This window comes from Mus musculus, chromosome 9 (genome assembly GCF_000001635.26).
Source record: "Mus musculus strain C57BL/6J chromosome 9, GRCm38.p6 C57BL/6J".
Taxonomy (NCBI): Eukaryota; Metazoa; Chordata; class Mammalia; order Rodentia; family Muridae; genus Mus; species Mus musculus.
The window spans coordinates 15,647,348-16,786,385 of record NC_000075.6 but is presented as its reverse complement, the minus strand read 5'-3'; the positions used below and the strand labels follow the sequence as shown (position 1 = coordinate 16,786,385).

Genomic DNA, 1,139,038 nt, shown 5'->3' with positions numbered 1-1,139,038 from the left:
CAGGAAATAATTGTGAGCTAAGTTTGCTACTATATTATCTTTTAAGGATTGGTTGACTATTATATTGTCAGCTAGGACAGGGGACTGCAACATGTTCAACAACTCTATAGAAGGCCCAGCTCTCTAAGGGCAGTGCCACATATGAGGTGGACGAGAAAGTGGTATGCAGAAGTATCTAGATATTTTAGATAAGAATTGGACATGTACTTCTGAACTTCGTCTATTTGTCTGATAAAATCAAGCTGATCTTAGTATTTAGATTTTGATCTTATAATTAGATTAGTGGGGGAGATATAGAAGCCATTCAAAAGTCTGGATTATTCTTGCATTTTTGCAAGAAAATAAGAAAGACATACATTTTAGCTCTACAATGCCTGTTTTTGTGACTTGATTTAGTAATATTGGACATGAAACTCAGGTCTTCATACCCTTAGTAGAGTATACCTTTACTACTGAGGTATATTCTTGCATAGTAATTATTTCACTTTATTTTCTATTTATATAACTGAATATTATATAACCTTGATGATTATTAATATTAGCATGATACATGTTTACAGATATACAAACTGAACAGTAGTAGAATCTATGTCACAGTTTTGCAAGAAATTAATATCTTGATACCCATAAAGAGTGAAGCACAGTACCCAATGTGTAGCCAGAACTAAATATTAGGTATTATGGATAGTATGATGAACATCTAAAGAGTGTATTGCTAGAAAGAATGTATTGCTAGATATAGTGGTATACACATCACAACATTTTACTATATGCTGTCAAGTGTTCTCTTAGCTTTCCCGATAAATGCTGTACTAACTTGAATCAATAAGTAAATGCTCCTCCCGTGCAGGTGCCAATACCAAGTGATAGCTTTTTAAAGTTATTGTAAATTTAAGGTTTGTTCTAGTTTCTTGCTTTTGCTGTATTAAACACCATGACCAAAAGCAACTTGGGAGTGGATCAGTTTTATTTCATCTGATACTTCCAGGTCACAATCTATCACTAAAGGAAATCAAAGTAGATATCATGGACTGACACTGACACTGACAACTGCTCCCTCACTTGCTCTTGTTCACCTAGCTTTGTTATACAGCCCAGGACCCCTGCCTAGGGATGGTGCTGCCCACACTAGGCTGGGCCTCTCACATCACTTACACAACAATACAAACTCTTAGAAACATGACCACAAACATTTCAGAAGTTTCTAGAATATTGTCCAAAAGTTCCAAAATTATCCAAAATTCCAAAATTAAGACAAGTTCCAAACAGTGAACCTTTACATAATTATTAAACAATTCTAATCTGCAATGGCATAGAATAAAGAACATTTCTATTGCAAATGAAGGGATGGGGCTGGGGCAAAGCAAAGGAAGTCTAAGAAAATATAGCAGGACAAATAACAGACAGTGCTACATATCTAACACCATGATAGGCATGTTGGCACCACTTTTGTTCCTTGAGTTTTGAGTATCCTCACCTTTCAACTTCTGCCATTTGGAATATAGATTCTGACTTGGGCCAGCTCCACTCCATGTATGAAGGAGCTTTTGTAGGTCAGTATATCATGGTACTGGCATCTCCGACATCTCAGAGTCTCCATTGAATCTTAGGTTTCTTCTTCCATTTTCATATAAGATCTCTCCAATCTCTTCTCTCTTCTCTCTTTTCTCTTCTCTCTTCTCTCTTTTCTCTTCTCTCTTCTCTCTTCTCCTCTCTTCTCTCCCCTCTCTCCTCTCCCTCTTCCTCCTCCCCTCTCCCCTCTCCTCCCCTCTCCTTCCCTCTCCCCTTTCCCCTCTCCTCCCCTCTCCCCTTTCCCCTCTCCTCCCCTCTCCTCTGTCCTCCTCTCTCCTCCCCTCTCCCCTCTCCTCCCCTCTTCCCTCTCCCCTCTCCTCCCCTCTCTCCTCTCCTCCCCTCTCCCCTCTCCCCTCTCCCCTCTCCCCTCTCTCTTTCCCTCCTCTTCTCCCCTCTCTCTTTGCCTCTCATATTAGAGATGGAATCCAGGACCTCCTGCATAGTATACTAGTGCTTTCTCACTTAATGATAACCTAAGGCATTCATTGTTTTTAAAGCTGCCTTTTTATTCTATTCAATTATTTAAGGATATTTCTACACTGATAAATAGTTTTTGGACTATATTTAATAATCATAAATGGTGATGTTCTTATGTTAAGTTCTTGTATTCACAAATGACAGGACAAAGAGAGTACACATTTTAAAATGTTCTGTGCATGCCATGAAGCTTTTCTTCAGAAGATGATAACAACTTAATGCCTTTGCAAAGATGTCCTTGGACACTGGCTTCCTGTCCTGCACAGCACAGCTAGACATCTGTTTATTTGTTATTCTGCTTGTTTTAGTCCTTACTGATTTGTCAGACACTTAAATATTATCTTTTTATTTAGCTTACGTTTCTTTTATAACCTGTATTAAGCTTTTCACATGAATCCTGGTACTTTGGAAGTCAGATGCATTTCACTCTTGACAAGCAAGTCCACAGATAGTAATATGAGTAATTTATGATAAAATCCTAAAGGATTATGAATATCTCCTCCTCCACAATTGCAGAAGCTTAAAATTATTTTTCAGATTTTCTATCAGTTGGTCTTTGCACTCCATTAAATGTTGCCTCAGCTTTTGCATCCTCCTATGGTTCTTACATGTCACCACCACCTTTATTGCTCTTACCTTCTTTGTGTCTTATTCATATTCTTCTATTGTCTGAAACAAGAAATTAAAAATCATTAACCAATAAGAAGTTAATCAACCTGGCTAGAGCTTTACAAACAAAACAAAACAAAACAAAACAAACAAAAAACCCCCCAAAAAACCAAAGCGAACTCATGCCACCTGACTGGCCTCTCACCAAGCATTTTTGTCTTGCTCAGTGTGTAGACTGTGTGATGATACTCATTATTCTGTGGCAAGTTCATCTGAAGGACTATGAAACATTTATGTAAACATTTGTTTTTTTTTTTTTTTTTTTCATTTTGGAGTCATCTGCGCTTTGAAGAGCTACAAAACTCCCAGAAGCTGTGTGCCTCAATTGCTGGGAAACAGCTGCTCTTAGACCAAGAAATCCTGGGAATTGTTCTGGCAGTGTGTCCTGGATAGCCATCTGGACCAGCAGAGAAAATCAGTAGTTTTTCCTTATTCATCACAGATATAGACTAACAATGAGGGGAAAACATTCAGGGATGTACCAGTAAATTCAGCCACTGGCTTTCAGAGCCCATTACCACGAAAATAGATGAGACATAAATTCAGGGAGTTTTGAGGGGAAAAAAAGAGTAAGTCCGAGTTTGAAAAGAAGCCAGAATAATTAATAGACACTCTTTCATTGCTGTCTTGTGTTTTCTCTAATTAATATTTATGTGCACACATTCCAGAGACATTGCTATTTTCTTAAGAATACACTGTTACAAATATTGTTAGCTACAGCTAGCTCTGCAAACAATTCACTGAGCAGCCTAAAATTGACAGATTAATACTCAGGCAACAGAGTTTCCTCTTCTCCTAAAACTGGAGACAAAACAGAGTACACTTACTGATGGAGAACACTTATAGGCTTAAAGTACAAAGAGAAATTTGGGGTATCAATTTTTACATTATTTTTTTATTATTATTATTACTTTTTCAATATCAGTTTACATTAAGTTATCATCAGACTGTGTTCTGGAAACAAGAGATCATAGAAAGCAGTGAGGACAGGTGATGTTAAAAAGTCAAAGTCTTTTGAAGGAGGTAACACTGATGTTGGTAGTGAGTGCTGGATGTCATGGATCCGGCACTATTAGGACAGTTGTACAACAGTAAACTACAGCCAGGACAAGTAAATCAGCCGGATTCTCCTATATCAGTGTTTCATGTTACAATCCAGTTTCAATGAAGTGAAATAGCAAAGAATCCCTAAGAGGTCAGAACTGGCTGATAGACATTTATGCCCTTAATTACTGCAACCCACCCTGTATTTTAGTACCATGCACCACCCCATCCACACCAGCAGGAAACCCATTATTAGTTTGTTAGTAAGGGTCCCAACACCATTTTGATCCTCCAATCAAGGAATTTCCCATATTTCTACAAACCAGCTTATTTGGCAGCAATACTAAACAAAAGTCCAGCCCTTTTGTTATTTGGCATTAATATAAAGCTCGCTAACTTCCAAGTGCTTTGCAATCATTGACTAGTTATTAGCCATTTGGTGATAGATGAGAATGTACTCTAGTTCTTAACCTATACTCTGCACATCGGCACTAAATGACACAGACACACACACACACACACACACACACACACACACACACACACAGTATATATATTCTGTTCCCAGTCCTTCTCTTCCTCTCTCTGTATTCCCTATCCATACCATGGCTGGATACACCTAATCATTGTCTGGACTCTCAGCTATGGAATAAGGTTCTCCATATTTGTAAAGTTGAATTTCACAGACTCCTCAGCCACCTCCATTCATAGAACCACCTCCTTTCTCTGACTCCCTAATGCTTCCTAGCCCTCCCCTCTCCTTTTTATCAGCTCTACCATTCACACAAAATTAGTAAATCCTTTCTCTTGTTGAATGTTTCAGCTTGGACTCCTTGTGTCTCTCAGACTCTCATTGTTGAGAGCAAATACTTCTTTTACTTCTTGTTTATTAATAGACATTTACCTTCCCCAAGGCAAGAAATAAGCAATTGGAAGTGACATTGCTGTTGTGTTCAACGTTGTTTTTCAGAGCCAGTAAGAAATACCTGTATTTATTCCTGTTTGGGGAAGCCTGAATTTATACCTCTGTTTTTTGTTAAAGGCATATATCTTTCCCTTGTATTATGCTTGCCTTTTTTAGCAGCCCCTGTTGATTTGTAAAATATCTCTAAGTACCTGTTACTGGAGAGAACTGGGTATTTTAAAATCCTTCCAAAGACATTGTGCAATCATTTACTCTCCATTCAAATGAGGTCTTTTATTAAGTTGCCAGATCTTCATCAAGGATTTGTTTTGCTGTGCATCTTGAATAATCCCAATCTATTTTCACACTTTGACTGAATATTGGTTTAGGACCAATTACAGATGTTTACAACTGTATCAAGGGAGATTCTTGGCTCAAAATCCAAGGTCTAATGTCAGAAATCAGATCCGTTTTAACAACCCAGTTTGTCTTTGTCCAATCACCTCCAACTTTCCTCCTATATCCCAAGTAAGCGAAACCAATGGGGAGCACAACTATTCTCTGCCACGTTGTCAGGAATTAATTTTTCTTTTGCTAGCTAGCATCAAGAATTTAATTCACAGGAGCATTCCTACAGTATTCCCACAGACAGCAATTAATTTCTATCCATAAGGGTCTTGGTTTCTAGCATTCTTAGTAATTACTTAAACCTTGAGCCAGATTGGAAAAACAAGTAACACATAAGGAAATTTTCATCAGTGTTCTCCATTTGAATTCTTTAACGTACTTGAAATTTCTCAGAAGAATCCAAGACCAAGGGACTTTCCACAATAAGCATGCTTTACTGGCACTGTTATCTAATTAACACTGATATACTACAATAGCACATTCTCCTGCTTCAAATGCACACCGAATGTGCATCTCTGCCCCTCTGAGCAAATTAACCTTTATCTCCCAAATTAAGAAACTAGAATGATGTTACAAACAATTGCTCTCAAATCAATCACAATTAGTCTATCTATGTGCAGTGGAATAGTTTCACATTCCAGGATTTTAGATATTTAAATCTGCTCAAAGGATTGTTACATATTTTAAAAATGTCATGAAGAAAAAGTCCTAAATTTGTCAAAAACAACTCCAAGGCCCACCCAACAATTTCAGCCTTATCATATAACAACTAAGACCTACAAGTGTTCATCAATATGCATTGCACTCATGACACAGGGCCTTTATAATTCTGGTTGTTAACAGCCTTGATATATACACAATACCATTGATTCTGTCTAGAAACACAGGGCTGTGAGAATCTAAAATCTTCCCTGTCTTACTCAGTCCTCTATTTCTCTGAAAAGACACCATGACCACAGCCACTTTTATAAGAGAAAGTATTTGATGAGGCTTCCATAGTTTCAGTGTTTAGTCCATTGTAATCATGGCAGGGATCTACATGGTGGTGGAGAAATAATAAAGAAGTCTACATCCAGGTCCTCAGGCAGAAGAAAGAAAGCCACAAAACCTAGATTGGGCTTCTGAAAACCTCAAAATCTACTCCCATTGATACACTTCCTCCAACAAAGCCATTTCCCATAATCCTTTCAAATAGTGCAACTCCCTAGTAACCAAGACTTTGACTCCATGTGCCTATGGGAACTATTGTAATTCAACCACCACACTCTCTAGCCATGGTGAGAAAGACAATAAGATTCAGATGAGGTCAGATAAACACCTTGCTGTTCAGAAGTCAGAAAAGACAATAAACCAGTAAATCAGGGCCTCAAGAAGCTATACAAAAGTAAGGAAGGCAGTTATCCTATGGAAAAGCTGTACAAAAGTTCTTTAGTTTTGCCTTATCAGAACCCAGATTTGGTTTCTGACCTACAAGACTGTATCATAACACATTTTCTCTCTTTAAGTTATGACTTATTAATTTACTATGACAGCAGTAGGTCTTAATTCTAGAGTTTATATAAACTCAAAATATAACCATTCCATTAATTAACTATGTAATCAGAGCATGGCACTTAATATTTCTAGTGTGTCAGAAATAATATCTATTTAATAGCCTCATGAACTGCTCAGTGAAAGGAATATAAGATGGACCAAGTGATAGGTGATAGTGCCAGCCACAGATGATCAGTATATTGAGTCACTGATGAGAACATCACTGTTGTGAAACCTTAACCATCATCTCTACCATATTATCAAAATTTTCATATAAGACCCTTCCCTTACACCAAAGGAGACTGCACAGATGGGGAATAATGTAGCGATGAGAGAAAATCTGTCCACAAAACCATGAGAGACTGCACTAAAATCTGTGGTGCACTTCTCTTTTGTAGATGGTCCTAAGTGGTCTGGCTGCTTGTCATAGAAGTAGTGCTTATCTTAGGTCCTGTGAAGGATCTATGCCCCAGTATAGGGGAATGCCAGGACCAGGAATGGGAGTGGGAGGGTTGGGGAGCAGGGGGAGGGGATAGGGGTATTTTGGAAGGGAAACAAGAAAGGGGATAACATTTGAAATGTAAATAAAGAAAATATTTAAGGACAAAAAAGAAAAAAAAAAGAAGTAGTGCTTATTATTTGAAATTCTCATTTAGCTGTGTTCCAAAGACTGCCCACATCTCAATTGACTATATGTACACTGTGTTTCCAGTTTCTCTGTCTTCACATTAATTATGACCAACAAGGTAATTACAACTGAGGTAGCAGCACAAAGAATCCTTCTGCCAAGTGCAGCCTCTGCATCTCCCAACCATTTCTACGATCTCCCATCACCAGTTGTTCTCATGTAGTAAGAGCAGAGGCTTCATACCCTCAGTTCCCCTACTGTACAGCTTCTATGTTTCTAAAGATAGGCCACAGGACTCAACTTCCCATAGATAAAAGTGAGGATTATAATGACACAACTGACAAGATTCTTGATTTGAAGATATCTCAGACAACTTGGAATATTAAATATTAATATGACCCTGTAGCATAAATTCCACTCCTAGAGAAGAGCCAATATACCTCCAATTAATGTGGTGTGATGCCCTCTTCAGAATCAATGTGGAAATTCAGGGGTATTTGATGTCTTGTCTTTGTTTGATATGGAATCCTGGGAGTAAAAATGAAGCTAATTTCTTGCTACTTTGGTGCATTCAGGATTCTGAACAAATGTTTGTTTCAAGCTCCACTGGAAAGAGGAAAATAATCAATAGTAATCAAACACAGCAGTACATACTTGCTGAAGAAATATTACAAAGGCTGGAAAACCAACAGATCAAGGAAAAGCAGATATATTTTCTTTGTGAACTGGCACTAATTATGCAGCTAAAATAGTTCAAGTGTGTACCGGGCTTTTCTATCAAATACTTTACAAACTTTCTTCTATTACTTTCTCCAAGAAGTTTTTCTTGAATCTTCACTCCTGACAAGCTCTATGCTAATATCACAGAAATAAAAGCGTTGGCATTTGAGTCTGTCATCCTTTCTTTTCACTTCAAATGTATGTATCCAAGAAGGCCACAGTATGGAATGCTATTTCGGTTTCATAGTGATTAGGTAATAGAGAACATTACAGCCTTGTTTAAAATGTCTTATCAACCCTGTCTCGAAAAACCAAAAAAAAAAAAAAAAAAAATTACTATTAAGATTATCTATAGCTGAACCAACTGAACCAAGTTCTTAACTCTACCTGTAGGTGTTAAAGCAGCCTAGGCCTAGAATACTCAGCTCCTTGCTCCTGATAATTAGGCTTTGAATATAACCACCAATTTGTCTGGGCAAAACCACAAACAATTTCTACCAGGTCCATTTCTTTCCTGTTATAGCTCTTGCTACCATAAAAACTGAGTCCCCATTGGCTTGACAGAAACAGTCATCCCTGTTGGTACCCATAGCTGCATAACTAATTTTTGTCTCTCACAAAATTAGAAAATAATATATAAGACACTCATGTTACACACACACAAACACGTGTGTGTGTGTGTGTGTGTGTGTAACATGAGTGATATATATTCTTCATACCTTCAATTGTTGGGAGACATCTGTTCTTATCTATAATGAGAGTTGTTATAGTGCTGCCCAAAATATCCATTTATAGGTATCACCATGGTGTCTTGGATTCTTTGTACAACTACCCAACAATGATATTGCTGAACTATATCTTAATTCCACTTTTAGTTTTCCAAGGAACCCTTGTGGAAGTTACCACAGTGTTTTTTTCTGAATAGCTTTATGTCTATGTTACCCAAGCTAAAATCATCTGAGAGGAGGGAACCTCAGTTAAGAAAATGCTGCCATTTGATCAGTCTGTAGGCAAGCCTATAGGTCATTTTATTAATTAGTGATTAGTAGAAGAGGACCAAGCCACTGTGTGTGGTCCCATATCTGGGATGCAAGCCCTACATTCCATAAGACAGGAGGCTAAGCAAACATCTAAGAAGCAGCCCTCCCACAAGGCCTCTGCATCAGCCCCGGCCTCTAGCTTCCTGCCCTGTTTGGGTTTCTGTCCTGCCTTCTTCATTGATATGATGTGGTGTGGAAGTAAAAGCTAAATAAATCCTCTCCTCCCAACTTGCTTTTAGTCATGTTGTGTCACTGCAGAAATGGTAACCTTAACTATGTGGCTGCTCTAGTCTGCGTTCCCAACAGCTGTATGCAAGCACGTCTTTCCTTTCACCTCAGTAGCATTCACTGTTGAATTCTTTGCATTATTCATTCATATTGATGTGACATAGACAAACAATTTAATTTAGGGTTTTTTTAATTTTCCTGATAATGAAATATCTAAAGTTTCCCTTATATACTTAATGACTCTTTTTAGTTTATCTTTTGGGACCTACTGCTTTATTCATTTGCCCATTTATTGATCCTACTCATTCGTTTGATTAGTTGATTTTTAGATGATTTAGTTATTAATCTCATGTCAGGTGTATAACTAGCAAAGATTTTCTATCATTCTGTAGTCTACCTAATCACTCTGGTTATCTCCATTGCTGTATAGAAGGTTTTCAATTTTAGACAGTAATTTAAGGGATTTTTTTTTTCATGTGCAATTAGAGCTTAAAGGAACTCCCTCCCTCTATCTATATCTTGACTTTCTTTTTTTTTTTTTTAAATCTTTCCTCTAGTAATTTCCAACTTCTGGGTTTTAGTATAAAGTCTTTGATTCATGTTGGGTTGATTTATATACAGAGTAAAATTAGGTATCTAATTCCATTCTTCTACCTGTAGATACCCAGTTTTCACAAGATCATTTTTTAAGATACTGTCTTTCATCCCGTGTGTGTTTTTCTCATATGCATAAACATCAAATGGTTCTGTCAGTTTGTATTCGATTTCACTTGTCTAGGGACTCAGAAACTGGATTATTAGAGCAATGCAGCTATCTATAATACAAGATAAATGCTTCAGGTCAAATGACTGAATAAGCAGACATCTAAAAACTCATCACTATTTTAAAGTTTATCAACATGTTTAAAACAGATTTGTAAAAACAAAAAAAATTGATTAAAATCTACACACAAATATTTTTACATAAACTATCTCATTTCATCATGAAAATTGGCCTGAAAGGAAGGTGATGTTATTCTCATTGAATGAACTGAGAAAATAAGTTGTAATATTATGTCTGGCAAATAGAAAAAATGGAATTTTTATTTAGTCCTCTCTTACTATAGGGTCTGCATAGTGAATTTATGAAACACATATAAGGAACTTGATAAAGAGTGAACTTTAAATGATGTCTACCATAGATGGTAACTTATTTAAGCTTCTGAAAGCCACACCTATTTTTGCTAAGACAATTTTTTACTAGGTTTTAATGCATAATTTGTGGCTCTGATGACTTGGTTAATGGCACCAGGCTCAGCTGCTGTGTGGTAAGAGGAATGGTGTGGCAAATACCTTTCCCAAGAGAAGATTCTTTCTTTGAAAAATGAAACATTTACAGTTGTTTAATAAACAAACTTTCATGAAAACAGAACCCTTTACCTTCAAGTTTTATGAGGGCAATGTGACCCAAATCTGTGAAAATTTTACAAATGTCTCACATTTACATAAGAAATTCTTCTTTATTTCATGAATTCTATGAGGTCCTTGAGAGCAAAACATATTTATATTCATTATTATTTGAATTCTACAAGTGGGTAATCTGTGCTTTTAGAGATTACATGATTTATAAGCAATGAAGCCATAGTAGTGAAATCCCCACATCTTATAGAACCAGAAATTCTAGGGCATATTTATAGCTTAGCAAGGACACAGAAATTTGAGGTGTAAATGTGTCTCTGAGAAACAACTTACTAAGGACACTAATAGTCAATACTTGAACACTAAGTCAGTGCACCATGAATTGGAATCCCCAGGTCATTTCAAGATAGGAAGGTGTCTTGACTTTGTCACTGATAGATTTAGGGTATGTATACTCTAGAACCGTCAGGTAAACAGAAGTCTGGGTACTATGCCTCTAAAACAGAAGTCAATCAACTATATTAAAAATTAGAAGCTACCAGTCTATGATGTAATAATTTCAAAACTGTAACTTATGATTTCTTTCAAATTACACTACTTTTGTTCAACTATGCAAACTATTATAACTCAAGAATAACATCTAAGTTAAAAGCAGCAAAATCATGAAAATGGTTGCAGCACTGATAGATCAACAGGACAACAGCAAACAGGAGTATCATGTAATCAAAAGGACTTTGATTTAGTGTTCCATAAGAAACCATCATTTCTTGCTTTTCAGAAATTATACTTCTAATTCTAACCAGCTTCAATAATAACCTCTTAATAACTTACCAAGGGGAAGAATGATTTACAACTACCTCAGAAACTGATTTAAGAGGATTAAAAAAACACTGTTGTGTCCTTGAGAATAGAGTATATAAGGAAAAGATAAATGGAACAAACTCTGTTCCGGTGAGAATTATTTATTTAAAAATAAAAATGATGATGGAAGCAGAAATAAGCTATAGTTAATATATCAATTACTTTTTTTCATTTCTTTCTTCTCCTAACCATATATTTCCTGATAAATAGTAATATCTACTGACCATTTAGCATCTTAATTCTGTGCATGTGGCAGTCTTCTCTAACTGAAAATGGTTTTGTGATGTATCAGTATGATAAAGTTCCTGAACTGAAAAAAACTCAAATCAACTATGAAAGAAATGAAGTCACGTATTCACAAATACTTTTAAGCATTAACTCTCTTATAGACATGACACTGGGTTCCTCACTGACATGACATAGAACATAACAGTATATAAAACAGATGTCGAATGTATACTATCACTAATGACAATGGACCCTCACTTTCTGTAATAACTGATTAACTGGTACTCATTTCACATTAAGCAAACAAATACATAAATTGCATGAACTTTTTGCCTTCATAGAAAAATTGATGGACAAAGAATGTAAGATACAAAGGCTTATCTCATGATCCCAGAACTTGGCTGACTTTGGTAGAGCCTTCAATTCATAGCAGAGAGAAACGAAATCCATGGCAGCCTATTGGTTCCATAACATTAAGACAACAGCAATGTAAAAGAACCACTGAAGGGCTGGAGTTACAAAAAGACATAATCAGAGAGTAGGACACTGTACGGTCAAAAACAGAGAATACCTTGGGGAATAAGGCAGGCAGTTCTGCAGATTGCTAGATACAGCAAGGCTGTGCAGATACAAGCCACACTCTACACTGTTTCAGAGGGTGACTGTTTCAGAATGTGAATAATAGTCTCATGAAGGTATTTCAGGAAAATAAAATCTGGGTCCATACATAGTAAAAGGATGGTGTTAAAATCTGAGACTGTGACCAAAATATTTGAATGTCTACGCCAGGATTAAAGATCATTTCTTTTTTTTTTAATTTATTTTTTATTACGTATTTTCCTCATTTACATTTCCAATGCTACCCCAAAAGTCCCCCATACCCTCCCCCCCACTTCCCTACCCACCCATTCCCATTTTTTTGGCCCTGGCGTTCCCCTGTACTGGGGCATATAAAGTTTGCGTGTCCAATGGGCCTCTCTTTCCAGTGATGGCTGACTAGGCCATCTTTTGATACATATGCAGCTAGAGTCAAGAGCTCCAGGGTACTGGTTAGTTCAGAATGTTGTTCCACCTATAGGGTTGCAGATCCCTTTAGCTCCTTGGGTACTTTCTCTAGCTCCTCCATTGGGAGCCCTGTGATCCATCCACTAGCTGACTGTGAGGTTAAATTGATCTCAATGTTTTCTCAGTAAACACTACATATGCCTAAATAGGATGAGGGAGACGTTCTTGTGGGTAATGGCTTCTAGAACAAAAGCTAGCGATCATTGAAAGAAAAAAAAATATGGAGAGAGGTATCCAAATTCTGTAGCATGAGGTATCCACAGTATTCAACACAGTTATTTTTATATATGCATATAGAAACAGAAAAATATTGTGATAAGGAAAAGTTGTCAAATGGTTTTCCTAATTAGGACCTTTACTGCTGTGATAAAACACTGTGACCAAAAGCAACATACTAGAAAAGGGCTTACTTCATCTTACAGCTTTCAGTCAATCATGAAGGGAAGTCAGTACAAGAATTCAAGCAAGAACATAGAGGCAGGAACTGAAACAAAACAATAGATAAAAGCAGCTTTCTGAGTTGATCCTTGTGGTGTACAAAGCCTTCTTTCTTATGCAACTCAAGACTAAATTGCCAGGGGTAGCTCCTCCCACAGTGGGACAGTTCCTACCACATCAATAATAAACAAGAAAATGCCTTACAAGCATGCCTATAGGGAATCTGATAGAGGCATTTTCTCAACTTAATTTCTTCTTTCAATGTAGCTGTAGCTTGTGTCAAGCTGACAAAAAACAATGAGGATACATGGCATGTACTCACATATATAAGAAAAAATAAAAAATAATAAGAAAAAACATAAAAATAATGAAGAGGAGCTAAAAAGACAACTGTGAGTACATATTGATCTTCCATAAGACTTGAATTTGGTTCTAGTACTCACATCCAGCAGGTCATAGTAGCTTATAACTGCAGGCTCAGGGAATCTGTCATCTACAGACATTTCGGATGTATGCCATACACTCCCACAGAAAAATAGATAACACATAGATAAACATTTTATGTAAAAGTAATTTTTAAACTACTGACAGTAAAGATAACTTGAAGTGCTAAATCTAGTAGAATTAGCAGATAATTAAATAGTCATTATATGGGTTTGATGGTTTGATATAAATACATTTTTTTTTAAGTTCCAAAGGTAATTTTAATAGAGAAATTCACAACACCAGCATCCAGGTTCTTTTTTTTTTTTTAACGTTTTGACATTTTTTAAAAATTTTTTATTAGGTATTTTCCTCATTTACATTTCCAATGCTATCCCAAAAGTTCCCCATACCCACCTCCCCACTCCCCTACCCATCCACTCCCTTTTTGGCCCTGGCGTTCCCCTGTACTGGGGCATATAAAGTTTGCAAGTCCAATGGACCTCTCTTTCCAGTGATGGCCGACTAGGTCATCTTTTGATACATATGCAGCTAGAGACAAGAGCTCCAGGGTACTGGTTAGTTCATATTGTTGTTTCACCTATAGGGTTGCAGTTCCCTTTACCTCCTTGGGTACTTTCTCTAGCTCCTCCATTGGGGGCCCTGTAATCCATCCAATAGCTGACTGTGAGCATCCACTTCTGTGTTTGCTAGGCCCCGGCATAGTCTCACAAGAGACAGCTATATCTGGGTCCTTTCAGCAAAATCTTGCTAGTGTATGCAATGGTGTCAGCATTTGGAAGCTGATTATGGGATGGATCCCTGAATATGGCAATCACTATATGGTCCATCCTTTCGTCACAGCTCCAAATTTTGTCTCTGTAACTTCTTCCATGGGTGTTTTGTTCCCAATTCTAAGAAGGGGCAAAGTGTCCACACTTTGGTCCTCGTTCTTCTTGAGTTTCATGCTTTTAGCAAATTGTATCTTATATCTTGGGTATCCTAAGTTTCTGGGCTAATATCCACTTATCAGTGAGTACATATTTTGTGAGTTCCTTTGTGATTAAGATAGGCTTTTAGCCATTAAAAACTGGTTAAGACATTACAGTACTCACACAATAATGGCTTTCATTAATGACTTAAGGGGAATCTTCCATTTCCAATTTTGATTTTCCTTTTCCTTTGCTTTAGTTTGTCTTTAAATTCTTCTAATAGATGTTATGAACCAAATGTACCTAACAGATATATACCGAACATTTCACCCAAACAGAAAATAATATATCTTCTTCCCAGGATCTGCTAGAACTTTCTCCAAAATGGACTACTCACTTAGTCAAAAAACAAATCTCAAAAGATACAAGAAAATTGAAAAAGCCTCCTGTATCCTATCATACCACTATGGATAACAAGAATAGAAACCAAAAAAAGCCTACAAACTCATGGAACAAACTCTCTACTGAATTTATACTGGTTTAAGACAAACATAAAGAAAGGATTTAAAGACTGTCTAGAATTCAATGAAAATGAATGCACAGTACAACCAAATTTATGAGACAAAGTGAAAGAAGTGTTAAGAAAAGAGTTCATACAGTAAAGTGCCTATGTTTCAAAAGAAATGGAGAATAATAGCAGCTAAATAGAACGACTGGGATATCTAGGACAAAATGAACAAGCACACACAAGAGGAATAGACAGCAGGAGATAATCAAATCAAGAGCATAAATTAATAAAATAGCGTCAAAGACCAAAATAAAAGGAATAAATGGAAACAATAGTTGGTTCTTTGAAAAAGTAAACAAGTTAGACAAACCTTTATCCAAACTAACCAAAAAATTGAGAGAGGACATTCAAATTAACAAAACTGATAGCTGTATAAACTATATTCCACAAAACTGGAAATCTGAAAGAAATGTATAATTTTCTTGATAAATACCCGTTACCAAAATTAAATCAAGGTCAGATAACCAACTTAAATAAACCTATAGACCCTAAGGAAATAAAAGCAATCACTAAAAGTCTCACAGCCCAGGTTAGTTGACTGTGTAGGTCTCTTGTGGTGTCCTTGATCCTTCTAGCTCACACAATTCTATCCCCCAGTCTCAAGACTCAAGACTCTCCAAGCACTGAATGATGTTTGGCAGTTGGTCTCGGCATAAGGTGTTGGATGAATGCTCCCTGGAGACAGGTCTGCATGCACAGGAGAGTATCAGAGATTGGCTATCTTACATGGGATATGTTTCAAGTTGACCCAGTGATTGGTTGGCCATTCCATGAATCTCTGTTCCCTCTTTACCCTGCACATCTTGTAGGCAAGACAGAATGTGGGTTGAATGTGGGTGGGTTGATGTCCTCCTCACTCAACTGGAAGTCTCACGTGACTACAGGAGATGGCTTCTTCAGTCTCCATGTCCCCTTCTTGTAGGAGTTTCAGTTAGTGTCCCCCCCCCCAATAGACTCTCCGGAACCTCCCCTGATTCTGGTCTCCACCTACTCCCAGAGATGTACCCCATCAATTACTTTCCTCACTCCCATCACTCTCCTGCAACCCCTTTCCCCACATCTGATCCATAGGGACCAACCAAACTGCATATAGAGGCCCTTATACATTTGTAGCATATGTGCAGCTTGGTCTTCATGTGGGTTCCCTAACAAGTGGAATGGAGGTTGTTTCTGACACATTTACCTGTCATTTGATCCCTTTCCCCTAAATGGGTTATTGGATCATAATGGGAAGGATGCATTTAGTCCTGCTGCAAATTGACTGCCCAGGGTAGGTTGGTACCCACGTGGGGGAAGGTGTTTCACTTTTCTGAGGAAAAGGTAAGAAATAATAAGGGGAGGGAGAGATTTCTAAGAGCAGGACTGGGAGGAAAGGAGGAATGGGGTGCCGAAATCTGGATGTTATGTGTGTGTGTGTGTGTGTGTGTGTGTGTGTGTGTGTGTGTCAAATGGGTCCTTTCACTGTCTCTCTGATTTCTGAGGAAGTCAAAGTGAAGTGTAAGGGTTCAAGAATCACTGAAGTGAATACCAAAGACTCAAATAGTATACAAAAGCAAAGAATTTTTTTTCTTTTTTTAATTAGATATTTTCTTCATTTACATTTCAAATGCTATCCTCAAAGACCCCTATGGGTCCCCTGGCCCTGCTTCCCAACCCACCCACTCCTACTTCCTGTACTGGCCCTGGCATTCCCCTGTACTGGGGTGTGGGAACTAAAAAGGGGCCTAGGGAAAGGAAGGGGATGTTCCACCTATGCTCTGCACAGTTGGACATAGGAGGGCTGTCAGACACTTTCCACTCAGCTCCAGGTGGCCATCCAAGCCTCTGACTCACTCGACCGGGGTGGGGGGTAGACAAAGGGCAGCCCCCAAAACCAAAAGGGGCCCCAGGGTACACCATGTAGCCTGGGGTTATGGGAGAGAGGGCTGAGGGAAGGAGGTTCCCACAGAGGTGAAGGTGAGCACAGCCTTGATGAGCAGAGACTGTCAATGGTTTTAGAGCTTTATTATAGAAAGGCAGGGGGAAAGAGAGAAGATTAAAGACAGAGAGAGGAAAGGCTAGAGATAAGGAGAGAGTAAGAGGACGAAAGGAGAGGAGAGGAGAGGAGAAGAGAGGAGAGGAGAGGAGAGGAGAGGAGAGGAGAGGAGAGGAGAGGAGAGGAGAGGAGAGGAGAGGAGAGTAAGAGCAAGAGAACAAAGGAGTGAGAGGAGTGACAGAGCAAGGAGGGACCAAACAGCCCTTTTTAAAGTGAGCTGCTATCTTTTCTGTTGCTAGGTAACTGGGAAGGAGTTTAGCCTGAAGGTCAGAAGCTTGGGACATTGCCTACATGACTACTAGCCATGGTTCTCTTGTGGGGGCTGGGGAGGTGGGGCAGTAACTTAGACAGGAGCCAGGGTTCCAGGAGACATGAGAGGACTCCTTCTGTCCCATGTAGATAAATTATGACCACCAGGCCCCAGGGTTCAGCATCTCAGCTGGACTGGAGACCAGCAGACCAGCAGACCAGCATAGCCCAATGTCCCACAGTGAGGCATATGACCTTCACAAGACCTCCCATTGATGGCCATCATCTGCTACATATGCAACTAGAGACACAACTGGGGTGGGTGCTGGTAAGTTCATATTGTTGTTCCTCCTATAGGGTTGCAGACCCCTTTAGCTCCTTGGGTACTTTCTCTAGCTTAGGGGCCCTGTGATCCATCCAACAGATGACTGTGAGCATCACTTCTGTATTTGCAAGGCACTGGCATATACTCACAAGGGAGAGCTATATCAGGGTCCTGTCAGCAAAATCTTTCTGGCATATGCAATAGTGTCTGGGTTTGGTGGTTGTATATGGGATGGATCCCTGGGTGGGGCAGTCTCTGGGAGCTCCTTCCTTCTGTCTCAGCTCCAAATTTTGTCTGTACAACTCCTTTCCTTGGATATTTTGTTCCCCATTCTAAGACGGAACAAAGTATCCACATTTTGGTCTTCCTTCTTCTTGAGTTTATTCTGCAGAAATACAGAATGTAAGGGTCTACCATACATCAGGATGAGGAGATGTGAATTCCAAGGAGGAGTAAGTGACCCTTGACCTGATTGGTTGGCTCTATTTTCAGGAGTATGCATATCTCTGGAATTGTCTAGGGCTCAAGTGGCTTTCTAGGAGGAGCCTAGAAACTGTTGCTGATTCATTGTGGCTGTTTTTGCCTCAGGCAGATGATCAGGGCAGCTTCTTATTGGCTATCTGCAGGGGTTTTTCCACTATTGACTTGCTCAGACTTCTTAAGTTCTGGGAAAGAGAAACTTAGACCTTTGCAGACTGACATGGAGTCAGTCATGCTTGGCCATCTCAAATGTATCGTTATTTGCAGATGCTATGATAGTATACATAAGTGAGACCAAAATTTTGCAAGGGAACTTTTACACCTAATAAACACCTTCAGCAATGTAACTGAATACAGAAGGAACACAAAAAAAAATCAGTAGCCTTTCTATATATAAATGACAAATGGACTGAGAAAGAAATCAGGGAAATAACACCCTTCACAATAGCCAAAAACACTTTAAAATATATTCTGCCTATTACAAATAAGGTTGTTATGAACATAGTGGACCATGTGCCACTGTGATATGGTGGAGCATGTTTTAGGTATATGCTCAGGAGTGGTATAGCTGAGTCTTCAGGTAGAACTATTTCTACTGAACTATTGTTTTCTTAGGAATTGCCAGATTGATTTTCAGAGTCGTTGTACTAGTTTTCAATCCCACCAGCAATGGAGGAGTGTTCCTCTTTCTCCACATCTTGGCCAGCCTGTGCTATCACTTGAGTTTTTAATCTTAGCCATTCTGACTGATGTGAGGTGGAATCTCAAGGTTGTTTCAATTTCATTTCTCTGATGTCTAAGGACTTGAACAGTTCTTTAAGTGCTTTCCGCCATTTGAGATTCCTCAGTTGAGAATTTTCTGTTTACCTCTATACCCCTTTTTTTAAAAATTGGGTTATTTGTTTTTCTGGAGTCAAACTTCTTGAGTCCTTTCTATTTTGTGGATAGTAGTCCTGTATCAGATACAGGGTGAGTGAACATCTTTTCCCAATCTATAAGTTGCCGTCATGTCTTATTGATGATGTGTTTGCCTTACAACAGCTTTTCAGGTTCAGGAGTTTCCATTTGTCAATTGTTGATCCTCGAGCCTGATCAATTGGAGATCTGTTCAGGAAATTTTCCCCTGTGACAATATGTTCCAGGATATTTCCCACTTTCTCTTCCATTGGATTCTGTTTATCTGGTTTTATGTAGAAGTCATTTTGATCCAACTGGACTTGAGCTTTGGACAAGGTGATAAATATGGATCAATTCCTATTCTTCTACATGGAGACTGCCCATTAGCCCAGCATCATTTGTTGCAGGTGCTTTTTTTTTTTAATTCACTGTATTGTTTTGGCTTCTATCCCAAAGATCAAGTGTCCATAGGTTCATGGATTTATTTCTGGGACTTCAATTCTATTTCATTGATTGACCTGTCTGTTTCTGAACTAATACCAAGCAGTTTTTATCACTATTGCTCTGTAGTATAGGTTAAGGTCAGGGATAGTGACCCCACCAGAAGTTCTTTTATTGCTGAAAATTGTTTTGGCTATCTGGGTTTTCTGTTACTCCGGATGAAGTTCAGCATTGGTCTTACCACGTCGGTGAAGAATTGAGTTGGAATTTTGATGGGAATTGCATTAAATCTGTAGATTGCTTTTGGTAAAATGGCCGTTTTCACTATGTCAATCCAATCCTGCCTGTCCATGAGCATGGGATATCTTTTAATTTTCTGAAATATTCTTCTATTTCTTTCTTCATGGACTTGAAATTCTTATCATACAGATCTTTAATTTTCTAGGTTTGAGTTACACCAATATATTTTATACTATTTGTGACTATGATAAAGGGTGTTTTTTTTTCCCCTAATTTCTTTCTCAGTCCATTTATCCTTTGTATAAAGGAAGGCTACTGAATTGCTTGAGTTAATTTTATGTCCAGCCATTTTACTGAAGTTAGTTATCAGTTGTAGTAGTACTCTGGTAGAATTTTGTAGGTCACTGATGTATACTAGGAAATCATTTGTGAATAGAATTTATTGTCTAATTGCTCTAAGAATTTCTATTACTATATTGAATAAGTAGGGAGAGACTGGACAAACTTGTCTTGTTCTTGATTTTAGTAGGATTGCTTAAAGATTCTCTCCATTTAATTGAATGTTGGCTATTGCTTTGCTATATATTGCTTTTATTATTATTAGGTATATTCATTGACTGTCCAATCTACCTAAGATTTTAACATGAAGATGTACTGGATTTTGTCAAAGGTTTTTTTTCAGCATCTAATTAGATGATCATGTTTCTTATTATTTTTTTTTAGTTTGCTTATGTAGTGGATTACATTGATGGATATCTGTGTATTGAACCATATCTATATCCCTGGAATGAAGCCAACTTGGTAATGGTGAATGATCATTTTGGTTGTTCTTGGGTTCTATTTGTGAGAATTTTATTGAATATTTTGCATTGATATTCATAAGCAAAATTGGTAGGAAGTTCTTTTTCTTTGAATGGGTCTTTGTGCGGTTTACTTATCCAAGAAACTGTGGCTTCCTAGAACAAATTAGGTAGTGTTCCTTCTGTTTTATTTTGTAGAATAGTTTGTGGAATATTGGTATTAGCTCTTATTTGAACTTTGAAAGTCTGGTAGAATTCTGCACTAAAACCTTCTGGCCCTGGCTTTTTTGGCATGGGAGACTTAATGACTGCTTCTATTTCCTTACGAGTTATGGCAGTGTTTCAATAGATTTTCTGATCTTGATTTAAATTTGGTATGTGGTATCTCTCTAGAAAAATCATCAATTTCATCTAGATTTTGCAGTTTTGTTGAGTATGTGCCTTTGTTTTAAGATCTATAGTTTCTTTTAATTTTCTTAGTTTCTCCTAATATGTCTCCATTTTCAGTTCTGATTTTGTTAATTTGGATATTATCTCTGTGTCCTTTAGTTCATTTGGCTAAGGGTTTATCTATCTTGTTGATTTTTCTCAAAGAATCAGCTATAGGTTTTGTTGATTCTTTGTATCATTCTCTTTGTTTCTAATTATTTGATTTCAGCCTTGAGTTTGATTATTTCCTCCTCTTAGCTGTATTTGCTTCTTTTTGTTCTAGAGCTTTCAGGTGTGTTGTTAAGTTGCTAGTGTAAGATCTCTTCAATTTCTTTATAAAGGTACTTAGCGCTATGACTTTTCCTCTTAGCACTGCTTTGTGTCCCATAAGTTTGGGTATGCTATGACTTTATTTTCATTAAATTCTTGAAAGCCTTTAGTATCTTTCTTTATGTCATCCCTGGCCAAGTTATCACTGAATAGAGAGTTGTTCAGTTACCATTAGTATGTTGGCTTTCTGGGTTTTGTTGTTGTTGTTGTTGTTGACCAGCCTTATACCATGGAAGTCTGATAGAATGTATGGGATTATTCCAATATTCTTGTATCTGTTGAATCTTCATATGTGTGCAATTATATGGTCAGTTTTGGAGAAGGTACCATGAGATTCGAAAGGACCCAGATGTAGCTGTCTCTTGTGAGACTATGCCGGGGCCTAGCAAACACAGAAGTGGATGCTCACAGTCAGCTAATGGATGGATCACAGGGCTCCCAATGGAGGAGCTAGAGAAAGTAGCCAAGGAGCTAAAGGGATCTGCAACCCTATAGGTGGAACAACATTATGAACTAACCAGTACCCCGGAGCTCTTGACTCTAGCTGCATATGTATCAAAAGTTGGCCTAGTCGGACATCACTGGAAAGAGAGGCCCATTGGACACGCAAACTTTATATGCCCCAGTACAGGGGAACGCCAGGGCCAAAAAGGGGGAGTGGGCGGGTAGGGGAGTGGGGATGGGTGGGTATGGGGGACTTTTGATATAGCATTGGAAATGTAAATGAGCTAAATACCTAATAAAAAATGGAAAAAAAATAAAATGGGAGTCTTTAGACTTTTCTATTCCTATTATATTTAGGTTTAGTCTTTTCATCATGTCCTGAATTTCTTGGATGATTTGGCCAAGGAGATTTTTGCACTTTGTATTTTATTTGACCTTTGTGTTAACGTCTTCTATGGTATCTTCTACACTTGAGATCCTCTCTTCTCTCACTTGTATTCTGTCAGTTATGTGTGCATTTATAGTTCCTGAACTCATTCCTAGGTTTTCTATCTTCATGGGTTCCATTCATTTGTGATTCCTTTATTGTTTCTATTTCCATTTTTAGGTCTTGGACTGTTTTGTTCAATTCATTTACCTGTTGGATTGTGCTTTCCTGTATTTCTTTAAGAGATGTATTTGTTTCCTCTGTAAGGGCTTCTACCTGTTTTCCTGTTTTGTTCCTGTATTTTTTCAAAGGAATTATTTATATCCTCCTTGAAGACAGCTATCATCTTCTTGAGATGGGATTTTAGGTCAGAATCTGGATTTTCAGGTGTCTTAGTGTATCCAGGGTTGTTGTGCTGGGAGAAATGGGTTCTGATGGTGCCAAGTTACATTGCCTTCTGTTGCATATGTTCTTTGATTGCCTCTCATTATCTGGCGATCTCTCATGTTAACTGGCTTTGGTGTCTCTGACTAGTACCTCCTTGGAGGCAGGTAGAGATCTCACACCTGGGTTAGAGCAGGCTGCCTGGGAGGCAGACTGTGCTGTCTCTTGGGAGATGGGTCCTGTGTTCCTGGTTAGAGCAGGCCTCCTATTTCCCTGGTTTTGGCAGACCTTCAGGGAAGGCTTTGGAGACGAAGGGGAGAGCAAGACAGGAGCACCTGTTCTGCCCAGGGCAGAGTTGCAAACCAGAAGCTGGGGTTCTGAGAGAGCAGATAAGACCTATGTATACTGGAATCCACTGGGGTCCCAGATGGGGCAGGTATTGGGGCAGGGGTCTCACCTGTGTCCCTGGTTATAGCAGATCTCCTGGAAGACAGGCAGGCTGTGGGATATGGGGGCAAGGTGGATACCTTAGTATTGATAAATAAGCCAGAAATAGACGCGAAACTGCAAATTTCCCATAAAATAGAGGACACTATCAATGGACAATACAGGACCCTACAAAATGGGAAAGATTTTTCACCATCACCAAATCTGATAGATGCCTAATATCCAAAATGTGTAAAGAACTAAAGAAACTAACTAGACATCAAAAAACCAAATACTCCAATTAAAAACTGGGATTCAGACCTAAAGAGAGAATTCTCTAAGAGAAAGCTGAAGTGGCTGAGAAACACTTTAAGAAATGTTTGAAGTCTTTAGCCATCAGAGAAATGAAAACATTTTTCATTGAGATTCCACTTTATACTTTTAGAATGACTAAGATCAACAACACAAATGACATCTCATGGTGATGAGAGTGTGGAACAATGGAAACATGCCTTTATTGCTGATGGTTCTGCAAACTTGTACATCCACTTTGGAAATCAATATGGCTATTTCTCAGAAAAATGGAAATCTTTCTACCTACTACTATATACTAAAGCTATACTACTTTTGGGCATAAACCCAAAAATTGCTCTTTCCTACCACAATGGCACTTGATTATCTAGGTTTATAGCAGTTTTATTTACAATAACCAGCAACTGGAAACAACTTAGATATTCTACCATCAAAGAATGGATAAAGAAGATGTGGTACATTTACACAATGACATATTACTCAGTTGTTAGAAAAAATGGCATCATGAAATTTATTGGCAAATACATGTATTTCTAGTAATGCAAGATATAAAGCCTGAACGAGGTATCCTCTGCAACCAGAATAAATTCTCAGTGTTGGGACTGGCACGTCAACCCAAAAACAAAATCTATGACCCACAAATTGTGCTGCCTGCAAGATGTGTTCCAGCCATGGTTGCTCAGGGCTTGTGGGAGTGGCAAATGAATGACTAGTCTAACTTGAGGCCAAAGACACAAGAGGGAGTCCATGCCCAACACTGCCTAGATTGCCAGGATTTAGAAATTGGATGGCTCAGAGACCTAGGGTAGACTTTTTTAAGTCAATAAAATGATTCCTAATGATATTCTGTTATACTCATAGGATAGAGTCTTGCCCAATCATCATCAAAGAAGCTTCCTCTAGCAGCTGATGGGAGCAGGACTCACAGCCAAACATTTAGTGGAAATACTCAAGAGAAAGTCGGAGGAAGAATTGTAGGAGCCTGAGAGGTCAACTATACTGCAAGAACATGGCCCAAAGAATCAACTAAACAGGGCACATAATGGCTCTCCAAGGCTGAAGAGGCAACCACAGAGACTGCATGGGTATGCATCAGACCCTGTGCATATATGATGTGGTTTCTTAGCTTGGGGTGTTTATTGAACTCCTAACAATGGGAGTGCAGTGACTGACTTTCACCTGTAACCTCCACCTTCTGAGTTGCCTTATTTATGTCTAATCTTACTGCATCTTACTATGCTTATTTGATTGCTATACATGAGAAGTCTGCTCTTTTTTCAAGGGAAACTGAAAAGTGGATCTTGGGATGGTGGGAGTGGGGTTACTGGGATGAGGAAAGAGAGAGAGGGCAGGATGTAATTGAAATGCATTGTATCAGAGAAGAAAGAATAAATAAAATATTAACTACTATCCTTGAATATTACTACTATTGTCTTAATGTTAATGTCTTCCCTTAATCACTGTTATTCAGTTTCAGATGGAAGGCCGAAGAAGCTGTCATATGCTGTAGATAGTGAATGGCATCCGTGAAGAAAGATACATCCACTCAAGAAGTGACATGTCTTTTTCTTCTAGTCCCTTTCTATCTGAGCCACTCTTAGATCCTGCAGACAGATACTTCTCCCTAGGGTATATACTTTAGAACACACATTTAGAGGTACATCATGTATGGAGTTCTAAATTCTCTCAAGTTGACAACCAAGACCAACTACACAAGAATCTTTATAAAGAATTCCCCATCAATCCTAAAATTAAATGGGAAATGTTGAAAGTTTTAGCAAAAATGCAATGACCAACCATGTTTTTCTTATTCCTTCTTTTTAAAATAAGATTAAGATGGGTTCATTATAATTCCAAAGGAATCAGGAGCTAGCTAACAATACCATGGTGAGTTGTCTGGCCCAGCTGGAGTGAGGGAATGCTCTCTGTGTCCACTGGTGTGGATACCCTCAGAACCCAGAATGTAGATTCTGCTTTCTTTCTCTACAATCCTGTCAGGCTCTGCTCTGTATTGGAGTGCATCTGATACTTGAGAGTTAGATTTGAGCTGAGTAACTTTTCACACAGAACTGAAAGCTAACAATGAATAATGAGAAAACGTCATTCTAAAACACTTGTATGCATAGACAGATAAAATTTACTTTTCCTAATGAATTCCTTGTAAGATGATAAAATTGTTGCCATACAATCATGACTTGTTGCTTTAAATATGTTTGCATAAAGAACTACACATATTTCACAAATTTTGTGACAGATATTTAAGCTTGTAATATAACACAAATTTAAGTTTCCATTCTTCTTTCTTAATATGCAAATTCAGTCTAAGGAGTACATTTAAGTTGGAAAGATGGTTCAGCTGCTAAGAGCACTTAAGGCTATTCTAGAGGACTAGTGTTGGATTCCAAACACCCACACTAGGCAGCGAAAAACCCGACATTCCAACTCTGTTGAATAAGATGATTTTTGGTGGCCATAAGACACCTGAACACAAGGGCACATGCATAAATATATATTTAATAATTTAAATATTTTAAAATATATATCATCTTATCATCATGGTATGTGTTCCAAAACTATTCCAGTATCTAGAAAATAGGGTTGATTCTAGAAAAACTACACATAGAGGTTTTTAGTATCAGACATTTCTGCATTCAATTTAGTCTTCCTATCTATCTTTATTGCTCAATGACTGTAACTTTGTAAAAATTGTGGAAGGAAAAAAGTAGATTGTTCATTAGATATGGGAAAGTCTAATTTATGGATATTCCATTCAGCTTTAAGGAGAAAGTAATGAAAGATATTAATGAGTCTGGAATTCAGGACCATATTGCAAATTAGAAGACAGCTGTGGAACTATATAAAATTAAAGCAAGTTCAACTTCTAAATGTTGTAAATGTGTGAATAATCAGGGACCATCATCTTCCAAGAAGTTCTTCAGTTTCCAGTGTTCTCTCAGGGAAAGCAGCAGGAACTGAGACTTGATTTGCATGCAGACTGCCTCAGACTTTGCTGCAAAAAATCACTGGTATCTTGCAAGGTTTTCCCATGTCATCTATACAACACAGAGAATATGCAAATACAGACATGTTATAAGAGACTTTTATGCAAAATTTTAATTTTCAAATGTATATATTTAATTAAGTAAAAATATACTAATTACTGACTCTAATTACTACTCTTCCCAAAAATTTTAAGATAAATTGAAAACTGACTTAATGCTTGAAGAAGCACTGAAAAACTCTGACAATTTTCAGGGCAGCAAAGGAGGACACAGGACCACCAAACAGAAAACATACACCAGCTGATATAAGGCCCCCAACACACATACAGTAGAGGACTTACAGGTCTGTGTTCATTCAGAGATGATGCACCTAATCCTCAAGAGACTGGAGACCCCAGGGAGTTTAGAGGTCTGGTGGGGTGGGGGTTGGGGCATGCACATGGAGACTGGGGGTGGGATGTAAAGCAGTCGGAGGGTCGATTGGGAATGGGGAATGGAATATAAAATGGGGAATGGAGTGTAAAAAATAAATTAATTTCTTTTTTTTTTAAAGGAGAATTATAGAAACTCAAGAATGGAACAGTTGCCCCTTTCCTTTCCGTCGGAGTGTTTTCTGAGTTCTACACTTTATTTATTTATTTATTTATTTACTCACTTTTTAGTTTTTAATTAATTATTTTATTTATTTACAACTCAAATATTACCTCACCCTCTTGGTCCACCCTCCCAGAGTTCCTCACCACATTCCAACTCCCCTTTGCCTCTAACAGGGTGCTCTCTCCCAATCCTGGTGTCCCCCTTCCCTGGGACATCAAGTCTGTACAGGATTAGGTTCATCTTCTCCCACTAAGGCCAGTCAAGGCAGTCTTCTGCTACATATGTGCTCGGGCTGCTGACCAGTGTGTGTATGCTCTTTGGTTGGTGGCTTTGTCTTTGGGAGCTCCCAGAGGTCTGGGTTAGATGACACTGTTGATCTTCTATGGGATTGCCATCCTCTTCTGTTCCTTAAGTTCTTCCCTTAACTCTTTCATAGGGGTCCCCAGCTTCAGTCCAATAATTGGCTATAAATATCTGCATCTACATCAGTCAGCTGCTGGTAGAGCATCTCAGAGGACAGCAATGATAGGTTTCTGTGTGTAAGTTCAACATAACATCAGTAATAATGCCATGGTTTGGTCCTTGCCCATGGGATGGATCCCAAGTTTGTCCCCTAACTATACAGACTTTCCTTCAGTCTCTGCCCCATTTTTGTCCCTGCAGAACAATTCTTGGTCAAAAAATTTGAAGGGGGGTTGGAGTCCCCATCCCTCCACTAGGGGCTCTGTCTATATACTGGAGGCAGTCTCTTCCTGTTCCCACTGCTCACAGTTGGGCATTTCAGCTAAGGCAAGGGCCCATAGAGTCCTGGAAACATCACACACCCCAGATCTCTGGGACTTTCTAGAGGTTCCCCACTCCCAACCCATGGCAGCTGCATATTTCCATTCATTCTCCTGGCTCTCTGTGTTTTTCTCCTGACCCACCTCCACCCCAAATACTAGATCCTGCTCTGATTTTGCCATAGCCCTGACTCCCACTCATATCCCTTCCTACCACTGTCTTCTGTTATTATTTTGTTCACTCTTCAAAGTGAGATTGAAGCATTCTCACTTTGACCTTCCTTCTTGTTAAACTTCTTATAGTCTGTGGGTTGAATCATGGGTATTCTGTACATCTTGGCTAATTTCCACTTACCTGTGAGAGCAAACCATACTTGCCATTTTTGAGTCTGGCTTACCTCACTCTTGGTATGATATTTTCTAGTTCCATCCATTTGCCTGCCTAAAATTCATGATATCCTTGTTTTTAATACCTGAATAGTATTCCATTGTGTAAATAAAACACATTTTCTGTATTCATTCTTCAGTTGATGAACATCTGGATTGTTTATGTTTCTGGCTGTTGAAAATAAGGCTGCTGTGAACATAGAGGAGCTTGTGTCCTGGTGGTATGGTGGAGAATCTTCTGGGTATATATATTCAGGAGATGTGTAGCTGGAGCTTCGGGTAAAGCTAGTTCTGATTTTCTGAGGAACTGCAACCTTGTTTTCCAGAGTGGTTGTACCAGTTTGCAATCCTACCAGCAGTGGAGGAGTGTTTCTCTTTCTCCACATCATCCCCACCATGTGCTGTCACTTGAGCTTTTGATCTTAGCCATTCTGATTGGTGAAAGGTGGAATATGGATCAGTAGATCCTGTCAGGAAACTTGATAAAGTTGAGTGCGTTGGAAGCCCCAGAACCTCTGAAGAGGACTCTCTGAAGAGGATGGTAGGAGATTTACCTGCTTCTGTCCAGGCCCCTGTCATGTAACCATAGCATCCCTTAGAGAGGATTGTGACCATTAGTCACATAGGTGCAGCACTGGAAGCCCCTCCATATGCAGATGAGGCATCCCTAACATCTCAGAACAAGCCAATAGGAAGCATCTGCTGTAATACCAACCCACCCCAAAATGTATATAAGATCCTATCTAGAAGGAATAAAGGTGTGAAAACTACTGAGAGCTTCTGTCATAAAAGATCTGTAACATTCTCTGTGAAAGAGAGCGCTCTCCCAAAGTTTTTGCATCTGGGAGCTACCAGGGCCCACCAGTGTCAATCTCTTCATGACTGTTGTCCCTGACCTCAGTTCCTGGCTGCTGCACCTCTCCTGCTAGTTGAGCCCCTTCTGGCTTAGCACAGCACAGCATCTCCCTGTTGAGGCTTATTTTCTGTCCAATTATATTGTCAATTTTTTAAAAGTTTCCAGGAGGTGCTGAAAAGAAGGTATAGTCTTTGTGCTTTGGGATGAATTGTTCTGGAACTATCTGTTAAATGCATGTTTCATAATTTATTTTAAGTTTTATTGTGTCTCTGGTTTTTGCTTCAATGACCTGTTGATTTGTGAGAGTGGGATGTTGAAGTCTCCTACCATTATTTTGTTTGGTAAAATGTCTGTTTTGAGATTTAGTAAAGTTTCTTGTATGAATGTGGGTGTCCTTGAATTTGGGGCATAGATGTTCAGAATTGAGGCTAAATGTTGATGAAATTTTTTCTTTGATGAATTTGAAGTGTCCTTCCTCATCTCTTTTGATTATTTTTCATTGAAAATCTGTTTAAACAGATATTATTAAGACTACTCCAGTTTGTTTCTTGGGATTTTTTACTTGGAAAACTTTTTTTCTAGACCTTTACTCTGAGGTAGTGTCTGTCTTTGTCACTGAGGTCTGTTTCTTGTATGCAGCAAAATGATGGGCCCTTTTTACACATCCATTCTGTTAGCGTGTGTCTTTTTCTTGGGTAATTGAGTTCATTCATATTGAAAGATATTAAAGATATTAAAGACCAATGCATGTTACTTCCTGTTATTTTTGTTGTAGGAATTGGTAGTGTCATTTAATATCTTGTTTTCTCCATATATGGTAAGAATGTTTTGTTGGGTATAGTAGCTTGGGCTGGCATCTTCACTTTCTTAGGGTCTGCATAACATCTGTCTAAGATCTTCTGGTTTTGAAGGTCTCTGTGGAGAAATCTGGTATATTTCTAATAGGTCTGCCTTTATATGATGCTTGGACATTTCCCCTTTCAGCTTTTAATATTCTTTCTTTGTTCTGTACATTTAGTCCTATATTATGTACCAGGAAGATTTTTTTCTCTGGTCCAATCTATTTTGAGATCTACAGGCTTCTTGTACATGTACAGCCAATTCTTTCTTTAGATTAGGGAGGTTTTCTTCTATGATTTTGTTGAAGATGTTTTCTGGACCTGTGAACTGGGACTCTTTACCCTCTTCTATTTCTATTATTCTCTTGGTTTGGTCTTTTCATTGTGTCTCAAATTTCCTGGATGTTTGGGGTTAAGAACTTTTTAAACGACTAACATTTTTTGAATAATGTGTCAATATCTTCTGTGGTGTATTATACACCTGAGATTCTCCCTTCCATCTCTTGTATTCTGTCAGTGTTACTTCCTGTTGTCTTTCCTATGTTTTCTATCTTCAGGGTTGCCTCCATTTGTGATTTCTTTATTTATTTATATTTCCATTTTAGGTCATGGGCCATTTTTTTTCAATTCCTTGATCTGTTTGTATTTTTCTGTATTTCTTTAAAGGAGTTATTTATATCCTCCTTAAATACCTCTATCATCTTCTTGAGATGGGATTTTTAGGTCAGAATTTTGCTCTTCAAGTGTATTAGGGTGTCCAGTCATTGCTGTGACAGGAGAGCTTGGTTCTGATGGTGCCAAATGACCTTGGTTTCTGTTGTGTGTGTCCTTCTGTTTGACTTTTTCACTGTGTGCTTATCTCTGGTGTTAACTGGCCTGGGTGTCTTGGATTGGAGTTGGCCTCCTTGGATACAGGTAGAGCTCTTTGACCTGGGTTAGAGCAGGCCTCCTAGGAAACAGGCTGAAGTAGGATGTGGGGTACAAGGGGGATAGGCATGCCAATCTTCCACAGGTTCAGGTAGAGGTACAAACAGGAAGGACCCTATTTAAACTTTTTAAGCCCTCTTAATATTTTTAAAGAATAAATGCCATGATTTTAGTGACAAGTTAAAAGTGAATTTTATCCACAGGGAAAAATAAGGAATATTGTTCACTATACACCCACCCCCCCCACACACACACACACTTTCCCATGAAGCTGACTTAAACTTGGTGACACATCTGCCATTTTTTTTTTGACATTTTCCATCACTCCTAGAGACTTCAGTCTGGGAGGAGGCCACTTTCTACCATAATACATCAGCACAAAACTGTGTTTAAACTATGTTCTCTAGATCACTCCAGGTGATATGCTCAGCATGCCATTGATTTAAGGTGCATTCTGAGTTCAAAAAGCTCACATGTGCTAATGTCTTCACAGTTAATGTCAGCTCCTATTCTGAGCATAGGATTGATTCACTTTGCCCAGGCTCCCCTTGAGGTCAGTAGGTGATGTTCAAAGAGTTCTTGTAACCTGCCAAGATCATATGGCAAGTGATTGATGGAACCAAAAGGACGGAATTCTTTCTAATCTCTAAGTATAGGACAAAAATTCTGTTGTACGTTTTCCACATCTGCCTTCTACACAAGTCTGGACTCACAGATCTAGAGAAAACTTGTTACAAGGTCACTGGAAGTTTCAATATTTCAAGATCTATCCAAGATGTATATATGTTAAGTACATATTTTTCCCCACATCTCAAGCAATGTCTTTTCTTATGGTTTTATAAATTTTATACAAAAAGCTCTCCTTTATCAATACTGTAGTAATACTCATGCACTGTTATGCACTATCCTTTAAGACTACCACTGAAGTTAACCTTAAAGGTGTTAGCTAGCTATTAAGCATAGTATTATTGCATAGATACACAATTAAATTAATTATTAGAAAAATAGACCATTGTTCTCTCATTGTATATGAAAAAGTAGAAACTCTGAAAGAATAAATAACTTTTATAAATAATTTTTGTCAAAGCAAACAAACACTAGCAATATCCACTAATCAGCACCCCAATTTAATGTTAATTTGTCCTCTTTCTTCCACAGTAGAAGAAATAAGTTTTACCTTTTTCTGTATTCATTCACCATGAGGCCAAATGCACCTTTGTTTATGAAAGAAAAAGTAATAGCAGGGATGAATAATGAGCTGAGTTTTGAAATGCAATATAGGTGTGCCATCAAACAGAGTAGGGCAGGAAAACACTATAACAAGGATTCCCCAGCACTCAAAGTTCTAAGGTTCTATAATTTTTAACTATCTAAAATTGTTTATATTCATTGAATTTCCTTTAATAAATAGGAATTTGTGGAAGGACTCAGAGCACAATTGGACATGATGTTTTGCCCTTATATAACCACTTTTATTATAAATGCACTCTTAGATTCTGTACCTGGCCTTTTCAGAGTTCAAAATGAAATACATACAAAAGTGTGAGCTAGAGAAATGTTTACTATAAATGATTTATTTGTGAAAAGTCCATGTATGTTAAGATGTTTTGCCCTTATATAACCACTTTTATTATAAATACACTCTTAGATTCTGTACCCGGCCTTTTCAGAGTTCAAAATGAAATACATACAAAAGTGTGAGCTAGAGAAATGTTTACTATAAATGATTCATTTGTGAAAAGTCCATGTACGTTAAGATGTAACTGATAAATAAATCGTTCAATGTCTTTACTGAAATTGGAATTTGGCATCTCAGCTTCTCGGGATTAAACATGAATTCCTTCAGACTGATGGTGGCACTCAGACAAATATTTCCAGAGTCATCTATTTATCTCACCAAATCCACAAACTTTTCAGTTCACTTTTCTTACCAGGTGACATTGCAATATGTGCACAGTGCCAGTGGGCTCCTGTTGAATCTTCTACTTCAACTGATCTTTCCTACCTAAGAAGAAGTTATTTCTTCACATTTAACCAGTAGGGAGTAAAACCACTCTTCTCCCAGAAGATGGATCAGATTCTCTTGCTTTTACTATTTTTAGATTATCAGCTTCTCCTTTTCCCACTACATGATGTATATGACTGTGGAATAAGATGTTACAGAAATAAAATTCTGTCTCCCACCAAGTGAGCAACTGTTCTTTTCATCATCAGAGAAAATTGCACTTGAGGTAGGCAGCATAAATTAGGGAAAAGGGGAAATTCTAGTCTATGAATAATAGATTTTCTTACAGTCACTAGATTTGTATCTCAAATAATGTGGTACCCCAGCCAAAAATAGTTTAAGTTTATTTTGCTTGCCTATTATAAATCCAAATCTAATTTATCACATCCACTAGCAAGACCCCAAGGTCTTTTCTACCATCAGAGCTTTCCAGGTTTCTCTAATCCATTTAACATCTGAGTTTCACATTATTTGGTCCTGAATGAATTCAATTGCTTTTGCCAAGATTGAGTCTCATCTGTTCTTGCTCCTGAGGCTGACCTTGCTGGTTCCTTCACACATCTTTTCCAAAGGGAACCTTTGCTACACTCAAGCTCAAGACCCCTGTCCTTCAGCTATGATATAGTGTATCCATGAACAGAATGGTCCCATGATGTTCAGTATAGTAGTAACCCAGACTCTGTTCACAGGCAGGTCTCCGGGCAAAAATCATACATACAGAAATCTACCCCAGATCATTTTCTTCTAAAGGTCTGTATGGACACACAATTATGAATGAATTATCTGACAAACTACAAAAATTATGGGAAATTGACTTGTTTTGTTACAGCCATCAACCTTGCAGGCACATTAAACTAATAAAATCAATTTTTGTTAATCTGAGTTCTTATCAAATATTCTCTGAGACTTAAAATTCTAATCCTGCATACAAGCAGGCAGTGATTTAACTATTTCCTTCCAACCACAGCCACATATTAAAAATATAGCCTGCATTTAAGCTGAACATAGAGTATAAACAGAGAAAGCTGATCTTACAGATCAAGTGATCTGACGGCCACTCTGAAAATGCTTTGAGCATAGAGATTGATGCGCAGCCTTCTAGTTACAAAAACATAAAAATTACCATTTCCTAGTTATCAGATGTGTAGATGGGTAGAAAAAAATTACTAACAAAAGAAAGAAAAAAAAAGGTTGTGTTTCTGGAGGTTAGAATGTAGTCCCAGTCCAATGGGGAATCTGCTGCCCCACTAGGCAAATTAATATTTCTATGGGTTACATTTATACCAGTAATGATGTGTGTAAGATACATGTACAGCAGTAATGATTTAATGGGGCCACATAGAAGCTAATAGGCGGCACTCAACAGTTTATTTTAAATTCATTGAGTTCAATAGTAACTAAGAACTACTACATAATACATTTTTCTTATATACAAAGACAAACATAGATGACTGAAAATATGAGTTTTTATTATCTTTTTCACTATTAACATTTTTAATCAATGTATAAGAAGAAAAATACAATTAATCTTTTAATCAAGATGCATGACTTATAGGGATGTGAAACTTGATTTTCAAATGTTTGCATTAATGAAATTTCTTGCCTAAAACTGTTACTTGCCATTAGTTATAGGAAACATTTCATAATAAGTTATTGCATTGTGCTCTTTATTTCAATTAATGACAGCAAAACTCCTGTTGTTATGTCACCTATGTATTGAATACAATGAGATCAATTAATCCATAAAAGTTGTATTATATATTCTATATCTCTGACATTCTTTACCAACATGATAATCCATCATGTTTCTAACTGAGCCATTGGGTGGTTCATTAACATAACACTAAAATAGGGGAAATATGTTTAGCAGAGGCAAGCAAAAATATTTAACAGTAGTTCTCAGCCTTGGTCGCATATTCAATTACCAGGGAAGAGTCCAAAAAATTCTTACTCCTTTATCTCCAAACAAGAGACATTCTTGATCAACTTGAGGTGACCTAAGAATTGGGGTATTTTTTTTAAAACCTCTCCTAAAGTATGGCTAATCTTAATTGCTAACATGAGCGGGCATTTACAAGAGTAACATCACTATCCTATAACACAATAATTCTCAAGCCAAACAGAAAACACTGTTATTTCACTCATGGATACATTGAAATACAAACCATTTTTCCAAGGATATTTTGGCTGCCAACAGGTATTTGAACTTGGGTCTCTAACTTTGAAGACTATGCTAGTGGCAGCTACCTAATAGTATGGGAAGCAAAGGGTCAGAGAAGCAGTCTTGGACTAAGACACATGAAGAGATATTCAGTGAAACAGAAAGGGCCCTAGAAATCTTTGTTCAATATGATGCCTACTGCCATGCCTACTGTCATCCTACTTTAACCTTAAATGAAGATATGTAAACAGAAGTGAAGACCCAAGGCCACTGAAGACATGAATGTTGGAAAAGTGATCATCTATATGACCAAAAGAGACACAAATAGACACAAGTAACTTCTGAGTCTACAGAATAGTTTCAGACTGATCCCTTTTCCAACCAAATCTACCATGCTAATGAATCGATCAATGGAATATTACTACTTATCATCACTCAAGGTCACTCCAAGTGTGGTAAAAACAGAGAAAGTTCAAGGAGGAACTGGTGCAGTGATTGAACAACAGACAGAATCATTGTAACAGAGACAACGAAGAATTGATTTTGCTCAATGCTAGAGAGAATCAGAAGTAAGAAAATGAGCCATTGGCAGCCATTGCTCCCACTATTGTCTTAAGAATCTGAGGCCCTCATTGAATTTATTCACTAGCACTGAATACAATCAGAAAAAAACTTTAGGAACTCGGTTACATTGAGAAAAACAAATTCTCTCAGAAGATTTGCTTCAGATTTCTAACTTGCCTTTTGACCCCATTATACTGTTAAATTTAAAACTTGCTAAGAGACTAAGAAAGACTCCACTCTAACCATCAGAGTGATTCAGATGGAGATTAATGCTTCAGGTGCCCATGATTCTCATTAACCTTTGTATACATCAGCAAAAATGAAGGAGAAGTCTGACCCGTGAGAGTCCCAGATCCATCCAAAGAATGAAACCTTTAAATAAATTTCATTGGTGAAGTCAGCATGCGAGAATGAAATAAGGTTATTCCTCAACACCTCTGCCCTCTCTCTCTTACTCTGTCTCTTAGATTTTTTTTAAAATCCAGCATGCAAAGAAACAGGTTTGATTATGGCATTTTCATGCACTGTTTTGGTTGGGCCACCTTCCTGACCTCTCCTTCCACTTTTCTCCTTACACCCTCTGCAAGATTCCTTTCTTCTTTCATGTCACATGCATTCCATTAATGTCTACCTCAATTTTTTGACATCTTTCCTGCTCTTTCATATGGCTCTTTATCATTTTATGCTCTATACTTTCATACGCATGAATATATGGTATACACATATGAAAGAAACCATAATCATTGTCTTTATGCATCCAAGTTAGTTTGGTTAACATACTACACTCAGCTCCATCCACTTCCTTGAACGTGTTATAATTCTAATTTCCTAGCTATTGAGAAGAGTGCAACTATTAAACAGAGTTTGGAGTACTGTGTGGGGTAAGTTAACTTAGAGCCCTTTGGATATATGAGAATCAGTTCCAAGAGTGGTGCAGCTGGGATAATTGATACTTCTATTTTTGGTTCTGAGAAACCTCCATTCTGATTTTGTAATTTTCTTACTACAGGGAATTACTCATTCATTAGCCTGGCCATCAATCCTTGGAATGGAGCACTGTCCAGGAGTGACCTGCATAGAGCTTCCCTTACCTGTCTGCTATTTTCTCTCACCTCCTGGGCCTGATTCCACTATCGTCAGTGGCTTCTTCTGAGTAGGGAGAAGCATGTACATCTAACAATTCCTCATAAAGACTTTGAAAGAGATAATGGACCAATCAATTTCCCTATATTTTCCTTCATGAAGAGAGGCTCCAGTACCAGTCTATGTTTATAAAGTTTATGGGGTGAATCCTACTGCTTCCCACCCACTGGTGTCACAGTTCTCAGCCCTGAACTCTAACTTCTCTCTGTTCTGTGGATCATTTACCATTCTTATAATGATGGATTTCCCCACGAAGAAGCTCCTTGTGTCTTTTTTGTTTTGTTCCTGTTCACTTTCAATGAGCATAGAAAGCCATTGAAACATTTTTATTCCATCATTTTGAAATCACTTATCTTCTGAAATGTGCCAGGGTGTTGATTGTTGCTGTTGTTTCAAATCATTTTTTATTTTCTTTAATTTTGACTGCCCTTTAATTTACTTGGCCTTGCAGGTTTTTCAGTGACCAGTATGTGTCCAGCAGTAGTCAAGCAAATAATAAGGTAACACTCAAAGGCCAGTTAGATGTGGCTTTTGTATATATAATGAAGAGACGCATCTCATTAGCAAAACACATGAATATGATTCTGAAAGAAAAGGTTCAGCATTCTGTAAAAAGTCACTAAAAACCAATGTCAGATAAATGAAAATGATGGCTCCGTTGGCTCAAGAAGTCAGAATAAAGCTTTGGAAACTTAGAATGTGGTATGAAGATGACAAACAGGCCATGCAGACAGAAAGTGAATTCCATTGGCAGGACACAGAAAGCACATTCAAGGAACCTGAGGGAAGGGAAGGGAAGGGAAGGGAAGGGAAGGGAAGGGAAGGGAAGGGAAGGGAAGGGAAGGGAAGGGAAGGGAAGGGAAGGGAAGGGAAGGGAAGGGAAGGGAAGGGAAGGGAAGGGAAGGGAAGGGAAGGGAAGGGAAGGGAAGGGAAGGGAAGGGAAGGGAAGGGAAAGACGATGAAGGGGGTATGATTGAAGAGAGATAGGTAGAGAAAGAATCAAACTGTACTTAAGGTCTGAGGCTGTGACACACAAGAAAAGAGAAGTCATTGCTTCAACCAAAGATAATATATATTATCTGTGGATTTTAATTTAATATTTCAAGTTAAAAACCACTTGAATTGTACTTTGGTATAGGTTTATACTTAAAAGAAATATGCTCATTTTTGTTTCTCATGTAACAAATATTTCCAACACAGTGTGATACATATCCTATTCTTTACTGTCAACTATTATACATGTTAGTTTCTTCTAGTTCTTTTGATTAGTTGATCTACCGAATTATTCACTTACTTTTTTCTTTTTTGAAACAAGGTTTCATTGTATCCAATAATGACTTAAACCTCACTATAGCACTGCTTTCTTCCTCTGATATTCATCTCCCAAATGCTGAGATCACAGGCATGTACCATAATACCTGATGTTTTCCTTCCTCCTTTTTCTCTTCCTCCACATATGTATAAGTGTATCATTTTCATGTATGTTTGTGTGCTATTTATATGCCTGGTACTTGAAGAAGCTAGCAGAGGACATCAGTTCCCCTGAAATTTCAGTTAAGGATAGCTGCAAGCATCCGTGTAGGTGTGTAGGTGCTTGGAATAGAGCCTAGGTATTCTGTGCAACAGGCGCTCTTAATTGCCATCTCTCCAGCCCATACTCAGTTGTTATGGAATCAATACTACTATGCTTAAATAACCTTTAATATGGCTTTATATTGGCAGAACAAGCTCCCTCTGTCTCCCATTCCGTTTTGAACTGAATTAAAAATTTTTTGATTTGACAATAAGTTCAACTGTATGTAGTATGTATGTATGTATGTATGTATGTATGCATACATGCATACAGGCATGCATGCAATGTATGATTTTTTTTCTCTCACTAAACTCCCTTTATGTCTGTAATAACATAAAATCCCAGTCTATTCCATCATATAACATGTATAGGCCATTATGATTAAAGACTCATCAACAACAATAGGAAGCACCCACTTGTCACCACTATACCAAGCTCTTTACATATATCACCTAACACAACTTGTCTTCCTGTCTATCCATATCTTCCTGTGGTACCTGTCAACTTTACCCACAGAAATAATGACTTCAATCCTTCTCATGTTACAGAAGTAGAGCATGCTCAGAGAGATTCTCTTATTTCTTAGGATTACCTGGCCAAAAAAAGAGGACAATCACAAGAATTTTCTTTTCTATATTTCTGTGATATCAAGCAGTGATTAATTATTCTCACTCTGTATTGTTAGAAAATTCTGTGCTATGTCCTTCTACTATGTTTATAATCTGGCTTGAAATCATACTTTTTTCAAAAAAAAGATTCTTTATCAATATCTAGTGCCCTACATGGCTTGACCCTCCTAGAAAGATGAGCCAATTATCTTCACTAAGACATGAAGGTTATATTCATTTCAATGTCTTTTTAAAGAAAATTGCCGTGGCATAGCTCTCTCTTCAACTCACTCCTTAGGGACACCACTCTTTTGTACACAATTTCCCCTTCAATGTCTTAGGAAATTTCAATCAGCTCAACAAATATTTGAGAGGGAACAAATTGAAAACTACTCTTTGTTTCTAAGAACATTTTTCTATTCTATTTAGCTCAGACCAAAAAAAGTCAAGTAAAAATAAATTTTTTGGAAAAATTAGAATTTTCAATCACTATTGTTCCAAATAAATGGTTTCATTTATTTCTACTGACCCACCATGCACTTGACCTATTTCCACTTATGGTCTGGATTCTTAGTAAATAAGAGAGTGTACTGCCATGCTCATGCAATTTATGGGGAGTTTGATAGCACAGAATTGTAAGGAATTACAATGAGCTTCAGAGAGAAGAACTGGGTTCAGAGAAAAAATAAAAAATAAAGTACAAGGTCCCCAATGAAGGGGCCAGAGAAAATACCCAGGAGCTAAAGGGGTCTGAAGCTCCATAAGATGAACATCAATATGAACTATCCAGTACCCCCAGAGCTCCTTGGAACTATACCACCAATCAAAGAAAATGCATGGTGGAAATTGTGGCTCTAGTTATATGTGTAGCAGAGCATGATCTAGTCTGTCATTAATGGGTAGAGAGGACCTTGGTCCTGTGAAGGCTCTATGCCCCAGTATAACAGAATGCCAGGACCAGGAATAGGAGTGGATGTGTTGGGGAGCAGAAGGAGGGTGGAGGGGGTAGGGTGTTTTCAGAGGGGAGATTAGGAATGGGGATAACATTTGAAATGTAAATAAATAAAATATCAAAAGAAAAAGAAAAGAAAAAATTGATAAAGCTGAAAAGGGTGGGGGACAACACCAGAGAATGGGGAAATATCTGTCCAATAGACCCAAGGCTTTTTTTTCTTTTCTCTTTGAGATTCAGTTTTTTTAATTAGATGTTTTCTTCATTTACATTTCAAATGCTATACCAAAAGTCCCCTGTTACCTCCCCCCACCCTGCTCCCCAACCCACCCACTCCCACTTAATGGCCCTGGCATTCCCCTGTACTGGGGCATAGAATCTTCACAAGACCAAGGGCCTCTCCTCCCAATGATGGCCAACTAGGCCACATTCTTCTACATATGCAGCTAGAGACAGGAGCTCTGGGGGTATTGGTTAGTTCATATTGTTGTTCCTCCTATAGGGTTGCAGACCCCTTCAGCTCCTTGGGTACTTTCTCTAGTTTCTCTATTGGGGGCCCTGTGTTGCATCCAATGGAAGATTGGGAACATCCACTTCTGTATTTTTCAGGCACTGGCATAGCCTCACAAGAGGCAGCTATATCAGGGTCCTGTCAGCAAAATCTTTCTGGCATATGCAATAGTGTATGGGTTTGTTGGCTGATGATGGGATGGATCCCCATGTGGGGCAGTCTCTGAATGGTCGTTCATTCTATCGCATCTCTGAACTTTGTCTCTGTAACTCCTTCCATGGGTATTTTGTTCCCCATTATTTTTTTTCAATTTTTTTATTAGGTATTTTCTTCATTTACATTTCAAATGCTATCCCAAAAGTCCCCTATTACATCCCCTACCCTGCTCCCCCACCCACCCACTTCCACTTCTTGGCCATGGCATTCCCCTGTTCTGGGGAATATAAAGTTTGCAAGACCAAGGAGTCTTTCTTCCCAGTGATGGCCAACTAGACCATATTCTACATATGCAGGTAGAGACATGAGCTCTGGGGTACTGATTAGTTCATATTGTTGTTCCACCTATAGGGTTGCAGACCCCATCAGGTCCTTGGGTACTTTTGCTAGCTCCTCCATTGGGGGCCCTGTGTTCCATCCAATAGATGACTATTTACATCCACTTCTGTATTTGCCTGGCACTGGCATAGCCTCACCAGAGAGAGTTATATCAGGGTCCTTTCAACAAAATCTTGCTGGCATATGCAATAGTGTCTGTGTTTGGTGGCTGATTATGATATAGATCCCCAGATGGAGCAGTCTCTAGATAATACATCCTTTCAACTCAGCTACAAACTTTGTCTTTGTAACTCATTCCATGGGTATTTTTTTCCATATTCTAAAGAGGAATGAAGTATCCATGCTTTGGTCTTCGTTCTTCTTGATTTTATTGTGTTTTACACATTGAATCATGGATATTCAAAGTTTCTGGGCTAATACCCACTAATCAGTGACTGCATATCATGTGAGTTATTTTGTTATTGGGTTACCTCACTCAGGATAAAATCCTCCAGAACCATCCATGTGTCTAAGAATTTCATAAAATCGTTGTTTGTAAAAGCTGAGTAGTACTCCATTGTGTAAATTACCACATTTTCTGTATCCATTCCTCTGTTGAGGGACATCTGGGTTCTTTCTAGCTTCTGGCTATTATAAATAAGGCTGCTATAAATGTAGTGGAGCATGTGTCCTTATTACTAGTTGGAACATCTTCTAGATATATGCCCAGGAGAGGTATTGCTAGATCCTCCGGTAGTACTATGTCCAAATTTCTAAGGAACCACCAGACTGATTTCCAGAGTGGTTGTACCAGCTTGCAATCCCACTAGCAAACGGAGAAGTGTTCTTTCACCACATTTTTGTCAGCATCTGCTGTGACCTGAATTTTTGATCTTAGCCATTCTGACTGCTGTGAGGTGGAATCTCAGGGTTGTTTTGATTTGCATTTCCCTGATGATTAAGGATGTTGAACATTCTATCAGGTGCTTCTTAGCCCTTCAGTACTCCTCAGTTGAGAATTCTTTGTTTAGCTCTGTACCCATTTTTAATGGGTTTATTTGATTTTCTGGAGTCCAGCTTCTTGAGTTCTTTGTATATATTGGATATTACTTCCCTATCATATTTAGGATTGGTAAAGATACTTTCCCAATAAGTTGGTGGCCTTTTTGTCTTATTGACAGTGTCTTTTGCCTTACAGAAGATTTGCAACTTTGTAAGGTCCCATTTGTCGATTCTTGATCTTACAGCACAAGACATTGCTGTTCTGTTCAGGAAATTTTCCCCTGTGCCCATATCTTCGAGGTGAAAGAAAGATGAAATTTCAAGACCTGTAAGTCATATAAAGTACTCAGAAATTGCTGGTTGTTTGTGAGCCTAGAGGCTGCCTGAGGCTGAGAAAAGAAAAAAACAAACATGGGTATGCCTCGTAGTTAAAACATTCTTGGGAACATCTTGATCATAAGATAAAGGGGTCTGTGAAGACATAGCAGGACTATTTGAACTGAGTCAACAACTCACAGAACTCTGACACCCTGCACGTACATGTAATTTTTCTGTTAATGTTTGAATAAGCCAATAGTGTGTTGCTATGCTGAATTCCACACCCCTAAGCCCCTTACCACAGAAAACCCCCTAACTTTCGAGCCTCATGGTCAGCATCCTTTATCTCCTGTGTGGGATACATGTCGGTCCGGATCTCCTTAATTAAACATGTAATTACAGCAAGATGTGTCCTCGTGTTTCTTTGGGTGCTCTCACACTCCTGAGACTAGAGTGGGGGTCCCCGAAAGGGGGTCTTACAGAGGCTTTGACCCAATTCTCCTCTATAACTTTTAGTGTTTCTGGTTTTATGTGGGGCACCTTGATTAACTTAGACGTGAGCTTTGTACAAGGAGAAAAGAATAGATCAATTTGCATTCTTCTACATGATAACCGCCAGTTGAGCCAACAAGTTTTGTTGAAAATGCTGTCTTTTTTCCACTGAATGGTTTTAGCTCCTTTGTCAAAGATCAAGTGACCATAAGTGTGTGGGTTCATTTCTGGGTCTTCAATTCTATTCCATTGATCTATCTGTCTGTCACTGTACTAGTACCATGCAGTTTTTATCAAGGTTGCTCTGTAGTACAAGCTGAGGTCAATCATGGTGATTCCCCCAGAGGTTCTCTTATTGTGGAGTATAGTTTTTGATATCCTAGGGTTTTTTTTTTGTTATTCCAGATGAACGTGCAGATTGCCCTTTCTTTTTTTTTTAGTTAGGTATTTATTTCATTTACATTTCCAATGCTATCCCAAAAGTCCCCCACCCTTCCCCACCTACTCCCCCACCCACCCATTCCCACTTCTTGGCTCTGGCTTTTCCCTGTACTGAGGCATATAAAGTTTGCACAACCAATGGGCCTCTCTTTCCACTGATGCCAACTAGGCCAACTTCTGATACATATGCAGCTAGAGATATGAGCTCCAGGGGATATTGGATAGTTCATAGTGTTGTTCCACCTATAGGGTTGCAGATCCCCCAAGCTCCTTGGGTACTTTCTCTAGCACCTCCATTGGGGGCCCTGTGATCCATTCAATAGCTGACTATGAGCATCCACTTGTTTTTGCCAGGCCCCCGCATAGACTCACAAGAGAGAGCTAAATCAGGGTCCTTTGAGGAAAATCTTGCTAGTGTATGCAATGGTATCGCTTTTGGAGGCTGATTATGGGATGGATCCCCAGGTATGGCAGTCTCTAGATGGTCCATCCTTGTGGTTTGTTCCCTATAATAGGAAGGGTCAAAGTATCCACAATTTGGTCTTTGATCTTCCTGAGTCTCATGTGTTTCACAAATTGTATCTTATATCTTGGGCATTCTAAGTTTCTGGGTTAATATCCACGTAACAGTGAGTACATATCATTTGAGTTCTTTTGTGATTGGGTTACCTCACTAAGGATGATGCCCCCCAAGTCCATCCATTTGCCTAGGAATTTCATAAATTCATTCTTTTTAATAGCTGAGTAGTACTCCATTGTGTAAATTTACCACATTTTTTGTATCCATTCCTCTGTTGAGGGGCATCTGGGTTCTTTCCAGCCTCTGGCTATTATAAATAAGGCTGCTATGAACATAGAGGAGAATGTGTCCTTCTTATCGGTTGGAACATCTTCTGGATATATGCCCAGGAGAGGTATTGCGGGATCCTCCTATAGTACTATGTCCAATTTTCTGAGGAACCACCAGACTGATTTTCAGAATGGTTGTACAAGCTTGCAATCCCACCAACAATGGAGGAGTGTTCCTCTTTCTCCACATCCTCGCCAGCATCTGCTGTCACCTGAATTTTTGATCTTAGCCATTCTTACTGGTGTGAGGTGGAATTTCAGGGTTGTTTTGATTTGCATTTCCCTGATGATTAAGGATGTTGAACATTTTTTCAGGTGCTTCTCAGCCATTCCATATTCCTCAGGTGAGAACTCTTTGTTTAGCTCTGAGCCCCATTTTTAGTGGGGTTACTTGATTTTCTGGAGTCTACCATCTTGAGTTCTTTATATATATTGGATATTAGTCCCCTATCTGATTTAGGATAGGTAAAGATCCTTGCCCAATCTGTTGGTGGCCTTTTTGTCTTATTGATGGTGTCTTTTGCCTTACAGAAACTTTACAATTTTATGAGGTCCCATTTGTCGATTCTCGATCTTAGAGAACAAGCCATTGTTGTTCTATTCAGGAATTTTCCCCTGTGCTCATATCTGCGAGGCTTTTCCCCTCTTTCTCCTCTATAAGTTTCAGGGTTTCTGGTTTTATGTGGAGTTCTTAATCCACTTAGATTTGACCTTAGTACAAAGAGATAGGAATGGATCAATTCGCATTCTACTACATGATAACCTCCAGTTGTGCCAGCACCATTTGTTGAAAATGCTGTCTTTTTTCCACTGGATGGTTTTAGCTCCCTTGTCAAAGATCAAGTGATCATAGGTGTGTGGGTTCATTTCTGGGTCTGCAGTTCTATTCCATTGGTCAACTTGTCTGTCACTATACCAGTACCATGCAGTTTTTATCACAATTGCTCCTTAGTAAAGCTTTAGGTCAGGCATGGTGATTCCACCAGAGGTTTTTTTATCCTTGAGAATAGTGTTTGCTATCCTAGGTTTTTTGTTATTCCAGATGAATTTGCAGATTACCCTTTCTAATTCGTTGAAGAATTGAGCTGGAATTTTGATGGGGATTGCATTGAATCTGTAGATTGCTTTAGGCAAGATAGCCATTTTCACTATATTAATCCTGCCAATGCATGTGCATGGGAGATCTTTACAACTTCTGAGATCTTCTTTAGTTTCTTTCTTCAGAAACTTGAAGATCTTATCATACAGATCTTTCACTTCATTAGAGTCATGCCAAGGTATTTTATATTATTAATGACTATTGAGCAGGGTTTTGTTTCCTTAATTTCTTTCTCAGCCTGTTAATCCTTTGTGTAGAGAAAGGCCATTGACTTGATTGAGTTAATTTTATATCAAGCTACTTCAATGAGGCTGTTTATCAGGTTTAAGAGTTCTCTGGTGTAATTTTTAGGGTCACTTATATATACTATCATATCATCTGCAAAAAGTGATATTTTGATTTCTTCCTTTCCAATTTGTATCCCCTTGATCTCCTTTTGTTGTCGAATTGTTCTGGCTAGGACTTCAAGTACAATGTTGAATAGGTAAGGAGAAAGTGGAGAGCTTTGTCTAGTCCTTGATTTTAGTGGGATTGCTTACAGCTTCTCACCATTTACTTAGATGTTGGCTACTGGTTTGCTGTAGATTGCTTTTATCATGTTTATGTATGGGCCTTGAATTCCTGATCTTTCCAACACTTTTATCATGAATGGGTGTTGGATTTTGTCAAATGTTTTCTCCACATCTAACAAGATGATCATGTGGTTTTTGTCTTTGAGTTTGTTTATATAGTGGATTATGGTGATAGATTTCCATATATTAAACCATCCCTGCATCACTGGAATGAAACCTACTTGGTCAGGATGGATGATTGTTTTGATGTGTTCTTGGATTCAGTTAGCGAGAATTTTATTGAGTATTTTTGCATTGATATCCATAAGGGAAATTGGTCTGAAGTTCTCAATCTTTGTTGGGTCTTAATGTGGGTTAAGTATCAGAGTAAATGTGACTTCATATAATGAGTTGGGTAGACTACCTTCTGCTTTTATTTTGTGGAATAGTTTGTGAAGAACTGGAATTAGATCTTCTTTGAAGCTCTGATAGAACTCTGCAATAAACCCATCTGGTCCTGGACTGTTTTTAGTTGGGAGACTATTAATGACTGCTTCTATTTCTTTAGGGGATATAGGATTGTTTAGATCATTAACCTGATCCTGATTTAACTTTGGTACCTGGTATCTCTCTAGAAATGTGTCCATTTCATCCAGGTTCTCCAGTTTTGTTGAGTATAGCCTTTTGTAGAAGGATCTGATGGTCCTTAGGATTTCTTCAGGATCTGTTGTTATGTCTCCTTTTTCATTTCTGATTTTGTTAATTAGGATGCTGTCCCTGTGCCCTCTAGTGAGTCTGGCTAAGGGTTTATCTATCTTGTTGATTTTCTCAAAGAACCTGCTCCTCGTTTTGGTTGATTCTTTGTTCTTCTTGTTTCCACCTGGCTGATTTCACCCCTGAATTTGATTATTTCCTGCTATCTACTCCTCTAGGGTGGATTTGCTTCCTTTTGTTCTAGAGCTTTTAGTTGTGTTGTCAAGCTGCTAGTGTGTGCTCTCTCTAGTTTCTTTTTGAAGGCACTCAGAGCTATGAGTTTTCCTCTTAGAAATGCTTTCCTTGTATCTCATAAGTTTGGGTATGTTGTGGCTTCATTTTCATTAATCTCTAAAAAATCTTTAATTTCTTTCTTTATTCCTTCCTTGACCAAGGTATCATTGAGTAGAGTTCTGTTCAGTTTCCACGTGAATGTTAGCTTTCTATTATTTATGTTGTTATTGAAGATCAGCCTTAGTACATGGTGACCTGATAGGATGCATGGGACAGTTTCAATAATTTTTTTATATATTGAGGCCTGTTTTGTGTCCAATTTTATGGTCAATTTTGGAGAAGGTACCATGAGGTGCTGAGAAGAAGGTATATCCTTTTGTTTTATGATAAAATGTTTTGTAGATATCTGTTAGATCCATTTGTTTCATAACTTCTGTTAGTTTTACTGTGTCCCTGTTTAATTTCTGTTTCCATGATCTGTCCATTGATGAAAGTGGTATGTTGAAGTCTCCCAATATTATTCTGTGAGGTGCAATGTGTGCTTTGAGCCTTACTAAAGTTTCTTTAATGAATGTGGCTGCTCTTGCATTTGGAGCATAGATATTCAGAATTGAGATTTCCTCTTGGAAGACTTTACCTTGATGAGTATGAAGTGCCCCTACTTGCCTTTTATGACTTTGAGTTGGAAGTCGATTTTATTAGATATTAGAATGGCTACTCCAGCTTCTTTCTTCAGACCATTTCCTTGAAAAATTGTTTTCCAGCCTTTCATTCTGAGGTACTGTCTGTCTTTTTCCCTGAGATGGGTTTCCTGTAAGCAGCAACATGTTGGGTCCTGTTTGTGTAGCCAGTCAGTTAGTCTATGTGTTTTTATTGGGGAATTGAGTCCATTGATATTAAGAGATATTAAGGAAAGGTAATTGTTGCTTCCTGTTATTTTTGTTGTTAAAGTTGGCATTCTGTTCTTGTGGCTGTCTTCTTTTAGGTTTGTTGAGGGATTATCTTCTTGTTTTTTCTAGGGCGTGGTTCCCGTCCTTGTATTGCTTCTTTTCTGTTATTATCCTTTGAAGGGCTGGATTCGTGGAAAGATATTGTGTGAATTTGGTTTTGTCGTGGAATACTTTGGTTTCTCCATCTATGGTAATTGAAAGTTTGGCTGGGTATAGAAGCCTGGGCTGGCATTTGTGTTCTTTTAGTGTCTGTATAACATCTATCCAGGATCTACTGGCTTTCATAGTCTCTGGTGAAAAATCTGGTGTAATTCTGATAGGCCTGGCTTTATATGTCATTTGACCTTTTTCCCTTACTGCTTTTAATATTCTATATTTAGTGCATTTGTTGTTCTGATTATTATGTGTCCAGAGTAATTTCTCTTCTGGTCCAGCCTATTTGGAGTTCTGTAGGCTTCTTGCATGTTCATGGGCATCTCTTTCTTTAGGTTTGGGTAGTTTTCTTCTATAGTTTTGTTTAAGATATTTACTGGCCCTTTAAGTTGAAAATCTTCATTCTCATCTACTCCTATTATCTGTAGGTTTGGTCTTCTCATTGTGTTCTGGATTTCCTGGATGTTTTGAGTTAGGATATTTTTGCATTTTGCATTTTCTTTGACTGTTGTGCTGATGTTCTCTATGGAATCTTCTGCACCTGATATTCTCTCTTCCTTCTCTTGTATTCTGTTGCTGATGCTTGCATGTATGGTTCCAGATTTCTTTCCTAGGGTTTCTATCTCCAGTGTTGCCTCACTGTGGGTTTTCTTTATTGTGTCTACTTCCCTTTTTAGGTCTAGTATGGTTTTGTTCATTTCCATCACCTATTTGGATGTGTTTTCCTGTTTTTCTTTAAGGACTTCTACCTGTTTGGTTGGTTTTCCTGTTTTTCTTTAAGGATTTGCAACTCTTTAGCAAGAGTTCTTTTGTATTTCTTTAAGTGAGTTGTTATAGTCCTTCCTGATGTCCTCTACCATCATCATGAGATATGCCTTTAAATCCAGGTCTAGCTTTTCAGGTGTGTTGGGGTGCCCAGACTGACTGAGGTGGGAGTGCTGGGTTCTGATGATGGTGAGTGGTCTTGGTTTCTGTTAGTAAGATTCTTATGTCTGCCTTTCGCCATCTGGTAATCTCTGGAGTCAGTTGTTATAGTTTTCTCTGGTTAGAGCTTGTTCCTCTCGTGGTACTGTTAGCCTCTACCAGCAGACCTGGGATCCTAGCTCTCTCCTGAGTTTCAGTGGTTAGAGCACTCTCTGCAGGCAAGCTCTCCTCTTGCAGCGAATGTACACAGATACCTGGTGCTCGGACCTGCCTCCTGGCAGAAGATGGAAGCTCAAAACAGGGCCTGTCCCAGAAGCTATTAGCTTCTGTAGTCCACACTCTTACCTGTCCAGACTAGTCTCGGCTGGATCCAGGAACCATTATGGCTCCCTCAGGTGCTCCAGCAAAGCCCTCCCGGGCATGGTGGACACCTCTCCTTTGTCAGGGAAGGTGTCCAGATATCTGGAGCCGTAAACAGGGTTTACCTCAGAACCTCTGTGGCTCCTGCCTGTCCCAGAAGCTGTTAGATTCTGTAGTCCACACTCTCACCTGTGCAGACTAGTCTAGGCGGGATCCGGGAATCTGCAAATTGCCCTTTCTAACTTTGTGAATAATTGAGTTGAAATTTTGATGGGGATTGCATTGAATCTGTAGACAGCTTTCCTAAAGATAGCAATTTTTACTATATTATTCTGGCCAATCCATGAGCATGAGAGATCTTTCCATCTTCTGAGATCTTCTTAGATTTCTTTCTTCAGAGACTTGAAGTTCTTATCATACAGATCTTTCACTTCCTTAGTTGAGCCAAGACTAGGTATTTTATAATATTTGTGACTATTGTGAAGGGTGTTGTTTCCCTATTTTTTTTCATCCTGTTTATCCTTTATGTAGAGAAAGACCATTGACTTGTTTGAGTTAATTTTATATCCAGCTACATCACTGAAGCTGTTTATCAGGTTTAGGAGTTCTCTGGTGGAATTTTTATCATCACTTATATATACTATCATATCATCTGCATTAGTGATAATTTGACTGCTTCCTTTCCACTTTGAATCCCCTTGATCTCCTTTTGTTGTGTAATTTTTCTGGCTAGGACTTTGAGTACTATATTGAATAGGTAGGTTGAAAGTGAGCAGCCTTTTCAAGTCCCTGATTTTAGTGGGATTGCTTCTAGTTTTTTTTTTTTCCATTTAGCTGATTTTGGCTACTGGTTTGCTCTATATTGCTTTTATTATGTTTAGTTATAGGCTTTGAGTTCCTGATCTTACCAAGTCTTTTATTATGAATGGATTTTGGATTTTTTCAAAAGCTTTCTCAGCATCTAGCAAGATGTTCATGTGTTTTTTGTCTTTGGGTTTGTTTATATAGAGGGTTATGTTGATGGATTTCTCTATATTAAACCATCCCTGTATCTCTGGGATGGAGCAGACTTAATCATGTTAGATGATCATTTTGAGGTGTTCTTGGATTCAGTTTTCGAGAATTTTATTGAGTATTTTTTGCATTGATATTCAGAATGGAAATTGGTCTGAACTTCTCTATCTTTGTTGGGTTTTTATGTGGTTTAGGTATCAGAGTAATTTTCGGTTGATAGAATGAATTGGATAGAGTACCTTCTGTGTCTACTTTGTGGAATAATTTGAGGAGACCTGGAATTAGGTCTTCTTTGAAGTTCTGAGAGAACTCTGCAATAAACCCATCTGGTCCTTGGCTTTCTTTGGTTGGGAGACTATTAATAAAAACTTCTATTTCTTTGGGGAATATAGGACTGTTTAGATCATTAACCTGATCTTGATTTAACTTTGGTATCTGGTATCTGTCTAGAAATTTGTCCATTTCATCCATGTTTTCCAGTTTGGTTGAGTATACCCTTTAGTAGTAAGATCTGATGATGTTTTGGATTTCTTCAGGATCTGTTGTTTTGTCTCCCTTTTCATTTCTGATTTTGTTAATTAGGATGCTGTCCCTGTGCCCTCTAGTGAGTCTGGCTAAGGGTTTATCTATCTTGTTGATTTTCTCAAAGAACCAGGTTCTTGTTTGGTTGATTCTTTGAATAGTTCTTCTTGTTTCCACTTGGTTGATTTCACCCCGGAGTTTGATTATTTCCTGCTGTCTACTCCTCTTGGGTGAATTTGCTTCCTTTTGTTCTAGAACGTTTAGGTGTGTTGTCAAGCTCCTAGTGTGTGCTCTCTCTAGTTTCTTTTTGGCTGTACTCAGAGCTATGAGTTTTCCTCTTAGGACTGCTTTCATTGTGTCCCATAAGTTTGAGTATGTTGTGGCTTCATTTTCATTAAACTCTAAAAAGTCTTTAATTTCTTTCTTTATTTCTTCCTTGACTAAGGTACATTGAGTAGAGCATTGTTCAGCTTCCACTTGAATGTTAGCTTTCTATTATTTATGTTGTTATTGAAGATCAGCCTTAGCCCATGGTTATCTGATTGGATGAATGGAATAATTTCAATAGTTTTGTATCTGTTGAGGCCTTTTTTGGGTACCAATTATATGGTCGAATTTGGAGAAAATAACATGAGGTGCTGAGAGGAAGGTATATTCTTTTGTTTTAGGATAAAATTTTCTGTAGAAATCCATATGTTTCATAACTTCTGTTAGTTCCAATGTGTCTCTGTTTAGTTTCTGTTTCCAGGATCTGTCCATTGATGAGAGCACTGTGTAGAATTCTCCCACTATTATTGTGTGAGGTGCAATATGTGCTTTGAACTTTACTAGAATTTCCTTAATGAATGTGGCTGCCCTTGCATTTGGAGTATAGATATTCAGAATTGAGAGTTCATCTTGGAAGATTTTACCTTGATGAGTATGAAATGCCCCTCGATTTTTGTTTGTTTGTTTTTTGATAACTTTGACTTGTAGGTCAATTTTAGTCTATATTAGAATGGCTACTCCTACTTCTTTCTTCTGATCATTTGCTTGGAAAATTGTTTTCCAGCCTTTTACTCTGAAGTAGTGTGTCTTTTTCCCTGAGGTGGGTTTCCTGTAAACAGGAAATGTTGGGTCCTGTTTATGTAGCCAGCCTGTTAGTCTATGTCTACTTATTGGGGAATTGAGTCCATTGATATTAAGAGATAGTAAGAAAAGTAATTTTTGCTTATTTTTGTGGTTAGTGTTGAGATTCCCTTTTGCGGCTGTCTTTAGGTTTGTTGAAGGATTACTTTCTTGCTATTTCTGGGGTATAATTTTCCTCCTTGCATTGGAGTTTTCCCTTTATTATCCTTTGAAGGGCTGTATTTGTAGGAGGATATTGTGTGAATTTTGTTTTGTCATGGAATACTTTGGTTTCTCCACCTGTGGTAATTAAGAGCTTTGCTGTTTATAGTAGCCTGGGCTGGCATTTGTCTTCTCTTAGGTTATGTATAACATCTGTCCTGGAACTTCTGGCTTTCACAGTCTCTGGTGTGAACTCTGGTATACTTCTGATATACTTCTGGTATACTTCTTATATACTTCTGGTATACTTCTGCCTTTATATGTTACTTGACATTTTTTCCCTTACTGCTTTTAATATTCTATGTTTTGTTTTTGTTTTTTTAGTGTACTTGTTGTTCTGATTAGTATGTGTCTTAGGGTTTTACTGCTGTGAACAGACACCATGACCAAGGCAAGTCTTATAAAAAAACAACATTTAATTGGGGCTGGCTTACAGGTTCTGATGTTCAGTCCATTATAATCAAGGTGGGATTCTTTCCTAGGGTTTCTTTCCTAGGGTTTCTATATCCAGAGTTGTCTCCCTTTGGCTTTTCTTTATAGTTTCTACTTCCATTTTTAGATCTTGGATTGTTTTGCTTAGTTCCATCACTAGTTTGGTTGTGTTTTCCTGTAATTCTTTAAGGAATTTTTTATTTTCCCTTTTTATGGACTTCTACCTATTCAGCAGTGTTTTCCTGTAATTCTTTGAGGCATTTTTGTGTTTCCTCTTTAAGGTCTTCTACCTGTTTAGCAGTATTCTGCTGTATTTCTTTAAGCGAATTATTAATGCCCTTCTTAAAATCCTCTACCAGCATCATGAGATATGACTTTAAATCTGAATCTTGCTTTTCAGGTGTGTTGGGGTATCCAGGACTCCCTGTGGTGGGTGTACTGGGTTCTGATGATGCTGAGTGGTCTTGGTTTCTGTTAGTAAGGTTCTTATGTTTCCCTTTCACCATCTATTAATCTTTGGTGTTAGATGTTTTAGTTGTCTCTGGCTGGAGCTTGTTCCTCCTGTGATTCTGTTAGCCTATGTCAGCACTCCTATGAGTTCAACTCTCTCCTGAGTCCCAGTGGTCAGAGCACTCTCTGCAGGCAAGCTCTCCCCTTGCAGGGAAGGAGCCCAGAAGTCTGGAGCTCAGATCTGCCTCCTGTCTGAAGATGAAGGCCAGAAGAGACCCTGACCAAGAAGCACTGTTGCTTCTGAGGCCCTCGAAGTCTCCTGTGCAGAGCAGTCTCTGAGAGACCCAGGGTACAAGATGGTGCTCTCACCTGAGTCGCAGGTCAGAGCCCTCCCTGGAGGCCAACTCTCCTCTGTGATCCTAAGATCCTGGGTGTACTAGGGTGCCTGCATTGTAGAAAGTCCTCTGGGGACTGTGGGACCATCAGCCAAGTTCATACCCAAGATGGCCCAGGGCTGACGCTGACCAAAGAGAACCCCAGCCACTGGTCAGGCGGATTTCCTGTGTCCCTGTTCCTGCTCACACAGGCTACTACTGGTTGTTTTGGAACAGATGTTTCCTTCCACTCACTAGTGATCCCAAGATCCTGGGTGTGTGAGGGCACCTGCGGAGTGGAGAATCCTCCAGGGCCTGTCCACTGAGGAAATTCAGTTTTAATGGTGACATTTTTTTTTCATTAGATATTTTCTTCATTTACATTTCAAATGCTATCCAGAAAGTCCCCTATACCCTCCCCCCCTGCTCCCCTACCCACCCACTCCCACTCTTGGCCCTGGTATTCCCCTGTATTGGGGCATATAAGGTTGGCAATATTAAGGGGACTCTCTTCCAAATGATCTGAGCAGGAATTCTGTACCACATACTGCTTTTGTACACCATCTTGTTCAACACTTAAAGGAATACTTAAAAATGTCTATATCTATTTAATAATTACAGTACATACTCTATGCTGATTATTGGGAACCTTTATAATCTGATCCTCACACATGTAGAATAAAAATGTAGAGAAGCTAAAGACGTAGGATTTAAGCACAAATTGTGTGTCCTTTGATGGCAGTATCTTGTAGAGAAGTGCTCCAGAACTGTGGTGTCTTACAGCATCAGAGTCATAGCCACAGCTGCTCTTGGACATCTAGCTCAAGCCAGTGATAACTGGAATGTCTTAGCACTGGTTTTATGTATATAGTAAGTAAAGGGTACAGCAAAGTTTAAAGAACTCATATTCAGTTATTACTCATTTAATACTCTTTTGTGAAGCATGTTCATAAGAAAATGATTACTTGAAAAGTTGAAGTTGCACATGTATCTTACAATGGAGTTGTTAGACTACTCTAAGTATGACAGTGGCGGATACAGCAGTATCCCCAGGATATGGGCATTGTTGTCCCAGTGCCATCCCAGACAGTGTGTGACCATTGCCCAAAGGGGACACAGTGACCCTGGTTGTTAAGAGTTCTCAGGAGAATGAAATTTCTTCTGACTGAATAATTAGACATCTGTGCTGCCTCCACTGAAGTGAACAGACTCAGAATTCCAAAGCTGATTAGCTTCTCTGATGCTTCTGTAATGTGAGAGTATGTATAATATGAGGTTCAAATGATAGCCCTTAATTAGGGCATTCAGTGGATCAGTGGAAACCGACAAAGACAGATAATCTAATTGATTTTAAAAAATCAGACACCCCAGAATACAGTTTACTAAGAACTGTAACAAAAAGCAGTTAACTGTAACAAAAAGTGACAGTTTCCTAGCCCTAACATACACTGAGGCTTAAGTGTTTGCTTGTAGTAACAGTTAGCTCCACAGTCCCATTTTTTTTTTTTCACTCAAATATTATTGAAGAAAGTAGGAAAAGAGGTCATCAACAGACACACACCTGGGTATGGAAGGACAAGGGGTATTCTGGAGCTATATGAAGGATGGATGACAGAGCTGACCACATCCAGGAAGCCCCACTGAAACTCTTCTGGGTTTTGTTACTAATAAGTGCAAAGAATCCCAACCTACTTTATGAACCAGTAGGGCACTCTGAAAAATAAACAAAGTTGTCAGCAATTTGAATCTCTCTTGATGTTACCCAGTTCCAATTTTATGTTTTCCATATTCTCTAGAATGTTATAGACTACTTAGTCTTGGAGAACTCCATGAGTCACATGTGTTTCAATGGAAGAGTCCAAATTCTCCTAAGAATTCTCTCCCATGGGAATCCTGTGAAGGGTGGTTATGAAAACTGAATCCTCCTTCCTGCATTCTGAAGATCAGGATTTTGGCCTTTGTGCTGCAGTTGCCTGGAGAATGCTCAGAACTCATGGTTCCTAAGCTAAGAGTTTAAAATGCAATTATGATTCTCAGTTCACAGAAAGCAGAACACACTGGGATGTCAACATTTTGGAAAACAGACCCTGCCTCTAAGTGAATTCTTCTCTCTTTTTAATACCCAGAAGTCCAGACAAAAATACAAACCAAGGGACTGGAAATGAGCACATTCCTCTTGCTGTGCACATTACTGTGACCCTGACTCTGGAACTGGGTACTAATTCTCTATCAAGTGCTTGCTCTGGCATTAATTAGGCTGTTCATGAGTAATAATTTTAAATTACCCATTTTAATTTCATGGTTTGGGTTTTTAAAGAACATGGGGGAAGAGATACTGTTTCTTTCCATGGACACAGGTTTGATGAAGGTAATTCAGATCCTCAGACCTGGATATAGACAACTTTACTCATTCAACTACATCCCTGCCTCTCTCCTCTGTTTTCATTGTAACAGGGAAGAAACTGAGAGACAGAGAGAATAGAAACCAAATTATAGGTTGGCAGATATGATAAAATTACAACGGTGGAAGTATCTGAATATAATGGAGCAAGAATACACAGGAAGGCTTAGGAGAGAGTGTTTTGTGGTCCTAAACTACTCAGTGGTATACTGTCTTCCACATAGTATATCACTAATGTTCAGAAGCATCCTTAACACCACTAAAGAGTGTTTCAGCCAACCAGACAGGCTGTATTGGCTGACCATGCCTTTTCTTCTCTTAAATAGGTTAAAATAACCTATTCTACCAACATATCTTTCCATTTGAGCATCAAGTATAGTTCTCTGATCAAGTCACATGTTTTATATCATTTAATATTTTCTCACCTCAGTCTACAGAATACTTTAAATGGGTTAGAAATCTGAAAGATCTTAAAGATCCTCAAGGATCCCATCTCTAAATGTGGATAATAACATAAGCTACACGTCACTGATTGGGGGTTAGGGAAAGAGACAGCAGATCCAAAACAGTATTTATTGACAGCATTTCTGTCAATATGCCTTTGTATTGAAGCTGAATATAAGTGGTCTTGTTTTATTTTATTTTATTTCTCTTAAACCAAAATGGAGGAATAAGGCAAACAGGACATTTCATTGTCATTGCTTCATTACCCACAAATTTAAAACATGCTTCTTTTAATTAATTCACCATGTATCCACAGTGACCAGAGAGCAGAAAATGATGATCACAAGCATCATCCAAAGTCTGCTGCTTGGAGCAAGGTTCCTGGGAAAAATGAATGATCAGCTCTGGGGAAATTTCATACCAATCCCAGAGGTATCATTTTTCTGGACAGTTCCAATCTGGGAGTAAGGTCAGAGCGTAAGACAAAGCCTTCATGGTTAAATATAGAACCAGGTGTTAAAAACCACAATAAGTCATACATAAACAACAGCTGCTAGGAGAAACACAAAGACGACATCATTTGGCACCTGTTCCTGCCCTCTTTGGAGATGGTGGGAGAAGGTAAATGGTGTGTAGCCAGGCCTTCATGGTGTGTGGCCGGGCCTCAATGTCTGTGCTCATCAATGAAAGCATATAGAAAGACCCAGGTAGTGCTTCTGGAATAGGGAGTGGGGACAAAATCTTTCAAGATTCTCTTCTGCAGTTCTGGTCTTCAAATCATTGGCTGGACCAGTGATGATGTGGAGACTTTTTACTGGCATAGCTTAGATTTTTGTTCTTAAAACTTTGTCTCTTAGTAGCAGACATGTGTAGAAATTGGGAAATCAACGCTAGTAAGTGGTCTGTCCATGTGATAGTTGTTTAGATCCTATTATGTCATTCTATTCTCAAAAGAATCGCATCATAATTCTCAATTTACATGAGAAAATGAGGCTCAGATTTAAATTTGTGTTAGGCTACTTCTATATGGTCAAACTAAGATTCAAATTCAGATCTCAAAGTTTTGTTCTTCTACTTTATTTATAATGATACAAACTTTTCCCAGTAGTAGCAATTACTAATGGAGCTTTCTTGGTTCCCATTTGTCATTGATATTAGAACTCTCACAGACACTTCATCTGCAACCTCTTATGCTATGTTCTCTGGCCCTCAAAATGTTTTTGCTAGTACTGCTCGAGTCTCCAATGACATGTCATCCAGTTTTTCACCATGCATACAAGATAGGTGAACTGAAGAAACTGAAAGGAGTTGTTCAGTTATTGTCACTGAGTCTTCAGCCTGGATCACTTGGCCCAGTGGCTTCTGTGCCTACGGCAAATATATACACCATACAACATACATGAACCATGCTAATGGAAATAACTTGACTACATCCATCATGATTCATACTTCTGATGATCTACTTCCTACAACTAGGCCTTGACTCCTAAAGTTTCCAGCAATACTCAGCCTTTCAAAAGCTAGGTAATAAGACCTAAACATGGAGCTCTTTAGAACAATTTAAGGTCCAAACTGTAGAACTTTGCTTCATTTAAGTATACCAAAATAGGACTTTATGTGGACTTTGTATAAAGACATAGACAGACATAACTGCTGGATAGGTTGGTAGGCAGTAATGATCAACATCCCTAATTTCACTGATCAGGTACCTGAGACTCCAAAGAATTAAGAATATTCACTTAAAATCAGTACATAAGAGCCAGAACCCAAGCTCTTCTGGGGAACTTTCATGACTATGGTCCTCATGGGCAGAATAGTAGGCAATTTACTATCTGCGAACTATGGGATATCATTCATACATGGTGATAGAGACATATTATTTACAACTGAGATGAACTTTTGAATCTAGTGCTGAGTACATTCTTACCTCCTGTATGTTAACCAAAGAACTGGTGTGAAGGTAATCTGCAAGTTCCATCTCCTACTAGGATTCAAATATAAATACATGAATAACAGGGGAAGAAAGTAGACCTTGTTCTTCTACAATGAAGCAAGTCGCTGTGGTCTAATATGGTACCATATGTCTAATGGTTGAGGCCCGTGCTCTTTCTCTGACCCAATTGTACCCTTGTCTTCAAATCCTAGGGTATAGATTCTGATCCTTTTCTAGACTGAATCACTGCCCTTGCCTGATTGACAAACAATTTGCATTGAGACCAAAATATAAATGTACTTATGAACAGAAAGGCTGATATGTGCTTCTCAACTTCAATGTTGAGAAAGTCTCCGAAAAAACTTGCTATTCTGCCAGGTCTTCTCCCAAGTCCTGGAATGAAGCCCAAGTATCTTCATTTAAAACAGGTCCCTGTTGATGTGCATATTGACATGGATCCAAGACAATACTTGTAGCAAGGATATAAAACACATACACACACAAAAGGTCTTCAAGATGCTTTTTAGACAAATAGCAATTACACACTAGATTATTAAAAAGTGAAGTTAGGCTTTATGTGGTATAAGTCTCATTTACAAAGGGTGCTGCAGATAAGAGCCCAGTATTCCACCAAGGATCCAGCAGCTGTTTGCAGAGACCACATGGGACTTGACCTCCTAGAAACCCCTCCTGGAAGACCTTCTGAATGTGTAGGATGGAAAGAGTGAGCTCTCTATCTGCAGAATTACTTTCTTCACAGCCAGGAACACACACTTTCCCTGGAGTGAAATTTCCCTTTACGTGTTCCTTTGCCAAGTCTCAAAAATCTCGCACTGAATGGGGGTGAAAACTGAGCAGTCAGCTTCCTTGAAAAATTGGAAGCACACTCCAGATATCTTTATCCAAAACTAAATAGTTATTGTTTGGCGAGTGTCGGGAACAGTGGTTGGAGCAAGACATAAATTCTGCTATTTTTATTCCCACCTACAACTGTCAGAATGCTTTGTCTTGCAGGTGCTGTTGTTTTGTTCTTGCTTGGTTGATTGTGTGCTTCTATTTTAATTTAGCTTCATATTTCAGTTGTCCCCTAAACTTACATTTTAAGCAATGCATCCACTCACTAAATGTATCACAGTTTCTATAAAACATAGGACTCCACATTCAGAAAGAAGCCTTTAAGATTAGCTGAACATTTCTATGTTGATAGCCAGCTAGGAGATCAACTATCTTCTGCTTCCACACTTTCAGTGCTGCTCAACTGACTTACCACCACCCAGAGTCTCTGAATATCTTTAAACATTGGTGTTAGAAAATTCAGAGTGAAGCTAGTTGAGCCTGACTTCATATCTTTCACTTACTAGTTTTACTCTACAGGAGAAAAGAAAAGTATAAATTCCTCATTAGAGTAATGGTTACTGGCATAACTCCAGTGTGGTCTTTCAACACCTATATTCTCCATGTCAAAAATTCCTACTCCCTTTTGAATGAAGAAGGAAAGGAAGGAAGGAAGGAAGGAAGGAAGGAAGGAAGGAAGGAAGAGGAAAGGAGAGGAAAGGAAAGGAAAGGGAAGGGAAGGAAAGGAAAGGAAAGGAAAGGAAAGGAAAGGAAAGGAAAGGAAAGGAAAGCAGAGGAGAGCAAAGCAGAGGAAAGCAAAGGAAAAAGGAAAGCAAAGCAAAGCAAAGCTGCTGGATATGGTGGAGAAGGTTTATTGTAGCTAAAATAGGAAAGATACCCAGAGGTAGATACATCTGGAACAGTCCAGAGTGGTCATGACCCTGAGGCATTTTAGTGGTGGTGGGGTTGGGGGTGCTTAGAAGGGAACAAGTTGCAACAGGCAGGAAGCCAAAAGTACAATGAGGGCAGGTAACTAAAATGTCTGGATTGAATAGGGAAGAGTATCATGGGAAAGGGCATCCCAGTCCCTGGTTGAACAGTGCTAACCATGTCTTGCAAAAGGTAGGAACTGAGGGATACTGGGAGAACCTAGTAGCCAGTTCTACTTCGTGTTAGATGGTTCATACATTAAATGTTCATCTCAGCAACTCCAAACCCCCAACTCCCATTTGAAACCTAATACCTATGACACATAGATGCTCACAGTCAGCTATTGGATGGATCACAGGGCCCCCAATGGAGGAGCTAGAGAATGTACCCAAGGAGCTAAAGGGATCTGCAACCCTATAAGTGGAACAACAACATGAACTAACCAGTACCCCGGACCTCTTGACTCTAGCTGCATATGTATCAAAAGATGGCCTAAACGGCCATCACTGGAAAGAGAGGTCCATTGGACACACAAACTTTATATGCTTCAGTACAGGGAAACGCCAGAGCCAAGAAGTGGGAGTGGGTGGGTAGGGGAGTGGGGGGCGGGGTATGGGGGACTTTTGGGATAACACTGGAAATGTAAATGAAGAAAATATCTAATAAAAATATTTTTATAGTTTAAAAAATAATTTCAATGTTCACCCCATCCCTTGTGCCTTGGGTGTGCTGGAATGTGGGTTCTTAAACTCTAGTTCTCAGTCAACTGTAAAACTCCAAGAGGGACTGAATAGCTTGCTACTTTCACATCTCTTTCATTATCTGTTTGTACACTGTATGCATTCTGGGCTTCCATCACAATCAGAAAAAGAAGGAAGTAGATCTAGAAAGAGGGTCTGTCAGAGTTGAGTACCCTGTTTCCTAGCACTTATGGCTCCATGGGCAAGTTAACCTCTCTACGCAGAAATTTTTACACAACAAAATAAATTTAAAATTATTCTGTATGGTGGCTACATGTTGCTTGATTTAACTACTTATAAATAAAACATTTAAAAGTCTGTGTGGTCAAAACCAAACATCTTCTGAAAGGAGAAGTAAGTTGATATGGAGTTGTTGAAGATTATTTTTAAAATATAATCAAGTTTATAGTATTACTTGATTCCTCTCTACACAGCTGAATAAACAGAAAAGACTAAAACATACATGCATTCCAAAGAATTTTATGATATCACATTATATAATGTAAAGTTCATTACGTTTCTTAAAGTTGAGCTGTTGTCTTTCATGATTAAATAATGAACCTATAATTAATAATCCTGAGATTTCTCATTAAAGTGCCACATTGCAGTCATCATTGAAGAATGTTTTGACTTCTGGTCCACTCCAGCACCAGGGTGCCTGGCCCGCAGAGTCTCCGGACACCCTCAAGGACCCACACAGGACCCTCCACGGGATCCTAAGACCTCTGGTGAGTGGAATACAACTTCTGCCCGGAGGCAGGTTCGAACACCAGATATCTGGGCACCTTCCCTGCAAGAAAAGAGCTTGCCTGCTGAGAATACTCTGACCACTGAAACTAAGGAGAGAGCTAGTCTCCCTGGTCTGCTGATAGAGGGTAACAGAGTCACTTGAGGAACAAGCTCTAACCAGAGACAACTATAACAACTAGCTTCAGGGATTACCAGATGGCGAAAGGCAAACGTAAGAATTCTACTAACAGAAATCAAGACCACTCACCATCATCAGAACGCAACACTACCACCCCACCTAGTCCTGGGCACCCCAACACACCCGAAAAACAAGACACGGATTTAAAAGCATATCGCATAATGATTGTAGAGGACATCAAGAAGAACTTTAATAACTCACTTAAAGAAATACAGGAGAACACAGCTAAACATGTAGAAGACCTTAAAGAGGAAAAACAAAAATTCCTTAAAGAACTGCAGGAAAACACGACCAAACAGGTGATGGAATTGAATAAAACCATCCAAGACATAAAAAGGGAAGTAGACCCAATAAAGAAAACCCAAAGTGAGGCAACGTTGGAGATAGAAACCCTAAGAAAGAAATCTGGAACCATATATGCGAGCATCAGCAACAGAATACAAGAGATGGAAGAGAGAATCTCAGGTGCAGAAGATTCCATCGGCAAAACAATCAAAGAAAATACATAACACAAAAAGATCCTAACTCAAAACATCCAGGAAATCCAGGACACAATGAGAAGACCAAACCTACGGATGATAGGAGTTGATGAGAATGAAGATTTTCAACTTAAAGGGCCAGCAAATATCTTCAACAAAATTATAGAAGAAAACTTCCCAAACCTCAAGAATGACATGCCCATGAACATACAAGAAGCCTACAGAACTCCAAATAGACTGGACCAGAATAGAAATTCCTCCAGACACATAATAATCAGAACAACAAATGCACTAAATAAAGAGAGAATATTAAAAGCAGTAAGGGAGAAAGGTCAAGTAACATATAAAGGCAGGCCTATCAGAATTACACCAGAATTTTCACCAGAGACTATGAAAGCCAGAAGAGCCTGGACAGATGTTATACAGACACTAAGAGAACACAAATGCCAGCCCAGGCTACTATACCTGGACAAACTCTCAATTGCCATAGATGGAGAAACCAAAGTATTCCATGACAAAACCAAATTCACACCTTATCTTTCCACGAATCCAGCCTTTCAAAGGATAATAACAGAAAAAAACCAATACAAAGACGGAAATCACACCCTAGAAAACGCAAGAAAGTAATCCCTCAACAAACCAAAAGGAAGACAGCCAAAAGAACAGAATGCCAACTCTAACAACAAAAATAAAAGATAGCAACAATTACTTTTCCTTAATATCTCTTAATATCAATGGACACAATTCCCTAATAAAAAGACATAGACTAACAGACTGGTACACAAACAGGACCCAACACTCTGCTGCTTACAGGAAACCCATCTCAGGGAAAAAGACAAATACTACCTCAGAGAGAAAGGCTGGAAACCAATTTTCCAAGCAAATGGTCTGAAGAAAGAAGCTGGAGTTGCCATTCTAATATCTAATAAAATCGACTTCCAACCCAAAGACAAGGAGGGCCACTTCATACTCATCAAAGGTAAAAACCTCCAAGATGAACTATCGATTCTGAATATCTATGCTCCAAACACAAGGGCAGCCACATTCATTAAAGAAACTTTAGTAAAGCTCAAAGCACACATTGCACTTCACACAATAATAGTGGGAGACTTCAACATACCACTTTCACCAATGAACAGATCATGGAAACAGAAACTAAACAGGGACACAGTGAAACTAACAGAAGTTATGAAACAAATGGACTTAACAGATATCTACAGAACATTTTATCCTAAAACAAAAGGATATACCTTCTTCTCAGCACCTCACGGGACCTTCTCCAAAACTGACCATATAATTGGTCACAAAACAGGCCTCAACAGATACAAAAATATTGAAAATTTCCCATGCATCCTATCAGACCACCTTGGACTAAGGCTGATTTTCAATAACAACATAAATAATGGAAAGCCAACATTAACATGGAAACTAAACAACACCCTTCTCAATGATACCTTGGTCAAGGACGGAATGAAGAAAGAAATTAAGGACTTTTTGGAGTTTAATGAAAATGAAGCCACAACATACCCAAACCTATGGGACACAATGAAAGCATTTCTAAGAGGGAAACTCATATCTTTGACTGCCTCCAAAAAGAAACTAGAGACAGCACACACTAGCAGCTTGACAATACATCTAAATTCTCTAGAAAAGAGAAAGGAAGAAAATTCACCCAAGAGGAGTAGATGGCAGGAAATAATCAAACTCAGGGGCAAAATTAACCAAGTAGAAACAAGAAGCACTATTCAAAGAATTAACCAAAAGAGGAGTGGATCTTTGAGAAAATCAACAAGATAGACAAACCCTTAGCTAGACTCACTAGAGGGCACAGGGACAGCATCCTAATTAACAAAATCAGAAATGAAAAGGGAGACATAACAACAGATCCTGAAGAAATCCTAAGCACCATCAGATCCTTCTACAAAAGGCTATACTCAACAAAACTAGAAAACCTGGACGAAATGGACAAATTTCTAGACAGATACCATGTACCAAAGTTTAATCAGGATCAAGTTAATGGTCTAAACAGTCCCATATCACCTAAAGAAATAGAAGCAGTCATTAATAGTCTCCCAGCCAAAAAAAGCCCAGGACCAGATGGGTTTAGTGCAGAGTTCTACCAGACCTTCAAAAAAGATCTAATTCCAGTTCTTCACAAACTATTCCACAAAATAGAAGTAGAAGGTACACTACCGAACTCATTCTATGAAGCCACAATTACTCTGATACCTAAACCACAAAAAAACCCAACAAAGATAGAGAACTTCAGACCAATTTCCCTCGTGAATATCGATGCAAAAATACTCAATAAAATTCTCGCTAACCGAATCTAAGAACACATTAAAGCAATCATCCATCCTGACCAAGTAGGTTTTATTCCAGGGATGCAGGAATGGTTTAATATACGGAAATCCATCAACGTAATCCATTATATAAACAAACTCAAAGACAAAAACCACATGATCATCTTGTTAGATGCGGAGAAAGCATTTGACAAAATCCAACACCCATTCATGATAAAAGTGTTGGAAAGATCAGGAATTCAAGGCCCATACCTAAACATGATAAAAGCAATCTACAGCAAACCAGTAGCCAACATCAAAGTAAATGGTGAAAAGTTGGAAGTAATCCCACTAAAATCAGGGACTAGAGAATGCTGCCCACTTTCTCCCTACCTCTTAAACATAGTACTTAAAGTTCTAGCCACAGCAATTCGACAACAAAAGGAGATCAAGGGGATACAAATTGGAAAAGATTAAGTCAAAATATCACTTTCTGCAGATGATATGATAGTATATAAATGACCTTAAAAATTCCACCAGAGAACTCCTAAACCTGATAAACATCTTCAGTGAAGTAGCTGGATATAAAATTAACTCAAACAAGTCAATGGCAGTTCTCTACACAAAGAATTAACAGGCTGAGAAAGAAATTAGGGAAACAACACCCTTCTCAATAGTCACAAATAATATAAAATATCTTGGCGTGACTCTAACTAAGGAAGTGAAAGATCTGTATGATAAGAACTTCAAGTCTCTGAAGAGAGAAATTAAAGAAGATCTCAGAAGATGGAAAGGTCTCCCATGCTCATGGATTGGCAGGATCAACATTGTGAAAATGGCTATCTTGCCAAAAGCAATCTACAGATTCAATGCAATCCCCATCAAAGTTCCAACTCAATTCTTCAACGAATTAGAAAGAGCAATCTGCAAATTCATGTGGAATAACAAAAAACCTAGGATAGCAAAAACTCTTCTCAAGGATAAAAGAACCTTTGGTGGAATCACCATGCCTGACCTAAAGCTTTACTAAGGAGCAATTGTGATAAAAACTGCATGGTATAGGAACAGACAAGTAGACCAATGGAATAGAATTGAAGACCCAGAAATGAACCCACACACCTATGGTCACTTGATCTTTAACAAGGGAGCTAAAACCATCCAGTTGAAGAAAGATAGCATTTTCAACAAATGGTGCTGACACAACTGGTGGTTATCATATAGAACAATTCGAATTGATCCATTCCTATCTCCTTGTACTAAGGTCAAATCTAAGTGAATCAAGGAACTCCACATAAAACCAGAGACACTGAAACTTATAGAGGAGAAAGTGGGGAAAAGCCTCAAAGATATGGGCACAGGGGAAAAATTCCTGAATAGAACAGCAATGGCTTGTGCTGTAACATCAAGAATTGACAAATGGGACCTGATGAAACTTCAAAGCTTCTGCAAGGCAAAAGACACCTTCAGAAAGACAAAAAAGGCCACTAACAGATTGGGAAAGGAACCTTTCCTATCCTAAATCAGATAGGGACTAATATTCAATATATATAAAGAACTCAAGAAGGTGGACTCCAGAAAATCAAATATCCTCATTAAAAAATGGGGCTCAGAGCTAAACAAAGAGTTCTTACCTGAGGTATACCGAATGGCTGAGAAGCAACTGAAAAAATGCACAGCATCCTTAATCATCAGAGAAATGCAAATCAAAACAACCCTGAGATTCCACCTCACACCAGTCAGAATGGCTGAGATCAAAAATTCAGGTGACAGCAGATGCTGGCGAGGATGTGGAGAAAGAGGAACACTCCTTCATTGTTGGTGGGATTACAAGCTTGTACAACCACTCTGGAAACCAGTCTGGCTGTTCCTCAGAAAAATTGACATAGTACTACTGGAGGATCCCGCAATACCTCTCCTGGGCATATATCCAGAAGATGTCCCAACAGTAAGAAGGACACATGCCTCACTATGTTCATAGCAGCCTTATTTATAATATCCAGAAGCTGGAAAGAACCCAGATGTCCCTCAACAGAGGAATGGATACAGAAAATGTGGTACATTTACACAATGGAGTACTACTCAGCTATTAAAAAGAGTGAATTTATGAAATTCCTAGGCAAATGGTTGGACCTGGAGGGCATCATACTGAGTGAGGTAACACAATCACAAAGGAACTCAAATGATATGTACTCACTGATAAGTGGATATTAGCCCAAAACCTAGGATACCCAAGATATAAGATATAATTTGCTAAACCCATGAAACTCAAGAAGAATGAAGACCACAGTGTGGACACTTTGCCCCTTCTTAGAATTGGGAACAAAACACACATGGAAGGAATTACAGAGACAAAGTTTGGAGCTGAGTCAAAAGGATGGACCATCTAGAGACTGCCATATCCAGGGATCCATCCCATAATTAGCCTCCAAATGATGACACCATTGCATACACTAGCAAGCTTTTGCTGAAAGGACCCTGATATAGCTGTCTCTTGTGACACTAGGCTGGGGCCTAGCAAACATATAAGTGGATGCTCACAGTCAGCTAATGGAGGGATCACAGGGCTCCAATGGAGGAGCTAGAGAAAGTAGCCAAGGAGCTAAAGAGATCTATAAACCCTGTAGGTGCAACAACATTATGAACTAACCAGTACCCCGGAGCTCTTGACTCTAGCTGCATATGTATCAAAAGATGGCCTAGCCAGCCATCACTGGAAAGAGAGGCCCATTGGACTTGCAAACTTTATATGCCCCGTACAGGGGAACACCAGGGCCAAAAAGTGGGAATGGGTGGGTAGGGGAGTGGGGGGGGAGGGTATGGGAACTTTTGGGATAGCATTGGAAATGTAATTGAGGAAAATACGTAATAAAAAATATAAGAAAAAAAAAGAGAATGTTTTACAAACTTTTCAGACAGCATATTGGAAACAATGTATTTTTACTTGCATTCTAAAAAGAATGAAATTTTTGCTGTTAATGCCATATTCATTTATTGAAAACACTCATTTACCTTTTAGAATTTCCTACAAAACCATTTTGAACTACACAATTTAACAAAATACTTTAGTCATAAAAATAAATTAAATTAGTGATGGGCATGAGATTTGCTGATAAACAGAAAAAGAATTTTACCAATATCTCAGACAAAATGCACATTTACTTTCATAATTATTACAAACATTCTGTTCTATTCAATTATTTTTATCAATTAACATGTTATAATCATGAAAATCATTAGTCTTCTTATGTATCACAGTTTCCTATCATGGTGCTCTCATCAGGAAACCAGTAACATAAACTCATATTTCTTCATATATCTTTGTTTATTTTGAATGTTAACCTATAGTCATTTCAGGGTCATTTGAATATGAATAAAAATCTGAAACTCAATATTCAAAACACTCTTCTTATTGTTCAGATAAAATTCCAGTGAATATACTATTCTTTAAGCCATAATATAGAAAAAAGAAGAAAATAATACATAATAATACATGCATATATATACACACACACCCTAAATACACATATAGAAGGGAAAGCCAATTGTGTCCCAAAATATTGTTATCCTGATTAGAATCAGCCTTGTACATCTAGGATGCAAAGAGAATCTCTTATAAACATCACCTCTCAATAAAAATGCTGATGGCCAATGTGCTGAGGCAGGAAATAGAAGATGGGACATCAGTAGAAAGACAGAGGAGTCTGAGAAATATTAAAGATAAAGGAAAGTCATGAAGAGAGCTGCAAGAGATAAGAAGGGAGATGGCCTAAGGAGAAGGACTGAGAAGACAGACTGAGGAGACAGATGTAAACAAGAAGGTAGATGAACTCAGGGAGACACTGAGAGGTCGGTGCAGAAGAGACATGAAAGAAGTGGGTTGGGATGAAAGAAGAGGTAACTAACCACATAGTAGGCATAGAATAGTTTAAATGGGTTAAATAAGTTACAGGTTGGCCAGGGAATGAGCCAAATTTTATGACTAAAGCATTTAAAAATAAGTAATTAGTCTCAGAATCATCTTCCTGGGATCTGGGACTAAGAAGGAAAGACTAATATTTATTTACTGATGGTCCCACACATTGCATGACTCCTATGAAATGGAATTTTCTGGTTTAGTTGTGTTATGTGATGTTTTTCTGAAAACTGTCTTATGAGAAGATATTTGACTGAAGCAGACATGGAAAAGGATGCTTTTCTGTGAACACACATGTGTTTTTCTGAAAGCTGCCAGGTGAAAAGTCATGTGATGTGTTGCTCGGGCAGATGATTGAGAAAACACATGATGTTTGGAAGGAATATAAGTATAATGCAACAGATAGTGGACAGATGACCTTCTTGCATTGGCTCACCTTGCAAATCTTTGATGATCTTCACTGGGCGTTACTGACACTGGCCTTCGCTGATGACACTCTTGCATTGGTTTGCCTTGCTTTTGTTGCTGATCTTTGCTTGTTGTGACTTTGTAGAAAAATAAAATACACTCCAAAGAACGTCTGGTGGTATGCCACTTCTGTAGATTTGTGCTAACTGGAAGAAGCTGCCACTGCTGATTCCTGTTTGGTATTTCAGATTGGACTGCTGATACCCTGACAACAGAGATTGTAATTGTACCAAAGAACTACTTCTAAACAGGTCCACTTCCCCCAATTCCTATTAACCTTTCTTTTCCCCTATGACTGCTAGGTGGGCTAAAAAGGGAGGTTGAAGCATTAAAGAACTACACTTAAAGTAGGTTTTGAAAAATTCAAGCCTTCACTAGCCCTTGAACCATTGTGAACTTTTTTTAAACAAGTGTTAGTGGGTATAAAATGTGTCCTTTATATGCATATTTTGCATAAATAGACATTTCTCTCTGTCTCTGTCTCTCTGTCTCTTTCTGAGTGTGTGTGTTTGTGTGTCTGTGTATATGTATGTGTGTGTGTGTGTGTGTGTGTGTGTGTGTGTACTCACCTCCATAAACCTGTGTGCATACTGTAAGTGGAAGCACAAGGTGATATGCAGAATAATCCTCTATCATTCTCCACCTTATTATGACATGATCTCTCAATCAAATGCAGAGCTTGCTGATATGGCTAGTCATGCTAATCAGTTTGCTCTGAAGATTTCCTGGCTCTGATTTTAGAGGACAGAATTACAAGTCAGTTGCCATGCCCATGCAACATGTATGAGTTTCTAAGAATCTGAACCCTGGTACTCATGCTTGCACAGCAAGCTCTTTCACCCTTGGGCCATCTTCCCAACCAAGTTACTTTACTTATACTAAATCATCCTGGTATGTTCTACCTAATCACAAAGATGACTCTGACATCATGTTGAAATCTAATCATGATGGCATACACCCATCGTCCAAAAGAACAGAATGCCAGCATGCATGGTTTAATCCTGGTAAACCACTGAGATCCAGATATCATGATTGTTTCCTCTCTAAGTTTTTTCAGAAGGTTTTCTTAACAACCCTTTGTCTTGTCAAAGGTACCCAGTAGAAAGTTGTGCTGTCACTTATGTAAAATGAAAAAAAAACTAATTTATGTTTCCTTTTTACAGAATTTCTCATTAAACTAGGATAGAATTTGTCAAACACCCATTAGAGGAAAAACTTTTGTAGGATCATGTCCTTTTAAAAGAGAATTGATGATTTATAAATACATATTGGAGTAACTGAAAATGTGAGAAACTCCTAGAGATTCTAAATTAATAAAACTTACTAAATAATCTACAAAATACTATAAAAATAAGGTTGTTTGGTTTGAAGAGATGTTTCAGCAGTTAAAAGCACATGTTGCTCTTGTAGAGGACCATAGTTCACTTTCCAATGCCCACACTGAGTGGCTCACAACTACTTGTAACTTCAGCTCCAGGAAAACTTCTGGCCTCTCTTGAAACCTGTACTCAAGTGCACCCCCCACCCCCCACCCCCCACCCCCCCAAACACGCTAGAAGTTTTAATACATTTGTTAACATTAATCATTCTCTATAGCAGGTGTGATAAATTTCACAAGTTCAACACCTAGAAGAAGGAAATCAATAACTATTAAAAGAGGAAGAAACAGTCTTCCCCAGGGAGTCCCAAACAGTCAGCTCTAATCTCCTGAACACTGGAGAAACATTAGTGGACGTAGGAAACAATATATAAAACAATAATAATTACAGAAGAGGTCATGAATTTCGAGAATGTGGGATGGAGGAAGGGGAGAGGGAGGGATAAACTAACTGATCAAAACACAGTAGGCATGTAGAAAATCCTTAGGGAAATGAAAATTCAAATTACTTTAGATTTTATCTTATCCCAGTCAGAATGCTGTGATCAAGAAAACAAATGACAGGAAAATTTAAATTTAAAAAAGATATCTATATAGTGCAAATACAATACGATACACTAAAATAGGCATATGGAGAAAAGAGAAATATATTTTACACTTTTGATGTTCTTTGTCACATGGTGTAACCTTAGCTATGGATCTATAAATAAATTCCAGGTAAACAAATGATAAAATAACAGCAAGAAAGCAAAATAGCTTGATTCTCAATTAGGCCAATATTTTACAAAATAAAACATAAGTACACATGATCACAAACTTTCTAATGAGTATGATGGTAGCTCAAGAAAAACAATTAATTTAACTGAGGCTTATAACAGAGCTTTGAATATGTGAAAATTATGAGACCTGAAAGCTAAAAAACTTAGTCAACCTTGTGTGTGGGCCCTGATAAGTTTAAACAAGAGATAAAATCATGTTATAAGTCCCATAATTGATGAGTATTGGGTGCCATAAGTAGTCAGTGATCTTACATAGGAACCCAGGGAAGAAGGCACAGGATCTATCTGCTTTCTGCTGCTTTGTATGCTTGCCTACAGGTTGTTTCCATCTGGTATTGTTTTCCTTCTGTCTGTAGAACTTCCTTTAACATTTTTTTTTTATATATTCAAGCCTGCCAGCCATAGATTCTGTCAGATTCTGTTGTCCAACAAACGTCTTTATTTTGGTTTCATTTCTGAAATACAGTTTTGATGAAGATAGTTTTCAGTGTTGAAATTGTTTTTTAATCACTTTTAAAGTATCTTTCTATTGTTTCCTGGAATTCTTTGCTTTATATAGATATCATAAATATATCCTTACTATTTTTTCCTTGCTATGGAACTTTTCTTTGCATAGAAAATTATTTTAAATGGTCAATTCTAAAGTTTACTATTTTCAAGTCACTTTGTTGTTGCTTTAATGTTTTTGTTGTTTGTTTTGTTTCGTTTTGTTTTTAATACATAGGGTCTCCCTGTGTAAGCCAGGTTAGCCAGAAATTCCAGTAATCCTTATGCCCAACCTCCTGAGAACAGGAATTATAGGGATAAAACACCACATTTGACTTGGAACTCTATGGTTTCTGGGTATCTTAGTCAGGGTTTCTATTCCTGCACAAACATCATGACCAAGAAGCAAGTTGGGAAGGAAAGGATTTATTTGGCTTACTTTTTCCACATTGCTGTTAATCACCAAAGGATGTCAGGACTGGATCTCAAGCAGGTCAGGAAGCAGGAGCTGATGCAGAGGCCATGAAGGGATGTTCCTTACTGGCTTGCTTAGCCTGCTCTGTTTTAGAACTAAGACTACCAGCCCAGAGATGGTCCCACCCACAGGGGGGCTTTCCCCCTTGATCACTAACTGAGAAAATGCCTTACAGTTGGATCTCATGGAGGCACTTCCTCAACTGAAGCTCCTTTTTCTGTGATAATTCCAGCTGTGTCAAGTTGCCCAAAAACTAGTCAGTACACTGAGTATATACTTTCTTTCTTGCTTTTGTTTATTATGTTTTTTCTGATAGTGCTTTGGGGTTTAAATTCACGTCTGTAAAGTTAGAATCTCCATTGTCCATCATGTTGAGGTGTTCTCATCTCACTTATGCATCCTGTCTTGGGATACCTCTGTTGCTATGACACCTACTTCATCACTTTAGTAAAGTCTTATTATCTAGTGTTTACACATAAAATTGCATCACAACCAACACATGTGCCTCACTGGGATGGCTCATGAGTTACAGGGCATATCTCAAGTGTTCCTCTTCTATCAGGTAATTCAGATGTGGACAGCCTTTTTCTCATAAAAGTGTATTTTCTTTAATGTTATAGAGATTCATCATGCAAGGATAAATTCTGTTTTATGGGCAGACACAGAAATCATATGCTAAATAATTTGGGTAGATATGTAGCTATATGTATACATATTTTGGGTTTTAGTATTTGAAACATTGGTTTAATTTCTAATAATTCATTGAGAAAATGAAAATTAATTCATAGGAATTTTTAAAATGGGCACTTTCCAACTAGAATTGGTGCTTAATAACTTGCAGACAAATGGTGCAGATCCATTTGATGAAGGAAAACTTCAAATGAGCAAGGATATGTTAAATAGAGTTAATCTAGTAACACAAAGAGAAAATTCACCATGTGTTTAATAACAGAAATATAAGAACCATTTAACATTATAGAAAAGTTAGAACTAGAAAAAAAGATCTGTGTCTTTCTTTTCAAACATCCCATTTTACAGATGAAAAGGAATGGTACATTCAGAGGACATTTGCACATTTCTATGGGTGACATATTTTGTTCTCATGGGTGCTTCTGTTATCCAGTCCCCTGACCCAAATATCACTTTTTCCTCTTCCTGTAGAATTGAGTGTGCTGAAATATATAGTGTGCAAAAATATTTAGTCAATATAAACAATGTATAATCTTTCTAAAATGTATAATTACTTCTCAATTTTCTAAGCATGCATTATATAAATTGTTAATTAAGAGAACTCTAGAATAAGTCATATTTTATGCTTTGTGGCTAAACTTTCTGCTAGGAGTCACAAATAGGACAAGTGAGCTGCAGAAGTGGGAAGGAGGAGGTGAATTGGTTTGAAGCCTTCATCTCACCTGTGCACTCTCAGTTCAATACAGTGTTCTACTGAGCTTGAGGCTCAGAAAACAGTTACTATTTGATCTCATAGAGATATTGCAAAAGAATTACATTCTGCATCAAGGATCTCAAATCATTGTAAAGTATCTGATCCCCTCAAGAAGTCCCTCAAGGTTTCATTTTTACAGTCTCACCAACCATTCAGGCAAAGAAGCAAATAATTCACTGAGTTGTCTGCTGCATGAGTTGAATTTTCAATGAGATGGTGTTAGACAAATTCAATAATGTTCTAAATGATGTTCTAAGTTTCAAAATTAGGAAACATAAACGAAGTACATAGTTCCCTTCCCATCTAACTACTGCTTTGTTATATCTACTTAACAAAAGATGATTGAGTTCACAGGAGACATCACAGGAAATGTACAAAAAAAGAGTATTCAGAGCTTCTGAGCTCCAAATAGCCTCCTCATTCCAACGTTCCATTTCACTGTGTCTTTCTGATCCAGCAATAACCAAATTGCATATTTTTTTTACAGATATCAAAATGTAATTGTGAATGCCTAGCATGGTAGCTTGGAAGTCACTAGCCACCCCCCCAAACACACACAGAGACATGATAAAAAGCCAATATTATTTTATAATTAATACATGCTTATAAGTAATAGTTCAAAGCACATTGAGTCCAGAGGAAATGGACATTCAGATATGTGCTTTCATGATTTGTTAGCAGATCATTTATTACTGAGATCCTACTAGGAGATAAATAAAGAATAAGTCATGTCAAGCATAAGTCCCAACCATGTATATACTTTGTTATTGCCTGGTTTCTGTATTCGTCATTATAATTTCCATCTGAGGATAAAACTCTTTCAGAATATTGTTTGTTCATATTATGCCCTTACTTGACAGAGTGGTTCTTGGCATCATAGGCTCTCAATAAAAGTTTTCTGGCTCTTTAGGTAAATTAATGAACAAATGAATAGATGGATGGATGGATGGATGGATGAATGGATGGATGGATGGATGTTACTAACTTTGCAGTTATTAACATAAGTTTTCACGATGAAGAGTTGAACAGAGGAAGGAGTGTGTTGAAGCTTCCTCAATCTTTATACTAGTCCATCCATATTATGTTTGGATTATGCCAGTGTTATTTCTATTATATTTATTTACCTGCATCCATTTATGTCACCCTTTCACAACAATAAATTTGGCAAACCAGATAATAGAATCACAAAATGAAACAACTAGGGAAGAAGAAACTGGTAACACCTGGTTGAGGCCAGACCATGTGAATTTTCTATGATTACCTTAAGGTCTACTTGAGTTTGGAATCACCAGTATGTTTCTTGTTAAGGAAATTATAAAATTCAAAGCAACTATCAAAGATATAGAATCTCTTATTTAGATGACAATCAAAACAGAATTAATTTCCCAAGATGGCCAATGACCTCACATTATCCACCTCCTTTCCTTCCCCTATTTACCCTGCAGAATGTAGGCAGTCCATTACCACTCACCTACAATGTGACCAAATCAAATCAAACAAATCATAACAAATGCCACACAGTGTTGGGATATATTGTGTGAAGGTGTGTCTCTATATGTGGTTAATTCTGTACTGGCAGAGAGCTAAATACTGGCAGGATTTTGGTATGGTCATTTCCATGACCCCATATCACTGCTCCCATATTTTGTAAATTTTCCTTCTTCTTCACCTGCCTAAAGCAATCTAGAATTGTACCTGATTGTCTGTAATAAAGATAGGGAGATCAACAGCTAGACAGGAAGTTAAAAGTGTATCTTCTGGGCAGAGGGGGTGGGGTGTACACTGAGAGAAGAGTCAGAGGCAGGAGAATCAGCCAGCAGATATGGAGGTAAGTGGATGGATAAAAACAGAGCAGAGAGGTAGAGTGGCCACAGAGTGGTAACATAGTGCCAGAATTAGTTGAGTTAAGTTTAGAGTAGCTGGGAGACTGCCTAAGTTAAAGGCAAAGACTTTAAAATATTAAAAAGCTTCTGTGTCCCATGTCATTATTTATATTGCTGACAGGTCCAGCATAGTCATGCTATAACACAGAAGCCTCTGCCTGAACACACAGGGGACATACTAATCAGCCAGCTATATGTGGCAGCTTGGTTCTGTATAACCACCTTAATTCATCTTAGTATAAACAAGTTTGCAAATAACAAAGATTAACATCTTTTACAAATTATTATTCATGTATTACATGTTTTATTAATCCTTTGGGAATTTCATGAATTATATTTCTGTATCCATTTTCCATTATAGCTAAGTAGCATTTTTTAAAACAATAAAAAATTTCTCCAAAATGGTACAGTTAATAAAGATCAGTAGTAAGTCCCCACTCATTGGCATACTTCCAAGTCTAGTGCTGTTAACTAAGATGTGCCTCCTGTAAGCAGTGTAATTTATTCATCATTTGCCTATAGCAGGCACTGCACCAAGTGACCTACAAATGTCCTTCCTCATTGTGACCCGACTAGATATGTGTTAACTCACATTCTAGAAATGAGAATCTGAAACTCATCAAAGACCAGTTGACCATAGTCATACAGCAAGCAGCATAACACCATCTCAGCTGGATCCATCTGGCATTTTATATTGATCTCCACCATCTTATTGTGAAAGTTTGGTCATTATGATACTCAGCCTATGACTTCACATCAATTTGATGAGTCTCTACTTAGACATCTTCTTTATAGATGATTTTCTATTTTCTGTCAAAAAAAAAATGTCAGCAGTGTGTTGTTCACTACTGCTTGATCTTACCCATTCACATCCTGGATAATCTAGTAGTAAGAAATGTATTTGTTTTAAGTCAGAGGTGGTTCTTCTTTAATGAGAACCATTGTTCTTTCCTAAGTGGCTGTAGACAGTTTTCATTAGTTCTGTTCTGTAGTACAGCTTTTCATATGTCCGATTCATTCTTTGTTCTTCAGAATCTATTTGATATATACAGAATTACATCTACTACAGATACGATTATAAGAATACAGGCTCCCTGAATTCTGGCTTACTGTTGAGACAAACACTAATAAAATAACAATAAAATTGATATATAATAACAAAATGTAATAACCAGCATAATAATGAAGGAAATATAAGACTATCAAAGTATATTACAAGTAAATTAGGTGACACAGGCTATAATCTAAGATAAGGATTTATATGGATGAAATAAGAGTATCATTTTAAGTTCAAAGTCAGCTAGGGCAACTTAATAAGACTTGTTACCAAAATAAAGGGTAGAAGGAAGGTTAAGGGTGAATCTTTAGGATGGAGAGTTTGAAAAACATACACAGGGCTCTGGATTCAACCTTTTGTACCAGGCAAAGTTAGTTAAACAGCAGAAGTAGATGCAATAAAGCCTCATAAAGATGGAAGATCATGCGAGTCTTCCAATCTGGGAAACATAAGACATCCTAGCAGCAAAGGAGGCATGAAGGCTGGAGACCCAGGGCCTCTGACAAACAATGGTATGAAGTTTGAATGGAAAAGGACAATTATATTACAGTAGATATATTGTTTACTAATTGTCACAAATGTAATTCATTAATGCAAGATACTAATAAGGGAGATTTGACATATTATCATGTCCAATTGTTCTGAAATTTTTTTTAAAAAACAGTAATTTAAAGCAATTTTTCCTGTCTGAGTGTAGGTTAAGAGGATTTCTAACAGATTGCCATGTTTCATGCCCAACCTTGATTCTTCATCTATTAACGATCTTCTAGAGCCATGCTAACCTCACCCTTCACAAACTAGCTCCACAGATAACAGCCCTTATTCTTCTTCACAGTAGCATCCCTTACATGGCTCTTTCTCACAGAGAATTCCTGCTGTTAACTTGTGCATTATGTCTGATGTCTCCAATCTCTGGAGCCATCCAACTTTTGTCACACTGGAAAACATATTATTCCCAGTGTCCTTGTCATCCCATCCTATCAACTTAGCTTATGCCTCTCCAGAAGTCATCTGGACTCCACGATCCTCTTTTTCAACATAGATTCTCATTTGCTACTAACATTCAGCAAGCAGTCTCCTTTCTGGTCCTCTGCATGCTGGTCTTACAATATGACTTCCAGAAAGCTCAGGAATGCTTCCATAAACTTAATTTTTCATTAGATTAGCTCAACAATTTTACCTCTTCCCTAGTTCTAATATTTTCTTTCTCTTTTTAGTGCCCTTGGACCAACAAGTCTTCATTGACCTCTGTTTTCCTTGACCCCCCCCCTTAGTCTTACCCCTTTCTTGTCATCTTATATTTTATATTAATCTCCATCTAGGGCTCTAAGCTTAAATTTCTTCTCCCTGCCAGGGATATATTCTCAACTCCCATGACCCATCTCCTCATCTTCATGCTGATGATATTCCTCTTCCTGGCTGTGTTCTCATCTTCCAAGGTTAACATGTCCATAGCACTTTCTTATACAGCTCCACCATCTCTCACCACCTGATTTCCTGTAGCAGCTTATCTCCTTAATTATCCCTCATCTTGATTACTCACTCATAACTAACACTCTCCTCCATGATCACTTCTCTGTCTCCTTAGAACATTTTGCCATCGTAAAATAAGGATTTCTTGAATGTATTTTCAGTTGTCAAAGAATACTGGTGCATTCATTAAAGACTTGTAGATGACTTTTTCTATGAGATAATGTAAAATTATGTCTCCAACCAGAAAAGATAACACTACTCAAAAACATAGGCATCACTAACCTGGGACCATCCATGGTGGAGTGCATGTTTTATGGTTCTTCAATGATTCCAGTTTATTCATTTTTTTTTCTGTTGATAGAGCATTAACATGGGGACACTGTTACCCAGATGACATTAGCCTTTTTTCTATTGAGTTAGGTTGTAGACTTGCCAAAGATTCATGTTGGTTTCTATAATTCATAAATAATAAGGGTTAAGTAGGATGTGTTGTGCTGACTTTGTCATAGGCTACTAACATTGACTTTTAAAAATTATTTTAATAGTCTACCTCTAAAATGATTTGAGACTGCTATTTTTCTTTTTTTGGACTACAGAGAGCATAAGAATGAGTGGTAGAGACCAAGGACCCTGACAATATGTAAGACCACCCTTGCAATTTGTTTAATATAGATCTGCCTGCAGCCAAGCTGAGTCCTTGAGAACAGGATCTCATTTTGATGTGTATTTTGTGCACTGACTGCATCAATGGGAGCTCAGGGTTAATAAATTGAGGGTGAAAGCAATGGAATAAATGAATACACAGAGGAATGGCATGCCTATCATCCAGTTTTAGCTGTAGAATTACACAGTATTTGGCCTTAAACATGAGACAATGAAAGTTAAATTCTTCAGTTTCAAAAGCAGAAACAATAACGGCACACTTAGCTGGTTTCAAAGACCTTTGCTTAGGGTAGTAACCACGAAAGAACAAAGTGTTGCTTTTTATTGAGCAGAACAAATCAATAGCCTACATTTCAGAGCCTTCCCTACCAATAGGACAAAGTACATTGCAACCAGTCTCCAACAAGCATTCCTTCTAAACACTTGGTATTTCTCTTTAATTAAAGATGCTGGGCTTGCATAGTTGCTTAATTAATTTGAGAGAACATCAGTCTCAATGCCTTTAGGAAAGTGATTGCAATTGTAGTGCCAAGCTGTCAGTAAAAGTAAAAGGACCAAAACATTTTAATAGCGAAGTTATAAGAACAAAGACTGAATATACTAAGTAGAATCCATAACTAATAATTAGTCTTGCTATTAGCTGAGCTTTACAAAAATTGTTCCAAGACTTTGAATAAATAAAAAACATATAAAATTAAATTCTAAAAAGAATCAGACTTTTCAGACTTTTAAGTGAAAGATATGCTATCCCTAAAAATTTCAAGAAATTCTTGCATTCTACATGACATCCTTCATGTTTGAAGAAACAAAAACAAGAGGTGTGTGTATGTGTGCGTGCATGTGCATATGAAGCCCTGATAAAAGCCAGAAGTCACTGAATTCCTGAAGACCTAGAGGTTTAGGTAGTTGCCAGGCATGGTGCTGTGACTTGAACTTATGTCCTCTGAAAGAACAGCAATCACTTTTAATCATTGTGTCATCTCTCCAACTTTCTTTATTCTTTATCTTGCAGGATATATCCTAACAAACTGTCCGCTACTTTGTTTATTACTAGACTTTTGAGGTTCTCTCTGTAGTTGCTTTCTCTAGAAATTCTCGTTTAACTCAGTATTATCATTCTGGTGCTCAAGGAGGTTTCTGAGGAGATGAGAAAAAATAAATATGAAACAATTAATGAGTTTCTGATATATTTACCAACTGCATGGTAGCAAAGCCCATATAAGACTTTAGATGAAGGTAAGAGCATTGTAAGCCAGGTAACCATAACTCAACTCAGAATCATACATTTGCTCAAATACACATTAGTGTGTTCATTAAACACATATTGCAGAGCCAAAAGAGTTTCCAAATTGTCTCTCATTATATAGCCATTCAGGATCCAGACACAGAGATGAGTTGATATCCTTAAAGCATGTTTTGCTAGGTCACCCTGGACTTTGATAAAACATTAGTAAAAATTAAAGTCTTATTTGTGTCCATATTATCTCCTTAGCCTATTAACTGAAACTGAGACAGAGAGACATTCTAGTCGTAAGACTGACCAACAACTGGAAAGACCCAGCTAAAAACACAAGTTATCAAAGAACAGGAGAAATTGGGTCATAAACTTCTTCATCTTTTCCTTCCTTGGATGCCATCTTTTCAGAGAGATATTGGCTAACAGTGTAGAAAATAACAGACTCCATTAAGGAAGGATAACATAAAGCTCTTAGTACTTAGTAATTTTTTAAGCTCATCTCTACATCCTGCCCAAAAGCAAATATTGAGTTGCGAAGACATGTATGGCTACTCCTATCTCTCAAGGTTCCTTATCCTTTGAACAGCAGATTTCATTCTTGCTAGTGGATCTTATTGAACTCCTGACACTCTGTGTTCAGCTAGACTATAGGCAGATGAGGCAACAGAAAGTAAGAATTCCTCACATTAAATGTTGCTCATTACCAGTTGGGGCATCTTCTGGATATATGCCCAGGAGAGGTATTGCTGGATCCTCCGGTAGTACTATGTCCAATTTTCTGAGGAACCGCCAGACTGATTTCCAGAGTGGTTGTACAAGCCTGCACTCCCACCAACAATGGAGGAGTGTTCCTCTTTCTCCACATCCACGCCAGCATCTGCTGTCACCTGAATTTTTTATCTTAGCCATTCTGACTGGTGTGAGGTGGAATCTCAGGGTTGTTTTGATTTGCATTTCCCTGATGATTAAGGATGTTGAACATTTTTTCAGGTGCTTCTCTGCCATTCGGTATTCCTCAGGTGAGAATTCTTTGTTCAGTTCTGAGCCCCATTTTTAATGGGGTTATTTGATTTTCTGAAGTCCACCTTCTTGAGTTCTTTATATATGTTGGATATTAGTCCCCTATCTGATTTAGGATAGGTAAAGATCCTTTCCCAACCTGTTGGTGGTCTTTTTGTCTTATTGATGGTGTCTTTTGCCTTGCAGAAACTTTGGAGTTTCATTAGGTCCCATTTGTCAATTCTCGATCTTACAGCACATGCTCCACTATGTTCATAGCAGCCTTATTTATAATAGCCAGAAGCTGGAAAGAACCCAGATGCCCCTCAACAGAGGAATGGATACAGAAAATGTGGTACATCTACACAATGGAGTACTACTCAGCTATTAAAAAGAATGAATTTATGAAATTCCTAGCCAAATGGATGGACCTGGAGGGCATCATTCTGAGTGAGGTAACACATTCATAAAGGAACTCACACAATATGTACTCACTGATAAGTGGATATTAGCCCAAAACCTAGGATACCCAAGATATAAGATACAATTTCCTAAACACATGAAACTCAAGAAAAATGAAGACTGAAGTGTGGACACTATGCCCCTCCTTAGAAGTGGGAACAAAACACCCTTGGAAGGAGTTACAGAGACAAAGTTTGGAGCTGAGATGAAAGGATGGACCATGTAGAGACTGCCATATCCAGGGATCCACCCCATAATCAGCATCCAAACGCTGACACCATTGCATACACTAGAAAGATTTTATCGAAAGGACCCAGATGTAGCTGTCTCTTGTGAGACTATGCCAGGGCCTAGCAAACACAGAAGTGGATGCTCACAGTCAGCTAATGGATGGATCACAGGGCTCCCAATGGAGGAGCTAGAGAAAGTAGCCAAGGAGCTAAAGGGATCTGCAACCCTATAGGTGGAACAACATTATGAACTAACCAGTACCCCGGAGCTCTTGACTCTAGCTGCATATATATCAAAAGATGGCCTAGTCGGCCATCACTGGAAAGAGAGGCCCATTGGACACGCAAACTTTATATGCCCCAGTACAGGGGAATGCCAGGGCCAAAAAGGGGGAGTGGGTGGGTAGGGGAGTGGGGGTGGGTGGGTATGGGAGACTTTTGGTATAGCATTGGAAATGTAAATGAGCTAAATACCTAATAAAAAATGGAAAATAATTGTTGCTCATTGAGCCTATTATCCAGACAGACTTCTCACACAAAACACAAGACTGAAAATAAAATTAAGAAATTTTAGGCTAATGACTGAAATTCAGAATCCTTTACACATGGTGCCTAGTGAGATCACACAAGCTCTAGTCTCAAACTGTAGCCTTGTGTGGCTATATGTGGAGATATGGAAAAATTTGTCTTCCTGAAAGCATAGCTTTCTCAAAGAATTAGTGTTTGGGAAAGAGAACCTGAATACACATAGCTTGACTGTTGTGTTTTATGTTCTATTTATAATATAGTCATCAACTGCCAATCACCCAGTATCAGACCTTTCATGAATTTGCTCTCATATCAATGACCATGGAAGATATATTGTTATTATCTGTAACTAAATAACATGTGAAAAGGAAAGAATAAATGGAAAGTTAAGTCTACAGATGTTAAGTGATATTACAGGATGAAAATCCCATGCAACTACATGAATATCTATTTTACTCCAAAACTTTTTATCCTATAGATGTGAATGCTACACATAGATTCTTAGTAAGCAGTTAAAATCATTATTTGAATATATTTTCACTACTTAAAGTGCACTCACTACTGGTCAAGGCAAGCTAATAAACCTTAGAGTTGGAAAGAATTCTTGTCTAATCAAACATAACTCCAGATATAAAACATGACTCCACTATGTGAGAATACTAAGTGGATATCCACCCCTGGCTTTACCATTCCAAGTGGGGGAGCTACATCTGTTTCCAGGCAGACATTCCATTTGCAAATAGTACTCAACAAAAAAAAATGAAACAAGCCAAGTGTTGTAAAATATTAGAGTGTTCGTTTTCATGCCATAAAATAGTATTCCAAATAAAATTTGGCTAAGGAAATATCATTTCTTAGAAAAAACTATCTAGCCAATAAAAGTGTATGGAAGACATGGGAAATAATTTTCTTTCATCTATTATTACTAATGTGTAATTCAATAATTTCCTATGGAAAAAGAAATCCTGGCTTTCAGACAGCTGAGGATAGGTACACAATCCTTCAGATTGAAGACCCTGGTCTGGTGGGTCTCACATTTTGATGGGTAAGTGAGAGCGATATTGGCTACAATAGAAAAATATTAGAAGGAACAATAGAAAAAGTCATAGTGTACTATCTTAATATCAAGTGTGCTTAAGTCTCAGTTCCAGAAGTGTGCTCATGTTGCTTGTGTAATGTTAAAGAAGTTTAGGGTTTGAGTCCTCATTTCTTCATTTGGAAAGGAAGAAAAATAACAGCTGCCTCACAGGTGTGTTAAAAGAACCACATGTAATCAGATGAGCTGGTACGTCTAAATGTTGTCTATAAATAGCAAGCTGTTAAACAAGTAGAGGTGTCATTAGGAAGCTGAAGGCCTACTAAAAGCATAGAGAGCAAGGACAATAATGAAGGACAACATGAATGAGTGGGAGAATGAACTCGAGGGAGGAGTGATATGCTTTATACCAGCCTATTGAGAATTTTTTAATCTGGTGTTATGCTGAATGACAGGAAAAAAAAAACAGCAAAAAATGTGACTCTGACCACAACAAATGTGTACCAATGCCTTCCATCAGGATGTGGAAGCCACATCACTTCCTGACATACCATCCACTAGACAGTTTTCGTGATCTTGATTAGTGAGATAACACTTCTAAGCCACTTATGTCTCTTGTATGTCAGCAATAATAATTTCTTTCTTCCTAGATTGTTGATGACTATGAGGAAGATATCTGTGAAAACACATTTTGAGTCTGTGAACTACTCGTACTTCTCTGTTGATAAGCACAGACATCTGGGGGAAACATCAGGAAAACAGAATCAGTGGCTTACAACTCTGTGTGGGTCTCAAATGGTATTTGAAGCAGAAACTGGAGAGCAGCAGGCTAAAAATCAGCATCAAGAATATTTGGGAAACTACATTTATTTTTTTATAAGTTTTAGCTCAAGGAGACATGGTTGGTTGGAGGAGGTGAAGAGGTAGAGAGGGGCACTGGTAGTGGAGGGAGTGAGATGTATAAGACACAGAGAGAGAGAAAAACAGAGAGAGAGAGAGAGACAGAGAGAGAGACAGAGACAGAGACAGAGACAGAGAGACAGAGATTTATGCTCTCACACGGGGTTCCAGATTCTAAATATACACTTAGAAGACAATAACATCTGAGCTTGACAAATAGAGAAATCAACCTACAATAGGTCAGTCAAGCATAACAAGAGACTATTTTTGAAGACTGTAGTGTGGCACAGTTGTTAAAAGCATTCGCTGCTCTCAGCAGAGGTTCTGGTTTCTGTTCCCAACATCAAAGTGGTAGCTCAGTACATTGTGTGACTACAGTTTCAGGTAATCCAGTGTCCTCTTGTGGCCTCTCCAGGCAATACACCCACAATTAAATGCATACATACATTCTCATACACATATTAAGAGTGCATGCTGGTATCTCCTTCCATGGGTATTTTCATCCTCCTTCTAAGAAGGACCGAAGTACCCACACTGTGGACTTCCTTCTTCTTGACCTTTATGTGGTCTGTGGATTGTAGTTTGCATATTCTGAACTTCTGGGTTAATATTCACTTATCATTTAGTGCAAACCATGTGTGTTCTTCTGTGATTGGGTTACCTCATTCAGGATGATATTTTCTAGTTCTATCCATTTGCCTAAGAATTTCATGAATTCATCGTTTTTCATAGCTGAATAGCATTCAACTGTGTAAATATACCACAATTTCTGTATCCTCTGTTGAAGGACATCTGAATTCTTTCCGGCTTCTAGCTATTATAAATAAGGCTGCTATAAACATAGTGAAGCATGTGTCCTTACTACATGTTGGAGCATCTTCTGGGTATATGCACAGGAGTGGTATAGCTGGGTTCTCAGTAGTAGTATGTCCAATTTTCTGAGGGACTGCCAAACTTGTTTTCAGAGTGGTTGTACCAGCTTGCAATCCCACCAGCAATGGAGGAGTGTTCCTCTTTCTCCACAAACATGCCAGCATCTACTGTCACCTGAGTTTTGATCTTAGCCATTCTGACTGGTGTGAGGTAGAATCTCAGGGTTGTTCTGATTTGCATTTCCCAGATGACTAATGATGTTGAACATTTTTTTGGTGCTTCTCAGCCATTCAGTATTCCTCAGTTGAGAATTCTTTGTTTAGCTCTGTACCCCATTTTTAATAGGGTTATTTGGTTCTCTGAAGTCTAACTTCTTGAGTTCTTTGGTTAGTCCTCTATCAGATGTAGGGTTGGTAAAGATCTTTTCCCAATCTGTTGGTTGCCATTTTGTCCTATTGGCAGTGTTCTTTGCCTTACAGAAGCTTTGCAATTTTATGAAGTCCCATTTGTCAATTCTTGATCTTAGAGCATAAGCTAAGTTCTGTTCAGAAATTTTTCCCTGTGCCCATGTGCTCGAGGCTCTTCCCCATTTTCCTTTTTATTAGTTTCAGTGTATCTGGTTTTATAAAGAGGTCCTTTATCAACCTGGACCTGAGCTTTGTACAAGGAGATAAGAATGGACCAATTTGCATTCTTCTACATATTAGCCACCAGATGAGCCAGCACCATTTGCTGAAAATGCTGTCTTTTTATAACTGGATAGTTTTAGGTCCTTTGTCAAAGATCAAGTGACAGCCACAAATAACCCAATTCAAAATGGGATATAAAACAAACAACATTCTCAAAAGCAAAAACCCAAATGGATGAGAAATACTTTAATATTCAGTACCTTATCCACCTATGATATACAAATCAAAATTACTTTGACATTTCATTTTATACCAGTCATAATGGCTAAAGTCAACAAAGTAAGACATCTAATGCTGACAAAGTTGTGGAGCAAAGGGAACACTCATCCATTGCTAGTCGGAGTGCAAACTTGTACAACCACCATGGAAGTGTGGTAGATCCTCAGAAAGATGGTAATTGATCTTTGTCATGATCCAGTCTATAACATTCTTGGGCACACACACAACATACACTTCATCCTGCCACAAAGACACTTGCTCAACCATGTTCTCTACTGTTCTAGTCATTAATAGCCAGAAATTAGAAACTATCCAGATGTCCACCAACAGAAGAATGGATAAAGACAACGTGGTACATTTACACAATGGAGTATTACTAGGCCATTAAAAATGTAATCATGAAATTTTCAGGTAAATGGATGGAATTAGAGCAAATCATTCTGAGCCAAGCAATGCAAACACAGGGTCTTAATCGGGGTTTGTATTGCTGCACAAAACATCATAACCAAGAAACAAGTTGGGGAGGAAAGGGTTTATTCAGCTTACACTTCTACATTGTTGTTCATCACCAAAGGAAGTCGGGACAGGAACTCACACAAGGTAGGAACTTGGAGGCAAGAACTGATGCAGAGGCCATGGAGGAGTGCTGCTTACTGGATTGCTTCCCATGGCTTTCTCAACTTGCTTTTTTATAGAACCCAGAACTATCAGCCCAGCGATGGCACCACCCACAATGGGCCCTAGGTCACTTAATCACTAACAGAAAATGCCTTTCAGCTGGATCTCATGGAGGCATTTTCTCAAGTGAGGCACAATTCTCTGTGATAAACCCAGCTTGTGTAAAGTTACAGAACCAGCCAGTACACCCAGTAAGACAAATATGCTTTGCATTCACTTATATGTGATATTACATTTTAAGCCAACGATAACAAAGCTATAATCCATGGAAGCAAAAAGATTAGATATAGAGTAGGGAACTAGGGGAGGATAAATAGGTTTTCCTAGGAAAGAGGAATGGATTAAATAGTTTTGGATGGAAGGGCAGAGACTGGAATAGGATTATCAAGTGGAAAGAGAAGAGTGAGGAAGGGAATATTGGAAGGATAGCTAAAATTAAGGGCCATCGGGAGTTGTATAGAAACATAATACAGTACAAGATTACTAAAATATATACATGTATCAAGATGATCTAAGTGCAACTTCCCAGTAATGGAAAGATAGAGCACCAACTGGCAATCTTTTGCTACCAAAAGAAGCTTGCAGTATCTGATTGAGTCACTGGCCAAAACAAACCTCATGCAATCCAGGCTGTTGTAAAGGCTAGAAATTGCTTTATACAAACTGATAGAAAGGCCACATTGCTGAAGACAGCATCTACACAACTCACTGATCATGGAAAAGTTGAGTTGGTACCTACATAAACCTTTGATCTACAATGATTTACAATGGCACTGCAAGATAGGTTAGTGTAGTTAATGATGTCATGAAACCTTTGGGAGTTACCAACCAATTCTTGATTTGACATAAGGCCCATTCCATTAGATAAAACTCATATCTGGCACTGCTTAGGTGACCAAGAACCTTAGACTAGATAGCTAAGGGACCTAGGGTAAAACCAACTACTACAGTCTAAAAAATAAACAAAATATAAAATAACAATACAATGACCCCTAATGACATATACCAGTGCTCTTAGTTATCATCAGAGAAGCTTCCTCCTGTAGCAGAAGGAAATGAATACAAAGACCTACAGCCAAATATTATACAGAGAGTAAGAAACCTTGAAACATTCAGCCCTAAACAGGATGCCTCTAACAAATACCTCACCTCAGGGCTCAGGAAACCTTGAATAAAATGAGGCAGAAATAATCTAAAAGCCAGAAAGGATGGTAAAAACCAAGGTCCTCTATATACACATGATAACTACACAGTGACTGGGACAGCATGCAGAGGCTGCATGGGTCTGTACTAGTTGGGGTCATAGTACTGAAAAAAGGAGACACATATCCCCAAAAGCCCCAAAAGCAATCTCCAATTAATAACCACTTGCAAATGAAAATTTAATTTTCTCCAAGACTGTCTCATTGGTGAAACAAACTATTCTTAAGGGCAGGCTGTATGACCAGCAGTACATAGCCAACAGAAATGAACTCAATGGCCTCTGTGGGAGTTCCTTGACTCATAATTTCATGTTAGGGCTCTTCATTCTTTTTATTTTATCTTATTACTTTTCTATATTCGTATTTTATTCTCATTCTCTCTTTTTGCCATACTTTGCATACATATTATGGCTTCCATTACTTTTTTTAATGAAATTCTTGAGTATATAAAAGAAGAGATCTCTGGATTTTTTTTTGTGTGTGGTGTTTTGGTTTTTTTTTTTGTTTGTGTGTGTTTGCCTTCTTTTGGGCACTTTTCCTCTGTTGGTTCATTTTGTCCAACTCTGTTATGTTAGGTTTTGTTTTATCTTATTGTGTTTTATTTTATTATATAAAGAATAAACAATATTTTTGTGTTTAGATTCAGTAGCCTTTAACTGGGTTCATGGAGCTTAACAAAGAAATAAAATTCAGTTGGAGGAAGCAGGACCTCAGCCTCATCTGGTTGTTGTTTAATTTCCTCTTGAATCTAATCCATCTGCATATCTAGGTGAATTGGTACCAGGTAAACATTTCAAGGTCATATGCATGCTTTTTCTTGAACATTTGCTTGTTTCCTTTCTCTGGGAAGAACAGTTCATCTTTTATCTTTTTAGAACTAGAGGTGGACAAAGGGCAGCCCCCATACCTGGGGCCCCAGTGCGACACCCACAGCCCCAGGGTTATGGGAGAAAGGACAGAAGGAGAGAGGTCCCCATGCAGGTGAGAGTCCTTAGTCCAGTCCTTGACTGGAATACAGGAAGATTCTTCCAACTGAAGATTAGAAATGGCTCATTAGAGGAAAGCCTATCCCATTGTCCAAGCACAGCAGGCCTTGATGAACAGAGAAAATCTATTGTTTTAGAGGTTTATTGTTGAAAGGCAGGGGGAAAGAGAGAAGGTAAAAGAGAGAGAGAGACCAGCATGGCCAAGAAGAGAAAGGGAGATAAGGAAATCGAGAGAAGAAAGGCTAGAGTAAGAGGTTAGAGAGAGAGAGAGCAAGAGGAGGGAATGAGGAAAGCATGAGGAGAGAGTGAGAAGAGAGGAGAGAGGAGAGAAGGAGGAGAGAGCAAGGTGGGGCCAAGCAGTCCCTCTTATGGTGGGCTGTTATCTTACTATTGCTAGGTAACTGGGAGGAATCTAGCCTGAATGTCAGAAGCTTGGGACATTGTCTACGTGACTACTAGCCACATGTTTCTCTTGTGGGGGCTGAAGGGTCGCTAACTTCAACAGGAGCCTTGAATCCAGGAGACATGAGAGAACACCTACCGTCCATGTAGGTGAATTATCACCATTGGGTTTCACCAGGGTTCACACCTCAGCTGGACTGGAGACCAGAATGTCTGTGCATAGTCCAATGCCCCACAAATAGATATTTGATCTAACTCCTCAAGCAAAATCACGGAAGATAGCCCACTCATAACAACAAGTAATAATTTTCTTTTTGGAGCTAAGACTGCTGCCACCCCCATTATTGGAACCCAATGATGTAGTGCTACTCCAACTTTGTAGACCTTAGAAAATGTTGCTCATTCAACTCTAAACTCCTGAAAACAAGAAAGCCTTTCTCAGCTGTGCCATCAACAGGAGAAAGTCTCTAAATGATATAGCAGAGCTGTTCTTTGGCCTCACTGGGAAAGCAACTCAGTCTGTGGGCATTTAAACCTGCACAGGTAAAAAATGTTGGTAGTGTCTAACTTCTAATTTGGATATTTTGATTTTGTTCTGAAATCTGCATTGTTCCATGTACTAGTTACTTTTCAATTGCAGTGATAAAATGCCATGATCAACAGCAACATACAGAAAACCCATTTATTTTAATTTATTGTTCTAGAGACAGTCTAAAATGTTGGAAGAGGCAGGTTAGCAATTGGCCAGCATAGGAAGCTGATAGAACACATCTTCACAAAACAACAAACAAATAAATATAAAATAATAAAGAAAAAGGAAAGAAGCAAAATGAATAAACTAAGCCCTCAAAGCATTCCCTCAGGGACATACTTCTCCCTTCAAACTTCAAGTCTCCAACCTCCTAAATGTTTCTTCAGAAAGCTCCACCAGCTGAGGGTCATAACACATGAACCTATGAAGGAATGTTTCTTATTCAAACTACCTCAATGAAACTCACCAAAGTAATAAAAGTAATAGCATTAATTTACCTTAAAAGAAAATTCATCCTGAGTGAGGTAACACATTCACAAAGGAACTCACACAATATGTACTCACTGATAAGTGGATATTAGCCCAAAACCTAGGATACCCAAGATATAAGATACAATTTCCTAAACACATGAAACTCAAGAAAAATGAAGACTGAAGTGTGGACACTATGCCCCTCCTTAGAAGTGGGAACAAAACACCCTTGGAAGGAGTTACAGAGACAAAGTTTGGAGCTGAGATGAAAGGATGGACCATGTAGAGACTGCCTTATCCAGGGATCCACCCCATAATCAGCATCCAAACACTGACACCATTGCATACACTAGCAAGATTTTATCGAAAGGACCCAGATGTAGCTGTCTCTTGTGAGACTATGCCGGGGCCTAGCAAACACAGAAGTGGATGCCCACAGTCAGCTAATGGATGGATCACAGGGCTCCCAATGGAGGAGCTAGAGAAAGTACCCAAGGAGCTAAAGGGATCTGCAACCCTATAGGTGGATCAACATTATGAACTAACCAGTACCCCGGAGCTCTTGACTCTAGCTGCATATGTATCAAAAGATGGCCTAGTCGGCCATCACTGGAAAGAGAGGCCCATTGGACACACAAACTTTATATGCCCCAGAACAGGGGAACGCCAGGGCCAAAAAGGGGGAGTGGGCGGGTAGGGGAGTGGGGGTGGGTGGGTATGGGGGACTTTTGGTATAGCATTGGAAATGTAAATGAGCTAAATACCTAATAAAAAATGGAAAGAAAAAAAAAGAAATAAGTTTTGAAAAAAAAAAAAAAAGAAAATTCATTAGACTGGCTTTGTGATATGGTCAGAATATTACAACAATGGCGGTCTCTCCAGAGAGGCTGACAAATGGGTTAGTTGCTTAGTCCAAGAGGCGGGATACTTCAGCAGTCCCAATGTAGGCACAATGGCCTGGAGTATTCCTGGAGAACTGATGGTCCTCAGGTCACACAGGCAGCCCAAAACAGCAGCACCTAATATCAGTAAATATCAGTCACCTGTTGCAGCAACAAGGAATATGACCTTGCCAACAAGAGGAAAGCTCAAGTGAGCAAAACAATAAAGTACTCTTTCTTTCATGTCCTTTTATTGAGGCTGCTACCAGAAGGTACTCCCACATTTAAAAATGTGTCTTCCTGATGGTTGGCTGTGAGCCTCCATATCTGTATTGGTCAGGATCTGGTAGAGCCTCTCAGGAGACAGCTGTATCAGGCTCCTGTCAGCAAGCACTTTTGACATCCACAATAGTGTCTGGGTTTGGTGTGAGCCCAATGGAGGAGTTAGGGGAAGGACTGAAGGAACTGAAGGGGCCTTATCAGCATCAATGGGAATGGAGGCCCTTGGTCCTGTGAAGGCTTGATGCCCCAGTGTAGAGGAATGTTATGGTGGTAAAATGGAGAGGGTAGGTGCAAGAGGGCACCATCACAGAAGCAGGGTAAGAAGGGAAGTCAGGAAAGGTGATAACATTTTAAAATGTAAATAAATAAATAAATAAATAAATAAATAAATAAATATAAAATAAAGACCACACACACAAATGTGTCAATTAAGGCAACCAAGACAGTCCCACTGGTCAAAGTGATATAAACAATCCAACATTTGAGCTCTCATCATAGGTGATTCTATGATAATTAATACTCACTATCAGAATATCTAGGAGATCATATGATCATTTAATATCATAAGGTTCAGGAATGGGTTGTCTTAGGATTTCTACTACTATGAAGATATAGTTTAGTCAATTTTCATCATGGGAAAAAGAGTAACAGGATGCAGGCAGGCCTGGTTCTAGAGAGTAGTTGAGAGTTCTACAACAAGAGCAGCAGGGAACAGGAAAAGAGAGTGAGACACTAGGCCTGGCATGAGCTTCTGAAAATTCAAATCCCACAACCCTAAAACACACTTTCTCAAAAAAAAAAAAAAAAAAAAAAAAAAGCCACACCTACTCCAAAAGGGCCATACCTACTAGTAGTACCACTCCCTATGGGAATTCTCAGGGGTCATTTTTATTCAAACCAACAGGAATCGGGAAGGGGGTATACATTCAGGTCTTGAATTTAGTCTTTAGTCCAGTTTTCTTAGTTGGTTTCTGTATATGCTGTGCGTCAAAATGAGAAATTTAAGATCAAATAGAAGCATAGTGATTAGAGTTAAGAATACTTCACTATACCCTCAAAAGTTCCTGAGTAATCCCTACAATCTAGTGATCCTTAACATTTTCATAACACCCCAAAGTCGAGACTTTACGTTAACTAGATTGATGTGTATTACAAAGAACTTACATTCCAAGCTTTGTGTGATGTACAATAAACATGCAATATTATTTGACAAAACAAATATTGGATCTCTCAATGCAGAAGAAAATAGTTTAAGCATTGTAATTATCAAGCCCAAAGTAGTAGGTTATTGGGTAGGAAGGAATGCTTACCATTAAAATAATGCTTCTGACATGTGTAAAATAAAAGAGGGCTGAAAAGGTGTGGCTTGGAGAGCTTCCACTTTCTTTATGCGGACCCACTCAATCTTCCCAGCACTCCAATTCCCACCTCACCCATACCTTTATGATCCTGCTGTCTTCAGTGTGCGGTTAATACCCCAGTGTGTATGTACTGGGGAAGACTTGGCCTTCATGCCATAAACACATAATTTCATTATCAGTGTCTTAAAATAAGCTACTGGTATCTGATGAAAACATCACTCCATCTGCATTTACAGGACAAACTGAGACCCAAAACCTTCCCAATTCAATTAATCTTTAACTCATTTGTCCACTGATTTTGGTTTTTCATGAATACCAGACATCATGCTGAGATATGGAAACATAGCTATTACCAATGCCACAAAGAGCTCACTATTCAATTAAGAATGCAAAGATTACACAGGTGAGACTCATTAAAAATTCAAAGAACAGATTTCTGCCTGTACTCAAAGCACTGAAAAAAGCTAAGGCACGAGGATCACTTGAGCCCATTAGTGACCATCCTGGAAAAATATTAAGACCACCTATAAAGCAAATAAATCATAAACGGAATAAAGAAAGACAGGGAGAGGGAGAGGCAGAGAGGGATAGGGAGGAAGGTAGACAATTTGGTATATAGAAACAAGAAAGTACTTCACCAGGAATCCTAATATGATTCTCCCCATGTGGTCAATTTGCATTCTTCTTCTATCATTTGTAATATGTATTGAGGGAGGTGGAAAATGGTTTAGTTGGTAAAAATTCCTGGTGCACAGAAATGAGAACAAGAGTTAGAATCCCAAACATCCATGTTCAAGCAGAATACGGCAGTGTGCATCTGTCCAGGGGACAGAGCTGGCCGATCTATGAAGCCCATTATCCATTCAGTTTATTAAAATCAATTAGCTTCAGGATCATTGAGAGAAATAGCCTCAAAAAATAAGGTAAAGAGAAAGAGAGCAAGATACCCATCATTGAATTCCCCCCCCCAACACACACACAAAACACACAGAGAAAGAGAGAGAGAGAGAGAGGAGGAGGAAGGAGAGGGGGCGGGAGAGGGAGAGGGAATCTGGGGGACGGTATTTAGAATTTTATCAGATAAAAGATAGCTTGCACCGATAACAGACATGGAAACTCTGCACAATGCCATGGTAGTATGATGCCACACTGCCTCGAGGGGGACAATGACTTATAGTGCCTCATTTCACTATGTTCTCATCAAATAGTACTTCCATTAATAAAACTGCAATCTCTACAGTGTTGAGGTTCTGCACTAATGACAACCTGGGTCACAGGTATTCTATTAATACAGGCTACCAAGTTGCTGGCTTCTCACAGCTCTACTGTTCTCACCATATCTTTATAGTATCTAAGCTAAGGGCTCAGACTTCAAAGATGGAATGACTTTGATTTTTTTTAAGATTTATTTATTTTATTTTATTATATGTGAGTACACTGTAGCTGTCTTCGGATACTCCAGAAGAGGGCATCAGATCTTGTTACGGATGGTTGTGAGCCACCATGTGGTTGCTGGGATTTGAACTCAGGACCTTTGGAAGAGCAGTTGGTGCTCTTAACTATTGAGCCATCTCACCAGCCCGACTTTGATTTTTAAAACCAATATTGGTTTACAATTTCGTGTGTGTGTGTGTGTGTGTGTGTGTGTGTGTGTGTGTGTGTGTGTGTGTGTAAAGATGTGTATTTGGAGGGTGGCATTGTGTTTTGCTTGATTTTTCACTGTGGCTACTAATAGTTTTCAAAAGCCTCACTTGTCTAACTACAGGTGGTGACGTTAAGCCATACCCACACATAGTCCTGTAGGTAACTCTCAAAAGGTTCAACAGAGTAAAACTGAGCCCATGACTCATTTTTATCAAAATGAGCCATACTTAATTCCAACAACTGCCTGTAACTGCTACACTAGGAAAAGGTTAGAATCTTGATGAAAAACTTCCAGAGACAATGGAATGGATATCTAAAGTGGATCAGCAGGACAAAAGCACGCCCATTCCTCATGTTTTCTGACAGGAACAAACACTTTAGTAGCACAATAGTGTGTATTCACTACATGTCAGACCACTGAAAGCTTTCTGTAGACTTTCTGAAACGTCTTTCTAATGAGAAATTAAATCTAAAAGAATGATGGTATCAGAGAGCATTCTCTCTGCTTTCTTTAAATTTGAAACAAAATCCCTGAATAGACTTTTGTGGTTCTTCTTAATGACCATTTCTGGGGGCTTGGGGAAATTCTTTATGTGGTCATTGAGAAGATTCAATTCAGGTGGGAAATGTTGATGGCTGTCAGCTAATCCATCCTTCCTCCAGACCATGCAAACAAGAACAGACTGAGCACCCAGCAGCAGCTCCTCAGACGTGCCATTCACCTGAGCTAGGAGGCTGATTTCTTTTTTTTTTTTTTTTTTTTTTTTTTTTGAGTTCAAATCATTTTATTTTTTTTTTATTTTTTTTTCCATTTTTTATTAGGTATTTCGCTCATTTACATTTGCAATGCTATACCAAAAGTCCCCCATAGCCACCCACCCCCTCTCCCCTACCCACCCACTCCCCTTTTATGGCCCTGGCGTTCCCCTGTACTGGGGCATATAAAGTTTGCGTATCCAATGGGCCTCTCTTTCCAGTGATGGCCGACTAGGCCATCTTTTGATGCATATGCAGCTAGAGTCAAGAGCTCCGGGGTACTGGTTAGTTCATAATGTTGTTCCACCTATAGGGTTGCAGATCCCTTTAGCTTCTTTGGTACTTTCTCTAGCTCCTTCATTGGGGGCCATGTGATCCATCCAATAGCTGACTGTGAGCATCCACTTCTATGTTTGCTAGGCCCAGGCATACTCTGACAAGAGACAGCTATATCAGGGTCCTTTCAGCATAATCTTGCTAGTGTATGCAATGGTGTCAGCATTTGGAAGCTGATTATGGGATGGATCCCCGGATATGCTAGTGTCTACATGGTCCATCCTTTTATCTCAGCTCCAAACTTTGTCTCTGTAACTCCTTCCAAGGGTGTTTTGTTCCCACTTCTAAGGAGGGGCATAGTGTTCACACTTCAGTCTTCATTTTTCTTGAGTTTCATGTGTTTAGGAAATTGTATCTTATATCTTGGGTATCTTAGGTTTTAGGCTAATATCCACTTATCAGTGAGTACATATTGTGTGAGTTCCTTTGTGAATGTGTTACCTCACTCAGGATGATGCCCTCCAGGTCCATCCATTTGGCTAGGAATTTCATAAATTCATTCTTTTTAATAGCTGAGTAGTACTCCATTGTGTAGATGTACCACATTTTCTGTATCCATTCCTCTGTTGAGGGGCATCTGGGTTCCTTCCAGCTTCTGGCTATTATAAATAAGGCTGCTATGAACATAGTGGAGCATGTGTCCTTTTTACCAGTTGGGGCATCTTCTGGATATATGCCCAGGAGAGGTATTGCTGGATCCTCCGGTAGAACTATATCCAGTTTTCTGAGGAACCGCCAGACTGATTTCCATAGTGGTTGTACAAGCCTGCAATCCCACCAACAATGGAGGAGTGTTCCTCTTTCTCCACATCCACGCCAGCATCTGCTGTCACCTGAATTTTTGATCTTAGCCATTCTGACTGGTGTGAGGTGGAATCTCAGGGTTGTTTTGATTTGCATTTCCCTGATGATTAAGGATGTTGAGCATTTTTTCAGGTGCTTCTCTGCCATTCGGTATTCCTCAGGTGAGAATTCTTTGTTCAGTTCTGAGCCCCATTTTTTAATGGGGTTATTTGATTTTCTGAAGTCCACCTTCTTGAGTTCTTTATATATGTTGGATATTAGTCCCCTATCTGATTTAGGATAGGTAAAGATCCTTTCCCAATCTGTTGGTGGTCTTTTTGTCTTATTGACGGTGTCTTTTGCCTTGTAGAAACTTTGGAGTTTCATTAGGTCCCATTTGTCAATTCTCGATCTTACAGAGCAAGCCATTGCTGTTCTGTTCAGGAATTTTTCCCCTGTACCCATATCTTCAAGGCTTTTCCCCACTTTCTCCTCTATAAGTTTCAGTGTCTCTGGTTTTATGTGAAGTTCCTTGATCCACTTAGATTTGACCCTAGTACAAGGAGATAAGTATGGATCGATTCGCATTCTTCTACACGATAACAACCAGTTGTGCCAGCACCAATTGTTGAAAATGCTGTCTTTCTTCCACTGGATGGTTTTAGCTCCCTTGTCGAAGATCAAGTAACCATAGGTGTGTGGGTTCATTTCTGGGTCTTCAATTCTATTCCATTGGTCTACTTGTCTGTCTCTATACCAGTACCATGCAGTTTTTATCACAATTGCCCTGTAGTAAAGCTTTAGGTCAGGCATGGTGATTCCACCAGAGGTTCTTTTATCCTTGAGAAGAGTTTTTGCTATCCTAGGTTTTTTGTTATTCCAGATGAATTTGCAAATTGCTCCTTCTAATTCATTGAAGAATTGAGTTGGAATTTTGATGGGGATTGCATTGAATCTGTAGATTGCTTTTGGCAAGATAGCCATTTTTACAATGTTGATCCTGCCAATCCATGAGCATGGGAGATCTTTCCATCTTCTGAGATCTTCTTTAATTTCTTTCTTCAGAGACTTGAAGTTTTTATCATACAGATCTTTTACTTCCTTAGTTAGAGTCACTCCAAGATATTTTATATTATTTGTGACTATTGAGAAGGGTGTTGTTTCCCTAATTTCTTTCTCAGCCTGTTAATTCTTTGTGTAGAGAACTGCCATTGACTTGTTTGAGTTAATTTTATATCCAGCTACTTCATTGAAGCTGTTTATCAGGTTTAGGAGTTCTCTGGTGGAATTTTTAAGGTCATTTATATACTATCATATCATCTGCAGAAAGTGATATTTTGACTTAATCTTTTCCAATTTGTATCCCCTTGATCTCCTTTTGTTGTCGAATTGCTCTGGCTAATACTTCAAGTACTATGTTGAAAAGGTAGGGAGAAAGTGGGCAACCTTGTCTAGTCCCTGATTTTAGTGGGATTGCTTCCAGCTTCTCTCCATTTACTTTGATGTTGGCTACTGGTTTGCTGTAGATTGCTTTTATTATGTTTAGGTATGGGCCTTGAATTCCTGATCTTTCCAAAACTTTTATCATGAATGGGTGTTGGATCTTGTCAAATGCTTTTTCTGCATCTAACGAGATGATCATGTGGTTTTTGTCTTTGAGTTTGTTTATATAATGGATTACATTGATGGATTTTCGTATATTAAACCATCCCTGCATCCCTGGAATAAAACCTACTTGGTCAGGATGGATGATTTCTTTAATGTGTTCTTGGATTCGGTTAGTGAGAATTTTATTAAGGATTTTTGCATCGATATTCATAAGAGAAATTGGTCTGAAGTTCTCTATCTTTGTTGGATCTTTCTGTGGTTTAGGTATCAGAGTAATAGTGGCTTCATAAAATGAGTTGGGTAGAGTACCTTCTACTTCTATCTTGTGAAATAGTTTGTGCAGAACTGGAATTAGATCTTCTTTGAAGGTCTGATAGAACTCTGCACTAAACCCATCTGGTCCTGGGCTTTTTTTGGCTGGGAGACTATTAATAACTGCTTCTATTTCTTTAGGGGATATGGGACTGTTTAGAAGGTCAACTTGATCCTGATTCAACTTTGGTACCTGGTATCTGTCCAGAAATTTGTCCATTTCGTCCAGGTTTTCCAGTTTTGTTGAGTATAAGCTTTTGTAGAAGGATCTGATGGTGTTTTGGATTTCTTCAGGATCTGTTGTTATGTCTCCCTTTTCATTTCTGATTTTGTTGATTAGGATTTTGTCCCTTTGCCCTCTAGTGAGTCTAGCTAAGGGCTTATCTATCTTGTTGATTTTCTCAAAGAACCAACTCCTCGTTTGGTTAATTCTTTGAATAGTTCTTCTTGTTTCCACTTGGTTAATTTCACCCCTGAGTTTGATTATTTCCTGCCGTCTACTCCTCTTGGGTGAATTTGCTTTCTTTTTTTCTAGAGCTTTTAGATGTGTTGTCAAGCTGCTAGTATGTGCTCTCTCCCGTTTCTTCTTGGAGGTACTCAGAGCTATGAGTTTCCCTCTTAGAAATGCTTTCATTGTGTCCCAAAGGTTTGGGTACGTTGTGGCTTCATTTTCATTAAACTCTAAAAAGTCTTTAATTTCTTTCTTTATTCCTTCCTTGACCAAGGTATCATTGAGAAGAGTGTTGTTCAGTTTCCACGTGAATGTTGGCTTTCCATTCTTAATATTGTTATTGAAGATCAGTCTTAGGCCATGGTGGTCTGATAGGATACATGGGACAATTTCAATATTTTTGTATCTGTTGAGGCCTATTTTGTGACCAATTATATGGTCAATTTTGGAAAAGGTCCCGTGAGGTGCTGAGAAGAAGGTATATCCTTTTGCTTTAGGATTAAATATTCTGTAGATATCTGTCAGGTCCATTTGTTTCATAACTTCTGTTAGTTTCACTGTGTCCCTGTTTAGTTTCTGTTTCCACGATCTGTCCATTGATGAAAGTGGTGTGTTGAGGTCTCCCACTATTATTGTGTGAGGTGCAATGTGTGCTTTGAGCTTTACTAAAGTGTCTTTAATGAATGTGGCTGCCCTTGCATTTGGAGCGTAGATATTCAGAATTGAGAGTTCCTCTTGGAGGATTTTACCTTTGATGAGTATGAAGTGTCCCTCCTTGTCTTTTTTGATAACTTTGGGTTGGAAGTCGATTTTATCCGATATTAGAATGGCTACTCCAGCCTGTTTCTTCAGACCATTTGCTTGGAAAATTGTTTTCCAGCCTTTCACTCTGAGGTAGTGTCTGTCTTTTTCCCTGAGATGGGTTTCCTGTAAGCAGCAGAATGTTGGGTCCTGTTTGTGTAGCCAGTCTGTTAGTCTATGTCTTTTTATTGGGGAATTGAGTCCATTGATATTAAGAGATATTAAGGAAAGGTAATTGTTGCTTCCTGTTATTTTTGTTGTTAAAGTTGGCATTCTGTTCTTGTGGCTGTCTTCTTTTAGGTTTGTTGAGGGATTATCTTCTTGTTTTTTCTAGGGCGTGGTTCCCGTCCTTGTATTGGTTTTTTTCTGTTATTATCCTTTGAAGGGCTGGATTCGTGGAGAGATAATGGGTGAATTTAGTTTTGTCGTGGAATACTTTGGTTTCTCCATCTATGGTAATTGAGAGTTTGGCTGGGTATAGTAGCCTGGGCTGGCATTTGTGTTCTCTTAGTGTCTGTATAACATCTGTCCAGGCTCTTCTGGCTTTCATAGTCTCTGCTGAAAAATCTGCTGTAATTCTGATAGGCTTGCCTTTATATGTTACTTGACCTTTTTCCCTTACTGCTTTTAGTATTCTATCTTTATTTAGTGCATTTGGTGTTCTGATTATTATGTGTCGGGAGGAATTTCTTTTCTGGTCCAGTCTATTTGGAGTTCTGTAGGCTTCTTGTATGTTCATGGGCATCTCTTTCTTTAGATTTGGGAAGTTTTCTTCAATAATTTTGTTGAAGATGTTTGCTGGTCCTTTGAGTTGAAAATCTTCATTCTCATCCACTCCTATTATCCGTAGGTTTGGTCTTCTCATTGTGTCCTGGATTTCCTGGATGTTTTGAGTTAGGATCTTTTTGCATTTTCCATTTTCTTTGATTGTTGTGCCGATGTTCTCTATGGAGTCTTCTGCACCTGAGATTCTCTCTTCCATCTCTTGTATTCTGTTGCTGATGCTGGCATCTATGGTTCCAGATTTCTTTCCTAGGGTTTCTATCTCCAGCGTTGCCTCACTTTGGGTTTTCTTTATTGTGTCTACTTCCCTTTTTAGGTCTAGTATGGTTTTGTTCATTTCCATCACCTGTTTGGATGTGTTTTCCTGTTTTTCTATAAGGACTTCTACCTGTTTGGTTGTGTTTTCCTGTTTTTCTTTAAGGACTTGTAACTCTTTAGCAGTGTTTTCCTGTTTTTCTTTAAGGACTTGTAACTCTTTAGCAGTGTTCTCCTGTATTTCTTTAAGTGAGTTATTGAATTCCTTCTTTATGTCCTCTACCATCATCATGAGATATGCTTTTAAATCCAGGTCTACCTTTTCAGGTGTGTTAGGGTGTCCTGGATTGGGCGAAGTGGGCGTTCTGGATTCTGATGATGGTGAGTGGTCCTGGCTTCTGTTAGTAGGATTCTTACGTTTACCTTTCGCCATCTGGCAATCTCTGGAGTTAGTTGTTATAGTTGTCTTTTTTAAGAGATTGTTCCTCTGTTGATTTTGTTACCCTCTATCAGCAGGCGTGGGAGACAAGCTCTCTTCTCTGAGTTTCAGTGGTCAGAGCAGTCTCTGTAGGCAAGCTCTCCTCTTTCAGGGAAGGTGTACAGTTATCTGGTGTTTGGACCTCCTCCTGGCTGAAGGTGAAGGCCCAAAACAGGATCTTTCCCAGAAGCTGTGTTGCTTTGGCCAGGAAGGTGGCCAGTTGTCTGGAGTCGAAGATGTCGCCGCCTGAGAAGCTCTGTGGCTCTTGTCCGGAAGGAGGCCGGCCGTCTGGAGCTGAGGATGGCGCTGCCTCAGAAGCTCTGTGGCTCTTGTCGGGAAGGTGGCTGGTTGTCTGGAGCTGAAGATGGCGCCGGGAGGCTGATTTCTTTGGACAATATCCTATTTTAGTTTACTGAGCAATTGTAGTACAGCAGACAACTGATCAAGAAATGATCCAACTGTGATCACAGCTTGTACATCATAGGAAAAGACTGGAAAGTAAAAGCAGAGAAAGATGAGAACAAAGGAACTGGGTCTAGTCCTAGAAAGCTTGAAACTACTGGCTTTCTGAGGAAGCATATTACATCAGTGGCCACCGTGGAAGTGCAACAAGGTGAAACTGAACCTTTGTCTTGCTTGCAGGTAGCTAAGCAGACAATTGAACTGCTGTCTGGCTTGAGAAAACGGGACATTAAATCTCAAATTCAAGTGTGCAGTCCTCATGCATTTAAGATTCTAAGGATTCCTCTCATTGAATCAGGGGTATGACCCAGTGTCTGGGCCTCACTTTGTAACCAGCAAAGAACTCAACTGCCTCATCCATCATCTTGTCCCCAAGCTTGGCACCATGCCCAAAACACACTCACTAAGTAAGTGATAGATGGAGAAAGACAGAAATGCAATAGAATAAACCGGAAGTTATTGCGCACCTGTAAAGTGTGCCACCTGTTTCGATTTGTTTATCAATTTAGCTGTTTCTCTTGATTTTCATGTGAGATTTTATATAATTGGATAGGCTGAAATCAGAAACTAAACAAAGAGTATTTGCTTTAATTTTTTTTGTTTGTTTGTTTTTTGGGTTTTTTTTTTTTTTTTGGAACTTCACATAAAACCAGAGACACTGTTTTGGTTTTTCGAGACAGGGTTTCTCTGTGTAGCCCTGGCTCTCCTGGAACTCACTTTGTAGACAAGGCTGGTCTCGAACTCAGAAATCTGCCCGCCTCTGCCTCCCAAGTGCTGGGATTAAAGGTGTGCACCACCACGCCCAGCTTGCTTTAATTTTTGTCTGTGCTAAAGCCTGAGACCACACATCACAAATGTGAAGTTGATGTCCTTCCTGTTGTTTGTATCCAATAGGATATAGGACTTTTCTCTAATCTGTTACAATGTTGCCCTTTGCCTCTCTGATGAACTATATATGCCTGCCTCTAAAAGAAAGAAGCTCACATAGGACCACAATAGTAAGTCTCCCATGAGCCATACCAACAGCAAAGTCCAAGGGCACACTATTTGTGTTTCCTCTGTTCTGTGCTGGGAACTCCTGTTCTCAGCATGTTTGAGAAATGAACAAATATCCAGATGCCATTTCTTCTTTCTCAATCCTTCTCATCACACCACTTTCCAGACTGTCTTTACTTTCTTCTCTTTCTTTTCAAAGCAGTGTGTCTCTTTTCCTGTAACCAGACTCTCCTCCCCTGCAAGAAAGATGGACAATACAACCTATCCATCTCATTTTCAGGTTTTCTGTTATTGCAATTATGAGATGTTAAGAACATTAAGATTTGAGGATGGATTGATTAGCTGCTATTTTGGGGACATAAATTAAATTCTCTTATACTTCTCTTTCACTTACGTCCCTATGGTGACCCCAGTCAGTCTGACAGTATGCTGTCCACTTAAATGACAGCTATGGCATGCCACAGAGCCAGAAATTGGTACCATCAGCATGAATGGTCCATTTGGTCTGTGATGGAGGAGTGGATAAATGATTTGTTGATTCAAGTCAGTAACTGTGGAGTAAAGACTAGTATGGTCTAGAGTCTCGGTACCAGTTCTTTTGTTAATTGATTCTAACATCCTAAGTAAATTGTATCTCTTATTTATTTTCTACTGAACACTGTGTGTATGTGTGTGTGTGTGTGTGTGTGTGTGTGTGTTTGATGTTGCTAATAAATCCATAGTCTCACTCATGCTGCACAACTGAAGTATATCACAAACCTTCTTTACGTTTTAATTTTGAGACACAGTCTTGCTAAGTTGCACAGGGTTGTTATGAATTTACTCTGTTGTTTTATCTGGCCTTGGACTTGCAATCCTCCTGCCTCGGCATCTTGAGAAGCTGAGATCACAACCTTGCACCATTGTACATTGATACTAGGTTGTGGTTATCTAATGATGATAGATACACGATAATGGTGATGGTGAGGATGATGGTGATAGTAGTAGTGATGGTAATTGTTATAAATAGAATATAAATAGATGATAGGAAGATAGTTGGTAAAGATGATCAGGTAGATGATGGGTAAATGGATGGATGGATACATGATCAATAGATTATAGATCAAAAAAGATAGATAGATAGATAGATAGATAGATAGATAGATAGAGATAGAGAAAAATGATACATGCATATATATATATATATTTATATATATTTATATATATATATATATATATATATATATATATATATATATATATATATATATATCCCAAAGTTATCTATCTTGCCTAGGATGTTCAAGTAAAAATGCTGCTTACTTGGTTAGCACAAAATGCTTTCAGGAGAGCAGCATCAAAGAAGGAATTTCAGAGACTGACAAAGTAATAAAAAATCAACTAAGTCATGATTTTGTCAAAGCCAAGTTCACTTTACATGCTCTAATGCCACGCCCTTCTTTGATATTTGAGAGACCACAACCTTATTGTCAATCATAGCTTTAATATTAGACTATAAAGTTGCTCCTAATTTTCATAGCATTCAATATAAAGCAGATTCTTTCCTGCATAGACTTTGTCAAACATCTCTTAATTAAATCCTATATTTTTCTAGCATGCTGTTTATTGAAACACACCATAGTTCCCAGTGATTATGATCTTCCTCCCAGCAAACAATTGTTACCTCAACTTTATCAACTTCTGATATTTTTCTTGTTTTTACCCCAAAAGGATAGATGATAAATAAGAGATAGATGATTGATGGATTTGTAGATGATACATGATAGAGATAGATAGATAGATAGATAGATAGATAGATAGATAGATAGATAGATAAGCAGTTGGCTGATACGTAGGGTATAATATACACAAAGACATATTCAACAGTGCCTATCACATGCTTAAGTATTTGAAGAATTTTTCTTTTTTTTTTAACTGTATATTTTATTTTTTACATTTCATATGTTATTCCCTTTTCCAGTTTCCCCTCTACAAACTCCCTATCCCATGACCCCTTACCATATTTCTATGAGGGTGCTCCCCCACCCACCTACCCAGTCCTGTTTCACAGCCCTAGCATTCCTCTACACTGGGGCATCAAGCCTTCATAAGAGTCTCCCTCCCATTGGTGCCAGAGAAGTCCCCTTTAGCCCCCCCCCATAACTGTTTCATTGGGGTCCCTGTGCTCAGACTGATGGTTGGCTGTAAGCATCTGCATCTATATTGGTTAGCATCTGGCAGAGCCTCTCAGGAGACAGCTATGTCAGAATCCTATCAGCAAGCACTTCTTGGTGTACACAATAATGTCTAGGTTTGGACTGCATGTGTGATGGATCCCCAGGTAGAAAGTCTCTGGGTGCCCTTTTCTTAGTCCCTATTCCACTCTTTACTCCTGTATTTCCTTAGACAAGAGCAACTCTGGGTCAAAATCTTGAAGATGGGTGGATGGCACCATCCTCAAATGGGAGGGCATGCCTAGCCTCTGGATATGGTCTCCCCAGATTCCAAAACTCTGGATATGGTCTCCACAGGTTCTAGCTCCCATTTGTGGGGTATTTCAGCTAATGCCATCCTCATGGGGTCCAGGGAGGCTCTTGCTTTGTTCACATCTGTGAATTTCCAGTTGCTACCACTTCTGTTCAATTTCCTGACACGGTACATCTCCTCCATCTCCTCCCAAATCTGATTTTTCCCCTCTTTTCCTTCTCCCCCTCCTCTTGTCCTCCCAAGTCCCCTCTACCCTAAACTTCCCTTGATTATATTGTTCCCTCTTCTAAGTAGGACTGAAGCATCCACTTCAGTATTCCTTTCTCTTGAGCTTCATGTAGTGCTTGAATTGTATTGTGAGTATTCAACGTTCTTTGCCTAAAATCCACTTATCAGTGAGTACATACCATGTGTGGTCCTTTGTGACTGAGCTACCTCACTCAGGATGATATTTTCTAGATCCATTCATTTGCCTGAAAATTTCATGAAGTCATTGTTTTAAGAGCTGAGTAGTACTACATTGTGTAATGCACCACATTTTCTGTATCTATTCCTCTATTGAGGAACATCTGGGTTGTTTCTAGTTTCTGGCTATTATAAATGTGACTGCTATGAACTTAGTGGAGCATGTGTCCTTATTACGTGTTGAACCATCTTCTCGATATAGCTGGGTCCTCAGGTAGTACTATGTCCAATTTTCTGAGGAACCACCAGAATGATTTCCACAGTGGTTGTACTAGCTTGCAATCCTACCAGGAATGAAGGAGTGTTCCTCTTTCACCACATCTTGGCCAGCATGTGCTGTAACCTGAGTTTTTGATCTTAACCATTCTGACTGGTATGAGCTGGAATCTCAGCGTCGTTTTGATTTGTACTTCCCTGATGACTAAGGATGTTGAACATTTCTTTAGGTGCTTCTCAGCCATTCAAGTTTGCTCAGTTGAGAAGTCTCCATTTAGCTCTGTTTTCCATTTTTTAATGGGGTCATTTGATTTTCTGGAATCTTCTTGAGTTCTTTGTGCATATTGGATATCAGCCCTCTATGGGATTGGTAGATATTATTGGTAGATAATTATTGATAGTATTGGCAGATGTCTTTTCTTAATGTGTTGTTTGCGATTTTGTCCAATTGACAGTGTTCTTTGCCTTACAGAAGCTTTCCAATTTTATGAGGTCCCATTTGTTGATTCTTGATCTTAGAGCATAAGCCATTCTTGTTCTGTTCAGGAAATTTGCCCCTATGCCAATGTGTTCAAGGCTTTCCCCACTTCCTCTTCTTTTAGATTCAGTATATCTGCTTTGATGTTGAGGTCCTCCATCCACCTGGAAATGAGCTTTGTACAGGAAGATAAGAATGGATCAATTTTCATTCCTGGTGACCTGCTGACCTGCATCCTGCTGACTGACAGTTGAATCTGCACCAATTTTTGAAAATGCTGTCTTTTTTCCACTGGATGGTTTTAGCTCCTTTTTCAAAGATCAAGTGGCCAGTGGTATGTGCGTTCATTTCTGGGTCTTCAACTCTATTCCATTGATCTACCTCTGTTACTCTACCAATAACATGCAGTTTTTATAATTATTGTTCTGTACTACACCTTGAGGTCAGGGATGGTGATCCCCTGAGATGTTCTTCTATTGTTGAAAATAGTTTTTGCTATTCTGGTTCATTTGTAATTCCAAATGAATTTGATAATTGCTCTTTCTAACTCTATGAAAACTTGAGTTGGAATTTTGATGTAGATTGCATTGAATCTGTAGATTGCTTTTAACAAGATGGCCATTTTCACTATATTAATCCTGCCAATCCATGAGCATTGGAGATATTTACATCTTCTGAGGTTTTCTTCAAATTTTTTCTTCAGAGACTTGAATTCTTGTCATAAAGATTGTTCACTTGTTTATTTAGCGTCACACCAAGATATTTTATATTATTTGTGACTATTGTGAAGGGTGCTGTTTCGTTAATTTCTTGCTCAGCCCTTTTATCCTTTGAGTAGAGGAAAGCTAATTATTTGTAAGAAGTAATTTTATATCCAGCCACTTTGCTGAATTTGTTTATCAGGTTTAGGGGTTCTCTGGAGGAATTTTTGGGCCACTTAAGTATATGATCATATCATTTGCAAATAGTGATACTTTGTCTTCTTCCTTTACAATTTGTATTGCTTTGACCTACTTTTGTTGTCTAAATGCTCTATCTAGAACTTCAAACACTATCTTGAATCGATAGGGAGAGAGTGGGCAGCCTTTGTCTAGTCCCTCGTTTTAGTGAGATTACTTCAAGTCTTTCTCTGTTTAGTTTGAGGTTGGCTACTGGTTTGCTGTATATTGCTTTTATTATGTTTAGGTATGGACCTTGAATTCTTAATCTTTCCAAGACTTTGAACATAAAGAGATGTTGAATTTTGTCAAATTCATTTCAACATCTAATAAAGTGATCGTGTGTTTTTTTTTCCTTTGAGTTTGTATATATGGTGGATTTCATTCATAGATTTCCATATACTGAACCATCCCTGCATCCCTAGGATGAAGCCTAATTAAGCATGATGGATTATTGTTTTGATGTGTTCTTGGATTTGGTTTTCAAAAATTCTATTGAGCATTTTTGTATCGATATTCATAAGGGATATTGCTCTGAAGTTCTCTTTCTTTGTTGTGTCTTGTGTGATTTTGGTACCAGCATAACTGTGGCTTTGTAGAACAAATTGGATACTGTTCCTTCTGTTTCTATTTTGTGGAATAATTTGAAGAGTATTGGTATTAGGTCCCCTTTGAAAGAAAGAGAATTCTGCACTAAACCCATCTGGTCCTGGGCTCTTTTTGGTTGGGAGAATTTTAATGACTGCTTCCATTACTTTGGGGGTCATGGGTCTGTTTAGATGGTTTATTTGATCCTGCTTTAACTTTTGTGTTTGTTACCTGTCTAGATAATTGTCCATTTCATCCAGATTCTCCAAGTTTTGTTGAGTATAGGTTTTTGTAGTAAAATTTGATGATATTTTGAATTTCCTCAGTTTCTGTTGTTATGTCTCCCTTTTCATTTCTGATTTTGTCAATTTGAATACTCCATCTGTGCTGGCAGGTTATTCTGGCTAAGGGTTTACTTATCTTTTTATTTTCTCAAAGAACCAGCTCCTGGTTTTGTGATTCTGTGTATAGTTCTTTTTGCTTCTACTTGGTTGATTTCAGCACTGCTTTTGATTAATCCCTGACTTCTACTCCTCTGGATGTATTTTCTTCATATGTTCTAGAGCTTTCATATGTGCTATCAAGCTGCTACTGTATACTCTCTCCATGTTCTTTTTGAAGACACCCAGAGCTATGAGTTTTCCTCTTAGGACTATTTTCATTGTGTCCCCTAAGTTTGGACATGCTGTTCCTTCATTTTCATTGAATTCTAAAAAGTCATTAATTTTTTTATTTCTTCCTTGATCAAGTTATCATGGAGTAGAGTGTTGTTCAGCTTCCATATGTATGTGAGCTTTCTGTTGTTTTTGTTGTTGTTAAAGACCACCCTTAGTCCATGGTGATCTCATAGGAAACTTGGGATTATTTCAGTCTACTTCTATCTATTGAAGCCTGTTTGTGTACAGTTTTTGAGACGGTACCATGAGGTGCTGAGAAGAAGGTATATTCTTTCATTTTAGCATGAAATGTTCTATAGATATCTCTTAAATCCATTTGGTTTGTAACTTCTGTTAATCTGCAATAACAAAAAACCTAGGATACCAAAAACTCTTCTCGATGATAAAAGAACCTCTGGTGGAATCACCATGCCTGATCTAAAGCTGTACTGCAGAGCAATTGTGAGAAAAGCTGCATGGTACTGGTATAGCAGCAGACAAGTAGACCAATGGAATAGAATTGAAGACCCAGAAATGAGCCCACACACCTATAGTTACTTGATCTTTGACAAGGAAGCTAAAATGATCCAGTGGAAAAAACACAGCATTTTCAACAAATGGTGCTGGCATAACTGGCAGTTATCTTGAAGAAGAATGCAAATTGATGCATTCCTATCTCCTTGTACTAAGGTCAAATCTAAGTAGATGAAGGAACTCCACATAAAACCAGAGACAGTGAAACTTATAGAGGAAAAAGTGGGGAAAAGCCTCAAAGATAAGGGCACAGGGGAAAATTCCTGAATAGAACACCAATGGCTTGTGCTGTAAGAATGGAAAAATGGGACCTCATAAATAGCAAAGCTTCTATAAGGCAAAAGACATCATCAATAAGACAAAAAGACCACCAACAGATTGGGAAAGGATCTTTACCTATCCTAAGTCAGATAGGGGACTAATATCCAATATATATATATATATATATATATATATATATATATATATATATATATATATCTCAAGAAGGTAGACTCCAGAAAATCAAATAACCCCATTAAAAATGGGGCTCAGAGCTGAACAAAGAATTCTCACCTGAGAAATACCAAATGGCAGAGAAGCACCTGAAAAAAATATTCAACATCCTTAATCATTAGGGAAATGCAAATCAAAACAACCCTGAGATTCCACCTCACACCAGTCAGAATGGCTAAGATGAAAAATTTAGGTGACAGCAGATGCTGGCAAGGATGTATAGAAAGAGGAACACTCCTCCATTGTTGGTGGGATTGCAAGCTTATACAACCACTCTGGAAATCAGTCTGGCAGTTTCTCAGAAAATTGGACATAGTACTACCAGAGGATCCTGCAATACCTCTCCTGGGCATATATCCAGAAGATGTCCCAACTGGTAAGAAGGACACATGCTCCACTATGTTCATAGCAGCCTTATTTATAATAGCCAGAAGCTGGAAAGAACCCAGATGCCCCTCAACAGAGGAATGGATACAGAAAATGTGGTAAATTTACACAATGGAGTACTACTCAGCTATTAAAAAGAATGAATTTATGAAATTCCTAGGCAAATGGATGGACCTGGAGGGCATCATCCTGAGTGAGGTAACCCAATCACAAAGGAACTCACACAATATGTACTCACTGATAAGTGGATGTTAGCCCAGAAACCTAGGGTACCCAAGATATAAGATACAATTTGCTAAACACATGAAACTCAAGAAGAACGAAGACCAAAGTGTGGACACTTTGCCCCTTCTTAGAATTGGGAACAAAACACCCATGGAAGAAGTTACAGAGACAAAGTTTGGAGCTGAGATGAAAGGATGGACCATCTAGAGACCGCCATATCTGGGTATCCATCCCATAATCAGCTTCCAAATGCTGACACCATTGCATACACTAGCAAATTGCCCTTTCTAATTCGCTGAAGAATTGAGTTGGAATTTTGGTGGGGATTGCATTGAATCTGTAGATTGCTTTTGGCAAGATAGCCATTTTTACGATAATGATCCTGCCAATGCATGAGCATGGGAGATCTTTCCATCTTCTGAGATCTTCTTTAATTCCTTTCTTCAGAGACTTGAAGTTCTTGTCATACAGATCTTTCACTTCCTTAGTTAAGGTCAAGCCAAGGTATTTTATATTATTTATGACTATTGTGAAGGGTGTTGTTTCGCTAATTTCTTTCTCACCCTGATTATCCTTTGTGTAGAGAAAGGCCATTGATTTATTTGAGTTAATTTTTATATCCAGCTGCTTCCCTGAAGCTGTTTATCAGGTTTAGGAGTTCTCTGGTGGAATTTTTAGGATCACTTATATATACTATCATATCATCTGCAAAAAGTGATATTTTGACTTCTTCCTTGCTAATTTGTATCCCCTTGATCTCCTTTTGTTGTCGAATTGCTTTGGCTAGGACTTCAAGAACTATGTTGAATAGGTAGGGAGAAGGTGGGCAGCCTTTTCTAGTCCCTGATTTTATTGGGATTGCTTCCAGCTTCTCACCATTTTCCTTAATGTTGGCTACTGGTTTGCTGTAGATTGCTTTTATCATGTTTAGGTATGGGCCTTGAATTCCTGATCTTTCCAAGACTTTTATCCTGAATGGGTGTTGGATTTTGTCAAATGCTTTCTCAGCATCTAACTAGATGATCATGTGGTTTTTGTCTTTGAGTTTGTTTATATAGTGGAAAGATAATGTGTGAATTTGGTTTTATTGTGGAATACTTTGGTTTATCCATCTATGGTAATTGAAAGTTTGGCTGGGTATAGTAGCCTGGGCTGGCATTTGTGTTCTCTTAGTGTCTATATAACATCTGTCCAGAATCTTCTGGCTCTCATAGTCTCTAATGACAAGTCTGGTATAATTCTGATAGGCCTGCCTTTATATGTTACTTGACCTTTTTCCATTACTGCTTTTAATATTCTATCTTTATTTAGTGCATTTGTTGTTCTGATTATTATGTGTCGGGAGGCATTTCTTTTCTGGTCCAGTCTATTTGGAGTTCTGTAGGCTTCTTGTATGTTCATACGCATCTCTTTCTTTAGGTTTGGGAAGTTTTCTTCTATAATTTTGTTGAAGATATTTCCTGGTCCTTTAAGTTGAAGATCTTCATTCTCATCTACTCCTATTATCCGTAGGTTTGGTCTTCTCATTGTGTCCTGGATTTCCTGGATGTTTTGAGTTAGGATATTTTTGCATTTAGTATTTTCTTTGATTGTTGTGCCCATGTTCTCTATGTAATCTTCTGAACCTGAGATTCTCTCTTCCTTCTCTTGTATTCTGTTGCTGATGCTTGCATGTATGGTTCCAGATTTCTTTCCTTGAGTTCCTATCTCCAGCATTGCCTCACTTTGGGTTTTCTTTATTGTGTCTACTTACCTTTCTATGTCTAGTATGGTTTTATTCAATTCCATCACCTGTTTGGTTGTGTTTTCCTGTTTTTCTTTAAGGACTTCTACCTGTTTGGTTGTGTTTTCGTGTTTTTCTTTAAGACCTTGTAACTCTTTAGCAGTGTTCTCCTGTATTTCTTTAAGTAAGTTATTAAAGTCCTTCTTGATGTCCTCTAGCATCATCATGAGATATGCTTTTAAATCCAGGTCTAGCTTTTCAGGTGTGTTGGGGTGCCCGGGACTGGCTGAAGTGGAAGTGCTGGGTTCTGATGATGGTGAGTGGTCTTGGTTTCTGTTAGTAAGATCTTACATTTGCCGTTCGCCGTCTGGCAATCTCTGGAGTTAGTTGTTATAGTTGTCTCTGGTTAGAACTTGTTCCTCTCGTGATTCTGTTAGCCTCTATCAGCAGACCTGGGAGACTATATCTCTCCTGAGTTTCACTGGTCAGAGCACTCTCTGCAGGCAAACTCTCCTCTTTCAGGGAAGGTGTACAGATATCTGGTGTTCGGACCTGCTTCCTGGCAGAAGATGAAGGCCTGAAACAGGGTCTGTCCCAGAAGCTGTGCTGCTTAGGCCTGTCCCAGAAACTGTTAACTTCTGTAGTCCAAACTCTCATCTGTGCAGACTAGTCTCAGAGTGATCTGGGAACCAAGATGGCTCCCCCAGGTGCTCTGGCAAAGCCTTCCTGTGTGGAGCGGATACCTCTCCTCTGGCAGGGAAGGTGCCCGGATGTCTGCAGCTGGAAACAGGGTCTGCCTCTGAAACAGTGTAGCTTCTGCCTGTCTCAGAAGCTGTTAGCTTCTGTAGTCCACACTCTCACCTGCGCAGACTAGTCTCAGAGGAGAGCATCTCTTTCTTTAGGTTAGAAAGCTTTCTGCTATAATTTTGTTGAAGATATTTACTGGCCGTTTAATTTAGTCTTCTTTGCTCTCTTCTATACCTATTATCCTTATGTTTGGTCTTCTCATTGTGTCCTGGATTTCCTGGATGTTTTGTGTTAGGAGCTCTTTGAATTTTGCATTTTGCGTTTTCTTTGACTGTTGTGTCAATGTTTTCTATGGTGTCTTCTGCACCTGAGAGTCTCTCTTCTATCTCTCCTATTCTGCTGGTAATGCTTACATCTATGACTCCTGATCTCTTTCCTTAGTTTTCTATCTCCAGGACTGTCTCCCTTTGTGATTTCTTTATTGTTTCTATTTCTATTTTTAGATGCTGGATGCTTTTGTTCTATTCCTTCACCTATTTGGTTGTGTTTTCTTATAATTCTTTAAGGGATTTTGTGTTTCCTCTTTAATTGCTTCTACCTAAAGATTTATTTATGTCCTTCTTAAAGTCCAGTATCATCACCATGAGATGTGATTTTTAAATCAGCTTCTTGCTTTTTTGTTGTTTTGGGTTATCCAGGGCTTGCTGCCTTAGGAGGACTCAGTTTTGATGATGCTAAGTAGTCTTGGTTTCTGTTGCTTATGTTCTTGCACTTGCCTCTTGCCATCTGGTTATCTCTGGTGTTAGCTAGTCTTGTTGTCTCTGTGGCTTGTCCCTCCTGTATGCCTTGTGTCAGCACTCCTGGGATCCTAGTTCTCTCTGGGAGTAATTTGTATATAAAGAGTTGTGGCACAAGTTCAGCTCCCAGGCTCCGATGGAAACTGGAAGAATCGTATCCCCAGATCTTCCTTGATTCTTATGTCCAGATGTCTCTGAGAGGGTCCCTTTTGGACCAGAAGAAGTTATTGTCTCAACCTGTGCTCTCAGGTATGTCAGCACTCTTGGGAAACCAGCTTTCTCCTGGAAGGTTTTGGATATGAAGACCAGTGTCACAGGGTTAGCTCCAGGCACAGATGGAAACGAAAAAGATCCTCTCCCAGGCTGCTCATAGGTTCCTCTGTCCTGAGAGCTTTGGGAAGGTTCGTCAGAGCAGAAATGATGGTCTTACCTGTGCTCTCAGGGGTATCAGCACTCCTGGGAAATGATTGCTCCCCTGGCAGGATTTGGGTATGGTGAGCTTGGCAGAGGGTAAGCTTCAGGGTGCAAATGGAAACTGAAAGCTGAAGAATTTTCTTAATTTTAGTACATACAGCTTGAGAATATCAAGTACATGTGAAATCTAATAACCACAAAAATTTTGATGTTCAGGCTTATTAATCAAATAATAAATGTTTCAACAACAGGAAGTTCCTAAACAAGAATACAGCACACTAGTTGTCTGGGGTTTTCTGAGGCCTGAGGTTGAAAAACATGAAGACATGATAAAGAGCAATGCAAAAACCTGATGCATAGACACATGTAGATTTAGGAAGCAGTATATTATACATTGGAAGCATGCACACTATGCTGAGCCAAAAAATACACACCAAAATTTAACCACATTTTATCATCTGATTAGACTCTCAAGAAGCACTTGGGATTGAAATGAAGTTTTCTCTGTTTACTCTCTGTGTCTTGGGAAGCAGAAGCACACTTCACGCATCTTAGAGTAGCATATGACAAACTACCAGGAGGCTCTGCTTTTAGGGAGTGCCTGGTATTCTTATCTGTAGCTGGAAATCTCAAATACATTTCTGCACAGCAATCATCACACAGTCATTTGGCATTCTGCTGTATGGCCCATGACAGTCATTTGCAGTGTAAATTCAAGTCACATCCCAGTGATTTTTTGCTCACTCTTACTGTAAAGTCACCTTGCAGGCTCCTCTACCAATCTGAGATGATTTTTCAACTTTATTGCTAAGCTGATTTGTTTCCCATTTGCTTACTGATGAATTTTGCTGTTAACCAGAAGTATTTGTTCAGTGGCTAGTAATAAGTTCAGGGAACCCTTCCAGCACAAGTCTTATGAGCCAGCGGGAATAGCAGGTGAGACTAATGGGACTCTGACTCTCATTGCTCATTCGACAGCCTCTGTTCCAGCACTTATCAATTTATTCCACAGATAAGAGAAGCAGGCGCACAACAAAGTCATGGAGAAGTAAAAACAATATGTCTGTGTCCATTACTTATTCATGCCTGAGTCATACAAATGAAAAATGCAGACCGTTAACAGCATAACAGCAATCATTTATGATAACTGTGTCATTGAATTCTTTACTGTTCACCCCATAGTGGGCTACCTGCAGGAAACAAATGGTAGTTGGGTAATTGGGTGTTAGTGACTCCTCCCCCACAACAGGGCTATGAGGCCAGGGCACATAAATAGTTTCTGAAGTCTAGCATCCATATATTGAACAAAAATTCACACAACAAATCTCAAACAAAACCAGCCAGCATATGGATGATAGCCATACTTGGTTGTCAAGTTGACAACATCTGGAATTAACTAAACCTCAAATGGCTGGGTATACCTGTAAGGGATTTGTTCATAATTAAAGCCTTTGAAGTGGGAACACTGAGTTTTACTCTGGATCTTTTGAGGCTGGAAGATTCACCTGTAATCTAGGATATACCTTCTGCTGGCAGACTGTATAAAAATCATGGAAGAAAACTTGCTCCCTTTACCTGCTTGCTCAAACACTTCCTGGAAAGTTCATTCATTCGCTGGCATTAGAGTTTACTAATTCATAATTCTGGCATATAATGAATACCAATGGGCATTCAGTCTTTTGTACTGAACAACTAGAGGATTCTTGTACTTTTCATTGGTAGATGGTCATTGTGGGCTATGTATACATACATAAACATACATGTATATATGTACATGTATTTGTATGTATATATAATGTATACATATATTTTATTTATATGATTTAATATGTATATTCATTATGTATATAATTTTATATAGAGAAAAATATAGAATATAATTATTATATTATTTCTCTTGTAGAACCTGACTAGTACAGTATTAATGTGTTGCATATATAAGTGATCATGGTTATGCTATTATGACTTTGATCTAATTTTCTTAACTTCACTAATCATTTTGAGGTAATGCTCTCATATTCAGTGAATATTAAAAATAATAAATATACTGAGAACCTATTATTTCATACCCCCAAAACTGCTGTTATTGCTAGTACTTGAGCCATTTTTTAAAAATTTCTAAGTTTGTATGTAGATATATATATGTACAAAGCATGTACAGTTATTGACACAAGTGTGCATATGTATATACTCTATACATATGACTTAAAGACATATGCAAAGTCTCTCGCAGCATGTATCATTGAATCCTCCTTGTAGATCAGACATATTTTTCAAGTGTTCACTAGAAACCATTATTCCACCCCAAGTATTTTTTTTTAATTTTTATTTCCCTGGGTAAACTTATTTTTTTTATTATATAAGCAATTCAAAAGTCTTAAGTGCAGCCGGGCATGGTGGTGCACACCTTTAATCCCAGCACTTAGGAGGCAGAGGCAGACAGATTTCTGAGTTCGAGGCTAGCCTGGTCTACAGAGTGAGTTCCAGGACAGCCAGGGCTACACAGAACAACCCTGTCTCAGAAAACCAAAAGTCTTAAGTGCAAGGCACTGAGATGGGGCAAAAAAGGGAGTGGAAGAAAACCCTCATCCTGCCAGAGTTCTGGTGCTCTGGGCAGGCAGATGCGGAAGACTGCTACATGCTTTCCATGCGGTTCCAGGGTGGGTGTCTGGCTGTGGGAAGCTACAGACAAGGGGCAGTCTTAGGTCTCTGGGTCTCATAGAGGACAGAAATAACAGGTTCTCAGTCTTGGGCATCCCAGACACCGCTGGACACCACTGAAGAACTGAGAAAAAATGGGGGCTCTGGGGACGATTGAGTCAGCTCCGGGGCCAAAGGGAAAAGAGGGCAGGGAGAGAGGGGGCTCTGGGTGGTTCCCATGTGGGTGAGAGTACTTGGTCCAGTCTGTGGCTACAACACAGGAAGGCCTTCTGGTGGGAAGTTAGACACGGCTCTTTAGGGGAAAGCCTATTCCCATTATTCAAGTATGGTGGGCCTTTATGAGCAGAGACAGTCTATGGTTTTAGAGCTTTATTGTAGAAAGGCAGAGAGAAAAAGAGAAGGTAGAAAGAGGAAGAGAAGCCGGCCACGGAGAGAGGGGGGAAGAGAGAGAGAAGGAGGGCTAAAGATGAGAATAAGAAAGGTGAGAGCTTAAAGAGAGAGAGGAGGGGGCCAAGCAGCCCTTTTTATAGTGGGCTGGGCTATCTTGCTATTGCCAGGTAACTGTGTGGGTGGAGACTAGCCAGAATGCCAGGAGCTTGAGAAATTGTCTGCGTGACTACTTATAGTCACAGAATTATGGAGTTGGGGGCTCTGTGGTGTCAGGCACCTGTCTCTGGGAACGTGACTCACTGTTCTGTCCCTTGTAGAGTCTCCTACTGGGTCTCTACTGGGTCACTGGAGGAAGCCTCATTCAACAGAAACAAGCTGCCTTTCATAGACCCACATATCTTTAATATATTATTTTTGAGACTAGGACATTGAAATATATATGCATATATGCATATATGTATATATATGTATGTATGTGTGTGTGTGTGTGTGTGTGTGTGTGAGAGAGAGAGAGAGAGAGAGAGAGAGAGAGAGAGAGAGAATAAAGACTATAAATTGATATTGGGTATGGGATGTGGATGATCACCTTATATTTTTAGACATGCTTTCCCTCTGAACCTAGAGCTAACTGATATGGGTGTGCAGTGCCACAGACTGGGCCTAATCAGCCCCCCTCAATCCATGGGAATCAGGGGTTCCAGCAGATGGGCATAGAGTCGGCAGGAATTGGGGTGACAAACAGACTCGACACAAGGGAGTGTGGATCTGAGTGTAATTTGTCAACTCGAGCATCAAACTTTTTATACAGAAGAAAATAGGGAAGTTAGGTGACACACCGGCAAGGTACAATGAGGTTACTGGATTCTTACACCAAACAGAGGAATGCAAACAAGGAAGGACTGGCAGGAACCAACTGGTATAAAATTCAATGTTAACTACTGGGATCAAAAACAGCTCCACCGAAGGTCCACTGTGGGGGGGGGGGGGGGGGAGGGTATGGGGGACTTTTGGGATAGCATTGGAAATGTAATTGAGGAAAATATGTAATAAAAAATATTTAAAAAAAAAAGAAGCCAGGGGCAAGGACTTCGTGCCCTAGCCATAGTTCCTACTCTAGTCTATTGAATAGTCCACCTTCCCCCAGGCCATTGCAAATTCTTGTGTATGGGTGTAACTCAGCTATCTATGGTTCTAAGTATCTTGCTTAGATACTTAGATATGGTTTCTGCTTATCACAAACTTCCTTCTTCCTAGATAATGGTAAAAATCCTGTGTAGGGCAGTGACTTAGCTATCCCTGCCCAGGATCGGCTCAAGAGCTGACTAGGATTGGTGAAGAAACTAACTTAGCTATATGTCAAATAGAGGCACGTATAATAAAGCAATATTAAGGGAAAGCGCACAGATCCATTTACCAACTAATGCAAGGACATTGGAACATTCTTTATACAGGATGCCACAATTCCAGGAGACTAAGTTTCCGCGAACTTTTTGCCTTGGGACAGTGCCCAGGTTTTCGGGGCCTGTCGCACTTGTCACTACTGGAGTGTATGTAGCAGTGCTGGAGAGGTGGCTCAGCAGTTAAGAACAGAGTTTGCTGTTCTGGAGAATCTGGATTCAATTGCCAGCACTGACATGATAGTTCAAACTGTCTATAATATCAGTTCCAGGGGATACAATCTTGTCTTCTACCTTCTAATGCACTATGCACGCATGTAGTACACAGAAATATATGCAGGGAAATTACTCATATTCAGAAAACAAAGCAAGTTTTTAAAATGTATGTGGGGTGGGGTGTATATGTATGACACTGTGTAGTATATGCATTTGTAGGTGTATTCATATATGCATCTGGTGTGCCTGGAAGAGAATGTGTGTTTCTGTGAGTGTGTGTGTGTGTGTGTGTGTGTGTGTGTGTGTTTGTGTGTAAGAGAGAGAGAGAGAGAGAGAGAGAGAAAGAGAGAGAGAGAGAAAGAGAGAGAGAGAGAAAGAGAGAGAGAGAGAGAGAATAAAGACTATAAATTGATGTTGGGTATGGGATGTGGATGATCTCCTTATATTTTTAGACATGCTTTCCCCTGAACCTAGAGCTAACTCATTCAGTTAGGCAGACCGGCCAGTCAGCTCTTGAGTCTACCTGCCCATTGTCTTCCCAGCACTGTTATTATAGATTTGTTGCTAACCCTGGTTTTGTGTTACATGGCTGCTGAGATTACAAACTCAAGTCTTCATGTTTGCACAACAAACACCTTACCTACTGAAGCATCTCTCCAAGCCACAAGCAATTGGATTCATCTTTATGTTAGTTGCACATTACAAAGCTTATTTCTCAGACATTTTTTAAAATTTTTTATTACATATTTTCCTCAATTACATTTCCAATGCTATCCCAAAAGCCTCCCACAACCCCCCCACTCCCCTACCCACCCATTCCCATTTTTTGGCCCTGGCGTTCCCCTGTACTGGGGCATATAAAGTTTGCCTGTCCAGTGGGCCTCTCTTTCCAGTGATGGCCGACTAGGCCATCTTTTGATACTTATGCAGCTAGAGTCAAGAGCTCTGGGGTACTGGTTAGTTCATAATGTTGCACCTACAGGGTTGCAGATCTCTTTAGCTCCTTGGGTACTTTTTAACAGTATTAGAGGTAACACATTAATGTAGGGTGACCATTTTGATTTTGAACTCCTCTCCTCCTACTTAGGCACTGAATGTGTCTAAATAGAAACCCTTTCTAGTTCTATGGAGCTACTGAGAGGGATACTGAGAGCATCATTCCTATGAATAAGATACAGATTGCTGAGGGAGACAATGGACCAAGAACAGAGAAAGCAATGTAGCAAGACAGAACTGAAGAATAATAGTTCCAGAGAGAAATCCACTAGCCCAGCTCCTTGCACACATTGCAATGGCTAGGACAGAGTTTGAAGATTTTGTATAATGAAGGGGCAATTAGAATGAGTGTAAAGCTGCCTTGTTAGTTATGACTGAGCAAGGTCAACGTGATTAAGTCTCTTCCATTATTTATAAGTTTGCATGTAATTACTATAAATTCTAGGTGTTCCATATGTTATATTAGAATTCAAGGTAATGTTATTTTGATTCTATGTGATGCGTGCATCTGTTTTGCCTCCAAATTTTCAGTCATTAAACCAAAAATACACACAGTGTACTTTGACATTAATCAAGAGAAAGAGCAAAATAATTTTGGCATCCTGAATTTTTCTTTTAAGGAACATAGGCTAACAAAACCATGGCCACTCATTCTCTGCCCTTTACTTCTTAAAATGTGTGTCAGCCTTCAGAATGTTTTACAAAGTATCCATTTTGATAGCCACTTATAACTAAACACACAATTCCTATGATTCATGTCAATGTTTGTTTTAAAATGAGTTAATTGGAGCACCAGCTATCTCCCTGAATCATAAGAATGAACTATGAAAGAGCACTCTTTTCTGAATTTGCATGACTAATATTTCCATGTTGGTGGGGGAGTCAGCATATAGCATCTGTTTCAGACACATAAAAAATCCAATTAAACTATCAGCTCTCAAGATCACAGTGAAGCAAATATCAACACAGGAAACCATGACCTAATTATATTATATTATAAAGTTTAAACTAGAGGTAAAAATTATGTTCCAGGTCACTCACACTGACTGACTCATACCCCTAAAAGCTAAAATTTATTTCTAAATTAATGCATTCTTCGGAAAGGTATGAGATTCTTCTTTAGAAACAATTTTTGTCAGATCTTTATGAGACACAATTTAATAATATCTCTTAATGTAAATTCTAATAATTCAAGATCAAAACTGGAATAGAAACAGGAGATTAAATTGCTCAGCTCAAAAATGATTTTCATTTATTATTATTATTACTATTTCACACAAGCCAGTAAGAATTCATAAGCTATATAACTACAAAGAACATAGATGTGCTGTTAGAGAGTGACAGGCCCCGGTTAGAGATGCAGTCATCCTGCCAGGAATGAACCTAACCTGGCTGAAGGACTGACATATTAGAGAGAGATCATGAATTAAATATTTATCCTTTAGGATTGATTAACCCTCATGGTATCCAAATGCCACCATTCAACAATCTTTTTTAAGTCATAAATTGTGGGAACTAAAAAAGGGGGCCCGGGGAAGTGGAAAGACTCATGTCCCGCCAGAGTTTTCCATATTCTCTGGTCTGTCAAGTGTGGGAGAGCTGCCATACACTTTCCACTCATCCCTGGGTGGGCATTCAAGCCTCTGACCCACTCTTCAGGGAGTGACCAAGGGGCAGCCTTACCTAGGGAGCCCTGGAGCTACTTTGCTAAAGCCACCATGGTTATAGGAGAGAGGGATGAGGGAAGAGGTTCCCAACACCTGCAAGAGTGAGTGCAGCGGATGTTGACTGGAGCACAGGAAGGCCTCCTAATGGGAGATTAGAAATGGCTCATTAGGAGAAATCCTGTCCCATCCTCTAAGCGCAGTGGGCCTTGATGAGCAGACATTCTATGGTTTTAGAGCTTTATTATAGAAATGCAGGAAGAAAGAGAGAAGGTAGAAAGAGCGAGAGGCTAGAAAAAGAGTAAGAGAGAGGAGAGAGGAAGACAAAGAGAAAGGAAAGAGGAGAGAGGAGTGAGTGAAGTGAGAGGTAAGAGAACAAAGGAGTGAGAGCTAAGAGTGAGGTGGGGCTGAACAACTTTTTATGGTCTTTACTGTTGCTAGGTAACTGGGGAGGAGTTTAGCCTGAAGGTTAGAAGCTTGGGCCATTGCCTACGTAACTACTGACCATGCTTCCCTTGTTGGGGCTGTGGGGGGTGGTAACTTAGGCAGGAGACAGAGTTCCAGGAGCATAAGGGAATGCCTACCCTGTCATGTAGGTGAATTATTACTTCAGGGTTCAGACCTCAGCTCAATGAAGACCAGCCTACAATTCTCCACAATAAATGTAGGCATGTTTACAGAGTATACAGTCATGTCGCAAAAAGGATACAAATGCTAGCATCCTCTATGGTCCTTGAAGAACATGCCCTGAACAGTTTTGTATCTCAATCCCAGGATATAGTATGCTCTCATCTGACTGACAGATGGCAATGTGAGAAGTCTCCTTCAGCAACTGGTGCTCAAAATTGGTTGATGTAGTGTTAAGGAAATGACTAATAGTTATTGATGTAGTTATTTAATTTTTTAACTAATAATAAACTGAAAGATGAAATTTTGTGGGATGAGAAATGACCAGCAGGCCCCAGGATTGATTTTCCCTCTTAGTCTCTTTCTTCTGTTTTCACTGGCTTGATGAGTTTACCTTCCCTTAGAAATTTAAGCATTCCTTGTCCAAGAGTCTCCAAGACGTGCTCACTTTGAACTTCACTTTCTCCAGTGCAAAGGAATCAATCCCCCATCCACTCAACATCTCCATCAGAAGACTGTAAGATCTTGAGCTTCCATGTCTGTAGCTGAAAGTCTCATCTCCTCCCAAAATTTGCTTTATCTTTGATCGTCCCTCTCATTCTTGTTAGTAATATAAGAGAATCCATGTGCTGAGGATGAAACTTATCAGAAATTCTTGACTAGTTTATCTTTATGCCTTATCCACTTTTGTCAGTCATTTTGGACTCTACCTTCAAAATATTAATTCAGGCAACTAACTATTCCAGAAACATCTATGGAAAGACAGTATACAACTTTATTATATTTCTTTTCTCCCTCTCTCTTTTAAATTATCTTTAATCACTTTTTACAATCCAGACATTATCCCCTTCCTGGTCCACCCTCCAACAGTTCCTCATCCCTTCTCCAAGAGGATGTCCCACGACACCCCACGATGCCACTCCAATCTCTGGCCTCAAGTCTATTGAGGGTTAGGTGCTTCTTCTCTCACTGAGGCCAGACCAGGCAATCCTCTGCTATATATTTGTTGGGGACCTCAGACCAGCTAATGTATGCTGCCTGGTTGGTGGCTCAGTGTCTGAGCGATCTCAGGCTCCAGGTTCATTGAGACTGCTCATCTTCCTATGGGCTTGCCCTCCTCCACAACTTTTTCCAACCTCTCTCTAATTCAACCCCGGGGATCCCCAGCTTCTGTCCATTGGTTGGGTGTAAGTATCTGCTTCTGTCTCAGCTACTTGTTGAGCCCCGCCTCTCAGAGGGCAGCAATGCTAGGTTCCTGTCTGTAAGTGCACCATACCATCGGTAATAGTATCAGGCCTCCCCTTGAGATGGATACCAATTTGGGCTGGTCCATGGACTTTCTTTCCTCAGTCTCTTCTCCTGTTTGTCCCTGCAGTTCTGTTAGATAAGAACAATCTGGGTCAGAGTTTGACTGCAGGGTACCAATCCCACCCCTCCACTTGATACCCTGTCTTTGTACTGGAGGTGGACTCTACAAGTTCCCTCTTCCCATTGTTGGGCATTTCATCTAAGGTCCATCCCTTTGAGTCCTGAGCTTCTTTCACCAACCAGGTCTATGGTATATTCTAGAGGGTCCCTCCTCCTTCTACTTCTCAAGGTTGCCTGTTTCCATTCATTCTTCTGGCCCTCAGGACTTCACTCCTGTTTCCATCTCCTCACCCCCACCCCCAATAACTGATCATGTCCCTCCTTTCCCTCCCTGTCCTCCCTCCCACCCATATCCCTCCCTCCCTCTGCACCCTCATCATGATTGCTTTGTTCTTTCTCCCAAGTAGATTGAGACATCCTCAATTGGGCCCTTCAGTTTGTTAACATTCTTGAGTTTTGTGTATTGTATCCTGGGTATTCTGTAATTTTTGGCTAATATCCACTTATTAGTGAGTACATACCATGCATGTCCTTTATGGTCTGAGTTACCTCACTCAGAAGGATATTTTCTAGATTCATCCAGTTGCAAGCAGAACTCATGATGACCTCATTCTTATTAGCTGAATAGTATTCCATTGTGTAAATGAACCACATTTTCTCTATCCATTCTTCCATTGTGGGTCATCTGAGTTATTTTAGTTTCTGACTATCACAAATAAGGCAGCTATGACTCTAGTGAAATGTGTGTCCCTGTGGCATGGTCCAAAATATATAAAGAACTCAAGAAGCTTACCACCAAGAAACTATACAACCCATTCAAAAAATGTGGTATTGAACTAAACTGAGAATTCACAGAATTCACAACAGAGGAATCTTGAATGGTCAAGAAGCAGTTAAAGCAATGTTCAACATCCTTCATCATTAGGGAAATGCAGATCAAAACGACCCTGAGATTCTACCTTACACCAATCAGAATGGCTAAGATCAAACCTCAGGTGACAGCACATGTTGATGAGGAGGTGGAGAAAGAGGAACATTCCTCCATTGCTGATGATATTGCAAACTAGTACAACCATTCTGGAGATCAATCTGGAGGTTCCTCAGAAAATTGGAAATAGATATACATGATAATTCTTAAGTATTCTTTCACATCATCCCTCTATTAAATTATATTTTTTGGATTTTTTTGTTTACATTTCAAATGTTTTCCCTTTTATAGGTCTCCCCTTCTGAAAGCCCCTATCCCATACCCCTCCTCCTGCCTCTATGAGTGTGCTCCCCAAACCCACCCACTCCTGTCTTCCCACCCTGGCATTCCCCTACCCTGGAGTATTGAACACCCTCAGGCCCAAAAGCGTCTCCTCCCACTGATGTGCAACAAGTCCATCCTCTGCCACATATGCCACCAGAGCCATGGGTCCCTCCATATGTACTTTTTGGTTGATGGTTCAGTCCCCAGGAGCTCCAGGGAGTCTGACTAGTTGACACAGTTGCTCCCTCCATGGGGCTGCAAAAACCCTCAGCTCCTTCAGTGTCTTTTTAACTCCTTTATGGGGACTCCTGTGCTCAGTTCAATGGTTGGCTGGTGAGCATCTGCCTTTGTATTTGTCAGGCTCTGGCAGAGCCTCTCAAGAGAAGGCCAAGTCAGGGTCCTGTCAGCAAGCACTTCCTAGCATCCACAATAGATTCTGGGTTTGGTGACTGTATATGGGATGGATCCTCAGGTGGGGCAATCTCTAGATGGCCTGTCCTTCTGTCTCTGTTCCACACTTTGTCTCCAAATTTCCTCCTGTGAGTATTTTTCCCTCTTCTAAGAAGCACAAACATCCGCACTTTGGTCTTCCTTCCTCTTGGGCTTCATATGGTCTGGGAATTGAATCTTGGGTAATTGAACTTTTGGGCTAATATCCACTTATCATTGAGTGCATATCATGTGTGTTCTTTTGGGGTGAAACTGTAAAGCATTCCACATGAGCCATCAGAAGCAATTGCCTTCTTCTTTCTCTGACTACATTCAACAAAAGAAAAATTAAGTGTTTGCTGAATGTCTGCCTTATTGTTTTGTAAACATCTTTCTCCACAGAAACCATTTTCTTCTGTTTATTATTAGCAAGTGAATGTTCTTTCCCTTGCTCCTTTAATGTTTTAGATAGCCTGTTAATGTAATTTATTCCATTTGTGAGGATAATCAAGGATATCTCATTTTTAGCTTATTAAGCCTGCATGACAGGCAGCAAGAAAAAAAATCATTCATTTGTCACTATCTCTCTCTATTCAGCTATCTCTCCTTTCTTTGGATGATAAAATATATATTTATACCCTAAAATGAACATATTATCCAATATTCTCTAAAGCTATAAAACATTTTATATGAAAGGTGGTACAAAATTGCAAACTGTACATAGTAAGATATTTACATTCATGTCACTGAGAAAAAGTATGAAAAAACCCAACAGTATGCTTTGAATGTGGCACTTACTGATCCTGCTTACATTATTGTATATTTATTCAATGTGTCTGGCACACTGCTGAAGAATGCTGACTCAACAGTACTTTACAGCAAATGCGGTTTCAGTCCCTCAGTCGGACTTGTAATTCTGATTCTTAACAAAGAAATATACTACAGCATTAACCTTTTGAGATGGAGGAAGACAAAAGCACCAAAGTGGGACACTGGGGACAGCAGGAAAGGCCTCTTGGAGAAAACCACTTGTAAAGTGCAATCTGAAGCATGAGCCAGGTTGTCACAGAAAAGCAGAAGAAAAGTCCTTTGCAAAAAAGCAGAATCAGGAATAATAAACACATTAGAGAAATCTCCTAGGATACAGAAGTGTTCTAAGGTAAAGGTAATGAAAGTCCTGAAACCAAAAAAGCAAGACAGAGCCAGACCTAAACGACAGCAAGATCTAAGTCACAAGAGCAGGTTTTGCAGGAAGACTGCATTCATTTGTGAGCCATCAAACACGGGCTTCAGAATTCTCTAACTGTGCTGTCAGCAAGACACAAAGTAGCAAGATCCAAACCCAAACCTGGGTCTTAAAATAGTTGACATAATCTTGGAGAGGCACTATGACATTCTGATCTAAAGGAAGGAACTAGGCAGAAAGAGCGGAAAGAATTGTACAAGTCTGGATCCTAGCCAGAAAGAACCCCAGCAGCACATTAGGATTCAAATTCCAAACACATATCTTCTCAACAGAACTGTTGGGCATCTGCTATCAAAGTATGCAAAACATCATCTGCACACTAGCTCACGAAGAAGTTAATTAAATTAATTAAGGTCATACAGTTAATTACTGGCATGTCAGCATCTAAAATAGGTCTTCCAACCCAATAACTACAGCTCATTCCGTTATGACTATGAATGTACCAGTTATCTTAATGAAGTAAATGCATGAATGTTCATCTAAACTGCACTCACTAAAGGAAGGCTATGCAGTATCATGGGGAAAGCGGGCTCCATCCTGATCTTTAAGACTCATATTACACAAATGTTAGTTAGTTGGTTGTGTATCCCTTAACTAACAATCTAGGCTGCATAGACTTATTCTATACATTAAGCTGCACTTTTTCACTGAGAAAATCCCCCTTACTATCTGTCAGAGGTTGTCCTTGACATGCCAGTCAACTGTCCACAGCATTAGCAAACATACCTATCTTATTCATTAACATGCAACCATGAGTGGAAGGTTACTGAAATAATGACAAGGAATATAAAAATCATGAATAAAATATGAGAATCAGTGTTGAAACTTGCAGCCTAAATGTGTACTCAAAGGTGGCATCTCGCCTTGGGTAAATCCAAAGGATGATGACTCTTATTGATGAAAAGGAGCTCAGAGATGATCAGCACCTTGGCTTGGGTTCTGTCAGCCGTATTATCAGATGGATTCAAATAAAATGTGTTAATTTTTTTTCTCAGAGTTCAGCTGTGAAAATGGAGATGTCTTATGTAGCAAAAGTAAGAAAAGAAGTGGAGATAAAATAGATGTTTGCTAAAGATAAAAAGGTTGGTACATGAAGGAGAATGTTTGTATTATAATATTTTTTTCTTAGAACCAATACATATTTTTAGCTTGCTTAGAAAGAGTGAGGTATAGAAAATACCAGGTTATTTGTTGAAGTCATCTGTGGTAAATCTGCAAAAGTGGATTATTACAATATAAAAAGAGTAGAGGTGGGCAGATGAGATAGAGCTTAGCATACAGAAAATATGTTGAGAGTCCTGGATTGAATTATCTAGGTATGCCTTGATGAAGCCATAAATATCTTTGAGCCATTCTGCTGAGTCTCCACAAATTCACTCATAATTTAAAGACTGCAGACAGACTAGCAATTTGAAAGGGAACCAAGCCCTGCTGAAAAGGATCAGCGTAAGCAGAAGCTTAACTGACCATTTCCCCTGCCCTGATGCTTCGCCTACGTCCCATGTTGGGATCTACTTTAAGTTGACATGATCGTGGGAGCACTTAAGAATCTAGAGTGCTGTACCTAAAAGTAAGTCACTCTTTAAATTTAGACTTTTACTTAATTTAAATGTGTGATTATTCATATTTGAACCTCCATTAGGTATGTTTGTATGACATATATAGAATGATCATATGCATAAGGTGAAGGTGGTAGCTGGGAGTCATTTTGTTTTCTCTTTCAGGCACTGGCATGGCAATTAAAAGGCTCCAGTTGTAATGATGCCAGAGAGGGTGTGGTCTCCCACAAAGGAATGCTTAGTAAACTTGTTTAACATTTCATCTTTACAGCAGCCCTAACTGTAGATTTGGTCAAATACCTTTGCATCAACACACCAGAGCGCTTGGTTTGACATTTACTCGTACAGTAGGTGTTTATTCAGTGTTGCACAGTGAGCACTGGATAACCCTCAGGTTTTGGCCTGGCTAGCTTTGGCAGTTTTAGTCAGATGAGCTATTGAAGGACCTCCAGAGCTCTCCCAATTCAGCAAATTTCCTCACTCTGAAACTCAGTTTATGAGTCTATAAATCCACCTCCTAACCTTCAGCCCCCTGCCTGCTAAGATAAGGTATGTGCAAGACACTGAGGTTGACCTGTAGCCATATTCTATGTGGCTTTTCCTTTTCTGTGGCCAAGGAGAAGCCTGTAGTCAGAGATTAGCATCTCTTTTCTTGTCACTGATCTAGTGTGTAGAGTCACTTGGTTGAATTTAACAACCATTGTGTCTGTTTTGACCTTATCTTCTACTTCTAGTTTATGTGTAAGCAGAACATGCAGGGTTATTTCACACTTGTCTGTCTGCTCCTTTCTGTTACTGTCTTTCTTCACATCAATACCACCATACAGTTCTCCTGGGTGCCATGGCCGTGGGTGAAGAAACAGGTACGCAAGCCAGCTCAGCTCTGTGATGCCACCTCTCCAAATGTTTCTAATACTAGTTCACCTACCTGGTTAACTTTTTTTCAATTGCTGCTCTCAAAAGTCAGTAGCTTCTAGTCCAGACCAGGGAAACTATGTAATGCCAATTTCTCTGAGTATAAAAACTGGTTGTAATTATTTTATGATGCTCCTTTCTTGATTTGATATCACATTTTAAAAAACAGTCTGAGAAGCACTAGTAGGTGCAAGTTCGAAGCTAAAAAGTATTTTTTATAAGAGTGTAGTGTTGTACATGTTGAATTCTAGCACTTGGGAGACAGAGACAATCAGATCATTATGGGTGGGAGACCAGCCTGACATACATAATAAGTTCCAGGTTGGTATAGCTACATAAAAAATCCATGTCTAAAACCGAAACCCAACACAAATATTTTTATTCTATTATTGACATAATCATAATATTTTGTTACAATAATAGTAATATTTATATGTGGATGTTTGGTGCTTATACATGTATAAGACTATAGTATACAGACTATTCAAATGTGTAGACATGCATTTGCATACAAAAGGAATGACTTCTATTGTCAATCTGGCATCTCTAAACATGAAAAACGTCCTTGACCTTATGCTTGTCAGTGGTGGTGCACATCTTGGGAGGCAGAGGCAAGTGGGTCTCTGAGTTTTAGGCTAGCCTGGTCTTAACAGTGAGTTCCAGGAAAGCCAGGCCTATGCAAAGAAATCCTCTCTCCAAAAAGAAAAAAGAAAAGACAGACAGACGGAAAGAAAGAAAGAAAGAAAGAAAGAAAGAAAGAAAGAAAGAAAGAAAGAAAGAAAGAAAGGAAGGAAGGAAGGAAGGAAGGAAGGAAGGAAGGAAGGAAGGAAGGAAGGAAGGAAGGAAGGAAGGAAGGAAGAAAGAAAGAAAGAAAGAAAGAAAGAAAGAAAGAAAGAAAGAAAGAAAGAAAGAAAGAAGGAAAGAAAGAAAGAAAGGAAGAAAGAGAGGACAGGAAGATAAGAAAGAGAAACAGAAGCAAAAAACCTCAATCTATTTAAAAATCAACTTCCTTCTCAATGTTTTATTCTGGGCTATCTAAACCTAACACCCAATACAAAGGTCAGGATGGAAAAGGGCAACTTTTTGGCTTAGCTTTAATCAAACTTAAATGAGTGAACTAGTCTTCCAATCAATAAAATCACAGTCCCTTGCATTGACACCTTCCTGTATGGGGCTATGCTCAGGGACTTCATAGCAAGGTGGCACAACCGAACAAAAGTCCAATTCCTGTGTCTGTCCTGAGGCTACAACTTGGCACACTTTGTGTTTGCACAACAGAATACTCAAGAATGGATGGTGGGCAGTGAGTGAGAAAATATAGTTGGCTTTGGGATCTGTTTGTCTGAGGACTGGAAGGTCAGTGAGCTTGGTCCCAGCTTTGGGTAAGGTGTTTCATTGTTGTGTGACAGAGGTGGAAAAGGCAAGAGAGCAGAAGCAAGAAAAAGCCAACTCACAGCCTTCTCTCTTTCTCTAGGGAGAACATTTGTCTTTAGAGTACACCTCCTTGTACTGTTGTACTGGAAATTAAGTTCCCAAAACTTGGATCCTGGAACACATGATCAAACCCCTGTAGACACAATTGTACTCCAGTGATTTCTCTTTAGTAATCAATTCTTTTTTCCCATTTAAATTTTTTTATTATGAGAGGTGGGACCTCAGAGGTTGAAATCTCTGTGTATTTTATGATATTAGTGACTATTTTACTTGTAGAAAAGTGTTGCATAAAATTGATTGGAAATGCCCCTCTTTGTCAAATTAATTATAACTTATAAGACTACATTGAGGAAATCTTTTGTCTGCATGATTTTCTGTCATTGGAAATAAGGACATTGTGTTTTAAAATACAGATAGCCATACTTTTTCCAAACTTGCAAGGCTATTTCCTGTGTCAGTTAGCCTCAGACCTACTCGCTGGCCTTGCTTTGTGCACTGCAGATCATAGAGTGAGTCTGTTACCCGGTGCTTCATTCAGCCACATTAAATCATCACCAAGAAGCTCACAAGACTCTTTGACCCATTTTCACTTCAATCTTGATTGTTTTTCAAATCTTTAATATATAAAGAAGGAAGCAAAAGTTTATTTATTGGCACTCAGAATTTACTAAAAAGAAAAATGTTGTGTTTGAATAAGGGGTTTTCCTATAAGGATTTAAGGTGGTTGAACGAAGCATGAAGAAATACCCTATTAGACCCGCAGTACACAAAACGATGCTAGCATGTCAGTTAAAATTACCTTTTCATTACAGACAGTCTGCTGACACAAACCATGCTCTGACTGTGTCAAACTTGATTTTATAATCGGGTACTATCCTTATGGGGTTTCTCAGCAAACTACAAGATTTCATAGTTTGACTTTTAGTTGTATAATCAAATGGGCATAACCTGAGACAATAAAGAGGACTTTAAAATATTTTTAGATTTGCTTATTTTATCTTGTATTTATTTATCATGCATTTTGCCTGCCTATTTATAGGCACGTGTACAGTGCCTGCAGAGGCCGGAAGAGTGTATCGGATACTCCAGATCTGGAGGCAGAGATGGTTATGAGTTACTATGTAGGTGATAGCAACCAAACCTGGTCTGCTGAGCAAAAATGTCCTCATAGCCACGGAGCCATCTCTCCAAGTCAAGAGGTTTTAAAAAGGCATTCTTGCTTTAAAATCTTCCTAGATTATTAGCTTAGAAGAAAACTCCAGAAATGAAATGAAATCTGGAGCTCTCTGCTAATGTAATGATGTAAAGTTCAAATGTCATTGTGAAGATGAATCCATACTGCTGCTTGGAGTGGCATACAACTCAAGTGGTCCTTGATCAATGTGTCTTTAATTATGATAAGCAAGTATTATATATCTGGCACACTATTGATTCAGCACCAACAACACTGTGGCAAGCAAGCACCAAGTTATATTCAAGACAAAAGATAATAAATTATCCATTTCATCAGTTCTCAGAAATTACATCTACAGAACAGAGCAGGTCTATACACTCTAAGATGGGGATAATACCTTCTCTGTATGTGTGAGGCTTTAGCACATTCTAGACCCCATTCAAGAGAATGTTTAAACCATAAGTCTCATACTTGCACAAAGAGATATGATGAGCTGAGCAACTGCTTGAGGTGCAGAGAACTGATATTTATCAAATGCTTAGAACTTTACATGTATGATCTCTTTTAAGCCCTCCATGTGCCTCAGAGGTAACACTGCCACATCCTCTGTTGGGGAAGGAACTGAAGTGGTGTGGTTATGAATCAACCCTCATCACTTGCTATTATAGATAGCCTAAAATTAATACATGAGTTTAGATCTAGACCTGGCTCCTTTTATGCCTTCTCAAGACTTCCACAGGGTATAGATATCAGGACATCTTACCATCATGCAGATATCTCCAATATTGTCTCTGACTCTACTCTCCAATGCTAAACATGACAAGTAATTAAGTTGAATGCAAAGGAAATACAACTAAATAATTGTACTGGCTGGTTTTGGGTGTCAACTTGACATAGGCTGGAGTTATGACAAAGGATCTTCAGTTGGGGAGATGCCTCCACAAGATCCAGCTGTAAGGCATTTTCTCAATTAGTGATCAAGGGGGAAAGGTCCCTTGTGAGTGGGACCATCTCTGGGCTGGTAGTCTTGGTTTCTATAAGAGAGCAGGTTGAGCAAGCTATCCCTCCATGGCCTCTACATCAGCTCCTGCTTCCTGACCTGTTTGAGTTCCAGTCCTGACTTCCTTTGGTGATGAACAGCAATGTGGAAGAGTAAGCTGAATAAACCCTTTCCTCCCTCAAGTGCTTCTTGGTCATGATGTTTGTGCAGGAATAGAAACCCTGACCAAGACAAATTGGTACCAGGAGTGGGGTATTGCTGTGATAGGCCTGACCGTGTTTTTATTTGAAAGAATGTGGATTTTGGGACTTTGAATTTGGAAAGCAGTGGAATGCTTTAAATGGGGCTTAATGGGTCATCCTAGTAGGAATATGGAAGACTTAGTTGCTGGGAGTAATTTGAACTGTGTTGACCTGGCCCAAGAGATTTCAAAGGAGAATTTCAGAATGTGGCATAAAGACTGTTTTTGTGGTATTTTGGTGAAGAATGTGGCTACTTTTTGCCCTTGTCCAAAAAGTCTGCCTGAGGCTAAAGTGAAGAGACTCAGATTAATTGTATTGACAAAGGAAGTTTCAAAAAAGCCCAGCAGAGACTTTGTTCTCTGGTTAAGTCTCACGAAGAGAAGTTTTAACAAGCATAGCAAGCTTAGAAAGGAAAAATTAAAAATATATAGTTCAAGTATTAAAGGGAAGTGAAAAGGAGCAAAATCTTGTGTTCTAGGAGATAACAGATTAATGGAGTGGGACCTTGGGGCAAGATCCTACCCAGCTATATTTAGATCCAGGCATGGTGGTACACACCTTTAATCTCAGGAGACAGGCATGCTGATATCTATGTTCAAGGGTTCAAGGTCAATCTACAGAGCAAGATCCAGAACAGCCAATCTTAAGTGGTGAAGGAGTTGGAGAACAGAAAGCTGGTGATAATGTAATAGAACAAGGGAGCCATATTCCAGCTCCTGCAAGCAGCAGAACTCTGCAGTTTCAGCCATGTGGCTCTCACTTTAGAGTGAACAATAGAAGGGACTGCTTGGACAATTGATGCTGGCTAACTGGAGCTAAGAAACTAGCAGTGATTAAGAAGAGACCAGCGAGAGCACGAGGGTCTGCCCGGCCTGAGAGGTTTGTGTCACAGGCGCCGGCGGGAGCCTTCTTGGCTCCGGGACTCCGCGAAGGGCAGGCTGCACGGGAGACCGTGTGGAATACAGAGGCCAGCCGTTTCTGGTACGGGACCAGAGTCACAGAGCTTCTGGGGCGGCGCCATCTTCGGCTCAGGACGGCCAGCCACCTTCCTGGCGAGAGCCACAGAGCTTCTGAGGCGGCGACATCTTCGACTCCAGACAACCGGCCACCTTCCTGGCCAAAGCAACACAGCTTCTGGGAAAGATCCTGTTTTGGGCCTTCACCTTCAGCCAGGAGGAGGTCCAAACACCAGATAACTGTACACCTTCCCCGAAAGAGGAAAGCTTGCCTGCAGAGACTGCTCTGACCACTGAAACTCAGAGGAGAGAGCTTGTCTCCCACGCCTGCTGATTGAGGGTAACAAAATCAACAGAGGAACAATCTCTTAACAAAGACAACTATAACAACTAACTCCAGAGATTGCCAGATGGCGACAGGTAAACGTAAGAATCCTACTAACAAAAACCAGGACCACTCACCATCATCAGAACCCAGAACGCCCACTTTGCCTAGTCCAGGACACCCTAACACACCTGAATAGGTAGACCTGGATTTAAAAGCATATCTCATGATGATGGTAGAGGACATAAAGAAGGAATTCAATAACTCACTTAAAGAGATACAGGAGAACACTGCTAAAGAGTTACAAGTCCTTAAAGAAAAACAGGAAAACACTGCTAAAGAGTTACAAGTCCTTAAAGAAAAACAGGAAAAACACAACCAAACAGGTAGAAGTCCTTATAGAAAAACAGGAAAACACATCCAAACAGGTGATGGAAATGAACAAAACCATACTAGACCTAAAAAGGGAAGTAGACACAATAAAGAAAACCCAAAGTGAGGCAACGCTGGAGATAGAAACCCTAGGAAAGTAATCTGGAACCATATATGCCAGCATCAGCAACAGAATACAAGAGATGCAAGAGAGAATCTCAGGTGCAGAAGACTCCATAGAGAACATCGGCACAACAATCAAAGAAAATGGAAAATGCAAAAAGATCCTAACTCAAAACATCCAGGAAATCCAGGACACAATGAGAAGACCAAACCTACGGATAATAGGAGTGGATGAGAATGAAGATTTTCAAATCAAAGGACCAGCAAACATCTTCAACAAAATTATTGAAGAAAACTTCCCAAATCTAAAGAAAGAGATGCACATGAACATACAAGAAGCCTACAGAACTCCAAAAGACTGGACCAGAAAAGAAATTCCTCCCGACACATAATAATCAGAACATCAAATGCACTAAATAAAGATAGAATACTAAAAGCAGTAAGGGAAAAAGGTCAAGTAACATATAAAGGCAAGCCTATCAGAATTACAGCAGATTTTTCAGCAGAGACTATGAAAGCCAGAAGAGCCTGGACAGATGTTATACAGACACTAAGAGAACACAAATGCCAGCCCAGGCTACTATACCCAGCCAAACTCTCAATTACCATAGATGGAGAAACCAAAGTATTCCACGACAAAACTAAATTCACCCATTATCTCTCCACGAATCCAGCCCTTCAAAGGATAATAACAGAAAAAAACCAATACAAGGACGGGAACCACGCCCTAGAAAAAACAAGAAGATAATCCCTCAACAAACCTAAAAGAAGACAGCCACAAGAACAGAATGCCAACTTTAACAACAAAAATAACAGGAAGCAACAATTACCTTTCCTTAATATCTCTTAATATCAATGGACTCAATTCCCCCAATAAAAAGACATAGACTAACAGACTAGCTACACAAACAGGACCCAACATTCTGCTGCTTACAAGAAACCCACCTCAGGGAAAAAGACAGACACTACCTCAGAATGAAAGGCTGGAAAACAATTTTCCAAGCAAATGGTCTGAAGAAACAGGCTGGAGTAGCCATTCTAATATCGGATAAAATCAACTTCCAACCCAAAGTTATCAAAAAAGACAAGGAGGGACACTTCATACTCATCAAAGGTAAAATCCTCCAAGAGGAACTCTCAATTCTGAATATCTACGCTCCAAATGCAAGGGCAGCCACATTCATTAAAGACACTTTAGTAAAGCTCAAAGCACACATTGCACCTCACACAATAATAGTGGGAGACATCAACACACCACTTTTATCAATGGACAGATCGTGGAAACAGAAACTAAACAGGGACACAGTGAAACTAACAGAAGTTATGAAACAAATGGACCTGACAGATATCTACAGAATATTTTATCCTAAAACAAAAGGATATACCTTCTTCTCAGCACCTCACGGGACCTTCTCCAAAATTGACCATATAATTGGTCACAAAATAGGCCTCAACAGATACAAAAATATTGAAATTGTCCCATGTATCCTATCAGACCACCATGGCCTAAGACTGATCTTCAATAACAACATAAATAATGGAAAACCAACACTCACGTGGAAACTGAACAACACTCTTCTCAATGATACCTTGGTCAAGGAAGGAATAAAGAAAGAAATTAAAGACTTTTTAGAGTTTAATGAAAATGAAGCCACAACGTACCCAAACCTTTGGGACACAATGAAAGCATTTCTAAGAGGGAAACTCATAGCTCTGAGTACCTCCAAAAAGAAACGGGAGAGAGCACATACTAGCAGCTTGACAACACATCTAAAAGCTCTAGAAAAAAAGGAAGCAAATTCACCCAAGAGGAGTAGACGGCAGGAAATAATCAAACTCAGGGGTGAAATCAACCAAGTGGAAGCAAGAAGAACTATTCAAAGAATTAACCAAACGAGGAGTTGGTTCTTTGAGAAAATCAACAAGATAGATAAACCCTTAGCTAGACTCACTAAAGGGCAAAGGAACAAAATCCTAATCAACAAAATCAGAAATGAAAAGGGAGACATAACAACAGATCCTGAAGAAATCCAAAACACCATCAGATCCTTCTACAAAAGGCTATTCTCAACAAAACTGGAAAACCTGGACGAAATGGACAAATTTCTGGAAAGATACCAGGTACCAAAGTTGAATCAGGATCAAGTTGACCTTCTAAACAGTCCCATATCCCCTAAAGAAATAGAAGCAGTTATTAATAGTATCCCAGGGAAAAAAAGCCCAGGACCAGACGGGTTTACTGCAGAGTTCTATCAGACCTTCAAAGAAGATCTTATTCCAGTTCTGCACAAACTATTTCACAAGAAAGAAGTAGAAGGTACTCTACCCAACTCATTTTATGAAGTCACTATTACTCTGATACCTAAACCACAGAAAAATCCAACAAAGATAGAGAAATTCAGACCAATTTCTCTTATGAATATCGATGCAAAAATCCTTAATAAAATTCTCGCTAACCGAATCAAAGAACACATTAAAGCAATCATCCATCCTGACCAAGTAGGTTTTATTCCAGGGATGCAGGGATGGTTTAATATACGAAAATCCATCAATGTAATCCATTATATAAAACAAGTCAAAGGCAAAAACCACATGATCATCTCGTTAGGTGCAGAAAAAGCATTTGACAAGATCCAACACCCATTCATGATAAAAGTTTTGGAAAGATCAGGAATTCAAGGCCCATACCTAAACATAATAAATGCAATCTACAGCAAACCAGAAGCCAACATCAAAGTAAATGGAGAGAAGCTGGAAGCAATCCCACTAAAATCAGGGACTAGACAAGGCTGCCCACTTTCTCCCTACCTTTTCAACATAGTACTTGAAGTATTAGCCAGAGCAATTCGACAACAAAAGGAGATCAAGGGGATACAAATTGGAAAAGAGGAACTCAAAATATCACTTTTTGCAGATGATATGATAGTATATATAAGTGACCCTAAAAATTCCACCAGAGAACTCCTAAACCTGATAAACAGCTTCAGTGAAGTAGCTGGATATAAAATTAACTCAAACAAGTCAATGGCCTTTCTCTACACAAAGAATAAACAGGCTGAGAAAGAAATTAGGGAAACAACACCCTTTTCAATAGTCACAAATAATATAAAATATCTCGGCGTGACTCTAACTAAGGAAGTGAAAGATCTGTATGATAAAACTTCAAGTCTCTGAAGAAAGAAATTAAAGAAGATCTCAGAAGATGGAAAGATCTCCCATGCTCATGGATTGGCAGGATCAACATTGTAAAAATGGCTATCTTGCCAAAAGCAATCTACAGATTCAATGCAATCCCCATCAAAATTCCAACACAATTCTTCAACGAATTAGAAGGAGCAATTTGCAAATTCATCTGGAATAACAAAAAACCTAGGATAGCAAAAACTCTTCTCAAGGATAAAAGAACCTCTGGTGGAAACAAACACATTCTTTGTTTGGAAGCAAACATAGAAGTGGATGCTCACAGTCGGCTATTGGATGGATCACATGGCCCCCGATGAAGGAGCTAGAGAAAGTACCCAAGAAGCTAAAGGGATCTGCAACCCTATAGGTGGAACAACATTATGAACTAACCAGTACCCCGGAGCTCTTGACTCTAGCTGCATATGTATCAAAAGATGGCCTAGGCGGCCATCACTGGAAAGAGAGGCCCATTGGACACGCAAACTTTATATGCCCCAGTACAGGGGAACGCCAGGGCCAAAAAAGGGGAGTGGGTGGGTAGGGGAGTGGGGGTGGGTGGCTATGGGGGACTTTTGGTATAGCATTGGAAATGTAAATGAGCTAAATACCTAATAAAAAATGGAAAAAAAAAAAAAAGAAGAGACCAGCATCACTGAGGTGAAATCTTCTGGAAAGTGATTTCTGAAAGCACAAAAAGGCTGTGTTCCAGAGTTAGCCAAGGTTGTACTCCTGATGCAGCAGGACTTGGTAATGTGTAAGAGTCACCCAGGTGGTACTGGTTTTGAAGGCATGAAGGGGTCACGCAGAGCAACTGAGGCTCGGCACTGTGAGAGGCCATGGAAGGCCATTGGTGAAGGTACAGCCTCAGTTGAAGTTGATGGCTCAGGACTGAAGGGATCATGCAAAGGATTTGAAGCTTGGCATTATGAAGAGAGCCTATGAGAGGCTATTGGTGAAGCCTAGTTGGAGTGGAACACCCAAGTGTAATAGAGATGTCAGATCCCACCATTGGATGATCACCAAGAACAGAAGCCATGGTGGAGTGGATCAACGTGAGCTTAGAGTGCTACAGAGGGCAGAGCTGGAGAAGTAATGCCAGCCCTTAGGAGGAGTCCAAAAGATCAAGTGGAATCTCAGACACTGAAATAAGAAGCTGTAGCATTGAAATTACCTTGGAGACACAAAGATGTTAAAGATGCCAGTGCCATGGGGTACATGCTGAGGAAAGCTGCCAAGAAAGAGTGGAACCAGCACAGGAGAAAGCAGTTTGTTGCATTCAACAAAGATGAAAAAGGAGTGAAGATCTGAAGACCACATTGACATCAGCCATGGAGATGCAGAGTTTGGAATTTGCCCAGCTGGTTTCCTGTCTTTCTTTGAGGATTACAGTTAAGTGATTGGATGGATCTCAGAAGAGACCTTGAACTTTGGACTTTTAACATTGTTGAGACTGCTATAGACTATGAGTACTTTGAAAGTTGGACTAAATGCATTCTGCATTATGCTATGTTTAAGTATGGCCCCACATAGACTCATGTGTTTGAACAAGTATATGGGGGCCAGGGAGTGGAATGTGATGGTTTGTATATTCTTGGACCAGCGAGTAGCACCATTTGGAGGTGTGGCCTTGTCGGAATAGGTGTGACCTGGTTGGAGTAGGTGTTTCACTGTGGGTGTGGGCTTAATACTCTCACCCTAGGTGCCTGGAAGTCAGTCTTCCACTAGCAGCCTTTGAATGAAGACGTAGAACTCTCAGCTCCTCCTGCACCATACCTGCCTGGATGCTGCCATGCTCTCACCTTGATGGTAATGGACTGAACCTTTGAATCTGTAAGCCAGCCCCAATTAAATGTTGTTCTTTTTATAAGACTTGCCTTGGTCATGGTGTCTGTTCACATCAGTAAAACCCTAAGACAGTAGTCTCTGTACTTTAAAAGCTATACAAGATTCATTTGGAACGCTTCTTAGCAGGATAGCGTTGTGCTCCTGAACTCCCAGATGCTGTCATTACCCAAGTGAGATCTTCACAAGACTGGGCTCATTAAGGATCTTCCAGAGCAGGGCCAGGCTCATGAAAGCCTGCCTTTCTCTGAGGATATACAAGAAGTTATCAGTAGTTGAGAGAGACATTTTTTCAAAAGTATAATTGCTTGTCAGTCACCCACTACCTTATAAGTGGCTTTTTACCCATGATCATACATGTAGAAGGATTGAGTAGAATAATTCATTTGATCTGCCACCAGTGCCTTGTTTAGGGTGAATAGATTTTTGTCCATCTCTTCAAGAAAAGTTCATACAACAGGTACCTTGTCAGTGGTTGGTATATGAAAGGTGCTATAGCAGGAGTTTATTGGCTTCTTTGTCATGTTGCCTTGTGGCACGTTGGAGTAACACTTGTCAAATAACAAGAGCTCCACATCACAATATCTATGCCACTTCCTGAATGGTAAAACAGTGTCTCAGGCAGTACCACTGTATATAATAAGCACAGACTGTGTTAGAGTCACTGTCAGCTGGTCACCTATTTGATGGGGTTCTTGTTGATGTTGCTGCTGCTGCTGCTGCATTGCTGTTGCTGTTGTTGTTGTTGTTGTTGTTGTTGTTGTTATTGTTGTTGTTGTTTTGAGGCAGGATTTTAGCACCCCAGACTGACCTAGAACTGACAATCCTCTGGTTTCTGTCTCTTACTTTGTAGAATTAATGACAGGTATACAATAACACACCCAGGTTCCTAGCAATATTTTGCCACAATAGATTCTCAATACTTGTTAATGGAATCGATGAATCAGTAAGTGAAATATGGCATTGTGCAAAGCCATTTGCCTCAATGTAATCAATAAGCCATTTCTCTAGCTGATTGTCTGAAGACAGATTTTGAGATGTTGGTGCCAAAGGGAGATCTGGACTTTGATGCAGAGTCCGTTGTTCACCTCCATGAGGACATTACTGTCATTGGATATCTTGGAATATTTTCTCAGGAATAAACTGCAACATCTGTTCAAAGAGGGAACCTTGATGTATGCTGTAGAGTGCTAAGCAGTATTGTTTGGAAACTCATCTGTTTTATTACAAAGAGGAAGAGATTGGGTTGTACCTGTATCTGATCTAAAGATCGTGTAAATAAAGAAATGATACAGTGCAGGAGCAATGATTCAAAAACCCCATCAGCTTCTACTCTCTCTGCAGTGTGTCAATTCATGAAAATCAATCTACATGACACAGAAAAGATGAAGTATCAAAGACCTCCTGAGGCTGGAGAGATGGCTCAGCAGTTAAGAGCACTAACTGCTCTTCCAGCGGTCCTGAGTTCAATTCCCAGCCACCACATTGTAGCTCACCACCATCTATAATGGGATCTAATGCCCTCTTCTGGTGTGTCTGAAGATAGCTACAGTGTACTCATATATACATAAAATAAATAAGTAAAAAAAAAAAAAAGACCTTCTTGGTGCTTCACACACACACACACACACACACACACAGAGAGAGAGAGAGAGAGAGAGAGAGAGAGAGAGAGAGAGAGAGATGGAAGTAACAGAGATATGGCAAGCAATGCCTTGCTTATGACCAAGGATGTATGCATGCTTTGGCAGGTTATTTTTTTTACCTCCAATGTCATGTGAGAGGAGAGAGAATATATTTGGATGACCAGCACATGGTTTCAGATTTTTACCTCCAACCATTGCTTTTGTCTTTGAATAAGCTGGCACACTTTTATGGGCTTTAGTGAACTCATTCGTGAAACAGATATAATTCCAAATACCTCAGTGGATGTGCCAGTCTGCTCGCTGTGGCTATGACAAACCAATCAATTTGGAAAGAGAAAATATTTAACTTTGTCCCTAATTTCAGAGGTTTTAATCAATGCTTATTTAGTTCTTACCTCTCCTTTTCTGTTGCTAGTCCTGATCTTCATAACATTGACAATTTCCTATCACCGAACTGACAAAACAGCAAAAAGTGAGAGTTCCATAGAGAGAAGAGAGAAAGCCTTTGCAACAAGGCTCTTTCATAGAAACCTATAATCTATGCATCTGCAAATGGACCATCATTCATTACTTCACAGTATTTCAGTCCTAGAGTCTCAGAGACCTGATGATCTAAATACCTGTGCATCAAAGGACTGATGCACTCCTCAGGTTAAGTTCTTATGGTCCAGTTACCACCTCCATCAATGAACAAATTCATTCACAGAGTCAGAGAGCCTTCATGATCCATTACCTCTTACATGGATGGATTAAGAAACATTTTCTGCCTCATACACTATCTTAAAATTTTGTTAAAGTACACCAGGGAGTCATTTTTGAGATATAGGTTGGCCTGGAGCTCATGGTATAAGCAAGGATGACTTTGAACACTTGATCCTTTTGCTTCCATCTCCCCAGTGCTGGGATTGCAGGCATGGCCCACAGACACACTTGTGTTGGCTCTTTGCCAGCAGTTATCTGTGAGGAGAGAAGCCTGGACCCACCAGGTCTTACCAGGGCTGAGCAGAATGGTGAGTGTTGGCGACCTGAGAAGAACCACAAGGGCCCAACACACTCAGGTAATTTTGTAAAGACTGATAGATAAGAGTGCTCTTGCAGCAAAGAAATGGAACCAGGAACTGAGAGAGGAAGTTCAAATAGCAGTTACTCTACTTAGCTGCCTAAATATCAAGCCACTGCAATGTAGTTAGGCAAGTTGTTGACTTAAGTGGGACATGACTCTGACTTTGAATGCAGGTTATACTTTAGTGGGATCCTGGGTTGCCTAGACTGGAACTGCTACCTGTTTCTTTGTCTTACTTGTCACAAAGATGCACCTCTGTGAAAGAAAGTTATCAGTCAACTGCTCCCTCCTCCACTGCACAAGCACATTTCCCAGCAGCAATTACATCTCCACAGTATCTCCTCCCAACTTCCCTTTTTGCTTTCTCTGATGTGGCATCTTCAATGGTCTTATCACAAGATGGATTTTCTTAGATAAGAAGACTCTAACCCCTCAGGATGGTGACAAGATTTAAGGGACATAAACATTGAAATATCAAATACAATTTACATTCTAAATCTAAGCACAAATTTGGATTACATTGATCCCTGAGAGGGGAATATCATAAGGTAACAACGAACATAGTATATAACTTCAACTTAAATTAAAGACGTTAGAAATAAGCCAGATTTTAAAACATAAATATCATGTTATCTCTTATACGAGAAATCTGGATTTAAATGTCTGTTCAAGTATATGTTGGTGGTTCATAAAAGTAGAAGGAATGCATGAAAAGAGAATAGAGGAAAGGGCCTTGGGGGAAGAAATTTGAGGACTAAGAAACATATGTGAGATAAAAGCTGAAGGATGGACTATTCTGGAACAGAAAGTGACAGGGTAAGGGGAGTTGGGAAGTAGGAAGAATTGAGGTAGGGAGAATAAACAAAAACAAAGAGCAGGGGTATCCATGTATGAAGATGTCACAGTGAAATCCACTACTTTGTATGTAAGCTAAAAAAAAAAAAAATGCTGAAGACATAATTAATCCTGATCAGCGGTGTTTAGTACCTGCTGCTACATCACAGTTTGCCAGAAGCTGTGAAAAGGCCTTTGCTGGGGCTTATTTAATCCCTAAAGCATCCCAATGACCCAGTACTCGGAATTAACTTCATTTTACATGAGTGAAAACTGAGACCTAGAGAGTCCAAACTATCCCAAAGGAGTGCCTGAGATCCCAGCTTCTAAGAAGGATGAGGCAGTGGAATCCTCTGAAAGCACATATGTTAAACCAGCCTGAGCCATCAGCAAGACCCCATGCCAAAATAATGACAAAAGAGAAGAGTGATGATACTTGTTTGCAACCCCTGCTATTGGGAGAGGAAGACAGGAGAATCAGGGGTTCAAGGCCAGCCTCAGCTACAGAGAAATTTTGAGCCAAATCTGGGTTACATGAAATCTATTTCAAAAAACCAACCCAAACAAAACAAAAATAATAATAACAATGTGTGTACATATAAAGTTTGGTGGCTTACAAAGATATTTCAAAGATCAGTCAGGGATAAGTTACTAGGCAAATATTTGAACTTTCTTCTATAATACTCTAAAGATGAAGGTGTGGAGCTAAGCTGTTTTGTAGTCTTTCATATTTTTCTCATTTCTATTAATTATTTGAGAATTGCATACAATGTATTTTGATCAAATTCAGGTCCTCCCCAACTCCTTCTGGATCCATCCTCTCCTCCCAACCCATCAAACTTTATGTCTTATTTTTTAACCCATCAAGTCCAGTTTCTGCTGCCCATACATTTTTGGATGTGTGTCCTAATAGTGGAGTATGGTCAACTTACCAGGAACTACATTGTTAAAGAAAACTGACTCTCCCTCTCCTAATAGCAATCAAGTGCCAACAATCTTCACTTAGGAGTGAGACTCTATGCCACCTCCATTCACTGTGCTAGGAATTTGTCTGGCTTGAGCTCGCACAAGTCTTGTGCATAGTGTCTCACCTGCTGTGGGTTGCCTTGAAGTGCTGTGGAGGTACTGTTCCCTTGCCATCATCCACTGCCTCTGGGTTGTAAAATCTTTCTGCTCTTTTCCCTGAGCTTTAGGATGGGGTTTGATAAATATATGTTTTTATCATTGCAAAGACTGTGGATATTATATTATGCAGCTTTGTGTTTAATAAATGTTTTCTAAAATTGTTGAATTAACACAGAAAATAAACCTTCAACCCAACATTTTGAGTCACAGTACTAAGTGATTTCCAACTATCATTTTAGTTTCAAAGCAACCTTAAAAGATAAGTAATTGTACAAATGTCTATATATTACAGATAATGAAGAAGCTCTGAAAGGCTAAACAATTAGCAAGGTCACCGAGCTCAGAAGTGCCTCCTTGTAAATGCAAGAATGTGTGACTGAAGGGCAACCCATGTTCTTAGGTAATGAGATACAGTGAATAGCAAACTGAGAACACTGAGAAGTTCTGCTGTCTAAAAGTTTCAGAGTCAATGTGATTTGTCTACAAGTGGTATGCCTCCACTTTCACCTGCTATTTCCAAGGAACTCGAGTTTCAGCAAAGGCTCAGGAGCTCTGCAAGATCCTGGTTGAAGTTACAAACAGCTCTGATGGCAAAGGAGTGCACAATAAATTGATTACACCCACCATTCCAAACAAGAACCCCCACACGGCTCTCCCAGGAGATTTTGTAGGACCAAGGCTTCAGATGGGAGTCCACTGGACACCAGGAAGAGAACAGATAAAGAATCCCTCCAGGTTCAATACTTGGTGGCATCGGGTGATCAGCAGGCCTGCAGCTTTCCTATAGACTCCTTGTGGTAGCACTTCTTTCCATCTGTAGAGATGGCCTTCTGGACATTCTCTTTAGGAACTTAACGGGCAAAACAAAAACAAAATTTTACGCATTCTTCTTTGTGTCGTTTGGAAGTCCCAAATCTATGTAATAAGAAAAGCTCCTAAAGTGACATAGACGTGATTCATTCCTCATGCTGACACCTCATGTGCTGAGCACGTCACTCCAGAACACTAACTCTGGTGTGTGTGAGCCACAGCAAACCTCCTTACCCACTATATGGTCTTTAGTGATTTACTGTGAAGCCCCACAAAGCTCTTTGGGTTCTTTGCTGATAACACATACCACATATTCTGGGCCTGTTTGTGACATCTGGACTGCCTTACAGACTTTTCTGTCAAATCAGAAGATGCCCTTGTTTGTCCAAAAGATCACAAGACCTGCCTCATAGAAATGAGCTACAGAGATGTCTCAATGAGCTGTAGAGTCCTATGGCAAGAAACATGCTTGTAGTTTTCATAAAGGCCTACATGGGAGTCCATTGTCCACTTTGATGGTGCTAGAACCTAAAAGATGAGATTTTTGTAGGACCCAGGCTTCAGATGGTAGAAGTAGAAGGTAAGATCCCTTCAGCTGAGTTTACTTACACAGAGATCACACTCACATGTCAGACATTAAGTGATCCAAAATAAGATTTACAGATGTTCACATCTGGAAGATCAATCTCAAATGTCAGTAGATGGAGCTGAATTGGTTTTACTGATGGCAGATTATCTCCTCACATATGGCATAATTCCCTGGGAAGACAGAGCCAGCCATGTCTGGTCACCATCAGGCTAATCCTCTTTCCAGGCACATATAAGAATCTTATTCTGGCTATGGAGGAAACTTTGTCCATCATTGAAAGGAAATCTATAACCTTTAGTATTTCCAATTACTTACAATGCATGGAATTCATTCTTACAAGGTGATGGAGTAGCTAGAATTCTGGATCCAGGCCTTCAGTTTACTTTGGTAGACTCAGAATCATCTGATGAGGATTTTAAAAAAATCACTACCTCTTTATCACCTCTGCTAAGAGATTTTTCTGCCAATAACAATGGAATTGCAGTGCTAGTATCTGTGTTTAATTACAGGAAGAATACAGCTCAAGCAACACAGATCAGCAAGACTAGTAAAAGCCCTTGCAACAACACAGTTCAGCATTCCTCCCAAGCTTCTCCCCTCTCATAAACTATTTTTTGAATTGTAAAATTATTTTAGTAGACACAGAGCATGATGCATTAATAAATGATCAACCAGTGTGTGTGTTTTTAAATGTCCGATTTGGTCTCCATAAAGAAACTGGCAAATATTCCATTAACTACAAGCCATGTAGTCATTATTTAAACTTGAAACATATTTTTTCCATCTCCTGCTGGAGGGGCTCATGGAGGCTTCTTAGTCTGTGCACTTGAAAACTGACTTTTAAACAAAAAGACCGAGCTGGATTATTTATGAACGTGTGTAAATTATGTAATGATTTCATTGAAATCTCAGGGACTTCTAAGAAGCAGAAAGTCCCCTGCAGTGTACACATCTCATTTAATACCCCTGTTTCATCTTTTCCTCCACTTCAGAGATTTCAACGTTTCCAGATTCATTTTGAAACAATAGCTCATTTTGAAATGTAATTTAGAAATATATTTATTATGTGTTCTGGTGTAGAATAAAGTATTGCTTTGTTGGGGAAAAAAAAAAGGAAAGAAAGAAACTCAAGCATTACATACAATCTCAGAGAAAATTGTTCCTGAGAGCCATCATTCATTCATGATAACAGGGGCAGGTGGTGGACTTACAACACCAAACAAAATCACGCTGAAGAAGGACAAGTAGGAAAGTCATAAAATAATCGTTGATGTGAGAAACAGCATGTGCTTAGTAGACAAGTGCCCTCACCTGACTTTACCAAGAAAAGTGGAGCCAAGAATTGCTTTTACCATAGTTGTATCACACAGGGCACTCTAGAAACATAAGAGGAGAAATAGCTCTGGCTACAGACAGCTGCAAGAGAAACAAACATGTGTGAGGAAGGAAAGATGACTTGAGAGTGAGGAGAAAGAGAAATTGTGAAATAAAGAGTTGGTGATGCAAAGTCCTGGAGGGGTTTTATGCACCGTTTTGTATTGTTTTGTCAGAGTAAAGGAAGGACACATGTTAAAGAAAAAGGGCAAAGGAACAAGAGACAAATGAGGTCCCTGGAGAAAACATAGCACCTTTGTGTGTTCTCTTTATGGCCTCTCCCTATCCAACCTAAATGGAGATTTTGGCAAAACAAGCAGGTAATGTTCTTCCTGTTGTAAATATTTAATGTCTTAAGATGACACATGGACTCTGATGTGTGCTTTGACGAGTGGGTATAAAGACTACTTTTAAAATACAAAGAGATCTTATGTGAAAATACTTCAAAGTCTATAACATGTTAGCTAAAATTATTTATCCACCACAGAATATTATTCTAATTGTTAATGATGTAAGGAAAGAATCAAGAAGTCATTAAATCAATTCTTCCATGAACCTTGCTGATCCTAAAATTATGGATGCTTTCTGAGGCCAAAACAATAATTAAAAATATAAATATGTATTTCTATGGCAAGTCAAACAATTGGAAAATGAGAACTCATTAAGAATACTTTAATCATCTCATTATTTCTGCAGCAAGGTTGTATATAAATTAGTTTAATTGTTCTCAGGCTGAATCTAAGCAAAACATTTGAAACAACAAGTTTGTTTTTGTTTATTTCCCTAGGTAAAAGCTGAGCTTGACAGAAACTGATGGTCTTCCACTGGGATAAATTCTCCAGTGACAAAATAAGGTACAGAAAGGCATATGGGTGTAGTGACATTTTGGTTTAATTATCTATCCCACTGTACAAACACACATTGATAATAACACAACAAGGCTAATTCCAAGTTGCTGTAAACAGAAATGAAAACTATCCAGGAAAGACATTTCCACCATAGAATTCTCAAAATGGCCTTTTCAGATTTTATGATTCAGCTGGTTAATAGAGATTCACTTATAGCTACTCTCTTGCTAATACACAGCCCAGCACACCAGTGATGTGTGTGTGTGTGCATGCATTTATTGTCTACACTGCCTCAGCCATAGAAGGATTTAATGGAGTCCCCTCTATTGCTCCCTTCTCTCCACCTCTTGTACTTCTTTTTATATGTACTACACAATGAATTAGACTTTCGTAGCCTCCTCCAGAACAAAAGCAAGTTCCTCTCAAAATAATACATAAATATGCTTAGTATGCTGAGATTTTTGCTTCACAGGGTGTCTGGCTCCTCTTCCAGGAATCTATGGATGAATATGTCTTTGGTCAGTGGCAACAGAAACTGGTTTAGCAAAGCTTGACTTGTGTTCATTAGACTTTCATTCTCAGTGAGTCCAGAGATGTCACTGCCCCAAATCACAACAAAGTCCAGCCATTGTGTGACTGACTTTTCTTTGGAAATTCAGCACACATTTGTACACACACACACACACACACACACACGCACACACACACACACACTGCTTACCCCAATACAGACTAAAGTATGAATACCACCAAAGTCCAACTTGGTGAACCAATGAATTTTATTAGGGTTGCTTATGGAAATACATGTGAAAGGATACATACAGGAACAAAATGACTTAAAAATAGTTGCATTACCAAAACCTACTCCCAGGATGAGTGAAAGCTCACAGAAGGTGGGAACCTGAAGCACACTGTACAGTCTGACTTAATGAGTTTCCCTGCAGGATGAAATATTTTGATCTCAGAGGAAACTGCCACATGGCACATTCTCTACAGACCACATCATTTACTTGCTCTATTGCTATAATCAAATGCCAGGCAAGGTTTCGTTCTGGCTCACAGTTCAAGGCACTGTCCATCTTAGCAGGAAAAGCATGGTGGCAGGAGGGCAAAACAGCTGGTCACACTGTTTCTGTGTTTAGAAAGCAGGGAGAAATTCATGTTGGTGCTCAGATTGCTTTCTCAGGTATACTCACCGCAAACCTCTGAGATGTGTTGCTCATCTTCAGGTTCTTCCTACTTAGTTAAATGTCCCTGGAGCTAACCCTCAGGAATACTCCAAAAAGTTTGCCACACTAAGGGCTGAAGCACATATTAATCCAATCAAATTAACTATCAGGATTACTACCTCATAGAATAAGGCACTACTTACATGATTGTCAGTTATATTAATATCTCACTATGCACAGACCCAGATAAGGGCTGTCAGATTTTATCAAAAGAATAACAAACCCTGCCAATTCTTTTGGTCCAAGAACTGCTTGACAAATGTACATATTTTGAATTTGATTTTTAAAACTATAAGAATAAATTCTGCCTTTTAATGAAAATTTTCCACATCCATTTGTCCTCCAATTTCATTTCTCATCTCTGTTACTAATAAACAACAAAAAATTTACAAAAGTGAACCAACTCACTGGCCAGCCAAGAAAAGATTCCCTTGAATAGAAAAGAATATACTTAAGGTACTAAAGACCTGTGTCTGTAGGACAAAAAACTAAAAGGTGAAGAAGAAAGGTTTTTAACATTGATAAGAAGAAAGATCAGTGCATCATATAGGGGAATTGAAGAATGATATTTACTCCACAGATGATGTAATCAAAGTATCTCACTATAAATGGGAAGGCTCTGTTTTTTATTATTATTATTAGATATTTTCTTTATTTACATTTCAAAAGATATCCTCTTTCCTGGTTTCCCCTCCGAAAACCTTCTATCCCCTTTCTCCTTCCCCTGCTCTCCAACCCACCCATCCTGCTTCCTGACCCTGGCATTCCCCTATATTGGGACATAGAACCTTCAAAGGACCAAGGGCCTCCCCTCCCATTGATGACCGACTAGGCAATTCCCTGCTACATATGCAGCTGGAGCCAGGAGTCCCACCATGTGTACTCTTTGGTTGGTGGTTTAGTCCTTGGGAGCTCTGGGGACTTCTGACTCAGAATGAGAATGAACCTCACTGTGCTCCTTCTTCCTGTTCACTCTCACTTCTGAGTAAGAGGAAATTTCTAGAACCCTTCCAGGGCTGCATCCACCGCTGCCACTGCAATGGGTTTCAAACCACCAAAAAAAAGAAAAAAGAAAAAAAGCTAGAGGAAGCCAGTGAGTGAGGCAGAGTTATTTTCCTTAGTCTGACCAATAACTTATCAGCCTCAAAAGTTTTGCACTCTGCTGAGAAATATAAAATCTGATGCAGAGAAAATACAGGAAACTGCCACTTGATATGCTTAAGGCTTAAAGGAATCAACAGCCCCTGGTAGTGTTACAGGTTAGTAGATTCAACCGTGCTATGGTTCAATAAGTTATAGGCTTATGTGTTCAAACACTTTGTCTCCAGCCAGAGAGAGGTTGTGGGTTCGTAAGGTTGCATTGTTTTTCAGAATAAATTATATTGCTGGGGTTCCCCGTCAATGTTATATCAGCCTGTAATTATAGCTCTAGCTCTCTGTTTCCTGGTTCTCCAAGATGTGAGAGTCCTCTGCCAAACACTTTTGTTGCTACAGACAGATATGTTCCTATTGTCAATGCAAAAATCAGGAGCCAAAATAAATCTTAATTCCTGCTCCTTCATGTGGGCTTTGTATGGTCCCTGCTCACAGTGATAAGTCACTAGCAAAGGCAGATCCTAATCTAAAAACACAGCTCATGAGCATTTCGTACTCAAGGATGTGAGCTATGCTTGATCCAGGATGGAATAGAACAGGAATATCCTTAACTAACTTAAAACTTAAACTTGAAATGTGGTCTCAACAATGCATATGAAGAGATGTAGTGTGTGTGTTCACAAAAGGGGACAAAACACTGTGAAGCTCAGAGATGTTAGCAAGTATAGAATCATCAAAATAAGACTCAGTAGCCACAGACCAGACAGATAAGAAACCAAAGAAGACAGGATATGCTCTGTGATATTTAAGATGAGCAAATACTGAATCAGTAAGTATTCAAATGAGGGATGGAGGGACAGGTGTCTAGTCACAGAGTCACCAATTATTGCCCAGTCCCCTGTATTAGCACAAAGTTATTCAATAGAACTCCACATGCTTGCTTCTTTTGACTTCCCCTGGTTTGTCTTTTTAAAATCAAGTGAGAAGGAAGCTGAAAAGTGAAAGAAGAAAAAAAAAGACAGGCATATATTTCCAATTCATCTAGAGTCAAATTTATTCTTAAGTGAATGGCCACCATTTGCAAGGAGGTGCAGACACAGAGCCAGTTGTTGGCCTGTCCCTCACATAGTGGGGTTTTATAAAGTTCCAGCATGGAAACATCTAAACTCCAATCTTCCATGGAACCATTTAAGCAAATTTAAGCTTCCACATTGATTTTCCCTTTGCTGTTTAATGCAGTAATTGGTTTTTACAAAAAAGAAACATGCTTTGGGTTTAGTGCAGAGTTCTATCAGACCTTCAAAGAAGATCTAATTCCAGTTCTTCACAAACGATTCCACTAAATAGAAGCAGAAGTTACTCTACCCAATTCATTCTATGAAGCCACAATTACTCTGATACCTAAACCACATAAAGACCCAACAAAGATGGAGTACTTCAGACCAATTTCCCTTATGAATATCGATGCAAAAATAATAAAATTCTCGCTAGATAAATCCAAGAACACATCAAAACAATCATCCATCCTGACCAAGTAGGTTTCATTCCAGGGATTCAGGGATGGTTTAATATATAGAAATCCATCAGTGTAATCCACTATATAAACAAACTCAAAGACAAAAACCACATGATCATCTCGTTAGATGTGGAGAAATCATTTGACAAAATCCAACACCCATTCATGATAAAAGTCTTGGTAAGATCAGGAATTCAAGGCCCATACCTAAACATGATAAAAGCAATCTACAGCAAACCAGTAGCCAACATCAGAGTAAATGGTGAGAAGCTGGAAGCAATCCCACTAAAATCAGGGACTAGACAAGGCTGCCCACTTTCTCCCTACCTATTCAACATTGTACTTGATATCCTAGCCAGAGCAATTAGACAACAAAAGGAGATCAAGGGGATACAAATTAGCAAGGAAGAAGTCAAAATATCACTTTTTGCAGATGATATGATAGTATATATGAGTGACCCTAAAAAATCCACGAGAGAACTCCTAAACCTGATAAACAGCTTCAGTGAAGTAGCTGGATATAAAATTAACTCAAACAAGTCAATGGCCTTTCTCTACACAAAGGATAAACAGGCTGAGAAAGGAATTAGGGAAACAACACCCTTCTCAATAGTCACAAATAATATGAAATACCTTGGTGTGACTCTAACTAAGGAAGTGAAAGATCTGTATGATAAGAATTTCAAGTCTCTGAAGAAAGAAATTAAAGGAGATCTCAGAAGATGGAAAGATCTCCCATGCTCATGGATTGGCAGGATCAATATAGTAAAAATGGCTATCTTGCCAAAGGCAATCTACAGACTCAATGCAATCCGCATCAAAATTCCAACTCAATTCTTTAACGAATTAGAAAGGGCAATCTGCAAATTCATCTGGAATAACAAAAAAAAAAAAAACCTAGGATAGCAAAAACTCTTCTCAAGGATAAAAGAACCTCTGGTGGAATCACCATGCCTGACTTAAAGCTGTACTGTAGAGCAATTGTGATAAAAACTGCATGGTACTGGTATAGCGACAGAGAAGTAGACCAATGCAATAGAATTGAAGACCCAGAAATGAACCCACACACCTACGGTCACTTGATCTTTGACAAGGGAGCTAAAATGATCCAGTGCAAAAAAGACAGCATTTTCAACAAATGGTGCTGGCACAACTGGCAGTGATCATGTAGAAGAATGTGAATTGATCCATTCCTATCTCCTTGTACTAAGGTCAGATCTAAGTGGATCAAGGAACTCCACATAAAACCAGTGACAGTGAAACTTATAGAGGAGAAAGTGGGGAAAAGCCTGGAATATAAGGTCACAGGGGAAAAAAATTCCTGAATAGCACAGCAATGGCTTGTGCTGTAAGATCGAGAATTGACAAATGGGACCTCATAAAATTGCAAAGCTCCTGTAAGGCAAAAGACACTGTCAAAAGACAAAAAGGCCACCAACCGATTGGGAACGGATCTTTACCCATCCTAAATCAGATAGGGGACTAATATCCAATATACATAAAGAACTCAGGAAGGTGGACCCCAGAAAATCAAATAACCCCATTAAAAAATGGGGCTCAGAGCTATCAAATAATTCTCACCTGAGGAATACAGAATGGGTGAGAAGCACCTGAAAAAAAAAATGTTCAGCATCGTTAATCATCAGGGAAATGCAAATCAAAACAACCCTGAGATTCCACCTCACACCAGTCAGAATGGCTAAGACCAAAAATTCAGGTGACAGCAGATGCTGGTGAGGATGTGGAGAAAGAGGAACACTCCCCCATTGTTGGTGGGATTGCAAGCTTGTACAACCACTCTGGACATCAATCTGGCGGTTCCTCAGATAAGTGGACATAGTACTACTGGAGGTTCCTGCAATACCTCTCCTGGGCATATATCCAGAAGATGTCCCAACTGGTAAGAAGGACACATGCTCCACTATGTTCATAGCAGCCTTATTTATAATAGCCAGAAGCTGGAAAGAACCCAGATGCCCCTCAACAGAGGAACGGATACAGAAAATGTGGTACATTTACACAATGGAGTATTACTCAGCTATTAAAAAGAATGAATTTGTGAAATCCCTAGGCAAATGGATGGACCTGAAGGGCATTATCCTGAGTGAGGTATCCCAATCACAAAAGAACTCACATGATATGTACTCACTGATAAGTGGTTATTAGCCCAGAAACTTAGGATACCCAAGATATAAGATACAACTTGCGAAACACATGAAACTCAAGAAGAAGAAAGACCAAAGTGTGGACACTTTGCCCCTTCTTAGAATTGGGAACAAAACACCCATGGAAGGAGTTACAGAGAAGAGTTTGGATCTGTGACGAAAGGATGGACCATCTAGAGACTGCCATATCTGGGGATCCATCCCATAATCTGCTTCCAAATGCTGACACCATTGCATACACTAGCAAGATTTTGCTGAAAGGACCCTGATATAGCTGTCTCTTTTGAGACTATGCCGAGGCCTAGCAAACACAGAAGTGGATGCTCACAGTCAGCCATTGGATGGATCACAGGGCCCCCAATGGAGGAGCTAGAGAAAGTACCCAAGGAGCTAAAGGCATCTGTAACCCTATAGGTGGAACAACAATATGAACTAATCAGTACCCCAGAGCTTGTGTCTCTAGCTGCATATGTATCAGAAGATGGCCTAGTCGGCCATCATTGGTAAGAGAGGCCCATTGGTCGTGCAAACTTCATAAGCCTCAGTACAGGGGAACACCAGGGCCAAGAAGTGGGAGTGGGTGGGTAGGGGATTTGGGGGGAGGAGGGTATGGGGGACTTTTGGGATAGCATTGGAAATGTAAATGAAAAAATACCTAATTAAAAAAAAAAAGAAACATGCTTTCCTTAGGGCAACTCAAATTCAAGTAAAGAGTACATATAAGATGCAGAATGATGTGGCCATTGCAAAGCAAGCATCTTCTACACATAGCCACACTTCAGACTTCAGAGAGGTAGAATTTTGCTGTTTTGTCTATCTCTGATTCTTTTGCCTGCTTCTGGGACACTATCCTCTCCTACCTTGTCCAGCCTTAACATGGTGGGAAGTACCTAGTCTTATTGCAAATTAAAAAGCCATGATTAGTTGATATTTTTGGGAGGTCATACCATGAGAAAAACAATATTAACCTGTATTGGAAATTGTCACGTCCGCTCTCGACCAGCAAGAACGACACGACCACCAGTCCTTCTAACAGCAGTTTATTCAGTCCTGATTCTTCTTGTTTATATCTCCCCGGAACCCTGGGCCTCTCACTCCTTTTATACTCTCATCCACGCACAGCAGGCCACGCCGCCTCACCAGGCACGCAGCTTCAGCTAATCAGGGTAGCAGGGGCATATCTCCATCAAACTGGATTCACCGGTATCCTGGTGCACCTGCACAGCTCTCAAGATGTTTGTGGCTTATATGAGGAAGTCAGGTGCAAGTCATACGACTTAGCTACAGTCCCTGGCGCCTTTGGGACTGCCGCCACACCCGCTCCTAACAGGAAATAGTTTATCTCTCCACTGTTCTGAGGAATATAGCATCTTTTTCTGGTACTTTTCTGTTTTGTTCTTGTTTTTCCAGTCATATAGTCAGGTGGCTAGTCTGAACCAGGACAGATGCTTTGGAGGAAACCTTCAAACAAGTATGTATGGGTCTATAAGAGATATACCCAATCCCAACTCCAGAGCTGAGCTCTTTTACTAGCATAAAACAGCATAACAATTTTTAATGTTTTAATTAATTTATTTTTTACACTCCATATTCCGTTCTCTAGCACCCCCTGGTCCACTCTCCAATTGCTCCACATCCAACACCTTCTCCACACCCAACCCCATCTCCACGTGGATGCCCCCACCCCCTACTCCACCTGACCTCTAAACTCTCTGGGGCCTCCAGTCTCTTGAAGGTTAGGTGCATCATCTCTGAATGAACACAGACCCTGAAGTCCTCTATTGTATGTGTGTTAGGGGCCTCATATCAGCTGGTGTATGCTGTTTGGTGGTTCAGTGTTTGAGAGGTCCAGATTAATTGAGACTGCTAATCCTCCTACAGCCCTTCTCCTCTGCTTCTTTCAGCCTTCCCTAATTCAACAACAGTGCTCAGCTGATTCTTTCCATTGGTTGGGTGCAAATATCTGCATCTGACTCAGCTGCTTGTTTGGTCTTTTTGAGGGCAGTCATGCTAGGTCTGTTTTTGTGAGTGCAACATAGCCTCAGTAATAGTGTCAGGCCTTGGGACCTCCCCTTGAGCTGGATCCCACTTTGGGCCTGTCGCTGGACCTTCTTTTCCTCATGCTCCTCTCAATTTCCATCCCTGTAATTCTTTCAGACAGGAACAGTTATGGGTCAGAGATGTGACTGTGAGATGGCAACCCCATCCCTCACTTGATGCCTTGTCTTCCTGCTAGAGGTAGGCTCTATACATTCCCTCTCCCTAATGTCAGTTGTTTCATCTAAAGTCCTTCCCTTTATTTCCTGAGAGTCTCTTACCTCCCTGGTCTCTGGTGCATTCTGGAGAGTCCCCCCAACCTCCTATTTCCTGACGTTGCCTGTTTCCATTCTTTCCGCTGGCCCTCAGAGCTTCAGTCCTTTTCCCTCACCCAATACCAGATCAGGTTCCCCTCTCTCCCCACCCCCTGAGGCCCCCAGCCATGTTCCCTCTCAGATCCCTCCCCCCTCCCTACTTCTGATTGCTTTCTTCTCTCTCCCAAGTGGGACTGAGGCATCTTCACTTGGGCACTTCAGCTTGTTGACCTTTTTGAGTTCTGTGGACTTTATCTTAGATATTCTGTACTTTTATTATTTTTTGCTAATATCCACTTATTAGTGAGTACATACCATGCATGTCCTTTTGGGTCTGAGTTACCTCACTCAGGATGATATTTTCTAGTTCCATCCATTTGCCTGCAAAACTCAGGATGTCCTCGTTCATTTTTCTTTTTTCTCTCTTTTTTAAAATCTAATTTTATTTGTAATTCATTTTTTGCATTCCATATTCCATTCCCTGACACTCCCCATCTACCCTCCAACTGCTCCACATCCCACATGTACTCCCCACCCCACCTCATCCTCACATGGATGCCCCCAACCCCCACCCCACCTGACCTCTAAGCTCCCTGGGGCCTCCAGTCTCTTGAGGGTTAGGTGCTTCATCTCTGAATGAACACAGACCTGGAAGTCTTCTACTGTATGTGTATTAGGGGCCTCATATCAGCTGGTATATGCTGCCTGTTTTGTGGTCCAGTGTTTGAAAGATCTTGGGGGTCCAGATTAACTAAAACTGCTGGTTCTCCTACAGGATCACCCTTTTCCTCAGCTTCTTTCAGCCTTCCCCAACTCAACAACAGGGTAAGTTGCTTCTGTCCATTGGTTGGGTGCAACTTTCAGCGCTTGTTGGGTTCCTTGGAAGGCAGTCATGATAGATCCAATTTTGTGAGCATTTCATAGCCTCTGTAATAGTGTCAGTCCCTGGGACTTCCCCTTGAGCTGGATCCTACTTTGGGCTTGTCGCTGGACCTTCTTCTCCCCACGCTCCTCTCCATTTCTATCTGTGTAATTATTTCAGAGAAAAACAATTATGGTTCAGAGGTGTGAGTGTGGGATGGCAACCCCACAAATGTCCTGTCTTCCCACTGGAAGTGGGCTCCACAAGTTCCCTCTCCCCACTGTGGGCACCTACGTCCTTTGCCTTACAGAAGCTTTCCAGTTCCATGAGGTCCCATTTATCAATTCTTCATCTTAGAGCATGAGCCATTGGAGTTCTGTTTAGGAAATTTCCCCCTGTGCGAGTGAGTTCAAGGATCTTTCTCACTTTCTCTTCTATTAGATTTAGTGTATCTGGTTTTACTTTGAGGTCCTTGAACTACTTAGACTTGAGCTTTGCACAAGGTGACAAATATGAGTCTATTTTCTTTCTTCTACATACAGACAGCCAGTTAAACTGGCACCATATATTGAAGATGCTTTCTTTTTTCCATTGTATATTTTTGGTGTCTTTGTCAAAGATCAAGTGACTGTAAGTATGTGGTTTTATTTTTGGGTCTTCAGTTCTATGCCACTGATCAATGTGTCTGTGTCTGTACCAATACCATGCAGTTTTTATCACTATTGCTCTGTAGTAAAGCTTGAGGTCAGGATGGTGACTCCCCCAGCTGTCCTTTTATTGTTAAATATTGTTTTCACTATTCTGGGTTTTTTGCCTTTCCAGATGAATTTGAGAATTGCTCTTTCCATGTCTTTTAAGAAATGTGTTGGGATTTTGGTGGGGATTGCATTGAATCTGTATATTGCCCTTGGTAGGATGGCCATTTTTCCTATGTTAATTCTGCCAATGAGCATGGGAGATCTGTCCATTTTCAGAGACATTCTTCAATTTCTTTCTTGAGAGACTTGATATTATTGTCATACATGTGTTTCACTTGTTTCGGTTGAGTTACCTCAAGATATTTTATAGTATTTGTGGCTATTGTGATGGAAGTTGTTTTCCTAATTTCTTTCCCAGCATGTTTATCCTTTGTATAAAGGAAGGCTACTGATTTGAGTTAATTTTATATGTGGCCACTTTGCTGAAGTTGTTTATCAGCTGGAGAAGTTCTCGTAGAATTTTTGGAGTCACTTATGCATATTATCATATCATCTGCAAATAGTGATACGTTTATTTTTTTCTTTACCAATTTGTATCCCCTTGCTCTCTTTCTGTTGTCTTATTGTTCTAACACTCCCAGTACTATATTGAATATATATGGGGAGAGTGAGCATCCTTGTCTTGTCCCCAATTTCAGTGAGATTGCTTTCAGTATGTCTGCATTTAATTTGATATCGGCTGTTGTTTTGCAGTAAATCGCTTTTATTATGTTTAGGTATGGGCCTTTATTTCCTGATCTCCCCAATACTTTTATCATAAAAGGGAGTTGTATTTTGTCAAATGCTTTTTCTACATCTAAGGAGATAATCATGTGATTTTTTTTCTTTATAGTGGATTACATTAATGAATTTTCATATATTAAACCAATCTTGCATCCCTGGGATGAAGCCTACTAGATCATGGTGAATGATGGTTTTAATGTGTTCTTGGATTGGGTTTGCAAGAATTTTATTGAGTATTTTTGCAATGATATTCATAAGTGAGATTGGTCTGAAATTCTCTTATTTGGTTGGGTCCTTGTGTGGTTTAGGTATCAAAGTAAATGTGACATCATAGAACGAGTTTGGTAGTATTCCTTCTGTTTCTATTTTATGGGATAGTTTAAGAAAAATTGGTATCAGGTCTTCTTTGAAGGTATGGTAGAGTTTTGCACTAAATCCATCTGGCCCTGGGCTGCTTCTTCTTTTTTTTTTTTTTTTTTTTTTTTTTTTTGATGGGAGGTTTTTTAATGATTTCTTCTATTTCCTGTGTGATATGGGTCTGTTTAGATAGTTTATCTGCTCTTAATTTAACTTTGGTATGTAGCATCTTCTAGAAAACCATCCACGTCATCTAGATTTTCCTGTTTTGTTGAGTATAGATTTTAATAGTAGGATGTGATGATTTTTTTAAATTTCCTCTGTTTCTCTTATGCCTCCCTGTTCATTTCTGATTTTATTAATTTGGATACTTCCTCTTGGCCCTTTGGTTAGTTTGGCTAAGGGTTTATTTATCTTGTTGATCCTCTCAAAGAACCAGCTTTTGGTTTTGCTGATTTTTGTATTGTTTTCTTTGTTTCTATTTTGTTGGTTTCAGCCTGAGTTTGACGATTTCCTGCCTTTTACTCCACTTGGGTGAGTTTGCTTCTTTTTGTTTTAGCGCTCTCAGGTGTGCTGTTGTGTTGATAATCTAAATTCTCTCTAGTTTCTTTACCAGGGCACTTAGTGCTATGAACTTGCATTGCTTTCATTGTATCCCATATATTTGGGTATTGTACTGGCTAGTTTTGTGTCAACTTGACACAAGCTGGAGTTATCACAGAGAAAGGAGCTTCAGTTGGGGAAATGCCTCCACAAGATCCAACTGTAAGGCCATTTTCTCAATTAATGATCAAGGTGGGTGGTGCCATCTCTGGGCTGGTAGTCTTGGTCCTATAAGAGAGCAGGTTGAGAAACCCAGGGGAAGCAAGCCAGTAAAGAACATCCCTCCATGGCTCCTGCATCAGCTCCTGCTTTCTGACCTGCTTGAGTTCCAGTCCTGACTTCCTTTGGTGATAAACAGCAATGTGGAAGTGTAAGCTGAATAAACCCTTTCCTCCCCAACTGCTTCTTGGTCGTGATGTTTGTGCAGGAATAGAAACCCTGACTAAGACAGGTATGATGTGTCAATATTTTCATTAAATTCCAGGAAGTCTTTCATTTCTTTCTTTATTTCTCACCTGACCAAGTTGTCATTAAGTAGAGAATTTTTCAGTTTCCATGTGCATACGGGCTTTCTCTAGTTTTTGCTGTTATTGAAGACCAGCCTTAGGCCATGATGATCTGAGAGGATGAATGGTATTATTTCAATCTTCTTGTATCTGTTGAGGGTTGTTTTGTGACCCATTATATGGTTGATTTTGGCGTAGGTACCATGAGCTGCTGAGAAGAAGTTGTATTCTTTTGTTTTAGGGTAAAATGTTCTGTAGATATCTGTTAAGTCCATTTGGTTCACAACCTCTTTTAGTTCCCCTGTGTCTGTTTAGTTTCTGTTTCAATCACCTGTCTGTGAGGAGCGGGTGCTGCTTCAGCCTCAAGATGGCGCCCAGGACAGCTGTCAGGTCTTATGACCTGCTCCTGACTTCCTCATTACCTCAGACCTAGCCACATCCCAGCCACCTGCACTGTGCAGATGCCATGCCTCATCAGCTCGCCTGAGGTGTCGTCACTTGCTGTGAACCAATGGACTGCTGTTACGTGACTGGGGTGATTGGGAGGAGTCAGTAGGGTATTTAAGGTGCGCCCTGGGGTTGTTCGGTGGATTCCAGTTCCTGCATTGCAATGTGAAGTGTTCCTAAATAAACCTGCTTGAAGAAGGACAACGTGGTGTTTCGTCTTTCCTGTTGGTCGGGGTGGATGCGACACCTGTCTGTTGGGAGCCGCGCCCACATTCGCCGTTACAAGATGGCGCTGACAGCTGTGTTCTAAGTGGTAAACAAATAATCTGCGCATGTGCCAAGGGTATCTTATGACTACTTGTGCTCTGCCTTCCCCGTGACGTCAACTCGGCCGATGGGCTGCAGCCAATCAGGGAGTGACACGTCCGAGGCGAAGGAGAATGCTCCTTAAGAGGGACGGGGTTTCGTTTTCTCTCTCTCTTGCTTCTTGCTCTTTTGCTTCTTGCTCTCTTGCTTCCTGCACCCTGGCTCCTGAAGATGTAAGCAATAAAGCTTTGCCGCAGAAGATTCTGGTCTGTGGTGTTCTTCCTGGCCGGTCGTGAGAACGCGTCTAATAACAATTACAGGCCTCAGCTAATGTCAAGATACAGAGAGGTCTCATGCTGGTTAATCAACTCATAGATCTTGTCCAGATACAACTAAATGTATTATGACAAATAACTCAGCAGGGATGTAAACAAAAGTTTCCGGGATTGTGTGTTATTTCCATTCAGTATGTTAAATTTACTAGGGCAGCTAATTTGTCAAAAAGTCTTTTTCAGTATATGTTACAGAATTGGATGGCTGAATTTGAACAGATCCTTCGGGAATTGAGACTTCAGGTCAACTCCACGCGCTTGGACCTGTCCCTGACCAAAGGATTACCCAATTGGATCTCCTCAGCATTTTCCTTCTTTAAAAAATGGGTGGGATTAATATTATTTGGAGATACACTTTGCTGTGGATTAGTGTTGCTTCTTTGATTGGTCTGTAAGCTTAAGGCCCAAACTAGGAGAGACAAGGTGGTTATTGCCCAGGCGCTTGCAGGACTAGAACATGGAGCTTCCCCTGATATATCTATGCTTAGGCAATAGGTCGCTGGCCACTCAGCTCTTACATCTCACGAGGCTAGACTCATTGCACGGGATAGAGTGAGTGTGCTTCAGCAGCCCGAGAGAGTTGCAAGGCTAAGCACTGCAATGGAAAGGCTCTGCGGCATATATGAGCCTATTCTAGGGAGACATGTCATCTTTCATGAAGGTTCAGTGTCCTAGTTCCCTTCCCCCAGGCAAAACGACACGGGAGCAGGTCAGGGTTGCTCTGGGTAAAAGCCTGTAAGCCTAAGAGCTAATCCTGTACATGGCTCCTTTACCTACACACTGGGGATTTGACCTCTATCTCCACTCTCATTAATATGGGTGGCCTATTTGCTCTTATTAAAAGGATAGGGGGAGATGTTGGGAGCCGCGCCCACATTCGCCGTTACAAGATGGCGCTGACAGCTGTGTTCTAAGTGGTAAACAAATAATCTGCGCATGTGCCAAGGGTATCTTATGACTACTTGTGCTCTGCCTTCCCCGTGACGTCAACTCGGCCGATGGGCTGCAGCCAATCAGGGAGTGACACGTCCGAGGCGAAGGAGAATGCTCCTTAAGAGGGACGGGGTTTCGTTTTCTCTCTCTCTTGCTTCTTGCTCTCTTGCTTCTTGCTCTCTTGCTTCCTGCACCCTGGCTCCTGAAGATGTAAGCAATAAAGCTTTGCCGCAGAAGATTCTGGTCTGTGGTGTTCTTCCTGGCCGGTCGTGAGAACGCGTCTAATAACACCTGTCCATTGGTGAAAGTGGGGTGTTGAAATCTCCCACCTTTACTGTGTGGGGCTAATGTGTGTTTTGAGTTTTAGTAAAGTTTCTTTTATGAATTTGGGTGCTCTTGTATTTGGGCATAGATGTTCAGAATTGAGAATTTCTCTTGGTGGATTTTCCCCTTGATGAATATGAAGTGTCCTTCTTCATTACTCTTGATAGCTTTCGGTTGAAATCCTATTTTATTGGATATTAGGATGACAAATCCTGCTTGTTTCCTGGGACCATTTGCTTGGAAGACTTTTTTTCATCCTTTTACTCTGAGGCAGTGTCTGCCTTTGTTACTGACGTGTGTTTCTTATATGCAGCAAAATGCTGGGTCTTGTTTGCGTATTCAGTCTGTTAACTTATGTCATTTTATAGGTGATCTGAGTCTATTAATATTGAGAGATATTAAAGAGAGATGACTGTTGGTTCCTGATATGTTTGTTTTTGTGGTACCTTTATGTGCTTGTGGCTCTCTGCTTTTGACTTTGTTGTGAGATGCTTAATATCTTGTCCTTTCTTTGTTGTAGGTATCTTCCTTGTGTTGGAGTTTTCCTTCCAGGATCCTCTGTAGGGCTGGGTTGGTAGATAGATACTGTTTAAATTTGGATTTGTTCTGGAATATTTTACTTTCACCACCTATGTTGATTGAGAGTTCTGCTTAGTATAGTAGCCTAAGTTGGCATTTGTGTTCTCTTAGAGTCTATATGACCTCTGACCAGGCATTTCTGGCTTTCATAGTCCCTGTTGAGAAGTCTGTTGTAATTCTTATAGGACTACTTTTGTATGTTACTTGGCCTTTTTCCCTTGAAGCTTTTAACATTCTTTCTTTGCTCTGTGCATTTAGTGTTTTGATAATTATGTGATGAGAATATTTTTTTCTGATCCCATTTATTTGGTGTTCTATAGGCGTCTTGTACCTTTATGGCCATCTCTTTCTTTAGGTTGGGGATGTTTTCTTCTATGATTTTGTTGAAGACATTTTCAGGTCCTTTGAGCTATAAGTCTTCATTCTCCTCTATTCTGATTATGCTTATATTTGGTCTTTTCATTGTGTCCTGAATTTCCTGGATGCTTTGGGTTAGGAGATTTTTATGTTTTGAATTTTCTTTGACAGTTGTGTCAATCTCTTCTACTGTATCTTCTACACATGAGATGCTCTCTTTTATCTCTTGTATTCTGTTGGAAATACTTATATCCGTAATTCCTGACCTCACTCCTAGGTTTGCCATCTCAAGGTTTGCCTCCATTTGTGTTTTCTTTATTGTTTCTACTTACACTTATAGGTCTTGGATCACATTATTCATTTCCTTCAGCTGTTTACATATGTTTCCTTGTATTCTTTCAGTGAGTTATTGATATCCTCCTTAGAGAGCTTATTATCTTTATGAGATAGGATTTTAGGACATATTCTTGATTTTCAGGTGTGTTGCTGTATTCAGGGCTTGCTGTGGTGGGAGAACTGGGTTCTGATGATGCCCACATACTTTGGCTTCTGTTGCTTATGGTCTTGTACTTGCCTTTCATCATCTGGATATCCCTGGTTTTTGTTGGTCTGGATAACTGTCTTGAGTCTGCCTCTTTTGTCTCTAAGTTGCTTCAGGTCTCCCAGTAGGCCTGTGGCCCTGGTTGTACCCTACTACCTGTGGGGCCTTCCAAATGGGTGCTCTTCACAGGGGCAGAGAAGCTGCTTATCTGTTGCACTGACTGCAGTAGATCTCCTGGGAGACCTTCAGACAACTGCTTTGACTGCAACGGATCCTCCAGTATGGATCAGAATATGGAGTCTTCACAGAAGTAGACCAACTATAGGTCTGTACCAGCAGCAAGGACTGGGCAGAAGGGCAACTATTTTTTAATGTTACTTATATTCAAAAGATATGTTCATCTCTGAATGACTGAATCCAGTAATCAGAGGGAGGGACAAAAGCAGAGAATAAGGAATTCCTGAGAATGGATAATGGAGAAAGCTTAGAGTTAAAGGGCTTGGGATCATTTGATCACATGGTTGCAGAACTTATGACAATATGTATGGATTTGGAAGTTTAATGTGTCAGTTTTGGACCACTGATACTGATTTTCATAGTAGAAAACAAGAAGCCAGGGATTAATGGCATCATGGACTTCAAGAGAGGAAAGAGACTTGAGACAGGCAAGAGAAGTGGCAATGTCTGACTTAGATAGGAAAAACCCTATGGTCAGTGAAAAGGAGTCTTGAGGATGAAGTTGCAGAAAAGGAATCCCAGTATTAGGGCTGAGAGTACATAAGAAACAGGGAAATTTCTTCTTTCTTAGTTCAGTCACTAGACGCTGTAACAAGGAGATTGACTAGAAGGAGAAAAACCAATGATGTATATAATCACCAATGTATATAATCACCAGAAGATAGGGATTACAGATAATGTGGATGAAAAAGGATAGAACAGTGAGACACAGTGACGGCAGGAGGCTGAGTTCAATAAGACAGAAACTGGATCAAGGGGGCATTCACAAGTGGATTATGGTTCCTCAGAATAATGCCCTAATCACAAGATATGAGCATTTTCAACCAGATGATGGTACACAGTAGGGTATAGCCTAGCAGAGCGTATAACTTTATAAAACAGTAGAATGTAGGTGGGCAGCCCTGTAGGGCACTTATTCAAATAGGTGAGGAGAGATGAGTGAGTGGTGGAAGTGGAAGTAAGCTAAAGAGACTCTAAAATTTGAAGTCAAATATAACAGGGGCAGAGGCAAATGATTTTTACCTAGAGAGGATAAATTTTGGCGATTTATTGTTGTTTTTTATTGTTTCATTCTGCTTTATTTTTCTTTTGGTTTAGTTAAAGAGGGATAGGATACCCAAAATAAGACAGAGGAATCCTCTGGATTTTAGCCACAAACATTAGCAGGCATATCCTGAAACCACTGAACACAGCCATTCTACAAGAATAGAGAGAACAGTTTGAATAAAAGAAAACTGACCTGCTGCCTTGAACAGTAGAGAACAGAAGCCAGCTGTAAAAGCTTATTGGGTTATGGAGAGGTATATGAGGAAGGGAGGCAGCTCAGATGGAAGAGATATCTTCCTCCGTGGTGTCCAGAAGCATTCAGATGTTGATATCTGCAGTCAGGAGCAATCAGATAGCCATTAAGGGTTTCTGAGAAAAGCTTTTTTTTTAAGTTACATTATTTTTATTTAAGTTTATTTGGTAATGTGTAGCTCACCAAATAGCATCTAAGTTTTATGATTGGGGGTCTTCTCCATGACATTGCATCTTTTTTTTTTAATAATTTTTATTAGGTATTTTCCTCATTTACATTTCCAATGCTATCCCAAAAGTCCCCCATACCCTCCCACCCACTCTCCTACCCACTCACTCCCACAATTTGGCCCTGGTGTTCCCCTGTACTGGGGCATATAAAGTTTGCAAGTCCAATGGGCCTCTCTTTCCAGTGATGGCTGACAAGGCCATCTTTTGATACATATGCAGCTACAGTCAACAGTTCCAGGGTACTGGTTAGTTCATTATGTTATTCTACCTATAGGGTTGAAGATCCCTTTAGCTCCTTGGGTATTTTCTCTAGCTCCTTCATTGGGGGCCCTGTGATCCATCCAATAGCTGTCTGTGAGCATCCACTTATGTGTTTGCTAGGCTCCAGCCTAGTCTCACAAGAGACAGCTATATTTGGGTCCTTTTCAGCAAAATCTTGCTAGTATATACAACGGTGTCAGTGTTTGGAAGCTGATTATGGGATGGAATCCTGGATATGGCAGTCTCTAGATGGTCCATCCTTTCGTCACAGATCCAAACTCTATCTCTGTAACTCCTTCCATGGGTGTTTTGTTCCCAATTCTAAGAAGGGGCAAAGTGTCCAAGCTTTGGTCTTATTTCTTCTTGAGTTTCATGTGTTTCACAAGTTGTATCTTATATCTTGGGTATCCTAAGTTTCTGGGCTAATATCCACTTATCAGTGAGTACATATTGTGTGAGTTCCTTTGTGATTGGGTTACCTCATTCAGGATGATACATTCCAGGTCCATCCATTTGCCTAAAATTTCATAAATTCATTCTTTTTAATAGCTGAGTAGTACTCCATTGTGTAAATGTACCACATTTTCTGTATCCATTCCTCTGTTGAGGGGCATCTGGGTTCTTTCCAGCTTCTGGCTATTATAAATGAGGCTGCTATGAACATACTGGAGCATGTGTCCATCTTACCGGTTGGAACATCTTCTGGATATATGCCCAGGAGAGGTATTGCAGAATCCTCCGGTAGTACTATATCCAGTTTTCTGAGGAACCACCAGACTGCTTTCCAGAGTGGTTGTACAAGCTTGAATCCCACCAACAATGGAGGAGTGTTCCTCTTTCTCCACATCCTCGCCAGCATCTGCTGTTACTTGAGATTTTGGTCTTAGCCATTCTAACTGCTGTGAGGTAGAATCTCAGGGTTCTTTTGATTTGCATTGCTCTGATGATTAAGGATGCTGAACATTTTTTCAGGTGCTTCTCAGCCATTCTGTATTCCTTAGGTGAGAATTCTTTGTTTAGCTCTGAGCCCCATTTTTTAATGGGGTTATTTGATTTTCTGGTGTCCACCTTCTTGAGTCCTTTATATATATTGGATATTAGTCCCCTATCTGATTTAGGATGGGTAAAGATCCGTTCCCAATCTGTTGGTGGTCTTTTTGTCTTATTGACAGTGTCTTTTGCTTTGCAGAAGCTTTGCAGTTTCATGAGGTCCCATTTGTCAATTCTCGATCTTACAGCACAAACCATTGCTGTGCTATTCAGGAATTTTTCCCCTGTGCCCATATCTTTTTGGTTTTTTCCTACTTTCTCCTCTATAAGTTTCAGTGTCTCTGGTTTTATGTGGAGTTCCTTAATCCACTTAGATTTGACCTTAGTACAAGGAGATAGGAATGGATCAATTTATTTCTTCTACATGATAACCACCAGTTGTGCCAGCAGCATTTGTTGAAAATGCTGTCTTTTTTGCACTGGATGGTTTTAGCTCCCTTGTCAAAGATCAAGTGACCATAAGTGTGGGGGTTCATTTCTGGGTCTTCAATTCTATTCCATTGGTCTACTTGTCTGTTGCTATACCAGTACCATGCAGTTTTTATCACAATTGCTCTGTAGTACAGCTTTAGGTCAGGCGTGGTGATTCCACCAGAGGTTCTTTTATCCTTGAGAAGAGTTTTTACTATACTAGTTTTTTGTTACTCCAGATGAATTTGCCGATTGCCCTTTCTAATTCGTTGAAGAATTGAATTGGAATTTTGATGGGGATTGCATTGAATCTGTAGATTGCTTTTGGCATGATAGCCATTTTTACTATATTGATCCTGCCAATCCATGAGCATGAGAGATCTTTCCATCTTCTGAGATCTTCTTTAATTTCTTTCTTCAGAGACTTGAAATTCTTATCATACAGATCTTTCACTTCCTTCGTTAGAGTCATGCCAAGGTATTTCATATTATTTGTGACTATTGAGAAGGGTGTTGTTCCCTTAATTCCTTTCTCAGCCTGTTTATCCTTTGTGTAGAGAAAGGCCATTGACTTGTTTGAGTTAACTTTATATCCAGCTACTTCACAGAAGCTGTTTATCAGGTTTAGGAGTTCTCTCGTGGATTTTTTATGGTCACTCATATATACTATCATATCATCTGCAAAAAGTGATATTTTGACTTCATCTTTTCCAATTTGTATCTCCTTGATCTCCTTTTGTTGTCGAATTGCTCTGGCTAGGACTTCAAGTACTATGTTGAATAGGTAGGTAGAATGTGGGCAGCCTTGCCTAGTCCCTGATTTTAGTGGGATTGCTTCCAGCTTCTCACCATTTACTTTGATGTTGGCTACTGTTTTTCTGTAGATTGCTTTTATCATGTTTAGGTATGGGCCTTGAATTCCTGATCTTACCAAGACTTTTATCATGAATGGGTCTTGGATTTTGTCAAATGCTTTTTCTGCATCTAACGAGATGATCATGTGGTTTTTGTCTTTGAGTTTGTTTATATACTGGATTACTTTGATGGATTTCTGTATATTGAATCATCCTTGCATCCCTGGGATGAAACCTACTTGGTCAGGATGGATGATTGTTTTGATGTGTTGTAGGATTCGGTTAGTGAGGACTTTATTGAGGATTTTTGCATCGATATTCATAAGGGAAATTGGTCTGAAGTTCTCTATCTTTGTTGGGTCTTTGTGTGGTTTAGGTATCAGAGTAATTGTGGCTTCATAAAATGAGTTGGGTAGAGTTCCATCTACTTCTATTTTGTGGAATAGTTTGTGAAGAACTGGGATTAGATCTTTTTCGAAGATCTGATAGAACTCTGCACTAAACCCATCTGGTCCTGGGCTTTTTTTGGTTGGGAGCCTATTAATGACTGCTTCTATTTCTTTAGGGTATATAGGACTATTTAGATCGTTAACCTGATCTTGAGTTAACTTTGGTACCTGGTATCTGTCTAGAAACTTGTCCATTTCATCCAGGTTCTCCAGTTTTGTTGAGTATAGCCTTTTGTAGAAGAATTTGATGGTGTTTTGGATTTCTTCAGGATCTGTTGTTATGTCTCCCTTTTCATTTCTGATTTTGTTAATTAGGATGCTCAGAATGAAAGGCTGGAAAACAAATTTCCAAGCAAATGGTCTGAAGAAACAAGCTGGAGTCCCTGTGCCCTCTAGTGAGTCTGGCTAAGGGTTTATCTATTGTGTTGATTTTTCTGAAAGAACCAGCTCCTCATTTGGTTGATTCTTTGAATAGTTCTTCCTGTTTCCACTTGGTTGATTTCGCCCCTGAGTTTGATTATTTCCTGCCGTCTACTCCTCTTGGGTGAATTTGCTTCCTTTTGTTCTAGAGCTTTTAGGTGTGTTGTCAAGCTGCTAATGTGTGCTCTCTCTAGTTTCTTTTTGGAGGCACTCAGAGCTGTGAGTTTTCCTTTTAGAAATGCTTTCATTGTGTCCCATAAGTTTGGGTATGTTGTGACTTCATTTTCATTAAACTCCAAAAAGTCCTTAATTTCTTTCTTTATTCCTTCCTTGACCAAGGTATCATTGAGGAGAGTGTTGTTCAGTTTCCACATGAATGTTGGCTTTCTATTATTTATTTTGTTATTGAAGATCAGCTTTAGTCCATGGTGATCTGATAGGATCCATGGGACAATTTCAATGTTTTTGTATCTGTTGAGGCCTGTTTTGTGTTCAATTATGTGGTCAATTTTGGAGAAGGTACCAAGAGGTGCTGAGAAGAAGGTATATCCTTTTGTTTTAGGATAAAATGTTCTGTAGATATCTGTTAGATCCATTTGTTTCATAACTTCTGTTAGTTTCACTGTGTCCCTGTTTAGTTTCTGTTTCCATGATCTGTCCATTGGTGAAAGTGGTGTGTTGAAGTTCCCCACTATTATTGTGTGAGGTGCAATGTGTGCTTTAAGGTTTACTAAAGTTTCTTTAATGAATGTGGCTGCCCTTGTATTTGGGGAATAGATATTCAGAATTGAGAGTTCCTCTTGGAAGATTTTACCTTTGATGAGTATGAAGTGCCCTTCCTTGTCTTTTTTGATGACCTTGGGTTGGAAGTCGATTTTATTAGATATTAGAGTGGCTACTCCAGCTTGTTTCTTCAGACCATTTGCTTGGAAATTTGTTTTCCAGCCTTTCATTCTGAGGTAGTGTCTATCTTTTTCCCTGAGATGGGTTTCCTGTAAGCGGCAAAATGTTGGGTCCTGTTTGTGTAGCCAGTCTATTAGTCTATGTCTTTTTATTGGGGAGTTGAGTCCATTGATATTAAGAGATATTAAGGAAAAGTAATTGTTGCTTCCTAATATTTTTGTTGTTAAAGTTGGCATTCTGTTCTTGTGGCTGTCTTCTTTTAGGTTTGTTGAGGGATTACCTTCTTGCTTTTTCTAGGACGTTGTTTCCATCCTTGTATTGGTTTTTTTCTGTTATTATCCTTTGAAGGGCTGGATTTGTGGAAAGATAATTTGTGAATTTGGTTCTGTCATGGAATACTTTGGTTTCTCCATCTAAGGTTATTGAAAGTTTGACTGGGTATAGTATCCTGGGTTGGCATTTGTGTTCTCTTAGTGTCTGTATAACGTCTGTCCAAGCTCTTCTTGCTTTTATAGTCTCGGTGAAAAGTCTGGTGTAATTCTGATAGGCTTGCCTTTATATGTTACTTGACCCTTTTCCCTTAATGCTTTTAATATTCTATCTTTATTTAGTGCATTTGTTGTTCTGATTATTATGTGTCGGGAGGAATTTCTTTTCTGGTCCAGTCTATTTGGGGTTCTGTAGGCTTCTTGTATGTTCATGGGCATCTCTTTCTTTAGGTTTGGGAAGTTTTCTTCTATTATTTTGTTGAAGATATTTGCCAGTCCTTTGAGTTGAAAATTGTCATTCTCATCTACTCCTATTATCCGTAGGTTTGGTCTTCTCATTGTGTCCTGGATTTCCTGGATGTTTTGAGTTAGGATCTTTTTGCGTTTTGTATTTTCTTTGATTGTTGTGACGATGTTCTCTATGTAATCTTCTGCACCTGAGATTCTCTTTTCCATCTCTTGTATTCTGTTGCTGATGCTTGAATCTATGGTTCCAGATTTCTTTCCTAGGGTTTCTATCTCAAGCATTGCCTCACTTTGGGTTTTCTTTATTGTGTCTACTTCCCTTTTTAGGTCTTAGATGGTTTTATTCAATTCCATCACCTGTTTGGTCGTGTTTTCCTGTAATTCTTTAAGGGATTTTTGTGCTTCCTCTTTAAGATCTTCTACCTGTTTAGCAGTGTTCTCCTGTATTTCTTTGAGTGAGTTATTAAGCTTCTTCTTGATGTCCTCTACCATCATCATGAGACATGCTTTTAGATCCAGGTCTAGCTTTTCGGGTGTGTTGGGGTGCCCTGGACTGGGCGAGGTGGGAGTGCTGGGTCCTGGTAATGGTGAGTGGTCTTGGTTTCTGTTAGTAAGATTCTTTCGTTTACCTTTCACCATCTGATAATCTCTGGAGTTAGTTGATTTAGTTGCCTCTGGTTAGAGCTTGTTCCTCAGGTGATTCTGTTAGCCTCTATCAGCAGACCTGGAAGACTCAATCTCTCCTCTGAGTTTCAGTGGTTAGAGCACTCTCTGCAGGCAAGCTCTCCTCTTACAGGGGAGGTGCACAAATATCTGGTGTTAGGGCCTCCCTCCTGGCCAAAGACGAAGGCCCAAAACAGGACCTGTCCCATGGCTGAGTTGCTTAGGCCTGTCCCAGAAGCTGTTAGCTTCTGTATTCTACACTCTCACCTGTGCAGAATACTCTCTGCGGGGTCCAGGAACCAAGATGTCTGCTGCTGATGCTCATGCAATGTGCTCCTGGGCCAGGCGGACCCCTATCCTCTGGCCGGGAAAGTGGCCGGATGTCTGGGGCCCGAAAAGGGGGCTGCCTTAGAAGCTCTGTGGCTCCCACCTGTCCCAGAAACTATTAGCTTCTGTATTCCGCACACTCACCTGGCAGAATACTCTCGGCGGGGTCCCAGAACCAAGATGTCTGCTGCCGATGCTCAGGCAATGTGCTCCCGGGCCAGGCAGACCCCTATCCTCTGGCCGGGAAAGTGGCCGGATCAAGCTTTTGGTTTTTGTTTCCTAGCAAAACCAAGCTTAGGTGAGGATCAATCAAGTCACTGTCATCAGCACTGCCACTTTGGGGACTGACACTTTTTGAGACCTAACATTCAAGACCAGGGAGGAGATATTCAATATAAATATTGATATGTAATAGTACATATATATTAATTAAACTCACATTTACCTGGCACTTTGTAAAGTTTTTCTACATTAAGACTATTATTAAATGATTGCAATAGTCCTACAGGATGCTGCATTAATTACTTTTCTGTTATGATAAAATACCATGACCACAAGCAATTTAAGGAAGAAAGAGTTTATATTTGCTTTCAATTTCAGGAGGATAAGAGTTTATCATGGCAGTGAAGGCATAGTTTGATTATAAGAGCAGAAAGTTGACTAATGACATATTCATCCACACACAGAAAGTAAAGAAAACCAGCAAGAATTGATACAAGGTGTTAAACATTTAAAACCTACCTTCAGGGATGTTCTTCCTCCAGTAAACCTCTTAAAGGTTCCATATCTCCCCAAAGAGTGTCTACAATTGGAGTTCAAGTGTTCAAATAAATAAGTCTATCTATGTATGTATGTATGTATGTATGTATGTATGTATGTATGTATTTATAGATAAATAAATAAACAGTTTTCTTTCAGACTACAAAAGACAGTAATTATTATTCCCACTTTTATAGAAGGAAGAATGATACCTTCCTGGACCCATGTTCTCTTAAATCCTTGATTCTCTGACTAAAGTCAGATTTTCCCCCAGGAGAATACTTGACAATGAAACATTCTGATTGTTACACTTGAGACATGACATCTGTCCATTAGGTATAAACCATGGCTGTAACACATCCCAACAAGCATGGAATAGCCATAGGTAAGAAAATCTATCAATACAATGCTAAGGGTGAGTAAAATGACAAAGAGAATAAAGAAGTTACAGCTACACTTGACTTCACCTTGAGAAATAAACATTTTCACCTCTTCCAAAACATACACTAGTGTCCATGGACAAAGAATGAAATGGTGATCACAGGTCAAATATATTCCCTCCAAGAATGGATATAGGGCAGGACCAAAGTATATCCTCAGTTAGATGATAGTATTAATGCATTGAAATTAAGTAATTATGTTGTGGTAAAGGAAGTCAATGGCATCCTAGTGGAGGAAGAATACAGGAAATACTATCAAGTTAGTGTTAAACAAAAGCCTGCCAGGCTGTGGTGGTGCACGCCTTTGATCCCAGCACTTGGGAGGCAGAGGCAGGTGAATTTCTGAGTTCGAAGCCAGCCTGGTCTACAGAATGAGTTCCAGGACAGCCAAGGCTATACAGGCAAACCCTGTCTCAAAAAAGAAAAAAGAAAAAGAAAAAGAAAAAAAAAGCCCAGGGAATGTTGGTAAAATTCAAAGCAACAGAGAAATGGGATGATGAGAAACAACTGTACAAACCTGATCTTCAAAATGTGCTCTATTTTTAAAATCCAGCTGTAGAGACAACACAGTATCTATCACAGAATAAAGCTGTCTATCAACACTGGATATTAAAAGTATTATTGGGGTCTAGCAAGATGTTGCTGCAGGTAAATACCCAGCAACTGAGCTTAAACCTGAGTTTGATCTCCAGAACTCATGGAAGGAGAGATCCTACAAATTGACCTCTGATTCTCACATTTGTGCTGTAACATGTGCATACATACACACACACACACACACAAATAAATAAAAAGATAAATAGATAATACATAGTATTAAAGTAGTGTGTTACTATCTTCCCATTTCCCTAGGAATAACTTGTTATTCTCATATATATCTTTTATTTTGATGGACTCAATATTTTCAGATGCTACACATAAGCCGCTGTGTCTTATAGGGTCTAATGGAATGCCTTTCAGGTTCATAGGTGTTCCCAAAACTATTAGATTTTCCTTACCTTTATGGGTGACTACAAGTTTCTCATAATTTAGCATATGGTCTTTAGCCAATTACCAGTTAATGGGCATCTTAGTTGCTTCTACATCTTTGGTTTTGTGAATAGTATTTATGACTGCAGATATCATACTATATACTTAAATACAGACAATTCTATATGTACTTATACTTCAATAAAGATAAGCGTTATAGCTTGCATAGAATGGTGCAATCACTTTAGAAAATAATTTTAGAAAGTCTTCGTATATTAAATACATAGGCACATGAGCCAGTAATTCTAATCCTACATTTATATGTGTGTATCCAAATAATCTTAAAACATTTATATATAATAACTTTAATCCATGAATTTAAACCATATGTGTATATAAAACTTGCATTCTAAGACTCCCAAATTGGGATCCAGATGAGTGACACAGCTCTTTTTTTTTTCTTTCCATTTTTTATTAGGTATTTAGCTCATTTACATTTCCAATGCTATACCAAAAGTCCCCCATACCCACCCACCCCCACTCCCCTACCCGCCCACTCCCCCTTTTTGGCCCTGGCGTTCCCCTGTTCTGGGGCATATAAAGTTTGTGTGTCCAATGGGCCTCTCTTTCCAGTGATGGCCGACTATGCCATCTTTTGATACATATGCAGCTAGAGTCAAGAGCTCCGGGGTACTGGTTTCATAATGTTGATCCACCTATAGGGTTGCAGATCGATTTAGCTCCTTGGCTACTTTCTCTAGCTCCTCCATTGGGAGCCTTGTGATCCATCCATTAGCAGACTGTGGGCATCCACTTCTGTGTTTGCTAGGCCCTGGCATAATCTCACAAGAGACAGCTACATCTGGGTCCTTTCAATAAAATCTTTCTAGTGTATGCAATGGTGTCAGCGTTTGGATGCTGATTATGGGGTGGATCCCTGGATAAGGCAGTCTCTACATGGTCCATCCTTTCATCTCAGCTCCAAACTTTGTCTCTGTAACTCCTTCCAAGGGTGTTTTGTTCCCATTTCTAAGGAGGGGCATAGTGTCCACACTTCAGTCTTCATTTTTCTTGAGTTTCATGTGTTTAGGAAATTGTATCTTATATCTTGGGTATCCTAGGTTTTGGGCTAATATCCACTTATCAGTGAGTACATATTGTGTGAGTTCCTTTGTGAATGTGTTACCTCACTCAGGATGATGCCCTCCAGGTCCATCCATTTGGCTAGGAATTTCATAAATTCATTCTTTTTAATAGCTGAGTAGTACTCCATTGTGTAGATGTACCACATTTTCTGTATCCATTCCTCTGTTGAGGGGCATCTGGGTTCTTTCCAGCTTCTGGCTATTATAAATAAGGCTGCTATGAACATAGTGGAGCATGTGTCCTTCTTACCAGTTGGGGCATCTTCTGGATATATGCCCAGGAGAGGTATTGCTGGATCCTCCGGTAGTACTATGTCCAATTTTCTGAGGAACCGCCAGACGGATTTCCAGAGTGGTTGTACAAGCCTGCAATCCCACCAACAATGGAGGAGTGTTCCTCTTTCTCCACATCCTCGCCAGCATCTGCTGTCACCTGAATTTTTGATCTTAGCCATTCTGACTGGTGTGAGGTGGAATCTCAGGGTTGTTTTGATTTGCATTTCCCTGATGATTAAGGGTGTTGAACATTTTTTCAGGTGCTTCTCTGCCATTCGGTATTCCTCAGGTGAGAATTCTTTGTTCAGTTCTGAGCCCCATTTTTTAATGGGGTTATTTGATTTTCTGAAGTCCACGGTCTTGAGTTCTTTATATATGTTGGATATTAGTCCCCTATCTGATTTAGGATAGGTAAAGATCCTTTCCCAATCTGTTGGTGGTCTCTTTGTCTTATTGACGGTGTCTTTTGCCTTGCAGAAACTTTGGAGTTTCATTAGGTCCCATTTGTCAATTCTCGATCTTACAGCACAAGCCATTGCTGTTCTGTTCAGGAATTTTTCCCCTGTGCCCATATCTTCAAGGCTTTTCCCCACTTTCTCCTCTATAAGTTTCAGTGTCTCTGGTTTTATGTGAAGTTCCTTGATCCACTTAGATTTGACCTTAGTACAAGGAGATAAGTATGGATCGATTCGCATTCTTCTACATGATAACAACCAGTTGTGCCAGCACCCATTGTTGAAAATGCTGTCTTTCTTCCACTGGATGGTTTTAGCTCCCTTGTCGAAGATCAAGTGACCATAGGTGTGTGGGTTCATTTCTGGGTCTTCAATTCTATTCCATTGGTCTACTTGTCTGTCTCTATACCAGTACCATGCAGTTTTTACCACAATTGCTCTGTAGTAAAGCTTTAGGTCAGGCATGGTGATACCACCAGAGGTTCTTTTATCCTTGAGAAGAGTTTTTGCTATCCTAGGTTTTTTGTTATTCCAGATGAATTTGCAAATTGCTCCTTCTAATTCGTTGAAGAATTGAGTTGGAATTTTGATGGGGATTGCATTGAATCTGTAGATTGCTTTTGGCAAGATAGCCATTTTTACAATGTTGATCCTGCCAATCCATGAGCATGGGAGATCTTTCCATCTTCTGAGATCTTCTTTAATTTCTTTCTTCAGAGACTTGAAGTTTTTATCATATAAATCTTTCACTTCCTTAGTTAGAGTCACTCCGAGATATTTTATATTATTTGTGACTATTGAGAAGGGTGTTGTTTCCCTAATTTCTTTCTCAGCCTGTTTATTCTTTGTGTAGAGAAAGGCCATTGACTTGTTTGAGTTAATTTTATATCCAGCTACTTCACCGAAGCTGTTTATCAGGTTTAGGAGTTCTCTGGTGGAATTTTTAGGGTCACTTATATATACTATCATATCATCTGCAAAAAGTGATATTTTGACTTCCTCCTTTCCAATTTGTATCCCCTTGATCTCCTTTTGTTGTCGAATAGCTCTGGCTAATACTTCAAGTACTATGTTGAAAAGGTAGGGAGAAAGTGGGCAGCCTTGTCTAGTCCCTGATTTTAGTGGGATTGCTTCCAGCTTCTCTCCATTTACTTTGATGTTGGCTCCTGGTTTGCTGTAGATTGCTTTTATCATGTTTAGGTATGGGCCTTGAATTCCTGATCTTTCCAGAACTTTTATCATGAATGGGTGTTGGATCTTGTCAAATGCTTTTTCTGCATCTAATGAGATGATCATGTGGTTTTTGTCTTTGAGTTTGTTTTTAGAGTGGATTACATTGATGGATTTTCGTATATTAAACCATCCCTGCATCCCTGGAATGAAACATACTTGGTCAGGATGGATGATTGCTTTAATGTGTTCTTGGATTCGGTTAGCGAGAATTTTATTGAGGATTTTTGCATCGATATTCATAAGAGAAATTGGTCTGAAGTTCTCTATCTTTGTTGGATCTTTCTGTGGTTTAGGTATCAGAGTAATAGTGGCTTCATAAAATGAGTTGGTTAGAGTACTTTCTACTTCTATCTTGTGAAAAAGTTTGTGCAGAACTGGAATTAGATCTTCTTTGAAGGTCTGATAGAACTCTGCACTAAACCCGTCTGGTCCTGGGCTTTTTTTGGCTGGGAGACTATTTATAACTGCTTCTATTTCTTTAGGGGATATGGGACTGTTTAGAAGGTCAACTTGATCCTGATTCAACTTTGGTACCTGGTATCTGTCCAGAAATTTGTCCATTTCGTCTGGGTTTTCCAGTTTTGTTGAGTATAGCCTTTTGTAGAAGGATCTCATGGTGTTTTGGATTTCTTCAGGATCTGTTGTTATGTCTCCCTTTTCAGTTCTGATTTTGTTCATTAGGATTTTGTCTCTGTGCCCTCTAGTGAGTCTAGCTAAGGGTTTATCTATCTTGTTGATTTTCTCAAAGAACCAACTCCTCGTTTGGTTAATTCTTTGAATAGTTCTTCTTGTTTCCACTTGGTTGATTTCACCCCTGAGTTTGATTATTTCCTGCCGTCTACTCCTCTTGGGTGAATTTGCTTCCTTTTTTTCTAGAGCTTTTAGATGTGTTCTCAAGCTGCTAGTATGTGCTCTCTCCCGTTTCTTCATGGAGGCACTCAGAGCTATGAGTTTCCCTCTAAGAAATGCTTTCATTGTGTCCCAAAGGTTTGGGTACGTTGTGGCTTCATTTTCATTAAACTCTAAAAAGTCTTTAATTTCTTTCTTTATTCCTTCCTTGACCAAGGTATCATTGAGAAGAGTGTTGTTCAGTTTCCACGTGAGTGTTGGCTTTCTTTTATTTTTTTTGTTATTGAAGATCAGCCTTAGTGCATGGTGATCTGATAGGATACATGGGACAATTTCAATATTTTTGAATCTGTTGAGGCCTGTTTTGTGACCTATTATGTGGTCAATTTTGGAGAAGGTACCATGAGGTGCTGAGAAGAAGGTATATCCTTTTGTTTTAGGATAAAATGTTCTGTAGATATCTGTCAGATCCATTTGTTTCATCACTTCTGTTAGTTTCAGTGTGTCCCTGTTTAGTTTCTGTTTCCATGATCTGCCCATTGGTGAAAGTGGTGTGTTGAAGTCTCCCACTATTATTGTGTGAGGTGCAACGTGTGCTTTGAGCTTTACTAAAGTTTCTTTAATGAATGTGGCTGCCCTTGTATTTGGAGCATAGATATTCAGAATTGAGAGTTCCTCTTGGAGGATTTTACCTTTGATGAGAACGAAGTGCCCTCCTTGTTTTTTTTGATGACTTTGGGTTGAAAGTCAATCTTATCAGATATTAGGATGGCTACTCCAGCTTGTTTCTTCATACCATTTGCTTGGAAAATTGTTTTCCAGCCTTTTATTCTGAGGTAGTGTCTATCTTTTTCTCTGAGATGTGTCTCCTGTAAACAGCAAAATGTTGGGTCTTGTTTGTGTAGCCAGTTTGTTAGTCTATGTCTTTTTATTGGGGAGTTGAGACCATTGATGTTAAGAGATATTAGGGAAAAGTAATTGTTGCTTCCTGTTATTTTTGTTGTTAAAGTTGGCATTCTGTTCTTGTGGCTGTCTTCTTTTAGGTTTGTTGAGGGATTACCTTCTTGTTTTTTCTAGGGCATTGTTCCCATTCTTGTATTGGTTTTTTTTCTGTTATTAACCTTTGAAGGGCTGGATTCGTGGAGAGATAATGTGTGAATTTGGTTTTGTCGTGGAATACTTTGGTTTCTCCATCTATGGTAATTGAGAGTTTGGCTGGGTATAGTAGCCTGGGCTGGAATTTGTGTTCTCTTAGTGTCTGTATAACATCTGTCCAGGCTCTTCTGGCTTTCATAGTCTCTGGTGAAAAATCTGGTGTAATTCTGATAGGCTTGCCTTTGTATGTTACTTGACCTTTTTCCCTTACTGCTTTTAGTATTCTATCTTTATTTAGTGCATTTGTTGTTCTGATTATTATGTGTCGGGAGGAATTTCTTTTCTGGTCCAGTCTATTTGGAGTTCTGTAGGCTTCTTGTATGTTCATAGGTATCTCTTTCTTTATATTTGCGAAGTTTTCTTCAATAATTTTGTTGAAGATGTTTGCTGGTCCTTTGAGTTGAAAATCTTCATTCTCATCCACTCCTATTATCCGTAGGTTTGGTCTTCTCATTGTGTCCTGGATTTCCTGGATATTTTGAGTTAGGATCTTTTTGCATTTTCCATTTTCTTTGATTGTTGTGCCGATGTTCTCTATGGAATCTTCTGCACCTGAGATTCTCTCTTCCATCGCTTGTATTCTGTTGCTGATGCTCAAATCTATGGTTCCAGATTTCTTTCCTAGGGTTTCTATCTCCAGTGTTGCCTCACTTTGAGTTTTCTTTATTGTGTCTACTTCCCTTTTTAGGTCTAGTATGGTTTTGTTCATTTCTATCACCTGTTTGTATGTTTTTTCCTCTTTTTCTGTAAGGACTTCTACCTGTTTGATTGTGTTTTCCTGTTTTTCTTTAAGGACTTGTAACTCTTTAGCAGTGTTCTCCTGTATTTCTTTAAGTGATTTATTAAAGTCCTTCTTGATGTCCTCTACCATCATTATGAGATATGCTTTTAAATCTAGGTCTAGGTTTTCGGGTGTGTTGGGGTACCCTGGACTGGGCGAAGTGGGAGTGCTGGGTTCTGATGATGGTGAGTGGTCTTGGTTCCTGTTAGTAGGATTCCTACGTTTACCTTTCGCCATCTGGTAATCTCTGGAGTTAGTAGTTATAGTTGACTCTGTTTAGAGATTGTTCTTCTGGTGATTCTGTTACCGTCTCTCAGCAGACCTGGGAGACAGATTCTCTCCTCTGAGTTTCAGTGCTCAGAGCACTCTCTGCTGGCAAGCTCTCTTACAGGGAAGGTGCGCAGATATCTTGTTTTTGGACCTCCTCCTGGTCGAAGAAGAAGGCCCAAAACAGGGCCTCTCTCAGAAGCTGTGTTGCTTTGGCAGTTCCCAGAAGCTGTCAGCTTCTGTGGTACAGACTCTCACCTGTGCAGACTAAATTCCTAAGTTCCAGGGAGTCCTGGAACCAAGATGGCGACTGCTGCTCCTGAGGCTGAGGCCGCCTCCCGAGCCAGGCGGACACCTGTCCTCTGGTCCGGATGGTGGCCGGCTGTCTGCGGCCCGCCAAGGGTGCTGCCTTAGCGGCTCTGTGCTTCTGCCTGTCCCAGAAGCTGTCCGGTTCTCTGGCACACCCTCTAACCTGTTCAGACTAATTTCCTAAGTTCTGCTGAGTCCCGGAACCAAGATGGCGACCGCTGCTGCTGAGGCTGAGGCTGCCTCCCAAGCCAGGCGGACACCTGTCCTCTGGTCCGGATGGTGGCCGGTTGTCTGCGGCCCGCCCAGGCTGCTGCCTCAGCGGCTCTGTGCTTCTGCCCGTCCCAGAAGCTGTCCGGTTCTCTGGCACACCCTCTAACCTGTTCAGACTAATTTCCTAAGTTCTGCTGAGTCCCGGAACCAAGATGGCGACCACTGCTGCTGAGGCTGAGGCCGTCTCCCAAGCCAGGCGGACACCTGTCCTCTGGTCCGGATGGTGGCCGGTTGTCTGCGGCCCGCCAAGGGTGCTGCCTCAGCAGCTCTGTGCTTCCGCCCGTCCCAGAAGCTGTCCGGTTCTCTGGCGCACCCTCTAACCTGTTCAGACTAATTTCCTAGGTCCCGTGGAGTCCCGGAACCCAGTTGGCGACCGCTGCTGCTGAGTCTGAGGCCGCCTCCCAAGCCAGGCGGACACCTGTCCTCTGGTCCGGATGGTGGCCGGCTGTCTGCGGCCCGCCAAGGGTGCTGCCTCAGCGTCTCTGTGCTTCTGCCCGTCCCAGAAGCTGTCCGGTTCTCTGGTGCACCCTCTAACCTGTTCCGACACAGCTCTTATCTAGCCTACATGAGGCCCTCAGTTTCACCCAAGCACCGCAGAAAACAGTTAAATTGAAAAAAAAAACAACATTAATTTAGAAATGATGAATGAGAAAAAAGGCATATTCATAGGCTACAATATGGATAAATATTGAAAACACTATATTGAATGAAAAACAATGTACAAAAGTCAGATATTGTTTGATTCTGTTTAATATTACCACAATGGTAAATTCTAAAATCAAATAATTATGCTTGCAATTTCATAGGCATAAGAGAAAAAGGGAAGAAGCAATGACTGGTAGCTAGCATGACTTTCTTTCTTTCTCTTTCTTTTCTCTCTTTCTTCTTAAGATTTACTTATTTATTTTATGTATGTGAATACACTATGACTGACTTTAGACACACCAGAAGAGGGCATTAGATCCCATTACAGTTGGTTGTGAGCCACCATGTGGTTGCTGGGAATTGAACACTACCTCTAGATCAGTCAGTGCATTTAACCACCGAGCCATCTCTCCAGCACTAGTATGTGTTTCTAGAGAGATCAATGAGAATGTTCTAAAATTTAAATAGTAGGTTCAGTTGTACAAGTTTATAAATACACTAGAAAGTAGTTCCTTGAAAACATTCAAAGGAAGAATTTCACAGTATGTAAATTGCATTCCAGTAAAAGTGCTTTAAAGTATTTATTTCAGTGATAGTATACAATAACTTTACATTTATATTACCCTGTATAATATGTTTAGCAAGTATTAAGCTTTGTCTTAGAATAGGAAGTTGAGAGATTCCGAATTCACTGAGATATGTCATGAACAAGACTTACAGATGATATCCGAAGGTAGCTTTGCTCAGGATCACTTTCCACAGCCAATATAGGACCATATCTCCATCTTAATCATCAAGGATCAAGGTGCAGCTAGATTTGCCATATGACTCTGCAACACACTCTTGAGTATATATGCAAATGAGTCTAGAGAACCACCCAATAGAAACACTTTGATAAGAATGCTTACCCTAGCACTGTTTACCAGCATCAAGGTCAAGAATCACCTAAATGACTATCAGCACATAGTCATATATGGAAAATGTGCTATGTGCACACAATGTAGATGTAGTCATGCACAAAGTGAGACAAAATTAGGCCATTTACAGAAACAACAGACGGGGAAGAGGAAAGAGGGCCAAAGGTACAGGGAGGACACAGGGAGCATAATTACAGTGGATACAATCTAGCAGCATGTATGAAAATGTTATGATGAAATCTATTATCTTACATAAGCAATGAAATATCATTTTTAAAACTCTTACTGTTTTCCATTTAATTTTTAGACCTTTTCCTTAAAGAGAGAGCACCTGTTATATTTTCTTGTATTACCAGTTCCCAAGTCCGGAGTTATCAGGAAACTTTTGTTTTGAAACATTCATCCGCTGTCAGTTTTGAACTATGTCTATAATTATTCAGTATTTCCATCTCCATATTTATTCACTATATGAGCATAAATAATTTTAAAGACTAAATGCTAAGGGACAATCACATCTTTCCAAACTTTGTTCTTTTACACAAACCATGGTCACTGACTGTTCAACCCATACCCTTATTGGCCAAGTCTGCCTTGTGGGAAAGAAAGCAGATATGGACCATGTATTCTTTCCAAAGAAGAGCCCAGAATGTTGGGTGATTTTAGCCACTTATCAGGAAGGTAAAGATTACAAAAGCAAATAAGTCAGTTCAAAGATTCTGTCAAACTCTATAGCAAATATATTGAGTGTGAATGAGCATCTTAGGCAGTTACACTGTCTTTCAGGTGCTCTAGAGTTCTTTCTGTACCAATGGGCCAATAGACCACTGGAAGCATAGAAGCTCAACTTTTCTTGAAATACAGAATTTTTTTTTACATGACTCAAATTTTATTTAATTTTTAAAGCTTATTATTTTTAAACAATTTTTTTAAAGATTTTATTTATTATATATAAGTACACTGTAGCTGTCTTCAGACACTCCAGAAGAGGGCGTCAGATCTTGTTACAGATGGCTGTGAGCCACCATGTGGTTGCTGGGATTTGAACTCTGGACCTTCGGAAGAGCAGTCGGGTGCTCTTACCCACTGAGCCATCTCACCAGCCCCATTTTTTAAACAATTTTTATTAGATATTTTCCTCATTTACATTTCAAATGTTAGCCAGAAAGTCCCCTATACCCTCCCACTGCTCTGCTCACCAACCCATCCACTCCTGCTTCCTGGCCCTGGCATTCCCAAGTACGGAGGCATAGAATCTTTGCAAGACCAAGGGCCTCTCCTCCCAATGATGGCCGCCTAGACCATCTTCTACTACATATGCAGCTAGAGACATGAGCTCAGGAGGTACTGGTTAGTTCATATTGTTGTTCCTCCTATTGGGGTGCAGACCCCTTCAGCTCCTTGGGTACTTTATCTAGCTCCTTCATTGGGGGCCCTGTGTTCCATCCAATAGATGACTGTAAGCATCCACTTCTGTATTTGCCAGGCATTGGCATAGCCTCACAAGAGACAGCTATATCAGGGTCCTGTCAGCAAAATCATGCTGCCATATGCAATAGTGTCTGTATTTGGTGGCTGATTATGGATGGATCCCTGGGTGGGGCAGTCTCTCGATGGTCCTTCCTTCCGTCTCAGCTCCAAACTTTGTCTCTGTAACTCCTTTCATGGGTATTTTGTTCCCGATTCTAAGGAGGGATGAAATATCCACACTTTGGTCTTCCTTCTTCTTGAGTTCCAACTGGTAATAAGAACACATGCTCCACTAGGTTCATAGCAACCTTATTTATTTTGTTTGTTTTGTTTGTTTGTTTGTTTGTTTGTTTGGTTTGGTTTTCTGAGACAGGGTTTCTCTGTATAGCCCTGGCTGTCCTGGAACTCACTTTGTAGACCAGGCTGGCCTTGGATTCAGAAATCTGCCTGTCTCTGCCTCCCAAGTGCTGGTATTAAAGGCATGCGCCACCACTGCCCGGCAGCAGCCTTATTTATAATAACCAGAAACTGGAAAGAACCCAGATGTCCATCAACAGAGGAATGGATACAGAAAATGTGGTACAGTTATACAATGGAATACTATTCAGCTATTAAAAACAATGAATTTATGAAATCCTTAGGCAAATGGATGGATCTGGAGGATGTCCTCCTGAGTGAGGTAAACCAATCACAAAAAAAACTCACATAATGATATGCACTCACTGATAAATGGATATTAGCCCAGAAACTTAGAATATCCAAGATACAATTTGCAAAACACATGAAATACAGAATCTTACAGCCTAGAGAAACCTTGTTTTAAGTATCTCCTTCCCAATAAATGGCCTAGACCTCACTAGCATTCCACCAACACCAATGGGATAGTCAGTGTGTATGGAAAAAAAAAAGAACTTCAAGTCTTATTTGATGAATCAAAAGATAGAATACAATTGTTTTAATTTTGAAGTTAAATGTAGTTCACCAATGTTACCTTTCTCATTTTCTACTCTGAGGTTCAGGTTTCCATCTTGCTCTAAACCAAATGACATAGAGCAGAACATATAGCAACTCCTAGTGAGACTCTCCCACTTTTCAGTCCTAAATGGGTACCCAGCAGACAGAGGAGAGTTCATCTGAGGCAATGATTGTTAATCTGCTTATTAAATACAATTCCAAAGTCAAAAGAGTGATGCAAAGAGAGTCAATGCATTTTCCTCAAAAATGAGTCAAGACACAAAGGTCAGTGGAGGAGACACCACACTTTGGCAAACAAACATGTCTTGTGTGGAGATTTAAACTCAGTGTTTAAAGTAGATTGTGAAATATTTTAAATACAAAATAAAACCTTTAAACTTCTCAGGTGAAACTAAAAATCTTCCAAGTTGTATTGATAGGTGTTTTAGTTAGTAAGATTAAAATTAAGGGTTAAAAGGTAGGAGGGTTTGGTAAAGAATAAAACAGAGCAAATAAATAAAACTTCAGTTTGATTGTGATTTTACTTCATCCACATTATTTCACATACTATTTTCTAGGTGATCAAAGATTTGTATACAGGCACTGCTGAAACTGAGATAATAACAACCTGCTTAACATGTGTGATACTATTTCTTTTGAACTAGCTCCATTACAGGGAAGGTCTGGATGTCTATTAGGCATTTGAGAAAAACCTATGAAGCAATTTTGTTAAATAATCTTAATGCTGAGACCTAGATTCACCACCATCTACTCATCAAGTATTTCCTTATCTTTGCAGATTAAAATGTCAATCTTATACATAATAAGATTTTTATAAGTTTATATTTTATTAAGTACAGCTTTGTATTTTTCTGTATTTAAGTTCTATGGAGCACATCTCTTTTTTTTTTTTTTTGCAAGTATGTCTTGATCTAGGTTTACAGTATGAAACTAGAAGACGAATCCCACTAAATCTTGTATAATTCAACATCTAGTACAGCATTTACCACAGAAGAAAGACTCTGAAAACACTGGATAGATAGATAGATGGGTGGATAAGTGGATGGATAAATGTATGTATGTATGTATGTATGTATGTATGTATGTATGTATGCATGCATGGATGGTGGATCCATAAATGAATAATATCTAAGCTTTTTTTTTCTCAATTTCAGCCCAAGTAAAGTTAAAAGAATTTTCATGAAACAGCCAAGGCATGTAATTGACTTCGGTTTCAATCAGATAATTCCTTCCACTTCTATTTCTGATGGGAATCTTTACTCTAAGTTAATTTAATCATTGCATTCACATTCTCTTTAGAGGAGCCTAAGGCACTAAGGTTGTAGGTTCTGTTAATTAAATTATATCAAATAATAATGATTTTTAATTTCCTAAGATCAGGATCCCTGAGCATATAGGAGGTATTATTTAAAGAAATTTTGTATCATTCCTTTTCTATAACAACAAAAGCATGGATATACTCAGTGTCCATATTAAGAAGAGATTCACAGGACAAAAAAAGCCTTGAGTCTTTGCTTTAAAATAACTCCCCTGTCCACCTGCTCTGCTCTAAACATCCGCCATCAATATTTTATTCCTTTAGGTCAATAAAGAACCGCTTTCAAAAAGTCATATAACCCATACCAGAAAAAGCAAATTACTGTCTGATTCATCAAATACTTCTTTTATGTTTTCTGTACAAGGAAGGGGAAGTGGTACAGTTCAAAAATGTTATCTACTTCATACTCAAATGCCATCAGCATGGAAGTTAAAGTCAAGGGAGGCAGCAGGGCTGGGAAGCTATGTTCAGCTTTTCTGGCTTTGTAGCTCCTAGACTTCATTGAGCAACTTTATGTCTGTTGAGGAAGAGGATCCCAGAGAGGTACAAAGCTTAGGAATGTAGGAATGACTGGGTAAAATTACATCAGCAACAAGGAGAGACTCTGAACTTCTGGCAGTCTATCAAGTCCTGCTAGTCTTCCAAAAAAGGCAGTTATGATATCTTCTGGCCATAGAGAACTCGAGGCTCAGTAACTAATTATGGATGATAGTTGGACAAAATTTTGTTTTGTTTTGTTTTCTTTTCTTTTTTGCTAGTAAATAGAATTCCTTACACAGACAACAGCCATAATTAAACAAAATGCACACAGTGAGGTATTCTTTTCTTTTTATTGTTTTCAAAACATATATAGAGAGTTTCCAAACACTGACTAGAAGGAATATTTTCAGAGAAAGACTTGAGAGATTTGTAGTAGTTTGTGAAGGGAGAATTGGGGACTGCCCAGCAGTGTCAAAGCCTCTGGGTCCTTTTAATCTGACTCAGAACCATAGGGCTCTGAGCCCAAGTGAGACTGACTCATGTGACCCATCCACCTGGTCGTCCATGTTTACTAAGGCATTGGGCTGGGTGTTATGGAGTGACAATGGAGATGAATCTGATTTATGACATTTAGTCTTCCAAGTCAAAGGTACCCTGAGCAAGCCTGCATTAGACACTCAGGGTGACACAGCTACCTATTAAACCTCACTGCCTTTACATAAATAAGTTAAAATCAAGTCTACATGTCTGCAAATTGCAGGTTCTTAGCAGATTTTCACCTTTAATTTCATTAAAAGTCTTTATGGAAAAAAAAACTGCAACTTTTTATTTTCTAGCATGAATTAATTCTTTGCTCTTAACCTTTATGCTCCCTGGGATTGTAAGGCTGGCATTGAAAGGGTCTCAAGAAGCTTGTAAAATCAGGTAGTAAAAGGCTAAACTAGAAAAACAATGTGCAGCAGCCATAGCAGTCCTGGGTGTCTATTCAAAGGACTCCACAGCTTTCAGCAGAGATACTTGAACAATCCCTGTTTATTGCTGGTCTATTCATGATCAAAAGAGAATGGAACTGACCTAAATGTCCATTAACTGATAAACAGATAATGAAAATGTGGTACATATTCATAATGGAATTTTATTCATCCATAAAAAAGGAAATCATGAAATTTGCAGGAAGACTGGTAGATCTGGGAAGCATCGCATCGATTCTACCCAACCTTAGAACAATGAAAGCAGCATGCTCTCGCTCTCTGGGCCTGTAATATATGCATATATATTCCAAAATGGCTGTAATTGTGGGTAAAACCTAAAAGTCTAGGGAGGGCACCAATCTTGTGTAAAGAAGATGGTAATGAAGTGGGAGGTGCAGAAAGATTCATTTGACATGGAAGTGGAAAGGAGACTGGAGGACCAGGATGTGAAGTTTGGGGGGGGGGGGGTCTGATACACTTGATTTGCAAATACCATTATGATAATAATACCTCATATACTAATTTTATTCATTTAAAAAAAGGTTTGTCTTTATCTTTGATTTCTATTTTTAAATGCCAGCTGCACCTGCACAAATATTAGCTGTGGCTGCTGTAATGCACATTGATGAACAATGAAAACTTTATTTAAAAAAAAAAAGTCAGCAGAGACATACAGATCATAAATCAGAATAGAAAGACCTCACCCACAAAAAGAAAGGGAAGTCTTTGAGGGAACAGCCCCAGTGATGCAAATAGACTCTTCCAGCCACACTGTCTCCTGGTGGAGGCTGGACAATAGGCTTGTTCCTTAAATGGCTGGAGAGAAGCTCTCATCCTTATCTGTATTCACTTTACCTTCTATTTTATTCCTGGGAAAAAGAAATGGCAGAGGAGACGCTCAAACAGATTAGCCTGTGACTACTGGATGCAGGATATTACATCATAACTGTCTCTGAGCACTCTCCCACAACTGACCTGTTTATATTACCAGGCAGGGTCAATTTCCATTCTGGGGACTCTTTTGATGTTGCTGAATAGTAATGCTTCCCCAGAATGCTGGCTTTAGAATTACAGCAATTGAGCCATTCAGCTTCTATGATGCAATCTTTCTGCAACTAGATAGGATTCTATGCATGGATTCCATTGAGCCACACAGCTTGGCCTGATCAAAGGCTTTGCTAGAGCCATCAGAAAATGATGCTTTAAATAATAGAGTCATGGTAAAACCATTTTCATTCCAGTTTGTAAGGCTGCATGTGAGCCTGTATGTACATGTAGGCACACACTCACAAAGCCACAACATTGATTTTGTTGAAACTCGGAGTGATTAGGCATCAAAATGTTGCAATAGGGCCATTTTCATGACAATTGCCCAAAAACAAAGAGAGAGCTCTAGAGCTTCATAAAATACCATAGGAATTGCTGTGGCTTTGGTGTGAGCCACACAGTAGCTACATTCCAATTTCAGCATCAGTGGTGCCTGCAGAAGTGTTTTTAATCTAATCCTCTAATGCCTTACTTCTTTATTTTAACTGACAGGTGAAAAGACTCCAAAAATTTCATGTAATTTGGGAATGCCATATTTTGTAAAATTGAAATGACCATTAACTTTACAAATGTTTTACAACAGAATAAATTCATATACAACAATAACAATGAAAATTGATGATCACAGTGTTTTACAGTAAATGTGTGTTTTCTCAGGCAAATCTTCACAGCATCATCATGAAGTAAATAAACTATACAGTTCTGGCTCTGTGTAGAAAGAGTCTGAAATAGACAAAATGTGTGGAGAAGAGAAAGTTGTCAGTCATTCACCCGAGCAAATTCCCTTTAAGATAAAACAAATGAACAGGTCAGAGTTTTCTGCCGAGGCCATACCTTGAGAAAGTAAGTTTGTTTTGGGTTGTTTTAACATTCATTTATTTATGAGTATGGATTTATGTTTCACATGTGGTGGTCAATGAACAACCTCCATCATTGGCCCTCAGTGACTACCTATGATTTCTACATGGGATCTGGTGAACTGGACTCAGGTCAGCAGATGTGTGTGTCAAGCATTTTTATATGCTGAGCCAGGCACCCAGCCTTGGTGTGTATTTTTAAAGGAGAGGTAGTTAATCTCCCCAATATTTGGTAGTGGTTAATAAATTTACAGGATATAGACTCACCTAGGAGACAAGCATTTAGATATGTTTGTGGACTTTGTAGACCAGGTTGTTAAAAGGTAATTAATGCCTACTGTAAATTTGATTAACACTAGTCCAGGAGCTGGGATCTTAAATGAAAAAATAAAGGGGAAAATCCGGGTGAATTGCAGCATGAGCAATGTACCAATACAATGACCATTGAATCTGTCAACCTCAGAAATGGAAGACTCCTCTCGTGCTGACCAGTCAAGTTTCCAACTCCTAGATCAGGAATTTAGAAGCCAGTATCCGTAGCCACCATTGACACCACCATCTATGGTACCAAAAGTAGGCAAGTCACACATCAGCCTGATCTAGGCTTAGAGAGTAACACAGTACTTCTTCAGAAGATTTTATTCCATACCAGGAATCATAAAATTATTTTCATTGCTACAACATAACTGTAATTTTTCTATTGTAACTCCCACACACACCAAAGGACCCATGGTGTCGAGAACCATTGCTTTAGACCTAAAGGCACTCTTAAACTATTCAAAGAGTAGTATTCATGTTTTCCCTAGCCTCCATCAGGTTGAGCTTCCTTCATTCCTCAGTGGTCTATCTCATTAGTGTGTTATCCCAATTGTGGTTTTCTAGTGCCTACTCTCCATTCCCCCAACACATACAGACACACACACAGACACACAGACACACACACAGACACCTATATACATAGATACACACAGACATACACACACAAACACACACACACAGACACATACATACACACACACACACACACACACACACACACACACACACACACACACACACACACACACACGCTAACCAAGGCTAGCTTCACTGTGGATGTACATTGGGTCCCCACTTTGATTTCTCATCAGTGTATAAGAGCAGTCTGGAGATTTATGAAGAAGAGGCATGGCGTCAGCTCTCCTTGACTGTGATTATCTACCTGGGACCCAGGTGTCAGGCAGCTTCTCTTCACCCCTCCATCTTCCACTGAAGGCTTCATGGCTACTTCCTCTGTTTCTACCAGAAAGGTCTTTGACATTCAGATGGAGACAAGTCATGAATTATTTAAATTTTATTTAAATGCCTTTCTGGAGTTTAATCTTCTCTAGCCAGCTGGGCACCAAATGTTTGATAGCTTAAGTTTTATACTGGCAGGTGAACCAGACAGAGTCTTTCAAAGGAAATACTGACTCAAAAAGCTTAATCACTGAAATTATAATTTGTTCCCTCTAGGGCAAGAAGGCACTGAATTAAAGACATTTTCTTCCCAGAAAAGTAAGGGATTCTTTATATATAGCAGTGGTCCTAGGGTTCAAATTGGTTAGATTTTTTTAATGTTTGATTCCATTTTTAAGCAGTAGTAAAATGTACTGATATTACTATCTGCTCATCTTGCCTATGGCACCTCTGTGTGTCAAAATTTTCTGTATAAAATGGGTATAATATTGATGTAGCCAGGTATGCTCTGACAATTCTAATATTCATGACAAAACATAAACATGTCAGTACCATTATCATAGGAAATCCATTCATCTTTTTTTTTACTTGCTTTATTAAATTTATTTTTTCTTTTTAGCTTTTCTTTTTTTTCTCTTTTTTTTATTAGGTATTTTCCTCATTTATATTTCCAATGCTATACCAAAAGTCCCCCATACCTACCCACCCCCACTCCCCTACCCACCCACTCCCCCTTTTTGGCCCTGGCGTTCCCCTGTACTAGGGCATATAAAGTTTGCGTGTCCAAAGGGCCTCTCTTTCCAGTGATGGCTGACTAGGCCATCTTTTGATACATATGCAGCTAGAGTCAAGAGCTCCGGGGTACTGGTTAGTTCATAGTGTTTTTCCACCTATAGGGTTGCAGTTCCCTTTAGCTCCTTGGGTACTTTCTCTAGCTCCTCCATTCTTGTCCACAGCAAGGCATACATGAAGGCCGGCAACAAAGGCCTGGACCTTCTACAATATCAGGTCTGTCTTTAGAAAATAAATAAATAAAAGTACATGGAAACAGAAATGATGTCTACTGGAGGTGAGGAAGATGGCCAACAGGACTCGAGTAGAAGGGACAGAGGTTGGCAGCAGAGAAGAGAGGTAAATAGAAATAATGATGATGATGCGTGTGTATATAAAGATGCCATAATGGAATTCTGTGCTTTGTATGTTAGCTTTAATAACTATAATCATTATCATCTTCACCACCATCATCATCATCAAGAGTGGATTGTGAAGTTTTCAGAATTCTTCAGAAAAACTGAAGCAAAACAGTGTGTGGATATATTAAGCTGGCTCACATAATCCCACAGGCCCAGATATTGAATGGTACCTTGCAAGGCAACAGCAAAACTCAGTTCAAAAGCCAGAGACTCTAATGATAATTCCTCCAGTGGAAACAGCCAAAAGACAAACAACCCAGTAAAAAGGACACAGAGAAAAGCTCCTTTTTCTGCTCTTTCATTTCCTCAGTCAAGACTCCACTGAGCCCTTTAGTAGCTCTTTAGTACTGCCCTTCCAAAAACAGTGCCATGCTTCTGATATGTTACTCAAGGACACTCTGAGGAGATGGTTCCATCCTCTAGGCATCCCACAATTTAGTCAAAATCAAAACTCATACAAGTGGATTTTCAAGAATCACAGTAATAATGAATTTAAAGAAAGAGACTACACACAGGATGCAAATATCATGGAGCATACTTTACTGTTTTGAATAGGTTATGTTAGAAATTACAATAAAACTCAGATGTGGAAAGAAAGCAAATAAGCACTGGAGCTAAAAAAATTTTTTTTGATTTACTTGGAGAAGGAAGTTATAATTTTATTTAAGATCATATCCTAGGCATCAACTGACCAAGAGGAAGCGATGAATTCTGAGTATCTATAAGGAATGGGTTTCTGAATTGTTTAATAATAATCTAACCACCTGAAAACTGAGCTATCTGACTGATACAGTCTAGGGTCCTGAAATAACATTGTCTAGGGGTCTTTAGGGATTCATTTTCTCTGCCAGTCACAGGAAACATCTGAAAAGCAACATGTAGGATCAGAGAAATCTCAACCACCACACACACACAGAACCATCAACTGAAGCTATTTATTGGGGTGAGGGAACAAATGCATGCAGCAGACATACAGAGAAGAAGACTCTTTTCAAAGCAGAAGGGGGCCTTGGAAAACTGAAAACCTAGTAGTCTCTTCTGGAGGGTTGGTGGCTTTAAGCCTCTGAAGAGTTTCTGTCATCCTACTTTATGGTTGGTCAGTTTGAAGGAGGTTAGAATCCAAACGCTGACACCATTGCATACACTAGCAAGATTTTATCGAAAGGACCCAGATGTAGCTGTCTCTTGTGAGACTATGCCGGGGCCTAGCAAACACAGAAGTGGATGCTCACAGTCAGCTAATGGATGGATCACAGGGCTCCCAATGGAGGAGCTAGAGAAAGTACCCAAGGAGCTAAAGGGATCTGCAACCCTATAGGTGGAACAACATTATGAACTAACCAGTACCCCGGAGCTCTTGACTCTAGCTGCATATGTATCAAAAATCACTGGAAAGAGAGGCCCATTGGACACGCAAACTTTATATGCCCCAGTACAGGGGAACGCCAGGGCCAAAAAGGGGGAGTGGGTGGGTAGGGGAGTGGGGGTGGGTGGGTATGGGGGACTTTTGGTATAGCATTGGAAATGTAAATGAGCTAAATACCTAATAAAAAATTTAAAAAAAAAAAAAGAATAGTAGAATAGTAGATTGACCCAGAAGTGTTCTATGACACATCCGGAGCAGACTTGACTTTGTTGAGCAGCCGAGGTCTTCTGATGGGAGACAAAAGCCTACAAAGCTGTCATTTTAAGCTGCCAGGCATTTTTCAAGTCAGGAGGGTGAGGAAGAAGCTGGCCACCTTGGAAATTTGCCACCTTTATTACATGGCCATGGCTCCCTCCTCCCTGTCTGATTGACATTTCTTGTCCAGAACTGTGCAGACCAGTGTTTCACTCCACAACTGCTATTCTTTCCTCTCCCTGAGGACTGTAGATCTTGATGCTTGGAGCAGAGTGTAGAGCTGAGCTCTCAACCAGCACAGCCTTTTATTCTGAACTCTACTTTATGCCACTGGTTGAGACAACCTAGTGGGACATTGTATTGTTGGAAACTATTCCAAGCCAGGCTAAGGGCTGTCAAAGGAGATTATTGCCAGCATTATGTGTGACCTCTGTATGTGTGTGTGTGTGTGTTCACATTTGTGTGCACAAATGTGTGTGTGTGTGAGAGAAAGAGAGAGAGAGATTTCACTGAACACAAACCAGAAGGACCTTTATTTTTTTACCTTTACCTCTTCTTAGTCTGATATCAGGATTATCTGTGGCTGTTCCAACATCACCAACAAGAGAAAAAAAATGGAGGGAGATGACAGGATAGAAAGAAACATGGCTTGCAAATTTTAGCTTATATATCTTACTCTGTGTGTGTGTGTGTGTGTGTGTGTGTGTGTGTGTGTGTGCCTTACGTGTGCTTGTGTATATGTATGTGTGTCTGTGTATGTATATACATATATGTATGTATATGTGGGTGTGCATGTATGTGAAAATAGGCTATCACATCTGACAGATTATTGAAGTATTTTACAAGTGAATTGCTCTGAGGCTTAAAGTTCAGCCATTTTATGGCTGATGTTCTTCTTCCTGGTACAGGAATATTTTGGTTTTCTCCAAAGAGAAGAACAGCTTTTTAGCAAATACAGGCCATCTCTGTGTCCCTGCTATCAAACTCATTGGTTTCCAGGTCTTTCTACCATCTAGTCCTTCCTCCCAGCATGGCTCTATCCAGTCCTCCCTCCTGCGCAGCAATGCTTTGTGCTTAGGAAATCACAGATTTGGGTAACTTTCTTGTGTTTCTTATAAGTATATCAGTATTGGAAAAGAATAGACACTTAAGATTTCATTAGAAATCTTATTATGAATTATAAAGGACATTTTTATACACTTATAAGTCATCTTCGAAATAGAATCATTAATTAACAAATTGAGGAGACTATGGAGATGATGCTATTGAATAAGTGTCTCTTGTTCAAGTATAAGGACTAAATTCAACCCACAGCACACAAGAGCTGGTTGCCATAATCCCAGCCTTAGAGAAATTAAGACAGGTAAATTCCTGTGGTTTACACAGCAGCCAGACTATCCATGCTCACTGGGAAATCCTGTCTCAAATTTAAGCTGGAGATCAAGGAAGATACCCAATATCGATCCCTGGCCTTCATACACACCTATACATATATGCACACATACCCAATATTAGCATTATGCATACCAATGAACAGTTAGAAGTGACTTCACAGCAATCAGGCATCTGAACAGCCAGATCCCAGACCCAGCAAGAAACACATTATCTCTAGGTGACAGCATTACTCCTGCTTCCATCCTTTACCACATGCACCATGGACCCCACCACCCACCCTTTCTTTTCTCCTCCCACCCTCTCCTAGAGGGTGCCTCTGACCCCTCCCAATAAATCTCTCACGTGAGACCTGCTACATGGTATGATTTGTTCTGGACCATGTGACTTATTTCTAACATTGGTGACACCAGACTTGATGCTCTCAGTCCGGGCACTACAGGTCCAGACAGGTTCATGGTTCCACCAACACCACATGGGGCCCAGAACCTGCTGCCACTTGAAGTGCCATGTGGGTTATATCCACAACTTTAATTTCATCCCAACAAGTCCACATGTTACACAGGCTCATTTTCTGGTTATCAGATCACTTCCCTCCATCCCAACACAGGCTATTTGGTAATTTTCCCAGACTAGTCAGTGTACAAGTTCCCCAGTACCTGGCCACCCGCTACAGGCTCCAGAGACAGAGTAATCCACGGTCTTTATGACTGGCCTCCTCACTGACTCCTCATTTTAGGATACTTTCCCTTAAGTGACATTTTTCTTTCTCCTCTGAGTTGGTTCCTTTTCTCACTGATTTGAAATCCTAGGCCTGTGTGAAACATTCTTCTCTTCTTAGCTCAGGTGCTAGCCTAAGTTCAGCCCCCAAGTTCACCTCATAACAACCTGGTAATCTGGCCTGCCTACATGTAGATCTGGCAACTATATTTGTCCTTGGGACACCAGAATGAGCAAGTGTCTATCTTCTACTCACCCAATAGGTACCTTGTCTTCAACCATGTCTCCAGGCTCTCCAGTGGAATGTCTCCTGGAGAACCTCAAGTCCCTGAAACTAGTGCCTGACTTAGAGGCCTCCAAACTTATCCACTTTTGCAATCAAGTCTGATTGTTGGATGATGATTCCAAGTGGCTGCCTGTCTTAGTCAGGGTTTCTATTCCTGCACAAACATCATGACCAAGAAGCAAGTTGGGGAGGAAAGGGTTTATTCAGCTTACACTTCCATACTGCTGTTTATCACCAAGGAAGTCAGGACTGTGACTCAAGCAGGTCAGGAAGCAGGAACTGATGCAGAGGCCATGGAGGAATGTTCTTTACTGGCTTGTTTTCCACTGGCTTGCTCAGCCTGCTCTCTTATAAAACCCAAGACTACCAGACCAGAGATGGTCCCACCCACAAAGGGCCTTTCCCCCTTGATCAGTAATTGAGAAAATGCCTTACAGTTGGATCTCATGGAAGCATTTCCTCAACTGAAGCTCCTTTCTCTGTGATAACTCCAGCTGTGTCAAGTTGACACAAAACTAGCCAGTACACTGCCTAAACGATCCTATCATTTTAAAGAATTTTTGTACTTAATGCCATCTGAAAAATGGAAGAAGGTTCTCTGTTTCTAGAACTTTTCTCTTCTCCACTCCAAACCTTCTCTTTTCTCTCTTCCTATTCCCCAACTAAACTCTTATTAGTTATGAAATCTCAACCAGAAGAAACTGCTACTATTTTAGATCTAGCTAAGGAATCTCCCTGTCATAGTACCCAACCTGCCTCTACAATCTCTCCTACTTTCCCAGTCTCCTCAGCTTCCTCTTCTCATCAGACCTCTCTAGATTATCCTTGATCAGCATCTCCAGACTCTTCCCCTCCTGTGACAACTATTGGCTGCTCTATCCATCCTACACTGGCACCTAATTTCAGCCCTCCAACCACTCTCTCTCAATCTACAGCCAACTCTTCCCCCTCCCCCCGCCCCCTTCATTCCTCTTCTACCCAACCTAACCTAGCTTTGGTCCTGTCTTTAATGGAAGTCACTGGGGTAGATGGTCTGATTAGGGTACAAATCCCCTTTTTGTTAAATGAGTTTTCTCACATAGTAAAAACACTGGGGTCTTATACCTCTAACTCCTTTGCTTTTATTAAAGAATTTCAGTATATCACTCAATCTTATAGTTTGACTTTCCCTGATGTCTGTATGATTCTCAGTAATAATTTACTCCATGCGGAGTACAGGTGAGTTTGAGAACAGGCTAGAATACAGGCAGACAAAGTGCAGCAAATCAGCTCACCATACATGATCAGGTCTAAGGCGGTACCTCAATGGAATTATAATACCCCAGGTGGTATTTTAGTTACAGACTGTTTCATAACCTCCCTTTCTGTAAGTAGTCTCTGTAAGGCTACCCTGAAACCCATAAATTTTGAAAAACTCCAAGAGGTCATCCAGGATAAACAAGAAATTCTGTCTCAATTTATAGAGCACCTTACAAAGACCCTATTACAATATATTAACTTAACCCCAGAGGACCAACAAGGTAAGCAACTTCTGATGACCTACGTCTTTTCCCAAAGCTACCCCAATATTAAGGGCTAACTTAGATGCTTGGAGAGTGGATGCCTAACTCCACAGGCAGAAGTCTTGGTGTTGGCCTTTAAAGTGTACCATGGGAGAGATGGAAAGGCCTGCAGTCAAAAATAGCATGTGCTGGCATTTCCTGGCTTTTTAAAACTCAGGAGCCACCAGGCCACTGTTTCAAATGTAGTCAAGAGAGTCACTGGGCGAGGGCGTGCCCTAACCCCTACAAGCCACCAAAGCCACACCTAAAGTATCTTCAGGAGGGACACTGGGCTGCCAATTGCCCTCATAGCACTCAGTACAGAGGTCTATCACCCCCAGATCTCCCTCCAGCTGATTTCCTAGCTTGGCCCTGGAAAACTGAAGGGTCTTGAGCTCCCTTGACCTAACTACTTCCATTGCCACCAGGGAGCCCAGGGTGGTCATTATGGTATCTAGGCAGCCCATCTCCTTCCTCTTGCACATCAGAGCTACTGACTCAGTCTTAATAGAGTTTGGTGGCCCACCTCTCCTTCTCATTTCCGTATTGTCAGGGTAGGGAACACCCTTATAAACCTCACCAGACCCCACCACTTTGTTGCATTTAAGGGGTGTTCTTCTCACCCATTCCTTTTTGGTAATGCCAGTGTGTCATGTACCTTATTGGCAAGGGATCTTCTAGCTAAAGTGGGAGTCTTTATTTTTTTTTTTTTGCTCCCCCATTTGCCTAAACCCAAACTCACCAGCAGTCCCTCTCTTCCTCATCCTAGCCACACAATCTACTAACTCTAACATGTCATTTTCTTTGTCAGCCTCTTATGTAGACCCCAAAGTCTGGGATGTCCAGAAACCCTGTTGCTAAACACCATTATCCTGTTGACTTCCAACTACGAGATCCTACCAAGTACAGCACCCAAGCTCCCTGTTTCTCTCCAGAACCTCATGAGACTTAAGCCTATCATCTCTGACCTCCTAAAGAAAGGCCCCTCTGTCCTTCCTCTTCTCCTTTTAACATCCTTATACTAACAGTTAAGAAATCTAATGGCACCTATCACCTGGTTCAAGACCTCAGGCTCATGAGTTCTGAAGTGGATCCTCTTCTTCTTGTTGTGGCTCACCCTTACACACTTCTTTCCACTATTCCTTTGGGAATTTTTCATTTCTCCGTCCTAAATCTCAAAGATGTATCCTTCTCTATCCCTCTAGACGCCCACTTACAAGAACATCTGTGCATTTACTTGGACTGATCCTGATACCCAATTTCTACCCATTTCCCCCCGGACTGTTCTACACCAAGGATTGGGGCCCACACCTATTTTGCCAGGCCCTGGCTTCCAAATTATACTTTATTTCTCTCCCTAAATCTAAGATTGTCCATTATGTAGATGATATTCTTCTCGGCAGTCCCTCTATAGAAATTAGCCAAGCTGACACTTCTGCTCTCATAAACTTCCTGTCCAGTCGAGGCTACAGAGTCTCAGTTTCTAAAGTCCAACTGTCTACTCCTCAGATCACTTATTTGGGACTAACAAATATTCCAGCTCACAAGGCCAATATCTTAGATTTAAAGAATCTGATCCAGTCTCGAACAGTTCCTTCTACAAAGGAAGAAATTTTATCATTCCTAGGAATGGCTAGTTTTTTACATTTCTGGGTTCCTTCCTTCCTACCCACTTTCCTGCCCCTTATATGAAGCAGCATTAGGGTCCACCCATGAAGCACTTCTCAAACCTGTTACCAAGCCTCTTCAAGGGCTCCAACAGGCTCTCCTCAGCATTACACCTCCCTAACCTGACCCATCCCTTCTCCTTTTGTGTAGCTGACTAAACCAGAATTGCCCTTGGAGTCCTAGTCCACAAACTGGGACCTCTTTTGTACCCATAGCATACGTCTAAAAATAACTAGACCTAAGCATCCAGGGTTGGACAACTTGTATATGTACTTTAGCAGCCAATGAACTCCTCATTCAAGAGTCGAAAAAAAACTAACCTTTGTGTTGCCTATCACCATCTTCTCTTCTCATAACCTATCATGACTCAGTTTCCTTTTTCTGTCAGCAGACATGTTTTTCTCATGACTACCTGACAATATCCTCATAAAAATTGATGTAAATTTTCTGTAGAAGTAAAGTTGTTGGTGCTAGAGAGGTAGCTCAGAAGTTAAGAGTAGTGGCTGCTTTTGCAGAGGGCCAGGGTTCAATTTCCAGCAACCACATGGCTCACACTCATCTGTAACTACAGTTCCAGAAGATATAATGCCCTCTTCTAGCCTCCTTGGGCACCAGGCATGTACATGGTACTCATATACATGCATGCAAAAAATGTACATATAGCAAAAATATAATTCAACACTTAGTTCTAAAATCTGTTGTATAATTACTTTTTTGTTGCTATAAGAAAACACCATGGCTAAGGCAATTATGGAGGAAAATTCGTAGTTCTGGAGAGATAACAACCGAGGATGTTGGAGCAGAAGCAGCAACAACAGGATGCTAAGAGCAGACACTCAATGTTCACATCTCAAACCACAGGCCCAGCACAGAACCAAGAAAACTAACTAAAAATGGCTCAAGCATTTAAACTTTCAAAGCCTGTCTACTGTGACAAATGTCTTTTAAAAGGCCACATTTCCTGAAATTCCCAAACATATTGAAGCAAAAGCATGGAGAACACAAACTTTCCTGAACATTATCTAATTCAACATTATAACTTAAAAATCCTTTGGGAGTTAGCATTACAACCGTCACAGTGCAGGCACTGACCACTTACTAATGTAAGGTCCTGAGAGCTTTATACAGTGTTCTCTCTTTGAAGCATGAAAGGGTGAATTAGTGTTCCCAGCCTGTGAAAGGAAGATAATGCTGAGCCTATCCAAACATCCATCACTTTGACCACTAGGCTACATGGTGCACTCAGCAAACACGGAGATTCTTACATAGTTCTGTGCATTTCTGTGTAGCCATCCATGACAAATGCAAAGGACTGGATAACTAGTAGGAGATAAATAAAGGCAAAAGGGAAGAAAGGGGAGGAGATTCTTCATATAAAAAAAAATCAACAGCCTGTAAAACAAAATAGTATGTTATATGGTTGTGACAGTGGATGGAGTATCGTCACCAGGAAACAGTCAAAGAGACCAGTGTGTGTGCAAATATTTAGAGTTCTGATTTATATCTAAGAGGTTAGGCTGTGTACACAGCTGTACTCATTCCTGGGTCTTTCTGCACCCTATAAATAGCACCAGCAAGATATAGTGATGATATAGGCAAAGCACTCTTAGGGCTCTGAGTTCCAAGCACCCAGATTTTGGGGGTCAGGTCTACACCACAGAGAAAGGCTCTAACTGATCTTGGCTGGAGTCAGGAACACCTTGAAATGACAAAAGAGTTGAAAAGTCATAATCATCAGCACTTGGTTGTCATTAAATCACAAGTCTGTTTACTCCAGAGAGTCAAATTTTATGTTTTTTTTTTAAGAATCACTGTGATTGAGTTTTTAAGCCAGCCGCAAAATCTCTCAGAACATGGCAGAACCTTGCCTAACACGCAATCTTTTTCTTCCATCATGAACCATAAAAGGCTACCCTGGGCTAGAGTGATATCTCTGAGGTTAAGGGAGTTTGATTTGCTCTTCCAGAGGACCAGAGTTCTGTTCTACCATCCAAATAGGGTAGCACACAACTGTGTATAACATCAACCCCAAGATATATGGTGACTTGTTCCCCAAGACTCTGCTACTCTCACGTGTGTGTGATATATGTGTGTGTGTGCACATACATGCACACACATACACACACACACATACACACAACACTCACTTTAGTCATATATTTAAGGTGATTCTAGTGTGCATCCCATGCTCTGAATATACATACTGTTGGGGAAGACTCTGAGGTTTTGGGTTTGTTTTATTTTGTTTTGTTTCTTAATTTCTTCTGCCTCAGTTGAGGGTTTGAGAGAGATGTAAAGTGACAATTTGGAGCTCTCCATTAGTGAATGATGACCTTGATGCTGTTTTTAAATCTTAACCCTCATGGCACCAAAGCTAGACCACAGAGAGTATATTTTTAGAAAATATGGCCTTAGAGTCTTGATGACTTTTTTAAAATTTATTTTCTAAGCATTGAAGGTACTGGCTTTCACTGAGGCATTTTCATGTGTCATTTTTTTTAATTAGCTATCTTCTTCATTTACATTTCAAATGCTATCCCCAAAGCTCCCTATACCCCCCCACCACCACCACCTGCTTCCCAACCCACCCACTCCCATTCCTGGTCCTGGCATTCCCCTGTACTGGGGCATATGATCTTCGCAAGACCAAGGGCCTCTCCTCCCATTGATGGCCAACTAGGCCATCTTCTGCTACATCTGCAGCTAGAGACACAGCTCTGGGGTTACTGGTTAGTTCATATTGTTGTTCCTCTTATAGGGTTGCAGACCCCTTCAGCTCCTCGGGTACTTTCTCTAGCTCCTTCATTAAGGGTCATGTGTTCCATCCAATAGATGACTGTGAGCATCTACTTCTGTATTTGCCACGCACTGGCATAGCCTCACAAGAGAGAGCTATATCAGGGTCCTTAGTCTATTCTTATTTGTCTTCTTATTCTTTCTTTGGCTTGTCCTAACATGACTCCTTTTCCTCTCTCAGGAGTCCCCTTCTCTTCAAATAGTTCTTTGGTTTGCATGGATGTGAGGAAAGAGGAAGCTTTCAACACTGCCTGTAAGAACTGAACTGGCATATTCAGTTTGAATGTTCCTCAAAAACTACGGACAGAGCCACCACGTGGGAGCTACACCACTCAGGGAATATAGCAGAAGTTTTCTAAAACAGCATGCAAAACAGATGCCTGCACAGCCATGTTTTCTGCTCCACTCTTCACAGTAGCTGCCAAATTGAGCCAGGTTAGGTGTTCATCAACAGATGAACGGAGAAATCTTTTTTATCCTCTTTTTGTGTGTTCCTCCATCTGCAGTTCACTCTCTGTTCTCCACTATTTGCTGATCCTCTCCCTAAGGCCAGGAGGTCTTATAAGATGCCTATCTTATAAAAGTTGTGTTTTTCACAATAGCATTGTCTAAGTGTGCATGTCTACTTAAATTTCAACAGGGTAACATTAGAGTAAAGTAAATTTAAAATTCAACACTCCAGTCACACTAACCATATTTCAAGTGCCTCAGAATCCCATGACATCTCTGACTTTGTACTGTCTTAACTTTGACAAGTTTATCTTTGCAAAGTTCTCTTGGACAGTGCCTCTTAAGCAATCCCCTTCAGCCTGAGCTCTTGATGTAGCAACTTCACTGAATCTGACCCCAGCTCCCCTCAGCCTACATCTGTGCACAATCATGGTTGCTACAATTGTTCAGAATCATTTGGCAGCAAGCTCAGAGCTGGTATGAAATGCCTAGGGGCTATCAGTGAGGAAGCTGGCTGATAGGACTCTCTGGGATATATGTTCCATATGTGAATTGGTTCTCACAAACCTGTATTATCTGAATAATTACAATTCTAGGGTTAGATTATTTGCATTCTTATGGGGTGGCGAGGTCACAGGGCAAAGAACTGCATGCAGCTTCATTCTCCTAGGATGTGGGTGCCTGAGCCTGCATCATTTATAAGTTCCCCATAAATATTCATGATAGATAATATATATGTATAGATGTGTGTGTATTTACTCCACATGCACGATTAAAATTCATTCACATTAGATTTGAAAGACTTAATGTTTACCATGCCGGAACAACTGTTGTGTGAAAAGATATGACTTTGACGAAAAGAGAATAGGGAGGGGACCTTTCTGAGTGAGAGACCTAGGAGAAACATGAGGACATGAATTTCTGCAGTCCTCCTTTTTAATCTCACAATTGCTGGTATATAAAGAAACCAATTTATGATACTGTGGTCCTGGATGCCTGCTCTCTCTAGAGTCTGTTGTATGACTTTTACAGGAAGATAAATGCAAATCTCTTCTGCTGAGAGAGTGTATCCAAAATAGGCCACAGAAACAATTCTGCCTGTCTACTTCAATGTACTAGTGGGCTATTGAAGTTATGACAGTGTTTTGCTGGAGGGATGACTTACCTCAAGCCAGCTCCATCATCACAAATCTCACTCCAGCTTTGGGTATGACTCAGAAGGTGGCACCCAGAGCTCTCTGCACCTTGTATAGGCAGCACCCAAGAAGACCAGAGAGTTTATCCAGAAATTGTTTCGACTTGTACAGCTTTGATGAGGGCCCGTGGATCTTTCCCAAGAGAACCTGAGATGTGGAATGTTTCTTTCCTTGCTGAGTTGCTTCCTTTCTCCCAGCGGGAGCTCTTCAATGGAAAGGGATTTATATAACATCTCTGTAAGAAAGCTGCCACTCCCATCATCCCCATTATCAGAATAAACTATATTTATCACACACTTAAATACCAGGCCATTCTTGGTCCTGTGAAGGTTCTATCCCCAGTATAAGGGGTTTCCAGGACCAGGAATGGGAGTGGGTGGGTTGGGGAGTGGGAGGGGATTTTCAGCGGGAAAACTAAGAAAGGGGATAACATTTGAAATGTAAATAAAGAAAGTATCTAATAAAAAATTGTAAAGTAAAAAAATATAATAAATAAATAAATACCAGGCCATGAATAAGAGTGTGCAAATATACATATAAATATAGTTGCTGTTAGGGGCTGGTTTTATCCTTCTCAAACAGAAACCTTGCTTTAATTTATAGGAAACTGTATGTGGCCTGTATGTATATTAAGCTTCATGTGGCATTCAGATTAATTACTGAAATGAGAACCCATATAGGCAGTAAATGCTTACCTACCCGTTTTAGGGATAAGCATATAGAGGCTACATTTGGCATTGTCTCCAAGGTCGCAGATAAAAGTACTGTCATAGCTCTGATTCAACATGAAGTACTTCATTTCAAAGGAAGGAGCTGAAAGAGGATGTGTGTTGACGTGTAGGGACGGGAATCTGGCGTTGTATATCTTGATGATTTATGTAAGCAACAGCTGCCATTGTCCAGGGAGACTTGCCTAATGTGCAAAGGCCATCCATGCCCTAAACTTGACAGTCCCTACATACTCTGTGTTCCTGCTGTTATTTCCCAATGGATATGTTCATCTTCTACCCCCATCTTCCTTCCAGCTCTGCAACTGAAGCTGTGCCCAGTAGCAGAGCCACGCACAGAATTTTTAGATTAGAGAATTCCCTGTGTACTTCCCTTAATTTCCTCAGCTTTCATTTTCTCAGCTCTAAAATGAGGCACTGACAGTTACCCGGGCAAGAAACCAAGCCCAGGACCAGCCCTGCCTTCAGATAAGATTATTCACAAAGACAAAAGCCTGGATCATTTAACAAATTCAAGTACAAGAAGGCAGCCCAGCCAGGCCGGGCCAGGGAAAATAGATTGTAGTGTCAACTTAATCAATGGCTCATCACTGCGCTTTTTCAGTACTTGAACCTTATTAGGATTGAGGCTGCACTGCCTGGATGAAAATCAATCTGGAATTTTTCAAACAGCTCCAAACTGTAGAAATACAATTGCAAATAATGTGTTGAGTTTCCTGAGCAAAGTGAGGCTGGTACACAGGTATGCATCTGATTTGAGTACAGAAACATAAAAATGTGAAAGAAAGAAGTGGAAGCTAAGGTTCCAAATCCAGGGCATTTTGATCAAACTCCATGTCTGTGCCCCATGGTGAAGATACAGAGACCAGATAGGGCAAGATGAATGCTAGGCTCCCTTAACACAGACTGATTATAACTAAGACTGGAATTACAGATCCTACAGAAAGCCACTGAGTTTATCTCTGGCATCTAGAAATTGTTCCAAGGATGGCATGGATTATCAGGACAAAAAAAAAAGAGAGAGAGAGAGAGAAACAAAATGATACTGCCAGATGGCATAATGCATAAAGGGGCTGAGGGTATCAGATCATAGGGAGCCTCACAGTACCTATGTGTAGATTCTGCAGATGCAACTGTATGACAATAGAAACCCCACAATGCTGGTACTGGAATAAGAGATACTCAAGTTAAAAGACATAGAGAACAGGAAAAATTACTTACAGGACCATGGGGGAGAGAGAGAGAGAACATAATTTTAAGAACATGACCTCTAAAAATCAATGGATATCTGGGTTAAATTCTGGCTCCACCATTTACTATAAGGCTGGGTATGAGGCATTTAACCTCCCTGAGACCCAATTTCACAGCCATTGACAATTACAATCCTTCCCACTCCTGGGGCTTGTTGAAAAGATAAACTGAAACAATTAAATGCTAAGCAGCATGTTTGGTACATAATATGCAGTCACAATTGGTAATAGATGATAGTATCATGGCAAGTGGGAGGGAAAAATTGCATTTTAGTGAATGTTGTTGTTATGTTAGATTATACATCACTCAAAATATGTGTTGAGGTCCTAACAGGTAACATTTGCTGATGTGGAACTATCTACAAATAAGTTAGTGTGAGGTGATTAGGGTAGGCTTCATCTAGCCCAACCATTTTCTCAAAAGTGGAAAAGAAATGGAAAGAGCTGTGCAAAGAAATGCAGCTACAGAGGTGGTGAGAGTTAGAGACTAGAGCTTGAGATAGACTGAAGATGTACGACTCCAAACTAGGGAGCAATTTGAGGCATCAAGGCTTTGAGGTCATGTGTTGACTTCAGACTTCCAACCTCCAGAAATTAGAACAGATACATTTTATTGACCATATGAAGATAAAATTCCCATAATTCTTACCCAAGAAAAGTGTGTTCAATCAGCCAGACTTTTTATTAACTGGTAGACAAGGCAAGTAGTGGGGAGGGCTTCATTTAGAAAAACATTAAAACTTGAAGACAGACTGCACAGCTTTGGATGCTGTAAGTTTGTGGAAGACATTGGTATTCATAATAGTTATAATGATATATTATACTCTAATTTATTAATTAGCTCTGCCTATTGTATCAAATCACTACTGACTGGGTAACTTAAAGAACAGAAGTTTCTCTTTCAGTGGTTCAAGGATCTAAACATTGGATATCTGGTAAGGCAATTTCTCCTGGGTTGCAGACAGCTTCCAGTTTGTTGTGTTGCCTCTCTTCAGACTGTGAGCATAGGCGAGAAAGTAAAGAAGATTCTTAGGTTTCAGGTCAAAGCACTAATCCTACAGCATTATCATGACATTAACTAACCTCAGTCACCTCCCATAACCTTTCCAAAAAGCTTCCTTCTTGTGTCAGGGTTTCAACGAGCTCATGGTGTGGGGAGGAGAACACATTCCGTTTCTAATATAAGTGCCAAGCTATCAAGCAAGCTATACTTTTCTCACAAATAGATCTTGAGATACAGTTGACACAAAATTAAATTTTTGAAAGAAGAGCCAGAGTGTGCCAAAGGATGACAAAGATATTGATGTGGCCCTCAACGTCTTAAAGATTATAAGTGTTAGAATGGCAAGGGGGCATCATAAAATAATGTGTTGGACCAGTACCTGAGATAGTTCTGAGGGCAAGAGAGTTTTGGGGATCTCTCTGCAAGAGGGGTTCGTGCTACTGTTAGAAGCTGAGCCTCTTCTTAATCCCTGGCCAAGTGAAATGGACTGCCACCCAGATAGCTGGTGTTTGATAAATACTTCTGGTAATGGAAGAAGGAATAAAGAACCATAGCGGTATTAAACAGGACACACAACACCTCACTGTGGTCAAGGCTTCTCTGTGTTGTTACATTCATAGATGAAGTTGATATATTGAGAACAGTACCAAAAGAAACACATTGAACTGAAATATTAAGGGTAATCTCAGTATTTCCTTTGGTACGAATCATTTAGATAAGTCAATCTTGGCAGTAATGTGGGTATCTCCCAGCTATTGGCTCTAGAAATGAGACTCTGGTGTCTGGTTATTGCATGCTGCCTTCAGAGAACTCCTGGTCTGACCTGGATGCTGGGAAGATTTCATCCCTTTGTTTAAGATAGAAATCCCTTCAAAAAAAATCTAATAATTCAAATAGCAGACAGAGAATGAATACTTGCTGAGTTGAAAATCTGCATTACTATAGATTCTCCAGTGAGTTTCATTTATTTATTCAAAAATATGATTCAGGCCAGGACACAAGTACTGGTATATTCAGATATCAATGTCTAGATCTAAAGAAATATATGTGCATAAACTTTTTAAATACCAAAATCTATTTCTCCTGAGAACTTTCTTAAAACCTCTTGAAACTTCTGAACCTGAGTGTTTTGTGGCCACAATGTCAAGTGACAAAGCTCTGTGGGACAGAGTTCCGCCCAAAGCTTTTAGTGCTTGGCTCGCTCTTCTGTACTGCATGGTTATTGGAGCTGACAAACCCCAAAATAGCTTTATAACATGCAGCCTTTCTATTCCCCTTAGATTTTAGAAAGTGTTAAAGTTTGTGCTTCATTTCCATTGTGGGAGGAAGTGAGTGCATTGGTAACCCTCTCTAAATTGAACCCATCCCTGTTTCCAGGCCAGGTTCAAAAAGGTTCCACCTTTTCTAAAGAGACACGGAAGCTTAAGTGTATGAAGAGACTGTTGATCCAAGCCTCACCTCTGTTCTGCCTTAGGCTGTTTCCAAAAAATTACAGAATGTGAGAGTGGACATAGAATCAGCTTAACACAACCTCTTCACTTTGCAGATTGGAAAACTCGGGCCTGGAGGGGTAACAGCCACTATCATGTACCTAAAAGCTAGTGGGGTTGACAATGGTCTCCTTCCTTAAGATTATAACCCAGTGCCTAATTTTCCAGCCCAACCCTTCTCACACATTTGTCCATAGATGTGGGTACTCTGGTCTCTCTTCAATGAATAATGCTGACTCTTCTCTGTCTAGGTGAGAGACAAGAAAATTTGTTCTACACTGGGCCAGATAGTCAGCACTTCAAATTCTGAGGTCTACATGCACATAGAGCAGCTGGTCAGTCCTGCTGCCAAAGCACCTATAGACTAGATGCAAGCAAATTCTTCCTATAAAGCTTAGGGAAGGAGATTGAGAGCCACAGCTAGGCATGGGATCAATTCCTGCTTGCCTTGGTCTAGCTTTGTCTTTGCTCGTCCTGACCTAGAAGTCCATTCCCTATAATGCTCAGCATTGTAGGTGTATTCTCTTTCTATCCTTTATGTACAAACAATATACTTTATATACATCCATTTAACTGAAAACTACTGAACTTCCAGTTTGTGGAAGAGCAAGGCAGTAAAAGAAGCTGTAGCAATTACAATATCTGCCAAGTACTTCCCTGTCCAAGGCACTAGTTACTGCACTGTATGAAATACCTTCACTAACCTGTGAAAAACCCCGTTACTGCAAATGAACAACTGGTAACTCTAGAAAGGCTTGGAGCTGGGATTGAGTGGTCCAGGGATCCTCTCTGTTTAACACACCTTTACTTTCTTGATTCATAGTGGGTCATGTCCACCTAGATAGCTGTGAATGAGATCCTGGATCAAAGAAACAGCATCAAATTAAGATGATGGACCAATCAATATATCTACAAAGTGTTTAAAGTCAATGTGTGTGTGTGTGTGTGTCTGTGTGTGTGTGTGTGTGTGTGTGTGTGTGTTTGTGTATGTGTGTGTGTGTGTGTCTGTCTGTCTGTCTGTGCTGTTTGTGTGTGTGTTCCTATCTGTGTTGGTTTTTTGTGTGAGCCCATTTGGGTTGTACATATTAATATATCTGTGTTGCATCTATGTGGCACGTGTCTATGTTCTGCCCGTGAGTATGTGTTTTCTCTGTGTGTACAAGTCTACATTGTGTCTATGTGTCTGCTTGCTTCAATGTGTCTTTTTTGTGTGTGATTATTAAACTCCCTCCATTTGCAAAATTTGATCATATAATAACAAGCAAGGTACTAAGAACCACAGTTCATAAAAACAAGATGTTAGAACCCTGAGTCAGAAGAATAACTCTCCTGGAAAAAACTGGTCTTTCACTTCACAGATTAGTATTTCTGTGTGTTCCGCTAATAAAATGAAAGCATTCTGTTAACCTATTGCAAAGAATCTCTCATCTAGACAGCCCAATTAATGACTCTATAAGGAAAATGAGAAGTCACATCATAGCTCTCTTGGGGTTAGAAGGCTTTTGGAAGAACTATCCCCATGGGGCTGGGTAAACGACTCCATGATTAAGAGCACACACTGTACGTTTAGAGAACCCAAGATCTGTTTTCAGTACCTAGGTGTCTCAACCCCATGTAACTCCACCTCTTTGGAATCCAATGCCTTTTTCAGGCCTCAATGGGAACCTGCACAAATACACACATATCCCCACACAGACACAAACACATTCATAATTTTTAAAACTAAATTTATAAAAACAACTGTTCTACTTCATAGATGAAGGGAAATTCAAGAGAACAACATTTAGCAAAGAGCACCTGAGCTCAATACAGGTATGGACTGCAAGCATGAGTGTGCTTAAGTTGTCCTGTGATACAATGACTCAGGACGATTGAGTCAGTCAGGGATGTATGATGAACCAGGAATCACAGAGGAGAGGAATGAAGGCACTTACTGGCTTTTCTAGATCATTCCTCTTAATCACTCATCACATAGTAGGGAGTCAGGATATTCAAGGAAGATCGTCCTCCAAGAAACACATGGCCAGTGTCTGTTTACCCTAGATAGGGCACACCAAGGACAGAATAAGAAATTAGTCCATGTCAATATATTCATTGCAGTTATTTACAGAAATAAGTCTGACTCCTCAGTAGCTGCTCCAATAAAAAGGCCATCCTACAGTGAGTGACACTTACAGTGTCACATTTTTGGAGTTTCTTGACAAAGTCTAAGTCAACTCCATCAATGAGTCTCTGTTTCTTCAACAATTGTTTCTATAACCTTGAGGGGATTTGTGACCCTTGTACAGTGAGAGCTCCTCCAGAGTCTTGATGAGTTGTATTGCTTGCTGAGTCACTTGGACCTCCCTTCAGGAGGCAACGTTTAAATCCAGATGAAATACCAAATCCCTAGGTCAGTATGAATCTAGTCATGTTGCCTGTGAAGATGAACTATCACAAGCCAACTTAGAAAAATGGGAGAATTTAAAGGAAACTATGCAGTTAGCACACGTGGAAGCTTACAACATGATACAAGACACCACTTGTAGAAATATGACCAGAATAAGACTCATGTGGACTCTGAGAACTTTCCATTTTAAACAGACTCAAGTGCAGGAAAGCTGTCAAATCAGGGGTTCAAGTGTAGGTAGTTGTATCACTGTGATTTGAAGTGGAGCACCGAGTCAGAGCAGAACAAATGTCTAATGGAAGGTGGAAGCCTTCAAAAACCTGAATTTGTTGTCAGGCCTGAGGAGTTTTTCAGGCAGTTCTCCATAAGTCATCCTACAACTAAACCAGAATTATGGGTAGACAAGCAAAGAAATACAACTAGAGGTGAGAGTGGGGGAGTTTCAAGGTGAGAAAAGAATTTTCATTATCACATTATGCTACATCATTCATTTCTCTGTCATTTAAGAATTCTCTTGTTATCTGAAGGACCATGCTTTAAAAAAGAACTAATGGATAATAGCTTTAGAATGTGCTGGGTAAGGGTTCCTAAAAGTTTATGGAGGTGGATTATTCAGGAAGCATCCTCCTCAGGAAATAGAATTTGGTGATGTGGGTGAGGCAGAAGGAAGAGGAGCAAAATGGTCTCAGGTGGAAACGATCTGTCCTGATGCCACAGGAAAGCTTAGAGGACAGATTGGAACACTGACTTCATGCCACTTTGGGACAGATGACCCACCTTTTAAATGTCTACTCAATGTCTTTACTTAAGATTGTCTCAAAGGAGAAAAAAGGGAAAGATGGATGTGTGTGTGTGTGTGTGTGTGTGTGTGAGAGAGAGAGAGAGAGAGAGAGAGAGAGAGAGAGAGAGACCCAATCAGCATCCCTAGTAGGTGAGTTATGAATACATCAGCTGGTTTAAAGTCCTAGGTGAAGCAGTAGCAACAGCATCTACTCCAGACTCTCACTCCATACTATTTATAGATTTTTGTGTCTAACTTTAAGTTTTCTCCATCTTGATTGATTCCAGTATTTTAAATAACTTATTATGTGTTCACAATTGGAATTAGCTATTGCCTCTGCTACACTACTGAGGATTTGATGACAATTCATATATACTACCCTCCCTATCCAAGTTACTTACCTAAATGTTACCTTAATTTCTATTCCAGGGCATGTGAACCCCTAATTATATGTATTTCATTTGGTCCATAATTATTCTACTTGCCAATTTGTAGTTACTAAGGTACTCAAGTGCTAAATATAGTCCTTGGTTGTGCTACATAGGACAACTTCTAACACCTCATGATACCCAGGGTTGACTGTCAGTGCTATTACTGAAACTCTTTCCTTTTGCTGATGATTTGTGGATTTGATGGTGGACAGAGAGGACAAGGGCAGGTATAACTGTATCCCCTGGTGTAAGCATCCTCCTTTCAACCCTAAGACTTCTCATCTCAGAGATTAATCAATGTTCAGAAGTAGAAAGCATCAATTCTGTAAATGTTAATACTAGGAGTGAAGCAAGTGATTTTCCCATCACCCACAAATCACACAATAATTAATCATTTAAGATGATATATCCTTGCCTTTCATAGTGGCTTCTCAAAGCTGGTGCTTTAGCTGTGGCAAGAGTTTTCTGCACTTAACAGCAAGTTTGTAGTCACTGAGATATTATGACAGAATAAAGGACCAGTGGATGCTGAATGATGGATGGATGTGTAGTAATATCATCTTTTATGCAGAGTAGACAGTGTTTTGGGGAATCCCAAGGATCAGCTATCCTGTGAGATATTAGTCAATGGGGTTGACTGGGAAACTATAGATAGGCAAAGGTGACCGGCTAGACTATTGTCAATGCCACCCAGAATGAATTTCTATCAAGATCAAATGTCTAATTAATGGATTTTCCATGTGTTATTCTTTTTTTTTTAATGGTAATGCTTAGTTAGATAACCAATGCTCATAGCCTATTCATGTAAGCTTAGTAAGAGCAAGATTTTCACACATTTTGGCACTGCTGCTAAGGCTCAGAGATCCTCATCAAGGATGGCTCTTTTCATCAGCTCATAGATAGCCTTCAAGTCTGAGAAGTTTCTCGATTGTGAAAGCTGGTAGGAGATACAATTTTCATTAGGTCACCTAACTCTGTCTTTTCCCCTTATCTGAGTTATTGTAGTTGTTAAAATATATAGAGATACAGACACCAATATGCACTAAAGTTGTTAGTTGAGCCTTATTGCCACCAAGAACACCCTGTTGCATGAGGTATCTTCACACCTTATGATGATGCCCACTTTCAGCTTTTGCAACCCTGTTCCACAACAGGGATCATATTTTCCTGATTCTGACTAAGTGTCATCACAGTTCTTGATTGAACACTATGATCACTGTTATTGCTGCTATACAAAGTCCAGTTCTGTATCTAGATCTCCTTCAAACCACCAAGATATCATCAGTGATGCTAGTGACTTCCTCACTAACACATCATTTACCATGTTGTAAATAGTGTCCTGTAGGCATTCCTGGGTAATATGCCCAGATTCTTGACTTTTTTACTCTGTAGTGTTTTTCCTCTCTCTACAGTTTGCTGCAACAATTCTCATACATTGATTTGATTTTATCTAATATGATCTATTGCTTATTTCCAAACTCTGAAAGCTTGCCCAGTGTGCAGGGTCATTTCCAAGGTACTAAATCTTGTGTCACAGAAGTGTATCATCCAATTAGATAAGCTCGCTTACCCAGCTCCTTGTTCTTCCTCAACATACCATCACTAGGGGCCAGTCAGAGAACTCTCCAGTTCCAGCCAGAACATATCAATGCAATCCTCAAATATGTTAGAAGATCTGGGTCATACTGTATTTTGATCTTAATTATCTATTCTGGGTCCAAAGGATCTGTTGTCATTTGTAGGGTATCATGAAAGGTACCTGCCTCACCTGAAGTGCCTCATAGGCTTCAAGCAATGGTCCTCTAACACAAACACAGTGTAGAGGAAGTTAACTCTACAGGATTTCAGGGGGCAGAGGACAATTTAGATTCAATGCTCTGGAGGACATTCCCAGCTTCATCTCACATGTAATTTCCACTCCTCCTCTACAGTGACTGTGGCTTAGGCATAGAGGCTTTACTTAGATATAGAGGCTTTACTTAGGCATCAAAGTTTAACTTGGGCTGCAATTTTAAGTTTATGGAAGGTCAATTGCCCTCTAAGTCCTGCTCCTGACTCTCGTATGTGTTTTTCTATCTTCAAAAGACAGAATATTCATTTAAAAAGGAAATCATCTCCAGATACCTAATTCTGTAAGTCCTTACAGCATCTGTTTCCTTGTACATGTTAACCCTAAAAGAGGTCGCAGCCAAAGCATCCTTTCCCATGTGTGCTAATCCAGCTCACATATCTTTGCAACTATACTATTAGAACATGCCAAAGACTATCAAGATGTGACTCACCATAGACTTAAGGGGTTGCTAGCTCCATTTAGGCAATGAAGGATCTGACTTCAGAACCTCATCCCAAGAATATCGGTGGTACCAAATCAAATGCCTTGGATGTAGAAGCAAAGCCTGAAAGATAAGTGGGAGTGCTTTCAGGAAGAACACAACTGCAGTCATTTCTCGGTCAGGGTATAAGTGAAAATAAACATTGCACCAAATACAGACACTTTTTATTGATCATGTGGAACACATGCTTTACTTGGGTTAGTCACACTTTGAGAAAAGTGGGTAGTCCAGAGTCGTTGAAAGTCTATAGTGGTGTTGAGTTGGAGGTAGGATGCAAACCAACAGAAGTTCTCAACTAATAGTTCTCTACTATCAGAGTATCTGTGAATTGCTCTCACTCAGCCCTCTCAATGGGGAGTCAATGGGTAGCAAATACAAAAGTAATGCAAAGGTAATCTGGGCTGGACCTCGGATCCATCCACTAAACAGGATAGCAGTATCTGCTCAGCAAAATTTAAATTTGTCTAATTGAAGTAAAAATAAATAGTAATTTTTTATTAAAATTAAATGAACATTTACCAATATGAAACAAGTTCTTTATCATTCATAAAATGCAGCCAGCGATTAGTGATTAAAAGGGCCTGGTGTTCATTCAGAAAACTCAAATTTGCTTCCCCGAGCCTATAAAAGCCACTTCACCACCTCCCGTAACTCCAGTTCCAGGGGAAATCATATATCTCTGGGCTCAGTGGGCACCTCTACTCCAATGCACAAACCCACTGAGAAGTACAATCAATGTATTTTTTCACAAAAGACATTGCTAATGATAAGGAGATAGCTCAACAGATAAGAATGCTTTCTGTGAGTATGGTGTGAGAATGATATACATACACACGCATCAGTACAGATTGTTCTCTTGCATCTGGCCTGGTGAAGATTCAGATGGGATTTTTGGTCTTTCCATGTCAGTGGGAAAAAATGAAATGAGGAAAGAAAGAGATATAAGAATGCAAAGAAGACATTAAAGTCTTGGAGACAAAGGCTTCCATTGTTGCTGTGGACAAGTTGGGAATAGTTATGAGTTTCTAAAATTTCATGTTATACTGAATAAGAGTGAGCATTTTGTAGAACACTTAAATTTTATTCATATCCTCAAAGCAGCTGTGCTGCAAATAGAGATGAAGGGCACGGAGAGGGTGTGGGTTCCTTCTTACAGATATGGGGACTCTTCACTGAGACTCCCCTCTTGCCATCAAGTAGCCAGGCTCTGCATTTGATTAAACATTGTGAATGTGAATTAAACGTCTATAAAGGTAATATGAAATAAAGTCCCCAGGAAGTACTCTTTTCCTGAAGATACACTATATAACCTTAAAATGTTATTCTGAAATTCTGTTGGGTCGATGTTTTAATGAAGATAAAGACCTAAGAATCATAAAGAGGTTTCACTTATACTAAACTTGAAAGGAGACCTTGCAAGGTGACACTCCACCCTCTGCCTCTGCAATACCCACTCCTTGCAACATATATTTTGACTTTGCCTACATTGAAAGAAAGCTCAACTTTGATAAGAAAATTACAGGTAAAATGAGAAACAACGCAGAAAACAGAAAACCCCTACAGTAAAGACAATGCTTGTCCCTGGAAGTCATGAAACTTAGCTCTGTTTCAGGAGCTCAGAGTCCAGGAAGAGGTTCATGGTTATTGCTGCCCAGGGTCCTACTGCAGAACCCAGGCAGCTATCAGTCTGAATAGTATGGGATTCTCATGTAAGCATTTCATTCCGTGGATGGCTTACACTTATGGAAAGGATTTTATAGTTTATCTAAATGATTTCCTTGTCATGACAATGACTAAGTTGAGACTTACCTGCAGAGAAGTGTCAGAGTTAAATATAGAGGGGCTAAATCTAGACCTAGGTGATATCAAACATAAATATGGACACAGTTTTGCAGCTAGGTTATCAGAGGCCAAATTCTGATAGCTACTATTCTTTGTATAAACAGGAGGCTTAGGAACTTGAGTCAACTAACATGGGAACTTGGAATAATTTTGTTGCACATACAAGCTCCTATTGGGATTGCTCAGGTATCACAGTGCTGGTGCACAGTGAGAACCTAGCAGTTCCCACAGCTCTGCTGCTAATGTTGAAAGAAAAGTCACCTGACTCAAGAGTCAGTATTTTGTTCTATGGTGAACTCTAGGCTCAAATTTGGGACCTTTCACTTACTAAACTGGTTAGTTTGGAATGTATGGCACTCTCTCAATGGGCTTATTTTTCTTATCTGGAAGGTGGAAATGAAAGTCCCTGCATTTCAGACCTGAACAGTCAATGCAAAGTAGATAATATACTACTGAGTGTTTCACGTTTGAGAAACAGAAAATCCTGCCTGACTCCCTGGGCATGGACGTTCCTCTAAAGGTCATTGATTTAGAATGTCACTTTTTAATAGAAGTAAGCGGAAAACTACTTATAGAAAGTAAACAGCTGTATTTTTTAATGTTTTATTAGATGTTTTCTTCATTTACATTTCAAATGCTATCCCCTTTCCTAGTCTTCTCCGAAAATCCCCTATACCTTCCCCCTCCTCCTGCTCCCCAACACAACCACTCCCACTTCTACCCTGGCATTCCCCTATACTGGGGCATAGAATCTTTGTAAGACCAAGGGCCTCTCCTCCCAGTGATGGCCGACTAGGCCATCCTCTGCTACATATGCAGCTAAAAACACGAGCTCTGGGGGTACTGGTTAGTTCATATTGTTGTTCTTCCTATAGGGCTGCAGACCCCTTCAGCTCCTTGGGTACTTTCTCTAGCTCCTTCATTGTTTTTATTCAGTGTGTCCATTTCCACCTTTCTCTTAATTTTCCTTAATTTCAGACTGCATATTTCCTTAGTGCAGCTCTACAGATGAGCAGAGGATAATCCAAGAATTACAGGGAGTTTCTCATACCAAATGTTTGTCTGTACAGAAGTCAGGAATCTAATGATGGTGCACATATAGGTAGTTCTTGTCATGGTCCTCTTTGCTCCTGAAATGTAGGGGAAGAAACAACACACTCTAAGCCTCTCCCACACAGATCAGTCTGTCTCTCTGATACAACCTGAAAGGGTTGAGGAAGTATGATTTTGAGGATAGCAGTATACCCCAGTTCTCCATCAATGATTACCAGTGCTCCCACACACAAGCTGCTGCAACATCCCCCATGAACCTGCTCACAAAATCCAAGAAGAATGCAATATCTAACCTTCATTTTTCACTTCAGTTTGTTTGTATTGTTTCCAATTCTGAGAGAAGCTGGTAATGGGTCCCTAGATCTGTCCACACAGTTATTTGTTCAACACAATTCTTCAAGCACCTCTGTATAGTGAAGTACATTGAGGAAAGAACAGCCAAAGTCATCTACCCCTGCAGAGTCCACGTGGGGCGTTGTCTGTGGAAATGGTAAGACGTCTTCCATGGATTTAGGATTACTTGTAAGCCTGAAAAGAACTGCGTCTGGAAATCATTGACCACTGGTTGAGAAGTCACCAGCCATAGAGCATCAGCCCTGATAGAGACATGAGTATTGACACTGGAGTTGCAACTCAGCTGTAGGGTTGTTGAGCAATTTCTTATGATAGTGCAGCTGAAATGTCTAGGTAGTTATCATTCTAGTGAGCCATTTTATATCTACATCTACATGTTCTCAGCACAGGGCCTGAAGAATTTTTTAAAAAGTTACGCCCCACCCCAATATTATATCTGATTTTGGCTTGGGCTATATCACCCACAGACTGACTTACATCTGTGTTAGTAGTAATCAATGCCTCCTTGTTGCTGTATCAATAAAACACATTTGTTTTAATAATTCTGGGAGCTGAGATTGGATTATTTTCCCTAGTTACAGAGAGTAAATATGTGAAGAAATGTAATGATTTGTCTACGATGGCACAGCTAGAACTCTGGTTGTAATTGAGATAGTACTGAGAATACCTTCAGAAGAGAGAAGAAGACAGAATTATGCTAAAGTGAGTCAAAACCTAGCACCCTATAGAAGAGTCCTGCACTTTGAGAATACTGAGATTCTAAACCATGACATTGCTTATGGGGAAAAATAGAATACAAATAACAATGCTGTGAAAACTGTACTAGATTCAACTTTGTATGGTATCTCAGTGGGGTAAACTGTGGATTGTGTGCAAACAGCGATACACACACATCCAATTAATTGGTCTTACGCCTTAGTTATCTTGAAATGAGAAAGTGTCATTGTCTGAATTTTATATAAAGATTAATTTAGAAAAACTCTAATTTTCTAGAACATTTTGAGACACTTCAGCCTAAATTATTTAAGTATTAAGTAGTATCTACCAGTGAACTCAATTAGTCATGGGCTTCTCTGTGTTAAAAAGTTTGAGTTATCGATTCAACTTCATTATTCACTATTGACCTGGGGTGTGTGTGTGTGTGTGTGTGTGTGTGTGTGTGTGTGTGTGTATTTGGTTCAATCCTTGTATGTTTCTAGGAATGTATTAATTTCTTCTAAGATATCTAACCTCTTGACCTAATCACTCAAGATATTTCCCTATAACTCTTGTTTTGTTTTTAGGAATAAATTTTGATGATTTGTCTTTCATTTGTAAATTACTTAATTTTTATATCATTTTTCTTAGTCCACGCACAGATCCTCTACTTTGTTGATCTTTTCAAAACCAGCTTGGTTTGTTTGACATGTAAAATTGGTACACTAATTTTCCGGTCTATACTCCATTTATATATGTGCTTATCTTTGCTATCTTCTTCCTATACAAGTTCTGGTCTTCTTTTGTTTTTTTGGGGGGGGGTTTGTTTTGTTTTTTGTGTTTTTTTTTTTTAAGATTTTATGTATATGGCCATCAATTCTTTTTTGTTTGTTTTTTGGTTTGTTTTTTTGTTTGTTTGTTTGTTTGTTTTAAGTATTTATTTCATTTGCATTTCCAACGCTATCCAAAACGTCCTCCCCCACACAATCCCCCACCCACTCCCCCACCCACCCACTCCCACTTCTTTGCCCTGGCGTTCCCCTGTACTGAGGCATATAAAGTTTGCACGACCAATGGGCCTCTATTTCCACTGATGGCTGACTGGGCCATCGTCTGATACATATGCAGCTAGAGACAAGAGCTCCAAGGGATACTGGTTAGTTCATAGTGTTGTTCCACCTATAGAGTTGCAAACCCCTTTAGCTCCTTGAATACTTTCTCTAGATCCTCCATTGTGGGCCATGTGACCCATCCAATAGCTGACTGTGAGCATCCACTTCTGTGTTTGCTAGGCCTCGGCATAATCTCACAAGAGACAGCTATATCAGGGTCCTTTCAGCAAAATCTTGCTAGTGTATGCAATGGTGTCAGCATTTGGAAGCTGATTATGGGATGGATCCCCGGATGTGGCAGTCTCTAGATGGTCCATCCTTTCATCTCAGCTCCAAACTTTGTCTCTGTAACTCCTTCCATGGGTGTTTTGTTTCCAATTCTAAGAAGGGGCAAAGTGTCTACACTTTGGTCTTCATTTTTCTTGAATTTCATGTGTTTCACAAATTGTATCTTATATCTTGGGTATTCTAAGTTTCTGGGCTAATATCTGCTTATCAGTGAGAATATATCATGTGAGTTCTTTTGTGATTGGGTTAACTCACTCAGGATGATGCCCTCCAGGTCCATCCATTTGCCTAGGGATTTCATAAACTAATTCTTTTTAATAGCTGAGTTGTGTAATAGCTCCATTGTGTAAATGTACCACATTTTCTGTATCCATTCCTCTGTTGAGGGGCATCTGGGTTCTTTCCAGCTTCTGGCTATTATAAATAAGGCTGCTATGAACATAGTGGAGCATGTGTCCTTATTACCAGTTTGAACATCTTCTGGATATATGCCCAGGAGAGGTATTGCAGAATCCTCTTGTAGTATTATGTCCAATTTTCTGAGGAACCCCCAGACTTATTTCCAGAGTGGTTGTACAAGCTTGCACTCCAACCAACAATGGAGGGGTATTCCTCTTTCTCCACATCCTTGCCAGCATCTGCTGTCACCTGAATTTTTGATCTTAGCCATTCTGACTGGTGTGAGGTGGAATCTCAGAGTTGTTTTGACTTGCATTTCCCTGATGATTAAGGATGCTGAACAATTTTTTTCAGGTGCTTCTCAGCCATTCGTTATTCCTCAGGTGAGAATTATTTGTTTAGCTCTGGGCCCCATTTTTAATGGGGTTATTTGATTTTCTGGGGTCCACCTTCTTGAGTTCTTTATATATATTGGATATTAGTACCCTATCTGATTTAGGATAGGTAAAGATCCTTTCCCAATCTGTTGGTGGCCTTTTTGTCTTATTGACTGTGTCTTTTGCCTTGCAGAAGATTTGCAATTTTATGAGGTCCCATTTGACCATTCTCGATCATAGAGCACAAGCCATTGCTGTTCTATTCAGGAATTTTCCCCCTGTACCATATCTTCGAGCCTTTTTCCTACTTTCTCCTCTATAAGTTTCAGTGTCTCTGGTTTTATGTGGAGTTCCTTAATCCACTTAGATTTGACCTTAATACAAGGAGATAGGAATGGATCAATTCGCATTCTTCTACATGATAACCACCAGTTGTGCCAGCACCATTCTTTGAAACTGCTGTCTTTGTTCCACTAGATGGTTTTTGTTCCCTTGTCAAAGATCAAGTGACCATAGGTGTGTGGGTTCATTTCTGGGTCTTCAATTCTATTCCATTGGTCTACTTGTCTGTCACTATACCAGTACCATGAGTTTTTATCACAATTGCTCTGTAGTACAGCTTTAGGTCAGTCATGGTGATTCCACCAGACGATTTTTATCCTTTAGCAGAGTTTTTGCTATCCTAGGTTTTTTGTTTTCCAGATGAATTTGCAGATTGCCCCTTCTAGTTTGTTAAAGATTTGAGTTTGGATTTTGATGGGGATTGCATTGAATCTGAAGATTGTTTTTGGCAAGATAGCCATTTTTACTATATTGATACTGCCAATCCATGAGCATGGGAGATCTTTCCATCTTCTGAGATCTCCTTTAATTTCTTTCTTCAGAAAAGTTCTTATAATACAGATCTTTCACTTCCTTAGTTAGAGTCACACCAAGGTATTTTATATTATTTGTGACTATTGAGAAGGGTGTTGTTTCCCTAATTTCTTTCTCAGCCTGTTTATCCTTTGTTGTACAGAAAGGCCACTGACTTGTTTGAGTTAATTTTATATCCAGCTACTTCATTGAAGCTGTTTATCAGGTTTAGGAGTTCTCTGGTGGAATTTTTAGGGTCACTTACATTACTATCATATCATCTGCAAAAATTGATATTTTGACTTCTTCCTTTCCAATATGTATCCCCTTGATATTCTTTTGTTGTCGAATTGCTCTGGCTAGGACTTCAAGTACAATGTTGAATAGATAAGTAGATAGTGGGCAGCCTTGTCTAGTCCCTCATTTAAGTGGGATTGCTTCCAGCTTCTCACCATTTACTTTGATGTTGGCTACTGGTCTGTTGTAGATTGCTTTTATCATGTTTAGGTATGGGCCTTGAATTCCTGATCTTTCCAAGACTTTTATCATGAATGATTGTTGGATTTTGTCAAATGCTTTCTCCACATCTAATGAGATGATCATGTGGTTTTTGTCTTTAAGTTTATTTATATACTGGATTACTTTGATGAATTTCCGTATATTGAACCATCCCTGCATCCCTGGAATGAATCCTACTTGGTCAGGATGGATGATGGTTTTAATGTGTTCTTGAATTCGGTTAGCAAGAACTTTATTGAGGATTTTTGCATCGATATTCATAAGGGAAATTGGTCTTTAGTTCTCTATCTTTGTTGGGTCTTTCTGTGGTTTAAGTATCAGAGTAATTGTGGCTTCATAGAATGAGTTGGGTAGAATACCTTCTGTTTCTATTTTGTGGAATAGTTTGTGAAGAAATGGGATTAGATCTTTTTCGAAGGTCTGATAGAACTCTGCACTAAACCCATCTGGTCCTGGACTTTTTTTGGTTGGGAGCCTATTAATGACTGCTTCTATTTCTTTAGGGTATATAGGACTGTTTAGATCATTAACCTGATCTTGATTTAACTTTGGTACCTGGTATCTGTCTAGAAACTTGTCCATTTCATCCAGGTTTTCCAGTTTTGTTGAGTACAGCCTTTTGTAGAAGGATCTCATGGTGTTTTGGATTTCTTCAGCATCTGTTGTTATGGCTCCCTTTTCATTTCTGATTTTGTTAATTAGGATGCTGTCCCTGTGGCCTCTAGTGAGTATTGCTAAGGGTTTATCTATCTTGTTGATTTTCTCAAAGAACCAGGTCCTTGTTTGGTTAATTCTTTGAATAGTTCTTCCTGTTTCCACTTGGTTGATTTCTCCCCTGAGTTTGATTATTTCCTGCTGTCTACTCCTCTTGGGTGAATTTGCTTTCTTTTGTTCTAGAGCTTTTAGGTATGTAGTCAAGCTGCTAGTGTGTGCTCTCTCTAGTTTCTTTTTGGAAGCACTCAGAGCTATCAGTTTTCCTCTTAGAAATGCTTTCATTGTGTCCCATAAGTTTGGGTATGTTGTGGCTTCATTTTCATTAAACTCTAAAAGTCCTTAATTTCTTTCTTTATTCCTTCCTTGACCAAGGTAACATTGAGAAGAGTGTTGTTCAGTTTCCACATGAATGTTGGCTTTCTATTATTTATGTTGTTATTGAAGATCAGCCTTAGTCCATGGTGATCTGATAGGATGCATGGGACAATTTCAATATTTTTGTATCTGTTGAGGCTTGTTTTTGACCAATTATATGGTCAATTTTGGAGAATGTACCATGAGGTGCTGAGAAAAAGGTATATCCTTTTGTTTTAGGATAAAATGTTCTGTAGATATCTGTTAGATGCATTTGTTTCATAACTTCTGTTAGTTTCACTGTGTCTCTGTTTAGTTTCTGTTTCCATGATCTGTCCATTGGTGAAAGTGGTATGTTGAACTCTCCCACTATTATTGTGTGAGGTGCAATGTGTGCTTTGAGCTTTACTAAAGTTTTTTTTTTAATCAAAGTGGCTGCCCTTGTATTTGAAGCATAGATATTCAGAATTGAGAGTTCCTCTTGGAGGATTTTACCTTTGATGAGTATGAAGTGCCCCTCCTTTTCGTTTTTGATGACTTTGGATTGGAAGTCGATTTTATTCGATATTAGAATGGCTACTCCAGCTTGTTTCTTCAGACAATTTGCTTGGAAAATTGTTTTCCAGCCTTTCACTCTGAGGTAATGTCTGTCTTTTTCCCTGAGATGGGTTTCCTGTAAGCAGCAGAATGTTGGATCCTGTTTGTGTAGCCAGTCTGTTAGTCTATGTCTTTTTATTGGGGGAGTTGAGTCCGTTGATATTAAGAGATATTAAGGAATATAATTGTGCCTTCCTAATATTTTTGTTGTTAAAGTTGACATTCTGTTCTTGTGGCTGTCTTCTTTTTGGTTTGTTGAAGGATTTCTTTCTTGCTTTTTCTAGGAAGTGGTTTCTGTCCTTGTATTGTTTTTTTTTTTCTCTTATTATCCTTTGAAGGGCTTGATTCATAGAAAGATAATGTATGAATAAGTTTTAGTCATGGAATACTTTGGTTTCTCCATCTAAGGTAATTGAAAGTTTGGCTGGTATAGTACCCTGGGCTGGTATTTGTGTTCTCTTAGTGTCTGTATAACATCTGTCCAGGCTCTTCTGGCTTTCATAGTCTCTGGTGAAAAGTCTGGTGTAGTTCTCATAGGCTTGTCTTTATATGTTACTTGACCTTTTTCCCTTACTTCTTTTGATATTCTATTTTTATTTAGTGCATTTTTTGTTCTGATTATTATGTGTCGGGAGGAATTTCTTTTCTGGTCCAGGCTATTTGGAGTTCTGTAGGCTTCTTGTATGTTCATGGGCATCTCTTTCTTTAGGTTTGGGAAGTTTTCTTCTATAATTTTGTTGAAGATATTTGCTGGCCTTTTGGGTTGAAAAGCTTCATTCTCATCTACTCCTATTATCCGTAGGTTTGGTCTTCTCATTGTGTCCTGGATTTTCTGGATGTTTTGAGTTAGGATCTTTTTGAATTTTGTATTTTCTTTGATTGTTGTGCCGATGTTCTCTATGGAATTTTCTGCACCTGAGATTCTCTCTTTCATCTCCTGTATTCTGTTGCTGATGCTCACATCTATGATTCCAGATTTCTTTCCTAGGGTTTCTATCTCCATCCAGATTTCTTTCCTAGGGTTTCTATCTCCAGCGTTGCCTCACTTTGGGTTTTCTTTATTGTGTCTCCTTCTCTTTTTAGGTCTAGTATGGTTTTGTTCATTTCCATCACCTGTTTTGATGTGTTTTCCTGTTTTTCTATAAGTACTTGCAACTCTTTAGCTGTGCTCTCTTGTATTTCTTTAAGTGAGTTATTAAAGACCTTCTTGATGTCTTCTACCATCATCATGAGATATGCCTTTAAATCTGGGTCTAGGTTTTTGGGTATGTTGGGGTGCCCTGGACTGGCTGAGGTGGGAGTGCCGGGTTCTGATGATGGTGAGTGGTCTTGGTTTCTGTTAGTAAGATTCTTACATCTGCCTTTCGCCATGTGGTAAACTCTGGAGTCAGTTGTTACAGTTGTCTCTGGTTAGAGCTTGTTCCTCTTGTGATTCTGTTCTTCTCTATGAGCAGATCTGGGAGACTAGCTCTTCCTGATTTTCAGTGGTCAGAGCACTCTCTGCAGGCAGGCTCTCCTCTTTCAGGGAAGGTGCACAAATATCTGGCGTTTAGACTTGCCTCCTGGCAGAAGATGAAGGCCCGAAACAGGACCTGTCCCAGAAGCTGTTAGCTTTTGTAGTCCACACACTCACCTGTGCAGACCAGTCTCGGTGGTGTCTGGGAACCAAGATGTCTCCTGCAGTTGCTCTGGTAATTTCCTCCCGGGCTGGGCAGACACTTCTCCTCTCTGGTCTTCTTTTGTAATTGCTCTAAATAACTTGAAACATAAAGCTGTTTAGTAAGATCCTACTTTTTAAAAAGATATTATTGTTTTCTAGAATTTTTAAATAAAATTTTTGAGATTTTCATACATTGTATTTACATAAATTTCGCAGCTCCTTATTCCACCTTCAAATCCCCTCTACACTCCTCCCTCTCTAAACCACAGCTCCTTCTGTAAATATTATTGTCCCTATGAGATGCTAACAAATGCCACTGCTGAAGGCACAACCTCAGTTGTAGCAGAGACTCCAAGATATTGGACAAACCAGAACTATGGGGCAAATACATGTAGCCTACTGAATCCATTTAGTGATGAATGTATGAATTTGTGTTGGGGTAACTACTTGACAACTGGAAAACTTATCATGGGGATCGTTCCTAGAAATGTCTGATTCTCTCACAGCAGCCTTTCATTGCCTATATTTCTTCATCTACAGATGAGACCTTATGACATTTCTCCCATTTCCACTGGCATGTTAACTAACTGTTGTGGTTATCATGCAGGTATTTCTTTTTTTTTTAAATATTTTTTTATTACGTAGTTTTCCTCAATTACATTTCCAATGCTATCCCAAAAGTCCCCCATACCCTTCCCCCCACTCCCCTACCCACCCATTCCCACTTTTTGACCCTGGCATTCCCCTGTACTGAGGCATATAAAGTTTGCATGCAGGTATTTCTTAGGCAACTATACCATTGAGATTTCAGATGCAGCACGCATATTGGATCTAGAAGGTACTCACTACCAGCATGAATTCTGATCCTCTATCTTCTACAAGCATTCCATCCCTTCCTCTAAGGTGTTCTCTGAGCTTTAAATGTAAGACTTTTACAGTAGATATGCCAGTTGGAACAAGGCACCTCAGGGTTACTTATTCTCTGCATTTGGACTAACTATAGATTTCTTTAATTATCCTCCAACTGATACAAAAAGAGTCTTCTTGATAAAGGGTAAGAAATACTTCTATCTGTGGGTAACGATAAATATTTATAATACAGTTATCAATCATATTGGTATAGTAAAGTAGTAATAGTAAGTGCTCCTTTAGGGTCCGTGATATCTCCAGCTATGCATAGTTGCCTAGGTGTATATACCAGACTTGCATTCCCTCATAATAAGTGAGCCTTAAGTCGAATTAGACAGCTATTGGTTACTCACATGGATTATTACTTTAAAGTTTTCTTGCCATCTATTTCCTTATTACAGTTACAATTTTTTTTTGCATGTTGTCTGACTGTCTTGTAATTACTTTCTCTCTCACTTACCATGATCCTTGAGGCTACTTTATTTTTAAAGCAGTCTTTAATATCTTTCTCTTCACTTCTATGTATTTATTCATTGATTTTTCCAGTTCTTTATCACTGTAGTATTTACATAAAACATCTGAAAGCTATAAAAGGACATTTTTCCAGATAGTAATTTAGTTTTGATTACACATAAAACTACACTTTTAATTCTATACTACTTGGAGATTGTTGCTGATCACACAGCTTATTTTATATTATTTTATATAATGAACTCACTAACAAATTGTTATAATGATAAATTATCACTAGTAATTTCATCTTCTCTATTTTATGCCAGACTTAACAGAGATTCTTGTCTCATCATTATACCAGGACTGTATTCTGAATTGGACAGTATACTTACTTATAAGATTACAGTAATTCACTGACTTTTATACCTCTGTATTTTTTGATATGTCTCATCTACATCCTTTCATTTAACTTACAGAATTTCTTAAGCATTCCTCTGAAAATAATTCTGGAAATGTTTGTTTTTCTTTCATCCGGAAGAACAACATTTTCATGTATGATATTCTTGGTTAGCCTTATTTGTTTTTGTTAAGCAGGTTGAAGTCACTGTCCCACACCCCCCCCCCTTCCCTATTTCCTTCTCAATTTCTTTTTTTTTCTCCTTGGAATTCTATACAGTACATAGAGGTTGTCTTAACTATATTTCATACATCCACTAGGAAGACTTTCTTCACTTTTTCAGTTTGCTTCAGATGGAAGAGAGTCAGTGAATTGTCTGTTAGTTCTCAGGTGTTTCTGCTTGGGTGATTCTGTTCTTAAAACTATTCCTCTTTTCATTGTTATATCCTCAGCTCTACATGTTCCTTTGTTTCTCTTTCTTTCTCCTATAATTGTCTAACATTGTCTGACTTCTTTTGTAATTAACTGCCATCCTTAAAATTTGATCTGGATTCACTTAAGGAATTTATATGGTTTTAGAGAACCTGCAGAAAATTATTGCTTTTCTTCAGTAAGTTCATATTACTTTATTTTTAAAGTTTTTCTACAAAGTCTGATTTTGCTATCTTTTATTAAATAAATTTAACTCTTCCACATTAAACTTATATATATATATATAATTTGTAGGCTTTGGAGTGGAAAGAACTGAGTCAGGCAGCCATTTGCATGCCTGTGTGGGTACTTCTCAGTACTCCAGAACTTGTCTTAGGTATTTCCCATTCAGAAGTCTTTCTTCCCTTCCTTCACCTTCTTTAAGTCACACAAAGCCAGTCTTGGGCCTAAGTTCTTGACATTTGCTTCCCCAAGAGTGGTTCCTTGAAGTCCTTAAGGAATAGTACTTTCCTCTAATCTGAAAAAGCAAGTGAGACACCTGCACATCTCCACACACTACCTATGGACACTTGTGTGGCTGTGGTGTCTATGGTGAAAAGGAAAGGCTTACGGCACACTTGGGCTAGTGATGGGAAGGTCCATCCATGATGCACATGGCTCAGTTTCACTGTGGATTTTGATGCAGTTAGAAGGAGGGATGAGATTCCTGTCCTGTTATCTTACTGATGCCTTCACTGATGCTCATATTGATTCCCAAGTCATTCTCACAGACTTAGGGGCATATGTGAAAAATGGTCTCCTATGAACAATGAGGTAGTTCACCCAGTCACTCAACTAGCCACTGATGAATGGAATGGACTTAAAGTCCAAGTCAGGGATTTCAGATTATACTGTAAAAACAAGTTAGGAAAAACCAACAATAAAAACCCTTTACAAAATGTAATGCATTCTTATAGCACATGAACAGAACTGAGTCAATGCCATCCTGGCCCTAGATTGTCAGGAAGCAGTATCACATCTTTAACTTAGTTTATCTTAACACATGGATATCATTTCTCTTCTAGAATTTCACTAAGGATTCCCAGGTGGTTTCAAATCAAATCCTTTTTAAGTATTTGTACATGTTTGAACTTAAATTCCTTTAAAAAATTATACCCAACAAGTATCTTTTAAAAGAGAGAGAGAGAGAGAGAGAGAGAGAGAGAGAGAGAGAGAGAGAGAGACAGACCAAGGGAATTCTATGGAAAGAAATTAAAATACCATTTCAAATGAAAAAATTTGAATTTACAACATTGGATATTTCAGTCTGTTCTTTTGGAGCTTGGCAGTATTACAAATGTTTTGGCTCCATTTTAAAGAAAAACACTATAGGAAATCTGATTAGATTTATATTTGCTTAGTCATGCTTCCAGTGACCCTATCCAGAACAGGTTAGCCTTGAGGAATATTCCTTTTTAAAAAACTTAAAAATAGAATAATTCTTCCTCCTCTTTCCTCAAGTTTTTGATGCTTTTTCAGTGAGGTGCACAGTCTCTCCACATGCAATGCCTCAAGTTATACATTTTTAATTGTCTTTTGATCTTAGCATCCTGATGCCTAGGACAGTCCCTCCACCCTGTCCTTATGTGTTCACTGAAATAGCCTTAGCAGCCATCTGCATCTCTGTGTGGAAGCAGGCAAAATGTCAGCCCTCCTGTAGGGTCCTCAAAGAGGAAAGCTCTGGGAGATCCACTGGTTTCTCACCCAGACTGCATGGCTCTGGACTGACAGTTTGTTCACTCTTAGCAGTGAAGTTCACAAGGTAACCCCCAACATGGACTGCTTGCTTTCTCCATAGACTACAGAAAGGTGCTTTTTAGATCTGAACAAAGAACACTTTCTACCACATATGTACGGGCAGTTTAGGTGTGGGTATGCATAGCAAACCTTTAAAATGGCAAAGGCTGAACCTGTGTTGGTTGATTCTGATTGGAAAAAGAAAACAGGACAGAAAAGGAAGAAAGGAGGTGATACTCAAAATGTTTAATGAAGATTTTTAAAGGAGTGTATAGAAAGGAAGAGGAAAATAATATAATCTTGTGTTGCATGCTGAAGTTGGCATGTTTGGTGGATCTGTACTAGAAAGGAGAGATTGGGAGATGTGAAAGGAGAGAACTGTGGGAGCGAATGATGCCTTCCCTGCACTAGGAATGTTCTAGGCTTCTCTAGTCACTTTCTCCTCCAAGCTCCACTTTGATCTCACAAGGTGAGTGCAAGGTATGCTTAATATGATCTAAATGTCAAAGCAAGGAGCAAGGAGGAAATTTAATTCCTTCCTTTCCTTCCTTAGGCAACACTTGGTGAGTGTTATGAATAGGTGATATGATGACCATTGTCCAGTTGAGCATTCCACAGCTTTCATTTTCCAGGTCCTCACAGTAAATGAGGACAGGATTACTAGACAATGGGTGGACATGTGGCAATAGGTAGACTTGTCTTTCTGATTTGTAGGGTACCTCAGACCAAGTATGCCACCTTATCATGTGCAGAAGTATCTGAAGACATCCAGGAGATGACTTCAGCATGTCCTTGCAAGGTGTGTGAACCTCAGTGGGTAGAAGAATGAATGTGTGTCTGAGTTGATAGAAATGAATCACAGGCATTGATCAGCACTGGGCTATAGCAGCTTCTCCATACTTTAACAGTGTGAGTTTCCCTTGGGAAGTCAGAGATGAGTAACCAGAAGGCCCAGTTCAGAACTGGGCTCACCTTGGACCTCTGCTTAGCTTGATCTGTGACTTTGTGAGTCTAGGGTTCCTGGCACAGTACTGTAACTAAACTGACTTACCTCACATATATCTCAGAAAATTAGAAGGCCATGATCAAGGTGTGTGGAAGGAACAGCTCCTGGGGGCTCTGAGGAAGGAGTATCTACTCCCAACTTCTCCCCTTTGTCATACAACCCTGGGAATGTCACAGCATGTAAATGGCACTCCTCTTTTCTCCTCTAATCTTTCATTCATACATCTGATTTTGTGTACAGTAATATTGTGTGAGGAACCACCACGATGGACTCATAAGCTTGTTTATCAAGACTTAATTTCTAAATCAGGTCATAGTCACATGTATTGGGAGGATTTCAACATTTTGGGGGAGTTTCTTTTAAGAGCAACTTAGAGTCCACAGTTATAAAGTTCTACATTTTTTTTCAGCTATAGAAAGCCATTGTTTTCAAGCTATACTCCTTCTTTACATCAGTCTAACCTATGAACGATTCAAGGCAGCAGTGTATAAGGCCTGACACTGCCCTTATTCAGGGAAATTATACAAGATTAGTCTAAGTCCAAAACTCCCTAGAGTTGGGGGAGACTTCTTGGCTCTACTTGCTCTTACCTTGCAGACTTTACTGAACAGTACAACCCCAAAAATTACCTCGACAAATAACCAAATCACAGCCACATCTCTTGTACCAGTTCTTCTCTGGCTTACACAATACTAACAATGCATTGATAAAATGAACCTACCCTTCAAAGCCTTTCTCAGTATCCCCAGACATTAGTTAATGGGGAGAGAACAATTCCTATAGAAAGGATTTCTACTTTATTTCTGCACTTCCAAAACCTCGGCATGTGATAACCCTCTTCCTCTCCTTTGATCTCTGCTGCTAGACTAAAAGGAGGATTGGGGATGTATCCCATCTACAGCTACAACAGCCTTCTAGACACTTAACCAGTATAACCATAGTACAAATGGAAACAACAGCAATAAAAACGGATTCTACGGAGATGAGTTAAGTCCCAAAGCATTTGGTTTGTGGCAGATACAGAAGGAATGTGAGCCCAGGAGCTTCCGATCTAAAAGGCTGGACTCTTTCTGCCACACCACTGACTTTCAGACCAACATCACACAAACCAGTAAATTAAAAGCAAATGAAAAATTCCAAGCAGAAATAAATCTAGTAATGTAAGATCTTGCCATATATATTAAAAGCAATATCTCAGTCATTGTCGCCACCATTTCATAAGGAAAATATCATTTAAGTCAGAAAAAATGCAAGCATTTAATCTCAAAACAGACTGTATGCCTGTTTATAAATCCAAGAGGTTTAGCTTTGTGGGAAAGCAGGCCACAGCATTACTCCTGATTTTATCTGTCTCACCATGTTTTGTTTTTTAATTATTTTCAAGGATTGGAACTGATTGAGAGGTGAAGGAGAGAGAGACACAGAGAGAGAGAGACAGAGAGGAGAGATAGGAAGATGGGGAGAGGGGAGATGGAAAGATGGGGACAAGGAAGGAGGAAGGAAGGAAGAGGGAAAAGGAGAGCATGGAGAAGGAGGAAAGAAGAGATGAAGAAAGGAAGGGAGAAGGGAAGAGCAGGAGGAAGGGAAGGAGGGAGGGAAGAGAGGAAAGGTGGTTGAAAATTAACCCTAATGATCTGGGTTTTATTCACACTAAAGTAGAAAATGGCCTCTCTGTGTTATTCTACTAAATATTTTCAGTGTTACAAAAGATTTATCCAAGTTAGCTTTGATGGGATTTGATGAGGTTGCCTGGGTACACTGCACTTCAAGACACAAAGCAAAAGCTCAAAGAAATTCTATTTTATAAGTTGACTACTTTCCCCATGTCTCAGATCTTTCAGAAGAAATCTGGCAAGAGTCCAATTTCTAGTCAGAGGATTCTGTTTCTGCCCTATCCATTTACAGTACAACTCCTCTTAAATTTATATCTACAAATGTATTTTCTACCATTGGTTACATCTGACAGGGAACTATACTTAGAATTCATGTTGACAACTGGATACTTTGATGCCAGCTCAAAGTCAAAAATGTATGCATTCCACAATGCTTGGCGCACATCTTTCTTAGTGATCAGGTAATGAGTGTAATGAGTTAATATATTCAGTAGTGCTAACAAATATGCCATCTGCAGAAATAGTAACTTATAAGCATTATTAGCTCAGAGGACTTCCTAAATACCTTATAGATGGCAGTGACCAACTACCCATCTGTGAACTATAGCTGCCTGAGGAGACCAACCCTGTGTCTGAGGACTCTGTATTACAAAGAGAGCATTGCAGCATTATCTCAGGAAGCTCTAATTCCCTAAGTCTTTCAGATTTAGAACTGACAGGAAGCATTTCCTTTGAAGAACAGTGGTATTTTAAGAAGGCTGAGTGAGATTTTTGAAGTGGCAATCACTCCTTACAGGCAGCTTGTCACCTTCAAAGGAAGGAAGACCTCGGAGCTCATCAGAGCTGGATTTGGATCCCAGCTTTAAAAAAAAAAAAAAAGAAGAAGAAGAAGGATTCAGATGCACAACCTGAACACTGCTATCCCCTCTGTAGAAACAGAGCTGATAATGCTATCTTGCCATAAGCTTGCTGTAAAAAATAACTGACAGATGCATTCGGTAAGTGATTGCTGTTGTAACTGCACTTGCAACTTCTGGGACTATCATGAATCTTGTTGTTGTGAAAACAACTACAGCAGTAAAAAGTGTCAACTGTGGCATTGCCTGAATCTTGGAAGTGCCCACCCTTGGTGTTTTAAATCTTATGTCCTCATAAGAAACATGTCATTTTACAGAAGTAGAAACTGAGTCTCAAAGTAAGAATGGTACTTGCCCAGCCCAAAGTTGCTCTAGAGCTAATGTGCTATTTACTTTTCTTGTTACTGTAACAAAGTATGTGATAAAAGCTACTTAGTGAAGAATTTATTTTTGAAGGGTACAATATATCCTGGTGGGGAAGGCACCACAGCAGGAATTCTAAGCAGCTAATCATACTGCAACTCCAGTTAGGAAGGAGAGAGACACAGTTTGTTTTTTTTTTTGGGGGGGGGGGCTCAGTTGTCCTCCTCTTTCTTCTGTCTGAGAGTCATATTCATGGGACAACACTTAATGATTGTTTCAACATCAATTAACCATATCCAAAACATCTCTCACAGACATCCTCAGAAGTTTGTCTCCTACATGACTCAAGAACTTGTTGTGTTGACAATATTTAGATACCACAAGCCGGGCGTGGTGGCACACGCCTTTAATCCCAGCACTCAGGAGGCAGAGGTAGGCAGATTTCTGAGTTCGAGGCCAGCCTGGTCTACAAAGTGAGTTCCAGGACAGCCAGGGATACACAGAGAAACCCTGTCTCAACCCCCCCACACACACACACACACAGTTAACAAGTGGTAGCGCTATATTTGTAGAACAAATCGAGACGTTTTCAAGTGACCTCTTTAGAGAATGGCTTGGAATTTCATGCTGTCCCCTATAGCTTTCAGCATGCTGTGGCCTTGCTCAGTGTTCCTACTTAATGGCACTGGCAGTAAGTTAATGTTGCTATGTGCATAAGGCACTCCTATATCTTCTCAGGCTTCTCCAACTGTTGTAGTAAATATTTAATCTCAATTGTGGATTTCTACCCTGCCTTTGATCATTCAGTTCACAGATAAAACACACAGAACTTTTGTATTTATAATAAGCTTTAAACAAAACTACTGTGCAGGTGTCACCCTTTTAAGCTATTAGTATCTACTTCCCTATCAATAATCCCAAATTATAACTTGTTATGTTCCATCTGGGCCACTCCAACTGTCCAGCCCTTATGGCAGTGTTTTCCTGACTCACATACCCTATGGTATCTTCTCGTCTTTCCACCTTCTCTTCTCCTGGTCCTGCCTCAGACTCCAAGCTCTGGAACTGAAACTCCACCTATCTCTCTTCTTCTGCCCAGCTATAGGCTGTAGACATCTTTATTCCACTGATAGTTTTAAACTATCAAACAAGGTGGACAGAGGATTTTCTCATCCATTGGGGCAACCAGATCCTGGAGACAAGTACTTAGCATTACAACACTTAACAACCTCTATCTCTATTTCTTCCCTGGTGCATACATTTTTAATCCAAGGAGGTTGGAGTACACAACAACCAGGTATGGTGTTTATATCATCACTGCCCCTACTGCTGGTATCTGTTGGATTAGAAGTGTTGTTCACAGACTTCTGTATCAAAAATTTGGTTCCTAATTCTTGATGCTTTGGAAAATTTTGAAAACTGTAAGAGTTGGAGACTTATGGGAGGGCTTTTCCTCATCTCTTTCCTATGTGTCATATTGACTGCACCACAGCCTGTCACCCTTATGTGCTGCGAAACTGTAGGGTCAGTCAGTCATAGAAAGAAACCTTACCTCTTTAAGAACCACTTGCCTTGGTCATATGATAAAGCATTGGGGAATTTATTTCTACAGTGCAGAAAGTGGAAGAATGTAGCTATTATTTTCAGAGCTTAGAGAGATCTAACATGTTTGACTCCCAGGACTTCCAGCATTTCTCTCTCTGAACAGTGCTTTATATGGATGCTTTCTAGGTCTTCCCAACATTTCTAGGTCATCCCAACTTTGATGTCTCCAAGCCTTTAAGCCAAACTCTCAAGAATTCTCAGAAATTTTGACTTCCTAAGGTATCCTAATGAATTCTCTGTTGTCCAAGTCATCCAGATCTTTTTGTTGACTTAAAGAACACTAGCCCATCCATAGCTCTCTGTTAACATTTACATCTGCTTCACATTGGGCACATTCACACCCACTGTCTTGTTCTGCTCATTTTTCGTGCATTTCTGAGTTTTCTTCAGCTAAGTTATCAGGTCTTTCAGAACAGACACTGTGCTGTATATAATTCTCAATGTGCCTCTCTGAGGGTTTAAGATAGTGTGTTGAATAAAACATGTATAGTTCAGTTGGGTAATTGACTATCCCCAGAGATTCAAAGTCACCTCTTTGGCCTCAGCATAATGTGTTTCCTAACATCCTGACATCAAGCTAGTTCTGGAATTTTCCAAATCATTTGAATTCTTTGCCAAACCAATCTAAGCTGTGATGGACAGGATACATCCCTGTCTGTAACATTTCCCTGGTGCTGTGGCTTATTAAAGATTGCAGGCCTGTGAGCAGCTGCTTAACAAGAAAAACAAAATTCCTCCAGGGTAACTTGATTTCTGATCTTCCTTAAAAACCATCTTATGCACAAGTGTTCAAATGAGAGCACTTTAATCACAGAATGCAAACCTCAGACTCCCAGCACTCCTTTGGCATTGGTGGGGCCAACACCATATTGGAAACAAGTGTCTGCCTTCCCCTGTGTTCAGCAGGTGAAGGGCAGACTTCAGTGTCATGAGCTCTCACTGAGGATCTACAGGCTCTGTTCCCTTGGCTCTGCATTCTAATTATCTCCTTTATGGGAAGGTTGCTTTTTGTGAAAAGATTTTCTTGAATCGATAGAATTTACTCTGAATCATACTTTCTCACACATGGAAAATATTTATACACATAATGTGCACTATGTAAGTAAATATCGCAAAATATTTAAAGTTTCCTCTTTGAATGAATTTCATTTTTTTATTTTTAAATTTCATTCCTTTTTTTAATTAGGTATTTTCTTCATTTACATTTCCAATGCTACCCCAAAAGTCCCCCAAACCCTCCCCCCACTCCCACTTCTTGGCCCTAGCATTCCCCTGTACTGAGGCATATAAAGATTGTGAGACCAATGGGCCTCTCTTTCCACTGATGGCCGACTAGGTCATCTTCTGATACATATGTAGCTAGAGACACAAGCTCCGGGGTACTTGTTAGTTCATATTGTTGTTCCACCTATAGGGTTGCAGACCCCTTTAGCTCCTTGGTTACTTTCTCTAGCTCCTCCATTGGGGGCCCTGTGATCCATCCAATAGCTGACTGTGAGCATCCACTTCTGTGTTTGCTAGGCCCTGGCATAGTCTCACAAGAGACAGCTATATCTGGGTCCTTTCATCAAAATCTTGCTAGTGTGTGCAATGGTGTCAGCGTTTGGGGCCTGATTATGGGATGGATCCCCGGGTATGGCAGGCTCTAGATGGTCCATCCTTTCGTCTCAGCTCCAAACTTTGTCTCTAACTCCTTCCATGGGTGTTTTGTTTCCAATTCTAAGGAGCAGTGTCCACACTTTTGTCTTCATTCTTCTTGAGTTTCATGTGTTTTGAAGAATTTCATTATTTTATATAAGATATTATACACTATCTTAACATAATTCCATGTATATTTTAGTACTACTGATTTCTAAAAATAAACTGACATTTGAGACAGATATGAGAGAGAGATATGAATGTTAGCAGTTGATTGGTTCGGCTTTACACAGCTGAAGGCAGGAAGATACCTTTGAAAACTCACAGATATGTCATGAGTATGCATGGATACTCAGAACAGAGACTGCCAGAACACTGAAGCTTGACATCATTGTACTCTGTTAAATTCAAACTTTTTAAATATAAATAAAATCTTCCCTTCTCCTCTTTCTAGTCACTTCACCCTTTGATCCCTGTAAAACTGGACAAATAGGGAAATACATGCAAGTAATGAAACAATTACATGGCCATTTGAAGTAAACTTGGGGATAATGTCTCTTTTCAGGTTACATTTCTGCTATGATGATCTCAGAGGATGCAGCTGAGGTGACATTAAGGGTAAACAAATGATCTTTTAATAATCTTAATGTGGAAACTCAGACAGTGAGTGACAGGACTTTGACTTCATGGGAAGTGTGTCTTCAAGAACCCCTTAGACCTCATACCGCACCTAGAAATTTTATTCTCTCCAGCACAATGGAAAGTGTCACATGCAGAAGAAAGCCAAAGGTTTCCTAATTATGAGCAAACAGCATAGCAGTGTCTTGCCTTTCACTCCTTCAGCTGACTGCCTTGCTGCTCCTCATTGTTATTATTGATAATAAGCATTTCTACACCACTGAGATATTCATGCTTCTCCAGTCATTCTATCTATACAGTGTTCCTCCCACTGCAGAAGGTGAATCAGTCATCCTGATTTTATTAACAGCACCACAAAGACCTCAAGCAAAGAAGCAAGCAACCTACTCTTTATAAAGTCTTCAACTTAGAAACTATAGTTCACATATTCATCTTCCATCACCATTCTGACACACTGAGATGAAAGTGTTGACAACCAAGGAATCCAATGGCCTTTGTCTTTGGTAAATTGACACAAAGTTAGTTTTTTTTTTTTTTAATTTAGAACTTTGTTTTCCTTGAATTTTTCCACAAGAAGCAGCTATCAGCTTTATACCCTACTTTTAATGTAAACTTCTCTAAGTGTGAACCAGAAGCATCCAGAGAGGTGCTAGTTCCTAGGGCTGGGGTGATGGCTCAGTCAGAGGATGCCTGAAGTTTAAGTGCAGGCACATATCCCCAGCATCTTTGGAGGAAACTGAAGGAAGCTAGGAGTGGGAGAGCTGGCCCTCTCCAGAGAAGAGAACAGCAACTGGGTGTCCTCTACCAAATGAGCAGGTTTTAAAACATTCATATTTGCATGGACTAAATGAATTATGTATACACACACATGCACACATATATGCAAGTAACCATTTTTGGAAGAAGGACACTATGAATTTGAAGGAGAGAAGAGAGATGTATGAGATGGTTTGCAGGGAAGAAGAGGGAAATGCTGTGACTAATGTTTACCTTCTCAAAAGTAAACAAAACACAGAGAGGTGAGGAGGAGAGGGAGAGAAATGCTAGGCATGGCAATGTACGTTTGAATGAATGACACCTTAGTGCTACAGAAAAGGGGACAGAGACAGGCGAATCCCTGCAACTCATTACCCAGCCAGTCTAGCTGAACTGAGGGGCTTCAGGTACAGTGGCAGATGCTGTTCCAAAAATTAAGGTGAAAAGCAACAGAAGAAAGACACACAATGTCATTCTCTAGCCCCCCCCTACACACACACACATACACACACACACACACACACACACACACACACACACAGAGGTATACACATTCATACAAACACAGAAACACAGGTATTTACACAAATGTACACAAACTACAAAAACAATAAAAAGGTACTAGTTCTTCTTCAATAATTAAGATTCCTGAAGTCATTTGTCTAAAGTCTAGTGCTTAGTTTATGAAAACAATTTCCTCAACAGTCTATTACTGCACTGGTGGGACTCTCTACACTCCAGTAACTCAGGAGGTACAATGTCAAACTAGAACACTTATCAGTCTTTTATTCCTAATAAAGCCTGATGCTAGGAGCAGAACTAATAGCTTCTTTCTCTCACTTATAAATGACAGTTTCTGGTTTTCTTAAGCCCAGAACTTCGAATGAAGGAGAAGGAAAGCAAGCTTTCTCTCTCTCTCTTACATATTGTGTAATGATGAAAACTTCCCACAAGAGCTGTTGTTATAAGCACCTAACGCTATGTATGATTTATAGTGTTCAGTAAAGAGACACATCACTATTGCAGTGATAAAATGTCTTTGAACTGTGGGACCTCAAAAGGCAATAAGTGTCCTGGTAGAGCGAGGCTTGCTCTGGAGACCCAGTAGAAAACTCTACAAGGGACGGAACAGTGAACCAGGTTCCTAGACATAAGTGCCTGACACCATGAGACCTCAACTCCATAATACTGTTACTATCAGTCCCAAACTCCTGGTATTCTGGCTAGACTCCACCCCCACAGTTAACCTGGCAATAGTCAGGTATGTTCCTCCCCACAGTTACCTGACAACAGTAAGTAGCGCAGCCCACTACAAAAGGGGCTGCTCCGGCCCCCTTCTCTCTCTCTCTCTCTCTTAAGCTCTTGCTATCTTTCTTGTCTCTTTTTTTTTCCATTTTTTATTAGGTATTTAGCTCATTTACATTTCCAATGCTATACCAAAAGTCCCCCATAGCCACCCACCCCCACTCCCCTACCCACCCACTCCCCCTTTTTGGCCCTGGCGTTCCCCTGTACTGGGGCATATAAAGTTTGCGTGTCCAATGGGCCTCTCTTTCCAGTGATGGCCGACTAGGCCATCTTTTGATACATATGCAGCTAGAGTCAAGAGCTCCGGGGTACTGATTAGTTCATAATGTTGTTCCACCTATAGGGTTGCAGATCCCTTTAGCTCCTTGGGTACTTTCTCTAGCCCCTCCCTTATTCCCCTCTCTCCGTGTGACCATGGCCAGCTTCTACTTCCCTACTCTTCCCTCTTTCTGATTTTCTACAATAAATGCCTTAAAACCATGCACCATCTCTGCTCACTGAGATCGCAATGCTGGAACAATGGCTTCCCTCTAACAAGCTGCGTGCAAGTCTAACCTCCCGCCTGGAGGCTTTCCTGCGCTCCAGTCATGGCCAGCCAACCCAAGCCACCTTCCTAGCTAGCAGCCTGAGCTAGTCAGACTCTCAGTCACCTCAGTAAACTGCCAGAACTCTCACCCTTTCCCCTTCAGCCCCTGGGCCATCCAAGAGCCCGTTCTCAGCTCTTCCACGACATACATCGGTCTGGGCTGTCCGAGAGTTAGAACCTGTCGTCCCTGGCCCCATGCTGCACAGGATCCCCAAAACTGGCTCTCCCGAGGTACCCAGCGGTCTGTGGTGCCCGAGAGTCGGAGCTGAGACTGCGCCTACCGACCGACCGCAGGGAGTGGGGTCCTGCGGCCTCAAGGCCCAACACCTGTTCTAGGTGGTTCTGTGGAGTCCCCCAGCAGTCTAGCAGAGCTCTGGTGGGACACAGGTCTCCCACCCCTTTTTTCCCCACAAGCGGCGCCTCACATTGCACCACGTTGCAACTGGTATTTGACTTATGTGAAGCAGACTATTCTTCTTAAGGCTTATACCTTAAGGTAGGTATTTCTACAAACATGCCAGAAAGATGATTGCAGGTAGACTGAGTTATTTCACATGATCTGTTGGAGCTAATTCACCTGTAAGAATGTAGATAATGCAGCAAGAAGCAAGACTATTTTAATGATAAACAGAGTCAGAAAGTTTGGGGCTTATGGACAAAGAGGAATGAAGGCCCAGCTCCTAGTCTCATTTTCGACATAAGATATGAGTCTCTCTATAGACATGTTTTATTTTGTTGTTGTTATTGTTATTGTTATTAATTCATATGAATTTTGCTTGTATGTATGTCTGTGACCAAATCTATTCTGGTACCTGCTGAGATCATAGAGTATCAGATCTCTTGGAAATGGAAGTGCAGATGGATGTGAGCCACCAAGTGGATGCTAAGAACTTAACCCAAGTTCTGTGAAGAGCAGCTAGTGTTTTTAACTACTGATCCATTTCACCAGCCTCCAACAAATTGTTCTCCTAACTCCTGAGAACCATCCAGTAAGCAACAGCAGAAAAAACCCTGCCAAATGGCTTCAAGACAACATGTAGTATCCTCAAACCCCAGATTATAGAACTTCGTGTTGATGAGGCTCATAGGACACACAGCCTCCATGACTTTTAATGTTTTTCTGAGCAGCTGTCCGGTGTTTTCTGTCACTGGGTGCTGAGTGATCACTCACTAATGCAGGTGTCACATAGAAAGACTGGTTGCATGGTCAGGACTCAAAACCTCTTAGAGGGCTCACTCAGTACCTTTGATGTAGCCTTTGCCCAGAGACTATTCCCTTAGATATAGTGAGGGAGAGGATAGCTTCTCCATTCCAGATTCTTTCTTCATGAAACCCAGAGTGAGGGCTAATGCTTGGTTAGTATTAGCAGAACACTTTTGCTTTACTTTATTATCGCCATGCAATAAATTAAGTTTGGTTGGGTCTTGTTAACCAACATGGAAGAAATCTGGTTTATATTTTTCTGTTCCCCCTTCAAAGAAGGATTCTGAGCTTCTGGGCTAATACCCACTTATCAGTGAGTGCATATAATGTGTGTTCTTTTGTTACTGGGTTACCTCACTTAGAATGATAACCTCCAGTTCCATCCATTTGCCTAAGAATTTCATAAATTCATTGTTTTTAATAGCAGAGGGTATTGTGTAAATGTACCACATTTTCTGTATCCATTCCTCTGTTGAGGGACATCTGGGTTCTTTCCAGCTTCTGGCTATTATAAATAAGGCTGCTAAGAACATAGTGGAGCATGTGTCCTTATTACAAGTTGGAGCATCTTCTGGGTATATGCCCAGGAGTTGTATTGCTGGATCTTCTGGTAGAACTATGTCTAATTTTCTGAGGAACCACTAAACTGATTTCCAGAGTGGTTGTACCAGCTTGGAGTCAAATCAGCAATGGAGGAGTGTTTCTCTTTCTCCACATCTTCACCAGCATCTGCTGTCACTTGAGTTTTTGATCTTAGCCATTCTGACTGATGTGAGGTGGAATCTCAGGGTTGTTTTGATTTGTATTTCCCTAATGATTAAGGATGTTGACCATTTTTTTAGGTGCTTCTCAGCCCTTCGGTATTCCTCAATTGAGAATTCTTTGTTTAGCTCTGTACGCCATTCTTTAATAGGGTTATTCGGTTTTCTCGAGTCCAACTTCGTGAGTTATGTATATTGGATATTAGCCCCCCTATCAGATTTAGGATTGATAAAGATCTTTTCCCAAAACTGTTGGTTACCATTTTGTCTTATTGACTGTGTCCTTTGCCTTGCAGAAGCTTTACAATTTTATGAATTCCCATTTGTCAATCCTCGATCTTACAGCACAAGGCATTGCTTTTCTGTTCAGGAATCTTTCCCCTGTGCCCATATCTTTGAGTCTCTTCCCCACTTTCTCCTCTATAATTTTCAGTGTCTCTGGTTTTATGTGGAGTTCCATGATCCACTTAGACTTGAGCTTTGTACAAGGAGATAAGAATGGATCAATTCACATTCTCCTACATGATAACCTACAGTTGAGCCAGCAACATTTGTTGAAGATGCTGTCTTCTTTCCACTGGATGGTTTTAGCTCCTTTGTCAAAGATAAAGTGACCATAGGTGTGTGGGTTAATTTCTGGGTCTTCAATTCTGTTCCATTGATCTGTCACTGTAACAGTACCATGCATGCAGTTTTTATCACAATTCCTCTGTAGTACAGCTTGAGGTCAGGGATGGTCATTCCACCAGAGGTTCTTTTATTGTTGAAAATAGTTTTTGCTATTCTATGTTTTTTTTTATTCCAGATGAGGTTTCAAATTGCCCTTTCTAACTCTGTGAAGAATTGAGTTGGAACTTTGATGAGGATTGCATTGATTCTGTAGATTGCTTTTGACAAGATGTCCATTTTTACTATATTAATCCTGCTAATCCAATGAGCATAGTAGATCTTTCCATCTTCTGAGAACTTCTTCTATTTCTTTCTTCAGAGACTTGAAGTTCTTATCATAAAGGTCTTTCACTTCCTTAGAGTCACATCAAGTTATTTTATATTATTTGTGACTATTTTGAAGGGTGTTGTTTCCCTAATTTCTTTCTCAGCCTGTTTATCCTTTGGTAGAGAAAGGCCATTGACTTGTTTGAGTTAATTTCATATCCAGCTACTTCATTGAAGTTGTTTATCGGGCTTAGGAGTTCTCTGTTGGAATTCTTGGGGTCACTTATATATACTATCGTATCATCTGCAAATAGTGATGTTTTGAATTCTTCCTTTCCAATTTGTATCCTCTTGATCTCCTTTAGTTGTCTAATTGCTCTGGCTAGGACTTTGAGCACTATATTGAATAGGTAGGGAGAGAGTGGGCAGCCTTGTCTAGTCCCTGATTTTAGTGGGATTGCTTCCAGATTCTCTCCATTTAGTTCGATGTTGGCTACAGGTTTGCTGTATATTGCTGTTATTATGTTTAGGTATGGGCCTTGGTTTCCTGATCTTTCCAAGACTTTTATCAAAAGGGGTGTTGGATTTTGTCAAATACTTTCTCAACATCTAATGAGATGATCATGTGGTTTTTGTCTTTGCATTTGTTTATACAGTGGATCACATTGATGGATTTCCATATATTGAATCATCCTTGCATCTCTGGGATGAAACCTACTTGATCATGATGAATAATCCTTTTGATGTGTTCTTGGATTTGGTTTTTGAGTATTTCATTGAGTATTTTTGCATCGATATTAATAAGGGAAATTGGTCTGAAGTTCTTTCTTTATTGGGTCTTTGTGTGGTTTTGGTACCAGCATAACTGTGGCCTCATAGAACAAATTGGGTACTGTTCCTTCTGTTTCTATTTTGTGGAATAGTTTGAGGAGTATTGGAATTAGGTCTTCTTTGAAGGTCTTCTGTGAGGTGTCTGTGTCTGATACACACCAGGCAGTAAAGCATAAAATGAAGTCCGAAATGAGTGGGTCATCGGAATACAGGTCTGGCAATAAATGCCCTGGTGAGGAGGTCTCTGAAGATTTCAGTGTTAGAACTCTTGAGTGTTACTGCTCTTTTACAAAACAGATCTCTGAGATGACAATCGATGAAACAGTGTGTACATACACTTTATTCGGGGGTGAATCAAGGGTTATATAAACCTTGGAAAGTAAAAAGGGGTTCTTCATAGAGTAGAGTTTCATTGACTGAGGTTTAAGGTTCTGAGCTTAACATATTTGCATAGAAAGGCATTTCAGGACATTGAACTTGTAATTTTGTCAAGGATTACATGACAATCATCAGGTAGAGTGTAGGGGTTGAGGCTCTCCATAAGAGGTAGAGAAGATGAAGCCCTGATGCAAAAGGGAGTCCTCTATTTTTTGCCAAGCTTCTGGAAGCTATCTGGATATATGTTAGACTTCAACCTTAAGTAGCAGGTTTTCCCAAAATCTTGCAAAACAGGTAAAATTAAGTCCATGTTGGTATTAAAGGCAGTCCTTACAGGGGCACTCTGAGAACTTCCATGTTGGCAGAATCCAGTATATCATGGGAGAGACACATATATAAATAAATACTCTAAGAAGCTAAAGTGTTTGGGAGAAAATACATGGATTTTAAGGAAAAGAATTCATTTTTGGAACATTATTAGAGACAAAGAGCTCAGCCTGGTAATGAAGTGTTAACAAGCACCAGCACAGATCTGAGTCTGCTGACTACATAGTCCTTGGTTAATAGTGTGAAAATTGGATGTGTGAATGTTAAATCTGTTTATTTTATAAAGCTACAGTGCCTTTTAAGATTATTGATTCCTTACGGAGATTCTCAGCTCAGAGAATTCTAGTATATTAAAAGAGGATTCATTTGGTTACTCTGGACTAATTGTCCTGGTATAAATTCTATTTCAAACTGAATTTCATCTTACTTTTGTTTCAGTGTCAGAAATAGAAAATAGGGCCATATACGTATGAGACAAAGTCTCATATGTATTTATCCTCGGCCCCTTAAACAAGGTATCCCTTCACTGTATACAGAAACTAAAAGGTAAGATGTAAAACTTCAGACATCTTTCCTGTGAAATAATATAAATATTTGAGAATGCTAATAATTGCGAGATTTAGAGTCTTTAAACTCAGTCATTCCTTCAATCAACCACAGAAAGATGAGGTGTTAAAGCCAATAACCAGAGCACATCACTGTATGGGAGAATATAGTATAACTACTTTTGAAGTCAGATGTTGTACTGGCTGGTTTGTGTGTCAACTTGACACAGGCTGGAGTTATCACAGAGAAAGGAGCTTCAGTTGGGGAAATGCCTCCATGAGATCCAGCTGTGGGGCATTTTCTCAATTAGTGATCAAGGTGGGGCCCCTTGTGGGTGATACCATCTCTGGGCTGGTAGTCTTGCATTCTCTAAGAAAGCAAGCTGAGCAAGCCAGGGGAATCAAACCAGTAAGTAACATTTCTCCATGGTCTCTGCATCAGCTCCTGCTTCCTGACCTGCTTAGTTCCAGTCCTGACTTACTTTAGTGATGAACAGCAATGTGAAAGTGTAAGCTGAATAAACCTTTTTCTGCCCAACTTGCTTCTTGGTCTTGATGTTTGTGCAGGAATAGAAACCCTAAGACAGATGTGCACATTCAGTACAACATCACTGAGAAATTGTCATTGTGCCTGACACAAATCACCCTTATGTGTCCCTTTGAGTCAACATATTTACCAATAAATTCCTTTGTGATGAATACCAAATCATTGAGATCAAGTCTTTATCAGAATTTCTCAAAAGTGTTAAACACCACTGAGTTTATGTATTTATAGGAATATAAATTTACAGAAATCCACAAGAATGAGAGGGCCAGTGGATAAGTTTCATTTTATAATTCGAATATTCTACAATGTAGACTCCCCTTTTTTGTAACAGAGATATAACAGAAATGAAGGCTATGAACACAAAACTTTAAATCTCTGATGATATTTTTGAAAAATAATTACATATGACTGTTTCAATTTCATCCTGCTCCTGTAATAAAGAACATTCTGACCTAAAGCATTTTTAGGTAAAGAGGGTTTGTTTTAGCTTATAGTTCCAGAATGATGGAGTCTATTGTGGGAGTGAGGGAAGCCATGGCAACAGTCAAGGAAAGCTAAGAGACAAGAACAGGAGGCTGCCTAACCACATTTTCATCCACACTCAGGAAAAAGAAATTGTGAACTGGAAGAACGGTTAAGCTGTAAACTCTCAAAGCCAGGCTCTAGTGATGCCCTTCCTCCAGAAAGGCTTCACCTTCAAAGAGCTCACACCCTTCCCAGGTAGCAACAGCAACTGGCAAACGATGTTCAAACATGTGAACCTGTGAGAAACATTTCTCTTTCAAACTTTTGAGTTTCTCTGTGTCTGGCAAGCATTCTTTTTACAGAGGCGTAAAGAAGCACGGCACTAAAGTGCTCAAATACAAAATCAAACTGACGTTATTGCCAGGATCCTCCTTAGTTATGGCTATCCCAGCTACAATATGCAAACTACAGAATCCCTGACTGTAATCATAAAGGCATATAATAGCATGATCGTATGATTACTCTCTTAAGCATGAGCTACAACTGTGAAGCAGGGTTTCTCACTTCAAACTTCCAAAGCACATTCTATTCCACATCTTGGAGTTATAGACTTTTAATAGGAGCCAGAAAAAGACAAACAGACATTCATAAGAACAAGGTGAATGATATGAAGTGGAATGCTTTGCAATTGGGTCCAGTCTATGTGTTCATGCCAAAGTTCTTGGAGACCCATTAGCATCAGGAGAGAAAGTTAAGACCAAAAGTGCTCAGCTATGGAATACAAATTTTTCATGACATAAAAATGAGATAGCTGGCAGTTTATTCTGAACTGGGTTCGACAGAAGGGATGACAGAAGCCATATGCTTACACAGACTCAGTTAGGGTTTTTTACTTGCTTCGGCAATGAGTGTTATTTAGCATACACCACTCTGATACAGGAAGTTAGAACAAAACTTCTAGTGATGTCATGCTACCAAAGGAACCTTGGGAAAGACACCACCTGTGCGCTAAATACTTGCCCATTTTTTATAAGGCAAAGACCATGGATAATGCATCCAAGGACTTCTTGTAATAGCTTGAAAGAAGTCAGGTTGTCTTTGTGAAGGAAATAACTGTTCTCACAGACTAGTGTTGACTAAGTTTGCACTAAGATGTGTTGACACCCTGACACGACAAATATGAAGGTAAATTGTCTCCATAGCACAGTGGCGCTGCCTCTTTCGTGTCTCCTCTCTAAAAGGCAGAGTTCCATGTCAGCGTCAGCCAATAGCATAGAATAGCTGCATTGTGGGTGTTACTAAGACTTCAATCCTGATTTATCCATGTTCTCACCTGCCCAGGGATACCTTAAAACATCTAAAATTTGCAAAGGACATTCTGGTGGCCACATTAAGTGCCCCTTCTTCTAGCCTCCTTAGATCATCAGGAAGCAATGTACTTGGACAACATTATCAGAGTTCTCCACAGAGCATCCTCTGATTGATGGTTGGAGGTTTTGCCCTGAGCCTCTGCAGAGAGTTGATATGACACATCATCAGTGTCGGTTGCTCTTCAGAGCTGTTGCCAGGCAGTGCTTGCAAATGTCAGTTCTACAGAAATTCACCTCCTTTGACTTAATTCCACAAAAGATTTCTTTCTGTTGTAAATGTGTGGACTTTCTTTGGTCTAAAGTGAACATTAGGTAACAAATGAGGTTTCCTTTCTGCCTGGGGTCTCAGGAAACTTGACTAAATTCATGCATACATTATACATACTTTAGAAATTAATTCACCTCAGGAAATGTTCTTGATTCTTTTCTTAGGTTGTTTCTCCACTTACCATGTGCCAGCTTAGAAGAAACTTTTAAAACATTTTCATATTCTATGAGAAGGGAAACTAAATTCAGTGAACATCTGATTGATACTACATGATTCACTTGTGATACCTTTCTTTTCTTTTCTTCTCTCCCCAAGACAGTCTGCTTATGCAGCCCTGGTTCATCTGGAACTTACAATGTAGAAGAGGCTAGCCTTGAACTCACAAAAATCAGCCTGTATCTGCCACTGAATGCTTAATTAAAGGAGTATAACATTAAGCTCAGCAAAACCTTCCATGTGTCTTGTTATCTCTGTGTCCTGGTTGGAAGATAAATTACATATACTTCAAATAAAACTCTTAGTATTTCAGAACTATCAGTAGTCAGGGTTGATATTTGAAGTCATTGCCTCTCCATCTGTCCAAAGCAAAAAGTCTGTCTAAGTTCCATAGTGTACACTAAATAGCTAATTAACAATTGTAATAGTGGGACTTTTTTGTTATCCTTAAATTTATTATTCAGGTAGTGAGATATCTATCTTTTTTGCATTGCACTTGCAGTATGATCATGGGGGTAAAATAAAATTAAAGTGATGAAAGCACTCTGAAAGATTTCTCAAATGACATATAAATGTGAAAGATTTCTTTTACCTGCTGTGAATATTAGATAAACATTTTTTTTAAAAATGATAACTTCTTACACTGATGGTTACAGATTATTACTATTGAATCTAGTGTTTATATGTGAGCATAAGGTTCTAAATCTTGATGTATCTACTACTTATACTATACAGATCAACAATAGTATGAACTAACTGAAAAGTCCAAAGGTGTTTTAACAATAGTCCCTGAGATAAAATACCGAGTGGAATTCATCAACAAGTATCTTATAAAGTAAACTGCAGCTCATAAAGATGACATTCTGACAAGAGAATTGGTACATGCCTACAGTTCCTTTCTGAAGCTATCCATTTGAAAAACCTACTGTGAGCCTCTGATCCACAGGCAAAGATTTTCTATTTCAGTTTGTCAAAAAGCAGTGGTAGGGAGACCAACTGTTCTTTTCTGTGTCCTGAGGATCAGTTGTAGGCTTTATGAAGTGATCAAGCATTTCTCAACCCAGACAGAAATAGTCTCCTCACTTCATCCCAGCCCAAACCCTCAGCCAATATTTAACTGCAACTTCAGCATTTCCAATTCTGTTTTATTCTCTCTTCTCATTCCAACTCTTTACCCTTCCATAAAAGGACTTTCAGTGTTGCCATTCTTGATTCTAATTATATATATTTTTAATTTGGGGTTTTCTCTGTTTCCTCTAACTTACAAGTAAGAAAGTCTTTTAAAGCCCACATATCATAGAATATGCACATTCTTCCTTAGGCCTCAATACCAGATGAGCATAGTTTGTCACTTTACTGAAAAAGTTCCCTGTGCCTTCATGTTTTTGGTCAGCCACTCAGCAATTAGACTGTAGGGCCTTGTAATGTTTTAAGACAACTTTCTACTTTTGCAGGGCATTTAGCAAGCTGCATAAAACATGCTTTCTGCATTATATTTTTAGATTAATGGATTGTGGTAACACACTTGTCTTCCTCTACCCAGAATCACTGATGTCTGAGCTGAGGAACTAACTTTTATTTGTATTATAGGACATTGAATAAATCATGCATTGTGAAATACTTTGTGAGCCTCCGGGGCTATATAAATTGTAAATGAGAGAACTGTATATTAGAACCAACATGGAAAACTTTTGCAGGACATCCATGGTCTCAGGTTACAGTTAGAGTCAGACCAGGAGGAAAGCAGAACGGAGATGTGGACTTTGTCACCTTTTTTGAAAGAAAGAACATTGATCCAGAAGATGAGTTAGAGGGAGCTGTGAATATGGCTCCCTAATAAAGCCACTGCAAACACAGAAAACATTGCAGGGAAGGAGGCAGAAGAGCGGGAGGGGGAAGAGGAGGAGGAGTGCAAGTATGCATGTCAGGTTCTTGGGATGCACAGCCTGGGATGAAAGTAGGGATACACGGACATGCAAGGAAGGGCAAAGCACAGTGGAAGACATTAAACCAAGTAAGGAAGTAGCACCAAGCACCTCTGAGCCTGGCCTCCTGGTTTCCAGGGATGTGAAATCCTCATGAGGAGTCACATACTTTTTGTGTAATATGAAGGGTGAGTGTACACACCCATTTCTAAAGCTGTAGCTTAGAAATAGATAGTCAGCAAGCCTGGCTTTGCTCTAAGAAAACTTTATTTACAAACTAAGAACTTGGCTGAATTTGGCCCAGAAGTTCCCTGAGTCTTTTTCTTAGGTGCAAACCAGTTGGATCTTTTCTTCTCTATTTTTGTCGTAAGTTATGTAGCTGGAATGGGCAGGACATAGACTATCCACAGCTTCATCAGCTGGACTGCTGGTTCTCTGATCAGTATCAAATAGAAGGCTTCTGAGATAGCTCTCTGGGTTCTCATGCTAAACCACATAGTTTAATGGTTCAGGAATGAGCCTGTGCCTTTTTTCATTTTTGTCAAGCTTCTTAGTGATAAGCCTACTCTCCTTATTCCATGGTCATTGGTTGAGACCACTGAGCTCAAATAGTTCTTCAAGTTAAGAGGCGACTATGAGCCCTTCAAGGATCACACTTATAATGGCTAGAGGCCAGCGGCACCATACTGGGAAGGACATCTCAGCGGAGTAATGACAGCATTCAGGATTCGGTTACAAAAAGATGGAAGGACAGCACTGGAGGGGTGGAGGCAGCAAGACTGTTCAGGGCCACTCCAGCTGAAACTATAGATCAAGTTCTCCAAGCTAGTCTAGGATACATGAGACCTTCCATGTTTTAAGAAAACAAATCACTATGTTTGTCAATGCTTGTGTGATGCTGTACACTTGTAACCAAATATCTGAAGCAGGAAATTCAGATGTTCCAAACTAGTCTAAGCTACACATGAATGCTGGAGAGCTTCCTGGGCCACAAGACTCTGACTCAAGAAAACATGTAACAACAAACTAAGCAACAGTTAAAGTCTTTATGGATTGGCACAAATTTAGAAACAAAAACCCTAGATAAGAAAATGCATTTATTCATCCCATGTTCCCTTTTGGAGGTGGATACTAATCTTTGAGTGACTTCTTGCCTAACTAACAGCTCTGAGACAGCTACTTCTTTAAAAGAAGATAGAGACCTTAGAATAAATGATTATTTATAATATTTTCCACATGGGTATATTGATGCCTTCATTGGTATTCATTGACATACTAATCCTTGTTAGGCTCTAATCTCTTTTGATAATATAGGCCATATTTATTTCCTCCTAATTTTATAACTAACATTCTCAAGGGAAAAGAATTCTATGCATTTCAAGGCTGCATTGAATCAATATTTCAGTGGAGACTTTGAGACCAGTAACATATAGAAAATGAGGGTTTCTTTACTTAATTCCAGCTATAACTTCTAGCTTATTCATCTCCTTTATTTCTCTTATCACAAAATATATTAGCATACAATTGTCAAATCTCAGTATTTCTGTTCCTTTACATCTAGCAGTCTAGTTAGTATCCATGCATTCTTATGAACCATTATATCTGGCTCACAGACTTTCTACAAACAGATGACAGCCCCCAAATCTTAACATGTGCCTTGTGCAGTCTCTCAAACGCCTATGGATTCTTAATGTGGGGTAAAAAATATCTTGGGCCATATGTTTAAATATTAGCATCTGTAAAGCCAAAGAGAGAATGTGACTTGTAGTTGTGACAAGCTAACTGACCAGGCCAATCGATAGAATTAAAAATAAATCTACCTAAGGAGTAATAATTATGAAGTTACTTCAGCCCCAGTGTTCAGCTGTTAACTAATGATGAGAAGTAGAGCAAGCAGAATGTTAAAATGGAAATAGATATTGACTTTTAAAGGTCTTACTAAATTTAGGGTGTGTGAAATGACTCAGCTGGTAAAACACTTGTCACTCAAGTCTAACAAACCTGAGTTTAGTCCTCAGATCCCATGGTAGGAGCAGAGAATAGAATCCCTGACGCTGTGCGCTGACCTCCTCGAGTGTACATGGGCTCACATGTACTTACACATGATTGGATGCCTGAGTGTGAATTAGTTGAGAGCTAAAGTGCATGGTAGCAATCAATTTTAAACAAGTAAAAGGGGAGAAATAAAGTATCCTATTACAATTTCTAATACCAAAGTGAAATGCTATAGTCAGGTTACATGTGGTAAAATATAATGTAAGTTAAAAATATATCATAAAGTGACAAAGAGAGAGACAGAGATAGACAGAGACAGAGAGACAGAAAAACAGAGACCTAGGAATGGGTCCCCTAATTGCTTATCCAGGACCACAGTACCCAGTGGTCATTCCAGAAAACATACATATGCAAACAGCACTAAACTGACACATATTTCTCTTTTCTTCTTCCTTCCTTCCTTCCTTCCTCCCTCCCTTCCTTCCTTCCTTCCCCCCCCTCTCTCTCTCTTTCTTTCCATATAATAGGGGTGTGTGTGTGTGTGTGTGTGTGTGTGTGTGTGTGTGTGTGTACATAATAAGAGAAAAAGGCCATTAATTTGAGAGGGAGTGAGGGGACATAGAGTGGGTTAAGGGGAGGAAAGGTGGGAGGAAATAATGGTATATTTGGTTAAAATAAAATTTGGTTTAAAATAAAATGTCTTAGAACCATCACATATAATTTTATAATATTTAGTAAAATGACAAGTGGTAGTAAAAAATCTAAAAGATTGTCAGATGAATATAAAGGAAATTAAAAAAAAACAAAAAAAACCTTCTTTATTTAAAAAAAAAATCCAGAAAGAACAAATTAGAAAAGAATAATCTGTGAAAAGGTGTATTTTGAAGATATTATACCAAAAGTTACATAGCTCAGATCTTTAATTTATTTTTATGTTAAAAAAAAATGAGTACAAGATATTATGGTTTCTCCCCCACCCCCCCCCCTTTATTTTTTTGCACTTTAAAGTGATCACAGAAGTTTGTGCCCTTGTTGCTGCTGCTATTTGTGGGGAGTTTTTTTGTTTTTGTTTTTTATGCCTTGCTACATATTCCAGGATGTCCTAGAATTCTTTTTTCCTCTGCTTCCAGGGATTGAGCAAGGGCCTCATGCAAGCTGGTCAAGTGCTTTAACCTTGAGTCACATCCCCCAGGTTGGTGTGGGATTTGGGATCCATGTGCCTCATCCTCCCAAAAGTTGATGTTGTAGATATAAAATACTATATCTGTCATTGAATACATTTGCAACCAAAAAATAAAAAATAAAAAGAAGAAGAAGAAGAAGAAAAGAAAAGAAGAGAAAAGAAATATCTTATTTGATTTTCTAGTGATGGAAGCAACCAGTTAATGGCTTGTCCGTATTTCGAAAGGATATGATCCCATCTTCCCAGTTTCTCAAACTATAGATCAGATCACCTCTGCACCCTGACATTTCAAACACCAAGAGCAGTCTCTGCTCCCTTTGTTGCCACAGACACTACCTTCCACCAAACCACCAACAGCATCCTTGATTCCTAAGTATCTTTCTGATATTCTGTGGTTTCCTTTGACCACTCAATCCATCTGCCAACTAACAGCCATAGAAGGATTCCAAAACTGGAAACTAAAGCTGGAGAAATGGCTCAAACGGTAAAGACACGCGCACCAAGTCTGGAGGCTGAGTTCAATTCCTGGAACCCACATGGGGAAAGATGAGAACCAACTCCTGACAATTGTCCTCTGACTTCTAGCATGGGTCATGGCACACCCCAGCCCCCACCACTATACACACATACATACATGCACACAAACAAGATAAATAAAATTGTAATTAAAATGTTAAAATATAAGCTGCATGTCACTGCACACCTGCTAACATCTTCCAGGGCGGTTAAGTCTATATCTAATCATCTTAAAATGAACTGCAGGACCCTGTGCCATTTTGCTGTGATAATCTCAACGTTGAAACGTCACACCCTAGCTTCGATCCCAGCCTGTATGTAGTTGTGAGTGCTATAATACTTCTCTTCCCTAAATGATTATGAGTTCTATGAAGGGTCCATCAGAGTTCCATCATTTGCCTGTAGCAAGCACCTAACACACAGGTTCTCCACACCAAAATGCTAAATGAGATGAACTTTGTAAAGATTACTGCACTGAGTGGGAAATGTGTTAGTTCATATGCAGCCAATAAAATGGAAATTACAAACACAATAGGCAAAAGGTTTAATATACCATATGAGAAAAGCAAAATAGCAAAGTCATGTTGAATCTAGTGTGTACCATTTGCAGTGAGATTAGCTTCACACATACAATCTGATTGAACCCATTAAGACAGTGAATGTGAGCTTTCTAAAACCACTAGGCTTGTAAAAAGGAGGAGAGCTATTTAAAGCTTAAATGCAGGAACTGTCTTCCAATGTAGAAAACAAAGTTTCTCTTAGGAACACATGATTTCCGTCTGGAAGATGTTTTGGTACCAAGCCCGTTAGTTATTCTGGATGGATCAAAGCTTCTTTAAGGTATGTGACACCTAACTGTTCTTAATAAAAGTACTTTGAATGCAGTACGTAGTGAAAATCACATCTATGGCAATTTCCTTTTTGAAAAATCTGAGCTAAGTCTCCACTTCCTTTTTGTGGGTAGCAGGATCAATTTGGCCAAGCCACTATGGCTTATGCCTGAAATCTTAGAACTCAAGGGGCTGAGACAGGAGGATTGCCGAGTTAGAGGCCAGCTTAGGTATATAATTAGTTACCATATTCAGTGCAACACACCATCTCATATGCTAATTCCAATACTAATAATTACAGTGATATTAATAATAGCACTAAATAAGAGGCTTGGAAGTTGAACTCTGAAGAATGCATTAGAAATATCAGTGCTAAAGCCAGGCTACAGTGGCTCTTAAGACCCAATTATTTATTTTTCAGAATTTTTAATTAATTAAAATTTAATTAATTTAACTTGTAAATGTAGCCATTGTTTAAAAATTCAAATATATAATTTAGATTTAAATGCATTTCATTAAAAATAAAGGAAATAACCCTCAAAGCTCATTAATACCCTGATTTGTTTCTCTCACCTATGCTTGAGGTAATTTATGCCTATCACATGTGATTGGTAGAGATCAGATGCTGCAAAAGTTCTGCTTTCTGATGGCTTGTGCATAGCATTGAAGTTGACAGTTGTGTTTATAATTGCAATTTTCAAATTGGCAACTTTTATATAATGGTGCTCTGCTTATTTTTTTCCAAAAATTTAACATTTATGAAAGTGCTATGGAATGCTGACTTCTGGACTTGATATGGGAGTTATGCTCATGACTTTGGTTAACTACCAAAGGCCTCACAAATCTGAGGCCTGCCAATATTCCACCATGGACTGGGAAAGGGATTATGAGATCTCACTCTTATCTTGGGGAGTTATTTGCAGTTAATGGTGACTGGGAAGAAGAAAATTGTTCTTTTCAACAGTGTACACAAACAAATTGGTGCTGCTCCAGTATTTAATGTGTGTGTGTGTATGAGAGAGAGAGAGAGAGAGAGAGAGAGAGAGAGAGAGAGAAAGAGAAAGAGAAAGAGAAAGAGAAAGAGAAAGAGAAAGAGAAAGAGAAAGAGAAAGAGAAAGAGAAAGACAGAGAGATCATGAAAAGTTCTTTAATTAAACTCAGCAGGTCACGAAAAAAGGGATGAAAGTAAAAGGTGGACTTGTTGGGGTTCAGCAGCAGGCACAGATGGATAATAGACAATTGGGGCATGAAAATAACCAAAATATTTTGTTAACTGATGTAAAACTGACAACGAATTTTTAAATAGATTACATAAAAGGAAATGATGAATATATGTTAATAATGTAAATGATTAAATTTGATTACATGTCTCTTGCATCATAAATAGCACAGAATATTGTAGAAATAAATTATTATTCAGTCCAGCCAAGACGTTCCTCTTGTCATAGTCAAGTGAGTGATATCCTGACATATGTTTTTATTGTTTAAATTTGGCTCTAGCCTTGATTGCAGGCCAAATCTCCACCCTGTTTGTGCCTGAGCTCTAGTTGCTTGTTAATTACAGCCATATGTTGTCTATGAGCACTAAAATTCAGCAAAAATCAATGAAAACATTCTGTGAAAATCAATGACTATATAGATTTTACTATGAAAAATATTGTATATTTTATCATTATTGTAAATTGTTCTGTGTGGCCTTTTTATCAGGAACGTGAATATATATATATGTGTGTGTGTGTGTGTGTGTGTGTGTGTGTGTGTGTGTGTGTATTTTTTTTTTCTTGGAGAGTTAGGTGTTGAATTATAGCATGCTGAACCTGAACTACTTCTAACACCAGAATTTGAAACTATGAAATCCTGACCTTCTTTATGATACACAGAACTGTGTGGGAAGGCAACCCTGCTAGAAAGTACAGAAGATCAATACTCCAACTCCTGGTGCTTGTGATGAAACTAAAAGTAGAAACAGACATGGGTCAGCAGTTAAGAGCACTGACTTCTCTTGCAGAGAACCCAGGTTTGGTTCCCAGCACTCACATAGCAGTTCACAACTCCAATTCCAGGGACTCTACACTCTCTTCTGCTTCCACAGGCACACAGGCAAGCACTTGGTGCACAGAGATAAATATAGGCAAAATACTCATGAGTCATAAGCACTATAGTAGTTGGTCAGCATTGTGCTACTAAGAGTCATATGGATGGAACCCCAAACCCTTTTATTATATGAATGTGGGTGAAGCTATGCTATGTTTGTATGAATTGCTTCTTTAATGGTCAGGGGACACCATGTTGTAAAATGTCTGCTATCTACCTCCAGACAGTCCTTCATTAGCTGCCCTCAGTTTCATCTCTATCATTAATGTGACAAAAAAAGGAAATATATCTTAGTAAGAATAAATATATATATGAATGAATTAATATCCATTAATTATAGGAAGTGCTCTGTTTCCTAACTTGATGATGATAAATTAAATGTTCTGAGACAGATACATAAGTTGCCTCCCTACAAGGCCCAAAGGACAGTGCAATTTTGCAAAATGCCGTAGATGACAGCAGGTTCTGAGGATGACTGTCTCTATTTGGAAGGTCTTTGTATAGTGACAACACTGGACCTTCATATAAAATGTTATGGAAAGTAAATCCAAGATAATTGCCCTGTGAGATGGAAGTACTGTCAAATTGGCATTCCAGTGGTTAAGGAGGTTGGGCCCAACTCACCAAGGAAATGTTATTTATTTTAATAAGTGACTTCCTACCCTCATTATTTTTGCTACTTGTGATTGGAGTCAACATGAGATCAATACCATATCCTTACCTCGTTTGTTCCTATGAGGATTGAATATTATACATCCCATGAAAACAGGAAAGGATCCACGCTGGGAGTGGTTACTATTAATCCACACCACACTGCCATCATTAACATCATTCTACATGTGGGCTGGGAGGGCCCTGCCAAGACATAGTCCCCAGAGGGTGTTGTTGGCACCTTGTCACTGTCAGAGAAAGCCTGTGCCCTAGTCACTTTCTCTGATACTTGTCTGATACTTTATCAAGATTTCTCAGGGAATCTCTGGCTAAGTCGCAGAGAGAAGTTCATCTTAAGTCCAGAAGGAAGCCTGCATTCCATGCCCTCGATTCTTAGAGAAGCCTCACGGGTTATAGTTGCTGTTCAGAACCTGGATTCATGCTCACACAGTAAATGCTATTCATAGTATTGTTTTGTTTCTTTAGTCATTTTAAAATTGTAAGTGTACAATGTGTTTTATCCAATATAATTTGAGATTGATAACTAATTATTTTTCAATGGTCAACTTAAAATTTTGAGTTAGAGTCAAACTAAAAAGTCAATTAATAAAAATTAAAGAAGAAATAGTGAAACTCCCCGTGTTGCTGTGAGTCTGTCCTTCCTCTACCACCTTCCTTTATTGATGAGAGAGGCCTGGCTTCTGTGGTACTTAACGTTTACCTCTCTACCCTGCCCACTATAGAAGTAATTAGGTGGCATAGGCTGCTCAAAAAATCAGCAAAGCCACATCAGTGAGACTCTTGAGGATCCAAACAGGGATGATAAATGTTCTTTGGAAAATGATAAGAATGACTGGGAGGCAGGACATCCAGCAGTGAGGAGAGCTCAAGTCTTCTCCACATGGCAAACACCTTGCCAGGGAAGCCACCAATCAGGCTGAATTCAAGCAGGTAGCATTTACTGTGCTTGCTAGCCATGCTAGGTACTGTGTCTGGTACTTCCTACATATTACCTCCTTTTTTTTTTTTTTTTTTTTTTTTTTTTTTTGTTCCTTTTGGTTTTGCTCTTTTCATTTGGGTGTGCTGCCATACTTAGTGTATAGAAGCCAGGATTGTATGTGGGTTAGAAAGCATTGGACCAAATGCTACCAACTCAGGCCCCAAATACATCATCACACTGGATCTTTGCAGCCCTGACTAAAGCAGATGTCATATTCCATTTTGTACATGATATTTGAGACTCAGAGATGTACCATATCACCAGAAAATGTCAGAGATGCATAGGGCTCTTACCGTCATCCCTGAGGCTGATCATTTACCTTAATGGACACAATTACAGTCCAGTACCTAAAACAGCTTTCCTTCCTGTGGTATACAGTGCGAGTGTGTGTTCCTATACTGAGAAACATACCACTGCCTAAGTGGCTTCTGAACAACAAAAACTGATCTCTGACAAGTCTAGAGGTACAGAAATCCAGGATCCAGGTGGCTGAAGATTTGGTGTTTGTTGAAGGCCAGTTGCTAGGATTTTTGCTGCTTAGAAGAGGCATTGTCTTGAAGTGCACCCATCTGGTGGCTGTGACAAGAGCAGCCACAGACCCATGTGCTACCTTAGCTGTTTCCCCAGGTAGATGTGATTTTGTATGCTGGATCAAGGGATCTAAAACAAATCCAGTTTGGGTGATGTGGTAAGTTCTATGTCAAGGTGATGGGATTTAAATACCCATGAAAATGCATCTCTGGGTGTTTCCAGCAAAGAAGACCTATTATGAATGTTAGTAGCACTATTCTAGTTTTATATAAAGGAAATAAGAGGAGAAGATTGAGGGGAAGGAGGAAGAGAAGGAAGGAGGAAGAGAATGAGAAGGAAGAGAAGGAGGAGGGAGAACAGGAAGGGAAGAAAGAGGAGGAGGAGGAAGAGGAAGAGGAAGAGGAAGAGGAGGGAGAGGAGGAAGAGGAGGAAGAAGAGGAGGAAAATGAAGAGGAGGAGGAGGAAGAGGAGGAGGAGGAAGAAGAAGAGGAGGAGAAGCAACAGCAGCAGGTATTTAGTCCAGGTCACTATGCAAGCAACATTACTTAAGCAAACCTCAGTGTGTCTAGTTCCAAAGCCTTTGATTTTTTTTCTTATTTGTTTGTTCAACCTAAGTATAGTTCCCAGGATGAGAAGGCCTGAACTTAGAAGCTCTTAGCAACTTATGTGCGCTATGCATTTGACAGTCATGCCTGTGGTGGCTTTCTCTGGCATGACGAGCTCACACATACAATCCTGCCTTTCAGCATTCACCCTGATTTTCTTTAGGAGCGTTACTGGACTGGTCACTCAGATAAGCTCCTATATGCCCCCAACCCACCCTGATTAGTACCTGCAACTTGTTCATTTGATGTCAGCATCCTAGCCAGATACGTTGTTTAACTACACAGACCAGCATGTGTGCCTATTTATACATTACCTTCTAGCACTCCTTTGCTTATATATCATGTATATTGTAAATCACAGTGAAAAATGCTACATTTTAATAAGAACACTTTGAAAATAATACAGTAATGTTATAATCATGGTAGTGGCTGCAGGCTACCATTACTGACAATAGCCAAGGATACAATTTACACTTACATAAAGGCCTGCCATTAGGGATGATAATAATTCAATATTTCAAATAGTCATTTTGACACCATTTGTATGTGACAGCTCAGTACATTTGATTTTACTGGCCTAGCGTTTTCCTCTGTGACTCATAAAATGAAAAAGAAATCCCACCTTGAAGATTTTTTTCCTTGCATTTGCCATTCCTGTTTTCTGATATCCATTATTTATTTTACAGGAACTTTTCAAGCCATTTTTTCACTTCGTAGAGGTGGGTTATATGTAAATCCACTTTGAAGCCACTTGTAATCTAGCAATCAGATTACAGCAGTTTGGGTAGTGACTGGGGAGACCTTTCTGCCCTGATTAGACTGCTGAGATACATCTGCACACAGGGTATTCTTGGATCACACCACATCCCCCTTGATGACCAATGGACAGCACAAGGAACTCAGCCTAGCCAGTGAGGCCTAGTCTGTCCCTTTTGTATGCATTACATAAAAGCAATGAAAAGATATAACTGACGTTCCTGACCCTGTGGTGGCCTCCTTGAGGACACCTGCACTTGACTTCAGAGTTCCATTGCTCTGTACAGGCTCTGAAGAGCAAATGATATCTTCATCATTTTTGTTTGAACAAAAAAAAACACACAAAAAACAAAATTAATCTTTTACCTTTCTGTATCTCTGTGTATCTCTGTGTCTTGTGTCTCTCCATGTCTCTGTGTGTCTCTCCTTATCTCTGTGTCTCTGTGTGTCTCTGTGTCTCTCTGTGTCTCTCTGTCTCTGCAGCCCAATAGTGAACAACGTTTTACTGTCATCACTTAATCCTTAGCCCTCTTGTTTACAAACTCTTCTCATTAAGCAGAAATTCTTTCTACAATTTACAGGTGCAAAAGTTAAGGCAGAGAAATATTAGCTTGCCTGTGGTTGTGAATCTGTCCTGAACCACACAACTGGCAAGTTCTAGAGCTATCTGAGCCCATATGCTTTTAAACAATCCAGTTCTCTTCCCATTTTAGCAAGGTATGTACATGCATACACTAAATAAAACACATTACTGTATGTGAGACATATATATAAATATAGCAATAGATACGTATGATTTCCATCCACTCATATATTTATCCATTTACTTACTTCTCCAATAATGTCTTCAAGAACAAATAGTTATAACACCATATTCTAAGCACAGAGGACAAAAGTGAATAAAGCAGACAATGTGTGGCTGTCTGAGACCTTGTGGGTAAAAACAATAAATATGCATTTATTTGTAAGAAACTTAAAGTCTATGCTAAGTTAGAAAATGGTGGACACTAAAAGTGGTAAATATTCAGGAAACTGTGGGTGAGTTTGTTATGAGGCATAGTTTTAAACAAGGGTTCCGAGAAAGCCTTACTGATGAGGGAATATTTGAACAGAGATTTGAAGATGTGGAAGCACGAGCATGAGTTCTGCCTCCGTGTGTCTGTGGAAATCAGAATAACCACTCCTGATGATGCCTTATGTTCTTCTGTTAGGAAGCCATGAGGATGCCTCCTTACAAGGTAAAAGGAAGCTCTGCAAACTGGCCTGACTTAATGACCTTAGATGCTGTGGGTCCTTTGGTCAACTGAGAAAGTACATGTGTTTGGAAACAGGAAACAAGGGTCAGGTAGCAAATTTCAAACAAAAGCAGCAGTCTGAACAAAGCTGTTCCTAGAAGAGAGATGTGAGATAAACAGCAAGCCTGCTTTGCCATTGTGATGATTTCCAAGACAGCCAGAGTGTAGCTTCCCAAACTGTAAGAGCGTTCCTTTGTCCTGTGTAAACCCAACATTTGTGTCAATTTGTCACGGAAGCAACAAGAAACTAATAAACCAAGAACAAGAAGAGCAATGAGAAAGAAGGCCAAAGAAATCAATAGAGTCACCCAGGGCCATAGAGCCCATACTCAGACAAGATGGAGAGCAAGGGAGGGCTTCTGATGAAAGAGCCAGGTGCCTGGAAGCAGAGTGCTAGGTATGACTTTTGGAAGAAAGATGGACAACATGGAATTAGAAATTAGAAAATTAGAATCCCCAAAATAAAATGACACAAGAAATGATGGTAGTGAAGAGGTGAGAGGCAAACCACAACTGCCTCATTCTCAGTGGGGAGCCTTGCTGATACTTTACCAGGATGGCTTTATAAGAAGAAATCAGAGATTTCTTGATTCTGCCTGACTACGGATGGCATTGCCATGCATAAACTAAAGAAGGAGGGGTGTCTTGAGTATAGGGCTGAGGTGCAATGTTGGTAGATGGATTGTCAGCTTTGCATATGCTAAATTTATCCTTGTAAAAGCAGTTGAGATGTCACCCACACATCTTCAGTGACTCTCCTCACACCTGAACTTCTGTCCATTCTCCTCTGGGTTTTATCTCCTGTGTTGTTTCCTGCTCCTGCCTTGTGCTTTAAGGCACACACACACACACACACACACACACACACACACATACACACACACACTTTTAATAGTTCTGAGTTCTCCTTGTTATAGTTTACCTTTATTTTTTGTCTTTGTCCTGAAATTTTCTGTTGTTTGTTTGTTTGTTTGTTTGTTTGTTTGGAGAAAAGGTCTTACTCTTGTGGTTTGGTTAACCTTGAACTCATTATCCCCTTGCCACACCTCAGCTTGCCAAGTGTGAATATTAAAGGCATACACGACCACAGTTTGCCTCACCCTTAAATTATGTCATAAATGTATAAATGCATCTATCATGTCTCAGGATTTTCATGATTAGCTTAAGACCTTGGATTACTTATCACGTAATTTTCCACTAAAGACCTTCTTCATAAGTGGCAGTGCTCCCTATCCATATTGGAATTACTTACTTCTCCATTTTAGTGAAGAAGAAAAAAAAAAAAAAAAAGGAGTTCACTTGCACTTAAAATGGCTGATTTCCCAGAAAGTTATCAGTTTCTGCTCAGCTGGTGTTCTTGTTTTCTTTTATTTTTCTCTTTGGTTCCATTTTCCTGCTTCCTGAAAGGCTGCTTCAATCAGATTCTGAGTGTGATGACTCCATAGAGCTTTAAACATATTAAGCTACTTCTTTTTTGCTCTAATTCTTAAATGATAGTTCATCTGGGTATATAAATTGGATAGACAGAGGAGACAATGATGTGAGGGAGGGAGGAATCTCTCTAGAATCAAACAAGATGCCTCTTGTGACAGAATTCAGATAGGCTCAATTGTATACCTGTCATGTGGGGTTGTTCCATTAGGAAACTTCTCCCTGTGATCTGGCTTCCACACAAATCAGAGGAAGTAAATCCTGTGCTTTCTATAACTCATAGCATCTGTTAAAAGTTGGCTACGACCATCAGTGAAACAATTTCAGTGAACTGGAGGGTAATAACAGCACTGTTTATATTAATTTTAAGTATTTTAATAATAATATTATTAGTGTAAGATTCAAAATATTATTTTTATGTACCCTTCTGGTTCAGAGGTGTTGATTCAGTTTTACAATTCAGTTATTTATGCTGAGTTTCTTCAACTTTATCTTTCTCATATGCAATTTAAACAATTTAAATGAACACTTGGTTAAGAGAGGTACTAAATCCCCCATTCTCTTTTACACACAGTAAAAGCCCTATCTCCAAGCGGAAGTATATTTTAAATATATTTGTATTTGTGGTAAAATCATGCTTTTTCTCTTCTCCTGTGTGAGCCTGGAGAATATCCATATAGAAGATATCCTCACAGTAATCTTTCTAAATGGAGAATCACTTCAGGTGTGAGGATTGTTGTCTCCAACACCTGGCATTACTGTCACCTCAATGTTGAACCTGACTTTTGCTACCAAATACATCTTCTAATAAGTAAGAATAAGTGACTCTATAAAGAAATGAGATTCCATGGAAGCAACCTTTGCTCCATTTGAAGATGACTGTTGTGAATGTCAAAATTCAAGAACAGTAAACTGCCATAGAATGAGCTTTAATAGTAGAAGTTGAAATAGCTTTGGGGATGGGCCAACTCAAAGCACTGGATCTGGGTCTGGGTGATAGCAGAGTTGGTCAGCCCATCAGCTCTTCCTCACTTGCACCACCATGGTCAGCTCTCCACCACTGTTGCAGTGGCCAGCAAGGGACAAGCAAACTCTCATGCTTTCATACACTTGGGGCTGCTTCATCCAAGTCTTTGCCATCAGGGCCAGCTCTACTGTGTTGCCCAGCGAGGTGTATGGCAAGCTCTCCCAAGTGCTGTACTCAGTAAAGAGCATGGCCAGCTCCCCCAACTGCCAGAAGTGTCAAGGTGGCAGGGGTGAGGTATCTCTCTAGCACACCTACCACCTAAAGGCAGGTGGCAGGAAAGTAGTGGGGCTAGCTCTCTTTTGCTCATTCCCTCAATAAAATACCCATCTATAAATTACTAGAGAGCGAGAAAGGGTTTGTCCTACAGATCTAAAGCTGCAGAATCTCCATGGCACAGAACAACAACTGGATAACATAGATGATAACCATGAGAATCCAGTACTAATGGTATAGTAGAAGCCAGAGATTTCTAGGCTTGACTCATTGCAAGGAACATTTGTAAGGAAAGATGTGTGGAAAAAGGGTGTACCTACTATGGGATATACCGTGTGTCTTAGTTAGGGTTTTACTGCTATGAACAGACACCATAACCAAGGCAAGTCTTGAGGATTTCATACGCACACCCACAGTGACACACCCATTCCAACCAGGTCACACCTATTCCAACAAGGCCCCACCTTCAGATGGTTGCCTCTCTCTGGTCCAAGGATATACAAACCACCACATTCCACTCTCTGGTCCCCATAGACTTGTTCAAAAACATGAGTCTTTGGGGGCCATACTTAAACATAGCATAATGCAAAATGCATTTAGTCCAACTTTCAAGGTCCTCATAGTCTATAGCAGTCGCAACAATGTTAAAAGTCCAAAATTCAAGGTCTCTTCTGAGATTCATTCAACTTAATTAACTGTAATCCCCAAAGCAAGGCAGGAAACCAGCTGGGAAAACTCCAAACTCTGCATCTCCATGGTTGATGTCAAAGCAGTCTTCAGATCTCCACTCCTTTTTCATCTTTGTTGACTGCAACAAACTGCTTTCTCCTGGGCTGGTTCCACTCCCTGTTAGCAGCTTTCCTCAGCATGTATCCCATGGCTCTTGCATCTTTAACATCTTTGAGTCTCCAAGGCAATTTCAATGTTACAGCTTCTTATTTCAGTGTCTGGGATTCCACTTGATCTTTTGGACTCCTCCTAAGGGCTGGCATCACTTTTCCAGCTCTGCCCTCTGTAGCACTCTAAGCTCAGATTGACCCACTCCACTATGGCTGCTGTTCTTGGTGATCATCCCATGGTACTGACATCTCCAATACACTGGGGTGTTCCACTCCAACTAGGCTTCACCAATAGCCTCTCATAGGCTCTCTTCAGGGTGCCAAGCCTCAAATCCTTTGCATGACCCCTTCAGTCCTGGGCCATCAACTCCAGCTGAGGCTTCACCTTCTCCAGTGGCCTTCCCTGGCCTCTCACAGTGCTAAGCCTCAGCTTCTCTCCATGATCCCTTCATTCCTTCACAAGCAGTACCACCTGAGTGACTCTTACACATTACCAAGTCCAGCTGCAGCACGAGGTACAACCTTGGCTATCTCTGAAACAAAGCTTATTTGTGCTCCCAGAAAACAATTCCCATAAGATTTCACCTCAGTGTTGCTAGTCTCTTCTTAAAGCTCCAGCTAACCAGCTTCAATTGTCCCAGTAGTTCCTTCCATTCTTTTTTTTTTTAAGGTGCATTCTTTTTTTTTTCCATTTTTTATTAGGTATTTAGCTCATTTACATTTCCAATGCTATACTAAAGTCCCCCATACCCACCCACCCCCCACTCCCCTACCCACCCACTCCCCCTTTTTGGCCCTGGCGTTCCCCTGTACTGGGGCATATAAAGTTTCAAGTCCAATGAGCCTCTCTTTCAAGTGATGGCCTATTAGGCCATCTTTTGATACATATGCAGCTAGAGACAAGAGCTCCAGGGTACTGGTTAGTTCATAATGTTGTTCCACCTATAGGGTTGCAGTTCCCTTTAGTTCCTTGGGTGCTTTCTCTAGCTCCTCCATTGGGGGCCCTGTGATCCATTCAATAGCTGGCTGTGAGCATCCACTTCTGTGTTTGCTAGGCCCTGGCATAGTCTCACAAGAGACAGCTATATCTGGGTCCTTTCAGCAAAATCTTGCTAGTGTATGCAATGGTGTCAGCGTTTGGAAGCTGATCATGGGATGGATCTCTGGATATGGCAATCACTAGTGGTCCATCCTTTCGTCACACTTCCAAATTTTGTCTCTGTAACTCCTTCCATGGGTGTTTTGTTTCCTATTCTAAGAAGGGGCAAAGTGTCCACACTTTGGTCTTCGTTCTCTTGAGTTTAATGTGTTTAGCAAATTGTATCTTATATCTTGGGTATCCTAAGTTCCTTCCATTCTTAACTCTAGAGCCAGAGCCACATGGCTGAAGCTGCCGAGTTCTGCTGCTTGCAGGAACTAGAACATGGCCTGCTTGTACTATTACATTGTCACTGGCTTTCTGTTTTCTAAATCCTTCACTGCCTAAACTTGGCTATCCTGGTTTTTGCTCTGTAGATTGACCTTGAATGCAGGGATCAGTATGATTGTCTCATGGGATTAAAGGTGTGTACCACCATGCCTGGACCTAATTAAGCTGGATAGAATCTTGCCCCAAGGTCCCACTCCCTTAATCTGTTATCTCCTAGAACACAAGATTTTGCTCCTTTTTATTTCCTGGTACTCCTTTAATACTCGAACCATATATTTTATATTTTGCCTTTCTAAGCTTTCAATGCTTGTTCAAACTTCTCTTCATAAGACTTAACCAGAGGAAAAAGTCTCTGCTGGGCTTTCTTGAAACATCTTTTGTCAATGCAATTAATCCAAGTCTCTTCACTTTAGCCTCAGGCAAACTTTTCAGACAAGGGCAAAAAGTAGCCACATTCTTCACCAAAATACCACAAAAACAGTCTTTATGCCACATACTGAAATTCTTCTCCTTTGAAATCTCTTGGGCCAGGTCAACACAGTTCAAATCATTCCCAGCAACAAAGTCTTCCATATTCCTACTAGGATGACCCATTAAGCCCCATTTAAAGCATTCCTCTGCTTTCCAAATCCAAAGTCCCAAAATTCACATTCTTTCAAACAAAAGCATGGTCAGGCCTATCACAGCAATACCCCACTCTCAGTACCAACTTCTGTCTTAGTTAGGGTTTTACTGCTATGAACAGACACCATGACCAAGGCAAGTCTTATAAAAAACATTTAATTGGGGCTGGCTTACAGGTTCAGAGTTTCAGTCCATTACCATCAAGGTGGGAGCTATCCAGGCAGGCATGGGGCAGGAGGAACTGAGAGTTCTATGTCTTCATCCAAAGGCTGCTAGTGGAATTCTGACTTCCAGGCAACTAGGGTGAGGATCTTATACCCACACCCACAGTGACACACCCATTCCAACCAGGTCACACCTATTCCAACAAGGCCACACCTTCAGATTGTGCTACTCCCTGGTCCAAGGATATACAAACCACCACACTGTGATACACTACAAATTCCATAATGAGATGTTTTATATGTTTTGTTTTGTTTAATTTTGAATTTCTATTTTTTATTTTCCTTTGGGGGTTTGCAAGGGTGGAGGGTGGATACAAAGGAGAAGGGAGATGAACGGGAGTGGGGTACATGATGTGAAACTCACAAATTACTAATAGAATGTTTAAAACAATAGTAGAAGTTGAAACAAGTCTACAGATGGAAACAGAACCAGTTTGTTTGAATACTCAGAGAAAGATGTGTTTCCTAATAGAAGCTGACAGGTATGAAATGAGACCACAAAACCGTTGGCATTTATAATATTATTTATATTCTTTCCTGAATACAGGTACCATACTGTGATTTTTACCCAGCAGTTAAAAAGCTGTGAAACCTGATAAATTTTAACCAGGAGTTATTGTACTTGCATCGTTACAAAGGAGACCCTTTTATTGCTCGTCTTCACAGTCTGTCCACTTTCATCTTAACCCCGATTTCTGAAGTTTCTCATCTATGAGACTGTATAAAAGGTTAAGCTTGACATAAATTCTTCAGGGCTGTAGAGTTGCATCCATTTTTCTCCACTTTAATCACTTTCCCGTATTTTACTGTGATGGTCACACTGTAAAATGGTTTGCTCTGAAGATCAAACTGCTCTAATCCCTTGCTTGTCTTTCAAGGAGTCAAAAAACCTCTTTCTAGGTTGAGTTATTAATTGATTAGGCTGAAAGCAAAGAAGCTACTGTTTCAGAACGTCTATGGTGCTCCACTTCTTTATTATTGTTTTTGTTAACTTACTCACTTTACATCCCTCTCACAGACCCCATCCCAGTAACCCACTCCCACAATTCTTCCTGCAATCCCCTTCCCCCTTCTCCTTTGAGTGAGTGGGCCCCCTGTGGGTATTTCTCCACACTGCGTGTTCCACTTCTTTTCAGTATATATCCAATCTGTTTTCTGACTTTACAAAGCAGAAAACGCCATCTCCATTGCCAAAAGTTAAAAAGCCAGATCTCTGCAAGGTAAAGGATTTGCCCAGATCAATTTGTCTAAACATTTTATAAATTCATTGTTTTTAATAGCTACATAGTACTCCATTGTGTAAATGTATCACATTTTCTGTATCCATTCTTCTGTTGAGGGACATCTGGATTCTTTCCAGCTTCTAGCTAATATAAATAAGGCTGCTATGAACATAGTGGACCATGTGTCCTTATTACATGTTGGAGCATCTTCTGAGTATATGCCCAGGAGTGGTATTGCTGGATCTTCCAATAGACCTATGTCCAATTTTCTGAGGAACCTCCAAACTGTTTTCCAGAGTGGTTGCACCAGCTTGCAAAACACCAGGGTTGGAGGAGTGTTCCTCTTCCTCCACATCTTCGAGAGCATCTACTGTCACCTGAGTTTTTGAATTTAGCCATTGTGACTGGTGTGAAGTGGAATCTCAGGGTTGTTTTGATTTGCATTTCACTGATGACTAAGGATGTTGAACATTTTTTAGGTGCTTCTCAGCCATTTGGTATTCCTCAGTTGAGAAAACATCCTGAGTGAGGTAACCCAATCACAAAAGAACACACATATATGCACTCACTGATAAGTGGATATTAGCCCAGAAGCTCAGAATACGCAAGATACAGTTTTCAAAACACATGAAACTCAAGAAGAAAGAAGAACAAAGTGTGGTTACTTCGGTCCTTCTTAGAAGGGGAAACAAAATACCCATGGAGGAGTTACAAATTGGGAAGAAGAGACTAAAGGAATGACCACCCCAAGACTCCCATACCTGGGGATCTATCCCATAAACAACCATCAAAACCAAACATTATTGTGGATGCCAACAAGTACTTGCTGACAGGAGCCTGACATAGTTGTCTCCTGAGAGGCTCTGCCAGTGCCTGACAAATACAGAAGTGTATGCTCATAGCCATCCATTGGACAGAGCATATGGTCCTCAATGAAGGAGCTAGAGAAAGTACCTAAGGAGCTGAAGGGGTTTGCAGCCCCATAGGAGGAACAGCAATATGAACTAACCAGTATCTCCAGAGCTCCCTGGAACTAAACCACCAACCAAAGAAAGCACATGGTGGGACTCATGGCTCTAGCTGCATATGTAGCAGAGGATGGCCTAGTCGGTCATCAATGGGAGAAGAGGCCCTTGGTCCTGTGAAGGTTCTATACCCCAATATAGGGAACTGCCAGGGCCAGGAACCAGGAGTGGGTGGTTCGGTGAGCAGAGGGAGGGGGAAGTCATAGGGAGTTTTCAGAGGGGAAACTAGGAAAGGGGATAACATTTGAAATGTAAATAAAGAAAATATCTAATTAAAAAAGGATATATATATATATATATATATATATATATATATATATATAAAGGATTTTCCCAGTGTCATGTAGCAAACACATGAAATGAGATTTCACTTCACTTTAAATGGCAAACAGGTCTATGGGTAGAGGACTGTCATCTTGTTACTCAGAATATTGAGACTATAAGATCACAAGGTCAAGGCTAGCCTGGGCTACAAAATGAGCTCAAAACTAGCCTGAGAAACTTAAGAAGACTGTCTCAAAGCAGGCTAGCTACTCAAAAACTTTCAGTGTTCCTCCTGTCTCTAACTTCTTTGTCACTCTAAGAGCGTTCGGTGTATTCATGCCTGCAACTCTGCCTAGCTTTATGCGCATTTTGGGGATATGAACTCTGCCCGTCATGGTTGTAAGTCAAATTCCTTACTAGCCGAGGCATCTCCTCAGTTCTCTAGGAATTCTCCCCTTGCTCTCCACTGTACATGCAGGCCTGCTAGAAGATGTTTCACAAGGTTCTACTGTTTCCACCTTCAATCCATCATAGCACATCTGTCTTTATATTAGTTCTGAGAATCTAAACTTATCCTGTGGTTTCTATGTCAAGGACTTTACATACTGAGTCATCTCTAAAACCCAAATTTCTCCTTTTTATAGGGAAAATAAATTTAATTAGGGTAGGTTCCAACCCAACCAATTTATCGAAACTGTTTTGTGTAAATCTTACTTTCAAATATATTCATGTTTTAGGGTCTATGAGTTTAGGACTTTAGCCCATCTTTCTTCTGAATAGATCACACAATTCTTTCTACAACTTGGAGTAAAGTTTGCAATGGTTGTCTAAAAATTATGCTGAATCAGTCTTTCATTCAACATACATTATGTAGTATATATGGCATGCTGAACATGCTGCTGGAGAGAAGTAACTGGTTTCTGTCCACAAAGAAACTGTAGACACATTACCAAGGAAGTGGATATAGAGGAAACGGAAGACCTGGAGGCAGAACCCATTGACATTGTATCAACAGAGCCAACAGGTCAGTTTTGTGTACTGGTAACTTTGCCAAGCTCTTTACTCACTTTACAGAAAGAGTTAGCTTGCTCTTATAGGGTGAAGTCAATATCATTCCTTGTTCTTGTGTTTTTAACATAATCTTAGTTATCTAGGGAAAAAAGAAGGCCTTGATATTTAAGATAAAATAAAGGAGCAGAGTATCGTCAAAAAAAATTATATTAAGAAGACTCTGACTAACTTGATGGTGGAGACAGTTTCATTGATCATAGTGAAGTGATAATGGGATATCAAGAGACTGTTGCATCCTTTGGGCTTAGGCACAATGTTTCCACTCCTCTGTGGGGTCACCCATCTATTTACTCAGATATAAAGCATTCACAATATGGAGAATATCAGAGAAAGCTCTGGTCATTTCCCCTGATCAATTACCAACAAGTTAATGGATGTCAAGGGCTGTCTGGAGGCTGTATAGAAATGCAGATTAGATGTAGACTACAAGGCAGTGTCCAAACCTGAGCTGACACCTTCCTGCTGTCAGTGATCAGTCAGGGCTCTTCCACATCATTACTGCGTTAACAGCATCCTCCCACTATCCCTGTGCACTCAGCCTCACCAATGTGGCAGCTCCTACAGACCTGCAGACAGCAGACATCTCATCTCTGGAGCCCCTATTTGTAATTGAATTACAGTTCAAACACATAAACCCTTGATCTGTGAAAGAGACAAGGATCTAGATGTCACTGTGCTTCATCAGGCAGAAATGGGAATTTGCTTCTATGGAGCAGAAAAGAACTAAATGAGGAAAAATTGTCCATCTAGGTTTGTTTCTAGTCCTGAGATGTTTTTCTCTCCTATTTTAAAGATACTCCATGGTTATAGACAATTGAGGGAATTAAAGAAAATCTACAGAGGAAGATATGGACTAGTTTTCATAGCCAGAATCTAAATATAACACAGGCAACATCATGGTTGATTTTTTCTTCTTGTAACTTGTGTACATAAAGTACATCTCATTTACAATTGAAACACAGAGAATAGACGGGTTGCTTCTTGTTCAGCTTTAATGTTGTGGGCATTAGCTCAGATCATTTTCATGAAATATTCTTCAGGAAGAAGTGTCTTTTGCCTTTAATTAACCTAGCAATACACTAATCCTTATTCACTTTTCAAATTTCTTATTGTCCTATTTGGCATCCATAAGTCATAAAATGTTCCTCCTATCAGCACGTCTTTGTATGTATGTTTGTTTGTTTGTTTTGTCTCTTTGTTTTGTCTCTTTGTATTGACATTGGCTTTCCATCCTTCATATGTTTCAGGGTATTATATGGTGGTGATTTGTTTGGAGAACAGTTCAAAAGAGTAGGAATAAGGCACAAGGTAGAGTGGCCAGAAAGAAGAGGGAGCCAAAACAGAAGCTGGAAGATCAGGGATATAAAAATCACTGATGATTAGAAGGCAAAAAGAGGCTCCATTTACATGCAGTAGGACAAGGACATCTTTACGCAGACCTTTGGGGATACACATACATGAATACCTGTTAAAGTCCTTCAATACTAGCTTGAGGAATATCAGTTAGGCTGTGCTTGGGTGAATGCACAAAAAATTAGTACCTAGCAGTAGCTGGGAAAACCTGGGTAGATCTGCTAGAATAAAAGAGGTGTGTGAGTTAATGCCTTTCTTCTGGGTCCACAATGTTATGCATATTAAGAACCAAACTAAGACAAAACCCATGAAGGTTGTTTGTGTTGGTCAGATTTTCCTTGGAGACTGATAATAGAAAATATTTGTTTGGGCTTAGTTTAGGGATTTCAGTCTACACACAGCTAATCTCACTGGCTTGTGCTTAGGCAACGATGATGCAGAGCATGTGGTATGGCAGAATCGCTCAAATAATGGTGGTCAGAGATAGATAGCTCCTTCTCAGCCACACTTCAACCACCTAATTCCTCTAACAGTACCCCACCCACTGTTTCCATCCCTTCTCAATATGTGATTAGTGGGTTTCATCCACAACTAAGACTAAAGCCCTCATGATTGGTTCTCTCCCTAAAAGCCTATTGATTGGCAACCAAGACTTGAAATCATGAATATTTGGGGGAACATTTCAACACCAAATAGTAACACTGATTAAAGTAAATATTTTACTGTCAAATTTGTAACACTAGACAGTGAAGAAAGATGAAGAAGAAAGCTGGAGCAAGGAGTTGAGAGTACCAAACCCTAGAAAGAAAGTCATCAGCATTGCTACTCGCTCATTAAAATTGTCTAATCCAAGATGCTCTTCTTTATATACCCCACCCCCAGGAGTCCCATAGCATCCTTGCTCTTTCTTCCTAAACAACCATCATGGCAATGTGGCAAGGCTGTGCTCTCAATGCAAGAGTAGACATTCCTAAGCTTAGTCTTTTCTGACTGCGCATATATTAAAGGTTACAATGTAATTTAGGACAGAACTGTAAGGATAGGAATATTTCATTTCAATCAAATCTATATTCCATTGGAAATAGCAGCATTATCTCCAGTTTGGTGACCACAAATAATTAAGGAAGTAGAGCTGGACATAAAGAGGCACAAGTATATAATATGTCATTCAACAAAAGCAGCATGATAATCTATTTATTTTTGCTAGCATAAGTAATATATGAATAAAACCAGATACAGCCATGTATTTCAAAGATTTTGTAATGTCAGACTGTGTGTTTGCTACAAGCTCAGGTTTATATATGTATAAATATAATGGGTGTTAACTATTAAGAGTTTTATAACATCCTCAAGAACTAGATGTTATGGCTTCAAGCTCTGAAGAGAGATGTGGTTCCAGATATACCAGAGGGGGTGAGGATAAGATAGAATTCCACCCTTAAGGTCCAAATAAAGAATAATGGTGATATTGATTTCACTGGGATGTTATGAACACCAAATGAGGCACTTAGTCCAGTACCAAACGCAGAGTACCAGTGCATTTTAGCAATTTTTAATGTTGTCAAATTCCACAGAGAGTTTGAAAGCATCACTCAGGATTCCATCTCTGCCAGTGCTAGACCCTGGCTTCCTGTGTCTCACTACTAGTACTTCTGAGGTATAGCCTGCATAGGTCCAGATGTCAGCAGTATTTCTCTAACAAGCAGCATGACTCTGCATATAATGGACCACCAATAAATGTCACTTCAATATATCAAATCTACATTCCATTTTAAATTGTAGCATTGCATACAGTTGGGTGTACATAAAATTACATTGTTGTTAATATATAGTAAAAATATGATGCTTTGCTTAGCATTGCTTTGGAGGACCTTAAAGATATTAAACATCATTCGTTTCTTCAATCAACTACAGAGTAATAACATTTTAGGTGCTCATAGATCACAGCCATATCCTTCTAAGATGCATTGTGGTTTAGAAGTGTAGGACTGAATGCTAAGACAGACACTCAGGAGGGAAGTCCAGTGGTTATTGCCAAGGGAAAAGAAATTAGGTAATGGAGCTGCTGATAAACTTCCTGCTTCCGCCTAAGATGAAGCATATAGCAGAGGTTCCAATACTCATCAGGGAAAGACTGAAAGGCAAAGAGTGCCTAAGTCTGTCTTGGAGGGTCTGTGATAAGACTGTTATACCCATACAGGTACCAAAGGGTCAAGTTATTCAACAAGACAGATTGTCTTGCTTTTGTATGTTTTTATTTTACGTAGTGATTGAACCTGGGTATTTACCCATGCTGGGCACGATCATTTCCTATCGACATTCTCCCCAGCTCAACAAAAGGTCAGAAGCCATATTTAATTTTAATTAGATATTTGATACTATGTAATGACAACATTTCTTCCTTCTCTTTCCTCCCTCCAAATCCTCCCATATATCCTTCCCCTTCAATTTATTTTTTTCATTAATCATTATTGCATGTATCCTTGAAAAGGAACTATAGAATGAGATCTAAACTCCACATGGAAAACCATGCTTATTCTGTGACAGTGGGTTCTAAAAAACATGTAATTTCCTTATTTCCTGAGTATGTCCAGAACCTAGTTTCTCATTTCCCTTTACTGAGTATCCACTATATCCTGGACCATAAATACATATATTATATATGTGTGTTTATTATATATGTATGTTAATATATTATATACAGTATATGTATATACATATTATATATGTGGAGTATATGAACATATGTAGTATATATTAATATATTATATCTATTCATATGTTAATATTTCATTCATACATAATTACTACATTCAAACCTCCCAAATTTTTATGTGGGTGAAAATCAGGTGGTCAGTATCATGCCTGAGACAGTGCCTAAGACAAGTTCTCATCAGTCCTCACTGGGTATATGGAAAGTAAAAGCACTCATGTCCAAGCCAGAAGCCTGCAAAGCAAGGTAAGTTTCCCCAAAATGAAAGGGTTCCACATGCATGAAAGGGCAGATCATTTCCTCTGCCTCAGCCTTAGCTTTGCTCAGTAATTTTGTGGTGTCTCTGTCTTCCCTTTGTAATACAGCTTCCCTGTCGTGCCGTCAATTCTCACAATCTTACTTCTCATTCTGTCACCTCCAAGTTGGAGGGCCATGACATCTCTCAGCTGCCAGAAGACATTCAGACTGTCCAATAAACTCTGGTCTTCTCATTACATTTAATGTCATCACAAGGAGGCCCTAGCCTATGACTCTCATTGACTTTTGAGAATGACCTATGTGTTTCAATCCTCTGTATGATTCAGGCATATGTCACATTGCTCTTTTCCAGTGATGCCTTCCTCCCTCAGCAGCAAACAGCTCAGGCTTCCATTGCTTGTCCTACTTTCTATACCTTGACACTATGCATCTTTCAGTCACCAGTGTTCATTTAGTAAGTGACACTTTCTTCCATTGCTACAGTGCAAACACACTGGGAACAAGAGTCGTGGTCAAACCCAGGTTTGTAATAGCTACCATGGCAAACACTAAATCCAGCATGCACAAATTACTGGTTAGGGGCTGTAGAAATTGTTCAGCTCTCAAGATCATTTACTGTTCTTTCAGAGGAAGAATTTTCACAACCCACATGGCAGCTTGCAATGATCAAGATTCAAGGGATGGATACCCTCTTATGGCCTGGGAAAGCACCATACATGCAAGTGGTAAACAGACATATATCTAGGCAAAAAACAAAATTCCATACATATAGAATAGAAGTTATTTTTAATGTAAAGAAGGATTACTAACAGGATGCTTAGTGCAACTAACTGGCTTTAGTAGATAAGATACATTCTATATAGAACTGTATAGAAGAATGATTTAGAACAATTACCGAGTTACTATTCACTTCTTCTTAGATTTATTTGTATTTCTGTGTATGTACATATGTCTGTGTGTGCATGTGTCACATATGTTCAGGTACCTGCAAAGTCATTGGATCCTCTGACCCTGGAACCACATGTAGTTGTCAGTCACTCTACAGGGGTGCTGGATTCAAACCCAGATCCTCTAGAAGAGCAGCAATCATTCTTAACTGATGACCCATTTCTCCAGCCCTTCCCACTCATCTCTTCATACTACAGAATGTCCCCCCTTTTCATTTCTCCATTCCTTATCTCTTTCTGTTGGGAAAGTCCTTGCTTGTTTGCTGCAGAGAAGAATCAACAATGATGAGTAACTTCCAAGGCCACCCACATGGATGAGCAGGACTTCAGATATCCTGGCCAATGTTTCAAATAGTTTGCTGGACAGTGATGGGTGTTTCAGAGGTGGCTACCAATACATGATTATTACTACTCGATTTTTATCTGTGCCTTCAACAAGGTCATGACAGAACAGGACCCAACACAACAAGCCAAGCTGGGGGCTGACACTTTGAAAAGCAATAATTTGAAAAGGTTATAAACAATAATCATTGGTTATTGTTCATGAACAACCATGATAGTGTCCTTCTTGGGGCAGAAGTCTTCCTTCAGACAGAGCACTATGATTCTTTCTAAATTAGCCAATCATAAAGGAAATGCCATTTGTCTATAAAATGTGTGCAGTGTTGTGGGGGAGGCCAGGGAACTGCTTTCTTGCTCCACTGACATCTACCACTGCAATAAATAAACAAAGAGCTGCCTGAGTCCATTCTCAGAAGAGCCATTCCTAATCCTTTTAGGGCAGGAGAATGATTTGTGCACAGCAATCTCCTATCGGCAGCTGTTCCTATTTCTCAGAGGATTCCAGTTGCTTCAAGAGGAAATATTTGGAACAGTCCCCTGGAGACTGTTCAGGAACCAGACTGAGTGAGGTCTCAGCATGTGGAACAGGCAGATTCAAGATCCTACTGGTGCTCTGGAAGCAATTTTCAAGTGATTGTTCACTTAGAAGGATGTTTATCTTCTCTTTGCAATGAAAGCAGGTTGTGTGTGACACAGATGCTCTGACACATATAGCCACTTTGGCATGGAAGTAGTTACAAGGATAACATTGAATGACTCCTGTCTTCTAGGGTAGAGTAGAGCCAGGTAGATATGACTACTCCTGGAATCATGAGCTCTGTGTATGAGATCAACCTTAAGCCTTTCCACTTCTGTAACACAGTAACACTTAGGAGTGATCTATGTATAGTGTGATTGCCATTACAAAAGTAAACACATCTCCCAATAAATGAGAAACAACAGACTTTTCCTGCTGTGCTCTCACTGACCGGATTAGTTCCCTGTTATTACTGTAGCCTTTGAAATTATTGTAGCATCCAAATGTACAGTCATTAAAAACTCATGGGTTTGTGAAGATGATTTGGCCCATAAAGTATCTGACAGGGAAGCATAAAGCCCTGAGTTTAGGTCCTCAGCATCCATGTGAAAGGCCAAGCACAGTATAACCTATAACCTGGTGCTTGGAGGTGAAGGGTTAAACTAGCCAGATCTATGAAACTCATTGGCCAGCCAGCATAGCCAAATCCAAGAGCTTTAGGTTTATGACACCATGTTTCAAATAAACAAACAAACCAAAAGTCCAGATAGCAATGTAAGACACCTGATGGCAAACTCTGACCGCCCCTCCATGTGAACATGCACACACTTGGTTAAAATCACATTAACCTGTACAGACACTACATAACACACACACACACACACACACACACATACACACACACACACACACACACCAAAACCAAACAAACTGCATGCTTTTAAATTTTTTCTATAGCTCTCTAACATTCTAGCACAGCAGGCTGAAGAGCACATGCTCACTTAGAATGTTTCATGAGGCTCACACTTCCATCTTGAAATTCTCTGTCTATGAATTATGCCATAATCTTCAAATGCCTGTCAGCCTCAGAAGCAGATCAACTTTCCATACTCTGCAGACAAGTGAAAACATGGGGCTTCCTTCCGGGCCTGGAGCATGGTTGGCACATTTGCAGGAGGTTTCCCCCCAACTCTGGCATCTCTGCAAGCTTCCATGAGTGTCCCTTCAAAACCTTGTAAGACCATGACTGTCACTCCAAAACAAGCTCAGAAATATGTACTGAGAAATAAAAATTTCTGCAGCTATTTTTCCCCTGAGCTTTCCAACTCTACTAGATAGAAGGCTCTATCAAGTGAGTCAATTTCGTCTTAAAGGCAAATAAAAAGTTATTGGCACCAGAGTTCAAATATCTCATAGAGAGTAACACTTGAAAAATGGCTAAAATATGTTATTGATTTTCTGTGCAATTTGAAAAGAATGGAACACTTCTTATGTAACTCCTGAAGCAGCACTCATCTTTCAGAATGCTTAGTCCTGATTAGTAATTTGACTATTTTTTAATTTCCGCAAAGATTTCTTGTAATCATTTGCCTTAAGATCCCCCCTTTTCTGAGTTTCAGAAAGAAAGCAACACTCTTCAAAAAGATGCATAGACTTACATCCTTCTCACATCCTCATAAACACACACCACAACAACCAGCGTTGCTGTGAGGCTATGCAGGAGAAGCTTGCCCAACTGATCTACTTCCTTTCTAGGAACCTGATACGAGACAAATGCCCTGATGCTCTCCAACGGCATTTGATACTGTATCAGAAAGAATTTCCTTTATCAAATAGGGGCCACACAGCAGCATAAAATTCACATAAACCGGAGTGGGAAGAAAGGGGCCAAGTGTTTGATTTCACCTCCTCAGCAGGTATCTACTAGGCTGCAGCCTGGAGGGATGAAGCTACAATGCTTAAAAATCCTGTGGACAGTTTGCCTCCAGCTGTGCCTACCTAAGCAAACTGAATTGGTTAATAGAAGAAATTACCTGGGGATTCAAGCTCAATCAGCACCCCCATCAAGAAGCAAACTGGAGAACTTGTATTTTACCAAATGAGTCAGGCCAAGTACTTTCTCCTTTCAGATTTTAAAGCTGTGTTTTAAAAAAGAAGTGTGGCGATCCATCTTAAGAACTTCAGATCAGGGTTTGCTGTTAACATGTGCACATGCATATGCACATGCCTGTGTGTGTGTATGTGTGTGTGTGTGTATTTGTGTGTGTGTAAAATGTGTGTGATATGTATTATGTTTGTAATATGAGTATTGTGATATGTGTGGTGTGTGACCACATGTGTCTGACATGTGTGATGTATGACTATGCATATATGTGGTTTGTGTATATGTAATAGGTGTATTGTGATATATGTGATGTGTATATGTATCATGAATATGTGTGGTATGTGTATGCATGACTTTGCATAAATATAGTATGTGTGTTTGTGTGTAATGTATATGCATGTGTAATATGTGTATGTGTGGTGTGTGCAATTTGTGTAGTATGTGACTGTATGTATATGGTATGAATGAGTATGATAGGTATGTTGTGTGAGGAGTAACTGTATGTATGTGTTATCTGTGTCGTGCATGTGCATGTATGAGTAGTATATACATGTAGTGTGTTATGACTGTACATGTATATGGTGTGCATGTGTGTGTAGGTTACTGTGTATATGTGGTGTGTGTATGGGTATGTGTATGGGTTTGTGTGTGTGTATGTAAACGTGGGGGAGTGCATGCATGTAGTGTGTGTGTGTACCTGTCTGTCTGTTAGGAGGAACAGAACCCTAGTCAGAAGGCCTCAAGTTTTAGCAACTGTTAGAAAATCACCAACAAGGCTCAGTGTCTGCAAATTTCAGGCTATGGGCCCGTGATGATTAGCTCTAAATATCAGATTAGCACAACATAGAATCGCCTAGGAAGAGAGTGCTAGTAAGGGGGTGTCTCTCAATCACATCGGCCTGTGGACATGTCTACTGTGGTGTCTTGATTGTTAATCAATGTGGGAAGCCCCAGCATGTAAGTGAATACGGCAGGAAACGAATACAAACGCTGTTATCAACTCCTTGAATAGGCACGTTTTGTAATGCCATGAACAAAACCCATCTCTTTTGGTTACTAGTGACTTGCAGGTTATCAGAAAAGAAATAGATGGTGCTGTGGACTTTTTTGGGCAACATTGTCACAAGCATTCCATCACTTGTCCAAGTGACAGTCTCCTTATGTAAACACCTTGGTGCAGTGCTTTTAGAAATAACATTGACATTAATGGATAACATTTGGTCTGGTAAAATGAAATGGATTCTAATTTATTAAGCCAAAGTATGCCTCAAATCAGGGCAAATGGCCATTTTCATGAATTAAAACTAAAAATGTCATTAAAATGTTATTTAAGGCAATACTATGTATTGATACTTAATACATTTCTGATTCAATTAAAATCAAATAAAAACCAATTGGTCTGATGTACATGGTGGCACATGCCTTTAATCCAGCAGTTGGAAGTCTAGACAAGCAGCAGATCCCTGAAAGTCTGAAGTCTGTCTAGTTGTATGGAAAACAGCCAACAAGGCTGTTACATAGTAAAATATAGTCTCCAGACCAGGAAAGGGAAATAGAAAGGAAAAAGAAGAAAAATTTAAAAGATAGACAAAAAGAAAAGAAAAAAAAAAGGAAGGAAGGAAGGAAGGAAGGAAGGAAGGAAGGAAGGAAGGAGAGAAAGAAAGAAAGAAAGAAAGAAAGAAAGAAAGAAAGAAAGAAAGAAAGAAAGAAAGAAAGAAAGGAAGGAAGGAAGGAAGGAAGGAAGGAAGGAAGGAAGGAAGGAAGGAAGGAAGGTGTCAATTGCTCTAATTTAAATTTTCTTTAATTTTTCAACAATATTTTGGAAATGCTTCTTCATTCTCTTTGGTTTTGTCTCCTCCCGCCATTTTAGTTGTATTTTTGTTTAACTTTGTGTAACAGTAATAAGGAAGAAAACAATGTCCTTCTTCTTCTTAGCTAGTACACACATTTTTCTCTGCATCCAGGATAGTTTTTGATAGGTACACTAGTGAAGGAGACATTGAAGTTAACATGTATGTGAGATGGGCAAATGGAAAGAGAGAATAGATTTAATTTCTTTGCAAAGATTTTAGGATGTCATTACCTCATTTTTAAATTTGCTTTGCAACTTTTCCTTTGGCAAAGGAACAAATCACACTCACAAGTCCACATGTGTTATCTTAAGCTCACAATGCTCCTTTGTAGAAAAATACTCCACATCTGGCCTTACTAAGCATGTTCACATAGCATATTACATTCATAATATATTCACTGAACTGAATTATAGGGACAAATAGCAAAAACCATGAATTTACAAAAAGAAAAAAGAAAAAAAAAGTTTGAAGACAATAACTTTGAATGGAAAGAATCCTCAAATTGGTTAAAGAAAAACAACTATATAAAAACATGTGAAGTTAATGAAGTAGGATACTCTGGTAAGGGAGAGCATTTCTCCTTGCAGTATTATGTCAAAGTATGGAATAAGGACACCCCTAATTATCTCTTATTATCATCAGTCATGGGTAATGTTGAATTTAACTCATGAGTAAAATAGGGAAGGAATGAAGTGCTCAATCCACTAGAGTAGTTATGGTAATTCAACCATCCAAATCACTCAAGCCACAGCCCCTGTCAATGGTACATTACTCTATAACATCTTTTGGTAAATTATGATTTCTAAATCAACCCAAGATCCATGAGAGTAGGTAACTCATTATACCCCAGTGCTTAGCAGAGCAAGTACATAGCTGCTTAAAAATAATGTTTGAATGAGCAGATGAATCATTGAACTGAAAAAAATCAAAGGAAAGGAGGAATGCCTAAAAAAATGTAAGATTGTATGAGATTAAATGGCTGCTACTGCATGTATTGCTCTACTGGACAAAGTAAAGGGAGAGTTGTAGCCCAAGATGGATATATAAAAAAAATCAAGAATAATGTCAGATGGTAAGAAATTCGTTAGAGAAGATTCAAGTTAGGTATAGCCAACTATGGCTTGGGTGCTTTTTGAAAATAAGGACTGGGCTGCATCAACTTTAGCATAAGTGAGTGCTGAATGCTCAGCTCTATAAGGCAGCATGGGCATCAGCCTCTTCCCAATGATGGAGGGAATGTCACAGTAAAGCAGGGCAGATAGATTAGAAGAGCTAGAGAATGAGGAGGATCACTGTGAAGCACTGTCTGCTACATACGATGTGGCCAATGTCATTATGAACACGTAGCAGCTGTGACTACCTGAAAGTGACCTGTATATGCACACATGTGCACATACACCACACACACACATGGAAGTAGGAGAGGATTAATTGGAAACAAAAAAAGAGGATCCTGGAGTATTCAGAAGGAGATAAGAGAGGATGGTGTAGTGAATAGTGTCACAATGAGTTGCATACATGTGTGAAACAACCAAAAAAATGTAAAGGTTAGTTAAATGGCATGTTCAATAAAAGGGTGTGATGTGCCCATATATTTGCTGGTATAAGAGATATCTATAACATGTAGTACAAGGATTGGTGGAGAATCTAGAAAAAAGACAGTGCTTTAGAATTACAACCTCCTGCATTCCCATAAAGCTGCAGTGGCCTACATCCTTCAACCACTAAATGTTCTACCATCTCCCAAGTCCACACCAGAAGCAAGGGACTCAGCCTGTGGGGGATTCTTCACATTCAATCTGCAATACACAATGTAACATGATTTTATTTGGTCCCAAAAGTAATGTTAAAGTCATCTGTGCTTGATTTAGTACTTCAAGGGAAGGACATTCTTCCACCTTCCTGAATAGCCATCTAGTTATCAAAATATCTTTTAAATAAAACCATAATTCAGTGTTTTCTGACTTAACAGTACAAGAGGCATCACCTCAGATGACATACTGAACAAATCTTCATGAACATAGAGACAAACTCAATGAGATGAACAGATCGGGGTAGAACATGAGAGAGAGAGAGAGAGAGAGAGAAAGAGAGAGAGAGAGAGAGAGAGAGAGAGAGAGAGAGAGAGAGAGAGAGAGAACTTATCACTGAGAAGTCTGTAAATACATAGAAAGTTGGGGATATATGTATTCCTAAGTACTATATACATATGTTATATATGTGAATTATGAATATATATGTTCATGCATTATATTCAAATGACACTTTGAATCATAATCTGTCAGTTGCATAGAGTAAGAAGATGATTGTGAATGGCCATCTATATATTAGCTTGGAATTGCCAGAGCAGAGTGTGACAAGACTTACTGAAGAGGCTTGAGACATGGAGAGGATTAGAAAGATGGCTCAGTGCTTCAGATCTCTTGCTCACAGATAATCTACCTCAGTTCTGAGCTTTCCTGTCAGGGCAGGAAACTTACAACTGCCTCCATCTCCAAGGGATCTGATGTCCTGGGGCACATATACAAATATGTACACGTACATATAAATAAAAATAAATCTGAAGTAGAAATTTCTGCTTTCTTAGCAACTCAGTTATATTATATGATGTTTTTCTAGAAATTGTTTTGTAAAAAATCATGTAATATTTTACTGAAAACAGGCATTTGAGAGGACATGTGATGTTTAGAAAGAATACATAGAATTCCACGTACGGCCACAGGATCCACTTGCATTGCTGTGCTGTGTAATGTTTTCCTGGACTTCATTGGTCTTTGCTAGTCTTAGTTGGTGTTTGTTGGTCTTCACTTTGTAGATAGAAAGGAACCAAAGAACTTCTCATGGTATTGTGACGGGTTCTGGCTGCTTCTTCTGACTTGTGCTTTTATTTATTTACTCTATCTACCTATTTATCTATCTATCTATCATCTATCTATCTATCTATCTATCTATCTATCTATCTGCCTATCTATTTACTTATTTGCTGACTATGCCACCACTACTGATTTGGGTTTACTGTTTGGTGTTTGCTATTGAACTGGATTGCTGGTATCCTGACAACAAAGGCTGGAATTGCACCAAGAAACTACTTCTAAACAGGTTCACAAAAGCCTTTCATATTAACCTTTTCCGCCTCCCTCTGATCAGTGGGTTAGAAAAGAAGATGATGTGTTCAAGAACCCTAAATAAAGTAGGTTTTGAAGAAGAAAAAAAAATACCTAAGCCTACTTAATTTTAAAGCCTTTTCATTGGAATATTTTTGGAGTGTAAGTGTGATCCCAGGAGCACATGGAGGTCAGAGAGCCAGGAACAACTGAAAGGCAAGTTTGTACAGCCAAGCTGATGACTGCTTCTTGCAGCAAGACCAACCCAGAAGCCATGTGGAACATTATCTGCCTCCCCCGTCTGTGGCAGAGTCATGCATATCGCTAAACACTCCCAAGTCTTGTTCACTGAAGATTTCTCAGTGTCTAAACTCCTACATATCTAGGTTTCCACGTATATGGACACCTCAATAGACCCTTGGTGAGGAGTGAGCTACAAGAGTGGATCAGGGCTCAGTACTATTAGTATAGCTTGCAAGAATCCAGTTGAGCAAGTTGTTCAGTAGTCTAAAGGAAGAGATAAGGCCCAGAGGAGGTGGAGTGGGACCTCAGAAGTATGATAAAGCAGGTGACATGAGTATATATTTCTGGCTTTTCAGTTAGTGCTCTCTTCTATGTTGTTAGCAAGTCTTATAGAGACTTTTCATGCTTTCTTCCCTTGTCTAATTTTTGACTATTTAATATATTTATCCACTACACTGGGATTTGTACAGGGTACCGTGGGTGAAAATTTAAGAATTATAAATCTTTTTGGTTCATTCATTAAGTTCATAGCTTTGTCAACAATGTGACCACAATATCACAGGTTCGTAGTAGATTATGTTATAAAGAAATAGATGTTTTTCTGATATCAACAAGTATTATACCAAAGGGTGTCCCACTGAATAAACCATTCGGCAATATTGCAGAGTCATTTTCCCCTAGGTTGCCATGGCCCGTTTCTGCCCTGGGAGTAGAGACTGTTTACTTTACTACCTACACTCTGCCTGAAGGCAGGAGGTAGAGAGTTAGACAGATTTCTGCACTTAGGCGTGAAGTGCCTCTGAGGCCTAAGAAAGTCTTTGGAGGGGTTGGACTCCCACCACATCCTTGCATCTTCAGTTACCTGGCCAGCTTCCCAGGAAGGAGGTGGAAGATGGCCTGTCCTGCTGCCAACACCAACTCCCTGTGCATCCCAGGAGCCATCCAGCCAGCAGCTGACTCTCCCAGTCTTCCCACAGAAGCACTAGAATGTAAAATGCTTGAATCACTAAAATCTTTGATGCAATACTAACAACCTTGGGTCAGTCACAAGGAATACACCATACCAGGAGCATATTTATATGGCAATAAATTTTTAATGCCCTAAGAAAGTGTTTGAATAAAAATAAAATCAGAATAGAATTATGCAAAGGACATAATTGGAGAGCAGGTAACTTTTCTTCTGGCCTTTCTGACTGTGAAGCCCTGGACAGCATCATGCTTCTGTCCTGGAATTAGTTGATGTATGGCTAGCTGTCAGTATTCCTTAGTATTTCCATTAAATGCTCAAGGCAAGCAAGCGGAGCATGCAGAGTGCTTTATGGGGCAGTCAAGGCAGTGCAGAGGCTGCAGAAGGCTTTCAAGGGGGAACCGCCCACCTACTGAAAGTGGAGGGCTTTTCAGATCCTTAAGGCCCCAGGCTTGGGAGAGGAAGACCAAAAAGGCAAATTCTAGTAACTCTTCAAAGGGTGTGACTGAGCACAGAGACTTTAAGGAGAGACAGACTCTGCTCCTGGAAGGGAAATTCAGGAATCAAGAAAAGGAGCAAATTTATCTCTACAGCATGTCTGCGGAAGCATCTCTCTTGGAGTTACTGCTCGGTCCCAGAGTTCCAGAGAAGCTGCCTGGGAGTGGGCACCCTAGGAACCCCCTGGGGTGAAAGCCTGCTTTAGACAGACGTGATTTGCTGTGCAGCAGTGGGGGTTGGGTGGAGGCTGGCGCTGGCCCAGGTTTACCGGGGCTGGCCGTTAGTTAGGAATGTTTCAGAGCTCACAGGCAAGGAACATAGGCTGAAGTGTAGCTCTACTGAAGCAGTGTGGGTGGGGTGGGGTGGGGTGGGGTGCCATGAATCCTCAGACTTGTGAGGATGATCCAGAAGTAAAAGGACCTAGAGGGCACACCGGTTGGTATTGCTAATCACCTGGCTCCCCTGAGACTGTTCACTCATTCCTGTTCTGAATGTCTTCACATCCCACCGTGTTTCAGACTGGGTGGGGGTGATGAGTCATGTTACTTTTTAGTCTGATTCTCTCCCACACAAAGGTGATCCCAGTGATCTGAAAATGCGTGGGAAAGAAATGCGAGTCCCGGGTGGGCAGCAGGAGGTACAGCGTTTGATAGCCGTGCCCACTGTGCTTCAAAGTAGCCTGAGGAGCTTGGGTAAAACCATGTTGGTCTCATTGTGCCTCGGTTTCCTCATCTGGTCCAGAGAAGTCTAGTGTATTCTAGGCAGCAGGCTGAAGAGCAGAGCAGAGCAGAGCAGAGCAGAGCAGAGCAGAGCAGAGCAGAGCAGAGCAGAGCAGAGCAGAGACGATTGAGTGTGGTGTGTGCGCGCTCTCTGAAAACGTCAGTCTGACTTTGGTGCGTTCTTCCAGCCACGCTAGAAGTGGAGGATGCCTAGGCTCTAAAATTAGTCCAGCTTCCAGGCGAGGCGCCCTTAGCGTCCTCCTGCTGACCGCCGGGTCTCCCTGCCCCCCTTTCCCTCCCCTTCTCTTCGTGTGGCGCTCGGAGATCTCTGGTCATCCCCCACCCCCATCCCCCGGAGGACGCGGCTCTGCGGGAGGGAGGAGAATACAGCGAAGCTAGGGGTTTGGCAGTGCGGCGGCGGCCGCCGCGAAGAAGAACCCGGTACCTCTCCACCGCCAGCAGTAGCGGTGCAAGCTGACTAGAGCAGACGCGAGAACCGCTCCCCCCGGCAGGCTGCGCTGTGATCTGGGCTGCGCGTTGGGACCTCGCTCCCGGGTTCCCCACCCCTCCCGCCGCCATCCTCCTCCGACTCCCCTCCTCCGCCGCCAACCCGCAGCAGTGGCGGCGTCCTGAGCGCCTAGCGCCTCCGCTCGCCGCCCTAGCCTCAGCCGGGAGCACGCGGCGAGCACTGCGGCGGAGGCGGCGGGGTGGCCAGCTCGCCCCTAGACTTGAAAGGAAGACCACGGAGGACTCGTCGGGTGCAGGGGCGCATCGCTGACCAAGGCAAGGGTGCGTGAGGATTTTTAGCATGCTTATTTGGGTGCATGGTGCACTGGCTGGGGTGCACCTTTCTCAGAACAGCCTCAGCAACCTGGTTACAGAGAGGCTGTGATGGGTGCTCCGGAAAGCTAAAGCTCTCAGAGAGAGTGGGGGGAAACTTTTCACCTTGTAAAGTTCCTGCCTGGGCGCTGCCTGGAGCTGTGGTCATTACCGCTACCAGCTGGAACCCAGGGAGACAGCCCTGCGGCAGGAGCCAGGAAATGGCACCGGAGTTGGTTAAGTTTAGGGCTAGCAATAAGAGGAGGGCGATCTTTCGGGTCTGTACATGCAGCTCTGGGTCCTCACTGAGCTTTGGCCGTTGGCTGCAGGTGGATGATATCAGGCGGCGATTCCGCTGGGTAGCTGGCGCTTGCAGCACTCAGTAGGAAGAGGGGCAGATGCCGATGGATGCACTTGCAGGACCCAGAGGCGCAAGTTGGGTGCATGCTAGAGGAGGCTATGAGCGGAGCAAAGAGCCCAGCCTCCACTTCCACGGTGCAGGAAGGGTAGCCTAGAATGTTCGCCTGCCCCTGCATACTATGTCTGAGTCTTGGGTTGTGAAAGGTTCTAAATGACAGCCGACTTTGAACTGGTGCGACAGTTTAGCCGAGAAGCCAGGAAAGGATTTCTGTTGTTTTGACGGGAGATGGACCCGACTGCTTTGGGAGAACGCATGATTTTTGGCGGGCGTCAGAACTGACCGTGCTATTTGAAAAGAGAATAGCGGTAGTCTGATCATCCCAGGGATGCCGAACAGCCCTTGCGGCTCCTCGTGGGCACGTTGAGGGCGCACTGTTCGCCGCCCCGAGTTCTTTCCGGAAGGTGTGGAAAAGAAACCATTGGCTCACCGGAGTGCAGTTGGGGATCTTAGGGAGCTGGCTGGGGGTGACAGAGGTGGACTGGACAGATTTCGCGTGGCGCTTGGTGAGCGAGAGGACTTGACCAGCTGGGGTCGCTGAGCTAAAATGCATCGGGCCGGGCTGGAGAAAGGTGGCGAGCCCGGGTCTTTTTGGCAGTATAATGCGGTCACTGTTTCTCCCCCAGCAGACTCTTGTCTCGTGTGTTTTCGGAAGTGTTTAAACATTGTCCAAGATTAGACTTTGCGGAAAGCAACTTTTGTTGCTGTCCTCTGCCCGGCTCTTGGGAGCTGTGGTGCGCTCGGAGAGAGGGTGAGATGCAGAGGGCCGGGTGTTGCCGGACGCTCTAAAGGCACAGCTCTTGGCTCTTGCTACCAGAGGAAAGGGGGCGCTCCTAGATGTGCATGCTGGTGATAGCACCCACCTTGAGGTACAATAACGAGCAAGCTCGGCAATGAGAGTACCCATAAATGAACGTGAAGGTAGACTACACAGGCAGTGAAGATGCGGAGGTGGCTGGGAGTCTCCCAGAAGCAAGAAGCTATGGAATGTGGAACCGAGGGCAGCCAATGGCTCTAGTCTCCCTGAAGGAGACCCACTTCGCCGCCGCTTGCTCTCGGGTCCTGGATCTTGGTGGGGGTATTCCAGAATCCTAGGCACAGAGGCTGGAGTGAGGGACACTGGGCTAGGCTGAGGGTGGGAGAATCCTTTCTCTGCCTTCGCCTCTTCCCCGCCCCCAGACTTTGGCGCGTTTACTTCCAAGTTGGATCCCACTTCCATTTACAAGTGTCAGACAAACCGCGCCAAGCACCCGCTCAGCCAGATGGGGGAGGGCGCGGGGCGGGAGCTGTGAGCCCACCGGGGTCGGCTCCGGAACGGCTCTCCGGAGTGCTTTCCTAGCTTTTAGGCCTTGATGTTTAAAAGGTATATAAAAGAAAACTGCAAAGCCCATAGCACTCGTGTACACTCGCGTACCAGCCTTTTATCCTCCTTCCATCGACACATTCATTTTCTGGCCCCACGCTTGCATTTTCAAAAGCGAGTTTGGGCAATGGGGGGAGGGGCGAGAAGCTGGCCGCCAGTCCACCTCTGTGGCTTTGAGCTCTGGGCTTTGTTGCCAGGATTTGATTGCGCCCGGGCCGAGTTTAAAAAAAAAAAAAAATGTAGAAAGACAAAACAGGCCAGACACACTGCAGGCGAAGCTGCCTTGATTCGGGCCATGGAAAGGGAGAACTGCCATCCAGGAATTGAGGACCCAGAGGCCGGCATCCCAGAGAGCATAGGCTCTCTCGCTGCTGCAAGAGCCCAACTCTGGGTTACCCGATGCTTGAGTGGGGGCGGGGATGGGAAGTGGGGGAGGAAGTTCAGTCTGATGTGGAGATTGAATCTCATCAGAAAGAAAGGGAGGAGATGGGAGAAAGGGAGAAAGAAGGAGAAGACATAGAGAAATAAAAATGATAAGCGATCTTAAAATGTGCCGATCATCGACGGCTTCTTCTCCACACCGAGCCTCTTCCCTTTTTTTTTTTCATTATTATTAAAAATTGAACAATTGCACATGGAGAATTAAAGAGTAAATTTAAAAGGCATGCAAGGTAAACAGGGCACCAAAAGACAAAGAGTTTCTTAAATGTATAATAACTTCTCCTCGATATGACTTTAATGTAGTAGGGTTGGTGTGTGTGATGAGTTCAATTGTCTTTTTTTTTTTTTTTTTTTTTTTTTCCTTAGCATTGGATAGGGAGTCAAGTTGCTTTCGAGAAATAAAGCAAATAATTAAAACCAGTTAGATCAGGAGTCCCCATTGTTGTCTCTGGAATTTGGACAATGAATGGTGTTGGAATGTGTTTCTATGCCCTGTGCAACCGGGGGGAGAAAGTTCCCAGGACTGTCCATGTTATAACGTCTTCATATCTGAGCCACACAAAACTCCACGTGAGAGACAGCTGGCTGAGAGATCAGAGATTGCTAAGCTGCTGAGCTGGCTCCAGCTCTCCTCACTGCAGGCTTTTCACAGCCAGTGTTTGTTGACCAGTGACTGGCTTTCCAGCCTTGTCTCCATCAGCTCTCTGCCTCTCTCAATTTTTATTTATTCTGGTTTCTGGCAGAGACATTTTGGGAATTTTTAGGTAGTCAGGATCCAGTCAGTCTGTTAAGTAGCAATTATATTTGTGCTGAGCTACTAAGGAATAAAACGAGTAGCAACAAACGGGGGATGTGAGTGGGGTGCCCACTGACCTGTGTGTTGTGTGGGTATTTTGCTAACTCACAGCTGTTTGTAAAGCAAGGATTCTTACTGCTCACATACGAACAGTTGAAGGTCTGTTAATCATACCTGCATACTTCCCATGCTGGGGGAAGGAACTGCTCTTAATCTAGAAAGTGAGTTATGTCAAATAGAAAGAAATAGGCAACCACCATTCCAGAGGATTATTCAATCATAACCCACAAATTACTGACCAACAACCTGCTATCCTCTTTTCTTGGAGTTAGGACGGGTGTTTCTCTGTGCCTTGGATTTGTCCAGGCCAGTGATGGAAAGAGGGGAAGCATACTAGTGGGGATGTCTGGTGTTTCCCTCGGTGTTACCTCCAGTGTTGTCCTGCTGCAAGAACATTGAGTAGAATTCATCTCCTGGGCTCAGGCAGGGCTGCTCCTTTATATTAAGTTTTCTCATTGCAAAAGTGGTATTGGTGAACCCTGTCTTTGCTGACTGAAGAGACACTAGGATTGGAAAGAGAACGTAAAATAAAGGTACCTTCAGATGTGCGTAGTCCCAGCACTCAGGCTATGGTGGCAAGATCAGAAACTGAAGATTACTCTAGAGTCCAAAGTAAGTTACAGGATACTCGTCCAGCCTGACACACATAAAACCCAACCTGATCTCAAAAAGTGGGGAACTAATAAACTCCAGGGGAAAGATGAGTTTTCTGACCAGTGTCTCCTTTCAGAAGTCTACAGATGTTCATATGCTTATCAACACTGAAGGGAGGAACATGGATAGCTCAGTTGCTTACTAAGAAAATGTCTAAAATTTTATCTGCCTGCAATTTATTCCTTTTCCTTCCTTTTTCCCCCTTACTGTTGATTATCCATTTCTCCAAATTGTGAGAGCTGAGGACATGAAGACCCACAATGTGACACTCTTCTTGGACAGACTGGAGATGAAAACCTTTTCTTTGGGTGGACTCATTTGACTGCACTGATATTTCAAGCCCAGCAATTTCTCTGAGTATCTTCTCATCTTATAAGTTTTCTCCCCACTGACTCCTTTCTCTGTTCTTCAAGAATAACTTTAGAGAAGTTGGTTCTTAAAAACACTCATCGTAATACCACAGATTGAATCTACTGAGAAGACATTGAGAACTTGCTTGTGGGTTGAACTCTTCTGGTTTAGCTTTTGACTGTTAGGTACTCATAAAGTAACAAATGACTCATTAAGGCAATTATGTATTCAGGTGGAATTTCCAAGTCAATGTCAGTTGCAGCCTCTTCCACCATAGGAGCTCTCCCCACCCCCAACTCAGCTAGAAGGGCAGACATTTGAGAATGGATTCCTCATGTGATTCTGGGAAACAGAGGAAATGAAGAATTGACCTTAGAACACATTAGTCAATCTCATGAGCAAAGTGTTGTCTCCCTGTCAGTGTGACTAGGTTGTTATACAGTGATACAGAAATCTTGGAAGATTTCTGGAGAGGACCAAGGATAGTCTTCTCTCAGACACTCCCTCCTGGAGATGATGCGTTCTTGGGCACAAAGGTTATACAAGGGACATGGGTAGGTCTTAAGACTGATTTTGGTGTCTCAAATTATGCAAAGCTATGAAGACTCTAAGGCCATTAGCCTTTTCCTTCCTTTTTCTTCCACGTTAACTTCACTCTCATTAGTTTCTACCTAATCTCTCACTGTTTTTTGTATCACTTAACCACTCTTTCTGTTGTCCTATAAGAAGACCCTGTTATGTGGCCAGGAAATCATTTAGAGTCATGCTGGCTTCAAGCTGGGGGTCTTCCTTTCTCTATCTCCCAAATGCTTAGTAGTCTTGTACTACCATGCCCAGAATCCACTTATTTTACATCATTTTCAGTAGTATTTACTGAAACTACCTCTATCTTAAAAGATTCAAAGACTAGCTAGCTAGACTCATTGCATTGGATCTTTGTTTCTTTTCCTGTTGCTGTGATAAAAACTTAGTCAAAAGCAATTTCAAGGAGAAACTGTTTACCAGGTTCAGAGTTGCAGGCTACAGTCCAGTTCCAGTTCCAGTGGCAGGAGACAGGGACAAATTGGTCAGCTTATATCTGTATCAAGAGACAGCGAGCAACGGATACTTATGCTCAACTGCCTCTTTCATTCTCACTCATCCTAAGACCCAGGCCATGAAATGTTGCTGCCCACATTCAGGATTGATCATTCAATCTCACTTAAGCCAATTAAGAAAATCCCTCACAGGCATGCCCACCATCTAAAAAAATCTTGCTAATTGCTCACTGAGACTCCTTCCTATGTGATCCAGATCCTGTCATGCTGACCACAAAAAAGCATCCCTCATAGCAATGAATACTTATTGTTCTTATTGTTCCAATGGGAAGACAGGATACAGCCATGTGTCCACTCTGCAAATCGAAACATATTTGCACTTATTAACTAGATAAAAAGAGTGACAATGAGCAGGAACTTTGAGTAGGGGTGGGGGAGGCTAGGAGGTGATATAAACTTTTAGGAGGGGTATAAAGAGAACATAGTTAAATTCCATAGTATTCTTTCTCAACAAATTGATTCTTTCATAATTACACACACACACACACACACACACACACACACACACACACACATTTGGAGAGAGAGAGAGAGGAGAGTGAACTGGCTGGGTTTTTTTTTTTTTTCTGGTTTTTGAGGAGTTGTGTGTGTGTGTGTGTGTGTGTGTATGTGTGTGTGTGTGTGTGTACTTAACACAAACTAGAGCCATCAGAGAGAAAAGAGGCTCAGCTGAAGAAATCTCTCCTCCATGAGATTCAACTACAAGGCATTTACTCATTAGTGATCATTGACCTACTATGGGAGGCCATCCCTGGGATGGTTGTCCTGGGATCTATAAGAAAGCAGGTTGAGCAAGCCATGTGAAGCAGGCCTGTAAGCAGCATCCCTCCATGGCCTTTGCATCAGCTCCTGCTTCCTGGTTCCAGCTCTGCTTGAGTTCCTGTCCTGACTCCCTCCAATGACTGACTATAAACTGGAGGTGTAAATCAAGTAGACCCTTTCCTCTACAACTTGTTTTTTGCTTTTTGGTCAGGATGTTTCATGGTGATACTCTACATACACACACACATACACACACACACACACACACACACAGAGAGAGAGAGAGAGAGAGAGAGAGAGAGAGAGAGAGAGAGAGAGAGAGAGAGTTGGTCTTATTCCCCACCATTATCCCTTTCATTAGTTTTAAGGAAATCTGAATATATAAAATAGTCACTGGACAGACTACACAGGATATTGGAATCTTACTTGATATTCTATGATGGATTCCAGAATTCACTCAACCCTTTCTCCATTACTCTCTTGTGGTTGTCCACACTGACAAGATAAAAGGGAACTCTAGGGATTTAGAATGTGTCTGGAAGCCTTGAAACAAGTGCATGCAGTATATTCTGAGTTGCTAGCTCTCTATAACTGAGTCTTAACCACAGACATAGAATTAGTTATGGCATGGGGAATTTTGAAGGTGTTCTATATTTTTCAATTTAGTTTTGTTGCTTACATTTCAGGTGAAATGACAAAACAAAGCTAAAAAGCCTATTGGATGCCAAGTGGTCCAGATTCCCGAATGTGAGAGGGGCTCTCCATGTTAGCTAGTACTGGTGATATTTACAGGAGATGTGCATAGTATCTCTACTCATATTTTTTTCTTTCATTTTTCTTTGTTTCTATCTTCTGTGATTCTAGAAATAAGTGCACATGTTAAAGAAAGCATAGCCACAGAGACATAAGTCAAAAGAGAATAAATGTATCTTAAGGGTGGCCACCAAATTATAGCCCAAAGACTGGGGGAAATGGTACTCTTTTCAATAGCATGTGAGGTCAAAAAAGAAGAGTCTGGAGCAGTTTCATGCTTTGAGATATAACCCGATTATCACAATGACTAAATATCACTGAATATTACTTAACACTTACAAGCATCTTAAATCCTGACAGATGGCAGGCATTACATTGGGGGAAAGTATGATTAATGACAGTGTAAATGTCAGGTTTCCTTGTTTTTGTTTTTGTTGTTTTGTTTTGTTTGTTCTGGTTTTTGATTTTTGGTTTGTTTTTTGTTGTTGTTTTGGAGGTGTTGTTTGTCCTGTTTTGTTTTGTAAACATGAGCCTTTGGAGAGTTTGTTTTCTTTAGAAGGATAATGAATCATCTTGGTAGAAGCTTCTTGAGACGTTTTGGAGAGCTAGAACATCTATTGCAGGTGATATTTAAGTATATGTGTATAAGAAATATTTTGGACTCCAGAGATCTACTTTTAGGTATAGTATGGGTATCTGTGCTTGGCCATTAGTGGAAGCTGAAGGATGGTAGTGACTGATATAATAAATACAAATTCAAGACAAGTGCCAACATGTCTTTAGCCTAGCCTGGCTGTGGAAAACCTCACACCAAAGAAATGAACCCATGAAAATGGCCCAGATGAGCATGAATGTTGTTTGGCTAGAATGGTAAAGAGTGTGGGGTGTGACTCTTTCCCATCCTTGAAGTATTGATATTTCATAATAGTCATCATATGAATCACAATTCAGAAGTGTGTGGTATTGCCATTGGGAACATAGTGCAACTCTCAAAGAACTGCAAAGGTACTTCAGACTGTCAATAAAACAGAAACTATGTCTAGAATTGACTATAATTAAAGAATGTTGAAGAATGGTATCCACACTGAGATACTGTATACAATGGTTTAACTAGTGAACAAAGATTGGGGTTAATTGACAGGAAGGCTTTCCTGAGGCACATTCCACTCAGGGAAAGTTCATCATCTTTTGGATCTTCTCAGCTGTTACAATTTAACCATTTGCCATGTAGTGTTTATGACTTCAGCATTGTGCTTTCTCCATCCTTGCATCTCCCCCTCTTCCTCCTTTTCTTCTTTTTTCCTTTTTATTTTTTTCTTCCTCTTCTTTCCACTTCATCTTTAACTTTGCCACAGTTCGAAATGATGTTCCTTCTCATCTCGAAGGCTTCTTCCACACAGTAAGCATAAATGTCTCCTAACACTTTGTCCCCTAATATAGGTCTCTAAGCAACCTTAGTGCCTCTAAGAGGGGACTGAGTCTGCAAAGCAAAGCAAAAGCATTGGTATAGTTTTTGTTCCAGCAATTCAGAAGTAATTTATTATAATAATTTTATATCTGTGATGACAGACTCTTTGTTATATTTATTTGATGGCATCATTTATATTCAGTTTTACATTTTTCTGTATCTTTAATGATTGTTGATTGATGGTTTAGTGGTTCAAATCCCCTTTATTCTTTATTGTTGGCAAGAAAATCTTTCCATTCCTATAGGAGATTGAGAAATTCTTTTTCTTTTATCTTTGTGGGGCATATTTCTTTTTTAAATGCCTCTGATGATTCTAAGTACTTAATCACGTTGCAATTATTGAAGGGAAATCCTGGGAATGCTGGTAACAAGTGAGAAAAGGAGAAGGTAGAGGACTTTATGCATAGAGGACTTCAGTGGCTGCTTACAATCTACAAGTTGATGTCCTCTGTACTGTGACATTACTGTGAACACCTAATTCTTAAACAGTTTTCAGTTGATCTTCCGATGTATCTCCTTTAACTTGGAATTGTTTAAAAGCAACTCAGCATTCCATCTGTCTTGTAAACCTTGCAGATCATCTACAGTCTGGATGAACTAAGAGCACATCACACTGTTAGTCAGGCTGATGATATATGCTGGCTCTTCACACCCACAGCCTTGTTGGGGAATGTGTGTTTAGAGTGCATCTATTATCTGGGACTAATGTTTTTGCCCAGTATATTGAACTAATGTGCTACCTAATTCTTCAAAAATTATATTTCTCTTTTATGATATTTATCAATTAGGAAAAAGGAGAGACATCTGTGTGTGAAGATGGGGTACTGAATTAACACTGGCTTGTAAGGCACTAGATTACAAGGAGGGAGGAAAGCCTTAAATTCACATTCAGGAGAGATTAACTCAACTTGGGTAAGGAAATTGGGCAATGTAGACATTTGAATCAGACATGTAATGTAACATCTCTTAGATGGCCTTGAATTATCCCAGTGATTAGATTATTGTCTCCCAGTTTGGAAGAGTAGATTGTGTGCATTTAATTACTTTAGTTAATCACATTATTCCCAAACTGTGTGCAGCAGTGTACACATTAGGTACAATTTAAACTCTGTATATTTTCGTTAAATAGTAGAATTAATAACATATTACACCTTTTCTCTAAATGGGGAATGAGAGAGTGGGAAACGTTGGTATTTATGAGATTCTCTTCCTTCTCAGCACTCATCAGTGGTTATTATCATAATCAATGTGAATAAGCCTAGATTGCTTTTATACAATAGCTATGTTATCAAATGTTGAGCATACATCACATTTTCCCAAAGCAAATCATATTTTAAATATATTCAATTAGGGAAACCTCACAGTCTGGAAAACTACTTCTTGAAGTAAAGAATATTTTGTCTCACAATCATCCATCTGTTTCTTAATTGTAAATTGCAGACATTGGGTTTCTTAAAGAGAAGCAAATGTGTAAGTTTTGTGGAAATATATTTTCCTTGAAATATGTGATATTTGGAAAGCATTTGACCTTTATCTTTCATACTGTTTCCAGGAAAAGCATCAAAGTGGAGGGCAATTGGCAAAAACAAGGCAAACGGATCTTTATGAATTTAAGGCCAGCCTGGTCTAGAAGGGAGTTCCAGGCTAGTCAAGAATACCTAGCAAGAGTGTCCCAAGAGATAAAATGTTCACCTGGTTTGTAGGGATACTGAGGAAAACGATCAAGTTTAACACGATCTGGACAGTGAGGCCAGGAGGATTTAACCTAGGTTACATCTCTGGCTTTGTCAAGATGCTTATGAACGCATGAAGTAAGATTGATCCTCATCTTGGTGTGTGAAGTTTCCTTGTTGATCTTTTTGAGTTCTTGTGCTTTCCTTTTCCCTAATTCTTCCCTGGTTGCTTCTTGATCAGGTTGTCTCTTCCCAGGCCTCATGGTGGCTGGCTGGAGGCCTGTGACCTCCAGAGGGTCTAGTTGTGCCTTGTCTTCCAGGTCCACCCCCAAGTCTTGGCATGACTGGCTAATCCCCGTGCCCTCATGAAGGTGCTGTCTATACCTCCCATTCTGTGTTCCCACATCTCCCCACTCAGGCCCCAGTTACACTCTATAAAAGGTGAATATTCATGATCTGAAGCACTGGTTACTTCAGGTTTGGGATTTACATAATTTCTGATTTTGTACGTGGAATCAAGTTTTATGGACTGGAGGTTTCCACTTGTGGTGTGATATCAGTACTCAGTGATGAAGACTCTGAAGAATGTCAGCCTTCCAGATTACATGCACTCAACTTTTTTATTGCAGTGGCCCTTTATCACGAGTCTCACAGTGATATGGCAATGTGCTTTCCTCCATGCATGCAGCACCCTTTCCAGGATCAGTGACATATGTCCAGTCTTCTGTGTCATACTTATTGATACTAGACCTTGTCGAATTTTAGTATTTAAACTTAAATGATTGTTTATATCCAATCTGGCAATCATTTTGACTTTCACTATTGAATATATATGATCAGGTATTAAAGTTTATTCCTGTATTTAGTATGTCCTGTTTTGTGCAGAGTAGGTATTTGAAGTCCACATTTAGAAGCAGGAAGAAAAGTTCTTAAGCATATATATATCCTCGGATCTTGTTGACTGATCAGTCAGAACTATTATGTTTCTCTGCATGGACTCACTCAATGTGGTGAAGGCAACCAAGGAGGCAGGTTGGTGTGACTGTGTCTGGCCACTTTTCAAGAGCACCACATTGTTTGCAAGACTGTCCCAGTACAAGAATTATCTACCTTACAATGTGCTCTTCTGGAGTTTGGTGTTCAAAAGTTAAAACAGGAATACCTCTCAGAGGCAAGCTGTCCCTCTATGTCAAGAACACAAACACATAGTCATAGTCAAGAAGGTTACTGCAAGAATCCCTGGAGGCTTTTTTAAGTAGTGCTTGAACATTGCAACACTTGTAAATGCCATGTCATACCTGTTATCAATAGGTTACTGTCCACATGCTCCATAAGGGGTTAAGGCATTTCAGTGGACATTGAGAATTTATAACTGTTTCTGACATTGTGGGCAAGAGAACCTGGCTTTAGGGGGACTGTACAGTGCTTGTGTATCACTAACCTCACATTCATGTAAATGAAATCAGCAGTGACACGGCAGTTAGTAAGAGAATCAACTAAAATTCACATCTCATTAATTTAAAACCTATTCTTTTAAAAAATTATACTGCAATCTAGGGATAATCTGAGGACCAGGACATTCAAATCAGCATAAGAACAGGCATGTGTCTTGGGAAGGTTGTATTATACAAAATGTTCAATAACTGATTTTTGAGTGAATGGAAATTGAGAAAGATTGTTTTTCAGATACTTTGCTATTCTTTGAGCTTAACAAACAAAATCTCATTAACATCAACTCCATGAGAGAATGAGAAATAGGCAATGCACTTAATTTCTTTTTAAGTGAATTGTGTTTGCCGAGAATTGGCTTGAAGGTTTATCCAGCATAATACATGACAATAAATTTTGGTAAGTTAAGATTCCTGAGTCTTGCCATTTAGCATTCGCTCACAGCTCAGTGTTGGAACTGTAGACAGAGAGAAAGAAATGTGTTCTTTCTGGAAGGATTTACTGAAATGAGAAGATGGAGAGTTAGACTCTGAAGATCAGCTTTGTACACTCCTGTGCCTCCTGGGTTGGTTTAATTGTCAAGCATGTGTTTTTCCAGCTATACTCTGTACGTGTCCATAAGCAGATGAGAGTGAGAGAGGGCACACACGGGCTGGTAGAGGCAAGTGCCAGTCCCACTTTTCCCTATTAACTCACAAGGCCTGCTGCTGCCCAGCAGGCATTACAGATACTTAATTGTGTGCTAGGTAAGCCTGGCACCATTCCAATATCCTGCTGGAGCAAGAATTACACTAATCAGCTGGGATATACTGCACGTATTGATTAGAGTTGGATTTTGTTATGCAAAAGAAAAAGAAAATCCTTATAAAAAGTGGGAAAGTAATGGAGAGTAATTAAAAAGGCAGAGAGTTAATTTACAGGTCTTTCCTTGAAAGGGCATTTGAGCCTTTGCCTCCATGCTGATTTCCGGGCAGGTTGTACTGGTCTGAATGCTGAGTCTAAATGGTATGATCAATGTTATCTCTCAACTGGAAGGAGACTATATGGGCAGACTGCATCAATGGCTCAGTGGTGACTGAGATCCAAGAGTTATTTCTTGATGGCCTTGCTGTTGGAAGTACTCCCTTTTCTTGGTTTATGACATTATATTTTTCTTGTGTCTTGCTTTGCTCATTATTAGTTTCTCTGATCAGAACTGGGTCCCAGTAGGCACTGGTGAGGTAGAGTTGATTGCTGCATACTCTCCTAAAACTCCATCTCATTCATACTTTGCATCCCTCTTCCTATTGCTCAACAGGCATTGTGATAATTAAAGCAGGAAACTGGAAAATGATAGCCATGGATAATACATTTGCTTTATTTGTTCCCTCCTGAGCCCCCCTTTGATAGCTCTTATCACAAAATAGACTCCCAGTGCATATTTGTGAAATGGATTAATGAATGGTTCTGGGATAATTCAGATTTAGGTGATGTTTGGGGGATATTCAAGAATTTTTCTCTGAGATATTAAATGGCAACTGTAAAAAAGGGAAATCCAGGGGGTGGCTCATGCTTTACCGTTTCCAGTCTGGCTTTAGCATCACCTGTGTTCTCCCAGATGCACGTTGGTATCTTTACTTTGCAGAGGACAATAGTATGGGTAGGGACAGATGTAAGGCTACACCTTTTCCCCTTCCAACACAAAGCCCTCATTCTTTCTCTCAGCATCTGAGCTAAAACTGCAAGTTAGACCACAGGCACATGATAACATTTGTGTTGCAATATAATTTGGAAAATAAATAAGATTCAAATTTCCAGTGGTTCTCTTACTATTGTATTGTACATGCACTGCTTAAAGCCAGGTTCTCGGGACCACAATAGTCAGAACAAGTTAAGCAGCCCTCTCAGTATGGACTGAAATGCCCCTTACAGTGCTTCTCAAACTATGGGTTGTAACCCCTGTCTGATATCCTAGTACATCAGTTATTTACATTACAATTCATAATGATAGCAAAGTTACAGTTATGAAGTAGAAACAAAATAATTATAAGGTCAGTGGTGACCACAACATGAAGAGCTGTATTAAAGACCACAGCACATATGTGGACAGTAACTTAGTGTAACAATGGTTATACTCAAGATAATCTTTGAGAATTGAGCATTCTTCTTTAGAAGAAAATGATAGTTTTACAGTCTTTGTGTAGAGAGAATGGTACTTTAATTTTCTTATCTAATATTCAATTTCATCTCCATTGCTTTTGAGTAAAACTGATACACCTTCTGTCTTGAGAGAGACCTTTGATATTTCAGCTAGGAAGCCAGTGATAACAATCTGGATGGAGGTACTGGGGGAGACTGCATGGTGATTTAATGTGACCATGACCTCTCAGGGCTAGGAAAGTATTCATACCATTGTTGTGGCTCGTGGAAATCTGGGTCCAGGAAGCCTGCACAGACACACTGTGCTTTCATCCTAAGAAGCACAAGGGGCAAATTCATCGCTCCAGCTTTAACATGAGATGCTTGAGACAGGGAGGATGTACCTAAAGAATCATGAACAGTAGGACAATTTGAAATGCCTTGCTTGTCAACTGGCCCTCGGTCTCTAGGAAACTATGAAAAAATGGGTTCTTTGCAATACTGCTTACAGTGACTCAAGACTTTTGTACATTACATCTGTACAGTTTGCACTGGCATTTGCATTTATGTCAACTAATGTTGACAAGAGCCTTCTGTGTACATTTCCCAGTCCACTTCCTAAAGCCCTCTAGGTTCATGTTATTTCTATCTCTGTTTATAGACAGGATACCAAAACACACAGGGAGACCTGGGCAAAGTCTGAGTTCTTTGTTGAGCTTTGGCTTTGAGGCATAGAAATTGTAGAATTTGTGACTGCCTGATGTGTGTGGTATGGAAGATGACCTGGTTTTTAAAAGTTGGAGTCAGGATGCTAACCTAGGTTTTTTGAACTGTGGTTCTATTGGGTCCTCAGCTTGATTACAGTGATAGAAACCCAGGAGAAACAGATGCTATGTCTAGACTACATACACATTTGGGTCATGAGTGCATGTCAAGCATGGTATGAATTGTAGGGATAGAAATATTTCCCCAGCATTCCCAGGGTTATTGAAACCAATCTCAGAAATAGGAATCATCAAAATTTATTCAGACATTTACATGAAGATGTGGTCTTCCAATACAAAGATCCCCAAACCCAGGGAAAGTTCTGCCTGCCTGCCTGTCTCTCTCTGTCTCTGTGTCTTTCTCCCTCTCCATCTCCCTCTCCCTCTCCTTCGACCTTTCCCTCTTCCTCTTCTTCCTAACTTAGAGTTGATTAAGAATGTACAACTCTGTGGATTTGTGGTCTCGAGGTAGAAGACTGAGCCAGGGATACCCATAGAGGCCTATTTCTTTAGATTTTTCTTAACCAGCCTCTCTCTGTTTCTTTCTTTTGTGAGGTAGTTAGTATGCCTATGAACTGAGAGTCTTCTCTCGATTATGTAGGTCAGAAAACCCTTATGGCTAGGTCCTACCGAGGAAGGTGGAGAACTTAGACTGATATTGCTGAGTTTTGAAGCTACCTTTGATGATGAAGATATGTAGCTTTCTTTTTTTTTCCATTTTTTATTAGGTATTTAGCTCATTTACATTTCCAATGCTATCACAAAAATCCCCCATACCCACCCACCCCCACTCCCCTACCCACCCACTCCCCCTTTTTGGCCCTGGCGTTCCCCTGTACTGGGGCATATAAAGTTTGCAAGTCCAATGGGCCTCTCTTTCCAGTGATGGCCAACTAGGCCATCTTTTGATACATATGCAGCTAGAGTCAAGAGCTCCGAGATATGTAGCTTTCTTAAACACCTCGGGAAAGAGGGATCTTAATTTCTATGACCTACTTGGGGAAAGAAAGAGACAGAGGGAATTTAGAGACTTTCCCTACCAAGACCCTTTCAATGCCTTCAAGTCCAAGTTCATTTCCAGGCTTTCTCTTTGGGTGTTCTGCTCTGAGCTCCAATCATTTTCTACAATTTGAGTGTACAGTCAGGGCATCTGTCAGCACACTCCATTCCCTGGGGAGAACACAGATGTTCTCTTCTGAATATGGTTTTGCCCTTCCAGGTAACTGACTACACAACAGGAAGCAGATGTTAGAGAGGCCCTAATGCACATGGTGTCCACTCTACCTAAGGAAATTTTATCACCTGACTTTAGAGCCATGTCGAAAAATGAGTCATGGGTTCCCAGCACCTTTCTTTAGGTTCCTTGTGACTGACTATTTGTATAGGAAGATGAAAATCTGCTGTGCTTTGTTTTTGTTTATAGAGCCTCAGATGAATATAAATTAAAAAAAAATAGAAGATAAAAATGAAAAAAAAATTGTATTAGCTTGATTAGGAGTCTTTTTGCATAAAAGAGTCTTTGAAAACAATTACCCTCTGGCTTTAGACCTGCTTTTTCTGACTTTCCTCTTATCTGGTCCAAGGTCATTACTAAAGGGCTTCCTGTTTCATGGGAGAGGACTTACTAAAATATTAATCTCATTGCCTGAAGTAGATTCATCATGTCTGGTGAATAATTCGAGGTCCTATCAAAATCACTCAAGTAAGAGTTGGTACGTATACCTTTCGAAGGGTGGCACAGGAATTTGAGGACTTTTACTTGACATAGTGACAGAAAAGAATAAACACTCATATATTCTCTACCAAAAACAACCTTATCTGGGTAGGTTGCTTGTCCAAGACATTATGAAGCAGAATAAGTGTTTTTCCTTTGAATTGCACATTGAATTTGATGCCTACAACCTGGAGAGAAGTGAACTTGTGCCATATTAAGCTTGGAAACATGTTTGTTTGTTTGTTTGTTTGCTTGTTTATTAAGAACACACAGAGCTTGAGCATTTTGTTGAATGCCTTTGCCATTTGTCACTGCCTGAACAATGCTGCTGTTTCTTGTCCCTTTCATCATGTTAGCTGTGTGAACTGACAAACAGTGACATTCTTCAACAGTAGGGGTAAAAGTCTCCACTCTCCCTTGTTAGTATTTACGGATAATAATACTTGCAAGCACAGTCCTTAGAATAAAGCAGACAAAACAAAAACAAACCCTGAAAGTGATGGAAAGCTTCGGCATGATTATACAAAACAGCCTCAGGCTGCCTCACATACGCTGGAAGTGAGCTTGGCTCTGCTTATTGACATATTGGCTTGTCTGTTTGTGAGCAGACATGCATTATCCTTGGCAACTTACCTGGAAACATCCTTAAAAGTTTGCGTTGCCCTTCCTTTCAGTTGCTCATGTTCACAGAATGACTAAGTCTGGGCCAATGGTACTGCAGTCCATTTTACACACAGCTCCCCAGACCCACTGCTGGAATAATTTTGTTTTTACTTTGGAAGGCTGTTTTGCTTAAAGTCACAACAAAATGCAGCAGGGTTAGAGGCAGACAGCATTGCTTTGTGGCATCTCATTGCTATGCAAATGAGATTCAAGGAGGTCATCCCTTTAGCAGTTGCTCTGGCCCTGGTGTCTACTTGATATTCCTTGGCCAAACTTCCTAGGCATTCATTACTGAGCAATCCTGGGCATTTAACTCTTTGCTGGCTTTAGGCTAGTTAGGCTAGCAGTGAGAGTGTATTTCACAGTGCTTTGATGCCCACCCCACCCCCACCCCAGGAACCTCGTCTCAATGCACTTGTGTCGAAATGGAGAGTCCACACTTGTATGATGCAATTGTTTGTGCTTGGCAAAGATAGGATTGCTGAAGTTCACTTGTGAAGTTTCTTTTACTGTTTCAAGTACTTTAATCATTGTTGTATAATGTAACTCTCGATCGGTATTTTATTCATTCACATCTGCAAAGTGTTCTCACAGATTTTTTTTGTAGAACAATATATGCCTATGCTGGTAAAAGTACCTGAATTACTTAAATTACATTCTCTGAAATTTAAATTTGATTTCACTTGAACTGGCAGGAGCGTTATTTGTAGAAAGACACTGACAGCCGATGTTAGGTCAGTAATAACTGATGACTTGCAGTGAGTTCAGGTTGTTTTTTTTTTGTTTGTTTGTTTTGTTTTTTTGCATTTTTTTATTACGTATTTTCCTCAATTAAATTTCCAATGCTATCCCCAAAGTCCCCCACATCCTCCCCGTCACTCCCCTCCCCCCCACATTCCCATTTTTTGGCCCTGGCGTTCCCCTGTACTGGGGCATATAAAGTTTGCCTGACCAATGGGCCTCTCTTTCCATTGATGGCCGATTAGGCTATCTTTTGATATATATGCAGCTAGAGTCAAGAGCTCTGGGGTACTGCTTAGTTCATATTGTTGTTCCACCTATAGGGTTGCAGATCCCTTTAGCTCCTTGGGTACTTTCTCTAGCTCCTCCATTGGGGGCCCTGTGATCCATCCAATAGTTGACTGTGAGCATCCACTTCTGTGTTTGCTAGGCCCCGGCCTAGTCTAAGGTACAAGATGCAAAACACATGAAACTGAAGAAGAACGAAGACCAAAGTGTGGACACTTTGCTCCTTCTTAGAATTGGAAACAATGACCCATGGAAGGAGTTACAGAGACAAAGTTTGGAGCTGAGACAAAAGGATGGACCATCTAGAGACTGCCATATCCAGGGATCCATCCCATAATTAGCCTCCAAACGATGACACCATGGCATACACTAGCAAGCCTTTGTTTCAAGGACCGTGAGTTCAGGTTGTTGATGGGGCTGATCTGCTTGCTTAGTTATAGTATTAGCTGATCAGTGTTTGCATTCACTCAAATAATAGGTAGCTTTGGCGTAGTTGCTCATTTCTCTTCATGATGCTAAGAATTGAACCTAGGCCCTTGTGCATGAGAGGGGAGCATTTGACCACTGAGCTGCATTGCCAGTTCCAATGGGCTGTTGCTTTAGGTGGTCTATCTGCTTTCTTTTGTGATCCAGGTTGAAAGCACTTTCCCAAGCTTGAAAAGCTGCCCTGTTTGAGGTGGTAACAGTTAGCATTATTGCAATACTAAATTTCATTTGCACATCTGCAGACACAAAGATGTCTAGATTTTAGCTTGCATACACATTGTACCCAGAGTAAAACATGACTTGTATTGGCTATGAAACTTTTGGAACCATAATGAAGAACACTGAGTGCACAATGTCTCCCCCACATTAAGAAAAGAGAAATGTGATCATACACAATCCTAGCGCCAGGATTTAACAGACTCTTCACGGGTTAGAAAGGCAGCAGTGGATTAAGTATTGAAATATATTTTTAAAACTTCTTTAGGATGCTATGCATGCCTTTTATAAATCTTATTGAAAGTGTCTTATCTAAGTGTCTGCTGAAGTGAAGGACTACACAGACAGCTGATAAAGACAGGTTATCTTGAATTCTGCTGAGAGGGGCATTACTCCACAGTTTTAATGAAGGGCATTAGAAAATGACTAGCGATTAAAGAAGTGGAACCATATTTAAATAGCAATATAATTGTAATCTTTGAAGTAAAAGTTTAAAAGCACCATTTAGTCTGGCTCCCCAACTGTACCCAGCTTTTTACTAACTCATACATATCACTCATATAAGACTATCTTACATAGTCGGCTTGCTGGGAGCTAGAGGGCCAAGGAGATAAAGCAATTGTTCTCAAGGTACCAAGTCTTGGGGAATAAGATAAAGCCTAGAGATAATGATCAAGAACTAGGACTGCAGGACACTTCACACCAGACCTGGGGAAGGTGGGTGCAACCCTGTCTCAGTAGGGAAGAAGTACTTGGAAAGTAAAGTTTGTTAGGCGTTGATATACCTATATATTGATATATCTACAATGACTCCCAGTCTTAGAAGGTCAAGGTGGGATGATGACTTTGAGTCTAGCCTACAAAATGAAGCTCTGCCCCAAAGCTAACCCCGCAAATGAACAAATAAAAACGAATGAATTAGCAAGTAAAGTGCTGGTCTTTGCAAGCAAGAAGACCAGAGTTCAGGGCCAGAACTCAGATAAAAGAATTAGGGATCATGGTACATTCTTGTAATGTCAAAATATGTGGGCTCAGATGGATCACAGGAACTGGCTGGACAGGCAGTCATCTCGAAACTGCAAAGACTCAGTGAAAGACTCAAGAAGCAAGGTAGACAGATCCTAAGGAATGGTTCGGAAGGCTGATGGCATTGCTCTGTGTGGACACAGAGCTGGGGAAAGGAGGAGATGGGAGCACAGTTAGCTTGCACAAACTAGATAAAAATAAATGTTATTTGGAGGGTTTTTGTTGTTATTGTTGTTTTCCTATCGTGGCTAAGTCTTTTCCTTTCAAGCAGTGGCTCTCAATCTTCTAATGTTGTGGCATTTTAATACAGTTTTTTAAAGCATTTTACTATAATTTGTTACTGTTATTAACCAGAATGTGTATAGCTGATGTGTAGGATATCTGGTATGGGATCCATGTGAGTTATTCAACTCCCTCCCACAAAGGGGTCATGACCCCCATATACAAAACAACTGTTCTGAAGAAGCCTTAGAAGTTATTTTACAGAAACAAAGTCAGTATATAAATTATATGTATAGGAGGTAAATTTATAAGACAATATGAAAAGATTATAATCTGAGAATACTTCTCTAGTCAAGCTGAAGTTTCCCCTGACACTGGCAGTCACCTCTTTCCTGTGGTCCTCCTCTGCCTCACCTTTGATGCTGACACAGGGGTGTTGGACTAGAGTCCACCAACACCGCTTAAATGAGAATAGACAAAGTTGAGAGTCCACGGTAGATAAAAGAATAAAGTATGCTTTCCACATTTCTCTGGTCTTCTTTCCATGTTCACAAATGACTTCATTGGATGTGTTCAGGCTCAGTGAATTATAACAGTCACAGGTTTTCTTTTGGGGCTTTGAGGATAAGCTCTAAAATTGAGTTTGCATGGAGCTAGGTGGAAATGTTCTTTGCAGAAGGCTTGATAGAAAAATCCCTTGCTTTCTGTTTCAGGAAAATTGTCCTTTTTCTAAATAGAAAGCTTCACTTAGCCTATTTTTGTAGAAGCTGGCTGCTTTGTTTCAAAGAGCTCTGGTGAGCATGGTGTCTTATGCTATCTATTGTCATGGATGTTAGCAAATACAACCTGAAAGTTTCTTCCTGGGCCCATAGTCTACTAATGGGGTAAAACACTACCAGATGGGCTGTGGTGGGGAGCTGCTGCATCAGTGGCTTGAACTGAACTTCAGATCATGATTTCAAACCATGAAATATTTACTGTAAGTCATTTTGGAGACAGCAGACCGATTATTATTAAAATTCCCTAAAATAGAAAGCCTAACCTATGTGACTACCCACTCTGTTCAGGATACAGGGAGGACAGAAGGCTGTGTCCCCCTCCCAGCTCTTTCCCTACACAGCTCAGCTCAAAAGTTTCCTTCACTCTGAGCACTCCCCACTCCTACACAGTTAGGATCACCTCTTTCTGAGAGATTTGGTTGTCTAATTACATATATGTGTCTATGTGTGTAGTATCTACAAATCCAGAAGAGGGCGTCACATCCCATGCTTATGCTTTTTTTGTCAAGCTGACACAGACTAGAGTCACCTAGGAAAAAGCAAGCTCAGTTGATCTATCTTCATCTTATTGGCCCGATTGGCCTGTATGGATGGCCTCTGTGTAGATCATGTCTTATGCCATATAGGGCCTTCTGAGTGACTAAATCAAAGCCTGATAGAAATGTTTAGTTGTTAATTGAAAACACTAATTAGCTGCACAGCAGTTGAGTTTGACTTATGAATCAGCACCAAGTGTCTTCACTTAGGCCTCTGTAGATGGTTCAGAAGTCTCCCAATGTAGAGTGTACCAGTTACCTGCAAGCTTTGCTGAAATGGTGATCCTCAGAGTCTCACTCCTTAATCTCTGATGTAATAGGTTTAAGGGAGAGCTTAAAGAGTGGTTCTCAGGGTTCTGATTAACATCAATGCTGCTGCTCTGGACTTGTTTTTGGGGTGCCATGGTAAGGACTATAGATGAGATGTGGCATAGTTTTTGTAAAGGTCCAGAGAAAACACACAGGCTTTGTTGACCATGCTGTCTTTATGACTTTTATAACTTTGCCTAACTTGAAAGCAGACATCAATGAATACAGAAATAAAGGCTTATGGTTATCTTTCAGTAACAATTTATTGCAATTGACCTGTTTGGGCAGCAAATTTTGCAACATCTGCCTGATACTAAAATATGGCCCTTGAGGATAAGGGTCTGGAAGAATCCAAGTTTAATAAGAGGGCAGAAGGGTAATGTGGGTGACAATTGGAGAGATAGGGATAGATGACACTAGGCAGCTCAGTCTCCTATCACACGGTAGTGACAGGCACAGGAGTGGGGAAAGCTGAAGAAGACCATTGAGTCTGGCAGATAGATCAGTACCATTTACTGAACAGTCTCAGTTAATTGGTGGGAAGGGATGTCTTCCAGAAGAAGAGGCCATAACAAAAGGCAGAAGCAGCAAGGTTTGAATATTCTTCCAAGAAAGTTGGCAGTGAAGAAAAGGAAGGAGTGGGTCAAAGCCTAAGGACAAAGTTGGTCCAGGAAGAAAAGTAAGCATGTTTGCAGGGAGGAGAAAGGATGGGAGGAAACACAAGCCAGGGTTACAAGCATGTTACCTCCTTTGCAAATGGTGTCCCAGGATCACTGTAGCCTGTGCTGAAAAGAAAGAACTGAAAGATACAAAGAGGAAAGGAAATGAACAGTGTTCTCCAGGATCAGGACTGAGACGGCTAAGAAATCTGCAGACTTCCTAGGAAATCAAGTCCTCTGTTGATGTGAGAACTGTGTGCTGAATGCAACAAGACCAGAGCTGGTGGAGATTACCCCAACAGGAATATAAAGGACTGGAGAGGAGAAGGCAAAATAAAGGAGAGCTCAGCTGACCATGAGCAGGTGGGGCTGACTGAAGAAGTCTGGGGCAAGATAGAGATCCCATGGAATTGGATCCACTTGCACAGTGAGGACAAATATGGATAAGACTTTGCACTGGCACAGAGCAGAGAGCAGATAAAGTGGTGGATCCTTCAGGAGGGGAGCTCTCTGGGAAGTGAGGGTACAAGGCATAGCAGTGAAGGAGATTTCAGGACTGATCCATCCTTGCATTTCCTGGCCATGATGAAACAAGCAGGGAAGGTGCTGTAGTCGCTACCATAATGCACTGCTTCTCCACAGACCCAAAGTATTCAAACACAGGTCGGCTCCTAATCCTCTTGAACTGTGAGCCAAAATCATTCATTTCTCCTCACAAGAGGATTAATTGCCAGTGTCCCTTCACAGTAGCAGAATGTTGCACCTAACTGGAGATTTTCCTCAGAAGCTCTTAGGGATAGGGATGGCCTAGAATGTGTTTATTAGAGCATATATCACACGGTTCCATGGAACTTCTCCTGAACCCATGCCAACCTAGGAATTGTAGAAAAGAAAGCGGAGGCTTTACTCAGAATAGTTGGTTGTCAGAAAATGAGGGTGAGGGACAGAGCATGACCTGATGTAGCATGCATATGATGAGAATAGAAAGGGAACACAGACCAGTGCATTGTCTGGGCTGGGGCATTACAGCTCCTGACAAAGGTGAAGAACGGATTCACAAGGAAGGGGAAGTTAGAGATGTTTGAAGAAGGATTAAAATGAAGTGATGGATGTTGGGCTTTCTTGGTGATTTCAGAGATGTGGTAGATATAAGGTATAAATAAAGCCTACGTGTAGATCTGGGCTTCTGAAGTAAAGTTCAGGTGAGCATACTGTGTGTAAGGTCAACCTTGAAGCCACTTAGAAGGATCTCAGGAGTCCAGGTTACTCCTGCCTTAGCAGGACTGCCTTCCCCAGTGTCACTCCATCTTCTCTTTGTGTTTCCGTGGGACTCTGACTCTTTTTTTGCTTTTTGTTCTTCCACCCTTACGTGGCAGAGTACATTGCTTTTGTGACTGTTTAAGTAATTTATAATGTATTTACACTCTCCCATTTTTCCATCTGGCAGAAACATAAAGAAAATGTTCAGACAAGTGAGACTGTGTCAATGTTTGTGACTTGAACTCTGGGACAATCATTTCCAAACCCAAGGGCAAAAAAAATTTCCCAACTTCTTCTAGGAGGGAGAAAGGATGAGGTAGAAAGGGAGAGACATGGAAATGAGAGAGAAAGAGAGAAAGAGAGACAAGGGAGAGTGAGAGAGGAAGGAGGGCGAAAGGGGGAAAGGGGAAAGGAGAGAGAGAGGATGGGAGGGAAGGAGGGGGTGAGAGAAAAGGGAGGGGAGGAAGGGAGATTGGGAGACAGGGAGACAGGAGAGAGGAGGGAGGGAGAGTGGGAGAGCACAAACCTCCTCTATGAGAGAACAAGATTTCTCTATGAATGAGAGCAAGATAGCTGCCAAGAGAAAGGGAATCTCTTCTAGGAGAAAGAGAGTGACGTTTCTCTCTAGAAAAGAGAGCAAGCCTCCTCTCTCTCTTTAGCAAGAGCCTCTTCTACAGAAGGCAGCAAGCCTCCCTCCCTGTGTCGAATTGCTGGTGAGACTTTATTCATGGCCACTCTGTGTTACAGGCAACTTTAAGGAACCAATGCTACAACTGCAAAATGTTTGGGCTCCCCTCTCGGGCTGACTTCAGACATCAAGTTGCCTTATAAACGAGAGATTTCCTTGCATTAAAGGCATTGAGGGCCTGCAGTGCTACATATCTGTAACCTTAGCACTCAGAAGGTTGGGGTAGGAGGATCTCCAGAAAACACTATTTCCCAGCAGTCCTCGCAGGCCCTTAGAATCCTTCCCTGCTCCTTTTCCAAGACTAAACCTGAGATGTCCCATTTGGAGATGAGCACTCCATAGTGATATCCATTTCTTAAAAGAAGTCACACAAATGCTCAAGAGGCATACGAGGTTGCAGGAAATGCAACCCATCACAGCCCATTTAGAAAGGCCAAACTAAACAAGATACCAGTAAGCATGGGAAGAAAGGACACGCTTTTAATACTGTATTGGTGGGATATACCCAGTAAAGCTAATACAGCACACAATGTGAAAGCTGTTCAAAAATTTGACATTTATGGACCTTATGATCCACCAATCCATTACTGGATTCATAGTCAAAAGAATTAAAATCACAGCACCAGGAAAGACACCTTTGAAGACAAAAGCTTGACACAGATGTCCTTCAGCTGATAAATGGATAAAGAAACTGTAGTACACATAACAGAGACAAGAGCATTATGTGGTTTTATTAAGGGGTGGACCAACATGGGTGGAACTGGGCATCAGTCTGTAAAATAAACCAGGCTCAGAAAGACAAACATCACATGGTCTCATTCATGGAGCCCAGAAAGGCTGATCAGAACCAGTGGGGACTAAAGTGTGTTCAGGCAAGGGCAGAGGGAAGCCTGCTGATCACGAGGATGGTGTTGGCAGCAGGCAGAGTGACTGAGGGCTAGTGATCTTTTGTATAACAGGATAAAGTTAAAAGCCATATGATAAATATCTCAATATAGGTAGAAAAGGGGTTGTGAATGTACCAGCCATAAAAAATGTTAAAATCTTAAGGTGATGGATAAGCTAATTACCCAGTGCTAGCATTATACAGTATCTGCATGAATGGAGACATCATGCCTCGCTGTAAACACGTACAGTTATGTGTTCGTCTGTAGATAACAGAGACAAACGTGAGAGAAATCACTTCAGCATAACAGCTCCATCTTTAAAAAATAACCACCCAGCACTTCCCTTCTCTTTTCTTTCTTCTTTCCTTCCTCTTTTAATGTTTGATTGTTTTAATAATTTTCTTTCTCCCACTGAGATAAAAAAATCTGATGTCTAAAGTTGGTCTGTGTCATTGATAATTTTTCATATCAAGAATGGCTCAATTGGTACCTAACATTCTCATGTGTCACTTCAAAAACTAGAAAAGTTACTTAGAAATGGGGTTATCTGTTCTGACTTGGGTCAGCATGCCCCGCAATGGACTTCCTGTAATATGTGGATGCATGTACCCTCTGCCTATTTTCCATCCAGTTCAGAGTTGTCAAAAGGAAGGTGTAGCTATGAAAAGCAACACACATAGCAGAGAGAGTCTGAGAACAGATACAGCACCTGCTGAACTTAATATATGTTTTTCTCTGACGCATAAACATTTATCCATTCACCTCTTGACTAAATTTGAGTAAATTGAACCCATTCTTGACATCTATGAATATTCTAAGTACTAAAACATTAAAAACCAAAATTTGAAAAACCTGAAAGCTCTTTCTGGGGCTCACTTAGTTAAACTGTAATTATGAAAAACTACATCATTAGAAAATGAAAAAGAACTACTGACCTGCCACTACCTAAGTTCTAATGTAAGATCGCAAATCTCCCTGTATTAAAGTGACATGCCCACTTATATGTTAGGGGGCCTGGGATTTGCCACTACTGCTCAGTTTGGGTGGTAAAATAGGTTCCTCCAGCACAGGTACAGCACCAACATTAAAAGGAGGCCAGGCCTGGTGATTCCTACTGCAATCCCAGGAATTAAGAAGGCTAAGGCAGGAAAATCACATCAAAAGTGAACAAAGAGTTGGTAATGTATCTCAGTAGCAGAGCATTTGCCTAACACTTGGCAGGCTTCAGTTCAATCCTCTGTCCTCAAGTAGAAAGATCGCAAGGGTAAGAAGGATGGCATTTCAGGGATAAAGGAACTATAGATGGTCACATTTGATTTTACAGTTGAATAGTAGATCACATAACTAATTAAGATTAAAACCCCTTTTCTAAAATTTGACTTCTGGGGCTCACTATGTATGCACTGAGTTGGAGCATTTCAGCTTTTATTTTTTTCCCATTCAAGATTGTAAAGTGATGGTGGGAATTTTGGAAAACCCCTTTCTGATTTTAAACTAAGTTAGAATGCCCACAGTTTGTTTTTTAAAATAAGATGTTGAATGTTGGTCATTTTAGAAACAAACCCTATCTCCTTAGATGAACTTTCTGGAGTCACTAACATGAAATAGTTTTCATAGAGAGAACAAAAGTAAGGGGGTTCGTGCCCAGTCCAGGGTCCCACCCAAACATCAGTATTTATCAGCCCAGCAGTCTTAGCCAGAGACCGGATGCTCTCAATCCAGGTGTGTCCGTAATTGCCATCGACCAAGCGCTCTGTCACACCTGCGTGCTTTCCTTTCGTTCAGTCTTTCTTTCCGCTGTACTTCATTACATATTGATTGACTTCTCGGTGTTATAAGTTCATAAATCACATTCTTCTAAGAGCGTTCTTGGCTTTTGTGTGCACAGATGAGAGGCCTGGGAAAGACTGATACTGGAATCACCATAACAGAGTGCTCATCTCTTCTTTTCCAGTTTCAAATGCAGACCAAGGCATCAAAAAGAAGTCTCCTTGTGGTGAAACAGGTTTTAGACAGCACCAACACCTTATAAAGTCTTGCTGCACTGGCAGTCAGCCATCTGAGCTGTGACTGAAGCTCTTACATTGCATGTTTGAGAATTGGATAGAATTTACAGCTCTAAAGTGGACCTACACTAATTGCACAGTGAGATTCCACTCTTGCACTTAGTTATAGACATCATTACCTGATTGCAAATCTATACTTCTGCAACAAGATGGAGCGGGCTCTCCCAGTCCTGAAGGGCTGCCTTTTATATTGCGTGTGGATAACATGCAGGAGGAGAGAAACCTGTGATTTCCTCAACACTTCATTTTCTCTCCATTGTGTAGATATTACGTATCAGTATTTGGATATTAATTTATTTTGAAAGACCTACTATTCCCTCAATATGGGTATTTAAAATTGTTACTTTGTACATGGATTTTAAGCCATGAATTTCTTACTGATAATGCATAAAAAGTGGTTATAGAAAGTACCGTGCAACCATACTTTCTCTGCTTTTAACACCTGAGTGGTTTTGGTTATGGCATAAACCAGGTATTTGATATTTTAAAATCTCATTTATAGGTAGGTCTTATACATTTCTTTTTTCCCATTTACAGACACAGACTGGTATATAAATACCTGAAACTGTTTTCTATTTTTATCCATCTATGTATTTTTTATTCTACTATAGACCAGCTATATTCTTTTTTATGGAAAAGTAATGTAGGCAAATGTATATACAGTGCTATCACTTAGGATTCTAATAACAAGTCAGTTAACTTTGTAGGGTGAGGCTATAAATTAGAAACAATGGACTTTGTGTAATATTAACTTGTACATAATTTGATTATTCATTTCCTAATTAATTTCTCAAAGCCAGTTGACTACATCCAAAGCAAAAATAAACACCACTCTGCCTTTGAGTGTGTGTGACTGAGTGCTTGCTGCTGAGTCCCTGCTGAGCCCTCCCAGCAGTGTGAGAAGTGGTGTGTCCTGGTGGCTGTGGGAGACCTGCAGAGGAACTCTGAGGCATGAGAAGGGGTCTCAGAGCTGTTTCCTTGTTCCTCACTGCAACAACTGCTTCGCTTTTTTCGGTGAGGAGGAGACAAAAGATGGAGAGAAAGCTTTCTGCGAATGGCTGTCACTTCTTCACAGAGTTTGCAAACAAAATTTATAGGAATAAGTGTATCTTCTGTATCACTTACTAAAATAACATCCACACTCACAGTGTTGCTACAGCAAGTCAAATTGGCATTTTCCTGTGATAAAGACAGCCCTGTTTGCTGTAAATCAATCAAGCTGAGCTATTCTTGTGATATTTACTTAAGACAGACTTAGTAAACAGGCATTTTTAAAGGAATCCCCCTTAAGCCAGACAGAATTTAAGTTCTTCATTAAAAAACTAAGCATTACTACTTCTGAGAAGCTCCACAGATCCGGAGCTGAGCACTGTCTGCAGTGGTCTGCCCTGCTCACCTCATTACTGTGGAGACAGGTGCTGTCTGGGACAGTGAGGGCTGAGAACCCCATAGGCACCAAGTTCAAATGTGCTCAAGATCAAACTTTCCTGAAAGCTGGAGTTTCTCACAGTAACTGGAAACATCCAATTATTTGTCTTTATTAATTTAGAAGGACTGTTTAGAATGTAATGTTTGGACAAAAATTCAAATGAATTAATAGCTAATGGAGCTATCAAAATGATATATCTGTTAATGTTCTGACCATAGTTTTTCCATAGTTATGTTTCCCTCTCCTTCCTCCCTCACTGGTAACTTCTCAGGGAATACACTTTCAGAATTAAAGTTTATTTTAGTATTAAGCACAGTAGGGGTATGATATCAGAAGGATAAAGTTGCTAGAAAAGCTAGCAGAAGCTCATAACTTCCTGCTTTTGGATGAGTTTATTAAATAAATAAGAACTCAGGTACTGCATTTCAATCAGGGTGAGAAGGGAGGACAAGGCCTCTGCTCAGGTGAGGCCCATTATTTGGTTGCGAAGGAAAAGCTTGGAAGAAGCAGGTGAGATAACAGCTACTTTACCACTTTAAATTCTCCATGATCTTGGAAGGCTCTACAACCTGAGAGTGCATTTTAAGTGTCTGTTTTTACTTAGAAAACCACATCTTTCTTACGGTTTAGCTTTAATATAATTTAAAAATCCCCATGAAAGTGAACTGTTGATTACTCTTAGAAACGTGTAAGTTATCTGGTTGTCTGTGTCGATTCGCTGAGTTTAGTCACCTCTTTGTGAACCAATAAGGGGTAAGAGAGGTTTGAGATGTTCAAAAACCCAGTAGCCATTTGGCTGGCTCCAGCTTCTATAGGCTTTCTGAGTTTTAAGAATGGTCCTCCAGGTAGAGTGTCAAAGTGGCCACAGGAGAATAGAGGGAAATAATTAGGCAGCTATGATCAAGACATGTCTTTTGCACAATGCTTGCAAAAAGTGCACAGTTTCATAAAGACCGGAACAGTGACACAGAACCACATGGACTCAAGTCGGTCAGCTTCAGCAGCCTTTGCCTGTGACCGCCTGGGCCACACCTACCTATCATATGGCTCAGAAAGGAATGACAGCACAGTGGCCAGCTGGGACCAGAACTGAGTTTGTCTCAATTTCACAATTAACTGAATGTTGAAGTAACATTGGCGACAACCTTCTGCTAAATCAAGTGAGCTAAGAATGTACAATGGCTGCAAGAATCCCTGGGGCCATAGATTCCATCATTTTGCCTCCCTCTACTTTCCCTCCTCTTCTCCTCTCCTCATGTGTCTGGTTGGTTCATCCACCATAAAGATGACCTGAACTGCTACTTGGTCATGCGAATGCTACTTTTGACTCCTGGTCCCCAAACATGGCTCTGCATCAAAATCATACTAACCCTGAAAGACCATTTCCCTGGTTGTACTGTCTTGGGTCACTTAACTGGCCAAAGAAAATGGAAATAATTGAAAGTAAACCTTCCTTTACCAGAAATAAGACTACTTCTATCTGAAACATGGCTGACAATACTCCTGAGAAGGCCTCTCTGTTTCATTACATGGCTGACAATACTCCTGAGAAGGCCTCCCTGTTCCATTAACCAGCTTCCTTACCTCATCTCTTCTAGATTCTGGGCTCAAGGGACTAACTCACAAATCTTACTTCCTCAAGAGGGTCTTGGTTATCAGTCTAGAACTGCAAATCTAGCCCAAGCACTTCCTGTTCTCTCTAAACTGCCAGACCTGCCTTCTGCCAGTGGCTTTTACCCAAATCAAACATGATCAGAAGAAAGATTTTCCTCTTTTCCATATTTATTGGGCAGCCATTCCAGTCTGACTGTCTTCCCTTTTGGGAGTCATGGGGTTCAGGGCAGGGTCTTTGTATGGTCAGCCAAGTTTCTTACTGAACAGGTGAAGCTGTGTCTCCTATTTCCCCATAGTGAATTGTGCTGGACACTTTCACTCATAGACACAGAGTCAACCACTGGCATGTGCCTTCTTCCCTCCTCCTAGGTGGATGCTGCATCCCTCCCTCCTTATGATACATTTTAAATTTGGTTCTTCTTCTTTGTGAGGGGCTTTCTCCAGTAGACACACATTTAAGTATGTCTGTAAAACATGTAACTTAACAGGTTACCAGCTTTGCTTTTGTACTTTTAAGATTTTTTAATTTAAATATAATTACATTCTTTTCCCTCTTCCATTTCTTTCCTTCAGCCCTCCCCATGTACCCCTTTGCTTCATCTGAGGTTCATGGCTCACATTTTCCAAATTGGTGGTGGTGGTCGTGGTGGTGGAGATGTTAGAGTGTGTGTGTGTGTGTGTGTGTGTGTATGTGTGTGCATTCTTTAATATATAAATATTATATATTAAACCTAACCTCCTGTTCAGTCTATATAATCATGTACGCGCGCGCGTGCGCGCGCGCACACACACACACACACACACAGAGGCACGCACAATTTCAGGACTGAATGTATTTTACTTGTTCCTTAGTTTCTGTTCTGAGTATTTTCTCAGGAGCATGAGACCTGCTGTTTTCATTTGCCAGGAGCACCTAGGACATATTTATTGGCTCCTTGGAAATGAAACCAACTGGGCAGCTTAAGGGCTATTTTTCAGTGTTGGAATTTACTGAGAGCATTTCCTCACATAAACTTGGGTTTCTTTCCATGGAAAATAAAGCCTTTCTAAGTCAAAATTGTAGCTGAGATTTAGCCATGATTTTTCTCCAGTACATTTTTTTTTTTAATCAGTGTGTTTTAAGAAAGCCAGCTGCTGTGAAGAATTTGTTTATTGAGCTGTCCAAGGTGAACCATAAAGGCTGAGGACAAATTTGCTGATCTTAAGGTTGGAAAGGACCGAAGTGAGGCTCCTTCTCTGGGAAATTTGGGAGTGTTTCACTGTTGATGAATTCTGAATTGATATTGTCCTATTGTAGATTCCAGGATTCCTCTGAGATTTCCTTCATTTGGAGTTCACTAATTAAACTAAATCTGATCAGCTACCAAGAGTCCGTGGAAGCCTCTATGCAGGAGTTCCTTTTCATTATATAAAAGACCCCCATGAAGCACCAGATCCAAAGCAAATATTAGCAATATCCAAGGTTGCAGGCTAGCGGTCTCTGAGTTCTGGTGGGCTCCAGGTGGACAGTATCACCATGTCCTGAAGATGGAAGCAAGCCCCAGCTCCTGTCTGCATCTATTGGGCACACAGCCTCTTCCCAACTAAGGGATGGAGTCTCCACATCCAAACATACAGTGAGATATACCCTAAGAAAAGCTGACTCCCTAAGAAAACTTGCAGCAGGATCCATGATCCTAAACTAATAACATATTTTACTCACAAGACCAACAAAATAAAAAGTTGTATTGTAGGTCATGTTTAAAGCTCCTGAAAGACAAGATGTGAAAAACAACATAAAAAAAAATGACATTTTACTAGGTAGTAATGTTGGTCCTGCTTACTGAGCCTTTGAGAAACTGAAGGTGTTACTACGCATTAAAACGTTCTGAGCATCAGTGTGGGTTTCAGGTGTGTTACAGCCTGAGGTGAGGTACCCCAATCCAGAAGCAAATGGAGCATCATGGAGGATGTCTTAAGAAAACAAGACACCCTACTGAAACTCTGCAGGAGCTGATATGTATCCTAGAGTTTGCAAAAAGCTTGGAAACTGGAAACCTCATTGGCAGCTAGGGTAAGAATCTCTACCTCACACCACCACCCAGCTAGCAGCATTGGTCCTGACTTTAATTACTTGCATAATTTTCATCCCAAGGTTGTGAAAACCTACACAACTATTAGGATAACTATTAATGTTAGGATGTGAAATTCACAGTTTCTTACAAATATCTTCTAGGCAAATATATTATCTTTCCATTATTGTATGTGTCTATGTGTGAGTTTGTGTATGTGTAGGTGCAAATGTACATATGCACATGTTTGTGTAGGTCAGAGGACAAGCTTGGGGATCATTTCTTACATTTGGAGATGGGGGGGGGGGTCTGTCATCAGCTTAACGTTGCCAAGGAGGTCATGCTGGCTAGCCAGTGTGCTCCAGTGATCTTTCTGTCTCTGTTTCCCCAATACTGGGATTTCAATAAAATCTATCCATGACTAGTTTTTAACATGAAGTGTAGGATCAAACCCATGTGTCTTTATCCTGGCAAGGCAGGTACTTTACTGACTAAAGTATCTCTTGGCCCCAATTTTTCATTATTCAATCCCTGCTCCCCATTTCTGTCTTTGCCATATAGAACAGAGCCACTTATACACAAGGACCTGGAGGCAACTCAAGAAAACTGAGAGCAGAAGAGGTGGTTCTTCCTGGGGAAGCACACGCCAATTGGTTCTCCCTCCCCTCTCCTCTCCTCTCCTCTCCTCTCCTCTCCTCTCCTCTCCTCTCCTCTCCTCTCCTCTTCTCTTCTCTTCTTCCCTCCCCTCCCCTCCCCTCCCCTCCCCTCCCCTCCCCTCTTCCCCTCCTCTCTTCCCCTCCCCTCCCCTCCTCTCTCTCTCTCTCTCTCTCTCTCTCTCTCTCTCTCTCTCTCTCTCCATATATATATATATATATATATATATATATATATATATATATTCATTCTATGACATGAATGACATGGAATTTGAAAACCAAAATACAAAAGAAATTTCATGTAACATGAGAGAATCCATGTATTTCTAATCACAATGTACTGTATTTCCTTTAGTCTTATTACTAATTTAAAGTTTTGTCCTAGCACTGATATCTATTATGGATTTATTCTGGACTACTGCAGATTTTGTGCTAAATAGTTTATGTAATTTATTTCACGTTCTTAGTTCTTCCTGTGAGACTAGCTGTTGCTATGTCCATTTTAATGTGGAAAAGACAGAAATTAGATGATTTTACTTTGTCTGAGATTACATGGCTAATTAATTGTGCAGCAGTGACACAAACCTAGTTCTTCCTTGCTCCCAGGGCTGTGTACTCTGCATCACAATTAGATAATCTGGCAAGCTCAACAGCAGTATAACACTAGCAGGGGGTCCTAGGTTAGGGGACAAATGACAATTACTGGACTTCTGCTCTGTTGCTTTCTTGGGGTCTTGAGAACTCTGCTATTTTTTCAGAACCAGAAATAAGCATTTCTCAGTGGACCATTGGGTGAGAACAGCCATGTCAGGACAAGCACAAAAATTCTTAAAAACCCTCATGAGTTTTCTTCCATCTGTGGTTTGGGTTCTCTGCTTCTGATCCAACCCCTGGGGGGGGGGGGGAATAAAAGCAGAGATCTTGGTTTTAATGGCTGCTTGCAATTTCATCTCAGTTCTTGTTATAAAGTGTACATTGAAAGCTTTATAGTGGTACCAAGGTTCAGGCTAAATTTGAAAGTAGTATTGGAGAGGTGGCTTTAACATTTCCCTGGGGAAGTGGACTGGAAAATTGCTGGAGAGTGAGCTGTAGGGAGCAATCATGAATTGGCCTCTTGGGTTGGACATAATTACCTAATGGATTCTCCATCTCTCAAAATTTTAGGAAAGAAAAAAAATTACCTTAAAAAATAACAACAAAAATGTGAAACCCACAACCTTTTCCATTTCTGTGCAGAACTATAAGCCCCTGTCTTCCTGTAGAGCCTTTGAAGAATGAGTGTACCCTGAGTAGAGACCAGCAAGGGGCAGACATGTGGAAGAAAAATCAGCCTGTGTATGATTGAAAACTCACAAATTACATAGTTTCACTTTTCTAATAAACCCTCAATGAATGTGGTGATGCAGCTTGTCTCAGGATTGAGTACAGAATATATATACATATGTTTTTTTTCTCTCTCTCTCTCTCTCTCTCTCTCTCTCTCTCTCTCTCTCTCTCTGTGTGTGTGTGTGTGTGTGTGTGTGTGTGTGTGTGTGAACATGTGGAGGACAACTCAGGTTTCTCCTTCTACCATGTAAATCCGAGGGATGGAACTCAGTTTTTCACATTTAGCAGTAAGTGCCTTTATCTGCTCAGCCATCTCTTTAGCCTAGCAACTAAATTTTAATGAACAATGTGACTTAATTAGGACTTTTAGTTTCTGAATGACTCTGAAGGTAATTGTGGAGTGGCTCTAGCCATTGTGTACTGCACTTTCTGATCAAGGCTCCTACTCGTCAAACAGTTTTACCACATACATCAGTATCCCCTCTCTTGCTTGGAATTTTTGGTTCCAGAAAGATTAAGTGTAGCCCTCCAATTGACACCAGGTACATCAGGATACATTTTCTGTTTTAATGTAATTTGTTCTTATTACCCAGAGTGCCCTGGGAATGACAAAGCATCTACTTGTTCTCTTACTTATTATATTTTCATTATTAGCTCTGGGAATACATATGCTCCAGTACAGGATGAATACTGATATAGTCACTGAAAATAATGTAAATGTGAATGCTTGCTGGGTGCCTAATATGTAGCAGCTAAGGTGGATGAACAACTATAGTTAATATCTACTCCTTGCATTCTTGATAAAGAGATGTAAGGATGCAGGAGAAATTAAAACAATGCTACATACAATGACAAGAACTTCAAGGGATCAATGTGCTCTGTAATTCAAACCTGGAGAATTCATCCTGTCCTGAGCTACCACAAGCTAGCACCTTAGAATCGGCTGTAGTGTTGAGTGACCTACAAACGAACATGTCATTTGAATACAGCACTGGGATAAAGACACTCTGCTGGGTACACAGGGACCATGGAAGGACTGTGTAATGGTTGCACTCTATCTGAACTTCTCTGTGTGATATCTGAGAGAGGGAATACTGAACTACATCCTGAAGAGTACAGAACTTCTAGAGGAACTGTTAAACTTTATTCATTTGGCATTTAAGCATCTTGAGGACTTGCAATTGCTCTGAGAGCCATGATTACTTTGGAGCTCTGTGGAGATAGGTACTTTGTAGTGAAAATGGACAGAATGCTGGGGAAGTGGGGAAGAGGGGAAGAGGTGCCATATGGCCAGGTGAGTTAGGATGAACTTGATGATGCCGAAGCCTAGTAGAGGTAGAGTGACCATGTGGACAGAAACGAAAGGCCATGAAAGAAAAAGTTTGCCCACCAATTTGTTCTGAGGGAAAGATGAAAGGCTAGAGGATAGATAATAAAGAAAAAGTTGAAGGCATTGAGAGAATTAAGTGAAGAAGGAATGGTCTAAGAACTGTGGAAGAACTGGGCAGAGTGATTGGGAAAAGATGAGACTTACCAGGTAGGAAAGGAGGGCAGTCTGACCAGCCTTCCTCTCTCTGTCTCTGTCTCTGTCTCTGTCTCTGTCTCTGTCTCTGTCTCTGCCTCTGCCTCTGCCTCTGCCTGCCTGCCTGCCTGCCTGCCTGCCTGCCTGCCTGCCTGCCTGTCTGTCTGTCTGTCTCTTTCTCTCTGTGTCTGTGTGTGTCTTTGTGTGTGTGTATCTGTGTGTGTAGACATGCATGTGTGTGCCCATATGCACACTTATTTTTCTGCATTTAGGAATCTGGCAACAAGAGGAAACAAGGCTACACGGCTTTCTTCTCCACCTCAATCTAAATCTTCCTTACCAGATATCCTGTGCAAATGATTTTGCAATTTAGGTCTGCTTCAGAATCTTTAAATACACCCTCAATTCTTAGCCTTGTTATTCTAATATTACTTCTTTAAGGTGTAGAGAAAATGGACTTTTCAAGTAACTCTCAAACATGGAATATGGAATATGGGAAGAATAGAAAGCATGACTCAGAAATCACCTGAAACTCTTTTTGTTGCACGAGATTCTTGACCTTCGAAGTGGAGAACACCACTTAAATGAATAATGGGCATGTATGTTAATCAAGGGAAAAGCCGATCTCCCAACACTTAAGCTGTCAGTCACATGGGGCCACAAGTGCCCTGGCCACATTTATCATGGAAGCTGTTAGTACCTTGAGTCATAAGAAAGAAATGGGCTGGGGTTGCAGAGACTGTCCCAAATATACCTTTAAAACTGTGCCTTCTTCAGGTTTCTACCTTTCCTTAAAACACTGCATACATGCATACGGGTACATAGCAAAGATATATCCACTATGGAGAAACATCAGAGGTGATTTTGTGCCTGGAACTTAGTTCTTTTTGTTTGTTTGTTTGTCTTTGTTTTTGTCTTTTGTTTTGTTTTGTTTTTATTAGTTTTTTTTCCAATTTTTATTAGGTATTTTCTTCATTTACATTTCAAATGCTATCCCGAAAGTCCCCTATACCCCCGCCCCTGCTCCCCTACCCACCCACTCCCACTTCTTGGCCCTGGCATTCCCCTGTACTGGGGCATATAAAGTTTGCAAGACCAAGAGGCCTCTCTTCCCAATGATGGCTGACTAGGCCATCTTCTGCTACATACGCAGCTAGAGACACGAGCTCTGGGGGTACTGGTTAGTTTATATTGTTGTTCCACCTATAGGATTGCGGACCCCTTCAGCTCCTTGGGTACTTTCTCTAGCTCCTCCATTGGGGGTCTTGTGTTCCATCCAATAGCTGACTGTGAGTATCCACTTCTGTGTTTTGAAACTTAGTTCTTATAGAACTGATATTTCTTTCTACATGTATTAAATACAAACAATTGCTTGGCTTCTAAGTTCAGAGAAGTGCTGAGCTGAAATGAAATGGAAAGGACCAGGCTTGCTGTTGGGAAAGATTGGGGTGCTGGAAGAGACCCAATGACCTTCCAGCTTCCAAGGACATGAATTCCTGTGGACTACCATGTCTTCCCCTGGTGTTGTCCAAGCATGAGATGGAGAGGAGAGAAAATGGGTTAGGTGCAAAGACCTGAAGTTTGCCTTCAAGCGGTTTGAAGATGGTTAGGTTTTTCTCATGGGGAGAAGATCCATTACCTGCCAAACAGCTGCCATTCTGAGACAGCAAAGTGAAGTTGAGGCTCCTTCTAAGCCTGTGAGGATTACAAACGCCCATTTTTTGTTTTGTCAATGTGCCCTGATTCCTGAGTTGATGTGGCCATTTGCTGCATCTTTCCCCCTCCAGTTAGCTGCAGTTTTTCTCCTCTGTTCTTCTCTTTTCATGGATTTTGTTTCTATTCCTACACAGAAGTGTTCAGTATGTGTGTGGGGGGTGGGGGGAGGAGGAGACACTGGAAATTGTGTGTTTTATTTTTTTAAGAGTATTCATTTTGTGCTACTGAGACTCTCAGTTAAAAAAAAAAATCTGACCCTATAAATTTGCCTGTGGGGAAAAGGAAAAGCAAAGGTCTTTATCAGCTTTCTTATTTGGTTATAAAAGAGATAATGCATGAAATTGAAACAGATGGTATAAAAGCAACTAGCCTTAGTTCACTTATCTGGCTTTTGCTGACAAGCTCTTTAATCTCTCTGAAAACCCCACTTCTGGTAATTCTTTCAAGGGCTGCAGTAAAAACCCCTACACAGTGAGTCCCTGGGAAGGTGTTACAGGAGCTGGACCACACAATAATCAGTATCCAAAATAGGTCATGAATTTAACATTTTTTCACAAATATAACATAAAAATTATTATGTGTAGCCTCTTGCTATACCAACACCAAGGTGCTGTGATGTTACACTGCGCACACATGTGCTACAACCTCTGTCTAATGAGTTAAAGTAGACCTAATGAGATCCTTCATAGAAAGTTGAGGGATTTTGAGAATATCAAGCTGGCTGTTTGTACTTATACAAAAGTTCTAAGAGAGACACAAAATGACATAAGTAGTAGTTATCCAAGTCACATTTGTCTGAAAATATCAAACAGTTTGAATGTCTGGGAAGATTGTTAGATCATTATCTGTGTGTAGTGTCTGAGAGTTGATTATAGGCAGTTCCTGAGAAAGAGACTACCTCATTATCCAGATCTTAAAATGCTGGCACAAGGTAACGAGTTGGATGACTAATGCTTCATAAAGTCACCCCCAAGCCCCCATGCCCCGAGGGTGATTTTAAAAGATATTATTTTCTGAGGCAAAATCATTCTATTTTTTCATTGGAAGATTTTGGAAGTAAGGAGAAGTTCATCCAAGTAAGGAAACTGTTTACTGTGGTCAGGCCATTAAGTAGACAAGGCAGGAGCTATGGGGCCTGCACAAAGATGCCTCCAAACAGCAGCACAGCCTCATAGCCGTGGGTGACTCGAGGTGGGGTCTGTGTGAATGGGGGAGATTGAAGTAGAAGAACTGAGAAGTGCGCTCCACAGGACCAACTTACACACCTGTGGAGGACACAAATATCCCTGTCCTAGCACTTTGGTATAGGTCAGTAGGCGCCAGGTGTCCCTCCTACTTTCTTCTCCCTTCCTAGTTCCTTTATCAGATCTTTCTGATTCTTGAGCTAATATCTTGCCTCACCCCCAGCTCAAATTATAATTTCATTAAGTACTCTTTATTATTAGTTCTAAGGCACAGTTTGTCTCATTTTTCTCCAAACCTCTAATTTGGAAGATGCATGTCTATGGCCTAGATACATCTTAAAATAATGCCTACAAGTGCTTGAGTAAGAAGACCATAATAAATAAGCTATGTTTCTTTTCAAAATTTGATTCATTTTTTTCCAGTTTTTGAACCTGATCTCAGTGTAAAAGATGATGCATAGGTAATCTAGAAAGTGTAGTTTCTCTTTAGTATGGGAAGAAACTAAAAAGCACCTCAAAGAACTGAATGCTATCTACCTTACATCTGACAGATGGACTTCTCCTTGATAAGGAGTCATCTCTGGCTTCATTCTCTGTGATTCTAGTGAACTCTGATATGTCACCCATGGAGTGACATTCCATGACCAAATTTCCGATGGTATATGCCTATTGACTACTGTTCCTTGCTTATCTTCAGGAAGGCCTTTGGTCTTAGCCACTGCACCTGGTGTCAAATACAATGGAAGACTACCTGCTTATCACACACTCCCTGGCCCAAGACCAAATATTCCTAAATTTCCACTCTGCTCACTTTAATACCAATCCATTTGCTAGGAGGAGTGTCCACTGAAAAATAACCAGTTTAGTATTTGACAGCTTATCCTGTTCAATCAACACAGAAGACTCATGGGGCAGAAAATCTTATGTCTCTGGGGTGCTATCTGTGCCTCTCTCCATAGAATACAGTGTAAAGATTGCTGGTAATAGACCCAGTCTCTGTTGGTGTTAAAGAATTTCTAGTGCCCTTGGAAACCTCTGACCAGGAACCTAATCAGTTAACTAGATCTAATGTGTTTTCTTAGGCACAAGAGCACAATGGGCACATTTACACTGAGCAAAGTGAAAACATATCACCAGGGCTGGCCGGCAGGCTCCTTGGCATCCTGGAAGGAGTACATGCTCTGGCAGAAGGTCCTTGGACAAAGAGCAGCATCATGGAGACAGTGGGCTTCAGAACACAACATTTTCAGTTTTTGTGCTGGAAAACATAAGGATGGGGTGGGAAGCGAGCCCAGGGAACAGGTTCTCCCAGTTAGACCCCTCAGCAACTTCTGCCTTTGACACCTTCAGAATGAGGTATAGACAGATTATTAAATGAAATAGGAATGATGTTCTTAAGGAAGCTTGGTTAAAATTATTTGCTCACGGGAATTCTTTGTTAGGACAACTCCTCCTATCCTTTACAGAACCACAGAAGGCTGTGTCCTTTACCTGATAACACATTGGAAGCTGATCTTGGGTGGATCACGTTTCCTCATTTGAGTGGTTATACTCCGAATGCCTTCTCTTTCACTGAAGCCTGCAGGCAGGACAGACTTTCAGAGTATAAAGATATTAGTGTCTGCCCCAGACCCTCCTTTAGGATATAGCCAGACAGCTAATCATTTTAAGAGATTTTAAAATTCTTTAAGATTTTAAGAGAGAAAAGCAAACAGTGGTCTTGACTAACTGTATCAGTCACTGTCTCTACACTCATCCTTAACTTCAGCTTGATAGGCAGCTCCTCTTCTTTCCAATGACGGGAAACTGAGACACAGAGAGGCCAGGAGACTTGCACAGAGACTTAGTAGGAGGCAGCAGAGAGATTTATTTGGATCCACCTACAACTTCTTTCCAGCTTTTTGCCATGTCCCCAAATGAAGACATTCCACATTTAGCAAATGGATCGGTACCCACTGACTTGCCCCTAGTCCTGGACACATGCCCATTCACATGCCTCGTGATTTAGTGTGGAGGATTGAGGGTTATACCTCCTACAAGGTGATCCTTTATACATTTTGGGGTTTAGCATGGATGGGTTTGATCCTCTCCACTGACTGCAGAACATATTATTGTATTGTTACCATTCTTAAATTTTACAGTAAAAATAGTTTTCCTTAAGCCTATAATTTGAATATGCCGCCTTTCTCTTTTAGTGGTTGGTTCTCTGCATAGATTTTTAATTTGAGCTTCCAGACATATCACTAACCTAATTTTGATTTCTGGACCCTTCTCTATTTATTTCCTTTCCATTCAGATAAGTGTGTTGTGGTAACCCTGATTAATGTATAAAGTCCCTGGAACACATGAAAATTGACTAAGATATAAATTTTCCCTGGCCTCTAAAAACTTCTGATTGGCATTTGTAAACATGCACAAAGCATACCCCCTAGTGAACAAAGCTCCAATTTACAATTTCTTCCTTATGGAAGAGGGGATAGAGAAGAAAGAGGAATCGTTTTGTGGGATATTTAGGTTCCGCTAAAGTTAGCTTACGGTTTGGGAGCTGTATGCTCTTCATTTCAACTGCCCACTCTGCCCAGGAAGAATTAAAAAATGGATGTATTCAGGTGTTTTCAGCATGTAGAGCTGCAATGGAATGCAGAATCAGCTTTTCTTCCTCTTTATCTAAGAGCAAAAATACCACCATGTCATAAATTGCCTTGGGTCAGAACGCTGTTTGTTGAATTATTCAACAGATTGAACTGGTAGAATTAGAAGACTCATTAGACTGAAGGTCAAAAGTTAAGTTAAAAACATTTCCTTATAGTTATGATACAACTCAGGGTGTTGACAGATCTCAGACAGGCCCCAGGAGCTGAGAGACGTGTGGTCTTAATGAGCTACAAACAGGCTTGCCTGGCCATTTAGCTTCCAACCACTTTGTAGTGCCTGGATTGAGATCCTGTAGGTCTATACTGAGACCTGCAAGTGAATGAGATGACCAATAGTTACTCTCAAAGGAAGAAAAAAGTAAAACATATTCTTTTATTTTTATTTTTTCTAAAATTACCAAATCCCATGAAAAAGTGTATCTGTTGCATATAACCTAAACATACAGAACTTCTACTTCATAATTGATGTTTAGCTTATTTATTGGAGAAGCTTGGGCTTAATAGAGTATTTCTCAGAGGTTGGAGCTTTTATTGGGCAAGCATGAGGACCTCTGTCTGGATCCATAGAACCCATGGAAATACCAGGCCTGACCTTGTGCATATAACCTCAATGCCATATAGGGGGATACAGGGTGATTACTGGGCATAAGACAGCTCCAGGGTTAGTGAGACCCTTTCCACAGTATAAGGTAGAAAACAAAGAAGCAGTGCATCTGACATCCTTCTAGTCCAAAAGCATGGCCATGGACACATGATGTCCACAAAGTTACCCTTCCCACCCACCAACCCATCCACACACAGCCCCCACTCTCTAACACACATACACACACACACACACACACACACACACACACTCACTCACGAAAGAAAAGAGTATTTCTTGGGTTGGTGTCAGGGTTAGTTTTAAATGTCAACAATTTAGAATCATCCAGGTTGGCCTTTGGGCTCATAGGGGTTGTCTGATTGTTAACTGAGGTAGGAAGACGCTCCATGGATGTGGATGGCTGGGTTGTGCCCCTCACTGCTGAAGAATGGAGAACTCAGCTGAGCAGGAAGTCCAAAGCAGGGGTGTGGTAAATATTCTCTTTACTCTTGACCATGGATATGATGTGATCTGCTTCAAGCTCCTGTCTTGATCTCCTGCCATCATACAACCTGGTGCTTTAAGCCAACTAACCCCTTTCCTCCTTTGTGTTGCTTGTTGGTCTGAACATTTTTGACACAGACACAGGACAGCTGGGGATTGGCCGAGGGCTTGCTCAGAAAGAGCAAGGCCTGGGTTGATCTCCAACATAGTACAAGATAAACTGTGTGTGATAACTCATGCCTGAAATCCTAAGAGCATATTGGAGGTGGAGGCAGAAGGGTTAGTACTTCCAGGTCATTTTATGTGATGAATTTGAGTTCAGCCTAGGCAACATGAGATCCTATTTCAAAATAAAATTTGTGTTTCTTGTTAGGAGTGAAGACAAAGAATAATCATGAGATTGTATGTCTAGATGTTAAACTTAATTGTAGTAAAGTGATCATCCACATTTCTTAATCACATTTATGTAAAGAGCATGTAGTATTAAATATTACCTTTTTAGAAGTTGAAAGAAATGATTTTTGGAACACAGTCTTAAGATCTCCATTCTTAGATTCTAATCTAGCCAAAGTGCTCCTTGGCCCTTCCCACTTGATTACATCCCAGTGAACTCCCAAATCCATTCCATCACTGTTGAGGTGTTATTCCGGTTAAATGCATTAAGTTATGAGTTTAGACTCTATAGAAGTAATTGGCAGTGAAACCATCTGGGAAGTGTGATGCTCACTTTGGCCTCCGCTGAGGTCTTCCTCTTTTGTAAGTACTGTCTCATCAGGTGATTCATGATTGGTTCATCTGACTTTTTTTTTTTTTTTTTTTTTTTTTTTTTATGCTGATATCCTCTCTCTCTCTTTGTGTGTGTGTGTGTGTGTGTGTGTGTGTGTGTGTGTGTGTGTGTGTGTGTCTACCCAGCTACTTAAACTGTCAACACAAACTCCACCGTTAACAGGGAGATAGACAGTTCTTTTTTTTTTTTTTTTTTTTTCCATTTTTTATTAGGTATTTAGCTCATTTACATTTCCAATGCTATACCAAAAGTCCCCCTTACCCACCCACCCCCACTCCCCTACCCACCCACTCCCCCCCTTTGGCCCTGGCGTTCCCCTGTACCGGGGCACACAAAGTCTGCGTGTCCAATGGGCCTCTCTTTCCAGTGATGGCCGACTAGGCCATCTTTTGATACATATGCAGCTAGAGTCAAGAGCTCAGGGGTACTGGTTAGTTCATAATGTTGTTCCACCTATAGGGTTGAAGATCCCTTTAGCTCCTTGGGTACTTTCTCTAGCTCCTCCATTGGGAGCCCTGTGATCCATCCATTAGCTGACTGTGAGCATCCACTTCTGTGTTTGCTAGGCCCCGGCATAGTCTCACAAGAGACAGCTACATCTGGGTCCTTTCGATAAAATCTTGCTAGTATATGCAATGGTGTCAGCGTTTGGATGCTGATTATGGGGTGGATCCCTGGATATGGCAGTCTCTACATGGTCCATCCTTTCATCTCAGCTCCAAACTTTGTTTCTGTAACTCCTTCCATGGGTGTTTTGTTCCCACTTCTAAGGAGGGGCATAGTGTCCACACTTCAGTCTTCATTTTTCTTGAGTTTCATGTGTTTAGGAAATTGTATCTTATATCGTGGGTATCCTAGGTTTTGGGCTAATATCCACTTATCAGTGAGTACATATTGTGTGAGTTCCTTTGTGATTGTGTTACCTCACTCAGGATGATGCTCTCCAGGTCCATCCATTTGGCTAGGAATTTCATAAATTCATTCTTTTTAATAGCTGAGTAGTACTCCATTGTGTAGATGTACCACATTTTCTGTATCCATTCCTCTGTTGAGGGGCATCTGGGTTCTTTCCAGTTTCTGGCTATTATAAATAAGGCTGCTATGAACATAGTGGAGCATGTGTCCTTCTTACCAGTTGGGGCTTCTTCTGGATATATGCCCAGGAGAGGTATTGCTGGATCCTCCGGTAGTACTATGTCCAATTTTCTGAGGAACCGCCAGACTGATTTCCAGAGTGGTTGTACAAGCCTGCAATCCCACCAACAATGGAGGAGTGTTCCTCTTTCTCCACATCCTCGCCAGCATCTGCTGTCACCTGAATTTTTGATCTTAGCCATTCTGACTGGTGTGAGGTGGAATCTCAGGGTTGTTTTGATTTGCATTTCCCTGATGATTAAGGATGTTGAACATTTTTTCAGGTGCTTCTCTGCCATTCGGTATTCCTCAGGTGAGAATTCTTTGTTCAGTTCTGAGCCCCATTTTTTAAGGGGGTTATTTGATTTTCTGAAGTCCACCTTCTTGAGTTCTTTATATATGTTGGATATTAGTCCCCTATCTGATTTAGGATAGGTAAAGATCCTTTCCCAGTCTGTTGGTGGTCTTTTTGTCTTATAGACAGTGTCTTTTGCCTTGCAGAAACTTTGGAGTTTCATTAGGTCCCATTTGTCAATTCTCGATCTTACAGCACAAGCCATTGCTGTTCTGTTCAGGAATTTTTCCCCTGTGCCCATATCTTCAAGGCTTTTCCCCACTTTCTCCTCTATAAGTTTCAGTGTCTCTGGTTTTATGTGAAGTTCCTTGATCCACTTAGATTTGACCTTAGTACAAGGAGATAAGTATGGATCGATTTGCATTCTTCTACATGATAACAACCAGTTGTGCCAGCACCAATTGTTGAAAATGCTGTCTTTCTTCCACTGGATGGTTTTGGCTCCCTTGTCGAAGATCAAGTGACCATAGGTGTGTGGGTTCATTTCTGGGTCTTCAATTCTATTCCATTGGTCCACTTGTCTGTCTCTATACCAGTACCATGCAGTTTTTATCACAATTGCTCTGTAGTAAAGCTTTAGGTCAGGCATGGTGATTCCACCAGAGGTTCTTTTATCCTTGAGAAGAGTTTTTGCTATCCTAGGTTTTTTGTTATTCCAGATGAATTTGTAAATTGCTCCTTCTAATTCGTTGAAGAATTGAGTTGGAATTTTAATGGGGATTGCATTGAATCTGTAGATTGCTTTTGGCAAGATAGCCATTTTTACAATGTTGGTCCTGCCAATCCATGAGCATGGGAGATCTTTCCATCTTCTGAGATCTTCTTTAATTTCTTTCTTCAGGGACTTGAAGTTTTTATCATACAGATCTTTCACTTCCTTCGTTAGAATCACGCCGAGATATTTTATATTATTTGTGGCTATTGAGAAGGGTGTTGTTTCCCTAATTTCTTTCTCAGCCTGTTTATTCTTTGTGTAGAGAAAGGCCATTGACTTGTTTGAGTTAATTTTATATCCAGCTACTTCACCGAAGCTGTTTATCAGGTTTAGGAGTTCTCTGTTGGAATTTTTAGGGTCACTTATATATACTATCATATCATCTGCAAAAAGTGATATTTTGACTTCCTCTTTTCCAATTTGTATCCCCTTGATCTCCTTTTGTTGTCGAATTGCTCTGGCTAATACTTCAAGTACTATGTTGAAAAGGTAGGGAGAAAGTGGGCAGCCTTGTCTAGTCCCTGATTTTAGTGGGATTGCTTCCAGCTTCTCTCCATTTACTTTGATGTTGGCTACTGGTTTGCTGTAGATTGCTTTTATCATGTTTAGGTATTGGCCTTGAATTCCTGATCTTTCCAGAACTTTTATCATGAATGGGTGTTGGATCTTGTCAAATGCTTTTTCTGCATCTAACGAGATGATCATGTGGTTTTTGTCTTTGAGTTTGTTTATATAATGGATTACATTGATGGATTTTCGTATATTAAACCATCCCTGCATCCCTGGAATAAAACCTACTTGGTCAGGATGGATGATTGCTTTAATGTGTTCTTGGATTCGGTTAGCGAGAATTTTATTAAGGATTTTTGCATCGATGTTCATAAGAGAAATTGGTCTGAAGTTCTCTATCTTTGTTGGATCTTTCTGTGGTTTAGGTATCAGAGTAATAGTGGCTTCATAAAATGAGTTGGGTAGAATACCTTCTACTTCTATCTTGTGAAAAAGTTTGTGCAGAACTGGAGTTAGATCTTCTTTGAAGGTCTGATAGAACTCTGCACTAAACCCGTCTGGTCCTGGGCTTTTTTTGGCTGGGAGACTATTAATAACTGCTTCTATTTCTTTAGGGGATATGGGACTGTTTAGAAGGTCAACTTGATCCTGATTCAACTTTGGTACCTGGTATCTGTCCAGAAATTTGTCCATTTCGTCCAGGTTTTCCAGTTTTGTTGAGTATAGCCTTTTGTAGAAGGATCTGATGGTGTTTTGGATTTCTTCAGGATCTGTTGTTATGTCTCCCTTTTCATTTCTGATTTTGTTAATTAGGATTTTGTCCCTGTGCCCTTTAGTGAGTGTAGCTAAGCGTTTATCTATCTTGTTGATTTTCTCAAAGAACCAACTCCTCGTTTGGTTAATTCTTTGAATAGTTCTTCTTGTTTCCACTTGGTTGATTTCACCCCTGAGTTTGATTATTTCCTGCCGTCTACTCCTCTTGGGTGAATTTGCTTCCTTTTTTTCTAGAGCTTTTAGATGTGTTGTCAAGCTGCTAGTATGTGCTCTCTCCCGTTTCTTCATGGAGGCACTCAGAGCTATGAGTTTCCCTCTTAGAAATGCTTTCATTGTGTCCCAAAGGTTTGGGTACGTTGTGGCTTCATTTTCATTAAACTCTAAAAAGTCTTTAATTTCTTTCTTTATTCCTTCCTTGACCAAGGTATCATTGAGAAGAGTGTTGTTCAGTTTCCATGTGAATGTTGGCTTTCTGTTATTTATTTTGTTATTGAAGATCAGCCTTAGTGCATGGTGATCTGATAGGATACATGGGACAATTTCAATATTTTTGAATCTGTTGAGGCCTGATTTGTGACCTATTATGTGGTCAATTTTGGAGAAGGTACCATGAGGTGCTGAGAAGAAGGTATAACCTTTTGTTTTAGGATAAAATGTTCTGTAGATATCTGTCAGATCCATTTGTTTCATCACTTCTGTTAGTTTCAGTGTGTCCCTGTTTAGTTTCTGTTTCCATGATCTGTCCATTGGTGAAAGTGGTGTGTTGAAGTCTCCCACTATTATTGTGTGAGGCGCAATGTGTGCTTTGAGCTTTACTAAAGTTTCTTTAGTGAATGTGGCTGCTCTTGTATTTGGAGCGTAGATATTCAGAATTGAGAGTTCCTCTTGGAGGATTTTACCTTTGATGAGAATGAAGTGTCCCTCCTTGTCTTTTTTGATGACTTTGGGTTGGAAGTCAATCTTATCAGATATTAGGATGGCTACTCCTGCTTGTTTCTTCATACCATTTGCTTGGAAAATTGTTTTCCAGCCTTTCATTCTGAGGTAGTGTCTATCTTTTTCTCTGAGATGAGTTTCCTGTAAGCAGCAAAATGTTGGGTCTTGTTTGTGTAGCCAGTTTGTTAGTCTATGTCTTTTTATTGGCGAGTTGAGACCATTGATGTTAAGAGATATTAAGGAAAAGTAATTGTTGCTTCCTGTTATTTTAGTTGTTAAAGGTGGCATTCTGTTCTTGTGGCTGTCTTCTTTTAGGTTTGTTGAGGGATTACCTTCTTGTTTTTTCTAGGGCGTTGTTCCCGTTCTTGTATTGGTTTTTTTCTGTTATTATCCTTTGAAGGGCTGGATTCGTGGAGAGATAATGCGTGAATTTGGTTTTGTCGTGGAATACTTTGGTTTCTCCCTCTATGATAATTGAGAGTTTGGCTGGGTATAGTAGCCTGGGCTGCAGTTTGTGTTCTCTTAGTGTCTGTATAACATCTGTCCAGGCTCTTCTGGCTTTCATAGTCTCTGGTGAAAAATCTGGTGTAATTCTGATAGGCTTGCCTTTATATGTTACTTGACCTTTTTCCCTTACTGCTTTTAGTATTCTATCTTTATTTAGTGCATTTGATGTTCTGATTATTATGTGTCGGGAGGAATTTCTTTTCTGGTCCAGTCTATTTGGAGTTCTGTAGGCTTCTTGTATGTTCATATGCATCTCATTCTTTAGATTTGGGAAGTTTTCTTCAATAATTTTGTTGAAGATGTTTGCTGGACCTTTGAGTTGAAAATCTTCATTCTCATCCACTCCTATTATCCGTACGTTTGGTCTTCTTATTGTGTCCTGGATTTCCTGGATATTTTGAGTTAGGATCTTTTTGCATTTTCCATTTTCTTTGATTGTTGTGCCGATGTTCTCTATGGAATCTTCTGCACCTGAGATTCTCTCTTCCATCTCTTGTATTCTGTTGCTGATGCTCAAATCTATGGTTCCAGATTTCTTTCCTAGGGTTTCTATCTCTAGTGTTGCCTCGCTTTGAGTTTTCTTTATTGTGTCTACTTCCCTTTTTAGGTCTAGTATGGTTTTGTTCATTTCCATCACCTGTTTGTATGTTTTTTCCTCTTTTTCTGTAAGGACTTCTACCTGTTTGATTGTGTTTTCCTGTTTTTCTTTAAGGACTTGTAACTCTTTAGCAGTGTTCTCCTGTATTTCTTTAAGTGATTTATTAAAGTCCTTCTTGATGTCCTCTACCATCATCATGAGATATGCTTTTAAATCTAGGTCTAGGTTCTCAGGTGTGTTGGGGTTCCCTGGACTGGGCGAAGTGGGTGTGCTGGGTTCTGGTGATGGTGAGTGGTCTTGGTTCCTGTTAGTAAGATTCCTCCGTTTACCTTTCGCCATCTGGTAATCTCTGGAGTTAGTAGTTATAGTTGACTCTGTTTAGAGATTGTTCTTCTGGTGATTCTGTTACTGTCTATCAGCAGACCTGGGAGACAGATTCTCTCCTCTGAGTTTCAGTGCTCAGAGCACTCTCTGCTGGCAAGCTCTCTTACAGGGAAGGTGCGCAGATATCTTGTATTTGGGCCTCCTCCTGGCCGAAGAAGAAGGCCCAAAACAGGACCTTTCTCAGACACTGTGTTGCTTTGGCAGTTCCCAGGTGGTACAGACTCTCACCTAAGCAGACTAAATTCCTAAGTTCCTTGGAGTCCCGGGACCAAGATGGCGACCGCTGCTGCTGTGGCTTAGGCCGCCTCCCCAGCGGGTGGGCACCTGTCCTCCGGTCCGGAAGGTGGCCGGCTGTCCCCGGCCCACACAGGGTGCTGCCTCAGCGCCTCTGTGCTTCTGCCTGTTCCAGAAGCTGTCCGGTTCTCTGGCGCACCCTCTCACCTGTTCAGACTAATTTCCTAAGTTCGGCGGGTCTCGGACCAATCATCTGACTTTTAAGATTTTTAGACTGCCAGATTCTGTGAGAATCTCAGCTGCATTTGTCAGACACTCTTACTTCTTCGGTAATTTTCTACCAAAGAAAAGTTTTCCAAGCATCACTTGTGTTGTCCTGATCTAGTTTTCTGCCATCACCCTGGTCTATCCTTCTCTATTGTTCCTCATAGTGATGTCTAAATACTGACAGCATTTCATAGTTCACCTTCAGCAACATGTATCTCTCTCTCTCTCTCTCTTTTTTTTTTTTACTTTTGATGATATTGCCTAGTCATTGATTTTTAAGTGCATCCTATATTCTTAAGATTATATATTGACCCACATATAATGGTCTTGCCTGGAACTTTCCATTGTTTCCCATGGATAGACACCAGTTTACCCTTTACTCTGTACCCCAGGCAGAGAGTTCCTTACCAGTCTTGATTTCTTCTCCCTCTCTTGTGACATGTGAGGCTTTCTCTGATATGTGGCTCCCAGATGTTCCTGCTGTGTCACCTTTATATCTGATTTCTTATGGGTCATCCCTCAGCTGCTTCAAGACTTCATTCCCTCTCTCAGAAAAGCCAGTCCTGACCACTCTAGCTGAAGAAATCCCTCCCTGCAGTGCTCTTGGCATTATCCTATTTATCTGTTTGAAGCACATTTTAAGGCTGAAAATGGCCAGAATTTATAATCTCCTGTCTGTCTCCCACAGAAGTAACTCAGGTCCTTGTGTCTATCTTGGGTTCACTGTCCAGAGTGTGGCATATAGGTACCTGTGCCATCAGTGCTCACTCATTGGCTGTCGCTAAGTGCTAATGATGCTAAATATCCTGTGTTTCCTTTTTCGTTCCTGTGGCCATCTTTGATCTATCTCTGGAAAGGAGAAGTAACAATCTCTCTTGATGTGCTGGGCTGGGTAAATTGGGTTTGCCCCATTCATCAGAAGCAACCATGCTGTCTGATCTGATAAATCCCTTTAATGTGATTTGTCCTCACCTTATATCCTCTGGGTTTGCACTTTGGAAGTGCATGTATTTTGTGCCGCAAAACTGTTGTCTAGTTTTTAATCAGTGTGTGACCTTTTGAAGAAGTGGCTCCTCTCATTTCTCTCTCAGGTTGGCTGTAATTGCCTGGAGACTGCATCTTACTCATTATCCAGTTGGGTAAGACTTTAGACCAGCTCTTCCAATAGTTCCTATCATCCACTGCCATGCTCTATGGCCACAGATTTGGATTAAAGGATTTACACTAAAGAACACCCTTGCTATGGTTTTGCTATAGAGTCCTGTACAAATCAGGTGCAGAGATAATAATGAGAAAAGTGGTGGAGCCCTTAGAAGCCACTGCCGAGGATCAGGAGGAATAAGTGTTCGTGAAGCTTCCTTCTTTGGGGTCCCACTTGATAGGAAGCCATCAGCAGGACACAAACCAGAACAAAAGGCTGAGCAAGGATCTTCCTACACTCCAATTGGAGGTTCTGTTCTTACAATAATTTGACAATCCTTTAGTGTGACTGCATGATTTTTGGTTGCAATAGGTCTATGGAATTTTGTGAATTTCTGAGCAGTGATGATGGTTGGGGAAGATGATGGTGACATAGGGTGTTTAGGAAAAGAAACATCTATTCAAGAAACTTATAATCAATAAGCATGAAAAAACTAACATAAAATATTGGAACATCAACAAAGAAGGAAGCAAGTTTTATCTAGGGGAATCATGCAGGCGAGAGGGAAGCTCAGAGCGAAAGGAAGTCTGAAGAAGAGACAGATATGGAGTGGATGGGAAAACCTGGGGAGGGAATTCCACATTCCTCGAGCATTAGGACAGAGAGCTCCTTGGCTCTCCTCCTCTGTGGTTTACCATAATCTTAAAGAATGCTATTAAAGAAAAGATTGTCAAAGAAGATTGCTAGGGCCTCTGCTTAAGTGACACTTGTAACAAAAACAAGCTCATGGCAAAGCCACCACCTTGCTGACAGAGAAACCTGGCACCAGCCTCGCTCGGTGTTCTGTCCCTCAGCAGAAATGTTAGAGGAAGTCCAGGCACAGGCCCCAGAGGGCAGACTTCCCACACACAAACACACACACACACACACACACACACACAGATACACACATACACACACATACACACACATATACACACATGCATATATATAGAGAGAATAGATATAGAGATGAAATACATATACATATATAGACATTAGATACACATATATATCTTCTATTCTAATTAAATAAATTCTATTTGCAAAATCATGAGATTGAGATAGCAGTTATATATTTTTAAAATTGTAAACCTCTTAGTTTATAATGTGATTTCTATAAGCGAGGTCAAATATGATCAGAGTACATGTAAGTAATTCTAGATGTTGGGGGGAAATCAATTTAATTTTCAACATCTTTGTGGCCGCTCCACTTAGCCCTTCTCCTCCAATCCCTCTGCCCTCTCGCCCAGTCCCTGGGTTTTCCACAGGTTGAGCCTGCAGGGGTTGTGCAGGACATATTAAGCAAAATCTTTAGGATTTGAAGCGCAGTGAAAGGAAATTACCGAGAGAATCGCCATTTAATGGAAAATGGTGATATTCATCTAGTGATGTTTCCTGCAGCCCTAGTTGTAATAACTGTATAATGTCATACACTTATCAAAATAATGGAAAAGCCTTCAAATGAAGTTGTTATGGAGCCTCTGAGTAAAATCAAGTGAAAGGCAGAGTTTCTAGACTATGGCAAGGGAGGGAACTGACAGCTTGTAGACTAAATTAGGAGACCGGGAAATTCCAGGCCTCAACGCTGCCATAGCTCTATAATATTAATCTCTTTCTACTGTCTTTAGCTTCCTTGGGCACTATGGCTCCCATATTTGCATAGTTCCTTGGATCTTATTCTTCGCTGATTTCTCAATTCTCACAATCTAGAATATGGCCATGGAGAAATGGGTGGAAAAATTAACAAAGAGACCTTGGCTTTGTTTGGAAAACAAACATTTTATTTTCATGATAGCATTATAAAGTAAAATAAAGTCTCCATAAATTTAGTATTTGATTTAAATATTAGAAAAGCATTAATGATTGATCTTTGTATTTGTATTAAAAAGGAGTTGCTAAGAAATTCAATATTTTAAATAGATTTCAAACAGTGGGTTTAGGTTTAAAGAATGAGATTTGGGGGGAAGTTAGAAGTAGGTATTTTCTTGACCACCGTGAGCTTATTTCAAAATCTCATGAATGTGTAATGTACTAATTTTCTATCATTATTAAATGAGTAACTATGAGGTCCTTCTAGAAAACACTTTAGCAAAGGACATAAACTCTAATATTAATTTATAACAACAATAACAAGAAAGTAGCAGGAGATGTGATGTAACATATAAATCTTATAACTGCTCAAATCTTCATTTTATATTCTCCTCAAAACTGAAGGAACAGGAGCACTGAGTCAAGGCTTCTGTGTGACTGCCCAGGCTTTCTTATCTGTCCTTTGCTGGTTTGCTTCTATGGGTGCCTAGAATTGCTGGTGGAAGCTTTAGAATCTTAGGGATACCGACTTTGTAAGTGGAGACTGTTAGAAACAGTATTGACATTATGACCCACATGAGCACCTGTTTGACAATGATTGCCTGTATTTACCAGGATTTTAAAGGGTTATAGTAAACATGACAGCAGTAACAGATGCTTGTGTGGCTGGTGTTGTAAGCTCAAAGCTATGGATTCCAGACTGTCTGGGCCTACATTGAAAGTGGATGCCTTCCATCCTGGCCTTCCTATTATTGCCAGGTTATTACAGCCCTAGGGCGGACCTCAACTCTCTCATGTTCAATTAAGCCTTGGTGTCCCTAAGACATCCTCTTTTCATTTTCCCTTACAAACTGTCTACTGTGCTAGAGTCACTTTCTACCTTAGCCCCATTCATAGCCCTCTTGTCGCATCAAATTTCTGGCTCTGGATTTCCAATGCTGTGATAATAGACTTTAGTTATTTTTCAGTTCTGTATATTCTCTAAGTCTCATCCATCTCTGGCTGGTTTGGAAACCCTTTACTCAAGGCTTTCCAAACTCTTAGTACACAGTTGGATTCTTTGGCATTCTATTTAGAACTGAACACTCAAAAGGTTGCACCTGCCTCCTGCTTGGACTATGACCATCCCCTAATGAGTGGCTTAATTTCTTCCCTCACTGCTGAGTCTGTGTCTCCTGAGGAACATAGGATGGGTCTAGGTTTCTTGAGACAAACCCTAAGCTACTAAGGGCTCATTACTGTCAGGAGTAAGCATAAGCACTTATGGCGCTAACAGAAAGGCCATTCAGCAGAGAACCTGAAGGGGACATAGGACTTTAGGGACAGGTAGAAATTCTTTAGAGCCCATATCACATCCAGGCCACTTCTCCTTCTTAAGTGGAAAGTAGACTGCATTTTCCCCTGTGGGATTTATTTTAAAAATCAGCCATCAATCTGGATGGTAGAAGTGTACTTTAATTCTAGCACTTGGGAGGCAGGGGCAGGTTTATCTCTGAGATTGAGGCCAGCATGGTCTACAAAATAAGTTCTAGAACATCTAGAGCTGTACAAAGAAACCCTGACTCAAAAACAAACAAACAAACAACACACCAAAGAGAATCATTTTTGATGAGGGGTGAGAGCTATACTTATTTATGGCCATAAAAACAAATAGGATGTATAGATTAGGAGTAATACTCCCTACACAGAGAAGAGCACACAATTTGGTTATCTAATACCATGTGGATGTGGTTGTGTGTGTGTGTGTTTTTGAATACAAATATACAAATTCATATATATATGTCACAATTAGTGAAAAAGAGATCACAAATTTGAAAGAGAACAGGAGGGCATATGGGAGAGGTTAGAAGGAGGAAAAGTAAGAAGGAAATGCTATAATTATTATTTACTCTCAAAAATAAAAGAAATGTTTATAAAAACCATCTACTAAGTCTTATAGATTCCAGAATCTTAATATGATTTGTATGTATCCTTTAAAATAATGTCAGGGATTTATTTTACTGAAGAGAGATTATGTGTTGTTTATTTGCTTGCATGCTTTTCATATGTTGGCTCAATTTTCTCTTGGAGGGGAGGAAGGAAGGATAGGGAGTCAAGGAGATGGAAAGTATCCTTTTTGTATCCCCACTAAACAATTAAAAATAATTGAGTTTGAGCATCTATTCTCATGTCTTGTACTCAGCAGCGAGGGGAGATGCCCAGCCAGTGCATCTTGGGTGCTGCAGCTGCGATGCCTCTTAGCTTACTCTGTTGAGCCATGATTCATTGACTTCAGCTTCTAAATAAAAATGTGGATGACTGCTTTTATTGTTTGTAAGAAGAAGAATCTAACTAATTATCTTATGCTACTGGTCTTATATAGAGTGCAGACATTATTGGGTAGAAAAACTTTAGTGATCACACAGTGCTATGGCTCCCCACTATGAGACAGTGATATCTATAGTTATTTCAGGGAATGCTGAGGTTGAATCCCTGACCTTTGCTGCTCTACACACAAATTGAGTGGAATGAATGTCATGATTTGGATAGTTTGTTTTTCCTTTAATATTCAAAACCTGTTGTAATTAGGTTTTAAAAGTATACCTTTTGTAATATAACATAGACACAATCATTTATGAAAGATCTAGCCACTACTTAAGGAATTGAGATCCAACCACCATGGGCCCTTTTCTACATGCTGCTATTGTTGTATCCAGATCATTGGTAGCTCCTGGACTATTGCAGGAGTCCTCACACGAGCCTCTTACCATCACTGTCACAAACATGACTTTCCTGTGTTCCAAATACAATTGTGCTCCTGTTTTCAGTAAACTGTTTCGGAGTCCCCATGGCTAGTGATCTGAGTTCATCTTTGTTAGTTCCCAGAGCTGTTTCTGCAGTTTGCAGACATGCACTCTCATACCAATTCATTGTGTCAGTAAAATACTTTCCCTAGTATTTTGTTTTTGTTTCTTAAAGCTCATCTCTATTTTATTAACAGTATCTTTCTTCTGACTTAATTATTCCTTTAGAGAGCTGTTTTCATTCAAATAAATTGTTATGTGCAAATATCCATTGCAATAGCCAAAAACAACAACCACACACACACACACAAACCTGAACAAAACCCTGTATTTTTTCAAGAACCTGAAATATAATATCTAACAATAAGAAAATCTGACCTGATCAATTGATCTGACCAGTACTGTGGAATACTTGTCTCTTCATCCACTCAAGGTCTCACTTATGCTAGGCTAGTACTCTACCACTAGGCTCCATTTCAACCGAGTACCATAGTATATCAGGAATTTATTCGATTTGTATTTCCACTGACTTTTGATATCCAAAGTGACTGTCTAAAATATACTATTATGTAAAGGTAATATAAAATGCAAAATGCATTGCCTTTTATATGTTTTAATGTTTGTAACTGTTTGGTTAAAGGAGAAGAGAGATTCCAGTCATCACTGGAAGGATTATGATGAAGTTAATAGTTAAATGGTGCATAAAGTTATAGGTGGTTTCTATTTTTCTTTATATTAGTATGAATAATTTTTTGTAAGTCTGCACAAGTATGGGTGTATTTTATCATCAAGAAACACAATTTTAATTAAGCACATGCTAATGAGTTCAAGGATGGCTCTGCTTGTGAGGTCTGCCAGGAACACCCTCATTGACCTCACAGCTCTTCTGCACTTCCACAGTCCAGTGCTTAACTTCTGCTGTGCTTTCATGATGGGTCTCCACTCTTCCTGGAGTATCTCTACCCATCTGTACTCATAGAATGATCTTAACCTGGACAGGGTAATTACATGAATTTTCTGAATAGCCTAACATCATTACTGCCCTTAAAGAGAGTGCTCAACCAATGAAATTCATGAGTAAGCTTTAAATGAAAGCTTTTCTGGAGATAGTCAGCTCCCTTTTTCTCTAATCGCTTATTGGTCCTCTGGGATACAGTGTCCACCTTCATAAGCTCTCAAACCTGGAAGAAATTATTGCATGTTTAGTTTACTAATTTTAATAGTATCTCGACATATTTACGGGTTCTGCATTTCAGATCTCCACATCCACCTTCTGACTTGTAAAATCTATGTCTTTAAACTCATGTTCAAATGCATCTTCTAATCTTATTTATTTAAAATGCAGAGAGTTTATATCTCTTTATCAGGATTTACAATCCCCTACATTATTAGTGATTATGGTCTTGTCGTTTCATTAAAAGACCTTAAATATTCTATAGTAGATACAGATCAGAATATGGTCCTTATATCACAAATGCAATATTTGGTTCACCAACTACACGGCTAAATTTCAAACAGACTTTAAGCATGATAAGCATAAAATAAAGTCTTCTTTAGGTGTCAGTCCTCAACAGTGGCTCACGCAGCCTGTCAATCACTAACATCGTGTAAATGCCTTTCCTTACATCATCAATTTTGAGTAATTTTTTCTATACTTAGGCCTATTCTACCAAGGAAATTCAAAATAGAAATTTTTCTTTAATCAGGAGTTTCCTGATTTTATTTTGATCCTATTGCTCTATAGGCAGCATTACCATCAGACACATTAAAGACTAATCTTTATGAATGTCATCTGTGTTTTTGAGTAGATACTGGTTGTGGAATAATAAAAAAGGATGGAGTTTTCCTCTTAAGTAGTAGAGGACTAAATGAATACTATATACAAAGCACTGTGCAAAGATCCCAGCTAAGTGAGAGGTGCTTGAGCATGGCTTCTGGCTCACAGAACTCTTCTCAGCGTCAAGCATAAAGCACATTATCTGTTGGCATAATGGACATGTGCTCTTCTTGGTGAGAGAAGTACAGTACTGATGCTGATTGGAATGAACTTGAGATATAAAAGATGTGAAATCTCTAGTTACATTCTTACATTTTTTTTTTTTTCAGAAAATTGAAGTAGGAGAGCCTGGTCTTGAAACATAGACAATGCCTAGGATGCAGAAGGAAAAATCATACAGACTGTGTGGCTAGCTGGGACATAAAAACAAAAGTCAGACAAGAAAGGATGGATTTGAGGATGATAAAGAAGCCATTTGCCCATTGCATAGGAGGGTGGCAGATAGGGTGGCATATCTGGATCATGCTTGTGTCTGCTGAGCCTAAAATCAGGAGGCAGGTCATGGGAAAGGTAATATGAGGAGGAACTGAAGGCAAGGAGAGGAAAAGAAAGCTCACCAAAGAATCTATTGTAATCAGCCAGCTGGGATTGGTTGTTTTTTTTGTTTTTGTTTTTGTTTGTTTGTTTGTTTGTTTGTCAAGACAGGCTTTCTCTGTATAGCCCTGGCTACCCTGGAACTCACTTTGTAGACCAAGCTGGCCTCAAACTCAGAAACCCGCCTGCCTCTGCCTCTGCCTCTGCCTCTGCCTCTGCCTCTGCCTCTGCCTCTGCCTCTGCCTCTGCCTCTGCCTCTGCCTCTGCCTCTGCCTCTGCCTCTGCCTCTGCCTCTGCCTCTGCCTCTGCCTCTTCGAGTGCTGGGATTAAAGGCATGTGCCACCACGCCCAGCTCAGCTGGGATTTTAAAGGGCCACCTTTGCTGACTATGGGTGTGACTGTCTGGTGTCTGAGAGTTCACAACACAAAGTACTGTGCTGTGAATCTTGAACCTAGCAGATCTTGACTTCTGTTTCTGTTTCCTAGCTCACAAAGCAGGACTTCATACTTGGGATGGGCATGTCTTTACTCAGTGCTTAGAAATTATGACCAGATCTATGCTGAATATTAATTTCTGATGGGAAAGAGGATAATCCCAACAGTGAGTGGTCTGCATGTTTTATAACCGCTGAATTGATCCTAAGTTTACAATGTACTTTAAGTTTGTAAAGTGAGACTTTGAAGTAAGCATCTTTGTTACCAAGATGCAAAACTTGAAGCCATAGCAGCTGGATGATTTCTGCACCAACAGGAAACCAATAATTTCAAGGTCTGGAGGGGGAACCTGTTCTTCGACACCTACTTTTGTAAAAGTCCGAGTTCTGTGCCATGCTGCAGTGCAGCACAGTTCTGTCTACACCAGGAGCAATCCTGCTTCCTTGTTACACAGGCTTGAAACCCCCCACTCCCCCCACCCCAGAATATGTCTTACCACTAGCCGCTGCATTTCCCTTGAAGCACGGTGTATCGGAGGCTTGCTGCAGTGACGTACTTTGCTCGGAATTCGGAAGGCATTTGAGTGTTTCACCTGACACGGAGGCTGAGCATTATAAAGTTCATCATTCAAATATTTGACACCGAACTGCCACCCTCAGAATTAAACCTTAAATCATTTTTTCTGAGGCACCCTAGGTGCTATGACAGCCACATAAGCCAGGTTCTCTTCTGACACTGGTTTGTGACACCTCCGAGATTCATACTCATTAGTCTCCTGGTTTGGGGTTCAGAGAGGATTTTGCTAGCAACTCCAGAAATGCCCAGAGTCCCGAATCTAGCTTATTTGCAGTTTTTACAGCTAATGATGGTCTTTCTTTTCACTTGAAGCAGTTTCTGGCTTCACCTGTATTTCAGAAGCCGCTAAGCAGAGCCATTCTCCTATCTCTTTATCCCACAGACTATTATGCCAATATGGCTTAATAGATTTGAACCTGACCCACACCTTTTGTTCAAGTACTTTAAGGTCTACATGAGTGACAGCTGTCAAAGACACTATCACGCCAGGGACATCAGAAGCTGGATGCCTTTCCTGAGCCACCCAAGCAAATGATATTCTTTGTTTTGTTTCCGAGGACTCAATTTCTTGGGTCTTTATTAGATCTGATATTCTTATGTATTGTGGTTTGATTCTTAAATACTTCTAAGAGATTTCTGGGAGCTTGGAACAAAATTGTCCTCATCCACCTCTATCTCCCCAGGACCAAACATAACCAAGTTGCTCCCTGTCAAAGTGTGCCATGAGTGAGAAAACACGGAGCTGGGTGCAGAATAACTAAGTCCACATGGTCCATTAGGAGAGCAGTGGAGGAGGTACTGTCTACCCGGGCTCTGATGGTAGACACTGATGTCAGGAGGCAAACCCGTTTTGCATACAGCACATTCAGCATGGCCTCTGTAAACTCGAGGACGGCACCCCTTGGGTGGGGGACAAGGTTCACAGAGAGGAAAGCAGAAATTGTGTTGGAAATGGAATACAAGGTTTGATAGGAGGCAATGAATATCCACGCTTGTTTCTGTTCACTGGCCTTTGTTCAACTGTAAAGGCTCCATCTCTTAGTTTTACAGTATATGACAGGTGAGGAGGTCATAAAAGAATCTTGTCCTGAGGGACAAAACATGGAAAGTTCTTTGTGAAGCAGAAGAACTGTAGGGGATAGGAAGCCAGGCGGTTCAGTTTTGTACATAAAACTCACGTCGGGTCAGTGTTTGGGCACAGCACATGTTCACAAACCCTAGGTTTGATGTTTTTAAAGATGAATTCTGCAGAGTCTGAGGACAACAAGGTTGCTCTTCCAATACAATCTCTGTATTGCTTCCCGTACAGTACCTCAAAGACAGTTCTGGGGACACTGGCTGGCCAATGCTCTCCTCTGAACAGGAGTATGGCTTGCTGCTTCTTTTGTTTTGCTGGAGCTGAGAGCAGTGCTGGCATGTGGATGAGCCTCTATAAATATCTTCTGAGTAGAATTGAATTCCTGAAATGTAGCCAAAGACACTATCACCTCCGGGACAGCAGAAGCCGGAGTCTTTGTCTAGCTTGATGTTCGATGCTTATAGCTAATGGATGATAGAATTTTCTATTTGGAAAATGGCACCACAGACATCATTTCTGCAGCTCATGCACAGAGAAGGAACAGAAGTGAGCTGAGACACGGGAGGACAGTGCCTGCTTTCAGTGGTCATCTCTTGGGCACAGACTGAGGGTGTTCATGAGAACTGAGGGTGCATGCTGAGGACAGGAGCTTGATATCCTCCATTTTTGATTAGGGTGAAGAGGGAGAATGGAACATATTTAAGATGGCCTGCTTGTGATTGGCATGCACGGTGATGAGGAAACAACTCCTGAACATAGACGTTCCTCTATTGATTTTCCTGCTCACACTCACATTGTATGCACAGGTTTTAAAAAGGTAAAAAAGTAGTTGGTACTGACATTCTATTATAATTATTGATGTTATTTTTATATATATTTTAAATATATATATATATATATATATATATATATATATATATATATATATATATATTTCTAGGGTGGAAATAAACCAGGTCTGGAGTGTATATTGACATGAGGACTAGGACATTGGGCAGCTCAATTGTCGTCTGTCAAGTGCTGAACTTGATAGAGCCATACAATGACAGTGCTCTCCATTCCTGCTGCTTCAGAGAAGTCTTCAGAGAAGCACACTCCAGTGTCAAATCATCCTGTGACATCTGGGGACATCCAGTTGGGTTTTTTCTGTTCTTAGGAAATAATCTGTCTCAGCCAAAATTGAAATTATCGCCTTTATGCTCGGAGAAAAACAATCATCTTGGCAGAAGAATCTTGTAGCTGTTCCTTCCTTTTTTCCCTCTGCATTTCTTGCTCTGTCTCAAAAGGAGAACATTCATATGTTTTTACGTCAGGGCCAAAACTAAGAAAATGTTGGTTTTTTTTTTCAGTCAATTATGTATCTGTACTTTATACCAAGACAGTGCATACTGAAGTCTATGTCCTGTTTTCTAGAATATTTTTCCTGCCTTACCAAGCTCCCCTCACAAAGATGTGACGGGCAGGATGGCAGTCAGGGGGGAAAGCGCTTGACAACCACCCTGAATGTCACAGTTCGCGCTTTTTCCCCAAGAGAGGATAGGCAGAAACTGCTGCCTAACAACTGCATCTCCTTCCCCTCCCTGGAGACTGAGAAAATTCCCTTCTCTTTCAGCCCCAGGCTGTGGATTAGACATGACTCCTAATGGAACCCCCCCCAACTTTGTCAAGGGTAATAACAACTCTGGTAAAGCATTGTCATTCCAGCTGCTGACTTATTGCAAAATTCCGTATGCAGGGTCTGTGGGCTGAAAACTTCAAGGTTCAAGTCGTTTTTATTGACTTCCAGGCAGACAATCACAGTGCCAGGGTTTTTGCTTATTCCAAATTTCATATCGTCAAAGCCTGGATCATCTAGCAATGAGTAATGGATATGAATGTTGAGATTCTGGAAATAGCTTTTCTCAGCTTTCTTAAACACACAACAGAAGAAACACACTCCGTTTGCTCACCCAGCCTTTTGTGTAACCAGGACATGGTAACTTAGCGGAATGGATTGCATTATTCAAATGTGGAATGAGATTGTGTGTGTGTGTGTGTGTGTGTGTGTGTGTGTGTGTGTGTGTGTGTGTAGCTGTTACCTTGAATGAACATACTTGAATTAGCAATAGGCTTTGATAACTGGTTTATTTGGAAAAGCACCACAGCTCCCTTGTTTTAATAATACATACCATGCCTAAGACATGGTTAAGGGCACTTTGCTGTAATGGCAGAATGGGGGAATTCTAGCTGTTGCCAGACATCTCTCAGTGTGCACTAAGAGCTCATTTGCCTTTTGCTATTAGGGCTGTGGCAGTTGCCAGAGAGAGTCTCTCCCGGCGCTTGATGTTATATCCCAGGAATGTAGCCTGAAATATTCAATAAATCAAACTGTGGCACCTGCTTGGATGGTCCCTCCTCCTTCAGCTAATGACAACATGTGAAGAATTCTTATTGCAGCTCAGATCTTACACTCGGAGAAGTTGCCCTTTGAGCCTATTCTGTAAATAGTGATTAACTGCAAACCTTCAATTTCAGTATTCTATCACCCATATCAGTGCCTGGGTGCCAGAGAAAAATGCCTTCCCTTGTATAGCAGAACTTTAAACAGTGGGCTCTTAGCAAGGAGACAAAAATAGGTTTCCTATTGTTCAAATGAGTGTTTTAAGTGCTTTGCAGGTGTATCTTGGAGAATGGAGGTATTTATATTTAATGAGGAGAACTGAAGAATAAAAAACAATCATAGCCTTGGAGAATTGAAGATCAAAGCTTTCTTCATTAAGAAACAAATGAAGGCCTTAGTCCTAGGAGCTGGTGAATTCATTAATTTTTAATAGAGGGGTAGGCTATAATGGTAATTTAATTCTTTGGGGAGAAGGTCATTTAGGTGGTGTTTAAGCATCCAGGTGTGGTTTGGAGTAAAGACCTGCTGTGATATCTAAGGTGGGAAGTGTGCATCACAGGTGAGGAACTTGTTTCAAGCTCCGAAGTCTTTCAGAGCTGTTGATTTTACACAGGGTGACACGTTATGTTTCTGTTGTCTTTTGTTCTCCTTGTGGAGCTGAGTTTCCCACCTTGCTGTTTCAACCAGAGGCGCTATTGCCAGTAAGAGTCATATATAGAAATAAGAAGGCGCTAGAAGTCCTCTGGCTGTTCTTCTGTTCCATGATCTTCCTGGCTGGGGAAATGTCCCCTGACCTTTGCACAGTGTAATGCACTTCTTTGAGGACCTCTTGTGGGTGCTTTCTTTCTTTTATTTGCCCATCAGAAGGTGAGGGATTTATTGAAGAAGAAATTTCTTTTCTCCAGATGTTGGCTCCATGAGATAGTGGGGCTGCTCAGAATTGTTACAGGTCATGAAGGGCAGCTCTTCCAAAGTTCATCTGTGCTATGAACTAACTGTGCCAGGATGTCATCAAATTAAGGACAGTGGCATTAACCAAAGCAGACAGGGGAAGGGATATGTTCTATGCACAGGACAAGTGCAGAGCAAGTGGGTGATAACACAGACTTGTAGATTGAGGACTATATGCACATAAAGGAGTGAGTACACATGGAGTGAGCATGAACTGAGTGTCATGTGTTCTAATCTCTACACAGGAGGCAAACACACACAGATCCATGGGGTTCTGTAGTCAACCAGCTTTGCCTACTCTGGAAACTTTATGCAAGTAAGCTACACACATACACACTCACCAGAAAGTGAATTTTTAAACCAGTAAGATATAAAAATTTAAGAACAGACTAGTGCAATTCACAGAACTAACCTAGAATAGAGTTTTGGCCATTAGCAATGAAGGCAGAAAATAAGGAATTATTGATGAAAAAGTGTGGCATCTTAGTTGGGCAGAATAGTCTGATCTAAAGGTCTGCTGTGTGACTAGCTTATCCTCAAATACTCAACAAGGAAAGATCGGCTGCTTTGATGCCTTGGTTTAGGGATAAGGAAAATGACTCAGAGTGATGAGGAGACATCCCCATAGCCATCAACCAATAAGAGCAAGCTTGCTTCCTGCACTTCCTTTCCTCTAGCTCTGAATGGTGGTGCACACTCTATCCACTACTGTGTCCTCGCTCATCAACCCATTGCTGCAGTACTTTTATGCATCTACAGGCATTTTATTCTGGATTGCAGCCCTTCGGTGTAACCCAGCTTTAGAGATACATGAAGGACAGACACTGTGTAAACTGCAGGAACTGAGAACTTCTAAGGACCCTGACATGTGCCTGTGAGGATTCAAAACATTTTGCAAGGGTGTGAGCATCCAAATCAAGGTTTACTGAGACACATGTAGCTGTTTGGTGACAGATTGCTAAGCCTGATTTGGAAAAACAAAACAGCTTCCCATGGCAAGGGCTTCATTTGCATTCCCTGTGAATGTGCTGAGAACTCCCCTTTAGAACCTGGGGTTTGAACAATAAACCACTGTATGCTTCGGTCCCTGTTTGGGAGCTCCCCGTTGGCTTGAGGTCAGAGGGCCAGGTTGGATCTTAATGCAGAATTATGCCAGGCTGTGAAAACAATTGCTTACATCATCGCCTTTCTGATCGAACCAAGAATGTCTGCTCTCAGAGTCACTCCCATTGTGATGCAATGCACGTCTTGGCTAGCAGTTTAAAAGCTTCCAGTTTTTGAAGGGTTAGGTAGGATGATGCCAGTGATTGTATGAGTTCTGCTGATCTGTTTTTCTTGCTTCTAATCCCTGTCTAACATCCTCTGTTTTCTACATAGGAAGCAGAGCCTATGCCTTTCTCCTGGGTAGCTTCTTCAATGGATGTCTGAATTCAACATGTCCAAATGGACCTCTAATTCCTCCCTCCTTACATTTTTTGCATTTCAATAAATATCTGCTTCATCATCTTTCCAAGACACCTCCACTGTGTGTGTGTGTGTGTGCTCGCGCACATACTTGCACGTGTGTGTGTGTGTCTGTGTGCTCTTTTGTTTTCAACTCTTGAACAAATCCTGTGATCCTATCTTTGGGATATTCCCAAGTATAAATACTTTCCATTGTTACTGCCTTAATCTAATTCCTCACCATCTCTTTCTAAAAGTCATAACAATGGATCGGCAAAGATCCACTAGTGCAGTGCTTCTTAACCTTCCTAATACGCCTACACTTTAATACAGTCCCTCATGCTGTGGGGACCCCCAAACTTAAAATTATTTTTGTTGCTATTTATTAATTTATTTTTTTATTAAAATAAATTAAATTATTTTATTTTATTTAATTTTGTTACTATTTAATTTTGTTACTATTATTAATCATAATGTAGATTTCTGATATGCAGGGTAACTGATATGTGACCTCTGTGTAAGGGTCATTCAATCCACAAAGGGGTCCTGATCCAGAAGTTCAGAACTACTATCATAGAGGTTAAGAGTACTGACTGTTTTTCCAGTGGACCTAGGTATGCTTTCCTGTACCCACATGGTGACTCCTGTCTAGCTCCAGTTCAGTGGATATACAATATCCTCCACTAGCCTCTACAGGCAATAGTTATGCACATGGTGTGCAGAATATAGCATGCAGACAAAGTACCCATGCACCCTTATAATTTAAAAATGAAATCACTGCATTGGCCATTAGATAGCTGCTGGTCTCCTTGATTCTTCCCGTGAAGGCTCGTATCGTTTGTCACCTTGATAGTATCTGGAATCACACATTTTGGGGCATATCTGTGAGGGATTTCACAGATTGGGATAATTGAAGTGGTTGAAGGAAGGCCCATCCTAAATATGGGTGTCATCAGTCAGAGGGCTGGGGTCTCAAATGGCATAAAAAGAGACAGCGAACTGAGCACCAGCATTTCCCCTCTGCTTCTTGACTGTACTTGCAGTGTGAGCATCTGCCTCTTGTTCCTGCTGCAGTATCTTCACCACCACAGTGAATGGTAACCTCAAATACAGAGTCCAAATAAGCCTTCATTCCTTAAGTAACTCCTGTCAGGCATTTTGTCACAGCAGTGAGCAGAGTAATACACCACTTTTTTGTTGTGTTCCATTTATAACAAATGAGCTCAGAAATATCATCAAACGTCAAACATTGGTTATAGATCTCCATTTCTCTTCTGCTATAAACACCAGCGGCTTCCTAGTTAATCCAAAGAGACCTTTGCAAAATCATTCATAATATATGCTCTCTTTTTCCTTGACTTTAGTCTGACCCTTCTCCAAGCATTGACTCTTGCCACACAGTTCTGTACTGAGTCTGCCTGTGAGCTTGTGTCTTGCTCCGTCTGCAGCTTCTGTTTCCCTTCCCAGCCATTGCTCAGTCTTTTCTCTTCTCAGCCTTGCTCCACATCCTTATCAGTGGACCTCTTTCTCATTAAGGCCTTGCTTTAATACTTTGCCTTATGCCTTTCTTGCATTTTCTATCCTCACTGTCCTTGGCATCCTCTGACCTTCATCTGTTTTAGGTATTGTCTTCATTGTCTTCATTCCTTTTTCTTCTCTCTCACCTAGAACATAGATTCCCCTGGAAGGAAAGATTATTATCTGTCTTTTGTCTGGGCCTATATTAGTAGCTCCTCAGTGGAGTCTATCTCATAATAAGCCATCAGCATTTTGAATGAGTGAATAGATATTTTTTAAGGAAAATTCTAGCCTTTTGTGACCCATAGGTTCTGTTTTCTGTGTTGTTAATATTTAATGAGAGAAATCTCAAGCTCATGGGCGGGAGGAACAGCTTGAGCTTATACAGCTGTCTTCAGATGCACATCTGAATTGTACATCCAATCATAGAATTTACACTCAGTTACACTATTCATGTAACAAATCCTGGCCTTGAAGGGGTTGGGATTACATAGTCATAGAAGGTGATACCCTTGACTATTTCTTCCAGAGACCAACCATGGCCAAATTGGATAACACACTATCAGTGTTTATTCCAAGCTATGCTCTGCTAAAGGTCTTCAGATCCCATCCCCATGAGTGCATGCATGTGTGTGTTAGTGTGTGCATATGCCCCCTCCCTGTTTTTTTTTCTGTCATAGCCTCTCCCAACCCTATTCCTTTCTCCCCACCCCCCACATTTCCTAGGAGGAGATAGACATATCTTTTCTCCATTTACAAATGCATATCCTGAAATTTAAAGAGATCCATTAATTTGTCAATTTTTAAAAGTCAAGTGGCAGCAACAGGACTAAACTCAATGTGTACTATATCATCAAATTAGTAGAATGCTTTTCTCTGAAACATTTTAGCTGAAGGAATTATCTTTCCAGGTAGAAGCTACTGTTTGCTTTCACTGGAAACCTGATTTCTGCCCTCATTAAAGCAAGCTCAGAGTAGAGGAAGGCAGAGAGTAGAAGGCAGAGTGAACACATTGCCAAATTAGTACTGCAAGAGCAGGAGCAATATGTAATCCAGAGCCCTCGTCCCTGGACTTCAGGCTACAGAGGAGGGAACATTAGCTAATTAGAAATCCAGCAAGAAAGAAGAGCCTAGAATCATTATCATAACTGGGCAAAACTGTGCCCTGTGCTTCCTCTTTCTGAACAGGAGTATTTTGTCTAAATCTACACTGTGCTCTGGAAGCCAGAAGTAATTTCTCCTTCCCAGAACTGAGACACAGAGAACAGCCACACTACTCAGGTATTCTATCTGACAGAATTTCAGACCTGGAACAGTATATGAAGGTCTGTGCTGTTTGAGTTTGAGTTCTCCAACCTGGTGAAGTCTTTCTCAACTCACACCAATGTAGTCTGATCTCCTTCCTGTCCTATTAAGCCATTCCTCTACATTTCTATGGCAACCTCTACCCAAACTTTAGGCTTTAGTCCAGGAGAAAGAACAGGATTAAATATTTTTTAAAAGTCTCCAAAGGAAAGTAGAGGCAACAATGTTATAGCTTCCTTCTGTGTTTGCTGTTTATCCCTCAAGATGAAATATTAATTTGTGTAATGACATATGTGAATGCCAGTAAAAGCTTGGCTAATAATTAAATCCCTCTTACCTAATAGAAGGCAAAAACGTAACCATGGATATGGACCACAAGCAAGCACAACTCTTAGCAGATATTGATGGCTTGTAACCAAGACAGAGCCTGTTGGTTAAATATAACCTTTGATTAATGCCAAACTGAAGAATAATTTGTAAAAGATGCCAAGTATGTATCTTTAGTGTGTGACTATGTAAAACATAAGTTTATCATTATCACCCCTAGGGAAAGAAGGCAGTGGGATATTTTTTAATGAATCCAGATGTCCAGACTGTATTTTTCTTTATTTTTAGACTTACCCACAGCAGTAGTTCCAAAGCTGAGCTGTTAACAAGACCATGGGTATGGTAGGTGAGATGAGACAGCTGCTTTTGTCTGTGAAGAAAGTTAATTTGTGTGACACCTGCCTTATGTCTTCCGGGAAATTAGCATCTGAAGTTTCAATAAGTTTCTAAGTCAGAGTGCACTATGTTTATCAAGCCAATCCAACTATGTCCCTGCATATCTGAATGATAATGCTTTTTATGCATAACTGGTGCATAATGTTTTTTAAATTACACAGTATGTGCAAACTCTTCCCACCTGAAATAAAACTTACTTAAAAGAGACTGTTAAGTATAGAGTCCAGCAGGAAGTAGGCATTGGCATTTATGAATAGCCTTCTTTCTGCCTTGCGGTGAGCTAGATGCTGAAAGAAAGAGAATTGACATTTATGGAGAATCTTCCTTGAGCCTGGGAGCACAAAGATTTGGTTTTTTGCTGGCCGTTGACACCACAGGTCCTGGACTGACCAACATGTTTCTGAAAACAAAAGCTCTCTTCTAACTGATCTGCTGCAGGGGAGTAGCCTTGTAGGACTCAGAGCAGATCACTTCCTAGAGTCTTCTTGGTGCCTGAGAGAGGCAGGAGCTGGGATTCAGAAATTAAGGTGCTGCTGATGCTACTGGGTAGAGGCTCAATTTTGATGTTGCAGGGAGCTTATCAAACTATGTAAGGAAGCCAGTATTGTGTTTAAAATGCCGGCACTGGTTATCAAAGAGTCATGAGATTGTGTGTCTGACTGTAACTATTCTTTGTATACCTGAATCTTCTCTGCATTTCCAGAAATCTGGATGAAGTCTACTAGTGCTCTCAAAAGGTCAAGAATGTTTAGCTTTTTCTTACTTCAAATATAGTTCAACCATTTGGGGAAATCTTTTTTAAAAAAGAAATATTTTCTTTTTTAAAAAAATGCAACCTTTGTATCGTTCGTGAATTTCACATTATTCACTTCAGTGTCGCTAATCTCCCCATCTCTCACATCTGCCTCTACCCATGCAAATTCCCATCTCTCACATCTGCCTTCTACCCATGAAACTCCCCATCTCTCACATCTGCTTCTACCCATGCAACTTCCCATCTCTCACATCTGCTTCTACCCATGCAACTTCCCATCTCTCACATCCACCTTCTACCCATGCAACTCCCCATCTCTGACATCCACCTCCTACCCATGCAACTTCCCATCTCTCACATGTGCCTTCTACCCATGCAACTCCCCATCTCTCACATCCACCTTCTACCCATGCAACTTCCCTAGTGCAAGAAAAATTAAAACAAAACAATACAAACATCTCATTGTGGAAACTGCAGTATATTACAGTGTGTCAATTTGGGGAAATTTCATAAACTACACATAAATATAGAAAAAGTCACAGCTGGAGAGGTGGCTCAATGCTTAAGAGTGCTTATTGTTTCTGCAGAGAACAGACTTTCGGTTCCCAGCATTGAGTGTCTTGCAATTGCCTGTAACTGTAGACAAAGGATTTGAGGTCCTATTCAGGCCTCTAAGGACACTGAACTCATGCATACATAGATTCACACATATATAGAGATATAAAATAAAACACAAAAAAGAAAAATTATAATCATACTTCTAGCCCTGTCACTCTAATATATAATTACCACTTCCATTTTGAAGTAAAACCTCTGATACGACATATAGAATTTTTTTCTTACTCAGTTTGATTGTATGGTGCATACCCCTTTAGTTAACTTACAGCAAGTGGTTCTCTTAATTGACCAATTAATGATAATAGACTTGTAATCTGAAGCACCTCAAGGTGAGAGTCTAACGGGGACTTCTGAGCCTTCTTCACTCATGGACACTGATTCCTAGTGCACAGAGGAAGGACCCTGCTCTGTTTACAATAAGAGCATAACCTCAGTGTCATAAAGATCTTTAGTTATTTAGGGTTCCATGCCCTAATTATGCAGTTGCCACCGCAAAGAGAAATGGTAGAACACATGTTCAGTTTTCTAAGGAAGTGGTTTCCTTCCACCTAACTAAAGTTTGTCAGTTCTGGTTGTCTTAGTCTGTTCAGGCTGCCTTAAGAGAATAGCACAGAGCTAGAAACTATAGATAACTGAGTTTTCTTTGCTCTCCTAGACTCTGGGAAATCAAAGAGCAGTGCTTTTGGAAGATGTGATCTCTGCCAAGATCTCACTTCTGACCTCTGCATACCATCTTTTCACCATGCCTCAGCCATCTTTAGAGTTTGTAGATGGAAAGGGTTTTCTTATTTCTGATTTTTCTTATTATAAGGACACCGAGACTATTGGAAGAAGGTCCCATACGTTTGACTTAATTTCTGTGGCAGATCCATCTCTGGTATGTCCACTGTGCTAGCTATAACTTCAGGATGTGAAATTGGAAAATGGGGAGGGACACACACACACCATACACAATATTTATACAACAAAGTATAATGGCTGCCTGTTGCTGTTAGATTTCTAAGGGGTCTAAAAAAATAGAGATTGATCATGAATCACTGTCATATCATACTGAAGTGGAAGTGAGTGTGTATTGGTCCGTGCTTAAAGTTGCATCCAATGGGAGTCAGGCCTTAGGAATTAAGTGTGTGTGATGTCGTAGCAAGCACAAAGAATAGAGGAGCTTGGTTTTCCTTTTTATTTTGTTGTGTTTAACACTATTTTACTACATCAAGCCAAACTTTGTAAGTCACAAAATTCCTCCATCCCATAATCTCTTTTTGGTTTTGTTTGCAATATGAATAAATAAAACAAAATGCAGAACCTGGGGCTAGGCAGATGCAGGTTATTAATTTCAGGCATGCATCTCTTTGTTCCTTCTTTCAAGTTTTCTCTGTCTAAAGACCTGGCTAAAAAATATATCAGCATTTGCATAATCTCCAGCGATGCCTCCTGATCTCTCTTAATGGCATTTGCTTGCTTTATTCCGTGGCCATGGGCAAAGCTCCTTCTCTCAGCATCTTTCTCAACACCCAGTCAGGAGCAAACTGAAGGCTTGGTTCATCACCTGAGAAAGGGACATGTAGAGCTGGAGGTTTCCACACTGTGGGGCTTCCTGTCAGACTCTCATATACTCGACTCACATTTACTGAGCACTCATTTCTAGCCATTCACCGATTATAGGGAGCATTGACTTCACAGTGCGTTAGAGAGCTCTTCATCCTTGGTGCATGGAAGCTGCTGCAGCTAGGAGACACCTCTCAGACTGGGTCTACAGACAGGGGCTCTTTGAAGCCCTGTGGCCAGTGTTTTCTTTCTTCTTGTTTTTCATAAAACTTTCATACATATGTAGTACTGTTCCTTACTCTGATTCATTGTCTATTGTCTATAGTCTTCCCCATCACTCTTTTCTCCCTCATTCTGGTATCCTTACTACTTTCATGAAGCCCTCCTCTCTATGAAGACATCTTTTGAGGCTGCTATGAGATCCACCCAGGAGGCAATGCTGGCTTAGTGAAGCTGGCAGTCTTCACTGGGAATGAAGTGGAAGGAAAAAGAAAGAGTGACCTGCAAACTGGTAGGTTGCTATCCTGAGTTGAATTGTGTTGAATACAGTTCTTCCACAGAATTATGGATGCATGGTCAACATTTGCTTTATCTTTCACAGGAAAAATATATTAGTCTTTCACCATTATCAACTATTTAATGTTTTTATCATGGTTTTAACTGTACTTTGATCTCTTGAAAAGAACAATTCCTGTAGATTTTCTTCCTATTCCTCCTCTAATTTTAGGTTACAGTTGGGAAATTGTTCTCTTCTTGGAGGAACTGTACCCTCTCACTAAAGATTTATTAATGTGCACCTACCAGAGCCCAACTCTCACCAGCTGCATTTCTGAGCATGGACAGAATGGACCTTTAACCATTGCCTTTGGTGTAGTCATAAATACTCCTGGATATGTGCTAATATTTTAAGAGCCACATAAGACCATAACATGTTTAGGATGGAACAAAAGCTTCAGACTCTAATACACAGCATGGAGATCTGAGTGGAAATCCTGGGATGCAGCTAATAGGAGAGCTGATGTAGAGCAGCAGCCTTGTAGACATACAGAAGAGGCCATAGGAATAAAGACCTCTCCTGGCTTTGCAGTCATCGATGAAACTCAAGGTGGAGACACAACTGATCTCTCAATGTCATCTCTGACCTTAGACTTTCCTAGTGCCTAAAACTTGGAATTCCACATCTAACTCTCACACAGGACTTGGGAAACAGTACAGAATTGTGGCTAGTAACAAACAATCCAGTGATGAAGAGGAAGAAGAGGAGGGGGCAGTGGAGGAGGAGGAGCAGGGCAGAGGAGAAGATGAGTGGGAAGAAGGAGGGCAGTGGAGAAGGAGTGGGAAGGAGGAGCAGGGCAATAAAGAAGCAGAATGGGAAGGAGGAGGAGCAGTGCAGAGGAGAAGAGGAGTGAGGGGAGAAGGCAACTTTGGTTCACCTGCCTCACTAGAAGATTACAGTTGACTGGATTCTGCTCATCGATGGCAATGTCCTGCTTCAAGAAGCCACCTTTCAATCCTTGTGATCTTTCGCTATTTTCACAATCCCTTCCAAGTTCTCAGTTACCTTGGCACAAACGTCTACAAGCATTTTGTGAAAAAGCTCTGCATTAGATGTTTTTAAATACTTCCATACTGAAGATTTATATATAAGCACCAACTTTCATCACATATGTTAATATGCAACAACACATTTACAAGAAATTCACCATTGTTCTGATCACCTAATGACAACTGCTATTTTTTTCCTTAGTTTTTGATGTGTGTATTGAGCTATGGCCCCATCATAAGCTGAGAAGAATTTGATACTATAAAAATTGAATAATTTTTAGATTTAACCCTATAAAATATAAAACCTACAAAAACCTGCCATCTTTTAAAAAGACATTTAACTACAAGGCTGATATCCAGACAATTTAGACTTCTTTTAATATTACTTTAAACCTTAATCTATTCTCTAGACATAACACGTGACCAAACTCAGTGCAGAGCTCCCAACATTATTTTTTCTTCCAAACCTATAATCATTTTTTAAAGCACAAATGTAGAAACACATTGTTTTCTATGTTCTGCAGGTTTGTAAGTAAGTGTAGTTACCACTTGGAATTCTCCCACCTGCTTCCAGATGTCAAAGCAGGGGGTATTACTCTTGAGAGCTCATCAATTCTGCTTCAGTGGATACTGGGAGGATGCAAGATGAATCATTTTGCCTATCAATTCTTTTTTGAAATCTTAAATTGCTCGCAATCGGTACAAAGCATTGCTTTATTGGGTAGGTCGAGAAGGTGGAATAGCAATCATTTAGTAAGAAATTCTGCCCAGCATACGCTGGACATAAGAAACCAGCCTTTGCTGGGCTACTGGTAAGCATTTTTTGGAGGAATTAGCTTGTTTCTGTGGGGGTGGTGAGAGCATCCAGGACCTAGTGGTGACTGACAGCCCAGCTGGTGGAGATGGGTAATTGGAAATTCATGGCACATAAATCTCCTGGTACTTATCTGGAAGCACAGGAAGAGCGGGGATCTGAGCAGGGGAACATTTAACTCTTTCAAAGGCCTCTAAGGATGTGGCATTTCTTTAGTTCATCATCTGAACTTAAATTATGGTTTTCTGTTTTAAACCAGTGTGTTGTGTTTAAGGAAAGGACTCTGCATAGTAAATGGAAGTGTATGCAATTATTGGAGAGAGTCTCCAATTGCATGAGATACACCATTTCTCCATCCACAAGCTGCACAGATGTGGCCACACACAATTCTTAAAAGTGTGGCATTCTTAAGAATAACACGTAATCTTTCCCCATGACGTAATGTCCCCTGAGACAGTAACTGGTCCCTTACTCTTCATTAGTTTCTGGATTTCTATATGTGTACTTGGTTTAGCTTCAAATAAAGGGCCTTTATACTATTTTTATATTGGAGTAATATTAAGTTACTATCAAGCAACCAGAACTATAAAGAGTAGCATAGAAATGGGGCATTGTTCTTACTGTAAACTCACGTATTCTCTGGTAGCTTCAGTCTTTAACATCTCAAGATGCACATATACATTTGTAACATTCATGATAGGCCTCTACTTCATTAAAGATGGCCATTAAGTCACTTCTAATTTATTAATTTTTCTTCAGGCAGGTAAACCCCATTCTTTCTAATTTACTAAAAATTTTAGTCACAACTAAGTTAAATCAATATTGAGTTTGTTGCAGTGTGGGTGAGATTAAGACTCCCTGAACGAATGGTGTGGACAGAATCCTTGACCCCACACTATAAATGGGACAGGGCTTGTGAAACAAAGGATTCATTTCAGTAGCTGGACTTCCACACTTTTTACTTCCTTTTTGTTTATGTTTGGAACGCTTACCTCATCTTGGTGTGTTGTGTTCCTGAGGAATTCTGTGTGGTCACATGTGAGCCATTTGTGGCTGGAGAAGTGGTGTATCTTCCTGCAGTGATAGAGTTCCTGCTGGTGAGCACAGCTATCACGGAGAAGTCTAACTGTCCTGCCCATAGTTTTAGAGCTTCAAGTCTATCTGAGGTCTGAGAAAGGAGGATATTTTGACAATAAGGCACAGAAGAAAAAAAAAAAGACAAAACAAACAAGCAATCTTCCTGTAATTATGGCTTACAAGGTAGATTGAGAGAAATGCATCAACTTTTGAAACCCAGCTTATCATTTGAATTCTACTAGATATTTTGATGTCTGCTTTGGACTAGATCTCTCAGATGAGAAGGGAGGGGCTGGAGATGTATCTCAGTTGTCTAAATGTGTATCTAACATGCATAAAGCCCTTCGATTGGCTCCCCATTCCTGCATAAACTGAATGTGCTGGTGCACACCTGAAGTTCCCAAACTTCTGAGTCACCTTAGAAAAAAAGATAGCATAAATCTTTCTTCCATTTCCAATGGCGATTAAGGTTGCTCCCTGATACCAATGTGTAGCTCACATAGACTGACTGTCACCATGTGAACAAGATAATGGCAGGGGTGGATCCCAGAGAATGGGTGAGGACTTAGATGTGATAATCACAGCAGGAATGCTTGCGTAGAAGCAATTATCAAGCTTTTAAAACCACCTTTCATCTCTTCCAATGAACTGCAAATAATATATGTCTCTTTAGTGAAGGAAACAAAAGGCCACGTTATCATTTGAATAATATCAGTAGGGCTGGAGAGTTGGCTCAGCAGTTAAGATCAAGATCACTTGTTGCTCTTGCAGAGGACCAGGTTTTGAGTTGCATCTCCAAAGTGGAAGCCCCCAACTGTCTGTAATTCCAGTCTCAATGGACCTGATTCTCTTTTGACCTCTGAGAGCACCAGGAACACACATGGTGCACATACATGCTCATACACATAAAATAAATCTTTTTAAAGTATATATAAAAAGGAAGCTTCATGGTCTTTATAAACAAGATATAAGCAGAAATGATAGCTTTATAAAGGAGGTCCCTGGATCCAGAGCTTAAGTTCACCTTAATCCAGTTTCTTGTGAACTGTAAAGCCTTTGGTAGCCTGAGTGTGCACTGGAAGAAAGTTCACTATGTTGCCTTGCATATCTAGCCTTAACATCCTATCTAGTCCTTCTGTCTCCACCCACAGGTCCAACAGATATTCATTTTGGACCAGGAACATTCTAGGATCCACATGACTCAACATAAATCTGTTTCTCATGGGCAAAAATATGTGCCTTTCAACAGTTGGGGTTATGTAGAAGAGTCACTCTGTGCTCACCAGCACAGTGTACACACGCCTGCTGTAGAGGTGTCCTGGTCTCCCTGCTTTTGTTTTTCATGATGGTGTCTTCCTACTCGTCAATCTTAAACCAGCTCAAATTCATTGATTAATCATGTCTGTACTTCCAGGAACCTCTCGTGAACCATTTGTTCATTTCTATTTGTGAGACAAGCTCTCTGTAGTTCAAACTAGCCTAGCATTTCCTTTGTAACCCAAAGTGGTCTCTCATTCATGTCAATCCTCCTGCCTCAGCTTACCAAGCCTATAATTACAAGTATGGTCCTACCTGCCTCAAAAACTCTTTCTGTTGGTGCTTATGGTTGTTTGTGTATTTATTTACTATGTTTCTGAGTTTGTGTCCCTCACTAGAGTATGAAAATATCAAAGGTAGGCCACCTGTCTTCTTTCATGAGAGGAGTTCAATTAGCACATACAGAAATGCAGCCAGGCTGTTCTGTCAAAAGCTTTGAACTGCTGCTCCTTCTGACTTGAATGCTTTTAAATAGATGGTTGAACTGACTGACCCCTTTATTCTCAGAGAGCAAATCATTTCCTTTATCCCACTGTACTGGCTAGTTTTGTGTCAACTTGACACAGCTGGAGTTATCACAGAGAAAGGAGCTTCAGTTGAGGAAATGCCTCCATGAGATCCAACTGTAAGGCATTTTCTCAATTAGTGATCAAGGGGGGAGGGCCCCTTGTGGGTGGGGCCATCTCTGGTCTGGTAGTCTTGGGTTCTATAAGAGAGCAGGCTGAGCAAGCCAGGGGAAGCAAGCCAGTAAGGAACATCCCTCCATGGCCTCTGCATCAGCTCCTGCTTTCTGACCTGCTTGAGTTCCAGTCCTGACTTCCTTGGTGATGAACAGCAGTATGGAAGTGTAAGCCGAATAAACCCTTTCCTCCCCAACTTGCTTTTTGGTCATGATGTTTGTGCAGGAATAGAAACCCTGACTAAGACACCCACCCTCTTATTATCATTTAGCAAGTTGTGCTGTCTTCTTAGCACAGATCTGTGCTGTGGAATTTTGTATTTGCCTCTGTCGGTTTCTACTAAACATGATCTCAGCATTACAGTGACATCAACTCTCCTCCTTGAGTGCTGATGTTAGATCTCTGCTGACCCATGGAATGCCTTGGGGTGTGTTTGTAGAATATGTGGAAGACATTTCATTTCCTCACCTGGTTGTGGTTTTGGTCTAACACAAGGTTTTAATTGCCAGAAGGGAGCTTGGTTCTGGTGTCTACCTGAGGTCTGTTTGGTGTTGGCTGGCATCAGGGATATGGTAGCAGCATGATGCTGGTTTTATTTTGCCCTGTCTGGTTCTGTAATCCCAACCTTGCCTGTTTTTGTTGTTGTTGTTGTTGTTGTTGTTGTTGTTGTTTTTGTTTTTGTTTTTTTCTCAACAGATACTGTACACATTCTTTCTGAACCTTGGAGCATCGTTATTCCTCTCTATTTGGTGATGTGCAATACTGGCCAGGGTTTGCTTTCTGAAGTCTTTTGTGTTTCTCAATTACATTTGGCTCCACCTAGCTGGAGACTCTTACTGTGAGAAGAACCATATTTGAGAGGGAAACAGTTGTTGGGGACTTTTTCCCATCTCAAGATGGCTAACAGTTCCACTAAGAGTTAAAACCCTTGGTTAAAAAGGAGGATGAATCCATGGCATGGAGAAAAGGCCCCTGCCTCAGCCATGTGTCTACTGCTGTGAGGAAACATCATGATCCGAACCAACTTGAGGAAGAAAGGGTTTATTAGGGTTGCAGGTTATAGTTCATCACTGGAGAAGCCAAGAAAGGAACTCAAGACAGGAACCTGGAATTAAGTACCAAAGCAGAGCCCCCAGGGGAGTGCTGCTTATTGGCTTGCTGGTTTGCTCATTTGCTTTCTTATGCACACTGGCTGGGTCCTTCATATCATTCATTACATTCAGAAAACGTACCCTCAGAACTTGTCTACAAGCAGTCTGGATGAAAGAAGTATTTACTCAGCCAAGGTCCATCTTCTCAGACAACTCTAACTTGTGTCAAGTTGACAAAAAACAAAACAAAAGCAAACAGAATAGTTCTATGGTGCTGAGTAACATGGTCAGGAAGGCTTAAAGTTTGAGCTGCTAGAGGTTCCGAGTATCCTGAAGGCAGAGAGCCCAGCGGGAGTTGGGGGATCATCTGGTTTTCCTTCCCCTGGAAGGGATGTTCTGCTCATAGAGGGAAAGACAGTAGGTAGATGGTAGGAATAGCAGCAGATCTCCACCAGCAAGCCATCCTTATACTTATTTGTCTGTTTTCTTGTCATCCTGGTCTGGGACAAGGGTTCTAGGAGAGGCACAGAGCCAACCTTGTTGACAATGGGCCCAGCATTTGTGTAGACTGGGTTCACTTCCATCTTTTAGTCTCAGCTTGAAGATGCAAACAAGGCAGTTAAATAACAATGTTCCTTTATGCTGAGTGAACTTCAAATTTATTTTACAGTCACTTCGAAGAAGCAAATTCTTAATGATGGATGTACCCAGTATCTAACTCTATCATTTCTGTGTGTCTCAGGTTAGGTCTGGCTTGCTGCCTCTCTGTTCACTGGGTTAAATAAGCTCCAAGCAATAGAATTTGCACCTCTCACCTGTTTCCATGGGGATTGGAGAAGCTGGGGATCTTTAATATGTAGTCTTACTCTGAAGAACACTGAAGAATCTCACAGAAAGGCCAGAGTCAGCAACTACTTCTGCTCTAGGTTTGGATATATACACACATGTGCCTATACATTCTCCCCACACACACATGTGCACATGTGTACCATGACCTCTAGCACAAGGAGTTGATGTTTGCCTTTTCATTGAAGGTTAAAGTGGTAAAAACTGCCTAGCAAAACATGTAGACTGTTCTCTATGAAGATTAAAATAGCATTGGATATGAATATTTAAATGTCTTTCTGGTTTTATGTGACAGACACTGGAATTCTAAGACAAAAACATTAGCCTTTGTTTTAGAATGAATCCATAATAAAGCAAACTGTGTTTAGTCAGCTGAAAACTCAAGCAGTTTATTATAGAGATGCAAACTGTAATTACTACCTAAGCTTTTATTTTACTTCCCAAGTTGTTTTGCCCCCTTTTCTTTTAGCATTATTGCATTTTATTTGTATTTTGAATTTAGCTTAGGGGAAAAGAATACAATTACTAAAGCCAAATAGTGCAAGTCACCTGAGTAGAATATTAGCCTATTCTACCTGCAAAGAATTTTTTGGGGCACAAATGGGCTCTGTAGTTGTATGCATTTCCTACTGCATACTGGTAGAAAATTCCAAACAGAGCACAAAAGTCCCCATTGAATGAGAAATAATCTCGAGTTGCGGTTTATTATTTTAATCACTGTTTTTATTAGTCATTTAACAATTGCCTGGTACTGATTAATTATCTAGCTGTGTTATGTTAATAAGATTTCCAGAAAGGGAAAGAAGTCATTTTGCTTATGTGTGTTGAGTCTAATTTTGTTCACCAAAATGGTATTTACTTACTAACAATGATAGGAATGAGCAAAGATACAGGCTGTGCTGTCTTCGTTCCTAGGCACAGCGAATGAGCAGAGCCAGTCAGAGGTGTGAGTCATGGAGATGAATTCAAGCTCATTAGAAACTTTGTAGCAAAGCCTGCAGCTTCTGCAGTGTGATGCACTGGTCCATGGATTCTCCCTGGATAACCATCCACAAGGAAGATGAAGTACTCCTATGCAGCTTAAAACCTGCACTGATTCCCAAGGAAAAAAGGCAAGGGCACTTCTTTGGCTGTAGCTGGATGGGTTCGTTTTCCAAGGTGTGATCTTTCAAAATCAGGAAGGAGGATGTGGCAGTAACACTTTGTCTGCGTGTTTCAATCTCACTCTCAAAATCTTCTCTTCATTCTGTTATGGGATGGAGAATGATTTTCCTTCTGTCACCAGGAGAGCCCTGTCACCACACAGCAGCTCAAGAGGCTGTAAATGTTGCCAGAAGGATCAGATTAGAGATCATATGCTTTGCAAACCCCTAGAAGCACAGGTCTTTGAAGAAGCACTCTGGGGTTAGCCATGGTGTTTGAAGAACTGAGTTCTATGCTTCTATCCAAGTGGAGATATTTTAAAGCTTGCTTCTTTTTTATTTTGGCCCCTAGAAGGTCTTTGAATTTGTTACAATAAAAATGAGTTAAAACCAAGAGAACTTTTTAAACCTTAAACCATTTTTGACAATTTTGTGCATGTATACAATGTATTTTCATCAAATTACTCCCTCCCCCTCCCCCATCACACTCTTTCAAGGTATTCTTTCTCCTATTTTTCCAATTGGTCCACACCTACTTTCTTGTCTTTCATTTTGGTAAGTTCAGTTTCAGTTGTTGGCTTAAGTTTGGACAATTTACCAGTGGCTACACCACTGAGGAAAATGACTTTACCACACAGAGAACCTGTTAATCTCCAAGAGGCTCTCCCCTATGCAGACTGGAAAATTGGCAGGCACCATCTGGTTTAGGTCTTGTGCAGGTTGCCATAGCTGCTGTAAGTCCTTTAGTGCAGTGGCCAGGTCATGTGCAGAAGAAATTGTTCCCCTCCCACACACACACCCCATGAAGAAACTGATTCCCCGCCCTCTACACACACACCCCATTTTATGGCGGCATCATCTATTAGGTTTTAATTATTTATTTCAGAATCCCCATTATGCAGCTTAGGTGATGAGCCCTCTCTATTTTTGTTTTTGTTTTGAAACTTCTCTACTTGGTGTGCAGAGTCAGAAAAACAAGAGTCGTCACTGAGTTCCTCTGAATCAAGTCATTGCTCAAACATTTCATTTCGAACAAGAACTTAGCAGCTTGTGCTATAAACCGTGAGAAAGTGCTGACAACCTATTAAAATGTAATTTAGAGGGTTTTAGAAACCAATAATAAATAATGAAACAAGGCCCTGTTTTAGGAATTTCATGTTTATATGAAGATTTTAGTTGAAAGCCCAGAAGATTTGACAACATATTCTACTTGGTGTTTTCAGGCTTTGAAAGGGTGTTTTAAAAATATGTATCTAGAAAATACAAGAACTGTGTAATATGGTTTTCAATCCTCTCTGGATCATTTGCCTCATAAGAGGTTCCCTTTAATCCTCTCCAGGTGGGGTTCTAGCCCTCAGAGGCCTGCAGAAGCTGAACTAACTGTTTCTTCATCATGTCTCTGGCTGGGAAGCTGAGCAATACTGTGGACAGGTCCTTCCTGGCCGGTATCTTTGTCTCGATGATGAGGCTCTGTCTTATCTGGGTGACAGTTTTTAGAACGGCTTCTTTAGAAGCACATAGTCCCCATTACTTCTCTCAGGCTTCTTCATCTTGGAAATCTCACTGGTACAGTTGGGAAGGTGTCTTGGTAACAGTGTGGATCCCATAAAATTTCTTCCCTATAGAATTAATTTTATTCCTATTATCCCCATTACTGAAAATTAAGTTGAACAGGTGGCAGCTGAGCAGGCTCTGCTGCAGTGATCTCTTGCTTGCTTCTAGATGTGAAATGGCAGAGATGACTGCCTTCTGGATGCTGTCTTCATTGAGCACCCAGGAGTATAGAAAGAGGTGAGGTCAATCCTATCCTAGCAGGGAGGGTACCATCTCAGGATTGAAAGTGACTCAAAGCAACTTGAGCCTTCCTTAACTAGACAGAGATGAGGTAAGGCCAGGGTGAGAAGAAGCAGCTATGTGGTGGTCTAAAGGACTGTGTACAGAGATAGTGGTCAGAGGGTGAGTGCATGGATGTCCTTGCTACTGCTGGTCTGGCTGATTCTTCACCTTTGTCAGAGTAACCTGGGCATTAATTTTCAGTGTAGGACCCTGCCCTCAATCGTGAGTCAGAAAAATAACATGCATGGAGCATTATAAATATATGAGCTTGATACCATTTCTAAGAGAAGTTAGCACTGGTTTGGGTGTTCTCTCTTGTTGAGTCCTTGATGCTGAGAAGCTGGTGGCATACTCCTTTTGTCTCTTGTTTGTGTCCTTCTGCTGCAGAAGATCTTGTCATGCAAGTAGAGGTAGGTGGAAGATATCAGGTTTTCTCACCTTGTCAAAGAGGCTTGTATCACTGAAAAGTTCTATTGTATATGTATATGTATATGTATATGTATATGTATATGTATATGTATATGTATATGTATATGTATATGTATATGTATATGTATATATGTATATGATGTATATGTATATGTATATATTATTTCTTTGGGGTCATCTAATTTTTATAATTTTTCTTTAAATAATTGTTCAAAGGGAATATTTGTTTCTCTTATACTGGGATCCTAATTGATAAATGTAAATAATAATGGAATAAATAATCACCATGTGACATCCATCAAAGCAAATGCTGTTGTAAACAAGGGCCATGGATGGGTACCAAAGTAATGGGGTGAAGGGTACAAAAAACAAGAAACTGCCTGAGTCTTAGAGTAAGTTCTCATAAGAAAGAAGTTGACTAATGGAGCAGAAGTATGTTTCTAACAATGAGGCCTAGAGAAAGCACCACATTAACTCAATGACCAAATTTCTATTTGCCAGGAGACCTGGAAAGATCTCATCTTCTGGATATGGTGGTAGAATTAATCTTGTGTATACCTCAGATAAAACCAAACTAAGAGAGATGATTCACAATACAATGAGCCATCACTTTTCAAATATCAAAACAGTGTGAGACAAAAACTGGGGGAATGTTATAGACTCCGGAGACTGGGTAGGGTGACAAGAAAGGGATGTGCAGACTCCTGTGTTGAATTCTAAACAAACAAAATGATGTAACCTGCAGCCATTGGCAAGGATCAGTGATCTGTTTATTAGTTCAAATTATCAATAATAGTTCGCATGGAATTAACATAATCATATATGTTAACATGTGGGAATGCTGAGGAAAGGGTAAACGGAAACTTTTTGTATGAGTTTTTCATCTTTTGGTGAGTTTGTTTAAAACAAAAGTCTTCTTTTCTTTAGGGACGTTAGCTTTACTGAATCAATAGGCTGAGTGAGTCTCTGGAGTTACCTGTACACATTTATAGTACTAAGAAAACAGAAGCAGACAATAGGCATCTCCCTATTGTGATTCTTCTTTCAGCTTCTCAGGGTGCCAGTCTCTTCCTCCTAACTTCCATGATCTTGTTTCAGGGAAGGGGCATCTAGCCTTGTCCAATGGCACGGCCATCTTCAGCAGTGCTCCCCAAGACTCTCAAGGCTAAAATTCTGAAAGGATTTGCTTCTTTCAGTAGTTTTTTTAAACTGATATTTAAGTTGATCATTTGTATTCTTTTCCCAGGTTGGGTTAGCATCAGACCTGAAAACACTCAGATTTGCTCTTGATGCCACAGAACTCTCTCTCTGCAGAGCTCTGTAAAGGACAGTTCAGCCTAGCGACAGACAACTCAGTTCATTTCCCAAACAGCACAGGAGGGAAAAAAAAAGCATGATATACAAGTCAAATGGAATATTTAGAAGTTTTTCTTTGTTTAATTTGGCTTACCGTCTGGCCAGGCAGAAATACAATCAAAGGAGACATAAGTAGCTTTCCAGAAAACAATGTATCCATCCCCTTGAGTCAGAAAACAGTGTATCCATCCCCATCGGTCAGACCAGCTTTGCTCATCCAAGTAACCCTATTCCTAAGGGATGCCTCTGGGAGGCTAGGGAGGCAGACTGGAAAGGGAAGCTGGGGAAAGGGAAGCTTAGGCTCTCCTGTGAACTGCAGATGCAAGTGCCAGCTACCAGCCCAGTTCTAGTCCTTCCTGGGTCACCCAGTCTCTCAAATAAGCTCACAGTAGAAGTTCCTTGGCAGTAGATGTTAAAACACCAGACCCCCCAAGAAGAAGCAATTATTCATAGGGAGATCTGCATTAAATAAAACAGAGTTAGGCCAAGGAGCATGAAATTTGGGGTTAGTGTTGACAGCCCCTCTTTCCTGGCACTTACTAATTTTATGTCCCTCTTCTGCCTGTGTCATTGCTTGAAGATTATTTAAACACAAACTTTCAGATTCTGTAACTTAACTGTTTAAGAGCTTTACAGACTCGTGGGAATTAGTTATCTCCTATTTTATGAAATTTTTAAATTGGGCTTATTCTTATGGAAATTTAATCTTTAACAATTTTATCAGATGGTAGTGATGTAGCCAGATGTGTGCCTCTTACTGAAGCTCTGAACTTATCGTGAACATTTTATTTCTAGTCACACACTTCTGAAACCAGAGGATTAGAACTGCAATAGGAAAAGCATGCTATTCTCCTTCAAGTCCCTTCTAGTGTGTGTGTGTGTGTGTGTGTGAGAGAGAGAGAGAGAGAGACTGAGAGAGTGAGAGAGAGAGAGAGAGAGGAAGAAAGATACAGAGAGACGGAGACAGAACAAAGACACTTGAAGCCATGTCTAGAAATGGGTGTACCCCAAATAAAACTACTCCTACTGAAATTAAGCTCCTGTGAAGAGAAGAGCTGAGAAAGGCTGCAGCAGAGCCATCTCCTTTTGTAATGAAGAGATAAGTGAAGATGTACATAGTCCTGTGCTGCTTGTGATTTTGCTTTATGTCTGGGTTATGACAAACTTGATAAATGACAATGAAACAGAACTAGAACCAGTGAGGGGAAAAGGAAAGAAGGAAAGAAGGAAGGAAGGAAGGAAGGAAGGAAGGAAGGAAGGAAGGAAGAAGGGAGGGAGGGAGGGAGGGAGGAAGGAAGGAAGGAAGGAAGGAAGGAAGGAAGGAAGGAAGGGAGGAAGGAAGAAGGGAGGGAGGGAGGGAAGGAAGGAAGGAAGGAAAGAAGGAAGGAAAGAAGGAAGGAAAGAAGGAAGGAAGACAGGAAGACTTACCTTGAAGATCACTATGGAAGGAAACACCGTTGCACTTCTCTGAGAATGTTCTCTAGATTGTCTTCTGGTCCATCATTTTACAAAGCCCTAGGATTAATTCGTGTTCAACAGTCAGGCTGACCTAGAAAAGCCTGATAGTGAGAGCCACTGGGCTAGGAAGACCTGCAGATGTAGGGGAGAAAAACTCCCTTCAACCTGAAGGTCTCAGATTCCATCAAGTCACTCCCCTTATGGCCCTATTTCCTGTCTGATATCTGAGTATTCCCTCCAGACACCCACTGTAGAGTGGCTGTCACTCTACAGAAGATATAAACTTGAGGAGGCACTTTTATTTTGAGGTGATGACAAAAAGTGAGCTTATGTCATATTTATCATACCAGGGAGCTGGCCAAGTCTGAGGTTAATTGGGTCCTCTGGAATTCAGCACCCCTGGGTCCAAAAACATTCGAGCAAGGAGGGATTTAAGCCCACAGGCTGCATGAAAATGAAATCCAAGAGTCTTTACTGTCTGGATCACTGACTCCTGGTAGTGTGGCCATCTCAGTTTGTATCTCCTTTCTCCTTTCAATTGCATGTTTTGTGTTATGTGTCACCACAAGCCTTTCCTGCAAAGCCATGAATCCTTGTTTGAAAATCTGTTGTCCCAGAATTCAGGCCTCTAGAGTCCTGGTCTCATTGTTCTAAAACTCATTGTTCCTTCCCACACTCCACTCTCTTCAGACCTTCCTCTCCTAAGGCATACATGGATGCATGCTTTCTCTCTTTCTTACACACACATGCATGTGTGCAGAGATGAGGAGAGGAGGGAGAAAAAGGGAGAGAAAGAAGGAGAAAGCTAGAGAAAGGAAGAAAGAAAGAGAGGGAGGGAGGGAGGAAGGAAGGAAGGAAGGAAGGAAGGAAGGAAGGAAGAAAGAAAGAAAGAAAGAAAGAAAGAAAGAAAGAAAGAAAGAAAAAGGGAGAAAGAGAAAGAGGAAGAAAAGAGGAAGAAAAACAAAGAGGAAAAACAGAGGGAGGGAGAGAGAAAGAGGGAGAAAGAGAGAGGAAGAGGGAGAAGAAGGAGAGAAAGGGGGAAGAGAAAGCTCCACACACTCTTCTCCCCTTGAGAGACAGAAGTGGGGCAGGCTCAAGACTTGGAAGCAGCACTATTCAAACTTAGGGGTTCTTTGCTTGGTGTTGAGTTCACAGCTAATACTTCATCAGTGTGAGAGTGATTATCGGGACTCTCTCCATTTTCCTTCCAACTTTCTTCTCTCTTCTTCTGGGACAAGGTTTTAAGAAAGGGAGATCATCATTTTCTTGCCTGAGTCTTTCTTGTTATTCAGTCAGTGAATGAAGGATGGAGCAGACAGGCTGGAGTGCTGACACATAGTTCTTTGGGGACCACATGAGGAGTTTCCTGAGAAATGTGCACTGCAGGCTTGCCTGCTGAGTTTATTATGCTCTTATCTGTCACTTACTCTGACTGAAAGGTGAGGGTTTCAGTAATTTGTTGCTGCAAAGAATTGGTGCATTGTTCTTTTTCTAAGCCTTCCAACTAATTGGGTCTTGAGGGAAGATTGAAATTGAGTTTTTTTTTCTTGACTTTTGTAGCTTATCTTATTAGACCCCTCTGGATTGTTTTGTTTTTAATATTTGAATGAAAAACAATCAGAGCAATCTATAGCTGTAGATAGAATGTCTATTTCATTGTCATAAAGGAAAAACAATCAAAACCTTTTTTTAATTACATGTTTCCATTATTTACAATATTTCTTTTGCCCTTGAAGAGATGTAGTAGACACAAGGCCATATTTCAAAGTTGCCTGTAAACTTTGGGAACAGGACCTGGGGTCTTCTTAAGACTTGCCAATTAAAAATTGCAGAGCATGTTAGTAATCAGAGCGGTGCGAAGTGCTTAAGGCACTATTAGTGGAGTAAAGGTTGTTACATTTGTTGAGCAGTCAGTTTGATAGACACAAATAGCCATTCAGAATTCCAATATGAATGGAACCATAGGTAAATGGAATCTTAGCTAAAAGAACTAACTGAGAAATATATAGATCTTAAGGTTGTGCTTTTCAACCTTACTCCCCTAAAACAACTGGACATGAATAGCAGTAGATACTTATTTTAGAGAAAAATGTGGGCTTGGATTTCAAAACTATTTAATGACACTCTTGGGTTCCTACAACTGGAAACCAGTTGAGCATTTATTTTGTTTAAAAGACTCCACATTATTTTTTGCAGGAGCTGGTGACTTACAGGGGCTATTTGGTAAGGAGTAGGGTGTTTTGCTGGAGCCAGAGTTCTCTTTAATGACATTGTCTCCTAAGGCTGTGCTGCTCAGTGTGTGATCTGTGTTACTCTATTTATGAAGCCATCCCATGAGTCATAAATGAAGAATATATATATATATATATATATATATATATATATATATATATATAGTTAAATAGACAGTTTAAGTCAGCTTATTTTATTTTTTTTTATAGAGAAATAAATAAATTTATATTTCAATCAACATGTGGGAACTGCTTTCTTCAAAAGGACATATTGATTGGATCACTTAAGCAACACAGTGATGGGAGAAAATTATACTGGGTTTCTCCATGTTGAATCAACTTTGAGCAGACCTAAGAAATCATCTAGATCCAAAATCTGAGAGGTTACACATAAAAGAGAAATGTTTTATTATTTTTTTGATCCTGATTAAAATGTTCTGATCAGGATTCCTAGAGTGCAATAGCTTCTAGGTTTTCAAGTCTGTTCTCCTCATGAACCCCAACATTGTCACTAGCTTCTTTACATTAGATGGACCCGTGTTTTCCTGTATGTTACAATCTACCCAAGATTTCAAAGCCAACATTCCTTCATGGTGGTGAGGGTATGGTAAATCAGAGCAGTTCACATCAAGGCAGCTGCAAAGCCCAGGAAGGGGCATCAGAAGGGAGCAGAACAGCATGTCCCCAGAGACATGTCCCAATGATATTTTTTCTTCCCATCTCTGCCCAGATATCCCATTAGATAGGATCCCTCAAGAGACCAGGCCATTCAGGAGGTCAGAGTCTACAAGATCAAATTTTCTTTGGAGAATTCCTTACAGACACATCTAGAATTGTGTTCAAAAGTCTTACCTTTAAAGTGTAAATGATGTGGCCTTGATAACTATCCGTCAAAGTCAGGTTCATGGTGCGTCCTCACACTGCCAAAGCTCTGATGATGCAGATCTATTAAGAAGTGACATAGAAATCACAGCTGTACCCTTACAGAAATGCCACCAGAGCACCCATGACCATGTTATGAGCCTCAGCCATGCTTATTTGGTTCAACAACTTTCTATCTAAATGCAGAACACACTTCATACCACTTGGCAGTAAGTTCACAGGAACTCACATCCCTTTCTTTGCCACCTTCCCAACAAATTCTAGGACTCTGAACAAGATAAAATGCCATCTTTGCTGTAGTATTCATGTAGTTTCCAACCATTCAAAACATGTTACGTTTTGCTATCATGTTAATAGCTTCTTGCTTTTCAACATATATATTATGAACAATGTTTGGATTATGGTATCTCCAAGCCTAGTGTATCTGGTGAGCTATTTAGTTTTATTGCATGACATTTTAGGGCATCTGTAATTTTTTAAATGCCTGTGCTTGGAGTTGGAGATATGGCTCAGTGTTTAACAGCAATGGTTGTTCTTCCAGAAGATCCAGGTTCAATTCCTAGCTCCCATATGGCAGCTAACAACTGTCTGTAACTTCAATTCCAGAGCATCCAACACCCTCATACAGTCATACATGTAGATGAACACAAATGCACTTGCAGAAAAGAATGCATATGCTTTACTACTGTAATGCCAACTGACTCTTCATAATGCACACTTAGAGAGTAGATCCTAAGCACATTTATTATGTCCTAGTGTCTTTTTCTATACATGTAAAAAACACATGTAGTTTTCTCTAATATAATTATTTTTTCGAACGAGGGGCTAAGAACTTTTGTAAGTCCCTATGTAGCAGAGGATGACCTAGTCAGCCATCAGTGGGTGGAGAGGCCCTTGGTCTTGGGAAGACTATATGCCCCAGTACAGGGGAATGCCAGGGCCAGGAAGCGGGATTGGGAGGGTTGGGGAGCAGAGCGGGTTGAGGGTATAGGGGACTTTTGGAGAGGAAACTAGGAAAGGGGATAGCATTTGAAATGTAAATGAAGAAAATATCTAATAAAAATATTAACATTTAAAAATATTACATGGTATCTTATGTGCTATCATGGAATATGCTATAGTAAATATATTAATGTATATTATAATTTTCAATTAAAAAATAGTGCTTCAGAAGGCCTTTGTCTACTGGAAGATTCAAAATAGACCTTTGGTGATTACAGTACACTGGAAAAGAACATCTTCCTTGATAATTCATTGAGTTAGTTATTTCCATTATACATAGTTCAAGTTATCAAGAGTATTATAATGAATTATTCAAATAAAGTATCTTTAGGTTGAATAAATAATTTCATTTTTATTATATGAAAAAAAAAGAACTTTTGTAAGTTTTGACTAATTAAGAGATCATTAAATTAAGTAATTTTAACTGATTCTAAGGATCAGAGGAGAATATGGTAATGTTACCCTGCCTGTAATGGTATGAAACATCATTGAACAAACCCAGACTTGGTAATTTTCATATGCCCTGGTTGTAGCTCAGTAGAAGAGCATTTGCCTAACATGTTCAAGGCCCTAAGTTCGATTTCAGGAATTGAAATTAAAAACTTTACAAAAATTGCTAAGGTTTTTATTGCCATGAAAGAAAAAAAAAACTGGACTGGCTCATTTGGTAGAAGCAAAGGGAATTTTAATCTTTTTGAGTATTACAGAGGATTATATGTTGCATACTTATTTTATTCTGTTATTGTGGGTCTCAGGACTAGATCCTAGGACTGTTATGATTCTGTTTTTATTATCCTTTTTTATTCTTTGTATATATGGGTGATGTGTCTGTGTGTCTGTGCATATTGGTGGCTGAGAGTTGAAGTTAAGCATCTTCCTTGATTACCCTGCAACTTATATATTGATGCAAGCAGTGTCTTTAACTTGAATGGAGAGCTCACTGACTTAGTTGTAGCTTGTCCATGTCACAAGTGTTTTGTTTAGAGGTGGTCCACAGTGTCCACACAGCTTTTTCATATGGGGGCTGGAAATATGAACTTTGGTTTTTACCTGTTCTCTGACATCTTATCCACTGAATCATGTCCATAGCCCCAGGATACTTTAACCACATAGAGTTACGGTCTAATAGGGCTCAGGGTAACCCCTGGCCACTTCCTGCTGGACAATTGCTTATTTCATCTCTAAAGCTCTCCTTCAGAATTTTTCCAAGGCATTGAGCCTCACTTTGTCTGGTATTGATACTATTGGCAGGTGGTAGGCTAGAGTTGTGCTAAGGCTGCAACAGTGCCCCTATGTGTTATCTCTGTGGCCACAAAATCAGGAGCTTTAGTTAGTTCTTCAATTAGTTCTCCAACTTCTTCACTAGATGTTTTACCTGGAAAACTTTCTGGCCATAGCCATCATATAGAAAGGAAGGTCACATGCATATGTACAGTCACTTGACTGTCAGCATAGTATCTTCTGTTAGACATACTTAGCTTGATCTTTTACCCATAAACATGCATGATGAACAAACATGAATAGATTTTGGGTTGAGAAGAGAAATCATAAGAAACATGGAAGTACCAATAAAAGTGACAAAAAACCTTCAAAAGTAACAGTTACACTCATGCTATGGATATTGTCTTGAGGATATTTTCAAGCTGAGCTGATCACCATACTAATACTGTGTATCAGGTTGTAAAAAAATGCAAAACAAAGTGCCTATTCTATCTCATTCACTCGCTAATCCATCAAGATTAAATATTATCCATGCACTCTGTGGTTGTCAATAGGTTATAAATTAAATCCTGGAATGGTGGAAATTGAAGATCAGTTCATTTTTAAGTATGTGTGTTGCATATACCTCTATCATCAAAAATCAAGTTTATATTTTATACGATATTGATTAGTTGGAACATTTTAATATGTACTTGATCCTAGGTAAATAAATAATATCTGATATAATGCTATTTCAAATTTTAATCATAGACAAACTACAATTCTTCTTATAAAATAAATTTGAAGTAAATTGAACAGAGTATATTACTTATACATGAGGGAAAGTTGAAATTTGTCTTCATACATAATGAATATTATTAAAGTTGTATTAAATGAACTTTGGGGTAAAATCTTTAATAATGTATTGATCTCAAGTGAAATGCTTTATTTTAAATCTTCTCTCTCATACCATGCAGAAATGATGAGATCATTAAAGGATTTCCCAAAGGGTTTATCATGACAAAAGTGAGTCCTCAAAACAATGAACAGAAAGTGCTCATTGAGTGGCCTCCAAGCCTCACCAGAGCCTGCTCAGCCAGAGATGTCTGGAGCAAAGCATAGTGATGACTAGATGACCCTAGGAAGATGAAATTAGGAAGTAGGAAGAAGATACTAGGAAAGCAGAGGAGGTCTCATTTAGCTGAAGGAAGATGAGGGTTCAGGCCACATGAACAACCTGTGTCCTGAGATAAGATGCTCTTTGGCAGTTTTAACTCTTGGTTATTGAAGAGCATCCACCAAATGCATATGTATTAGTGGCTTTGGTTAAAACAAAAAATTAAAACGGCTTTCTATTAACAACAGTTCTCTCAATACCATGCCAGAAATATGCCCTCCACTACCCATGCCTAACAAGTTGAATTGGATAGTATTCACATTTTGACTACCTCATAATTAACTGCTTAAGTTAGTCTTGGAAAATTATACAACCAAATTGTCAATAAATATTCTAAATGCCTTTTACAATGAAGCTGAAAGTGCACATGAAAATAAGTTGCTGCTGGAGTTGCATATTTTTTACTTTCCCTTTATTTTAAGGGAAAAAAAAAAGCTTAAGTCACATTTAGAATCTTTTCAGCCTAGAGGAGAGCATTGACCCAGGAGACACTGAGCTGCTGTTTGTCCAGTTAAAGAGATTGTTAATGACCACACCGTCTTCCCCTCACAACCCAGTTCCTTATCATGTTGTCCATACATAACACTCAATATATGGGCAGTGCCACAAAATAATGATAGATTTGGGACAACAGGAAGAATTATTCTCAGTCTTGACACCGTGTTCAATCCATTTAAATGGCCAGGATTCTAGAGTGTTCCAATTACTTAGCCTTATTGGAAAGAAGTATTTGCAACTGTCTAAATGAAAATGAATGAATAAATAAAATCAGGAGCTTGCAAGAGCAAAATGGTTCCCTTCCTTTCCTCCTGGTCATGTAGATATGGAGACTTATACCACTCTTCTTTGCTGATGGTTTTGGTTTAAGACAGTTTCTTTTTTTTTTCCTAGTAGATTGTTCTTAAGGTTTTTCTGATGTAGCTAAACACTTACAGATCTGCCACATTACTTGAGGTTGGAGGGGCTCTTGTTTGTTTGTTTGTTTGTTTGTATGGTTGGTTGGCTGGTTGGTTGCTGCTTGTTCAGTTTGTTGGTTGGTTGGTTGATTGGTCAGTTGTTTGTTTGGTTGGTTGTTCGGTTGGTTGCTCTTTGGGTTTTGTTGTTGTTGCTATTGTTTAACTCTATTTGCTTCTGGGACTAGCAAAAGGCCCTTTGCAGAAGAGGTGTAGCTAGTTTGGTAGAGCAAAGAGTTTGTTCTTCAGAGCGCTTGACACCTGCCAAGTGTGCTTTGAGCAACACATAAATGAAGTCATGCTCTCAGATGTTCCTAGTTATCAAGTGTCTTTGCTAGGCCAGCATCTGTTACAAATGTCTATGGCTCCTTCATGGTTGTCACTGCACACTCAAGGCTAAATTGTGACACCTGATATCTTTTTAGAGTGCTCATGTTTTCCACAGCTTTTTTTTCTCTTGCTGCAGTTCCACAGTTACTTGATGAGATGCTTGACTTACAGAAGAACCAGTGAAAGAAGCCTGACCATGGCAGGAAATGCTGAACTAATTGGTCCAGATTATTTTCTTCTAAGTGACTTCTGCCTTCTCAGGCTTTAAACATAGTAATTTGGTTCTAAAAGGCCAATGTTTTATTTGTATTTATTCAATACATACGGCCTCACCTTCCAAGAAGTTGATCCAGAAAGATAGAGAAAGAAGGGTTATTATTATTCTCCTGTTATCTCCAGGGTTCTTTAGGGAAAGTCATCTCTGTCTTTCGAAATACTTTGTGAAGTATATTGCAAACCACAAACCCTTCAACATTTTACAATATAGTGGAGACTCATGATCTTAGCATGGGTCATACTGACAACTAGACAAATGAGTGGCAAATTTGGTGTCCCATCTCTCAAGGACCAACCAGTGAGTTAGGAAGAGGCCACCCTGGCAGCTTCTCTGAGTCTGACTGTTTCTCCAGGAATGGAAAGATGGTCTTTTTCTGTGCTTTTGGTGGTGTTTTGTTTTGGTTTTTTTTGTTTGTTTGTTTGTTTTGTGTGTGTGTGTGTCTTTTCTGGATTAAACTTTTCCAGGCTTTTGCACTTTTTGCAATTCTATAATACAGCTACAGTCCTGGAAGTTACCTCTTGGTGCTGTGCTTTGGAAATTAGAGATACATTTCAGAGGTGAGAAATATAAAGATATCTAACTCAGTGAGACATTTGTATTTTAGAGTGTGTGTGTGGTTCTAAGTAAAGAATCTTCCCTATTTTATTTAATTTAGTCTTAGTTGACCATTTCCTCATAGCCTTTAGATTCTTAGAAGATGAAATCATGGTAGAAAAGCTCAAATTATAAAAATAAATCTATTTGTAGTTTCCTGGATTTGAAATATCCATAAAGGTAAAAGCATTGCTTTGCTTAAACATATTCAACATAAATGAGCCCTTTACTGCATAATTAGAAGTTCCATGAAAGCCGAGCTGAAGGTAAATGTTTGGGGAACATACCTCAGAAGCCAGGAGGCTCACATCTGGACTGGTGAGCCTGGATGGCCAAGTGTGGAGGTAGTACAGGCAGTTGGTAGGTGCTGAGGGACAGATGCTGTGATCTGAGTCTTCATTGTCAGTAGGTACCCATCCTCACTGTGCTGTTTGTCACTGCATTCATCCAGTTGACTATTTAGAGAGCCAGTGCTATGCACTGAGTTTTCACAGCAGTGAAGAAAGCAAGCACCTCCTCATGGAAAGTTCACCTGGTAGAAGGGAGTTAATGTCTACCTGTATTCAAGACCTAATAATTTCATTTGATTCTTAAAAACTATAAAAGTCTTTGGGAAGGAATAGACCATGTGATCAATGTGTTTCTGAGAGTCTTCCTCGGGGTGTTCTGTGTTTTTCTTCATTTTGGAAACTTGACTGGGATGTAATTGCTTGACACTCTAAAATCACTCAAGCTGGTGACCAAGGTAGAGAATTTCTTCGTCAGTGACACTGAATAATGGGAAAATGTTAGTATGTGTATGACTCAATTCAAACAATATTTGATTGCTCAAGACTTTAGAGGGCATCAAGCCAATCTTGCTCCTTTTTATGTGGCCTTACCTAAGTTGTTTGTTTGTCTGGTTTTTACCATGGCTTTAACCACTCCCCATGTTCAATATGTGCAGAAGGGTGAGCCTCTCCTATCAGCACCAGTATCAAATATTGATTTCCTTTATATCCTGTTCAGTGTGCTACTGATGGAAAAAAATGAAATCATGGTCCCCATATTTAATGAGCTTCTAAGACTGGGAATCCAAAAAATTCTGGGAATCAGCTACTAAAATCATTTCTCCGTGCACCCTTCTATAAATGCATGCAAATGATAACAAGGGACATTCGTGTACCCTTCTATAAATGCATGTACATGACAACAAGGGACACTGAGTGTGAGACAAGGCACTGAAGCGATACCTGCTGGGGTCATTTGCCATGTCTAGTCAAGCCTATGTGAAAATGAAATTCTGGGTAGAATTATACAAGGTTTAAACACCCCTGAACTTGTTCTTATTTGTATTTCCCTATTTTAGTTTACTAGGTAGGGGCTGGTGCTGAGTGGAGAGATAGAAGGAGAACAGCAGATGAGTTTTCCATTTCTAGATGAGTTTTAAACATTGGGCTAAAAGAAGTGAGTCAAGTTTTCTCCCTAGTGCTTTCTCTTTGGCTTTTCCTTTGAGGTGTGTCTTGTATCCTCTCCTAGGGATTAGTTGCCCATTTGGAATCCTGATCCAAAGTCCGGACCCAAGAATTATACAGATTCCAAACTCCAGCAAATAAAAGCTGATAATTTTCATTCAAAACACATCTGAGAGACTCCGTTTGGACAGTTCTAGTTTCTCTTAAGTAGTAGATATGTTTCAGACCATGCCCCATATGATCCTGACACCCCCCCCCCACTGGAAAGCACCCACAAAACTCAACACAGCAGAACCCTTTGCTCTCAGATATGCATGCTGACTTTCTGGGATATAACAGTTTTGAGAATTGTTGACAAGCACATTCTGTTACAAAAGTTTAAAATATAGTTGACCTGTCCATTGGTTTGAAACTGGACTCAGTTTGTGTGGTAGCTGAGATGCCACTGAAGATAGTACCTATTTGAGAGAACGCACATTTTAAAAAATGGTACATCTTTCCTTATCCTTCGACTTTCTCTTCTTTTCAGCTGACATGTCCACAGAGCTTGGGTAATACAGAGAAAACTGTCTTTCCTAATTTTCCTAGAGAATAAAGCTTAAAAGGTGCTGCATTTATGAAATCCAGATCCCCAGGGACAACAAATTTTATACTTAGAGAAATTTTGGCAAGAATTTTGTAAAGTGGGTAAGTCTTTAAGGAGAGGAAACTCAGAAGTATAATATAAAATACTCCCTCACTGATGTTCTGTGACATAATAAATGTGATCTCATTAGTCAAAATAAGGAAAAGAAGTAGGAGATGGAGGGTACAATACAGGAGGGAGGAAAAGGAGGGAGGAAGAGATGGAAGGAAGGTGAGAGGGAGGGGAGGAGTGAAGAAAACACAGTTGCCCACAAGAAGATAACTTTTCTGAGCAGATTTGTGATGGTTAGTTGTTAGATGACAACTTGACACTACCTAGAACCACCTAGGAAGTCGTTCTCAATTAGAAATAATCTAGATCAGTTTGGCCTGAGGGCAAGTCTACGGTGATTGTCTTGTTAGTTGGGTAGAGAAAACCCACTAATGGGATTAACACCATTTCATGGTCTGGGTCCTGAGCCGTGGGCATGTGGAGAAGGCTAGCTAAGCATAAGCAGCAAGCAACCCAAGATATCTTTATTGTCTCTTACTTCTTAATTGTGTATGTGACGTGAGTAGCTGCATCAGTTCCCACCTCAACTTTCCTTGACATGAGGCACCAGGAGCAGAAATCATTAACCAAACAAACCCCTATTTCTCTCTCAAGTTGCTCATGTTCAGGGTACTTAATTATAACAACAGAAATAAAACCTGAATTGGTGGAAAAGTGGGAAATCCCCTACAAAGTCTGTCTGTCTCCCTGTCCCTGTCCCTGTCCCTGTCCCTCTCCCTGTCCCTGTCCCTGTCCCTCTCCCTCTCCATCCCCCTCGCCCTCTCCCTCTTCCCCCCCCCCCCCCCCGTCACCTTTTAGAGCAAAGCTCATGGCCAAACTGAGACCTTGAACTCCCTAATTTGTAGGTCATGGAAGTACAGCTATGGAAAGAGATGATGCCTATCAGTCATTTTAAAAACATGCCATCCAGTGAAATCTAAGTGAAACAGGCAGCTAGAGTGTTCAGTGTGGTGCTGTTGTTCTACTGCTTTTGTTAAACTCAAGTTTGAATTTTTACCCAATTAAGTCATTCAACGATAATGTAAATCATACCAGACTCCTGCTAGACAACTGTGGCTGAAGCTTAATTCCACATGCTTCAAGACTAAACACTCAGGAATGGCCTTTGAAGCTGTGTCTATAGTCACTAAAATCTTAGTCGCTGAGATAAGATTTCACTAATAATATTTAAGTGAAAGACTTGTCTGAAGGTCCAAGGAAAATAGAGGACCATATCAGGGAACTAGTGGTAATCAAATCATGGCTGATTCTATTGATCTGCATGTATGCTGAAAAGATCAATTTCTACAAATATTGCTACAAGCTGGAACCTCTGTAGGATTCTGGGAGACTTTCCCCTGCTTACACCAGGACTTGGAATATGATTCCGTTGAGGTATTCTTAAACCAGAACCCTTAAAGTGATAACATTTAAGACTCACTTCAAACATGTTCTATGTGTTCCAAGTCTCCAGGGAGATTCTTCTGGAATCTGAACATCCTCTGGGGACTGTCATTTGGCACTCAGAGCAGATGATGTTTCTACATGTAGTGTGTGGAATGACTAAGGTAAGATGACAACAGGCTTGACTTGACCTTTCCAATGCACATGCTAGCTGGGACAACTCTAGGCAGGTGGTGGAGGCCAAGGAGAGCTCTTATTCCTCAGAGACCAAAAGTGAAAACACCTCCCCAAACAGCCCCTTACTGTGGCTAGAGATGCTTTGATATCTTTTCTGAGAAAGGTAGTGGTTTCTAAGTTGATGTGTGTTGTCATGTCAGAACCCTGGGCCTGTTTGTCACATCTAACAATGGTTTGCCTTTCTTTCTCCTCTTTCTCCACTCCTTCTCCTTCCTCCCCCCTCCTCTTCCCCCCTCCTCTTCCTTTCCCTCCTCCCCCTCTTCTTCCTTTCCCTCCTCCTCCTCCCCCTCCTTCTCCCCCTTCCTCCTCCCCCCTTCCTCCTCCTTCTCCTCCTCCTCGGGGCTAAGAAGATGTGGTGCTTTTCATTGGGACACAGGAGAATGGCATGCCTTTAGGAATTGCAGTGGTATAGATTAGAGCCCATTCTTTGTTGTGGGGTAGTATGAGTTTCTTTTATACTCACCTAAAGCCTTAGATCTACAGTTTGGGTTCCAAGCATATTCATATTAGCTTATATAAGTGAGGCATTGTACTACTTACACTGAGTACTGTGACTAAACACACTGGATTATTTGCTAGCTATGTGATTTGGAGCAAACAGTTTAGCTATGAAGCCTCTGTCTCTTCATCTGGGATAAATGGCCAATAGATCTACTTCATAGAGTTTTGCAAAGGTGAAGCCAGAAACAGTGTTAAACATGCCAGGCTGTGCCAAGCACACAGAAATGTTCTATGTTTATTGAGCCAACTGCACTAATCTCTATATTTTTCATCTTCTGAGCTATAGAGGGCAATTATGAGATTCTGGGAAAGAATCATGCGGGCTGTGGTTGTGGGCTAAGATTGCTGACTGGACACATCTCTGCTCTCAGGACATGATACAGACCATGAACACTCAGTAGCAGCTGCAAGCCTTGGGTTGTAAGAGGACTCATTCTTTGTTAAATTACATTTACTTATGTGAGTCCATGCACAAGTGCTGAGACATATTTGTGGATGTCAGAGGACACTTGTGGAAATGGTTTTCTCTTTCTACTATGTGACGACTAGAAATTGGACTTAATGGTGTCAGGCTTTAGTGAACACTTCACAAAGCCATCTTCCTGGGCCCCAGTTTTACAGATTTTCCCCCCATATATATATATATAACTTGTAACATGTTTGATGACAAGAAATAGCCCTCTGCAGCAGCCTACAAGGACTTTGTATAACCACTGCCAGTTGTCTGGCAGTGATTCTGAGCATAGGTATAGTATGGCCAGTGTTTTTGAAATTCTCTTAGATTTCCCTTCACCTGGTTGCAAATGAGTTGCCATATTCAAGAGAAGGAGAGGAGAGGGGCAGGGCCTTCTATCTGCCTCTCATGTTCATGTGGTTACATCATTTCTCTTTGGTCTTTTTCATGGCCCCCAGATGCTCTCCCACCTCTCCCCCCCTCTCCCTAGTCCTTAGGCTGGTTTTGTTCCACTCACAAATGGGGGTTTTTCTTCTTTCATGTCACACATTACACTCCCCTGCTGTGTCCTCCCTTCTCCCATTAGACCTTCTCCTTGCCTCCCATTGTTCCTAATCTACTTTCACACACAACGTACACATATGGTATGCAATATGAACACAGATAAATATATACATTTCAATCTACAGTATATGAGGGAAAACATGGTACACATCTGAGTGTGGTTTATTTCATTCTATGTAATAATTCTTTAATATTTACAGGGATAGAGGTTTCTGGATTTAAAATTCATGGAAACAGCAAAACTCAGCTGCTCTCTTACCCTAGTATTGTGGTAAGGAAACAAAACTGAAGGCCTTTTTATGTCACTTGGCCAATCTTTAAGTTGAATTAGGCTTGGGTATGACTTGAAGGAATTCCTTATGCAATGAAGACTCTTTTAAAATTATCTTTATGAATAGCCAAGTACGTTTTTTATCATGCTTCTTGTTAGTGACTTTTTCTAATTTTTTCCTCATGAAAAAAATTAAGACTTTTGTAGATTCCATATTAAAAGGCATCTAGGCTGAATAGGAGATTTCCTTTTATTACTCTATTTCCCCCTACTTGCAAAGCCAGGAGTCAGAACCATGGAATCAGAGGTTTCACGTTCTTTATAGTTAAGCAGAGTGAAGCAGAGACTGGACAGAAATAGGTCAGACAGCTTGAAAGGCTAGAGCTGTGAGCAGTTGCTGCGACTCACACTGATGTGTTCTTATTTAGGAGGAGAGTGTTTCACAAAACTTGGAAAGCAAACGCTATGCTGTATGACAGGCAGGAAAGCATTTAGAAATCACTAGTGTGTATATACTTCCCCACTTTCCTGGGTGTTAAAGGTAATTACACATCCTTCTCTATGCCTGGAGCCCTTGAATGAGCTCCAGAGTTGCTGATCCCCCAGTCACTGAAGTAGTTGGCCTTAGACTACTTGGGTCTTCTGGTAATTGAGTTTTGAGCATAGCATTGAAGGAAGTCATTTAGCCTGAGAATCCTTTCACCACTGAAACAGAGCAGCTTTTGGACCACTTGAATTTCTAAACTGATTATATTCATCTCACTTCAGAGTGTGCATCTTTTCAAGATAACTGGTGTATTATCTCTGGTCTATGTTTCTCTTATTCCTCCCGACGGAAGACAGTGTGGTACCCAGGACACTGAGGATTTTATCTCTGCAGACCTCCACTGAACACTCCTCAGGCTCCAGTTTCTTCTCTATTCTTGCTCCACTGAGGGTTTGACTCAGTTATCCCTTTCTTTCTTTTTGCTTAATTCTGTCTGGGCATTTTTAGTACTGTCACTTTCCATTCCAAACCCAGACTTATCTACTGTCTCAAAATGCTACCCCTCATCTCCTGCCAGCATCTCCATTCTTTCTAAATTATATCAAATCTACCTAGTTGCTATATTATTATTTTATCATTATAATGGGCCCTAGGATATCATATGATTCCAAAAAATTTTTAGGTTACAGTAGAACTATTATATCTTTTGAGCAGCCAACCAACTTCTTCATTCCTTCCTTCCTTCTTTCCTTCTTTCCTTCCTTCCTCCCTCCCTCCCTCCCTCCCTTCCTTCGTTCCTTCTCTCCCTCTAATCTCCTACCCCTTCTTATTTTCTCTCTCCTTCCTTTCATCTCTGTCTCTGTCTCTGTCTCTCTCTCTGTCTCTGTCTCTCTCTGTCTCTCTCTCTCTCTCCTCTTTCTTAACTTTCTTTACGTTGGTTATGTATGCCAATTAGTTTTTGTTTTTAGGAACAAAAACCTGTTACCTATTACCCTATTCCCACATAGGACACAGGGTAAACTTCTAAGATTAGTTATTTTAGGAAAGGAAGACACAAAATTTCCTCACAGAACTCCTAGTGACCCAAGATCTATAATCACATGGGTAAACTGATGATCTACTGTTCCCAGTTCGCAACTGAGATCTCAGAAAGTATCCACAGAGCATAGCCCTGTTTATATCCCTTCAAGTGTGCTTTTGGATTGGTTTCCCTATGGCTGGGGATTCATCAGCAGGAAAGGATCACGTGATTTCCTCATGAGAGACTTCTGCTGAGAGGCAGCTTCCCACAAGAAAGAGGAGGTTCAGAGGAGTACAGTAGAACACACTTGGGTTTTTCAAGTTTGATTTTCTTAGCTGCTAATGCAGAATGTGACAATAACACAAGTCATCATGGTATATTTAGACAATAGAATCATTATATTAGATGAAAATGAGGCAAATGAGCCTAGACAAAAACTGCACAGAGATGGTGCCTACATCAGCAAACCTTCCTTCGAAACATGAATGCTGAGGTTTTTTTTTAATTAGGTATTTTCTTCATTTACATTTCCAATGCTATCTGAAAAGTCCTCCATACCCCTCCCCCAACCCCTACCCATCCACTCCCACTTCTTGGCCCTGGTGCTCCCCTGTAATGAGGCATATAGTGTTTGCAAGACCAATGGGCCTCTCTTTCCAATGATGGCTGACTAGGCCATCTTCTGATACATATGCAGCTGGAGACACAAGCTCTGGGGGTACTGGTTAGTTCATATTGTTGTTCCACCTATAGGGTTGCAGATGATTTTATGATCCTCTCTTGTTCATTTGTTTTGTTAGATCTGACTGTGTGACCCAGTCTGGACATAAAGTCATGATTCTCCGGCGTCAGCAATCTTAGTGCTGGGACTTCAGATGTGCGGCATGAGAACTGCTCACTTAATATCTTGTGATCTATTCTGAGATCCCTGCAGCTCTGTGGAAGGAAGGAAGAAAGGATTTAAAGTGTGCATGTATCCAAAAGGTCTATGTAATAGTAGTGAGGGCAACCCAAGCTCTGCCCAGTCCTGAGCCTGTCTGAGTGGGACAACTAAACACACATATGGTGCACAACATATTGAGATAAAATTCTTTCAGGATACATTTCCCAAGATTAATCTTTCCACAAACCAATTACAAATTGAAGTTACATCTACTAAGGAACAGTGTATTCCCTTGTGTATGGATGCACCCCTTCTCTGTCTTGAACCATAGCAGAGCTTGGCTTGACTGTGGTCTCCTGAGTTGTTGTGTTTGAAACTTCCTCTCCAAATTCAAGGGTGATAATATTTGCATGTGGGCCATTGGGGGATAATATGAGATACTGTGCAGCTTCAAGTGCAGGGCTCCTGAATGGGATTAGTGGCTGTGAAAGACGAAATGAAAGCCCAGAGCCCCATACTCTTGTTTTATGCTCTTTCCACAAGTTCTCCATGGTCCGACAAGTCCCTGACCGAGCCAGTTTTTCATGTGAATTGTCCAGTGTGGAGCATTCTTCTGACACTGGAAGTCGTTCTTAGCCTCAGTTTCTCCATATATGCTAAGAGAAGTACATAACTCCCCTCTTACCCACAGAGAAAACTTTTAGGAGTCAGTGCCTGAACCTGGGAACAGTGCTAGGACCAATATATCTTGTTTTTCCTATTTCAGTATTCACACATATGATGGACCTCAATTTATAAATGAGACAGAGCAAAATGAACAGGGACAAGCAGTATAGCAGAACAGCCAAGACAATAGTCTGTGACGGTGTGGCTGATGTTGAGAGATGGTCATCCTAAGCCTTTCAACTGGGTATTTCTGGTGGCATTTAACCTTTAGTTACTGTTGTTACTGCAGGAAGGGGAATTGGACCCGACTTAAACAGTGGCTGCAGAAAAGCTAGGAAAAATTTAAAATTAACCTGAATAATTTGAAAAACTGTGCAGACGGCAGATATTATCAAATATATTAGTCATAAAAAAGATATCTTTCTGATATGGGTCAGGTTTCCTCTACTGCCAGCAAAACTTTTACACTGCATCATGGAGTCCTGAAGCAGGTAACATTGCAAATACATTTTAAGGAATGTGACATAAGAAGGGAAATTTGAATGACATATTCTGGCTGGCAGAGGGAAGGGTGGTGAGCAGAGTTTCAGAGGGCAAAGGTCATATTGCGGATTGGACGGAAGCTGTCAGATAGATTAGCACGTAAAGGATGGTATCTAAGGTTTACTGAGGATCATGGATAACCAGAGCAGTCCAAGGTTACCTGTGATCGGGAGAGCTGGGGCTACTGATCCCGTTAGAATTTCTGGTTTTCTGGATTACTTCTGAAAACAACAAAGTCAAAATGCTTGAATCGAAGATGTTGTGTCAGAAAGTCTCCCCACCTCTCTTCATTGTGAGCGAGTGGGCTGTCTAGACACAGAAATGAGCATCTATCTGGCCTCTGTCTATGTTTTGAACTTCTTTGCACCAAAGACCTGGGTCGTCCCATTTGCCTCCAAAACCTCAACCTTGGAGGATGTGAGAAAAAAAAAAATGGATCTGAGCAGCCAATTTCTCAACAGGCATCAATGCTGTCAGCATTATGCATTTTTAAGGGTTGTTTGCACCTTGTCTCTTAAAGCCCCTGCCAGCAGAGCCCTGAGGAGTCAAGGGGTTTCTGGGAGACTGCTGCTATTGACTCTCTGGCTTAAGTTCAGCTTCTGAATGCTGGGGCCAACTTAAATTCTTCCTGCTGTGCTCCTGTTGCTGGGCACCTATCTTCCTTTGTCTCTCAGCTGAGACTGTACACACAGGGTAATGGTTGCCAGCTCTTTTGTGAAGCCTGTGAGCCTCAGACAAGGAGTTCTAACTGGGTTGGGGAGAAAAGAGCTGAATGACAAAGAAAACAAAGCCCCCTAAAGCAAAGCTGAACCCCTCTCCCTGCTAGCTTGTTAGCTTTTGCTGAGCCGTTGGGGTCCTTACCTATCAGTGACTCTAAAACTAGACTGCTTCTACAGTGATAAATGTTGGGGAGGAAAGAAGCTGGCTGGCTGGTTGATAAATGGGGAGCCTTTAGCTGTGCTTAATAAACTGCAACTTCATTTGAATGTATTTTTCTCTATTACCAGAAATCAAGCAAGCTCTTAAAGCCAAACATTAAAATGACTTTGTGCTTCCCATGTCTGCAATTGAATGTTGGAAATCCTTCACATGAGAAAAGTCGCAGGCACTTCCAAAGCACTTAAAGCATAGTGGGAAGAGAAATAAAGAACACAGAAAGTGGAATCGTCAGCTGGTATGCTGCCTTTTGCCTGTGGTCCTAATACTTGAAGGTCTAAGGCTTGAAGTTCAAGGCCAGACTGGGCTACATAGTAAGTTTGAAGCTAGAATATATATGGTTATATAACAAAACTCTGTCTGATAAAACTTAAATGGGCCAGGACTGAATTATCTTCAAGATGATCACATAGACACTCAGACATGCAAAGGTGAGAAGCCAGTATACCAGCCAAAACTCTGTTTCTGAAATGTGACAAGTCTTCATTTCTATTGAAACATGACAGAATTCATATATGCTGAAACATGCATTTCTAGATTTCATGGCTGCAGAATTTGTTATCATTAAAGAAGCTGCAACCTCACTCTCTTCTCTTCCTCTTTCTGTTTCTGATTCTCTCTGTTTCTGTCTTTGTCTCTGTCTCTGTATATTTCTGTGTCTCTCTCTGTCTCTCTGTCTCTCTCTCTGTCTCTCTCTCTCTGTCTCTCTGTCTCTCTCTCTGTCTCTCTCTCTCTCTCTCTCTCTCTCTCTCTCTCTGTCCTTAATTAGCTGATGTTCGCACAATTACCTTTCAGAGCCATCAGGAATCTAGCAGAGCAATTTTGACTCTGAGCTAGGCATTTTGCCCTTCTTTCCTTCCCTGGGAATGCAGTCAGAGATTGTGGTTTATGTTTCAAGAGTGTTCTCAAATCCATGGTTGCATGTTACAGAGGTAAATCAGAGTCCTGGTGGCACCTGCTGATATTTCCAGGTCCTTGAGTCCTGAAGCAAAGCAACAAACAAACAAACAAACAAAACAATAACAGAACAAAACCACTACTACCATCACTAACAGCAACAAAAACAACAGCAACAAAAACCAGAAGGAACCCCTAGCTACCAGCATCATGATGTTTATTAGGTTCTTTCTAGGCACATATCATCTCTCACATTTGGATATGCTGCAATTTTTTGTACTCATTTTTTTTTTCATGAATACACTGTCTTTGTAAGGGTTTCTATTCCTGCACAAACATCATGACCAAGAAACAAGTTGGAGAGGAAAGGGTTGAAGCTTAATAGTGATGCATTTATGTGTCAAGTTGACAAGGGGTCAATTGTACTGGCTGATTTTGTGTGTCAACTCGACACAGGCTGGAGTTATCACAGAGAAAGGAGCTTCAGTTGGAGAAGTACCTCTATGAGATCCAGCTGTGGGGTATTTTCTCAATTAGTGATCAAGTGGGGATGGCCCCTTGTGGGTGGTACCATCTCTGGGCTGGTAGTCTTGGGTTCTATAAGAAAGCAAGCTGAGCAAACCAGAGGAAGCAAGCCAGTAAGAAATATCTCTCCATGGCCTCTGCATCAGCTCCTGCTTCCTGACCTGCTTGAGTTCCAGTCCTGCATCCTTCGGTGATCAACAGCAATGTGGAAATGTAAGCTGAATAAACCTTCCTTCCCCAGCTGCTTCTTGGTTGTGATGTTTGTGCAGGAATAGAAACCCTGACTAACAAGAATATCAAGAAGATGGAAGACCAAAGTGTGAATACTTCATTAACAAAACACCCATGGAAGGAGTTACAGAGACAAAGTTTGGAGCTAAGACGAAAGGATGGACCAGCCAGAGACTAACCCACTTGGGGATCCATCCCATAATCAGCCACCAAATCAGACACTATTGCATATGCCAACAAGATTTTGCTGAAAGGACCCTGATATAGCTGTGTCTCGAGTGAGTCTATGCCAGTGCCTGGCAAATACAGAAGTGGATGCTCACAGTCAGCTATTGGATAGAACACAGGGTCCCCAATGAAGGAGCTAGAGAAAGTACCCAAGGATCTGAAGGGGTCTGCAATCCTATGAACAACAATGTGAACTAACCAGTACCCCCAGAGCTTCTGTCTCTAGATACATATATAGCAGAAGATGGCCTAGTAGGCCATTATTGGGAAGAGAGGCCCCTAGGTCTTGCAAACTTTATATGCCCCAATACAGGGGAACGCCAAGGCCAAGAAGTGGGAGTGGGTGGGTAGGGGAGCAAGACGGGGGGAGGGTATAGGGAACTTTCAGGATAGCATTTGAAATGTAAATAAAGAAAATATCTAATAAAAAAAAAAGAAAATGTCAAAAAAAAGAAAGAAAGAAAAGAAAAAGAAACCCTAACTAAGACATACACGTAGGTTACATGCAGTATGAAGTGGTGTGGGAGTTGGGATCTGCCTCTGTGGGTGATATCTTTCATGCTAGTCCTGATGCCTCTTTCTTCACGTCCTACTTTCCTGTCCTGCATCTTCCGAGACGGGTGAGGAGGGACAGAGTCCTATTTGAACATTGTTCCCAGTGTCAAAACTATGTGGGACAAGGAAGCTACTTTTGCTGTAGTGTAAATGACTGCAGACTCTTGGAAAGGTAGATAGACATAGGCTTCTGTACCAATCCCCCTGCAGCCCCTGCCAAATAACCATCTAGACAGAAAGCCGTGGAAGAGAACTCTTAAAAGTTGTGGCAAAAAGTCTAAACTGTAGCTCTCCACAATTGATGACTTCTGGTAGGTGGAAGGCAGGGAAGAACTCAGTTTTGTTTAAGGGGCTGGCCACCAGAAGTTTAAAGCCATGCCCGAGTGAGTATATGGGCAACACAAATTAGACTTGTTTTCTCCTCTTCCACTTCCTCCTCCTCTTCCTCCTGCTCTTCCTCCTCCTCCTTCTCCTCCTTCTCTTTATCCTCCTCCTCCTTTTCCTCCTCTTCCCCCTCCTCCTCTTCCTCCTCTTCCTCTTCCTCCCCTTCCTCCTCTTCCTCCTCTTCCTCCTCCTCTTCCTCCTCCTCCTACTCATTTTTATGGGGTGGGGAAAGAAGGTCAAAAGGGCGCAGATATGAAACTGTGAGGGGTGGGAAGTATCTCTGATCAGCATTCATGATATGAAATTCCAAAATAATCAATAAAAATATTATATAAAAAAGAGAACCAACAGGACAACTCATATTTCCATGCTTCAAACCCAACTTCACCCCAGTCAGTTCACCATATACCTTAATTTATGATAAACTCTAAGGCAGGCCACTGGGTAAGGGCAAAGGTAGGCAATAGACCCCTGAAAAGAGTATGCATAAATATTCATTTTAATTTTGTTATTGTCTCATTAATGTGTAAACTGTTTATTATTGACAATATTAACTTCAAATATCTGATAAATACAGGAAATGTTAAGTAGTGTGAAATATTTTAATTAGTTTTCATTGACGTTGATTTGTAAGTTATAGTAATGGAGCAATAAAAAGCATTTCTTGCTAGAGACACTAAAAACAACACTGTGTGTACGTGTGTATGCTTATGTATGTGCCTGTGTGTATGTGTGTGTGTGTGCATGTGCAGCTTGTACAGTTATATTTATAGACTTTAAAATACTATCATTGAATGCTGTGCACAACTCTGTAAATGTTAACATATTTAATTCTAAAATCAAATGCTTTATTGTGATTAATAAAACACAGAGTAGGGGCTGTTGTTTGGGATGAGGTTTTAGCTTGTCTTTGAGAGCTGAGAGAGATCTCACATACTTCACCTCACCTCAGCCCTGAGAGCGTAGTGCTGCTGTCCAAGTCTGAATGGTTAGCAGAATGCAGTTTGCGTGAAGTCTGTTTTCTTCTCTTTTCCTTCTATATGAGAATTCCATCCGAACCACTTTCAGATATTAAAGTCCTCTCTTTGATCTGAATAAATATTTTCTCTTCAGACAGGTCATATTGTAGTTTGTTTAACAGAATAAAGGCTGTGGGCAAGACAAGTGGCCATCATTCCCCAGGGCAGGTGAGCACTGTTATTTCAGCAGTAAAGTCCCCCTTGTTAAAATGTCTGTCACCAGAGCTTTAGAAGCAGCTGACCTTCTCACAAAGGGGGCTGTAAAACCACAGCCTTGTTCCTATTCTTTGTCAGGGACCAAGAAATGCCCAGCTCCCTTGCTCTAGGCTCAGTGAGTGGCCAGCACAGGAGAGGCAGAATACAATGGGAAACTGAACGGGAAGCTGGCCTTTACAATATGGATCTCCCATCCTTTTTATGAGAAACTGTTGCATCCCTAAAGCAACATTTCTAGCCCAGTGGTTGCCTGGACATTACAAAGGTAAATGTGTCAGGGAAGCTTCCAAAATTGCTTCCAAGATAAACTCTGTACTTATTCAGATGCAAATACTGCCTATCTGCTGCTTCACCTTCTCTGGTTTAGCTAATCCAGGTCACCAATTCTTTGTTGGACACAACCTACACATTGGGATCTATGTCCTTTGCTCTTTCTGGATCTAGAATCAAAATATTGCCATTAGTCATCAGGGTGATCTTTGCCCATGTGACCACTTCAGAAAGGAGTTTAGTGCTGTGCCAAGAGTCTAGGCAAGGAAGGCAGACATACCATGTTGGAGATACAGCTTTAACAGGTATGAAGAAACACAATGTGGGCCAAGAGCTTAAACTCTCCAGCCCTAGTCTCACAATCTGCTATGTGCATATAATGGTGCTTCATCAGCTACTGTGACAACAAAGAAAAACAATACATGCAGCAATATGTGATTAGCATTCTGGCTTTTCATGGGCATTTGATAAACAGTATGCAGGGTCTGCTCATTGGCAGGTTGCTGCCATATGTTCTGTTCACTGTATAGAGCTATTTGTGCTTTCTGCAGTTTTCTTCCTTCAAGTGACCACAGGTTGATCTTTACCTGGTGTTTAGTGGGAAAGATATAAGTGTTTTATATAATTAATATTTCCAAAGACATGCTGAAAACATAGGTATCACACTTGTATAATACAGAAACAACATGGAATGAAAAGCAATTGAACAGAAGGGCAGATCCATACATTAAAAGATCTCCATAAAGGAATGGGATCGGTGGCTGTCTGAGAGCCATTCAATTATCTAGCAATGTGTCCCTGTAGTTTCTGGGCTTTGGCACCCTTGGTCTGCTGGACATCTGTCTTTTTAGCTTTTTTTTTTCTCTTGTGGGAATTGCATGCTACTGATTGTGTAACTTGTACAATTTATGTGGCCCATAGTTATGGCTTCTGAGAAGTTCAAGGACATGGTGCCTATCTGGCATGCCATGTCTTAGACACAGGACAGGGTATGAAGGCATGAGTGTGAGCAAGCAACATGAACGTGCTTCTGTGAGAACTAACTCATTTCTGAGAGACTCATAACCATTCCTTCAAGAAGGTGGGGCAGAGTAGCAGATTCTGGTCTAGCCTTACCTACCAACACTACCATCTTCTAACAAGAATGTTGGAAAGCCCATTCAAAACAAGCAGCACTATTTGTGAAGCAACAGGTATTTACTGTAAAAGCGACTGATGTGTGTTTTATATCCTCATCAAGCCATAATAGTCATGTTATTTATGCATTAGTTGAAATAACTGATTGCCTAAAATCACGGAGACTCTAGAAGTAAGAGAATCAAGTTCAAGGAAACAATGGCTCGCCTTGGTCTCTGGTAGCAAAAAGGTTCAGTGAGTTGGTATGGACGTCTCTGCAATCTTTGTGAGTTTGCCTTTGCTTTTCCTGTTTGCTGGGAATATGAAGCTCTAAATCCTGGCATCTAGATCTTTAACATGCTGTTCTTAAAACATCAAAAACTAGTAGGAAGCCCATTGCAATGTCATTCACGTTCTAATCTCATGGAGGTGATTGCACATCCCACTTCTGCCTAATATATACCTTCTATCCTCCGCTATCGGGATTCCACCGAGGGCCTTGTACACCTGAGACAACTTCTCCTTTGCTAATCTTCATCCACAGACCCCTTTTTGTCTTGAGATAGAATCTTACTCAGTAGATCAAGCTGATCTTGAACTCATTTCTGAAATTGAGGCAGATCTTAAACTTGGATCCTTTTTTACCAGCCTCCTGTATAGTTGGGATGCAGACAGATATCGGTAAGCCTGGCTGCATAAATGTCCCTTAAGTTACATGTATCTTCTCTCCACTTAGGAAGGTGCAAGGTACCTTTAGAGGTGTAGATGTTGGGTTGTTCCATACTTGAGATGCACAGAGCTAAAATTCTTCCCACAGTGCTTCAGTAACCATGCCTTCCCCTGACGTTGCCACCAAAGTTTCCATCCTGTTCTTAGTTACCTAGATTCTAAGTGTCAGGAGAATTGAGGAGGGAGTGTATTGATTGCTACACAATCAAGGCAGCTGGCCGGTTGTCCAGTATTTGCCCAGTAGCTTTTCTTCTTGTCAGGAAGGAGGAAAGGGAAGGAGGGATAGGAATTTGAGGAGAAGAGAACCATTGTATTTAGTAAATCACTACGTTATGAGTAACTTTAATATTATCAAAAATGTAGCAAGATTATGCCTTATGGCTTTTTAAGAATCCATTATATTTCTGTCATCACAGGGTGAAAATAGTGCCTAGATTTTCATTCTGTATATTGTAATTTTACTTATCTTTTGAGGGATTATAAAGAATGTAATCGATCAAGGAGTGATCCTTGCAACACAGCGTGCAGACATTTCCATTCTTACAGAGTTCATAATTCTACTCATGGTAGGATGTGGAAATTCCACCTTAAGGAGAAAGACATCTGCCTCAATTACTGACAGACCTTGAAACAGCCTCTGGACTGCACCATGAAGCCTGCCCCGAGCTCTCTTCTTCTGTCAGCAGAGAGCTGACTCAGATAAGATTCATCCACAATTAAATTAGACTTTCGTGAGGGATGTCAGGCTGGAGGGGGTGCCACCTGTATTCATCACAGATTGCACTTCTTATCCAAAAGGGACATGCATTATCACAATCACAATGAACTCTGCATAAATTAGACACTATCAGCGTCTAGTGTGCTCAGCAGTGAGATTGGCCCTACTACTGTCTATCATTTGCGCCATTAGAGTCAGTTTCACAACTTACATTCTTCATCATGAGAGTTTTATTTTTTGTTGACATACTTGGGGACCTAACCATTCATTTTTCTTTAAAGCCAGCCGGTTCAAAGAATAGTGGCTATGTCTCTCTCCTTACATCCACATGTACAGAATGCTTCCAAAACAGCTCAAATGATTTCAAATTGAAGGTTCTACTCTTTGGCTTTTTATTCAAGTTAGCTGGTTTATTGTGTCTTTTTTTTTTTTCTTTTTTTTAGTCAGTTGGATGATGGACAGAAGATATTGTATTACAGTTATTGTACATTTCCATGGGTTTCTGTAATTCTTGAAATTACATATTCTGTAATAACTGCTCATTCCTACCCCCAAGAAGAAAAATTAAGGCTTTACCTACAAGTTCAGATGTTCTGGGTGATATAAGGACATAAGCTGTACACAAAATGTTTAAAGGCACCATCCTGAAGAAGAATTTATATGTATGTTTGTATGTAAACATATAAAAATATAAGTAGTAGAAAAACACACAAAATATCAAAATGGCCAAATTATCCCCTTCTGAGTATAGAGACTGGTAGTGTTGAGTCAGTATATGTATACTGACTTTTGTAAATTTTCGTCTTATGAAGAAAACAAGGGGGTATTGTGTCAAACAGATGTCAACATCTAAAATGGAATATGAAGGAGAAGTAGTTTTTAAAAAAGAGTTATTTTAAACTTTCTCCTTAAATCAAAGCCTTGGGTTGGTTGAGGAGTATGTCTAAATGTCTTTCATGTCATACAGTTACACAAGTAATTATTTGGTTTGTTTCACAATTACTTACCAAGAGATCAGTATTATGATAGCTAAGAACAGAAGTGAAATTTTGTCAAATTAAAAAAAATAATAATCTAGAATGAAATAACCAAAAAAAAAAAACCACGATTTCATAGTAAAACCAGAAAATTTAATTATCAGATAATGTTTCTTGAGGGTTTCTGAGAGACATGCAGACTCTTAAGAAGACCTTAAGAAAATTTTAAACCATGTGGATTTTATCTTAATAAAATAATAAGCACGCTCTTTCAACTCCGAGAAAATCACTTAGAAATGCCATATTATTACAACCTCTTATTTTTAGTCTGGGAGTTGCTCACTCACACAGACATCCCTTGCTGGATGCTGTCATCTTAGCTTACAGCACCATCATTTTACACTTAAGGCCAAGACACTGCTCTGCTCTGCCCATGGCTCTTTTCTTTCCATCTCTGATGCTAGCAACACCACCACTAGGTCATTATATCACAAAACAATAGGTTCAAGTGATGCAGCAATCTAGAGAACACCCCGGAATGTACTACTTATCATTATTCACCAGCTTGCATACTTCTTGGATGCCCAGTATTTGTTCTTGCAGAGTGCATACATGTGAGTCAAAATATATTTGCTCAGATATATGCTCAATGATATTTAGTCTAAGTAACTTCTTACTAGTCTTGCAGTTTGTAATATGAATCATGGAAGGGTGACATTGTTGTCCAAGGGATACAGAGAGATGGCCTCTCTCTTTGATGTGGAATGTGGCAGTTCTTTGAAACAAACAATAATTTATGTAGCCTGGTGGGTTCTTGAAGCTCAGACCTTGAAGTGTTTGGTACACAGACTTTTCTCTTTCAAAATTTATATCATTTACTCATGTCTCCTAGGATTTGCTAATAGCACACAGACATTGAAAAGCAAGCTTCTGAGCTTATATTTGTAATGTCTGAGTGACATTTGCTCAAAGTGGTCAAATCACTAGGGCTCCTTTCTGGAGTGAGGGGGGGGGGAAGAGGAAATGGGAGGCATGTTAAACCAAATGGAAATCTATTCTAAGGGAACATTCAGATCTGCACCCCTTGGGAGATGAGTTTGGTAAAAGGTTAAACAAACCTCCTCTCACCCTGGTGGGAGCTTAAAATAAATTTCATCTCCATTCGTGTCAGCTGTCCCTAAACATCTGCTGTGGATTCGCCCCCTCACAGTTTACATATGCTTGTGTAAACTATTTATTTGTAATACATAATTAGCAGTAAAGAGTATACTCATGTTTTTAACTACATATACTCAGGGGTGGACTCAGAAGAAAACTCTTTAACTATGTCAAATGAGTCTATGAGGTGTAAAGCTTGCCAGAGCAACAATCCCACTTCCTTTTCAGCAGCTGTTGATCATAAGGGTTGTTTTAATATGTTTAGGTTATTGTAGCTTTGGGTAGAATTGTAGAGTTGTGTGCGGACCTCCATCTGGGACAAAACTTGACAGTCCCTGGCCTGTGAACTAAACAGCAGAATTAAATCAGCCTCCAGGGCTATGGATAAGTGTGACTGCCCAGATACTTGGATGCTATAGTCTTCATAGACATGCAGAGAAAATTAAGCAAACCTCTGGAGACACAACCTTGTGATGACCTGGAAAGATCAATCTTCCAAGGTCTTGATTTTGTTGGCAGAATAAACGCTTCTGTAAAGATCGAGATCCAACTGAGGTTGGGCAAAGACTGCAGAACACTAGTTGTTGGGAGCAAACGGGGATTCTAGCTGTCAGGGTGACTGATGGTCTTGCCACATGTGAATGCTTTGCGGAGAAATGAGGTCAAATGGTCTACCACCAGCAGCAGGAGGTTCTTTTATTCTCTTCTGTGAGCAGGGAGCTCAGAACTCATCAGGTTAACTTGCTGGAGATGGCAAGCATCTCATAACAGAAAGGAGCCCAATTCAAAGCACCACACTCCCAGAAGTGACCATCTACAGGAAACCTTTGTTATGGCAGAAACACTCTCTATCAAGGCAAATGTGGTTTCTACATGGTTCAATCTATCCTTCTCAATTCATGGCACCAATTCCTCTAATCATGTGTCTCTGCAGTCAGCCTTCCTGGCATGGTAAGATAATTCTCAGCTTTGGGGACTAGTCCATGAGATTCTATAATGGTATCTGTGCCCTACTGGCCAACAACAAAAGATTTACAAGTATCACCCAGTTCTTACTGAAAGCAAGTTTCCTAGGAGACATTTGTTCTTCAATTAATAAACACTGCACTTATATCTTTCTGAACATTATGTGACAATAGGAATGTATTGAGTACTTACCTACCATGGATAGAAAGTGTTCAGTTTGAGTGTAAGTGACATCCCTTAGAGATAGACTCATTCTTAGTATAATTTATAGTTAAGTTGGATAATAGTAACAGCTTAATTTAAAAAAAAAGTTCAGAATAATAGCAAGTACTACAAAGAAAATATTCAGAGACTGTGCAATAGGGGGCCATAGCTGGTCCTGAGAGTCAGAGAAACTTGTCTGTGATTTCAGGGCACTCGTGTTTTCATGGTGGAAAATTGAGAAAAGGAAGAGAAGTAAACTAAAAAAGCTGTGAAGGACACCAACAAAACCAGAAAATGTTTGAAAGAGCGCCCAAGACTAGGGACAGAGTTCCTGCAACCCTCTCAGCTTTGGACTTTGTTGTTCTGGAAGCTTCCAAAGGCTTTGAGAGGAGGCCAGCTGACCTGGTAGTTGAGATGTGCTTAGGGTTAGGTGTGTGGCTGACTGAATAGCAGGAACGATTTGGAGGGGTTAGGCAGATACACAGGCTAGTGGGAACATTGGAGATGCTCGCTGCTGCTGCCCTTTGCCTGGTAGCACAACATTCTCCTTCTTGTTCTGCCTGAGGTTTGATCTGCTCCACCCTGAGGGTCTGGCTTTGAACTTGTGTTCTGCTTTCATTTTCCTTATAAATTGCTACATTAGAATATTTTCCCGTACCTGGCTTTTATTTTCAAAAATTATACCAGGAGTGGAATGAGAAAAAAACAAGATATTCTTGGGTAACTGAAGTTTGGTTGTTGTTGTTGATGATGATGATGATGATGGTGATGATGGTGATGATGATATTGGGTTTGGGGCACAATGCTAAATCACTCACTGGGTTCTTTAGCACTGAGGATTGTTTCCAACAACAGCAGAACCCATCAGCCACCAGGAGTTTTGATGCAGAGGATGGGCAAGGACCCAAGTCTACATTTGGCCCTTTGCTGAGGCACATTGGTCAGTAGTGACAAGATGAGACCATTCTGACATATCTGCATAATCAGCAGATTTCTAGATGGTGTTTGTATGTCCACATACAAGCTGGTTTAAACCCTGTGAACATTTCTTCATATATATCTCTAACTAATCCCCCTTGCTTCTGGTTATTGAGATCAACTTGTCCACAGTGCTCTCATCTTTTCTGTGTGTAAAGCTGTTTGGTCATCTCTTCCCATGTCTCCTTTCACCCAGATGGTTTTCTTGTAATTGTCTTCTCAATGGCCTGATTTGTTATTGCCTAGTTTCTCCCTTCTCAACCCTCATAAGGCAACATAAAAAAATGACATCATGTTGTAGTATCTCTTGTATCATTGGATTAATTTAGCAATGGCTTCTACCACAGGAGACCTATGCTCTGCACTATCTTCTGGTATAAATATTTGGCTAAATGGGCATGTGTATTCAAGCAAGACCACTTGCATCTGAGGCCTCCTCTGTCCAGGAGGAGACCTAGTCCATATGTAACTTTGCAAGGATTCAAAATTGAGTTACTATTATCAAATCCTCTACAACTTTAGGCTGCCAGTCAATTATTACATCTCTGACGATAGTTATTCTGGAAAAGGACACTCAACACCCCATTTCTTCACTTGGGCCTGATAAACATATACTCCTATCTCCTTTCTTCCAGCCCCTTGTGACTTCCTTTCTTCATAGGAAAGAAGGCCCTGATGGGTACCAGTTCCCCTCATATTCTTGTTCCTGATTCCCGATGTTACTGATCACATAGTCTTTCCCTCAAACGAGGACCAGTTCTTACAAAGGCGTGGCACTTGAGTTGGGTTTTTAAAAAAATGTGAAATTTATAAAGAGCAGCACTGACAGAATGAAACAGCAACATAGACTGTGTCAGAGTCTGTCACACAGATTCTGTGGATTACCAAAGAGCTCCCTCCATCTCAGCGGCATCTCAGCCGCCCCAACAACTACGGAAATTAATGCTATTTAAAAGATAGTTCTATTATAACACCGTGGCTCTTCTCTATTAGACAGTTATCACAAAGTAAATAGTGGCAGTGGTTAAGTGTATGTTTGGCTTTTTGTCTTAAACTTGAATCTAAGAGAATGCCAATGTGCTTACCCTTTGCGTTCTGTGTGAGAGACTGCCAGAAGAAAACTGAAAGTGGATTTCTTTTCTGAGCCATTTTCTCAGATAGGCAAGCACAGGAACAAACGATATTCTCTCTATATATGCTTCTCTGCTATGATGAATTTCTTTCTCTAGAGGGAGAAGTCATTTCTAAAAGCCTTGAACAACATGCTAATCTTTCCTTCTGATAGCCTCTGGTTGAATTACCCCTGAATTTGAAGAATTTACTGATAAACTGGTACTTGACATTAACCAGCGTTGTATGGAAACATTTCCTGCAACTGGGGAGACCATAATAGAGAGTAATCGTAACGCAGTCCTGTGTGGCCATTTCCATCTGAACGAACTGGAACGAACCTAGCTTAATACTGACTGGCTTTGTCTAGTAGGTCACTCTGAGGCAACAAAATGTTTTACAATAATGGCAGCAAGCTAGAAGTTACATTATTAATAAAAAACCGACAAAGTCTTTGGCTAGCTGGCAAAATCAACTGTGGGCTTTGGGATTTCTGTCTTCATGCTGTACAGTGAAACGAGTGATGCGTCCTAGTGAATCAAATATTCTAGTTACTCAGCACAGCTCTCAGGTGGGCACTTGAGACAGCCAAATGGAGAAAATAGAAAATTGGTATTTTTTTAACATCTCAAAGTAATTGAGCTTAATTTTGACTTGGCCTTTGGCTGAGAAAAAATAGATAATATAAATTTTAGAGATATCTGGATTATTCACCAAGCCGCTGCTTCTATGTCATTTGGAAGAATAGTGTATGTATATTCGGTGCTTGCTACTTGTTCACGGGATTAGAACAAAGAAATCATCAGAACTGTGGAGCTAATGTGGTGGGATGTGGGAGAATGCGTATTGGGGCAGTTTCTTGGGACATAATGCTGAAGTTAGTGAAGATGAGAACTTGAGAGCTCATCCAGCATAGAAGCCTGCAGAGTAGGATCTTTGGCCTTCTGTATCACCCAGAGCTCGCCATCCACCACTGTTCCCTCAGCTGTGCTCCACAGCACTGTGTGTGTGTGTGTGTGTGTGTGTAAAGATTAGGCCTTCAGGGTCATAGAAAGGTTTTTAAATTAAGAAATTTGTATCATAGGAATCACAATTCACATGGCGTATGTTTAGAGTACATAAAATTCCTAGTCATGTAAACCAGTGTTTTGATCACTGAGGCACTGTGCTCACTAAAATACAATGTTCTCATAAGATTAGAATGACACTAACAAATTCCTGTCACCTGGCAACATTGCAGTTATCACAGGCTGTGGGGTCTCAGGGATAAGCAGACATGCCCTGCAAGAGGGGTTAAAGGATAGTACACGCATATATGGAGCGTAAGAGTTGGACCTGGTGTTAATAAGTGCCTGTGGTCCTGGGCTATGCATTTGCTGTCACAGTTAGAGGGGGTGCTAATGTCCGTGATTCTGGACTGTGTATTTGCTGTTCTGTACTTTTTGTTTGTTGCTTTAGAATATACTACATTTACTTATGTGCTAAAGTATGCAGCTGAGCAGCCCACCCTGTGAGTCTGCAGCAATCTTAGGTGAGACAACTCATGATTGTGCTTCTCAGGACACATACCAGCTGAAGGGTATATGCCTGTACTTACTGTGTTCTGACTGTGTAACATGGGACTTCTGTAGACTTCAGACTCTATAACCTCACGTCATCCAGTGAAAGCAATGCAAGATAATATTTTATATGTGTCTAAGAGCACTGGAAGAAAAAGTTTTATTTGGAGACACAGCTTAAAGGCTGCAAAGAATTCTAATTTAATTCTCCTTCTGTATTTCTTTGTAAAGTTTTGAGACACAATTCCACTGTGTAGCTCTGGCTGTCCTGGAACTCACTTTGTAGTGCAGGCTGACATCGAACTCACAGAGATTCACCTGTCTCTGACTCCTTGAATGTTGTGCTTAAAGGTGTCTTCTACTATTTCCTGACTTTAATTTAAATCTGTTTACTTATGCCCAGCCACTATTTCCATAAGTCTTCTAAACCACATTGATGACTTATCTCATGTTCATTTTTATTTTTTTAATTTTGATATAATTGCATCCCCCCACAACACACACATACTTGTATAGTTTCCATGGTATCAGAAAGGTATCATACAAATTCCCAGGAAATGGAAACAACCAGTCGTCCTATGTAGATGCACTGCGTGTAATTGGTAAAGACAGCAAGGCAAGCTACGCCTGTAGGGGCAGGGGTAGCAGGCTCACTTTGCTCTTCCCATTGGAGCTTGAAGTCGAGTTCTGTAGTATCCAGACCATTTCAGTTTCACTGCATTAAATCTGTACCTTTTAAAGATACTTTGTCAGACTCCCAAAGAAGGAGAAAAGGTGGACCAGCATTTTCCCAAGCCTGTTCTCTGCCTAGTATGTACTTTGAGTGACGCTTTAATAACTAAAACATAAAAAAGATAATACTACCACTAAGATAGTCAAAGTTCAACTTACCCAGCAGAAGCTCTCCAAGTGGGCCTCATGGGACGGACCCCCTGGGAATTTGTTAGAACTTTAAATTTCTAGACCTACTGGCCCTAAGCCAATCGTCAGAAACTCAGGGAAAGAGCCCAGCAATCTCAGTTCTAACAGGCCAAGAATAACTCTGATGTGCACTAGAAACTGCTGAGATCATTCAAAACTATGTGGTTAAAGTAAGCGCATGTAAAGTAGACCTGCATTACAGACCTGAGAAGTAAGAGGAGGTAGAGCCATGTGGTTCTCCATCATGGAGTCATGTTCACGCTGGAGATCTAAGGTTCCTTTCAGCCATATATGATTCTGCCCATAGTATGAAAGCTGCTGTCTTTCTTTGGTGGTAAAACTACAGTGTTGAGCTAGTTCATTTTAAGATACTTTTGGCTGTGACATTCATTGACTTTGAGTGGGTTTGGTTCAATAGTATCATCATACTGTCTGTGATAGCAATGTCACATTAATGATTTGTGATCCAAGTAGCTACTATCATATCCAGTATTCTTTCTAGGTGCTGTGGGTTTTGCTTATATATTCCTGTGAGCTCTCCTTCCTGTGTTGCCAGCTCATCTTACAGGTTTGGTTTGCCAGGAGCTAGGGTGAAAGGAGGTGTTTCCTGGGCTGCTGCTTAGAGCAACCTTGGGGACTGTGCTCAGGAATGGGTCAGGGATGCAGGTTGGAGGCAAGCCTCTCCCTTTCCCTACCTTAAGGGCTTTGGAACCACGTTTCTTATTAGCCAGTCCCCTCCATCCGGGGTTCTGTGGAAGGAGTACTTCTCTGGTAAGGCTTGTTTCCCTGGGAATGCCTACACACACACACACACACACACACACACACACACACACACACACACGCGCGCACATGAACACAATATAACCATTTTTTTCTGTTTAGGCAGTGTTTAGCATGGGGCAGAAAATATAGTTTTATTCTCCCATATGTCATACAGGAAGTATGTAACTGATTTCATGAACAAGGACTCAGAGTTCAGAGCCCTGCCCAGCAGCCAAGAAACACTGATCAGGCTACTGAAGAGACAGGGCTGAGAAGGTTTCCAAGTGGGCCTCAAAGCTTATGACCACAAAGGGATATCTAACTTGAATTCTTCTGAAATTAAGTCCCAGGGCTGAGAAGAGCTCCCCAATACAGCGTCCTGTCATGAGTTTGAAAGTTTATTATATGAGTCGGGGAGTGCATAGCCAAGCTGTGGCAAGAGCCTGTGACTGGTAATACCCAGACAGGACTCTTCTGTGATGCTCACTTTACCACTGATTTGAATCTGGGGTTTGTGAATGGGAGTTTGCACATGAGGGATGTCCCTCACTGCTAAGGGCAAACCAGTGTTCTTCATTATTTTTGTGTTTGGGTTATTGCTTCTGTAATTATAAAGTCAGTTAGTATTTATGGAATTTTATCTTGTTTGCTTATTCATTGAGATAGGCTCTTGCTCTACAGCCTAAGCTGACCTCAAGCTCTCTATATAGCTCAGGTCAGCCTCCAAAGAACATCCTTTGCTCAACCTTCCAAGTTTGTACTGTGTACAACACTATGCTCACCTTCTGGTAAACGTTGAGAGTAGCCATAGGGTATGTTACAAACTCCATTTTGTAGAACAAGAAAACTGAGACTTAATACTCAGAAAATCTGACTAAGCTTTCTCTGATCATTGGGATGTGGCTACTAGTCTTCATTGACTTGGACCAGAGATGAGGCATCCATTCCTTTGACTTGAGTGTGCCTTTTACTATTGGAGAAGAAAGGAGTAGGTTGTGGATTCTTTCCCGTGACTCAGGAATTATATATTCACTAAAATTGACCTTAGTAAATAATGACTAGTTAAATTCACATACTTAAACTCACTACCAGAAGATGAATACTTCACAGTTTTTAATTAATAGAAGAAACCAAAGTACTGTTAGGTTAAATAAACTTTCATGTTTGCTCATCTAATGACAGAGCTCAGGTTCAAACCCAGGTCATATGTCAAAGGGTATTTTCTGTAACTTGAGGAGCCTTTTGTTGGTGAGAGCTTTGCCACAATGAACATCTGATTGGTAACTGGTCATGTTGGGACAGGTAGGACAGCACACATCTTTCCCATGGGTATCAGTAGGGGATGATGCTGCATGTGTTGACTTTGCTGTATGTTCCACTGTTTTGTGCAATGCACATTTTGAGTTCTTTCTGGAAAACAGACACTTTCAACATGGGTAACTCAGAAAGAAAGAGGGCTTGAGTAGAATAGTTCTTCATGTCGCTTGTTACTGGTTGCAACCTAAAGAGGAGAGCTTTAGGGTGAAGACAGTAACATGAGGTTATAAACTCATCCCTGGATATTCACTTGCTCAAGGCTGTCCCAGTCAGTACTGTAACCTGCCCCAAAGTTTCTAGCATTTGTTCAACCCCTCTAAAGACAGATAGATCTGCATGCTCCTTCGGAGTCCTACACTGAGACCCATGTTCACAGTGAAAAGGCTGTCTGGGAGGCATGCCAGCACTCCCTCTGAAAGACGAATGTCTCCAAGATTGATAGCTCAGTGATCTCTTTAGAGATTGTATAAAAATATTGATTATGTTGCTAAGTTGTAGAAAATGGGCTCTGGGGTTCAGAAATAGCTTCTTTCTTTAAAATAATCCAGAAGCAGTAGAATAAATCAATGCACAGGGTATCCAAGACATCATAGCTATCATAGCTTCACAAACAGCTTTGGATTCCATTTGGAAAGGCCAATACCTTTCTGAAAGTAATAGAAACTGTTATCTTGGCATGCTAAAACAGAAGCTAGGGTTTGCTTGTAGTGTTTACGTTATGATTGTACTGAGTTCCTAACATCTAACACTCTAGTTTTTCTCGAACCTTCGAGGAAGACTGCCAGGCAGCATTTGCGCCAGTTGCAGTTTCAGTTTTCCTTCTTTAAAACCACATATAAAGATGTCATGTGAGATATTTTGGGTTTGACAGCTGAAGCTGACAAAAGTACTCTTGCTTAGTGGGCTTTTTGTTTTGTTTTGTTTTGTTTTGTTTTGTTTTGTTTTTACGTTAAGGCCACTCATTCTCATTCACAAGAGAAGAAAAATAGCAGTGAACTTGCTGAAAGAACAGCTCAATTTTGGAAAGCATCAACTTGGATTAGTTAATTTGAACAGTTGGTTTTACATTTTAACAGCATGCTTTGCTTTGAAGGATTAATAAAGGGCTTTGTACAGGTAGCCACCCTTGAGACATGCAGAGGACCACTTACGAGTAACTGCTCCAGGGTGATCATAGTGAGGCTGAAGGCAGCACCTCCACTGGTCTTAATCATCTTCAAAGAATGACAAGAAGGCCCATCAATGTGCACAGAATATCATGAAAGCTTTTGCAGACTTCAAAGTGTGATTGCTAGAGACAAGGCTACCACACTCGGAGTTTAGCTGTGTGTGCAACACAAAACACAAGTCAAGTTACATCTGAAGTGCCCAGGAGCCAATCAGCATGCTTCTTGAAACTTACTAACTAGCCTTGCTGGCTGCCACACCCCTGGCCTTATTCCTGGCTCTCCGAGTAAAAGCACAGCTCTCGTTTATGTTCTTAGCCTATGAGACAATTCCTGATGACAATCAGGGCAGCTACATGTAACATTAAAAACTTAACTTTTTTTTTTTAAATAAAAGGTTATACCCTTTTTCTGCTTTTCACTACTGTGGTCTGTGCTGCCTAGGAAACTGAGATCTCTGATTGAACTTGCTCCCAGGAATTTAGTATTTTCTAGACACTTCAGCTGGCAATAGTAGCAAAGTACCAGCCTCCCAACAGGAATCCAGTCTCCATAGGCCCACAGTTTTACCTCATTGGAACCAAGTTGAAATGAGGTAGGAAAGTCTAGTGGTCTGGGAAGAAAAACTGTGTTCAAACTAATTCTCTGACACTAGGAGAAGGAAGTTTGATGGTCTTACCTAAAAAATAAAAATAGCAATAATAATAATAATAATAATAATGTGCTTTGCCACCTTTGAATTTGAAAATACTTTATATGCTACAAAAATAATCTGTAATGCTTTAAAATGTTAAACTTCAGTTGGGTTTTTCATTTGTCATAACACGAGTAATATGAACCCAGAAAACAGATAAAGAATTAGAGATGCTAGATGGGTCTATGCTTTTTCATCAATAGTCCTTACCGACTGGTTCAGTCGAAGTAAATCACATCATCTATGTATAACGGTGATGGCTTACAGATGGATTAGCAACAATGAAGGTGCGGTTGAGGAGCACACACACAAGATACATTCAGAAAGGCAAGGATCAGAGGGTCCTCTAAGCTACCTCTATCTGGCAACAATGAGTGAATCAGAGGCTCAACCAAATAAGCTAACTCACTTAGCTGCACATTTCCTAATATGTGACCAGGTAAAATAGTACCTATTGTTCAGTATTAAATGCAGAATAGTAGGAGTCTAGAGAGAATGCTCAATGGTTAAGAGCATTTGCTTTTCTTCCAGAGGACCTGTATCACACAGCTCACAACTATCTGCAACTGCAGTTTCAAAGAATTGGCCATCTCTGACCTCCAAGGTCACCAGTCCTTCTGTGCACACACCCACATGCAGACACACATACCTACACATAATAAGAATAATAAACATAAGTGTATTTTTTAATGTAGCACAGTGAGATTATCTTGCATCCCCATCTCTATTTTGGCACATCCTGAAGGAGACTGTCAGGAACCTGACAGTGCTACTTGAAATAATAGCTCATTCTTAGAATCTCTGAAAAAACAAGCATCAAGATAACCTGGTTTGGCTGCTCCTCGTAAATGGCTTTTTTCCACAAGTATTTGACATATTTTACTGGTAAAAAGAGGGAAATGTTTTTGTCTTTTAATCTGGATGGTCAAGAAACTATGAAAACTGATAAAATTTGGCATTCACTGATGCAAGTAGCTGGAGGTCTCTTATGATTCCTTCCATACTTTTGGGAAAGTACTGTTACCCTCCTTCTGTGATGTGTCATGGCTGAGGAGTGCTGCTTAGATGACGTGGAGCCTTGACAGACTGTCACCTGTGCTTCTTCAAACTGAACCTTATTCCTTCTCTTGACACTCAACTGTCCACTCATTTCCATCAGTAAAGACAATAGAAGCCAATAACACCTTCAAGCAGATCTTTACAAGATTATAATTGTATAAAAGAAATTAAGTAATCATCGGGGAACCACTTTCATTAAAAGAGGTGGGAAGTGAAATAATCTTTCCATACCCCACAGTAGTAGTCATTTTAATGCTAAAGGTGCAACCGTCTGAGTCAATATTTAAATAGAATACTCTCAGATGCATCCTGGACACCTTGTCTTACCTTAGCCCTTCATCTTTATGCATCAAAAAACATACATCTCTTGCCATCATTTTAATTGCTATACCGTAGTTTTAACAATGTACTCAAAGTTATTTAATTTTCTATTGATAGTTTCTTAGTGTCTTTAGCGTCTTTCTTTTGAAATTTGGAACTGTGCTGTAATGAATATATCTAAGAAACTTTCTCGTATAATTGTGGAAAAGGCTACTGTAGGTTAAAATTAAATGCATTTAAGGTCTCCAATTATACATTTCTAAGTTGACCTCTAACATATAATAAATTTGGTGCCCCAAACCAATCTCAACAGTAGTGGGAAAGCGTCACTTAAGGAAGTTCAATCAAGATAAGGTTAAATTCGAATGACTTTGAATTCTTTACTATCTAGTAGCAGTGAATGTTACAATTTTTTGTATTGATGCTTTAATGGAAAGATTTTCTATAATACAGCCTTCTGAACACACTTTTTTCATAACAGTTCTTCTTTATGTTTCTTTCCCTCACTTTCTTCTGAATTAATCTATATCTTTTCTCTGTGTTTACTTCCAGGACGGACATGTGATATGATGAGTGTGACTATGGGACACTGTATGGGCACAAAGCCTCCTTCTTGCATCATTCTCCTGCTCCTGAAGCTGTTTGCCACTGTCTCCCAGGGGTTGCCAGGGACAGGGCCCCTGGGCTTCCACTTTACACACTCCACCTATAATGCTACAGTGTATGAGAACTCAGCAGCGCGGACCTATGTCAACAGCCAGAGCAGAATGGGCATCACCTTAATAGACCTGTCCTGGGATATCAAGTACAGAATAGTGTCTGGTGATGAGGAAGGATTTTTCAAAGCTGAGGAGGTCATCATTGCAGATTTCTGCTTTCTCAGGATAAGAACTAAAGGTGGCAATTCTGCCATATTGAACAGGGAAATCCAAGACAATTATTTATTAATTATAAAAGGTTCAGTCAGAGGAGAAGACTTGGAAGCATGGACCAAAGTGAACATCCAGGTTTTAGACATGAATGACTTGAGGCCTCTGTTTTCACCCACCACCTACTCCGTCACCATCGCAGAAAGCACACCACTCAGGACTAGCGTTGCCCAGGTGACAGCTACAGATGCAGACATCGGTTCCAATGGAGAATTCTACTACTACTTCAAAAACAAGGTTGATCTTTTTTCAGTTCACCCCACAAGTGGTGTCATCTCTTTAAGTGGACGATTAAATTATGATGAAAAGAACAGATACGATCTAGAAATCTTAGCCGTGGACCGGGGGATGAAACTCTATGGCAATAATGGAGTGAGCAGCACTGCCAAACTTTATGTTCACATTGAACGCATAAATGAACATGCTCCCATTATCCATGTGGTCAGTCACACCCCCTTCTCACTGGACAAGGAGCCAACATATGCAGTAGTGACAGTGGATGACCTGGATGAGGGGGCCAATGGAGAGATCGAATCTCTTTCCATTGTGGATGGCGATCCTTTAGAGCAGTTCTTCCTGGCTAAAGAAGGAAAGTGGTTGAATGAGTATAAAGTCAAGGAGAGAAGGCAGGTGGACTGGGAAAGCTTCTCTTATGGCTATAACCTCACCATTCAAGCAAAAGACAAAGGGTCACCTCAGAAGTTTTCAGAATTAAAGACAGTTCACATTGCCAACCCCAGGAGAGACAACACCCCAGTCAGGTTTGAAAAGGATGTCTATGAAGTCAGTATAAGTGAGTTTTCCCCGCCTGGTGTCCTGGTGGCCATAGTCAAGGTAAGTCCTGAGCCACTGGATGTAGAATACAAACTATTGCCTGGTAAGGATTCAGATTACTTCAAAATTAATCCCCGGTCAGGTCTGATTGTCACAGCACAGCCCTTGAATACAGTGAAGAAGGAAGTTTATAAGCTGGAAGTGTCAGACAAGGAAGGAGATGCAAAGGCACAAGTCACCATTGGGATTGAAGACGCCAATGACCACACCCCAGAATTCCAGGAGGCACTGTATGAGACGTTTGTGAATGAGAGTGTTCGTGTTGGTACAAATGTTCTGACCGTGTCTGCCTCTGATAAAGACAAAGGGGAAAATGGCTACATCACCTACAGCATCGCCAGCCTGAACCTTTTACCATTTGCCATTAATCAGTTCACAGGTGTGATCAGCACAACTGAAGAGTTAGACTTTGAATCCTCCCCAGAGACATATAGATTCATTGTTAGAGCCTCTGATTGGGGGTCCCCATACCGCCATGAAAGTGAGGTGAACGTGACCATTCGGGTAGGAAATGTCAATGACAACAGCCCTCTCTTTGAAAAAGTGGCTTGCCAGGGAGTTATTTCATATGACTTTCCTGTTGGGGGTCACATCACAGCCATCTCTGCTATTGATATTGATGAACTTGAACTTGTAAAGTACAAAATCATTTCTGGAAATGAACTTGGGTTTTTTTATTTAAACCCAGACTCTGGTGTTTTGCAGCTTAAGAAGTCACTGATGAATTCTGGCATTAAAAATGGCAATTTTGCCCTCAGAATCACAGCAACTGATGGGGAAAACTTCGCAGACCCCATGGCCATTAACATCTCAGTCCTCCATGGGAAAGTATCTTCAAAGAGCTTCAGTTGCAGAGAAACTCGTGTGGCTCAGAAATTGGCAGAGAAACTACTCATTAAAGCAAAAGCTAATGGGAAACTGAATCTAGAAGATGGATTTCTTGACTTTTATTCAATTAATAGGCAAGGACCACATTTTGACAAGTCTTTTCCCTCTGATGTGGCTGTAAAGGAGGACATGCTGGTTGGAACTAACATCCTGAAGATTAAAGCATATGATGCTGACTCTGGCTTCAACGGGAAGGTACTATTTACAATATCGGATGGAAATACAGACAGCTGCTTCAACATTGATATGGAGACTGGACAACTTAAAGTCCTCATGCCCATGGATCGAGAGCATACAGACCTTTATGTCCTCAACATAACCATCTATGACCTTGGAAAGCCACAGAAGTCATCATGGCGATTGCTGACTGTCAATGTGGAGGATGCTAATGACAATAACCCAGTTTTTCTTCAGGACAGCTACTCAGTCAGCATTCTTGAAAGTTCAAGTATTGGCACGGAGATTATTCAAGTGGAAGCAAGAGACAAAGACTTGGGTTCTAATGGTGAGGTAATGTATTCAGTCTTGACCGACACACACCAGTTTATCATCAATAGCTCAACTGGGATTGTTTATATAGCTGATCAGTTGGACAGAGAATCCAAAGCCAACTATTCTTTGAAAATAGAAGCCAGGGACAAAGCAGAAAGTGGCCAGCAGCTGTTTTCTGTTGTCACTCTGAAGATCTTTCTGGATGATGTCAATGACTGCTCTCCAGCTTTTATTCCCAGTAGCTACAGCGTGAAGGTCCTTGAAGATCTTCCTGTTGGTACAGTCATTGCTTGGCTTGAAACTCAGGATCCTGACCTTGGATTGGGGGGTCAAGTACGTTACTCTTTGGTCAATGACTATAATGGGAGATTTGAAGTAGACAAAGCAAGTGGTGCCATCCGCTTGAGCAAAGAGTTAGACTATGAGAAGCAGCAATTCTACAACCTGACAGTCAGGGCCAAAGACAAAGGGCGGCCTGTCTCTCTGTCATCAGTTTCCTTTGTTGAGGTGGAGGTGGTAGATGTCAATGAAAACCTTCATACACCCTATTTCCCAGACTTTGCTGTTGTTGGATCTGTAAAAGAAAACTCACGGATTGGAACAAGCGTGCTGCAGGTGACTGCCCATGATGAGGATTCTGGTAGGGATGGAGAGATCCAGTACTCTATCAGAGATGGCAGTGGTCTTGGGAGGTTCAACATAGATGATGAGAGTGGTAAGTTTAATCTTCTGTGCTGAATGTGTTCTTCTACTTCTTCTTCTTCTTAGCAGCATTGGAGAAGGTGTGAACCAGGGCATTGGAGCAGATGGGGAAGTCTCCATTTGAGTAGAAATGACATGTCTTAGAATGGCTTGGTTTCTAAGTAGATTCATTTACACAGTGACAGTCACAGTGCTCAGTGAGTCTCCTATCTGTGTTGTGTTTTTCCTTGCTCAGCATGTCTGTTAGGAGGTTATCTTCTGAGAAGCAACATCATTGTTGCCCCTGGTGATTGTATTCCTGACCTCAACCAAATGGATGATCCTGGTGCAGTAATTGCATTTGAATTGGCTTTAAATTAGAAGTGTGAAATTGATTTTTGAATGCATCTTATATATGAATCTTTCCCTTTACGGTAAAGCTTTGCTGTTGGGAATTGTTGCCTGGTTTTTCGTGTTGAACTGGTACATCCAGCCCTTGAAAAGTGGGTATTCATATTCTGTGTCCCTCATCAACACATTGGCAAGTGGCCTGAAAAGCATTTCTACAAAACACTCATGTCATAAATTCTATTTATGAAGAGTTGTTTGTAAAACATTTGTGAATGTAAATACTTTATTCTTATATCTTTCTTCTTTTATTGAAAATGGGAATTTTAAAATATAGTATATCTTTTTTTTTTCTTTTTGGTTTTTCGAGACAGGGTTTCTCTGTATAGCTCTGGCTGTCCTGGAACTCACTTTGTAGACCAGGCTGGCCTCGAACTCAGAAATCCGCCTGCCTCTGCCTCCCAAGTGCTGGGATTAAAGGCGTGCACCACCACGCCCGGCAATATAGTATATCTTAATTATGGGGTTTATCCTTCCTCTCCTCCAGCTTTTCCCCTCCTCCCCAGCTCTCCACTCATCTGGATCTACCCCCTTTCTGTCTCTCATTAGAAAATAAACAGTCAGGCTGGAGAGATGGATCAGCAGTTCAGAGCACTGACTGCTCTTCCAGAGGTCCTAAGTTCAATTCCCAGAAACTACATGGTGGCTCACAACCACCTGTAATAGAATCTGATGCCCTCCATCTTCTGGTGTGCCAGAAGAGAGCAATGGTGTACTCCTGTACATAAGGGTGATGCTGTAGGAGGACCAGCAGTCTGAATTAATCTGAACTCTGAGACTGGACCACCAAGCAGGGAGCACACACCAGCTGATATGAGGCCCCCAATACACATATAGTAGAGGACTGCTGGATCTGTGTTCATTCAGAGATGGTGTACCTAACCCTCAAGAGATTGGAGGCCCCAGGGAGTTTAGAGGTCAGGTGTGGTGGGGGGTGGGGACATCTATGTGAAGACAGGAGTGTGGGGAGGAGGTGTGGGATGTGGAGCAGTTGGAGAGTGGCTGGAGTCGGGTAGGGGCAAATAAAATATGAAGTGTAAAAAATTAATTAATTAAAAAAGAAAACATAAAAAATGTGAAAAAATAAAGTCTTCTAAGAAATAATGATAAAATAAAATAAGATAAAACAAAAGCAAACACACTAGAATAGAGCAAAATAAGCAAATAGAAAGAGCCCAAGAAAAGACAGATACAAGGAACAGCTATAGATACACAGACCCACTCAGTTTGCACACCAGGAATCCCATAAAAACACAGCATAGGAAGCCATAACACATATGCAAAAGACTTGTAGTATAAAAAAGAGAGAGAAAGTAAATAAAAAATAAAATGAGATTAAACAAAGAAGAAAAAGTTCTGACATTAGATTATGAGACAAGGGACCTCAAAAGAGGCCACTGAGTTCTCTTTCTGTTGACCATCTACTGTGGGACATGTGGCCTAATCTTAAAAGTAGTTTGTCCTACCTGGGGATTCATCACATATAAAGTTACCAAATCCAGACACTATTGTGGATGCCAAGAAGTGTATGCTGAAAGGAGCCTAATATGGCTGTCTCCTGAGAGGCCCTGCCAGTGCCTTACAAATATATAGGTGGACATTAGCAGCCAACCATTGGACTTAGCACCGAGTCCCAAATAGGGGAGTTAGAGAAGGGATTGAAGGAGTCGAATGGGTTTGCAACTCCATAGGAAGAAAAATAATATCAACCAACCAGACCCCCCAGAACTCCCAGGACTAAGCCATCAACAAAGGAGTACACATGGTTTTCCAGCTACATAGGTAGCACAGGGTGGTCTTGTCATGCATCAATGGAAGGAGAGGTCCTTGGTCCTATGAAGGCTCAATAGGTGCCCCAATATAGGTGAATGGAGGGCAGGGAGGTGGGAGTGGGTGGGTGTGTGGAGGAACACCCTCATAGAAGCAGGGGGAGGGAGGATGGCATAGGGGGCTTCTGGGGGGGGGAGGGAAACCGGGAAAGGGGATAACATTTGAAATGTAAGTAAAAAAAAGAAAAGAGGATAGTTTTCCCAGGGAAACTCCCTTGAAGACAACTAAGTTATCATTTACAAGTGGATTTTAATTATAGGTAGCTTCTGGGTTAGGGATGGAGACACTTCTTCTTTTAGCTCTGGGACCCCATCTACTTTAGACCATTGCAGCCCCTGTGCATACCACCTCCATCTCTGTGAGTTCACATGTGTATCAGTGATGTTGTGCTCAGAAGACCTTGTTTCTTTGGTGTTCTCATCCCCTCTGGCTGTTAACATTCTTTCCACCTCCTCTTCTAAAGGGTTCCTTGAGAATCAAGGGGAGGGAATTGATGGAGATATACCATTTAGGGCTGAGCGTTTCCAGGACTCTCATTCTCTGGATATTGTCTAACTATAGGTCTCTGTATTTTTTTTCCCATCTGCTGCAGAAGGAAACATCTCTGACAAAGGCTGAGCAAGACACTGATCTACTAGTATTGCTGAAAGTCATTAGGAGTCATTTTATTTCTCCTTTCTTTTAATAGAATGGTAGTATTTGGTTTTACCCAAGGTTCCTGGGCTACCTAGTCTCTTGTTCCTGGCCATTCAAGCAATACTGGGTACAGATTCCATCTCATAGATCCTGGCTTAAGTCAAATTAGACATTGGTTGGATACTTCCATAAGCTTTATGCCACCCTATCATTAGCATAGCTTGCAGGCAGAACACTGTCATACACCAAAGGATTTGTACCTGGATTAACGTTTATAGGTCTCTTTTTGTCATGTTCTAAGTAACTTCTGGTGTTTAAAAATAACAGTCTGTAAGGGTGACAATTTTCTGCAAACACCAGAGGAACTTCTCCATGTCCAATGAGTTGTGTGTCTTCAACAAGAGTGTGTTTCTCTCAGTTTGTGAAGAGCAACTTATAGCCTTAGCAACAGCCTGGGTTGTTTGGAGTTTCCCATTGGACCCATTTGGCCAATAACTCAGATCCAATCCAACGCTAGAACTGCAAGCTTCATTTGGTGATAAGAGATGTCCAGTTGGCACATTGACCCCTCTGTTATTTGACATTTTATTTAGATTCCCTTCATGTATGTATATTTTTTGCAAAGCTTCCGCTATATTAGATTCCCACACTAGCCCTCAAGCAGCCCTTAATCTTAGCTCTCTCTATGTATTCCTTCCCTCATTCTTATTTTCCTCCCCTCCCCACTTGATCCTCCCACTCCAGTTCCTCTTCTTGTCCTTTCATAACTATCTATTCTGTTTTTCTTTCTTAGGCTGTTCTATATGCCACCCAAGTCCCTTACTCAATATCTAGTTTCTGTGGCTTGTAAGTTATTACCTGGTTATCACTGATTTAACAACTAATAGCTACTTGTAAGTGAATACATACCACATTTGTCTTTTGGGGTCTAGTTGTTTCACTCAAGATGACTTTTTTTTCTAGCCCCATTTCTAAGAATTTCCCTTTTTTAATGGAAAAGTAATATTCAATTGTGAATATATAATTTATTTCTTTATCTATTCATAAGTTAAGGGACTTCTAGTTTGTTTCTGATTTATGGCTATTATAGAGCAGCAGTGAACATGGTTGAGCTAGTATTTTTGTGGTAGGATGAAGCATCTTTTGAGCATATTTCAACAGTGGTATGACTGGATCTTAAAGGGAGATGAACTCCCAACTTCCTAAGGAAACACCACCCTGATTTTCAAATTAGTTGTACAACTTTGGACTCCTACTAGCAATGAATGAGTGTTCCAATGGATGAATTACTAAAAATCCTTCACAGCAGGAGCTATCTGTCACTTATTTTATTGATTTTTAGCTATTCTGACTGGTGAAAGAGGAAACCTCAAAATAGTTTTGATTTTAATTTCCCTGATGTCTAAGTACGTTGAAGACACTCAGCCATTTGAGTTTCTGCTTTTGAGAGTTGTCTGTTTAGACCTGTATCAGCTTGTAATTGGGTTATTTGTTTTCTTAATATCTAGTTTTTTTTAACTCTTTATATATTTTGAATTTTAGCCCTTTATCAGGTGTATAGTTGTCAAAACTCTCATAGGTTGCCACTCTGTCTGCACGATGGTGTCCTTTTCCGTCCAGAAGCCTCTCAGTGTCATTGTATCTATTTATCAACTCTTAGACTTAGTGGCTGTGGAGATTGGGCTTGGTTTAGAAAGTCTTTTCTATGTTACTGATTTCAAGAATATTCCCAACTTTCTTTTTTCCCTCCCTCCCTTCCTTCCTTCCTTCCTTCCTTCCTTCCTTCCTTTTTTCCTTCCTTCCTTTTTCCCTTCCTTCCTTTTTTCCTTCCTTCCTTTTTTCCTTCCTTCCTTCCTTTTTTCCTTCCTTCCTTTTTTCCTTCCTTTCTTTTTGCCTTCCTTCCTTCCTTCCTTCCTTCCTTCCTTCCTTCCCTTCTTCCCTCCCTCCCTCCCTCCCTCCCTCCCTCCCTCCTTCTTTCTTTCTTTCTTTCTTTCCTTCCTTCTTTCTTTCTTTCTTTCTTTCCTTCTTCCTTCCTTCCTTCCTTCCTTCCTTCCCTCCCTCCTTCCTTCCTTCCTTCCTTCCTTCTTTCTTTCTTTCTTTCTTTCTTTCTTTCTTTCTTTCTTTCTTTCTTTCTTTCTGCTTTCCTTCCTTCCTTCCTTTCATTATTTCTTTTTTCTTTTCTTCTATTTTTTATCAGATTCAGTGTATCTGGTGTTGTGTTGAGTTGTGGATGAGTTTTGTGCAGAGTAATATATATGGGTTTATTTGGATTCATCTACATGCAGACATCCAGTTTGACCAGCACTATTTGTTGACAATATTGTCTTTTTTTTTTTTTCCAGTGTGTATTTCGGCTTCTTTATCAAAATCAGATGTCCATACGTGTATGAAATTTTGCCTCAGTCTTCAATTTGATAGCATTGATCTAGGTGTCTAACTGTGTGCCAATACCATCCTGACCATCTCACTATAGCTTTGTGGTACATGTTGGGATCAGGGATGATGATTCCTTCAGCACTTCTTTTATTATTTGGGATTTTTAAAGCTATGCTGGAATTTTTATATAACTCATTATTTATAATAGTGAATTTCAAAGATATTTTAGAATAAAGATCAAATTTGGCAAATATTTCATTTCCAAAATCTATTTATGTACCTTCCATCATATATACCAGCATAATTTTTAAAATGTTTCTTATGATTATCATTTGTATAAATATATATGTGTGTCTGGGCACATGTGTATGTGTATATGTTTGTGAAAGTTACAAATTCCTTTCCATGTGCAAGTACATACGTACATCTGTATGTAGGAGTATGTGTTGCGTGCATGTGTGTGTATGTATCTTCTGTTGTTAACACCACATATTCTTCTATTATTAGTAGAATGTAAAAATCTCAAAAGAGGAAAATACATCTGCTCTATTTTTCTACATATGATGATATTAGTTTGTTTTGTTTTTAAACCAAATTCATATATAATAACTAACTTTCTACAACAATCAGAGAATTGCTTGTCTCCTATCTTATTTAGTCTGGGATGCTAAAAAGGCCCCTACAACCATGGGTGGCTTTAATAGACATTTATTTCTTATACATGTTCTTGCTGGAAACGTGAAATCAGTGTGCACACATGGACAAGGCAGAGACCTTCTTCTGGACTTGTAGACTGTCGTGTTCTTGCTTTGTCCTTAAGGAGGGGCTTTAGTTTCCTCCTGCAATATGCATTTTTAGCTTGTGACTCACGATGATGTCAATAAGAGGTTATATACTTAATTTATTAATTACTTCTATCTAAGCTATAGCAAGTTTTTCAATTAGGAAGCTACATCTTGGACTTGATTAAAAGAGTCAAGAGCATGGAAGTTTCTGCCCATGAGTTGTGCAGGTTATTTTTTTACTTGAGTTTTTAATTTAGAAAATGACTCCAAATATTTAATATCTTGCTAGAAATGCCCTACCAAACAAATAAAAAGACTTCAGTAGCTCATATCTGTTCCCTTGTATTCTAAACTTAGTGAAATAGATTTTTTTTCAGTTATAAAAATAATGTCAATTGTACTGTAACAGTACTTGATGAATTAAAAATGCATTTGATGTGAACATTAACTTCCTTGAGTCAAAGCTAAGTGAATTGTGAAGATCACCTTTATGCTAACTGGGGAATCAAGTCAGACCATGTACCTTGGCCTCCTGAGAATGAACATGGTACTCTCTTTCTCCACAGATGTTGTTTGTTTCTGAGATCTGTTTTCTCAGAGCCTCTTTTAGTTTACAAAAGTGGAGCAGTGTCTCTTTCCCCTTTCATTTCATTCTTTTCTCTTAGATAATAAAACTTCCTCCACCCCCTTTATATTATAGAAATTATGTCTGGTTGTGTAACTGAGATTGCATGTTTAAAGAAGAGAATTCCCATAAAATATTCTGTACCCCATCCCTTCCTTGTATCTCACTAACTCTAGCTTTCAGAATCTAAGCCCAGGATCTCCTGAATAATTACTGTGTGCACTCGTGCCAGGTACAGAGAAATGAGAGGTTTTTCAACAAAGAATTCATAACCATGTAGCTCTGAGGCTCATGTGATTCTTGAAGGATCCATTGACTCCTTGCTTTTAGATACTGAAAGCATTACTAAAACCAAGGCTCAGGACATGGTTTTTGGGCCTGGCTGCAGACTCAGGCCTAACTAAACTCTACTGCTGAAGGCAGACATGACTTCGGCTTGCTTGGATTTTTGTCTTTTAAAACTTTTAACTCAACTGCCAAGGTTGCTTAGTGGTTTGGATTACTTACCAGCTTTCAGATTTGGAGCAAGAATCCTAGGGATTTTTTCACAATCTATGATCCCTGGCAAGATCTCAGACTGTGAGTGAGTAGATCTCGGGTGAACTGAGAAACTTAATGCCAGTTCTCTAAGCTTTCCTGCTGCGCAGGACTTCCAAGGACTGCTCTAGCCCTGGGATCCGGGGAAATGGGCTGGCAATCTGTATTTTTCCCTTACGGTCTTTTTAATTTTTTTTCTTCATCCTTTTGAATGGCAGATTTAGTTCAGGTGCTAGGTACATTGTACATTTCTTTTCTAATCAAATTTTACAATCCAAATAAACCTTTTATTATTCCTCAGTGACAATCTTTTTCTGAATGTCTTTCTTATGGTTCCTAAACCTGTATGTGCTTCAATAATTACGGATGTTTCAGCCATATAAAAGAGAGATGCTGGAGTTAGTTGAAGCCTTCCTAGATTTATGTTCTTGACTCTTTGGTGCTTAGCATACAAAACCACACCTTTGAAATCCTTTACCATGCATGGGCATTTATGAAATGTTTAATAATATTCATGGTAGCTGGATTAACTCTCCTCATGCTACATTGAGTCTGATCACAATTTAAACCACCAGTGTGCAAGATGCAATTTAATCAGAATTTCCTTCACAAAGAATGGATTCTTATTCTTTTCCACATCAATAATCCATATTCTTGACTACTCAGAGGTATCAAATAGTCTAGGAAGAGCACAATGCATGTTTGAAACTGGGACTTTCTATTAGATTGTTTTGTTAACTACAATCTACAACATAGATTTCCCTAATTTGTTTACCTGAGGTTAATTAAAGAAATATTTAATCAAGACAAATGATTTCCATTTTGGGACTTTAATCAGTGATGATTGAAAAGGCATTATATTACCTAGTGTTAGCATTCATTTCTTTCACTCATTGAGGCTCTATAAAGGACTAGTCTTGGGATTTTAAAATATTACCTGTCATCATCACAGCCATCCACAAGGTGTTTCTGAAGGCTTGCCTAGTCAAGGTCATGTGTCACTAACATGATAGGATCATTAGCAGTTCAGATATTTGAACTCCAGCAGGAACAGATGCTAGATTTACAGCATTTACACCATTTCCCTTCCTGCTCCAACAAGCCATCATGCAGCCCCTATGTCTTATTCACAAGAAGGTCTTCACAGAGACTCACGAAGAGTCTACACAGAACCTTCTCATATTCTAAAAGTGAGAACATATCTCAAGGAGAAGCCCAGCACTGACCTGGGACACAGGGATAGTTTGAAAGTGTCTGCAAGTCAGCATCAACCTGGAGTCCATATGTTGGAAACTAATAGCCTGAGGGGGCAGTGTGAAAATGTGGGTTTTGTGGGAAACAAATCATGAGGGCCTCACCCTCAAAAATGGGATTAATAATCTAGGACAGTATCACAAGAGAACTTCCTTCCCCTAATATCATGTTAGGGTTCCAATGAAGCTATTTCTGAGGAATGGGTATACACCATAACTTGGGTCTGTTTTCACCTTGATTAAGCAGTATATTTGTGTTTGTTCATAAACTACCCAGTGTAAGATGCTTTGGTAAGCACCTTTCCTAAGGGAGAGAAATGCAAATAAATCATTACTGAATGATAGCACAATGAGACAGTGATGAGAACAGTCACTATTGTCGCTGCCTCTCTAATCAAGTAACACTGGGCACACATTACTGATAGAAAGATATGCAGGTGTAAGGTGTGGACCTTTCCTAGTGGTGGCCTTTCAAAATATTCCACAACAGCAATGCTAATATTTTAGAACACTATGTGTTCATGTGCCACATTCTTCATAAGACACTCATATATGTGATCATACTTGGAAGTCCCAGGAGACAGGATTCATTTCCTCTGGGTTTTGCACGTATGATGTTGCAGGGGACACTCACATGCACCCTACATCCATCTTGACCTTTTCCTGTATTCAGGCTCTATGCAGCATTTCTCCAACTTGTCTGGACAAAGAATGCTTTTTTATTTCACTTTTTAATTTTTTATTTGTTTTTAGGGAATCTGTAGAAGCTAGCGAACTAATATATGTCTATATTTAATTTTATGTTCCAGACAAGGATCTGAGACATTAATTACTGGAAAAGTAATTACTCTTTTGAACAATGTATTTCAACAATCAAGAAATAAAACTCCATAGTTTCATAGGTACCTTCATGTGAGTGAGTTCTCTCCCATTTGACTCTTGAGATCCACAGTGCCATGTATCTTGTGTGTGTCCAGACTATTAGCCCATTTCTGCTTATGTTCTCTAACTCAAGATTGAGAAGGAGAAGGAGTGTCAGGATATTTCTTCGTTTGACTCTTTGCACATTAGACATTGTGGATGTCCCTTGATGGATGGGCAGCCTGCTATTACTAATCCTATCAAATATAAACCATTGACTTTCCTTACCCTCCACCCATACCTGTGTATTCAGTAGATGCTTCTCCTTCAGCTTAGCAATGCGTGCTGTCTGCTCTTTTTCCAGGAACCCAACTAGAATATCCTTCTTAAATAAATGTTTTAAAAACAGATTTAACTATATTTTGAGGACTATTTCTTCCAATTTTTATAAAATGTGGTTTCTATAACTACGTTATGATTGGGGCCCTGGGGAAACAGTAGAGGTGATAGCTATCTATTTTATAGGAAGGAGAATAAGCAGGAGGGCTTCATCTTGCTATCTAACTCTTTCCCTATTTCTCTGCTCCATGAGTGGATACTTTTTACTGTGTTAGAGACCTAGTCCCACCAGCTGAAAAAGAAAGCGGTTCAATGAACAGTAGAGCAACCTAAATATCTCAAACTGTCCATCATTTTCATGTTGTGCTTTGGTCCTCAGCAAAGACACCGATTCATCTCACCTGGTAGCCATAGAAACATTAAAGACATGAGATAAGCAGCATATATCTAGTTCTCCTGAAGAAGTGAGGCCAGTGTAATGCTTAGAAAGAGTTCTCTGCAGTCTCTGATAATCAGATAATCCAGAAGGTAGATGCAAACTAAGAAAGAGGAATTCTGAATTGTTAGAAAGAACTAGAGAGCCTTGTGTTTAATCCCTACAGGGACATCTTTGAATTACTGCACTGTAAGCTTCCATTCCCTTTTATTCAGACACACTGGAAACAATATTTATTTCCTTGCCATATACTTACTTTTCTACATTTCTTCAAACTTGGTGGTAACTCTGATAAGCTGAGCATGAAGATGCTCATTATTTAAAGACTTTGATGTAGTTCATGACAACTTTGGATTAAACAGTGTTCTTGTTTCTCATGTTCTTCATACATTATGTCTTTCTGGAACTTATTTAACTGAAAAAAAAAAAAAGACTAGACACTGGCCCAGCCCTGCCCTTAACCTTCCCTTGAGATCAGAATGAGCAAAAGGGAGAAATGAAGTTATGATCAAGTGACAGCAGAAACTTTTCTTGGCTCTGGAATTTCTGGCCATAATGACTTGGAGAAAAAAAATGCTTCCCAGAGGAGCTCTAAACATTCTACAACATTCTGATGAGCTTAGGAGTCATCATGTAAGCCAGGCAGAAAAGAGGACGAGCAGCTTCTGGAAGTGATGGATGGGGAGTTTCTATCACCGTTTGCAGCAGGTGCTTTTCTCTTGACCTTTTTTAGTTGTTGGCTGAAGGCAATTTAGATTTAATAGAGGACAGTAGGTTTATGTCTACACTGTGTATCAATCTTGGGCTGTTACTGTCCCCCTTATAACCAGAAAATGGTGAAAGTAATGACAACATTAAAGAAGTAATCTAAATAGAGTAGCAAGCTGACCACCAGAGACATGTATGGTCTTTTCTTAGTGTGTGGTCTTCCTTTAACATTTAAAACCGGCCATAAGCAGAAGTGAAAATGTATACAATAAGGAAGTCTGGACACATTTGAGTATCAGAAGACTGTGGGACGGACTTAGCGTCCTCAGTGACTTTGGATAGCTTGTATCAGTTCAGTTTTCTCACCAGGGCAATTTTGGGAAGTGTTTTGCATGTATCTTGAAGGATATTTTCATTTATCATTACAGTTGGAAGAATTATAGAGTTTGATAAATATTTATGTGATGCCACTACACCGTAGTGTTTTTCTGAAATGGAAATGAAAGTAGGCTGCAGCCTGTATTTGCAGCTTGCCAGTTTCTTATGAAAGCACATCATATCAAGAGAGAATCTGTAAAGAATGGTGAGCAGGACTCAGTTCGATTCATATTAAAATCCTGAACACCGCTTTGCAAGTTATTGAACATAATAGAGATCTACAAATTTTCCCATTGGACTCTGTAGAATTTAGTGGTTCCTATGGGTCATCCATTATGACTAAATTCACAGATTTTTATTTGCATAGCACAGTTAATATTCTAGTTGTTTTAAAAAAAAGCAGCATACTAGTAAAAGATGATAGCTAGTAAAATATATCAAATACGAAACAGTCACCTCTCATTTAGGCAGTAAGAGAGATGCATAGACCAGTCCCACTGTGTGCTTTATTACTAAGTAGTGAGTTCATGTTACCTCATCTCTCTCCCATGTTTCTTATATGAGAAAACAAGCCTAGTTTTGAATTTCTTGTCTGAGTCTTCCTCTTTTTGATGGAGCTTCAATTTGGGCTTGGCAGCCTAGCAGTAGAGTCAGAGATTTGAATCAGGTCACTACAGTCATTTTGTGGATCAACAACCTTCCTTATAGGTTCAAGCCAGAAAGAGTTTGTCAATTCATTAATAAACAGTAAGATAGTGACCATTGTAAGGAAGAGACAGGATTATCACCACTGTCCAGGTTCCTTAAGAGAGCTGAGAGAAGCCACAGTACCTGATATGTCCTAAGGGTACAATCCCAGTGGAGCGCATGTGAGGACAACTGGAAGCCAGGCCAGATGGAATGGAGTCCAAGCACATACTGGCAAGTTATTAAATTGGTCTCAGCTTCACAACAACCTCCAGATTGTTTCTCAGTACCCTGAGTGTCTCCAGGAGACCACAGAGATCTCTAGGGTAGGATTGTTTCAGCCTGGACCTAGAGGAAAGGTGAGCAGAAGCTAGCTTTGCTGTCTCCTCCTTGTGTCTGGCCTCATATTAATATAATCTTTCTCACAGGGTAGTACCAACTTCTCAGCTAAGGCTTCTCTATGTGCTGATGTATCTGGGTAGCTGTTTGGGAATCCAGAACTTTCATATGGGTAGTCCACTCATTTTCTGCGATCACCACCTCCCTTTTTTTATAGGTATATTTGGGGGTAGAGTCAGGGGTCTCGTCTGTTTTATCAATGAAGAGTTCTAGTTAGGAAGCAAGATGAGAATTAGCAGTTTAGTCCAGGTTGCCTCACAGCAGGCTTGACATTGATGGAGCACCACCTGAAGAATGGGCAGAAAAATGAACTGTGCTTTGGAAAGATTTTGTACCCACAACAAAACCAAGAAACAAGACAAACCCCCACACATTATGATCCTTGTGGGCATGGCCATTTTACTACACAAAAATTCGTGATACAAATCACCCACAGCAACATTAAAATGCAGACCATAGTGCTGCTATAAAGTATAAGAGGGTTATGGCAAGACCCCTGCATTTGCGGCTGCAGGCAGTGAATCCTGGGAAACTCTACCCCTCTGCCCTCCAGCTCCTCAGGGCTGAATGAGTGGGGAAGGCACTGAAATTCTTCTGCTGGAATTCGCTTGTAGAGGGCTACCTGTTGGGGGTCAGAGAAGAGAAGTTTCTGTGGCCTTTTATTCAAACCGCTGCAGTTTTCCCAGCTGTGAGGAGTTTCTCACCCCTTTTACATTTAAACTCCTGGTTATTTCCATTGTCAGTCTGGTTCCAGGTAGACAAAGCCACCTGGAAAGCACCCTGAGCGCTAATGAGCAGGCATGGCATTGGCTCTTCTTCCGGTAATCATCTGGGGGGAGCGGGGTGAGGGGTGGGGGTGGGTGGGATGGAACTCTTTCTCCACAGGCAGAGCTTGTCAGGCAGGCAGCTGTTGTCAGCAAGAACCTGCCTCTGTGAAGGGGAATGTTTCCCACTTAGTCTGTGGGGTTCTCAGTAATGATGCTGGAAGCAGCTGTCTTGTGTGCATTGGCTTCTAAGCTGAAGATGACTGAACCCAGGGGCCATTGTCCTTCTCCCGTGAATCTTCCAGCCATTCACTTTGGAGAGCGTTTTCTTTGAATGGTTGCTTGGTGGTATGGTTCTCTGTCTTCCTAGTGTTTCTAAGTTGCCCTGATTTTACAAGTCTTGAATAGACATATGGGCCCCAAATAATTGTACTGAAAAATGCAGAAAATATTGAGCAAGAGGCTATTGGATTTCCATAAGTAAGCAAATATATTTTAAGAACTCACTGGTGAAAATTGCTTTTTATTTAATGAGTCATTTTTATTGGAAGGTAATGATTATGTCCAAGCCATAAATACAGTATAAATTCTCTTTGGAGGGCATTAAAAAGATGACTCTCGACTGCAAGCAGCTTTTTAAAGAGTGTAGGGATATTGAGGTATCAATTTCCAAACCTGAAGATTCTGTCCCTGTAGGGGGAGCAGGAAGAAGTGAAGGAGATCACACAAGGGCTTGAGCATGGGAGCAGATGGTTACGGCGTGGCCGAGCATCATATAGGGATGTGTAATGATGAAGAGCTTCAGTTTTCCAAGGTCAAATTTCACGCTTTATCTTATTGTCACAAGTACTAAATGAGTTTCCCATTCCTCTTCCCATTTTATAAGTGGGAAAATCGAGGTTCAGGGAAGTTTAGAGCCTTGCTTGTATACTCAGCAATTTCTCTCAGTTCCTTGAGTATCTCAGGAATACATATAATTATCACAGTTAACAATCTGTGTATGAAAGGGTTGTGGTAACAGTCAAACAGAAGCAAGAATTTTGTTTGTGATTAAAGGTAACGTAACTTTTGTTTGTTTCTTGAATTTTTGTTTGTTTATTTTGTTTTTGTTGGTTTTGGTTTTGTTTGAAGCAAGGTGTTTTTTCCATTTTTTAAAATTTTTATTTATTTATTTTATTTTTATTTTTTTCTGCTTATGCTGTTTTATTAGATATTTTCTTCATTTATATTTCAAATGCTATCCTGAACGTCCCCTATCCCCCGCCCCCCTGCCCCCCAACACACACACACTCCTGCTTCCTGGCCCTGGCATTCCCCTGTACTGGGACATATAATCTTTGCAAGACCAAGGGCCTCTCCTCCCAATGATGGCCAAATAGGCGATCTTCTGAAACAAGGTCTTAAGTAGTCAGTTAACCCTAAAATCCTGATCTTCCTGCCATGACTTTCTTCTCTGGAATGCCATGACTGCAGATGGATATCACCATAAAGAATTCAGGCCACCAAGTAATATTCATATTCTGTTGTGTATTGTTTCTCTGTTAAAATTCTGGTTTATTTCAAAATAACATGAAGAAAATACAATGATAATGATGATGATGATGATGATGATGATGATGATGATGATGATGATGATGATACAGAGGAGGATCCTGTTTAGCTGGCCAGCTTGCAAGTACAAATGAGAGGACTTTTCCACTTGATTTTCATGCTATCAAGATTCCTGACTACGCTGTCTATCAGCTATACTAGTCAGCTACTTTTCTTAGGGCACTGAGCACACCGAAGCTGTGGGCATAAAACCTATCTTAAACTGCCGTCACTGACGATTCTCCTCATAGTTCAGGATCAGTCGTCTGACTTCCACTTCACTGCAAATTCACTGGAGTCAAGATTTCTGCCTGGTAAACCACTGTGCATGTCTCATTCAATACTTGCCATTGTAGGTATTTGTGGAAGAAGACTAAGAGAAGTTCCCATTGCATAGGCAAGTGTGGGTGAGGGTCTTGATTCAGTCGTCTTAAACACTTAAGTACCATGCAGAAGCTATGCCCTGTGCATATCACTTCCAAATCCTTAAGGACAATCCCTTCTGCTTCCTTTGTTCTTGTGGGGTTAAAAGCTTTGAATAATGTATATGTCCATAAAAAAAAAAAACTGAAACACTGAGGGTCTTTGAAGATCTTTGAATATCTTGACTATGAACACTTGGTTTTTCTCACCCTGTTTCTTAGCCATTTAAGAGTCTGAGGACCGAGATGATGGCAGGTTAGGTTTAGAGAAATCAAACTGAAAATTATTGACTGTTGGATAACTTTTACTGTGTCCCATTGGCCACCGACAAAGATTTTCAGCTTGCACTATGGCTTCTGTTCTTTCTCTTTCTCTCTCCCCTCTCCTTCACTCTCTCCCCCTGTGTGTTTGTGTCTTTCTCCCATCCTCTCTCCCCACCATCCCCCTCTCAAAAACAAACAAGTAAACACACAAACAACAAAATATCCCACAGATGTATTCACTCCACTCTTGTGTACACAGTCAACTCAGATTTGTGGGTTTTATTTTGTTGTCTGTTAGTTTGTGTCACCTGCTTGTTTTTCCACAATGATGTGTTTACTGCTATGGTGGTCAGCTTTTAAGGAGGCTTTACCTATGGGACATAATCTTCTCTGTCATTCCTCTGCATCTTTACTTTAATCCTCCACTCTGCATCAGCACCACAGTCTTGCCTCCCCAGTTTCTTTCAGCTTAGACTACAGGTTTTTCTCTAAGGTCTTCCATGTTACCTCAACTTGGCCCTGGGCATTGATATTCATTCCTCCAAGATTGAATAAATTTCCTTAATGTTCTCATTTCTATTTTGTATATATTAACTTAATTTTGTATTTCTTTACAAAAATGTCCTTTCTTAGTCCATACAGGCTATCAAAAACATTTGTCTGCTGAGGTCTGTGTTCTGTTGCCAAGGCAGTGTCAGGAGGTTGGATCCTTATGCCATGGAAGGGATGCACATTTTTCCCAGGCCCTTCTTCAAGGGATGTTACATCTTTCATTGGAGACTTTGTTCCTTTTGCTCTTTATCTCCCACTCTTGTTGCCAGGGTGAAGATATTTTCATGCTACTTTTGGAAAGACAAACATGCACATCTTAGAGTTACATTCTTTCATTTTACATCTCTGACCTTGTCATCCCCTCAACCATCCTAGCCCCTCTTCCATCTACTTCTGGTAGGCAACACTTTCCTGGCCTCTTCAGAATTCTGCATCTTCTATACCAGCATGGGAAACTGTGTTTGCATACTTTCTTCCTATTCTTTTCATGTTGTATGTCAATGAACAATGTTAGCATAGATTCTTCACATAGTGTTAGCCCACTTCCTCCTTCCAAAAGAGACTCCTGCTTTGATCCAGAGGATTCTAAGTAGCTATCATATCTACCTTAAGCAGGCCTTCTGCACTCCTCTTCTCTGGCAGGTAGCAGAAGCTAGTTTTCATAGCTTTATTCAGATTCGTGGGACGAAGTCAAAGCCACCAAGCTGCTGAATAGGGCTGATCGCTTTTCTTTGTACTCCGCAGTCCTAGGGCTGCTTGGTAACTCAGATCACTGGCAATTGTTCTGTCCTTGAAGTGCTGAAAAATCTCTTTGGTGGGTTGTTGATGAGAAGAAAAGCAAAACAGCAGCAACAAGCAAGCAAGCAAGCAAGCAAGCAAGCAAGCAAGCAAGCAAGCAAGCAAGCAAGCAAACGGAAACCCCTAAGTTTTAGACAAGGAAGTGTGCTTTCTCCTAGCAGGCCAGCTGTGCTGATGTCCAGGTTTGTACCTCAGTCTTGGCTTTGGCATCTTCCTCTTTTCAGAGTCAAGGTCAGAACTTTCAGAAGTTAGAAACCAAGGAGATAAAAATCATCTTTTGATGTGGCTTTGAGCTTTCCATGTCACTGTTGTGGAAGTACTCTAATGACTGGAACAGAATTTTCGGAGTGAAGAAACTTGGACTTCTAATTTCTAAATACTAGAGGAAGAAGTTCAAGAAGGAATCAGACAGCGTCTGGAAGAGTGATGCAGAGGGGTGGGGCTACAGAGTCCCGTGAGGCTGAATACTATACTGCAGAACCAACTGGAGAAACATAGAAGGATGTACCCAATAGAGATGAAGGGACTGCAGCTCTGCCTGGTGATTCTTTGGGCAAGCCCACCAACTGTTAAATTTTATAACATAGATTTCATGAGAGAACTGGAAAATGACTTGCCACACACAGTGAATGTTTTTAATATCTATAAAAATATTTTTGCCTTTCCAGGATGTTCGGAATGAGCATTTTGTACCTGGCACATGAAGTATCAATTTCCCTTAGCTTTCAATGGAATCTACCAGTTTTGTGGCTTTATTTAATCTACTTATCCATGGCTCTCAGCATCTTAGAGCCTCTTAGCACTATTGCATCTCCGTCTTCTTCTGTGAACCTTGTTTCACCATTCATATGCAGTTTATATCAGCATCTCTTTTCTCTCATACTGAGTTCCATTTTGTGAGATGGTACCCATGTGACCAACTACTATCCCTGTAAGACACGATTATGTTTCAGAGATGAGATTGTGTGATTTAGCGTTCTCAAAGATCTCAGGCAGAGCAAGTTTTCCTAACCCCCAGGCCACCTATAGCTTTGAGTTCCTGTTAGTGTATTTCTACAGGTTGGGAAAATGGGGAGGGAGGAGTCACATTTCCATCAGTAGTGCTGCAAAATAAACAGGCATTATTCTCCCTCACCCCTAGTTGACATCACTGAGTCTGTGAGCTACTGATGAGACAAAGTCCTCTGAGAAAATGGGATTGTTATGGTTTATCCTTGTTTGTTTTACTGAGATGAACTTCACAGAGCTTACATCTCTCCTTTTTGAGTGTATATATTCAGTGGCTTTTGGTTTATTCTCAAAACTGTACATCCATCACCACTTTTTATTTTTTAGCATTTTCCTTGTCCTAGAAAGAAACCTTAACCTGAGAGGTAATCATTGCCAGTCTCCTTCCCCTGACCCCTTGGCAACCACAAATCTCTTCTCTGACTTCGTTTATATTTTTATAAATAGAGAATACTGCTGTGGCATGGTGGCGACCATCTGTCATCCTAGCACTTTGGAAGTGGCAGCAAGGATGCCAGGAATTGTTGGATAGCTTCATACAGAGCTTGAGGCTAGCCTGGCCTACGTGAGACCTTGCTCTCAAAGATAGAGCATAGTCATCTTAAAGGAAGGAATGAAACATGTGTTGCTGTGGCAAAAGAGAGGGTGGAATCGTAGAGACTGAAACTGAAATTTGTTTTTATGTCATTACATATCTAGGCATTGAGGTTGAAAATAAACTTGCCTGACTCTAGAAACTAACTACATAAAATTCTCCTCAAATAAATAGCCAAGTAGCTAGATAGTTACTTGATGAACTATTCTGCTTTCTTTCTCCTTTCCTTTCTTTCCCTTGTCTTTTCTTTTCCCAATTATTATTGAGATAGTTTCATTACATAGCCCTAGATGATCTAAAAATTGCTGTGTAGAAAAGGCTGCATTTGGCATTGTGGTGATCCTCCTGTCTCTACCTTCTGAATACAGCTGTGAGCCCTTATGCTGAAATAAAGATTCTGATTTTTTTTTTTTTTTTGCTACTGTTTTGTTCGCTTGTTGCAAGGTACTAAGAATTGAACCTAGAACCTTACAGTGGCTGTGCAAATGCTCTGTCGATGAGCTATACATTAAGCATCCTAAATATTTATTTGTTTGTTTGCTTTCTTGTTTATTTTGAAATATTGAATTCTTAGCAGCACTCCGGGAAAGACTGTGATTTAGCCTCCATTTTAAGTTCCTAATTCTGCCCATTCTCTTAAAGGACAGTGTTTGGGGACCTTGGTTACTCATGTGGAAATGTGTGCAGACAATCAACATAAAATGAAGGTGACACTCCTGAAATGTTTCTCTGAGACACTGAAGGGCAGTTTCTGTGTTTTCAGCAAGATTTTTCCTTGATGCCCTTCTGTTGAGTTTTGCTGGTTCTTCATTGCAGCACTGAACTTACTTTAGGGAAAGGAAGTCTAATAAAACCAGGAGCTCAGGGGAAAAAAATTAAACTCTGCTCTGGCCGGAGTCAATCCTGTGTTATTCTAGGAGACCCCAGTTCTGGGCATCTGACTTTTTTTTTTTTTTTTACTTTAAGGGGTAGGATCTGTGTTCTTTTTTGATTTGGGATTTAATACAGGCTCCTAATGCTTAATAGTGAAAAAGAAAAGAAAGAAAAGGCATGTCTTCACATATATTTCAATTTCCTCAGTTGTAAACTTTGCATGAGTATTATGCTGGCCCTCAGAAGTGGTTTTCAGAGCTGGTATTTAAAATACAAAAAAAGCAGGACCTTATGGTGGGGTGTCTGCCAGGGTGTCGTTTAAGGAAATATTTCTGATGCTCCTGGCTTGGTGTTTTTTGTTTTTGTTTTTGTTTTTGTTTTTGTTTTTTGTTTTTTTTCCCCATGTCTGTTTATTGAGTTGGTTGTCACCTAAGTGCAACACTAATAGAATTATGTGCTGAGGTTCTCTCACCCAAGGCACTGGGGATTAGATTGTCCTACAGCTCAGGGAGCATTTGGAGGCCCTAACTAGAAAGTGTAAGCTGGGAGGACACCCTCCATCCCACCCCTGGTTTTGGCCTGAGGCTTCTTGTAGCCCCGTGTTTTTCATTGCCATTCAGTGTCTCACCATCCCAGCTCCAGCTTGACTAATCTCTGGCCTTTGCCTGAAGTTAAAAACATCAAAGCAAGAGCTTGAGCAATCATGCAGCCAGTAGGTAAAGTGCTTGCTACACAAACATACAAGGCTACAGTTAGATTGTTATCCCCTAAGGCAAGAACTGGCTATGCTCCTGTGTAGCTGTCATCCCACTGCTCTGAACATGGAGCCAGGTTCATTGGCCAACTAGTCTAGAGATTTGGTGAGTTCCAAGTTCTGTGTGAAGCCCTGTCTCAAATAAAATAGAAGTGCTGAAAAGATGACTCAGCAGTTCAAAGCCTTTGTAGCTCTTACAGAAGACCAGGGTTCAGTTCCAGCACCCACATGGTGGCTCACAATCATTCGTAACTCCAGTTCCAGGAGGTCTGATGCATTCTTCCCTCTGAACTCCTTAGGTACCAAGTGTGCATGTGTAGGAAAACAATACTCATAAAGATACAATAATCAAATCTTCAAACAATGTAAGGTAGTAAGAGATGTGGGGGCAGTTTCTATAGGTTGACCTCCGGTTTCTATACACAATATGCACATTCATGCACACCACACCCATAGATGCACAGAAAAGCACTTTTAAAAAAAAAAAATCAAACCAAACATTTTTCTCTTCCGTTAAGTTCAAGTCTTAAAATAGCTGGTTTGCTGGCCTTTCTCACATGCTTAAGCAGAAGACATCTAAGGTCAAACCTAGCTGTGCTTCAGGGTCTTCCGTGGTGTTAATAATTCCCAGTGTTAAAGCAGCCTACACACATGCAGGAATGCCAGCCACACTCAGAGAAACACGGCACTGACCTTTGAGCTTGATGTACATATTTGTTGTTTGTCCCAGTTTTGTACCATGTGAGTCTTTGGTCATTCCTGAGATAGAAGATTGAATTCAGAGCCCAAGGAAAGCTGCTACAGTGGGCATTCTTCTTTTAACTACTGATGTCAGTCTTCTAGGAAGCCCTTCTCATTCGGTGCCACTTGAGTGTGTGTGTGTGTGTGTGTCTGTCTGTCTGTCTGTCTGTCTGTCTGCCTGTCTACCTGTCTGTCTGCCTGTCTACCTGTCTGTATTTGTGTTGTGGTGCATACATGGATAATAGAATGTGTCCTATGATAATCAATTCTCTGTCTACCATGTGAATACTGGGAATCAAATCTAGTTCCTCAGAATTGAGGGCAAGCCCCACAAATGTGTTTTTTAAAAAGATAAATAAGGAAAATAGGTAGAAGAAGAAGGGGGGGGGGGGTGAAAAGAAAGGGAGGGAGAGGGATAGAGAGAAGAAAAAATGAAAAAGTAAAAGGGTGGTATGGTATCTCATTTAGCACGATATTCCTGCTCTTGACTGTCTGATGGTAAAATTAGAACCAGCAAATTATTTAGTTATTTTATATGGAATCCTCAAATTGTTAGGCAGCTTTCAAGCAGTCAGTAAATCTTAACAAAGAAATCCATGTGCATTTTACAGAACCCAGACCCCCACTGCCACAGGAACTTGGGATGGCCCAGAATGTCATTACTCTCTCAGCCTCTTTTGTGTGGTGGGAAGGGGCAGTGGTTTGGGGAGAGGTTCAGAGAGGGGCATTTGGGTAAAACAATTCAAAGGCTTCAAAGGGGTCATGCCTCACTTTCTCATCGCACTGGCCACCCTGAGGGTTCACTCTGCTCCTCCATCATTGCCTATTGGTTCTGATGATTTTGTCTATTCTCTTCGTGCATCAAGTAGGAAACCAGGATGAGTTGCTACCCTGAGGAGAATGGGCAATTGGGAAGCACATTTGAATGACAAAACAGAATTTCTCTGACAGGGAGTTGGGGGTGGGGAAAGTAGCAGCAGTGGGTGTGGCTTCCAATTCTGACCAGGAAACTACAGAAAAGAATTTTCACTCTTACCTCATTTAAGCTAATTCCTCCCGAGTCCTAAATCCCATGGCCTGGTGAACTCATTGTTAAAGCCTGAAACAAACTGAGTCAGGGAAATCACACACAGCTATCATCCTGCAAGAGCTGCTTCAAAGCTCTGCTGATATACAGATCGAAAGAGTCTGGAAAGCAAATTAATTATATTCAAAAGGAATTTAAAAGAGGCTAATCAGCATAGAAGAGACAGAGATGGGGAGCTGTTTACAGATGTGCCTGGATGCAAGAAAATCAATGTTGGCTTGATGTGGGAGAAGTGGGGCTCCTCTTCCCCCGCTAATTAGAACAGGCTTATCTGTACATTTACTTATTCATAAAGCTTGCTTCTACAGAACTGATGTTTCTCTAATAGGACAGGAAGGCTGCTCATCTGTGGATGTGGGTCAACCCTGTGACGGAGTGACCCAGATTCCTGCAGACACCATAAGAGTAGGAGGGGGAGGGACGGAGGAAGGGAGGGAGGGAGGGAGGGAGGGAGAGAGAGAGAGAGAGAGAGAGAGAGAGAGAGAGAGAGAGAGAGAGAGAGAGAGAGAGGGAGAGAGAGAGAGAGAGAGACTACAAAGATGTGTGAATTGCAGGTAGCTCTAGCATCAGAGCATGCCCAGCCCCTGTTCCATTTGGGACAGCAGCTGCACATGAACCTGAGTGTCTCCACCTAGAAATCTTAAGATCCCTCCACCCTATGAACCTGGATGGACTACCAGCTCTTTCTGTGTATTCTCAGTTACCTCCTAAAGTCAGATCTATCTTACCTTTCAATTAAAGTGAGTGTTTATCATGTGAGTCTCTGCTTGCCCTAGCCCTAGTGGACGAGGAGGTGGGTGACCAGGAGTGCCCTTAGGTGGTCAGTTTGGAACTGGATTCTGCCTGCCCTTTAGACAGTCATCTTAGCATTTTGTTATCTCTCAGCACATTAGCACATTTTCTCTATCATGTGACTGTTTTCAAGTGCTAGTCAGCCAGTGTTTTCTCTATCATAACAATGTAACAAAGATTGCATATTCATTGCAGAAAAAAAAAAACCAAAAAGATTAAGAAGCAAAATAGAATGAATAATAAAATTAACAGCTCAGAGAAGCAAATGTTTGTCTTTCCACCAGTCAGAAGAAACTATTCTTAGTGTTTGAGGCAATGAACAAGAGACAGCTTCTACCTGATTTATTACACAGCTCTTCTGCTGCTGGCCTGCAGCACTGGAACAGGCTCAATGTGGCCCGCATCTGTTTCCTCCTCTGCAAAATGGAGATGGTCACCTGTGGAAAATACCTTGGTACATATAAAAGACCTTGGATAGGATGAGTGTCCCACTGATTTTGTTGGAGAAGACATTAAATGAGCTCTTGGATGGAATGTTTCCCATGTGGCATTATGCCATCTGGGGGTCTGCTCCCAGTTCAATGCTGACAGCGTTCCTCAGAATCTGATGGAAACAGCTTGGGCCAGAGCTTGGGCAGTGTGTTCTGGGTAAACATTAGTTAACATGTTGTCTCTCTTCTTCTTAGTGGTCCATGTTCTTAGAGAAATTATGCAGCCAATAGCGAGTTATGGAGCTCCGTCCTTATTTTAAACAAGGTACAAGGACATGGGTCTTCATCTGAACCGCTTGTTCGCATTTTGAGATTTTGCCAACCCTTATAAGCACTTAAAAACTTACAAAAAGGGGAAAGCAAATTAGCACTGACTATAGCTTTTGATGTTTTTGCTCCAAGCTGATAAAGTAATGAAATTCTAAACTTTTATTTCAGCATGGTTTTGAGAAAATACTACAATTTTTTATCTGCTATTTTCCTGAGTGTGGGAAATGAAATTCTTTCAGAAATTTGTCTTCATCTTGTGACTGCCTCTATTTGGTCCTGTCCACTCCTCCCCCATCCCCTTCTCCCATTTACTTGGTTGGAATCATTTTTATCATATTCTCTATAGAAATGCCTCTTAATGTTGCTCATTTGTTTTAGTATGCACAGTGCCTCAGGTAAAGTTATCTCTGGAGGAGAAATGGCAGAGGACAGTGTACAGGAGGATGAAGACATAGCTATAATTTGTTTCTTAGTTTTCCAGTTATATATTTCTTCAAGATAAGGGATTCGTTATATGTTTTGATGACATTTACTTATGACTGTTTACAGTATGGCACATATAAGGGAGTTTCCTGGAAGAAGAATAAAGGGTTGTTCATCTACAGACCAACTGACAAACCTTGTAATTCCTGAGAAAGACAGTCTTTCAAACAAATAAATTCAAGGCAGTGAGGAAAATAACATTAAAAAGGACACAGGGATCAAAGCATGGCTGCCGGGGGAGAGAACAGTCAGGGCGGTCTTTGCACCTCCACAGTCTGGGCGGTCTTTGCACCTCCACAGTCTGGGCGGTCTTTGCACCTCCACAGTCTGAGCGGTCTTTGCACCTCCATACCAGGTTTCTCCTTGTGAAGGTCATGACCCTTTCCCTGGATTAACATTCAGTGACTTCCCTGAGGTCTCTGCTTCCCTCTGTCACTTTCTTTGATGTGAATCTCATTTACACTTTCTACCAGGACATCTTTGGGAAAAGATCTCTGTTTGCCCAGCTCTCCCCCATGCCTTACACAGCAAGCACCATTGTATGTGAGCACTGATATGTTCAACAGCACTATAATGCTGCTGTTTTTGTAGCCTCTGAATTACAACTCAAGAAACTAAAACTAGGAGTTTCCATGTCACTAAAACATCTTCATGCATTTTTGGGATGCTTTAACAAAGTGTACTAGATTGCTAGCTTAAACATCTGAAAGTTATTTCTCATAGGTATCTGGGAAGGCTGATCAGGATCCAACACAGAAAAGTCCTGGTGTGGGTGCATTTCCTGACATATGGACTTCTCTTCTTTCCATGTCTTTCTTCATGAGGGAAACTGAAGGCAGAACTCTTTTAGTCCGGTGCTAGGGATGGCATATGATGAGAGTTGTTCCTCATTGGGATGAAGTTAGGGGACAGGACTAACCTGGATCAGGAGGAATCTACAGGAATGGGCCTATACCCTTCCAGAGGGAAGAAAGGAATTCCCAATTTCATATCATTGGGTTATTTGCTGCAGAGCTGGGCTCATGTTGCTTGTGGTGCCTTATTCTCTTACCATGAGTCCCTTACCAGACTTATCAGTCTGATGAATGCCTGATCAGAGCAGAAGCTAAGAATCATAGACTCTTGCCCTTGACTTTTATAATATGCTTCTATCTCCTATAATTATGCACAATCAGACATTGTATTGTAGCTACAGGATCTGGACTAAGACAGGCCTCAACCTCATTCATGAGTGGTCCATCTACATTGTTTATTTACATACTAAAAAAAATCTCACCCCTTAATACCATCATGCTAGGAATGCAAGTTTCTGTATATGAATTTTAGGTAGTCTCAGTTCAGCACAGAAAGTCATACAGTTCACTGAGAGCAAAAGCCAACTCCACATTTTCTGACTAAATGTTCATTGAGCCCATTTCTTCATTAGCTATGACTCCCATATTGGGAGACAGGCATTGTGTGATTGTGCTTTGTAAAATATGGACTCCTACTCTGGACTTGGAATTTTTAATACTTGAATTTAGGAAGGAAATTTGGGAGAACACTGAGCACTGCTGAAATTGTGAGGAAGAAATTTAAGGAAAGTAAAAAATCTAGCAGAATTGTTGTATTGTTCATTTATGTAGTGAATACATGAGGGGTTATCACAAAAAGACAATCTAGAAAGTCAAGTGCAGTTCTGAGGTCTATTGGTCAGGATGAGAGGAAAATGGAGTTCTTGAGGACTGTTCACTTCAGACATTATTATGGATCAATAGTGATGGAAGATTAAACTTCTCTGACTACACATCCTCCTATGAGTTGGCAGAGTGCCCTTGATTAGTCCCAGAAACAACAGTAGAAATATAATATTTTAAAAACAAAAAGCAAACTTCTCAGTTCTGGATTGCACAGAGAATGCCCTGGTGTGGCAGTAAGGATCCAGAGATTTCAGTAAGCCCTAGAGTCTCCTGCAGCTACCATCACTTCCTGGACCCGCGATTAGGAACATTCTTGGGCACCTGGGTTTTTCTATAGGTAATGTAATATGATGGCTTCTAATCTCTGCCTTAAATTGGGTTTAACACTCACAGACAGGTCTGTGTAATGTTTACAGCTTCACTGGGCAAGTTATTTGTAGTGATGCTCTACAAATGGGAAAATACTATAAAAACTAGAAGTAGTGTTGGAGAAAGAAGGTTTACATGCACAGGCAATTGAAGAAAAACAGATACAAGTAACAAGAGACTGATTCCTTTAGGAGGCATAAGCCCCAAAGCCAAGTGTGTGGTATCTCCCAGGAGCCATCACTTCCTGAGTACTCTAGATGTGAGGTGTTCTCACTAAAGCACTTCAGAATCATTTGTTCCCCAGGTAGTAGGCAGAAATGAAGACAATTACTTCCTCCTTCTACTTAGGATGAGACAGCCCTGGTGAGCTAATTGCTCATGGATAAGTGTCAGATGTGGTAGCTTAGCTTTTTCCATGTTTTTTTTTTTCCCCCTCTTAAATGGTGTGAGAGCAGAGCAATTCACATTTTAGGAGAGTAAGCTTTAAGCTTCCTTTCTACACTGTGTCATCTTTAGCTAGTGGTCTTCACAGGACCTTCTGAGAGTCAGAGGAATTACAGGAAGAGAATAAAACAAGCAGGAGACAGGAGGCATGCTGGGGCAAAGCGAGGAAAGCAAAGCAGGGGGGAGAGAGAGAGAACCAGTCTTTTACATAGAAAGAAAGAAAGAAAGAAAGAAAGAAAGAAAGAAAGAAAGAAAGAAAGAAAGAACGAAAGAAAGAAAGAAAGAAAGAAAGAAAGAGAAAGAGAGAGAAGGGAGGGAGGGAGGAAGGAAGGAAGGAAGGAAGGAAGGAAGAAGGAAGGAAGGAAGGAAGGAAGGAAGGAAGGAAGGAAGGAAGGAAGGAGAAAAGAAAAGAAAAGAAAAAAGAAAAGAAAAGAAAAGAAAAAAGAAAAGGAAACTTCCAAAATACGCTTTTGAAGTCCACATCAAAATGACAGTTTTAAAAGCAAAGTTTTTGATCTTTAAGAGCTAAGTTTTGTTGGGCAAAGAAAGACTATTGAAAAAAATACAGGAAAAAAGGAAAGTTTCTAAAAGATCTAGGAATACAGTTTATGCTGTGATGGATTAAAAAGAGCCAGAAAGACGACTAAAAGCTCTCCTACATCTCTCAGGTCTCTCTAGTGAGTAATGTAGGTCTGAGCTAAGAATGCATTTTCAGACCACAACATTGAGCAAAGCCAGGTGTGAAGAATGTGCCCATGCATGTCTGAGGGCCCAGCACAACACTGTCATCGCAGTCTTTTTGGTGAGCATCCTAAATTACTTGTATCAAAGAGGTACTGTGTTACCTGTCATGGTTTACTGGACTTTGATGGTTGCCTGTGTTTTATCTCTGAATCACTTAACAGAATTCCATATATTTTTTCTGTGCCTAGTCTATGGCGTGGCTTGTTAAGAAATTCCATTTCTTATGCCCACAATAATCAGAACAACACAAAGGAAACCAGTTCTCATGTGGATGCAATCTCTGTACATTGAGAGAAAAGAGGAATATTTTAATGTGACTTCCTGATTGGTACAATGGCTCATAGTGTAAAGGTATTGGCCATATAAACCTCTTGACAAGAGTACCATCTCCACACCACATACAAAGGTGGGAGGAGAAAATCAAATCTGCAACATACACATACTCCACATGGCTATGACTTGTGCTCCACACACATTAGTTAGAAATAAAATAAAATAAACAGATGGCTTTTTGAAATTGGCGGGACCCAAATAGGATGGGACACTATAAGATGCGTAAGTGCGGGTAGTACAGGTAGTGTAGAAGAAGACCTGGATCACAATGTGCAAGGAACTGTTCTTGGAAAGCAGCCATGTGGTAAGTGGACGAACCTGCAGATGCAGACTGAAAGTACAGTCTAGTGTGTGGGTTTTAAAGTAGCAAATTAGACTTTATGCTTCAGCTTCTGAGCTTTGAGAAGCTGTTGAAGCGCACTATTGCTCGTTTATTGGTTTTCATCCTGGCTCACCAAAACCCTAATTAATTAGTTCACACAGACCTACCTTTGAGTATTCAAACTCCGCAGGGACTAATAATTCCATGTAGTTCAAGCTCTGTCACTTTCTATGGGAGGAAATGATTCGATTTCCATCTCCATGACTCAGTCTCCATGTTGTTCTAGTTCACCATGCTGTCCTTCAGCCCTCTTTTCCAGCTAAGATAGTGCTTGTACCAGGAACCATGCTTCAGCTGGCATCTTGTCCACAGACTGTGGAAGAGCCAGAGGCATACCTTTAACCCTGAAAATAAAAATAAAGGCTCTAACATTCAACCAAACCACCAACTTTTCATAGTTTGGTTACTCCTAGGTTGTGTCCTCCCTTATTCTCCAAAGTTCTACCTAGACTGTCACTGCGGTGGCATTGTGTCTGGGGCTACAGGCAAAGAATTAGCAGCTCAGCTCCTGGACCCACATCTTGAAACCCCCAGTGTATAATCCTTCCCTCCCACTTCTTCAGAGCAGCTTAACCCTTCTGGGAAGGGGGACAGCACTGTGCTTTCTGTGCGCTATTATTCAAATGTGGGTTAGATCTCTACCCTGTCAGCTCATTAATTTGTCTACTTTTCATCCGGTTAATGACAAATGTGGGCTATGCAAATGTTTGACATTCAAAACAGACAGGTCGGCAGTTTTGTGCTATTAAATCATTTTCTCATTCCGACTTAGAAATTTATCTAAATTAGTGTGACGGTGGCTATGTTTCCTAGTATTTGTATCTGTCTTTTCTGGAGTCATATTTGGTGCCTCAGCATCAGGACCCAGGTCTGTAAATACGAGCATGCCTCTCAGATGGACAGGCAATATTACATAGGAGGCAGCAACAGGACATATGCCCTGGTGCTGCTGACAGGGTCGTATTCATTGCTTCAAATGTTTGCTGCTGCATGGTCACGATTTAGCCCCAAACTCACTATAGACATCACTCAAGCTCATACTTCAACTCACAGAACCCATGTACCACAAACATCCTGCTCTAGCCCAGCTGACCAGTCTTCATCTTCTTACCCAGAAGTCTGTGAATATGAAAGCTGTTGATTATTTGATGCTATGCTTGCTAATTGCATCCTCACATTTGTGTCATTTTGGCATTTAAAAGTTTAACGGATTCCTGGAACATTTGATGAACTGGTGTGTAATCAGTCTACCCACTATTATGGTGAACTGGTGGGTGAGCATGTCTGGCCATGCTAGTGAAATGGTGAGTGTGTGTGTGTGTCTTTCCTAGACAACCTGATTATAGTGTGTTCTTGTTACTCTGAAAATCCATCTGTTATACCTAATACCTACCCAGCTCCTAAAAAAGTGTAAAAGTACCATGTGTATAAAGTACCATGCTTCCTAAAGGGCCCCCCACACCACCCATTCCTTATTGGAATAAGGAATGCGTGCGTGTGCGAGCATGTGTGTGTGTGTGTGCACATGAATGCTAAATAGTATCTGGGCAGGCAGAAGCAAACACATTCTCTGGTTGTTGATTCTTTCCTAACTGGCTTCATACCATTCAGTATGTGAATGCAAGCAGTATAGGAAATATGACCTCATCTAGTATTACATGCATGTGCACTTGCATGTTTGTGTCTACGTGTTTGTATGTGCTCATGTATGTGAGTGAGTGTGTAAGTGTGTGTATGTTGTCTGTCTTGAAACTGGAGAGGGCTTCTGTTTTGCTACCAGTCTCCTAGAGAGAAACATTGCTGTCATCGCAAGAAACATGTGGCATCAAAGCGCAGTATCAATTAAGCCAACATTCAGATGTCTGAGCTGTGCAGCATCTGCTGATGCCTTCCAGACTCTTATGCCAGGATTCTGCCTGCCAAGCCATCCAAACCATATGTTCTCATCAGCAGGAACACCCTCATCCCAAGCCTTTAAGGAGCAAGGCATCGTAGATCAGTGGCTGACACTGTGATCAGGAGACAACACAGTTCCTGTTTGACTTAGCGGATGGAATGGAGCTAGCAATCTTGCTTTCAGACACAATAGGTATTAAGAAGAATGCAGAGTTTACTTCTGACTTGCTATCATCGACAGTATAATTAATGGGTTAATTAAATTCCACGAGAGCAGTGTTTTCCAGTGTAATCTGCTGGCTGAGTATCGGTGAGCAGTCATTGAGGAAGGCTGTGTGGAGGGTTTTACTCACAGACTGCTGTTTAGCTAAATGGGAGAATCTTTTAACTTCTGGTTGGGGAGGCATCTACTTTCTGGGGGTGCTGACACAGGAATTCACATACTTGTTATCTTGCTCTATTTCAGCAATTGCTCTAGATTGTTTTATGCTTTTTACAATGTGCATGCTTTTTCATACCATTCCCTATTCTTAAAGATTAGATACGATGACAAAGGGTGGGGAATGCATCACAGTACCTCACAAAAGCATTGTCAGTGGTGAGTGCCTGCTGACAGTACTCATGACCCCCAGCGTTTCCAACCATGTTATAAGTGGCATATATGACTCCATTCCTGCTTACTAACACTATTAAAACGGAGTCAGTATCGTAAGGGTTTCCTCATAATTCTTCTACCAATGCTCCTGTAATGTCCTTGGAAAACGAAGACTTGGTGTTCAGGGATTGAGGGGATAGATGTTATTCAGCACCTGAAGTCTTGCCCAAAATGTAGTAGATGTCACCGAAGCTGAAGCATTGCAGCCTAGCTGTGCAGCTATCAACTCCCTTCTTTCTCTGTCTGGCTCCTCTCCATTCAGTAACATTAGGAAATAAGACGGTGCGGGAAGGACCAGGTCTTCTGTGTGAGCATCATCTGCCAAGAGTCCCACTTTCCTAGGAGCTACTTTCCTCAATTTCCTACAAAGATGTTCAGTGTTTTTACTGAGGAGCAGGCCAAAGCCAGGTTTTGCTTCTTCATCCAAACCGTTATCTGGCGTGGTCTGCTCCCTCACTAGCTTCTTGAAGGGGCTTTATGTACCAAGACTTGTACACTATAAATGTCTCACAACTGCTCCTCCTTCTTGGACATTGGTGTCATCATTGAGGTCTTTGTTGACAGTGGGGATTTGATGGGGGTGAAGCAGGAATCAGGCTCCTCTACCCAGAGGTGAAATACAGCCAGGTTCCTAGGGAGAGCTGTGATGTCATGAAAACCTGCTGTTCAGGGGGGTGGGTTGGGAGAAGCCAGTTGCATGTGACCTACTGAGATCATCATCCTATGACAGAATGAGCCCTTAGCTTTTGTTTTGTGTCCTTTTGGTAGGTGTATTTGGCATGCCTTTATAAATAAGTAAGCCTTATGATAATGCTATTTTCTCAGTATATGGAAATCATACCCTATCCTGCAGGAATTTAGTGGTGTTTCATTTGTATCGCCAGCATGTGCTACGCTAGTCTGCAGCAAGGCAAAAATAAAACTATTTGCAAAGTGCTTTTTGGTTTGGCCTATGTAAAAATAAAATTTAACCAGGATTTTTTTTTTTTTCGTTTGAGGATTTGGGCATTAAGAAGTACACTTTCCCAGATGCAAAAGGCTAAGTTCTAAGGGGTACGGATGTCTTGTTCATGGTTTATAGAGGGAGCTTAAAGGGAATTAGTTTAATTGTGTAAGAATATTAAGCAATCTACTACCGTCTGCTGTCAACAGCACATGGGTCCCTGAAGGTCTGCCTTTCCATTCCTCTGATTTTTCTCCCTGTCTGGATGGAGATCCCAATATCATTAGCACGCCTCAGATAGTTTCCTTTGAAGCTTTGGCTGGGTTAAATCATTTTTACTTATGCAAAGAGGATGGCTAAAACCTTTTCCCCAAATACCTGCCAAAACTAGCACATTTTGTTTGCTATCTTGCAAGTGCCACATGGCCAGTCTCACACAGTGTGTCGCCAACTCACTGGCATCTCTATTTAATGATGCTGTTCATCTTATCCATCTTTCCTTTCTTAAGTTGCTGATCTCCATCCCCACCCTCCCCACTCCCATATCACATCTTCTTTCACATACTTTTTACATTTTAACTTTGGTCTGGATCCAGTTTTGAAAGGGTTCGAGATAATCTACTTGCTTGTTTTATTGGACTGTTTTTGAAATCTTCCTTTAACTGAAGTTCACAGTAGGAATTGGATTTTACACTGTAACTAACCCAGAATATAAACACTGGCGCCTACCCATTCAAACTCCTACACACAAATAAAATAGTGTTCACAAAATAATCCAGTATTCATTTCCAAATTCAGGGTGGGTAAGTAATAAAATCTATTGTCCCACTGTTCCGTGTAGCAGATGTTTGAGAGGTTCTCCCCACTGTTGGCAGAGCCATGGTCCCAGTAAAGGGCTCTGAGAATCCTGACTTGTCTCTACCTACTTCCGGTGGTCCTCAGCATCGCTCGCCAACCGTTGTGCAAAGGCGATTATTCCAGCCCCATTCTGTCGTCTCTCATGTAATCTTCCCTGCTGCACTTGTGTCTGTGCTCAAGTGTATCTTGAGATAAGAATACCAGACACATCACAAGGCCACCTATGATGTTGACTTGTCTTGTAATTTGATAATCTCTTCACAGATGCCAACAATATGTAAAGCCTGGGGTGTTGCAGTCAAAGGAAATGAACCCAGTAATACTTTTCAGGAGACGGAATTCAACTCATAACAAAAGAACATAGGCATAGAGAATATCTTCCGGGCTATTCCACTTTGATCTTTCATTTAGAATACAATGACTGCTTTTCACTAAAATATGCTCATATCAGTTTGAAAACCTTATATCAAGCCAGTGGTCTGAATTTCAGTGTAGGCATCTCTGATTTTCTTTTCCACTCTTAGATGACCCAGTCTTGCTTTACAGGACTGCAGCAAGAATTAAAAAGAAATGCAGGAAAGAACTTGGTAATTTAAACGTAATAAAGGTAAAGCAAATGGTGGGGGATCCGTAAGGATTAATCAGCTCCAAGAATCGACACAGAATCATTGGTAAATATGATGCAGCTATGACCCCTAGTTTCTCTCTAATTAAGATGCTCATCATCTGTTTCATTTGTTACAGTTTACAAAAATGGGGAAGATGTGAATGCTTACTCTTCAGGCTTTTAATGTTGTACGAAGAGCTTCACTTTTGTTTTATCACTATTGTTCTATAAATACTCCCATGAATTATATAATTTTTCTTTACTGCAGTCCAATTCCCTTATACTTTCCTTTTGCAGACTCTACAAGATGCTTTTGGAATGAAAAATACCTAATAGCCCTAGTGTTGAACTCTATAACCATACAGGGCATGCTATTTCCCTGATAAGCCCAAACTTGAATTTGATGACTGATTTTTGTAAACCTATTTTCATTCAACATTTCTTTCTGTTCAGAATGATACACTTTGGCTTGTGAAATATTTAACTCATTTGCAACAAACTGTTAGCAAGTCACACTAGCTTGTATAAATGTAACTTGCTTGTAGCACAAATCCAGCTTCAGCAATAGAGAGCGGATGTCATGGGGAATGAGCTGATGTAACCTAGCCAAGGGCATGGCACTATTTTACAGACAAAAGGAGAACAATGACTGAGTTGGATACAGCAGTGGATTAAGGACACTTTTATGTTTTAACAGCCACTTACATGAGTCTGTTCTCAACCATAGACAGACAGGATAGGTAGCTGGGGGTGGCTTTTCCATATCGGTATATCTCCTGCTTGGGACGCTTTCAATCAATAGGACAGACAGGAGGTTCATCAATGTTAAAGCTATAGGGAGGAAGAAGTGAGTGTGGTACTTGTGTCCGCTCATACCAGCTGCAGTCCAGCAGTGACCTTGGTAAGAATTGGATCTGTGCTGTTGTCTGTGGGCATGGGCTGTCACTGGCTCTCACCCCAGACCTCTGAGATGTCAGGACAAAATCTCAACCATTATGAAGTTGTCTTTTTGCTTATGTACATGACATTTTGTTTTCTTTGTCTGTGTTCATATTTTTTTCTCCCAAAATAGGCATAAGTTGAACTTTTAGAAAGGCAGATGTGTAACTTCATTAGGTGTTTATTGTGAAATGTCAAACGCTGATTTATTAGCTCGGCAAGGTAATGCCAAAGAAACCTAGAGGAGGCTTACAGCCTGGCTGGAAACCCAGCAAGTCTTTTCCTCTGTAGCTGCTCTAGCCTTGGATCGCTTATCAAGAGGAGGAATGTGCTTTCGACTTTGAATTGTGTTCTTTCAAGTGTTTTCTCTATGGATCAGAGTCTTCAACAAGCATACATAATGTTCAGAAGATAAGGTTGGGTGAATACTGTACAGGAGCCAGGCTCTGAAAGAATCTAAGATGAGGGTATTTGAAATTAAAGTATTGTAAGCTGCACTAAGTGGCAGTGCCATCTGACATTTCAACTCCATTTAGTCAGACACAGCTCTTCCTCCACAAAGCAAAGTCACTACTGGTTCCTAGAAATAATATCTCATGGTATCTTGCTGAGAACAAATGAAAATTTTAGTGTGCTTACTTATAGATAATTAGGATAGACAGATAGAAAAGTGGGTTTAAGGAGTTTTGAAAATTTACTTTAATGACTGACAAATCAGAGAAAATGGTGGCTGTGTGTGGAGCTTAATCCCAGATAGGGAAGAGAAGGTACCGTTTTGCCTGTCCTGACATGTATTTGGTCCTAACAAAAGTAATGCTGTCTTATGCTACTAGGTTTGGGTGTTGCTTCAATCTCTAAGTAATTTAGAGACTCTCACAAAAGCTGATGACAGTTTTCTAATAAATCCTCATTTTTTAGAGTCTAAATGTTGACACGTATCTTGGAACATCCACTTAGGCAGCTAAGTTCAAAGGTTCAGCTGTGGATATGTGTGAGGCCATCTTAACAATAACCACCTGACCTGATTCAGTGCTAGGTAAATGGCAATGTTGATAGCTCTCCCATATAGAAGAAAAATAAATACAGAAGTTAATACAATACATAATTAAATACTAAAGCAGATAAGTATGATCAAAACCTTGAGAAAGCACAATCAAAAGAATACATGTCTTCCAGATTAGTACAAATTAGGATATTTGTATGAATACATTCACAATTAAATGAGAGACTGACATAGAATATGTATCTTAGTAATTTTACAATGAAAAGCTCTGGAAACTGCAGATTACTTAAATCAACTATAAAAAATAAGAAACTTGAAAATATGAAAATCATCAATGGGACAACCAACTTGAATTCTACCAAGGGGAGATTCAAAAGCCATAACCTTTGCCATTGAAAAAAGAAGAGTGAGAAGACTGGACCTTTGTGAAATTTGCTTCCCCGGCACAGAAACTGGAAGATGCCATAGTTGGCAGAGATATTTTAGTATGATTTTGATAAATTGCTGGGAGCTATATGGATACCAGAAAGAAATCTAAATTCCTTTACCTCCTTCTAATGGGGACCAGTCACTTTCACAGCTTTTCTCCCTGGAGCCATACCAGATACTCAAGAGGACGATGCTCAAATGTTGCCTCGCAGTTGAAAAATGGGGACACACCAGCCTCCATGGCTCCTTCCAGTGCAATACCAACAGCAGAGTGTTTGGGAGAAAAGCTTTTCTGGGAACAACTTAGAAATCTTATTCCAGCTGGGAGGAAGTCACTTGGTGCTGAATCCCTAATCCATCCTTCATAGTAAATGGCAAACTAACTCAACCAATAACTGTGCATAGTCAGAAGTTAAGAGAGTTTCAAAATTTTAGGTTATGGTAGATAGAGAAGGAATGAGGGGGCAGGGAGAAGAAATGTCTGCCTAGAAAAAAGGGGCAAAGATGCCTCTGAACTCCATAGACCAGAGGCCATGGCTCCTGAAAAGAGTGAGGCTTGGATGGCTTAAGAACATACATGCATGTCCAGGAACACACTCCCTGTAAACAGTAGAATTCTACTGAGAACACTCCAAGGAAGACTGCCTGAGGATCTATGCTAAGGAAAACATTAGGACTAGAAGAGGAAGGGCAAATAAACCTAGCATTGAAACCGAAGGCTTTGGCTTATACCATGCACACACACACACACACACACACACACACACACACACACACTCACAGGCATATACAGCAACACACACACACACACACACGCATGCACACTCACACATACCCTGGCACCCATTATCCTACACAGCTTTTCTGACTTCCAACACTACAGCAAAAGAATATAAAATGTGCCCAGGGCAAGGGAAGAATAATGTCAGGATGCAAAGCCATCCTCAGCATCAGGTACAGGTGTAACACAGATTTTACAGTGATCAGAGACTTTAAAATGATTATAGTTACTATGTTAAAGGCACTAGTGGAAAAGTTGTACATCATATAAAAGCAGAGTTATATGTAAAGTATAAGCAAGAAATGGGAGAGCGTTCTAAAACCAAAAAGCACATTAACAGAAAAGGTATACTTTCAAAAGGTCCACAAATAAACTAAATGCAGACAGCTGGGGGAAGAGTTGAGCTTGAAGGCAAATTAAGAGAATTTACAAAATTGATAAGTGAAAAGAAAATGAGATCAGGAAAAGGAGGCTAGTGGTACATTCAAGATCCGTGAGACTCCCTAATAGATGGAGTGGGCGTAGGATTAGATCCCGGGAACAAAAGAGGAGATTTTCTCTCTTTAGGATTTTCCAAATTGAATGATGAAAATACCAGTTGAAGAATCTCTGAAACCATGCAGGGGAAAAAAAAATCAAGTGAGCAACGAAGAAAGTCCACATTTTAACCCACAATTAGACATGTCGTATGTAAACTTGATAAAGCCAGATATAAAGAGAAAATCTTAAAGAAAGCTGGGGGAAGGGCCAATACAGAATCCAGATGTGCGTGTCCTCCATCACCCATTGCCAACTCTACCAGGTCAAGCTTCCTTCATTAACCAGACCCCTGGGCTATCAGTCTGACAGTCAAGAGTATCTATATAATTTGCAACTTATACATAATAAAATTCTAGGAAATGAGTAAATGTCTTCCAGATCATTAAAGAAAAAAACAAAGCAAGGGAACGCTGCATTTTTATGTTTGTTTAAAATTTATTTATTTGGGGGGCTGGTGAGATGGCTCAGTGGGTAAGAGCACCGGACTGCTCTTCCGAAAGTCCGCAGTTCAAATCCCAGAAACCACATGGTGGCTCACAACCATCCGTAATGAGATCTGACTCCCTCTTCTGGTGTGTCTGAAGACAGCTACAGTGTACTTACATATAATAAATAAATCTTTAAAAAATTTATTAATTTGAAAATTTTATACATATTTAGAATGTATCTTGATTATATTCATCCCTTATTCCCTGCAGGATCCTCCAGTATACCCTTTCTTAATTTCATGCCATTCTTTTATACATTTCATATTTACTATTTGATACTTTATTTTTTCATTTATTAACCCACTAAGTCCAATTAGTATTGCCACATGCTCTTGGACACAGGGTCATCCACTGGAAAGTGACGAACCTATCAGTGGCCACACTCCAAAAGAAAAGTGACTTTTCCTTCCTCAAGGGCCATCGATTGCTAATAACTGTTTATCTAAGACTGATGTTCTCCTCAGCAGCTCATGCTGTTTTATCTTTTTTTAACTGTTTTTAATCTTACACAGTTCTCATGTATATAACTGCAGCCACAGTGAGTTTGTGTAAAAAAAAAAATCATGTTATGCACAGAGTCCAGCATATTACATGCTCTTTTCCATTCTCTGGGCATTCAAGTTCATCCACCTGTTCTTTCTCAATGTTCCCTAAGTCCTGTATAAGACAAGGTTTGGGGGGAAATACAGATATCCCATCTGTAGCACTCACTGTTGCTTATTTTCAGCATATTGAGCAGTAATAAATTTCTGCATTAACCAGTACCCAATGCTTCCCAAATTAAGATTCAGAGCAGCCCAAACATATGGATATAAACATAAATGATTAGAAGAAAATTTCACAGCATATCTATATAGGAAAAAAAAATCAATAGGTTCCTTCCTAGGGCCTATCACTTCACTAGACATGCTTTAACCATATTTATACTGCAAGGTATAAATTCCATACCATGAAGAAGACCTTCAATACAATCAAGAGAGCAGTTGTTTATTTGCATAAACAGTCTTGCCACTATTGCACTAATGGGGACATTTTGCCTGGCTGGTTCATATTCGAAGATACAGGGCCTGGTGCTGAATAAAACCACTGAGACCCCTTTCCCCTAACAGCCTGCATAGCATCTTCCAAAACTATGAAAGCTAACCAACAGGAAGAGAGTGTCCTGATCAGTGTAAGATTGATGTTGCTGTTCTCTGTACCCACAGTGTGTCTTCAGCAATGAGAATTTGCCATTTAGTTATGGTGGGCACTATGGACAGTCACAATAGCCTTTAATGCTTTTGCTGCCTTTGGAATAAGTACTCATAGGCAGGAAACCTGAGCCTGCACAGAGATATTCTTTTATGAACTATGTCTCAGAATCTGTTTTATAATTTTAAAGTTTTAGCAAAATGGATGCACTCTGGGTAACAAAACTAGGCAGTTCTCCCTTGCAAATGCTCACATGAAAATCCTAAGTAACATATTAGCAATTGGAAGAAATCTAGTAGTACAATGAGGAAAAAAATGTAGTATTTATGAGCAGGATTTAGTTTAGGAGTGAATTCAGCATCGAGAAGTTTTACAGTTTGGAGCTGGAGAGAAGGCTCAGTTATTGAGTTTGAGGACACATAATGCTCTTTCAGAAGACCTGGGTTCAAATCCCACACCCACACGGCAGCTCACTAGCATCTGTACCTCCAAGATGTGACACCTTTACCTAGACATTCATGCAGGTAAAACACGAATGCATATAAAATTAAAATAAATAAATTATATTAAAAAGAAACTTGACAACTTAAAAACCCGAAGAATATAAAGAAGCTAAACTGTTTACTAGGTTGTACAGCTGTTAATTGTTCACACTGTGAGTTTGACTTTCACGCCAGAGTCTAAGCTCTTCTCAATATCCCCTACAAGATAGAAGGACCCTTGGGGCTCTCAGAGACTGAACCACCAACCAAAGAGCCAGCAGGGGCTGGAAACACACGTGTAACAGAAGTGCAGCTTGGTCTTCGTGGAACAGGAGCTATTCCAAAAGCTGTTGCCTGTCTGTGGGATATGCTCTTCTGGCTGCAATGCCTTGTCTGGCCCCAGTGGGAGAGGATGTAACTAATCTTACAGACTTGATGTGCCAGGATGGGGGCAGTTAACTAGGGGACCTCCACTCTCTCAGAGGAGAAGAGGAAAGGGGATGGGGTAAGGATTGTGGGAGAGGTGACTGGGACAGGGGCAGTGAGCTGATTGTAAAGTGAACAAAGAAGAGAGACAGCAGAATCCTTGGATGGTAGTGGGCACATTAGAGTGGTGGCTAGAGGGACAGACATGTAATGGTCACAGGAAAATAAAGGCTGATTGTATTAGCCTTCCATTTATTTCTCTTTGTTATACTAAATCTTTTAAGTCTGGCCTTGTGTCTTCTTATGTTTTAATTTATAGTTTTCTTATTAATGCAGTGTGTTTTTCTTTCACCCAGTCTTATTTATTCTTATACCTATTAGGGTATAGATAAGACGCCCCCCCCCCCCCCCAAGAAAGGGCAAACAAAACAGGAACCATTGTGTTATGGAGCAGTATCAGGTTAGTACCACCAATGTAAACAAAAAATGTAAAGTCCAGAGACAGTCCAGGAAAATAAACAGTATTTGAGCACTGGCATTGCTAAGGACTTGGGTGTGGCTATGTATAAGACATTGTTATGATGAATCTGTTCCATCTGCCCTATCTGGCATGTTTTAAACATATACCTCTTTCCGGTGCTGGGACAGTTTCCTGTTGCCCTTATATGGATCACTCTGCTCTTGGGAGCTGCCAAAATCTCCAAGAGTGTCCCTGGACCTTGTTAGATTAACACCTAAAATTCATAGTTGCAATCCTTTATAAGCCTTTGTCCAAAGAAATGTATTGCTTGGCAGTAATTTCTCAAGTATATATATATATATACTTAAAATATATATATATATTTAAAATACCTCTTCTGCTGTCATCTTGGGATGTCAGTGGAGCAAGCCTCCTGTTTACACAGTAAGATCTGTTAATATATCAGAGTTTTCAATGGTTCCATTGACTCTCTTTTAGCAAAATTGTGTTATTTTGGGCTTCCCCTCATTTTCCAGTTAGATCTGTGAATATTTTTACTCCCTGACTATTTCAGGACTTTTTCTTGAAGTATTTTATGTCTTGTTATTGTAAAAGCTGTAAAAATCCTTCCATTGTTTGGTTCATGGTGACACATTGCTTGATTTATAACCAACTGCTTTAAATATCCTTTTTAAATTCTACTAACTTCAGGTTTTTAAAATCTGGTAGGAAGACTTCTTTGCCATTCACAGCATACTTTCTACGGTTTAAAAAATGTTTCTATGAATAATGTTATATGCTTTGAAAATAAACTGTTTTAGAATTTATAGTCTAAAGAAGCAAATCTATATTGTTTCTGGTTCTATGTGTTGCACCAGGCTTTTACAGAAGTTGGCCACATTCTAGAAACAGGTTAATCTTACTCACTGATTCTATTTTCAGTACATAGGGTATCCTTAAAATTTCTTTCACAGCCAGGCAGTGGTGGTGCACACCTTTAATCCCAGCACTCAGGAGGCAGAGGCAGGTGGATTTCTGAGTTCGAGGCCAGCCTGGTCTACAAAGTGAGTTCCAGGACAGCCAGGGCTACACAGAGAAACCCTGTCTCAAAAAAAAAACAAAAAAGAAGAAGAAGAAGAAGAAGAAGAAGAAGAAGAAGAAGAAGAAGAAGAAGAAGAAGAAGAAGAAGAAGAAGAAGAAGAAAGAAGAAGAAGAAGAAGAAGAAGAAGGAAGAAGAAGAAGAAGAAGAAGAAGAAGAAGAAGAAGAAGAAGAAGAAGAAGAAGAAGAAGAAGAAGAAGAAGAAGAAGAAGAAGAAGAAGAAGAAGAAGAAGAAGAAAAGTAATTTGTCTATTTTATCCCAGGATGGTTCTCTGGGTGAGCCATAACTGAAGGGACATTGGATTTCAAATACTTTCTAGAAACTAGTACTAGCCAATCATGGAATTTCTCTAGTGCAGAGTACAGATGGTTCTGGAACTCAGGCAACTGAAATCTCCCCTGTGGGTTAGACACAGCTTTTCTGCCCGGCACTCCCTAGACTTCATACGATACACAGTTTTCCTGACCTATCTATCCTCCAGATCCTAGAGGCAGGAGGCTTTGGATTCACTTAAGCTATTCAGCCAATGATTTGTTGCTTCTTTTTAACCACAGCTTAGAAGATTTTACCCATGAGGACTATCATAGAAAAGGGCCATAGGAAGCTAAATGTTTTTGAAGGTGAAACAGTTATTCTAGATTCGTGGTATGTTGTACAGGCTTACCCACAGGATGCTGTTAGAAAAGTTCTTTAAAAGATATTGCAAGAGACTGTGGGAGAATGGTGTAGTCATTGTCTCTGAATTGAATCTGTCTCTCCAAGAGGAAGAGAGACGTTCACCCATCTTTCCTGGATCAGGAAGCGCAATAGGAAAGACTCAGTGACCCCAGTGACCCAGCCTCAGGGCTAGAGAAGCAGCAGCAACTGCTGGACAGAGAAGACCCTTTGGTGAGTTGCCAGCAAGTTGAGCAGCCAGCTTCAGGCATGAACGTTTCCTGAGTTACTCGTGGTCCTGAGATCTATCCGGGTAAACACACTGGTCTACAGGCTGAATGTGGGCGGTCAGCCATCAATACTCTATGTAAGGTCGATGGAATTTCCGTACATCTCCCCAGGAAAAGTCACAAAAAAGGTGATGTGTTTTGGGAGAAAGAGGGAGATGGAGACGGACTAGTTAGATTTCATGGTATCTTTTCAGTTAGTGTGTTTGTTTTCTTTTCTATTAGTCATGGAGCAAATACCTAGGTCAGGCAGTGTTTTAGCATCTGGGCATACAGTGTGGAGAGAGAATGCAGATACAGTCCCGAAGCGTTTCTTAGAATTAGACTTTTCACTCCACAATCCTTAAACATCTTCCACCCTACCTACTGCATGGCATTTACTCAGAAAATATTTACTGAGGGCTGTGATGAATAAATGATTTGATTCAATTTATCTGATACATATCTTGTTGCAAGTGTTTAGGTTCTGTGACTGAGCTGGTTTCAAGCACTGACCATAATTTCCTGTGTCTGTGGGGTGATGTGAGAGGAAATGGCTTTGATTACAGAAATATAACTGGTCAGGAATGATCAAATTAAAATCTAATGTAGGCACCTAATTTAATGACGAGAGAAAAAATTATCCAAACGAGAGCATATGTGATTATGCTAAATTCCATAACTCCAGGGTCACAAATGGATTTTCTTTGCTGTCCATCTGACATGAATTAATTCCAGTTGTTACTGACTGTTGGGCAGACGTGTGTGTGTGTGTGTGTGTGTGTGTGTGTGTGTGTGTGTGTGTGTGTAGGGCCCTGTATAATAAGAGGGCACTAATTTCTCTTAAATTACAACAATCCTCCCGTACACTAACACATCTCGTTCACATAAATGCTACTAATAAAGAGACAATGAAAAACCATGAAGATGAGAGAGAAGCTTTGTTGGAGAAACTGATGGGGAACAAATCTTCCTTTCTCAAAGCAGAGTGATAGGTGAGAGAGCCCCAGTGAACTGTTGCTTCATCTGTTGGGATGCCATAAAAGATGTGCCAGATGGCATGGCATGCACAGTGGAAATGTACTGTGCAAATACAACTGAACATGTCAAGGTCAGGGGTCCAACTTTCAATATTCAGTCTCCACTATTGCTAGTCCATAGATCTTTGTAGGTTCTTGTTTAATTCGCACAGGGATTTGTTTCAAGGTGGGAGACAGAAAATAAACGAGATAGTCATCAGGTGTCCTCCCTTCTGCGGCTACTAACTCTATGAGAACCTATCCCCCATGGTCTCACCTAATCTCTGGTTTTATAGGCCAGCACTGCGAATGCCTTTATTTTGGAGCTTGGAGTTTTCAACCTGTGAGTTTTAAAGGTGATGAAGCTCACTCAGTGCATAGTCACAGGTTAGTCGCTTGTCTGATGCTGAGGCTTTTGAAGCCCTGGTTCTTCTGACTCTAATGCACCACTTAATGTGCTCACTGTTCCTGGCAGGGGACTCACAGCAGCTAGAAGCTTCTCAGGAAGCTACATCAGGTGGCTTGCTCACATCTCAGTACAGCAGGAGTAAAGAAAGAGGAGGGAGAGAGTCTCAGCACTCTGTCTCACTTCCCTCTTGGTATTCAGTCTGGGACTTGATGCAGGACATCATGGAATGGAGCTTCAAATTCAAGGTAGATCTTCTACCTTGCATTACCTTTTGAACACCTACACACACACACACACACACACACACACACACACACACAGGAGTGTCACAATAATGTCCTAGGCATTTCTTGATTCAATCCAGTTGAGAGTCAAAATTCCATCCCCCACCTACTGAGCCATCTCTACCAGCATTGGAAGATTACAAAGAATGAGACTAGCATAGACAATCTCTTGCTTTGGCTGGGCAGACAGCAAGTGTGGGGACTTCTGACCTGGTAGCTCATGGGTGCCTGGGCCTCGTTAGGGGTTTTCAGAGACAGCCTGCGTGTACAAGCCCTCTCAGTGACTGGATTATTATTCAAGAGGGAAGAACATAAACTCTTCAAAGTCACAGATTAGCGAGAGTATAGACTAAGTGGCAGTGTGGAGAGGGAATGATGGTTACCACAAAAGTTGATACCTGAGGTGATTCCAAGGACAACAATGTAATGATGTCCTTAGATGAACAGGTGACCCTAATTCTATTGTCTGGAATTATGGTATTAGGTAGAAGCCTTTGATGAGAAAATAAAGTGACTATTTCTCAGCAGAATTCCATTTTGAGAACTATCCCCATCTTTAAGTGCTTTTTCTCTAGGATCCTGTCAACTGTTAATGAATTAAACATCATGTATAGAAGTGCTGGTTATGTCCCCCCATGCAGCAAGTCAGTCTCACAGGAAAAGATTCTCCATCTTCTTTGTACTTTCTGTTCATAATATTCAAAATTAAATTTCCCTGGCCAAGTGTTATAGATAATCCTTATTCGTGATTTTAGCACAGATGTTCATAAATGTCACCTTAGTGTATTTGCTTTCTTTGTTAAGCTGAATTAATGAAGCTTTCATATACATATCTATAAATACATAAAAACACATCAGCACCATGTGAACCTCGAGGCTTTTAAAGAGATAAGCATATTTCTCTCCTTCTGCACATAAGAAAAGACAGTGTTATCATGTGTATGTTACAGCTGCTTTCCAGCATCCTTGTGGGTTTGTGAAATGCACTGTGTGTATTCCTGTGTATGAGGCCCACTAATGAGCTAACTCCTATACTGCAGTTTGTCTGTGGAATTTCCTCAGCTCAGCAAATGCATCTTCCATTCATCCAGCCCACAGAGCCGTTATCATTTGGTGTGATTTATGGTGACAGGAGGGAGGGAAAGAACCACTCTTCTTTAAAGTGCTGTCAAATTATTGTCACTTTTTTTTCTTTCCTGGTCCCAGTCGTTGTATTTGATATTCAAAAGAAACCTTTATTTTAGGGCATTGGGCATAGGATTAGATCAGTTCCAAGAGATAATGACCATATTTGCAGTTGTGAGCCTTTGTGATTGCAGGGTGGTGCTTATAGCCCAGAGGAGCCTCTCTCTGCAGTTCTGCAGATGAAGCACACTAGGAGTGTTTGCTGTCTTTTCTACCTGACCGAGCTCAGCATTCTGTACTGGGTGTGTGTGGAGTTGGGAGGGGGTTTCCATTTTCCTAACTAGAGAGCACCAGAATAGACCAGATTTTTATGGCTAGTGAGTGTGCTGGTGTTCAGGTTCATCTCCCATTTGTGAGAGGAGGTAACACACATTGATTCCTAGAAAGAAAAACTTGGTGTGTGTAATAACCCAGGTAGTAATATAAGTGAAAAAGATGTTTTCTTATTGTTTCTCTCACTGGAAGGTCTTTTCAGGATTCTGACTCTACCCCCTGCAAATGGTGGCCAGTAATTGCCTTGTCATATCAATAACAGTAGTGACACTGGACACACCAGAATTCCTTCATGTAGTTTACTTCCACACTGTGAGCTAACTCCATTATATGGCCATTTTATAAGAATGTTATACTTTTAAAAATGTATGTTTTTTTTGTGTATTGGCATATACACCTCTATATAGGCACATGTGTACATAGGTGCACAGACCTCTGTGGTTGTACATATGAAAGCCCAAGGTTTGAAGGTGTCATACTCCATCACTATCCACCTTGATTTTTGATAAAGGGTTCCATAACATACAAGGAGGCCACTGATTCAGTTAGCAAACCCCTATGACCACTGATTCTCTTCCTCCTCACAGCTGCAAATATGTTCAGTGCTGTATTTACATGCATGTGCCTCATTGCCAGAACTATGCAACATAAAAAAAAATAGGAAATATAGCTCTTCCCTCATGGAAAGGAAAATTTCATCTCTCTCTCTCTCTTCTCTCTCTCTCTCTCTCTCTCTCTCTCTCTATCTCTCTCTCTCTCTCTCTCTCTCTCTCTCTCTCTCTCTCTCTCTCTCTCTCTCTCTCTCTCTCCCTCCCACCTCAGCATGTGTGTGTGTGTGTGCACAAGTGTGTGTGTGTGTGTGTGTGTTGTGTAGATGGATAAACACTAGAAGCAATACCTATCAGCCAACTGAATCAACCATAGTTTTTAAGAGAAAATGTTAAAGTCAGCCCTTGTACATTCTGTCATGGCCATGGCACTGTAAAATTTATTGTAGGAATGATTCTAATATTTGGTACACACGAAGGTACATGTCTGCTCAGTGAAGAAGAGAACACGGGATTCCTGGAGAAGGTGGTGGTTCAGTCAAGCAGGCGCAGCTGGCCCAACCTGAGGAGGCTCTAGGGGCAAACAGTGCTCAAAAGCCTTAAGCTGCAGCATGCTTTAGTGCCTCTGACTCTTAGGATGAAAGATTTATTTTCTATTTCATCTAAATTCGCCATGCTTCCTCCTAAGTCTGCTTCCTCTGTTTTCCTTCTCTGTGGAATTGTGAATCACGGTGATCATATTTTATACAACAACCTCTGCTGCATTTCAAGAAGGCTACCGAGTTCCCCATAGTGTTTCTTGAGATGGTAATTAATAATCATTTGTCAGCCTTTTTTTCTTACCTTCAAACCCGTTTGTTGCTTTCATCACCCCAGCCTGGGCTTTCCCAAAATTATTTGTATGTCTCCAAAGTTACAAAACTCAAATCAAAGCTGACTTAAGGTCTTTGCCTCCACAAGTATTGTGAATGGACAGTTGATGCCCCATATTTTCCTAGATCCAAAACAGTGTCTGCAAACTCCATCAGGGTCTCCACAGGCAGTACTTTTCCATATAACATACCTAATTGTAACAAGGATATACTAAATTCAAAAAAATCTATATTATCTTTCTTATGACTTTATACCAAAGGTCCAACCATTATAGTAGGAATATACACACATTCATGTGTATATAATATATATTCATGTATGTAACTTGAGCAATTTTAAGTCATGACAAAACTGAGAAGAAATCAGGGCTTTCCACATGTCCTTCACTGTCATACATGCCTTTCTACTCCTCTACCTGTTAGCATCCACTACTAGCATGGCACATCTATTATAATTGATGAACTTACCTTGTATCATTCTTGTGGGGCTGGGGAGATGGCTTAGCTATTAATAGTATGGTTGTTTATTTGTTTGTTTGTTTGTTACTTCCAGTGGATCCAGGCTCAGTTCCCAGCATCCATATTGTAACTGTTACTCCAGTTCCAGGAGATCCAATGCCTTTATCTAGCCTCATGAAGCACCGGTCATGCAAATTATACACAGGACATATATCCAGGTAAAACATTTATACACATAAACTAAAAACAAAAAAGACAGACAGACACAGACACACACACACAGAGACACACAGACACACACACACACACACACACACACGCACACAGAGAACACTACCACCCCTGCATTGTATACATTCTCACTGTAAGATTTTGACAATGACCCTCAATCACCTCACATTGTGTTGAAGGCATCCTCAGGTGGTGAGACCCAATCCTGGAGAGGAGACAGAATCAGTAGAGCTCTGTCTGCCTGGATGCACTTTCAGATGGAGTAGTAACCTGGAGGAAATGGCAGGGTTTTGTGCTCAGTCTCCTTCCTGCCTGGTGTGAGGTGGGCAGTCTCCAATGCTGTTCACTCCCCACTATCATGGTCAGCTTTCTCTCAGCCAGAGCGATAGTTCCATAATCCCTTGGCCTCTTTGTCTCTGAGCTTATGAGCAAGGGTTCATCTCTTGAAGTTGTTTCTCTCAGGTTTTGTCACAGCAGTACCTAAAGCATGTACTACACTAACTTCCATGACTGTCTTCAGAGTCACTGCAGGTGTTAAGTATTCTGTCTGTCTAGGCAGCTGTGTAGAAAGTCTTCATGCCCTAAAAGTCCTATCTGTTCATTGTGGGTTACAGGAAGTCTCTTCCTGTAACTCACAATCTTTTTGTGGTCTACACAACATTTACTTCTCTGAAAATCAAATAGAATCATACTTGATATATTTTGAATATTAATAAAAGAACTTTTCTCTTCAAGAGAACACATAGGTTGGTCATTAGACCACACAGAGAACTGATAGCCAACCTTAATCTCTACAGTAGGGAGGACAGTATGACTTTCCACAATCTCTATTGTGATAACATATAGTCATGTTTAAGAGAACCTGGTACATGTTGGCAGATGGTAGGTACAGCTTATGTAAATTATTATGTCTTATATCTGCCTTTACCTTACCCTGTTAGTTTGCTTGGATAACTCTATGATCTCTGGTACATCTCTGTATTCTTATCATATTCTTGCATTTATGTTTCTTTGGGTAGAAATGGAAGAAACAAAACGTTTAGCTGTGAGAGTGCTGTGATTCTGAGTATGTCTTCTCACCACAAAGTTTCCTCATTACATTCTCCTTTAGGCTTAGAAGGGCAGCTTTTTTTCTATTTGCTTTAAAGGGTTTTTCTTGAGTTTTCCCAACAGTACAAAAATGATAAGGTATTTTTCTCTATAATCATTTATATTTTTACAATAAACACTGTGGCCGGCCATGTATGTTGATGGAGAATATCATGTTGAAGCCTAAATGGAAGTTTTTCTGTGAAGTGATATGGTTTGGCTGATCTCAATGACCCATCTTAAGAATGAGATGTGTTTTTGTGGGTCCCGTGTCTTCTTGACTCTGGAGTTTGTGTGTGAAAGCTGGTAGTAACATGGTTATGACTTCAGTGGTTACTGTAAAACAGGCAACAACCGGACCTCCATTCTTACCTCATGTTTTTGAGGAAGTCTGAGTTTGTACCTTTAGCATGTGGCCAATGATGCTCAGGCCATAAAGCATTTTTTTTTTCCAGTTGATATACCAGATTATCTTTTCCCGTCTTTGTCATGTGTGCATCTGTATAATCTTTGGTTTTACTCTGAGTTCTTTTTGTTGCAAAAACTCCACATATTTGAACATGAAAACAAGCTGCAAGAGGCCACTTAATAGAGTCAGAATCAGGAAAAAGAAAAACAAAACAAAACAAACAAACAAACAAACAAACAAAAAACAACTGATGGTTGAGCCTAGTATTAATGATGGACTTCAGGGATGATTTTACTTTTCCAAACTCAGGGGTTTGTTTGCATTGCAAAAACAAAACACAATTAATTCCACAAGATTTTATCTTAAATATAGCTTGTTGTTTCTTATGCTGGGTTTCCAGGCATGGTATCAACATTGCTTTCCTCTGCTACTTTTTGACCTAGAAGAAATGCAGTCCCTGAATGAGGGTGACTTAATTTCTTAGAAAATATTCCACAAAGCTGTGTATAATAAACTGATAATTTACACTGCAGGGGTGCCAAATACGCTGCCCTATTTAAAATGGGCTCTTATAAAAATCTAAAGAATATACTTACTAAGACGAATTTGGCATGGATTTTTATATTTTTGTAGTGACATCTCTGCTACAGAACATTCAAAATTGCAAAATATACAGCTTTCTTTCCCTGATGAGTTCGGGTGGGGGAGGGAAGATTTCCCGCCAATTCCAGCATGAATAGCTTCAGTACCTGTTTAATGCATTCTCTGTATGAGTTACAAGCCTAAAATTATCCCACCATTCCATGATTTAAAGTGTTCTCTCATCTGATCTAATTTTTGCAGCATTGAGGATGTTTGTATTCTGTAGATTGATCGGTCATCCATGTGTTACAGGCCTGGGATGCCACTTTCCTCAATAGCATTTTTGAGGCATGCTTGGATTAGGGAGGGCATGAGATCAGAATCTTTGGACTGGGAGCAGATGCTAGCCTCCTCCCTTTCATCAGAGTAAAGGGATAGTATATGATTTGCTTCATGCTGGCCAGTTTCAGAAGGATGATTCTGTCCAAGGCTGACCCTGCCTCCATGCCTCAGATGTCAATGGCTATGGCCTGAGAACACACAGGATGGTTAATCTGGCTAGTTCAGGTAAGAGACCCTTCTAAAAATTAGATACAAGCAAGAGTCATCTGAGAAGAAGGACCCTCAACTGGAAAAAATGGCCAAGCCTGTGGTATATTTACATTATTGATGATTGATGAGGGAGAGCCCAAATCACTGTGGACCTTGTTACACTTTGCTGCTGGTCCTGGGTGCTATACAGAAGCAGATTGATCAAACAATGGAGAGAAAGTCAATAAGCAGCATTCCTCCATGGTCTCTGGGTTAGGTCCTGCCTCCAGGTTCCTGCCTCCAGGTTCCTGCCCTGACTACCACGGATGATAGACTACAAGCTGTAAAACAAAATAAGCCCACTTCTAATAAACCTGCTTTGGGTCAGGGTATTTATTACAGAAATAGAAAGCTAACTAAGACATTTTAAAAAACATTTTATTGATTCTTTGTGTGTTTTACATCATGTAGCCTAGTCCAGCTCATCTCCCAGTTCCCTCATCTTTACCCATTGCTCTTGCAACACACCCAAAAAAGCACACACACAGAGAGAGAAAGAGAGAGAGAGAGAGAGAGAGAGAGAGAGAGAGAGAGAGAGAGAGAGAGAGAGAACATAGCATGGAAAATATATCTCATTGTGAAAGCTGTACTGTGTCCCACTGTATATCCCTACATTGCCACATGCAAATAACTGTTCATTTTAATGAGTCAGCGGTCAGGTCAAGGTCTCTGGCTAATGTCACACTAGCCAGATCAATTTTGGACCTTCACAAGGATTCCTCTTGGTCACCCTGATGTTGCCCCGTGTCATAGTGATCCTGCAGCTTTGGATCAGCTATTTTACGTGTCCTATGAGGTAGGGTCAGCTCTATGGTTAGCTCTGCTCTCATAGCCTCAGAGCTGGCTCACTATGCCTCTAGAGCCAGCTACACTGTGCATCCCAGTCAAGATGCAGGACCCATTCTCTCAAGCTCTTCAGCCTGTGAAGAAGCAGGGCCATATCTCCCTATCTCGCCCTGGAAGACAGGGCTAACCTGCGCCCTCTAGACAAGGCTAGCACTATTCTGCCCAGGTGAGGTGTACAACCTGCTCTCCAGAGTGCTGCACCTGGTGAGGGACAAGGACATCTCCCAGAGTGCTGTACCTGGTGAGGGACAGGGACATCTCTCCAGAGTGCTGCACCTGGTGAGGGACAGGGACATCTCTCCAGAGTGTTGCACCTGGTGAGGGACAGGGACAGCTCTCCAGAGTGCTGCACCTGGTGAGGGACAGGGACAGCTCTCCTGGCTGTAGCAGGAGTCCAGGAGTTAGGAGGAGGATGCTGTTTATTTATTTATTTTTTTAAAGAACTGTTTATTTTTAAAAGAACTTTTTAATGACTGAAAAGAAGAAGAGACCAGTTCTCACTCCATATACACACAGGCCACAAAACCTGATATTCAAGACTAATATTGAAGTTTTCCCAGGTTTGTTGGCTTCAGAACTTACAAACAGGCTCTTAGGAGCACTTGCAGGGTTGGAAGAATAAACAAGCTCAGAGAGTTCTTGTCACACAATTGTGGAGACCACAGTTTTATCCCAAGAAACCATGTGAAGAATCGGAGCATTGAGGTGCTTGGTAATTCCAGCCCAGGGGAGCCTGGGCTCACTGACTAGACTGACTAGTCTAGCCTGTGAAATGAGTTCCAAGTAAAAGACTCAGTTAAAAATAATGAAGGCCTGGTCTACAAAGTGAGTTCCAGGACAGCCAGGGCTATACAGAGAAACCCTGTCTTGAAAAACAAACAAACAAACAAAAAATGACGGTAGACATTATAAGTAACAACATTGAGATATGTCCTCTGACAGCCATGTCCTTGTACACATGCCCCATGAAGCACACCCACCTCGTGCTGTCTTATAGCCTCAACTAGTTTAGCAAAGGCAAACCACATGAATAACCACGTCTAAGAAATATTTCACCTTTCAACATACGAATGTTTATGTTGTTTTAAGCCATACCCCTTGCATTTCAGGGTCAACTGATCCCACCCAGTTAGGCATAATTCTTCAAAACCCTATTTTAAAAGCAAACTTTCATTAATACCATTAGTCAGAATTAATTTATACACATGTTGAGCCAGTGTGCTTTGCATGTTTTTCTCTAATTGAGAAAAATGGAAATTTTGTTCTTTTACGTACATATGAGCAGACTCTGGAAGCCTCTTTCTAAACTTTGCGTGGGTCTTGTTTTGCTATAAACAAAACAAAAGAAACAGTGAACAAAAACCCCAGCTCAAATAGGAAGTTGTCATCATTCCTACAAAGCAGTTAACAGTTTAGTAATCATCTTTGAGACATTGCCTGATGAATGGGTCTCGGTTAGGAAGTTGATGGGACCACCAAGGCACAGGCAAGCATGCCTGTGCTCTGCGATGAAAGATAGATGTGTTAGAACTTTGGAAAGAACAGAGGATGTATCCTAGAATAGACATGGGTGAAGATGCATGCATTGTGTTTTGAAGCTTTCATCAGGTCTCTTGAATATTTGACTTAACCAACAGTCAGGTCCTATGAAGTTGAGTCTAAAGCATGAGGGTGGTAGCTAAGGAAAGCATTAAGAAGCTTTCTGATTCTATAGGATCTCATTTGGAGATGTGAATCTCACGTCATTTATATGTCCATGCAACCTACTGGCTTGGCAGTCCTTAAGAATTCATAGCAATCTTGTTCTTAAGAAACCACAGTGATTATTTTATTTAGTTTCCACTTTAAAATCTCGAACTATACTAGTTACTATAAAAGCTGAAGAAACTGAGTGTAGTGGCAATGCCTTCTGTCCTATAGCTCCGAGACAGGCAGATCTCAGTGAGTTCCAAGCCAGCTTTGTCTATACATTAAATTCCAGGATAGCCAGGGCTATGTAAAAAGACCTTGCCTCAAGGTAAATAAATAATAAATAAATAAATGTTGATAGGAATGAGTTTATGATGACTAGGAATAGGATTGTGTTTCTCATTAAAGTAAAAAATCCATTTGGGGATTAGAGTTTGAATTGTGTGTGTTCTCAAATTGAACATAGAAAATGATTTCTTGTTTGTTCAGTTTTTTTTTCCATTTCTTAGATGCTATGTTGGGTTCTCAGGACACCTTAAGAAGGCACTATGAACATTATATTATGTAGAACATATTATATACTATAGGAAGGAAGAAGGCCATGTAAACCAGTATCACAAAATAGTGTTTTAATTAGTTGAGACCACAGAAATTTACATAAGGCAATCAGAGGAAAAGAACATTGAAAGTATGCATATTAGTTCAGCTTTTTTTTTTCACTTTATATGGTCCAGATTTCTCTGCCTAGGGAATGCTGCTACCCACAGTGGGCAGTCTTTCCAGCTCAACTAACATAGTGAAGATACCCCCCAGAGGCATACCCAAGTCCCTTCACCAAGGTGATTTTAAATTTTGCTACACTGACAATAGCATTAACTGTTGTGAAAGTATTCAAGTATTCATCACTTAATCAAGAAGTGGAATCAATCCCACTGTTCACCCCTAGCATTGTGAGGTAGGAGCGCCTTTCATTTGGGTTAGTACTTTGGGGGTATGATTAGTAAATTACCCACTCGTGTCTCATTGTTATCCAAATAAAAATGAGCTGTTTCTATGTATAGTATTTAAATAATTTACTAACTTGGATTCTACCACCTTTGTAATCAACTTTAATGCATTTTTTTCTAACTGTACAAGAGAAATAACACCTTCTTCTGTTAAAAAAAACAAAAACAAAAACAAAAACCTCTCATTGGATGACCCAAGGCATTCTGTTTATTTACCAAATCTCCTATCCATTCCCTCTTAGCAAATATCCTTTATGTTGTGGTAGCCTTATACATTAGATGGTATTTTTTACTAAACTGGGAAGAAATTACTTTCAAAACAATTATTTGGTAATCACTATAGTAACAGGAACAACAGCCTCACTGAAACTTTAAAATTTCCCCCTAACCCTAGTAAAGGAAGCAAGTTCCATCATAGGCAGACATCTATCTGTAAGACTCTACCTCATTGTCATTGTTCTGTTGTGACCATGAACTTGATGGCATCACAAGGCACTGACCTCTGTCGTGAAGACATTTACACAGGTCTTTCATACTGTGCTTGAATGCACAGGACCCATCTGAAGTGCTCTGAGGACCTTCAAGTGCCAAGAGCACTCATTTCTGTCTGCACTGACAGTCACATAATATACTTCACTAGAGGAATTGGCTTAGATTCTTTTTGATATTACAATTCTCTCTCTCTCTCTCTCTCTCTCTCTCTCTCTCTCTCTCTCTCTCTCTCTCTCTCTCTCTTTCATGTGTGTCTGTGTCTATCTGTCTGTGTTTATGTGTGTGTGTATCTGTGTGTAGGAAGGTATGTGTGATGTAGTGTTTTTTGTGTATGTGTCTATGTATTTGTGTGTCTATGTGTATGTTATTATATGTTTGTGGAGACATGCTGAGAAAAACTAGACAATATGCATAAAACCATGTTCTAATAACACTTTCAGTCTTTGCAAAGCAAAGATATATCTTTTGTAGCTTATAGGAAATCATTAGTCCTGCACTAAAAGCATTTTCATAATATCTGGACCTCTAGCCAAACAATGCATCTTTTAAAAAGTTAGACAAAACAAAACAGATTTTAACACATTCTTTGCCCTTTCCGTGGCTGATTTTTACAAGAGTCATGTTTTGTAATCCCAAATGTTCACTCTTAGCCACCAGCTCTTCTCACCCCCTCCATACGCCAAGCAATACTCTATTCCACCTTGCTAGTACTCACAATGAAGCCCCCCCTTCGAGACTGTTTTCTTTTTCTTATGTAACCATTCTGATTTTAAAATGGTCTTCAGGAAGCCAACACTCTACAATGTTCCTATGTCCCTAGTGCCACATTCTAATGCTTCTGCTCTTTCTGAAGAGCACATTCAACCTCAGCTTTAAGGCATTCCACATATCTGAGTAGACACGGCTTTCCAGAAACGTTTTCTCATGTTGCAAATGACAGGCATCTAGTTAACCTACATATCCAGGACTATTTACAGGCTCCTGTTTTCATTAGTTTTGTTAAGAGGAGACTCAGGCAGAGAGCTGAAGACATGAAAAGCTGGAGTGTCCTGAAGGTAAAGTGTCAGGGACAGAGGAGAGATAGGACATTTCTGAGTGTTCTGTTTGGCTTTGGATTGCTCTTGTTGTTAATCATGAGGTGTGCTGGGACAGAACTTATCCTATTAGCAAGAAAGCAGAAGGATTTTTAGTTTTTATCCGTGCCTCCTCCATGATCAATATTTTTTGCTGGCATTATAATGTTTATGTTTATCTCCAGCTGTATTTCTATCATTTAAGTCCAGGACCCCTGACAATCTTAAAGGAGATAAGTGAGAATCTATAAGTAGGTGTCCATTCGACTTACTTTTAATTTCTAAGACAAGTCAGGTGATAGTTCAGTTTCATAGATTCTTAGGTATTATTGTCCATGTTTGAGGATAGAATTTCAGAGCCTGTAAGGATAGGAACTTTGCTATTGTAGGATATCATTTCCTTAAGGATGCTTGCATGAGAGAAAGAACAAGGAGATCACTTAGATTTTTGGCGCACTCTGACTTGTGTGGATAATTTGCAAACAGATTTAATGGAACTCAGCTTCTGCTGTGTAAGGGTGCAGCTTAATATTTGTAAGAGTGATATATTATGAGGTCTGAATTTCTCCTGTCTGGTCCTTCCAGCAAAAGCTGCCCAATGCCTTACAATATAAATGATATTTAATAGTCGTTCTCTTCTTTTATTTGGTGATTATAAATCACATAAAGAAAATATTTTATTGATAACTCCACTCCTGACTTCTACTTTCCCCAAAGTGGCCCAACTTCTCTTCATCATGCACTGAGTGCAACAAGGTGGTGGGAAAGAAGGACTCGAGTCCTCATGGGCACAGTTTTACTCAAATATGGTTCTGGGAGGCCCAACCTTCTAGAAACTTCAGTTGTCCTTGTTACCTCCCTCCTTGCTGCCCAGTGTGGTCTCACACAATCTCAGGCACCCACACTATCCACAAACTCTCCATTGTATGATGGAATTGGGGAGTAGAAAAAGGTGTCTATCACGCTAAAGCTCTGGCAACAACTGAAATTGTACAAATTCCAGGAGTTTGGCATCTCCACTCAAGAACTCTCTGCTGCCCTTCCCTTTCTTCACTGCAAGGAGGTGGAGACACACACAGATTAAAGTACACTCAGAAACCCAGCTGGCTTGTCTTCAGCTCCCAAAGGGCCACTTCACTCCCAATTACACTATTTTTCCTTTTTATCAAATTGGTAAGAAACACTACCTCAATTGATTTAAATGATTTCTATCACTATAGCCTTTAAGACAAGTAATGGGTTTATTATGCTCAGTCATAAGGATGGCATTTTATGTCTGTGAGTGTAGTTTCTGCTGTGCTCATAAAATACTCAATTTGACTTCATTTATTAACTTCCTCATTTTGCATTAGCTGGTGTTTTCCTGTCTGAGGATAATTCTCCTGCCTGTTGATAGTGTACAACATGATAAGTAGATGTCTCTCAAGAGAATAAACAGAATAGTCTTTTGAGGTTTGAATGGGATGGCTCTGTGTAAACCTCCCAGAGAGTAACTCTTCAGCTTTTGTTTTGTCAAATTCAAATGAAATTCCTAACATCACAGCTTGCCTAGTCCCGGGAATATCGTTTTTTGAATTTCAATGTATTAATACTATTGGTTGCTGTTTATTAGTTTCTGGCTTCTGAGAAACTATGCTCTTTTGTTTTAGATATAATTCAGTCTTTGTTTATTTTTGTTTCAAGAATTAATTAGAAAGATGTCTGCCTGATCTTAAATTACTACTTTTCAGTTTTATTTCCTTTTCTGCTCAGTTTCTATTTATCTATCTACAGGCATAAGTCTTTCTTATTCTTTTTCTGGCTTCTTTCTGATGTTTTTGGTCTGTTTGTGCGAGTATATGTGCGTGTGTGTGTGTGTGTGTGTGTGTGTGTGTGTGTGGCAATTGAGCTAGTGTATGCTTACATGGGTTTATAAAATTTGCATTAGCAGCTTTTAGAGATCCTAAATTTGCTCTAAACATAGTTGGAGAGGAAGCTTTCAAAAGTAGCTTCTTTTAAATTTTTATTTAAAAATACATTTTGCATATTGCTGATTGGCAGCCTCACAATCTTAATGATTCATTTTTCTTTCCTCTTATATGTACCTTGTGTGTTTGTGCTCTTAAAGACTGGGCAAGTCTCCACCATAACATGGTGGATGAAATCTGGGAAGAGAGCAGCATAGGGGAGACAGTTGGGCAGAGAGATATGCCCTCATGCATGTGCACAGTGCCTCTAAGATCCTGAGCTGCTCTCTGACAAAGGCAATCCTGGCAGTTAGACTGAGATGACTCTGTCTTAGTGCCATCACACGCATACTTTGTGTATGGTTCTCACCGGCATTGTAGATACCTGATCCTTTAGCCCTTTGACTCAGCTGTGAACTAAGTCTTGTGCTATAAACTGTTGGGTTCTGGCCAGATTCACTGAAAGAAACATTTCAGAGACACCTAGCTTTCTGTACATCCATGCATTGATCAACCAGAGCAATCAGCCTGTCTTCTCTTCTCACATACAAAGTCTTCTCCTTGTCTACGCTCTGACTTGCTTAGACCTGGATCCAGAACCTGCTACTTGAATCTTCTTCTGTCACTGGAAATCCTGCTTCTGCCCTCTGGCTCTTGCTCATATACCTGGAGCTTACTTTATGTGTTAATATCTAGAAGCAGCACTTGATGAGAAAATATTTACATTGACGTGAGGCACCTCTGTCTGGAGCCAAACTCCATGTTGAGTGATGGAACCCTTTCTGGTACTTCCACCATGTAAGAATACCCAGTCCAGTCATTGTGCTGATTGGGGCTACAGGAATGAGAGCCCCTATGGATCATGAAAGTGACATGACAGGTGAGGACAGAGCTTAGTTTTAGGCTGCAGGAGACTTATGGGAGTGAAAAAGGTGGGAGCTCAGAGCCTGCATAAAAATGTGATGTAAACTCTATTGTGCTTATAAAGAAGAGTTTCAAGAACTCATAGTAAGGAGAGGTTGGATTAGCTGCGCCTGGCCACTGTCAGTGCATTTATTGCATGGCTGATGATCTAACTAAACATTGTGCATTTACAAGGGAAATGAAATGAGCTCGAGAGACCAATATATCAGGCAGCATAGTGCTGCTAACAATCATGCTACCCTCATACCACCTCTTGGTGTGCAGAAAGCAGTAAGAGCCTTGTAATGTACCAGAGGAAGTGAATTCTGCAATCACAGCCTTACTTGGTATGTCTATACTAATCCTACTTTGTTTAGTAAAGAGAAACAACAGCCAACATTTAATATACTAACCGGAACATCCCTAAGTCCTTTGAGTTTTCATATATATATATATATATATATATATATATATATATATATATATATACATATATATATATATATATATACATACATACATATACATGTATGTAATATATATACATACACACACACACACACACACACACACACATATATATAAAACCTGTGATAATCAGATGGTATAGAACTCTGTCATAGAGCTTGGGTATAGAGCTTTGGCATAGAATGTATCCCCCATAAAGGTCACATTCTATGTTTGGGCAGCAGGGTATGTGAAAGGACTCTTGACTTTAACTACATGACAGTGGGGTAGAACAAAGTTTAGCAAGAAGTGTATCCCCTTGTATATTGAAGTCATGGTTCTCTAGAGAGCAGGGGGCATTTATGGGTATATAAATAAAAAACAGATGGAAAGGGAAGAGGGGGGGGGAAGAGATGAAGAAACTAAGAGATGGGGAAAGACAAAGGACAAAGTTGGCATATACTTTAAAGTACTAGCTCGCACGATTTTGGGGACAGCCAAAGTCCACTTAAAGAAGCCCACCTCTGCTTTTACACAGAAGCACCTTTAATGGGTGAGACATAGCTGAGCCTCAGTCTTGGACTCCCTTCTTAACTATAGTTCCAGTCTCAAGAACTTCTTCTGGAAAGCCTGAGCCCTTTCTCATAAAGCTGTTAACTGATTGGATGATGTGCATTATCAAGGAATTTGTTTTATTCCCAATCCACTGGATAGCAATGCCAATCATACCTAAAGCATATCCGGTGTTTGACCAAACTACTAAGGCACATATTCAAATATTAGAATATCAATCTCATGCTATTTAAATAAGGCATACAGGAAACACACCTTAGTGTCAAAGACAGATACTACCTCAGAGTAGTATCTTGACCAAGATAAAATCAACTTTCAACCTAAGTTATCAAAAAAGACAAGGAGGGATACTTTATATTCATCAAGGGAAAAATCTTCCAAGATGAACTCTCAATTCTGAACATCTATGCTCCAAATGCAAGGGCACCCACATTCATAAAAGACACTTTACTAAAGCTCAAAGCACACATTGCACCTCACACAATAATAGTGAGCGATTTCAACACCTCACTCTCATCAATGGACAGATCCTTGGAAACACAAACTAAACAGAGACATAGTAAAACTAACAGAAGTTATGAACCAAGTGAATTTAACAGATATCTATAGAACATTTCATCCTAAAACAAAATAATATACCTTCTTCTCAGCACCTCATGGTTCCTTGTCCAAAACTGACCATATAATCAATCACAAAACAGGCCTCAACAGATACAAGAAGATTGAAATAATCTCATGCATCCTATCAGATCACCGTGGACTATGGCTGGTTTTCAATAACAACAAAAACAACAGAAAGCCCACATACACATAGAAGCTGAACTATGCCGTACTCAATGATAGCTTGGTCAAGGAAGAAATAATGAAATTAAAGACGTTTTAGAATTTAATGAAAATGAAGGCACAACGTCCCCAGACTTATAGGACACAACAAATGCAGTGCTAAGAGGAAAACTCATAGCTCTGAATGCCTCCAAAAAGAAACTGGAAAGAAAAAGCCTACAGCTAATCAGCTAAGGTAGGAAATAGGAGGTGTAACACAGGCAGGAGTTAGAATTTAATGAAAATGAAGGCACAACATCCCCAGACTTATAGGACACAACAAATGCAGTGCTAAGAGGAAAACTCATAGCTCTGAATGCCTCCAAAAAGAAACTGGAAAGAAAAAGCCTACAGCTAATCAGCTAAGGTAGGGAATAGGAGGTGTAACACAGGCAGGAGAAGAGAGGATTCTGAGAAACATTAAGAGAATAAAGAGAGATTGGAGAGACGTGCTGGTGGGAGAGATGCTGAAGGAACATACTAAAGAAGAAGCTTCCAGACTGATGGAGAGGTAACTCCTCAGCAGGTAGATGAATTCACATTTGAATAAAGGGAGGAGACTCGCCAGGGAACACTGAGGATGCCAGAAGCAGAAAAGCTGAGCAGAGGTATTTATCTTGCAGATACAGCTATTGTCATGCTGGGTGTTGAACACACTCTGGAGAAAGCTGAATCTTCACCAGCAGCTGAGAGATTACTCTTCATACTGATGACCAGCTTATAGTTGTAGAACTGTAGACCCTCCCCCCACCTTGAATAGAGTCATAAGCAGGGAAATCCAGACCTGATTAAAAAGTTATCCCTTTCAGATTTTCAGTGTTTTTTTTTTTTTACTTTTTTTTATTAGATGTTTTCTTCATTTACATTTCAAATGCTATATACTTTCCTAGTTTTCTCTCAGAAAATCCCTTGTACCCTCCACCCTCCCCCTGCTCCCCAACACACCCAACTCCCACTTCCTGGCCCTGGCATTCCCCTGTACTGGGGCATAGAATCTTTACAAGACCAAGGACCTCTCCTCTCATTGATGGCCAACTAGGCCATCCTCTGCTACATATGCAGCTAGAGACACGATCTCTGGGGGTACTGGTTAGTTCATATTGTTCCTTCTATAGGGTTGCAGATCCCCTTCAGCTCCTTGGGTTCTTGAGCCTCTTGATCCTCCATTTGGGTCCCTGTATTCCATCCAATAGATGACTGTGAGCATCCACTTCTGTATTTGTCAGACACTGGCATAGCCTCACAGGAGACGGCTATATCAGGGAGGGGTCCTCCTAGCCTTGTATCAACTACCTGAAAGAAGGGAATCTTAATTGAGGAAATGCCTTCATAAGATCCAGCTGTAAGCCATTTTCTTAATGAGGCGGTCCCAACCTATTGTGGGTGGTCCTACCCTTGGGCTGGTGGTCCTTAGTTCTGTAAGAAAGCAGACAGAGCAAACCTTGGGGAGCAAGCCAGTAAGCAGTGCCTCTCCATGGCCCACATCAGGTCTTGCCTCCAGGTTCCTGCCCTCTTTGAATTCGTATCCTGGTTTCCTTACATGGTGAATAGCAATAAGGAAGTATAAGCAAAACCCTTTCCCTCTCAATTTGCTTTTTGGTCATGGTGTTTTGTTGCAGCAGTAAAAATTCTAAGACAGGGAGTTTGAGCAACACTGCCTGACTGTCTGAACAACAACACATAAAATTGAACTTTGTAGCATTTTCCAGTTCAGGAACAGCCATACTCCAACAATCTTTTAAACCTTTGGTTGGCAAGTTTTTAGGAAACTGTAAACTGTGGAGAGCATGGGAGACAACATTTGAGACAAACGACATCTCTCAGGGGTCTCATTTGCTCAGGACCACAGTTGGTCAAATCCAGCTATTGGAATTGTTATGCCCAGTTCAAGGGAACCCCAGGAGGCCACCAGAGATTGTGGCACACTGATTGGAAGCACAAGAGTCTTACTGGAGTCCAGACTCGGATCACAGCCTTGCCTGCTCAGCTGCCTTCCCTGCTCCACAGCAGCAGGGGCTTCATTCTTCCTAAGAGAAGCAGCTGTCAGGGATGTATGTGGAGCTTGCTTTGAGGAACTCCTTCTGGGTGCAAGACATGATACAGGTCTCAAGCTCTGCTCTTTAAGGAAGCAGGCCAGTAGTCCTGTGAAGAGGATGGTCAAGTCAGTAAAGTCCTGTAGCACTCCAGGGTGGAGGATCCATCCCTGCTGAGCAATCTGTCGGAGAAGCTCATGCAGAACAAGTTTAGTTGACCAAGGCTGTGACTTCTCAGAGCTGGTGATGACACATGGAGTCAGGGTCTTTTGTATCACAGACAACTGGCTGTGTAACCAAAGATGACCTTGAACTCATGAGTCTCTTACCTCTGACACTTCTGAATTGTTGAGATAACAGTTATGTATAACCACTGGGCAATTTCACACTTTTTTCATTTGGAGAGGAAGTAAATAAAAGCAGAAGTAAAAATATAAATAAATAAATAAATAAATAAATAAATAAATAAATAAGGCTTTTGCTGCTGAAGCCTGTGTGTTCTTTCTTGGTGGTGGCACCATCCACCTTCCTTGCAGTTATTAGCAATGTACTTGTTGCTTGTTGTTATGAGGGCCGTGCTAGCTTTAGAAATAATATGAAAAAAATATTCATTTTGCTAATTTACATAGCTTATAAACTAGGTGCAAATTGTAAGTACTTATTTAACAGAGGATATTTTTAATATTTTATGAAATGTCTTATGAAATATTTGGACAGACGTGTTTCTAAGTACTGTGTTTATGTAGGAAACACTGTCTATTCTAAGAGCTTTAGGACATTGGTATGTAAGGAATTGTCTATCCACACGTAGTTGCTTCTGCCTCTGATTGCAGTTGAGCAAAAAGGATCATGATTCATTCAGCGAGCCTGGGCTAAAGAGCAAGATATTGCCTCAAAAAGAAAAATGAAAATAGGAAGTAATTTATCAGCACCTTACAAGTTGCCATTTAAAGTGTGAGCTGAGTTCCTCACAGATGCTTAGCAAGGCTTCCTGTGAGACAATCTCAACCCACTCAGAAGGTTTTTGCTAAATAAAACATGATTTGTGGCTTCCTGCTAGGACTCTGACGCTGTGATACTATGAATATATAGAACTGTATATGGTCTAAGGCTGTCTGCCTTACCCTCTCCACACCTGCAGACCAAATCTCAGGCAGCTGCACTCACCTGGCTCAGTATTCAGAGCACCTTTATAGAAGAACGGGTTGTGACCACAGCCTTCTGCACTGCCAGCTCAGAGTGCTTTGTGGCCCAGCTCTTCAGATCCAGGTCCAAGAGTTGTGTCTTAAGTGGCTGGCTGGCTTATGGGCAAAGGGGAAGACTGTTCCTCAAGTCCTAAAGCAAGTGGTGCCTAGACAATCCTGTAGGTTGGAAGTCTGCATCCATTCTGGGGCCTATGTGCACTGCTCTGGGGCCCATCTGCACTGCTCTGGGGCCCATCTGCACTGCTCTGGGGACTATTTGAACTGCTTTGCCCTTTGAGTTTGGATTTGCTGACAGGTACACTTTAATACCCTGCCCCTACTCTCTCTGGTTTTGCCCCCTATGCACAAGCCAGAGTCCTGAGGCATGATGCAGATCAAACCCCAGAGGAAGTACATTTCTGTGCTTCCGATCTGACCATGACACTTGACTCCAGGCTCTGTCAGTAGCACTGTCTTCAGATTTGCTTAATATGCTTGCTGGCATACCCAAAGTCAACTGATTTCAAGGAAGGGGCGGTGCCATGGGCTTGTTGACTCAGTACATCGAGATGGTTTTCATTCTGTGGCTAGTGAATTTAAGAGGCAGGATCTTATTTATTTAAGTAACATTTTGAGAAGACAGCAAGTAAGTGCATCTTTACTTTGAAAGTTGCAGAACTGATTACAGGGAGAAATTAAATAGGAAGGGGAAATGGAACAAAAAGTTAAGTATGAGGTAGAAATAACTATTTCCAACCATGAATCTCCAAACATGCACTGGCCTGCTTCTGCACTGGCCCTGGTTCTGTATGTGTTGTTGCATAGCTGTGTGTCTTCAGGCTGGTCCCTCAAGGCCTCTGTGACAGCAACTACCGTTTTGTAAAACGAGGCAGTTGTTGACAATCTCATAGACACTGAAATACAATTTATAGGCATTGAGAGATATGGTATTACTCCTTAGCACTTGTCATGTATTAAGCTCATGAGTGTATTGCATGTTAAACAGAGAGTAATCTAATTTCACAGTTAAATAAAGTGCTAATTTAAATTACTTTTGAAATTAAAATGTTAATGGAATAAATTTCCTGGGTCTAATAAATGAACTCTCTGCATCCTTCCCCTCCCCCACCCGTGCTCTCAGTCCTGCAAAGGGGAGGGGGAGGGGTATGCTGTCTGCCTCTGCATTTTCCACTGCACCTTACATCCTGGAGCTTCTTTTATTTCAGGCTGGATTACTTTTATCTGAGGCTGTTGGGGCAGGAGGAATTAGATCCATTTTCCTGACAAGAATTTTACATGGAACACATATTTGAAAGATTAATGTAAGCAGTTGCTGCCGAAACAATTTAATCTTGCTTTCCATAGTAATGAAAAATGAATAATCAGAAGAATAAATTGTGTCTAGGAGATAATAAATACCCCTTAAAGGATCTTAGCAGTGAATATGAATTATAGCTGCCCCCTCCAGCTTAGAAGGCCATGGCCAGTTGGTTCTCAACCATATGTCTGCTGTAGCCTTAGTTGCAGAGGCTGATTCATCTTACCTCTGTCTATCAGAGCCAAGCTCTCTGCTGTCTTCCCACTAATTTGAAACTGCAAATAGCAGTTTGTGCCAATTAGAGCAGTGTATATAGAATGCCGTGAAACTCATGTTTCCCTCCTGTCTCTTGACCAGCAGCAGACCTAACATGTCTAATGTAAGCATTCAAGATATAAACTTAACAACCTAGAATCATTAGAGTCAATGGCTCCAGGCAGGGAGCATTGACACATGTTTTATCCTCTGCTGCCTGCCCTTGGGTAATTCCAGAAAGATCCACTGAAGCTCTTCCATAGCAGAAGTTGCCTCTGATCTACAGGATTGTTCAGAAGCAAGGATAGCTCCAGATTAGTGAATTTCTCTAAGAGGATGCTTTGCGAGGTTTAGAAACCCCTCAACAACGAGTAATGATTGTTTGCCTCCTACACTAAGGGCTAAAAGGAACTGAGATTCCCCAGTACATCTGTGCGGCATGGCCCAGAGCACCAGCCTTCCTGCTGCTCTGGGACCCAGGAGACCAACATCATCATATCACCAAACAATACAGCACCACACACATCAGCTGATAAAAGCCATATGACTCACCCCTGCTGTGTGCAGTATGAAAAGCAGTTCTGGAGCCTAACCAATGAGCGCTTGTGGTGCAAACATTAAGACTGAGTTGCTTTCCATGTAAAAAGCTGGGTGTTGTGGCAAACACTTGAAATCATAGTGCTGCAGAGGCAGAGACAAGAGGATCCCTCAGACTCATTGGCTTCCAAACTAACCCAACCGGTAGGAACCAGGTTCCAGTGAGAGACCCTGTCTCATAAAACAAGGTAGATAACAACTGAGAACTAACACTGTTGCTTATACTCTCTCTCTCTCTCTCTCTCTCTCTCTCTCTCTCTCTCTCTCTCTCATACACACACACACACACCCCTATACCCCTGTGGACACACACTTATAAATAACAAGTCCTATACAGTTCTTTGATTTTATTTGAGATTTTGAGAATCAACTATTGTTGTCAAACAAGTAATGGGTTTAATTGTGACATTTCCGTGCATATTGCTATGATGGATTCTTAGTCCATCTTCCTTATTTCCTTCCATGTCCTCCTTGCTGGTCCCCTTCCTCTGCCATATTGATATCTTGCTCTCCTGACATACACGTACCCATAACCTCTCTTTGTTTCCCACTGCCCTTCCTTTAGACTTATGTGCCCATTGTTCCTGATGTATCTATAACTACAACTATGTGGAAGATCTAGACAAGAAACATTTTTACGTTACCTACCTCTGTACAACTTTATCTTGTCAAAGCTAGAAGTAGGAATTTGGAGGTGTGAAAATCCATTAAACAAGTCTTTTGCAAGAGGAGAGGCTTTTCTTCGTTTTCCTAAAATGGAGCTTCCCTAACTTGGCACAGCTGTCGTGAAACAGAATTGGGAAGCCAGGAGCCCAAAGACCCCAGTGTACACAGTGCTGTGTTATCAATTCCTTGTGGAACTACCAATCGATTTCCTGGCATGTGTGTTTTCTTCTAACATTTCCAGCCAGCTTGGTTTTAAAATCTGTTTTCATAGAAATACTCAGGTTCTTCCGTATTCTTTGGAAGTATTGCCAGGATGTGATTTTAGGCTCTTGACTTGGCCATAAGAAAGAGGTTGAGAATCAAAGATGAATGGCCATACCGTCTCTTAAACAGGACAATCACTCAGTTAATTTTTCCATCACCAAGACCAGTGGAAGAAGAATCATGTTCTAAACATGGCATTGTGAGATGTTTCCTGAAAGTTTTTGCAAGAGATCAATCCCTTCTCCATGGGAATATGGCGATCTTCCAGTGAACTTTTTAGGATCATAGGTCCAGATCACGGTGACGATGTTACAGGAAGAAGAATGAGGCAGAGGAATAGAAATGAGGAAGGACAGATCACAATAACACCCTTCAAACCATCCATTCTTCTATTACTTATAAAGTGGTCATATGTGTATTTATCAATGTTGACAATAAAACTGGGTATGATGTCTTAGGTGTTTAATCCCAACATTTGCCAAGGCTGAGTCAAGGATCTCACAAGGAGTTTGGAGATAGCCTAGGCAATACTGTGAATCCTCAGAACAGAATACAGGAAACACGAAGGGGTAGAGGAGACTCCTGAGAGATGAAGAGTTCAAAGGGGAGAAGACGGAGATGATATCAAATTTAGTGACCAAGAACATACACAACCCTGTCTCCTGCCTTATAGCTGGGCAAGGCACCTTATGTATAAATCACAATATCTTGTTTTCAGGAGACTGGAGAGATCGCTCAGTGGTTAACAGCACTGACTGTTCTTACAGAGTTCCTGAAATCACTTGCCAGAAACCATATGGTGGGTCACAACCATCTATAATGGGATCTGATGCCCTCTTCTGGTGTGTCTGAGACAGTTACAATGTACTCACATACACAAAATAAGGATTGGAATGGAAAAAAATTCATGCCCATGGAAATGCAAACCAGATATAGCAATAACAACTGACACACGTCAGGACTGTGTGACAGGACAGAGGCAGAAGAGGTGACTGCTAAATCTAGGCAAAATCCTCATGTGAGGGGATACTGCCCTGTTGAGAGTAGGATGGGAAGCAAGCCTGTCCGGAAAGGGCCATGCTGTGTATAAGCTTACAGGGCTGAGTCTGATCTCTGATGAGAACGAGGTTACAGATAGGACTAAGTGTTCAAGATCAGAGTGGTACCTGTACCACATAGGCAGGAACTCCTGGCTCAAACCCATAGTAGTTGGTGACTTTGAATGAGTCATTTGTCGTTGTTGTTGTTTTCTGTGGCCAATTCCTTTACTTTAAAAGTGAGAAGAAAATAGAGCATTTAATTTCTCAGGCTGTTGTAGAAGTTTAAGATTATGCTAAGAAATATCAGTGTTCTGAAAACCTACCTTACCAGAGCTGCATGGCCTGGGCTTCACTATCCAATGCGTTGTCATTTTTTCTTTGCATGAATTGAACCCCAACTTAAGTACATTTTCATCTGATGTTTGCCAGTTTAGACTTTTCTGGGGGTGAGTCAATGAGTTTATGAATTAAATGTTCAGAGCCCATTCTGACATCAATTATTGTCATGGAAACAGTTCCTTTCCCTGTTAGGAACTGCTTCCCACTCTTTATAATCTTTAAGATGCCAAATCTGTGGTATAATAAAAACACATCAGCACAGAACACATTTTCAGGCAGAAAAAAAAAACTCTAAATAGTCTAACATTTCTGAAGTTAGACTATAAATTGACTTTTAGCAAAAGAACTTGCTTGGTATCTTAGGGCAATTTCATTCTGTGAACAGTTTTTAAGTCCAGCTGTAGCTGAGGGAAGCCAGAGCTGGACCCCCACCCATCACTTCAACATCAATTTAGCATCATTGTTGACTGGTAAAAGTATAGCAAGGAAAATAGACTGGGCACATTTCTGGTTCCTTCTTCCGTGTTCCCTTGCATCAGACTCTCAGGAAGTTGATTGTCACAGAGCCCAGTGTACAGCCAGTGATCCCTGAATTCTTCTCTTGGGTTTTTCAGGAAGAGGCTTACAGATGTCACTACAGAGGCAGTTATAAATGGCAGCATAAAGTTGCTCAGATAGTCTCTCTGTGAGTTTAGAGCCCCATGGTGCTGGGTAGCAGGTGGTGCTCCATGCAGAGTAGAAAGCTGTGCTCCATCCATCCCTCAGTGAAACCTTGCATGGGAGTATGCTCTGCACTAGGTGGTTTCAGAGGCCCGCTCATTCACTCATCAAGACATTGTTGTGTTATTTCAGCAAAATTCCTGACAAGAGCAGTTTAGGAGGTTTATTTTTGGCTCACAGTTCAAGCGCAACTGTCTGTCATGGTCGGGAAGTTATATAGGAAGTTATATCGTCATGGACTTGTGGCAGCTGGGTGCTTCATGTCTACAGTCAGCAAGCAGAGGGAGATGAATGCTGATACCCAGCCTGCTTTCTCCTTTTACACAATCTAGGATCCCTGTGCATGAAATGTTGCTACCCACATTTAGAGTTGGCCATTATAGCTCAATTAACCCAATCTGGGGACTCCTCTGTTGCCAGGCCATGAGAGATTGTGCAATGCTGTTAGTGATCACCATTATTTTCAGGCTGAAAAAGTAGTGGCTGAAATGTCTTTATGAGTTATAGATGCTAGATTGTTAGATGTAGGTAATACGAGAGCCTGAGACTCATTCAAAAACAAAACCTTAGAGTAACACAAATGTACACACCATTCCCAGCCACAGCGCAAGCCTCCCATGTACCGATTCAGCCCTTCAGCGTCTGTGCCCTGGGGAGGGCAGTAAGTCTGGGATTCCTGCAGGTGACTCAGTGTCAAGAGATGTGGAAGTACTGAGGTGAGCACAACACTTCTCTTTGTACTCGATGTACAATGTTGTGTCAATGTACCAACCTTCCTAGATTTGAGATGAATGAATCAAGTATTGGAGAGAGGCCAAGACACCCTTCAGGGGGAAAAGCATCCCCATGAAAACCCCATGAACCTCAGATGAGGAAAACAAAGATTGAGGAATTTGAATAACCTGCAAAAGGCTTTCTAGTTCCTTAGCACAGAAGCTAATTTGAATAGCATCTTCCCACCTCCTTGTGCTTAGAAGCACATTCATGCCAAATTGAAGAGCTGGAACTCTTCCACTGGAAGACCTGTGTTTCTCTCTTCTCTGGGCTCAGATTTGTCAAGTGCTCAGTGTAGTGCACCTGACCCCTGCTTTCTGCAATTAGGGATGAAGGTCATTCATACTCTTTAATCAAAACTGAGAGCTTAGATGACTCTCCACTAACAAGTAGGCATTTTACCTCTGCAGTTAGCTATTTTACTCTCATGGCTCTGACCACTTCCTTCACGTGGTGCTACCTTGGCCACTGGCCCCTTTCTCCTGAAACTGGAATTCTGGATCTCCTGGCTTCCTTTCCCAGGCCTGGTCTTGGTTTACTGTAGTTGCTTCCCTAGCTATGAGTGAGTAGCCCCAGCACTGAGCTGTTTCAGCTGTATGCATACCCACTGCTTGAGGTCTTAAACTAACAAGTGATTCCTTCCAATTGCATTGGCTGTCTAAACTGCACCTCCTTCAAAGGCAGCAAGCAGAGGTGGCTCTTGCTTCAGTCTACATTGGTGCTCAGCGGACTGCTTCCTGGTAGCTATGGTGGGAGGGGAGTAAAATGGAGAGGATTTAAGGGGGAGCTTTATGAGTTAACCAGAGAGCTACACTGATGGAGAGCCTGTGTCAGCACCTCTAGTTTCTAGAAGCCCTTGCAAACCACATATTATTACCACACCAAGTTAGGAATCATAAGAACTGCATGAGAAGCAAAAGGGAGAGGCCTCCTGTATTAGACTGAGACAAGGGGATGTTAAATTGCAACTCCTCCAGAGTCAAGAGATGTTCCCCAAAGCCAAGAAATCCCCCAAAGACTGCTTATTCCACACATGGTAATTTTAGAATCTTAAAATAGCCCTGCCTTCATAGCTGAGCCAAGATGAGAGAGGGACAAGTTATAGACTGTATTCCCTTGAGCTGTTATTAGCAGAAAGACTTGTACCACTGTAATCTTGTTTTTCAGTCTGTCCTATTTCAGGCACAGAACAGAAAATCCTGCCTAACATGGGCTTCCGAATTCAGGATCCTCCAAAGGTCCAGAAAAGAAGCTGACAAAAAAGAACCTTGGTGTTTACTGGTGACAATTTACCAGTTTCAAGGGAGAAAGTATAGAATGGATTTTGTGTAGATCTGTGCCAGTTAATTACGTTATTTTTTTTCTTTCCTCCTTGACTGAGCCCTCATCAGATGATTGCCTAAGCACATGCCTATTCATGAAAGGGATTCCGTCCTACCCCAAGAGTGCCCAGTACACCCTAGAGAAGAGTTCCACCTTATTTCCAGGTTCACTGGGAGGTCATTCTGGGAAGGGTGTCCTAGTCAGTATGACTTTGGTGACAGCTAGGGAATAGTCAGTAAGGGGTTGTAACCAGCCTTCCATAGCTAACCCTGTCTTTGATTCCTTTGTGATAGCATTATTCTTTGGATTACCAAACTGGCCCCTTTGGATATTTCTATGACCTTGAAAATTAGAATAATTAAGTTTCCTCTGGCACAGCAGAGACTCGATACGCATAATTAACAGCAACTAGAGTTCCCTGGAGATCAAATTTATGAAAGACATTAAAGGAGAAAAGAAGCAGGCCTTTCTAAGAGAGGAGGAGTGAACATTGTACTGTGGACTACGAGTGTAAGGGTGTTCTGTGTCCTGTGCACAACTGTCTCCCAGAATTTGCTGGCACATTGTCTATTTTATTTTCCTTTGTCACACCAATCACATGAAACAGGACAGTGACTAACAGACTCTGAATTAAGGACCAGAGATAAGAACTGAAAATTCCTTTACAGGAGAGAACAATTTAATTGCACAGTCTATTAATTATTAACTTTATTGTGGGCAAAACACCTTGTTTGTTTGTTTGTTTGCTTGCTTGCTTGCTTGTTGGTTTGTAGAGGGGTAGCCTCAAGGGTATTCTTCAGATGCTCATTACCTATATTTTGCCTATTTGCCTGGAACTACTCAGTTAGGATAGGCTAGTTGTCCAACAATCCTTATGGATCTCTGTTTCCAGTTCCTATGTGCTAAGATTACACGCATCCCAGGACTTCTGGACATCAAAGTCATAATCTCATAAGACATGTATTTTAGTTAATAAAATACATACTTAGCCTCCAAACAATTTTTAGACCAGAACAATTGTATATGAATGTTTTATGTTTCCAAGCTGTGACCTCATCTTATGTATTTTGGCCATACAATAGACACCAGAGCAGTGAATTTGATCAAGTTATCGTGCTAAAGACTTTGTCAAACAACTTTTTTATAGCTCTATTTTCTCTTGAGTTCCCATCATATGTTCATTCATGGATAGGCAGATATAATTAAAAGATACAGAGCTCACAAGGTTTAAAGTCTATAAATATCTCCTGATCGTTTTTTGATAAACATAGGTGTTCACTTTCAGTCTATATGAGTTAAGCACACACACACACACACACACACACACACACACACACACACACACACACACACTGTGGCTATTCTCTCAACCAATGAAAATGAGTGTCCCAAACATTAAATGCTTCCTGTTGGGAGTTTCAGAACAGTGTGCCCATCACCTGGGTTCTGTTTTCACCTTTGGATTCCGTTGGTTGGGAACTGATTATAAATGTTCTCAAATTGCCCAGCTGTTCATAAAGACTAACAAAAATACAAATGACATAATGATTCTAGAAACGTTCAAGGAAACAATCCAGAAAGCCCATGGTAGAAGCAACAGAGGGTAATAGTCCTTCAGCAGTATTGATATATTTACACTGTGGGCTAAAATCAGTGGTACAGTGGACAGAGCAGAGTTTGATAAGATTCGGTTACAGGCAGGAAAAGGTTGTTAACGTTCTGTGAAAGGGTGTCTTCCCCTTAGGCCCTGCTTATATACTATGATTCTGTGTTGCTGAATGGGAAACGTAAATATTTACTCTTGAGGGGCAGGTAAAGTGTTCCATAAACACTTCCCACTGTGATTTTGATTTGATATCCATGCTTATCCTGTTTTCTGTAGCCACCAGTGCACTTCCCTTGACAGATGGACTCCCCTTCCCTCCCCAAATCATCACTATTGAGAGAATTGGAGCATTAAGAAACAAACCAACAAGGACACAGTTAATCTATCCTGGATTATTACTGGCATTGTTAGCTTTGACCCAGACCGCATAGTTTTTATCTTTCATTTAAAGTGTGTTGGTTTAATCAGTACTTCAAGCTCCTTGGTTTGAGATAAAAACATTTTTTCTTGTGACTTCCTATATTTCAAATTAAGACCACAATAATATCCTATTTTTATAAGAAAATAAAAGAAAGCAAGGAAGGAAAGAGATGACAGGAGGAGAGAGAGAAGGATAGAGGAGGATAAGAGGAGGGGAAGGAGGGAGGGGAAATACAAGGAGAGGGAATGACACGCATCTGAGGCCTGTGACCACTGTATATTTCTTGAGAATCACACCATCCTTCAGGGTAGCATCCCTGATGTCTTTGTCATGAGAATGTTGCTTACACATTTTCTCCAGTAACATGAATGTAAGGTAGTGAAATTCCAACTCTCAAATCTGTGGGCCCATTTGAATCTATTCTATATTGTCAAATTCATTCTGCCTTTCGTTTGTGTTGAGGCATGCTTGCAGTTTTAACATGACTCTGTCCACAGAAGTTGTGGCTCTGACAAGCTCCTGAGGCAGCCACTTCATTAATCTTACTCTATCAGGACACCTGCTTGCTGCTGTGTGGTGTCAGCGGATATCATAAAGTAATTATGTTGTTAATTCATGGGCTGATATTTTCCAGGCTGAAGCATGGCTTCCTGTAGGCAGTGATCTGGGAAATCAAATCAAGGAGGCCAGGAAAAACATTGACAGTTGTCAGCTTCTGCTAGCTTAGTTGTGCGACATAACCATGGATGGAAAGAATTCCATTTGTGGAACAAGATCTCTTTCTTAGCTGCAGTTCAGCTGCAGTCCTGTTCTGGGGCTGACATAAGCCAAGAACTCTCAAGTGAGAGTCTGTCAGACCAGAACTCTCACTCCAATTCCTTGCTCCAGGGTCTTGAACTCACTGACCTTCAGCGCCCTTATTAGCCTGAGAAGTGATAACAGAGTCCATACAGACATAAAATCTTAGTCCATTGATAGATGTTAGCTTCTGTTATTTAGCACATGGCTGCTTTCACTTAGCAATACAGACAAGCTACTTGGAGAAAATAGTACTCTTTTACCTTTTATTCTAAAAGCAAAGAAATACAAAACAAAGGATGAAGGAGCAATCTGAAAATGAAAATATCACCATATAATTTTTCATGATAATCTGATTTCCCGAAGGATTTCGATGAAGTTCTTTAGTCTACTGCCTCCCAAGTGGCCCTGGGCAGGTTACTCTATGACATGATTCTCCTAACAGATACTGAGTATCTACTTGGTGGTTCACTACAAGCATAAGAAAATATCCTAAACACCAAACCATGACTGGCCCATGAATCAAGCTGAAACCTAAGTAACTGTGGTTCTTTATAGTAATGCTATTGCTTATGCAGTTGTGGTTTCACTGAGGAAGCTGACATAGCACAGAAAATAGTGAGCAACCTATAATTCACTGCCATATGCTGTAGATGTAAGCGTGTATATACATAGACAGAATATAGATAGATATAGACACATGGTAGATAGATAGATGATAGATAGATGATAGATAGATAGATAGATAGATAGATAGATAGATAGATAGATAGATAGGCTAAAGAACATTAATTTCTAAATGTTTTACCTATAAAATGTTTGTTATTATTTCTTCCTCCAATGACCTGAAAATAAAGCAAAATCACAACACAAAATGTTTTACATGTTTTCTAATTGTAAACTCAATGAAAGGATACTGTAAACAAATTACAAAATACAGATACAAAAAGAAGGAAGGGTTTAGCTACTGGGAATACTTCCCTATGCCAGCTTCTTAAATGATACTCTTTGTGTGTTTATATCACTTGACAAAAAGGAATTATGTTATATGAACAGTATATAATCTAGCCTATTTTTGGCGTATTCTGGAGACATACCTGGAACATACTATGTAAACCAAACTGTCTCAAATGTGTCAATCCTGCCCTCTACCTTCTGGTCTAGGTTTATAGGTGTAACCTATCTTGTACTTGGTGATGAAATATGTATTATTTTATTATTACAATGTTTCTCAACAACACTGTATGTGAAACAGCACCATTCTTCTGTATTAATGTAGTAGAACTCATGTACAGGCTCTCCAGTGATGGACATGGAGAGATTGCCCTTGAGTGCTATGGTAACTAACTCCTAAATGAGATTTCAAACCTACCCAGCCTTGAAGACTGTTGTGGTGTTATCTGTGAAGTCCTTAAGAAAGATTCATGGTTGGGTCTACAGCCAAAAGGTAGAGAACTCAGTGCTGTGGTCCATGTACCGGGCAGGAGGGAATATGAGAACTGAAGAGGTTAACTCCAAACCATTAAGGTCTCAGTCACAGGGCAAGTAGAGTATGTATGAGAACACTTAGGCACACTCAGAATGTCTTCAGGCTTGGATGCAGACTGGAAAGGCCTGCACTTGTTAGAAATAGTCTTCCTGGAAGTGCAGTCTTTTGACTTGCTCAGTGGCAAGTCTACATACTTCTACCCCAGAGAACAGACAGAGCACCAAGAATTTTGCTAGCTGGGAGGCTAGAGAAGGAGGTAGTTCTGGAAATAAACCTGTTATAAATAGTTATTAAGGAAAGACAATCCCTACTTTGTAAGGGAGGTTATATTTACAAGTTGATATAGTTTTCACTTATGAGCTCTGAGGAACAGACATGAGATTGCATCCTCAATTCCACTCTAAGAAATCTCTGGGAAGTAACTGTGATTTGCTTTGCAAATTGTGACTGGACCAGCCATGGTTATCTGGAGAAGCTGGGAAATAACCAATTACCATCACTGGAGATCTTTCTCTTTTTATATTTATAATTATTTTGTGTGCATACATTTTTTGTGGTCATACATATATGTGTATAGGTGTTTATGTGCATGTTGCGAGTGTGTCAAGCAAAGAAAAACTTGGGTCTAGTCTTCAAGTGTCTTGGTCCTGTTGGGTTGAGATATGGTTTCTCACTGGCCTAGAATTTTACCAAATAGGCCAGAATTTTAGGGATCCTCCCATCTCTGCCTCCCATTTCCCCTTCAATGGTATTATAATTTTGTTTCTCCACCTCTGGATTTTTGCACAGGCTCTGGGGATCCAAACTATGTTTCTCATACTTTCAAGGTCAGAAGCTGAGGTATTTGTCTAAAATACTCCATCTTTGTCTAAAAAAATCCATTAAAATCATTATATACACATCACATTAATATTTCATCTTAATACTTTTTAATTTAGTCAATTGTAGAAATAAACATATCTTGTCCCAAAAGGGCTAACTGTCCCTCACCTAACTAATAGCTAAAAATAAAACCACACCTTCTACTGCAAAGTATCTTATGTCCAAAAGACTCTAGTTCTAATCCATACCCACTTGTGGCTAGGTGACCTCTGTTTCTTTTCTCATGCCACAGTCCATGGCTGTGGTGAGATCAGAGAGTTCCAGCTGCATGCTTTAAAAAAATTAACTAATGAAATGTTGCTGCATTTTTGCCCTTGGGGACAGGAAACAATAATCAAACTGACCCAGGGCTAACTGGTAAATAATAGCTGCTGCAATGCCTTTTAATCTGTATTTGAGGCGATAATGGCCCACTGGTTCCTGGTTCTTGCATCTCCTTATGCTCTATTTACTACTTACTGCAAAAAGACGTTTTCTTTAAATTTCTTTAAATTTCCGCAGATTAGAATATGTATTTTTATGCAACTAATTCAATGGAGGAGACTTGTCATATTAGAATGAGTGCAAGCTTGTATTCAGTAATTTGCAGTGGAACGCTGAGCCAGCACTCTAGAAGCTAGCATTCAGGTCAGCTCCCCTTGTTTCTTCTGCTGTTCCCTTTCCAGTTACCAGTTTCCAAGGTGAAGTAGGACATTGGGACCGTGGCTTTAGGGAGATAAGTGGCTTCCATTAGCATTTCCAAGGGAATACTTCCTGTGTTGTAGGTACATATAATATATGAGACATACTATATTAACAAATCATAAGATGCTGTAAGATGTCACTTTTTCTTTGGTCTAAGAGGACTGTGAGAGGGGTGGGGACCATGCCTACAAGCATCAGTGTCCCTTTCTGTAATCTTGCCTCAGTGTCTGTCCACTCCCTTCATTCTGCAAGACTGGTCAGCCACTTTGTACTACCCTTCCAGAGGAGCTCTAGGTGGCCATTCTGAGATATTTCTATGGCACTGGAGGTGAGTGAGAGCATGCGATTGGGTCAGGAGTGAAAACTCTAGGTCCCTTGTTTCTTCCTAGCTTTGTAGACTGGGTAAGTCTCAAGACATCCTCTACATCTATGGCATGGGTAACACTTGGATGCCTAAGAGCTGGGACAAGGGCTGATTCCATTCAGTTAACTCCAGTGAGTTCTCACAGCTCTCTGACTGGTCTGCCTATGTCTGGAAGAGGAAGTGCTCAGGAATACTGTATAGCAGACTGATTGTAAAGCAGTGCACTCTTCGACTCAGCCCAACATTTATTTAATTTAGAAAGACGAGGTCTCATTCACTCCTTGCCTCTTTGAGAATGGAACAAATGCCGTACTAATTGACAGAAGAGTCAACAGATGAGTTGGTGTCATCGTGCACACATTCTATGTGATCAGATAGCAAACGCACATCTCCCTGCTGCCTAAGAGCTGGAATCTCCCTGCTACAGATATATTTCTGCCACAGCTTCATATGCCTTTGCATGCCCCTCCCTGCTTTTTCATGCCTTGGGTTCCTTCTGTAGAACACTATTCAGTAAGAGGAGCCATAATTAGCACAAGCCAAAGAAGAAACTTCTTCCTTCCTTGATCTTTGGCCCCAGGTTAGTTGCTGTCAAGGTTGTATTTGCTACTCAGTGTCAGAAGACCCAGTGTCAGAATGTGTCTTCTCCCTCTCCAGTGACATCTGCCTTGGGTATCTGTGTGACAACTTTGTGTTACCGTGTTCTGAAAAATGAGGTCTGGGAACTGTTTTCAGTATCATTTCAAAGGACAAGAGATGTGGGAACATAGCTGTTGAGTCTGCATTAGGAGAGGATAGATAACTAAGCTCCTGGCTGGTTCTCAGCAGGAAGTATTTATTTTCTAACAGTCTTCAAAGGGCCCTGCCATCTGGGCAAGCAGAATGGTGATGAAGCATGTCCCCAGTCACTGCGTTACCGTGTTCTGCACAGGTCCACCCCTAAGCACTGGCAACATCGGGGATGGACTAACCACACAGCTGTCAGAATCACACATAGGAATGACTGGCAGGGCTGCTTCCTTATCTGTGACAGTATTTGGTGGCTCAGATTTCACTTTCTTTTTTTTTTTTCTTTTTTCTTTTTCTTTCTTTCTTTCTTTCTTTTTTTTTTTTTTTTTTTAGACAGTGGTCTTGTTATCAGGCAATAGCAATTGTAAGAAATGATAAACATTGTGAAAACAGTCTTAGAAAGTGTGTCTGTACATGGTGTGGCTCAATGATGGCTTGCTAGAAGCACACAGCCACTACTGCCTATAGGCCAAACGGAGGAGATTGAACCCTGCATCTCAAGGGAGAGATCTAAGCATCCTATGAGAGCATCCTCACCCATGTTACAACACACGCCTGGTGCCTACACTGTAGCTGTTCTGTGTCATGATGTTGCATTCGTAAAGCATAAACATCTTGGAGACATATTCTGGCAAGTTTTCTCTAGAAAATGGAGTACCAACTCGAAGGTGAACTGCCATCATTGCCCTATAGGTACACGGCAAAATCACCCAGAATGCAGCCAGGAGCCAGGAGGTTGTTATTGTTCTGAGCCGTGCAAACCACAGGAAGGGACCGTTTCTCTTACTGAGGCTTGTGGCTGTTGGTGCTTAAAGGAAAAATCAGCAATGCTGATCCTGTCCTAGTAAAATAACGTATCATCTTAGTGGATTTTATTTTTATATTTTAATGTTGCAATACTGTGTTATTTAGGTAAATTATGTGGAAATTTTTTTCTTTAGCACTTAACTTTCTTATCCTGGGAAGGTGTTCACTTGTCTTGTCTCCTTTCTAGCCTTTCTGAAAAGTCCTTTGCACTTTTCTCAGTCAACACCAGAAAGAATGGCTTTCTCTATACTGCCTCCGCTGCCCAGATACTCGCCTGGTGATGGGACAGAAATCAAACCAGACATAGTCCCCACATTTGTGTAGTTAATGATCTGGAAGTAGTAATAGGCAAAATCAGATTAAACACATTTAAAATTAGAGTAAACACATTTATAAAAATTAGAGGAAAGTCATTTATGAATTTTTTTCACAGCATGAAAAGTGCTATGAAGCCATGGACTTGGCAGAGTTTAAAAGGCTTGGATGAGACTGGTGTCGAAACTAGAACCATTTGATCTGAGGGCTAAGCCTGCACTGAGAAGGCAGAGACGTTGCAAGATGATGGGGCAGAGAACTCCAAGTACCGGGTACTCTAAGAGTCAGTACCCACAGAAAGAAACTTATTCTCTTTCTGTGTGTTCAGAGACTGAGTGAGGGAGGTGGGGGCCCAGCGATGTGACCCCGGGTGAGGTTGAGGCAACACTCAGCAAACAAGCAGTTAAAGGGGAAATTCAACTCTAAAGAGGGGATTATTGGCCTAAGGAGATATCATCCTCCATAGCTGTCCCTGTTCTCTAGAGCAGGTGGCTCTTTGGCTAAGAGTACTGGCTGCTTTTGTAGAGGTCCCTGGTTAGATTCCCAGTACCCAGATGGTGGGTCACAACTGTTTGTATCTCCATTTCTGGAATCCTGATACATTATTTTGGCTTCTGTGAACACTGTATATGCATGGTACACAGGCATATGTAGGCAAAACATCCAAACCCAAACGTTTTTTTTTTTAATTAAATAATGCATTGGAGATCTTAAAAGATCTTTTTCTCTGTCCACAGAGACTTGTAGGATCAGAATACTGTGGCCTTTAAATATATAAATATTTTATGGTGATGTGTTTCATCTTGGCTTATGAAGATGATGCCAGACCATCTCTTCTTTAAGAGTATGCTAGACAGAATTGGGTAGTAGCATAACAAGTATGGAAAAGGGATCTGAGGGAGAGTCCATCAGAAATCAGAGCGCTCCTCAGGCAGCCCCTTTCATCCTCTGAGGAGCCTTCCTGTGTGTCCCCCGACTGCTCTATTCACCCTCTACTCTTCTCAAAGACTTTCCACACCAAAATTATAATTAGCTTTCATACGCTAACCCACATTAGGTCACTGGCTCCTCTCTGCCGACACCTTTCATGAGTTAGGGAGCAGAATTCAAGAAAACATGAAACATAGTTAAGGCAGTGTTTGTCTTTTCCCCCTGCTCAATAATATTTCCGCACATCTCACTCCTTTCTGTCTTGCGAGAGCCACCACCTCATTGTAGCCAACTCTGTCACCCACGTGGCACCCTTCATATCTTTCCGTCTTCTTTTCTGTACACATGCATTGATGCCTGGTGTGGTCAGAGCAGGCTAAGCCCCCAGGCCTTCGCCAGGCATGTTGGGGTGAGGTATGCCAAAAGACTCAATGTGCTTTGTAAAACTTGGCTTAGTGGGAGGTTTATTCTTCCTGGCTACTTTGAAAGCTTCATATCTATGCCAAAACTTAAAAATTGCCCAATGACATGTGATATTGACTCAATATATTTTATATGTTGTTAGTGAAATAGTTTCTTGAATGTTCCTATTTTGTGCTTTTCTGTTTTGGATAGATGAGTAGAAGATACTATTTAGCATATTATTTTATCTTTAATGTGTATGCATACCAGTGTGTATGCAATTAAGTACAATGATTAGAAGAGCTGGCTCAGAACAAAACCATCTATAGCAGTTCCAGCTCTAGTCATCAGTCCCGTGTATGACATGGTGACAGTCTAAAGACCTTCAAGTCAACTTCCATGTCAATTGGGTGGGATGCAGACCAACAAATACCTGATGGTACTGTGAAAGCATGTGAATAAGCCATAGAAAGCACCATTTGTTGTAGGTATTGGAAAATAATAAGTGCTTAGTCTCTGGAAGCTGTTTTTGCTCTCATCAGAATTGCCTTGAGGAGTTTGTTACAGTTCCCAGCTTTTGGGTCCCTCAGAGACCCACTCAACCTGCTCTTCTAGATAATTCTCAGCATCTGTGCATCTAGCAAGCATTCTACACATTCTTGCCAAGGTAACCTGGCATTACATCTTTGGTGGGACTTATCTGCAGGGCTGGGAAAGAGAAGTCCTGGACTTGAAAGTTATAAACCACAGAAGCAAGGTACCTTTTCCACTCTTTCAAGCTCCTTCCCACTTAAAAACTCTGGTGTTTTTGCCTGATTGCCCTAACTCTTGTTTGTTTGTTTTAATCTTTGAAAAACATTTATTATTTTTTCATGATTTGGGAAAACTACATGGATGTTCCTTCGCAAGAACACAGCATGGACAAGCGAGCATGGCTGTTGTCCTCACAAGCATGTACTTGTGCTGTGAATACAGAGAATATATGGCTTTCAACTTTGCAGCAGGAGCATAGAAAAGGACTAGTGCTTTAGTCTAGAATATTACCCAATGGTTGGAAAAGACCTTTAAATTTAAAGTACTTTCATGTGGTAAAAGAAGTGTCCTCTAGCATTCCCCTCAAATGGCACTCCTTTAAGTGACAAGTCTGTCACATGTCACAGCAAATGAAAGCATGCTTTCTTGTTATTGATTCTTTCAGACAGGTCCCTGTGGATCCACACAGAGTAAGTCTCAACCTTGGACCAAGCTTCTGTCTTGAAGTATTTGAAGGCAATGTCATATTTACTCCCAACTCTAATTTCCAAGTCAGCGTGATCTGATTCTCACTTAGCAGGATTGCAGCTTTTCTGTGCCCTGTTCAGCTGCCATGGGCACCAAAGATTCTCTTCAGCCTTGGGGAAGCTTTGACAAAAGGCTTTGTGGCACTGATGCCTTGGAAGAAGTGTGTGTACACCCTCTCTTCAAAGGCTTCTGTAGGAACAAATTGGCTGCTGATGTCAAAGTGGAGAGATTTGGTAATTGTGGGAGAATATGAGAATGGGTATAAAAAAAAAAAAGCAGTGCTTCTTAGCAGCTCTTGGAATATCTGCAGCCTTCATTTACGCCTCCAATTTCTGTTTAAAAGTCATCTCTTTGGAATGTTGAAATATTCCTAGCACATAAAGCCTGTCTGCTTCACTATGTCTGTAAGAAATGAAAACTCTCAGGGGCTATGGGAGAGGACAATGCCAGTTAGAGCTGGGGGCTAATGAGACGGCCGAGGCAGACATTTGATAAGCTTTGTCATCTTTTTGTCTGAAGATCATAGACTTCGCATTTTAATTTACTACACATAATGCTTTCTTAATGAGTTCCAGTGGATGGCTATTGAAAGATGCCAGAGCAGATGCCAGCGTGATTACGGGAGGGGGGAAAACATTTATTTGATTTACATGATACGCAGTTAGGGTAACTAATATCTGTAGCTAGGGTACAATAAAAGCACAGAAAAAAACCCATCACTATTACTGTTGGTAGGAGAAAGGTGCTAAATCAATTTATTTTCTCTTCTGTACGTGTGAAAACTACTAAATGTAAGCTAATGGAATTGCATGTTGAACAGTGAATGTCTTGCTAGACTCTGGTTCACTTTGTGCCAGAAAGTTCATATTAAGCCAGTGCAATTATCAGAATTATTTTTTAAGTGAAAATTGAATTGAAGCTTCTTATTAATGATTTGGCTATATTAAAAAGCACTGCCCTCAGAAATAAGTGGGGTCTAGAGAAGTGATTGAAGCTAACCTCAATGAGTAAGCCATGGGCAAAGTCACAGATGTAATGATGACGGTCACAAGAGTGGCCCAGGAAATTACTCAGACATTAGGTAATAATGTTCTTAAGAACACTATACCTTGGATACAGTTCCCACCTCTCTTATAGGGAAGCCACGGAATAATACTTCTTCAGAAATCTTATCAAAGGAGCTAGGCAGATGCCCTCAATCACACCACTAGCCATTAAATTGCTTGGGATTGGTCTGTTGGATGTCACCAGTCCCTTATTCCTGTGGCTATAGCTCTAGACTCATGGATCCTCACTTCATAAGCCCCAGTGCTGTGCCCCTCTGTGTTAACAAAAGTGTTAATGTGGACACAGCATTCTGATTGTAAAGTCTTGTGCATCAGATAGGTATCTGAATTGAGAACTCTAGAAATGCAGTGGGGAGAGAGCATGTCACACAGGGAGCACATATAACAGACATGTGACATCTTCAGAAGGGTCCAGAAAGTACCTCCTGACTATAACTGTGACACCCTCAGAAGGATGGAGGTGGTGCCTCCTGACCAGGTATTTTGACATTTCAATGGTCAAAGGGTACACAGAATCGACCTTGGAGCCAGCATGTGGCCTCAGAGCAGGCCAGTGGGTTTCTCATTCTCCTTGTATAGCCAATGAGCCATCAGAACTTTAGGGATTTTGATTTCTACACCCGTGAAGAGAGCCTTTTACTAACCAAAGAGTAGCTGTTTAAAATAACTCACTGTCATGTGTGTTGTAGGAATTTGGTGTTCCATTCTCTAGGCAAAAGTACACATTTGTATCATAAAACAGATTAGATCAGTATATGGTTGGCCTGGCCAAGAGTCTACAGCTGGTATCCATCACTTCTCCCTCTCCTTATGAGATGGTGAGGTTATAACAGCAAGTGACTGAAGGGTACTTAGAGACTTTAATAGTCTCTATAAATCATATTTTCCCTGATAATGTATATTTTCATTTTTCAGGATATAAACAACTAACATGTCTTTTTAATCCCCAAATAATTTTCAAATGTATTCGGAATTTTAGAGGCAAAGACTGATTTCCCCACATGGTTTCAGTGTCTAGCAGGCTTGTAACTTCATGAACCATCAGGCTGACCAAGGTCATCTTGTACGTTATAGACAATTAAGAGCAAAAAGGCAGCCATGTGGGGTCCTGATGGTTACATCTGAAAACTCAAAAATGTTCAGGAACTCATAAATTAGCCCTGTTTAATGTTTATGAAGATAATTAGGGAAAGATTGCTTCAATGTAATAACTTATAAAAATGAGACCTTCTTTTTAAAAACCTGGTTTAGAAAGCATTCATTTGCCTTCAAGAACTTTGGAGGCTGATTTATAAGATGATTCACCATCTGTCTTTTTTGGGGGCAAAAAAAAAAAAGGGAAAATGGTTAGATTCTATTTTGGGAGGTGAATTAAAATAGTAACAGTACATTTCACAGGAGCAAGAAGTAGAGGAGCTAGTATTTGCCATTGACCATGGGTCCTCTTTTCCGTAATGTTTCAAATATATTAAAGGGAAAGAAATAAAATTGGCTGTAGAAAAAGTAGATCCTGAAAAATGTTGCTAGTAGACTCTGTGTATGTGTGCATGTACACGTGAGTGTGTGTGTGTGTGTACTTGTGTGTGTGTGTGTGTGTGGGGTGTGCCTGTGAGGACAGGATAGGTGTGGGACAGGCTGGGATGCATGTAGAGGCCAGAGTTCTTACCTTGGGTATTATTTCTCAGGGGTTATCCACCTTGTGCTTTTTGTTCTTTGTTTGTTTGTTTCTTGTTAAAGGATCGGCTCTCACTGGACCCTGGGGCTCAACAAGCAGTGTGGCCTGATACCCGCCTTGGCTACCCAGCATTGAGTTTACAAACACAGCACTGCACTTGCTTTTTTGCTTTTTATGTGGCTGCTGGAGTTTGAACTCAGACCCTCCTGCTTGTACAGCACTCTCCTGCCCTGTTCCCTGTCGCCAGGCTTGTAATCAGCCCTTCCCAAGTTTTATTTTTATTGTACTTGTTGTATATATGGAACCTATTGTACAAATCAAATTTCAGATTTAAACATAATCACTCGAGTCGCACAATTAGTAATTTTTTTTTTACTTTGTGGGTGAATCTGGTAGGCTACTCAAATGGTTTGTTTTCAATATCTAAAGGCCCTGTAGTCATCAAACCCCATACATGCTATTATCCACTTCTTTGTGATGAACACTTTGAAAGCACAATGATTCAGTAATTGTCCCAAGGCTTAGTTCATCTTTGTCTGCTTCTAAACACTCTTTCACTCATACTTGATTTTTAATTCTGCCAAAATTATTGGTCAATTATAAGCACACACCACATAAATGGAAAACAGTCATTCTAGTGTTGCAGGGCACCACATTCGAGGTCATGGTGGTTTTTTGAGTCACTTCTCTCATCCAAGTGGAGTTGTTACCCTGTCATCATTCACATGGCATGAATCATACATGCTGTCCTATAACGCTTGATATCCAGTTCTGGCTATAATTCCAAATTTATCTGGAGTGTAAATCATCATAAACTGTCCTGAAACCCAAGCCTGGGTCTGGAAGCCACATGTCTACTCCATGATGTGAGGACAAACTACCTTCCCCACCCCTTGTCTATTGGCCTTAATTGTCTCATTCATCTTATTTAGATCATGAGCCATTGGTGAAGTTGGAGACTATTGGATGTGGACCCAACAGGTCTCCATGGTTATCATTTTCCATTAGGTAAGACAGCGCTGATCCAAGGTGATCATTTCCTGAGTGTCTGGCTGACATGTTTGGCCTCAGACACCAAAGTCCTATACATGTGTCCACATGGGTCTTATTTCAGTTTTCATGGTGATTTGCGATTGAGTGTTATCCACTTTATAGCTCTTAGATTATTTTTTCTCACATACTCCAATCCTGAGTCTTCCTAATAAATATACATGACAATCATTTGTAAAAGGACTCATGTCCTATATGAAAATTTCAGAAAGGAAAATCAATAAGGTTGAGAGAAAAGTAGAGTTGGAGTTAACAAATTATCAGTGTCACTGTATAGAAGAAAATCTAACATTTTCAACAAAACAAAAACTGTTTTATTGAAACCAAACCAAAATGGCCTCAGCACTTTACTCAGGAAGATACTGTGCTCCCCTTCTGCGACCTAAGGTGACAAAGGAACTAAACTGCAAGAAACAGCACATATACAGAAAATTAGCAAAGATTCTAAACAATCAGCTTTCAGGCTGTGAAAACAACAGGGAATCGGGTTATTATGGGAAGGTCACAGGGATTTTCAGGGGCTTTGGAGGACTTGGAGGTAAGCAGGAACTCACAGGTGACACATACTTAAGCAAACCATTCCCTAAGAAAACACCCCCTTATGTGCACCAAGAATGATTATAATATTGTTTCTAATTGAAGGAAACTGGAAAGAAGCCAAGACTCAGGCTTGATCACCAATACATCAAAACAAAATCAAACCAGCCACAGTAAAGGCTGAGCTACTTGCACATTCTTACCCAAATCAATGTCAGCAGCAACACAGCATAACTGCCAGGCCCCCACCCTGCTCGCCAGGAATTAGCTTTATCCTTTGCAGCTTACTAGTGTCCTTGGACTGAATTCTTCCTGAGATGCTGAGAGATGGACATTTCTTCCAAACAGCATTTGAGGTTGCTCGTGATCAAAGCAGTAGCATACTTCTGCTCATCTCTCATGCTACCTAGTGCTGTGGTACTAAAAATTAAAAATTAAAAAAAAATTTTAAAAAATGAAAGCAAGAAAAAGGAAAGAGCGGCTATCTCTTCTGAGTACTTCTCCTTTATCAATCCACTTATCCTTTAACTCTTAAATGTAAATGCTGGAGGGAAGTCTTTCCAGAGCTTCTACAGCTCGAATGTACTTTTATCCCTACATGGTATCACTGTCTGCACATGGTGGCCCTTCATATGTGTGTCGACCTCTCTAATTAGGCTTATAAGCTTCTTAGAGTGAGAGATGGCATTCTTTCTGTTTGTATACTTGATTGGCATAGTACTTACTGTAGAGAAGGCACTCAGTCAATGTTTGTTAATTTAATTGGAATTAGCAGTGTTCATAGTTGTTTGTGTATTGTATGTGGGGGAGTAAGAGACAGGGGGTAAGGAGGGAGGGAGAAGACATAAAATCAGTTAACTACATTCGTAATTTTAAAGCATTTGCTTTTGACATTTCGTTTTTCTTGAAGAATATTTTTAGTAGATGACAATGATTCTAAGTTCTGCCCAGCTTTTCACAGTATGTGGAGTGCCACCTGATTTAGCTTTACTACCAAATTTAGTAAGGGAGTGAGCTTTGCTTTCTTATTTTAAGTATCAACATAGAGACGAGTGGGTTGAATTTTAGGACCTGTTCCTAAGAAAAAGTACTGTGAAACTCTTCAAATGTTTACAGGACAAATGTTTCATTTGGTTTTTCATTTATGTTCAACAACCAACCTAAAGATGAGGGTCTTGGGGGACAAGGGTTGGGCATCTCTTCTTCAGGAGATGTAAGGATTTTGTTCAATAACCTGTTGTGTGGAGACCATGCTCAGTGATTACAGTGACTGAAAGAAGAAACTCAGAATGCACCTTTTTACACTGATAAAGAAATATTCATTCTTGGGGGCTGGCAAGCTAGCTCAGTAGACCCAACGTGCTTGGTACCTGTAGACCTGAGTTCAGTCCCTGAGACCTGAGATTCACATGGTTGAAGACAAGTACTTATTCCCCTAAATTGTCCTCTGAACTGACATGCACACACTACACACAAGAGATACACACAGAGAGGGGAGGGGGAGAGAGAGAGAGGTAGAGAGAGAGAGAGAGAGAGAGAGAGAGAGAGAGAGAGAGAGAGAGAGAGAGGTGGTGGGGGAGAGAGAGGTAGAGGAAGAGGAAGAGAGAAATTATTTATTCCTATAGTCATAGACTAGAGTGAGGCCTAGGTCATGATGTCTAGGAAGACATGCATTGGAAGATAGTAGTGATCTCCACAAGCATCTATGTGATTGGGATCCTTTGTTAGCCTTGGTTTATTTCAGGATGCATCTTCTATTTGCTTGCTTGACTGACTGATTGGTTGATTGATTGATTGATTGATTGATTGATTGATTTCAGTGAGTATGTATATATGTGGCTATGTGCGCACACACACACACACACGCACATATATATATATATATATATATGTGCGTGTGTGTGTATATGTGTGTGAGTGTATGGATATGTGTGCATGTTTGTACTTCTATCTGTGCATGTGTGACTTCTCTGTGTGTGAATATGCTTGTATATCTAATTTCTTGAAGTCTCATACAAGTCTCCTGATTTCTCTAGTAATCCCCTTCTCAAGTACAATTTAGTTATCCATAGTAGGGCTCTGTAAAAAAGTTGTACAAGCTTTTAGCCATTCTACCTAATATTGTTCTGGGTCTATACATCAGTGGGAAGGGCATGGACTCTACCTCGGTAGAATTGATCAGAACTCCTGTGCTGAACATGGTCATGCAAGAAGGAGTGGCTAACCATCATCTTAGCTCTTAAAATGCTTAGAGCACAGGGTGGAAGGACTATGGGTCCTGGCAAGTGGCTACAGGGCAATGAACATACCAGTGAAAAAGAGACTCTAGTGGCCTAGAACAGCAGTAACTACTGGAAACCTGGTCCCAGGGAAAGGACTCTAGATGTGAATATGAAACCAGCACTGAAATCAGAGCTTGAGTAGGATTTACAAAGTAGGGTGAGGTGCTAATTTGGGCATAATTGGTGATAGAGAAAACCTTGGCCCCATGTTACTCCAAGGCTTTGAGCTTGAAGAAGCCAGCCAGTGAGAAATCACTAGAGAGAGATCACAACTTGCTACATTCTCTCTCTAGCATCCTGTTCTTATTGATGGATTTGATTCATGTTTTCCTCAATTTGGAAAAATTCTAGCAACAATGTTTTCCTATCAACTTGCACCTGGGAGGCCTTGGGAACAATGCCTTTCCCTGAAGCTGACTGATCCAATACAGTTCTCCTTGGTACAATATCCAAACAGATTTAGGCTTCATCACCTAATGATTTAAGCTGTTGTGTTGTTGTGTTGTTGTTGTTGTCGTCATGGTTGTGGTTGTTTTCTTTCATTGTTTTTCTTTCTTTTTTTTTTTTTATTTGAAATTTTTTTTATTTACACTTCAAATATTATCCCCTTTCCTAGTTTGCCCTCCGAAAATCCTCTATCCCCTCTCCCCTCCCCCTGTTCCCCAAATCACCCACTCCCATTCCTGCTCCTGGCATTCCCCTATACTGGGGCCTAGAGCCTTCACAGGACCAAGGACCTCTCCTCCCATTGATGACTGACTAGGTCATTCTCTGCTACATGTGTAGCTAGAGCCACAGGTCCCACCATGTGTTTTCTTTGATTCGTGGTATAGTTCCAAGGAGCTGGGGGGGGGGGGGTTAGTTCATATTGATGTTCCTCCTATGGGGCTTCAGTCCCCTTCAGCTCCCTGGGTATTTCTCTGGCTCCTTCATTGGTGACCTTGTGCTCTGTCCAATGGATTACTGTGAGAATCCACTTCTGTATTTGTCAGGCACTGGCAGAACCTCACAGTACACAGCTATATCAGGCTCCTGTCAGCAGGCTCTTATTGGCATCTGTTTATGGGGTGGACCCCAAGTGGGGCAGTCTCTGGATGGTCCTTCCTTAAGGCTCTGCTCCGAACTTTGTCTCTGTAACTCCTTCCATAGGTATTTTGTTCCCCATTCTAAGAAGGAACGAAGTATCCACACTTTGGTCTTCCTTCCTCTTGAGTTTCATGTATTTTGCAAATTGTATCTTGGGTATTCTAAGTATCTGGGCTAATATCCACTTATCAGTGAGTGTATATCATGTGTGTTTTATTATTTTGTTATTAGGTTACCTCACTCAGGATGATATCCTCCAGATCCATCCATTTGTCTAAGAATTTCATAAATTCATTGTTTTTTAATAGCTGAGTAATACTCAATTGTGTAAATGTACCACAGTTTCTGTACCCATTCCTCTGTTGAGGGACATCTGGGTTCTTTCCAGCTTCTGGCTATTATAAATAAGGCTGCTTATACTGGAACGTAGTGGATAATGTGTCCTTATTACCAGTTGGAACATCTTCTGGGTATATGCCCATGAGAGGTATTGCTGGATCTTCCAGTTGTACTATGTCAATTTTCTAAGGAACTGCCAAACTGATTTCCACAGTGGTCGTACCAGCTTACAATCCCACCAGCAATGGAGGAGTGTTCCTTTTTCTCCACATCCTTGCCAGCATCTGCTGTCACCTGAATTTTTGATCTTAGCCATTCTGACTGGTGTGAGGTGGAATCTCAGGATAGTTTTGATTTGCATTTCCTTGATGATTAAGAATGTTGAACATTTTTTCAGGTGCTTCTCAGCTATTTGGTATTCCTTAGTTGAGAAATCTTTGTTTAGCTCTGTACCCCATTTTTTAATGGGGTTAATTGAATTTCTGGAGTTCAGCTTCTTGAGTTTTTTTGTATGTATTGGATATTAGTCCCATATTTGATTTAGGATTGGTAAAGATCCTTTCCCAATTTGTTGGTGGCCTTTTTGTCTTATTGACAGTGTCTTTTCCCTTACAGAAGTTTGTAATTTTATGAGGTTCCATTCGTCGATTCTTAATCTTACAGCACAAGCTATTGCTCTTCTATTCAGGAATTTTTCCCCTGTGCCCATATCTTTGAGGCTTTCCACACTTTCTCCGCTATATGTTTCAGTGTCTCTGGTTTTATGTGGAGTTCTTTGATCCACTTAGACTTGAGCTTTGTACAAGGAGATAAGAATGGATCAATTCACATTCTTCTACATGACAACTGCCAGTTGTGCCAGCACCATTTGTTGAAAATGCTGTCCTTTTTCCACTGGATGGTTTTAGCTCCCTTGTCAAAGATCAAGTGACCATAGGTGTGTGGGTTCATTTCTGGGTCTTCGTTTCTATTCCATTGATCTACCTGTCTGTCACTTTACCAGTTCCATGCAGTTTTTATCACAATTGCTCTCTAGTACAGCTTGAGGTCAGGCATGTTTGTTTTCTTTGTGTTTCCTCACAGTCATTCTGACTCAGTCCTTGGATGGGGGTTACTGTGTGTCTTTCTATTTTCTGGAGGTACTGTGCCGCATTTCTCCTGTCTGTCTGCAGAGTCTAGCACCAACATGGCCCTCCTTACCTGTCCTGTTCTTACTTGCATCTTCTAACACAGAACTAATCTCTCAGCAAAGAACCCCATGAACCAGGCCTCACCTGTTGACCATTCTTTTCAGGATTTCTTGCTTGTTTCATTGTTTGTTGTTTTGTGTTGTTGTGTTGTTGTTATTGTTGGTTTTGGTGTTTGTGGTGGTGGCGAGATTTAGTTGGGTTTGATTTGGCTTTCGGTTTTGTTTGTTGTTTATTTGAGGTTTTGTTTGTTTGTTTGTTTTTGGGTCACTTCATAACAAGTGAAGTTGTATCCTGGACTATTTTTCTCTGTGAGAGCCAATGTCAGATATAAGACAATATTTTAGAAAGAAGCTAACTATTCATAAGAAAAACCAGCAAGTTGCCACCTAAAGAGACGAAGCCTGAGGTTCCCAGTTTCTATCACTGCAAAATGTAGTTTGCATTACTTCTTTGGGCCTTTTTGCCCAGAGGAATACAAAACAGAAATGCAGCTAAAGAACACTTCAAGAGAGTAGCAATCAGATGTGTTCTACCAAGTTCTGAGAGGACACATTGATTGTCGTGCCTCCTTCTTTTGAATGTCAAGCCTTGTATGTTAAATCTAAAGCCATGGGGTAGAATCATCATGAATTATAAATTGAAAATTATTTTTAGGAGTCACTTCTGTACCAATCTTCATCAAAAACTTTTATGGAGAGAAGAGGCTATGAAACCAAGTGAAAAGTTAACATGGAGCGAAGAAAGATGCTTCAGTGACTCATAAGACAATTTAGAAAAGCTCCCTTTCAAGCGGAAGGGGTCTGCAGCCCTATAGGTGGAACAACATTATGAACTAACCAGTACCCCCAGAGCTCGTGTCTCTAGCTGCATATGTAGCAGAAGATGGCCTCATCGGCCATCACTGGGAAGAGAGGCCCTTTGGTATTGCAAACTTTATATGCCCCAGTACAGGGGAATGCCAGGGCCAAGAAGCGGGAGTGGGTGGGTAGGGGAGCAGGGCGGAGGGAGGATATAGGGAACTTTCGGGATAGCATTTGAAATGTGTATAAATAAAATAGCTAATAAAAATAAATAAATAAATAAGAAAGAAAGAAAGAAAGAAAGAAAGAAAGAAAGAAAGAAAGAAAGAAAGAAAAGCTCCCTTTCAAGGTTCATGTGTCTGGTGGTAGCTGACTATGCAGCAGACAAATAGATGCACACACAAACACACACACACACACACACACACACACACAGAGAGAGAGAGAGAGAGAGAGAGAGAGAGACAGAGAGACAGAGACAGAGACAGAGAGACAGAGAGAGACAGAGTGACAGAAAGAAATGGGAAGAGAGGGACAGATGTGTGTAAGCATGTGTTTTTGATGGGGGAGTAGAAGGTAAATGAACAGGAGAAAACTCTAGGACTGAGTTGATAGATAGCTGGTAACTACATCCCACTGAGCAAATTCTTTAAATCACACTGACCAGCAAAGCAATTGTTCACTTAACGTTATGTTGACTGGTATACCTGTATTCTGTGGTGACCACTTGAAATCAACTGTCTAGGGTTTTATACTCATAGCAGTATTTATCATTTATGTAACTCAGTTTCAAAGCCATTCTTATGATACATCTAAGTACATTTCAATAGCAAGCAAAAACACATCCAATTCAATTTGCTTCTGTCTTTCCTATCTTATCATGGAGGTCAAAATGTTTTCATGGACCATCACGTTGCCCATATACCACCTGCTTCACACATATAAGAAGGGCAAGCCCAAAGACTGTCACAATTGTCACCGCAGAAATTGAGGGTAGTAGACAGTTACTTACACTGTCAAATCACAGTAGGTAGGCTATGCAATTCCAGTGTGAAATGTCCCCAGGACATTTGTGCCCAGGTGGAACTATTCCTAGAGATTTTAGATCACTTGGAAGATGGAATCTAGCTTCAGAAAATGGGTTGTTGGTGGCTGGGCCTTTATTTTTATAGCCTGGCCTCACTCCTTTTCCTCTCTGCTTCTTGGTTTGGGAAGAGGTGAGTCAGTAGCCTCTTGTTGCTGTCACCATGGATGAGTTGGCACTTTCCCTGCCACACAGGACTTCTGCCCACACAAACTCTGTGCCAAAGTAAACCTCTCTACCCTCAACTTTCTTCACAGTGAGGTATAAAATAACTAAAATACGTATTTGCTGATCTGTGAGAATGAAAATGTTAGCCCTTGCTCTCATGAAAATTTCTCCAACATTGATGGAGAAACTCATGGCCACTAAACCATAGCACTATTGATCAGATAAGCCAGTTGAAAACAAAGCATAAAACTAAATTCCATCTTGAACGTAGTAGCACTTGCCAGCATCAAGTCTTCCTTGTAGCATGTTACTCTGCTTGTTTATTTCTTCTGTACCCATGACCAAAATGGGAGCTCCTGTCTTGCGCAGAAGGCCAGGGGCCAGAGTGGTAATACAAAGTGTAAATGGGATCCTCTCGCTCTGGTTAGCCTTTCTCCATGTGCTCTTGTTTAAACTCTGAACACCTGGTGGAAAGTTCATTAATGGACTTTATTAGTAAATCCAGAGGGACCATAATTGGTCTTCCATTTGTTATTTTTAATTGAGACTGTCTGACAGCTTTATAAAACACTTCCCACAGACAAGGATGGGGATTTCTATGGTAACATGAGGCCACTTGCTCTGGATAACAGATGACAATGAAGATGCCTCTATTTTTGGGGTTTAGGGTGTGAAGTGTATTTTTGTCCATTGCCTCATGCTGTGTGTAGGTGGCAAACATAGCATGCTAAAAATACAAGCTGTCAGACTCTTACTTAGGGATGGAATAAATAGGTCCAAAGTACTATATATGTACATATACAATCTAAACTCCCCAAATACAATGTGTCTGTCCTCTTTTCTAGATAAATCTGTTCTATTCCTCACAGAGACTTGTTTAAGTAGATGCATCTTTATTTTAAATGCTCTGTTGAGTTCTCCAGACCTGACACTCTCACCAAAATCACCTGCTCACCCACACCTACCTTGCTAGTCTGCTAATTTACTTTATTGTCTGTATTCAAGCTTGGAAGCAAGTTTATTGAAAGTGGAAGCGGTGGCTCACAGTGCTGTAGCTCTTACATTTATCACAGCTGTGACGTGATCCCAGAGCAGATGTTAAGTCGACATGAAGGTTGAGTTCATTCATGGTTCACTGAATTCTTCTGTGTCTACACTGGAACACACGGACAGTTAGAGAGCTCTGGTCTGTGCAGGTCATAACCATGTTTGACCTGAAGTCACTTACAACTCTGTCTGTTAAAGGGTAGCATGGTGTGCATCTGTGAGAGTATCTGGCTCATTAGAAATCAGTACTACTTTCCTGGATAATGTTTTTAGCACAGAAACCAGAAGACTTACATACTTTTGAGTAAGTTAGGATGCTACATACATTCATGGAGTGTTCTTGGAGAATACTACAGCACGGACGTTATTTAAACAAAGTAGCCATAAGTTAAACACTGATTTTATAAAGCCACGTGGATATTTCCAAACATAATAAAACAGATTTTGGCTCTTGAAAACTTGGGTTTTGTTTTCAAGTTATTTTGTTTCAAAATGTAGAAAATCTATAACTAATTGAAGAATGCCTTGACCTCTCTGAAGCTAAGCTTGCTCCTAAAACAAATGTTTCAACAAATCATGGCATAAATGTCCCTGGTCCTGACAAATTGGAGTCATTTCATATTATTTTGCTTATTTTTCTTATTAAAACTATGTCTTCTCCAGACCTCACACTCTGTGGTTACATGTCTACATAGTCGTCGACATCTCTTTCTTTCTTCTAGCGTCTCCAGCATTATCCTTCATTCCTGCCACCCTAGTGATTATTCTATTCTATTACTACTACTGCGTAATCCCAACTGCTCATCTCAAGAAGAAGAGTTGGAAAGTGAGGTTTGGGGGCTAGGCGTGAGGATGACTGACTGCATGTGAATTGTTTTTGTTGTTGTTGTTGTTGTTCTTCGAGACAGGGTTTCTCTGTGTATCTCTGGCTGTCCTGAAACTCACTTTGTAGGCCAGGCTGGCCTTGAATTCAGAAATCCGCCTGCTTCTGCCTCCCAAGTGCTGGGATTAAAGGCATGCGCCACCACCGCCCGGCGTGAATTGTTTTCTAGGAGAAATAAGCTACCCTAGCCTCATAGCTGTTAACATGTTGGAAGTGTAAAATAAAGATCATTGCAAACACAACAATGCTCAGACCATTATGACTTTTAGTAAAAAGAGTTTACTCAAATAGTTATAGTTACACAAAATGAGCTTTATGTGGCTACCTCACAAGAAAATAAGCATATATCACGGCACATATAAGAATGCTATCCATTTTATATTGCGTTCTTTGTCACTGTGGCTTCTTAGTTTGAATCTATTTGAAGGATTTGTTTTGTTTTGTTTTGTTTTTAATTTCCACCATAGTTGTAAGCTATTTTATTTCCTTTTTGAGCATTCTGGGACAACACTACCCTATGAAATTCCACTCCTAGACCAATGTAAATTTCTTAAATGAAGGCAATAAGCATTCCTTTCTACCCATGCACAGTTCCAGAAACAGTGGAAGTTGCAGATAGTAGATAGTTTTCCATCTCTAAAAATGAAGTTTCAATATACCATCTTCAAAAAAGCCATTTAGGATGCTTGGTTGCTTGATTGACATTTAAAACCTCCTCTTCAGGATATTTTCTAGTCATTTATTTCAGTGAGAAGAAAAGTTTTTATTGCCTTGGTGATAATAATAAATACTTTCAAACATGAGAATTTTTTTTAAACTTGTATCATTTGATCTTGCTTTTATTCATCTCTATGCATTTCTCAATCTCCTGATCAGCAGATATGCAAACATAAAGGGGAAGGAACTAGAAAACAAGGGATGGAGAACTGGGGCTTGGATTCCAATCCCATGACTGTAGGCTATGAGTATGCCTCTGGTAAGCCACTATGAGTTTTTTTGTTTACTTTCCTTTCTTCTTCTGTGTGATTATTTTGTATGTTTTCCTTGCAGCAGAATCTCCCTCTGTATACAAGTATCCTGAATCCGACCGTCTTAGAATTCACTTTCTCATCCAAATTGACCTTGAATCTGTGATAACTCTTCTGCCTTAGCCTTCCTAGAGATGAGATTAGGGATATAGTCACTATGCCCACCTTATTTTTCCCATCTTAACTATTGGGATATATGACTGCCATAGTCTCTTCTACAAAAATAATGTTTTGTTCTGTTTTGTTTTGCTTTGGGGGAGTTTTTGTTTTGTTTTGTGTTTTCTTTTGTTTCTAGCATGCTGTCTAAAAATATTGGGAAAACATAATTGAAACCTCACATCTCAGTTAAGGCAATGAGTTTCTTGTACTCTCCTGCCACTTTCATTTCAGTGTAAAAGAATGGTCATCCATGAATGTTGAAAATGTTCCTGCTATGGTGTGAGTGATTGGAATGGCTGTTGGCCAAAGCCAGCTTGGACATGTGCATCAGGAGAGCCTAAGCTCCCTGACTTCAAGCCTAACAGGAAATGTCTGTGGTCTATGGTGCAAACAGCACCTCTGCTGTGATATGGGGAGAAGGGAGGCATGTAGTCTATAGGGAGGTGGAAAAAAGTCCTATTCATTGCTGGTTGGTCTCTTGGTACCCAACTTTACTCACATACTTTACCCACAGTGTATGTTTTGCCTGTAACACATACAGGCAGAGAGAGAAAGAGAGAGAGAGAGAGAGAGAGAGAGAGAGAGAGAGAGAGAGAGAGAGAGAGCTATCACAATTGAACTTGTAGAAATGCTAGGAGATGTAGTTTGGGGTGTTTTAAAAGCATTTAAAGAGAATCTTTCACCTTCTATGGTTTTTGCTTGAAGGACTAGGAAGTGGGGGAGCCGTTGATTGAGAGAAGGCTGATGTGCCTGGAGCTCAGAGGAAATGAGGAAGATGGATGCTCTAAGGACTCTCAAAGGACACAAGATGTTTTCCACATGTGGTAGCAATTTATTTCCCCAGTCTATTTCCTGAGATAAATAGAAAAGACAAGCAGCTCCTACCTTCTACAGCTTATAAATGACTAAAATATGACAGAGGTGTGCAATGACTTGCCCAGGGACATGGCCCAAATACAGCAAGTTCTAAGGTTCTAGAATGTTTTGCTTTCAGCACACTCATTTATCTACTGGTTTTGGAAACATTTTTAATCATTTACTATGTAATTTTCATGTAACAAATAATTGATTCTTAATATTTTTAGTATATTCCCTTATCAAAGAAACTTGGTAAACGCACTGCTTATTCTGAATAGCAGGTCCCAACTCACAACCAATCTGCAAATTTATTTCTACAACCATTTGGATCATCCTGTGAAGTACTGTGTTTTTACAACATCTGCCTCCCTTGGTGCTCCATTCCCAAGTGCATAGATTAGGCTCTGTGAAACACATGGTAGCCTCTTCTCTTAGCCTGTGAGATCACATGACAAACACAGAGCTCCTGCTCTCATTTGACCCGTGTGTCACATTGAGATTAAAGGCAGGTTAGAGCTTTGCATCTCACAGAGGGTTTTGGAGTCAGTTGAGCAAACTTGAGTCAGAGCTTTGCCCTAACCCTAAGGAAAGTACTTATTTCCAAAGGTTCCTGATACTAAAACTAGACTGTCATGGTTCATCGTTGTTCTGTTTTGGATTCTGGAGTACATCTCAAGAGGTGAAAGGCAAGAAGAAGAGCTGATGTTGTGTTTCCTAGTTAATTGTCATTCAACAGGTCCCCTCCTTCCCCTTGTGATTATTAGGAAATACTCCCCAACTGTCCCATCTTTCATTGTTTTCCTGGTAGATTAGAGAGATGCAATGGTCTAGGAAATAGAAGTGATGCAGGTGTTATCGTGGCTTGACATGAACTGAAATGTTTAGTTAAAGCATACAAGTTTGCCAGTATCTGACTTTAAAGTAAAACATTTCCATGTGTTACTATGTAGACAAAGCCATATGTAAGTCAATCATAGGGTGACATTATGATTTATTTCAGTTATGAGTAAGTTAGAGGAGATACTGATAGAAATGCCTGGTGAACATCTGTGCTGTGAATGAAGCAAGCTTTCCCTGAGGGGTGTTATTATCCATCTATGCCAGCCCTGTACATTCATTCATGTGAATGCCCAGCTATTAGGACAAAGGTAGAAGATTTGTCCTTGAAAATTATGACTAAGATCTTACTTTATGACCATAGGATCCAGAGAGGTTAAAGACACCACAAAACCCCACAGATTTGCAGAGCTGGACTCATAGGGGATCCCTGAGATTGAACTGACATCAGGGAGCCTGACTGGGTCTAACCTAGGCCATCTATATATAGGTTATAGTTGTGCAGTCTGGTGTTTTTGTGGGACTCCTAACAGAGGGAGCAGGGACTGTTTCTGACATCTTTGCATGGTTTGGGGACTCTTGTCCTCCTACTGGATTGGCTTGTCCAGCCTTAATATAAAGCCTTATTGTACCTTCACATGTCACTTCGGTTGATATCCCTGGGAGGCCTGGCCTTTTCTGAAGGGCAAGGGAGGGAGTGGATGGGGAAGGAGGAGGTGAGGGGAATAGAGGATGTGGGAGACAGAGAGGGAAGGGAAAACTGTGGTCAGGAGTAATATGTAGTACATAAAAGGATAAATTAATAAAAATCTTTTAAAAGGTCTTAGCTTCTGTATAAGAAACTGAACTGTTGACTAGGAATGGAGACTTAGTAAACATTATCTCACTTTCTTTGCTTTATTAGTTGAGTTGACTTTTTAGAATGAATATGTACCACAAAGAAATTACTAATTTATTCTAGGTCATCATACCCGACTTATAATCTAGTCAGTACCCCTCGCAATTCTGAGAGTTAGCAATGATAATTTGGAATAATCAGTTTGTGAAGATTATATACCTCTTCATATTCTGTATTGAGTTTCTGGTGACAGTTATAATTCTTTATAGTGATTTCAGAAGTCAAATAAAAAATTGTTGAGGAACACACACACACACTCCAGGGTATATTGATGAATATGTTTTCTTTTTTTAATCATTTCTAATTTTATATTCAGAATATTTATATAAATAAAAACTCTTATAATAACTAATCTAGAGTTAAGAATTGATACATCCCCTAGAAACCAAAATTATGAGTCTTTATCATGTGTCTGATCTGCTGCTAGATATGTATGATATTTAATCATTATATCAACCTGACTACATGGGGTCTTTGTTTCTTTATTTTGTAGATGAATAAAGGTAAGTTTTGAAGACATTAAATGGCTCCCCAGAATCCAGACTGAGGTCCAGATCTTTCTGACCCTGTATCTACTTCCAAGTTCCTGGTCCCCCTGTTTGCACTCACAGCAGGACGGGAATCTTCTCACCTCACTACATGTCTCTTGCCACTTGAGTCACACTCTGGACTCACACACACTTGAACACACTCTTAGTGTGTGTTCCTGATCCCCCTGCAGCTCTGGTTCTTACAACCTGAGACAGAAACCTCCTAAATCTTTTCCCTCATTTCTCTAAAGTCAGACCTCAAGTTTTTACTACCTAGTGCCATAGATTCTAAGAGCTTGGCTGATTTGGGGAGTTATTATTGACTTTCACAAAGGTCTGTGTTGCATGCCTCCATTGTTAATGAAAGCATTAGCATGTGATACCGAAAGGTAACCAGGGGGTGAGTTCTTTTCACTTTTTCCTTAAGAACATCTGAATGGCCTTTCTCATAAATATAACCCTTTGCTCCAAGTCCTGCCTTTCTGGCAAAGGACTTTCAAATTGTCTCTGGCTCTGTGTTATAAAACCTAGTGTTCCCCTCTTAGTTGATTTATGTTTTCTTTTGCTTTTGTTGTTATTTAAGTTTTTAATTTCCTGAGACAAAATCTCACTGTCTAGATCAGGATGATCTCATAATTACCATGTAGCCCAAGTAGGCCTCAGACTCCTGGCATTCCTCTTGTCTCAGCTGCTCAGTACTAAGATTACAGGTATGAGGCACAATGCCTGGCTCTTTGTTTTACAGTTTGTTTATTCTATTGGCCTAGAACTGATATAATGCAGCATACAGGAAAGGGCAATTTGTGTGCCCAGTGAACAAGAAAAATCTCCGGGAGATACAGTGTAAGATGCTGTCAAGGACACCCATCTTCTCTGCTAGGGTAGAGAGAGACAGGTACTGCATGGTGCTCACAAAGATAAATCTGAAAAAATAAAAATTACATTAGAACAATGGATATAGCTTTCATCAGGCCTCTGCTGAGAAGGGAAACAAATAATATGATTTCATCAATGTTGTCTTATGTAAGTCACTGAGCTGCAGGGAAAAATCAGATCACCCAATCCAAACCCCAGCTTATTGTATGTAAGTTTTATTAGAAGGCTGGCTCACCCTTGCTCCTTCTCTGTAGGGCAATAACTGTAAATTCCACCCTATATGTTCACTTCTACATTGCATCTTCCGCTAATAAATACAGTTAATAATATTCTGAAATCAGACTCCCAGGTTGCTAGACTGTAATTGTACTGAGTGTGTGGTGAGCTGAATTTATTTGTTCATAAAGAAGTTAATTGGACAAGTAATCTTTGAGACATGTCTGAGAGAGAGAGAGAGAGAGAGAGAGAGAGAGAGAGAGAGAGAGAGAGCATGCACGTGCATGCACATGCCATGAAAACACAAAGGAGACTATGAGAGGAGAGAATGATATCTTAAGGGAAGAGAGAATAATGAGGTTCATATAATATAAAACAGCTGAGGCTGCTTCAGGAGAGAAAAGGCACCAGAACAGGGGTCATTAGCGGACAGTTAGGGAAGGAAAAGTATATGAAAATGTTGTAATGAAACATATTGCTTTGTATGCTGACTTAGAAATTTGATAAAAATAATAAATGCTGAAGATAGAAAAATTTGTTCATGTCTTTTCTGTCCTGCTTCTTGATTGGCACATTTTATGTAGAAGATGGCATAGACTGAAGTTTCTCTGTGGACCCAAAGAAACAGACATGGCCACCTCCAAAGTCATTCTTTTATGAAAACAGAAGAGGCCCTAACTGTAGCTCTGCCTGAACTATCAACATCAATGTACAACGTGTATTGGCAATGTTGTTTATTTTAATCACCATAATGATAATGCCACGTTGAATAGATAACAGCAAAATACGAGGGCTCAAAAAAAAACCAACTCATGAACAATGCATTCTTTGGCCATATATCTATTATCTGAATGCAAACATTTGCCTCCTCCCCCTTCATTTCATACACAAACACACAATCACATTTACAAATTCATATGTGCCAAGTGCCCATGAGAATTCTCAATTAGCTATTAGCAGTGGTTTTCAAGCTATTTGTCATGACACATCTGTGGGTTGCATATCAGATATCCTGCATATTAGATATTTATATTACAGTTCATAATAAGAGCAAAATTACAGTTATGATGTAGCAATGAAATGACTTGATGGTTAGGGTCACCACAACACAAGGAGCTTAATCAAGGGGTCATAGCAATCGCAAGGCTAAGAACCACTGTTCTAGAGCAACCAGAGGATTTGAAGGCTGCTCTCAGCGGTAGAGAATGAAACACCAGGTTCTTGGTACCCTAAGAATTGTACTGAATTAAATTCATGATGATTTGACAACAGGACAACTAGGTGGCTTGCTGGCTAATTGCAGCCTTGTCAATCTTCTTGTAGCTACTTATAGATCAATACTAGTTGTGAGCAGGTAGGTACCTCTGTGCCCATGTTGCATCCACAAAATTGAAGAAAGTGAAGCCACAAGCAGAGATTTCACATGGTCTATTTGTACCTGAACAAAGGAGACATAGGAAAGATGTGGACAATTTCACAACTGTCTCTGAGGACTCATATGTGAAACAGGCGAGAGTCTGCTGGTTTTTTGCTAGACTCATCTTTGCTTTGCTTTAATTTGCTCTCCAAATAAAACATTCCGGAACTGTCCTTTGGGGGCTGTTTCTATGGATTGGTTAGTTACTTTATTGACTGTGCATTAACAGTCTCTGAACCACGTGTTCTGCCTGTTGTTTTACTAAATTATACTTTGCAACCCAGACAGATGGTAGTGTCTATTTTAGCCAAACATTTTGTTGTGATTTTTCTTCTCACAAGTCTGATGTTTGCTAGTATCGTGTCTGTCTCATATCTTAGTACTAAACAACAAGAGGTCAAAATAGAGGGTACAGGAAAAAGCATGTGGGATTTCATTCCATTTATCCATTCATGACTTGGCTTGTTCTAAAAGCATTTAGTAGACACTCTCTTTGTGACAGATGCTGTAATCAACTTGCATTAAAAATCCTAGATCTTTCAGGGGCTAGAGATATGGCTCAGCAGACAAAGCACTTGCCATGCAAGCAAAAACACCTGTGTCCAGATCCCTAGCATTCATTTACAGCTGGTCACGGTGACATAGACCTGAAATCCTAGCACTGAGAAGGTGGTAACAGGAAGTTCCCTGGGGCCAAAATTGGCTAGTCAATGTAAAACTCTCTCTAGAAATAAGGTGGAGTGATTGAGGAAGATACTAATGTTTCTTATACTCATGAGTATGTAGAAACACACAGACACAGGTACATATTAACACATATGAGCGCATTCTAACTATACACGTGTACATGCACTGCATGTAAATTTATACATTCACAGGTACACATAGAAACACAGTCATGCATTACTCATAAACATATATACATGTACATATGCATTTATATGCAGACACACACACTTGTATATACACACATACACATGTACACATGCACCTACCTCCACATGAATGCATATGTGCATAAGCATGGATATACCTCCCCCTTCTTCCTTTTTCCCCACTTTCTTTTCATAAAGATGAACTCTGAGCCGGGCAGTGGTGGCACACGCCTTTAATCCCAGAACTTGGGAGGCAGAGGCAGGCAGATTTCTGAGTTCGAGGCCAGCCTGGTCTACAGACTGAGTTCCAGGACAGCCAGGCTACACAGAGAAAACCTGTCTCGAAAAACAAACAAAACAAAACACCCCCCCCTGAAAAACAAAAAAGATGAACTCTGATTCCTATGTCATAGGCATGAAAAAACCACAAGAGAGTCTAAAGTTAATTTCATCATATTCTGAGTATCGTGTCTGTGCTAATCTCCCTGAAGAGCTTTGCAGCAGGTTTTTCTTTTCCTTTTAATTTTTTTTAAGTGAACATCTCAGGTTTTGGGGAGTGCAACCTTTACTGGAGAGGAGGAAAGTAGGCACTTGACAGCAGGAGAGACAGAAGGGCAGAGCTTAAATTATATCATGTTTCCAAAATAATTCTCCCTCCCAAAACAACAGGGTGCTGCCTGCTGCTAAGGGGATTTAATCTTATAACTGCAACATTGTGTGAAAGAATGGAAGCACTGCATTCTGAAGGAGTTCTTACCATGTTAATTCTTCAGTCAAGAGTCCTATGTAATTCCTATTCTTATGCCATACACAGAAGCAACCAAACCCATAGTTGTTAACAGCAGCAACAAACCTCCACTGAATGCATCTTTTAAGTCAGACATCCAGGTGTTGTTACCCTGATGGTCTCTCACTCAAGCCCTTGCCCAAAGTAGTAGACCTACATGAGTGCCATTTTAACATGAAGGCTTTGAGCTCAGTGAGGGCAAGTGAGTTAACCAAGGTCATGCAGGAAAAGACAGAGACTCAAACCACATCTTTATGTCTCTAAAGTCCATGTATTAAATCCAGTACTAGTGTGAACTTGCTAACATCTCCCAGTCCTTCTGATTCTACCTTGGAAATGCCTGTCAAAGCCATGGACTGAACTAGAAATTCTCAAGTAAAAGGCATGTTATACAAAGAAGACTATTAGTTCTATCTGGCAAGATATCTGGTGACCATAAACCCCTGCCTTCTGGTGTTTATATCTTGGTAAAATACCCTTCTCTTGTATAAGTGGTTGATATTGTTTTGTATCCCCTAGAATATTGTAAAAGTGACTCTCATGATTAAAATGATTATAATACAATATTGATTAAGACTGTTATGAGCATATAATTCTAAAGTTGTGTGTGTGTGTGTTGTGTACATGTGTGTTCACATATTTTTGGATACACTTGCACATGTTGTGTATGTGTATCCATGTAGAGGCTAGAGATGGATACTGAGATCTTTCTTGATACATGGTTTTTTTTTTTTTTTTTTATCTGTTGTGATGTTCTCTCATTAAATCCAGAAATGAACCCACCAATTCAGCTATTCTAGCTGACCAACTAACCCAGGAGATTCCATGTTTTCATCTCGCAGACACTGGGATTTTATGGGTGGACCACCTTGCTTACCTGGATTTTATATGGGACTCTGGAGAGTCAAGCTCCAGTTCTTATGCTTGTGAGGCAAAAGTTTTAATTCCATTCTAGACTCTTAGTGGGTTTGAAAATGTAGGCAACATGCCAAGCATGTTTATATGATGAGAAGGCTATGGACAGGCTCCAGGGACCAACAGCAGCCTTCCAATGATGACCAGCTCAAAGCAGCGGCTGTCATTTGCACAACCACAAGTAGAATAATTCTGACAACATTCTGGTTAATCTTGGAAGCAGATTCTTATCTACTTGACTCTCTGGGTGAGAACATAGCCTGGCTGCCATTGTGATTGCATTCTTGTGAGACACTAAGCCATGCCTGGGTTCCAGATCCAAAGGGACTATGAAATAATAAACACTCTATTTTCAGTTGCTAAATGTGTATTGGGTCTCAACTCTCCCACTCCCTAACAATGGACAGTAAATAAATGCATTAACCTTTCTGTGCCTCCCTCTCTTCTACACTAAAGACTAATGTCGGAGAAGTAGGAACATTCACATCTTTTTCTTTGAGATTGAGGGGGAACAGGAAGCTATTTCACCAGATTAGGAGAAAGAAATGTAGGAAGCACATGGACCCTTACTGAAAGAACAGAGTCCCCACCTGCCTGGAGCAACCTGGCACCGTGTAGATGATCCAACAGCATGAACCTCAGTTAATGTGAGGGACAGACCTTCAGGAACTCTGTCACTGGCTGTGTTTGGAGTGCAATCCTCTGCACTTAGTCCTTCACTCCACCACCCATTGTCTTCCATTCTTTGTTCCATGGCTATAGTGAGAGAATATGGTGGGTTTCTTAGTTGGCCCTTTGGCCTGGGATTCAGATGAACTCCACCGGTTGGAGTCTGTTTTTTTCCCCATGGAACATAGAAAAGAGTTAGCCTCACATAACTTTATTTGGGTCACACTAGTGTATGTTTGATTATAGAAATCTTCTTACCTACTTTAAAGTCTGTCCAAAGTATAACATCTACCAGATGGTAACAGGACATTATTATGCCAAATGCAATCCTAGGAGTTCTCTCTGAGAGCAGGAACTGGTTGTTCAGAACTCTCTACTCTTTTTCAGTGCTGCTAAGAGTGCTGGAAAATACATTATGCTACAGCCCTCTGCAGAGGACTGGAGAGTGGCTTTCTTGCTTTTTTTTTGATAGGGAAAAAGAGATGCATTTAGCAGGGCTTTTATTTTTTTAACTTTCACTCAAGAGCAACAAAGAGACAGCTCTGAAATCTGCAAGATTCTCTGGAGACATCTTCCCTTCCTACCCCATTTCATTAACCTTTCTTCTGAGACTACTTATGAGTGCCTGGGTTTAATTAAGAATTTTAGTGTGCAGTACAGAGGGAGCCCATCTCTCCCCTTGGCGTGGGGCTTCATCTGATTTGTGTTGAGCACATACGTTTTTTGGAGAATTAATTATAATTGCATATGACAAAAGAAATAACTCTTTTGAAATGTCTTCAAATCCTTAATGCTGGTTTATTTGCAAGTAATGATGATAGCCATCAACATACTCAGTTCCAGTGGCCTCTACTATCTACCTAGTTTTGCATAGAGCAATACAATTCCAATTTCATAAAATTGGGGCTGGATGGTTCTTTGTTCTGCACTAAATATTACTTCAGAGATTTTAACAAAGAGTAGAGAGTGGTCTGTTACAGCAAACTGGACTCGTGCCACAGCCTTAAGTGGACATGGATAATATCTTAGTTCTAACAGGCTGCTGGCTTACCATTCAGGTTACTGCCTCCTAAGCAGTATAGATCATCAGAAGACCTCTTCTGTGTCAGGATGTTGTAAACAGTCAGGGGCCTTCCATAGGATTTTATTTCTAATTCAAAGCATTCTTTCAAGAATTTCTTCAAAATTTCTTTGGATTACACCAAGAGAACGCAGGTCAACTCTTGTCATAGATGATTAAAACAATACTATAGTTTATCATGAGCATTTGTACGCCTTTTAGGTCATTTTTGTATACATTAACCTGTTCTTGGTCTTCTAAGGAAGAGGAAAAGTGATATTACAAGGCAGTTTAATGGGTGTATTTCATTAAACACAGAAACCTTATAGGTTAGTTAAAATTAGTTATACTCTTTAGATTAGAAAACTTAGGCTCAAGATTTTTATTTTAGAATTCAGGATTCCCTTGACCTTACAGCCATAAATTTTTGGCACAGAAGGCTGAAGTTTGCCACAGTAGATCACTATTTAGATTCTTTCAATCTCAGCTTTTACTTCGTTAACAGAAAAGCATGGGCCTAGAAAGTACCATTTCATCATTAATATCTAGGTACAAGACTAATTTCAGTGAAATAGGAAAATGAGCATCTTCAACACTGAGTATTGACAGGAAGCTGTTCCATCTGATGAGGAGAACAAGTTGCATGAAGCATGTGGACCTTTACCTAATGGAAAATGAATTTCCATTTGGGGGCAGTATCATTCATTATCTTTACAGCTGTAAGGATTACCAGGACAATCAAAGAACAGGTGTAGTACCACAGTCTTCAAGTTCTCCTGCTATGCCCCTGGTACCCAGGATGCACTGGTAGAGATCCTAGACAGGCTTCATTGCAACTGGACAGGTGCTGCTAAGCCTCTAATGGGTCTCTACTCATTGGAGTAGACAATGCCAAGCATACTGTAATGAACAGGACAAATGCAATTTTTTTACAACAAACAATTTTTCTGTCCATGTGATGACAGTTCAGAGTTAAGAGAGTTTGCTAGGACCAGAGGATCTGGGAAGGTTCCTAGAGGAGGTAACACAAGAAATAGTGCTTAAAGGGAGGGAATGGAAGGGAGAGGGAGAGAATGGAAGGGAAGGGACAGGAAGGGGAGGGACGGGGAGGGGAGGGGAAGGGAGGGGAGGGCTGGGGAAGATATTCTAATCATCATGGAAGGCATTTGACAATTTGGCTGTCATGGTACATGGGTTTATATATATTCATTCTTAGCTGGGACAGAGTTGTCTTTTTAGTAACTCTGAGCCTGAAGCAGTGCTATGTACTTAGTCACTCAGAAATTGAAGTAGAGCTCTATAGCAACTTATGCTTGAACAGTGCTTAGTCTAGCTGAGCCTAGGACAGTACTATGTGTTTAGTCCTTCTGAAACTGAAGCCACACTATATTCAGTCAATCTAAACATGAATCAGAGCTGTGCATTCAGCCCCTCTGAATCTGGGTCAGGGCTATATACACCATCGTTCTGGTCTGTAGTATGGATGAGTCTGTTTTTCTGATCTGACTCTGGCCTGTATATTTAATCACACTAAGCTTGGATTAGGATTGTATATGCTCTTCTGACTTAGAGCTAGGCTGTGTATGTGTTCTTAATTCTGAGTTCTTTGTTGCTACAGCCTTCAAGAAGGAAGTTCTGAGTATTGCCATTAGAAGACTGTGTAAAGGTCTTTTATTCTAGCAGTGGTTCACATTAACACTTGAACTGAAAATGCATTTTTTTCAACCCTGAGGATAATTCTTTCTTCTACCAGCAATTCTTAAAAGAATCTCTCCAGAACTCCTCAAAGGGATGCAGTAGGCACAGAGTCACACTCAGTTTGTTTCCCTTAGATGGGCATTTAAAGGCTTAGCTCTCTGCAGATGGTCTTCAGTGTGGGACCACATTCTGAGCTGCAAATTTTCCTGGCTTTTGTATACACTGCCCCCATGCCTGTCTGCAGTATCTCAGATCAGCTCTCTAGAGATGATTGCCTAGGCAGGGACTCCATGCCCTGCTCAGGCTTGTAATGTGGGGATCTCTAGACAATGTAATTTGTTGAACTGGGTGGTTCTGAGGAGGCTTATAATTATCTTTGAGCACGTTGTCACAGATACTTGTTTCAATTTGGTTAAACTCTTTAGTGAACCATGTTCACCAATTTGCTGACAACTCTTGGTTTGAATCCCAACTTTGCTATTTCCTTGGTGTGAAACTTCTGCTGTGACTTGTATAATAACCAATAGGGTTGCAGGCATAGTTAGAAGATGTACAGAAGATCCCCAAAGAGATGTATAATACACTAATTGAAGTTAGATGTTTATTCTTATCTCTGCTTTTAAGCTTCGGAAAAGGTATTTTCGTTATTAGAATTGTCTTGGGAGTATAACAGATAATTATATCTGCTCTTGACTGTAGAGCTCATTTCCAGAGCTCTTCAGATGGACCCACCATGACAGGTGACCTGGCCTTGTCTTGTCACCTAATTCTATTACCAACCATGGCCACAGTCCTAAGCCTGAGCTTTGTGACTTTGATAGGTTATTTTACTTCTCTGAGCCTCACAGCCTGTGACAGGAAGAGTTAGAGGAAACAAAATATTTAGCATTCTTGGTACACAGATATTCTAAACCTACATTGGTTTCCTTATCCCTGAGGCAGCCATTATCAAGATGTTCTGAGGATTTTATTACAGGCAGCACAAACGAGGCTAAACAAAAATCAGAGGGGAAAAATATAGTTCCTGTTTTATTAAGTTTTGTTTTCATCAAAGTTTCTTCTTGTTCTCAAACTTGAGGAGGCTTCATCTCACTTACAGTTCTCCAAAGTGGACCCTACTTCTTTGCTTTCGTTTGTAATAGACAGTTTTGACCTTAGATGGATGTATTTAGACCCTTCCATTTCTTGGGGTTACACACTCACCTCCATTTCTAGTTTTGTCCTTGAAGAGGGGACAAACTAGACCCAAGCTACATCCTTTTCTGGGATCATACACTTCTCTCCATCTGTAGTTTTGACCATGGATGGAATTGTCTAGACCCCACCTGCACCATTTCAGGGTCTTCTACTGTCCTTCCCACATCATGTGTACCCAGAATTTCATCTTTAGTTTCACTATTTCTGCTTTTGCATTTTGCATCTACTTGCATTAGTTCCCAGACTTTAGGAAAATGTTTAGTGCATAGGCTCCAGCTACTTTTCTTTCATGTTTTGTCGCCTCTGAGCAGTTCCCTACAAGCATTCTGCCTAAAATCCTACAGTGCCCCAGGCGCAGGTTCAGCGTTACAGTACAGACCTTGGAGAAGCTTGCACCCTGTCTTCTGTTATGTTTTCTTATTCCTACAATTATAAGACCACATTGATTCTGAAACTGCTGCCCTATTTGCAAAATATCCCAGGTTATCTTGGGGAGTAACTAGAGTACATAGGTTTAAGAGGAGTAGGAGATGGGACATTGGCTCTATTTGTCTATGGGAAAGCCATTATCCATGCTGGGTTAAGACTTTACAGTGGGCTGCTTTGTGGACATGCACACTCTTTTTAATAAGCCCTCAATCATGCCCTGTAAGCTCAATAACGTCATTGGTTCCTCATGGGGGACTCTAATGAAATCGAACTTTAGTTTGTCATTGTGACCTTAGGAAAGGGGGACAGTAGGTTGTTATTGTCTGGCCCCTCTCATGGAAAACTTTCTATCGAAAGTAACATAAAAATATTATGAGGTCTTAGAAGACATATATCATACAAATGGAAACTTCATCGAGTCTTCTAGGGAATGCTTTGGACACACCCCATTAGGGAGATAGGCATAAAGGCAAAAAGACGGAGTGATCAGGAAATATACAGTGTTTCAGTTCCAGTACCTTGGTGTCTTGCAAGCATGGCATACCAGCAGTGCAGAGACCTGGAGATGCAAGCTCTTTGTCAATGAACAAGAACTAGCACTGGTTCACTGGCCTGGAGGTTGGAGAAGGGGCCATAAGAGCTGCTGTTCATTTTCACTTGGTCACTTCCTAAGGACCTTCCTAGCATACGTGGGGCATGTCACTCATACCCTATAAAATCTTGTACTCTAAAGCTTCAAATTTCAACCCTATAGGAATGGACAATAGCACCAGACAAATGTAACATGTTACTAGAGCAATACATGTTTGCAGTTTTCAGTTCATTGATCCAACAACTGAACATAATTTATCCTCATCACGAAGCAGTTTTAGAAGATCTTGATGTCTTTCTTCAAAGTACTCAAAGTGGCAAAAATATATAATAACTTGTAATAAAAACTCAATCTAGCATGCCTTTTCTTGCCAGTTCATACCTTCATTAAGAATTACGAGTCACTTCAGTTTGCTACCAGGACAGTATCTTGGCTATCAAATCTTACTTCTGTGTGCTTTTGTTCAAGTCCTCTTCAGTGCACAAGGCAGCATCCAGGTGAGGTGGGCCGGGCAAGAGTCACTAGAGTCACTACTCTCTGCAAATAGAATAGGTGGCTGAGACTCTTAGCTAGGGTAGACTGTGCAAGGTCACATGGCTAATTAGTGCCAGAGCTAGGGCTGCAGTCCAGGTCTGCTCAGCCTGCCTTTCCCCAGTGCCTATTTCAGAGGGATCAGACAGCTGCAACAATTTGTATACAATGGCATATTCCAGCCGTGTGGACTGGCTGATTTGGCTGCAAACAATTGAAGATATTTGTCACCGAGGTTCTCATTGCTGCTCTAAAAGAGGCCGTGTACTCATTACCTCCTCTTTGCTGGTGTGCAGGAAAGAAGCAGAAGGCAACCACTGATCTGCTTTGAAAGCTGTTTTCTGAGTACCTAGAATTTTTTCAGAGCAGACTTTAGCTTGTTAAAGCCATTGAGGAACACCTGTTCTCCTCACCATCATGGTTAGGAGGGGACATCCATCCAACACCAGTGTCCCAACATCCATTAGAAGGCCCAGAGAGAGCAATGAAGCTATGATCGCAGCATGTTAGGTATTGAATCCATGACTGAGCAGTTTAGCTGAGTTCTTTGTAGTACATGCCACATGGGCTGGAGATGATTTCAGTCATAAACTCTTGGCTATTCAAATCCAAATCAGCTGGTTTAAATCAGAGTTTCTGAGATGCATCCAAGTTTTGAATATTTATTTTAGTAATCTGTGAAATCTTCATTAGATGTGGCATTTTTTTCTGGTGTTGATCCATCCAGAAGATGAGTACTGACAATTTTCAATGCATAAACTCAAGGACTGATGGTTATTTAATCTGTTGTGAAGATTAGGGACACAAGCACGGGTTAGGATCCCTCTGCCAGTGTCTAACCACTCCATCAGATACTTCCCAGACATAATGAACAGTTAATAAAAAGCTATGCCATTTTCTGCATATGCAGACTTTCACTTAGAAATTCAATTTATATAAGAAAACATTATAAAAGACTTAATTATAAGAGTCCATCTAACTTCAAATTAGAATAGTTGTCTTCAAGGAACTAAAAAATAACAAATGCTTTTGAGGATTTGAGAAAAAGGAAAGTTTTCTACACTGTTCTGAAAATGTTAATTTACTTGGTCCCTATATAACTCAGTAAAGCCATCTCTCCCAAACTACTATATGACTGAGCTAAACTACTCCTGGGGATTCAAACGTGTCAGCGTGATCATACCACAGAAATATCTACATATTCGTGCTTACTGCTTTATGAGTCCAATAACTAAACATGTACGAGACTAGGAGCCTATCAGCAGATTAGTCAATAAAGAAAACATTGTCTTTGTACATAGGAAACATTTCTCAAGTCATAAAGAAATATATAAAGTTACATAATAAGTTAAAAATATAAAGTTATAAAATGATGTCATTTGCAGGAAAAAATTGGATGGATCTGGAGATCATTATGTTAAGCAAAAAAGCTAGACTTTGCATGTGTTCTCCAATATGTGGATAGATTTTAGATGTAAATATAGGTGAGAGAGAGGGAGAGAGAGAGAGAAAGAGAGAGAGAGAGAGAGAGAGAGAGAGAGAGAGAGAGAGAGAGAGAGGAGAGAGAGAGAATGACTTGCTACTTAGAAGAAAGGCATGAACTCATGGAACATTGGCAGTGTACATAAAAGAGAATAATGGGTTTGATGAAAATATAATCAAAGTACCTAAAATACACATATTAAAACTCATAACAAGAACTGGGCAGTGGTGGCGCATGCTTTTAATCCCAGCACTTAGGAGGCAGAGGCAGGTCGATTTCTGAGTTTGAGGCCAGCCTGGTCTACAGAGTGAGATCCAGGACAGCCAGGGCTATACAGAGAAACCCTGTCTCAGGAAAACAACAATAACAACAACAACAACAACAACAACAAAAACACATAACAAGACCCAACATTTATACACTTGGGAACACAAAAATATGTATTAGCGGAGTTGTTAATTAGTGGATATGTGGGTGAGTATAAGAAGGTGTCTGAAAACCTCTTATCTCACTATACTCCAACTTCTCCCTTGGTCTCCTGTTTCTAACCAAAATGTTGTATTTTTATTCCATGTTATAAAATCTTTTTCCTGAAAAGCCTGCCTCCTGCCTGAGAATCATGTAGGACACTTGTGATAATCAGAACTTACACACACCCTCTTGATAGCTGTTTTCCTTGACTTTCCTTGCCAGTGTTCAAGGTATCGCTGCAGGCTCCTAGACTGTAGCAACAGGGGAAGATCTGACATTTACCTTTTAATCTGGGATGTTGATCAAACACTTGGTAATTTCCTGTCCATTAGAGGGAAGGTACTCTACACCCACCTGTCATTTTTAATTCACGCGTAGAGTATGAGAACATGCTCTGTTTTAAGTGCAGAGTTCCAGAAGGTAGAGTTAAATGTAACACATGATAGGTGGGAGGTAATATAGTTCTATTTAATGTTCTGTACCATGTTCTTTATACTGCACAGATATCACTTGAGGGGACTTCAACACACAGCCTCCTAACACACAACATCTGCCCATTTTGCCCTTATTTTTGGGAGGAATATGGTTTGTAATATCCCTGTCATCTGTGAGGGGATCCTGTAGCTTTTGTGTAGGTTTAATTTGAATTTTACAGCTGCAATCATGTCTCCACAGAACTGGTCTCTATAAGTTCAAGGGCACTTTGATGTCCTTCTTGCGGCGCAGTCTCGTTTCCCCTCTTTCCCTATACCCTGCACCCCTTCACCCTAACTCAACCGGAAACATGGATGACATCTTCCACATGACAATTCTGGTCTGACCCATTTTTGTTCAATGATGAACCAATGTCAGGGGGTTGTTTCCATGAGAAGATACTGAATGGAAAAAAAGAAATAATAATAATAAAAAAAAGGATGACTGCTCTGAGGTATGGGAAAGGAGGTTTATTATAGATGTTCAGGAAAGCAGAGCGAGAAACAGGGACATCTGGGAGAGTCTAGAGAGAACAGGACCAGTAACTAGGATGTGTGGGGGAGGGGAAGAGGGCCTGGCAAGAGAGGGGAACCAGGTGCAACAGTCAGCATGCCCAAAAGTACCAAGAGAGATGGTAACCAAACTGGTTGGATTATATAGAGAAGGGAAGAGGAACCCCTCTGCTGGAGAGGTTTAAGGTGGGAGTGGTTTATACCAGCCAGGAACACCTCTTACCAGGTAGGGACTGAGGGATTGCAGGGAGAACCTGATGGCCAGGTCTGCTTTGCTATGTTAAATAGGTATCTCAGCCATTTGTCTGGGGGGTTGAAACCTGATAGCTACAAGTCAACATACAGGCTGTCAATTTTAAGCACTATCAACAGGGGCATAAATGAACAGCTTTTGATAGAAAAATATTTTTGTTTGGCAAATTTTATGGAATCACGGAAATCCATCTTTCTCGACATTTCCACATGTTTCTCAGCAGTTATCTTAGGGCTCTGTGGACTGGGTGTCCCACTTCTGTTTATATCCACATCTTAGTAAGAAGGAAGCAGATATGGGGAGAAATTTGTTGGCTGGTTAGAAGTCACACCATTACTTAATGACAGAATTAGACCCTGATCTGAGCATGTCCCCACATTTTATGACATGATGTCATCTGTTAATTATTGAAATAATACAAGTGAAAGTGTCAGAGTCTGTCCATCAGTTACTGTTTTAAGGAATTCAGACTATGGTCACTTTGGAGAAGTCTGACAAGACAAATGAGAGCTCTTTTCTGAGGTCTTTCTGTCTCTCTTATAATCTGGATTAGAGGCAACCTTGGGTGTGAGTGGCAGTCTGTAGGTACAGTCAGGGTGAGGGGACAGATCTGCTTTCACCCTCTAAGAACGTATTGTTTTGCATTTAATTTACTCTCGCTGGGTGACTTGTAAAATGAATTCTAAACTTTACATGTGTTTACTCATGTGATTAGTTTCCTTAACATCTATATTGTATTTTTCTGCTTAGGCTATTATTTTGGCAAGTATTCTTAATAAATCTATGTGCCCTGCCTTGTGTTCTGTGCCCTTCAGCCTGCGACTTTTGACTTTTGATGCCCAGTCAGCATACTAAAGTGGAAACTGATGCATACTATGGTTAATGGTTGTTGGTGGTGCATGAAATTTGCCCCAGAAATTTGCTTTGGAATTCCAAAGGGTGGAATGACCAAGTCTACAAGAAGGCAGAAAAGGAATAGAGAAAAACCACCACATGGCGTGAGCTGCCCCAAGAGCTTTATTCCGTCCCTGGGAGGTACCAGAGTTCTATCCACTTCAGGACATCATACAAAGTCCAGCTTTCATTTTGAATGTTTCATGGAAGCAAGTTGTAAACAAAGACAGCAAACATCTCCTCTACATAGGGCCTTGCTTTGGCTGTTTCCTGTATCCATTTGAGTCAGTCTGGCCAGAAATCAAGTCATGTTGCTTCCTGAGAAGTGACCATCCTTTATCCAGTTGAGCCCTGGATAACTTAGGAAACCAGTCAGTCAGTTGTCTTGTGTTAACAGAGACAATTCAAGAAGCATAGCTTCTCTCAGAAAAGTGATAGCCTAATGTTGCAAGAGCCTGAAACAGGTGCTGAGACTTGGAAAGCACACATGTTGAAGGTTTCATGGAGAAATTGCTGATACTCAGATTGGGTTGAGCTGAAGTCAAAACAGTAGGCTAATGGTGCCTTTCTGGGTTGGCAGTCTCGTCTGCATCAGCAAGTAAAGAAAGTACCTGTGCATATTGGTTTTCTTGGATATTTTCTTTATTTATATTTCAACTGTTTTCTGCTTTCCAGGTCTCCCCTTTGGGAACACCCAATTCCATCCCCTCTCCCCCTGACTCTATGAGGGTGTTGCCCCCCACCCCCACCCCCCACACATTCCCATCTTCCCACCCAGGCATTCTCCTACACTGGGGCATTGAACACCCTCAGGTCCAAGGACCTCTCCTCCCACTGACGTCCAACAAGGCCATCTTCTGGCACTGATGTGTCACTCCATGTGTATTCTTTGGTTGGTTGTCCAGTCCCCAGGAGCTCCAGAGATCTGGCCTGTTGACAGTGTTGCTCCCTCTATGGAGCTGCAAACCCCCTCAGCTCCTTCAGTCCCTTCTCCAACTCCTCCATCAGGGACCCCTAAGTTCAGTCCAATGGTTGGCTGCGAGCTTCCTACTCTGTATTTGTCAGGCTTTGGCAGAGCCTCTCATGAGACAGCCATATCAGGTTTTTATCAGCAAGCACTTCCTAGTATCCACAAAAACATTCAGGTTTGGTAGCTATATATGGGATGGATACTCAGGTAGGACAGTCTCTGGATGGCCTTTCTTTCAGTCTCTGCTCTGCACTTTGTCTCCATATTTCCTCCTGTGAGTATTTTGTTTACCCTTCTAAAAACACTGAAGCATCCACATTTTGGTGTTCCTTCTTCTTAGGCTTCATATGGTCTGTGAATTGAATCTTGAATATTCTGAACTTTGGGGCTAATGTCCACTTATCAGATTGTACATATAGTGTTTGTTCCTTTGTGACTGAGTTACCTCACTCAGGATGATACTCTCAAGTTCTATCCATTTGCCTGCAAATTTCATGAAGTCATTGCTTTTAATGGCTGAGTAGTACTCTATTGTCTAAATGTACCACATTTTCTGTATCCATTCCTCTGTTGAGGGACATCTGGATACTTTCCAGCTTCTGGCTATTATAAATAAGGCTGCTATGGACATAGTGGAGCATGTGTCCTTCTTACCGGTTGGGACATCTTCTGGATATATGCCCAGGAGAGGTATTGCGGGATCCTCCGGTAGTACTATGCCCAATTTTCTGAGGAACCACCAGACTAATTTTCAGAGTGGTTTTACCAGCTTGCAATCCCACCAGCAATGGAAGAGTGTTTCTCTTTCTCTACATCCTTGCCAGCATCTGCTGTCACCTGAGTTTTTCATCTTAGCCATTCTGACTGGTGTGAGGTGGAATCTCAGGGTCATCTTGATTTGCATTTCCCTGATGACTAAGGATGTTGAATATTTCTTTAGGCATTTCTGAGCCCTTCCACTTTCCTCAGTTGAGAATTCTGACAGGATACATAGGTTATTTCAGTATTTTTTATCTGTTGAGGCCTGTTTTGTGACCGATTATATGGTCAGTTTTGAAGAAGGTACCATGAGTTGCTGAGAAAAGCATATATCCTTTTGTTTTAGCTCTGTTCCCCATTTTTAAATAGTTTTATTTGGTTCTCTGAAGTCTACCTTCTTGACTTTTTTTTTGTATATATTGGATATTAGCCGTCTATCACTTGTAGGATTGATAAAGATTCTTTCCCAATCTGTTGGTTACCGTTTTGTCCTATTGACAGTGTCCTTTGCCTTACAGAAGTTTTGAATTTTATGAGGTCCCATTTGCCAATTCTTGATCTTAGAGCATAAGCCATTGCTGTTCTGTTTAGGAACTTTTCCCCTGTGCCCATGTGTTCGAGCCTTTTCCTCACTTTCTCTTCTATTAGATTCAGTGTATCTGGTTTTATGTGGAGGTCTTTGATCCACTTGGACTTGAGCTTTATACAGGGAGATAAGAATGGATCAATTCACATTCTTCTACATGTTGACTGCCAGTTAAACCAGCATCATTTGTTAAAAATGCTGTCTTTTTTCCACTGAATGGTTTTCACTCCTTTGTCAATGATCAAGTTCCCATGGTGCATGGGTTTATTTCTGGGTCTTCAATTCTATTCCATTGATCTACCTGCCTGTCACTGAACCAATACTGTGCAGTTTTTATCACTATTGCTCTGTAGTACAGCTTGAGTTGTGCTATGCTGATTCCCTTATTGTTGAGAATAGTTTTTGCTCTCCTGAGTTTTTTGTTACTCCAGATGAATTTGAGAATTGCTCTTTCTAACTTTATAAAGAATTGAGCTGGGATTTTGATGGGGATTGCATTGAATCTGTATATTACTTTCGGCAAGATGGCCATTTTTATTCTACCTGTGAATGTTGTTGAGCAGAATTGAAAAGCTAAACTTGCTCAAGCTTTTTCTTCCTTTATAGATCGTTTCCCAAATATTTGTATTAAACTGTAAAACATTAGTTTGAGTTGAAATATGCAATTTAATTTGAGATCACCGAAATCTATATTTAACATGGTGTTATCTATCTGATTTTTTTCTTCTAAGAATGAATTTGTGTTGGTGATGAATGCATCTGCATTGATTACAGCATTACTGTTCTAAAATGCTGATAAATATAATTAGACTTGTTGTACAAGAACTTGAATGGAGGAAATATGCCAGTGTTTCAAAATAGTGCCATCTGCTAGCTCAAACACACAAGGCCTAATGTGCAGTCTTCCTTATATTTCTCAGTTTCAGTCTCCCTGAAAACACTTACAGGAAGTTTTCTCCTTATCAGAACGAAGGAGCAAGAGGTAATTTTTTTTTTCAAGCCAGATGTGACAGAACACACATCAGCATTCAGAAATGAGGCTTTTGCAATGGGTAATAGTGTAATCGGTTTTGCCAGCAGCAGAATGTACAATCCTATTAGAGATGGAGAAAAGAAAGTGCCACCTTAATTTACCTCCAGGCATTAGAGCAATAACTTGAGGTGCCTGGGGCTGCCTGTGTAAAGATACTTTAATCACATGGTAAAAAACATTTTTAGTCTACCGCCTGCATTCTACGAGGGACAGGTTTCCTAAGTTAATAAAGGAAATCCATCCAGCCACTACCCTGACAATCATGACATGCTATTTTTAATCTTCGTCAACATTGAATCTGTGGAAGACATTGAACAGGTTAAAGTGAGAGCACCCCACACCCTTTATGTGTCCTGTGTTTGTTGCAGTAAAATTAGCGGGTGGTTGTCCTGTGAGATTGATAGGTCACAAGGAAGAAGTACTCTAGAATAGAGGGAAGGCAGACTTTCATCCTGATACCTTCAGATGGAAGCTGCTTTTTGTTGTCTGGTACCTCAGGGACCAAATTCATTATAGTAACCATCAAACTAGAAAGTCTTCAGCTGAAGGTATTCCTTATGTCTGCTCCCTAGCCGTATGGGGGATGTGATCTTTAATTAGTTCAGGTTGTAAAATATTGCAGGGAATTTCCCAGCACCCTTTGCTTTGTCTCCAGGTCAGCTAATGCAATTGTTTTTAATTGTGGCTGAGCTATTGTCTTTGACTAGATCTCCTAGAGTGCCCTTTACCAATTAATGGTAATATGCTACTGGGAAATCATGAAGCTTGTAGAAAGCTGTAAATAGAAAAGCCCTAATAGGTTTCCTGCTAATAGTGATGCAGAGTCGGGGCCCTAATGCCATTAAATGGCAGTATTCATGTGTAAAACCCAGCAACACTCAGGAATCCAGCAATCAGCTGTGTGTGGACTGTATGTATGCATATGAACTCATGCTCACACAGACTTGCTTCTTGTCTCTCCCCCTCCCTCCCCCGAATTTCACTGAGCTCCTTTTCAATATAGATTTCCATTTTCTGTTAGCTCTATGATGGATTGAGTTCAAGGAAGTGACATGAGCATGCTGTTGCCTTTGAACCTGTACTTCAGACATTCTGTGTTTTATCTTCCTCCTGCTTCTTGGCTTGTCATCAGTTCTACCAGTGAATTTTGACATGTGCAAATTAATAATCATTCAGTCCAAATGAGTAGGGTGACCTCTGGCCCACATGACTTCCACAAAAGAAAAGGAGACATCACTCATAGGCTCAGAGAGCTTTCAGTTTAATGAGAGAATAAAGTACCTCCTTATTATGTCTGTTATATGTGTACACACATGTGTGTGCATGTGTATATAATCCTACCTATTTCTCATAGGCTGAGGACTTGCAGTTATTTAGTGTAACCACATTTGTTCTATATCAGCATGGGGTAGACTGCAGAGAAGAATGGTGACTTTTATAAGACTTAATTATAAGTTGGAATGTCCCCCAGTTTAGAAACAGAGACCAAAAGCAAGTCAAGAACATATTGCCAAATAACAGAAAGACTCCCGGTGCATAAATGCAGGGTAGAAAGACAGCCTGTCAGTTTGTTTGACAAACACTGTGATGTTTCTATGGCTGGGGACAAAGCTGAGGGAGGAGGTAGTTTGTTCCTTAGAAGCCTCCTTGGATAGTGATGGACAGATGCAGGCTTCTGTCTCTGCTGTTCAGTCATGATGATAGGATTTAAGAAGTAATATTTGATTCTTAGATTTTAGGAAAATGCGTAGTTGCAATATGCATATTGACTTATAAAAACAGTAATAATTTTACAATAATCATGTAGACATCAATGATGACTAATAGATAAAGTGTTGATTACAGACTGGAGACCGTGCTAAACAATGAGCACAGTATACAGTGTTTCTTTCCATTGTTGTGAGATGTAGATTAAATAAGTCATGTCCTCAAATCTGTAGCTTTATAAAGTGACATCTTCACCAAAGTAAGTGATCTTTAGAGATGCCACTCATTCTGCAGAGGACATCACTAACAAAGGACAAAGAAGGTACAAGGCTCAATGTGCCATTTCTAGAGCCTGCCTGTGCCACCTCTCCCCCTCTTACATATGCATTTTATCATTATGATTACATGCAGATATTCTAATTTTCCATTTTATCATATTTAATTTTTAAAATCCCAAGTCAAGATAGGGAGATGGCATAATGATACAAGTGCTTGCCTTGCAAATATGAGGGCCTGAGTTCGTGTACACACAGAGACACGCACACAAAGACACACACGCACACACACACACACACACACACGCGCGCGGATAAAACTGTCACAGTGTGGGGATTCCACAGCTTATGAACTGACTACTACTAATTATGACTAAAATCCATGAGCACTGGGTTTTTTTGTTGTTGTTGTTCCTGTGAAAATAAAGTGTTCCCTGCCCATCTGCTCACTTCAGTTCCCATAGACATAGAAGGACTTGCTTCTGACTCCTTTGAGATGGTACCCTGATGTGCCATCATCTCATTGTGGCAAAGGTTACAGTGAAGGAGAGGGACAGTACATGAATCACATTATCCAAATGAATTACTGCTGTCATCTGAACTCAGAGAGATAGGCTGTTCCAAATGGGAGTCCTAAGTGACTTGTGCTTGTCCACTGGGGCTTGTAAATTATTATGTAATGGAAGCTAAATCATTGTAGTTTTTCATTTTAGAACAATTGTGACTGTCGAATTCAGATCACTCTCCAAAGGCAAGTTGGGCCATGGGAAGTAGGGTGCAAGCCAAGCGGCCACACAGATCCTCCCAGGAGCCAGGCTTTGTGGGAGGTCAGTGTGCAGCCAAGGCAGAGGAACGGGCACAGATTTGTTTCCGGGATTATTATCATATATTACGCCACTCATTGGTTTTGAGTGGTTCCTAGCTGTCACCGTACCTGTTTAACCAGCCTTTGAAACCTCTCTGGTTTGTGCTTGCTACTTCAGCGTGATATCAGAAAGAGAAAAGAAGGCATTTCTGAGGTCTTCGGTTGTGAACAACTGTTAGTTAGGGGTTTAATATTGTTTCTCTGCAGGAAAGCAATTAAAGCTAGTCATTAAAATAAAGTATTTTTATAGCTGATTCAAAAATCCTGTGTTGGCCATGTCTTTAAAGCAGTTAATAGTTATTAATAAATATATTTCACATTTGCCTCCCTTGCTCACCATCCTTGCTGTAAAAAGTGTTCGTAGTAGGTTTTATGGTCTTCCTGACAAGGTTTTCTGCTCTTTACCTGCTGGTATGGTCTCTGGCACAGTGCTGCTGTACAGGGCAGTGGTTCAGGAATGGTTCTTTTCACTGTTGGTGCTTTCTGTCAGGCACAGGGAAGAAAGAAAATTAGTTGCACACTTCTCCTTAAGGAACTGCTTAAGGAACTGATGGATGGACAGAAAGAAAACTGAAGGATTGTGCATTAAATGTCACAAAAGTGCAGATATAAATACAGTGGAAAATAAGAGGTCATATCTACTTGGGGATTTGTTTTGTAAGAGTGTTTGTAAATTGGGGAGAAAGAGAGATTGTGCACATGTGTATGTGTTAAAGGAAGGCTTTTCCAGGTGACTTGTAACATGGTAACATATGGGAAAGAATTCAGAAAGTTTTATTGTACATGGAGTACCTAGGAGGATGGAGCCTGAACCCGAGAAGATGAGCTTTCAGGATGGCAATCTCAGTAGATGGCAGCCCATTTGCTGCCTCCTTTCAAGGGACCCAGAAGCTGTTGAACTGGTTGGGCTGTATCCAGGCCAGATGTTTCTAGGTAACAACTGGGCTACTAGGACACAGCTGGAAAGAATAGCACCAACTGGTGCTTCCTCTGTGAGAATTCTTGAGTCATCTTGTCATGACTTGGGCATCTATGTGCCTTTCTGATTGGGGGCATTGGCCATGCTAAGGAGGCATGTTGGAAGACCACTGGCCAAACAAACATGGTACTTTGCCTCTTCTATATGTCACTGGGTTCTCTAGGGTGCCTCTGTAGTGGAGGGATCTCACAGGTCTGCATCTGCTGTGTTTGGGTGGGTGATGCACAGCCTGTGCCAACCCGTGAGGAGCTGGTTGTATCTGGGCCCCTACGATGTTCACTAAACTTTGCTTTTAGCAGCAGTTTCTGTCTCTGTTCTCTTGGGCTAACTTAGTGTGCTCTTTTGCGGTACAGCCTCTTACCACATGTTGAACACTGTTAATGGATATGACAAAGGCTGATAATTCTCTGCTAGGTTCCTCCTGTGTTTCAGGAGCCACAGGACTTCTGGAGATAAAAATAGCACACAATCACTCAAGCCTAATTTATGATTTAGATACTATATACAATATTTGCCAGGCACTCTGTATGTGTAGAGTTTGTTCTGACTAACACAGGCATGGTCTGATATGCCCTGGATCATAGTACCAGGGAGTTAATGGAGAACAGCTATTATTATTAAGACTGTGAATAAACCTATTCCTTGGAAAGATAGGACAGTACTTCTTGGCTGCTGAGAATACATAAAATATAGAGCAGGCAGCCGGTCTGAACCTATCCGAAAAAAGCCACCTGTGCTATGTGCTGGGGAGAGGACTCATCTTCAGAGCATGGTGGCACATGATTGTAACTTTGGTGCTGGGGAGGTGGAAGCCAGACGATTGCTGGCCAGGAAGTGTAGTCTAATTAGGAAGATCCGGGTCCTAGAGAAATAGACCATTTTAAAAACCAAGACAAAAAGTACATGAGGAATAATACTTGAGGTTAAAATAGGTACATTTATTCCCATATATAATTCACACATGCACACACACACATACACACACATATGTATACACACACACTTCACACACATGCACATTCATACACTTCACATAATTCTTTCACACACACATATACTTCACACACACTCACTTCACATACACTCTTATATACAGTCACACATACACAGCTTCCCACATGACCTATGTTTAGGACCATCTTCTGGAACTCCAGAATTACCCACTTATCCTGCAGGGTCCCCCTTCCAACTCTTAAGGAGCTCTCTGGACTTTAGCTATGTTTATTTCTGTACAGTGTGAATACAAGAAAGAAGGTATAATGTAGCAACAGCTTAAAGAACCCTGGTTCTCATTTCTAGATACCTTCCCTCATTTCTCTTTGATTCTAGCTAGCTAAAGAATACTCTATATTTAACGTAGAGCTGTGCATGTGAAGTAGAGGTCGCCACCTCCGGTCTTTTTGTCCTACTCCAGTAAGGGAGCATCTCTCTCTCTCCCTCTCTTTCTATTTCTGTTTCTCTCTCTGTTTCTTTCTCTTTCACTCTCTCACTCTCTCCCTCTCTCTCTCTCTCCCTGTCTGTCTCTCTCCCTCTGTGTGTGTGTGTGTGTGTGTGTGTGTGTGTGTGTGTGTGTGTGTGTGTGTTTTGGATGCCAGGTGTCTTACTAATACCACAAGCACACTGATTGTCCCTAGGAGCAGAACCCTTTAGCTGTATTAAATACGACTCCCTACAGACCAGACAGAATAGCAAGACAAAGCCAGGGCAGTTTACATATAATCATGTAGTTTGACAGCATCATTGTCATTTTTAAAAATCATCAACTATCTATTTCTGATATATATATATATATATATATATGTGTGTGTGTGTGTGTGTGTGTGTGTGTGTGTGTGTGTGTGTAATTTGCTTAGCCTTTTGTGCAGTTCCTGAATAAATGTCATTATAGAGGGAGAAAAATCAACACGATTTTCCAACCCTGCCTTGCAAGGACAAGAAGATTTGCTCACAGTTCTCAGTCATTTGCTCACAAAATGCCATTACCCTGCATTGTTACTTAAATAGCTTGTGATCTTGAAGTAATTTAAATATAGGAATATTTTAAGAGATTATCCTATGTGCAGCCAAACTTAGTATGGTAACAAAGTAGTACTAAAATAACCTTCTTTTCTCTCCTGTCCTTTTCCCTTCCCATTCAAAGTCGGCATCTAGGTACTTAACAAATACACAATCTGGCATCACAGAGTTCTGTCATAGAGACCATAGAACTTCTTTGTTCTTTGTCATAGTATACTCTAGCACTGTATTTATCTGGGTCTCCTCCATGCCTCTGGCACTGTCCATGGCCCATGTGGGCAGGCACATTTCATCTCAATTAGAAGCAGAAGAAGAATTCAAGGTAGGGGGGATGTCAGAGGTTGCAGCCATTTAATGGGATGGAACTCAAATGAAAATTGGAAAACAATCCAAGGCAACTATAGACAAGGAGAACTGGGGAAACTCAATTAGGAAAACCATAGACTTTCCTCCTCTGGGGGCTTGGCTTCTTTATGCTGCACTAGTGGCCTATCTGGTTATAAGTAAATAGAGAAGCAAAGGGTTTATTGTTTCCACTGTAAACAAAAGTAAGTTGATTATCACTGTTATTCACATATTCCAATGCCTTTGTATGTGTGTACTCCTCTATGATCTTAGCAACCAAAGCTGATCACAGGAGTATGACATTGTCTGTGATCCTCCTTCATTGCTCACATAGAAAAGCAGTCTTTAATCCCAGCACTCGGGAGGCAGAGGAAGGTAGATTTCTGAGTTCGAGGCCAGCCTGGTCTACAAAGGGACTTCCAGGATAGCCAGTGCTACACAGAGAAACTCTATCTCAGGAAAAAAAAAAAAAAAAAAAAAAAGCAATTTGGTGAGACTCAACATGAATAAGTGAAGAAAACAGAAGTTCTGTGACTATTTTCCCATGGTAAGCTTCAGTAAGCATGTTATGATAGATATGGATGGGGCTTTTTATGTCCCAGCTTATGAACCAGGGCAGCAGCTCCACACTCAGACCTGACCCATCTTGCTTTGTAGCCCGTTTCACTTTTGTCACCTAGAATGTGTTAGACATGGGAAATAAATCCAGTTATTTGTTAAGTAGCCTTTGCATGGTGTGTTCAGCTATTTGTGAGACCTGGGTTACCCCAGTAAACATCAAAGCACTATATAAGTCAGAAGGCATTCTCTTGAGGAAAGAGTACCGGAGTTATTTTATTGGGAAGTTATTTGAGGCTGTTACTCCTTCTGGAATTCTAAGTATAAAATTCAGATCTGTGAGGATATAGCTTTGTTTGCAGCTTTCTTATCTGATAGAAAAGACATAGAAAAATTTCCACCAAAGAATCACAGTGGCATTTTTGTGATCTGGGGGTCAGGAGTCCACCCCAGAGAACCTACTGAATTCATTTCAGTCCAGGGAATCTTTTAAGAGAAAAGGCATTTCTAAGCAGAACTGGAATTCCCAGGCTACATGCTAGCCAACCCAAACACTGTTTTGCTGAGTTAGAGAGTTGCAGACCTGTAGTAAATTGGTCTAGAAATTGGATGAAGGTACAGCTAATACTGACAGCGCATCGCATGAAGGCAGTCTCAACTCAAAAGCCAAAGGTTATGTTCTGACATTTCATTTTAAAACTCCATAATTTTCAACTCCGAAGATATTGTGCTATGAACATACTTTGACTTAATTAAAATTATACCCCTTTCAACCTGTAACAAAACTATCAGCATCTTCCCTGACAAACATGTTTTGTGTTACCACAACTGGTACATTTTTCACTGAGTTATATTATTAAAATTGAGATAAGAACGATTCAAAGACAGAGAAGATGGCCCTGTGCCTTAAAGTACTACTGTTCTTACAGAGAACACAAGTTCAGCCCCCAGCCCCGCACAGCAGGTAGTTCACAACCACCTGTAACTCCAGTTCCAGAGGATCTGAAGCCCTCTGGATGTCACTAGCGCTGACACATGTAAACTCCTGCAAACACACACACACACACACACACACAGACACACACACACACACACACACACACACACACATACACACACACACACACACACACACATATCTAAGTAAAAGCAGTCATTATATTTTTAAGATGAAAAGAATCAACTCAAGAAGGTAGACGCCAGAGAACCAAATAACCCTATTAAAAATGGTGAACAGAGCTAAACATAGAATTCTCAAGTGAGGAAACTTTACTGGCGCAGAAGCACCTACAGAAATGTTCAACATTCTCATTCATGAGGGAAATGCAAATCAAAACTACCCTGAGATTCCATCTCACACCAGTCAGAATAGTTAAGATCAAAAACTCTCGTGACAGCAGATGCTGGCGTGGATGTGGAGAAAAGGAACACTCATCCATTGCTGGTGGGATTGCAAGCAGGTAAAACCATTCTGGAAATCAGTCTGGAAGTTTCTCAGAAAATTGGGCATAGTCCTACCTGAGGACTCACTAATACCACTCCTGGGCCTATGCCCAAAAGATGCTCCAACATATAACAAAGACACCTGCTACACTCTATTCATAGCAGTCTTATTTATAATAGCCAGAAACTGGAAACAACCCAGATGTCCCTCAACAGAGGAATGGATACAGAAAATGTGGTACATCTACACAATGGAGTACTACTCAGCCATTAAAAACAAAGACTTCATGAAATTCTCAGGCAAATGGATGGAACTTGAGAATATCATCCTGAGTGAGGTGACTCAGTCACAAAGGAACAAACATTGTATGTACTCTCTGATAAGTGGATATTAGCCCAAACATTTGGAATACCTAGGATTCAATTCACAGACCATATGAAACCTAAGAAGAAGGGAGAGTAAAATGTCGATGCTTCAGTGTTTTTTAGAAGGGTAAACAAAATAGTCAGAGAAAGAAGTATGGAGACAAAGTGTGGAGCTGAGACTGAAGGAAAGGCCATCCAGAGACTGCCCCACCTGGGTATCCATCCCATATATAGACACCAAACTTAGACGTTAATGTGGATGCTGGGAAGTGCTTGCTAATAGAAACCTGATTTGGCTGTCTCCTGACAAATACAAAGGAGGAAGCCCTCAGTCAACCATTGAACTGAGCGAGGTTGTCCCCGATGGAGGGGTTGGAGAAGGGACTGAAGGATCTGAGGGGGTTTGCAGCCCCATGGAGGGAGCAACAGTATCAGCATACCAGAACACACACACTCCTGCCCCCGAGCATAAAAAAAAATCAAAAGAATATACATGAAGCGACCCATTGCACTGACCACATGCAAAATGTTGCAAAAGGTGGCCTGGTTGGACATCAGTGGGAAGAGAGGCCCTTAGGCCCAAAGGTATAGAGGAATGCCAGGGTGGAAGGATGGGAGTGGGTGCATGGGGAATTACCCTCATAGAGGTGTGTGTGTGTGTGTGTGTGTGTGTGTGTGTGATGGGATAGGGTGTTTACAAAGGGGAGACCTGCAAAGGGAAAAGCATTTGGAATGTAAAGAAAGCAAATATCTAAGAAAAAATAGAAAAGAATGATTCTAAGGCTCTGACTAATGATTTAAGTTGTTTTCACTCTGGGTGTAAAATTGTAATATATTTTAATCTTTGTATTTTCCATCATAAATATTACTCACCATATAAAGATCAAGATTTCTGGTAGCATCCTTAGAGCATCTACTCCTGATGTATGCTTTCCTGAAGACAGTAGGTCAAGCCCATTTAACAATGCACATAACTTGGCAAGCTTCTTTTTTTTTTTTCTTTACTAATACTTATGTACAAATCTAAGTATTAGAATATGTGTTTACCCCAGAACTGGGGTAAATCAGACAGGTTTGCCTGGGACTTGCTGTCCAGCCAAACTGGAAATTCTCAGGCCAATGAGAGATTCTTTCTCAAAACAAAACAAAACAAAACAGAGCAGTAAATAGTTCCCTAGTATACTTGGGGAACACAAACACATACACACAAATATACATGCTTTAGACTAACAAATTCGACCAAAGAAATTATTTTAAGGATTGAGAAATATATAGGTAAAAATACTTTTCTTAGTATGAGTTTTATTATTAAAAATATTTCTTATAAAAAGAGTGGCATCTCAATTTAATCTTCTTTTATGCATATGCTGGTCTCTGTCTCTGGCACTGTGACAAATTCATGGTGGTAAGTAACTACAGCTGAGACTACAACATCAAGTACTACATCTCTTTGGAATATCCCACCTCTCCTTTTAGGCACTCATCATTAACTATTCCAACCCATGGCTACATAAATGTTCCCCCCCTTCCCAGTGGCAACACTTAATATATACTTTTTCAAGGACTTCAGGTCAAATTGTGTGCCAAACTTAGAAAAAAAACCCAGTCAGACTGTAGATCATAGAGGATTGAAGGAACAGAGGGTTAGCTTTTCTGTGGGACTGGTCCCTGAAGCTTTTTATACTTGCCTTTTCTAGTTTTTGTATTTAATGAGTCCTAGGAGCATCCTGACTAATTGTGAAAAGTCCTAAGCTGGACCCTGGTATCCCAGAAAGTTCCATCATTGCCCACAACTCTGTCCCCAGGATAAATTTCTGTAACTTGACTACTGGCATGATGGTTGTGGTCTGACATAAGAAAGCAGTTTCATCTCTTTGATGTCTCTGTTGCTTTTCTATTTGGCTCTTGTTTCAACTATGAAATAAGAAAGCCAAGAGAAACCAGCTCAGGCAAAGTTTTACACTGAATTTAAAAATGACTGTCCATGAGTCTTCTCAGAGTGCTTATGGAATTATTTAGGGCCCTCAGTTAAGTCCTTGTGCATTGATATGGCTTCTTCCCTCACTGCTGCAGAAAGGCTGTGACATTTGATTTTTCAGGAAAACAGTATGGTGCAGGCTTATGTGCTTGCAGGTAAAACATTTTTCATTCTAACAGACAAGAAAATATTTGAAGGGTCTATTTCATTCCTGTAATAAGTAGATAAAATTATTTACCTGTGAATAGTGTTTGTTTTGTATGAAATCAATCCAGCATCATATCAAATAGAGAGATTAGCTTGCAAAATGGGACTTACTTAGACTCTTGACCCATTGTCTTTTCATTCCTCCATCATTTTGTCTCTTGTGTAGATGTGATGTGGTATGTGTGTGTGTGCGCGCGTGCGCACACGTGACCTGCTGTCTTTGTCTACCCTCACTCCTTTGTGTATTCTATGTGCTTGTGGAGGGACTATGTGTATATGAATTCAAGCACATATGGACCTTACACATCGATCTAAGAAATTCAAATAGAATGTAATTATGTTTTACTGATAAAAGAACTATTCAATTGAGTTCTTCAGAAAATCATTTCCTTATGTAAAGAGTGACATCTCAATTTAATCTTATATTATGCATATGTTAATCTTCTCCTATTTGCCAAGAGTATTTATGCTGCTCTCAGGAATTCTGGGTGACTTACTCCACTGTCTTCCTTTGCTAGCGCCATCATGTGCTCTGTGCTTTTTTTTTCCTAGGAGTCATCACTGCTGCTGACAGTCTTGATCGAGAGACAACAGCATCATACTGGCTGACAGTGTATGCCACAGACCGGGGCGTGGTCCCTCTCTATTCCACCATTGAGGTTTACATAGAAGTAGAAGATGTGAATGACAATGCCCCACTGACCTCAGAGCCCATCTATTATCCAGTTGTCATGGAAAATTCTCCAAAGGATGTGTCTGTCATTCAGATACAAGCTGAGGACCCTGACTCTGGTTCCAATGAAAAACTGACCTATAGGATTACAAGTGGAAACCCACAGAACTTTTTTGCCATCAATATCAAAACAGGTAAGGACGTGCTTGGCTGCTTTGAAATTGGCTGTCCATTTTCAATGGGTTGTCTGGCTCTTGCTGAACTGGCTTATCTATTTTATTGTTTAGAAAACAGAATCTTTTTTTCTGGGCATAATTTTTTTACAAGATGGATGTTTTTCCTGTCTAGTTGGAATGTTTTAATCTCACCTATCACTGAGGCGAACTGACCTAGTAAGAATCAGAGGTATCACAGATGGTCTCCGGTTTGCCTCATTTATTGTAAAATATGGTCCTGGACTACTGAGATGGTCAGCTGCCTCCTCTCCTTATTGAGAACAGGATGGCTAGCCTTTGCTGGCTACTTTATGTGAGCTGGCATTGTAAGATCTTTACCTCTTTCTTGCTTAACTTAACTCTCAGGTTGCTATAAATGAACCTCTTAAAGGCTTAAACCTTAAGATTTTCTCGAGCTCACACTAGATTAGTGAAGATTATCTCCTAGGTTTGTTGTCGCTTTATTATCCATCAGTGAGGTATCGGTGTTCCAAAGGACTCTCCATGTCTGTATCTATACCGCGAGAGCGAGAAGAGAGATAGGCAAAATTTAATATTCTGAGGTTTTGCTTAAGCGGTTTCTAAAGGTTATAATAAGAATTTGATTTGTTCAGTACGTATCAGAAATGCATATTGTTTAGGAAAACGTGGAGTTTGGCTGACTGTGACCTGTCCAGGAGGCACCCTGGAAGATAGCTTTGTGGACTTTGTGGCTTTGACCTTGGCATGCCACTGCCTTCCTGTGATGTGCAACCTTTAGACCTGAACAGAGATATTAAGCCCTCAGGAAGAAAGTGATGGGTAGGACTTTAATTCATTTAAATGTAGGATAATGTAATTCATGATACTCTGGATTGATGTTGGTTGGCTTTTCCTTGGTTGATGCTTGTTGGTGTACACAGAATTTTCTCAGGAACACTGACTGAATTTGTAATTATTCATCTTTACTTGTCAAAGTAGAAATGTGTAGTGGACAATACACACATAATAAAATGCACATAACAAAACCTGAAGGGGTTTTTTGTAAGTCTAGTTCTGAGTCAGTCAGTGAATTTTGAAGCATACTTCAGTGCCCTTAAAAGTATGCAATCAGCACTTGACTTCTGTTTCATTATAAATGAAAGGTGATGATCAGCTAGCAGTGTCTGATCAGAGGCATACTTAGGCCAGAAGGAGAGGGCTCAGACAAAGGAGCCTGGCCCAGCATCTGAGTCACACTAAGCATAGAAAGCCCCCGTGTACCTGATTACTAAGCCCTTGTACTGTGCCAAGACCCTCTGCTCTACTTCTGTGCTCTAACATAGTACTATAAATTGTGGAGAGAATGGAGGTTTTGAAATACTTTTTTATATTTAACAGAGAGAAAAAGATGGAATGTGGATGGAGAAAAACAAAGGGAATGTCAATAAATAAGCTGAGTGTGTGACATCTGATATCTCAGACTCACACTCTGCTATTCCTTTGTGATCTTGCTGCCATTTCAGTCATCAGAGGAGCATCTGATGCCTTGCTTTTGAGTGAAAGGACTCTATAAATGGAGAAGTTCAGCTGATGCTGGCTTAGGGTTGGAAATGGAAAATAACTCATAAGGGCAGATGGATATCCTGGCCATGCATCCTAGCCTACCCTCATGGGCTGCAGGCCAGTGAGAGACTTTGTCTTAGAAATAAGATATCCAGTGTTACTGAAAGGTGACACTCAAGGTTCTTCTCTGGCTTCCACATGTACATGGCCACATAGGCGTGCAGATGCGCGTGCGCGCGTGCGCGCACACACACACACACACACACACATTCTTGCTAAAAGAATAACTGTCATGGTTAAGAGTATGTAACTGATGTGAGGAGCTTACACTAGACCTTGTGTGCATTGTGCTTACTGTCTTTCATGCACATGAATTTTCAGAAAGCCTTACATTATCATAATGTGGCTTAAATTGCATAATAAAAGCCTTAATTATATTCATAATTTCTCTGTCTTTGCCAGAGATTTTTAAAAAATATACCCAGAATATCATTTTCATCTAAGTTGTCTAATTGTTTTAAATAAATGAGCAGCATGTCTTGGTTTCAGACACAATATAAGAAAACAATGTATATTGTTTATTTGGTTGTTAAGGTCATTGCATCTATTAGTTTTTGTCATAAAGTCCAATAAACAAGACCATAAACTTAACATACATTCTGAGCTTACAAGAGATTAGAAGTAATACAAAAGTAACAGAATAGTTGACACTAATCCAGTGACAATATGAACTCGTAACTGGTATACAGGAGCTTTAGTGAATATGGGGTTGGCAAGAGTGATGATCAGGCATAGATCACTTTATCTTTAGGACCCTGGGTTTAAAATACTTGCCCAAGACTTCATAATGGTGAAACTCCGTGAACCACCGGAGAGTGCACCCAATATGGCAGTCAGTACTGGTGTTACCAGCTTTGTGTCCTTGGGAAGTTACTGATCTCCTGTGAAACTCAGTTTTCATGAGTGTGGTGGTTAACTATGCCAATTTGATACAGGTGAAAGAACGATTCTAGATGAAGTATTGCCACCTTCAAGTTGGCCCACAGCTATGTTTGTGGGGGACTGTCTTAATTAGATTAACTAGTGTGGAAATACCGAGCCCACTATCGAGGGCACCATTCCCATCAGGAGATCTTGAACTGTAAGAGTGCAGAAACTGAGCTGAGCAAAAACAAGCAAAAGGACATGCATACACTATTTCCCCCTGTTCTTGACAGATGTAAACAAAGGTCTCAAGCTCTTGTTTGCATTGTTCTAGATGCAATGTGAACAAACGTCTCAAGCTCCTCCCACTGTGACCTGAAATTGTGAACTAAAATAAACTCACTCTTTTCTAAGTTACTTTTTGTAAGGGTGTTTTATCATAGCAACAGAAATGAAGCTAGAACAGTGAGTAATGATTGCTGCAAAGAATTTAGAAGTGTTTGTGAGGACTTACCTCACTCCCCTAGCACAGCCAAATCTCAGGAGACATGATGGTGCCCTGTCTGCTTTATGCTAATGGCACAAATATGTGTTAGTGACTTTAAGCCTAGGTTTCTTCTCTGGAAAGTGAACACAACTTTGCTTACTGAACAGTTATTACTCATGAACAAGAACAATCACAGTTCATGTGGAGGATGCTTGTAAAATGCATAACTCTTTAAGGAAGGTGTTTTATTATGACTACATCTTTTTGTGTGGGGACATGGGGTATGTAGGTGTCTATGTGTATATGTTATGTGTTTGTAGGTGATGGATTATATTTTTACATGGACATTTGGAGGCAAGAGGCCGAACACAAGTGTTGTTCTTCAGATACTGTTCAACTTTGGTTGGGTTTGGTTTTAGAGAGAGTCTTTCAACTGCGGGAGGGAAGCTTGCCAAGTAGAATAGTCTGGCTTACCAGCGAGCCCCAGGCATACATAGCTCTCCACTACAGCAAGCTGGTATTACACACCCATGCTAACAGCTCTGCTTTTTATGTGAGAGCTAGGGATTGAACCCATGTCCTCTCAGGATTGTAAAATAAACATAAATGTTTTGCTGACTGAACTATTTATCCAGGTCACAGTCTTTCTTTCATTTCTACAGTACAAGGGATAGAGCTCACTGAAGCCTGTGAGCTCTTGGTTTAAGGTATTGCTCTTGTCCAGAGAACCAGGTTGGCTCCTTAATAGTAGTTTTAATCTTTGGCATTTCCTTTGTCCTAAGAAAGTTAGTAGTGTGGAATAGTGGCAAAAAATAAAATAAAATAAAATAAAACAAAATACAATAAAATAAAATAAAAACATTCATGTGATGTTTTTCAACTATGAAGCCAGGGCTAAAGCTAACTAGCACAGTTAGCAAAGATTTGTGCTTTAGTTTTTTTGTTTTTGTTTTTTTAATCCCAGAACGTTTTATATCATAGTAAATTAACCCTTTTGTCTCTCTGTGGTAGAGATGAAATTTATAGTTTTGCTTTGTTTTGGAAATGTGTTAAACAATAGCTAAAGATTAAAGTTGTTAACAAAAATGTGAATTGTGCCAATGTTCTAGGTCCACATCCTGTAGCACATAATGGGTACCACTGCCTTCCAAATAAAGAGTGTCCTTGTTGAGCCAAAAGGCTATTTGAGTTTTCTCTACCAGATCTCGAGCCACATAGAATAAGCGGGTTGTGGACTTTTTTCCAGTACTTTTTGCAGGTTAATCATAGAAATAAAAGCTGACAACAGAGCAGGAGAGGTTTCTCTCATGCAGCTCCTTGTTGATGCTGCACAACTGTGATGAACAAGAGGCCGTGCAATCTTCAGACTCAGGAGAAGAGAAACTATGCATCCTTCTAGAGAGATGCAAACTGGCCACTCAGTGCTCATTATGACAAAACTAGGAAGGAGTGGGGGAAACTTTCTTCATTTGCTTTATTTCTGTGTGTCATGTTCACTCTACTTAGCACAGGCTGAGCAGGCTACCATTAGATAGCACTCTCAATATATGCATTATATGTTATTCTTGCTATTGGTCTCTGTTCCTCACTAGACAAAAGATTGTGTAGAAGCTGACTGCATCTGGGTGACACTCTCTCATAAGGAAGGACTCTTGAAGGAACTTTGCATCAGTGTCTTCTGTGTAGCACTGGGGCTTTCCATTCAGTCTCATGAAGTCCATTTTTGGTACTCCTGTTGGTGGGTAGGAACAAAAGAGAAGATGGTTTCTGGATGAAGGAAATTTAGTCTCCTGAGAAGATAGATCATCATACCTCATCCAAAGCAACTGTGTAAGAAAACTTGCATAAAGTATGAACTACTGAACTCTGTAAATGATCAGCTATGACTGAGGTAGCATCAGACCAAGCAGGTAGCGACGGGAGCCTTGTGCTCCTGAGGAGTCAACTGGTCTGCAGAGGCAGTCATGACCACCACCCAGTGCATAGGAACTAGTTCAGTTAACCTCCAAAGCTAATCTGGAGATATTCCAGCTTCTTAAAGAGGCATGCTACTGCTATAGAAAGGATTGTAAAATTTTTACAAATGCTGTATGAGATCATATCCTCCAAATATTTGTACTAGTTTTGTTTCGTTGGGGGTTTTGTTTGTTGGTTGGTTGATTTGGAGGTTCAATGATATTTTATGTTCAGAGAGTCTTGATATTTCCTGTTAAATCTTTCCTTGAGATACCTGTCTCCTAAGAGATTATTTGGAGGGAAAAATCATGGAAGAGAAAAGGTTTTGACCTTTCTTCTGCTATACATAGGATCAGGGTAGCATCCACTGTTTTGATGGTGTGTGTCTATGAAACAGGTCCTTGCTTAGCCCAGATCTTCTAATGGTTCTTTATCAGGGTTTATAAAGACCTTTCCATTGTTTCTGTCACCTCTGATCTCTGATCTTTGGTCTGCCCATTGGCCTATTAACTCACCTATACTGAATGGTAGTTTAGGCTTAACATCTTAGAATAAGTCTGAGCAAAGTATCTGCAAATGGACTTGTTTAACATACACAGACAACACCATACACACACACACACACACACACACACACACACACACACACACACACACACTATACCTAAGTCATTTGAGAGACAGGAATCTTCAAAATTATGTCTTCTATGAGAATGCTTCAAGTTCGACCTGGCTGTTGGTTCTCTGGGATGTAGACATGACTTATCAAAACATTGGATGAGCTGAGTTTTTTAATCAGTTCTAAATAATAGCCTCTTGCCTGTGGGTATGTACTCTAAGAGATAACAGGTAACACTCAACATTAATAAGAGGGTTAAGTGAGAAACCCAAGCCATGCATCAGCCTGGTAATGGCCAGGTAAGCTGATTAGCTATGGACTCCTGTGGAGAAGCCTGGTAATTTGTGTTTCTGACAAATTCCCAGCACAGGCTGAAACTCTCCTGAGGAGCTGGGTGTGCATTCTATAGATTTTGTTGACCTAAGAGGGTATCTCCAGCAGAGAAACCCCTGCAGAAGAGGCAGCCAGCTTTGTAAATTACCCCAACTCTCTTACTTTTCAGTGCTGTGGTTTTGAGAATCAACTGTGAATTCCCAGTTCTTTCTCCACCCATTCTCCATTAATCCTCACATTAATCCTCACTCCCTTGTTCTCCTTCCTGCTTTGTGAACTGATTGAAAATGAAATCCGTGTCCCTTTAGTTGTCAGTGGGAGTCAGCATCACAGAATCCCTGGACATTATATAATATTTGTACATAATTTTTTATTTTTAACTTAATTTATGTTGAAAATAGATATTTGTGCACAATATATCTTGGTCATGGTTTCCCCTCTGGTAACTCATCCCAGATTCTTCCCCCCCCCCCATTCAAATCCACACCCTTTCTGTTTATCATTTCTAAAACACAGAACAAAGCAGAACTACTAAGAGGTAGCTTAAACCTACTTTGATAAACAAGCAATCACTATCCAGTTTTAGTAAACCCTTTGAATACATAATTGTCAAAGAAATATTATCTTACAAGATAGGAATATTAAAAAACAATTTGCCCTTCAATATCAGTTAAACCCTGAGTTTATGCACAGGTCCACTTAGGGGTAATCTGCTTAGAACACCCTGTGTTTATGCACAGCTCGACTCAGGGGTAATCTGCTTAGAACACCACCTCTTCTAAGAAATCAGAAGGAAATTAGAATTACAGAGATTTCCGGAGGGAAGTATAAAGCAAGATGGGGGACAGTGCAAACAACAATGCTATTCCTCATTAATTCTTGTGTGTTGGGCAGCAGGCGTGGGGAATAAAGGGGGTGGAAGAAAACCCGAGTCCCGCCAGAGTTCTGGAGCTCTGGGCAGGCAGACACGGAGGACTGTGGCACGCTTTCCACGGGGCCCTGGGTGGGTGTCTGGCTTGGGAAGCCATGGACCCTAGCCCGAGGTAGACAAGGGACAGTCTTAAGTCTCTGGTCCTTATGGAGGCCAGAGATAACAGGTTCACACTCTCAGGCATTCCAGATGCCACTGGACACCAAGAAAGAGCTGAGAACAAAGTGAGGACTCCTGGGGCAGCTTGATCATCCCCGGGGCTGAAGGGAGAAGAGGGCAGGGAGAGAGGGGGCGTTGGGTGGTTCCCATTCGGTCAGGTGTCTTTGGTCTGGTCTCTGGCTAGAGCGCAGGAAGGCCTTCCGGGTAGGAGGTTAGACCCAGCTCTTTAAGGCAAAGCCTATTCCATCGTTCAAGCATGGTGGGCCTTGATAAATAAATATAGTCTATGGTCCTAGAGATTTATTGTAGAAAGGCAGAGAGAAAGATAGAAGGTAAAAGAGGGAGGCTGACCACCACCACGTGGAGAGAGGGGAGATGGAAGAGAGAGAGAAAGAGAGCTAGAGATGAGAGCAAGCAAGAAAGGTTAGAGCTTAAGAGAGAGAGGAGGGGACAAGCAGCTCCTTTTATAGCGGTCTGGGCTACATTGCAGTTGCCAGGTAACTGTGGGGAAGAGCATACCTGGCTATAGTCAGGTAACTGTGAGGGTAGAGTCTAGCTAGAATGCCAGGAGCTTAGGGCTTTGTCTGTGTGAATGATAGTCACACAATTATGGAGTTTGGGGGTCTGTGGTGTCAGGCACCTGTCTTTGGGAATGTGTCTTACTGTTCTGACCCTGGTAGAGTTTTCTACTGGGTCTCCGGAGCAAGCATCGCTCAACCAAAACAGGCTGCCTTTCACGGTGCATACTTGGGCTGCCTTCACAGTGGAATAGGAAGTTCTCCTAAACCAGTGGAGAGACACCAAATGGTGCTTTGATATTCATAAGGCCCAGACACAAAGTAGATAACGTGGTAAATGAGTTTGTATGGAACTGTAAATCACCCTTGCACCTTCCTTCAGCCATGAAAGGAGGCCTTGTCTTATAGAACATTAAATGGTATTCATTTAATCTAACAAGTTCAGGAGAACAAATGGGGCTCATGCAGATTTATTATTGGGGTTATTTAAATTCAGTGATGACCTCTTCATCTATGTCAATGTGTTCTATGTGAACGAAGATAACAGGAAAGCCCTTGCAGTGTCCTTATGTCCAGGCTGAAGCTGAACTGGAATCAATTGTGGAGCCTCTAGGATACTAAAGGATGGTCAGAGTGCCAATGCCCAAGAGACAACATGCTCCCTCCTGCCACGGGCACTGGCTATAAGTTGTGGGGTCCAGCTCTATGTGAATGCATGTTGTTAATGACTATTTTAGAATTTCTCAGCCCAAATACTTTTAGCATGTTAACTCTAATGGTGCTGTTTGATGGGAGCTTTCTTATACCATTTGAAACACACTTTAAAGTATTTATGAGCTTCGTGGCCTCTCCTCCACCCTCTATTCTCAGTTGTCACTTGCAGGCAGATATGTTCTCGCTGAAAACCACTGAAGCATGGTAGAACACTTCATGTGATCATGTTCTCTATGACTGTTGACAAAGTATCCATACTAAACAGATGCCAGGGTAGTGTAATTTAAGAACAACAACAAAACATATGTAGTAGGCTATGTATGTGCGTATTATTACTAATAACACATGGGAGTGGTCAGATGGAGGAAAGGAAAGGGGAAATGAAGTAATTATATTTTACTCAAACTGAAACATAAAATATAAAAGGAGCGAACTGAAAGCTTCCTCTTGTCCCTTTAAAATTCTAGATTCCTCACATTTTATAGGGCCTGGGAACACTTGATATCATCTCTATGCCACACAAGAACAAAACTTCAAACTTAATGAATGTGAATAAAGTTATCAGCTCCTTAGTATTTGAAGAGGATTTATCCAGCAGCTGAACTCCCACCTGAGTCTGTTTTGAGGAACTCTCTCAATAAAGCAGCAGGAGGAGATTATTTGAGAGTTTTAGGCTTAAAATCTTTATAGCTTCAAATCCTGTTCCTATTTAAGGCTGGTCATCTGACGGATAAACACACAATGTGATTTCATTCTGCAATAGAGTGAGATGGAGCCAGGATGTATCACCCTTCCAGCCTCCAGTATGGCTCTACAGCTCAGGCTCTCAGGGCATTTGGTGTCTGCCAGAGCAAACAGTACATGGATACAAGCCCCAGGGAACTTCTGGGTAGGTTCTTGGTTGCTGAGCCTATGTCTTGGCACTTTGTTCAAATACATCATTGGGTTAGAAAGATTTAGGCCAAGTGCAAAACTGTACAACCATCAAGGCAGTGAGATCTTTGACTCCCCAAATAGATACAAACTCCAAAGAGCAGGCTGCCAGCTAGATGATGACAAGTGTTTTATGTCATCTACAAGAAGTGGCTTTGGATTCAGTGAATATGATTACTCCGGAAAGGATTTTTTAAAGAGCTGGTCAATTATAATTACTCATACAACGGGAAGCTTTGATAAAAGGAAGAGAGGGCTGGGCAGTTAGCAGCTATGTGATAAAAGCTACAGGGAAGGTGGTGCTTCACTGGCTGTTAAAGAGAGGCAGAGGCTCCCTGAGCTAAAAAGTTTGCTGGCCATCTATGAGCTGTTCCCTGCTCCTCCATTCATCCTGAGCTGCTCAGGAAAGCTGTGAGAAATTATTGAAGATTATTCGGGAGGGAGATGGAGTCACGTAAATAAAGCAGATGATAGAGGAGTCACGTAAATAAAGCAGATGATAGAGACGTATTTATGAGTGAAAAGGAGATTGATTGAGGCCATAAATTTCTCTTTTATTTCTTGTATCTGGGTGTGATTTCCAGAGCAATAATTTACTGTGTTGGTTTATTGCTGTCTTTCTGTTCTGATGGTTGGAAACCTTGGATTTTAATTGAAACCACTGCCGGCCTCCCTGAATCATTGGATGTTGGATGCCACTGTGAGAGTGTCCCAAATGTTTTCTGGTTCTGGTAACTCCTACCAGGGCTACAGCAGAGTTTGAACCTGCTAAGTGCTGAACCATGATAACATATTCCATGGTCCTTCATTTAGCGTTTATCAGAAAACTGGAAAGGGATTTGGTGATTGGTCCAAAATCACTCATGTATTCAGCCCTGTGAACATCATGCAAGATATAATCTGAAGCAATCAAACATAGTCTGTATCAAAGTTAGGAACTACAGCATGTTTGTCCTAGGTTTTACCTAGATATTTGTGGTAGTGGTTTGGGTTGACATGTGTGTTGTGACTAAGTGTAGCTTCATTGGGACTTCTGGAGGCTATTTGTTGATAATATAATACTGTGTCTTAGGCATGTTTTTGCCTCAAGTCATGAGGTTGCACAAAAGTCATTGTTGACTGGTTTTAGGTTATTTGGAAATCAAGATCTCATCCATTTTAATTTCCTTGTCATTTGTCAGGCTCAGATTATCTGGAAACACCAAATGAATCCTGAGTGTCCCACATGGGCAGTTACTGTAAAAAAAAAAAAAAAAAAAAAAAAAAGAAGAAGAGTTGAGATTTCCTAATTGATTAGAGTACAAGTCCACTTTGCCTCAATACTGGCTGTTTTGGTTCTTGGGGTTATAATATCTTGGAGTGACTTTGATCTTAATTTCTTGAAATTACAAACAGTGCACATGTTTTAAAAATCTATAAATTTTATTCATATTGAGGTAGATTAATTTAGGAAATTATATGGAATGCCAGTAATAAAACCAGCCTTATATCTTATTAACTTGTAGAAAAATGACATTTTTTTAAACTTTGCATGGTCATCCAATCTTCATGATAAACCTGGAGACAAAATACGCAACAAAGATTGTGCTCAGGAGAGTAAACATGTAGGCCAAACGTCCTCACATTTGAATCCATCTGTATCACATGTTATAGCTTCATTCAGCTGCTGTGATAAAATAGCATGACCAAAAAGCATATTAGGAAGAAGGGGGCTTATATGGCTGACAATTCCAAGTTGCAGTCTATGGTTTGAGAGAAGTCAAGCTGCAGATGAAAGCACCTAGTGACATCGTATTCTCAGCCAATAGTAGAAGGAAATGAATGCATCTATGCTACTTGTTTGCATACTTTCTAGCTTTCTTCACTCTTCTACAGTTCTGGGGTTAGCCTAGGGGATAGTACTGCCTATAACGACCTGCTTCTACCTACATCAATTGCTAAGCAAAGAAATTCCTCACAGGCCAATCTAGATAATTCCCCAGTTTAAAACCTTGTCCCCAGGTGATTGTAGGTCATAGCAAGTTGAAATTTAAGATTATCCAACATAGAACCTGGCTGTGTGATGTTGGGAAGATTACTTAACCTTTCTGTGCTTCAGTTTCCTCTGAGAAACTGGGAAAGATCATAATAGCACATTGGTTTGCTATTAAGATTAAATTATTTAACATATGTAAAGTACTACTAGAAGCAACACTTGGCACATAGCGTACTCTCAATAAATGTTACATATTAAACAAATCTGCACACACAGTTTGTTTCAGCTAACTGGCATTTACAGTGGATGATTAAGGTTCTAGACAGTTTGTGTTTGCAAACTAGGACTGAATATAACATTTTCCTCAAGGTTCATTAAGTTCACCGTAAGGTTACAACTTCCATCTCTGTTGGCTCCTGCGTATGTCATCGCTTGATTTGTGTCTGACAAGTGGACAGTGAAGAAACAAAAGATGCAGACTCCCAGAAACCTCCCTAGCTATCCCAAATGGTTCTACTTTTTAATCATATAACCATATGATGCCTTGACAATGCACTGAGAGAAGCAGTGGGCTTTCTCAATTTCAGTCCAACCTCTGCCATTTACTGCTGTAGTTCCAAGAGGCAGATTTATTTCATTTGCCTTGGCCTCGGAATTGTTACTTGTAAATTAGAGTTGGAACAAGGATCAAATTTGTTCCTGTTGCTAAACCCTAATCCTAAATTGCTTCTGCATTTCCTGATACTGGGCAGACATAACTAATCAATGGTAGCAATGTCGCACCATCTTCTCACACTGGCATGGACAGGCAGCACTAAGCAATGACAGCATTGTCTCATCATCTTACCCAGCTGGCATGGGCCTACATCACTAAGCTATAGCAGCATTATCTTACCATCTACCCACACTGGCATCCATTACTACATAACACTGGTAAGAGAAGATGTTATGAATCGAGCCATGTAACACTGATGACTCTAATAATACCTCTACCCAGGACTGTCTTGAATGACAATGACACCGAAGACAGCATTGTAGATGTAGTGGAAGGGATGCCTGGAAGGAGGATCCCTCCCCATAAGCTGCAGCTTACAGCAGCATCCCTGCTATTTGACTACTAACCTCCAGTCCTTTTTTCCTTGTTGCAGTTAGATTGAGGTAGAGGCTTAGACCAAGGTTCTTTCTTCCAGAAATTTGTTGCTGGGATTCAGAAATAGTATCTGGCTATAGTGGAATATAGTTGTAAATTTCAAAAACAAAACAAAACAAATAACAAATAACAAAAAACTGAGTGCCTTCAGTTGACATACAGACAATTGAACAGACAGCCCTGGCAGGTAATCTATTGCTGCTAATGCACAACTTGCCATTGAAGTTAGAATTGGGTTCTCTCTATAAAATTGAAAGGCCCATGATGGTCTGTTACTGTGGAAACCCTGTTGAGAGTGAGAATGCTGCCCAGTGACCAGTAGTGAGAGGTGTTAAAGAGGAGAAAAGGCTGACACCTTTACATATGCTGGCTAGGAAAGCACAGTGGAAAGTATCTGTGTGTAACAGGACTCTCCATCTACATCCCTTGGAATCACTGCTCTCATTTTCACAATAAAATTCTGTGTGTGCTAACATCATCGTTGGTGTGAGCTTCAAGAATGGCTTAGAACTCTCTTAAAGAGTTTCTAACTGTTAAAGTTCTTAGATAAAAATGTGCTGATTAAAATTTATCCATAGTGCTCAGTTTCATTTAGTGTTACTATTGTGATGAAACACCATCACCAAATTCAACTTATAACCGTCCTTATAACAACTCATCACCAAAAGCAGGAACTCAAACAAACCAGGAACCTGAGGGCAGGAGCTAATGAGGAAGCCATGGAGAGGTGCTGCTCAGTGGTTTGCTCATCAAAGCTTGCTCGGTCTGCTTTCTTATAGAACCCATGACCACTAGCTCAGGGATAGCACCACCACAGTGGACTGGGACCTCTCACACTGATGACTCATTAAGAAAATGCTTTACGGCTGGATCTTATGGAGGCATTTTCTCAATTTGAGGTTCCCTCCTTTCAGATAACTCTTCTTTGTATCAAGTTGACATACATGTTCCATAAAAAAACTCCTCAAATATTCTGTTAAAATTAATTATTTCAGTTTATTTGTGTCTGCATATCTGTAGCCTCTTGAACAATGTGCATGAAAATTACCTATCTTCTCACACTAACTCTGAGAAATCCACCTATAGTGTACCTTCAAACAGTGGGTTCCACAGCCATACGACAATGAACCAGTTTCTTAACTCCCTTATGGCTCAGATTGCCCATAAATATAATAATGATAATGAATGAGTTATTGATAATATTTAATGATTTAATCAATGTTATGAAGTATCTGGTTTCGTTTCTACATATGAAGTATTTAACCAGTAGTAACTATTGTAACTGTAGTGAAAAGGATTCAAAATTCTTCTCTTCAGACTTTTTACTTAATATAAATCCTGTTTTAAAATTTGATTGCAAGCAGTCTAATGAGAAGCTTGGAAGATTCTTAAGTCTGCTATGTTCATATTCATGACTGCACACTACATACCAGGAACTGAGATAGGCACAGGACAGAGAAGGTAGGAAGGGGCAAAACTTCCCCTTTAAGATACACCAATCAAAGTCATTTCACCACCAGTTGACATTACTGTCACTGTCACCTAGCTTAGAATGCAGCAATTCATGGTAAGGGTTTTGCGTGAGAATTCTATTTGTAATTCTGATAAATTCTAATGATAATAATTAGTGGTTTTAGGCAGAAACCTTCTGAGAACATGAATGAGAAGCGGCGACAGAAATTCATCACATTATGCTGACTTACATGCAGAAAGAGGGGCTTTGCAGTGCACCCTTGTAAACATGTCGGCATCACATACTTTGCTGGAGTCGGATGAATCCAATTTTCCCTCCCACCACTTAAGCAAATTTCTCATCTCTATAAAATGTCATGTTTTATAAAGACATACTTCATCTTGGCTGTGTACATCCTAAATAGTCCATTTTTATTTAGTTAAATTGTTTTCTGTCATGGTGAGCAATGCTTTCTTCTGAAGAAATGATGTTCAGGTCCGGGAATTAGGGACATTTATTAAAATAGTGTATTAGGAAACTAGATATAGATATATATTATTTTTACAATTTTAGTTAGTATTTAAGAACTTTTAGTGCCCCGTGAAATTACTTTTACTGCAAAGCAGCCTCTAATGATAAAAGTCTCTGAATTCTCACTTTTGTACTTAATTGAACTCATCCGTGGATTTACAGTTTTGCCTGCATATGTTGAGAAATGTCAGGGATGTTTCAGCCTGTCTCCACGGAGGCTGTGCTAGGTCACGGCATCCAGTTAACAATGTAAATAAGTTGGTGCTTTTACCCTGCTCTAACTTAATGAGGCTTTATTGACCTCAGGTTCTAAAACAAGGAAAGAACACAGGGCAACCAGGAGCTTCTCAGACTCTGTTCTCAAGGCAAAAAAAAAAATCACTGCAATCAAGCAAAAAGAAGCCTGATTTCAGGGGGAATTCTTAGCTCATTATTCAAGTATCGTCTTAGAATTTTGATCATGTCTCAATCCTGCCAAACCCTAGGAATAATGTGTGTTAACAGCCCTGACACCATTAACCATCGTTCTGGACCACACTCTAAACTCTATCAAATGTGTCCTTCGATTTTTCACAAAGTCTCTCGAACATTTTCCTGACTACTGGGCTAGAAACACCCTACAGTAACATAAATTCAGTGCTTGGGAGGTCCCATACCCTGTCCCTTGCCCTCTATCCTCCTGAACAAAGGCCATTGTGTTTCTACTTTGCACTGGGGCCTGCAATGGTGCAGGCCATTCTGCATATCTGATTTCCATTTCTGTCTTTAACCCTTGCCTGTGCCCCCTGCCGCAGCAACTCCTGGACTCCTAACTTGAGCTCTGCTTTCTAATACTCACATCTGTGCTCACCCTGCCTTCTAACCCACAGCTTCTAAAGTGTGTTAAGATCATACACATAACATTTAAAATAGTAACAGGCAAGGATTTGAAAGCTGACCTTGAAGATGCTTCCCAGGAACCAAATATACCATGTTAGCAGCCATACTCTAAAATGGGTAGATCTAGACTGCAAGGCCGGTGTCTTCCTTGGAGGATAACTGCATTGCTAAGGGCCCCTTATTACACATCACATGGAAGCATTTAGTTCTCATTCGTGCCCAGGGAAAGAAAATGGTTATAAATTATTTTAAGGGGAGATGTTTCTGTTATTAAGAGTCTTGTTTTTCTTTATGTTACACAGTTTTCTGTTGACCTTTTATACTTACTAAATTGCAATAATTTCTGTGTCTGTCTTCCAATTGTTATCCAAACCTGGAGAGTCCTCACTTGGAACTGTCTTGTCTTCAAGTGGTTGTGGGAACCTTTATGGCCCAACCTCTGGTTGCCAAGCTACTCAGATAGCTTATGACAATTGTTTCTCAATGTCTACACAGCCTCCTACCTGCTGTATACAAGATCAAAGTGACTCTGTGTTGTTTTAACCTTTGTTTTACTGAATATTTCTAGTTTCTGAATGGCAGCAAAAGAAAGCATCCTGGAAACAAGGCCAAGTTTTTTTGTTTGTTTGTTTTTTGTTTTTTTATAGTTTCTTTGTCTATCCATAGGATGGGAAAATGTGCTGGCATGTAAGCTACAAATAAATAAGATTCTTAAGGAACAGAGATGGGACTTATTTGGTAGAGTGCTGACCTAGAATGCAAAAAAGCCCTGGATTTGATGCATAGCAGTTCATAAAGTCGGCACCACAGAGCAAGCACATGCCTATAATCCTAGCATTTGGGAGTTAGGACAGGAGGATCAGAAGTTCAAAACATCCTGAGCTTCAATGTAAGCTGGAGACAGCCTGGTTCATCTAAGAATCTAGTTAGCAGTGGTCCACTGTAATCCCAGCACTCTGGAGGCAGAGAAGGGAAGATCTCTGTGAGCTCAGGACCAGTCTTCTCCACAGTATGTGTCCACCTATTTAGAACTACAGAGTGAGATTTTGTCTCAACAAACAAATAAACAAACAGCAGGTCAAACAGATAAATAAATGATTATTAAGAGCAAGGAATTTTATCCTTTCAGATAAAAATGTTTTATTTTATTTTTAGGCTTCTTAATTCATAGACAAGCAAATGTTTGCAGAACTTTCCTCGGGACCATAAGTGGGGGCAAATTTCAGAAGTGAGCTATTTTGACAGCAAACAAAATCCTATAAATCACCTATGCTAACAGCTGGTTTGCATCTCACAGTTTAAAGGGTGTTTCAGGTTGGAACCACTGAGTCTGTAAACTGACCCAATCAGCGTCAATGTTCCCATACTTTCAATTGTTGGAGAATGGAGTTGAGAAATGTGCATCACTGCACAGGGTATTAGAGGCAGTCTGAACACTTGTTAAATAAAACTCAAAGTTTGTCCTGGAGAATAAAGTTTCCAAAGGTGGTATCAGCATCAGCAATGTCTGCAGACAGGGGACACAGGACAGCCAGGGCAGAAGCTCAGCAATGTCCTTTTCCTGTACTCAAGCAGTTCATACAGTGACGGACAAAGGCCTGGCAAGGTTGCTTTCGGGGGAGGGCAGTAAGGAAGACGGGCCACCTGATTCTCAGGTTTGCTATAGACTGCTTCCTGTGCTGACACAAGGTCCTTCGGATGACATTGCTCCCCAATAATAATTTTTATGTATGAGAGTGTTTTCCTTGCTTGAATATCTGTTTACCATGGACATGCTGTGACCATGGAGGCTTGAAGAGGGCATCCAATCCCAGGGAACTGTAGATGCAGATGGTTGTGAGTTACCATGAGGATGTTAGAATTATAATCTGAGTCCTCTGGAAGAGCAGCCAGTTCTCTTAACTACTAAACCATCTTGTAAGCCTCCAGGAGTATTATTCTTATTGAGTAATTATTCACCTATTTAGTCATTCTTTGTTAAATATTAAGTATCATTGATTGCAAATTCGCTAGTTGTCATGTATTTGTATTAGGCATTGGTGACATAAGCCTTCAAGAATAAGACTGGGTATAGCCTACAAAAAGAGAGCTTCCCACATTTCAGGGGCTCCAAGCCAATACTGAATAAATGGATGGAGAAGCATGGGCTTCAGGTTTTCTGTATCACTCCCATCAAACCAGGGGTTCTACATTCTTCTTTGTAGCAGGTAGTCCTTACTAAAATTATGGAGGCTGAAATTCTCCTAGTTGCCTTTGCTTTTATTTCCATTTGACATTTGAAGTGGTCTTGTTTGTTTTGAAAGAAAGCTTCTCTATGTATCCCCAGATATACGGGAACTTGCTTTGTAGACCATGTTGGCCTCAAACTCAGACACAGAGAGATCCGCCTGCCTCTGGCTCCCAAGTGCTGGGACTAAAGACGTGCATCACCATGCCTAGCCCTTTGAAATATTTTCAAAATGTCATCTCTGGATTCCCCTGCCTCTGAGGAACTGAAAGCAGCTTTTTAGCATACAAGTCACCAGGATATGCAGAGAACTGTCGCTTTCATAGCTGTCCAGATAGGACGACTAAGAAGTCAGTAATCTCACTTTAAATTGGTTTATTCTCAGTTACCATAAGCTATGTGAGTCACATCAGCTTTGTGCCAGACTTTAACACTGACTGATGTGGCTAATGGCTTTGCCCTGCTTAGAACAACATCGGAGTACCATCCTCCTTGGACATTATCTCTCTCTGTGCTTGATTTAATGTGATATAAGGGCAATAATAGCAGGCAATTATTTGTGAGGTGCCTTTTTACTTTCACATATAGGAGAAGTACAGGAGTTGGCCCTTGTTTGTAGAAATTCGAGTAGTGATTGTAATATACACCCACTTCGCAGCACTAGAATGCTTATGTAGCCTGTGACAGATTTAGAAAAACCATTCTCTGTTTCCCAGCGTCATTACAGGAGCTCAGTGGTGAGAATCTCAGAATCAAGAGAAGCTTATCTAAGTGTCACAGCCCCTCTGCTTAGGCCTGTCATCTTTTACCAGAGGTCAACCATTATATTGGCACTTAAATAAGTGGTGGGTAACAGAATAAGTGGAGGCAGATGCCTGTCAGCCTATCCACAGGAAAACTTGAGCAAAGTGATTTATGCGTCTGTCTGTCATTAATAAACAAACTAGCCAGGATCTGCTCGTCTTTAGTGAATGGATTGTTTTATTCTGCTTAATTGGTTCGTTAAAGATGAAATACTTAATTTAACAATCAGATATGAAAACCAATTCTGTATCAGCTACTGCTCCAGGTGCTGGACATAGGAAAAAGAGCAACCCTTTAGTCCTCATCCCATGATCCATGGGGAAGGAGGGCTGTCTCTCAGAGCACTTTCCAATCACTGCTGCGGATTTGTGTGGTGCTCAATCTCATTTTTATTGATCTGTATGGAACAATGGTTCCTTTTTCTGCCTTTTTATTTCCTCTACATTCCAAGCTCCTTGTAAAGCCAGAAGCTGTAAACAAAGGCTTTTATACATGTGGGTCACTGCGATGGCTCACCAGGTAAAGTTACTGAACTTGACTTCAATCTCCTGGACCCAAGTAGCAGACGAAGATAACTAACTATCATATACTATCCTTGAACCTACACACACACACACACACACACACACACACACACACACAGACACACACACATTTGCACATACATAAAATAAAAATAAAATAAAATATGTGGGTTTTGTGTGCTAGAGGTCTAAGTTTGTAATGCCAGTAACTCTAGAGCTCTAATTGAAAGCCCTGACAAAACTCTCTGGGACATAATTACCCATTATGTTTTTGATAGTAGTGCATTTGAGCTAATGTGATCTGTGGCTAATTTGATTGTATTAAGGGATATATATATATAGAGAGAGAGAGGGGGGGGGAAGGAGTCTCTCTCTCTCTCTGAGACTCAGCATCCCCTTTCTCGACTACCAGATCCTCCAAAACTTTGACCAGTCAGCCTTATCTCACCAGGACAGATGTTGGTTTCTCTACTATGATGGGCTTAGTCCCCTGACCCATGAGTCAGATAAGCTTTTTCTCCCAAAGTTGCTGCTTGCTAGGTCACAAACAATGAGAAAAGTAACTAATTCACTCCTCTGAAATGATGCTGATGCAGAAAATGATAAATAAAGAATAAGCAGTTTGTGGCAGCCACCAATCTCCCCCGCCCCCAGGACATGTTCTTACCTGAGATCATAGATCCCTGACATCAGCCAGTTATTCAACATATATTTGTTGAATAGATTTAAAAAACAGATGAATTAACATAGAATAAATTTCTTAATATTAATTCTCAAAGAGAACCAGCAATAATATCCTTTATGTATCCTTTGGCCAGCAGTTCCTGACCTGGGATGCTGGGATTTGCCTGGACAATCACCTGGGTAAAAAAAACATGTCTTTCCCCTTTTCAATCCAATACCACACACCAGAAGTAGGTACCTCTGGCTGCATCACCCTAGCAATCACTTTAGATCCTAACTGAACATTTCTGATGTCACACATTGCCTCCTGGAGCAAATTTGTCTTATTCTTCCTACTTCTCTCTACATGTTCTTATTCGATTTTTCTCCGCAACTTGTTTATCACAACTTTCCCTGTGCTTGGAGGTAACAGATTTCTGCTTTTAATTCAAGAAATGTCTGCTGTAATGTTTCACAACATGATACTTTCCTAATTCTGAGGGAGAGGATGCTGCCTGGTGTTTTGTTTGTTTGTTTGTTTGTTTGTTTGTTTTGTTTTTTTCTTCTCCCAGTGTGCCTGTGCTGAGGTATAGGCTGTCTGGCCCAGGAACTGCAGTGCAGGAAGCCCCTGCCCCCTATCTCTGCCAGGGCTTGGAGCAAATGTAAAGGACTTTTTTTTTTCTAATTTAAATTCAGAAAGAGCCTATTTGTATGGTAATCATAGCTAAGGAAAACAGTGTTACATTCCTCTCTGGGACTTGCTTTCTGACATCTTCACACTCTCTAGTACTTTAACCTGCATATTACAGGCAATTCTAACTCCATATTTTAATAAGAGAACAGTACCCAGAAGATTAATCCACAGTGACAATAGGAAAGAAAAAAGTGAGGTCGAAGCAGTAATTAATGTTGCCCTAATATGCTGTGCTGGTGTGTTCTAGTCTTCACCATGGCATTTTACTGTTATAACAGAATGGTTGTGTGTGGGCAAGAATGAATAGCACTGTCCTTCTTTGAGACGTGCATGTTCAAACATGGGGATACAAATCACATTCTTGTTGTTAGAATCTATTATTCAATGGGGCTGATGGTCTTATTTTTGGAGAAGTGTAATTTTTCCTGCCAGAAAAAAAATAGGAAGCGGCTTCCCTCACTGGCTGTTTGTCTGGGCCTCCCTCACTGACAGTTTGTCTGTCTCTTTCTAATCAGAAGAAGGTAAAGAGATTAAGATCTCTTCTGATCTTAGTGATCTTAATGTGTCCTTGTACTCAGAGGGCAATCATGAGGCTTGTAGTTGTACCTTGAAACACACAAGGGACTCTAGTTTGTTTGCTTGCAACTCAATTAGAGTATTTCTCCCCTTAATTTCATTGTGGGGTGGATTAATCTTATACTCAAGGTTTCTTTGGGTCAGAGATCTATGTTCAGATCCATGTCCAGGCACGGGTGACATTCAGGATGAGATGTGGCTAGGCAGTTTCTTCCTATTGAGAAGGAACCAATGGTTGCTTGTCTCTGAAAGCTATACTGGAAGGAGTCAAAGGGATCCAGTGGGCCAGACCACCAGGCTAATGAGACTACCTTCATTTAGTCTCAAGGGGGATCATATAATTCACTTACAAGGCTGGAGTTCTTTCTTGGAGCCCTTCTGAAAGGTTTCACATTCACATGAATTTTCTGACAGTTGTACACACCAATTCACCTCAAAAGGAAACAATCTTCATACTAGCTGAGCCCAAGATGCCTGTGACTTCAACATTCAGAGATCTATGATCAAAGAAATGAGAAAATAGTACCTCTGCAAGTATAAAGTAGGGAGAGGAGGTAAAATCAAACTAAGGAACTGTTGATAAGGTCAACTCTACCTCTACTGGGAACAGATGCTCAAATCAAAAAAAAAAAAAAAAAGCCAGTTTTAAATTAAAGTTCTTCATGATCTCAAAGAGAAAGAAGGAAGCATCATGGGAAGGAGGAAATCACACCTATCCCATGTCCCACTAATGTGCTCTTCTTACCACTGTGTGTTATAGATACCTTAGGTTCTTAGTGAAGCTCTACTCACTAACCCATACTGATCCATGGTTGACCAACCATTAGCCTCATAGACTGGGGAGATCTGGCCTACAATAAGGCAAGAATGGACCTGAAATAATCAGGGGAGCTCTGGCCTACTATAAGGCAAGAATGGACCTGAGATAATCAGGCCAGGTAGCCATTTGAACAAAAGAGTTCAGCATCCAGGGAGCCAGAGCTTGGTTTAGAATCTGGACTTAGGTGATCTATGCAAGGCCCATGGAGGTAGACACACCTCCTCTGCCTTCTGGACTTCTGACCCAATGGGAAGATGAATGGCTGAAAGAGGGCTCTGGAGACTTTCTGCGCTAAGGTGGCTACAATTAAAGAGACAGCGTCTGTTGGAACTATTAATTTGTCCCAGATGAGATAATAGAGGAACTCTAGCAGTTCCAAGACCTCAATATAAAATAGAGAATTCTGGGTCACTAAGCTCAGGCCACCATCCCAAAACATGTGTGTCCAGGTCAGAAACCCTTGAACTTACTGTTTAGTGATGCTACTTGAGTGTTGCTGACATGTTTCTTGGATTCCCAGACCCTTCTTTGTTTCTCTGGTATCCTCAGTGGGTAGATTTTATTATAATGTTAGGGCTTTCCCCTCCCATCACAATGCTGAATTTGAGCCCTCTGGACACTGGGCCACTCTTTCCCAGGGAATGTGGTCTCTCATGCATCACTCAGGAATCTTTCTTAGTGTCGTTCTTCTGCTTAAATACAAGGGAGAATATACAAAGACATTAGACATGATGAAACTCATGCCTTCTGGAATCTGGTATTAATGATCTTTTAAATTTTAGGGTCCTTAGAAACATTTCAAAACTATGCATAGTTTTGAAGATTAGTTTGTGTAGAAGGCTTGGATTCCAGAAGTTTGACTAGGCAACCTCCAGGACAATTTGACCTCAGTAAGACTTCTGTGAAAAGAAGGCCCCAGAGGGAGGAGAAAAGGAAAGGGAATGAAATTGTCTTACTTAAAGGACACCATCTTCAGTGGCATTTAAACCAAAGAGTTTCTTCTATTAGAAGACTAGTTGGCCTGAGAGAAATCAAAAGCTGGTCTTGGCCATTTTTATCCATTGACTTGTTGGCCACTGGAAGGTGCACTGAGCCCGTAGTCTCCTTTTTCATGTACTGAATTATTTGTTTAAAATTGAAGTCTAGAGAATGAGCACACCAAGATCATAGTGCTAAATGCATGGTTCTAAATCTCTGACAGCCTCAGAACCTGACTGGGGACCTATAAGCTGAGTACTTCTAAGTGCCTAAAAATGCCACCAAGGTCCCTTTGGAGGAAGGAGAAACCTGTTAACAAAAACCCACTTCCTAGGACTCATGTTCTTATCTGAACCATTATTCCTACTGTGAGGAAATTTCTTTGAGGACAATCAGGACCCTATATTTGGGTTGATAGGCAGGAGATTTAGTTGTGTATTAGGAGAATTCCAAACAGGGGCTAGGAATATCATTTAGTGATAAAGCGCCTGCCATGGAAACATGAGGGTCTGTGTTCAAAACTCCAGCATTGATGTCTAACATCTGAGGATGGTTGCACACATCTGTAACACAACTGCCAAGGAAGCAGATCCCTGGGCATCCCTGGCCCGTCAGGCTAGCCAGTGATTTGACACTGTTCAATGAAAGACCTAGTAAGAAATCAAAACATAAGCAAGACAGCCATCTCTAACTTTTGTCTGGCACAAATGTGTACACAGATGCACGTGTACACACAACATACACACAGAGAGAAAGATAGGGAGAGAAAGGGGGAAGAGGAGAGACAAAGAGACAGAGAACATTGCCCGCATAAAAAACTTACTCTGCTTAGAATATCTGAAGGCAAAGATCTGGTTCAAAGTGTCTTGGTCAATAATAGAGCTTTGTAGACTAATGTTGGACTTCAGATTTTAACAGAGGAGGACTGCAGAAGTGTTAGGTGAAGGTACAAAATAATGAGGAGAACATATGTGTCTTTTCTGAGAGCACACAGCATCCACCTTTTATTTTCAAAATCCCACCTTAAGTGTGAACAATGGTGTCATCATTCCTAAAGAATGACTGAAGGAAATGAGGGTCACGGATCTAAATAGTTAGAAGTCGTCACTAAGTTGCCGTTATTAGAATCCAAAACTGAATCTATCGATCCCAGATCATGTGGTTTTGCCTGACACATGCCATGGGGAGAATTATACATGATAGGTAGTTGTTTTGTTTTAATTAGAAAATAATTATATCACTTCTACCCTTTCCTTTCCTCCTCCCAGTCCCTCCCATGTCATGCCTCACATCTGAAAAGCAATAGTCTAATTTTCCTTGATTATTATTGTCATACACAGATATATTGTTATACACAGATATAGATGTACAAACAAATAAACACAACCTGCTGAGTCTGTTCTTGTTATTTGTGTATATATGCTTCAGAGCTGACCATTTTGAGTTGGATAACCTAGTAGGGGGTTCATCCCTGGGTGAGGCTAATTCTCTGTCACTCTACAGGCAGTCATTAGTTGCCTACAATTCACTGGACAGTTTTTTAAATATTAAGTCTGGCTCACATAGGCATTGTCACTGCACACTTATCCAACAAGAAGAGTGTGTACCTTCACTGTAGACAAGGATGCTGATGCTCAGGGTGTTTCGGACATGAGTCCCAGGAAAAGGCTTATAAACACACTGGAGCATTATTGCTCTGCAGCCCTGCAGTTCTCAGAGCACTGCAACCTCCTGCTGAGAAGAGGAAGATGTCTTCAGAAACGGAAAGCCCCTCTTTGTTCAGATCTCTTCTTTAGGAACTTAGATTACACTGACTCAAGCAGTAAAGCAACATGGAGATGTCTATATTTTATGTTTTCAAAATAGAAATTTTCAAAAGGGGTCACTTTTCAGGTTGTGTGGTCTACTATGAACTGTTTTGCCACCCAACTTAAACAAGAGGCTCCCTGCCAAGAGACGAGCCAGCAAGCTGGGTCTTCAAACATTCAGTAATGAACAGAGATAATTATTAGATTTATTTTATGACTTATATTTCAACAGAAAGATTTATCTGCCAATTTAAGTATAATTTGGGGCTAAAGAGTCAGCATCGTTTCCAGAGAATGTACAAGGTGGTCTCAATCCTAAGCTTTTCCCTGGTCCTCCCTTGGGATGACCACTGCAAATACTGATGTGTCCTCTCCACTGCTGCCCACAGTCCCCGCTCTAAAGAGTCCCGCTGAGACAGAAATTCACAAACAATAGGTGGCTATTGCCAGCAATTGAAGCACAGCAGTTCTGGCCTTTGGCAGCAGTTGGCAGCAATTGGCAGCCTGTTTTCCAAGTTCCCTGCCAAGAGAGAGCTGGGCCTTGGAGTTACCTTGTTCCTTTCACCTAGTAGCCATGCTTTTCTCTTTAAGAGAACAAAATAAAACAAAAGAAAGAAAAACGAAGCCACGCTACACACACACACACACACACACACTACATTTTTCAAGCTAAAGTCTCCTGGCACGATTGCATGTGCATCTCTGTACATGCTAAGCAATATATGTGTTATTCCATGTTAAAATCAATTCTTTCCCTGACAGAGAAGGACTAGGATATCCCTTTTGATACACATTGATGTCACAGTTAAAATGTGTGGGAGGATAGTTTGTATTATAAGTGTAAAAGCACATTATGTTTGCATGTGTTGAATATTATCTACATTGTTTGCATGTGTTGAATATTATATCAATCTGATTTTTCCTTTCAATAGACACACAAAATCAAAATGATTTAGAACTTCAGTGATCTGCACTTTTCAGCAAGGCAAACCATCAATATGCATAGTGTTTAATTGGCAGAATAAAGTTCCTAGCCTGATTCGATTTAGTAGCTATGCTTCAGTTTGCGATGACATCAAAGGTCTAGTGCTAACTCTTTCTCTCTCTCTCTCTCTCTCTCTCTCTCTCTCTCTCTCTCTCTCTCTCTCTCTCTCTCTCCTTCTCTCTCTCTGTCTCTCTCTGTCTCTCTCTGTGTCTGTGTGTCTGTGTGTATGTATATCTGTGTGTATGTGTGCACACATGCACACATGTGTTTACATGTGTGTGGATATACATGAGGAAACCAGAGGTCAATTTCTTGCTCAGTTGCTATCCATTTTATTTTTTGAGACAGGATTTCTCACTGAACCTTAAACACACCAATCCAGCTAGTTCGAATGACCAGCCGGTCTCTTGGATGCTTCAGTCTCTGTAGTCTCCCTAGCACAAGCACTGAGTGTTGGAGATTCAAACGCAGGACCTCTTGCTTGTACAGCAACCTCATTACCAGCTCAGCCACCTCACTAGCCATATTTAAAAATATTTTAAAAATAAATTTTATATGCATGTCAGACAAACTAAAGCATGTGTGTAGATGGTATTAAGTACAATATAATCACAGGTAGTAGTTACATTAGGAGAGAAAGGCACATGGAGTCTACTGAGACCACTGCAGAGTTAAATCCTGAGTCTACCCACCCACATATGTTTTCACAGAGATGGAAATAACCCTTACTCTTGAATCCAGCACTATCTAGACACCCTGGATAATTCAGTGTCATTTATGGGTTTAAGGTCAAATGGCAGGCAAAGTTAATTGAGAATAATTCCACAAAGTGATGGGAAAGAGCCTATGAAAACTCAGAGTTTGGGAGGCACTGAAGCCAGAAACTAGGGTTCTAACAAAAGGCTATATAAAGAAAAAGAGCACATTTTCCTCGGGGTTATAAGGCTCATTACTAAGGTTAAGACAATAAAACAAGATAATAAGATAAAGGCAAAAATTTTACTTCGAACAATTTTGAGGCAGATGCACGGGACCTTTGAGAAATGAAGGCTTTGTGCAGTCAGTGCACATGTTTGCTTGTGTTGCGTTTGGTGTGATGGGGCAGAGGGCAGCTGTGTAAAGAACACCTGTACCAACAAGAATGTGATCCAACTGCAATGAACTGGAGAAGACTTGGGTCGCTTGTAGCCCCATTTCTCTCAGTGGGTCAGGCACAGCGTATTTAAGAAGACAGCATCCATCGATGACAGGAGGGAACAAATAAAAATGTGGCCTGCTTAGGTTGTTTGACTCGCATTGCTTTCTCAATTTCCAGAGTGCTATGTGTGTTTACATATATGATAGATATGTATGTGAAGGTAAATTTTAAGAGGGGCTCACAGGAAAAGGAAGACAGACAAGATGTGGGGGAGGAGCCACAAAGGAGACAGCTTGATAAGCACTTCTCCTGCATATCTGATCCTTTCTGAATCATTCCAACCCAATTGCACTAAAAATGTTCTACTTTCTTTCTGACTAGAACTTGGATCTGAGTGATTTATTGTTCTTGTGTGCATATTCTTGTGTGTGTGTGTGTGTGTACTAGTGCATTTGTGTGCATATTTGTGTACATACCCATGTGTGTCTTGTTGATATTGTTTGTGAATGCACACATATGTGAAGAGTATATGTGTGTGTTGCTTTGGTGAGTTTGAGTCTCACCACAGCAAAATGTTAACTCAGGTTAAGGAATTTGCCAAAGGCCACAACGCAGCACATAGGGGAGCAGGAGAGCAGGATTTGAACTTAGATCTCCAGGATGTAGGGCTCTCTTGCAGGAGTCTAGTCCCTTCTTCCTCTTCACCAATCAGTGATGGAGGATTTCTGTTAAAATTTAAAACATGCCTTCTGGAATTAGTGAGGCCTCTGGCAGACAGTGAGGTGTTCACAGTGGATCCAGGGTATGTTGGACCCTGAGTAAATTCAAAAGACATTGTCTTTACCTCCAGTTGCAAACTGCCCTGAGAGCAGCTACCTCTGGGTCTCCCTGTGCCCCCCCCCCCACCTGACCTGGAAACATTTCAGCATCCCAGGTGAGCTACTTCACTGCTTCCTAGGACACTCTACAGTTTTTAAAGGACCACTTCTCTGCCCTTCATAATGCTGGACTCCCACTTGCTTGGACCTCAGTTCCTTAACTCAAGAATTGACCCAGTTTCAATCTGTATATTTCTCAGCTTCTAGACTCAACTTCTGAGATCCAGGTGAACTTGAAACTCAAAAGCTTATACCTATCAACACATGATACTCTGATTTCTTCACTAAGGATTGAACATAAGGCCTGATGCATAGCAGACAACCAATCTACCACTAAAACTGTATCTCCAACTGATCTCTGTTTTCTTTTTTTTTTTCCATTTTTATTAGGTATTTAGCTCATTTACATTTCCAATGCTATACCAAAAGTCCCCCATAACCCCCCCCCCCACTTCCCTACCCAGCCACTCCCCCTTTTTGGCTCTGGTGTTCCCCTGTACTGGGGCATATAAAGTTTTTCTTGAGTTGCACTTTCTTTGGCCAGGATGAGCCCTAAGGCTGATATGAGCCAGTTGGAGACAAATACCCACAATTTCAGCAGATGCCTGGGTTCCATCGGGAGGTTATACCTGAAAAGAACTTGCACTAAAAGCACAACGTTCAATTGTGCTCGTCTAGAACTTTGTCTACATTGAGAAAACTCTTCTGAATCCTTCCAAACCAATTGCACTGAAAATAGGGTGATGAACTCTGTCTGCATTCGTTCTGACTAGAACTTGTAACTGAGTGATTTGTTGTCCTTGTGTAAATATTCCTCTGTGTGTGTGTGTGCTAGTGTATTTGTGCATATATTTGTGTACATACCCATGTGTGTCTTGTTGATATTGTTTGTGAATGCGCACATATGTGAAGTGTATATGTGTGTGTTTGCTTTGAGAGTTTCTCTTCAGCAAGCTGCAATTTAGCCTCTCTGTAAAATTTGGATGAACACATTCTTTTCAAACCCTGCAATCTCACCTTTTGTATTTTACAAGGATTGCCACTATTGCAGACAGAGAAAGCAACTTAGAAATTTGTCTTCCTTTATGGTTCTCTGTACCTTACCAGTTCTCACGGAAACCATTTCTTACTGAAATAACTGTACTTGGTCATATTATTACAGAAAATGGGCATGCTGCTTTGACAGTAAAACACTGCAGACCAAAATCTTAAATTACTCGTCCAGATAAGGTATACTGCTGTTCATAATGTTCTTTGGGAGATGCCTGCTAATTTTCAAGGTTCTCTCTCTTTCTCTCTCTCTCTCTCTCTCTCTCTCTCTCTCTCTCTCTCTCTCCCCCTCCCTTTAATTCTATCAAGTAAAAAGTAACAAATTCAGTGATGTATAAAGAAAGACTGCATGTTTGCTGAGGCAAATAATATTTTATCTTAGGGTAAGCTTTCTGCCTTTGGTATGCTCAAAGAAATTAATTTGACTGTTTATGATGTTACTTAATTTTCAATAATCATTCAAGCATATATAACCACAGACATCCATGTAGTATGCAGATGGATCAGCAAGTATGCATGTAATTAGAAATAACCCTTGAAATACAAAAGCAGATTTTAATATTTTACATCTGAGAAACTGCTAATATTACAAATTGTCCATGCTCTCTGTAGGCAATGATGTGAAAATTTAAATATAAGAATTCAGATGAAAATTCAACCATCTCAGCATCAGGCATTTTCTGAATCTACAGCAGCAAACTACAGAGACTAAGTTAATATGTTAATACGTTCTCTCTCTCTCTCTCTCTCTCTCTCTCTCTCTTTCTCTCTTTCCACACACACACACACACACACACACACACACACACACACAAACACACACACACACCATTAGTATAAGCTGAACAGGCCATCTTGTTCATGTTAGACAAGTGTTCTATTCTTGTGCCATGTCCCAGCTATATTTTTATTTAAATGTAAGATGTGATATATTTATATAACTAGTTGTAACTTAATTTTAAATATTGATCTAATTGTGAAATAATCTAATTATGCCTTTTATAGCAGAAGTTCCACACTCAAATGTAAAAGTGAGATAACGTATTTTTAAGGTTACTAGGAAGGAGAAAACATAATCTATAATCTATTTTTAACATGAAAGATAAGGTTCATGATTACGATATTCAATAAACATAGGGACATGCTTAATTTCCCAGTGAGAAATTGAGAAAAGGCCTAAAGGATCATATGGAGAAGTGCATTTATGTCATACATTCAGAGTTCCCTGGGAAGAGGATCATTGGATTTATCAATCACCCTCCAGGGCAGGACCTGTCCAGGAGTAGCGGGCCATAACTGACCAACTTCATGGGCTATATCTTGTTGTTGCTTGTTAATTTTGTGTGGGTCTTTTTTGTCTTATTGCTTTATTATTATTATTATTATTATTATTTTCTCTGTTTTTATTTTCAGGGGATTTTTTTTGAGAGAGAGAGAACATGAAGTTAGGTAGGGAGGATCTGAGAAAAGTTGGGATAAGAAAAGAAAATTATTAAAATATATTGTATGAAAAAGAATAAAAAGTTAAATTATTTTTCAAAGATTAGTGAATTCCAATTGAAGTCACAACCTGCTTTTTTTAAGCAAAAGCTATAATTCTAAGATTTATTGACTTTTCCTTTGCTATTGTTTTAAGGATACTTAACATTGTCCCTATAACATACCTTAAATAATGTACTAAAGAAAAGAAAGAATCATTGGAAATCTGTAGATAAACAGAAGAAGCAAAGTGCTAAGATAAAAAGAAATAGTGCAGAAAATAAAAACAAGTGAAAAACACCTTGGTGCCTTTCCAGGTTCCCAGGAAGGCAAGCCCTTCTGATGGTGCTGTGCATGTAAAGGTTAGCAGCCTGCTTGCACTTTTCCAGCTTCGAGCACTGATATTGCATCACAGTTTAGGTTCTGTGTCTATGTCACGTGTTTGTGAGCTTCCTGTGTTGTGCCATTGGGCTGTAAGTACAAAGATAAACGAGACAAGAGTTCAGATTCAAAGAAGGTAGACTCTAGAACTTTCTGGAAGAGTGCTTCCTCTTCAAAGAAATAAGTTACAGCTGGGGCATGGTGACACCAGACTCTGTCAGTCACCACTTAATGTGCTTGGCTTTCGAATGCGGAAATGTGGCTTTTGTGCAAACACCAGAGGTTCTCTGTAACATAATGTAACAAGCTCGGCCTTTTGCCAAACCAGAGGTAGAACTAGGTGCCCAGGAGCACTGGTGGGAACATTGCAACACCTATCCCAGAACCTTCCATGCCTCGCTTATTCGGGAATGCCAAGTAGGAAAAGATTCCATCCAAGGAAGGAAGGGAAAAAATGGAAAAGCTGGAGGATTCCAGGTCTATTTCAAACCCCTTACTAAAATGTCCCTGGAGGCAGGATGAAGTAGCCACTGGCTTGGTGGAACAGGTCAGTGCTTTATAGCATATTCCACCTAACTCAATTGCCAGCTTTTTATTTCCCTGCCTCTAAACACAGTAGAAAATTCAGCAATGCATCTCACTCACAACTGTGCCTGTGTCAGAAATTCTGAGCAGCACTGACAATTTAGCTTGGTGCAGAACAGGAAAACATATTTCTTTGGGTTATGCCAAAAATAATTTTTTGCAACTTTCCATTGAGAATAGATTGAACCACATGCCATAAAATTAGCCCTTGCTGGAAACAGGAGGTGATGGCTGGCTGTGGGTGCTTTCCTTCTCTGTGTGTTAAATTCTAGGATAACAGTTTGTGCACCTTTAGCTACAGGGCCAGGTCTGGCTTTTCTTTAAGATTTGTATTGGTTTGTTCATTCGAGCATGTCTAGGCCACCTCTGGTCAGTCTCTTGCAGCTGACTCCCAGGCTGAGCTGAGCAGAGACTCTGTTCCCTTATCACAGCCTCTTTGTGTCTTGTGTCTGAGCTGAAAGGGGAAGCAATGGCCCGTGCTGACTAATCCTGGCAGCCACACTTCCCCTCTGGATGGGCCAGACACAGCTCTGCTCTGTCATTGGCCTAGTCAGCAGAATTCACAGAATCCTTCTGAGAAGCTATGGTGTTTACATTCTCAAAGACACACAAACACTTGTAAATTACAATTCTCACCCCCACCCTGCATTTCCTCATTTCTTTCTCTAACTTATTTAGCTAAAAGAAAATACTTTGTGTGTGCATGCTGATTATACTATCAGCTTATGACCAGACAAGCTAAAAACCAACTCAGAGAGCCTGTCTGCTCACTTGGAAGGAAAAAAAAAAAAAAAAAAAAAAAACCTGATAATGATTAATAGTCCCATGGCTAACTCAGCCAAGTTGGAGTGTTTATTTCAACACCTGGGATACAATAGGCACTCAAGAAGTGTAATTATGTTGTCTTACGGGTTTCTATATCTCAGCACACTGCAGAGGAAGACAGAATGCTTTCTAAACCCTTTTAGGTAAAAGTTCTTCTAGTGTTCTGCATTAAGACAGTGCAAAAGGACCCAGGATAATTGATATCCAATCTCCTGCCCTGCAGTGCCTCCATTCTTATAGCTTTTATCTAAGCCTCCCAGATGCCCTCCACCAGCCACGGGCTGTGCTTCTGGCTTTCCATCATCTCCTCCCCATTATCTCAAGGCCTACAGTACCTGTGAGGAAGTTACATCAAGAAGAGCATTTCCATCTAAAGCACCCTCGATGCACCTCAGCTTGTCGCCAGGGCAAAGCTTGCATGCTTTCCTCATGACACATCCTGCCTGCGTTTTGGTCTACTTTCCCTATCAGAGTGTGAAAACCCTGGTGGGTCATTCATTCATTCATTCATTCATGCCTTCATCTTCTTCCTGAACTTGGGTGCTCAGATTCCATGTTGATCCAGGTGCTTTTCAAGCTGGTGGAGGAAGAGGGCATGGGGTGGAGATAGATAGCAAGGCAACCATTTTTCCAAACACGGCCAGTTTGCAACCCAGTTCACTGTGCTATAGCTCTGGGTAAATGCACTTGTTGGTTAGTTTGCTAATTTCCAGCTGTCAAGCCTCATAAAGATTTTTTTTTTTTTTTTTTTTTGGTTTTTTGAGACAGGGTTTCTCTGTGTAGCTCTGGCTGTCCTGGAACTCACTTTGTAGACCAGGCTGGCCTCGAACTCAGAAATCTGCCTGCCTCTGCCTCCCAAGTGCTGGGATTAAAGGTGTGTGCCACCACTCCCGGCAAGATTTTTTTAAAAAGCCACAAATTGCTAATCAGCCTCAGCATAAGGTATTCCTTCAAACATTGTATAACTGGTGTCTTAGTCAGGGTTTCTATTCCTGCTCAAACATCATGACCAAGAAGCAAGTTGGGGAGGAAAGCGTTTATTTAGCTCATCATCAAAGGAAGTCAGGACTGGAACTCAAGCAGGTCAGAAAGCAGGAACTGATGCAGAAGCCATGGAGGGATGTTCTTTACTAGCTTGCTTCCCCTGGCTTGCTCAGCCTGCTCTCTTATAGAACCAAGACTACCAGCCCAGAGATGGTCCCACCCACAAGGGGCCTTTTCCCCTTGATCACTAATTGAGAAAATGCCTTACAGCTGGATCTCATGGAGGCATTTCCTCAACTGAAGCTCCTTTCTCTGCGATAACTCCAGCTGTGTCAAGTTGACACAAAACTAGCCAGTACAACTGGCCAGTCATAGCACTCAGATCCAAAATGTAACTTCTTCAGCTTCTCACAATGCCTGTTCCCTGAATTAAACCTGGAGGATGGATTCCATAACAGCTGTTAAACTGTAGCCATTCCCTTCTTATTTGAACCTATCTCATCTCTAGTGGCTGTCTGGCAAGTCCATCTCCTCCTGTTTGTTTGTCTTCTTTGATTTTCTTCTGCTTTGCCTATGACATTATTTCTGACTTTTGTTCCAATCATTTCTAGTGGCCTGAGTCTTCTATCCTTATCTTTACTTTCTGTGGGAAGATTTGGCTCAGATTTCACAGAAAATGCTGATACACTGCATTCCCTGAGCTTCACTTCAGGTTTTTGCTCCTTTATGATAATGACTGCCCTATCCTGGCGACCAGGAGGAGGAAACTGGGTCTATCTGTCTCAGAGACTCCTCTGTCTGTTCATCTTATTTGCCAGGCCCATGACCTAAGACACATCATCACCTCAAAGAAGTTTGCCTGGAACACTTCATCTGGAATTAGCCTGATTTCTCTCCAGACTGACAGCTCTCTGAACTTAATAATTTTCTAACAGAATAGGAAGATGTTGGTCCATTCTCTTCAAGTTACAGAGTCATAAGCTGCTGTGCTTCATGTGGAGCAGCCTTGATGCAGACACGGACTGTACATCTCTGCCCCAGGGAGACTTCAGAAAGCTCCAAGTCCCATCCTGAGCAGCACAAAGTGGTGGAACCTGGTCAGTATGGGGAAACAGAATCTATAGTGCCTTCGAGTCTTCTGAAATCTTGGTCTCTCAAATATGAGGGACTTGGGAATACTGTCTACTTAATAAGTAAAGTAAAAGTCACTCGCTGCTCCTGGGGGCTGACTATGTGGGCTTAAGATGTGCCAGGCACCTTTGAAAAATGTGCTTAGGCATGCAGGCTCTGCCCCACATTTTATGAGCCTCATTCTGTGGTGGCTTCCTCTGTTTGGCTGGGTAAATGTCTCCTGTTATCACATCCAGCCATTTGCCTCCAGCTTGTAAGAAATGCTTAGCGATGTGCATCATGCCACTGTGTGTTCACTCTCTATTGAGGGCCTGGGCTGTGACAGGGGGGCAGTGAGAGCTTGCAGGACTCAGACTCAGAAGAGAGGAAGGTATTTTCTGTCTGCTAGGGACCCTTGGCTATCACGGTGCCTCTTTTGGAGAACATAATTACAAGCTATTGATAGGGATTTACTTCAATGACTCCAGAAAATGTTGACTTAGATAAGAGGGAATTTTCGTTTCTGGAAGATAAGCCCTTGCTAACCAGCAATAAATTACCTTTCAGACAGTCTCTCTGAAGCCCTGATGTGGATGTGACATGCAATATGTCCGCGTGCAGGCATGGCATGCATGCATGCTTGCATGCACTTAAGCTGCTGAGTACTCAAAGCCTGCATTTGTATGTTGAGGGCTGTTTCTAGTGGGAGATGAACCATTCTAATTTATCTCTGGCACAGAGCAAGTCCTATTTGTCTCTGGCATGGAGCAGGCTTAGCTCATCTGGTGCCGTCTCTGGTTATCACACTGCTCAGCAGGGGTAATTTGTTTTGTTTTATTTCAGTCCCAAAAGGTAATTAATAATACAGGGACAAAATTGTTTGTATGCTGTTTTTATATTTTGATTACCCAGCGAAGCATTTTTTCAGGAGCTTTTCCAAATGGCTGCTATATACCTGGCTGGGAGACTGTAAGACAGAGAGCAAACCTTGGAAATCTTCCAGTAGGCTATTCCTCACCTTCATGCACCCCTGAGCCTAATTTAATGTGGGTCAAGGAGCCTTTTAGAGGGTATTCATATCAACAAATGGCCTGTGGTGCATAGGAACACCAGGACAGAATACCTTTCTAGCTTCTGTGGGTAGCTTAAAGAAATGTTTTGTAACATTATCACCTCTAAGCTTTGCCCAGCTATCTCCACACATCTTTCTTAGTCTTCACAATGGGCGGTAGAAGACCATAGCTCTCACATTTCAGAGGGGAGGAAGCTGAGATGCTCAAGTGTCATAATATGTAAAACCTACCTTCGTGTTTCTGTGCAATATCTCTCAGCACCAAGCCTCTCATCTCTGTTCCAGACCTACTCCTGCTCTTCAGGGCCTGGCCCCTGGGCTTGCATCTCCCCCAGCACCTGCTCCTTCAGAAGCAGCTGATCTGCACCTGTCTGTGGTTGCCAGGGGACGGTGCAGGTCACTGACATCAGGCCACCAGAGTCTTCAGTCCACAGGGGAAGCCTGCTGCCTTTTGATGTAATGTTTTTACTTTGCACAACTCTTGCCTCATTTTATTTTGGTTTCCAAATGTGGTGAGCCAAGACTTAGAGAGAAATTTTACTTTTCAAAAAAAAAAAATTCGTTAGTGTGGCTGGAATTGAAGCCCATCTCACAGAATCCCACTGTGCGTGAGACTGACTTCATTTGTGTCTCTGTATGCATTCACCAGCAATCCCAGTGCCCAGCCATTTCCAGATCCTTGTTGGGTACTATTGTTATTTTGGCCCTTTTTTGTTGGGGGATGGAATTCATAACTTTTACCTTGATTTGTAATTCATACTCTATTCAACTTAAAATGTGAGGTTCAAAGAAGACTTGTATTAGGTTAGAGAAGAAACCTGTACCTGTGTGCTATGATCCTTCAGGTACTGTGCCCTGGCACAAAATAGTTACACACTTGTTCGTCTCCGTGCATCTGGCTCCATTGATGCTTCACTTATATGGCTTACTGTACCTCCAACTCCTTCCTGATAGGTGTGTTTCATTTAGCAACCGTTCTCAGAGTCTGTGAGAGCACTTCTTGGCTTTCATTTCTCTCTGTTTTATACACACATATTACTGGCACCGCTCCTTGCTGATTCTTGCATCAGAATGGGTGTTCAGATTTTTTGATATTTTGATTTTTTACTATTCTGAGTAGCTCCCCCAAGAACACCCATGCATGAAGTTGTGTGTAATACCTGCTTTTAAGAGGACATTCAGGAATTGCAATGCTAGGGCTCAGAGTTTGTCTTCATTTACTTTTTTTTTGGACATACACTACTGACTTCTTTTTTTTTAATTAGGTATTTATTTCATTTACATTTCCAATGCTATCCCAAAAGTCTCCCACACGCTCCCCCACCCACTCCCCTACCCACCCACTCCCACTTCTTGGCCCTGGCATTCCCCTGTACTGAGGCATATAAAGTTTGCAAGACCAATGGGCCTCTCTTTCCACTGACTAGGCCATCCTCTGATACATATGCAGCTAGAGACACGAGCTAAGGCGACTTCCATTTTACATTTTCACTTGGAGATGTGAGAGATTCAGTGTTTGCACATCTCCCTTACACGTCCTATCTCTTTGGTCTTAGCAACGTACTAGGTGAATGGTGGGTTATTGTGGTTTGATTGCTATGTGACTAGTGCCTCTAAGTGTTACTTGGCCATTTGTTTATCTTTTTTATTTTTTTTTAAACAAACTAATCTTTCGTCCAGTTTTAAACTGGATCGTTTTTCTTTGGGGGTGGTGGTAAGAATTCTGTAAATAATCTAGATAGTAATATTAGATGTATAATTTACTAATATTTAGGTTTTCCTGTGTGCATTTTCCATGTTGAGAAGAAGATTCATGAAAGGACAACTTAGAAATTTATTTTTTGGATCAGAGATTCAAACCATGGCTGCTTGATCCCAGGAGCTTAGGCAGCACCAGTAACTCATGGCAGCAGGAGATGGGGGTGAGGTGGTTCTTGGTCCCTGCACAGACAGGGAAGAGAGAAAAAGGTAACAGACTTGGAGTAACCTTGAAAGGCCCCAGTTACCTGATTTCTCCTGCCTTTTGAAGGAGCCCCAGCAGGTAGGGACCCAGTATTTAACACAGAAGCCAGGGGGGAGAGTTCAGAAGCCAGCTGTGGTGGGGGACTCTTCTTTACTTTCTTAATACTTTCCTTAAACAGACAATCATTTTAAATTACACTTTCAGGTAAAAACAGTTTGTGTTTTCTTTGTTTATATTGCAAATGCTTTTGGTTTCATGTCTCAGAATTCATTGCCAAACACACTCACAAAACAATCAAGGTTTCATTTTTCTACTGGAATTTATTTTTATAAAATGTTTCTGCACTTCCTTCCGTGAATCCATTCTCAGGTTATGGAAACTAGAGTTGATTGGAAAAGTCCAGCCTTGGACTTTCTAAAGACCTCATTCTGCCTATCCAACACCATATTTTGTTTATTACAAGTGCTGGAAGACATCTGGTCAGCCCGTGGGGTTATTCACTGGCCATGATGTCAATGAATCATGTACTTAGGTTTCCATGTTTTCTATGGTTTTTGTTCGTTCATTGTTCTACTGTATCACATACTAACCTGACAAAACTACTTCTACGGAAATATTAGAGAATTATAAAACTTCTTCTGTAGACATAGGAAATTTTTCTTCAGGAAAACTTTTTATACTTTGAAGATTCTAAGACAAGCTTTTACCAAAATGAACCTCATCTATCAGGATGCTACCTTTTTCACAGTATTTAAGGGGGGATTTGAGCCTGGTTAGGGATCACTTAACTGCGGAAGAATGTATTCTTCCTGTATAGTTCCTTTCTAGCTGATTTGAGACACTTAAAAAGTGAAGTCTCCAGATTTCACAGGCGTGTCTGTCACTCCTGAGCCCTGGTGTACACAGTGTGGTTGACACTTTATAGCTATACTTCTTTCACATTGGCCATCACTCAGATCTACATTGTATGTATGTGTGTACCTGTGTACATGTGTATATGTGTGCAGTTGTGTGTGTGAGAGTCTGTGTGTGTGTGTGAGAGAGTCTGTGTGTGTGTGTGTGTGTGTGTGTGTGTGCGCAACTGCTTGTTTGTGTGTTTGCCCCAAATATTTCCCTCATGACATCTTATTTACCTAATTTATCAATAATGTTCTGAGAAAATTTTGAAGATGTGTCATTTATACAAAGAAAAGTCAATTTTTTTGTTTTGTAACTCTAAGATTTCCATTAAAAATGATAATTAAAAGTATTATAGATTATTCAAATATCCAATTTCATAAAACATTATCTTGGACTTCAAGCTTTTTATAAGGTTCTTTAATTCTCATTCAAAATTAATGTCAGCTGGGTGGTGGTCTCGCACACCTTTGATCCAAGCACTTGGGAGGCAGAGGCAGGCAGATTTCTGAGTTCGAGGCCAGCCTTGTCTACAAAGTGAGTGCCAGGACAGCCAGGGCTATACAGAGAAACCTTGTCTCAAAAAAAAAAAAAAAAAAAAAAAAAAAAAAGTAAAATAAAATAAACTTAATGTCAAATATTTGATAACATGAAAATAATGGAGTCTGACAAGATGGGTCAGTGGGTAAAGACAAGGTTGCTGCCAAAGTGGTCAAGCTGAGTTTGCTCCTCAAGCCCCACACAATGAATAGAAGTAACCAACACCCATGAAATGTCATTTGACATCCACACTTATGTCCTGATAAACATATGCATCTACACACACACATACACAGAGAGAGAGAGAGAGAGAGAGAGAGAGAGAGAGAGAGAGAGAGATTGATTTTTTTTCAAAAATAAAGAAAATCAGTAAGTAAAATAAGCTGTTGCCCAGAAGAAAGAGAATGTGGGGTGTTAATTTTTAATAATATTTGCTAAATTAGATAACCAAATACCAGGCTACCCACTGCCTACTACTTCTTTGTCCTGTTTCCAAGCTCTCTCCCTAGCAACTAGCAGCGTTCACTGAGGCTTTCTCGAAACCAATGAGCTCTGATGGTTGTCCAGCCCATCATTAGCAAACAGCAAGTTGTATACATAGGAGCCAGGACTTGGATACTTATATTCATAGTGAAGTGTCTATATATCTATATATATATATACATGTCCTATTCAAAGCAGCTGCTTCTACTGCATAGAATGTGAATGTCATCTTAGACATTCACATTACTGCTGACATTCATCTTACTGCTGACTGGGTTTCTTTCTGTATCTTTCATGCTTTCCAGAGTAACCCAGTGTACATAGAAGACACCGTAAGTATATGTCCTACCAGTTTCTATGATATAGATTATTTACATTTATAGTTTACTTCAATTTTCTTACATAAAACACAGATATGGCATCTTATTTATTAAGGTCCCCTAGAGTGTCAGAACTTACAGAATGAATCTCTCTCTCTCTCTCTCTCTCTCTCCATATGTGTGTGTGTGTGTGTGTGTGTGTGTGTGTGTGTGTGTGTGTATGTGTGTGTGTGTGTGTGATATTAAAATGACTTACAGGCTATGTGGTCCACCTTGTCCGGCAATGGCTGCCAATGAACAGAAGGTTCAAGAATGTAATAGTTGTTCAGTCCACAAGGCTGGATGTCTCAGTTGGTCTTCAGTATACACCACAATCCTGAAGAAGTGGGTTCTAATTCTAGTGGGTAAATGGATTTGCTACTGAGAGTAAAGGCGAGCAAGCAGGCACAGAGGCAGAGTTTCTTTCTTCCAAGTCTTTAAATAAGCTTCCCGTAGAAGGTATGATACAATTTAGAGGTGGATGAAAGATCTGGATTGAAGGCCTGTCTTTCCAACTCAAAGATCTAGACTAGAAGTGTATCTTCCCACCTCAAATGATTTAATTAAGGAAAAAGTCCCTCACGAGATGTGCCCACTCCTTTGGGTTTTAGTTAATTCCCAGTGTAGGCAAGTTGACAACCATGAGCAGCCATAGCAGTATCATCCAACATGGATTTGCCAAGGTTAGAGTTAATAGCTTCTAATTGGCTGATGGAAAGAAGGAAGCCTCGGGGTGTAACTTAGCCCCAGTCTGAACGCTTGGGAATAGGACAATATTAAACAGGAATCTGGATAGTCCTTATATAATTCCCAGTCACCGAAAGCCTAAGAGTTATATGTCCAAGGACAGAGATAGTAGATATTCTGGTTAAGGAAAACTAGATCTACACCTTCCTCTGTCTGCCTTATCTTCATGTCCAGTGTCTCAGGACTACATGATATCCACCCGCACTGGTGGATGAATCTTTTCTCAGTTGACTGATTGAAATGCTAATCTCTTCTAGAAACACCTTTACAGACACAGGCATACTGCTGACCACCTAACTGGATATCTCTTTGCCATTAAGTTAACACATAAAATACATCAGCACCGTGACGCAATGTGTCTGAACTGAAGAGGTTTTAGGACCAGCCTTAGCGTAGGAACTAACCCAGGAAACTGCTGCAGAGTCTGTGCCCAGTGGCTCTGCTCTTTTCTCCCAGACCAATGTCATCTGCAGAGTAATTGCTCAGAAAACACTTTCTAATTGGTTTCTGGGCAGCTACTTAATTCTCCAAATAGAACAAGAATCATCTGTACTTAATATGGATTACATAGACACAACGGCAAGCACATAAGAGGGGAGGTTTGTAAGTAATTATAAGTTTCTAAGAAAGTGGGTTTCCAACCCTGTGTGGGCACTACTTTGAATAATTCATTTGAAACAGGAGGCATCTCTAGCCCAGTGGTTTTGTTTGAATGGGGAACAGATTTATGAAAACCAACTTCGTAAAGTCAGAGGTCATCCAAATTTACCACTGTTATCTCTGATGATTTTTGAAACAAGCACCTCAGTCAGGTCAAGAGTGTGGGTTATCTAGGTAATCGCAGCACCAGGAGGCTAAAACAGGAGAATTCTGATTGCAAGGCCATCTTGGGCTTTGCAGTGAGTTTAGGCCAGTCTGTGCTTAACCAAGAGACCCTTTTATAAAACAAATATGCTCTTGGTCACTTCAAGTTATAGTTGTAATAAAAGGTAGAGATGATGAAAATTATTCTTTTTAACTGAAAATTCAAAACATGCTTGAGGTTCAGTTTTCTTTGCTCTAATCTTCATCACATTCTATAAAACCTTACATAGAGCTGCCTCTACTCCATCGATCCAAAAGTATTTGCTAATGCCTTCTAAATAATTTGGGCACTAATGGACACATCAGCAATGAGTTAACAGAATGAAGATGCTCAAATGCATTCTGATATTTCTAAAGAATTTCTACTTTTAATTTAAGCACCTGCAAGGTCAGAAGCAATTTGAATGGATTTTTAACATGAAGATTATTTCAGGTACAGTCCTTTTACCAATGAGTTTGATAAACCAGCAGGCACAGTGTCCAGGGTGTTCTCAGAAGCATCGCTAAACAGTGGGGAAAGGGAAAGTTCATATAATGCATATGCTTTATGCTAAACAAGCAAAAGAAGGCACTCATGGGTGATACCTGACCACTGAAATTAGCTGTAGCAGCAGAAAGAACCAAATGTGTGTCACTGTTAGGCCAAGTACATTACGCTGTAAAACAAACAAACAAATGAACAAACAAAAAAGTCAGGCTATGCTTGGCATGTTGTAATTGTACATATTATAACATAGTTATTGAGAGTCTTAATGTGTCTCTAATTTCACAGGATGGAGTCTGTACTCTTTCCTGGGACATGAAAGACTCCAGTCTACCCTCTTAGTCTTGGGAACCTCTTTATTATGCATTATGCCTGAAATGTCACATTCAACATTGCTTGCCTGACAGTTCCCAACTCGTCCTTCAGAACTCTGCTGGAATATCAACCCCCCTGTGAAGTCATTCGGAGCTTTCCAGACAGGTGTGCACACTGCTGTGACCTCCTGTAGCATTTTCCAGTGGATACCTGTCAACATTCAGGGCACCTGATTTTAGTCATTGTGTTCAATCTCCCTCCTTACACCAGGATGTAAAGATAGCACTCTATCCTCATGAACACGAACACTGTTCACTTTGTGGTTGAGCGATTGCACTCTTGACCGAGATTGTTGGAGACTGAAAAGACCCTCTAATGTATGAACCCCATCAATTGCCAAATGAGTTCAATTCATGCTGTAATTTTCTAAGACATCCACTGCAAATAAAGTCAACCTGGCTACAGTAAAACCTAATGGCTAAGGATGAATGTCAGTTAACCTTGGAATGTTCCCACCTTTGCTACATAATATGTCTTTACTTCATCTTATATGCCTCTCCAGGCCTCAGTTTCCCTTTCTGAAAACTGAATATACATAAGCATCACAATAAGTGAAAATAATGTGATGTCAGCAAAACTTCCAGAAGATTCTATGAACATCAACCATGCATAGACGTGCTATATGTAATTCAAATGCAAAAATATGTGATTGCACAATTGTGTGCATAACCTCCATTAAGGGAGAAATGATTGTTTTGAGTAAGCATGACACAGTGGATAGAGAGAAGATATTTCAACCACAGTAAAGAGAGTTTCTCCAGTTTTCACCAGTGAAACCTATAAATTTGGGAGCTTCCCATTATACTTGTAGAAAATTATACAGAAATATTATTGGTTGTATAATTGTGTCTCTTATCACTGTCCCCACGAGAGATGGTCAACTTTGCTATAAAAATCCTATTGAATTCATGAGAAATTTAGTGGGCACATGCACAGTTAGGGCCCTTCCCACATTTATTTTTCTCATTTTGCATATTGAACAAAGCTAGAAACCTTCATTAGGAGCCTAGTGTGTGTGGTGAGAATTGAAAGCCCTTCCTGGGTCAGTGGCTCATCACAGTAAATGGTTGGGAATGTCATTTCCAGCAGCTCATGTCATCAGCAGCTTCAACTCTGAATGTTGTATCTTTCCGCAGGCCTTCTGATGTGTGGCTTCTGTCTTTTGTCTGATTGTATGGATAAACTTAATATATATGACAGCAATGTCTCCAAAATCTACTATTTCAAAGGGCAACAAAAACAGTGTCCAGTGTTCACTGGACCATTGCTTAGTCAAACCCAGGGATACAATTGAACATGCATCCTCTCCAAAGAGTAGAAAACTACAAAGAATATACAACCCCTGGGACATGTATAGAATACAACTGATTCAAGACTACTTTTTAGCTTGTTCTCTAAGGGTGTATCTCTACTTCTGCCTATGTGATAATAATAGATATCCTACGGGATACCTGAAGACCGACATGGTCTCTGGTTATCCCCATGTCTGCACCAAGGTAAATTTGGTGTGCACAATATGCTTATTAGCTGCCTGACAAAGGTCTTTGCAAGGAAGTCTCACCACAGGGCTGTTTGGTTATAGAACTCATTTTTAAAAATATGAAAAATAGTAGAAAGACGTAGAGTGTCCTCTGATGCCTATCAACCAGCTTTAACAGCCAAAGTTGCCCAGTTCTGTGCCATCTATGATGCTAATATCTTATCTGCCCATCCAGTAGCTTAAAGACAGCATATTAAGCTGATTTTGACATGTTCATGAAGATATTTGGTGAGCTAAACAAATACACAGATGTCAGCCTTCAAGGGTTTTACTGAAAGCAAGCTCCGTGAGGCTCTGCGAATGGCTGCCTTCATGAGTCAAGACCTTTCTCTATTTGTTTTGTTTTGAGTGTAGAGAACTATTTTGTGTGAGACTAAATTACGAGCAGGGTATAATTTCAGCGTGTCAAAGTGCAGCACAGTGTATATATTCATTCTTCTTGCACTGATCATGGAAAAGAGAAACTCCTCCAAGGACTTGCTCTGAGCACGAAATGTTTGCCATCTAATATGACTTCAACAAAGATTACTTATCGATTCCCAATTCATAATTATTCTATGCCAGGAACTGTGCTGGGCTCCAAGATTTATAAGACCAGATAGACTTGGCATCAACTCCAGCTAGATGCACCAAGAACATTTGGATTCTGCTAGAAGATCCTAGATATGAAGAATGAATGAGGGAATAGAGTATTACTAAGAACATGGGAAGGAGTCTGGATAAACAAGCCGGGTGGAGAGGAGGAGGGGCGGGTGTTTGGAGGATTCTTTAAGGATGATTTCAAATCTGTGCAGCTCAGTGCTGGGGTCCGAGCAGCTAGGACAAACAGTGGATTTCTTCAGAGCTCTGAGAACCAACAGGAGCCCCCAGGACTGCGCATCTGGTCAGCAGGCACTTTCCCATTCAGACAGAGTTCCATCCCCAGTTTTAATCTTGACCTTAACGCCATTGTTTTCTTATGATGGTGATACCGCTATTCAGTAACACTGCACTTCTCTCTGTAGATTTGGCTTTAGCTGAAGATGACCTCATTTAAATGTCACCTTGAGCTGCATTTGAATACAGGATGCAATAGTAACATCAGTCCTGTGCCTTTGCAGGAGCTGGTAGGGCAAGCACGGCTGTTCTTGTACTCTGCTTCCCAGTAGGTGCTTAGCCCTGCTATTACAGTCCCTTGGTCTTCTTCCGCCTACGCTCAATCCCATCAATCCTCCCCATTTCAGTCTCTCTGTGCGTTTAGTTCCCAGCTTTCCTCTGTAGGCGGACTCTGAAAGAACACTCAGGATTGTGGCATTCCTGCAATCCTTCTAAGGCATGAGAAAACTGCAATGTTATGCCTGTCACATATTTGGAGAGAGAAATCTCACCCTTGGGTGAACATTTGGCTCTTCCAGCTTTGCTATCTGCCTGATCATCTAGCCCTCCGTTCATTTCAGTGGTGTGAGATCCCTGGTGTGCCTGGAAGTTTATGTGAGCATAGCCTCTGCCCTGGTAGGATTCTATTCACAGTAAACCTTATGCCGAAGTACTGTCCCCCTCCCCCGCAAACACACTTAAGTCTAAGTAAGCTGTGCTTTCTTCCTGGAGTCCCCAGTTTTAAAGATACTATTCAAGTGTCAGTGAGTTTCATGGGTAATGTTCATGCCCCAAAGCTGATGCGTTCTGAAATGAGCTTTGGAAATGATGCTGTCAGCATCTCAGTGGAGAAAATTCAGTGGAAAATGCCCTGTGGAGAGTCAGGCATCTTCTCTCCTGTGCACTGAGGTCAAGGGATACGTAAAATACTGTGGTCTCCCAGATCAGTTTTGTTGAATTCCTGTCAACCCTGCCATCTCAATGATGAGTTAAATGAAAAGCAGCATAGGGGACACATCATTATAAGCACTCACATGTAAGAGAAGGAATAAGAAATAGAAGTCTTTCAGGAATGGAAGAATGGAAATTAATTTATGTGCAGGTATTTCCACCTAGTTAACTGGTAATTGAAATAGCTAATTGCTGAATGGGTGAGTTGTCCTTGTTCACCCTGTTTTGTTGCCATGACAACAGATCCCTTCATCTTTCCTAATATTTACTGAACATTCAGTAGTTACAATTTAAGGATTTTTTTTCTTCATGACTTCACTGCAAAGTAGAAGCTGCTAACCAAATTAGAGAAACAAATACCATATCAAGATGATACTTAGAATTCACAAAAAAAGTGGATAGTATTATAAATAGGTCATGTCAATAGCTGACAAATGTCATGTTAGATTTTTTTTTTAAAGACTGAAGCCACTATCTTCTAGCTTCTATTCCATTTCCTTTCATTTTCCCCAATTTTTCTTGGAGCTTATATGTGTTAATTTAACATGCAGGATATGGTTCTTTCTCGGGTGCTGAATTCACAAAGACATAAAAAAAATACCCCAAATTTGTCATATACTGAGGGGACCTGTGGGAAAACCTTAGTAGGTAAAAGTGGCCTTGAGTCACAAATGCTCATGCCAATGGCTTCAGAAGGTACCTGAAGGATTGGCCAACTCTATTCTTCTTTCCAGTCTCCCCTGGACCTGGTAATTGGCAGGGAATACAGGAAGCATCCCACAGGATCTTGGCTTTCTCCCAGCAGGCACTTGCCATGTTCCGGCAAACATTCCTTTGCCTTCTGTTCTGTCAAGCAGGCACACAACACAGCTATTGCTCACTCTATTAGGATAAACAGTGGCTCTACCATCCTTAGGCCAAGTCCTAAACTGCAGCATCAAGGAAGCTGCCATTTGGAAACAGGTTTTCCAAAGGTTCAGGTGTAATTAGGTTAAGAATATTAAAATGATATCATCCTGAGTTACCTGTGGGCTTAATCCAGTGCTGTCTAAGAGCCAGAAGACCTGGTGGCACAAGGAGTAGTCACAAATGGTGAAGGCAAAAAAAAATTGAGTCACAAAACCTCAAGACAATGATATCAAAGACCACCCTAGATTCTCCTTTCACAGTAACCTGGCTGATATTTTGATTTTTGACTTTTGGTCTTTGGAATAAATGCCTGCATTTTTTTTCAGCATCCCAGATTGTGTTCTTTTCCTATGACAGCCCAAGTAACTAATAGACTAGTCAATTGAAAAACTAATAAAGGAAATTGCAATTACCTACAATACAGTTCCTCCCTTTGGCCACAGTGTGAAACTGACACATTCCTCTCTAGGCAGGCTTAATACAAAATCAAATGTTTAACTCCATAAGGCTGGCATGCACTAAACATCCCCAGAGTCTTGAGAGAAGAGAGATTTGATATATCTCTCCATGCTAGTTGAAAACAGCATAGCAGTGGGTGACACTGGCCGTGGAATGCTGTACCACACACCTGTGTAGAAGCTTGATGCTTGTCCAGGACTGAAGTTAAATAGGAATATCTGAGATAACACAGAATTAATAGGGCCAGGGAAATAAAGATCCCACCTCCAAACCCTGATTTGCACAGGAAGCATACATGATCATATGTGTGCATGGTGTAAACCAGCAAGGCAGAACCCTCCCTTCCTTGGTGTCCTCTCCTCACAGTGGGTTCCAACTCTCTACTTTGGCAGCAGCTCAGGTGGGGACAGGTCTGAGCCCTGCATTGCCTCTGCTATATGCCTCAAGCCTGGGCTGAATTTGGCTAGTTCTTGTTTCATTATTGATGAACAGGGAAATACTGAAACTCAGCACAGGAAACCTTGCTACTCAGCCTCCACAGTGTATGGGAAAACGTTCAATTCTCCCAGATAGTAGTTTGTTTTATTCCAATACAGCACGTAAGTTGTGAAACAGGTATTTCTTTCCTCTTACTTGAAGGTTTGAAGCTGTGAAAGATCATGTCAAGCTTCCGGTAAATGGTCTGTCTTGTGCACGTCTGTGTGCTTTATGCTTTTTGCTGTTTCTGGCATTGATGACTACAACCTGTGGTGATTTCCTGCATGCCATGAATGGAGCTAAGCTTTCGGCATACATTCTTGACTTTATATTATGGTTATTGTATAAAGGGATGATGACATCTATCGTTACTTTGCAGATTAGAAAACAAAACAAAACAAACTCTAGGCATCACTACCCAGAATCCTCCCATAATTGAGAACCAACAACCAAGACTGTTACCTGACTCTCATTCAGGCCAGATGTCCTCAGAGCCCAAGAACACACAAGGCTGTTTGTGTACCCTGTGGCTTGACTTCTAAAACACTGTCAGGTCATGATTTCACCTTTACCAGATTTTCACATTTATTAGCTGCAGGGCCACGGTGTGTTTTTTTCTCTTTCATAACATTTGGGGAGACAACATTCAAAACTAAAGGAGATGGATGGATGGATGATTCAGCTCATGTAGGCAAAAACATCTTAGATCCTCACCCTGGAGTCATTGCCCCTCTGGATTCCGGCACAATTTTTCACCCCCGCTGGATCTCTCTGATTCTCAGGCAATAGCTGCTCAGAGAACAATATGAAGAAAACTATATTGTCTAAGACTCTGCACTAGATGATCCCCAATGAACAGATGTACATGCGAACACCATTAAGTATGAAGTCTCCTACATTTTTAACTGAATTACGTGTAAGAAACATGGGTGTTTCTCTGCAGACCTCTTAAACCAGTTGTTTTATGAGTGCTGGGGTAAGTAGGGAAGGGGCCATTTTCATTAGTAATGACAATTCTATTTCTGTTTCCTCCCTGTTCTTTAAAATGGGTGTAGGGTGGAGACTCGTCATTATGACTTAGTGACAGGGGCACATGCTAACTCTATATCCAGAATTTCTAAGTAGAGAGAATAAGCAATATGAATGGATTTTGTTGTATATTTATTTCTTCATCTTATTACCTGAGAGTAGCTGCTGCCTTTAATTTTTAAGGATCTAATTAAGTTATGAGGCAGAAGGAAGGAGGCATGGCTAGAGTGTTGGTTTGGGGTGTTTTCTGTTTGGTTTGGTATGGTTCTGAGACTAGGAATAGAAACTTAAAGTTTGGAATATAGGAAAGCTATTTGAAGTGTTTGACACCCCCTTTTAGGTTGCACCAAAATAATATCACAGTTAGAATGGGATTTATATGATAATGACTTTGTTGTGCTATGTAATGAAGTACGTTCTCATCCTAAGTACAGCCTGGGCAGATGCTGATCCCTGCTCAGATGTAGGACCCAGTTCTGTAACTTGTGCAAGTTGAAGAACAAGTCTAAAGGGAGAGCAGGGTCTTTGAGGGGGTGGGGTAACAGCTGTGTTACAGAGCTGCATGTTGTCCTGTGGATCAGACCCTAAAGCTAATGCTTGAGAATATTTAATCACTTGGTTTGGTTTAAATTATTTTTTGGGTCTCAACTTTAACATAACCTAGCCTGTGTCGTTAAAGAGCATTTTGTGGTGGGGTCTTTGAGACATATTTCAAACAGGTAGATTGAATCACAAGTAAAATTATAAATGTGTAGCCCTAGAGGAGAGTTTGTTTCCCTCTACCGTTCTATGCTTCTTTGCAAGCAGAGTGCACATGCTGCTGCTATTTCAGTTCGGGTAGCCATTGAAAGGCTCTCCTTCACTGGGGAGAGTAGGCGCGTAGTCTACCCTCTGTGATGAGATACCAAAGGTTACAAGGTTGGGCAAGCTTGCACATTCTGGAATGCTCCCACCCAAAGTAACACTAACCTCCAGGCAAACACTACAGCTTGTTGAGACTTTGTCATGTACAGGAGGAAGAAAACTTAAGCTAGTCCACATCTCCTATTCAAGAACAGCTTTCTATAAGGAAGTGGGAGGGGCAGGGGAAATGGCTGGGGAAAGTTGTGGGGATGGAGTGACTTTAACTTGCGAATTGCTTTTGGTTATACAGAGAAATAATCAGTACAATCACCAACCCAAGAGTACACATGGAGGGACCCATGGCTCCAGCTGCTTAATGTAGCAGAGAATTGCCTTATCTGGCCTCAATGGGAGGGGAGGCCCTTGGTTCGTGAAGGCTGGTACTCATAACAGGATGTGAGGTGGGAATGGATGAGTGAGTGAGGGAGCACCCTCATAGAGACAAAGGAGAGGGGGATGAGATGGGCGTCTGTGGAGTGGAAACTGGGAATTTTTTTTTTTTGCTGTTTTTATATTTATTTATTTTTTATTAGATATTTTCTTTATACACATTTCAAATGCTATTCTGAAAGTTCCCTATACTCTCCCTCCACCCTGCTCCCCTACCCACCCACTCCAACTTCTTGGCCCTGGCATTCCCCTGTACTGGAGCATATAAAGTTTGCAATACCAAGGGGCCTCTCTTCCCTGTGATGGCCAACTAGTCCATCTTCTGCTACAAATGCACCTAGAAACATGAGCTCTGGTGGGTACTGGTTAGTTCATATTGTTGTTCCACCTATAGGGTTGTAGACCCCTTCAGTTCCTTGGGTGCTTTCTCTAGCTTCTCCATTGGGGGCCTTGTGTTCCATCTTATAGATGACTGTGAGCATCCACTTCTATATTTGCCATGCACTGGCATAGCCTCATACGAGACAGCTATAACAGAGTCCCTTCAGCAAAATCTTTCTGGCATATGCAATAGTGTCTGGGTTTGGTGGCTGATTATGGGATGGATCCTCGGGTGGGGTAGTCTCTGGATAGTCCATCCTTTTGTCTTAGCTCCAAACTTTGTCTCTGTAACTCCTTTCATGGGTATTTTGTCCCCTAGTCTAAGGAGGAATGAAGTATCCACCCATTGGTTGTCCCTCTTCTTGATTTTCTTGTGTTTTGCAAATTGTATCTTGGGTGTTCTATGTTTCTGGGTTAATATCCACTTATCAGTGAGTGCATGTCTAATGACTTCTTTTGTGATTGGGTTACAGAAATTTAAATAAGTAAAATAACCAATAAAAAAGAAACTTTAAATTTTGCCACAAAAGGAAACTATTCCAAATAAATTAATATAGTAGCATTGAGTTACCCGATGACAGGGACCTACGGTAGAGAAACACTTTGGTCATTCTGTAGCCAAAAGCAGACCTGTTGCTGATAGACTCTTCTTGTCCATTGATATGCAAAAACTCATTTTCTTCAGTATGTCTTATGGGGAAAAAGAGATCAGATGATAAGGGACATTGAACAAAACCAATGCAGTGTGTGTGTGTGTGCGCGCGTGTGTGTGTGTGTGTGTGTGTGTGTGTGTGTGTGTGTGTGTGTGTGTGTGCTAAGTCAACAGAGCTTTATGACGTTCCTATAAACTACTAGTGTAAAGAAATGCCAAAACAGTTTCCACAAATTAGCAGTGTGAATTTTAAATGTTAAGGATTAGCAAAAGAAAGCAATTCTATTTTGAACAGCACTGACTAGACTGTTCCTAGGATTTCTTCACCAATTGGGTTTAATAAAGAATCATGGTAGTATTTGTTTTCCTTACTAACTTTCATAGTCTTATGAAAGTGATGAATTATTTGAAATGTTACAGACCACACATTTAACTTCTAACTTTTGGATTTGAGGTAACTCGCTCATAAAAGGTGTTCTTCAAAACCCAGTTTAGAAACACTCTTTTTAAAAAAAAATGTAGTGTGTGTGTGTGTTCATGGAAATGTATGCCATGTATGTGGATGCCCAAAAGAGGATGTCAGATCCCCTGGAGTGGGAGTTTTCCATGCTCATGTGCCACCCAGTGTGGATGCAGAAAACTGAGCCTGGGTTCTTTAAAAGAGGAGCAAGTGGTCTTAACTGCTGAGCTTTCTCTTCAAACTCCAGAAGCACTTTTGTCTGTAGGTGACTTTCCCTGTAACTACCTGCTGTCCTAGTGACCAGTCACCAACCAAACATCTATAGAGTATAGGCAACATTGGAAGTCAATGTGCCTGAGTAATGCTTACTGAGTCCCTGACTGGAGGACCAATGAGAGCTGTACAGAGAGCAGTGTTACCCACACTCAGCTTGATGGCAGGCATTTCCTATCTCAATAATGGACTGCAATTTTGGGTCATTATTGCTCTGTACCCTCACCCAGCTGCATTAGAGATAGAGCTGGGAGAAGCATCCTGTTCCAGCTGGCTTCTGCAGTCCAGCTCACCTTAATCATGTCATCTTCTCTGACTTTCCCTCCTCTTCTTATGAAATGAGGGGTAATAAAACCTCCCATTTCTCAGGGATGAGTGTTTTAAGGACATGTTAGATCACTTTCGAGAGAATCTTTATGTTCTTCAGAATAAAAGTACATGGGAAAGTTACATTTTTACCATAACTGTCTAATATATCATAAAGCTGATGCTGAGAAGGTAATTAAGAATGTGGCTTTGACAGAATAGTAGAAAGGAATGAAAATAAAAATAGCTATCTTGGTAAGTGGAATGCATTATTACCTTATAAGGGCATTTCTGAGCCTGTTTCACTAAGACAGCTCTTTATTTAAAAATAAGATGAGTATCTATAGAGCCTCATTGCTGTTCACTGAAGTACAGATTACATGAGTAGTAAAATTTGTGACATAAAAGACTGCTAGTTTGTTCTCATTAAACAGTTCTGGCAAGATCCATCAGAAATGAAACATTTGGTAAAGACTAGGAATGGATCCATGGGAAAGATTAAAGATTTAGGAGACACAACCTGCTTGGGAAAAATTGAATGGTAAAACAAAGTAGGAGATAATGCTAAAAATGAGAGAAATATGAGCAGCAGATGGTGACCAGAGGACAGAAGGAAAAGAAATTGGATTAAATTATGACCAGAGGATTATGGGGCGCACCCAAGGGAGCCCCAGTGCTTCTGAGGTTGTAGGCTACTGGAATGTGCTATTGATTGTATTTATGGAATCTTTTTTTTTCTAGAGATATATTCAATAATAGGCTACCTTCCCATTTCAGTGAATTGCTGCAGGCTGTGTATAAAGGGAGCATTCCATCATAGATTGTGGTAATGCCCTAAGATAATTAAATTTGGGGACATAGTTCTTCACTGAGGAAGTGTGTCACTAGAAAGGGTGCCATATTTCAGGCCCCCTGTCTGTCCTGAGCATGCTAAGTAAAAGCGTGTGTTCTATTGTAGAGAGAAAAAATGCACAGTTGCCATTTTCTCATTGCATTAATGGTGACCATAGCTGTGGCATCAGAAAGTGTCTGTATTAACAGCATCTGTTAGGATAAAGAAATATGCACACAGTGTATTACCCTCAACAGTGAGATACCTCAGTTCCCTAAAAGGTAATGAGAATTTGATTGTCTTCTTTAAAAGCTACCAAAAGTTTATTTTAAAGCTAGTCATTGTATACTTTCTGCGTATTGGAATTTAATTACTGTGTATGTTTTAAATGCCCAGGGTAAGTAAGTACTCTGCACGGACTAAAATGCTGCAGACATATGGTTATTTAGATACACCCTGGACAGCAGGTGCTCCAATTGCTTTAGTCATGTAAAACTCCTTGGGCCATGGTCTTGTTTTTGTCACTTGTGTTAAGTTAGTACAGAGTAGTCTAGCTGGATGTGCAGTGCCTCACACAATCCCTTACTGGAGGCCTCACTTGTCTTCTTAATCCTGGCTGCGTTCTTCTCACCAACACCAGGTATCTCCAACTAGACCCCTCTGTCTATCTCTGCACTAAGTGACGTCCAGGGTCCAATGACTCTAACTGCGCCCCTCACAACTCTCCTTCTCAATGTAAAGCTTCCCTCCTTCCATCCTGACCCTTCGGTTGGGAGGATGGTTTTTCAGCATGCACACACCCACAGGACATGCCTAGGAGAAGGTTTCTGCACTACCCTTTATTTTCTTTTTCTATCAGAAGCCTTTGGAAGCTGTCATTCTGGACTCCTAGAGAAAGCTTCCTGACCTTGCACATATGGAATACACGCAGACTGTCTGTTCAGCTGTCTTTACCACTGTCTATCCCTAAAGTTTTCCTCCATGCCTTTGAACATCCATGCCCCTCCCATTTTTGCTATTATGATTTGTGAGGCTCTTGGTGTATATGCCTACATTTTTGTCCAGGTCTCCGACCTGAGGCTAGTTGACTCCTAGAACACCACAACTTCTCTTGGCAAACTTTAGGAGCACCCACTCAAATCCTATTTTTTGAGGTGTGATTCAGCAACCCATCGACTTCCATACTGACTTTTCTACTCAGCTCCACCCCATGTTTATTTGAGGGTTCCTGAGTTCTGGCCTCAGCCTCTCCATACATTTCCTCTATACATTTTGGTGTAGCCATTAAAGCCTCCTAACTTCTTCCCATTTGTACCCAAGTATCACCTACAAGATTGATATTGAATGGATTATCATCATCTTATTGCTTTGGGAATGGGCATCTCATATTACCAGCTTAGAAAGCCCTACAAGGTAGAGGTGATTCAATGAGCTTACCTGCCATGCTGCCTTCCTCAGAATACCGTTCATACACACAAGTCTGTATGTCAGATTGTGTATTGCAAATGCACACTGTACCATGCATAAATTTTGATAATAGATGTTTTATGAAAATTACTTTATTAACCCTATATGCCTATACTTACCACGTCAGCTTGCTGTGATGGCTCATGCCTAAAATCTCAGCACTCAGGAAGCTGTAGCAAGAGGATTACTATCAATATAAAGCCAGATCAGGTTACATTGTGTCAGGTTAGGCAGGGCTACAGAGTGAGACTGTGCCCAAAAATCACTATATATACCTTGACACCACATCCTTTCAGGGTTCCCTTGCACTTCCCTTCTCCTTTAAAGAGTTAATTATGTAATCTATGGATCACCCTCATGTCTCCTGCTGCTGACACTAGGCAAGTGCTCCATAAGGCAGAACTCTGAGCATTGCCTAACATGGGGACAGGCCTCTGCTGACATGAAATCCAAGTCCAAGTCCTAATTTGGCAGTCAGCACTGTGGGAGGCAGTGCAGGTGTACTTGCTGTGAATGATAGAGTGCCCTTTAAACACCATTGTGTAGTTGTTTCGTTTGCTTAAAAAGCTTCCTTGTAAATACTGTTTTTCATTATTATACAGTTACTATATTTATACCATACTAGCACTTTGAATAATTTTTCCTCCAGATAACACCACTGATCTTTTATAATCACATTATACTAAACTTGTTTCAAACTGCCTTGTCTAATCATCACTACACAAACCTTTCCCACAAACAAAGGGGACTCAGTGGTGCTCCCCTTGAATAGACATCCTCCCCTGCAGACTAAGAAGACCAAGAGACTGCCACAGAGTTATAGGCAGCCTTCTCTTTCCTTAGTTCTTCCTTTGTTTCTCTGTGGGAAGCCCAGATTGTAAAGCAGAAAGCTTTACAGGTGCTGTCCAATGGAAACTAAGCTTCCTGAAGGGAGCTGGAAACGTGCAACCTCCATAAGGAATTGAGATTTGGGGCCAACTGTGACTATCCCGAGGTAGTATTCATCTGATACATCCTTGACCTGTAGAAATGGAGTTTTTAAAGTTATAAGGTGTCCACTCAGCTTAACCTAGGTTCCTCCAATTTTTTCATTTCTTATTATGAAGTGTCGTAGCATTTGTTGCTAGGATAACCACTCACACAGCAGAGTTATTTATCAACTCAGATAGAAATTCACAATCAACCAACCGTCTGGACTGAAGCCCTTCCTTGGCCCAGTGTGAGTGTATTCTCAACACTCACTGCCAGGCTTCCCTAACCAAGAGCATATCCTAAGGAGCCATTATGATCATGGCGTGTATACTTTCTGTCCAGCAGCTCCTGCAGCAGAGTCTCCCATCAGAGTGTACAGTATCCTGTATGGAACCAGGCCCAGCTATGGTAGGGGCAGACGTGGCCAGTCCAGCTGGAAAGCATCTCCGCCTGGAAAAAAGAGGCAACTCACTAGCAATGCCCCACCAGAAACTCCCACCACCTGTGTGAACCACATTATCTTGATGTAGAAATGTTGGGGTGTCTTTGGAACAACACAGCCTTTCTTAGGGATCAAAGGTTCTGGAAATTAGATGGCCACCAAAGCTGCCCTGAGCCAGGGGCTTTCAGGTTCTTGTCTTGTGAATGTAAAGAGTAAAATTCATGGACCACAGCAAGTGAATTTTACAAAGTTTATTGTAGATTCTTAGGTGTGAACTTAAGGATAAGGGAGGTGGGAAGATAAAAGGGAAACAAAAGGTGATTCTATAGAGTAGACAGGTTCCGTGCGTGAATGAGGGTCCCTAAATCTGCTAGTCTGGGACTTTTTAAAGGACTTACGGTAGAAACTGGAGTGCGTTATAGGGAGGGAGAGTTGATTGTGAGTCCTGATGTCCCAGCCACATGTGGAGAATTTGGGAGATGGCAAAGAAACGGGAGCTGTAGTCTTCCCTGATATCCCTGTCACTCAGCAAGGACATTCTCAAATGGTGACTTTGGGGTGCCTGCCTTGTCTTACCAATATTTATTTCCTGTTCCCATCACTATGGCTGGTAAACATCCTGATAAACGTGAAGAGCTGCAAGGTGTTGGCTGCCCTGTCTTCCTTTGCCTCCTGTTTTGAGTTGTTCTTCCTTCTTGGATCCCTGATGCCAATAGTTCCCTTGCTTCTCCTTGGTCTAGAGACTTTCTCACATTATCAGTTTGCTTCTGATATGCCAAACAGCCTCCAGTGCCCATGGGGCTCAGACCACCCCACATTTGCTAATGCAGTAGAAAGAACATTCTGTTTAAAACATTTTCTCTCAAGCTAGAATTTCTTCATGGCTGCCCAGGGTTGACCAACATGTGCTTCTTTCCATGGGCGGGGTGGGCAAGGAGACTATTCTATCTGGCTGCAGAATATAGATCCAAGCAGTGCACTGAAGTAATGCAAAGCACAACTCTCCCTACAAAGGATGCGAGAGAGAGAGAGAGAGTTGGATCTTGAACCAAATATGGATTTCAGAAAGTTTTGTTCCATTGTCAAAATGGTTTCATGAAGTGTTTATTGTTATATAACCAAAAAAAAAAGTCTAAGAGTCATAAATCAAGGTATTGTTTTCAAATACATTGGTAGAAATATCAGGTAGGTGAGTGTTCTAGTTTCATTTCGATTGCTGTGATAAAACTCCCTGACAAAAAGCAACTTAAGGGGAGAAAGGGTTTCTTTCAGCTTTCAGTACCAGGCCATAGCCCATCATTGCAGAGAAGTCAAGGCAGGAACTTGGAGCAGATACTCATCCCACCATCCCAGGCAGAAAGAATGAATGCATGCACACTTACTCCCAAGTTTACTCTTTTCTTTCTCATTCCTATAAGGTCCCCAGCTCAAACTCTAACAAAAGTGCTGCCCAACTACTGTCCAGATCTTTCCAATGAAGAAAACCAGGACACACACAGCCAACCTGATCTGTACAGTCTCTCATTGGGATTGCCTGTCTTCTATGATTTCAAGGTCACCCTGGTCTACATAGCAGATTCCAGACAGCCAGGGTTATAATAGAAAGACCCTGTCTCAACAAACAGAAATTTAGTTATAAGCTAGATATCTTTATTCCCAAATTTGGTTCTGGACCTGGGACCACCCCAAAAATCACAGCCATGTCTTACTTTTATTCATCTGTCTTTCTTCTGAGAAGAACAGTTCAGAAAAAACCAGAGGCAGAATATAAGTGGAATTTGAGGGCAGAACCCACAGCTTTAGATGCTCCAACAGCCTTTACTCAAGTTCTTGCCCCTGCAATGGTACAAAGCAGAGAGTTTGTTTGATGTCACCACACTGTGAAGGACAGACAAGAGACCAATGACTCCAAAATATGCCTTCACGGCTGTGATAAGGAACTCAGCTTCAAGTCTAAACAGAGCAAGATGGGAGCAAGGGCAAGGCATCTGCATACTGAAGGATGTGTGCTTGTCCATTACTGGTTCAGCTCTGGTCTGGCAACGTTGGCTGAGGCTATCACCATCATTACGATCTGAGGGGCCAACCTCTGTGTCTGATCCTAAGAGACAGTCACTTTTGTTCAGGGCATGGCCCCATCCTCAGAGACAAATGTCTTCATCTGGGAGATAGTTTGAGCTTCCCTCTTTCTGGGATCATCCAAGGGGCCTGCAGGTTTGACATTAGGCAAGTTCCATATATTTTGATTGTTTCTTTGTCTACAAAGTTAAGTTTAAAACACAGCCACTTTTACGGAATTCTAAGAGGATTAAAGGGGGAAAGGGGTGGCTTGACTGCTTCTGAAGCTGCAATACCCATAAACTGTGTCTATTGTATGACAGGTTTCAGTAGGGCTGCTTCTCCAGCCCCATCCAAGTGCCTGAAGGCCATAGTGGCCTTCCCTGGTCAACCACATAGGTAGTAGTAGCCCTTGGATCCTGCAAAGAGTTTTCATTGGGTTTTGTTTTTATTAAAGGTCCCATGAAGCCCAATCTGGCCTTTCCCATGCTGTGCGCTTACAAATGAGCTCCTGATCTCCCAGCCTCCCTTCTCTCAGTGAGTTCTGGGATTACAGCTTGGTCACAATGCCTGTTGTTATTCTTTGTACTTTTAATCATTCACAACACTCATCTAACTGTGATTCAGGTTTGTTGGAGTGAGTTTTATGGTACAGAAAGCTTTTGTGAGTTAGCACATAGGCACACATGCTCCAAAAGGAAGAAAAAAATGTATCTGGAAGCTTTTCTCCACCTTTTCTTTTTAGCTACCATGGTGTTACATATTTGTGAAATGTTATGTTCAAGAATGTGAAGCAGATGTGAGCAGAGGTCTTTTACAGACACCTGACAAGACAAGGTGACAAGAAGTGAGGAATGTATCCAATTTACTTTTTCTTCATCTCTGGTCCTCACAGAAGTCTGCCTGATACCTATGTATAAATCATAGTATTTCTATGGGGTAAATCTTCATTTTTTAAACACATGGAGTAACATTTTCAGAGGTCACCCCATGATCAAAAGCAACTTGAGAAGGGAAACATTTATTAGACTTACACCTCCGCACTAATGTTCACCATTGAAGAAAGTGAGGACAGGAATTCAGACAGGCAGCTGATCCTTGGTCATGTGGGGGCTACTGCTTACTGTCTTGCTGCCCATGACTTTCTCAGCCTGCTTTCTTAATAGAACCCAGAGGTTGCTGCACCCACAATGGGCTAGACCCTCCAATATTAATCACTAATTAAGAAAATGCCCTATAGACCTGCCTATACCTTCACTTATTTATGTATTTTCTTAAGGATCCCCTCTCTCCAGTGACCCTAACTTGTGTCAAGTTGACATAAAACTAGCCAGCAAACCAATATTTATTTGCAAGGATATTCTGAATACTTTTCCTTATATCACAGAGAAGTGTAACTCCTCCCCTCCCCCTTATCAAAGAACCTTCCTTTTGAAGCAGACAAAAGCTGTTACAGAAATCAAGAACTGGTTGAAATGCAGAGAACTACTGTCCACATATTGCACATTCTCAATCGATGCATCTACAACACAACCCCTGCATCTAAGGCTCAGTGAATATCATAGAAGAGGGAGAGGGTTGAAGAAGGGGCAAGAGCCAGAGGACAAGGATGTCTGCTGCAGCATAGAGTCATAGTGAGTGCAGGGTGCTGCACTCACAAAAGCTTGACAACATGGCTTTCAAAACGAGATCTGCAAAATGGCAACACTAAATGACGTTCTAATGTGGATAGAGGAAATATCACAAGGCCCCACCCACAGATGAAAATTTATAGGCAATGATGTCTACTAAGAGAGAGAAGATCAGTCTTCTTACATTTTCAGAGATCAGGAAAAATGTATCAAAAATTCTGATTGGGAAATTAAGTGATTATCTCAGCTGGAGAGTAGAGTGTTGTCTTGTCTTGTGATCTTGAATCATCCCCTGATGGGTTACCCAATCCCAAGTGGTCTTCCTTAAACACATACACACGAGAATCAACGTATAATAAACTCAGCAGTTTGTGTGTGTGTGTGTGTGTGTGTGTGTGTGTGTGTGTGTGTGTATAACAGTAATAACTGCAGAAGAGGTTCTGAATTTAAGAGGGTGTATAGAGGGACATGGGAGGAGTTAGATGTAGAAGAGGGTGGGATTGTCTAAAAGCTTTAAGTAAAAATTCTTTTGCAGTAGATTAATAGTGGAACAAAACATAGTGAAGAGATATAATCAGTGTGGCCACATTACGGAAGGCAAAAAGAGTGTTGCAGTGATCCAAGTCTATCTCTGGGTTATTGACAAGAGGTTTAAACTTAAGGAGAGGAAGGAGTGAGGCAGAAGGCAAACAGCATGGGGAATGCACGGACAAGGTCCTTCCATCACTGTCTCAGCTCTCTGACTCTTCAGTGGGTCTCAAAGGTGGTCATTACAACTGTCATCTTCCAAGGAGGCTAGTTTTATTCTGAGGAGTTGATCTGGTCTGCAGTGAAGATTAGCTGTCATAGATAAGTGTCCTCATACTGCAATGGGGTTTCTCCTGTGATATTTTGCCGTTTCTAAATTTCACGTGGCTTCAGGTTTAGGACTATGACTTATCTTTGTGCCTTCAGCCTTGAAATAGGGTAAGATGGGTTAGGCAGGCAGACACTCCTCAGTAATTAAGGATCCTATGGAGAGTCAAGCAGAGGTAGATCTGACCTGACTTGAAGGGAATACAAAGTGAGGGCAGAGATGCCAGTCTTTCAGCCTGCTTTCAGTTACCATGTGACTCTTATGAGACATCGGTGCTTAGAAAATTTAGCTGTCTTTTCTACTTAGATCCCACCCTGGAGTCCTCAGAATGGGAGGCCATGAGGGTCAAGGGACTGCAGACTGTTTTTCTGAATGAGAAGACTGAGGCTTGAGCCTACTCCAGTGCCACATGTGGCCACACCCTGTGAACATAGTGGTGATTGTTAGGACAAGCAGTCACACTTTAGACATCTCTAAGGAGTATACGTAAAGTCTCTTATGTGAGGCCTGGTTCGTGTTCCCATTTCTTACAATTTTTACAAAGCTTGAAAATAAATAAAAATGGAAATATGTAACAGTAATAACCAAGATGTGAGCCATCTTGTTATTCTCTAGCTCTCTTTCTCCATAAATTCAAATTTGGGGAAACTGACCAGATTTCCAGAATCAGGGGTTACAAAACTCTACTAATTATGTATTTAAATGAGTCTCTGTTAATTGCAAGTAATGAGCCTGAATAATGGCAATCTTTTCATACCTTCCCTTTGGCGAGTGTACTCTGATTCACTGAATACCATGCTTTTAAGAAATGGGCTGTGGTTCAGCCATCAATTTCCCTGGATTGCTTTTGTTAAATTGAGGAAGAGAGGTTTTTATAACATAGGCCCCCAGGTAATTAAACAGGAGAGAGGTTTTTAGAACACAGGTCCCTGGCAATTAATGAAAAGACTTGCTTTTTTTTTTTTTTTTTTTTTTAACTTTGGAATGATTTCAGTTGTGAATGCCATGGCAGAAATGCTGTGCACAGTCACACAGCATGTTTCACCGTAGTGTATGATGGCTAGGTGGCACTAAGCAGTGTCATCCACTTCTGGCTTCCTTCTTAGCTTCTTGCGTTCAGAAATGGACAATATTGACATGAGGTTTCCTCAGGATTTTAAAATGGTATGTTAAATCAGGCAACGCTTTATAATTCTCTAAACTCAAATTAAGTCAGTGATTACTTGGGCTCCTCCAGACAGGTGTATTGATCTGCAGAAAGTGCTGTGTTGAATTAGATGCAATTGCATCTTGGTATATAATTTCATTACTGCTGATCCCATGTAGTGTCTATTAATTTATATTTATTCATTTTCTTCCTTTGTTTTTATTTCTTTTTCCTTTTGTCATTCTATCTTTCTCTCTTTCAGTTTTTCATTTTTTTCTGTTTCTTTAGGAATACACATAGAATTAGAGATCAAAATCTTTCCCATTTCTTCTTTAAGCTTTTTTTTTTTTTTGACTTTACTTAAAGCCAGAACTCTGGAGGGAAGGAATTTGCTCCTTTGTATTTTCTTTCTCAGTGCTGAAACTGACACAGGCTGGTTGGCAACACATTCTGCCCCAAATCTCATCAAATCCCTCAGCTCTGACCATTCACTCTCAGGGGGTGCACAAGACAGATGAAAGGATCTTCCAGCTCTGGCCTTCCCAGGCAGGTGCACGCAGGGCACCTGGGTGCATGTGTCTCTTCACTCAGTTTTTTTCCACGAACCTGCAGACTGATTTTGGAGTGGTGGCATTTCTAATGGCAGCCTCACTCACTATTCCTTTTTGGCACAAATAACACATTTTTTTTCCTTGCAATAAGATGCTATCCCAGGGCAGAACTGAAGTGTTTTCTTTTTTCAGTAACTTGGAAGTGTGCTGCAACCATTAAACCCAGGTACACATGTAGCAAAATGTTCTGTGGTTATTGCCAGTGACCTCATTGATTAATTACAGTCTGACCCTCTCGACAACTTCCTACTGACTTGACTTCCTGAGTGATTAGCTCCAGGATTACTTGTGCAGTTGGGGTGAAGTGGGCTTAGGACCAGCCCTGCACTGGAGCAGTCTCTGCTCTACCGACATCAATTACTAAATGCTGCAAGGGGGCAAAGAAAGAGCCTGAGACCTTATTCAGACCATTTGGCAGATAACTGAGACCTGTTGATAGAATGAGAAAGGAAGCAGTCATGCTCAGACTGCTGCCGGGTGTGTTTGGGAAGAGAGCAGTAGCCCCAGGTTAACACGCAAGCCATTAAGACCTATCATACTCCTGAGAAATATGGCTAAGCACAGCCTGTGTGTGTTTTGAATGTAGATAGAAAGGTGAACTATAGCTACCTTCTCATAGTTGGAGAGACTTATATTAGGGAATTAATGATAAGTTATATTAATTAATGTAAAATTAGACCATCAATACAAAAACACCCCAAAACTTTAGAAACCTTTTGTCCTCCTTATTATGGCAGGAGTGATACATCCAGGATCCAGGATATTAGCCAGATCTATCGAATGCAATAAAACATGGGCTAAAATTTCCCATGTTCTGATCCCACCAGCTCCTTATACATTATCATCATCGCTGTAATGATGCTGGGCCATAGGCCTGTTTGTTTATATCTCACAAGAGAGTAAAGGGCAGAGGCATGGGATATTCAGTTCACCTTTTGTATTAAAAGTGCTCAAGTTTGGGGGAGGGGATAGGGGATTTTCGGAGGGGAAACTAGGAAAGGGGATAACATTTGAAATGTAAATAAAGAAAATATCTAATAAAAAATAAATTAAAAATATATAGTTAAAAAAAAGTGCTCAAGTTTGCCTTCTGCAAGCTTGGAACAGCCACATCCAGCTGTAAAAAAATCTGAGGAATGTTTGTAGCTTCCAGATGCATGGCCATGGCTCCTCACTACTGCAAAAGCAAGGAACATACGCTGGGAAGCAGGGCTCCGGTGCATTTGCTATAACTTGTTTCTTTGGCGAGTATATGAGGGCATCCATTCAACATGGGTTTGCATGAGTGGCTCTCAAGTTCAAAGAAGGTATAAAAGTACAGTTTGTGATTTCTGGTCTGGGCCATGTACAAGCATTGTGCAAAGATGAGATTCTTCTTTTAAACACACCTCCTACTTAAGCCTAAACTTGTTCAGGGGCTCAGCAACTGGCATGTGCTACAAAGGTTTACTTGAGTAAACTTTTCTTCTTCAATAGGTTTGGATTTCTCTCTCTCTCTCTCTCTCTCTCTCTCTCTCTCTCTCTCTCTCTCTCTCTCTCCTCTCATGTAAATAAAATTCCATTTCAGTTCACAGTAACAGAGATATGACACTTGTAAGTGAGGCCTAATTGAGGCCATTCATATTGTGAAGCTGCTGTCTGCTTCTATATTAAACACTGTTTGTCATAAGACAATGTTTAAATACAGAAAATCAATCTTGTACCAAAGCAACCACACGGAACACCAGCTCGCTACATCAGAGCAGTATCAATGGATGTCTGGAAATTCGGATTTGACCTAAATTGACTAAATTAAATCCCAGTACATTTCAAGTTGCAAAAATCTCACCTTATAATTTTACTCCTTTTTTTATTACTCTTGTGGTGGTTTGAATATGGTAGGCCCAAAGAGTGGCACTATTAGGGAGATATGGCCTTGTTGGAGGAAGTATGCCACTGTAGCATGGATTTTAACACCCTTGTTTTAGCTGCTTGGAAATCAGTCTTCTCCTGGTTGCCTTTACAATAAGAGGTAGAACTCTTAGCTTCTCCAGAACGATGCCTGCCTGTACTCTACCATACTTCCCACCATAAACATAATGGATTGAACTTCTGAACCTCTGAATTATAAGCAAGTCCCAGTTAAATGCTGTCTGTCATAAGAGTTGCTATTGTTGTGGTGCCTCTTCACAGCAATTAAGCCCTAATTAAGACACTCTTGTGTTTTGGTCTCATTTAATACTGTTCCAGTAAATGTTATATAAGGCTTTTATTTGACTCAGATTCTATATATAACTCGAATATTTATAATTTATAAGGAATATTATCAGTATGTAAATAGTACATAGTATAGAATAGGGATGGGACAGTGGTGTTAGTCACCTTTCTGTCACTAAAACAAAATAGTGGGAGATATTGGCTTATAAAGAAAGGTTTGTTTTGACTTGTTAAATGTCCTGATTAGTTTAGATGCCAGGTTGACAAATCCTAGAAAAATGAGAGCTTCAGTTGAGAAAATTACTAGATCATATTGGCCTGTGAGGGATTGTCTGTGTTAATTTGTGTAGGATGACCAAGCCTACTGTAGGTGGAACCATCCCTAGCCAGGTGGTACTGAACTGTATTTGAACCCTAACTGAGTATAAGCTTTTTTGGAGCTATCTAGCAAGCCATACCTTTCATGGTTCCAGCTGTATTTCTCTGGCTGTGAAATGAGTTCCTTGGTAGGAAGCAATGCTTTGTAGAATAGCATACAGGCGTGCCTTTAAGATTCCTACAGGAATACTCTGTGATTTGGAATTGTAAGATGTAATAAACCTTTCCTTCCATAAATTGTTTTGATCATAGCATTTTGCCACAGCAATATAAGTGGAATTAGAACAATGGTTATGGATGCTCCTTTATAAGATTTACTGACTTGGTTTCTTTAAGCATCTGGGGAGACAGGCAGCTCATTTGCAGCAAGGGAAGAAAAAGCTTCCCTTTGTGAACCAGCAACACAGAGAAGTATGGACTGAAGAACTATGGTCTTCTTCAAGGGCATGCATCCAGTGACCTAGGCACCTTCCAGAAGGAAGACCCTGCCTCGTAGGGACTCTACCACCCCCAGAACTATTATCACTAGGACTGAGCCTCTAACATATGAACCTTTAGTGGACATTCACCATCCAGAAGCTGAACAGAAGCGACTTGGGAAGAAGTCACATGAGCCAGGATTTTAACACAATACCTAAGCTCTGCTCAGTTGATTATCAGAGTCAAGGTGGTTTAGACACTACAAGTGTCAACAACCCAGACCCATCTCCACTTCTGAACAGATAATCCAAAGTTGAGTCCAATTATATTGAGTTCCTTGTATGTTCTCAATCAAATACAAAAGAGTTAATGGCCTGGAAGGTTTATGGTATGTTTCCAAAATTGTAATTTAGATACATGACCCTGTGAAAGATTTCTATAGCCAAGCCAAATACAAATTTAACCTACCCTTGGAACAAAGCAAAAAGTGTACTTCTAATACTTTGATTATGTTCAGGTACTGGAAATGTAGCTTTGTGCTCTCATCTTGGCTGAAATATAATATCCTTCTCCTTCAAATAAAAGCAAGAGGACAGCTCTCCTTCCTAATAGACAAGGCGCTTCCTGCTAATGCGTCTCTCCAGACAAGGTTGGATCCTCTAGGCAGGATTTATGTGTATGTACCTAAGAGGGAAACAGTCAGGGAAAGGTGAGTTCAGAAGTATCTGGGAACACTGACTGCATTCATGCACTCCTATCAGTGCAAAGAGCACATTAGTTTCATATAAACCACCATAAGCAAAGACAAAACACAGCAGCTAGAACACTCTGTGCTAACTATATCATTCTTAATCTCTTAATTGCTACTATAGTGTTGAATTTCTATAAAGGGTGTTTATGTCTAATGCAGTTTCATGTTATCTGTAAAACTACTCTTTGGTTTCACAAAACTCATGACAGCAGCTTAAAATAGCTTTAATCCCCCACAAAGCATAGAATTGTATCACTTTAGCAGCAGTTCGGTATGAGCACCCAGTTCTGACACACAAACTGTTGCAGAGGAAAAATGAACATTGCCTGTGTCTCTTTCTTTGAAACACCTTGTCCTAATGATAGTTAAGCTGAAAAAAAAATCAGTGCCCAGCAATTTAATCCTCTCTAAAGGTTTTAGTAATATATAACTCTGCCCCATTAGTATTGTGGTTAGGAGAATGAATCACTTCCAGACTTATGTAGGCACTAAATCATTTTTAGACAATAGCACTTATTTTTAAAGTGTGAGAGACATTTGTAATACTAGTTAAAACAGCTACATTAGAGAACACTTTGAGGTGACTGGGCATTTAGCATTGTGCTTATGATATTATATAGCTCTTTTCTTTAAGCATTGTGGATATTTGACTTGGCTTGTTTCTAGCAACCTTGCTGTGTTTTGGGTTATTTTTTTTTATAAAATATCTGTAGTATAAGATTTATTATCTCAAACATTTTAAGCACACATTTCAATAATGTCAAGTGCACTCTCATGGTCATACCATTTCAGAACTCATATTACAGAACTGAACCATTCTAACCATGAAAGAACTCTCTTTTCCACTCTCCATTACAACCATTTTGTTTCTGACTACCACTCTTGACTCCAGAAAATTTAAATTAACTCTCATAAGTACATATCACAAGTAAAACAACATGGTGTGTTTATCTGTGCGCAGCTTGTTTTACGTGGAATGCTATGACCAAGGGTAAATGGCACCGATGATCCCTTTTATTTGAAAGGCTGACCGTCATCCCAACACATACTATGCTGCATGTTGTCCACCCATCTGTCAAAAGTCACTTTCATTGCTTGTATCTTTGGGATAAATTGAACAACATGCAACTTCATTGAGACTCTCATTGTTTTCATTTGGTTTGATTTTCTGACTTTCATACAAAAGAAAAATTTCTGAATCAGAGCTAATTTTATTGAGGAATCCCAAACTTTTCTGTGGACGCTCCCATCATTTTTTATCCCCAGTAACAGTGTTCCACATGTTTACTAACACTTGTTTTCTGTTTGGTTTTTGAATGATTGTGCAGTAGAGATGAGGTCTGTTTAACTGGGAGCACATACTGAGTTAAAGACTGAGGCTGGTTGATGGTGGTACATGCCTTGAATCTCAGCACTTGAGAGGCAGAGGTGGGTGATCTCCATGCATTTGAGGCCAGCCTGGCATACAGTGAGTTCCAGGACATCCAGGGTTACATCGAGAAACCCTGTCTCAAAAAACAAAAACAAAAACAAAAACAAACAAAAACACCCCACCAAAACCAAAACAAACAAAAAGAGTGAGCTGGGGTTCACAGCTTGTAGGATCTTTCCTATGTAGTCAGTTCACAGATCCACCATGACCATTATTATCATCAGCAATCAGGTGTTTCAGAACCCTCCACATTCTAGAAATGTAATTGCCCTTTGGCCCAGAGCCTACAGTACTGGTCTAAGGTGTAGTACAGTGTGTAACTAGACATCATATAAATCCAGGACCCCAGTGACCAGCATAGTCTTAAATACATTTACTAATCTCTTGTTGAAACACTTGCCAGGACCTCAGGGATTCTACTCTATGGGGAGGCCAAGGAGGCCACAAAAGCAGGGACATGATGATCAGGGACCGTCGAGTTTTATTGTAAAGCATCATGTTAGCCACATAAGTTCCCATTTTTAGATTGTGATATCAGAAGCACGAGGCCCTACTCCATAATACCTACATACTTTTATCAACAGGAGAAACCAGGATCCCTCTTCTCTATGCTTTGCGCCTCCATGTTTAAACAATGGCAAGGGCCGTGGTAGGAACTTGTCATCAGCTCCAAAAGGAATCTCAACTCAGAATGCAAGTCTAGGACAGCTGTGCATGAGGAACACAGGATGACAGTGGTTTAACATATACCTCTTTATACAAGAGTGATTTTACATGATTACCCTTGCTTTCCAGGGATTCTGAGCCATGAGTTGATGTCTATTTTCTCCTTCGTATTTAACCCTTCTATCTTAGTCACTAAGTCACTTACACTCTGTTGTTGTACACATCTTTTTTGATTCTTTGTATTTGTCAGTAATGAAAAAGGCAAGTTGGTATTTGAAATTCTAGCTCTGAAAGTTTGCTGGTGTTTGTGGACGTTTCATAGTGGCACGTTCCTGGTTGAAAGGATGGCCTGTGTCACAAGACTCTTGTTATTTGTTGTTAAAATACACATTATGATTTAGAATGTTTTCTATTTTGCTTCAAAATGGGCATGAGGTAGAATTGCCTAAGGCGAAAAATAAAGTAGGATTAGTGTAAAGTACAGTGCAGGGTTGAAGAAAGCATGCATTCCAAGTGCACACTACCTGTATTATCCCCTTAGACCTAGAGATAAAATTTTTATTGATTTCCACATATATCCATGTCAATACAATGAGCGCTCATTTCCCTTGCTTCCTTGTTCTGGTTATAAGGAAAGTCTCTCTTTTTTACTGATTATGTATGTTCCAATATGAAAACTTCTCCTCTGAATCTGACTTTGATAGCCCATGAGAGACTAGTAGAAACTCAGTCTTTCATATTCTGAGGAGTCCATAGCCCTATCAAAGTCTCCTTTAAAGAGTCCTCTACTCCCCAGCCCATGAATCCTCTTGACTTTACCTTAGAATCCATTTGTGAGAAGCCTGGAATCAGTTGAATTGAGTGCAAGGATGTGGGCGGCTAACCAAAATGTTCCAGTTGTTTCCTGACAGTCTTTTAACAGGCTGTGGTAATAACCGGAGAGAAATGCATTCTGTCCACAGAATTGCCAAATTGTCTTTCTTTCTGAACATAGTGGTAGTACTTCCTGACCCAAGGCCCCAGTGGTTGTTTTCTTTGATCTTTCTTTTACTCATGTATGAACTAAGTACAAAAATAAAAAAGTATTTCTGTTCAAATAAATACAAAATTATCAAGTCATTTATAATGATAAGTTTCTTCCAACATCTTATTCTAGGGCACATAAGATATCTCCTCTTTAGGAATGACTAAAATCTCCCTGGAGACATATGGTCTGTCGGACAGCATATATGCATATGACCTGTTCTGGCAACACTTGGCCTTACGCACATGCAGTCAGATACTCCTGTTCTCTCTAGTGCTGCCAGTCAGGCTTTCATGTTATCATGTTATTGAAATGGAAGTATGCACATGACACCTTCCTCTGCTTTACAAGTCTATAACAAGAGTGAGCTCTGTGGAATATTTCTGTGTGGGGAATACTTGGGCAAGGGGAGTTAATAAGCACTTGGTGATGTGAAAACGCTGAGGGAAGCAGTTTCTCAGGTCATCCTAACATACTCCTCAGAGAGGACCAGAAGATAACCATCCTTTTAAAAAAATTAAACAATATGTTAATGCTTTGCTTTTTAAGAATTTGAAGGAAGATCAAAACCATTTGGGGTAAATTCACAATGTAGCCTTCTACATCAAGCAGTCTAAGAACTATATTCATTGAATCCAGTCCTCTACAGAAAATTGACAGCTTCAGAAATACTGTAGTCAGAGTTCATGGAAGCAGGAACACTGTTCTTGGAAAGGATTTCAAAGTTTTACCATGAATTTATTTTTAGAGTTTATACAGGTATTTGTTTATATTACATGTATCATCAATGTATGTCATGGAATGACAGAGGTTCTAGGTACCATGCTCTCATGAGTCTCTGTGCAAGGCTGGGTGCTGAAATCATTATGCACCAATGTACCAGAACACCATACATTGCTTCTCTAATGAGAAAACCATATTTCTACTGACATAATCATATCATTATATAGCATTTCTAGAATAGGTGAACAAAACTTTGTTCTTCCTAAATAAGAAATTGCTGAAAAAAAAAAAGATGGTTGGTGGTACCTAAGTCCAGCTTGTTGAACCAATGAACTGGGGGAGTTGATTACAAGAACATGGTTGGCTGGATCAGCTGGATCACTGGAAAGCCCACTCCATCATGGGCAGTGACACCTGAGTTTTTCACACTAGTTTCAGGAAGAGCAACTGAAGAGTCTCTTCTCTGTGGCAATTGCTTACTGCTGCTATGATGTGAAAGAGAAGCTCTAGAGTTCTTACAACTTTGAGTTTTGTGAGCCTCTCTCATTCTATGCATCACATATGTGTGTGCAGAGCAAGAGAGTAACATATAAGCACAGTTCATCTTCCTGTATTACACTAGGTTGCATACTCCTTTGTATTCAACAACAAGAACAAGCAAGTTCTTTTATACTCAAGCTTATATAAAAGCTCTGACTACAGTCTACACTAGGTTTCTCTTCTGTCAAACACCAGCATGGCCCAGTAGCCCCAAATGCTGGCCACATGTCTCATAAGGTTAGTTAAGTTCTGACTGGCTTCATAACAATTACTATGACCTTCCGTCCAATGGTTCCCACCCCAAATTATGAAGACTTCACAGATTTTGTTTCTCGTGCTCTTGGATAACCCACATTTATTAGTATTCTCTTTCTCAGCTTTAAGGGGAGATCAAAATCATTTTGTATAAAGTCGCTATGGGGCCTTCCACGTCAAGCAATCTAAAAACTATATTCACCAAATGCCACCCTCAACAGGTAACTGACAGCTTTAGAGGTATTGTAGTCAGGGTTCTGGGAAAGTTTGGTCTCTTTCCAGATCCTTCTGCTTACTCCATAGTCCATAAGTTTATTACCCCCCGCTCTCAATTGTATCTCTCCTTACATAGTTTTATTTTATCTTCCTGCACATTGGAGCATAGCTTACAAAGGTTTATCATAACTAAACATAGTACTTATTGTGTCAGAATGAAACAAATAATTTACTGATCATGCTCGGATTGAAAATGACTAGAAATTTTACAGTCTTCGGTTGCCTTAGTTTTATTTGGTTTGGTTTGATGATATGTTTTTTTTTCTATGTTGTTTAGGCTAGGCTCAGACAATACCCTTGCATAAACCTACTGAGTAGGTAAGATCATAGATACACCTTACCATACTGTGATGAGATACATTTTTATAAAAACTGAAAGTTGCCTCATAATTATAGATATAATAAAACATGCACAACACACACTCACACACATATTTCATCATGCTTATCAAATACACTTTCCCTAACAGGTTTTGCATAAGAACTTAACAGTTAGAACCATTTTGTGATTTGTATTATAAACTCACTATATATCAATTTTATTAATGCTTAGCCAAGGAAGCAGAAACTCTTGAGTTTATCATTGGTCCAAATTGTGGCTTGGGGACAGAGCTATGGTTTAAACTCTGTCCTCTGTGGCTTCATCCACCACACTCTCCCTCTTTGGGCTCTGGAGGCCACTAATTGAGAGTGATATCTGTTTTCACAGGAAGCATTCCTAGGCACATGCTCAAAGTGTTGGTTCAAATTCTAGCCATTTCCTTTTGAAAGGGCTCCCAAATAGGATAAGAAAGTAAATGGCCAAGGATGCCTTGCTGTCTCAAGTTTGTAACCAAGTTCAACACAACAGACGAATGTATATAAAAATGAGAAAAAGCCAATGGGGGAAGTATTTGAAATAGTGAAATACTTAAGTTCATGGAAAACCCATGGAAAGACAAATGGTCTTATTCGTTTTAAAAACCTCTATTATAATTTAAGCTTCTTAGAACAATCTTTACAGAGTAAGTTTTTCTTTGAAGCTTATAGTTGGAAAATATGGTTGGGACCAATATGAAGACCCTCGAGGGGATTAGGAAGTGACTCACATATGAACCTATGGTATAAAGATCCCATAGCCTTTTCTATTTAAGAATAATTTTCCTAGGTCATCTAGATAAACTGGTTTAGTTTTACACAAAACAAAGTTTCCACTGGATTTGGAAGAGATCATTTTATCTTCATAGAATTCTATAGGTGCAAGAATGTGAATATTCTCCTCTGTTAGGTTTTTCTTTCTTGCTGATTCTGGTGAGAATCCAGGTTCTTTGTCCCTGAAAAGTTTGATATAACTGATATCAGGGCTGAGCAAAGTAGTCAGGCCTGAGAAGGTTTTCCAGGTCAGTCCCCAAAACAAAATAAACACCCAGTGTCCTTTGTCATAACAATGGCTTCAAGGCCCCACATATATTATCTCCTGCACACCACACCACTCCTTTAGTTACAAAAAAGCTGCTAGGACTAGAACCCACTGGGCTATGCCAGTGCTGGAACACTGCAGCTCTCTGATGCCTCTGACCTCTGTGCTGGATTTAGCTACCAGGGGGAGAGATTGTCTCAGAGAACGAGTCTCAAACCCCTCCAAAGAAACATCCGTGGGAAGTTCATAGCTTCCACCCCCTGCCCCATAATTATCACAGTTAAATAGCAAATCAAACTCTGGTTCCTTAGCAACAGAATTATTATTTACAGAGATGAAAGATCACTTTCTAAGAAAATATTTCTATTATCAAAAATTATGTGCCCACCCTGGTGCTAAGCCAACAAGCATACTTCATTTACTTCACTTCACTATAGAGACGGTATCCCACATGCAAATGAGAATTCTAGACATCTAAGTCCTGTAGCTTTAACAATTTGCATATTAAGCAATTATTATTTAGATGCTGCAGTTCAAAACCAGGGCCTTTGCATGCTAAGCACAGGCCATACTTCTAAGCTAGCTGCCCACCACAAAGAACTATATTTGCTTGGAACATTTCTGAGATCCAGCATTCTGATTGAATTGAGAGCTACCTGTGACCACACTGGGCTGCATGGACTTGCCTTTCCGGACACTTTACACACAGAGAAAGTAGGTCATCTGCAGTTTTCCTGTGTGCACCTGTGCTGTTTGAGTTTATGGTTCTACCTTGTCCTTTTTATAGCTGTCCTCTTGACCTCTTACTCTCAGCATTCACTTCTTGCCAGACCTATTTTAATCAGCTTTATCTCTGCTATAATTATCCCTCTGTAACCTACAGTTTTGAGCTAAGGAGCTACCCAATCACACACTGAAATTGTGCCTAAGTAAGGGTGTGTAGACCTTTGTGAGGCCCACTGGCCTCTCCCGTGAATTAAATGCATAAACTCTTGTCACCCCTGACTTCAGGACATTTATGATGACCAAGGTTACTGTCCTCAAGAAAGTTAAGACCCTAATAAGGACTTAATAAAACAGAAAAAAAAATGCTTACAATAAAGTGCTGCTTCTCTGAGTATGTCTGTTAGTAGCTTCAATATGTAGAGATATTTGAGAAGGCATATGAAGAATTTAAAATAAATCTCAAAGAACTACTTAGATCTACATAGTCAGTAATTGCTTATTACTTATTACTTATCTTGTGTGCCTGTGTGTACCTGTGCATGTATGTCTGTGTATGTATGTCCGTGTGTGAGCATCTCTGTGTGAATGTGCCTGTACATGTTTGTATGTATGCCTGTGCATGTGTGTCAATGAGCATATGAGTATCTGTATGTGAGTATGTCTTCTTGTGTGTAGGGAAAGTGCATGTGTGTTTGTGCATGCATACATGCATGTGTAAATATTGAAGTAGCTGATCTTATTAGGAGCAATACAATGGAGAAAGACATCAAATTGTAGAGATGACTGAATTGTATGGTCTTAGAATGGACTTTATTACATAGAATATTCATTTCTGTAGCTGAATAATCACTTGTTCGTGTTTCTGGAAAGAGATTAGGTTGCACCCACATCATTATATCCCATGATTGCCCCTGAAAATTCCCATTTCCTTGTGACTAGTTCCAGATTCATAAATGAGTAAGTTCCCTGGTCCTTTGACCTGGGGTTTGATAGCCCGAGGCTTGCAGGCTGGTCTTCATAACATTATTACATCTGTTTCTGCCTCTTTCAGAATAAGGAGAGCTGGCATGCACTGAACTCACAATATCTGCAAGGCATCTTCCATTGTATTGTGTCTACTTTGTCCCAAATTCCTGAGGAAAAAGAGATATAAATTGACCGATTATTTTGTTCAAGGTGACAGGCGATGTGAGTGGTGGTGTCAGGACTTGGACTTGGGAAGTTTTATTTCCAAGTGCATGTGATTAACCTTAACTTCTAAGATACGATGGCACATTCCTACAATCCAGTGGCTCTCAACCTTTCTAATGCTGCTACCCTTTCATATAGTTCCTCAGATCATGGTGACCCCCCCAACCATTTCATTACTACTTCATAACCACAATTTTGTTATTTGTTTATGAAGTAGTAATGAAATGGTTGAATCGTATTTGAAATGAATTTGTTATGAATCGTAGTGTAAATATCTGATATGTGATCTCTAAGGGGGTTGAAACCCACAGGTTGAGAGAGGCTGCCAGTACTTGGGAAGTGGAGGCAGATGGTTCAGGAGTTCAAGGCTAACCTGAGTTGCATATTGAATTGCAGGATAGCCTGAGTTACATGAGACCTTATGTGCAAAGAAGGGAGAGAGGGAGGGAGGAGGGAGGGAGGGAGGGAGGAAAGAAAATCACTGTGGTAAGATTCTATTGGTTAAAACACCTCAAACTTTGGTGACAAGGAATGAAAAATGAAGCTTCTCTAACATAGAAGCTCCTCTGTTGGCTCCTCTGTTGACTCCGTGCTACTGAAAGGTGCTGCCTGGGGAGAAATGCATCAGTCTTACCCAGCTGTGGACCCTTGGCACTGGATCCATCCTAGCAAGATCTATCCACAGATGCAACAATGGCATGAACATTGTGGGGGTAACCAGTCCCGACAACTAGCATTATATGTCGGTTACTCCTGCCCTGTTAGTTGTTTGTTGATTGCTGTGAGCAGAGGGGAAGTCAGTTTTCTTTAGGATGCTCTCCTTGGCCTTGCTGCAGTAGAAGGTCCATATTTATGTGCATTCAACAGCACTAACTGGACTCCTTGAGTTACAAAGAAAAAAGGTTGAAAGTTGAGGAGATGGGAAACTGAGGCGAGTTAGAGCTGAGGAACAAAGACTTGAATGACTAAGGTCCAATGTATACCTGTATGGAATGCTTGAAATAAAAAAAAAAAAAAAAAAAAACTAAGTTACACAAGAAAAAAATTAAAGACAAACAAAAGGATTGTTTCCCTCCTTACAGCTGAATTGTCTAATGTCATATTCCAACCAGACACTTTCAGGGTACAGGCTGGACTGAAACATGCTGAGAACCATGGATGCTCAGAATAGCAGCCCCATCGGGCTCCAGAACATGGCCTGTGATTCACTTTGACCTTATCCTGCTGGTTTTCTCTACTGTTGAACACTTTTATAATTCACTACAGCCTCTGAGTAACTCCCCTCTTGACACATAGTTGTTAGATGTTCATTCTTGGGTATATTCCAAAAAGTAAAATAAGTAGAACAAACTTTCTGAGCTATTGAACAAATAGAATCAGGTCAGTAGAGCGAGTTGCTCTACTCCTAGTCCATTTATTGTGAGTTTTGCCAGGTAATAATCCCAGAATAGAAAATTGTCATGCCAGCAGCTTCTACTTGCTTTTCAACTATTTTTTTTCAAGGTCTGTCTATGTAGAACATTTATTCAGCAAAGACGTTCTTACTTTCAGTATGTGTCCTGTGAGACAAGGTAATGTAACCCAAGATAATTAGAATACATGGGATAGTGGATTTAAAAAGAAAATGTATATTTTCTATATTTACATTTCAAATGTTTTTCCCTTTCCAGGTCCCCCCTTCAAAAATCCCCTAACCCATCCCTCCTCCCTCCCCTGCCTCTGTGAGGGTGCTACCCCACCCACCCACCCATTCCTGTCTCCCACCCCGCACCTCCTGTGTTCCTCTATACTGGGACATTGAACACCCTCAGGCCCAAGGGCCTCTCTTTCCACTGATGTCCAACAAGGCCATCCTCTGCCACATATATGGCCAAAGCCATGTGTCCCTCCATGTGTATTCTTTGGTTGGTGTTCCAGTCCCTGGAAGCTCCAGGGGATCTGGCCTGTTGACAGTGTTGCAAACCCCCTCAGCTCCTTCAGTCTCTTCTCCAACTCCTCCATCCAGGACCCCCACACTCAGTCCAATGGTTGTCTGTAAGCATTTGCCTCTGTATTCATCAGCCTCTGGCAGAGCCTCTGAGGAGACAGCCATATCAGTCTCCCATCAGCAAGCACTTCCTGGCATTCACACTAGCATCCAGGTTTGGTGACTGTATATGTATGGGCTGGAGTTTGTTCAGTAAGCCCTGGAATTTGATAAGATTTGCTTGTCTCCAACCCGTTAGGCAGACTTTCGGGCTCTTGCAAGCTCCTTGCTACGGCAGCCTGAGTCCCATGAGAGCTGATTCTTCCCTGTGATGCTCTGGGGTCCCATGCATCCATAGAGTGGCTTCTACTTCCTTTGTATATAGAGTAGTTACAAAGAAGCCAAAACCCTGCTTCACAAGAATAAGAAGCAGGAGCTGTGAGATTCTCAGGGTGGGCTGCTTGACCAAGTCAAAGGTACTATGCTTTCACTGCAGTCTCTTGAATAGAATTGCACCAAGGTCTTGGAATCTCAACATGTCTACATTTCTAACAAATCCCAAAGAGATCATGGGGTGTTTGGTTATGTGTCTTCATGTCTTTCTGTCTTTGCTAACATCTGCTCCTGCGCCACTCATTTCTAGACAGGCACAGCCTCTTGAGAATCCGCTTCCTACAGCAGCAGTCTTCTACAGCAAACAGTAAAAGATTGTTTTAATGATGTTTTTTTAAAGCAAATGTTAATATATGTGGACTAATTTGCTGGGTAGAGCTTGTTTTCTTCACTTTTATTAAGAATTTGTGCTTAGGGAATGTAGAATAACCTTATAAACTTAATGATATTTAATTGCTCTTTAATAACGTCTGTCTGTATAGTGAAAAGCTGGGAGATCTGAAGAAATAGTGCCCCGGGAATTGTTTTCTCTCAGTGGATGGGACAGCAGTCTAGCCTGGGGATGCTCCAGTCTGATCACAGGCCCTGAGACTTGATGAGTACAGACTGTAACAAGCAGAGACTTTGCTTTCTCTATTGAATTTTGTGTATTGATACTACTGTATCCTCTTCGTCCCCTTGCTCTCCTCTCAGCAGGGGACCACAAGAAAACCTTTCTGTCCTTCTTATCCTCCTCATTGTATGACACTCATACTCTCCTGAGCCAAGCATCCTGTTCGATGTTCTTTCATTGATGATGAAAGGGATGGATTTGGGGTTAAATAGATCATGTTTGGAGGAGGACTCTACTGGGTATTATCAAACACCCATGAACAAATGCTGTAACTCTTTGAACTTGGTCTTCTTCATCTGCAGATGGAATCACTCCTATGCTTTGTCTATAGAGGTGCAATTAAGATCGAGCTGTTACTACTCTAAATGCAGTAGTGTCCTGACACAGGTGTCAGTGTGTGAGGATCAAAGTGACCCAATCTCTGTTCTTCCTTCTCTGATGACCCAGTCAGCACAAGGATTTCCCCTCTGCCCGTGAATCTACCACATACCAAGCTACATATGATGTTTGTTGTCTTAACCCCTAACAACTGCCTACTTACAAACAAGAAGTACCTGGCAAACACTGGCACCTGCCCCATCCACAAGCATCCCTCCTCTTTTCACTAAAGACAGAGATGGACAGGCCAATCTCGGGAAGAAGGAATTGAGAAGACTCCAGTGAGTGACAAGGTTGCTAGGATTTCTAAGCAGGCTGGGCAATGTCACGCTAAAGACTCTTAGCAGACTCTGATGCATAAGACAGACACATCCCAGCCAGGAAATCAGGTGGCATCAGGTATCTGATGTGACATCATGTGAAGAACAAATCTTGAAATAAATGTACACATCATGGAATAATGAGGACGATAAGAATGTTTTAGGAGAAAGAGAAAAGAGAAGGAAGAAAAAAGAGATAATCCTATACAGTTTATAATTTGTCCTCACCAAATACAGTGGAATCATAATGATTAAAATAACTTACATAATACCCTAGGTATTCTTCTATACTTCTTAAAATCAAAGCTCATCAAAATTAACCTCAAAGTAATATAACAAAATAGCTATGATTTCAAGGCCTTGTGTCACATGCCTGTAATGGGACGGCTAAGGAAATTGAGTCGGGGATTTCATAGACTAGAAAGCACAGGCAGACTCTGTCACAAGAATCCTAAATAGTAATAAAAAAAAAAAAAGAAAGGGCTAGCTCATATTGCTTGACTAGCAGAAATGAGAAAGCAAATGTGCAAATATCTGACAAGCTTCCTAGTCTACCCCTGTGAGTGTCAGAGTTTGGACCCTTGCCAAGAGGTTTTGCAACCTTTTACTCAGGTAAGAGACAAATCTGTGAGAGTCGCTGCCAGCACCTCTTTTGCCAGATGGTTTCCACATATGAATTTTCAAAGGGCGCTGAGCCACAGAGATACTTCCATGGGATAGACAGTGGACACAGAATGCCATCCTTTTACTCAACACCTCAGGCTCCCTCCTCCTTTACACGCTGAGTGAGCTAGTAGTGTGATACAGCTTCTGTTTTCCCCTCACGAGACCCCCAGCAACCGGTGGAAAATTACACCCCTTGCTTCCTGTAGTCCTCCTCACGTGTTGTCAAGAAAGCACCTCTGTGATCTTTCTGCTAGAGGCCAGAGATTTCTGTTGCAATATTTATTGCTCATAATTCTTACCCAATAGTTTACTAAGGTACCCATCCATCGACCATCTATCTACTTATCTAATCTACTATCTATCTATCTATCTATCTATCTATCTATCTATCTATCTATCATATTTCCATTTGTTTCAATTGTTTCATTGTTTTAATTACTAGACACACATTCTATTCTATTCTATTCTATTCTATTCTATTCTATTCTATTCTATTCTATTCTATTCTATTCTATTCCATTCCCATTCCCATTCCCATTCCCATTCCCATTCCCATCCCCATCCCCATCCCATCCCATCCCATCCCATCCCATCCCATCCCATCCCATCCCATCCCATTCCATTCCATTCCATTTTTGTTTGAGAGAGAAAAAAAAAATACATCAGCATTTCCAGCTGTACCGGGGCTGTAAGCATCCTCTTTTTTTGGAGAAGCATGCTGCATGTGCACCTTTCTTCAGGAATGGATTACAGATTAGGTAAGGGATCTGGTGCTCCAAAGCTACCAAAAATGCTAATTGAATTCCAGATTTCAAAGTGAAGACTTTAGCCAACAGTATAGAAATTAAGAGAAACCCTCTGCCTCTTGCTCCAGTGACTTGGGAGGTCTGCTCCACTGATCCACTTCTCAGGGTGAGGTGGCTTGGAACAGAGTTAGGAGACCCTCTTAGCACTGACTGGGAGGCAGATAGGAAATAATGATGCTCAACTTTACTGGTTGAATCTCCCATTTACTTCTAACTCACTAACGAGCAGAGTCTTCACTAGTGAGGTGATGATAACAGCAGTAATGAACTTACTGTCGTCCCTTGAGACCTGTGTCCATTAGTCATTCTGCTAACCACTGGCATGGCTTGGCCCTTCCTCAGCAGCATTTGCTCAGTGTGCTATTATGAAATCATATCCTAGGGCTAAATAAACATGAGCTTGAATATGCAGGACTTGTTTGCTTATGGTGCTCAGTTAAAAACTGAAAATGGGGCTTAGCTTTCTCACCCTGTTTCAGTTCCCTATGTGAATCCTAACCCTGTTGCCTGGTCCATGCAGGAGTGGGAAGCACCAAGTGCCATACCTATTTTAATTTCTTGTCATCAGTCTCCCAGGAGAACCTCCGCCCGGCTGGAGTCACAAAGGGGTGGGACATAGCTTGCTGCTGTAGCCTCGCACTTCCAATTACTGATGGGTCTCCTTACCCTCTGTTCCAAGCCACTTCACCCTCAGAAGTGGAACAGAAGAGCAGGCCTACTAAGTCACTGGAACGGGAGGCAGGAACATTTTCTCCCAGGGCCTCTCTCTCCATGTCTGTACTCTTGGCTAAAGTCTTCACTTTAAAATCTGAAATACAGTTAGCATTTTTGGTAGATTTGATTTTTTTTTCTTAGTGCTGAGACATTTTGTCAGTTATATATGAGCAGTTGCTAGACTTTTCTTGGTGACATAACTTATGTATGTCGTTTTACATTCTGGCTTTTTTACAACACACAGGCAGGTGAAGTAGCGTAGTGGGTTCAGGAGACTGTCAGAAGAAAAGTGGCTTCCCCAAATGCATACACCTTGCTGACAGTGTCACCCATTGGATTAAAGAAACATGGCAGCAACTACATCTGTCCCTTTAACTTCTAGCAGCATTTGATTAATAACACAATATTCAGTGGTTTTTAGGAGACATTATATTCCCCTTACTGTGTTAAAGTTAGCTCTTCAGCAACTGTTTAGCAATCTCTTGCATATAAAAGGGATAATTATTGTTTTGCTGTTTAGTTTTAAGACAAATTAACCAAGCAGAACTATATTTTAAACATGCATTTAAGAGTAAGATAAACAATTCAAATGTTAGGCAGCCTGTAAATGCCACGTACCCGTATTTCCTGCACTACATAATACCACAATCTTCTTATCCCATGAGTCATAGTATTTAGTCATAACATTATTACCAATTTCTCTTTTACTTTTTAAATGAAAAGACAACATTTACTTTTCCCAGTGACTTATTTTTGGGTCCATTCTCTATGTGCCTTTAATGTTGGATCCTTTCTACCCAGTTTCCTTTGTTCCGGTTACACAGTATCATCCCACGAATCTGAGATTCCTGACCACGTAGATAGAACATCTGTCATTTCTCTGAACCCTCTTTCTTTAAGCCTAAAAATGAGGGAGTGGGATAATTACTGTGATGTTCAGCATGGTGGCTGAATGCAGGTTGTAAGTGTGTTCAGGAAATTAAAAACTAAGATCCCCACAGGAAGAGGGAGTTGGTGATACAAAAGTGTACGGAATTGCACACCTCTGCAAAGCAACTGAGAACAAACCAGCTCCCTGACCTCGGAATCTTCCAGCATTGATGCATTTTCTTGACTCCTGGCAAGTTGTTTGAGGCAGTATTGCACACATTGGCCCTGATGGGTTTTTATCTTACCAAGATCTTGATACTGCCAGCTCTCGGTTAATTTACTTTTCATTTCCAGCTCCTTACGGAGTGATATGCAGGTAGCGGCTGCTTCTCAATCCTGTGTTCACGCTTTCATATTACAATTATTCAGCTTTTAATAAAAAAAATAACTAAATGGAAAAGTCATGCTTGAGTGTGAACATGTGAATTTGTAGATCCCATACTTTCTACCTCCTCCTGTCATTAGACTTCAGAACATCCCCAGGCCAACCCTCTCCTGACAGTATACTGGAACAGAACTTTTCGATTGGGTTAGCTGTCTGTGTGGTAGGATTTGTGTAATTATGCATAAAAGAATCGAGGAATTGATAAATCCAAATAGGCCATATTGACTGAATCTAGGAATTCAGAAATAACTAAAATGAACTCTTTGTATGAAATACTGCAAGATTTTGCTCCAGTGTCGATGTCAAAGAAGGGCGAGGTCATTTTGGGAGTTTGGGAGCTGGAGGATGCTTTCAATATTTTGTTTGCAAGAGCTTGCTGGGCAGAATTGGAAAGGAGATTATAACCATGGCCCAGAAGAAAGCATTGTCCCCAGGAGGGAGGTAGGAGACTAAAGCAGAAGAGACCTCCCTCAGGAGCCCTTATACTTGTTTTTGTGGCCATGGAAATGCTAATGCTGGTGTTCTATGTCCACTTAACACTAACCAGGGTGGCCCTTTCTCTCTATGGACCCTGAAGCATGATGGGTGATTAACTGTATGGTGGTGGTGGTTGTTGTTGTTGTTGTTGTTGTTGTTCTCAGACATCTAGTGAACTAAACCTTTTTTTCATAAGTTTTTATGTTGCTCTATTGTAGAAATAAACTTTCAATGCATTTCTTGATAATATCAAATGCTTAGAGAAGCTTACAGTGGAAATAGGGAACTTTGTTTACTAATTGATATGATCATTAGTTAAAACCTGCTTGAAATTTGCAGTCAACTATATGTATGTATGTGTTGCCTTAGTATGTGTATATTTTCTGATGTATTTGTGTGCAGTGTGTGTATGAGTATGCATGTGTCTATACAACATGTGTATATGTGTGTATATCAGGGCATGTGTGTATATATGTGGGTATACATTGTATGTGGATCAGTATGCATGTGTATCTATATCATAGCAGTGTACAGATATCACTCTATGTATGTGTGTATAAAAGCGGGTTTGTGTTTTGTGACTGTGTGTATGTTTCCATGTATTCCCATGTTGTGTCTGTCAAATGTTATTTTGCTATAACAGAATACCTTACACATTTCAGCTCACAATTCAGGGGTTTTCTGTCCATGGTCCTCAGCCCTGTTAACTCTGAATTCATTATGAAACAGAACTTATAGCAACAGGAGCCATTGCAAGAACCACTCACCATATGGTAGACAGGAAGTAGAGAAGGTGACAGAGACAATATGAACTAACCAGTAACCCCAGAGCTTGCGTCTCTAGCTGCATATGTAACAGAAGATGGCCTAGTCAGCCATCATTGGGAAGAGAGGCCCATTGGTCTTGCAAACTTCATATGCCCCAGTACAGGGAAATGCTAGGGCCAAGAAGTGGGAGTGAGTGGGAAGGGGAGCAGGGTGGGGGAGGGTATAGGGAACTTTTGGGGTAGCATTTGAAATGTAAATAAAGAAAATATCTGAAAAAAAAAAGAAGAAGAAGGTGACAGAGAGTCATGCCTAGGACAACTCACAATGATACACCACACAGACCTATTTTCTCCAGCTCCATCCACCTTCTGAAGGTTTTTAAATCTTCCAAGATTTTGCTATAAAAACTAAGGCCTCAGTAAGAGATTGTAGGTACTTGCACTTCACATGCACTTCACAGAGAAGTTAAACCTGTGCTTTAGAAGCGCACAGTGTTCTCTCTCATCTATCTCCAAGTGTGAGGTGTGTATGTGTGTGCATGCATCTGTGATTGTGTTTGAAAGAAAGTGTGTGGATGTTTTTGCGTGTGTGCAGCCTAAACACACAGTTTCCGGTTGGTATTTTCAGTGTGTGTTTGTATGTGTGTGTCAATATACTTTCCTGTAAGTATGTTGATATTTTGTGTGAACATGTGCATATATGAGAGAGAAACAGAGACAGACAGACAGACAGAGAGAGAGTTTATGCATGTGTGAGTCTGTGTATGCAGTCTAAACACACAGTGTTTGTACATTGATGTTGTGTGTAAGTTGTGTGTATGAGACTATGTGTGTGAAAGACAGAGACAGACAGAAAGACAGAGAGACAGAGGGAAATAGAGAGAGCAGTCTAAGCACACACTTTCTTGTTGGTATAATGATATTGTATTGTGTGTGTGTGTGTGTGTGTGTGTGTGTGTGTGTGTGTTACAGAGAGTATATGTGCATATGTATGTGTAGTCTAAGCACACACATTCCTGTTGATGTGTTGATATTGTTTCAATTGCTCTGCAAATTGGCCCAGGAGGTGCATCATTTGTTATCATTCCGCAGCTCCAGACACTGGGTAATTGACACTGAACTACTTGAAATTGGCGGACTAAAGCTGCCTTTCCTTGTTAGTAAGAAAAATGAGAATTTATTTATTAAGTTTGGACCTTAGTCAATAATTCTAGAAAAAAATTTCCAATAGGGTTTCTCATTTTTTTACATAAACACTGCACAAAGCCTTTAAAACTGTGTTTTTATGGAATTTTTCCATCCAATATAAATAAGTAAGTTGAGATTAAGTGGAAATTTTAGTACCTTTGACTGAGTTGATATTTGAATTTGTACTGTGTGAAAAACCACCTTTTTTTTTTTTTTTTTTTTTACTATTGTCTCAAACATGATTTATTCTATGTGGATCGATGTCAGCGAGCTTGAAAGACACTGTAAAAGCTTAACGTTCCTAACGATGCAGAGAATAAGCCACCTTAATTCATCAGTTTAGCTATCAGAGAACTGAGAAACTCTAAGAGTTAGTACGCCGCATGCTTTTAAAACAGCATTGTTCATGGATTTTGATTTTCACATTTATGAATACTCAAAAATCACTAAGACAATTTATCTTTTGGTTCGTCGCAACTAGACAGGAAGGTGTTTATATCCAATGGGAGACGGGGATGTAAAGGCTCTTCTGTGATGCTAAAGAAGAAACAGAGCATTGGCTATCATCTAAGTTACAACTCTCTGGGCTGGAGAGAGATGCATGGTAGACACACTGGTGACAGGTGCCATTAGTATTTTAAAATTAAACAACAACAACAACAAACAAACAAACAAGGCAGGATATTTTTGTCACCACTTCAGCAGATGGCAGAGTACCTTCCTGAGTATCTAGTCTATGGGCAGCTGTTTGTCAGGGGCATTTCTTTTTCTTTTTGCATGAGATTAAGATCAGCCCCAGACCTTGTACACACTAGGTCAGCACACTGCCACTCCACTACAAACTCTCCTTAAGGAACTTCCATTCATATTTTATATTCTAATGGGGCTTTGTAGAATAATTCTAATGAGTGCTCTAGGTCTTGAAACTCAAAATAAGGTTTGAGTTATCTCACAAATGGCTTCAATACTATTTATTCTATGATATGAGTTTTAAAACTTTTATTGATTCTTTGTGAACTTTGCATTATGCACCTCAATTCCACATATCTCCCCATCTCTTGGTATCTGGCCATTACCCTTGCAATCTGCCCATGGAAAGAAAATAAAAACAAAAACAAAACAAAACAGCAACAACAATGACAACAAAACCAACTGTATCATGGAAGCTGCAGGGTGTCACTGTGTCCCATAGCATACCCTTTGACCACATATTTATACTTACAAATGTCTATTGCAATGAGTCACTGGCCTGGTTCAAGGACTCTGGCTTCTGCTACACTATCAATAGTGGATCATCACTGGGACTCTACGCAGGTATACCAAGTATGGCTACATATGCAATGGTGGTAATATGAGCCATACACATTATCACAGACCTCTACAATGCTATAGGCCCAGATATTTGCCTTGGAGCAGAACAGGTAGGAGCTGAGCATGGTTTCAGGTGGCAGGACAGGCTCCTCACATCAGGTTGCCCCTCCAGTTCTGCCTCTCTCCCGAGTGCTCAAACTGTTCTGCTTCTTTATTTCCCATCTCCCCACCATGTACTTACACATTGTAGTGGCTTCCGCAGATGCTAGGTCGCCCTGACTAGTTGGCCTCCGTGTGTCTTCTGTCTGTCAGCAGGTAAGCCTCTGATATGGGTTTTTAAGCAGCATTTTTCAATAGATTCTGAAATTTGATCTTTTTGTATAATTCAGACCAGTTTTAGGCCTATTTTCTTCAGTTTAGAGCTTTTAGCACTAAAATAATATGTCTCTTCAAAGTCAGAGGCTCCAGATCTCCCCATCCCACCCTTCCTCTCTCTTCTTCTCCATCTCTCACTGTCCCCTCAAATCTCTAGTCTCACTTTATGCATCTTGTCTTGTCCTCAAGAGACTTTTCTTTGGCAGCTCAGGATAGGGTGGGTTCTCTCCTCAATAGAGCAAAGCACCTTACAGATCTTTAATATACATCCCATAATTGCACTGCATATTAGATGCTCATTTGTTATTTGTTCCTCTCACTGGCTTCTATAGATATACACCAGCAGTACCTGTCACACAGTAGGTGCATTCCTCCTTGCTAAATGAGGAAAGACTACAAGCCACCTCCCACCCTCTGACTCCATAAGAGGAGAACCTCCTGATGTAAAATTTTAAATCAGCATTTATATGAAAATCCATTCAAATCCCAAACTAAGGAGTAAATAAAATTTGTTTCCCCAACCTTGAACCATTTATATATTCTGTTCTGATGATATTTTGTTATGTCTTTTATTTTTTAGTTCATTGGGGGAAAAGCACAAAGCCAAACAAGATGCTTGAGTGAGTTCTTTCTGTTTCTAGATACTCTGGTGATCTAGGAGAAAATGTGGGAAGGGAAAGATCAACTTGTAGTGGTCTTAGCAGGGATTAAACGAAACATTCTCTGATTGTGGCCCAAAGAACTAAATATCTGTATACCTCATGTGCCAAATATCTTTATACCATTGGGCTAGATGCCTGCACACCTCTGGGGCTGAATGCCTCCATATCTCCAAAGCTGGATGCCTGCAGACCTCAAGGACTGGATGCCTACACATTTCAGGGTCTAGATGCCTATGTATCCCAAAATCTGGATTCCTACACACCTCAGGGCCTAGATGCCTGCACAACTCAGGACTTGGGGACTCACACATCTCAGAGTCTGGATACCTGCAAATCTCAAGGGTTGGGTGCTTGCATATCTGAGCAGCTAGATACCCACATTCCTCAAGGGCTAAACGGCTCAGAAAGTAGGCAGTTGGCTATGACTAGGGGAAACTTGGTTACATACTGGCTCCTACCAGGTGACATTTATAAGGTATAACCTTCGTCTACCTCTGTTTCTTCATCTTCAAAATGAAACAACATAGGTGAGGAGTCAATGGTTTTATAAGATAATAAAGTGCAGAAAAATCTTGAATTAGCACATTATAAGCATATTTGTGCAAATTCACTGATACTGTGGGGTTTTGTTTTGTTTTGTTTGTTTTTGTTTGTTTGCATTTTTGTTTGTTTTTGGCTTTTGGTTTGTTTGCATTTGTGTTTGTTTGTTGCATTTTCAGTTAGCAAAGTGTTGCCATCTCCACATTCTCCAACCATCCTGATACTGGTATTGTTTTCCATATAAGACCATTTCCACATTGCAGCAGCGCTATCTCCCCTTTGTTACAAAGCAACCATAGAAGTGACAATTGGCTCCTTTCCCACTATTCTTTCCAGTGCTCCACTTGACCAGCTGATGCAGAGCAGCATCTCACCTCAAAAAATAAAATCGGTTAATTTCCTAATGTCGTCTTCAGTTAGAGACACCTAAGAGGCTTGGAGGATATCACAGGCTTTGAGCCCCCTTGTATTGAACTAAACAGGCAGCAGAGTAGAGAGTTGTAACAAGAAAGGCCCAAAAGCTCTGTAATGTGAGTGTGGCCAGAATGTGATACAAACTGGCCAGCCCTTACTTGGGAGAGAATGGGGTGTTTTCTGAGCACAGTAGAGCCTGCATACACCTAAGCTCTAGTTCCACTGGAGGCCAAGCTACTCTAAACTAAAACACCCAACAAGAGCTGGTCAAATAGGGCCTATAATGTATGTGGGAGCAGAGATGACATCATTGGAAATACCAGAAGCTTTCTAGGATATATAAGCCTTGAAAACAGTCCTGAAAAGAGGGGTTGCAATTTTCACAGGTGAAGATAGAACCCTCAAAACACACCAACTGCAGAGGAAATGGGATGCCTAAGGGTACAGGGCAGAATGTGTGGAAGAGAGTAGATGTTGAAAATTACATAAACACACACAGGCTCTCCAACTACCAAATTTTAGTTGACTACATCTTCTCTTCTCTCTTCCGTCTTGGGGATTATTCTCTTAACCCATGTACCAGCTAGTTTGAAACTTGAGCATTAATTAGCCCTACTCATAAGAGTACCAGCTACTAAAAAGCTGCTCTTTTCTATTCTGGTCATGACATAAGAAACAAAACAGGTTCTATTTGCTTGGTAATTTTTTCGTGTGAAGTTGAATGATGTTTTGCATACATGGAACTCAGTACCCATTGGCACAATCAATTTTAAAGTATGGATAATCCTTCCACAGGAAACCCGATTACCAGGATATCTCATGGGCTGCTTTTGATTTGATTTGTTTTTTGATCAGGTCCTTATTCATGGGCAAGCACATATCTCCTTGCAACTTGTACACAATCACCTGTTTTCATTTGTTTTTAAAATGTATTTTTTAGTTTTTTGGGTTTTTTGTTTTTGGTTTTTGGTTTGTTTTGTTTCGTTTTTGGGTTATTGTTGTTGTTGTTGTTGTTTTGGTTTGGTTTTGGTTTTTGGTTTTTCGAGACAGGGTTTCTCTGTGTAGCCCTGGCTATCCTGGAACTCACCTTGTAGACCAGGCTGGTCTCGAACTCAGAAATCCGCCTGCCTCTGCCTGCCTCTGCCTCCCTCTGCCTCCGGAGTGCTGGGATTAAAGGTGTGCACCACCACGCCCGACTCTATTTTTAGCTTTATGATGAGAGTGTTTGTTTACCTGTTTATTAGCATACCATACAAGTGTAGTGCTTGCAGCAACCAGAAGAGGGCAGTGGATTTCCTTGAACTAGAGCTAGTGATAGGTGTAAACCTCAACATGGGTGCTAGGATCTGAACCCTGATCCTCTGCAGGATCAGCAAGTGCCCTTATCTGCTGAACCATCTCTCCAGCTCCACAACCTGAGCATTCTCATAAGTTGGTTGACAGAGTATGCCTGTCTTCCTTAATTCCTATTTGGGAGGACTTCCGTTCCACAGCATGTAGCAGTATTTCATTTCTTTCACTGAAGAATAGCATTGTACATATTATTTTAACTTTTCATGGATTGATGGAGATTTAAGTTGTCTCCACTTTTTGGTGACAGTGCTTGTTTGAACATCTATGTCCATGAGTTTTAATATAGATACCTTTTTCTTCTTTTAAGGTTATAGCTATGGATGCAATTGCAACACCTTGTGATTACTCCATGTGAATAGTCTTGAGTACTTGCCAGAGTACTTTCCAGAACTGTTCTACCCATGAATCTTCCTCCATTCAGTGTATGCCGGTTCCTGTCTTCCCACATCCCCTTCCCCCACTGACAATGTTGTGGTCTCTTTGTTTTGATAAGTCACTCTAGTGAGTGTGAAGTCATAGACTTTTGCAATTTTAACATAAATTTCTTGTCTGAATAATGATGTTATGAATCCTTTTTATAATCTGAATGGCTTTTTCTGTTGTATTCCAAGCTTTTGTCCATTTTTAACTGGGATGGTTGTTCTTTTATCAATGGACTCCAAGAGTTGTAAATGTTTGCTTAACTCAAATCATTTCCTGGATACCTAATTTGCAAATGTGTTCTCCTGACCTGTAGGTTAAGTTTCCTTGATGCTACTCTTGGAAGAAAAAATTGTGATAATTTTTGTGAAACTAAATTCCCCTTCCCTTTTATCACCTAAGCTTTTATCCCTAAGCTTTTCTGCATGTATTTAGAGTCATTGTCTAGTGCCAGGTCTGTACAGTTTAATCTTATATCTTTACCTATGAGTTACATAGAGTTAGGGCTTACATTGAGGTCTATGACTTGTTTTGAATTTTGAATTTTACTTTCTGTAAGTGGAGATCCAACTTCATGATTTTCATTTGGGCATTGATTTGTTCTAGTACCATGTGACACCTCTCAGATTATTCTATTCTCCATCAAATGATCTTGACATCTTTCTTAAGGTCAGTTCTTCATATGTGAAGATTGAGCTGAACCTGTCTCTACTGGTGGGATACATACATAACATGCAAAAAACTTTGAGTTCCAACCAACATAGTGGTACATGCCTATAACACCAACATCCATTAGGCTCATGGATGCTGGAGTGAGGCTGGAGTATCAGAGGCTCAAGGTTCTCTTCAGTTATCTAGTGACTTTCAGAACAGCCTAGGCTGTCTGGTACTATGTCTCATAATTATCTAACTAAATACATTCACAAGGAGTCTAAATTCATTTCAATATATTCAAGAATCTAAGAATATAAGCTCACCTGCTGTCGCCAGACCTGTGTGATTTTGTAACTTAACAGTCATTTTTAAAATTAGAAAGTGACACACTCAACTTTATTCTTTTTCATTACTATTTTGTTATTTTATTCTTTGAATTTTATAACAGTTTACAGAGTTGGTTTGTTCATTTCTAAAACAAAATTAGAGCACTAGGTAGAATTTTGTTGTGTAGCAATTAATCTATAGGATAATTTGTGAAGCACATCAATTTTTTTTTCTTCAGTACTAGAGATGCAATACTGAACTTTGCACATTCTAAGCAAGCATTCTACTATTGGGCCACAGCCCAGCCTGCACGATTACCATCTTAAAACTTTTAGTTTCATAGGATTCATGAACATAGACTCTTTCTATCAATCTTTTAATTGAAACTTATTTATTTCAGTATGCACATTTTATATATGTTTACTTTAATTCCTAAAGTACTTTAATTTCAAAGTTGGGGTTGTTCATATAAATTGAATTTTTTTAAATTTCATTTTTGGATTGTTAGTTATAATGCATATAAATACAACTGATATGTCTTACACCTTGAATCTTCACTTAATCTACTCTGTTAGTTCCAATTATTTTCTTTCTGCATGGTGTGTGTGTGTGTGTGTGTGTGTGTGTGTGTGTGTGTGTGTGTGTGTTCCTTTGTTTTCAACATATGAAATCAGGATCAGCTAGCTTTCCATTCATCTTTTCTACTTGCATGCCTTTTATTTTCCTTGTTGGCATCTCCAATATTAATTTTACTGATAGTACCAAAATTCGACCCTTTTCTTATTTCTTATTTTAGAAAAAACAATCAGGTTTTTTTGTTTTTTTTGTTTTTTGTTTGTTTTTTGTTTTTTGGTTTTTTTTTGGTTTTTTTTTTGATCACTGACTGAACACTGTCCTAAGTGTAGGTGTCCTATATGGTTATTAGTTCAAGTTATTTCTCTGTGCTTAATATCTTATGTATTTAAGAAATGCAAAAAGATATTTGAATTTATTTATGTTTTTTGAACATAGTGTCTTTTACTAGACTTTTATTCTCTCGATACTGGATGCCATAGCAATTGACTTTCAGATACTAAACATGCCTTGCATTTCTGAGAGAAACCTCCTATAATGCAATATTGACCAGTTTTACAGATCAATATTTGGTTGAGAGATTTCTGAATATCTGATTATAATATTATTAATTTCAGTTTATCCTTTTATATATGGCTTCGAATCAGGATCACATCAGCATTATAAAAGGAGTTAGGAAGGATTTCATACCCTATGTATCTTGGAAGAATTGATCATTTTAATTTAATTTATTAATTTAATTATTAGTATAAATTAAAAACTACAAATTCAATTATTGATTAAATACATTCAATTTTAAATACTAGGCAGAATTCATCAATGAAGTTATCTGTGGTTGGCTTCTCATCTGTGGGAGTTATTGTTTTAATTGTTAATTGGATCTCTACTCGTGGAAAAATCTACTCAGAGCTGCGGTTTCATGAGAAAGTATTTTTCCATTTCTCCTAAGACATCAAGTCTTTTGGAAATTACCCTTCAATATGCAAACAGCTCCTCTCTTATTCCAAGTCTTACTAAACCTTTTCCTAGGTTACGCTTGTCAAATGTCCTCCATGTTCATTAACATTTTCAAATATATAACTCTCGGGTCTTATACTACAGTAGTTTCCATAATAATCTACATTATTTGGTTTCTTTTTATTTCTCATTTTCCCAGATTCTTAAGTGGAAATGTACCTTATTGATTTCAACTTTTAAAACTGCAGTCTGTTATAAAGTTTCCTCTGAGCTTTGCTTTAGACGTATCACAGGACTTCAGTGTTTTGTGCCTATAAATTTTTCTCAAGGCATTCCAAATGTTTCCTGTGACTTTTATCTACATTTAGTAGCCTACCATTGCTCTTCATTTTCATTCTGTGTGGAAAAAAAGACCACTCTGTGTAACGTCGTATTTTTAAGTGTACTGAGACCCATTTCATGACCTAAGAGATGGATTGCTCTGAAAGACACTCCTAAGCCTGTGTTCTGTTGTAGCTGGTAAGGTGATGTCATATGGATATCCATTTGGCCTCATCAGTTTATGATGTTGTGAAAGTGTTTTTCCACCTTGATGATCATATCTGATGCTGTTCTTTGGTGTAAACTATTTGATACAGAAGCCTCAACAACATAAATTTTATATAAGTTCATGCTACCCAATAGCTTCCTGTGGCAAGATTTTAGTGGTTTTTGTTTTACATTTAAACTAAATTCCAAACAAACTCCATCTCCAAAGTTAGAGGAACTATTTTACTTTTATGATTTATTCAATGCATTCTCCTTAATTTCTATTTCTAAATTAAGTTAAATATTTTTTTCTGATTAAAGGGTTTAACTAATTTAAGGTTTCTGACTTTATTTCTAAAGATCTTTTATTTGAGTTTTATTCTAAGTCACACCATCAAACTTAGTCAATTTGTGTGACCTTAAATAACACAGTTGCAGAATCTTACACCCTGTGTGATTTAAACAATACACAATGCCTCTTATGTCTCTGGAAGCTGCACAGTTGCAGATCTGGCATCCAGTGAGGCTCCACATTTTATATGGTGCTTTCTCATTGTATAATAAGGCATCATGGAGAGAAAGGAAGCAATTCTCTTACATCGCTTCTTCCATGAAAAATACCTCTCACTTGGAAGACTCTATATTCCTGAACTCATATCCTAATTACGGTACCAAGGTCTCATCTAAGTATTCTCACGTCAGGCTTAGTGTTTCCATGCAAGAGTTCTTGGCAAAAGCACAAACCAGAAATTGCAATATGAGTCTAGGCTTCGTTCTAAGCTTTCTTTCTTCATTACCCATACCTGAATGTTTCTTTACAGTCGGTAAATTTCAGTTGCACCTATTCTGAATTCATCACCAAATCAAAAGCAGACTATGAGCAGAGCAGTGGAAAGGGTAGAATTATTTGTTTTGTGTAGGAGATGGAGTGAAAGGTCTTTGAAGAACCATTTGTCCCCAAATGGACAAATCCGCCCGCCCATCCTGAAGCAATCCATTCATTTCCAAACCCTCCTGCAGGTGCTTCATGAAGCTCAAACAACAAGATCAAGCTCTTCTGGGGTGGTGGAAATTATCATGAGCTTTTTGGGTGCGATCTGACCATCTCCTTCAGAGCCACTGCACTAATATCCTCAGTAGAGCTTGAGTTCTACACTGTCCTCTTTCTTTTACAGTTGATAATTGGCAATGGTTGATAATCAGCAATGCAGAGATTTGTTCCTTTTACAATGAATGCTTCTCCTTTTAGTCTGGGATTTTTTTTTTTAAGTTTGTGATTACTAAGGCCATTCTTTGAGTTGTTGAATTTCCTGTAATAAGAATGGTGTTAAACTTCTACGTATCTACACTAAAGCCAAGCTCAGTGAGGGCTTAAATCATTGTTTCTCATGCCATGGTCTATGGAACCACACAGTATCCCAAACCCTGGAATAAAAGATTAAAATTTGGACTCAGACACAATACTTCTGTGTTCCAGTTGAGGACTGTTCATGGTAACAGTCCACATTATTCTAGTGCATAGAGGTTTTGATGCACAGTGTGGATCTTGTTAAGCAGAAACTTCATGTATGGAAGAATTCTTGACTTCATCAGTATTATATTCTAGTAAATTTTGTCCCAGCACCTTAGAAATTTTGGTAGAGCATTATTCTTTGACATTGACTGAGATTGATGAACTTAATTAATATTTTTACCAACGTGGTTATTTTGCATTAAATATTCATTATTGTTCAAGTCAAGATTCCTAATCGTCTAGTAGAAAGATGATCAGAGTCAGTCACATACATAATCAACAAGGGTCCATAAGCAGGCAGAGAGGCATAAGGAAAAGCCTTCTGGAATAAGGGTGGACTGTGAATCTATCATTGCCACTTCCTCAGCCTTGACTCCTGAGGAGCATCCAAGGTTTGCCCTTGTGATAAGAAGCAGTGTGTGTATATCCATCTCCAAGCTGAAGCATTGCATATCAGACTTTGCTCCTTACTTGCTTTCACCAGATTTTAGGTAGTACTGAAAATCAGCTCAAAGGAGAGAAAGAGGTTTTGTTTTCCATGGTAGAATCCCATGGAGTTGTTGTCTGGGCCCTAGTCATTTCAAAGCAGAGGCACAAAATTTATTAAAAAGAAATTTAAATCTTCTGCCCGCAACAATGTTCTTCCCTGAGACGCCCTGCAGCACACTTGTCTGTAACACTACAAGCAAGCTGCTGGAAGAGTTATGGCTCAGTTCCTGGGTGGTTCTGTGACAATATATCAGTCACTGACCTCTAGACCCCCAGAGAGGCCTCCCAGCAAGCTGAATTCCAAGCCCTTCTCATAATGAGATTGACCCAAGCACTGTCTTTGAAGGTCTTTGCTCATGAAATCCATAGTGTTCAGCCCGACACTATCTTAAAGGCTTAGGAAACAAGAATAGCAAAGTGCATACAAAGTTTCTGTTGTGCCAACTCCCCAGAGATGCACAAGCACTTCAACCTCAATTAAATCTGTGGAAAAATCAGATGTGCTTCCTCCAGTGATCTGAGAGCCAGCCACAGCCGGGTGCTTTGTCTTATTCCACTTAGCATACCACTCTCTCCTTAGATCTTACCAATTCCAATGTTTTATTTACTGTTCAGCACATAGTGTAATGTGTTCATTACAGTGACTTAGAACTGAGTTGAAGACCTGGTCTTAAATAAGATGTGTTAATACAGGATATGCCAACTCATTATTTTTGGTATGTGTACCAAAAAAAAAAATGGAAATCATGTCATATTATGTTGCAAGCAAGCAAGATAATTCACTTCTCACTACATTAGAAAGAGTAATAAATTGTGTGGTAAAGATTAGATATTCGGATTGCTTTTAAAATTATAGCATATGGAAGTATTGCCTGCTTTTAAATAGTAAAACTTTTCACCCCTTACAATAGATATTTATGAACTCTTTGCTGTAAGCTGATTACTATGCTAGATATTAAAACAGTCAAGCCTTCAAAGACAAACAAGGCAAGGGCTGCTCCCAAGAACCTCACAGAAAAGAGCTATTACAGTGAGATTCAGTGAATCTTGATATAGCCACACACAGTACTATGAGAGCAATTCAGGCAGAAACCAGGCCCTTCTGGGGCAAGTACAGCTTTCCCAGAGAAGCCCCTGAAGAGAAAGACAGCTGTCTGCAGCTGTGCAGTGCTTTGTCCGGTAAAGGACAAAGAGAAATGCATCAGAAGATACAGAAGGAGGGCCAGCAATGCAGAAATGAGGCAATACCAGAGCTCGAGAAGCAGAGGTAAAAGAATCAGGAATTCAAGGCTAGCCTTAGCTACAGAACGAGTTCTAAAAGAAAGAAAAAAACTGAAGAAAGGAAGGAAGGTGGCAGAAAGAAATGGATGCAAAGAGAGAAAGAGCAAGGTAGAGTTGCTAAAATTATTAGAATTAAGTGGTCAGGTAAATCTGGGGCCATGAATTTAGAGAAAGACCTGCCATCAAGAAAAAGGGCTACAAGTTGGTTAAGAAAGCCACATATTGAAAGGGGTAGCATACTGACTAAGGCCACTTTATCCACCCAATGCCAGCAGACCTGAAAGAAATATGTGGAGATAGATTAGCAATGTAGACTTCTTGGCCACTCTGAGAATTCCGAGTCAGCAAAAGCCAATAATTCTTTTTGCTAAAACATATTTATTACTTAGATTGTGTGTGTATATGTGTACCTGAGTGTCTGTATGTTCACCAAGTGTGCAGTGTGTTCAGATACAGGAAGACGGTCTCAGATACCCTAGAGCTAGAGCTACAAATGGGTGTTAACATCTAAATCTGTGTCCCCTGGAAGAGTAGCAAGTACTTTCAACCAACTCCCCAGGACTCAATGATAAAGTGAGAGAGAGCAACCTGAAAAGAGTCAAAAGATGAGGTAAGAATTCAACAATTCCTAAGCTAGTATAAAAACAACTCCCAACCAGGTGACTGACTTCAAGAGCAGAGAATTAGCATCCCACGATTTTAGAAGACATACACCTACAATGAGTGTTTCAGCTATGCTGATTCATTCTTAGTGGAAGACCTGCTCAAGATGTCTTGGAAGGTAGGAAGCTATGTTTACCCCATGCCTCTTCACATTACTCTCCCTCTGTCTTTGTCGATATACAAAGTTCCTGCTTCTGCAAGAATACTTATTATATTAAATTAAAGTCAATCAATATTAACTTAAATTTGATAATGTAGAGAAACTTGTTTTCTGATGCCACCCTTAAGAGTAGTGTGTGGCCATTGCTTGAGACAGAATGTAAGATGGAATTAGGTAGATGAAGACTAAACTGGCTTCAAGCTGTGTTCTCTTCACACTGCATTTCTTTCACTATAATAGTATCATGGTCCATCTGTACCTGCTCCTGTGATGTTTATATTATGTACCTGGAGCACCTTCATGTGATCCTCTTGCTTTATAGTTAAGGTGTTCTGACAGTACTGCAGGGAGTTAGGTTGTAGGGAAAATCCAGGGTGCCAGCTGTCAGATCCCATAGTACCAATGGCATTCTGTTTGGATGACAATAATCTGTGTGCCCCTCCCCCAAGACTAGCTGTTATTGTTAGAAAAAAAAAAAAAGCAAAACACATGAAACTCAAGAAGAAGAAAGACCAGAGTATGGATACTTTGTCCCTCCTTAGAATGGGGAACAAAATACCCATGGAAGGAGTTGCAGAGACAAAGTTTGGAGTTGAGATGAAAGGAAGGACCATCCAGAGACTGCCCCACCTGGGGATGCATCCCATAAACAGCTACTAAACCCAGACACTATTGCATATGCCAGAAAGATTTTGCTGACAGGACCCTGATTTAGCTATCTCTTGTGAGGCTGTGCAGTGCCTGGCAAATACAGAAGTGGATGCTCACAGAAGTGGAACACAGGGACCCCAATGGAGGAGCTAGAGAAAGTACCCAAGGAGCTGAAGGGATCTGCAACCCTATAGGAGGAACAACAATATGAACTAACCAGTACCCCCAGAGCTGGTGTCTCTAGTTGCATATGTAGCAGAAGATGGCCTAGTCGGCCATCATTGGGAGTAGAGGCCCTTGGTTTTGTGAATATTATATGCCCCACCCAGTACAGGGGAATGCCAGGGCCAGGAGGCGGGAGTGTGTAGGTTGTGGAGCAGGGTGAGGTGCAGGAGGGTATAAGGGACTTTTGGGATAGCATTTGAAATGTGAATGAAGAAACTATCTAATAAAAAAAGACACCTGAGGCCACATCCAGACTCTGAAATTTCCTTCTAATCATGTTGTCAGCTCCTCTCTTCTCTCAATGAAACTTAGCCCATGTCCAAAGAGCAAAGATGCTGCTGTCCAAGTTAGCAGCTAAACATACTCAGCTGGCTTGCCCTTGGCTCCTGATTTTCCAAAATTGTCATGCCCATGCCCATTTGGCGCTGTATTGGGGCCACTAAACCAAATCAATTGTCAGTGATCTGGTCAGCAAACATGTTCTGTCCTTCAAAAATTCAAAAGAAAAATAATATTAGTCAAATCCGGAGACACACTTGACAATCCCCAAGCTGAGATTCTCCTCTCTTGTCACTTTGAAACATTATGTCCAGTTGAAAGCAGAGATGAAGTGTGACCCAGACAGGAGAATCACATTGGGCCAGGGGACTTCCTGGCTTTAATTAAAGTATTGAAATTGATGAGTATTGTAAGTGACTTGCCAAATTGCCTGACAAAATGATTTCCACAGATAACTCCTTGTTTTCAGAAAAATGCAAGAAAGTAGCCAAAGCTTTGAAGTGAACCAAACAAATGACATCTAATGGAGGATTAGCTGGGAGATGCCTGAGGTTTGGACAGAGACCAAGCACTCCTCTAGAAATGTCTTTTTATTATACTCCCTGGAGAAGCCCCAGTGCCTGACTGCAGATTTATCTCCAGTTGTTTTTCTCCCAATTTTAGTATGGCATTGGAATTATACTGGCCTGAGTTATTATTATGGAGAGTTCATTTTAAAGAAAGACAATTGAGATAATAGTTTTTAAGGCTGGAATTTAATTTAATAGCTGGGCTTAATTTTTATTTAATCAGAGTTTGGGGGAAAACAGCTTGAGAATTATTGGGGTAGGAACATTAAAACATGAACTTAATTCATCGTTTTTTTGCTAAGGAGAAAGACTATTTTACATCATAAAATCAAGGATTTTACATAGGAGTGTTATCCCTCCTATTTGTTCTCTAAAAAAGAATAAATGAAAATATTTCTGATGCTCTTTTTACTGAGTTCATTGGCATACTTTAGGTAGCCGCTCCAGTGCCTTGAAACCCATCATCCTAGCCCAGACTCTGAGTGTCTGTAGAATGAGCTGGCAGGTTTGCTACTGCTCTCAGCTATCATCTCAGGGGCAGATGATAGCCTTAAAGCTGTCACCAGAGTAAGAGCTGTTTGACCCAGCAGTATTCACCCCACGACATGCTGAGGAAAGGATTCCTGGTGAATTTTAAAACAAAGATTTAACATTGTTGGGATAGACACTGACTTCACTACTCTGAAGTTTAATCTGTTGGAAAATCAACTCTCATTAACTGTACGTAATCTGCAATGGTAATCTGCCACAGAAGTCATACTTTCTAAAGGACTTTGGAGAAATATCCACATTGTTTTGGGCTCTCCTATGATATGTGTATTGCTCGTATTAACTTTGATGAATGTCACAGATTAAAGATAATTACCCTTTTATAGAGAGTTTAGGACGAATGATGGAGCCATTTTGTGGCTCTCCATGAGCAGGAATGGTTCTTGACTTGGTTCTAGAAGGTTCTTTTAATAGGAAAAGTAGAACCCCACCTATGGAGGAATTGTTTCTGGGTGTGCTGGAGAGAAATGGAGAAGGAAGCTGCCACCTTCTAGAGCCTCTCAGCTAGCAGACAGTACACATATTCAGAGTCTTTCCTCAAGGTATTCTTTGGGATCTAAATTTTATTATGTTATCTGACTTCCAACTCCCCTGGTCTTTATAGTTGGGTTGAATGATGACTTAACAATATAAATAGCAGAGTAGGTCTTGGATGTATGAGGTGGATACAGGCGGTGAGCAATGAGGAGAAACTGTGGCTCTAGTCTCATTTCTGTAAGAGGAGTTTACTTTTCTACTATTTTCCTTAAACAATGAAATGAGAGAGTTGGACAGCTTCTCTTGACTTGCTCATTTCCTCTAAGAGCTGATGATGATATGGTAGAGACCGTGTTGTGCTTGCCATTGGGAGGTGGGCTGAGAGCATCATTGGGAGAGTGGCTAACATTAACCTTGAAAGATTGCAGGAGCGCACAGCATGAACAACTTCACAAGGGAACAAGGCAGAGCGAAGGCTATCGAGCCCCTTGAGTAGGGGGTGTCAGGCTTCTGAGGTGTCAATCCTAGCTTGATAACCTTTGAGTAAGTTGATGTTCAAGATCCTTCCTGCCTCTGCACAATTAGGTAAACGGGAGAATGCTGGGTTCCCCATTTTCTTATGCTGTAGGATAATCTAGATGGTGGATATCTAAGCCAGAACCAAGGATCTGCCTGTGATGGGCTGTTTACTACAGTACACTGCATATGCTCACAAGTTACATACTGTCTGGCTTGCAGATATTTCCTTAAAATTCACTGTTTAACTAACTCTTAGAATGTAAATTTCATCTACGTTCACCAAGGGAGCTTGCTATTTCAAATCTCTATTCTTCTCATTGGGGATTTTATGGTGGTAATTATCTACATATAATTTATCTGGTTTATTAAGTTCAACTTCTGTTCTTCAGTGTTTATTGAAGCGGATCAGGCCCTATATCTTTTTCACTCATATTTGCCCTCTGCCGTGAGCTTTGTGATGAGTGATCACTGGTGTTAAGAGCAGTATCTCTTCCTCAGCTCTTGAGCATTAAACCGGAGGAAACATTTCTTCCAGTGATTATTCTCGTAGGTTGAATAGTCTTTAAATTGCAATTGACAGAGTGCTAGTTGGATGCTATATTTAGGAGCTATTGTGTACCTGCATCTATTATCTGTGTTTCTCTTTCTTTTCCACAAGGCAGTGTTTCCATGGAAAAGGCACATTTGTTGCTTAGGAGATTGTCCACTTCTCCATTCTTGTTTTTTCCCCCCATTTAATCCCACACAGGTTTGTAATGTCACTCCCAGTTGCTGTGGAGACTGCTGTGATGTCATGTGTGTGGAGCTATTAAACTGGTGACTTAGCAGCCAGAGATTCTGAAATGAGTACAAAGGTCTCCTTCAGACACATACAAATGCACAGATTTGCATACACACACACACACACACACACACACACACACACACACACACAGAGAGAGAGAGAGAGAGAGAGAGACAGAGACACAGAGAGACAGAGACACAGAGAGAGAATTCTTGGAGACAATCCTATCACAGAATATACTCATGGAAAGTATATCAGGCTTTTTTTCCTAATATAGGCAAACTTATGCTCTTCTCCCTGGCAGCTTGGCTCTCCAGTCATTCAGGATTAAGATGCTGACAAGATAAAGAAAAATGTACAACTTTTGTTACTTAAGATACCACTAAATCTCTAGTGCTCTGGAACAAGGCTAATTAACTTGTAGCTTACATCCAGACCTCTCCTTACTAGCTTATCATCCTTTATTAATCAATGTGGATGGAAATGAAGCAAGACACAGCAGCAGTAGGCAAGTTCAATGACTTGTAACTAAGCTAGATGTTTCTGCAAAGGAGTAAAGGCCAGGAAAGATGGCCTAAATTTTATTGAATTATTTCTCTGTGCTGAGTGGTGACTATCTCCAGAATCCACGGAATCTTCAGCCTATTTCCTCTCTCTCCTGAACTTAACCTCCATTCCCTTCTCCAATGCCAACACAATAATGGGACTGAATCTCTTCTAACCCTCATCTCACCCCTGCATGTAATTCTGATTTTTGGCCCATTTATGTCACTCCATTTTATGTCATCTTCAAAATCTAACCTATTTTCCCCAATGAAGCAACCCAGTAGAATTACTAGGAAAGCATAGAGAATGTAGATGTTACATTTCATGGGTTCAGAGGAATTGTAATGTGGCTCGGTCCTCAACATTTCAATCTGATTCCTGGGTGATCCTGGTGCTCTGAGACTGTGGAGCCCCCACCTGTCCTCATTGCTTCTGACTCTCTCTGCCCCCATCCATTAAGCAGTACTTCCCAATCTAGCTTCTATCCTTATATCAGTGAGCATGCTTTTACTTTGAGTTACCAGAGGACACCCTCATTACTAAAGACAAAGTACATCAGCCACTTGAAAGATGCATGGTACTGGCCATGCTCTCTTAAGATTTCCTCCCCCTTGAACCATAGCACATACATTCCCAAACATTCTATTTTGTCCTTTCTTGGAATCTCATGGAATCTGTTTTCTCTCCATATACGTTAAAGGTTAGTTTTTCCTCATGGTGCCACACTTATCCAGCACTGTTGATGATGCTCATAGGCACCTGACAGTTTTACAATCTTTCTGAGCTTCAGCTCAGTAAATATACCCATGTGCTGAGTATGTGTGTCCTATATTCTCTGTAGACTCAACATTGCTTCCTCATTTAACCTAGTAGAGAATGCTTTCTCACCAGCCTCAAACATGGGCTGTCTTGGTCTAAGTTATCTGTGTCATTAAACGGTTATCAAAATCTTATCGTTTTCTCTGAAATATTTCTTGAATGTGTCTCTTCTTAGTGTCCTACCTTCAGGCCCACATTATCCCTCAAGAAAATTTGCTTCCATGGACCCAGCAATATTTTATTTTCTTGAATCCCCAATTAGGTGGTTAACTTCATGAGATTATGGAATATGGACCTTTTTATTCTGTATTCTCAGCACCTAGCCGAATGCCTGTCAGGTGATCAATAGAGTTAGATAAATGGAAGCATGAACTGTCCAGGACATAGCTTCCTTGGAAAGCATCACTTACAGATCAGATGTAAAAAAGCAAGAAGCTTTTGGGCCAGAGTGTTTAAGACTTGAATTGCCAAGAACCCAGATTGGTAATGGCATTGTGTGTAGAGTTTTAAAATTAATTTTCCTACTTTATTCCTGAACATGGAACTAGGTCAACTGAATGTTTCCTCAACCTGAGAGAATGCTTCCCACTTTACTTCAAAGTGACCTTCTCTCACTTCACTGGCACAAACCCTAACTTGACAGAGATTTGTTCAGGCTTACATAGCCTTCACTGAGGTTTTAAGATCAGCAGTGCATGGTAGGTACTGCCAGGATGACGTGACTCTTCTCTATTCCCAGGGCCACCAAGGCAAGACAGCCTGCTCAGTGAGTCCTCAATTACTCTGTCATATCAGAAAGCAGGGACACCCAATGACAATTAAAAAAAAAAAAACAATGAGAAATTATAACCTGGCTTCCCTTTCCTCCTTGGTAGACCACGATATACTTTATGGCAGCAAGTGCCTGTCCAATCAAGCTGGTGACCCGTGGAAATCCTCTGTCTCTATTGCTCTTTCAATCTCTCTCTCTCTCTCTCTCTCTCTCTCTCTCTCTCTCTCTCTCTCCTTCCTCCAACTTTGCACCTTCTGCTATAAAGCCTGCCAGGGTCTCTTGTTTGTTTTGGTTTTGTTTGTTTGGTGTTTCTTTCTTGTTATTTGTCCCCCACTGTACAGTTGCTTTATGTATAAAAACAATTTATAGTTTCTTGGAGGAATTATGTCAGATAAATTAATCACTATCAGTGTATCTGTGACAATTGAATGCCTATGTTTACAGGTGCTGTTTTTGGGATTGTATTCATATTAATTTTTGGCTTAAACTTGCTTTTGAAGAAGAAAACCATAATATCTGTAAGACTGTAGAGTCTAGTTATCTATGTAACCGTCCATGGAGTAAACACAGCCATTCCAACAAGGCTTGGACTTCCATCCTCCATGATAATGAGGGCTAGGCATGCTATGGATAACTTAATGCCATGGATACTATAAAAATCCGAAGGCCCACAGTGTTTTATATCTTTTGCTGCTGTCAAACTGGCAGAGATTTGAGTTTTGCGTCCCCTTCCTTCCCAGCTCACTTTCATAAAAGGTGCTAATGAGAAGCAAATGGCTGAGAGTCAGGCGTGTTAAAGTAAAAAGAGCTGTGGAGAGGACAGGAGCCCAGGCCACAACTGCATAATCAGTTTCCAAACCCAGCTACTGACAGCACTGCTACATGTCATCCATTGTGTCTGCTCTTGCAAGCTGGACAGCCCCATTCTGCAGTATGAAGTCAGGCCTCCTCAGGCAAGGCCAACTCAACAGTTCATGAGAGGTTGAGACCATGTATACATTACTCCAGCAAAGCAGGCTCTGACCCTGTGAGGGGGGAAGTTCTTTGTTATGCAGGTGCAGTGACAGGGCCAAGCCAATGTCTCCTGGTGTCTGGTACATCTCTCTCCACATTTCCCTGTGGAGATATACTCAGGTGTTATTTGTATCAGGGCCGCAGGTGATAACGACATGCTTCTTTTTACCTCTCAGTCTTTGAAGAAAATGTATGTCTGGGAACATCAGGTGCCAGTGGGCAGTTCTCACCACACTTCCAAAAGAGCATTTTGTGTTTTGTAAAACATTTGCCTTTTCTTCCCTTATTGACAATAAGCAGCCAAAGTCTTTGGTTCACAGGTGCAATTTTCATTTCGTAAGTACATGTCTGTGGCTCTTCATTTTCTGCCACTCTTTAATGGGCTATCATACATGTGACAACTAATTACCCTTCTTGCTGAAACCAAATACCTGACCAAAGTGACTTGAAGGAGAAATTGTTTGTTAGGGCTTACACTTTAAGGATAGAGGTTGTCATTGTGGGGAAGGCATGACAGCAGGAATGCGAGGAATCTGGTTACAGGAATCTGCAGTCAGCAAATGAGAGATGAATGTTAGTGCTCAGCTCATTTTCTACATTTTATTCAGTCCAGAACCTCAGTCCATGAAATAAAGCTTTAAGATGTTTCCTCTATCTCAATGATTCAATGTATAACATCTCTCATAGACATTCACAGGGTATGCTTCCATACAGATTCTAAAGTCCATCAAGTTCAAAGTCAACATTCACCTTCCCACATGTACAAATACATGTGTTCATTAATGTGTGCATTCTGGAGTTGACAGGATATGCATGTATGTATAAGTCACAGGTCAATGTCTTTGTGGATCTATGTCACACAGATGTCTTTGTGGATCATCCTATACCTTGTTTTTTGAGACTTGGATCTCTCTCTGAACATGGCATTTACCAACCTGCTAGACAGACTGAACAATGTACTCCAGGGTCTCATACCAACATCCTCCAAGAACTTTAGTTATAGATATGCGCTTTTCCACAGAGAACCAGAATCTATCTCTGGTCCTGATGCTTCTAGACAAACACTTTATCAACCGAGTCATCTATGCGCTCCCAGTTAGTTCTTGGTATAGAAGACAGAGCTTGCAATCCTGGTCCCAGGGGAGCTCAGAGAGCTATTTTTTATTCAGTGGGTGTTTGTAGAATACAATCCATTTGATTACTGTGTTTTTCAGGACAACATTATCCAGATATATTGTCAAATAGTGACTTTCAAAGTATTCTTTTATAGTCAGTATCCCAAGAACTGATTTGATGGTCCTGTGATCTCTACAATTTCCAATGATGAAGCTGGGGTCAGCAGAGCTTAAAAAGTTGACTAATTGCATAGGATGCATTCCATATCCCCGTCCTCTTGCGCTGATGACTGATGGGTGAGGTTAACCGAGGATACCAACTTGGAATATTATGACTCAGTTGAGTTTGGCATCAACATAGGGACGTCATCATTTTCAGAGAGTCTATAACTCTTGCCCATACAGGGGTCCTGTGCTGAGTTTTACTGATGAACACACATGCATATATACTAGCATATACATGCGTATGACCATTCCCCTTTTTAAGGAAACATAGACAGATATTGGTGCATCCACAATGCCTACTAATCTTTGTAGCAAGAGGAGCTTCTCTGTCCAACATTGAATAGAAGGCTACCATGAAGTTAGTAACTTCCTCCTTGACCATATAGCAGCTCAAGTTCAAGAAGAATAGATTCAGATAATCAGAGAGTCTATAAGCAAAGTCTTGTATGGATAGCTTAAGGTACAACCCAGCAGGACCTGCTGAGACAGTATTTATGCTGACTATATTGGACCCCAGCCTAGACACTATTTTGACAACCCAGATTCCTCTTTTATAATGTTTTCAATGATAATCTTGCACTACCAGGTTGGTTTTCTATTAGACCTTGCCTGGGTTTCTCCCCATGCTGTAGCATAATCATGGTTTTCCTCAAGTGATCCCTAGAACTAACAGGAGTCAGTCAGAATTCTGTGCATAACATGTCCTACATTGAAGAAAAAGCTGCCTCCATACTCTCTGGCAGCTGCTTGTCTCTTTATTTGGCTTATTATAAAAATATTCTATGGCATATTATCATAATCTATTTAACCCAGGAATTTGTGCAGGGCTTCTTCTCAGGCCCGAGTAAGCACAAGCTGAGGGATCCTCTGAAGGATCTGTCTCACCTCTGAGGAAAGGAGCAGACGAGCATAGTATGAAAGGAAAGGAACAGTTTATGGGCTGAATCCTAGTGTCTCCTCAACCACTAAGCCTATAATCCCCAATGAGACAACCACGGTGAGCTGGTCACATTCAGCATGACCACCATATCACATAATGTGCCTGAAGTAACCTCTGTTGCTTTATATACTGAACAGGCCTATAAGGAAGGGGTGGAGGTGAAATAAGATCATAGGATCAAGTTTGATCCAGTAGGATGAAATGACGTGAGACTAGATCTCTAAATCTACCTCAACCAATCACAGCTCTGCCCACTGTAGCCCCAAGAGCATAAAGATAGAAACCATTTGAGATCTTAGCAGGAAGGTAGTTGTCTACAGACCAAGAGGGAAGTCTTCCGGCACTGTACTTCCATATCCAGAACTGTGACATTGTACATGCCTACCATTGGGCTACCCACATGCAATATTTTTTAGGGAGCCAGAGTATTTTACATAAATACTTCTTCCTCTTCATTGCAATCACCATGCAGTCTATGCTGTCAGGAAATATGATAGGTTTTCTCCCCAATCACCACGACCCTCTCCCACTGAATATTTGCAACACATTTTTGTGCTCTCATTGCTAAAAGGAGAATTTTATAGAAGGATTCTACTCCCGAGTCAGGCTCTTGCTGCATGCTGTAAGTTTTCTGCTAAAACTAATTTAATTGGCAGCACATTCAGATATAATAATAAGCCATATGATGAGGGCATTCTACTTTATTATTAAAATACCAGGAATAACTGTCTTATGAGGCCTTCAGCATTATGTTTTAATTATATGTGGAGTTAAAGAGCTCTTAGGCTACATCTCAGGGTATAATTTCTAAAAAAAAAAAAAAAAAAAAAAAAAAATACTTAAATTAACTCTGAAGCACCTTTCAGCCATTCATTTGAGTTAAACTTCCCAAAATACCTGCTGTTTCTCCCTAATCTTTGACATTGTTATCTTCCTAGAAACAGAGTTGTTGTTTAGCTCAGCCAGCACTTAACAGAGAATAGAAACTGGTTATTCTCTGGGTGTAACTGGAGTGATTGAAATACAGTCTTTTGTGTTAAGGATAAGCAGGAGAAAAAAATGTTCTATCTTATAACTCAAAGTGAGTACTTCTACATGGCATGACGAAAGTTGTTCCAGGAAATCCATACTGGATCATTAGTTACTCAGTAACTAAGCCTTAGAATCCCCTGCATGAGCAGCTCTCATGGGACTATCTATTTGTAGATGTTAGAAAGGCTTCCCTAGACACTAGTTACAACCCACAGCTACACAGATGAGGCTGAGACCAAGAGATGCCTGAGACTCTTCTTTCATAAATCAGAGACTTGTCACGACCTTATCCATAATCCAAGTTTCAGAGAGAGTTCTCCAGAATTTACAATTTACATCTCTCACTTCATCTTCTCACAGGACTCACAGCCTCAAGGACGTGTGTGTGTGTGTGTGTGTGTGTCTGTGTGTGTGTGTGTGTGTGTGTGTAGTGGCTTGGGTAGAATGTTCACAGATTAGCTCATCATCACCATGACTAGCCTCTGAGAAACAAAGATCCACAATAAAAGAGAAATCAACATGTTATAAAGATTATAAAGGCAATAACAATGTCAGCAAGATTCCTAAGAGCTGCTAGGCTTCTCTACTCCATGGGGTTGACTGGAGATTGTATTGTCCTGGCTTCAGGCTTCACAGTTCTTCCAGTGTTCAGATAAAGGATGCAAGCTGGATTGCTCAGAAAGTCCAACTTTGTCAGAAAAACAAACAAACAAACAAACAAACAAAAAACATGGCAACAACCACACTATGACTTTTAATTGGTGATCTCAGACTTTCTACTTTATTTATTTTCATTGAGAATTTCATAGTTTACACACTACATTTTATGCAGTTCCATTTCCATTCTTTACTGGCAACACATTTTATTTCTTCCTAACACCCCTCCCACCAAGTTCATTTAGTGTTGCCTGTATAGCAGAGGTATAGGACCATATACTGGAATATAGGTAGCCATTTAAGTGCCCCATTCTTAGAGAAAACTCTCCCTCTAGCTAAATGGACATAGTATTAAACTGTGCCCTGTTTTCTCACCATACTACCCACATGTCAACCCTCATTGGAAAAGTTTCTTTTGCCAGTAAATGGTGATTAATACAGAGCCCCACTATTGATCAATGTGCATGGAATAAGGACTATGAAGTCCTCTGCTGTAAATGCAACAACATCTGTGTCCATCCCTTCCATTTTTGAATGACAAATCTCATGTAAAATTAAGCGATGTTTCTAGAAATTGTAATATTACTCATGACTTGGGTGCTGGACCCACTCTGCGCCTATTCTGACTGATCGTCAATGATCCCTGCAAACAGCATGTATCTTCTCAGAAGTCTCCTTCTGTCCTCCAAGTGGCCTGTTTGTGAGAAACAATATTCAAAAACTCACTCACAGTCCAAAAAAAAAAAAAAACCCTTTCTGAGAAAATATATCAGTTAGCAGACACTGTTTTTGTGAGAGATCAAACCTAATAAGGGGATACAAACACATAAAAGAAAGGACACCCCTTATTTCATGTTCAGTGCTGAGTAGTCAGCCCTGAAAACACATATAGACCAGCAACAAAAAACATATTTAGCAAGTTTCAAATATAACTGCTGAGTATGTATATATACACATATATGTATATATTCCAAGAGAAAGGGCTAACAAGAATGGAGGGAGGAAAGAGAGAGTACAAAGGAACATAATTCTATTTCAGGCCCCCCCCTTTTTTTTTTTACAAAAGAAGCCCGTGGCTTGCCAGAAGCAGTTGTCTGTATTAGAGGGCACATGATTGAAAACTTAGGCTTCATCAAATAATGGTTTTTGAGAAAGCCCTGGACAGCGTGCCTCCTCCTTTTCCTTAGAGCCCCAGATCTGACTTAGGCACAAGTAGATAGATGTACTGTGCTGCAGCCTGGGAAAGAATGCGGCTTAGGAGAGATTGACTGAGGAGACCAGGAAGCACCGGCTCTACTTTCATATGATTTATCTCACTAAGGACAAAACAAAGGCTATTAACATGCTTCATCTCTTGCTGAAAAGATTCAGTAAATTCCCCGTGTTTGCAATGAGTTGCTATAAAGAATAGCAGTGGCCGTGGCATATCTCTTCATTAACACTGCTGAAGCCACAAATGATTTTCTGAGCCAAGTGCTGGGCAAGCAGCAACACAAATTTCAATTTTACTGGTTGCAGCAAGCCTCTTCACGCAGTGGCTTTGGTTTCCAAAAATAAATAAACTACCGTGTCGGGCATATAGAATTTCTAGAAATGTGAAACTGAACACTCAGTGGAAGCTGCATGTTGTTTGAACATCATCTTTTTGCCCTATTCTGTTCTCTCTTGTCTGGGTGACGGATGCCCATTGAGGTCTGGAATGATCATGGAGCTCACATGATATTTAGTGCATACTTCATCATGGGTCACAGTCAGGTGGAAACAAGAATCTCTACATATGAACCTCATCAACTTGATCTTGCAACAAAGGGACCCATGTCATATGACAATTGAGCAGACTGAGGGGTGCTCCTTGGCCTGGAAAAGAGGATTCCTTTTTACATTGGTACATTGAATAATAATGGATTGTGTAGACATGTGAGCCAGCATAGGAAAGACCCTGCTCTCGGGTCTCTCCATGATCTCTTAGCCATGCCCTTTCCCTAATTCAGAGACACAGTCAGGGCCTTTCTACATGATTTCCTTTGGGTATTCTTTACTCTAGCTTTCCTGTCAACTTGCCTTAGCTATGATCTCATCTATGCGTCATCATGGCTGTCAGTTCTGCAAGCACTTTTCTGATTCTTCTGTTACTTCTAAAGGAACTGACTTATGCTACATTTATACATACATTTAATTTGTAAAATGACTTATACATACATTTAAACTTTTAGAGTCTGAGTTTTGTGAGCACGTAAAGGAATTGTCAATTGTGACAATTGTGAATTGTGAGCTATTTTATTAAATCTAAATGGATATAAGTTCAGAAATACAGTCTATCCACTCTTGTGAGTGACTGGACCCTTTGTGGATTTTGCAAATGAATTAAGACTGCATTACTATACAATGTGGCAAGGATTAGCTCCATAAGAGAAGTGAACACAGAAACCAGAAAAGGGTGTTAAATTCTTTGGAAGTGAAATTGCAGAGTGTTGTTAGCTGGTCGATGTGGTTACTACAAACAGAACTCAGGTTCTCTGATACAGCAGTGAGAAAATTTAACCAATGATCATCTCAAAGCCTCTGAAAAATTCTTTACAGCAGCCTTGGTTTCTAGTCTCCTAGTTAGTGTCTCCTAAAATTTCAGTGTTCTTTAAAAGAAGCATAAACTAATTCAAAGTTGGCATTTGTCATATTTCAATGATTATAGTTTACTTACTGATTGGTTATTTACCCCACAGAGACCATGCTAGTCTGACATAAACTGTCCAACAGAGAAAAGACAGTCCACACCTGCACAGGTCAGGACATTGTATTCTCTATGAGACTGCATCTCTCTGGGCTATTGCATTCACCAGTTTTTACAAAAGCATGGATATGTAAATACTGGTATATAGAGTCATAAATGCATTATCGGTTATCGGTTGCTTTCCATACTAATCACCCACCCAGCTTTCCCTAATTATGGATGAGTAGATACATGATGTGGGATAGATGCTGTAAGCATCGTTCCCTTCCCTCCCCAGGATCTCAGGCACTTCAGATTCACTGTCTGCCACTCCAGAAATTTCTTGTAGTACTATCTCATTCCCATTGACCCAGTTCTTCATTGTCTAGTACACTGTGAAGGCCATGCATTCTCAGAGCTGCATGACTCTCTATGTGATAGAGGGACGTTCAGTTCCTGTGGCTCTCCCCGTATACAGCTACAGAGGGAAAGTAGCAACACCACAACCCTCCTGCTCTCTCTGACGTGTCTAAACCATCTGGCCGTCCACTCTGTTGGGAACGGCTCAGTTCACTGGGCTTTGTACTAGGCAACACCTGAGTGCAGAAACAGCCCGGGAGCAGCAATGTCAGCGAGTTGTGTTTGTTCTTCTCCCAGCGAGGACAATGCTCCAGGGCTACACACAACATAATTCTTCTTTTACTAGTTAGTTGACTGAGTTGTACACAGACTTTGTTATTGAGAGCTGCCTCTTAGTCTGGAGGACTGTATAGGTTTAACTTCTACTTAGCTGCTTTTTCTTTTTCTTTTCTTTTTTTTTTTTTTTTCATTTTTGGAACAGAAATCCAATTCACATAATTCTCTTACAGGAGAGCATGGGCCCTGCACTTAGACTCTCAAGCTTGACTCTGATGGATTCAATGGACAATACCAGGTCCTCCAATGGTTCTCTAGTATGGCTCCCCATTCCACCTCTGTATCCTCTATTCATGTCCTCTACTCTCCCTGTATAGACGCTAATCTTCCTTTTTAATCAGCCCAATTCTGCACTGGCTTTGTTTTAGCATTATTATTAAAAGACAAAGCTAACAATAATAATGCATTCATGAATACGCCCACCTTTTACTTTTTCCCAATATACCCAGCCAGAGAAATTAAAAAGGCCCCATTAGGGTCCTCAAAATATTTATGAGGAATCAAGAAAATGCCACAACAGATTTCAGGAACTGCCTGCTCCCTGGCTCAAGTACACAGCTGTATGCTTCTGAGCTTTGGAGCCCAACAGCTGGAGCTGGAGCTGAAGCTGAAGCTGATCAACCCTGTTCTGAATAATAACATCAGCTCAGGAAAAAATCACTTCATCTTGCCAAAGACAGTGCTAGCTTTTATATCTGAAAAGAAAAAAAAAGAAAAACATAATGGCAGCCCTTGAAGGAGTTCTATATAGATTTATTAAACAAAGTAATGTGCATCAATGTTTCAGAGGAGTCTGAATCACAGTAAGTGCTCAGTAATTATTAATTATGGCATGCACAGCAGCTATTTATTGTTATTAATAGAACAGCTTAGAAATGATAAGGTTTACTCTAAATGCGTACACATGAAAGCAAGAACACAAGTCATAAAGGGTTTTAGCAACTCTTACTTGAGATTCATATTGTAGAATTTGAAGAATACATGAAGCTCAAAGTAATAGTTTCCCCACATCTTTATCATTTGGTTGATTACGTGTCATTAATTAAATGAGACTACACTTTGTTTTGTATTTAATGATTCTTTCTGAGAAATGCTTATATAATTTTCTCTCTTCTTGATTTATATTTTATTGTTTGGCGTATCATTTGATCTCCTGGTGAGGCACAGTTGTTTATTCCAGCTGTCTCCCAAATAACACACAATTCACACAGAGTGTTTTAAAGTCCCCTCATGAAACTTGGCTTGATAAGGAAATTTATATCACATTTGATAAAACAAGCCTTCACCAAATAATGTAATACTCACTTGGTCCATATTTATATATGTGTATAAGGACAGAATATATATGTAGCGCACAGAGGACTTATTCTCTGTTAGTTTCTTAGAGTCCTGTAATGCTATAAGTTACCACAAACTTCATTTATAACAGATCAGAATTGTATTTTGTCACTCTCTTGGAGAAGTCTGATATCTACAATTAAGGATAACAGTGTTCTCTTAGAAGGGCCCTTCTTTACTTTGTCCAAATTTGGTAGCTGCTTATATTCCTTGGTATGGGAACATATGAACCTAACCTCTGCTCCAATTTTTGGCCTTCTCTCCTGTGTTACAAATCACAACAAAATTATATCTTAGGATGAAAGCTGTCATTTGTTTATAATTCTCACAGGCAATCCAAGATGATTTCATCTCAAGATTCTTAACTCTAATCTCAAAGACCATTTTTCCAAGTTCAAATTCAGAAATTCTGTAGACAAGATGTGTGTAGTTCATCTAGTATGGTCTAGTTCATTTAATCTTTCACATACATGCAGCTTGTTATCATATATCTTACATTTGGGAATGGAGTGAGTGTATATGCTATGTAACAATAAACACTCGAGTTCTTAGAAAAGTGATTTGTCCAATGTGCACCATGTATCAGGTCTCCCAAATGGGATTAGCTAGAATGGGTCTCATATGTCTGATCCTGAAGAAGGAATTTTGACACATACTCTGCGATAGAGCAACTGATCCAAAACAGCCATGGTACAGGGAATAGGCATTCAGCCAGATCTGTCTTGACTTTGAGCCTCTTCTTCTTTCCTGTGACCAACCTATCAATGCTTCTGGACTCAAGAGCCCAATTTATAGATGCCCTCATATAGAACATGACCCATTTTCTCTTCTGTTTGTCTATATGTTGACAGGGTCACTCAGCATTAGCACAGAGAGCTGATGACATTGGAGGTACTCACCTCTAGTGCCAGACTGGACTATCATCTCAATTCTTTTCTGGACCCTGCACAGCCATGTAACTGTTTAGAAGCCCATTCTGCTAAGTGGATATTAGAAGGTATTTTTGGATTTTGTGTTAACCAGAGAGTTGAGACTGTATTCAAACCAAGAGCATTACACTACCCTTACAGCAATGCAGAGACTGCATTTTCCCCTTTAATTTATATCTTTAAGAAATGACAGGCGGTGAAGATCTGTTGCCTGCTAGAGTATTTCTGGAGCACACAAATATAAGGATTCTAGACACTGCAAAGACTACATTAAGGCTAATGCTTCCCTTAGACTTCCCTGCTTACATGGGAAACGAGTCATCTCCATATTCCCGGTGTTCTACCCACTCCTTCCTCCTCTAGGGGTGTGTGTGTGTGTGTGTGTGTGTGTGTGTGTGTGTGTGTGTGTGTGTGAGAGAGAGAGAGAGAGAGAGAGAGAGAGAGGTGTGTGTGTGTGTGTGTGTGTGTGTGTGTGTATGTGTGTGTGTATGTCAGAGGTTCACCCATAGTGTTGTTCCTCAGGATCCATACATTTCCTTCTTTGAAACAGAATTTACTAGGAAGCCCGAGGTATCTATCTGCCTATCACTACCTGCTCTGCTCTGAGGTTACAAGAACAAAGCACTGTACCTAACTTTTAAGTCAGCCCTGGGATCTAACTTAGGTCCTGATGCTTGCAAAGCAAATACTTTAGTGACTGAGCTACCCACCCTGTCCCTGCTGCATAATGAAAAGTATTATGGCTTACCTCATTTCCTGTCCATAATAGAACAAAACCTTGTGAATCTTGTTTCAGAAACTTCTTGATACTGCTAAGTTTTATTTACTTCCTGAGACTTAGAGAATCTTGCTCCTTCTTCTGAGAAACAAAAGTTCCAATTCAGAAGAAATAACTTCACAACAAATTTCTAATACTATCTATCATTGGCCCTCACAACAGGAAGAGAGCCAACTCTTTGCTAATATCTGCACTTGCAGATTTTCTTGCCTTAATGCCTCACACTAAGTAAATGGCTAGTACATGTGTATGGAATGATTAGAAGAAAGATTTTGCATCTTCAAGAATTTGCATCTTCAAGATTTTGCATCTTCAAGATTTTCTTCAGTGTGTTGTGACATTCTTGTCATCATATCAATCAGACATAGTGTTGACCTTGCAGCCATCACTGTCATTACCTGGACCACTGCTACCAGGGCAGCCTCAGGCCATCTCTGGTTCTGTTAGCTAATGTGACAGAGGTCAGACAGGTCATGGGCCAACTATCAAACTGTGCTAACTCATAGCATCACTCTGCTGTAGAAGTGTCTCCTGGAGCCACACATCCCTGGACGCCAGTTCATAAACCTGAATTTCCCTCCATCAACTGTTTGCAGATCCCTCCTCTCTGGTGTATCAGTGCATCATGATGCGGCACTGTAAGACGTAAGGTAGACATTCTAAGTATTCTCAACCCCCTCACTAGGACATATCAGAGACAAGCTGGTGTCTGATGTGCATCACTGTCCAGGTTTCCTCTTGCCACAGAAAGCATACATGTCTGCTGATATCTCTCATCCTTGGCATTCTGCCTAAAATCAAATGATTAGCTTCTAAAGGCCCTCTCAAGTGTACATCTCCCTGGAAATACATTTTGGTGAACTCTCTAATAGGGATCACACCTGCTTTGATGTGCAGCTTGGAGATATTGTTCTATGCTACTACTCTCTTGTACCAAGGCCAAGATCCCTATAAAGATACCATTCCAAGCTTGTCGCATGCTCGGCTAACTCTCCACAGCTCATTGCAGGCCCAGGTGTTACACTTAAGGACAGAGTCAGAAGTTAATTTAAATAGCTGCCAAAGGGCACTGCACAGAAAATCTTTCTCCACCATGCTCCACTGACCATGTCTCTATGTAGGCATTCTCTTTTGGTATGCAAATCAGAAAGGAAACAAAGTCTCAAGGAATAGGAACTTTCTTCTAGATGTACATGACCATGTGTCATCAGTACCTTCTCTAACACAGTTCTCCATGTGTTTATAAAGTGTATTTTTTAATACAGTACTGCAGTACCTCACTTCAGTCCATGTTAAGAAGTTTTCTGAGTAGATGGCATAGAATAATTCTTAAAATGTATGAATACCAAACGCAAGATAAAAAACATAATTGCAGTTTAGACTTCAGATTTATTTGAAAAGGGGATAATGATAGTAATTACCCAGTTTGAGTTTTGTGGAAGGCTAATTAGATCCCCAAAGCATTTGTATGCATAAGGAAAACCATAAATACAAAAGACCATCTGGTCCTTATCAGCTTCCAGCACTAACACTGTCTGTAATTATTTTTTCTATATTGTTTTGATGTTGACACTTTATGGAGCAATACTTCCTACCCTGGTTAGGGGACAACCTATACTACTGAAAAAGCAGGGGCATACCCAATTTTTGCTCATAAAAAATAGTTTTAAGAATCCTCAAGCAAAGGAGATGTTGTCTTTTAGACAAAAAGTTAATTACCCCTTCCTGGTGCTGATCACATCACAATCGTGATGTTTATAAACTCTTTTGACTTATCTGACTTTTCAACAGTCTTCTAGCTGTACTGATGCATTTCATTCATCATTCATTTTGTATTTCATTTTCTTTTCCTTGTTTAGGTGAAAACTTGAAAAAAAACACCACACACATACTGCACTCAATAGTCACTTTTGGGAAACTTCGATATCACATCAGCAAGGTTAATGTTCCCGTGGTCTTTTTCTTCCTTACCCCATCATATGTCAGTTTCTCCAGGACAGAAAGTTTTCTTTCATCCATTTGACTTTACCTCCAACCCTGCGTGGCCCATGGCACATAATCCATAGCTGTTTGGAGAAATGAATGAATGAATGAATGAATGAATGAAGTCAATCATGACTTTAGGCTCTGATCCCTCTCATCAATTGGTTATCAAGTATTACACAAACCAATCCAAAACACAGTCCTTCAGCAGGTAACCTTTCATTGGATTATAACCTTGGAGGAATAATTCTTGTCCTGCATGACACTGATGTAAACTGTGAGTGAGACCTGGCAAACTAGTGAGTGAGTCTAAGGTAGCATTTCTCAACTTATCATTACCCTTTTGGGATCAAATGACCATTTCACAGGGGTCATATATCAGATATCCTGCATATCAGATATTTGCATTATGATTTATAACAGTAGCTAGATTACAGTTATATAATAACAAAATAATTTTATGTTGTGGAAAACCACAACATAAGAAACAGTATTAAAAGGGTGGAGTGTTAGAAGGTTGAGAACCACCAGAAGGGCTCCGCAGCATCCTTTTCACACATCTTCAAAGCCAGGCTTAGCTGAAGTATAAATCAAAGCACCAGAGCTTGTCTTGTCTTTGTGGCTTAGTTTCTCCACAACATGAAAACTTAGAGTTCTGACTTGTCTGAGAGAGGGGATGGACCTGGAATGAGCATTCCATATTCTGCTGGTCTAGCATGCAAAGCAGAAGGTGGTCCTGACTCAATGGAAGATAATGGGACTTCTGCTTGCATGGAGATGTAACTAAAACCATTCTAAGACTATCATGTATCCTGTTGTTTAGTAAAGCAAATGGCATCCCTGGTAAGATGCCTCAAAACAATATTAACTCAAGCAAGAAATGAAAGTTCTAGACACACAGCTACCAACAGCATGCAGACCAAGAACCCAACAATACAGATAAAGCAAGATTAAGACTATGGGTGTGTGTGCTCAGGGCCTAAGTGAGGGATTTGAAAAGATGAAGGTAACAGAAGACAGTTCTAAAAGAAGAAGAGCCATGCTTAAATGTGAATACTGCATGGGATGACATGACCAGACACTGTGGGAAGCAAACTACAGAGTCTCAGCTATATTTTCATTTCTATGTTGTTCATATCTATCATGTGTGTGCATATGTATGTGTGCATGTGCACATGAGGGCTATGCCAGGTGTCCTGCTCTATTACTGACCACCAGATTCCCTTGAAACAGATTTCTCCCCAAGCCTGGAGTAGGCTGGCACGCAGCAAACCACAGTTCTCCAGTCTCTGTTCTCCAGAATGCCCAGGCTTTTATTCTCAGTTCTTAGGCTGGTACAGCATATGCTCTTATCTTCTGAGCCACCACTGCAAACCCCAGCTATAACTGCTGTTGTATGCTATGCCCTTTGTCTTAGAATCATTGCGAGACTTATCACTCAGATGTACCCTAGTCATAGCTTCATTAGGCCTGATCTACTTTCTTCTTCCTCTTAAAAAATAGCTAGGAAATGTCATTATTTCTTTTCTTTTCCCCACTGGCTTCTGGAAGTGCAGACCTGAATTTCAGCCTAAAGTGTATATATACTTATCATTATGTTTGGCATTTTGAAACATCTCCTTTACTTTGAAACCAACACTTTAATTCTTTCTGTTTTACCTCTTCCCTTGTATGACCCTTTTGCTTTAATCTACCACAAAAGCTTTAGGAAATCAATTGGCAATCATGTGCTAAGCACTTAATGTGCTTAGAGTTAGAGAAAAGATATATGGTTATAACAAAATAAAATAGACTCTTATCCAAAATGAACAAATAATTTAGCAGAGGACATTTTGCAGGAGTTTGTTAAGAACAGCTACAAATCAGGATGGACAGCAAATGAGGTCACCGATGAGTGAGGTGAGCTGTAGGTGCTTGGCTGAGTGATAACAAAAAGCTTACTTCTAACTGAAGAGCCCTATGTCAATATGACACGGTGCTTCAAACCAATGCAGAGTGTACTTGCTCACAAAGGTAAATATTTCATAGATTTTTTCTTTTAAATTGATCTCTCATACAGGAAATAGGGCAGAGTCCTTAAGATACCTCTTACTCTAATAGCATTGAGGGTCCAACAGGAACAGTAGCTTCTAGACGATGTCAGGGCCACACAGATACAAATCGTGCTTCTAATGAGCATAGATTTCAGAAGGGGAAATCATACTGGCTTGTTGGCAAACTACAAGCCTATAGGGTAAGCTGAGTGTCTCCTTGTCATGTCTCTGGGTCCAACCTCCTTTATCCCTTTAAACCAAAATTAAAGAACAAGGTAAATATTTACCTCATGCTTGATCAGAGATTTTGACAACTCTGTCAAAATCCAGGACTTCTTACTCCTACTTGAACATGGAGAGCAGGCCATCATTAAATAAATTGTGATCTGAATCTTTGTTATCCACTCTATCACTGTGATAAATACTGTGACGCAAGCAACTTTATGGGAAAAGAGTTTATTGTGACTTACAGTTCAACATACAGTCCATCTTGATGGGCACATCCAGGTAGCAGTACCCTAGCAGCTGGTCATGTGGTATCCATAGACAAGCACAGAATCATGAATGTCTGTATGCTGGTACCAAATTCTCTTTCTCTGTTTCATAAAGACAAGCATCCCCTTGTCCAAAGAATGGTTCTGCTCACAGTTAAGATGCTCATCCACCAGTTAAAACAGTCATGGTAATATCCACAAATCTTCAGAGGTCCATCTCAAGGTGACTGCTGATGCTTTCAAGTTGGCAACACTAACTAGCCTACCCTGTTACTCTTGAAACCTATGAACCCTATTCTAAAGTGAACCTACTGTTCCTCTTCCAGTAGATATGGGTTTTAGATGATCAGTTTTACCTACTTAGGGAGTTATTAACCTGGGCTAAAATACCTGACCAAAGCAGCCTACAAGTGGGTTTCTTTTGGCCCACAGTGTTAGGGTATGTATTATCATGTCAGGAAAAAAATAGTGCAGAGGGAAATTGAAGCAACTGGTTGAATTGCATCAACAGGAGGCAGAGGGAGGAATGCTGGTATTCAGATCATTTTCCCCTTCTCTACGAAACACCACTCCATGGGATGGTGCCCCTCTCATTTAGGGTGCATCTCCTCACCTCAATTTCCCAATCTAGAAAACCCCTCATAGATGTACTCAGAATCTTGTCTTCTTGGTCATTCTAGATCATGTCAAGTTGACAATCAATGTTAACCTTCGCAATATTGAAGGGTTCTCTGCAGACCAGTGAAGTTAGAGGTGGATATTTTCCCTTTGTTCTGAAGCTTCTGCCTGCCATCAAAGGGCTAGCAAAGGTAGATAGGTGGGACAGTACAGATGGCAATTCTCTTTCTGGGTTCCGAACGGCAGGTGAAGCTGAACAGGAAAATGGTTACTTACAGGGTAGCATAGAGCCAACTGTATAGTACAGGCAAAACTTTTCCTGGGAAGATGCAACACACACCTCTGTTTACCCCAGATATAGATCCCACAACAGACCAAAATACAGATACTATCAAAGTCCATCAGTGAGTTTTATTGGGGTTATTTATAGTATGATGGGTGAATGGTTACTTACTGGAGCACAAATGATTCAAAGACAGCTGCATCACCAAAGCTCATCCCAGTGTGGGTGACTGCTCACAAAGCTGGAAACATAGAGCCCACTGTACAGCCTTCAGGCAACTCAATCTATGGAGAATGTCTTGTTGGGGTGCCTCAGTTGGTCTAAACCTCTTCTGGGCAGCTTCTCTGGTCTCAATCTCCATGCAGCTTTTCTCCTCTGAAAGTATTCTTTGTAGCTCATCTTCCACCTGTCTAAGCTAACTCTCAGCTTTTATTTGCAAGGAGGAGCCTAGGAAACCTCGTCGATTTCAGGGACTTCCTGGAGCTATTTTTGAGTTGTTTAACCTTCCTGCTCACAGAGCTTTCAGAAGGATAGAAGGCTTTAATCTAGGAGGAAACTCTTATACAATGAGGGCTATCTTTTCCAACGGATCAGCTGGAACAAGTTTTGGGATTCGGTTCCTCTTGTTGCCCCATTCTGCTACTTACAGAGTCCTAGGATCTGCTCATCCGCCCTCACCTCGATCAGCTTCATGGACGAGCCAAACTTCAGATGTGCACCAACTACAAAAATTATAAAAACTGCTTATATACTAATTGTGAAAGACTTATTGGCATGAGGCACACATATATATAAATCCTAGAGATCCCACAATATCACCATCTCCAGGCATCCATGAATCCTTCAAAAATGCCCCCAAGTATCTCTGAGTAACTTCCTGCAGGCTGAACAATGCCTCTCCTTCCTGCTTCCATCTGTTCTTCTGCTGTTCTCTACTGGATCCCGCTGCCTCCATTTGTCTTTATAATTCAGTTTCTTGTACCTGCCCAGTGAGGCATATGGGGTGATATTTGTCTTTCATAGTTAGTGCATAGGAAAGTGTCTGGGCTTATGATGAAGCGGGCCTCTCTCTGCGTTGTGATGAAGACTAATATTTTGAACTAATTATACAGAGTATAAGATTCCTAGGTCTATTGATTTCCATTAAAGTTATGTGCAGTTATAAATTTCAGAATGGAAGTCCACAACTATAGCCACCACCCTAGCACAATGTTTTATGGCAAGCTAGACTCTAGAGGGCTTCATAAAAATCAGCCACTAGTGCTTGTCTTGGGCTCTTGTGTCATGAAAAATCATTTATACTTTATCTGAAAATGTTTTCCAGCTATCTTTGCGGTGCTGGACTGATTGGATGAACGTAGATCTCTAGAAGTTTCTGAAAACTGGTTCTCTTCATTCTTAGTTTCATTTTTCTGCCTTTTGTAGAGGAGTTGCCTCCTTACCATCATTTTCTGTGAGTCTCTCACCGTGTTTTAGAAAGATTCTCTCCAAGTGGCACAACAGCCATTGTTCTGACTGAGTCAGAGTATCCTCATGGCTCTGTAAGGCAAGGACCTTCAGAAAGAGGAAGATGGATACTGTGTCCTGCTAAAGTCAGGCGTGCAGATCACAGCTGGTTAGAGAGCCCCTGTGAATCATAAAAGAAGCCTTTCTTTCTGATTTCTTAAGCAACATTTGCTAAGTACTCACTCTTTTGAGTTTTATCTTTCTTAGGCTTTATTTCTATGGCAAATAAATAAGAAATAAGCCTCCTTCTAAAAAGCATTGCTGGGGGAATAGGTCTATAACTCAGGGACAGAGCATGTGCTTAGACTGTGCCACCATAAAAACAAACAAGCCAACCTTTATTATGGAGAAGAGCAACTTCAGCAGCTCACTCTACCCTGTCCCCAAAGTGAGCAAGCATCGAGAAGCAGTGATTGGGTTTATCCAAAGCTGCCTAAACTTTCACTACCTACTGATGCAACTGAATGTAACTCTTTCTAACTGCCATTGAGAAATTGTGAGTTTCTGCTCTTCCTAGATATTGAAGAGGGCACCCTGGTAAGGAATGCTAAATTATTCCTTCTGCCTTATACTGACATAACTTACAGAAAGTTGGGGTCTCGCTGATATAGTTTTTTTTCCCAACAAATCCAGTACCCTGTCTCTTATTTATGGTCTCTCTGCGTCTCTCTGTTTGCAGTTTGTACTGCACATTGTCCTCCTCATTTAACATCCAGCTGTTGCTGAGTCTGTGTCTACAATCTACTGGATACATTCAGAGGATGGTTCATTAGCAGGATCTTTCAAATCCGGCAGCCCAAGCAGTGGACATGGAAGTATGAACTGGCTACAAAAATCTCTATTAGCTTGCTTTTTGTAATGTTAAAAATATTCTTACTATACCTAGCTTCAGGATATCCAAATGAAATCTCTGGACTCTAAGTTGGTAATGACGAGAATGCAATGGGTTCCTATGGGCTGACATACAAAGACTCAGCCAAGCTCTTACCCTTGGCAGCTCTAGAGAATATTTGCCAAAGTTGTATTTGCCAAGGTAGAACTACTTTGTTAAACATGGCTTTGCACTGGGCCATCTTTATCAGTCAGCAAGGGTAAATTGGCTAACTAGGTGTTATAGGTGCATCAATCTCATCAGCAGTCCGTTTCTTTCTCTGGAGACACCATTAGTTCTGATGAAATTTCCAGTATAAACCAACTCACTTCATGAAAGCAACTGCCCTCCATTAAGTATTCATTTCTTAGCAACCTGAGGATGATGGCCCTGTTCGTTTCTGCAGGTCCATCTTCCTACTTAACAAGGACTTACCATGTCTAGACCATTTTTTTTCATGAATGAGCTGTGCTAGATAATGGGAGGAAGGATATATGAGTGTGGATATAGATCACTCAAGCAGTTTATAGGAAAGAGCTAGACAATCTATGAACACAGAGCTGGAAGACAGATGGAATGACGAGGGTCCCTCTGAAGGGAAACACCTGGCAGTCAATACCTTCAGCATTAGGGACTAGCAGTTTATGAAGCATTCCTCCTTAGCAGGTGAGACCTGAGTAGGCATGGAGGAAAAAGAGTCACCATTCTTCCCATCTCTCTGTACCTATCTTTGCACTAGCAACTCCCAAGAGAAGCCTGTCTCTTAGTAAGAATTGGACACAATTCCTTTTGCTTCAAAATAACCCCCCACTCCCCTTCTCCATTCTATCTCACTCAGACAGAGTCAAGGGCATACAGCACTGATGGGGGTGGGACAATCCCTCTGCAGAAGGCATAAAGGGACCCCTGCTCGACTCAGATATTCAGAACTGTGCAGTTTCTAAATATTTAATTTCACTGAGATTTATAGCCATAAAGCTTACTGCTTTTAAGAATTTATTGAGACATTTTGAAGAAATAAACTTACACAAAATCTCTACCTCACATTTTCCAGTAAAATGATCCTGGGCTTATACTTTAGTCTTTTCTTTCTTGCCAAGGGCAAAGTGTGTGTGTGTGTGTGTGTGTGTGTGTGTGTGTGTGAGAGAGAGAGAGAGAGAGAGAGAGAGAGAGAGAGAGAGAGAGAGAGAGAGAGAGGCAACAGAGGCAAAGAGAGACAGAGATAGACAGAGACAAAGACAAAAGTAGCAGCAGAGATAGGAAAGCAGGCAGAGACAGAGTGTATATGTGCTTATGTATATATGCATACGTGTATATATTCTTCAATCTCCAAGTAAAAATACTACTCTCTGTGAAGCCTATTTTAATCTCCAAGGCAGCCTGTGGGGTCTTTTTGTTTTTTGATAACATGTTGTACCTTTCCTGGACTCTCCTTTTTGTCCTGTCTCTAGTATCTATCACAAACGGCAAATACACCTTCTTGGACAAATCAGACTCTTAAGTGGAAGCATAAGAGCTTGCAATCTCAGCCCCTGATCACATCTTCTGCCCACCTTCCTTCCAGGATGATGCTGTATATCTCTGCTCTCTGTTCTTTTAAACGTATAGTAAAGTATAACTAGAGTCTGTATTCACTCTTCCTGGGTTACTTTTACTGAAGTAGCTGGTGTTTCTGGCAGTAATGAAGTCTCAATCACCATGGCTTTAAGTCTTTGCACAGCTGTTGTTTCTGTAGATGCTCATTGTCCTTTTGGTTGTTATTCTTTCCAACCATGAACCTAACACATCACATCTTTTTTTTTTTTCAGAGAGAGAGAAAGAGAGTTCAGTTTATTCCAATGGTCTTGTCATGATGGTGGAAGTGTCTCTATCCCTAGTGGCAAGAGCAAACACATCACATCTTTTAACTGCCAAAATAAGAGCCTAATTGCTTTTAATTATTGAGTCAATTTTAAATATATCCACCTTTCCTATTTTATCGAATTATCATCATCATCTTCTTCACCATCATCATTAGCTGAAGGCTACCTTCCAGACTTTGAGCTTGCTAGGTAGGCACTTTACCAATAAACTAAATACCCAACACTTTTCATATTTTTATCTCAACTGGAAAGAGTGTTTATGTTGCCTCTAAAAGAAGACTTTCCTGGTTCTAGAGAAACAATCCTAACACGTGTTGTCTACAGTGTTTCTCAGTGTTCATCACATATCCCAAGAAGATATTAAATATTTTTTTTATTTTTTTCATCTTTGGCTTTAAAATTTGACTGCAAGGAACTATATCATCCCATTTTAAGCTATTTTTCCTTTCTACCCTGAAGCATATTTTCAAATTAGTTTGCTGATCTTTCCTCATAAACAGTTGCAGAAATGCATTTCCCCTAAGGGTCTCGAGGGATTGCAGCCTTCCAGAAACAAACTCTAAGAGAGATAGTTCGTTAGGTTTGCTTCTGAGTCCCAACCCACTTCCAATCTGTTTTCCTTTTTCTGTTTATTTCTTCTTGAATCCTCAGCTTCAGTGAACATGGTTTTTAAATCAGAGGGACCTGGACTTGGAGCATCTATGCCAAGATGAGTTGCCATAATGATCCAGCCCAGGCAGACGATCTCTGTACAGTAGTCAGATGCTTCCAGCTTAAGATTGATGGAACAAAACTCTCAATTTATGCATTCCCTGCCCCTTACTCCTTATTCAGCATGCTCCTTCTTGCTTTTCCCCACCTCCACAAATGATTGCACCTTCTATCTGCATCCATTATTGCTTTCCTCTGCCATTGGTAGGCCTACTGTCATAGCCTGGGCCCCACCATTGCACCATGTTTTCTAACCAGTCCCTTTACTGTCCCTACTCCAACCTCAACCCAACCGTAATGGTTAATTTTGATTCTCCAGCTGATCGGATTAAGGACCATTGATGGATTAATGATGGAGTCTCTAGACTCAGATCTCAGAGGCTCTAATCTATGTCTTGGTCCTCACACAGATTCACATTATTGAGAGGTGCTGAAAGTGGAAGGGAAAGCCTCATTGAAGGAAGCCTCTCATGGGGAGAGTGTCCTTGGGGACGGTTCAGCGATCAGTGCCCTGTTGGTCTCAGCAGACTGTCTTCTCCCTTCATGCTTCTGTGCAGTGGGATCTCTGCTGCCTGCTCTCAGTCACCCCAATTTATTCCAATCACAAGGAACATGTGACCTCCTCCATCTTCAGAGATTTCTCCTGTGAACTTCTTATTGTTCAGGTCTCATTTCAAATGACCTCTTTAGTAATAATTTCAAACTTTTATTACTAAATTAGTCATTGAATGCAGTGTGAGTGTGCACACAAGCACACATACCACATGGCCTGCCTCTTGCTGTCACCTCTTCCTAGCAGCCATCAGTATGTATAATGACTGAGTGAATGAGTGGCTTTACTTCACTCTTCTCAGCAGAACACACTCCCTTGCAGGCTAGAAACACGATCTTCTTCTCTTCTCTTCTCTTCTCTTCTCTTCTCTTCTCTCCTCTCCTCTCCTCTCCTCTCCTCTCCTCTCCTCTCCTCTCCTCTCCTCTCCTCTCCTCTCCTCTCCTCTCCTCTCCTCTCCTCTCCTCTCCTCCTCCTCTCCTCTCCCCTCCCCTCCCCTCCCCTCCCCTCCCCTCCCCTGCCCCTGCCCTCCCCTCCCCTCCCCTCCTCTCTTCTCTCTGTCTCTCTCTCTCATGAATCCTGGAACTGTGTAGAGAGTCAGTTAATATTGGGTGAAAGGACTGATGGACTGATGGGTAACAGACTCTGCTCTTTGTGCTCTAAGGACATTTCTTACTTCTCCTCATTTGCTTTGGGGTTTGTTGTCAGGACAAAACATAATGAAAGTCATCACACGCTTACTTTTCCCCATTATCTCATCTGCTTGCTTCAAAACTTTGGGTTCAGCTCAAACAAGGCCCTCAGTAGATTTCCCCAGCCTCTCCAGGCCAAAATTATTTTCCCCTAACACTCTCTTTGTGCTTGCTGTAAACCAGGTACTCTCTGTATCTTATGTTCATCTTTTCAACATTTATGTTGTGCCCACAATGTTCTGAGACATGCAATGGGCACAATGTAGTAATTTCCTCGGGATTATTTGAGATTAATTATCATTAACTAAACCCCTGTTCCCTCTCTGTTTCTAACTCGGCCTTGTGTATGCAGTGCATGTGTTCAGGCACTAATATACATTCCCACTTTTAGCATTCCTAATTTAAATCAGAAATCTTAAATTTGGGGGCATCAGTATTCCACTTGAAAAGTATCATGGTTTGGACAGTGTGGATTTCAGGTTGAGGGCTAAGTGGTACTGTATTGGTAAGAAATATAGAAATATTTCATAATTTCCCAAATTCACAAATCTGAAGCTCATCTAGGCAAAACCATTTCCAATTTAGAAGCTTCTTGGGGGCTTCTGTTCTACAACCTCACCATGCCCTGCATGATACTGTATAATCTCTCCTCATTTCATAACTATGCAGTGACTGAATGAAGGAGGCACCCCGCCTGGATCTAGGCTACTGGATATCCTAGACCCTTCACATCTGCTACTGCATGTCACCCGGACACACACTGACGGAGCTGTGAGACGTTTAGTCTCTGCATCACATGCTGGCAGAGTCCCATAATCCTCTGCATTTTGGATTTATGAAGCACTGAAGCTGGGTTGCCTAACCTGCCTTTGACTCCAGCAATTGGCTCTGGTCTGTAACAAATGTTGACAGTAGTAACATTAATCGCCATGCCATCATGTAGGTAGAAATGAAATTCTGTGGAGTTCAGTGAAATCTATTTTTGTCCTGGCTCTAGGATACAAATGTTGAATGGTTGCTGATTTCTGTTCATTACTAAAATTTCCTTTGGTGCTTCTCAGCTGCCCTGGGGCTCAGAAGGGAGTCCTTGCTGTCTGGTAGATCCATCAGCCTTATCTTCTACTTCATCATTTTACACCTACATGTATTAATTTATTTCTCAAAATTTGTTTTTGTAAACTGGGCTGCTCATTGCATATAACCAGTTTTTTAATGTGATGGGATAGCCAAACCACCAGACACATGAAATTTCCACAACAATGGCAAAGGCAGCCGTTAGTTCTGCTATTTTTTGCAATTCCAATAATGTATTCTCAAGTTCAAATCTACTTTTTAATCCAGAGCAACTGTAATTTTGCTAATTACTTTAAATGGTTTCCATATTAAAATACCTAGCATTAATGGCATTCTTTGAACTCTAAAGAGTGAGTTACAGTCATTAATTAGCCAATTAATACTGCATTGTAGGGTGGAGGACTCTTTCAACTCAGATACCGTTTTTTTGTATGTGGAGAAACTCACAGTGACTCAGACATGACTCTTAAAGTTCAAGCCTTAACAACTTATTTTTCTGTTCTTTATTTCTTAATCTATGAAATTGTCCTTTGCTAAGTACCTGGACTAAAGATTTATATGGAGGGGAAGATGGGGAGAAAGGAAGGGAGGGAGAGAGAGAGAGAGATAAAAGAGTAGTGGCGTGTGTTGCAACAATATAGAGGTGGCACTGAATAAAACTTAATGAGTGACCAGCATCAGGATCTGAGGTAGAGACAGTATTTCTGTATTCTCTTAAAGGAACAGCTTGGGTTAACAGAGTCTATCTCATTGCTAAGGGTTTTTTTTCCACACCTTGTCTCTAACATGACTGTTTTCCATTGACATGGCAAAGACCCCACCAGTCCCTGAGATGGTGGGGCTGAACTGCTTCTGCAGCGACCAGTTGGCCTCCCTCAGTCACTTCTTCCAGGGCATCCAGTCATCTGTCCAGTAAACCACAGTTTGCAGTTTTTGTAGTTGACAGTAAGCTTCTCCTGTTTCCTGGCAGAAGGACAGTTAACAGGGTTTATTGATTCACTGCACCACACCGTGCACTGAGAACAAAAGGATGTGGCCTGGCCTATGAGGCCATCATCAGTCCACAGCTTCTACAGGGCCATAAAACACAAGAGAACAGATGAATACAGTCCATGGAATGGTGAAAGGAGAGTTCCTCATGTTTACAGACAGCAATGGGAAAAGTTGAAGTATGTTGCGTAACTTTCATGTCCTCCCAATTGCGAACAGTTTTCTGCCGTTTAATCAAGTAGCTATATTTATGAATTTTCAGAAAACAGAAAGATAAAGGGAGAAAATACTTTGAAGTATTACATCAAAATTAGGATGGCAAGAATAGGTTGGTGATATTATAGTAGAAGACAGACTCCAATTTAGTTGGTAGCACCAAAGCCTGTGCCCCTTTAGACCAATAAATCCAGTAGAGATCACATGATATTTTCCATACATCTTAAGTGGTCAGACAATATCTGAATTTGAGGTTTAATTCTACATTTATAAACCATTGTTTTACAATGAACATGCAGAAGGGAACACATGTGTGGTTTTTACTAGTTACATTAAGAAGACGAAAATAAAAAGGCAAAAATCAACTCTAATAATATGTCTCTTAAGATAATATATAAAACATAATTAAAATATTCAATAAGTATAAAATGTTAGTAATATATTACACTTTTGCAAATTGTCTTTATCTTTAAAATCCAATGATATTTTATGCTAACAATAGATTTTTTAAGGTAAACAGTACATTTTCTTCAGAAATCATTAGTATTTCAGTTCCATGAAATTTATAGCTGAAAATCAAATTCAAAAATCCAAGATGTTGAATGTTCCAAGCATACTCAAATGTTTTCTGAAAATTAAATCAAACGTCAATTTTAATATTTAAGGTTGAGCTACTTAAAATTGAGTTAACTTAAAAGCCAGCTCCTCTGGGTATAGTGGCTTCAGACTGTGTTTTCAGTAGGCATGTGGAGACATTGGTACCATGCTGATGGCAGATCTCAAAACAGAGATACAGTGTGGTCCCCAGGAGACATTATTCTACACAGAGACTGTGGTGGAGTGGGACAGATGCTTGGGCTTATTCCAGAGAATAGAGGGCATGGGGTGTGATGCTACAGTGACTTTGTATAAGTCCAGTTTGTTAAAGCCAGTGTCCAAGGAGTTTTCTGGTTTTTGCCTTCCTTCCAAATGCTCAACAAAAAACCCAAAACAATAAAACAAACAAACAAGCATGCCAAAAAAAAAAAACAACAAATAAAAAAGGCCTGGCATTTTTAGTTTTTTGATTAGCTACTGTGCCTCCTGTTGTCTAGAGTTTTTCTCTAAAGGTAGGTATGCTTATGTAATTCCTTCAGGACCCATTTCCTTTCTGGAATATATGAACTTTATTTTGGAAAGATAGCTGGCTCAGCATGCTGCAGCAGCTTGGCACAGTCCTTATTGATGGAGCCTTTCGTACCATGTGGGCAGAATCAAAAGGCAGTTACTGTCTTCAGTGCCCTGACCATTGTGTCTGTCACCACCACCACTGTCATCATTGTCCCACCATCATTGTCATCATCACCGTCATCAGCATCACCACCGTCCTCAAAATCCATCTAGCAGCCTTTCACTTCATAACACCATCACTGTCCAAGCTCCTGTTTGAGGACACAGAAATTCTTCTGTTAGATTGTTGGACCATTTGCCAATCTAAGAAGATTATGGAAAAGAAATGAAAATGCTTTTTCACATAATCGCCACAGGTTGGCCTGTTCACCATTCTGTTCTAACAGATGAAAATACAATTCTAAAACTCACAAACATTGATTACAAGCATTGAGCCTGAATCACGCAGCAGGACTCAGGTATGAATCCATGGGAACTGAAGATTATTAGAGAACAAGGCTAAGGGAATCCAAGCATACTGCAGATCCTTGGGGTGATAACTGTGATGGATGCTAATCTCTGAAGGCCGCAGTGTGATGCTTTCATTGGCCCTGAAAGCACATGGGAAAAACTTCTTCCTGCCCACAAATCACAAATCCATGAGACACTACTCTCCCTTCTCCTTTGAGAAAGCTCCTGCATTTTACATTGGGCACTTTCTCTGCTCTTCGTGGCTATCATCTTATTGATAACAGAACAGGAAGTTTCAGAAGAAAAACAGGCGCTGTGGTAAAGAATTTTTTTCTTGGGAAGCAATATTAGGAGAGGGTCATTATCCAGACTTAGACCCCTGATATGAATCCTTTAGAAGTAAGGAAGTGAGGCTGATGGTGGAGGATGGTCTCATTTTTACCATATGAGTCAAGAGGGCTACGTGTCAGTGCACTTAAAGGCATTGCAGGGATCCACCATTAGGGAGACATGAGGAGTAGCTGCAGAGAGCAGCCCAGGAAACACAGCCTGGATCCCTGTACATGTGCAAGGCAAGTCGGGAGTGCACTGCAGATATGCAGCCACTCTTGAATGGAGGTAGGTACTCGGGTGAAATCACGATTAAACAGCAGGTGAGGGTTAAGGTTTCTTCTTGGGATTTTTTCCCCTTAGCCTCATGTGCAGACTATGAATGTACCTTTCAGGGCCCACAGGAAAAGCTGAGAACAAATGTGAAGAAGAATTGCTGTCTCCATGATAACAAAACTCACAGTCTCGTGTTTCCATCTTAATCTGATGATCTGGGAGGAACTTTACATAGAAGAAGCACAATAGGAACCCATTTGGTGAAGTATTTTAGCAACTACCCTAAGTGTATATTACCGATTTAAGTGTATATTACTGATTCAAGTGTATATTACTGATTTAAGTGTATATTACTGATTTAAGTGTATATTAAGTGTATATTAAGTGTATATTACCGATTTAAAGCACAGGCACATTTGTCGGGGATAGGAATGAAAGTCAGGAAGTTTGTAAAGGTATAGTAAAGACAAGGAAGGATGTGTTTCAAGTTTGACATTAGAACTCTCAATTTGAATAAAGACACTCAGGGCATGTCAGGTTCTTTTACAATATTCTACAAATGTCAAGCCTGGAATAGGTATCCAGGGGTCCCCAGAGCCTGACCGAGTGAGAAGATAAACAGGTTCAGAGCAAAGGTCTGCCTGTAAAAATGTCCAATTGCAGTAATGAGCCCTTCAGTGCAGAACCACTCCAAAACCTAGGCTGCTCTCCCCTAACGAAATCTCACATGATGGAGAGATACCTTTACTTTCTTAGTCTAGCTAGTTTAAGAACTGAGATGCTAAGAGGGAAATACTTTGGGTCTCTAAGTCTATGATATTGTTTCTTAAACTGTGAATGTAGCCACTCCTTGCAGTAAGAATCAGGACTTGGAGAGAAATTAAAAAATCATTTCTCTTCTCTGAACCCTAGGAACCTAAAGACTTTTTCAGTCTTTCAATCTGTCAATCACAATCTCCTAGAAAGAAAGCAAATAAAATATTTTCTCATCATAGATCATGCTTTAAACTGCAACAGCTGTTTTCACAGTGGGGCTATTTCAAAGTCTGACCCTCGTGACTGTAAAAGTTATGTCAATGGAATTAGTAAAAGCTAATCTTCAGAAAATAGTATCCTAGGGGAACTGAGGATGTAGCTCAGTTTGTAGACTCCTTACCTAGGGTGCGTGTACCCTGGATGTGATCTCCAGATGCTTATCTGTAATCCCATCACTTGCTTGCTCTCTTTCCATATGTGCAGAAAGGTGTGTGTGTGTGTGTGTGTGTGTGTGTGTGTGTGTGTGTGTATGTGTATATAAATGCATACATATTTTAATCTAAAATAATTTATTATTTATATGCTTCATTATGAAGCACAAATAATTACAGATTTGAACATCAAAAGTCCACTGGATGATGCTGGAATTACCTTAGAATCCCATAAAGCCTGCATTTGAGAATTGGGACATTAGGGATTAAAAGAAAGAAGAAACCTGCCTAGGGAGGGTTCTGCAGTGAGCTGTTCAGATACGGGTTGTCTGTTTCAAGCTTAGCACAGTATTTCAGAAATATTCACAGAAAGATTTAGTAAAATGTGATTACATGGTAGGGATAGGAAGGTATGCAGTTCTCTGACCCTTGAGTCATGGGGATAGAACATGTGCTGCAGTTCTGAGAGGAAATGTTCTTTCCAGATAGAGTAAATACTTGAAAGAACTCAAGTCCAAGATCCATGCCCTGCCTCTTCTCTCTCTCTCTCTCTCTCTCTCTCTCTCTCTCTCTCTCTCTCTCTCTCTCCCTCTCCCCCTCTCTCTCTCTCTTTCCCTCTCTCTCTCTCTCTCTCTCTCTCTCTCTCTCTCTCTCTCTCTCTCTCTCTCTCTCTCACACACACACACACACACACACACACCAGATCTGTGAACATGTTCTCACACATGGATTAATGGATGGCTGTGAGGATGTGTGACCGACATTTTTCTCTTATGTCTTAGAGTTTGCTGCTAAAACATGCTGACACATGTCCTCTTAAATAAATACACTTTCTCATCTCTACTGATCTGTTTAGAAGTAGCAATGAATTTGTATGTGTGTGGGGGGAGGGGAGACAGAACACATTTGTCCTTAGAATTAAAAAAAAGCAACTAATTCAGAAAGATCTGGCAGGAGAAGAAAGGCATTTTATAAATTATCAATAAATCAGCATATAACCTTTTTCCTAAAATAAACTGCAGCTATTTATATAATCCAGGTGGAGACTGTGAGAAAGGAATTATACGCTAGAGAGATACAAAGAATCTTTGTTTTTGAAAGCAGATGTAAGATGCATGCCATATACATCTGCCAGTGTGGATGACTATTATACAGAAAAGTGACTCTCTTGAAACTCAAGCACATGATTCGCGTTTTTCTCCCTACCTCTCTATTTATATCATTGTTGTTGTATTTGAAATTACTCAAATTATATTCACAGGCCAGACTAGGACACATACAGAAGAAGTTGTATTTTATGACCAAAATTATCACCACTTAAATCTGCTTCCCCCCTCCAAGTTGCTAATGAATTGTTTTACAGGGTGAGAGCATCTTACCAAGAGACATTGTCATGGTCATGAACATGGTGACATTCTCTTAAGTACAGCAGAAACTAGGGGCACATTTGGACGTGGGGAGTGTCTGCCCCACTTGTTTCTATGATCCCAATTTTGGGGAGTAAAAGGTTTGCAAAGCACAATGCTGTGGACTCTGAAGTCCTTCTTGACTATAGCTAGAATTATATTGTTCCCTTGGACAACATTAAACTGTTGACAGCTGAGGCCACATGCTTTCCTGTAAGATGTGATGTTTCATTTTTGATGAGTTCATAAACTTTGAAACACAACAATGAAACTGTTATGGTAATGCACGCGTCTCATCCTGCTCTGCCACAGAAATCTTGATGCTCTGAGCTAAACAGGAAGCGTCCTGACAAGAAGACAAGTCAGATGAGCAGGGGAGGAGCGTGGAGGTCTAATCTCTGCAATTTTGTCAGTCTCCTAAGTCATTTGTCATGTTTCATCACATCATCTCAAGCTTTCTATCCCCTCTGGGACCTGGCTGATCAGCCCTGAAGCTTTTAGCTGTTGATGTGATAGGAAGCCTGCGCTCCCATGAGTGGAGCAGACTATTCTGTACGTGCAAGGCCCAAAGAGCCATTTCCACTCAGCACTTCTTTATTTAGCACGTCCTATGGGCATGCTTCCAATAAAGTCCTACTCCACACCAGGAAACTGGTTCATTAAGCTTGTGAAAGGGCAGGCTGGAGGAGGAAGGGTTGCTCACCAAAGCCATGAGTCCACCTAAGCCTAGAGTGACAGGAGATTGTGTGCCATTGACCCAGTTGGGGAGCATGTTAATGCTATACTGATATTTAGGGGAGATATTGAGATGATTCATATTTTGCTCTGAAGTAAATGTGGGAAGAGGAATTCTAAAGCTGAGGAAATTAGTACAAATTCCACGGGGAAGTATTTGGGATACACTGAGTGAATGTTTTTCTTGAACATCCAGGGTAAGGGAGATAAGGACAAAGGAGTTTAGGAATAGGTCATAATATGCTTTAAGAATGAGGACAAGAATTCATACTGATTCTACAGAGAGAGAAGTTCATATTACAGATTAGTAACCAGGAAGTGACATGGAGACACAGAATAGTAGACAGGATGTGACATAAGATCACAGTTTAAGAGAAAATAGGAAGTGAACCACAAGAGATAATAGGAAGTAACAATCAGAATCACGGGAGAGAACAGGAAATAAAGTAATAGCTTAGTAGAGACCAGAAGTGACATAGAGTCACCGGTAAGAACAGGAAATTACATAGTCAGAGTCAGAGGAGAGACCAGAAAGTGGGAGTGTTAGCTACAAGTGGGAGATTGGAGCTTCTGCTGCTGGTCTGCCAGATGAGCCCACCTCTCTGCCATCTGCCTGTTCTCCTGTGCCTGAGACTAATCATATTCCATCTGAATTTTACATTTTTCATATAAAACATACGCCCACACTCTAAAAGTGCTGCAGTCTAAGCTTATTCTTCCTTTTGAGAAATGGTTCATCCTCCTACTCAGTTGTTCAACTAAAGAACCAAATATAGAAAGCAATAGATCTTCCCATCCTCAAGTACTCCGTCTCCCACTTCCCACATCAAACCAATAATAACCTGCCTCCTACCCTGTGAGTCTGCTCAGGTCCTCTTACTCATTGCCATTCCCCTGGCTTAAAGCAAGACCTTGCCAACAAATCCAGCTAAAATTTCTTCTTCCCATTACAGCTTTCATGCAGCTGCTAGTTATGCTAAGACCATAATGTTAAATCCATGTAAGTTGGAACTGCTTAGATAAGCCCTCATTGCCAATGATGAAATGTATCCCTTCGACTGTCATGAAAGCATCTTCATGGACATGTCTGGACTTCTGTTTTCCAAGTATGTATTCTTCTTCTCACCACCACATTTTCCCACAAAAATGTATAGAGAACATAGTATGTCCTTTTCCTGATTGGCTAGCTCAGACCCATCCTCTAGGACCCAAGATGAATCTTCCCTTTCTTGCATCTTGACATCAATGATCTCATATTCTATACTGTATACTTTAACTCAGGAAACAGAGCTATCAAGTATGTCTAATTTGTTGGATTATAACAAGACAAGTTAGCAAATGGCCTTTCATATCAGACTGTGATCTGCTTAAAGATAGTGACAATCTGACTGATCTTGGTCTTCTGTCACTATGTATAAAGACACAGCTGAAGTTCTGTAGATCAAGGGAAGGACATAAATGATAATGGAACCTTGGTGTGAGAATAGCTCTCAGTGTGTTGTTTCTTTACCAGGGTCTCTGGTTGTCATTAAGTTTATTTTGCATTCTTCTAGGAAATGAGTTAACAAAGAAAGCATCAATGGTGATGTCTATGCAGAACCTATATGGGGTTACACCCACATATCACATTTTAAATAAGCACTTACATCCCTTTAAAGAGTAATGATTACTATTATATCTTAGAAATATAAACATGAGCTATGCAATGAATTTGTTATATTATTTGAGAATTTTCATCCCAGAATTTCAAACATTGCATCAATATATGATGCATTAGGGAAACATGGTCCCTATAGAATATATTCAAATTCGAGATTGTTCATTTGATTGCTTTCTGCATGGATGCCTTCTAGTAGGTTTTTCTTCCCCTTCCCTCTCTTGATCATCTATCTCTAGCAAGGACAGGTTTTGCATTTTGTTTGCAATATTGGATTTCATACAGAAGTAATCATTTGGCCATATATTTGTCCTGAAGTTTTTTTTCCCATTTTTTATTAGATATTTAGCTCATTTACATTTCCAATGCTATACCAAAAGTCCCCCATACCCACCCCACCCCCACTCCCCTACCCACCCACTCCCCCTTTTTGGCCCTGGCGTTCCCCTGTACTGGGGCATATAAAGTTTGCAAAGCCAATGGGCCTCTCTTTGCAGTGATGGCTGACTAGGCCATCTTTTGACTGAAGTTTTTACTCTACAATTTCTCAACAAGAATTCATTCTGGTCACATTTCTCATTGTGTCAGATGCAATGCTGATTCATGCTCAGCTTCTATGAGGCCTTCTTAGGTTGCTTTTATCCAAGTAGATTGTATAGCCAAAGCCATTTTAATACTGAGAGGTTGGAGAGCTTGGAGGGAACTTTGCTTGCCACAGGAACACATGGCATTTCTTTAGATTCAGGAGCCTAATATCACCTAACTTCACACTGTCTCCAAGGTTCACTTGCAGGAGAAGAAAGGTTAACCAGATACCTATCACAATAAGATGTTATTGAACGCAAAATAATGGTTCTAGGGAAAACTAGAGATTTTCGAACATTTAACAGGTACCAACTGTGGCTATTTCATCTACTTCTGATAGCAACGACTCTCTGTCTAATTCATAAGAAGGAAAGGGAGAAATTCAAAGACAAAATCCTCAAATAGGAAAGACAAGTGATGAAAATGGGTAATCTTTTCTCAATTGGTATTCTTCTTCCAAAGAATTCCTCCAGATTTTCTGAAACTTCCTGAAATTCACTTGTCAAGAACGAGACGCTCCTTCCCTTCCTGCTCACCAAACTCCTAAGAATTAATGCCATTGCTGGGATCATTCAAATGTCAACTCCTTCGACCTTGGTTCATAGTCAGCTCTACATTCGAGGAGGGAAACAGTCTCTACACACATGCCCTCTGGTCTGACTTGATGAGGCCCTCATTCTTGGCTCTCTATAAGGCTTCCTTGAGCCTGTTTCCATTCATGTGTAATAAGAATGATGACCATTGCATGACAGAGGTGGAGATCCTGCCCAGATCCTCTAATTTGATCTTTTTCTTTTACTTAGAAGTTACTCTCATTTGGAGTTTTGTCATCTCATGCCAGTTTGCACTGTGTTAAAAAGCTAGCCACCCTATACTAAATGGCAATGACAATTTCCAATCCAAACCAGTGAGAGATCAAACTAAGAAAGAAAATTAGGCAAATCTGGATAATACCAGATGCTGTCCTTTGGCCTCCCCATGTACTGAAACCCACCATAGGCATTCATGCACTAAGGTTGCCTTTTTATTTTTTTTTTCTCCTCTGTCTGCTTTCCTATTTCCCATTTAACCCCAGCAAGCTCATAAACAAAACAGCACAATCCAAACAACAAAAGAAGAACACTACACCACCAGCCCCTCCCCTCTGAGATAATTCAGAACCTGAGCCAAACAGCTACAGAATGGAGGCCAAGCATTCTCCTAGAGCCTGGGGGATGCTAAAGAGCAAGAGATGGCATTTGGGGTGATGGTGAATGGCCTATGAAGAGGAACCAGTGCTGATGAACTACTTATACACAAGTGGCCTGAAGAATGTTGGTTCTGGCAGGGACAATGCTGTCATCCCAAGCAATAAATGGCAGCCCTTTCTCTCCATTCCCTCCTTCTGGAGGTCCAAGTGTTCTGGAATGAATGAAGAACAATGAAGAATACCTGGGGCTAGCTGCCACTTCCACTCAGCCCTCTCTGGAGCTGGGAACTTTCCCAGAGAAATGTCAGTGGCTTGAGGTGATTTCTCTCTCGCTTTTTTTTTTTTAATTCTGCCACGCAAAATGTCAGACTTTCATATAAAAGTGGGTTGCAGGCAACTTTTGCCACAGAAACATTTTCAGTCACAGCATAATGACAGGTGGATCTGTCTCAGGGAAGGGTAACAGAGCAGGAGTCTGACCCCAGTTTCCCCTCAGGAAATACCAGATAAGGTAACACTAGGTCTGCTTTGCCTGAGGAATTCAGGTTGTGTTTTTAGTCTCTTCTGTTTTGGGAACAAAGGTGTTTTCATGGTTGAGTAGCAAGACCACTAAGGTATGAGAAATTGTGAAAGAGTCCTTACAGGATGTTGCTAGATGAATTTCTTTCAATCGATCAACATGACTCAACAGAAATCAATGGCTACCCGTTACAGACTATGAGATGCTGGTTGCTGTGGTCAACTACTCCACGTGAAGCAGCTTACAGGTGCTTTGGCTCACAGTTTAAAGGGACACAAGCTCACACAGAAAGGAAGTCATAAGGCAGCTGCTTACAATGCATTCAGTCAGGAAGACAGTGTGATAAATGCCAGTGCTAAGCTCACTTTCTCTTTTCCATTCAGTCTTAGACTCCAGCACCCAGGATAGTGCTACTCACATTTACTGTGGCTCTTCTCACAGCAATTAGCATAATCTAGAAACTTCCCAATTCTCCAGGATGGTTCTAGACCTTGTAAAGTTGACAATCAATACTGACCATCACAACTAGGAAGGAGTCTTTTTCAAAAATGGGACTCCTCAGCAATCCTGTGTTTTCTCCACATAAGGTGGACGTACGTCATAAAGAATAAACCAGGTCCTCACGACAGGAGACTAAAAGAAATCAGGAAAAGCCGGGGCAGGTCTCTCCTTCCAGGAATCCTGGCAATTAAAATTTTGAGACACATTGTCCCCAGGCTGCTTCAGATCTGTCTTTCAGAGACAGATTTGGGGAAATAACAGGAGCTTCACACATAATCAGTGTAAGTTTAAGTCTGGGCCTTGCTGCCTACAAGCTGTGTGATTTTTGTCAAATTATTTAAATTTCTTAAACCTTGCTCTCTGTTACATGTGAAACAAGGGAAATGGAAGTGTCCTCTAGGGCCACTGGAAGTCTATGTCAAGCGCCTAGCATGGCAGATGTGGAGTACACTTTTAGAAGGGTTTTAGTCCAAAAAGCACTAAGAGTCTCCCAATAATCAGGGCAGTACTTCTCCTAGTGGCTAGGATAAAATGTGGAAGTTATGTGCCATGCAAGACATTTAGACAACAGCACTGAAAACTGTCTGTTTCAGTGGCTTCTCTGAAAGATACCTAGGTTTTCAAGACACTTTTTACAGGGCTGTCAGCCATGATTTAACTAGAACTTTCTTCTACTTATTTATGCTTTCCCCCCTGTCCTGTGTGCTGAGAGAAAACATCCAAGTCTACTGTCACCATTTCAAGTGGCACTGTTTCTGTTTGCAGAGCTGACTCTCTCTTCAGAACGAAGATTTGCTTTTAGACAGATGAACCCTGCTCTAAAACTTCCTAATTCCATGTTTTCACATGATCCCATGTGATCCTAAGCCCATAGAGCAGGCTCCTGAACCTGTACAGCTACGGTGCCAGTTGGATGAAATGAACCATACCCTCTGTAATCACATGACAGTGTCCTCAGCAGACAGTTGCCCTCTTTGATTTCCCAGGCAAGCCTGTGTTAGTTGTATCCATGTTTTTCTTAATATACTGATTTGAGCATTTTTCTTCTTGGATAATTTTCAACTTGTCAATTATTTCGCCCTCTGATTATATCCAGCTTTCCTATGGCATAGATGAAAGAAACAGCCTGTTTCTCACTGTGGGTTAGGAGAAAATAGGCTAGCCATTTTATTGTGAGTCAATGGGACAGTGTTGGGTTTTAGAATAACATGCTTCTGAAAAGGGCTACTTTGGCTACTACATTTATACCAAACACTTTCTAACCACAGGTCCTGGAAGAATCCTTTACTGTGGAAAGCCCTGTACCTGATTTATAAAACTGTAATATTCTCATGAAGGTCTAAGTGTGTGTCTGTGTGGTTGTGTGAGAGAATATTGCTCAGTCTATGGGTTCTGTGGGTAACTGATGCCACTATGAGCTTGAGTGATAGCTCATCTGGTAAAGCATCTGTCCCTAACGTGTCAGAACCTGAGTTTGGTTCCCAGCATCCCTGTAAAGATGAGAGGCATGGTGCCCTGTGCTTGAAGTGCAGTACTGGACAGATAGAAACAAATCAATCTCAGAGGCTTGCCAGCCAGTCTAGCCTACTCTGTGGAAAGCTCCTGGGTAATGACACCCAAGGTTGACCTCCAAACTCTATGGGTGTGCATTGTACACACCTGCAAATACATGTGCACCCACATTCGCACACACCAAAAGAATCTGTGCTTAGCCTTCAGTCCTTTCCTGTATGTGGCCTATAGGTCAAAGGCATGACTAGTCTCATGAGGATGCCACCATGGCTATGAGAGCAGATGAGAGCCATTGCTTTTCTCCATGCTTTAATTACCCTGTTTGATGCTGTCCTGCGAGGGTGTTCCTTCCCACTAGCTAAAGACTCAACTTTCATTTTATCAGCATGCTTTTCAGGCATAGGCAGGCTGTCATTTATTTCAAATGAGTATTTTTTATATCATAGGAATATTTAACTCTTTTTCTGTTGAAATAACTGCTTTCCACTCTGGAAGACTCCTTAAACTGGTCATTGCAATTCACAAGTTTCTGATGACTCCTTGCCTGATCACCAATAACAGAGATTCTTCCTGCCCTATTAGATCAAATCACCATGGGGATATTTCTAGAAAGTAATCTGCAACCATGTTTCCTGTTTCTTTCTTTATTAACAAAATGCAACAAATAGCACCCTTTTAACGGATACTCAAATTGCCTTTAGAGGAAGCACTTTGTTAATGAGCTTTACTGCCTTGTTTGGGGAGAGTTGTGTGGACATATCAAGTTTCTTTTGAGCTAGCTCACAGAGTGCTTGGGGATTGGGGCCAGACAATGTTTCATGATACAAGTTTCCTAAATTTTACTGTAGCAAAGCAGGCGCTGGATTATTTACACTGCGATAACATCTGCAGAGGAGTGGGATCGAGTTTCAAAAGAGAAAGAACATTTTATAAATGGGTAACACCTGCATCAGGAAAATGAGACAGGTTAGGATGGACGGATTGTCTGGACACAAAAACATCCAATGTCTAGCCAGAGCTTACTCAAAGGATAAGTGCAAGACTCAGGAAGCCACAGATCGCCATGATGATAATCAGTCATGTCACTCAGTCCCTCAGAAACCCTTAAGTAGCTTTCCACAGCCGTAAAAATAAATGTAGAACAAGAACCTACAGTTGCTATTCAAAGACTAGACAGAGCCTTCCCCCTCAAAGTATGCAGCTCCGGAAGATGTGCTGAGCTCTTTTCTGCCATGACCGTTAGCTCTCTGGTCACTCTAGTGTCTCTGTCTTCAGCTTAGTGATACTACATGCTCGCTTCTGTTGATGGTGTCCTCCTACCACCCACTGGTTACTGCCTGAAGTGTCTCCTCTTCCCTAATCCTGTCCTCCCTCAGAGCTCACCCTGCTTTTCCTGGATGCTGTCATCTAAGTTGTTTCCGTTTGGATGGCTTCAGTGTTCTTTATTGCAAGCACCTCCTCCAGGTCTCTCTCCAGGATCTATGCATGTATTCAACACAAGCTTTCCTGATTGACTGTAAATTCTATGTGAGCAAGGAGGAGCCCAACTTGGTTCTTCATTTCAGCTTTCTATATCAACAAAGTGCTTAGATAATGGGGCTTACTAGGCAACTTAAGGGTAAATAGGTGAGTGAATGAGGGCCTGGTATTTTTGACTGCTAAGCTCCAATAATGAAGCATATAAGGGGTAACATCCCCTCAACGGGTGGACCCATCTAGCCATGTCACAGGGCTATTACTCATACACCAGGTCATTAGAAAGGCCCTTTTGAGTCAGAATGTCTGCCACAGTACTACTTCAAGGAAGAAAATCTAACAGGAGCATCTTAGAAGGCATGTCTTTTGCAATGTCTCTAGACATTGGAACTTGGAAGCAGATGTTTTTAGAGCCTGTGTTCTTGGCCTTATGTAGCTGTCACTGGGGTGAGGTGTGGTGGTGTGGGGTGGGGTGGGGTGGGGTGGGGTGAGTTGGAGTACGCACTGACGAGCACATGCTCAGTTGGTGCAGCCTCCACAAGCCCAAGACAGGTTGCCATCACTTGTTTTTCCCTATCACCTGTCTTAACTTTGCCTCTTAGTTCTCTAATTAGCTTTATTTCACAATTTCATACTTGTGAATAATAGATTCAGCTCTCTCTCCCCATTTCATTTACTTCCCTCCCATCAACTCCTTTTCGTTCCTTCCTGAGACTTTACCAAAAGCAGAAGCATGACTTCTTTTGTCTTTTGATCCATTTAATCTATCCAGAGCCTCCATGTGGCCATGGTGCTAAAACTATCCTATATGCTGAAGTGTGTGTGTGGAGTGGGGTGGGGGGGTTGGCGTTGTCATTAGTGTGCACATACCCAAAGCCAGTGATTCTCCTTTCTTCATTATTTGCTTGCTAATATAAGTATGACAAAATAACCAGGAAAATATACGCAATTAAGATTTTGGAGAGAGCAAGGCATGTGAGGTATGTTCATTAACATATCTTTATGATTTGTGGGTGTCCAGCAGGTATCAGAGTGGGCAGTTTGGGCTAAGTATGATCAAAATATATTATGTGTATATATGAAATTCTCAAAGGATAAATGAAAGAATTTTTGTAATATCTTCATAATGTGATGTTCTTAACTGGAACTGTTAGGTTCCATTGATAGCTGCCCTCTGAGGCAGATCTTTCTCTCACTTACTTTGCTCACTGTTTTAATGGGATAAGACGGTTTGTTATCCTCATTATCTGAAAAGGTGCTCAGAGGATTCAGCTTCAGGAGTTGACAAAACTTATTTCTCAGGCAGAAACATGATTGCCTTCCACTTAGTGGTCCTCAAGGGACATTTACTGTCCCTGTGTTTTATTACGAGGCCAAATGAGCAGTGAGGGAAGTCACACAATTCAGAAGACACTTGTCTGTGCAATTGGGGGAAGGGAAAACATTTTCTAAATGTATAGCTAGCCTTTTAAAGAGATTTTCTCTTTGAGACTGTTTAGCTGGGAATGTCTCTCAGCATTGAAAGAGCTGAGGTCCATCCCAATAGCACTTAAACTTAGAACACAGTGGGTAGCAATTAGGAGAAATTTAAAGCATACCCAGGAGGCCCCAAAAGTAAATATTTCTCTGGGCAGATGTGTTATAGCTGAACCAACTGGGTGTTTTTGTGACTGCAGTGAATCGGAGAGATAACAGTCTTTATTGCCTGTAGATGTAGTCTGTGATTTCAAAATACAAGTGGTGTTAAATGTTCCCAGCAGAGGTTCAGACACTTCACTAAGCAGCCATTGCTGCTGCCAGGTTATAATCATGTTGCCTTAGGTTGTTTGGCCAATTCTAAGTAATAAGGTTGCCATCACCCCCCATTTGAGGCTTGCTTATCGTGCAAGAATTAGGATCAAATTGAACTTTAATTTCACTTGATCTTATTTTCTGTCATTTGGAAAGGAGTGAAGCACAAGATTCATTTCCTTCTATATTCTTGTTTAAAAGTTTTGCGCAAGAAGGAAAATCAGCATCCCCTGTAACCCTGATTGGATAATTTGGGGTGATTACTACATCCTCTTACTGAGTTGAAAGTTGTAAAGAGGATTGCCTCTTGGAGCTCTGGTCTTCTTTGTGTTCATCCTTATATGATTGACAGACACAGGATTTTTTGAGATTCTACCAAAGGGTAAGGTAAAACCCCCTACAGAGGGAGTCATATATGCACTGATAGAGGCCACAGGGTATGAACCCCAAAACAGTGAGTGTTTAGAAACCAGTAACCAGCAAACACCCATGATGCTTTACAAGGGCTGTAGTTACCTTTGTTGCAATGTAGTCCATTTACCCAAGATAAAAGTTATTCCAAAATGTATTTGGATTATATGTTGATCCAGCTGATCAGGCAGGTATTCACAGGTGCAGCTCACCTGGAATGCTGGGTGATTTAAATGCATCAACATAATTTACTACTAAGCATGTTAGATTCTTGCTTTCCATTACCTAACTGATAAGAAAAGAGCATCCCAGTGCCATAACAAATAAACATCTGTCTTATTCAGCTGCTCAAATGTATATGAGTTCTGTGTGACTATCTAGAAGTCTTACATACTCAGAGACATAAAATAGCAATAATGTTCCCACAAAACCTTCCAGGAGAAGTTAGGATTTCAAACATCTCATCTGGAAATTTTAAGATTTGTCTTAGATACTTTTCTTTTACCATGATGAAGGCAACTTATAAAAGAAAGCATTTAATTGGGAACTCACAGTTCCAGGGGGTTAGAATCCATGACAGGCATGGCAGAGAGTATCACAATGGGCAGGCATGGCATACATGACACTGGGCAGTAGCTGGAACTTACACCTGTTCTACAAACATAAGGCATGCACACAGCAGGATTGGGGAAGAGGGAGTGGTGTGGGCTTTTGAAACCTCAAAGCCTGCCCCAGTGACACAGTTCCTCTAACAAGACCACACCCCCTAATATTTTCTACACAGTTCCATCAGCTGGGAACCAAATAGTCAAACATGAGCCTATGGAATCATTTGTATTTCAACACAAGTTTCAATATGTTTTATCAAGGGAATCAAGGAAATGAAATGAAAAGCAAGCTGTGTTTTAAGTAGGTAAGGTTAGATGTGGATGTTAGTTGAAGCAGGACTCTCCTATTGAAGAATGATGGCTAAATTATTAATGTACATAATATTTAGTAAGCATCCTTATATTGATTCCTTTTTTGGGGGGGTTATTTTTATTTTTTTAATTTTTTTCCATTTTTTATTAGGTATTTAGCTCATTTACATTTCCAATGCTATACCAAAAGTCCCCCATACCCACCCACCCCCACTCCCCTACCCACCCACTCCCCCTTTTTGCCCCTGGTGTTCCCCTGTACTGGGGCATATAAAGTTTGCGTGTCCAATGGGCCTCTCTTTCCAGTGATGGCCGACTTATATTGATTCCTGATAGCAAAGACTTCAGTCCATTACCTTCTCTTGCCCCACTTTAAACCTTCTTCCTTCTTATGGTTTTCTTTCTACTGTGATGTCTATCTCACAAACACATGTGTGAGTGTGTGTATGTGTGTGCATGTGTGTATGTCCTTGCATTGGAGGAGTGGAGGTGTTTTTGCATATGAGGGACAGCGAGTGATATTTCACTTTCCGAGTATGCCTTGTTTTGCATCTGATTCCATCATCTCCAAATTGATCTTCCAGCAAAGAAGAGCACTCTATTCTTTGCAACAGACCGAAACTCCATTGTGTATATGTGCCACAATTTCTTTATCCGTTTATCTACTGGTGGACATCTGGGATTGTCTGCATCTTGGCTCTTGTGAGGAGCATAGGGAGGAACGTGTTCTGATATCTCTGTGGCGCTGACACAGAATTCTTCGGGAATGTTCAGGAGTGGGATCCATGACTCACGCCATTGCTCTGTTTTCACTTTCTTTTTTGTTTTCTTTTTGTCTTTTTTGGTTTTACAAGACAGGGTTTCTCTGTGTAGCCCTGGCTGTCCTGGAACTCACCCTGTAGACCAGGCTGGCCTCGAACTCAGAAATCTGCCTGCCTCTGCCTCCCAAGTGCTGGGATTAAAGGTGTGTGCCACCACTCCTGGCTTGTTTTCACTTTCATGAGGAATCTCTATACTGGTTCCAATAGTATAAGTGATCCCGTACCTCACATCCTTGTTAACATTCGATGTTTGCTTTCTCTTTTCTGTTTTTGTTGCTGTTACTTTCTTGATGACAGCCATTCTGACTCGGGTGATATGGAATCAGTGAGAAATACTTTAATTGCTGTTTTCTTGTGACATAAATCAATGCTTTCTTTATGAAATGAAACTTCCCCAACCTCTAAACTTGTGTTTATGTATAACTGTGTGTTGGAACACCACGCAGAGGAAAGCTAGGATAAAGAGGCAGCTGGATTATGAGCATATCAGAGTTAACGTCAGTCTGAGCTGGCTCCTTCCTAAAGAGGCTAAAGACTCAATGGAGGGTGCAGGATCATGCTGTTATAGTAGTTACGTCATCTGTGACAGGTGCAACCAGGAGGATGGGTGCTCTCAGTCTCCAGACTCATTACCATCTTCTGCTAAGACTGTTTTTTCCCAAGCTGAAGTCCATTTATCCGAATGGAGAACAAAGTAAAAGAAAATAAACAGCTGCAAACATCTACTCAATTATACAAACCCCATTTATACAAGATACAGAGTACACAGGACAAAAAGAAGGGCATTCAGTCTTGCTTAGAGGGGCAGAAACTTGTTCTGATTATGTGGCTTGCTAGAGAATGAAGACCTCTCAGGCTTAATTCAGATCACCAAAAAATAAAATAAAATAAAATAATGTTGGGCCTTTAACCCTTCATGCTGATTCGTGTGTATGCTAGTGAAATAGGGATCTGTCTTCCTGGAATTCCCTGGTATAATCATAAAGCATTGGTATGGGAACAAGTTTCTAAGTATCTTTTCCTAATAATTAGTCCCTTCAAGTCCCTATGTCTTTATTATATTGTTGTAAAGTTTTTTCTGAATATATTCCAAACTCAAGTTAATCACTCACGTGATTGCATTTCTATCTGTTTCTATCTGGGTAGCAACATGAGCATATAAAAAGTCAGCATAGATCAAGGGCCACACTGAATACTAGCCATGGTGTAGATGGCATTCCGTTCACACATTCAGTGCTCCCTGTATTCTTGAGAGCAGATTTGGGCATTACATGGGTGAAAAAAGCTGAAATACAGAGGTTGAGTTTATTGCCCACAGTTACATAGCTCAGAAGCATTAATCTTGGAGCTTAACCTGGACATTCTTTACTCCCATAGTATGTCTTTCAGGTTTCCTCTCTCAAAGCATCCAAAAGACTCAATAGTAGAGTTAAAACCAACAAATTAAATAAATAAATTTATGCAAATTATTGAAACAAAATGACAGCAATGCTTTTATGGGTTTTTTTTTCCCACAGAGATATCCATTCTTATACTCAGCGGTGTTATACCCAACAGTCTTATACCAGCATGTGCCATAGTCCTTAATGGCACTTATAATAAAGTGTCAGTATTGGGTATTAAATTCTGGCCTCACAGGTTAAGTGTGTGTAAGCCACTGAGTAGTACTGCTCACTCTAGGTTTTTTCATTGCTCATGCTCCCCAGGAGGATAGCAGGAAGATGATAGGTAGGTGGCATGGATACCAACTAGATAGCTGTAGTTCCACAGAGTAAGAAGAAAGAAAATGTCCATGGGACACTGCAGAGGAGTTTCAAGAAAGGGGAGTAACATTTGACCTGATATTCTTATATTATTATTAAGAAAAAAACTAACCATTGAGTCAACTCTGTAGACCAGAGAAGGGAATAGACACTGGTCAATGAAAGACCAAACACAATGTCTTAAGGGAACAAAATAAATAGAGATAAGATTTATGAGGTAATAGAGCTGGAAGCATATAGATTGTGGTGGTAAATAATAGTATAGTGAATTCATTGGACTTTATTTTGAGTATAAAGAGTGCATTCAAAAGAAAGTGGTTAGCAAGATAGGAGCTGGAGAAGGACACAGCTCAAGGGGGAAAAATCCCTTTGAAAGAAACCTGGATCCAGAAGAGGAAGTCTTAGCAGAGCCCTTAGGAGAAGCCCAGCTCCTGAATCCCTTCAGGTCTCAGCGAAGGCATTCTAAAATAGCCCCTGTCTCCATATGAAAAGCCTCCCAGATATGCAACTACTGGCTTCCTGAAGCAGTACTGGGGCAGGAGGAGTGAGAGACAATCCCAAGCCCACTGGGAACCAAAATTCTAGTGCAGTCTTATCATCCATAGTTAGTGGAAGAACAAAGGGTGAGACCATGGTAATAGGGCACTCTGGTGGAAAGCTATAGCACACGTTTTATAGAAATTATTGAGGAGAGAATTTAAAAGAAGCAAACTCTTGGGTCCTAGTGACTTAAAAATAAAAATGCTACCACCATTCAACAAGATGGAAGTTTCAAAACCCTATCATTAGACCAACTACAAGACCTATGGGAAGTGAATTGAACCTGTTGGAACTCAAACATGATATCCACTGACTGTCATTGTCTTAGTAGTCAAGTAACATAAATTCAGAACTATTTTGAAAAATAAATGCAATTTCACATGTATGTAGGGAATGGGCAGAAAATGTCATTTGATGTCATTTGCCTTGGGAAGAGGCTGTGGAGATGTTTTGGAGATAAGAAAGTACACAAGTAAAGACAAAGAGAAGCTCTAAAGCAGCTGGGGTTGGGGTGGGAGCTCTGAGCAGAATCCTTACCTCCATGGAGCTGAGTACTGTACAAATTGCTGCTCCTGTCTGAGCCTCAGATACCTCCGTTGCAAACCAAAGTGGATGTCATGGGACAGCTGCAAACACTTTCAGCAGATTGCAGTGTTGAACATCTTCTCCTTAATGAGTGGATCTCAGGGGCTCAGCTCTCAGATGTGGTCTGCAGCTCAGCTACCCCAACCAGCCCTGCTTGCACAACACTGGCTTGATAACAGAGCTTTCACTCAGGACAGTAACTGGGCACATCAGGATTACTCCTGATCAAGATCAGGATCAAGAAAGCACTCACATGCTTTCTGTCTGAAAAGAGGACAGAGGGTAGGAAGGAGCTTGCTTTGTGCTAATGGCCTGGTTTTCTCCTGCAGCCCCATCTATGGTTTGGTTGGGACCAGTTGCTTCATTTTAACATAGTCTTAGTCTATTCCTTTTCAGTTCATTCTCAATAGCATGTAAGACATGATCTCAGGGTTTATCCTAAGACCTCCTGGAATAATGTGGGACAGTTCTGCATATCTCTCACCTCTGCGACTTTTCTACCCTAAAGCTGCTTCGCCTCCTTGACTGATGCTGCCCTGGCAAATCTTCCCTTGTCCTCTGCACATTCATGTCTCTTTATATAATTCTGCCTGCCTTCACTACACATTGTCTATGACTCTAAACACGTTTAAAAGGGCACGTGTACAGATTCACAGCCAGAAATAGAGCTAACCTTGTAATCCTCATGGTCAGCTGTAATTGTCAAGCCTACACTATCTAGAGTCACCTGGGAAGAGGATGTCTAGAATGTCTAGGATGTCCAATGAAGGATTGTCTAGATCAGTTTGCCCTGTGGGCTTCACTCTGAGGAATGCTCTTGATTGTTTGCTAATGTAGGAAGACACAGCTCCTTGTGGAGAGCACCAGTTCCTGGACAGAGGGTCCTGAACTATAGAAGGCAACAGACAGCTCTAGGGTGTGAATGTGATGTGACTAGTTGTCTCTATCCTCTGCCTCTCAGACTGTAATCTAGAGCAGAAACAGGAAAGCCTTTCCTCCACTGTGTTGCTTTTATTGGAGATATTTTATCACTGCAACAGAAAGGAAGCTAGAACATCACTTCATGTCCCATTAGAGACTCACAATATCTCTCTGTCCACCAAAAAAAGAAAAACAAAAAGCCATTGCCAAGAGTAACCTGTTAGCACACTTCCCTCTGCCTTGTCTTGCTAAGGAAAAAAAAATCTTCCAACAACTTTTGTCCTTATCATAATAAAACAAAACATATTGATACAATTTCAACCTTAATTGATCTAGCCTTGAGCCCAGGTTTTTCTGCAAGTAGGGCATTAAGGGGACTCCAAAGAATTAAAATTGCAGCAGCATTAACTAAACTCATTAGATGAATATGAAATGAGGAGCAACTCCCCGGGCACACAGCAACTTATCTGACAATGGCAGCCACGGTGGCTCTGTATGTGCCCATTCTCAGTGTGGTAGGCGGCTTGGGAATTCCTCCTCAGGCTCTGTGCACCCTCATCTGTGCAGAAGAAACCAGGTTTTCCCAGAGTGTGAGCAAAGAAGCTGAAAACTTCTTCAGTCTGGTGGCAAGCCCTCTTCTCCAGTGCATTTTTTAAATTGTTTGGCTCCCTGGTATAAATCTCAGGAAAAGAATGTGGAGCTGCTGAAGGTGCAAGGGAGATTTTAGAGTTGTATTCTGGACTACAAGCTCAGAGACATGATCTGTCTCAAGATGATGGCAAAGGAGGAAGGAAGGAACAACCTGCACTTGGGTGTCCAGTTGGCCCACCATCTGCTGTAAGACTGAACATTTATCAGAGAACATAGCACTTCACTCATTCCAGAAAGCAAAGTTGGAAGATTTTCCTCCAACCCCCACAAGAAAACCAGAAAGTGAATAACTTTGGTTCACCAGCTAAGAGCACTAGCTTAGGCGTGAACACAAACAGCTTCTCAGGAATGAAACTTCGGGTAGATGATAAGAGCCTACTCCTGGCTTGTGGGTAAGGATGAGGTAAACACTATCCCTTAGGTGAGGTGGCAGTCTTAAGACTATCACTCTCTGTACACACTCCCAGCCCAGATCCTCAGAGCCAAGGTCTGCTTCTCGCTCCGTGTCTTCACCAGCTTTTCCATCTCATGCAGCCATTTTATGACACGATTGACAATTCTCAAATAGCAGCTAACTTACCCATTAGACAAGACATGGCCAATGCAATCCATAGCACACTCCTTGCTGACTCATATAGACAATTTGGAAAGAGTAACCTGAGGCTGATGTTTTCTTATATTTTGGAAAGTGAAATATAGGCTGAGTTCTGAGATTGACAGGCTAATAATCTCTGCTTACACGTGACATGTTCCTGGACAAATAACATAACTTAGTTAAACAAAAAGTAAAAGCAAAAGAGAAAGAAAATACATATTAGAAAGTCAGGAACGTTGCCAATCTGCCATTTCCCCCCATTAACCTCAATTAACTGCACAGACTGCTGCCTCTGAGGTGGGACACAAACAACATGGCTCTTTGCGAACCTGTAACATTTCACATTGAAAGCCCAAAACAGTAATCATCATAGCACCGAGTTTTTCTGGTAGCTCCCCAAAAGGCATGGCATTTTTAAAAGGCCATGGTATCAATGCTGAGTGAATAGTCTCACAATATAGACAATTACCAGCTTTCAACAGCACAGAGCATGTGAACCCATACATACATACATACATACATACATATATACATTTTTTTTCCTATGGGGCTAGAGAGATGTCTCAATCAGTAAGTATTTGACCCATTAATGGAAAGCTCTGAGTTTAATTCTCGGAATCTGCCTTAATGAAGCCTGTCATAGAGGCATGCACAGACCACCTGACTGACAGTTCTGGATAGGCAGAGACTAGCAGCTCTCTGAGATCCATGGTCAGCGAAACTAACCTACTGAGAGAGTATCAGGCCTGTGAGGAACCTTGTTTCAAAATACAAGGTGCTAATCCAAAGGTTTGGCAAATCAAGGTGCCGGGTCTCTGACTTCCATACCTACTCAATGGGATACACACGCACACACACACACCACTACCACCACCACCACCACCACCACAACCAGCAACAGCAGCAACAACAACAACCAGGGTAGGCTGTGTCTGTGTAATAACACTTAGAGTTGATACCTGACCTCCACATATGCTCATTTAAGTACATATAGTACCAAAAATATTTAACTAGATGCATTACGGCTTATGTACTTATTTAATATATACAGTTCCTCTAATTTATTCCTTGGCTTTGTTAAGATGTCCTGTTCCCCTTTTACAGAGCCTGAGTTAAGTCTGAAAGGCACCAACAGTAGCTTCACCTCCTCACAATGCACATCATGTCTGTCCTGGGAAAGCCATGGGCTACTACAGAAACTATATCCAACATTTATAATGGGATTGCTTATAGCATTTTCTACAAAACAAGATAGAGCTCTCCTCACCTGAATTGACATAGTCTTTCTTCCAGAGTATTACAAATAATGCCAAACCCTCTCTTTATTTCTACTTTGTTTTATGTAAGAAGAAACTATCACATGTTAACCCTAGTAGGGAAAGCCTTTGTTATTTTAGAGGGAAAAACTGAAGCTCACATTTTAAAGTCACATCCTCTATGTTGATGGTGTACAGATTTCATCACATGCAATGAGTGGCACTTCCTCCCAAGCATAGACAAGCAGTGACATGGCCTTGGTTCAGAGTCTCATGGAGGATGTCTTAAAGCAGCGGCACCTGTGAATTCTAGGCCAACGAAATGGCTGAGGAGAAAAATGGCTTCCCCCAAGTCTGATCAACTGAGTCTAATGCCCTGGACCCTCTTAGGAAGGCGAGAGCTGGGTCCTGCAAGAATCCATGACTTTTCCATGGTTGATGTGAGACATGCACCCCTGTGCATACATAATGCATTAATAATGTAGCACACTTTTTAAAAATGCTGATTCCAGAGTGTTTTCGGGAAGTGTGACATGACTTTGTTTTAGCACACAGCCACTGCTAGTAACACAACGTTGCAAAGCAGAAGACCTGTTGGACAAACGCTAATGAGCGGTTACATAGGCCATTTGCAATTAGAACATCAAAATGGCGGTTGTTAAAATTAAATTGCTTCACAAATTGTTTGTCTTGAAGCCATTAAATATTCTCCTGAGACCTCTCTATCCTCTTAATTTACCTGGGTAACAGAAAGGTAAACCGCAACCAGCCATGGCGCTATCACAGACTTTCAGACAGGTGGCACAGAAAAAGAATGAGATTTTACACTACATACCTAAATTTAAGGCAAAAGCTTGGATTGTGTGGAAATTAACTGTAAAATGTGTGTCGTTTCTTGCTCCCCCCCCCTTTTATAATTGCTAACAGGATTCTGATAACATGCAAAGCTTTCCAAAAAAAGCAGTATTTCTTTACTTGATTTCACTATGTTGCTACTAAGAGATGTTGTATGATTTATAGAATGAATGGGGTCTTTAAGAATTTGATATCTTCAAAGCACACATGCATTTTCAAGACTTTACACATCCTCTGAGTAATTTGCACTTTATACATCCTCTTAATTTGAGCTGTCACATGGAAACAGATGTGAGAACAAATTATTTGCAGTGAAATAATTTCTTAGGGGAGTACAGTGCCTATTTTCACACCTCTGGAGTGAATTAAAGAATGCTCCGTGAACTTTTGAACAAATAGGAGGACGCTCCACCTCTCAGTTGTCTGGATACTAAATTCGAAGACATCATCAGTGGAACCACACTGAGTTAATAAGGGTTTCTTCTGAGTATAATGAGAAATAGTACCCAGTGCTCTTAAGGTTTTTAACTCAAGAAAAATATATACTGTTTTTTAACTTTTTCAAAATTATTTTTAGTTTTTAATACTTAAAAATGTATGTTGAGCATATTCTCCACCCCCCCATGTTACCTCCCATTAGTCTCATCTATTTCTCCATACAATTTCACAGCTACTTTTCTGTCACGTATAATACATGATGACTTTATGTCTCTATACAAAATCCAGGAAGTACAAGCAAGAGAAAACATATGCTATGTCGTTCTGGCATAAGATTTGGTTAATTCTCTTCAAATGATGGGCTCAGTTGCTTTAAGTCACCACATGGGAGAGAAACTTGAACATCAACTTCTTCTGCAGTCCTTTGCAGAACTGCTCACAGTAGCTGTTACACAGCCAACTGAGGTGTCTAACAGCAGAGAAATGGATGAGAAGATCATGGCTTACATGCATAATAGATTGCTTTTTCAATGTTAAAGAAGAATGAAGTCATGGTATTTGGAGGAAAGAGGTTGTTCTGCGTTTTATAGATGCTATGTCTGCTTTGCTTTTCTCAATAGAAAAACATTCAGTGTGTGTGTGGGGGGGTAGTTGCAGGTTTGTATGTACCATGGTATACAAGTAGAGATCAGATGACAGCTTTGTAGATTTGCTTCTTTGTCTACACTCTGGGTTCTGGGGACCAAGCGCAGATTATGGGACTTGCGGGCAAATGACTTTATTGTCTGAGCCTTCTTGTCAGCCCCTGTTGCTGCTTTCCCTGAAGTTCCTTAGACTCCAGGTTAGCCCATCATCTGTGTGCACCCTAAGTAAGCCTGTGAACTTTCTCTAAGTTAAAATGAGAAGACTGATGTCTGAGTACTCAGAATGCTTCTTTTCATATAGCCAAGAACCCACAGAGACAAGGTTTGAGAGCCATTTCACCTCTTCCTTCAAGCGTCTGACCTCTAACCTCAGGCTGACTTGGCATGTATCCAGAAATCTTACTGACCACTAGTGTTCTGATGTAAACACACCTTACTCACCTTTATCTCTCCAACAGCATAGTTTATCTGTGATCTTTCCTCAGGGCATCCTGATTTTCCTCGTGTGTGTGTTGAATTACACATTTTGTTGCGTGTTTACAGTGTGTAAATCTTCTTCACTGGACTCCCTGTACTATAATGCCGAATGTGGCCATAGTTTTGTACCTACTGGGCTCTCCCCATGTTCGTCAGTGCTCATACATGGAAGTGGAAAGAGAGACCAGCACCAGGAGATGATATGTGAACCTCTGCTAGGAGGATCCATGGGGCTGCTGGGAGCAAGGCAGGGTGAACTCTACACCTGGGAGAGAAAGCAAAAACTCCAAAATGAAGTAGCACTGTAGCCAAGATGGGCCATAGTAAGACCGGCAGAATTGTGTCATGTCAAAGGCAGGACACTTGACATCTACCTAGGGTGCTGGAGCATTTGAACAGACTTCTATAGAATTCAGGTGAGAACATTTAATGGACTTTATCCCATGCCCCTGATTATGGGCCTTTCCATTTTCCTATAGTGTAAGGATGGTTCATGGTGAAGAAACCGAAGCATTCAGATAAGCCACAGCTTAAAGTCTGTAACCCCCATCACCAAGATATAGCCACTATAGACAGTGGTTTTCAGTTTTAGCTAAACATCAGGACAATGGGTTTACCCAGAATGCTTCAGAAATACCGTAGGCCCAGGATTCAATCTGTAACAGAATTTACAGTCAGGGACATGACATCCACCAACATATAAAAACTTCCTCCAAATGCTTCCAGTACGCAGCTGACATTAAAACCCAAAAATGATCTAGAGAAGACCCCCTACTTCTACACTGCACACCACCCCCAGGTAACACTGGATGCTAATCCCTGTCACAAATCATTGAAGATGTATACTCTCCTCTCAATGAGATGTAACAGACATATACTGAAAGTACTTACTCATAAGTCTTTGAGTAACTTGCTTAACCTATAAGCCCTGGATTCTTTACCTAGCAGAGAATAGGCTAAAAAACAGGTTGATTTTTGTTACACTAACATTTGAAAAACAGTAGGAGGGAATCTTAAGATGGGAATAACAAGGTTAGACTGTGGGATGCATAGGCTAGCCCCGTGGCTGTTCTTCTGGTTGATAAGAATAACAATATCATTTGGACATTTAGTATGTGGCAGGATCTATGGCACAAGTTTTTAACTGATTGCTTAATTTAATAACAGGTCATTATACAAAAAATTAGGAACGCTAAGTAACTTGCCAAAAGGCATGCAGCTGCCCAGGCTGGGCCTGAGGTGTGAAGGTAGACACGCAGAGGCCAGAGCCTGCTGTCAGTTGGTACTCTGCTAGCACATCTCCTCCTGCATCCCTTACCAGATAACCCCCAGGCTCTTCTATTAAGCAGAATTTCGATTTCCAGCCATTTCTGCTTTTTTTTTTTATTTTCATCACACAGTATTTGGAATTATGCAAAAAAATATCTTGGCAGAAAGATAAAAGAGATCCGTGCCATATTGCACATCTGAGTCCACACACCACTGATGTGTTAATGACACCTACGAACAGCATCATTTTCTATGACATCCTTAATACTGGCTTGCCATCTGCAGCTTAATTTCTCTGAAGAAATTCAATAAGCATTCAAAGCACAGCAAAGCAGCCTAGAGACACGTTCAGGTGCATAAATGCCTCCTCAAGCAAAGCAGAGTCGGAGAGCAAAGTCTAAGAGTTCTGTGTGCTGTGGACGATGCTGATCTGGAGGAGAACTGGAGGAAGAGATGGGTCTGGGAATATCCAGGCGTCCTGGCAAAACCAGTCTTAATCATATGTGTGTGTAAATGGGCACAGGTGTATGCATGTATGCCACAAGGCAGAAACACCAGCTATGGGAGAGAATTCTACAGAGGAGGAATTTGGACAAGCCCTACACCTTCGGCATCATGACCATTACTCCCTGGCTTGCTGGCACTACCTCATCCTTTACTCTGACAGTGAGTCAACTTGAGCCAGATGCCCTTTGCCCGTCTACTTTACAGTGACCAGTACTATGGTGGGGAAGGACTATCTGAGCCTCACAAGGCCCCAAGTATGGGCACCTCTCCCAGTCAGCTAGGCATGAAAGGGAATGTAGAAGGGTTGTGCACTCCTACACTTTTCTTTCAAAAGCTGATTTTTCTCCCTTTTGCACTATGGCAGCTACAGACTCCTCATTCTAAATGGGAAATGTCTCTCTCTGGCAGAGATGAGCATTGAGACTCCTCTGCTTGTAAAGACAGACTCCAAATATGTCATCCACTGGCTTGCACAGACAGAAATTAAAGTGTATCTGTAACAGAGCCAGCAGTTGTGAACCGTGCTTGTGCCAGAGTGTCCCCATGCTTCTGTTTAAAACACTATCACTAGTAGAGTTTTAAAGCTTCTATTAGCATTGTGTAAATTACTATTTATAAAGAAATACACATGTTGCAGGCTTATGCTCTGTTGGTGTCCCCTGTCAAATTTTCTTAAGAAAGTTTAATAGCAGCGCTTGTGTGCTCAATGAAGCAGCTAGAGATCTTCACGCCTGATCAGGCAGGCCTTACTTAAGAAGCATGTCAAATGGGGCCAGTTTCCACAAGCCTTTTAACCCCTTCCTAACCAATATCTCAGCTCTTAGCCTTTCTGCTTATTCTTCTTGATAAGGAGTCACACACATGCATGCACATGCACACATAAACCTAAGATATATATATTCAATCTAATTTATGGTCAAATTTAAGATTACATATTTACATATTACCTGGTTATTCTAAGTGTTTATATTTTTAAATACATGTATGTTTATAAGTAGTACATATTTGTCTGCATAACATTTGTGTGCATGGTGCCTTTGGAGGCCAAAAGAAAGCACCAGATCTCCTAAAACTGAAGTTCCAGAAGGTTGTGAGCATGCTGGAACCAAACCTTCAAGAACAGCAAGTCTCTTAACCTCTGAGCCATCTCTCTAGCACAACTTTCCTTTGAAGACTCAAAGCTGAGGAAGGAAAAGAATCTCTAAGTCAAAATCTTCTAAAAGGAATAAGAGAGGTGACAGTCACCAGCACACAGGGTTTCCCACTAAAAGCATTTTTGCACTTTCCTTATAGGAAAGTCTGAGCATCAGTGTTTTATTTGAGAGAAAAACCAAGAAGAACAGAGCACAGTACTTTTTGTCACTGAGGAGTGACTTGGGACCTTTCTGCAGAGTCAGTTCATAGTTTGAGTGAAGACATACATCATGGCAAGGAAAACCTGGTCCAGGATATGCGGTGGCTTGTCACATTGTATCATAGCCAGAAAGCAGGCAGAGGGGAGAAGATAAATACTGATGCTCTCTCACTTTCTCCTTTATTCCTTGTTTCTAGTGCAGGGCTGTGACCCATGGACAGTCCACCCATATTCAGGCTGGTTTTCCCTTCTCTGAAACTTCTCTGAAAACATTCTCAGAAACATATTAAAGGTATATATCCCAACTGATTTTAAGTCTATAAAGTTGACAAAGAAGATTAACCATCCCAAATCTACCCTTTGCCAACTTATCAAGCAACATGAAATAAAAAAGCTTTCTGCATTAGGTCACTCAGTCATTCCCCAAGCTCACAGACATGTATATATATTATATAATTTAGTTTATTTCCAACAGTCTTCTAAAGCTTAATGGTTCAAATATTGCCCCAAAGCCTCAATCCCAATGGCTCTTCTGGGACTCAAGCTAACATCTTAACTGTTGGGCCACGCAAAATAAAAGTTTGAGTCAAATACTTCCAATATACACTAGAACAAATAGCAAGAAAGAGCCAATGCAAGGCTGATACCAGACAAGGTAAGTATAAACTCCTACAGCTCTGGGAATCTTGATGGTATCATCTGGGCTCCAACAGGCTTGGTAGCCTTATGCCTCCACTTCTCTTGTCTCCAGCACGCAATCTGGCTACTCCTGATAACTTGGGTGTTCCTCAGAAGACAGTCATGGCACAGCCCGAATCTCCATTAGGTCACCTGTGTGATGCATGCAACAGTCATTCAGGGTTTCTTTAAGGGCATTTGTCCTTGACGCATCTACCTGGCCTTAATACCTCTCAGGGCCCTTCATGTAAGCATTCATAGCATTGTAATATTTGAATTTTGCATGTCTGCAAAACCAGTATGATGTGGACAAGACAGTCACGTTCTCTTACCAGCAGGAAGTGTCATCTGGTCTCCTCACAGCTCCACCAACCTCTGCATGCCTAGGTAACAACAACTTCCCTAAGTGATTGTTTTGAATCAGGGACCCTTCCCTACACCCTGCCAACTGCATTCTCAACTCTAATTCTCTCTCCTTTCTAACAAAATTGCTATTGTTACAAGTTGTAGCAAGACTGATGTCTTGTCCTCAGGGCACCTTTTCTATTGTCCAAGCAAGAGAACATATTTTCTCTTTAATGACAGTAGTCCCTTTAATAATAGCAGCAACTTTCTCCACAACTACCTTGCTTGCTTTCTTAAATTCATTCATTCCCTTTTCCTCATGAAGTTGCATATTTCTTACATCCTCTCCCTGCTTCAAAGTTTACTATGATCAGTTGTCAATAATCATGACATAGCCAGGATGTTACATTGTCTCAAAATTTCTTCTACAAAAATGTGAGTGCCAAGCCTTGTATACCATAGGAAGCATGTTTCTGAATTCTTTGTCAGAATGACACGATAATGATCTGCAACCTGACTCTCCTGTCCCTTCCAATGTCATATAAGAAGTCTTCACTACCTGCCTATCTACTTTGTGGTTTGTCATACTCCCACCAGGAGGGTCCATTAAACTCTACTTAACACCAGGCTTGGTCTTTAGCCCATAAGTTCACACTCTTCCATAGTTATCCGCCAGACTAGTTAAAATTCCTATGGACCTTACAGTCAGATCATCACAGCAACAATCTCACTTCAAGGTAGTAATTTTCAGTGTGAGTTATTTCTTTATTGCTGTGATAAAATGTCTTAGAAAAGCAATTTAATGAAAGAAAGTTGAGAAGCACTCGTAGTTTAAGGGACACATCTGTGCTGTGGTGGTGAAGACATGTCAGAGGGAGTGTGAGCTGGCTATATTGTGGGTCCAGTCCAGAATATTCTCCTTTGTCCCCTTTCTGTTCACTCAGGGAGCCAGTCATCTTCCCTTTGCTTGTGCTCTATTAGAGAGAACCCCCCAACAAACAGAGAAAAACTCTGGATACCCTCGAAGCCATATTTATGCACCCAAGAAGCACTAACCTGGGCTTGTGGACAGTGGGAACTACCTTAAGTCTCTGGCTTTTTGAATAAATAAGCTCCCTACAGCTGAGGGTAGGAGGAAAGATCTAGGATGATTGCATGGGAACACTAATACGTTGGTCATCTGCAAGTGTGAGGAGGAGTTCAGCAGACTGCTACGTATGGACATAGGAGACTAGGTCGGAAACATGGAGAGTACTTAGGGAAGCACTAATTCTAGTTAGATGTTTTAAGAGCAAAGCCAACATTCTGCCCTCCAGGAGAATTATGCTGAACCAGCCAAGCCCTGCACTTGTTCAAGTAGCACATAAAGTAAATGTGAGTGCCCTGTTAGCAGTTATGCAGCTGTGACCCAGGACACCGAGAGAGAGGGAGAGGGAGAGGGGGAGGGGGAGGGGGAGAGGGAGAGAGAGAGAGAGAGAGAGAGAGAGAGAGAGAGAGAGAGACCCAGAGAAGAGAAGACATGCTCAGAAGTGGCATGCTTCTGACCACAGCTGCTTAGAGTGTCTTTGAGCCTTTGGCTCAGGCAGTCACAGTTCTTGGTTTGCTTCAAAGAGGAAGCTTGTTAGAGTCTCCTGCCTCCTGGTCACCACCTTACTGAGTGTCATTTCCCTAGGGCCAGTGTCTTTTCCCCCTTCTAATTAGCAGCCTGCATAAGAAATCAGATTAAATTATGTGTTTGTTCTTATATTCCCAACCACACTCCAAAGTGGGCCTCTGGTTTGATTTTGAAACTGGATTTCATCATTTAAGTCTCCAAGAACGGGTATCTCATGTGTATATCTCATGGGTATCTATGTGTAGTGTCTACACTTCTCTCTTCTGTAAGTTTCAGAGTGGGATTCCTTACCACATGGCTGAGTGAGTGTGGCTAAAAGGAAGTCTTGCTCCTGTTTATCCTTTGCTCCACGTTAGGGCTTTGTGTGTTTATGTACAACACAACCATGGAAATGCATCTATCTAGGAAATCCCTCTGGACTGTGAGTCTCGAGTTCCTGAACTTTTTCCTGGCTGTAGAAAAGAGCCAAGCCTTTGAAGTCTTGCTGTCCATTGCAAGCATATACCTCTTTATAAAGTGACCTATAACCCTTTCTGGGTTTTCTTGGAATTGAGCAGATAACAAGACTTGATTTTCAGTGCAAATAATCATGAATTCTTATTCTAGCACAACCTGCCCCACAAGTTCACTGCTTCTTCCTTCCAGATTCCCATATAAAATCTTGATAACTGTTCATTCTCTGAAACCCCAGCTCATGACTGATTGCTGAGCTCATTGATTCATTTATTCATTCATTCAAATATCCTCACTTTACAAATATAAAGATTTGTTAATCCTGAAAGACAGTTTACAATTTCCCACAGAGTTTTGACCACTTTGTACTATATACATATACATATACATATACATATACATAACTTATAGAAAACAACATCTGCCCATATGAAGGAAGCAATATGACAGTTTTCAGAGTATAGGACAAACTATGCACACATTATGAGCATCAGCTTGCTAATGTGCAAAGGACTCTTCATTACTCTCAAAGGAAACCACGGACCTATCAGTAGTGTCTCACTATCTCCACCCAACCTCGCTTGCCTGTCTAATGATTTCCACTTTTAACTCTTTCTGCCTACGTTTTACTTATGTCTGTGAACACACAGGGCTGGAAGCTCAGAATCCCAGGGTGTGCATGGACTCCTTTCTGGCTTCCCTCTAGCAGCAGTAACTACTCAGCTTCCCAGCTCCAGTTCACTGCTGAGCAAACTGCCTCAAGTTTCCAGGGATCCCTGTCTCCTTCACTGTGAGCTGATAAACACACCTGTAAAGACAGAGATGGGAGACACTGGGTTGCTCTCCCAGACCCTTGTGAGCATTATAAAAATATGCAAGTTTCCTGAAGACCTAAGAATTACCAGGAGGGAAAGCTGACCCTTGCCCTGGGCGTTGATGCTGAGTGAGCCCAGGATACAGGAATACTGGTAACATGAGAGCACTCAGGGGCCCGGAGGTCAGCGGTACCTGCTCTTCTTTGCCTTGAAGCTCCACAGATGTGCAATAAGGAACAGAACTCCCCCCTCCAACCACCACATGCTTATAAACTTCTTACAGCAAGCATGTCCCTTGTCCACTGTGTCCTCTAACATAGGTATGGCCCTGATGAAGCTGAGGGTAGAAAGAAGAAAGCCTCTCTCACTGTATGAGAATAGCTACTACCACTCGCTTGGAAAAAGCCTCCATGACACAGGACCTCGTCAGACAGCGTGGTCCAGAACTGGAGATTATCCATTAGACCAAACAGAACCTCAGTCGATTTGAACTCAGGAACCATGCTTGTTTTCTGCCTTTCCTAGTTACAGCAACTTCTGGGTGTGGCTGATCAGGTGGAAAGATGAATGACAATGAAAAGTGTTAGTCAGATTCAGCAAAGAACAAGATTGGACAGCTCCTTGATCTTGGGTGCTGAGCACCAAGTCGGGCCTCATCCCCAGAGATTCTGATACAGGACGCTAGAGACAAAGTGCAATAACAAATCTGTGATTTTAAACTTCCCTGGGGCATTGTGATGATGAAGAGGAAAGGGAATCATTGACCGTATTATCTTTGACACTGTTGAGGTAGCGTTGAAGGTGCACTTTGTTTGGATTTATTGATCTCTGCAATGGTTTAAACAAAGCAAGGCCACCTTAAACCATCGCAGAGCTCAATAAATCCAAAGGCAATAGCAGGGCCCTCTTCTTTACTCTAGGTAAGGAGCAAGCCGAGTAACAACTGGCAGAGCCAGAGCCTTCCCTCATGTCATGCCCATGTGTCCAGTGGAAGATTTCAAACTTTAGAACAAATATTATAATGATGACGGAGGAGGAGAAGCAACGTGTGGTGTATCAGCTGGGCTAATACCTGAGTCAAATTGAAAATAGCCTGTGGGTACAACTAGTTCCTAATAGTGTGTTGTACACATTAAATTGGCTAAGAATATAAGTTTCAAGTGTTCTAAAATAAGTACTTTATGTGATTGATATGTAAGTTCATTTAGTAAACTTTTCCACATGTCACTTATAAATCATAACATGACTCTGTACCCCATTAGATATATATCTCTATAGTCAATTTACAATAAAAAAAAAAAGAAAGAAAAGAAAAGAAGAAAACTCTAAGGTGAGACACACAAATGAGTTCTTGGTACAGTTGGAGCACAGGGTGTTTTTGTTTTTTGTTTTTTTCCAGGTGAGGTGCCAGGGCAAGGTGGGTATGCAAATTTGTAGATGGCTGTGCTACTCTACACAGGATATTATTTTGTGTATCACGAAGGCATCACTTAACTTCCTGTGGCCTCTTGCTTCTGTAGAATCCATGTCCTCCCTCACGTCCATCCACAGCTCAGCAGCCTCATGTCAGGAGCTCTCCTGTGGACCCCAGAAGCTTCCGTATAAAGTTTTTCTTCACTCTTTTCTAGTTAATCGGCACACACCATGAAAAAACCCAGCTCATGTTTTCTTCAGAGACATTATAATGGAGAAGTGGAAAGTAACTTTGGGTCCCTAATTACCACTTCACAATAAGAATAATAAACTGTGCAATAAGCCGAAAGGCCTGGGAGGCCCGTCTTCTCATCCCTTTGTCTTTATAGACTCTGGGAGAAGAGTCTATATGCTTCCGTGCAATATCTTAGTATAAAGATCTGAATTCATAAAACATAATGGTAAAATTGCAGTGAAGTGTTGCTTGTAAGAGCTACTAAATTTGGGACAATTATGTGTACAAGTATCTATTGCAGAAATCACCTTCCTAAGAAATATAACCCAAAGTTTATAAGTATATAAAATTAAATGAGAAAGTGCTATCTCACAGCAAGAATCTAATCAGTGTCAACTACCTGTTAATAACGTAAGGACCTTTAATCTGGCTCCTAAGGTAGAGTTGCAGTGCTGGGTAAATGAATCTTTGGGCTGTTCCTTCATTAGAAGAACAGTGTTTCTTAGGGAATTTTTGCATTCTTCCCAGACAGCAATGGTTCTTCTGCGTCCCCCACAGTTCCTTAGCACATTTGACCTTGCTTTAAGACTAGGTCTGATCATCCTGGGAACTGGAGGTTGGCATTCTCTATCAATTTTTAGCTTTCCCTTTAACCAGGCTTTTTATTTTTTCATTTTTTATTTTTTGCCATATTCAATGAGCTACTTGCCCCAGATATTTAAAAGTCAAATATTCTCATTTCTACACAGGTCTGATTACCACGACTTCAAGGAAATTGGACCGAGAGCAGCAGGCGGAACATTTTCTGGAGGTAAGCACCTAGAAAGACGCGGCACTCATAAAAATTAACTTTCACTACCCACCCCTCCCCCACCCTTCATCACCAAGGAAGAACCTTAATGTATCTAAGCAGGTGCTCCTTCTGGCCTGATCGATTCTGAATTTGGAGGTTTTCAGTGCCTTTCTCTGTGAGCCGAGTAGGACTCTAACAAAGAGAGCACTTAGCCTCTCTCGAGGACAGGCAGGTGCCTTACCTGTCTCTGCCTGAACTTCAGACTCCTATCAATAAACAGACCATTTTGGAGCAGAGCACTGTGAACCTCAGCTCCAGATGAGTGCAGGGAAGAAGCAGCCTCATTGCTGTTAGAATGAGGCCCTTTGAGAGGACCCTGCTCACCTCATTTCTTTTCATGAAGAGATGGCTGAGGATGTGAGGTGCTTCTTAATTCATAGCCCACGATGACCGCTCCTGAAACTCTACAATCCATGCCAATAATTTATTAAGACAGGAGCGGCCATCCACAGTGACAGCTCTAAGAGCATTGCTGCTGAAAGAGCAGTTAAAAAGAGTATAGCGCAACAGATGAGAACAGAGGCGTGAGCGAGGTCTGTGGATCTTCTTTCTTTCTATACATTTCTAGGATCTCTGCTGGGAAGTTTGGAGGAGTTGCATAGGATCATGAGTTAAGTGTGACAGTGTGATATAGTATGGCAGATGATGGCCAAGGAGGATCATGTTCAGAGCTGATGATGTACACATGATTTTGAAATGTTCCCTTTATCCCCAAGACTTGCACACACATACCACACCTGCACACATACACTCTCATACACAACTACATGCCTAGACACATATATGTCTGTATGTATGTGTGGGTGTATGGGTATATATATATATATATATATATATACCTACAACCACATATCTATATACTTGTACACACACCTACATGTCTAGACATACTTGCACACTTTATAGACATAACTACACATCCCTACAAACCTACACAAATACACACATACATGTATATGCACATACACAACTCTCAAATCTTGTACAGGAATCCTCCTTTATTTATTTGTTCACCATGAAGGAACACTGGGCATGGAAGTAGCTTGTGTAGCTTGTGTAGCTTGAAGTTTTTCATCATGCGATATAACTAATCACCCTGGACTCTTTGTGTACCATTTCCTTGCCCTGAAGTATGGCAGAGCATGCATGGTACATATACCTCACAGGAACACTGTTAGAAGTAAACCTTGTGTTCTATAGCAAAGTAATATCAGAACTCCGAGTCCCCTGCATAACAGAGTGTTGTTATTACAGCAACGCACTACCTTTATCACATAAAGATAAAGACTACAGGCTGACAAAAAGAATACTTTTTCCAAGATCCTACTAATAGGCTGATACTCCCACTGATTCAGGTCAATCATGTCTGAGTTGTTTTGTGTGTTTTTCTGCCTTCCAGGGACAGCCCTGGAGAGGCTGCGCTATGGGGTAACTAAATCTATTAGCTCTGAGAAGGAAGAAAGGAAGATACTATCTCATTAGGTGAAGTCCTTAGGACACTGGGAGGGGTAACACAGAGCAGTAATGAAGTTGTGTTGTGGAGAGGTGATAAAAGGTTATTTGAGGGTCAGTAGCCTTTGCTCCCCATGCAAATCCTTGGTGCTTTCAGATTCTTCAGAAACTTAGCTAAGCATTGAGTAACCCACTGATATTTTGAATTTCAGGTCCAGAGCCTAATTATTCAAATGATGTCAAATAAAAAGAAGGTAAAGCAGCATAGAAACTAGTGTCACACAGTTGTTACATGGTCACAATTTATGTGAGATGCTTAGTCCAGCCACTGACATGAGGAAAGTTGAGGAATGTCAAAGTAGTTATTGAGGTCTTAATTATTATCATGTGGCGATCTAAGGACAGAACCTTCAGATGTAAAGTTTATCTCTATTCTCTGAGAAAAATAGCAATCCTGGACAACTATATATGCAGCCTAGCTTCTGCCTGTGACTGGGGATTAACCAGTCTCTCTACAGACCGAGGGCAGGAATGATTAGCCATGAGATAGTCAAAGGAAGAAGCCACTAAAATAGTAGCAGGAGAATGCAAGAGAGAATGGAGGATGCTCTGTTCAAAGAGGTGACATTTGGTGGCTTTGAATGTGAGACTGTCCAAGAAGCAGAAAGTACAGAAACGTCTCAACCTGGAGTAAGGGCAGAAGGTGATGTGGTGGGAAGTCAAAGTGAAAAGCAAACAGGTCCTTGAAGTAAGGATCCCATGGTTTTTCCTTGAGTAACTGAAAGCCATTAGCCTTTGATAGGTTGATTGCAGAGTCAAGCTAGGGTAGGGCAGTGAGGACAATGGGAGTCTATGGGAAGCTTCTAGTGAGACTCAGGTAGGGCAGTGTGGTCTGGAGGAGGGTGAGAACAATGTAGTCAGGCTAAGAAGAGAATTATCTTTTCCAGACCCCATCAGAGATCCAAGACAGGCAGTTGAGAATTTAAGGGCTCTGGGTCATTTGAGTCAGACCAGTATGCCATGAGATACTCCTAATTGTCTTCCCAATTTTGAGTCTACTGAGACTCAAAAGCTGAATCTCTGTCTCTGTCTCTCTCTTTGTCTTTTTCTCCTCTCTCTTCCTCTCTCTCCTCTTTCTGTTTCCATTTCTCCATTCCCCTCATCCTCTCCTTTCCTGTTTATCTTCTTTTCATTTTCTTTCTCTCAACCTTTAAACTGTATTTTTTATAGCCATTGTGTTTTTATTTTATGTAACATCACAGGAGAGTTTGAATAACACCCATTTATATTTTAATTGATCTTGCTTTAGGTTAGTCCTGCATAAAATAGTAATTTTGTAGTGGAGACACAAATTTCTGTAACTGCTGATCCATTTGGAAAGTCCTGCATGTAGAACTTAATCTCTTAGGAGTTCAATTGCCCAAGTAACACTGTGATTCTCTTATGCTCATAGAAACTTCTAGGTCTGTTTTATATCTTTTCTTTCCAATAAAAATGAAAGTGATTCTCCTCAAAAGAGTCAGTTTGGAAGCCAACAGGGCACATACACCCTGTAAAAACAACCCAGAGGGCATAAGTGGTTGGATGTCCGTTGTTGTCCTCATGATAGGAGGCACTTCAGTTATACCTTGGTTAAAAAAATACTTATTTTTATTGTGTGTAAGATACATGAGCTTAGGATTCTGTAGAGAAGTCACATTAATCTGTGGCTGTCATTACTGTTCTGGCACACACCTGTGACCCCATTATTCAGGAGGCAGAGGCAGATGAATCCCAATTCTGACTAGTCTAGCCTTCATAGCTAGACTGCCTCGTCAAATGAACAGCCTATGAGTATCAGAAGTTGGTTGTTATCAGAATCCAGAGAACTTGCCAACACAGTAAGAACATCAAGAAACCGTAGACAGACTTGCATGTGCAGTGCCTGCTTCCTCTATGATTTCTGAGTGTTAATTCTCACCTACATTGGAAGTCACTTATGTGAAAATATTCCCTGATCTTTTTTCACCTCCATAAATACAAAAATAGGTTTGCAGCTCACATATTCAAACTTTATACAACCCTTGACAGGCAGTTGCAGCTGTGGTGCCAGAGGCCAGTTCCAACACCCAGATGTAGTGTTGGAAAAGACACATTAATTAGAGAATAAGCCCTGTGGCTTGGGAGTTTTAACTTGGGTCTGGATTACTCCATTTTCAGAGAAGTCAGCTGTGAAATAAGCAATAAAAGGACTAGCTCTTTCTTGTAGTTTACGCACTGATGAAGACTGGCTTCTCACCTATCAGATGCTGAAGCACCCAAGGGCTTGAAACTCCACTTCTTGTAGTATTGGATCAAGGCCGTGTGGAGACGGCTGCCGTTCAATAGACTCTCAGAGCTCAAGTGAAGTCTTGGACCTCTCTAGATGCCATGTTCCTCACCCATGAAGAGGAGTAACATTTCCTGCCTCTCACTTGGTGTAAAGAGCAGATGAAATGACAACCCGAAATGTGCTCAGGGTGTGGATGTTAGAGAATGTGTGTCTCTGAACACTGGGGGTGAGGTCAGGACACAGTGGCTTTCTTGCCTCTGTGTCTTACACCTGGGAAACTCTGAATATAGTGTGTGTGATGTAACTGGTGTCACTCTAGAAACAGTGTTGGGGGACTATCAGCACTAGGGAGAGAGTGTAAGCTCAGAGATAGAGGCCAAGAGTTCTCTCTCTGCCTCCTTTCATTTGTACGAGGATTTCCAAGTTAAATTATCTCCAGTCACAATTTTTCTTATCTGTAAATCAGAAGTAATAGCAGCTGCCTTGTAATCACAAGGTGTAGAGAGAGCCAGGCACCCACAAAGTCTCCAAAATGCTGCTGTTCCCTCCCTTTCCCATCTCCTTTCTCCCTAGTCTTCAGAAAACACTGTCAGTTACCTTTTATTTATTTTTTTGTAACTACTCCAGCAGTTGACTCTAATATTGTGTATGTGTGTGTGTGTGTGTGTGTGTGTGTGTGTGTGTAATTCTAAAGTTCTAGCTCTATTGTGTGTTTCTAGATTCTGCTCCTCTTTTGATTTCGAAATGATGATCTGTTTGGAACTGGATGTTCTGATTAAACTCTCCCAAAGGGGACAGAGAGAGTATTTTACTTACAAATCAAAAAATTTGACAGGACCCAGTAACCAATGTAAAGATAGCTGGTGAGAAGTTTTGCTGAATATGTCTATATCTTGAAGTTGGTAAAAGAATGTGGTAAGACCTTATATGGTAAATTGGCACAAATATGAAGTCATATCAGAGACGTACATGAGACCTATAGGCATGTGTATTGTTTAGCATATGTCTTTTTCACAAACCCATCCATCATCTTCTGTAGAATACATCTCATGTGGCTATGATTTTCTTCATGCCTGAAAGTCTCTTCACTTTCTTATTAATTAAATTTTTCCTTTGACAATTTTATTCAGGTATGTGATGCATGCCAATTGCTCTCTCCCCAACAATAAGAGAAATGTGCTGTACTTTAGTAAGTTCTTAAACTACTTCCTCCTGCTTCCAATGCAAATCCATTTGCCAGTGTATGTGTCTCCTGGGGACTTCCCTACTTTGGTAAGCATCTGCTTTTGAAAGGATGATAATTTGTGGAGAAAAACAAATACAAGACGACTTCAACCTCCTATTTCCAGAACCTAATTCTTAGAGGAATGGAAGGCTGTCTCCCTAGTGTCCTGTGTTAGCCATATTTCCTGTGCTGTGAAGGAAAGACTTTGTTTCTGCCATCCCACTCTGCAGAGGATAGTACAGATCGAACCACAGCCTGTGTTCAATTCTGAAGAGCAGCTCCTAAATCACACTCCCCTGCTGGCAATCCATCACCCACGGGAGGGGATAAATATCTAATGCAGAAGGAAGATCTTAGGTTTTCATGAGGCACCGCTGTAATTCCTGGTGTGCCACCAAGCACTTTCAAAGATGCTGTTGCATAAGGACTGGACACGGAGCTAAGCCCTATGCTAATGTGAACTTTCCCATGACACTATTGAGATGGTTTATACTTTCAGGTGACTACTCTCAAGTAAAACATAAAATTATCAATATATGTTTATAATATAACCATTGTAGCTTTAGCTGTCCAGCCCAGGCAGCCAGAGTCTGCAGAGGAGTCTGACCAATCTAGAAAGTCTACTCCACTGTAGAGGGACAGGATTTTTTCTATGTCACCTGCTGTGGGGAAGAATCTTTTAGGCAGAGTGTCGCTTTTCTAAGCGTCAGGACCCTTACCCAAAGTCTCTGAGGAGCTGAAAGAGAAGGCAGGGTGGCCATTGAATTCAAAGCTCTCCTCTGGCCTTATTGGGCAGAGAGCCAAGTCAGCAGCAGACAGGCTTTCAAAATGTACAGGAATTGGAGACCCTTTTGTTTGCTTTGACAAGAGAACATGATAAGGGTTTTTATTTATTCAACATTTATAAAACAGAGAATGATGTTATGTTTCTATCAGCTACAGCCAGAGCATGAGGGTGCCATCTCTACATGAAAAAAAAAAAAAAAAACACACACACACACAGACCTCCCTGCCCAAGGCCATGACAAATCCATGATCTACACTTCAATACATGTACAAAGCCATCTGCCCATCTACAGCAAAATTTCCAAGGGCAAATCATTTAAAAGTCCCTGTCAGAACACAAAGACATTAGCATGTAAGGAGGAACACACACAATTTCTGATGTCTTTAAAGCATATGCATACATACACACAAACACACAGAGAGATAGAGACATACATACATATTTGTAATATATGTACACACATGCACACTACATATGCAGAGTCATATGCATACACACAAACATATACATACATATACATACACATATATATGTATGCACACATATACACAAATGCATATGCACACATACAAATATACACAGAGACATATATACAACATGCATATACATCCTCAGACATGGAAGTATATACACATACATATACATAACACAAATACATAAACACAATAAATACAAATGCACATTCACAAATATACATGCAAATGCAGTTACATACACATATGTACATTCACATGTTTCCACATGTCCATATACATATGCATACTTGCATACATAAATATGTATACATACATACACACACATACATCTATATATACACACAGAGAGACACACACATAGTACACACCCACCCTTCCCACTCACACAAACATACATACAGACACACATACATATGTATAAGGGAGACAGAAACTAAATTAATCTAAATCTCTTTTAGAATCTTAGAAGACTGGGATTTTAAGGAGTATAATTATTTTGAATTATGGAATAGTTTCAAACACAACTGTGATGTAAAAAAATATAGAATACAAAACAAATATCCATTGTAGGGGAGAAAGAGAGACACTTAAAATGACATAAACAGCTAGGAAAATTTTAATAAGAAAAATTTAATAGCATCCATAATTTTCCCAACCAATAATAACTACCTTGTCTAATTTGTTCTGTGATTTTCAGGATATTTTTGCATTTACATAGATACACACATTAATTACATGTAATCTTGCATAAAAGTGTCACATATGACTAGAGAGGGATTCAGTTTGTGATGGTGCATGATTTGCCCAAGAATGACACCCTGGACTCAAACAGTATGTAAACAAACACAGAGTGTTTTATTCTGCGGAAGTCCGGCATGCTGGGGACTCCCATTACCAAGACAGAGAGACAATCTCTACAAGCCATACAAAATAGAGCTCCCAGGCCAGATTTAAAGAACACCAAAAGAATTCTTGGGGGTAGGGTGACCTTTATCTTGCTCCATCTCTAGGAACATTCCAGAACCATTACCAGGGAGTGGGGACTGAAAACTATTGCTGGGAAAGTCTGAAAACCGTTGCTGAGGAAGTCTGGAAACTGCTGCTGACCCATTGTCCTTGCCTCAGGCCAGGTGGTGAGGCAGCTGCTGAGGCCTGGACTTGCCCAGTTCTTGGAAACAGAGATTTAGGCTGCTTCTCCGGAACCACCAATTTGAAGCTAGTCATGGAGTCAGTCTAGACTTCTCAAGTGCTTAAGTTCTTTTCTGCTCTTGCAGAGGATCAGAGCTCAGTTTCCAGCACTCATATCACAATTCCAGCTCCAGGGCTCCTACATATTCTTCTTCCTACATATTCATATATATACACATACCCAAACCATCAGTTATTCCTCTCACTTTCAGTGTAGATTGACATTCCACACCACAGCATGTTCTCATTGAAGCCACATTGTAACAAGTTTTTGTCAAAGGTAGCAATAAATCCTATATAACCATTATATCTCACCATTAAACACCTAGAAACAGCTAGTCTAGGTGATGGGGGGTATTTAAAACTCAATTAAAACCAGGATAAACATTTACCAAATATGATCATATGAGCAACATTCATATCTAACATTGTTGCCCGTCCTAACGGTGATACTCAGTGGTGTCAATGGAGACAAAGCACTACTGTGGCTGGTGCTTCATGTGACATTAAGAGAGGATGTATGCCATCGTGGGTTGGAAGGCAAAATCCTCGCATCTATATCTGGCTCAGTTGATAAGAGCAGCACTTACTGCTCTTGCAAAATACTCAAGTGCAGTCTCCAGCATCGACATTGCAGCTTACACCTGTGTGTCACTCCAGTCCCATGGATTGTGACACCCTTTTCTGACCTCTAAGGACACCAGGAACACATACAGTGTGCATATATAAAATTGATACACAAAATAAAATTAAATAGTAAATCTTCAGTAAAAAGGAAAGGCAAAGCAAACTGCAGGCAGATGGTGCTTATGGATGCAGTAGACAGAGAGGCAGCCATTGACTGACTGTCGTCAGTTTGCATGGAGGCTGAGCTACCCAGGGACTCTGAAAACCTGGTCCCCTCAGCTAAACTCACTTTCACACAGCCTTAAGATGTGGCTTGGGGGAAGGGATGGCAGGGAAAATAATATACTCCTGTGAAGTACCCTGTTCGAGGAGTAAAATACAAGTAAATATATAATTTATGGATGAGTCTTTTGAGACTAAAGATTACAGGGTCCTTTAAGACTGCTTTTGCTTCCTTCCTGGCTATGTGTTTAAACCTACTAGAATCTTAAGTATAGCTTAACTGAACTGAAAAGCATTCTTCCTCAGCTATTCATATTTAAGAACAGAGAAAGATGACTATTTTATTTCCATTCCTTGGGCCCTTCTTGTTATTTAGCTTTTTGGGGTCTATGCAGTGTAGTAGGTTTATACTGTACTTTATAGCTAATAGCCACTTATAAGTGAATAAATGCCGTGCATGTCCTTTTGGGTCTGAGTTACCTCACTCAGGTTGATATTTTCTAGTTCCATCCATTTGCCTGCAAATTTCATGTCCTTGTTTTTAATAGCTAAATAGTATTCCATTGTGTAAATGAACTATTTTTCTTTAGCCATTCTTCAGTTGAGGGGCACCTGGGTTGTTTCCCGTTTCTGACTATTATAAATAAAGTTACTACCAACATAGTGGAACAAGTGTCCTTGTGATACGGTGGAGCATCTTTTGGGTATATGCCCAGGACTGAGTGGCAGCTCAGCTTTACAGCTAGATTTATCTAAGAGAAAAATCTAGATTCTGGGACTGTGCTGAACATTTCCAGCGATGTGAATAGGAAACTAGATAAATCCACTTCAGAAACACCAGAAGAGACCACATCTATGTAGACTCCAACTGAGGAGAAAAATGAGCTTAGTCCCCATTATTACATCACCCACCATGAATTTATTTGACCCCAGTAGGACAGAATTCACATCTCCGGGAATAAATAAAGTAGAAAGCAGCACTCTGACCAATTTACAACTGACATTACATACTAATTGCTTAGCTCTTCGCACAGGTGTGTGGACTAAAGGAAGCACATTAAGGAAGCAAGACAACAGTGTATAGCTGCTAGAGACAAGATCAGAGATGAACTTATAATCACAGGAATGATGGGGTAGAAGTTCAAAGCCACAAGAGTTATGAGTAGATGGAGAACCATTGTCCCATTGCCTTCTTGTTCTCTTTTTAATTGCCACACATTTCAGTCACATCCAGATGTTCTATTATTGTGGCTACCAACTTGGGAAATTACATTGTAGTCACTTTCAGAGCTGTCAGATCACGAAATCCAATAATGACAGTTTATAACCCATTTTCTCTTAAGTGCTTAATTTCTTCCTGATGGGTTGTCATTTGCATAAAGAAAGTCAGGCTTCTTAAACTGAGTTATCCCCATCTATGTAAAGTTGCTCTTTATCGATCCCCACGAGTGTATTGATTCTATACACGGCTGGAGCCCATCGTAGTTCACCGTCTCTCTTTGTACTTGGGCCATTTGAAAAATGGATACTACTGAAAACTTCAAGTTCAAAAAGTTGGATTTTATGAAGAAATTCTTTAAATGCCTTTGATGCCTTTGGGGTGTGTGTGTGTATGCATATGTTCTGAAAACTGAAGGCTAATTTAAAAATCCCAGTGCTATTAATTTTGAAAATGCATGTTTTCCTACCTAAACAAAAAATATAATAGTGTAATTTCTGTTTTACAACTAATACATTTAATATTACCCAGAAAGTTTTATCTGTAATTTTCAGTTGCAATGGGGATAGAGTTCTTCAGTTCAATGCCTTCAGCATTCTTATGGTAATTTTGAAATTGGGAGACTTGGCCGCATTCATAGATGGTAAACTGCAGAGAAGCGGCCACTTTCAAATCAAACAAAGGCATAGAGAACCTTGAGGTACTTTTGAAAGGAGACTGTTTCTAACAAGTCAAATTATAGTGTCTATTCCTAAAGTCAATGAAAGGCTGAGTTCCTGTGAGATGGTTGCTGTTGCTCTTTTGTGGAGACTGCTTGCATAATCTGTCTGACTGTGCCTAGCAGGCCATTGAACTCAATAAATATGTACTGCTGGTAATGTTACTGCTCAGAATTCATTTAGCACTTTCACAGCTTTTGAGTGTCATGATGTTCTGCCTACTAGGTGTAGGGAATTTTAATTTAATGCCCTCTTCGAGCTTTGGAGGTGTAATGACCCATAAAAGGTAATCCTCTACTCCAGCAGGACACTTTTGCAGCAAAGCCACAGAATTGTCCAAGAATTCATTAAAAAAAAAAAAAATCAGAGAAACTTTTCTTCCCACACTAAAATACAGAGGCTTAGCTGACTGGCTTTCACAATGTCTCTCCTGTAAGCCATCTACATCATTATTTTCCAACACAAACATACAAAACCAAGAAAAGTAGAGAGACTTTGAGTACATCTCTAATACTTAAAAGATTCTAATCATCGTCAGTTATACTGTGATCCCTGACAGAAGTTGGAACAGGAAGAAAATAAATAAACAGTCAGAAACAAGCCACACAGCCAACCTACCTCACTGTCCTTTAGCCTGACTTAGCTGTGACTAGTCTTAGGGATATCTGCCAGGTCCTAAATATCTTCTCCAGTGAAGTCAAGGTTCCTCTTGGCTAAACGGAAATTGGTGATGACAACTGTGGTTTTGTGCCCTTTGTTTTCCTGGTGCTGAGGATGGAATCGAGGGTTTTTTACAGGCCAGACAGGCATTCTGCCCCGGACTCATACTCTCCGTCTCAAAGATCACGTTTACATCAATTCTGTCTTTATTGCTGGCACATTTTCAGGCATCTAATGGGCACTGCAGACACCTGTTTATCTAAAGTATAAATAATCCATAAAGGGAAGTACCACTAACTATAAAAACCACTGTTAATTATTTTGTTTTCTTTTTCTTTTATTCTTTATTCTTTTCTCATACATTACAGGCTGACCCTAGTTTCCCCTCCCTCCACCTCTCCCAATCCTTCCCTCACCTTCTCTTTCCCCTAGATCCTCTCTGTTTCTCTTCAAAAACAGAAGAGGCCTCCCAGGGATATCAACTGATCATGGCATAGTATATTACAGTAAGACAAGACATAAGCTCTCATGTTAAGGCTGGTTAAGGCAACTCAGTAGGAGAAAAGGGGTTCCAAGTACAATCAAACGAGTGGGAGACAGCCCCCCTTTCAGGAATCTCACTAGAAAACCAAACTACACAGCAATATAATGTATATGTAGAGTTCCTAGCTCAGACCCATATAGGTCTATGTCTGTCACTTCTGTCTCTGTGTACCCCAGTGACCTCTGCTCAGTTGATTTGTCAGGCTGTGTTCTCCTGGTGTCCTTAAACCCTCTGGATTTTATACCCCTTCCTCTGCATTCCCCAAGTTCTGCCTATAGCGTTTATGTCTGATCTGTTCCCATAAATTGCTGGACTATGACTCTCTGGTAACAACTAGGATAGGTACTGCTCTGAGTCCAGCTGAATGCCATTAGGAATCGTTTCATTGATTTCCCCTCCCTCCCCCCCCCCAGGTATATTTGGTTCTATCCTGGGTCTCTGGGCTGTCCTGCCTCTGATTCCCAGGCATCCAGGCAGGATCAGGCATAAGCTCCCTCTCATAGCATGGGCCTCAAGTTGTACTAATTGTTAGTTGACTACCCCCACAAGTTCTGCACCACTCTTACCCTAGCATACCTTACAGGCAAGATAGATTGTAGAACGAAAGTTTTGTGGCTGAGTTGATGTCCTGGTTCCATGGCTGAGAGAGAACCTTAAGTGGTTATAAGATGGCCAGTTTGGGCTCCTTATGCCCCATTACTCAGAGACTTCACTAGGGTCACTCATGTAATATTCCAGAAGTTTCCATGGCACTGTGTTTGTACACTGCTCCTAAAAGTCTCCTTATTCCAGTTGTCTCTCTCTCATCCCCTCTCACCCATTGCCTGATTCCCCCTTCTGCAACCCCCACCTGTCCCCAGGTCTCCATAAAACTATTTTAATTCTCCTCCCCAGGAAGATTTGTGAGCCTCCTACCCCCACCTCTGAGACTTCCATCTTACTTAGCCTTCTGGGTCTCTGGATTGTAGTATAGTTATTCTTTACTTTAGAGCTAATGTCCACTTATAAGTGAGTACATATCATGTCTGTCTTTCTGGGTCTTGGTTACCTCACACAGAATGATTTTTCTAGTTCTATCCATTTACCTGAAAATTTCATGATGTTACCTTATTTTAAAAACTGAGCAATACTCTACTGTGTAAATTTCCTTTATCCATTTTTCAGGTGAAGGACATCTAAGTTGTTTCCAGTTTATGGTTATTATAAATAAAGTTACTATTAACATAACTGAGCAAGTGTCCTTGTGGTGGAATGGAGCATCCTTGGGGTATATGCCTAATAGCTGTATCTTGAGGTAGGTTAGTTGTCTGAGGGAACTTCACAATTGATTTCCATAGTGCCCGTACAAGTTTACATCCCCCGGCAATGGGGGAGTGTTCTCATTTGTTCACATCCTCATTATCATGAGATGGGTCCCTGAATTTTGATCTTAGTCATTCTTACAGTTATCAGATAGAATCTCAAAGTAGTTTTCATTTGTGTTTCACTGATGGATAAGGATGTTGAACATTTTTTGTTTCTCAGCTATTTCAGATTCCTCTTTTGAGAATTTTGTTTACCCCTATGCCACATGTTTTTAATTCACATTTTTTGGTTTCTTGATGTTTAGTTACTTGAGTTCTCTATGTGTGTTAGATATTAGCCCTTTGCCAGACGTGGAGTAGGTGAGAACTTCTTTTCCCATTTTGTAGGCTGCCATTTTGTCCTATTGACAGTGTTCTTTGCCTTATAAAAGCTTTTCAGTTTCATGTGGTCCCATTTCTTGATTGTTGTTCCTGGTGCCTATACTACTCTCCTAGATGTTGTCTCCTGTTCCAGAGTGTTCTACTCTATTCCCCACTGTGATGGTCTGAATAAGAATGGTCCCCATCCACTCATACATTTGAATGCCTGGTCACTAGGGAATGGCACTGTTAGGAGATGTGGTCTTGTTAGAGTAGATGAATTGTTAGAGGAAAGGTATCACTGGGGGGGGGGGATAGCTTTTGAGGTCTCAGAAGCTCAACCAAAACCTAGGGGATGACAGTTCTCTTCATGTTGCTTACAGATCTAGATATATAACTCTATGCTCCCTATCTAGAACCATGTCCGCTGCATGCCACCATGCTTCCTGCCACAATGATAATGGATTAAACCTCAGAACTGCACACCAACCCCAATTAAGTGGTTTCTTTTATAAGAGCTGCCATGGACCGGGCGGTGTTTGGCACACGCCTTTAATCCCAGCACTTGGGAGGCAGAGGCAGAATATTCTATAATCCTAATAGGTTCAGCTGACCTGGTTTTATATTGAAGTATTTGATCCCCTTGGACTTGAGGTTTGTGTAGGGTGATAGATAAGAATCTACTTGCATTCTTCTGCATGCAGATATCCAGTTAGACAAGCACCGTTTATTGAATATGCTTCCTTTTTATCTATATCTGGCTTGTTTATCAAAGATCAGGTGTCCATGGGTGTGTGGATTTATGTCTGGGTGTTTGATTCAATTCTATTGATCAACCTCTTTGTTTTTATGCCAATATCATGTGGCTTTTAGTACTCTGTAGTAGAGCTTGAAATCAGGGATGGTGATACCTCTGGATGTTCTATTATTGTACAGGATTATTTTAGCTATCCTGGGTTTTTGTTTGTTTTGTTTTTCCATATGAAGCTGAGTATTGTCCTTTCAAAGTATGTAAAGGATTGTGTTAGAACTGTTTATCTGAAAAATAAATAATCCACAAAAGGGAGTGTCAACGAAGTATAAAAACTTTTTCTTTAAAATATAAGCTATTTTGAAAACCTTACAAAGTCATTAACTTTAACTTTTCCTTTCTCTCATTTAGAAATTATGGGGTAACTAGATTACCTTTGAAAGATCAAGCTCATCAAGAAATATAATACAATTGTGGGGGGACAGTTAAATTACTACCAAATCAAAGTGAATTATCATTCATGTGAGCACAAAACCAGCTTCATATTTTACCTAACTGACAAAATACTAGACAAAATGACTCAATAAAGGAAGGAGGGTTTGGCTGTAGTGTCAGAAGCTTCAGGCCATCATGGCAGGGATGTGGAACAGAATGACTCAATACAAAAATCACAAGGAGAGCAGGCTTTGGCTGGAAGCTGGTCTCTTTTCCTCTTACTCTATCTGGGCCCACAGACTGTGGGATGATCCCATCCATCATCAAGACTATTGGTACCCATTGATTAATCCTTTCTAGAAATGTTCTCACAGACATCCAAAGCTATTCTTATTAATCTCCTAACAACTTGTAAATATAATGAAATTGATGGTGAAGATTCACTATCACAGCCTATGATAAATGATTAAAAACCAGAGGCAAACATAAATGCCATAAGTAGATTTTCCACTTTATAAAACCTAGTAATTACCTACAAGATTGTCTTAAAATAATTATGCATACCAGAATAACACCGATTCACCGTGGGAGAATGTACAACAAACAGAACTCTTGTGCAAATGTGAGAAGCAACTTTATTTTTTTTTTTACTTTATTGGATATTTTCTTTATTTACATTTCAAATGTTATCCTTTTTCCTGGTTTCCCTTCCAAAACCCCCTTCCCCCTATCCTCTCCTCCCTCCCCCTGCTCCCCAACCCACCCACTCTAGTTTCCTGACCCTGGCATTTTCCTACACTGGGGCATAGAGCCTTCACAGGATCGAGGGCCTCTCCTCACATTGATGTCCAACTAGGCCATCCTCTGCTACATCTGCAGCTGGAGCCATGAGTCCCACCATGTGTTTTCTTTGGTTGGTTGTTTAGTCCCAGAGAGCTCTAGGGGTACTAGTTAGTTCACATTGTTGTTCCTTCTATGGGGCTGCAAACCCCTTCAACTCCTTTGATTCTTTCTCTAGCTCCTTCATTGGGTACCCTGTGCTCACTCCCAAAGATGGCTGTGAGCATCCACTTCTGTATTTGTCAGGCACGGGTAGAGCCTCTCAGAAGAGTTATATCAGGCTCCTATCAGCAAGCTCTTGTTGGTATCCACAATAGTGTCTGGGTTTGGTGATTGTATATGGGATGGATCCCCAGGTGGGGCAGTCAGTGGATGGTCATTCCTTCAGTCTCTGCTCCACAGAGAAGCAACTTTTAAGTGCTATGAGGTCCAGGACTTCACTTAGGAGGAAAGGGGGAGAACTTCAGGCCTTGAATAAGAAAAAGAACAATATCAAGAAAAACAACGTTCATGACTTTGACACAGACATACCTAGTGATGGATGTGATAGCACTGGGAGATGGTGACACAGGGAACATGATTGTCAAGCAGAGTAGGAATTAGAAAAGAAGAAAGAATGAGAAAATGCAGTGCCCAAGGAGGCTGAGCAGAATGGCAGCACACGAAATACATGGCTAAAGAGAATCACCAGGAGGAAGGTGCCTTTCTACTAGACGTGCAGAACTCTGGTACAGAATGCGATTGTGGAAAAGAGAGAAAGAGTCATGATCTGTCCCAGAGGTCAGAGCTGAAGCTCCCAGTCACCAGTGCAGACATCATGAGTTCAGTTTGCTTTAGTGGTAACTCTTTATGTAAAATCCTTTGATTCCCCCACTAGCCACCCCATGGTTTTTTTATCTCCTCCTCTTCATCATATGATTTCAGTGGAAATCTTCCGGGAAAGCAAAAGGTCATCTTTCATTCATTTTCTTGTAAATTTGCATGTGTTCCAATTTTGCTCATTTTCATGACATTCTTGATTCCCAGAATGTCATCAGTTGTCTTGTTTGCAGTTTTTGAGTTAAGGCCGGAACATTTCTGGGTCCTTAGTTGTGTATTTAGTGGTGATTTGACCCAAGGAGTCAGCCATTCACCAGCATTATCTGAAGAATGTGTCCCAAAGGCATGCTATTATAGACTCTTTGGGGTAAAGGCAAGACTTCTTTTGACATAGTGAGCATTTGTTCTTAATGGGAAGAACACCCTGTAAAATATTTGCATAGAAGGAGGAACTCATTGTTATTGCAGCATGTATGGAAAGAGTCTCGGGATTGTAGGTTTGGCCAACCATGGTTGTAATAAAGATTCTGTCAGTTATCACTGAATGGGTGAGAGAAAAGTCTTACTCCTTGACAAGTTCAGTACCTTCAGCTGTAAATGGAGATGACTGCAACCAAGTCATTGCATATTTGGAATGCTATATAAACAGAGCAGGGGAGTACCTAGCATTCACAGAACACAGAAACTACTGCGAGTTATCGAAAGTTAAAAAGGCACACATAGTAAAAATCCTACCTCATTTCTAAAACCTAATATAATCTTAGAGTCATGGTTCAATAAGAATATTGCTTAATCAATGCAAAGGAGAAAGACATTTTGATGATTATGAAAACATGGCAACCCCCATATTCAAGGACACCCTTTTGCCCAGCAGGGCAGGCCCTTCAGCTCCCCTGCTAACAACAACACTGCATTTTGGGTGAGTGCAGTGCAACCCAGAAAGTGAATGGTCTTATCTTCTCTTATCTTGAAGACCTGTCAGGAGGATCGCCCTGACTCATGCTCCCACAGAGGAGCTTGTTGAGTACATCATTAGAATCTTAGAGCTACATTGAATGGCTTTGTCACTCAGGTGACAAGACACTTCACATTGATACTGCTAAATCTGAACACTCTGACAAGTAAGGATGCTGTATGAAAGGACGATGACATGGGAAGAAGGTTTGTTTCAAAGTGTCTTGTGGCTGGGAGTGGTAGCACACGCCTTTAATCCCAGCACTCAGGAGGCAGAGGCAGGCTGATTTCTGAGTTCAAGGCCAGCCTGGTCTACAAAGTGAGTTCCAGGACAGCCAGGGCTATACAGAGAAGCCCTGTCTCAAAAAAACAAACAAACAGACAGACAAAAAAAATGTCTTGTGACAAACCTCTTTTCCTCTCTCCTGCCATATACTTTGGCTAGTATATTGTTCTTAATTTAAATTTGATATTAGATCATCTATAAAACTATTCCTTGATACCATAGAATGTGTGGCTTCTGTCCTCAGTATGATGAGGAGCGGGGTAAACAAAATATGGCTTGTTTGGACCCCATCTTCACCTACTGAGGTCCAGAGGAGCCTTGATCCTGGCAAAGTGGTCAGCCATGATCTCCATTTTAAAAGCTTCTGTTCAAAATGGCACTGCTACTGTGAATATTACTACGCTTTCTCTGAAGTAACAATGGAGTCAGGTCATCAGGCTGCTTCCAAGAAAGCCGGCTCTACACTTTCTGCCATTCTTTCTCATCCTGAGATGCTGACATGTTTCCTGGTGTGCTCCCTCCCCAAAAGGCACAACTTCCAAATTTTGCTTCTTGATGCTCAATGAACCACCAAGAGCATGTGACAGTGTTCTACTTTCTGGGGATAATGGAGTAGACCCCTAAACCTGTCTGTCAATGTCTTTGAAAGCATGAAAAAAATACTACCTTGGGATTATAAATTGGTTGGCTGGAGCTAGGTGGAGGTTAGACGGACCCAGACTTAGCTTTCTACCTTCAGGTTCTCAGCAATGCTCCCACCTCGGGCACACATGGGAAGGTGGGAGAGGTCTGGAAGAGGAAAATTTCACTAATCAATCTGGAATTCCTGACAGACTTGACTTCAAGCACTTGGAACCTGGGATTATTTTCCTGCTTTCTTTACTTGGTGTTTATTTTTGTATCTCCTCCAGACCATAAACAAGCTATAGCTAAGATGAAGTCTACATTGTTCTCCATGATTCCACAACTTCTAGAGCAATGCTTGGCAAATACTAAATTTTCAAGAAATATTTGTGAATGAGTGAACTCCTGCAGATGTTTTGCTATATAAAATCCCAAGGCAGCCATTTACAAGGACAGCTGCATTGCAGATGACTCAAATAAACCCCACATCTCCTATCAAGTTCATTCCAGAGGGGTGCCAGAAAAATATCTTTGTGTAATGTCAGATAGCAAGAATCTATGTGGTCTATATGCAGGGAATAGAATATTTTAGCTTTCCGTGGCAACATTTTAAAAGTATCTTGTTCTTGAATCTTACTGAATTCTTGTACGATGGTTGTTATACTGTTCAGCTACCACAGAATATTTTGTGACAGCGCTGCTCAAAATGGTGTCTGCTTTCTGCCTTATACTGCTAAGGACAGAACTGTGCTCCAGGCATCTCAGAGTGTACAGATGATTTGGGGAGGGCATTAATCCCTCCAATAGTAAATGAGAATGTTAGCTGCTGGATTTTGATAGCTTTCTGTACCCTACGTTTTCTTCTATTGTCTTCACAATAAGCCTTGTTCCTGTTCTTTACCTTCATGGTATTCATATGTATGTGTATACATTCTGTATATATTCTTTATATGTTTTACACGTCGTTATTTAGGGTTTTTCTTCTGTAATTCTTTTCCATTTTTTTGCAGTAGGCATCATATTAGTAATTCATAATAGATCTTATGCAGAATCAGAGTGTACTGTCCAGGAAATTCTCGGACATGGAGAAACCCATGAGCAATGTTGTTTGCTTCCCTAATGGCATGGCGTGCAACATTTAGCAGCTGCTGTAGCCATTTAAGGGTTAATGTGTGTTGTTGCATTGCTCTGCTTGATCTGCTCTCCCTGTTTTTGTTTTTGTTTTGGTTTTGGTTTGGTTTGGTTTGGTTTTGGTTTTAGTTTTTTGGAGTTTGGGGGGTTTGTTTTGTTTTGTTTGTGTAGCTCTGTCTGTCTTGGAACTCGTTCTGTAATCCAGGCTGGTTGCAAACTCAGAGACTCACTTTCCTCTGCCTCCCAAGTCCTGGCATTAAATGTGTGTGCCACAATACCTGTCCTTCTCCCCTGGGTTTTGTCCCATTCCACAGGGGCTTGATTAACAATACTTGTGCCCACCACTTGCAGTCTATGGACTTCTAAGGTTTGAAACACATACTGTCTCCAGAGGTGACCTAAAGGATGCTTTGCTGGGGCATTTCTTTACCTTTATCTCCTCACTGTCTAATATAATATCTCACCCTCAGGCCCTGAAAACTATGGTAGAATAATTGCTGATTGATCTTCCAGAGAACTTTAATATCTTTGCAACTGTAGGATTGATTATCTTCTTAGACCTAGAGTTTGACACTCCAAAATTAAGACAAGAAGCCACTACTAATACGATTGCTTGACCTATAATTTAAAACACTTAAAAATATAATCCAGTTAGCTTTTCTTTGGGAGCAAGAAAGACACAATAAATTGGACTACATGGTTAGCTTCTATAATGAATCTCCTTTTCTTCCTCTTATTTTATTCATACAATTGTCTAAACCATGGCTTAAGGAGGTGAACTATGATGGCTTAGATGAAGGAGGTAACTCATCAGCATTGTGTTTCACATTGCCCAAAAGAGCAGGAAATAGATTTTTGACTATTTTTAGAAAAATTCAGTGCACCCCTAATGCTCTGTTTATCTTGCTTCCTTCATTATTACTTTCAGGTTCAGGAAATTAATCATTTTCTGTCACAAGATAGTGGTTTGGATCATACTAATAGCCACCTACATTTGCTTAGTGTTTTGCATTGTAAATAAAATATCATTAAACTTTATCAATGCTTCAAATTTGAGCTCTGCTAAATTACCTCCTTTAATGTAAATGTTTTTTACCTTCTGGGGTCTTCTCTACAACTGTGTAGGAACTCCAGTTTAGAGTTCAGAAGTAAAACACACAGCATGTGTCTCAAAGGAGTAAATCAGACTGGTGAAAGAAATAAAACAGCAAGTCTAAGCTCACTAACTGTTGGGAACAGAAAAAGTAAGAAATAAACAGCTGTATACTTTTCAGGTTTATGAAGTGTTCTAAAATTAAATTACTCTAATGATTGTCGCAGCCTGTAAATTTACAAGGAATATTTTAACTACATACCTTAGGTATGCATGTTACATCTCAATAAAGCTGATTTGTAAACGCTGTGTCCTCGTAAGGGATAGAAATAATGGTATGATTTACATACAGAGGCAGCATTATTCTAAAAATCCCTCACTTGAAACAGTACTCCACTGTGGCTCTCAGAACATGTCACCCCACTGAGGAACCTCCTAAAAGTTGTGTCTTGTCATTGGCTTCTGCTGAATCTTTCTAGACTCAGAAGCTTGACCTGACCTTGCTGTTCAGCAGGTGATGCTGGGTTCCATTTAGGTGGATCTAGTCTTGAAATGTGTAAAGTATAAGACCCAGTTACATCAGGAACTCATCAACATGTAACAACCCTTGATGACTTAGCTTACCAGTCATTCATCTTCTTTGGCTCTTAGTAGGTAAGTTGCTGGTGTCTTCACAGGCTCACTTGAGTTCTGTGGGGCTCATGGAGATTGTGATCGTGGGGTCCAGGATAACTGATAGCTGTCTGGTATATCCTGCAGCGGTCAGGGCCCATTTCTCCTCTAAACAGCCTCTCACTGCTTAGTTTGGCACTGTAATGGTCCAGGTTCACATGTACAGAGAGAGAAGAAACTAGAAAACCCATTACCACTCAGGATTACAACATAGCTTTGTCCTTTGGCATATACCTCATTGACAAAAGCAAGTCTCCAGGAGAATTCCAAAACTGCTTGGAGAACAGGCTACATAGAGAAAATGGTAAAACTTTCTGACAAAATGGTTTAAATTTCATTTGATAGAAAAACAAAACACAACAGGTGGCAGCAGTTTTACAAAGAGATCTGATATCTAATTCATGGGGCACAACAAGAGCCCAGTGTTAGACAGGCAAAGCTTGAGAATGGGGGGCAGATGCTCCAGTGCAACCCAACAGTGCAGCCAAATCTACTGAGGTTATCCTATCTTGTGAAAAGGATGCTTTGGCCCGTGGAGCTATTTACTAAGCATAGAATGTTGCATATTGACCAATCTTTGAATTAATTACCCCATTGAAAGTGGCAGGCAGTTCTGCCCAAATTGTTTAAATTTCATTTGATAAAACAAAATAAAACAACAACAACAATGCAGGTGAAAGCAATCTTATAAACCACAAACTGAGATCTAAATAAGGTTACATGTCAGTGCTTTAGGCCAAGCATTGTATTTGAGTCGAACCCCTTGTATAAAGACTGAAAATAAAGATTGCTTTGTACTCCTGAAGACTGCACCGTTCGACAGAAACCCACAGCTGTGCCGAGGTGTGAAAGCCAGAGCTTACATCACAATGTAGTCAGGCCACTCTAGACAGCTGAGGCTCCACCACCTACAACAAGTGTTCAGCTTCTGCACATATGGGGCTAAACCTTTTCTCACTGGTGGGAAAGGCATGGAGGATGGGCAGAGCCTTCCAGTGAGATCAAGACAAGAATGAGAAGAAACCCCCTAAACCCTACTTACCACTGTTAGAGCAGGAGTCATTAAATTGGAAGCCTTGGTTAAGACACATGCCATTAGGAAAACCACCATGACTCTCATAAACCAATAACTGGTAACACAGAATTAACAGATATGAGTTCATAACCGTATTATAACCATGAGCGCAACTGTTCCTAAGAAAGGGCCTCTCCTTAAATTAGATAGCTGAGTACCCAATGCTAACCCCACAGATACTCCCACTATGCTGTGTCAGCACCAAAGACATCATTTTACATATTTAATTTTCATACTTTAAGAGGGTAGACTACATAGCTTATAAGTCACATCTCAATGAAAGGCTGAATTTTGCTGGAAGAAATAGGGACTTAATTTGTATGTATTAATGAATGGAGCCATGACTCTCATAAATCCTCCACTGAAACAAAGAACAATTTACATTAAAGAACAGACCTCACTTGCCTATGGACTTTTCTGAAAGTTGTACTCTGCACCTTGAAAATCTTCTTTAGATTCAATTTTGTTCTCATAGAAGAAAAGTCCACCCAAACTACATAATCAAAGTGCAGTATTCAGTTTGCTCCCAAGTATCCACTTTCTGTCAACCCAGACTCCAGGGCAATAGTAGCAAACTAAATGTCCAACTCCAGGCTATCTGATGGAATTTTAAAAAAATAGAAAAAGAGAGGAAAAAACTGAGAAGGGTGGAGGGATGAAGGAGCCTAGAGGAGTGAAAACTATGCCAAAAGCAAGAGGGGCACAAACCATGCCAAAAAAAAAAAAAAAAAAAAAAAAAAAAAAAAAAAAAAAAAAAAAAAACCCTCTCTGGGCACCAAGCCACAGGTTCACAATTCATTTTTGAAACTGTAATATTTTTAATTTTTAAATCAGTAAGTTACTAAAAATACCTGATTTCTATAGTTAAAAATTATAAATTACTCTAACAAATTTACTAATGTATCAAATATGGTGTTTAATGAAACTCACATCAGATGGAGTTGCTAACAGCTATGACAATCTATGGGACATTTGTACCAGGGCATTCCTTTACTATGCTGGTAGTAGCATTTAAGGGTATTCATGTTCTCAAAATGAAAGTCATAAGTGATTTAGTCCTTTTATCAATATGAAATATTCAGTCAAATATAAGTAATGGTCAATAACTAAAATTTCAGATCTCTAGATTCCTCATAAGTCTGACAATTGGTTCACAAAGATGTAACTCAATAATCATACTAAAATTTTAATTGAATCCTTGTTGAAATGTGACTCTTAAACATGTGAATTATTACATGTACACATATTAAATGTCATTATATGTATTATTGCAAAAATGCCTAAATTCTATGTATTTCAAATGATACTTGTAGAATGGACAGCTATCATGCCTGAAGCAAACTCTCCACATATGATATAACAAAGGTAACCAAGGAGCTTGCTGGAAGCACAAGATTTAGGTTGAAAGTCAAACCGGTTGAAAGAATTGAGGTGATTATCATGAAATCATACAAAACAGATCAAGAAAGCAGAGCTGTTCAAAATCATCTCATCACAAATGATAAGCTAATGCGATCCGACCTGGCAAGTGCAACCTCTAACAAATAGGATGTGGCAGCTGAGTAGATCTGTGATATAGACTCCACCTACAAAGGGAATACCATGGTGGTCGGAAAGCAGCAAGTCTTCCTCGAGAGAGAAGGACACTAGTGAATGCATCTCACTGTTAAACCTATCAGCAGAAATCCAAGACTGAATCCCTCAATAAAGTGGACATCCCATAAAATACTGTTCTTAAGACCAAATAAAACAATCGTCATCTCCAACTTCCTTGAGGTCTATAAAACCTCCTCACACTGCCGGTTCTAATATGAGTTTCTATTAGCTATGCAAACAGTTACAAGAAAGAAATGTTTTGGTAAATTTAGCACATTGATTTTTGGCAAATTAGCCTCTGGCAAACTGGCCATTTTGTATATTGTTTATTTCAACATATTGATTTTTTTTAAGTACACTGGCTTTCTTCTGATATCTGGTACCCTCAGAGAACAAACTGGATAATGATTCATTTTTTAAAATGTGCACCAAGTGCCACAAGATACTGGCTGGGGAACAATGTGCGTACTAGTGATAGAGCAGGCATAGTTCTGAGTTCTTGGGAGCTATGGATATGAAAGGAAGCCAGGGATTAGGTGAAGGTTCAGAAAACAGTTACATGGAGTTTTGATAACACTCTTAAGAATTATGATATGATAAAAAATAATGTCTAGGTTAGCAGTGGTGGTGCATGCCTTTAATCCCAGCACTTGGGAGGCAGAGGCAGGCGAATTTCTGAGTTTGAGGCCAGCCTGGTTTACAGAGTTGAGTTTCAGGACAGCCAGGGCTACACAGAGAAACCCTCTCTCGAAAAACCAAATAATAGTAATAATAATAAAAATGATGATGATGATGATGATGATGTCTAAGAGGAGAACCTGGCAACAGTACTCAGTCCACAGGTAATCTGCAGAGTATAAAACTTGGTTTCCTCCCATGGACACAGACAAAGGGATGAGACCTGACTATTTGGTTATCCTGCCAGGGGAGCAGATGATACCGTTCAACTACAGGAAGACAGACATAGCTACAGACCCTTCTCTCACTGCTCAGATGCTCACCTCTCACAGGGCTCTGGTCTATCTGTCTCAAATGGTATCCTGTGACTCTAAACTGACATCTTAAACCTCTGCCTGCTCACATTCTGAGGATTTCTGACCTCAGAAGCTGAGGTCGCCAATGGTTTTAGTTTCACTAACACTGGAAGACATGTAATTATGAGAAGTTCTGTTTCTTTTCAATGTGTTAAAAACAGGTAAGAAACACCTGAGCCTAATATATGTATGATTACCAGGCAGAAGTGGCCTTTATTTGCAACATTCAGAAGCCAGACACAGGTGATCTCTGTGAGATGTGTGAGATGGAGTATACACACGCACACACACACACACACACACACACACTCACACATACACACTCACACACACACACACACACACACACACACACACTCACACACACACTCACACACACACTCACACACACACTCACACACACACACACACTCACACACACACACTCACACACACACTCACACACACACACTCACACACACTCACACACACACACACACACTCACACACACACACTCACACACACACACACTCACACACACACTCACACACACACACTCACACACACACACACACACACACACACACACCATTGGTATAGGTACATGTTTTAAAAAATCAGGGTACTATTAGGTGGGGATCGATCCATTCTTATCTCCTTGTACAAAACTCAAGTCCAAATGGATCAAGGCCCTCCACATAAAACCAGGGACACTGAAACTTATAGAGGAGAAAGTGGGGAAGAGCCTTGGACATGTAGGCACAGGGGAAATTTTTCTGAACAAAACACCAATGGCTTGTGCTGTAAGATCAATAATTGACAAATGGGACCTCATAAAATTTCAAAGCTTCTGTAAGGCAAAGGACACTGCCAATAAGACAAAAGGGCAATGAACAGATTGGAAAAAGATCTTTACCCATCCTACATCCCTATCAGATGTAGGGCTAATATCCAATATATACAAAGAACTCAAAAAGTTAGACTCCAGAGAACCAAATAACCCTATTAAAAAGTGGGATACATAGCTAAACAAAGAATTCTCAACTGAGGAGTACGAATGACTGAGAAGCATGTAAAAAGATGTTTAACATCCTTAATTATCAGGGAAATGCAACTCAAAACAACCCTGAGATTCCACCTAAAACTAGTCATAATGGCTAAGATCAAAAACTCAGGTGACAGCAGATGCTGACAAGGATGACGAGAAAGAGGAACACTCCTCAATTTCTGGTGGGATTGCAAGCTGCTACAACCACTCTGCAAATCAGTTTGGTGGTTCCTCAGAAAATTGGACACAGCACTACCAGAGGATCCAGCAATACCACTCCTTGGCATATACCCAAAGATGCTCCCACATGTAATAAGGATACATGCTCTATTATGTTCATGTTTTAGTCTCATATTTATTTCTAAGGCTTCTGTCCAAAGAATGAAAACGTACTTGTCTTATGACAACAAGAAATAGTTTGGAGGACCAGAAGTTCAACATTAATTTTCTGAATCAAAATTAACAGGACTCTAAGTTAGAATTTTTCTTGGATATTTTCTTTACTTACATTTCAAATGTTATCCCCTTTCCCTGTTTCCCCCTCCCAGAAACCCCCTATCCCATCCTCCCTCCCCCTGCTTCTGTGAGGGTGTTCCTCCATCCACCCACCCACTCCTACCTCCCTGCCCTCAGTTCCCCTACACTGGGGCATCTATTGAACCTTCATAGGACCAAGGACCTCTCCTCCCATTGATGCCTGACAAGGCAGTCATCTGCTACATATGCAGCTAGAGCCATGAGTACTCCTTGGTTGGTGGCTTAGTTCCTGGGAACTCTGGGGGATCTGGTTGGTTGATATTGTTGTTCTTCCTATGGAGTTACAAACCCCTTCAACTCCTTCAGTCCTTTCTCTAACTCCTTTATTGTGGACCCTGTGCTCAGTACAACAATTGGCTGTGAGCATCCACCTCTGTATATGTAAGGCTCTGTCAAGGCATCTCAGGAGACAGCTACATCTGGCGCCTGTCAGCATGTACTTCTTGGCATCCACAATATTGCCTTGGTCTGGTAACTGTATATGGAATGAATCCCCAGGTGGGACAGTGTCTCAATGGCCTTTCCTTCAGTGTCTATACTTTATCTCCATATTTGCTCCCGTGAGTATTTTGTTACTCTTTCTAAGAAGGACCAAAGCACCCACACTTTGGTCTTCCTTCTTCTTGGACTTCATGTGGTCTGCAATTGTATCTTCAGTATTTGGAGCTTTGGGGCTAATATCCACTTATCATGAGTGAATACCATGTATGTTCTTTTGTGATTGTGTTACTTCACTCAGGATGATATTTTTTAGTTTCATCCATGTGCCTAAGAATTTCATGAATTCATTGTTTTTAATAGCTGAATAGTACTCCATTGTATAAATGTACCACATTTTCTGTATCCATTCCTCTGTTGAAGAACATCTGGGTTATAAATAAGGCTGCTCCAGCTACTTTGCTGTCAGGCCTCATTCAAAGCTGTCAGCAGGTCTGTATGACTCCTCTGTTTATCTATGTGTATACTTGGGGTCATCTAGAGCCATGCAGGTTAATCCAGGAGGATCCCATCACCCCAAGATTCTTGGTCATGTCTGGAGTGATAAATTTCCATGTGGAGTCACATGCTCACCCTTCAGATTTGGTTTTGGTCCTTTGGTGCTATCACTCAACTCAGTGCCTAGGGGTTCCAGTATTTTAACTGTTAAACAAAATTCACAGGTTTTTCCAATGCTTCTTTTGTGTTGTTTGTTGGCTTGATTTGCTGGAGGATATAAAATGGTCATTACCCTCCCCCAAATTTCCCCTATCCTCCCGCCACCATCCAGAACATGGCTCCTGTGATGTGGAGTCTTCAATGAAAGAGACTGAATAGCCCAGACACCTGGTACAGAACCAAACACATCTGGAGAAAAGGTCAATGAAATGATGCCTAATGATATTCTGCTATACTCATAGATTGGTGCCTAGCCTAATTGTCATCAGAGAGGCTTCATCCAGGAAGTTCTTTCATGGAAATGGATACAGAGACCCACAGCTAAACATTAAACAGAGCTTTGGGAGTCCTGCAGAAAACAGGGAGAAAGGATTGTAGGAGCCAGAGGGATTAAGAACACCACAAGAAACCTACAGAACCAACTAAGAAAGGCTCATGGGGGTTCACAGAGACTAAGCCAACAAGGGAGCCTTTGTGAGTCTGACCAAGAGCATCTGCATATAAGTTATGGTTGTGTAGCTTGGTCATCTTTCTTTTGGGACTGCTACCAGTGGAAGTAGGGACATCTGACTTTTTTTTTTTTTTTTTACCTGCTCTGGGAACCCTTTTCCTCCTTTTGTGTTTCCTATCCATCCTTAATAAGATGGAGGTGCCTAGTCTTACTGCAATTTGATATGCTGTGTTTGGTTGATATCCGTTGGAGGCCTGCCATTTTCTACAGAGAAACTAAGCAGGAGTCAATGGGGAGGTTCTTAGGAGGAGACAAGGGAGGGGAAACTGGTGATGATGTAATATATGAGAGAAGAATACATTTTGAAGGAAGGAAGGAAGAAAGATACTCATTGTTGATGCGTTTGCTGTTTGGGCCACACATAGGAAAACAGACTGATGTATAGTGGGGGAAAACTAGGCTAGATAGAGGAAGAATTAGGCAACCAAATTAGTTTTTAAAATTAAGTAAAGTTTTAATTTAGGAAACATTTTAAGTGTGCATTTAATATGAACAACCTAGAGACTGCTGTAGAATTCACAGTCCATTCCTTAGAGCCTCTTATAATAATAACTACCTCCCAGTGACTAAAGGCATTATGGTTTGTTTTATTTTCTTGTCTTCAATGATTTTGCTACATCAGTTCTATGCTGACCATATACAATTGATTGAAACATATAAAACTGAACGTATAAATTTGATCGATGTAACTGTTGGGTTTCAGAGCCTCCGGAATCTTCTCTTATTAAATGTTTTAGCTAGTGACTAAAGTATTAGGCTGCATAGTGACATTTTATACGTGTATATCACTGCACTTCGCTCCTGTTTGCCATCACCCTCCCTGCTGCCCTCCTCCTCCTTTTACGGTCCTCTTCTTCTCAGAATCTCATTTGTGCTTCGTGTTGCTGCTAATGTTATTTTATATGTATTATTTCGGGTACAGTTCTATGAGAATGACACTCTTTCTTCCCTTGCAAGGCAGGGTATCTAGCTTTGCAAGGGCTTTCAAGCTTTAGACAGCAGGGAAGTATGAAGCAACATAGCCCTTTATCTCTTGATTAGAAATCTAGTGGCTTGTGTGGAATTTAAATGTCTATTTATAAATCTGTTTTGGAAGAAAATATCTTTTTTTAATCCACCCCAGTTTCTTTAGAAGTACTTCATATGTTTATTAGCTACTAATTCACAGCATTCTGTTTAGTTGCACAGTCATCATTATTTTTGAGAAATACCTATTTATATCTATTCATGTCTCATAAAAGACAGTTTTCAATAATGTAAACCTTAAGTGATATTTAGTGTCTCTGGTCTTACATCTAAGAATTGATCCAATTTATATAAAATGAACACAGTAAGGTTCTTTTTTTGACCACTGATCCTTTCCTACAAAATTTTATAATAGGTTAATATCATTTTGGGTGCTCTCTGTCCATCCCCACTGCCTCCTTCAGAATGTCATTGTTGTTAGAGAGTCTTACAGGTCAACACTCTGGATCACTGTGCTAAAACAGCATTTTGTTATGAAGCCATGAATTTTTAAACAGGGAACGTAAGCACACTCTTTCATTTTCCACTTTCTATTTAAGCAAAAAAAGTTTTCACCTGGGTATGAAGACCCTAAAATCCTGTCTAAAAAAAAAAAAAAATTAGTAAGACCTAGAGATCGTTCCTATGTGTTACATAGATTATCTCACTACCAGGACTAGTTGAAGACAGTTGCTGTTCTCTCAGAATAAGATTCATTGAGGGGAGAGGCTAAAGATGTTGGCTAAGCCTAAGGGAAGATAAGCCTAATGAAAGACTAAGCAATTCATGGAAGATACCCCCTACTGAAGAACTCCATTACCCTAAACTTAAGGGGGCGCTCCTGAGAGTGAACAGTCTCCCTCTCTTGGTTCTCTCTCTGAGACAAGCTGATCTTTCCCACTGTAGGGTGCAGACACACAGCTCCTACCCAGCCTGCATGTGCACTGGGAGACCTGTTCTGCGTCTTCTTATGTCTTTAACATGTCAGTGGCTTTCATGTCCTCTCATGTAAAGTTAAGAAAATGTCCTGCTTTCTGATCCTTAAAGACTTCTGAGAGGTCTTAGAGCCATTCCTTTAAAAAACATTATCCCCGTGGAATGACTCACAAAAGTACAGTTAATGGGTACAGTACCAGGGTCTTTACCATCTCTAACACAAGAATGTTTGCTTTTTCTTTGTTCTTTTTTAAAATTAATTTTGCTTTTGACAATTTCTTACTTATAAATAACATATTGTGATGATATTCCATTCTCCCACTTTCTTCCCTTATATTTTAAAAACATTATGGATTTTTTTGGTGTCCTCAATAAATTCATTTATTTCATAATAGCAACACATAAAAGTCACTTAGTAAATAGTTGCTGAGTGAATGACTTTAATCCCGTGTTTTGGAAATTCATACTTGGTTACTGATCCTGAATCCTCACTTACCTTTTTCCCATGGTTTCAGAACTTCACTGCCTTCAGTTTTACTCCTTCTGCTGGCTGCAGGATCTTCTTTTCAAACCCATTTTATTCATGGCAACATGGCCTAAAAGATACAAAGTCTCCCATGAAAAGAAAGCAAACCATGAGTCAAGGTGCCAATAGGTAACCTTACTATATAAAGTGGAAGGGCTACATGCTGTAAGATGGTGCTTTGTTAAATTAAATGGGATTAATTCCATATAGAAGTGTGCAAGTGAAGCCTCAACCAGTGCTCCACTAAATAGAATGGGGATCATTTTCATCCATTTCTCAAATACTCACCGATCCTATAGACAATTTGCACTCCTGTTCTGTGTCCAGGGACACCAAGATAAGTACAGTATTTTTTTAAATCTTTTTTATTAAATATTTTCCTCATTTACATTTCCAATGCTATCCCAAAAGTCCCCCATACCCTCCCCCCCACTTCCCTACCCACCCATTCCCATTTTTTTTGGCCCTGGCGTTCCCCTGTACTGGGGCATATACAGTTTGCATGTCCAATGGGCCTCTCTTTCCAGTGATGGCCGACGAGGCCATCTTTTGATACATATGCAGCTAGAGTCAAGAGCTCCAGGGTACTGGTTAGTTCATATTGTTGTTCCACCTATAGGGTTGCAGATCCCTTTAGCACCTTGTGTACTTTCTCTAGTTCCTCCATTGGGAGCCCTGTGATCCATCCAATAGCTGACTGTGAGCATCCACTTTTGTGTTTGCTAGGCCCCAGCAAAGTCTCACACGAAACAGCTACATCTGGGTCCTCTCGATAAAATCTTGCTAGTGCATGCAAGGTGTCAGCGTTTGGAAGCTGATTATGGGGTGGATCCCTGGATATGGCAGTCTCTACATGGTCCATCCTTTCGTCTCAGCTCCAAACTTTGTCTCTGTAACTCCTTCCATGGGTGTTTTGTTCCCAATTCTAAGGAGGGGCATAGTGTCCACACTTCAGTCTTCATTCTCCTTGAGTTTCATGTGTTTAGGAAATTGTATCTTATATCTTGGGTATCCTAGGTTTTGGGCTAATATCCACTTATCAGTGAGTACATATTGTGTGAGTTCCTTTGTGAATGTGTTACCTCACTCAGGATGATGCCCTCCAGGTCCATCCAATTGGCTAGGAATTTCATAAATTCGTTCTTTTTAATAGCTGAGTAGTACTCCATTCTGTAAATGTACCACATTTTCTGTATCCATTCCTCTGTTGAGGGGCATCTGGGTTCTTTTCAGCTTCTGGCTATTATAAATAAGGCTGCTGTGAACATAGTGGAGCATGTGTCCTTCTTACCGGTTGGGACATCTTCTGGATGTATGCCCAGGAGAGGTATTGCTGGATCCTCCGGTAGTACTATGTCCAATTTTCTGAGGAACCGCCAGACTGATTTCCAGAGTGGTTGTACAAGCCTGCAATCCCACCAACAATGGAGGAGTGTTCCTCTTTCTCCACATCCTCGCCAGCATCTGCTGTCACCTGAATTTTTGATCTTAGCCATTCTGACTGGTGTGAGGTGGAATCTCAGGGTTGTTTTGATTTGCATTTCCCTGATGATCTGCAAATTCATCTGGAATAACAAAAAACCTAGGATAGCAAAAACTCTTCTCAAGGATAAAAGAACCTTTGGTGGAATCGCCATACCTGACCTAAAGCTTTACTACAGAGCAATTGTGATAAAAACTGCATGGTACTGGTATACTGACAGACAAGTAGACCAATGGAATAGAATTGAAGACCCAGAAATGAACCCACACACCTATGGTCACTTGATCTTCGACAAGGGAGCTAAAACCATCCAGTGGAAGAAAGACAGCATTTTCAACAAATGGTGCTGGCACAACTGGTTGTTATCATGTAGAAGAATGTGAATCGATCCATACCTATCTCCTTGTACTAAGGTCAAATCTAAGTGGATCAAGGAACTTCACATAAAACCAGAGACACTGAAACTTATAGAGGAGAAAGTGGGGAAAAGCCTTGAAGATATGGGCACAGGGGAAAAATTCCTGAATAGAACAACAATGGCTTGTGCTATAAGATCGAGAATTGACAAATGGGACCTCATGAAACTCCAAAGCTTCTGCAAGGCAAAAGACACCGTCAATAAGACAAAAAGACCACCAACAGATTGGGAAAGGATCTTTACCTATCCTAAATCAGATAGGGGACTAATATCCAACATATATAAAGAACTCAAGAAGGTGGACTTCGGAAAATCAAATAACCCCATTAAAAAATGGGGCTCAGAACTGAACAAAGAATTCTCACCTGAGGAATACCGAATGGCAGAGAAGCACCTGAAAAAATGTTCAACATCAGTACAGTATTATTTTATCTCTTCAAATGAATTGTAGCCTCATAAAGTAAAGCCTCAGTAGGAGCCAAAGCTCCTAAAGCTGGTTGATGCAAGCCGCTGGAGGGTCCACAGAGCATGCCATGAAGGGTGGAAGGTGAGGAGAGCCAGCTTCCCTGAGGGAATTAAACAATAAAAAACAATGTTTAAACTTGAAATTTAAATAAACCCCATCACTGGTCAAAAAAATGTTTAAAGGTGGGACCCAGGAAGAAACTGAGCACAAGTTCCAGATATGCAGAAGAGCTATTGAAGAAGAGGTGATTAGCTGGGGGCTCTGGGAAGGAGACATGGAAGAGGAAGGAGACTGGGACAGTATAAACTTGAGCAGTTGTCACCAAGGCATGAAGTGGCATATAAAGAGAATTTATATGCCTTGTCAGAGACTTTGGATATAACTGCACTCCCTGGCCAGTTAACAAATGAATCAACTAATTCTGTGGTCTAGAGGCTTGCTGTTAAAACAGGTGAACTTACACAAGTCTGGTCTTATTCACCTAAGACATGTGTTTGAAAGTTCAAGAAATCAGTTCCAATGGTTTAAGCTAGAGTGGAATGTGATGATTTTGGTTGTCTCCCTGTTTATCTGTCAAGTGATAGAGGTTTTCAGAACCATGTGTGTGATGTTCTATGATGGAAAGCCCTGGGGACTGCATAGCAGATATGCAACTGCTCCTTCATCATCAAATTATAAACAGTATAAAGGGGGGCAGCTGAAAGAAAAATGAAGGAATGGACAGCCGACTTCTAAAGAGAAGAACCAACAGTGTGGAAAGGAACGAGAAGAATGTCCCACTCCACAAGCTTGGCGAATGAATATGTGACCATCCTGCACCACACAGACGATGTGCTTTGGAAGAGACCATATAGTTTAAGTTTGACAGCTTATGTCTAAGATACACAGAAGCCAAAAATATGAAATTTCCCATGAGCACTTTGGATGCATATGAGCAAAGCTATCTGAGACGTTCAGACTGGAGGCCCAGATGTGGGAATCCTCAGAATATAAATGATTATTTAAAGACTACATAAGGACTGCTTGATTTTTATGTCAATTCTGAAATGGGTTTTTATAATGTGGCTTACATGCTTTGGTATAACATTCCACTAGCGGATTAACAGTTTTCTCTGTTATCAGTTTAATATGCACTGGTACCTAGCATGCCGGGGTGCTCTTAAGCTATAGTGACACCCTTGTGATAAATTGACACTTTGGAAGCTTTGTCAAATTTATCATCACCTAAAATACTGTCCAATGGTTCTATAGGTTTTGTTATATTTGGGGTACTAGTTACTGAATCCCATTTCTTCCCACATGCTAAGCACATGTTCTACCTGAAATATACTACTGGTCTTTGATATTTTAACATATAAAAACATCGCTAATTAAATTAAGGTAAGAGATCTTAATAGCTGGGTCTTGTGTATGGGAGTTTTCCTAGTTCCTTCTTGAGAAAGAAAAACTTCTAAGGGGAGCAGAAGCCATATGAGGTTCATTTAATGTCTCTTTGTCCATGAAACCCAATGCTGAATCCTAATTATGTCAGAAATTGGGTTAGATAATGGGGAAATAGCATTGTCCTTGAGGCAAATAAAGCAAGCAGCTACTGTTGAATGTGGAGAAAGGGTCAAATAGAGAACTCTAGAATTAAAGACAGCAGAGGTAGCCTTGCTCAGGGATATAAACTGAAAGAGTCACAGAGTGATTCTGTTTGAACTCAGCCCTAAAGGCTACGTTTTATTAACTTTAGCAATTCTGTGTGAAACCTTCAGTTGATCACCGTCATGGAAATGTTCTGAAGAATATACTCAACTAATTTCACTGCAATGTGCTTGTTTTTTTCGAAGCATGATAAGTCTTTTAAAATGGAAGACAATATGATAGTTATTTGTCAAGTAGACAAAGAAAGAAAGGAGGAGGAACCATGTGCACACTCCAGGAAGAGGCAGTGATGTGTATAGAATCATGTCCATAACTTACTGGGAGAGAAATATTGAAGAATAAATAGAACTTTGCAAGTATGAGGAGCCTGTATTTAAAGTTGGTTATGTGGAGAGGAATTAAAATAAGATTATTTTCTTCAGTTGTGTAGTGACTGAAAGGTCGATACCCCATTCTTCAGTAAAGAATATCACACTCACTCTCAGGCAAGCAGTCTTACTCAAACACCATGGCTCCCACACAGAAATAAAGATAAGAAAGGATGAGGACTTTCCAGAAAGAAGAAGGGTTTCAGCAGAAGATACATTGGGGATGAAGACAGACTAACAGGAGTTCAAAACAACCAAAATATATTATATATTATATGGAAGCATAAAAGAATCAAATAAAATATTAAACATGGTTTAAAAAAAAAAAAAGAATCATGTCCATAAAGTGTATGTGTGGTGTATGTCAATGTTGTGAGATTACTGTAGAATGCCAACAGATGAATCATCACAGTTGCCTTGGAATCTGGTGTCTGAACTTACAATGGGAACATGACTTGTATACAAAGTAAAACAGGATGGCATGGCCCTATTTTTGGTAAACAAAAATGGAGATCTAGAAAAATAAATGGACAGCTGAATTAAGGAAGCAGGTATAGAAGAGAAGATGGATTTAAAATAGTCTTGGGTATTAGAATCTGTAGAACTCTATGGCAAATTGAATATGGGAACAGTAGACAATGACTATGGCAAGCAGTCTTCAGAGACTCCTTATGGCCTGGATTAGCATGAGAAGAGTTGTCCCCACTGACCTTTGCAGAATGAAGAAGCAGAGTTTTCTGCACTCCTGATACTCCTGAGTTTTTGTAACTCTTTCATGTCTCTAAGGCACTAATCATAGCCAATTTTATGGTTATAAAACTGATTTAGTTTGGAGGGAATAACCATGGCTTGAGGGAGGGCTTTCCTGGAAGATGATGTCATGTCTTAGGACAAAGTCAACTGCATTAAAACTGTTCCATAAGGCTCGCATCATAGACAGGGAAGGTTATGGTGCTTTGTTCTCAAACTCTTAGCCACTTCTGAGGCGTATTGTGCTCTAAAGTCTTTGTTCATTCCAGATATATTGAGTCCATAGACAGACTATCTAAAAGAATGAACCCAGTCACAACCCACATGCTTCAGAAAGGGGCCATGAGAATGATTCACGCCTCAGTCTTGCATGGCACACACAACCCAGGGGTATACCTACTGAAGAGCCAGCTACAATTCCCAACCACTGATTACCATGATGATAACTGAATGGGACTCAAAGCCCATGCAGTAGCACCAAATCACACTCCAAAACAATTAGATTTGGAAAAAGTATTTTCCAGTGATAGAATACACGTCATTCCATATGACCCATGAGGTATTGGATTAAACCTCCATCAGACTTCTGAGAATAAGGCAGTTTTAAGGAATTTGCCCCATATCTTCATTCACTCAGGCCATCAGCAATGTCTTTTCAAAGTCTCTAGAACATCCTTGGGCCTTGAGTAGCTGTCAGTATTACAGAGTCATAAATATGACAACACATCTGTTCTTTGAAATGGAAACATTGCTAGTGTCTGCGCAATAGCATCATAATTGGAGGATCCATTTATCTGAACATTCTCCCGCTCAGATGCAATTGCAGTCACTTCGAAGGTGGTCTTTTATTTTTCTCTTCCTCTCACACATGTAAGACGAGAGGTGATCTCCCCACCTTGGCCCTTCTCTGATACATTTACAAAGCTGGAGCCAGACTGATTGCAGACCTTTGTTGCTATAAAGACACAGCAGAATGCAGTTGCAAGAGAAGAAAGAGCCTTAACTAGGATTTCTTCTCCTGTGATGGCTAATTATTTTCCTCTGATACCTTTCCAAAACCATGGCAAGGTGACATCTGATTAGAATGCATTTAATCACAGCTTTCCGAAGGTTGAAACAGTAAAACCTCAGAGGATGCAAAGTCACTATTCTAAATGTTTGGAAAAGCAGAAGATGAAGTGTAGTGTCAGCGGAGAAGGGGAGAAAATGGAATTTTGAATAGTCTGCCCAGTCTAGTGATTACACTCCAACAAAGAGGATTGCCAGCCTGATTTTAGTCTCTGATTTCCATTCATGTAGAATCTGCTCATTACCATCAGGGTCTTTCTGAGTAGCCACAGGACACAGGATCTGAGGAATAGCTAGAGCTTTTTGTTACACTATAATGTGGTAGCTGCAGATACAAGAAATTCAATCCCTATTCCTGTCTCATTCAATCTTAAGGCAGGTTGAGGATCTCACCTAAACTACAATCAAAGCATGTGTGTGTGTGTGTGTGTGTGTGTGTGTGTGTGTGTGTGTGTGTGTGTGCCACTCTGTAAATATAGATGAGCATGCATTATGAATGCTTATGAATAGAAGACACCAAAATCTTATGTGAATATCCAAATATAATAACATATAGCAGTGGTTCTCAATCTTCTTAATGCTGCATCCTTTTAATATAGTTTCTCAACCATTAAATTATTTCATTGCTACTTCATAATTATAATTTTGCTACTGTTATGAACATACTGTAAATATCTATTATGCAAGATACCTGTTATGAGACCTTTAAAGAGGTTGAAACCCACCTGTTGAGTAACACTGACCTAAAGATGGTTCAGCAGTTAAGCACATATACTACTCTTGTAAAGGACCCAAGTTCAATTCCTACTACACATATCAGGTACCTCCCAGTGGCCGTTACCTTCACCTCCAGGGGATCGAATGCCTCTGGTCTCTGCAAGGGAACTCACTTATGTGTACATGCACACACACAGAAGCACATCATAATGTCCTCATTTAATTTTTGTATGATATCTCTTAAATGAGGCATTGGGAATTTTTACTATATATATTAATAAGCTTTGATTATCAGTGGGATTAATAATCATAATTTGGGAAGAATAGCCTTTTATTCCTTAATTTGGTACAGGTATGCTACAAATCACTAACCAGAAGTTCATGGCTGTGGTGTGCCAGGAGGTGTTCAGCTGAGAACAATGCTATGAGGGACATGGATTTGTCAGTCCTTCCATCCCCATTGCCTAGTCATCCAGTGTCTTATTTTGTCATCTGAGAAGCCATAGCTATAATTCCCCTGTTCACACTGAAGCCAGGTGGAGGGACAGCAAGGAAAATACTCTCACTCCTCAATAAACTCATAATTCTTTTATCTGTGAAGGGTGGATGAAACCTATGATTTTTGTCCTCTAGCATTTTGTGAGAAACACAGATCTTAAGAATAAGCAGGACACTGAGAAATCCTCTGGGCAGCTGTCCAAAGCAACACAAATACATCACCCCAGATGGATTTACAACATCCCATTTTATGAAGAATTCTATAATCACCTTATAAAAAGACAACTCAATAACACTGATTTCTTTGCGGGAGACATGTGATTTCCCAAAAGTAAAGGGCATTGCTTTTTAAAAAATACCAATTTGCCCATGACACTGCTGTGGCATTTGAATAATACCACGGCATCAGTGACAATGAGCGACTCTTAACCTGATTGGTTTCATACACAGCCCATACACTGAGCCCTCTTCCCTCCTATACATTCAAAATTTATAGCATAACTGACACCCCTGAGATGGGCAGCTCCTGGGGGTGGATACTATATTTTAGTTCATCCTCTTTTCTGACTCCCACAGGGCTTTCCTATTACAGATTTTCTAGGATCAGTGAGTACATAGAGGAATCACACAGATCAAGAAGAATATTGATAGAAGCAATACAATTTTTTTCTTGAAAGGAAATACCCTATGCCTCAACCTGTGCAGTAGTAATGTAGTTAGTATTTTCTCGGACTATGAGCTTCTGGGGTGCCATGCAGGTCAGCAAGAGCTACATAGCATAAGCCTGTATTTCACAGAGTGCTAAGTTGGCCAAGACTGTCCTGTGACCTATGAGTCAGCGAGTCATAGGAAGCCTCTGACCTTGGTGAGTCTTCTATCTACCATCACATGAGATTAGAATTGCTTCATCAACTTCCCTAGTTAAGTTGCTAAGAGGTTCAAATTGAATCATAGATAGCAAAGTGCTCTGAGAGTGGGTTGTGAAGGAGATGGCCCAAGTATCATCAGTGCTAATATCAGAACATCTTGGGTCCCTCCAGCATGTGTTCTGGGTGGCTGATTGCTTGTTTTTTCCTTGTTACTCTGGAAACCCACCAACCAAACCCAAGAACACCAAGACTTGAGATAACTCAGGGATTTAAGTCTATCCAAGAAGCAATTTAAGAGGACAGAGGCTCTCACAGTCTGCCTTGCACTTTAGTGACGTGTCCAAGCCTCTGTCCATCAAAGGTCCAGATCTTAGAGAATATTCATTACTTTGCCATCTGGTCCTCGACTGCCATCCAGGCACTCTGATATCTCGTCCCACAGTCTTTTCATTTGTCTAACTTCTTCCAGCTTCAAAGGAAGTAGAGTGGGTCCCCTGCAATGGTAATGAGCCTAGGCATTTGAGTATGGAAGCTTATAACTCTGTAATCCACAGATATCATCACTTTCTAAATCTGTTTTGATCTGGAGTTCCTGCTGGGATTTTCATTATACAGAAAAAAAAAATTCTACTGAATTTGTGAGTTTCAGAAAATGACTCCACTTTCTGTCTCTACATGGGTTCCAAGGATCTTTCCTATATATTTTGTAGATTATTTTTTCCTTCTTTGAATCCAGGCTTACTCTTTTGATAAGTGCCAGAGAAAAAGAGGGGTACTGACTCACAAAATTCTGTGCTCAAGTTTAGAACAAGGCTTATCAGCACAATTAGTGCTCAATATCCCACAAGTGGGGTATTGCCATGTTAAACGTTACCAGCATTTGGCAGTCTCCACCACCTCACACATCCTGTAATGTGGTTTGGGAATATGTCTCCCGAAGTGCTTTTGCCATGAAGTAAAAATAGATTTGGCTGCCCGCTAAAGAGAGTTTTACAAAGAGACATCCATTATTCATTGTTCAGGGCTTCCCACCAGAGATCTCAGAGGCCTTCACACAGAGGCACTTATGGGCCTGACCTTCTGAGAAGAACCTTTTGAGAGGAAGTGGAGGCAGTAGAGCTCTCCCGACAATGTCATCCCATGCTTGCAAGCTGAGTGATATAGGGCAATCTGCTCAGCACGAGAATAACTCTGGTCTGAATTGCTAAATTGACCACCATTATACCGCTCTGAGAATGTTTTCAGGATTGTGTAACTTCATCTGTCTGATCCAGGTGAGTTAGGATTTTTACCTAGCAAAGAAACCAACAGCTTACTGGGTTGCTTTCTGTGCAAGTACCTTTTGTACATTTTTCGACTAGGCAAAAATAACTCTTTCTGGAGTTTACAGATACACATCTAGCTCATCTATCTTTAATTGATTCCCAAGGCACTGTAACTCACATTTATCTTTCATGACTTAGCACATTTAATGTAGTTCGATTTTGACATCGCAGAAAGCTCATCAGCCACTGCTTTTACATTAATTGGGCCTGAGGACTGGGACTACCTGGGGCATAATGGTGGGAACACTCTTCCCTAATATTCTGCCTCTGCTGTCCACAGAACAGAAGATTCATCCTATGGCTATGTGTGGCAGCAGATGAACGCCCACTGGGAAGGGGTGGGAAATGTAAGCCTTTAAGAATTATCCTTTTGGGAAATTACTCATTTTAAGTTGTAAGGTTTCTGAGTTCATGTGATTTCACAGTTGAAGGATAGATTCCTCTACTAATTTCACAGAAGTGAACTTCAGAAGTAATATAAATACACAAAAAAGATCCGTTCTTTGCAAAAGTTGTTTCAAATTTTAAGAATATATGACAGACTATGAGAATTCCAATATAATTCTTTTTTAAATTCTTTACTAAAGTATTGCATTAAGTGTTTTTGTTTTCAACTTTACTATAGCAGATACTTAAGAGAAACAACTTCAAAAAGTAAAGATTTATTTCAGTTCCTGCTTCCAAAGGTCTCGCCTGATGGTTATCTGGTGCCATTGCTGTGCATGTGTGAAAAGGCAGAGTACCCTGATGGCGAAGGCCAAGGAGCTCAGAGCTACTCTTCTCACTCAGAGAAGCAAAGGACAGGACATACCCTTCCAAGGCAAGGCCCTCATGGGCTACTCTCCCCCTCCAGGCTCCACCTCCTATTAGTTCCTTCACTTCCTAATAATGCCCCATACAGGAGTCTATCAGTAGATGAATCTATTCATGAAGACAAGGCACCCATGATCCAATCATTTCCTACAGTCACCACCAATGAATTCTGCTGTGTAGGGATCCAGGCTGTCAACAAAAGATCTTTCAGGGATCATCCTTCATTATAAATCATTAAAAATATTAACAATTTTAGACATTTCTTTGGGTCACTTTTGTCTGTATGATTGGTGTCATTTTCTAAACACACAGAATTATTTTACTACTAAATTATTCATGTTTGAGTTCTCCTGTCTCTGACAGTATACAGTTCCATACATCTCCTTCAGTATTTTTCTGACACAGACCCTGAAAGTGGAAAACTGAAAGACTAGTAGTGTCCTTGAAGAACTCACAAGTGTACTCTTTGGAGAGAGAATTTTATATGGGGTCAGAAGCATTTTGATGGAAAATGGCATGAACCTCTAGGAATCAGAAGAGTAAAAGTTAATACCAGTAGCTTGTCCTTGTGCTATATTCTCCTGGAAGACAGGGTGTGATAAATATCAATACATACATAAATAAATTTGCTGGATACAGAGAACTATGCTTAAGGTATTTGTTTTTGATGGTATTTAACCCTTGAATTTGAGTCTATTGAAGTCTACTATGTTGATCTTTATTTAAAACTTACATGTACTCTCTGCCATCTTATCCAAGTAATTAAGATACTTTAAGTACCTGAGGGGAGCCATGTGTCTCTTTTCGTAGCTGGATGCTGAGACACATTTTCCGGGTGATTTTCATTTTATTATGTGTAAAGAACAAACATGACCTGTTGTGGGATGAATACAAATGTGCATGAGGCTATTAATTTCTCTGTTAATGGGGTAATGAATTATGTTTCTTTCTAAACAACAGGATTTCTACCTAATTCATTAGCAATCTAGGAACCTTGATTTGGCTATAAAAGCAACATGCCTTTATGAGTGGTAAAACAAAATAGAGTAAGTAATTTATTCTCTGATGCAGGGCCTTGTTTTTGGCACCTCATATGAAAACTAGATGGAAATTATGTTAGACCTGTGTCCGTTGCATATCAGAACTCTGTCAGAAGCTGGCAATGCACTGGTTGATACAGCATCACTCTCAGGGGATTTACAACTTGGTTGGATGTTTGTGATAACTAAAATACGTGATCAGAGATCATGTTGTTGAATAAGCAAGATCTACCAACGTCCAAAAAGGAATAATTCTTCCTGAATGTGCTCAGAAGATGCCATAAAGCAGCAGACAGTTAGATCAGGCCCCAGGGGGTTATGGAGGAACTAGAGAGTAAGAAAGATTCCATGCATGGGAACCTGCAACAATACCGTAAGGGTCTGAAATGAAAATAGTTGAGCTCCCAAGGAACTCATTCTTGCTTACTACTGTATAGCCAGAGCCCAACTGGTGTCCACAGCCGCCCACTAAAGAACACTAGCAAGTGTGTGTTAAACTGAACCATGTTGCTGTGTGATCAGAAATTTGGGTATGGCTTGGATTGATGGGGCAGCTAAAGAAAGCCCAGTGGTCAAGTACTATCATACCTCCAAAACCTAGTATGTCAATAATAGAGAGTGTGGGCTTTGTCCTGTAATTAAGCACGCCCTAAACACATTCCTTGAAATGGCAAGCATGGGATATTCATGAGCTTCACTCAAGGTTCTTACATGTATAAAGCTCAGGAAAGACTGGCTTAAACGAAGTTGAGCTAGTAGTTTAGACTTCCTCATATATATTATAAAGTTCAAAGAGGAACCTAGATCATTCTTCAAATTTCTAAGATCCTGAATCTTGACCGAAGGTAATTTCCTCTCTGGTCTGAAGTTCTCTGCATGTTTGCAAAATCTACTCTGAGCAATGAAAAGCCATTATAGATTTTCTAACAAGTAATTGACATTCAGGCGTTAAATCTCAGTTTAGGAGACTTTGGGTAGGGAACAGAATGAAATAAGGCAAGGGAGGAATTTAAAAGCCCCTGTGGACGGCAGATGCCACTGTTTAGATAGAAGATAGTGATGATGACTTAACAATAAGAATAGAGTAGGAGGGGCTTGAGAGATATCTCAGTGTTTAAGAGCTCTGACTGCTCTTCGAGAGGCCCTGAGTCAATCCCCAGCAACCACATGGTGGCTCACAACCATCTGTAATGAAGTCTGATGCCCCCTTCTGGTATGCATGAAGAGAGAGATAGTGTACTCACATACATGAACAAATAAACCTTTAAAAGAAGAAAGAACAAGAGAAGGAGACATGAGCAGTAACTGGCATTCCAGAGTAGAGTGTGTCAGAACCATGAACCCATACAGATGGTGTCCTGTACAAGGACAAAGTCAGTGGGTCCGAGAGCACTGAATCTGGCCTCTGCTCTTTACTGCCAAGCCTTGCAGCAGGCACAGGGCTGCATGCCCTCTTGAGGACATCTGTACTTCTAGTTAGTGGCTGATGAGGTGCTGAGATGGAACAAGATGAAGACTATTTCTACACAATCGCCTTGATAAGGTTGTTTTATATTTTTTTCAGATGTTTTTGAATACTTTTCAAACTATTGTTCTTGAAATAGGAAAGGAATAATGGATGTGTAACTCTGCTGTTCTCAGTAGACTCTGCCAAAAGCTAAGGTTTTATCTTTATCCCATATTAAAGTATAGGTACTATCATATCAAAAAAATCTCTTCTGAGATTTGAAGTGGGGGTTATAAGTCCAAACACTTACAGTGTTCATTCGAGCATTGTAAATAAGTAAAGTGCACAACAGGCTAGATATCTGTCTATGAAGCTGACAGGAAATCTCTCCTTTACAAAAAAAAATGCATTGCTATTCATTTGCTTTTAAGTGAACAGTCTTCTCTGTCTCTACTTTTTTAACCTTTTTCAAAGGACTTAGGGAGTGAGACACATCTCCCCACTCTAAGAACAGCTTTTTCAGAAAAGAAGCAATGAACGGCACCCTGCACACCTGCAGCGTGTGACACAGTGAAGACTGCTGGGTCAGGAAGTCTTAGTTTTCAGGAGAATCTGAAGGTTTCACTGTTTTATATAAAATCTCAGACAGTTTAAATGGTTCGTGGAGATTTTTATAATAAGCTGCATGGAGTACATAAAGCAAGCACATGGGCCACGGTTTATGATCTCTCCCTCGGTCCATATGGACTATCCTCTATACACATGGATCTGATTTCTGTGAAAGTTTGAAATCCATATTTTTACTCAGACAGGTGTTTAATGACCTGCTAAGTTGCCCCGAAAAACTTTCGTTGAATTGGTGATTGGTGAGTGGGAAGAGAAAATCCCTGTTTCCTGAGCCAGTAACTGGAGCAGTATCCTTATATTTGCATTAAGCCTTGGCTGTGGAAAGAAAGTATATATATATATATATATATATATATATATATATATATATATATATATATATATATATTCATGTGAATGAGTTAGTGCTCAAATTTAAGTAACACCATCAGTGGAGTAGAGGCCCAGAAATCTTCCAGGACAAAAATAAGAGACTGCATGAAGTCCAGAGCTGTGCATTGGAAGGCAATTTACTAACATGAATTTTCCACTGGCATTGAAACCTGGTGGATTTAGTTTCACAGAGTGCATTGTAGAGCTGTGTATCAGTAAGAACCTTGATGTCAAGAGGACTGTGAAATAGGGCAGGGGGATTTAGTCTTGGAGCTAACATGATGTCACATTGTGGTTCATGGCAAGACTTAATGGCGCACGTGTGAGTATGAAGATCAGATCCAACTGTTAAAAAGGGGAGTTCTCACATGGGTGGCAATCACCATCATTCTAAGGAGACTTGGAAGAGGTGTTTAGTCCCTGCTGATGGGGAAGATTAGAATCAAGCAAGTTTTATGAATAGAAAATGATGAGCAGATAAGTCAGCAAGGAAATGGAAATGTGATGAGATTAGTAGCTGATGCACACCTCTCTGCAGGGAAAAAATACAAAGCTTGAAGGGCTGTCAGGCTAGAAAGGGATTTATTTCTTGAAGTGTAAAGAAGAAATTTGAACAAAGCTATAATTTTAGTAGACACTGCCAAAGTGAATTGGCTATGGCTCTTTCTAAAAAAGCTGCCATTTAGGAGTTGCTGGGTCACACAGGGTGTAGAAACGATGTCATTGTCACCTTAAGATGCCAGATTCATACATGCCTTCTACCAACAAATATTGAAGGAAACCCAGCCATACAGTATCACTATGGTATACCCTTCAGTCACTCAATATCTTGGGAGAATAAAGCCCCTATAGATGACAGTCCTTAGGTGTTCAGAAGGGCCGTTTGTGGTGAGGAAGGCCTGAGTTTGCCCTGAGTTTTTCAAGACTGTGAGTTCACACAGTTAAATCTCCATAAGATAAAGATGATGACTTTGGGGTCCTAAGTCTGAGGATCCTGGATCCAAAGATCAGGCGATACCTTCAGCAGAACATCTGTGGCTGTGTAAAAACTCCCTGTAAGAACACCTTAAAAAAAAACAAACTCCGTGAAAGGAAAGTAGTTAAGCACAAATCCATCAGCTGTTTTTCCATCTGTTCACAAGAGACTAGCAATCACAAAACTTAACAAGTGGATTCCCTTGTTTCTGTGTAAATATTCATCCCTGCATAGAAAAGAGTGTACTTCCTTCTCTTCAGAACACTGCCCCATGCCCTTCCAGATCACGTCCTCAGGAAGGGTCACCACACACCTGTCCTTCAAGCTCCTTTCTTCCTTATCTCCTTCCTTACTGAGTCTTTTCTCCTTTTTCCTCCTCCTCTCTTCCTGTCCTTACTTTGCTAATTTCAGATTTCTTCTTGTGCCAACCATCTTAGTCATTTTAACATAGTATTCTTGAAATATCTGAAGAAGTGAAGTTAAAAATAGCAGGGGCACTTATGTCCCAAGGTCACAGAAAATGTGGCCCTCAACTCAACCCAGTGGGCAGCAACATGAAATACAGCAGGCAAAGTGGTGAGCTAGAACACCCCCATGCCTCTAGTTGATTTCTTAGTACCAAATTGTAGGTCAAATAAGAGAAACTGCCTGTAACCAAACCAAGGGTGGATGCCTTGATGTTAGCTTCCAGTTGCTTTTCCAGTGTGGAAAGAATGGGGAACCACTGAGGGTAATTTTTGCTCCATGGTTTCACCTTTAAAGTTTATCTTCAAGAGTGGCTGCTCCTTTGAGGCCTACCCTTTAATTTACTGTTTCCTTACAGTTTTCTTTATGGAAGTGTCAGGAAGCACTTATCTTCTCAGAAATGCAGGAGTCTGAGCTCACAGGCAAGCAAGGACTGCATCCCAGCCCCAGCCTTTGTAACCACTCCTGAGTATTCTTTGAGAAGGTCATTTCTCTGTTTTTACACCTGCAAAGAGGAGATAAAGTAACTTTCAACCTATTATCTCAAGAGAATTAGGCATCTAAGATTTATAAAATTTTCTGAAGATAAAATAGTAGAGAAATATGTTATCTACTATAGAAGAGTAACTTTTTAAGGAGCTTAGTGTTCTGGAAATACCTAAATTAAAACCTAAAAATACTGAACTATATTCATACACACACACACACACACACACACACATACAAACATGCATATACATGTGTATGAAATATATATATGCACATTATATTATACATATATGTATACATAGATGTGCATATCCATATATTTATGTGTGTGTGCATTGGTACACTTGCACATGTGTGAGATTATCAGAATTCATACTGATTCATGAAATCATGCCTTGTCTGAAACTCAAAAGCCAGCTTGGAATTTTGGAATTATTATTTCTAGCAGATTGAGGTTATTTCTGGTAAAATGATGTCAGATTAAGAAACTTCTCTAAGTGAGCTGAACCAGGATGTGGTTGACACTCCCTGTCACTCTTGAGTTCCCTTAATAGATATTGACATTGTAGGGTATGAAGGCAGTTGTTCTTTGAAAGGCCTTCCGTATACATGAGGAAATCAGAATAGGAAAATGTTCAGTATAGCATCCATCCACCCAATCTCTTTATATTGCTAACTAGGAACAGAAGTATTCAAACACACACAAACAACAAAAGCTAACCCCAATTTATCACTGGGTAAATATTCAGCAGAGGATTAGAGAGATGGTTGTGTGGGTAAAGCACTTTTTGTAGGCCAGAATTTGGATCTCTAGAACCCATATGAAGCCAAATATAATAGCACATGTTTCTCATCCCAGCATGCCAAGATGGAAGATGGAAAGACAAGAACCCCTGAAAAGTTACAGGCCAGCTAGCTTGACATCACAGAGACCTGTCTTGACACAAAAACAGGATAACAGCCAAGGTTTTCCTCAGATCTTCACATGCACAAAACACCATGAAACATGTACACCTCTACATATGCATGAATATGCACACATATTTTACACACACACATTTTTTTTCAAAAGTGAAAACAATTATTTTCACCAAGACTATTTTATCATTCATAGTATATGAAATTCCCCCCAAAGAGTCTTTTGTATTGTGTGATCACTTCAAGTATGATTCTTCTTAAATTTTCATTCTGTATCTCCATTGTACAAAAGGATTCTTACATAACACCTCTTACCACAGGTATATATTATATGGTGAACATATTCCCTGGCAGAAATGCCTTCCCTGTCTTTTATTCCTCCCTCTCCTATAACCATTTGTCCTCTTTGTTTCCCTAGTTTCAACTAAGCTTCTTTGAAAATTGTGATGAGAGTAAAGAGAATGGCAACACACTTATATTAGTAATCAAAGGACCTGCATTATTTGTCAGAGGACTTCCTAAATGATACACAAAGACCATGGCAGTACATGTACACAGCCTTTAAGAGTACAGGGAAGGCTAACCCCAGATAGAAAACTCAAACACAACAGGCCACCATGCAGTGACACTCATCTGTCCAGTAGCTACAGTGGTATTGGAGCCCCTCTGCGTCTACTTACACCATGTGTCTAAATACTCTCTCTTAGTTCAAATGGCTTGATCTTTACCTTTGATCCTTGTCCCGAACCTGTAATCTAGGCCAGGAGCAGATAATAAGAGGCTGTACAGAGTTGTAAACCTCCTTTAAGTACTGTTTCCTTTAGAACAATAGCGAGTGCTGAAATAGCTCATAGCAATCAAGAGGCCCAGAATAAAGTGCTGGCAAAGGAGAAGAAAATTGTCAAGATAAGACAATTGCTGGAATAAGAAGTAAAATGATTTAACCCAGATGGTTGCAGACCTATGATAGTAAGAGTTGCCTGCTGAACTCCATCTCAAAGAGGTCTGGGGATACATCCCATTTTCGACTTAAATAGCAAACTACTGATGTTTACTGTGGCCTCTAGGTACAGCAGCCACACGAGGGATCAGCCACAGTGCACATGCCACACACTTGCCATTGTTGCTCAGGATATGACACACAACAAAGCTGAGGTGGGGAAGGGCTGTGTTCAAAATATGTTCAGTCAAAAGGGATGGAGTCCTGGAGTCTTTCCAGGGGGCTGAAGCAACTATTTGATGAGAGGAAGCATAAGGCAGAGAGAAGGCAAGAAAACAACGGCCAGGATGAAGGCTCTCTGTGTCATCCAGCATGGGATGCTACTCACATAGGTTTTCCTGCAATTGGTTTAAGAGTAAACAATTTATGTTCCCAAGTATCTAGCACAATGCCTATAATCGTCAATGTGGAATGGGTTCCTCATAAAATAGACATAATAGAGAAAAACAGGGATTGTATATCTTCTCTCATGTTTGAGGTCAGACAGATTCTTTTCTGTATTTAGAATGATAGAGCACACTTTGTGGAAGCAGGCTAAAAATAAATCTATCTGCACTCAAAAAGGTTGGGTCTCAAGAACGAACTTATGATACTGAAAGCATTGTACCTATGCCTCATGGCCAGTGACAGTTTTCAAGCAACAGAGAACAGGAAAAGTGCCCAGAGAAGGGAAACAGTCAAAAGATGTTCCCAATTCTCAAGGAAGAAGACTTGATTCTAGATGCACAACTCCAGGCTTGGATTTAGATCCAAAGCCATATGGGAGGGACTTTCAACAGATGGTTGTCAGATGCCACCCCATGGACAGCACAAGGAGGGGACTGAGGGTGGGCTGTGATGCCAAACTTGTCAGACATAGAAACCAGGATTCTGCCACCCACTGGCTGAGTGGCTTTGCACATGTTACATAGCTTCTGAGCTTCAGCTCCTGCACATGTAAATTGGAAAACTGGAAGTTTAGAGGGAGTGGTGTGTGTGTGTGTGTGTGTGTGTGTGTGTGTGTGTGAAGAATATATGTTGATAGTTTGATTCTTTCTTGGGATTTTGGTTGTTCAGCTTATTCCCCAATTTGCCTCCAAGTTGGTTTTTCATAAAGAGTAATGGATATAACTTTCATTAATTCAGAACACATTTATTAAGTACTTACTATACTCTAGGCACTTATTCTAGTTTCATTTCTGTCACTGTGATAAAATGCTCTGACAAAAAGTAACTTATGAGAGAAAGCATTTATTTTAGTTCACAATCTCAGTCTATATTCCATCATAACAAAGAAGCTGAGGTGATGGGAACTTAATACATCATGCCTACAGCCAAAAGCAGAGAGAAATGAATGGAATGCACATTTAATTACATGCTTGGCTACTTAATACTGATCAGAACCTCTGTCTAGGGAATAGTGTTGCCCATAGTGGGCTGAGTCAATTAACAATCAAGATAATCCTTAAGACATGCCCACAGACCAACCAGATAGAGATGACTCCTAATTAGGATGCTCTTCCTAGGTGATTGTAGATTATGTCAAGTTGACAATCAAAACTAACCTTCATAGTACTGTGATACATGGCAGAGAAAATCCATGAACAAAATAGATTGGAATCATGTTTTCTTGATCTCATACTGTAATGAATATTTCATAAAGATATGTAACAAATAAGCTCATAACAAACAACAACAAATGATCAGATTATGTTAGAGTATCAAGGGCAAATATAGAACATGAAAGTTCTTATGTAATCCTCAAGGAAGTGTTTGAAATTTTAAATATGATGGCCGTGAAATAGCTTGATATGATCAGTCAACACTAGGAAGGAATGTCAAATTTGAACTCTCCAGCTCCAAAATAGCAAATATGTTCTCAGATATTCCTCTGATCACTGGACAAGTGTGAGGGTTTCAGCTTTCAGAAACTTATATTTTCATCTTTTAGGGATGAGGAAAGACAACAATAATAAATATCAGTTTAAGTTTGTTGAAGGCAAAGTAGAGCCTCCCCTTGGCTGCTGTTATACTAAGTATCTTAATCTCCTTTTTGGTCCTCAGAAGTTTGTGCAACTTCCAGAAATAGATGTAAAAACATACTTTTTCTGTCGTTGTGTCAACTTAATCCAGTAGCCCCTTGTAGGGTATATTCTGCCTCTGATTCTGCTTGGTATTCAAAAACTACAAGGACACCAAAGGAAAAAATGAGATAGGTTTCAGACTACTCTCAGGACACTGAATTGGCTGTTTTCTCTCCTTTGTTAGGAGCTAGCTGCAGTCCATCAAGAAATTAATCTCTCAAGTTTTTATTAATTGTCAAGATTACTGACTATTCTAGGTTAGCATAGCAATGTTCTCTTGTCAGCTCACAGCAGAGCAGGGGCATGTTCACATGGGTCCTTCCTGAGCAATGGTGGTTCTGGTTAATGGAAAATAATACAGCAGAGGTGATTAGGATTTGTCCTGGTTGGTTTTGCTTTGCTCCACAATGTAATTTTTCTTCCCATATTGACAGAGCCTAGTGGGTGGGGTGAAGCCTAGGACAGTGTATTAGACTTGTTGCTACTGCGAGGGAGCACCTGAAGTAGTTTAAGGAAGGAAGAATTCATTTTGCCTCACACTTTTATAGATTCTGTCCATTCTAAGGCCATGGTGAGGCAAAAACAAATGAACAAACAAACAAACAAACAATTCACAGCAGTGGAAACTCCCATCATAGCAGACAGGACTCAGCAGTGTCAGCATGTGGATGACGTTGCTTACATTGTGGTGGACAGGAAGCAGAAAGAAGAACAGAGTGGCCTGAAAAAAGGTAGAACGCAAGGGCATACCCATGGTGATGGGCATCCACCACCAATGCCCAACTGCCTAATGTTTCTAGGATCTCTCAAGATACTGCTGACATTGACTAAAGAACTCAATGAATGCTCTCTCTATGGAGCCATTCTATATCCAGAGCAGATAGGCAATTTGGGGTTCAAACTCTAAGGGTGTGAGTCATTGGAGACTCATGCTCTAGATGGAAACAGCAATGTATAAGAGGGAATTTAGAGAAGTAGTCATGAGAATTGAACACTGAGAAGACTGAGCTTGGTAACATACTGCAGCAATCACTGAAAATACCCTAAATTCCAGGGGAGAGCAGAAACAGTAGCTTACCATATACCAAAGGAGGAAAACACATGAATAAGCCATTTTGGGATTACAGATGAATGTCCACAAGGTTGAGCACCACTTTCACAATAGCCCAAAGGCATTTCATTAGATTGTGAGCTGGTCACATTCTCAGTGGTATAAAGTGAGAACCAACTCCAGAGTAGACAGTTCACTCAAGTCACACCACAAAGCACTTGGGAGAAACTTTGTTCTCAGAGACTCTTCCATATAGCGTTGAAGTGATCAGCATCAGTTCATGACACCCCAAGACCAAGTGCTCAGCACAAAGGAAATGTATCTTCCCCAGAGGGATAGAAGGCAGGGAATAAGAGACAATAATGGGATAGAGACGATGAGGGAGACGGTGAATGGAACAAAGGAGAAAGGGAAAGGGTATTTGTCCCAGTGGGAGAGGTCAAAAGACTGCCATTGGAAAGAGAGGAGACAGACATGGTACATAGGAAAGTGGCAGTTTATAAAGGTATAAGGAGAAACCCATGCTAGGATGTGGCATTTAATTATAATTGAGCATGTTAAGTAGGTGACCCAAAGGGAGCTTTTCATTGTTTGACTTCAATACTTTGATAGCTAGATCTTGGTAGTCAACCATAGGAGACGGTAAATAAGGCCAAATAAGGGACTAGACCTTGGTGTCTAGCTTAAAGAATGTAATCTAATGGTTTTTAGCAAGGCAGGGGGAATGGGAAGGCCAGCCAGAGCCATGTTTATAATGATACAAAGATTAAGTAGAAGCTCTTCCTGGAATTTGTGGCTAAAAAGGCCTTACATGGTTATCATTAAACAGCTCTGTTACTCACTGACTGTAGATCTTTCCATGTATAGCACACCCCACTGGCTGATGAGGATATTCCTGAAGTGGCTGAGGTCACACTCAGAACTGTATGCCATTTACGCATTGGTTATTAATGTCATAGCGACTATTGAGACTCAAGAGTGTCTTAGACCCAGAAGGCTTTTTACATTCTCTTCCGCGTGTTCCTTTTTCTGTTTTTACAAACACATTTCAGAAACATAGGAAGTGGTGCTTGGCCCCTTTCATTTCCCAAAGAGAGGGAAACATTATTTTGTAGTAGTTAAGCAACAGGCTAGCTGACAACTGTACTTAAAATAAGTTATGTGAATTATAAATTACATATCACTATGGCACAAATCAACTATTTCATGCTATTCTTTTTGTTCCATAACAATATAAAGAAGAGACACTAGATGTTTCCATCGCTGTCTGGCATATGAACAGACAGTAGGAAGTTAGTTTTGCAAGCCAGGGAGAGCTTTCATAAGAAGCAAGAATTGGACATTGGACTGCACATTCTCCATGTTCTAGTCTGAATGCTCGTCTTCTTCATCTCAGTGCCCGGTACAACAGTGTCAGCAAGCAGGACCATTAAGTATGGTTAAATCAAATGGAATTGATGTCCTTATATAAAAGGACAATGGGGCTTGTCTGTACCCTTCTGTCATAGAGGACACATCTAAAATAGCTCTATCTGAGAGAAGGAGGCCTTTACAGACAGTGACCTTCCTGGGACCTTGACTGTGGACTTTCCAGTCCCTGGAACTATGCGTGAGAAATTTCATTGTTCACAAATTTCCATTCTAAGGCATTTTTCCACATAAACTTGATCACATGAATATAAAGCCTAGTGAGTATTTCCCATGTATGGAACTTTCTGTACTTGTTCTGGGGTAACAGAGAAGGACAAAAAAAGCACTTTTAGCCTCTTTTATAAGTAAAATAATTCCATCCATGAAGCTTTAATGACGAAGGCTACCCAAAGACATTACCTGCTAGTACTGTTATTTTGGGAAACAGAATTTGAGCACGAGACAAAATGGGATAATAGTATGGAGACCAGGAAGTCCCATGTCAAAACCGGGTGTGGCTTTGCTTCTTCACAACTTGCACCTTCTCACTGTGTACTTGCACCACAGAAAGAGATGGGGATAACCAGCATCATCATGAAGATCCGGTTAAGTCAGGATTCCACCGTTATGACCTCATTTGATCTTTACCCCCCCCCCCCACGCCTTCTCAAAGATCCCACATGCAGTACAGGCCCGAGGTAGGAGTAGAGCTTTAAACATATGCATTTTGAGGGGAAACAATTCCACTCACAATATGATAGGAAAAAAAGAGAGAAGAGCAGAGCTCAGATGTTAAAAGCCTTGCCTGTGGATTTGATGAAACTCTCATGGGTCAATGTACCACGATTACATGACCATTGTATCTGTTAGGGTGGCATATTTTATATCCACTTGGACTCTATAAACCAGGAGTTTTGCAAACTCAGTTATTCTCTGCTGTACCCTACAGTGAGCCCTTGCAGTGGCCTTCCTATTTGCCATGCCCCCACTGAACCCTATGTAGAAATGAAGACTCCAGGGTGATGGTATCGCAAAGAGGGACTTTGTGATCTGACTAGGTTATTAAAGTGCTTATCCAGAAGACCTCAGAGACTAAGCTAGCCTCTTCCCTTATGCTCCAGAAAAATAAAGCCTGCCTCTTAAAGTCACTAATGTATGCAATGTGACTCAGAAGCAGAGCCCAGTTTTGAACCACTCTGCTTACTCCAGCAGTGACTTCTATTACTTGTTCGGAGGCATTCACTCTCTTATGGGCTAACTAAGAAAGTGTTGTCTATTCTATAGAAATCATAGTGCTCAGAAGAGCTGAAATGGCCCAGTGAGTAAACTGCACATCTGTGGGGTGGGCAGGGCACACACAGGTGACGGCATGTGTCCTTTCTGATTGCATCATACTTTCTCTTTCAAAACTCAGGTGACAGTGACGGATGGCGGTTCTTCTCCAAAACAGTCAACCATTTGGGTGGTGGTTCAGGTTCTGGATGAAAACGACAACAGGCCCCAGTTCCCTGAGAAGGTTTACCAGATCAAACTTCCAGAACGTGACCGCAAGAAGAGGGGCGAACCCATTTACAGGGCTTTTGCCTTTGACAAAGATGAAGGCCCCAATGCAGAAATCTCCTACAGTATTGTGGATGGAAATGATGATGGAAAGTTTTTTATTGACCCTAAAACTGGCATGGTCTCTTCCAGAAAGCAATTCACAGCAGGGAGTTATGACATCCTGACGGTAAGATCTAATTCCAGAGCATAAGTGGGATAAGGGTGAGCCCTCTTATTCATGCCTACTTCTTTGATCAATAACCGTAAAGAGTGCAGAAATAGCTTTAGGAGGCTGCTTTCAGGGAGCCAGTTATAGGCAAGAACTTTTACCTTCCTGGGTGATGTTCTAAATAGTGAGAGTTTCCTTCATTGTGTCCTATCAGCAAACTTCCACTGATTCTATGGCCTGCTTGGAGACACACAACCACACATCTTGGGCCCTAACTTATTCTCAAGGTGCTGAACATAACAGGCAGTATATATCTAGTTCAAAGCAGAAGAAACTATGATACACATGCACACTGGTACATATGTTTACACAAATACATACGATCACACAGGTGCATACACAATTGCACACATATTCCCACACACATATGTATGCATATTACCACACATTGCACATACTCATATATATGATCACACACATGTACAACACACATATATAAACATAAACATATATGCACACACATAATATACTTACACATATTCACATATGATGCACACACTCATACACATGCACATATACATGCAAAAACAGTGCATACACACAAACTTACTTACAAACTTGTACATATATGTATATATATACATGCACATAATGTACTTATACTCACACATACATAGATTCACCTTCACATGCATTACACATGTGCTCATGTATCCTAACACACAAATAACATCTCACATTCATTCCCCCTTCAACTCTCAATAGAGATGAAGTTTCAGAATCATGCTATAAGAAATTAAATTAGATATTTCTACTCACATAAACTATTACTCTTGCCCCTGATATACTATGAATTTTAAGAACAACATTTATTTTTTTATGGTTTCACATCTCAAAAGTCAGCTTCTGGCAAATGTAGTGTGAGCCCTGTCTGCAGTCTCCACTCCAGAGTGCACTCTGAGGTCTCAACTGGACACAACTTTCCTTCTTATGACACGGTGCAGAAACTGCTCCTTGGGCTTGTTACTGTGTGAGTAAAAGCCTTCCACAGACTCACAGCACTAAGCCATCTTTCTGTGTCCCTCCCATGTGGGAGTAGATCAAGGCTGTGGACAATGGCCGCCCACAGAAATCCTCCACTGCCCGCCTCCACATCGAATGGATTAAGAAGCCCCCGCCTTCACCTATACCATTGACATTCGATGAACCATTTTACAACTTCACCGTCATGGAGAGTGACAAAGTAACCGAGATTGTAGGGGTGGTGTCAGTGCAGCCAGCTAACACCCCTCTATGGTTTGACATCGTCGGTAAGTTCAAGTCTCTAGAGCATATCAGGAAATGGACTTGAAGGAACGTGTTGAAGGAACTTGCCAAACAAGCCAGTAAATAAGTAAATGAATGAATGAATGAATTGTAAAGACAAAAGAAAAAAATTAAAAGGTAGCAATTAAGCCTAAGATTAAAAATAGTGCTGGAATGCAAAAGAGCCAGTAAAATGAAAAACCAACCTGTGCTTTCGTTCTGATTCCGTAGCTAAGCTGAACAGAAAGTGCTCTCTGGCTGGATTTCTCCATAGTACGTGATTTACTGCGACCTTACTGTCCTTCTGTGTGTCATTTTAATTCTATTGTCACACTTGGCTAATCTCATTTCTAAATGTATTGATGGTACTAGACTTGCTGTCCTTCATTTCTCTCTTTTTCTTCACCTTTTTTTCTGCATTCTGTTTTTTTTTCTGCTCCCGACTGCCCTGCTTCAAGGTGGCAAGCATGCTCGAGAGATGTTCTATATTCTACAGACAGCTTGTGGGCAGAACTGTTCAACAGAAGGTACCCTCAGTGCAAACACATTTGCTAAAATACAGCTATCCAATCTGCCTTTTACGGTTTTTTTTTTAAACAAATTGAATTACATCTTTCATAACTGCCTGTGACAGACTGAAACACAGCCCACAGGTTTCATACACGCCTCTAACAGCAACCTCATTCCTCATATCCAATGACTTCTTTGTTTGAAATCAAATGGGTTTAGAGTTTGGGGGGGTGTTTTGATTTTTCTCCCATTGCTTTTGAGGTATGTGGGGTTTTTTTTGTTGTTGTTGTTTTATTTTTATCTTTTTGGAGGTTGGTTTATTTAACTGGGAATATTCCAATTGAAAATAAATGAAAATGTAATTCCTGCCCCCTTGCTTTTCAGCAGTAGTGTCATTCACAGACCAAAATGCCCCACCAGAGAGTCCCCTGGCTGCTGTCCACAAAAGGAAGGCCAGGAAATAGAACCTAGATGTGTAGCCAGTAAGCCCCCACTCACCCTGAATAGAGAAAACAGATGGAAGGAAGCAGGCAGGGCAGACCCAGGGAGCCAACTTTTAAATTCCTTGAAAGAAAGCAAGCAAGCACACCAGGCTGCAAAAGGAAAAGGGCAAAACAGCCCTTCCACAAACCTGCAGGGAGGGCGCTGGAGAGGAAGAGTGTGTAGGATGGGAAATAAAACAGGCTGTTCGTTGTCAAAGAGAGAGGAGAGTGTGCCCTGCCAGGGGCGGATTAGGGCTGAACTAGAGCCCACTTCCCAGAGTTCTCTATGAACAGCCAATAAGCCAGAAGAACACTGTGTGGGAGAATCGTTTCCTTCCTCATGATGCCTGGACAGGATGGCCAGCAACCTGCCTCTCCTTTAAACAGCTGGATCTGGAGAAAGCATTTAGGAGGCTCCATATCTGGTTTCATGAAATGAAGAAAAACAATGTTCTATGTCTCCCAGTCAAACCTCAGAGAGTCCTCTGAACTCCCAACAAGTAAGGGCTTGCCCTCTGCATTTCGTTCTGTGAAATACAGGGTATCTTAGTTTTAGTTAACTGAGATTAATCTCAACATCTTCTCATATGACCATTCTTCCAATTCCTTCATGTCTGCCAGCGTATTTGAGACGGAACATCTTCTGACCCATGAGAAATGTTTCTGCCACCATCTCAGTAGTTTCTGACTTATTCAGTCACTATATGATACCGTCTCTTCTTTCTTGATGCAATGAAGCATTGCATGTGGTACCAGTTATTTGTCTTTTGCCTGCCTGGACATCTTTGGTCATCCCTTCACCAATTCACTTTGCAAAGCATGTCTGCTGCCTGACAGAGCTTGCTGTTTCTTTTCCAAGCTGCCCATGCATAGGAAATCTCACTAGCATACCTTTCTTTGATGCTAGGTGTGGTGGGTCACCTGACCCCAACTCCTCGGGCCAGTCTACAGTTCTTCAGCATCTCTACAAGTATGTGTAGGTGTAGGCTAGCATGCAGCTAGGAGTACTCCGTGTAAGATTACACATGGGTTTTTCACATTATGTTATCAATACTACTAAACATTTTTATTTATGCGTATCCCATATCCATTCTTCACCCTCAAGGTCAAAGCCCATGTCTCCATTCTCGATCTTGCTGGAGCTTCTGTTGCTCTTTACCCAGAGTGAGTGAACTAAGATACAGAGACTGGTGGTGATGCCTCAGGCAGCCATGTTAACCCTATTGTAGTAGCCTCCTGGCCCTACAGAGAGTCAGTATGGCATTCCAGTTTACCCCAGCGCAGATAGCCTCACTGTCCAAAGAGAAAGAGCTGTTTATAGAGACTCTCCTTTCTGGCATTCACACTTAATCCAGGAACCATATGCAATGTGCGGCCATAGCTATTATGACTCTTTCTCTTCGTGCTCCCAAGCACTGCTCTTTTCCGTAGATTCTGCTTCCTCCCCATCCCCACCTCATCCATTCTACTTTGTGAATGAAAGTAGTTTTTATCAATGAAGACTCCCAGGACTGTCCCCTGATCTGGAATCCTCCATCACAGACATTTCTCTATGAATCTGGTAACAGATTGCTAAATTTCTTCTACAAATTGAAGTTACTGGGCCTGGTGCCCAAACAGATCATGATTTTCTTTCCATCCCCAGGTTCAGCCAACAATGGCTTGAAATGCCAACTTTTTACTTTACTGTAGAACTCTGAGTCCTTTCCCAGGTGCTGGTGGTTTGCAGCAGAGATGATCGCCTTTATCAAATCTCATAAAAATATGGCTTGCCTGCCAGAGTCATAATTTACCAGCTGTGCTGACAACCTCTTCCTTCTTTTAAAACCTTTTGTTTGCTTTATCATCATCAGGTGTTTCGTCCTCACTGACAAAATCCACCTTTTGTGAATCTTCCTTTCCTCCTTGCCTAAGCATCATTCTTGATCAAACTAGCACAGAGGGAATCAAGAGCGGGCAATGTCCCTTAGCACATAATACCTATCTGTGAGCTCTGCAGGGAGACAGAGAATAACATGAGGCAGGGAAGGTCAGCATGGATCTGAAAAGCAGCCTCGGATCCTGCATTCGCCAAATCCTCTTTTGCCCAAATCTTCTTGTGAAGAATAAGTCAACCTGAGTTTACACCATAGACCTAGTGCATTTGGATAACCATGGAGAACACACTGAGAGGCCCGGGGCATAACATCCTCACCTGGCATGTCCCTTTAAACTGCTCAACCTGGTGAAACCTCACTCAGTAAACAAAGACAGTGCTTCTGACTGCCTTTCATCCCCATTGAGAACCTGCTCTCACTTGCGCATTTCCAAACTTACAGGACTCTGATTTTGACTCAATTTTCTTACCTCCTACCAGAACATGAAGTCACAGGAACTCCATGTGAGCAGCAATTTGTCCCCAAGCCTAAACAACTTGCATTTTCTCAACTCCAAATGAACTGTGTTTCCTCTGTAGCTAGACCCTTCTGCTCTCAGAAACAAGCTCTACTTATAGCCAAGCTAAGAAAGCTGTAATTAACAGGCAACATAATAAAGTTCAGCTGTTGTGGAATTAAACAGCCCAACACGCAGCATGCTTCCTTTCCTTGTTAAAGGGGAAAGAGAATGAAGGGAACAAAAACAACCCACGATCCTTTGCGGCTTTGTAAAGTGTCTTTCCACTTCTCGGGAGGCTCTGACTTCCCCTCAGCTGTTCCTTGATTTACATACCTCCAATGTGCAGGCAATCTGGTTCTCAGCTCAGCCCCTGAATCATATTCTAATGGTAAATATTTGATTTGTAAAGGCTGCCATCATTAACAACTCTGCATTGAAACCTGAAGCATGCTGCCTTCCAGTTTTTACCTGACTTTAGTTTTACCTGAATCATCATAGAAACATGCTTCACCTTGCAGATAGGAAGTATATGCACTACCCTGATTGGCCTCGCCCAGTGTTAGGAAGGAGAAAGGCTATGAATCTCTAGTGGTCCTCTGTGCTAGCCTCTCAGCCATCATTCTGTGCTGAAGGTAGACAAGGGCTACCTTGGCCCTCAGTCGACTGTAGATCTGTAGATTGCTGTGACTTGAATCATCGGCTATTGCCCTTTCGGCTTACTTCTGTCCTTTTGGAACCTTGTCTCTGTGCAGTCACAAATGATCTAGGTCTGAGTCAAGAAGGCAAGCCACATTCCTGCCTGCTAGCACAGGCCGTCGCTTTGTCCTCTCTCAGATGTGTCCAGCCTTGTGTAATGGAGACATAATGCAATCCACAAAGCTCATGCTGGAAAATTATGGGATTAATTTTTTAAATGTTAAAAAAGGGAACCACGAGTTTTAAATAACTCTACAATTTTGTGGGTCTGTTTTTGTCACTCTCCTCAACCACATGAGATTGGACACACCTCAGAGTTTGACCACCTCTGCATCTCTCCTAACCTGGCAGCCATATTTCTCTGTCACCTCCTTTTACCCAGCCGGTATTTAGAGAAGCCCCATCTATTTTTAACTCACCTGCTCTCCCAACAGAGCATGCTCTGCTCAGCTAGTCAAGGGACATCCAACACTCCATTTCCCTTAGTCTGCCTTCATGCCCTAACTTGACCTCAAACATGACTTGCTTTTCTTTATAGCAATAATCTCACTTATGGAATCATACTGGAGAGATTCTAGAAAAATAATAAAGGCCAAAAAATACTTCATATTAATTATTTTAAGAAAAGGGGCCTTGGACTAAAGTCCAAGGGTTTTCTGTTGCTCCTTCCTACCACCATTTCCTGCCCTCCAGCTCCTGCCCTCCATTTAAATATCAGCCTGCTGTGTGCTTGCTTCATTCCAAGGCAGAAAATTATTCGTAATCACACCGTAACTGGCACTGACTGCCTTTCCTTCAGTTGGGTGTGCATGCTGAACTTGAACGAACAGCTTGCGCACGGCTCCCTTCGTTCAGTGGGATTCAGCTGTTCAGTATTTTGGAAGCTCCTCAGTGTCCCCTCCCCTGGGTGACTTCTAGATTTGGGTCTGTATTTTTACAATTACATGTGCAAGAGTGGAGTTATTTTTCTAGAGGAGGAACTTGGATGCTTCTCTACAGGAGAAGCTGTGCCATTTCTATCACTGAGTTTCTTTGAAATGGCACCGGCAGAAGCTATCTCCACAGTCCGGAGTGTCTAGCCCTTTGAGACTGAGAGATGATGTCATCTAAAAATCTCAAAGCTCAAATGGGATCCCCACCTTTAAAGAAAAGCTCAACGTAGTCATCCCCCAGTGAAGTGGGCCATAGATGATAACCTCCACTGTTTTTATTCATGTTCTATTTCTAGAGCCTTTTCAGGACCCCTCTCCTCGATGCATTAAAAATCAATATTGTATCAGAAATCCAATATGCCTCTTCTGCTCTTTTTTATTCCATGACACCTATCTTGACCAAAAATGGTCCAAAAGGAATGTCCCTAAAGTGAATTATTGTCGTGTGAGCTGTTCACAACCTCGCTTTTAACTATCTCTGCCGCACACCCCCGCAGCAATGCACAGGCTGTGACATTCTGAGCCCCACCCTGTTGGGACTCGGGCCAGCTCTGCAGTGTCCTTTTCTGCCCACCTTTTATTTGGCCTCATGCTGTTGCACCCAACACACTCTGGCTTTGCATGTTCTGTTACTGGCTCTGAGGAAGCACATCTTGTTTAAACGAAATGCTGACAATGAAGTTGGACTCCTTGTATTTGATTGATAGTCTTACCCCAGATGATTTGGACTTGTTTTCCCACAAAATTGAAATCACCTTTCAGGCTAAAAGGGAGCCCAGAAAAACAAGACCTAGGGGAAAGGCATGGAGTCGTTTATGAAATAGGATGCTTAAGTGTAGTTAATTAAATTGTGTGTGGGTTGATGGTGAACTGCTGGTCTAGATTCTGTGTCCCTTGTCAGAAATTCATTTGGAAACTTGGGAAGATTTTGACTTAAATGAAATTTTGGCTTAACTAGGAGCAAATGTCCCAGAAATGAGTATTAGAGTAAGCTGGCCACATTAGCTGGTGGAAAAAGGTACCAAAGATGCTAATGATCTCTCTCTCCTATGAAGTTAGGAGTTTCTTATTCCATAGTATTAACACAGCAAAGAATAATGAAAGAAGTAAATACATGCCAAGAGGAAGAGAGAGGATTATAAAAACTGAAATTGCAAACGTCGCCAAAGTATTAACAAGAACGAAAATTATGAAAAAGCGTAAAACCATATAAATATGCAAATGGTACACTATTATGCAGGCAGAATGACAGTGTATGTTTGCACAGACTTTAAAGGGTCATAATCAGCGAGCATGAGATCTGAAATTGGAAGCCTTTACCTGTGTTTTCTCTAATATTCATTTCCATTCATCTTTCAGCTACAGAGAGTAATGTGCACAATTCTTTCTTTGACCCACAAATGTTTGCCTTTCTTGAATATGACCCTGGAGAGTTAACAATATTCCCCCCAAAACAACTTAAAATAAAACTCTCAGTTTTTATATTTAGGAAAGTTAACACCGGAAATCGGGGCAGAAAGTCTAAAGTTGGTTGAGCTCTAATTGGAACCATGAGTTAATACTCTCCAGAAGCAATCTGAGAAGTTGTATCCTTGTCTTCACAGGTTGTTATTCCCTTTCTTTGAAGATTTCCATAGCAAATGTCTTTGGTTGGTTGGTCGGGTTTGGATTTTCCCCAGCATTTACCTCTTATAGGTGAATGATTTGCCTTGCTACATAAGATGACTGTTGCCCATGTCAAGCACACCACCCACACTAGTCATGTCACCCATGTCACCCACATTAGCTTTCTATTTTATTTCATGTATGAATCGAGGACACATCCTCTCCAATAAGAAGCACCCCTCGAAGACCCACTTCTCTTCACAGGCTAGGAACCCCCTTTTCTGAGCCTCAAAATCCTTTTTTTGGACTTAGCATCTCGTGCTTCTCAGTAAATCAATTAAAGACATTAATTGGAAGATGGGTCTCTTTAGATGAAATTTTTGAGAACATATATCATCTCTAAGCAATTTTCTCATACCCCTGTATCTCCACAGCTTTAATTAAATGTCAAAGGCAATTATGTTCTCTCCAGTAATTAAATAATCCTGAGTGAACATAGTATCTGCAGGCAGTTGGTACTTGGAATATACATGACTACATTTTTAGAAAGTAAACCATATTATTTATTTTTGTCACTGTAGGACAAATGCCAGCCATACGGTACAACTCTTCATCCCTTCACTCATCCACCCACTTAATATTATAGTATTGTAATCAGGAAAACATGGTGCTCAAAGGCCAGAAAAATAAAATGCACAAACCATAGGATATAAGAAAAGCTAAGCTTTTCTTTTCTAAAATATGAAATTCAATAAATACATTGCCCTACATACTAAAGTTAAATGAAATTACCATCTGAAACCAAATGCATTTCACACATGTATATTCAGACAAAAATAAATAGTGATGGTGAACATATACTCACATTTAATTAAACTTTTTTCATTGCTTAGACTGTTATATATTCTCCCATTTAAAAAAATGTATCTAATTTGGGAAGTTTTTAAGTGATACTTCTGTTCAGAGATCCAAAGGGCACAATTTTAAGTATGTCATTTAAAACAAAAGAACAGATGACAACTTTTTTAAACCTTTGTGTAGATTACCTTAGAAGTTCGCTAGTGTTGTATTAGCAATATGATACCTACACACTATCTCTCAGAGTTTATGTCAGTGTGTGGTAAAATCATCAGCCTCCTGGAAGAAAGTGAATTTCCACTGCTACAAGGCCAAAAACATTTCTCTGAATATCGAAATATTCAGAGAGATTTTATATGAAATTCATTTTTAAATATTTCTTATCTTCCTGTATTCATAATTTATTTCTGACATTTGATTGAGGGACACGGAATTCTAACCAGTCAAATGTTTACCAACAATCCTAGAACAGACCTAAAAGTTTCAAACCATTTGTATTCATTGTAATTGGAATAGTTTTTTATTTAAAATGTATTCTACTAGAGAAAACACTAAAGTATTACCCAGGTTCCCAGCATGGTGGCTGAGAGGGGTTGGAGGGTTGTTAGTCTTCTCCATGTTTTATGGATCAGTTTATGCTCACCACTCTAACATTACTGCTGAGGTTTTTATTTACAATGCATTGTTTTTTGTGTGTCATTTGTTATGCTTATAGAGGATGGCTTTTGAAATATAAATTAAGTTAGAGATAGTAAAGGCCCATTGAAGATTTATGAAATTGAGCCATAGAGACGCTTGCCAGAATATGTATTTATATAAAAGCACCCTGTAAAGACATATGCGTCCATTAACTTAATACCTTCTCAGATGTGCTAATTTTGTGTTGTTTCTGTGAAATCATTAGGGGGGAATTTTGACAGCTCTTTTGATGCAGAGAAGGGTGTTGGAACAATTGTCATTGCAAAGCCTTTGGATGCAGAGCAAAGGTCGGTGTACAACATGAGTGTCGAGGTCACCGATGGAACAAATATTGCTGTCACTCAGGTGAGATATTAAGTTACTGACTAGCAACAATGTGTAAATATCTGCTAAAGAGAGAAACAGAAGCTATGGAAAAATAGATCCAGAGAGTAATAAATTATGTCCAGGGTTTCTGTTGTTCAAAAAAATCATTTTAATGGGCAACTGAGACAAAGGGTTCTATAAGTGGTGCAGAATTTGGCTGCGTTGTTCATGTCAACTGTGCTTGTTTGTGTATGAAAGAGTGATGTGCATTTGTTTCCTGGTCATTTACTGTAGGGTTCTCTCTGACAACAGTCAACTTACAACGAGACATCCATGTTGTCCGTGTCAGCAAAGCATGAGATTCTTCCTCTCCTTATTCCTCAAGTCACTAAAACTTAAAGCTAGGGACACATAAGAGTCCATATTCAGTTACATACTGAGATTGAAGTTACCTATTCAAGATCAAACAGCCTCAATAAAGGACAAAACTGAGGCCTGGATATTCATGGTAGCCTCTGTGTTGTGGGTTCTCTATCCTAGATGTACATTGTACCTCTGACATAGAGCTTAGAAAGAGCAGGTCCAATAGCTGATGCCCAACCCCAGAGGTCCTATTGATGTTATCATACATCTGGGGTTGAGGAACTTCTACTCTGCTTCTTGAGTTCGTATGAAAGACATTAGGAGTTAGAAGAAAACTTCTGGGCTTGTCTGTGACTCAAAACATCTCAAACTTCTTCCCAAGTGGGAGCCAACACAATGCCAGCTCTTAGCACAGTGGAGTTACCTTGAATATAGGAATTTTTGGTTTTGTTATTCAGCACCTTAAACCCAGCCTCACATGGCATGCTCTGCAACTCCACTCTTCCTTCCTGCTTCTCTTTCTGTTGTTCCCACAAGCCCGGAAGACGTGAATGATTGATCTGGGCCCTGGTCTCTGTTGGACCCAGATGGATATTCAGAATTCCTCTCAACACATTTAGATAGTAAGAAAGGTTTGCCAAAGCAGAAGCAAGAGAGTGATGGTTTTTTTTTTTAAATATGATTTACACTTTTATGACCATAAAATTTGAAAGCAGGAGGAGCAGAAATTCATATGTTTGTCCAGACAATTTTTCTCTTGGTCTGACGCTGCTACAGAAATGCATAACTTGACTGTTTTCTTTTAAATAGAGAGTGGTAGAGGTTGACAGGGATAAGAGCATTCATTTAATGCAACCATTTGCTTTCCATTTGAATTTAGCTATAAATGGAAATGACATGCAGATAGACAGCCAATGTGTGATGGTTCTTGACTTTCCATTCCTGCTTATCAGGTGACCACAGGACCCTGTTTTCCTCAGAGAGTCCCATTTGCACCCATTACCCTAGAGGAGGTATTAACACCACCTCATATAGTCTGTTAATTGACCCAATTGGGACAACAAATTATCTATTCTGCCAATCTAAAAACATACCACTTCTTGGCATTTTCAAAACTCAAATCTAGACACATGAATGAGATAATCTTGCTGAGATTCCATGAGAACTGCACAGTTGAATAGTATGCTGGAAGGCTAATGCTAAACAATCCATGTATATGATTGCTATGTTGTCAGTGTAATTCATCCTAAATGGGAACTTTAAAATAGATTTTTTTGTTTGGTTGGTTGTTTTGTTTTGTTTTGTTTTTTGTTTTTCAAGACAGGGTTTCTCTATAAATCCCTGGCTGTCCTGGAACTCACTTTGTAAAACCAGACTGGCCTTGAACTCAGAAATCCGCCTGCCTCTGCCTCCCAAGTGCTGGGATTAAAGGTGTGTGCCACCACTGCCCGGCTTAAATTAGATTTTTTTTTTAAATTAGTGGTTTCTTGGCATATTCAACTCCAATTCTTCGGTGCTACTTAAAAACCTAGGACATATTTAAGTAAAATACCAATAAGCATGGGATCCTATTCATTTCCAGACTTTACACTAGGGCCTTAAATCAGTTGAATTAAGCAGTATTCAGTCCATCTAGAATCTATAATTCATTAAGTATTTTTAGAACAAGTGAATAAATAGATTCTACATATCCAGAAGGGTCTATCTAGAAGGTACAGCAGGTCTCTAAGGTACAAAGCACTCATTTTAACAATGGTAATGCAAAAGGTAGCAGGAAGACATTTAGAATTTTATTAGGATGAGAAAAGCAACATTTTAGTAGCCTCTATTTCATCAATGTTTCTTCATGCCCTATAGAATGCACTAAGGTGTTTAAGGTTATGGTATAGTTTTGATTGTTGTTTGAGACAGGATACTATACTGCCCATATTAGCCCCAAACTTCTGGGCTGAAGAATCCTTTTTCCTTAGGTCCCATAGTATGTGGGACTAAAACACACATTACTATACTAAGCTACTGTAGATTTAAGGCTATATGTATAATATGCACTTGTTAAACTAACATGGAAATGTACACTGTGCATCCTTGAATGCAGTGTCTGAGGCCACATATTTTCAAACTGATATACAGCTAGACTTGACTTGCAAGCATTTGTAAGCAGTCTGAGAATCAGGGTGAACTTGGAGGTCCCCCTAGCAAGAGCAAATTAAAGAGATTAATAAAGGGCATCAAGAGAATTTTCTCATCTAACATATCTAAGTCATGACCTAAGGAATGAGAACTCAGTTTCCAAAGCATGTACCATGTGCCCTCATCAAGACTGTTGCCATCAAAGGCCAACAACTATGTTAGACCGTTCTGCTCACCAGCTTTGATGAGTTCAGAATGATTCATCTTTACCCAGGCTTCCTTGGACTTGACAGCAAAAGCAGTTCTCTGCTCCAGTATCAGACACATTTGAACAATAGGATATTTGGGGACTAAACAGTGCAGTCTGAACTTCCTGTAGAAACTGCTAAAATATGCTCAAATCCATGACCCCAGACAATATAATGATTCTACCATCCAACAGATGCCTTTCTTCACTAGATTAATGTTCTCTAGTTTCCAAACCACCTGTTCAAAATTCCTTGGGGGACATTTTTCTCCTTTGTTCACGTGAGATCATAAAACATGGTAGGACATAGGCTTGTTGTCAGCCATAAACAACATGTTGAATTTTATTTCACAAATATCAAATAAATCAGAGCCTCCAGGATTCAGTGTCAACATGAAACCATTCCTTCATCTTCAGTCTTGTCCTGTTCTTTCGACTCTGACTCTCACTGGGTTTTTTTCCTCAGAGCTACAAAATCTGATGCTACATAAACATCCCTTCTTTCGGGAGATTGCCTGGTCTAAGTGCAGAATGTAAAATGGCCTGTGCACTTCACATTTCAAGTAGTTCAAAGAACAAAATATGAAAACAAAGTATCTCCACCTGGGCAGAAGCCACCTGATGAGATGGACAATAGCGTCAGCATGAACCTCGGGTGGGTTTGGTTATGGATATTATTGCACTTTTCATATTACAACATGGAGCAGAAGTGACCGCACATTACCTTAGAAGCACAGCGATAAGCAAGAAAATCCAGATTAAAAGGCGAAGAGGGAAGAGTGGAGTTGTCTCTGGACTGTCTGTTTCAAATAAAGATGAAGAATCTCGAGAAGCCCTGCTTATTGCAAGCAGCAGGATTGGGAAATACCCAGGGAGTGGGGCAGGGGGCTCATAAGGACAGAATGGAACACCGAAGAAGAGTCACCATCTACCCCAACATAAGCAGAATTACAGGGGACCTGGGTCTCAGACAAGACACTGGCCATTGCTTTAGAGAGGAACCAAGACACTTTATAGAAATAGCTATCCCATGTTTAGGACAAGAGTATCAATCGCTTTATCCTACAAAAGACTCATGAGGTCATGTTAAAGTGCAATAATATCCATCACCAAACCCATACGAGGTTCATGCAGACGCTATTGCCCATCTCATCAGGTGGCTTCTGCCCAGGTGGAGATACTTTGTTTTCATATTTTGTTCTTTGAACTACTTGTAATGCGAAGTGCACAGGCCATTTTACATTCTGCACTTAGACCAGGCAATCTCCCAAAAGAAAGGGATATTTATGTAGCATCAGATTTTGTAGCTCTGAGGAAAAAACCCAGTGAGAGTCAGAGTCGAAAGAACAGGCTACTTAAATTGGCTTTTACTAGATATACATGGGTAGGTCCATCAACTTTCACAGTGACTTTACAAAGCAGGCACTAAGAATACTCATTACAGGCAGAATTTGTATCCCATGCCTCTCCCAAGAAAATGTTTACATCCTAAATTTTAGAATTTTTGATTTATTGCATTACATGACAGAAGGAGTTTAAGAGATATAATAAGTCAGAGGACTTCAGGTAGGATCTGTCTACTAACAGAAGCTTAACTGTCAAGTTTCTCCAGTTGGCATGAGAAAGACAAGAAAAGAAGAAGATAGACAATTTGAATATGAAGGTAGCCTCAAGATATTGGCGAGCCATCAAGGAAATGGGGACTCCAATCCTGTAACTAGAAGATACTATATTGAGCCTGAATGAGAAAGAAGAACATTCAAAGGGAATGCATTTATTGCAATCTCTTAAGTTTGGCTTTGATATCTGTATTCAGAACTATGAAATAATAATATCAGGTGTGCTATTTTTTGATATCTAAAATGGTAATAACTTTTTGTGGCAGAAATATGAAACTTATTGACTACTGTCTTTTCCATTTTATTGTTAAGGAAGAGTCCAATCAAGGTTAAGCAACCTGTACTCAGACCCACACAGGTAGATACTAGAGCCTACTTACACTGTGCCAACTTTTAAAGGGAACATTAAGACTTTGGTATCTGTTTTAAGACAGGAGCTACAAGACACTTTTTAACTTGGTCTCCTGAGAAACATGACACCACCTGTAACCTTCAGACCATCTCCTAGCTATCCATAGGTCCAGCCTTCTCTTAGCATAGCTTTAACCCCAAAGACATATCACCCCAAGGATACATTATGAATATTAAGACTCTTTGTACATCTCCCAAGTCAGAGCTACTGCATCTTTATAGAAAATTTAAACAAATACAGAACATGGCTCTTCCAAAGGCTCAGTGGATAAAATGACATACACATATACAACATTTAATGTTACATAATGAGAATCAACAAGTCTTATTAGAAAGGTCCATTTCCCTGTAACCCTGGAAAAGTGAAGTCAGGAGTTATTGTCTTTCTTTTGCAGGAAGAAATCGAGGCTCAGACTACTTAAGTAGCCTGCCTGGATTCACATAAAAGAGATACAAGCCCACTTCTCCTTTGCAACATTCTTCTACACATTTATATCTACAAAATACACAACTTCATTCACTAGTTAAAGCATCTTGTTTCGTGAAAAAGTATTGACCCAGACTCGGGTGGCACAAGTCCAAACTGGCACTTGACCTGTGTGTATTCCCATGGAACTCAGCTCACTCAGAGTCTCAATCTTATTCCAATGAAAGGAGCCTACGTGCTTCACAGATGGCTGTAAGAATGAAGAAAGATGAGAAGGTTCTTGGAACTATCACATGCTTAACACATATATACTTTATTAATACAATCTGGTACTCAGTGTAAAATTGGAATAACACACTGATACCTATAAATTAATTGAGTGACCTTTTTTGTTATAGGAGAAGAAAAAAAGATATAGTCTGGGCCAAATAATAATCTAAAAGCTAAGTAGATTTGCTTCAGGGACTGTGGATATGATATTTTGTGATATTTTCTAACATATTCTGTTATTCAGGGCATGCTTTGGGTTTGTAAAGCTAGAAAAGCAAGCCTATCCTTGTGGGATCCACAACCAAGTCTAACGATAAACATCTCCTTTCATAGCCTCCAAAATTCTCAAGCCCAACACAAGCTAGCATGAGTCTGACCTATGTCAATTGGCATTGGAGTGAGAAAAATCTATGACCCTACTCCTAAACCTAGCCTGGACCTTCACACTGTAGATTTCATCACTAGGACTGCTTAGAGTCCGTCCCTCACTGCCCTACTTACTTAGAACACAGATTTTACCTAGACAGTATGTCTCCTTTCTTGTTGACTTTCTGTTTACATATTTTCAAAAGGTAGAAACGCAAGTTATGCTTTTTTTTCTAAAGATGTTCGTTAGATCAGGAGACTCCCAGACATTTCTCCTCCCATCATGAATTCTCTTACATCCAGTTTAATTTCCTTTGCCTCTTACATGTGAAAAGCATCAGTGGCCCAAACTTTCCCTCGGCGTTTAAACTAAGGAATGGCTGAAGTGTCCCAGCTACATATGATAAAATACCATTTAAGGCTCCCTATTTTTTAAATCAAAGAATGATAATATTTCACTATATGTAATAGATCTACACCTGATATTCATGTGAATCGATTTTTGAAAATAAATCTAGTTTTCAAAGTAACAGGAAACTTTCTAAAATAATTTCTTAATTGATGTTTCTGAGATGAGACTAGGCATACCAGTTACATGTTTTGTGAGTTATATACATTTGTTAACATACATATCATGTAAATTTATTCTGAATGTATACATAACCTTAAGTGTATGAGAGGATGATTATGAATAAATATAGAACTGGCACTGAAGAAACCAGATTTGGATCCAGCCTTGTTTTTGTGACTTTGGGCACAACCCTTAACATTTTTCTCCTTTGAGAAACCAGATATAATAAGTCTTAGGGACAAATATGATACACATTTCTACACAGAAAGCAACTGTGATATAAGTTTCCTATTCATATATTCCAAAATAAAATTTATGTACTGGAGAAGTCTGCAAGGGGCATCTCTCCTGGAAAAATAGATGTTTTAAATGTGGCTTAGAAATGGCAACAGAGGCAGACCAGAATTTCAGCTATTTAGTATTTAATTGGTCTTGCCCAACAATTTGCCCCCAAGGACTATTCTACCATGAGCATTTGTAAAGCAGGGCGTTGGCACCTCCCCAGGCTTAGCTTAGAGGAGCCTGTAGAACACAATGTGTTTGTGGGGGACAGCATTGAAATAAGCCCTGGAGATACTTCCCAAGCCTGAGTTTCCTCCTGCCTTGAGTCCTTTGTGCTTTTGTAAGCTTTTCAGTCACCACTTTGAACACAACAGCTTTGAGAGTTACTTTGCTTTGTTAGTTCAGGAGCTCACAAATGGCCCCAACTGTGGGAAATAAAAAGCAAATGAGGAGAAGGAAGTCTTTTACAGAGGAACACTTGTTCCGACTGTAGATTAGGCTTAGGACAAAGCAAGCAGAAAGAGGCAAGCATTTCAAGATCACATCAACTTTGAAACTCCATGAAGGTCAGGGCAGCCTGCTGGCCAGAAAGGCTTTTACATCTGTTGATGTAACTGCCACCCTGAAAACAAATATTTTAGCATCTTGACTAAGTTGCTTGAACTTTTTAAAGATTTGGCAATCAAATAATGCAATGTGTTTTGCAAATACATTGTAGATAAGAACAATACCCAAAACTCTGTTGGCACAGTCTTTGACATTTCTTGCAAGTACAAACTAGGGGATAAGGTCTGTGCCTGTTAGTGTGTCTCCTAAGTGTAAACTGTGAGCCCACAAATGTGGTGAAATGGTTTTCATCCCACTCAGCAAAGCTCATCTCAACCACGGTAAACAGCTGTGCTGCTATTTGTAAGTGTAGTATTATGTCTGGATATATTTATATGAAAAAAATCAATGATTTTCTAGAATACAGTCAAATACTAAGATATTATTTTTGGTTGTGAGCCCAGCCTTTAACAGCTGAGCCATCTCTCCAGTTCAAGATAAATCATTAGTGATTCTTCTGTTAGGCATATGATAACAACAGGTACCACACTGATTGCAATGTAAAACTATGCCAAAAGGGACAGAGCAATCAGGCAAGATAAAGCACTTTGACCCAGAAAAATTATAAAGAAAAAGTACCTCTAGTTCTCCATACATCCCTAAAAATGTAACATAGAAAGAAATGCAGAGTGATGTGTTTATAAAAAGATAAAGAGAAGGGGGAATATGTTCTATGGAGGTGTGGTAAGGTGTGGGAAAGGGGTGCCCCCATGAAACTCAAGAAGAATGAAGACTGAAGTGTGGACACTATGCCCCTCCTTAGAATTGGGAACAAAACACCCATGGAAGGAGTTACAGAGACAAAGTTTGGAGCTGAGACGAAAGGATGGACTATCTAGAGACTGCCATATCCAGGGATCCACCCCATAATCAGCTTCCAAATGCTGACACCATTGCATACACTAGCAAGATTTTATCGAAAGGACCCAGATGTAGCTGTCTCTTGTGAGACTATGCCGGGGCCTAGCAAACACAGAAGTGGATGCTCACAGTCAGCTATTGGATGGATCACAGGGATCCCAATGGAGGAGCTAGAGAAAGTACCCAAGGAGCTAAAGGGATTTGCAACCCTATAGGTGGAACAACATTATGAACTAACCAGTACCCCGGAGCTCTTGACTCTAGCTGCATATGTATCAAAAGATGGCCTAGTCGGCCATCACTGGAAAGAGAGGCCCATTGGACACGCAAACTGTATATGCCCCAGTACAGGGGAACGCCAGGGCCAAAAAAAATGGGAATGGGTGGGTAGGGAAGTGGGGGGGAGGGTATGGGGGACTTTTGGGATAGCATTGGAAATGTAATTGAGGAAAATATGTAATAAAAAATATTAAAACAGAAAAAGAAAGGGGTGCCTCCAGGGGCTCAGGCTGAGGCATCACTTCCCCCTGAGGAACCAACCACAGGACAAGGGAATGGGGAGGGGAGGTAAGAGTGTAGTAGAGGCAAAGAAAGGCAGAGGGAGGGAGAGAGAAAGAGAGAGAGAGAAAGAGAGAAAGAGAAAAAGGAAGGAGAAGGAGGAGGAGAAGAAGAAGAAGAAGAAGAAGAAGAAGAAGAAGAAGAAGAAGAAGAAGAAGAAGAAGAAGAAGAAGAAGAAGAAGAAGAAGAAGAAGAAGGGGAGGAGAGAGAAGAGAAGGGAAGGGAAGGGAAGGGAAGGGAAGGGAAGGGAAGGGAAGGGAAGGGAAGGGAAGGGAAGGGAAGGGAAGAAGAGAAGAGAAGAGAAGAGAAGAGAAGAGAAGAGAAGAGAAGAGAAGAGAAGAGAAGAGAAGAGAAGAGAAGAGAAGAGAAGTAGAAGAGTAGAGGCCAGCCATGAGCACCTGGAGAGAGGTGGGGCAAGGAAAGCAGAGAAAGAGCAAGAGAGAAACAAGAGAGGAGCAAGAGAGTGAGGAGGGAGCAAGCAGCCCTTTTATATTGGGCCAGACCTACCTAAATGTTGCCTGGTAACTGTGGTGTGGAGTTTACCAGGCTGTTGCCAGGTAACTGTGGCGTGGAGCTTAGAAAGAATGCTAACACAGAGCCATGTAGAGAAAAATTAAACTAGACCTTGCCCTCACATAATATTCCAGGAAAAGTTTTAAATGTACCAGAAATGAAAATGAAGGAAAATAAAACAACATATATTCATCTACACCATGGAGAGGAGGGAAACATGCACAACTGACTCACCTCCCAGAACCAATAGTTGGATAGCTGGATGCATTTCCTTCTGCATGGCATGCTTAAGAACTCACCCCCCCCCCAAAAAAAAAATCCATGGCAGAATTTAGCACAACCTTGTCATTTACATCACCATGTTTCCAAAAGAAAAGAAGGAAGAGGAACCTAGCCCACAGAAGAATAAGCTGGCATACGCAGCTGAACAGAAAAAGAAGTGCAAACAGTTTTGAAGTATATGACGCTATGCTCCTAATTGTCACTCATAATAGGAACATGCAAATGAAAGCAACATTGAGGTACCACTTCTCATCCAGCAGGCTGGCAAGGGCTCCAAGTCTTCCCACATACCCTGTTGGCAGGCTGGAGTGACAGTCGTTTATACATATTGTTGTGGGAATGCAATGCACATTGATAAAGCCTTGGAAGAGTGGAACATGAAAATGATTTCACAAAACTATAGAAACATTTATCCTTCCATCAAACTGTCTTAACACTAGGACCCAACTGTATGCCAGAGAATTTAAGAGATATAGGCACATTTGTTTTTCTTACATACTCTAAGAACAAATAATAGGAAAGTCTTAATGAGCCCAAAAAGGATGACCTGGACTGACCAGGATATCCAGCGAGGTCTTCAACGCTGCAGGGGTCTGTGAACAACACCTCAAGCAGTAGCAGCTGTGCCCTTCATCCACTAGATATCACCTGCACCCCTCCTTTCAGTTGTGACAACTAACACTGTCTCCATCCAGACTGTCTTCACTTTTGAAGTGACTCTTACGCCAGTTGGGAACATTTTATGCCCTTTGTAATTCCTAATTCTAATAATAAGTGAAATGGTGTGGTAGGAGAAATGTGTATGGTATCACCATATTGACAAAACAGATGAGAAACCATGTGCTTTTAATAAAAGTTATCGTTGGATATTAGTCCCCTATCTGATTTAGGATAGGTAAAGATCCTTTCCCAATCTGTTGGTGGTCTTTTTGTCTTATTGACGGTGTCCTTTGCCTTGCAGAAACTTTGGAGTTTCATTAGGTCCCATTTGTCAATTCTCGATCTTAAAGTTATCTACAGGAAAAACAGGAGGGCAGAAAAGCCAAGCTTCTTTAAATTCTTTCATTTTTTTTTCTTCAACAGCCTAATGATTATACAGTGTATCTTGACCACATCCACCCCCATTCCCTCTTATCCCTCTCCCTGTCCTTTGTACATCCTTTTTCTTATGACTCATTGAGAAACTAAACCTCCCTGAACACCCTTTTAGTGTGATTTAAAAATGACAAAACAAAATTTTAAATGTTGAAAAAGCAAGTATGTGAGTTAAGCCTGTACCCAAACAGAGCTGACATGGTTTCTTCTTTAACAACGACATAAATTGGGCACATACTCAGGGATGAACCCTTTAGGCATCCTCAGAAATCTGCCTACCCCTGGTGCTGTCTTCTGTGAATATGTCTAGGTTCCACAATAAAATCCCCAGGCTCCTTGGTTCAAAAGGCCACTGCTTCAAAGTAAGTCCTGAACTCCTCTTATTGGTTCAGGTAATAAATCATTCTCTATCCTGAAAAAAAAAAATTTCTAAAATTTGGAAATAAATGGAAGGACATTATATGTGAATCCAATTCTGGAGGAGAAGTAAGGCAATAGATGCTAATCATCTAATTCAACTTTGGGTTCCTCCTTGGAGATTCATCTCAAGAACAAGAGCACTGAAAAACAATATCAACTTGTTTTGGATAACTATAATGGAAATGCAGACTTTATTATTCTGAGTCCTTTGCATTCATATTTCAAACAAAACAATGACTAATTATGATCCTGTCACTGATTATAAAAAATGTCAGCATCAGAAAGGGGAGAAACAAATGCAGAAACAATGACACCAAGTAAAAATCACTAAAATTGGAAACATCTGGGAACTAATGAAATTTTGATTATTATTTAGTTCTCTCCCAATTTTGTCCAGTTGATAAAAGCAAATTTTAAGTTGATCTACTGAATTCCCAGTACTGGATTGCAATCTCAAAATAGCATTTCTAACAAAAGAAAGAAAAGTAGAAACCAAAGTGATTTTTTTATTTTTTATTTTTTTTTGGAGCAATGGATAATGCAAGAATAGAAAATTGTTCAAGACAATCCTGAAAAATATTACCAGTCATGATCATCAGAAAGTAAGGAAGCTGTCTATGATCGTAGTTCAATGCCAAAGTCCTTACCTAGAAGAGTAAGGTGCTGTAAGGCCCTAGGTTCCGGTCCTAGCACATGAAAATCAATCAATCAATCAATCAATTAAAGAAGAGAAAGAGGAAGGGAGAAAAGAAGAAAGGGAGTAAATGGAAGAACAGCAGGACAGTGTCTAAAAAGATCTTCAAGCTCCAACCTAAAGAAAATGGTGTTGGCCAAGGAAAGCCTGCCCATTGCAGTAAACATGAGTATTGCAATGAAAGGATAGAAGAGTCAAATATGATCTAACTAGTTAGGGAACCAAAGGGTGAATTCTCCGTGTGCTAGAAATCTTACCATTATCATTGTGCTATATCACCCCTCCTCTGGCCAGTGCTCAGAAAGCGTAACAAAAGTGGAGGCTGAACAATGGGAAGAGCCAGGGGTTGGGGAGAACAAGAGCAAAACAGTGTCTTCTGGACATGACAGGACGGCTGCACTCAAGTCCTCAGAGCAGCTGTTGTTGCCCAGCACAAGACTTGCACAAGATCAAGCCAGTCCACATCCCAACAGAGAAAAGAAAAAGAGTCATAAGCTCTCACCTCAGCAGATGTTCTGGGGGAGGGAGAGTCAGTTTATTTAAGGGTGTGGCCACTGGTAGCTAACCATGCTTCAATGACCCCTTGAGTATATGAAGCACAAATTGAACAAATTGAGTGGGTTATTTTTAATTTTTACTTTAAAATAGATTTATTTAAAAAAAACACAGTCATTTGGAAATAGGGACTCACAATTAAGAAAATGCTTCCATAAGATTCACCTATGGCACATCTGTTAAGTATTTTCTTGATTAATTATTAAGTGATAGGCCCCAACCCACTGTGAGTGGTGATACTCCAAGGCCGATGGTCCTGAGTTGTGTAAGAAAGCAAGCTGGATAAGTGTCTCTTCATTGCCTCTGCTTCAGTTTCTACCCCCAGGTTCCTCTCCTGACTTCCTTTGATGATGAACTGTGATATGAAAATGTAAAATGAGTTGTTTTGGTCTTGATCTTTATCACAGCATATCACATAGAAACATAGCTAATAAAATAAATGCCGACCAAAACTTGATAGAGCATAATTTACACTTAAAAATATTCATCATTGCTCACTCTCAGTGGAGCTAAGGAAGCATCAACTTATTTTGAAATAAGCGAAAGAGTTCGTAATTACCATGCCTTTCTTCTACGTGATAATCAAATAGCAACTAAAGACCTGGGAAGTTTCTTTTATGGAGCTTTTTCAGCTAATAAGCAAGGACATACTCTAGAATCGGTACATTAAACATTTTAAGTTTTCCCACTGAATAATCTTTAATGCTCTCCAATGACTGCTAGCATCATAATATAAGAGAGCAAACCAGAAGAATACATCTTCAGAAATGCACGGTGTGACTCTAGAAGGATGTTTGCAAAACTAAGTAAAATTGAATAGGAACTTGAACCTGACGCACATCATGCTTCCTAAACCATCCTAGCAATGGATAACAAATATGAGGGCTGATTGTGTTGAGAAAAGCCACGGGGATGCTGCAAGCAAAATCAGACTGGAAACTACACAAGAAAAATCTCAGTCTTTTGCATGCAATAATCAGCATGGGGAAGAGAAAATCATGGGGATTTACAAAGAGATAGAGGGAGATTCTATAAAGTAAAATACAAAGGGGCATGTTAAATACAATGCTTGAACCTTTTGTACTACAAATAAAATTAGTTTATTTATGCATGTATATAGTGTATTTAACAATGGAGAAACTAAATGTGTGTACATTTACCATTAAGGAATTGTTAGGTTTTGTTTTTGAGATAGGGACAATAATGCTATCATAAGTATTTGCACATGTGTTTTTATTTATTCAACGAGACCTTACCTCTTAGCAACACATACTGAAATGATATGATAACTGTAACTTGCTTCAAAACAATCTGGGGTGTCAGGATGATTAGGAAGACAGATGAAACCAGATTAGCCTTAAGCTGATCACTAGCAAAGCTGAGTGATTAGCATAAATCCTGTCTAGAAAATTCTGCAGCGCGGGGTCTTATGAAGAAACAATGGTAGCTTCATACTGTAGCTATCTGAGCAAGGGTTTGGCTAGTCTTCTCTCAGATAAAGGACAAGCACAGGGTAAGGCACTGTAAGGCTGCCAAGAAACTCTGAGCACAGTCCATCCTACCCGAACGCCCTCCTTTACCTGTTTCATTGTTGAAAACAAATACCTGGCAAAACTTCAGGGTTGATTTTGCCTTATAGCTTGGTAGGATATGTTTCACAGTGATGGGCAAACAAGGCTTCAGGACTGTGAGGAGCTGGTCAGCTTGCTTCCTTCTTATTTCCCTTTTTCTCAATTTGGTACTCCAGGCCATGGGATGGTGCCCCTAAAATTCTAAATGGGCCTTCCATCATCAGATAAAACTCTCTAAAAACATCCTCAAAGCTGTATCTAAAAAATGTATCTCCAAGGAGACTTCTGATCCAGTCAAGTTGGCAAAGAAGTTTAATCCCTGCACTGTTGTCATGTTTGTCGACGATAAGAAATGACACATAGGATTTGAGGCAATAGAAGCCTCCAAAGAAAGGTCACCTTGTAACCACGCACATTGTGCCCTAGATAAGTCCATAGAATTACCACCTCTCATAGCTATCTCAGCTGTTCAATTATTAATGGGATTACAGATCCAACCATAATTGATGTTGCTGCTAATGTGAACTGATGGTTTGCTGTCAACCAGTTACTGCCAGAATGTTTTCATAAGAGAGCTTCCTCTATGCTGAGATTGCTGCTAGAAGCTAGGATCCAAGTATACAAAGGGGGAAAACAAAAAGGTGACCTCGTTCATTAGCAATGGATGAGTTGATGTTTTTTATCACTCTCATCTTCTTTTAACTACAGGTATTTATCAAAGTGCTAGATAATAATGATAATGGCCCAGAATTCTCCCAGCCACATTATGATGTGACAATTTCTGAGGACGTGCTTCCTGATACAGAGATACTGCAGATTGAGGCCACAGACAGAGACGAGAAACACAAGCTGAGCTACACCATCCACAGTAGCATCGATGCCGTAAGCATGAGGAAGTTCCGGATGGACCCCAGTACAGGCGTGCTCTACACGGCTGAGAGACTGGACCACGAAGCCCAGGACAAGCACATCCTCAACATAATGGTAGGACCAGACTTAGGATTTTGCTCTCCTGGCAGAACCGTCAACCAGCCAAGGCACATACCTCAGGAAGCCAGGGCCTTTAAATTCTATAGACCTAGCTTTTGCACTGCCAGGTTGCATGCGGTTTTGCCTTTGTATTTCAATGAAGAAGTTACTGTTTTAAGATAGTAACTCCATATTTCTTGTCCACCTGAAATACTAGATGTATTCTGCAGGTGCTAGCTGTTCAGGAAATGTTGCTGACGTTGGATTAGAGAGGAAAGCAACAGACGATGTTCTAACTCGGGTTTGTTTGGAGCCATAAGATTGTGTAGAGAGTTTAGAAGAATCACTTGAGTAATATGTGTTCAGTCCACATGAAGCTCTTGTCCTTGGAAGTATTCAGAGACCCAATCTATGATAGTGTACTGGTATTGGACCTACTGGTAATACTGGTGACCCCAAAAGAACTGAACATACATTAAATCTTCAGAGGTTCGTGGTTCTCAATTAACTTGCCTTCCTTTAAATTACGTAGAAGTGTCTTTGCATTTACAGTAAGGTTTTTGGTTAATCCATACAGTGGGTAAGAAAGAGGAGTAAAAAATACCATTGATTCACTTATTGCTTATAATCTGTCCCTGTAAGGAGCCTCAGAGCATCATTGGCATGTACAGTCTATGCCTATCAGGGCCTCCATTATACTCCTGAGGAACAGGGGGTATGGCAGTGGTTTCCGCCTTATGGACTGACTTAGTTTGGGATGCCTAATCCTATGAATACCCAAGTCATCAACAACAGAAACAACTTTTTCCTTCACTGGGAATCTTCTTGAACATGAGGTAGCTTGAGTGCCATCCCCCCAGCTAAGTTTCCACTTAAGGCCCCAGGAAACCGAGGGTTAGTTCCTAGAGGCCCCCAGTACAGCACTATAGCCATTCATCCATTCATGGACACCCAACACTGAAATAGACAGTCCTCACACTCTTGGGGCTAATGTTCAATTCTTTATTTAAAAAAATCCACAAATAGAGTTTGGTTTTATCTTTGGGCATGGCCAACCAAGCTCTAGAAGTCCAGCCTGGCACACTGTCCATCATGGTGCTTACAGATCTTTTAGGATGAAGCCTTACAGTGCTGACTGACCCCATTCTCGTTGTTTTTCACGTCATTTATGTTCATCTTTTCCCCAGAAAATTAAAAAATGAGTTAGGTTTCTCACTGTTATTCATTGTTTATATAGGTAATGCTTAGAACAAACAACTGTTCTAGGTCACCTTTCCCAAGCTTTGCCTGTTCATTTCTTCTGTGCACTAATCAGGAAAATGCCTTTCTCCCTTGATAGCTCCTCATGTATGTGTTCAGTGTCTTTACTTCTCTCTGGAGTTACACAGTCTAAAACAGAGCCAACCATGGGTATTCAGTTAACAATACATCAGAAAATAATGGTGCCACATGGATAAAAAGTAGATTATGTACAAGCTTCAGCCACATTCAATTCAGGGGAATCTTAAAGTTATTAAGCAGACTCATTTGGTAAAATAACACTGAGATTCCCAATCTTAGAAGTTATTACTGAATGCCTCTTTCCAGGGCTTATGTTCCTCTCATAGCTCTGAGCTGTGTGCCTAAAAACATCACTTGTCCCTATTACCATCATGTCATTCCTTCTACTTTTTCCTTTGTATTTCATCCAGGAAGTTGAGTGTTGCTAGGCTACTCTTCCTCCTCACAACCAGGGCCTTATAAATGTATTCCACAATGGCATTTAACTGTTTTGTATTATGCCTTTCTCTTGGCTTGCTTGTATCACCCATTCAGAAGACTGTAATCTTCTTGAAGGTAGATACTATCTAGTTCACTACTGGACTGTTTTACTTACGCCATGAACCTGACAACATAAATAGAAGAAACATTAGTAAAATGAACGAATGAAGGAATAAATGGCAGAAACAATACTGTACTCATTAATCCCACCTCTTAGCCAAGTCTCTATGATTCCATGGCTGTATATAAACACATAACAAGGAGGAAGTAGCTGTGAAACTAAATGAAAGGACTGGACATGTGATAGCCAGGAATTAAATCACAGGCCAGGTATCCAGTGAAACAATAGAGATGATGTTGCCCTGCTCTCAAATGGCTCCCAATCTCTGTCTCTCTGTCTCTGTCTCTGTATCTCTTTGTCTCTCTCTGTGTCAATCTATGTTTTTCTCTGTCACTCTCAGTGTCTCTCTCTCTATGTCTCTCTGTTAATCTCTCTGTCAATCTCTCTTTCTCTCTCTCTTTCTCTTTCTCTTTCTCTTTCTCTCTCTCTTTCTCTTTCTCTTTCTCTTTCTCTTTCTCTCTCTCCTATTTGCGTAGTGCTTTGTAGCTGTGTAAGACTGGATCAAGCATTTTGCATGCAACATCTCATTTTGTCTTCTTAACAAACTTCCATTGAGTTCTTTACAATTCACATTTTCAGTCCGACTACTTCTTATATTTTGCCTAAAGGTCAGAGATCAGGAATTTCCTTACCGAAGAAACTTGGCCCGAGTCATTGTGAACGTGGAGGACGCTAATGATCATAGCCCCTACTTTACCAATCCACTGTATGAAGCATCAGTGTTCGAATCAGCTGCTCTGGGATCAGTTGTTCTGCAAGTGACAGCTCTGGACAAAGACAAGGGGGAAAATGCAGAACTCATATATTCCATTGAAGCAGGTGAGAGCTACAGAGACCATAGCACAAAGCATGACACCCCACCCTCAGCAGCACATCCCATCCTATAAACTTGGCAACCTACTTATGCAATGATGTATAAAGTTCTCAGCATTTAAATATTGGCAGCAAGGGAAGAGCTTCCTTCCTTGCATTCAATCTTGGAGTTTTATGAAATGAATAAAAGAAATGTATAATAAATTCAGTGAGCTGAACCCAGAAACCAACAACCTATAGACTGAAACTAAAATAAGCAAAGTTGGGTTCACTTACCAGTGGGTGGGCTGCAGACTTTAGAATCCCAGTGTGCTCACCATGAGCACAAACACCTTTCCTATGTGGAAGAAGTCTGACCAACAAATTGGTTGGTAACTACAGGGACTGAACTGCTTGCTTAACCAGACAGATAAATAAATAAGAGCGCTTATGTCAAACTTTTGTGTTATTCAAAGGATGTTAATATCTAAAGAACAATTTATAGATGGTTTGAAGATGGATGGCTAAAAACCATTTATGACAAAGATGAATGTCCAAGCAGGAAAAGAGCCATGAACCTAAAAGAGACAAGTCTCCTTTATTTGTTCTGTGTTCCTTCCTCCGTTTTGTCATTTTTGAATATTCACAAGGCACATTCCCAAAGTGTTCTGTGGCATGTCTGTACTGTGAAATGCCAAATGTACACTCTTTCCATGCCAGCAATTTCCCTTCTCTTAAATGTAGAGCACTTGACTGAGCATCTGAATTAAAATAGAAATGGTAGGAGATTAGTTTAGGAATAGAAGTTTGAGGAAAAGCAATGCCAATTGTATATACCCTCTATCAAGTGTACAAAAAACAACTTTCTAGATTAGGTGCCCAAATTTTAAATAGGTCAGTGTTAACATTCACGTGGAAGAAAAGGAAAAAGGAAAAATACTGGTCACTAACGGCCATGTTCCTAAAGAGTGTCCCATGTATTACTGTTGGCTTTCCAAAAATCTAAACTTATTTAGAAATTCTGTTTTATACCCTTTGGTTAGCCCATAATATTGGTATCACTGCATTAAGTAATCCTTGTAGCTTTAGTTTACAAATAATGAATCTAACAAGAAATGAATATTAACTATCACAGAAGGCATGAGTCAATCTGTGCATCCTCAGCTGCTCTTCCCAAGGTGTCACCTAATCTTATCTTTTCCTTTCCCTGTCTCCCCCATATATATTTATCTCATGACACTGTAAATATTTCGATATAAGAATTTATTTCCATCATTCTTATCATTTTATGGACATTTATCTATATGGTGAGCGGTTTATTACATTTATAAAATTACTACTTTTATCTCTCTTAGGCTTCAGATAACTTTTAAACCAACATTTAGGCTCTCAGAAACAGATCTGTTGCATTCTCCCAAACACTGCATCACTTACATTTTTACCTCCATGACTGGAGCATGGAGCACAGTCATTTATTTAACAACTGATTAAAATGCAAGATAAACGCTATTTCTTAAAACATTTTTTTACATAGAAAATCTGAATTTCCAGAAAAAAATCCAGAAATGATAGCTATATCAAAATCTAGCTTTTGATTATAAGCATGAGTCTAATAAGAATTATAGAGTGCATGACAAACCTATCACCGTCAAGTTAACCCCTTCTAAACACACAATGCGACCCCTGGCTTATACAGCCATTATACGCACAGCTCGACCATGGGTCTGTCTGTCCCTCAAAAACAGATAGCCAAACCCCAGGCCTTCCCAATACACACACACACACACACACACACACACACACACACACCACAGCCCAATCTCTGGCCTACCTGTCCATCACACACACAGTCCAGCCTGGGCCCTGCCTGTCTCTCACAGGTACCTAGGTGGACCCTAGGCCTGCAGAGCCCTCACAAAGCAGCTCAGCAAGCTCCTGTCCAGATGATGGAAACAAATGCAAGAGATGGCTGCTTGTATAAAACGCTAGGTTTTATTGAACTTGTCTCACAAACCTCAGATAAGCCCGATTTTATCCTGTTTAGTGGTGGACCATAAACTTCCTATCTTTTACTTTGCCTCTAAAGTCACTGCTAACGCTTTTACTTTGGACTGAAGCAAAGCAGGAAGGCAGAGCTTTGAATCTTCAAGTATGAATCTTCAAGGAGAATTCAAGTTTGACATTTATTGTTAGCATTGCTTCTAAAGCAGCACAATAGAAGTCAGCAAGTGTTGGGAATACGCTGGATCCTAGGATCCAGTAACATGGCTTTCCAACCTACCTCTCCTATTGAGCATTCCACAGTAATTATTGAACCTAATCAGTGTGGCAGGGCTGTGCTGTACACCAGATAAGCAATAGGAACACAGCTTCAGCCATATTAGCAAAAGTCTACAGGAGCCACATATTCTAAGAAAACAATCAGATTTTAATTTTCAAACATTTATGAGCTGAAGGAAAGAATAAGCAGGTAGCCAAAGCCAAGGGAAGGACCCATATGTTGAAAAGGGAAAGAATGGGAAGGCCCAGCTTGGACCTGACATGGGAGCACAGTACCCATGTGACTCCAACAGTGATGGAACAGCAGGACTACAAAGGAGCCAATATATGCCATAGTTTCATTCCTTCTGTGAAACTCTGTTGACCAAGTGTGAGGCAGGACTGACCTAGAGACTGTGAAGTAGGACATCAGCATCCATCAATGAATGTAGACATCATCTAAAGCTATGTGCCACTACATCACTTGGAGAGGACCATTGCTCAAGTGACATGGGTTCTGGGCCCACACTTGCTTAGCCAAAACATTTCTACTATAATTCCCCCTTATTTCCCATGCCAGACCTATCACAGCCACACCCATGCCTCCATTTCCTGGGAGGTGTGCCTTCCATTCCTAGTTTCAAGGACAGCTCTGATGATCATCTACTTCATCTGAAACCTTTCTGATGAGTAAACACAATGACTACAGACTGGAGTAATACTCTCGCATTTCTATGTCTGTTTCTACATCTGTTTCTGTGCCTGTGTGTGTTCTTATAGTGTAAGAAAGGTATAGAACAAAAGGAAAGAATAAAGGGAGGGAAAGCCTGAAGAAATCCTTGCAACTTACAAAGCAAACAATAACTTAGAAAAATTCCCCATCTAAGCAAAGTCACCATTTGAAGAAAGTCAGTTTTTATGTGATAAAGTAACATGGGTTACACATGCAAAGCCTGCCGATGGAACACCCTGAAACCAAGTGACTGTGAGGAGGTTCTGAAACTATACCTACAGTGCTCTCTTTAAAGATGAAGACTGAGCTTAATACAGCACTGTTTAGGTATGGATGGATAGATAGATAGATAGATAGATAGATAGATAGATAGATAGATAGATAGATGGATGGATGGATGGATGGATGGATGGATGGATAGATAGATAGATAGATAGATAGATAGATAGATAGATAGATAGAGAGATAGAGAGATAGATAGACAGAGAGACGGATAGACAGACATAAATACATACATAGATACATACATAGATACATACATAGATACATAGGTATGTGTGTATATGTATATTGATTTTATATTTGCAGTTATGACATATATACATTCACATAGGCAGATGTATTAGTGGTGGTATATGCCAATCCCAGCTATCCCTCTTCTCATGGGTCCAGGAATGAGGAAGCCCCAGCAGAGGCACTCTCCTGTAAGTGCTCTTATTTCCAAATTCAAATGTGTACATAGTGCTATATTGTTGTTGCTGATGATTGAGATTCTGGATTGAGATATCTTATTTGATATCATTTTTACCACAGAAAAGAAGATATGCATTTTTAATATCAGAATAATTAGAATGGAATCTAAATTCTTTCTTAATGCTGACCACAGTATAGACAAGCACCTTGAGAAGAAGGTTTAATCTCCATGGGAATATTTTAATGACCCTCTTGTAACTCATTTTCCCTTTGATCTCTGTGCTTTAGGGAACACGGGGAATACATTTAAGATCGAACCAGTCCTGGGCATCATTACCATTTCCAAAGAGCCAGACATGGCAGCTATGGGTCAGTTTGTCCTGTCAGTTAAAGTCACAGACCAAGGCTCACCACCAATGTCTGCCACTGCAATTGTACGCATCTCCATCAGCATGTCTGATAACTCCCACCCCAAGTTCACTCACAAAGACTACCAAGCTGAAGTAAATGAAAATGTGGATATTGGAACATCTGTCATCCTGATTTCAGCCATCAGCCAGTCAACCCTCATCTATGAAGTCAAAGATGGAAACATCAATGGAGTCTTTACCATAAATCCATATTCTGGAGTCATCACCACTAGGAGAGCTCTGGATTATGAACATACCTCTTCCTATCAACTCATCATTCAGGCCACTAACATGGCAGGCATGGCTTCCAATGCCACCATCAGTGTGCAGATTGTAGATGAAAACGATAACCCCCCTGTGTTTCTCTTTTCTCAATATTCAGGCAGCCTGAGTGAGGCTGCCCCCATCAACAGCATTGTCAGGAGCCTAGACAACAGCCCACTCGTGATCCGAGCCACAGATGCTGACAGTAACCAAAATGCACTTCTGGTGTATCAGATTGTGGAGTCCACTGCCAAGAAGTTCTTCACAGTGGACTCCAGCACAGGAGCCATCAGAACAATTGCCAACCTAGACCATGAAGCTATCGCACACTTCCACTTCCATGTACACGTGAGAGACAGCGGGAACCCACAGCTAACCGCAGAGAGTCCAGTTGAAGTCAACATTGAGGTGACAGATGTCAATGATAATCCACCCGTGTTCACTCAGGCTGTGTTTGAAACTGTCTTACTTCTCCCCACCTACATTGGTGTGGAGGTTCTGAAGGTGAGCGCCACAGATCCTGACTCTGAAGTACCCCCTGAACTGACATATAGTCTCATGGAAGGGAGTGTGGATAATTTTCTAATGGACCCAAATACTGGAGTGCTCACCATAAAAAATAATAATCTTTCCAAAGACCACTACATGCTGATAGTCAGAGTATCTGATGGGAAGTTCTACAGTACTGCCATGGTCACCGTCATGGTTAAAGAAGCCATGGACAGTGGCCTCCACTTCACACAAAGCTTCTATTCCACCTCCATCTCAGAGAACAGCACAAACATAACCAAAGTTGCTATTGTCAATGCAGTTGGAAACCGCCTTAACGAGCCATTAAAATACAGCATCTTAAACCCAGGAAATAAATTCAAGATAAAATCTACCTCAGGAGTCATTCAGACCACAGGAGTACCCTTTGACCGTGAAGAACAGGAGTTATATGAGTTGGTGGTGGAAGCCAGTCGTGAGCTAGACCATTTGCGTGTGGCCAGGGTGGTAGTCAGGGTTAACATTGAAGATGTTAATGATAACTCTCCTGTCTTTGTGGGTCTTCCTTACTATGCTGCTGTGCAAGTTGATGCTGAGCCAGGAACTCTGATATACCGGGTAACAGCCATCGACAAAGATAAAGGTGCCAATGGAGAAGTGACCTATGTCTTGCAGGATGACTATGGTCACTTTGAAATTAACCCTAATTCAGGGAATGTTATTTTAAGAGAAGCATTCAACTCAGATCTCTCCAACATTGACTATGGAGTCACCATTCTTGCCAAGGATGGTGGAAATCCATCTCTGTCCACATTTGTGGAACTTCCCATCACCATTGTTAACAAAGCAATGCCTGTGTTTGATAAACCTTTTTATACAGCATCAATCAATGAAGATATCACAATGAACACTCCCATTCTCAGCATCAATGCCACCAGCCCAGAAGGCCAGGGCATCATATACCTCATCATCGATGGAGATCCCTTCCAACAATTCAACATTGACTTTGACACTGGGGTCCTAAAAGTCATTAGTCCTTTGGATTATGAAGTCACATCAGTTTACAAGTTGACAGTAAGAGCTAGTGATGCTCTTACAGGTGCCAGAGCTGAAGTCACTGTGGACCTGCTAGTGGATGACATCAATGATAACCCTCCTGTCTTTGATCAGCCCACTTACAACACAACACTATCTGAATCATCTCTTATTGGAACACCTGTTCTGCAACTTGTCTCAACTGATGCGGACTCAGGAAACAACAAGCTGGTGCGTTATCAGATTGTCCAGGATACTTACAATAGCACAGATTACTTTCACATAGATAGCTCAAGCGGCTTAATCCTGACAGCCAGGATGCTAGACCATGAGTTGGTGCAACACTGTACCCTGAAAGTCACAGCAACTGATAATGGTTTTCCATCCCTGAGCAGTGAAGTCCTGGTTCAGATCTATATTTCTGATGTTAACGACAACCCCCCGGTTTTTAATCAGCTCATTTATGAATCTTATGTTAGTGAACTAGCTCCCCGGGGTCATTTTGTAACCTGTGTGCAAGCCTCAGATGCAGACAGCTCTGACCTTGACCGGTTGGAATACAGCATTTTATCGGGGAATGATCGAGCCAGCTTTCTGATGGACAGCAAGAGTGGAGTTCTCACACTGTCTAGCCACCGGAAGCAGCGGATGGAGCCTCTGTACAGTCTCAACGTGTCTGTGTCTGATGGACTATTTACTAGCACTGCCCAGGTTCACATCAGGGTCCTTGGGGCTAATTTGTACAGCCCTGCCTTTTCACAAAGCACATACGTAGCTGAGGTAAGAGAGAACGCAGCCTCTGGGACAAAGGTTATTCACGTCCGAGCCACGGATGGAGATCCAGGAACATATGGACAGGTCAGCTATTCCATCATCAATGACTTTGCCAAGGATCGGTTCCTCATAGACAGCAATGGACAGATCATCACAACAGAAAGACTGGACCGTGAAAACCCTCTGGAAGGAGATATTAGTATTTATCTGAGGGCCTTGGATGGCGGTGGGAGAACTACGTTCTGCACTGTTCGGGTGATTGTGGTGGATGAGAATGACAATGCCCCTCAGTTCATGACAGTGGAATACAGGGCCAGCGTCAGGGCTGACGTAGGAAGGGGCCACTTGGTCACTCAAGTTCAAGCTTTGGATCCAGATGATGGAGCAAATTCTAGGATTACGTATTCCCTCTATAGCGAGGCCTCAGTGTCAGTGGCTGACCTCTTGGAAATTGATCCTGATAATGGCTGGATGGTGACCAAAGGCAATTTTAACCAACTAAGAAACACGGTGCTGTCCTTCTTTGTGAAGGCAGTAGATGGTGGCATTCCAGTCAGACATTCCCTCATTCCCGTCTACATCCACGTCCTGCCTCCTGAGACATTTCTGCCTTCCTTCACCCAGTCACAGTACTCCTTTACCATTACAGAAGATACATCCATTGGAAGCACAGTAGACACCTTAAGGATTCTGCCCAATCAAAGTGTCCGGTTCAGCATGGTTAATGGAGAAAGGCCAGAGAATAACAAAGAGGGTGTCTTCATCATAGAACAAGAGACAGGTGCTATCAAGCTTGACAAGCGCCTTGATCATGAAGTCAGCCCAGCTTTCCACTTTAAAGTAGCAGCTACTATACCCTTGGACAAGGTGGACATTGTATTCACTGTGGATGTAGATGTCAAGGTATTGGATCTGAATGACAACAAGCCAGTCTTTGAAACCTCAACCTACGAGACAATCATAATGGAGGGGATGCCTGTTGGCACCAAGCTTGCCCAGGTGAGAGCCATAGACATGGATTGGGGAGCCAATGGGCAGGTGACTTACTCCCTACACTCAGATTCCCATCTTGAAAAGGTAATAGAAGCATTCAATATTGACAGCAACACAGGATGGATCAGTACACTGAAGGACCTGGACCATGAGACAGACCCTGCCTTCTCCTTCTTTGTGGTGGCTTCTGACCTCGGAGAGGCTTTCTCCCTTTCTTCCATGGCTCTTGTCTCAGTCAAGGTGACAGATATAAATGACAATGCACCAGTCTTTGCTCATGAGGTGTACCGAGGAAATGTGAAGGAGAGCGACCCACCAGGGGAGGTGGTAGCTGTTCTCAGCACCTTGGACAAAGACACCTCCAACATAAATCGCCAAGTGAGCTACCACATTACAGGTAAGTCTCATCACCCAGGTTTCCCATGTGCTCTGCTTTCTGAAGACAGGTGGCAATATCAATGACAGGAGGCTGAGATGAGGATGACGGTGGTGGGAGTCTGGTTCTGATTAAGAAGTCTGTTTGCATAGGGAGTTAGTTGTTGGCTATTCACTTGGCTATAGTTTACAACACCTCCTGCAGTTTTGAAAAACAAACAGTGAGCAAACTATTTTAATTGAAGAAATTAAAATAACAGCTCTTTTTAGTGGAAATAGATGTTTTTCAACTATAATCCCCTTGTGAGCTTTCAATAATGCTGAAGAACAATAGTATGTGCCTCATTAAGCTTTATATGCAGCTTTCTTCTGGTTATAAGAATGCATCATCACACTCACATGCAAATTAGAAATCTCAGTTTGACCTTTTCTGAGAATTCTAAATTTATAACTGAGGATGGAAGGATATGCCTTCTGTCAGCCCTGTTTCCTTGCAATCTCTATCTGTCTCCCCCAATAGTAAGTAGTTGCTCACCAGGAAAAAAAAAAAAAACCTGAGATAAACAAATAAGGTCATTAAGCGTGCTCAAAAAATGTCACCACAGCTCTGGAACACTGCGAGATTCACAACAGAGTGACAGGTCTTCCCCTGTTCAGGAACAGCTTTCTGGGATGGCACACTTTCAGCGATGAAGGAGGAAGGTTTGGAAGTCTAGAAAGGTCCCTTCTAGAAACCACTTGGGACCTGGGTGGGAGACAACACCTTGATCCTGAGACTTTCAGAGCCAGAACATAAGCCACGTGTCAAAGGATTTTAAATAATTCATCAATACTTGTCGTCAGGTGGCTTTCTCCTTAGAAAAACCACATTATTCAGTGTGAGAAATGAATTAATTAGGATGCCCTTAGGACACAGGTTTGCTTAAGTATGTTAGCGGAAAGTTAATTAATCACTGCAGAATCAGATCGGTGTTGGAGCAAGCGCCAAAAGCTTGAGGTTGCCACGCTTCCCCAAGATTCTTCTTTGTGCCTTCCAAGGTGCTACTCTCTTGATGACATTTCTCACTTTTATATATCTTGTGCTTTCTCTGAAAGCTGCCATATTATTTCATTAAAAAAAAATTTCTATTTCTGCACTTAAAGACATAAATAGCGCTTCTGGGCAAGGAGAGACAAAAAAATAAAAGAATAAAGAAAGGATTTGATTTATTTGTATTTAGTTTTTTGGGGGGACGGAAAGACACTCTGTGGGGCCTTTTTGTACTTGGAATAATTTGGTACTTGGCACTCAGCCTTAATTATTTTTATATAGTCTCTGAAGTACCAGTAGATGATACAAAGGACCATCCCATCAGCTTCACTAAAGTAATGAGTGCAGCGTAGTTTAAACTCCTCTTACTATTAGCAGAGTCAACCACCAACTGATTTTAATTAGATTTAAGCTTTGCTCTTGATGTAGCACAAGTTGGCTGTGCTGCCTCAGACTAACAAAGGAACATTAATCATTTTATGTAACAAAGGAATGGTGTGGGCTCGCCTACATTGAAAGCATTTAATAGAGAGGTTAAATTTGTGTGTGCTCGAATAATATTCAACTGAAGCACAATTGAATTCTAGCCAGCGGTGGCAGAAAGTGATATTACAGGGAGGACCCAGAGCCTCCTGAGACAAGGGTTCTCAGTCACTACCACCACCTGGGGACAGGTAAGTGTCTCTTATGGTAGGTAGGGTGATCTTTTCTATATTGTAGGTTATTTCACAGCCATGCCTGGCTCCTCAAGGCTCCTCAACCACTTGATTCTAGTAGCATTTAGACCCACCACAGTCCTGTGACAACCAAAAATGTCTACATACACTAGAAAAAAACTCTGAAAGGCGGAGCATCATTGCCCTGGAGGACAAGTGTGCCTTCTATATATGACTTGGGGTGGATTTGTCCTGAGGTTTCTTCACACTGAAAAGTTATAAAGGGGAACCAGGGTAATACTCAGAATTCTAGGACCATATGCTTGTTTGTTTGTTTGTTTGTTTGTTTGTTTTTAGTGGGTTACAAAGAGAGCCAGCGCCATCCTTACAGTGAAATAACACTTTGCAATATATTTTTCCTTATGTTTTTGTTTATTGTGTTTGAAAATAATTTTGGGCACAGTCATTTCATTTGTTCTGCACTGACTATGTGGCCCAGTCTGGCTTTGAACTTATGGACTTCCTGTCCCAGTCTCACACTATCGGCATTACAGGAGTGTGATACCATACCAAGCATCGCATTAACATGGTAAACAGTTTATTTGAGGAAAGGAAAATCCATGAATTGTGCAGCTGCAGACTGTTCAGAGCCTCACTGAAGCAGCAGGAGGGACAGAGGCTTCCAGGATGCTCACCAAAGTGTGTTTCATTGGCTAATGTGGAATAATACGCTTCAGGTCCCCCCAGCAGAGGTTCTTTGTTGGATATTTTTTTTTGGTTGTTTGCCTTTTAGCATTTACATAAGGTGGAGATTTGGACTCCGCCTAGGGGAACCCAAGGCAATGGGCTGTCTGTGTCATGGCCTCTGACATGGTTGTGTCACCTATTGTCAATCTTCCCCTTTATAACTTGAGCTGTAGTGGTGAAGCAGGGAAATTTTGTGGTCCTGGCTGCCTCTGAGGCCCTGGTGTCTAGAAAAATGGCCTTGAGCAGAGGATAAATAATCCCGAGTGCCAGATAAAGGGCCACCTCACTCTTACATCTGACTACTGTCTATTGTCATTGGCCAACCCTTTCTGGGCGTCAGAGATGACATGATTTCCCTCTTAGGGATGAAATGTCAAGTGTCCTTCCCTCTTCCTGCCTGTGTCAAGCTGCTCTAGTGTTCACCAAATTCGTGAAATGGGAAAGAAATCTGTTTGGGCCATTCCTGTCTTCTTCCCACCCACTTTCACCAGCCACTCTCTTCAGTTTGACTTAATTATGTCAACTGTGTTTCTTTGAGATGCTTCTTAAATGACCCCTTGTTAAGACTATTTAATTCCATTGGTTTGCCCTGTGTGGTGCAAACTTTTCTCCCCCAAATTCCAATCCTCATGAGAAAGTCCCCAGCAGTATGATAAAGCATTCATTAAACGATTCCGTAACAGAACTAGCTGCCTTGTCTTGATTGTATAATCAACTCAGCAGCTAATGAAATTGTCTCGGTGACAAGGACTACAGTGTATTACAGCCTCTCTCGAGGCTGAGTGGAAAGACAATTGCATCATCCCAGGAACCAATTGATGGCTCACAGTTTGAATCTGATTATCTTTAAGGGAAACTAAACAAAAGATCATCCCATCTTCTCTCTGTGGATTTCATTCTCTTGTAGATTTCATTCTTTTATTTTCTACACAAGATGAACATATAGATAGCATGCATTTTTACAGGAGAAATTAAGGGAGTCTCCGCCCTTTTCAGCATCATAAGGATACAGTGTGAGGGGAACTTGAATATCCCCATATGGACTCTCACATGTGTGTCCCACTGTGAGTTCTCAGAAGCTCTGTTTCCACCACAGGAGGGAACCCCCGAGGACAGTTTGCCCTGGGCATGGTACAGAGTGAGTGGAAGGTCTATGTGAAGAGGCCTCTGGATCGAGAGGAACAAGACATTTACTTCCTCAATATCACTGCCTCTGATGGACTCTTTGTCACACAGGCCATGGTAGAAGTGACTGTCAGTGATGTAAATGACAACAGCCCAGTGTGTGATCAGGTGAGCTTTGGGGATGAAACTGCTGTTTAAAAACTGGACTCACCCCTCTAAGATTAAGTTCAAACCCATTGCACATTGTTTTCTTAAATCCAGGCTAATATCTGCTCTTGTCTTCAACTGACTATAAGAGGGTAAGAAGTAGAGTCTGGGATAAAACGTCCCAAATGTGAAAGGAATCTAGATAGCTGGCAAGACCATGTGCCCAATCCCTATGTCTCTCTTCCAATTAAACAGAACTGGTGATACTTAAAGTAGTTCATAACCTTTAAGTAGTTCATAAAGGATCTCACACCATCTTTGTAAACCACTGGATAAGAGAGATGAACCCTACACTGTGAGCCTGTTTATAGATTACACAGCTGTCAGTGGCAGCACTGTTGCTGAGTTGGATTTACATCAAAAGAGTCTTTCCATTACTGTAGAAACACACAATGCTGACACAAGAACTAGATAGCATTTTTTTTCTTGCCAAAATTAAATAACTGTTCATCTGTATTTCCTAAGCTGTGGACCAGAGGACAATATTTGTGTTTGATAGCTTAGAAAATGATGTGTGTAGATTTAATCTCTTATGCTAAAGCCAGATATTACCCAGGACTACTTAAAGAGGTGGAAATAACCCTAGGGGCCTATTTGTTCTCAGCACAGAAATGGACACAGTAAGTGTGGGATGAACATTGAGTTTCCCAATACAGCAATGTTATCGGCTTTCTACAGCACCATCTTCTTACCAGCCATATCATCTATGCATGATACATACAATAAGTGCCATATCATCTATGTATGATACATACAATAAGTGCCATATCAATCATCTATGCATGATACATACAATACAGCCATATCATCGTTGCATGATACATACAATAAGTGCCATATCAATCATCTATGCATGATACATACAATACAGCCATATCATCTATGCATGATACATACAATAAGTGCCATATCAATCATCTATGCATGGTACATACAATACAGCCATATCATCTTTGCATGATACATACAATAAGTGCCATATCAATCATCTATGCATGATACATACAATACAGCCATATCATCTATGCATGATACATACAATACAGCCATATCATCTGTGCATGATACATACAATAAGTGCCATATCAATCATCTATGCATGGTACATACAATACAGCCATATCATCTTTGCATGATACATACAATAAGTGCCATATCATCTGTGCATGATACATACAATACAGCCATATCATCTATGCATGATACATATAATAAGAGCTCAATCAATACTTTAAGTGAATGTGCACAGGAAAGGTAAGGCAAACAATATACTAAGTTTTATTCCACACTGCAATATGGTCGGAGGCAAGTGGGGAAAACTGCAAAAGCTAAACCACAGGAATGAATCTTAAAGAAATGTGCTTTAATAGTATCTCTAAAATTGTACTGCAGGCAGTAATGATTGACTTACTCTTGCTGACCTCTGCCCAGGTTGCATATTCAGCATCACTTCCTGAAGACATTCCATCAAATAAAATCATCCTGAAGGTCAGTGCCAAGGATGCGGATATTGGATCCAATGGAGATATACGATACTCACTCTATGGATCTGGAAACAATGAATTTTTTCTAGATCCAGAAAGTGGTAAGGTGAAATTTATTCTTTGTGGAAATGTCATTATTTATCCATGTAAGAGTTTACCTACTCGTGTGGTCTCATCATGAATAGATAGTTATGTAGCTAGAGCCTTGACATGAGACTCTGCTCTAGATGTTAAGAAATAAGCGCTTCACAGTATACAGATGTGGCCACTCTGGGCCACAGGAACTTGATTTGGGTTAGGGTTGGAACTTTCTTTTTCCCCTTCCTCTCCTTTTCTTCCTTCCTTCCATCTACTTTCCCATATTATGAGCACTAAATGACCATACACATCTCTGTGAGTTATGGCCAGGCTCACAAACAGTGGAACAGGCACTGCATCACAAATGCTAGTAGTCATGCAAACTAAAGTAAGACGCTTAGCAAGAAGAGTTTCTTCATGATGAAATACCTTTGGTTCCCTTCTGATTGTTACAGCACTGTTGTCTGGATTTTATGAAACATTCCTTCCCTATTTAAGGGGCAATGACCCCCCAAATTTCCTTGAATAATCAGACAAAAATGATAAGGCAAAAGGTTATGAAAACTGAAGTCAGATGCCTGAACTGAAGGCCAGAGCTGATGGAAAAGTCGTTTTCTACGGCAGTGAGTTATTTCCATGTTGTGGATTAGGTGGTTCATTTAGTGACAATTTTTAAATGAAGTGTAAAGAGTGAATAGTGTGCATATTTCACATTCTGTGTTCACACCAATGAACTAAGTCTTCAAAAGTCAGAGGCTTACTTACGGATCCTAGCAGGAAGCATGGATATAGTTCCATGAGAACATGTTCCTTAGCTCTCTGGACCCTATTGGAAGATAAGCAACCTATAACCATAATAAAGAAAGGAACATCGAAAGGACTGCCCAGAAATGCAAAGGAAGCCATATTGGAGTATCACAGATGTAGCTGATACTGTGAGGAAATAAGATGGGAAACTGAGGCAAAATTCTAAGAGTTGAAGCAAGACACTGAAGGTTTCAGGAAAGAGAACATCAAGCAGAGCATCAAAGAAGGAGGCAGAATCTCTAAACAGACAGTTGAGGGTCTTGAATGTCCTCCTGAACGGCCATTTGGAACTTTTTGAATAAGAGGGCTGAATGACTCAGTGTGGCCTGTGTTGTTTTGTTCACTAAGGTTGATCCTTGTGGTGCTAAATCCTACATTAGTTACGTTTTTAGGCTCTGTGAAAAAGAAAGGCAAAGCAAGGAAGGAGGGCTTTAGCCTGGCTCTCAGCTCTAGGGTCCAGTGGATCACAATGACAGTCCCGTGGCAGGAGCTTGACATAGCTTTCACAGTCAGAATACAGAGAAATGAATGCCAGAACTCAGCCCACTCTTTCCATTTACAGAGTCCAAAGATTCCAGCATGGGGAATGGAGCCTCTCATATTTAGGATGGGTTTTTGCTCTTCAGCCAGCCTATTCAAGACAATCTCTCAGAGAAGTCTCTGATTTAGATAATCCCTCTTAAATGTTCCAGGAACCTTGACTCCTATGGGATTCTAGGTAGGACCTGTCAAATTGACAAGCAATGTTAATCATCACAGGGGCCCTCAATACTTTTCTGTGAAAGCCAGCCAGTTTTGGTGGTTTTATTTCCCTCTAAAAGATGGGATTAAAATGGCCTGTTTAGAAACAGGATATTGTGCTCCTGGTCTATCGGCCATGAACACCAGGGACAACAATGTACCTGGAGCCATCCATCCATAAAAGGTTCCTCCATTTGCCAAAGGAAAAAACCCTCAGGAAATTTTGCAAAGGAATTAATTAACGTGAAGGTCAAGCAGTTGTTTTGCCATTGCATCTAAAATTCTGTGATATTTTCCATGCCTACAAAATTGAATTTTCTGTATTTCTTCAATTTATAGGGCACTTAGGCTTTATGTCCTTGGTTTTTCTTGTATTTGGAATTTGTCGTACAATTGATTTTCTGTTTTGCCATGAAAAGACCATTTTTGAAGAGACAGACCAACTATGCTGCTATCTCGTTTCACAGGTGAGTTAAAAACCTTGGCCGTGTTGGACCGAGAGAGGGTCCCGGTATACAACCTGATTGCCAGGGCCACTGATGGAGGCGGCCGCTTCTGCAGCTCCAGTGTCCTCCTGCTCCTGGAAGATGTGAATGATAACCCCCCTGTGTTTTCTTCCAACCACTACACTGCATGTGTCTATGAGAACACGGCCACCAAGGCTCTGCTGACCAGAGTGCAAGCCATGGACCCTGATGTTGGTAAGTTAATTCCCCAGCCAGGCTTCTGCCACATTGGCACACTGCATGTAGGAGAAGGTTTTGGAGGCTTCTCCAGCTAGAACATATATAGTAAGCCAGGTTTTAACCCTGAGCTGCCATGCCTCTTGTCTTGATTGAACTCCACATCCTGTTCCTCCTCCTCGTTGTCCTCCTCCTCCTCCTTTTTTACCTCCTTGTCCTATAGAGTCCTAGAAAGAAACTAGGCATCCCTCTATATTGTAACTAAGGATGTGGGAATAGTTTATAGTCTATGACCATTTGCTTTCATGGTTTTCTTTTCTTTTCTTTCCTCTTCTTTCTTTTCTTTTCTTTTCTTTTCTTTTCCTTCCTTTTCATTTCTTTCTTTCTTTTTAAATAAAAGCAATAGCATTTCTACTTGCCTATTCCTCCTAAACACAGTTAAAATGCTGTGTTATACAGCAGGGAGAGTTCACTTCTAGTTCTATGAAGACTCACATCACAGCCTCAGCTGAAATATGACAATATTTATTGTACTGCCCCACAGTGCAAAGACCAATTGCTAAATGTGCTACCAGTCCAATGTGGAATTTCTTTTGAAACTGACATTTTCAAAAGTGCCTTGCCCCACCCCAACCCCCACCCTGTCACTGACAAATAGACATCACTAGGCAGGGTGAGGGTGAAAACATAAGGAAGAATTAGAACTGAAGTTGCTAATAAAGTTTTTATGTCCAAATCCTCTTGACATGATGAGATGATGGGTTAGAAGAGATTGGAGTTAATTGCGAAGTAGACTTCCTTAAGAGTGCATAAGTTATTGAGGTGACTATATGATGGAATATAAATATGAAAGGGCACACAGAGCCTTTGGTTGTTCTTTTTGAGAGCTGTAAATCAGAGGACTAGAAATGATGGGGTGTGTCTCTTATGCTAAGCAAGCCTTTTATATAATTCAGTGCCTTATGGCTTAATTCTGAATTGACAGAAAAATTATTGGACTAATGGAAAAGCAAATACATTATAATTAGCTGAAAACAAACGTAGCACCCAGGGTCTCTTCATATTTCTCCTTACAGGAATTAGAAGCTACAATTGAATTATTGCTCTTATCACATTAGCATAATTTTAAGGTCAAGAACTTCTTTAAAAACATGTATATTATTGTGGAAAAATGGCAAACAAGAAAAGACTGTTTATTAGTACATAATTATGTAATAACTGCAGATAATCTTTTGAAGCAAGGATTATAAAACGTGAACACATTTGGGGAAAGAGGTCAGAATTAATGCTAATGAGTCTTTTAATAATTTAAAATTTGACTTGAGGATACATAATTAGCCCATAGATAATATTTCAAAAGCTGAAAGCCTTGAATTCTGTCACATGCTCCCTTCATGAGGTGACCAGATGTGTTCATGCTGTCAGAGATAGAGAGTAGACACACAAGTCTGGTTGCTGCACAGGTCTTAGACAGTGTGAGTGTGGGGTGGGGTAGAATTGCAAGATCGGACCCCAGAGCCTAGTCTCATGCTGTGATGAACAACACAGTTCGCTATGTGTCCTTCTTTCACTTCTGTCTGAAGAGAAACAACATTGGCAGATGGAGGGGGAGGAATGTCTAAATACTAGTTGTTTATCAGGACAGAGATGGAAAGACCTGGGAGAAGAAAAGATTCATGGAGATCTTATTATACCTTGATCTTCCATTTCTATGATAAGTAAAAGGCTTCTGTGCAAAGCCTTACATTGAAACCAAGGACCTGGGTGCCACACACACCAGCCATCTTAGTTGGGGTTTTATTGCTATGAAGCAACACTATGGCCAAGGCAACTCTTCTAAAGAAGACAATTTAAATGGAGATAGCTTACAGTTTCAGAGGTTTAGTCCATTATCATCATGGTGGGGAGCATCCAGGAAGACATGGTGCTGGAGAAGGAGATGAGAGTTCTACACCTTGATCTGCAAGCAGCCAAAGGAGACTGTGCTCGACACTGGGTGGAGCTTGAGCATAGGAGACCTGAAAGCCTTCCCCCACAGTGACACACTTCCTCCAACTAGTCTACACCAACTCCAACAAGGCCACACCTTCTAATATTGCCACTCCCATAGGACCACGAATTCAAACACATGAATCTACATGGCACTAAATAGCAGTTGCTTGACAAGTAGCCACAGGTCCCCTCTACAGACCAGTCCTATACTAACTGATGGCACCAGCTGATTACAATTGCAAACCATCCTTTAAAATAATGAAGAAATTTCTATCTTTACAAAAAAATCTTTATAAAGTTTCTATCTATATAAAAATTATTTCATATTGAAATAATTATAGATTCATAGAAATTTTTAACTTTGACCAAGCCCAGTCCCCAGTGGAGATATCCTGTCTAGCCTTAAAATTGTTACTAAAATCACAAAGTTGACATAGGTTCAATCCACCATGCATCTTCACCTTTCCTGGAAGTGAACATGGCTTCATCAATAACAGTATCACTGTCTACCTTCACAAAGTCTCTACTATCCCTAACCAGCACAAGGCTCTCACACACACCACCATAACCATGCCCTCCTCCTTGACAGTTTCTATGCACTATCAAACATTTAACTTCAACTTTATTATTTTTTTAAAAATGCTATTTAACCAATTCATATCGTTTGTACTCTTTTAAGGATGGCATGTTTTCTTTTAGCATAATTTGCTTCAGGTTCATTTAAGTTACTGAATGAACTTCAAGTGACAAGTTATTAATCGATTTGACTCATGAGATGTCTGTTAACAATATTCCTTTACATGAAGTGGTAACCCAATTTTATTGGTGTTAATTCATGAATTTTTGTGTCCTTCTAAAATGCTTTAGTTGAAATCTCACCCTTAGCTTGTATTGAGATGCAGCCTTTGGAGAAAAGGGAGCGTATCTAACAAAGGGATGAACTCATGAAGAGTGTCTAATCCTTCTATCAAGGAGTCCTTGGGAGCCCATTTCCCCTCTGACTGTGAAATACACAGAGGGAGCCCCTGTAGGGATTCAGCCTCTTCAGACACCATAACTGCTAGTGCCTGATTTTGGATTTTCCAGCCCCCAGAACTGTAACAAAAATTTGGTACCTCAAAATTACTAATGTAAAATATTTTGTCATAACAGCCAAAATATACTCTGACAACAATAATTTGGCTGCATTATCTACTTGGCCACTTCACTTGTCTTTGTAGAGACTTGATAAGCTACTAATCAAAAGTCTAATTCCATGAATTTCTGAGTCCAAAGATCATGCCATGAGTCCCTAAGCCCACCCTATGGATTTCTCTTTTTTAAACATATTTTTATTTTAGTCAAACAGTTCCTTCCTATGAATCATTCATACTGAACCAAAGATAGCATTATAAGAATTTCTTACATCAGGAATAAAATAAAACATGGAAGATAGGGTAATTTTACACCCATTTTATGAGTTCTAAGAAATAGCCTGGTAACTAGATTTTCGACATTAACTTCTTAATTTTCCTGTAGAAGGAAAGTATCCTAAGCTCCATAATGTAGTGACATGATTTCATGACCCCAAATTTATGAAAGGTTAACAATCTTTTCAGTGAAGACAAGGAGGCCTTGCTCTTTTAATGCATTGCCTCTTAGGAGTTAGTATGTTAGATTTAGCATACCTTTGGACACTAAGAGGTCTTAGGTTCTCAGGGTTTTGTTTTGTTGTTGCTTGTTTTGTTTTTCCAAAAGTTGGGCAAAACCAAAGCTCATTCAAAGAGGACAATTTTATTAGAGTTTAAATAAGAACAAGCAAACATGCAAACAACAACAAAAACACTAGGGCAGGCAAGATGTAAATTTCAATAGTTTCCTGGAGAGGAATGGAAAACAGAAAGGGGGTCAGCTGGCACTGGTTGGTGGTCAGCCACAAGGTGAGGAAAAGGTCCTTTGAGAAGGAATGAAGCCCAAGTGTAAGGTAAACCATGTTTATAAAAGGTATACGAAAAGGAAAAGTCACACTTTTCTGAGTTAGTCAGAAAAGTCACCTGACTTGGGAAGCACTGTGGTTTCATGCCTTGAGAGAGACAATACTGGGGGAGGAAATTCTGGAAGGGAGGAATACAGCAGCTCCTTAAATGGATGACTATTCTCCCTGTTAGAATCTCGTTTTGAGAAGTGTTCTGTTTGTCTATCAAAAGAAACATGCAGCATGAAGTATCAGAGCAAAAAGCCTGTGACCATTTTGGGCAATATGGCATGAAAATAATCCACAGCCCATGGTTCATGGGATAGTGGGATGTGGGAGGGATGTTTTTCCTTTCATGAATGAGGAGCATAAAGAAAGGAGTGTGTTTTAATGAGTCAAATGCTCCTTCCTTATTACAGAATTCCCTTGCAATTTGGAATGTGAGGGATCTCAGAAGTGTAGAGGCTCTGAACACTCATCAGACTCATCAGACACTTTCTCGTCAACTTAGCTAATACTTCATAAGCAACAGGGCAACAAATCACTGTAAAGGGACAGCAAGACTTTCCGAGATAAGTTATGTAGAGTGATAGTCCTCAAGCTACTCAGAGGTCACGGAGTAAATCACAAAGGTAGAGCCTTAGAATGGGTGAGACTTGACTTGGGGAGAGTCTTCAGGAAGAACAGTCTTAGAATGACATATACATCAGGAAGATGAAGCCCTAAAGATGGGACTCTATAAACCAAACTAAGAGCTGGGAGAACAGCATATTGTCCAAGATAGGGGAGAGGAGATAAGACCAGAAAACTGGGCAGGGTGTGTCTGTAATCATTCAGGAAGCCTAGGGATCAAGTATTCAACCAGAGAAAGAAAATGGGTGACTGTCTTTAAGAAAATGCATAATCGATTCTTTGTTGAGGAAGCAGAACACAATACAAGCATCTTTAGCAGATTAAAACAGGACAAAGCAGGGTGTGAAAAAGAATTCCAAGAAGGTATTGTGAACTACCACTAGGACCAAAGTTAGAAAGAGCAGAGGAGGCCCAGAATGAGATTTTGAGTGTGAAAATATGAAAACTTTGGCTAGGCCCTGGATCAAATGGCAAGCACGGCTCATCAAGATCTGAACCTTAGGGAACAGATAAACATTAGCAGAAAGATGATAGGTGTTCCAAACTAAGATATGGTGTCAGCAGGCAATTGCATTAAGAGAAAGTGAAAAAAGCTCAGAATATGCCAGAGGAAGGGGACTGTTCCTCTAAAGTTGAGATTTACATCCCTCGATTAACAGAAGGCAGGAAGACCAAGAACTCTTCCATTTTTATCTGACTGTGATTCTGATGTCTCTGTGCCCTCCTTCATAGGAGACATTTATGATAATCAGCTCATTGTGCACACTCTGTAACAAATCCCTCATGAGAACCACGGCATTGTGGGTCCTGAATGATTCATGGAACAGAAACTAAAATGAACCAGTCTTCCTGCACATATAAGGGCATATAGGGCTTCCCCAGGAGCTTGGTCAACTATTCCTCCTGATCAAAGAAGAGCTATGTGATGAATCTACTCTAAAGGAAGCACTGGAGGGTTCCAGATATCTTTGATAAAGTATTTTAGATAAAACTGCCCAGTGTTTCTACTGACTCTTCTAACCTACCCTAGCCTTTCTAGTCTGCCACTTCTTGAGAACTGTACAGAGGAGTATGTGAGTGAGATGCTAAAACCAACAGAAATGTCCATTAGGTGTCCTGGCCTCTTCCTGGAATGGAGTGTGAAGAATGCTTGTGCCATTCTGGGAGAATCAGAGATGCCCTCTGTGTTTTTACCTGGGCTTCTCAAAGCTGGTGGCCAAAGTACAGAGCCACCTTCCATGATTACTTTTAATGTCAAGAAGTAAAGTAAATATAGTCAACATTTACTCTGTGAGACCAGCCTGGCAAGAACTTGGCTAAATGTGGCCCCATTACACTACACCTCAAAGGTAAACACAGAAAAGCCCATGGGCAGAAGAGAGAAACCTAATTCTGAACTATCTACCACCTTCAGTATGGGGGAGGGGAACAGCCTGTGGAATCTGGAGGAAATCTGTTCATATGTCCTTCAAGGAATATATGTACCCATCCTGATACTTCTCCTACTCAGTTTTCCTAAGCATTCTACATCCTCAAAGCCTCATACCCCAGATGAAACTGTACCTAGCCTCCTATGGATCCTACGGATAAATCCATGGGGATGTCCCTAAAACATCTCCAAATGAATAAATGAAACAAGATCCCATATACCTGTAAGGAAAAACCTAGATGATTAGCAGCCAATGGCCTTGGGGAAGCCTTTGGTCTCCCCCCATATCAGTTCCTACCTATATAATATTAGTGTAACAGTAGCTTGCTTCACCAACCTCAAAGTGTCAGCATGAGATTTGTTCAGGATGAACAAAGATGTCTCTCAGAGCTTGTAAGGCCACATTTTCCCCATTGTCTTTCCATTTCCTCCTTCAAATTTCCCCAGCACATCATGTCATTTTGGTCACACTTCTCATGACTCTTCTCCAATCCCACACCTTCCCAGGCAAGAACAGCACTTCTCAAGGACTTTAAATGACAGTAATGATAACGTTGCTGCTAACATCCCTTTTACAGCTACTGCTCCCTGGCAGGCTCCGTTCCAAGGGTCTCAGATACATTATTCCCATTTCTCATAACCACCCTATAGCTGGCTTGTTATTGTTCAATTTACTATGTGAGTAATTTGAAGGCTTAAGTAACTTGTTCTGAGCCATAAGCTAATGTCTGGACAGCAGACATTATGAAAAGGGAGCTCAGGAGAGCTGGGCATCCAGCTGATAGTAATGTTCAAGTACAAGTCATTAGTTCCCTAGACTACCTGTGACTACATTGGTGTCACCAGAGGGCGGGATCAAAATGAGAGACTCCGGGCTAGTCAGTAGCCCTCAGAAGTCATAGAGCAGCAAATTCACTAGGATGACTATGCAAAATAAGTCAAATGCCCCATTGCCAGAGACTCCTTTTTACTGTTCCCCATCCAGAGTTTAAGATTCTGTGGTCTAAGAGGCAAAGCAAGGTGGAAATTTTGATTCCAGTTAGTTCCAAGGTGAACACAGCTTCATCCTGTTAGGATGCTCCTAACAGGCATTGAGAACCACTCAAGAACTCTATTTCTGTGTTTCAAACACCTTAGCAGTTTGGTGACACCTATAGATCATCCCTCAGAATAACATTTTATAGTTTATAAAAATAGAAACATAATTAAATCAGTCCAGTGTTTACTATGTGCCAGTGTGCATTTCTGCTTTAATACAGTAAATACCATGATCCAGTACAAAATGGCTACAAAATCACAGGCATTGTGCATGCCACTGGCTTTGTTGCCAATATCTGTAATTGAACATGCTTTTCAGATCCATTTAGAGATTAGTGAACATGAAGGTCTCAGATATTGTTTTGGGAGCTGTTCTGTTGCTGTGAAGAGACACCAAGATCAGAGCAACTCTTAGAAGAGGAAATATTTAACTGGGGCCTTGCTTACAGTTTCAGAGTCCATTATCATCATGATGGGAAGCATGGCTACATGCTGGCAAGCATGATGCTGGGGAAGCTTGAGAGATACATTCTGACCTGCAGGCAGAAGGAGAGAGGGAGAGGGAGGGAGAGAGAGAGGAACTGGGTAGGATGTGAGCCTTTGAAACCTCAATAGCCTCAAAACCCAACCCCACTCACACACCTACTCCAGCAAGACCATACCTCCTAATTTTTCTCAAATTTTTCCACTCCCTGGTGACAAAGCAGTCAAATAATGAGCCTGCAGGGGCCATTCCCATTCAAACTACTATGGCTATTCTCCCTCTGATAGCTACCTCTAATATTGGCCCAGGAACTCTTGCTTCCTGGATGTGCCTTGATAACCACTTTATATTTCTTGATAACCACTTTAGCAACTAGGTTTAAAGGGCCATGACATTATATACTTTCTGTTAGCCTCATGGGGTCCAACCAGTTCAGCCACCTAGGTACCACAGCTTCTTTGATATGGTTGGGGGATGGGAGGATATGAGAGCTATTGGCTCTGCTCTTAGGAGGCTCCAGGCTTGTTTCCTATGGAAATGTTGTCCCAATAGATGTTTACAATGTCACTACTGAAATCTAGTCCAAACTACTCCTTTTTCAAGAGGTTCAGGGACAAAAGGATTGAACATAGATGACTTTAAAGAGGGGACTTCAACACCTCTAGCCAGTATTTTATATCACAGTGATTTCTCCTGGAAATATTCCAACAGGGATTCAATGCTGATTCCCACCTCTCTCCTTTAAGCATCATATAATCAATGTTTATCCTCATGCCTTAGAAATCATTACCACTGAGCTGTTTAGGTTAGGGCTTAATGTGGGGTTTGTGTGTTTCTTCCCCCAAGCTCCAATATTGTCTGAAGTATTAAATCTCTGAAAGTGGCTGAGGGATTATTAAAATATCACTAAAAATTAAATAACCCTCTGTGAGGACTGAGAGATTTAAGATGTTCCGAGACTTTTGTCTATTGTAGATTTAAAAGCTAGGCACGGTAGCAAATGCTTGTAATCTCAACACTAGAGACGGAGAGACCGATGTCTCTGGAGATTGCTGACCAGCCAGCCTAGTCTCATAAATCAATGAGCTCTTGGCCAGTGGGAAACGCTGTCTCTAACACATAAAAAGCAACAATACCTGTAGTTGACTTTTGCTCTCCTGACTTACATGCAAGTGCCTACATGCATGCAAATATGTACACATGCAGAAATACACTTTCTCCATACATACATATATTTGTGTGTGTGCATGTTTATAATATTATGTGTAAAGCCTTTCTCCAGAGACCTCAAATGAACCCCCATTAGTGAAGGAAAGGATCTTAGTATTCCCACGTGCAGATGGAGAAACTGTGCAGAGTTAGGTGTCTCAGCCAGGGAGGCAGAGGCAGGCGGATTTCTGAGTTCGGGGCCAGCCTGGTCTACAGAGTGAGTTCCAGGACAGCCAGGGCTACACAGACAAACCCTGTCTTGAAAACCAAAAAATAAAATAAATAAATAAATAAATAAACAAACAAATAAATAAAAAAGAGTGGCTTGGGGACAGTGAACGACTCTGAGGCTCTCTTAAACACCCCTGCTCCCTTGTATTTTTGCTTCTCCCAACATCAGGGTCCTTTCAGTAGTGTTTATGGCTCAATACAAGCTTGAGACACGCACCTTGTCTATTTTCCACTCTGGGAGTGAACCCAGAGTGGCTTTAGGATAAGACTGGATTAACTATGACAGGTCTGTCCTTTACCAGCCATCTGAACAATGCTCCGCAGCCTCTGGACCTCCATGCACTCCTCAGACTCTGGCTATACCCCTAAGCAGCATCAGGATCCCCCAAGAAGCTAAGCAAAACAAAGGGTTAAATGAATAAGCAGCCTAAAATAATAACAGGACACACTCTGTCTTGACAGTCTGATTTGGGAAGACTGAAGTAAGGTAGATATGGCGAAAAAAAAAAACCTACTTTTTTTTCCTATAGTGAACATTAAAATGCCTTGCTCAGCTTAGGAGTCTGCATTTGACACATGAGTTATTATTACCCCTTATAAAATCCAATTTCTCTAAAGCTCCGATCAAAACACTAGTTGTCAAATGAAATAGAGATTCCTTCTAAAGAAGCCTGCATGGAGAATTCTGACTTCTACCAAATGACCACAGGAGCTTCTTTCAGCGCCCACTCACATGAGTACGTTGGCACTGCTCACGTGAGCACGTTGGCACCGCTCACGTGAGCACGTTGGCACCCCTCACGTGAGCACGTTGGCACCGCTCAGTCAGCTACACCAGACCAGGCTTTATTTGCAGCGCTGCCCAGCAGGAATGGCCTCAAGGAAGGCTAGCACAGCAGGAATTTCTTCCGTTTGCTTTAAGTTCCTGCCATTTCGGGTACATTGAGACTCTTATGTGTAGTCAATTCCCAGGATAAGGCCTTCCTGGCAGGTACTGTGCTGTGCATCATCTGCTGGCAAGTTCTTTAAGCTTCCATATCTCAGAAAACTTTCTGCTCATACAACCTCTCCGAACAACCCTTTCAAGCCTCTCTCCTCTCCTCTCCTCTCCTCCCCTCCCCTCCCCTCCCCTCCCCTCCCCTCCCCTCCCCTCCCCTCCCCTCCCCTCCCCTCCCCTCCCCTCCCCTCCCCTCCCCTCCCCTCCTTTGCTTCCTTGTGAATGAATGACAGCTTCAGCATCCATAATTTCCGGTGTTTGTGCAGCTCCCACAGTGCTCTCTTTGTCTGCCGTGTCTCACCTGATGATATCCACCCTTCATTCGTGACTCAATGTAGCAGTTTTAGTCTCTGAGAAACTTCTGTTTGATTCTTTCCGGTAATCAATTCTGCACGTTTAAGGAACTGGCTACTTTTGAAGTGACATAGAAATGCTGAGAGACCCAGTACGCGCTGTGCAGCAAGGGGTCTTCGGGTATTTATGGAGTAAACACATGAGTGAGTGAATGACGATGTGGAGATGGAATGAATTAGGTCCATGTTCATCCTCAGGGGTGCGTGTATGAAACCTTTGACGTAACATCGCTGGGTCACAGTATAGCATAGAAATCTAATGTACTGGTAAAGATGGAGTTTTATAGCTCTTTGTGGATGAATTCATTTACCCACAATTAACACTGCCAGGCCAGGCTGTGGGTGCTGTAACTTTCTCCATGCCTCAGGGAATCTCACTGCACAGGGACCAGCTTCTTGGTTACATAGTCTATGCAGTTCACACAGAGCAATGCCGCTTGCTTAGACATGCCTCTGCCTGACTTAACTTTCTGATTTGGTTGTGCTGGGTATCCTCATGTTTCTAAACAAAGGGGCTGGGGTTTTGTTTTGAATTGGGGCCACAATCTTGTCATTAGACCCAGTGAAACAGCTGCTGCCTTCTAACTTGGCAAACACCCAGGCGATGCTGGATGCCGTCGGCAGGCTCTCCCTGACCTACGCGGCCGCCTTCAGGCTTTTTTGGACGTTTTAAAGGGAGCTTCAGACCCTGGGAGTTGATGTCATGCCCAGGAGAATGTGGCAGCTTTAGTCATCGCCCAATGAAAAGCTTTTAAACGGCACTTAAAACAGAAGTCCTGAGAAAGTCTATTATAAGGACAGTAATCACTAAGCTAAAAGTATTGCTAATTCCTGGACTCTGTCATAGGAACTTCCTGTTTAATTTTATGTTATCCCAACATATATTTCAAAGATAAAACAGGAAGGCTCAGTCGAAGCCGTTTGACTCCCTGGAATTGCATTTGCCTTCTACTGAAGATGAGAGAAAAATTTTAGGCCAGCCATTTCCTTTAATTGCCTTAATTAAAGTGTAAAATTTAGTTTAAAAATACTCTTTGCAGTAACTTTATAATGGGGCCTCTGACAAAAGCAATTTTCTAAGTAGCATTAGTGTCTTTCTAAGCAAAGATGAGCTAAAGTGAACAATGTAAACCCTCGGCAGAAAGCCTATACAATATGTAGGCCTAATGTTCCACAATTATTTCAAATGATATGTTCATTAAGAATTAAAACTGGGCTGGAAAAAAAATCTCTTGAAAACTTGGATGCTTTCCAAAACTAGTATTAAAGAATTGTTTTCAGAGTGCATGACTTTTTTTTAACATTTCACTTATATATTACAGTGTCATGTGCCCACTGTATAAAATCTAGAAGGTTGAGCAAATGTGAAAACAACTTTAAAACAGTTCGAGTTTTGACTAAATCCATTCTGCACTTTTTCTTCAGAAAAGTAAACAGAAACTTCATATTATTTTATAATCCGCACTTTTATGCTGATTCATAAACAGATTTCCATCTCATCTATCCATTTATATTAAATGACAGTGAACAATGCAATCTATTTGCATATTAATGTGCCATGATTTATGCAGTGGTCTCTGCTGTAGAAAATCGGGTTTACCAGGTTTTCTTTTCCATAGAATTTACATCAACTCACCATTGTTTTTATGAGAAATGTTTTATCTGTGTTGCCTTTATTTTTAAGATTTATTCTTATTATTTTTTAATTATGTGTGATGGGTATATGCCCATGAGTTCAGTGCCCACAGAGGCCAGAAGAGGGCATCAGATCTCCTAGAGCTGGAGCTACAGGTGGCTGTGAGCAGCCAGACATGGTTGCTGGGAGCCAAACTTGCCTCCCCTGGAGGAGCAGGATACACTCTTATCCACGGAACTGTCTTTCCATCCCCTGCAATACACTCTTAATCTCTGACCCAATTCTCCAGTCTCTTACCTGCATTTTAATAATACCTCATGTCTCTCTATGTCCTTTTGAGGCTATTCGATTCTTTCTACATGTGTGTTTTTAGAGGACATGCATACAATGCACCCATCACCTGCACTCACTTTATTAAATTAAGATTCGTAATAGCAGCAAAACTATAGTTATGAAGTAGTTACAAAAATAATTTTAGGATGGGGTCACCACAATATGAGGAATTCTATTAAAGGATTGCAGCATTAGGAAGGTTGAGGACCGTTGCTCTATAGAATCTCAAATTAGGCCTGGCCATTACAATGCGAAAGGAACACATGGAAGAGTGTCCAGATGTCTCATATAACGAGCCTGCCCTCACACTAGCCAACTTACTGTTAACTATTAACCACTGAGAGCAGAATTTTACTACAGCCTATTTGTATCTTAAATGTCTCATCTCTAAATACCTCACAGTGGGGAGTGAATCTTATCACGCATTCTCATGGAGACAGCAAGTCTTTAGCAGTGATTATTTTTGAGCTCAGGGTTTCCTGCAACAGTGAATGGGACACCCATCACCACCAGCACCAGCACCACCCCATGGATATCAGTTCTAACCACAATCTGCCCAGCACATTGCCTTGGGCATTTTTATAAGAACCTGATCATCTGGTTCAAGTAAGAGGGAGACTCAGAGGCACAGAGGACAACTTAACCACTGCTTTACAGAACTGCTCGTCATGCTGCTGAGATGCCAGAGGGAGAGATGGTATCTCTTGGCTCATTCCCCTCAGCTCAGGGCCAAGGGCAGACAAACAAGAAGGTGTCATTTTGGGAATCTTCTTCAAATGGGGAGATCATTCCAGTTCCTCCTTTGAGAAATACAGAAACAACAGTATCATTTCAGGATAAAGTCATAGCAAAAAGATTCCATGATAAGAACCACAGCTGTGTTATCATTCTTCATTGGTGATATTCTTTTACAGTTTAATCACTCAGCCTGGGCATAGAGACTGTGGTATCTAAACATACTCATGGGCTATCCAACACTGATGACCTTATAGTTGTAGGTATTTGAGGAGGTGCTGGTTGATGACAAGTCATCAATGACTTGGGATGTGCCTTGGGGGCTGATGACAAGGAAACATGAAGGAACTTAAAGTGATTGACATGTTCCTGGTCTTGATAAAAGCATTGGTTCCATGCGGTAGATATTTGTCAGAGCTTGCTCATGAGTTCTGTGTTCATGTTATTATCACATGTAAGTTATGACATGTCGAGGTGAAATAAAAATGAGCAAAACTGTGGGGGAGAGAGGGGAAGAAGAGTGTCAGTGACAGAAGATAGAAGAGAATGCTATGGAACTCGGTCCTCTAACTATGACATGGATGCTGCACATACTAGAGCTCACAGAAGCTGTGGTTACCTACATGCACACGACCTCCACAAGGTCAGGCCTGTTAAAAAATTGCAGCAGGAGCCTCAATGGTGGCCTGTAATCCCAGCACTCAGGAGGCAAATGCAGGCAGAACTCTCAGTTCCAGGCCAGTCTGGTCTATAGAGCAAATCTCAGTACAGCCAGAGCTACACAGGAAAGCTCTGTCATGAAAAAATCAAATAAATGAATAAATAAATAAATAAATAAATATCCCAACATAGACCTGGGAGAGGCACCTGAGGTCCACAACACTCTGATGAGCTATTGGCAGTTAGTGGCTACCAGGGAGGCAAAGTCACTTTGTTTAGGAGTGTTTCCCTTGCCTCAGCAAAAGAACCAACACCCACATACACATGGGCAGGATTAATTGGATTCAGTAAAGAACTAAATGTAACAGAGGACATAAAGTCGGGCAAGAGAAGCAGTGGGGATTCTGTGTCAGAGATAGATATTATCAAATGCATCAAAGAATAAATAAAAATGGTTTTTTAGAAAGGCTAAATAAGAAAACCTGTTAAGTAACCTCTTCTTGTGGTATGTATTTCATACTTCATTATAAATGACCCATTGCAACCATTTGGTACTAATTGGATGAGGGGGTCTTAAAGGACAGATCATGTAAGTGACAAAGAGGACAGAAATAGATGTCACTGACAAGACTCTAAAGAGGGGCTGTCAGAGAAGACATAAGCATCAGACACCAGGTGGGTGAAGCAACTCCTTAAGCTCCTTATACTTATGGAGCCTCTAAGAAAATGCAGAGCACACACACCTTAAAGTCAAAAGAATCTCACTACGCTTGTAGTGTTGGTGACTCTTGTCATTTGTGTTTATGATGGTGTGTGTGTGTGTGTGTGTGTGTGTGTGTGTGTATGTGTGCATGTGTGTATATATGTAGAAATCAGAGAACAAGTGTTATTCCTTGGGCATCATTCACCTTTTGGTTTTTGAGACAGAATCTCTCACTGACCAAGTAGGCTAGGCTGGCTGGCCAGGGAACCCCAGGGATCATATCTGGTACCAATCAAGCTTTAGGATTCTGCTGTATGCCTGCCTGCCTATCTATCTATCTGTCTGTCTGTCTATCTATCTATCTATCTGTCTATAATATATATATATATATATATATATATATATATATATATTCACATGTGTTCTAAGGATTGAACTCACACTCCCATGATTAAAAACAAAGCATCCAAGCAGCTAAGCCATCTCTCCAAACCTGATGGTTGATGTCTTTGACACCCTCAGATATAAGCTGAGTGGTTTGACATTGTGTTGGGTCTTTGGGGATGATCCCAGTACACTAGGTATTACTTCTCACAGAAGTAATAAAACTTTGTTTAAGCTCTACGCCTGAATTTGACAGCCACTGAATAGTGTCTTCTGGTTTCTTTCCATCCACAAGGATCCAGCAGCTCATCTTGGCTCAGTTTGCAGGAAATGGATTTTCTGCATTAGGCAGTAGGTCCAGGCAGCAACCTCATGAGAGGGGCTGGAATTCCACTGAAAACACAAGTAAAACTAACTATATTGGTTGGATTTAAAAATGTTTAGGGAGGTGGGGTTAGGAGGAGTGTAGGACAACAACTTTGGAGAAAGCAGAGGTGTGGCTTTCTGCAATGTTGCTAAGTAAAGCAAAAGGCCTTGGCACCAAGTTCACCAAGTCTAAATGAACAGAATCAGCCTGGAGGGGATCTCTGGCCTTAGTGTGGCTTACTCACAAGAGCCTTGTAAAAGTAGCTCTCTCCTCCATCAGGGCCAGGATGGAGGTAGGAGAATACCATCTCCTGTTAGAGAGGTAGAGTCTAGCCAGGAGGCTGGAGGAGAAAGGTGTGGATCTGGAATAGGTTGTTTCTAATGATGCATCAACTACCTCTCCCAATAAAGGAAACACAGGCCCCCATTAAAAGGCACAGTTCAGTTGGCCTTGCTTGAGCCACCCCTTCTTGTCCCTCTTAATTTACCTTGCTTTTGACCAGTGAATCAAAGGTTGCCAATCTCCCAAACTGACCTTTGGGTCTAAAGAGATAAATACAATGAGTAGATCCTGCTCAACACTCCAGAATGCTGAGCAAGGGATCCATGGAAAATAGAACTTACCTGTTGTCCCTCATGTCTGTAGATGCTGACAGGTTCAGACCAGGTCATCAGTCCTGGGCTCCTGCAGCAGTGGAATTTATTTAGTAGCTTCCAACACGTACTCACATGAGAGGCTCTGTGTCTTCTGTTTCCTTTCCTTGTTGGCAAGAGCTGTGTGCCATATGCTAGGGATGGAATTCAAACCTTTAGGGAATGTGTGTGATTTGAAAACCTGAGTGGTGTATTCATGTCATTCACTGATGTGTTTCTGTAAACATACCCCCATGACTTTGAACAGTGTCCTGAGAACACTGAATCAGCTTAGGCAACATCCAGAGCATCTGTTCTTACACCAGCAAGGCAATTGTTTTCAAGGAACAAACTTGATCTCTTCTGCATGTCTGCCCGTTCCCATCAGAAATATCTATGAGAGAATTTATTCCTCTAGCCCCTCCAGCCAGAAGGCATCCCTGAAGCCATAGTTCCCAGGGAGAAACCTCGTTGTTAGTCTGAGTACAAATATTAGAGGTTGATGGTTATAACAAGATAGTTGTTTCGAAACAGAAGTGAAAGTAGATGATGAGAAATAAGGTAGGAAAAATTGGACTCTTGGGAATAGGACCAAGAACAAGTCCTCCACATGGGCCTTTTAGTTAAAGCCACACAATGCAATTTATGGAATCCCTTCCAGATACTTGATTTTATTGGTTTGCTGGGAATTTATTCAAGGAAACCGTACATGGGGAAGTAAAATGTTCAGTTCTTATCTGCCAAATTCCTACCCTCTTGGTGAGGTGTCATGATTGCAAATATACAATGGAGCCTTCCCCTAGAAAAGCTTGTGTTCCAGGTCCCACAATTCAAGAACAGCATTGCAGAAGGCCATCATAGCCAAAGGCCTCTGGCAGATGATCCTCTTCATTGACAATATTTATGAGGACTGAGAGAAATGACTCAGCAGTTAAGAGTGCCTGCTGTTCTTGCTCTTGCCAAAGACCAGAGTTAGATTTCCAAATCCACATTAGGCAGCTCATGATAACTCTAGCTCCTGGAGATCTGACATCCTCTTCCAGCCTCTACAGATATCCACACAAAATTGTGATACTCACAAAAAGCATACACATATAAATAACTAAAATATTGAATTAAAATCTTCTTTAAAGAGAATTTTATTATCAAAATGGAGCTGTTTCCACCAATAATTTCATTCTATTTCCTTTCTTATGAATTTTACAGACTAAAACAAATCTTAGTTTCATAACCTGTTTGGAAGGGCTGGAATTATCTAATCTCAGACACATGTCATTCAGAAATTTGTTGGTAGACATTTCTTGCTTGATATGTTTTTGCTTGAATGTATGTTAAGATGACATTTTGAGAGCTAAATGCATTTCTTAAGATCACTGAGTCAGATCACCTTCAGCTAGGAAGTCCCAGGCTTGCTGGCCCTCAGAGTTCTCTTATCCCTCTGTGATCCTCATGGCCACAAACATTCATCATTTTGTGTATTAGTCATAATTGATGGTAATCAAAAGTGTAGCTCCAGTTTGAGCTTGTTTTCTGAACACTCGACTCTTCTACCCAACATTTTTATTAAATATCAAGTGCCCACCTTCAATTTCACATGAAAATTCTGGTCTTTCACCCCAAGCATAATTCTCCCATGTCTGTCTCCTTCTCAACAATGGGGAACTCCCTCTTTCAGCTGCTCAGACTACACAGAAGAGTCATGTTTGAGGCCTGTCTATTCTGGTATCCCATGAGCCCCACCATCAGATATAATTTCTTCCCTACCACCTCCAAGTTCAACACAACTCACATTCCTCCCCTGCTACCACCTGGTACTCAGAAAAATGGAATCCAGTGCTTTCTAATCACTACCAATACTGGACCCTTGCTCAAGCTGCCATTATGCTATGCCTACATTCCTGGGGGGAGGGGCCAGTCTTATTGTTGCGCTGCAACCTGTTAATGAGCAGCACCTGGAAGAATCCTGTCCATGCTCAAGGCCTGACCCATGATTCTCCTCTCAAAGCTGTCAAGTGGTTTCAGATTCTCATCTGTAGCAAGAATTCACAACACCTTCTTAAGTACTTGGTAGATTCTCAATGAATACATGGGGAAGTGATTAGTTTATTATTGTCTGCTTTTCTTTGGGCTATATTGCTTATCTACACATCTAGTGATATCTGAATTTTGCTCAGGAAAAAAATTAATGTGAAGGAGGTTATATATTAACAATGACCAAAGAATTTGGGCATTTGTTCTCAACTTCCCGATTTTAATTTCATTATATATTTTGTAAACTGAAGACTGAATTTTTGTAAGGTCAGAGGTACTTCTACAGTGACTTTTTCTTGGGTGGCTTTCATAAATCAGCAAAGCACAATATCTTTGTCCTCTGTTTTTGTCTTTTCATTCTTGTGTCGTTTCCTGTAGGCATCAACAGGAAGGTCGTGTACTCCCTGGAGGACTCGGCCAGTGGAGTCTTCTCCATCGACAGCTCCTCTGGTGTCATAGTTCTGGAACAGCCTCTAGATCGAGAGCAGCAATCATCCTATAACATCAGTGTGCGGGCTACAGACCAGAGTCCCGGACAGTCCCTCTCCTCTCTCGCCTCTGTCACCATCACTGTCCTGGACATTAATGACAACCCTCCTGTGTTTGAAAGGAGAGACTACCTGGTAACAGTGCCTGAGGACACTTCCCTTGGCACCCAAGTCCTGTCTGTTTTTGCCACCAGCAAAGATATTGGTACAAATGCTGAGATAACTTACCTCATCCGGTCTGGAAACGAACAAGGGAAATTTAGCATTAACCCAAAGACAGGTGGGTAAATAACAATGCCAATAATATTTCCTGTTTATTCTCCAACCCCAGTCACCCCCTTCTTGGTGGAATCTGTGTGTTCCCCTTCCTCCACACCAGGTCTTTCATGTAGACCTCAGTACCCTGTTCCTACAAATGTTCTTTCTGACTCATGAATGCACACTCTAACCCTGTAACAACATAACTACTGTGTTCAAATGTAAAGATATAGGAGGTATATGTAACCTTGAGTAAATGAGGCAGAAGTATTGATGGGGGGTGGGGGCTGCATTAACAGAGCCTCCCAGCGGAAAGTGTTTATATATTAGGACCATTGCTTCAAATTAAACTGTATGTGGAGTCCACTTATTAAGACATGCACTAGCTTTGTCCTGTCCAGCTCTGACCATTCTATAAGACCACCATGGGGAGATAGCTAGGATGGTTTAAATGTGGCACTGTGAAACTAAACTGGCAAGGTAAATCTCCACCAGTAGTCAGTGCTCAGAAAACTCAATTATGGATCCAAATAGGCTCGCTTTCAGTTTCCACAATAATTTGAAGGAGCCTATTGGCAGTCTTAGCCCTAGAGAAGTTCTCTGACTGGGTATGTCCAAGAAAATGACCCTCTCATTTGTCCTAATAATTGTTTTCCAAGTGGGAGAAAGATAAAGCCTAGCAACTGTTCTGTGGACACAAAGACTAGCTATCAGCTTGAGAGCATTGCACAGGGTTACTACCAGACAATGCTGGGACAGCATTCTCAGATCCCAGTTTACTCATGTATTGACCTCAACTAGCAGACTTTTTTTTCTGCTTGCTTAGTTTAAATGGCATTATGGTAGGATCATCTAGGCTATGTGTGTGTAGACACCATGGGGCTTCTTTTCATGTCATCCTGCCTTGTGATTCCCCATGTCTTGGTCTCTGTGGATAATAGTTTTAGATGGGTGCATTATAAGTTGGCAAAGCAGCTGTGCACTTAATTCAATCACATGTCGGCTGTGGGTGGTTTCTTGATGACAGAGTCACATCCACACATCATTTGTTTTTCTTCCCCTGAATCCACTCAGGGACTCTAGAGACACTCCCTGGGGTGCTTGTCCTTGCCCAGCTCTCTAGCTTCACAAGCAGAGACTTCCATGCTGCCTAAAGGATGTTTGAAACTATCATGGAACTCTGCAAACACTGTTCATGACTTCAGACCTATGTCGGGTGGATAGCTCTGCTTTAACTGACTGTGTTAACCAGACTTCTAGGCTGTTCTCGAGGACTCAGTAAACAAACTCTCAAACATATAAACTTGGCTACAGATGATATAAACAGCACTGTGCCTACAGAACAACTGGCCCAGGTTTTCCTCTAACAAAACATAAAGTTACCTATTTTCCTTCAAAGGGGGTATTTCTGTCTTGGAAGCTCTGGACTATGAAACGTGCAGAAGATTTTACCTGGTGGTGGAAGCTAAAGATGGGGGCACCCCAGCCCTCAGCACTGCAGCCACAGTCAGCATTGACCTCACAGATGTAAATGATAACCCTCCTCGGTTCAGCCAAGATGTCTATAGTGCTGTCATCAGTGAAGATGCCTTAGAGGGGGACTCTGTCATTCTGGTAGGTGCCAGCAACATCTAAATTCAGGGACAAAGTATCCTCACAGTGAGGAAACAAATGAGGTCTGTCTTGGAGTTTGTTCCCTCTCCCCTTTTCAATGATTTTGTACACCCTCCCTCAACGTCCCTCACACAGGGGCTTTCAATAGCTCCTTCTCTGGTTTATGTATTACAAAGAATTTTACAGATTAATTTATATAAAGATATAAATTACTAACAATTGCTTTCCTTACAGTAGTATATAATTCTAAAGAAAACACAAGGATTTAACTTTTAAAGACCATGCCTCCTGGTCTAAAGCACCTAATTCGTGACTACAGAACAACTGACCTGTGCCTAGCTAGGAAATTCATGGGTATATTTTCCCTGGCAGATGGGGGTTTGCACAGAAACACTGAAAGGATCAACATGAACAAATCCCATGATTAAAGAGGCAATGCAGCCCATTGTGGTGGAAGGGCATGGGGACAGGAATATGGACCTGGTCACGATATTCACAGTCAGAAAGCAGAGATGCTTCACTAGGTTTCTGTATGGAACCAGGACAATGTTCCTCCTTTCCCATTCAGTCTAGGGCCCCACCTTGAAGGGTTGATGCCATGGATATTCAAGGTGTGTCTTTCTACAGCTAAGCCTTTCTAGAAACACTCTCGTAGGCCTCAGAGCTGGGACTCCCCGTCCAGTCACACTGGCAATGAAGCAGAACCATCACTAGTGGCATTACTTGTTGCACTGTAAAGAGCTCATGAAATCAACCCTACAAAGTTAGCCTGGGGCTGTCATCGTTATCTCAAACCCTGATGAACATCAGGCTGAATAGATATCAGGCTCTGAGAGGTGCAAACAACAAGGAAATTCATGTGCCCTTGCTAGTGTTACCTTTTTTGGTCCCACCGATTGCTTCTTCCACTAGGTACTTATCATGGGTAAGGGTCTCAGAACACCATCAGAGAGAGACCCTGAGCATCAACCTTTTGTCTTTCTCTTGTCTTTGTTTTGTTTCTTTCCTATCAAGCTGATAGCAGAAGATGTGGACAGCAAGCCTAATGGACAGATTCGTTTTTCCATTGTGGGTGGAGATAGGGACAATGAATTTGCTGTTGATCCCATCTTGGGACTTGTGAAAGTTAAGAAGAAACTGGACCGGGAGCGGGTGAGTAAATTTAGGTCACCCCTCACCATCCACACCTACACTATCACTGACCTCATGGGCACAGGCTCCAAATGAGCAGTAAGGAAATGCATGTAGGTATTTGGGTTGGACTCATTAAAGAATTTTCTACTAATAATAGCTTTTGGCAGATGCTGGAGATCTTAAGGAAAAAGGCCAATGCTTACCTTTCTGCATAGTTTGAACTTTAGTCCTTCATGAGTGAAAGAAAGGAAAACACCTTCAACAGGACGTGTGCCCTGGTTTCAATGGCAACTTCAGCCTGAAGACTAAAGTTTTCTTGTCAGGAAAGATCCTCCTGAAGGCACCCTAGGAAAAGAAAAATCTAGAAAATTTCTTTGTCTGAGATTGACTTAATTTCTAAATATTGTCATTCTTCACCAAAACATGTATTTTCAAAGATAAATTAAATATAGAAATGAAATTTATAGCAATAACACTCAAAAGATTGGATCTTCTAGGTAATAGAACCTGCTCACCCAGGAATATCAAAATGAGCAGTGTAGATCAGTGGTGACAATTGTATTGAACAAAGGCTCAGGCAGAGCCTCGAAAGTAGAGGCTTCTCCCCTCAGGGAAGGACTGCAAGTGCTGGGCTGCATTTTTTGGTTGGCACAACTAGATTGAGTGTGATATTGTATCCTAGTGGGCAGAGATTGGGACAACTCTAAAGAGCCTGAAATACATAGGTCGATCCCCAACAAAGAATTATCCAGTCCCAAGTGTTGATGGTGCACAGGTCTACAGAATAGGAGTGAAGGTGACATAGCCAGAGACTCCAGGTTATCTGAGCATGCGCAGAAGAGAGGAGGCACTGTTGTTTCTTATTGCCACCTCCATGCCTTGGCAGGTGTCAGGATATTCCCTGCTCATCCAGGCAGTAGATAGTGGCATTCCTGCAATGTCCTCAACGACAACTGTCAACATTGATATTTCTGATGTGAATGACAACAGTCCAGTGTTTACACCTGCCAACTACACTGCTGTGATTCAGGTAAGCAACTCTTGGCTGCCAGGTACTACCTGTGTGGCTCAGCCTCTTCCATCTGCTCTGGCTTGTTGGGTTGGGTATTCTCTACAGATTAACTCAGGGTAGGAGACTCTAGCAGCTGGAGCTTACAACCAACAGTTTCAGAGGCTGAGAAGATCAAGGTGAAGGCCTTCACCGATCTTGTATCTGGCAGATGCTCATGATATGTTCCCACTTGGCAGAAAAGACAAACATGCTCCTTTGGGATTTTCTATGAGAACACTTATGGTACCTCAAGAGTCTATCCCCATTAAGAGTCTTAGCACCATTGTATTGGGACCTAGTTATCAGTCTGTGGGTAATTAGTATTTAATACCAACTTGTCTATTCCTAGGGAAGGTGTGAAAACAACCTGTATTTCCACCACAATTGTTGAAAAGTGTTATTGAGTATTGTTTCTTCTAAGTATTAGATGCTCCGTATACACAGCCTGTTCCCATTGCTATGTGTCATGGATGGTTCACTGACACAGATTTTCCCACTCCTATGCACACACATACCATAGAATTGAAAGAGCCATAGGTCTATGAGCTTAACTAGACATCTCAAGATCATGCAGCTGGCACATGATCAGAATTTGAACCTGACTCTGTCATGTAAACATATAATATGAATAATCTTTCTGCAGTAACAGGCCATCTTTAAGTATTCTTCTGACAGAGAATAGAGATCAATATGAACCATCCCATAGACTTCAGGATAGAGCTCCTTAAAAATTCACCTTCCATAGACAATTTTTTAGGACTTTAAAGCCACCTGCCTTTAAGTTGGGCTTTAAGATAGAGTAACTTACAGCTGGTGCTCTCCTTTCAGTGAAAGTGGCCGATTTCTCCAGTAGTTTATTATTCAGAAGTTAGCTTGTGAACAAGGTACCTGAGTTTCCTCTGCTGGTGGCTGGTGGCTGGAAAGCTGTGTAGGAAGAAAAAGAGAACCAGACTGGGTGTGGAAGGCTTGGAGACACAGCAAATTATCTTTATGCCTTACAGATACATAGGAATTCTGGAAAAGTACAGTGGCTCTCAGGTACTGCCAAGGGCTTTGTGAAGGAGCAAAATAAGAATGGTTAGGTCTCTAGAGAACACTTTGTGATAAGATGGAAGCACTTGAGTGTGGCTGTCTATGAATCGCCTCCTTCACCCTACTGACACTGAACTATCTGGGAATCAGGCTGAGATGTTCATGAATAAGCACAACCACTGTATGCTTATCCCTGGCCCCTTTGTCAATGCAATCTTCTTCCTTCCTGGAGAAAATGGAGGTTTTCTCTCCTCTGCTGCTGCCAGCAGCCATGCGTGTGATTGCTCTCCTGCCTTCATTCCCTGCACCTCCTCCACTTTCTCTTAGATTTCAGTGGTTGTGGTCTCAGCCTTTGGTTTTATGACATGCTTCCATCAGCTGGACAGACTATTCACAGGTGTGGAAGTCAGCACTGAGAGCACATGGTCAGGGCCCCTCCCTCTGCAGGCTGGGCCTGACTGTAATTTCACACCCTTCCTTCTTAGACAGTGACCCCAAGGACACACATTCGCTCACTCTTTCAGTTTTTTTCTGTGGAGGAAATGGCCCTCAGAGAATGAGCAAACAAATCAATAAATCTTCTGTTTTGTGCAGTGCTGAGTATGTTGTCTGTGTAAGGTAGTAAATCTTCACTGGATGACATGGTCCCACGGTAGGCTCCTAAGGGAGGCGGTGCCTGGAGCTTGATAACCAAGCAGGCAGGCATGTGGCAGAAAAGAAACCTCTGTGATTCTCTCCTAGTCCTTTTTCAAGACTGTCTCTCCTTTTACACAAAGAATAATGGGCTTACCCTAATGCCTGGTTATCTTTTTTCTCTGTTTTTTTTTCTTTTCAATTTTCAATTTTTATTATTTAATTTTTGAGACAGAGTCTCACTATTTACTCCTGACTTACCTAGAACTCATTCCTTATTCAAGGCTGGACTCAAACTCTTGACAATCCTCCTGTCTCTTCATCCAAGTGCTAGAATTATAATGTGATCCACCATTAAGTATGCTTGGCTATACTTAGTTATCATAAACTAATTCAGCATATGAATTGCTGGTCACCCAGCACCACATATCATGGTCCTTATCTCTGGAATGTTTCATTTCCATACAATACTAAATCCTGAAGCTGGCCATTCACAAGATAAATAAGAAATCTACTATCAGGCCAAACGATTCTAAGGCTAAACTATTACACAGAGGATTAAGAAAACCAATATTGATCCTACCTACAAAAACCTTCATCTAATGCTTTCAAAGTGAAGAAGATAAACTTTGACCCAAAAAGTAGGTATGACCTATCTTCATGTTCCTGTTTCGAGCCATGTTTCCAAAATGGCGGCTGAAATTGATTGTGTCCCTCCTCATTTTGATAAATGTGCTGTCTACTTTCTGTCCTCTAGAGGAACATGACCCAACTGTGTTGTGAGGTGGATTATAAAAACCCATTTGGTTTTATATATTGACTAGAAGGTTGCTTACATGCTAATGTCTGATGTAACATTCATTGTATTACAGTGTTAGACTTTGTTTAACCACATCTTATCTAGTATGAAGACTCTTCCCATCCCAGCAGGGTGGTGCTTTCTGGCCCTGGGTGGATTTCCACCTTCATCACAAAGGGTAGAAAGAGTGTTGCTCAGTGCTGAAAGTGACAGACAGGTGGAACCTGGTTGTGTCTTTGGACCTAGAAACCCATTCAGCCAAAGGCTGGTGTTATCATCTGAAGAGAGTACAATCTCATGACACATCTATGAGGAGGCTGCTAGAGATGGGAAAGAGGATGCTTGCAACTCCAGCCTGTTTTCAGTAGACATTAAATACCGTGGAGAGGGAGGATTTTGTCTGCCAAATGCCTGGTGTTCTAGCTTGGCACTCCCAGCCTGTAATGATTTTTTTTTTAATGTGATGAGAGGTGTAATTTTAACTTCCTTTTTAAAACACTCCTTTATACAGGAAAATAAGCCAGTGGGTACCAGCATCTTACAGCTTGTGGTGACAGACAGAGACTCGTTTCACAATGGGCCTCCCTTTTCCTTCTCTATTTTGTCGGGAAATGAAGACGAGGAGTTCATGCTGGACTCCCATGGGATCCTACGGTCTGCAGTGGTCTTCCGGCACATGGAGTCTCCAGAATACCTACTGTGCATCCAGGTACAGCTTTGCTCTCTGTCCACACTGGGTGCTGCTTTTCTCCATGTCTGCCCTTCTGCCTGTTAGTTGGGTTTTCCCTTGTTCACTAAGTCAAGATAGCTCATGATAGTGAAGGAATTTTCCTCTTCTAACCACAAATTCAGTTTCTTACCGATAAAGACAGCTTCTGTGAATGAAATGCAAGTGAAACTGAGCAGGAAAGAGGAGTGATCACTACTCAGCATGCGTGTATCCGGAGATTGTTCCTGGGGGGTGGACAGTTGGCAGATCTCAGTGTGTACTGTAGTAAGTCCCGGGGTTGTACCTGACTCTTACCCATGCTTCTAGTATGCTAGCTAGAGTCTGCCTCACTGAGGGAGGATGTCAATCACTGTCATAGAAGACTTGGCCGTGTCATGGCCTCTGCTAGATATGCCTTCCCCAGTGAACCTGGGAATCAGATGACACTGGCTTTCCAGTATCCCAATCCTTCAAGTTCAATGGCCTGTATGACAAAAAAGTCAGCACAAGGAGGCAAAAATGACAGGTGTGCAAGGGTCACAAAAAGGAGCTGTCACTGATCAAAACCATGGAATTTCTGTGGCTTTACCTATAGCAAGATTTAGATTTCAGCCATAAAACTGAATGATGTTTCAACCCACTGTCACCCACAGAAAGCTGCCTAAGGGTGACAACCCACTGTTACCCACAGGAAGCCATTTTGAAGAGTGGCTTATGGTGGCTCAGTGATTCTCAGTGCTCACATTGAATTAATTGTCATCTTTTTAAATAAACAAAAGCTTGTTCTCTTCCATTCCCAGACAAATTAGAAAATAGTGGCTCTGAGGACATCTGTGACCTCTCCAGTTAAGACCCTTTGTCCAAATATTTAAATAATGTCATATCACAGGACATAAACTCCAGGTACAAGGGGAATTTTCGGTGTCCTCTTAGAGCCCTAGCAGAGATCTCTGAACACCCTATCCATCCTCTAGAAAGTAGGCATCACACCTCCCACAGTAAGTTTTCTGCTTTCCTCATAGGAAACATCCACCATTACTGGCAAAGTCATTGTTCTGCCACCTTCTTTCCAGTGACTTATGCCTTTCTGATACTTTTCTGGCCTGTGGCATTGGGGTGGGCAAACTCTGGCAGGCCTGTGAAACTCAACTCATCAACGTCCTTTGAGTTATCCACAGTTTGATTTCAAATTCAACCTAGTTTACCAAACTCCCTTCCAATTTTAGGAGTCTCCATTTCAGGATCTCTTAACTCATATAGCCAAACATGGCAGGTACTTATGCTAACTATGTGCATACGCTTAACTATGTGCTAAGTATTTCTATGGGTGATGCCTCTGCTACCTGTTTTCTAATAGCGCTTGCCTTTAATTCTCACAATCCTCAGGAGGCTAATATTATTGTTACACTCATGTTAAGGGTGCAAAACTTAGAGAACTCATGTAACTTACTAAAACCACAAGTAGATTGTATACAAAGCTGAGATGCAAAGGGAAGCCTGTGTGCTGTCCAGGGCTTGGCTCTCCATTGCTGTCTGCACTTGAGGACACAGGTCCTATGTTCCAGCTCTGACTGCAGGGTCACTGGATCCCTGTGGGCCTGGCTTTAATCTGGGACATGACACCACTGACTCCTTCGCCAGGCATGATAGGTGTTCATTAAAGCTCTGCTCTCACGGCGAGTTCCTCTATGAAGAGAGAATGGGGTTTAGCAAGCTGCCTATTTCCCTTCTGGTGTGTCATCTTTTGTACTCTAAAGCTTACTATGATGTAATTCTCATTTAACTAATGGCACTTCTTCTATATGCCAAAAGGTGTCACCTGGTCCAAGCAAAAGGAAAGAATCCAACAGAAAACAAAAGATTCCTTTTCAAAGTGGGAACATTGTTTATGAGATATTTTCCTCTGCTTTCTGTCCCAAATGAAAACAAGACAAACCTGATGCGGGCATACTGGGTCTTATAACACTCATGCTGCTAGACTCTGACTCAGCCCCACTGGCTTTATTGTGTTAACACATTGTATGGCCCATAATACAGTACCCAGAGAATGACTGAAGGTGATAAACAACTCCTCTACTTAAATGTCCATCCTCAACATGTTTCAGAATAGTGACAAGGGAATGAGGAGATTTGAACCTGGTAGAAGGGGCAGATACCCTCTGCCACGGGGTGATATTTTAATAATTATTCTTAACTCCTTGTTTGTCCTTTTCTTGTTGTCCCCAGGCAAAAGACTCAGGAAAACCACAGCAAGTTTCTCACACCTACATCCGTGTCCGGGTCATTGAGGAAAGCACTCACAAACCCACAGCCATCCCTCTGGAAATTTTCATTGTCACCATGGAGGATGATTTTCCTGGTGGTGTCATTGGAAAGATCCATGCCACGGATCAGGACATGTATGACGTGCTCACGTTCGCCCTGAAATCAGAGCAGAAGAGCTTGTTCAAAGTGAACAGTCACGATGGGAAAATCATTGCTCTGGGAGGGCTGGACAGCGGGAAGTATGTCCTGAACGTGTCTGTGAGTGATGGCCGCTTCCAAGTGCCCATAGATGTCGTTGTGCACGTGGAGCAGCTGGTGCATGAGATGCTGCAAAACACTGTCACCATCCGCTTTGAAGATGTGTCCCCAGAGGACTTTGTGGGGCTGCACATGCATGGGTTCCGGCGCATTCTGAGGAATGCCGTCCTCACCCAGAAGCAGGACAGTCTGCGTATCATCAGTATCCAGCCTGTGGTGGGCACCAACCAGCTGGACATGCTGTTTGCTGTGGAGATGCACAGCAGCGAGTTCTACAAGCCAGCCTATCTGATCCAGAAGCTGTCCAATGCCAGAAGACACCTGGAGAATGTCATGCATATAGCAGCCATCCTAGAAAAGAACTGCTCGGGGCTGGACTGTCAGGAGCAGCACTGTGAGCAGGGCTTATCACTGGATTCTCACGCACTCATGACCTACAGCACAGCTCGCATCAGCTTCGTGTGTCCACGTTTCTATAGGAACGTGCGCTGCACCTGTAATGGTGGGTTTACCTAAATGGATTACTTCCTACATTTGGCTATTTTTATCACAGCTTCTACAATCTACTTGCCAAAAGCACCCAGAGAAGGTCAGAGTTTGAGGGTGAGGTCTGGCCTTGCAGGGGAGTCGTAGCAGTTTGAGGGTGCAGTCTGGCCTCGCAGGGGAGTAGTAGCAGTGAAAAGCAGATGCATTTGGTTTCACATGTACCTGGAGTCATAAAGCAATGTGAGGAATTCTGGTACCCCACTTTTTCTCTTTATTTTATTCAGTCCAGGACCCCAGACCATAGGATGATGCTGTACACATTCACAGTGAGGCTTCTCTAATCAAGGAAACCTTTCTGGAAATATCTCTGTAGATACACTCACAGCTATTTCCATACTGACTCTAAATCTAATAGAGCTGACAATAAAGATTAGTCCTCATACCTCCCAACTCTGAAATGCCACTTTTGCATTTAATCACTCATTCAACTAAATAGTAATTCTCACATGCTCAATATCCAGGATGGATGCTGGGGGTGCAGAAGAAGCAGGAAATGTGATCAGTTGGCCACCACAGCCATGGAACTTTAGTCTGTGAGGAATGTCCACTTCCAAGTATCCATCAGTATCATTGTGCATGTGGAGCATCTGGTGTGAACTTCTGCAAACCACTGCCGTCACCTGCTTTGATCTAACTATTGGAGTATAAGCCCTTGCAGCAGGCTCAGTGAGAGGCGGCATCATGTAGGCTGAGAGAAACTCAGGTAGGGATCAGAGAAGGACTTGCCCGAGGAAAGCTTAAAGGATGAGAGAGAAACCCACCCCAATGAGAATGAAAGTGCTTCTTTCTCTGGTAGGAAGTGGCAGCCTTGACAAATGAGACCAGAGAAAGGGCTGTGTACAACCAAAGTCATTAGCTAGGATGAAGAATTAGAAATGACCCTGGGGTAGCAGGAGCCATCAACTGATTAGAAGGAAAGAGGTGATGGGATAAGAGGCATCCTTTACAAAGGGTGCAGAGTGGGCAGGCTAGAGCCTGCTGATGGAAAATCAGTTAGGAAGCTGTAGCAGAGGGTAACAGCAGCACCATTTGCCTCCATGAAAAACAGGCCAGATGTCTGAGAGCACAGTCAAGGGGCAGACGGACCCCAGAGCTGAAGAGACTAAGCTTCCTGCTTGCCATTGAACCTTGATCTTGGCTGGTCAAAGGTCATAACTGTACAGTCACAGGCATGCAGTAGTCAGTGAGAAGAATTGCTTTCTCTGTCCCTCTTTTCTCTCTTTGACTTGGGAGCCATAAATTTACAGCCCTCCTCTAAGAAAAGTACACTGGGGTTACTCTATCCAATGCAAACTTAGTCCACAGAGACTGTGGCCAGAAGGGAAGCCATTTATAAACCATCCCTGTGGGTAGCTGAGAACAAGCACCAACTCTGGCCTCTTCTCTTGAGGCACGATTTTGGTTGCAGTTTTAAAAATGTCCTCATCAAAGGGAGGACCTATGGTCCTCAACGTCCTGCAGGAGGCACTTTGACTGCATCAGAGCTTCCTAGAAGAATGGGCGTTTGCCCTCTGGTACCAGTGACTTGGGTTTGCATTTTCACCAAGTGGATGCAGAGAGGACCAGACCTGTGACATATGCACTAAAGTTGCAAAGTAATTCAGCACAAACATGATAGGGGAAATGCATTTCTGGCAGATGCCACCATGAACAATTTATGAATGCCAGCTGTCCAGGCCTTGTCTAGATGTCCTTTGCAGACAAACTGATTTATGCACCAAAGCCGTGCTAGAGAATCTGTGTAGTGATTCACAGCAGGGTTCAGGAGGAGTTCAGGATAGGACAGGGCAAACTCTGCAGGGAAACTATAGAAACACATCAATCCTGCACTCTGAGAACTCGGAAAAAATAAAAATATTTTGAGGCAGCCATGTTCTAGACAGCGTGGATTCCAAATGAAAAGCACACAGCCTCTTCCGGAGCTGAGGCTGAACTTGCGAGCATCTACACCAGCAAGAAGCTCAAGACTGGGAAACAAGTTTCCCTCCTGCAGCCCAGGAAAGCCTTCTGTGTTGTGGGGACTTTTCAGATAAGAATGTGAGTTCAAGAGATCCGAGTGAGCTGGCTTAGCAGTATCTTTACAGGAAAGTCATAGAGGATTTCTTATTTACTTACCTGTTTGATGCTTACTATTTTAGTGCAAAGATTTGGTCTGTGGCTTGTAAATTATTCTGCTATTCTAAATGCAATGTTTCAAGATGATGTCCCTACCCAGGATTTCTATATTCCCCTTAAATTCTACTCTCAGTAAACCTACAATGCTATAATTTCTGTGACTTGGCCGCTTGGTAGGCAAGAGGAAGCCTTCCAGGTATGTATTAAACCTTGCTCTACTGAAACTAGGCATGGTACAAAAAGTCCTCAACTTAAATCATCCTTAAATGAAGCTGAAGGCACACTTCTAAAATGCACTAGTAAATAGAGCTGAAAGTATTACCTGGCCCAGCCTTATTTCAGTGTACAATGCAAGGGTAACCTCATGTGTCCTGCCTAAGACCACAGTGAGACAAAACACTGGTTCAGTTCAAAGATCAGAAACTGTCCTCAAGGCCTGTGTATCAAAGGATTGGTTTTCAGCTGATAGAATTTTTTAAATGTGTGTGAAATGTGTATATTTTATACATGTGTTGATACATGTGTATGGGTACTTGTGTGTGTGTGTGTATGTGCACGCATAAGGAAAACAGATGCCAGGTATCTTTCTCAATCGCTCTGAAATTTTTATATTGAGGCAGGATCTCTCTCTCTCTCTAAATATATATATATATATATATGTATATATATATATATATATATATATACATATATATATATACATATATATGTATATCTCTAAATATATATATACACACACACATATATATATAGATACATATATATATATCTAAATATATATATATCTAAATATATATATATCTAAATATATATATATATATATATATATATATATATACATACACACACACGTGAGTGTGTGTGTGTATTAATCTACCTGGCAAGCTTGTTTCTGGCATTCCATGTCAATGACTTCTATGCTGTGGTATTTTTTTGTGGGTTTGAGGGCTCTGAATTCAGGCCCTCATGTTTACATGAAGAGCACTTTATCCATAGCACGACTGCTGTGCTTTGGAGTGGCGAATAGACCAGGTGGACTCTAGAATCATCTGTGGATTAGTCCATTGATGAATGCATGGTTGAGTAGTCTGTTAGAAGGTAGCTCTAATGGATGAGCTGGTCCGTGTGGCACACCTTTGAAGAGAGTACCTTACACTCCAGGTCTTTTCTGTGTCTCTCCCTCCTGGTTGCTGTGGAGAGAGCAGCGCTGCTCCATTGCTGTCTTTCACCATTTCAAGGCAGTGGAGACAACTGACAGTGGATCAAAAGCTTTGAAACCAGGAGCCAGAGCCAAACATCTCAGCTAGAGCTTGCTTTACTCAGGTATTTAGTCAAAATAACGCCAAAAAAAAAAAAAAGTAATGCGTCTACTTCATAATAGCAAGGACCCTCCTTTTATGTAAATCATAATCAAGAATCCTCAGTTAAGCCCATTTCCTGGTCTTCTAGGAATGGTCTGCCAGAATAGTGTGATCCCAGGAAGACAGATCTCTCGGACAGTTTGGACTAGCTTTCCAAGCCTCATATTCAGGCATGGGAAAATGCTTGGGTTACATGACTTTATCAATATTTGTGCCTCTATTGCTGGCAGGCAGGAGACCAAACATGGAGGCATGTCACAAGTAAAAGAAGAATAAGTACTCCTTCAGGCTCCAGGGACAAGCTATTGTCCCTCTCAGTTCTTCCAAAGTTTCCTTTTAAGTAAGAATAAAGGAATGTAAAATGCTAGCAGGAGCTAATTTTTAAGGTATCTTTTCATTTATTAGAAATCAAAGATACTGAATTTGACAGACATTCCTCTCCCCCAACCACACACACACACACACACACACACACACACACAGAGAGAGAGAGAGAGAGAGAGAGAGAGAGAGAGAGAGAGACTAGTGTGGCTGTTTTTCTGTTTATCCTGGGAGGCTGACAGATTCATTAAATGGTCTTTCCCACCACTTGGTGGAGTAATTAGCGTGATAAATGAATGTAGTGATCATTTGGGGCTATACAGTGATGTTTATACAGAGTTGGCCACAGTATTCCGCCCCCTCCCAACTTTCAGCTCATCTTTTTCTCATGCAGATTTTTGGGTCCAATTATCATCATTAGCATCTTGAACCAAAGTGCTGAGTTGTGCTAACAAGTGAAACTCAATGTGAATCTCACTGCCAAATAAGCTCATTAAATCCCAGGCACCATGAAACCGCATCTTTTAACAAAATTAGAGAGATGCAGAGTTCTGATGTCCTGAGATGACTCCCCGTGAACACTGTCACACCAGTCAGGAAGTCTGACAGCAAGTTTAATGGGGAGTGATAGATGTCATGGACCTCTCATGGGTAAGCAAAAGGAAGGGACGTCAAAATAACTCAGGAGACTATACTGATTATCCTCAGTTTAAATTTTTCATTAGCTGCTCAAAAAATATGAAATAGAAATATATCAAAAAGGACATACTTGTCTAGAGTAGGCTCCCAAGGTAACCATCAGCATTTAAAGCCAGTGTGTTTACAAAAGCCATGGCAGCAGCGGCTGCCTAGTTTGTCATACTTATTCAAATAAGAAACACAGGATGGAAGTAGAGGGCTTAGTTAAACAAATGGGACATTTCCATGAGTGGCACTCCTGCTAGACAAATGAGAGGGACAGTAGCCATGCCCTCCACCAGCAAGGGAGGACACTCTCAGCCCTGGGGAACAGCACTTAGGCCCTGAAGGTGGTGGTGTCAGCTGTAGTGGGGATGGGCAGCCTAAGGAGTTCCCTCACCTAGTCTCCATTCAGATAACCCCTAAAATGAATTCAGGAAGAACGATTGTAAGTGGAGAGATGGGGTTTATAAAAAAGGATTTAACTTAGAGCTTAAGCTCAGGGGTTAGTAGAGAGGCACAAAAGAAGAAAGAGAGACCCAAAGCTTAGATGTGGGCTTCACAAAGGACAGTCACTTTTTAATTATCTTTCTTATAGTCATAAACAGGGTTTCAGTTTTTGAAGTTAGTATGGTTGAAAGACTGCTTAAGGAACTTAAAGAGATCACAGGGTGTTTCTTGAGGTTTGTCTGACAGAATTGCAGTTGATTAGATAAAACTCTAGATCCCAAAGAGTCAGGAAGTTGGGGTATCCTCATACACCATAAACAAAGTCAATCTTCATGTTGGGAAACTCAGTAAATATACAGAAGAGGGTTATAGGTACTCGGGCCTTAAGCTGAGCTTATTATTTTAATATTCTTAAAAGAAATATTGTCTCTATACAGGCAGTCTTTACAGTGACTATTGCTTGTGCTAGAATTTTTGATTGTTGTCTGGCAAGAGGCTTTAACCAGACTCTGGGCTGAGAGGTTTCTTGTTTTTCCAAGGCCCTTTTCATTCTCTTGTCTTTCTGTCCTGCCTCACTGGGACCTGAGTGGGCCTGGCAGAATGCCTGGAGCTAGGCAGGTGGCCACAGGGGGTTCCCAAATTAAGAGTGAGAGCCAAGGCGTGGAAATGAAGACGTGTACAGTCCACCCACAGATCACAGGGGGGATGGACCAAGAATTAACATTTGTTGGTCCATGACCAGCTTCCAATTCTATTTCACACTATTAGAATTGCATTGAACGCTCTCTGTGACCCTATAAAGGAGTTATCATCAACTTTCCTCAAAACTTGAAGAAAGAAAACCTTGGAAACCTCAGTTGACAGGCTCACAGCTGCAGAGCTCATAATGGCAGAACCAAGATTCTTATGTGATCATCTTACTGGAGCTGTTAGTTAGCTACGGTACCTTTCTACCTCTGTGCAACTGTGAGAGGAACTTGGAGGCCACCCAGCCCAGCCTCCCACCACCACAGACATCCTGTCTGCTTTATTCCTGGTATGGAAATTCAGTTACGTTTAAGAATGAGTCCAGGATCTCTCCAGATGATCATACGGCACTCCACCAAAGTTCATCTTCTTATATTGCACAGCTTCAGCCTTTATCCACACAGAGCCTGGCTAGCTCATTCCTGTTCTACTGCCTGCCTCAAATAGCTAAGGAGAACAATTATGATTCCTCAGGTTCTCTTTTCTCAGGCAAACACCAGTGTTCTTTACTCCTTGATATAAACAATTGCATCCTACCAAGATCGAGAAAGTGCATAATTGGGACACAGAGGAGATATAAAGGAGGAAAGTGTCAGATTTAGTTGGAGGGATTCAAAAAGGAAAAAAAAATACATTGAAAGCAATGAAGTTTGTAATGTTGGTATCTTGCCAATCAGAAATGCAGGTTGAGCAAAGAAAGCAGTGAAGAGAAAAGCTACAGCTTTGGACTGGGTGTGAAGATGTATGGTGAAGTAGACAGAGAAAGGCTTTATCCCAATGAAGCCTAAAACAGCATCACGACGTCAAGAGGGTAGCAGAGCTTGGCTGGGAAGGATGGGGAGGAATGAGAACAGTTCTTGGAGTAGACAGTATAAGACAGGGAAGGAGAGCCTGTTGGAAGATGGCCGTGGTGATGCATTCTTGAAGTTTAATAGAATAAAATGAGGGGTTCTAAGGTAATCTAACACATGAAACTTGGCTTTAAGATTTTCTTTTAAGTAGACAAAAATTAGAATTGGGTTTGTTCTCTGGCTTGAGTTTGTTGGTGATAATTGTCTGAGGACATTGTATCCATGTAAGATGGCTCCAGGGAAGATGTCTTAAATAGAACCAAGCTTGGCCATTGGTGAAATAATACACAAAAGATGGCTCAGCCCAGTATTCTAGTGCCTGGATATGTCTCCACTTCTGGACACATATGGACTGCCTCAAATCTGGATTCTCTGGGGGAATATATCCCATATCTGTTTGCCGGCCATGAGTCAAGAATGCTTCTCACTGACTTACACAGTATTTACCCAGATACAGCGTCTCAGCAAAGCATGTGGGTTTCAGATCAGGGGACTTAGCATTAGTTATTGGATTCTTCAGCATAATGAGGCAGTGACATAAATCAAGAAATGGACTCAGCTCAAAGTGGCAGCTTAATAATCACAGCTAGCTGCTGGCGCAGACATAATCCCAAGGGGTGTGGGAATACTGAGGCAATGAGGAGAGTCATAAATATGGAAGCAAGACCTTACAAAAGTCTCCAGGGAACCACCCTTTGCCCCACACAGAAGTACAGAGACTTCATCTCAGGTCACTTTTCTGTTGTCAGTGCTGTAGAAAGCAACCAGAAATTTCCACCTGAAGACTTTCAGCAAGTAGAAAAGTTGCAAAGAACAAACAGACACATCCTCTGTGCATTTATCCAGTGTATAAAGAACACCCACAATTGAGGTAGGGAAGGTATGGCTACACCTTAAAAGGTGGTGGTAGAGGAGGAGGAGGAGGAAGAAGAGGGGGAGGTGGAGATATGTCTGAGGTGGAAAAGGCAGGGGACTGTACATGAGGTAGGAAATGTTAAAGGACTGTGCATGACATAGAGAAGGTACAGTGTGCCTGAGTATACATGGTAGAGGCTGTATTTGATATGGAGAATTTGAGGGAGCTGTGTCTAAAGTAGACAAGGTGAGGGGCTCTACCTGAGGTGGAGAAAGTGGGAATCATGCCTGAGACCGTGAAGGAGAGGGGCTTTGCCTAAGGTGGAGGTGATGGACTGTGAGTGAAGTAGAAAAGGTCCTGGAGGACTCTACCTGAAATGACTTAAAATTGGCTTTGGATCAGAGTTGGAGGTAAGGGACTGTACACAGGTTGGAGAATACGGGAGCTTTACCTGTAGTAGACAAGGCAGGTGGCTTTACTTGGAGTGGGGACGAAAGCACAGACAGATCTACATGAATCCTGTGAGCCCGAAGAGTAAAAGGCTCTAGGTCTTTTTTTACACCTCCAACACATATGGCATTTCATATCATCTCTCAGCTTACAAATCTGACTCAAATCAGGGAGCAGGCAGAAAGATCAGGTCCCTGCCATCTTGACAGGTTGTGTTAGCCTTGCCAGTTTTATAGCCTGGTTCAAAGTTTTCCTTACAACTCTTTCCTCAGGTACTGGCCCACTCCCTTTTCTCAACACTGTGAAGAATCTTTGTCCTGATTCTCTGAAAGGCAGTCATGACCCAGAAAAGCTAAGCAACATGTTCAAGGCCACAGAGTAAATACATTAACTAACTAGCCAGGTCTGCAGCTTGCCAATAGGATCTGGTCACTTTCCTGTCACACTCCCTCAGGGGACCTGGAAACAGGGAATGGAGCTTTTTCTTCTGCATCTGGTTGTGACACAGGCTGCTACTGCCTGGTCTTGCACTGCCATATGACAAATGTACTCATTTGGCTTGATAGAGAGGGAGCCCTTCATGCTTGCTCCACACTGATGGATGCCTGGATATGCAGAGCCTGCAGGTCTACATACAGGCCTCCACTCCCTGAGCTGTCACGGAGCACGGCACAAGTTCATTAAACCTGGATTATTTAATGATAGTTAATAAGATAAACTTCCTCCCAGAAGCCAACAGGAGTTGACATTGTCATCTCTTAACTGGTACTCAGGAGCTGATGAGGCACTTTCTGCCACCAGAGACTGGGTCTTTAAGGCTCTTAACAATAATAGGTGTGCATAGTTGCCTGAGATGGAATCTTATAAACATGGGATTTTTAAAATCAGGTTAACCCCTCAGCACCCACACAAGGCAGTATGGCTTCTATGTACCTAGAAAACTTTAGGTCTCTGCTGAAAAGAGCATTTATCCCTTAAGTATTCCCAGGACCCCATACCTGGTTCCATCAGAGGCCCAGGAGCACATGGCTTAATTCAGGCTCAACATCTGAAGCCATTCCTTGCAGACAATATATGCTTCGGAAAGGAACCAATCTCTATGATACGTATTTACTTGGAATAAACTTGTCGGCCAAAGGTATGTACAAAATGCAGACTGGCTTTCAGGCTCAGGTTTGCTGTTGTAGTTCTGTCAGCTGCAGGAGTGTGAGCTTGTGAGCTAAGCTCCTTGACAAGCATCGGATGAACTATTACTTGTGGCTAAAGAGATCCCGGGCTGGAATAAAGGCAGAAGACTCCTGCAGCTATCTAAACCAGCCAGTCACATTCCTTACCCAAAAATGTCCCCGTCACAATAGAGAGGTTATTAAAAACAAAAGGAAGGAAAAACTGATCGAAGTCACAAGCAGATAGAATGAAAGCACACATACATTATTGTATACTGAATATTGTTATTCACTTTATAATTCACTTGCAATATTAATAGTGCTGTTTTTCATACACACTCATGCTGCATTTTTCCTAGTGGGGATTGGATTTTAAATAATCATTAATTGGTAGCTGTGACTTAATTATGTACATTTCTGTATACTGTGACACACAGCCACAGGAAGAAAAAGAGATGTGGGCTTGAGATCCAACTGCTGGTTAAGTGAATTTGTGCTTTAACTCAAAGTCAGAGATATCAAGTGACAAGCCCTATGCTGATCATTGTGATGAGTGTGGTCAACAAAATGCTCAACATGAATAAAATGTAGAAATCCCTCAGTGCTGAATTGTCTTGGAAATATAGTGAATAACTTTCATTTTATGTACACAAAAATGTTTAGTTTTATTTGATAAATATTATCACAATTTTTTTCATTTTTTTAGATATTTTCTTCATTTACATTTCAAATGCTATTATAATTTCTATAGCAATAAGTATCATTACTGTCACAACTCTACATTTACCTAACCATCCTTTTTTGTTGAAATGGTGGCTTCTAAATTAAGGTTTTGAGAATGTAGGATTCCTTAGCACTGTAGCAGTTACAAAAAATCAGGATAGACAATGAATAACATCTCTAGTGGCATGTCAAAGATGCAGTGACATATGGAGATGGGATCCCTCAGTGTACTGAAATAGAAAAATAAAAAGGATAACCAAGAGCAACAGATTTAGGTACATAAACCACTGCATGTGGGTCCTCTTGGAAGTTACTGCTAGCTGGAAAGGTAAGCCAGATAAGCCAGAAACTATGTCTAATGATAAGGAACTCTGTGGTATGTGCCTATTGCTGCTTCCACGTAGTTTTTGCTTAGTTATCTTCAGGTTCTTGTACTTTTCAGCATAATTTAACTATTGTTCAACATTAGGAAGTACCCTAGGAGAGGATAGGCCATCATTACCTGAGTCAAAGATGCTGAGATGCTCACAATAAGGCAGAGCCAGCTGTTGAGAGTGTAACTTGGCTGTGAACAAAAGTTTAGTCATTCACAAAGCTGCACTATCAGCATGGTTGGCTCATCCCTGTTACTCAGAGGATCTCATGCTTTCAGTCTACAGTTAGAGCATTCTCTTCCTAATGAATAGGTCTAACGTTCTCTCAGGACACAGAGCATCCCTTTGATGGGATATCCCTTGCTCTCACATACCCATCAAAACAGTCACCTGATAAGTAATGTGTGTGTGTGTTTCATGTCTATGGATATCATTTTCTGTCATGTTTGTGAGCTTATTACCTCACTGGTCTCAGGAACTTTATCAAATTAATACTTTTAATTCAACAAGTTATTATTTGTTGAATGAATATGCTTGAATTTATTTTAAAACTGTTCACCAGAGCTCCTTGAAGTGGCTTATGAGATGGTCAAATATCAGGTAACATTCTACCAATACTGAAAAATACGTGGAAAGCATAAATGTTTAGCGTGCACTAGATCTCAGGATGTGTTTAGGGAGGTTGGATCTTGTAGAATCACTAGTAGAGATTGTTCTAAATATTCAGTTTACAATTCCTTCACCTCCAAGACTGAGAGCTGGACCAACATCAAGAGTGACTTTGCAAATCGACTGTAGCTAATAGCACAGTGGGATTTATGAATCTTAAATTTGCTACTACTGGCAAGATGGCTCCTCTTCCAGATTACAGTTCAAAACATGTTTGTATGTAGTTAGCTCCACATACCTGCTTTCCCTCGAACAAAGAGATGGCTGTCATGGGACAGTCCTTAATGATCAAGAAAGGCATCCTGGAGAAGAGTGGGATCAAGGACCACCTCCTGCCAGTGAAAGGAGAAGCTGAAGTCTGCTGTGCTCCTCATTTAAAGAGAAGGAGCACTCCAGTAAGAACTCTATCCCATTAAGGAAATTGCCACTTCGTTTGAAGCTTAATTTTAGTTGATTCGATTTTTCAAGAGTCCTTTACCACTTAAACTCTTGCCCGGTTGAAAAGGTAGTAAATACATTTGAAATAGCCCAGGGCCCTTGACAAGCGTGCTGCTTTCAATGAGGCCATACCTGTTCTCATCTGGTGCTGACCTAATTCACCTGAGTCCTAGTCTGCCTTAATCTTCTTCCAGGGATTCCCTCCTAAGGGATTAGACTTTCATCTAAGCTTGAATCAAGCAAGTGAAATGGACTCCTGACATAGTCAAGGATAAGTCTGCTGTGTGTGTGTGTGTGTGTGTGTGTGTGTGTGTGTGTGTGTGTGTGTGTGTGTTTAAGTAGCTGGCAGGGACTCCTCATAGTTAATCTATAAAATCCCATGTGGCAAAAAGGATTAGGAAAGAAAACGAGTTTTGCTTTCATAATTTAGAATGTACTCACTGCCTCTCTACCTGCCCTTCCACATCCCTTCCTCCTCCGCTCCCCCCTCCCTGAAATCAACAGCTAACATCTCTTACATTCTGCCCTCAAGTTTTTCAGAGTGGTAATAGTCTGCAGAAAATAGATACAGCCACATTGCTTATAAATGACCATTAGGATGTTGGGACCTTTCTTTAATACTGTCTGACAGAGTCTTGAAGTGATGATCTTTCTTCAGCTGAGAGACAGCTTTGGCCTAGTAGGGTAAGCTTTGGATTTTCCTTTGCTCTGATCCTACTCAGCCTGGCATTAATTAAATGCTGACAGATACAGAGAGCTGCGATGGGCACTGATGCCTAGTGATGGCAATCCCAATGCCTATGCTTCTGGGTGGCCCCTTTGTTGCCACTTGAGATCACATGTAGCCCAGGCCTGGATGGTTTCTTATGATCCATAAAACTGGTGGTGAATCTCTTTGCGTCCTGATCATGTTTCTTCTGCCTTTATCACAGGAGGAGTTTGCCCAGGGTCCAATGATCCTTGTGTGGAAAAACCGTGTCCAGAGGACATGCAATGTGTGGGCTATGAGGCCAGCAGGAGACCATTTCTTTGCCAGTGTCCACCAGGGAAACTCGGAGAGTGCTCAGGTACAGAGTGGTATGGGCAGGACAGGGTTGGGGCTCCCACTTCCCAGGGAATTTTCCTTGAATGAATGTCTCTGACTAGACTTTTGTGGAAGACATGTTTATGTGTATATAACACTTACCTTCAGGATGGAGCGTGACCAATGCTCACCCTCATGTTTAGTTGGGGCATGCCATAGCCAGTCCATGCTAAGGAGACATGAACACAGGACTCCTCTGTAAAGTGGAGACCATCTCATGGGTCCACAGTCATGTCGCATGGTTGATGAGAGTGTGAAATTATGGAAGTCTGAGTGCTGCTGTATGGACAAAGCAGACCCCTCCCTGGGATTCAGAAGGCTGCATGAACCTGTGGCCAACAAGGAAAATAAAAACCCAAGCAAAAAAAGGTTGATCTGAGCCAGTCTCATCAACTTTCCAGAGAATAAGACCAGCTTTGAACACCAAGTAAGCCAGCTCCTCCCTGGGAAGCTCGAACTACTGCCATGTTGCAGAAAACTGAGCTGTTTGCCTCTGCATTTTAAAGAGGAAAAAAAATCAATATTTACATCATTTTCATCCAAATAACCTCCTCCTTGTGGTCTTCATCTAATTTTAACATTTTTACTCAATTCTTTGACTTTATCTTACCTTTTTCTCTAAAAGTGTCTTCTTCCATTTTCACCCCAGTAGGATCATCTTCTGTGATAAGGTGTATTTAACATCTAGGCACATTGATACCAATTTTGGAATCCAGGAAATAATTACTAGCCCTTGTAAATCAAACCCAACAGCATGGCTGTGGGTGATGATAAGTGATGGAAGAGATGATAATCGCAGTACTGATAGTAGCAATATGAGTTCTCATGCCTAATGTGGAAAGCACTTTGCTTCCCGTGTGGTTCTAGTCCAGCTTTTGTGAGACATCCTATTATAAAAATGGGAATCAAACTCAATCATGGTTGAGGTCCAGAATAGACCTGACCATGAAATGGAGGGGAAACCTGGAAGCTTGAGCAAGTCACTAAGACGGCCCTATCCCAGCACATATACCATGCACACAGCATCCCTTCCCATCAGTTTCTAAATGAAGACTGTTCTATTGTTGGTGACAATCACCCATTTGCTGTGTCTTCTTTCTCTCTGCTTTTCACTCCACAACGCTATTGACCTGTTTGCTGCAGTGTTAATATTGACAAAAATGCTAAGAAATAAAAAAGATGGTTAAGTTAGAATCAGGCAAATTTAGAATCTGGTAAGATGGGTTAGGCTAGAGTCTAGGAAGGGGTAAATCTCTTTGAGAAGCCCATAGCCATACTGCCTGGTGTGACTTATTTTCCTCTGAAACCCCCTTTTCTCCTAACTCTCCAGCTTAAGCCTATACTTTTCAGAGAAGAGGGGGAGAAAGTAACAGAGACCAAGACAAAAAGACACAGAGAGGCACAGGCACAGGCACAGGCACAGGCACAGGCACAGCACAGGCACAGGCACAGGCACAGGCTCAGGCACAGGCACAGGCACAGGCACAGGCACAGGCACAGGCACAGGCACAGGCACAGGCACAGGCACAGGCACAGGCACAGCACAGGCACAGGCACAGGCTCAGGCACAGGCACAGGCACAGGCACAGGCACAGGGAAGAGAGTCTGAGAATGGAAGTCTCATAGTTAATGATTGACAATCAGTATTGTGACAGCTCAGTACGTCCTTCCTTAACACCTAACACCAGTTGACTGTTTGGTGTTAGCATGCCTGGAGAATGAACACAAGTATTCATGACTTGACTGGGTTTTCCTTGTTTTATGGGACTGAAAATTATTCTTATTTATTTATTTATTTATTTATTTATTTTTGCTATGAATTGACTTAGGACCTCATGTAAGGCAAACACTCCACCATTTACCTACAGCTTTACTTTGCTTTTTCTTTTTGAGAACAAGTCATCTAGGTTGACAATGTACTCACTCTATAATCTAGGGAGACCTTGACTTGAGAGCCTCCTGCAGCAGCCTCCTGCTACTGAGATTGCTGGCACGTTGCTGGCAGTTACTGGGATTGCTGGCACGTTGCTGGCAGTTACTGGGATTGCTGGCATGTACCAGCTAACCCAGAGAAGTTCTAACATGTCTGAGGGACATCAATGGTCCAGAAGAAATCAAAGGATATCTTTTTAATAATAATAAATTTGGAAAGAGGCAGTTAAGAATCTAATGATACTAAGAAAATCCACATTATGGAATTTACCAAGTGGCTCTGAAAATGAAGCAAGTGGAATATTTTTGGTTGCTATCTGGTTAATATTTAAGGATGCAAAATTGTAATCTGACAAGATCCCTGGGTTCCATCCTTAACTGCTGTGGTCTGCAATCAGCTTTCCTGATGTGTGGGTGGCTTCCTGGGTCCATGATTATTTCTGGATTTTAAGAGAACATTTGTGCTATTGGAATGGTCTTTTCAGGGCATACTTCCCTCAGCTTTGCTGGGAACAGTTACATCAAGTATCGGCTTTCTGAAAATAGCAAAGAAGAGGACTTCAAGCTAGCTCTGCGCCTGAGAACCCTGCAAAGCAATGGAATCATAATGTACACTCGGGCCAACCCCTGCATGATTCTGAAGGTTTGTAAAATGGACTGCTTTCTTCTGCAGCTTGATTTTTGTTGTTATTTGTCATTGTTGTTGAGAAAGTCTTATGTTAAAGCCTAGGGCAACTTTAAACTCAAAAAAGCCCTGCATCTCAGTGCTGAGATTATGGGCATGAGCCACCATACCCTGCTCACAATCATTTCTTAATTGACGATGCTCAATCTTACATTGGGAGAAATTTAAAATTACTGTCTTGTGGGTTTACAAGACCAGAACAGACTTCAGGATAAAAGAGAGAGCAATGAGCTTGAAAAGTGTGGCAGCATCCTACTCCATTTTAGTATTTAGTAATATTTAGTATTTCGAAACTGGCTGGTAGAGGTTAGAGATCTCCCTAGAGAAAGTGCGTGAATGTTCACCTCCTTTATATTCCAATCACTCCACAGGGCATTAGGACAGATGTCTCAATCAATCCCATGACAAAGCTAATCCTTTAATGGGTTGGCTCTGTGCTTGTTCATTGTGTTCTCACCACACTCTCTGGATAGCTACACTGTAGCTTGGAGAGCAAGTAGGAGATCTTAGGCATAAATATTCCACGTATCCTTTCATGACCCAAGTCTCTCAGTTTTTAAGTCATTTCCTGACCTCAGAAGTCCTCTTAAGCAGCCAGATTTCCTTCAAAATAAATCTGGCATTTGTATGCAGCTTGAGGCGCCTAGTGCCTTCGTGATTACACTAAGAATACTAACAGATGTAGCTGCATCTTTCTAATTTTAAATTTATTACAAATTTTCTATGGATGTGCTATCCCCACTTCCTTGATCAGGAACAATCTGGAGGGTTTTACATATTCACCCAAGGTTGCTTAGCTACCAAGGGATAAGGCTGACCCCACTGTAGTGCATCCCAGTCTGCTCCTCTCCTCCAAGCTCTCCCCAGGTCACATCCTGTGCATGTATAGACCACACCCAGCTTTCAGGAATGAAAGAGTGGGAGGAATAGACTTTCCCTGATCTGTGTTTAGGGGCTTTATTTTATGCTATAGTTGCTCAGGCTACAGGTTGCGGAAGTCTTCAGAGCCTGGTAAGTGAAAACAGACTATTGTCGCTGGCCTTCCCTCTCCTCTTTCAAGCTCTAACAGATTACTATAACACCAGTACTGTCTGTTAAATAATCTCTATACTGCACTGAACTTGAGAGGCACAGAAATGTCAGATAAGGATGGCTTGATTCTAAAATGAAGCTTGTCATCTTCCCATGCCTGGCATGTGTGTTACTAGTACACCTCTCTGGGGACAGAAAAGAAGAATAAACCTCTGGCATAACACTGGCCATGCAAGTATACAGTACTTCATGAAACAAATGTGTTTCTGAAGTTAGAAAACTGAATTCCTAAAAATGAATCCCAATAAACATAGGCAGTTGCTATTTGAAGGATTCTTTATGAAGGCTTTTGCGGTTGTGGATCATCACTGGCCCCTCGCTGTCATCCCCCTCATGTTAGGTTTGCCCAGAGCAGGTGGCAGCTATACTGCACTGTGGCAGATATTCATCCATGTTACCAGGAGCATCCTTGTAGGAGACTTGCTGAACACAGCCTTGTACAAGGTTTGATCTTACTGGCTTCAGGTACATTGTGGGCTTTGTGCTTTGTTTAAGCCACTAAGCTGAAATGCTTGGCTTAAACTGCATCTCCAGGTGGCCTGTATTTTCCTAGTCAATGTGTGTTCTGTAAACATGTATTTAAGACAGTAGGGGGCAGAGGGCATTCTCTGGCAACTGTTAAGGAGTTGCATGGTGGTCAGAAAAACAAAGCCTTCGTGGAGGGAAATGTCACTGGATCCTGGCTGCACTAGAAAGCACTTGCCATCCCATCTCCCATTTACTGCCCTGGCTTCTAAGAGAGATGTGAGACTTAGCATAAGCACACAAGTTCAATAAAAAATGAAAGCACCAGTGACATGAAAACAAATGATTACGATGCAATTAATGAAGCAAAAAGAGTAAAATACCGTGATTTTGAAAAATCAGAAAAAATATATTAGTTGAACACAAACCCAGTCCTTATTTTCCTTGCAGCAAAGCCATAACAGAAGGGGCTGTGCCCTTTATGCCTATTAAGAACAAAGTGTCAGATTTCCAGAGCAGACTTGGGGAGAAATCACAGCAGTGCAAGGAGGTTCTTGTCAGACTTTTTGGCACCAAGTGGAAAGCAGACAGAAACATGGTTGCTAATCTAGAAAGACTCCTAAATATAGGAAATATTGAGAAAAGTGGTATGTCACGGAGTCCTTTAGTCAGATGATTCTCAGACATGGCTTGGTATCCCAGAACAGAAAGAAAGATAGGGTAAGTTCATAAGTTGTGTGGGTGGGTCTTACAGAGCATGGGACATGGGAGCTCTCAGCGTGCTTTTACATAACATTTATTTCTGATACCCACTCCCCTCCTAAAAGGCAGGAGTACCCATGTCTGCCTGTGAGGAGACTTGGAGGCAGTTGGTGATTTCTTTAGTAAGTGTCGACTACTGGACAGTGAGTGTGGATGAATGACAGGTGAGCAGGTTTGAAGCTCCTGAGGAGTTGCAAAAGGTCCAGGGACTGATTGGAACATCCACCCATTTATTTATTTCCTGAACCAAAAATTTTTTCCTGAAGGTACCCCATGTGTCAGATACACATCATATGGCTTTGAAATGACAATATTGAATGGCATCCTTTCCAGAAACTGTTTCATAACACTTGTGATGATCCATGGGCCTTAATTGAGAACTTGATTAGCTTTAGAAGTGCTTGGGGGATGGGTGAGGCACACATCTAGATATGACTGTGGAAGGGTTCCAGAGACAATTTACTAAGAAGGAACTACTCTAAATGTGGCCACCAAGATAGGAGCTTGGTGTTCTGCTCCCACGCCCTCCTGGGTAGGATGCACCGGGGCCTCTAAAACTGTGAACTGAAGAGCAAATCCTCCCCTATTCACTTTCTATTTAAAAAAAATGTGGTCACAATGAGAATAAAGCCAAATAACACAGACACCTGGCTAGACTATTCTACACTGAACCCTACACTAAGGATACACTGAGCCATACACTAAGAATCCAAAGCAATGAGACTCATAATTTATCAATTTCTACTCAAACTCCTACTTTCTTATGAAAACTACTTTTATGGATCCGGTTTCCTGTCTTTTTTTTAAAAGATTTATTTATTTATTATATGTAAGTACACTGTAGCTGAATTCAGACACTTCAGAAGAGGGTGTCAGATCTTGTTACAGATGGCTGTGAGCCACCATGTGGTTGCTGGGATTTGAACTCTGGACCTTCGGAAGAACAGTCGGGTGCTCTTACCCACTGAGCCATCTCACCAGCCGATTTCCTGTCTCTTAATCCTCTAATCATTGAAAATTGGACAAAGCACACCATTGATTTTGTACAACTCTGAAGATGTAGATATTTTATAACAAAGGGACATCTATCTTTCTCTGAATTGTGAATATCATTAAAAATAATCACTCATTTGCCTGACCAATAAGCCATTTCAGTGGTGTGGCTACAGACTTCTCACAGACCAGACACACTTCAGTCTCCACTGCTGAGCCTTGCTGGCAGTCTGATTCGAGAACATGTCATCTTTTGCACAGAAAAAGACTTTAGAACTTGGTAGACAGAGAAGAGTTAAGTCAGAGTGCAGTTTCCAGTGTTAAGATGACTCAGATACTCAAAGGGAAGGAAGCGGTGTATTATCTCCGTGGCATGGCATGCCTATGGTTACTAACTTTTCACTGGGTGACTTTGGGCAGCGATATTCTAGAATGTCACAGCAACAAACCTGATGGCTCAAAATGCTTGATGCTTCTCTGGATAAAGGTGAAATGTGTGGGCACCTAGATTCCTTCTCTGGGCAATGCTGCTGATCTTATATTATTTTTAAAAGGGGGGGGGGAAGAAACTTAGCTCTGTTTGGAACTCACAGGGGGATAAAGTTTAGTTCCTTAGTAGCAGAATTTTTATGCGTGTGGGTACATCAAGTTTGTGTCAATTCTTTCTGGTTATTACCCAGAGGCAATTGGTAGTGATGGGGGAGGAGCATAAATCAAATAATATGTTAATTAAACACTCTTTTATAGAAACTTACATTAACTGCACGTTCACCAGCAGATTTTTCCATGACTGACTGAGGAGGACAGTGTTTTGTAGCCATGGAGTAAAGCAGCAGATGGGCTGGGGCATGGAGACAGAGTCTCCAAAGCTGTCCGTATTCTATCGCTTTATTACGTGCACTCAAAATGCACATGTGGGTATTATCTAATCATTGTCACTGAGGAAGTTTGCTGTTATTTACAATGGCCATTCAGTCTATTTTGCTAAATAACAGCAAAAGCTAGCAATTGTATATGATTATAGGTGAAAGCCCTCTGAAAATAAATGTTTGCTTTCAGACCTTTCCATCCAAGAATGGATATTGCAGAGCAGTGTGTGTGTGTGTGTGTGTGTGTGTGTGTGTACATACATGCTTCATGTGTGATATAGGCAGCCATTCTGCTGCAGAAACCACAGCCCATCTTTGTCTCCAAACCCACCAAGGTAGAGCAGTGCTTTCCAGAGAGCAGGGTGGTACAGGCAGGCCCGGAGTTAAGGCTCAGCATTCCCAGCTCCCTGGCTCTGCCCCACTCAGAGTGGCAGTGTTGATGGGGCATGAATGAATGAGCTGGACTTGCACGTGAGAAAATCTACGAGTCAAAGCAGACATGAGAATCACTGAGTTGTTTGCTACGGGAACTTTCTGAAACAGAACATTTGTACGGATGAGTGCTGTAGAACCTGCTCACTCTATCAAGCGCACCATGCAAAGACCAGCTGGGCTCATTTCTATAAATTCATTCAACATTTTACTTCTTAAGCTGCTGGTGACATGGAAGGAGTGTTCCTGTTGGCCTGTCATTTCTGCCCTTTCACAAGTGTCTATGTATGCTATGCACAGAAATGCAGATGTCATGACATCTCAAGACAGACAGACCACACACTCCTGGGACACTAGACTCCACAAAATCATTTCCTAGATCTAGACCCTTTTGTCTCACGGAGCCCAGCGGTAAGCCCCCTAGTGGCCAAATGTAAGCTTGGTTACATGGAGACCTAGCCTTCCACCCCCCAATCCTAATACCACAGAGCATATCTAAGAAACACAGTCCAGAGGGGACCACCAAGGGTCAAAGGCAATTTCCTCAATACAAGGGAAGCCTGAGTCTACTGAAGTCTGCCTGTGCTCTCTGCCAGCTAGGATCTTTGGGTGGTTCAGCTTTCTCTCCTACGGAAAATGAATGTTCCCTGGTGGTGGCCTTCATGGGTTTGGTAGATGCACTTTCTAAAGCAGACATGTCTCCCCTGGAGCACCCTGACCAGGGATTGGAACAGCTGCAAATTGTGAACAGCTGATCAGAAGGTTCTGTGGCTAAAAATTCATAAACTGTAAGCCAAGGGTGCCCAACTCCCAGCCAACGTGCCCTAATATAGTTATAGATGATTTAACACAGAATTATAAACTTACTCAAACTGTTGGTCGATTTTTTGTGATTTTTTTTCTATTGTGCAATTCTAAACCATAAACTTTGTATTTTTATAGATGACAAAATCATGTCGCAGTGTCACTCAGAACAAATGTTTACATTGTTTTCCAAACCATGTGGTGGGCTATGAATTGTTGGACACCCATGACATTTAATATGTGGCCCAAGAAAATTGATCTTCACACAGTGTGTCCCAAGGAAGACAAAAGGCTGGATACCCCTCGTATATGCAGTCACCAAGCTTGGGCACTCTGGGAGTGCCTCTTGTCCATTTGGTGAAAAGTATAGGAAAAGGCGGGCTTAAGGATGACACCAGTGTTTAATATCCAAATTACACACAAAGTTGGGTACCAGGCAACCCTTGCTTCTATTTGGCCTCTTCTCTCCACTATATCACACTTTTGTAACTTGTTTGGGGAGTGTAAGTGTATGTGTGTGCAGAGTTAACATGTGACCATGCTCCTGCCAACTAGACTAGTGGACCCCAGAAGGGCAGAATAGCTTAGCCTTACCCCGCCCTAGCTTATTGTATACCACATGGTGGGTGTCCCGTGGGAATGGGTGATTTCATGGAAATCAGTGCTATGACAGAGAGGGGTGCAGAAACAAACAAGATATCACAGTGGGTGATGATCCACAGAAACTTTCTTAAATACCACCATGTGCTTCCTGGACGTCCCTATGATTGGTAGCAGGAAGATCTGAGAAGTGTCCTGGCAGACAGTAGAGGGCTTTAGTTCACACATATGCAGATGCACACTGGATGGAACATCTGCCCAGCTGGGATCATACCGTTTCGGGTCTAGACTCATGAGGGCTCTGCATTTCTTCTTGCACAGATTGTGGAAGGCAAGCTGTGGTTCCAGCTGGACTGTGGCAGCGGCCCTGGGATCCTGGGCATCTCCAGCCGTGCTGTCAATGATGGGAGCTGGCACTCTGTCTTCTTGGAGCTCAATCGCAATTTCACCAGCCTGGCCCTGGACGACAGCTATGTAGAGCGTCGCAGGGCTCCCCTGTACTTCCAGACGCTAAGCACTGACAGTGCCATCTTCTTTGGTGCCCTGGTGCAGGCTGATAACGTCCGCAGCCTGACAGACACGCGTGTTACGCAGGTCCTCGGTGGCTTCCAGGGTTGCCTGGACTCCGTGGTGCTCAATCACTACGAGCTACCCCTCCAAAACAAGCGCAGCAGCTTCGCGGAGGTCGTGGGTCTGACGGAGCTGAAGCTGGGCTGTGTGCTCTACCCAGACGCGTGCCAACGCAGCCCCTGTCTGCACGGGGGCAGCTGCAGCAGCTTGCCCTCTGGCGGTGAGTGCACATCTGTGCAGGCGAGGGGAGGGAGTGCACCTGAGGTCTGCCCACTTCACAGCCAGCCCCTCCCACCTTCTCCTGGACCCTCCCAGAAAGGATGGTCCTTTGGATATAACTTTACCAGTGCCTTCATGGGTTGGAGGAGTGGACCTGCAATGGTGGGAAGAGAATTAAGAGGAAGAGGTCTTTGGAGCACACTTGAAAAACGAGGAGAGGGAACTTGGGGTAACCTAAACTAGTTGGTGCAGAAATGAAAATCTGAGTTTTATCTCGGGGAGCTCGGTACTAAAAGCTATATATGGTGACATGCACCTATACCCCAGCACCAGGAAGGGAGAGTTAGGTGACCCTTGGGGCTCGACGGTCAGACAGCCTAGCCTACATGGAGAGTTCCAGGCTGGAGAAGATCCTGTCTCCAAAACAGAAAAGATGGGAAGTGCCTGAGAAATAGCCTTTACACCTTCCTAATTACTCATGATACTAATCACACACACACACACACACACACACACACACACACATACACACACATGCACACATGCACGCGCACGCACACACTCACACACAAGTAGGTGAAACTGTACAGAGACTCTCAGGAGGGAATCCAATCAAGTTCAGCACAGTGCTCTCTAGCCATTTCTTCCCCAGGTACATCCTCCCTGGAACGAGAAGGAAGCAGGAAAGCAATGGGAGATGAAGGAGAAAGGGGGAGAACAGAGCCACAAAGTCTGTCTATAGTTGTTTAAGGCCCAGGAGCCTGAGGTTGAAGACTCCCTTTTCCTCCTAGATGCAGCGTCTGTGCGGAGAACCTCTAGACAGGTTTCCCTCTGGCTGCGCCTTGCCACCACCTCTCAGCAGCCCCAGTTAGCCCCACAGCCCCTTTGCAGAGGTACTCAGCAGCCATCTGATTGGTGGACGGAAGCCTTCTTCACAATCACTTGAGATTCTGCTCAGCCTTAGCATCTACTTTGGGTGCAGCCAGGCTCTGAATTTAGAGTCCATTTTAGTTTAAGAATGTTATAAACTGTCCGTGGAGTGATGCACTACAGGAACACAGACAGCAAAGTTGTTCAGACTCACATACGTCACTGTCACAATGAGGGCCCAGTGCCCTGGGGGGGAGTTACTACTGTCTCGATTTAAGAAATCTATTTGCTGTTTTCTCAGCAGTATATGTAAATAAAGGGTGGTTATGGCTCCATAATTCCCGAATGATGGACAGTGACTCCCCACTAGCTGTTCTGCAAACCAGCCCCTCATGACAAATCATGGCCAGTTTTTCATGAGACAAAAAAAAAAAAAAAAAAAGAAAAAAAAATCCCTGCCTGTGTGAGCCACTGACGGTATATAGAAGGGCATATAATTAAATTGGGTTGAAATTGAACACCATGCCGTGTCAAATCCTGCGTATGCAGCCACAAATTGTAATATACTTTAACCATGCCAGGACATGGTTTTCCTGGCAAAGCTGTGGTCTTCCAGACAGGGTTATCTTTATAATAATAATAGTCACTGAACAAAGGCGAAAGACTGTGGAGTCTGGCTCAGCAGGGTGCATTTTAACTGCCATGAAATGCTTTAGTTAAGTACCCAGAACAGGTATGTTATATAACTAAATGGCTCTAGGGCCCCTCTGAGAAACATTAGTTATTTATCTGTTTTTTGTTTTGTTTTGTTGAGACAGAGTCCCATTGTGGAACCAAGGATGGGTTTCTGATCTTCCTGCCCCTGCTTTCTGGGCACTGGGATTCCAAACAGGCATCACCACACTCTGTGTGTTAGGGAATCCAAAACCAGGCCTTCTGCGTTCTACCAGCTGAACTACATACCCTCCTCTGCTTTTTCTTATACCTTACCCTCCCCAATGGTCAGCCTTGCCTGTGTATGTGCAAACCATCCTTCTTGGTTCCACATACTTGACTTTCTTCTATGATGGGGCAGTCTTCTTGATTCTGGGCTCCTCAGTAGGTTCTCTTCCCTCCAGGGTAATGTAGTCTCCTTTTGGCTCCAGTCTCTTCTTTGCACCTACCAGTGTATGCTTTTCTAAAATAATCAGCGCATCCTCCCTCACCCCCATCTTGAGCAGCCACCTCTTGCCTCAAGCCCACCATTTGGCCAGAGTGAGGAAGCCCTACAAGAACAGCCCTCCTCCCAAGCCTCTCCAAACCTGAGGTAAAGAATCTAGTTCTGGAAGCATGGTTCAAGGTGGTTCAAGCCCCACCTAACAGAAATGTCAGAGGTCTTCTGGGACTTACTGTGGAACCAGGGACATAGAATTCCTTTCCTGGTATGCAAGGGGGGACCTACAGACTTCTTTGCTGTAACGATGAGGCCCTAGCCTCAAAGAAGAGACTCTATTTTCTAGTCTCCATCTTCTATTAATATCATGGACATTTAAAAAAAACTTTTATTTATTTATTTTTTCTTTTTCTATGTGAGTATTTTGGCTACATAGGTATCTATGTACCACATACATGCCTGATGGTCAAAGAGGCCAGAAGAGGCATCAGACCCCCGGGACCTAGAGTTACAGGCAATTGTAAGCTGCCATGTAGATGGTAAGAATAGAAGTTGGGTCCTTTGGGAGAGCAGTCAGTGCTCTTAACCACTGGACCATCTCTCCAATACCTATCATGGTCATTTTTGTCATGTCCTTGTTTTTACTAGCTGAAAAACATCTCTGTTGCCAAATTAGGAGAGTGGGTACCGGAAAGGAACCAGCAAAACTCAGGTGTCTACTTCCTGCTGTGGAACCATAAATTAACCATAGTTACTTACAAGAAGCACTTTCTTTAAACGAACAAAGACATTAAGTGTAGTCATGCCCTCATAAGTTCCCTCTGGTTGCCAGAGAGGTCTGATCACAAGGCTATGGTCTTAGGCTCCCAGATCAACACCTAGGATGTGTACAATACTGCAAGAGGATATTTGAGTTAAGGAAGTAGACTTAGGTCCTTAGAGGTAAGCACCTGCACATGACAATCTGACAGCAGAGTTCATTTGAACATCAGTCTGTTCTGTAACTCTCTCCCATGGGTCACTGGAAAATGCCAAGACACAGTTTGCCATCCTCATTCTTCACTCACAGAACAATACTGAAGGACTGGTTGTCGGATCTCCTGGTAACAGACTTCATTCTCAAACTGTGGCATGTTGTTCCAGAACGTTAATAACCTTTAAAGCAGCCAACCCACAGCAAGGAATATTCCTTTTCAGGGTTCCTCCCCAACTACCCCAAACCCAACCAAAAGCCTTGGCACAAGGACCAAAGGGTTGCATCTACTGGTCTGGAATGGCATGCTCAGCAGCTCTGACCAACCTTATAATTCTTCCTGCCTAAGAAGCAATCCTCAGGAACCCCAGGGGAGTCAAAGCATAGAGTGTTAAATTGTAACTCGACTCTATAAATCAACCACAGAAAGAAGGCTTCCCCTTGGTAGTGCCTTAAAATTATATATATTTCACAAACATGACCTGGAAACAGCAATCACCATGGAAAAGAAATGGCTAGGACCCGTTCTGACCTTTGTATTCTCAGAGCCATTGTGTTGGGTGTAGACCAGGGGGTACCCACATTCTGAATAAGGCATGATCAATTCTCCATGCCTCATGATGCTCAACTCAAGATGATTCAGGGAAAACACACTGGGAACTAAGCTGTAGTTTGGTGAAGCAATGCACCAAGCCATGCTGTCACTAGGCCCAAAGCAACCACTCAGACCACTTTGTATTAAACGAGAAACCTAAATCCTAAAGGAAAATTGATGAATTCTCAGTAGTCAGAGATACTAGTTTGAGTGTACATAATACTAGAATATCACTCACCTTGAAATGCTTACACACTAAGACATTTGATTTTTCAACATTTTTTCCTTCTATAGCCCTCTCCCATTTTAAAGAATAAACAACCCCCCCAAAAAAAAAACGAAATGAGAAATGAGAAATCTAGCATCATAAACCTGAGAAAATGTGAAGCCAGAATTTTGCTCCTTGCTATGCTCAATTGTGCCCCAGGAACAAGCTACACTGTAGTTGCTGAGGATGCTAAAAAGATATAAGGTGCCACCCAAACCTAGTGATTTAGTCTGTGCCTCAGCACGATCCCTAGCCAATGATCTGATTTCACCTTCTGGCTCTGAGTTGCCCTGGAATCCGGAGAACCTTCTACCTTCTGTTTCCCTCTCTATTATATAGAGGTTCTCCACCTCTGCCATGCATCAGGTCACTCGAGGAACTTGTAAGGTTTTGCTATTGAGAAGTCTCTTGATTATTCATTTAAAAGGAAAATATATTTGTCTGTCTCTTGTTGTCCACACCCAGAAGAATCCTCTTCTGAATAATCAAATAATACTTGCAAACTCCTGAATGTTTTGCCAAGGAAAGTTCAATAACAGTAGAAAGCAGGCACAAGCCTGAAGTCTCAGAATCTACAGAAATTCAGGCATCTCTGTGTTAACAAGGCAGAGTGTGTACATCCAAGTTTGAGAACCACGGCTGCTGGTGGATCTTAGTTTTTTTATCTGCAGGAATGTGTTCTGTGAGTACCAAGAGAGGTAAACAGACAGGTCATTAAAAGAAGTTGAAAGTCAGATGAGCAGACCCAGAGTGTCACTCTCTTGTCAGCAAAATTAGATTACCCCAGAGATCCTCAAAGATAAAACCAATAATGTCTGCCCAGCTCAGCAGCCCTGAGTATTCTGCACATCAGGTTGCATGATGGGCTATTAGATGGTGAAACAGACAGACACAGAAGTGTCCTCGGCAGCAAATTCCTTATGTTGGTTTACCCTGCTTTGTGAAGGATTTGGTTCCCCTTCATTGTAAGTCTGAGTAAGTTCAGTTCCTCAAAGTTCATCCAGTGGCAATGCTGTGCTGACCATGTAAAGTTCCAAGTCCCACTGCTTTCTTAGTGACCAGCATATGTCACGTGTAGCCGGCTTCCCCTCAGCTCTACATGGGTTCCACCATTGGCCTCCTGATCAGAGGGGCAAGAATGCAGAAGCAGCCTGCTAAGCATACACAATGGAGGTCATCTGAATGAATACTGAATGAAATGAATTATGAAAAATGTTTTTCTTTTTTGAGTGACATTTCTAAATTACAAGTTGATAAATTTTTGTTGTTCTTTTCGACAGCATTAATAGCAGTAGATGCTAAATTCAAAAAGTCTAAGTCATGTTAAGGCACAAAAGAACATTCTAGAAGATGAGATTCTACTATATACCTCTTTCTGTGGCCACATAAAGACTGCCACATTCCCAAGGAAACTAATCAAGACCTCAATCAACACATCAAAACTGAAATGTGGGCCACCTGTCCTGAGAACCAGAACAGTTTTCTCCAGAGGTTTTTTTGTTTGACAAGGTCCTAAAGCATTGAATGGACCTTGCTTGCAGAAAGGAAAAACTCAAATTAATGAGAGAGGATGGTCAGCAGCAGCTAGAGCATCCCCAACTGTGATTAACACTCACCTCACACACCACACACACACACACACACACACACACACACACACACACACACACTCATTACCCACATTAACTGAGATCTTTCAGAGATTGGTAGTCTTAGTACTGAGCCTAAAATTCATATTAAAAACCTTTTCTGACTTTAGCTGGTAGAAAGAGAAGAAAAGAGACAAAGGAGACAAAGACAAAGAGAAGGAGACAGACAGAGAGACTAGGTATGCTTTGGTGCATGTACATGTGCATGTGTGCATGCAAGTGGAGGTCAGAGATCACCTCCACTGTTGTTCCTCAGAACATGGCTTACCTTGCTTCTCTTTAAGATAGGTCTCTCTGGCCCAGAACTCAAGAGTTTGGCTAGGCTAGGCTAACTGACCAGTAAGCCCAGGGATCCACCTCTATATACCTCTCAAGTGCTGGCATTATAAGCATTCACCCTCATACTGGACTTTTTCCAGTTCCTGGGAATCTGATCAAACTCAAGCCTTCATGTTTGTGAGTCAAACACTTAATTGACAGAGCTAGTTCCCCAGCCTGCAGTAATTGGATTTATAAGCAATAGGATGGTAAAACTGACTTTAGAGTCTGCAGTAATTACAACCTAACCCTAAAGTACCTAGTACCTGTATGCTATATTGACTTACAGAATCTAAGACCCCTGTTATTCTCTCTGACATGAGCATTCCTGAATATGACTAATCATAAAAAAGAAGGAGGTTCTTAGAAGTCAAGCATCTTGGGCATGGCCACACACCATTGATGGGCAACACCCAGGATTCAGTCTGGGACCCAGATCCTCACCATATCCAAATACTTCCTCAAGTCATGATCATTCTACAATTCAGCCAGCATGGCAGCTGATGAAACTAGGTCTCTGGTGCTTTGTATGTGTCTGTCAATATTTTCACCCCTGTGCAGCAGGAATTGCTTCTTTATCAAGATATGGACCCAAAGTATGATGTTCACCTTGCCCTGGTGAGCAGAGCAGAAGGTTGATGTCATTGCCTGGGTGAACTGGGGAAAAAAACCTAAGCAAAGAAATAAAACAGAAATTGTCTTGATTATTTGCCTGCACCACCCAAATTTGCTCTATAACTGCTTTTTCTGATTCTATTTTGCATTTAATAGGTTTTATGATGTTCTTCTTTAAGTAACAGAAGGATAATTTTAAGTTTGTCTGGATGCAGGTTTCAAAACCATCTGCATGGGCTGTAACTAGGCGTGTAAACAGGAACACAGAATTGGAGGCGAGGCTTAAAAATATACTTCCCATGTCGCCAAGATTTGAAGGGAAAGAAGCTGTGGGGTTTGCTGTACACATATTTCAATGCTGGTAGGGCCATTTCCTCCTTACAAGCTGTGAAGTACTACACAGTCCATCTGCTCACTGGCTTCGATAACCACAAGAGAACCATCTCACCTAAGTTCCTGTTTTCTTATTTGTAAAGAAGCCATGATAATAAGTGCAATTCAGAGATGACAATGCATGCAGTTGTTACAAGAAGTAAATGAAATACAAGCCATAGAAAGTTCTTGGAATTTTTCCTAATCATATGTGTCTTAGTCGGGGTTTCTATTCCTGCACAAACATCATGACCAAGAAACAAGTTGGGGAGGAAAGGGTTTATTCGGCTTACACTTCCATACTGCTGTTGATCACCAAAGGATGCAGGACTGGAACTCAAGCAGGTCAGAAAGCAGGAGCTGATGCAGAGGCCATGGAGGGATGTTCTTTACTGGCTTGCCTCACCTGGCTTGCTCAGCCTGCTTTCTTATAGAACCAAGACTACCAGCCCTGAGATGGTCCCACCCACAAGGGGCCTTTCCCCCTTGATCACTAATTGAGAAAATGCCTTACAGTTGGATCTCATGGAGGCATTTCCTCAACTGAAGCTCCTTTCTCTGTGATAACTCCAGCTGTGTCAAGTTGACACAAAACTAGCCAGTACAATTGACCCCTTGTCAACTTGACACACAAAAACATCACTAGTAAGCCTCAACCCTTACAATCTTATTCATCCCCATTCTAAATAACTTTAAAAGTCCCACAGTCTTTACATATGCTTAAAATTTCAATCTCTTTAAAATATCCATCTCTTTTAAAATCCAAAGTCTTTTTACAATTAAAAGTCTCTTAACTGTGGGCTCCACTAAAACAGTTTCTTTCTTCAAGAGGGAAAATATCAGGGCACAGTCACAATCAAAAGCAAAAGTCAATCTCCAACTGTCCAATGTCTGGGATCCAACTCACGATCTTCTGGGCTCCTCCAAGGGCTTGGGTCACTTCTCCAGCCAGGCCCTTTGTAGCACACGAGTCATCCTCTAGGCTCCAGATGCCTCTACTCCACTGCTGCTGCTGCTCTTGGTGGTCATCTCATGGTACTGGCATCTCCAAAACACTGCATGACCCCTTCAGTCCTGGGCCATCAATTGCAACTGAGGCTGCACTTTCACCAATGGCCTTCCATGGCCTCTCACAGTGCCAAGCCTCAGCTGCTCTGCTCAACTCCTTCATGCCTTCAAAACCAGTACCACCTGGGTGACCCTTACACGTTACCAAGTCCAGCCAGAGCACAAGGTACAACTTTGGCTATATCTGGAACGCAGCCACTGTGCTCTCAGAAAACACTTCCTAGAAGATGTCACCTCAATGATGCTGGTCTCTTCTTAATCACCGCTAATTTCTTAGCTCCAGCTAACCAGCATCAAAAGTCCCAGTAATGCAAAGTTTTTGCTTTAGTAGTTCTGGTATCTTGTTAATCACAGCTGATTCTTCAGCCCCAGCTAACCAGAACTACAGAATCTTCACAATCAAAACAGCAATGGCCCTGAAAAGAGTCTTTAATTTTCCCTCTGAAATTTCACAAACCAGACCTCCATCTTCTGCAGTGTTCTCAACATTATCTTCCAAGCTCCTACACAACATCTGACAGAGCTCTTAACAATGGATGGATCTTCAAGCCCAAAGTTCCAAAGTCCTTCCACAGTCCTCCCCAGAACATGGTCAGGTTGTCACAGGAATATCCCACTCTGCTGGTACCAATTTGTCTTAGTCGGGGTTTCTATTCCTGCACAAACATCATGACCAAGAAACAAGTTGGGGAGGAAAGGGTTTATTCGGCTTACACTTCCATACTGCTGTTGATCACCAAAGGATGCAGGACTGGAACTCAAGCAGGTCAGAAAGCAGGAGCTGATGCAGAGGCCATGGAGGGATGTTCTTTACTGGCTTGCCTCACCTGGCTTGCTCAGCCTGCTTTCTTATAGAACCAAGACTACCAGCCCTGAGATGGTCCCACCCACAAGGGGCCTTTCCCCCTTGATCACTAATTGAGAAAATGCCTTACAGTTGGATCTCATGGAGGCATTTCCTCAACTGAAGCTCCTTTCTCTGTGATAACTCCAGCTGTGTCAAGTTGACACAAAACTAGCCAGTACAATATGATAAGTTATTATTCTGGTTAGTTATTTTGTTACTTCTTTTTTACCTCCCAAAAGCCCAACTCTTATTCAGACTTGAGAAATTATACCATGAAAAACTGTTTTTTAATATTTGTGACAGGGTTAGATAATATTTGCAATCAATTTGATGCTTTCTGGTTCTCTTTAGAAATTGTATGTGTGTGTGTGTGTGTGTGTGTGTGTGTGTGTGTGTGTGTGTGCGTGCGCATAGGTGTATGTATATAAATAAATGTATTAGTGCACGTAGGTGTAGTTGTGCATGTATAGGTGTACATGTATACAATTGTATGTGAATATACATTTGTTGATATGTAGGTATGTAGATATGTCTATATATTGGTGTATAAGTGTATGTATATGTGTGTTAGAGTGGTGTGTAGGTGTGTGTGTTACAGCAACATAAGGGAACTCTTAAGAACAGTAACATACATGACTTTGTTCATCTAATTATTATTTGGCTCCTAGAAGGAATGTCTGTTTCTATCGGTCTTACTTCTGCTCCCCACCCCCATGAGGAAGTATGTGAAATTATCTCTTATTCTTGGCAAATCATTAGTCTCATTTAATGATAATTTCTAGAACTCATGCAGCATTGTAGAAAGTTCTGGGAGTCAGAAGGCCTGGTTCAGACTTAATTGCTTCCTAGTCCCATGTCCTAGAAGAGTCTCGTGAACTCTGTAATGCCCTGTGGGGAAATGTTAGCAGACCATCCCCATGCCTCCTCCTAGGATCACTGTGATCCTCTGTTGAATGACTGGAAGTTAATTTTAAAACACTAAATCACTAGAACATTTGGGTTTATTGTGATAATTTGTTGATATAAAAATTATTAATAATAGGTCCTGCAGTTGAATGATGAGATTATAGCAACACATAGTGACAGGTCAGGTTTGATAAGCAAGTCTTTCACAGGGATGAATAATAAATATCACTATGTACTAAAAATCTAGTCTTGAGTATTTTAACCCAATATTTTTTCCTTGGTTGTTTATTAAAAAAATCTCTACCAAAATTAAACGTTTAAAAACAGGTTTGTTTCTAGGACCCTCTCTGTTCCTTTGTTGTGTGGGTCAGAGATGACAATGCGATCTGAAATAGTCAGCCTCTTTCTGATGGCAGAGATGTGCTCAGTGAGTTGTAGTTACAGTAACATGTGGTGTTTGAAACAGGTCAGGAGAGCCTGGCAGGCCTGAGTCTACCCAGCTTTGTAAGCATGGGAAAATCCTAGCTTCTCTAGGACTAGGTTTCCGTGGCTGTAAACATCTCCGAGCCTGTGTAGATGGTGCTTATCACAGTTTCTATTCTAGACGTGTTGGTAACAAAGTGTTTATAGTGTTTGCTCTTTTCTGTACTCATCTAGCTTCTAACTGTTCTACCAGTGGTTTCATAACTGCCCTGTCAAATACCCAATCACTATAAGCAGGCACCTGCACACTTCCACATGTTAAAGAGTATCTTTAAAGACAGGAAGTCAGTCAGGCTGACTGCTACAGCAAGTAGTCATAAATGCCTTATAGAAGATCATGAGGAAGTTGCTTAATTGGGAAGATAATGTTAGAGTTCTCCAGAAAAGCAGCAGAATCAACAGGAAGAAATTTATCATATTCTATTTATCTATCATCTATCTAGCTATCTCTATATATATCTTTCACACAGACACACATATGCACACAAATGCATATTTATATCATGCAAAGAAAGGGATAAAATAATCTTATGGGATTATCTAACTGCGATTTGGGGCTAGCAAGCCTAAAACTTGTAGGGCAGGTTAGTGGTTGGGAATCCATATAAGAGCTGGTTTTGCAGTATTGAAATGATAGCCCATAGAGCAAGCCAGTTGGCTAGAAATGTGCAAATTTTTCTCTGGGTGTTGGCTTAAAACAAAACTTCTTCTTGAGCCCACACACATTATGGACAATAATGACTGATTGTAAATATTGATATATCCACAAAACCTAAACTATAAGACCAGGGTTTAAATCGCAGGGCACGGTAGTTTAGCTGATCTGAAACACAAACTAACCTGTTATGGAAATCCAAAAACAAATCAGGAGAAACTACACAGGTAGAAAAACATCATGAATTATTATTACTCTCGGGAGGTAAGAGAAGAGGCTATGGCCATAGTATGCAAATCTGGGGCTAGTGTTACACAAATGCCAAAAGAAAAGGGGGAGAAGACAGAGTTATTGAAACACACTTGTTAGACAGTCTCAAAAGCAATTCAAAAGGATAAACTGTCGACAGAAATAAGCAAGTAAGAATTTAAGGACACAGACAAGATAAAGAGTTCCAGGAAGGTCTCAATCTCAGATGCAAATAGGAAAACTTCCAAGAAGACAGAAGAGAAAGCAAAGGAAATCATCAATAAACGGGTGCAAGAACATGTACAATTTACCAAAATTAAAGGATGTGAGTTTCAAGATTACAGGGCCTACTGAGGATCCAGCACTGGCTAGAACAAGCCCATGCTAAATCACAGCATAGCTAAAGAGCATAAAATTCCAAACATCTGACCTTCCAAAATATTGGAGAGAAAAGCAATCTGGTCTCTTTCAAGCTTCAGAGACTTTGGAGTTCCCAAAAACAACAAGCAGAAGATTGCTTCAATTTCCTAATGTAATCTAACTTCCAATGAGGTCTTAGGATTTAACTAGACAAAATTCCCTAAAATTTGCCTCCTTCAACCCCTTCCCATGGGAGGCAATTATAGAATCACCAAATGAAAGAGAGAGTAAGCCAGATGAATCCAGAAACTGATCTTTAACACAGGTATGCGAAAATGCTGGGTAGGTCAGCTGTTCAAGGGGGAGCCCCGAGAGGTATCAGCGAAGACCTCCTTAGCAAGTAAGGATGTGAGCTACTGTGTGCAGCTCAATACAGGAAGGCCTGGTTGGCGAAAAGTCCGGGGGAAATTTAAATAAGTATTCAGAAAAAGAGGAATCCAAAGCACAGGTTCATCTTTGATCTTTTTCTTAAAGACAAAGATATGCATGAAAATAAAAGTCAGAATTCACTAGGTAGCTTAGCTACAAATAGCATATTACAGTTAATTACAATAATACAAATACTGTTTGTTTAATTAACACTAAAAGATTACAATTTGTTGGGGGGAAGGGCCATAGAAGACTGCCCATATGTGATGTGACTGATGTTTTGAAATAAAAGACATAATGGAAATCCAGCAGAAAATTGTGACTGTTAGAAACAATCACAAACTATCAGCATTCTACAGAAGAAAATGCTAAAATCCTAACAGGGATATCCAGGTTGTTCCTAAGGCATTATCAACACTGTGATTGACAATGCAAAACTCAGAGCATCCCTCATTTACTAAGCATGTGTCTAAGGCTAAGGACAACAACTCCATAGTCATAGTAATGCATCGTTTCTACCCCAAGGCACATATAAGACTCTGAGTCTTCATTCGCCTGATAGTTAATGTTGTCTGTGGTACAGATATCAGTGCCTAGTTTTGTATGACAGGTTCATGAATAGAACATGAAAGAGATGCAAAGACGAGGCTCTGCACAAGGGATATGAAGGTTAGGCACTGAGTTTCAGTTGAGTTGGCTTGGCCTCGCTTGGAGCTCAGGGCAGAAGGGAGCGTGGCACCAATGGCTTCTCCCATCTGGAGCTGTCACCATTTGCAGAAGCCTGATAAAGAGTGCACTGCCATCTCCCTCACCATCCTGGTCTCTCTGCTCTTAGGCTCTCTAACAAGATCACTAGCGTTCTATAAAATATGGATAGTTAGGTGAATTTTTGTGGACTACCATGGAATACAAACTACACCCTGGAATTTTTTTTTCATGACAAATGAATTCTACCTAACCAGTGTGCTGATCAGCTTTGGAATTCAGGCCTTGCTTAAGATAAGGAATCGAGAGGACCTATCACAGCTGAGTCTAAGGATGCTCATCACTGAGGCATCCCCAGCTCATGAGGCCCTCTCTTTTCCCCAGGCTATCAGTGTTCCTGTCTCTCGCAGTTCACGGGAACAAACTGTGAATCAGAGATCACAGCCTGCTTCCCTAACCCTTGCCGGAATGGAGGATCCTGTGACCCCATAGGAAACACCTTCGTCTGCAGCTGTAAAGCCGGCCTCACAGGTGTCACGTAAGTGAGACTGCACAAGGACCTCTCTTTACACGCTTCTTATCCTAAGGAAGCAACCCCGCATGTGGTTCATTCGAATAAATGGGTACCCTGCTGTCTTTCCCACACGGTATTCACATGGGCTGGCTTAAGGTAAAGTGACTGAAATACAAACAGGAGATCCTGAGTTCAGATTCCTAGCACCCTCCTTGAAAACCTGGGTAGGGTGGCATGAACTTGAAACCCTAAGGCTGGGATTGCCTGGGATTTGTGAACCAGTCAGCCTAGCCAAACTACTGTGCTTTGAGTTCAGTGAAAGACTGGTTCTCTCACAAAAAATAAAGACAGAAAGTGATGGAGAAAGACATCTGAGATCAAGCGCTTGTCTCCACAGGCATGTGTACACAGCCACACTGACAAGGAAATACATCACATATACACACGAGCACATGCATACATGTACACACACATGTGAGCACACATACACACAGCAGTTATGTCTAATTTGCATTTTTTACTTTATCCTTTTGTCCCCTCAAGCCTATTCAATCCCATTTTATAAAAGCACTTTATAATGTTGAAGATACTTCTTAAATGTACTTAGCACCACCTAAATCTTCCAGGATAATTCTGAGACACACATAAAACTCACTTCCCAGAGCCTGACAACTGGACTCCACTACCTGGTGCTTAATGACTATTCTGAGAAATTAAGCCTTACCTTTCCTTTGAAAACCCTTTTCCTCCAGGAAATGAGTGAAATTAAATTGTGAGGCAGACAGAAATGGAATGCTTTAAATTGTGAGTAAAAGGCCACTTCCAGGCATCCTTGATCAGTTCAGAAGTACATACGTGTACTCTTCAGCAAGTGAGAGCCTAATTACCGATCAGCTTGGCATGTTCATTAGAGCAAGTCTCTGAGGACTCCACCAAAAAATCCTTAGCTGAGCTTGAATCGCTGGGTGTAATTTAAAGTATTAAAGCTGCACTTATTTTTAAATGCTCTGTGATTCTAACTAATTTTTGATTGACCTAGCCCCAGTCTGTTCAAATTAGGGATATTTAGACTACATTTTAAAAGGTAGATTACCTAAACTATGGGTGAAGAAGGAGGGAAGTTTTAATTATGTGCTTTGAGTGTTAAAGTAAGACAGAATCAGACTTTAAAGCTACTGGGAAGCTACTGAGAGATACACCTGAATTCAGGTCTCAGCAGCCATACTGAGTGGTTCCCAACCACCTGCAATTCCAGCTCTAAGGGATCTAATGCCCTCTACTAGTCTGTGCAAGCACCTGTACATGCATGGTACACACATGCACACGCACACACACACACACACACACACACACACTTAAAATAATTGTAAAAGCCTACTGTGTAGCTATAGTACTGTGGGGATGAAAGCGGTCTACATGTGCTTCAATGCTCCATCCCTCTCACCTGGTGCAACCATCCATAGTTCCCTGTGGAAATGCTGGTGAGTTTGATTATGAGATCCTGTGTTGCACTGTTAGGGAAGGGGTGCAGAAATATTTTACACAATACGACAAACGCTAAGGTGCACCTGACTGGGGATTTAGAAAGGATATCTTTTCCACATGAAACATTCTCCTCTTTATACTCTTCTCTCGTCAGTGCATCACTTTCCAAATCTCATGAAAACCTAAGAAGTCACATCTTTTGTAAAGTACTGGGCAAGGGCTCAGTGGACACAGAAATGACTGAAGTCACCCTTGGGTATATGCACCTGTGTACATATACTCATACACACACGTAAGAACACATACATGCATATGAACATACACACATTAGAACACATACACACAAGGTACTGTACTCTGTAGGGGCTTCCTTCTGGTTTAAAGCTTTTGCCTGAACTCTGGTACAATCGTTCTGAAGTTGGAAAGGCTTTCTTGTGCTTTGTCCCTCAAGGTGCGAGGATGATGTGGACGAGTGTGAGCGAGAAGAATGTGAGAACGGGGGCTCCTGTGTCAACCTGTTTGGCTCCTTCTTCTGCAACTGCACCCCAGGCTATGTAGGCCAGTACTGTGGCTTGCGCCCTGTGGTTGTGCCCAACATCCAGGCTGGCCACTCATATGTGGGAAAGGAGGAGCTGATAGGCATCGCTGTAGTCCTCTTCGTCATCTTCACCCTTATCGTACTCTTCATCGTCTTTCGCAAGAAGGTCTTCAGAAAGAACTACTCTCGCAACAACATCACATTAGTGCAGGACCCGGCCACAGCTGCACTGCTGCATAAGAGCAACGGCATCCCCTTCCGCAGCCTGCGTGCAGGAGATGGGCGCAATGTGTACCAAGAGGTGGGGCCTCCACAGGTGCCGGTGCGCCCCATGGCCTACACGCCCTGTTTCCAGAGTGACTCCAGGAGCAATCTGGACAAGGGCCTGGATGTACTGGGTGGTGAGCCACAGGAGATGAGCACATTCCACCCAGAATCTCCACGCATCCTGACCGCAAGGCGAGGAGTGGTGGTGTGCAGTGTGGCCCCCAACCTACCAGCTGTGTCACCCTGCCGCTCAGACTGCGACTCCATCCGGAAGAATGGCTGGGACACAGGATCTGAAAGTGAGTAAGATGCAAGACTAGACAGGTGTCCTAGGAAGCCCCTGGGTCTTGGCAACTCCAGCCAATGCTAACCTCTGAGATGGAGGGAGAAAGGAAAGTCAAGTCTCATGAAAACAGAGGATGAGAAAAGGCAGGAGAAGCAGTTGGAAGCAGGTGCCTATGTTTTCCTCTTCTTTGACTTCCTGCTGCAAGATTCTAACCTCTGAGGAAAGCCCTGAGGGTAGAAACCCTGGAATGAGAAAAACCTCGGTGCTCACTAATCACAGAGTTGACTGTGGCTGGGGGGTGTCTGAGTATCGGGCAGAAGGTGGGACTTGGGATCCACAGAGATGCAGGAATTTAAGCAGATAAGGGGCATGAGCTAGTTACAGTTTTAAGACAGCTCTGACAGACCTGCAAGGGACTGAATACAATCTAGAAGGGAGGTGGAGCCAGCAAAGCAGCGTCGGCAGGCTACCAGCCCTGGCATCAGAATGAGACTAAGGCAAGCTCTGTTGTCCACTGGCTTATCAGCAGGTACACAGCTATTTATGTGTCCTCACAGTTTAACAAGTCTTCAGCAGCAGGAGTTCCTGTGCTATGCTATATATGCTGTGGGAGGAGGGCGGGGATGGGTTCCGCATGGTCCTACAGAGCATGTGCAGACAATGGAGTAACTGGTGCTTCTGGATAAGGGGAGTATGACTACGGAATCCTTAAGCAAGAGTCAATTTCAGTAGGAAAACTATTGAAGAGCATCTCCTAGGGTCAGAAGCAACCAGCTCAGTCCTGAGGATGCATGCCTGAGTTCCTTGGATGGGGGCGAGGGGCATCTAGATGTCAAAGAGGTGACAGTTGAACATCACCTGCATACTGCAAATATTACATGTTACATATTGTAGGAGTCTCAGCTCACTGAGGGGTGAGAGAAGGTAGGCTGACAAGTCCTCGCAAAGAAGCGGGGGGATGCTTGTGTGAGAGCAGAAGGCAAAACAGAAAAGAAAGAGGAGGAAGAGAAGTGGCTTCTATAGAAGCCAAGCGTGTGCGTAAGGTTCACAGTATGAATGAAGTACCAGGAACAGAGCAGAAAAAGAAAAAGGAAGATATGGATATGGATGATATAGATGATATAGATATAGATAGATGTAGATACAGTTAGATATAGATATAGATGACATAGGTACATATACACATGAGGGGTAGACCCCGTGATCTGGCGAGAGTGCTGAGGTAGACCTACCACTGCTCCACTGCTGTGTGCCTGTCAGCTACTTGGACCATCACAGCCAAATAATGGGCTGCGCATCACATCATGGGGAGCATTATCAGCTCCTGGAGAAGCAATGGGTAGAATCTGGGCACCAGGTTCCAAGTCTCAGCAGCTCTTAGCAGAACTGCTCTAGGGGCTCAGTGAAAGGGGGCAGAGGAGAGGATGAGACAGCATCTTCCCATGGGAGGGGAAACCTGAGGTGAGGCCTTTCTATTCTAGTGCCCTGTGAACATAGGTATTTTAAATCATGCCCTGAGGTCTTAGCAGGAACTGAGGATCGTAATAGTGCTGTGGAGAAGCTCTGGTTTGATTGCTGGGTTTTGTTTGTTTATTGGGTCTTACTCTTTAGCACTAGCTGGCCTGGAACTTACTATGTAGAGTAGGGCCTAGAACTCACAGAGATCCACCTGCTTCTGTCCCCCAAGCCCTGGAGTTAAAGGTGGGTACAATAACACCCAGCCAAACAACTTGTTTTTATTTAGGAAGTAAAAGGGATTTTAAGTAAAGGCAAACAAAGCACAGGACTTGGGTGGGCCACTGCAGCCACCAGGTCCAGTGACCACGTCGTCCTCAGTGTTCAAGGACACCTTGCCCTTTGCTAAAATAGTGTCGTCTTTTGTGGAACTACTGTTGGGAGATGCATTTCCCCTTTGTGTCTCTCTGCATTTCTATCACTTGTTTATCCAAGGCTCTGACTTCATTATCTAAAAGCAGATGGGGAGTCCTCGTGTTTCCTGCTGATATTACTCTTTATGGGGGAACAATAATGTCTGTGGCTGCAAAACAGGGTAACTATTCCCTTAATCACAGGTCCATGTCTCTTTCTACAATCACATTCCAGGATAATCTGAAGCATATCTTAGAGAACATTTTCCATCCCCACCTAGTTATATGACAGCTTTATATCTAGAATTCACCTCAGGCCCAAAGTCAAATTTTCCCATGAAGTAGTATTGGATCTTATAGAATAGATTTCCCTCTTTGTTAAACAAGACAGAGTTAGAGCTGGTGAGACAATCTCTTGGCAACTAATTCATTTTGGACTTGGCCACCTCAAGAAATGGACCCTTTTATTGCTTCCTACAACTATTAAAATGGAAAGCTGCATGCCTGTGTGTGTGTGTGTGTGTGTGTGTGTGTGTGTGTGTGTATGTGTGTGTGTGTGTGCATGTGTGCGTGCCTGCCTGCCTATTTTTCTATAGCAGAGAGAGAGAGAGAGAGAGAGAGAGAGAGAGAAAGAGAGAGAGAGAGAGAGAACCAACAACTAAGGGAAAACTCACATCTGCCTCTCCTCTTAGCAGAGAACATTGGCAACCCCAAGATGAAACACCACTGCCCTCTAGAAGGCAGAGCTGAAAATCCCACTGATCCCCAGAGAGGGAAGCTGGAAGAAATGGGACGGCTTTCTTGCTATAAAATATTTATGCCCCTGTTTTTAAAGTAATCTCATTTAACCTGGTGTTGACACCACATCGGCTCATGTAAATGACATAAATTAAGTCTGAATGAAGAGCAGCTCCACTCCACCAGCCTCCCTTCAGTCTCCCCACAGTCCCCACTTTGAGGCAGGAACAGTTACTTTCAGCTGACAGCTATTCAGAAGCTCATTTACCATGGGTTAAGGGTTTCGAATCCATAATGTAAATCGCTTGATTGACAGACCTTTGCCCCCTATGGCACAATCAATTTTCCATTGTGGAGCTAACTTATTTTCTTGAAGCAAATCAAAAAAAAAAAAAAAAAAAAAAAAAAAAAACCTCTAAGAAAAAGGGATGGGAAGAGAGAGAGCAAGACTGAAAGACTGCATAAGGCTGAATGTTGTTTCTGCTTTCTCTTGCCGTTCATGAAGACAAAGGGACTGAAGACACAGGAGAAGTGACCTGCTTCACGAACAGTAACAAAGGCAGCAACTCTGAAGTTCAGTCCCTCAGCTCCTTTCAGTCAGACTCTGGAGATGACAATGGTAAGCACTTTCCTGCCGGGTGCTGGGGACAGCAAATGAGGAGAAGGGGACACCACTGTATTGTTTCTTGTCCTGCTCCTGGTCCTTCTCGTTGGCCTTTAACTGTTTTGCACCCATTGTTTGGAGTCTTTGACAGAAGACCTAATAAGGCACAAGTTAGAGCAGGATCTATATGGTGGGGCACATGGATGACAACCTCCTATACCCATGGGTTTTCTTTGATGAGATGAATGATGAGAGAATTGATTCCTCCCCATTGACAGTTCATAGCAAATAGGATACTATGTACCCTTTCTGGGATGCTTGAGGCTCCTCACCACTCTGTTCTACATTAAGGCATCACCTTGCTACACATTAGTTTGGAGATGTAGCAGCTTCTCTGTAGAGCTGTTGATGTCTTTGTTCCATTGAGTTTCATGTCTCATCATTTGGGGTCATTGTATTTTGGGGAACTGATAAAAAAACTATGACCCAGCTCCTTAGAAAAATGCCTGTCTGCCCAGAATGCGGCACTCAAGTCCTTGCAGCTCACAGAAGTCTTTGACAAGTCTGATGCCTCCAGCTCCCATGAACCTGTGCTGCTGGAGAAAGGCCTGGTGCTCCCAACTAGGAGAACAGCTGAGGAGGACAAGCTGGGAAGGAAGAAGCAAGTCATACTAGCAAATATCTGTCACGTGGTGCTAAAGCCAGAGTCACTTCAAGTGACCATCCAGTGGCGTGCAGACCCCCTGAGCCAACACCTTAGGCTGCCCTAACCATTTACCAGCAATCAGCAAGGAAAAAATTAATACTTGATAATGTAATTTTCAACACATGGACCTTGTTAATCCACTGTGTGCCAAGTCTGGGCTCAATGGTTTGAACATGGAAAAACAGAATAGCCAAACCTCTGGGTACACACAGGGAAAGTGACAACAGTTTGCTTTCTCATACATAACCGCTGTCTCTCCCATATGTTCACCCAACACTAGACACCCCTGATGTCCTTAGTAAGAGCGCCCTTGTTCTGCCACACCTCAGCACCTACATAAAATCTCATGCAGGTGGTACCTTTCTAATCTGAGCATTGGGGGTAAGAGACAGGCCAGCCAGCTGAGCCAACATGCCAAGATTCCTGTTCACTGATAGAACCTGTCTCAAGGTGATAAAGCTTACAAGGGAAAGAGAAAAACACTTAGGCATCCTTCTCCGATCTCCACATGTAATTGAGCAGGCCCATGAATGTGCAAACATGCATGACCACACACAAACATACACTCAAGAGTATGTGCATTCATAGACACACACACAGTGTACCTGTCTGACAGAATAACAAACCATGTAACTACATTTCTTTTGACAATTTTTAAACCAAACACACAAGCCTCTGTCCTGGGTGTGTTTGCTTCGATGCATCCTCTTTCCTTCATATCTAGCAAGATGAAAAGCCACAGAAACTTTGTATATTGTATTAAACATGAAGAACTTATAGTTGCAAAAACCAGATACCAGTTCCAGCCATAATGTCTGGCTGATGACTCTCAAAGTCTATAACTCAAACACCTATCCCTTCACAATCAGCATCTGGGCAGATAGCACTAGGCCCTTTCATCTGAAGTCGTAAATATCTAAGAAAACTCAATAGACCAGAGATCTCCTCCACATACCCCAAGCGTCACAGCAAGAGATGGGCTTCCGGTTGATCTGAACCATCCACCACATGTGTGAGGCCATTAGACTCATGTCAGTTCAAATGTTGCCTACACCATTGACATTGGATTCAGAGCACGTTGCCAAGCAACAAGGAATCTCCCCAGGAACAGTGAAATATTCCTCTGAGGGCCTCCATGAGCACTAATGAGAATTGTCCTTGAGTTCCGTGGGCCACCATCTTCCTGGTGACCGGTGATGGGTCGTGAAGAAGTGACTCAGAGATCTTTGACCACCATGCTTTTTAGGAGCACTGCCTCCCATCCTTTTACTCTTTTCCTTCTGGGCGAGCAATCCCAGGCGCCCATATATACGCATCCTCTTGACCCCTGTCCTGAGGGACAGACTTTGGGACGGCTGTGGGGTTTGTCTATAACATCTTCATTATTGTTGTTATTACTTGTTAACCTGTGTTTGAAATATGTAGCTAACCAGGACCTGTCCTCCCCCTCCCTCCTGTCTTCTTTTCCTGCCAAAAGCATCCATAGTGACTGTCATTCAACTTGTCAACAATGTAGTTGACTCTATAGAGAATGAAGGTATTTACAGTTTGGTTTTTTTATTTCTGTTTGTTTGTTCATTTCTTCTATCATGTCTGTGCTTTTCTGGAAAGTTTGTTTTTGTGGTACTTTATCTAGGGCTGAAAGTGCAAGATAATGGTGGTTTTAAATAAGATAACAGGATTGGGGACTGAGCTCACTGATAAATGTCTTGTCCACCTAGCCCAAGACTCTAGATTTGGTCTCCAGCACCAGAAAAAAAAAATCAAGTAAAGTGCCAGACATACCTCTGTGGATTGCAATAAATGTAACAATTATGAAAGAAAATCTAGTTCAAATTTATTTAAGTATCTATGTTCTCTTATCAAATCTCTTCAAAGTAAAGAATATTCATTTGCAACCCAGGTTAATCAGCTAATATTACATTCATTCTACTATCTGTTGAATACCTGCTGTCATCTGTAGAAACTTATAAATTCATCAGAAATGGCAATGTTATGAGGCTTAATTTATATCAGGTAATTTTGCTAGTGCTTTTATAAAATTATAGCAAAATACAGATGGAATTTGTGTATTAATTTCCTAAATAGCAGTAGGGAGAGATTTTTCTAAAAATCTAATCTCAGGGTTAGGCCTTGGTTTTCTGGGAGTAGTTTTAAAGCTTCTGGAATATCTACTTTATCTCTTCCCATGGCCTGAGTGGCCAGTTTCACGTTTCTCTTTGTGTTTGAACAGTGTCTGTTATGGACCAAGGACAGAATTACAACCGAGGTGACTGTGCCACCAGCTCGTTTCTGTGTTCCCCACTGCTCTGCTGCTCCTACCATGCCCCTCCCTCCAGCCCCTCCCAGTCTCCCAATCTGGGTTTTGCATGTTCCAGGTGTCTTGTATGCTCAGCTCAACATGCATTCATTCCCCAGCCCCATTCCCTGTGTGAGAAATTCACCTGCTTACCTGCAAAGCTCCTTGCTTTTGGCAGTTCACAGTATGTCCGTGCATCTCTCTGCTGGCATGCTGCCAGCCCGCCGTTGTGCACAGCATGTGAATGGGAAATAGGGGTAGGGGTGGATATTGAAGATTTTAAATATGTGTCCATCCGCATGCCTTCGGGGGCCACATCTCTGGGCCTAGTGAGTATGAGTCTGCACCAACCAGGCATTCTTTCTCCATGCTCTCTCTCCAGGCCAAAACATGGCTGGCCCTAATGGGCCACTGTAGTGAGCTAGCATATGACTTCGGCTTTTAGGGTCTTCTGGTCTTTAGTAATGCATGGCAGACTCATACTGCTCTTCATACGTCTTTGCCCTTCCTCTAGTCTAGAGAAAGTTAATCATCTGGATTTTCCCCTTACAGCCTATCACTGGGACACCTCTGATTGGATGCCTGGGGCACGACTGTCAGATATCGAAGAAATGCCCAACTATGAGAGCCAAGATGGAGGGGCAGCACACCAGGGTAGCACACGAGAGCTGGAGAGTGACTACTACCTAGGTGGATATGACATTGATAGTGAATACCCACCACCTCATGAAGAAGAGTTCCTGAGTCGGGATCAGCTCCCCCCGCCACTGCCTGAGGACTTCCCTGACCAGTATGAGGCCCTGCCTCCCTCCCAGCCCACCTCACTCACGAGCACCATGAGCCCAGACTGCAGGAGAAGGCCCCGGTTTCACCCCAGTCAGTACCTCCCTCCTCACCCACTCCCCGGTGAAACGGATTTGGGGGGCCCATCCTCCAGCTGTGATTTTAGTACTTTTGCAGTAAACATGAACCAGGGCACAGAGGTCATGGCCCCCACAGACAGTGTGTCTCTGTCCTTGCACAATTCCAGAGGCACCTCATCTTCAGAGATGTCAGCCCGCTGTGGCTTTGACGATTCTGAGGTAGCCATGAGTGACTACGAGAGTGCAGGCGAGCTCAGCCTTACCAACCTTCACATTCCCTTTGTGGAAACACAGCAGCAGACCCAGGTGTAGCAGACACACATAGGTGCTGGGCCCTGACTATTAAAGCATGGAAGAAAATAAACTGCACCTGTGTTGGATGGCGAGAAGTCCACGGAAACGTGCATCTCCTATGAGGAACACCTTCACAAGTCTTTCTGTCACAAGCAAGCTTGACTCTCAGAGTGACAAGGAGAGGCTCAGAATTGTTTTGGGGGGAAAGGGGAGTGGACAATCCTTGTTGTGGGTGTCTGTGGACTGGAATGCAAAGGAGAAGAAATTGGTGTACTAAGTTAAATGGGGGATCATGAATGGCTTTGTGCATTATTGTGACCCGGAAAGTATGGAACCAGAGTTCCTTTGCAGTATTGACCCCGCCACCATCACAGGGGCATCGTTGCATGTGATTTGGAGCCAAGGATGTGAGAATAGTAGAGATGTCTGTCAGAAAAGTTAGTGTTCTAGATGAAAGAAAAGTGAGCGCTAAACACGAGGGTGGGTGGAAGCCTTTGAAACCAACTCTGTTGTTTAAAGGAGCTGCCTAATTTTCAGCTATAAAATTAGGTTTGAGTAACATGCTCAGCGTGCTCAGGTTTTTTTTTTTTTTTTATTCTCACTTGTGTTAAGCATCCAATATAACATTGTTGGTTTTTGTGATCTCTGAGAAAGTTACCATGAAAGAGCAATAAGAGACTGTCCAGGGGGTGGACTGTGGGAGGTTATTGTTCAATTGTTAGAAAAACTGTGGCGATCTTGTTTTTGTGTTTTCTGTGAAATATTCCTGGCCATATCTATGGTTCTAACATTGCTGCCAAAACTGGGCCCTGTTGGTATATTGCTCTCCAGGAGGAGGTGTATTTGAAAGTCTGAGCAGAATTCACAATTCAGAGGAGAGGGTAGTTGATACGGTCAAAGGTTTCAGCCTAGGTAATCAATTCTGCACACCACAGGTGAAAGTTGTGTGTGTTATTCTAAACTGGTAATGATATCATTATAAATACCCTTAGGTTTTTAAGAAGAAAGTAGGTAATGACTACGTATACATTAAATTGTGTGTGTATGTGAGTGTGTGTATGTGTGTGTGCATGCGTGCGTGTGAGAAGGACCTAGATATCACTCTGAGTGTGCACTCACTACAGCTGCTCTTGAGGAAGCTGCCCCAAAGGGTTTAGGATTCAGTGTTAGAAATCTTGAGGTGAGCAAAACCTGCTTACCTTCGATTTCTCTGATCTTTAGTGTTATAGGAACACCAAATGCCATATCTTACTCCAATTCAGTTAACCTTATTTTAGTACTGCCATTTATATTAACTTAAAGCAAGTACTGTGATTTTTTTTAAAGACAGTGTTTTATAATTTTCAGAACTACTATTTGAAACTATGTAACATTTGATTACAAGCTAGGGTTTCCCTCCCATCTAACAGGTGGGCTTCAGGCCATAACAGAATGCTCTTCCCACTAAAAATACAGAAGTCCAACATTCTAAAGATAAGGTTAGCAGTGGAGTTGACTTTCCTCTCTTACTTTGATCAGCCGTGGCCACTGCCTTTGCAGTGACCATGGGAAATGAATGCATATTTGCACATCTGCCTCATGAGCAAATCTCTGTATGGATGGTTCCTAGTGACACTAGCATTGGTGGGTAAAGGGAGCTGTCTGAGATCTGCCCCAATCATCTCCTCAATGTCTCTAATCCTCTTACTTCATTGTAGGAGTCAGTGTTTCTGAATATCTGTCATTAAAAAGAAAATCCCTTTCATTCCCAAACATCCTGAGTTAGTAGATACACTTGCCGGGTCTCTCTGCACTTCTCTTCCATTCTCTTGGTTAGACTCTCCATAGAGGCATTATCCACACTGTGGTTTTGAAATAAATGAATTTCACTAAGGCTTCTTTCAAGAATCAAGTCTTTAGTATTTTTCTTATGTAAGAAGCACATTTGCAAGAATCACAAAGTAAATGACAAACTAATGGTCCAGAGTTGAATCACTGCTGTGCTTCTAATAACACAACAGCATAAAACCATCAAAGTAAAAACAACAATTCATTTCTTGCCCCCAGGAAATATGAGACGAGATTCATGCCAATGAGTCACCACTGCTTAGCCAGCATCTCTTCCAGAGAGAATGCCTGGCTGACCCTATAATGAAGGCATAAATAGAGCTATCTGCAGGCAGTGGTGGAGGCACTGAAGAAACCCCTGCCCAATCTCCCCTCTGACCTACATAAAATACTTCTTTCTTTAGGACATTTTCCTGCTAAATTTCAGCAGAATAGCTCTGCAGACTTTCCAGATGAGCACTGAGTTTATCGGATTACTTATCTGTAAATGTATGAAATCGATTGTCTTTTTTAAAAAAATTATATTTTCTTACAGATTAGGAAACAGAGTGCAGTGAGCTCTACAAGCAACCAGGAGAACTAAAGAACTCATCCTTAAGATTCCCTGTTCTGGGTCCCAATTTTACAAGATAGGAAGCATGCCCAGAGAGAGGAAGAGACTTGCCCAAACTCACATAGAAGCTAACTCATTGACAAAATCTATCACCTGTCCTTAGGCACTATCCTCCATCCATAACATTGCTCACCGCTAAGCTGCCCTGAGCTGGCAGCTGCTTCCTTCCGCTTAATCTCTCACTTCCCACTTCCCTTCACTGAAATATGCAAGAAAACAAAACAAATAGAAACCATTTCTCTGCGGACTCTGGTGGGCCCAGAGATATGGACATTCATCAGAATGCTGCTTTTGCCAAATGAATGTTTCTAGAACGGGGACGCAGTAAGCACAGGACTGTCTTCAGACTACAGTCGTCAATGGTGGTGAATCTGGTGGTGTGTAACACCCCCCACCCTGTGTGTTTGATGGTTTTAATGTTGCTTTCTTCTTATGAGCTCTGCCTACCAGCTGTTCTTGTCCTGTCCACTATGATGGAAAATTAGCCAATTAGTGAGTGTCTTTGTATCTCTTGGAGGAAGTATGGCACACAGGCTGGTCAGGATGAGCCAAGCTGTCGATCTTTGCCACCCTCTAAGCAGGAGCTACAAGGCTGTTAAGGATAGACAGCATGCTGCATTTATTCCCTTCTTCTGAGAGTCTTTTGCTGCTGAGCCTCATGCCATGCCTGCTTTCTGTGTACCCCCCCCATCCTGCCCACTCACACAATGCAATGGGAAAGTCATAGCAATAGATGTAGGTCAAGGCCATAATCCTAGGGTTCAAGCTGTGGGAGTCACAGGAAGGGCTGGGTAAATTTACCTGGGCCTACCACTGGAAGTCACCATCCCAGAAGAAAAGGGAGTCCATGTCCCACTGGCCTTTACCTGCTGACTGCCTAGCCACTGAGCTGTATTGCTTTGCTGAAGCTGGGAGGGCCAAAGCACAAACTAACAAACAATCAAAGAGAAAGATGGTTAAAGACCCAGAAAACACTTTCAGATGAACTACTTCAGGACGATCTAGCATTCATGTTCTGTGGGTTGCATGGCTTTCTCACTGCTGCACACACTAGTCATGTGGTTAGATTTGGACATGCTGTGCTTCGTGGGACATGGAACTTCCAAGGGGTATTTCTTCAGTGCCATCTTTCTGTGTGGTCTATGAGGAACTAGTGTGTGTTCTTGTTAGTGTGTGTCTTGCAACCTTCAGCTGCACATCTCTGATTCAGACCCACCTCTTTGAGCTTCTGGTTGTGTGTCGGAGGGGGTTTAAAGTAGCCATTCGTGGGTTTGACATCAGTGAATATTTAGCCAGCTGGATAAGACAGGAAAAGAAAAAGGTATTTCTTTCCCTATGTAATAATGAAAAGCAATAATTACAAGTATGTAACAATACACAAAGGCCATAATTAGTCTCTTCCAGTGTTCAGGATGTGCTAGAGAATTCTGTAGTCATTTGGAGTATGTTGGACCCATTAGTATGTCCTATAGCACCCTTCAGTAAGCAAATACCTGAGTTGCTCCTATTTTACAAGTTTATGAGCCCATACTACTGCATTTCAGGAGTGACAGATATGTCTGGAAATGGGGAGGGTTCTTGCAAAGCACTGTACCAGAGACCATGTTGTACATTTGTCTGTTATAAACAGGCTGGTTTGTAAAAGATGTATGTTTTTGGTGTTTAAAATGTTTATAAAGTTGTATATAGTTGGTTTCAATTTTCCAGGCGTTTGTAGATACAGTATCTGATGCCTATCCGGATGCTTTAATTTGGAGGGTCGAATAGAATTCTTAGTCATCCACATTGTTGCTCTACAAACTTTTGGGATACACCCACAACAAAGAGGACTTTAGATTTGAAAACGATGGGTTTTATTCATTTTGAAATGTATTGTGTCTTTCCTTTGCTTCCACAGTTTTCATTTAACTCTTTTCAAAAGAAGAAAAGTGTTTCTATCGACTTCTTTTTAAGATGAATGAGTTTTGCCCAGTTTTTAAGCACTCCGCCTTCATGCCATTTCCTAGTCAGAAGGAGTTGTCATTTCTTTACACACATGCACACTCACCTTGCCTCACACACACATCACAAGCAAACTTATGCAAAGGGGAAAGTGAATAACTTATCATTGAATCTGCCCCTTATATAAATGCATTATTTCTACAGATATTGCTGTTGGCACTATTCAGTCTTGTGTTCTTTTCTTAAAAAAAAGAAAAAGAAAAAGAAAAAAGAAAGCAGAAAAGAAATGGAATAAAAACAAAATGAAATAAAAAGACACAAAAAATTTTAGCCAAAAACTAAAGGAAGGGGGGGGGGGAGGGCGGGAACCAACAGTATACAGGTTTGTAACTGCCAAATTTGATCATGAAAACAAGTTTTCAAGTAAAAGGAAAAAATACTATGAAACTCTATTGCGTTGGCTCTTCTTAAGTGTCTTTTTGCATTCTCTGGCATGGCATTTGAGAGCAAGTATGGTTATAGGCAGAACCATCCAGCACTATCTATATCTTAAAAAGGGTCTCTGGTCTGAAGTAGGTGATCCGGGGATAGGGGGTTTATTTATCTCATAGGTTTTTAAATGATGTTCTGATGCCCATATAGAAAAGTCTTGTGTAATGTCTTATGGGCATATGATCTGTGGGCCCTTGCTTGATAAGAAGCATGAAACAGAGTGCTGGAGCTCAATGGTGCAAAGGTCACAGATCACAGATTTCCACCTCAGCTGAAATCACTGAACACAATCCCAGGTTTCCAAACAGGGCTCCACTTTCTCTCTCTCTCTCTCTCTCTCTCTCTCTCTCTCTCAAACAACTTCTTTTCAAAAGCTTGAATCATAACTGATACCTGAGTCATTTAAGTCTACAAAAATGTTTCTGCATAAAGTGAAGGTCATGAAGGTTAAAATGTGTGAGAGGAGAGAGGACAAGGACTCAAGTGCTAATCTGATGAACTGACGTCACCAGCAGGTGTCCTAAAGGCTCTGAAGAAGGGAGCACTCTGTGCCTGGCCTCTGTGAGGTGGCTCAGAGCCAGCAGAAAGGCCCTGGAGCTGCTATCAAATTAGGCTGTTCCTCAGCTGGGTCAGGATGCCAGAGCCTTCAGCCCTTAACTCCACTGAAAGCACTATAGCTGAACAACACTTTTCATGCTTGAAGTCCTCTGAGGGCCCACTCAATTTTGGCAGAGCAATCCTTGGTGATTTGCCTATGTCTCTGTGATGCACAGGTAAGGATTAACAGCTGAATAGAAGGTGGGAACCAACCTTTGGATAAATACTTGTAGCATGGCTGACTTTGATAAATGACAGAAGGGGTGCAAAGAGGCATTTCATATTCTCTATCATGATATGTTGTATTGCATATTACAGAAAGGAATCTGCATGTGTGTGTTATTACAAGCTTAGCATAGACACACAATGTCAGTAGTTTGCTCTGAGTCAACCATTCCCTGAAGAACATGGTTGACATCGGCAGATGGTAATTTGACTTCCTTTTAGAAAGACTTGCACTTAGAAGAAGTGCCTGAACCAGATATCCACAGAGGGAAGGAAGGAGGCAAGAGATGATGGTGAAGGAAGCAAAGATAATAGTCTCAGAGGAAAATCCTAGCCATGCTGTACTTTTCCACTAGCTCCCTCCAAAAAGCCCTACTAAAGACCCTCCCGTCTCCCCAACCCTCTGCTGTCTCTGCTCCAGGTCAGAGGCAGCCGCCACTTGTTCTTACCAATAAATCTCATGTGAGGTTTGTTATGTGGTGGGACTTTGTGGTTTTTCTTGGTTCCAAACTGCCATGATGCCCTTGCACCAGAAAACCCTTGCACACATGACCGCAGGGGTGGGGGGCTGAAACCAAGCTCCACAATAGCTCATCCCTTTGTTTCCTCTGCTGCTTCTCATAAGGTCGCTCATTTGCAGATGAGTTACAGAACAGTTCTTAGTGTGCTCATCTGCTGCTTTCTCAGACTGTTGGCTCTCCAGATAAAGCAGGATTCAATTACCGTCTCTCAGCACTGACTTCTGTGTAACAGTTATTCCAATTATAATTTCAATCTATAAAATGATGGGAGTCTAGTTGTTGGCCCTCACAAACCAATTTGAACCAGCTGGATCCCCAAGACCCCCCCCCATGTCAGAAGCTACCTGCAAGCCAGTGATTGTCCTTTGCATAGTGTCTTTGTATACCTATAAGTACATGACCTTCTTAAAAGTTTTTGATTGAAAAATTAATCCCATTTCCAACTACATACCTTTTTCCTCAATCATTCTTCATTTTGGTAAATTTGGTCACTCTGGAAAGAAGGACTTCCTAAGAGAACAATGTTGATGATGCTGATCTGTACACACACACACACACTGCCTGCACCACCACAGCTCTTGACCTAAGGGGGAATAAGACCTTTAATCACAGGTGTGTCTACCCTGTACCACCTTTGCAGAAAAGCCATGGATTAAATCTTCACCCTTCCTTGTAAAGAAGTAGGGAAACCCAGAGATGAAAAATAGCACTGGTCTTTCAGATAAGGTGAGGGCAGGTTGTATCTGTCTTGTTTCTTTGCCATAGTTTTGTAGTAGAAGGGCTAGATTCTAACTTGGAAATAATTCTCTCTAAAAAGATCTCTCCTTAGGTCAATCCCCAAGACCAGTGACTCTGGTTTGATAAGTCACTAGGAAGATTAGCAGGACTCCATACAACCACACTCACACCTATGGTTTACATAAAGGAAAGAATGCAAAAAGGATTCAGTGTGAGGAATAGCTGGGGATAAGCTGTGTTCACATGCTTGCAAAAACAAAGACGAGCCACCCTGACCAGTTCTGGAAACAACCAGAACCTGCCCAAAGCCTAAGCCCCAGACATCACTAACTCACAACTTTCTGTAGGACTATAGTCAAGGTATAAGGTATTTTATGCACAGTTCCTTAAAATTTTCACCGAAGTGACACCTCTGATTCCTGAAGTCAACAGTGAACAAACCGTTCACTGCTCTTCCGATGCACTGTGGGAATGAGACTGAAGTCCTCCAGAGCAGTGTGCAGAGCTTCCTGCTCTGATCTTCCCTTCACCTCAGCAGTGAAGGCACTGGCCCAACATGATTCTGCCTGAGCATCCTGTGTGAACATGTGCTGGTCGATGGAATGATTGTGTCAAAAATGGGGCTTGGTTAAATCACCAAACTTTGCTCTTGGTGTGAGAAAGTGCAACATCTTCACAAATACAAGGTTGTCCTTCAAAGTTCTATGATTTTTTTTTCTTCACAATTCTAGTTTTAAAATTCTAATTAATTTTTAGACAGTTTCCAACTTTATATTGTCTTAATAAAGAAAATTTGGATCAATATCAAACAGTAAATGACAATACTTACCTACTCACACGCCCACACAAATGCATAAGTGAGCTTAACAAACTTAAAAATGGCTAAAAGTAGAAAAAATAAATTTTAGACTTAGCATAAAAGGTGTCATGTATTGTGATTTTTTTGAACAAGGTGAATTTGAGTGGTTCTCTATCCCTTCATCCCCAGCCACACCCCAGCTCTTATTGGCCTCAGCAAGCTCCCTTCCTCTCCCACAAGTCCCTTTGTGTCCCTTTGACACCCTATTCCTCCCCATCACTCAACAGCATCCTCTCCTTCTTGGTGTTATAGACTGAACTCTGTACTCAGAACTGAATAAACAAAAGTTCAAGACCTTTCTCTTATATAAAAAAGTTCCTTCTATTTATGCCCTTTTTTCTTCAATTATTTATTATACTACAGGTTGATTATCTCTTTCCCCTTATTCATGGATCCAAATGTGTTTCAAATTTCAAATTATATTTGTTTTTTACTTCTTATATATAAATCATGACCCATGGTGAGAATGTGACAGGCAGAATTCCTTCATATTAAATATCAAAAAGGATATGTACCCTGTCTTGTGAGGTGTGTTCCCTGTGTTTCCTGTCATGTGACTGTGGCATGTTGCTCTGGTGGTGTTAGGTCGATGCTCAGATGTTCCGATTTTGTAGCATTTGATGCTTCAGATTAGGGACACTCGACTTGTATTATTTCTTTCCTTTTATTATTTCCTGAGGAGTACAAGTTCATTACAAACTGAGAAAATGAAGACAGGGAAAAATGTCTTATGTATGTGTTCATCAATGGCTACCAGCATTTTATAAATTATACATATTTAATTTATAGTAGATAGATATGTGCACATAAACCAATACCAAGGTTCTATAAGTATTTCAGTGTGAGTAGATACTGACATATATTTTTCTCATGAATATACAGGATCTTTATAAAAACACTCAGCATAATAAAAGACTATTTCCTCATGAACACAGAAGTCTACATAGCTGTTCCCACCATTCCCACCTTGACAGAAACAGGGTCACTTCCTTAAGAATGTAGGAGGCGTCTGTAAGCATCGTGCAGAAATCCTTCTCTTCCTGTGCCTTGTTGAGCCACTCCTTTCTCGGGGCTTTATGGTCTGCCAGCTCTGCATATGTGCCCACTGCAGTGCATAGCACTCTACTGCCTCCCCACTCCCCTTCCTCAGGCTTTGCAGACTCGGTCCTGCTTTCCAGAAGGAGTGCCCTTTGATTGGACAGTCTCCCTGACTTTCATAACTGCTGAGAAGTTCAGATGAATCAGTATATGAGCTATGGGCTAAATAGGATGTCTCCCCAGAATGCATATATTGAAAGCCTAACCCTAATACTCTGGTTTGGGGTTGAAAGGCGAACAAGTTATAAGAGTGGTGCTCTCTCAAATAGAATTAGCACTCTGAATTTAAAAAAAAGGGGGGGGGTCATGAGAACACTTTCGCCATCAACTCCCATAATAAAAAGTTGGTAGTGCAAAATGAAGAGGTCCCTCCAAGCCCCCAATTATGCTGGTACCCTGGTCTCAAACTTTTCCTCTCCAAAACTGAAAAAAATGAACTTTTGCTGTTTATACACTTTGTAGCCTTATGGTACTTGGTAATCACATCCCAAATAAACAATTATAGCCCATCGAGTCACGTGTCCAGGTGAAAGGAGGGTTCATAACAAGATGTGTTTTTGTATATATAAATAGTCCTGAAACTCACTGAGTTAACTAACATCCTGGACACCTCCTGCATCCAAGCTGCATAGATAGAGAGCTGCGATTTGGGTTCATCTGTCTGTTGTGTGTCTCTTTGCAATGGTTTTCTGTACTATGATCAGTCAGTGGTTTATAAAAGCAAGCTTAGCGATGGGCTAATATTTGACATTGATGCTTCTGTGAAAAGCTTTTTGAAAATGGGCACACATGTAGATATTTCTGAAGGCAGGTTGCTGGAAGGAAAACTTTTAAGACAGAAATGGGTTTTTAATTCTAAGAATCTCTTCCCATTTTAACTACCTACAAATCCATCTAATAATTATAAACAGAATAAATGACAATCCCATCAGTATTTCACAGTCTACTTCTGACAATCTATACAATGCACCCACTCTGTCAACTGTGCAAAACTGGGTTTATGTTATTCAAGATCCCTAGAAGACCCTTGGTTGGAGACATCATGGCTCTTCTCTGCCATCTTGAGAACTGACTTTCACATTTATCGATACTGTTAACCCTACTGTCCTTCTGTCTGTCCAGAGAAAGTACACAGAGAAAGCCCTGATCACATACAGGCAGAACTGTAGACAATACATGTTCAAAGGCACTGCATATGTGGCTCTCAGGCCAGGGGCTTGGAAAGTAAGGTCTCAGGAAAAGCTTCTTATGAGCAGTTCCTACTGGTCTCCACTACAGAAACTCACATTGGGATGATAGTGGCCTTGCAACCTTTAGCCTTAGCACTGTCAATGTCTGCAATCTAAGAAAACCCAAAATAGGCCATAAAACACAAATTTTCAGCCTGGGTAGATAACTCAGTTGATAAAGTGCTTACTGCACAAACAGAACCAACTTTTAAAAGCTGGGTGTGACACAGCATTTGTGAAATCCCAGCCCTGGGGAGACAGAGACAGGCAGAGCAATGGGGCATACAAGCCAGCCAGCCTAGTCAAGTGATCTTCAAGTCAACTGAGAAGTACTGTCTTAAAAAGACAAGTGAGTATCAGAGCTTGAATACACTGCCTAGCCACAGATTCACACTTGACACCCACCCACCTGCTAATGAAGTCAAGATTCCCATCAATTTTAGAAGCTACTTCTTGAGACAGCCTTTGGGACTGCATCATTTCCGTGACCCAGAAAGAAACAGCATTTAACTAGGTCACAAAGGAACGTGGTGACAGCTGAGGCAGTCTGAGCTGGAGAAAGCTAACAGTCTGCTGCTTGCTCTAAACGGTAGGAAATTGACTTGAGAGGAACGAGATTAAAATGACCAAAAGGACAGAAACTTCAGGGACAGCCCTGAATGACGGTGAGAAGAGATCATTTATATAGCACAGAAAAGAAGGCTTCAGAGCGTTCAGTGCAGAAGCGAGCTTACGTCCTCATCCCTCAGAATATAATTAATTAAGAATTCAGGGTAGAAGGTAATTAGAGGAGCTGTAACCTGGAGGCATACTACTCAATTATTCTGATCATTTTTAACAATGAGAAAATTTAATTTTCTGGTCACATGGCATAGATCTCAAATTTGGATAATGTGAAGAGCGATGTTTATGTAATAGCCTCAGAAAATTAAGCTATTTCCTGTGATTTTGATTTTCCAGTGAAAATCAGTATCAAGTGATTGACTCAAAACTAGGCAAATGCTTATAGAAAATGAAAAACTACTTGAAAGGAAAATGACCACATTAATTGAATTGTGTATCTTCCTTCACATGAAGCTGCAGCCACTCTATTTATAATCTATGTATGTGCATACATATATGTGTATGTGTGCACATGTATGTATGTATTTTGTGTGTCTATGTGTCTATGTGTGTATAGGTGGCTTATGTATATGTGTATATGTACATGTATGTGTAGATATGTATGTGTGTATGTATCTGTGTGTATTAATGTGTTTGTATACATGGTGTATCTACATGTATGTGTATTTGTGTTTGTGTGTATGTATACTTTGTGCATTATGTGTATGTTTTATTATATGAGTACATGTATGTGTGTATGTATGCATGCATGTATATTTATGTATGTGAAACCCAGCACTTACATATGCTACAGTTTATTCAGAATTCCCCACTTTCCACATAACTCCAGGCACTGATTCTGTCAGTGTTTCCAAGGCATCCCATAACACTTAGGAATTAATCAACTGTCCCAGTGAATGTGTTCAACCCTGCCAGCCTTACTATATGCAAATGACTAGTAAAACAAATAATGAAAGGAGCTGATGGGGTCTGTAGCCCCGTGGAGGGAGCAACAGTGTCATCAAGCCAAACCCCAGAGCTCCCAGGGACTGGACCACCAACCAAAGAATACACATGGAGAGACCCATGGCACTGGCTGCATATGTGGCAGAGGATGGCCTTGTTGGACATCAGTGGGAGGAACGGCCCTTGAGCCTGAGGTTGTTCAATGCTCCATAGTAAGGGAATGCCAGGGCAGGAAGATGGGAGTGGGAGGGTGTGTGGAGAAGCACCCTCATAGAGGCAGGGGGAGAGGGGACGGGACAGGGGGTTTCCAAAGGGGAGACCTAGAAAAGGGAAAACATTTGAAATGTAAATAAAGAAAATATCCAATAAAAAATAAAACAACACCCTTCTCAATAGCCACAAATAATATAAAATGTTTCTGGGTAACTCTAACAAAGCAAATAAAAGACCTGTATGACAAGAACTTAAGGATTTGAAGATAGAAATTTGAGAAGATATCAGAAGATGGAAGTTTCTCTCATATTCATGGATTAGTAGGATTAACATAGTAAAAATGCCCTTCTTACAAAAGCAATCTTCAGTTTCAACGCCATCCATATCAAAGTTCCAACACAATTCCTTATAGATCTTGAGAGGAAAATACTCAAATTCATGTGGTAAAACAACATTTAAACAAACAAACACCCCATGATATCTAAAACAATTCTGAACAACAAAAGAGCTCTCAAAGGTATCACCATCCCTGATTTTAAGCTGTATTATAGAGCTTTAGTAATAAAAAATGCATGGTATTGACATAAAAACATACACCTTTATCCATGGAATTGAATCAAAGACCTAGCTATAAATTCACACACCTATAGACACCTGGTTTTTTAATTAAAAAAAGAAGCCAGAAATACACAATAGAAGGAAGTGAAAACATCTTTAAAAAATAGTGGTGGTCTAACTGGATGTAGAAGAATGCAAATAGATTCATGTCTATCACCCTGCACAAGACTCAAGTCCAAGTGGATCCAAGACCTCAACATAAAATGAGATACACTGAACCTAATGGAAAATCAAGTGGGAAATAGCCTTGAATGCATTGGCACAGAAGACAACTTCCTGAACAGAACACCAAAGACTCAGGCACTAAATCAACAGTTGATAAATGGGACATCATGAAACTGAAAACCTGTAAAACAAAGAACACTGTCAATAGGACAAAATGGCAGTCTATAGATTGGGAAAAGATTTTTACCAACCCTGCATCTGAAGGAGCATTGATAGGCAAACTATATAACTAGACATCAGCAAACCAAATAATCCAATTAAAACATAGGGTATAGAAAAAGCAGAATTCTCAATAGAGGAAACTCAAATTGGCTGAGAAACAGTATAAAGAAATGTTAAACATCCTTAGACATCGAGGAAATACAGCTCAAAACTACTTTGAGAGTCCATCTTACACCTGTCATAATGCCTAAGATCAATAAATAACACAGTGACAGCTCTTGTTGGTGAACAATAAAAGAGCTCTCAAAGGTATCACAAGCCCTGATTTTAAGCTATCCCATAGAGCTGTAGTAGTAAAAAATGCATGGTATTGACATAAAAACATACACCTTTATCCATGGAATTGAATCAAAGACGTAGCTATAAATTCACACACCTGATTTTTAATAAAAAGAAGCCAGAAATGCCTAATAGAAGGAAAAGAAAACATCTTTAAAAATGGTGGTGGTCTAACTGGATGTCAGCATGTAGAAGAATGAGGATGTGGAGTAAGGAGAACACTCCTCCATTGCTGATGGGAGGACAAACTTGTACAACCACTGTGGAAAGCAATATGGCAGTTCCTCCAAAAACTGGGAATCAATCTAACACAAGACCCAGCTATACCACTGCTGGGCACATACTCAAAAGATGCTCCATCCTACCACAAAGACACTTGCTTAACTATGTTCTTAGCAACTTTATTCATAATAGCCAGAAATATTATATATTTACACAAAGCAGTATCACTCAGCTGAAAGAAAGAGAGAGAGAGAGAGAGAGAGAGAGAGAGAGAGAGAGAGAGAGAGAGAGAGAGAGAGAGAAATGGCATCATGAAATTTGCAGGCAAATGGATGAAACTCAAAAAGTCATTCTGAGTGCGGTAACAAGAACAAAAATCATTTTAAGTAAAGTAAGGCAAAGTCAGAAAGACAACATGATGTGCACTGACTTATAGGTGGACATTAGCTGTGAAGTAAAGGATAGCCATGCTACAATGTGTTTCTGCATCTCTCCTCGCCTGCTGGGGCATCTGAAAACACAACACAGGGAACCACTCAGGGAAATAAAACACAGGGGCGCTTGGCTCATGAGACACCTACACACTACTCAGAAGAGCTGAAATGCTATCTAAGACAGGGGTCCCAGACCATGTTTCTCTGGGTGGGGAACAGCGGGGAGCGGGGCGTGGGGGGCTGGAACAGAGGCTGTAGTTCTCAAACTTCTATGTACTCAGATGCCACTGGGAACCATTAGGAGTTGGTAACAGAGGCTGAGGGCTTGCAGTGAACCCAGGCCGGGGGGGGGGGGGGGGGGGGGAATCTGACATACCTCAGAGTAAGTTCCAGGAATATGGAGAGGCCTTCTACAGGGGACATAGGCACAGGTCTATATGATTAAGGCCTCCCACGAGGTAGTCCTTGATGAAGGAGACAGTCCTTGCTTGTCCAAACTGCTTTATTCATGATAGATGAAAATGCATACAACTTACTTGGGGTGAACCAGAGATTAAATACCTTTTGCAGGAAGGGCTGCCTAGGAAGGGATGTTCATTGGCTACATTTGGGGTACCTGGATACCTCATTAGCATAGAGAACTCTAGGCTCTAGTTAGCATGGTCCTCTTAGTAGGGTGTTATGGTCACATGCTCCAGGACAGAAATCTAGTCAGGAACTAGTTTGAACTCCTGGCATTCTCAAATATGAGTTTTATTGGGGTTGTGAACTAGGCTACAACTTGAGCAGTTCTTCTGTCTGGTGGCAAGGTCCACTGATCCACAGCTCTTGCTTTTCCTTTTTCTAAAGGAGAGGTTTCATTGGAGTGACTGTCTCCCGTGTTATTTGTAGTTAAAATTTTGGACAGAGTACGGTACAAGAATTAAAATAAAGTATAGCATAAGCCAGAGGGGTAACAAGGCCTGGGAAGATGACGAGTTATGGAAACAATTGCTCAGTAGATTAACATTGAGAGTAAGTTTGTACCTTTTTTTTAAGGTATTAACATTGGTCTCAAACATCATTTGATTTATCTACAACATTTTCCTTGCTATCATGCAAGTATCCCTAAGTTTAGTAGCCACTAGGCTCTGGCAAGAGAACTCATCTGATGCCAAAAGGACCCAAGGCTGTCAGCAGTGGTACAGTCCACTGCCCCAAACTACAGCCCATAGACCCAGAGATGCTAAGGAGGGCCCTAAGGAGGGATGCATGGATCTCCATGGGAAAGGGAAATAGAATTGATGTTGTGGGTGGATTTAGGCCAGTGGGAATGGGAACAGGAGGGGTGGAGTTGGAGCAGGCCAGAGGTAAGGGGGGTGTTCAGGGGTGGCAGAAAAAGCTGCCAAATGATCACATACTACTTACTGATCTTTATTTTTATACCTATAAAGTTCCTACTTTAATTGCACTATCAAAAACTGAGTACCTCACACGGGGTTTTAGAGATTTGGCATTGTTTCTGTCATAAAATCTACTATGTCACTAACAAGATATATGTATGCCTTCTTGTCCAGTGCCTGTGAACAACCATAGTTGGCAGTAGGCTTTTGGTAAATGTATGTGAGTTTAAAATGAGGACATACTGAATTATATCCCATATAAAGAAGGAAAGAGACAAAGAGAAAGCCATGCGGCCTCAAGGCTGAGTGCCACTTCTAAAATCCAAGGAACAGCAAGGGTCACAGTCAACCCTGAGACACAGGGGAGATGCCTAGAGTAGATACACCCTCAGAGACCCAAGGAAACAAAATCTATTCTACAGAGCCCTTGAGGTCCAGTTTCTAGTTTAAAGTCCAGGGGAGAAGAGAAAGAATGAAAGAGAACATGAAAGGCATGACATCAAGGAAGAGAAGAGAATGTTTGATGCCCATTTGAATCTTGTTTTGTCAGTGCCAGAGAGAACACACTGTAGCTCCATGGGTATTGCCTAACCACTATCTGTAGGCAAGCCCCAGGACTCACAGCTCAGACCTGTTGTTACTAGAACAAAAGCCCTTAGAGCCTAAGCTGAAGAAAGTAATGGGGAAACGTTTATTTAGTAAATGAACAGGTGAAAAGTGGGATTCACTGATGCTAGAGTAAGAAAGGAATGACGGCCATTGTACACATTCACAGGACACACTCAGTAGCTGCTCTTACACACACTCAGTAGCTGCTCTTACACACACTCAGTAGCTGCCCTTACACACACTCAGTAACTGCTCTTACACACACTCAGTAGCTGCTCTTACACACACTCAGTAGCTGCCCTTACACACACTCAGTAGCTGCTCTTACACACACTCAGTAGCTGCTCTTACACACACTCAGTAGAGTAGTTGCTTTTATACTATTATGGACTAAATTATAGTATCATGAATTAGTCAATTGTCACCAAAATACCACTTTCACATTGTCCCATGTAGGGTGTCTTCGTTGAGGGACTTCCTCTAGAAGAAGATTCAGGTTCTATGCTGGCACTCCAATTTATACAAGGACAGGAACAAACTGCTAATCGGGGCACATTCTGGAAGACGCAAGGCAATCATTTAAGTGATGTAGCCATGGCTTCAGGCTTCATTTCCCATATTTCACACTTGGGTATCTGGCAGCTTGCTATGTGCTGTAAGGCATCAAAAGAGGGAAGAGAAGTCAAGTGGTTGCCTCTCAAGGCTTTCCTCTTAAAATATGCATACCAGTTTTCATGAAGGCATTGTAAGACACTCATTGCACAGACACTGTGTGGGCTCTGCCCCACAACCCGTAGATGAGACAATTATACTATTTGGGATAATTGTCTTGTAATTGCTGCTGTGATGTAAAAGCTAATGTTATCCTCCAATTGTTCTGATGTCTTTTCATGAATAATGCAGTTGTCCCGAGAGCCCTCTGCCAGTTTCTCATTTAGACTGGCTCTGTGTTTGAGTTATGCACCATTGTCTCACAAAACTAATGTGGCAGAGACAATACAGAAAATAATGAGGGCTTGGTAATTATGGGAAAATGCAAATGCAAGTAGAGGTCTAGCCATAGAAATTTTTCCAACCCTCAGTTAGTCCGTAGGAAAATAGGATGACCATGGTGGTAAGGGGCAGGATTTAGGTTGGATGATATCTGTGTTTGATTGGCTTATTGTTCTGGGTGGCAATAGGACTTGCTTTGAAAAATAGAAGGAAAACAGGTTTCCCACAGGGTGACTTTTCTCATTTGGATTGTGTTATCATAAAATACAAACAGCTCTGACAACACGAGCTGTTGTGCCTCCCCAAAGAAGCTGAGATACCAATTGTTTATTTGAATGGGCAATAGAAGCTAGGGTTTCTGTTTTTTGTATCTAGGACTTGGTTTATTATGACAAGAACAACTGTGCTCCAACGAATGTCAACAGAATCTTCTCAAAATTTCAATTAAGCCTATAGCCAGAGAAGGGACCATCTGTCTATTGTAGTCTTGATTATTTCTATAACAATGACATAGAAAATCATTCTGACTGGGCCAAATCTCAGGTCCAACAGTGTGTCCATCAGGTCAAGCAGACATTGACTGTGTCTTAGATGAGAACCAAATCCAGTTCTGAGGAATCTTAGAGCCCACACTCCTCATTTAGAGAAAAGTCAGTCATCTACACCCTAAACAGCTCATCTTGGCCTCCACATCAAGGTCAAGCCCTCAGAGCAACATGAAGCAGCTTAAATAGCTGCCTGACCACTCACCTACCCCCAGAGCAGGACATCCACCTTGTACTTCGTGTGCACCATCCAAAACCTTTGCACATACTTTCACAGAAGTGAAATTCTCAACTTCTAGAATCAGTTTGCTCTTGTTCTCCAATCTCCACTGTTACCTCTCACATTCTTCCAAAGCCTCATAAGTTATCCCAACCATTGCCCTCCTTCCAACAGACCATTTCTCTTTTGTTACTTGTCTGTCTCGCTATTGGACTGTGAAAATTGGATGTGAAGCCTTCAGTCACCCCACATCACTACAGTCACCATCCATGGCTGGAGCACTCTCCATTCTGTCAGACCCAGTTGGAAGCAATAAGCAGGATGACCATGTGACTCTGAAGAAGACACGACGACTTTGCACCTTCTCATAAAAATGGAAGTGATAAGCATCAGCCTGAGGAATATAATACCCAGGAGGCTGCATGGTGAGCCTTCTAATATTTGCCATACACAAAAACGAGCATCTAATAATTTCAACTAAGATAACTCAGATCCACTTACATTGTGCTAAGGTCTATGTAGGGTTCTAGATCACCAGACCCCTAGTGACCCATCAGAGGACAACTACAAAACCCTATTCTCCAGAAAGGATGAGGTTCTTACTCTGTCTGCACGCAGTAGCCACTATTTGGTGTGAAACTTCTAAACCTAGCTGCTTTATTATAGTGCGGCCCCCAAATGCTTATGGGACTAGACTGCCCAACCACCAGAAAATGCTGTATTGTATTTTTTCCAAAAGATGCTTTTGAATGTCTATTGGGGGGATGAGGGGGAAATTATCAAGAAGAGAGCAAGGTACTTGAGGGTTAGCTGATGTACTGGTTAGTTTTTATCAATTTGATACAAATTACAGTCACCAGAAAAGAGGGACCTTCAGTTAAGAAATTGTCTGTGGGCACATCTGTGGGGCACTTTCTTGATCAATAATTGATATGGAAGGTCCCAGTTTACTGTGGACAGTGGCACCCCTTGGCAGGTGGTCCCGCCTGTATAAGGATGCAAGTTGAGCAAGTCATAAGATGGAATCCAGTATTAGTACTTCTCTGTGGCCACTACTTCAGTTTCTGCCTCCAGGTCCCAGCCCTGCCTTGTTTTCCCTTGGTGATGGACTGTAACCTGCAAACCAAATAAACCCTTTGCTCTTCAAATTATTTCTTGCCAGTGTTTTACCACACAGACAGAAACCAAAATATGACAACTGATATTTTAAGTTTTCTTTGCAAATTTAATGTTTAAACCATCCTTAAAAGCAAACACCTGAGCCCAGACATCTTTAAAAATTAAGAGTGAACTGACATGCATTCACCTCTTCGTTTATTTCTGTAACTACATACTGGCATCTAGTCATTGCATAGGTTCTTACTGAGTGATACTAGAACTCTGGGTGTTTCTGGATTAAATGTGTCGTTTGCATTCATTTTTAGAGAAGCTATCATTATTATATATACAAATCTAAAAAAATATTCTTGATAAAATGCTTCAGAATTTGAACAGGCCTCAATAAGAAGATGAAACACAGTCTTTGAGCATTCTGCACCTGATTCTGACTACCCCCTTACCTGCCTCCATCCCCTGTCCAATATGGGTGGCTTTTGATGACACTGACAGTTTTAGGTGCTCCAGAGCTTGGTCTTGGTCCCAGTAGGCATGCACTCACTCTGGCAGCAGCTGGACTCTGACAGCACTGGAGACAAGTGATGCTCTTGACATCTGTCTCGTGACAGGGCTGATCCTCTCCTGCTATGATATCCAGGTCTCTGCTAGTTCAGTGTTTCCCAGGAGGTCTAACCTGAGAGGAAGCCAACATGACAGGGGAAACAGATGATGTTACTGAAAGCTGGAAACTGAGGAATGACACATCTAGCCTATTATGTGAACCTCCGAATCTCAGGAATAGAAGTGATGCTGGTCTCAACTTGACTCAGAGAAGGCTTGAGAGACTGTCGGGAGATGAACCCAGTCAGAATTTTTGGTATTTTAGGTATATGGTCACAGAACAGTTCTGTGCTCTATAGGGAAGGTAATGGCTACGGAAGTGAGAAAGGGGTCCTGCCAGCAGTCACAAAACCCAGTACTCTGAGTAGGAAATGTGTGGAAGGTGATGGCTGAGGAGGTGAGGAGTAGAGTGGTGTGCGTGTTGAGTAGAGTGGTGTATGTGTTCTCTAAATTGAAAGTCTAATTGCAGGTTTCTTATGCTTAAATATCTTGATTATTCTTTATTGACCTCAGGGGGAAGTTCTACTTTTCATTGTGTGATGAGCCGCTCAGAGCCGCCTGGTATTGAAGGCTGAGAGCCCTTAGGCACCAGATCAGCTCAGTGCTGAGCATATCTAGAAAGAGGGTCTGCACTGGTTAGTTTTATATCAACTTGACACAAGCTAAAGTAATTTAGAAAGGGCAACCTCAACTGAGAAAAAGTTCCTACCAGGTTGGCCTGTGGTGCTCTTTGTGGATTGCTGCTTGTTGTGGGAAGGCCTAGCTCACTCTATGCGGTGCCAACCCAAAGCATGCGGTCCTGTGTGATTTAAGAAAGCAGGCTGAGTAAGCCATGAGAAGCAAGCCAGTAAGCAACACCCTTCCATGACCCCCGCAACAGCTCCTACCTTGAGTTCCTGCCCTGACTTCCCTCAGCTATGGCCTGTGACCTGAGAACTATGAGCTGAAATTAACCCTTTTCTCCCCAAGTTGCTTTTATTCACAGTATTTTATCACAGCAAGAGAAACCCTGAGGAAGACAGGGTTGTAAGGAAGCTAGTGAGTGTGTGCGTGCCACCAGGGCACCTAGGAGACAACCTCTGAGCATGTCTGTGAATGAGTGTCTAGAGTAGATGAATTTGGGTAGGGGCCTCCCTCACTGTGGGGAGCACCATTCCTTGGGCTAGGGTTCTGGGCTGATCAACAGCAACAACAACAATTACAAACTGAGCAGCAGCATGTCTCTCTCTACTTCCTTACTATGGGTGTAATATGGCTGTCTCCTCACACTCCCACCACCACGCATGCCTGAGCCTGGTAGACTATACCCTCACCCTGTGAACCAAAATAAATCCTTCTGTCCTTAAGTTGCTGCAATAAATACTTTTCTGTTGCTGTGATAAAATACCAAAAGCAACTTAAGAGGTGAAAAAGAATTTCTTTTGTCCTTCAGTCTCAGAGGAAGAGCCATCGTGTCTGGGAGAGCATGGCAGGCTAACAGAAGCAGGAAGGGGCAGATCATAGTTTAGCTGTACATTGGAAGCAGAGAAACAAGAAGGAGCTGGTTGAGGCTTTAAATCCCCCAGCAAGCTCTACCACCAATAGATTCCATAACCTCCCCAAGCAACGCCACCAGCTTGGGGTCAAGTGCTCTAATGGATAACTCTGTAGGGGGATCCTCACTCAAACCATCACCGTTTCTTTTGCCACATATTTTGTCTCAGTGACGAAAATAAACTAATACAGAGAGGAAGGACTTGGCTCATGGTTTCCGGAGCTATAAGTCCACTATGGTAAGGAAAAGCATGGTCGCTGGGATGTCATCGTTCAGAGGGTCAGGAAACAGAGAGACCCAGTTTGGGAATGGAGACAGGCACAATACCTAAGTCCTGCTTCTAAAGTCTTCCCATTAGTCAAGCACATCCCAAAGGCTCCACAGTCTCCACAACAGCATCACTAACAAGATACTAAGTTCTCAAAACGTAAGTCTCTAAGAAGCATTTTACATTCACATGACATGCCTGGCACACAGCTATGATCAATAACTTTAATCTGCTGCCATCCTATCATCTTTTCCCAGCCTGTATTACCTGCTCTGAGCTAAAGTGGGACTTCATAAGTGTGAAAAAGTGTATTTTGCTTTTACATAAGCAAAATGACCTGCCCAAGGTCCCAATGTGAATAAGCAGAGAACAAAACTATAGTTACTAGATAAATGAAGACTCAGGGTGACACCTCTTGGCCTATAGGTTTCCTACCTTCTCCTGAGCTAGATTGTCTTCTCAAGAATTATTAGTGCTCTTGCTCCATTTGAGCCATTTACACAGTTAGCGTCTGTTAGGTTCTTGCTGGATCCGAACTGACGACATAATCGGAGTTAAGAAACCTCCTAACACTAAAGTAACCAAAGGGTAAGTGTTCCTGATTGGATAGCTTCTGTGTAGTGTCACATGATGATGATGATGGGGAAAGATCACCATTATTTATAGATTTGGAAGAACCTGGAAACTCCTTATCAGTTTAATTCAAAAAGGACTTTATAGTTCAAAAGCATAAATAAAGTCACTAGGGTCTCTGCAATAAGACGGAGAGGAATTAGAAATGAGTTGACACTGATAGAATTATCAATTGTCTTCCAATGTAACCATCTAAAATGGAAAGCAAAATGCCGAGGAGAGCCTCTGGGAAGGCAGCATTCCGTGTTGGGTTATCTTTGTTGTGTAACTGTGTAAACACAGGGAGATGAATTCTGGTAAAGCAAGCAAAGAGGGTGGAGTTGGCGCCCAAGGGAACAGACAAGGTAAGCCACAGGTTGCCATCTATAAACTGATTCAGCATCTAGATGACTAGTGAACAAGGCCCTTTGCTGGCTACAGAGAGCAGTGGTGGAGTGACCTGATTTTTTACTTTTTCTGGGTTTCTAGACACAGCTGGGACTTCATAAGTGTGAAAAAGTGTAGAGAAATACTCAAACTGAAGCAAACTGGAACTGGTGATGGGTTTTTTTAATGAAGAGTCAGCATCAGAAAGGATGCATGCATCAGTGTGGCCAAGAAGGCAAAGACTTGAGTCATAGAGCCTCAGGGAAACATGAAAGAGGCATGAATGGTCTTCCTACAAACTCCAGGGTAACAGAGTCCTGCAAAGTAGCTGGCATGTTTGTACACTCTTAAGGCCAGGATTCTGTTGTCTGTTACATTGCTGTGTGTTACTCTATAATCAAAGAAAATCTAGTTATCATGATTTATTTGTTCTTACACGGCTACTCTCAAATGATCTCAAAAGAATCACTTAGTTACGACTCATTCTTTTTTTCTTTTTTTTTCCTTTGTGGAATTCTTTTTTTTTAATTAGGTATTTTCCTCATTTACATTTCCAATGCTATCCCAAAAGTCCCCCATACCCTCCCCCCTCCCCTACCCACACACTTCCACTTTTTGGCCCTGGCGTTCCCCTGTACTGGGGCATATAAAGTTTGTGTGTCCAGTGGGCCTCTATTTCCAGTGATGGCCAACTAGGCCATCTTTTGATACATATGCAGCTAGAGTCCAAAGCTCCAGGGTACTGGTTAGTTCATAATGTTGTTCCACCTATAGGGTTGCAGATCCCTTTAGCTCCTTGGGTATTTTCGCTAGCTCCTCCATTGGGGTCCCTGTGTTCCATCCAATAGCTGACTGTGAGCATCCACTTCTGTGTTTGCTAGGCCCCGGCATAGTCTCACATGAGACAGCTATATCTGGGCCCTTTCAGCAAAATCTTGCTAGTGTATGCAATGGTGTCAGCGTTTGGAAGCTGATTATGGGGTGGATCCCTGGATATGGCAGTCTCTAGATGGTCCATCCTTTCGTCTCAGCTCCAAACTTTGTCTCTGAAACTCCTTCCATGGGTGTTTTGTTCCCAATTCTAAGAAAGGGCAAAGTGTCCACACTTTTGTCTTCATTCTTCTTGAGTTTCATGCATTTAGCAAATTGTATCTTATACCTTGGGTATCCTAAGTTTTGGGCTAATATCCACTTATCAGTGAGTACATATTGTGTGAGTTCCTTTGTGATTGTGTTACCTCACTCAGGATGATGCCCTCCAGGTCCATCCATTTGGCTAGGAATTTCATAAATTCATTCTTTTTAATAGCTGAGTAGTACTCCATTGTGTAAATGTACCACATTTTCTGTATCCATTCCTCTGTTGAGGGGCATCTGGGTTCTTTCCAGCTTCTGGCTATTATAAATAAGGCTGCTATGAACATAGTGGAGCATGTGTCCTTCTTACCAGTTGGGACATCTTCTGGATATATGCCCAGGAGAGGTATTGCTGGATCCTCCGGTAGTACTATGTCCAATTTTCTGAGAAACGGCCAGACTGATTTCCAGAGTGGTTGTCCAAGCTTGCAATCCCACCAATAGTGGAGGAGTGTTTGTCTTTCTCCACATCCTCACCAGCATCTGCTGTCACCTGAATTTTTGATCTTAGCCATTCTGACTGGTGTGAGGTGGAATCTCAGGGTTGTTTTGATTTGCATTTCCCTGATGATTAAGGATGTTGAACATTTTTTCAGGTGCTTCTCTGCCATTCAGTATTCCTCAGGTGAGAATTCTTTGTTCAGTTCTGAGCCCCATTTTTTAATGGGGTTATTTGATTTTCTGGAGTCCACCTTCTTGAGTTCTTTATATATATTGGATATTAGTCCCCTATCTGATTTAGGATAGGTAAAGATCCTTTCCCAATCTGTTGGTGGCCTTTTTGTCTTATTGATGGTGTCTTTTGCCTTGCAGAAGCTTTGCAGTTTCATGAGGTCCCATTTGTCAATTCTCGATCTTACAGCACAAGCCATTGCTGTTCTATTCAGGAATGTTTCCCCTGTGCCAATATCTTCGAGACTTTTCCCCACTTTCTCCTCTATAAGTTTCAGTGTCTCTGGTTTTATGTGGAGCTCCTTGATCCACTTAGATTTGACCTTAGTACAAGGAGATAGGAATGGATCAATTCTCATTCTTCTACATGATAACCACCAGTTGTGCCAGCACCATTTGTTGAAAATACTGTCTTTTTTCCACTGGATGGTTTTAGCTCCCTTGTCAAAGATCAAGTGACCATAGGTGTGTGGGTTCATTTCTGGGTCTTCAATTCTATTCCATTGGTCTACTTGTCTGTCATTATACCAGTACCATGCAGATTTTATCACAATTGCTCTGTAGTACAGCTTTAGGTCAGGCATGGTGATTCCACCAGAGGTTCTTTTATAACCTTGAAAAGAGTTTTTGTTATCCTAGGTTTTTTGTTATTCCAGATGAATTTGCAGATTGTTCTTTTAATTCGTTGAAGAATTGAGTTGGAATTTTGATGGGGATTGCATTAAATCTGTAGATTGCTTTTGGCAAGATAGCCATTTTTATAATGTTGATCCTGCCAATCCATGAGAATGGGAGATCTTTCCATCTTCTGAGATCTACTTTAATTTCTTTCTTCAGAGACTTGAAGTTCTTATCATACAGATCTTTCACTTCCTTAGTTAGAGTCACGCCAAGGTATTTTATATTATTTGTGACTATTGAGAAGGGTGTTGTTTCCCTAATTTCTTTCTCAGCCAACAACAAAAGATTCTAATAAATGTTTTTATGGCTTTTGAGGTCAACAAATGCTGAAATAATGATAGAACAAGAATAAATCTGTTCTCTTGGAAAAAAAAAAAACAAAAGCAGAGACTATCTACAGTGGCTTATTTTTTGTTAAGTCATGCAAAGAGACCTAAGTTAAGTGTTGGAACTCTTGAAGTGGTATTTATGAACTCTGTGTCCCGGAAGACATAAATTCATTCTACTTTAGGAAAACTGAGATTATTTCCTAGGAATTATGTGACTTATTTTCTTTGGTCCCTCTATTAACCAAGATTCTTCTATCCTGACTTAGAAAACAACATTTTTTAGTCAAAGAATTACTTGGCCAAGGCCACCTATTTTTAAACATATGAATAAGCAAAGAACCTGGTTACATACATAAAGAGACTCAATTTTAAAACTTGCAAAAGCAGGAAATCGTATCCTGTAAAAAATTCTGTTTCACATAGAACACCTTACAGAGAGATCTCAAAGCCTAAAGATCTGTGCCATCTTGGATTCAACTTTGAGAAGAAAGAGAAGCACAGGGTCACCCACCTTCAACTGTCATGAAGGAGGTATGGTCTTACTATTGCAATGGCTCCAAATCAGCATTCTGTTTAGCAAACGGAGACAGAGGAAGAATGACCTTCCTCGATTTCCAGATGAGGGCAACTCCCATGACCCTCAGCATTGTGGGAAGTCCTACCTGAATCCCGTTAGTGCTTTGTCTCCTCTGAGATACCAGGGAGCATTATTCATTCAATAAGTTAAAGACTCTCCACCCTAGTACTGCTCACTGGCTTTCCCCCTGCCATACACACAACGCAGAGGAGGGAAAGGTTGACAGGCAAACTGGAATGGCAGTCAGGATGTGTCTCTTTCCTTAGACAGCATCCTTGCCCTGTAGGCTTAGATTTTTCAAAATAGACTTTAATGAGGGTTCTCAAACACTTCAAACCCCACCTTCTAGCCCACCATCCAAGGGGAGGGTAGAAAAGATGATAAATAGGACAAGGGGATGTGGACTTGTTTAGAAGTAGTTATTTGGGGTCATGATGATGATGATGGTGATGATGATGATGATCTGTTATTAGGATACCAGCAGTCCAGTTCAATAGTTTCAGGATACCAGTAGTCCAGTTCAAACAGAAATCAACAGCGGTGGCACAATCCAGCCAAGCCTCCACCGAATCAGCATAAGTCAGTGGGAACAACCAGAACCAACTGAAAAGCCAAGAGAAGTTCGCTGCTGTGCCTCTCTCAACAAAGTGGAGATCAGCAAAGATGAGAGACCAACAAAGCATTGCACAGCTAGCAATGCAAGCTCTCTATCACTGTCTGTTGGGTCCTACTTACACTCTCTCCAAATATCACGTCTTCTCATGGACAGCAAAACATCACACAAATCTGCTTCAGCAAAACATGGCATGAGTCTGCATCACATGATGCAACCAGAAATCTCCACTTCACTGCCCCACCTTGCAAAGGCTGTTTCCTTAGATGTCTCCACTCCATCCGTCTACTACTCATTCTTTCTCTTAGAGAAGTCCGAGATGTAGGAAAGTCAGATGCAAAGTGAGTTGACCCTGCAAACATTGTTAGCCCAAGGACAGTAAAAGAATGATTCTCACTTGCAGAAAAACCCAGGCCAGCTAAGGAGACAGGCCAAGCATCCAAGGACCCACCACTGAAGACTGCCCACCAGGAGAAGCCGGCAGGAGTGCTTACATGACTCCTTTCTCCCCAGTCTCCAGAGGCCACATCTTTCTTCTAGAACCGCAACATTCATTTTAAGCATCCTAATCTTTACCTGATTTGAATCACAAGTTTGGATCACAAAGTGGACTCTGCATCTCAGTACAGAGGCTGAATAAAGGAGGAAGAGAAGAGAGAAGAAGAGGAGGAGGAGGACATTGGATAAAAGGAGGTGATGAGCCCACATCCCTAGCATTTGCTCAAAGCACTGTTCCAGGGAAAGCCTGGGCAGCAAAGGGGATCCTTTCCTCTGGCTCAGCAGAGAAAGAGATGGCACAGCCTGAAATGAGAAGGTGAAGGGAAGGATTTGCATGCTAACTTGTGAACACACACATGCACTCATGAACATCTTGGTACCTCAGAAATCATTTGATTAATACATAGGAGGTAACAGGACAAAAGAAACAATGGAAGGAGTAGTTAAGGGGTAAAGAGTTGAATGCATGTCAGAAAAACAACTTCAATAATTAGCCTGATGCACGTCAGATTCTATTGATTTGTGGTCACAATTTAACTGATATTTACCATGTAAGTATAACACACATATTTACAAGTTGTTTTTACTGTCATTATATAGCTTTTCTGTAAGAGATAATTAAAGCAAAGCCACTTTAAATGAGGTATTCAAAGGGACACCATTGTTTTGCCAATAATGTGCTATGTAAATGCAAATTATCAAAAATCCCTATTATAGGGAAAATTGTTTTTATCATTTCTTATTAGACCGGCATGTAAATATTTTAATAGTGCTCTAATTTATAAAGCACTTTTCTCCCTAAAAGATCAACATGCTTATCCATGCATTATTTAACAGATCCTCCCAACCCAAAGGCAGGAGTAAATCCATTCATTCCCTAATCCTTTCCCTGAGATACTGTCATGTTGCCCAGATCAAAACAGGTACTCTAGGCCCATCAACTGAATGAAAGGGAGAGGTGGCGTTTCCACAAAGCGCACACCCATCAGCAGCCTTCTGTAGAAAACGAAGGCTGCAATAGGACAGGTTAGCCATGAACCAGAAGAGGCCAAGGTGTCTGAGGAAGCACCAAGGGATTCAAATGACTTGGCAAAGATGGAGAAGATCAAGGGATTTGTGTGCGTGAGTGAACGGAGGCAATCGCCAGCACATAGGAGTCTATTCTTCTAAACACTGGGAAATGAAACTGAGAGAGAGAGAGGAAAAAAAAAAAAAGAACTTGTGGGAAAATTTACTTGTAATTGCTGAACTTAATGTTCTGAAGAAATAACCCCAGTGGAGCTATAATCTGTACATGTTAAGTGTCGGCGAAGCCAATAAAAATGCAATCCCAAGAGGGCTGCATCTTCATTTGCCTGGCAGAGCCAGAGCCTCATCAGTGGTGTGAACACAGCCGCCTACACTTGAGATACTCCAGGAACCTGACTAATAGGCAAAGCTCGTCTTAGAGTTCACACATATACTTAACTGCAGAACCTATTTTTAGAGACATGCTATTAACCCCTTGTGAAACTAACAGACTATGAAATAGTCTGGAACATGCTAGTTCGAAGACTAGAAAAACAAAACAGAGCGGATGCCCCCATGTGCTCATATTTTCTGAAAAGAGATAAACCCCATTCTTGCCTATTTTGGCCAGTTAACAATATTAAGAGTTCAGTTCATGTGCATGCCCAAATGTCTGAAAAACCACTGTCATGTATTCTTGCTATTCTGTGAATTTAACTGGGATGTGTGTGTGTATGTCACCTTTAGCTATTATTGATTATACATGAAAATACAGTGTTTTATGGGAGTTATTACTATCAATTTTCACACCATCAAAACACAAACCACTGCCCTGTCTGTGATAGTTGGCTGAAATGTGCTATACCTGAGCAGGTCTGTGGATCCCACAGAATGCACAGCCAACTGTGGGCCCTAGTTGAGTGATAAAAATGTCATACTTCTGTCCTATTCTGAAGACAGATGGAGAAAGCAGTAGTCTGATTTCACAGAGCCACAAAGACGGTCCTTTGGTCACCAGGGAGATCTGTGTACTCGTAAAATCACCATCATAAAGGGCACATGGTGACCTTTTCTAAGCCTGGAACTTACTCAGTTTTCACATGGTATTTTTTTCCATTCTCCCTGTTAGCCCAAGGCAGATGGGATTTTATGATGGAAACTGATCAAATATGGGGATATGCCACTATTCTGGTAAAAAGCAAATATAAACATTATTCCCAAATCTTCATAGTCCATGTAGAAGTTTACATGGGCCTAAAGACAACACTGGATGTTGTCAACTGTAATAAATAGTCTGAGACCCTAAGCAAAGGACCTTAAAGAAAAAGAATAAGCCTACAAAGTTGAAATATAAGCCATTAAATCAGTTGCTGGGGGCCTCTAGAAGTGTTTCTTTGTGAGCAAAATAACAGATAATACTAAAAATGAAAATGTTTTATTTAAAAAATTTATCAATTTAATGTGGACATTGCTTGAAACTGTGTAGTATATCCCTTAAGTAGTTTCCACAAGTCCTGAGAGATTGACATCTGTTAGTCTGTCAATGAACTGACCCTAAGAATAACCCTACCCCATCCATATACGCAGGAGAATCTGGAAATTGAAACAGGTCACTGCAGACTCCATACCCAAGTCTTTCTATCCAGCCAGTCCTCTTTTGCTCTGTCATCTCTTCATTCACAGTCTCAAATCTTTACCTGACTTAGAGCCCAGTTTCTTTTCATTTTTGGTGTGTGTGTGTGGGGGGGGGTGTTTCTTTTCATTTTTGGTGTTGTGTGTAGACTCCTCCTTATACTTTGAGGCAGGATCTCTCAACTGAACCCAAAGCTCTACCATAAACCAGTCTAATCAGATAGCTAGTTCTGCTTTTCTTTCTGTCTTCTGCTACCCTAGCTACACAGTATTAACATGGGTTCTGGGAATATCAATTCCAGTTCTCACAGGTGTGGGGCAAGAGAGAGCCATCTCTCCAGCATATACTTCAGCCTCTAAAGCTCGGGGTAGCGAGCCCAGACAGGGCCCATAACTAAACATTAAGGAGATGCGCAAAAAAAAGTAACAGCAAAAGGTTTCTGACCAAAACTTAATTCAAATCAAAGATATAAGGAATCTGCGTTGTCTCCTGTGTGTTTGCTCATGTGGCAGCCATGGCACTGTGCGCACTGTGCACCTTGCATACTGCTGGTCTACAAAATATCATCAAATGATGGCTTAACAGCCACAGTTCTCATTCCAGACTATTATATGATTAGTGATTCCAGAATGTTATATATAAAAGCATAGTGATATGTTTTTACTGTAGGTACAAAGTTGTCTGCTCTTATAGAAATGTGGTGGATTAATCACTGGAAAAAGACTTTTAATATTTTAATAACAACCTCAACATGTATCACATCAGTGTATCTTTGGATTGTACTGTGCTGTGGAAATAGAGTTTTAATATTTTTCTATGGTCATTTCTCACTGTGTATCAAATTAGTACATCTTTTGATTTTTTGAAAGTTATTATATGCTTTTTCTTTTTCTTTTTTTTATTAAGTATTTTCTTCATTTACATTTCCAATGTTATCCCAAAAGTCCCCCGTGCCCTCCCCCCCACTTTCCCCCTCCCCCCAATCCCACTTCTTGGCCCTGGCTTTACCCTGTACTGGGGCATATAAAGTTTGCAAGACTACTGGGCCTCTCTTTCCACTGATGGCCAACTAGGCCATCTTCTGATACATATGTAGCTAGAGACACAAGCTCCGGGGGGTACTGGTTAGTTCATATTGTTGTTCCACCTATAGGGTTGCAGATCCCTTTAGCTCCTTGGGTACTTTCTCTAGCTTCTCCATTGGGGGCCCTGTGTTCCCTCCAATAGCTGACTGTGAGCATCCACTTCTGTGTTTGCTAGGTCCAAGAATAGCCTCACAAGAGACAACTATATCAGGGTCCTTTCAGCAAAATCTTGCGAGTATCTGCAATGGTATCAGTGTTTGGAGGCTGATTATGGGATGGATCCCCTGGTATGGCAGTTTCTAGATGGTCCATCCTTTCGTCTCAGCTCCAAACTTTGTCTCTGTAACTCCTTCCATGGGTGTTTTGTTCCCAATTCTAAGAAGGGGAAAAGTGTCCACACTTTGGTCTTCGTTCTTCTTGAGTTTCGTGTGTTTTACAAATTGTATCTTATATCTTGGGTATTCTAAGTTTCTGAGCTAATATCCACTTATCAGTGAGTACATATTGTGTGAGTTCTTTTGTGATTGGGTTACCTCACTCTAATGGCTCAGACCACTTTGTAAAAATAAACTCAGGTATGAAGCATGTGCAATTTATGGAAGTGTGCTCTAGTCTATGAGGAATATAATTACAGGATCCTGATCACTTAGACATAACTTGGAGAGTGTAAAAACGAGGAAAGTTCAGAGCTTTGCAGAAAGAGAAAAGGGACTCATATTTAACATAGGATGGCAGAGGGTAAGTGGTGGTCCTGTTAATCAGTGGGCATGATGTTTTCATATAACTAATAATACATCTTTCCCTCCCCTGTCCTTTGCTAAAGTCCTTGTGATCTCCAAAATAAGGTTCGTGCTTTGTCTGCCATGAGATAAATAATTTACATTTTCAGTCCCAATAGCTTTCAGGTGGGGGTGGCTGGTTGCCAAGGGAACTAATCTTATTGCTAAATGGTCCTAACCTCCATCAAGGGAAATGGAACAAATGGTCATTGGTGACCAACTATTTCATTATCAGTGCTTACCTACTAAAGTCATCCAGAAGAAAAGGGTTGGAGGCTAGATTGCTTAGCATGTGGAAGAATCTGCAGGAGGGGGTCAGAAGTACAGGTCACAGCCTGAGACTAACACCTGGTGTCTGCAGTGATGAAAGTGAGCATGTGAAGTCGGACCCTTAATCTGTGCTCTTCACTAACTCCATGCTAGTTGGCATCAGAGAGTTGGAAAATTGCTTAATATGGTGAAGCTAAACTTGTACTGTCAAAAATTATGTCATTGATGAAAACAGTAAGCCTGGAAAGTGATGAAAATCAAAGAACAAATGTCTGGTTACCAAACGGAAAAGATCAAAAGAAATACAGGAGAGTGAGTCGGGGTCTAAGTTCTATGGATCTGGCTTTTCTTATAGACATGGAGATAGTGATCTATAGTGTTTTTTATTTTAATGTAAGTTATCAGAACAATGGCACTGCCTCTCTTCAGCATTTTCAGGCAATTGAGAAATTCATTTTATATTACAAAGAAACTGTGTAAGAGTCATGGGGCTCAAACAATCATCTACTATCAAATATCTTCAGGAAGCAATAATGTGTTTTCTCGTGAGCTGGACGACGTTATTAGCTGAAGAGTCTTTCCTGTTCAAATTTGGAAGAATGGTGGGCATTGACCTCCACGGACTGGCTGGAGGGACCCAGAGCTCTGGAAGAAAATCAATTACCACAAGGCATGCCGTGTTCACTCTCATATGAAAGCCAGTACAAGGTCTACTAAGTCCGGTCTGAAGTAATGCAGCCTCGAATCCTAGATCTCGCACTTACAGAAGGAACCTATGGTGGGTGATGGAAGGAGCCCTCTTTAAACCTGTTTCCCTAACTGTAAGAGGAGAAAAGGCAGCCAACTGTGCACAGATGATGACCAGAGTCTCAATATTATGCAAGTGGATCATCATTTTGTCTTATATCTACCTGTTTTATCTTCATTACTTTCTAAGACATTTAGTATTTTCATCTTTATTTAAAATATAAACTAGGAGCCAAAGATGTGAAGTGTCTTGCCCAAGGTCTCTTAGCTGGTGATCATCAAGCTGGCCTGCTTGCAAAGTTGGGGTTTTTTTCCATTTCTTTTCTTTTGAGTTGTTTGTTTGTTTGTTTAAGTGCATTTATTAAAGCTGTCACCAAGAGTTCATGAGGCTTGCCACTTTCTGACACTGGTCTGTGCATTAAGCATCCATTGTACGCTTGGTCACTACAGTTGGCCACCACAGTGAACTGTAATGTCACTGTAATGCTCTTCCACAGAAGATATGCCATTCTTTTGAGACTGGAGAGCCACTGTGTGGTAGATATGGGCATAATCCAGATGCCTGGATTTCAACATCTGCTTTCTCCCTGCCACACAAAGGTGCCCCATCAAACCAAAGGAATGTTTAGAGCCCCTCGGTAGATCGTAACACACTAGCGTTATGCTTCCCAGTGCTTCTGACTCAGTTTCATGCTGCTCTTACAGATACCAATAGAAAGGATGGGTGACTGGTAGGGAAAATAACTTCTAATAATATGGTAATATGATACTGAGGTTGACACAATCAGTTGTTTCAAAATAGCTAATGTATCCTAAATATTTCCAACTTAGGCAAATAATAAATGTGTTACTCAGCTTCTTGTTAGCGTGAGAAATATTTGACAGGATTAGGATTAAAGGTTTCTTTGAGGTTCTAGTTTTTGATTGCACAGATTTCGTTGCTCTTTTAGGTCTCAGATAAGGATGCTGAATGTCAGGGAACATCGTCAAGGAGTAAAAGAAAGATGGGAATAGAGCTTTAACTCAGTAGGAGAATCCTTGTCTAGCTTGAATGATGTCCTGAGAGGGGAGAGAGAAAGGGAAGGAGGGAGGAGAAGAGAGGGGGAGAGAGTGAGAAAGAAGAGGGAGGGGAAAGAGATGGACACACACACACACACACACACACACACACACACAGAGAGAGAGAGAGAGAGAGAGAGAGAGAGAGAGAGAGAGAGAGAGATCAATTTGGTATAGTCTCATATGACCTGAGACTTCCCAGTTGGCTCTACACTTGTAAGTGTCACCATCTCCAACCAGTGCCACCATAAAGACCACCAACATTCCAGATCCAAAGTCTCTTTGGCTGGTGGCTTAGACTCTGAGAGCTACCAGGGGTCCAGGTTAGCTGACATGGTTGGTCTTCCTGTGGCGTTGCCATCCCCTTCCGTTCCTCCAGTCCTTCCCCTAATTCTTCCATAGGGGTCTTCAACCTCAGCCCAATGCTTGACTGTGAGCATCTGTCTCAGTCAGCTGCTGGTAGAGCCTTTCAGGTGACTGCCATGCAAGGCTCCTGTCTGCAAGCACAACATAGCATCAGTTACAGTGTCAGGGATTGGTGCCTGCTCATGGGATGGATTCCAAGTTGGATGGACCTGTCACTCACTGGTCCACCATTCCTTCAGTCTCTGCTCCATTTTTGTCCCTGCATGTCTTTTAGACAGGAACAATTCTAGGTCAGAAATTATGACTGTGGGTTGGTATCCCCATCCCTCCCCTGGGGGCCATATCTATCTACTGCAGGTAGTCTCTGAGGGTTTCATCTCCCCACTGTTGGGCATTTCAGCTAAGGTCACCCTTATTGAGTCCTGGGATCCTCCCTCATCCCAGGTCTTAGACTTTCCAGAGGTCCCCCTGTTCCCTCACACCTACTAGCTGCATGCTTTTATTCATTCTCCTGGTCTTTGGCATTCCCTCCTGCCCCCCCCCCCCATAACTGATCCTGCCCTCTTTTCCTTCCCCCTCCCCTCTTCCACCTAGGTCCCTCCCTCCATCTGCCTCTCATGATTTTGTTCCTTTTCTAAGTGGGATTGAAGCATCCTCACTTGGGCTTTCTTCTTGTTTAACTTTTTAGGGTCTGTGGGATGCATCATGGGTATTCTGTACTTTTTAGCTAATATCCACTTATCAGTGAGTACATACCATATTTTTAAAACACAGTGCTGGATCAGACAAAGGGCATGGTTGAAAGGGAAGAAAACTGTTGCCTTAGACTACCGAGTCCCTATTCCCTCATTTATCACACACACACACACACACACACACACACACACCTGAATTTCCAAGTTCAGTTGTATTTTTTCATTGCTACCACTAGGGGGCACAGGTGCCCACAGTAATGTGCAAGTCTTTTTTTTTTTTTTAAAGCAAGCTCGTTCTTGAAAAATGGGAAATGCTTAGCTGAATTAAATAAGGCCTTTGGGCCATTGGGTGGTGCAGCAGAAGGGTGGAACAGTGTGGACAGGAGAATATGGGAATCACAGAGGAGGCGGATTGAAGGGTGGAGAGAGGTTTTACTGTTACAGCAGATGTGAGATTAGCACAGCATGTGTAGGTCACATGACCTCCCTAGGGGATGCCAGTGGGCAGGCTGGGTCAAGATGCACTGGGCTCAGGTTGAAGCCATATATTTTTTAGATTTATCTCATGTTTCTACATTTATTGCTTCATGATTTACTTCATTGGATGGAAGGACTTTATTTAAAAGATGGGGGTTTTCATCTATTTGATAATTCTTCCATTTAATCAGAATACAACATTTGTATACAATTGGATGAAGTTACCACATCTATGTAAATATCATCTACCATTCAAATTTTGGACAGCCCTGCCCCTAGTCAAAGAACTGTAGACAACAAATGACTGCTGGGAGTAGAGTTGACCTCTCAAAGATAAGCTACCTTATCATTGTCCACTGCAAAGTGGTCATCCCTGAAAGGATATACATACAAACAAGAAAATGAGCTCACTCATCACACTGTATTTATATATCTTTGTATACATGAAGATACATAGATAATAGATTAGATAGATAGATAGATAGATAGATAGATAGATAGATAGATAGGTAGGTAGATAGATAGATAGATAGATAGATAGATAGATAGATAGATAGATAGATAGATAGATAGATAATAGATTAGATAGATGGATGGATAGATACATACATACATAGATAAATGATTGATAGACAGATAGAAACAAAGATAAATGATAGATAGAAACAAAGATAAATGATAGATAGATTAGATAGCTAGATGATAATTAGAATGATAGATGATAGATTATAGATTAAATAGATAGATATATTAGATAGATAATAGATAGATGATATGTAGATTAGATAGATAGATAGATAGATAGATAGATAGATAGATAGATAGATAGAAAATAATAGTAATGAAAAGAGGCTACCAACTGGCTGGAGAATGGGGTTGCATAGAAGGGGTTGGAAGAAGGAAGTTAGGAGAGTGGTGTCTATTTTCAATTACAAATGTACTGAAAGAAAAAAGAGAGTCTCTCTTCAGAGAGAGACAAAGCTTATTTGCCAGAGTGCTTGCCTAGCATGCACAGAGCCCTGGATTTGATTTCCAGAACTTCAGAAGCCAGACGTTGTGGTGTGTACCTATAATCCTGGAAGTTGAAGGCAGGAGGGTCAGGACTTCATGGTCATTCTTGGCTCTATAGCAAGCACAGGGCTCCATGCGCCCTGTGAACTTGGGCTGCCATCTTCAGGAAGAGAGTGTGTGACAGGAGACAAGAGTGAGCCACAGAGAGAGGCACAGGACAAAGTGCTGAGCCATCTCTATTGGTGTTTCTTACCCCACACTTTGTTGAGGCTTGGATACCTCAACAAATAAGCTTAAATGCTTACCCTATATTATTTATATAAATGTATGTGCTATAATGTTATAAAATGTATATGTAAATTATTTTATACAATTAATTTACAAATTCTATATACATATTAAATTGCCTGATCTTTGACTTATTAAAATTAAAAGTAGTTTAGCGTTTGCTAGAGGAACATTACTTACAGTAAACACTAACCCAACATAACAAGAACAGTGCCTCCTATCAGTTAGTGAGAGAGTTGCATCTGACCATTGGAACACAGTCTGTCCCTCTAGTTTCTTTGGATCACATTTCTAGATGTTCAAAAGCATGGTTTCATCATCAGTTTAGCTCTAGTGCATGGAATTACAGTGGAAAGCACATACATAAAAGAGGTAGATCACATCAAAACTAGGACTTTAGTCTCATGAGACCAACCTTTGTCCCTTCTAGCCATCACCTCTTTGGAGTTCGCCACCTATGACCATCTCTGCTCTAGGAACCGAGCTTCTAGAAGCAGAGCTTCTAACAGCAAACACCTCAGAGAAGAAGTTGACAAGAATCTTGACCTTAGAACAGGCTGCAGATATCTAGTGACTCTCTCAGCAGATTCCCTGTGCTAGGGATGACTCTAAAGCTCTTAGCCTCGCTCTGAAGGACTACCTGGTTCAATTCTCTGTCCACTTCTCTAGCCCATGGTCTGAGATCACTTCTTATAGAATGTCTTCCTTGAACATGAAACCCACTCTCTTTGTCTGAACACCACCTCCATTGCTTGAATGCCAGCACTCCAACCTCCCATCAGGACTGCTTCTCTGGATCTCCTTTAGTTAGTCTCTTTGATGTTTGGATAAGTTCTATTGGGTTGAGGGTGAATAGATACAAAATCCCTTTTTTTTTTTTTAGAAAGAGCTTTATCTTAGAGTCACAGTAAAATTAAACCAGAACATGAATAGTTTCCACAGAGCCCCTGTTCCCATACACACATAACTTTCCTGTCACCATATTGGCCCATTCTTGTCATGCAGACTGCACAGTTTCCATTAGCCTTTGCCTTTGATACATGCACTATGGGTTTTAACAGAGTCCACGGTCATGGAATAGAAGCAGATTACTATCAAACCTTTCATGATCATGTAGAAGAGACTCAGCCCTCCCCTAGTTCCTGGTAATTGTGAATTTTGGTTCACAGTTTTGGAATATTTAGGAGGTGTTGCTTTGGATGAGATATGTCGCTGTGGATTGGGCCCCCATGCCAGGCTCAGTCTTCTCTGCCCCATATGAGCTCTCAGCTACTCCAGTATCATGCCTTCCTGTGCTTGTGCTCCCCGCCATGATGATTCCGAAACTGTAAGCAAGTCCCCAATTAAATGTTTCCTTCTATAAGGCAACTGTAAGGCTTGCTAGTTTTATGCTGACTTGAAATAGGCAAGGATCATCTGAAGGGAGGAATCCTCAGTCAAGAAAATGCCTCCAAAAGATCTAGCTTTTCTTAATTAGTAATTACTGGAGGAGGACCCAGCCCATTGTGGGTGGTGCCAGACCTGGACTGGTGGTCTTGGCTTCTATAGAAAGTAGGTTGAGCAAGCCAGTAAGAAATACTCCTCCACAGCCTCTGTATCAGCTCTTGTCTTCAGGTTCCTGCCCTGTTTGAGTTCCTGCCCAGACTTCCTTCAGTGATGAACTACAATGTCAAAGCGAAATAAACCCTTTCCTATCCAACTTGCTTTTGTAATGATGTTTCATCACAGCAGTAGTAACCCTAACTAAAACAGTCATAATGCTTCATCACAGCAATAGAATAGTAACTTGAGACACCATCTATGTGAAGGCATAGGAAATTGTGGTGGTTTGTTTTTATCTTCAAGACAAACCCTTACCCTGTAGCCCAAGATATCCTCAAACTTTCTGCAAATATGTGGTACTTATAAACCCACTCAGTTTCACACACAACTACATAAAAGCAGTGAGCAAAGCTTTGTAAAATGGTATGAAAAAAAAACTATTGAAGCACACAAATGTATTTAGCTTTGACATTTAAATTGACTTTACAGTTACCTTACGTTGCCTTCAAGACCCAAGAAAACCAGCTGTGTGGATGCTGCACTGACTTCAAGTACCCTAATTCCAAAGGTCTGGAGATACTACGTTGCATGCAGGCAAGGTCAAAAATTATATTCCAGGAGAGCTCAGAGCTGAGCCTTTCAGCCTGGGGCATAGCTCGGTGAAGTAGCCATGTTTACAAGCACAAGGCTCTGAGTTTAAAACCCAATACTCTGAGACAGAAAATGAGGGGACTTCTCATCTCAAAGCACTGGCTTTTAAAAATAAAACAACTCCCATGATTTTACTTCCTTCTCCAGCTAGAATGGTTCTTGCCAATTCTCCCTCTGTCCTGAGCAGCTCTGGTTTGTTGATTGACACCCATCAAGTGGTTAGTTTAGTTTAAAGTCATACACAGGCACACTCATGTTCCTAACATGCCTGCTGTGCCTCTTAAGGAGAGAGTTTTCACTCTCTGAAATGTCATTTTGTATCCTTTCCTGTATTTGAACCCTCACCCCATCCCCAAGCCTGGTATATGGGGTAGCCTTAAACTCCCCCAAAATACAGAATCTGAGAGGAGCCCAAACTTTCCCTCCAATTGAGAAACCCTTTTGAATTTGCACCTGCCTTCAGCATTCTCTGTGCTCAGGGGAAACAACACTTCTCTCCACAACGTCATCCCTCCCAGGATGGAGATGTGCTCACCTCACCAGGTGTGCAGTGTTCCTTTGTCCCTGTCCTCATAGCCCCTCCTCCTACTGCCTTTCTTCTGTTGATTTCTAGGAAGAACAAGACTTATATAAAGTCAAATGCTCAAAAATAACATTGCAGAGCCCAGGCTGTAGCTTGGCAGTGGAATGCTCATCTATCATACAATATTCAGAGCCTCAGAACTGCCAGATTAATTACTTAACTAAATCTCTATCATAACGCTAGTTCTGAGTTCTATCAGATAACGAAGATCTATCGCAGATTAATGTTAGATCTCATGGAGTGAGCAAATTACTAAATACTTTTTGTATGCATAGTATTTGGATTATACTGCCTTCTTTTATTTCACTTAATACACATATGCACATGAAGGTGTGTGTGTGTGTGTGTGTGTGTGTGTGTGTGTGTGTGTGTGTGTGTGTGTGTGAACGTGCATGTGTGTGTGTTAGGTACATATGGGTTCCACCCCTGGCATTGTGTGATACTTTGACATTAATCCATGCAGTTGTGTTTACATGCAGTTTTTATCCCAGTGTGTGAAGCTGACTTACCCACCCTTCTGTTAGTGGAGTGTTTTGGGCTTGGGGTGATACACACAAAACTGCTGTGGCAAATGTGGGATAAATGGTGTGGAAAGGATAGCCTTTGATTTTCATGTTGATGCAGTTTCATTATGAATTTCTGCTTAATCTCAACTGTGTGTCCTTTGATGGTGAACATAGGATTAACTATATAAGGCAGGCACAGGCACCTATCTTAAAACCCCACTCCATTTGCCTTGGGGCAATATGAGATCCCCTTTTCAGTCTCTTGATAAACTCAGGTTTCCTGGTCAGCTGGTGTTAGTGGTTCTAGTGGGGCCAACATAAGCAGCACAAGCGAGATCAGGGAACATTATATGTACCCAGTGGTCAAATTTCTTTCTATCCTGTGCTCATGCTTCTCTGATCTTCTTGCCCCTTCCCCAAGCCCACATTATGATAACCTCCACCATGGACCATGAACCCATATAAGCACCATTCTTAAACCAATATCCACACATGTATTTTTTAAAAGTGTTTGTTTTCCAGCACTAACCTCACGGTCATTCACAATACACAACATGTAGCTGCTGGATACCTTCCCTGTCACCTACCAGAGTTCAGCACTGTTGGCTTCATAGATTTGGGGTTGATCCTCACTCCTCAGGAGTCACCTGCTCTTTAGAGCAGCAGCGCCTAGCAGGGGTGGGGGGGTCTCAAACCCCATCCTTCTGATGATCAGACAACTCTAACCAGTACCTGCTCCAGTCCGCAAAGAAGGGTGCTCCCAAATGAACACAGCTTCTCCACGTAGTAAAAGATCTACCTATCCCTGGTTTTTAGGGGCACAGACCTTATCAACTAGGCCACCTAAAGTGGGTCAGACACTGGTAGGCATTCTAAGATGGGCCAGCACTGGCTGATCTCCGGCAATCGCGCAGAGACGCAGAGACGCTGTAGCGCTGTTCTTGAGCGTGCCACTGAGGGACGCGTTCTTCTCTACAGCACCTGAGTCCCAGTCCCTGTCTGGACCTTTTATTTCTCTCCGCCCCTCTGCCCACGTTCAATTAATTGTCTCCTCTAGGTCCCTCCCCGCAGCCTCTTCTTAACACTCACTGGGCGGGGAGGGGACAGCGGGAGCGCCCCAAGCAGTGCGCACCTTGTGCATCTATCCCAGGCAGCGTCGAGATGCCTGAGAACAGCTCAATCCCTAACTGCTGTGAGGCCAGCGGGCTGGCAGCGCGCCCTAGTTGGTCTGGGTCAGCCGGAGCCAGGCCCCCTGTGACTGCCCGGGCCCCCTGGGTGGCTCCCATGCTATCTACAGTAGTCGTCGTCACCACAGCCGTGGACTTCGTGGGGAACCTGCTTGTCATCCTCTCAGTGCTCAGGAACCGCAAGCTGCGGAACGCAGGTGAGTGTAAGCTTCCTTGACACTGAGATCCCACCATACCTTGCCACTGGTTCGAACTCCGAACCTTAGATCCTTAACACCTCCTCACACACCTGTCACCCACATGTCCCTGTTCTGTCCTCAGTGGCAGGTGTCACATTCATTCATCCAATCCCAGACTTTGGTTCTTTGAAGAAGTTAGAGGAAGTTCTGGTTTCCTCCTGCGAAGTTAGTCTGGAAGCTGCCCAGGACACACTTGACACATTAATGCCAATATGAATGAGCCAGGCTTCTCTTGAGCACTCATTTGTGGCAGGCTGCGAGAGCTGTAGAGATACACACTGCAGCTACCTATGGCGTTTCAACTGTTTCTGCTAGACGGAGCGCCTTCGGCCATAGACGCTCCTGACCTGTTACAGACTGCCTCTCTCTACCTGCCAAGCTGACTTCATACACTAGGTAATTTAAAGACCCTTGCTGGCAGAACGACCGTACACTGTATGGACGTGAGCAATGGATGGATGCCAGGATTCTGCTAAGCTTTATGTCAAAAATTCATCTAGTCACTAGAAGATCCAATTCCAAGTGAGAGTGTAGTTTAGACATTGCAGGCGCGACTTCTATCAACACCAGCTTTTCTGAATGAAGACAGGGAAATTGTGGGACGCACTGTGAGAATCTAAGCAATGATTTGGCTAAATTATGTGTCAATTCTTAAAATGCTTTTTCTTTCCAATCTATTCTCATTTCAATTTTTCCCTGAAGGGTAACAAGGCCAGAGGCAGGGGTGTATAAGGTCACCTCCTGATGGGGTGCTGCAGTGTGTGACCAGGTGAGCCTGAGAGGGCCCTCAGTGACACACTGATTCTTATCAATTCTTATTAATTCTTATCAATTCTTATTAATTTTGTCATTCTTACCTTGCATGTCAGGACCAACTAAAATGGAAATGGTGTGAAAATTAACAACGGGAAAGCTTTAAACTGCCTTTCTAAGATGCCAGGCTCTTGGCAAAAGCCATTCTTACTAAATTATATAAATGTCTTGAGGAAAGAGGGTGCCGAGAATTTTCATCTATAAAAGAATCCAGGAGTCAAGTTTGAGTTTTTAGTCATCCTGTGGGAAAGTTAGCATTACTAAGGAGCACACAGGCACCAGTCACTCTTTCCTGGAGTACCTTTTCAAGACATCATTGTAGTTTTGGAAAATAAACCTGTAGTAGCAAAGAGTTAGCTTCTGTTAGAAAACTATGCTTAACATACACACACACACACACACACACACACACACTGCCCTAACACTGCAGCCTCAAACATCCATTTCCTGAACAGGGAGGCAGGTGTTCAGCTGCCCAGGCTTTGTCCCTGTGGACCAGGGTGCCTAGCCCTCCAGGTCCTCATACTTTGCTGGGTGTCCAGAGAAGCCTCTTCCACCCTTAGGTTGTCTGCCATGAGAGCGATGGTTGAGGAAGTGTTCACTGCTGCTTCTTGCCTGAGGAAGGTCAGAATCCTGCCCCTTTTCCATCCCACACAAGACTGTCCAACTCTGTGCTCCCCACCGTCGCCAGGAAACCTTATGGACCTGAGAGTGCATCCAGGCCTGGGGAGAATGGGAAATTGCTGGTGCTTGATCCTATCCCTCCTACCCCTGCTGCCCGTGCACTAGTGCTCAGCTCCAGAGAAATGAATTAACATGCTATCCAGGAGCATTTCTTCCTGCCCTGCAGGCAACTTGCACAGTCATGCAATTTAATCAGTGCTTGCACTTGCTTGCTTTCTTGCTTGCTTCTTTCCTCCTCTTCCTCCTCTTCCTCCTCCTCCTCCTCCTCTTCCTCCTCCTCCTCCTCCTCTTCCTCCTCCTCCTCCTCCCCCTCCCCCTCCTCCTCCTCCTCCTCCTCCTTGTCCTCCTCCTCCTCCTCATTTTGTGTTAGGAATGGAACAAAGAATCACATCCATGCTAGGCATGTCATTCCCTGTGTCTTATGCCCAACCCTTGTTTTTATGACTGTTGGCTTTATTGGTGACAGTCATTTTTTTTTAAATGTAGTGTTGTCTTAAACTAAATGACCATGGTAAAGTGATATTTCAAAATGTTTCGGAAACCTGCATCCACTTGACACGTCAGCACCTATTCACTCTTTGTTAGTCATTTTTAACCTGAAGATGTTACCTTTTCCTCAAGAACAACGTCCCTCAGACTTTTTGTTCTCCTCTGCTCCCGGTCTGTCAATACTGTATTAGTTATGCTTCCACTGCTGTGAAAAAATTCATGGAAAAAAAAGCAGCATAAGGAAGGAACGGTTTGCTTTGTCTCAGGATTTGAAGGTGCAGTCCTTCGTTCTTGGGGGGGGGGGGGCAGGGCAGCAGGAGCCTGAGCCAGGTGGCCACACTGTCTCCACAGTCAGGAACCAGGGAGAGGTGAACACTGGTTCTCAGCTCAGATGCCTTTTTGTATTTGGTCTGGGAATCACTCCATAGATTGTTGCTGCCCACATTTAAAGTGTGTCTTCCCACATCAGTTAACTCAATCTAAAACCTCTATGTCCCACAGACATGCCCAGAGGTTTGTCTCCTGGGTCATTCTAGATCTTGTCAGGTTGACAGTCAACATTAACCATCATAAAATTCTGACTACGCATATAAAGAACATTTATTTCCAGCAGCCAAGACGCGTAGCCCACCTGAGGTTCCAGCATGCTTCGCAAGAGACATGAGGACTCCTTACTGACTATCACAAGACCAGCTCCATTGTGGGAGTTGTTGGAGTGGAGCAGGGGACTTGGGGACAAGGGGGTAGATTCCGGGAACTGATCACTGAGAGAACAGTCAGGTATGTGTCATCCTTTCTATACCAGAGCCTTGCTCACAGTGCCTTGTCACCTCACATTATACTTCCTGAGGGCAATAAAAGCCTACATCTGGATTCATCACAAAGGCCTGCGGGCTCTAGATCCTAGATGGCTGGAATCCCTCAGCAGCCTCAGCTGCACCACAGCTCTAAAACTTGTTCAGTGCCTCCTTGACACTCTGTCTTGAACCACCATAAACTGTCTCAAAGGCTGGGGTAGACGGCTCTCTGAGTAAGGTACTTGATATGCAGACGTGAGAGGAACACAGTTCAGATTGTTAGCATCCACATAAGTGTTGGGTGGGCATGGTGGCCTACCTGTAGTACCAGCACTCTGGGAGCAGAGACAGGATCCTTGAAGCAAGCTGGTTAACCAAACCAGCTGAATCAATGAACTCCAAGTTCAGCAAGTTGCCTTACCTCACTCAATATGGAAAGTGGAAGGCAATCAAAGACACTAATGTCAAGCTTTGCTCTACACACACACACACACACACACACACACACACACACAGTCTATAAACATGGGGTCCTTGCTACCACCACCACCATATAGTCCCCAACACAAAAGCCTAGGGAATGGCACTGCCCTCTGTGCATCCCACCATTATCTCCTGTTTCTTACCCCTTGCTTTGTCAGCTATGCACCCTGAGTTTCTGGTTACCAGTCAGGAGCCATGATCTGACCATGGGTAGTCGTGCTAGGCTGTGGTGAACAGGTGATTTAGAAGGTGTTGCTAGTGAGTGGACACTGCCATGTCTGAAGTGTTTTGTCGTTTGTAAAGCAGAAGGGCCTCAGGGGCTGATAATTTCCTAGGTTCACATTCAATGTCTGTCCTTCCACCCCACAGCTTCTCTCAGGGCCCTGTGGTACTCAAGGCTCTCTCTGTCCCTTATCCAGATCCAGGGCCTTCCTAGGAGGTGCAGGTGGCTACCCTTCCCCACTGTATGGTACTGTGCAAAGAAGGTTGTCATGACATGCCCCTTCCTTATAAGGAAGCATACATAGCACATGATGCCAGAATAAGGTGGGTGGCCCTGTACAAAGGCACTTTAAAGGCATGGAAGGAAATGATTAGTAAGCTTGTGGCCCCTTTCCCCCAGGAGGAGAGAGAAAGAGGAAACCCACTCCAATCAGGACTTAACCTGCCACCAGTCACTCACCAAGATGCCACTTGATGTCAGCTGTGCCTGTTGCTAAGCTAGCAGACAGGGTGTTAAGTGTTTAACGTCAGCTGAAGAACAAGTCTGACTGCCCTGGCCTCTCTCCCTCGTGTATGTGAGATCTCAGTCGCCACAGTTCAGAGGTGAAGGCCTTATTATCTTTTCATTGCGCAAAAATCAATGCTTTTTTAAAAGTCTATAATTGTGTCTTTAGCTGTGTAAGGGGGAGAACTCTTAGTCCTTGCTTGTTCTCTCTGCAGAGTTCTCAGCTTCCTGGGGACATAGAGACTCTTCAGTCTAACTGCCTTCCTTTCCAAAGCATTGACTTCCATACTTAGACAAGATGTCGTGCAGGACGTGGTCTGCCATGACTGTGGTATCTGCAACTCACAGTGTAAAATGTGTATAGCAAAGCAGGTAAGAGTTAGGGAACAAACACTAGGGGAGTTTTATACTTTCTCTATTGTCTGTAGTCATCAGGACGATTGCAGGCAAGATCAGGCTGCAATGTCTTACTTATGTAAGGGCACCCTGTAAAGTTCCCAGGAGGATTAAATCGCCTAATTCGCACGTGTTAGAACACACCCCCATCAGGACTTGGCACATGGCTCTTACCTCATGTCTTACCTCATGGGGAAATCCTATTTTGACTCATGAGCCAAATGCTCAGTTCTTTCAGTACAACTGATAATAAGAGAAGAACAACACTCATAAATAATAGCTGGCATGATTGTGATCATTAAATTGTCAACTAGGCAGAATCAAGGAGACAAACCTCTGGGCAGACCTGTGAGGGAGTTTCTTGATTAAGTTAATTGAGGTTGGAAGATGCATCTGTGGGTGGCTCCAATTCATGGGCTGTACATAAGAAGAGAGTGATCTGAACCCACCATTCAACTCCTTTAGCCTCCCGACTGAGAATGGAATGTGGTCCGCTGCTTCAAGCCCCTTCTACCAAATCTTCCCTACCATAGTGGACTATACTTCGGGAGAGTAAGCTTTCATAGACCTCTATCTATTTTTATCACAGAAACAGAAAGGCAACTAAGGCCACGACTAAGTATTTCTCCTGTGTCAGACAGAAATGGTCATTTGAGAAAGAAAAGGGAGAGGGTGAATGCTTAGGGGGAGGGGAGAAAGGAGAGGGTCCAATGTACATGATGCACTTCAATGAAGATCTACATAGGAAGCCACTATGTAGATACAAAAATATACACTAATAAAAACAGGAAGAGAGAAAATAGCTAATATAACTGTAAAATTCTAAAATCCCTCATCCAATGGGTATCCCTGTGCAAATATTACTCCATCTCTCATTCCTTGAAGTCAAAGCTGATTGAAAGAACAGGTAACAGACCACCATTTTATTCTCCTGCAAAGAGCATAATTTACCTTGCTGATATCTTGGCTGAACTCCTCACTGCCAAGTTCTGCTGGGTCCTATTTTTGCCCTTCACTTATGATGAACATTGATACTCTACACCCTTGTCAACTTCCATTTCTCCCCTAGCTTTCTTGTCTTCCGGTTCTTTCTCCAGCCTTCTGTTGTGGACTCATATAACCTGGTACCTGTTCCATTATCTAGGAGATAGAAAATTATCTGGTTAAACACCATTGCATATGCCAGCAAGATTTTGCTGAAAGGACCTTGATATAGTTGTCTCTTGTGAGGCTATGCCGGTGCCTGGCAAACACAGAAGTGGATGCTCACAGTCAGCTATTGGATGGATCACAGGGCCCCCAATGGAGGAGCTAGAGAAAGTACCCAAGGAGCTAAAGGGGTCTGCAGCCCTATAGGTGGAACAACATTATGAACTAACCAGTACCTCCAGAGCTTGTGTCTCTAGCTGCATATATAGTAGAAGATGGCCTAGTCGGCCATCATTGGGAAGAGAGGCCCCTTGGACTTGCAAACTATATATGCCTCAGTACAGGGGAACACCAGAGCCAAGAAGTGGGAGTGGGTGGGTAGGGGAGTGGGGGAGGGTATGGGGGACTTTTGGGATAGCATTTGAAATGTAAATGAAGAAAATACCTTATAAAAATGGTAAAAAAAAAAATAGAAAATTATCTGGTTAAACTTAGAGGATTCTTACAAGAAGCACTGAGTGCACACCACGGAGTCTGGCAGCACATTCGTTATTGTCCTGCTCTTACTGTTGCATTTGTTAAAGTAATAAGACAACACTTATCCTGGTTCACAGACAACCTCTTCCCATCATTATGGGATAATGTTCGCTGACACCCTACCAGCAGTTCTTTCAAACAGATGCTTCAAACACTCTTAAATATGTCTTCTTTCTTTAAGGTTTCAAAATATCATCTTTGGTATTTTCCAGTACACTATTAATTTTATTTAACCAAGGAAAAACAGTTTTATCTCAGCCTTCCTAGGAGTCATTCTGACACCCTGAGGGTTTTTCATAAATAATAGGACTTGGAAAGAAAACAATTTCTGCCCTTCAGGAATTTGAGAATCTAATTGGGAGATTACCTTACATTCATTCATTGCTTCGGTACTTGTAAAGAAACCAAATTACTAACGAAGTATTTGTTCAATCTTTTCAAAACTGCTTATACCTAAAATGTTATTAGAATGCTTCACGTGGTTCATGTTGACATCACTTAGGCTAATAACCAATCATGGTAAGATCCTGTTTGAGGTGCCCTGCTGTTCTTGGATGGAAGCAATCTTGTTGGCGTGTTTTGGGGAATTGTTCTGCCTGACCAGCACCATCCCTTTTTATTGTCTGATTTAGGAACTTCTACTCTTACAACCTCCTTGCTCTGGCATGGACTACGTTGGTCAATGTTCCTCTGTGTTGGTACATCCTGGTAGGTCTTTCTCTGAGCATGTCATGACCTTCCTGTATATGAGAGAGAGCATAATATACGGTCTATTTAGATAAATGATGAAGGAAGACTGATGTGAAGGTAACTAGCGATCAGAGGACTCCTCTCACTGTCCTGTGCTTTCATTCGTTGGCTGTCTTCTCTGTGAAGGGATGATGCCCTTGGGTTGCTCACCACCCGTCACTAAGCCCCTAGGACAGTCAGAACTGCTATGAGGAGATTCTCGTGGGTACCTGCCAAATAAATGACTAACTTGAAGCTCAGTGCCAAAGGTTATTTTAAACACAAGTAAACTCTTCGGATTTCAGGAGGTAAGCAAAAAGGCTAGGGATGGAGGTCGCTTTGCCTTTCAGAGTTCTGTCTGATGAAGACTAGACAAAGTAGCACTAACCTCCTCCTCAGATACAAAATTCCTGGAAGGAAGACAGGATAAGAAGAGACTGAAGGGAGGGGTGCTTTATCTGTGAGTAGTGAAGGGGTTCTACTTCAAAGAATGCAGCCATGCTGTGGCAGCTCCTTCCCGCTAGCCTACCTTGTCTGACAGAGGCAGGCAGGATGAGTCACTCCAAGATTTGTGTATGGGTGTTCATTTACAAGCCATTGCACACCTGAGGAGCGGATCTGCATGCCGGCTGATTGATTTCTCACCTGGGTGGGGAAGAACTTGATGTAGCAGGGCCCTCCTCTGAATCTCATCCTGAGCGACACCAGAACCTCAGCATCTCACAGATGGGTGACACCATAAGATCCAAAGTCATCTCATTGGGATTCATGCCAAGAAAGCTAGAAGACAGTAGGACCACTGGGCGGATGACTCTCCAGCAGGGACTGGTGGATTTCAGCCTTTTAGGAACAGCAGGCTTAATAGGGGAGAGTAATTGAATCACTTTCCACGTGGAGCTAATGCGTTCTGCTCGCTATTTACAAGCTGTTTGCAGCCTCTGGGGCATTATTAGGGGACAAGCCACATTAACACAGCAGTGCTTGCCTTAGCTTTCCCAAGGAAACAGCTGGTAGAGCTGGCACCAGCTTCCAACCAATTTTGACTTTTTCTGCTCACGTTTGTACATGCCAAGAGCCTGTTTGCCATCCATCCTGAAACTGTCAGGACCTGTAGCAACCAACTTTCCTACGTTAGTGAGAGAAATGTTCTTTACAACAAACAATACTAACGAGTGTAGGGGTGGTCTCCAGTAGAAGAGGCAGGTATTAATAAAGAGGTCACAGAGAAAGTTCAACAATAGTCCAAATGCCTATGACCAGAAATGAGCAGAACTAAGTACATCTTAGGCTGCTCCAACCTCCAGCACCTCTTCCAAACTTCTAAAGGAGTCTTAAAATCTCAGAACTGAACTTGGTTGTGATCCTAAGCTGAAGCCCAGAAATGTGCAACAGGACCTGGTCCCTGCTTCCTGGGACTCAGTGCAGTTTGAGCCGATCCATCAACAGCTTTTCTAGATGCTAGGACAAAACACCAGACACTGGCAACCTGGGGAAGAAAAGGTTTGGCTCACTGTTTAAAGGGGCAGCTCATCATGGTGGAGAAGGCATAGTGGCAAGGCCATGACAGACAATTGCACTGCAGTCACAGCCAGGAGGCAGAGAGTAGAGGATGCTGCCTCTCTCCTATTCAGTCTAAGATCCAAGCACACTGCATTCATCTGTCCTACAACAGGATGCATTTTGTCACATGGCCAAAATTGTGAGCATACAGCAAGTGCTCAGGAAACAGGGCTCGGTGGGAGGCGGGGGTGGGGGTAGTGTTTGGGAGGTGCATGTACTCAGCTTCATGTTGAGACTTCAGGTTGCTGGTGCTATGCTTTCAGTCCCTGATGCTCTCAGACAGCAAAGCTGGGGGAACAGAGGCTGACCTTCGAGCTGTGTTCCTGGATGACTGTGGCTTCCTGGGGCTCTGGCTGATTGGGTTGATGACACTGAGGAGGGGCTCCATTCAGAGGAGAAATCTCAGAAAGCCAGGGAAGGTGCAGGCAAAGGAGGAATTGCCACCACCCCGCTCCTCCAGTGCTTTGAGACAAGAGGAGAACAGTTGGGTCTCTGTGTGTCTTAGTTAGGGTTTCTTTTGCTGTGATAAAACACTATAACCAAAAGCAACATGAGGAGAAGCGGGTTTATTTTGTATCCGACGCTCTGTTTACAGTTCTTTATGAAGGGACATTAAACCAGAAACTGAAGGTAGGAACCGGGATGCAGGAACTACAGCAGAAGCCATGGAGGAATGCTGCTAACTGTCTGGCTTGCTCCCCAGGGCTCAGCTGCTTTCTTTCTTTGTTTGCTTGCTTGCTTGTTTCTTTGATTGATTTTTCTTTTTGTTTGTTTACTTACTTTTAAAATTACATTTTTATTCGCTTTACATCCTGATCATAACCCCCTGCCTGCTCTCTTCCCTGTCCCATCCTTACAGATCCATCCCCCATTACCCCCACCCCTTTCTCCTCAGAGAAGGAGAGCCCCCTTTGGATACCACCCCACCCTGAAGTATCTAGTTCCAGCAGTTCTAGGCACATCCTATCTCACTGAGGTCCAACCAGGCAGTCCAAGTGCTGAGGGAGGGGACCCAGTGTCAGGGAACAGAGACAGCGACAGCCCCCACTCCACTTATTAGTGGAACCACATAAAGACCAACCTGAACATTTGCTACAGATGTATAGGGGTTATAGATCCAGTTCCTGCATGATCCCTAATTGGTAGCCCAGGCTCTGTGAGCCCCCATGATCCCAGGTTAGTTGACTCTGTGCGTCTTCTTGTGGTGTCCTTGACCTCTCCTACTTGTTTACTTCTCTCCCCCACTCTTGCGCAAGACTCCCCAAGCTCTGACTGATGTCTGGCTATGGGTCTCTGCCATCCTCTCCATCTGCTGATGGATGAAGCCTCTCAGGAGACAGTTATACTAGGCTCCTGTCTGCAACCATCATTAATAGTGTCATGGGTTGGCTCTCTCACATGGGATGGGTCTCAAGTAGGGGCAGTCATTGGTTGATTGTTCCCTCAGTCTCTGCTCACAGCCTGCTCTTGCTGGGCCCTCACATATCACTCATGAACCAAGGACATGCCTCCACAGACTTGCTCATAAGCCTATAGGTCAATCTTAAGGAAACGTTTTCTCAATTAAGATTTCCTCTATCCAGATATGTCTAGGTTTGTGTCAAGTTGACACCGTGCCTCTGTCCCTGTCCTAGAAGCAGTTCTTTGATAATACCCACTCCACTGGGCATTGCTTTCATCACACCTACCACAAAGGTAGGGTGATTACCAATGCTTTGCAGGTTACAAAGGGAGGCACATGAGAACCTGAGTAGACGAGCACAGATGCAATCTGAGCCCTCGATTTTGTCTTTAAATGACATGTAATTTCTACTTTCAGTGCAAATCAAAGTGGCTCAGAGAAAGACAAAATGTCATGTTCATGTCTGTGTGTCTGTGTATCCTCTGTGTGTGTGTGTGTGTGTGTGTGTGTGTGTGTGTGTGTGTGTGTAGATTCAAAAGTAAGTATGGTATAAAAGCCATAGATAAACCTTGGGTATCATCCCTGTATTCTCAGGTACCATCTACCTTATATTTTCAGACAGGATCTGTTATGAATGTGGAACTCACTTATTAGGCTATACTGAGTGGTAGGTGAGCCCCAGGGAGCTGCCTGTCTTTCCCTGGAGTTTTAAGAATTATCACCATGCCTGACTTTGTTTTCTTGTTAAAGTGTTGGTTCTGTGAATCAAACTTGGGTCCTCATGCTTGAGTTGCAAGCATTTTACCCAAATATATGTCCCCTGTCACCCAAAGTAATGATCAGAAGTTGTAGGACCCCCTACTGATTACTGATCTGTGTTTCCTACTTCAGGTAATTTGTTTGTGGTGAGTCTGGCCTTGGCTGACTTGGTGATAGCCTTGTACCCTTACCCACTGATCCTTGTGGCCATTATCCGTGACGGTTGGGTCCTTGGGGAGGCCCACTGCAAGGCCAGTGCCTTTGTGATGGGCCTGAGTGTCATTGGCTCTGTCTTCAACATCACAGCCATTGCCATCAACCGCTACTGCTGCATCTGTCATAGTACCACCTACCACCGGGTCTGCAGTCACTGGTATACTCCCATCTACATCAGCCTCGTCTGGCTCCTCACTCTGGTGGCTTTGGTGCCCAATTTCTTTGTGGGGTCTTTAGAGTATGATCCACGCATCTATTCCTGCACCTTCATCCAGACAGCCAGCACACAGTACACGGCAGCTGTGGTGGCCATCCACTTCCTCCTTCCCATGGCTGTGGTGTCCTTCTGCTACCTGCGAATCTGGGTACTGGTGCTCCAGGCCCGAAGGAAGGCCAAGGCTGAGAGGAAGCTGCGTCTGAGACCGAGTGATTTGCGCAGTTTCCTAACCATGTTTGCAGTGTTTGTGGTTTTTGCCATATGCTGGGCCCCCCTCAACTGTATCGGCCTTGCAGTGGCCATCAACCCAGAGGCAATGGCTCTCCAGGTCCCAGAAGGGCTCTTTGTCACCAGTTACTTCTTAGCTTACTTTAACAGCTGCCTTAATGCCATTGTTTATGGGCTCCTGAACCAGAACTTCCGCAGGGAGTACAAGAGGATCCTTTTGGCCATATGGAACACTAGGCGCTGCATACAGCATGCTTCCAAACACTGTCTTACTGAGGAGCGACAGGGCCCGACGCCACCTGCTGCCAGGGCTACCGTGCCTGTCAAGGAAGGTGCTCTCTAGCCTGCATCAGCTCAGTGGGCCTAGCAGCAAACCTGTGAAGTGAGCAGAGTGGAGTTGCTGCCAGCATTGTGCAACAATTGCTCACACTGCATCCCACAACTGGTGAACTCAAGTGACCACTAGTGCAAACCTGCAGACAACTCCTAGTGGCAGATTGGGCACTGGATTCCAATTGGTTGGTGCAGAAGTCAAGCCCTACCCATGAGAAGTCATTTTCCCTGCCACATTGACCTGTTAAGAGATCTCTTTTGATTACCTATGCTGAAGGATCAAAATCTGCAGTATTGAAGGTGAGTGACTTCCAGGGACCCATCAATTTTCCCTACACATCATGATGTACCACACCATATACTGTATCCACACACACTTCAATATATACACAAAATGCATACCATTTACACCAGATAAATACCATACACACACACTTCAATATATACACAAAATGCATACCATTTACACCAGATAAATACCATACACACACACCATATGCATATACATACCATATACCACATATACCACAAACACAGCACCACACATATGCAAACCACATACATATTTACCAGACATACACTACACTCATATACACAAGAAACATACACACAAAACACTTACACCACATACACAGGAAACATATGCCATATACACATACAACACACAAATAACACACGTTCATATTACACTGTTTTCTTCAGCTGCTGAGTATGCTTGGTGAGTGTGGTCCAGCAGGAGAACCATGATGCCTGCCCTGTGGGAGGTCTGTCTGTTGGCAGACTGGTATCAGCAAAAGTTTGAGGGTGTTTTCTTTGCATTTTCACTGTGCTAACTGCTTGATATACATTATCATATTTAATCCTGGCAAAATTATTGGAATAGATACAATTGTGTGTGTGTGTGTGTGTGTGTGTGTGTGTGTGTGTGTGTGCGTGTGTAGTAAGAAACTGAAACACAAAGAGCTGAACTGATTGGCTGAGCGCAAAGAGCTGCTAAATTCAGAGGTAGGTGTGAGAGAGCCTGTCAGCACCGGATTCTGCCCCTGCTGATCTTGAGGAAAGTGACCGAGGTGCACTGAGTTAGGTTAAGTACCTTACATGCATGTGATCCACTGGAGGGACAGGACAGTTACCTCAGCTAGCCACAGGGCTTCCCTGGAGGCAGACCTGGGGGACCCTGGTGTGCTGCCAGCTTAGCCTTAATTACAGTATCACTTCCCTGCGGTGGGAGAAATCCAAGCTGGGCTGAATGCTTAGTGGCCTAGTTACTTGGACATTCCTTTAAAATGTGTATTCCCTGGACCCTGCCAATGTTTCAGGTGTGGAAGTCTGATATTAGAGACCTACTAGGGGGATGACTGGGGATATGGGTGGCAGCATTAGTGACTGAGAGCAGATATTTCCACTTAGGTGACTTTGAGGTTCATACTTCAGTCTGACAGAGCCTCCAGAAACGCCGGAGTCCTCAGGCTCCTTGCACTGACTCTGCTTTCTAGGCTCACGGGGTGGGGGGTGGGGGGTGGGGGGTGGGGAGGTTGAGGCTGACCTGCTTAGACAGATGTGGCTGACCTCTACGTCCTCTCTCCAGTCACCAAACATGGAGGATTCCTGTGACCTCAGCTTATGAAGAGGTTGTCATCACTTGCTCGTCAACAGGGTGATCCTACCCTTCTGATCATCCCTGTCTCTCAGTGCTAACTGTATGTACATAAATGTAGGCAGAAGGAATGCAGCATCCCTTCACTTTCCTAGCCTATCGATGTCACTGGTCCTCCAGGTCCCAGCATGTAAGTGTAATAACCAGGACCCTTTCCTGTGTTCTTAGGTTTTGAGGGATGAACCAGTATCCCAGAGAACAAAGGAATGTGGGGACAGCCAGAGCATAAAGCAATGTTCATACGCCATAGAGTGGTCTCAGGCCACTGGACCTGAGTTTAAGTACAGATAGTTCTCTTCAAACAGTGCAGAGATGAATCATGTTCTGCTTGATAGACTCAATAGTCTCTGCAAGGTGCTTCGCAGCCATCTTCCTTCTGTGAACTTTCTTGGGATGCCTCCGTTTTGAGAAGTTTCCTCTCTAGGAACCCTCAGCCTTCAAGGGACCCTAAGTTCAGGTGCAGACTTCTGACTAGTTGACATTGATGGTCATCGAGCATTTTGACCACCATGGATCACCACACACACATATACACACCTCGTCAGAGACACATTTGAGACATAGATAGTCACAAGAGCCTAACAAGTTTTTCTTAATAAATTATAGCCAGCCATATGCAAGAAAAAAAATGAGCTAAACTCAGAACTGTTTAAATTGTTCAAGGTGGGTGGGGAAGATTTTAAGACCGGATCTCCTATGGTCCAAACTGACCTTGAATTTAGTATGTAGCCGAGGTTGACCTTGAACTTCTGATTTTCCTGCCTCCTCTACTTCCTGAGTGCTGCAATTACAAGCAAGATTGCTTCTACACCTGGGTCAGAGAGGCAAGTTTGTCAAGTGTGAGCTGTGTTATACAGCATAGCACTAGGAAACTTCCATGCACAAACCCCAAACCATTCACCCACTGAGTGAGCATGAGCTGCCTTCTCCCCATGACCCATGTCTGGCTTTGGGGAGTGATTTATTTAGAACCCTCTGACACTGGTTCATGCAGCAAATGCCCTTCTGTAACTGGCCTCTTTCATGTGGGATAATATCCTCCATGTTCCTTTGTATTATATGAGATTCCATTCCTATGTAAAGAGGAATAGCCTACATTTACACTCATTGAACTACCACTGTAACCCAGAAATCACAGTTCTGAGAGTTCAGCAAGAGGAGCCGAAATCAAGATCTCACTGACTTATGTACACTCCCATGTCTGTGGTGGTACTGTTCAACATGGCCCAGATGTAAAAACATCTGTTGTATCCAAATGTTCCAATACCACTAGGCACTTAGATGAATTTCAAGTGCTGGCTGCATTCTTAGTGTTTCATGGAATGGTCATGCTGTGTGTCAAATGGCTGCATGATTTTAGTCCAGCAAAAGTGCTGATACTCCAGCTTCCACATCTCCTTGTTAATACTGGCAAGGGATTTCACTTTCAACCTTTTCATAACAACCACCATCCTAAAAAAAATTGTATGTGACTGTGGCTTCTATTTGAATTTACTAATGCTCAATGGTTCTGAGCACCATTTTGGATTCCTGTTGCTCTTTTGTACATGTATTCAAGTTCAGCTGTAGACTGAACATTTATATACTCCTATATCTGAAAGCCTGGTTCCTAGTGTGAATAGATGCAGAGGAAACTCTGAGGAAAGCAAATAGCTCACAGGGACAAAGAACCAGTGATTAAGATTCTCACTGTTCTTCCTATGGGTTGCAAATCCCTTCAGCTCCTTCAGTCCTTCCTCTAACTCCTCCATTGGGATCCCCGTGCTCAATCCGATGGTTGGCTGCAAGCATCTGCATCTGTATCAGTAAGGCTCTAGCAGAGCCTCTCAGGAGACAGCTATATCAAACTCTTGTCAGCAATCACTTCTTGGCATCAGCAATAGAGTCTGGGTTTGGTGGCTGCATATGGGATGGATCCCCAGGTGGAACAGTCTCTGGATGGCCTTTCCTTCTGTCTCTGCTCCAATTTGTCCCTGTATTTCCTTTAGACAGAACAGCAATATCAACCAACCAGACCCTCCCCCCTCAAGCTCCCAAGGACTGAGCCATCATCCAAAGAGTACAAAGAAGGGACCCATAGCTCCTGCTACATATGTCTCAGAGGGTGGCCTTATCTGGCATCAATGGGAGGGGAAGGCCCTTGGTCTTGTGAAGACTTGATGCCCCAGGGAAGGGGAATGCCAGGGTGGTAAGGTGGGATTGGGTGGGTGGATGGGTGGGAGAGTACACTCCTAGAAGCAGAGGGGGGGTGGATTAGGAGAAAGGGGGGAAAGGGAGATAACATTAGAAATGTAAATAAATAAAATAACCAATAAAAAAAAAGATTGTCACTGATGTAGACTGATGCCCCTGAGAGCTCACTGCCTCCTCTGCCTCAAGAGCTCATGGTGAGAGGAATCGTGTATAGATGAGAACTGAGCCTCACCAGACACCAAACTGCTGTGCCTAGATCATGGGAGAAACTAACTTCTGTGGTTTTTAAGGCTCAAAGTCTGTGGCATTTCAAAATAGCAGCTAATCTAAATGAAATAAAGTTTATTGTAGGTGCAAGGACAAAAATAACATATTTGCTGGATTTGTCTCTCTCTCTCTCTCTCTCAATTTTGGGGATGTCTGGGTTTGGTTTTGCTTTTGCAATTGATTTGTGGGAGTTTTCTTTAAAATTAGATGCCAGTTTACTTTTGAAAAGAAATATTTGCACATATGTACATACATTCTTTAGTGATCAGGGTAATTAGCAAGCAAAACCATCACCTCAAAGTCTCATTTCTTTGTGTTAAGACCATTCAGAATAATGTATGTGTGTGTGTGTGTGTATGTATATATATATATAAAACAATTTATTATTACTTATCTTTACCTCACTGTGCACCAGAACTCCAGAGCTTAGGCCCCTTGTTCAGTTGTGGCACTGCACCTACTGACCTACAGGCCTCCCTTGGAGTTTCTTTACTGTTTACAGATACTAACTCCTTCTTGGATGAGTGGTTTCCAGAGCATTGATCCCATTCCATGGCTTATTTGTTCACTTTGTTTTCTTTGGTCTGCAAATAATTTTCTGTTTGATATTCTTATCTACTTTGTTTTTGTTGTTTATATTTTTATATCATGTCAGAGAAATGATTGTTCATACCAATGAAACTCCCTCATCCCCCACACACATTTTCCTTTAGGAGTTTTATAGCCTCAGATCTCTTATATTTTAAGTCCAGCCCATTTTGAGTTGACACTTGCACATAGCATGAAACAGCAGTCTAAAGGATGAGGAAACACCACATTCATACATCAATAAAAAAATAAAGTGAGTATGACTGCATTCTAGAATGTTGGGTTGTGACCAAGAGATCAAATCAACAGGAAGAAGACCATGAGGCATCACCCCAGCACAAAGAATGACGGGAACTGGAATCATTTGAGATGGGGAGAGGTGGTTCTCCTAGGGAAGAGCCTAGTAATTGGCTGTCAAGTGCCCTGAAAACATACATACAAGTAAGATTACAACGACAGAGCATGTTATACTTAGGAAATGTGTGTGTGTGTGTGTGTGTGTGTGTGTGTGTGTGTACAATAACAAGTAATGAAATACAGGCCATGAACTTGAAGGACATCAGGGAGGAGTATATGGGAAGGATTGGAGAAAGAAAAAAATGTTTTAATCATAATCTTAAAGAGAAAATGGAAAGAAACAACAAAACCAAAAAATTCATAAACCAAAAGGCAGTAGGTTACAAACTAAAGGCATAGATAATCTTTTCAATGAAATTATAGCAGACATTTCCCCAAGTCTAAAGAAATAATGGGCATCCAAGAGCAAGAGGGATGTACAACCAAAAATAAACATTGCCGCAGACCCTCTGGATCCCTTTGTCTGTGTGGAACGGGTCTCTAGTCTCGGGTGGACAAAGCGTAGGATGAATTGACAAACAGACGCACACAGGAGAGGTCGTGTGGAATCTGAATGTATTTTGTCAAATCAAGCATCGGACTTTTTATGCAGAAGACAATAAGGAAGTTGGGTGACACACCAGCAAGGTACAAATAGGTTACTGGATTCTTACATAAAACAGAGGAATGCAAACACAGAAGGTCTAACAGGAACCACCTGGGATAGAATTCATTGTTAACAACTGGGATCAAAAAGGGCTCCATCTAAGATTCACTTAATCTTAGAAGCCAGGGTCAAAGGCTTCGTGCCCTTGCCATAGTTCCTATTTTAGTCTATTGTATAGTCCACCTTCCCCTTAGGCCATTGTAAATATGTGTGTTTGGGTGTAACTCAGCTATAGTCTTAGAAGCCAGGTGTGAGGTCTTTACTCTCCTAGGGCAAGGGCTTTCACACCCAAGTCATGGTTCTAACTAGGGAGTTCCGTTCTAGCTAACCATCTCATGAATAATGCAATACTCTAAAGCCACAGCTCGATCTACTTCCTATACCATTGTAAATTCCTGTATATGAGAGCGACTTGGCTTTTATTGATAGTGTAATACCAGAGGCTATTCTGAATGTCACTGTCTAGCTCAAGGATGTTCTAGGACTGTTGGAACACTGAGGCTTTAGCTATGTCAGAATTCAATCTTAAAAGGCACTTATAATAGTATGATACTGAAAGAGAGCACATGGATCCATACACTAGACTAACGCGGGAATGGAGAATTAAGAGAGCACGCCAGACTCCAGGAGTGAGTTTCTGTGAAACTCTTTTGGCTTCATGAGCAGCTTTTAGGCATCCCTGCATGACAAACTGACTCGACCGGAGTGCCGTGGCAAGACATGACCAAAACCAGACCTCCTCACATCACACTGTAGTCAGAAGGCCAAAAAAACAAAGCACAGAAATAATTGTAAAAAGCTATAAGTGGGAAGTACAAATTCATAAAGGCAAACAAGTCAGAATAAGAGCAGGTCTCTCACCAGCAAGCCTTGTACCTGAACACACAGAAAATGCATAAATATGTATTTCAAGATTCTCACATAAATAACTACCAACTAAGATAGCTATACCCAACAAATTTACCTGTTCAAATAAATATATAACAAGACAAGCACAAAGTAGACAAGACAAGCACACACCAAGGAAGTCCATGACCATCATAAAAAATATACTGAAAAAAATACAATACGCAGTAGACAAAAATGACAGTATCAGTCACAAAAGCAAAGGAGTAGAAAAGATTGTGTTCAGATGGATTCACTGCTAAACTCTATGAAACCTTTAAGGAAAAGCTAACGCCAATACTCCTCTAACTACTGCACAAAATAGAAATGAAAAGTCTAATAACAAATCATCCTATGAAGCTTTTATTGTCCTTATTGAAAAAAACCTGGGTTTTATATTTGTAAACTGAAGATTATGTCAGGAGCCATCTAGCAGAGGCAAACACTAACAAGTAACTTTCCTGGAGATGACATATCATTTTGCATGGGTGTGATGGATAAACTCTGAAATTGCAAGACTATTAGAGAGTGCATCTCAGAACTGATTCTAGTTATTATGTCTTTCCTATTATTATCAAATAGGATAATGATGCCTCGGCATTAGCCCACCCTATTGGGAAGATTTTCTGCAGATCAATGAAGATGTATTCTCTTGTAATAATGCTATGCAGACAAATAGCTCATTTCTTAATTCCTAATTATGATTCTATAAAAATCCCAAATTTATACAAGTAATTTTAAGTCCTCTAAGTATGAAGGCTGCAATTAGGGCTCTGAAAACATTCATGTGACATAGGTTAATTGCACTAAGATAGAAAGCAGGCTTGGAAAAGATTTATGATTTATGATCAGGAAAAACATTCCTTTTAGGCTGGATGTGAAACTATTATCTGATAACTAAAGGTCACAAACTGAGAATAAACTGAGACTTTAATGTAGGTGCAAGGACAAAAATAAAATATTTACTGGATTTATCTATACAAAACTTCAATACTAATGAGACACAAGCAGATGATTTACCTCTTGACAAAACTTAGACATAAGAATTATTGTTTCAAACACTTAAAGAACCTGTGAAGCTAGTAGCAGATAATGAATGTTTAGTTAGATAACTAGTCTTAATGGAAACACATGTAAACCTCTCTGTTGTAACTACTTATTTAATTTTTGATTTGTATTTATGTTTGAGTTTCTTGTGAACTTTGGAAAAAAAACATACTTGGAATATACCATGTGATCATGTACCCTAAAAAAGTACAAGAACTAGGAATGATGACAAGAAGAGCAGAAAAGAAGCAGAATAGAACCAGAACACAGCAGAGAAAGCAGAAGGGAAGCAGAGCAGAGAGCAGCGGGTAGGCTTTTCTTACCATGGGACAGGTTTTCCCTTAATGACAACAAAAAGCTAGTTCCTGCTTTTCTCTTAGAAATAAAAATAAGAATCCCTTTTTTAAATGGGTATTTTCTTCTCCAAACTTAACTTTCTCTACCTGACAAGGAGTTAATGAACTCCTAGTCTCTTGCTCCCCAGGGATGCAAAGGACCTGGTAGAGGGGAAAGAGAACTTCTTCACTTAGTCCCCCACTGTTTAACAATTGGGTGTCTGTAGCCTTTGGTTTCAGAGCAGCTTAAAGTCAAGAATGGAAAAGGTTATTTAATAGTGGTAGTTGGCTACTACCACCCACTCCTACCACCCCCTACCCACTATCCCCACCCTCTATCTCTGTCTATCCAGAGAAAAGAACTAGTTCTTGGGCAGGCTGACAGCAAGAATATATTAAGGTAATCATACATTATGACCAAGTTGGTTTTGTCCTATGGATGCAAGGTTAATTTGTCATATACAATTTAATGAATGTACTATAACATATAAATAAAAGAACAGAATCATATCAACATATTCATATCAGCAGATGAAGAACAGGTCTTTAACAAAGTTTAACATCCTTTTCTGTTAAAACCCTAAATAAAACAGAAGTAGAATGAACATACCTCAATATAACAAAAGCTATAAATGTCAAATATTAGCAAGAATTGTGCTAACTGAAGAGAACAATGAGCTCACTCTCCCTCTAAAATTTGGAATGAGACAGGGTGCCACCTGGTTCACTGTTACAATGCTCAAGGTTTCAGATAAAGCAATGAGACAATAGAAAAAATAGAAAAGACACAAAGGAAGTGAAGAAGTCAAAATATTTTTGTTTATCGATGACATGGTTCTATTCTTGAATGACGCTGATGTCTCCACCAGAAAACTCTTATCCCTGACGCACACCTTCAGCATAATAGCAGCATGCAAAATCAATGCATGACAATTAGCCTTTCTACACACTAATAAAAAAATTTCCAAGAAAAAAATGAGAAAATATGTAATTGCTTCATAATACCTATAAAATGTATGTGTGTGGATGATTAAGCCTAATCAAGGTGAAAGACCACTGTACTGGCTAGTTTTGTGTCAACTTGACACAGCTGGAGTTATCACAGAGAAAGGAGCTTCAGTTGAGAAAATGCCTCCATGAGATCCAACTGTAAGGCATTTTTCTCAATTAGTGATCAAGGGGGAAAGGACCTTTGTGGGTGGGACCATCTCTGGGCTGGCAGTCTTGGGTTCTATAAGAGAGTAGGTTGAACAAGCCAGGGGAAGCAAGCTAGTAAAGAACATCCCTCCATGGCCTCTGCATCAGCTCCTGCTTCCTGACCTGCTTGAGTTCCAGTCCTGACTTCCTTGGGATGAACAGCAGTATGGAAGTGTAAGCTGAATAAACCCTTTCCTCCCCAACTTGCTTCCTGGTCATGATGTTTGCGCAGGAATAGAAACCCTAAGACAACCACTATAACAGAAACTGTGCAAAATTGAAAAAAATTAAAGAACAACCTAGAAGATGGAAAAACTCATGTTTATGGACTGACGTAGTTAATATTATAAAAATGCCAAGAAGCAAGCTACAGATTGAAATTCAAAATTCCATTGACATTCTTCACAGAACTAGAAAACAATCTTAAAATGTATATAGAAGTACAAAATACCACAAATAGCCCAAGTAACCATAAGTAGAAAGGGTAATGTTGGAGGTTACAATACCCAATTGTACTACAGAGGAGTAACAAGAACTGTATTTGCACAGAAATGACATAGAATATAACAAAGTATCAATAAGGAAACCAATATAGCTTTAACCGCCTAATTTTAAACAAAGATGTAAAACACATTCATTGAATGAAGAGAATCTACTTAATAAATGGTGCTAGGAAAACTGGGTGTCTACATGCAGAAAACTGAAACAAGGTCCATCCCTATCAACCTGCATACAAATCAATTGAAAGTGGATCGAGATCTTAAGACTTTAAATTTTGAGTCTGCTAGAAGAAAATACTCTAAGATACAGGCATAAGCAAAGACATTCTGAAAAGCCTCCAATAGATTAAGAAGTAATCTTAGGAACTGGCAAATTGGATTTCATAAAATTATACACAGCAAAGGAAACAACCATTCCACAAAGACACAGACTGCAAATGGGGAGAAATTTGGCCAACTATGGATTAGAGAGGGAATTCATATCTAGAAAAATAACATCAAATGTAAAATGCCTAAACTATTCCATCAATACATGAGATAACTAAACAGTTAATTTTCAAAAGAAGAATTGCAAATTACCAATAAATATCTGGAAAAGTGTTCAATATTCTTAGACAAGAAGGAAATACAAATTAAAACTACTCTGCCTCACCACAGTCAAAATGAGTATCTTAAAGAAAATAAATGGTCACAAGTGCTGGGGAGGATATAAGGAAACATTAATTCATTCACTGTGGATAGCCATAGATAGTGTAAGCCAGTATGGACGTTCCTCATAAAACTAAAAGTAGGACAACCATATGCACCAGCTACACTATTCTTGAGTATGCACTCAGTAAATTCTAGGTCACTACACCACAGAAATACATGCACGTATGTATTCAGTGCTGCATTGTTCACAACACCTAGAAAATGGAACCAGCCTGGGTGCCTATCAACAGAAGAATGGACAGTGAAAATGTAGTGCTTATACACGATGGAATATTATGCAGCCATAAAACAAAATGAAAGTTATTATGTTTGCAGGAATGTGGGTGGAAGTAGAGCATATGGTATTAAGTGAAATAAGCCAGATGTGGAAAGACAAACACTCAATGTTTTCTGTTCTGTGCAGACTCTAAATTCAAGTGTGGAGAGATTATTAAAGCATGATGGAGGGCACTGACTGTAAGAAAGAGCTCTTTGAGAGGTGCAAGACAGAATATAAATGACACAAAAACCAACAAGCAAGGAAATTTTAGGAGGAAAAGGACCATCAAGAAGGGCTCAAGGGAACAATGAGGGAGGCACAGAAACACACAAATAAGAACAAGATAATTGCATGTGTATGTAAAATCACCATGACAAAATCATTACTTTATGTTAACTTGGCCAAAATACCAGCATGGATGGAGGTAGAATTCACAAAACCTCAAGCCTATCTGAGTGACTGTTGGCATTTGATAGCTATTGAAATAGTCAGTTTTCTTCATGCAGCCCCTATCGACTACCTATGTGCCAATGGATGGCTCCACAACCACTTTACATTAAGGCAGCAGTAAGTGCATTCAGTGAATTTAAAAGGAGCATATGAAGCTGGGGATGCATGGAAGCAGTGGGAGGGGAGTGACTCACAGGTAGAGTTGATCTAAATGCATCACATTCATGTATGAAGTTCTCAAATACTAAATAATAAATATTATTATTAAGTAATAATATTATTTAAATAATAAAATTTTAAAAGAAAAAATGACAACATGTAACATTATTTATAATACATCATATATACATATATGCATATTAATATTTGTATGAGGATCTAACTTTGTAGCTGTCCAGCAGCCACGGAGAACTGGATACACCTGAAAGGGAGGATGCAAATGAAAAAGGATGGCAGAGAAAAATGAAGCCAAGACAAAGATTTCTGATCATAGTTCAAAGATTAATTTTCAGCTCTGCATTTATATAGACAAACCCCAAAGACCCACCCTTTATTTTGGCTGGGTTAGATTGCTTTGTTTCCCCTGGATTGAGTTGCAAAGTAAGCTCAGTAGGTGTTCAGTTCCTCAAGGCTTCAAAGGAAATGTGAATGTGGTAAGGTCAGGCACCAATTTCAGCCAGGTTGTAAAACAGTAGGAGGTTTGTTCAGACTATTCAAAGCTTGGGTAAAATCTACCAAGACAAACCCTCAATTCTGAATATCACTCCAAATGCAAGGGCAGCCACATTCATTAAAGAAAACTTAGTAAAGCTTAAAGCACACATTGCACCTCACACAATAATAAATAAATAGTGAGAGACTTCAACACCCCACTCTCACAAATGGACAGATCCTGGAAACAGAAACTAAACTGAGACACATGGACACTAACAGAAGTTATGAAACAAATGAATTTAATAGATATCTACAGAACATTTTATCATAAAACAAAAGGATATACTTTCTTCTCAGCACCTCATGGTACCTCCTCCAAACTTGACCATATAATTGGTCACAAAACAGGCCTCAACAGATACAAAAATACTGAAATTATCCAATGGATCCTATCAGATCACCATGGACTAAGGCTGATCTTCAATAACAACATAAATAATAGAAAGCCAATATTCACATGGAAACTGAACAACACTCTTCTCAATGATACCTTGGTAAAGGATGAAATAAAGAAAGAAATTAAAGACTTTTTAGAGTTTAATGAAAATGAAGCCACAACATACCCAAACTTATGGGACACAATGAAGGTGGTCCTAAGAGGAAAACTCATAGCTCTGAGTGCCTCCAAAAGAAGCTAGAGAGAGCATACACTAGCAGCCTGACAGTACATCTAGAAGCTCTAGGAATAAAGGAAGCAAATTCACCCAAGAGGAGTAGACGGCAGGAAATAATCAAACTCGGGTGAAATCAACCAAGCTGAAACAAAACGAACTATTCAAAGAATCAACCAAAGTAGGAGCTGGTTCTTTGAGAAAATCAACAAGATAGATAAACCCTTAGACTAACTAGAGAGCACAGGGACAGTATCCTAATTAGCAAAATCAGAAATGACAAAGGAGACATAAAAACAGAACCTGAGGAAATCCCAAACATCATCAGATCCTACGACAAAAGGCTATACAGAACAAAACTGGAAAACCTGGATGAAATGGACAACTGCCTAGACAGATACCAGGTACCAAAGTTAATAAGGATCAGATTAAGGATCTTAACAGTACCATTTCCCCTAAAGAAACAGAAGCAGTCATTAATAGTCTCCCAACCAAAAAAAAAAAAAAAAGCCCAACCAGATGGGTTTAGTGCAGACTTCTATCAGACCTTCAAAGAAGACCTAATTCCAACTCTCCTCAAACTATTCCACAAAATAGAAACAGAAGGTACTCTACCCAATTCATTCTATGAAGCCACAATTACTCTCATACCTAAACTGAAAGACCCCCCCTCGGGGAGTCCCTCGGGGAGGTGCGCACCCAATAGGACACTTAGACTGTACTTACTGTAACAACACGAGGCTTTTGATGGCACACAAACACACAAACAACAAAGGGGCGCTCAAGCCAGCATGCTGGGGTCAAAACTCATGCACTGAGCAGGGGGGCAGGGGAGTTCGACCCCGGCCCAAACTTCTTACAGGCTTATAAGGGCAAAAACCACAAACCAAAAAGGGAGGGAGCCGAAGGAATTTGCGCGGTTACACATGATTGGCTTATTTAAATGTCGGTGAGGTGATTACAAATTAACAGGGCAGTACGTGCCGGTTAAGGTGTAGAGAGGCACAAGGGCTTGGACTTCGTGAGGTCAGCAGGACACCTGGTCAATGTATGATTTATGGTGGGCTATAGGGAGGCGCCACCCAGGAGGCGCCATCCTGCCAGATGGCCATTTGGTCCTGATAGCCCTGGCTAGTTCCTGCACTCTCTTTTTTATCTTTTATGGCTGGACATTCTTAGCTACAGGGTGGATCTGCTGTGCCTGGATCCGCCTGGGTCTATTCTTCAGCCCTGAATTTCTTGAACTTAGATACCACAATGCTATAAGACCCAAAATTATAAGTTTTTTTCTCTTCAAAACCACACAAAGATCCAACAAAGAAAGAAGTTCATACCAATTTCCCTTATGAATATCAAAGCAAAAATAGTCAATAAAATCCTCTCGAACTGAATCTAAGAACACATCAAAACAATTATCCATCATGATCAAGTGGGCTTCATCCCAGGGATGCAGGGATGGTTTAATATACTGAAATCCATCAACATAATCTACTATATAAACGAACTCAAAGACAAAAACCACACGATCATCTAATTAGATACTGAGAAAGCATTTGACAAAATCCAACACCCCTTCATGATAAAAGTCATGGAAAGATCAGGAATTCAAGGCCCATATCTAAACATAATAAAAGCAATATACAGCAAACCAGTAGCCAACATCAAAGTAAATGGAGAGAAACTTGAAGCAATCCCACTAAAATCAGAGACAAGACAAGGATGCCCACTTTCTCCCTACCTATTCAATATAGTACTTGAAATCCTAGCCAGAGCAATTCAACAACAAAAGGAGATCAAAGGGATACAAGTTGGAAAGGAAAAAAGTCAAAGTATCACTATTTGCAGATGATATGAAGTATATATAAGTGACCCTAAAAATTCCACCAGAGAACTCCTAAACCTGATAAACAGCTTCAGTGCAGTAACTGGATATAAAATTAACTCGAACAAATCAATGGCCTTTCTCTGCACAAAGGATAAACGGGCCGAGAAAGAAATTTGGGAAACAAGACCCTTCACAATAGTCATAAATAATATAAAATACCTTGGTGTGACTCTAACTAAGGAAGTGAAAGATCTGTATAATAAGAACTTCAAGTCTCTGAAGAAAGAAATTGAAGATCTCAGAAGATGGAAAGATCTTTCATGCTCATGGATTGGTAGGAGTAATATAGTCAAAATGGCTATCCTGCTGAAAGCAATCTACAGATTCAATGCAACCCCATCAAAATTCCAACTCAATTCTTCAATGAGTTAGGGCAGTTTGCAAATTCATCTTTAATAACAAAAATCCTAGGATAGTAAAACCTATTCTCAACAATAAAAGAACCTCTGGTGGGATCACCATGCCTGACCTCAAGCTGTACTACAGAGCAATTGTGATAAAAACTGCATGGTACTGGTACAGCGATAGACAGGTAGATCAATGGAATAGAACAAAAGACCCTGTAATGAATCCATACACCTATGGTCACTTAATCTTTGACAAGGGAGCTAAAACCATCCAGTGGAAAAAAGACAGCATTTTCAACAAATGGTGCTGGCACAACTGGTGGTTATCATGTAGAAGAATGAGAATTGATCCATTCTTATCTCCTTGTACAAAGCTCAAGTCTAAGTGGATCAAAGAACTCCACATAAAACCAGAGACTATGAAATTTATAGAGAAAGTGGGGAAAAGCTTCAAAGATATGGGCACAGGGGAAAAATTCCTAAACAGAACAGCAATGGCTTATACTGTAAGATCAAGAATTGACAATTGGGACCTCATAAAATTGCAAAGATTCTGTAAGGCAAAAGACACTGTCAATAAGACAAAAAGGCCACCCACAGATTGTGAAAGGATTTTTACCAATCTTAAATCTGATAGGGGACTAATATCCAAATATACAAAGAGCTCAAGAAGATGGACTCCAGAAATACAAATAACCCCATTAAAAGATGGGGTACAGAGCTAAACAAAGAATTCTCAGCTGAGGAATACTGAAGGGCTGAGAAGCACCTGAAAAAATGTTCAACATCCTAATCATTAGGGAAATGCAAATCAAACAACCCTGAGATTCCACCTCACACCAGTCAGAAAGGCTAAGATCAAAAATTCAGGTGACAGCAGATGCTGACGAGGATGTGGAGAAAGAAGAACACTCCTCCATTACTGGTGGGATTGCAAGCTTATACAACCACTGTAGAAGTCAGTCTGGCGGTTCCTTAAAAAATTGGACATAGTACTACTAGAAGATCCAGCAATACCTCTCCTAGGCATATACCCAGATGTTTCAACTGGTAATAAGGACACATGCTCCACTATGTTTATAGCAGCCTTATTTATATTAAGCAGAAGCTGGAAAGAACCCAGATGTCCCTCAATAGAGGAATGGATACAGAAAATGTGGTACATCCAGAGACTGCCACACTCAGGGATCCATCCCATAATCAGTCACCAAACCCAGACATATGCCAGCAAGATTTGTTGAAAGGACCCTGATATAGTTTCTCATGTGAGGCTATGCCAGTGCCTGGCAAATACAGAAGTGGATGCTCACAGTCATCTATTGGATGGAACATAAGGACCCCAATGGAGGAGCTAGAGAAAGTGCTCAAGGAGCTGAAGGCGTCTACAACCCTATAGGTGGAACAACAATATGAACTAACCAGTACCCCCAGAGCTCTTGTCTCTAGCTGCATATGTAGCAGAAGATGGCCTAGTTGGCCATCATTGGGAGTAGAGGCCCTTGGTTTTGTGAATATTATATGCCCTAGTACAGGGAATGCCAGGGCCAAGAAGTGGGAGTGGGTGGGTAGTGGAGCAGGGTGGAAGGAGAGTACAGGGAACTTTCAGGATAGCCTTTGAAATGTAAATAAAGAAAATATCTAATAAAAAAAATAAGACTAAATACAAGGAAGTTAAAATTGGCATCCCATTAATAGCACCACAGCAGGTGGAACCTATCATAGAGAGAGCATCACAAAAAGAAATACCTAGTGTAGCCTCCCCCAGGCTGAAGCGGGTTGGTGCAGACCTTGTTGCCACTGAGTTGGGGCCACCTGTGATGCAGCTATCCGACTTGGCTGGCTTCTTTTGAAGTGACAACTGCCCTGCTCTTCTGCTACCTGCTGAGAGCCTGAACCTGTCTTCCCGAGATAAGCAACCAGCCTGGCGACTGAGTGCTGACAGAATGGCTCCAGGCACCAAGAGTGGACTGGCGGGGGTGGTGGGGTGGTGGGGGTGGTTGTGGTGGTGGTGGTGGTGGATGGGCCTTCCCCTTATAAGCAAGGTCTCTAATAAATTCGCGGGCCTTGATCAGGCGGTTGTCTTGCCTCCATTATCTTTCTCGCGGTCTAAGTCTCTTTCAGCCCCAGCCTGCCTCCCAGGTGTACCCGTTTCATGTAGGCAGGGGGCTGGCTTACAACAGGTTGGTGCCCGAGCAAGGATGAACGGGAATCTGGAGATGGCAGGAAGATACTGAGGGAACACTGCTTCATGTGGAGCTCCATGAGAAGGAAAGAATCAGAGGATCGTATTGGGCATAATGAGCAACAGGTATTTACGCCAGCGCTGGTTTTAAACTTCATTTTTTAAAGTGTTGCTGGAGATGCAATAGGATAAGGGCTAAGGTTGGAACAGTGCTGACCTGGCACTGCGTCCACTTAGGTTTAGCAGCGAAATTTGAGACTAGAAAATTCCAGACAAGTGGTTGTCTGCAGTTTTCAAGGGCTGCTTCAGGCGAGAGGGGTAGGGTTTCAAGAACAATTGTTCGAAAATTTTTTAGATAAGATAGATTCTTGTTGCCCGTGGTTCAGGGAAGAAAAAACTTTAAATAACAGAACCTGGGAGAGAGTTGAAGAAGCTTTGAAAAACACCCAGGCAGATAATTTCACCCTTTGCCTCTGGGCGCTCGTAAAAGATGCTATTGAAAAAGAGATCTCAAAGGGGTCAGATAGTACCCAGGCAGAGCTTGAAGAATCTCAGGAAGAGCACCTGTCAGAGAGGACTTTCTCAAAAAGTAGCCCTCTCAACCCTAAATTAGAAAGATATAGAGACTCTGATGATGAGCTAACTTCAGATAAGGAAGGCCACTCAGAAAGAGGAACAGCCAAATATTTTGATGAGGATTGGCCTCCTGCCAAGTCTCCCGCTCCATCTATGGCCTCCACTCTAGGATATGCTACTCATATGGACACGCAACTAAGTGAATTAGAGTTTGAAATTAAGTTGCAGAAATTGACTAATGAGCTTCGGTATCTAAAAAGGATGTCAGATACAGGGAAGAACAACTCTTCTGAAATGTACCAAGCGTCCCTAGAAAGAACTGTGAGTCAGGCTTGTGGGGGGAACAGGATACGTCTGATGTGCTAACCTTTCCTGTAGTTGAGATAATGGACCAGCAAAATAATAGAATCAGACAATACCAGACTTTGGATTTCAAGGTGATAAAGGAGGTAAAAACAACTGTTGCACAGCATGGCCCTACAGCTCCCTTTACACAAGCATTATTGGATACTGTCATGGAGTCACACTTAACCCCCCAAGATTGGAAGACTCTATGTAAGGTCGCTCTATCAGGAGGAGATTTCTTACTTTGGGAATCTGAATGGCAAGAAACCAGTAAGAAAACTGCCACTTTAAATGCTCAGACAGGTAATCCTGACTGGGATGCTAACATGCTTTTGGGAGAAGGTCAATATGAAGGCAATGCTAATCAGATTGTTTTTTCCAGTGGAGTGTAGCCATGGCTGCCCGCTATGCTTGGAAACAGTTGCCAGCTCAAGGGAATCCTGATGGAAGTTTAGCCAGCATTTGCCATGGTCCTGATGAGCTTTATCAGAACTTTGTGGATAGGTTATTAATAGCGGCTAGTAGGATTCTTGGAAATTCTGACATGAGAAGTCCTTTCATTTTGCAATTGGCTTATGAGAATTCTAACGCAATGTGTTGCGCCATTATCCGACCGCACAAAGGACAGACAGATCTAGCGGGGTATGTCCATCTTTGTGCAGAGATTGGGCCATCAGGCAATCAGGGTTTGGCTTTGACCACCTCTTTGCAAGGAACCACCATACGAGCAACGCTTTCACAGAAACGAGGGAATAGTGCATGTTTTAAGTGTTGAAGTTTGGGTCATTTTAAAAGTGATTGTCCTAAGAATAAAGGTGTCCCACGAGTGGGCAAGCCAGCCAGTGTTCAAGGAGTTTGTCCTTGGTGCAGGAAGAGCAACCATTGGGCTAGGGTGTGTAAGTCCAAGTCAGACCTTATGGGCCGTCTGTTGCCGGGAAATGAGAGGAGGAGCTAGCCCCAGGCCCCAAAATACCTATGGCAAGCAGTTTATGGGGCCATGAAACAGTTGCCCAGCCAAAGAAATCCATTTTTGAACTTCTCAGGGGAACCCCAGGAAGTGCAGGATTGGACCTCTGTTCCACCACCCACACAGTATTAACTCCAGAAATGGGAGTTCAAACTCTGCCTACAGGAGTTTTTGGACCTTTACCTGCAGAAACTTGTGGATTTCTTTTAGGACGAAGCAGTTCTATTGTAAAAGGTCTGCAGATTTATCCAGGTGTTATAGATAATAACTATGAGGAAGAAATTAAAATCATGGCTGCTTCCCCTCATGGTGTTACAATTGTACCTGCCCACCAGAGAATTGCTCAACTTGTCTTAACTCCTTTACATCTGCTACCATCCAGATTTGTTAAGAATGAGAGAGGACAAGGTGGCCTTGACCCCTCTGGTGTGCATTGGGTTCAATCTATTACTAATCAGAGACCTAACCTTAAATTGACATTTGATGGAAAAATCTTTGAAGAATTAATAGATACTGGAGCTGATGTAACAATTATTAGAGGACAAGATTGGCCTTCAGCTTGGCCTTTGATATACTTACTCACCGTCAAGGAATTGGTTATGCCAATAACCCAAAACAAAGCTCCAAATTGCTAAACTGGAAAGATGAGGAAGGCAAATCAGGACAAATTAAGCTATATGTTATGTCAAATTTGCCTGTTACCCTATGGGGAAGAGTTCTTTTGTCACAGATGAGCGTTATAATGTGCAGTCCTAATGAGGCAGTGACCAAGCAGATGCTCAGACAAGAATTTTTGCCTGGTCATGGGCTAGGAAAGAAAGGAAGAGATATTAAGACTTTTGAAGGTCCTAAACTTCACTCTAACACAAAAGTTTTGGGGTATTTTCAGTAATGGCCACTATCTTGCCTGCATCCCATGCGGATAAAATTCATTGGCTTAATGATATTCCAGTGTGGGTTGATCAGTGGTCTTTACCTAAAGAGAAAATAGAAGCTGCCTCTTCACTAGTTCAGGAGCAGTTAGAGGCAGGACATTTAGTAGAATCTCAGTCTCCTTGGAATACTCCTATTTTTGTTATTAAGAAAAACTCTGGTAAATGGAGATTGTTACAAGATCTAAGAAAGATTAATGCAACCATGAAATCTATGGGAACATTACAACCTGGACTTCCATCTCCGGTAGCCATCCCTAAAGGATATTATAAAATTGTGGTAGATCTGAAGGATTGTTTCTTTACTATTCCTTTGCATCCAAAGGACTGTGAAAGATTTGCTTTTAGTATTCCTTCTATAAATTTTAAAGAGCCTATGAAGAGATATCAATGGACAGTTCTCCCACAGGGCATGGCTAATAGTCCTACCTTATGTCAAAAGTTTGTGGCACAAGCCATTCAGCCTGTGAGACAACAATGGCCTATGATTTACATCATATATTACACAGAGGATGTTTTGGTGGTAGAAAAAGACTCCCAGGATTTGCTTTTGTGTTATAGAGATTTACAAAAGGCCTTAGTTGACAAAGGACTACTAATAGCTCCTGAGAAGATACAAACTCAGGATCCTTATATAATTTGGGTTTTAGACTTACAAATCAAGCTGTTTTCCCCCAGAAGATAGTTATTCATAGGGACAAATTAAAAACTTTAAATGATTTTCAAAAATTGTTAGGTGATATTAATTGGCTTTGCCCCTATTTAACTCTTACTACAGGGGAATTGAAACCTTTATTTGATATTCTTAAAGGGAGTTCTGATCCTACCTCCCCTAGATCTTTAACTTCAGAAGGATTGCTGGCCTTACAACTAGTGGAAAGAGCCATTGAAGAACAATTTGTCACTTATATAGATTACTCTTTGCCAAAATAAGTTAGTGCCTGTTTCCTTCCAAATATGATCATCTGAGCTACTGCTTCATAATATGGCAGGATATTACATTTAGGAGAAATCCTCAAATGTATCCACATTAGAGGAGCCTTTTGTCACAACAATCCTGTGGGCATATGGATCATATTAAAAATGAACAGATTTAAAGGCAAAGAAGGATATTCAGTATATATTGTGGCTTTGGTCTGATTTGGGAATAAGGTCTGCTATGAGGGCCGATGAGCAAACCAGTAGTTAACATCCAGCTAAATGGAGAGAAACTTGAAGCAATCACACTAAAATCAGGGACTAGAAAAGGCTGCCCACTCTCTCCCTACCAATTCAACATAGTACTTGAAGTAGTAGCCAGAGCAATTAGACAATAAAAAAGGATATCAAGGGGATACAAATTGGAAAGGATGAGGTCAAAGTATTACTATTTGCACATGATATGATAGCAAACTTAAGTGACCCCAAAAATTCCACCAAAGAACACCTAAACCAGATTAAAAAAAAAAAAAAAAAAAAAAACTTCAGTGAAGTAGCTGGATATAAAATTAACTGAAAAAAAAAAATCACTGGCCTTCCTCTATACAAAGGATAAACAGGCTGAGAAAGAAATTAGGAAAATGACAACCTTCACAATAGTCACAAATTATATTACATACTTTGGTTTGACTCTAACCAAGGAAGTAAATGATCTGTATGACAAGAACTTCAAGTCTCTGAAGAAAAAAAAATGGAAGACCTCAGAAGACAGAAAGATCTCCCATTCTCATGGATTGGCAGAATCAATATAGTTAAAATGGTGATCCTGCTGAAAGCAATCTAAAGGCTCAATGCAATCCCCATCAAAATTCCAATTCAATTCTTCACAGAGTTAGAAAGAGCAATTTGCTTGCAAAGCTTCTGTAAGGCAAAAGACATCATCAATAAGACAAAAAGGCCACCAACAGATTGGGAAAGGATCTTTACCTATCCTAAATCAGATAGGGGACTAATATCCAATATATGTAAAGAACTCAAGAAGGTAAACTCCAGAAAACCAAATGACCCCATTAAAAAATGGGGCTTGGAGTTGAACAAAGAATTCTCACCTGAGGAATACCTAATGGCTGAGAAGCACCTGAAAAAATGATCAGCATCCTTAATCATCAGGGAAATGCAAATCAAAACAACCCTGAGATTCCACCTCACACCAGTCAGAATAGCTAAGATCAAAAATTCAGGTGACAGCAGATGCTGGTGAGGATGCGGAGAAAGAGGAACACTCCTCCATTGTTGGTGGGATTGCAATGTACAACTACTCTGGAAATCAGTCTGGTGATTCCTCAGAAAATTTGACATAGTATTACCAGAGGATCCCACAATACCTCTCCTGGGCATATATCCAGAAGATGTTCCAACTGGTAAGAAGGACTCATGCTCCACTATGTTCATAGCAGCCCTATTTATAAGAGCCAGAGGCTGGAAAGAACCCAGATGCCCCTCAACAGAGAAATGGATACAGAAAATGTGGTACATTTACATAATGGAGTACTACTCATCTATTAAAAAGAATGAATATATGAAATTCCTAGGCAAATGGATGGACTTGGAGGACATCATCCTGAGTGAGGTAACACAATCAAAAAAGAACTCACATGATATGTACTCACTGATAAGTGGATATTAGCTCAGAAAGTTAGAATACCCAAGATATAAGATACAATTTGTAAAATACATGAAACCTAAGAAGAATGAAGACCAAAGTTGTAGACACTTGGCCCCTTCTTAGAATTGGGAACAAAACACCCATGGAAGGAGTTACAGAGACAAAGTTTGAAGCTGAGACAAAAGGATGGACCATCTAGAGACTGCCATACCCCGGGGATCCATCCCATAAACAGCCTCCAAACGCCGACACCATTGCATACACTAGCAAGATTTTGCTTAAAGGACCCTGATATAGCTGTCTCTTGTGAGGCTATACCTGGGCCTAGCAAACACAGAAGTGGATGCTCACAGTCAACTATTGGGTTTATCACAGGGCCACCAATGGAGGAGCTAGAGAAAGTACCCAAGGAGCTAAAGGGAGTTGCAACCCGATAGGTGGAACAACAATATGAACTAACCAGTACCCCTCAGAGCTCGTGACTCTAGCTGCATATGTATCAGAAGATGGCCTAGTAGGCCATCACTGGGAAAAGAGGCCCATTGGTCTTGCAAACTTCATATGCCTAAGTACAGGGGAAGGCCAGGGCCAAGAAGTGGGAGTAGGTGTGTAGGGGAGTGGGGGGGGGCAAGGGTATGGGGATAGCATTTGAAATTTGAAATGCACATATGAAGAAAATATCTAATAAAAATAATAAAATAATAAAAATGAAAGAGCAATTTGCAAATTCATCTGGAATAACAAAAAACTAGTATAGAAAAAACTATTCTCAACAATTAAAGAACTTGTGGGGAAATCACCATCCCTGACCTCAAGCTGTATTACAGAGCAATAGTGATAAAACAAAACAAAACAGAGACAGGCAGGTCAATCAATGGAATAGAATTAAAGACCCAAAAACCCACACACCTATGATCACTTGATATTTGACAAAGAAGCTAAAACCATCCAGTGGAAAAAAAGACAGCATTTTTAACAAATGGTGCTTGTTCAACTGGTGGTAGCATGTAGAAAAATGCAAATCGATCCATTCTTATCTCCTTTTTTAAAGCTCAAGTCCAAGTGGATCAAGGACCTCCACATAAAACCAGATACACTGAAACACTGAGAAAATGGAGAAGAGCCTCAAACACATGGGCACAGGAGAAAATTTCCTGAACAGTATACCAATAGTTTATGCTCTAAGATCAAAATTCAACAAATAGGACCTCATAAAAGTGCAAAGTTTCTATAAGGCAAAGAACACTGTCAATGGGACAAAGAAGCAACCAACAGATTGGGCAAAGATCTTTACCAATCCTATATCTGATAGAGGGCTAATATCCAATATATACAAAGAACTCAAGAAGTTAGGATCCAGAAAATCAAATAACCCTGTTAAAAAAATAGGGTACAGAGCTAAAAAAGAATTCTCAACTAAGGAATATCAAATGGTTGAGAAGCACCTAAAAAAAGTGTTCAACATCCTTACTCATCAGGGAAATGCAAATCAAAACAACCCTGAGGTTCCACCTCACAAAAGTCAGAATAGTTAAAATCAAAACCTCAGGTGACAGCAGATGATGCCAAGAAAGAGAAACACGGCCTGAGCATCGGTGGCAGACATCTTGGTTCTGAGACTCCGCCGAGTCTACTCTGCACAGGTAAGAGTGTGGACTACAGAAACTAACAGCTTCTGGGACAGGCCAAAGCAACACAGCTTCTGGGACAGGTCCTGTTTTGGGCCTTCATCTTTGGCCAGGAGGGAGGTCCGAATGCCAGATATCTGTGCACCTTCCCTGTAAGAAGAGAGCTTGCCTGCAGAGAGTGCTCTGACCACTGAAACTCAGAAGAAAGAACTAGTCTTCCAGGTCTGCTGATAGAGGCTAACAGAATCACAAGAGGAACAATCTCTAACCAGAGACAACTAAATCAACTAACTCCAGAGATTACCAGATGGCAAAAGATAAACGTAAGAATCTTACTAACAGATACCAAGACACTCACCATCATCAGAACCCAGCACTCCCACCTTGCCCAGTCCAGGGCACTCCCACACACCTGAAAAGCTAGACACGGATTTAAAAGCATATCTCATGATGATGGTAGAGGACATCAAGAGGACTTTAATAACTCACTCAAAGAAATACAGAAGAACACTGCTAAACATATAGAAGACCTTAAAGAGGAAGCACAAAAATCCCTTAAAGAATTGCAGGAAAACATGACCAAACAGGTGATGGAATTGAATAAAACCATCCAACCCTAAAAAGGAAAGTAGACACAGTAAAGAAAACCCAAAGTGAGGCAACACTGGAGATAGAAACCCTAGGAAAGAAATCTGGAACCATAGATGTGAGCATCAGCAACAGAATACAAGAGATGGAAGAGAGAATCTCAGGTGCAGAAGATTCCATAGAGAACATCGGCACAACAATCAAAGAAAATGGAAATGCAAAAAGATCCTAACACAAAATATCCAGGAAATCCAGGGCACAATGAGAAGACCAAACCTACGGATAATAGGAGTAGATGAGAATGAAGATTTTCAACTCAAAGGGCCAGCAAACATCTTCAACAAAATTATAGAAGAAAACTTCTCAAACCTTAAGAAAGAGATGCTCATGAACATACAAGAAGCCTACAGAACTCCAAATAGACTGGACCAGAAAAGAAATTCCTCCCAACACATAATAATCAGAACAATAAATGCACTAAATAAAGATAGGATATTAAAAGCAGTAAGGGAAAAAGGTCAAGTAACATATAAAGGCAGGCCTATCAGAATTACACCAGACTTTTCACCAAAGATTATGAAAGCCAGATGATCCTGGACAGATGTTATACAGACACAAAGAGAACACAAATGCCAGCACAGGATACTATACCCAGCCAAACTTTCAGTTACCATTGATGGAGAAACCAAAGTATTCCAGGACAAAACCAAATTCACACATTATCTTTCCACCAATCCCACCCTTCAAAGGATAATAACAGAAAAAAAAACACTACAAGGACGGAAACCACGTCCTAGAAAAAGCTAGAAGTAATCCCTCAACAAACCTAAAAGAAGACAGCCACAAGAACAGAATGCCAACTCTAACAACAACAACAACAACAACAACAACAGCAACTAAAAGCGACAATTACTTTTCTTTAATATCTCTTAATATCAATGGACTCAACTCCCCAATAAAAAGACGTAGACTAACAGACTGGCTACACAAACAGGACCCAACATTTTGCTACTTACAGGAAACCCATCTCAGAGAAAAAGGCAGACACTACCTCAGAATGAAAGGCTGGAAAACAATTTTCCAACCAAATGGTCTCAAGAAACAAGCTGGACTAGCCATTCTAATATCTAATAAATTTGACTTCCAACGCAAAGTCATCAAAAAAGACAAGGATGGGCACTTCATACTCATCAAATGTAAAATCTTCCAAGAGGAACTCTCAATTCTGAATATCTATGCTCCAAATACAAGGGCAGCCACATTAGTTAAAGACACTTTAGTAAAGCTCAAAGCACACATTGCACCTCACACAATAATAGTGGGAATCTTCAACACACCACTTTCACCAATGGACAGATCATGGAAACAGAAACTAAACAGAGACACAGTGAAACTAACAGAAGTTATGAAATAAATGGATCTAACAGATATCTACAAAACATTTTATCCTAAAAAAAGGATATACCATCTTCTCAGCACCTCATGGTACCTTCTCCAAAACTGACCACATAATTGATCACAAAATAAGCCTCAACAGATACAAAAATATTGAAATTGTCCCATGCAATCTATCAGATCACCATAGACTAAGGCTGATCTTCAATAACAAAATAAATAATAGAAAACCAACATTCACGTGGAAACTGAACAACACTCTTCTCAATTATACCTTGGTCAAGGAAGGAATAAAGAAAGAAATTAAAGACTTTTTAGAGTTTAATGAAAAGGAAGCCACAACATACCCAAACTTATGGGACACAATGAAAGCATTTCTAAGAGGAAAACTCATAGCTCTGAGTGCCTCCAAAAAGAAACTAGAGAGAGCACACATTAGCAGCTTGACAACACACCTAAAGGCTCTAGAACAAAAGGAAGAAAATTCACCCAAGAGGAGTAGATGGCAGGAATTAATCAAACTAAGGGGCGAAATCAATCAAGAGGAAACAAGAAGAACTATTCAAAGAATCAACCAAAGGAGGAGCTGGTTCTTTGAGAAAATCAACAATGTAGATAAACCCTTAGCCAGACTCATTAGAGGGCACAGGGAAAGCATCCCAATTAAGAAAATCAGAAATGAAAAGGGAGAAATAACAACAGATCCTGAAGAAATCCAAAACACCATCATATCCTTCTACATAAGGCTATACTCAATAAAACTGGAGAACCTGGATGAAATGGACAACTTCCTAGACAGTTACCAGGTACCAAAGTTAAATCAAGATCAGGTTAATGATCTAAACAGTCCTATATCCCCTAAAGAAATAGAAGCAGTCATTAATAGTCTCCCAACCAAAAAAGCCCAGGACCAGATGGGTTTAGTGCAGAGTTCTATCAGATCTTCAAAGAAAAATCTAATCCCAGTTCTTCACAAACTCTTCCACAAAATAGAAGCAGAAGGTTCTCTACCCAACTCATTCTATGAAGCCACAATTACTCTGAGACCCAACAAAGATAGAAAACTTCAGACCAATTTCCCTTATGAATATCGATGCAAAAATACCCAATAAAGTTCTCGATACCCAAATCCAAGAACACGTCAAAATAATCATCCATCCTGACCAAGTAGGATTCATCCCAGGGATGCAGGTATGGTTCAATATACGGATATCCATCAACATAATTCACTATATAAACAAACTCAAAGACAAAATCCATATGATCATCTCCTTAAATGCAGAGAAAGCATTTGACAAAATCCAACACCCATTCATGATAAAAGTCATGGAAAGATCAGGAGTTCAAGGCCCATACCTACACATGATAGAAGCAATCTACAGCAAACCAGTAGCCAACATTAAAGTAAATGGTGAGAGGCTGGAAGCAATCCCACTAAAATCAGCGACTAGACAAGGCTGCCCACTCTCGCCCTACCTATTCAACATTGTACTTGAAGTCCTAGCCAGAGCAATTAGACAACAAAAGGAGATCAAGGGGATACAAATTGGAAAGGAAGAAGTCAAAATATCACTTTTTGCAGATGATATGATAGTATATATAAGTGACCCTAAAAATTCCACCAGAGAACTCCTAAGCCTGATAAACAGCTTCAATGAAGTAGCTGGATATAAAATTAACTCAAACAAGTCAATGGCCTTTCATTACACAAAGGATAAACAGGCTGAGAAAGAAATTAGGGAAACAACACCCTTCTCAATAGTCACAAATAATACAAAATACCTTGGCGTAACTCTAACTAAGGAAGTGAAAGATCTGTATGATAAGAACTTCAAGTCTCTGAAGAAAGAAATTAAAGAAGATCTCAGAAGATAGAAAGATCTCCCATGCTCATGGATTGGCAGGATCAATATAGTAAAAATGGCTATCTTGCTAAAAGCAATCTACAAATTCAATGCAACCCCCATCAAAATTCCAACTCAATTCTTCAATAAATTATAAAGGGCAATCTGCGAATTCATCTGGAATAACAAAAAACCTAGGATAGCAAAAACTCTTCTCAAGGATAAAAGAACCTCTGTTCAAATCACCATGCCTGACCTAAAGCTGTACTACAGAGCAATTGTGATGAAAACTGCATGGTACTGGTATAGAGACAGACAAGTAGACCAATGGAATAGAAATGAACCCACACACCTATGGTCACTTGATCTTTGACAAGGGAGCAAAAACCATCCAGTGGAAAAAAGACAGCATTTTCAAAAATGGTGCTGGCAAAACTGGAGGTTATCATGTAGAACAATTCGAATCGATCCATTCCTATCTCCTTGTTATAAGGTCAAATCTAAGTGGATTAAGGAACTCCACATAAAACCAGAGACACTGAAACTTATAGAGGAGAAAGTAGGGAAAAGCCTCGAAGATATGGGCAGAAGGGAAAAATTCCCGAATAAACAGCAATGGCTTGTACTGTAAGATCGAGAATCGATAAATGGGACCTCATAAAATTGCAAAGCTTTTGCAAGGGAAAAGACACCATCAATAAGACAAAAAAGCCACCAACAGATTGGGAAAGGATCTTTACCTATCTTAAATTAGATAGGGGACTAATACCCCATATATATAAAGAACTCAAGAAGGTAGACTCCAGAAAATCAAATAACCCCATTAAAAAATGGGGCTCAGAGCTAAACAAAGAATTCTCACCTGAGGAATACCGAATGGCTGACAAGCACCTGAAAAAATGTTCAACATCCTTAATCATCAGGGAAATGCAAATGAAAACAACCCTGAGATTCCACCTCACACCAGTCAGAATGGCTAAGATCAAAAATTCAGGTGACAGCAGATGCTGGCGAGGTTGTGGAGAAAGACGAACTCTCCTCCACTGTTGGTGGGATTGCAAACTTGTACAACCACTGGAAATCAGTCTGGTGGTTTCTCAGAAAATTGGACATAGTACTATCGGAGGATCCTGAAATACCTCTCCTGTGCATATATCCAGAATATGTCCCAACCGGTATGGAGGACACATGCTCCACTATGTTCATTGCAGCCTTATTTATAATAGCCAGAAGCTGGAAAGAACCCAGATGCCCTTCAACAGAGGAATTGATACAGAAAATATGGTACATTTACACAATGGAGTACTACTCAGCTGTTGAAAAGAATAAAGTTACGAAATTCCTAGGCTAATGGATGGACCTGGAGGTCATCATCCTGAGTGAGGTAACCTAATCACAAAAGAACTCACACAATATGTACTCACTGATAAGTAGATATTAGCCCAGAAACTTAGAATACCCAAGATATAAGATACAATTTGCTAAACGCATGAAACTCAAGAAGAATTAAGACCAAAATGTGGACACTTTGCCCCTTCTTAGAATTGGGAACAAAAAACCCATGTAAGGAGTTATAGAGACAAAGTTTGGAGCTGAGATGAAAGGATGGACCATCTAGAGACTGCCATACCCGGGGATCCATCCCATAATCAGCCTCCAAACGCTGACACCATTGCATACACCAGCAAGATTTTTCTCAAAGGACCCTGATATAGCTGTCTCTTGTGAGGCTATGCCTGGGCCTGGCAAACACAGAAGTGGATGCTCACAGTCAGCTACTGGGTGTATCACAGGGCCCCCAATGGAGAAGCTAGAGTAAGTACCCAAGGAGCTTAAGGGATCTGCAATCCTATAGGTGGAACAACAAAATGAACTAACCAATACCCCCCTCCCCCCTCCCCTGGAGCTCTTGTCTCTAGATGCATATGAATCAGAAGATTGCCTAGTTGGCTATCAGTGGAAAGAGAGGCCCATTGGTCTTGCAAACTTTATATGCCTTAGTACAGGCGAATGCCAGGGCCAAGAAGTGGGAGTGGGTGGGTGAGGGAGTGGGTGGGGAAGCGTCTGTGGGACTTTTGGGATAGCATTGGAAATGTAAATGAAATAAATATCCAAATTAATAAATAAATTAATTAATAAACAGTGACTTAAAAAAAAAGAAAGAAAGAGGAACACTCCTCCATTGCTGGTGGGATTGCAAGCTGATACAACCACTCTGGAAACCAGATTGGATATTCTTCAGAAAATTGGACATAGTACTACCTGAGGACCCAGCAATACTACTCCTGGGCATACACCCAGAAGATGCTCCCACATGTAACAGGGAAATATGCTCCACTATGTTCATTATAGTGTTATTTATAATATTCAGGAAGTCGAAAGAACCCAGATGCCCCTCATCAGAGGAATGGGTACAGAAAATGTGGTACATTTACTCAATGGAATACTACTCAGCTATTAAAATCATTGAATTTATGAAATTCTCTTTTTATTTTTTTCAAGACAGGGTTTCTTTGTATAGTCCTGGCTGTCCTGGAACTCACTATGTAGACCAGGCTGGTCTCGAACTCAGAAATCCACTGGCCTCTGCCTCCCAAGTACTGGGATTTAAGGCATGTGCGACCACTGCAGGGCAAAATTCTTAGGCAAATGGATGGAACTAGAAAATATTCCCCTGAGTGAGGTAACCCAATCATAAAAGAACATACATAATATGCACACACTGATAAGTGGATATTAGCCCAGAAGCTTGGAATACCCAAGATACATTTCACAAACCTCACAAAACTCAAGAAGAAGGAAGACCAAAGTGTGGATACTTCTTAGAAGGGGGAACAAAATACCCATGGAAGGAGTTACAGAGACAAAGTATAGAGCATAAAAGAATGACCATCCAGAGGCTGCCCCACCTGGGGATCCATCCCATATACAATTACCAAACACAGATACTTTTGTGGATGCCTATAAGTGCTTTCTGACAGAAGTCTGTTCAGCTGTCTCCTGAGAGGCTCCACCAGTGCCTGACAAATACAGAGGTGGATGCTTGCAGCCTACCATTGAACTGAGCACAGGGTCCCAATGAAGGAGCTAGAGAAAGGACCCGAGGAGCTGAAGGGATTTGCAGCCCCATAGGAGGAACAACAATGTGAACTCACTAGTACCTCCAGAGCTTCCAGGGACTAAAGCACCAACCAAAGAGTACACATGGTTGGACTCATGGCTCCAGCTTCACATGTTGCAGAGGATGGCCTAGTCAGTCATCAATGGGAGGAAAGGCCTTTGGTCCTGTGAAGGCTTTATGCCCCAGAGTAGGGAATTACCAGGGCCAGGAAGCAGGAGTGGATGGGTTGGTGATCAGGGGGTAGTGGAGGGGATAGGAGGTTTTGGGAGGGGAATTCAGGAAAGGGGTTAAAATTTGAAATGTAAATAAAGAAAATATCTAATTAAAAAGAAAGAGAAAACTAGGAGTGTTCTACTTCATCTACAACCAGGTACACACCTCACAGGCAACACCAATGTTGGCCCAGTTCAGGAAAATCATGTTAAAAGGAGCTCCAGAACATCTCAAGATGACTCTAGCTGGACCATTGCAAGGATGTCAAACTGTGGTAGATGCCACAGACTTCTTAAAATCATACATAGAGTTAGATTCAGTGAAGGTGGTATTCCTACCCATTAAAAGTAAGAAATATAATGTTGTGAAGAGTCGGCTCAAAAATATAAGACAGTTTGGAAGACAAATACCAACCTCCCAATTAAATCAGGAACAATCCAACTATGGAATCCCATCAGACACTTGTTTGGGCAAGCTCCTCACAGACCTTATTTAGGGCAAGGAGGACCCAATGGTCGAGGGCCCCCTCACCTAGTATTCAACAACCAAAGGCCAAGTGTATGGGCAAGAACTATGAACAGGTTGCCACCCAGAAAAAGATCTAAGAGGACGATGATGTTCCTTTCAACTTCAGGGACACAATATCTAAAACCCAGAGTAGCACTACCCATTACACTACCAGACAGCACCACCAAAGTAGTCAAATGGCTGTTGAATATGGGTAGTGAAATTAATATATATACCCTAGATGAAGGACAGATCCTGAATACAGGCAAGAGTAAAGGCTACATAGAAGTTGAGGGAGTTGGAGGCAAAGTCAGAACCCCTGTAACTAAGTTAATACTGTAAGTATATAATAAAAATTATGAATTAGATTTCACAATGTTCAGTGCCCCAGAAAATATCATAGGACTACCCATAATACACAAATTATTTCCAAAATTTTTGAATTATAAAAGAATACCAAAGATACTATTGGCCACAGTCAAAATTCCACAGGTCAAACTACCTAAAATGCCACCCTCTTTCACACCACAATAGGTGTGAAGAGGTGGTATGGAGGAAGTAAAGGACACCATACAAATGTTATTAAAAGAAGCTATTATAGAACCAACACAAAGCTTTAACTACAACAACTCCATTTGGCCAGTAAAGAAACCAAATGGCAAATGGAGATTCACAGTAGACTACAGGAGCTTAAATAACCTACCAGAGCAGATGGCTGGACAATTGCCAGATGGTTAGCGCTGGCTACCGCTGGCCACCACCTGTAAATTCGGGTAAACAACCAATGTGCGCATGTGCATAAGGGTTTAGCACCAAGTCACAGCCCATTTCGGGAAATGTAAATGATTGATTCCTGCAAATCAGGCAGGTGGCACCCAAATGGTTAGCCACAATAGACCTAACAGACACGTTCCCCTACGTCCCAACTCTAGAGAAATCACCACATTCTCATGGAAAGAAAAACAATACCAATTTACTAGAGTTCCACAAGAATACAAAAATAGTCCAATTATAGCACACAATGCATTGAGATGGGCTTTAGATAGATTCCACGCACCAGAATAAGTAACAATTTTTCATATGTAGATGACCTTCTATTAATATCAAATGACTACCAAATTTTACATAAAACAGTAGCAGACTTAATTGCACACCTAACAAATGAACATTTACAAAGACAAAGGAAAAGGGTCAGCAGAGGCAGTGAAGCTCCTCAGAGTACACTGGTCAACTCAGGGCGATCAGTTCCCCCAGAAGTAATCAACAAATTAAAAAACTTACTAAGACCTCAGAATAAGACAGAAACCTGTGAGAAGCCACATACACCATTACAAGATGGCACTGGCTACTGCTGGCCACCGCTTGTAAGTTCGGGTAAACAACCAATGTGCGCATGTGCATAAGGGTTTCGCACCAAGTCACAGCCCATTCCAGGGAATGTAAATGAGGCACTGAAAGCACAACCAATCAGGTATAGACACGCCACTCCTAGGCCTATATAAGCAGCACCAGTTTTGTGGCTCAGTGTCTTTCTCCTTCGCTATCAAGCTCTTCCAATAAACGTGTGCAGAAGAATTCTGTTGTGGCGAAATTCAAGTGGTGCCGAAATGCAGGAACGAAACATCTTCAGGCACGAGCAAAGACCCCCTGTTACAGGGAGGATTCAGAACTGCATCATGGGGAAGGAATAACGTAAGTCTCTGAGAGGTATGCTTCCCTTTGGAGTAGATCCTCTAACAGTTGCTTGTCTCATTCCAGTCATCTTTATAGTAGTCCTGATTCTGTGCTATTGCCTTAATTGCCATCGTCCAGGGCACGAGTGTGTTTTCTGGGAAGGGAAACTGAAACCAGGCACTCATCCACTTTGGAAACTAATTAGGGCTTGTATACAGGATAAGAAGTGTGAAAAAGAGGGACAAAGACTGTTACAGGAACATCAGGAAAGTATGTCAGAAACAGAGAAAGATGAGAGAGCAGGAGCGTGCAGAAAGCAAAAACTAGAAAAGGAAAGGAAAGGAAAAAGGAAAGGAAAAGAGAAAGGAAAAAGGAAAGGAAAAAAAGGAAAAAGGAAAGAAAAAAGAAAGGAAAGGAAAGGAAAGGAGAGGAAAGGAAAGGAAAGAAAGGAAGGAAAGAAGGAAAGAAAGAAAGGAAGGAAGGAAAGAAAGGCTTTGGGACAAGTTAAGGTTTCTGGTTTTAGGACAAGTTAAGGTTCATGGTTTAAGGTTCACGGTTTTGGGACAAGTTAAGGTTCACAGTTTTGGGACAAGTTGCACCAAGCACCATGGGGAATTGAGGTTTGCAGAGGAACAGAGGGTTTTACTAAAAGGGGTTTTGCCAGTCTGGAAGTTAGTGAGAAATTGTATAGAAGATAAAGATGTAGCACAGAACTCCAGAGTGGTAATGAGGCGCTGAATCAGGTGAGAGAGGAGTGCTCTCAATTGGTTTGGGCGAGAGGGTCTGTTTGTTTCCTCAGGATCATCCATAACAGCTGTGGGTCCCAGAACGGCTGAACAGAGCAATTCAGGGCAAGCAGAGCTATGAGGACGTGGATGTTCCTGTGGCTGGGAATGTACCTGCTAGTGGGAACTAAAGAGCTCTGTGTTCCTGAAACCCATACTGTTGACACATTCAAGTGTTTCCTCAATTCTTTACATTTAATGCTTCACTACCTCTTGGCTTACCTCTGCATTTTCCTACTTTAAGGAGTGGGTGGGAGTTGTTCTTTTTGGCGCTGCCATATGCTGTGGATTGGTATTCATGCTTTGGTTGGTTAGCAAGTTCAGATCTCAACAGAAATGTGACAAGGTGGTCATCACCCAAGCACTCATGGCCATTGAACAAAGGGCCTCCTCTGAAGTATGGTTATCCATGCTACATAAATAATAGGCATTCGAGTCCTTAGCTCTAGCACCCCACGGGTCTGTGTACCCATTGCACTGGGATGAGTAAGACTCGATTTCCTTGATCAGCCCTTGCACATCACTGAGGCTATGCCCATTGCAAGCAATAGGGTGATCATGGTCTGCCAAAAACGAGATCCTTCTTGATCGTTGCGAGCTGAAGAGGCTAGCGACTAGATCGTTGGAATAGGCCATAATAATAAAAAGGGGGGAGATGTGGGAAGCCACATACACCATTACAAGATGGCACTGGCTACCGCTGGCCACCACCTGCAAGTTCGAGTAAACAACCAATGTGCGCATGTGCATAAGGGTTTCGCACCAAGTCACAGCCCATTCCGGGGAATGTAAATGAGGCACTGAAAGCACAACCAATCAGGTATAGACACGACACTCCTAGGCCTATATAAGCAGCACCAGTTTTGGGGCTCAGTGTCTTTTGCCTTCTCTATCAAGCTCTTCCAATAAACATGTGCAGAAGAATCCTGTTGTGGCATCTTCCTTGCTGGCGAGTTGGGCGTCTACAGAAACTGAGCATCTAATAGGTTTATTTGGGTATTGAGGCAACACATACCATACCTGCAATTGTTGCTCCAACCATTACACAGCATAGTGAAAAAAAGCATCTGACTTCACCTAGGGATCACCCCAGGACTGCCACAGACCAGACTCAGTCGGTCCCTCAACTTGCAGGAGAATCAGGGTCCCAGTACTCAGGTGGGCAAGGAGTCGACAGGGTGACAAACAGACACAAACACCAGAGAGACTGTTGGATCTGAGTGTGTTTTTTCAAAGCGAACATCAGACTTATACTACAGATGAAAGCAAGGAAGTTAATAGATACATTAAGTCCATCCAAGGTACATTGAGGTTACCCGATGCAAAATGACTCTTTACACAAAACAGAGACATGCATACATAAAAGTTAAAAGGAACCAGGCAGTGTTTACAACTGGGATAAAAAGCAGCCCCACCTAAGGTCAGCTTATTCTTAGAAGCCAGGGACCAGGGCTTTATGCCCTTGCCATAGTTCCAATTTCAGTCTATTGTATAATCCACCTTCTCCCTAGGTCATTATAAATTCCTGTATATGGGAGTGACTCAGCTATTATTCTAAGTATTTACTCTAGTTCCCTCTTAGACCACAACCTTCCTTCTTCCTAAGCCATTGTAAATTCCTGTATATAGGAATGACTCAGCTGTTATTCTAACTTTACTTTGTAGAACTAGCCCTGAGATTTCTAGCTCTTTTTCAGTAAATTGTAATGCCTGATTTCTTTCACTATCTACACAGGAGACATTTCATCTGAATGAGTAGCATTCTTACTAAATTCAAAAATCAAGGTCAGCTCAATGATTTCCTAGGATACTGAAACACTGGTTGAAGCCAATCTAACCTAGCTATATGTAAAATCATTTCTTGGAGGCACTTATAATAAAACAATACTGAAGGAAAGCACACCAACTGACGCAAGGACAAGTTTGGAGCATTCGTGCTACAGGACGCGAAGACTCCAGGAGATTACGTTTTTGTGAAACTTTTTGCCTCAGAACTAGGTCCAAGCTTTTGGCCCTGTCATGCAGTTTCCACTGGAGTAGGTGTGGCACAGGACAAAGCTGTAAAAATTATATTAGTATATATAGAACAATTTAATAATTTAATGTACATGAATACAGATAACAAAGTGATGATAGATGCCCTCTTTATAAAGGAATATGGCAGTTGGAATGTATTTGCTGAATAACCACTGATTAAACCAATTGGCTTTTATTGTAAATGCTTCCCTTGGTCAGACACCAAGTATTCACTCTTTGAAAAAACAATATGAACTGCCTATGAAGCATTCCGCACATGCCACAGTATCTTAAGATGGAACCTGGTGGTACTCTGATCCACTGTGCCCATTCTTGAATGGATAAAGGCACCAGAAGAGACATGGGCAGGGCTGCTGATGGTAGGAAAGGTATTACAATGGAAATGGTATCTCTCGGAGTTCCTTTGAGGAGCAAACCTGACTGCACAGGAGATGGTACCACTGGCTTCAGAGCACATACTGGCATTGATTAATGAAAGTCAGGTACCAATCACACTCGACACCTCCCTTTCCCAGAAACAGGTACCCATAGGAACATGGGGGGGGGCGGTCAGGTCATTACTCCCCTTCAGTGGTTAATGCCTGGTTTACTGATGGCTCAGCCACCACTAAAAACAATGTAGTGTGCTAGAAAGCAGCAACTTTCAGGCCGGAAGATGGAATAGTAATAATAGAGAAAGGAAAGAGCAAATCAGTACATGTGGAAGGGATAGCAGCCCTATTGGCAGCTAGACAGTCCCATAAGGATGGAAACATCATATTCCTTTTTACAGACTCTTGGTGTGTGGCCAATGGAATAGCAATTTGATCAGGAAAATGGAGATTAACAGCGTAGAAAATCAATGGAAAAGACTTATGGTCTAAAGAAGCTTAGATGGAGATAGCTCAAATCAGTAAAGACCTAAGAATTAAGGTATATCATGTATACACCCACCAAAACAAAGATGACCTACGGTGGTAAAACTTGAAGCACATTACCAAAGTGAACTTACGGGGCCTACAAAACTTAAAATTAAGAGGAAATGGACCAGATTGACTCCCCCAACACAAGCAAAGTTTACAAGAGAAGAAATAGAACAAATACACAAATTCCTGGGACATGCAGGAAGCCATGCAACATACCAATGGTTCACTCAAAGGAACATAGACATAACATGGAATACAACTAAAATTGCCATACAAAAATGTAAAAGATTTAAACCTGCAACCAAAACCAGATTTAAGCACATTTACCATGGAATATGCACTCATAGACTACATTTTAATCCCATACTTCAAATTGATTACATAGGACCATTAAATGAGTTTAAGAAACAGTACAAATGCACAATAGTAGATGTCTGCACAGGATTAGAGATGGCCAAATCAGGACCCAAACCAAACCAAAAACTAACAATATTTACATTGTGGTCATGGATTTCAACCTATGGTATACCCTGACTAATACAAAACGATCAAGAAACCCACTTTACTGGTAAAATTATAGAGAGACCAGTACGAAATCTTGACATAATGTGGGAATTCTATCTGGCCTATAACCCAACGGCAGCAAGCAGTATTGAAAAATTCAATGGGTTACTGAAAGTACAATTAATAGCACATAAAGATAGTTCACTCTCAGAAGCTCTGGAGAAAGCTACTTTTGAACTACATAGCAGACAGAATCAACAGACGATATCTAATTGAAGAAGTCCTCAGCACACAACAGATATAGATTATCCAGATGAAAAAACTAGAAATATAATCAAACACTATGCTTGCATTTACAGGCACAAGGATAAACTAACCCAGACAGAAATCATAGTGCCGGGCAGTGGAAACATTGTGTGGACCACAGACAGCAAGGGAGGACTGCAACTAACCAAACTGGAGGACGAAGCATCACGATAACAAGCAATGTGTTATAATGATAATGCTGTGAGCTACCTCATGTGAGAGAGCACTGATATATACAGTGATCCTTATCATTATTGTCTTTTTGGGAATTTTTCCAGTGGTGGACATCAGTGTACACTGCTGTGACCAAAAACACAATCATACTACTACTTGCCTGATAGCCAACTATACCATTTGCTGGCTAAATACTGTGACAATAAGAAATTGGAAATAACATTGTTATTACTAACCCTATTGGCTATTTGCTTTTTGGAGCAGTTGGTGTAATAGTGCTATTCATGTTACTAACCATGGGGCACCCATTGGCTATGCTTGATGTGCTCTATGTCACATTATCATTTAATGTTAAACACCCTAGAATTGGTATACACGGCATCGCTGGCAACAGCACTGGGAATATTAATATGCCTACTATCAACCCCAAACCACAAATACCATGGCCCACCTAGAGACCTAAAATTCTAGACCTACCATAAAAAAATACCTAGATGGTGGAGAGATGATAGGATATGGGCAACATACCAACTAAGAACAGACAGCTTTTGGACCAAGTATGCTTACTGCTTCAGTTACTCCTAGTACCAGGGCTGCGACCACCTCAGACAACAGGTAGCACCACACCACGCTAACAAAAATTATATATTATCTCAAAAAGATGGTTATAATATAAATAGATATGAACAAAATCCCACAAAATTCTACTTTAACGAAGTGTGGTCCAATGCCTCTAGTGTTAGAGTACTCTTTAATAATTATTGATATAGACCATCAAAGATAAGATAGAACATACTTAATGTTAAAGGGGTCTACAAAACAACCACTATAAGAATGGAGATATAGTCTACATTCAATTGCAATTTAGCTATAAATTCAACCTTTCCTAAATTATATACAATCACTTTGATACACACAGGGTTAGAAGGTGAAGCAGGGGGCAGGTGGTTCAACCTTACAACATTAACATGGGAAGAACAAGTGTATGACTATGAATATGATGAATATGAGCCTGGAGAGGAAGAGGGAAAAGAAACTCCCTCACCTACAACACCACCAAACCCGTGTAAACATAGTTCAAATATGAACGGGACCCAATGTACAGAATTTGCTGTACCTTACCCACTTAAGAGTGGCATACCCCCTCTGCCTAAACCATGGGGAAATAGGTGCCCCAGGGAATTATCTGACCACCTGTACTTAGAACTCCAGAGGACATGGAACCAGACAAATTGGCTCTGTGTAGCAGGCTAGTTAGACAAGCTAATCTATTACCCTGACTTAACATGGGCCACCAGAATAGAAACACAACAATGGCCCACCTGGGAGGATTGGCTATCAGCCATGGCCCTGGGAATGGAACATTATAGACTATAACTAACCAGCATCCTACCACAACCATGGCACGACATTACATGAAAAACCACCAACATCCTCATGCACAATGCCGAAGGTAACACAAGAATGTTTTTGGTAGCTCAGAGATACTCATGGATGTCAGGATAGAGTAGAGAAAATGACATCGAAACGAATGACGACCACATGGTCCTCCTCTGAAAGGATGGCCTGGTCTACCTGCCAGCCGTTGTGCAGATGTGGAAGCGTGCACGACATCTTGAGGACGCCTCGTGTGGGCCCACGCAGCCTGAGCACTGCGACCACCCAACACCAGCTCCGAGGATCACGTGTCCTGACCACCACATCCTCCACCCAGCACCAGCTCCAAGATCTGCAGTGCAGCCCCTTTCTTGGCTCCTTCATGCTGCCGTCAGATTCTGTTCAGTATTGTTCTGACTGTGTATCCTGCAGGTTTCCACCTGGAATGCCAAACAGGAAGTGGGGACAACTCAAGGAGATCCCCAGCTTTTGGCCTTTGCATTATTTATCTGTTTGTTTGTTTTTTCTTGGAGTAGGGAGAATCATCAAGTTAGTCCTCTTGCTCTCTGACCCCGTGGGGAAAGCTACCTACTCTTGCTTTCTGTGGAAACTGCCCATGCCCTGCACGGTCCTGCCCTCCCTCTTTTTGAAGAAGAATGTTCCCTTTCCTGTGGGAGAAGGTGATAGGTGTTGGACTAATACGCAAGCAGAATTTGTAGATCTAAGGAAAGAACACGCAGAAAATAAATTGCATTCTGTAATCTGGAAAAATAAAAATATAAAAAGAAGTATAAAAAAAAGGAAGAAAGGTAAGGAAAATGGCACCAACAGAATGCCAGGCATTTGACTAATACAGAAGTGGATGCCCACAGTCATCTATTAGATGGAGCACAGGGTCCCCAATGAAGGAGCTAGAGAAATACCCAGGGAGCTGAAGGGGTTTACAGCCCCCAAGGAGGAACAACATTATGATCTAACCAGTAACCCCAGAGCTTCCTGGGACTAAACCACCAATCAAAAAAATCACATGGCGGGGACTCATGGCTCTAGCTGCATATGTAGCAGAGGATGACCTAGTCAGTTATCAATGGGAGGAGAGGCCCTTGGTCTTGTGAAGGTTCTATGCCCCAGTGTAGGGGAATGCCAGGGCTAGGAAGCAGGAGTGGGTGGGTTGGAGAGCAGAGGGAGGAGGGAGAGGATAGCGGATTTTTGGAAGGGAAACTAGGAAAGGGGATAACATTTGAAATGTAAAAAAAGAGAAAAAAGAAAGATCCACTTTCAATAAAAGAAAAAAGTTTCAGAATTTTTGAAAAAAAATATTATTTAAAAAAAGAAAAAGAATGCCAGGCATTGCCTGGAACTGCTTCAGCAGAAATTCTTGGTCTACAAGATCAGAGGAAGAAAGACCTAAAGTACTAACGGAGCATGGGAATCAGAAAGAGAAGTAGGACTCCACATGCATGAGATACATGTTACTCACACCCCACTCAAAGGAAATACAGCAGCATTCCTACCACTATTTAAGCAGGCCAGAGGTTATGAGTATACCTCACTCATGACTATCTGGGATCAAGGAGCTAGCATTACAGGAATAGTACAAACGAAGTATGGGAACATATAAAGAAACTGATACCCATTTGCGGGGGAATGATAAGGAGAAAATATCTATGATAGAAGGTAATTTACCTAACACATTTGGACTCAAGAAGGAAAACATAAATGTAAATCCAGTAGGGACATACTTTACATTATTATTACAAAGCATTACCTACTACAATCAACATCACTATATGACCACATGCTATAAGAAGGAAGAATATAAAACACTCAGGTACATCTGTGACACAGCAGTAAACGGGACATAAATGGATTTTCCTATACCATAGGATAGAATAGGAAACATCACCACAGTTAATTTTTCAGAAAGGAACATATCCGCAAAGTTTGGGGCAGCACCCCATGCAGATACTCTATGGATGCACAGCATAACAATGCCTAGTTTTAACTACACAGAATTTAACAACATTAGATATGGGAAACCCAATTTATCAGCAACAAATATGCCAGCAATTGGCTCCTATTATAACCTCAGCAGCCTAACACCGAAATACAAGGCACCAGAAAGGACCAGAAAGGACCATACAATGGTGGAAAACTTGGGGAATAAACATAACAGTGCAAGAACCATATATCATTCAGGCTTACCATATTATTTTAGTTACATATTACCACACCCCCAACATCAAGACTAGCCAATGTCAGATTGGACAGCACAGAAGCCAAAAGCAAGCACTATACTGTTAGGCACAGATGACTGAGATAAGATATTATAGTTACCCATGTCACAACAAGACTGCCACAAATCAGACCACTCACATAACAATCCTTGCTTGGTAGACAGAGGAGGATTCAGCATTACAACAGACTATACAGGTATTAATAAATCTAGCATAAGATTCATGACAGCATATTACCCACCAGGATGGTTAAATCCACCACCTGGGCCACCTTCAGGCAAAGAAGCCCCATTTGTAGTTCTGGACACAACCTTACCAGTAAAGATAATATTGACTCCTATGATAAGGAAGATTCGGATTTCCATCTCATTACAAGCCTTTAGATCTCCTAAGTTATATTGTGAAGAAATGGACACCATATCATATCATATCATATCATATCATATCATATCATATCATATCATATCATATCATTACAGCAGCCCAAGTAAGTTCATCAGAAGACCTCTACAGGCACTGGCCATGGGAGTGTTCATGGCCAGACCATTATTAGGAGACTTGATGGGAGGAGGAGGAGTAGCAGAAGCAGTAGTTGTACCCATCAAGGCAGACATCTATCATACTCAGAAAATTAACAAGAAAACAGCCCAGGCACACCACACACTGTCAAGAAGCATAGATTCTCTCCACATCATGGTAAACACCATGGATACAAAAATGCAAGTATTTAGGGGACAATATGAACAGGAACATAGTAGAACAAGGAACCTTGTAACTCAGAACCATGACTTAATTATGTGCCAAATGTATAAAAGTAATTTAGCAGAAGTGGAGAGAGAATTAGATAACCATTTTACAACAGGACTTGGAAGAAGGATCTCAGGCTTCCAAATGTTATTAGATCACAAAAAAAGGATCATATTGCACAGAAGGAATATGCGAGATACACCTAATAAAGGTATTCCTGGACAACGCATACCCAGGATATTGCACTAAAGCCATACCACAGAAACTAGGCAATGAATTTATAATACCGGTTGATTACTTCCTGTGGTCATCAGTTATAGCATAAATAGTTCTATAAACATACAACTTGAAGACACCACATGTACCAGACACAAAGACGCAACATACATCACTCGCAATGGTGAGACTACTACCCATAATACAAGACATGGGGCACTATAACTTTATACTATGCACACCCACACCAAAAACAGCCACATCTAGATGGCTAAATGAATCATTCATGTATACTTCTGAAGCATATTTTAATGTAACAGGCAGATGCAACCAGATGATGAACTGCTCGCATGCCACAATGGATAATACAATGATGACTAAGCTGACCCCGGAGGAAAAACCTTACTTTGACTCCGATGATCTATTCGATTTTGAACTAGAACAAGATCATTATAACAACTTTATTCAAAAAATGAATAAGATCTTAGAAATCACAACATACAATGAAAAACAATTAGCATCATTAGATGCCAAAATTAGGAAAGAAAACATCACCCTGGGATGCTCAGAGTGAAGTACATAACTTGGGTGGTCGATTGGAAGCCAACACCATAATCAATTAAAAAAAATTGACTAAGGAGATAACAAAATGTGGCCTGTGGGACACCATCGGAAGACTAGCATGCCTAGACTTTGTATGCATCCTGGTGTACTCATGGTGGCACTGGGTTAAAGAAACATTTTGGTTCCTCATATTTCTGATCATCTTCCTTATTCTATTAAAAGTATCTTTGTTATGCTTTAGAAGCAACTACAGAAAATATGCCAAAAAGAAGGCATAGAGGTCAAGAGACAACAACTCCAGACAGACATATGACCTCAGAGCATGGCAAGAGCTAATACATTTTTCAGTAAAATATTCTTTGATAATGCATCATCATTTGGAATTTTGTATGATAGATTAACTAGAAGTAAGCTATTTGAACCAGAAAATTGCATGTTTTGCTTAAGACCCTATGCTTTGTGCTATGTGTGGCCAATAGGGATGATAAACTACTCACTTTGTTTCATCATTACTGTTATCAGAACCATGCATCCTGGAACCTGTACTCAAGCCCCATCGGGGCAACCCAAAGCTTATTGGGCAGCCCCATGGCCTGCTGTGTTAGCAAAGGGAGCCACTTCTGGTACCACACATGTTACAACATGCTGGAGCATGCACCCAACTCCACACACAAAACGTTGGAGAGAGATTGGTATGGGAATGACCCCACACAATCACACAACCAGGAAGTCTTGTAGGCTTACTGCCTGAGGACAATATTAAAACCGGTATTAAAAGAGTGAATTTTCCAGTGGAATGCATACCATATATGGAAAAGTTACCACAAAAATGGGCTACGCAATGTATATGATTTCCACTTTGCAAGCCTTCGGGTTTTCCAGAGGCTCCAGGGGATGGAATGTAAAGAACACATGGCCTCAGAAGGCATTGTTTCTGATGCTGTAAATCTGCCCTCCATGCCACCCGCGGCCCCAGACAGCTATGAAAACCAAGCCATAGAGAGTGGGAGAGGGTAATAAGGGCAGCTCATGCTGTAAAACTGCCTGCTGCCCCGAGCCCTCGGTGGGGCAATGCCATGGACCTTGCCTGCGGCCCCAGGTAACTGGGAAAACCACGCCATAGAGAACATGTGTGCGCGCGTGCAGATGATAAGGAAAGCCCATGAAGTGATGTATGAAATGTCCTAGTTGTAATTGGCTGAAGTTAGTTTAAAAACCTTCGGTGTGGCTCAGCAAAATCGCTCAATGCCCGGGGCCCAACTGAGAAACATCGTGGCCATTTATTTGCTTGTTGCTGTTTAGGAATAAATAAAAAGCTGTTAGAACCTTTCCACCGAGTTCGAGGATTTGCTTTCCAACTGTCATTAACCTCGATTCATGACAATTCGCGACATGTGGGGAGAGAGAAGGCCTTCTCTGAGAATCTTAGTGTTATGGCTCTTTCAGGCAAAGGTCTTCTCTAATGATCTTTAATGAAGCAGCTCTCCAAGACAATCTTAACTTGTTCATATTTCTTCGTTTGGGGTGGGTTTGAATGCATATACACTTTATTGGGGTGAACCAAGTGTTATATAGTTTTGGAGTGAGAATATCCATGGACGGAAAAGGTCACTGGCTAAAAGCTAAGGTGCCTCGTTAGCATGGAGAGGTGTTACAGGTGCTGGGTTAGGAGACTGTCTACCTGTGACCACCCTGTTGGGGGTTGTCTAGTTACATGCTCTGAGGCAGGCATGGAAAAAGGAAGAGAGCTAATTCCACTTCTGCCAGTCTCAAGTTTTGAGATTTCTGGGTTGTGAACACGCTATACCTCGCTAGTTCCACCAGTTCCTCTTGTGGCATGGTCCACATGCCCTATAAAGTGAACAACTCATTTTATATATACTAGGAAATGGCATGCTGTAGAGGAAAGGGCCCCAGCAAACACAGAGAACAAAGTGCCACTGGGCACATCTTAGTTGGGGTTTCTACTGATGTGAACAAATGCAGTAACCAAAAGCAACTTGACGTGGGGTCGAGGGGGGCAGGGTTTGTTTGCACTTACACTTGCACATCACAGTTCATCATCGAAGGTGCTCAGGGCAACAATCTGGAGGCAAGAACTGAAGAGGAAGCCATGGAGAAGTGATGGTAACTAAGCTTGCCCCAGTGGCTTACTCAACCTGCTTCCTCCCCTGTCCGGGACCACCAGCCCAGGGGTGGCAGCATCCTCAGTGAGTGGACCTCTCCCGTATCAATCATCAATCAGGAAGATGGAGGCCTTTCAGGCTAATCCGGCATGGCATTTTCTGAATCCATTTTCCTTCTTCTCAAATGAGTCAAGTTTGTGTAAAACTTGGCACCACAGTGCAATCTGGCAGACACAGGTACAGTTTTCTGGGAATCACACAGGACATTACTCCAGTGGTGCACAGATGTGCAGTCCTGTGATGTACTGCCTGCCAGGGAAGTTCACCAGAGCCCCACAGTCTAGAGTCTTAATCAGTCACTCACATAGAAACCCTCTGCTAGCATTAACCACTCTAAGTGCATGACAACATACGGCCATGTAAACTTTGCTTGCAAATGCTTGTGGAAGCTTTCACACAGTTACCATAGACTATACAAGCCTGATACTCATTAAGAAAAATGAGTGATCTGCCTCTGTCCTCCATACTAAATGAACCCCTGAGACACACATGAGCTTTACTAGAAAGATTATACCCGTTCAGAAAAACTCAAAAATTGGTTTTGGAAAGTGTACCCACAACATTTTATTGGGACACGTTTGTTTGCTTCTTCTCTTTGTTTATTTTCAAGTACTGTGGATTGAACCCTGGACTTCATGCATGGTAAGCACTCTACGACAGAGACACAGCCAGAGCATATCGTTGTTGTTGTTGTTGCTGTTGTTGTTGGTAGCATAATAGTATTTACTTATTTACTTATCCATTTATTTGTTTATTTTGAGACAAGTTCTCAAAAGCAGGTTGCCCCTACTTCATTCAAACTTGGAATCCTCCTGTCTCAGCTTCCCAGATTATAGGCTCATAGGACCATAGCCATATGGCAAAGGTAGTATATTTATGGTAGATCTAAATCTTGGATGCTGCTAAAAAACATTCAAAGATAAGTTGGGCATGCCTGTTAAAGAAAGAGGAATTGTTCTCGGCCTTTGCCATAATTACTTCTATCAGAGAAACTGGATGACAATGGTGAACACACAGCATTTCTGCAGCCTCATTAGCTACACCCTGATGAAGCACAGAGCATTCTGTAGCATGCCACCAAGACTGAAAGCTGGCTGGAAGAGAGGCTGTTTTCTTATGTGTTTTATGGTTTGGCTTCTGACCTCCAAGACAGGCCTCTAGAATATTGGATGAATGAAGTATACACCTTCCAAAGATGGATATTTGTGAGAGGGAGTTTGAAAGCACAAGCTTGGTGTATGTTTTACTAGACATCTGTCACTGAATGTGCACAGTAGCAGAACAGTAAGTGCATAATATTCACTCAGCAGATTTAGCAAATAAATTCAGGTGGTTAAATATATCATTTTCTGGAGTACAGAGCTAAACAAATAATTCTCAATTGAGGAATACTGAATGGCTGAGAACCACCTGAAAAAAATGTTCAGCATCCTTAATCATCAGGGAAATGCAAATCAAAACAACCCTGAGATTCCACCTCACACCACTCAGAATGGCTAAGATCAAAAATTCAGGTGACAGCAGATGCTGGTGAGGATGTGGAGAAGGAGGGACACTCCTCCATTGCTGGTGGGATTGCAAGCTAGAACAACCACTCTGGAAATCAGTCTGGCGGTTCCTCAGAAAATTGGACATAGTACTACTGGAGGATCCAGCAATACCTCTCCTGGGCATATATCCAGATGTTCCAACTGGTAATAAGGACCCATTCTCCACTATGGTCATAGCAACTTTATTTATAATAGCCAGAAGCTGGAAAGGACCCAGATGTCCCTCAACAGAGGAATGGATACAGAAAATGTGGTACATTTACACAATGGAGTACTACTCAGCAATTAAAAACAATGAATTTATGAAATTCTTAAGCAAGTGGATAGATCTGGAGGATAGCATCCTGAGTGAGGTAACCCAATCACAAAAGAAGTCACTAGATATGCACTCACTGAAAAATGGATATTAGCCCAGAAACTTAGACTACCCAAGATACAATTTGCAAAACACATGAAACTCAAGAAGAAGGAAGACCAAAGTGTGGATACTTCATTCCTTCTTAGAATGGGGAACAAAATACCCATGAAAGGAATTACAGAGACAAAGTCCAGAGCTGAGACAGAAGGAAGGACCATCCAGAGACTGCCCCACCCTGGAATCCATCCCGTATACAACCACCAAATGCAGACACTATTGCATATGCCAGCAAGATTTTGCTGACAGAACCCTGATATAGCTATCTCTTGTGAGACTATGCCAGTGCCTGGCAAGTACAGAAGTGGATGCTCACACTCATCTATTGAATGGGACAGAGGACCCCTAATGAAGGAGCTAAAGAAAGTACCCAAGGAGGTAAAGGGGTCTGTAACACTATAGGAGGAACAACAATATGAACTAACCAGTAACACCCCCCCCCCCCCCAGCGCTGTGTTGCATATGTAGCAGAGGATGGCCTATTCAGCAATCAGTGGGAGGAGAGGCCCTTGGTCTTGCGAATATCATATGCCCCAGTACAGAGGAGTGCCAGGGCCAGGAAGTGGGAGTGGGTGGGTGGGGAGCAGGGAAAGGGGAGGGTATAGGGGACTTTCGGGATAGCATTTGAAATGTAAATGAAGAAAATATTTAATAATAAAAATATATATCATTTTCAAAATGCATTTGCAGTTTTCTGAGGGGCAATGCATTAAACTCTTAAATTAAATATTTTATTATGATTACTTAGCTTCTTTGCTTTTTCAGTATGTAACAAAAAAGATTTTTAAACATTAGGAATGATTGCATAAGGGAGATAGGTCAGCCATGAAAAAGTAAGAGTTAAATATATACATATGAATGATATAGTTTTAAAACTATGAAAGATGGCTGGGGATACAGCTTAATGGTTAAGGCACTAGCTGGGCAAGCATGAGGACCAAAGTTTGGATTCCCCAGAAACCCATATATGTTCCAGGTAGGCAAGGCAGCCTACCTGTCATGCCAGGGGTCCCCAGAGGAAGCTGACTAGTAACACTAGCTATGTCTACAGAGAGCTCATGTATTTGATTGTGAACCCCTGCCCCAGTGAATACAGTAGGAAGCTAATGAAGATGATTACCCACAACAACCTCAGGTCTCCACACATGTATGTGTGCATGGGCATGCACACATATACATACCACTTGAAAGGGTGAGGATTTAAAAGTATAGGTATGCCGGGCGTGGTGGCACACTCCTTTAATCCCAGCACTCGGGAGGCAGAGGCAGGCAGATTTCTGACTTCGAGGCCAGCCTGGTCTACAAAGTGAGTTCCAGGACAGCCAGGGCTATACAGAGAAACCCTGTCTCAAAAAACAAAAAATAAAAAGGTATAAATTAAAATGTATATAAATATAAAGTTATAAAGAGTACCTTGTGACTCCGCTCACTGTGGCCTGAGGAAGACTCCCATGCTGTCAAGGGATCTTAGCATGTGCATGATCACAGGAGCAATGTCTTCCATGGTCATTAAATTCTAAGCTGGAAATTGGCTCGCTCCTTGTAAAGCTCTTAGGCCAGGCCAGATTGTACCCAGTAGCTAATTTCCCTTGAAGTCAGGCCAGCAAAGGAGCCAGTGTGCCATTCCAGCAATGGAGTTAGCAGCCCATGCCAGCAAGCAAGCCAGCTTGGAGAGAGAGTTTTCAACACCAGCTGCAGGTCTGAGACTCGGATGTGCTTTGTGCCAAGTCAGAGGCTGCACTTCACAGCTCTGTGACAGCTCACCTGCACTTGGCACTGTTAGATGACTGACAGGTGTTTGACAGAAAAAAGGGGTGTGAAGACATGATCACACATGGGCTGAGCTCATAGGACAGTCTCCACCACTCTCTAAAGCACAAAAAGAAAAAAGCCATGGCGTTCCAGATGGCCCCAGGACTGTTTTGGTCTCCAGCCACAGCTGTGGATAAGCTGGCAGTAATGACAACCAGCCATGCTGTGAGCTTAGGTCAAGGAGGGTCTCAGTGACTGAATCGACATTGATGGCCAATGCTTGCTGTGGGCCAGGCTCTGCACCGGTGCTTTGAACCCATTATCATCGTTATTATTTCAGTGAATTAGTTAATTGGGTGGCAATTTCACAGAGGCAGAGGGAAGCAGGAGCTCACATTAAGTCATTTTCCTGCATTCATACATGTAAGTACCTCTAGCTCAGTGGAAAGAAGGTGGGACTCCTTGTGGCTCTCATTCTCCCCAGCCATCAAGCAGAGAAATCACACTGAGCACCTGACTGCACAGCTGGTGTTAAGACTGAACTCCTAAGACATCTGTCCCTTGGGATATGACATGTGACTGCTTAAAATAGAACTGTATATCAAGCCCAGAGTGCAAATATCTCACAATGTGTCTGCATCTGTTTGTTTGAAAAGCACTTTGATTCTGGGATCAGTTTACATGGTCTCCAAGCAAGGGTTTTGATTCCCTGCGCATGAACTCTATCTTGCTGCATTGCCCAATCAAAGTGACTCAGAGAGAACTTTTTCTTGCTGGGCACCCCCTAATCAGAAGGCAATTGCCCTTTAAGAGCCATAGAGGCGCAACATGGTTCATGTTGCACCTGGAAGTTCAAAAGAGAAACAGAGCTCTCTTAATATTTGACCAAATTGCAATTGCCAGATTAGGTACAGCTAATAGCCCACGGACAGCACAGCACAATGCTGATGACCAGTGTTGTTGAGAAAGCATTGCCACGGAGGAAAATTAATCTTTGTTTCTTTTTTTTTTTAAATTAGGTATTTTCTTCATTTACATTTCCAATGCTATCGCAAAAATCCCCCATGCCCTCCCCCTCACTATCCTCCCCCACCCCCCGACTCCCACTTTTGGCCCTGGCATTCCCCTGTACTTAGGCGTATAAAGTTTGCAAGACCAATGAGCCTCTCTTACCACTGATGGCCGACTAGGCCATCTTCTGTTACATATGCAGCTAGAGACACGAGCTCCAGGGGTTAATGGTTAGTTCATATTGTTGTTCCACCTATAGGGTTGCAGATCCCTTTAGCTACTTGAGTACCTTCTCTAGCTCCAGTGTTGGGGGCCCTTTGTTCCCTCCAATAGCTGACTGTGAGCATCCACTTCTGTGTTTGCTAGGCCCCGGCATAGTCTCACATGAGACAGCTATATCTGGGTCCTTTCAGCAAAATCTTGCTAGTGTTATGCAATGGTGTCAGCTTTTGGAGGCTGATATTGGGGTGGATCCCTGGATATGGCAGTCTCTAGATGGTCCATCCTTTCGTCTCAGCTCCAAACTTTGTCTCTGTAACTCCCTCCATGGGTGTTTTGTTCCCAATTCTAAGAAGGGGCAAAGTGTCCACACTTTGGTCTTCCTTCTTCTTGAGTTTCATGTGTTTTACAAATTGTATCTTATATCTTGGGTATTCTAAGTTTCTGGGCTAATATCTACTTACCAGTGAGTACACATCACGTGAGTTCATTTGTGATTGGGTTACCTCACTCAGGATGATGCCCTCCAGGTCCATCCATTTGCCTAGGAATTTCATAAATTCATTCTTTTTAACAGCTGAGTAGTACTCCATTGTGTAAATGTACCACATTTTCTGTATCCATTCCTCTGTTGAGGGGCATCGGGGTTCTTTCCAGCTACTGGCTATTATAAATAAGGCTGCTATGAACATAGTGGAGCATGTGTCCTTATTACCAGTTGGAACATCTTCTGGATATATGCCCAGGAGAGGTATTGCTGGATCCTCCGGTACTACTATGCCCAATTTTCTGAGGAACCGCCAGACTGATTTCCAGAGTGGTTGTACAAGCTTGAAATCCCACCAACAATTAAGGAGTGCTTCTCTTTCTCCACATCCTCACCAGCATCTGCTGTCACCTGAATTTTTGATCTTAGCCATTCTGAGTGGTGTGAGGTGGAATCTCAGGGTTGTTTTGATTTGCATTTCCCTGATGATTAAGGATGCTGAACATTTTTTCAGGTGCTTTACAGCCATTCAGTATTCCTCAGGTGAGAATTCTTTGTTTAGCTCTGAGCCCCATTTTTAATGGGGTTATTTGATTTTCTGGAGTCCACCTTTTTCAATTCTTTATATATATTGGATATTAGGCCCCTATCTGATTTAGGATAGGTAAAGATACTTTCCCAATCTGCTGGTTGCCTTTTTGTATTATTGACGGTGTCTTTTGCATTACAGAAGCTTTGCAATTTTATGAGGTCCCATTTGTCGATTCTCGATCTTACAGCACAAGCCATTGCTGTTCTATTCAGGAAAATATCCCCTGTGCCCATATCTTCGGGGCTTTTCCCCACTTTCTCCTCTATAAGTTTCATTGTCTATGGTTTTCATGTTGAGGTCCTTGATCCACTTAGATTTGACCTTAGTACAAGGAGATAGGAATAGATCAATTCGCATTCTTCTACATGATAACCGCCAGTTGTGCCAGCACCATTTGTTGAAAATGCTGTCTTTCTTCCACTGGATGGTTTTAGCTGCCTTGTCGAAGATCAAGTGACCATAGGTGTGTGGGTTCATTTCTGGGTCTTCAATTCTATTCCATTGGTCTACTTGTCTGTCCCTATACCAGTACCATGCAGTTTTTATAACAAATGCTCTGTAGTAAAGCTTTAGGTCAGGCATGGTGATTCCACCAGAGGTTCTTTTATCCTTGAGAAGAGTTTTTGCTATCCTAGGTTTTTTGTTATTTCAGATGAGTTTGCAGATTGCCCTTTCTAATTCATTGAAGAATTGAGTTGGAATTTTGATGGGGATTGCATTGAATCTGTAGATTGCTTTTGGCAGGATATCCATTTTTGCAAAGTTGATCCTGCCAATCCATGATCATGGAGATCTTTCCATCTTCTGAGATCTTCTTTAATTTCTTTCTTCAGAGACTTGAAGTTATTTTCATACAGATCTTTCACTTTCTTAGTTAGAGTCACGCCAAGGTATTTTATATTATTTGTGACTATTGAGAAGGGTATTGTTTCCCTAATTTCTTTCTCAGCCTGTTTATTCTTTGTGTAGAGAAAGGCCATTGACTTGTTTGAGTTAATTTTATATCCAGCTACTTCACTGAAGCTGTTTATCAGGTTTAAGAGTTCTCTGGTGGAATTTTTAGGGTCACTTATATATAGTATCATATTATCTGCAAAAAGTGATATTTTGACTTCTTCCTTTCCAATTTGTATCCCCTTGATCTCCTTTTGTTGTCAAATTGCTCTGGCTAGGACTTCAAGTAACAATGTTGAATAGGTAGGGAGAAAGTGGGCAGCCTTGTCTAGTCCCTGATTTTAGTGGGAATGCTTCCAGCTTCTCACCTTTTACTTTGATGTTGGCTACTGGTTTGCTGTAGATTGCTTTTATCATGTTTAGATATGGGCCTTGAATTCCTGATCTTTCCAAGACTTTTATCATGAATGGGTGTTGGATTTTGTCAAATGCTTCTTCAGCATCTAACAAGATAATCACATGGTTTTTGTCTTTGAGTTTGTTTATATAATAGATTACGTTGATGGATTTCCCTATATTAAACCATCCCTGCATCCCTGGAATGAAACCTACTTGGTCAGGATGGATGATTGTTTTGATGTGTTCTTGGATTCAGTTAGCAAGAATTTTATTGAGGATTTTTGCATCGATATTCATAAGGGAAATTGGTCTGAACTCTATCTTTGTTGGATCTTTCTGTGGTTTAGGTATCAGACTAATTTTGGCTTCATAGAATGAATTGGGTAGAGTACCTTCTGCTTCTATTTTGTGGAAGAGTTTTTGAAGAACTGGAATTAGATTTTCTTTGAAGGTCTGATAGAAGTCTGCACTAAACCCATCTGGTCCTGGGCTTTTTTTGGTTGGGAGACTATTAATGACTGCTCCTATTTCTTTAGGGGATATAGGACTGTTTAGATTAACCTGATCCTGATTTAACTTTGTTACCTGGTATCTTTCTAGAAATTTGTCCATTTCATCCAAATTTTTCCAGTTTTGTTGAGTATAGCCTTTTGTAGAAGGATCTGATGGTGTTTTGGATTTCTCTGAAGATCTGTTGTTATGTCTTCCTTTTCATTTCTGATTTTGTTAATTAGGATGCTTTCCCTGTGCCCTCTAATGAGTCTGGCTAAGGGTTTATCTGTCTTGTTGATTTTCTCAAAGAACCAGCTCCTCATTTATTTGATTCTTTGAAAAGTTCTTCTTGTTTCCACTTGGTTGACTTCTCCCCTGAGTTTGATTATTTCCTGCTGTCTACTCCTCTTGGGTGAATTTGCTTCCTTTTGTTCTAGAGCTTTTAGGTGTGTTGTCAAGCTGCTAGTGTGTGCTCTCTCTAGTTTCTTTTTGGAGGCACTCAAAGCTATGAGTTTTCCTCTTAGAAATGCTTTTATGGTGTCCCATAAGTTTGGGTATGTTGTGGCTTCCTTTTCATTAAACTCTAAAAAGTCTTTAATTTCTTTCTTCATTCCTTCCTTGACCAAGGTATAATTGAGAAGAGTGTTGTTCAGTTTCCACATGAATGTTGGCTTTTTATTATTTATGCTGTTATTGAAGATCAGCCTTAGTCCATGGTGATCTGATAGGATGCATGGGACAACTTCAATATTTTTGTATCTGTTGAGGCCTGTTTTGTGACCCGTTATATGGTCAGTTTTGGAGAAGGTACCATGAGGTGCTGAGAAGATGGTATATCCTTTTGTTTTAGGACAAAATGTTCTGTAGATATCTGTTAAATCCATTTGTTTCATAACTTCTGTTATTTTCACTGTGTCCCTGTTTAGTTTCTGTTTCCATGATCTGTCCATTGATGAAAGTGATGTGTTGAAGTCTTCTACTCTTATTGTGTGAGTTGCAATGTGTGCTTTGAGCTTTACTAAAGTTTCTTTACTGAATGTGGCTGCCCTTGCATTTGGAGCATAGATATTCAGAATTGAGAGTTCCTCTTGGAAGATTTTACATTTGATTGAAGTGCCCATCCTTGTCTTTTTTGATGACTTTGCGTTGGAAGTCAAATTTATTAGATATTAGAATGGCTAGTCCAGCTTGTTTCTTCAGACCATTTGCTTGGAAAATTGTTTTCCAGCCTTTCATTCTGAGGTAGTGTCGGCCTTTTTCTCTGAGATGGGTTTCCTGTAAGTAGCAAAATGTTGGGTCCTGTTTGTGTAGCCAGTCTGTTAGTCTATGTCTTTTTCTTGGGGAATTTAGTCCATTGTTATTAAGAGATATTAAGGAAAAGTAATTGTGGCTTCCTATTATTTTTGTTGTTAGAGTTGACATTCTGTTCTTGTGGCTGTCTTCTTTTAGGTTTGTTGAAGAATTACTTTCTTACTTTTTCTAGGACATGGTTTCTGTTCTTATATTCTTTTTTTTCTGTTATTATCCTTTGAAGGGCTGGATTTGTGGAAAGACAATGTGTGAATTTGGTTTTGTTGTGGAATAGTTTGGTTTTTCCATCTATGGTAATTGAGAGTTTGGCTGGGTATAGTAGCCTGGGCTGGCATTTGTGTTCTTTTAGTGTCTGTATAACATCTGTCCAGGATCTTCTGGCTTTCATAATCTCTGGTGAAAAGTCTCGTGTAATTCTGATAGGCCTGCCTTTATATGTTACTTGACCCTTTTCCCTTACTGCTTTTAATATTCTATCTTTATTTAGTGCATTTGTTGGTCTGATTATAATGTGTTGGGAGGAACTTCTTTTCTGATCCAATCTATTTGGAGTTCTGTAGGCTTCTTGTATGTTCATGGGCATCTCTTTCTTAAGGTTTGGGAAGTTTCCTTCTATAATTTTGTTGATATTTGCTGGCCCCTTGAGTTGAAAATCTTCATTCTCATCTACTCCTATTATCCATAGGTTTGGTCTTCTCATTGTGTCCTGGATTTCCTGGATGTTTTGAGTTAGGATCTTTTTTCATTTTGCATATTCTTTGATTGTTGTGCTGATGTTCTCTATGGAATCTTCTGCACCTGAGATTCTCTCTTCCATCTCTTGTATTCTGTTGCTGATGTTCGCATCTATGGTTCCAGATTTCTTTCCTAGGGTTTCTATTTCCAGCGTTGCCACATTTTGTTTTTGGTTTTTTTTTTTTTTCTGTGTCTACTTCCCTTTTTAGGTCTATTATGGTTTTGTTCATTTCCATCACCTGTTTGGATGTGTTTTCCTGTTTTTCTTTAAGGACTTCTACCTGTTTGGTTGTGTTTTCCTGTTTTTCTTTAAGGACTTGTAACTCTTTAGCAGTGTTCTCCTGTATTTCTTTAAGTGAGTTATTAAAGTCCTTTTTGATGTCCTCTACCATCATCATGAGATATGCTTTTAAATCAGAGTCTAGCTTTTCAGGTGTGTTGGGGTGCCCAGGACTGGGCGAGGTGGGAGTGCCGTGTTCTGATGATGGTGAGTGGTCTTGGTTTCTGTTAGTAAGATTCTTGTGTTTGCCTTTCACCATCTGGTAATCTCTGGAGTTAGTTGTTATAGTTGTCTCTGGTTAGAGCTTGTTCCTCTCGTGATTCTGTTAGCCTCTATCAGTAGACCTGTGAGACTAGCTCTCTCCTCTGAGTTTCCTTGGTCAGAGCACTCTCTGCAGGCAAGCTCTCCTCTTACAGGGAAGGTGCACAGATATCTGGCATTTGGACATGCCTCCTGGCAGAAGATGAAAGCCAGAAACAGGCCCTTTCCCAGAAGCTGTTAGCTTCTGTGTTCCACACTCCCACCTACACAGACTAGTCTCAGAGGGATCTGGGAACCAAGAAGGCACCCCCACGTGCTCAGGCAAAGCCCTCATGGGTGTGGCGGACACCTCTCCTCTGGCAGGGAAGGTGCCCGGATGTCTGGAGCCTAAAATGGGGTCTGCCTCAGAAGCTGTCTTCTAGAGACCTTGGGTGTGTCCCCTGACTCAGTGCCCAGGTGACCCGGTCCTGGCACTGACCGGAAGCGATTTGTGACCCTGGTCAGGCCAGCTTTTCTGCTTCCCTAATGCTGTCTCAGGTCCCACACAATTGGATTGGAACAGAAGTTGTGTTCCACTCACCGGTGGTCCAAAGATCGCGTGGAGATTCCTCTAGGGGAACTTGGGGGTGTCCGCCAACTCCGCACCCAAGGTGACCTGGTGCTGGCATCCACTGGAAGGCAGAAAATTAATCTTGATGTGGGCATGAACATTCTCACTCCTCCTCCTCCCTTGGCTATTCATTTTCCTGAGTAAGAGTTGCAGATCCTATTATTTTCTTATTCATCTAGTAAAAAGAAATTGCACCCTGCTCCTGGGCAGGGGAATCTCATAGTTCATAGTTTGTGTATTTGGAACCCATTGTCATCTTTATTGTGATAAAAAATATGTTCATAGCTCATGTGAACACAGCTTCACTGGAGTCCAGAGAAAGGAGATGATAGGGCATGTGCCCTCTGCATAGATGCAATGTTTTCTGACCATAGTTAGTTTGAGAGCATTAGCAAACCTTTAACTTTCCTGAAATTGAAGATTAGATAAAACGAATACTTCACGGAATAAAAGGGTGATACTGTTAATCATGTAAGTACAACAAGTACAACTAGGCCTGACGTGGTAAAATTGGGCATGGTCTTCGGATGTTTGGGGAACAGACACTAATAGAAGGTACAATGGTCTGAACTTATGTTCATATATGGAAGGTCCAACAGCTATGTAATGGTATCTGCAGGAAGTTAACTGAGTATGAGGGAGGAACTCCCATATATGTGATGAATATCTGTGGTCATTTGAATATGCTTGGCCAAGGGAGCAGCACTTTTAGGAGGTGTGGCCTTGGAGTAGGTGTGACCTTGTCAGAGAAAGTGTGTCACTGTGGAGTTGGCCTTTGAGACTCTCCTCCTAGCCATGTGGGTACAATCTTCTATTTGCCTTCAGAACAAGATATAGAACTCTCATCTCCTTCAGTACCATGCCTGCCTAGATACTGCCAAGCTCCTGCCTTGATGATAATGGATAGAACCTCTGTACCAATTAAATGATGTCTCTTATAAGAGTTGCCTTGGTCATAGTATCTCTTTACAGCAATGAAACCCTAACTAAGACATAAGTTGGTACCAAGGACTGGAGTATTGCTGTGATAGGCCTGACCATGCTTATGTTTGGAAAAATGTGGGTTTGGGAAATTTGTATTTGGAAAGCTGTGCAATGCATTAAGAGGAGCTTAACGGACAATCCTAGTAGAAATATGGAAGACATTGGTATTAAGAGTGATTTGAACTGTGGGGGCCTGTCTCAAGAGGTTTCAGAGGAGAAGAATGTTAGTATGTGGCCTAGAGATTGTTTTTGTGATATTTTGGTGACGAGTATGGCTGCTTTTTGCCCTTGTCTGAAGTGTCTGCCTGAGACTAAGGCTAAAATGAAGAGAATAAGATTAATTTCATTGACAAAGGAAGTCTCAGAAAAGCCAAGCATGGACTTTCTCCTCTGGTTTACTGTTATGAAGAGAGTTTTGATCAAGTGTAGCAAACTTAAAAAGAAAAAATGCAAAATGTATGGTTCAAGTATTAAAGAAGCACCAGGAAATGCAAGGGAGTTAAATCTTGTGTTCATGGAGATAAACAGATTAAGGAAGTGGTGACATCTGTGCAAGATCCCACCCAGCTAATCTTATTGTTTATATGTTTCCAGCTGAACAATGGATAGTTATATTATTATGACATACTTATTGCTTTCATTTGGACATAAGGAGATATAATTGTGGGTCAAATTGACACAGGATAACACAAGCTTTTGATCTGGATTATGTGGCATAGTCACCATGAAAAGCTTAGATCCAAGCATGGTGGTACATGCCTTTAATCCCAGCATTCAGAACACTGAGCCATGCAGATCTCTGAATTTAGGGTTAATCTGCAAAGCGGTTCCAGGACAGCCAAGCATAGGCACTGAAGGAGTTGGAAAACAGAAAGCTGTTGATAATATAATAGAACAAGGGGACATGTTCCAGCTCCAGTAAGCAGCAGAGCTTGGCAGCTTGGGTCATATGGCTCTGGCTTTAGAGTCAAAAATAGAAGAGACTACTGGGACAATTGATGATAGCCAGCTGGAGCTAAGACACTAGCAGTGATTAAGAAAAAACCAGCATTGCTGAGGTGATATCTTCTGTTTTCAAAGAACACATATAAGCTGTGTTCCAGAGATAGCCAAAGTTGTATGTCACGCTGTAGCTGAACTTGATAATGTGTAAGAATCACACAGATGGTACTGGTTTTGAAGGCATAAAGGGTCATGAAGAATAGCTGAGGCTTGACACTGTGAGAGGCCAGGGAAGCCACTGGTGAAGGTGCAGCCTCAGTCACAGTTGATGGCCTAGGACTGATGGGATTATGCAAAGAAGTTGAAGCTTGACACCATGAAGAGAGCCTATGAGAGGCTAGTTGCAGTGAAAAACCCCAGTATATTGGAGATGCCAGTACCATGGGATAACCACCAAGAACAGCAGCATCAGTGCAGTGGAGTCAACCAGAACACTACAGAGGACAGAGCTGAAGAGGTAACCCAAGCCCTTTGGAGGAGCCCAGAGGATCATGTGTGGATTCCAGACATTGAAACAAGAAGCTGTGAAGTTGAAGTTGCCTTGGATAACCCAAGATGTTAGAGATGTCAGAGCCATGGGATAGCTGCTGAGCAAAGCTGCTAGCAGGGAGTAGAGCCACCCAAAGAGAAAAATTTGTATTGTAGTCAATAAAAAAGAAAGGAGTTGGACATTAAACCTGGAGATGCAGAGTTTGGAGTTTGCCCAGGTGCCTTTTCATCTTGCTTTTGTCCATAATTTCCTCACTATGTCATTTTAGAATGGTAACATATATCCTGTGATGTTGGAGATATGTGATCTCCCTTTTAATTTTGATTTTATAGGGGATTAGAGTTAAGTGATTGAATGAATCTCAGAAGAGACTTTCAACTTTGTTGAGACTGTTATAGACTATGGAACTTTTGAAGTTGGACTAATGTGTTATGTATTATGCTATGTTAAGATATGACCTCATAGACTCATGTGTTTGAACAAGCATATGGGGGCCAGGGAGTGGAATGTGGTGGATTGAATATGCTTGGCCCAGGGAGTGGCACTATTAGGAGGCATGGCCTTATTGGAGTAGGTGTGACCTTGTTGGAGGAAGTGTGTCACTGTGGAAGTGGACTTTGAAACCCTTCTAGCAATGTGGGAGCAGTCTTCTCCTTCAGAACAAGATGTAAAACTCTTAGCTCCTCCAGTGCCATGCCTTCCCAGCTCCTGCCTTGATGATAATGGACTGAACCTCTGAACCTGTAAGCCAGCCCCAACTAAATGATGTCCCTTATAAGAGATGCCTTGGTTATGATATCTCTTCACAGCAACGAAACCCTAACTAATACAGTGTCCTTACAAGGGGCCAGGAGAACTATACTTCTTTCAGTCTGTATTTAGTAAGCAAGCAGCTGGCCATCTGGAGACCAGGAAGAAGGTTCCTACCAAACACAAACTCTGTTCTTCAAGGGTCTTGATCTTAGACTCTCCAGTCTGCAGAACTGAGGGAAATAAGTTTCTTTTATTTAACTCATCTGTCTACTGCTAAGATACATAGGAAATCTAGGAGGAAGAGGAGGGGGAGGGTTTCCTTTAAAATGACATGTTGGCAGAACTATATTAGGGTTATGTTTGCCTCTGTCTGTATGATGTAAGAGCTTGCAAGAGAAGCTTAGAGGACTCCTGCATAGTTACTAGTAGGTTAGTTCATACTGGGTGGCCAGAGAAGGTGGAGTCTGACAGCAGCAGAAGATAGTGATAAAGAGCAACCCACTCAAGAAGAAGCAAAGTCTGGCTGGGGACACTGCTTTTCCCCCAAACCTCTTTATATCTAGGTTGACCACTAGAGAGTGATGCTTACTTTCAGTTTGTGTCTTCTTACTCAGTAACACTCCCAATTAACACCTCTATAGAAATACCCTAAAGTATGTCCTCTGGGAGAGCCCAGATCCTGTCAAATTGACAATCAAAACCAACAACCACACTGGGTTTTTTTTTGTTTTGTTTTGTTTTTTGTTTGTTTTTGTTTGGTTGTTTTTTTTAGTTCTTTTCTTCTTGTTTTCTGCTCCTTCCCTTCCCCTCCCCTTATTCTTATTCTTATTCTTATTCTTATTCTTATTCTTATTCTTATTCTTATTCTTACTTTAGAATTTCAGGTGTAAAATAGCTCACCAAGGAAAGTCATGTTAACTCATTTAGCTCTCTCCAATCTCTTCTTAATTATGAAGGGAAAGAAAGTTTCCAAGCTCACAAAATCTCCCATCCCTATACGCACACTAAACTCTTTGTGTCCTGGTATCTCAGTGGTTTTTAAGGTCATTCAACAACTTTTCAAATATTTCTCATGAAAAATATGACACTGGATTATGTACTTAAATTTTTACATCATTATCTGATATCTAGCTTGGTACCCAGTCAACATTTCCAAAAGTTGTGTTGAAAAAGTAATTCCAGTTGGAGATAACTTTTACTGTAGAAACACACTCAGAGGAGTATGTTCATCACAGAAGAGAGGAGAGGAGAGAGAGAGAGAGAGAGAGAGAGAGAGAGAGAGAGAGAGAGAGAGGAAGAAGAAGAAGAAGAAGGAGGAGGAGGAGGAAGATATTCACCACAGCACATGTGGTGGGGGAATCTGTGGTGTGGTGAGGGAATCTGTGATGTGGCAGGGGATCTGTGGTGTGTGGAGGATCTGTGGTATGTGGAGGATCTGTGGTGTGGTGGGGGTTCTGTGGTGTGGTATCTGTGGTGTTGGGGGGCGGGGTCCGTGGAGTGGCGGGTTCCTTCCTGCTTGGGTGTTACTTACTTTTAGACATCCTACCAAGGGAAGAGGATACACATATGTAGACTACATCTTGATTCATTCCTGACTTTGCACAAGAATCTCATTCTGAATTAAAGTTGAGATATAAACAGACAAAGCTTAGTAGACTGGCAATGTGTTGGAGGTAGAAGTGACACTACACTGGAAGATGACTGAGCTTAAGAGAACCATCAAGGGTTCTGGTCTCATTATCACAGCAAGTAGTTGATGTGGAACTTGGGTCAGCCAAATATACAGCACATACAAATTAATTGCAAACTTTTACTTTGTCACATTCATCTTCCCCGCCCCCCACTCCTCCACGACTCACCTTCTCTGCCTTCCTGACTCCTTCACCCTGTCACCATACCAGCCAAATCTCACACTGTCAGTATCTGTCAGTTTCGCAATAGTTCCCCCACTCAAGTTAGTCTTGACTGTCCTTTCTAATTGTCTTCCCCCCCAGTTACCAATCAGTGTCTGGAGACAAATGAGGGCTGTTAGCATACACAGGAAGCCACTCATTCCCTAGAATCGTGAAGAGCAGAGGGTTACAGTTATGACCTAACAATAAAAGGACAAACTGTAACTTCAGAGGAGCTGGAAGGTGCGTGTGGGTGCTCAGCAAAGCTGCTAACACCTGAGAAGCAGGTGACATGCCTGAAGGCCATCCATTCTCAGTTCATAGTCTGACTTTATCCGAAAAGAAAATAAAGAGGTAATAATGGTAATCTGTGCAACTGAGAAGGGGCTTCCACCACCAGGATCAAAGCTAAATGCCTCAGATCATATGTGGTCTCACATGAAGATTTTTTAAAAAATAGAATATGCACATTTTAAAGAAATATGAGAAATGGCATTGATGCAAAGTGACAGCTTCCAGAATTTCTGATATCCATGCCAGAGAGTAGACTTCTTATTCTAAATACGTTGAGAGTCATTAAGAGTGAAGACACTGATGATGCTGATACACACCTCCACATTAATGATGAGCTCATCAATCCCCAGGGATCTCTTCCTGAGTTCTCCCGAAGCTCACACCTGCTTGGAGATGATGGAGTACCAGGCAAAATGAGAACCGCAGTCCTGATTTATGACCTCTTTTATCACTCAAGGGAAGGACTCAAGAATTCAGAATATTAAATTTTTTGTCTAACTCACAGGACTAGATTAAACGTTCGGCTACATGATAGATGAAGCTGGAATTAATTAGTGTCAGTATTCATATAAATTGCTTGTGATAAGGAACAATGGAATCATGGGAAGTAGATATGATACATCATCATTTCTCTTCATTTGCTCCATCTGAGAGGTGGGCCAGGAGGAAGACACGGTGTACATTTGTGAAACGTGGACAGAGTAGTGATTAAATTATACCCATCTCCCTTTCAAGTAGCACGGAGATGTTCCAGGCACCCAAAATTCAAATTCATTGTTCAAGCTAACCAAATGCTTCCACTCAAAACCACAAGCTGGCAGTTGGGAGCACCTGTTTATCACTGAAGGACCAAAGATCAGTTCCCAACACCTATATCAAGTGGCTCACAACCACCTGTAATTGGTTCTAATACACTCTACTTGCCTATGTGCACATGTGCACATACCCAAAGGCAGACACTTACAAACACATGTACATGTAATTAAAAACAAAAAGAAATCTTTTTTTTAAAGAAGGGCCAATATCTGTTTGTTTCTTTTTTCTGTAACATAATCTTTCATTTTGACTATGTAAATGATCAAGGGAATTTTTCAATGGCAGAAATACTAGTATTCTCACACTCAGTGGAGTTTGTAACATAATCTTTCATTTTGACTATGTAAATGATCAAGGGAATTTTTCAATGGCAGAAATACTAGTATTCTCACACTCAGTGGAGTTCGGGTTCAGTCATTACTGGGCTGTGTTCACTCACACTGAGAAGCCAATCTGGCTGCACCGGGCAGTACAGGGTGAGTCCTGGTGATCACAGGCCTTTCTTGTCCTTTGCAAGGTTGAGGATGTGGTAGCAAAGCCAAGAAGAGTCCTGAGCTAGAGAAGTCCCGAGGCTGAGTACCACCTCTAGATGTCCGGGGTGGTGGGAGGTAAGGCAAAGCTGAGGTAAGAGAGAGGGAGATGCTGCTTCATACTGCTTAAAAGCGGATTTGTTTTAGATCCCAGTTGCATTCAGATAAAGGCCATCATAGTGGGAAAGGAAGGCAGTGGCAGGGACACTAAGTAGGCTCAGCACAGGATCATCCCCACACAAGATGGAGGGGGATGAGGAAGAGAAAGGGGAGGAAAGGGGAAGGAAAGAGAGGGAGGGAGGGAGGGAGGGAGGGAGGGAGGGAGGGAGGGAGGGAGGGAGGTATTGCCCGAGCTTTTGTCCCCACTGGCAAGAACACACTCAGGACAACCGGAATCTTCTGTGGCAAAGCTTTTATTGCTTACTTATCAGGAGGGAAGACCCCGAACCGGGAAAATGGCGCTGCTTATATAGCCCGCAGCGTGACATTTCAGCACCTGATGTGGCGTGACAGCTCCTGATTCATTGCTCACCCATTACCCCATTACTACACCACGAGATGAGCAGTGACTAGGCGTGAATTCACTCTTGCACTTGCACATAAGGCTTGTTTACTAGTTAGGCGCAGTGGAAGCCAGCGCCATCTTATAATGGCGATTGCTCACAGCATGGCTCTTCACAGGGAGGGAGGGAGGGAGAAAGGGAGGGAAGGAGGGAAGGACTGAAGGAGGGAAGGAGGGAAGGAGGGAGGGAGGGAGGGAGGGAGGGAGGGAGGGAGGGAGGGAGGGGGAGAGAGAGAGAGAGAGAGGGAGAGAGAGAGAGAATAGGAAATGAATCAAGGCTATAAAGCCCCCCACCCCCCACCCCACCCCCAGTGACACACTTCCTCTACCTCCTAAGGCTCTACAACCTCCCAAAGCAGCACCAGCAACTGGGCATCAGTTGTTCAAACACATATGCTAGTGGGGAACATTTCCCCTTCAAATACCACAGCAGTGCTGAAAAAAAAAGTGTGATAATTTTATCACCAACATAAATGTATCAAAATAATATTATTATTTATAGATTTCTTATACATCTGATAGAGCTGGTGCTGAGACTGAGACATCAAGTAAACAAGCTAAAATTCCTCAGACACCTAAGGTTCAAGGAGATGTGTACTTAAACAGCATTGGAGGAGTGAAAACATGGAAAGGACAAACTGCTGTGCACATCCAGTACCTATGGGAGCCCATACGTGTCTGCACAGAAGCATGGCCGTGAACAGTCATGGATGGAGACAAGGTCAACAATGAATCATTGATGGGCAGGGCAGATGCAACTGCAGAAGGAAAGGCAAGGAAGCCAGGCACGCACTTCTCCTTCCTACCTAGCAGACTGCAATCAAGTTAAAACTACACATGCTACTGTATGGGCAGCAGTGTTGGAAACAAGCCCTCTGAGGCATTTCTGGCTAGATCAGGAGTTGGTGTGAGCCTTCATCAGGAGAGTGTGGCAGAGCCAACATGATACCAAATGCCTTTAAGTCTATCCGTTCAGCTTTGAGACACTGTCTGCAAACGGCAGTAGGTGAATCCTAGCAGCACCACTTTAACATTTTGATGGCAAAAAAAGAAAAAAGAAAAAAAATTGACCATGAGAGAGTATCATGTGATTGTGAAAGTAAATTCCAGTACAGTTCCCCTCTGTGACACCATGGCATTAGGCCATCAGGGGAAGGCATGTCACCTTTAAGTTAGCCGTGACTTCTGAGATGGAGAGTGGTAGGTGCTGAACCACCATTTTCACAAACAATGTGAACAAAATGGAATAAATATAAGCGTTTCATCACAGTGGTGTAGACTTGGCTGAGATAACTGGACACTTGTACCACTGCTAAAGCATATGGCTGGATGTGCTTGTTGGTGGGGGGGGGGGTTCTGGGAAAGATTGGCAGGTGGACCAGTGGCTTGAATAAGCATTCACTTTAAGCAATGTGGGCAGGCGTCACCTCAACCCATGAGGGCTTTCACTGGGCAAAGGGGCAAGATAGGGTGGGCAGCCTCTCTCTCTCTTCTAGAGCTGGGACATCTATCTTCCCCCACCCATGGAAAACAGAACTTCAGGCTCCTAGGAAGTTTCCCAGAAAGGCCTGTTTCTCTCAGCTGTGGACCAAGAACTGAAGGAGTATAGACCTCCTGACCCAGCCTGGGTTATAGTACTGGCTTTCCTTATTTGCCCTTTTACACATGGCATTTTGTGGGACTCAGCAACCTTTAAAATGTCATGAACTAGGGCAGTGAGATGGCTCAACAGATAAAAAGGTATTTGATCCAAACCTGGCAAGCTGAGTTTTAACCTCAGAACCCACAAGGTAGAAGGAAAAAACTGACTCCCACAGTTGGCCTCTTAGTTCCACACATGTACACACACACACATGGGCATGCACACACACATGAATGGTAAATATAAAAATAAAAAAATGAAGAATTAAAAAATAAAATTAAATGTCATGAGCCAACTCTTAGGATGAATATGCTCCTTTAGATGCCCTGATGATCGAGATTCCCTGGATAGCCTTGACTAGGACAACAATGCCTCATACAATGTCTGTGAATAGACACAATGCTTAAATATTCTGTACATTTGAGAAGAGGGCCACCTTGGGCAGTCGCAGGAGTGGAGGCAGGTTTGCTACAGTTCTTTTCTGGGTTAACTATATCATCTGTGATCTCTCCTATTGAATATAATCAGAGTGTTTGCTTGCTTGGGTATTTTTGTGCTTTTCTTTAATTTTTGTCATCTGTTTCTGGTTTGGTTTTCACAGTGTCTCACTATGTAGCCCAGGCTAGCCTCAAGCTTATGGTCCTCTGCTTTAGCCTCCTTGGTCCTGGTATTACAGATATGCACCACCATGGCCAGCAACTAGATAGCAGTGTATAGGACATCGTTTGTTTACACCATGTCCCTACACTATCCTCTCAGCTTCTTTGGGACATTTACCTCCCTGGAACAATGACACAGGAGATACCTGCCTTCCAAGGATGTGGTCAGTTCAGACGCCAGGCTAGGATTGTTGACCATCAACTATGGTGACCGTCTGAAACAAAGATACTGGGGAAAGAACACAGGCTACATGTAGTTTGTTGAGTAAAGATTCAAATATAAAGGCAGCTTTAAGCCATATTCCATTTGTTTTACTACCATATTAAGCATGTGGTAAATGATTGTGACATGTGCAGTTGTAGAAGAAGAAACAGACTGGAGAAGAAAGTCTTTTATGCCAGCCTAAAGGAAGGGGAAGCCTGTTTTCAGAGCACTGATCAGTCAGGAAAATAAGTAGCCTTTTAATTCTTTCCCTGGGTATATTCCCAAGTATGGGATGTCTGGGCCATATGGCAGTCTAATTTTAGCTCGTTGATGATCATCCATACTCGTTTCCATAGTGGCCATACCAGTTTACACTCTTCAAAATAGTACAGGGGTTAAGAGTTAACAACACCTGTTCAGCACACGCATGACAGACTAACAACCAAGGTAGGGATGTCCAAACTAGATGTTCATCATCAGGTGGACAGCTTTAAAATGAGACTTTCCAGGAACTGTGGACTTTGATGGATTAGGTCTTTGTTTTAGTTTTGGCAGGTGGTACTGTCTGCATGCTGAGTGTTACAGCCTGAATGGTACTTCTATCATGGAATCAATTGTGACAAACGACCTGGGGGCTTACTAAGGTCTGGGGGGCTATTACATTAGGACTGTTTGGACCCACAGCCCTGGTGACGACAGTAAGATGATGTCTCCAAAGGCAGGAGGACATTTCTGTCAGACTGCAAGAGATCCCATGTACGTTTATTTTGCATAAAAGGAATATTTTGGGTTACTATATTTTTTACAAATTGAAAAGAATGTCATGAGTTTTCCAAGCTTCTTTTTTGGGAGAAGGGGGTTTCGAGACAGGGTTTCTCTGTGTAGCCCTGGCTGTCCTGGAACTCACTCTGTAGACCAGGCTAGCCTTGAACTCAGAAATCTGCCTGCCTCTGCTGGGATTAAAGGCGTGCACCACCATGGCCTGGCACCAAGATTCTGACCTTTACATGGGATAAAACTAAGATACTTCTCCAGACTGATACTTCTCCAGAAAGGCAGTCAAAAAGCACAGTGGGGCTAGGAATTAGATTCGGTTGATAGAGTTCTTGCTTGTTATCCATGCACGCAAGAAGCCCTGAGTCCAGTGCCTATAACAGTATAAAACAGGTCTTGGTAGTGTATACCTATAATCCCAGCACTTTGGTCCAGACAGAAGGATCAGAGTTCAAACCCAAGCTCTTCTTCAACTGTGTCAAGAATTTGGAGCCAGCCTGAGATACGTGGGAACACACACAAAAAAGCATGTGTCCTTCTTTGCTTTTCTGTTGTTGTGATAGAAAACTTGAAGAATGGGCTTATTTGACTTACACATCCTGATCAAAATCAATCACTGAGGTAAGCCCAAGCAGAAAGCCCAGCAAGGCAGGAACTGATGCAGAGGCCATGAGGGAACATTGCTTACTGGCTTGTTCATTATGGCTTGCTCCTCATGGCTTTCTTAGCCTGTTTTCTTATATAACCTAGGACCAGCTTCTTAGGAATGGTGCCATATACAGTGGGCTGGACCCTCCCATATCAGTCACTAATCAACAATATGCCCTACAAATTTGCCTATAGGCCAATCTGATAAAGGCAGTTTCTCAATTGAAGGCCTCTTGTCTCAGCTGCAGATGACTCTAGCTTGTATAAAGTTGCAAAATAAAACTAACCTGCATGAAGGATTAAGGGGTTATGGATACGTAATGACTCTTCCACAAAGCAGCACAACCAATCAAAGACTGTGGTCTATGATTGGCTTGTGTGCCTACCTTTATTTTGGGTGAGCGTGTACGTATACACTTTACTCAAGGTGGTCAAGGCCTGTGTATGAACCTTCAAAAGTGGGAAGGAATTTTCAGGATGAATGAAATCATTGCTAGAATTTAAAGTACTGTGAACGCCTCATTTATATGGAGAGGCATTCCAGGAATCCCAGGCACTTGCTGGGTGAGTTCTTATTGGGAAAGAGGGAGTTGAACTTGTAGGTCTGCCAAGGACTATGTGACATTCCTCAGGTAGACGATTGGGAGTCGGGCTCCCCATAATAGGCAGAGATCAGGAAGCTCAGCTAAGAAAAGGGAGCTCTCAATTTTGAGTCATGCTCAGAGGAGCTATCCATTCATTGTAGACTTCGACCTTAAGTAGGGAGGTACAACAACAAACAAGCAGGCTTTATGTTTCTCCTGATGAAATGATGGAAGCACTCACCATCCTCAAGAAAAAGCAGTCCCACAACTCCATCACATAACATATTCAATGAGATACTGAGCCTCGTTGTCTAACAAAAAGTCAGTGTTCTATTGGTAAACACCTTAGATGATGTTTCTATTTTCTAGCCTCTTGGTGTTGGTGCCTTATACACACTTCCCCAACACTGACTAGGGCTACTGCATGCAGGAGCAGGGTACTGTGGAGCACACTGTGGGTGCTTCCAAGGTTAGGCTGCAAAAAATACCTTGACTGCTGTCATCATAGATGTGTTTCTGTAGAAGCTGGTCACAGTGATGTGAGAAAGTCTCACAGAAAGGCTCAAGTTATGAAGAACTGAGAACTCCTGCCAAAGTCAAAACCATCTTGCCAGACTTTGGAGTCAGAGACCTTAGAAGTGATGCCTCAGCCTCAAGTAAGACTTCAGACACGGCATCTCCAGGCCATGTGTTGATTTTCCTCATAAGAGGCCCTTCCTTGGACAGAGTACAATAGAAAACATGCCCAAACTCATAACCAAAGAAAACAACAAGTGAATATTTACGGTTGGTTTTGGCTAGTTTAAAGAAAAAACAGATAATGAAGACATGAAAGGAAGCAAAAAGTGAACAAATTATTCTAAATTAAAGGTGGCATAACATTGAAAACAACAACATAGCAACCACAGATAATAAAACAAACCTCATTAGAATCCAGAAGTGGAGATCACAGATGGATGTGAGGGATGTAGTGCAGGAAACGTGGACAAGGGCTTTGGGCCAGTGTTAGCATGTCGCGTGTGTTGACGGTGCCGTGGCAAGTAGACTAACAAGTTTGTTCTCAGGACAGCCAGGCTTGAGGACGGAGAGAGAGAATGTTACAGTGCTCTTGGTGCAGAACACTTTGCAATACAGATTTATAAAGAGAGATGGGACTGTGAAATGCGTCTTGGTGGAAGTTTGGGCATTAGTTCTATCCTTTTGGCTTTTCTATCCATTAATGTCTTCAGAATAAAAATTTGAAAGGAAAATAGGCATGAAATTTATACAGTAATTATTTCTCAAGAATGTATGCTAATGTCACAATTATAAGTGGCTTGAACATTAAACTATAAGAATTCCATGGTTAGCTTTTAATGGTCAGGATGCAACATTTCACATAATTATTCAAATACTGTTTTCATTCTTAATGAGATAGGATTTTTGTATGTAACCCAGGCTGGCCTCAAACTTTCAACACTCAGACTTTAGCTGCATAGGGCCTAGGATTAACTGTTGTGAGTCCTTGGGAGGCAGGGACAGGAGATCCCTAGGGGAAAGGCGGTTTCTGGGGCTCCCTGAGCAACTAGTTTGGATAAATTAATGAGAGATCCTATCTGAAAACATAATGTAGAAAGCAACTGAGGAAGATAGCATATGTTGGATTTCTCGTTTCTATGAGCACATGTGTTTTTGTTCCCACACATACACAGGTTGCTAAAACGAATTCTAGTCCAGCCTTTATAAGGTTGCCTTCCCCTTAGAACTGACTGTGTGGGAGGAAGAATTTAGCTTCATTTCTGTCCTCCTCAGCCTGATTTACTGTGAAGACACATGTGCTCTACTGACCTGGGGTGCCTGCCCATCATGTTTCCTGTTCACATACTAACAGTAGTACTTAGGGCTTTCTATTTGGCACTCCGTTTCACTGATCATATATGTACCCACTAAATCAAACTAGTTCTATCACAATATCTCTTAAAAGAGTCTTGATTTCTTTAAAAAAAAAATTCCTACTCAGATTTTGATCCTTTCTTGATTTTAGTAATTCCCATGAGAATTTTAGAACCAGCTTATTGAATCTGACAAAACAAATATCATTGGGATTTTTATTGGAATCATAATAATCTCTAAACAAATTGGTCAACTTTTATATTTTAACAGTATCAACTCTTTGAATTTTATGTAGGTTTGCTTTCATTTCTTCCAGAAAATCCTGGACATTGTTTGTAAGCTTTATTGAAGATACTTCGGACACATAGGATCCCAATCCCAGAAGCTTCTCTTCTCCGGTGTCTTCTGTGGAAGTAACACACCTGTCACGTGGTTCCCATCACGTGGTTCACATCACGTGGTTCCGACCACTAAGCTCACTCACATACGTGTGACCTGGGGAGGTCATCCTGGAGACAGAATCCCTCTTCTCTGGAGAACTGTCGTTGTGCTCTCAAGGGCTGGGGTAGTCATTAAATTCCAGAGTGGGATGAACATCAGTGGCCCTTCCAGAGTGCCTGGTTACCGGCTGGGATGCTCTCTTCTTTCCAGTAACCTCTGACTCCACTTGAGAGCTCCCCGACATGTAGAGGCAGAGACAGTTCTGTGTTTGCCACTAATTACACTCATTCATCTCTTAAAAGGATGCTGCTTAAAATGTAATTTCTATCTGAGACGTAGAGCCATGACTCACATATTTTTAATTTAAGAATCTAAGTTGTTTTATCAACTGCACTTAGATTTCCAGATGTGTTCATTATCTCCAGTGATGATGCTTTTATTTCCTACTACCCAACCCCCTTAATTTTTCTTCTCATTCTCTTTCATATATGGATGTATGCTTGTATACATGCATGTCCATGTTTGTGCAGGAGTAAATAATACAAGTGTTCATGGGGGGTCTGAGGGGGGGACTAATGGTCAATTTCAAGTGATATACCCAGAACATCATCTTCATTGTTTGGCCTAGGGCTTGCTAACTTGGCCAGGCTGCCTGGCCAGTGCCTCCTGTCTCTGCCTCCCCTGTGCTGGGATTATAGGCACTGGTCTCCATGCCCTGTACTTTACATTGAATTCAGGAACTGAACTGAGGCCCTCATGTAAATACACAGCAAGTACTTTACAGGCTGAGCCATCTCTCCAGATGGACCATTCCTCGTTCTCATTTCCCCCTCCTTCCTCTTCCGCGCCTTTTTTGTTTTTGTTTTGTTTGAATATTAGGAAGAATTTGCTTTGGAAATTAGCTCTGTGTGGGGAAAGACTTCGTTACTCGATTAAATCTGCTGTGCGGTTTTCGCTTGGTTCAAGGTTTTGTTCCTTTTGATGGATTTCACTCCTCTGTTGCTTCATCTATTCATATAGTTTTGTATCTTCTTACACTGCGTTACTGACTCTCTGAAGCATCTATGTAAATATCACCTTCAATTTCTATTATTATTTGTACCTTCATGTTTATTTCACCTTTTGACTCTAGCCTGGGGTCTTTTACCATGACATTCTCAGTATTTGTATTTTGTGGAGGAAAGTTGGTCCACACGATTCTTTCTCCATGATTGAGTCCCTTTTAGAATGCCTGCTGATATACAGGGTCTTGGCACGCATCTCTGGTTACAGGTTCCTCTGCTTCCAACTGATAGCATGGGCTGTTAGAAAGCAACCTGATTCTCCGACATCCTTGGCTCTTCAACTGTGAACATTTCATTTACTTTCACAAGACTGTAAACCTTAACCACACACTTCTTATAACTACAAAACTTGCTTAACATTTATTTTAGGAAACTTTATTTGTTCACTTGGACTGTTAAATATATTTGTTAAAATAAATTGGTTTTCCTCACCCTAAAATGTACTTACTAAGTCTGTAGTTAATAAACCTATAACTCTCTTACTCTTCAGACTGAATATTAATGACCAGGCTACTATATATATATATATATACTTAATGGTTTTGTTCATTAATGAAAATACACCAGAATCTAGTGAATTCTTTCTCTGGTGTCTGCTTAAAGTAAATAGTACCTCTAGGAGATTCAAATGAAGATGAAGGCTGAGTGTATTGAACCAAAGGTCTTCAAAAAGGAGATACAGAGTAATCCAGACAGGCCAGCTAACTGACTTCATGTACGTGACATTTTTTAATAGCAGTTGGTAAAGTGGCTCCAGGCCAAATCTGTACTCTGCTTTGTTCACTGCTTTGATATCCTGTGTGGAATGACCCTGAAAATTACATGTGAAAATGGCATCTCTCTGCCTGGGCTTTTGGATGGCAAGAAGACAGAGACCTCTTCATGATGGGTGTGAAATGAATTCCTATTGAAGTAGACACCCACATGTGAACACAGGAGACTCTGGGTAGAGGGTGATCAGAGGATGTCTAGAGTGTGGAAATGAGACACACTGGGTCCAGTGAACAGGTGACAAGTTTGTATGAGCCCCTAGCTAGATAGAATGGATCTGGGACTTTCATTATTCAAAAGGTAATTAAAACTACAGGTGAACAGGGTAACCTAAAAAACAGGTGATCATGTTTTTTCTCTCTGGTACAAAGCTGATGTTCAATGCTCTGTCATGATGGCCCAGATGTATCTCCTCAAAGGAGTGCTGCCTTACGGTATGACCTGCTATGCAAAGGAGCACAGGTCCTCTGGAAATTAAGAGTGACTTGTTTTGTCACTGAGCCCCAGAGCAAACAGGTGAGGGGAGTCCTCTGACCCTGCACCCTGACCAGTGAATGCTAATGAAAACTGCTGCCCTTCATAATGCAAAGATTGCAATCAGCTGGCAGCTAGCCACTCCTTATGACCAATGAAAAGACCAGATTAAGGATGTGGTCATACTTTTGAAAATCCTTTTCTCCCTGGGGACATCTGCTGTTAGAATGAATGACACTGTCAGTTAAATAGACTTTGGGGGTTAAAACAATTTAAGCTTTTTGTTTTGGTACACATATTTGTGGAAGAATTCAGTGATGTTAAGATCACTGTAAAACACATTCTTCTATCTTAAATTCATTAGCTTTTCTGCATTCCAGCACTAGAAAGTCACAGAGCCCTCCAGCACTAGAGGGCTGTGTGCTTAACAGGTCAAGGGCAACTCACAAAGTACACGTTGCAAATGGACCTTGGTCTATATTGCCATTTAAGCGTTAAATTATTTTCAAAATAGTATTATCCAGTGATAATTGTTATGGTGCAGGACTTTCTGAATCCAATGTTTTTCTCCTTAGCGTATTTCTGATAAAGGAAAAGTAACCAAGTCCCACCACAACCCAGAAGTTTATTCACATAGAGGCACAGAATAGCCTTACACCTTATTTCTCTAAGCAGAGAAGTTCTGCTCCCTATCCCAGGCACCTCAATAAGTACCCGGAAACTTCAACCCCAGGCAGCCGGTACAATATTCTGAAGCTTCATAGTAAGAGAACAGGGGTTGGTCTTCCAGGAAGTGGGGAAAACAGGGCACTAGAAAGGAGTCTAGGTATTTGCGTCACTGTGAAGATGCTGGTCTACAAGGCTTGAATCTTGTGTTTCCCTCAATAAAGTTTCCTTAAAACCACACATTTAGAATGCCACCAATTTCTTAATAAAAAGCTACTTTTCTCATGTCCTTATATCTGGTGTGGAATCTGATAATAGTCGAAGGGTAGCCATCCACACCTACTGTGTGAATTTCTGAATACTTTCTTTTTTAAAATTTTTATTTTTAGTGGCTATTTTTATTAGATATTTTCTTTATATACATTTCAAATGCTATCCCGAAAGTTCCCTATACCCTTCCTCCACCCTACTCCCCTACCCACCCACTCCTACTTCTTGGCCCTGGCATTCCCCTGTATTGGGGCATATAAAGTTTGCAATACGAAGGGGCCTCTCTTCCCTGTGATGGCCAACTAGGCCATCTTCTGCTACAAATGCAGCTAGAGATATGAGCTCTGGGGATACTGGTTAGTTCGTATTGTTGCTCCATCTATAGGGTTGCAGACCCCTTTAGCTCCTTGGGTACTTTCTCTAGCTCCTCCAGTATTAGAACAGTAGTTAGAAACACAAGCTTCACAGAGCATGACAGAGGTTCTGAAGGCTGGTTAGGGAAAGGGAAAGGCAGAGGGTTAGGAAGGGGGTGTTCAGCATGCCTGAGGGTTTGACTGCAGGGATGCTAGTGAACTTCTTTGTACCTACAGTTCAGGGATCCCAGAAGAGAAAGGGTACCTCTGAACCACATGTCTTTGTTCAGAAGAGGAGCAAACTTTCTGGGATGGACTGGGGAGATGGTTCCTGTAGCCCCTCCCACCCAAGTCGTAGACTGAAAGCTGAGGACCCTGCAGGAGCTGTGTGGAACTGGGAGTACCTTCGGGAAGTGTTCCATGTATATTTATGGCTTGGTTTGGTCTTCTTTCTGAGACAGAGTCTCAAGGAGGAGCTCTGGCTGGCCTGGAACTCACTATGTCAACCAGGGAGGCCTTAAAATCCCAGACATCACCCTGCCTCTGCCTCCCTGGTGCTGTGATTAAAGGTGTGTGTTACCATGCCATGTTAAACGGACAGAGCACCGAATATAACTGACAGATCTGGGAAATCCAACCCAAATGCCTTATTTTACAGAACCCTGGAGTATGAGGATGTAGAGACTTGTGGGCAGATATGGGTCCAGCAGCTTCCATCTAGCCGCCATTGTCAATAGGGTCATTGCCAACACACACACCCAAGTTGCTATAATCCTCCTTGCTGCAGAGCATGGTAAAGCTCACTGTTGACCTACTAATAAAGAGTTCTGTGAGTAGAGACTGGGAGAGAGGCTCACAGGAAGAGGAACTTCTTTCTCCAACATATACCACTTCTGCATGGACCCATCATTCCTTTCTGAACATCTGAGGACTGAGGCTCCCAATCAGTGGTGCCCATGATGGTTGTTGGTAAAAAGCAGCCATGACTGTGAAAATGATTTTCTTCCAGGATGCCTCATGGGCTCCCAGAGGGAGGCTACAGAGCTGCTACTAGACTACCATTGCTAAAATGAGTCAGGCTCAGGACTGGCTCCACTCTCTCATAAGCCACCTCACAGGAGGGAATTTTACTTGTCTTCAGAACCCATAATAATAATAATGAATAAATGCTATCTGCTTACTCCTAAAGCCAAAAGGGTAGGGAGACAGAGCTCAAGAATGATAGTGAAAGTCAAAGTTAATATTTATCTCTAGGGTACCCAGGCTAAAGTTGCCATCCAACCCTTCTAGGTTTGTAAAGCGTTGGTGTGGGCTGCATGTGCTGCAGGAGTAAAGGGAGTGTTTCTAAGAACTAGTGAAGTCTCTGAGACTGGGTTCTGCAGTCTGCATACATCCTGCTGGTCAGATCCTCAAGCCACCATGAATAGAATAGTGCTGTGGTTTCCTAGTGGGGAGAGACTATGAGAGAGCAAACAGAATATATTGGTGTGTTATCACAAGGAGGGTTGCTCTGAGGTCCCAGTATATTAAGAATCTAGCTGCCTGAGGAGGAAAGTTGAACTCTAGTATTTGGTAAGGAGCTTTTCAACCATCAGTTGCTACTTTCAGAACACATGAAATCACAGAGATGGTATGGCTGCCATTTATTGGGAGGATGCACAGGTCCCACATAAACTACAGCAGGCTTCAGAGCCTGTGTTGCTGCAACATGTGTGGAAGAGCATACCTGATCCTCTCTCATGGTCAACTAGCTCTACAAAGAAAGACTTGCCCTGCCTCTGAGGGCTTACTCTGGAGGACGTTATAGTGGGCTGCTTTCAGGGGCCCACACTGGAAGCTTATTTCTTCAGACCTTACATGGTACAGCATAGAGATTAGATGGTACTTGAGAAAATAGTATCACACTGAATGCTCTGAAGGGCCAGAGTCCATTTTGACAAGCTGAAAGGCCCCAAAGTCTGATAATTTTGAAAAGAAGAAAAAAACGAACCCTTGATCTTTGTTGTGCAGCTGCCTCTTATGTGATAGATGCAGCAGGGGTAAAGAAAAGGCTGAGAAAGGAACTCATCCAAGGGCTCTACCTGTGTGATTATCAGGATGGTGAAGTGTGCACCTCTGTGCTTTCAAGTCAGAGATGCTAGGAACAGCCCCCTCTGTCTCTCTCTGTGTGTGTGTTTCAAAAACCAATGGGAAATAAGAGATAAGATGTTATCAGCCATTTCTTAGAAACTTGCCTAGTGCCAACAGCCTTTCCACGGGCAGCAGCAGTCTCCCAGGCCTTTGATCTGTGGAGGCAATCCTTCAAGACTTCAGTGAAGCAGCTTTGCACACTGGGCTGGAACAGCAAAGATCAAAGCATGACAGAATGTCATACCACCCTCACTAAGCTCATTCTAGACATGCTCTGACTACCGAGGCAAGGCCGACTGTGTGAACTACACAATTACAAAATATGTAATTCTTAACTGCATAGGGCAAAGGCATGTATTCACCTGTGTACGCTTCCTTCTGATGGCTCTACAGAGCATGTTAAATATTCAAGAGACTGACATTTCCTTGGCAAAACCCATAGAAAACCAATGAGTTATAGCCAACTGGTTGGGTTTGTGTCTCAAGGAATCTTCTGTCTTGGGAGCTGAAGGATAGGAACTCTACCAGAAGCCCATAGCCACAGGCCTGTGCACCTCTGCAGAGTCTGGTATGGATAAGGAAGCTGGGTCTGCTGGAATTGTTCATTACATATCCATAAAACAAAGCAAAGCTACAGATAATCTGGAGAGCTTAGGCTTGCCCTTAAAGCAAGAGTTAACTTTAATTGTCAACTTGATGAATCCTAGAATTATCTGAGATGAAAGTTTCCATTAAGGAATAACTTAAATTAGACTGGCTTATGGAAGAGTGTTCCCATTATTAATTGACAGGTAAAGGTCCATCCCATTGTGGGCAACACCATACCCTAGTCAGGTGGTCTTAAAGTGTTTCAGAAATCTAGCTAAGCATGAGCCCACAATCAAGTCAGCAGCAGCTTTCCTCCATAGCTTCAGCTTCGGCTCTTGCTTAAGTTTCTACTCTAATTTCTCTTAATGATGAACTGTAGCCTGGAAGTAATCAAAAAACGTATTGGCTTTACTCCCCTAAGCGATTTTTTGGTCAGGGTGTCTTATCAAAGCAACAGAATGGAACTAGAATAAGAAGTAAAGGGATGAAAAGTGTGTTTATTCACATCTACAAATATTTTAAACAAAAGTTGTTTCTTGGTTAGGCTTTTACTGCAGTGATCAGACACCATGACCAAGAAAACTCATAAGTGCAACATTTAATTGGTGCTGGCTTATAGGTTCAAAGGTTCAACTCATTATCATCATGGTGGGAACCATGGTAGCATGCAGGCAGACATGGTACTAGATAGGCAGCTGAGTTCTACGTCCAGATAGGCAGGCAACAGGAGATGAATGACATATTAGAACTGGCTTGAGCATTTGAGACATCAAAGTCTACCCCCTAGTGATGCAGATCCTCCAATAAAACCACAGCTACTCCAACAAGGCCACAGCTCCTAATAGTGCTACTCCTTATGAACATATAGGGGCCATTTTTATTCAAACCACCACAGGAACCAACTGGATGAGCTACAAGTAAGACAGTAAGACAGTAATAAAATCTTGTCTCAGAAGGCACACTTGGCAAACTCATTAGATTAGATAGAACATACAAAGAATACATACCATTTCCTCTAGAGAAAACATGGCTACTGCTTCTACCCTTATGACAGTGCCATTCATGCGGCAATCAAGCACTTGAATTATGCCTGCTGGAAGGAAATGGGCTCTCCGCATAAAATATGCATCAAACTTTTAAAATAGTGTCTTTTAAAAAAGAAGGCTGGGTATGTAGCTTAGTTTGTAAAAACACTTTTTCATCCCCAGCATTGTTATGAGCTGGGCACAGCAGTATATCTACGATCCCAACACTCAGGAGGTAGAAGAAGGAAGAGGAGCCAAAATTCAAAGACATTCGGAACTATATAGTGAGTTCAAAAGAAAGGTAGCAGGAACCATAGGAGAGCCTATGAGGCAGACAGACACACATACACACAGACACACACACACACACACACACACACACACACCTATACACACAAACTATGAAATATTCCATTACTAAAGTTGAAATATCCATTACTTTAGGAAGATATTTTAGGTATATTTGACTAACAGAAGTATATCCTTATGTATTCCACCTCTTTCTTATTTACTTTTTAAACATAGCTATTAGGCACTATCTTTTCAGTGCCAAAGTCTTTCTGGAGAGCAGTTTCTGAAGAACTTCATCCCACTCTGTTTCAAACAGTGGGAAATACCTGCATGCAACCGTGTCCAATGTGAGCAGCCAGAGGAGGTACCTGGATGGTCTTCTCTGAGCATCGGTGTATCCAGTCTGCCCAGCCTTCACCATAGAAAAATTGGACATAGTACTACCAGAGGATCCCGCAATACCTCTCCTGGGTATATATCCAGAAGATGTTCCAACTGGTAAGAAGGACACATGCTCCACTATGTTCATAGCAGCCTTATTTATAATAGCCAGAAGCTGGAAAGAACCTAGATGCCCCTCAACAGAGGAATAGATACAGAAAATGTGGTACATTTACACAATGGGGTACTACTCAGCTATTAAAAAGAATGAATTTATGAAATTCCTAGGCAAATGGATGGACCTGGAGGGCATTATCCTGAGTGAGGTAACCCAATCACAAAATAACTCACATGATATGTACTCCCTGATAAGTGGATATAAGCCCAGAAACTTAGAATACCCAAGATATAAGATACAATTTGCGAAACACATTAAGCTAGGAAAGAACGAAGACCAATGTGTGGATACTTTGCCCCTTCTTGGAATTGGGAGCAAGGCACCCATGGAAGGAGTTACAGAGACAAAGTTTGGAGATGAGACAAAAGGATGGACCATCTAGAGACTGCCATATCCGGGGATCCATCCCATAATCAGCCTCCAAACGCTGACACCATTGCATATAATAGCAAGATTTTGCTGAAAGGACCCTGATATAGCTGTCTCTTGTGAGGCTATTCTTGGGCCTAACAAACACAGAAGTGAATGCTCACAGTCAGCTATTGGATGGATCACAGAGCCCCCAATTGAGGAGCTGGAGGAAGTACCCAGGGAGCTGGGGGGGGATCTGCAACCCTATAGGTGGAACAACAATATGAACTAACCAGTACCCCCCACCCCCCGCAGAGCTCATTTCTCTAGCTGCATATATATCAGAAGCAGAAAGAGAGGCCCATTGGTCGTGCAGACCTTATATGCCTCAGTACAGGGGAACGCCAGGGCCAAGAGGGGGGAGTGGGTGGGTGGGGGAGTGGGTGTGGGAGGGTGTGGGGGTCTTTTGAGATAGCATTGGAAATGTAAATGAAATAAATACCTAATAATAAAATAAAAACGAAAGAAAAAGAAAAATTAAATTCATCCTTCATCCACAGAAATCTAAGCTGATGTGAATTTCGGCTACAAAGAAAACATAGAGTTTGCACTGAGGTAGATGCAGCCACAGAAGCAAGAGGTTCTGAGGTCAGAGGAGAGCTATGGGAGACTGACCTGGGTTGATTCACAAGCAGGCCCAGCCTAGGGAGCTTCCAGATATGCTTGTCTGGTGAGCTTGCTACGTAAGGTGTAAGGGAGGTTCTGTGATGAGTGACCTCAGTAGATAACATTGCCCAGTTTGCTTTGAAAAGAAAAAAAAAAAAGGAATTTTATACATCCCACTTGTCTTCTTTTAAGATAAAGTGAAATAAATTTCTTTCTTTATTAATGTATGCGACAGGCTTGAAGGAACGGTGAAAATGTGCCGTGGAGAAAGTTAAAGGTAGTAAATAGCATGATTCAGTTTTTGACAAACAGATTACAATAGTGTTTATTACAGGAGCTTATGGAACTCCTTGAGGGAGACACTTGTCTGCAGAGAGCAGGTGATGGACAGAGGTAGACTGTCCTTGCCTCAGAGCAAGATGAGTTATTTACAAGACAAATAACCATTCCATTATTTATATGGAAAGTAGAATGCATCTTTACCTTCTGGGTGGAAAAAGCACCCGTGCCAATGAAGATAGAAGAATCAAAAAGACATGTGTTACAGAATATGAAATGATCCAATTCTGAAATGTCACTGGTATATTTATAGATTATGAAGGCTAATATTCTTTGACAAGTAACTAAAGATGCTAAGAAAAATAATAATTTCTCTAAAGAAATGGACTTAATGGGACAAAAAAATTGCAGTAATTTCACCACCAGAGAAAATAGAATTAATGGGGCAGGATGGGAGGCACATGCCTGAAATTCCAGCTACTAAAGTGCTGAGGAAGGCGGACACTGAGCTGGGGTTGTACAGTCAGATAAAGGAAGGGAAGGAAAGGAATTGTTTATTAACCCTGACATACCAAGCAATAACAGTCCTAAGCCATCAGGAGCCAATGTTGGGTAATGAATGCGATTGGAAAGTGGAATTAATAAGCCATTGTTTCCTAACTTGGTCATAGTAATTAGTTCTGGAGCCTGTCATCAATGGTGGGTGCAAGTGGGTCAGGCCAAAGTGTTAACATGCAAAGTTCTCACAGTGTAAAAGTGAAAATGAATGTTGTAGCGAAAGGTCCTGATGACCACTCCCTTAACTGAGTGACGAGACAGGTTGGTCATTGTGAAACACCAAGTACATCTAGTGACTAGTGTGTCATCTATGAAGTGTTCTTTACCGAGCCCAGAAACTACCCAACTCAGTGTTATGGTATCGGAGAAGATCTGCCTTAGCCTCCAGAGTCCTCGTGTCAGTCTCAAATTAACATCAAATTGTTAGACCTATATTCCAAGATTATGCAGTAAATATATTTTATATTGTCAGGCTATGTGAAGAGACAAATTAATTCTAAGTTGTATTTCCAGGAAAAAAAATCCAATTTAAAAAATATACTCCCAGGGACAGTGGCTGACTTGTCAAGGGTAAATGATTCATTCCCTTTACAAAGTTGTTTATTGAGAGAACCTTTGAAAGAACTATACATTGTCATCCCAAACACACGTGCATAATGAGAGTTGTGGGGGCGAGGGAGGGTGGTTACCCACTTACCCTGGGTTTGCTGGCCTTAACCAGTGCAGCCAGATACGGATATAAATATAAGATTTAGGAAAGAGTAGAAGCAAAACTCTCATTTTCACAGATCATGAAACTTAAGACTTTATTTTAGCATGACCATCGAAGGCAAGGATAGTGTATACAAAATTGATCTTCTATGTACTGCAATAACTAATTAGAAATGAAATATTTTTCAAATAATTGATAATGAACCAGTAAAGATTGCAATATCTCTGTGTTGAACTTGCAAACTTTATATGCCCCAGTACAGGGGAACGCCAGGGCCAAAAAGGGGGAGTGGGTGGGTAGGGGAGTGGGGGAGTGGGTATGGGGGACTTTTGGTATAGCATTGGAAATGTAAATGAGCTAAATACCTAATTTAAAAATGGGAAAAAAAAAGAAAACCATTGAGCAGCACTGAGTTAATCTTTATTCTTAAATGAGTACAGGGTGATAATACGACCGTAGATTAGAAAATTCAATATTGTCACAATGTCATTTGTTTATAAATTGATCTATACATTCAAAATAATATCAATGAAAATTTTCCCAGGCTAAAATAAGGTTATTTTAACATGTCTGTGGAAATGCAAAGGTCTAGAATTGACAAAAATATTTTTGAAGAAATAAAAATAAATAGAGAAAATTTGAATTTAACTGACAATTTTCTAAACTCATCCTGATGCTGTGATATCAGAAGTTCATACTAGGAAATAGAGCAGTGTAATTGACAGAAATCCCACAGACTATCTATACTTATGCTGTTACTTTATTTATTTTTTAAAAAAGCACAACTGTAATTGTAGAAAGATTCTGCTGGAGAAACTGTATGCTTCTTTTTTTTTAAGTAGCCTTTATAGATTCTTTATATTATATGCAGAATTAACTCATATGGATCAGAGTCTTAGATGGCAAAGTCAAAATAGTAAAAAGTACTATTATGGGTTCATGGTATTCAAGTTTCTAAAATAATATCAAAAAGCACCAGTCATGCAAGAGAAAGCTTACTATTAGGGTATCATCAAATTTAAGAAGGTTGTTTCTTTAATGAAAATAAAAGGCAGATGTTTACTGAAGAAAATATTGGCAAGGATTATACCCAACAAATGCTCGTGTCCCAAAACATGAAGAAATCGTATATGTCACTAGGGAAAAGACAGCTCAGAGTTTTTTTAAAAAAAAGAAAAATCAAGGTGATTTTAACAAGATAATTTCCAGAGGATCAGTAAATATGTAAAAAGTGAAAATGATGAGTTCCCAGGAGACTGAAATTAAAATCACAACAAAGTACAGCTACTATATAGGAGACCTAAGAGGAATACGTCATTAGTCCCTGCAAAAACCCAGACCTGGTGGTGTGCACCTTTAATCCACAGGCCGAGCAGGCAAAGACGGAAAATCCGCAGATGTCACTGGATAACTAGTATAGCCAATCAATGGATCCCAGTAGAGTGAGAGACCCAGTCTCAAGTACAAGGAGAAGGGCAATTGAGGAGGATACCCAGCATCAATTTCTGATCTCCACAATTACGCACATGTGCACACATGTACACACACAAAGATTCATGCATATTCAATCAACACATTAAATCCACTTCTGCCTTGACCTTAGACTTCCAAGCCTCCATAATGGAGTAAATATGTGAACATATCCATAAATATACATTCATATATATATATATATATATACATGTATGTATGTATGTATGTATGTATGTAAATAATCTTTGGTTGCTTATGGTATTCAAATAGGAGGCTGATGGACCAGGGCAGTAGGGTGGGTCCTCTGAACATGCTGGCTGTTTTAAAGCCATAAACAATTAGATGCCTAAGGCCCTGACAAGGCCTCAGGTCTAGTATCTGGTCCATACAGGGGCCTCCAGGCTCAAGAAGAGCAGCCCTATGGTTCCCCAGTTCGGGCAGAGCAGGTCCAGGCTATCACTTCCTCTCTGTCTAACTTCTAGTTCCACTCCAGCTTTTCCCTCTTGTCCAAACCTGCATTTTTGTCTCTCTGGAATCCCACGAGGACTGCCCTTTGAACTCAATACGCCTTCTTATCTCCCAACCTTATGGGCCTTCTCTTCTCCTCAAAGCCCTGTAAGGTCTCCCTGGGCTTGTCTCTTCCTTAGCCAGTGCCCTCTGTCCTCTCCCAGTCCTCTGTCTTGACAGTGCCCTTGAGCAGTATGAACTGGGAGACTTGTCTACAGAAGCTTTACAGATTGGTACTGAACTGTTGATTTAAAACAAGGAAATTAAATGTAACTGTGGATCTTTAAGTGGTCAAATCGGTTTACAGTGGGAATGTCAAAACACAGCTTCCTCGAACTCCTTTCTATGAAACCACATGATGATTTGAAGATGGGTTGGAGCCTAGTGTCTTATAGCACCCTTGAGAAGTGACAGAAGCTTCAGTAGGCTGGAGCCAGTGTGAGAGTCTTGGGGCCATGGTTTTCATAGGGTCCTGGGTTCTTTGTCCTCTTTTGCTTTCTGTCTCATGATATGAAAAGCTCAGCTCTGCCATAATATGCTACCTCCACAAAGAACTCAAATAATGAGGCCCTTTGAATTTAGGTCAGGTGGTTTCATAACTGTGAGTTGAAATAAATCTTCGCTCACTGCACGTTAACTGCCTCAAACACCCTGTTACATTAGTGGAAAGCTAAGAGGCAGGGGAAATGAACTGAGAAGATAGAGGGCTAAAGGGTGAGGAACTGATTCAAAGAGTGAGCCGGCTCTCGCAGGTTCCTTAGCTGCACCAGAATTCTCTTCCATGGGAAGAGAAGAATGAGAGCAGCATTACCCCAGGTCAGATCCGTGAGTCTGAAGAATCGGGAGAGATGATGAGTTACAGGAAGAGCAGAGCATGTGGTCTTCGCCTGTCCTGGGAGGGAAAGGCAAACAAATTACATTCATTTCCTCGGAAGTTTAAAACTTGTGTTTCAGTCTTTGAAAAGAAGTTCAACGTGTTTACAAATGCAGCAAGTGTTCTTTCTCTAGACCCCTGAGTCTACAATTAACAAGACAAATTGCCAGCCTGCAAAGTGACCAGGCCAACTGAAGGGGATGCCGTCCTGAATAACACAGGGCACAAGCTTGCTAGTTTCTGAGTTTGTTAGTTAGACTTATTTTTCCTTCCCAGATTTAAAAGCTATTTTTCTTAGGGGAAGCTGTCGTTTTATGCTCCTTAACAATACCTTCAACTTGACATTTCCTTGAGTTCTCAGTACACTTGAGACTTCTGCATCTCCAGGACCCTCAGCAGTAGAGACTAGACTGCTGGCTGCCACTGGCTCTGCCCCACACCTATGCTGAAGCTGCAAGTTGCTCTCTCTCTCCTCACATGTGGCTCTGACAGTATATTCTCTGCCTCTGTGGAGGGTGGACAAAGGGCTCCACAGGATGTGTCTGGCAGTGGACATTGTTGTGTGTGTTCTGCTATCACTCCAGCCACTGCTGAGGATGGATCTGCGGGCCCACCCACAGCAGGTGCTGAGGATTAAGCTCTGGCTCAGCTCTATACAAAGAAGTCTCTGCAACCTTTTCTCTGCATTTGGGCTCAATAAAAACCTGCTATGGTAACCCATTGCTGTGTGTCTCATGAGGCTTCTGTCTTCAAGGTTATAAGACAAAGACGAAGTGCATGAAATGTTATGTAGTGTATAGTAATAGTCTTCACCTTATTTTTAAAGAGGTTCTCGGGACTCTTTCCTCATTTTAAAACAGGGTTTAATTTAACTGAGGCTGGACTAGGTGTTATATTCCTATACCTGAGTCCTCCATTATTCTGTCTGTATAATATTTCACTTTCTCCTATGGCTTTAAATATGTGTGTAGAGCTATCCACACCTGTTTTCTAAGTCTTGACCCTCTCCATGTTTCTAGAGTCTATAAAAGTTTTAAAATATCTTCTCGTTACACTAACAGACACCTGAAAACTGCTGTCTCTTAGTAGGCATCCCTTCCTCAGCTCCCCATGTGAGATCTACCACCAGTCTCCATACAAATATCTCACTCTACCCAGGCATGACTGTCTTGCTTTTTCAATTTATTCACAGAACCAATTCTATCTGAAAGTGTGTTTTTGTTTCCTTTCAGTGCTTTTTGGCTGAATCTCTAACAAAAATACCTGTATTCAAAAGATATCCTATCAGAAAAGGTTGTCAGATGAGTCAGGCCAAGACTATAGCTGTGGATGTCTCTACACTCACCAGGGATTTAAAGCCACGGGAGAGGGTGGAATATTATACAAGCAAGATAAATATAGATTCAGGCATGGTACATGACACCTATAATCCAAATGCTTCAAGGTAGAGATAGGAAGGCCAGAGACTTAAGGCCTGCCTTGATTACTAGTGAGTTCAAGCTGAGGAGGAGGGTGACCCCATAGGAAGACCAGCAATCTCAGCAAACCTGGACTCAGATCTCTCAGACACTGAGCCATCAACCAGGCAGCATACACCAGCTGATATGAGGCCGCTGACACATATACAGCAGAGGACTGCCTGATCTGGCCTCAGTGAGAAAAGATGTGCCTAACCCTTGAGAGACTTGAGGCCCCAGGAAGTGAAAAGAACTGGTGGGGTGGGGAGCATCCTCTTGGAAATGGGGAAGGAGGAATGAGATGAGGAACCGTCAGATGGCAAACCAGGAGGGGGATAATGACTGGACTGTAAAAAGGGATTGAATAATAATAGTAATAATAATAATAATAATAAATGTTAAAACCCAAGATTATATAGATGCTTTATATGTAAATAAGGAAATGCTATGTTGTGGCTCCTGTAGGCAGCTTGGAGTAGTGTAAAAGAGTCCATTGTCAAACATTCAGTCAGTTATCAAACATGGCCTTTGTTAAAGCTAAATCAATTCACAATTAAATAAACTCTATTAAAATAAAAGTAACAAATGCTCATCACTCATCTCTAAATTATTGCATTATGTCATTATCCAAGCAAAGGCTGATTATGGTACCCAATGAAGGAAATACCTTTACATTCTATAACACCATTATCTGAGCTGTGAGGTCATTGTGTCTGATAGAGACATCTTTGAACAATGACTCATCTTTGTCCCACTCAGTATCCTGCATTCTCTCCACACAAGCAGCCACAGTGGGAGTGTTTGCTCAAGTGTTACAAATCAGCTTATCTTTTCACTGGAGATACAGTTGTGAAATAGTTACCAGCACACTACAAAAATCACACAAAGGATGTCTTTGAGGGGTGGTATAGATCCATATATTTGGAGTTAGGAGGATGATCCTCAGAAATAATCACAGTGGTTTCAAATACACACAGGAGGAATCTAAGTGGTCGTTATAGAAAGATCGAAAGCTCACAGGAAGAACCAGAGATCATGCTTTGACAGTGCTTGTGTGGGTTTGGGAGCGTCAGGGAGAAGAATGGACTCTGCAGGAGGACCTAGCAGGCCGGGCTGAGAGACCTAGGCTTTATCCTGTAGGGACGGACACTACTGACATGAGTAAGCTGCTCTGTGGCGTGATGAACCCAAGGCACACAGCAAACTTGCAGCAAAGATTCAATGAAGGAAACAGAAGGAAAGAAGACTCCCACAATGCCTCACCCTCCGCCAAATCTGCAAAGAATTGAAGTGATCATCCAGAACGTGTGAGCCAAAGACACTCACACATGAAGAAAGTGATGTGCTTCCAGGGCCCACAGAACACTAGGGAGTGAGGGTGCCAGCTGGCACCTCAATTCTGGGACCCTCAATTCAATCCTCAAGGCCCTGGGAATGAAAGAATTGACTATGTGTGCTCTGACCCCCCCCACACACACACATACCCGTACACAAAATAGAATAATAAAAATGTCTTAAAATATGGGCTGTAAGACTCTATATTTTACCTTCTCAGCAAGTCAAGAGCGCTGGGCTCTGGCAGAAGATGTTGGTTTGGTTCCTAGTACCTACAGCATAGACCACAAATGTCTACAATTCCAGTTCTAAGGGATCTGATGACTTCTATGACCTCCTCAGGCATTGCACACATGTGGTGGAGAGACATACATGCAAGCAAAACACTTACACACATAAGATAATGAAATAAAATAATTTTTAAAACTACTTTGAAATCTGATATTAGATAAAAATGGACCTCCCCAGGTTTGTGTGAACTTCATGAAACTAAAGTGAGCTATAGTCTGAAAACCTCTGGGCCTGAATAGTGAAAACTCATGAAAAAGTTGAATCAAAATATACAATAAGGGTGTTATTTGATGAAGTTCAGTACAATTAAATCTCCACAGGGAAAAAAAAATCCTCACAAACCTCCTAGCACACACACACACCCCACTGACCAAAACCGCCCATGAGCCTCTCCACTGAGCTGAAAAGAAGTTTTCAATGTACTTAAGGATGTGTTCCTTAGCATGGTTAAAGCTCATTAGTAGCAGCTGAAAGTAATTAGAGAGCCAATTAAAACAGAGTAATAAGGTAGTCCAGCACTAATGATAGGAGACTCTTTGTTACCCACTCAATGGAGCTCTTTGTGCCTCCTCCTTAACTGGGAGAAGGGCATGTGTTCTGCCAGAAAGAAGGGATCTTGCCACTTTCATTTTAACCTTGCAATTATGAACACAGAAAAGTCACAGAGGAAGAAAAACTCGCCACCTCTTCACTTGTGTAAAGCAAACAATGCACCCAATATGTGAGTGGCATCTGGGCTGTAATGGCTAGTCTTTCCTTTTAATATGAGGACAGGTGTCTGTGGAAAGAGCCGCTTGCATGAAAAGGGAGAGAACACAGAGACCTTAAGGTGGCATGGAGAGTTATTGAAGGAGAAGGGACCAGGGAGGATGTGAGACCTTTGTCCAGAAAAATAACTATAAACTATTGAGCGCTAAGAAACTTTGCTTAGTGTTGTTGCTGCTGGTTTTGTTTTGTTTTGTTTTGTTTTCTTGAGCCTGTTTGGTAACATCAACATGACTTATAAGAAAATGACTTCATTCCCAAAGGAAACAGCCCCAGGGACAGAGCATTTCGACTGCAGAAAATGACTATATTATAAATATTCTTTTTCCTGGAGTGAGAAATCTAATAGAGAAAATGATACCATTAGTGGTTCAAAGCAAATGTTTGCATATATAATCATAAAAGCCCACAGGACTATTTGAAGATGTTGATATGGACGTCGTATTATCATTCCTAAGGAAATATAAGAATGTGATCTAAATAGAGATGCCTGCCTGTCTCAGGACTGATTCAAAACCGGCTGACACAGCACAAATAGGAAACTTTGGGGATGCAAATGTCAATGGGCTCCCAGTTTAGTGGGAGTTTGCTCTCTAGCAAAACTGACCTATCATGGTGTCTGTCTCAGGTCTAGTTGTATATGTCTCTAGTGCTGGCAGAAATGCTTGGCTTTCTGGTGTGAGACCCAATAACCTGTCTGTTCCCGTGGCCAGGTCTACCCCAGGATGACTGACTGAAACCATGAGCAAAAATAACCCCTCACTGGTTGTTTTTTCTGATGAGTAGTTTTGTCACAGAAATGTGAAAAATAACTCATATGTCCCCAATGGTTAGTTTAAACCTCTTGCCCTATTCAGAGTTAATGAAAAAAAAATCTGTTTTCTCTATCATGTTCTTCTTCCTGCCTTGGCCTCTGAGTTCTTGAATTATAGAAATGAGCAGTTGTGGTCAGCTTGTGTGGGGCAGTAAGCTGTGATAGGCAGCCTGGTCCCCAGTTGAGTTCAGGCTCAGAACCCCAGAGACCCAGCAGGCGACTATTGCCTGCAAGGGATGGCAGGTGTTCAGCCACACCCCTTGGGACCCTGGCTCCTGTCTGAGCTACAGCCTCCCACACCACCACCCCAAACAAACACAGAGAGATGTGTGGCCATCAGTAAAGTAGGGCAATGCCCCAAGCTCCTGCTTCTCTGTCTGTTCTCCATCCCCACAGTTACCTGGCAACAGCCACACATGCTCCTCCCCACTGTTACCTGGCAACAGCCAAGTCGACCTGGCCTACTATAAAAGGGGCTGTCAGCCCTCACCTCCCACTCTTACTCTCTTACTCTTGCCTCTCTCTCTCGCCCTCTTGCTCCCCCTCTCCCCGAACTCTCCCCCCCCCCCCACACACACACACACCTTCTCCATGTGGCCATGGCTGGCCTCTGCTTTTCTATTCTCTCCTCTCTGAACCCTTCTCTCTGCCTCTTAGCTGCCCTTCCCAGACACTCCTCCCTGCAAAAGGTACAATAAATGCCTTAAAACCATGGACTGTCTCTTCTCATTGGGATCCACCATGCTGGAGGAATGGAGCCACCTCTAAAGAGCCACCACTAATCTCATGCAGGTGGCCTCTCTGCGTTCCCAGCCATGGTTTCCACTGAGCCAAGCCACCAGCCCAAGCATGGCTGGGGCTCTTCCCCCAGAGAGAAGCAGCTGGAGCTCTCCTCCTCCCCCAGTCCGTTCTCCGCGACATCCAGCGGTGTCTGTGGTACCCAAGAGTGAGAACCTGCTGTCCTCAGCCTCTGTGCAAGCCTGGGCACCCCAGAGTCAGCTCTTCCTCGGCACCCAGTGGCGTCTGTGGTGCTCAGAGTCTGAGCCTGACTCTGGCAGTTCTGCTGGGAACCTCAGACTACGCTACCCCACCCCGGGAGCAAGGTACTGCGGCTTCTCATAGCATGATGCCCACCCTGCGTAGGCATGGGGTACACACAGTCAAACTTCCCTCGTCCTTCTTCATGAGCAGCCCTAGCCCTGTGGCAGGCTGGACGCAGGACACCACTTTAAACCCACAGGCTTGTATATGATACATGCACTGCTGATACTAGGAGTCCTATAACCACTTGCTGATCTGTGCACCTTATGGTGTGCAGAGGCAGACCTGAGGTTGAGCAGCGTCTTTGGAGGACTGTTTAGTCTTGCTGCTCTAAAGGCACGGCGATCATTAATAGCTCCAGTCAGTGCCAAGTGTTCTTTGGGAACAAAATTGCACTGATCTGAAAAACCAGTGATTACAATCCCCCTGCATTTATCAGCAACATGGGCTAGGGGCCTTTGTCCAATGTCCTTTGCCAGGCAATTCACACAGATTGTCATTCTTTGTTCGTAGTCAGAAATATCAAATAAGGAGCAACAGCCTCATTTCCACTGAAGGACAAGGTTGGTAACTAGCTCAAGGTCACAGTGCTGAGGTGGTAAGGAAGTTCTTCTGACTCCAGAGATAATGCAGGTAACAGCAGCTGCCCAGGCTGCCCACCTTTCTCAAATTCCCACCAGCATCTGCCCACATCACCCACAGATATCACCACGTGGCTTCTCTTCTCTGCCAGAAGCAACAGATGTCCCCATGTTCACAGGGCCACCATTATTGTGATTCCCAGTGACTCCAGGACCTTTAGTATGTGTCTCCTCCTCACAGGGCTGGGTGTCATGTCTTGGTGTCTCTTTACGCATAGGAATGCCAGAAGAGTCTTGGGTCATCCTCTGTTCCCTCTGCCTAGGTGGTGGTCCCCACCAAACACCAAATGTCTCAGTGTTGGACATTTACCTTCTTTCTCTTGGTCTGCCAGCCCAGCATGGTGGCTGCTCTCTGAACTTGGTGTTTCCACAATTTTTTTTTAATCCTTTATTCTTGTTATCATTGTTGTTGTTATCAGGGAATTCCACACATGCACAGAGTGTATTTTGATCATATCCACCCTAACACTCCCCCTCCACCTCCTTCCAGATTCCTCCAGCCTCCTGCAATTTCATACCCTCTTCTTTTTTTTTTAATAACTCACTGAGTATGAGATTAGTGCTAACCTAAAGCATGTGGGTAGGAAGCTATCCAGAAAAGCAGAGTCAACCTGCCCGGGCCATACCCCTGAAAACAACTGATCCTCCATCAGCAGCAACTGCCGCTCCTCAGCTGGGGAGTGGAGCAACTCACTAGCCCCACCCTTACCCATCCTAGAGAACTCATGGGCTTGACTTTGTGCGGGTCTTAAGGGTAACCACAGTTGCTTTGAGCTCTTAAGTGCATCAGCCTGTGCTGTCCAGAAGACACCATCTCACAGACGTCTACTCCAGCTCTGGCCCCTACAATCTTACCATCTCCTCTTTTACAGTGCTTCCTGAGCCTGTGGGCAGATGAGATCTCTGTGATTCATAATTGTTTTCTCTTGACTGTTTAATTAATTAATCAGCATTAATACCTAAATAGGGGCCTTTGGTACTGTTAATCTCTCTTGTAAAAACAGCTGACTTGATTCTCATCTTCTGGTTGAAGCCTAACAGCAACAGATGCTGGCTAACATTCATGAAGACCCATCACTGAAAATCCCTAGAGGCAAAAGACAGAACTGGTAACTTTTACTATATATAACTTAAACAATATGCATGCAGAGTTTGCATGAAGTCTTAGACATTTTTCCTCATCATAATCCTAACATATCTGATCTATGATATATTTGTGAAAGAAAATAAAATAAGGTTGTTTGGTAACATGGAGAGACTTAGCTTTAACTTTGACTTCCAAGTGAGGACTGAACATTAAGAACACTGAAATCTCAATGTACTAGAAAGAGCAATGGAACACATCTAGTAAACTTTGGAAAAGGAAGACATTTAATAAGGCAATAAACTGTTGGAAGGAAATTAAATTGAAACACTAGAACAGAACTAGTTCCTTTGCTCGGTGCCTGGGGAAGGGCTTGAAGAAAAGAAGCCTGTTAAGAATAGAGTCCTGGGTGACAAATCTCAATGCTTCATTCTGATTATAAAATAATTTTTCCCTCCTAGTCACAAAATGTGAACAGCAATGAGTTTTAATCACAGAAAAATCATGCTTTATACTCATATCCCAGCACGCAGTTCTAATACCTTTTGTAGGCACTATTCTGTGAAGCACAGACATTCTGTCTCCAAAATGTCTGAGGGCTTCCAATTACGGCTCTTGTAACAAGACCCGACTTGATCCAGGTGTCTAACCTTCCATCCAAAGCACCCTTAATTCATTGCATTATTTCTAGACCCTCTCCTTGGGGGTTTCCATTAGTTAGCCAGGACTAACAAGTATGTACAGGAGACCTGAAATCTTACAAAGACAGCTTCCTATGGAGACCCCAGTCCCTCTAGCTTGAGTTACAATCTCTGCCAGGACCCCTGCAGTCCTAGCAAAGACTGAGTTACCACAAGGGCCTCTTCCTGTTTCAACAACCTTTCAGACTCCTATAGAGACCTTCCTCCATTGAGAAATAGCACATCCAGGTGAGTTTGCCAAGATCCCTCTGAAATCCTTTTGGGTGCTTCTTTTCCTCCACCGTATAATATCTAACAAGTTTTGATGTTTATAATCTCATGATTCTCATAACTATGCCTGGAAGTCAAAAATTAAGATTTCTGAAGCTAGGGCTGCTTACTTGAAATTTCTTTTAAAATGTTCATTATACTTTAAAATATGCAAGTAAAACCTATGAGTAGAAACAATCTGTTCTATCACCAGTGAGGACTGGAAGCTGAGATGAGTTTCATAATCTTGTTTGGGCCTAGTTTGATTTTCTATTGTTGTAACAAATGCTATGACCAAAACAACTTAGGAAGAAACATTTCATCAATTTACATTTCATTATCCGGGGAAGCCAAAATAGGGTAATGAAGGACCTTGAAGCAGAAACACTGTAGGAAACTGCTTACTAGCCTCGCCCACTGGTTAACTCACCCTCTCACTATTCTCCTATGGCCCAGACCTACCTGCCTAGGGATGGTACTGCCCACAGTGGGCCGGGCACTGCCACACCAGTCAAGACATAGCCATAGGCCTATCTGAACTGTCCAATACATCGATTAAGATTCCTTGTCAGGTAACACTAGATTGTGTCAAGGTGGCAATGAAAACGAATATGTACATCAACAACCCTGCCATTCTCCATAGGGGCATGGCTGAATTTGGAGCTGGGTAGGAAACATCCAGAGATGCCTGGGACATCTTTCAATACCAGGAAGGGGAAAAAAGTGTGAGAAACAAAACGCCTAAATTGGCAGGGGCAATTCAACAAAGCATAGTAAACTACTGGGAAAAAAAAAATCCTCAATGAGCAAAACTAGGAATTTTTGAGCAGCAAATAAAGTGGAATTGGATTACACTCCAACCTGAAAAATAAATGCCCGTGAGTTTACACTTACAAAAGTAAATGAGTGACTAAAGGAGAAACAAGGGGCAAATCTCTTGTGCCTGAGAATTGCAAATGATGGGTATAAACGACAGAATTTAGACTGCAACTAAGCAACTTTTAGCAAAATAACAATAGCTGGCTCTATGTCTGTGCCTAGGATCCCCCCAGTCGTGGGCTTTTGATCAGGGTTACAGAAGCAGGCATAGAATCCTCTTCTGTGTAGCATGCTTTAAGTCCTATCAGAAAGCAGTTCTTTATTCCATTATAGTCCCACCAGTATTGCCCCAGTAGGTACCTCTTGCCTGGCAGGTAGGTGCTGAAGAATTCGTAATCCAGCACGGACTGCTCTTAACCCGGCTGCAGTGTGTGTAGAAACAGAAAGCTGGTCAAAGGCTAAGAAGAGGCTTGAGTGTTCAGCCCTAGATGGGACGTGTCTATCAACAAACCTCCTACCGACTGCCGAGGCTCGGGGACCATTGCAGAAGACGGGGAAGAGAGACTGGAGAGTGAGGAATGCAGTGAAATGCGCCTCTCAACATGGCAAGTGGACCCATAAAATCATACTGTGATTGCCTATATAAGACCAAGATGAATTGACCCGAAACCCAAGCATAGATGGGGTAGGCAATGTGCAGGTCTCACCCCTGACTGAGGAGCTCTTGTCAACTGGAAGCAGCTGAGGAAGGGTGTGGCCACTGAGAGATTTGCTCCCATGCTTCTGCAGGTGGGCCCACATCCACGCACATAACAAGCAGGAATTGAACGTAGTGGGTTACCTAAAAAGCAAGATGTGAAATTAAGGAGTGATGGTGTAAATGGGAGAGTTCAAGGAGAAAATAGGGGTATATGTGAACATGTTTCATCTTACACATGTGTGAAACTCTAGTGAATTTTAAAATGAAAAAAAAAAGTCAAATGATGAATGTAGATAGAGAAGCCCCCACTCTCGGTATGTGAACTGTGTGCTCCTTCTGAGGAGTACTGTTGGTGTTGGGAGCAGCTGAAAGAAACTTTGTCATTATGAAGAAACCCAAATCTCACTCTGGTCAAGGGCCAAGCTCAGCAACCACCATTAGTCATGTAAACATCATGTCCTCTTTCATGATTTGATAAAAGTGACCCTTCCCAAGAATTATTAACCTCAGTTAAATAGAGAGAAAGCCGAGAGTTCCCTGCTGCTCACAGCCTGTGATTTGTTGTGGAAAGGATGGATCAAAATGGGCAGAAGTCTTCATCAGCCTGGACTCTTTCCAGTCGACTTTCTCTTCTTCAACCTTCCCTCTGGGGTGCTGAGGAAATTGCACCCTACCAGATCCCATTCAGTTTCCTTCCCTCCAAGTATCACATTACAGAATTAAATGTGCCCCCTTTTAAGTTCATTGGGGGAATTCTAAGCATATGTTCTCAGTACAACTTGAAACTGCCACAATCATCAGAAATTTTGAGAGATCATCCCAGCCCAGAGAAACACAAGGGTTGAGAAAATCCAAAGCAGTGTGTCTCTCAGAATTTTCTGGAATGGCAAACGTATTCAGGAAAAGTAAATGAGTAAACTGTTCCTTTTAATTAATAAAGTATCAACATTTATTGGATGTACCAAACTGAAAAACATTATAAAAATGGGGTAAGGGAGCTAATTTAAAAATCTCTCCACTACTATTTACTGCTCAAACTTAAAATTACTCTGTTAGAGTAAAGTCTATTCTTAAAGATACACAAAAGACCCAAACCTCCTAGATGAGTATAAAGGTGCATATCTTTTAACCCCAGCACTAGGAGGCAGAGACAAGCAGATCTCTGTGAGTTCAAAGCCATCCTGTTCTATGAAGCAAGTTCAAGGAGAGGTGGGGCAACATAGTGAGACCTTGACCTGCATAAAAATCCGTAGATGGCATTATGCCTTCCTTTAGGTTTTCTAAATATTAAAGAAAAAGACAAAGGTTATATAGCAAATACTGAATTAACATATTAAAAGCCATAATTCTTTCTCTTTTTTGTCTTGATTTTTCTTCTCTAACAATTTTTTTTTCAAAATTTCAACATGATAAAGATCATTGAACCAAAGCTAGAAGCAACCGTTCTGAAAATTCCAGCTCCATCTTTGCTCAGGGGTAAAAATACCTGCTAGCAATAAGCCTCTCTTAGGAGGAGACCGTTTGGCTACCTTAGATTCCTGTTAAATACAGCCACTCCTATCACAAGGACACAATCTGGTTCTGATCATAGCTAAGCAGTTGGTCAGTTCCCTTCGGCCAGAACAAAATAGGATACATTGACTAAATGAGGCATGCAGATCCGATGTTCGCTTTCTATTTATTGCAGTCTTTGATCGACTGCTGCACTGTAGCCTCACACATAGGGGTAAAGCACTCCTCAGTGGACTGACAAACACTGCAGACAGCGTGACATCCCAGCAGTCCAGTGCTTCCTCCATTCTGCCATCTGAAGAGGCATGCAATATATCTTCCTTTCTGATAATGGGATTGCCTTTCTGCCTGGGCTTCCTGGAAATTTAGAACAAAATGATATGCTAATTACATTAGCCAGGCTATTACCAGGAATTGCTGATGGTATTTTTCCTATATTTTTTTTCTATTTTAATTCCATTACCTAAAGGAATGTCTTTTAATATGAACTACATTAAAATGCTTTCAAGTCATAGAAGGAATACAAATAGTGTCCTTTTATATCCACGTAGTTTGGGTAAGGTCACAGAGCAAGCTCCGGCGAAGGCAGAGCTTTGAAAGCCAATTTGCAGTCATAGAAATGAGTGCATACAGCTTCTCTCCCAGGCCAGCTGCTCACTCATGTCTATAATTCAGAAGACGACATCATAAACTTCTCCAGAAGCACTGAGTAAGATGGCCAGATGGCTCCCTACAGAGCACAGCTCCAAGGCTTTTGAAGGTTTTCTAGAAAAAAAAAATGTACACCAACATCAAAAGGGGAAAATGGCATTTATTATCCCGATGTGGGAATGAATCCATTGCCTTGCTGTTTTTGTTGAGCAAACTGTCAAATGTTATTTCAAATATCCCTCAACCCTCTTCTGTATCTTTTTGTTTGTTTGTTTGTTTGTTTTATTGTTCACTGTTTCATTCTTTGAAAACAAGACTATAAAGTTTAACTTTGGAGTGAGATGTCTCTAGGAGTCAAGGTGCTTGCTGCTAAGTCTGATGACCTGAGTTCAATTCCCAAGTCATATATGTTAGAAGGGCAGTAAGCCCCTGTCTGACTTCTACATTCATCATGACACATTCTCAATCTCTCTCTCTCTCTCTCTCTCTCTCTCAATGAATGAATGAATAATAAATAAATGTAATTTTTAAAAGAACTAAGCTCAAATAGTTAACAGCCTTGATAATATAAACTAACAGAGAAGAAAGGGCACTTTTACATAAGAACAAAAGGCTTTAGAATTGAAGTTTAGTTTTCTTTTAAATCTATAAAGTGTGATGATAAAAATAAATAATATAGATAATACTGCAAACATAACATTTATCTTAAGAGAGGCCTATCTTAATAAATATATCCATTTATTTAACCATCAAGGCAACCATATAGACAAGTGTTGACAAGATCCATTATACAAATGAAGAAACTGAGGCACATTCCAAGATTGAATATTGTCTTAGTTTGCTTTCCATTGCTGTGATCAAAAGCCACTTTCAGAGGAAAGTGTTTCTTCATCATACAGCTTACAGTTCGTCATAAATGGAGGTCAGGACAGTACTCAAAGTAGGAACCTGGAAATGAAGTAGAGGCTGTGGAGGAACACAGCTTGCTAACTTGCTCTCTACTGCTGCTCAGCTTGCTTCCATATACACCCCAGGACCACCTGCTCAAGGGTAGTCTTGCCTACAGTGGACTGAGATCTCTTACAAGAAGGGAATATCAGGATACAGGTGATATAAAGGGGAAATGGGAGAGACAGGGATGGGGTTTTAATCAGGTAGAGAGAGGGGTCAATACAGGATGTAAGAGGGGGAAAAGACAGACAACACAAAAGTTGTTTGAAAAGCCTTAACTCATATTGTTTTATATTTATAATATAAAATTACACACACACTTGGCTGATAGTGTGCCTCACAAGAACCATAGATTCACAAAATCCCCATTATCAGGCATGAGGAACCTTTCAAGTTGTAGGTCAGGAAACTCTCAAAACAACACAGGTTATTGCTGTCTTCTTTGGTTGCCTCCAAGAGGCTGAAGGTCAATCCCTATTGCTGAAGACACCACACACTTAGGATGTAGGATTTAGAAGATTAGAGCTGGATGTGACCTAAAAGCCTCCTTCTTAAGGTCTAGCTTTCAGAGTGTCAAAAGGTGCCATGCAAGCTGTCAAAAGAGGGAAGTGATCAGTAGTCCTACAGAGCCGTGTCGCTATCTAGGAGCTACAGTAATCAGCACGGAAAGATGTCAGCAAGGTGAAGTCCTGGCACTCGGATCTCCATGGTGACCAACAGTGAGCTGTCTCTGGATTTAAGGCTCACTCGCAGGAGAGAAATCATGCTTGGTCCTAGCAACCTACATAACTCCTTGGAGCTAGTGCGGTTGTGGATCTTAGAGGAGAACATACTGCTGCCGCTTGGGTACACAGCACAGTTCCTAAATGCTTATTCCTATATGCACATGTGGTTCCTCAATTTGCCCAGCCACTGGAATATGAGAACGCCACTGGACAGACAAAAAGTAGAGGCACTAGACTGCATTTACCCTATACCTGCTGTTGAGTGATGGTCTGGGGGAAGCACAGAAATACAGCTCAATGGGTAGGAGAATGCAGCGTAGGGGGTGGTGGGGGTTGGGGGGGGAGCTGGGGTTCCCTGACTCCTGGGTGTCCAGTCACTGCTGGAAACAGTGCAGAAGAGTCAGGAAGGAGGGTTGGGAGTCCACGGGCCTGTGATGAGAAACTCAGGGCCGGGGTCTCCCAAACTCCTGGACATCCAGACACTGCTGGGTCAAGGGGTGTTAGGAATGGAAGAGACCCTCGGACTAATGAGACCAGGGCCCAGGGGAGGAGGGACTCTGGCCTAGCTCATCAGAGATTGTCCATTGCTTAGCAGCAAGTGTCTGGGAGGCAGAGGGGCCTTCTTCTGTGGGAGACTTAGACATCATGGCTCTGTAGACAAAGGCTTCATCCATGCTCCCTAGGGCCATTCTTGATAAGAGAGATAATCCTTGGTTCCAAACTGTTTATTGATTGTTCATCATGGAAAATGGATACATACCATCTCCTCAGAGTGTCACAGAGATTAAATATCCTTTGCAGGAAGGAATGTCCAAGAAGGGGAGCTTATTTTCTGACTCTCAGAGCTTCTGGATACCTCATTAGCATGGAGAACTCTATTCTGATCTACTTGACCATAGGTCACGTTCCTATGTAGAGTCTAATCACCTGACAGGGGCCTGGTTGGAAGCATCCCCTCTAGTCCAACACGTTCAACCTTACCAAGTTTCCTATCACAGTCCACTGCCCCACACCCACAGAGAAGTGTAGCTCTCATCCTCTTGGCAGCAGACAGTCTCTGAAAAGCACAAGTGCTCTAAATGCAGAGATCAACTGTTCATGGGCTACCCAGCCCCAACGGATACGTCCTCAACACAACTCCTATCCATTAAGCTCAGGGAACAAGGTGGGAAAGAAGGTGAAAGGCTTGTAGGAGTTAGAGAATCAGGAAGTCTGATGTAAAATTCTGATTCCTAGAAATAACTGGGAAGCTATACCCATAATACCCCAACAATATGGCTTCCTGCACAGGACTGAACAATGACAACACAGACAGACTAGTTAACAATGATGAAGAAAATATCTCATAAGTGGCCCAGACCAAGACAGAGAACTATAGGCAACTAATGGCTGCCGAGAGAGAAAGAATTAGTCTTTCCAAGGAATAAATCCCCTAATTGCTTATCCAATAGTAAGCCTTGAGACTATATGCACATACATCAGGTCCTCACAAATGTGCCTGGACACAGGAAGGGTTCTATATTAGTTGTTACATTTTTACTGTCAGACTCACCACTTATCCATAGACAGTATGACCTTGGACAGTGTGTATTTTTTCCTACCCTTAATTTCTGTATCAACAGGAACTGAGTTGGTAGTATTGGTGCTTTTATAAGAGGATGACCTTATAGGAGACCAGGCCCTGAGGAGACTATTCTGCATAGGAGGAGCTCCACTAAAGGTGTCTTCCTGAGAATGTGCCAGTCCAAGCCAGTCTTATTTTCTTTGGACTTTGCTACGTATCTAGTTGTTTCCAGACTTGAAGATTTCAATATGAACAATATTTCCTCTTGGTGCGTTCATTCCATAGGTTGGCACAGTCTGGGGTGAAGCTGTCTACAGACTGGAAAATCTGTTCCTTTTCCCCTGCTCCCTTCCAACACCAGGTACTTCTTGGCTTATGAGTGGCATGGAACCCTGATGAGGGTTTAGAGCCCTTGCAAAACCAGACACCACCATCCTCCTATCTCCTTCTCCTCCTCCCCATCCCTCTGCCATGCAAGAATATAGACAAGAAAGTTATGCAAACCACAATAACTTCTGAGCCTCCAGACCAATATTTGTTAAGTCACCAAATCTAGAGCAACAGTTATGGCAGCCAAAGTGATGGGTTTTGAAACCATGCAACAGACAACTCTCCCCAGCAGCCATCACATCCCACAGTCATTTAGGATTCACAGTCCACTACACACACATTGTTGAGAGGAATTGCTGTAAGCCATTCCTTTCTCCTCTTGTGTTTTCTTCCACCTAAAAGTGGTTACTTTTAGCGTCTATTCCATTTGAGCTTCTCACACCTTCTGGACAGATGAGATACTTGCAGTCCTGAAGCAACTTGTCTAAGCCAGTGCTCTGAAGTTAGTGAGATCGCTGCCTTCATCTCAGAAAAGGTGCACTTTAGTAGTTTGTATAGCATCATTTATTTAAGGAAGAAAGTAATGAAATGGAGTGTGGCCTATGGTTTGCTGACCGTGCCTTAAGAGAATCTATTTGATCTTCTGATATGTAATTTCATCTTGAGTACATGTCTTTTTAATGAACTCCAGCAGCAGAAAATATTTGCCAAATTATTTTCATTTTTGTAGTATAAATGTTAATGAAATAGCAATTCCTAAGGGAACACTTCTTGAGATAAAATCCTAACTTCTCCTTCCTGGTAAATCACAGACTGTGGGTGTGCTCCATAATTTGGAAATAACTGAGGTTCCATGACTAGTGATGCTCATTGGGCCTGTGGCATGATAAAAATCTATATCTGGATTTGGTCTCATGCTTATGTTTGATTCCTAGCATCAGTATGTATTAGTCTGAACTTAGGAAACTCATTTAGAGTCTGAGTCATAACTCTTAAGGTAATAATATAAAATCCATCTTGTATAGTTCTTGTAAATACCAAGTTATAGATAAAGCCAAACTGAAAATGGATTGTAAGCTCAAATATAAAAAATAAAACAATAGTACTCAAGACTTTATCAAAATCTAGAAATCTTATATTGTAATAAGTGACATTGAGAGAGTGAAATGTGGCCTCAGAAAGCAGCTTGTTATGCAAGTCTGAAGACCACAGTTCAGATCCCCAGACTGCAAGTACAAGCTGGGTAGTTGAACTGTAACCCCAGTGCCTGGAAGATAGAAACAGAGAATCCCTGAGCAAGCTGGCTAACCAACTGATCAGTCAGCATTACAAGCTCCAGGATCAGTAAGCAAGCCTGACTCAATATATAACGTAGGAAACAATGGAGAGAGACACCTGGCATCTACCTTGGGTTTCCACATATGTGTACACATATGTGCACTTGTGCACATATCTATGCTCCAACATGTATAAACTCACATACACAAATACATACATATACCACACACACACATACATGCACACAGACACACAAAAATGAAAAGAATTTAAAGATCCATAAGATAATAAAAAACATTTGCAAGTCATAAATCTAATATGATACTCACCTAAAATACAAAAAAAAAACCTCTGGCAATGTTCTTTATATTAATACACATTCCAAACATTCATAAAACCTTCTACAAGAGCATCTAGAACCAGTCAGGCACAGCAAGCCATCCTTATAATCCTAGAACTTTGGAAACCAAAGCAGGAAGATCATGATGCTAAGGCCAGCCTGGACTGCACAGCAAGAGATTTTCTCTAAAAGGGGTGGAGCCAGGCTAGAGAGATGGATCAGTAAAGAGCACATGCTGCCATCACATTAAGGTTTCTAGCACCAACATCATATCCGGCAGCTCACAACCATTTGTAACTCAAGTTTCAAGGGACCTTACATCCTCCTTTGCCCTCCTCAAGTATCTGCATGTAAGTGGCACACATACAAACAAGCAGGTAGGTGCACACACATATGCACAAATAAAAATAAAATGAAAACAAATAAAAGGTGATTACAGGGGAATCATTTACATAGCTAAAACATAAACAATAAATTCCCAATCTGCTCGTCAATGGACAGATGAAGTCCAGTATGCCTGTCTAATGGAAAAGTGTTCAGCCATGAAAAGGTCGGAAACGCTGACATATGCTATAATGTGCATGAAAATATGATACTAGATAAAAGAATGCCAGATGCAAAAGGCCAGGTATTATAAAATTCCACTTGTATAAATGTTTCTGAAAAGGGGAAAGTATATATAGAGATAGCAGACTCGTGGATTGGTGGTTGCCAGGGCCTGAGTGGGTGCAAAGTAGTGAATGGAATTGGAATTGACTGCCTGAGAGTCTGGATCTCCCCTGTGCATGGATAACACTTCTCTGAAGTCAGGTCATGACTGTGGTCATAGAGGCCTGGGCTGTGCACTTGAACTTAGGGTCTGTGCATGATCTTCTGATGAAAGCACTTGTAAAGCGCTAAACCTGCTAGCATTTAAGGTCCCAGCTAACTGCAAGGCACTTCTCCAGCTAGTCCTTCCCTCTGGGCTATCATGATGTGGAGTGACTTTATGTATCTCCTAACCTTTCATTACCTTCTGTTGTCATCCTTATTCCCTGACTTGCTGCCAGTCAGTCTTGCCGAAACTGCTTAGTTCCAAGTTATGAGACCTTATTTCAAACAAGAATGGGGAGAATGGAGAGTGATTGATGAAGACACTCGGTGTCCATCTCTGATCCTGCACCCTACCCCCCCCCACACACACTCATAAATACAATCATGTGCAGACAGGCGTAGATATAGTAAGAGAAGTAATGGATCCTCCAGATGTAGGAATTATACATTTTGTAGGAATTCAACAAATATGAGAAGAAAAAAAAAAAGGCTAGCCCAAAGGACAACCCAAACAATACAGTATCTTGGGCATCTGATCCCAAAACTCCACTACATGTAGGATACAGCTGTAGCTCCTGGTGTACTGCCTTCCTCTACACCAGGTCTATTTCCCAACTCAACATGCAACACATCACCCTCTATGTGCTGTGAGCCACTGTCTCTGCTGCCTAGTTCCCAGCTAAGCCTTGTGTACGTGTCTGTAGATCCTCTTCTCCCATTGTGCTCCAATTCCAGATGTGTTTCATGAGACTACTGAAAGTGTCTCTGGTTTTCATCAAATAAATTTAAATAAAAATAACTGAATAAAACCTCCACAAACCCATGGCTTTACTGTTCTTGTGTTATCTTTATCACTCATACATTTTGAAAACATGGCTACCTTTATTCCAAAGGCACTGTACTATATAACTGCACTATCTATAGTTGTTACTTTGTCTGGGCACTGGGTATAAGCCCTCAGAAGAAAATACTGGTTCAGCTACAGATAAGCTGCCCATTATATAGTGGTAGAGGAAAGCAGAAGGCATGTGAGATCCCCATGTATGCCACACTGAGTGCCTGACATCTCTTGGAAACCTTTCTTTAGTGTGGCCCAGGGAAACTCATGTCTGTGGAAGGCTCAGATTAGCATAATTATAACTTCATCTCATAATTTATTTTGGAGCAAAGTGAAATGTAACTAATTACCATATGTAATTGCTTCTATTTAATAAGATAAGTATTCCCTTTTAGAAACTAGTATTCAGAAAATTGCACAATCCACAGCAAAACTGATCTTGGAGCCCTCAGCTGAAAGACAAAAAGAAAGGCTCTGTTTCATCACTGTTGAGACGTGGCCATGGAGCAGATTCATAGCAGTGACTTTAGAGAACACAGCCAGACATCTCCAACAGGTCAACAGCTACACTGAATTTCCCACAAACAAACAAAACAAAAATTAGCTTCTGACAGGCTGGGAGATAGATCAGTTGGTAAAGTGTTTGCCTTCAAGCACAAAGACATAGCTTTAAGCCCAAGCATACTGTCACAAGCTTATAATCCTTCAGCTGGTGGATCCTATTAAGTCTCTAGTCAACTGATGTAGTCTGCCTGGTGAGTCCTTAAGCCTTATCATAAAACAAATTAACAAAAAAGAGTACATGCCCAAAGAATGAAGTCCAAGATTGTCCTCTGTCTTTCTATATGTACAATGCACATATACGCGCGCGCGCACACACACACACACACACACACACACACACACACACATACACACGAAATTAGCTTTAGAGTTAAGAGTTGTCCTCAAATTTCAGGATGGTAGTGGTGCAATGCCTTTAATTGCAGCACTTGGGAGGCAGAGGCAGGCAAATCTTTGGGTTCAAGGCCAGCCTAGTCTACAGAGTGAGTTCCAGGACAGCTAGGGCTACACAGAGAAACCCTGTCTGGAAAAAATAAAAAGAGAGAGATACAGATACAGAGACAGAGACAGAGACAGAGACAGAGACAGAGACAGAGACAGAGATAGAGACAGAGACAGAGAGAGAAAAGAAAAAAGAGTGACTTAACTATTACATGATACTTTGCTACATGACCTCCAACTCCTATGTTGAATGGATGAACTAAGTAGCCACTTTTTACTCAGTGCCCCTCCCCTCCTCTCCTCTCCTGCTGAAGACACAGACAGGCATCATGTTGTGAGGGTCTTGAAAATTAAAATTATAATGTCTTACCAAGCTCATACACTTTGGGTTTCTGGGACAGTTAAAGAAATCTGCTTGCAGGCAGGAGATGGGGCAGAAGTACAGTGAGAAACCATGAGTAAGGCTCACTAGACACTCAGTCTTACTGAACTGGTGAGCTCTGGATATGTCAAGGGCCAGCCTCTGTGGTTCTTCTTTTCTGTTCTTGGTTCTTCTTGAGGCAGCAGAGGGGAAATTTGGTCCTATGAGCTATTTAGGGTTGCTCTATAATAATAAAACATTTACCTATCTTAAGTCTGTGTTACTATGCTTCTGTAGCTGACCTGCCTTCTGAGTTCCCCTGAGGTGAGAAACTGTTTAGTACCTCCTCATGAAACAGTAGGGGATTAAGTAAAGTAGCCTTTGTTTTATCTCTGTAGGAATTGCAAGAATCTAACTCCAGCATGCTAGTTAAAGTCATAGGAAGAAAAAGGGACACTTGAAAAGTGATGTTAGCCTGTATTTCTAAGTTCTTCAATTCTCCCAAAAATTTCTATAAAAGTTCTCCTCCCAGAAGTTCTCTCTAAAAAGTTATTGCTAGTCTCTTTTTCTAATCTTGCTCCTTCCTCCTGCTCTGATGTCACAATAATGTCCTTATTCTCATGCCATTACTCCCAATGCTATCCCTTTACTTGTAAGTTCTTCTTGAGTTCTGCCTAAAAAGTTCTCTCTTGAGCCCTGTCCAGTCCTGTCTATTATTTTTCCTCTTTGTCCTCAGTACTTACACATCTTTCAGAATACATGATCACATGGCAAAAAGTACACCATAAGTTTATGCATAAACTCAAATAATAAATCAAGTATTAAGTTTACAACAGAAAATGTTTTCATACATATCCATTAGGAATAATAATCTGGCTAAACATTCATCATCTGTCACCAGATTTACAGGTTCATAGAGAGTTAAAAACCATAACTTTTTGTGAGTAAGCACTAATAAAATTTGGTATAGATAAGCCCAGTCAATGTTTATCTTCTGCCCTTGCACCTATAGTAAATCATCATGACCTTTTTAATGACTTTTGGTTAAGGGCTTTACAACCTCCTGGTATGTGCTCTAAGTTGTAGATGCCTGCTTGCTATCTCAGAAGCAATCAACTCATTCCACTTGAAGACTGGAAGAGTTCTCATTGTAGTTTTGATTATTAGAGAGAACCTTATAGCAGTCCCACTATAAAAAAAAGCTTAATACTTACTAATATAATTTTAGAAATTCTTATAGGACCATCATTAAGAATCAAGAAGTCATCTATTTGTCTATATAGCATCACTACAAGACAGTACATCTTTGTTGTTCTGCAGAGATATGCTCAAATGGGTAGGTTAATATTTAGTGATTATACAAACCAAACAAACAGAAAACACCTATAGACATGCCCGTAGGCTAATCTGATAGGGACAGTTCCTCAGTTGAAGCTCTTTCTTGCCAGGTGACTCTAATTCACAAGCCTTGTCCCAGAACCAGAGACACTAGGCAAGGGAGAATTGTTAGCATTAATTTTTAACAATAGAGTATATCTGTGCCCACAGGGTTCACTGCCTGTACTAACATGACTTCATGTGCTGCCTTTATCAGCTTGACTTCATAATTCTCTGTTGCTATGCCCCAGAGGATAAAGTTGTAAATAATTCGATCATTTCTTTTAAAAATATCCAGAAACTTATTTTACATGAACCTTAAACTACTAAGCGAGTCTGAATCTTTTTAAACACACAGCTTCCAACATCTGTCCAACACATCCTTGGAACCATTGCCCTTGTCTTTGTTTTTAAATATGTTATGGATTTACTAAACATAAATAAGCTCTCTATAACAAAAACCCTGTTTCATACCAGACTCTACCACATCACAAATACTCTTTTCTTGTCCTTCCTGCTCTGACAGTAGAGTGTTGCTTTGAACAGAAGGCTGGTATCCTCAGGAAATTCATATGCTGAGATCTGTGCATCAAGCTAATGAGCTATGCAGATGGGAACTCTGGAAGGTGGCTGGGTCATGAGAGCAGAGTCCTTTGTGAGAAAGTTTGGTTAGACAAGGTGGGGGGAGGGAGGTGTTTCTTCTTCTGTTGTACAGAGGAGAGTCCTCACCAGTGGCTCAATCATCAGCTCCTTGCTCTTCCCCTCCCCAGTCTCTAGAGTTACCAAAGCCCATCCCTATCACTGAAACCCCCTAATCCATAGTATTTGTTATATCATCCCAACTTCACCAAGACAAGAGATATCCTGTATGAAGCCAAAACCTAGACTGACCTTTATTTTACTAACAGATTATTTGGGTGGTGACTTGAAGTATGTTAAAGTAGATTTTACTTCATGAAGTACAAGTTCACAGAAAAGTCAAGTGGAGAGTGTAGGGATTTTACACACACCTCCTGCCTTCACCCAACACACTCACAACCTCCCCTAGTAGCAGAGGCACCCACCAGAATGATGATACATGTGTTGTAACTGATGAGCCTGTGTTGGCTCATCACAATCACCCCACAGCTGTGGCATTAGGATTCCCTCTGGATGTCATACCTTCAATAGGTTTCAACAGACCTGCAATGGCCTATATCTATCATTATTGTTGTACAAGTCCTCCATGGCATGCCTAGCCTCCACTTCCCATCTCATTCCCTGGGAATTACTGGGATTTTTCTATTCCCATAGCTTCATTATTTCCAGAAAGGTCATGGCTGGACTCACCGAGGGTCTACCCTTTCAACGTAGCTTACTCTGTAAGATACGCTAATGTTGCTTCCTGTCTTGTTATCTTGTTCCTATCTTTCTAACTTCCTAAAGTTGCTCAATCCTTTTGTACTTAACAATATCCCTTCACCTACAGCAATGTATCCATCCTCCAATGTGATACATGTTGATTTGAGACTGTTCATCTCTATAACTGTACCTCCCCACATATGGGGGAAAGAAACAGAGGTAAGTTCTATTGTGAGGTACGCAAAGAAGGAAATAGGGAAGCCAGGAAGATGAAGAAGGAAAGAGAAGGAAGGGGAAACTGAGGTAGTCTTTATGTCATGTCTCATATCAATGATACCAGAAGCAAAGCCACTTCTGAGACCCAAGTTCCACTCAGAATGAAGGATCCCTTTCCCAGCAGATAGACCCTTCATTAAGACAGTGGCTGCCTTTTAATCCAGGCTCCATTGTCCCTCACGTGAGTTGTGCTTCAAGAGTGCTGATCCTTGCTCTAGGCATCCAAGAGTGGATACAGGTACATGATGGATGACAGAGAGTTTCCTCATTACCCTTGTGCCTACCTAGGTTTCCAAAAGGTGGGATGTTCTTGTCAGCCACTGTCAAGTAGAAAAGAGGCAAAGCTATGGAGGAATACTGGTCCTCAGATCCAGTACTTCTTAGCCTCCTTTTTGCTCCTGGCCCAAGCTTGGAATTGATACCTCTACCCTGTCCCCAGACCTTTGCCACAATCCCACACTCCCTGCTGCTCTCACCCAAGCATTAGGAAAGAATCCGTTAGGCTTCCTCCTGGCTGGGCCTCATTCTTTCTGTCAAATTTGATATTTGATAACTTGGAAAATGCTCTAATCTTGTTTTAATGTATTATTTATTCTTTAACTGTTCAGTCAACAAACATTTGAAATGCCTATGATAGTCTAGTGTTCCATGTACTGGAGCCAGGCATATAGACTCTTACCCTCCAAACAAATTCAAATGGTAGAAGGGGTTTAAAGGGAGGTAGTCACAGAGATTTGGGCAGAGGATTCATTTGGCTCACAATTTAAGATACTGCTTTGGTAAAATTACAGAAAAGTCAAAACTCTATCTGTTTGAACTCCATAAAGAATGCCATGAACGATCTTGTGAATAAGGGAGCAGGGCAAGAGATGCTCAGCTGGCTGTGTTCTGATGCCCTGAAGTACTTGCCAGCCCCACCTCACCCACTTCCTTAGAGCTGAACTACCAGTCCATCCTTTGGTCTTAGCTTCTGCTGTTGGTCCACACTGGAGTGAGGAAGGCCTTGATTTCAATGAGGTGTGATAACAGCATTGAAGTAATTGAGAGCAGGTAACAACAGCAAGGCTCCAGGGTGTCAAACAGCAGAAGTACTTGGTGAGCAATGCATTGTTTACAACTTAAAATGCATTGTCACTGCAACTTAGGCAATGGGTACCTGAATTCCAGAGGAAACCCATCTCAGCACCCAATCACTTCTCAGATACCTCCAAGTGCCACAGTTAGGCCATTTACATTAAGCTAGAATTTCCTGTCTCCCTAGATTTCCATGCCATTAATCTCTAATACAAATGAGAATGTTGTTAGTAAGGTGAAAAATAATTTATTGGAGTAATGTATGTATGTATGCTTTTTCTTCTGAACTAACAATGAGCAATCACTACACATAAGAAGACCTGTTTATTTTATGATTTTTGGTTACTAGTAATTAATAATTATATTTCTGCTCAGATAGCCATAACACAGTCTTATTTATAGTATTCTTATTCTGATGGTGAAAATGTATGTCTTCCTCATCTGCTTATGTGGTTTTTTTAAAGTAATCAAAGAAATGTGATTTATTTCTGATAATTTTAATGAGTATGCCTCTTGTTCTACCTTCTCTAACTGTCCTAAGGAAAGTTTTATATAGCTTCTATCACTATAGAAAGGATGACTTTGGAATGGGCAGTAAAAGAGCAATGGGTAACCTTTGCACAAAAGACAAAAGACTTCAGGAATTATTCAGTTCCACACAGCGGTGAACTTTCTTATACAATTTTACACTTCCATCAAGTATGAGTTATCCTCCAATAAACTAATAGTGTAAAAAATGGCTCTCTATGGACATTTAAATTAGAGGGGACCAGTAGTGAGAAAAAGTAACTATTACCTTATAGGTAAAATATATTCTAGATTCATTTCAACATTTTCTTACTGTATTATGATTCATGAACTTATTCAATAAAACCTTTAGCATGTGTTGATTTGTATCTGGAAGTCATAAATTCTATCGATTTTTGAAAATTAGCCTCTATGGTCACAAATTTCAGTTATAAGTATTATCAGATGTAGAATATAGAAGTGGCCTCCTGCTCTTTTGGTCAGCACAATAAAATGGACACAAAATACATAGGTCTTAGCAACAAAAAGTTTTCCTGAAATCCAGCCCTGGCCCAGTGCCATTTACACAAACTTGACAGGGACTCACACATTTGCTGTGCACATCTATTGCTAGTGTTATAACAGTGATAGAGATGTCCACATAGAGTAATAGAAGGGTTTTATTGTTTAAAATGTACCTGGGCTATGGTGGAACATCTTTTGGGTATATGTCCAGGAGTGGTATTGGTTGGTTTTGAGGTAGAACTATTCCAAATTTTCTGATAAATTGTCAAATTGATTTCCAAAATGGTTGTACAAGTTTGCACTCCCACCAGCAATGGAGAAGTGTTCTCCCTGCTCCATAACTTCACCAGCATGAGGTGTCACCTGAGTTTTTTATCTTAGCCATTCTGATTGATATAAGATGGAATCTCAGAGTCACTATGATTTACATTTCCCTGATGACTAAGGACATTGAACATTTCTGTAAGTGTTTCTTCTCAGCTATTAGAGATCCCTCTGTTGAGAATTTTCTGTTTAGTGCTGTACATCTTTAATTGGGTTATTTGATTTGTTGGTGTCTAGTTTCTTGAGGTCTTTATATATTTTGGATATTAGCCCTCTATCAGATGTAGGGTTGGTGAAGATCTTTTGTCAGTTTGTAGGCTGCCGTTTTGTCCTATTAATGGTATCCGTTGAATTACAGAAGCTTTTCAGTTTCATGAGGTCCCATTTATCAACTGTTGATCTTAGTGCCTGAGCTACTAGTATTCTGTTGAGGAAGTTGTCTCTTGTACCAATGTACAAGGCAGTTCCCTTTTTCTTCTGTTAGATTTAGGGAATCTGGTTTCATGTTAAGGTCTGATCCACTTGTACTTGAGTTTTGTGCAGGGTGATAGATATGAATCTATTTGCATTCTTCTACTTGCAGACATCCAGTTAGACCAACACCATTTGTTGAAGATGCTTTTTATTTCCATTGTACAGTTTTGGCTTCTTTGTCAAAAATCAAATGTCCATAGGTGTGTGGGTTTATTTCAGGGTCTTTGATTCTATTCCATTGACCAACCTGTCTGCTTTTCTACCAATACCATATGTTTTTTCTATTATTGCTGTGCAATGCAGCTTCAAATAAGGGATAGTGATGGATCCAGAAATTCTTTTATTGTACAAGATTGTTTTAGGTATCCTGGGGTCTTTTGTTTGTTTGTTTGCTTGTTTGTTTTTCCATATGAAGTTAAGAATTCTTCTTTCAAGGAATTGAGGAAATGAGTTGGACTTTTGATGGGAATTATGTTGAATCTGTATATTTCTTCTGGAAGATGGTCATTTTTACCATGGTAATCTACCAATCCATGAGCAGGAACACTTGCTCAACTATGTTCATAGCAGCTTTATTTGTAGTAGCCAGAAATTGGAAATAACCTAGATGTCTCTCAATCAAAAAATGGACAATGAAACTGTGATACATTTACACAATGGAATATTACTCAGCTATTAAAAACAAAGACATCATGAAATTTGCAGGGAAGACAGATTGACCAAGCAAGCTCAATCAGTCAACAGGATCTTGAGGGAGGGAGTGAGGATTAAAGGAAAAAAGAGACAATTAGATAATATTATAACATGACCCCAGCAATTGCTGAGAAGTGTTTATTTTTTCCAGTCTGTTTTTATACCATTCTAGGTACATGCAAAGAATAGGGTCAGTTCTAGGTCAAAGACAAAGTAGTCAAGGAAGAAACAAGGATAAACAAAGTAGTTAAGGAACAAACAAAGCATAACCAAAGGTCTCGTGATTACTGTATTCAGGGACTAAACAAGATGATCAAGGCACAAAGAACACATTACTCAGCTATATTTATCTTGAGCCTTGTCCTAGTCCAATGTAAATATTCTTGCCAATATCCTTGAAGCAGCACCAAGAGCTCTCCACAATGGATAGAACTAGAAAATATCATCCTGAGTGAGGTAACTCAGACCCAGAAAGGCTCTCATGGATATACTTACTTATAAGTGGATATTAACCACAAAATAGAGTAAAACCATGCTACAATCAACAGACCCAAAGAAGCTAGATAACAGGGAGGGCTCGAATCTCACTCAGAAGGGGAAATAGACATCAGAAGTGGATGGGAGAGTGAACTACATGGAAGAGGGGTGGAAAATTAGCTATGTTTGGGGATGTTAGAAGAGAGAGTGGAAATGGGGGCATCTCTGGGATGAGCTTGAGACCTGGAACTGGAGAGGCTCCCAAGAGCCTATGTGGGTGACCTGAGCTGAGATTCCTACCAGTGGTGGATATGGAAACTGAAGTAGCCACCTGCTATAGCCAGGTGAGACATCTAGTGGAGGAAGATGGACATCAACCCATCCATAAAACCTTCTACTCAAAATTTGTCCTTCCTATAGGATATTCAGGGATAAAGATGGAGCAGAGATTGAGGGAACAGCCAAACAATGACTGGCCCATCTTGAGACCCAGCCTATGGTACAGAGCCAACCTCTGAATATATTAATGATACTCTGCTATGCTTGCAGACAGGAGCCTGTCTTCTGAGATCCTTCATCTAGCAGATTATGGAAACAGATGCAAAGACCCACAGCCAAACATTAGTCAGAGCTCTGGAAGACTTGTGGAAGAGTAGGGGGAAATGATTGAGAGAGCTAGAAGGATCAAGGACACCACAAGATGACTAACCTATGCCCATAGGAGCTCATAGAGACTAAACCGCCAACCAAAGAGCATGCATGGGCTGGACCTAGGCCCCCTATACATATGCAGCAGATGCAGCTTGGTCTTCATAAGGTTCCATAACAGCTGAAGCAAGGACTGTCTCTGACTCTGTTGCCTGACTTTGGATCACCTTCCCCTAATAGGGCCGCCTTGTCTGGTCTCAGTGGGAGAGGATGCCTTTAGTCCTGCTGGGACTTGATGCACCAGGATGATTGGTACTCATTGGGGGGCCTCATCTTCTCTGAGGAGAATGGGAGGGGTTTGGGGAGAGGAATATTTGAGGATGGGACTAGGAGGAGAGGAGGGAGGGGAACTTCTTTCAGGCTATAAAATGAAAAGAAGAAAGAAAGGGGAGGAAGAAGGGAGAAGAAGAAAGAAAAAAAGAAGGAAGAAAAGATATGCAAAAATAAACTTGGAATGACAAGTACTTCTTAAAGTATCACAAATAAACTTAGTTATGAACTACTTCATGATTTTACAGTAAAGGATTACAGCCAACAGCAGCATTCTCTGCAGCAATCTGTCAAACACCACTTGCCTATCTGTGGCTCAGTGGAAACAAGCAGTGGTATTGTTGAATAAATGGGCAAATGCATAAGCCAATGGCCATCCTCAGACCTCAGGCAGCAAGTCCCAGGAGCTAGCAACTGTAGAACGACAGAGCTGTTTGGAAGCCTGAGGACTGTTGCAGATGTCTACTGACAAGTTCTAAGGAAATTGTGCAAGCCAAGAAACAGTAAAATTAACTGTGGCTTTTTTTTTTAAACAACTTATATTTTTTACTATGAAAACAAAATTTAAAATATGGTATCTCTGGTGAAGAAATGTATTTTTTTTTTATGTTTTAAAAAAGGGAATCTTGCTCAAAAGTCTGAACTATTTTTCTCAAAGTGCCCTATTCTGCTTCTGATCATCTTGTCATAATTCAAATATTAATTCTATTGACACAAATCCCCATAGATCCCAGAGGACTTTCCAAGACTTAAATTCAGTCAGGTCTCTTGTGCTGTCTTCGTCCGTTGTATTCATTCCTCTGAGTGATTACTGAGTCCTCTGATGAGAGAGTTTGCTTTCTGTTGTTTATGACAAGGCTTGCTACATAACCCAGGCTGATCTAAGTTAATGTGTTTAATTCCAACAACTGCTTTTTCTCTATTGAGCTAATTGTGGTTTGGGGCTTCCTTCTATTGATAAGGTGCATTACATTGGCATATGGAGGCTTAAAGGATCTTGGAATTCTGGGACAAATCCCCCTTAGGTATTATGGTGGTTTGAATAAGAATGGCCCCATAAATTCATGTATTCAGACACTTATGGAATGGCACTATTTGAAAGGAGGTACAGCCTTTTTGGAGAAAGTGTGTCACTGGCAGTGGACTTTGAGGTTTCAAAAGCCTAAGCCAGGCCCAGGGGCTCTCCCTGCTGCCTGCAGATCTGCATATAGAATTCCCAGCTCCTTCTCCAGCACTATGTCTCCTGGATGCTGGCATCCTTCCTGCTCTGCTGATAATGGACTAAACCTCTAAAACTGTAAGCAAGTCCTAATTCAATGCTATCCTTTATAAGAGCTGCGGTGATCCTGGTGTTTCTTCACAACAACAGAAATTAAGTAAGACAGTTATTTTGAATATTCTTTCGATGTGTTCTGGGGCTCTTCTTTCAGGTATCTTTGCCTCTCTACTAAAAGGGAATATTGATTCCCAAACTTCTTTGTGGTATCTTTATCAGGTTTCTGGATCAGGAATTTAGTGTCTGGCAACACTGCATGAATTAGGTTCTAAGTTTTGGAAGACTTTGGAAAGAGTTAGCTTCAGCTTTTTAAAAGTAGGTCAGTTTTCAGAATTGGAGGTTGAGGTGAACTGGCACGCACTGATCTTCTGAAGATAGGTTTGCGATTAATTTCCCTGCTCACTCCTAACTTCCGTAGCCGGAGGCAGGGAGCTTTGTGCTTCCCAGGTTCCTCTGAGATCTGTCTGCTCCCACAGCAGTGTTACGATCATTGTCTGCACTGAGCTTCACTGCTGCTATGTTTCCTGTATTTGCACACTTTCAATTACATCATATTTCAGGAGTCCTTTGTTGGTTGATAGCTCTCCTGAAAGTCTTCCTGCTTTAATGCATTCATTTCCTTTGGTATCTCTATTGTGCTGTCAAAGGGGTCTCACAAGAAAATAGTTAAATGTGGGCCTTGCCATCAAGAAATGGAAGCCAATTTGTTATCCTTGACTAATCCCTGGCAGACTTGACCTTGGGGTGTGTGTGTGTGTGTGTGTGTGTGTGTGTGAAGCAGAACTGAATTAACTCAAATATATCAGTACCTTGGAAACTAGACTGTGCTGCCTTGCACGTAACCTTAAGGAGATCTCCATGTTTACAGAATGAGAATATCACTTGATTTGCTTTAGAGCTCCAAACATGCAACACAAAAATCAATGAATCAGTTATTTTTTATTTTCATTCTAAGCATATATACATACTGTAGAGGAATGTAATCTATATGTGAGGGTATATGTGTGTTGTCTGTTGTTGTGACTGTTGTTCTAGTTTGGTTTCTATTGCTGTGATTAAAATTATGACCAAAAGCAACTTGGGAAAGAAGGAATTTATTTGGCTTACAGGTTCCAATCACAGCACGACACTGAGGGAAGCCAAGAAACAAAAATGCAACTTCCAGTTCCAGCGAGAGATCACGGAGGAGTGCTGCCTACTGGGTTACTCCTCCTAGCTTGCTCAGTGTGCTTTTCTATAGATGGCACCACTTACCGTGAGCTGGGCCATTTTATATCAATCATCAGTCTAGAAAACACCTCCAAGACAGGCCTACAGGCCTGATGGAGGTAATTCTTCAGATGAGGTTTCCTCTTCCCAGATGACTCCAGTCTATGTCAACATGTCAAAAAGAGAAACCAACACACACACACACACACACACACACGAGTGTATGAGTATGTGTATGTATATGATACACATATCTATGGTGCATACATATACATATATACATATCTGCAATTTTAGCCATATAAAATTAACATTGAAATATCACATTATATGTCTCACTTAATTTCCTTTAAATTCTTAAATAGCAGTAAAATATTATCAAAACCTAAGTTTTCTAAATAATTCCTACATCCAGAGAGAATGGTATTGTTTGATACTTCCTAATTAAAATAATCAAGATATTAGGTAAATGTTATCAAGGAGTTGAATTTGAGTTTGGGATTTCCTTACTAGTGAAAATAACTGATAATTTTCAAAATTAAGGTAACCAGTTTCTCTTGCACTGGGCCAAATCCTTTAAACCTTTTGAAGATGTTTAACACATTCCATTTCTTAGTCATAAATTTCCATAGTTATTACACTCATAGGAAATTCGTCTTACATCTGGCCTGCTCCAGTTTGAACTTGTCTCCCTCTTTTATCTCCTGACATTTTAAAGGAGACTAGAACATACTGGAAGCATCACGTAATCACCTCCAAGAAGTCCTTACCACGTTGTGTGACTTTTGAAAAATGCCAAGGGCTATTATCGTTAAAGTTGAATAATGCCATAGAATGGTAATTAATTCGATCTTTAACTGTTCGGTGTCATCCCCCTGCACAGAGAGGCAATGGATATATTAAGTAATATATTGGCTAAAGGCATGAGGTTTAGTGTGGGCCAGGTCAAGGGGTCTTTCCTAACCCCTTGGGCATTCTGTGAACCTTATTAACTCTCATTTCCCTTTCTCGAAAACAGTTACACTAATAGTGCCTCCTTTGTGTGGCTGTAAGGTTTAACAGGTGTGACAGTGGCTAGAAAGAGCGCTGCACTGACATGGAGAATTTCCTTCGCTTGGCCTGGTCTGTCAGAGCATCGTGTACCCTAGACTGCTTGTAAAGACAATCTAATCTCATCTCCCCACATGGTCAAAGTTGAAAAGAAGCGTGGGGGTTTTATTTATTTGCTTAAATATTTTTCTAAGCATATAAAAGGACGGGCAATTTTTTAATGCTTTCACAAACTTTAATTATGTTTTTAATTGAAAATAAATATTTTTCACACAGTATATTCTGATCCTGGTTTCATTCCCCCCAGCTCCTCCCAGATCCTCCCCGCCCATTATTCTTTGTTTTGTTTTGTTTTGTTTTTTCTCTCTTTCACAGCAGTGTCCTCAAAGCTAGCTGACCAGGCAACAATGGAACCCCTGTGGTGACTCAGCTACTGTGACCAAGTGTTTGTCAGGACTAAAGGGGCTAATTTTGTAGGCTGTTTCATTCAAGCCATCAGACCACTATTAATTGACTCTTAGAAAGAAGAGGTGGCAGGATAAATTACACACAAGCTACAAAACCCAGAGATTAGACAGTGTTATTCTTGGGGTAGTGAGAGACTGCATGTGAGGGGACACTGGGGTGCACTTGAGGACCTCAGCCTCCTTACTTTTTGCACTGCCCCATGCTCACACAGAGAGTGTGTTACTCTGCCATGCTCAGCACACACTCTACACACAGAACCTGGAACTCTCCAGAAACAAGGCAGCATAATCAATGCAAACTATACCAACCACACAATGGCCTATTGGCCATTATGTAAGCCATGAGCAGATAGTTTAGCCGAAGTAGTAGTTGCTGGTGAAAACTAAGTGCAAAAGAACATGTCTTAATCTGACTTGGATGGGGTCCCACTTTTGTTATGAAGGAGGTCCGGTTGTATATTATCTGTTACTCTGGCAAGGCAAAATTCCAGAGATAAACTATTTATCAAGATAGAGAGGTTCATAGTTCATGATGAAAATCTGGTGAGAGCCCCAGACAACCTCATGGAAACACATGTTAGGAAGAACATATTTAAATCATACTCAAACCAGACCCAACAGCTTCTGAATTACCTATATCCTCCAAAAGGGTTCACTTCAATATTGTATTAAACAAGACTTTTTACTTAGAATACAAAGCTTGCAGCAGGTAACCACTTCCATCCATGCCATGATCAAGCATGCTACTAAGACTCTGGAAATAAAGTGAAGACTCAAAACATCAGGTTTAATTACTGATTTTATCTTTTAAATGAATAATGGTAGAGCCTTGGGTCCTGCAGTGTTTAGGCTCTGCATCTGTTCCTCAATTCATCAAATGTTTATTGACAGCGTCTGATGCCTAGAAGAGAAATTTGCATGCATCTCAGCATCTACACTCCTTGAATGGTGCTTGCATAACTCTGAGATTTGGGGGTTGAAATGGAAAAAGTAGATGCAAATCTCAGAGCCGAAACACAGTGGAATATTACCCTGTGTTCCCTGAAGTCAAGGTTTCTTTATTGCTTGTTGAATTCTAAAACCTGAATAGAAGAAAGGAGGCAATGTGAGGAGAGGGAAAGGCATGGGGCTATGAAAGGGGGCAGTGGACAAAGGACCTAAACGAACACAGTATGATGCCAAGGATGTATAGGAAAGTACCACCATGGAGCCTATTGCTTTGTATGACAACTTGCACTAATCAGTTTGTATTGTTAATCTGACCCAACCTTGAGTCACCTGGGAGGGGGGAACGTCAAATGAAGAATTGCCTTGATCAGACTGGCTATTGGCCATGTCTAAAAGGAGTTGTCTTGAGTGATGTGGAAGGGACCAGCCCACCATGGACACTAGACTGGCGGGGCATGGGTGGCAGAAATAATCCATGGTAGATGGGAATGGGCTGGTATAAACTAACAGGAGGTGGCTCAGAGCAATCCAGTAAGCAGCTGTTATGATCTTAGTGAATATGTCCTCTACAGGCTTTTTTTGAATGCTAGGTCCCTAGTTAATGGAAAGGATTTGGAAGAATTAAGAGACGTGACATTTACGGAATAGGTGTGTCACTGGGGAATGAGCTTTGAGATCTAAAAAGCTCACACCATTCCTTAGCTCTCTTCTCTTACCTCTCCTGTCTTACTTCCCCCTTTCTCCTCCCCCACCTCTCCCTTCTTCTTTCTCTCCCCTCCCCACCCCTGCCTCTGACTTGTGGGTTAGAAGCAAGCTCTCAGCTGCTGATCCAGCATCATGTCTGCCTACCTACTCCATGCTCCCCACCATGATGGTAATGACCAACTCTCTGAAACCATAAGCAAGCCCCCAATTAAATGTTTCCTTTTCAAAAGTTGCCTTGGCTGTGATGTCTCTTCACAGCAAAAGCAAAGTAATTAAAATAACAGCCTTCCTCCATGGTTTCTGCTTCTGCTCCTGATGGAGTTCTTGCCCTGACTTCCTTCTATGGTAGATTGTGCCTTGAATACAAGCCAAATAAAACCTTTCTCCTCCAAGTTGTTTTTGATCAGGGTGTTTTATCACAACAACAGAAAAGAAAACTAGTAGAAATTTAACTGTTTTAAACACTGGGTAATCCAGCTTCCTTTCCACCTTATTGCAAGAGAAAGTTTCCACCATTGCCTCTTCAGAGTCCCATGTCAGTGCTCAGCTGCTAAGGCAATCAGCATTGCACAGCTTTGGGGAAGTCTCCTATCTCCACAACATGGGAGGATGATGTGTGGGCAGGGATGCTCTAAGTGTGGCCCTGTATGTGCTCTGGCTCTCCATGCTCATGACCGAGATGAAGATGAACCCATATGGACAGCTCAGAGTGAGACAGTTCTTGCTAACTTCATCACTTCTGCTGAGGAGGATGAAAAGTCCAAAGAACGATTTGCCAAAACAGCTCCTGGTCAGCAGTGCCAATGAGTTTCCTCAGGGATCTATAGAAAATCCCGAAACAGGATTCCTGAAATTCAAACTTCCTTAGGAGTATAGTGCTTTAGTCTTAAATTTCATACTTTAAAATCATACTTAATAGCAAAAATTGAGGTTTTCTTAATATAAAATAATACTCTCACTAGTGTCTCAATGACACTCAACAGATGTCTTCAATGCTACTTCCTCTGGACTGGTGTTGAACCTGTGAGTAGTTCCAGGCATTACCATGAAGGTAGAAATAGCATCTCTCTATTCTAGCCCATGCTTATTTTTTTTTTCCTCCAGTGGTGAGTGTGGTGGTGGCACTGATGAAAGACCTGGATGCTGCTTCACACGGAGAAAGGAATAGGGTTCAATGTGTTGTAACACAAATCAGGATAAGACTTTTATTAAGTTTAGTTATAGATGGCGGGACAACTGGATATGGCTTCTCATGATGGACAGATCCCCCTATATAGTACAGTGGAGAGAGAGGGACGAGTTGCTATTTCTTCTCTTATGAGGCAAACACACATTCTATGAACAAGGGATTTTTGTTTATTGGTTTGGTTTTCAAGACAGGGTCTTCTTCTGTAGTCCACCCTGGCCTGGAGTTTCAGATCTTCTGACTCAGCCTCCTTAGGATGCTCCACCTGCCCCACAGGGCTTTGTTGCTATTTTTTTTGTTGGTTTGTTTGCAGCTTTTCTCTTGGTGAAGTTTCTCACATACTTCTAGATGTCCTTGTCTCAATGTCACAGGCTCAGAATTCCTAAGAGTCAATATATAAAATCTTTGTTTCCTTTGGAAAGGGGTTGTGATAGTGCTTTCTGAAACCATTGTCCCATTTTATAAATCCAGTGATATGACCTAGTTATCTCAAGGCTTTTCCAAAGGGCACATCAAATTCTACAGATTTATGGAACACAATATGAGGTGTTAAAACACGTATACAATTCATGGTTTTCAAATCACAGAGCTGACACACCCATCATCTCAACGTTTATGAGTCCTTTATGGGGTCAGCACATTTTAGCTCCTTTGACACTGTGCTAAGTTGAGTGATGCATGTCACTGGGCACATGGGTCTCAGTGTCCTCTCGTTTTTCATCATACTCTTAGATCTCTGAGGCTCTGAATATCCATAAAGACTGTTCACACTGTTAACTAAGAAAATATTCACACATCTGTCTCACACATACACAGTAATAAGAATGCAATAAAACTTAAATAACAAAAAATTAGGAGGGGATACCACTATGTCTCAGTGGCTAAAGCTTGCCTCCCAAGCCGAGGACCTAAGTTGAATCCTAAAATCCCACGTAAAGATGGAAGGAGAGAAGCGGCTCCACAAAGTCGGCCTCTGACCTCTCTATGCATCGTGACACATGCAGCCATATAACAATAAATAAAATAAAATTTAAGGCTTTAATAAAGAAAATACTTTGCTTGTGCAATTTTCAGCTAGGATATTTCCTATACTATTTAATCTTATGAGTAGAAAACTTAATAGGCATTTATTAGCAAGCAAAATAATTATACTTTATTGACAATTCAGAAGTCACAGTACTTTTAGGCATTTTCAAACTCGTTTACAAAGAAAAATAAATATAAGAAATGATACAACTCCAATACAACTTTACTTTCAATAAAGCTTACAAAATCACTTTTGAAAAACAAAAATCTATAGCCTGAACTGTTCATGTCATGAATATGGATTTTCCTATGTGATCACCATCTGGTCCTATCTGGAGTAGAGTAGTTGAAACGGATTCAGATGTGAGTCCCTGTGGTGTAACATGCATGGATGCACACAGGAACGAGCCAATTCTAACAGGAAATCCAAATAATTGGGTGATTTGTCATTTCACTCGATAGGCGATAAATTCTAGACCTAGCCATTTCTTAAGCATATTTCTTTTATAGCCTAGGTCAGAACCAACGAGATGCAGAAAGTCATGTATGGCAGTAACATGCAGCCATTTAATGACCGGAAGAATCCTGTTATCTGCACTAGATAAATCCCTTACATTTTCTTAACTAAGGGAAGATAACTGAGCCAAGCTAGTCAAATAAACACAATTTCCAACATTTTATAATTTTACATTATTGATGCTTTATAACAGTTTTATCACTCAACAGTTAACATCTGCTGAACCACTCATGTTATATAAACAACTGCATTTATTATTTCCACTGGCTCTGTTCTGTATCTTTCCCATCTTGACTGAAAAAAAAAAAGGAGTCGCACACAAGGCCTAATGTATGCTGCCAGTAACAGATGTGCTGCATCTGTGGGCACCACAGTGAAATGGTGAGCTATGTAAAACCTAGTTAGCAAGGGTATCGATGTGCACTTAAGCTGGCATTCTCTAGGACCACAAATGCACATATACCAAATAAGATCAAACCCTGATAGGAAATTCACAAGCGCACGGCCATAAATGGCTTATGAACACTTTAAGTACACCATCTAACAAGACTCAGAGCCAGCTTTGGTGACAGGTCAGAAAGAACAGAACAGGAAAGTACTGGAGCACCACAAACATAGCTTTCTTTACATTAACTGGCACATCTAACCTGAAAACTTCCCAGCTCCGACTTCTTCAACTGTGGAGAAAGGGGGACACATGGAGGGAAAGAGCCTGTGTTAAAAAGTCCTGTGGGAACAGTGTTTTGAGTGGACTCAGACACCAATGCATTCCTCGGAGCATCAGGGAACAGAGAGCCATTGGGAGTAAGCAACAGCTTTCTTCTCAATGCTTCACAGAGAAAATAGCACCTATGCAACTGACTAGCTTCCAGGGACAGTTCCCACCATGACAGGAAGTAACTGCTGGGGTCACTGCAGTCACCATGTGATCCAGCAAACACGAGTTCGCCATGTGTGCCTGCTTCCCCTCCCTCCAAGTCCCCAAACAAAAGGAAGAGCTGCTAGAGTCAACATATCTTCTCCAAAAATCTTTAGAAGATAGAATTCTGTAAAGCCAAATATCAGAGAAAAATGATCAAATGGTAAATACGTCCTCAGACACCCTTAAACAAGTGTGTGTTTCTTTTATACTTTGCATATAAACAGTGGCTCACACTACAAATTAAAACTATCTCCTCTTCTCCCAGCATATCTTCCTTTCTGTATTGTGACTCCTCTTGTGTTGATAACCTGGGGACTTTCATATGAGCTGTTGATTCAGCAGCCTTCCTCCATAAGAAATCCGGGCTGATAAGATGCTCACACTCTGTGTGTGGAACTTAAAAAGCCCTGCAGTGACCCACCAGTTAAAAACCCACTGCACTTGAATTCCACAAGGAACAGGTGAAAACACAAAAATAAACTGAGCATGCCGAGTAGAACACACCGTGAACACAGCTGACAAAGAGCCACATGCTGCTTCCTGGGCGGGGAGTTTGTAACTCACCCTGTGCCACTGTACATTTCTCACAGTCAAATTCCAATGAAATTCCTTTCTTCACATCCTCATTCACTGCCTAAGACTGAAGACTTGAAGTAACAATTTAACATAAAATAATATAAACAATTACTAGAAATATCTAACATAAATGTTATAAAGTTTTGGTTCTTATGAATGCATAGCAAAATAAAGCTTCTGATATGTTTATAGGCCCACACCTGAAGGCAAAGTAACGACATAAGCAAAGCCCACCTGAATAAGTTAACATTTACATAAAGAAAATACAGAACTCCACAGAAAGCTTGGTACCATCTTCCAGCTAACACAGTATAGAGCCAATGGGCAAAGATGTCCAGGAGATGGCCCCGCTCAGTCCTTCAAACTCCCCAGTTCTCCTCTTCAGCATCAGATGAGCCTGGTTGCTTTGGCTAGTGTGTTTGAAGACAGGGTGAAGGCCACATCTCTCTGGACAATGCCTAAGTGCTCCAGTATTTACTAGACAGTTCTCTATTGTTTTGCATCTTCCTAAGCGTTCATTTGGCAGTTCCTTTACTCTGCCCATTCAGATTAATGGAAGACTGCAGTAAGGAATGCTACATGGCTAGGAAATCCAAAAGTTCTGTATTTTGCCAGGTATTTATCATGCCTGCAAACCTAGGAGACAAGGAAGCGTGTGACTAGAACACTACACAGCCAGCCCGCAGTCTCCTACTGTTTAAGGGGCCTCACCTCCTGTGACCTCTGCCCTACAGCACACCCTACAGCAAGCCAGTCTCCTGCTGTATAAAAGACTGTGAGCTTCTTTCCCTGTTTGGGATCTATGGAGCCACCAGGCAGGTTTCTTGGATTTCTTTTCTGGCTTTTTATCATGTCACATATACTATTCAGACATAAGACACACACTCCCAAAGGATGAAACTATAATTAAGCTTTACACTAAAATTAAGCTGAATGTGTTTTATCATTACTGACTATGACATGAAAAATCATTTTTCTTCCATCTCTGAATTGGGTCAAGTATCAGGTTCTCTTGACTCAAGCTTAAGTCACCAACACTTCTGGAACTCCATTTCCTACAATGGTAACCATGCTGGCTAGATTTATGTCAACTTAACACAATCTGGAGTCATTTTGGAAGAGAGGAGAGGCTGTGGGGCATCCTCCAGATTGATGATTGCTCTGAGAGGGCTATGCCCACTGTGGGCGGCACCACCCCTGGGCTGGTTGCCCTGTGTGCTGTAAGAAAGCAGGCTGAGCAAGCCATGAGAAAGAAGCAAGCCAGTAAGCAGCACTCCTCCTTGGCCTCTGCATCAGCTCCTGCCTCCAGGTTCCTGCCTTGAGTTCCTGTCCTGACTTCCCTTGATGATGGATTGTGATGTGGAAGTGTAAACAGAAGCCCTCTCCTCCATAATTACTTTTGGTTGTGGTGTTTTCTCACAGCAACAGAAACCCTAACAAGACACAGCTAGGGCAGCAATGTTCCAGGTCCTCACTGGCCCTTTCACCTACGGCTGAAAGAGGAAGTCAGAACCTTGTCAGTGCTTCCCAGTGCTCCTCTATGCTCTGTAGAGCAGAACAATAGAGCGCTTCTGGCTCTGGGAACTATCTAATGCTTGCACGGTGGTCAGCTGGAGTCTACTGTACCTTCAGGGCTTGTCAGCAGCATCACCCATGGAATAAAACACAATCAACGCATCTCTGTGCACATACACAGGAGGTGTACTTTGCTATTGTGGGGTGCTTCAAAGAGGTTTTTAAACCATGTGCCTATTTAATTTATACCATGTTGAAATCCTTTATCTTCTCAATAGTGGTAAGAAACACAACTCTTACTCAAAGTGTTTCTTAAAGAAACACAATAATGGGCTGTGCTTATTGTTTACATTTTGAATTTTAAATTTTTTCAATTTTTCATTGTCATTAGATAAAAGCAATAATCTTCCATAGTTTATCATAGCTGCAAAAGATGTCCAGTTCACAGTCAAATTGCAATACTCTGCCAACAAAAACTAGGAGTTTGGCACTGTTCAGTGTATGGGGAAGCACTGTAGTCGTTCTTGACTGCTGTTAGAATTGGGGTGACAGGAGAGGGTTCACCGCTCTTCTCCCATGATTACAAACCACTTGTTATGCATGTAGAGTTCACATTCAGAAAGGGACTCTGGGAGGTGCCAGCAACAACTGCCGTAGTCGGATAAATAATTTCTTCAACAGTGACATAGGTGCCCAACAAGAAGCCCACGACTCCAGTGAACGCTATGGAAATGTTTTTCAGGATCATCCATATGTTGTAGTGGTCCTTAGAAAATGTAAGGATTTCCACAAGTGGGGGCAGGATCAGGGCTAGTGTACTGCTGCTCACAGCCCCCACGAAGGAGATCACAATGTCTAGGCGAGGAATGAGAATCGCCCCAGCACCTAAGAACAAAAAACACAATTCCTGTTGACATGTGTGCTACATACGCAGGGCTAAGTGCACATCTTTTTTAACACATGAGAGTAATTAGCAGAAGTCACCACTTATGGGAAACCGATAGAATTTATTCTGATCTAAGGAAAAACAGACCAGAGAACATTTCCTGAACTCATACTTATCAACATTTCTCATGTAAACAACTCATAACATTTTGCTCAGAGATTCCAGCTTCTATTTCGAAGCACTGATTCCTGTGCCAGTCACACAGCAGAGTCTATGACACACAAAACAGTGTTAGCCATGAATACAGGAGCATGGAGAGCATCCGTTCTTACAGTGGGATTCTAAACAACCATTCTCCAGGACACAATGTACCAGAAAGCCATTATCAAGAGTGCATACCACACCCACTGAGAGGGAGGAGTCAATGAAGGATACAGAAAATCAGTGGACAAGGCAGGATGTGCTGTGTGGTGGAGCAAGCTTCAATTCCAGAATGTGGGTTTCTAAGTCAGGAAGACCTTAAGATTGAGGAGAGCCTGAGCTACAAAGCAAGGTCCTGTCTCAAAATCCAAGATCTGAGGATTAACTCTGTGTGGCTGGCTCAGGCAAGGACCTGGGTTTGTTTCCAGTACCAAAAATTTAAAAATTGAATGAGACCTGGATATATGTATAGTCACAAACTACCTCTGTGAAGTAACTGTGTCTTTAGAGTAGGGAAACACAGAGGCTACTTTATGCAGGTGAGCAAAGCTGGTGTTCTGAGCTGGTACACCGAGCACTGCTCAGCTCATTCTTGTGCAACTCTTGCCAACAGTTGAACCCTAAGCCAGGAGCACTGATGAAAACCTATCACCTTGGGATGTGGGAAGCTGAGGCTCTCAGAGGGACACTGAGTTCGAAGCTTCCCTGGTCTGCAAACAGAAACATTGCCATGTTTCTAAATGTAACTATTTGCAAAACACGCAATTTAAGCAGTTCTCATTTAAACACATGCAAGACAACCATTGTGACAGACACGCACTGATACTTACAGGTGATACTAACCAAGAGGGACCGTATCCCAAATTCACAAATGCGCTTCCATTTGGCATGAAGTCTAGCAGTGACTCCAGGGATAATGATCTCTGCTGGGACATAGAACTGAATTGAATAGGTCACAAAAATGCCAAAGGAATACAGAATTTTCACTGACTGATACAACCTGTTGGAAAAAAAGAAATTCACCATTTAGTTTTTCTTAATGGGAATATGACGTTGCTCTGTTTTTACTTTTCAGAGAGCAAACAAGAACTATAGAACAGAAGTCTCTTTACAAACCTCCCAATCAAAGGTGCTTGTCTGAGCAAAAGCCAACCAAGCTAGATGTGGGAGGGCACAACTACAATGCCAGCGCCAGGAAGCCACAGCAGGAGGACTGCTGTAAGCTCCACATCAGTCTGGCCTACGTATGTAGGAATTTCCAGACCAGGCTGAGGCTACAGAGTAAGAATCCTGTCTAAGGAATTGAAACCGTGACTACTTCATTCCTAGTCCTCATGCAGACAGAAGAGCCTGTTGAGGCTGAGCACAGGCTTAGGGGCCTAGAAGACTGCATCTAGGGCCAAGCCAGTACGCCATGCTTAGCTTCGGTCCCAAGGAGAGATGGTCAAGCTTTTCAAAGCAGTTTTTTTTTTTTTACCACTGTAGAAACTTGAATATCCTTGTTACTTCTTTAAAATATTGAGTCAGAGTCAGTGACCTATATGTAGACGGAAATGTCATATAGGCTCCGAATTTGAGCTCTCCTTGCTTGACATTTTTGTAAGCCAAAGGTCACAAGGAGGGCATCTGAAAAATTTCAACTACCAGAGTTCTCTAAGGTGTACCTGATGCCTGAGTTAAAAATCACAGAACTACAGGAAGTAGTAGGGCAGTGCTGAGACTCTGAGGCAGTGCTGAGACTCTGGGGCAGTGCTGTGACTGGGACAAAGCTGAGATGGAGTGTGCTTCAGTTTGAGTAAGGAACCATCTCCTATGTTCTTTCCCTATGGAAAGGAAACATCAAGGCCTACAGCCTCACCAGAAATGGCATACATGTGGAAGAGCACTTCTCATTGGAACGCATCCTATTATCCTAAAAGGATATAAAGGACTCCACTTTCAGCAAGTGAGTCATTAGGGCTTAAGCTTATTTCTGACGTCTTAAGACTTACAGAAGTCAGAGTACAAGCAGCTCCCTAGTCTGACCAAGCAAGGACTCAGCCGGCTTTAGCCATAGCACAGGAATGGGCAGACAAAGTAAAAGTGGATCTAAAATGTGGCAAATTAAGTAATTAGGACAAGGAAAGTCCCCAGGCCTAGAAATAATAAATCTTAATTTAAAAATTACCCAAAGATTTATTTAGCTAGAGCCTTAAAAGTTAAGTATAAATGGTTGTGGCTGAAAATATGCAAACTTACTAAGTGACTATTTGTTCAAGTATTCTGACAAGCAATTGTAGAGAATTAAACATTCTTATTAGTTCATTATTCCTTTAAAAGAGGAACATTGCTTTTTTCTAATTATACTTTATTGTTGTTTTCAAAATATGGCTGATAATATACTTTAAAATGTAAATAGGCCCACAACCACTTTGCATATAAATATAATTATACTCCACTGACATAAAGTTGGAGTTACACAGGCTAAAACATGGTTAGTGTTAATGCCATTCTATGTGCAGCACTGTTATTTAGTGTTATAAGGAACGTTGTTTCTTCACAGGTATGTGCTAGAGAAGTGAGCACTACACAAACTGGCTTTTCAACTCTGGAAGAGTAATACAGAAATGACCATGTGTTCAAACAGGCCACATAAAAGCAACCATTTCATTTTTACCTATTTTCTGTTTCAAAAAACCATTTATTTCTATGGTTGGCATCTGTACTTTCAATAACACTTAACAGTTTCTCTCAACTTTTCAACCTTTGTTCTCATTTCAGTAATAAGAACCCACAGAGCTGTGCATTCCGAGTTATTCACAGAAGACATGCGGGAACACATGGCCAGGGCCACTCTGCTCTCTCACTTTCCAGAACACTCTGACCTCTGAAAGGCAGCTGACCTGTGTCTCTCAGGCAGAGATGGTAACAGGTCCACAGCCGCAGACAGCAAGCAGAGAGCAGGCGGCACCCAGCCACCCTCAGAAGAGGCTCGGAAGACCGCTCTAACACAAATCTCTCTACTCTGACTTGTTCTCCTGCTCTTCGGGATGTCTTCTGTGTCCTGGGATAATTTCTGGAGGCTTTTTTTTTTTCTGGCTGAAAAATCAGGTGACTTGCAAGGCTTTCTTGAGGCTAACCTATGATTGGACAGTCTTTGAGTCACAAGTCCCAACTTGCTCTATTCTAACATGAAAACCACAGCAAGCAGGGCCGGGGTGAGGCAGTGCTACAGAAAATGAGTGAGCTACTCCAAGCGGAACACATGAGCATGCCTGCATATGGTCCTGCCCATCCTCCACGTCTTGGCTGAAAGCAGAAGCATGTCTTTCTCAGCATGCTTCTCTTCAGTTCCTTTTGCAGTAAGACTTTCCACAGATACCTCTGTGGATAAAGACTGCTCTTGTTTCTACTCATGTCTCATAATTGAAATTTTAAGCACCTCTCAAATGCATCTTCGGTTTCCACTGATAAGGAAATCATAGTATAAAGTTTAAATGCTTAAATCATCAATCTAAAAACATATCTTGGTAAATTACATCTAAGACAGACACATAGCTAGGACTGATAAGTCATCTCCACCTACCACATGTCCTGGGGAAGATTCAGTGTAATGCTGCCTTTGATCTCGTCACGGAAACACATGTAGCCTAAAGTGGCTAGGCTGATGTACAGCACGGTGACGATGGCCATGCCGATGTTCAATGCCTGAGGGAAGCGTTTGGACTCTCTCATTTGGTTTTCCAGTGGTAGCACCTAAGAGGAGAATAACATTAACTGCTCTTAAAGGAACAGGATATAGGAATTTCAGAATAACTAGGGTCTTGTTAGATAGACAAGTTGGTCCATCTCCTGTAGTCTGTGTGGAAAATCTTATTTTCAATCCACATGTAAGTGCCATTTTCCTATGTGACATGTAGACATATCTATGTATGTAGGCTTGTGTGTGTGGTGTGTGTATTCTCATGTTTGCATGTGTGTGTGGTTGATGTCCATCTCCTCCTCTATTGCTTTCCTCCTCGGATTTTGCCCCGTTGGGTTTTCTTAGAGAATGTCTCACAATGTACCCCCTGGTCAGCCTAGAACTCCATAGACCAGCCTGAACTCCCACTCACAGAGACTTGCCTGCCTCTGTCTCCACATGCTAGGACTAAAGGTGTGCACCATCCCACCAAGGTTCCAGCTGTTTTATGGGAGTTTCTCCCTGAACCTGGAGCCTCCTGACTAGGCTAGACTGCATGCCTATGAGACCTAGGACTCTACCTGTCTCCACTTCCGAGCACTGGGATTACAGATGCACCTCAACCCCGCCTTTTATGTGGGTGATGGGGTCTTCCTTGTTCTGCAGGCACTTTACCAACTGACCTGCCTCCTTAGCCCCTGGATTTTTAAACTATGTTTTCCTTAATTCCTAAAAATAACCTGCTGGTTATTTTTTAATTATATATTCTAAAGAAATTTTACACACACACACACACACACACACACACACACACACACACACACTGTAGCTGTAGCTGTCTTCAGACGCACCAGAAGAGGACATCGGATCCCATTACAGATGGTTGTGAGCCACCATGTGGTTGCTGGGAATTGACCTCAGGGCCTCTGCAAGAGCAGTGAGTGCCCTTTCCTGTTGATCTATCTTACTAGCCCCCCATTGGGTATTTTTAAATACCTTTTCTTATTAGAATGACTTTAGATTTGTTTTTTTTAATGCAAAGGAAAACACAGATAACTCCCATATGCCCTTGAAACAACTGTCCCAAGATTATCATTTTATATTACCAGTTGTCACAACTGAGCCAACCCTAGTGACTGAATCCTGAATTCCATTTCGATTTCTCTAATGTCTGCATGAACGACCTCTTTCTGTGCCAGGACCCCATCCAGGAGCCCAGGCTGCATCAGTCATGTCACCTTGCTTCCTCAGTCTCCAAAGCTCTGTCTGGTTTCTCGGTCTTTCTTTGCTCATTGCCTTAACTTACTGCAATCCTCTGCACAGCACCCTCTGCACAGCATCCTCACAGCACCCTCTGCACAGCACCCTCTGCACAGCACCCTGCACAGCACCCTCTGCACAGCACCCTCTGCACAGCACCCTCTGCACAGCACCCTCTGCACAGCACCCTCTGCACAGCATCCTCTGCACAGCACCCTCTGCACAGCACCCTGCACAGCACCCTCTGCATAGCATCCTCTGCACAGCACCCTCTGCACAATCTGGGTCTGCCCTGATGCCTTCCTTCCTGATGCCTTCCTTCCTGATGCCTTCCTTCCTTGTGACGAGACAGTGTCATTTCAGAGGATACCACACTCTGAAGTGCTTTTCCTGTCACATGTCTCCATCATGACTGATGAGTGGTGTGGTTCAGACCGGCCACGGTAAAGCCACCTTCCTACCCCCTTCCCCCCCCCCAATCATACTCTGAGTCTCTAACTCTAGTCCACTCTCCAAGAACTAAATGATAATTAATCTATTCCTGCTGGAAGGAGGCTCTTCTGGGAATTCAGCCGAGCAGTCATTAGTTCAACCATTTATGTCACTGGGGACTTGGGGAGACTTGTTATGTACACTGAGTAGCAACCCGCCACTGTCACGCCCTCCGTCACTCATCCTGTTCCAGCCTTTGTCACTGTGAAATGAGGAGGCATTCATGCATCCCTGATGCTGTCTGCCACATTGTCCCTCGGAGCATCCCCTTCCTCTCTGGCCTACAAAGAGCCCCACATTCATCTTGCTCCTTGGTTTTGATTTTCATCAGACATTTTTCTCCACAGAACATGGTTCTTTTCTGCAGCACACACAGCATTTAGAATTAGGGTTCCCATGCTGAAAGTGCTATGTGAAGAGTATTGCTTCTAACCCCTCAGGAGACAGAGCACGTAAATTAAGCTCACATGCATATGAACACACATATACATGTCCATAACTGCTCTATATTACATGTGTGTGGGAGTGTGTGCATGCATGTACGTGTTGGGTGTGAATGTGAGTGTGTATGTTGAGTGAGTTCAGTGTGAATGTGTGTGCGTATGTATGTAAGTATGCGAGTTCAGTGTGAATGTGTAAAGTTACTGTCATCTGAAAATCAGAGATAATTCTCCCTTTCGGGTGGGCACATCATATTTGTTTTGAGGTACAACATTATGGAGATGTCACTGCCGAGAGATACATCCTGAGGCTCTAGCATCTTAAGTATTTCTACTCTAAATACTTCCAATAGTTATGGCCTAAAGTATGGATGTGAGTGTGGGAGTTCACTGTGAATGTGTGTGAGTGTGTATGTATATATGTGTGAGCTCAGTGTGAATGTGTGTGTGTATGTGTGAGCTCAGTATGAATGTTTGTATGTATATGACTTCAGTGTGAATTGTGAGTGTGTATGTGAGTTCAGTGTGAATGTGTGTGTATATGTGTGGAGTGTGAGTTCAGTGTGAATTGAGTGTGTATGTGTGAGTTCAGTGTGAGTGTATATGTGCGTGTGAGTTCAGTGTGAATGTGTTTGAGTGTGTCTGTGTGTGTGTGTGTGTGGTGTGTGTTCAGTGTGAATGTGTGAGTGCATGTGAGTTCAGTGTGAATGTGTGTGTATATGTGTGGAGTGTGAGTTCAGTGTGAATTGAGTGTGTATGTGTGAGTTCAGTGTGAGTGTATATGTGCGTGTGAGTTCAGTGTGAATGTGTTTGAGTGTGTCTGTGGGTGTGTGTGTGTGGTGTGTGTTCAGTGTGAATGTGTGTGTGCATGTGAGTTCAGTGTGAATGTGTTTGAGTGTGTGTGTGTGTGTGGTGTGTGTTCAGTGTGAATGTGTGAGTGCATGTGAGTTCAGTGTGAATGTGTTTGAGTGTGTGTGTGTGGTGTGTGTGTTCAGTGTGAATGTGTGTCTGGTGTGTGTGTTCAGTGTGACTGTGTTTGTGTGTGAGTAGGTGGCATGAAAGTAGAAAGGGGACTACAGAAGAGACCAAGAGCTCTTGGGAAGGTGACAGGAGATAGTAATGGAACGTGAGACTTGTCCTAGGTTTGAGACCTAATGGTCAGTGGGGTAGACTTGAACTATTGTTTGGCTTTTCTACCAAAAGGAAGGAGGAGGAGGAAGGGCTCCATGGTGTAGGGAGGATCAGCCATGCAGGAGGGGGAGGGGAGCAGAACAAAGGATATGACTTACATAAATACCATGGGAGACTCTGATCGGTATCCTAGCTAAAGAAAATTTTAAAAATTAAAAAGGGGAAGAGGAGGTGGGATGGTGAGGCTGGTTTTGAATGAGAGTGGACTTGGCAGCTGCTGGCAGAGAAACAACATTTAACTAAATATCCAATGATTAAGATCCTAAACTAATAACAGACATACATTAAAATCCATAGCTCCAGCTACAACAGCAGTAAGAGGAGCTGTGAGAATATCTAGAATTTGTAGGAATTCAGCCTGCAGACAGTCCACAAAGGGGCAGAGGAGTCTGCCTTTGAGACTCATCCATTTGCACTCACAGGAAGAAACATTTAAAGTGCTTTTGTTCTGATACCAAGCCATCAGACCTTGAGACATTAGCTTTGAAGACAGCTGACATTAATATTGTAATTTCCCTAAACCTACACATTTTAGGCCATAAGTACTGGAAGTATTTAGAGTAGAAATACTTAACAAGCTAGAGACTCGGGATGTATCTCTCGGCAGCAGCTTCTCCATAATGTACCTCAAAACAACGATGATGTGCCCACCTTAGAGGGAGGATTATCTCCGATTTTCAGATGACAGTAACTTTACAATTACTTGCATGGCCTTCAGCTATTCTAGTTTATAACATGTGACGTTTGGGCTGGCAGGTGGGCAAGCCTGATGACCTGAGGTTGGTCACCAGAAAGGAAGGGCTGGGGATGGCGGATCACATCATAACCCATCACCCCTGGGTAAGGTGGGAGGTAGAGAAAGGACAATCACCTAGAAGCTCTCTAGCCAGTTATCCCGCAGTATCTCGGAGCAGCAGAAACAAAAGACCTTGCACCGTAGAGTAGAAGGAGAGAGAGCGAACTCTTGAAAATTGTGCTCTGAATTTCCCAACCCACACCATATACACCTTTTACAAATATGCTATTACAGGGCTCGGTGAGCAAGAGCACAGGCTGCTCTTCCAGAGGACTTCGGTTTGATCCCCAGCACCCACATGGTGGCTCACATCTCCCTATAACTCCAGCTCCAAGGTCTCATCACCTTCTGGCCACCATGCAGGCGTGCACTTGGGTGTACAACCACACTTGCAGACAAAACACACACATACATAATAGAAATTTTAAAATTAAAAAAATGCTCTATTTGGGCATATTAAATATGTGTGACACAGACAAAACAAAGTTGTTGTGTATCTGAAGTTATATGATACAAGAGTTTTCAGTATGCAACCTTGAGGCTTTTATAGGCTTGTACTTCCAATAATTATTCCCATTAATCCTAAAAGTCTAGTCTAATATCATCACTTAACCTACCAAGGAAAAGACTTAGACCCTAAGAAAACATGTCTAAGATTAAGTTACTGGTCAGTAGAAAAGCCAAACAATAGTTCAAGTCTACCCCACTGATCAGTAGGTCTCAAACCTAGGACAGGTCTCACTTGGTAGACCTGTGACTCTGACCAGCACTCCTCACCCAGCCCTACCAAGCCCCTCCCTCCCAGGGCCCGGCTTCCACATCACTTTCCCCAGTCTGATCCTTATAGAACTCAGCCATTCTGGCTACAGTGATCCCTTGGTCTCTTGGCCAGCAGCCTCTGTTGGTCCTTGGTTAGAGCCCCCTCTTTCTCTCCCTCCCCGTCTCCTCTCATGGTCTGGTTTAATCTGCCAGCCATGTTCAGCCGGGCCTCTTCCCTCTGACCATTTTCTCTCTTATATCTGTAATAAAAGTCTTCTCTATCTCTTAGGAGTAGTCATATACCCCTCCTTCTGTTTCATTTTGTCATGCGTCCACCAAACTGGGAGTTATGGCCTATGCATAAAAGAAATTAAAACACTGAAAGAAAATATGTATTTTATGTAGTTTTACTATATAAAATCTTGTGTTAACTTAAGAGTTTAAAAACAGACCAAGTAATGGCTGATTCTTACCACTCCTATGCCTTCAAAAGCAAACACAGCAGTGCCAAAAAACAGTGGGTATTTCTTCCAGCCGGCCACTATTGGAAGGTTGTGGGGATCTGGCATGTTCTGCAGAAGACAGAAAAGAAAAAAGAAACCCGGTCACAGCTTTATCTAATTCTAACTATTTAGAATTAAACAGCAGAATCACACACTCAAAAGCTTCACAAAGCAACTGGGATTATGACATCTAGTAAACACTTTATGTATCCTATGTTAAGGGAGGTTAAGCTATTAGAATATAGTTGCTAAAGAAACTGCCTCCCTGACAATCACACAATCCTCCTGCATACCTATGTCACTGGCCAGTCACAGGCAGCACGTGAGCTAAATCTCCTGCCATATAAGAAGTATACAGGCATGCTCAGAGACCCTAAGTCACTAGGCACTTGCTGTGACCTCCCTGTGCCCCTCCTCTTCATTCTCCTAAGACACCTGGCTCCTGACTTCCTCTCTAGCTGTCCCTGGCACAGGTCTCTTGGGGTTTCAGCATGTGCTCTGACACAGCGTACATAACCTATTCCTCATTGTGGATGACCAACTCACAGTAATGCTTCCCACTCTCCTGCTCTAGGAAAGTCACTGCCGCATACCTGGCTAAAACCACTGACCACAATGACTTTCTTCCAGACACCCTAATTCTAGCCTTCCTTGCCACCACCCTCTTCTCTGCCTTGCCTACTGAAGTAGAATTCAAGACTAAGGAAAGATCTGCAGACGGACATTTGAAGGCACATGGGTAGTCTGGGGAATGTGAAGGTTGGGGACAGTTGCGGCACGTGCAGAATTTCATGATATGAAGGTGACATGTGATGGGGAAGCAAGGACCAGAGTGGGCCAGGTGCCAAGGGGTCTTCATCATCTGCGACTGCTGAAATGTTCTCAAGCGCACAGATGCTGTCATGCCTTGTGCTCTTCCCTCTCCTGGGGGAGCCACCTTTACTGCTCCACCAAGTCTAACAGCTGGGAGGGGAGCCTCAGAAAGGCTCAGGCAACCCTCTCCTCCCGGTTAGAGAATCCAGAGGGAGGAAACATGACGCAGATGCAGCACGAGTGTGTCTGAACTGCTAGTGGAAATGCTATGATTACCTTAGAAGGAACATAGTTAATCGATTAGATCACGAGAAAATAAAACAGGGATCCTCAACTTTCTTGAGGTCAGTTGTCTCTGCCTGATGTAACTGGGTTAAGAGTCCTGAGACTTCAAAGAGTTACCTCAGTTCTCATTACTTCAAGGTCTTCAAACAAAGGAAGAGTCACAAACTTGTGTGGTGGCAGCAGAGGGCATGTGGCATCAAGCACAAAAGCTTAAAGAGTTATACTCACACCCATCCTTGTGACTAACTCAAATCTAAAAGCACAAGCCCAAGGACTGTGCGAGCTGAGTCACCGAAGGCTGAGTGAGAGCACAGTCCTAGATCTCACAGACGCTCCAGCAGGGAAGGCTGAGTGAGAGCACAGTCCTAGATCTCACAGTCGCTCTAGCGGGGAAGGCGGGATGTTTGGAAACAGGGACATAAACCCACAAGCAGCCTCATCAGTGTTAAAACCAGACTCAATGCCTTAGCGTCCACTTCATGCGTTAACATTACACCCTGAAGGGAAATCAACATTTGCTGCCTATCCACGTGCCAGGATAGGATATGTGGGACAGGTCTCTCATAACTCTCACCTCCAAAGAGAGCTTTGCCCATGTGGGAACACAGGACGGTTACCCAAAAGCACACTTACCCTAACAACATACTGGTAAATTATCACAAGACTGGCAGCCATGGAAATGTTGGCAAGGAATGAAAGTACAAAGAGATTCTTCAGCTCGCGAATGAAGACCAAGAGAATTATAAGTGGGAGAAAGCAGAGCATATAGACCCTGAGGTCCACACTTCTTCTCTCACAGGCATGAGACAGGTCCGAGCCATTTGAAACAATCGGCGTGCTCCCCAGGAATCCTTCATGAACCTGCAGGACGGTCACCAGGAGAGGACAGCGGAAGAGAATTACCCATCAGCTTACAATCACGAGAGAGAGACAAATCAAATAAAACCCACACCCTCAACAAACAAGCCCTGTGACACTGGTGACCAGTGAGGTCTTCACTCAATGTCTCACTGTGACAGTGGTGACCAGTGAGGGCATCTCTCAGTGTCTCACTGTGACACTGGTGACCAGTGAGGTCTTCACTCAATGTCTCACTGTGACACTGGTGACCAGTGAGGTCACCCCTCAGTGTCTCACTGTAACAGTGGTGACCAGTGAGGTCATCCCTTGGTGTCTCACTGTGACAGTGGTGACCAGTGAGGGCATTCCTCAGTGTCTCACTGTGGCAGTGGTGACCAGTGAGGGCATCTCTCAGTGTCTCACTGTGACACTGGTGACCAGTGAGGTCTTCACTCAATGTCTCACTGTGACAGTGGTGACCAGTGAGGTCATCCCTTGGTGTCTCACTGTGACAGTGGTGACCAGTGAGGTCATCTCTCAGTGTCTCACTGTGACAGTGGTGACCAGTGAAAGCATCCCTCAGTGTCTCACTGTGACAGTGGTGACCAGTGAGGTCATCTCTCAGTGTCTCACTGTGACAGTGGTGACCAGTGAAAGCAACCCTCAGTGTCTCACTGTGACAGTGGTGACCAGTGAAGGCATCCCTCAGTGTCTCACTGTGACAGTGGTGACCAGTGAAGGCAACCCTCAGTGTTTACTGGTGGTGGTGGTGGTGGTGAGAATGAATTGTAACAAGTATGTACATGGCCACCAAATGTAAGGAAACTTCTTCCAAGAGTGACAAGTCCCAATTCCACACTTCTGTGACTGCTGCTTGCCCTGCCCGTGCAGGTGTTCACTGCTGTTCTTTAAAGTCTGACTGCATGTCTTTTTCTGTGGTGCCCTTTATGCTTCTAAAAGACTTTCCTCTTCTAGCTATAAAAGACAATTTCTCTTTCTAACCACCCAGGGAGTAACGTTTTTCTACCTCATCTTCTCTTGACTTAAATTTTCCATTAAACTCTGGAACAAATATGTTTCCTAAGAGAAGTCATTCAAAGCCTTATAAAGCCATATAATGTTTCCTTCCTTCCCTCCCCTCAGAGAGAAAGAAAGAAAAAAGAAGGAGAGAGGGAGGGAGGGAGGAGGAAGGGGGGAGGGAGGAGGAAGAGAGGGAGAGAGGAAAGAAGGAAACCTAACAATGTACCCAGTGATAAAACTGTTAGCAGATCCCAGGGGTGCTAACCAGGTGTGATGATACACATCTAAGAGCCCAACACTTAGGAAACACTGAGGAAGCACCAAGATCCTGACTTCCAAGGCAGACATGGTAGGGAACAACTGTGACTGAGGGCTCCATCTCAGGAAAATGTCCAGTAAGCTCAGGGGAGGGATGTTAATCATAGACACACGACTGGGTAGTAGATAACTTCCAGAATAATTGTCAAAGTTAATGCTGTGTTACAGTCTGTAAACAAAATCACAGGCATTATTCCTAGACTCCAGCAGGGCCTGTTGGCAACTCTCTTGGCAGAGTTAGGAAAGTCCCACCAATCACCAGCCGTGGTGGTACATGTCTGTGGGCCAGCACTTGGGAGGCAATGCAAGAGGACCAGGAGGTTGAAGGTCAGCCTGAACCCCACAGAAAGTTCAAAATGAGCATCTCAGAAAAGCAAGTAAAAGGGGTGGGGATGGGATAACAAGCCCCAGCACTGCCACCCTGCACACTCGCAGACACAGTCTTGCTCCACGGGGATGACTGTAAGATGCCATGTGATTTCAGAACCTTCTTAAACAATGGCAACAATTACTAAATCTTAGGAATAAACACTCCTTTGTATCCCAGGCTTTCCGCTGTTCCATACTATCTTATACCTCCTTTAAAAAACATCAACAATGTGAAGAACACTACCCCAATACCTACACACATACTTTTGAGATTTAAATTTGAAATAATCAAGAAACAGTGAATCATACCATAGCCCAGCCCAAAGGCACAACCATGGTTGATATGATGTCAGGCACAATAATGCCAACAACAGTAACATCGGAAACCCAACTCATAAAAGAGAATGTGAGAAATGACTGCAAGCGGAACACAGCTTTATCCTCATCCATGGCATCCTCCACTGTGAGATAAACAAGGTGGTAGAAGCAAGCAATGCCACAGAGCAGAAACACACTCACCTGTTTCACATTCTCAGCTAAGAAGACAATGTAGACGCTGCAGAATCCCAGCTGTGTTATCACCAGAAAGAAGTCGACCACGCTCCTGAAAACACAGTCCCACAGAAAGGGTCACCAGGAGCTCTGAACAGGCAGCAGAGCTCACTTCTCTTAGCTGTTTTAAAACACTTTATAATAGTGTTTCCCTTTACTTCCTGAGATAATGAACACTTAAATACTGGATTCCTATGAAGGTCATATGCCACAGTCAGTAAGGCACTACACTTGAACAGTAGAAGCAGGCTTCACTCAGTTTAAAGGCAAAGATTTTTACATCACTTCCTACTTGAGCAATTCTGGGTAAGAGTAGCTGCTTGTCGTCCAATTTTACAGAAATATGTTCAGACCTAGGGTGTGGCTCCTAGGGAGGCCTTTCACCACATGTGCCCAGGGACCTGCATTCAAGCTTCAGCGCTAAAGAAAAGTTCATGCCTTAGACTAAATCTACCCCTCCAACTTCTCTCCACCTTCCTCATGGCATCTTCCTCACGGCATCTTCCTCACGGCATGCACACATGGTGAGGACACTTGCTATTCCAAATAATAAGGAAGTACAACGCAAGAGGTGGAGATGGGAATCAAACTTCTAGAGACTTCTTTGGTCTGTTTTGTTTTTAGTTTTTACTGAGCCGCACTGCAAAGGTGCAGAACATGAAGCAGTTATGTGGGCAGGAGCAACCGCTGCCAGGTATCTGTGTGATGTCATTTGAACATGGAGGCCCCAGGTACAACATCCTGCATCCTGGACTTGCAGCAAGGACAGAGCACACAGTCAGACTGCCTGACTGACTTATGAATCCTGTTAACTGACTAGAACCAGAATCTGTCCAACTGTATAGACCATTTACTGTGTTCCCACAACTATGTCATATTTTGAGTTATGTCTTGTTTGATGGAAACAGTTAAAAATTAGAATAACTTGGACACAGAGCCATTAGAAGCAAGGCCAGCGCTCACCGCCCCCATGCTGCCTGTCGCTGAAGGCAACTCCACGGACTAGCCTCCATGGCAAAACTCACGGTGTCACTGTACCCCAATGTTGACTTCTTAAACCTGAAATTTAATGACAAACATGCACAGAAAAGTATTAAGTGGGTCTATAAGGCCATTTCATGAAAAGAGCATCAAATAAATCCAGATTTGCAAACGCAGGGATCTACACCAGCAGATCTGTTATCAAGGTGCAAATATCTGTGCACTCAAGAAATTTCAAATTATCAGTGCCTGTCATAGGCGTGCAAAGTCTTATCTGCTGTTCAAGTTTTCTTATCTGTAAGTTTCAGGCAATTTTGTGTTAGTGCTTCACTGATTTAAATTTTTGAGTACTTAAAAACACCAACTATACTGTTCTTCTGAAGATTATTCCACCCTGACCACACTGTGTAACAGTGTGCCAGGCTCTACAGTGCGGTTCCATTTAAACTGTCTTATATAATCTTCAGAGCATCTCCAAGGTGTCAGCTCATGTCTCCATTCTCTATGCCATTTTCTCCTCTAGAGTACGCATCATTATTTAAACAACATAAATGATATAAACAGTTTCAAGAACATTTAATGAAGGGTTGGGTCCAGATCACTTATATCTGAAGCCCGTTTACAGGCTGAGTTATTGTCCAGTGGGAGCATTTCATGACACAGCACTAAAAGAGGATCTGTTACTTTTATGACAGTATGTCAGCCCATATGTCAGGAACCATCACCGAGGTACTATGCCCCAAACTGACTCACTAATGACCCGAAGGGCTGGTGTTGTCACTCCTCGGGCACAGTCCCTCGGCTTCCTCTGCACCTTCCCTTTCCTCTTCTACTAACTGACAGAACCCTCCCGTCTCCCCAGCAGACTTCTGAACATCTATAGTCATGGCAGCGTGATGACTCGGGAGCTAAGGTGCCTGCCACAAAAGCCTGACAAGCTGAAGTCAAGCCCCAGGGCCATGTAAAGCAGAGGGAGTACCCTTGCCACAGAGTTGTCCTCTCCTTCACAGGTGTGCTGTGTCACAGGTGTGCCACACACATACATCATATACACACAGACAATGATACGCATTAAAAAGAAAAAAGGAAGCACTCATCCCTCCATACCCACAAGTCCTCGTGTGTGGCCTAACCAATTGCATATGGAAAATTTATGAAAAAAAACATGTCTGTGTTGACTACAACTTTATTTTTCATGTTATTATCTGGTAAACAGTATAGAATAATAATGTGCATGGTACTTAGACTGTCTGAAAGATTACTATAGCATCTGAAAGGTTGTGCAGAGGTTTCATCATTTTATGTGAGGGGCTTAAGCACTGGTAGATACCTATGGGGATCCTGAGACCAATTCTCTAGGCACACTAAGGGACATCTGGGACCAGATCCTGACTCATGTAAGTATAGAAAATGCTAGCCAGTCCCATGGTCATTATCTCAGCTGTGTCTATACAGTAGAAGGAAATACAACCTCGAGATGCAAAGCACAATAGGTACAGGAGACAAAGATGCCATAAGCATACGTGAGACTTTACAATTAATCAAATAGACTTAATGAGTCCACATTTACCTCTGACATAGAAAGTGACTGCAACGTACCAATATGTGCATACAGTGGACGGAAATAATTCCTATAAACACAAGGCTGATTGGTCCAAGCTGTGAAGAAAAAAATATGAAGATTTAAACATTCATTTTTAAAAACTGAGTCAACTTACAAGCAATGAGTCAATGAGCAATTTATTTACAAGGAAAAAATTGTTGGATTCATTGACTAAATCTTCACAGGCATGAAAACATTAGTGTAGAGAAATTATTCCGGGTGATAATTTAGACAATGATGCTACCTTGCTGACTTTGCAGCTGAAGCCTCTGTTACAGAGTACAGACAATCAACAAAGGATACAAAATACAACGTCTATTTACAACAGGCCAGATCTACGGCATCCATGTCTCACAGGCACGATACACACTTGCACCCTTATCTAGACAAAAGAAATTCATTATCCTTCTATAGGCCACTCTTGGAGAACCTGGACATGTGCCAGGAACAGCAATTGGGAAATAATAAGTGGTTCATGGGAAGTTTCAGGTTTGCACTTGCCATACTCAGTGGTGCCTGGGTTACAGCAGGGAAACAGAACCAGGCAAAGCTTACCTAGACAATCAAAGCGCCAGAGTTAATTTACATACAGGACTGTTAAACACAGTGGGGGAAGGGGACAGCTACAATCTCTATGGAAACCAATCCATTTTAAAACAATTATATCCAATTTTCTTCCTCCGTGAATCTGCCTCAACAAGGTTCTCAAATGCAGTCATTATAGTAGCTGTCTCTCACACCCTTTGATATCTGTCTTTAAAGACATTGCTACTCATTTCAACTATTTTCCTTAGATATAAATGCTGCATACAAACTTATGCTGATTCTAAGATACTAAAGAAATTACACTATAATAAAAGCAATCCATTCCTTAATACATTAGTCACTATGGGTACATGGCTTAAGCCCCTGATCACCCTCCACCCCCCCCCCAAAATGAGACAAAACCATTTTCAAAAAAAACTTGTGAAGGTTGTTGCTGTTAAATATTAAAATAAGTAACCACATAGAAATGAAAGCAGTAAATATCACTCTGAGATAGGTACCATAATTACAGTTCACATACCTATCAGGACAATATCCAATGGCCACCTACACGTCACCCGACCAGGTTATATTAGATCAGGCTACATGGTACCTAGAAGTTATCTTTGCAGACAAGCAAGTGTATCTGCAGTGGGGAGCATGACAGGCTTACCACGATGCCCGCGTTCTTTATAGCCAAGGGGAGCCCTAAAAGGCCAGTCCCGATGTTCCCCTTGAGAAGATGCACCAAGGTCTGCAGGAACCTGGGAAGTGAAAATCCTAAGTTACGATTTAAGCATTCAACCTAGGGACCCACACACCAAAGAATAGTTCCCATCCCAGCAGCAGCACCAAGTCACCCGAGGCTCCATCACCCTAGGCTCCAGTCCTGCCTACACTCACAGAAACAAGCACAGAGATTTATTGTGGAAATCAAATGAAATGTTTAGTGAAAGTGTTGTGCACATAAAATAGCAAGTTTCTCATAGGATACTTTGCTGCTGTGGTGTCAAGAATACTCAAGGTCTGACTGGTAAAATATAACAACTTGTATTGTCTAATTACAGTATTAAACATTTGATCTGTGATTGTCACCCTAAATGGAGGTTATAGACAAAAAATATATATATACAAGCTTTAAAGCTCTTCGCAGGTAAAATAACAATTTATATTATCATGAGCTCCCTCAAGACTTGGCCATGGAAGTTTCTACTTCACTGGAGTTGAAGTGACCAAGAAGAAACAAACTAAAATTAAGAAGACTACAAAATTCAAACTTAAGAAACAAGAATATCTGCCTAGAATTACTTGTTCGGGGGGTGTTTATTTGTTTATACTCTTGATCAAGTTTCAGGTGACTGTGCTTAATCATTAAATGACTATTAAGAAGGCAATGATCATAAGATAAAGAGAGAGGCTTTTAACATTCCACCTGTAGCCTGTCCTCAGGCTGCACACCCATTCCCCACTCCCTCGAGCTCCCTCCCTCTTCTGAGATCTTCCTCTGAGGGACACAGCATTTGGTATCTATCACTACTGAAGAAATCCCCATGATGTTCAGTCAGCCTAATGTCCCTCCCTCATAGACATAAGTGTTGAGGAGTCTGACTCCTTAATCTTCTTAGTCATAAAACACTCAGACCTATGGGAGACTGAGAAATGCAGGCTGCGGTAACAGAGCTAAGGACCCGTGACCGTGACACTCACGAAATCCCGTGCTGCCCATCGAGCTGGTAGTGCTTCTGTATGGGCACAAGCGTCTGTTCCTGCTCCTCGTCGGACGACCCATCGAAATTCTGCTCGTTTATTAAGGGCCTCATCACGTCCATATCTATAAAACAGAAAAAAAAATATGGTCCTGCACCACTGCTGGTAAAACTGATGTGTGGCTACAACTTGTGAATGTTTAAATATTAGGAAGTATCAGGCTAGAGAGTTGCCTTGCTGGATAAAGCATTTGACCCTCAGCTTAAGGACCTGAGTTCTGATCCCTGACACTCACAAGGAAGCCAGGAAGCCCTGGCAGCTGCTTGAAACATCAGAACTTGGGAGGCAGAGATAGACAAGCTGAGTGGCCCACAAGACTAGCAAGATATCACTAACTCTGGATTCAGTGAAAGATCCTCTCTCAATAATAATGCAGAGAACAGCCTAGCAAGATATTCAAGTTCCACTTCCAGCCGACATACACACAGATGCAAGCATGTATAGCCTCTGCACACTACAGACACACACACACACACATGTGCACCCACATATGCAAGTATATATTCACTCTGTGTATACACACATACACACAGAAATATCATTTGTATTCACTGCAGCTGAGTATCTTAGTTCACCTTAGAAACCCCCACCCCTCTCTGTCTTGATATTATCACAAAGAATCAATGAGACTTATTTTCTGGATGTTCTATTTGAATTATACAGTGAAGAGAAAAAGCTTAAGTAATATAGAAAACATTTCTTGTTTTATCCACATGAATTTTACAAGACAAGAAACGTGAAGAAATAATCATATATATTTTCTATATCCAGCCAGCTTCAAATCATACTGTAACAGGTAAATAATAATCACATTTTAAGTACTTAAGATTACATCCATCCCAATGTTAAAATTTTAAAATGTTCTGTTTTTCCTAATGATGTTTTAATGTGGCCATTCACCACTGTCCTCTTACTATGAATTTTAAAAAAAATCATTAAATCTAAGTTCATTAAGACTGAAATACAGAGATTTTAAAGTTAAGCACATTCATCTACCACTCATGGTGTGCATGCCAGGGGACAGAGTAATCATAGTGAGAAATGATCAACCTCGCCCTTCAAACTCTTCATTTTAGAGTAATTTCAGGTTTAAATTTGCCAAAGGGAGAAAAAAAAATAGTACTAACACTTTGTGCATTCTGTGCAGATGTTCTCTAACTTTCACCATTTGTTTTTTTTTCCCCTCCCAAATGCAGATTCGTCTCCACAAGTTACCACAGAGCAAGGACACGTGATCTCAGTTCACCGTATACAGCACCCTTCCTAAGAACTAGAAAGGTCTCTTGAGATTCCACATTAGAGTTTTAACTTCGCAAGCTGCACTACTAACTCCTCTGAGCTGTTTCAGGACAGGCGGTCAAGGCCAGGGCCACAGATCCCATTTACCTAGGCTGTTCTGCTGATCACCTCTGTCACCATGTCTTTTAGAATGTCCTTAGTTCTCCCTGTCCCCTTAGCTTTTTACCATCGAGACAGTTCTTAGAACTTTAAATCACATGTATACGTGTGTCCGTGTATACGTGCATCTGTATGTGAGTCTGTGCAAGTGTGAGCACAGGTGCCCACAGTCCAGAAGGAACCATGGGATCTCTTGGAACTAGAACTGCAGGCGGTCGTAAGCCGCCTGATGTGGGTACTAGGAACAAACCTGAGGTCCTCTGCAAGAGCAGTGTGCACTCTCCGCAGCTGAAACATCTTTCCAGCACCTGTCGTGAGTTCTGAGTGCTGTACAATCTCCACCTGTCACCTGAATGCTACAGTTCAAACGCCAAGTACCCACTGTTCATGTGTTTGAATACTTGGTCCCCAGTGGGAAGACTGCACCTTTAGAAGTAGACATGAGTCTCTAGGCAGGGCAGGCCTTGAGGGTCACAGTCTAGCCTTTCTGTCCTGTCTCTACTTCCTACTCCACTAAGATGTGAGCTAGCTCACGCATGCTCCCACCAGCACAGGGCCACCTCAGCAATGCCTCCTCTGCCATCATGTTCCCCTGCCATGAAGGACTAGAGCAGAGACAAGGCTTCACATGGTGCTGTTGGTCACAGCAGGGAAGTCAGGCACACTGCACAGCCATGGCTTCCTTCTCCTAGGCTTCCTTCTTCCTTCTTCTTCCTGCTGCCAGCCTGGGCTTCCCTCTTCCTCCCTCTGCCAGCCTGGGCTTCCTTCTTCCTCCCGCTGCCAACCTGGGCCCTGCTTTCACTTGTCCTTTCTGTATACATCCTTCCCACCACGTCTCCATTTGCACCTTAGATTTAGGTCTATGGTCAACATCTGCATTCCTGTAGTTCTCTGACGGTCTCCTCGATCATCCAGAAGTGTATACCAACTAGACTGTCTCAGAGAGGCCAGGTAGGGCTTGCTAACACACTGCCATGCTCCACCCCAGGGTTCTGACTGGGTGTGCCTACGCTGGAGCTGAGAGCAAGGCCTTGCGATCCTGATGTGCTGCAGACTAACTCTGAGCACAACCCTAGCGGGTTCTTCAGGAAGGACTCACGGCTGCATTATTCTCTGAGGAATTCTCAGTCTTCAATCAAAATGTAGTATACAAAATACCAATTCTCACGCCTCCTTTGTTTGTGTTGCTCTCCACCCCTCCTACATTCCTCTCCTTTCCTCCTCGTGCTCCTTCTCTTCCCTGCACGAGCCTCTCTTCGACTTCACCATCAGGGTGTGAGGAGCCTCTGCCCTGCCTTCTCTCCTCTGTAAGCAATCATAGACAAGGCTACCCCTCAGTCCTGCTACCGATAAAATTCCTTTCCTGGCCTTGGCCCTGAACTGCTAACTTGAAGATCAGACCTCTCTCTTAGCACTTCAAGATGATCACACTGAAAGAGATTTCCCCCAAATTTCTGCCTAGTCTCCTATCCCTACTCTTCACAGAGGGGAAGCACCTTTGTCCTCTCCATGCTGTGCTCCTGTCCCCTCCATGCTGTGCTCCTGTCCCCTCCATGCTGTGCTCCTGTCCCCTCCATGCTGTGCTCCTGTCCCCTCCATGCTGTGCTCCTGTCCCCTCCATGCTGTGCTCCTGTCCCCTCCATGCTGTGCTCCTGTCCCCTCCATGCTGTGCTCCTGTCCCCTCCATGCTGTGCTCCTGTCCCCTCCATGCTGTGCTCCTGTCCCCTCCATGCTGTGCTCCTGTCCCCTCCATGCTGTGCTCCTGTCCCCTCCATGCTGTGCTCCTGTCCTCTCCATGCTGTGCTCCTGTCCCCTCCATGCTGTGCTCCTGTCCCCTCCATGCTGTGCTCCTGTCCCCTCCATGCTGTGCTCCTGTCCCCTCCATGCTGTGCTCCTGTCTACCCTCCATGCTGTGCTCCTGTCTACCCTCCATGCTGTGCTCCTGTCCCCTCCATGCTGTGCTCCTGTCCCCTCCATGCTGTGCTCCTGTCCCCTCCATGCTGTGCTCCTGTCCCCTCCATGCTGTGCCCCATACATATCAGGAGCAGGTATATGTATCTCATCTCAGCACAGATAGATCCTGCTGTTATACTCTGCCCAAAGCAATGCCATTGTTTCCCTACAAATCCACCACTGGTGTTTTGTGGGGGTCACTGTAACAAAAAGGGACTTAAGACAACATCATCCCAAAGGTCCAGAACTCCAAAATAGAGTCTTGGGGAAGGAGGTTCCTCTTGGGGCTGGGAAGGCTCTGGCCTGTGTCCCATCTTACATGTGGCCATTTTTATGTTCATGTAACATTCTCCCATAACTGAGTCTGTGCCCACGTCTGCCTCTCTGTAAGGACACAGTCAAACTGCCTTCTACAGCAGGTTCTATCTCCAAGTAAGATCAGCTCCTGAAGTACAGCACAGGACTAACAAAGGACTTCTACGAAAGTTCGTGAACCCACATCGGCCATGCTATTCCTTTCATGGGCTTTGATTTTATACCTCAGTGCACCCTGCTGCCCTGTGGACTGCTGATATCATTTGCTTTGATCAGTTTAGCTTGTCCAAACTACCAGTTATGCCCACTTTTTCATTTCTGCCTTGTGCTGTGCTGTAGTGAGTTCACGTGTTCTCCATAAAGATAGCTATCTCTACCAACACTTCAAACCTTAGCCATCTATTATCTGAAGCTCGCTGCCCGAGAGATCACAGCAGCCATGGAAAGTCAAGGAAAAGGTAAGTTCTCTCACAACTTTAAAAATGTATCAACTATAAATGAGAAGTTTGCTTTTATTGGTAAAGGCAGTGAGTTTATATTCAGTATCTTTTTAGATTAAAACCTGAGACTGTAATTTGCAAGTATTAAAATGACTGTAAATAGCAGTTGTGTAATTTATGTTTGGCTTTCAAACCAGCATTACAACACTCGCTTGACTCCCACACAGGTCAGCTGGGCTCTCTGTCCCTCCTAATGTAGGTTGTTTAGCAAGTGACTTTTCTGTGGTTCTAAAGGCAGTCTCGATGCTATAACCATCTCGAAAGCATGAGCCCATGACTTACTGAAAAATCTTTTTCTATATTTCTTTGCCTCCAATCGATTTTCTTACCCCTCATATGTGAGCATCTTAATAAGTTAATTATTCCATGACACTCTTCTAACCTTCTCATAACAGGATTTAAAGGAATTCATTTGTAAAAACTGAAGCTGAGAGAAAAGTAGTGAACAGGTTAGGACCTCATAAGTCTACATGCATGCATCATTCTGACTCTGCGGCATGATGTGCAGGCAGCTGGTGCCTGCCCCTGTGCTTAAACGGTGCTTAAAGCAGCTGAAAAGTCCCCGGGACTTCCCCTTGCTTCAGACTTCATTCCTTGGAGCGACATTACACAACACAGATACAGATATATACATATGTACATCCTTTAACATATATTTATGTAGCTATAAGTTTATATAAATACATAGATATGTTTTTTTAACTAGATTAAGAATAGTTAAAATAGGGTCAAGTTCTAGAACTGACTATATTCCCCTAAAGGTCACAAAGTAACTCAAACCTAAATAATTAAAGAACCTCGAATGCTAATCCCTGGAAAGCAGTGTCTACGAGGCTACAACTGAAAATGTTCCTTGTCTCCCACTTGAACCAGAGCCTCTAAGGTGAGATCTGCTATAAACAAACTCAGTCACCCATAACTCGCCGAAACCCCATGAATCACTAAGTATACTATGTGAAACTGTATTTTGTTCTGAATTTCAGGATGTAGTATGTAAAGACATCAATAATGTCTTGCATTTGACCCTCTAGAAAATGCAGTGGTGACTTCTTGCATTTACTCTGTAGCACTAACACTGGCTTTGGTCAGGAGACCGCACAGCACACGCCAGGCCTGAACCTCTGCCTGCTGATGAGAAGACATGCAATAGTGTATTGTTTAATCTGATGAGTCCAGCATACTGTCCCCTGACCACCAGATAACCAACATAAAATGTAGGATGCTTTACATCCTGTTTTCCACACTAATTACTGGAAATCCAGGGTGTATTTACTGGGACACACACACTGCAAAGACTCAGAAACCAACCTCATGTAGGCAGTAGCTACTTAAACAGAGACATGAAGTCAGCAGGATAACCTCCTACCAAGGTCTCTGCTATATACATGACGAAACTCACAATTTCCACCTCGCAGAGGACTAGAGGATAAAATGAGACAGCAGGCATGAAGCATGGAGCCCCTACAAGCACATGAGCCACCCAGGAGCAGCGGTTCCACCCCTGATAATCAATACTACAAACAAATTATACTGTCTAAGACTTTAAACTACAAATATTTGACAAGAAATTAGAATTAACAATAAAAATAGCCAATACTGAGCATTTTGGAGCCACAAAGTATCCAATAAGACTTAGTTTGAAAAGATGGGATGTTATATCAGCTAAAAGGAAATAGAAGTAGAAACTAATGCAAAAATCATAGTTAAGGAGAGCCAGAGAGACAGCTCAGCAGCTAAGGATGCTTGCTACCAAGTTTGAAGCCCTGACTTTGATTTCTGGGACCCACACAGCAGGGGGATAACTGGCTCCACAGGCTGTACCCTGGGCTGCATTTGCTCATTCATAAATTAATCTTCTAATAATAACCATGGATAACGGTATCTAAAGACCCAACATGGTAAAAGATTTAGCAGAGTTAAGAACACATGAAACAGTGTCTGAATACTCTACATTAAGTAATTAAAATTTTCATTAGCCTATGTTGTTTACACATAGTCTATTATTATTCGCTGAAGTTTTTATGTTAATTTTTGGCCAAGCAATAAATTAAACTATTCTTATAAAAGCTGTGGTAAAATAGGTGAAATTACTAATTCCTGATAAAATACTATTAAGCAGTGGATTTCAAACTACCCAGGTATAATTATTTCTAAGTGTTTAACATGTAACAATAAAAACCAGTCTATTAAATATTATACACCTTAGATATAATGTAAAGTGTCCACAACGAATGGAGCTTAAGTTAGGAGGATACAGACGCTCTGCTCTGCCATCCCAACTTCTGTTTCAGCCTCAACTGCCTACCCTGAAATCAGCTCCAGGTGTAGCTAAATAAAGACTGACAAATTTAGTAATACATATTAGACTCTTTCAGTGCTCACTACTCTCATCAAGTAATTCTACTTCTGGCAAGCTACTAATAAAGATGTTTGCCGAAACATAAAATCTTAAAGTCCGCTAAGTACATGGCAATAAGCAACTTACTATGCTCACTACAGTGTACCCACCCTAGAAAATACAACCCTGCCTTCACAGTGTGATTGCCAAGGCTCAGACGAGGGCAGTCATCCAATGAGTCAGGAGAGGGGCTACGGACTCACACTATGCCGCAGTGTTTTAAAAAGTAAAGTGGAAATAGAGAGAAGAAAACATAGCATAGTGGAAACCAGCTCATGGTGTAGATGGACCACACAACCATCTCTATCCTTTCTTTCCTCTGGAAATATTAAAATCATTTAGTAATGCTATATTGCTCTTAATATTCCTACAAAATAAGAAACCACTTATATATCAGCAATGGTAATAAAATATGGTGGGCATAGTTTCTTTTATGAAAAATAGCACAATGTTGCAGCTAAAACCCATGCGCCACCACCTTGATCATAAAAGCGGACTTCTTTATTCCTGTGGTTGAGAGGACAGAACGTAAGAAACAGGCTAGAAACCTGCAATGGCTTTTGAGTGTAAGAAGCCCATCCTCTGTCCCAGCGGAGCTCTCCACAGATGGCCAGTGTTAAACTGCCTTCTACATTCAGTAGCACTGCCACTGTACAAACCCAAACAGCATGAGTAACAGTGGAACGGTGCTTTCTAAAACATTAACTCTCCCACCACCCTGAATCTACCTCAGTAACAATGCAGAGTATTTTTGTATCTCTTCTCTTTCTCTTCCTCACTCCCTTGCCTCATCTTCCTTCCCTGCCCTCCCCACAGCTTCAGGGTTACCTACGTGCTGACAACTTCCGGACTTTCCTCCCTAGACCTTACCTTCCAGTAACTCTAGACCTGATCAGCTCTAAAGGAAATCCTATCGTCCTCTCCACACCACATGACTTCACCCATCTGGACAAGTCACCTCTTAGGTCTAGGCTTTGGGGGAATCACTCCTATGGTTGGCACCAGTGTGTCAGGAGGCCTCTGACCTGCACCCCATGGACACTGTCTTTGGGCTGCCTGAGTGTCCTCCCAACATGGCAGCTGGCTTCCCTTCAAGTGAGCAGCCGTGACTGAGCTCACAGAGAAAGGCACAGGGCCTCACATGATCTAACTCAAGTGGAGAGTCTCCCGTCAGCAAAAACTGGTCATGAGAAGTGAGGTTAAAGAGGGAAACATCAAAGGCTGGAGACACTATAAAACTGTCCTAAGCCCTCAGCCCTTCAGACATTCCGGTCCCTGGAGCCATCCTGCCTGCCTTCACCCAGTCTCTTTGGAAATCACGCTGGTCTATGACACCCGGTCTAACCACCTCTCTCCGTTTCCACCGCTGCCACTATGCTGGTCTGAAGAGCATGCTGGCCTCTTTCCTGAGCTTGTGGAAGGCCCCCCAGTTCCCACTTTTGCTCTAAAGTCCATTTGTCACGTGGAAACCACCGTAAGCACACTTTACTGTAGAGGACAGAACCAGGGAGCTTTCCCAGTTAACAGATGATGCATGGTGAGTATGTTTCCATGTCACTTCTAACAGCTGACCGTACGCTAAGTGACAGCTGAGTTCATGGCTTTCCATCGGACAATAACGACCTTGACCCTTACAAATGCTGCAATGAGTCTTCTGGCAGACATTTGTGTGTGCGCTGTGTGTCTGTGGAAGCACTTGTGGCCCAGCGTGTGTACAAGGGGTCTGCCGGATGCTAACTGTGGGGACGCTATTCTCCCTCCCACCTTGCTTGAGGCAGGGACTCTCTCTTCTCCGATGCTGAGCTTTGCAGCTGGCATTCAAGCACATGAGCGACTGTCCTGCCTCTGTCTCCCATGTTCTACTGCTTTCCATGGGTTCTGGGAGTCCCAGTTCAGGTCGTTGGTCTTGCATGGGAACTGCTCTTACCCTCTTAACCATCCTCTCAGCCTGATACAGTTTAACTGCATGATTTACTTTGAGAAATTGTCTACACATAAAACTGCTGAGTGAAAAGATGAACTTTTCCAGAGGGCAGGGCAGAGTCAGGACCTCAGTGTGTGGACCACACTGGCCTAGAACTCACTGTGTGGCATAGGCTGACAGCCCGCTTGCCTCAGCCCCATAACACTGGGTTTGCAAGTGTGTACTGCTACCACACCAGCTTTATACATGCTAATGATAACATACTATCCCGCTCCTGCCAATCTCCTCACAGCTCAACAACATGGGTTGAACTGAAGAGTCTCATAAACTTGAGTTTGTAGTAACAAGGCCCTGCCTTAGGCAAGAACAATTGCAAGACAAAAGAACTTGCCTCCCTGAATTCTAGTGTGGATCAAGTAGTCATTGGCTAGCATAGTATACAGCACCCTGCTTGACAGTCTGTTCTCAATGAAAGTTAGACTTAGAATTTCTACCTTTGTTGAAAACAACCATGAAGTGTTGGCACATTATTATAGGCATGCCAGTCTATAAATTACTTCAAAGTATGTTTTAATTTAATCTCTTTCTTTAAGAAATATTTCTTAACACAGTGTGCTGCTAGGAGGACATCTTTCTATCCTGATCCTGGCTTCTGTTTTCTTTCTGGCAGTAGTAAACAGAAGCAAGCCTTCCAAAACCATGGAAACAGAGCGCTCAGGGCCTGTCAGAGCCCAGGTACGTGCTATTTTTCAGGCAGCAATGTCCCGTTAGAACAGCTGCGCAGCGAGGAGTCAACGGAGGCTTCAGCTGGAGATGCCCAGAGTTGAGATCCAGGCTCAGAAAAGAAAACAATGATAACTTCCTTAAAGCATCCTGGAAAAAAACAGAGTGGCAGCAGTTCCCGCCTCCCTTTGACGTGGACAAACGGGGCGACTCCCCGCACTGACGCACAGTGCTACAAGCACAGGCCCGTGGACAGACAGATGGACAGAATGACAGGCATACAAAGACTGACAACTCAAAGGCAGACAGACCTCACACTCGGTGCAGCGACCTGCAAGGCCCCGCCAGGCCTGGGGACCACTGTTCTGTGCTGGTCCTAGAGGAACTCACGCCAGCCAGGGTCCTGGGACCCACCAGCCTCTGCCTGGAGTCTCTGCATACGCCGTCACCCCGCCATCCCGCCATCCCGCCACCCTAGTGCTCAGTGCGCGCGCAGAGACACCCCCACCCCCTACCCCCCCCACGGCCAGGCGCGCGAGACACCGGGAGCCCGGATGCCGCCGCAGCGGACGCGAAGGCCGACGCGCCCTCACTGCGAACGCGGGAGACGCCCACGCCCCGGGTTGGGTCAGGCCGGCAGACACCCACCGAGCTCCTCGCATCCCGCCGTCTCCGCCGGCGCCGGCGCTTCCATCCCTCGGGGGTCTCCAGGTCGCCGCCGCCCGCTCTGCCGGCCGCACCGCCGAGCATGCGCAGAGCCGCCCCGAGGGGCGGGGCCCGGGCTGGCCTTGACCGTAGCCCACGCGGGTCTGCGCCTCGGGGTGACAGGCGCGGCGCCTACAAGCTGAGGAGCGATCCTCTGAATCCCCGGGCTTCGCATGCCGGAAGAAAGGGCCTCGGACCACGCAGAAAGCAGGCAGACTGCAACTCCCGACGACCGACTGGCAGTGTTCCTCCACCCCAATTGACACTAACAAACGCAGCTAGATGTAGGCTCCTGCACTGGCATCTTAAAGACAGCTAACACTAGGGTTAAGGCAAAGAGGGAAGTGTCGACATCCACTATCAGGCACTACACTACATTGTCATATGGTTCTTTGGTCATATGAGAGACAGCGCAATGCAGTCTGTAAGTCACTGTGCCACTGTCCACACAAAGGGTAAGACCCTTCGGTAGCACCACCACCAACAACAACAACAACAGTAAGCCAATGAAGGCAGGGGAGGGATCTGCCACTGCAGCAGGGATTCTCAGTCTGCATACGAAGCTGGCTTGCGGAAACCGTTTCAGCCTGCCTATTAAGTATTGCCTACTTTCAACTTTAAAGTGGCTTCACTATCTGCTGACTTCCAGAAGGAGGGGCACCTTCTCCCTATCATCGGAACAACTCTATGGGTGGACCTAGGAAATGCAATGACAGTACCTGGAAGAGCCCTCACTGTTGCTAACAACATGACCTTTACTGCAATATCTTTGTTTACTCTTCGTGACTGACTCATCCAACTGAAAGCTAAGAAAGACAATGGTGCGTGAGTTTAACTTACTTTGAAAAGGCTCCACACTGTGCTAACAGAGGTTTTTTTTTTTTTTTTAAATAAATATATGGCATGGACTGCCTTAGTTAGGGTTTCTATTGCTATGATAAAGCACCATTGACCCAATGCAACTTGAGGTGGAAAGAGTTCACTTCAATTGGAAGTCCATCACTGTGAGGACAGGAACTCAGGTCAGGAACTGAAGAAGCCATGGAGGGATGCTGCTTACTGGTTTGCTCTGTGTGGCTTGCTCACACTGCTTTCTTATAGCACCCAGAAACGGCTCCTCATTGCCGGCACTGAGCTGGGCCCTTCATCAATGAAGACAATACTACCACAAGCTTGTCCTCAGGCCAATATGGAGGCATTTTCTCAATTGGGGTTCTCTCATTTCAGATATATCTAGAATTGTATCAACTTTGCAAAATACAACCTGCACATTTACAAAAGAAAACTAGAATGGCTCGGAAAGGTGAGGACGCAGCAGCCAAAAGCAGAGCAACGGACAAGGGAAACTGAGGTCTGGGATCCGTCCAGCAGCTCTGGACTCTCTAGTCAGGAAGTTGAGAGAAAGGCAGCAACTACACATCAGAGCTGAAGAACACTTGTCATCCAAGGGTGTTTGTTTCCAGAACTGAGCAGAGCACTGACCTCCCAGTGCAGCAAGCGAAAATTAACCGAAGCCAAGAAATATTATTATAAAATGTTAGAAAAATGAAAGAGAAAGATGCTAAAACTTCCTTCGGTTTAAATACTAAATGCCATTGGGAAGAGGCTCCTTGGCTTAAAGTTCACCTGCCTACCAAACAATGGCTAACAACAGCTAGGGCTCGATGAGGTGTTGGACTCCACTATTTCGAGGAAAATACACTGGCTAAAACTATGCCTATCGAAACTGTGGATATAATGAAAGGATAATACAGACACACTTTAGTATAACATAAAGCTCAGCCTGGACATCTCGTGTGCTCTGTCTATGCCTGGAGGAGTGCTTTGCCTGAATAAACCCACCAGGGGTAAGTCTACCAGCAGTAAACCTAGTTAGAAAACACACCAAGCAAAAAACCAAGAATCCGATGCAGGATAGGATCCTGACAGGGTCCCAGACCACAGCTGTATCTCAAGAGATGTCAGTCCACCTGGAGTGCCAGAAAGAGACAAAAGAAATGCTGAAATTAAGGAAGAGTCTGAAAATGTAAACTTGGGCAAAGAGAGTTTTCTCCGGTTTGGGGGAACATCTAAACACTTTGCTGTAGACAGGGAAAAAGCCAAGTAGTGGTAGGAGAGGGTGAAGGGCCAGGTAGACATATGGACAATGACTCTAATTAACAGTGTTGATAAAGGAAGTATGGGAAATTATAATCATAACACTTAATATGCCTTGACCATGAATAATACACACAGCCATAACCAAAGACATCATGAACAATGGTGAGCGTGTTATGATTCTGCAGGTGGAGGCTGACGTAAAGAAGCTAAGCTCTTAATATTTCTAGTTATGGTGGAATTCTAGTAAACAAAACTGAAAAATTTTTAGAAGCATGAAGGAAAGCACACTGAACAGCAACCTCTCAAAACAGAATCATAAATAGGCAAGACTGTCATTCATTATGAGTCCTATTCGATTTTAAGCTATATATACATGGTAAAAATACTAAATTCACCAAAGAAATATTGGCCTTTGCAAAATATTAATTTTTATTAAGACAAACATCCCAGAAAATCATCTATAACATGAAGCATTTTAGTTTTTAAAATTCATATGGTTTCCTCTTCTGTAGTTATTTCAGATGCTGCAGTGTTTTGGTGGTGGTGGTGGTGGTGATGTTGATGGTGATGCTGATGCTGATGGTGTTAATAGTAGGGAGTTAGGATTGCCCCCCACCTGACTCTGTCACAGTTCTTGTAGTGTGGAGACAAACCCAGAGTTGATCTCAAAATCGAGCTCTGCCTTTGAGGACAGAGAATGATCTGAGAACACTTCAATGCTTTCAACATGCCAGCCTTTAGAATGTACTAGTGTGCTTGTCCAAAGACTTTCCCAATACATTGCCCTCTGTGCTCTGTTGTACATGCATGATTACAGGTTTAACAGTGTCTATTGATCCACAATTCTGAGAAAACTCACTGAGCCCAGCCTTTCTGGGGCAATGCTAACTGCTGTGAGGCAGCTCTTCAGCATGGCCTTCCTCTTTCTTAGTTGTAACATGCTTTCCCAGACGCCTCCTCAGGCCAGTTAGTGTAGCAACCAGTGTTTCAGTTCATATTGCAGTCTGTGGAACGTTAACCTTTCCCAGCCCCAACGAACCTGACTTACACCAACAGTCATTCCTGACAAAATTTTACATGTAAATGATTTTTAAAAGGGCATCATCGTTGGGTGATTAGTATTCATTTAAACTTGTTACTTACGGGTCAGTAGTCTTTACTTAATATGTGAGTTCCTTTTGATTCTAACTATAATAATTTAATGAACATTTCAGGAAACATATTTTCTTCATTATTTTGCAAAGACTCTAAAAATTTAGAATCTGAGATGCTATGCTCTTAGCCATAGAGGTGGTTGGCACTGAAACAGTGACTTTATGCTGGACAAGATAGCACATTCTTGGCTATTGGGAAGACTGAGGCAGGAGGATGAAATATTTGAAAACAACCTGAGCAATTTAGTGAAATTCAATCTCAGAAAAGAAAACGAAAATGTGCTGGGATGTGGTTCAGTGATGCAGGGCTCACTTGGCAGTAAGACTCTGAAGTTTATTCCCAGCACTGAGATAAACAACACACATGCACATGCTCATACAGTTTTATGTGTCCAGCCTTTGATGTTTCCCTCTTTAACCTCACTTCTGATGACTAGCTCGATTTTGAGAGTCACTCTGGATTTGTCTCCACAATTCAAGGATTGTGATGGAGTCAGGTCGGGGGTAGGGGCCCAGGGGGATGATAAAAGAAGTTGGGGGAAAACCCGCATCCTGCCAGAGTTCCAGTGCTCTGGGCGGGTGGACCTGGAAGGACTGCCACACACTTTCCACGCGGCCCCGGGTAGGTGTCTGGCTGTGGGAAGCCACTGGACCCCATCTTGGCGGGTGGTGGACAAGGGGCAGTCCTAGGTACCAGGTTCTCAGCCTCAAGCATCCCAGACACTGCTGGACACTGCGGAAGAGCTGAGAACAGAATTGGGGGGAGGGGGGGTTTGGTCAGCCCCGGGACCAAAGGGAGGAGAGAGCAGGGGGAGAGGTGGATGCTGGGTGGTTCCCATGTAGTGAGAGTGTTTGGTCTGGTCCGTGGCTGGAACTCAGGAAGGCTTCCAGCTAGAGGTTAGACTCAGCTCATTAGGGGAAAGCCTATCCCATCCTTCAAGCATGGTGGCGGGCTTTGATGAGCAGGTCTATGGTTTTAGAGCTTTATTGTAGAAGGCAGGGAGAAGAGAGAAGGTAGAAAGAGGGAGAGAGGCCAACCATGGCCACATGGAGAGAAGGGGAAGAGAGAGAGAGAGAGAGAGAGAGAGAGAGAGAGAGAGAGAGAGAGAGAGAGAGAGAGAGGGCTAGAGAGGAGAGTAAGAAAGGTGAGAGCTAAAAAGAATGAGGAAGGGCCAAGCAGCCCCTTTTATAGTGAGCTGGGCTATGAGGTAACTGTGGGGAGGGGCATACCTGAGAATAGTCAGGTAACTGTGGGAGTGGAATCTAGCCAGAATGCCAGATGCTTGGAACATTGTGTGATTTATAGTCACAGAATTATGGAGATGGGGAGCTCTGTGGTTTCAGGCTCCTGTCTCTGGGAACATGGCTCAGTGTTCCATCCCTTGTAGAGTTTTCAACTGGGTCATCACAGCAAGCCTCATTCAACCAAAATAGACTGCCTATCACGGCCCCACAGTCAAGCAACATGCTAACTGCCATAGCCTTCCTTCCCTGGTTAACGCCTGCTCCCTATCAAGTTCACATCAACTTTATGCCTAGCTCATTGCCCTGAATGCCCAGTGGCTCCCATATGTTCTGCTTCCAGTGAGAATTGCCCAGTGTGTCTGGAAGGGGACCAGAGGGCAAAGCTGAGCTAGGTACTCGCTCCCCTTGAGCCCTTATAGAGTAAAGAATACCATTCCTCTGAGAGTCTGACCAAGGAGCTGTACTCTCCCATGTTGATTTCTCTAAACACCTGGTTTCTTAATAAAGAGCTTTCAGGAACCAAGTTCCATTCAGTGGGTGTCTGGTAAAGAAACTGGCTGCTCATGGCTCTGTGGGCTAGAATCTGAAATTAGGGTGTCAGCAGAGTTCAAACTGTGAGCCCCCTCCAGGCCGCAGAAGCTGATGTCTCAGTGTGCTCTCACACAGCAGAACAAAGAGCACATGCTCTCAGGGGTCCCGTTGGTAAGTATTGACCTTGCTCATGAGGCTCTAATCCTTATAACCTCTGAAAGACCACACTTCTTGTCTCACTGTGCTTAGGGTTACCTGGCCCTCAGGCCTCAGCCCGCTCTTCCTACCCACAAAAGCAAGCAAACAAACAAAACTGGTAAACTGTCCTTTCCTTACTCTGCCGCCTGTAGTTAGCCCCTCTGTGTGTCTCTGTCTCGCCCCTCTGTTCTGTCCCCCTATGCAAATCTATGTGCATGCACATCCAGGGCCTTATGGGTTTATGAATAAGTTATAGAATTCTAATTTACAGCTTGGAAGCTATAGTCAACATACAGTGTGCATGGCATGTTGGAAATTTACAAACATAGGTGTTCAATGATCTTACTACTTATTCATAGCACAAGGATACCACACAAGGTGATGGGTGTATTGCTTGACTATGATAACCATATTTCACAGTGTATAATGTCTCTCAGGATATCACATACACTGTGCATGAATTCATTTATTTAGTTAGTTTTGCTTTTGTAGGGCAAGGTCTCAAGTAGCCCAGGCTAGTTTTAATCATATGATGTAACCAAGGCTATCCTTCATATCGCGCTCCTCCTGCTTTCACTTACCCCTAACATACACACACACCTGCTAGGATTACAGGTAAGCACCAGCCCAGCTGGCTTACATTCATTATTTTTCCATTATATAACAATAGAGCCAGGAAGGGGACTCCCAACCTTGTGACACAGCCTGTGATGCCAGCTACATGGAACACTGAGACAAAAGGATGACACGTTCAAGACATGACTGGGCTACACAGTAAGTTGAATCCAGCAAGCCTGTCTCAAAACAAAAATAGGCCAGTTTGCACCAGTTTACCTTGGGTGCAAACTCCTCAGCCAGTCCCACAGCACACAGAGGAGGCTCCACTCCCAGGCGCTCTAGCACACCCAAGATCTTAGTATCAGAGGTAAGTAGGACACCTGTTCTGCTGAGTAGGATATCTGTTCCAACACCACCAGGAGTAACTGGGACCAGCGGGGTCCAGAGATGTAGGAACCCTACCAGATCAGTGGCAAGGTTTCCTTCCAGTCTGGGCCACAGACAGTCCCACAGCACCCAGAAGAGGCTCCAATCCCAGGCATGCTAACACACCTAGGACTACAGGATCCCAGGATCCCGGGAGCTTGGTCACACCAGGACCTCAGGGTTCCAGAGGCAGCTTGACTGCCAAGGAACTTTGACACACCCAGAATCTCAGGATCACAGGATTCTGAAATCACAGTATCACAGAGACAGCTGAACTCTGAGGAGTTGTGACACAACTAGGATTGCAGGAAGGACAGGTTCCAGTCATATATACCGAGGGCAGGTAGCACTAGAGACAATCAGATGTCAGGAGGCAAGGCTAAGAACATAAGCAACAGAAACCAAGGTAATTTGGCATCATCAGAACCCAATTCTCCCACCATAGCAAGTTGTGAATATTCATACTATCATACCAGAAAAGCAAGATTCAGATCTAAAATCACTTCTCATGATGATGATAGAGGACTTTAAGAAGGACATAAATAACTCCCTTAAAGAAATACAGGAGAACACAGGTAAACAGCTAGAAGCCCTTAAACAGGAAACACAAAAATCCCTTAAAGAATTAAAGGAAAACACAATCAAACAGGTGAAAGAAATGAACAAAACCATCCAAGATATAAAAATGGAAATAGAAACAATAAAGAAATCACAAAGGGAGACAATCCTGGAGTTAGAAAACATAGGAAAGAGATCAAGAGTCACAGATGCAAGCATCAACAACAGAATACAAGAGGTAGAAGACAGAATGTTAGGGGCAGACGATACCATAGAAAACATTGACATAACAGTCAAAGAAAATACAAAAAACAAAAGGCTCCTAACCCAAAATATCCAGGAAATCCAGGACACAATGAGAAGACCAAACTTAAGGATAATAGGTATAGAAGAGAGTGAAGATTTCTAACTTAAAGGCCCAGTAAATATCTTCAACAAATTACAGAAGAAAACTTTCCTAATCTAAAGAAAACGATGTCCATGAACATACAAGAAGCCTACAGAAATCCAAATAGACTGGACAAGAAAAAAATTTTCTCCTGTCACTTACTAATCAAAACACCAAATCATTAAATAAAGAATATTAAAAGCAGTAAGGAAAAAGGTCAAGTAACATGTAAAGGCAGACCTATCAGAATTACACCAGACTTCTCACTAGAGACTATGAAAGCCAGAAGATCCTGGGCAGATGTCATATAGACCCTAAGAGAACACAAATGCCAGCCCAGGATACTATACCCCAAAAAACTCTCAATTATCATAAACGTAGATATTCCAAGACAAAACCAAATTTACACAATATCTTTCCACAAATCCAGCCCTACAAAGGATAACAGATAAGAAACACCAACACAAGAAGGGAAACTACACCCTAGAATAAGCAAGAAAGTCATCTTTCAACAAACCTAAAAGGAGATAACCACACAAACATAATTCCACCTCTAACAATACAGATAACAGGAAGTAACAATCACTTTTCCTAATATCTCGTAACATCAATGGACCCAATTCCCCAATAAAAAGACATAGGCTAACAGACTGGATACATAAACAGGACCCAACATTTTGCTACATACAGGAAACACACTTCAGTGACAAAGACAGACACTACCTCAGAGTAAACGGATAGAAAACAATTTTCCAAGCAAATGGTCCCAAGAAAGAAGCTGGAGTTGCCATTCTAATATCAAATAAAATCGGCTTTTAACCAAAACTTATCAGAAAGGATAAGGAAAGACACTTCATACTGGTCAAAGGAAAAATCTACCAAGATGAACTCTCAATTCTGAACATCTATGCTCCAAATGCAAGGGCACCCACATTCATAAAAGAAACTTTACTAAAGCTCAAAGCACACATTGCACCGCAAACAATAATAGTGAAAGACTTCCACATCCCACTCGCAGCAATGGACAGACAGATCATGGAAACAGAAACAAAACAGAGACAGTGAAACTAACAGAAGTTATGAACCAAATGGATCTGACAGGTATTTATTTATTTATAGAACATTCCATCCTAAAGCAAAAGGATATATCTTCTTCTCAGCACCTCATGGTACCTTCTCCAAAACTGACCATATAATTTGTCTAAAAACATGTCTCAACAGATACAAGAAGATTGAAATAATCCCATGCAACCTATCAGATCACCATGGACTAAGGGTGGTCTTAAATTCCAACAAAAACAATGGAAGACACACATACACATGGAAGCTAAACAATGCTTTACTCAATGATAACTTGGTCAAGGATGAAATAAAGAAAGAAATTGAAGACTTTTTAGAATTTACTAAAAATGAAGGCACATCGTACCAAATCTTGTGACACACAATGACAGAAATGGTAAGAGGAAAACTCATAGGTCTAAGTGCCTCCAAAATGAAACTGAAGAGAGCTTACAGTACCAGCTTGACAGCACACCTGAAAACTCTAGAACAAAAAGAAGCAAATACACCCAAGAGGACTCAATGGCAGGAAATAATCAAACTCTAGGCTGAAATCAACCAAACAGAAACAAAAAGAACTATATAAAGAATCAACCAAACCAGAAGCTGGTTCTTTGAGAAAATCAACAAGATAGATAAACCCTTAACCAGACTAATCAGAGGGCACAAAGACAGTATCCTAATGAAAAAAATCAGAAATGAAAAGGAAGACATAATTCAGGTGACAGCAGATGCTGGGGAGGATGTGGAGAAAGAGGAACACTCCTCCATTGTTGGTAGGATTGCAAGCTTGTACAACCACTCTGGAAATCAGTCTGGCGGTTCCTCAGAAAATTGGACATAGTACTACGGGAGGATCCCGCAATACCTCTCCTGGGCATATATCCAGAAGATGTCCCAACAGGTAAGAAGTACACATGCTCCACTATGTTCATAGCAGCCTTATTTATAATAGCCACAAGCTGGAAAGAACCCAGATGCCCCTCAACAGAGGAATGGATACAGAAAATGTGGTACATTTACACAATGGAGTACTACTCAGCTATTAAAAAGAATGAATTTATGAAATTCCTAGGCAAATGGATGGACCTGGAGGGCATCTTCCTGTGTGAGGTAACACAATCACAAAAGAACTCAAATGATATGTACTCACTGATAAGTGGATATTAACCCAGAAACTTAGTATACCCGAGATATAAGATACAATTTGCAAAACACATGAAACTGAAGAAGAACGAAGACCAAAGTGTGGACACTTTGCCCCTTCTTAGAATTGGAAACAATTTCCCATGGAAGGAGTTACAGAGACAAAGTTTGGAGCTGTGACAAAAGGATGGACCATTTAGAGACTGCCATATCCAGAGATCCATCCCATAATAAGCCTCCAAACGATGACACCATTGCATACACTAGCAAGATTTTGCTGAAAGGACCCTGATATAGCTGAGTCTTGTGAGACTAGACCGGGGCCTAGCAAACACATAAGTAGATGCTCACAGTCAGCTATTGGATGGAGCACAGGGCCCCCAATGGAGGAGCTAGAGAAAGTATCCAAGGAGCTAAAGAGATCTGCAACCCTGTAGGTGCAACAACATTATGAACTAACCAGTACCCCGGAGCTCTTGACTCTAGCTGCATATGTATCAAAAGATGGCCTAGTAGGAAAGAGAGGCCTATTGGACACGCAAACTTTATATGCCCCAGTACAAGGGAATGCCAGGGCCAAAAAATGGGAATGGGTGGGTAGGGAAGTGGGGGGGGGGAGGGCATGGGGGACTTTTGGGATAGCATTCTAAATGTAATTGAGGAAAATACGTAATAATAAAAAATATTTAAAAAAAAGAAAAGGAAGACATAACACTGGAAACCGTGGAAATTAAAAAATTGTTAGATCCTACTACAAAAACCTATACTCAACTAAATTGGAAAATCTGGATGAAATGGACAATTTTCTAGATACATACAAGGTACCAAAGTTAAAACAGGATCAGATAAACCATCTAAATAGTCCCATAACCCCTAATGAAATAGAAGCAGTCATTAATAGTCTCCCAAGCCCAGGACTGGATGGGTTTAGTGGAGAGTTAAGAAGACCTAATACCGAATCTCTTCAAACTATTCCACAAACAAAAAACAGAAGGAACACTGCTCAATTTGTTCTATGGAGTCACAGTTACGCTTAGACCAAACAAAGAAAGAGAACTTTAGACCAATCTCCCTTATAAACATCGATGCAAAAGTACTCAATAAAATTCTTGGCAAACCAAATCCAAAATACATCAAAATGATCACCATGATCAAGTAGGCTTCATCTTATGGATGCAGGGATGGTACAAGATACAGAAATCCATCAACATAATCCACTGTATAAACAAACTAAAAGAAAAAAATCGCATGATCATTTCATTAGATGCTGAAAAATGTTTGACAAAACTCAGCATCCCTTCATGTAAAAAGTCTTGGAAAGATTAGGAATTCAAGACCCATAGTAAAAGCAATATACAGCAAACCAGTAGCCAACATCAAACTGAATGGAGAGAAACTTAAAGCAATCCCACTAAAATCAGGGACTAAACAAGGCTGCCCACTCTCTCCGTACCAAGTCAATATAGTACTTGAAGTCCTAGCCAGAGCAATTAGACAACAAAAGGAGATCAAAGGGATACAAATTGGAAAGGAAGAAGTCAAAATATCACTATTTGCAGATGATGTGATCGTGTACTTAAGTGACCCCAAAAATTCCACCAGAAAACTCCTACAGCTGATAAACAAACTTCAGCAAAGTGGCTGGATATAAAGTTAACTCAAACAAATAAGTAGCCTTCCTGTACTCAATGGATAAACAGGCTGAGAAAGAAATTAGGAAAACAACAACCTTCACAATAGTCACAAATGATATTGCATACCTTGGTGTGACTCTAGCCAAGCAAGTGAAAGATCTGTATGACTTCAAGTCTCTGAAGAAAGAAATTGAAGAAGACCTCAGAAGATGGAAAGATCTCCCATTCTCGTGGATTGGCAGAATTAATATAGTAAAAATGGCTATCTTGCTGAAAGCAATCTACAGTTTCAATGTAATCCCCATCAAAATTCCAACTCAATTCTTCATAGAGTTAGAAAGAGCAATTTGCAAATTCATCTGGAATAACAAAAAAACTAGGAGAGCAAAAACTATTCTCAACAATTAAAGAACTTGTGGGGAAATCACCATCCCTGACCTCAAGCTGTATTACAGAGCAATAGTGAAAAAAACTTCATGGTATTGATACAGAGATAGGCAGGACGATCAATGGAATAGAATTAAAGACCCAGAAACCCACATACCTATGGCCACTTGATGTTTGACAAAGAAGCTAAAACGATCCAGTGAAAAAAGACAGCATTTTTAACAAATGGTGTGTGTCCAACTGGTGGTCAGCATGTCAAAAAATGCAAATCGACCCATTCTTATCTCCTTGTGCAAAGCTCAAGTCCAAGTGGATCAAGGACCTCCACATAAAACCAGATACACTGAAACTTATAGAGGAGAAATTGGGGAAGAGCCTCGAATACATGGGCACAAGAGAAAATTTCCTGAACAGTACACCAATGGCTTATGCTCTAAGATCAAAATTCAACAAATGCGATCTCATAAAATTGCAGTTTCTGTAAGACAAAGGACACTGTCAATAAGACAAAGAGGCAACCAACAGATAGGGAAAAGATCTTTACCAATCCTACATCTGATAGAGGGCTAATATCCAATATATACAAAGAACTCAAGAAGTTAGGATCCAGAAAATCAAATAACCCTGTTGAAAAATTGGGTACAGAGTTAAATAAAGAATTCTCAGCTGCGGACTATCGAAGGGCCGAGAAGCACCTGAAGAAATGGTCAACATCCTTACTCATCAGGGAAGTGCAAATCAAAACAACCCTGAGATTCCACCTCACACCAGTCAGAATGGCTAAAATCAAAAACTCGGGAAACAGCAGAGGCTGGTGAGGATGCAGAGAAATAGAAACACTCCTCCATTGCTGGTGAGACTGCAAGCTAGTACAACCACTCTGGAAATTAGCTTGGCAGTTCTTCAGAAAATTGGACATAGTATTACCTGAGGACCCAGCAATACCACTCCTGGGCATATATATATACCCAGAAGATGCTCCAACATGTAATAAGGACACATGCTCCACTATGTTCATAGCAGTCTTATTTATAATAGCCAGGAGCTGGAAAGAACCCAGATGTCCTTCAACAGAGAAATGGATACAGAAAATGTGGTACATTTACACAATGGAGTACTACTCATCTATTAAAAACAATGAATTCATGAAATTCCTAGGCAAATGGATGGGTCTGCAGGATATCATCCTGAGTGAGGTAACCCAACCGCAAAAGAACACACATGTTATTCACTCACTGATAAGCGGATATTGGCCTAAAAGCTCCAAATAACCAAGATACAACTCATAGACCACATGAAGCTCAAGAAGGAAGAAGATCAAAGTGTGGGTGCTTCAGTCCTACTTAGGAGGAGAACAAAATACTCACAGGAACAAATATGGAGATTAAGTGTAGCAGCGCAGAAACTGAAGGAAAGGCCATCCAGAGACGCCACCTGGGGATTCATCCCATATAGTTACCATACCTAGGCACTATTGTGGATGCTAAGAAGTGCATGCTGAAAGGAGCCTGATATGGCTGTCTCCTGAAAGGCCCTGTCAGAGCCTTACAAATACAGAGGTGGATGCTTGTATCCAACCATTGAAATGAGCTCAAGGTCCCCAGTGAAGGAGTTAAAGACTGAAGCAGCTGAAGGGGTTTGCAACCGCACAGGAAGAACAACAAGACCCCCATAGCTTCCAGGGACTAAGCCATCAACAAAGGATTGCACATGGCTCCAGCTGCATATGTAGCAGAGGATGGCCATGTCATGCATTAATGGGAGGGTAACATTTGAAATGTAAACAAAGAAAATATCCAATAAAAAAAGTATTTCTGGAAATCCATCATAGACATAGGTAATGGGGACCAGAAAGTGATGGGGAAAAAAAGTACAAAATAGTGCTGGGGATATAGCTCAGGGATATAGCACTTGCCTGGTGGACACAAGTCTTGGGGCCAAGCCTGAACATCGAACATCACAGGAAATTAAAAAAAAAAAAAAAAGCAGAGGTAAAATGCTTCAAGACTAAGCAACTTGTCCCAAGTGTCACACCTGGATACCAAGTGCAACCATGACTCAAGGAAGATGTTCACTGCTCTACCTCACAGCCGCTCAAGGGCCTGAGCAGGCAGCTGAGTGCTGTCCACACTGCCCCTCACTGTACAGTATGTGTCTCAGTCATCACACGCCTGTGAACTTGTCCTCATAGGAGCGGTGGATGATCAAGAAAGGGACAGGAACTCCACAGGAAGACCAACAGAGTCAAATAACCTGGGCCCTTGGGGCTCTCAGAGTCAGAACCACCAACCAAAGAACACACATGGCCTCCCTGCTCATATGTAGCCATTATGCAGTTTGGTCCTCACGTGGGTCCTGACAACTGGAGCAGAGGCTATCCCAAAAGCTATTGTTTGTATGTGGGAAATGTTCTAATAGCTGTGCTGCCTTTGTCTGTCCTCAGTGGGAGAGAAAGTGCCTAGCCTGGAAGACTTGAAGTGCTGGGGAGGGGGAGATACCCAGCAGGAGCCTCCACCTCTCAGAGGAGAAAAGGAAAGAGGAAAGAAGGAAGGACTGTGGGAGGGTGTGACCAGGATGGGGTGGTGAGTGGGGTGTAAAATGGTTAAGTAAATAAATAAATAAATTTAATTTAAAAAAAAGGCCACTGTGAAGTCAGGTAACTAACTGCTGCAAATATCACTTCTAACACACAAACATACTATTCATGTTCAGAAAATATAGTTATACAGAGGAAAATAGACATAAAATGGCTCATGGTTAGAGCTGACAAGCACAGGAATGGCCCAAGCAGCTCAGATTTTAATAAATGTGTGGTTTCAGAGACTCAGATGAGAGACAGCGAGCACACTCTAAAAGTTTTCCCATTCTGTTGTAAGCATTCTATCTCAGTTAAACCAGGAGGATGTTATTTCACTTGCTCTGTCTTCAGATCAAACGTGCCCTGCTGAGCACGGATGTCTGGGATTTCTCCGGACACTCAGATCCTCCTGTGTAAATTTAACTCTCTGTTTCAGGGTTTTAACATCAAGGTTGGCCTGGGATTTAATCTCACTGGCTGTGCCTGTCAGCTTGTATGGAGCCCACTTTCATCACAGTTCAGAGAGAATGGGAAAGACTTCTGCTAAGTAGGTCACTGGAGAGCCGTGGTATTGGTGAGGAAGCCTGGAATCCCTGCATCCGAAGCCCTCTTGTGCTGATCTGAGCAGCATGCCAGTCACTTGGTAACACTGTGGAGAATGTCAGCCCCTCTGAGGACCCGAGATCACGAGGGAAGCTGGCCTGGAATACACAGGTCCCTAGTGCTCTAGATTCGAGGAAATGAGCACCAACACCCAGCTTCTCACAGTGCAGACATTAGAAAGCTTCAGGAAGAAGTTCCAGTCAGTCACATCCCCAGCCCTGCAGCTCACACCACCAGGAGTTTATGGGACTTTGTGAGAAGCCCCTTTTTAAAAGAGGTTGCATTTAAAATAAGGCGACAGGAGTTAGGACCTAGCTTGTTTCCCCTACAGCCTGGTTGGTAGCCAATCACACTGTCTTTGTTAATAAACAGAGTGCTTTCCTGCCAGTCTTGTTTGTAGTCAGTGTAGCTCATTGTCTATGTCATCCAGTATTTACAGGATCTACCTGTCCTCCGCAGACCCAGAGTGTGGCTTACCCTTAACTGAGATACCTTCTTTTACATGAGACTACTGAGCAGGATTTATCAACTCAATCTCCCAGATTTCTTCAACCATTTGAAAATACAGAATATTCAGTTTGTCTCCGTGACGTCTCTCTGTGTTTCTTGCTACCTCTTGCCCTTTCTTGTCCGGCCCTTCAATTCAGTTGAAACAAGGCTCCCTTCTGAGTTGAGTGATATCTATAGGTTGGAGCCTGTTGATCACCCAACCCATTTGCTCAGGAATTCTGCATTTTTCTCTCTTGTTCCAACTGCCCCTTTTTGAAGAAGTTATAGCCTCTTAAGAAAAACATTAAGTATGGCTCAGAGTGCTGCTAAGTCCCTTTTTACCATCATGGCAGCTCTGGTTTTGGTATTTGCTCATAAGAACATAAAGTCATCAGAGACAAAACCTTAAGCTAAAGGAAAGTGCTAAATTCTTTTAAATACATCCTCCCTCCAAGACTGTCTGAACACCCACCTCCCAGGAAGGAACAGGAAGTTGTCAGACATTTTGACTTTGTGTGTTTCAAGAACCCATCTGACACTCCAGCCCTGAGCAGCTCGTTCAATTCTGAATACCTGAGAAAATGTAAGTGCCTGGCTTTGCCACTGATGATCTGCTTCCTCTTTATGCTGCACAGAAACAGCTGGAGGGCTGAGCCCAGCAAACACCAGACGTGTTATGTTGAACAAATAGCAGGTGCAGAGCACAGGGCAGTGAGGTGCAGCCACATGCTCCACAGATGTTCTGAGGGTGACGTACCAGGACCATGGTGATAGCGTACACTCAGCAAGGCCTATAGAGCTTCTTTATCCCCTCTAATTAGGAGTCATCTTGCTATATAATTATAGTTTTTTCTTTTTTCTCCCTTTCTTTTCTTTTATTGAAAATAGATTCTATTCTCACATCATATATCTTGACTACAGTTTCCCCTCTCCCTACTCCTTACAGCGTATCCTAACCACCCCTCCCATCCAGATCCACCTCCTTTCTGTCTCTCATTAGAAAACAAATGGGTTTATATAGAGTAATAATAAAGTAAAACAAAAATTGGACAAAATGAACAAAAAAAAAAAAGAGCCCAAGAGAAAGCACAAGACACAGAGACCCACTGAGGAATCCCAAAAGGAAAAAGGAAAAAAACCACTAGATTGGAAGTTTACATATATGCACATATATGTATGTATATGATCTGTAGGGTAAAAAAGGGAGGAATATAGATAAATAATACATATATGTATAGATTCATAGATACATAGTTACATAGATGCCTATGTATTATGTATTTATATCTAATAAAAAATTTTAAAGATATAATTAGAAGGAAAAAAACTAGGAAGAATCCTGACAGGATGTTATGAGACAAGGAATTTTCAAATATGGCATTGAGTTCATTTTCTGCTGGCCATCTACTGATGAGTACTTTGTTTCCCCAGTGAGACTCCCTTGGAGGAAACTAAGTTTTCAGTTGTAGAGGTTGTCAACGGAGGTTGCTTCTGGGTTAGGGATAGGGACATGTGAACACTTCTCCTTTTTGCTCTAGGACCCCATCTGGTGCAGACCTATGAAGACCCTGAGCTCATGTGTGCATGGATCCTACCACAAGCATACGGCCCCATCTGTGATCATGTGTACATGGATCCTGTTGCTTTCCAGGGCCTTGATTTCATGGCATCCTCCACCCCTCTGGTCCTCATACTCTTCCTGTCTCCTGTTTCTTGAGAGTTTGGTGAGCCCTGAGGGAAGGGATTTGGTGAAGACATCCTGTTTAAGGCTGAGTATTCCAAGATCTCTCACTCTCTGCATAATGTCTAGCTGTGGGTTTCTATATTTGTTCCCATTTACTGCAGGAAGGAGCTACTTTGATGCTGTCTAAGCAAGGCACTTATAGCAGAATGTCATGAGGATTCATTTTATTGCTATTATTTCTGGGGTTTTGTTCATTTTGTTTTGGTTTTGTTTGTTTGTTTTTAAGAACAAATACATAGCTCCCTGGGCTAGCTAGCTAGTCTCAGGTTCTTGATCGCCTAAGGAGTGCCAGGTATGGGTCCATCTCATGAAGTCAAGTCAAATATTGGTTGGTTACTCCTACAAGCTTCATACCACCATTGCACTAGCATACATTGTAGGCAGGACATCACTGGTAATCCAAGGGTCTGTGGCTGGGTTGATGCTCACATTTCTCTTTTGGTAGCATGCAGAGGACTTTCTTGTATCAATGATGCTAACATGTAGGGGTGAAGGCTCCCTTTAGGTGCAAGCTCAACTTCTCCATGTTCAATGAGTTGTTTTCAAGATATCTTCAGCAATGGGGATTTTCATTCATGGAGAGCTGTTGTACTGGCAACAGCCTAGATTATTTGGTGGTTTCCACGAGACCCTTTGGCTAAAAATTCAATTAGACATAACTGATTCCCAAAACTGGAGGCTTCATTTGGTGACAATTTGACCATACTTTTAATGGCTCTGTGTCAGGTTTCCATAACTGAGCAAGAAGGCAAAGGTAGGAATCCTCACAGACTTTATGGAACTGAAAAGATTGTAAGTTAACTCAGCACCATTATGGCTGGGGTGTGGCATGTCCCCCATAGTCTCACGTGTTCAAACACTTGGTCCCAGATGCTGCTGTCCTCTTACTGAATGTTGTGGAACTCTTAAGGCCTGACTTCTGGCTAGAGGAGGTCACTAGGGCAGGCTACTTCACATCCTCCTCTGTTTCCTCTCCAGTATCCCAAATACTTAACAAGCTACAAAGTCTAGCACCAAGGCCAGAGGTCTACTTGCAACACAGAAACTTAAGTAAAATGAGTTGCTCTTTGTTGTGTGATAAAACACCCTGAACAAACAACAACAGCTAAACTACTTAGGGGAAAGAGGGTTTATTCAACTTACAGTTCCAGGTTATGGCCCATCATAGCAAGAACTAGAAGCAGCTGATCATATCCAGTCAAGAAGATAAGCGAATGCACACACGCTTGTTCATTTCCTTGGGCTCAGCTTTATTTCTCCACTTTTATACAGGTCATGATCCCTGCCTAGGGATTGGTGCTGCTCATGGTAGGCTGGATCTTTCCACGTGAATTAAGACATACCTTCATTGACACGCCAGCAGACCAACCCAATATAGAGATTCCGTCATTGAGACTCTCTACCAAAGTGATTCTAGGTTGTGTCCACTTGACGTAAAACTAACCATCACACTTACCAAGGTAGAAATCATTTCTCAGGACAGGGCAAACCGATCAGAAGGCAAAGCAGAACCTACCAGGAGCCTAAAAAGGAGTAGAAACAAAGGTTGATGGAAGCACAGAAGAAAAGAATAGCTCTTCCTTAGGGGACTGTGAGAACTTCACAGAGATGGGCTATGCTATCATGACCATCATCAACCTCACAAGCACTGGTACTGATGGAGTCTTAGAATGGTGACCATTGTTCTAAATATTTCAAGTGCATTTTTATAAGAATTTGTCTCATATTTGACTCAGAGAAAGGCATAATTGAGAAAAATAGAACTAAAGAAGAAAGATCCAAGGTGACAAGAATGAGATGTGGCTTGAAGGAGAAGTTGGTATCTTAAACATCAGAGAAATAGATGTGAAAATCATTCAGCAGCCACTGAGGTTCTCTGAAAGCAATGGTTCAGGAGTCAGGCGAACAGATGTCCTAGAGGAAATCTACTGGGACTTTCCAATGATGTGTCTGAGTTGGCAGGACTTGCAAATGAACAAGGTTGGAAGGAAACAGGCAGACTGATACTCAAGAGCTGTCCCGAGCTATCGTTCTCGCCGGCAAGAACACACTCGGACAACCGGATTCTTCTGCGGCAAGCTTTGTTGCTTCTTAAGGAGGGAAGACCCAGACCCCGGAAAATGGTGCTGCTTATATAGCCCTCAGCATGGCGTTTCAGCACCTGATGTGGCATGTCAGCTCCTGATTTGTTGCTCGCCCATCACCTCATTACTATGCCCCAAGATGGGCAGTGACTAGGCGTGAGTTCACTCTTGCCCTTGCGCACAAGGCTTGTTTACTAGTTAGGCCAGCGCCATCCTATAATGGCGATTGCGCGTGGCACGGCTCTCAACAAAGAGCCCCACCAGGAGGATAAAGGTGTGCTTCATCAAAATTGAAAAGGCAGAATGATCATAATTTAAGAATGAGACCATGAGTCTGTCTTTTAAAAGGCTGAGTTTGAGATGGTACTAGGTAACCTCAGGTAGAGATGGACAAGAAATGTCTGTCCAGAAATACACTGTCTAAAGAGTTTATTGTGTCTTTATAGACTATATAACTGAAGAGATAGGGTGTCTAGTATAATCAAACTTTGTCTTATTGAGATAAATAGATGGCAATGTAGAAAGAAAAAGTTTCCAGAAATAAATGTTGACCAGATCCATAATGGAGGGACGAGTGCTCATGGTAGATTCCTTGAAGTGTCAGACAAGAAAATGCATAGGATCAGAGGCTGTGGACACAGGAAGATGCTCAGCCAGGAAGGGCATTTCCTCAGCACTGCTGCCTTGCATTCTTAAAGACGCTAGCTTTTAGTGTGGCTAGGTGTTTGTGCTGTGGAAGGCAGAAGTCAGACACTAGCTCACTTAAACAGAAAACTGGTCAGTGCCTGAGGACTTTGGGCAGTTAGGAATTCATACATGAAGTCAGCGCCACCCTGCAGAGCATGTTTCCCTGTATTACAGGAACTTGAGGGGGCAGATATCAGGGCTGGAGGTGACAGAGGAATGTCACAGCTCAGCTCTGTCCCCAGCTCTGTGACTGAGAAGGAGGAGTGTGGCTGGATAGCAGTACTTTCCGGTAAGGGAGCCTTGTACCCACTGCTGTAGACTGAGGAGAGGTCTCGAGGTTTAAGGAATAGCTTGGGACTTGAGAGAAGGCTCAGCAGCTACAAGCACTTGCTGCTTCATCAGAGCTCTGGGTTGGGTTCTGGGCACCACGTGGTTCGCAGCCATTTGCAACACCAGTTCCAAAGGACTGGATTCCTGTGTGCTCTTTACTTATCTGTTGCTCTTGTTTTGTTTTTGAGATAATATCACATGGCCTGGTCTGGCCTCACACTCACCGTGTAGTTGAAGATGACTTTGAATTCCTGTTTCCTCGCCTTCTACCATTCAAGTGCTGGAATTACAGGTGTGAGATACCACACAAGATTGAGGAGGCTAGGAATGGAAGTCAGGGCTTCCTGCATGTGCACGAAGTACTCTACCAACTAAGCCATATCCCCAGCCCCAAAATAAATTCTTGAAAGAGAAAAAAAAATTGTCCATAGACTCTCAAGAATTGTCTGTAATGAAATGAATGACTTTGGCTGAGAAAACCATGCATAGGTAAGAAAGAAATGTGATGGGTTAGGGAGGTGTGGGGATAAAACAGAAATGGACACAGAAGTGACATTATCAATGCCCAGGGTGGCACTCTTTCAGAGACAAAGAGACCCAGCCAGTGTGTGCTGCCAGGATGAGGACCTTCTCCAGCTGACAATGTCTCTCTCTCTCTCTCTCTCTCTCTCTCTCTCTCTCTGTGTGTGTGTGTGTGTGTGTGTGTGTGTGTGTGTGTGTGTGTGTACAATGTTACTAGTATGTATGTATATTTTCAGGGTTCACCGTTTGGCACTGAACAGCCAATTTTTGTGCTCTTCCCCAGGACAAGACCACATGTCTTACTCCCAGCTTTCCTCAATTGTCTGTAGTCCTTTGTGTAGGCTTGACACCTCATGGGCTTCTCCTCATCAATTTAGCAAGTTCCCTGGTGTCCTCCTGGTCCAGCTCACATTTGGGAAGTCATTTTGGAGAGACTTTATGGCTGTAGCTTCTGATGTTACCAGGAGACACATTTTAAACACTCCAGAGTCCCCAGTCTGGGGACTAGCCCTTCCCAGAGCTGAGAAGGATCTTCCCACAGCATCCCTCATCACAAACCTTGGTCCCTTCCCTGTAGGTGTACTCACAGTGACACTGGAAAAAAACCTGTCTTTCTACACTGCTCCCTTGGGCTCAAGAACAAATACAGTTTCTAAAATGTCTTTCTCCATCATTTGTACTAGGGACATCAATTAACTTTCAAAGATACAGTAATGGAGAACAGTAGCCATGACTGCTGACCATGTGACACAGTCAGAGCTGCGCATTTCATAGATGGGCTCAAAATGCTGTCAGCTTTCCAGCTACGCCTCTGAGTCCTGTGCTAACAGCCTTGGTGCAAATCTTTAACCTCTTCTGCCCCAGCAGTGCAGTCACCCAAGGATCCAGGTTTAGGTCTGGCCCTGAGCCACAGGCCCTTCTCAGCCATGGATGTCCCCACTCATGGCAGCAGAGTGCACAATGACCCAGTTGACTCCAAACCAGAGAGCCGGTGTCCCTTACCTTTCACAACCATAACTTCTGTGGAGGTTGGGCATTTCACTCTTGTGGGTGGTAGGAGCCCCAGATCTGTTACTAAATTGTACTAAGCACTCAGTTTCCCTTTTCCATGTCCTTCTTTTTCAGGATAGCCAGTGTCTTAGCACCCTGATGCACCCAAGAAGTAAATCTGTTAAAGTTATCTCGGTACTGTTTTTCACAATTTGGAAAAAAAATAAAAAAGTCTTTAAAATGATCAAACTCCCTCCAAATCTGGTCACTGTCATTAAGATGACAGTGGCAAGTATCTGTCTGAGTGCCCCCGGAATGATCCTTGAATGTTCTTGTCATGTGGAGCAGCCTGCCTGGCCCGATGGAAGAAGTCAAGCACCCCCACTCTCTAGCTGCCCACTTGCCGTGCTCTGCCGAGGACCTCCCCAGCTTTAACTCTGAAAGTTCCTCATCCATGAAAACCCCCAGTCCTGGGAAAACTGAGACCACTTCTAAAGAATTTAAGATTTCTCAAGCTATGGGCGAGGCTCCAGGGAGTCTACGAGGGTGCCTCTAGCTGAGGCTTCTAGTGGAGGGAGATAGAGAGCCTGAAGAGCCTACCTCCTGTAGACAAGCAAGACACCAAGACGAGGGATAAGAACACTAATCCACTCACGAAACTTTCAACCCAAACTGTGTCCTGCCTATAAAAAGTTCAGGGATAAAGGTATTGTAGAGACCGAGGGAATGGCCAACCAATAACTGGCCCAATTTCAGATCCACTTCATGTGCAAGAACCAATCCCTGACACTGTTAGTGATACTCTGTTACGCTTGTAGACAGGAGTCCAGCATGGCTGCCCTGAGAGGCTCCACCTAGTAGCTGACTGAAACAGACGCAGAGACCCATAGCCAAACATTAGACAGAGCTCAGAAGTCTTGAGAAAGAGTTGGGAGGAAGGATTGAGGGACCCAAAGAGGACAGGGACTCCACAAGAAGACCAGCAGAGTCAACTAACCTGGACTCCTGGGGGTTCTGAACAACCAAGGGACTGAACAACCAACCAAAGAACATACAAGGGCTGGACTCAGCCCCACCTCCCAACACATATGAAACAGATGTGCAACTTGGTTGTCATGTGGGTCTCCCAACAACTAGAGCAGGGGCTTACCCTGACTCTGTTGCCTGCCTGTGGACCCTGTTCCCCAAACTGGACTACTTTGTCTGACCTCAGCACCAGAAAGGGAACATGATAGAATGATGATCTCGTGCAATACTCTCTCTCTCTCTCTCTCTCTCTCTCTCTCTCTCTCTCTCTCACACACACACACACACACACACACACACACACAAGCATTTACACACTAAGTGCAGGAAGAAAATATCCTAGAACTTTAGGCTTTGTTGTAGTTTAGAAATACCTTGTCTCCAATCGATTTCTGTACTTGAAGCTTTATCTCCGATGTGGTGAGATTAATATGGCAGAGCATCTAAAAGGTGTCTTGTATAATCCCAGCAGGAGACGCTGAGAACAGAGAGTCCAAGGTCAATCTACACAGCAAGGGTCTAGGGCTACCAAACAAAATGTTTTTCTTTAAAAAATGAAGAAAGAAGGGAAGGAAAGAGGGAGAGAGAAGAGGTGAGAAGGGATGGAGGGAAGAAGTGGAAGAAAAGAAGAAAGGGAGGGGTGGAGGCAGGGAGGAAAAGAGGGGTGGAGGCAGGGAGGAAAAGAGGGATGGAGGCAGGGAGGAAGGGAGGGGTGGAGGCAGGGAGGAAGGGAGGGGTGGAGGCAGGGAGGAAGGGAGGGGTAGAGGCAGGGAGAAAAGCAAGGGTGGAGGAAGGGAGGGGTGGAGGCAGGGAGGAAGGGAGGGGTGGAGGCAGGGAGGAAGGGAGGGGTGGAAGCAGGGAGGAAGGGAGGGGTGGAGGCAGGGAGGAAGGGAGGGGTGGAGGAAGGGAGGGGTGGAGGCAGGGAGGAAGGGGATGTTGAGCTTAACCAAATGTCATCAGTCATGGGCAGCGAGAACCCTTGAGTGGATGGCTTCATGCTGCCTCTCAGGTCTTTGGGGACAAGGTCTATTGTCTTGAGTGGCTTATTGCCCCTACACACTTGCCTCTGGTTCTTCACATCTGCTTAGGACCTTTTCAGTGTCCTTGTTGCAATGAATTTATTTACCCAGGAAGCCCTTGTTACCAAAATTGTTAACCAAATAAACTTTTTTCTTAAGTGTTATCCAGAAACACTCCAGGATCCTACCCAAGCATCAAATAGACTAAGACAGACCCTAAGATATTCAAAAATTTTAAATCAATATTGGAAATGCGTTGACATAACTTTGAGTTATCATGAGTAATCATGATCTTTTGTTTACCAAAATGAATTCAAGCATCTTTTGACAAGAACCAACCGACAGGCCAGCCCTGGCTTCTCATGTGCTTAAGGGAATAACATTGTGAACGCGAAGATACAGGTCCTGAAAAATACCAATTATCCCTGAAAACCACCCCTAAAATTCTTGAAGAGGACTCTGGACTTAGCTGCTATATCATGCTCAAGCAAACCCTACTCTCCGCCGAAGCAGGATTAGAAGGCTGCAATGCATGGGTCAGGTACTCCATTTTGGTTCAGGAGGGATCAGGAGCAGGCTTCGCTCTTCATTCATGGAGGGCTTGAGTCCTAGAGATTCTCAAAGATGTAGTGGCAGGAGCCTTGCACGGTCCTGACAAATAGCAAACGCTTTGTGAATACTAATTCCCCACTATTTCTTTAATGGATACAGGTGTTTCTATAAGTTCTAGTGACAGAGTATAAAACATTAAGATCTACTTTTTAAATCTAGAGTTAGTTGTCTCGGGATAGTAGTTACAGCACCTCATGGCATATATCACAGTCTCAATATGCTATACCCTTCAGGGTGTCAGGCCCCACCACCCTCAGAAGTCTCTCTCCAGCCCAGGCCGGAGAGTGATGGTTAACAATGCTGTGGGCTTTGCTGCCCCCTTGTGGGAAGTTGAATTATTACTAACTGAGCTAAGAACAATTGCAGACGTCTGCTGATAGCAGAGGTCTGTGTGAGGTTGAATACAAAATGCAGCAAGTTCCCTGCGAGCTGCCCAGTTACAAACCCACAGATGTAGAGAACATTCCTTAGTAACCTGGTCACTGAAACAAGTCTGAGGCACTGAGCCTTTGACTGGTAACTTTTAGACAGATGCTTGCTACTGTAATTCCTGACAGGAAGGAACAGTGCCTACTCAAAAAAATAAAAATAAAAATAAATCACCCTAGCCAGTTAATCACATTTGCCATGTTTTCAATCATAATTTCTTACCTTATTTTTGGAAGGACTTATGCAGTGGCGTACATTTTAAAGTGGCGTACATTGTTCTTCTCATGAAGAACAATGCATCTTGGAGCTGGAGGGGTTAGGGACACTCCACCTCCTGAGTTCTTAGCCTGGTCCCTTGGATGCTGTGGTGGGATCATCAGGAAAGACCTTAGAATAGACAGTATATCTGTTGCCTTTCCTATTACTGTGTTAAAATACCCTGAAAAAAGCAAGGAGACAGGTATTTGTCTCACAGTTCAAAGGTATACAGTCATCACTGAGGGGACCTTGCAGTTATATTGCTTCCATAGTTAGATGATGAATGTTTCCAATCAGCTCATTTTGTCCTTCTTATTCAGCCTGTCCTGTGGAGCAGAGCTGCTTACAGCAGCCCAGTCACCCACCTCAAACTAATCATGACAACCCACCAACGACCTGCTCAGAGTTAGCGTAATTCAGAGAATCCCTCACAGGTGTGACTCGAGACTTGACATTACAGGGATTCTGGATCCTGCCTGGTTGACAGTCGGTCAATATTAACCATCACTGAAGGTAACGGCTCTGCATGTTTAAAATGTCTGCTCGCCTAGATTGGAAAGTAGAGATGAAAATGAGGTTTCTGTAAAAGTCAGCTTGATGGCTGATGAGTTTCTTGAAGTTACTTACAGGTGCATGGGTAGCTCACAGGCAGCTCCACTGCCCAGAGGTCCCTGTCAGCTTACAGGCAGTCACATCACCAAACAGTCCCAGCCCGGTGCTTTACAGCCTCTGTGTCCTCTCTAAGGAAAGGGGACCGGGAAGGATGTCATTAATGCCCCTGAGCCCTGAGCCTCGTGAGCCTTCCACCTCCCTCCACAGGGAAACCTTACAGACCCAATCTCATGAGCATCTCCTCAGGTGGTCAGCGCTGCTCTGATTCAAGAGCAAGAAAAACACAGAACAAGCTCAGCAATATATGTATCTACTACTTTCAATTTCTTTGAAGTAATTATTTCAACCTGTCACTTGTCACTTTAGGCTACTGTTAAATGTTCTTCCCTTTTCATTTATGTATGTGTCCATTCATGTGCACCACATGTGTGATCCCCAGGAGCTAGAATTACGGGTGGTCATGAGCTGACATGAGTGTGCTGAGAGCCGGCCCTGGGTCCAAGTGTTCATATATATATATACATATATATATATATATATAATTTTATTACAAATTTTAAAAAATGCAGAATCCTAAAAAAATCTTTTTACTGGTAATACAGATTCTTATAAAGTTATTTTTGCTACCATAAGAAGTTAAACCATTAAATATTTAGAAACATTCAACATCAAAAGTTTTAAATCTAACTGTACGTTGTAGCCCCTGAAAAAGCTACAAACACGTTTTTAAAAGTATTTTCTCTACAAAGAATCTCATCAGCTACACAAAAATCTGTTCAGTTTTTATACTGAAGCTAATGTGCTTGAATTTCACATTCTTAGCAAAATAATTGCCTGAGCACAGATACTCCACACTTCATGACAGCCACTTATTCTTCCTCTTCCTCTTCCTCTTCCTCTTCTCCCTCTTCATCATCTTCCTCCTCCTCCTTCTCTTCCTCCTCCTCCTCTTCCTCCAGTCTTCTTCTTTGAGCCCACTGGCCTACCAGAACCCTTCTTTCCTGTTTCACTTTTGCCCTCGCCATGGTATGCAGCAATATCCTTTTCACATGTCTCCTTTAGTTTAGCTACTTTCTGCTCATTCAGTTGTTTATCTTTGGCAAATTGTTCAGACCACATCATACCCAGTTTCTTTGCAGTATCTCCAATAGACAGGCAAGGGTGTTCACTTTTGATTTTTGGGCAATGTTCAGAGCAAAACATAAAGAAGGCAGATGGCAGTCTCTTCAAAACATTTGGATCTTTTTTCTTTCCTGTCTTATCACCTTTGGGAGGAACATTGTTCTTCATCTCCCTGTCATAACCAGCTTTGTCGCTCTTGGCCAAATCTTCAAACTTCGACTTTTCGTTTGCAGACATGGTCTTCCATCTCTCGAAGCATTTCTTGGAGAACTCAGCGAAGTTAACCGACGAATCGGGATGCTTCTTCTTGTGCTCCTCCCAGCAGGTCTGCACGAAGAAGGCATACGAGGACATTTTGCCCCGTGGCTTGTTGGGGTCACCCTTGTCCATGGTGATGGCATGGCGTCTACCAAAAATTCTGCCCACCCTCTAAGGCCTCCTAAGTGGCCATGCAGAAGCTCTACAGACACACACACACACACACACACACACACACACACACACACACACACAGAGAGAGAGAGAGAGAGAGAGAGAGAGACTTGGGCCGCCAAGCCTGGGGACTCAGCTGATTCAAGAGCAAGTGTTTTTTTTTGTTTTGTTTTGTTTTGTTTTGTTTTGGTGCTCCAGTCCATAAAAAGTCCTTTCTTAATCCCACATTCTATAAACCTCTTTAATTTTCCCAACAGGAAACTCCATTTCTGGAAGACTCTACACTTGCTTGGCTGATCCTAAAATCCACAAAACATAGTTTGCAAGTTGCTGCACACACCCTTACTCCCAACACTGAATGTGTATGCTTCCGTTTGCTTTTACACTGGGAAAATGCCTCTTTCCAGACATAAGATTTAGGGATAGTGTGTTTCGAGTATACAGCAGAGCTTTGAAGTCTGCCAATTCATCACATGGCATTCTTTGATTTCAACAGTGTGTCAAAGTCAGCTATGCAAGCCTGCGGTGGGAGGTGGGAGGGGTGGGCCAGCAGGAGTCCAAGAGAAGACAGCCTTGCAGTGCAGAGAGAGGGAATGTGCCTTCTTCTGCCTGACTCCCTGGTCTGTACTGTACATGCACACTTACAAAAAGACCCTCTGCCCTTGCCTGGATGAGGCTGGGACAGCCAGAGGGAGGGGCCCCTGGAGTAGGTAAGCCTTTCCCTTCTACACAGTCACTACTCTCTCCAGCAGGAAGCTGGGCTTCCAAGCAGGCTTGGGTCTCAAGGATCCTAATCCTGACAGACACTAGGCAGACTGTCCTCATGGTGGCAGTGTGGCCTTAATTAGCAGCTGCTGGTACCTGCAGGACTGCAAAGATGCTCAACATGGCCTGCTGATGCTGGGCCTGCTGTGAGTGAATGCTGGTGTTTCTGAAGGACTCTGTTCCCAGTTCTTCAGACTAGTGTGTGTGTGTGTGTCACTTTATAACCTACTATACATAAAAGCTCAGGTACAGGGGGATACAAGATTTATCTTTGGTTTTAATAATTTATATTCTGCCCCAGGACCTGGGGTTTAAATGCCCAGTCAAAGAGAGGTGACTTGTTACTGCAGTCAGCACTGAGTGCTGCAGTGGTGGAAATGGAGGGTCACATAAAGCAAGACAAAGTCTTCAAATCTCATCTTAAACGTGGCTTCCATCCTAATTGCTGGCTCTGGCCCTTCAGTCGGGTTGTATGACCCTGTTCTGTGGCACCTCAGTTCCCTGTGTGTCTCTCTTTTTTTTTTTTTCCTGTGTGTCTCTCTTATGTTATTGTTCCTTGATTCGCTTTTTCATTTCCTTCCAGATGGAACAAGATGCTCTGACAGGAGGGGCTTCTGTCCAGTCCCGAATCACATCCCCAGCATCCATCATTAAAGTTGTGCTTATGGTAGGAAGCTCATAAACGCTACTGAATGAAGGGGAATGAGGGTTCCATAGTGCCTGCAGCACACACACACGCACACACACACACACACACACACACACTGTCTGTATTTTTCTAAACCAAAGAAAAATATCAGTTTACCAAGCTTTTGGCTCCTAAAGGCCATACCAAAGTTCTATGGCAAGTACCCCTGGGGAAGTGAGAAGGAAAGGCCTGCAGCCCTCCCACTGTCTCCTTTACAGGGGAGCTGCGAGCTGTCCTTGCCAGTTGGGCCATTGTGCTGCCCAGATTATACCAGCACCTGTCTCCAGTATTGCTCTGCCCTGCCTGCTGCACCTCTCATCTCAAAACTGCCCACCAGGAGTGTCTCACTGCTAAGTGAGGCCCAGAGTACACAGGTGCCCTGCCCTCCCCTGTCCCTGGAAAGACACCTCCAGGTCAGGCCACTCCAAGGTTAGCCCCTCTGCTCAATCTCTCCACCCGAGCACCTCTGTGATTCTTCTTGTATGGGAAGAGAGGGGAAAAGATTTCCAAAAGAACACTGGCTGATTGGCAGCTTCAAAAAAGCAAGCACCAGCTGGCCCTGCAAACCCTTCCTATAATAAACAGATGTGTGTCTTTGAGAGGACGCTTTCCAAGATACTTCTGTGTTTCTGTCTTCAAGTAACCAAGCTGCAAGGTGATAAGAATTTAGAAATTCAGAACTTACTTTGAGTCTCAGAAAATGGTCATGCACCACATAATGACATTTTAATCAACAACAACCAATAGGTTGTGCTCCATTACCATCATAATGGAGCTAAAAAATAGCTACCCTTGTGACTTTCATTTCTATGTTTAATATGTTTAGATACACAAATACTTGACATGGCTTATAGTCTACACAATAGCATACAAACCAGGTTTGTAGCCTGGAAGTAATGGTCTGCACTACACAGATCAAGAGTGTAGCGAACTTTACTTCAAAGACCAGTGCAGTGAGCAACACCTCTGAGACGAGGAATACAGCAGACTTTACCTCAGAGATCATAGGTGCAGTGGACTTTACCTCAGAGACAAGGGGTGACTTGACAGGAATACAGCAGACTTTACCTTAGAGACCATAGGTGCAGTGGACTTTACCTCAGAGACCAGGGGTGACTTGACAGGAATACAGTAGACTTTACCTCAGAGATCATAGGTGCAGTGGACTTTACCTCAGAGACCAGGGGTGACTTGGACTTTACCTCAGAGACCAGAGGTACAGTGGATTTTACTCAAAGACCAGGAGTGCAGTAAGATCCATATCAAAGACCAATGTATAGACTTTGCCACAGAGACCAAGTGTGTCATGTCAGAGGCTCTACCATTTGAAGTGTAAGAGTATTATGTAATGTTACCACAACAAAAATTTAGACAATGTGCATCTCAAGGTGGGTCCCAAAGTCAAACAGCTCATGACCATGCTTACATTCTATGAGACTTAATGAAGATCGTGTCTTTGAGATCTCCTTGGGAATGGAAGGCCTGTATAAACATAGAAGATTTTTATCATCAACTGGTGATTTCTGTATTCCTCAGCCAGAAAGATGACATGATAAATGACTTCTGGGGGCTATTCCAATTCTCCCATGATAGCGTTTTAGCTTTAAAAAAAATCATTCCGTAGCTCTCCATTAGTCTAGAAAGCACTGCTGTCCTTAAGAGGCACCCATCCGGGAGTTATCACATCTTTCTCTTTCATCCTGCCCTCAAATTCAATTCTGAGGTCTTAAAGTGTTTGACCTGAAGCTAGTTGTGAAGGCAGTAGACAAAGAAGAAGCACCATAAGTCTCTGCGTTCTCAAATCCTATGACTTATCAAGGCCCCTGTATGATAACAGCAAACATCTGTGTCGGCCTCTTTTTAACCTTTTCATTTGGAGACCATTTGCTTGGCACCTACTGTATACATGTGTCATTCTCAATATTTCTTATGTTGATAACTGACCAACAAAAAACCCAAGTACTGTTATGAAAATACCTGATATTTGGTACTTTTAGCTCACGGATCTCTTCACTTTCTCCACAAAACACCCCCAACACTATAAATGCATCCTTCAGAGCCCCAGTTACAGGTAGCAGAGATGGCTCGGTGTCCTCAGCAAGCACAGGGACCTACATACAGATCCCCAGAACCAATGTAAAACTGGACTTAACTGTAATCCCAGTGCTAGATGAACAGAGACAGGTGGAATTTAAAAATGTAAAGACTTGTAATGTCCAAGAATCCTCTAGTCAGCCATCCTTGCTGAATCAGTGAGCTTTGGGCTCAGTAAAGAGTCCATGTTTCAAAAAATAAACTAGGGAAAGTCATAGATGAAGACAGCCCAATGTCAACCTCTGGTATGTGAGCATGCGTGCTTGTGTACATGTGCGCGCGCGCGCGCGCGCGCGCGCGCGCGTGTGTGTGTGTGTGTGTGTGTGTGTGTGTGTGTGTATGTGTGTGTGTGTATACTAATACACACATACACATGACACCCCCATTATGCACATACTAGCATTACACACTGAGCCCCAACCCCTTTTCTCTGTTTTCTCTGTCTTTGAATGCTCTAGGGAGAATGTGCCACCACCTCCTCGTCAAGGTTCTCCACTGCGCCACAGCCTGTTTAGTTGATATTATTAGAGGAAAGGATTCTGAACGCCCGAGAGAAACAGCTCAGAATAAAATCTCAGCATGATACAGAATAGAAATGTTGATCTCATGAGCAGCCACCTGCTCTGCAGTAGCTGGAGACACAGCCAGATATGATGCAGGGATGGGAACACTGAGGCTGCATGTCTGCCGCTCAGACGATGAACATACAGAGGAACCATTTCATCTTAATAATGAAACCATTGGCAACACAGTAGGAATTTGTTCTGGGCCTGCCATTCCTTGCTTCTTTTCCTATTAAGTCTTTCTGTTTTACCTGCTGCTTCTCCAAAAACCCACCTGGGTTTGGTTCTCTGTTTTTCTAACCCCACTCTTCCAGTCCAGCAGGTACAAAGTCAAGCAGCCCCCTGAGGGTTGAGTGAGGCTTATGGGAAAGATGGAAAAGAAGACTCAGAGACAAAGGTTAGAAATCGGTAGGGCTGTCCAGTCAGTACTGCAGCAGCCTCGAATTGAATTCTCTTAGGCTTTAGATATTTTACAGTATTGTGGGAGACAAAGTCACAAGCCAGCTGAGACAATGGCTAATGCACATTTGATATCTGTACACATCTGAAGGCCTCCCTATTCCTCCCTGTTTCTTCCTCCAAGATTAATAGAACATTCAACCCCTTGCCTTGAGCTTCAAGTGTACCTCCTCTTATTGTTCCATGAGTCAGCAAGCCAAGAAATCTGTCAGTAGACCCTGGCCTGACCTGACTCTGCCTGACAGGCAGACTTTCACAGAAACAGGCAAAATGGCTCCCAAAACCCCACTCCCTATGAAAGTTGCTATGGAAGAGGCAATAGGACCAGCTACCCAGGGAAGAAACTCTCCAGCCTTTGTGTGGCCCCTAGAAATTCCAATATCTACACTAGTTTTATTTCATTTTGAATATTCATGTAAATGTGACCACAAGCTGTGGAGTATTTTCACGTCTGGCTCCCTTTGCCCACACCAGATTGGCCTGTGGGAAAAGCTGTGGGGTATTTCTTCTTTAATGATTGCTGTGGAAGGACCCAGCCCACTGTGGGTGGTATTACACCTGGGAAGTCCTGGGTTGTATAAGAAAGCAGGCTGAGCAAGCCAGGAGGAGCAAGCAACATTCTTCCATGGCTATGGCTTCAGCTCCTACCTTGAACTCCTGCCCTTGACTCCCCCAGTGACCAACTATGACCTGAGTTATAACATGAAATAAACCCTTTCCTCCACAAGTTGCATTGGGTCATTGTGTGCTTTATTACAGCAGTAGAAGGCCTAACCAAGACAGCCAGGGAAGGTCTTCCTTGTGGGTTACAGTAGCTGGGGCTACAGACTAACACTGCAACATGCCCATCCAGCCTATGGCTCACATACCAATGTTTCCAGTTTGAGGTCGTTATGAATACTGCTACTGGAGACGTTGTTCATGTCTCTCCGTGGCCAAGTGCATCATTTCTGTTGAGTCAAGACCTGGGATCTGAAAGGTTGATCTTCAACTCAGAGGTCAGAAAACTGGGGAGGGATAGTGAGTGGAATGACTTGATAGTTGGCTCATAGGCAGAGTCCCACTAATCAAGGAAAATGTTCCCCAACCCACTCAATAAACCACCACTTATAAAAAATGTCTTCTTGAAGGAAAAGCTCTTTTACAGACAGCATGTGCAGAGACAGCGCGTGTTTCAGTCATGCCTGAAGAACACTAAACCCGCTAGTGTTTGGATTTCTACCGTGGACAGCACAGAAACAGAAGATTAGAAGGTCACATAATGGAATGGGTGCCGCTAGGGAGCAGTGCCCTGAAGTCCCAACCACCTCAGCACCCCAAACCCAAGAACCCTGCAGTCAGCCTGATGCCTGGCAAAGGATTTGTCCAAAGCTCACGGGCAATGGCTGGATGGATTGCACTTAGGTGGGCTATAGATAAAGCTGAGCGGGGGCGTGGGGTGGGAGGGAGCGCTGAGTGGATGAAGCTGCTCTAGGCTCGTGTCGGCACGGACAGGGTGATGTCAGCGCTCTAGTCAGTGCTGTGTCTGCCTGTTGCAAACTCGGAGCCAGCATCAGCATCATGAGTGTTCCCACCTATGCTCCTGCTTCATCTGCTGTGTCCAAGTTCATTCAGCTTCTGCGGTCTTGTTGTTTGATTCGTGAGTGAATAGGTGGAAGGTCAGGTTGCTGTTGTAACCCTCAGTCTCCCCTTCTTAAGGCAAGGTTTCCCTCCTCTGGTTGTTATCCCTTCTACTTCTCTTCCCACAAAAAACAATCCAGAATTCCCTAGATCCAGATCTCAACCACTGTGTGAAGGCTAGCTACTCTGCAATAGAGACCCCTGGATCATGGACACTGTCCCATAGTATTTCTGTGATGTCTCAGAGACTTATACCATCCTCTGCAGAGGCCCAGGCCCAGGGGCTACGTGGGCACTTTCCTGAGACAGTGAAACCAGGGAGAATGACTCTTTAAACTTTGATTATTTACTTCATGTGGTCTTTATTTAGACCACTGTATACTCCAGGCAATTCTGCTAAAGGAAATCTGACATTGACCCCCTGCTGGCTCTTTGGCCACTGATGAAATAGAGGGTTGGAGCTCTGCTTAGTAAATATTGCTATATGTGATTTAAGAAAATATTTCTTAAGGCTCAACCTGGCCGTGTTGTTGATTAAGACAATATAATTACCATAAAGCAGCTCCCTGACCTCTGGCTTGATACTGAAAAGATGCTGATACACAAAGTCCTCCCTGGTACACAATCAACTCAGAGCACACAGCGTCTGGCTGTCGTTTTCTTATTCACTGCTCAGTGGGATGATCAGCTCAGGTCTCCGTGAGTTTGAGGCAAGGTTAGTAGGGGAAGAAACTGCCATGGTCTAGCTGTGGACGGTCATGAATTCTTAAAGCCCGTAGGGAAGAAAAACACATACTCCTTCCCTGCCCCAACAGGGTTTTGAGCAGATATTTGGAAAATGGGTTTGTTACCAAAGCTAGCATGGCTGTCTCATGCTCAGTCCCAGAAATTAGCTCTTGCTACACAGTGTCTTCTCCCACACTGCTTTATCAAGAAGACTTCCGTGAGAGGAAGCCCCTTGACCTTGAAAATTCCTGATTTGAGCACTGTCATTGGGCTGCTCATTATAAATTATGCAGCCTCAAGTGTTTTCTTACAGCCCCACAAAATGCCTAAGATGCCCCCCATTATTGCTCCAGCACACATATGCTTATGTTCATGGCACCTAAACCTGAAACATCTGACAGACCATTAAGAGAAAGAAGTCTGAATATTCACTTTGCATGAACCCATCATTCCAGCCACAGATTGGAAGAGCTGAAAGTGAATGAGAAGCAAAAGATAAAGGGCGATTTGAGCACTATATGAACTGAAAGAGAACCAACCGTAGTGGTCTGAATGACAACTTTTCCCCCATAGACTCGTGTTGGAAAGCTTAGTTCTCAGTTCATGGTGCTGCTTGAGGAGAATATGAACCCTTTAGGAGGTGCAGCCTTGCTGGACAAAACACTCACTGAGGGGAGGGGCAATTGAGAGTCATAGCTCGCCACACTTCCAGTTGTTTCTCTGCTCCCTGTTGAAGATGTGACCTTCCAGCTTCCAGCTATGACTGCCAGCTGCTGCCACCGACCCCGACCCCATCCCACCCCACTCCTGTCATTATGGACTCTCCATTGGGAAATCAATCCCAAATAACTCTGTCATCCTTTGGTCACAACAACAAAAAAGTACCTGATACATCAACGGGTCACCCTCGGTACGATTTCACATGTTTTTTCTTTTCATTTTTTTGAGACATGGTTTCTCAGTGTAGCCCTGGCTGTCTTAGAATTCACTTCGTAGACCAGGCTGGCCTCAAATATCAGTCTGTCTCTGCCTCCAGTGCTGGGATTAAAGATATGTGCTGCCGCTGCCGCTGCTGCTGCCACTGCCGCTACCAACACCACCACCACTACCACCCCATCTCTGATTTCATCTTTATAATAATACAGGTAAAACTACAAACACAGCTTGCAAGAACACACACGTGTGGCAAGATAAGAAGTTAGAAATGATGCACTAGTATAGTAGTATCCAATAAAAAACTTAAATTGATTCTGGCAGCAGCATGCTCCTCACTACCTGCACTAATGTTCTGGGTTACCAAATGAAAGGCACACACAGCCTTTATATTTTGATATGCCTAAAACAGCTCAATGGCTGGGCCACTTCCTGACCTCCACAAAGCTAATCCACCTCCCTCAGATATTCCCAAGCTATTGCTTACTAAATCCTATCTTCTGTCTTTGCTGCCCTGGACCCAGTCACGCAGCCCCCTTGGACCACTGTATCCTGGCTCCTACATGGTGGCCATGCTCTCTGTCCCATACCTTCTCAAGCACTGCATCTCTCCTCTCCCTCTCCTGGCATGGTGGACCTTTTTCCTCCTTCCTTTGGTTCCTCACCCAGGAATCCTAAAAGTACCACTTCTGTCTGCCCTGCCCAGACATTGCTGCTGGCAACTTTCCTTACCAGTCAGAACCAACTTGGGGCAGGGTCCCTCAGTGTCTTATGTGTGGACAGGTGGATTCTCATGCCAACAATTTTAGGGACCCAAATTAACATAATAGAAGCAACCACACACTAGACCAAGCAATGAGTGTAGATGTAGATTTGTGAGCTTTGTACAGATCATGTCCTTTGCATTGTTAACTAAGAATTATGGCTAATACATTCCCAATCATAAAAGGGGAATAACCCCAAAAGATGCCATACCTGATTAGTGTGTCTGGTGTTACTCTTTTGGTACAGTCCAACTGTCTGTCTACCCAGGCAAGTTGTCTATGTCAGCCCATTCCACTCCAATCTGACTCTTTTTACTGTGTAGAAGGCAGAAAAGTATAAACTGTAATCCCAGATTTATATCCAGCCAATCAGATGAGAGCCTGATTTGGAGCTGGACCACATAGCAAGAAAGTGGGGAGGTCACATCCACTTGTTGATGGGACAACAGCTTTGGCAGAGAGGATGTGGGCTCAGCAGCAGATGGCTAGAGCAGTGGTACCCTGCATCACTAGCCCTGAAGCCACTGTCTGCCTGGGTGGCTCCAAGAGTTGTTCTTAGAATTTCAGCTAAGAAGACAGTTCTCTGGCTCTGGCTCCAACTAATGAAATAAGCCTTGCAATACCCTTCAATAAATGTCCTGTTTTAAATTCTTCAGAATAGATTCTGTTCTTCACAAGTCAATACCAACTTATACAGTCTCCAAAAGGAGGATGTCTCCTCTTTCTTGACTCAAATGATAACTAAAAAAGAAAAGTAAATGCCATTCCTTGGCCTTCCTTCTTTTTTCTCATAAGCTTTATTTTGGTCAAGAAAGACTTAGAGCAGGTGGAAAAGGAGATGGCTTACTGAATAAGGGCACCTGTTTTCTGCAAGTGTGAGTTATGAGTTTGAATTCCCAGCACACATGAAGAAGCTAGACATGGCTGCATATCTATAGCCCCAGCACTAGGAGCAGAGACAGGAGCATTCCAAGAGCTCACTAGTCAGGTGCCTGGCCAAAATGGTGACCTTCTGGTTCAGCAAGAGACTGTCTGAAGTCAATAAGACAGAGTGATAAAGCAAGACATCTACTCCAGACTCTGTTCATGTGGACAAGTTGCTACACCTTCCCACACACTCACATCCATGCATCATAAACACAACACACTAGAAAAGGGAAGGGAAGGGGAGGGGAGGGGAGGGGAGGGGAGGAGAGGAGAGGAGAGGAGAGGAGAGGAGAGGAGAGGAGAGGAGAGGAGAGGAGAGGAGAGGAGAGGAGAGGAGAGGAGAAAAATAATGACTGACTATTCCCATGTTTTAGTTTAAATAAGACTGACCCTTATGTCCTTAAAGTGTGGCAGATAAAAAAAATGTTTATTCTTCAGGGTTCATCTTATGTGAGCCAAGTGACAGATGACTTAGCAAATCCACGTTATGTGAGTATCAAATGCATTTACAGTGAAATCATAGTGTGCTTGAGTATTAAAATTCTATAAATGTTGGAAAATGTGTGATAGTATCATAATTAAGTAAACTTCAACGTGCTATTAATGTCAGATCTACTGAGAAAACCCTAATCCATACTTATGAACAAGGAAGGCTTGTCACAGTCCAACAGTGGCCAGAAGTATGTGTGACATAGGCAATTACTAAGACAGGTCACCATCCAGCTAAAAGGATTCAGTAGGGTGCCTGTTCATCTTCAGAGAATGGCTTAGTATCAAGGCAGGAGTCCTGCCTGATTATGCATCGTGACTCTTAACTGAGAGATCCTCCACAGGAAGCAGTCTCTGCAAATGGCACTTCCTGGTGAGGAGCCTTCTGCTTCCCACATGTTGAATGCATGGCAAGATGACAACCTAGGGCAGGAGAAAGTACAGAAGTATGATCACAGCAAGGCAACCTCTTGCTGCTGGGGCCACTTCTTATGGCTGCTTTTTATTTGAGTAATATAGGTTCACATTAAAACTTATCTGAGCACAGTGGAACATACTTCTGTATTAGGCAGGAAGGTTGTGAGTTCAAAGCCAGTCTGACCTGTGTATTAGCTTTGAGGACAGTCTGAGTTACACAGACACCTACTAAAGTGTTTCTATAAACCATTAACTGTGTTAGCAAGCCACATGCTGAAGTGGATGGCACCATCCTGTGGGCTGGTGGCCCATATGGAATAAAAAGGGTTAAAGGGGTGGGCAGGGCAGTCAGCATTCATGTGTCTCTACTTTCCGATCTCTTCAGATGTGAGCAAGCAGCATTCTGCTCCCACTGCCATGGTTTTCCTGTTCTTACACTGTGTGCCCTCCTTCTCTAGCATTCAGTCATGACAATGGGAAAACAACAAATCCAGACACACTGGTCAGTCACTGCGACGAAGATCATTGTTGCCAAGGTCTTACTATGGCTCTGATGACATACACATATCTTAGCTTCCCTGGGCCCTTCGTCCATTAGGAAAACATTAGAGATTATGTTTTAGAACTGCATGGACAAGATATGCTCACAGCCCTGACAGTACTGTGGGTCATATGCACATGGGGACAGTATTGTACCTAGCAGATAAGGGGACACTGGGAATGAGAATTAGGCAGGAGGAACTTTCATCAAGCATGCTGTACTTCCATCATTTCCTCTAAGAACATGTCAGTTTTCTTTAAGATCTGCTTTGTGTTCTTAGGAAGCTGTCTTTGGAAACATGTGACTGGTCTGACAGCAGACGCTCCCTGTTTTAAGCTGTCAGCCTCTCAGTGGTTGTTAGCCCCATCCTAAAATTGATGCATTTTCAAAGTGTGTGACTTTATATTGGTTCACTGTAAGGATGTGAGCAGCTTTTAAGATTGAGAGCATCACCTCAGAGCATCAGTAGAAGAGGCCTGATCAAAAAAGAGATGGGAAATTCATTAGAAGAAATTATTAAGGCGCTGACACAAAATTCAAGGAAAAAGAGCAATATATGTGAACAACTTATTCCAGATTTAACCAACTTTAGCAAAGTGACTTGGCTCTATTTACCACTATCCTTCAGGAAGCCAGATTCTTTGTGTATTCCACTCCAGTGCCTGAAATGAAGTAAGCAAAGCTTAACATTATTCATGAAGTGGATAAATAGTAATTATATATGCAACTGCTTCTCTGCAATTCTGTATATTAATAAAATAATTATAATCTTTATTTATTTGAGAATTTGTTTTAATATGAATTCAAATTGTATTCAGGAATTTAACATCTCTTCTTAGTTGGTCTTTGACAGATCAAGTTAACCAAAGGCTAGAATTTCTTAATACTTTGGGGATTAAAAATTGTTCTAATAACCAAAAAATTTTTTTCTCAATCTATGAATCTTCTCCCCCACCAAAAAAATAAAATGGCACATAAAGCAAAGTTAGGCAGGAGCTTCACAGCCATCAGACAAAAAAGCCAGAAAGATCTCAAATAAACAAGTGTAGTTGCACCTCAAGGGACTCCAAGTATAAACCAAACCCAAATTAGTACAAGAGGAAATAATAAATGTTAGAAAGGAAAGAAAACAGACTAAAAATGTCCAAGATCAATGAAGCATGGCACTGTGCTCTTTGCAAATATAAACAAAACTGGAAAACACTAAAAGAACCCTTCGGTTTGCATTCCTCTGTGCTATTCAGTTTGTTCTGTACTTTTTTTTTTTTTTTTACTTTTCACCTAAGCACTTAGGACCCATCAGTATGGGTCTCGAGTACGAATCTCCTTCCTTCGATATTTGGGCCTGACGCCGTCCCCACTGGGGGCCAGTGAGTGACTGGCAGACTGATGCCTGTCATTACTCATCTGGAACAACACATCTGCTCAGCTCAAACCTTCAGAGAGCAGAGATTTATTACACATTAGCGACTACTTCAAACATTGCAGATTAATGAGGCATGAGAGACTACTTCAGACTTCCCCGGTCTCAGGAGTTTGGTAAACATAACAAGCATTTCAGTCAATGTTGAAAGGTCAGATAGGGCCCCAGCAGGACTTATTTATGGAAGGACTGGTTCTATCCAGTTCTAGACCTGCCCTTTTGCTTTGAGAGAAGATTCAAAAAACAGTTCAGGGTGACTGCACATGATGCTTATCTCAGGGATATGAAAACTCTCCAGCCAGCCACCTCCAGGATTAGGCATGCTCTTGTGTGGTTATCTGAAAATGTAGAGGCTAAAGGCCACCTGTCTGTTCCTCGGTGACTTATCTTAAGCACTTGTCACACACTGTGAACACCAGAGGCATGCACAAGAGGCAAACCAGGTGAGAATATACAAAGACAGAATTCCTGCATCAAATGCCAAATACCCAGGCAGCTGGATTACAAGAGGAAAAGTCAGGGTTCTTGGAGAATCCATAGAGACCTGCTAGCTCTGGAGAGGCAATTAAAAAAAAATGATGGTTGTTTTCACCTTTGTGTTTGGACTCTCACTTCTGCTGTGGACTCCTGAAATCCAAGCACACGGCATTTTTCTTTGTGCTGTTTGTGGAAGAAGCTTCATGAAATCAGTCATGGGCCCCCAACTGCCTGGAAAAAAAAAAAAAACATCTCTTTCCTCTTCCTGTCAGGACGAATCCCTCTTAGAGGCTCACTTCCAGTGGAGTCTTCTTTTCCAGAGCATTCCCTATCTCCTTAGTGACTGAGTAAAAGTCAGTCTCAGAGTGTCTGTGGCTCCACAGCCTGTGCTGTCCCAGTGCAATGGGTGACTGTGCTGTGTCATCCTTCGATGATGCATTGTTCATATCTGATCTCCCCATGCCATGGGGCCTGGCAAGGCACAAATGCTCAGTAAACAGTTTTTTTGTTTTTTGTTGTTTTTTGTTTGTTTGTTTTTTTCTGATTCAATGCAAGAAGTTAGGACTTTAATTATATATATATATATTTAATTAGGTATTTTCTTCATTTACATTTCAAGTCCCCCATACCCTCCCCCCAACTCCCCTACCCACCCACTCCCACTTCTTGGCCCTGGCGTTCCCCTGTACTGCGGCATATAAAGTTTGCAAGACCAATAGGCCTCTCTTTCCACTGATGGCCAACTAGGCCATCTTCTGATACATATGCAGCTAGAGACACAAGCTCCGGGGGGTTACTGGTTAGTTCATATTGTTGTTCCACTTATAGGGTTGCAGATGCCTTTAGTTCCTTGGGTACTTTCTCTAGCTCCTCCATTGGGGGCCCTGTGATCCATCCAATAGCTGACTGTGAGCATCCACTTCTGTGTTTGCTAGGCCCCGGCATAGTCTCACAAGAGACAGCTATATCAGGGTCCTTTCAGCAAAATCTTGCTAGTGTATGCAGTGGTGTCAGCGTTTGGAGGGTGAATATGGGATGGATCCCCGGATATGGCAGTCTCTAGGTGGTCCATCCTTTCGTCTCAGCTACAAACGTTGTCTCTGTAACTCCTTCCATGGGTGTTTTGTTCCCAATTCTAAGAAGGGGCTAAGTGTCCACACTTTGGTCTTTGTTCTTCTTGAGTTTCATGTGTTTCACAAATTGTATCTTATAACTTGGGTATTCTAACTTTCTGGGCTAATATCCACTTATCAGTGAGTACATATCATTTGAGTTCTTTTGTGATTGGGTTACCTCACTCAGGATGATATCCTTCAGATCCATCCATGTGCCTAAGAATTCCATAAATTTATTCTTTTTCATAGTTGAGTAGTACTCCATTGTGTAAATGTACCACATTTTTTGTATCCATTCCTCTGTTGAGGGGCATCTGGGTTCTTTCCAGCTTCTGGCTATTATAAATAAAGCTGCTATGAACATAGTGGAGCATGTGTCCTTCTTATCGGTTGGAACATCTTCTGTATATATGCCCAGGAGAGGTATTGCGGGATCCTCCGGTAGTACTATGTCCAATTTTCTGAGGAACCGCCAGACTGATTTCCAGAGTGAGTAAACACTGTTTTAATGGATGCATGAATAAAGTCACTGGAGAAGATATTTCCAGTGCGAGATGGTCAGACAGTAGTGAAAATGAGCTCAAACTTTGTCATGCCTTTTAAGTGACTAACTGAAGGGAAGAAGGAAGAAAGAGGAGAGGAAAAATAGCAGCAGAGTTTATGTGGGTTAAACAAAAACATGGGAGCTTAAAAAAAATGATCCAGAAATAATGGCCTCCTTACCCTACCTTTCTGATGTGTGCCCAGCCATCTTTCTAGGTATATAACACATTGGCAAACATCATTACAATTTATATTTTCCCTGTCTGTACAAAAGATTGTCCCAGCTCCAATTCTGTGCTTGGCAATGGTCATATAGCAATAAACAAGAAAAGCATTAGCCTTGCCTCCCATGGGATAGATAGTAAATACAACAGCAACTGAAATTTTAAGTTGATATAAATGATTAAGACATGGATGAGAGCCCTACCACAGTCTTGTCATGGGTGTTTTCAACTGGGGCGTGACAAGATGAGTGTATTTCAAGACAATGAAGCCAGCAGCCAGCAATGGGGGTACACTCACATACGCACAAAGGTGAAACCAGCCATCATTTCTTTAAAAAAAAGTCTTAGTCTGCTATCTGTGAATCCCTTTGGAGAGTGCAAAGATAAACATCAAAAATTTTAAACCTCAGATTCACTCCTTATGAGTTTCTATGTTTGCATCTTGTTTGTCTTACAGCAAATTTCACAGTCTTCATCCACCTCCCAGTAGGGTGTGGAGCATTCTGTTTCCAAATCACTGTGAAGAGTAACTCTATCTGACAGCTTGACTGGACTAAGAGATGCTCAGATGGCTACTGGCTATTATTTCTGGGTGTACGTGCCTTCAACAGTGTTTGCTAACAGGTCAGTACTTGAACCAGTGGAGTGGATAAAGAAGAGCCACTGACTAGTGTGGGTGGGTGTCATCCAAAGGACTAAGAATATGAATGAAACTAAAAAGACAGAGAAGGGATAGGTTCACCTTTTGCTTGAGTTAGGACAGACATCTTCGCCTGCTCTGGGACATCAGTACTCATGTATTGCGGGAAATATTTTTAAAAAAGAACCGCCAAGTTCTGGCGCTCCATGCAGCTACTCTCTGCCCAACAACTCTGCTGCTTCCATGGCTAGACCCATTCAGCGACTGATTGCTTCTTCCCAGCTCTGGCTCGATGCCTCAGGGCCACTCGTACCCTCTCAGCCATAATCCTTCTGTGGGCAGCAGTCCCACCTTCCAGTAACCCAGTAAAACAAAACTCTAGAAACATAATTAATCAGTCATATTTATATATCGATAAATTTTCAACTCACAAGATGCCCACACAATAATTTCAGGGCCAATTGAAAATGGTACAACCTGCCCACCTAGATCAGACAAGTCATTCCAATTATTCTATCCATATATGACATTCATAACTACCTGTGGCTATTTAAAATCACACAGGATCAATATGTTCTTCCTGTCCATCCTCCATCTTGCTTCCTTCTCCCTCTCTCCTGAGAGGTTCTCTGTCACTGCAACTCTTAACTCCACCTCCCTTTTCCCTGTCCAATCACAGGCCTCCTTCTTCACTAATATTTAAATAGATTGAACAGGGAAAATCCGGCTACACTCATGATTCTCAGTCCTTCTGACTGACTGGAACCAGGATTCATTTCACCAGCTGACCAGCATTTCAGCCAGGAGGTGGACTCAGAATACCTTCAGGGACAAACAAAAAACAGCATCTACTTTCCTGGGCCTCAGGCTTTCAGAAAATAGACCATGGAAATTCCCCACTCCATAACTGCATGACTTGGTCCTATATGAATTCCTCTGTATCTACAGAGACCCTTTCCTAAGATCTTCACTAACTTCAGAGTAAGGAACACTACACTCAAACACCATCTTATAAGTTGAGAGACTTTAGAAAGTTACTTACCCTCTTGGATGTAAGAGGATATTCTTTCTATACAGATTTACAGGTTGCAAAATAAATCTAAAGAAAGAATGGGCAGGCTGTAGAGCATGGCTGATGATGGGGAAGGAGCAAAGACAAGAACAAGAAGATCAAGTACCAGAGGGGCTCTGTCACAGAAGACTAAACGGCTTAAGGCTTCCAATGGGAGATGAGGCACAAGGTAGAGTCCCTCCAGATTGCCTCCTGTCTGAGAGGAGGCCAGAGACATCAGATTAGATATTTACCTTGGGAGTTTGGGGGATTGAGGTCACTTCTCTGATAATTAAAATATTGAGCCTTATTTCCATCCTTCTGTCACTGAAGGCAGGTGTCATGAATGAAAGGAGAAATGAGAAGGAAGCTTAGATGGAGCAGGGCTGAGCAAGGAGAACTTCTAAAGCCAGCCATAAGCTCTAACCACATCATTGCACATGGCTGAAAGCGTGGCTGGAAGAGGGGCGTCAGCCTGCAGTTCTGGACATGAGAGACAAAGCACATGTAGCTACAGATACATCCGAGAAAAGTGCATAGAAAATGTCAACAACCACTACTTACAGCATGTGTGCCTCATAGATGACCCGTCTACGGAATCCATCCATCCATCTTGAGGTAATTAATTATTCACCTCAGTTCTTCAGCTTTTCCCTTCTACCAGTGAACACACTTTAATGTTAAAAATCCTGCCTGTTGGCTATTACACTCACTTTCATTGTGAGTCTTTCATTAATACTTTTATAAATCTTTTAATTATTTAGAAATACCAGAAGTGTATTGAATTGTTTGATGCCACTTAAATTTTATGGCTGTCAAATAATTTCTATTCGTTATTAACCTAATAACTCATTGCACAAAATAATGGCTTTCATTATGACACTCTCCTGCATATATACCATATAATTTGATGGTTTTTTTTTTAATGTAGAAAGCACAAAACGTTGACGAGACCTGGTGTCATCATGTTTTCTCAGCAGAGATCTGCTAAGCCTCTGTGACAACTGTGAGATACAGAGGATACAGAGGTCTGAGAACACAGCTCTTCCAACAACACTCAGTAGAATTTCTCTTCCAGTCAAACCTTAACACTTTAAAAAAAATCACAGGTATTTCCATTTATGACAAAATAAATATTTAATTATTTTCAATAAGTTTAGTCAAACATTCCATTTGGTAAAGGAAAATGGAGAAAGAGTAGATCTGGGAGACAGGGGAGGAGGAAGGAGGGGTGGAGAAAGGGAGAATGTGTTCCATTTGAGAATCTCATCTCCCTGAGAATGTAGGAAAACAAAAGAAACTCTTGACGATTTCAAGCTCTTTGATAGCTGTGGTATCAAGATCAATCTGTAAGCAGCAACAATAAACAGTACAGGATACATTCTAGAAGGTCCAACAAATGCTACGTGCAAGCCAGGCGTGGTGGCACTCACAGTCACGAAGCCTTTGTAACTGGCTCAATGTCACAGACAGGTCTGTGAGTGTGGGAGTTGGAAGCTGAATGTCTTCATCTATGCAACCAGAGGCCATATTCCCTTCACCTATAACCTGCGCCACGGCTTCATTCTGTTCCTGCTCTCCCTTTGCTCCATGTGCACGACTGAACTGTGAACTCTTTGCCTCTGCCAAGTGTCCTCATTGTGACCTGCTACCTCAAGAAGCCAGGAGAGCCAGAAATACAAAAGTCAATCTAGAAAAGGCTTAGTTTAGAAATTAGGAAGGAAGGCTACGACAAGGTCACAGATATGCTGGTTCCCACTACATGTCCCTGAAAAATAATTAACTTGCAGCTTCAAATAGGTAATATGGTATGGCATAGAATCAAAAATATCACATGAGCAAGTTTTTGGTCCTTGCTCACTAAGAAGACCAAGCACAACAATGTTTATTTGAAGGCAATGTGTTAGTTCACTTTCTTTACTGTCATGACCAAATCCCTCACCAGAAGCAGCCTAAAGGAGGAAGGAATTACTACAGCTTACAATTGGAGCTTACATCCCATGAGAGAAGGCAGACATGGAAGATAGAGCAGGAGGCTGCTGGTCACTGTCATGCTGTCAGAAGCAGAGAACAGACGACTGAGCTCAAAGCGCCTCTTAAGTGACCAACTTCCTCTATCTACACTTCACCTCCTAAAGCTTCGACAACATTCCAAAGCCACATCTGAAGCTGGAGCCCATGAGCCTAGGGGAACCATTTACACTCAAACAGCAACTGCTAACAACAAACTACCAAGTGAACTGCGGTGACACAAAGCCAACCCTGACAGTACCCAATGCACCAGCCACATACTGTGCTCTTTCAATAATGAAGCACTCCATGAGAAGATGGAAGATAATTCAACTGTGAGCAGATGCCCACTAAAAGCTTACTTGAAACAGTATCTGAGAATGAGTCTGAGAGACTTGCTAGTTTTTCAGACCTTTAGCATCTTGGAACCCTCTCCCAGAACCAAATTGGGTCACTTCTGAGGGAAGACTTCAGGCCACGGTTGGACCTAATGGGGAGCATTTGAGAAGCATCACTTAACATGACAAATGCCTTTCATTCCACTGAGAGGAAAAGTTCATCACTCCATGTAAACAGTATCTGTTTCCTTTAATCATTTTGATGCCCAAAGAGCTTTTTTGCTTCATCTCAGCCGCCAGGAGACTCACAGCTACAGTATACTATAGGAAGCCTGTGACTAGTGGACTTCAAGTGCCAGAGCCAATTGTGTATCTACTGTTTTTAAATAGTTTTATTATCTTTTAAAAATATAAACATTTTAATATATTTCTAGTATTCTATGTTTTTCTAGGATGTTTGAGGAATATTAGGTTAAATCATTTGAAATTGTTAATTTCCTGAGACAGGATCTCACTACATAATGCTGGCAGGCCTGAAGCTCACTCTGTAGACCAGGCTGGCCTGAAGCTAAGACTCTCCAACTTCTGCCTCCTGAGTACTAAGATTAAAGGTGTGTACCACCACAGCTGGCTGTTAAAATAATTTTCCAAGTCTGGCTTCACTGAATTGGAGCCATTAATTCATGTACAACTTTTTCTACCTTGGCTCTGGTCACTGATTTTTCTAAAAATAATTGAATAGAGTTTCCTAACGACTTCTAATACTTTACATCTTCCCCTCTATTAATACTATGACCTTTGAATGACACACACTCTCCTTATGTTCTGTTCAGGTGGTATTTACATTTCATCTTGCTTTATGCTGACCTGGTGGTGGCTTTTTAGCATTGCATGACGACAGTCCTAAGGTCATTCTTGGATGCTTTCCAGATTTCTTAAATTAAGTGAAAGATATGTTCAAAGGACGTCCTTGACTCCTGTCCTCTCTGGCTTGGAATTGCTTCTCTTAATGAAGCGACTATCTACCCTGACTTTGAGGCAGATAACCTTGAGGTCATTTTTTCCCAGACTCTTCCTTTCTTTGTTCCTTACAGTCAATAACATTTACACTGCTTTAAGAATGGTCCATTTCGGGTCTAAGTAACAATGTGACTTGTCAGTGTAGACAGCCCCTCTCCTACATGGAAGCAGTAGATAGGGTTCAGGTAAAATCGGTCCAAATGGAAGTCATGGTTAAGGTGGTCTGGAGTGACACCTGATGTTCTATATCAATATGTATCTGGTGCTGTTGGTCCTGGATGGCAGTTGTAGTAGCAAGAATGTAAACTCTCTGTAGACCTCTGGTGACCTTTAAGTGAGCCAAGGTTCATCACCAGCAAAGGCAAACATGCCAGTCTGATGCCATTGCCCAGTTCCCAGCCCTTGATTGGTGGAGTTTTCAGTGGTTCTCTACTCCCCTTCATCATTTCAGAGGTCTTATCAGAGGTCCTCATCCCAGGGGTCTCAATGTGGCTTCCTCACTGTGGCAATACCATGAATTCAGTATGTTGAAATTCTCAACTTAAATTGTCTATAAGATAATCTGAACAGCCAATTTACATCAATAATGTGTCAGTGTCCATTTGGATTAGGGTGTTAATTTCTGTTTAAAAGCAAAAGTCCTTAGTTTGCATTCTTTTTCTACCATTCAACAGCTATTGATCGCATTAAATCCATTAGTGCCAATAGACACTGAATAAAGCCCCCCTCCAATGATGACCCTTATGTCTAGACCTGGAAATGTTACCTTTTATGGAGAAAGAGGCATGAAAACACCAGGATCCTGACATGAGATCAACTTGAGTTTTATATGAGATTACAATGGCTACATTGTAATCATGGGGGTCATCTCAAGTGGCAACTCTGGTGAAGAGAGAAACAGATTGGAATAATACAAGCCAGGTCAATCTCTAGAAGCTAGAAGAACTAAGAAATGGGTTCCCACCTTCAGGATTAAAGAAGGTAGAAGAATAGGATAGAAGAATCGGCCACACCAATTCCTCCATGAAGATATATGGGAGGAATTTGAAGGAATAAAAGAGAAAGGAGGGATATTATATGTATTAGGGTTGTCTAAAGGAACAGAACGAGGGGCCTGAGGTTGCACAACAATGGCTGTCCAATGGAAAGTCCAAGAATCCAGGAGTTGTTAGTAGATGTTCAGTCCACAAAACTGATGTCTCAACTGGTCTTCAGTGGACACTAGAATCCAGGAGAAGTATGCTTTAATGCCAGTAAAGAAATGAACTTGCCAATAAGAGCAATAGCAACCAAGCAAAAAGCAATTGTTTCTTTCTTCCGTGTCCTTTATACAGGCTGATAGCTGATGGCGAGGCCTAGATTAAAGGTGGACCTTCCCACTCCAAATGATTTAATTATGAAAAATCCCTCACAGGTGAGACTTACCCACTTGGATTTTAGTTAATTCTAGATGTACTCAAGGTGACAACCAAGAACAGCCATCACTTTATGTAATTATTTTTTATTTAAAACTAAAAATAGACTTGCAAAACAAGATATGTGGTATTGCTTCTCTGATATAAACCCTACAAATAGTTCCCAATATCCTTAGCTCTAGATTTTTTTTTCGAGACAGGGTTTCTCTGTGTAGCCCTGGCTGTCCTTCTTAGCTCTAGATTTTAAGTTGTTACCCCACCCTAGACAGTCCCATCAACTCTACCTCTATTTCTAAGCTTATCTGAATCTTGCTACCAGCCCTTGGCCACTGTGCCCCAAACACAAGGGTTTTGTTTGTTTGTTTGTTTGTTGTTTTGTTTTTGTTTTTTGTTTTGTTTTATTCTTTTTTATTAGATATTTTCTTTATATACATTTCAAATGCTATCCTGAAAGTTCCCTATACCCTCCCCACCCCCACCCCCGCCCTGCTCCCCTACCCACCCACTCCCACTTCTTGGCCCTGGCATTCCCCTGTACTGGGGCATATAAAGTTTGCAATACCAAGGGGCCTCTCTTCCCAGTGATGGCCGACTAGGCCATCTTCTGCTACATAAGCAGCTAGAGACACAAGCTCTGGGGGTACTAGTTAGCTCATATTGTTGTTCCACCTATAGGGTTTCAGACCCTTTCAGCTCCTTGAGTGCTTTCTCTAGCTTCTCCATTGGGGGCCCTGTGTTCCATCTTATAGATAACTGTGAGCATCCATTTCTGTATTTGCCAGGCACTAGCATAGCCTCACACAATTTTTTATCTTTTCTGTTTTTTGCATGCATTGATCTTTTTCTGAGCTCAAGGTCTTTAAGCTTAGGGTTCCTCTGTCTGTGTTGTGTTTTCTCCCTGTTGCTCACTTGTCTAAGCAACAATCTTATTTCCTGTTGTGTTGCCATCACAAGGCATCTCTGCTGAGCACACAGCCTAGGACAGACCCCTGGTGCTCTCTTAATGCATCAGTAAATTTAATCTCATAATAATTGCTGTAAGCTGACTTATTTATCTCCTTCCTTGTTCATGCCTGTCTCCTTGACACAAGATGTTACTGTGGAGACAGGACAAGGAAACAGGACCATGACCAAGCCTTGTATATCACTGGCACCGCACAAGCACTTTCAGTGGCTCTCAGAATTTGTTGAATGAATGAATCAGGAACTAGTCGGCAATCAAAATCAAGCATCATGTGGTTCTAAATAAAATGGTGCTAGGCTGGAATCACCAGGAAAAGAACAATTCTGGGATCCTGGGAGAGTTGAGGAAAATTAACCCAGGAATACTTATTTGGAATAGAGGATGAGTGAGAGTTAGTGGGTCCTGATGAAGCCTGTGGAGAGAAGCTTCATTGCTCAAGGCTAGGCTAGGACTGCAGGAATAGTATGCAGTGACCAGGAGGTCATGAAAGGGTCACACTTGGACACCAATGAGAACCTGGCTTTGCAGTGTGACACTGAGGCCAAGAAGCAGCTATTATCTACCTAATCTTTTGAATAGGTGCATCCATGAAGTGCAAGCCTCATGCCAGACTGACATTGACTGCATAGGAAATAGCGAAGAACCCCGAATCCCTTCAGTCCTCTCCCTTGAGGCTGGACATTGCTCCCTCAAGGGGAGATGGTTTGAAACTCACAGCATGCTGCAAGCTTTCTTCAAAAGTCATTCACACCAGGTCCTCTCTCAGGCTCCAGTCGCTCATGTCATCAGTCTTCTGACATTGCCACCATGTAAACTGTTCTCCAGTCTGTAGCTGTCATCTCCGTTATACCAAAATTCCAGCTCTTCTGCATACAAGCACTCGTCTCTCTGGGGTAACTCCTGCTTTCCCAAGACAACACAGCTCTTCAAAATATACATCATGCCCAGGATCCTGCCTCATGTGACCAGGTCTTAAAATGTCTGTTCTTCTTACCAATGATAAGTTCAAGAACCAACACATAAGAGAATAACAGAGATAGCTTCATGATCATTCATTAACTCAGGTGAACCAATGTCCTCAAGTCACCTAGTGACATAGAAAACCAAGATGTTTCCTCTCTGTCTTGCTTGTATGGTAGACTGTCCTAGTAGCTCCTGGAAAGTCTTCTTATAGTCCTGAAGAAAGATAATCTGAGGCTAGTACCAAGCTGCGTGTTGGCAGAGCTGGACCTAAAACCCCTAGCATGGTGTAGCTGGAAGCAGTTTATCTTAAAACCTCTTTTTTGTAAAAGGAAATTAAAAGTCCTTATTACTTTCGTCAATTTGAGTCAGAGCTAGCAGTGACCTTCTGTGTACTCCCTGGACCATCTCACAGTGCAAAGAAAACCACGTGATGACTCCGGGGAAAGGTCACTTGATTCTTCCCTAGGAGTGGAGGTAGAGAATTGAATGGCTCCGTCGTATGGTGGGATAGAGGGGAAAGGGGGAAATCCAGAGAGGGGGAGTCCTCTGAGATGATGGGCTGCTGCTTTGAACAGTAATCTCTGAAGCCCTTTTCTCTGTGGCTCAGAGTAAGGCTGTGGCTAGAAACACCTAAGTTATTTTGAGATACTCAGTATGCACACTGCCATAGTCCACTATGATTGATTATTTCCTTTCCAGCATTCTAAACCTATACTTTTATTGTTGATGAGGCCACTGAGTGGTTTTTTTTTTCAAGACTGAAAATGTATTTTCTAGGAAGATAGCAAATCAGAATGTGACCTTCTGAACTTCAGTTTTAATTACATAATGTCTTTATCGGAAACTGCAGTTTCCAGCCAACAAAGCTCTTTTGTTAACTGTTTTTATTTTAATTCCATCTGTTTGGTGAATTATCTGTGTAATCTGAGTATTTCTGGGAGGCTCAGACATCCTTAGCATTTTAAAGAAACATGACCATATTGTGGGCAATGCCTGCTGCTTCGAGCTGCCTGTGGCATCAATGAGAAAGGGACAGGAAGAAAGCAGAGAGAGCATCATCTGTGTCACGGCTGGAGAGATGATGATTCACGACCTCTGAGTGCCTCTTTCCCTTCCCGCTCCACACTTCATTCAGCCTTCCATCATTTTGCTGGATTACCACAGAGCTACTGAAGTGGCTTTCTTTAAAATCCCTTGTCTTCCTTCAGTGCAGGCTTCACGCCGTTTCCACACATAAATCTCCAAGATGCACTGCTCCCATTGTATATCTGCCTCATTCAAGAGCCTTCAGGGACCCTCCACTGCCAGACAAAATCAATAACACTGGGGACCCTGGAGTTCAAGAGGCTTTCATGTGACCAAAATATACTTTTCAAACTTTTTTTTCCTGACTGCTCCTGCAAGCTCCCTGTGACTCAATCAACAAGATTTCTGTATTCTCCCAAATGCCACCCAACCCCACCAATCCAAGCTTGGCCTGCAATCTTCTCTTCTTGGAGCCTGGTCCCTGTCTTGCCAGCCCATTACACCTGAGCTTCTTCTTTTGTACTTATCCTTCAAAGCACATCTCAAGGGAAGACTCTCACTCCATGCACACTCACTGTAGAGAAGGCACCAGAGGGAAAGGCTAGGGAAACTGTCTCTGCTTCCAAGGATTGTCATTCCCGGGAGTTTGTCAGTTTTTCTGAGCCATGAGGGTCAACCAGGAAGGAAGATCACTCACCTCGTGTTACAGAAGAGAATGCATCCCTGCCACTTGTGAAAAGCAGTGAGAACTACTCAACAAGAGGGACAACTGCCACAGGGAGAAAGTGTGCTCCCCTCCAAATACAAAGAGGACAAGAAGAGACCAGTGAAGAGATGGCACATAGAGGCTAGAGAGAGGCTGGCTAGACCAACTCAAGAGGATTCTAAAAAAACTGCAGACAGAAAAGGGCACTAGTATGCGGAGTCCATCAGATACTAACGGGATGTTGCCTAATGGATCCAGCAAGATTCTGTTAAATCTAGACTAAGTAGACTTAGAACAGAGCCAATGATTATGACCTAAACAGAACAATGAACACAAAGTGTATTATTTGAGTTGGAGAGATGGCTCTGGTGATAAGAGCACTTGTTGCTCAATTATGAGGGTCAGTGTTCAGATACCAGCACCTATATCAGGCAAAATGCTGTAACTCCATCCCAAAGGGATTCCATCCTCTCTGCAGGTACCCCTTCTCCACATACTAAAACTCACAAAGAAAATGTATCATCCTGTCCTAGGGTGGTGTATTAGTCAGGGTTCTATAGAGAAATAGAGCTGACAGAATGAGAGAAGGAGAGAAGGAGAGAGAGAGAGAGAGAGAGAGAGAGAGAGAGAGAGAGAGAGAGACAGAGACAGAGACAGAGACAGAGACAGAGATTAGAGTACCTGACAGGCTGTGGTTCAAGTAATCCAAAAACGGCTGTCTCCCAATGAAAAGTCTAATAATGCAGAAGATGTTCAGCCTGCAAAACTGGATGTCTCAGCTGGTCTTCAATATGTTGGAATCCTGAAGAAGTCGTCTCTAATGTCAGTGAATTGAGAGAGAGGCCCAAAAGCAAATGTTCTTACTTCCTTGTCCTTTATGCTGCCACAATAAGGTACCCAGTGTCTTAGTTAGGGTTTTACTGCTGTGAACAGACACCATGACCAAGGCAAGTCTTATAAAAGAACATTTACTTGGGGCTGGCTTACAGGTTCAGAGGTTCAGTCCATTATCATCAAGGTGGGAGCATGGCAGCATACAGGCAGGCATGACACAGGCAGAGCTGAGATTTCTACATCTTCATCCAAATGCTGCTAGTGGAAGACTGACTTCCAGGCAGGTAGGGTTAGGATCTTAAGCCCACACCCACAGTGACACACCTACTCCAACCAGGTCACACCTATTCCAACAAGGCCACACCTCTAAATGGTGCCACTCCCTGGCCCAAGAATATACAAACCATCACACCCAGATTTAGGGTAAGTTTCCCTCTAAATGATCCCAATATATATTTAAGGTGGCTTGTCCTACTGCTGGTGATATGGATTCAGGTGGTTCTCCAACCTCAAATGATCTAATTAACTAAAATTCTCATAAGTGTGCACTTGGGTTTTTATTTCATTGTAGATGCAGTCAAATTGACAGCCAAGAAAAGTCATTACAGATGGTATCCCAGCCGAGTCCTGGAACCACAATTCTAATGCTCTACAGTTTATATTACCACATTTATATATTCCTTGTTTTAATATAAGGACTTAGACTTACTTTCTCCAGTCCAGCTTTGATTTATACCTCAATTAGTTGTTGTCTGTGTGTTCAGAAGCATGCACAGAGATTCGTTTTACAGAATAAAACCTTAGCAGGTCAATAACAGTCCCTTGGCTATCTCAGCGTCATACCTCACAGTATCACATCTTCATTATGACTTCCTACTCCTTGGAGTGCTTCCCAAATTGACTCAAAGAGTTACTTTTCCTTATCTGACCATGTACACCTATGCTCTAGTTCGACAAACATGGCTTAAGCCCCTGTTCCGCACCAGGCACTGGTCTACACAGTTGCCATGGCAATGGGGAGCCCTTTGGAGTCTGCTGTCTGAACCGGCTAAGGAGTGAGGTGGTAGTTATAATGCACTTCAAATAATTGTCCCAAAAATGAAGATTAAAGAAAGAAAGCAAAAATGAGTCAGTCTGGTGGTTTGGGGTTTGGTTGGCTTGTTTGTGATCTGGCTGTGTTAAGGCTGGAAATTAATTCCTTATAGATCTGACTGAGCAAGGGCCTTTTTGCTGTTGTTGCTGCTGCTTTTGTTGCTGTTGCTGTTGCTGTTGCTGTTGCTGTTGTTTTCCCAAAGAATTGATAGCTATGTGGTCAACCACTGCTCAAAGGACAAATTTAAACCCCAATTTACTTCACCAAGGTCTCTGATCAGCTTCAGTGAGGCCATTTAATGAAATCTCATATCCAAACTTATCAAAAAAATACTTATTTAACTTTAAAAACTTGTTTCTTGATACTACATGGGCTTCATTCTCCTGCTGCATCTCCATCATACTCCTGAACCATACAGGTAAGCTTCCCTTCCTCCACCAACCTTCCCTGCTCTCTGAGTCCTCTGGAACAAGCCACACTGAGCAGCCAGCCATGGCAGGGGGACCTCCATTCTACTGTCATCACTCTACCCACCTTCATTGGACCGGAGGTTTCTGAACCATACAAACCTGCAGGTCTGGAACCATACATCCCAAGGATATCCATCAGAGCCCTGCCACACCAGGAACAGTGAGGTTCACACTCTGCCTCCCAATACCGACTACAACAAGAACATTAAGGAACCAAACCCATCCATATGGCTAAAGGCCCTTGAAAGAACAAAATAAACAAGAGCCAGGGCAACATGACACCTCCAAAGCACAGCCAACTCCATTACAGCAAGTCCTAGATATCCTAACACAACAGTTGAAACACAAGAAAATAGCCTTGATTCTGCCACACCCACTCCAGTGAAAACCACGTGACAGGCCCAAAAGCTTGGATGCAGTTCTGAGGCAAAAAGTTTCATGGAAACTTAGTCTCAGGGAGCCTTGGCATCCCATAGCACTAATGCTCCAAACTTGTCCGTACGTCAGTCAGTGAATGGATCTGTGTGCTTTCCTTCAATATTGTTTTATTATAAGTGCCTCCAAGGAATGATTTGACATATAGCTAAGTTAGATTAGCCTCCACCAGTGTTCCAATATCCTAGGAAATCATTGAGCCTACCATGGGTTATAAATTTAGTAAGAATGCTACTCATTCAGACAAAATGTTTCCAATGTAGATAGTGAAAGAAATCAGGCATTGCAAATTACTGGAAACGAGCTAGAAACCTCAGGGATAGTTCTATAAAGTAAACTTAGAATAACAGCCAAGTCACTCCCATGTGCAGGAATTTACAATGGCCTAGGAAGAAGGAAGGTTGTTGTTTAAGAAGGAACTAGAGTAAATACTTAGAATAATAACTGAGTCACTCCCATATACAGGAATTTACAATGGCCTAAGAAGAAGGTAGATTAACTATTGCAAGGTCATGAAGCCCTTACTCCTGGCATATAAGAATAAGCTGACATTAGGTAAACACTGATTTTTATCTCAGTTGTAAACACTGTCTGGTTCCTGTCAGCTTTTATGTATGCATTTCTCTGTTTTGTCTAAAGAGTCATTTTGCATCGGATAACCTCAATGTACCTTGGATGACCTTAATTATCACTTAAATTCCTTGTGTTTTTTTCTGTAATATAAGTCTGATGCTTGCTTTGAGAAATTACACTCAGATCCAACACTCTTTCTGGTGTCTTTGTCTGTTTGTCACCCCACCGACTCCTTGCCCACCTGAGTACCGGAACCCTGATTCTCCCGTTGGTTGAGGGACCGACTGAGTCCAGTCAGCGGCATGAATTCAATCTTACAAAGATGGTAGAGGCTTTTAAAGAGGAAACTAATAAATTCCTGAAAGAAATACAGGAAAATACAATCAAACAGATAGCATCTTTAAAGAGGAAACAAATCCCTTAAAGACATACAGGAAAACACAATTAAACAAGTGAAGGAAATAAATAAAAGTGTGCAAGATCTACAAGTGAAAATAGAAACAATAGAGAAAACACAATCTGAGGAATTCCTGAAGATACTTTGTGGGCAGAAGAAAAAGTATTTGGACAAAATGTTTGCATCAGAGGCTCCAGACTGGCCCCAAGGCTGCAGTCTGTCTTGGGTGAGGAGACTCTGGAAGGTTCATTTTCAATGGCAGCCAGCACATTAGCAACAGACATTCTTCCTTTTCATCCCCTCACTAGTCAAAGCATCCCTTTTTCTCTCCTACCTGCCATCTCACCCCTGGCATTCCCAGTGAATAAATGGAATATGTTATATGACTGTTTAGGAAGAGATGTTGTTCTCAGCAGCCATGCCACAGCAGTCAAACTTTGGGTCCTGTTATATTAAACTGTGATCTTTTAACACAAGGAAAAGCCAACTTGATAAAGGTTAATGCCTCCTTAATATTTATACACTTGACTGATGTCAAAAATGCATTTTGAAACTTTGAAAGTCTGAATCCTGAATTAATAGAACAATGTGCAAAGATGGTGTGACACCATTTGTAATTCATTAGTACACACTTTACAACACATTAGTAGCAAACGAGGAATTGATCACCCTGGTCCCAGCAAGCTTCTGAGCTTCATCTTTGCCTATTATCTTGAACTTGAAGGTTTTGACATGGCTGTCCAGAGATGTTCCCAAATGTTTCTGGCAGATTAGAAATAAATCAATTATTCCAGCCACCTGCTAGGTATAATATATTACCTGGAGAAACATGCTTACCCAGCAGGCACACAGCATATGTTTGTCTCCTCTGGAGCAGACTTTGAACACCAGATTGCTATGGTGTGAATGAATTGTGACATGATCTTAGTAATTTGGGGACAACATCTGCCACACTGCACCTGGCACCATGTCTCCCTCTCACAGTGAGTCAGCAGGTGATTAACTGTCCCTGCCACTCACATCTTTTGAAATAGTGCCTAGATAATCCCACATGGACTGTCAATAGTTCCTGGAACAGATGGAAATCTAACTATGCCATGGATTTCATAAGTTTGTTCTCTGCTGAAGCAAAGCCCTCTAGAATATTATTTATTTTAATCATCACTTCTCTTGGGACTCCAAACACCAGTCTCTAATTGACAGATGCACCCTGTCCAAAACAGAAATTTAATGGCCTAATTTATTTGACTCTTACTTCAAATATTTTTGTCTTTACTCTTTAAAAAGAGTCCCCAAATGTGCAGATGCCTGGACATCACCAAGGGCTCCTGAGCATAGGAACTTTTGTAAGGAGCACTGCACAGGAACTGAAAGCATCAACAGGCTGAGTACATTTCAGTTACTGTAGAGAAAAAGAATGCACCCGCATCTGGGGACCAACAGGCAGCTTCGTATTTACTACTCATCTATGACACAACTATTTCCACCCACTGTAGAGTGCTAACATTTAGTATATGAGTGTGCCTGATTTCCTCATTCCCTTTCTTTCAGGATTTAGGTAGCCCAGACTGGCCTCAATCTCCTATGTAGCCAATGATGACTTTGAACACTTAATCCTCCTGCCACTCCACCCCAGGGCTAAGATTACAGGGATGCACAGCCACATCCATTTGGTTGGAACTCAGGGCTTCATGAAAGCTAAACAAGCACTCTACCAACTGAGCCACACCTCCAGCCCTTTCTTTGTATCTTCACACAATAACAGCTTTGCCTTCAACCTCACCCCAGCCTTGCTATTTCTCCCCCCAGTACTGTTTCAGGGAAACCTCGTTTATTCTATTATATGTCTATCCTCTCTGAAGTGATAAAACTCTGAATTTCAGATTAATATATTGTTGCCTTCACAAATGATCCATTTTCCGGTCTTTGTAGCTTGATGTGACCTAATAACCTCTTTCAGACAGGAAGAGATAAACAGAGTTCTGTGGAAGACATGATGTCTTTGTTTCTTTTCACTGCCCACTGCCTGAAGCACCAGCCTGATGTCACAGGTTGCAGCATCTGTAAATCCCACTGAATGAGGGTAAAGACCATTACCCAAACTCTTGGGTCAAATTATGCAAGCTTTATTTTCTGTCAGACAGTGCTATCTCCCTAAATTGTAGCTTGAGAAAATAGCACCGAACATAGGAGAAGGTGGGGCTTATATAGTCCCCAAATTGCAGGGCTAGGGGGTTTTCCAAGTGTTGGGAGATTTCTAGAGGAATTTTGGTTACATGTTATCTGGGCTGAACATTTCAAAATTATTTTGCAGAACATCTTCTCAGTATGGAGGTTAGGGTATAGGGTTGAAACGTCAAATTCTTGAAAATGGGTCAAGACATGGTCACATTTAAGTTTTACAGAACACAGGAATGAGCTTATTTTTTTACTTTCTAATTTATTAGTCATTTTATTTGTTTACATTTCAAATGTTCTCCCCCTTCCCACCTTGTAATAAGATGGTTTCTACTCATAAGATGGAGTCAGTCTAGTCCATCACAGCCATCCCCCACAATTATCAACGCCCACACAGTGAACTAAGAGACTTGCGCTCTGACACTGAGACCTTCACCAGCCTCGAGCTGCCTGTGTTATGATTGTTTTGAATGAGAGAGGAACAACTGTTTTTTCTTCCTGTCATTGTTATCTATGCAGGTAAACTGAGTCAGAGCTGATAAAGGTGCCCTGGCCATTTCTTCTGCCTTTGTTGATGTTGCCATCTGTGTTCTTCTGAGCCTGGATGCTCTCACTGCCACCAAGTCCTTAGCATCCTTCTAATGCCTGTTTCTTGTCCCTGACAAATTTTCAAGAGCCGCTGCGATGAGGCAGCTAACTCCCTGCCCAGCCTTGTCTGGTCTTCCTTGTAGTCTTCACTAAAGCCATCAATCTTGCTGGCCTTTCTCACACTTCAGATTTCTGTGTGTCCCTCTGTCAAGATAAGCACTGTCCCAGATGACACCTTAACATCCTAAGCCAGAACAACCTGGCTAACACCCCAGAGTTCTAAGTTATGAAAGCTGTAGGATAGGGCTGTTGAGACACTGCAGTGTCTACAGTGCTCACTGTCATGTCCAATGGCTTGAGTTCAATCTCAGATCCATATAATGTAGGAAATGCAACTTCTCCTGAAAGTTGTCCTCTGACCTCCACGGGCTGGCCGTGACACACACATGCCCACGCATGCGTGCACAAACACACACACACACACTCACATACACATATATTATACATATACATATATGAGTGTTGTAACATTTTTAAGCACAGGAATAGCAATGCCTTCTGTTTAGACTGCTAACTGTTAGGATAATTGGCCATGCAGACAGTCCTAAGTATTATAAACACATGCCAGTCTGCTGTTTTCTCCTCTCTGTTTGATATAACTGTGAACAGTATGATAACAAAATTTCATATATGGATGTCACCATGTTCTCATGACTCATTTCTGGAGAATCCAGTCTTAAAACTAAAATTGTGAGTCTTCTGCATTTTTTAATTTATAACAATAGTGTGGGGGTTGGAGTTTGGCTCAGTTAGTTAAAACACTTGCTGCTCTTGCAAAGAACCTGTGTTCAGTTTCCAGAACCCAAATGGTTGCTCACAACTACTTCAAGGATTTGACCCTCTCCAGACTTTTCAGAAACTGGGCATGTAAGTGTGCATATATGCACATAAACATTCATACATATAAGATGAAAATAAACTAAAAAATCTAAAACGTTTTGTATGCAGGTGCCTGTGGCAGCTAGAAGAGTATTATTATATATTATATTATGTTATATTATATTATATTATTATATATTAGTATATATTATATCCTCTGGAAGAAGAGTTATAGATCATTATGAGCCACCCAACATGGGTGCTGGGAACTTGTCTGTCTGTCTGTCACGTGCTCTTCATCATGAGTCTTCTCTCCAGCCCCTGTTTTGGTCTCAGGCTGGGTCTGGTTAAGTGTCTCAGGACAACTAAAACCACAGTGCTTCCCCTTCTCTTTCCCAAGGGCCAGCACCCAAGCATGAGCCACCACACCAGGCCACGCAAACTTTATCTCATATTTTTTTTCCATTTTCCTCAACCTTGAGAGAGATAGAACCCCACTACTTTGGTTTTTGTTCTTTAAATCCTGGTAAAGGGAAACAAAAATATATATTTATTGAATATTTATGGGATTACAAAGGTATTTTCTTTATTTTAGATGAAGTTCTCTTTGTGTGTTCTTATCTCTCATTTTTTCTTTTTGTCTTGATTCTCTCTCTCCTCCTCCTCCCTCTCCCTCTCCTCCCTCTCCCCCTCTCCCTCCCCCTCCCCCTCTCTCTCCCTCTCCCTCCCCCTCCCCTCTCTCTCTCTCTCCCCTCTCCCTTCCCCCTGCTCACTAACCCACCCACACCTGCTTCCTGGCCCTGGAAGTCCCCTACACTGGAGCATAGAACCTTCACAGGACCAAGGGCCTCTCCTCCCATTGATGAACAGGTCATCCTCTACTACATATGCAGCTGGAGCCATGGGTCCCTAGATGTGTACTCTTTGGTTGGTGGTTTAGTGTCTGGGAGCTCTGGGGGGTACTGGTTAGTTCATATTGTTGTTCCTCCTATGAGGATGCAAACCCCTTTGGCTCCTAGGGTCCTTCATCTAGTTGCTCCATTAGGGTCCGTGTGTTCAGTTCAATGGTTGGCTGAGAGCATCTACCTCTGTATTTAACAGGCTCTGGTAGAACATTTCTTTAGGCACTTCTCAATGATTTGGTATTCCTCAGTTGAGAATTCTTTGTTTAGATCTGTACCCCATTTTAAAATAGGATTATTTGGTTCTTTGGAGTCTAACTTCTTGAGTTCTTTGTATATATTGGATATTAGCCCTCTATCAGATGTAGGATTGATAAAGATCTTTTCCCAATCTGTTGATTGCCTTTTTTTTTCCTATTGACAGTGTCCTTTGCCTTACAGAACCTTTGCAGTTTTATGAGGTCCCATTTGCCCAATTCTTGATCTTAGAGCATAAGTTATTGGCGTTCTGTTCAGGAAAATTTTTCCCTGTGCCCATGTGCTGGAGGCTCTTTCCCACTTTCTTTTCTACTACTTTCAGTGTCTCTAGTTTTATGTGGAGGTCCTTGATGCACTTGGACTTGAGCTTTGTACAAGAGATAAGAATGGATCAATTTGCACTCTTCTACATGCTAATCACCAATTCAACCACCACCATTTGTTGAAAATGCTGTCTTATTTTTACACTGGGAGGTTTTAGCTCCTTTGTCAAAGATCAGGTGACCATATGTGTGTGGGTTCATTTCTAGGTATTCAATTCTATTCAACTGATCTATCTGCCTGTCTCTGTATCAATACCATCTTGCAGTTCTTATCACTATTGCTCTGTAGTACAGCTTGAGGTCAGGGACGGTGATTCTCCCAGAAGTTCTTTTACTGTTGAGAATAGTTTTCACTATCCTAAGTTTTTTGTTATTTCAGGTGAATTTGCAAATTGTTCTAACTCTGTGAAGAATTGAGTTGGAATTTTGATGGAAATTGCATTGAATCTGTAGATTACTTTCTGCAAGATATCCATTTTTACTATATTAATCCTGCCTATCCATTCTCTGGTAGAATTTTTGGGATCTTAAGAATATTATCTTATCATCTGCAAATAGTGATATTTTGACTTCTTCCTTTCCGATTTGTATCCTTTGACCTCCTTTTGTTGTCTAATTGCTCTAGCTAGGACTTCAAGTACTATATTGAATAGGTATGGAGGGAGTGAGCAGCCTTCTCTAGTCTCTGATTTTAGTGGGATTACTTCGAGTTTCTCTCCATTTAGTTTGATGTTGGCTACTTGTCTACTGGATATTGCTTTTACTATGTTTAGGTATGGGCCTGAATTCCTGATCTTTCCAAGACTTTCATCATGAAGGGATGTTGGATTTTGTTAAATGCTTTTTCAGCATCTAATAAAATTATCATATGGTTTTTTTCTTTGAGTTTGTTTATAAAGTGGATTACATTGGTGAATTTCCATATACTGAATATATATATATTCATATATATATTCATATATATATGAATATATATATTCATCCCTGGGATGAATGAAGCCTACTTGATCATGGTGGGTGATCATTTTAATGTGTTCTTGGATTTGATTGGTGAGAATCTTATTGAGTATTTTTGCATTGATATTCATAAGGGAGACTGGTCTGAAGTTCTCTTTCTTTGTTGGGTCTTTGTGTGGTTTAGGTATCAGAGTAATTGTGGCTTCATAGAATGAGTTGGGTAGAGAACCTTCTGTTTCTATTTTGTAGAATAGTTTGAGGAGTCTTGGTATGAGATCTTCTTTGAAGGTATGATAGAACTCTGCACTAAACCTATCTGGCCCTGGACTTTTTTTGGTTGGGAGACTATTATTGATTGTTTCTATTTCTTTAGGGGATATGGGACTGTTTAGATTATTAATCTGATCCTGATTTAATTTTGGTACCTGGTATCTGTCTAGAAAATTGTCCATTTCATCCAGATTTTCCAGTTTTGTTGAGTATAGGCTTTTGTAGTAGGATCTAGTAATTTTTTTTCTTCTGTTCCTGATGCTATATCTTCCTTTTCATTTCTGATTTTGTTAAGATGGGTACTGTCTCTATACCCTCCGGTTAGTCTGGCTAAAAGTTCATCTATCTTGTTGATTTTCTCAAAGAACCAGCTCCTAGTTTTGTTGATTCTTTGGATGCTTTTTTATTTCTAGTTAGTTGATTTCAGCCCTGAGTTTGATTATTTTCTGTTGTC

General features: G+C 41.0%; 3 protein-coding genes, 1 long non-coding RNA gene and 1 pseudogene across 16 annotated transcripts; 2 read left to right on the top strand and 3 right to left on the bottom strand.

The window, feature by feature from the left end:
* The first annotated feature begins 283,704 nt into the window (after positions 1–283,704).
* On the top strand, positions 283,705–876,197 carry Fat3 (FAT atypical cadherin 3). 8 transcript variants are annotated; one of them, XM_011242543.3, is made up of 29 exons: positions 283,724–284,513; positions 408,132–411,437; positions 539,351–539,665; positions 701,066–701,127; positions 754,966–755,280; positions 756,362–756,572; positions 757,026–757,094; positions 764,931–765,070; positions 779,581–779,856; positions 782,332–782,542; positions 786,489–790,562; positions 794,070–794,266; positions 795,737–795,890; positions 797,883–798,116; positions 816,278–816,667; positions 818,045–818,259; positions 819,274–819,411; positions 820,280–820,423; positions 823,420–823,617; positions 825,844–826,642; positions 838,818–838,952; positions 841,387–841,544; positions 847,925–848,393; positions 861,292–861,445; positions 863,358–864,010; positions 867,109–867,222; positions 869,391–869,450; positions 870,147–870,182; positions 870,765–876,197. In XM_011242543.3, exons 2-29 carry the CDS (start codon positions 408,146–408,148, stop codon positions 871,385–871,387), a joined length of 13,836 nt encoding a protein of 4,611 aa, XP_011240845.1. In that variant the 5' UTR covers positions 283,724–284,513; positions 408,132–408,145; the 3' UTR covers positions 871,388–876,197. The 8 variants fall into 8 exon arrangements, with proteins under 8 accessions (XP_011240846.1, XP_011240845.1, XP_011240843.1 ...); XM_011242541.3 differs by lacking the exon at positions 869,391–869,450; XM_017313398.2 differs by lacking the exon at positions 870,147–870,182.
* A 35,632-nt stretch (positions 876,198–911,829) lies between these two features.
* Mtnr1b (melatonin receptor 1B) lies at positions 911,830–923,772 on the top strand. The gene is made up of 2 exons (NM_145712.2): positions 911,830–912,148; positions 922,848–923,772. The coding sequence occupies exons 1-2, from the start codon at positions 911,926–911,928 to the stop codon at positions 923,717–923,719; spliced, it is 1,095 nt and encodes a 364-aa protein (NP_663758.2). The 5' UTR covers positions 911,830–911,925; the 3' UTR covers positions 923,720–923,772.
* A 120,225-nt stretch (positions 923,773–1,043,997) lies between these two features.
* Slc36a4 (solute carrier family 36 (proton/amino acid symporter), member 4) lies at positions 1,043,998–1,076,648 on the bottom strand. 6 transcript variants are annotated; one of them, NM_172289.5, is made up of 11 exons: positions 1,076,549–1,076,648; positions 1,066,630–1,066,753; positions 1,065,596–1,065,686; positions 1,064,365–1,064,453; positions 1,062,777–1,062,872; positions 1,061,781–1,061,865; positions 1,059,348–1,059,575; positions 1,057,587–1,057,685; positions 1,052,080–1,052,249; positions 1,049,345–1,049,514; positions 1,043,998–1,048,312 (listed from the first exon to the last, which is right to left on the bottom strand). In NM_172289.5, exons 1-11 carry the CDS (start codon positions 1,076,592–1,076,594, stop codon positions 1,048,008–1,048,010), a joined length of 1,503 nt encoding a protein of 500 aa, NP_758493.2. In that variant the 5' UTR covers positions 1,076,595–1,076,648; the 3' UTR covers positions 1,043,998–1,048,007. The 6 variants fall into 6 exon arrangements, with proteins under 6 accessions (NP_758493.2, NP_001344494.1, NP_001344495.1 ...); NM_001357565.1 differs by having other exon boundaries at positions 1,049,358–1,049,514; NM_001357566.1 differs by having other exon boundaries at positions 1,064,394–1,064,453.
* Positions 1,102,854–1,103,484, bottom strand: Gm5119 (predicted gene 5119; annotated as a pseudogene).
* Positions 1,108,822–1,115,175, bottom strand: Gm35225. The gene is made up of 3 exons (XR_379172.2): positions 1,115,128–1,115,175; positions 1,112,350–1,112,453; positions 1,108,822–1,109,102 (listed from the first exon to the last, which is right to left on the bottom strand). It is a non-coding gene; the product is annotated as a predicted gene, 35225 (long non-coding RNA).
* Positions 1,115,176–1,139,038: the final 23,863 nt, after the last annotated feature.

What these genes read in the sequence shown, in the direction of transcription:
- Fat3 (XM_011242543.3), top strand. Translation starts at nt 408,146, where the DNA reads ATGATGAGTGTGACTATGGGACACTGTATGGGCACAAAGCCTCCTTCT. An exon ending in TCTATGGTTTGACATCGTCG is followed by an intron (nt 756,573 to 757,025) that starts GTAAGTTCAAGT and finishes CCCTGCTTCAAG; the next exon opens with GTGGCAAGCATGCTCGAGAG. An exon ending in CGTGCGCTGCACCTGTAATG is followed by an intron (nt 826,643 to 838,817) that starts GTGGGTTTACCT and finishes CCTTTATCACAG; the next exon opens with GAGGAGTTTGCCCAGGGTCC.
- Mtnr1b (NM_145712.2), top strand. Translation starts at nt 911,926, where the DNA reads ATGCCTGAGAACAGCTCAATCCCTAACTGCTGTGAGGCCAGCGGGCTG. An exon ending in CCGCAAGCTGCGGAACGCAG is followed by an intron (nt 912,149 to 922,847) that starts GTGAGTGTAAGC and finishes TTCCTACTTCAG; the next exon opens with GTAATTTGTTTGTGGTGAGT.
- Slc36a4 (NM_172289.5), bottom strand. Translation starts at nt 1,076,594, where the DNA reads ATGGAAGCGCCGGCGCCGGCGGAGACGGCGGGATGCGAGGAGCTCG. An exon ending in TAGCTGAGAATGTGAAACAG is followed by an intron (nt 1,059,576 to 1,061,780) that starts GTGAGTGTGTTT and finishes ACCGTCCTGCAG; the next exon opens with GTTCATGAAGGATTCCTGGG. An exon ending in CTTTTGAAGGCATAGGAGTG is followed by an intron (nt 1,052,250 to 1,057,586) that starts GTAAGAATCAGC and finishes TTCTCCTCTTAG; the next exon opens with GTGCTACCACTGGAAAACCA.